The sequence below is a fragment of the Triturus cristatus genome, chromosome 6, assembly GCF_964204655.1.
Source record: "Triturus cristatus chromosome 6, aTriCri1.1, whole genome shotgun sequence".
Lineage (NCBI taxonomy): Eukaryota > Metazoa > Chordata > Amphibia > Caudata > Salamandridae > Triturus > Triturus cristatus.
In genome coordinates, this window is record NC_140589.1 from 1,248,045,547 (window position 1) to 1,249,124,733 (window position 1,079,187).

The 1,079,187-nt window shown below is 45.2% G+C and overlaps 1 protein-coding gene and 1 long non-coding RNA gene across 3 annotated transcripts; one reads left to right on the forward strand and one right to left on the reverse strand.

The window, feature by feature from the left end:
• The first annotated feature begins 175,890 nt into the window (after positions 1 to 175,890).
• LOC146821259 (uncharacterized) lies at positions 175,891 to 176,255 on the forward strand. Its single transcript, XR_014962686.1, has 3 exons — positions 175,891 to 175,932; positions 176,020 to 176,107; positions 176,194 to 176,255. It is a non-coding gene; the product is annotated as an uncharacterized LOC146821259 (long non-coding RNA).
• Positions 176,256 to 263,268: 87,013 nt separating this feature from the next.
• Positions 263,269 to 971,815, reverse strand: NPHP1 (nephrocystin 1). Of its 2 annotated transcripts, none has more exons than XM_085612188.1 (20): positions 971,747 to 971,815; positions 942,039 to 942,112; positions 903,403 to 903,463; positions 855,397 to 855,521; positions 818,330 to 818,588; positions 780,401 to 780,502; positions 723,184 to 723,287; positions 687,903 to 687,957; positions 667,784 to 667,868; positions 622,672 to 622,766; positions 604,938 to 605,066; positions 575,956 to 576,030; positions 551,296 to 551,406; positions 466,210 to 466,292; positions 440,031 to 440,107; positions 399,360 to 399,459; positions 363,380 to 363,492; positions 328,914 to 328,987; positions 292,879 to 292,923; positions 263,269 to 264,716 (listed from the first exon to the last, which is right to left on the reverse strand). In XM_085612188.1, exons 1-20 carry the CDS (start codon positions 971,795 to 971,797, stop codon positions 264,444 to 264,446), a joined length of 2,091 nt encoding a protein of 696 aa, XP_085468314.1. In that variant the 5' UTR covers positions 971,798 to 971,815; the 3' UTR covers positions 263,269 to 264,443. The 2 variants fall into 2 exon arrangements, with proteins under 2 accessions (XP_085468314.1, XP_085468313.1); XM_085612187.1 differs by lacking the exon at positions 971,747 to 971,815 and adding an exon at positions 969,656 to 970,889.
• Between the last annotated feature and the right edge of the window lie 107,372 nt (positions 971,816 to 1,079,187).

Below are 1,079,187 nucleotides of genomic sequence, written 5' to 3' on the forward strand. Positions count from 1 at the left end.
ACAAATTTCAGGTTGAATCTGAGTAACAATTACTTTATATGGAAAAAATTCTAAATGTTATAAGGGCCAAAAATGAAGATCTCAAAGCCAGATCCTGCACGAACAATCTTAGGATCACTGGGATTCTGGAAACCACCGCAATAGGCAAGATGGTAACGTTTGTGGAGGAGTTCCAAAGGAAGATAATTGGCTCAGATCTTTCGGAAAAGTTTATCTTGGAGCGGGTCCACCGATCTCTGGGCCCCTGGCCACCAGTTGGGGCAATGCCTAGAACAATTCTGGCAAGACTACTAAATTACAGCAATAGGGACACAATTCTATGAGTTGCTAGATAAAGGGGCCACATCTCTCACAAAGGTAACAATATCTCGTTTTACCCAGACTTCACACCTAGTGTGCAAGCTGCTCAGTGTGATTTCATTCATGTGAGGGCATTCTGCAGCAAGCCAGGGTCTCCTATGCCTTTTTATATCCTGCTAAATTGAAAGTAACTCACAAAAGCAATGTTCACTACTTCACTGTTTTAAAATCGGCTTCAAAATTTGCCAAACACAATGGAGGCCAAAAAAACCTGCTGTATCCTCTGGGCGGTACCCCAGTGACACTGGACTATGGGCCAGATGTACAACGCTTGCATTTTGCGATTTGATCATTTATGTCGCTTTGCAACCCGCAATTTGCGACTCGCAATGTGCGACTCTCAAAATGCAATGTGCAACAGTGTCTCAGACAATGTTTGTGTTTCCCAATGGGGTCGCAAATTGCATTCCTCATCAATATTCATGAGGTAAGCGCAACCCTATTGGGAATGGCCAGCACTAACAGGGATGGTGGCCTGATGGGGTCAGCAGACGACCATGTCTGTGACTGCTTTTTCAATACAGCAGTTTTTATTCATGCAGCCCGTTTTCCTTTAAAGGAAAACGGGTTGCATTTAAAAAAGAAAATTGAAACTTTTCAGTTTCATTTTTTAAGGGCAATGCCAGTGGCGTAGCTAGAGCTTCTGGCGCCCTGGGCTATCCAACAGATTGCCGCCCATGGCCAATAGCGGGAGGGGGAGGGGGGCTGTGGAAAAAGGGACATATTTGCTTCGGAGCCCCCAATAAAGTCAACCGTGTAGCTTGGCTCGATCGCGCCAAAAACCTCCAGCTTGTTATTGATATATCGAAGTTCATTTCACACAAGGCCTAGTGACTTAGAGAAATCGCACACTGCTTTTGTGGTCTGACATTCTTGGCATGCTTTACATCATAACGTTAGACATACTCCATTATCCCATCCCGTTACCATGTATTTTTAACCTTATTCCTCATCACCACATTCAATACCTTCCAGCCTGGGTTGTGACCCCAAGCTATGTGTGTGCCCATCCATTTCTGGTGCTTGTCACTAGCGCAGGACATTATGAAGTTGTCTGCTCCCTAAGTGCACAGCCAGTTTTTAAATGCATGCTAGCCTAGCACCCAGGACATTATGAAACTGTCTGCACCCTAAGTGCACCACTTGTTTTGCAATGCACACTAGTGCGCAGGACGTTATAGAAAAGGTCTGCAGATGTGGACCATTTTTTTTCCTTTTAAGGGGAGAAAAACTTGCAGAATTGGATCTGTTATTACTGGGATTGCATGTTATTCTCCATTCCAAGGGGAAAACTCAGGGGAGATACCGGTCTGTATTGTAAATTCCATCCCTGTTATCTCCCTGCAGAGGTAATGGGGAACTCAGAATAAGGTCCTTAGAGGTTTCATGATTTGGAGATGTTGGGTACTTTAGCAGAGGCCCAACTTGATTATAGGCACAGTCGGCAGGTCTATATGCCGTGCGTATGCAAGAGGCTATGCACTTTTGATATGTCTGAGGGATACATCCTGCTTATATGTAGAGGGTGTCCAATGTGCATACAATAGAGGCCTGCCTACATACTGTGCACATTTGACAGTGCACCATGTACATATTGTGCATGCTGAGAGAATTGCTACTCATAATCGATCCAGTGTAACTACAGCTATCGCCTATATATACAGAGACTGCATGTGCACGTGGTGGCACTGCTGGTCACTGACCAAATGTTTAGCCAATAGGTTGCCTACCAACAGTTGTGAACCCTAAATGTAAACTTTTTGAGTGAGAAAAAGAATTATTTTCATTGACAGTGATATTTTAAGAGGAAAATGGTAACAAACAATATTGATTTGAATATTTGATATAGCACAGACACAGCTCCAAGTAGCAACCAAGGGCTTTGCAAAGAGAATTTTTATTTTGGCAGAAACATATATAGCAGGAGATTCTATGCTTAGAACAGTATTATGTTTGGGGTTTTGATGACACCAGATTAAAGAAATCCAGAATTTGTGATGGGGGAGTAGGGGGGGCCCTTATAATTAGGAGTACAACCTGTTCAATTATTCTTTTCCCATTTTTATATTGACAAATTGCAGCTATTTACAATTTAAGTTACATGAAGAAGAGTAGTCCCTCAGAAAAGCACAACCATTCGTCCAATTGCGAATCGAGAATCCCCGAAGATGCTGACTGCACCCTTGTAGATTTGTTTATACATTAAAGTTAGATTTGACCAATATGTGCTAAAATGCAGCATTTGCCATATTAAAAAGAATCTTTAAGGGTGAATCATTTCATAATAAAAAATATGATAGGAAATGCATTGTGTGTATTGAAACCTAAGGACACATCATTTTTCACATTTATTTATGTCCCCAAGGTAGTCCTTGATTTGGGTTAATTGTTGCCCATGAAGCCTGGGGGAAAGGAAATTGATGAGCCATGAGTACTACAGCAAAGGGTGGTGACACAATAGAGAGTTTGGGAGTTGTGTAAACAGCAGATAGGTTACTGTGAGTGTTACACATACTCACAAATCTCTAGATAAACCGCAATGCAGACCACATGCAATATCTTGCCTTCCGTGGTAGGACACTGGCAACTTTTTAGTATATTACAAAAATACACTATTTCCTTTTCTATGTGTCTCTGGATCAAACAAGACACAAATAAGTGTAAACTCGCCTCACTGCCTAGGCAGAAATAAGCTTTAATGTGCAAGTACCACACAAAGAAAGTTAATTATATAATGTTATCTATTAAGCAGTTTGCAGATGTTATATGGCAGTTTTCTGCATGTGTTTTTAAGCTAGTAATTTGTCCCACGAACATCGGATGATGTTGTTTCCACATAGATAGTTTACATTCATATGTAAATAATTCATACTGATAGTGCTGCATAGGATGGACACTCCCAGGTTTCTTTTTTTAAGTTGTGAAATGAAAAATACACTCTGTTTTCACAATATTTGTACTTCTACAAGTAAGTTTGTTCCTTGCATAATTGTGTTTCATATCAAGTCAAATCTTTATTATTTAGCTACTAGAAACCATTGCGAATAGCGTATCTCGATAAAAAGGGAAGGACAGGCAGGGATTCAAAGTGCATTTTACAGCACCACTGTAATACAAAGCTATAAAATTGATAGTATAAACATTAAAACCAATAAAAGCTCTCAGGATGGTCGGCAAGGAACTTGTTATACTGGTCCTAGCAATGGCCTAGTCTGTCTTTGCTCCCAAAGGGGTGCTGTTGTCTTTAATTGAGAGAGCTGCTGATTTAAAATTTTCACACATTTGGCTTATCTCCCCAATGCCACCGAGGACCGGCTACTAAAGCAAATAACGGATGCTTGTACGCATGTGCGTGCACCCTCGGCCAAAAAGACTGGTTTGAGCAAAAGACTCCTTTGGTTTTTCATATCTTTTCAGCTAATTCTTTTCATATCTCTTTTAGAAACGTGTGCATTTTATCACTAACTAGTTCACGTTTGACTCGGGCTGTATGAGTTCATTATTAAATGTTCTAAGTGGTTTTAATTAGAAGAAAATAATTTATGATTTTATGCACTTTTTGTCTGCCGCACAGCATCAATTAGGTATATACCATTCCAAATTAAAGTGATGCACAGGTGATGTCTAACATCAAAAACAGGCTTTGACAAATGCAACCACTTTTCACTAGTAACCAGATGTTCATAACCTGATCTTTCTCAACCATCTCACCTACCTCACTTACAGGACACGTTTGATGTATACATTTGGAAAAGGGAAAAACTATTTAATTTCCAAGACCCACCTTTCAACGTTTCACAAAACTGTACACATTAAAACCATGAAGCTGCCTGGTCATTGGTTATAAAAGAGCCATGACGGCATGTGCTGGGAGCATCCCAAGAGAAGACACCAAAGAGTCATGACAATACCAGTGTCCTTATAAAAGATGCTGACCATGTATCTCGCACATCTGTACACATGAAGGAAGTGCAGAACCTTCTGAGCTGACTTACTTTGGCAGGATACTGAGCCATGGTTGCCCAGTGCCTTTATCATAGACAGTACAATTTGGGGTAACTAACTCTTACTTCTCTAATTGATGGTCAGTTCACAGCTTTGCCTTCTCTGGAGCTGCCAGTAAACAACAGTAAGTCTCAGAGATATTACTTTCTATTGCCACTTCGTGCTTCACAGACAGATGACCCCGTTTGCCCAGAGTGTGCCCAGCTGAAGCCAGTTTTTGATCAACAAAGAGGCTCAGCAAAAAAATATCAAAAATAAAGCACCCGAACACAGAGAACATTGAGTCCTTGAAACATAAGGGCTCATATCTTCCCTCTGCATAAAAGTGGGGCCGCTGTAAAAATCCTAGCGACTACGCGCAAAAGCAAGTCATGTTTGTGCTTCTTGAAACACAACTATCTCATCAAAACGAAAATGCAATAAACATGCATTTTCTGCCACAAACAGGTATAAGTTTACATATATAATAGCCAAAAACCAAACATGTTTAAAACAAAGTAATTGCCAAACAAAACGATGCAAGTTGTTTTTAAATGCTGGACATTAAACTCCTCAATTGGTATCAGACCTTGATGCACATACAAGTGCAGAATGATCAATCCATGGCAGCGACAATGGTGTGACGCAGAAGCCATTACCACTACCTGCACTCTCCAGACTCAAGAGCGCGTGGTGGTGGTGCACACGCACGTCACTGCAGCTCTTTCAGCACCGGGGGGGAGGGCCTGGCCAAAATTGATTCCCAGAGCCATCATTGGTAGTGCTTTCGCGCGCTACAAGATTGATGGCTCTGGGACCCACGCACATCCGCGGCGGCCGTGCGGCACTGATGGCCCATGGGGGCGGCCTTTATAATTTATTTGCGGACACTCAGTGTCCGCAAATAAAGTATAAAGACCACCGCCATGGGCCATCAGTGCCGCGCGGCCGCCGCCCCGAAAATAGTGCCGCCTGGGGCGGACCGCCCCCACTGTCCCCCCCCCAGCTATGCCAGTCTTAAGAACATATTGTCGCACCCATTCACATCCCCTGGGGACCCCTTCCCGTTTGCGAATGGTTTACTACCTACTTGAAGTAGGTGGTAAACTGCAAGCGTTTTGAGACTGCAAATGCAGCCGCAAAGCAATGGTACATACCATGTAGACTCGCTATTAGGAAGGGATGCGCTTGGCACGTGGCTTCCTAATAGCGAGTAGCAAACACTATTTTGCGAGTCTGTGACTTGCAAAATAGCGTTGGCACATACCCCCACCATTTTTTGCGGTTGCAAAAGGGTTCAATACCCTTTTGCCACCGCAAACATTGGTCGTACATCTGCCCCTAAGTGACAATGACTAAACCTTGCCTCAAAAAACAGTCTGGAGCCAGCGGAACCCATGTGGGTAACAGAAAATTTAACCTACCGACTGCTATTCGGCGCTAACTGTTCCACGTGGGATGCTGTAAACACTGTATTCTGGACAAGGTTGGGAATCATCTCTTGTCTCTTCCCTCAATACTCAGCCACCCTGCCTCAAGGCTGGGTAGTACGCTGGCGACTTCATGCCCCCAGGAAGATCTCCCATATTTCACTTTAGTCACTTTTTCTGGGGTACTTTATGGTTCGTGAGTGGGGGGGTAATGTATGCACAACCTGATGGAGGGGGTTGCTGTGGGGGGGGTGGAATATTAGGGTTAAAGTTGTTGTTCAAGGGTGAATGATATCACAGCATCATCGCACAAGTTAAGCAGCGTACATAGATACAGGTACACTGCAGTTCTTTGCCCATCAATGACATAAATAGGAACAATAGTGAAGGCCTTAAGTGAGCGCATGGTTCTCGGGTGAACACGAGTATGAACAGCTCACACATCATTTACATATGACAACATATAACTACCTAACTTGGAATATCAGAGGCCTGAATGACTATAGGAAAACACAACTTATCCAATCTTACTTGATAAGACATAAAAAGATGTTTGTTTTCTTCAGGAAACACACCTGCAGAACACATCTGCCACCAAACTACATCATAACCACTGGGGCGACATTTACTCATCAGTGTACTCAAACTATGCTAGAGGCAGTGCCATATTTATACGCCAGGGTCTGGAATGGAACATGACACACTCTCAGCTTGACCCAGTTTAACATTTCATATTTTGGAGGGTTCATTAATACGAAGGTTGTCATGGCGGCAATCTATGGTCCTAACACAGACGAGCCTGAATTCTTCAGCAAAATATTGGCAAAAATCACACTATTAGGCTGCGACACCATTATATTGGGGGGATTTCAATTCCATATTAGGTGATTCTATGACAGAAGGGGCGCATCCCCAAAGTTTTATATGAATGCCAGTGCTACTTTGAACACAGTCATGCGTGATGATGGGCTAGTGGATATCTGGAGGCAGTGAAACCCAGGGGTAACTGAGGGCAACTGCATCACGACTCAACACAACGCTTGGTCCCGACTCAATTTCTGGTTGGTGTCCAGAGACATAGCAACATTGACGGTAGATATCAAACATCTACCCAGAACACTATCTGACCATGTCCCCTGCCTTCTACGGTTACTGATCCCCTCGATACCATGTTGTGGATTTAACTGGAGGCTCCCACCAAGGGCTTTGCTAGACACTGCTTTTAGGGAAGAAATTAGAGGAGACATAATTGAATACTTCACGCTAAATGAAGGCTCAGTGTCCTCTCGGCCTCACTATGGGACGTCTTCAAGGCAGGTATACACAGCCACTGCATAGCCAGACAAGCAGGCGTTCTGAAGGCCATCGGACAGTCACTTAAGAAGCTGGAATCTCACATACGGGACACAGAGTATGAAATATTACAACACAAGCGACCCTGAACACTTGACATCACTTAGGGGGAAAATCTCCAAATACGAAGAGGAGGCACAGAGGGAGGTCAAATTTCTTGGGAAACACACTCTAGCTAGACGACATGGGGAGGGGGATCGACCAGGTAAAGTCATTGCTTCCATTCTTAGACCACCGCACAACAAGGCTTATATCACTGATCTAGTTGATGAGAACCAGAAAACTGTGAGAGGACCTCAGGAGATATTAGAACACCTTACACACTTTTACTCTATGCTTTACACATCTACCCTGCCCAACATGTCTGAGGAAATCCAGACATATTTAGACTCTATAGAACTGATGTGCTTAGGCAGGGCCCATAGAGCATACCTGGATGAGCCCTTCACTACAGACGATATCCTTCAGTTCATTAATAGTTTGCCCAATGACAAAGCCACTGGAATCATTAAAGATGGTAAGTCTACCCCCTACAATGCGCGAGGCAGTAATATTAACATTGCTGAAATCTGGGAAAACTCCAAACCACAGGGACTCCTACCGCCCACTTTCGATAATAAACATCGATAGCAAAATGTATGCCAAATTTGCTGCTAAGAGACTTCAGCCACTCCTACCACTTATAGCCAAGCCCAACCAATCAGGTTTTATAGCCGACAGATCAACCGCACATAACCTTTGCACATTTTTTGCTGTACTTCACTATCTAAACCCCCAATCACCTATTCTGACCGGCCCTCTTAGATGCCACCAACTCCTTTGACTCTCTGGAGTGGCCATATCAATTTGCTGTCCTGACAAGGCTGGGGATCTGCCCACTATTCCTACAACAGATTAGATTGCTTTATTCAGAGCTAGCAGCTCAACTTTGAGTAAACGGCTTGCTCTCAAACACATTCCCCATCACCTCTGGAACTTGATAAGGCTGCCCTTTATTCCCACTCTTATTTGCTGTGGTGATGGAGCCGCTTGTGGCATATCTCCGCCAACACTATGTGGCTAGAGGACTGGGGTTCACATCCAGAGGACTGATCGTCTCCTTATATGCAGAGAATATCACGTTGTATATTAATGATCCTAAAGAAAACATACTCCCTATCCTTCGGGAAATTACAAAATTCTGTTGTTTTTCTGGCTTTCATATAAATTGGGCTAAATTAACACTCTTTCCCCAACTGATTGTACAAATTCTTTCGAACTGGACTACCCCCTCAAGTGGGCGGATGGCCCGGTCAAATATTTAGTGATCTGGCTGAGTAGGGATATACAAGAGCTTTGGAGCATGAATTATTGGCGCATTATCATCTGATTGGAGGGGAAGTTGAAAACCTGGTCCAAATTGCCGCTGACTCTTGCGGGAAGAATAACGATAGCCAAAATGGTTGTCCTTCCCTAATTTTTATATATTTTTGTGAACCTTCCTCTTCCATTCACTCAAGCCTCTTTTAAGACACTGTGCTCATTGATGATCTCACTGGTATGGGCAGGCAGGCTATGATCGCATGGGAGGGACTCATGCTCCTGCTGAACCAGGGCAGATTGGGAGCACCGGACATTCCCCTCTATGTCTTCTGCGCACAAGCCCAATTTCTCCCTCATTGGCTGTATCCAACCCCGTTTCAGCCCCACATAGCGATTGAGGCTGACATAACAAACCCTACCCACTTGACTGTGGCAATATATCAACCATAAAAAATCAAAATGAGGGGAGAATGGACCACTTGTCCTGTGTAACCAGGGTCTTATTTGTGTCGATTCCGTCATAATAAACCCTCATATACGTAAACAGGTAGGGATGGTGGTATATCTTGATTCTCCGCCTAGGTGTACTGTCACAGCATCATCATTGGGTTTGTGTTAGTATATATGGTATATATATAAAAAGAGGGTGTGACTGTGCTCAAGTGTAGGGAGGTTAAAATTCTCTACATCACTTTTTCTCAAAAAATATTTTTATTGAAGCAGTGGTGATGTGGGAAATTAAAAAATAAAGAGTGCGGGTATAGACCAAGTTACTAGTCTACCATACTGTCATGGGTCAACATGTTTCAGACTTCTGTTGTAGTCTAGAGGCTTTCGTCAGGACCGGATTTAATTGTAGGAACGCATTGTGGCTCCTAGTCTCGTGGTTATTTTTCCACTTTTATTAAAGGAAGTCAGATCTGTAGTATCTGTACGTTGTAGTTACGCGATTTTCGCTTCCTCTGGATACCGAACAGCACGTTTGGAAGCTCAATTCGATTCCATCAAGTCGCTGACTTGTTCTGGCTCTGTTTGCGGTACCCCGGGGTACCGCAAACAGAGCCAGAACAAGTCAGCGAACTAGATATACCGCCATCCCTACCTGTGTACGTATAATCACGCGATTGTACACTTATGTGCAGCAACACTTTCCTGTGACCGAGTCGTAAGCACGGGCAGGGTGGGATACTGAGCTACATCCACCTATTACAGGCAAGCAGTGGTGCTTTTGCTGCGAACAATTGGAGATATTGTCCCCTAATTAGAAACTTAGGCTTATTCACTTTAAATTTCTCAATCGTTATTACAGGACACCCATACAACTACACAGTATGGGCATCTGTTCAGACACTAACTGATGGAGATGCCACGCAGCACACACATCCTCCTTGCACCTGGCATGAAGCTGTCCCACTGTAGCAACATACTGGGCAGATGCTTTCGCATTATCCAAAAAATACTGGAGATACAGATGGAACCCACACCCCTACTAGAGTTGTTGGTATATGGGAAGGACGTCCCTTTTGAAACCCGCTGGTTGCTTGCAATGCTGCTGTTGTTAGTAAAGCGGAGGGTGGCCATGAACTGGGGTAGGCCCGGCTCCTACCTCAGTTAAAGCCTGGATACTCAATATCACCTTCTATCAGGAACAGCTGTCAATCTTTTGGAAAATAATGCCTGTAGCCTCCAGACCCAGGGATATATGGAGCCCCTTCCTGACTTGGCTATGCACTCACAACCTAGATATTCCATGCTCACCCACACTGCCTGGACAACGGACGGGTGAATAGTCAGGCTCGCAGTAAAACACACCATCCAGTAAACACCTATTTCATCATGTTTATAGCTATGGGATTAATCCATTGAAGCTGTGAAATGTATTATGTGCCTGTGGTCTAATCTGTTTGCCATGGATCCAGGTTCATAAGTAAGATGCTCTATCTCCTGATAATGTAAATAGATACAGTTCTTCTCCCTGCACGTTATCTTTTGTTATGTTTTTTGGTTTTACTTTTGGCAACAAGATGTACTATGCTCTAATACCTTTCAATGGGATTGTGTATATGATATCTCTAAATGCCAATAAAGAAATGTAATTTTCTTTTTTTTTTAAACAATATTTTTCTTTTTTTCTCATTCATTTTAAACAATAATAAAAGCAAGGAAAGGGAATCAGTATTGGCTTTTTAGTCTTTGTTAAAGTTCATGTCTTAAAATTCAAAACAATTCTGTCATAGATCAAAAAGAATTCAGGTGGCATTTCAGCTTCGAAGGGAAAATAAATTCTGATTCTTGTAATCTGTTTCCATCAGGCCTGGATAATTCAAGTCTCTATTTTACTTTTCAGAGTGGCGGTTCTTCAGTGCCAGTCTCTGTGTCTGAACCACTTTCAAAACAATATTGGCTTTTGTTCATTCAGAAATAACCCTTCTTAATCTCATCTGCTTCTTCTTCTTCCGATACTGTGGCTAACTACACTCACTCCGGCAAAGCATGTTTTTGATTTGGAACTCTCCTTCTGGTTGATCTTTTAGCAACTGCCAATTTACTCTCACGAGTTTCTGAATTCAACTGACTCTCAAAGGCTCCAAAGTCTCTTTCTGGTTCATAGTGCTTCCTTTTACAAGTTCTCCTTCCTGGAATATCTGCAGATTTCTCTTTTTCAACAGAAAACCTTTGATTTTAGTCCTATTCTTGGCTTTAACTTGAGTCAAATCCTGAGCTCTGACTTAGACTTGTGCTTGCACTTTTATCAAATGTGTCTCTGTCTGCTTTCACCACAGTGAATCTCTTTCTTCTGAAAGGGGTCTTTTTCACTTTAACTTTCAATTCTAACTTGTCACTACTGTGATCAGAGTCTACTTCTTCTTGCTACCATTTATACTTCATGTTTTTTGCATAGTAGTAGCTCTTCACTTTGATCGCTTAGTAACAGGACTTTCATGTTCTTCATCTGAACTTTAACTCACCTAAACTTTTTGCTCACACCTTTGTACTTTTAATCTTTAGCAGTTCCAGAAAAATCTTTACTCATCCCTCTGGAGTCAAGCTGCAAACCTGAACTTGGCTCAGAGCTTGGTGAGTAGACTGTGTACATTGATCATTCGCCTCATCCATGGCTTGAGCTACTCTTACTCTCTTCGTGGGAGCTGCGTGGATCAACTGAGGAAGACCTGCACATATGAGAGCACAATTTGTTGTTCATATGACTTGGAAAAGCCCTCGCCTTCTTTCATCTAGACAATCTTTACAAACATGTCTATGCATTACCACCCAATTTCCCGCATTCATTCCATGGCAGGGTGTATCCTTGTAGTCTCCAGTTGGCACACTCACCTGATGAGAGACAGATTTTATCATATCAACCACAGATTAGCAATAATCCAGAACAACATCAACCAGATGTTTGCAATAATCCGGAACAATGTCATCAGTCATTGGAACTAATGCAAGTGGAGGTACAAATGCAAGTCTCATTGCCCTGCCCATCTCTATTTCATGAAAGGATAAGCCTGTCTTCCTGTCAGGAGACTTTTCATATTCATCAAAACAAGGGAAAGAGCATCAGGCCACTTCAGACCAGTTTAAGCACAGACTTTCGCCAGTTTATTCTTGAGAGTACCATTTGCACGTTCCACTAAACCTGAAGATTGTGGTTGACAATTACAATACAATCTCCGCTTGATCTCAAAATCTGTGCAGATTAACTGCAACACTTCATTCTTGAAGTGTGTGCCACGTTCAGTCTCAATAGAAGTTTGGAGGCCAAATCTTGGAATCCTTCAACAACAATTTGGCAACTGTTACACTATCTGTTTCTTCTTGTGGGAAATGCTTCCACCCATTTAGAGAACTCGCAGAATATTACCAAGACATACTCCAATCCATTACACTGTGGCATCTCAATAAATTATACTGGCAATCTCGTAAATGGACCTTCTGATTTGTCAATGTGATGCATAACCGTAACAGTTTTCTTGCCCTGATTATTGAAATGGCATGTTAAACAACTACTACACATATCTTCAGCAAAATGGGGAAATCCCACGTTTTCCCATTATTTCCTAAAAATCCTAAATGAGTTTGATTATTAAAATATTTACACATGGGCTGCAACACTGATTCTGGAAGGACATATTCTTATTGTGAATGTACATATAAATCCTGATAATTCTTTTTGTGGCCCAATTTCTCCCATTTTTATTTCTCATTTTCAGCAGCATCCTCCTTCAATTCTTTGAATACACTGAAATATGTTTGCATAGAATCCATAAAGTAACAAGTTACATTATTGGAACTCTGTACAATATCAGTTGTGCAATCATCATTTTCATTTTTTTTAAATTGACTCTTTTTGTAAAGCACAGAATCTTCCCATCTGGTCTTCACATGTATTTCCTAATGTAGCAATGTCCTTGTCAACCTTATGGGCTGTGCACTTACCCACGTTTACTTCCATAGGTTTCTGAATTGCCCCAACAAATCTAAAATATACATACTATTTTTGATCAGAGATCCTGAAGATGTCATAATTCTCTTTTGTGACCATAGCAGTCCATAATCATCAACAACACCAAAACCATATTGGCATTTTGTATAGATTGGCAAATTAAAATTTTCCGATAAGCAGCAAGCTCTTGTTAAGGCAATTAATTCTGATACTTGTGCTGATATCACATTTGGTAAGGAGGATGCTACAAGTGTCTCTGTGATAGAGCATACTGTATAAACAGCTTTCAGTCTCCCAAACGGGTTTCTTAGACAAGAGCCATCAACAAATAATGTCAGATCTGAAAGTTAAAATGGTATTTCTTTTATATCTGATCTTGATTTTGTGCATAATTTGCTCACTTCTATGCAATTGTGCTCCAACTCACTGTTGCTGGATTCAGGACATTACATCTTTGGATAGAAATGTTCTCTGCTGCGAGAATAGTTTGCTCATAATGAGTCATTCTACTGTTCGCTATATGCTGCGTTCTTGTCCTTGTTAAAAGAGGAACATAGACCATTAAAGTATGATCTTTCGCTTGTTTCTTGGAATGTAATTGTCTCCTACTGTCGATTTATATTGCCAGATCACTTACTTTGATGTTAACGACGCTATTGGGGATCATTGCCTTCGATTTTATCGTTTACGAAATGCCGCACATAGCCACTATAAGCCATATGTGTAATGTTCTCCATACAAAGTAAAAGACTGTCACTGTAAACTGACGGATACATTTCAAATTTGCTAAAGTCAGCAATAAAGTTTGTTCCAAAAAAAAAAAAAAAAAGTATGATCCCTCACAGTTCCTTCATTTTAATCAATTGCCAAACAAACTGCTGCAACCAATTTCAAACGACCTGGAAGACCAATAGCTACTGGATCCAATACACCTGAAGTACACGCCAATGAAGGCAATTGTCCTCCGTGTTTCTGAATGCGAATAAATAGTGCACATCCATCTTGTGACAAAAAATCAGAAAACATCATATTGTATGTAGGCATTTCATGTGCGGTAGCATGACACAAACTCTCTTTCAGTTTCTTAAATGCGGCAAGATACTCATCATCAATTGGTACCGGGATCATGTATATCATTGCATGTAAACCTTATTAAAGGTTTCACAATCAAGTCAAGGAAAGGTTTGGAATCTACTGACAAAGGTACCCAACAAATCCAAGGAAAATCCTATCCTCCCTTTGGGTGGTCAGTGAACTCAATTTCAGAATTGCAGAAACACGTTCTTTAGAGACTTTTCTCACACCCTTTTCAATTTGGTGTCCAAGATAAATGACTTCTTTTCACAATACTGCCATTTTGTTTGGAAGACTTTCTGACCATTTTCATGTAGCTGGTTCAACAAGGCAATTGTATCCAGTTTACAGCCCTTTTTAATCTTAGTTGCTATTAACAACTCATCATTATATTGAACTGGGACTGAGTCATATAGCAATTAAAAAAATTCTAAAATGTCTTCAGTATTTGGGAAAAAACTGAGGGCTCTCACTACAGCCTTGTGGGATCCTACACCACACTATTTCCAAGGGGGAGACAAAAGGGCTTTATTATTTAATATGGTCCAGCATACATGCCCAATGACTAGTGTAACCAACAAGGTATGTAGTTCCTAATGAGTGTTGCAGGTGGAGGTTTGTGATCTCGAAAGTGAACCCTGTTGTGTGGGTATTCACACTGGCAGGAGAGGTGGTTCCTCCTTTTTGGAAAAAGACCCTCACACACCCAACAAGCAGGTGTCTTTCTTCATCATTGGGTATGCTCTACTCAGGTCGGTGCTGCAATACCCGATCAGGCGCCCATGATGGGGCCTACTTGGCGGAGATCTTTATTCCTTAAGCCATTGGGTGCAGTGCGTGTGAGGGCCCTGTTGTGAGATAGGGGTGTAGGTGGTGATGTTGTGAGTGCGTGAACTAAAACAGGGAATAGTGGTCCACTCAGAACAATTTTAATGAGTTGTGGTCACTACCCTGGTTAAAACTAGAAAAACGCATACTCCCACTCTAAGGTTTGTGGGGATATGTGCTGATGTAATAGGTCAACATGTTTCTTGCCTGTTATCTATTGATGGCAATTCCTCAGGACCAAAAATGGATCTACCTACACTTTTTGGTGGTGGTCAGGGCTTCATTGAAGTACATGTGTGACCACCCGTACAGCATCCTAAAAAGTGGTACTGGAAGATCTAAACCCCAACCCTAATCGAGTCATGGCTATGCGACACCCTGTGCTGGTAGTGGCATACACTATAGTCTAGTGTCAGTTTTTGCTGTAACAGATCTTCCGTATCCCTACCCCTGCACTGCTACCAGACCGGGTCGCTATGCAATGAGGAACTGTGAGTCTTCATGTAATGGGATTGAGAAGAACACTTGGCATAAGTCAATGACCCTATACCATTTTGCTTCTGATGGAATTTCAAACAATATAACTGCTGGATTTGGTACCACTGGACAACAAGGAACAACAATGTTATCTATTTTTCAGAGATCCTGCATGATCCTCCATTGCCATTCCTCTTTTTAATTCCCATCACTTCTGAATTTCAAGGACTTCCAAGTACCTCTCAGAGAATTCCTTGCTCAATCATTTTTTAAATCACTGGTTTCATTCCTTCCTCTGTCTCTTCTTTAAGTATCTAGTACCTGGTTCTAGGAAAAATTACATCTGGTTAAATCTTTATTTTCGCTGGTTCTGCTTTTTCAACAAGTCCAATGTATTTGCCAGTGTAACCCCACACCTCTTCTTTGATAGGATGTCTTAAATCCAGAGGCACAGTATCTTTTGTCAAAAATGAGTACAACTCAACTGTTGTGTCTTCTTAACTATGTTTAAAAACTGAATCCTCATCCTGCATTTAAATTGCAACCACAACTGGTATGCAATATATCACTTAATTCTGTCATGATCGCCCCTGTTTCTGTCAACAACAGAGGTTCCCAATGGGGATATTGCTGATTTCTGGCCTTGTTGAATTGATACTTTGAGTGGTGAAATGGTACTTTAATTCTGCACTTTTATTGAACTGACACAATGGTGATTCTGAACTGATGCTTTGGTTCTGCACTTGATTAAAAGGACATTTGCAGGCTTGCAGAGGTGTGACAATTACACTGGTCTTATCACCATCTGTATAGACCATTACTTGCACTGCACCCTTGGAAAGAATGCAGCGCAAGAGTCATTTTTTCTTTATTTCTGTTTAATACTTTTGTAACCTTTTGCGCTGCTTTGGAGTGTGCTGCCAGGCACCTGTGATGTCCCCTTTCACGTGGCCAAAACAGTGGGTGCTCCCATCATCATGGCAGCATTACCAAGACAACGCCAGCTCGTATATGAGACCCAGCAGGCCCTTGCTGAATGCTTGCAGTGGAGTTTTCCTGGTCTTTGGTCACCGATGCGGAGAGCCCTAGGAGGAGCGGTTTAGACTCGAACATTTCCAGAGCAGTTGTCTCACGGTAGGAAGTGTCTTTTTCAGCATGTACCATGTTTATTTTAATAGGCTGCTGAGAAAACCACATACTCTTATTTTTGTACGAATGGCGCTTTGTATGCTGATTTGAACACTCAAACTTTTATTCTTAAAAGAGACAGTACAAGAGTTCTAAAAATAGAAAAGTACGTATAGTGACAGCTTAAAGAAAATATAACATTTATACAACGTTTGTATGACAAGACATTTCTTTTGATTTAATTCTATTGTACCATGTGATATTTACATCAAAGGAGTTTCAAGTTCTCAGCAGAAAGAGATATTTTAAGAGACTTATGAATAAAACTAAGAACAGTACCCGATATCCATACCATTTTGCCTCAGAGAACACCTTGGAATAAAAGTCAAAGTCACAATGCATGGTTGATTCTAAACCTTTCTTTCAGGTAAGAGTTTGGTTGTGTCTATATTTATAGTCATACATCTTAGCTGAAGCTAAGTTATAGATAACACAGGATTATTGTGCGAACTGTAGGATCTATCTGTTTCAGGTCTCCCTCCCTGCAGTACCCACCCTAATTCCCTTTCCATCATCTAGCCACTCCCATCCTCTGAAATTACATAAACAGAGTGCTGCTGGAAGGTGGACTTTGAGGGTACTGCTCCTGAGGAACCGTGTTTTACGTGTCAATTCATCTAACAAACAAGTTACCTGATGTTTATTCTTCATCTGTCCTATTTTAATTGGAACGTCTGCTGTAACCTTATTCATAATTTGTTTATTACTGGTCTCTTCAACTTGGACTTCTCTTCTAGAAAGGAGTAGGTTTGGGCTTCCACAGAACAAACTGTAGAACGGGAAGCACCTGTGTCAATCATAAATGAAACATGTGACCATTGAATTCTCCATTAATATATGGGCCACTCTGGTCTACTTCCAGGACTGCACTAAGCAAGCAAACCACCTCCCCACCTCTGGCACCTACTCCCTTCCATCTTATCATTCAAAATCATATTATTTTGTTGGTACCCTGCTTTACATGTCATTTTATTTCTCATATTTTGTTGCATTACTGGGGCTGTTGGCATAGCCATTCGAAATTATTTCTGATTCTTCATATTCTGCTCTGTATTTTGCATGTTTCACCTCATTTTTTCTCTTTGGGATTGCTGAAAATGTCAGACTGCACCGGTATCTGTTACGATTCTATCTGCCAGTTGTAATGTAATGTAAAGTTTATTGTTTAGTTAATTAAAACCATAACAATTTTACTGCATGTGTTTAACTTTGATTCTGTCTACAATCTCTTTTCCAGAATCCAATCCTCCACAACATTGAAACGCAGTATTCTTTTTCAACATTTGCATTCATCCTATCTCCTCTACCTTGCATTATTCAAATTGTTCTATTCATTCTATTCTGTGCAAAATTCATATTTGTACCCCTTTTGATTCCACAACCCTCTCTCAGACAGTTTTGTCTTACAGATCAAGAACTTCTTCTACTTCTTTTTGCTTGTTTCAAAATATGCAATATTATTTTACACCAACATCAAGATCTCATGAAAACCCTTCATCTGCCAACACTATTCACTTTATTGAATATGATTACTAATCTCTGATCTTAGTCCAATTAGTAAAAAGTAGAAACAAAACCAATAGCTCCATCTTGTTCTGTGTTTTTGACGTCGCTGTGTTTCTTGTAAGCATGCATCAATGTCTAATAATAGGAATGCAATGATTCATATGTCATTCTCAAAATCTTCTCCCAATTTATAACTTTTTCAGGAACTCACTTTTACAAGTGCTCAATAACAGCTTTGTGTTTATCTACTATCTCCATTGCCAGTGCATTATGAGGACTAAGCCTAGCTGGTTCTTGTGTCTGCCATCCAGTAACAACCTTACACTCTAACCACAGATCCCCAGGAACAACTATCTCAATCAACGTATTTAAATCAGTCCAAAACATTGGGGAAATCCAATTTGCTAGACCTCACACAGTTTTGGAAAGTTATTCCCTCCATGTACTCCCCTTAAAGGAAATTCTGCCACTGTAGTTGTCCCTACTTCTGAATTGCTTGAAATATTCCTTGCCCTTACTTCAATCACTTTCATTATCCTTATATGTGCTGTCCCTTTCTTCCATTTTTCTCCGTATTTCTTCAAATCATTCCAGTTTCTTTTTTTCTCAATTAAATCCTCAATATGAGCCCTTAAAGTAATCATGCCCATTTCTTTGATCTCATAATGAGTCAAATCCATTTCATAATTTTGTTTGACAGCACACCTGTCTGGTTTGCTAAGTCATCTTAGGGACATTGTGAAAGATTCCCTGGGAATGCATTTCGACCATTCCGTACCATGGGCTTTGTGTTTTGTAGCTCACTTAGCATGCTTTCTATTGATTGGCTTTGTTTGTTTTAGGCTGTCCAGCTTGAGTGCATCCTTTCCGTGGCCCATACCCTATTTACGGCATTCTTTGAGCAGTGCTCGATTTCTGTAAACAGGCCTTTAAATCTTGTTCTCATCTTGTCATATTTGCTATACATTCAAAGGCAAAGAGCATATGTCAGGCTGTGTCTTCCAAGGGAGCTTGTTGTTTACTTTTCTTCCTGACTTCAAAGTAAGAGGATTTATGTGACAATCATGCTGGCTACTGGGGGTGTGCTGGACGTAAGGCTGTAGCACACCACAACATTAAAATGTCTGCAAGTGAACTGTGAAGATATTTCAGAATATATCAGTTAGGGATGCACAAATGAAGCACATTTTTTGGTATTTCTGAAGTGTGGTTGAAACAAATATTTTAATATGATAAAAAAAAAAATCTATAAGTGATGACAATTTCACACATTGTGCGCTGTATAGTTTTAGCAGTAAAACTGCATATCTGTGCAAATATAATGGTCATTTTAATTGAAGATTTGTAATGGCAGTGTGCTACCACACCATGAATACTCCACTTTATCCAACTCCACTCTACTCTGCACAACTTCACACCACTGCACTCTACAATGCACCACTCCACACTATGCCACTCCACTCCATGCCACTCCACACTATGCCACTCACTCCATGCCACTCAACACTGCATCACTGCACTCTACTCTGCACCACTCCACTCTACACCACATGACACTATGCCTCTCTACTCTGCACCGATCTACTCTATGCCAAGGCACTCTACCCCACTCTACTCTACTGTGCACCACTGCACTGTACACCACTTCACCCTATGCCACTCTACTCTGCAACAAAGTACTCAATGACACTGTACTCTATGCAAATGCACTCTATTCTGTACCACTTCACTGTACTGTACACAACTGTAGTCTACACCACTACACTACACTACACTCTACTCTGAAACAATCTACTCAAAGCTCCAGCACTCTGCACTGCTCCAATCTGTTCCACTGCAATCTACACTTTATTACTCCTTGCCACTCTACTCTGTGTCACTTGATGCAACTCTGCACCAGTCTACTCTATGCCACTGCACTTTACTCTGACCACTACACTCCAAGCCACTGAGCAGCATGCCAATGTACTCTGCACCACTTTAATCAAAACCAATGTACTCTGCAAAACTGCAGTCTTCGCCAATCTTCTCTGCACCACTGCACTCTATGCCACTATTACTCTACAACACTCTACCCTTCATCACTGCACTCCACACACTGAACTCTATGCCACTCTGCTCTGTGCCACTGCACTCTACGCCACTGCAATCTACTCTGCACAACCCTATGCCACTAAACTCTATGCCTCTCTGCTCGACTCTGCACCACTCTATTTTATGCCAATTCAGTTTTCCACTCTCTACTCTACTATGCACCATTGCTCTCTACAACCCTCCAGTCTAGGCCATTCCAATCTACTGTAGACTGCTCCACGTCACTCCACTATATGCCACTCTATTCTTGAAAACTCCACTCTATGCCAATGCACTCTACTCTGTACCATTTCATGCCAGTGCCCTCTACACCACTACTTTATGCTGCAGCACTCTACTCTTCACCACTCCACTCTACCTGGCACCACGCTAATTCACTCTATTCTGAAACAATTTACTATACACCACTGCACTCTTTGCCACTCTACCCACTGAGCGCCACTCTGCTCTATGCCACTGCACTATAACAGCTCCACTCTGCTCTGTACCATTCTACTCTACACCACTGCACTCTATGCCACAATACTCTATACCACTTCACTCTCTGCAAATGCACTCTACACCACTCTACTCAAAGCCAATGCACTCTACGCTACTGGGCTCTATGCCAACTACTCTGCTCCTTTGCACTCTACGGCACTGCATGCTATGACACTCTACATCATTGCATTCTATGCCATTCTATTCTACTCTGCACCACTATACTCGATACATTGCTCTCTACTATACTCTATTCCGCACCTCTCTACTCTCCACCACTGCACTCTACGCCAATGCACTCTACAGCACACCACTGCACTCTATGACACTCTACTCTGCAAGACTGCACTTTCAGCCACTAAAATCTATGCCACTTTACTCTGCACCACTGCACTCTACGCCACTGCACACTACTCTGCACCACTCAACTCTAGGTAACTCTACTGCATTCTGTGACAATGCACTCTACACCACACCACTCTACACGACTCTACTCTGCATCACTCCACTTTATGCCACTGCACTCTATGCCACTGCACTCTATCACACTCGTCTCTATGTCACTCTACTCTACACTGCTGTACTCTACCCTGCAGCACAACATTCTAACCTGCACCACTCTACACCACTTCACTCTACTTCAAAACAATCTACTCTAAGCCACTGTACTCTACTACACCCTGTACCACCACACTCTGCGCCACTCCACTCTGCAACACTCCACTCTGCGCTACTCAACTCTGCACCACTCCACTCTACGCCAGTCTACTCTGTTCTTTACACCACTTAACTCTAGGCCACTGTACGAGACTCCACTCTACAACACTCCACACCATGATACTTCATATATCACATTGTACTCCACTCTATGCAACTCCACAACACTCTACTGCACTCTGCCACTTAACAACACTACGAAGCTCTGGGAAACTCTCTCTATACCACTCCATGCCACTTTACTCCACTCTATTTTATGACACACCAATCCACTATTCCATGCCACTCTACTCTACTCTATGCCACTCCACTCTACGGCACTCTACATCACTCTGTTATGTTATGTTATGTTACTCCACACTTTTTGAGCGCACGGCTACCCCAAAAGGGTGTCCCGGCGCTTTGGCAAAGTGACCCAAAGAAACACGAAACCAAAGTGAAAGACCTACTACCGTCACACTAGTTTACTTAGTAAAAAGCAGAGTTTTCAACTCCTTCCTGAAAGCCAGAAGATTATTCGCTTTCCGAAGGGAAAGTGGGAGCTCGTTCCACAAGCAGGCTGTCACGTACTGGAAGGAGCGACCTCCCATCCGGACACGTTTGACCACAGGCACCTCCGTTTTAGCCAGGTCCGCCGACCTCAGCAGCCTCCGCGGCACATAGAAGACAATACGCTTCCTCAGGTAGTAAGGGCCAATCGCATGAAGGGCTTTGAATGCCAGAGTGAGGAGCTTAAATCTAATTCTCCCCAGAATTGGGAGCCAGTGCAGCCTAGCCAAAAGCGCAGAGGCACTAGCTCTCCTAGGCAACCCATAGATAGCTCTGGCCGCCGAATTCTGGACAATCTGCAGTTTGGATAACAAATACTTAGGTAGGCCTGCATAAAGAGCATTTGCATAATCCAGGCGGGAGCCCACAAGCGCCTGGACTACCTTCCTACGATACTGCAGTGAAAGTAGGGGAAGAAATTTCCTAAGCATCTTAAGGATGCTGAAACATTTCCCTGCTAATCCCAGGATGTGTGGACGAAAGGATAGATCATCGTCAAACACCACTCCGAGATTTTTTACCTGGGATGATGGCTTCTCTGGGGGGGACATGTCCTGGGGCCACCATGACTTCCAGCCCGGATCAGGGGCACAGCCGAAAAAAAGCAGCTCAGATTTGTCTGAGTTGCATTTCAGGCTGTGCCGCTGAAACCACGCAAAGACTGCACTCAGGCAGTCCTTGATTCTGCCGCCGCTAAAGGCCTCTCCCTTCCTGCAAGTGAACAAGAGCTGGGTGTCATCAGCATATGAGATGACCCGGGCCCCGAACGCCTCCGCTACCTCCGCAAGAGGGGCCATGTATATGTTAAAGATGGTGGGGCTCAGGATAGAACCCTGAGGCACCCCCACCTCTAGCGGAAGCATTTCGGCCGAGAACGGCGGGGCCCAGATCACCTGTCGGCGGTCGGCAAGAAAGGATTGAAACCAATCCAACACCGTCCCTCGCAGACCAATCTCCCTAAGTCTTGAGAGAAGGCCTGCGTGTGGGACGGTGTCGAATGCCGCCGATAGGTCCAACATAACCAACATAGCCTTTCCCCCATGATCGAGCGTCTCCCTGATGGCGTCGGTGACCTCAACCAGAGCCGTCTCCGTGCTGTAATTCGCACGAAAGCCGGACTGGGAGTCATGCAGCAGTTTGTTGTTCTCAATAAAGGTGGTCAGAGTATGCTGAACATGTTTCTCCAACACCTTCGCCAGAGCAGGGAGGAGGGAGATTGGTCTGTAGTTAGCACATTGCAGGGGGTCGAGCAGAGGCTTCTTAATCAGCGGCAGAATGAGTGCGTGTTTCCATTGGCATGGAACCACCCCTGAGCTCAGTGAGAGATTAAGCAGGGGGTTCAGCAGACTGTTCACCGCCGAAGCCACCTTGCCCAAACATTTCGCCGGACAGACATCCAACGGCGAACCAGATTGCAGCCTGGATAGCAGCTCAAGCGATGTCTCACAGGACAACTGGGGAAAAGCGGACAATAAGGGCCCAGTTTCAGCCTGCAAGGGCGCTAAATAGGTCAACTTGTCCCCTGACACCACGTCCACCGATTGGAAATCCGCCGTTGGAAATGTGGCCTGAATCTTTGTGATCTTAGTCACAAAAAAGTCGGCGAGCTGTTTGATCCATTCCTCCGAATGAGAATGGACCGGGGTCCCTACTACCGGGTTGACAAACTCCTTCACAATCCTAAAGAGTTCCCGGCTCATATTATCCGCTTTATCAATTCTCTGCTCCAGATAGTTCTTTTTGGCTGCGGCAATCTGTTTATAGTAGGATTTTATCGCACCTCGGTAATTCATTCGCTCCACAAGATCGTACTTGCGCCGCCACTGCCTTTCCAACTTTTTGCAGTCTTGTCGCATTGTACGTAGAGCGGACGAGAACCATGGAGCAGAATTAAGATGAGGTGCTGTTCTGGCAAGCTTCAGAGGGGCCAGCTCCTCAAATCTTGCCTGCATCCAGTTCTGGACCAGGATGAGATCAGTTTCCAGAACCCCTGTCACTGGACACGGATATTTGCAGAGAGCCTCGGATAGCATATCTGCTGACACAAGATGGTAGGCTCTGAAATGCCAGGGACCTTCCTCTCGAGCCCTTTGACTAAGCCTAGATTCAAGCACCAAGTCAAAATTTATCAGATAATGATCTGACCAAAGGACCGGGAGTGGAGGGAACACCTCAATAGGTTTGGAGGCAAAGATCACATCTAATGTGTGGCCTTTCTCGTGAGTGGGGCTATGGATAAAAGGGGCAAGCCCTAACATCTCTGTAATCTCGCGGAGTTTAATAGCCTCCGGATCCGTAAGGCAGTCCATATGCAAGTTTAAGTCGCCTAGTAACAAGCAGTGCGCCGAACGCATACAAGGTACAGACAAGGCCGACTGTAGGTCCTCAAAAAAGGATCCAATGGGTCCAGGGGGTCTATAAAGGAGAATACCAGTACAGGTCTGGGACGCCGATAGATGGAGTGTAAAGCCTAATGCTTCACATCCGGCAATGCTGTCCACCACAAAGGAGGAACAGTCAAAGACCTTGTCCACTACCAGAGCCACCCCGCCGCCACTCTACTCCACTCTACTCTATGCCATTCCACTCTACTACTCTATGGCACTCCACTATATGACAATCTACTCTCCTCTATGCCACTCTACTTTACAGCACTGTACTCCCCTCTGTGCAACACCCTCTACACCACTCCACTCTGCTCTATAGCACTCCAATCTACAACACTCTATGCCACTCTATGAAATTCTACTACACTCTGACACTCTACGCCACGAAACTCCACGGCACTCTACTCCACTTTACATCTTTCTGCTCTATTACACTCTACTCCCTCCACGACACTCCACAACACTACGCCACTCCATGGCACTCAACTCTACTCTACCCCACTCCATGTCACTACACAATACTCCACTCTACATCAATCTCCTTTACACCACTAACGTTTAGCCATGCTGAACAGCAGCCACACCTGTGTAAAACATTGCTAAAACATATTGGCAAAGCAAATAACTGTTGCTTAGGTGATACCTACTTGCTTTGTGAATGCTTGTTCATATTGCTAATGTCAACTTCTAGCTCATCAGCGAATTCTTCCAATTTATCATGCGCTTCATTAGCTCATCTAGCTGTTTCTTTTAATAAATGCTTTATTTCATCAGCTTTGCTATTCAATAATTTGTATAAATCCACATTCCCTTTCACAGAATAATATGCGTCTGATCCTCTAGAACCCCACTTCCACCTGTACCTGGCATTACTATTGTTTTTGTAACTTCTGTTGGGGCACTCAATACAACCCTAGTCGGGGCTTGTACTATATCTATACCTCCTACAGCATCTTTATCAACACCTACAACAGTCTGGGTTGCCTCAATTGATCCATCCTTACATGAAGGAAGTCTAAAACTTAACAGATGCATCATCAGCTGACTCTTAATTCTTTTTTTTATTTTCTATTTATCCTGCCCTTTTCTTGTAACTATAGCAGGAAACGATTTTACACATTCCATCATATCGTCTCTCTAACATTTCCCTTGACGGTCTAATTTACTTTCTACCTAACCACTTAATGACTTTATGTTTTTCTCTTTCTTTCCCCTCTCCTTTTCATTTGTCATGTGATCCCATTTATTAGCTGCCTCAAGCTGTGTAGTTCTAGGCACTGGCTTCGGAGCTTTGTCTTAGAATATCCCGTTTTTTAATATTAAAGGTGCCATCCATTGGAAAATGTAAAATCTCATCATGCACTCTGTATTTATTCCACACAAAGATCCAGATGCAAGTATAATACCCAACCTCCGCCATCATTTCACATGATGACGTTCCTTTACTCTGCAATTTCTGTCCCTCTCTAGGTATTTATTTTTGGGTTTGAGTTTTGAAAATGCACCACCCATATTTTACACACATACATGAACTTAAAACAAGCTCAAAACCACAATAAAACTTAAGAAACAAAATTAGTGAACAACAGTCAATAACATCACAGCTCTGTCAAAGGTAAACCTATCACAACACACCTATGCCAGCAACCTACCAACCGAAGCACAGTCTTGTAGTGATATCTCACAACTCCAGCATGGCTCATTAGTTTAGCAACCAATCACAGCGCATTTTCTTCATGAACAGGAAAGCAATTACGAAGCCATTTTAAATCATTTACAATCAATAAACCCTTTATCTGTTTACCCTACAGAGGAATAAAATAAGCAAAATAGCTCTATCGCAAATCATAGAAGTTAAAATGTAGACAATATGAAAAATCTAAACCAAAACTAAAATGAACAACAGAACAAGTCACAACAACCTAAAAAAGTTCTCGCAGAAATCTACCTCAGAGTCAATGTACCTCACAGTGTGCACAATAACTTAAGTTAAACTTTCAAGCTTGGAAAGCAAAATGTGTTAATTCAGAAACCCTATAGATGTGTATGTGGCACCTTTCTCTATACACCACGGTACACACCGGCGTAGCTGGGGGGCGGTGTCCCCCAGGTGGCACCATTTTCGGGGCGGCCGCCGCGCGGCACCGATGGCCCATGGCGGCGGTTTTTTATACTTTATTTGCGGACACTAATTTTAAGACTTTCGGTATTCACAGAAGGCATTTAGGAGTCCTAAAGTTAAGACTCCTAACTTCTGTGAATACCGAAGTGAGTAAGTGTCTTCTGTGAATACCAAAATGAGTAAGTGCCTTCTGTGAATACGAAAATGGTAGTAAGTTTAGGATTTTGTCTTAAGTTAGTTCTGTGAATCGGGCCCACAGTGTTTACAGCATCCCACGTGGAACAGTTAGCGCCGAGTAGCAGTCGGTAGGTTCAATTTTCTGTTACCCGCATGGGTTCCGCTGGCTCCTGACCGTTTTTTGAGGCAAGGTTTAGTCATTGTCACTTAGGGGCAGATGTACGACCATTGTTTGTGGTTGCAAAAGGGTATTGAACCCTTTTGCAACCGCAAAAAATGGTGGGGGTATGTACTAATGCTATTTTGCGAGTCACAGACTCGCAAAATAGTGTTTACTACTCGCTATTAGGAAGCCACGTGCCAAGCGCATCACTTCCTAATAGCGAGTCTACATGGTATGTACCATTGCTTTGCGCCTGCATTTGCAGTCTCAAAATGCTCGCAGTTTACCACCTACTTCAAGTAGGTAGTAAACCATTCGCAAACGGAAATGGGACCCCAGGGGATGTAAATGGGTGCGAATATATGATCTTAAGAGCAGGCAGTGGTCCCAGGGACCACTGCCTGCCCCACTGGCATTGCTGGGGGGGGGACGGTGGGGGCGGTCCACCCCAGGCAGCACTATTTTCGGGGCAGTGGCCGCGCGGCACTGATGGCCCATGGTGGCGGCCTTTATACTTTATTTGCGGACACTGAGTGTCCACAAATAAATTATAAGGGCCGCCCCCATGGGCCATCAGTGCTGCACGGCTGCCACATATATGCGTGGGTCCCAGAGCCATCAATCTTGTAGCGCGTGAAAGCACTACCAATGATGACTCTGGGAAACATTTTTGGCCAGGCCCCCCCCCCCCCACCCCGGGTCTGAAAGAGCTGCAGTGACGTGCGCGTGCACCACCACCACGCGCTCTTAATTCTGGAGAGTGCAGGTAGTGGTAATGGCTTCTGCGTCACACCATTTTCTCCGCCATGGATTGATCGTTCTGCACTTGTATGTGCGTCAAGGTCTGATGCCAATTGAGGAGTTTAATGTCCAGCATTTAAAAACAACATGCATCGTTTTATTTGGCAATTGCTTTCTTTTAAACATGTTTGGCTTTTGGCTATTATATACGTAAACTTAAACCTGTTTGTGGCGGAAAGTGCATGTTTATTGTATTTTCGTTTTGATGAGATAGTTGTGTTTCAAGAAGCACAAAAATGACTTGCTTTTGCGCGTAGTCGCTAGGATTTTCACAGCGGCCCCACTTTTATGCAGTTGGAAAATATGAGCCCTTATGTTTCAGGGACTCAATGTTCTCTGTGTTCGGGTGCTTAATTTTTGATATTTTGTTTCTGAGCCTCTTTGTTGATCAAAAACTGGCTTCAGCTGGGCACACTCTGGGCAAACGGGGTCATCTGTCTGTGAAGCACGAAGTGGCAATAGAAAGTAATATCTCTGAGACTTACTGTTGTTGACTGGCAGCTCCAGAGAAGGCAAAGCTGTGAACTGACCATCAATTAGAGAAGTAAGAGTTAGTTACCACAAATTGTATTGTCAATGATAAAGGCACTGGGCAACCATGGCTCAGTATCCTCCCAAAGTAAGTCAGCTCAGAAAGTTCTGCACTTCCTTCATGTGTACAGATGTGCGAGATACATGGTCAGCATCTTTTATAAAGACACTGGTATTGTCATGACTCTTTGGTGTCTTCTCTTGGGATGCTCCCAGCACATGCCGTCATGGCTCTTTTATAACCAATGACCAGGCAGCTTCATGGTTTTAATGTGTACAGTTTTTTGAAACGTGAAAGGTGGGTCTTGGAAATTAAATAGTTTTTCCCTTTTCCAAATGTATACATCAATCGTGTCCTGTAAGTGAGGTAGGTGAGATGGTTGAGAAAGATCAGGTTATGGAACATCTGGTTACTTGTGAAAAGTGGTTGCATTTGTCAAAGCCTGTTTTTGATGTTAGACATCACCTGTGCATCACTTTAATTTGGAATGGTATATACCTAATTGATGCTGTGCGGCAGACAAATTGGAAGTGAAAAAAATCATAAATTATTTTGTTCTAATTAAAACCACTCAGAACGTTTAATAATGACCATATACAGCCTGAGTCAAACATGAACTAGTTAGTGATATAATGCAAACATTTTTAAAAGAAATTAGCTGAAAAGATATGAAAAAGCAAAAGAGACTTTTGCTCAAACCAGTCTTTTTGGCCGCGGGTGCACGCACATGCGCACAGGCATCCATTATTTGCTTTAGTAGCCGGTCCTCAGTGGCATTGGGGAGATAAGCCAAATGTGTGAAAATTTTAAATCAGCTGCTCTCTCAATTGGAGACAACAGCACCCCTTTGGGAGCAAAGACAGACTAGGCCATCGCTAGATCCAGTGTAACAAGTTCCTTGCCAAACACCCTGAGAGCTTTTATTGATTTTAATGTTTATACTATCAATTTTATAGCTTTGTATTACAGTGGTGCTGTATAATGCACTTTGAATTCCTGCCTGTCCTTCCCTTTTTATCGAGATACGCTATTCGCAATGGCTTTTAGTAGTTAAATAATAAAGATTTGACTTGATATGAAACACAATTATGCAGGGAACAAACTTACTTGTAGAAATACAAATATTGTGAAAACAGAGTGCATTTTTCATTTCACAACTTAAAAAAAGAAACCTGGGAGTGTCCATCCTATGCAGCACTATCAGTACAAATTATTTACATATGAATGTAAACTATCTATGTGGACACAACATCATCCGATGTTCATGCGACAAATTACTAGCTTGTAAGTAGATTCCTGTAGGTGGCAAGCAATTTTCGAAATAAGTGATTTACTTTAAATCGTGCAAGGAATAAAATGATACTTCAGTCACTTCCCAGGAAGTGTGTAATCTGCTTGGACATTAAATGCTTGACGTACTGTTATATTTTCTTTTTACTTTTAGAGGTTGCAGCTCTGCTTATGCCACTTTGGACAGCTGATGTTTTTTTAACCTTTAGAGAACGTGTTTTCCTATTGTCAATGTGTTTTTAATTATTGTAGCCTCAAATTGTTTTTAATTTACCTTCATTGCTGCTATTTCGCCTCTTTGCACACTTTGACTGTTGTTGTGCCTCAGGGCCGCCCCGTTCCGCCGCGGCTGACGTGCCGATTGAGCGGAGGGCGGACCCTTAGCTTTCAGTTACTGGCAGCACTTACTTCCGGGAAGGATGGGGTCTAGTCGTCCGCCGGATATTTTCTACTTAAACTTTCCACGGTGTGGGCACGCAGCAGACTTAAATAAGCCCTGCTAGCGCCCGGCACTGTTGCAGCTCTGCTTACGCCACTTTGGACAGCTGATGTTTTTTAACCTTTAGAGAACATTTTTTCCTATTGTCTACGTGTTTTTAATTAATGTAGCCTCATATTGTTTTTTATTTACCTTCATTGCTGCTATTTCGCCTCTTTGCACACTTTGCCTGTTGTTGTGCCTCAGGGCTGCCCCGTTCCGCCGCGACTGACGTTCCGATTGAGTGGAGGGCGGACCCTTAGCTTTCAGCTACTGGCAGCACTTACTTCCGGGGAGGACGCGGTCTAGTCGTCCGCTGGATATTTTCTACTTAAACTTCCCATGGTGCAGGCGCGCAGCGGACTTAAATAAGCCCTGCTAGCGCCCGGCACTGTTGCAGCTCTGCTTACGCCACTTTGGACAGCTGATGTTTTTTAACCTTTAGAGAACGTGTTTTCTTATTGTCTATGTGTTTTTAATTAATGTAGCCTCATATTGTTTTTAATTTACCTTCATTGCTGCTGTTTCGCCTCCTTGCACACTTTGCACTTTGGGATGATGTGGTCTAGTCGTCCGCCGGATATTTTCTACTTAAACTTCCCATGGTGCAGGCGCGCAGCAGGCGTGCCGAAGGCGCGCCTAAGGCAAGCCCGTCTGCACCTGTCCGTGCCTGGACCGCGCCTAGTGCCCAAAACCCTGTTCCTTTGTCCCCACAAACTATTAGATACTTTTTCAGAGATTTATACTCCTTTGATAAAACAAAGGAAAACTGTTGTGTGTTAGGTCCTGGGGTCAGTACTGTTAGCTGCGCATGCGGGTTTGTACTCCCACAATCGCAAAAGATTTCTGCTTTGCAATCTTCCCAGATTTCAGTGAACTATGTCCCCCATGATAGATCCATACTTTATGGTGGTCTTGTTAATGCTAGATCACTGGTGAAGCATAGATATGAAGTCGCTCACACTATAGAAATCCTGGGATTGGATATTTTATTTATAACAGAAACTTGGGCTGATGCTGCGTCAAATCCCGATTTCATCACTGCTACTCCTGCGGGTTTTAGAGCGATTAGAGTGGACAGGTCGTTAAAATGAGGTGGTGGAGTGGCCATTATTTTTAGAGAACACCCCTTTTTATGAGGCTCTTCAATTTACTTTTGCACTTAGCCCCAAATTGACATTCAAGGGCATTCTACAGTATCGACCCCCAGACACAAGAAGTGCTTTTTTAACCAATCTTGATACTCTACTTGAACCCATCTTCTCAAATAAGAACTTTACTATTCTTGGAGACTTTAACTTCAATCTGGAAGATTTAGAGTACAAAGGGACGGTGGTGCTGTCAGATGCTCTAGGAGCGCTAGGACTAATCCAACTGGTGCAGTCACCCACCCATGTGGCCGGTCACACGTTGGATGGTGTTTTTTCCTCAGCCCCCGGCCTTACAGTGAAAGAAATCCTCCCTCTGCCATGGTCTGACCATTCACTTATTAAGTTTAGTCTTCCATGCATTATGGTCGGACAGGCTAGCATTATTAAGCCACCTGTCTCCACCTGTAAAGCATGGAATAAAGCAGACAAATTAATTCTTCGCACCCACCTGGAAGCTTCTTGTCCTTAATTTCAGGGCCATGTGGACTTTGCTGTCACCAATTATACCAATTGGATTTCTGAGGCGGTTAACGCTTCGGTACCCACAAAAATACTGTCCGGTAACAGGACTACTCCATCTGCCCCCTGGTTTTCTGAACCACTTCGGAAGGAAAAACAGAATTGTTGCCGAATGGAACGGCGCTGGCGAATAAACTATGGCGAGTCAGAAAAACAAGCTTACAAGACAGCCTTACTGAACTATAAAAACTTCTCATACTAGAAAAGAAAAATTATTTTACTCAACAGATTGAGTTAGCTAATAATTCCAGTTCGGTTTTCGTAAGAAACACAGTACGGAAACAGCACTTATTAAAGGGACCGAAGAGATCAGAGCAGTGATGGATGGAGGAGGCACAGCTGCTCTTGTGCTCCTCGATCTGTCTGCCGCTTTTGATACGGTTGATCACACCCTTTTGCAAAATCGGTTGGAGAAGCTGGGAGTGGGTGAAGTGGCTCTGGCGCTGCTGTCCTCCTTCTTAAAGGATCGGAAATCTACGGTGTCTATTGACGGTTTCAACTCGGCTTCTTATGTGTTGCCTTGTGGCGTCCCTCAGGGCAGTTCGTTGAGCCCCTCTTTGTTTAACATCTATGTCTCCGAACTGGCCCTATTGATCCGGGAATTCGGATTTAGCTTGACGACATACGTCGATGACACCCAGATTGTGGTAGCTGCACACAAACATCAAATCTCCCCCTTTCAGCAGTTTCAAAGCTGCATGAGCACTATTAATATTTGGATGACTGCACATTGCCTCAAACTTAATTCCGATAAAACGGAAGTCTTGATTCTTGGCAATTTACAGCCCACCTGGAGCAACATGTGGTGGCCAGGGGGAAGATGGGCATTCAACCCAAACCAGTAGCGAAAGTAAAAAATCTGGGTGTAATGATTGACAATAGATTAACACTCTGTCAACAGACTAACGCCGTTGTCTCTGCATCACATTTTCTTATACAGAAAATAAGGAAGATATTTCTGTATATTCCGGTAAATACGAGGAAAACAGTAGTCATTTCTCTTATTCAATCTAAACTAGACTACTGCAATGGCCTATACCTCAATGCCCAGAAGCAGTGCCTAAAGAAGCTCCAGATTATTCAAAATTCTGCTGCACGCTTATTGCTCAATATTCCCAGGCATATACCGGTTTCTAACTAAATCCGTAAATTGCACTGGCTCCCGGTGCTTCAGCGCATCAAATTCAAGGCACTGTGTATTGTCTACAAAGCCATGAATTATACAGGCCCCTCTTTTCTTCAGAATCTCTTTGCATAGTACCAACCGACCAGACATCTTCGGTCGAAGGGGGCAAGATTGCTGTTGGTGCCTAGAATTCACACTGCTCATTGGGGTGGCCATAGTTTTCATTACGGTACATCTAAACTTTGGAACTCTCTTCCACTGGAACTTAGGAATGCCAGCTCCTTAACTGGCTTTAGAAAAAAATTAAAAACCTGGCTGTTCCAGTGTTAGGGGCAGAGCTTGCTGTTTGAAGTTCCCAGCACCAAGACACCCTTGGGTATTTGTGCTCTTTTATAAATCTCATTAACATTAACATTACTTGAAATCTGGGCAGAATTACAATTTATGGCTGTTAGGGGCTACATTTTAAAAATCAAGTTGCATTTTAAAAAAAACATGCAGAAAACTGTTACTCATTTTGTAATTGAGACTTGCCATATAACATTTGCAAACTGCTGAATAGATAACATTATATAATTAACTTTCTTTGTGTGGTACTTTCACATTAAAGCTTATTTCTGCCTAGGCAGTGAGGCGAGTTTCCACCTATTTGAGTCTTGTTTGATCCCGAGACACAGAGAAAAGGAAATAGTGTATTCTTGTAATATACTAAAAAGTTGCCAGTGTCCCACCACGGAAGGCAAGATATTGCATGTGGTATGCATTGCGGTTTATCTAGAGATTTGTGAGTATGCGTAACACTCTCAGTAACCTATCTGCTGTTTACACAACTCCCCAACTCTCTCTTGTGTCACCACCCTTTGCTGTAGTACCCATGGCTCATCGATTTCCTCTCCCCCAAGCTTCATGGGGCAACAATTAACTCAAATCAAGGACTACCTTGGGGACATAAAAAATGTGAAAAATGATGTGTCCTTAGGTTTCAATACACAATGCATTTCCTATCATATTTTTTTATTATAAAACGATTCACCCTTAAAGATTCTTTTTAATATGGCAAATGCTGCATTTTAGAACATTTTGGTCAAATCTAACTCTAATGTATAAACAAATCTACAAGGGTGAAGTCAGCATCTTCAGGGATTCTCGATTCGCAGTTGGACGAATGGTTCTGCTTTGCTGAGGGACTACACTCTTCTTCGTGTAACTTAAATTGTAAATAGCTGCAATTTGTCAATATAAAAATGGGAATAGAATAAGTGAACAGGTTGTACTCCTAATTATAAGGGCCCACCTACTTTCCCATCACAAAATCTGGATTTCTTTAATCTGGTGTCATCAAAACCCCAAACATAATACTGTTCTATGCATGGAATCTCCTGCTATATATGTTTCTACCATAATAAAAATGATCTTTGCAAAGCCCTCGGCTGCTATTGGGAGCTGTGTCTGCGCTATATCAAATATTCAAAATCAATATTTTTTGTTACCATCTTCCTCTTAAAATATCACTGTCAATGAAAATATTTCTCTTTCTCACTCAAAAAGTTTATATTTAGGGTTCCAAACTGTTGGTAGGCAACCTATCGGCTAAACGTTTGGTCCGTGACCAGCAGTGCCACCACGTGCACATGAGGTCTCTGTATATATAGGCGATAGCTGTAGTTACACTGGATCCATTATGAGTAGCATTTCTCTCTGCATGCACAATGTACATGGTACACTGTCAAATGTGCACAATATGTAGGCAGGCCTCTATTGTATGCACATTGGACACCCTCTACATATAAGCAGAATGTATCCCTAAGACATATAAAAAGTGCATAGCCTCTTGCATACGCACAGCATATAGACCTGCCGACTGTGCCTATAATCAAGTTGGGCCCCTGCTAAAGTACCCAACATCTCCAAATCATGAAACCACTAAGGCCCTTATTCTAAGTTCCCCATTACCTCTGCAGGGAGATAACAGGGATGGAATTTACAATACAGACCAGTATCTCCACTGAGTTTTCCCCTTGGAGTGGAGAATAACATTCAAACCCAGTAATAACAGATCCAATTCCGCAAGTTTTTCTCCGCCTTAAAAGGAAGAAAAAAACTGTCCACATCTGCAGACCTTTTCTATAATGTCCTGCGCACAAGTGTGCATTGCAAAACAAGTGCAACACTTAGGGTGCAGAAAGTTTCATAATGTCCTGGGCGCTAGTATGCATTTCAAAACTGTTTCTGCACTTATGGAGCAGACAACTTCATAATGTCCTGCGCTAGTGACAAGCACCAGAAATGGATGGGCACACACATAGCTAGGGGTCACAACCCAGGCTGTAAGGTACTGAATGTGGTGATGAGGAATAAGGTTAAAAATACATGGTAACGGATGGGATAATGGAGTATGTCTAACATTATGACGTAAAGCATGCCAAGAATGTCAGAACACAAAAGCAGTGTGCGATTTCTCTAAGTCACTGAGCCTTGTGTGAAATGAACTTCGATATATCAATAACAAGCTGGAGGTGTTTGGCGCGATAGAGCCAAGCTACACGGTTTACTTTATTGAGGGCTCCTGAGCAAATACGTCCTTTTTTCCGCAGCCCCCCCTCACCCTCCCACTATCGGCCATGGGCGGCAATCTGAGGGATAGCCCCGGGCGCCAGAAGCTCTAGCTATGCCACTGATTACGTGGCAGGTGTGTAAATATAGAAAGAGGAAGGAGGGCGGAGGGACGTTTTGCTAGCAGGTTGGTAAACAGATCAGTACAGAATTAGGCACGGAGCAGAGAAGTTGCTTTTCACACAGAGGAACTTTTATAGAGTGAACTTCAGCGCATGAGTGAGGGAGTAATAGAAGTGAAGGCCTGTTAAAGCACTGTGCAGCAATACCTGTGCTGTACACTTTCGACTGTCTCGCGCGTTGTTTCCACAGATCAACCGATACAGTCTCACTGGCACGTGGGCAGAGCTCTTTCTGCTGTGCACTGTACCGTACGTAGCAAAATAACTGTCGTACCTGAGGAAATCCGACTCGGCAGGACTTGAAATTGATTGGGTGAAATAAATAGTGCTTATTAAATGTCCCTCCCCCCCCCCCATAATGGGGATAACATGCACATTTTTGTGCTTATCACAACAAAGGCCGCATCTTCCACTAATTGCCAAGCATGTTTTGCTTGTTAAATTCCAAAAGGTTTGACCAGTTGAAATATAAGAGGCTATTCCCCCCCTAATCACACCCAGTTATTCCCAGTTGCTATAACAGTAACGCAACTTATAATTCTGAGCCCCGAGCAAACAGTGGTTTGGGGTCAGGAAAGCATTGGGCCACTCGAAATTAGTGCCTTTTTGTACTTCCCTCGGTTTTCTGCTCATACCAAGGGACCTTATGGATAATAACATTGTCAAGGCCGGACTGGCCGTAGCGGGCATCGGGCAATCCCCCAGTGCGCCGCACGGGTGAGGGCCGTTTTTGCAGCATAGCTGCAAAATAAATCGTCCCTGTAACAAAATCGGCCGAAAACCGGCCCTGGCAAAGAGCTCGGCCACACCCCCAACCCCCGGAGGGATGGCCGGCGAGCACTTTGTCAAGTCCCGTTTTGGTTCCCAGTTCGGCCCTGACCATTGTCTACTTCATACAAATACCCATTGCACTGGAGCATGGCCCGCGCTACGGGACATGTTGTGCCGGACAGGCCTGTGGACCAAGACTGCCCGAAGCCTTTCACGATATGCTAAGCCTTGTCTGGTTTAATTTTAATGTGAAAAACGTCTGGTACTATTTTCTTAATCTTCTTTTTGTTAGAGTGTGCTGTAATTAGAGCTATCGAAATCCCTTATGTCTCACTAGAACTCACCCTTTCTCTTCATCCTGCCCTCTTTCTCCTTCCCACCCCTTAAAATCCTTGTGAAGCCCGTCAGAGGGTGCGCAAAGAAGTCAGTTAGACGAAGCTCAGCGCTGAGGCAGGGTGGACCGCTGACATACTGTCGAGTACAGAACTTGTTATGTATTGCACTCATAGAGAGCCATTAGCTTGAATAGCTGGATTCTAAATCTAGTGATTCACTGTTGTGATGTGGCAACAGTGGGTAACAAAACCTGTTTCCCACCGTTGCTACGTCATGAAGGAATGCAAGGCAGCTCTAGCTGGGTGATTCTCCAAGAGCTTATCAGAGCTTCTGGAGAAGAGCCCAGGAGAGGCACAGAGAGTGGTGGGAGGGGGTGGCAGTGGACCAGGTATACTTATGTTATATTTGGATCGGGAGTCGAGGCATTTCGGGTATGACTCCGGAATTTCTCAGATAATCTGGATGTGCCATACATTACATGAAATTATAGATGGGTGACTAACTGGAATGTTTTTCACTTTGGGATTCTGAGTGAGAACATATCATTCAGAACCATTTGCTGTAAAGTGTCCCGTTTATCCACTGTTACCCATCTATAATTCTGCATGTTAGGTATGGCTTCCATTGGAAGCCTTTAGCAAGAATAACTAGGTTCTAAACTTAGTCATACAGTGGTATAGTGTAACAGCAGTGAGTAACAAAAGAGGGATCCCAATGTTGCAACATCATAACAAATTCCAGACTTCTTTGACAGGGCTCTCAGAGTCAGTGCCGGAGAGCAGAGAGCGTAGCTGCAGGTGGGGAGGGTAGGCACTTAAGGTGGTAGTGGTGAGTAGGAGGAGACCAGGGCTTTTTTATATTTGGGAGGGTAGGCCATTATTCTTATACCTCTGCAAAGGAGCTTTGAGAAACTGGATTATTAGTTGGGGTGGATTGCCACCCACCACAAGTAATAATAGCGCTGTTCTTTTTACGAGCAGTAAAGATTTCAGTAATTTAAACCTGAGGTCAACCCCTGGTAGCTATGGCACAGAGCAGACAGGCTAAACATAAGAAGATGTGTAAAGCATTTAGTAGTACCAACGCAGTTAAAAAGTCAAAACACACAACACAATAAAAATCCAACTGCATTTTATATAACAAGCATTAGCAAACCCAATAGGTCTCCCCGAAACAAGAGCTATTGGCAAAGCTGATATGTTTTAGACATGTTGTACACCAGCGAGGCGGCTGTTCAGATGGTTGAAGGTTAGTGGGGTAAAGAAGAGTGCTGCGGAGTAGAGTGTTGTAAAATGGAATACAGTGGAGTGTTAAGGAGTGGCGTAGAATGCTGTAGAGTAGAATTGAGTGGCTCGGAGTGGAGTGAAGTGGAGTGTCATGGAGTAGCGTGGAGTGTTGTGGAGTGTTATGGAGGGAGTAAAGTGTTATAGAGTGGAAGGGAGTAGAGTGAAGTAGAGTTAAGTGGCATAGAGTGGAGTAGAGTGTTGTTGAGTGGAGTGGCATAGAGTGTCCCGGAGTGCCGTAGAGTAGAGTGGAGAGGTGTAGAGGATGCTTAGAATGGAGCAGTGTGTTGTGAACTAGAGTGGCTTTGAGCGGAGTAGAATGTCATAGACTAGTGTGGCATAGAGTAGAGTAGTGTATGAAAGTGGAATGTCATATAGTGGAGTAGAGTGTTGTAGACTCGAGTGGCGTAGGATAGAGTGGCATAGAGTGGAGTGGCGTAGAGTATAGTGGAATGATGTGTTGTAGAATCGAGTGGAGTAAAGTGGCCTGGAGTGGATAGAAGGAGTTGCATTTAGTGGAGTAGTGTTGTAGAGTGGCATACAGTGGAGTAGAGTGTTGTGGAGTGTAGTGGAATAGAGCGGAGTAGAGGGTCGTAGAGTGGAGAATAATTTAATGAAGTCCAACATCATAGAGTGCAGGATCGTAGAGTGGAGTGTTGTATAGTGGAGCAGAGTAGACTTGAGTGACATGGAATAAAGGACAGTAGTGCAGAGTAGATTGGCACAGAATGCAGTGGCATGGTATGCATTGGTTTTGCATTAGCGTAGAGTGCAGTGACCTACAGTAGAGTGGCGTAGAGTGCAGTGGCATACAGTAGAGTGGTGCAGAGTAGAGTGCAGTGGCAAGGAGTACAATGGCATAGAGTAGATTGCTTCAGAGTGCAGAGGTGTAGAGTAGAGTGGAGTAGAGTGCAGTGGCATAGAGTGGTGTAAAGTGCAGTGTCATGGAGTCAGGTGGTGCACAATAATGGAGTGGCGGGGAGTGATGCAGAGTGGAGTGCCATAGAGTGCATTGGCATAGAGTGCAATAGAGTGGCGTAGAGTTGAGTGGTGCAGAGTAGAGTGAAGTAGAGTGCAGTAATGTAGAGAGCAATTGTGTAGAGTGGAGTAGTATGCAGTGGGGTAGAGTGCAGCCATGCAGAGTAGATGGCGTAGAGTGCAGTTATGCAGAGTAGCTGGCGTAGAGTGGAGTGATGCTAAATAGTTGGCGTAGAGTGCAGTGGCATAGAGTAGATTGGTTTTGAGTAAAGTGGTGTTTACTGCAATGGCGTAGAGTACAGTAGTTCAGCGTAGAGTGGTGCAGATGGCAGTGACATACAGTAGAGTGGTGCAGAGTGGAGTAGAATTGTGCAGCGCAGAGTGCAGTGATGTGTTCAGTGAAAGAGAGTGCGGTGTTGCAGAGTAGAGAGTAGAGTGCAGTGGTGTAGAGTTTAGTGAAATAGAGTGGTGTAGAGTAGAGTGGCGTAGAGAGCAGTGAATTAGAGTACAGTGGTGCAGACTGCAGTGGCATAAAGGGTTGCAGAGTAGGGCATAGAGGCGTACCGTGCAACAGTGCAGAGTAGACTTGCATAGCGGGCATCGGTTTTGAGAAAAGTGGTGCAGAGTAGAGAGGTGTAGAGAGCAATGAATTAGAGTACAGTGGTGCAGAGTGCAGTTCCATAAAGTGTTGCAGAGTAGGGCATAGAAGCGTACAGTGCAGCAGTGCAGAGTAGACTGGCATAGCGGGCATCGGTTTTGAGAAAAGTGGTGCAGAGTAGAGAGGTGTAGAGAGCAGTGAATTAGAGTACATTGGTGCAGAGTAGAATATAGTAGTATAGAGTGCAGTGACATAGAGTACAATGGTGTAGAGTGCAGTGGCATAAAGTTGAGTTTGCAGAGTTTTGCCTACTCTACGTTATGCTTGCAATGCAGAGTTCTTGTAAAACTCTGCCAACTGCCGTGTGGAGTTTTTTCTCACACACGGCTCGCCGATTTCAAGTTGGCGCACATGACCGAGAATTTGTGTCCCCTGGTGCAATTTTTCGGTGCTAGAATCTTGCACCTGGCGAGATTTTCTCAACGTTGTCAGTCTCGACCATTCGCAGTGAGAAAGCTGCAAGTAGAAAACCTACTATAGCGGTAGCAAAAAATCAGTACCCTCTGGCGTGCCGCCTGGTGTAGTTTGCGCTGATTTACAACACAGAACATGCTCCCAGTGCTAAAAATTAGCAAGAGCAGCGCAACTTACTGATTTCCATCTGCTCCGGGAACTGCCCGGAATGTCACAAAGATTTTATGTAACTCAGCGGGATTCCAATATTAAAATAGGAGCAGTCCTCTCTCTGAAGTCAAAAGGGTTCAGCAGGTGCAGCACTTCTTCTGTCCTCCACAGGTCCAGAGGTGCTCTGAAGTGGGGACTGAGGGTGCCACTTGTATGCTCTTTGTCAGCCTGTCGGTGAGGAAAACTCCTTGCCACCCCCTAACATATGGGGTAAATGTTTCCAGGGGTGTCACACTCTGCCCCAAATGCATAGACTGCGACTTGTAGAAGATGCATGGTGATTGCGATGTTCAGCGTCCACAGCCATGTTCCTACACCTAACTTGCCACTGCCCTGCTATAGTGACAATTTGGTCAGATGTTTATACAGCTATAATTTAAAGTATAAGTTATTGCCCGCAACAGAAGCCCCTAATTGCCCTACTGGTGTATGTCAAGGAGATACACACTGAGGTTAGATGACTGACAGCAATGCTGCTACTCCTTCCTAAGCGATGAGTTGCTACACACTGGGGCAGGTGCTCTACCGCTCAGATCAAAGACTGGCTGCATGATGCAGCATACTGCCAACATCAACTGACAGCCTATTGGGAACTCATGAAGGCACAATCATGGCCTAAAGACATTTGGGGACCACTAACTATCCATTTGACACAAAAACTTGCATTTGAAGCTTGAAGACCAGTGCATGACCTGGAGGGCCTGAAAGAGTCCTCTCAACCATCTGTATCCTCATCCATGGTATCCAGACCACTCTTGGACAGCCTCAACCATGAGGAGATTGCTCCGGACGGAGAGGTCCCTTGGACTTCAGCCCTAGGTATAGCTGCTGTGGGCCAACGTACTATCTGCATGCTTTCCGCTAATAGCTAATGCTCTGTACATTTAGATCTGCGATGTACAAATCATACTGATTTATGTGCCGTGCACGTGCTCTCTGCCCCTTGACTTCTCTACTCCCCCTGCCTGCTCCGTGTTATTGCAGTATGTGGGAAGATTCATTTAAAAATTAAATAGTTTCTTGGGGTGATCCTACCTAATTTTGCAGCAGTTCATTAGTATTTTATTATAAACTATCCCACAATGCCCCTAAAACCAATTTGGAAGAACCTTTCTTCCCCTGAGCAGAGCTCCCTGGGCTCACCCTAATTAGGCAGCAAGTTCATGACATTCTCAGTTCTCTAGAACTGTAGAGAATTGAATAAACCAGTTTATGGAAAGCCAGAAAGAAACAATAGTTTAAAAAACAGCCTTATTATATTTATTTACAAAAACGTTATGTTTTACCTGATAAGTACAATGTCACCTAAAGAAACCCAAATGTAGTTCCTAGCCAGAGCTGTGAAAGGACCTTTTTTAAAACATTGTAACTGCTTTCCGCATGTAAACTGCCGCTAAATTAATGGTAACAGAACCTTAATGTCCTTGCCACTGTTGATTTCAGGATTATTTGAATGACATGCAAAAAGGATTCTTCATAATTATTCAGTCTGTTTGAGAGAGGAAACTCATGTATGTTGAACACAATATGCGCACAAGGTGCACAGTTAAATATGAGCAGTCCCTGCCATATAGACATATATATTATTGGACTTCACTTACCTACCAGATCCAGATTTAGATCATACTAGATGTTGTCCTTTTCTCTAGGAGGTACATTATGATGTAAACCATAGAAGGCTATTTGAATAAGTACTGCCATCCAAGATAATTAAAAAAACTAAAATTAAGTAAATACCCACCATTCTAAAAGTTGGATTGGGATTTAAAAAACGCATGAGCATTACTTGGCTTGATTAATACACTCCAGTTTGGGAAAGTAAATTGGGGTGCTAGCTGAGGAAGCAAGTACCAACTTCAAATAATGGCCAAAATTCACAAAAGTCCCTAAATAAACCTGGTGCTCTCCCCGTCAAACCAGTGGATTAGAGCTGTCAGGCTTAACATCATAAAAGTATTTATGCTTTACTCAGCAAAGTAAAACATAGAACAACAGAAATCTTAAAACAATAATAAATAAAATGACACCAAAGGAACGAAAATCGAATACATACAACCAGAGATGATAATTTCAGAAATTTGAATTAATATTAGTGTCAAAAAGCTCAAAGCGCCAACTGTGGGTATTTGTTGGAGCTAGACCTGGTCAAAGTCAAAAGCTGAGGCAAACAGCGAAGGTTCGCCGTCAGATACAGGGATCAGGTTCGTCCCACTGGCAATTTTACAATTATGATAGAAACTTTTATAGAGAAAAATACGTTGTTGACCAGTCATCCACGAGTTTGTGACAGGGCAAGCTATATCCATAGCAGGGATTGATACAGGCTTCTGAAAAGCAATAGTGCCGGTGAAGTTGAATTAGGTGAAGTCCAAAGTCTAGAAAGACCACAATGTCGATTGAATTTGGCTCGGCATCTGTCTGAGTAAAGCGCTTTACGTTTGGACTTATAAACATTTCTGGAAGTTGGATCTACTTCAGTGGGGCAAACTGACAAGTTGAGGCCAACCAATTATTCAACGTCTATTGCTACGACTTTGTCAATGACCCCGGGCTTCGCTGGTTCTCAAGGCATAAATAGTTTCTAAGTCACTCTTCTTGCAGAATGGGGACAATCTAATATCAGCCCGGGGTCCAGGACCTGGGCGGCATTACTTGGGGGTTAGGACTCCATCAGAGGCAAGCAGCAGGGTACCGGTCAGGTCTAGTTTGAACTAGTCTGCTGGGCAGTTGCAAGGAGAGAGGCCTCTGGAAGCTTTTTGCGTCCCAGTTATTCAAACAGATTGTCAACTAACTTACCCTTGGAGTCATTTCTGTGGTCCTGGTTTCAAGGCAAGCAGTCCCAGTCTTCCTTCAGGGCCTTCAGCCAGCAGGGCAGTCCTTATACGGATTCTTCACATGTACAGGAGTGTTCTGAGAAGAGGTCTGTGGGATCTACATTTATGCCCAGTACCAGCTTGTGGGTGAAGGCAATCCGTTGTCCACCTGCTAAACCTGTTCTGGTCAGTTCCTCTGCTCCCACTGGCTGTGGAGCCAGCCTGACTACAGAGACAAAAGGGAGCCAGGCCTAGGTGTGAGCTTCTTAGGCCAGTGATAGGGTAGGCATCCTGTGAAGCACAGGAAGGGGCTTAGGCACAGCCCCCAGGCCATCCTGTCAAGGGAGGCGACCCCCTCCACATGCCCAAAGCCTTCTGTAAGCTATCGGGGCGCAATACATATCTCATCACAGGGAAGACATAAGAGGTCAGGTGGCAGCTGGACACTGTCAAGAAAACCTTTTGGTTTTACACAGGCCAACTTTGTAAATTATTTCAAAATAGTAATGAAAAATTCCACTTGATCATTAAGTTGGATTTTAAATTACTATCAAAATGAGTCCTTGGAAATATTTTTCTAGCTATTACCAAAGTGAAATAGGCACTTTAAGTGTAATAGTGTAACCCAGTGTTAATCTATCGGAGAGCCAGCCTCTACAAAGTGAAAAAACACTTGGAAGTTTTTTCTTTGCCAAGACAAGTAAAGCATTAAATTTGCATGCCCTATTTTTAAATACCAGGAAACCTGCCCTTTGCCATGTTAAGACCTACCTTAGGTGTGACTTATACGTATCAAAAAGAAAAGGTTTATTTTCCAAGTTCGCAATGGCAGTTTAAAAACTGCACAGCCAGGCTGCAATGATAGGCTTGGAGATATGTTTTTAGATGGCTAGTACAGTGGGTGACACAATATGTGCTGCAGCCCACTAGTAGCATTTAACTTACTAGCTCTGGGTATAGGTAGCACCATATACCAGTGTCAATTTGCTCCCTGAATATTGAATTAACAAAATCAGTGGGTCAGATTATTGAGGACAGAATATTGAAAATTAATCGACAGGTAAGTAAGTCTAGATTTTCTATACGTAATGCCACATATATGTATCTAAGCAGTGCAAATATCTTCAAGGCATGTAGATGTGAAGTTAGGACTACTAAATCTATACTTCCCTATATGCGCTTAGCTTTCTATCTTTTGTCCCTTGATATTCTGGCCTTGATATTAGTATTCCATGATATTGTTAGTCTCAATATTCAGAAGTACAATCAATAGGGACTTATAAGTAAATTAAATGTGCCACTTAGGTGTATGCTAGTTGAAAGGTGGAGCACAGGCACTTTACCACTGGCTAGCAGGGGTGAAGTGCATAGAGTTCTCCAGCCAGCAAACACAGTCAAGGAAAAATCAGGGCTGGTACCACGCAAAGGATAGTCATCTCAAACAATTTGTATTTGCAGCGATAACAAGTTATGTAACAAAGTACAGCCTTTTCAAATACAGACAAGTCAGACATTGGGAACCTGTTGTTCATTGTTTACCATCTCTTTACCACTTTCCTGCACTATGAAAGCCCGAGGCATTGAGTAAAAAAAAAATGAATTCTATTGATTTGAAACACACTATGTTTCTAGGACTTATAATTCATAATTAGTGGGTTAAGAGATTTTAAGTGGATGATAAGATCATATAAAAATAGGAAGAAGAATTTGGATTCTAATTTGAGGTGCTAATTGAAAATCCTAAAATTTGTGTAGAAGATGCTAAATCCAGAGGCAAATCCACCTGTCAGAATTTCCTTCACTTTAGGGACAGTATGGAGGAGGAGTTTCCTTCAGTCTATTCTCTGGGTGCATTTAGAGTTCCTCCAGAGCTCTAAATCAGGCTTTAGGGGTTTGGAAGACCCTTTATAGTTGTTTCGTGAATCCAATATTGTATCAGATTACCAGTAGACTCAGGCCCCTACTCCACGTTTTTGTAATTTCCGAGATTCAGTCGAAGGGCAACTTAAAGTTGAAAGGTGAAATCTCTGAGTGGGAAAAGGCATAAACATGGGGTATACTGAAGGAATCGGGTGCAGCTAACTCCAATTCTTGCAGAAAGCCCCCACTTTTCAGGGAAAGCCTTGGGTGCAAGTTGGAATATCATGGTATTCCAACATACCAAAATTACTGATTTCCCGGATACTGGTGTCTTTTGGTGCAGGAATGCTCTATTGATAATCCCACACCCTTGTGAATGAAGGCATGAGTATTTTTCCTTGTACCATCATCATATATTCCAGACAAGATATTTAGTTTTACCAGAATTGGTTCTATTTTTTTTTGCTGAAATATAAAGAGACATCACCACATGTCCCCCTAGGGTGATTAGTTCGCGCTTTTCAAAATACCAGATAAATAATCATGGATTGTCATATTTGGAATCATTTTCATGCATTATGTTGTGTTAACCATCAGAAGTAATTGAAGAGATGATATGTTAAACACCAAGAGCCAGACGTAAGAAGACCCCGTTTTGCGCTTTCACAATTGGAAATCCTTGCGATTCGCAATTAAGAAATCGCAAATTGGCATGCATGAAAGTGTGTTGAACACTTTCTGCGATCCGAAGGGGATAGCAAATGACCTACCTCATGAATATTAATGAGGTATGTCGCAATTTCCAACCCCCCTAGAAATCGCAAAAATCACAGGGATGGTGGCCTGCTGGGGTTAGACCACCACGTCCGTGACTGCTTTTAAATACAGCAATCTTATTTTTGTAAAGCAGCCTGTTTTCATTAAAGGAAAACGGGATGCTTTACAAAAAAAAAATGAAAAGCTTTTCTTTCATTTTTTAGAGCAGGCAGTGGTCCGTGGGACCACTGCCTCCTCCTAAAAAATGCTTTTTTACAAACATTCACAAAGGGGAACGGATCCCTAAGGGACCCCTCCCCATTTGCGAATCGTTTGCCGCCTACTTCAAGTAGGTGGTAAAATGCGAATGTTTTGCGACTGCATTCGGTCACAAAACATTCATACCTACCGATGCGATTCGCTATAAGGAAGGGACACCCTAAACACGCCTATTTCTAATACCCAATTGCAAACCCAAATTGCGATTCGATAACATGTTACCGAATCTCAATTTGGGTTTGATACATGTGAAAACCGTTTTTTAGCATTTGCAAACGGGACGAGTCTGGTTGATAGATGTGTCCATAAGTGAATTGATTTAATACTGCTTCAAAAATCACGGTCACTAATTATCATTGTGTATTATAGTCATATACTGTACATTTATAAGTACTGCTCTTTCTTGATAGAATGTTAAATTGCATACATTTGGAATAAACCAAATGCTCAATATTTTAGAAATATTGGTATGGGTTTTGGTTTAAAAGAAGCAGAGAAACTCAAATGTATACCTCAGGGAATCAGGTTTGAAGAGATATGAGACCTCTGCGGAATTGTTTTATGAGACTTACATGATTAAATTAAGAACAGAGCTATATAGTTTGCCTTTGATAAATTTGTATTTCCTTCTTCTACTGCCAATTTAATAAAAAGTCATTAGACCAGCAAATACACTCTTTAAAGGCTTGATTCAATTTTTTGCAAAGAAAGAGTGAAATGTGCATAAGGGTAAATATTTCAGTTATTTACCGGTACTATTCATTTCCACGATTCATAGTCCTCCTTGTCCCAGTCCTGACATAATGAGGCATCCTGCCTCCAGACAGAGCCTTTACATGCTATGGGATGTAATCCCAGCTTTTTGTGTCCTTTTTCCCAGCCCCACCCCCTGTACATTACACGATTCACAGATTGGAGGTGCAAAACACTGGGGGGGGGGGGGGGGGGGAGGGTAGTGGAAAGGGCCGGACTAGGAACCCAAACCAGCCCTGGCAATTTTCTTGGACCAGCCCCTGGGGAAGCACTGCCTGGCCCCGGGACACTGGAAATGCTTGCTTGCTGCTTTTGCTACTGGGGTTGATATTGCAGCACTACTGAAAAACCCGCTCCCGGTAACAAAACTGGCCCCCACCACCTCAAAACCATCTCCACCCTTCCAATCTCCTGGGGAAACGCCCAATGCCCGCAACGGCCAGTCCATCCCTAGTTGTGGACTGGGACGAAGAGGACTACGAATCATGGTAATGAAGATTACCTGTAAGTAATTGAAACATTACACCCTCATCTCGTCATCCTTGCCCCAGTTCTGACCTAAAGAGGATTTACCAAGCTTCAATAATACCTGCAACAACAATCAATGCTGCAGAAGTACATGTTTCATTAAAATCACAATTACTTAATTACCATTCTCAAAACAGTAGAAGCAAATTTGCATTCATCCGAACAGGCAAGACCCCACTTATAGTGCCTTATAAATGTCTTATGTGAATACCATGTTGTGGCCCCACAAATCTCTTGTAAGGGCACACCCCCTGCTTCATCCCAAGTTGCAGAAACAACCCTAGTGGAACGTCCCTGAACAGTAAATGGGGGAGATTCATTCATCACTCTATAGGCAGGCAAAATTTCCTGGCTACTCCACCTTCCAATTGTTTGAGAAGTTACCCTTATTTCCTTATTTATTTATTTATTGTGCTACAGGATACAAATAGGAAAATCGACACTCTAAAATCATTTTTATGATCCAAATATATCTATGGAGAAGGACCATGTGCATCTCTGTCTGACTGTAAGACAGTAAGAATAAGTTCTTGAGACATATAGAAGGATGAGTTAACCTTGGAAACAAATCTAGGATCCAATTTTAAATTCATCCTGTCTGGGAAAAAATGCAAAATGGGGAAACAAAATTACTAGCGCATTCAATTCCCCAACCTTCTTGCTGAGGTATTGGCTACCAAATAAGCTGTCTTTTCATATAACCAGTCTCGTTCAGTTTCCTCAAAAAGTTCAAAAGGAGACAATTATAATGCTTTCAGGACTAATGATGGATCCCAAATTGGAGAAGGGGTCATCACTGTTGGCTTCTTCAAAAGGAAATGTTTTAAAAGTTGCCCCGACAATAGTGTTATATTCTTGCAGGCTTGTCCCTGCAAAGAGATCTAATCACTCCCACAGAGTAAACAAAGTAGAGGGTGCTAAGCCTTGAAAAAATCCATCCTCAAGAAATTCCACCTTCTGAACTACTTTAAATGAAAGAGGAGTGTATCTCTTGAGACTGCACCATTTCTGGATGAACCTCCAATGCTATTTGTAAGACCCCAAGGTTGATGAATTACTTGAGGATTTAATATCTCCAACAACCTCTTCTGAACAACCCATGGAGTTGCAAGCCTACCCTCTCAAGTTCCAGGCCATCCAACTGAGGTGCTTTAACTGTACTAGTGGCAGAGACAGGAACTGGAAAGAGGCAAGTTGCAGGCATAGATGAAGATATTCCTCTTTGGAGAGTTCCATCAGACGGAAAAAACCACAGGTGTCAGGGTCAAAAGTGTGCTACCAAAATCACAGATGTCCTCCTCTCCCAAATCTTCCAAAGAACCTTCGGGATTCGGGGATTCGGTGGAAAAGCACATAGAATCCCCTAAGTCAAAGGATTAACAGAGCATTGACTGAATTTTCCTGAGGACACCACACTTCCATGCAAAACACAGGTAACATCACAATGGGAGGAATAAGAACATGTCTATCCATGGGGTAATGAATTGACTTCAAATGTTATTGAATTTTAGGACAGACAGGTGATAAAACGAAGAGGACGGGAGGTTGTGGCTGAGGCTGCCTATTCTGAAATTCACCAAACCCTGTATATAAACTGCTAAAAGAGTCAAGAAGTCTACAAAATCTAAACCACAGAAGAATTCAACCTGTCGCTCTTGGTTCTGCCCTGGCCGTTCAGAGAGCACCGGGTTACCTGGTTGTCGGGTCAGAGAACCACAATGGAATCCTCCCACTGAGAAGAATAAGCCTGCAGTGCAATCCGCACTGATGCTATTTCTCTCTAGTTAGAGGAATGCAAGCTCTCCTACTGGAGTCATTTGCCCTTTCGCTTCTGGTTCTTCCAGGGTTTCTCCCCCAACCCCACAGGCTGGCATCTCTGGGTACTCTAATGTAGAGAAAGGCAAAAACAGAGTCCCTTCTAAAGATTGTTCTCCTCTAAACACCAGTCTAATGTCTCCCTGATCTGACTGGTGAGTGGAATTCGAAATTCTGAAAACTTGGAGACCAGTGGTGAAGCAGATGGTTCACTAGAGGTTTCAATGGCAAGGTGCCCAGAGAACCACTGTAGCTGTTGCTGTCATCAGTCCTTGAATCTTCAGCCACCCTCTGGCTGAAATGGCTGGTTGGCTCAAAAGATGAGATATGGTGGACTTGATAGTTTTAATCCCGGACTGAGGTAAGTAGGCAATCCCTGCTGTGGTGTTGAACTGGGCTCTGATAAATGTCTTGATCAGTGCTGGCTGAAGGAACAATGTTTTGGAAGTTAATCAAGAATTCCAGTCTCTGTAATGCTTTGTTTACCATGTGCACATCCACCCTACACCTTAGGGGGAGTAGAAGCAGACAATAATCAATCCTCAAGATCTGATACAATGTACATTCTTTCAATTGAAGGTATGCAACGAGTGGCACCAGCACCTTCAGGAAGACTATGGGAGATGTTGCCAACCCGACTGGCAGTGCCTGGAATTGGAACTTCTGCATTCCCACCTCAATGCATAGAAACTTCTGCCTCTCCTGATGAATGGGGATATGGAAGTAGGCATTTTGTAAATCTAGCATTACCTCTGCTATCAGCGGAATGATTGCCTGAAGGGATTCTATCTGAAGCGTTTCGGTCAAGATATACTTGTTTAATGGTTTCAAATTCAGAGCAGGTCTATATGTCCCATCTGTCTGTACTACCACGGACACATAGTCAGACACGGAGATTTTTAAATCCTGAGTCGTAGGGTGTCAGGTTTTTAAATGAGAAAACGGCAATAAACGTGCCAAAGAAAAAGGGAGGCATTCGTATTTGAACTCTCCTTCAGTGGAAATACCCTTTTTGAGTGTGTCCCTAATTAAAAGATGGGAATGAATAAAAAGGAGAAGTTTATTGCCTGTTTGGTTTAAAGGTCACTGGCTACAACGCTGTGATTACCTGCATAAGCAAATATCTGGAAATAAGTCCTATTTCGAGTGAAGCTGGTTTGAAGATTAAAGTCGGGAGATTTTTTCCCCGTACATAGACCACACGCCCAGACTACGATTCAAAGTGCTGGAAATTTTTAATTGTGTCATTGTAAAGCCTGAAGAAGGTGGTTGGACCTGCCGATACCACCGAAACATGTCGCTCCTTGGTAGCCTTTAAAGAAATATTTTTACTTTGTTATGGAATCTAAATCTACTTCATAATAGGACAATAACCCTAATTCTGATTTAGGATGGACTGTTAATGTTGATTTCCATAATTGATGTGCACTTAGTTTTTAATATGTACTTTTTTGTGTATTTTACTGTGCAATAACCCTGAATGCATTGGTGTGGTATTGTTTTTAATATGAGGGCGGACTGCTCAATGTGATTTTTTTCTCTTATTAACTTGTTATTTATTATATTGAGTTAATGAATAAACATTTACATATTTGATTGGTTGGCTAATGTGATAAGCTCCTGGTGTCTGAGTGAAAAGTGAGAATTTGGTGTGCGATTTATGCTTCCCAAAGGGATTCATATGTAAGACATACCATCTGTCTTTGGTACAGGAAAGGAGAAGACTAGAACCCTCTCTGATGCTCTAGAATTGGTTACATAGCTTGTTTCTTCAGTAAAGCGTATATACCCAAGAGCAATATCTGTTTCTGAGTGTGTCTTCTGGTAAGAGGGTAGCTACAAACTGCTTATCTGGGAGGTTGTTTAGGAACAGGATAATATATCAGTTTTTGATGATATTGAGCACCTACATGTCCATAATCCCTTTCTGCCACTGATGGTAGGATACTCACAATCTCACCCACACTTTGGAATAGTCATTTCTGTGTAGGTCCTGGATCCTGAGGGGTAATGAGTCGGGTATGGTTGCAAACGAACCTCGCCATGAAAGTGACGTTTCTCCTGGGCCTTGAATAGTTGTTGTGTAAAAAAAACTTTTTTTACCACTAAGGAGTTTTAAGGGATGCAGAATCTTTTTCTCCTTTGTTAACTCCACTGCATTAAGGGCCATCCCATCCAGTCCAGGTCTAAATAACGTAAATCCTTTGGATGGAAGTTTCTGGATAAAGGACCTCTGAGCTGAGTTCAGTTTCCAAGATTTCATCCGAAGGAGGCAATGCCCAACAATGGCTGCCCCCTGCAGAGGCAGCCCACTAGTTATCAAATGAAACATCTGACAAAAATTGGGGCGGTGTCCTCATTACACTGGAGGCAATCAAACACTTCTTGAAAGTATTTAAGAAGAACCAGTGTAGCACAAACTGCTTAGGATTTTGCTCTGATTGGAAAGTTGGACGCTGCATAGATCCTCTTAAAGGCAGACTCTACTTTCATATCAACAACATACGGAAGTGTTGCATCCTCAGAGGCAAGATTTGACGTGAATGCCATTGACGCTTATATACTGTTCAGCTTCGGGTATGAGGAAAGTCATCCTCAAAACCTTGAAGCACTTCTTTTACTCAAAAAGCGAGGGATGAAGACCTTGTTGGTGTCCTTCCATTCTTTAAATATCATTTGTTTGAGGACATCATGAAAGAGTAAATAATCCACTTGTACCCCACTATCTTGTGAGTAGAAACCTTCCTCTTCCTGAAATTTCCCCTCAAATCCCAGGGAGTCCCAAACATGCTTGAGGAGGTCCCGCATCTGAGAAACCTGAACATATTTGCCCCTGTGATCAGTGTGCTGGTCCTCCTCATTCTCTTCCATCTGCCTTTTAGCACGGGCTTCGCAAAAGCAGAATCCACTGCTTCCTTAATTAAAGACTGAACAACAGATCTTGAAGAACCTCCTCCTCCAGTGCAGGTTCCTCATTTGGCTGTTTTTCTACACCCTTCCTTGTCAACATGGCAAACAAATACCATGCCACATCCTCAAGGAACAAGTAAATAGATGCGCTAAAGAAGCTTCTTTGATACAGTGCAAAGTGATCTGAATTTTTACTCCTGGGAGAATTCAAGAAATAGAGCACAGTTGCCACCCCATCCCCACTGCATTAAAATAACACTATTGCGGGGTCAGGATACTGAAACAGTTCCGAAAACCGCTGACGCACTTCAGGCTCCCTGCTACAGCCTAGCACATGAGTGGGGAACGCGTTGGCAGCTGGTTTAAACAGACAGACCTATGCCACCACCCGGCATAATCAGTGCTGCCTCATGCTGCAGTCACCAAACATTGCAGCGGTATGGGCAAAAAATGAACAACAAACAAACACATGTAACAAAATATATTAAAAAAGAAAAATGACAGCGTTATTACCTCTGTCGGAAGACAGAAAAGATACCCAGAGGTGGGGAGGGATGTTCTTCTATATGTAGAAAGGGAAGAAGGACAAGAAAAGTTGGGATTACATCCTGCAGCATGTAAAGGCTCTGTCTGGAGGCGAGGCACCTCCTTAGGTCAGGAGGACGAGATGAGGGGGCAATTGTATTGTTCCTCAATCTGTGTAAAACTGCTCTGACCCCTAAAATACTGAGTGTGGGGTCCTGCAACCAGGGGGTACAGGCCGCTACGGTACTGGTGCATTCAACACATAAAGTGATGAGACTGACTATTATACTGGTGGTCACCGAGTGAACCATGAGCGTTCATTCAGCACTTATTTACACCTTTGGGCCACGCCCGGTCCTTCACTTGTGCATATGAAAAAAAGTATGGTACTGGCCGGGTGGCACTCTACATCTCTCCCAACTTTTACTACAGTGAAACAATAACAGGTCAATCACTTGATAGGAACATAACACACATGATCTCTCTGTCTCGGGCTTTGTGCGGAATTGGTCCAGAATCCATACTTCTGTCTCTCTCTCTCTGACACATGCCTGGTCCATTGGCTGGCGGGTGTGTACCTGTTCAGGCTCTGCAAGGCAATTACCATTGGCTAAGGTCTGGCTGTTGCCATGTCCATGTGGGGGTTGAGTGAGTCAGTCTCTGATTTGTAGGTGTCACCAGCTGCATTTTGGTTGTTCGTTCACCAAGGGCCTGACTCATTTAAATTAGAATATGTTCTTTGATACCGTGGTCTGGCCACGTTGAGCAGTTACCATTGTCCCCTGGATGTTGGTGATTCCCCACCCTTCCTTTTCGAATGGAGTGTGGAATTTCTATTCTGTATGTCGATCTTTGAGGATCATCTTGTCACCAAAAGCAAGGTCCAAGACAACAGCCTTTTGGTCTTTGCTGGCCCTTTCGTTGGTGCCATGCCATTTCTCTTGTGTGGCTTGGATGTCCAATACTGCAGGGTTCCAGCTAGACCCTGCTGGGATGATATCTCGAGCACACCTTCTCATTAACAGGTCACTTGAGGTGCGCCCTGTAGTGCTGATTGGCAGTTGCCGGTAGGCTCTTAGGAATAAGTAGAGGCAGCTCCTTGCATCTTTCCCCGTGCTCTATCTCACCCATAGCCTAATACTGGGTTACAATTTTACATTCAATAAATGCTAACTTCAGATTGGGAGCATATAGAGATATCCTGTTTACACTCAAATTAATTGTAATTTAAATTCCTCATTAATGGTAGAGTCACATTTTAGATTATGAATTTGAAAATGCCACTTTTAAGAAGTTTCCATTTTCCTACCTAATGTTTCTGAGCCATTTCTAGAAGTTTCCAGCTGCATGGGCCTGTCAATGGTCACCCCATCAAAAATATATATTTATTCCAGCCAGTGAACAGTGGGACTTGGGTGTAGGTAGGAGACTTTGACACTGCCCCTGATTTGATGCGTCACTCCATTAATATCACGATCTTCACAAGACGACGCTCTGGGAAGATCTCCTGCCCATTAAGGTATGCCTCTTTTACCAAGTGACACAATTACCTCACCCTTGCCTTTGCAGGTTTCTTGCTAATCTGCATTCCTTTCAAAATCCAGGTGCTGATGACCACGGCGTCCTCACTGCTTTTTCATCTGGAATTCCTCTTTCCAGGTATGATCAATTCTCTTTCACAATTATGCCTGAGCCTGAACAAAGTTAGAGTAATATGACACAGCTCCTTTATTTATTTCCCTCCTTATTTTTTAAGGTTCTACGTCCTTGTGAATAGAATGACATTTTTAAACCAACGCCTTACGAATAAAATGACGTTTTGAATCTCTGGCTATCTGAATCCACAAATTCATGGATTGGGTGAGTGAATCGGCGTAATCGCCTGACTCTAATTTTTTTAGCATTACTGGGAACACAATTTGAATTAAAATATTCTTCCTCCTCCAGGCTGTCTCTTCTCACTCTCTGTCCTGAAGAAGACCCACCATGACATTTCTCATTGATGCGGTTGTTAGGATTGAAACGTCAACGGCTTCATTGTCCAATTTCTCTAGGGTTTCTTAGTCCTCAAATGATAAGGCAACATTGTGCTCAGATAAGAGAAATTTGTAAAATAGATAGTTTAGACCTACAAAATGTATTCCTTCTTCCATGTTAAAAAAAAAATCTTCACTCAAAATGTATATACACCCAGTCACAACCCTTCACTTGGGCACTTTATTCACCATATATTGATGTCACTTGTGTTGTTTTGTTGTTTAGAATAATTAGATAGCCCTCACATGTAATCTTGACTTTATTCATTCTTCTTGATGAAAGAAAAAAGAAAAAAAGTAAAAAAAATGGTCTGATACTTTCAGAAATTGGTCTGTATTTTGTGTTCCCCTTGTTGCCAATACCACAAAAATGTGTTAACATCACATACGTTCTGATTTATAAAGAAATGTTCTTACCTGACAGAACCAATTGTTTTCTATGCTATATATGCCCAGTTTCTGAGGGATACTGGGTGACCCCGTTGCACTTATACATAGGCCCTTTCGTTAATGGCGTGCCATTTCTCTTGTGTGGCTTGGATGTCCATTACTGCAGGGTTCCAGCTAGACCCTGCTGGGATGATATCTTGAGCACACCTCCTCATTAACAGGTCACTTGGGGTGCACCCTGTGGTGCTGTGTGGCAGTTGCCGGTAGGCTCTCAGGAATAAGTGGAGGCAGCTCCTTGCGACTTCCCCCGTTCTCTATCTTACGCATGGACTAATACTGGGTTACCAAATTACATTCAATAAATGCTAACTTCAGATTGGGAGCATCTAGAGATATGCTGTTTACTCTCAAATTAATTGTAATTTAAATTCCTCTTTAATGGTCAGATTTTAGATTATGATTTTGAAAATGCCACTTTTAAGAAGTTGGCATTTTCCTACCTAATGTTTCTGAGGCCTTTGTAGGAGTTTATAGCTGTGTGGGCCTGTCAATGGTCACCCCATCGAAAATGCATATTTATTCCAGCCAGTGAACAGTGGGACTTGAGTGTAGGTAGGCGAAGGTCATCCTGGCAGGATGGCTAGGGAGGAGCTTTTCCATGTCCTAGACAGTTTGAGCGCGGACCAGGGGAAATCCTGACCAGAACCAGTTTTGGGTGTAGGTCAAGCAATGACCCCACACAAAGGCTGGATCCACTCCTGGACCTGTGGAAGATTTAGGGACTGCCCTGCTGCCAGAAGGACTGTCCTCCTTCTTAAAGGACCAGATTGCTGTCTGCAGAAGGAAGTTTGGATCTGTTTGGCTTGATCCTAGGCTACCCAAAGTGAAGCCAAGGGCAGTTGGCTGTCCTCCGGTTAGAGCCACAGGGGCACAATAAGTTTCCAAAGACCTCCCTACAATTGCACCAACTGGACCTGCCTGGAATTTCCTGAGCCCTGCCGCTGGCCTCTGCTGGAGTGAATCCAGAGCCCCAAGAGGTTCCACCAAGTGCAGGACCCTTGGCATTAGTGAGAGCTCCTCCACAATTAAAGGAGACATCCTATAGTTTGGGCTTTTCACAGTGAAGCACCTGTGAGACCTGATCCTCACTTCGGTAATGACCATCCTTGGTGACCTGCACTTCACTCTGCAGCAACGAAAGCCGGCGGCAAATGCGAAGCACCAATGATAACCAGTACATCACACTACAGCTAGTACCATCGGTGATGCTCGACCTGCTCTTCGCACCGAAAGCCTCCTTCTCGAGGCCTCCTCCAACATGAATGGAACTTTTCACGCCCGACTTGATAAGGTAACATCAGTGTTAACCTGATCCCTGTATCCGACTTGTACTCCTTCGTGGTCGGACTGAACTTGTGAATTTCCCCTGGTCAGCGTGACTAGATAACCGTGAGTGGCTCATTCTGCTTCTTAATGTAATTTTCACTGAAAATATTAAAATTTAATAGCTCTGATTCTTCTGTATTTCTTGTTCTGGTATCATTTTGTTTATTAAACTGTGCTATTTTTTCCTAAATTGGTTTGGGGTGTCTAGTGTTGTGTTTTCACTTTATTACTGTGTGTGTGGTGCGTTATTACTTTACACATAGCCTCTAAATTAAGCCTGACTGCTTTGTGCCAAGCGAGCAGAGGGTTAAGCATGGGTTAATTTAGTGCATTTTGTGGTTCACCCTGACAATGATTGTCATTGTTGCCTGAGTGGGGTTTCCACTCCTCTTAACAAATAACCCAATTTCTTACAGTTTTGTTTGCATTCTTCTTGTACTGTTTTGTTGCTTGAGCCCCTATTTTGATTGGTGTGAACTTGCCTATTCTAAATATTTCATATGGTGTTTCACATTCATCATATATCGCCATACTTGCATAGTGATAAGTCTTCTAAAACAAAACTCCAGTAGACTGAGTGTATCTTACCAACACACTACACTACCTCATAAAGACATGGGAAGTGGGCATTACAAGGAGCCACACAATTGGGAAGGATAGAGTAAAGCAACAAAACTCAGAGAGAATGTAGCTTGGTTTTGCAGTACTCACAATTCCTGCCCCCTATGTTATGTGGAAAAAAAGGTACTCGGATGGTAAGGCAAACTAAGGGCATCTGACCATGGTTCCCTGTACACTGCGCGCCTGAGCGGGCGTGCACGCCTAGGTTTCCCTCAGCGCAAACACCTAAAATCATCGCGCACTACAAAGGATTCCACTGCATTCATTCAATGCTTCATTGGAGCCTTTGAAGTGCGGCTGATGGTGATGACGCTGCGCTTCCAAATGCTTTTTTGAAGACGTGTTTTTTGTCTTTAGAAATGCAAATGGAAGTCGTTTAAATACCTGCAGGGCAGGCATAAAACAGCAGGAGAGAATTCCCAAAGCTCTCCCTGTAGCCCAAGTCGAGTCTGCCACATACACAGACCTCCAGCTCACCCACCTTTTGTTTTCTCCTTCTTTGTCTTTGCACCTCGTGGTGTCGGTCACACGTGCTTGTCTGAGGCGGATGTTTTTCCATCCAGCACCTTTCTGAACCGCAATTACAGACACAGAAGCAGGGCTGTTTCTAGGGTTTGTGGGGCCCAGGTTAGACAAGGAACATGCAAGTGCACATTTTCATTTCTTTTATTAGTGCAACAGGTTATTGCAAACAGTATACACTTAAAGAAAAAATATGAACTAATAACGCCAAAGGCTTAGCAGAAAGTACACTTTAAGTGGCGCCTGAAAATACATGCCCAGGCACTTAGTACTTGAAAGGTCACCAGGCATTTAGGGGCATTTGGAGAGTGACTTCCTAATATGAATTACCTGATTACAAAAACAAAACTGCAAGTACTTTGGAACGTGAGCTTGAAAGCGGACTTCCCAAACAATAGGCCTTACTCACAAACCAGTTCCCCAAGTGCTCCCACTCACCTCAGAGACAGTTCCAGAGAGCCCACAATGGAAACCTGAAGGTTATTCCCAGGGTTGGATTAGGGCCACAATTAGGCCGGGGCAGCCAAAAACAAAAGGTGACCCACATTCGCAGATCGCAACCTTTCGCAATACACTGTTTGGTTAGGATCATGGAGCGAAATATTGTTAAACATTTGCAGTAATGAAAGTAATTTAAGCCTTATAGGTCCAATAATAATACAAGTTTATTTTGTAGATTACTTAAAACCAAGACAATATAGAACATTTAGAAGGCATATTAGGCTGAGAAAAAAAAGGAGAACGATGGGTCCAATACTTAAATTGGAAATTAACATTCAGATGGAAAAAATATACCTTGGAAGCTCAGAGTTATGAAAAATACTAGGAACTCATGTTAAATAGATTTTTTAACCTGAAGTTTGCTGTGGATAGTATGATTAATGTTCGCTGGGAAATAGGACATGACACAGACCTAGACTGCATTTTACACTCACCCTGTGCTTTTTATATATTCACTTTATTTTACAGCACTCAAGAGAGGCCCTTCATTCCTCAGAGACTGATGAAAGATGCATCCGTTTTTTGGTTTTACCTGCTGCTAGTATCACGCACACGTTCTGACAAATTCTGACAAATGGAATGATGCTAGTGTGATAATTCAGTGTGTCACTTTCCTCACATACATGCAGTTTTACATAGCATGAAAATGGCATTGTAGCATTGGAGCATTTTACATGAGCATCAGATAACCTTACAGAAGGAGAGATAAAAAAATGTTTGGCCCCTGTAGATTTAGTGATTTGCCCAGGATCACAGGTTGTTAAACTGACGCTGGAATTCAAACCGAGTTTCCCAGTTTCAAAGCGGGTTAATGCCCAACCTCTCCCTCTTGAATGCAGGAAATGATTTCTGGCAGGCAAAGGAGAACAGCAGAAACAAATGTATCTCTTCCTGCTTCATGCAGTGGAGGAAGTCAAAAAATAACAGAAGAGACTCCTTGCTGGCCCACAACAACCCTCCACCACCCCCTCCAGTCATCTCTCCTGCCCCAGGTCCCTGGAAAGCAAGTGCTAATGATTTCCCATCAGCAGCTCCTTGAGGCCACTGTCACACCTGCAGGGAACCACTGGGCAGACACACCTCATTTAGTGACGTCCGGAGCAGCCCATTGTCATTCTGCATGTGACAATGAGACAGCCTGACATATAGTGCATAGTGTCAAGCTGCTTTGATGTATGCAAAGGCTTTAACTACAGCCTTTGATGTGCCCTTGCGGTGGAGACTGAGACATCCACAACAAAAACGACTCACCACCCAACGGGCCTCAACCACAGGCCCATCGGCCGATGGCCAATTGTCCGTCTTGCCAATCCGAGGCTGGCCATTCCAGACAAACCAGCCCCAGCGTGCTATCTGCCAGTTCATTCTAGAGATGTGACAATATCACCCTCTGGGGCATTTCAGCTAAGTCACTGTGGAATCAGATAGTCCTTTCTAAAAAAGGAGATGCACCACAGTGCATTCAGCTAGGCGACTGCACCTCCCCCTTCACCCCTCCCCTTTACGATATTCTCAGCCCATTCGGGATGAATATTAAGAGCTAAAGATAAATACATACTGTATTCATCCTTTCAATTAGAAACTTGCAAATTAAAATATTTCAAATAATCATAATCTTTATAAAGTAACTATTTGAATGAATGGATTAGTGAGTATGCAAGTTAACCAGCGAGTGATGAAAGAATAAGAAATGGAGTGAATGTATGAGTCAATGGGCAAGTGAATGGATTTGTGGGTTTTGAATGAGCATATGACTATCAATGCGTGTAAGGGAATGAACAAGTGAGTACATAAGTGAAACAGTGCTTGAACAGCTTAATGAATGAGGAGTGAGTGTTCAAGTGATTGAGCAAGTGAGTTGGTAAGCAGTTGAATGTGGGAATGAGTATGTGGCTGAAGCTGTGAGGGACTGGAACTCAAGTGTTGAAATTAGTGAGTGAATAAGCAAGCAAAAAAATCAATTAAATGGTGAGCAGCAAGTAAGTGAGTGAATGGGAACGCAAGCAAAAGAGAATGGATGTCAGTAAGCGACTGAACAACTATGCAAGTGATTGAGGTGAGTGAGGAAGTGAGCAAATGAGTAAGTGACTGAACAGATGAGAGTGACTTGGTGAGTGTAAGTTAACAAACAAGTGAATAAGCAAGTGAGTGAGTGAAGCATGAAGTGAGTGAGTGAACAAATGATGACCAAGATTTTGAAGTGGTGATGCATGGGTGCCTGTGTTGCAGGCAGAATTGTTTTTGTGCAGGAAGGGACACTTTCCTGCACAAAATCAATACTCAGAGTCATTTTCCTCCTTCTACATGTGCTGCAGAATATGTACAATGATGAAAACGCGGGGAAATAAAGATATTTCCCCGTGTTACTCCTCTGGGGAGGCGTAGCTTTTTGATGCATTCCCAGGTGTACTGCTAATGGTAGATCTGGAAAAGCGCCAACATCCACGGGTGGTGCATGGGAACACCCACGCTCCACCCATGGAAAGCCTACCATGGCAGAGTAATGAGAAGCAGCAATTTCCGCTGTCTTGCTTTACTCCAAATTTATCAAGCCATGCAGGGCCATGCAAGGAGGACTTGCATGACGTGATAAATCTGACATTAGTACTGCGTCACCCTTGCACCCCCTTGCATGGCGCAAGGGCATTGCAACACTATGATAAATCTGGCTAAATGTACAATGCCATTGCAGGAAGTCCATAACTATGTACTATATCATTGCAAGATGTCCACCAGCTGGTTTGTTTAATTTGCAAGCTTGCGTCTGCCATTTTCAGGCAATAGCATGTTTTAATTTTTCAACTTTTATTCTTTCAATTTATCTTGCATATGTGGCTAACTTGTGTATGTGTTGTATTGTGGATGTTTAAGTTGGTGAATGCAAGAATTAATAAGTAATTTATGGATGCACAAGTGCATGGCTGAGTGACAGGGTGCACGTGTGATGACTTATTCAGTGTTTAAACCAATCAGTGAATAAGAAGTAACTTTAAATTAAAAGCAAGACCTATTGGCAGTGCCAATGCTTGTTATTTACCTTTAAGTGGTAGCTGGTCGACTTGCATTGTTGCACATCTTATCACTCAATTGCGCACACAAGCAAGAAAAGTGTGCACACCAACATTCTATTGCCGCACACGAGAACGAAAATTTAGAGGGAACATTGCATCTGACTACCGGTGCTAACCACTAACACTCTGGAACTTACGCCCTCCATATTTTCTGCCATTAATTAATGTGAATGAAGAAAAGACATGACTACTCCACTATGTATTGAAAAGGTAATGGCATTATGAGTTTTCTTAGAGAACATAAAACATACCCCTTAATAGCATTTGAAGGGCCCTTCTACACCGATTACTCCAGCTATCTTCTTAAACATGCTTAAAGGAATCATGTATAAACTTTGATGAGTTAGATTGCATGTTTAGTACCTAACTGAAATAAAAAAGGGACAATATGTCTTTGGACAGCAGTAGGTGTGGCATGCAATTTGGGTTACAAGCTATACCAATTGAATTTTGAGTGAGAGGCACACTAAATAACAGAAGCATCCCTTTTGCAGTATAGCAATAACCCAATGAGCGCATTGAAAGACATCATTGGGCTGGTGGCAAGATGAGAGGTGCACTGGAAGTCTGGTGAGACTGAGATTCCAGGATGGTCACCTTAGAGTGATCCATGAAGCACAGCACAGCAGCAGGATAATAAGGAGATGCCAACTGCACTGAAATGCGACACCAGCATGCCGGCAGGTTTAAAGGAGCCACCGGACATGCAGAATGGGTTGATGCCTGTCAAAAGTCCTCCAAGATAGAGACTTCCAGGAGGCCATTTTTGGGGAGCTCATCTTTATGTAAAAGACAATTGGCAGTAATCTCAGAGTCAATCTCATACTTTGGAACTGACAACAGAATTTAAAAATTGCACGGTGCAAGGAAAATGAACACAAGTATAATAATGTGTATATAGCATACAATTCCTAAGGTTAATTATTGAATATGTGATTATTAAGAGTACTTTAAAGAAGGTAAATAACCCCTCTTAGATTGTTGTCTAAGCCAGATGAATGCATCCAAATAGCCAACAGTATAAGGAGAAAGAGAAATGGTAAATTGTCAAAGCCTACTCTATGTATATGTTAAGGTATTGGTGACAATAAATCTGCTTAGGAGCTAAAGCGGTCTGTAGCAGATTTAAAAGGGGAATTTATATTAAAGTAGTCCATTGACAAGAAAAGAAATGAACCAGTTCTTATTATTAAAACCTAAAACATCTTAGGCAGATGGTTCTTGTGGTCCCTTGTGAGTTAGAGACGAGGGCACCCTTTTGGTTCCTGATGGATTCCGTAGAATAGTGAAGTTAATGTGTGGGTGATGGAATTTCATGATGTGGAATGTTCAGTTAACGGTTACACACTGAGAAATAAAAAAAGTGCAATAACAAGCTCTGTGTGTGGCATGATCCTTTGAATGTCCCCGGGCTGAGGAGGACACTACAACTGGTGACAAGATAGGGGATTACGTAATCCCTGCGATCCAAAGAACCAGGAGTGCTCTTCCAGAGAGTTTGCCATTGTCCAGCAAACTGCTCGTGCATGCCACGTGTGTCTCAACTGAAGTGAAAATTGCCGGGTGGCGTATGTAGAGTTAACCCCTTCAGTGCCCGCCCCTTTCCCCGCCCTGTGCCGGCCGTTGTATTAGCGGGCGGGGTCTATGACGAGCTGGACTCGTCATGGGCACAGCGCCACCGCGGCCCATGACGAGTCCAGCTCGTCATGGGCACTGAAGGGGTTAAAGCACCACCACAGCCAGTACAAGTCCTGAGAAGAAACTGAAGGCCTTATAGAAAGTTTGTTTGTTCTCGGCTAGAAACTTGCTGATAAAGTCAAGACAAGAGGCGCTGCATCACAACACAACGCAGAGCCGTCATTCATACAGTACGACAATGCTAAAGGCAGCGACAACCAGGTACAGGAATGCGCTAGAGGCTGTGCTAGCTGAGTGCAAGGGAGCGCTAAAAGCATAAACATTTCTGATACCAAGCAACGCTAAAGATAGTGACAACCAGGTCCTGAAAGCGCAATGAGCAGCAATAGCCAGGTGCAAGAGAACACTGTGAGCAGAAGCAGGTAAACACAGAGAAATATTAGAGGTGGTTATAACCAGATATAGAGAATATGATCATGCTTAACAGAACCATGAGGGCAACACCTCAACACACAGGCCTGATATCAATAATTTCGGGTCAGTCCAGCTGATTGAAGTGGCAGTTAAACAGAACTGACCTTACTAATTAACTAGGTAGGTGTGGTTTTGCTATCATCCCAATGGTATGTAGCAAGAACTGAATATATCCAGGCCAGCCAAGGAACTATTCACTTGAATATATCCAGGGCAGCAAGGAACTATTCACTTGGCGGCAGGGCGCTGTCAATAACGTCCGACGTTCGAAATGCAAATGTATATAATGTAAATACACAGACAGGATCAAACTTTTGTATGCTTTCTTTTGTATTAAATAATTACTATGCTAGAATAAATATCTCACTTCGGCTGAAGTGAGTACCAAAAACATCTCTTTTGTCTAGTGGGCTAAAAAACTTTCAAACTGTTTCAATATGTTGATGCTTTATTAAGCTAAAGCTCTATTCTACATTTGATTGTTTTGCTTCAGTCTAGCAGGTGACATTAATTGCAGCTTTAATCAATCAATTGATTTAAAAATGAGTTCCTTGTGAACATTGTCTGTGCTTAATTAGCATTATCCGGTTCACATGGACATATGGGTCGGTCTTGTTTGTTGTTAGAAGAGTCATTGAGAGAACAGAAAGTATTTTTGCAACATGGGGTGCTCCTTTGATTTTGAAATCTGACATTGGCCCGCCTTTCAATAGTCAAGAATGTAAATATTTGCTCACTCATTTAAATGTCAAGCATCAGAAAAACACATTTCTCTGGCCATCGGCAAATGGTGTGTCGAGAGTTTTATTAGTACTCTGAAGAAGACCGTTCAGCGCGCTGCGATGGGAAAAGCTTGAACTAAAATCTGTTCTTCCATCTACGCTTCGTGTATACAGGTCAACTCCCCATTCTATCATGCCACCTTAATGTTTGGGAGAGCCATAGAAACCAAATTGCCATAATGGTCCACTGAGAGTTCTACTGGCATTAATAAACTTCTAACCACTGATTCAGCTCACAAACGCCAAATGAAGACCTATACGGACACACTCCGTAGTGTTCGAAGCACCGTGTTCAACAGGGGAGACCAAGTTATCATCAGGCAGAAACGGAAACGCAAGTCTGATGCTCCTTTTGATGCTGGCACACTGAGGAGGGTGCCTAGTAAAGGACACATGGTGACTGCTCACCATCTTGGAAAGTCTATCACGTGAGATTCTTCACATTTCAAGCACATGCCTCCACCTTTACCAACTCCAGATGTCAGGAGTGAGACTTTTCCACCTGAGATTCCAGAGAGCCCAGTGACTGTACTGATGTCTCTGTCACCAATGCCAGTCATGGACATTTCAGCAGTATCTCCGCAGCCTCATATGACCAAATCTGGGCGATTGATTCGAGCACCAAAATGACTTATTGAAGAGTTGTAATGTATATGTATTATTGGTACTTTTTATACAACAAAGGGGGAGACGAAGTGTCTTGTGAGTTAAAGATGACTGGACCCTTTTTGTTCCTGTGTAAATGCATGGGTGATGGAATTCACAATGTGGAATGTTCAGTTAACAGTTACACGCTGAGGAATAAAGACGTGTAATACCCAGCTCTCTGTGTGGTGTGATCATTTGTATGGACCAAGGCTGGGGAGGACGCTACAGTTCTCATGGGACTAATCTTCTACATGAAATTTATAAGGATGGGTTTCCTTATCAATCATAGGAACTAATTTTTTTAATGCATCCTTTTGCCACATTCTTCAGCACAGGCCAATAAACTCCACTTAAAACTGGACTCACACCCTCTTCAAAATCCGTGTGCTGCCTAGTATACCATTTAAACAGTATGAAAAGATAGCCCTCGCCCTCCGAAATATGAATATATCAGGGAGCTGTAATTATGTCATTTTATTCCTCATTTCAAACAGCTGCTTGGAAATATTATTTCATAAAACTTTACAAATTTAGTAGAATAAAAGGCAATATTACAGCACTACAGATCATTATGCTAGCATATAATTTCTTGAATTTCCAACTCAAGTAATAAAACAGAACGGCATTAAATTAGTATGTGGGTTCAAAAAGTGCAGAACAACAAAGTGCCTTACTGATTAATCCCTGGAATCAAATCAACATAATTTAAATAATTCCATTTACTAGCCAGCAAATAAACACCGTACGTTATAACGGTAGTGCCCCATACCCTGCATGAACCTTGAGATCCATACCGGTAATTAGATATTAGGCAATGTAAACAACCGCTGAATGTCCAATCTCATACTTCATAACTTGTACATTCAAACTCTAAAGTGCCCAGGTCCATACTATAACATTTTCACTCAGTGGTTCTATTATCCCCAGCATAACTTTCTTGAGGTATTTCCAATCATTGTCTGTAACATTAGCTGGTTCCTGCCTGCAACTGTGTTTCACTGGAAGAAAGGGACACAACGATAAAAGTACTTTCTCAAACGCTTCATTACTACAACTGCACATGGTAGGGAGTGCTGTTGCACCTGGCGCTGATTTCTGTGTGGGGGGGGGGGGGAGAGAGAGCGCTGTCTTGAGAAATAGCTGATAGGTTTAAAAGCACCTGCTTTAGAGTTCCTTGTGTGTCCAGCAGTTTTCAGGCAATGATAAAAGTGTGAAAATAACTCTGGTGGTTAATGTGCCTGCTGGAGAGGGATGGAGTTCTGTCTAGTGGCAGTTTTGACTCATCATAAAGTAGCACAGAGAGTTAATATGTGTGCTGCAAAGAATGTGCACCATGCAGATCACATAACTGTGTTTTATGTGTATAGCTCAATGGGTTACTGCTTTTGTCACAGAGATCTTTTTCTTGCATAAATTACAATCCTGATATAGCACAGTGACCTATGAACTGTCATTAAAGAGCAGCATGCAAACTGCATTGTATAGGTTGGAATGTTATTTTTTTCCTCTGTCATTTATTATCCTAATGTTGCTAAAAAGAGATTGTTTGGACAGGAATACATTTTTATTAGTAACACCAACACCAAACCACTGTGGTACATTTAAAATATATTGCCTACTAGTATGGATGACGTGACTCCTATCCTGTAATCCTCATTGTTGAATGTAACATTTCCTATAAACTGATTCACACACTTATGATTCATTGTCTCAGTATAATGTGTGTGTGATTCAAAGTGCTCTGACACCCTACACTGGTATAAGTAGAACTATAAAACAAATAAAATGCATATACAAATGCATGTCAGAGAGGGGCTATGGAGATCTAATGGGCACTGTTGGAGGATGGTAATGAGGGAATCCGTGGAGAAGGAGGTCATTGTGAGGGTGGCACCAAAACGCATTGTCGCAGCGGGCGCCACCAGATTTACATCCAGCCCTGTAATCACATTACAGGCGGAGTATCCATCTTAAATTAAAATATAGAGAGCACTCGTGCTGAGACCGATCTTAAATGTCTTATTTAGCACATAATCTGCGCCAGGTCTTCTACCATAAATAGCACTTAAGGTTTCCCCATGAATGGCTTCACAATATTTATGTATAATAGCAGCTATAACTGATCGATTTATGTTATTTGGGTAAGCCAACATAACGTTGAGGCCCAACTTTAGTAGAAGGCTACGCACAAGTAACCTAAGGCAACTGTAAAGCAAAGTTGCAGAACATATGTTTTTCTGATATGTGACAGTGGTGGGGCAAGGGTGTAACGCCCCCTGCAGGTCCTCCATTCAGCCTATGAAAATCAAGGATAAATGTGAGCCTCGCCTTCCCAAGAGGTGGCCTATCACTCTGTGTTCCACCACTGGGGTGGTGTTAGTCTAAAGTCTGAACCAATACAAAACCGGCCTGAGTGCTGCCTGCTTCATGGCGCAATTAATCCCTAGCTCACATGCCTGTAGTTTAAGGAGGGAAATGGACAGTTTTCGAAATTCTGCCGATGTTGCTCAAGTAGTTACTTTGAGGGTAGGCTTGTCCGGTTATATACATGCCTTCAGTCAGTTCTACTCCATAAAGGGAACCTGTTTATAATTTAGCCTGGAAAACGGCAAAGCTTCCTTCACCCCCCCCCCCCCCCACACACTAGTTACTAGCAGACCTTCCAATCACACAGTGTCATCGTGTGTCACATGATATCACTTCCCATCACGTGATCTCCTGGCGAATGACACTTGCATTACGGCGGACGGAATATTCACGACGTTTTCATGGTGCATCACGTCCACCAGTCTCTAAATGAGGAATGTTAAGTATGGAATGGAATGAACCTTGCAGAGCAATTACAGCTATTAACTGGGCACTTTCCCCTTGCTCCTGGAGAGATATGCCTTTTGGAGTTAAAGAGCTGGTGATGCCACAATGTCCCCGAAGACAAGAAACAAAACTCTACATTCTTGAATATAATTGAAGCGCGGTGGAAGGAATGACGATCATGTTTACATTGCAGTGTTTCAAAATCGCTGTTATCTGAAGAGGACACTTAGAATCTAGAAGAATTCAAAACATTTTTAAGGTCTGAAATCTTTACTCTTAAAGTTTCTCTAAGTTAGTTACTCTGCAAACATCTAAGGTACACACAGTATTGATCTTCAAAGCTGTTTGATGTTGGATAGATAGATAGATAGATAGATAGATAGATAGATAGATAGATAGATAGATAGATAGATAGATAGATAGATAGATAGATAGATAGATAGATAGATAGATAGATAGATAGATAGATAGATAGATAGATAGATAGATAGATAGATAGATAGATAGATAGATAGATAGATAGATAGATAGATAGATAGATAGATAGATAGATAGATAGATAGATAGATAGATTAAACCTGACACCGAGTGCCAGGAAACAGGGTTTAAAACCCAGCTGGGGTGAGCAGAATAAAGGAGCTTCACATTTTAGTATGAGAGTTGTGAACGGGTAGGTTCTTGGACTGCTACCGAGTGGGCAATTGTATGTTTTACACTAATTAGTTTACCGTGAAAGGTAGAGAGGACAGTATTGATAAAATGATGTATTTGAGCTTCCACACAAAGGGAAAACAGGTTTTGCTCAGTAATATTTTGGATAGCATCTGGTGAATAGGTCTATCTTTCTTTGTGAAGGAAAACTGTATTTTCTAAGACAATGTGATCAATTTCTTATGAATACATGTGTATTAACATTTTACACTAGTTAGATTATATAGTTGATATACAGCATGACCTGCATTTTATGCTTCATCCTCAGGATTTTATCAACCTTGTCAACTAATTTTAAGTCAAAAGGTTTAATTGATTATGACCCCATCGGGGATTTATAATATAAATCTACATTTTAAGGACTTTGAACACTTGTATTTGAAACTGTATTTGAATTTGCTGTGCTTTTACCTTAAATCACCGATCCCTTCGCACCCGGCTCAGGTCCCCAGTTACTTACTGGTGCTCACGCCCACCCAGGCACTCACTAACATAGGAGGGGGTGGAGCCAACGCTGCTATCAGCCATTTAATGCCGGTTGCAGTGTGGGAGTGGGCACTTTGAGCTCAGTGCCGCTGCCTTACGGTCTGACTTTTAACTGTTTAACTATTGAAACATTTTAAGGCCTTTTTAAACTTGTATTTGAAACTGTGTTTGAATTTGCTGGGCTTTTACCTTAAATCGCTTGTCCCTCTCACACCCAGCTCAGGATCCCAGTTACTTCTAGGTGCTCACACCCACCCGGGCGCCCAATCACGTAGAAGGGGGCGGAGCCAAGGCTGCTATCAGACATTTAATGCCGGTTGCAGCGCGGGAGCGCAACGGATGCGCACAGCGGGCGCGCCAAAGGCAAACCTGTCTGCGCCCGCCAGTTATAATGCCCAAATAACAGCTTCACTCAGACAAGCTTATACCAAACCCCTACACTTGCACTAGTCTGGTTAAACATGGTATCATGGTAACCAGAACATCTTTTCCAGAATTACTATGCCCTACCCATAGTGCAGGACCCCACCAGTTACAAGAGGGCAATGGAGCTCAGAGGCTATCTGTCCTATATCTAAACACCCGCTCCATGGTAAAGCATCAACTAGACATATATCTCCTACTAAAGTTTGTGCAGTCTGATATCCTCCTGCTGACAGAAACCTGGCTCTCTCAGGATTCCTCCCCTGACATCCTAGCAGCCCTACCCAAGGATTGCTACATCCTTCAACCCAACCGCCCTCAGGGGAAAGTGGGCAGAGGAGTAGCCGCCATAATACACCATGATCGAAAATGTACTGCTTTAACGCCACTAGATCTACCATCTGTAGATAACCTTGTTGTTAAACTAGAATCCGATGCAGCCCCCTGATCTGTGTTTTGCTCTATATTCCCCCTCACAGCATGCCTTTATTTCCACAATCCCTGGGTGAACAGGTAGCCCACTTAATTACCCATCATGCAAAAATCTTGCTGATCAGTGATTTCAATTACTGGGCTAACGACACATCAGGCGGCCCTCAATCTATCGAACTATCCGAGTTACTCACGGGGTTAAATCTTACTTAGCAGGTGTCCTCTGTGACACAAGAGGTCCTCTTCACATAGGTTTGGACATCCAACCTTGTCACGTCCGCCGTGTCGATCACACCCTGCACTTGGTCGGATTACTGTCTAATCAAATTTACCATCAATAGCATCACAACGGTCAAAACCCCCACCTCTGAAGGGGGAATGACAAGGAACTGGAACATAATCGACAAAGCTCTATTCCTCAACATACTGGCTAACTCAGTTCCACCCAATCACATCTATTAACCATAGCATTGGAAATTTAACTGCATGGCTATCAGCAGCTAGCAACAAACATACACCCCTCAGGAAAACACACCTTGCCCTTCGTCATGAAGCTCAGAGATAGTTCTCCACCGACCTAAAAGCCCAAAAATTAGCTTTTCGGCAACTTGAAAGGAAGTGGAGACACAACTACCTATCTGAGGACAAAAAGGCCTACTTAGATGCTATGAACACCTATAAAAAAGCCATTCTGACCACCAAAGCCGCCTATTTCTCCTCCAAAATCTTGACTACAACCAATAGGTCCAAGGAGATTTTCTCAATTGTCAACGAATTGTTCAATCCTGACAGAGTTACAATCAAACCTACTCCCTCTCAAACCCTTTGTAACTCCCTGAACACCTTCTTCATAGACAAGATCACAAAAATTAAGGCCAGCATTCAGGAATGCCCAAACCCAAAGGCTAGTCCCATTACACCTAAAAATCCTAGCACCTTTATTTTTATTTATTTTTTATTTTAGCAACTTGTAGAGCGCCTGGTGACCCGAGGGCATCCCCGCGCTGTGAAGATTAAAACCTGCTGAGGGGGATAAGGGTGAAGGGTTTATTTAGGAAACAGGAGGGTTTTAAGTTTTTTCCTGAACGTCAGGTAGTTGGGCTCCAGTCTGAGGGAGCGTGGGAGGGAGTTCCAACCAGTGGACGCTTTTACAGAGAAACGTCGGCCTCCGGTACGTGTTCTCTTGAATTTGGGGATGTTGGCCAGGTGCTCGTTCTCAGACCGTAGAGCTCTCGGTGCTATGTAGGGGGTGACCAAGCCGCTGAGAATCGCAGGTCCCGATCCATTGATTAGTTTATGGGCCGTGCACATGGCTTTAAATTCCACCCTTTGGCGGACTGGGAGCCAGTGCAGAGCCTTAATAGCGGGTTTGGCGGATACTCTGGGAGGTACGCTCATGATTAGGCGAGCTGCTGCGTTCTGGGCTCTTTGCAGTCTCGCTAAGGTAGCTTCCGGCGCACCTAGGTAGACCATATTGCTGTAGTCTAACCGCGACATTATGAGGCCCTGAACTAGTAGTTTCCTGGACACGGGCGGTAGGAGGGGGAAGATTTTGCGGATAGTCCGCAGAAGCCCAAGACAGGTCCCGGCCGTTTTGGCCGCTTGGGTCTTCATTGAGAGGTCGGGTTCTAGCCAGACTCCGAGGGTCTTGATTTCGTGTTTCGGGGAGGGGATTTCCCCGAACACGTCTGGCCAGATCGCCGGGGGGATGGTCGCCCATTGTTTGCCCATGAGCATCACTTCGGTTTTGGAACCGTTGAGTTTCAATGACGATTCGCACCTCCACCCGTGAATTTCGGTGAGACAGTTTGGTAATTTGTCTGGGTGGTCGTCTAGTTGGGATAGGGAGACGACCAATTGTGTGTCGTCAGCGTAGCTCACGATTTTTATCCCGAATGGTGATACCACATCTTCCAAAGGGGCCATATACACATTAAAAAGTGTGGGGCTCAGGGAGGAGCCCTGAGGAACCCCGCTGGTAAGTGGAAGTGTGGACGAGTGGAATTCCCCGTCCCAGACCTGGAACGTGCGTCCAGTAAGAAAGGACTCTATCCAGCTGAGTGCCATCCCGGTGAGCCCTGCTGTCGCCAATCGATGAAGAAGGACACGGTGGTTGACCGTGTCGAAGGCGGCACTCAGATCCAGAAGGATCACTGCCACTGATCCTCCTGAGTCTAGAATGCGCCTTGCTTCCTCGATGACGGCAAGCAGGGCGGTGTCTGTACCGTGTCCCGGACGGAACCCGGTTTGGGATTGCCGTAGGATGTTATTTGTCTCGAGAAATCGGGAGAGTTGACTATTCACCAGTTTCTCGGTGATCTTGCTAATCCCCGGGAGGAGGGATATGGGTCGGTAGTTTGCCATATCAGTTGGATCGAGCTGGGGTTTTTTAAGGAGTGCCTTCACCACTGCACTTTTCCAGCTGTCGGGAACTGATCCTTGTGCAAGTGAGCAGTTGATAAGCTCCGTGAGTGTAGGGGTGATAGCGGGGGCCACGTTTTTGAGAAATCTCAAGGGTGCAGGGTCTAAAGGAGATCCGCTTTTTATTTTATTCAGGGTAGCGTCCACCTCGTTATGCGTTACTGGCCTGAATGTCTCGAGTTGGGGACGTATTCCCGTCTGATCGGGGGGCTGAGTAATGTTTCTGCGGGTGGGGAGGCTAGGGGGAGGGAGGGATGTGAGGATACGGGCGATTTTATTGTTGAAATATGCGGCTAGGTCATTGCTTCTGTCTACCTGGGGGGTGGTGGGCAAGGGAGAGATGGGAACTTTTAATAGCTCCTTCACGATGAGGTAGGATTCCCTAGAGGAATTTGAGGCTTCCTTCATCCGGGTGTCATAGTGGGAGGCTTTGGAGAGCTTAATTGCAGTTTTATAGATTTTGACTGAGGAATGGTAGGCCTCTTTGCTGGCATTATGCCAGTCTTTTCTCCAAAGCCGTTCGGCTCTTTTACAGTTTTTGCGGAGCTGACGAAGTTCTGGGGTGTACCACGGTGCAGAGCCCGTGTTGTTGGTTTTGTCTTCGCGCATTCTGAGTGGGAGCACAGAGTCAAGGGAGGTCGTGATCCAATTTCTGAAGTTGCTATCGGCGTTGTCTGGGATATCTTCATGAGTCGGGGTAGTAGATATCAGGGTATTGGCCCATTCTTCAATGGGGAGTTTGGACCAAGTCCTGCCTCTAGTGAAGGTGGGCAGTTTCTGAGGTTTCCTAAGGGATCCTGGAAGTTGGAATAGGACCAAGAAGTGGTCCGTCCAAGGAAGGGGGATGGAGTCTATTGCTTGCATCGCGGGGGTGCTGGTGAACACTGGGTCTAGCAGGTGGCCTTTGATGTGAGTGGCTCCTGAGTTAAGGAGACGGAGGTCCGAGGTCGCTAGTTCAGTGATCAGGTCGACTACTCCAGAATCTGAAGTGTCTTCGAAGTGGATGTTCAAGTCTCCCACTAAGATAAAATTCGTGACGGAGTGAGCCTGTGTTGCTACAGTGTCTAGGAGGGCATTGGGAAAGGAGCCGGGGTGGCTGGGGGGACGGTAGACTAGAATCCCTGAGAGGGAATTCGTAGGGTCTAGTTTGATTGAGAATTGGAGGCTTTCAGAGTCTGAGATTTGTGCGTCGCTGGAGTTACAGGTGAAAGAGTCTCGGTAGATGATAGCAATGCCTCCACCTCTGCCTAGTGGTCGAGGGAGAGACTGGATGAGGAATCCCGGTGGAGTGGCTAACACTATGTCCGAGTCAGAGTGTGGAGTAAGCCACGTTTCCGTTAGGAAGAGAATGTCAATCTCGTAGTCTTCTATTAAGTGGTGGATTGGTGTCGCATGTTTAGGGAGGGAGCGACAGTTCAGCGAGGCAAGTTTGAGGGTTGCGGGCTTCAGCACTCGTGTGGGGAGTTTAAGCTGGGCTGGCTGGCAGTTCGTGCAGCTGACAAAGGGTCCATTCATATCATGGATATATCTGCATGAGGAGGCGATAGAAGGTCTGAGGCTTAGGAGGTCACGACGGGAGTATGTGGTTTTGGTGGAGGCTCTGGGTGCCAGGGGGTCTGGCCCTAGGCCCGGTCGTGCGCGGACGGGCGCAGACGGGCTTGCCTTAGGCGCGCCTTCGGCGCGCAAACGGCGCTCCCGCTGCGCTCGTCCGCTGCGCTGGAATGGCCGACACATTTGTAGTAGGTATTATGGGCGTGGCCTCGCAGTGGGCGTGGCTTCGCCTTTGACCGCGCTGGCGGTGTGGGCGTTTTCCCCCTCTGACAGCGGGGACTCGCTGTGTTTGGAGGGTCTGGGCGGGCAGGCTGAGCGCGTGAGGACGGCGCTTTTGCTCAGGTGAGCTTCGTGGTCAATTGCAGTTGTTTTTTAAAATCAGCAGTAAGTGAAGACAATCGTGACAAAGTTAAAAATACAATTTCAGGTGCAGCGTGCTAACCTCCGGCTTTCCGCCTCAGAGGGAAATCAAACAATTTCCAACGATCACCAACCAGACATTCTTGGATCTCCTCTCCAAATTAAAATCAGGCTCACCCAATGACTGCTGCCCTCTCGGCATCCTTAAGGAAGTATTCACCGCTCTCTCCAGCCCAGCTCTAGCTCTTCTGAATGAGTCACTGTCCCAGGGCCTTGTCCCTGAAACTTTCAAGGGGACAATTGTTGTCCCCTCCTGAAGAAATTAGCAGCTGACCTTCAAACTCTGACTAATTACCGTCCGATCACTCTACTTCCATACCTGGCCAAGGTCTTGGAGGCTTACGCGACTAGATTCCTCTCCGTATTTTTGGAAGAGTCGGACTACCTTGACCCCCACCAAGCAGGATTCTGCCCAGCATATTCTACAGAGGCCATAATACTGACGGTACTGGACACCCTCCGTAGGGAGTCCAAAGGAGGCTCCCGGCAGGCCCTGGTACTGCTTGATGTCTCCGCGGCTTTTGACACGATCGACCATGGTATACTGGTCGATCGTGTCAAAGATGCAGGGATCCAGGGACGAGCCCTGGGTTGGATCAGCTCCTTCTTAGAAAACCGCTCCCAGTCGGTTCGCACTGCTCAGTGTACAACTCCCAAAATGAGGACTACATGTGGAGTCCCACAGGGCTCCAAACGTTCCCCCCGCCTATTCAACCTCTACCTCCTCCCACTGATTCGGGCCCTGAAATAGAGGAAAGTCTGCATTTTCAACTATGCTGATGACTTTCAACTAATATCTTCCATCAGCAACTTCCCCGACTCGGTCTGTGATTTTCAGTCCACCATTCTATTCATTAGCGGGTGGATGAATAGCAATCACCTGAAACTCAATCCGGACAAAGCTGAGCTAGTCCTAAGAGGTGCACCCACAACTCTTGGGGCCCACACTTTTGGCCAAAAGAACTGGGTCAATCCCCCTCCCCATCTGCCTCAGCCAAAAGCCTTGGAATAACAATAAACCATTATCTCATCATGATGTTCCAAATTGGGTCAGTGATATCTACTTGCTTTTTCCAGTTGAGGAAAATAAGAAAGATCAGAAACTTTCTCCCCTAGGAAGCTTTGATCCAGATGGTCCTTGCCATGATTATGTCCCATGTTGAATACGCAAATTCCTTATACTTTGGCATCCCACTATACCTAAACAAGCGTCTGCAACTGGTACAGAACCAAGTAGCGAGAATGATTTTTCAGCAACCTAGGCAACATCATGTCGCCCCCCTCATGAGGAAGCTGCACTGGCTCCCTATCACACAGCGATGCGCCTTCAAGATATGCTGTCTCATCTTTAAGGATTTGAATGGAAGGAGACCTAATTTTGTGGATAGCCTCATTCAGAGGCACATACCTATTCGCAACCTGCGTTCCACCCACAAGCACCTTCTGTCAACTCCTTCCTTCAAACTAAAGCGCCAGGGTGGTTCAAGGTTTGCCATCCTAGCTCCAAGACTTTGGAATTCCCTTCCCTCCGAAATCCGATCCTGCACCGACCTCCTCAGCTTCAGGAGGCTCCTCAAGACCTGGCTGTTTAGACAAGCTTACGAGTAACTCCCTAGGGCCCCGGTACCTCTCAGAGTAGCGCCATGAAACCAATTTGGTGTATGTGCGCCTTACAATTTTTTTAACATAACATAACAATGACATTGCCGGAATCGTACTCTAAATCCAATACTACACATGCATAGACTACTTAAAACAATTTCAGAAAGATTATAAAAATGTATAGACATTATAACACACCAATTCATTTGGGGGAGACCTTATAAAATTTAGCATTTCATCTGCACTTGTTACACTGAACTTAAATAATAATAAGAGTTATTTTTCGGCTGTGCGCTGTTGAGACTGTGGGGTAAATAGTGAGCTGCCGACTTTGGAGTTGGTGAACAAGGTTCGAGTCTCCGCGTTGGTTGAACATCCTGTGATTCTGGGCAAATCACTTAATCTCCCTGTGCCTACCAGAATATGAATGTGTCTTTGTCTAATGTAACTGGTGCTCGTGTAAAGGGCTCCCATACCTTCGGGTCAAGTTTGCGCTATATAAAAGCTGCATTAAAAAAAAGTCCTGCATCCTTCCCTGGCACAGGTCAAATAATCCTGAGGATTTGTGCCAGCGGCACATATAGAGATTTACTGCTAGCACACCTAACCTAAGCCACAATATAAACCGCCTACCGTTTGTCAACTAATTTGGTTCTGCAGTGCCACATATTGGCATTATCCCTATCCTTGCTTTATTTTCAATGAGGAAGCAATGGAAGGTGGTTGTGGGGCACGTTTCACCCATAGCCGAATGAATGCGTGGTGTGTGCATTGCTATGAGTTCAGGGGATATGTTTAGAACTAAAAGCCACAGATGCGCAAGTGAGGGCAAAGAAAGGTAATCATTTGTCGTGCTCAAAGAGTAATGGATTAAGCTGTTGCTTTTCAGACTGCGTGATTGAATGTCCGGGGTAATTAGAGCAACAATTCGATTTAGAATTTGAAACGAAGGACCTTCGTTTAAAATATGTAAATAAAAAGTGACTGCTCCGTGTATACAGCAGAAGGGGTCGTGACAAGGCAGTGAGTCACCCTCTTTACTGCTTGTCATATTACTGGTGCTCTTCCCACTAAAAATATAATGGCAAAAGGGGGTTTAAGTTGATGAATACGATCAGAGTGACTTCACCGTAGAAAAATGTGTGGTAAAGATTATGAGTGGTAACGGAATGCGTTGTTCCGTCTTACATCCAGTTTCTGAACTGACATGGTTGGGCATTGTAAAATGGTGCCTGTGTGGATCCATTATGGATGCTGTATTGTTATATGATTGTGCTGGTGCATGTGTACATTATAGGGTGAACAGATGTGCGCTTGTACAAAGGATTGGGTTCTGATGTGTGATGCTACTTGTGTTGGCATTTAATTTTGGCTGTGTTGGTATATAATAATGGTTGTGTCACTTCTGCACAGCACTGGACCGGTGTGCTCACAAAATTAGCATTATTAAAATAGTGTGTTTGATTAACATGGATAGGTTACAGACAGAGTAAATGCATTGTATTTTACATAATTAAGTTTTAAAGTTGACTTAAGAAGGTCTTAAATCCTTTTGAGTGTGTTGTACTGTACACATATTACATTTACTTTCTCGTTTCTCTCTATGCAGCTGAGTTTGAAAAATATCCTTCAGCGTTATGTAAAATCAATTATTTACAATTCTGTTCTGGGTTAATATTTATTTTAGCTATATCTATATATGAACTCGCTGCTTGCGGCCAGAGGAACACACATATAATGTTCTATTATTCAAGGTTGATATCCCTGCAGGCAGAACTGTGCTTATTTATAGTTTCAAGCAGCTATTGTTTAATAAGGCAAAGTCATTTTCACTTGTATATAGGTTAAAAGTTCGACTTGTTTATTAATTTCGGTAGGGTTTCTAAAGTTGGTTTGTTTCATGTAATGTAACTTCTAAATGCTGATTGTTTTATAAAAATGCATCTTTATTAGTACAATTCATGGTGCGACTTCACACCACTTTGGGGCCTGATTCTCTACTGCTGAAAAACTTTAAATGCTGTTGTTTTGGGGACGTAAGGCATGTCTTTTCCTTGCTCACCATGAAGGCACACTCCACATCAGTCGTCTTATTGAATCAATACTTAGGGGGATATTCTTAAGGACCTATCACCGAGTTAGCAGCACTTTATCGCCGCCAAAGTGGCGATAAATTAATCGCACTATTCACACGCTGGTGCTAACAACAGATATCACCAGTTTTCCGGTGATAGCAGCCGCAAAAAACATTGCCACAGATGACACCGGCAACTAACGCTAATGAGATGCAGAGTAGGCATTCCCGTGCAAAAAGCCGCAACAACACCATTTCACAACATTCTCAACGACCAGCCAGATCGGCGATAAGTTCACAAAACATGAGATATGGCGCATTAGCAGCAGGGATTTAACACCTGCTCCTACCTGGTGTTAAGTCGGACGAAACCCTGCACCATAAAGGGAGCCCAGCCCAGAGCTACACCTGAAGAACAACAGATGCCATGGAACTACTCATCATGCAGCTCGGAGCCCCAAGAGGGCCAAAAACACCCACCGCCACCATCTCCAGGCCCGACGACCCCCCGGATCCCCCTCCCGGACCACCACAGAGGCAGAGCAGACAAAGACAGCGGACCTTCAGAAAGCACACCAGCCTCACAGACTTAACACCAGAGGGTGTCATTGCCCACTACAGGCTCAAAAGGACAACCATATTATGCATCCTGACCATCATTGCCCACAGGCTGACCGTACCAACACAGCGCACAACCAACATCCCTCCGCAGACAAAGCTGCTGGCTGTGCTGCACATGTTGGCCTCTGGGACCTTCCAACCAACAACTGCCTGGGTCGTAGGAGTCTCACAGACAGCCCTTTCCAAGCTCCTCACACCTGTCTTGGATGCCATCATCAGCTTGGTACCCCAGTACCTTCACTTCCCGCACACTGCGCAGGAACAGCTGGAAACCAATCAAGGCTTCTATGCCATAGCTGCCTTCCAGCACATGTTGGGGGCAATCGACTGCACACATGCACTCCTCGTGCCCCCTGCCGCCACCGCACACAATTACCGCAACAGGAAGCACACGCATTCTATCAATGTGCAGGCAATAGTGGACCACCGTGGACTCTTCATCAATGTCGTCGCCAACTACCCGGGCAGTGTGCATGATTCCTTCATCTTCCGACAGTCCATCATCAACCAGCGCTTTGAGGCTGGCACCTATGGGAATGCAGTGCTCGTTGGTAAGTACCAAATGAATACACCACACACCACAACTCCACGATCATGCAACTCACAACCCTGGGAATGCACACATTACAAACTCACACGCAACATGCCAAACAACATGCCCACCTACCATACACAACAGCACAACTTACCGTAGTGATCTGGGCAAGCCATGTACACGAGCCATTAATGGCATGGCACCTCAGCCACACAATAGCAGAATGTGGGGAGAGGTGGGAACCATGCATGTGCGAAGGAGGCAAGTGACCCATGAATGAGAATGTACACAATGCCAAGTGTAACACACCCCACTGCATCTGCAGCAGGAATATCCCGAAGGGACACAACCCTAGACAATCAAATAACATGAGCACGCTCGGTTCTGGTGCCCCAACAGGGGCTCTGGGCGTGGTTCAGTTATGGCTTTGCCAAGGCAGTAACTAATGCGTGTGTCTCTGTTTTGGTGTCGGCGCCACCCGCCACACAATGGACAATGTTGCAATGTATCATGCCCCCGGAGTGCGGGCTCGGCCAAAGAGGTAAATGAGGGAGCGCAATCCCGCTCGGGGTCCAGGATCATACATGCCAACTGTTGTGTGTGTCGCCATTACCGCAGCATGAGCCAAAGGTCTACCCTCAACCGCATCGCGAGTTCAGCCAGCCATGAACTCTACATCTGTTTCCGCCCTGTCCTTACCATAGGCCTACACACACGAGGGCACCCACCTTCAATGCTTTCAATCAATCAATCAATCAAGGAGGCTTTATTTCGACAGAGAGCATGTCTTAAAAAGCAATACATAAAAGGAGCCAATTCATAACAAAAAATGCATACAATTCATAGTACGAAGGCGCCAATAAATTACATAAAAAAGATACATTGTAAAACCAGGATTAAACAAGATACAAAAGCCTATTTGATCTGATCAGCCATGCCCAGCTTAAAAACTTCGCCAAGCCACAGGCCAAAAGGGGCCGTGAATCCGTTTTCAAAATTCGCAAGGCCTCCCTGTGGTGTCTGGTGCCTAACTCTCTACAAAGAGGTTTCAACCACCTGCGACGTGGAGCTTCATAGGCAGGGCATTCGAATAGGAGGTGGGGAACTGACTCTATCCTTGTCATACAATGCGGACAAGAGGGAATCGTCTGGGCCGGGACCTTCCACCTAGCAGTTAGTTCACCCACGGGAAGTGTTCCTACTCTAAATTTAAAATACAATGCCCTGTCTCTGGGTTTTGATATAATATCAAGGTAGGGCTCGCAAAATGGGATCTCCTTCACTAAAAGAAATTCAGCAGTGGACCTACATTGTTTGGGATTAGTGTTTTGCCCATCTAACACCCATCTCCAGTACAGTTTTTTCAAGACAGACTTGGGGGGAGCAGTCCTTAACTGCCAAGCTTCTTCTAGACCCAATTCTACCAGTAGTCGCTTGACTTCCCTCAACCAGCTAATCTTAGGCCAACCAGGCATCGATAGGACCTCTTTCAAACCGTCTGCGTAGCTGGCCAGTTCGGGCACTCTCCAAATGCGAGCCCAAAGAAGGAGAGGACGCAACCTTGCCTGATCACTAATGGGACAACTACCCATGTCAAGCAGTAGTGGTAAGGTTGGAGTGCTGTATGGGAGCCCCATTAAGTCCTTGAGAAAATTATTTTCTGAGCAAGAGAGCTGGTCCACATTCTGCACACCCCAAAGTTCCACCCCATAAAGCGCCGCACTCACGCCTCTTGCCCTATAAATATCAAGTACTGGAGCAAATGGTTTAAGGGAGGAGGCCCGTTGTTCTTTAAGTAGTGCCCCCGCCACCCTCTTATGGCTCAACAGCATCTTGTGGAGGTGGCAATTCCATCTCATGGTGTCACAGAGGCGAATTCCTAGATAGTCAAATTCTTTCACCCTTTCTAGGGGGACTGATTTTAGTGTGGGTGGCCTACCAATCTTCTTTGGGGGATTCAGGACCAAATACTTGGTCTTTCCAGTATTAATTTCCAATCCCCTCAAATCACAGAACGACTGGAAGCTAGTTAAAATGCTCTGTAGCCCTACCGGGGTCTTGGAAATCAGGAGGGTGTCGTCTGCAAACAGAAGGGTGGGTACCCTCCTGCCTGCCAACGATGGAGCATCTGAAGGGCACAACATCACAGTGCCGTAGTCAGGCTTGTGGACATGCGCAGACAGGCATGACAATGGTGTGCCGTAGGAGTGCAAGTGATGCAACCGCGCTGCGCACTGTAGTAAATGTGCTCGGGGGGAGGGAGGAGCAGCAGTGAGGCTACATAATAGATATTGATGCCACTCATTTGCTACAAGCAGTACATGTCAAACAGGAATCACTAAGCCACACATATCACACACCAATGAACCAGTGAGCCTCCCAACACATCATGCTGAACCAACTATTGTCTCATGTCTCTCTGCACTGTCACAGGTGACCAAGGATATGCACTCTGCCCTTGGATGATGACACCCCTCCGAGCCCCGAACACACAGGCCCAGAGGCAGTACAATGCGGTCCACAAAAGCACTAGGGGCATTGTGGAACGCACATTTGGCGTGTTGAAGTCACGTTTCAGGTGCCTGGACATCACAGGTGGAAGGCTCCTGTACAGCCCAGACATCGTGTGCAAGATGATCGTTGCATGTTGTGTGTTGCACAACATATGTGTATGCACCAATGCCCCATGGCTAAAAGTGCCAGATGCACCGGACGATGATGAGGAAGATGAGACATGTGGACCACACCCCACTTTAGCTGCAGCATGAATAGCCCGTATGAACACCATCATTGGCAAGTTCTTCACATGAGCACGTCACATTGTCACAGTCCTTAGCAGACATGGGACAGTACAGAATGAGCACAGGCACAGCATGTGCAATTAAAATCTTTCATACACACATTCCTTGAGTGCATGTCATTGTTGTTTACAGGCACATCACTCTGACAAGTGTAAGTGCAACATGTAATGCTAACAATATCGAAAATATGGAATATGTTTTGGGGGTGGCACCTCTGTACAGAGAGGCTGTTTGGGGTGTCACGTATTCGAAATGCCATTTCTGTGTGTCAGGGATAGTACGGAATCCCACACATCAGCGTCTCACATGTGACCCACTTAATTACATATAGACTGTCATTTGTGACCTACAGGGCTTCTTTTGGGGTCAGATATGTACCACCATGATGCAGGGATGCACCCTGTGACTCAAGTCCCACAACATGTGCAACATGGACGTAAGGGGGAATCACTGCCCCTACATTCATACATGTTTTCATACTTGATTAATCATGTACATGACACATCTGTGTGTATTGAAAGGTATTATTCACATACAGTGCAGTGTTGAAGCTGTCTTAGTACTGGGCCATGCAGACAACACTTCACAATGTTGCCCCGTGGAGGGCCAGCCATAGTCCTATGGGGATTGACAAGTTACTGGGAAGGAAAAGAGTCCAGTCAGCAGGCTGATTGCTGTGTCATAGTTTTGCAAATGAAATGTGGCAGTCCCTGTCGAGGTGTAAAGTTAGTGTGGCTGGTTGTATTGGGGGTCAGTGGAAAGTGTCATTCCAGGGCACGATGCAGAGTGCAGAACCAAGCAGTGAGAAGCCATATGGCGGAGATTAATGCTACTGCTTCCTACTTACTACTGAGGCCGATTCATCCTCATCTTCGGCCTCTGACGTTTCATGTGCCTCACATGTGTGTGGTGGTGTTTGGTCTGCAGCACTGTGTGACACTGACATCAGGGGCCGGAGATGTGGATGTAGAAGTAGCAGCAGCATTCATCTGCGTAATGTCTTGTGGCATCACTCCCATGATGAGAATCTGCAGGGCATGGAATATCCCATCTACAGCTTTCTCGTGTGCAGCCGTGGTAGCCATTCTTTTTGCCTGTATCCGCTCCATGTTCTCCATGACCCTCCTCATGTTTCCCAAATCACGGATGACATCGCTGTAGCCACTCTGACTGGACAGTTGTTGTCGTCTACGAGTCATGACTCCAGCGACGCCAGACATGGATTGTTGGAGGGCATGGGGTGGACTGTGGGTGACTGTTAGGGAGTGTAAGTGGTCCCTGATGGGACTTAGATACCTACGTATGGCATCCAGTTTGGCTGACATGAGTTGGAACCCCAGCCGCACCTGTTCAGCCAGCCCCCTCTGGCAGTCTAATTCACGGCGTTGGAACGCCATATGTTCTTCGGTGAGGTGCTGGGAGCCAGACGTGGTGGTGGGTGCTTCCTGCTGTGTGGTCTGTGCAGGGTGTGGGCTCACCTCAATGGGGCTGGGCTGACCTGCTACTGGAGGTGGGGTGTGGAGGGTTTCCATGAACCATTGGAGTTCGTCAAGGTCGATGTCCTGGTGGTCGTCTCCATCATCACTGCAGGAGGTGTTGATTGTCCCTCTGCAATTGGATGTGTGGTTGTACTCGTACCTTGTCATCTGACAGTTTCCTGCTATGCCCGGAGTGATTGGCCCTTTTGTACACTCATGCAGCACCAGTTGTGTCTTGTGTACTGTTGTGAAAGTGTTGCAGTTAGTACCACATTATTGTCAATGTTGAGGTGCTCTTATTCTTATGTGTGTGTGTGTGCAGCATTGTGGTTGAGTCGCCCCCGCAGCTCTGATTTTGTGTCCCCTTATCCCTTTCAGGTGGCGTGCCTTTGCCTTCTATGCCTCTACAGTGCTGAGATGTACCAGACTGGGTTGTTTAGGGTTGTTGGTCGAGTTGTGACTCCAGGGCATGGTTTGTCTGCAGATGTGTTGTTGACTTCAGGGGTTGTTTGTGCACGTGGATGTGTCAGGGTGTGACCTGCTCCTTTCCAGATGTGGTCACACTCAGCCACCTCTGTGTCGTGGCGTGCACAATATCATGATGATTGGCCTGCAGCCATGCTGATCGTCATGTAGTGTCACTTGCATTGTCAGTGTGGCTCACAAATGGTCATCTTTGCTGGGTTTCGCACATGTGCATGTGTTGGTGGTGAGATTGGTGATGTGTGGTGTTGGACCCCTTTGGGGACATGGGGTACAGGGGCCTACTTGGTGTTTGTGTGTGTGCTGCAGTGTGACACGGGGATCAGGGACATGATCCAGAGTCATTGTGGGTGTGCAGTGTGCTCTACTTACATGTGCATGTGTGCCATTGTGCCTATCTCCCCCCGTCCCCCCAGTCTCTGCTCAGTACTCACCCTGTTAATGTTCTGTCAGGTCATGTTGAGCAGTTTCCGGATCCCCAACTCCTGGCACCGTGTCCCGACTGATGACTGTGGACACCATTTTTTCCATGTCATCCAGCTCCTGGTGTGCCGCTGGACCCCCACCTCCAATGAGCATTGCTGCTTTCATGTTGGCATCGAGTTTCTTCTTGGTTTTGGACTTCACATCATTCCAGCGCCTCTTGACCTCTTCCATTGTCCTCCTCCACGCTGCATTAACATGGTCCAAGATATTCTGCAATATTTGTGTCTTTGTTGTCAATGACACGTTTGCGGTGCCATATAGCTGTTGGTAGTGTTCTATCACCTCTGTAACTATGATCCTGTTTTCCTGCGGACTGAACCGCGTCTTCCTCTTCTCCTTGGCCTTCCCCGACCCGAGGTTCCTTGCTGGTCGTCTGTGGGGCTTGTGGGGTTCGCGTTGTCCTCTGCATTCAGTCCGGGTGCATCCATGGTGCTACGCAGTTTATGTTTTTTGGCCTTTTCTTTTGTTTTTCTTTTATAGTGCATTTTCCCGCATGACGCGTGGGAATTGCAGGCCTGTCGCTGGTTATTGCTGATTTTTGCAACGCGATTGGCCACATCACAACTTTTTTCACGTTCGTGTTCCGCGTTTTTCTTCCTGCGTCGCGTTCGTTTTAACGCGGTCATTTGGCGCGTTATCGTGAGACTATCACATGGTGCCGCCGGGTTGAGAATACAACGTTAAGACGGTATTATTTCCCCGCGATAGACTGCAATATGCAAAGTTGCGTTAAGCTAATTTTGCGATAAGTAACACACGTACTTGAGAATATCCCCCTTAGTTTCTTCATGAATCTCTCATGCCTTTAAACTGAGCAGTCCTTCTGCATATTTACTCTATAATTTATTATTTGCCTTGTGCTAGATCATATTTGGTTCTGGGCTTGAACTGCAATGGGCCTCAGCATATATTGCCTATGCTAATTCACATTTTGCATTTTAAGTATTTTGAATTGAATTGACATACAATTTGCTTTTTGCCTTCTGTAATGTTTTCCAAATGTAAAATAAACCTTCATGGTTTGTATTTTAATCTCGTCCTATGTAGATTTTCCTGTGTGGATTTTCTATGTGGGTTCTCTTGTCATTTAAGCTCGTGCTCTCATCCTCAGGGGCTCAGACATAGCCCTGATCCATCTTATCAGCCTTTTTAACGGTAGAAAGAGCCAACAGGGTTTGGTAGCAGAGGATTGTTATAGGCAAAGGATGGTTACAGACAAATCAAATGGTAAATGTTTCAGTGCATTTCTGTAATTCGAATTAGCCTCTCCCTAATTTGATAGATTTAGAGATCACTCAACTGAAGTTCCTGGAATTGTTTGAATTATTTCGATGAAGCAGTTCAGAGTTGCATTAAGTGCGCATATGGGAGCACAGATATGGCTTTGTGAAGTGAGCTGCCTAGTGGTGAGCTGCCTACGGTGCGGTGTGATTTCTTATGCGGCTTGAGACAATAACTATATCGTTGACATGTGATTTGGATTAAACATCAGTATTACAGAGTGATGAAGATGTAATTGATGTGCTGCTATGTTATGCGCACTGTTATGTTAATTGTGTTTTGTGTTTCATGTCGCACTTTTGATTTTCATGTCTCACTAACGCCGAAGGTAAAATCTGTAATGCATGGCAATTATTAAAATATTTTTAATTTATGTTTGATGAAACATTATGATTTAAGGTGTTTTTTGGTTTATTCGTTGTTTATCAGAGTCAAAGATATCCAAGATCTCAAAATAAATATTTAGGTTGTCTCCTGAAGGCATGTGGCATGTCAGCATTGTAGGTGTAAGTTCTATTAGTCTCTAATGGTATGTTTGAACTAATTAGGATTGTGTTGTTCATGTCTTTGAGCTTGGGAAAAAGACACACTGGTTAAAAGGTAAATTACCACTGTTTGGAAATCTATTTTAGTGTGGTATAAGGTGTTTTAGTGTGTCCCTATTTTATGGTGACTGATTTCCATTTTCATATCCTGATAGGCAAACAATTACCTTGTTTGTATTTCAGTATCAGTATCTAAAGATCTGTGATGGCATATGAGATACCTGCATAAAGGTACCACACAGCAAGACCTTAAGCTCAACAATGTACAATTTATAATCCATATGAACAGTTAAAATATAGACCAATAAAATCATAGGAATATACTTACTTACTTACTTAAACTGCATGTTTTAAAAAAGCACTGACTCTAAAGTAAACCTCTTCATTTTGAAGTAGCTGAAGATGTCGACAGGTTATTCTAAAATGTAGAAAATTTAGTAAGGTAAGGAATTAAAAACCTTTTTGTTTATAGTGTATAAAACTGACACAAAATATAAAATGTAAGAGGGATTGTGAAGTGGTAACAAAGCTTCCCATCATACAGACAGAGCATGCTAAAAGTCTAACAAACAAGATACTTATCTTTGGTAACGCCTTATCTGGTAGAGACTCTATCTAGCTGCAGATTCATTACCTTAGAAAATTCCCGGTGCATCAGACTGGATCCGGATGTTTTTGAGCAGTGCCCCTGTGCACCGGTAGGTTGATTTGTTTGGCTTCCCGTCAGCATCATTGACATCCTCCATGTCGGAAATGGCCTGCATGATACCTAAACAGGCACCACTTCGGCATGCTGATGTCAGTTACTATTAAGACTTCCCACACCTGGAGTGCGGAGCCACAATGAGAACTGACCACAAATCTAAGGCCCTGATAAGGGTGTCCCTTACACTCCAATCGGCTCGCAGAGCAGGCAGGATAGGAGGGCCGGGAAGGAATCAGCAGCTAGATAAAATCTCTACAAGATAAGGCGTTAACAAAGGTAAGTCACTTGTTCATGTGATAGAGGATTCTAGCCACACATTCCTTACCTTAGAATAGATACCCAAGAAATGCCTCCCCAGAGGCCAATTTAAACCAGAGAGTCCTGAAGAACCAAACAGGCAACATGCCTGTCACAACAGATCTGGCTGTCCAGACAGTAGTGTTTGGTAAGCAACTGCAAAGATGCCCACGTGGCTGCCTGACAGATGACAAGGACAAGGACTCCATGGGCCAACCCAGTGGTCACAGCCTTAGCTCTGGTAGAATGAGGATACAAATCCCTGGGGTTGCTTCTTGGCCAATGCGTAGCAGATCCTGATGCACAGCACTATCCATCTTGAGATTTTCAGTTTCTTTCACAGCCTTCCCTTTCTTAGCCCCTGTATAACCCACAAAGAGTTCATCGTCCACTCGGAACTCTTTTTTGTGATCAAGGTAAAACGACAATGGTCTTTTTAGGCCCAGAAGGTGAAGTCTCTCCTCCTCTTTGGAGGGGTAAGGTGGGGCAAAGAAGGTAGTCATGGTGATGTTCTGGCCTATATGGAAGGGAGTCACATTCTTCGGAAGAAAGGAGTCATGTGGCTGGAGGCTTAGCTTGTCCTGGTAGAGGGTGGTGTACAGAGGATGCACTGAAAGCGCCTGCATTTTCGCTGACCCTCCTGGCCAATGCTCTAGCAACTAGAAAGGCAGTTTTGATGATCACTAGCCTTAGAAAGCAAGTATCAAAGGTTGCACGCATAAAGAAGATGCAAACAAGATTCATAACCCACTGGGGCATGATGCATGTCCTGGGGGGAACGTGCTGAAAGCCTATAAGAAACGTAGCCACAACAGGTGACTTGAATGAAGAAGGTTGGTCAACCAACCGCAAAAATGCTGAACTGGTTGACAGATAACCTTTAACTGTTTCAGGCCAATAATAGAGCAAATAGAAGAATCTTTGATAGAGGTGCAGAACGAGGGTCGATGTTGTGGGAATCATCAAATGTCACAAACGTACCCCAAAAGCAGACATATACTGATATGGTGGATGGAAGCATGGTTGCCAGAATAGCATCACAGTCTTTGGGAATATGGTCCAAAGCTGGAAACTGTCACAGCTCAATCTCCACACATGAGGGTGAAGGGTGCGCAGGTTCAGATGCAGAACTCTCTCCTGTTGCAATGACAGAAGATTCTCTCAAAGAGGCAGCCTGATTGGAGGAACTGGTCATGATACAGAGCTCGGCATACCAGACTCTCCGAGTCTAATCTGTAGCCACAAGAGAAGACGAATCTGGTAAGGCTTAATCGTAGGAAAAAACTGCCAGAATATCGTGCCGGATTTGTAGGTATCGGAAGGCCTCTCTGGGGGCTAATTTGTATGTTCTTTGTAAGTCAGCAAATGGAATTACCCCTCTGGTTGTGCATATATCTCTCACCGTGGAGATCCTTTGTGGAGAGGTGTGGCTCACTGGTTAGAGGCGGCAGACCCGTAAGCAGAGAATCGGCCAGGGACCAGGGTTCAATTCCCGACGCGGCAGGGTCGTGGACCAGGGTAAAAACGGACTCGATAATTCTCGCCTCGGTACCTACTCTAACCAGGAACACACTCGGCAACTCTGGCATTAAGCTTGCCTCATCTCTACAACGGCCCCCCACAGACGCCAGGGATGCCTGGTTTCACCTTGGAGATACCCAGAAAGGGACCATCTCACAGGGATAGCCAGGACGGGTTCCCCAGCGGTCTATAGCGCTGGGACACTTCCAAGTAGCTGTGCGCTGAATAAATTAAAATAACAAATAACATAACATCCTTATCAGATCCCACTTGTCAAATATGGCTATTTGCCATCGTGCCCAAGAGTTCTGCATCCCATGAAGGTGTAGCGCTTGTGATTCTCTTCTCCCCCCTAGTTTGCATAGGGTTGAGTGCCAGAGGGTGACTGCTAGGGCAGTTGGTCCCTCTAGGGATAAATGACGTGGATTGGTATATAACACATGGCGGTAGCCCCCTTCCTGAAGGACCAGATGATTCATGTGATAGGAGGGTTCCTCTCTGGGGTGGTGGGCCCAATAGTTAACAGTTGTAAGCTGGGCTGCTGTATAATACGTTTGAAAATTTGGTAGGGCTATGCCTCCTTCATACCATCCCCGGTCAGTTTTGTCAAAGCTATACAAGGGTTTCCGCCGTCCCAGAGCAGCTTCCTAAGTTTGCTATTAACTGCTTTGAAATAAGTGTCTGGCACTGGAAAGGGGGAGTTATATAGGACATAAAGGAAATGGGGCAGCGCCATCATCTTAAAGAGCACTGCCCTGCCCAATAAGGAGAGTGGGAAGGATCTCCAGTGTCGAACATTACTTTTGAGGCATGTCAAGAGGCCCATCAGGTTTTTGCCTTAAATATCTTGGGGTCAATGGTCGCATGGATTCCTAGGTATCGAAAACTCTCCTCTGCCACTCGGATCTCGCATACAGGTGGAAGGCGGGGCGCTGGACTGTGGAGGATGAACATCACCGATTTGGACCAATTAATTAAGTACCTGGAGCATTCCCCAAAAATCGAAAGAATGGTCATTAGCCTGGAGACAGTGGACCTGGGAGAGGCTATGTACAGGAGAATGTCATCAGCATACAACGATATTCTATCCTCCCAGTCCTCTGTCCATCGCAAGCCCTGGATCAGGGGGTCCTCTCTGACCCATGCCGCTAGGGGCTCGAGGATCAGGGCAAAGATCAGGGGAGAAAGAGGGCAGCCATGTCGCGTTCATCTATGGAGGGGAAAAACCTTTGAGACCCTACCATTAACTACGACTCATGCCAAGGGCTGCGAGTATAGTAGTTGCAACCAGGACAGTAAATTTGGGCCAAAGCCCATATGACGAAGCACAGCAAAAAGATATGGCCATTTAACAGTATCCAAGGCCATGCGGGCATCAAATGACAGAATCATCACTTCCTCTTTAATTCTATGAGCTCGCCCCAAGATGCTATGGAATCGTCGTAGGTTTAGCGTCATGTTTTGGCCAGGAATAAACCCTGGTTGATCAGGATGAACCAGTTTCATCACCAGTGAAGTCAAACGGGGTGCAAGGGTTTTGGCTAGTATTTTTAGCTCTGCATTGAGCAAGAATATGGGCCTATAGGAGGTGCATTGATCAGGGGGCCTACCTTATTTATGAATTACTACCACTGAGGCCAGTCACTGCTCCTTAGGAAGTGTGCCTACCTGTCTACTTTCCTCGAACATTTTCAGGAGATAAGGTCCTATAGTCAGTGCCTTACATTTGTACAGTTCTACAGGCATTCCATTAGGTCCAAATACCTTACCTGGCTTTAGTGATCAGATGGCTTGTTTGATTTCCTCCTCCATGAGCTCTCTTTCCAGAAGAGTCACCTAATTCGGTGATAGCGTTGGAAGGGGTCTATCCGCAAGGAAAGTCCAAGAGCCTTGTTCCGAAGTCGATGAATCAGACAAGTGTATTTGTAAGTAGTATGCTGCAAAAGTGTCTGTGATAGCTTGTGGGTCTTTCAGACACTCTGTCAGGCAACTCCACTTCCGCCACCCATCTGTTAGCATGTTCTTGCCTATTTAGCCAGGCGAGGAGTTTCCCTAACCAGTCTCCCAGTTCATAGATCTTGTGTTATGTGTCTTTATATACGATCCTAGCCGCATCTGTCACTAAGTCCCTATATTCCTGCTGTTTCAGTCTCAGGCAGTGTTTTGTTCTCATTTGTACATCCTGTACCAACTGTTTCTTGAGCTGTAGGATCTCTTGTTCAAGCTTCTCCAAAGTCGCATTTTGATCTCTTTTGTGTCCCACCATCAGTGATAGTGCTTGCCCTCTAATCACCACATTGTAGACTTTCCAGAGTATCAGGGAGGAAGTCCGGAATGTTCATTTTTCTGAAAATAATGGATTGGGTGTTTTAGGACTCCCTTCCGGGATGTGTCACTCTTGACAACAGAGCGTCGCTCCCCCGCCTCTCTGACTCACCCATGACTCTCAGTTGGAATCTGGATCGATTGCATCACTGAGTAGAACCACCTCCATCGTACTGCCGAATGTTACCGCACTAACTGCAGACTTACTTATTTGAACCCCACCCTGTTCAACTCGCTGATATCAATGTCATCAATGCGTACATGATTCCCCCCAGTGAGAGACTTGATCCTTGCATTTATGTTGAGAAGTTTCACAATCATTGCAACACGTTGATAACGATTTGGGTCAGACAGAGCTCAAGGCATGGTTGGCTCAGGCTTCCGCTAGTTTTTTATTTTTTCCTCAAGCTGGTGCCTTCCCCCCTTACCTGATTCTATTCACTTCCCCCTAGTCAGGACATGCATATGAGGTTCTGCTAGGAGAGTTCCGCAGAATGGATCTATTAGTTCAATGTTTGGCTGACCCCCAATTGGTGCGTAGCCTTGGAGGAGAGTTGGAATTATGTTTCAATTGTTTCTACAGGGCACCCGTTATGCTAATCATAGGCACAGGGTGGTAGGCAGGCCCCATTTCTTGACTGCTTCATGCATTCACGTCGAATGTACGGGGAATGTGGACAGCGTGTAAGCGGCATCTAATGGAGCAATATTTGCGCAGGCGCACGACCCACATTACATTTCTACAAGAGACACATGTGGTGGGAGGGGAGGATGTCCGTCTCCAAAAGAAATGGCAGGGACAATGCTTTAGTATCACATACTCTAGGTTCGCTTGCGGGGTGTTCATATGGATATGCCCAGTGGTCCCCTCAAACCAATAGCAATATGTATTTGTGGAGGGCCCATTAAATGGGCAACTGCTGCTGTTGGGCAGCATCTATGCGCCGAATGTACTGCAACAGGCCTTTCTAGTCCACCTTACAGTCCTCCTGGTGAAGTGGGAATATATTCCATGGCTTGTCAGAGGAGATTTTACCAGTGTCTTAGTCCCCGGCATGGATCTGTACCACCCTCATTTGTCGATCTCCCCGGTGGTGGTAACTGTGACGGGACTGACACAGTGGATGACACACTGGTCTCTCTTAGATTCCTGGCATACTTTATACCCAGCCGTGAGGGAGTACTCCTATTATTCCCCGCCTAATAACTTACATGTCAGGCTGTACCAGAATATTTGTCATCCAACTATACATGCACAGGTTACTGCTGGAGAATACTTAGGCCAGACCTACTCCGATCACAAACCCCTGTTATTGCATTTAGCTTGGGGCAATCCCCACCCGCCTGTCCCCACCTGGTGGCGGAAACCAGTTACTTTGGAAGACAGTGTATTCCGGGAAAGGACACAGGATATGCTGACTCGTAACATTGTGGAGAACTGGGGCACAACAGGATCCAGGGTGACAGAGTGGGAGAAAATGAAAGGGGCACTGTATCAATACTGTGGCCGGGGTACAGACAGACATATACAGGGATTTAACCGAGTTGGAGGTATCCCAGGGTGGCCTGGAAATGGAAGCCCCAATGACCCCAGTGAGATGCCAGGCTCTTGCGGATGCTAGGGAGTGGCATGCCCAGTTTGTAGCTTAACTGCAACAATTGGATTTCAGGGTCTACCAGGCCAGGATGCATGCCAAGGGAGATAAGGCCGGCTGACTGTTGGCCTGGCTCCTACGTAGTGCGAATCTGTCAGCACCAATAACTGCGATCCGATGGTCCTTGACCATTATGGTCACTAACCAGATGGACATACATGATACATTTGCATCATATTATAAAACATTATAGAATCGCCCTGGTTGCATGAAGACCGCACATACAAGCCTTCTTCGTGATCCTCGAGCTGTTCTCCAATGACCGGATGGCCCAAGAGGACTGCAGCAGCCAATAACAGAGCAGGAACTATGGGCAGCAGTGCGAGGGTTAAGCACCAGTAAAACTCCTGCCCTGGAAGGTGTTGCAGCTGAGTTTTATAAGGCTTATGAGGGCACCCTGGTCCCTAAATTGGCCTTAGAAGAAGGGATACTACCACTGAGGCTTTCTGAGTCCCTCATAATATCAGTATTGAAACCAGACAAGGACCCGCTCGAAATGTCATCATATCACACACTGTCAATGTTAGTTACTGACTATAAGATACTCTGCAAAGTCATATTGGGCTGCCTAGAGGAATATATGCCGCTACTGGTGCATGCGGATTAGAATGGTTTTATTTATAATGTCTCCACTACCCTGAACATACAAGAGTGCAGGAGCTTGCCCCACCTCACTGGCCCTTTGCCGCCAGTTTAGTGATAGACCTAGAGCAGGCTTTTGATACAGTCGATTGGAACTACATGTTTGTGGCGCGCTCGCAGTTTGGGCTTTTACGATTACTTCGCCTCAATCGATTATTCTATACGGCCCCCACGGCCAGCGGCCGGATGGGTCGGCTTATCACAGCCCCCTTTGAGATCAGTCAGTGTGCACGCCAGGGAAGTTCGCGGTCACCGCTCTTATTTGCATTGGCACTGGAGCTCTTAGCCCAATGGCTGCGGTGCACTGGGAAGGAGTGGGGCATACTGTTAGAAACTGAGCTTCATGCGCTTTCCCCTATACACAGATGATATTCTTATTTACATACAAGACTTTCAACAAGGGCTTGGAAGCTTTGAATTGGTACTCGAGAAGTTCAAGAGCGCCTCGGGTCTGGGACTGAATTGGGCCAAGACCTGTCTGTTTCCGGTGAGCCAAATATGCCCTTCGCAGGTCCACACGGTGGGACCCCACCAGGTAAGATGGGAACAGTCTACGTTCCGTTATCTCGGTATTCAAATATACCACTACATCCAAGACTTAATAGGCGGTAATCTTACCAGGGCGATCACCTCACTGAGACCGCAGATGGCCTGTTTATAGACTTACGGGCATATTTACTAACATTTCACGCAACGTAGTGCAGTAAGTGAAGCTGATGTGCTGCGTGAATGAGAGAGAGCAGAAGATCGCCAGATTTTCAAAGTTATGGCCCAGTTCTGCTCTCTTCTTGCACCGGCGCACTTCATGCTGCCTAGCGCCAACATATACAGCATTGTGTCTTGAGGCTAGGGTGCTAGTGTTGTGCTCAAGATAGTTTTGTGCAGGAAAGGATGCCTTTCTACAACATAAACCATACTTTGATGCTATTTACTCTTTGCATATGTGATGCAGAATTCAGCACATATGCAAAGAGTAATTTACATGGAGAACTAATGATACTTCTCCTCTTTAAACCAGTTTCAGGTATTAAAAAACATAGGCAGATACATGGGAACACCTATGTAGCACCCATTTAATGCCTACATGACACAAGGTAACACAAGTCAGTGCTATGCTCTGTGTTGCGTTACTTTGTTTTTAAACAAAAAGCCATGCAAAGCCACACATATCTGGATTTGCTTGGGTTTGTAATTCCCTAAACAGATTTAGCATCGCACTGCACTAAAAAAGTAACACAGCCGGGGCGTGGCCAAGAAACATGGCCGACAGGACATGAGCTTCTGAGCTCCCCGCCAGCCTGCCCAGGAAATCCTGTGTCATCCTGCTGCAGCTATACTAAAAACCAGCACAAACTTACTGGGGAGACACCGTGTGTCACCCTGCTGCCTGTGGGGTGCTCTGGCATGGCCCCCTGATCCACAAACCGATCAGTAGTCCACTGAAGGGCTGGACCGCTCTTGGGCCTGCCGCATGACTGTTGTTGTAAGGGCGATTGGGTGTTATGGAGCCCTCTGTCCCACTGCGGAGACTGTACGAGCCCCTCGCCTTCCTCAGTGGTGGGTGAAGCAGGTGCCGTGTGCTGCTAATGGGCGTGGTCACCTGTGTCCGTGGCCGGGAGGAATCGAATCAGCTGCACCTCCTGGATTCTCGATCGGGAGTGCGGCCCAAAGGTACTGAGGTGTCCTAGCCAAGGAGGGCTGTTGATGGGCCGCCGCACCGATGCACCCCCTGCTGTGGACACTGGGTCTGGCCCTCACCTCTGTTGTTGGTGAGGGGCCGCGATCTGTGATTGAGGATCTTCACCCGAGGAAGTGAGGGACTGTCTTGACTTCCCGCTCCGGCACTTGGGCTGGGGCGCTGGCCTGTGAGTGGAGCTGACGCACCGTGAGAAGACCAAGGCTGCCCGGGATCAGAGGTGAGTGGGGCCCTTGGCTCCTAGGGCCCTGCTTGTGCCTCCATCTGGTCAGGCCTTGAAGAGTCTCAGCCTGGACACCTGCTGTGATGTTGGCTAGGGGAACAGTGGCGAGAGCCTGCCTGGGCCGGATGCGGCCTACTTGATTTTGGTGCAGGACACGCCCTTTCGGATTGAGCTGAGGAATCTCCCCTGCTAATGGCGGACGGGGGGCACGCAGTGCCGCATCTTGCCATGCGGGGCTGCCTTCCCTGCTGGAGCTTGGCTTGTATTCTTTGCTGGTGTTCCGGCTGTGCTTTCCTGTTGGGGCTGGGGCTCCCGGCACGCCAAAGAAAACGTAGTATATGTGGAGGAGGGCTCAATCGCCCAGAGACTGAGAAAACGTGGCAGAGGGGTCGGCCTCCTATGCTGGTCTCCCATGGCCTGGATAACACTGCCCCCACTGCAAATTGGGTTGAAGGCCAGTAGAGGTGTCCTAGGACTAGCGGGTTGCCAATAGTGCTCCGCAGAGCCTGGGTGCAGCTCTGGGGACCCGCTGGTGGGGCCATCCACCTGTCTCGCATGCTGTGAACTGAGTGTGGGGTGCCCTCTTTGGTGTGTCCCACCTTCCTGGGGAAAAAGCAGCTGGGAATCCCTGTCCTCTTGGATACTGAGGGGGAGGGCCAGTGATCACTATCATTGTGGATTACTCCTGAGGCTGATCCGTGAGGTGCTTCCGCGGAGGTCTACGGCAGACGGCATTGGTAACCGACGCAATGGGAAAGGACTGAGTTGTGAAAACATTGGGGCCTAATAAATAAATAACCCAATACACAACGCCACGCCACCCTCCTCAGCGCGTAATGAGGCAGACTTGGGCACTGAGGAGGATGCGGGTTTGGGGCAGGGGGAGGCCTTCCAGGCAGAGCTTCTGGCCGCCATACAGGATTCCAGGAAGGTGTTGGAGAACCAGATCGAGACTGTCTCTATTGATGTAAATCTATCGAGGGCGGACCTCTGAAAAATTGTAGAGAAGGTGGCCACTGCCGAGGGTGACATTGTTGAATTGAAAAGGAAGGTGGCGACTGGCGACCCTAAAACAACAGGTGGCCCAGATGTCCGAGTCTACGAGGGCCAGGAGCGCAGCGCTGAGGATGCGGCGGGCCGTGCCACATGCAGTAAGTCCACGTGCTGGGCTTTCCAGAGTGCGTGGAACAGGGATCGGCGGAACAATTCCTAGAGCAGTGCATTCACACCCAGCTTTCTCTCATGCTCATCCTGAGCGGAAGGGTCTTTCAGGCTGTAAGAAAACTGATCTCGTACCACCTACGCTCCTACAGCAGCGGCAACGGCAGCGGCTCCTGCTCCTTGGCATCTGCGATCGGCTGGTCGCGTCTGAATATGGCGCCACCGGGGAACGCAACGAAAGGTGCGCGGGCTGCTCGGCTCGCAGGGGCCCAAACATCTGCATTACCTAACAAAGACGCCGAAATCAGGGGTAAAGCCATACTCTCTAAGACCAGTAAGACAACAGTTCGATGCATGGGAGCAGGTAAGACAGCGCTGCTGTTGGAAGAAGGGGGGCTACGCGCTGCTACGACGGATACTATCGCCCTTGCTGAGCTACTTGGTAGCTCCAATGCTAGTACTGCCAGTGAAAATGAAAGAGACACAGGAAACAGCGCACCTTTGATAGATTGCGGGAGAGGAGAGAAAATGTCTCTGCTTTAACGTGAAGGATGCTCTGACTTACAAACTGGCATAGTAAACTATAATGAGGAGAAGCAATCTATTTATGATTTTTTCGCTAGTAGTGGGGCTAATAATACTCAAAGTAATTGCGAAGGTGACTGGGCCAGCCCGCAGGATATCACCCAATCTAGCGAAGTATTCAGCCCGGAGCTCACCCAAGCAGATTTGCTTATTAAAGGCAATAATGCTATAAGCGCTAAATTATCTAATTGCTCTGAGCAAACTGAACCTAGAAACCGGAGCAGTAATGGATTAGCTTCAGCCCCAGCTTTAACCTTAGTCTCGGTATTACCTCAGCAAGTAACTAACATCCGACAGCAGTTATAAGCTTCCCCAGAAGAGGAACACATGCCATTAGACGACCAACAAATAGCGTCAGACAAAATTCATAATATATTTAGCCAAAAGAAAAAGGTCAAAATCACTAAAACTATTAATAAATATAGGAAATCTAGCGATCTACAGGATAGGACTGGGCGTATAAGTGCCGGCTCCTCCCGTGGTTTAGAAAGTAGCCCGTTAAGGAAATGGGTACTAGCCAAGGGGGACGTTTGTGCTATGATTTCACGTTTGTCTGCTACTTGCTCAACTAGACCTCAAACTATTGCAAATTTTAGTCCTGAAAGTGGTAGCATAGACAGTAATGATCAAGCCCCCTCGGCTCAGTAGGCCCGCGTCAGCAACCCTCAGCCATTGATAATGACAAATACAGAAGCAATAGCAGCTGATGACAGCAATCTGACCACAGGGGTAGAGCCCTCTTTAGCTATAATTTTACAATCTTTACAAGAGCAGCGTGGGGAGGCACAGGCACACTACGCACAAGTTAGGGCGGATTATTTAAATATTAAGCTATCACTTGATGAGGTTACAAACACAGTAGCTAATGTTGCCAAAGATGTGAAGGAATTACAAGGCAGAGTTGCTGAGGTGGAGGAGACAGTTACAACTGTGGCACAGGTCGCTCAGACACATGAACAACAAATCCATATTTGCTTGGCTAAGATTGAAGATTTGGAAAATAGTAAAAGGCGCAATAATCTAAGGCTGTTTGGGATACCTGAGGGAAAGGAGGAATCAGATCCTCGAGGCTTCGTTGTTCAACTCCTTCAAAAGGCCTTCCCTGACCTATCAGATTGGGATTGGGATTGTCAAGTGCAGAGAGCTCACCGATTTCCTTTTTCTATGCAAAGAACCAATGCTCGATACCCTCGCCCCATTCTGATCTTTTTTGGAAATTTTTTGCTGAGACAAGCGCTATCTTTTAAGGCACGCCCTAATGTCCCGATCGACGTGGATTCTCTGTCAATTTTCTTTAGGTTTGACTTAAGTGAAGCAACTATGGAAAGGAGATGGAAACTGCGCCAATTAATTGACCCACTTTAGGCTGTTGATGCCCAGGTGTTTCTGCAAGAACCGGCTAAGCTGAAAGTTGTTAAAGACGGAAAGTCTTTTTTTTTTCTGTCAGATATAGAAGCTAAGAATGCATTGGCAAAGTAGCAAACTACATACTGTGGTAAATAAGGGCTTTGAGATCCGGGGGACTAATCCTATTCCCTATTCCCTACTCCCTATTCTTGAAATTCTAGTTTCAGATTAATGATTTAGGATTTGAGACTTCTACCTCTGTGTTCCCAGTAAGTTCTTGCTTTTCAAGATGCTTTTTAAGATGGCATCTATGTTGAATCATTTTCTGATTTGTTTTGAGTTCTCTTTTTCTTTCTGAAACGGGCTAACAGCGTTAACAACGGGGGGGAAAGTGAAAAAAGGGAAAAAAAGGAAAATGGAAAGGAAACGGGAAGAGGGGGGGAAGGGGCGGGAAAGGGGGAAGGAAAAGGGAAAAAAGAAAAAAGGGAGAGAAGGGGAAGGAAAAAAAAAAGGGGAGGGGGTAAAATTCCGTGTCTCCCTTTTTTTGGGGGCTAAGGGGGGTCGTTAAGGGCTGGGCCTGGGCTAGTGGAGATGATAGCTGCCATACCAATGGCAGCTGTTCAGGGGGGGATGATTCCTTCTGTGGGAAATAGAAAGTATGGTCTTGAAGAAGACAGCGTAGTGTGTTTGAGTGGTGGGTGGGTATTAAAGAAAAGGGGAGAAAAGTCAAAAAGAAGAGTGTTATTATTGATTATTTTGATATGGATATGGGAGAGTGCTAGTGAATTTTTTCTTTTTTTTCTCTTCTTGTTTTTGGCTCAGCGTTTTCTATTAAGTAGAAATGGCATTAATTAGATGCCTAGCTTGGAATGTTGCTGGCTTGAATGCAAGGTCTAAAAGGCAATTAGTTCGGGAAGAGTTTAAAACATACAGGCCCCATGTAGCACTCTTGACGGAAACACACTTAGCCTATAAAGATCATCGACTTTAGGAACATTTTGGGCTAGAGATAGTCGTATGTACTTCTCAAAGTATATCGATTAGAGGAACGGCTATTCTAGTGTCAAAATCACTGCCTTGTCAGGTTCATAAAGTTTTAGAAGATCAAAGAGGGAGGTGGGCCATTGCTGAAATAGAAATTAATGGTGCTTGCTATGTTTTTTGTGTTTTATATGGCCCGAATACTGATGATCCTACTATATTTGATAATCTGTGTCTAGAGTTAGCTGCCTGGCAAGGGGAATTGATATTGATGGGTGACTTTAATTGTGTTATCTCTTATGGGATAGACTCTACCAGCCAACCTCTAGTTTCAAGAATGGCGAAGGTGAGAGCTTCCATCTTGGAACTGGCTAGAGAGTATTCTTTAAAGGATGCATGGCGTACTCTATACTCAAATAAACCAGGCTATACGTATTATCGTCAATATTCAAGAATAGATATGGCCTGGGTTTCAGAAACCTTATTGCCACTCGCAGATATGGAGATATGTCCCAAAATGACCTCTGATCATAATCCCATAATGTTTTACTTTTTTGCAAAACATCCTACTAAAACTGCTCGAACCTTTACGTTTCCTAAGCATCTGGCAACAAATGAAGCGTTTGGGATTTGTATTGGGAAACAAATCTCTGACTTTTTCATAGATAACATTGATTCTTCATTTTTGATTGTATGGGATGCGATGAAAGCTTATATTAGGGGAGCTATTCAGCAGTTTATATATCAGCAGAATAGACAATTGAGCGGTCAAATTAAGGATGCTTTTCAAAAGCTTATTAGGGCCGAAGTAGAACATGCTGATGCAGTTTACTATCAAATGGCAGAGCAAGACCACCTGTATCGACTTCTCTTGGAGCAGAAGGCTATTGTCAATAGTTTTCTAATGGAAAAAGCAGCGGCCTGCTATATGAGACATAAGACATTACAATATGAGTATGAGGACAGGATTGGGAAAGTTATGGCCTATCAAATTAGGGATAACCAACAAAAGACTAAGATCAAGGCTATAAAAGGGGAAGGTGGTGTTCTTTTTAAGGATCTCTATTTTCTATCAACAATTATACTCTCTAGAAATAGGCCAGGATCTGACTGATCCGTCTGATATGATGAATTACTTATATCAGAGCAACCTTCCGTTTCTGACGGAGGAAGATGCAACCTCCTTATTACAAGAGGTTACAGAAGAAGAGGTTCTGAATGCAATAGAAGGGCTTACATTAGGCAAAGCTGCAGGAGATGATGCTCTTCCAGCGGAGTTCTACAAACGTTTTAAAAATGTCTTAGCTCCTGCACTGCGCAACGTCATATCTCAAATTGCTAGCTCGGGTCAAGTACCTGCCTCTTGGAATATTGCTAATATCGTCTTTTTCTTTAAAAAAGGTAAAGATCCTGAAGAACGAGCCTCATATCGCCCAATCTCTTTGATTAATACAGACGCAAACGTGTTTGCCAAGATATTGGACACCCGGTTAGCTCCAATGATGACAAATTTGGTTTCTCCTCAGCAACATGGGTTTATTTCTGGGAGAGATACAACTGCCCATGTTAATACAACAATAGCTGCCTTTGATGCTGCTGAGAAGCTAAAAATCGAACTTGGCATGATTTTATTGGATGCGGAAAAAGCATTTGACCGGGTGGCCTGGGACTATCTTTGGGCGACACTTTTGGCATGTGGGGTTAAAGAAAATGTTCTAAAATTAATAACTGCTATGTATAATGATCCGAAAGCTAAATTGCTTTATTTTAATATCAACACTAATCCTTTCCCTATAAGGCGTGGTACGAGGCAGGGTTGCCCTCTCTCACCTCTTCTATTTGCTCTCTATATTGAGCCATTTATTCGAACACTATTGGCTAATAAAGCAATCTTCCCGCTGAACATTGAACACCGTCTCCTTAAACTGACGGCATATGCCGACGACATAGCTATGTTTACTACAAAACCCAAGGAGACTATAGAACAAATAACTATGGAGGCAAAACAGTTTGGTCAATTCTCTGGCTATAAGTTGAACCACAGCAAAACTCAAGTTTTGCTTAATTTTCAATCGCATGATCTGATTGAAGGCGTCTGTGAGAAGGCTACTTATTTATATGTAGGGGTCCAAATGTCCTCTAATATTCAGTTAATACACTCGCTGAATTATGTTTTTTTACTAAGTAAAGTTGAAAAACAATTAAAAGCATGGCATAAGCTACCTCTGAGCATCTTGGGTAGATGTAATGTTATTAAAATGAATATTCTCCCTAAATTTCTTTATTTGTTTAGGTCAATTCCATTACGTATTCCGAATGCCTTCTTTAAAAAATTAGATGGAATTTTTAGTAGTTTTATTTGGGGCTATAGCATTAATGAAATTTCCTTATAATCAGGGAGGGCTAGATCTACCTGATTTAAATCTTATTATCTCTCAGCTTTTGTAGACTGTCTACGGAGTCTTTTACATCCCGAACTGGTGGAGTATTGGCATTGGTTGATTTTAGGGGCCGAAAGCAAATTATTTCTCTATCGTATTAACGATCCTAATTATTTCAAGCGCGTTAAGTTTAAGACGATACAGGACTTGGTCTATATATGGAAAAATATTGAATGCAGACTCTCTCTTCCTGTAATCCATAGTAGATTTCCTATATGGGGTAATCCAATGTTTCCTGGCATTTATCAAGATAGTATTGCCCTTCAATGGGCTAAACATGGGGTACAATCGCTGGGACAACTGTTTGATTGCAATGGTCTAAAGACATTTGAGAATCTTTCTGTAACATTTAATTTCCCACAAACCTTTTACTTCAAGTATCTACAAATTAAAGATCATTTGGTTAGGAGATTAGGAATACGGTTGGTTAAGGAGGCTAGTATGTGGGAACTTATTTATGGCCAGAATCTACATGCAACTATTAGCAGGGCATATCAAATGCTCTGTGAGAATAGGGCAGATGGATGTGAAAACTGGCACTTAGATGGAGTGAGAATTTGGGGAAGGCTATTACAAGTGATGGGATAAAGCTGGCTTTTGACTATATCTCCCGATCTGTACACTCCACTAATCTTCAGCTTCAGCAATTTCGGACATTGTGTTGTCTCTATTATACATTTGAAAAAATTGCTCAATGGTCTGCAATAGGGAATTTAAGCTGTGCTCCCCAGCAAGGCGCGCGTCAGAATTGCCCTAAATGTGGACGACACGCGGCAGATATCGTGCACATGTTTGTGCTTTGCCCCTTGTTGAAGGGGTTTTGGGATAAGATCTCGGCGACAATATCAAACAGATTTGCAATGGATATAAGATTGTCAACTACAGAACGGATGCTAGGTTATAAGGTAGAAAGTGTTTGACAGAATGGCCCCTTATTGTCTATAATGATTGTTACTGCACGATTAGTAATAGCTAGAGTATGGATCTCTACCAAACCTTCTACAGAGATGGAATGGTGGTCAGCTCTCAGAGAAATTGGGGAAAGAGAGAAAGCTCTGGCTAAGAATAGGGGAGCTCGGGCTCTCCTAAAATACAGATCTGTTTGGGGGGTCTTAGATTAGGAAAACTCCAAGTCATTTATCATGCTTAAAACAAAGAAATTATGTAAATGAAATGACTGTTTAATAAGGTAATTCAGCCAACCAAGAATTTTGATTATGGATCATGGTTTTGATTTGGATCTTGATTTTATATTCGAGCCTACTATTTAGCTTATTTATATGATTCCTGCTCTATGATTTAATTTAATGACAGACTACTGTATTCTGCTTTTTGCCTTTTTCTCCCAAATAATGTTATATGTATTATTTTGAAATGTATGATTATAATATCTCTTCTTTTTGACAATAAAAAAAAAAAAAAAGAAAAGGAAGGTGGCGACTGGCGACCCTAAACCAACAGGTGGTCCAGATGTCCGAGTCTACGAGGGCCAGGAGCGCAGCGCTGAGGATGCGGCGGGCCGTGCCACATGCAGTAAGTCCACGTGCTTTCCAGAACAGGGATCGGCGGAACAATTCCTAGAGCAGTGCATTCACACCCAGCTGCACCTGCGTGGCCTCTCAGATGTATTCGCCATGGAGAGGGCGCACAGGGCTCCGGTGTCAACCCCGCCCACCTGCAGTGCAGCCGAGGGCCATCATAGCAAAAGTGTTGAATTACTGGGACAGAGACTGTATACTACGACCGGCTAGGGAGCAGAAAGATTTATGCGATGAGAATAACAAAATCACCATCTACCCGGACTACACCAGGCAGGTCCAGGTCTAGGGAAAGTCTTTCCTGGGGGTCAAGAGGAAGCTCCAGGAACTACAATCACAGAACATGTTCCAATACGCCGCTAAATTGAAGGTACTCTCGCAGGGCAGGGCACACTTCTGCTAGAGTGTCCAAAAAATGGCGGGCCTGTTATTTCGTTCCTCCTATTCAACTTGCGCTAGAGGGACTTTGGTGTGGGTGACCCCGGGAATGCCATTCACACCGCAATGCGTGGAGGCTGATGTGGATGGCCGGTATGTATTGCTACGAGGTGTCCTCGAAGGGCGCGAGATTGCAATGCTGAACACTTATGCACCAAACACTGATGAACCTGCCTTTTATCAGAATTTACTAGACCTGGTAGACACGGATCTAGATGTGCCACTTCTGTGGCTTGGGGACTTCAACTGCATCCTAGATCCCGACTTGGACAGGCACCCGCACAGGAGTGGCACTAAACCTCAAATGACTAAGAAACTGCGCACTGTGATGGGGAAATTGGAATTGCGCTATGCCTGGTGGGATAGGCACCCAGCCTAGAAGGTGTTCACGTGTTACTTGCCCACTCACAATACGCATAGTGGACTAGATAGGGTACTAGTATCTGGTGCACCGCACCGGCTTACCCGGAGTTGGAGGCGACCCACTTAGCCAGATTCCTGTCGGATCACACCCCAGTTAGCTGTGTAGCTCAGTGGAATGGGAATCCCCCTTTCAGGGCCCCCAGAGATGGAGGATGCTACTGACATATTGGAAGATCAGGAGAGGAGGGAGGCGCTTTCCCAGGCAATAACAGACTACAAGACACACAACTGAAGTGTGAGCCCTACCAGAGCCACAGAATGGGAGGCACTGAAAGCAGTGATGCTGGGGGAGGCTATGAGGTTGACTTGTGGGATCAAGCGCCTGTTACTTCAGGAATTAAGAGAAGGGAAAGATGACCTTGTAGAGGCTCAGGCGGGTGACCCAGTGCTTGCTAACGCTGATCGCCACTAGCATGAGATTAAAGAAAGGATTAGTGACACATGGGATAGGCTGGACAAATGTACGCTCAGCCGCTATCGCCAACGGCTTCACACTGAAGGGGAAAAATCAGTTTGCTTACTGGCCTGGGGTGGGAAGGGAGCAGGCTCCACCATTACTGACCTGTCTACGCGGCCCAACTGAGGACATGGCTTACACCAGGGTGGGTATAACAGAAGTCTTTAAACAGCACCTACAGAGGGTTTACACAGCGGATCCCACAGTTTGTGTCGACCTCTATATCCCCTTCCTCGAGGGTTTGGGGCGGACCCGCCTCCTACCGGAGGGGATGAAGGAATTGGATTCCCGGTTGATGCTAGATAAAATCCTAGAGGTATTTTGAGAGCTCCCTCGGGCGAAGGCCGGGGGGGATGGGTTCCCTCCAGAATTCTATCAGACCTACGAGGAGAAGCTAGCCCCACCTCTGTTACAGATATATGAGGAGGTGTTTGAGTGAGGAATCTTACCCCCCTCCATGCAGGAGTGGGAGATCTGTATGTTTTTTAATAAAGGGGGGCGGCGAACGGGAATCCATGATCAATGCTAGCATAAAAATCCTGTGTAAAGTATTGGCCAGGCGTCTGTCCTGATGCATGCCGCTCTTGATACATAAGGATCAATGTGGGTTCATTATAGGCCGCAACAGGGGAATGACAATATGACGTTTAAAGCATGTTATGCAAGAAGTCCGGGGCTCAAATGAGGGCCTAGCTCTAGTGGCCGTTGATCTTGAGAAAGCGTTTGATACCATTGACTGGGGGTACCTGCTGGAAGTATTTAGATCACCGGACTTGGCCAGGGTTCTGCAAATGGGTAAAAACTCCTCTACACCGACCCGTGTGCCCGGGTGCAGGTGTGCCCGTGCCATTCAGAGATGTGGACACTGGAGAGGGGAACACACCAAGGCTGCCCGCTGTCCCCACTGCTTTGTGCACAGGCCATTGAGCCGCTCGCACTCTGGGCGTGCAAGGATCTCAGGTGTGGGGGCATAGGGTTGGGAGGGGTGGGAGGGAGCTTACAGGTGGTCTTGTTAGATGCAGATGATGCTCTCTTTTATATCTCCTCCCCCTGCGAGGTGATGTCTAGGCTACTTCAGGTCCTAGAAGACTTTGGTTCGTGTTCGGGCTTACGGTTAAACAAGTGCAAATATTTGCTCTTCCCGTGGATGGCTTGGCTGCTCGTCCACTGGAACAGCTTCCGGACCTTGGGCTGAGATGGGAAACCGGTCACTTAAGATATTTGGGGGTGCAGGTGACGCACAACGATCCACAGTCCCTGTGCCTCAATGTGCACAGGGTGGTGGAGGCACTCAAGGGATGGTGGCATTTTGGAACTCACTGTCGCTCTCTCTTATGGGCAGGCTGGCGGTTGCTAAGATTAAGGTGATTAAGATTGCCGCCGAGTAGGCGCCCCCGACAAGAGTTGGGATCACCAGACGGTGCATATCCCGGTCATACCCCGCCATCCACCCACCCTTCACCCTTCTTTCGGACAAGGCCCACCGATCGTCCCGAGAGCTGCTTAGTGAACTCTCTGTGGGCTACTGTGCTGAGCGTACTCACTGCAGCCGCCTGTTGTTCGCTCATGAGAGAACAGGCTCGTCAGCCTCACACAGGCCTTGAAGACTTTCCAGACTCAGTACGAGTCCACTTTTGGAGCGGGATGGCCGTCTCCTACCACTGCCTGACCAGATCACAGGCTCATCAGGAGCCGCAAGGGAAACAGGGTGAGTGCCTCCTGCGGCTGCTCCTCTTACTTGACAGGGAGTCAGCCACTTGGGTTTTGCTCACTGATGGCAGTGCCTTCCAGAGTTTGCCTCCGATTCCTGCCCCCTGCCCCCTCAACCGATAGGACTTTAACTGTAGATTCTCTCCTTGGACAGGGAGTTTTTTTTTCTCTCCCATCGTTGCCTGACTGAGATAACTGCAGACTCTGCCCTCTTGCCTCTCTGGCTACTGGGAAAGGGCTGAATCTCTTGCAAATCTGGTGTTGGGAGGCACAGCACCTTCCCTGGCCTCACTGTGGTTCTTTCTGGAGGGATCCTTTAATCCGCCATTTCAGGGAATCATCTGATCCTCTCTCTCTCCCATGCCACCTCGAGAGAAATAGAGATATAATAAATAATCAAATATTAAATCATTCCTAAGATGGAGTCCCCCAAAATGGGAAGTGGAAATCGACATAGGAGTCTACCCTGGTTAAACCTTATTAAAAAAAAACTTATAGAGAGGACCAGGAAGAATCTCCTACCCACTGGGAACCCTGTTGACAAAAGGGGTGGCCATTTTGGAATGATGGTTTAACTCTACTATTCCTTATTTTACCATCCCACTGACCCACATCTCTCTTTCTCTCCATCCAACAACACATGTGTTGTTCCCCAAAATCAACCACCCACCATTGGAGGGTCACCCTGGCTCATGAACGGGTCTACAGCCCCCTAGCTTAGACCAAGGATTATTCTTGCAGTTATCCTGAAAAAACACTCACCCCCTGTTACAAGTGAATCCTGGCATGCAACATAGTCTAATAAATTGGAACTCAGATCAACACTCCTGACTACCTTCCAAAGATCTACTCCCTGCTACTCCCTGCTACAATCCTAGGATCCAAAACTTCTCTAGCGCCCTATTGCTACCTTTTGATTGCTCCTTTGACCCAAAGATAACAGTATTTACTCTCTCTCTCCCTGCCTAGCTGGCGCTCTTTGAGCTATGTACGCAACTCTAAACCCAGCAGGTTTTAATGCCTACACAATTAACTACCACCCTAATCTCTAAAGAAATGCAGCAAAAAGTCCCAAAAAGCGGTTACTAAAATATCACCCAGAAACCCTTATATCTGACCCCCTACTTCTGTCTGAATAAGGGCATGCTAACAAATGACCTCATCTTCTACACTAAAAGATGTTCACTGCGGAGAACTGCCATATATTCCCAACTCCGAGTATCCAACTCCAGGAAAGAACTCCATGGGCTTAGACTGTCGATATCATATTAATCTTTTTTGGGGCAGTTGCTACCAGAACCCTCTACAACAACAGTGTCATCCTAATTCAATCCTCTAATGACAACCTGACAATTCTGGACATAAGAGCTGTGAACAAGAAGAACCCAACCTCGATTCAAAGACACCCCAACGTGACTGACATCAACCCTGCATCCCTTTACACCCCCTCTCCTTCACTGACCTCATACTGCCCTTTCATGGGTGATAACCCTTGTCACCACTCACCATCTTTGCCCACCACTACATCCGTCTCCTCACTCTCTATCCGAACTGAGTCCCTCTCCTCAAGTTAACGTTCTGGCACGCACTCACCAGACCCCTCCACAGCCACAATCATGAAGTACCCCCCGCCAGATAATATCCTCTCCTCCGCAATCGCACCCCTGCTTCCCGAACTACTTCTATCTAGCCCTCCTAACAGCACCTCATGGCCTACCAGTTCTCTGACAATGAATAGTTCAGATCTCTTACCCCCGATATGATGATCCATACGCCTTCTAGATCCCTCAATCAGCATACTTCCTCCCCCATCCGACACCATCAAGCTATCATTCCTTCCACTTTGACAATCCCTCCGCAGGTTCCATCTGACCTTCAAACTCGTACTTTACCCATTACTAACTCTTCCTCCCAACCTGACCCCTCATCCACCCACTATCATCTGCCCCCTCGCCTCATCAGAATCTCGACTCGAGGAGATCTCCCTTAACCTGCTACATACATCTTAAGTAGGATATTCTTAGACTTACCTTCTGAACTACTGGAGTGTTATCCAACCAAAGGCATAACTGTCTGCATGTGAAGCAAGCCGGCTCCCAGATCATCCCGCTGCCCAACAGCAAACCTCACACACCTCATTTCAATAGGAACTCCCTTCCCTATAGATCACCCTCGCGACCCAGGAGATCGACCTATTGCCTCTCAGATAGCGACATCCACGGACTGCTCCTTTCCTACCCCCCAATAATCACAACTCCAAGACTTATCCTGAGCAAATACAAACTGTTCAAAGTAAGCCATGCAGAGTATCGACTCACAACCCTAGAGGGATTAACAAGGCTAATCTCAAGCCCATAAACCTCAATCGGCCTTCACAGCTCACTCCAATATCCCTTGAAATGCATGCTCATTAATTGCAGATCGGCTGTTAGCCATGCTTCTGACATCTATGACCTCACCTGCACTCGGGAGCTCGACCTCATTATGCTGATGGAAACTTGGCTAAATGACTCCTCAGCCCCTATTTTAGACCTACTATTCCCACCTAGTTACAACATTATCAGATTAGACAGAACTCACAGAACTGGTGGGTGAGTCACATGCATTTACCATGATACCATAGAGGTCATTCAGGCTGCTTCGGATGCCCTTCCTACAGAACAATACCTTTGCATCAATATCATTAGCAATGACAGACCTACTTGCAAACTTCATCTTATTTACAATACGCCTGAAAACAACCCATCTTTCATCAAACAACTCATGGAAGTAATCTCTAACAACGCTGGCCAAGAAACTAGTCAGATCTTCCTTGGAGACTTCAACCTTCACTGGCATGACCTAAATGACCAATTAGTCAACACCTTCAAAGTCTTCCTATCAGACCTCGAGCTGACCCAAATCTGTGTTCGCCACACTCACAATAAAGGCGAGAGCCTAGACCTAATCATTACAGAACGGGGTTCCACGACACTGGAGTTCATCCTGCCTTGCGTTTGGAGAGACCACTTTTGGATTACCTTACTCATCAAGGCCAATAAGACCCCAAAAAAAGCTCAAGTAAAAAAACTAAAACATTGGAAACTAAACCTACAGAACAAAAACCTCATGACTTGTCGGCCCTTAGTCTCAATTACCTGACCCCCCAAGTGGACATGGTGGACATCCACGACCTAACAGAGCATCACAATACCTCCATCTTGAACATCCTGAACTCAATCGCTCCACTACAATAAAAACATTTATCCACAAAAATTTCTAAACCCTGGTTCAATGAAAACATCAACAATGAAAGACTCAATTTGAGACTAGCAGAAAGAGCCTGGCGATTCTCACCTTCCATGGAAAACCTGGAAAGGCTAAGAGCAGTGAGAAACACTTACAACAAAAGAATCAGGAACTCGAAAGCCAATTTCTTTAGAACCCAACTAGACCAAGCCAGAAATCAACCCCAAAAACGTTTTGAAATTGTCAAGCAACAATCCAACAACCAATCCCACCCCGATAACGGTTCCAAAAAGCCTTCAAATTGCGAAGAATTTACCTCCTTCTTCAATGAAAAAACTGTCATTATTGAAAAGGAGTTACAGACTATGAGGGATTTGTTACCATCTAACTTCCCCACTAATCCTCCATTTCAGTCAGCTATCCTGACCAATCACCCTGAGCTCTCCCCCAAAAACAATGCCTCTTGGCACACATTCACCCCTCTCAAGGAAAGTGACTTTCACTACTTGCTCACACTGCTGAAGCCATCTGACAAGTTCATCCACCCTTTACCTCCATCTATCTTTAAGGAGCTCAAACTGTCTATCCTCCCTCTATGGGCTGAGATCATAAATACCTCTCTCCTCCAGGGCACCATCCCTGATTGTCTAAAAGTAGAACAGGTATCCCCCATTCTAAAAAAAAACAACAGCAGACTGTGCAGACTTAAACAATTACCGTCCAATTTCCAACATTCCCACCTTGGCTAAGCTTATCGAAAAATGTGTTCAGATCCAACTCTGTAATCATATAGATCAGAACCAACTCCTTGACCAATACCAGTCAGGTTTTCACCAAGACCACAACACAGAAGCAGCTCTCACTCTCATAATGAAGCGTGTCTGCTCAACCTACTTGATCTATCCTCTGTATTTGATACTGTAAAACAAAATAACCTTCTATACCTACTTGAAGGAAGGATGGGTCTTTCAGGGACCGTCCTTCAATGGTTTACTTCATTCCTCCAGAACAGAACCCAAAGAATCAAGGTCAACCACTCTCTGTAAAAGCCCTCCATGGTCACTCTGGGAGTCTCACAGGGTTCAGCCCTCTCCCCCATTCTCTTCAACTTATTCATGGAACCTTTAGCGGACTCCTTAGTATCCCCCAACATTCCTCACCATATGTATGCTACGACACACAACTGTACCTGAAAATCTCCTCTCCTGATGACCTCATTACCCTCTACATGATCCTACAGAATACTCAGAACTGGCTTACGCTCAACAATCTCGAACTTAGTACCACCAAAACGGAATTCCTCGCCATTACCCCACACAAACACAATCTGAAGATCGATCATTGGCTGAAACATCTAACTGCTCTCAACTGTACTCCACACTTTGTAGACTCTGCGAGATCTCTAGGAATTATACTAGACAAACATCTGCACATGCAGAAACATATAAGCAATGCCACCAAAAGAGCAAAATACCAGATGAGCATTCTAAGAAAACTAAAACCCTTAGTCGTCCCTTAGGCTTGACTACGGAAGTGCCACGCTCAGCAGCCTTCCCAGATACAAGCAGAACCCCCTATGGGCCTCCCTTAAGTCGACGGCCAGCCTCATCACCTGAACAAAAGGAAATAATCACATCTCCCTTGACCTGAAATCCTTAAACTGGCTTACTTATGAAGCACAAATTCATCTAAAAATAGCTTGCATGACCCACAAAGCTTTACATTTTAACACCCCAAGTTACCTCGCACAAAACTGGAACCATCGGCCGGCTGTAGGACATCGCATAGCAATAGCTCCATGCTGCTGAAGCCACAGATTTTCCGCCAGAAAAAAACATACTACATAGTCTTCTCAGGCATCGCACTGAAAATCTAGAATTCTCTGCCTAAGGATATCCATCTGATTCACTCTACCGCCTCCTTCAAATCAGAAGTGAGATCATTCCTGATGTCTAAATGGTTAGACTAAAAGCCGTCTCCACACGAGTTATTGACTGAACTTACTTGTTAAATTCTTATTTTGCGGCTCACTACCTCACCCATCTGGTTGCCGAAAGAGATCGAGCTCCTAGATTTGATACTCTTCTATGTTTATATTTTATGCTCATAAATACACTTTATTACTGTCTTTTACCGATGTATCCTCTCCCCCCCTGTAAAGCGCTCTGATACCCTCACAGGTCTTGTTCGCGCTATATAAAACTTTATAAATAAAGAAATAGGATGGTGGTGTTACCTTGGTGCCTTTAAGTGTTCCGGAAATCGAAGTGTAACATTCCCATGCGTGTTTTTGGACAGCTGAACTCAGTGTTGGTCTCCCTGCTGTGGGCCGGCCATAGCAGCAGAATGGCATTGCATATCTTGACACGGAGATATGAGGAGGGGGACTTGAAGCCCCCTAGCTGGACCTCTACTACTATGCCGTACAACTGCAGCATGCTGCCCGTAGCTAGATGAGAGAGATTACTGGGAAAAAAGGCTACTGAGGGGACGTGTCCAGTCAGATAGACTCCAAATGGCTCTGATGGAGGCCACTGGAATTGTAGGTGACATGCCGTACATGGTCAAACAGACTGCAAAAGTGTGGTAATCGTTTGTAAAATGCGTACTGAAGCGTGTGCCGTTTCACAGGGAATTCTCCATATGGATACTCACGCCAGTGCGGAAAATGATGGAGAGGATGTCGTTTCAGGCATGGAGGGAGGGGGGGTTGTCCGGTGCTGGTGGATTTGTACCCAAACGAAACATATCTCATATGAGCAGACTCAAGACTGTTTTGGGCTGGCCAGGGGTCAGTTTCTTCAATATGCCGGCCTGTCGAATCTCACTATGGCGTCAAGGCTCACATACCCCAACATCCCACCGACGACGCAAACGTTGGACATAATGCTTACTTGCAGTACGGGCCTTCAGCTTATCTCCCTCATCAATAGTCCAATGAGATTGGATGCGGTGGGCCCTCCCACTAGGGCCCGCTCAGCTTGGGCCGGGGATCTATCATACCCTTTGTCTGAGTAAAAGTCTACTTGGCCATGTTACAAAACCTAGGAAATGCAAATTGGAGTATAAATTGCTACAACTCTTCTTGGTTCTGGCTAAGCGCAGGGTGGCAATAACTTGGATGGGGACGCGCTCCCCCTCCCTGGATGCCTGGATGAGGGATGTGCGTGAGTAGTCCTTTGCTGAGGAGATGCACATGAAAGCTGTTAGAAGGGACAAAAGGCTTGAGGAAGACCTCAGGTCCTAGGGGGAGTTGTGCAATGGGTTTCTGAGCCCTGTGGGATGCTTGAGTGATCAGCAAGGTTAGGACTCTAGTGGCTGTATATCCGAGGAGGATGCCTGTTGAGGCATCAATATTCTTATGGTCAGGTTAATACTGTCTAATGTCTGGTAAACTTGATTACAATCATGTACTGTGTTTGACCTTGTTGCTATCGTCGATCTCTCTCTGCTGTTATTGACAATCTCCGCCTCTATAGGTTGTGCTGTTATGTAAAAATTTAAATAAAGGTTTGAAAAAAAAAAGTAACACAGCCCAAAGGAAAATCTTAGTAAATCTGCGCCTTAAAGTAGAATTTGGGGAAATTATTAATGTAGAGAGAATATCATCACATAATGAGGAAGAATTGAGATACCTCAGTATGGAAGAAACAAGACATGTGTGTGATGCATAGCGATTATGCCAAAAGTACAGCATGGACATGGGTGAGGACGAAGTGTAAAGTATGGGTGTTGTGAGCATGACAACACATATAAAAGATTTAATAAGGAGGATTACATGCTTGAAAGTTTTTAAAGTTAACACGGAAATAAGCATGAGTGATTATAAGTTTCATGTTATTGCTGGATATCATCCCCTGATGGGTGCATGGTGGAGCGTATGTACTTGTACAATGGGCAATATCTGATCTTAGGATATCATCAAAAATCAATACAAAGCATACAGAAGAGCTGCAACAGGGGTATGCAGAGAATGTATGGATTGTCATGATTTTGCAGGTGCTTTGGATATATTTGAATGCATTTTTTGAGATTATAATTCCTAAAGATTTGTGGGTTGAGTGCAAAGGAATTGTAGTTTGGCCAGATGCAGAGCCTCTAAGAGTGACTCCTCAGAACAGTCCATCTTCTGTTGTGATGGAGAAATATTAATTATTAATTGAACACCTGAAGACTAAGATTCCACAGAGAGAAATACATTGGTCAAAAATGATGAGGAGAACACAGGAACCTAAAGAATCAGTTCATGCATTTTATGAGAAATTGATGCAGATGCAGTGTAGCAGAGTTAAAAACCCCACAAAAGAAGGTGGTTAGTGGATTCATTTAAGCATTTCTGTTAGGTTTGCAATTAGAAATTACTTCTGATATTAAGCAAAGAGTGATGTGTTGGCAGAAAAAATCCAGTGATGAAATACGGACATTTTCAAAGTATTGTAGTGATTGTTCTGATGTGACACAGAGGTAAAGCAAGAAGAAATTGATGATAGCATAAAGTATTTTTAGAAATGTGGTAAAAAGGTTCACACAAATGTCAGATCCTGGTTTTCATTCTGGTTTTGCTGCAGGTGCAAATTTGGATCTGCAAGGACGGATGTACAGTGTAATGAATTTTAATTTATGCACACTAGAAATTATTTTCCACAAGCTACAGGTAGAGATTGTGTTAATAAATCAAACATGGGCAATGCTAATATTAGCTTACGAGAAAGTATACCATGCCATATATGTGGGAAGCTCAGCAATTGGAAACAAGAGTATAGGTTTAATCCAGAAAGATCACAAAATGAGTTGCAAATTCTCGAAGAATGACAGAATATGAATCAAATGACATAGCCCTTGTCACCACAGTCCGTTGACCCACCCAAAATGGCCTCTGTGTAGAACATGCAGAATCAAAGACAGTTCAATGGGAAATTGCCTTTGGCCACAATGATCAATCATAATATGAAGACTAAAATGAATACTTTCTAACAGAATCTTGGTTTTCAACAAAATCCATCAGTAATTAGCAACAAATTTCACCATAATATCTGCTACACTCAGAGACACTAGTAGACCGAGTTAAGCATAATGAAGGTGCCTGAGGGGGGAGAATGATTGCATGCCTGGTGCAGTCCTAGACGTAGACCAGAGTAACCTAAATATAAATGGTGAGGTGAATGGTCACCCTGCATCATTTTTGATTGATAGAGGTGCTACCAGCTCCATGGACAGCCTATCCTTCTCAGGAAACAAAAAGTCCAAATTATAGGTATATCTAACACACAGATTACCAGTAAGGTATAAGATGTCCCTGTAAAAATTGATTCAATAGAAGATTATCATTAGTCCATAATTTGTGACACAAGACCATTTAATTTGTTGGCTCATGATCTTTTGTGCAAAATGAATGATGTAATTTATTGCACACCGGATGATGTATCAATTCAAACACAGGGCAAGGACTTAGATTTTAAATAAAAACAAGAGAGTCAAAGTGGGTTGTTCCCGGTTCTCACAAAAGAGGACTTACCTCTTGAGTTAAGGTACACAGTGAAAAAACGGGTATTGGATTTTTCAGGAATAGAAATCAGATTATAAATAGTGCAGAGCCAGTTCATATTCAAGTAAAGTCAATTGTAGCATATCCTCATGATCCTCAGTACAAACTTCTTGAAGGTAAGGATGTTATGGAAACTGGCATTGGGAAAATGATTGAGCACAGTATTTTAAAAGAGTTACAAGGAAGTATGTGTAAGTTACAGATTATAGGCTTAAAACAAACAATTCGGAAATAGTGCATAGTACAGGACCTGTGCTAAATTAATAATTTTGTAGTACAGTGTTGTCCTGTGGTACCATAACCTGCTGTCATTTTGTTCCAAATTCCTGCGGATACAGACTGGTGCACTATAATCTATTTGTCTCAAGAATTTTTCTCCATTTTTCTCAACAAGGATACCCAGTATCTCTTTGCATTAAAACTTTTGAATAGAGTAATGGTGTGTGTCAAATCCCACAGGGGTATACAGAGGGTCCATTAATTTTCTCCACAATTCTGATGAAAGATTTAGAGAGTTTACATCTGCCTTGCAATTCAGTTCGAGTGTGGTATATTGATCACCTCATGGTTGCAACCTAGACATAAGAAGCTTGTGAGCTTGTTCCCATCCAAACTGCAATATTGCCAAAAAGTTGTCATTTATTTGGGCGCCAACACTGAGAAAGGAGCAAGAAAGGTGTCCACAGACTGCATCTCTGCGATTCTGATAAAGAACCCACCAACAACTCAAAAAGAAGTGAGAATCTTTTTGGGAATGGTTGGATACTGTAGTCAGTGGATTCCCAACTTTTCCCTGACTGCACAGCCTTTACAAAGGCTTACTCACAGTGTTTTGAGTTATCCTGTACCTTAGAACAACTACTACATGAATGCCTTCCTGGAGGTCAGACATAGTCTCTGTACTGCACCCACTCGTGGAATGCCTGAATATGAAATAGTTTTGGGATTTTTATGATGAGAGATTAAGGTGCTCACTTTCAAACTCACTCAGAAACACGGAGGTGTAAAGTGGCAAGTAGCTTATTTTTCTACTACATGACATCTAATAGCAGTAACACTTCTGGGCTTGTTGAGGAGCATTGCTTCAACCTTTCTTGCCATTCAGCAGAGTGAAGGGATTGTGATGCGTTATACACTTATTGTGTTGGTCCCACATTCAGTTGAGAATCTACTGACTTGAACTCGAACTCAGCATCTGACAAACAGTCACCTAACAAGGTATGAACAAATTATTCTTGCATCTGAGATCATTTGAATTAAAAGTTACAATACCCTGAATGCCGCCACACTTCTGCCAATGCTAATGTATATAGGATACTGATGATGTAGGCAATGATTGTGACCATGACTGCATTGAAGTGAAAGTATTGTACACCGAACCAAGACTAGGCATGCAAAATGTACCACTCTAATTGAGTTGAAGCATCATACTTGTGTAATCTAATTTCAGCATAAGTAGCAGAATGAATTGCCATTACAAGAGCATGTTGCTTGGCCAGTGGATTGAGTGTCACAATCTATACTGATAGCCAATATATAGCTTTGGAGTGGCCCATGATTTTGGTCAACCATGGTCACAAAGGGGTTTCATGATATCCTTGGCACTCCCATTAAGAATTGGAAAAGATTTTGGGATTCATTGTATGCACTGCAATTAGCAACAGAAGTTGAGGTTGTATAATGTGCTGACTATAAGAGTGGAGATGACCTGGTTACACTTGGCAATCAATTTGTAGATGAAGTTGCAAAATACTGTGTCCAGTCATTAGAATCAAATGACGATTATAACTCTGAAAAAGAAGCATAAATTATTTTTACCCATATAAGTTTAAATGTGGGAATAAAGGAGAAATCTGCAAAAAATGTGTCTGAGGATGAAATGAACAAGTGGGTAGAACAGGTTGTACCAAAGATAAAAGTGAGTTGTGGAAATCGGTTGATGAGAAAGATGTTTTACCGAACTCTATTTTGAGTCAAGCAGTGAGATACATGCATGGTCAAATACATATAGGGCATGATTGAATCCTCCAAGTTCAAACAGTTTTGGTTTAATCCTCGTTTCAGAGCTGTCACTGAAAGTTTTTGTCAGTCGTTGTGCTACCTATCAATAGTTAAATGTTGGCAAAAAGACTCCTTTGACTTTAAGTTACATTCAGCAGTCTGAGGGTCCCTTCACTAGGTTGAAGACTGATTTTGTGGGGATGCCCCCTTGCAAAAACATATGTTATATTTTAGTTAGTTTGTCACATTTCCGGGTGGTGATTGGAGTGTGAGCCTTGGTCAAGCAACAGCCACAGTCCCTTGAAGTGTAACCGCAAAAAGTCATTAAATTAAGATGTGCTAAATGTTGGGTAGCTTGGTACACACAACAGTCAGGCTTAACTTAGAGGCAATGTTCAAAGTATTTATGCAGCACACTTAGGGCCTCATGTAGGTAGCCAAATACCGGTCGGTAACGGCCGATTTTCGGTAAATATGCCGTTACCGACCGGTATTTAGACAAGTGAGATGTAGGAGGCCAAAAACAACTTTGATAAATATGAAGCGGTAAATACCGATTCATAATTACCGAATCCTAAAATACCGATTCATATTTACCGAATACATATTTACCGATTCGGTAAATATGAAGTGGTAAATATGAAGTGGTAAAACTGAAAATGACATGTAGGAACAATCGGTAATTAAGAAATCCATGAAATTCGGTAATTAAGAGTCGGTAATTAACACTGAGTGAAAGCAGGTGGTAACCATCAACAGACCATATAAGCAATCCCAAAATGCAACAGCGTGGACAACATGGCCGCTCTGTATGTCATTGCAAGGCGCCTACGCGGTGGGTGGTGTATCCCAGAGTTGCCTGTCCCGTTTCTTCAGGAAGTTCCTGGATGCCATGATGCAGAGAATGCACCACTACATCAGCTTCCCAAACACACAGGCTGAACTGCAGAAAACTAAAACTGACTTTTATCACATGGCACAGTTCCCCCATGTCATTGGCTGTATTGATGGCACACATCCCAATCTGCCCACCAGCTGACACAGAGCACATCTACAGGAACAGAAAGTCCACCCACTCCATCAATGTGCAGGTGATCTGTGATGCAGGGAACATCATCACTGATATTGTAGCGAAGTTTCCTGGGAGCACCCACGACTCTTACATCTTCCAGAACAGTGGGATCTACACACGACTGATTGCCGGAGAATTTGGAGAGGGATACCTGCTAGGTAAGTAACAGTGACACCCCATGAAACCTGCAAATCATAGTGTATAGAGGCATGAGACTGATGGTTCCCTTTTACTCACCTAGGCGACAGTGCATATGCCTGCCGGTCATTCATCCTCACTCCCTACCTACACCCATCAACCCAGAGTGAGAGACGATACAACGTGGCACATAAATCAACACGCAATGTGGTGGAGCGCACGTTTGGACTACTGAAAAGCAGGTTCCGCTGCCTCCACAAGAGCGGAGGCGCACGCCAGTACACACCCATCAACTGCTGCAAGATCATTGCCACTTGTGCAATGCTGCACAACCTTGCCACGAAGAAAGGTACAGATGTGGAACTAACAGATTTTGAGGACAACGAGGATGAGTCAGGCCAGCCAGAGGGCAACGCAGCTAGAGTGCCAACTGCAATAGATGGGAGAGAGAGACGGGCAGAGATCACATGCAACTATTTCTGAGTAAGTAAGGGGACACAGCCAGTTGTGGTATGTCATGACGTAGTTTTAATGCGGCACTACGCCATGAACAGAAGATCAAGCCAATCTAGCAACATTGCATATATACAAGGAGTAAGTCCAGGGTTACGTCACCCATTGGGAAGTGGCTACGCAGGGCTGCATCAATGTTTGCGCATACGCGCTGGAGTGTGGGATGGCCCGGCCTGAGCATCCTCACTACAGCCAACCCCAAGCCGCTTGCTGCTCCTGCGTGTATCTGGGACGGGGGGTGTGATGCTGCTCCTGCTGCTGGTGTCGATGCTCTCCGCAGCATCCCCTGCAGCAGTTGTCGCCGCCTGACTAGTTAATAGCACCTCTAGTGCACTTGTCACCTGCACCATCCCCCGAGACACGTCGCTGCAGCAGTGTGTCAGGCCCTCCTGCATCGACACAGAGCGCCGGCAGAGTAGAGAAGTGGCAGTTGCCAGACGGTTGAGTGCCCTGGTGGTAGTGTCCCTCCTCTGCCGTTCCCGGCGCCGTGCATCTATGTCAGCATCTAATTTGCTGCACAACTGCTGGATTGACTGGGACATGTCCCGAATGCCCGCTGCCATAGCGCTGATGTTATTGTCCATGTTGACAAATGTAGATTTCATGAACCGCATATGCCTCTGGACTGACATGACTGCCTTTGTTTGCAGGCGCTGTTGTTTTAACATTTGGCCCTCGAGCCCCGAGAAGACACCATGGCTGTCAATGCTTGCTGGTGGACTCTGGACACGCGACCTGCGGCGCCCTCTTGCTCCCGTCTGTGCTGCCTGTGAGGTGTAGGGCACAGTGGCATGGCTCCCATCCTGGGGCATAGTGATTTGGTCAGGGCCCCTGCTGTCGTCAGACGAGGTGTCTAAGGCTCGCAGCCTGGCGGCAGGATGCCTCCTCATTCTCACACCTGCAGGCGGTGATGTGGCCGGTGACTCAAACATGAGTGGCGATGCTGGCTCTGGGTGAGGTGATGCTGGCTCTGGGTGAGGTGATGCTGGCTCTGGGTGCGGTGATGCTGGCTCTGGGTGAGGCAAGGCTGCCTGTGTTGGTGGTGCGGCTGCCTGTGGCCCTGCTCCCTGGGCTGAACTTGTGCTGGGCAGAGGTGATCTTTGTGGCCGGTGTGCCCTCTCTCCTGCAGCATGCCCTGTCCTGCGTGATGTCACATCTGTGGACAGAAATGCAACATCGGCTCAGTGTCCCCGAAGGGCTGCATTGCAAGCATCACAATAAATCATTTCACACTCCAAAATGTCCTCTGCCTCCTTGTGCCTCATGTGTGTGACATGCCTTGTTGCCCTGTGCTATTTACTTCATGGTTGGGGTTTCCCTGACTACATCTCCCAGAATGCATTGCCTGTCTGCACTAACACATGGACTGGAGTGGGATTCTCATTTCACAATGGGGGATGTGGGATAGGGGTAGGGGGGGCTACATTGCTGTGCATTCGTCTTACCTTGTTGGGTGGCGGCTCTGGCAGAGCTGTCAGCATCCCCAAGACTCACGACGCTCTCTTGCTCGATTGTGGCCCCCACCAGCTCCTCCAGTTCGGTGAGGGCAGGTGCCCTGTTGGTTCCACCTCCAGTCTGGCTGGCCTCCTTCTGGATTTCCCCCATCTTCCTCTTGGTTACAATCCTCAGGTCATACCAGCGCTTTTTGAGGACCTCTATGTCCCTGTGGGTCACTCCCATAGCGTGGACCTGCGCCTGGATGGCCAGCCAAATATTGCGCTTTTCAGCCTCAGGCACTTGCAGGGACTGCCTCCCAAACAGCTTCTGGTGCTGCTTCACCACCTCCTCCACCAGCACCTGGAGTTCCTTGGGGCTGAATTTCAGCTTCCTCCTCCTTTCCCCTCCATCTCTCTGTGTCCTCTGGCTGGACATGATGTTATTTTTGCTGCACGAACAGGCACTGGCTCCCTGCCTCTCCTATGCACTCCAAGCCTCTCCAGGGTATGTTAATTGTGTGCACCTGCCTGGGTGTGGCCACTTCCTGGTTGGGTGGGGTGTGGTTGCACAGGATTGGCTATTTCATCAAGTCATGTGATTTTTTTTACCGATTCGGTAAATACCGATTCGGTATTTTCCGAATCGGTAAATACCACCGCGGTATTTACCGATTCGGTGAATTCCGATTCTTGATTACCGAATGTTACCGATTCGGTAATTGTTACCGAATTTTTACCTACATATAACTTACCGATTCTTAAATACCGATTCGGTACGGCTCGGTATTTAAGAAGCGGTAATATTTATTTACCTACATGAGGCCCAAAGTGTAATAAAGTGAAAACACAACACAAGACAAATCCCAAACAAATTTAGAAAAATAGAGAACATTTTAATAAATTATTTCATACCAAAACAACAAAAATCCACTCAGTAGAACCAAAGTTATGAACTTTCAAAGTCTTAATTGAAATCTAGCAGCTAAAAGATCAAAACGCCAACCGTGGACATCTGGTCGCACAAGACTGGGTCAAAGTCGAAAGTTAAGGCTGGCCGTGATGGAGCGTGGTTCGGATATAAAAAGTGAATACAGCCCGGTCAGCGCTTACATTCGGATTGAGAAAAGGTTTGAGAGGTGTCTGGGACCAAAGGTGCCATGAGACCTACCAAGTGATCATTATGATAAATTCTACTACGAAATATGCCAGCTTGCCACGCATCTCACACAATGAAGAAGTTGTGACACCAGCCTATGATTCACGATATCAAACTTGAGTTCACTGTATGGATCCAGCGGGGGGGGGGAGTGGAGAACAGAAAGAGCAAGCTTAAGAAAATCAAAAAACAAAGGATGGAATTTCAAACCCCCCCAAACAAATAAAGCTGTTCCAGAGACAAAAACTGAACAGATCAAGTTGCAAGTGAAAGTGAAGATGCAAAGATGCAGTAGTTGTAATAAATGGGTCTGAAGATGAATGCTGGTTCCAAGATGGAGGACCTGAGAGTGTGAGAGGGAGGAAAAGAGCTTCTACACAGTGTCATTCACTTTTAGAGATAGAACAATAGCCAACACACAAAGAAGCAGATGTAAGTGTAGAGAGTCAGAACAATCGTAGCCAGAAGATCTACAAGAATAAGAGTAACAAACAAGAAACATGAAGCACCTGAATCGTCATGTTTAGTGACAATCAAACCAGAGCAGGGAGACATCGGCTTGACAGACTATTAGTTCATTTTTGCTGAACCTCCATGAACTTGTGAAATGAAACTGGAGAACATCTAATCAACGTTGAGTAATGTTTTGAAGGAATGTTAAAAATAGAATTTAGGATTTTTGCAAATTTAAAAGTACATAATTTATTTTTAGTTAGAGTCATAGGGCCAGATGTACGACCTGGCAAATAGCGCCTTGCAAATGCATCGCATTTGCGACTCGCAATTTGTAAGGCACTATTTGGCATGTACAACAGTGTGTTTATCATTGTTTGCAATTCCCAATGGGGTCGTAAATTGCGAGGCTCATGAATATTAATGAGCCTCTCGCAATTTGCGAGTCCATTGAGAATGACTGGCCCTACCACTGATGGTGGCTTCCTGGGGTCAGCAGATCACCATGTCTTGGACCCTTTCCCATTTGAGAATGCATTACCACCTACTTGAAGTAGGTGGTAATTTGCAAGTGTTTTGCCCCCGCAATTGCGGTTGCAAAACCTTGGTACCGTGGTCGCTATTAGGAAAGGAACGCCCCTTCGTAATAGCGAGTCGCAAAACAGTATTTTGCGAGTTGCAATTTATTTACGAGTCGCAAAATACTGGTTGTACATGGGCCTATGATTTTTAGCGTGCGCAAACGGGTCTAACACCCGTTTGCGCACGCTAAAAACTGTTGTACATCTGGCCCTAAATTCTTACATCCTGATAAAATTCATTTTGTACCGTAGGTATCCAGTCGAAGACAGTAGGTTTTGCACAAACATTTCTCCTGAACTCAACTTATTACAGGTCAAATAATAACTTTTGAAGATTTTGAAGTCTTTGATTTTTGTACCAGATTAATTAGTTTACATTTTTGTTTTTGACAATGTTGTTTTACAGAAAAAGTATTGCTAAAACTAAAAAGGGCTGTTGTGTAGCATTAAGAATAATTTTTACAATTTTCATAATAATAATTTGATACCTTTTCTGGTGACACTTCATACCTCATGTTTCTCCTAAATCCAAAATTGAATTGAATAAAATTGATAATACTGGTTCTGGGGATAAAATATTAGAACATAGAGATATTTCTATGGATTTTTTTAATGAAATCTTCGCATTATGAATATTTCAAATTGTTATGTTTGTACATACCTTCACATTCTTATCTTGGAGGGGATGACCTATAATCCCCTCCCTCGTTCCTATGAATTAACGTGCATTTTCTTCATGTTAATTCTTCATGGACAAGATTTCTTGGAAATAAATTATGTAAATTTTGGTTTTCCATTAGAGAACCCTCTTGAATTTAGGGACTTAGGTTACATTTTGTGCCATATTAGATGAATCAGGCATACTAACATAATTAACACTAACAATTAGAAGAGTGTGTGTAGATTGAGGGTTGTGGACCAATGTTTATTAAAGAACTTAATGAGAAGAGTAAGAATTAGTAGAAACTTGGATAAGGCAAAAGAGACTGAGTTGCAGAGGCTGAAGAGAGATTCAAAAATTCAAAGATGGATGCTAGATTTAGATTTAAACAGGGGAGAAAATAAGTTGTGTGTATCAACTGTGAAAAGTCTGAAATTTAAAAACGTTTGAAATGAGTGAAGGATGTGAATGTAGTCATAATTTTATGGTTGATAGTGAGTATCTGAAAGGTGAAAAGATAATATAGAGTGGAATTTACTATGTTTGTGGAAAGACAGCCTTTTTTAATCTGCCAATAGGGTGGGTTATTTGTTACTTAGCTTTAGTTTTCTAAGAGTGCATCATGTGAATGAAGTAAGTGAGACTGGTTTTAGAAGAGTGAAATGCGGATTTGGACAATTGCCTCTGGATATCTTTGGTGTGTTGATTCCTATTAATGGTGTTGCTTTGAAGGATGTGGATATTAGAAAGTTGTCTACTTCGGTTGATCATTTGACAACTAATACTGTTGGTGCAAAACAAAATGAATGAAGAAGGCTTTCTTTGGATAGTCTTCTCACGAAAAAGGTGATGCGTGATGTGTCTTAAGATTTCAGCAGTTTTGCATTTTTGTGCTCGATAATAGTAAACTGATTAATCAACATATTAATAATATTACCAATGTTTCATGTGAGGCAAATTTCTTGAAGAGATTGGTATATGAGAGGCTGTTGGTTCATGGTTTAGTACGACTGGAAATGGGATGACACAGGTTGGTAAATCATTTGGTGATGTGTTAACCCACTAATTATAATTTTACTGTTCATAGTTGGTCTAATCCTTATCTTTAAATTATTTGAAGCAATAGGCTTTAGGAATGGGATTATGTGTGCAAGAAAGAAGACTACAACAGAGAAAATAAAGAGAAATTAGATTGAGCTGGAAGGTATAAAATCAAAAATGTATGCTGTGTTGAAAATCTTGGAAAAAATGAAATAGAAAAAACAAAGGATTATCCAGGAGGTTTTTGTGTAGTGTATTGTGATGATTATGAATCATGAGAGGTGGGGATTGTGAGCATGAAATTAGAAATAATAAAATGATGTGTTTATTTAACATTAAACAGCATTATATTTTTCATAATGAAGTTTTAAAAATGGCATAACAAGGCCTCAAATCCATTTTCTTGTGTTGTACTGTGCAAATGTTAAATGTGCTTTTGTGTTTCTGTCTGAGCAGCTCATGTTAAAAATGCTCTTCAGTGTTTTGTAAAATCAATCATAATTTACGGTTCCGTTCTGTGGTGATGTTCATTTTAACAGTAGTGATTTACGAGATTGCTACCTGCTGCCAGAGGAACATGCATATAATATTTCAATGTTCATGGTTCATGTCTTTGCTTGAAGAACTGTGCTTTTTCCATATTTTCAAGCAGATATTGTTCAGTAATGCAATCTCATGCCCAGTTGTATGGAGAGTTGGAATTGGGTCTCTCCACAGGGTCACCTCCAAGCGTTTTACCTTCACCCCTCCTATTTCTCTGAATTTATTTTTGTGGGCCTTAGGACTCTGTGCACCTTACCACTGCAAGCCTGTGCTAAAGCTCACTCCTTAAAACATGATAAAATTAACTTACACTTGGTTGGCATATTACATTTACTTTAAGTACCTTATAAAGTGGTATACCATATACCCAAGGGCTGTAAATGAATTGCTACTTGTGGACCCGCAGTACTCATTGTACCACCCACTCAAATAGCTCTTTAAAACATGTCTCAGGTTTGCCATTGAAGCCTGCCAGCAGATTGAAACTGCCAATTAGACTTTGCAAAATAATCCTTTAGGCAAGCGTAAAACTCCCTTTTTATTACATTTATGTCACCTCTAAGGTAGGCCCTAAACAAAGTAAACACCCCATAGGGCAAGGTGGATTGTAAATAAAAAGTTGGTTATGTACTGTTTCGTTTTACATGTCCTGGTAGTGAAAAACTCACAAATGTGTTTTTATCTAATGTGAGGCCTAACGCTTCCGTAGGATAACATTAGGTTACCTCACTATATTTAATAAGTGATCATTAGGTCGAGCCTAGCGACAGCGCGTATGCACTGCTCGCTCTACGAGACTGCTGTAGTAGAGTATGGGAGAGAAGCCGCGACCACTCTCCACTCATATGTTTCATTGGCTTGTGTCATTGCCTTTCGTAAATGCTGCCTTCAGATTCATTAATAGGCTTGTTAGTCCCTCCTTAGTACGACCTTGTCTCCATTTGTACCCTCCCTTCCTGAGTGGCCCCTTTACTTCGGTTGTTACACGGGACCTGTTATTTAGTCTGTTAGTACTATTTACTTTATTAAGTTTCTCTTATTGCAGGCCGGACATGCGCTGCTTCAGCTGAAACCGCCTGTATTTTTTTAAGCAGCACGGCCGCCCCATAACACGCCGCCCGCTTTCAATCACTTTAACCCTGCATTATCTCTTGTGTGTTTCAACCCCCTCAAGGAAAATGGATTTAGAAATAATTAGCAAGTTAAGTCGTGTGACTTCCAAGTAGCACATAATCATGTGCTAATGGGCTGAAGCTGACAACGGCACATCTGTGTTACATGTCATCTGCACTAAAGCCACCTGACGGGTTGTTTTCAAAAGCCTGATTTATTAACAACATCAACATCACCACCAATACCACCACCACCAATACCACCACCATCAACACCACCAACAATATCACCAATACTACCACCACCACCACTACCACCACCACCACCACCACCACCGCCACCACCACCAATACCATCACCACCACCATTATCACAACCACAAATACCACCCACCAATACAACCACCACCAACACCAATATCACCACCACCACCAATGCTACCAATACCACTACCACCACCACCAATACCACCAATCCAATACCACCACCACCATCAATACCACCACCAACTACTACCAATACCACAACCACCAACAATACCACACCACCAATACCACCACCACCAATCCAATCCTACCACCACCACCAATAACAACATCAATACCACCACCACCAATACCACCAATATCACCACTAGCAATACCACTACCACCATCGATACCGCCAATTCCACCACCACCAAAACCAACACCAATACCACCATCACCAATACCACCATCAATACCACCACCATCAATACCACCACCTATACCAATATCACCACCTATACCAATATCACCACCACAACAATGCTACTAATACCAATACTAACACCACCAATACAACCACCACCAATACCACCACCACCAATAACAAAACCAATACTACCACCACCAATACCACAAATATCACCAGTACCACTACCACCACCAATACCACCACCACCAACACAAATACCACCAATACCAATACCACCACCACCACCATCAATACCACCACCATCAATATCACCACCTATACGAATACCACCACCACAACAATGCTACTAAGACCAATACTAACACCACCAATACCACCAATCCAACCACCACCAATACAACCACAACCAATATCACTACCACCACCAACACCACCACCAATACCACCACCAATACCACAACCACCAATACCACCACCGCCAATACCAATACCACCACCACCAATACCACCACACCAATACCACCATCACCAATAACACCACCAACAATACCATCACCAATAACATCACCAATACCGCCAACAATACCACTATTACCACCACCACCAATACCATCACCACCACCAACACCACTAATATCACCACCAACATCACCAATAGCACTGCCACCAATAGCACCACCGATACCACCACCAATACCCTCACCACCACCGATGCCACCACCACCACCGATGCAACCACCACCACCAATACCACCACTATCACCAATGCCACCAATGCCACCATCACCACCAATACCACCACCACCACCAGTACCCCCTACCACCAATACCACAACCACCACCACCACCAATGCCACCATCACCAATACCACCAATGACGCCACCACCAATCCCACCACCAATACCATCACCACTGATACCAGTACCACCACCACCAATACCACCACCACCAATACTGCCACCAATACCGCCACCACCAATAGCATCACCAATACCATCACTACCAATACCACCAATACCACCACCAATACCAATACCACAACAAATACAACTGCCACCAATACCACCACCACCAATACCACCACCAATACCAACACCACCACCAATACCACCAATACTAATATCACCACCGATACCAGTACCACCACCACCAATACCACCATCACCAATACCACCGCCACCAATACCCCCACCACTGACACCATACCACCACCACCAATACCCCCACCACCACCACCAATACCTCCACCACCACCACCAATACCACCACCAATACCACCACTACCACCAATACCACCACCACTAATACCATCCCCTCCTATCCCACCACCAATACCACCACCCCACCAATACCACCACCACCAATATCGCCACCAATACAATCACCAATACCACTAATGCCACCACCACCAATACCAACACTACAAATACCACCACCACCAATACTACCACCACCAATACCACCACCACCAATACCACCACCACCAATACCAACACCAATACCACCACCACCAATACCACCCCCACCACCAATACCACCACCACCAATACCCCGACCACCAAGACCAATTTCACCACTGATACCAGTACCACCACCACCAATACCGCCACCAATACCAGCACCAATACCACCAATGCCACCACCACCAATACCATGACCACCAATACCAATATCACCACCAATGTCACCACCACCAATGTCACCACCACCAATACCACCACCACCAATACCACCAATGTCACCACCACTAATACCACCACCAATACCTCTACCACCAATACCGCCACCAATACCACCCCTCCTATCCCACCACCAATACCACCACCACCAATACGAGCACCACCAATACCACCAGCAAGAACCAGCAATACCAACACCAATACCACTACCACCAATACCAATACCACCACCTATACCACCGCCAGCACCACCAACACCACTACCACCAATACCACCACCAATACAACTACCATCAATACCACCCCCTCCTATCTCACCACCAGTACCACCACCCCCACCAATACCACCACCACAACCAAGACCACCGCCACCAGTACCGTCACTACCAATACAAATGCCACCATCAATACCACCACCAACACCACCACCACCAATAACACCAATACCACCACCAATACCACCACTACAATACCAACACCACCAATACCCCCACCACCTCAACCAATACCACCACTACCACCAATACCTCCACCACCACCACGAATACCACCACTACCACCAATACCATCACCACCAATACCACCACTACCACCAATACCACCACCACCAATACCACCACCAATGCCATCCCCTCCTATCCTACCACCAATACCACCACCCTACCAATACCACCACCACCAATACCACCATCACCAGCACTATCAATACCAAAACAACAACCACCAATACCAATACCAACACCACCAATACCAATACCACCTCCAATGCCACCACCACTAATACCACCACCAATACCACCCCACCACCACCAATACCACCACCAATATCACCACCACCAGTACCAGCACTACCAATACCAATACCACCACCACCAATAACACTGCCAGCACCACCAACACCACTACCATCAATACCACCACCAATATCCCCACCAATACCACCACAAATACCACCACCACCATTACCAATGCCACCACCAATTCCACCACCACCAATACCACCACCAATACCCCCACCACCAATACCACCACCACCAATACCTCCACCACCACCACCAATACCACCACTACCACCCCCACCAATACCACCACCACCAATACCTCCACCACCACCACCAATACCACCACCACCAATACCACGAACAATGCCATCCCCTCCTATCCTACCATCAATACCACCACCCTTCCAATACCACCACCACCACCAGCACTACCAATACAACAACCATCAATACCACCACCAAGACCAACACCGCCAATACCACCTCCAATGCCACCACCACTAATACCACCACCAATACCACTACCAATACCACCCCACCACCACCAATACCACCACCAATATCACCACCACCAGTACCAGCACTACCAATACCAATACCACCACCACCAATACCACCACCGCCAATACCAATACCACCACCACCAATACCACCACACCAATACCACCATCACCAATAACACCACCAACAATACCATCACCAATAACATCACCAATACCGCCAACAATACCACTATTACCACCACCACCAATACCATCACCACCACCAATACCACTAATATCACCACCAACATCACCAATACCACTGCCACCAATAGCACCACCGATACCACCACCAATACCCTCACCACCACCGATGCCACCACCACCACCGATGCCACCACCACCACCAATACCACCACTATCACCAATACCACCAATTCCACCATCACCACCAATACCACCACCACCACCAGTACCCCCTACCACCAATACCACAACCACCACCAATACCACCAATGGCACCATCACCAATACCACCAATGACGCCACCCCCAATACCACCACCAATACCATCACCACTGATACCAGTACCACCACCACCAATACCACCACCACCAATACTGCCACCAATACCGCCACCACCAATAGCATCACCAATACCATCACTACCAATACCACCAATACCACCACCAATACCAATACCACAACAAATACAACTGCCACCAATACCACCACCACCAATACCACCAATACCAACACCACCACCAATACCACCAATACTAATATCACCACCGATACCAGTACCACCACTACCAATACCACCATCACCAATGCCACCGCCACCAATACCCCCACCACTGACACCATACCACCACCACCAATACCCCCACCACCACCACCAATACCTCCACCACCACCACCAATACCACCACCAATACCACCACTACCACCAATACCACCACCACTAATACCATCCCCTCCTATCCCACCACCAATACCACCACCCCACCTATACCACCACCACCAATATCGCCACCAATACAATCACCAATACCACTAATGCCACCAATACCACCACTACAAATACCACCACCACCAATACTACCACCACCAATACCACCACCACCACCAATACCACCACCACCAATACCAACACCAATACCACCACCACCAATACCCCGACCACCAAGACCAATTTCACCACTGATACCAGTACCACCACCACCAATACCGCCACCAATACCAGCACCAATACCACCAATGCCACCACCACCAATACCATGACCACCAATACCAATATCACCACCAATGTCACCACCACCAATGTCACCACCACCAATACCACCACCACCAATACCACCAATGTCACCACCACTAATACCACCACCACCAATACCACCACCAACACCACCACCACCAATACCACCACCAATAACACCAATACCACCACCAATACCACCACCACCAATACCACCACCACCAATACCACCACCACCAATACCTACGCCACCTCCACCAATACCGATACCACCACAAATAACAAGACCAATACCCCCACCACCAATACCACCACCACCAATACCTCTACCACCAATACCACCACCAATACCACCCCTCCTATCCCACCACCAATTCCACCACCCCTACCAATACCACCACCAATACGACCACCACCAATACCACCAGCAAGAACCAGCAATACCAACACCAATACCACTACCACCAATACCAATACCACCACCTATACCACCGCCAGCACCACCAACACCACTACCACCAATACCACCACCAATACAACTACCATCAATACCACCCCCTCCTATCTAACCACCAGTACCACCACCCCCACCAATACCACCACCACGACCAAGACCACCGCCACCAGTACCGTCACTACCAATACAAATACCACCATCAATACCACCACCAACGCCACCACCACCAATAACACCAATACCACCACCAATACCACCACCACAATACCAACACCACCAATACCCCCACCACCACCACCAATACCCCCACTACCACCTATACCTCCACCACCACCACCAATACCACCACTACCACCAATACCACCACCACCAATACCACCACCAATGCCATCCCCTCCTATCCTACCACCAATACCACCACCCTACCAATACCACCACCACCAATACCACCATCACCAGCACTACCAATACCAAAACAACAACCACCAATACCAATACCAACACCACCAATACCAATACCACCTCCAATGCCACCACCACTAATACCACCACCAATACCACTACCAATACCACCCCACCACCACCAATACCACCACCAATATCACCACCACCAGTACCAGCACTACCAATACCAATACCACCACCACCAATACCACTGCCAGCACCACCAACACCACTACCATCAATACCACCACCAATATCACTACCATCAATACCACCCCCTCCTATCTCACCACCACTACCACCACCCCCACCAATACCACCACCACGACCAAGACCACTGCCACCAGTACCGTCACTACCAATACAAATACCACCACCAACACCACCACCACCAATACCACCACCAATACCCCCACCACCACCACCACCAATACCACCACCACCAATACCTCCACCACCACCACCAATACCACCACTACCACCACCACCAATGCCACCAAAAATTCCATCCCCTCCTATCCTACCACCAATACCACCACCCTACCAATACCACCACCACCACCAGCAATACCAATACAACAACCACCAATACCACCACAAAGACCAACACCACCAATACCAATACCACCTCCAATGCCACCACCACTAATACCACCACCAATACCACTACCAATACCACCCCACCACCACCAATACCACCACCAATATCACCACCACCAGTACCAGCACTACCAATACCACCACCACCAATACCACTGCCAGCACCACCAATACCACTACCACCAATACCATCACCAATATCCCCACCAATACCACCACAAATACCACCACCACCATTACCAATGCCACCACCAATTCCACCACCACCAATACCACCACTACCAATACCACTACCAATACCACCCCCACCACCACCAATAAAACCACCACCACCAATAAAACCACCAACACCTCCAATACCACCACCAATACCACCGCCACCAATACTACCAGCAATCCCACCACCACTACCACCAATACCACCACCAATATCACCACCACCACCACCACCACCAGTACTAACACCACCAATACCACCACCACCAATACCATCAAAGCTACAACCACTAATACCACCACCAATACCACCAATACCACCACCACCAATACCACCACCACCAATACCACCACCACCAATAGCACCGCCAACAATACTTCCACCAATACCACCACCACCAATACCACCACCACCTACAATTCTACCACTAATACAACCACCGCCAATACTACCGCCAATACTACCACCAATATGATCACCACCACCAATACCACCATCAACATTACCACGACCACCACCAATACCACCAACACCACCAATACCACTATTACCACCACCACCAATACCATCACCACCACCAATACCACTAATACCACCACCAACATCACCAATACCACTGCCACCAATAGCACCACCAATACCACCACCAATACCCTCACCACCACTGATGCCACCACCACCACCGATGCCACCACCACCACCAATACCACCACCATCACCAATACCACCAATTCCACCATCACCACCAATACCACCACCATCACCAGTACCCCCTACCACCAATACCACCACCACCAATACCACCAATGCCACCACCACCAATACCACCAATGACGCCACCACCAATACCACCACCAATACCATCACCAATACTACCAATACCACCAATACCACCACCAATACGACTGCCACCAATACCACCACCACCAATACCACCACCAATACCAACACCACCACCAATACCACCAATACTAATATCACCACCGATACCAGTACCACCACCACCAATACCACCAATGCCACCACCAACACCACCAATACCACCAATACCATGACCACCAATACCAATATCGCCACCAATACCACCACCACCAATAGCAATACTACCAATGCCACAACCACCAATATCACCTCCACCAATACCACCAATGCCACCAGCACCAATACCACATCCACCAATACCACCACCTACACCACCACAACCAATAACACCAATACCACCACCAATATCATCACCACCAATACCAGAAACCACCAATACCTCCACCACCAATACCACTGCCACCCACACCACCGCAACCAACACCAATACCAACACCACCAATACCAATACCACCACCAACACCATCACCAAAGACTCCCACCACCAATACCTCCACCAATACCACCAATGCCACCAGCACCAATACCACCACCACCAATACCACCACCTACAACACCACCACCAATAACACCATACCAATACCACCAATATCACCCCCTCCTATCCCACCACCAATACCACCACCACCACAAATACCACCACCACTAGTACCAGCACTTACAATACCAATACCACCACCAACACCACCACCACCAATATCACCACCAAAAACACCAATACCGCCACCACCAATACCAATACCACCACTACCAATACTACCGCCAATACCCCCACCACCGCCACCAATACCACCACCACCAATACCACCACTAATACCATCACCAATACCCCACCACCAATACCAACACCACCAATACCTCCACCACCACCACCAATACCAATACCACCACCACCAATACCACCCCTCCTATCCCACCACCAATACAACCACCCCACCAATATCACCCCCACCAATACCACAGGCAATGCCACCACCACCACCAATACCACCAACACCACCAATACCACCACCACCAATACCACAACCAATATCGCCACCAACACCACCAACAATACCACCACCAATGCCACCTCCACCAATGCCACCAGCACCAATACCACCACCACCAATACCACCACCTACACCACCACCACCAATAACACCAATACCACCACCAACATCACCACCACCAATACCTCCACCATCACCACCAATACCACCACCAATACATCCATCACTATCAATACCACCCCCTCTTATCCCACCACCAATACCACCACCACCATCAATACCACCACCACTAGTACCAGCACCACCAATACCACCACCACCACCCCCACCACCAATACCACCACCAATAACACTAATACCAGCACCAATACTGCCACCACCAATACCACCACCACCAATACCACCGCCAATACCCCCACCACCAATACCACCACCACCAATACCTCCACCACCACACATACCACCACCACCACCAATACCACCACCACCAATACCGCCACCAATACCACCCCCTCCTATCCCACCACCAATACCACCACACCGCTAATACCATCACCACCAATATCACCACCACTAATACCACTACCACCAGTACCAGCACTGCCAATACCAATACCACCACCACCAATACCACCACCACCAATACCACCACCAATGCCACCACCAATGCCACCACCACCAATACCACCACCAATTCTACTGCCAGCACCACCAATACCACTATCACCAATACCAACACCCCCACCAAAACCCCCACCACCAATACCAATGCCACCACCAATTACACCACCACCAATACCCCTACCAATACCTCCTCCAACACCACCAATACCACCACCACCAATACCACCACCAATACCACCCCCACCAATACTACCAGCAATCCCACCACCACTACCACCAATACAACCACCACCAATATTACCACCACCGCCAATACCACCACCAGTACTGCCACCCCCAATGCCACCACTACCAATACCACTGACACCAATACCACCACCAATACCACCCCCACCAATACTACCAGCAACCCCACCACCACTACCACCAATACAACCACCACCAATATTACCACCACCACCAATAATACCACCACCAATTCCACTGCCACCAATATCACCACCAATACCATCACCACCACCAATACTACCACCAATACCACCACCACCAATACTCCCACCACCAATCCCACCACCACCTCCAGTACTTCTACTAATACCACCACCACCAATACTACCACCAATACCACCACTACCAATATCACCACCACCAATACCACCACCAACAGTACCATTACCACCACCAATACCACCAACACCACCAATACCACCACCAATACCACCAATACCATCACTACCACCATTACCACTAATACCACCACCACCACCGCCACCAATACCACCACCATCACCAATACCACTGCCACCAATAGCACCACCAATACAACCAACAATACCACCACCAATACCCTATCCACCAATGATGCCACCACCAATACCACCACCACCACTGATACCACCACCAACAGTACCACCACCAATACCACCACCTTCACCATTACAACCACCATCAGTACCACCAATACCACCATCACCACCAATACCACCACCAATACCACCACCAGTATCCCCTACCACCAATACCACCACCACCAATACCACCATCACCACCAATACCACCACCACCAATACCACCACCAGTATCCCCTACTACCAATACCACCACCACCAATACCACCAATGCCACCACCACCACCAATACCACCAATGACACCACCACTAATACCACCACCACCAATACCATCACCACCACCAATACCACCACCACCAATACCATCACCATCACTAATACCACCACCAATACCACCACCACCACCAATACCACCACCGCCACCAATGCCACCACCAATACCAACACCAACACCACCAGTACCACCAATACCACCACCACCACCAATACCATCACCGCTACCAATATCACCACCACCAGTACCACCACCAATACCACCGCCACCAATTCCAACACCAATTCCAACACCAATACCACCACCACCAATGCTGCCACCAGCAATACAACAAGCACCAATACCACCACCACCAATACCAATACCAATGCTACCACTACAGCACCACCCTTTGCTCACAAGTAATTGCAGGGGCACTGTACGAGGCCATACCTACAGCCAAGACCATCCCTCCCTCCATGCCTGCCATTAAGTACAGCCTGCCCTGCACCAGCAGGTGATGCCCGGGCCGTACTACAGCTGGAGTGTTTTTATTAGGTTAAAGATAGCAATGCCACACTGCACACTTCAGGTCTCTTCCTCTGATATTTATAATCTAACAAGCGGTCGAGAAGGCCCTTTATTAGAATGCAATAGGTCTCACATTTGTGAGTGTTTAAACTATTAGTATTGTAAATGACAATGCCTTTTATTTATGTTTTAAAGCCCAAAACATAAATAAAAGGCATCGTCATTTACAATGCAAATAGCTCAAACCCGCGTGAACGTGAGACCTATTGCATTGAAAATGCTTGTTTTTAAATTGAGAGCAGTTGGGAAAGCCATAATAGGTGTCAGAGGAAATATAATCTAAAATACTCTTTAATGGTAAAGTTGGATTTTAAGACACAATTCTGAAAATACCACTTTAGAAAGTTGGAATTTTTGTACCCTAACCATTTGGTGTCTGCTGCCTGTTCCTGAGCCACATGAACACCACACAATAGAGGGATTAGGTGTTCCTGGATGGGACATCATAGGCATGCTGGGGAGTGGAGCTGTGCACTGCCCCACTTGCACTTCAATAGGCTGTTCCCTGCTTTACCAAAGGGGATGATGGACGGAGTGTTGAACATTGCAAGCACTCACCCCCAGTCAACTAATCTGGGTTTAATCCATCATCATTCTTTAGCTCACTCCGCCCCCCCAGTTCAGACATGGCCATATGCAAATCAGTCAGACCCTGTGCCTCATGGGAACAGCCCAGCCCGAACTGCCAAGTCATGTCTTCCCTGGATCGGAAACAAGCATCCTGGGACCGGTTTCTGGCTAATCAGCGGTCATCAGTCAGGCTAGCTGGAATCCAGTTGCAAAGTGAGCAAGGGACCCAGTTCTGGGCATACCCTGCCAACTTAGGGCGAACAAAGCAAAACCAAAGGGGATGATAGACGGAGTGTTGAACATTGCAAGCACTCACCCCCTGCTTTCACACAAAGAACTTCACACTAGCCTTTCGTGCCTGTAGCCAGGCTGGAGTAATGGCAGGGGGGCAGGAAATTTCAAACACTTCCATAGGGGAGACGTTTCCAGAAGTTTCTCCCACTTCAAAGTGGTCACCAAGTAAAAAAGGGGACCCTCAGACCCACTTTTCAGTTCTCTGTCTTCAGAAGGACTCTCAGAGGACTGTTTGCTGCTGTGGCCTGCTGTGTAGCTCAAAAGACTGCTTTGCTGCACCAAGAACTACTGCTCTGCTGCCTAAAGGCTGCTTTGAGCCCCCAGAGGCTTGCCAGGACTTCCAAAGTGACTCCAAGAACTAGATGGCTGGCCTCCTGACCAGAGCCTCAAGGACAGAAAAGGCTCCAATCATCGTGAACCAGCACGTGTGCCCTGCCTGAGTGAGTCCTGACCCTCCAAATGGTGCCTCTCCAGTCCTGGACCCTTGGAAGTGATGCTAAAGCTATCCAGACATCCTAAATCCCAAACTTGGAACTTGGAAAATTTGGGGCCAAAAAGTGCTCTGAGAACCAAGAGGTGACCGGGTCTTACATGCTTGTCGATCGACTTAAGATGCATCACCAGTCAGCCTGACTTCATTTCCGCTCCTGTACGTTCTTCTCCGCAGCTGCAAATCCTTTTCAGCGGCTCCTCTCAGGAGGGTTATCCGGCCTCAAGGAGCCCTCATCGACATCAGCCTGCAGCTTCATCACACTGGAGATTTTCGACTTTCAAAAAAGAGACTTAGGGCCCGATTACAAGTTTGGTGGTCTTGGAGCGGGTTACCACTCCACCTCCCACTCCAGGACTGCTAAACAAGCCAGCAGTGCACCCGCCAAATTACAAATTTATTGTGGAAGTCCTAAGGTGGTGCTTTTCAACGGCACCTATGTATTCCTTAGAAAGGTGCCACTGCAGGACCACCACAGCACGTTCAAGCACGCCATGGATGGGAAGTCTATGCTGTGCTGGAACTAGGGGCATATGCACACAGAGGGCAGAACATGTGCCCCCTGCATGCACCCCATGAATTGGGCCCAAGGCTTCATGACCATCAGCAGTCTCATGGAAGAAGATCCTCGATGACACTGTTGGCGGTACTGACATTTGCAATATGCATGGCGGTGCCGCAGCGGAACCGCCAGCATATTGTGACTCCCCTGATCACTGCGAGACGGTGTTTGTAGCTGTGCAATGGCGGTCGGACCACCCTATTTGTAATAGGGTGGTCAGACCGCTGGTGCAGGTGTATTGCCACCGCCGCACCCCCACGAGTCTGATGGTCCTTGGACTGCCAGACTCGTAATCAGGCCCTAAGTCCGTAGATAGGAATCTACACCATGACGTCATCTAGCAGCTGTCCTACAACCCCTCCGCCTCGGACAAGGCCAGCTGCCTTGCCCAACTGAACTTTACCTTCTCTGACAGTTTTTCCTGAAATTTCTTACAAGTCTGAAGGTAAGCGCATGACTAGCTATCTGTGGTTGCACTTTGATCTATTAGGCACTACTTTTCACTTGAAACTTTAGAAATGTAAACTCCGGTTTTCCTGATTGGATTTTTGTTGTTGTGATGTCAAATAATTTACTAAAAGTTACTCTATTTTTCTAAATTGATTTGGAATTTTTCTTGTGTTGTGTTTTCACTTTCTCACTGTTTAATTGCTACATAAATACTTCACACATTGCCTCTGAGTTAAGTCTGACTGCTTTTGTGTCATGCAGCCAGAGAGTTAAGCATAGGGTAATTTAGTGAACTTTTGTGATTCTCCTAACAAGAATTGTAGATGATGCTTGAGTAGAGCTTCACCCCCCTTAATCAACAACACAATTTCTCACATATAGGTTACAAATCTTACTTGTTTATTCATTTTATTAGGGTTTCTACAGTGAGCTAGTTTTTTACGTAATGCAACTTCTAAATGATGATTGGTTTGTGTTAATGTATCTTTTTAGTACAACCCACTTGATGGTGGTAGTGATGGTATTGGTGGTATTGGTAGTGGTTCTTAGTTGCTGAAATGATACAAAAACTGTTGTTTTTTAGGATGTAAGCCAGATCTTTCCTTTGCTAAATCCCTTTTACTATATGCTCTATAATTTATGATTTGCCTTGTGCTAGACCATATTTGATAGTGGCTATTAACTTGAACAGGGCACCACTTTTCTTATCTATGCTAATTCACATTTATTTGCATTTTGAGTATTTTGCATTGAATAGACTAACCATTTGCCTTTTTGCCTTCTGTAATGTGCTCCGAATTTTAAATAAACTTTCATGGTTTTGTATTTGAATCTTGTCCCATGTGGAATTTCCTGTGTGGATTTCATATTTTGGTTTTCTAGGTTTGTTATAATTAATGCCAAAGGCTCTCGTCTAATCTATCTTATTTGCCCTTTTAACGGTAAAAAAGCACTAACACTGGTAATTGATGGTTGTGTAGGTGTATGAAGGGTGTTGTTTGCATATGATGTGTGTTCCTTTATCTTGGTTGGTTTTGAGTCTTAACTATTGTGTGTGTCGATGTATTAAGGTAGATGTGTTGGTAGTTAATGGTGTATGTGGGTATAGATTGGAGGCTATGTGACCATTTGAGGTTGGTTTCATAGAAATATGCTGTTGGGTATGGAAAATTCAATGTAGTTGTGTGGTTATGTGATAGGAACGTTGTGGTCATATACTGATGTTTGTGTCCATGTATAAGACTGCTCCGCAGTCATATATGACATTGGGTTGGTGTCAAAATGACTGTGTTCCCATATGATGTTGGATAGATGTAGGTATGAAGAAGGAATTGTTCATTACTTGAAGGAATGTATCATGGCAGGGCTGATTCCATATGATGTACTTAATAATTATTTATATTATGTAATGTGTGTTTTGTATTTGAACATGTATATTATGTACTAAATAGTGTATGCAGGGGGGTGGGGGTTAATGTTCACAGTACTGTGAACTTTGTTTTATGGTGAAGCCACCCAAAACATGTTCATCAACCATAACTTGCTTTCAGATTTTTTTTTTTTAGGGAATTCCTTTTATTTATTTTTGATTACGTTTTATAAAGATTCCTTCACCTTGTGTCTTAACTCTGCCTTACTAAATCACCCTTAACCAGGGCCTGCCTTTCCTCAGAGAGCGCACCCGGGCGGATATATATTTGGCACCCCTCCTGATCCTTTTCTTCCACTCTCTCCCCATCCACCTCCTCCCATTGCTAATCCTTCTGGGGGCCCTTTTATACTCATTAGTCTCATGTTATGGCTACGACCAAATACCTCAGATCAGTATAGAGCCTGTTAGCACCAGTTTTACACTTGACCCCTCACTTTTATTCACCTATTCAGTTGCTAAACTGGAGCTGAGAGTCCATGGGAGAGGGTGAGAGAGAAGAAAGGAGCTGTGGGAGATAGGTAATCAGAGTGAGGACAATGTAAGTATACAGTCTGCATACCAGAGGTAATGAATGAACAGTGGCCTGGAATAAAGCATTTTTCTAGGCAGTTGAGGGGGTAAGCTATGTGTGCACCCCTCTAACTGTAGGTGTCCCAGACCTAGGACCAGCTCACCCATTTCAAAAGCTTGCCTTGCCCTTAACTCTCACCCATTTCATTACTTCAGAAACTTAAACTGAGATGGGTTTCTGAGAATCATTTGATTATATTTATAGGTGTGCAGAGCATGTGTGTTGGCGAGGCTAGGTTCATGGAGAGACATAGTAGAGCATTGGTAACTACTGGTTGTGTGGTGCATGATGATTAGTGTGTTAGCATATGATGCTGAGTATGTTGGTGTATGAGTCTGATTATGAGCATGTACCCAACTAGGTGAGATTGCATATGAACTACATGTGGACTTATGGATTTATGATGTTGGTTAAGTGCAATATGATGGTGACTGTCTTGGTGTATAATGCATTGTGTTGAAGAATGAGTTTGGTTGTGTTGCAATTTGATAGTATGTGGCAAGACACATTATTTTGCTTTTGTGGATGTATGAAAGAGGGTGCGCTGGCACATGATAATGGGTGTGTTTGTGTCTGAAGATGGGTGTTTTGTTATATAATGTTATTTATGGGGAGTTATGAGAGTGGTTGTCTTTGCCTATTATGGTGGAGGGAGTGGCCTATGCGGTGGATGCGTTGGATGTGCAGACATGCTGGGGTGGATGCGTTAGTGTATGACTGGTTGTGTGCATATACGATGTTGGGTCTGTTGAAGTATGATGATGACAGTGCTGGAGTAAGTTGCATGTGTTGGTATAAGATGGCAGCTATGTTGGATTATGATGTTTGGCTGTATGAATGCAGTTGTTATTGCATAGGATGTTGTTTGTATGGATGTGAGGTGGGTTGTGTAGGTGTTTGATGTTGGTTGTATATATGGAGGACATTGTGTAAGTTTGTATATATCAGTATGTGTGTTGATATATGATATTCCCTTTGCTGGCATTGACAGTAAATGAATTGGAGTATGAAGATGGTTATTTTTGCATACAATGTAGGTCATGTGTACATGTAATGGACGGTTGTTGGCATAAAATGTTAGTGTTGTTGATGTATGCTAGTTGATGGATTGTCCAATGATGTCGGTCAGTGGAAGTTTGATGTTGGTTGTATGGATGTGTGATTTAGCTTGTGTTTTCAAATAATGCTGGTTTTGTTGACATAAGTTGGTGTGTGTATTGGTTTATGATGTTGGTTGGGTGGAGGTACGAAGGTGGGAGTCATTTGACCTTCCTGTAGTCTCTCTGGGCCAGATTCACAGAGGTAAAGTTACACAAAAGTGTACATTTACAATTTGTGTGCTATTCACAAAGGGATTTATAAGTAGGAGTGCGGAGTCCCTGCATATAAAAAGAATGGTCTTTTTATGCGCGGAGACTCCACACTTATAAAGATCCTACTTGTAAATCCTTGTATGAATAGCAAACAATCGTACACTTACACAAAAGTATAAGTTTACCTTTGTCAATGAGGCCCTCTGTGTGGCACAATTCCCCTCTTCAACCACTGTATGTGGCCCAACACCTCCTGCAATGCCTGTGTGTGCCCTCTGCCCCCCTTCATTTTCTGTCTCCCACCACCCTGGTGCAGCTCTGCATGCCAGTAAACGCTCTGTACGCCCCTGCCTTGCCCCTGTAGCCACTCTCAACACCTTCAGACTCCCCTACATCCCTTTTGCTAGCCCTGTGTAGCATCTTGCATTCTCAACAGTGATTCTCTGTGTGCCTCAACCTGCATTCCCTCTCTTGGGCTACTTAAAAAATGCTCAATTGTTATCTTCTTAATAACTTGGTTTCTTCACATTCCTTGTTAGTAATGTTTACATGTTAGAGGCATGACCTGACCCAGTAAAGTAGTACATTTTGAATTGACATTTTACATATACTTAATCTATGGCTTAAATATGTTGCATCCTTTTTATCCCCCCCACTCTGCTGCTTTCCCATGTGTACCCCATCCTGCCTGAAGACCCTATGCTCATTATACCTCACCCCGTTAACCCTTTGTCCACCCCACATTTGTCATACAGCCCTTCTATGAAAGCTGATCCTCTTACCCCCACTTTTCCTCTATGTGCCCCACTCTGCTGCAGCCTTCTTTGTATTCCCCACCTCACTACATAACATTTGTATTGTGCAATAGCCCTGCAGTCGCTTTGGGTGCCCCTCCAACCCCAATGCAGGACCTCTATGTGTACCCGCCTCTCCTTTTCATGCTCTCACCCCAGGCAGTCCCTATCTGGTTCCAGTCATTTTGAGTTTTAGAAGGGGTTAGTCCATCTTAGTTTGTCGAGTACTATGAAATGAGACCCAGATGTCCAAAATGGGAAACCCTTAACCCATTGGAACATACATGATTTTGATAAAGGACAGAGCTGAGTGACTGGATAGTCTTGCTTGTTACGTTATCAAAATGAAAAAATTAACTCAAGGTAACCAAAAGATTTTTGTTGAATATTTTTCCAACAGTTCAAAATAGCCCTAGAGCAAGACAAGGAAAACTGTCAACATGTGTTTCGCCCCTCTCAGCGCACAGGCCTGGGGCCTTCTCAAGGCTGTTAATGTAAAATACAATTGTGAAATTGAATAGAAGACGAGGAACCCACAAATTATCATGTAATTGGCAGAGAGATCAAGAAAAAAGTAGAGGAAAGAACCAGAAGTCCAAGGTGCAATCATGAATGACCAACCCTAATGAAAAACAGTTATAGTTCAACAAAGAAATTAATTATCTATTTGTTAGTAAATAGGGGCACATTCAATGTAAAGTCTCAAATTCCATTAATCATGCAGAAGATTTCACAGTCCCCAGATCAAATCAGAGAGTAATCAATAATTTTAGTTGTCCAACACCATAGTATCATGTTCAGAAGAAAAGCCACTGTGACAGTGTGGGCACTGCCACACCGGCGGTCCTACCGCCCTATTACGAGTTGGGCAGTCGGACGGCCATACGACCGCTGCTACCACCAGGGCTCCACGAATCCTGGCTGTCTTGCAGCAGTCTAAGGCCCGCAATATGCTGGCGGTGCTGCTACAGCACAGCCAAGCATATTGCGAGTTTCCTACCCACCACAGTTTTCATGGTGGTGAGCCTGCCATGAAAAGTGTGGTGGTGAGGAAACTGCCCCCTGATGCCTATGGGCCAGGGGGTGCATGCAGGGAGGCACATGTTGTGCCTCCTGTCCATATGCACTCCCTGTTTCTACACGGCATGGACTGCACAGTCCATGCAGTGCAGGAACGTGCTTTGGCATTCCCATTGTGGTGCATTTCTAAGGCTCACTGCCTGGGACTGCCAAAGCACTGCCGCCAGACCAGGAGAAAAACCTTAATCTGCCTGCCGGTCGGCGGATGGCGCAGGCATGGTGGCCCGCTGCCACACTACCAAAGTCGTAATCAGGCCCTTAGTCGGTTCACAAATAACGCGGTTGATATCAGCACCATGCGATCACGCTCCACGTTCGCAGTCTTTAGATTGCTGACCCAGAATCATAGACTATACTCTCGCCATATAGGATCCCTTAATTAATTGAATGTGTAGTGTAGCTACGGACTGATGATGTTTGTGCCCAGGGACAACTGTAGAAGTTTATTCACATATTCGCAATAAGCTATCTAACGTAGTTGATCCCCATATTCATTCACACATAGCATGGTGATATAATCCTGGATATACGAACCAACTTAAGAAAATATATTTTTGTCTATTTTGTATCTTCATTATTGTTTTGCTGTGGATGGTGTGGTGTCCCTTATGAATTCCTTTTGGACCCCTGGTGCTTTTCAGGACATGTATGTACAATTTATATTCTTTTTGAACCTATGGGTGCTTTTCTATCCCATCACCGTGATAATTATTAACTTCTTCATTTTATTGAACAACATGGACCATTTGTTTTGATTCTGTGAATCATATTCAATTTCACCACATGCTCTCCCTTTGGACATGATACAATGATATTATGATATTGTATATACAATAACACTTCCATCTGCTTCTCTTTTGAATATGATACTATGCTGTTGTCCAACCAAGATTATTGATTGTTCTCCGTTTTAATTTGGAGACTGTGATATTTTCTGAACGATTAATGGAATTTGGAGCTTTACATTGAATGTTCGTGTATTACTAATGAATCGGTAATGAAAATCTTTGTTGAACTGTAACTGTTTTTCATTTGGGTTAGGCTCTCACGATTCCACCTTGGATTTCTGTTTCTTTCCTCTAGTTCTTTTTCCTGTTTCCTTGCCCTCTATGCAATGCCACATTCATTTGTGTGTTCCTCTTCTTCTACCCAATTTCATGATTGTATTTTGCAGTTCCAGCCTTGAGAAAGCCCAAGGCCTGCAAGCCGAGAGGGGACAAAACATGTGTTGGCTGTTTCCCTTTTTTGCTCTAGATGAACTACTTTGCACTATTGGAAAAATTAAACAAAAATCTTCTGGTTACCTTGAGTTCATTTATCCATTTTGGAAACAACGCAGATTACCCAGCCACCTAGCTCTGTCCTTCATCAAACTCCTGCACCCTGTCATCCCTGTGGACTCCTCGTGCCCTGCTGCCCCTCATGTACTAGCATTCGGTGTGCTTCTCTGTCTTGCAGCATCCCCTCTGTGTGCCATCTGCCAGCACAGCAGCACCTCTGTTACACTCCTGGTTTCTCTGTGGGCCCTGCAACACTTCTATCTGATCCTGCCCTAATGCAAGCCATGTGTGTCAGCCTGCCATGCACCTGCAGCCCTCTATGTGCCCCTTCATGTCTCCTGCATCTGTTCCCTATGTAGCCATTCTGTGTAATCCTATTTTCCTGTAGCCCCTCTGCTGTGTGATTTTTCACCATGACTCCCTTCAGCTTCTCTGTGTGCCCCATGTGTCATATCCCAGACTGCCGGTCCTGTTTATTCCTCATTGTTGCCACCGTTTTCTAGTTGGGTTGGTGGCATGTACTCTGCTATGCACTTTTTACTGTTTTCTGGTTGGGCATGTGCTGTGTACTCTGCTGTGCACTTAAATTAGGCATGCTATGTACTTTAGTTTGGGTGCGCTGTTTCAAGATATGTTTAAGTTAGTGCAACTGCTTAGAATTTCTGTTTGAATACATGTGGTGCTGATTAGTTAAAAGCTTCTATTTCCTGCTGACCTCAAGGTTGCCTGATATACTTGCTTGCTATTTATTTGTTCAGCTGCTCCATCATCTAATTAAAGGCCTCCATTTCCTGTCCCAGATTAGTTAAAAACATCTGTAACCTGCTGATCTCAAGTTTACCTGATATACTTGCTTGTTCTTGATTCAAACAACTGCTCTGCCATCTAAATAAAGACCTCCATTTCCTGCCCCAGTCTCCTGATAAATACAGCCTTCTAAACTGAAAAAAAGTTCCTAGTAAACTTCAGGTAGGCGCCAGTGCCTGATGTGTTTGTTTACTGATACTTCTATTTCCTTCCCCAGTTTCCTGCCTGAGACAACCTTCTAAGTTGACAGGAAACGCTTAGTAATCTTCAAGAAGGTTCCAAATTAACATTAGCATGACAGGCTATAAATACTGCTTTCAAACGCAGTCCCCTGCTTGGCTTTGTTGTGACTTGAGAGAGAGCTGTGTCTCCCATTAGTATCATCCCTGGGTTTCAAGCCCCACCTCCTGTGGCTAGGATAACCGGGACATCTTCACCTTAAAGCTGTGGGCCACCAACCCCTCTTAAAACTCCAACCTTCAAGACTGCTTCCAACAATCTTGATCCCTGGAACCTGGTTGATCAGCCGGTGCTGCTGTGCCCCATCACCTTAACTACCACCAACATTTGTCCTTTTAACACTCCAGATATTTCAACCTAATGACTTGATCTCAGGTTTGTGCAATAACTGGGCCTTTGTAGTTTTCCCCTTTTTCTTCAAGGACACCCTAGCATTTCGAGTTCGGATAAGGAAGCCTTATCTAAAGGAACAGGACTAACTGTGTGAAGTAACACCACATTAAATGCAGATGAAGATTTTGTAGTCATCTGAACAAAGGCTAAAGGATATGATTGTGTTCCTGTTGCAGAGTACCTGTCCTGACTGAAGGTGTGTGCCTTGCCACTAGAACTTGATGGGTCCTGCCCAAAAGGAATAACAAACACCTGCCATCCTTTTCACAGGAGCTCCACATATACCAGAACCATATCTCTCTCTCTCTCTCTTTCTCTTTCTCTCTCTCTATCTCTCTCTATTTCTCTCTCTTACTCTCTCTTTCCAAACTCCCTTCCCCTCCAAGGTTTTTTTCTCAAGGACACCCTTACAATTTGAGTTTAAAAAAGGAAGTCTTGGTAAATGAACAGGACTAGTTGTGTGATGTAGCACAACGTTAAGAAAAAGATAAAGATTTCAGAATCATATGAGCAGAGGTTAATGAGGATACATGCTCAGGATTGAGTGCAGGGATCAGTGCTCAATGGCCCTTCACATGGAATTGAATTTCTTGTAGCAAATCGTGTTTGATATGTTTCATTAAGGACTTGAACCTCAGGCTTATTGAAAAGCATTCATGTATGGTTAGCTGAAATTATTGTGTTCTTGTTGCTGAGTACTTCTCCTGACTTAAAGAGTGTGCCTTGCCACTACAGCTTGATGGGGTCCTGTTCAGAAGGATTAAAACCCACCCACCATTATTTTTACTGGAGCTCCAGGTACACCAGACACCAGAATCATCTCTCTCTCTCTCTCTACTTCTCTCAGTCTCTCTACTTCTCTCTCTCGCTCTCTCGCTCTCTCTCTCTCTCCAACCTCCATTCCTCTCAGGGTTAGTCACTGGTATCGGTCATCTCTTCTGATACTAAGGATTTACCTCAAGGGGAGATGGTGGAAGATCTTTGCTTCCTCAGACGTCACAGGGATTTAGGTGAGTAAACTTTGTGTGACACCCTGCCTCTTTCTCTGCAGCACCCTTGTCCCCCCTCAGCCCTTTTGTATGTTCCAGCCCTGCCTGAATCCCCTCAGTGTGACCCAGCATTCTCTCTATGTTCCCTAGGCCCATGCAGTCTTTCCATGTACTCCCTACCCCTGCAGCCCCCTCTGTGTGCACGCTTCCCTGTCCATGCAGACAAATTGTGTTACCTTATGCCTCCTTTTCCCTTGTATATTCATCACTCCCCTATTTCTGCCTGTTCTCCTTCATGTGATAAACCATCTTATTGACATCTTATAACTTTCAAGGATTGTCGGAAAAAGTAAGTTTTACTAGTATGCCTATTTCTTCACAGTGGAAAGAATATTCCTCTTAGTTTTAACTTCTTTCCTTCACTCTGGCTGAAGCCTACCCTGGTGCTGCACTGCTTCCCTGGACCCTGCACTCCTCCACCTGAGCCCTGTGCTAGTCAGCCACACAGCCCTTCCCCCACCACACTAGGCCCAATGCTGTTACCCCCTTAGGCCCCATACTTCTCTAAAAACCCTAGCTCTATGCTGCTCCTTACACCATTCACACCATGTGTTCCTCAAACCCTTTAAACCCATGGCAGCATCCCCTTGAATCCTGCAAAAGCACTGGTGTCTCAGCCTCTGTACTGCAATACCACATAACCTAGCTGACCCCCCCACTGGGCCATGTGCTGATGTTTCTGTACCATGAGCTGCTTCCCTAGCTACTGCAGTATTTCTTGTAGACCTTGCCACTGCTCTTCTTAAACCATGCACTTCTCTCTACCCCTTATGCCCACTACTGCTACTAATCCTGAGAAATACCCTGCTCACTGCACCCTTGACCCTTAGTGTTTCAGAGCTTTTGGGACCTGTGCTGGCTTTTACCCATTTGGACCCTGCGATGAACACATTGACTCTACACTGCAACTTACCAAATGAACCCTGAACTGGTGCCTACCCCTTATTTTATGTTTCTCCCTGCACCCTTGATTTTGCAAAGCTGCTTCATCACTATGGACTAATCTGTATGAATACAATTAGAGGATGGGTTGCTTAATAGCAGGGCTTTTCTGGTTGAGACAGATTTCAGCGGAATGTCACTGGTGGCCTCTTACATACCATTTACAATTCTTTATTCACACACAGTCAAGCTCCTTGAATTGACCCCAGGGACCATATTATGATGTGCTTTGAAATATCGTGTTAAATGATTACATTTTACATACTTCAGATGTATCAAATCAGCATTTGACAGCATCTCTTATCAGCCTCGGCCCCTCTGTACAGGTGGAGGGGCCACGCCCCCTACTTTTTCCCCAACATTAACCATTTGTCAGGCTAAGCAATGGACAGCCTGATAGACACCCTTCTTGTTCTGGTCAGGCAGCCAGGGGATAGACATGTGTTGAATATGCCGGTGCCTGGCTGCCTTGAGCTGAACTTTGTGAGCTTGAGTAGTTCACAGCCCTGTGGGTGTGACCTCCTCAGCCTGGCAAAAGTGGCTTGAGACCCTCCCACTTGTGAAAAGGGGGAGCATCATTGATTGCCTCGGACCTGGGTGCTTCAGTGTGATGGTGTCAACAGTCTTGCAGGCCTCATCCCACTCTGTGATGAGTGAGGCACTGATGCCTCTTCTCATTGGCTTACCCAAGATCAGTCAATGAGAAGAGGCAGAAGCCCCAACCCTCGTAGGACCTCTGAGGTTTCCCTCTCCAAGAGCTGCAGTGCAGGTAAGTTTCAAGTTTCTGAATGTCTGGTGCATGTATGAATGTGGGAATTTTTTTATGAGTGAATGTTGTAAATAGATGTGTGTGTGCACATTTGTGAATGCATGGGTGTTAGTGAGTGTCCATGTGTATGTTTGTGGCCTGCCCGCCCACTCCCTGCTAAAATTACAGTCCACCACTGTCTCTTTTATGCTATGATCCTTTGGTGATGTAGTGCAATCTTGTGTACTCTGTTCTGTGCAGAATGTGGTTGCATCATTTAACAGTTCGGAACTTTTAGCTTAATGGATTACTTCCATAGAATTTATTGGCCTAAAGGCATGTAACAATATATTAAATGATATACCAAGTCACTCCATTTTAGCATCGAAATTACAAACACAAAGTCTGTTACTTTCAAAATAAGATATCTACATGTATTTCCTGTGATGAGTGAAGAGATTGAGTCTGACACCGAGGCTGTTTATGCCTCATTGTCACATGGCCAACACTCTCGCTCCCTTGAAAAAGCAGAGGCCTGCTAATACTTGCAGCGGCCTTCCTTCCACCCCATGGTTTAATGAGGATCTCTGAACCCTACTTTAGCACTGTAAGAAACTAGAAAGATCTAGGAGTAAGAATTATCTTCCCAGAGATAAAGAACTCTATAACTTGGCTCTAAAGAACTATCATGTAACTATTGAAATGACTCAAGCAGCGTTTTTTGCCATCCAAAGTCTGACAACAAACCCAGAGTTCACAGTCTTTGATTGCCTCTCCCAATCTATGTGAGCAACTGAGTAACTTTTTTTTTTACAGTAAAATCACAGGGATTGTGGAAACTCTTAATTCCTTGGGTCCAGAGAGCCTCTTGGAGTCGGGTAGGGTATATAATTTGCCCTCCTGCCCAGCGAAGACCTCTACCTGCACCTTTTCTGAGTTTGCCTCCATTTTCTTGGAGAGGTTGAGTCATGCCTTGAAACCATGTTGACCAGTGCCCTTCTCGAACTTTGTCTGCCTGCCTGAATACCACCAATCCTGTTTTAAATCATTTCCTGGACAGTTCTATTCAATCTACAACTCTTCCTAGCTACTGAAAACAAGCTTGGTTGCTACCATTATTGAAAAAAACCTTCAGCTAATAGATCTAATTTGGGCAACTTTAGACCGATCTCCTTACTGCCTGCTTTTTCTAAAATACTAGAGAAGAGTATTAATGGACACTTGTCTAATTTCCTTGAAGAGGGCCAGTTTTTGCACCAGTCCCAACTGAGTTTCCGTCCGCATTTTAGTATGGAAACTACTTTGTTTGAGGTTACTGTTTATATCAAGATGGCAGAGGATCAAGGGAAACAGGTCGCGTTGATATAGCCATTAGAGGTTTGGCTCTAGCCAGGTTCCACTCGTTCCCAATGGATAGAAGTCAATCTGTCTGGATGCCTAAAAGGCCATTAAATTGTGGGCACCCCAGGGCTCTGCTCTGAGTCAGAGGCTTTTTAATGTCTATATGACCCCCTTGACATCACTGGTGGAATATTCTGGCATTCAGATCGTGTCTTATGCTGATAATATGCAGCAATTGCTAACATCGGATAAGAACGTGCCTAATTTCTACAGTAAGTTTAAGTCCTGCCTCACGGCGACTTTTCATTGGCTATGACATAGCAATCTACAGTGTAACTCCAGCAAAACCAAAATCCTACTATTTGTCTCTCCTCCACCCGTTTGGGACAAACTGCTGGCCTGATTTTATTTATTGTCAGCAGTGGCTTTCACATTCCTTGAAGAAATGTTTATACCTACTTCCTGTTCTGGTCCAGAAGGTGGTCATTTATGCTCTCATCACGTTCCAGCTTGGTTATACGAATTCTCTTTATGTGGGTTTTCCAGCCTACCAGCTATGGACCCTTCAGTTGGTAAAAAACGCGGCCACCTGGCTTCTCCCAAAGGGGCCTATATCCATCATCACCTTAAGGAGCTGCATTGGCTGTCCATTAAGGAGCAGATCAAGTTTAAATTCCTCACTCTGGCCTATACGTCCTTTTATCGGGTTGGCCCAGTAAATTTGTGCAAGAGTCTTACTCCTTATCTCCCGGCCAGATCCCTTCACTCTTAAGGTGCTGTGCTGGCAGTGGTGCCACGATTTAAGAAGAAAAAATGGGGTGGTTCCTCCTTTGCACTGATTGCGACCGGAGCTTGGAATGTTCTTAGACCTCCTCGCCATGAAGGATGAAGTTGCCTTCAGACGTAATCTTAAAGCTTGGCTATTTCAATCTGCCTATCAGTAGGTTATCTTCTGCCTGGGTTGAATTTCTAATCTGCTTAGCATCGGGACACTATTTGAGTGTCTGTGTGCTTTACAAGTCCTAAATAATAACATGTATGAATGACATTTTGTATGAGACAGTTTTCATCATTCTAAATTAAAGCAAGATTGCAGCACATGAAACAATCAGTTTCTTTTATTAGCATACTGTACTGAAATGAAATAGCAATGTGAATGTTAAACACAAATGTTTTATTTTAATTGTATTTATGTAGCGCTTACAACCCCTCACGAGGTGTTGACGACCCAATGTTAGTGGTAAACCAGGTGTTATTGGTTTCTGTAGCTTATTGGGATTAGTCTTGTGCACTCAAGGAAATGCTTTAATGTTCCTGTTCCATTTTAGAGATTCAATTGTCTAAAACTGAATGGGAACAAAACAGAGATTCTCCTGTCAGGCAACCTCTCTGAGTGTTGTCACCATCATGTCGGACGGCTGGACTGGGGCTACTTGCTCTCTGAACACTTCTGCTAAGGATCTTGGGACTTGACTTAATCTCTTTATGACTATTCAGTAGCTTCATTGCTGCACATCAACGATATGAAATGTTTTTAACTGGCTACTCCCGACCATTCTCAAATCTGTTCTCTAAGTATTTATAATCTCACAACTTGATTTCCACAGTGCTGTTTATTGTGGTACCGTTGATTACCTGCTGCATAAATTGAAATTGATTCAAAACTTTGCAGCTAGACTCAGTCTGAACCTACCCACCAGATCTCATATTTTATAACACCTTAAAGATCTACACCCCCGTAGACTGTCACACAAAGCCATTTATGTTACCAGTCATGTTCATCTGGGAAAAGAATTAAACCGTACCAGTCAAGGAGGACCATTTACTCAGTGAAACTCCAATTGGCTGTGGTTCCATGGATTCATGGATCTAACGTCTTAGTAGAAGTCTTCAGATGGCATATGCTGCAATTGCCAAAAGTGTAATGACTCACTACCTCAGGTAGACCCCAGATGTTCAATACAGTATTCCGTAGTAATAACGCTGGTAAGGAATGAATAAAAGAGGTTTATTTGTTGGCTACATGATTGTGGAGCGCAAGAACAGCTCCACTGAATGCCACCACAGCTTAGATTGTATTTTTTTGAAAAGCAACAGTCTTAACTCAAACAGAACTTAGCAACTATGGAACTCACAGAGAATGCTTTGGAACCACAACAAAGCAGCATAATCCAATAGTACTATATACCTCCCCTCCTTCCCAGAACAAAACAAAATTAAAACATAGGAAGACTATTGTAGTAATAAATACTCCCAATTCAAAGTTGGTCAGGAGATGTGGTTTATTCGTACGGATCCTTCAGCCTCTCGAAGTGAGATGCCAACATTCTGCCAACATTCTAAGAGGAGCGTCAGCTCCAACATTCTACAACAGGGCAAACCAAACGGCGAGGGAGAGGAGGGGGGGGGAAAGAGGGAAAGGGAAATAAGTCCAGATTACAACACATCTCCCTGCGGGGCAAAGGAAATACACAAGAATAACATTTCATATGAACATACCCCAAGGATAGGGGGCAGAAGGATGGAACATTACAATGCAAAAATATAGCATCCTGGAGCGCCTGTAATAACATTTACTCCCAACCAAGGTTAGATGAAGAAATACAAAATTGCACTCCCACCACAACCCCCCCATAGTAGCAGGCAACTAACCCAAGAGATGGAGGAAGGCTTAAGGTCCCATTTTGTAGTCAAATTGCCAACTCGGAGGTTTCCGTACCCTTGCCACTTTGAGTTCCCTCCCATCAGGCGTCTCAGGACTATGAACTTCCTCATAGGTAGGTTTGGAACCAGTGCTAGGACACCTCGCTATGTTGTCCATACTCCACGTGCCTCCGTCTTCCAGCACCACTGAATTGTTGTTAACCCGAGTTATCCTCAGTGGTTTAGAAAATGAGGAGATCTTGGACTTTGACAGGGATGGCTTCTTAACAACCACCCACTGGCCTTCACTCCATTATTTTTGTGAAACTCCCCAACGTTTGTCGTACCTGTGCTTGTACTCTTGTTGATGTTTGTGAGTTTCCTCCAACACAGCGTCTCTGTCCACCCACACGGGAGTTCCTCCATTTAGCCAGTTGGGAGTGAGTTTGGAACCCGGGTTTCTCCCTTTGAGAGATACGAACGGTGACACTCCAGAGACAGCATTAGGTGATGTATGATATGACCACAGCATTTTCCTGATGGCTTCCTCCACCGGAATCTGGGAGCTCAAAGCAAGCTGGATGGTGTCCTTTAGCATCCTGTTTGCCCTTTCCACCAATCCATTGGCTTTGGGACAGTAGAGCGGGGCCTTGATGTGTGAAATGGCCAGAGTGGACAAGAACTGCTTCATTTCCTCTGAAGTGAATTGAACTCCGTTGTCCGTTATTATGACACCTGGAAAAGGCGTCTTTTAAGAAGTTCAACAACGAAGCAGTAGTGATAGAAGATACCATTCTCGTTACAATCCAATGAGAGTGGTAATCTATAAGAACAAACATGAATCTATGGGATTGGTTAAGTAGATTTAGAGGCCCAATTATGTCCAATCCCAACTTTTCCCATGGCACGGTAGGGACCTCCACGGGGATCAACGGTGCTTTGCGGACAATTTTGGTTTTGTCACAACAACTACAGGCTGTGCAATTCTTCACTTGGTCCTCCACTAGCGAATCCATCCCAGGGAACCAGTAGTGTTGCCTGATTTTGCTTTTCGTCATGCTCTTCCCTGGGTGACCTTCATGGGCAATCTGTATTAACCTTTCATACATGTTTTTCGGAGGAATGATCTTACTTCCTCTGCATATTTGGTTATTAACAATGGACAGTTCGTCTTGCACCGGCCAAAAATGGCGCATGGACTCTGGCACCTCATGCTTGTTAACAGGCCACCCCTTGCTTATCAAATTCCTCAGTGTAGCGAAATCACTGTCCTCACTCATGGATTTCTCCCACTCCTCTGGATTGATGGCTGGAATTTCAACCAAAAGGATGGTCTCCTCTGGTGGGTTATCCATCAGGTTCCCATTGGTCACTGGTAGTCTGGAGAGACAGTCCGCTACCCTATTCTCACTTCCTGGAACGTATACCATGGTGTAGTTGAACCCTTGTAGACTCAGCACCCATTTGGATATACGAGGAGTGGTATTTTCCAAACGTTTAGTGGAGAATAACGGTAGCAAGGGTTTGTGGTCCGTCCTCAATACGAACGGGATGCCCCATAGGAAATACTTGAAATGGTTTATGGCCCAGTAGCATGCCAATGCTTCTTTTTCTATTGTCGAGTAGTTCAGCTCGGCATCTCTCAGAGTTCTAGAGGCAAAGGCGATCACTGTTTCCTGGCCGTTAGTCCTCTGCGTCAGGGAAGCTCCCAAACCCTTCACGCTGGCGTCTGTGGTGAGAGTAGTTCTGGCATTGGGATTGAAAGCACTCAGAATCGGTGCATCAACGATGGCTTCCTTAATGAGTTGGAAAGCTGATTGGTGATCTTGATTCCAATCAAATTCAGACCCTTTCTTCAGCAAATCTCGGAGGGGATGCACCTGATCCGCAAAGTTTTTGACGAACTTCGACATGTATTCCGCCAACCCCAGGAATGATCTGAGTTCATCCTTGTTTGTGGGTGCAGGGGCTAGTTTGATGGAGTCCACCAGGCTGGATTTAGGTTTGATTCCCTCGCTTGAGATGGTGTGGCCAAGATAGACTACTGATTCCACCCCGATTTTACATTTGTCCTTCTGAGTGGTGAAACCTGCCTTACTAAGTCTGGTCAACACTGCTTCCAGCGTTCTATTGTGTTCCTCAGCTGACGAACCGTGAATCAGGATGTCGTCCTGGAAGCAAAGAACATTTTCCAGACCTTGCAGTATGTGTTGCATGACGCGTTGAAACACAGCTGCCGCAGATGCCAGGCCAAAGGGTAATCTGGAAAACTGATAAGCTCCATGTGGGGTCATGAAGGAAGTGAGGGGCTTAGAGTCTGGGTGAAGAGCGACCTGGTGGTACGCCGAGGATAGGTCTAGGACTGTGAAGACTTTGGCCCCGTGGATGGCCGACAGCATTTCATTGATGTTGGGGAGGGGATGTCGGTCGACCCAAATGTTAGAGTTCAAGTCCCTGAGGTCAACACACAGACGAATCCCTTTGTTACTCCCTTTGGCTGCTACCACAATGGGCGCCAACCATTCAGAACTCTCGATCCTCTCAATGATCTTGCACTCTTCCAATCTGTCCAGCTCCTTCTTAAGCGGTTCCCTCGTCAGCAGTGGGATAGACCTAGGTTTGTGGATGATAGGTCTGGCATTGGCTTTAAGTTTGATTTTGTGGAGAAAGCCTTTTAGGAGTCCGAGTTTGTCAGTAAACACCTCTGGGAAGCGATTGCAGATTTCCATTCCAACGTTGACCCTGTCAATCAGGTACACAGGTTCCGGTGCGTTGGGGTCTAGTTTGATTCCTAAATCCTTTTGGTGCTTCCACCCCTCAGCTGACGAACCGTGAATCAATAATCTGGACTTATTTCCCTTTCCCTCTTCCCCCCCCCTCCTCTCCCTCGCCGTTTGGTTTGCCCTGTTGTAGAATGTTGGAGCTGACGCTCCTCTTAGAATGTTGGCAGAATGTTGGCATCTCACTTCGAGAGGCTGAAGGATCCGTACGAATAAACCACATCTCCTGACCAACTTTGAATTGGGAGTATTTATTACTACATTAATTTTGGCGACGAGGATGGGATATGAACCCACGCGTGCAAAGCACAATGGATTAGCAATCCCCTATATACAAAAAAACAAAAGGAAAAACTATAAACAGAAATTGCAGTATAGTGGAGACATCACTCATGAAACCTCCTTGGAGCAACAATATCTCTCGAGCTCCTCCTGATATCATCATGAGCTTCACCCGAACCAGGCATTTTCTTTACCATCACAACATTTCCGGTGCTGATTCTTACTTAAACAACTTTAGAAAGATTTCACCAGTGTCCAACCACAACCTGAATAGCCTTGCTCCCAATTCTTACAACTCTGGTTGGTTCACCAAACTTGCTATCCCCTTTCTTTACATGAATAGGGGATTTAATCCGGACCATATCCCCACTTTAAGAGGAACAATTTTTGCACATTTCCTGTTATCATACCAGACCTTTTGTTTGGTCTGTGTCTCTGACATATTCTGCCTCACAATTTCCATGAGTTTCATCACATCAGAATCTGATTTGAGCCACTTCCTCATCCAACTAGGTCTAAAACTGGTGTTCGCTTTCCTTCCCCTCAAAAGCTCAAAAGGAGAGACTTTTGTGGAGGAATGGGGTGTCGTCCTGTAGAACCACACCATGTTACTCAAAGACTTTGCAACATCATAATTCCCTGATTTGGCCCATTGGATGCACTCTCCCACCACCTGGTTCATCCTCTCAACAAGACCATTTGTTTATGGATGATACAGGGTACTTTTGGAATGCTTTATCCCGCATGAAGCAAGAAAATCCTGGACTTCACCACTCACAAACTGAGTACCAATGTCAGAGACAAGAGTCTCAGAGAACCCCTCTCTCATGCAGACTTCCCTCAAGAAACCCACAACACAGGAAGCATTGGCCTCTCTTACAAGTTTGACCTCAGGACATTTAGTTGCAAAATCCATAAGCACTAGGACATAATCAGAACCACCTGTCAGACTCAAATAGACCCATCACATCTATACCCAATTTGACCCAAGGATCAGAGGGACATTCAATTGGCAAAGGAGGAGGAGAAGTAATTTTTAGACTCTTGTCAGCAGCACCACACACACAACAATTTGCTACTGTCTCATTACTCTCTTCATCCATTCTTGCCACCTAAAACTTTCACGAATACTGCGCTTGTTAAGGGTCGCACCCAAATGGCCTTCATAAGCCGTATTAATAATACTATATGTCTCCAGATGAGGCGGGACTAGCTTGTCACAACGCATCAACACCCCGTCCTCAATAAAAATGTAATCCTCAACTTTACAATAAGACTGCAAAAGGGGTGACAGGGCCTTTTCTCTAGGCCACCCTTTTTTCACAAACTCATAAACTTGTTGCAGCAGATAATCATCTCTCAAAGCATCTTTCCAGTCACTTTCAGAACCCATATCAAACTCAGGTATATATATTGCAGCTACCAAACAATCTTCGCGGTCTTCATCACACAAATCACTGAAATCTACATTTTCACTATCATCCTTCTTTTGTGGGAATCACAGAAGAAAATCAGCCCTCCCATTTCTTCCGCCGGCAATATGGGAAAAATAAAACTGGTACTGTACCAACATAGTGACCATTCTCAAAATTCTTGGGGTACAACATTTACTAACTCCAGAACCTAAAATTGTGACTAAAGGCTTGTGGTCCGTGTGTAATTTGAACTGCCTGCCCCAAATGTAAGGACGACATTTTTCAATGGCCCACAGACATGCCAGTAATTCTTTTTCAATTACAGAGTAATGGATCTCAGCGTCTCTCAATACCCTGGACGCAAAAGCTACTGTGTCCTCTTTATCTGTAAATCCCTGGGTCAATATAGCACCAAGTCCCACTTGACTTGCGTCAACAGTAATGCAACAGGGTAATTCTGGATCAAATGGTTAAAGAGATTTGCTCTTTCCCAAAGTGGACTTGATCTGATTGAATGCGGAAACACACTTGTCAGACTACAGAAATGTAACTCCTTTTTTAAGCAGGTTGCTGATGGGACACACTATGGTGGCGAAGTCAGGAATGAATCGTGAGTAGTAAAGACAACTCCAACCTTGTCATTGGGACAAGAAGCATTAACAATGGCTTTAACAAGTCCTTGCCTAGGCCTGATACATTCATGAGACAATAAATGCCACAAATATTCTACTTCACTGCAAGAAATCTACACTTTTCGGTTTTTAGAACAACTCCGTGTTCTTGAAAGATTTTGAGTACTCTGCGTAGAGTGCAATCATGTAGTAGGTTACTTTGGCAAAAATCAACACATTGTCTTGGAAAACCAAAACACCATCCACACCCTCTTAATAGATTTTACATAACTCTCTGAAAAACAGCCAGGCTGGTATTTAATAGGAAGGAGGTACATTTCCACATACAATAGCGCATACAACAACGTGACTAAACACATACATATATTCATACCTCACACTAAGCAGGTACTACCCCAAGCGAATTGTTGTAATTTCAAACATTATATGGAAAAAAGATGCACAAATTGTATGAAACAAATACGATATGTATGTGACAATATGTGATTTAGTTAAAATACAAAATGCTAATAAAAATTTTACAAAAAAAATACTTTCTAAAAAACAGAGGCTGTAGATGCCAGACCAAATGACATGCATCGGTGTTGGAATGTACCCAGGGGAGAAATATAAGCAGTCAAATGACAGGATTCTGGATGAAGCTCAGTTTACTGGTAAGTGCTGGCTAGATCTAATTTGGAAAAAACTTTGCTCCCTTGACACTTGCAAACAGATCGTTGATTTTAGGCAAGGGACAATGTCCTTGTTAAGTGACCTCAAATCTACACAAAAGTGCAGTTGTCCGTACCTCTTGCGAGCTACTACAAGAGAAGATAACCACAGGAAAGATTCAGTAGGCTCAGTGATTCCTTTATCACAAAAATTCTTCAACTCTTTCTCAAAATCATCCCTTACACTGATGGGGATCCCCATTAGTTTATGCTTAACCGGGATGGCACCTTCCTTAACAATAATCTTGTGTTTGAAACCACAAATCTTGCCTAAATCGTTACCAAACATGGAAGGAAACTCCTCCCTCCATCATTGCACTCTACAACCAAAATGTGTTCCTTGGCACCTGGCTTCAAAATCATCCTAAATAGTACCTGGTGGAACCAGCCTAGTATGTTGAGGCCTTTAACAGCAAATTAAACCTTTCCCTTGATCTTTCTTCCATTGAACATTAATTCATCTTCAATAAAACCAAGCAACTCTATACAGCGCCCTTCATTAGAAACAGGGGAACGGTCAGGAGGAAATAGATCTCTGTTACCCCACGTATACAGTCATTGGGTAATCATAGTAATCCTAGCACCTGAATCAAATAGAAGTCTAAGGACCTTCCCCCCAACACTCACCTCGGCTATGGGATCCACACAATTGGAGGGATCTCCTTCAACAGGCATACTTGTGTCTGCTTGGATACACAGAGAGTCATCTGCGACTACAGACACCACCTCAACCTCTGACTCATCATCTGACTTCATCACACATGCCACAGTCTTCTTTAAAGTTCTCTTTTTTAAACAAACTTTAGCAAAGTGCCCAACTCTTTTGCAATAATTGCATGTGACATTTGCTGCAGGACATCTCCCACCTTAGGTATGAGGGGCATTACCACACCGGAAGCAAATATTGTTGTTGTTAGGATTACAAATATATGGCCTGCATTTGGTATTTACAACATTGCTATTGCTCCAAGATTTCTGTAGGGATTTGTTTACCCCTATTGCACCAATACTCTCAGATGGCTTGTCTTCTAACTCTTTCAGAGAAACTACAGAGAATTCTATACTTTTAGCTACTTTGATAGTTTGCTTCAGTGAGGGATTTCCCATGGCTAACAATTTATGTCTTATCTGCTCATCTTAACGTTGACAGACAAACTGGTTCCTAATGAGTTGATCAGTGAAATTTTCGAATATACAAACTGAGGCCAATCTTCGCAAGTCAGATATGTAGGCATCCACATCTTCTCCATTGCACTCCTTTCTTTTGAAACATGTATGTCTTAATACCATAAGACTGGGCTGCTTGTCAAATCTGCTCTTCAGTTTAAGTACCATTAATTGATATTCATCACTTTTAGCAGCCTCTGTTTGAGGGAAATGAGGCAGGTGTTTAAATATAGACCTACCTTCGAATCCCAAGGAATGAAGCAAAATCATTTTTTTTCATTTCAGCACAAAATCATGATGCTGCTATGGCACCCAGATATGTTTCAAAAGCATCAAACCATACTTCCCACTTTACTGGTGGCTCACAAAGATTGTCTAAAAATGCAGGTGGAGGAGAAACAGATGGCATGGTACACATTAATATTTGCAAAACAGAAAGATGAAACAACAACAAAAGGTTTTTTTTACGGAGAACACTTATGTTGAAGAATAAATATTCAGAAGATAAACTCTGCTGATGAAACAAAATAGTGAGATAAGATGCTTGATCTGCAGGAAATGTATTGCCAATAGTTGCTTATCTATAGCTGATGCTGACAGTAGCATACGTTGGTGGAATAAAATGTGCACAAAGTTGAAAAACAAAAGTCACAGTGGTGTGCGAATCACTGCGAACCGCCGTAAAAATTTTTACAATTGAAGAGAAATTTATACAAGTCATAAGGTGTGCGAATCACCGTGATCTGCTGTGGGGGAGAATAATGAGAAAGTAAAACAACTATAAATACCTTCCAGGGTGTGCAAATCACCGCAATTCGCAATCTAACATATTCCCACTCATAAAAGACAGGTGAACAGAGTCTCTGTATAGATGCTGCGGGGTTTTGTGTTGTCTTCCGTAGCTGTAACGTTGCTAGGCAACGGTAACTCACCCAGCAACCATACTCTCCTGCTCGGCTCATAGCGCAAGAAAACGCAACCAAGCAGAAATGCACAAGAGGGAGCCGCGTGTAGTTACAAAAACTCACCCAGAAAATAATGGGCAGATGCCCAAATGCAGTCAGAAAGAGAAGAGGAGTGTTGCCACACCACGATGCAGATTTCCTCTGGAGCCAGACGGAACCATCTGCTCGGCTCACGCGGCACTTGCCAGTAAGTCTGGGCAGAGACAATCACTCTCTCCTGCAAGAGTAAATCAGTAGGCCGGGGAGGAGAAAGTAGTGACAGCGACAGCAGGGCACACAGTTTCCACCAGAGCGGGATCCTCAGAAATGGCTGAGCAAATATGAGGTGATATTCCGAGAGGTGAGTAGAAAACAGGTTTGACCGTGTAGCCAGAAATCGACGCCAGCAATTTGTAGTAATAACGCTGGTCAGGGATGAATAAAGGAGGTTTACTCATTGGCTACATGGTTGTGGAGCGCAAGAACAGCTTCACTGACTGGCACCACAACTTAGATTGTACTTTTTTCAAAAGCAACATTCTTAACTCAAACAGAACTTAGCAACTATGGAACTCACAGAGAATGCTTCAGAACCATGACGAAACAGCATAATCCATTGGTACTACATATTCCTTTGTCCATTTGTCTTTTGGGGTGTTTGGAAACTAGGTAGTCCTTCAGGCTTCTTGCTGCCTTAAAATAGAGCAGGGTTTTTTTTCCAGTTAAGTTTCCCTGTTTGCAATATGAGCCAGTTCCTGTTTATTACTTTTGTCACTTGATTTGCAATTGTACTGTAGGTATTGACGCATGTTAATGGAGTGGCGACAACTCTCCTGGTCTGTTCCTATAACAGGGATACTCTGTTTTGATTCCATGCTCCTTTACGAGTACACTTTATGATTTTCTCTGGGTACTCTTGGTCCCGTAACTTCTCTGTGAGTTATTTTACGGCAGTTCCTCCTAAGTCTTATAAACCAGGATGTGAGAGACCACTAATTTCTCACAGCATATTCAACACTGATTTTAATCCTCCTCTAGGAGTCCATTATTAAAATGTATCCCTCAAGGGTGGATATCCTGGAGGTAGTTTAAACAATTTCACTCACAAATTCACCTCATCACAAGACAAAATCCAGCTCTGCTGTAATCAAGCATTGCAGCACACCTAAGATGCATTTGGCATCTTATGTGGGAACCCGATGATGAAGCATGCCACCAACTAGGTTAATGCGTGAGGGTTCTTTTAAAAAACCTAATGGTTTTCCCTGAGACATCAGTTGATTGAGATGAATGACAGACAATTTGCATGGTAGCATGCTTGTTCTTATTGTTGGAAATATGAAATAAGGGAAGAGGAATAGGCTTTCCTTTCTCACTCTCTTGTTGTTTTGAAGAAATGTAGCTTAAGATCCTACATGATTGGTATTGGACCCCAGGAAAACATTTTGAGCACATTTGACACCCCATGACCATGGGGGCTGGACTCGACATCGCAGTTATTTATGTTAATTGATGAGAGGATATTTAACCTTTCCTTTTTTTAGGGAATTTATTACTTGGTTTATCTCATCTAATTCTACTGGAGCATTGAGAAAATCTTTATCTTCTTGTTGAAGCAGTGGGAGGTTTAGACCCCTCAAATATTCCTCTATTCCTCCCATGTCCAGGTTTTCCTCCCCCAAATATAGACTTTCAAAAAAATGGACAAAGGAATCCTCAATTTCCAATTCTTATGTGACTATGAGCCCGTTTTTGTGGGAACGTATATCTTTTATCATATTTCTCGTCTGGTCTGTTTTTGTTTTCCAAGCGAGAAGCTTGCCACACCCTTCCCCATATTCGTGATGAGCCAATTTACTGGCCTCCCATTTCTTTTTTAATATAGCTTCTAAATGGTTATTCAATTTACACTTAACTAGTTTTATGCTATTTAGGATATTCTCATTGTATTCGTCCATTTCAAGGATTTCATACAGTTTCTGTAACTCAATTTCTAACTTTCCTGTTACCTCTCTTTGCTTCTTGGATTGATTACAATTTATACTTAATAGGATCCCCCTCAAAAAAGCTTTATATGTGTCCCAAACTGATTGAATTGCTGCAGAGTCTAAGTTGTTTTCAAAAAATTCTTTAGTATCTATTTTTAGTTTTTGAATAATGGATTGTTCCAACAATAATGTTCTATTTATGGTACACCTTCGGGATGATTGAGTTTTACCTATAGCTGCTTTTATAATGACTGCGGAGTGGTCTGACATGTGTTGGGGGGCGTTAGATACTAGGACCGTATTACGGAAAAATGTTGTACTTACTAAAAAAAATCAATCCTTGATCTATGGCCGCATTTTTTGTTATGAAAAGTAAACTTACTGCCATTCGTTTTGGATTTAGCCAGCATCTCGCTCCATATATCTATTAGATTTATGTCCACCATTAACTGTCTTAAGGCTCTTCTCATTTTTGCTGTGGTGGATACAGCTCTGGAAGAGGTCGAGTCTCTACCTGGGTTTAAGACCAAGTTAAAATCTCCTCCTAAAATTATATCATTGTCGACTTCTAATAAATGGGGTATCAATGTATAAAGGGGATTCGGATCGTCCCAATTGGGGCCATAATATCTTGCAAGCGACATTCCATAACCATTTATTTTTATTTTTGCCACCGCCCATCTACCTGCATGGTCCACAATACTTTCTTTCAGCACTGCCGATGCTGATTTTTTAATTAGTATTGCGGAGCCTTTAGAAGTGTAAGGTTGGGTTGTGCATATGCAGTGATCGATCCACCTATGCTGCTTTATAATTAACTCCCATTCTTCCCTCAGTAGATGGGATTCTTGTATAAGAAAAATCTTACACTCAGACAATCTTAAAAATTCCAATATCTTGTTTCTCCTTCTGGGTACCCTCAAACCATTTACGTTCCACGTCATTATTTCTAAATCAAATATCCTCATCCTTGACAACGTTCTATATTACATTTTTCAGTGATTTGAGTAGGATAGAGATAAACTGAATATTTTTTGGAGATTGCTACTTCAGCTGAGGACATTTTTTTGTTTTTTTCCCATATGCTCCCCACCCTGTGCAAATTAAAACTAAACAATGTTTCCAATTTATGAGTGGGCTCCATCCCCCCACCCCATAGGGGAACCTCCCTTTCAACTACTAGAGGAATTCCTCTGTTTTCAGGCTCAGTCTCGGCTCAAGAGATACAAATATTTTTTTTTATTTCGCTAAGGAGCTCTTAATTCGATTTATAAGGGCATTTGCTTCTTCGGGATCTTTAAAAATGTACATCTTATTATCCCACATAACCTTCAGAGAAGCTGGGAACCGTAGAGACGCTGTGACACCCATGGTTTTCAATTTCTTCAATGATTTCCCCAGCTCCCATTGTTTTTCCTGAGTGAAGTGGGATATATCCGATCTAATTCGAAGGGACCAATCAGATCTCTTGTACTCTCCTGCTTTCAAACCCCCTGTTAAGATCTTCTCCTTTAAAGTGTATGATTTGAAATTAACCAGGATCTTTCTGGGGTTTTTCTTCCCGGTTTTTTTAAAGAAAGGGTCTCTATGAACTCTTTGTATATCTCCCTCCAAAATATTTTTATCTAAATCGGGATGAATGTCGCATAGGGTGTTGATAAGAAATGCTTTTATGTCGCTACCTTCTACGTCTTCCGGGACATTTAAGAGGCGAATATTGTTCCTTCTTGCGGCATTTTCTAAAACTTCTAGTTTTTCTTTTAGAGCTCTGTCTTCTCCTCTTAATGCTTGGATCTCGTAAGTGTTTTTCTCAACTTGTTTTGATAAATTGTCCACTGCTCCCTCCACAGCTCCCACCCTATCAGAGATTGCGTTCAGTTTAATTTCAAAATTCTCACAGACTGCTTGAATTTTTAGTTGATTGTTTTCTGAAACCGCACATTTTTCTCTGATTTCCGTGAGTAAAGTTGTTAATAATCCTTCTGTAAGGGAGGGCACCGCTCCTACATTTGGTGCATCTGTACCGTTTATAGAGTTTAACTCGACCGGGGGGACTCTCTCCTCTCCCCCAGGGTTAAGGTGATCCTGATTGGGCGGCATGGAGGGTGGCATGGAAGGAGGCGCATCTGTAGTAGCGCTGTTCTCCAGCTCTAAAAGCTCATATCTGTTTTCAAGAACCAATGGCTCCATTCTTTCCTTATTGTTTTCATTAATTTTTTGGGGGTTCTGTGAAGTGGAGCCTTCAGCTGTAGGAAATTTAGCTTCTCCTTTTCTTAAAGCTATATCGGTCTCTGGTTGATCTGTCTTGCCCCCGACAACGAGTTGCGCAGTCTGGGCTTTAAAAAACAATCTTAACGAGGGGGTTACTCTATTTGCTTTTGCTTTGCCTGGATTTTTCCTTTCTTTCCTTTCTTTCTTGTCAGCCGTGCTAGAAGATGGGGTTATTACTTTCTTGGTAGTTCTATCTGTTTTGGCGCTTTGCCTTTTATCTAATGTAACCGTGTTCATGGGAGCTGCGGGGTCTAGATCAGGGGAAGCTCTCCTCCTCCCCCAAATCTCTCTACTTCTGAGGGTATACCTGTTAGGTTTAGTTTTATTGCTATCTAGCTGTGGACTCTGATTTGCTTGCACCCCTGTTTCCCTATCAAAGTGGAGTTTGGACCCCCAGTCTCTCCCCCTTCTCCTTACTGGAGTCATTGAAGTTCGCCATATGTTGAATTCAGCCTCCTTCTGCCTTTTTTTTTCCCTCGGCGTAATTGTGACTGAGAAATCCTGTAGAAGCTCGAGGGTGACATTGTTCCCCCGATACGAGGGGCTAGAGGGCTCCACAAACAGCCTCGGCGATCTAGTCCCAACTCTTGCCGCGACCCCTCTCCTCACCGCGAGACCAGCGGCGGCTTCATACCATCGCCCTCCACGAACCTCCAGCACCCCCTCCACTGCCTCTGCCTTGTATCAGGCACTAAGCGCCGCACATTGGTACCGAGGGACAGAAAGACGCCAGCCGATTACGTCAAGGGTTTTTTTTTTTTTAGCCGCCTCCAAAACTCCCTTGCACCTAAACGCCGAAGTACTGCAACTCCCGGATCAAGACGATTTCACTTGCTCGTCGAGCCCCTAAAGGTTGCAAAGGTTGCAAAAATGGAAAAAGATGCCCATTTAAATGATCCTTGCTGCCTTCCCGATTTATAGCCGTTCCGAGCTCCTTCAGCGATTCCGCATGTTGCCGAGAGACGCGAGCCTGCGACTGCCTCTAACCGGCTGCCGCCAATTTCATTAGATGAGCTAAACCAAGTAATAAATTCCCTAAAAAAAGGAAAGGCTGCTGGCCCCGACTCTATCCCCAATGAGATCTATAATACACTTAGAGATGAATTAGCCCCGGTCCTCCTTCAGTTATTTAATGCATCTTTTTTAAATGGAGATAACACTCTCTCTTCATGGGATGAAGCAACAATCATAGTCCTTTTAAAACCGAATAAAAACCCACGTGAGTGCGAATCATACCGCCCAATATCACTTTTAAACTGTGATCACAACATCTATTCACAGATTATCACAAAAAGATTAAATAAAGTGATAGATCCACTCATCCATCAGGACCAAAAGGGTTTCATGAAAGGGAGGCAGTTGAGCGATTTAACTCACGACCTTATTGGGGCAATCGACCTGGCGCAGACATATAAGATTCCCTTGGCGGTTATGACATTCGATGACGCCAAGGCTTTCGACCGGGTCGCTTGGTCATTTCTATTTAAAACTCTACAATGCTTTGATCTCGGGGATAGATGCATATCAGCAATAAAGGCATTATATAAGAACCCTTCAGCTAAAATATTGATTAATGGGAATTTAACTAGAGCAATACATATTGGGAGAGGAACGAGACAGGGTTGTCCCCTGTCACCGATACTCTTTAATATGTATATTGAACCGTTAGCACACAATCTAAGATCATCCCAGAACATAATCCCCTTTAATTGCAATGGGTGGGAAAAAAGAATAGGCCTTTATGCGGACAACTTAGTTATATTCACTGGAAATCTGGAAAAATCATATGTGGGGATATGGCAGGAAATAGAGAACTTTGGAAAGGTCTCGGGCTATCTTCTCAATCAACAAAAAACAGAACTTATGAAGTGGCATATGGACTTTGAGAGCCCCTATGAAAAGAAGGAGATAAGATATTTAGGAATCCAGATTGTGCAAGATATCAACAAAATAGCGCAAGTTAATTTTGACAAAACAACTAAAGAAATAGCCTCCCAGTTACAATCATGGGGAGTGCTTTCTCTCTCTTTTTTGGGTAAATCTAACATTGTGAAAATGTCCATTATTCCAAAATTCACTTTTCTGTTCAATGCTATCCCTCTAGAGTTCCCAAAAATGTGGTTTGGGAAAGTACAGGGGCTCCTCTCAAGGTTTATATGGGCTAATAAATGTCCGAGGATTGCACGAAATAAGCTTAGGAAAAAAAAGGAATACGGAGGAATTGCAAGCCCTGATCTTTATTTGTACATGTGTGCATTTCAATTAAAAAACTTTCGTCAATTAATGTTAGAGGACTGTATGTTCTCTCCTCTCTTCAATGCCCTCACAAAAGATTTCTCTAAACAAGCTGGGAAGTTTCTTTTTAAATTTGGGAACCCCAAATTTTTCAAAAACGTAAAACTCAAGATACTGAGTGCGGCAATAAAAATTTGGACACAAGTAAGACGATTGCTAAAAATCCCATACTACAACGAATCCGCGCCAATTTGGGACTCCCCTGGCACTCCGGAATGCTTAATGGACAGCTTGGCAGCCCCGTTAAGAAGATCTGGGATCAACACCTGGGGGCAAATTCTACATGAAGCTGAATTAATTTCCTGGCCTCATCTATTATCTTTAACTGGAGGTTCGATTTCTAAGTTTAAATTTTATCAGCTGACAAGTTGGATTAGATCTGCCGAGAAGGACGTGAAAGGGAACTCAAATTTGGCGCATAAGATATGTACTCGTAGTGGCAAAGAAAAAGAAGTGGCTGCCTGGTACTGGCTACTTGCCCAAGGTGGAGAGGAGGACCAGGCTGCATTTATGCAAATTTGGAAAAAAGACCTTCCGGATGAAGACCTTGAAAACATCGGGCAAGTATCTATGTTCTATCTTTGGTCCTATGTAAATGCTGCTTCTTTAAAAAAGAATCACATCTTTACAGCGCACAAGGCATATTGGACTCCCCAGAAAATTTCAAAGATGGGAAGTCGAGACATTAAGAAGTGCTCCAAATGTGGAGATGAAATGGCCAACGAGGTACATATGTTTTGGAGTTGCCCGGTGTTAACTCCCTTCTGGTATAAAATTGGTAAGACTCTTTCTTATATTATGGGTTTAGAAATAAAGCTAACAATAGTTTCGGTTCTTTTTGGGTTACTTCCTAGTGAAATTGAAGATCGAATTCTAACTAGAAACCATAAAGCGCTATTTTTTGTTTTGATCCTTTTAGCCCGGAGGGAAATATGTATCAAGTGGATATTGCCATCCTCCCGTACGGAAGCAGAATGGGTACATTCCATCCAAAGGATAGCTATGCTAGATCAAGTAGGGATCCATAAGAAAAAAGCTAGATATTGGGAAATATGGGAAATTTGGGCTCAGTCAGGGAGTAGTTATACATAAAGGGAAAAGGAAGGGGGAGAGGCCATATGACAGGTAAAAGAAATCAAAATGTTTAGAAATTAAAATATCTTGTTGTTTTCCCCTTTATTTTTTTTTATTTTTTTGCTCTCTTTCGGGTCCTATGATTATTTAGCATGTCCAAGGTAAAGCCCAGGCGTATGAGCTGAGAAGGCCTTTCCCTATGGGCAACGTGTTATCGGGGGCCAATGTAGACTCAAGACAAAGGCGAAAACCCATATAAGGAGCTGAAGGTTCGGTTTTTGGAAGTTACATTGTATCCTCCTCGCCTTGAGGGGTGTCCTCAAATTGATAATTACAGGAGTATTCCTTCAGACTTCAATTTGGGTTAGAGACTCTTTTCTCTTGTTTCTTTTTCTTGGAGCATGTTATCTTCGTATGAGTACTAAAAAAAATTTTTTTAAAAAAAAGAGGATATTTAACCATGCGGCTTCTTGTCTAATTGCTATTCTATTGCATTAATTGATATTTTTGAATGTATACTTCTATATTGATACTGTCTCTCTCAAGAATAAAAAAAATACATTTTGCACAAACAAAAAACAAGTGAAAGCAACAAGTGGACAGGGTGGGTGTTTTTAAGCAGAATTTTAGAATTTAGAAGAGGCTTGTTGAGATAGCATGCAATCTGAGGATGGAAAACTGTTGAAAGAATACTTTTTGCATGGGCGATAATGCTACATTAGGCACTAGAAGCTGCTGAACTGTCTGTCAACTGCTAGGCTACCTCTATACCACCGCTTCCGCAGGGGCAGCTGATCAGCTTTTAGGGGTCTCCAATCTTTTCTGTACTGAGGGCTACGTATGTTCATTGAAACACATTGACAGCTAATAAAATTATTAGTGCTGTATAATTTCAATTTTTATATATGTATAATAATTCAACTAAGCAAAAACTTTCTAATTTAAGAAGCTGGGCTGCACACAGGTGAGCTACTCATAGGTAGCAGAGAGCTACAGTAGCTCACGAGCTACTGGTTGGAGACCCACTAGCGCCGCTGGATGCATTGAGAGTTTTTGCGCTAGTGTGCTCTCATGGGAGACAGTGAATTACTGTGCCTGCCCTAGTAATGTCACATAATGCATAACATGTTTCTTGAATCTCTAGTGCGACCAGACCATTTTCTCTGTGTCAGAGAGAGGGCTGTCTACTGACCACTCTGCTGTCAACTGACCACTCTCGTGTAAAGTTCTACTGTTATGTGAAATCCAGCAATAATGCTGCTAGAAAAATAATGCTTAACTGATGTCAAGTAATTAAACCTCAACAGGGCAGAGTAATGTTTATCTTCAATAAGCACTAAAAAGCGACTGCATTAGTGTACAAACATTCACACAGCCACAAGTTTGCCACAAAGGCACAATAAAAATATGGACAAATAGGCTATACCCTTTTTAAATTTATAAATATTTATAAGCCAGGGCTGAATTACTATGTTCTAAATTGGTCTTCGCATCTCTTATCTAACATGCCAATAAAAGGATGCTGCAGATGGCAATAATAAATGTACAATAGAGTGCTTAATGGGTTTTTTGTGTGCCTTAAGAACAAGGAAAATGCCTCCTATCAACCTCGTCTCAGGAGTCACCGAGTCTCTACACTGCAGTAGATATGTGTGGAAAATGACAGACTGGTGCAAAGAGAGGGCATCCAAAAATGCAGGCACTTACTACAGAACAACCGCACAGTAAACAGCCTTTACAACGGAAGCATTACAATGCATGCCATTACAACGCATGTCGTTACAACGCAAAAGGCTTGTTGCAGGGGTAGAAGGTGTTGGAGTTAACTCCAACACCTTTCCTACTGTTGCACACACTGGAGTTGGAATAGTAAATTATACTATTCCAACTTCCAGCGCACCCCCGACAGCAAGTCGCGGTAAAGGTATGCTTTGTAACGGCATGCATTGTAATGACATGCGTTGTAACGTCATACAACCCAACCGCACGCACATACACAGTTGCTTATTAGGGAGGCGTGGAAGCAGTCTGTAGCATCTTGACTCCAAGCCTCACTTGCCTTCGGGACTTTTATATCAGTGATTCAATTTGAAGTATTCATTTCTGAGTTTACCACTGCTAATGCAATCGATTTTACCCAAACCCTCTGTTCACATGTAGGATGCAAAAGATACAGTAATGGTACATAGATGAGTATGATGCGGGTGAGTAATATACAGAGACAGGGCAAGGTAGGAGGGACAGTATGTAATAACAGGACAGTATAAACCATCATTAACCCCACATCCCCTTAGATTCGTCCCTTTCACTACTAGTGGGGTGAAGTCCACTTCACAAGAAAGGAAAAAGCATTTGCAATGCAATAGGTCTCACATTTACGCAAGTTTTAGCTATTGCCATTGTAAATGGCTTTGTCTTTATTTATGTGTTGATTTTAAAAACATAAATAAAAGGCATTGTTATTTACAATGCCAATAGCTTAAACTCTCGCAAATGCGAGACCTAGTGCATTACAAAAGCTTGTTTTTCTTTTTGACTGGCTCCTCCAGTAACTAACTCCGCTGAACCCATTAGCAGTCATATTTCTGAATGTGGTAATGTAGCACAAGCGCGCATGATGGCCTCCTCCTCGCGGCCTGTCACTGATTGTGTCGAATGACAATGAATACCTGCGCCGGCAGTGCCGTTCCCGCCAGAATCAGAGAAGCAAAGGCTGCAGTCTGGCTGGATATTATCAAAAAAGGAGGGGTTTGGCCCAAAGGATTAGAGGGTAGGTAGGGCCAGTTATACTACATAAGAAAAAAATTACCTATACCTCTAGTGACTTCAACACTTATTCATATGAAGTAAGATAAACGAAAATTAATATGTTTACCTAAGCAGTAATTTCTGCCTTTTATTTATTTTTTTATTTTTTAATTAATATCTTTGATCACAAAAAGAACACATAATGAACTACACGAAATACCACATTAGTACTCACACAATGAAAGTGAACAACGTGAAAAATGTGTTTTGACATACAATTACAAATAAACTCATAATAATCAAACATTGAAGCAACCAAATGAAATGTCACAAAGAACAATCATTATATACACATTCCGAAATACAAAGTTGTCATACAAATTGATGAATTAGACAACTAACACCCTTATATTTGGAATAAATCAAATCCTCTGAAATATCAGGGACACAAGGGGGTATATTTGCAATATTTAACCAAGGGGTTGAGTTCCTTTGTCTGCCGACGCGTTTCGAGTGCCGGTTAAATCAATTGCCGCACTCTCATCAGGGCTGGATTAGTCTTTCTCACGAACAGACTGATTGTGACAAAAAGGGGGGGGGGGGGTTGGGGAAAAAACAGAGTTTAAGTTTTTATTAAAAAACGTGCTTCCCAAAGCCCTAATTCTTTCTCTATCTGCACAAGTTGGTGGTCACATACCTGCATTATGCCGATTAAATGTAACCATCAGCAATATGTAACAAGCAGTGGTTGCCAATCTGCAATAAAATACATTATGAATAATTTAGCTCATGGGGTGTAATTCTTTTGTCTGATAGCTATGTCTGGGGACAAGGAGGGAAAAAAAGGTTACCTGGTTTTCAATATTGCGTGGCCAAGACGATTTATAAACAGTAGACAGCAATTGCAGATCTTTACTTCTGCAAGAGAAATAATACATGCAGTTTCGCGGTGTCTGTTTAAATGAGTTTAAAAAGTGACAACTGAGCACAAATTATTTACTCACTCAGGGAGAGGGGCCCAAAGGCGTGGCCCCACAGAGGAAGTGTTGTAACAAATTACGGTCCTTCACTCTCTTTAAAAATAGTTTGTGGCTGCAGGGGCAAAAAAACGTAAGGGTTTGTAAAAATCGTTTTTGGCTGAAAGCACTTGGATTCAAGTGCAAGCTATGTTTTGCTCACCTAATAAAGCTTGTGCTCGAGGTTTCAAGTGGGGATTTGTCTCCATTATTGCTAGCAGCTCGCCGAGCTGATTGACACATCATGTGATGGTGCATCAGTGTCACATGATGCGTTTCTGACCAATCACAGGAGGGGATGATCTAATTGCATTTGCAATGACTTCTGGGAGATGTAGTTTATTGAAGTCATGTGTCTCAATTCATTTGCCCAAAGTCAAACTTTTCAATATCACAGGTCGGTTGTGTTTTCCAACATCTCGATATTGATCCCATTTTTACTTTATTAGAGAGATACAGGTCCTGAAGCTGACAGCAGCGCCATATACTTGATTACAGCTCATGAGCCATCTAAGCTCTGTTTAGCTCGCTCATGCAGTTGAGGCCCTGGTTGATGCTATCGAATTTCATAATTAAATATGCCTCTTTCCGCAGTAGAGTGGTCTCAATACATGTAGATTTTGAGTCAATCCATGCAAGAACTGTCCAACGCAGTTCATTTTCGCTGTGTTCAACAGCTAGAAAGTGTTCTACCATAGGCGCTGTCAGGACATTTCTCCTGATTCGAGATTTGTGCTGTATAATTCTCACATTAACCTGTTGGCTTGTCTTTCCGATATATATTTTATTGCAAGAGCATACCACTGCATAAATGACGTTCTTAGTCTTACAATTTGTAAAACTTTCATGTCTCCATTTTACTCCATTGTGTTCAAATAGACTTCCTTCTATAGTAGCTGGGCAGGCCACACAATTCCCACACTTGTGGTGCCCACAAATGGGTTTTAAATTCCACTTGGCGATCAAATCACTCTTTGGTATAGGGATGTAACTGTCTACTCTTACACTCTGCTGGCCAATGCCGTGGAGTTCGGTTCTTATATGTTTTTTATGTAGACGAGTCAGTTTATCAGACCTCATCCTCTGACTCTTCACCCAATTCAAGGCCTGGTAATTTTACTAAACAAGGGCCTTCCAACAAGCCTTTTTTAGCCAGGGGCGGAGGGTCAAGGGTCCGATTCAAACAGCCCTGGGAGATGCGAACACGCAGCACGTACTACAAAAATTAGACAACTCAACTATTGTAAACCTGTCAAACAAACAACTCACAAAAGACGAAGAAATGATTCTGTCTCTAGGGTTAAAGTTTGTCCCCAAGAGACATACCGACTTTACAAAGTTAAAACTAGAGGCTTTGGATTTTTGCCGTAAGATTCGGTTAAAATCCTATTTTGCCGGGACTGAACCGACATCAAGTCAAGAGACGACTGGCCTAAGAGTGAAATCTAACTTCACTCCCACTCAGAATATACCAAAACAAATCTATGCCTTTGAGCAAGTAGTGTTATCCTCTATCTCTAAATTGGAAAAAACTAAGGGCTTTGTACAGAACAATATTAGCAGAGGCCAATTAACAGCTATTCGTGACCTAAAAGCAGACCCCTTGATTGTGATCAAGCAGGCGGATAAGGGCGGGGCAGTGGTGATCCGGCCCCGCACTATGTATCTAAATGAGGGTAAACTTCATGTTAAGAATCACGAGTGGTACAGACGGATGAGAGAAGACCCCACTCGTGAAATACAGGGCAAAATTGCACAAATAACTAAAAATGGTTTAGATGAAGGATTCCTGGGTCCAAAAGAATTCCAATTTTTGAATAAAAAACAACCAAGAATCCCGGTACTGTATTTTCTTCCGAAAATACATAAAAATAGCCAAACGCCCCCAGGCAGACCGATAGTTTCAGGCTGTGACTCTGTTCTGGAGCCAGTCTCTAAATATATCGACTTTTTTCTTAAACCATTCTTGCCCAGTGTCAAATCTTATCTCAGAGACACAACAGACTTTATCACAAAAGTGGAGGGAACAACATTTGATGATGGCATACAGATGATGGTGACATTAGATGTCACATCCCTGTATACCCACATCCCCCAAGATGAGGCACTCCAAGTGATGGAACTTTACTTGGACTTGAGGGAGAGACCACACAGGGTACCCACATCATTTATCATGACATTGGAAATATCCCTTCGAAACAATTATTTTAAGTTTGAGGATGATTTTTTTATACAGATTAAGGGCATAGCTATGGGTTGTCCCTATGCGCCGGAAATGGCGGTTCTGTATATGGCCCAGTACGAAGAGAGATTTATACACAACAACAATCCATTTAAAAACAACATGCACCAATGGCTGAGGTATATTGACGACGTCTGGCTCCTGTGGCAGGGGAGCCAGACCGAGTTGAATCATTTTTATGACTGGTTGAATTCAAGGCACAATGATATCAAATTTTCCATCGAGTCTAGCAAAACAAGGATGACTTTCCTTGATGTTGCAGTATGTCCCCATAATCAAAAATTGACAACTAGCCTTTATGAAAAAGAGACAGACGGGAATACTATACTTCACTACACAAGTTCGCATCAACAGTGCCTAAAGGAGAACCTCCCTTATGGGTAGCTGTTGCGGATTAGGAGAAATTGTACAGATCTGGCAGAGTTTGAGGACCACGCAATGTCATTCTGTAAGGAAATGGAAAAGAGGGGTTACCCTAAGAAACTCCTTAAGCATTCCAAAAAAAGAGCAAGGTTCACTCCTAGGGAAAATTTGTTACAGAAAAAGGAAAAGACAGAAATGGACAAACTCGTATGTGTTACAACATATGGGGCCCATACCAATAAATTCAGACAAATCATCTTAAGGAATTGGCATTTGCTTGAAAGTTTGGAACATCCCTTAGCTAAACCCATTTTCTCCATGCGCAAGAATCCCAGCATTGGCCAGCAGATAGTAAGAGCAGACAGTTACATCCCTAAACCAAAGAGTGATTTGATCGCCAAGTGGAATTTAAAACCCATTTGTGGGCACCACAAGTGTGGGAATTGTGTGGCCTGCCCAGCTACTATAGAAGGAAGTCTATTTGAACACAATGGAGTAAAATGGAGACATGAAAGTTTTACAAATTGTAAGACTAAGAACGTCATTTATGCAGTGGTATGCTCTTGCAATAAAATATATATCGGAAAGACAAGCCAACAGGTTAATGTGAGAATTATACAGCACAAATCTCGAATTAGGAGAAAAGTCCTGACAGCGCCTATGGTAGAACACTTTCTAGCTGTTGAACACAGCGAAAATGAACTGCGTTGGACAGTTCTTGCATGGATTGACTCAAAATCTACATGTATTGAGACCGCTCTACTGCGGAAAGAGGCATATTTAATTATGAAATTCGATAGCATCAACCAAGGGCCTCAACTGCATGAGCGAGCTAAACAGAGCTTAGATGGCTCATGAGCTGTAATCAAGTATATGGCGCTGCTGTCAGCTTCAGGACCTGTATCTCTCTAATAAAGTAAAAATGGGATCAATATCGAGATGTTGGAAAATACAACCGACCAGTGATATTGAAAAGTTTGACTTTGGGCAAATGAATTGAGACACATGACTTCAATAAACTACATCTCCCAGAAGTCATTGCAAATGCAATTAGCTCATCCCCTCCTGTGATTGGTCAGAAACGCATCATGTGACACTGATGCACCATCACATGATGTGTCAATCAGCTCGGCGAGCAGCTAGCAATAATGGAGACAAATCCCCACTTGAAACCTCGAGCCTGAAGCTTTATTAGGTGAGCAAAACATAGCTTGCACTTGAATCCAAGTGCTTTCAGCCAAAAACGATTTTTACAAACCCTTACATTTTTTTGCCCCTGCAGCCACAAACTATTTTTAAAGAGAGTGAAGCACCGTCATTTGTTCCAACACTTCCTCTGTGGGGCCACGCCTTTGGGCCCCTCTCCCTGAGTGAGTAAATAATTTGTGCTCAGTTGTCACGTTTTAAACTCATTTAAACAGACACTGCGAAACTGCATGTATTATTTCTCTTGCAGAAGTAAAGATCTGCAATTGCTGTCTACTGTTAATAAATCGTCTTGGCCACGCAATATTGAAAACCAGGTAACCTTTTTTTCCCTCCTTGTCCCCAGACATAGCTATCAGACAAAACAATTGCACCCCATGAGCTAAATTATTCATAATGTATTTTATTGCAGATTGGCAACCACTGCTTGTTACATATTGCTGATGGTTACATTTAATCGGCATAATGCAGGTATGTGACCACCAACTTGTGCAGATAGAGAAAGAATTAGGGCTTTGGGAAGCGCCTTTTTTAATAAAAACTTAAACTCTGTTTTTTCGCCAACCCCCCCCCCCCCCCCCCCTTTTTGTCACAATCAGTCTGTTCGTGAGAAAGACTAATCCAGCCCTGATGAGAGTGCGGCAATTGATTTAACCGGCACTCGAAACGCGTCGGCAGACAAAGGAACTCAACTCCTTGGTTAAATATTGCAAATATACCCCCTTGTGTCCCTGATATTTCAGAGGATTTGATTTATTCCAAATATAAGGGTGTTAGTTGTCTAATTCATCAATTTGTATGACAACTTTGTATTTCGGATTGTGTATATAATGATTGTTCTTTGTGACATTTCATTTGGTTGCTTCAATGTTTGATTATTATGAGTTTATTTGTAATTGTATGTCAAAACACATTTTTCACGTTGTTCACTTTCATTGTGTAAGTACTAATGTGGTATTTCGTGTAGTTCATTATGTGTTCTTTTTGTGATCAAAGATATTAATTAAAAAATAAAAAAATAAATAAAAGGCAGAAATTACTGCTTAGGTAAACGTATTAATTTTCGTTTATCTTACTTCATATGAATAAGTGTTGAAGTCACTAGAGGTATAGGTAATTTTTTTCTTATGCAGTCTGGCTGGAAGCATTTTGTTTGAAAAATAATGAACCGTTTTACATCAGGTTCAGGGACCTCTGTCTTTACCCGGTTATCCCCGCCGAATTTGCATATGAATAGCCTAACAGGCTGGCCCTGTACGCACATAGCCTCTTCCCGCCCCACAAAAGGTTACCTCACAAGAGAGCCTGGTTGCGACCGGAAGTAGAGTACGAGGCAGGGCGAGCACAGAGCACTCTTTACACTTCCCTTTCTTGTTCTGGAAAAACCGGAAAAACCGGTGCTGGGATGGGCGCACAACGTGAGGTATTTATTGCTAAAGCATCACGAGGAGATAGCACTAGCTGACACCATGTTTTCATCTTTATGATAGTAAAATCACACAAGCACACACTTGTTCCATTGCTGCCATCAAAAACAAAGCTGGAGCGAATTACTCACTCTCCTCCACCCGATTTCCTGACAAATACTAAAGGCATGTACGAAATCTACATCGTGTAAAATACATTTAGTCTAATGTGCTTTAATTATACAGAAAAGTTTCTAGAGAAAGACAAGCTTAAATTGACCCAAAAGAATGAGGTTTGGTGGCATCAGAAAGAGTGAAGTAAAATAACTAAAGCACAGCTTCTGTACCGAGACAGAGTGATCCTGAGCAAATTGTGTTCTTTCCTCTTATCACAGCTCTTTTACAGGATGGAAGTTAGTTACTGATGCTGTAATTAAAAGAGACGGCCGTGGGACTCGGCAAGCCAATGCAACAAAAAACAAGTGGAAGCGTGCCGTGCTCGCACACCATATGCGTGCACATCTCCTGCACACCGCGAGCGGTACACGTGCACATCTCCTGTCCCCCTTCGGAAGCTAAATCAACAAAATAGATCTCGCCAAAGCATGCAGCGCATGCGCAGCATCGCTAGGCGAGGCCTAAAAAGGATAGAAATGCTGCACACTGCTTCCCCTCACTCTCAGGCTGGAGCCTATATAGATAGCAACTAGCCAGCGTTCCTCCTGTTTTACTTTCCGTCAACGCTGTTGTGGCTACACTGGTTATCTTGTTTTCAGTGCTTGCTGGGCTTGTGTAGAAGGAGTAGTATTTTTGTGCCCCAGCACCCGTTATTTCTTGAATTGAACGTGGTCACAGTTTATGTGCTCTGGACCACACAAAGTGTGTGTGGGCATGTATAACCCATGCTGTGGGGACCGGCTCGGTCCTCATAGTGTGGGTTGACCTTGTCAGAACCAGACAAACTCTATCTTTGTGAGGACAAGGACGTTGTGAGTACACGTCCCCGTGGTCTGTTTAGGAACTTTCGAGTGAGTGTATCAAAAAAGTAAAAGCCCAGTTAGATTTGCCTCAGTCCGCTTTATAACTTAACCTACTATCAAAGAGCGTGGAGTTAGAATAGTAATTGCACACTTTATTGCTGTCAATGACACATCCTCATAATAATAGGTATGTTATGTTACGGGTGTGTGTATACATGTGTGTGATTTAATGTGTGTTATGAGAATGAAGTGTGTGTACTGTAGCTTCATTTATTAGGTTCATACCCCATTGAGGCATCAAAGTGCATTAGCAAACTTGTAGCACGCTACACACCAGGGGTGTGCCGTGTGGACAGTGTTTTGGTGTACTGCATAACTGATCACTTTTGTGCTCTTATCCTAGTTGGCTGCACCAAGGCACGTATTGCCCTTACACAGCCTATCAATGAATCTATCAAAGAGGGACCATGGAGTAGCACAGAGCAGGCATGGGATAAACATACATGGCAGAAGCTTTATTTACTGAAGACTCACCTCATTAAAGAACACTGCTTCACATTCAATGACAGTCCAGAAGTCAGCTTTCTTTCCAATTACTCACCGACTTTAACATCGCCTTTAACCTTGTACACCACTCCTCTGCCTTTTGGATAGGTTTGCACTAAAGAAATACCATATACAGTCATATACCTATACACATATCTTCAGATAGATGGCCATGAATGGAATTTGGTTTATGAATATATTAATACTGCTAAATGATCTGTCTCGATCCAGAATTGGCGCGCCTTAACACATAGGAATGCACAGGAAAGGGCGCAGAGTACTGCTCTTAAGAACCTACCCCAGAATGACAAGAGAGGGACGTGAAGGGGTGCCCTTGATACGGGCACTCAGAGTAAAGGTTCACTGAGAGACAGGCAAATGACACTGGGGCATGCACTGAATCCAGTCAGCCATTTTAAATTATATTTTGAACAATCGCTCTGAGAGCACAGAAGAGTGACCTACCTACACGGATGCAGCGATAGTGAATGTTCTTTATAAGCTACCTAGGAGGGTAATCTACCATTACTTCACGGCCACTACTATGACTTCTCAGGAAAGGTGTGACGCGCGCTGTGCAGATCACCTAAGAGTTGCACAGCCTTTTGTACATTTGTGATCAACATTATACACGTACTCAGAAGTATTCAAAAGTTCAACCAGTTTATTCATTTTTCAATAGTAATCTATCACGTCAAAGGTACGAGGTTCCATAATTTCAGGCATTCTTGCTTGCTCTGGAATTGCCCATCCGGGCCTAATCACAGGCACGTTTAAGAAGCTCGAATCCTCCATTTACATTTCAGTTCACCCAATGCATTTCGATCATAATTGATCTTCATCAGGGGTATCTGCAATAGTTAATACATAAATGTCAGCCCAACAAAACTAGTTCTTATATGGCAACAATAAATTAACACACCCTCCTATTAGAACTTCTTGCCTTCAAACAAAACATTTCAATGTCGCCAAAAATTCCCTTCTGTTTATGTGTTTTGTAGCAATCACCTTCTACCCTTCATTTATCAACCACCACCCATTCACCAATGCCCCATAGCCAAAAACATAAATATAAATGTAAAGTGCAACATTACCATCATTTCACTAATACAACGGAATATAAATCATGAATCACAAATTCTACTTCTAAACATCCTCCCCAATTTACAACTGACCGAATTTACGAAGGTTTTTGTCCCCAGTTCCCACCTGCAGCAATCCTGCCAAAATGTAACTTCCTTCTTTCTACACGAACATCGTCAAATCCGAGTTCGACTCGCCCCACGCAACTGCTTCTAACATCACACGTAACATTCCCCAGCTGTAAACAATCCTTATAACTCCATCCTACGCTCCACCCTCAAACCCTCCCAACTACCCAACTACAACACCCACAATCCCTCTACCGTGAGATACGCATTATGGTCCAACCTGTGTCTGAATCAAACATCTATGATAAAAAACTTAGAATACATTGCCCATTCCCCCTTTTTTTGTGTCAATACATCAATCAACTTAAAAATAAAACGTGTTCTTAAAACACCAACTTGTGAATACTGCCCAAAGTGATATGCTGACATGCGAATACTTCTTATTCAAAATGTTGTTCCGGCCGGAAACTGATCTCAACGGCCTTTGACGTGAAAAAAGTTGCTTTTTATGATTCCTTTGATTTTCCAATCAGGGTGCTAAACAGGGTCTTACCATTACTATGCATTTTTTACTTAGCAGAATCTTTTACTTTACATGCTTTAAGTTTGCATGCTTCTACTTCGCATATACCGTTACTTAGCAAAGTCAATTTTCAATTGTCAATTGTCATTGTTTGGAAAAGGAGGCGCTTCACTTTCCAAACAACGACGTGTAGCTCTGACGACGCCTGAAGCAGGAGAAGACAGGAAGCACGGTGAAGCGGGGGACCACGTGGAGAGAAAGGTAAGTGGGGCAGTGTAGTTTTTGGGGTCGTGCAGGGGGGTGTCTTTTAGGTTTTAGGGTTGTGTTTATGTAGTGCAGAGTAGTTATTTGGGTTTAGGGTAGTGGTCGTGCAGGGGGTTGTCTTAGGTTTTAGGGTTGTGTTTATGTATTGTACAGTAGTGTATTTGGGTTTAGGGTAGTGGTCGTGCAGGGGGTTGTCTTTTAGGTTTTAGGGTTGTTTTTATGTAGTGTAGAGTAGTGTATTTGGGTTTAGGGTAGTGGTCGTGCAGGGGGTTGTCTTTTAGGTTGTAGGGTGGTGTTCATGTAGTGTAGAGTGGTGTATTTGGGTTTAGGGTAGTGTTGTGTTGCAGGGCCTTGTCTTTTGGGTTTAACCCCTTCGATGCTCATGACGGAACGGTTCCGTCATGAGCATCGGTTGAGCTGTGCTCATGACGGAACCGTTCCGTCATGGCCCCGCCCGCGCTAGAACCCTTCAGCACCGCGGGGGAATCCGCGCAGCGCTGAAGGGGTTAAGGGTTGTGTTTATGAAGTGTAGAGTAGTGTATTTGGGTTTATGGTAGTGGTCATGCAGGGGGTTGTCTTTTACGTTGTAGGGTTGTGTTTATGTAGTGTAGAGTGGTGTATTTGGGTTTAGGGTAGTGTTGTGGCGTTTGTGTAGTATAGGGTAGTGTTTTAGGGTAGTGTAGTGGTGTTTGGGTAGTGTAGGGTAATGTAGTGTATGAGGGTAAAGGTAAAAGAGTCAAAAAAGAGTAGAAGTTGTATAGTTGGTAATATACTGCGAAGTAAATGCATATTTAGTACTTTTAAATGTATTTGCGACTAAAACCATGCGCAGTTAAATCTTGTGTAGTAATGGTATTTGCGATGTAAAAACATTGTAGTAAAAACTTGCGAAGTAATGGTCAGCTAAATAACATCATATATCCCTAATAACTCAATGTACACCTTTTTTTAGATACCATGACCTTCCACAAACACACAAATAACACACAATTTAACTAGTACATCCTACAAACATCCACTATATCACTCCTGGGTGGATATATGATGTTACTTAGCAGACCATTACTTGTTTGTGGACAGTCATGGTATCTATCTAAAAAAGGTGTACATTGAGTTATTAGTGGTTTATGTGTGTGTTTTGGCCCTGGATAAATTTGTTTGCGTCTGGTTAGTGTGGGTGGAGGCAAGGAAAAGGATGTAGGACTCGGTGTCTTTGTGCGTGCGTGATTGCGTGTGCGTCCCTTCATCTGCCGGTACAGGCTACCGGTGTACGTAGAGCGTATCAGAATATTTTAAAGATATACATTATGAGACTGTATTTGCCTTTGTAGGGAATTTAGGAAAGCACAAACAGGTGCAGCGTCTGAGTAGTTGGTGCCCTTGTGTGCGCAATTACTATGCACCACCTTCGAGGTGGTGCACAAATAGCATATCCCGCTAAACCCTTTTCGCCCTGCGCTTGTAATTTGGCGCAGTTACACTGACAATGGCGTCCCCTTATTAAAGGGAGATTATGCCCCCATAAGATAAAGGAACACCTGCTCTACATTTAGCAGGCATAAAACGAGCGCCAGAAAATACATTATTGCACAAGAGGGCTGCACAGACATCTGCTACTCCTCTTGTGGCACGTCAATAAGTTGTTTCTTGACGTCAGAGTACTGTCTGCTAGTGTTTTGTTCTCCTGGAGGCAAGACGGTTGTTTTAAGCGGAGTGCTACGTAATTTATACACGTTACTGGCTCCTGTTGTCATTCAGGAATGTTGGGTGCAGGCGCACTTTGTATGGAGTCTGGCGGATTTGGGTAATTCTGGAAATGGGACATTCCTCCATCGAGGTTAAATCGGAGCTAAATGAAACAGAAGTTCAAATCAGCGCTTATTGAGTATATAAGTCAATGGGATCAAACGAAGTGTGACTAATACTAGCAAATGTCTCAAACGCCAATCAGTTCTCCGAGAATGGTTGCCTAGTTTCAGAGAAACACCCAGAAACTTACTCGATGTTCAGAGTCCAGGTGAGTCAATCTTAGAGAATAGGGCTCAGAACTCACTTAAGATGCTGCAGCCATCGCTGGTCTTTTCATTCACCCTTTCTCAATTCTCTCACCCACACCCACAACACGGCACGTGCAAACCAAACGCGCGCACACAGTCAAACAAACACACCTCTCTGCTCTCCTGGGAGAAAAGTAACTCGTCTAAAGGTGTTGCTGCATTTATCATCCTGGATAGAACTATTAAAAGTTCATGTTTAGTGCCATGGTAGAAAATATCTTCATTAAATGTTAAATATGCCATTATCGCCTATGAGGTCAAATTAGATTTGTTGCAAATCTTTATGCCACCCTGGACTTGTTTAGTACATTTCACGTTGCTTTACCAAATGAGCGAAAGCTGGGAGCCACGCAATGTATTTATTAGCACGAGTTATGTGAAAATAACATAGAATACCCTAAAAAAAGAGAGGTACAACTCGTTCAGTTTCTATTTAGGTGTATATTCGATGGGAAATGTTGCCGCACCTTCCTACGCCAACTTCTTCATGCATCGCTTTGAACTAGATTACACCTTTTCCAAACAAACCTGGCTGGAGTACCTGATCATTTTTCGAAGATATATTGACAATATATTTCTAATTTGGAAGGGTGATCAAATAGGTTTAAAAACAGCAATTGACCCCTTAAACACCTTTAATGAAAGAAATGAGTTCACCTTCAACATGAGTAAAGAGAAGTTTACATTTCTGGATGTGGAAATTACAATACAGGATATGCGATTAGTCACTAACGTTTTCTCTAAACCTACTGATCATAATAATCTATTACATTACAATAGCTTTCACCAAATGGCTTTGAAGAAACATTTATCCTACTTTCAATTACTGAAACATATCTCATCTAGTAAACAGTTGTACAAAAAGATTCAGGAAAAGATGGCTACAAGGTTTAAACAAAGAGGATACCCGAATCATATTATACAAGCAGCCATTGACAGAGTTGAAAACAAAGATAGGTTGCAGTTACTGAAAGGAAGTGAAAAAGCTAAAAAGCTGGATGCAAAATCTGTATTCCGCAAGAAGTCAAAAAGTTAAAAACAGTATTTTAAAATAGAGGCCAATGCATCAAACGGAGGTTGAATTTAAAGGCTTATTTAAACATCAACCCCTTTTTGCTTACCAGAGAACAAGACATTTAAATGAATTACTCACCAAAACCAGGGATCGCACCAGCCAGGTACACAACAGTACTACACCTTGACTCAACTGTGGGAGTTGCAACAACATAATAATAGGCATTACAATCATGGTCCTAGAACAGGTACCTATTAAGGAAGGTTGAGACAACAGCAAGTACCTTCTTTAAAGAAAAACATACTGGATATCACGTTTGGACCCGATCAGTCCTAAGTGACTCAATGAACAAATGGACTTTAGTTGTTACCTTTTTAAAAAAAATGTATTATTTGCAAAATTCCAAAAACAAATGTAATACATGTCATGACATTTTCTTCTTGAGTAATGCAAAATACATCAGGAATATGGAGAGATAAAAGATAAAATACAAAATACAAAGTTCATTCAATAAATACAGGAAATATGCGAATTACAGCTTTCGGTGAGCAATATAATGCCTTAATCGCCTGAATAAATTGTTTGCATATTGCTTTCCATTGCAAGAAATACCACAGATACCATCAAGATACCCTGTCAAACGCTTTATCTGCGTCCAACAGGACTACCCCCAGCAGTGATTCAGTGGCCTGAGCCCAGTCCAACAAGGCAATAATACGACGGACATGGTCTGTCGTGTCCCTGCCGGGAATGAACTCGTGTTGGCGAAGTGATACCAAAGGGATGATGAGCTTACCTAACCTGGCTGCAAGTATTTTCGAATAGCTCTTACTATCACAATTTATAAGTGATATAGGTCGATATGATGCTGGAGCCAGGTCAGGTTTCCCTTTTTTCTCAAACATAACTATAGTTGTCTTCTGCCATGAACTAGGGACCTGACCCCTTTTGGCCAACTGAAAGATTAGTAAAATTTCTTTCCACAGAGATTTAGAAAATACCCTATAAAATTCTAGGAGAATGCAATTGGGGCCAGTAGCCTTGCCAAGAGCTAGGGAAGCGAAGGCAGTCTTGAGCTCTTCCCAAGTATTCGGGGAAGCAAGAATTTCATTTTGTGCATCTGTGACCTCCACCATTTCAAGGACCTTAAAAAAATCTTCAAAACATTTCCCCCATGATGGAGACACTCCCTCGGTATATAGTTGTTCGTAGTACTTTTTAAATACATTTAATACTTCTGTTGGGGAGTCTTGATTTGATCTAGATGATCTCTGATTTTCCCAATTTGATTGGCCACCTATTGTTGTCGGAGATGATTTGCCAAGACCCGCCCAGTATTCTCCCCTAATTCATATAGCTCAGACCTATACTGTGCATATTTGTCTGACACCTCAGTTCCAAAATGATGATGTATTTTAGATTTAATGATCGCAATTGCCTGCCGACTATCCTCAATGTTATGCCCCATAATTACTTTCTCCGTCAGTTCTAACTCAGCGTTTTTTAACTGCTCAAACCAATTCCCAATCTCCTTCTGCAGAAATTTCTGTCAGGCGATGGAGAAATTCAGGGTCTCCCCCATCTAAGCCCTGCTTTGAAAGTATCCAAGACTGTAGTTTCCGAAGCTGAGCCCCTATTAATATAAAAAAAATAAAAAATCTACTTAGCCATGTGTTCACGATATAGCTCATATCCCAGAAGTTTTCTTTCAAAGGTCCAAGGCCTCAGTTCTCTAGTAATGCCGGTTAGTGGGAATTCGGCTATGAGAGAATTATGGTCTGAGATGAACCTTGGAAAGCTCCCTGTTTTGATTATTAGGGCCAGTTGATCAGTGACAAAAAATAGTCCAGCCCAACTAATTTGTTATGAGGGGCCGAATACAAAGTAAATCCTGGATCAGCTGGTCTGTGCTTATACCAACTGTCTACCAGACCCTGTTCCCTCACCAAGCCTTGCAGGTCCTTAAACACCCTTACCTTCCTGCCTGGTATGCTAAATCGACATTAAGATTAAAATCGCTATTTAAGTGGATGTTAAAATCCCCATGTAAATTAGGGGATGCGGTTAAAGGGCGAGTTCAACACTTAAGTAGTTCAATATCGGGATCATGTAGATTAGACCCATAGATAGAACAGATCATAATGGGGGCATTATTAGTTATTAACCTAAATTCTACTATATCCCATCGCCCGACTTATCTTCCTTGACTCGCTTCCAAAGCCCCAGACCATGTCTTGCCAGGATTGCAACCCCTCTAATTGTTGTTACCTGCCGGGTACATGCTAACACATCAATGTCTAGATCCCTCAGCCACCATTGCGTACTCCATGTTATATGGGTCTCCTGCAGACAGGCTAAATCAATCTGCATATAACGAAGGTTCTAGGCCAGCATACCCCTTTTTACTCATTGAGGCCACAAATATTTAGTGAGCAAATCCAAATTTTACCCTCATCATTATATTTAGAATTCTTAGTATCAGATCTCTCCATCAAATAAGTTAGATTATGCTTCAACATAAAAGACAAATCATTCCTTTTTAAATATACACAAACATCATGACATATAATAAGCAAAAAGCATATCAACGACTGCTTACTTCTCTCTCCCCCTCCCCTTGACTAGTCACTAGCTTGCGGATGGCCCCCTGCATCTTCCTACAAGCTGTCTGTACTCTCCTGCTCTTAACGTGAATTTCTTCTCTGTGGGCCATGATGCTTTGGTACATAGCCTCCAGAGAGACCAATTCAGTTTGTCAGCATTGTTTCCACCTATCCCGGTGTTGCCTTCTAGGACTGGGAGATAGAATAGTCCCAGAGGAGACCCCGGTCCTTCTTATCCTATTTACTGCCTCTGTCGTGATGTTTCCTGCCCTTCTTAACTGTGGCAGTGTCAGCCGGAGTTTCGCCTTGGCCCCCATTTGAGTCTGACTTGCTAGAGTCAGAAATATGACCCTGACTGTCTGAATCTGATCAGTCAGAAATATCTGATAGGGAGAAGGATTTGTCTCTGCCTTCTGTATCAAGCCCCCGATTAATACCGATTCCTCCTCCTGGCTCCTCCATCTTAGCAAAAGATCCGGGCATATGGGACATTACCTATCCCCCTGCCTTGAGGAGTTCACCTTCATTCTGGGTGGAAAGTGGCCCTTCCTCACCCCCGGTCCTTCTGGAGTCCTTGCTACCGCCTGACCCTCTGTTTTACGAGGAATTGAAAATTGGTTCACCTCAAGATGCGTGGGTGTCAGGTGTAGATGTGACTCCGTGGGTAAGCTTTTCACCCATAGTGAGCTGCTAGGTACACTGTTCTGAGCTTGTTGGTCCAGGCACACCAGGGAAGGCTGGTCTGGCACCAGTGAAGCTTTCTTGTTAGAAGTCTTCCCTAGCTCCTTCATATTGGTGCAGGGTTTATTTTTGAAAAAGTTAGGCCAAGTGCCTTCTGTTTCCAGAGCTGCAGGACCTTTAGCTGAACACCCGGGGTCTGCCTTTGTTGAAGTTTTTGGGGAATTGCCCCCGTCCGCATGCGGGTTTTCAGTACTTTGGCTGCCTTCGCTGAAGGCATTTCGAAAATGTAAGCCGGTAGGAGACCGCCACTGGTAGCAGCAGCATCACCGAAGAAAGAGACCATCTGCCAAGCAGAACAGCACAAAACACGACAAGCCTGTACCACCCAGAGTGATACTGCCTCAAAAATCCTCCCGTAGCGGTCCATCTGTCTGGTAGCAGCGCTCGCCTTCCTCAGCTGCATACTGTGACAAGGAGGGCTGGAACAATAGAGTGGCTGAATAGGAGGGCTCCCAGCAGCCACGTTCAAACAGCGGCCATCTTGCTGTCGGACTTTAGTTGTTACCTATGAGGTTGCACAAAACATTTTTTAACCATATATAGTTGTCTGATATTCCACATTATACCTGTATTTCCCTTTTGATATTTGTTTGAAATTTTTTTTGTTCATCATTTTGATTTTATTTTAATGCCTTTATTTTTTTAGTATCATATAATTCTAGTTTGAGAACCTAACTGTCTTCAAGTCACTTACTTGTGTCATTTTTTCCACTATGACAGATTGTTTTCCAGTTGTTATTTAATTGCTTGATGCCTGTTTCTATTTCTCCAACCTGCAGCCTTTTTTTTCCTTTATTGGTTTTTTTACTCACCTGGGTTCGCGTACATTTCCGGTTGCACTTTCTCTGTTTCTCCTACCTGGGTTCCTGCACCTTTCCGCTCACGCCGAGTTGACATCAGAGCATTCTCTCTCCCGAACGGATTCTGTTTGATTTTATTACATATGCGAGGTACCCATGAATTTACTCATGATTTTGATGTTGTGATTTCTCCCCTTAAGTACCGGCACTTTTTCTAGAACGAAGAGAGTACCGGTACTCATGGGGACCTGACTTTAACCGATACAACAAACAAATGATGGACGGAATGCTGACAATGCATACATTCTCCCCCAGTCAAGAGAACTGGGTTAAATCCATCGTTCTGTTGTCCACTACACCACCCCAGTTTAGACATGGCCATATGCAAATCAGTCTTGACCCTGTGCCTCATGGGAACAGTCCAGCCCGAACTGCCAAGCCATGTCTTCCCTGGACCGGAATCAAGCATCCTAGGACCGGTTTCTGGCTATCAGCCGTCATCAGCCAGGATAGCTTGACTCCAGTGGCGTAGTGAGCACGGGTCCCACGTCTGGGAATACCCATCCCACTTAGGGCGAAAAGCATTACAACAAACAAATGATGGACGGTATGCTGACAATGCATACATTCTCCCCCAGTCAAGAGATCTGGTTTAAATCCATCGTTCTTTTGCCCACTACACCACCCCAGTTTAGACATGGCCATATGCAAATCAGTCTTGACCCTGTGCCTCATGGGAACAGTCCAGCCCGAACTGCCAAGCCATGTCTTCCCTGGACCGGAATCAAGCATCCTAGGACCGGTTTCTGGCTATCAGCCGTCATCAGCCAGGATAGCTTGACTCCAGTGGTGTAGTGAGCACGGGTCCCACGTCTGGGAAGACCCATCCCACTTAGGGCGAAAAGCGTTACAACAAACAAATGATGGACGGAATGCTGACAATGCATACATTCTCCCCCAGTCAAGAGATATGGGTTAAATCCATCGTTCTTTTGCCCACTACACCACCCCAGTTTAGACATGGCCATATGCAAATCAGTCTTGACCCTGTGCCTCATGGGAACAGTCCAGCCCGAACTGCCAAGCCATGTCTTCCCTGGACCGGAATCAAGCATCCTAGGACCGGTTTCTGGCTATCAGCCGTCATCAGCCAGGATAGCTTGACTCCAGTGGCGTAGTGAGCACGGGTCCCACGTCTGGGAATACCCATCCCACTTAGGGCGAAAAGCGTTACAACAAACAAATGATGGACGGAATGCTGACAATGCATACATTCTCCCCCAGTCAAGAGATCTGGGTTAAATCCATCGTTCTTTTGCCCACTACACCACCCCAGTTTAGACATGGCCATATGCAAATCAGTCTTGACCCTGTGCCTCATGGGAACAGTCCAGCCCGAACTGCCAAGCCATGTCTTCCCTGGACCGGAATCAAGCATCCTAGGACCGGTTTCTGGCTATCAGCCGTCATCAGCCAGGATAGCTTGACTCCAGTGGCGTAGTGAGCACGGGTCCCACGTCTGGGAATACCCATCACACTTAGGGCGAAAAGCGTTACAACAAACAAATGATGGACGGAATGCTCACAATGCATACATTCTCCCCCAGTCAAGAGATCTGGGTTAAATCCATCGTTCTTTTGCCCACTACACCACCCCAGTTTAGACATGGCCATATGCAAATCAGTCTTGACCCTGTGCCTCATGGGAACAGTCCAGCCCGAACTGCCAAGCCATGTCTTCCCTGGACCGGAATCAAGCATCCTAGGACCGGTTTCTGGCTATCAGCCGTCATCAGCCAGGATAGCTTGACTCCAGTGGCGTAGTGAGCACGGGTCCCACGTCTGGGAATACCCATCCCACTTAGGGCGCTTTTCGCCACTGGAGTCAAGCTATCCTGGCTGATGACGGCTGATAGCCAGAAACCGGTCCTAGGATGCTTGATTCCGGCTTGGCAGTTCGGGCTGGACTGTTCCCATGAGGCAGAGGGTCAAGACTGATTTGCGTATGGCCATGTCTAAACTGGGGTGGTGTAGTGGGCAAAAGAACGATGGATTTAACCCAGATCTCTTGACTGGGGGAGAATGTCTGCATTGTCAGCATTCCGTCCATCATTTGTTTGTTGTAACGCTGACTTTAACCGAGGCAGTGCTCCCTTCATCCCTCAACAGATACCAAGGCAGCACCTTTATCAAGCACTGCACGGAATCAATCCCAGGAGCTGGTCACCAGGACACAGCGGGAGCTGCTTTGTAAGTCATCAGAGCAGGGGTGTGTCTGCAGAGTCATTCGCTTATCCATTGATCTTTCACAGTGGGGCTGAGAGGCTGTAAAATCTAATGGGTGGCGGTGGGAGGCACTGTCCAGTATATAACAAGAGAACGTTTGCTAATGCTTTTACCTTCGCCACGCATCTAAATTGCCTTCTTGCATGTTTAAATAAGAAGGGATCTTGCTACCAAACTCGCTGATTCCTATTTTATCGACCTTGGACAGATTGTAATTCCAATGAAAAAAGTGGAGATTGGCACCTTGTTCCCCATTACAGACGTGGTCAGCTCTGGCCCTAACTCAGGTTTGCAAATGTTCCAGGAGAGACTTGTGTCCTGGACAGATGGCTCAGTGGGCTGTAGGCCACTGGTTCGATTCAAGGCAGGCTGACGCAGCATGTCATCCTTAGGCGGTTGATAAAATAAATGCGTTTTAGTTAGATAATCGAAAAATCTGTTATGCAATTACCTCATTAGTATTCAGACATTGAGGTTTGATACATAAACTGTCCTAATTTCTTTGGAAAGCTTCACATTACAAACTTTATTTCAAATCGTTTGCAAGTGCGAGTGGTTCAGTTTAAAAAAGTACTACTTTTATGTACAGATTACAAAATCGAAGCAAATGGGAAATATTTGCTGAGCTGAACTTTGTGGATGCTGTGTTCAGAAAGGAAGTTTTACTGAAAGTCATAGTAAGTGACAGTGGAGGCACTTTAAAGCTGAAACCTTCTAACAGTACATGAGCAGGGGTGGGTAAATCTGCCTACCACCCTGTAGGAAATTGGAGTGTGCAACGGTTTAACAGCGAAGATAAAGGGGTTATTGAGTTGTCAGAAAAACAAATAAACTGAATTGGAAGAAAGAAGTAAGAGAGGCATTGGAAAAGCCAATAGGTCTTGTAATGGGACAGTTAAAAAGAAGCTTTATGAAGCGGCCAGAAGAAACATTAAAGGAATGGCAGTGGGAGGGGGTAGAAGAAACAGGATGGGGAGAGGTGGAGGGGAGAAGAAACAAGATGGAGGAGGGCGGGGGAAGGTTAAAAAAGCGCTGTGACGTGGCCAGTGTTCACAGCTTCATATCGTAACAAAAAAGAAAAGAAATAGCACCTGAATCATAGTGCGAACAGCGGATGAACACTATTTAAAGTTCTTTTTAATATGTATTTCATCGGCAAATGCAAGAATGCATTTGACGTTTTTTTTATCAAGTATTTAGGCATATAATATTAATTATTAGCTGAATTAACACAAGTGGGATCATGGTGTGTATTTTTATTACACATAGTGCAGCCCGATCAGTCCAGTAGATACTTTATTCTTTCTGATATCACATCTGCATCGTGTTTACTCTTTCCACCACTCCTTTCAACCAGGGCCAGACTGGGAACCAAAACCGGCCCCGTGGGGGAGTGGGGGGGGTTGGGGGTGCCGCCGAGCTCTTTGCCAGGGCCGGTTTTCGGCCGATTTTGTTACAGGGCCAATTTTGCAGCTATGCTGCAAAAACGGCCCTGTCACAAAAACGGCCCCCAGGGGCCCAAAACGGCCCCCCCACCCGTGCGGCGCACCGGGGGATTGCTCCGTGCCCGCTACGGCAGTTCGGCCCTGCTTTCAACCACATAAAACGGAATGTTGAAAGGCTGAGCCACCAACAGCAATATTGCTTTTGTCTGTGTGTCCGCATTTCTCATCCAGTGGCAGAGAGAGAGAATATGCTATTCACTAAAGTTATACAAACTATGTTTCTTCTAAAGCAACTCTGGTTTCCAGGTTTGACAGAAACACTCACTAGTGGCGTGAATGAAAAGACTGCCTGATGAATTCCTCGCTTTTTGTAGTTGCGCCTTCACCAATCATGAGAACCTGAAAGCATAAGTAAGTGAGCTTGGGGCATCAAAAGTAACAATAAAGTGGATAACTCTGGAGGTTAATGCATTTGCTTAAAAGATCTGTGTACATTCTAATCAAAGGATCAACTCACCATAATATTGTATAGAGGACCAATGTGTATGCTGGAAAGCACAGCATGCAACATGTAAATCACAGATTAGCTGTTTTATGTAGATAGCTTAGTTGATTACTGTTTTTGTTGCATAGCGCCTTGTGTTACCTGCAGGTCAAAAGTTAACATCCCTGTATTATAGCTTAGTGATTTATGAACCTGCAGCAAGGACCTGACTACAAAACAAGACTGCATATATTTAGAACTTGCTGTTTTTTCCTCAATACTTTCTTATTTTAAAGTTGCTAAACAAAAGAAAAGTTTCTTTGGATAGTAATAAACACTTATTAGTAAGTGCCATATATATAGTTATTTGTGAGATAACTAATGGACAGATACATCCCACATTCAAACAATGCTTGCAGATTTCGTGCATAGAACCTTGGCACAATCAAAAAGCTGACCCCGCCCCTTGTTCCCCCTTAGCACCGCCCTTGTGCACGCCCTAAACTCCGCCCACTGCTCCTTTTGGTGAGTACCTGCACTTATTTTTTTCCATTTAAAGCACTGGCAGAACTTAAATCTAATCATTTGGATAACAGTGCTTGTGAATGGCCACTGAGTTGGAATACAAATATTTTACCTACATTAAAGTGCCTTGGTCAATTTCAAACATTCCCTAGGAATAGGGGCATATTTTTAGAGAGTTCACATACTGCAGCAAGTGAAATTGCAAGGCTGCGCTTCCTGAACCGGAGAGAGCAGAACTGACTATTACTTTCAAAGAAATAGTGCAGTTATGCTGCCCCATGTGCTGGGGCAATTATGGCTGCCCAGCACCACCGCAGGCCCCCCTGAGCTATAGTGCAGCGGTGTCTGCATTAATGTCAAGTGTAGGAAGGAGTACGTTCCTGCAAAAAAACTATCCTTTGAGGCTATTTCCTTAAATGCAAAATGCGACACACAATTTGTGCAAAGGGGAAATAAAGAGGAGAAATAAAGCTATTTACATCAGCCTCAGGCAAGTGCGCTATTTTGGCACAAACATATGTCTAAAGTCTTTGTAGAAATAGGTTTCAGTCAAAATCCATGGGTTGATGTAGAAGAATGCCCATACACCCCCCATGGAACCCCTCCTTGATGCAAAGTAAACCAAGGCTTCGCAATGCACTGTATACCATTTCTTTTTTTTTTACTATGCAATGCAAATTGAAATTTGCGCTGCTTCGTAAATACCAAAATGGATTTTACATCAGGTCTGTGGCAAAAAGTAACTCAAACCTGATGCAAAATCTTTGTAAATTTGAGCTTTAGTCTCAATTTGAATATGCCCGAAGTATTGTTATGTTGCCATGCCCTATGACTCATCCCAGCCTGTGATGTTGCTTTGGCTCAATACTTGCTCTCATATGGCCTCATTAAGATGCTTGTGGCCAATGATGACTTCTCTCATAGACTTAGGGGCATATGTACAAGCTTCTATCGCCACTGGAACGTCACTTTTTGTGACGTTCCCGTGGCGATAGGGGCCTTGCCTTATGTACTAGCCAGCGTTAAACCACTTAACGTGGCTTAACGCTGCCTTGTACATAAGGCACCCTTTCACGCTATGGTTAGCATGAAAGGGGCGTGCAGTGGGAGTTGTGGTGGGCGTTCTACCGCAACACCCATTGTATTTGATGCTGCCCCCTATGTACAAGGGTGACGCACATAGGAGGCAGGACCAAAATTAAGACCAGGAAAACCCTGGTCTTAAGTTGGCAAAACAAGGAGAAATGCATTATTTCTCCTTATTTTTGCTTTTTCCATGTGTGCTGCCTTCAGCGTGTCGCTAAGCCAAGGAGTCAAATGACCCGCTCCGCCACTTCATTGTACATATCCCCCTTAGTTTTTAGGTCTCGCCTGGCGTTAGCAGCACACATGCACTGCTCTCGCCATGCGAGGGCTTCTTGGAATCAATACGGTTCCAGAAGTTCGCTTTCTGCTCCCCCCCTAATTTCTATTGGTGCATGTCATTGTGCGTCACCAATTATGGTAAATGGAGTCTTATGATTGTCTCGGAGGCTTTTTTGTCCCTCCTGGTTACCACCCTGTCCACTTTTTTCCACGCCCACCCAGACTGGATCGTTTACTAGCGGCTTCACACACTCCTCTTTAAAAGGCCACAAGCACTCTTTTATTTTCATTTTGAGCGCGGTCCGCTTTGGTTGCGCTTGTTTCTTTAAGCACGGTCAGGTTTGGATGGGCTTGTTTCTTTAAGTGCAGTGCAGGACACGCTGATTTCAATGGCGCAGCACTCCGCTCACCCAACATCATTTATCCAGCGCACCCGGCGCACCAGGGCACACAGGCAGTCTCCCATTTAATTTTTTGAACAGCGTGGTATGCCGCGCTTTATCTTCAACAATAGCCCTCATCTTCCAAGAGTGTCTCTAAGAACCAGGAATGAAGGCTCTAAATATGTCTCGCTTTAGGCCAGCACAGTAGCCCCCGCCCTTCATTTTCCCAAGACCCCAAACGAGCCATTGTTATATGGCTTTTAGAGATGTCACTGGATTGTTGACTTCGCCACCTGGCTAGCCCTTTAACACGCTTCCGGATCACAGCTAAATAGCATCATGCCTCAGCTTGCATTGTAACTTTCCTGTTGCGAGCCCTGCTGCTATCTGTCCCTGTTTATTTTACTCCCTCCCGGTATCCGTGTTCACTTTGCTCCGGCCCCCCCCACTGTAGTTTGTGTTGCCTTTCCAGACCCCCACCTCCCATTGTCCGTGTTCAATTTCTTCCTGCCCCCTCCCGTTGTTTGTGTTGTCTTACTCCTGTACCCCTCTACCCCTCGTGTTTTCTGTGTTGTCTTTACTCCCTCCTCCTCCCGTTGTCTTTTTTGTCTTAACTCCCACCCCTCCCGTTGTCTGTGTTGCCTTTACTCCCTCTCACTCCCGTTGTCTTTTTTGTGTTTACTCCCGCCCCCTTCCATTGTTCGTATTGTCTTTATTCCTGCCCCCGCTCCTGTCGTCTGTGTTGTCTTTACTCCCGCCCCATCCCGTTCTCTGTGTTATATTTACTCCCGTTTTCCTGGTGTAAAAATACGTGTCCTCTCAACATACATTGTTTGTAAAGCTCTTTAACACCCTGGGCATATACTGGAATTGCAAGCCGGCCTCGGCTGCAGGATATCCTGAAGGTCGGTATCCTGGGAATGGGTGAGCTCGGGTAGAATCTGGAGCTGTCCTTTGTCTGACTAGGGATCCCGACATAACCGATTGATTCTCTTTTTCACTGTGGAGGGTCGAACTCCTCCGTCCGAAGGGAAGGAAGTCCACCTGACTCCCCATATGAAGCCTGGGTCAGGGATGCTCCCCTGGGCGGCCTATAGCTGGCTGGCATACTGGCTACAGAACTGGGTGCAGCAGATTTTTCAATTTCAAAATGTCTTGAAATCAAGATTAATTTCAAGACAAGCTGTGCCTCGCGCCACTCTGCCACCCGGAAGCAAAACCAGTCCAGTCCTTGGAGCCTCCCACACTGTCAACTCACTGCCCCCGCACAATACCCAAACAAATACATTCATATATATGCTATGCCAAAACAGCTCCCACGCCAACACTGGCGGCAGTCAGGTAATATGTTGACAATGTTTCTGTCCAGACCTAGGCTCGTCGCATGTTGGTATTGTTGCTCTTAACCGTATGTATGACCACAACATTCCTCCTTATATTTTGATAATGTGTTTTTGGCTTTACCCCTCACCACACTGCGAACAGTTACACGCGGGTAAGGTTTTCTCTGCAGTTTGTTTCCAAACACGCAGGACTGATTTTATGAGGGTGGCCTCTCGTTGCGGGGCTCATGGTTGCAGCTGAACTGATTACATGAGTTTGGAGCTTTGTCTACTTCCTCATGGACATACTTTCATGGCCATGCCTCTATCCATGCCTAGACCGTTTCCATGTTCGTAACTTGGTGTGCATAGTGCCTATGCATTTCCTTCCTGGCTGCTGGTTACCGATAGAACCGTACCCTTACTTGTTTGCATATTTTGATCAAACTACGCTTGCCGTCAGCTTGCAGTCACCTAGATCTTTTGCTGTTGTTTTTCAATGGCCGTACTTATGTCATTATGTATATTGTGTACAAAACAACACAAAAAGGTGTCCTATGCCAGTCTACCACCTGCGCTTCTGACTTTGAGGCTTTAGTGTTTCCTAAAAAATAAAATACCTCCGGGACACTGCAGTTTCCTTTTATATTGCATGTAGGAACACAGCAGCGCCCAATAGGTAGAACGACAACACACTACCCTTAGAGTAATTGTGACGACAGGGACACATGTTCCCCGTGCTTTCCTAAGAGACAGCACCCTGAGACAAGCATTAAAAATGCAATAGGTCTCGCCTTTCATTAAGTTAAAGCCATTTGCTTTGCTATACAATACCATTAGCAAAGCAAATGGCTTTAACTTAATCAAAGGCGAGACTGATTGCATTTTCAATGCTTGTTTACGAGCTGCAATCAGGCTCCGGTCCAGTTGTGACTTTGGGCCATACTATCAAGGAACTGCGATAACATTATCGCTGCTTTAGTGGCAGAAAACTGCAGCTAAAGCGGTGATAATGGGCTTGATAATATGGCGTTGTGAGAACATGGGCTTCTATTGGAATTCTCAAGGACATATTATCAAGCCCATTATCGCCGCTTTAGCGGCAGTTTCCTGCCGCAAAAGCGGCGATAATGTTTTCGCCGTTCCTTGATAATATGGCCCTAAATTTGTTGGGGTGGCCTCCCTTTTTAGCTTTGTATTCATGTGATTATATTGATTATACTGCTTTATTCCCTGTATTTTGCTGGAATTTTACTGTTGTTTGTTCTGATCGAGTGACTTTTATGGTTTTACTGCAAAAAACGAACAAAGTTCATTGAAATAAAGACTTCTCTCATATGGGGAGAGGCCTTTACTGAGTCCTTCATGTACGGTGCTGAAATGCTGTTGAGCATAGTTTATTAGATGGATTCTTTCAACCATTTTCGCTGTTCACAAGGTGCTTCTGTTTCATATAAACACCTTCTGAATTTGTGTTTGAGTTAATTTCTTTGCATTCGTCCTTGTATTATATTACGTTAGGCTATGATAGGGTTAGGTTAGCCTGGGGTTTGCAAGCCTTAACTAGGTTCAGTAAGGCTAGTTTATGGCAACCTAACCATGATCAATCCGCCAGGCAGTGTCAGAGCATGTGAAACCAACGTCATACAGGGACGGGAATACAACTCATTAAAAGTCTTAAACACCTTGATAAAATATACTACAAGTGCCATTGCCCCACAAACTATGGGGCATATTATCAAGAAACAGCGTTAACATTATCGCCCCTTTAGCGGCAGAAAACTTCCGCTAAAGCGGCGATATTGGGCTTGATAATATGCCCTTGAGAATTCCCATCGAAGCCCATGTTCTGGTGTCAACAGGGGCTTCTATGGGAATTCTCAAGGGCATATTATCAAGCCCATTAGCGACGCTTTAGCGGCAGTTTTCTGCTACTAAAGCGGCGATAATGTGAACGCCGTGCTTGATAATATGCCCCTAGATGAGTAGAGTTGCAAATTCAGGTTGGCTATATATCGAGATATGACAGCTCTAATTGCCACTAAGATCATATTTGTGAAGTGTTTAGACCACTCATACCTCAACGATCTGGGAGATACATTCCAGTCGCGTTGAGTTGTAAAATCATGGGGGCATATTATCAAGCCTGGCGATAAAATTATCGCCGCTTTAGCGGCAGAAAACTGCAGCTAAAGCGGCGATAATGGGCTTGATAATATGTTCTATGGAATTCCAATTGAAGCCCATGTTAGATGTGAAGGACATCTAACCTGAGCTTCAATGGGAATTCCATAGAGCATATTATCAAGCCCATTATCGCCGTTTTAGCGGCAGTTTTCTGCCGCTAAAGCGGCGATAATTTTATCGCCTGTCTTGATAATATGCCCCATGGTGTCGCCAAAAATGATCTACTTGTAATGTTCCTCTTGGCAACAAAATACAGTCATGGGAGGGAGGGAAGTACCCAGACGGTCAGATGGCCAGGAACGTTTTTTTGTGTTTTTTACGATACATAGCAGACGGAGTGCTTAGGTTTCAAACAAGCTGAAATCTTCGCTTCTAATAAAATGCTGGATTCTCCAGTTCAGCAGCATCTTTCCCCAGCTAGTTCTTCGCCGGGGTTGGGTGTGATAGTAGAAATTTGGGAGTTGTCTCTATATCCGTCACGTGATTCAGTTTCTCATTCCAGGAACTGCCCTGCCTGTTTTGGCAAGAGTACGTTCCCATCCCTTTGACACATCATAGTTTCAGGGTAATTTCAGCATGGGTGTTTCAGCTGGATATAAGTGATTCTGCTTCGGCAACATATGTTAAAAATACTGCTCATTAAGCTGCAATATTTTAATAGTTTTCACAGTGATAGGGTAGACTTTCTGATGAACTTTAAAATATTAACATTTTTGTTATTGTGTACTTTTTTGTCAGATCATATAAATAAAGCGAGATTAGACTATGCGTGGTACCAACAAACTAACAAAAAGTGATGCTGACTGAAAATATATTTCTTCAAATTAAATACATTCCTTCATCATAAAGGAAAACTAAATAGTTATAGTTTTTAACATTTACGCTTGTAAGACTGAGTTTATTGTAGCTGGAAATAGCCGACACAATTCAAAAATGTACACTGTTTTGTGTCCTACCCTGGATGGGTGTGGGAAAAACATTTCACGGTTTGGGTCACCGACTGGAAAGGGCAAGTATTGACAAAGCCAATAGTTCTCGCCTTATGAGCCTACTGACTTTACAAAGGCTGTGCAGCATCAGCCAAAATTTAACAAACAAGCATTAGCAAAGCAAACAGGTTTTGCCTATGTTCGCTTAGGAGTTAAGGTATTGTTAGGGCAACTGGTCTTATGCGGCAGGGTTGAGTAAAACATGCGGTGAGAAAAGGCAAATTATGCGGCAAAATGCAGCACATTTTGTAATAGTATTACTTAATTATTTCATCATTTATAAACTTGGAAACATTGTCAGCACTTCATTAGTATCAGTTTAATACCTAAATATGGCAAAAACAACAGAAAGGTGACCAGTCCAGCTTTGCAAAGGGCCTTCCACTGCGCTGCAGCACGTCACTGCATTTTAGCGACTTTTGGACCGTTTGGGCTAGAAACAAAAACCTTTTTTTTGCCAAAATATGTAGATCTCCGATGCTAAATTGTTGTGCCTTTGTCTATGTTTTTTTACCTGGTGGACAGTACGTTATTAGCCGAATTAGTTATTCAAGTATTTGTGATTTAGTGCCTGACTTAAAGATACTTTCATTTTGGAGCAAAGTCAAGCTGAATCTGTTATCAGTTTCATATCTGTAGCGCCTTGCGAGTGAATGTCCATGTATAACAAATGATCAAATAATACTAAAGAATGAAGAAAAGAAAATGAGACCACAGAAGCCAATTTGTATAGAAAACGAATAATGACATTAAACTAGAAAAAGTAGTTATCAAAGGCTAGCTCAAAGGACTGGTATCTGGCCTGGGGTTATGACCAGCTTAACAAGGTTGGCCTGGCTTCAGGTGGGGGAAATTCTTACAAAGAATTGCCAGTTACTTGCAAGAGGCATCTTAAAGTGTGTATTATGATGGTGTAACAAATGAATTACAGCACAGTGAAAGTTTAAGATTGACAGGTTTTATCAGCAGTTGCGGCACCTCTGCTAAGGCGGAAGAGCGTAGATCCACTGCTTTATGCAGTGTAAAGAAATTAAAACTAAAACGATAATAATCAGCGTTTTAATCATTTTAGTTTTCTGTTTCCTACTGCGGTGCGGTGTGGGGTGGGGCTGGACTGTCAGAGCAGGGTCCAGGGTGAGGACTGGGAGCTCCTTTCTATAGTGCACATAACTGTTTCGCCGTCCCTCTCAGGCCGACCATAACAGCCATGCGCACTTTGTATGTTTTGCACCCAGTCTGCATTACAGCTAGGGTGCAGAACATGCCCAGGCTTCCATTCCCTGTTTGAGCGCCGAATAATAGCGCTCAGACCAAACCAGGCTCCTGACTCCCCTGGCTAGAGGAGTTAGGAGCCTGGGTTCTTCCTGGTTCCTGCTTCCGAGGAGCGAGTGCCGGCAGCAAGCAGACAGAGTGGCGGTGGCCGGCCTGAAGTTAAGTATTTTTTTAAATCTATTATCCCCCCTCCTCCCTCCACCCGTGGTAAATAGCAGTCGCCACTGTTCATCAGTCTTTATTGAGATAGATGATAAATTGAAGAAAAAATGAAAATAAACTAAACCTGCAATACATATACTACCGTTCCTAAAATAAGGACTTATTAGACATGTTTGGTCCTTATCTGTTGTTACAGTCCTGCAGGCTGCTTTACAAAGACCAACCCACCCTTTCAATGGATGTATTCTAAATGGGCTCAATAAGCTTAAATCAACATCACAGGCAGGGTCCACCTGCCCGTGGCATCAATGGCAGTGGCCACTCAGCACATACGGGGGCCAAGTTCTATGTCACATCAACATCTCTTGTAAGGACATACCCGGGGCAACACTGCCTAAAGGCCACTCGCTGGAAATGAGCCACGATTTGTTTCGCAACAGCATCACTTGCAAGTACCACCTGTCCGTGGCACCACGGTCCATCTCACTCAGCAGGCACAGAGGTACCTGTGGCATCACTTCCCCAAGCCATCACTGCCCCAAGCCCACTCAACTGAATTGGGGAATAGCACGCCCTCCTGACAATCAGCTCCATCACTCTCATGTTGTGAGCATGGGACACACTAAGTGTCACACAAATACACAGCCACCATCCTCAATGCGGATCTCTGCTCTCCCTTCTCAATGTGACCCTACTGCCCCACCAAGAGTGCAGAAACCGAATTCTAAGACCTACAGCCATCAATGTGCAAGTATGTGAATGCCTTATAATGTCTTGATACTCTGTGTGTGGCCTTCCAAGTGCTCCAGCTGACGCCTCAAAATCTGGATACACTCGCCACCGATGACATCAGGGCCCTGCTGGACAATGGAGAAACCGCGGCCCTCATCCTCCTGGACCTGTCAGCCGCCTTCGACACTGTCTGCCACCGCACCCTACGCACATGCCTCCACGACGCTGGGATCCGAGACAAGGCTCTGGACTGGATCACCTCCTTCCACACCGGCAGAACCCAGAGCGTCCGCCTCCCCCCTTTCCACTCCGAAGCCACCAAGATCATCTGTGGTGTACCCCAGGGCTCATCCCTCAGCCTGACTGTTAGATCTGGGGGTCTCTAGTTGGCAGAGGTAGGTACCACTGTCCAAATAGGAACCCTTACTTCTAGTCAGGGTAAGGGGGATACACTCTTTAGATAACCCCTGCTCGCCCCCTTGGTAGCTTGGCACGAGCAGTCAGGCTTATCAAAGGCAATGTGTAAAGTATTTGTACCAACACTCACAGTAACACAGTGAAAACACCACAAATGGACTCCACACCAGTGTAGATAAATAAAGTACTTTTATATAAACTACACAAGACCAAAATGACAAAAATCCAACATACACAGTTCAAGAATATGGTTTCAAAAGAGTTCTTAGCTTAGCGACAAAATAATCCATATTAGCGTCGATTTTAGCCAACAGTACCTGGTGATGCGATAAAAGTTCCCAGCGGCGCTCAGGCGTCGAAAAACAAGCAACAGCGTCAGTCCTGAGACCCTGGATGCGACAACCCCGCTGCACGCAGCAGGCGTGAGGCGATATTTGTATGGATTCCAAGGCGTAGCTTCTCTGGTAGATATTTACTCGCAAAGGCACGATGTGACTATCTTCGATGGCTCTGCGACGATGTTCGCAGTGGCGAAATGCAGCCCGCTAACGAGCGGTGCGACAATCTCACTTAGCGGCGGCAGGCTCTGCGACGATTCTCGCAGCGACGGGAATCTTCCCACTCTTGGGGCAATGCGCTCCGAAGATGAACGCGGCGTTGACGTTGCAGCTGCGACAGGCGCTGCGACAATCTTCGCGGCGACGGAAAATTTCTCGCTTAGCCAGCAGTGAGTGAAAAAGTTGCAGATCTTTTACTTATTTTCTCTTGGTCAGCTTCCAAACAGCAGGCACAACTTCCAGAGGCCCCACAATTGGATCAAGCACTCTAGGAAGGGCAGAACTCACACAGCAGAGTTCAGGGGGGAAGCTGGAGGTGAAGTCCTTTTGTTCCTGGGACTTCTTAACAGGAGGCCAGCTCTACTCAGGCCCTTGGAGATTCCTTCAAGAAAGGGGACACTGCATACAGCAAAGTCCTTCCCCTCTCCTTGGCAGCAAAGCGACTGCAGGTCTGCCTTACAGCAGGTCAGTCCTTCTACAGTCTTCCAGCTTTCTTCTTGGCAGAGGTTCCTTCTTGATTCCAGGATGATCTAATTTCTTGGGATCAGGGTCCCAATATTTATACCCCAAAATCCTTTGTCCTCTGAGGGCAGAGGGGCCTTTGCCCAGTCCAAACCAGTTCTGGAGCACTCTGTTTACATGACTCCTTCTTTCCTTTCACAGTGCAGGACAGAAACATCAGACGCCCCACGGGAGGTGGAGCCAGCATTGTGGAGGGAAAGCACAGCCATGGAGCACTTTGTTAACATGATTCCTTCTCTCCTTTCACAGTGCAGGGCAGAGACATCAGACGCACCACAGGGGGTGGAGCCAGCACTGTGGGGGGCAGGCACTGTTCTATTCAGGTCCCAGGTGCAACTCCTCCCTCCCATCTAGATGTAGATCTCTCTATTCAGCCCTGTGCTGGCTCACCATGTCTCCGGGAATTCCCCAGCCCCCTGAAATTCCCCAGCCCCCGTCACTCAAACTGCAGACAAGGAATACACAGCCTAGCAAATGCAGGTTTGGATGGTTAGACAAGAAAATACCTACTTTCTAAAAGTGGTATTTTCAAACACAGAATGTTGAAACCAACTTCACTAAAAGATATATTTTATCATTCTGAGTTCAGGCATACTAAACTTTTAATTTTGTATCTTGCTCCTATGGGAAGATATGCAGGTAACCATTATACTCAGCATTCCCTATTATAGCCTATTGGCAAGATAGCCTTTCAATAGTGAAAAACGAAAATGGCTGTAATTCACTACCAGAGCATGTCACCTACACCAGTAAATGCTCTACCTTTCACATACACTGCACCCTGCCCAGGGGGTACCTAGGGCCTTCCATAGGGGTATCCAATATGTACAGAAAGGGAAGGGTTAGGCCTGGCCAGTGTGGTCACTGGTCAGGTCAGCATGGAAGTTAGCAACTGCACCCAGGCACTGCGGTGGCAGGCCTGTGACACCATTTTAGGGCTACTCCTGTGGGTGGCACAATCAGTGCTGCAGGCCCACTAGTAGCATTTGAATCACCAGCCCTGGCACACTCAGTGCATTTTTCTAGGGGCTAACAGGTGAAACAAATATACCAATCATGGATAACCAATCAATATAACAATTTACCTAGGGAGCACTTGCACATTGACACCGATCAGCAGTGGCAAAGTGCCCAAAGCATCTAAACCAGCAAAAAAGAAATCCAGCACAGCGTCAAAAATACAGGAGGTAGAGGCAAAAAGTCAGGGGAAACCACGCCAAAGATGCCAGGTCTAACACTGACATTGTTCAACATCTACATGGCAACGCTCGCCCACGTTGCCCGACTGCAAGACCTCAACATCATCTCCTACGCCAACGACACCCAGCTGATCTTCTCCCTCACTAAGGACCCCCTCACCGCCAAAACCAACCTCCACAAAGGAATAAAAGCCGTCGCCGAGTGGATGCAAAACAGCCGACTGAAGCTAAACTCAGACAAGACGGCAGTCCTCATCCTCGGCTCCACCCCCTAGGCCTTTACAAATGTTTTGATTGATTGATTGATTGATTGTTCAGGCCATCTTCAGAACAACTTCTGCTATGGGCACTCTCATTTAGTATGTGCGATGATCCTATTTTTTTCTTTTATATTTTATTCATAAATAGGCCCTGTGTTAAGTATGGAAGTTGTTTGCAACATCTGACTGGTTAAAAAGCAGCTCCCAATGTTTCTATTCTCTGGATTTGAAATAAGGCTCAACTGTCAGCAGCCCCCCCCCCCTCCCATAAATGATTGAGAGGTGTTAGACCTGTCCCCTTGGCGTGGGTCTCCATTCCATTTTTTTGCTGTTGCCTAATGTGTTTTTGCTGGTTATAGATGCTTTGGGCACTGTGCCACTGCTGTCCAGTGCCACAGTGCAAGTGCTCCCTATGGTATATTGATGTATGGATTAGTGAGTCCATGATTGGCTGATTTGGTTTACTTGTCAGACCCTAGTACAGTGCACTGAGTGTGCCCAGGGCTTGTAAACCAAATGCTGCTGGTGGGCTTGCAGCTCTGGTTGTGCCACCCACAGGAGCAGCCTGTAAAAGTGTGTCTCAGGTCTGCCATTGCAGAGCCTGTGTGCAGTCTGATACTGCCATGTTGACTGGGCAAGTGCACCCACTTGCCAGTCCATAAACATTCCCTTTTCTGCATATTAGTCACCCCTATGGTAGGCCCAATGTCAGGGTGCATTGTAGGTAAAAGGTAGGACAAGCCCTGATGTGTGGCATGTCCTAATAGTGAATTACAGCCATTTTCATTTTTTACTATTGCAAGGCTACCTGTTCCCCATAGGCCAGAAAGGGCAATTTGATTATTACATCTTATAATCCTAACTAACGCCGGGAACTAGGTAGAAATTCGAGTTTAGTATGCCTGAACTCAGAATGATAAAATGCATCTTTTAGTAAAGTTGGTTTTAACATTCTGTGTTTGAAAATACCACTTTTAGAAAGTGGGTATTTTCTTGTCTAACTATCCAAGCCTGCCTCTGCTAGGTTGAGTATTTCTTGTCTGGAGTTTGAGCTACAGGGGCGGGGGAATTCCAGGAGACAGGGTGAGTCAGCACAGGGCTGAATAGAGAGATCTGCATGTAGATGGGTGGGAGGAGTTGCACCTGGGACCTGAATAGGGCTGTGCCTTCCCTCCACAATGCTGGCACCACCTTCTGTGGTGCGTCTGATGTCTCTGCCCTGCACTGTGAAAGGAAAGAAGAAGTCATGTAAACAGAGTGCTCCAGGACTGACCAGAACTGGTTTGGACTAGGCAAAGCCCTCTCTGCCTTCAGAGAACAAAGAGAAACTGTGTATAAAAAGGGGGACCCAGACCCCAGAACTTTAGATCACTTTTGGGAAAGAAGAAGAAACCTTTGCTGAGGTGAGAAACCAGAGAGACTGAGGAGAGACTATCCCTAAGCGTGAGGTATTGGCCTTCAGTGGTTGCCTGACTGCCAAAGAGAGGAGAAAGGACTTTATGCTACATTCATTCAACTTGTGAAGTATCTCCAAGTGCTCGAGATAGAGCTTGCTTCCTGCTGAAGTCTCAGGGACAACAGACTTCACCCACCAGCTCCCCAAGAGTTCTTTGGAAGGGCCTGCAGTTGTGTTGCGCTTTCTGAGGGACTGCATGTCGCAAGGAGCTGGAAGGGCGACGCTTGAAGAAGAAGCGTGTCCCCGAACTGCCGCTGTTGCTTCACAACGCGAAAGCGCCTCGCCGGAGAAGAGGATCGATGTCGCACCAGATGCCGCCGCATCATCGGAGAAGCGTGTCGCTGCCGCTGCCGCTGTCATCGCATCGCTGGGAAAGCGTGTCGCTGCTGCAGTTGTCGCAGGGCCTGGCGCGGCTCAGAAGAATCGTTGAGTCGCTGCATGGCCTTTGGGCGTGCACGCATCATGTTGCATCAAGGAGAAGATGCCATTTTTGTTTCATTGCACCGGATCTTCATCGCATCACGGTGTTGCGGGTCGCATCGCCACGGAAGCGCAGTAAGAAACCGACGCATCACCTCCCCATGCCGAGAAGAACCGATGCATCCCCTATGCATCAGTAGGGAAACGACGCATCCCCTACGCATCAGTAGGGACCCGACACATCACCGTTCTTGCGTATAAGGAACCGACGCATCACCTTCCCTGCAACACTTTCGTTGTATAGCGTTACGCATCCAATGGTACATTGAACTTAAAGTGTCGCATTTACCATCTTAAGAGAACTAAGCTATTTCTACCATTTTTAAAGTGCAGTATTGTGGATTTTTGACGTTTGTGGTCTTGTGTTAAGTTTATATAAAAATACTTATTTTTATACTACAACTTGTGTGGTGTCCATCTGTAGTGTTGTTACTGGGTTACTGTATGTGTTCACACATGCTTTACACACTGCCTCTGAGATAAGCCTGCCTGCTCGTGCCAAGCTACCAAGGGGGTGAGCAGGGGTTATTTTAGGAGTGTATCCCCTTACCCTGACTAGAAGCAAGGGTCCCTATTTGGTCAAAGGTACCTACCTCTGCCGACTAGAGACCCCCAGTTCTAACATTGGTGGTCAGCGGTGAGGATTTGGACTTGCATTTGTGACTCATACACAGTGATTGGTGAACACTACTAATGAGTGCAGACCAAACGCAACCACATACTTTTGGTAGATTGTTTTTCCTGGGATTTTCTATTTTTGCAAAGAACTGCCAAGTTTAGCCACCATGAGAAATGCAGCATCCATAGCATCTGTTGATTTTGATTGGGAAGAGGAGAAACTAGAATACTACAATGTGAGACAGCTAAAGCACTTCTGCAGGAAATGTAAAGTTGCTATAACCGGTCTCACCAAGAAGGATGAGTTCCAAAAGGCGCTGAGGGCCTGGACCAAAGCAATGAATACCCTTGAGAATGAGGAAGGGGATGAAAATGCAGAGGAGCAGCTGGTAGGACCATTGGGTCCAGGGGGGAGGAGAGTAATTTCCCCAGTGGCTAGCAGTGTTTCTGCCAAAAGTCTGTCCCCAGAAGAGTTGGAGGACAGGAAGGAGTGTAGGATGCATGAAATGAAGCTGGCCAAGCTCCAGTTGGGTGGGCAACTGGAGTTAGAGAATAGGAAATTGGCCCTAGAGGAAAAGAGAATGCAACTGCATCATGAGAAAAGTTTGAGGGAGTTGGAATTGAAATCAAGAAGCTTAGAAATTACTCCCTCTGGTGGCAGCACACCGTCAATGCCCGTGGAAGCTAGAGTGTATATTCCTAAAGATGTGGTGAAGAAGTTTTATAAGAATGATGACATTGGGCAGTGGTTTAAGGCCTATAAGGTAGCCATGTCTTCCCACCGGGTCCCTGAGAAGGATTGGGGAGAGGGGTTGTGGGGGCGGTTCCTTAGTGAGGGGCGGGATACACTGTTAGACTTGCCCTCTGAAAGCCATAATTCTTATAGCCACATGAAAGAAGCATTGATGTCCAGGTATGGGTTGACTCCTGAATTGTATAGACAGAGGTTTAGAAATTGCAAGAAAGTGGAGTCAAGCACATGGGTAGAATATGTAAGTTTCTTTTGCAGAGCATTGGATGGTTGGGTGAAGGGTAGCAAAGTGAATAATTTTTAGGGGCTCTTTGATTTAATTGCATGGGAGCACTTGTCAAGTAATTGTTTTCCAGAGCTACGCCAGCACCTGATTGATAGCAGGCTGACTAACCCTAGGAAGCTTGCTAAGGAGGCGGACCGCTGGGTGAGCACCCGGGTCCACAAGGGTCATGTGGGAGACTCAGCCCAGAGTGTACAGGGCGCCCAGCAGAAGAGTTGGGGGGGACAAGGGTAAACAGAGGGAGTTCCAGAAAGGGCCCCAAAGTAATTCCCAAGGGAACCAAGGGAAAGGTTCCCAGCCTCACCCCGAGAAGAAGTCAGGGGCCCAACAGGTAGACCTGTTCCAAGGGGACCCCTGAGGTGTTACACCTGTGGTGAAGTGGGCCATAAGTCTGTTGATCCCCGGTGCCCACAGTTTGGAAAGACAGCACCCACTGGTGCTCCACCCTGGCAGATGGCGAGTGTAGCCCTGGGGGAGGAGATGGGTGTCCAAGGTGGGTGGGGTCCCGCAGAGATGTCCCTTGTCTTTTTAGGATACTGTGAGGTGGTACCAGGACCCAACTGCCTGAAAACACTAAGAAGTACAGGGAGTGGGTGACCATCAATGACCATAGAGTAGAGGCTCTTTGAGACACAGGAACCAGTGTAAAAGCTGTCAAGTGTCACCTGGTGTCTGAAGAGCAGGTTGTCCCCAATGCATTTTACCTAGTTGTTGCCGCTGACAACACAGAGAGCCACTGCAAGGTGGCTCAGGTTCCCTTTGAGTGGGGAGGGTCTCTGGTACTCTTCAAGTAGCTGTGAGGCCAGCCATGCCTGTTGACTGTTTGTTAGGGAACGATTTGGAGAGCTCATCTTGGGCTAAGGTGGTGCAAAGTGCTCCTTTGGAGATGTTGGGTCTGCCTGACTGGGCGTGTGTGACCACACGGTCCATGGCAGCCAGTAAGGGTGGTCAAGAGGACCTGGAGCCTGAGAGGGGGGCCCAGGTGCCTGCCTTAAAGAAAAGAGGCAGGGGGCACTGGAAACCAGCCCCCAAAGTTCCCACAGTCCAGGAGGAGGCAGACCTTGAGGGGGATGCCCTGTAGTCTACAAAGGAACAAGTAGCTGAACTGGGGGACCTGCCTGAGCTGACCCATTGGCTGCAGGAAGGAGGACCCTCCAGGGAAGAATTCTGCAAGGAGCAGAAGGAATGCCCTTCTCTTGTGGGTCTGCGGCAGCAGGCTGCAGACCAGGCAGCATGTGATCAGTCTGGATCACATTGGATCTACTGGGAGAATGATCTCTTGTATACTAAGGTTGCTGAGCCTGGGTCAGCCCGTGTGCTGGTGGTACCCCAGCACTTCAGAGCCTTCCTACTGGGGATGGCTCATGAGGCCCCGTTAGCAGGACATTTGGGGCAGGACAAGACCTTTGAGAGGCTTGTCACCCACTTTTATTGGCCCCAAATGTGCAAGAGTTCAGACACTCATTGCAGGACCTGTCAGACTTGCCAGGCAAGTGGAAAGAGTGGGAGGAAGCAGAAGACTCCTCTCCAGCCATTCCCTGTGGTCAGCACCCCCTTTGAATGGGTGGGTATTGACATTGTGGGACCACTGGACCCCAAGACAGCCATGGGCAACAGGTTCATCCTGGTCTTGGTGAAACATGTCACCCGGTACCCGGAAGCCATACCTCTGAGGACAGTGACGGCCCCCGTGGTGGGACGGGCACTGATGGGAATTTTCTCCCGAGTGGGGTTCCCTAGAGAGGTAGTGTCTGACCGAGCTACAAACTTCATTTGCAAGTATATGAAGTCCCTGTGGCAGGAGTGTGGGGTAACTTACAAGTTCACCACTCCTTACCACCCCCAAGAAAAAGGGTTGGTTGAGAGTTTCAACCAAACCCTAAAAGGCATGATTATGGGTCTTGAGGAACCTATGAGGCGTAAGTGGGATGTCCTCTTACCATTCCTGCTCTTTGCATACCGTGAGGTGCCACAGAAATCTCTAGGGTTCAGCCCCTTTGAGCTTCTCTATGGTCACCCTGTGAGAGGACCTCTGAGTCTGGTAAAGGAAGGCTGGGAGCAATCTCCCAGGAAACCTCCCCAGGATGTATATAGCTACATGCTGGCCTTCAGAAACCAGACTAGGCATATGAGGCAACTCGCTGAGGCGAATCTGGAAGCCAGCCAGGAGGAGATGAGGCGGTGGTACGACCAGGATGCCACTCTGATAGAGCTTCAGCCTGGTCAGAAAGTGTGGGTCATAGCCCCAGTGGAGCCTTGTGCGCTCCAGGATAAGTGGACCGGACCATTTGAGGTGGTGGAGAGCAAAAGTCCTGTTACCTACTTGGTTCACTTGCGGTCTCCCAGGAACCCCTTGTGTGGTCCTGCATGTCAACCGCCTGAAGCCCAACTTGGAGAGGTCTGAAGTGGGCATGCTCCTAGCGACAGACGATGGAATGGAGACTGAGCCTCTTCCTGACCTACTGTCGGCGACAGAGCGAGATGGGTCAGTGGATGGTGTAAACCTCTCATCCACCCTGACCCCTGAGCAACATGATGACTGTCACCAGCTGCTGGGATAGTTTCCTGATCTGTTCTTCCTGATTCCCAGTGTCACTGATTGGTGCGTCCATGATGTGGACACTGGAGACAGTCCAACTGTGAAGCACAAAACTTACAGGGTGACTGACAGGGTGAGAGCTTGCATCAAGGAGGAGGTCTCCAAGAAGCTTGCATTAGGGGTGATTGAGTCCTCTAACAGTCCTTGGGCCAGCCCAGTGGTCTTGGTCCCAAAGGCTGCCACACCGGGTGCCACGCCAGAACTCTGGTTCTGTGTGGACTACCGAAGGCTCAATTCAGTCACGAGGACTGACGCACACCCCATCCCCAGAGCTGATGAGCTCATCGATCGGTTAGGGGCTGCACGGTACCTCGTTTGACTTAACGTCTGGGTACTGGCAGTTCGCCTTTACTGATGGGGCAAGAGAGAGGTCAGTATTCTCCACACCAGATGGGCACTACCAGTTCCGGTAATGCAAAAATGGGATGAAGAATGCCCCTGCCACCTTTCAGGGGTTGGTCAACCAGGTGTTGGCTGGACTGGAGGAGTTCAGTGCTGACTACCTGGATGACATTGCAGTGTTCAGCACCAGTTGGGAAGAACATCTGCGCCACCTCTGGGAAGTGTTGATGGCGCTGCGGAGGGCAGGCCTCACGATCAAGGCAAGTAAGTGCCAGATCGGGCAGGGTTCCATGGTGTACTTGGGACACCAGGTTGGGAGTAGCCAGGTGGCGCCCCTATAGCCCAAGATTGAGACTATCCTGGCCTGGGAACCCCCCAGACAGAGGTGAGAGCCTTTTTAGGAATCACTGCGTATTACAGGAGGTTTGTCAAGGGGTATGGCAGCATTGTTGCACCCTTGACAGAGCTGACTTCCAGGAAGCAGCATAAGAAAGTGATTTGGACTGACACCTGTCAGAAAGCTTTTGAGGCCCTGAAAACTGCCATGTGCATGGCGCCCGTGCTCCTGGCACCCAACTTCTCCAGGGAGTTTATCATTCAGACAGACGCTTCAGAGCATGGTGTGGGGGCTGTTTTGTCACAGATAAATGAGAAGAGCCTAGATCAACCCATAGCCTTCATCAGTAGGAGGTTACTTCCACGGGAACAGAGGTGGAGTGCCATTGAGCGTGAGGCATTTGCTGTAGTCTGGGCACTGAGACCATACCTGTTTGGGACTCACTTCCGGGTTCAGACAGACCACAGGCCCCTTAGATGGTTATTGCAGATGAGGGGTGAGAATCCAAAGCTGTTGAGGTGGTCCATTTCCCTACAGGGGATGGACTTCATGGTGGAACACCGCCCTGGTACAGAACACGCCAATGCTGATGGTCTGTCCAGATTTTTCTGCCTTAGTGATGAGAACTCCCAGGAGGTTGGGTAGTTCTCCTCACATTTCAGCTGGAGGGGACCCGTGTTATACCTGGCACCTTGGCATGGGTCTCCCTTCCATTTTTTGCTGTTGCCTCATGTGTTTTTGCTGGTTATAGATGCTTTGGGCACTGTGCCACTGCTGTCCAGTGCCTATGGTAAATTGATGTATGGATTAGTGAGTCCATGATTGGCTGATTTGGTTTACTTGTCAGACCCTAGTACAGTGCACTGAGTGTGCCCAGGGCTTGTAAACCAAATGCTGCTGGTTGGCTTTGCAGCACTGGCTGTGCCACCCACAGGAGCAGCCTGTAAAAGTGTGTCTGCCGTTGAGGAGCCTGTGTGCAGTCTGGTACTGCCATGTTGACTGGGCAAGTGCATCCACTTGCCAGTCCCTAAACCTTCCCTTTTCTGCATATTAGTCACCCCTATGGTAGGCCCAAGGGCATGGTTCATTGTAGGTAAAAGGTAGGACAAGCCCTAATGTGTGTGGCATGTTCTAATAGTGAATTACAGCCATTTTCGTTTTTCACTATTGCAAGGCTACCTGTTCCCCATAGGCCAGAATGGGCAGTTTAATTATTACATCTTATAATCCTAACTGACTCGGGGAACTAGGTAGAAAGTCGAGTTTAGTATGCCTGGACGCAGAATGATAAAATGCATCTTTTAGTAAAGTTGGTTTTAACATTCTGTGTTTGAAAATACCACTTTTAGAAAGTGGGTATTTTCTTTTCTAACTATCCAAGCCTGCCTCTGTTAGGTTGTGTATTCCTTGTCTGAAGTTTGACTGACAGGGGCTGGGGGATTCCAGGAGACAGGGTGAGTCAGCACAGGGCTGAATAGAGAGATCTGCATGTAGATGGGTGGGAGGAGTTGCACCTGGGACCTAAATAGGGCTGTGCCTTCACTCCACAATGCTGGCTCCACCTCCTGTGGTGCGTCTGATGTCCCTGCCCTGCACTGTGAAAGGAAAGAAGGAGTCATGTAAACAGAGTGATCCAGGACTTACCAGGACTGGTTTGGACTAGGCAAAGGCCTCTCTGCTTTCAGAGAATAAAGAAAATCTGTGTATAAAAAGGGGGACCCAGACTCCAGACTTTTAGATCACTTTTGGGAATCAAGAAGAAACCTTTGCTGAGGAGAGGAACTAGATAGACTGAGGAGAGACTATCCCTAAGCGTGAGGTATTGGCCTGCAGTGGTTGCCAAAGAGAGGAGACAGGACTTTGTGCTACTTTCATTCAACTTGTGAAGTATCTCCAAGGCCTTGAGATAAAGCTTGCCTCCTGCTGAAGTCTCAGGGACAACAGACTTCACCCACCAGCAACTCAAGAGTTCTTTGGAAGTGCCTGCAGTTGTGTTGCGCTTTTGTAAGGGACTGTGTGTCACAAGGAGCTGGAAGCGAGACGCATGAAGAAGCATGTCACTAAACTGCCGCTGTTGCTTCACAATGCGAAAGCGTCTCGCATTGCCGGAGAAGAGGATCGACGTCGCACCAGACGCCGCCGCATCATCGGAGAAGCGTGTCGCTGTCGCTGCCACAGCTGCTGTCGTCGCATCGCTGGGAAAGCGTGTCACCGCTGCAATTGTCACATCTTTTCCGAAGCGCCTTGCATTGCCGGAGAAGAGGATCGACGACGCATCAGACGCCGCCGCAACACAGGGAAGCGTGTAGCAGGGCCTGTCGTGGTGCAGAAGAATCGTTGAGTTGCCGCACGGCTGTCAGGCGTGCACGCATCATGTCTCATCAAGGAGAAGATGCCATTTTGGTTTCGTTGCACCGGATCTTCATCGCATCACGGCGTTGCGGGTCGCACGCCACGGAAGCGCAGTAAGAAACCGACTCATCACCTCCCCATGCCGAGAAGAACCGAAACATCCCCTACGCATCAGTAGGGACCCAACGCATTACCTTTCTTCCGTGTAAGGAACCGACGCATCCCCTTCCCTGCAACACTTTCGTTGTATAGCGTTGCGCATCAAAAGGTACATTGAACTTAAAGTGTCGCATTAACCATCTTAAGAGAACTAATCTATTTCTACCATTTTTAAAGTACAGTATTGTGGATTTTTGTCATTTGTGGTCTTGTGTTAAGTTTACATAAAAATACTTATTTTTATACTACAACTTGTGTGGTGTCCATCTGTAGTGTTGTCACTGGGTTACTGTATGTGTTCACAAATGCTTTACACACTGCCTCTGAGATAAGCCTGTCTGCTCGTGCCAAGCTACCAAGGGGGTGCGCAGGGGTTAGTTTAGGAGTGTACCCCCTTACCCTGACTAGAAGCAAGAGTCCCTGTTTGGTCAAAGGTACCTACCTCTGCCAACTAGAGATCCCCAGTTCTAACAAGTGGACATTTGGCTTCTCCCATATCACAATTATTAAAGACCACTGGCCACTCCTTTACGGCAAATCACCCAGTTAGCTTGTAACTTCCTTGACTACACTTCAGGCCACACAGAACAAACCTAGAGCACAACTCGTCCCCGACAACAAAACATGAGTTCTGTCCACATTTTCTATTGCCACAGCATACTCAGGTCTTCGATTGAATTATAGAAATCTGTGCGCGAAGTTACTGAACCTGACTAGTGCTCCAAGGTCATCCCAATGGTAGAATATGTGACACAAAACACATGCGTCATAAGTAACAATGATTTATGCAAATTTATCTGGGTACTTCACACATTACTACAAATTGATGTGTGGGAAACGCAGACTTTTACAACAAGGGTGTCCTCATAAGTAAAGCACTGTGTTGCCATATGATGGTAGAAGGTGCTATACAAATGCTGTTAGCATCACACGCAGTAAGGTTGGTTGCATGTAGGCTCTTCTTATGCTGGCTTAAAAATGAAGTAGTGGGAAGTGATTGATTTTCTGCCCGATTATCAGTGTTTTTTTGTGTTTCTTAGTGCACACACACTGCGTTGCCACTATTTCTCATTACCTTGAAACACACCATTGCTCAACAACATGCACATCTGAAGAACACGACTGAACTCAATGAGCAGCTTTAACTAGGCTTACAAACTCCAGGTGCTGGTTCGACCATCTTGTGGGGCCACCCGTTGAGTAGCCTTGTGCTAAGTTGTAGGTCAAATGGCACGTTTACCGTCTAGTTCGTAGCACAGAATTTCTGTTTGAATAAGAGAGTAAACAGAAGAAAAAAACAGAACCAAGAGTGGGAGGAGTGCGGCAGTGCAGATGGCGTGCTCACATAAATTAAAAAGTGCACTAGGGTGGGTCCATGCTTCGGCCCTGGGGGGGGGGAGGGACTGGTGAGTGTGTGTTGTGATCGGAGCATTGGCTTCCCACAAAGCATGCTGAACTGGGATCATGAGGTCCCATTGAGATCAGCACAGCATGATGAGCCCACAGTACTGAAGCAGAGCTGTAGCTTCAAAGCAAGGATGTAGATCTTGTAGAGACAGCAGGGGTGCTGGCACACTTAAAAAACGTTCCCCTCAAATGGATGAAAGGAGTACTTGGGCCTTGGGACACTGATAAGAGAAAAACACCAGGAACAACAGCAAATAGTGTGCTACAACCAATAGAAATGGAGGAAAAGTAAGAGGAAAGCACACAATCAAATGAAAAGTAAGGGCGGGATGTATGCCCCTTTTAAGATTTATATTAAATACAATAGGTTTCATGCTGTGCAAGTGAAACAATCACAAGTACAACGCAAGAACTTTGTAAGCAATACCTAAAAACAGGGAAAAAAGGCTTAATGACAGGTAACTGCTGGCACCCATGCCATTTCATAGGTGCGTGCACTCATGATGGTTTATAGGCATGTATGTGTCACTTGGGCACCATAGTTTTATTGGCTGGTGCAAAAGCGCTTTTTGAAAGACTTAATGCCCAGCATCAATTTGCTGCGGAGATATCCAACTATATATTTTTTTAAAGGGACCTCAGAGTGTAGGGATCAATGGAGGAGCAGGTAAGGGGAAGGAACTGGGAGTGAGAGGGGTTAATAGATCAATGAAGGGGCTTGAGGCTGGGGCAGGGAGGCCCCAAAATTTATCATTAAAAAAATCAGGGAGGGTGTGGAAAGCTGCGCAATTTTGTTCTGTGCTAGGAGGCTTTTTATAATTGCAGCTAAATTAACACAATGATTGGTTTTCTTTTTCACCACATGAGTACATGCTTGAAACCTTCACAACTAACCCCACAGTGTTACAGAGTTAGCGAATGCACTGTAGCCAGTGCAGTTTCAGCAGAAAGAAGACACCCAACTCATTCTACACCTGTGTGAAGGCACCAAATAGGTAAGTTCATGAATGATCATTGAAGTGTACAGATGCTACGGTATTTTTAGCTATAAAAATATCTGCATGACCATAGGAATAAGGGCGTCATTATATAAGTATGGAATAAAAGTGTCGAATAAAAAATGTTGTCTAACTGGTCTGTTACTGTGCCTTTCATAGTGTTAAGTAACAGGCGCGGTGCGTCCATTGGGGCATGGGGGCATTGCCCCCTGCCCCCGCCCGTAGCTCCCTCCGTGTCTCTGAACTTAGTTTACTTAAGTTCAGAGACGCCGAGGGTGGGGAGAACTGGCAATGCATGTCAGTCAGCATGACGTCGGACCGTGGGCGGTCTGGCGTCATGTTGACTGACATGCATTGTCAGACCAGGCAGCACTGCAGCACAAGTGCGCATGAGTGGGCATGGTGAGCTAGTTTTAAGCCCGTGCCCAGTCATGCACACTAGTGTTTTCACGGATTTGCGCAGGCCCATTAGGAGCCCCTCGGTCTCCTAATGGGCAGGCGGCGGGCGAGGAGTAGGCTGTGCCCTCAGCCAATCCTGGCGCTGCAGCAGCACCAGGATTGACTGAGGGGTTGCCACTGCAGTGCTGACGTGATGTGCTGTTCCATCCAGTTTGAAGAGGGCAGAGGCGCCAACACGGACCAGGAGCAGAGGCGGTCAGGTAAGTTTTTTCCTTTTAATTTTCATTGTAATCTTCCGTGCGACCCCCCCGCGCGTGACCCCCCTCGCGACTGCTCACACGTTCGTTTGCTTATTCTTCCGTGCGACCCCCCCACCCCCTCCCTGCGCGTGCCCCCCCGCAACCCCCCCCGCGACTGCTCACACGTTCGTTTGCTTCCTTTGCAATCATTTTACGCCCCGCCACTTTCAAATATCACCAGCCGCCCCTGTTAAGTATGTTCCTCCAAAGCATTCCAGCACGTTGCACAATTACTCTCATCCACCTTGGGAGGCCATGTGTTCATACACATGACATTCTCTGCTCTGTTCATTGATACGCTTTGCATCACCCCAGCCCTTGGCAAGCCGCAGAGGTCCCACAGAGGGCCCAAGAGAGAAGGTGCTTTCAGTCATTCAGAAACTGCACCTTCTTACTGGGGCTCCATTAGGTTTCTATGGGGCATATTATCAAGAACGGCGTTAACATTATCGCCGCATTAGCGGCAGAAAACTGCCACTAAAGCGGCGATAATGGGCTCGATAATATTCCGCAGAGAATTCCAATAGAAGCCCATGTTGACACCAGAACATGGGCTTCTATGGGAATTCTCAAGGGCATATTATCAAGCCCATTATCCGCGCTTTAGTGGCAGTTTTCTGCCGCTGAAGCGGCGATAATTTTAACGCCGTTTCCTGATAAATATGCCCCTATGTTCCTTTACTTGTGACATCTGTTAAAGCATATTGGCCACCATCAACGTCGTCTCTCGGTGCTAAGTGCTGGAAATAAGCGAGCTGTACATTTTATACAATGAGGGGACCTTTGATTATTGAACCTATATTCTGCCCTGTGTGTATATGTGTGAGAGAGAAAAGATAAAGAGAGGGAACACTGAATATGCTACACTCTTCAGTGGTAGTGATGCCTGTTAGGACCCTTTCACTATAGAAATGCCACAACTATTGGCTTGGTTTATGTATCCTTCACCTTCGTTGAATTCTTGTTTTTTCAGTATATACACGCAAATGCCTGTGCACACACTGGACTATAGTTGTTGGTCAATGCACGTATACGTTTTCTTATTTATTTGTGGTACATCTCCGTGCAGTCAAAGACGTATTTAATTATATATGAATCGAAGAGAAGTCATTGTAAAATGTGCCAGCAATTCCTTGAAGCTATTAAAATGAGCATGGAACTAAACAGGTATCTCTCATCGTGTTCCATTTCAGGAATCGTTTTCTTTTTTTTTAAGTGCTTTTCCTGCCATGTGACCTTTTTGGAATGCATACCTATGAATGTTGCAATCACTCTGGCTCTGTTTTGTGTTTTTGGCATCACCACACAATTTACCCTAAATAGCATACCACAGGAATGTGTTCTGTCGAACATTGTTTAACAAGGACATTATTCACGGCCTAGGCTCAGGGTTATTTTGCTAAATGGGGGAGAACATCAAGCAAGTGGATAACAGCTTTGATGGAATTTGGTTACAAGTACACAAAAGAACTGAATAACACAGTGTAAAATAACTAGTGATTCACTCGAACCACTTAGTAATTATAGGAACCAATACACAATGGGTTTCGGTTTTGATAGAGGTGTGGTAGCAAGGTAGCGTCTGTGGGCAATTCAGCTGTGGACCAGGCTAGAACGCTGCCCCAGCCCGCCCTCCAATCAGCCAAAATAAAACACACTCAAAACCTTTTTCTGGAAAACTCTTATTTGGAGAAACGTTTGGGCCCGCAATTAAGATGGACACAATCACAATGAGAAAAAAAATTAAAAAACATTGTATAGTTTATTTGACAAATTTGAAAAATAAAACATAAACTTCGAGGTTTGCATTGACCAATCGCTTTAACCACATTGAACAGTACCAACGCATCTGGTGCAAGCCCCTTTTCAGAGTGACAGCATTTTTCTGCCCCTACAGTCCTCTGATTCTGGGGGCCAGTTGCAGGCAACTATTTCCTAGATGACCTCGTTGGACCATGGAATACCAGGGGCTATATCATAATGGGCTGTTCTGGCTCAGGGAAGAGCCGGGCGCTTGTGCTTTTGGTGTGAGGTTTCTTTAGTTCACGCAGATAACTCAGGAATCCTCAAAACTAACGCATGAACTTTAAATTGAACACATTTGAAACTGTGAGTAGCAATTGCCTACCTCTGTTTCCAACTTCCTTAGTCAGGGAACGCCAGGGGTTTAATGGGACCTCCCTTTCCTCCCTTCCATTAGTTGCCCTCGGGAGGCTCCCTAACTGTGCCCCACCTCATTTTGACACACAGTCAGTGTGCCTCCCGAAACCTTTCTTGTCCCTGTGCTTGCATCCAGGTGCAGAAGCAAAGAGTTCCCCTCATTTGCATGTGGCCACTCCAACAAGCAAATAACGAAATGCCATTTTAGGATGGTCCCAGCACTATCTATATTAAAGAAGGTGCCCCACAAGCGTCTGCAGCCAGTCTGTAATACTAAAGTGACCCAGGGGTGCAGAAAAAGAGCACACATGCCAGTTACGCCTCCAGGGCACTATAGCAATATGGCGTGACATAGTTGACACAGGGTAAAGGACATGTGCAACATGTCCCCTGATACAAACCTGGCCATTCTACAACTTGGCTCACAACCAGTGAAATATTGTATGCAAGTTAATAATCATGACAAATTGTGAGAAGCAAAGTTCACAAAAACAATAAGCAATATTATCCCTCCACAAGAACAACCATGTTTCACCGCCATCTACAGCAGAACAGATTGTGCAAATTACACCAACTTGTCTATAGAGATGTCCATGTCTAGTGGGCGAGATGAACTCTATCACAACGGATTGACGACTTTCCTCTCGACATCCAGTGAGGGATGTACCACTGATGCCAATATCAGCTTTGCAAATTATGTACTAAGCATCCTCGCTAACAAGTTCAAAGACCTAGAAAAGAGCAACTGATCTCCAATAGTGTATTAGACAAAACAATTACAGTATCGGGAACAATCAAGCAAGCCAACCACATTATCTCATAGTGGAGTCCAACAATGCCCTCTAATAGCAAGAATCAGCATGTTTTTGACACCCATATGGAGGTTAAACAGCTCTAGGGCTTTCTGCCCCTCCCAACGGAGCGCCTCCCTAATTGCCAATCAAAAAGGTGGAAGAGAAAGACCACCAACACCAGTCTTTCAACCTGGAATTCTATACCAATCCTTAGACCTTCCGCAGCCTTCTAGTTTCCATTGGCGAGCCACAACACAAAAGAATGGCCAACTATGAAAACAAGAATATAGAGGGGAACTAAACCAAACTGCTAAAACAAGAGGAAAGTGAAAATGACAATAAATCAAGTATATATATCTGAACATGTTTGAGGTCTACAGCAATTAAAGGCTATAGGAATTTGGGTTATTGGTTGAGTGGGTGGAGGCCCCACTCAGGAAACAATCACAATCCTTGTCAGGATGGACCACTAAAGGCACCAAATTACACTGTGCAAAAGCAGTTAGGCTTAACTTGGGGGAAATGTATAAAGTATTTATGCAGCACACAAACAGAAATAAAGTGAAAATACAACACAAAAAAAATCCCAAACCTATTTAGAACAATAGAGAACATTTTAAGGTCCAGTGCAACTGGTCAGCTGGGCAGTTGCAAGAAGGCCTCTAGAGCTTGATATGTCCTTGTAGTTCAGAAAGGAAGTCAGACAACTGACCCTTGGAGTCACTTAGTTTAGCCTGGGATGAAGGGAGCAGGCCCAGTCTTACTTCTCAGAGAGCAAGGCAGTCCTCAAACAGCAGGACACTCTGGGAGCAGCAGGACAGGGTAGTCTTCTGTAATGTCCACAGGTCCAGGAGGGTACTGAAAAGTGTCTCCAGAGCATCACTGGTATCTGGGGGTGGGAGGAGGAGCTAAGCCCTTCCAATTAAATCTGATATGGATGGCAATTGCTAAAAGCAAACCATTCTATTTAAATTATGTGAAAAGCATCCACTGCCTTGGCTTGCCTGCTCCGTTCTCCAAAACGGACTTCAGGCAGTCAGACAGTTTGAGGTGCATGAGCCAGTTGGCAGCATTGATGACATTGAAAGTTAAGCAGTATGGGCTGACCTGCTGCCAGCCCGATTCTACAATAATTGGGGTCCTCTGGGAGTGCCCACAAAGTACGCTTAAAGCGTCACATTCTGATGCAGCATTGGGCGGGTACAGCATCAGCCCTGTACGCCTGGGGCTGCTTGTCTAATATCTGCTGCCTTTTACGACTCCTCTCTTTCCAAATTGTCACTAAAGGGAGGAGTTGCAGCATTCGCAAGATGGTCATGTGCTCTAAACAGAATATACTGTGCATGCTTCTGCGCCTTGTGTATTCTGTTTACAGCATTAATGAAGAGAGACGATTTCAGGAGCTGCACCTGGGCCTTGTTGAAAGGCAGCGCTGTGGACTGTTGGTATGTAGTGCCTCCATCTACTGCGACACTGGACAACAAGACTCCTAGGGTGAGTGGCCTCATCTCTCCTGTGGGTTCACTTTCCCTCCCTTCAACCCCTTCTTCTATTCCTTCTTCACTTTCCCCACTGTCCTTGGCCTGTTGCTCTCTCCTTTTCCCGTTATTTCCTCTCCTTCTCTCTAGCAGCAGCAGCAGCAGCAGTGACAACCCAGGGTGGTTGATTCCAATAGTTTAAATAAAAGCTTACACTGAAATGTCATTTGGGATTGAGTTAACAAAAAAAGTATCGTGTTGACTGTAAATCTTTGTTTTGTATGGGCAGGCACAGATAACAGCTGCAATAAATATGAAAAAGAGTTGAGAAACAAAACAAAGCTCTATTTAAAGCAACTCTCCTGTTGCCGGGCACCAGACCAAAGCTCTGTTTAAAACAATCTCGAACTCATGCTGACTCACCTTAAAACCAGTTACGTCAAAGTCACTGTGTACATCAGGCGATGTATTGCGGAGAGCGATTAGTTAATTGTGGGCCTGATGCTGATTTTCTTCTGGACAGGTCTCCCTGCTATTGTCCATCGGAGTTTCCTTTTGAAACCTCCCTTTAGTTGTCAATGTCATCGATAACATTCCTTTACGGTTATGAATGTCGCATTTAAAATATCCACAGGTACACCGTTGAACAGTATCAAATGCAAAGTATTTTCAATTCAATTTTTATTTGTTATGGAACTCCAACGGAGGTCCACAAAAATACACCAATACAATAAGAAAGACATACTTTAAATACAATACAAAAGATGTTTTGTTTCTTTTATTTTCTTTTTTCTTTTTTTTAAATACACCAGTAGATAAAAAAGAGGACAGAGGAAAAGACATACTTTGAAAATAGTGCAAAATTATACAAATGCAAAGTAAGCAATACTGGTTTAAACTGATCAATCACAAAGGTGGTGATGGCAAAAATGTATTCTTTTTGAGAGGTAGTGCAAAGAGTTAACAGCTGACCTGTAAAGTGCATGCTTTTAATTGTAATTGCATTTATATAGTGCTTACTAACCTAAAGAGGTGTTGAAGGGACAGCTATGTAAAAGAAAAGCATTACATACAATCTCAATATGACTAAAATCTAAATTTTGGAACCCTTTTTTTATCTTAAAACCTTTTGCTCATTTTTTAGCAGTCTATCCAATACTGTGATTAATTCAAGTGTAAAATAATGACTTACTTATTCACAGTCCTTTCTGTAACAGGCTGTGACCTCGTAGCTCTAAAAATATGCAAGTCACTATTCTCCACTGCACCAACCAAGATTTAATTTTGTGGCTCTCTGGTTACACACAGACCTCTACAGTGTATTAACTAATAGACTTTCATAATGTACTATAATGCACTGAGTACCATTTTTTTAAAATGTATTTTTCATTTAAGTTGCAAGTTAGTTTATATGTAGCTACCTGACGGTGAAAGTTATAGAATATTTTCTTTTTTTAGCCACACCTTTCGTATAACTGATATTCTGAACTCACATATTTAAAAGTGCTTTCATACGTGATGATGAAGAAAACTAAGTTTTGGTGAAATAAAATATTTGCCTAAGATCACAGAATTCAAGTTGGCTACCCATGATTTATCAATATTTTCTGGTTTCCCTTTGTACAAATCAGGCACAAAAAGGGTATCTATTTGTCTTTCATTATGTTAAGGCTTTGTTTTTAACCTTTGTGCTAGTTTTTATACAGCGCAAACCTGACCTAAAGTAATTTAGCGCTTTCATGAGCACCAATTACACTACACAAGGTCACATTCATTTTTATAGGCACATGTGAGATTGAGTGATTTGCCCAGAATCACAGGATAGTCACGTTGAGAATTAAACCTAGTTCCCCAGTTCCTAAGTCGGCAGCTCTGACCGTAACACCACATCCTTGGTAGAGGGAGGGTGAGAGTCTTATGCCAGTAAACAAACTCTATTTTTTGTCCATTTATCACAGTAATATTGCTGAAAATTGTACCAACATACACCGATTTTCAAAGCTTTTCTCAGGGGAGAATCCCTCCGAACCCTACCATCATAAACATTGGCCTCGCTCACACTATGATTCATTCACTGGTTTTACTCCCCATCACTTTCATATTCCATCAGTCTCCACTGCTCCAGAGGTCCAATGTTTATACATGGTGCCAGCCTTTGTATGTGGGAGAGCAACCTGTCCTACCCCACATCTGGCTCTGGAAAGTTCTTCCCTTCCCCTGTCAAGGCTCCAAGAAGTCGGGGTAACAATAGGCTGGTGTCAGGGTCAATTGTGTGTGCTGGAGGCTAGCCCTTTGATGTTTAAGTGGGGCGGCGCACAGCTCCACCCCAGCCATCCTGGCAGAGTGGCCAAACTGCCACAGGTAGTCCCCTTTGTGTCACTGTCTGGGAGATAAACACAAACCCCAACAGCAAAGCCGTTCACTGTCATGTGACCCAGGACACTGGTAGAAGGCACAGATGGTTAGGACAAGAAAATGGCATTTTCAGAATTGTGACTTAAAATACACATGTAGCATTAAAGAGGATTTCAAATTACAATTAATTTGAAACCAAATGGCATATTTCCATCAGCTCTTAATACAACATTGGCACTTATTAAATGTAATAAGGTAACCCTATGTTAGCCAATGTGAGAGATAGTTCTTATAGTAGTGAAATATGTTTAGGGAATACCATGCCAACGACGTCAGGTCTAACAGATGCCTACACTCTACTCTCAGTATGAGACTCTGATAAATCCACTCTCACAGCTGATGTTGCTGCCCCCATTCATAATGAGAAAGGAGCGATATGCACTGTGTTGCACCTGCATTATTTAGACCTAGCAAGCAATTATCGGTAAACTCGAAGTAGGGCTTGCATCCACATGTATTAAGATGATGGAATGGGAATCCTCAGGTGACACAGTTATAAAAGTGGTCTACACACAACTGCCAGGGAATTCACCTACACCTGCCCTGCTGATCAATTTTTGTTTTAAGATTCGAGATGGTTAGGCTGTTGGGCTTGCAGTGTATATTGCCTAATAGAGCCGGCTTTAGGGCAGTGTGAATGATGCGGCCGCACTGGGCGCTGACCTGTGGAGGGGGCACTGTGACCTCAGGGGGGCTGTGTTTAGCAATATCTTATGATTGGAGAGATGAGGGGCACTTTTGCAGGTGGTAGTGAGAGAATACGAGGAGGCTGTCATGGGATGTGGGAGCGCCAAAAAGGATTGTCGCACCAGGTGCCACCAGCGTTACAGCCAGCTGGCCTAATTTAAAGACAACAGCTCTATCATCTTTCACAAACCCACTAACTTGCCCAATCGGAATCCTCCATAGAAAGCTAGAGTAAAAAATGTCCATCTAGGAACATAGATGACTGTTCTTTGGGGCCTTCAATGTACAGGTGTATAGATGTTCCATTCGGCACCAGGATTTGTGTGCTACGGCTATCCTAACTCACCATGAATCTCTGAAAAAAAGACATAATTTCTTGCTACTGTAATCTGCTGTCACTGGTGACCCAAACCGTGGCTGACAGGTCTCTCACGGTCATAGTGAAATGGGTTCCTCATCCCAGACCATAGCAAAAAAAATTGCATAAGCCATTGGTGTTCTCCTCTCTTCTTTCTATAAAGGAACATCTACCAATTCTTAAACACTCTGAAGAATCCCAGGAATCGACATAGAGTTGAAAACTGTATGCAGTTCTATCCTCATGTGATGGTAGTCGAAGTGGGGATGGCAGATCAGAGGGGGTTGGTTTTGTAAAGCTCCATTAGAGGTTTTCCCCATTTTCATCAATATGTTTACAGTATCACAGCGGATGACTGACGTATTCAACAATTCAAGATAGTGACTCAAAGGAGGCAGTAGTCATCACAGATTTGCGTAAAGACCATTGTCCTCGACCGTAAACTCTTGAAGATGTCTGGTGAAAATATGGAGGGAAGAAGACTAGCCTTTCGTGTAGTGTACACTGTGCACAGTACAGTGGGTTATTTGAAACCCTTTATGATGCAATCCTTATTCGTACCAATACAATAATCAAATTCAACCAATTTGGTATGTTCAACGACTTGTATATTTGGTGTCAATTTTCACAAAAATATGTTCATTTTGTTAAGACAACCAAACAAATTAGATATACATGCCACATTACAATTCTTATGGCGTGTTAGGCAAATTAATGCGTCAAGTTCATTACAAATAAACAATACATAATCAAGGTAGAGTAAGCCCGATGCATTTCGGGACTGACACGTCCCTTCGTCAGGGGAAACCTGTGAATGAAATTAGATGCATTACATGTATGTTTAAACAGAAGTATCTAAAATATCCCCATTAAGAGACCAACCAATAACAGCAATCGTGGGTTAATTATGGAATAACAGGTACGTTTTCTTGTTAATGTTGACATTTAGGAAACAACCAGGATGATTACTAGTGCTATGAAGATGATAATGAGTGAAAAAGAAAAACACCACCAGATAACGTATATAGTGGATGCCAGGTAACGTGTGGATAAAAAAACAACGTGGGGGTCAAATGGGACCAATATAGGGAAAACAAAGGAAACAAAGATCAGGCTATTATGAGGATAGAAGTGTGGGAAAGAGGTGTGCTCACCTCCTATGAACGAAGTTCAATACGGTACTGAGCAGAGATAAACAAGACGCAAAGTCGAACAGCAACTAAAAGAAATGTAGAAATGAAATTAGGTAATGGCCAAACCAGTGAAAAAAGAGAGTCTGACTAGGTCACTAAAAAGGTTAAAGACTCACCCCGTGGGCCGTGTCTTTCACCCGTCTCGTAAATTACAGTGAAGACTGTCTGTAAAAAAACAGAAAAATGGAAACTAAGTGTACTGAAGGAATGATAGTGCTAACTTGAAAAGTATTCCTATACTCGCGTGAGACTCATACCGTATGGACTGGACGATGGAGAGAGAAAAACACGAACCGCGGATCAATGGTGATAATGTTACCGTGAAAACGGTCGAGAGATCTGTTAAGTGCTCGCGAGAGTAATCAAAATAGAGATAGGACTGAAAAAGGACTAGGAAATTACGGTGGGGGCCATCTTGGAGCTGGAGAAATAAATGAAAAAAAACTGCCCGAGGAAACTAAATAAATGGTAACTGTGACTACCGGGGTCCCCCTGTGGAGAAAGAGACACCGCTTAATGATGGGGTAGTCAAAGAACTATAAAATGTGTGATAATTAGTAAAGAAAACTGTCGAAGAAGTGGTAGAAGAAAATGTAAACATGAAAATACACCAGCAGTGTGATTAGTTAAATGACAATGTCTGAACCAAATATCATAGAAAGCAGGACATATCAAAACAGTCATTGAGCCCTGTGGGGGACATCGTTTGTAAGTTTTGTATCCAGAATATTTCTCTACGAAGTAAGGTTTTGGTTACATCAATACCTGGACGTACAACAATTTTCTCAATGATTTGAAACCGCAATTGAGATATAGTGTGTTTTGCTTCACCCCAATCGGTGGCTATACTAGAGGTTGGAGAAGCCGAGCATGGACTCTCTGACCAGGAAGACCCCACCAAGGATATGACGCGTAGACTGGAGTGCACGGAGCACCTCTTGAAAATCTGTTGCCATAAAGAATGAAGATTTGGAGGCCTGGTCCTGGAGAAATAACGTACTCATAGCGGGACTAGCGGAGACCATCAACATGGGCCGGCCGGAAACTTTCCTAGAGGGGCTGCTGAAAGACCTTTGCGGTGCCAAACACTTCTCCACCATGTTCGTCGTGGAGAGGGCTCATTGGTCCTTGGCTGACGCCTGCAGCCAGGACCCCCCCACGACCCATTCTGGTGCGTCCCCTGAATTACAGGGACAGAGATACCATCCTCTGCTTGGCGAGAGAGGCCACCCCACTGACCTATCAGGGATTGATCATCTCCTTTTATCCCTACCATACTCTGGTGGTACAGGTTCATCGAAGCAAAACAACGACTCCTCGCCCTGGACTTGAAGTACGCAATGCTTTACCCTGCACGACTCAGGGTGTTGGTGGACGGTAAGCCTCGTTTCTTCGAGAATGCCCCGGAAGTGCTGGCCTTCTACAAGAAACGTGTGGCGGAGTCCCGCCGCAGTCCTGCCCGGTCCTCCCGGCACTCCTCTCCGTACAATAACCTTGCCCCCAGTGCTGAACTCTTCACGTCAGACTGAACCTCTGCTGTTGGTGCTAATGATTCTGACTCCCGGCTCGGCTGGCGACCTTTGGTAACTTTGCTCCAGTTTTAGACTATTTTTTGTCCATTTGGTAGAGCTCATATTCTTGCTGCCTTGAATTTAGTACTTTTTCGTCTGGCCCTGCCTGGACTGCTTTGAACTGGAGTGGTGTGCTGTCATTGTTGTTCTCCGCATGCTTGCTCGTTCTTGGTGGACTCACATTGCAGTTGATTGATCAAGGTTCCAATATGGGGACCGTTGCTGCGGTCCCTCCCATAAATTGTTGTTCCACTTAACTTTTATGATTTCAGTGATGTGGGCACCGGCTGTCCGAGGCGTTTCCTCCCCCCATAGATGATTCCATATACCTTTATTTGGGGATTTGTTGTTGTTGGGGTGATGTGGGGTTTTGGGGGGAGGGATCCGTTTTTCAGAGACTTAGGGCTCAGGTGTGGGTGGGGGGTGGGCACCAGGGGGTGGTGGGTTTTGTGGGTTTATATGTGTGTTTAAATATTAGTTTATTGTGTTTTTTAATTGATGATGTTGGTTATGGACTCCGCACTGCTCTCGCCTTAGTATGGTTGCTGTTTTTCATGCTCCGCTTGCTCCTCTTTGCGCCATGACTGTGGTCCCATCTGTAAATGTACGCTTGCTTACATGGAATGTTAGGGGGCTCAATAATCCGAGGAAATGCAAACCAGTGCTCGCATACATGAATCGCCATGAAGTAAAGATAGCCTACTTGCAGGAGACCCGTCTCCCACCCCAAAGCTCCCCTCCCTTTGCGTCCTCTTGGGGTTCCAATAGATTTTCTTCCAGCTTTAGTACTTATTCACGGGGGTCTGCACGCTCATACACAGTTCCCTCCCTTTCACTTTACTGCATAAGGAGGAAGACACTCACGAACGCTACCTGTTAGTTAAAGGTACACTGTTGGGAAAAACGGTACTTCTTTTAAATGTCTATGCCCCTAACACCGATGATCCAGACTTCTTTACTAATTTACATGCCCTTCTCAACCAACACGATTGTGATGTCCTCATTTGGCTAAATCATGTTCTTGACTCCTCCAACCCTCACGCCATACCGAAGGGTCAATCTCTTGCGACACTTACTGACCTGATTAGTGCGCTGGACCTCAGGGACACTTGGCTACAACATTACCCATCGGCCCCTGGTTACATCTTTTATTCGGCACCGCATTCAACCCGCACACGCATTGACTACGTGTTTGCCACGGCAGCGGGTTGTCACTGGATTGTAGGGATGGACATACTGCCTCGCACTCTATCCGATCACTCCCCCCTTATCTTACACCTAGTGATCCCACATTCGGCGGGATGGGAGCGTCGTTGGTCCTTCCCGGCCTCGGCTCTTCTCGATGAGGTGTTTCGTGCTGAGATCCAAGAGTCCATTACGGAGTACTTCGTCCTAAACACAGGATCGGTGACGCACTACTCCACCCTCTGGGATGCCTTCAAGGTGTTCATACGGGGAGTCATTATTTCCAAGCAGGCCGGGGTGTTGCGGTCGGTCCGTGGCAACCTTTCGGGGGTGGAGGCTGAACTGGCCCTTCTGGACGAGTCTTCCCCCGACCCGACGGTGCAGGCCAAATGCAATGCGCTACTACTAGATTTTAATGACCATGCGGACAGGGAGGCAAATCTACTTGGCAAATATGGCTTGGCGAGGCGCTACGGCGATGGCAGGTGCCTTGGCCGAACTTTGGCCCGTTTGGTGAGCCCCCGTAAAGGGGCTGGACATATTACGTCTATTGTCCGTGAGGACGGGACTGTTGCCACGTCTGACTCGGACATTGTGGCCGAACTAGTTGCCTATTACCGCTCGCTCTACTCGACCACATTGCCCGCAGGTTTTTCCAAGCACCTTTCATATCTAGAGGAGGTAGCTATGGTCTGGCTGACCAAGGGCCAAGCGGACTTTCTGGCACATCCCTTCACGGTTGATAACATTTCACTGGCTATCGGCGAACTCTCAGGCTCCAAGGCCCTGGGCCTCGATGGCCTCACTGGAGTATTTTATAAAGCGTATAAGGAGTGTTTAGCACCCCAACTCCTGGAGGTGTTTGCTGAGGCGTTCGTGTCGGGCTTACTCCATCTCACCATGCGTGAGGCGGCCATCTCCATGATACTTTAACCGGGCAAGGATCCCACGCATTGCTCGTCCTATTGCCCGATATCCCTCATAAACTTTGACAACAAGATTCTGGCTAAGATGCTCTCCTCGAGATTGTCGTTATTGATGAACCAAATTCTCTCCCCGGTGCAATCGGGATTTATACCACATCGATCTACCGCCCTCAATCTTTGCACGTTTTTTTCTGTTGTTAATCGTATCGAACCCCACCACACCAGCAGCGATCGTGCTGCTGGATGTGAAAAAGGCCTTCGAAACCCTCGTGTGGCCTTTCCTTCTGGCAACGCTCGAAAACTTGGCCTTCCTTCCAACTTCATAGCTCTGATTGCTTTGCTGTATTCGTCCCCTACAGCCCGCCTGCAGGTTAATGGGTCTCTCTCCCCTTCCATTCCCATCACCCGTGGCACCCGACAGGGGTGTCCATTGTCCCCGCTACTGTTCATCATTGCAATGGACCCTCTGGTCTGACATCTCCAAGAAAAACACTTGTTGCGCGGTTTACAATTCCCCGCCGGTCTACTATTGATGTCCCTGTACGCACACGACGTCTTGCTTTTCGTGCGGCACCCGCAAAGTAATCTCCAACAATTGATCGACGAAATGTTTCGGTTCCGTTTCGGGTCTTAAAATTAATTGGGGAAAGTCTGTATTGTTTCCTATAACCAATGTGGCAGCGAACGACGATACAGAATACCCTTTGCGAGTAGACCGGGAGAATACCAAATACCTGGGGGTACACCTACACCGGGATAAGGGACAGGTTATACAGCTGAACTATGGACCGGCTATTGACCAGCTTTTCTCACAAATAGATAGGTGGGTGCAATTGCCTCTTTCTATGGCAGGCCGTATCGCCCTTATTAAAATGAAAGTACTACCACGTTTTCTTTATTATTTCCGCACTATTCCCGTCCCGCTCATCAATGCGTTTTTCGCCCACCTACGTGGTCTCCTTATTCGTCACAAAAATGAATAAGGGGCTAGCTGCCCCAACACCCTTGGCGTCCCTACTCCCAAAGGGAATCCCCCTTGAGGCGCATGACATTCAGCCTCTGGCTACTACGTGTTGGGCTTGGCGCAAACTGAATCGGTTATATGGATCTGGCCCTCTTTATTCGCCCGCACTACCACTTGCCAATAACCCCTACTTGCTGTTAACAAATGACAGAGGAGTTCTGGTCACTTTTGCAAAACTGGGGCTGGACACCTTTGGATCCTTATTCCCGGACGGTCTGGCACGTAAGCTGTCCAATTTAACACAACTTCCTGGCTAACCAGTGTGGATACTCTTAATATTGCTCGGCTCCACAGGACTCTTCGCGCCACATTTTCAACTTACCCTGCCCCCCCATGACGACTTCCGCCCGCTCACCCTCCTTATAGCTGATATCACTGGATCACATTTGATCACAAAACTATACAAAGCATGTATTCAGGACGGGACAGGACGTGACAGCAGGGCACGTCAACAGTAGGAATCTGATATTGGACGTTCTCTGACCGACAAAGAATGGGCCTACTGTTTGGAGCAAACACATAAGGTATCCCCTAACCATAGACACAAGTTACTCCATTTTAAATTCATTCACAGAATTTACGTGCCATTGGTTCAACTGGCCAAATCTGACCCTTCTAAACCAACAAACTGCCCCAAGTGCAACGCCTTGGACCCTGACTTCGCTCACATGTCCTGGTCCTGCCCCCAGGTCCTCCCTTACTGGCAGGAGATATTTGCAGTATTATTTCAAATAATAGAGACACCCTTGGTTCCCTCTTCTGAATTAGGTCTGTTGGGGATGGTTCATCGACTCAAACTCTGCTATTGGCGCTTTACAGCGATTGCCCTATTGCTTGCAAAGCGCGAGAGAGCCTCTCTGTGGGGAGCTAGGGCTCGTCCAACTAAGGCGGCCTGGGTCAGGAGCATGGCATATTGTAATGTCCAATCCGAGATCTACGCCTCGCTCCAGCCTCCATCCTCGTGACATTTGGTGCATATACCGCACATTTCTACAACGGACACTTCACACTTCACAGGCGGTTGCTGCCTCACCAATTCCTCCCATAGGCTGAGCGGGCGAGCGCTGGGCTCCCGGTTGCATCCCGCGGATTGCTGCCTCCCTTGAGCGTATTACCTGCGGCTGCAGGATAGTCATCACATGTACTTCAAAGGCACCATCACTGGTATTTGATCATAGCTTTGTGTTACATACTGTGCGGAGTCCACCTTACTTGATCTGATATGACATATATCTTTTTTCTTTTGAGTAATGTGTATGCATTTGTAATTTGTTTTGGGGGTTTTCTTTTTTGATGTGATTACCCTACGGCTATGTTCCATTCGCTTTCTGAACCTGATTTATTTCATAACACATTCCATAACAAACAATGTTGTTACACAGTTATGTCTTTGATTATGTTGTTTGTATTGTTTTTTATTGTATTGTCCTCTCTTTTATTTTTGCAATAACATTTTTGAAAAATAAAACATTGTTGCGCACACATGGGAAATAAGTCAGAGCCTGGGATTCCACTGACAAAACGTAAAAGCATTGACCCACCCCCATCCGACTTAAAAGACCTCCAATTCAAACATTAGCTCAGTGTAACCACGAACACCTGAACCAACGAGATCCGCACACTTCAAGCGTGAATCATCCCCGGGGGCTCGTTGAGCCAGCTGGTTTCCACGTCCAACAGTAACATAGGTGGCCGAGGTTATCTTAGTAGAAACAGGCACATAGTAGACAGTATCAGGAAGCCGCCCCCATCAATGGGTAAGGGGGGGCTGGAGGGGAGGGAGCAGGAGAGGGGATGTCCAGGAGCCAACCATCCAGCAGTCTGTGCAGAAGAACATGACAGTGAGAGTGTAATCTGCAAACCTGACACAATCGGGGACAAAAGGTTTGAAACATGCGCACATCTACTTGGGGCTAGTCAACAAGTAACAAGAATAGACCGCAGGGATCTAAGTACATATTTATATTTCTGAGGCATTCAATATTGCTCTACGAATACATTAAACACACAAAACATCTTTGTAGCTGAGATGGCTCTCGGGGCCCTGTGGCAGTGTGCACTCATGTAGCAATGCACGCCGCCTGCTTGCGTCCGAATTTGAAAGCCAATTTGGAGTCAGTAAAGAGATGCACTTTCCCATTAACAGTGACTTTTAGATTTGCGGGCTAGACAAGAACACAAGACAAGCCAGCTTTTGTCAATAGCCATTTTGCAGGGAGGACTTCTCTTTAAGCCGCCTGTACTGCCAGGGTAAAATCAGGGTACACAGTCACCTTATTTCATTGGTATTGTAGCTCTCGTCTCTCCCTCGCAAGCTTCAGGATTGTGTATCTGTCTCTATAGTGTAGCAGTCAAGCGATGATCAGGCACGCCGGGGCCCCAAGAGAGGGCTGTGGACCCAGAGATCAATGGGCTTGCTCCACTGAGAACATATTGATCAACTGCTCTCAAAAGAGTTATTGCATCATGGCTTCCTCATAGGACTGCATATTATCCATGGCCTGGGTTCCGTTATCTCAAGGAGGGTATTGTTGTTTGTTCTGAAGCACTTCTAAATCTTCATTTTTGGCCTTGATGATCTCCAACACTTTCTCCATAAGTGTCAATTGTTCATTGATTGCTGTCGTTCCATCCTCCATAGCTGGTACCCTGCATTCCAATTGATGCAATCAACTATCATGGTTATCAATTTTAGCGCTCATGCGGTCCAGTCTATTTGCTAGGGTGTCAATTTTAGTATCTATAGTGCGCAAGCTACCCTGCAAATCAGTGAGCAGTTGCTTAATATGTACTTCCCCCCATGTCTGACCAGGGCTCCAGTCAGGTGATCAATCGGAACTCGCATCCACGCTGGAGGCCCTTGCAAGTTTTTCGGGTGAGAATGACAGGTTAGCTTGGTGGCAGAGGCCCTTTTACCAAGGCACACTGTAGTGCAAAATTACCAGCATGCACACCTACAACTAATGCCCCCAGTGTGCATTGTCAATGGGTCCTGCTTCATCCCGATCAGCATCAGCGAGGATCTCGAACAGATCCATGGCCACCTCAATACCACTTCAGGAGCAGTCAGTGTAAGCAGGTAACCCAATGGTCAAGACTATAATGCGGATTGTAGTGCAGTAAACCACCAAGATTATCCTCGGCGGCAGAGCGACACAGCACCGCACTTTCCAGGTATGTTCGTTCAAGGTCAGGTCCTGCAAGGGGAGAGACAGAGACCTCCTGTCAAGGAAGTTGTACCAGAAATCCCACGGAGGCAGAATGCTGCTAGCTCCCAATGCCCACCTCCCGGAATGCACTGTGAATATACAGCGGCACCAGGCAGGGGGAAAGGGGAATGGGATAAAGAAGAGACACTCGTGCGTTCCTGGACTCCTTCTTCTATTCTTGATTGGGCTGTTTTTGGGAGTACCTAATGCACAGAGGGAGAGACCACTTCAATCTTATTTACTCTAATTATCGGGCAGTCTCTGCTCTGAACATCTTAATTACCTCCCCTACCCAGATTCGCTGGTGTTTTGGCTCCTCTTCTGATTCAGCTGACTAACCACTGGTAGGTATGAATATCAACCTAATGCACAAAGGAGACATACATTTGGTTATATGATCACCTATTCTACTCTTTCTGTATTCTAACTGATCTACCTCTCTTTTCTTCTTACCTTTATGTTAGTCTTCCTGAATTTACTATTCGGTTACAACTGCCAGAGAGAACTGCGATGCAATTAGTAAGTTGATCTCATAGTCTTTAGTGAACCTTAGTTCTTGTCGAGGCAGTACGAGCAACTGGAAATACTCAGCTTCAAAAAGGAAATCGCGCAAAAAGGTAAGGATAGGAAAACAGAGGTAGGAAAGAACAGGTAAGTACGCCAGGGGAGGACAGGGAAGAAGCCTGAGTGCGTTGTTTTTTTTTCTTCTGTCAGCAATGTTTCATACATAAATCCAAGACTTATTTGGAATCGTTCTTACTTGTTTACGTTCGTTCTGTCTCAAGTTCTTGCCCTCCCTGAACTCGACGATAATCCTATCGGAGCAGTGAGAGCCTCCAAATACCTTCTGGAATCTCCTTTCGGCTTCCTGCTCACCAGGAAGTCAGTTGCGCTCTTCTTGCCGCACTCTGGAATTACTCTGGAAAATAGTTTCGCTAAGGGGGGAAATAGAAATTATTTCCCAAAATACTGATACTCTGGACCTTTCTTTGCAAGGACAACTAATCCTTCACAAGCGGTCGGTAGGCCAGCTAAAGGGAACACACGCGCTCTGGAATTTACGCGTTTCCTGCAGGGCGCGCGAAAATGCAGCTTCCCTCAACTGGAGTCAAATTGAAGTGCGCATTAGAACGCTCGTTGTCGACGCACGAAATCTCGTCTCTCTCACGAGATTTCATGCATCAATCAGTCATGTGGATAGTCTTTGGGGAAACAAGCGGCCATCTTGGAACGGTGTGGCTAGACCTAATAGGTATTCATCCAGACATTGCAGCAGGAGGGCTTAACCGTTACTCGAGATCTTTTCTCATTCCGATTAAAAATAGTATCGGCATTCACATTTTCCCTGACACCTCCAGATACTAGTGGGAAACGATTCCTATGCTAGTGCTCAGGCACACCAACCAGCTGACTCTCATTGACAGCACAGTTCCTGGAGTTGGGGTGGGGGTGGGGTGGCAACGCTACTCCCTGCCTCTTTAACAGTCCCGACAATTACTTTCCCCACAACAACAGGCTAGAGTCTCCAACCAGACAGCTTGGTCTCCATACTCCTACACACGCACCCTCTCACCTGCAGCGGCCCGAGAACCTGGCAGCTGAGAGGTCAGGCCACCCCAGTTTAGCTCACCTCCACAAGTCCAGGGCGATCTTCAGAAGCACCCATGTTGTCCACAAGTGGGAACAAGGCCTGCCGGCATAGAGTTGGAAGCAGCCCCAGCATTCACTCTCTGGGCTGCCTGTGATGTCAGCGAGCAGCACGCCACCATGAGACCCCCATCCAGTTGTTTGCAGGCGAATTGGTCCTGTTCATGAGTGGCTATAAGACATATCCACCCCTCAGCCAACAGAGCCTCACGTAGCAGTGGCCTTCCTGCAGCCCTGCTTGTTGGCGCACACCGGTGTGTCTGTGATGGTTTGTATGTGTGCCTGTGTATGGTACACAACATGGAGGCCTGTGGGTTCTATTTTGGAAGCCCATGGACTGCAAAGGCTAGTGGAGGTGAGGACTGCAACCTCCATACAGGAGATGTGGATTGATGACATTCTTGAGTCCTGGGGTGGACACACACACACACACTGGAGGAGCGGGAGCAGAGTGCCCTCTCTGCACATTAAAGGTCTCCGATTCAGTGACTTATCAGTGGGACCATGGGTTATTGTCAGTGAGATAGTGGTTATGATAAGGATGCATTCCCTTAGTGCAGAGAAACAGTCTGTTGGAGACATCTCTAAAACGTTAAATATCTAAAAGATCCCCTTTGATGGACACATGCTTCAGTCCAGGCTACGACAAATGCAGCAGGATTTGGCGAAGCAGAAAAGACATTGAATGAAGACCTTGATCAGAACACAGAATCTTTCTTCATACTGCCCTGGATTGAGATAATATTTCTTAGTAATTCTGAAAGAATTTGTTGCGTTCAGGAGCCCTGTTTATACGTTCATTGATGTTGGGTTATGATGTAGTCGTTGCAGCGAGATAGAAGATCCGGAGTTGATGCTAGTTGGATATGCGGTCCATCGGAGAGATAAACAAGGTATTTGAACCAATACTTCATTGGGCACAACGAGGCTATGACAATCAGATGGCATGAATCTCTCTTCATCTTGCCCAGCATTGTCTGGGTAAGGGGCAATGTATGCAAAGATCCCTAAACATGTGATCAAAATGCATTACCCCCACACTACCGATCATGCATTTCCACCTGTGTGTAACTAGAATTTTTGTTGATGACGTTTGCAAACAGGTCTAGGCTTTGCTCTCCCCTTTACCGACTGAGAGTGTCTGTCCAATCATTGTGGATACATGGTAGGTGTTCTGCTATAAATCAGATTCAATATTGAATGGCACAGTTCCATAACTTCTGTCAATAGGACACTGAGCTTTCTCCCTCTCTGGTTGTTTATGTAAAACACGCAGGTTATACTGTTTGACCCAGCAAGAAACTTTTTGATCCCTGCCTGATGGCTTTCAATGCTAGTACATTTATGTAAGGATTGACACTTCTTTTGACCACCTACTATTTGTGGACAGTTCCTGTAAATAGGCATACCAGCCGTCAATAGACCGCGTAGATCATCATAGCAAAGCATGATGTCTCTTGCTGGATATTTAGAATTGTTGCTGTGTTTTCTCTATAGGTCCACCAGGGTAAGGCAACATTAATTTGTGGCATGAATCTCACCTTGTTGTCGAAATAGTTTGCACTTTGGATCCATTGTTTGTCGAGCTCTTGTTAAAGAAATCTCAATCAAAGGTAGCACAACAGATTGGGGGATGCAGAGGATACCATCCCTGGGAAAGATCTGAGGAGATGCAGTGAGACTGTCAGTTTCTTTTGATGTAATCGGGGTAAGTCAAGTAGTATCAGTATTTGCTCCTCCGCATGATAAGCTTTATCTCTGCCGAAATCCAGTACTGCTCCTAGGAATTGGTTATACCTGTCAAAGATAAAAGAGTCTTTGATGAGAGAAAAGCCCAATTGTGAAAAGGTTTTAGACTACTTTTCATGGATAAAAGCGGAACTTTAGAATTAAGTCACTTTTAATCGCCTAGGTAGTAGAACTCCTGGTGACCACGTTGATACAGATGGTAATGTACTTGTTTGCTGGTGGCTGGAAGCTCAAATTGCTTCGATGTCCTCTCGATTGAGGAATTACAGTCAACAGTCATCCAATGGTGAGTCAGTAGGTGGAGGAGTTCATGAGCAAGTGGTTGGCACAACATTGTCATCCGTTTCCCATCTCCACCTTGATCTCTCCCTCTTCTTGCTTGTTGTAGGTGGTATCTCCTTTGCACAAAAGATGGGCGGATTCCCTGGGCATCAGAAATTGACGTGGAAGAGGTTGTGCCTGCTCTCTGTGATGCTGGGGCTGTTGTGGCTCTTGAACTTCTTTATGCGGTGGTATCTGTGGCTGCAGCAAAGGCAGTTGATAAGTGGTGGCAGTGTAGACAACTGTGGCTGCTTTGCAGATGGTAATTGTGGCCAATCAAGATTAAGAGTCCACAATAAAATATTTTAGTCACTGTTTAAAGACTTTATGGGCTTATTTTTTGATTTATTACATTTGTGCTTCTCGAACTGGTATGAGTATTTTAATTTTAATGAGATGTAAATTATGTATTTATATAGATATAGAAATATTAGCTATTGGCGGTCACCAATAGGTAGTTATAGTTAGGACCTAGTTTCCATCTTAAGAGCATTTTTTGGTTTGCCAATCTTTGGCACCGTTTGACGTATTTTTAGAAAATTTTCAAAACTAATAGGACACTCTGTTCAGCTACAGTGTTACAAGTTTTGTGGTGATATGTCAAGAGGGGTCGGAGAAAAAGGGGGGGTCCCAAAACACATTTTACCACTTCTAATTCCCATAAGGATTTTGAACACGAATACAGCCCGAAACGCTGGACGTAATTACACCAAATTTGGCAGAAAGCTAGCTCCAGGTCCGAAAAGTGTGCTTCTGTTGTGACGTGGTGTACATCCATTCAGTTGTTTTACAGCTATTAAATGAAAACCAAATCTGTATATCTAGGGGTGCAGATCCACCCGCGGTAAATCCGTGGCTCCACGCACCAAACTAAAGTCCTGATTGGCAGGCCACACATTCACAGAAAAGTTGCAGCTGCCATTTTATTTATCGGAAACAGTCGCTGGGGCAGAAAGTTGCATGTATTAGGAGGGAAGGAGGCAGGTGAGAGGTGTCCTGACCACTTGTGTGTGTTGAAAATGAGTGGTAAGCATATGTACTGAGCAGTAAAATGCCTCAAATCTTTTTTTGGGCCACAAGCAAAATCAGTGGGGCCCAGCTCCGCCCCGTGTAGATCCGCAAACCTCGTTTTAAAGTTAAATGGGGGGAGGCGGTCATGCTGAGCATCGCAGAGGATTCGTGGGGAAAAAAAAATTGGTCTTTTTCACAGGAAACATGGAAAGGGTTAAAAAAAAAAAAGTACTGACCATGTAAAGTGGTATAAGAAAAAAAGATGAAAGGAAACCTGTGATTTGTTAACTAGAGCAGCAGAAGTAAGAGCACATGGTAAGGCGTAGCCATTCTACCTACTTTTCTATGGGGGGAGGTGCTTTGCAGGAATTATGACTGGAGATTTAGAATGAAAACAGATGTTATCAAAAATAGAAATAAAAGTAAGGGAACAGCAATGAGCCTTTACAGGTATGTAAATTAGGTTGTTGTATATGAAAGTATATTTAGATAAAGCTGAAAGAAAATGTGTAACTTCTAAACACTATACTAGAAGAGAAAATAGAAGGGAGCTTAGATGAGAACAGTAACTAAAAATACGGAGAGCAGGAAAAGAGAAAGATAAATTGGTATACTGGAAGTGCAGTAATTGTATTAAGTCAGTATGAATGGGGGTGTTTGAAATTAGATTTGGGTGTTTTCTTATAGTATGTATTTTAATAGTATGTAATTTGCACACACTCACAGTCAGGCAAGCACTTACATTTACACACCCACAAAAGCACTTATGTACCCACCACTCGTGTAGCCAGACAGTGACTGCAACACACTCATAAAACCATTGACACACCCATTTGCTCACCTATGACTCAAAGTTTGAGTACTAGTTTGCCCTTAGAGCTTGGGAGGACAAGCGCAGATTGCAATATGCACCACTAGAAGAGTTTGAAAAGGACTACTGTAGCACTCATGAAAAGGAAGAACCCTGATTGGAGTTGACCTCAGAATCAGGGCACCCAAGGGTAGTGGGTTTCAAAAGGAGAGAGAGGAGTGGAGAAATGAGTGGGTAAAGCCTCCAGAGGAGACAGGGAACCCCCAGAGAGTGACTTCTATATTCGATACAGTGTAGGAAGTACTGTCTCCTCCCAAACCCAGTCTCATGAGGACCTCAAGGACAGACAGGCTGAGTGGGACCTAAGGCCACAGTTAGCCCAGCTGGGTGCAGAGGAGAGAAAAGGTGAGGCTAAAAAGGGTCTTGCTGGCTGGAGTGTATAGGAGGTGCACTAGAAGGATAAATAGTTGTTAGAGTCTTGCAAAAAAGGTGTGAGCACCACTACTGTGTTCAGTGCAGAGGAGTTCATATATTCAGAGACTTGGTGCCTGACTTTAGGGAGGTGTTTGAATAGACAGGTTAATTCTGGCATAAGAAGTAGCTGTAAAGGTACAGAAGATCTCTTAAGAGGATTGCAGCGGTGTCTTTAGAGTTATATTCATGGTGATGGGAGGGGCAACAAACTGGTTTTAGGGAAGAGGTTAAGGTATCCCACTATAAATTAGGTCCTTGTCAGTAAGTATGAATTAACCCCAGAGGAGTGCAGGTTGAAATTCAGTGCTAGTCAGAAACTGTTTCACTACCACTGGGAGAATTCTGTGGGGTAATTTCAAAATGTTTGATAAAAGTTCTGTTGTTTTTTAAAGAAGGTATTTCTAATAGTTTTATACTTTTTCTTTTGTTTCAAATAGAACTGAAAAGAATCAACGTGAGGAACCTTTTTTCCAGACACTCTTTGGAGTTCTTTTAGCTTGTCTTATCTGATACAGTTCAATGGCATCCCCCATAACCTCTTTTGAATGTAATGAATGGATACTGTAATGATGGTATATTTCTTCAGATCTGCTTCTATCCACTTTTTCAAACTGCTCACCTGAAGGCAACATTTCTTCCTCTATGCAACTTCCATGTTAGAGAGCAGCTCTATCTGTATAGTAAATACTATTGTGTCTAAGATATAATGTAGCTTTCTTCACTTTATTTATAACCACTAGTTCCTGTCAGATTTTGTTGTTTTTCGTGGGCACACCATTCACTAGACTTCCAAATCCCTCTGCACACCCACAGGTTCAATATTGTGTTTGACATCTAAAGGATAATACACAACTGTACCTTGTTAGCCCTTTGGAAAACTCAGTAGATGATACCTTTAATGTTAGAGTTTGCTTTGCTCAGAAAGTAATGTAAGTGACCCCATAGATATTCTGCACCATTCAGAGTTAGAAACCAAGTTAGTGTTCCTAAATTTCACAACATATAGCTCAACATGACAACGATACCAGAATTCATTCGTCCCAATATTTTCAGAAGTGAAGTAAATAGACAGCAGCACTGCAAATACATGGGTGGGGTCCTACTCCATCAATTTATTCCTGGCAAATAATTCAAAAACTACTGCACTCCAATTTATACACAGGAGATGGCTATACTTCCCTTTTACTTCTTCACCTATGTCTTCCTCTGCATTTCTAGAAAACATCTCTTCTTTTCCAATGTTACAACTTTTTGTTGTAAAAGTTCAAGTTTCAGTATGTTTGTTGGTTAATTACTTGATTTAAAGTGTATTCTAATATGTTAACAAATATACTTGTAAAGTTATAAATGTATTTATTATTAAATAAGGGTCACAAACACACCCATATTAGTACTAACACAAGGAAACATCCAGTCAAACAGTAAGGCATCATATAACACACAGACACACACTGATGTATACACTAACACACCCATGCTCACACTGATGCATATGCAAACACACCCAGGCACATACTGATGCACACATTAACACACTCAGGCATACACTGATGCATACCATGACAGAGCCAGAGATTTACAATGTAGATACTGACACACCCAGGCATATAGGAATGCATTCACTGACAGACCCAGCCAAATACTAATGCATCAAATACCACTCCCAGGCACACACTGATACACACACTGACACACCCAGAGAAATACTAGTTCAGACACTGGCACACCTAGGCATACAGCAATGCAGACAGTAAGACACCCAGCCAAACACTAATGCATCCAATAAGACACCCAGGAACACACTGACACACCCAGAGACTTACCAATACAGACACTGACACAGCCATCAAAACATCAATATGTCCAATAAGACACCCAGGCACACACAGACACACACATTGAAAAAACCCAGAGACTTACCAATACAGACACTCACACACACAGCCATACAACAATGAAGATGGTGACAAGCCCAGTCAAACACTATTGCATCCAATAACACACCCAGGCACACACTGACACATCCATGAACTTACCTATGCAGCCACCGAGACACCCAAACATACAACAGTGCAGACAATGACACACCCAGCCAAACAGTAATGCATCCAATAACACACACAGGCACACATTGACACACCCAAGGACTTACCAATGCAGACATTCACACACCCAGGCATATGGTACTATAGACACTGACACAGCCAGCCAAACACTAATGCATAAAATAACACACTGATGCACACACGGACACACCCAGTGACTTACCAATGCAGACACTGACACACTCAGGCATACAGCAATGCAGACACTGATGCACCCAGCTAAACAGTAGTGCATCAATTAACACATTCAGGCACACACTGATGCATACACCAACATAGCCAGGCTCACACTGATGCATATGCTAACACACCCAGGCACTCACTAATGCATACACTAACACACCCAGGCACTCATTAATGCATATACTAACACACCCAGACATACACTCATGCACACACTGATACAGTCATTGACACAATAAAAGAACAGAGCTAGCTCTTTGTTTGAGTAGATGGTGGTTCTAACAAGAACCGTTTTTTTCTAGAAGATTTTTTTACCAGGTTTGTTTAATTTTGTTTTTTTTACAAGTGAATAGGGTAGTAAAACGGATAAGGGTGGGGAAATGCAAAGAAGCAACTGGCTTCACTCATCAACAAACATTATGTAGTCACTGGAAGCAAAAAAAAACACTAACAGCTATGCTTCTTTACTGTATCCCAGAATGCACCTACAGAAAACATTTTTACAGCAACAAGCATGTGGCATTTCGAGCAGTGAATAACTATGTCACTCAATTTCTCACAGGCAGATGGTATTGTAATGACTGCAGCTGAAGATGGTTCTTCCAGGGTTGCTGTAGAGGTCAACTGTTCCTGTTGCACCTGCTTTCTCTTGTATCATCTGGTTGTAGACCTTCTCATGAATTCTCTTTAGGGGCTACCACATAGAACTTGTCCCATGAGAATACTTCTTTGCATTGTCTCTGGATAACGGCTTGCCACAAACTGTGCACTTGACATATTTTGCTGTTACCTTCTTTTATCCATAAGGTATAACAAAGTGCCTCAAGAAACACTTTTCCTGCGAGGTGGTGTGCCTTCTTCCTGATTCTCAACAGGTTGTAGATGCTCATCTTTGACGGACGATGTAGCTTCAGCCATTGAGAAAAAGCACAGCCCTGCTGAAACTCAATCCTCCTTCTAGAGATTTCACTGGAAAAAAAACTGCTATTGGTTGTGGTTTTCCATGTGGAAGGGTGGGGTCTTAATGTATCCAATCAGAAGGCAAGGTTTGGGTGTGTGTTCAAGTGAATTTGCTAATCCGGCCCATAAATTCACGGATCTGTGAAACTTGTAAAATGGGTAAATAATAAAAATAAAAAAACAGATATAAGGTGGTTTATATAGACTTGTAAATATGTTCACACTGATGTTATTAATGACAATAGAAGGGTGTACATTTGCGCAGTAATTTTGAAACTTTTCGTCGAATTCACAGATTTGGGCTCACTGGTTTGTTTCAATCTCATGAACGGGAGTAAAAACCATAAAGTAGTAGTCCATTTATATTTCCAGGTATTGTGGTACCCTAAAATATTTTGACAAAAATAAAATGCATTTAATTACATTAAAAAAACGTTATTTACTTTACATTAACTACATAAGTGATGTTTATATTTTAAAACGTATCAAATATTTATTTGCAAAAAAGAATCTACAGTATAAAAAAGTAATTAATAAAAAAAATTGCAATAAACTTAGTATTAAAAAGAAACCCTACAAATTAACCAAAAAAGAAAACATTAGAGGGACATAATATTTTAGAAATGGAATTTGAAAAACCTTTGAAATTCACTAAAAAAACCAAAGGTTACAGGGATGTTATAGTTGGGCTCAGATTTCACTCGCAGAAAACCATGGAAATTCAGCAGTTCTAGTTACCTGACCTAGCTGCACTGCTTATGATCTCACATATTACATTACTCATGACATGGTCACTGACAAGACTTATGACATCTCAAATCACTGATGACATCATCCACAGAACCATTCACACCCCATACAGTTTCATAGACCCACACAGCCACTCACATGCCCATTAACAGACCCTTACAACTACTCACACACCCACTCACTCATCCATAGAGCCAGTGACTCATACAGCCACTCACACAACAACTCACCCATACAGTTACGCACAAAACCACTCACTCACCCATACAGTCACTTACACAGCCACTCACTCATCCATTCAGCCTCCCAACACAGCCACTCACTCACCGATATAACCACTTACATACCCATTCACACATCCATACCACCACTGGCACACACCACTCACTCACCAACACAGCCACTCACACACTCACTCTCCAATACAGCCACTCACACACAAACTAAATTAACCAAACACCCACTCAAACAGCCACTCACACAACCATTCGCCAACCCATACAACCACTCACACACCCACCCACACGCCCCTACAACCACTCACACACTCATACAACCACTCACACAGCCACTCATACCCAGAAAATCACTCACAACCCTATTCACAGACACATATAGTCACATACCCACTAAAAGACCTATACAGCTGCCCACACACGCACAGACAGATCCATACAGCCACACACAACCATAGAGTCACTGAGACGACCACTCAAATGCTCATACAGACAGTCACACAGCCACTCAGATGACTTATGTTAGAAATAGTATCACTCAGTAGTACAGAAAGAATAGTAATGTAACTTATCCAATAGTTTAGTACATATTTTTAAGTCTCAGAAACGTTTACGGAACACTTGCACTCACTGGATGATGTCATTCGAGATGTCATCAGTGATGTCACGGACCATGTCGAGTGATGTAATATGTGAGGTCATAAGCAGTGCATTGCGGGGTCTTAGGTTATAGAAAGATCAGATAACTATAACTGACGAAATTCTAATGTTTTGTACTAGCGAAATCGGAGCCTAACTAGAACGTCCCTGTAACTGAAAAAACCAAAGTCGATTCCCAAGATGGCTGCCAACACTTCCTGGTTGAAGTGTTGCCAGCCAATCAAATTTCAGTATGATCTGCAAGCCCACTGCAAGAACTCATGTCCCCAGATATCTATATTTTTTTTACTTAAATATTTCTGAAACTACTGAACGGATTTACACCAAATCACAAAAAGCATGCGTTCTGAACCAACATCTACCTTTCTGCCAAATGTGGTGTAATTCTGTTCAGCGGTTCGGGCTGTAGTCATATTAAAACAACAAATAAATCTCCATAGACTTGACATGGGGAAATCGTGTTTTAAGAACCCCCCACCCTTTGTTCCTGGCCCCACTTGACGGATCACCCCGAAACTTTCAACACAGCAGCTGAACCAAAAAGGGGAAGCTTTTTGGAAATGTCATGTAGATTCGTCGAGTGGCCCCAAAGTTATTGGCAAAACAAAAAAAGCTTTTCCTATGGAAACTTTGTTCCAAACTATAAGTCCCCACTGGCTATCATTGGGCTAGGAAGACTGGGAGAACAACTCAGCAGAGAAGGCTTATGGAATAGACTGTGTAAAGTCACTCAGAATGGAGTGGAGACCAATGACCATAAGACCGAAGACCAGGACATAGCAGGCAAGATAGTAGTAGATGACATCACATCCATGGAGTACTCTAATGGCTTTGCTATTTATTGGACAATGTCGCAGGATAGAGAGGGCCACTCAGTACCCATTGGGGCAGATCTGATGCAGACCACAGCATTGAGTATTTTTGCATTGCTTTTCTAATTTTAAATCTCCATCACAACTTACAAGGTGGCAAGGTGCAAGTTTAAGGCTCTTGATCGGGCTATATTCTTCTTTGGCATGGTGTCGTTATAGAGGTAAAATGTTTAAAAATGTAAGACTTTAGATATGAGATGGCTTGAGTATACTAGGGACCTCTTGGCATAAACACACTGAAGAACAAAAGTTACTTGCCTGCCGTAATGCTCTTTCTAGTGGATACTCAACTAACCGCATATTCCTCACTTTAGAATACTCCCTAGGAGCCAAACTGGATCCAGAAACTTTCTAAAAAATGCTCCTACATGCCGCTAGGTGGCGCTGTGCAGGTCTGCTCTAGCTCCATAGTGTCATGGAGGTGACAGTAGAAGTGCATATCATTTTGGAGCATGGGTGACATCAGTGTTGGGCTGAAGTAAGTTAACATTTAAAAGACTGATGCTTGCCTTGTGCTTTAGATTTATTTTAAGGGACCAGTGTAGGTTCCCTCCAGGCTGACAAACACCTCTGGCAAACAGATACAACTATGGATGAACAATAATTATTTGTATCTCAAACTGATTATCCAGACATTTCGCTTACTTTAAATTACAGTAAAAACACTTCACTTTAGCTTACGTGTGTCTGCCCCTTTCTGTAAGGGATAGTAGGACATCCTTTCTACCAATGTGAAGGTATACTTTTAAACCCTATGAAACCTCTTGGTCCCTTTCAATCATCTTCCACAATCCTAGGAGGCGTTCTTACTTACAAATTGTCTACTCTAGTTATCTCCCAGGAGCACATGAGATTACATAAATACAGCAGACAATGTCTTAACTAGCAATCACAAATGTCACTTCGCTAATCTACTACCTATCATGGAGTTCATTGTACTTCCCATCTGTGATCTTGAATGCATCCATGGTAAATCAGCCAGTTCTTAAATCAGGCCCCTCGTGGATTTAACAAAGACTTTGTAGAGTAGCACACAACTTTTGAATCCTGTGCATGAATAACAGACTTGGTCCTCCCCACTACAGAAAGATGGCCACCATGCCAATCTACACATGGTTTATAAGAAATTAGTTACTTACTTGTAATTCCAGTTCTCCAATACGGTTATCTTTTATATATTCCTAAGGTAGTCATTCCCAGTTGTTAGGTTGGGAATCCCCAGTACATTAATATAGCTCTATACAGGGTCAAAATATACAGCATACAGTGTAAAAAGGCCAAAGGCCTGAAACAACATATCTTTAGTAGCACATTCACCTCATTTGAAGGAACCCAAACTTCAGCCAATGAGGTGGAAGCTTAAGCTCTCCTACTCCCCCTAAAGGCCAACATGGCTCAGATTTCAAAGCACAAGGTTGAGAATAAAAATCGATGAGCCTCTGACCGGGGAGGAGGAAGGGACACTTGTGAATATATAAAAGATAACCATGCTGGAGAACTGGAGTAACAGGTAGGTAACCAATTACTACTCCAACATTGGATCTTTTATATATTCACATGCTTAAATCAGAATAGCAAGCACTACACATTATAAAATACAACAAAGCGGGAAACAGGCTCACCTTTATTGAATCAGGTCAGAACTGCCTGTCCCACTGCTGCGTCAGCTTTTGTGTCCACGTCTAGGCAGCAGTGTTTTGTGAACAAACGTATGCGTGCTTCTCCAGGTGGCTGCACTGCAGATGTCCTTCACAGCACCCAAGCAAAGAGAGTCCCGTCGTTGAAGCCATGCCTTTGGTGAAGTGCACCCTGACTTTTCCATTGAGAGGACACTTGGCTTTGGCATGACAGAAAGCGATGCAGGCCGAGAGACAACAAGCTATCCCCTCTTTGGACAGGGTTTGACCTTTTTGTGGTTCACTAAACAACACAAACAGATGGTCTGATGTGCGTATGCCCTTTGTCTTGTCTGTGTAGAATTCAAGCCATCTACGTAAGTCCAAAGAATGTAACAATCTTTCTGCTGTTGAAGATGGCTTTGGAAAGAAATAATGAAGTGACGGTTTCATTCAGGTGAAAGTCAGTAAGAACCTTTGGAATGAATTTAGGGTTGGTTCTGAGAGTCACCCTGTCTTTCATGAACCGGAAAAAAGGTTCCCAGATGGTGAATGCTTGAATTTTTCAACTTTTCTAGCTGATGCTAGAGCTAAGAAGAGTGCTGTTTTCCAAGAGACAAATGTTAAGTCTGCTTTATGCATAGGCTCAAAAGGAGGTAACACCAGCTGACTGAGGACTTAAGTTCCCATGGAACCGGAGGATGTCGAAGAGGTGGAAATACTCTGAAGAGCCCTTTCATATACAGTTTAATGATTCTTTGGGGAAACAGAGTAGACACTGATGTATCAGTTCTCCTAAAATTCTAAATTGCAGCAAGATGGACCCTGGTTGAAGAATATTTGAGTCCACTCTTGGTTAAATTTAATACATATGGAAGGACCTGAATAGGTTTTATTTCAAGTGGATGATAAACATTATTCCTGCACCAAATACAGAAACGCTTCAATTTAGCGTTGTAAGTCTTATTAGTAACTGGAGCTTAAGCCTTTACAAGAATATGTTTACATTCTTGTAGTAGATCTAAGTGGTCACGTACCATGTTGTCAAATTCAGCAACTTGGGATCCAGGAGGAGAATTTTTCCATGATGTCTGTAAAGCATCCAGGGATGCACCTTCAGAGGAATGGCTGTATGTGCTGATAACTGCAGTAGCTCACTGTACGAATATTGGCGAGGCCACACAATAGCAACAAAACACACAAAATGGCCATATGCAAATCGGTCCAGGGAAGACATGGCTTGGAAGTTCGGGCTGGACTGTTCCCATTAGCCACAGGGTCAGACTGATTTGCATATGGCCATGTCTGAACTGGGGTGGCGTGGTGAGCAAAATAACGATGGATTAAACCCAGATCTGTGACTGGGGGGGAATGTTTTGCCAATGTGCAACATTCCGTCCATCATCTTGTGTGTTTTGCTGTTTGCCCTATGTGAGCTAAAGAATGATGATGGATTAAACCCAAATCAGTTGACTGGGGGTGAGTGTTTGATTTGCTCAAACGCTCCGTCCATCATTCCCTTTGGTATCGCTTTGTTCGCCCTAAGTTGGCAGGGTATGCCTAGACGTGGGTCCCTTGCTCACTTTGCCACTGGATTCAAGATAGCCTGGCTGATGAGCGTTATGAACCCGAAACCGTTCCTAGGATGCTTGTTTCCGGTCCAGGGAAGACATGGCTTGCCAGTTTGGGCTGGACTGTTCCCATGAGGCACAGGGTCAGACTGATTTGCATATGGCCATGTCTGAACTGGGGTGGTGGAGTGAGCCAAAGAATGATGATGGATTAAACCCAACATCTGTAGAATTTAATTTAATTTAATTGTGGGTTTATATAGCGCTAGAATCGACTCCCGGAGGAGTATCTCCGCGCTTCGACTGCTGGGGAACCCGTCCTGGCTCACCCTGAGAGATGGTCCCTAATGGGTATCTCTAAGGTGCGACCAAGCATCCCCGGCGGTCTGGGGGGGGCGTTGTGAAGATGAGGCAAGCTAATGCCCAGAGTTGCCGAGTGTGGTCCCTGACTGGAGTAGGCACCGAGGCGAGAATTATCGAGCCCGCTGACCCTGGTCCACGACCCTGCCGCGTCGGGAATCGAACCCTGGTCCCGGGCCGTCCTCTGCTTACGGGTCTGCCGCCTCTAACCAGTGAGCCACACCTCTCCACATCTTGAATCATGTGGATATGGTCCATCATCAATTCCACTTGGGACAATGAATTTCCGTCCACTATCATTTTGTCCTCATCGACTTGTAGAAGTTCACCCTCCTCCTCATCCATTTCAGAATATATAGACCCATTAGAGCTGACATTATCCAGGTCTTCTCTGGGAACAGATCTGTAACATGGTTCCCTTGGCAGTGGAGGAGGTAATAGCGGCAGTTGCCAAGGAGGTGAAACCGGTAAAGGAGCAGCTAGAGGAGGAGTAAGAATGGGTGAAGCAAATAACACTATCAGCTGGTTGCTGTGGTAATAACCTATTGAAAGTATCCTTCATTTATTTCAGCGTTAATAAAAAAAAGGCCATTGGGACTTGGTGGTTTCTCTCTCATACCAATTTTAATAGTTTGAGACTTATAATCTTGCTGATAAACATATTTGTTGTAAGACTCTTCATTGTGCATTTCCTCTCCAAATTCTGGGACATCAAACTGTGTTGGGATGCAAGTTGTCATCAAGGCATAATTACAAACCTCCTCTACTTGGTCTGATTGCTTTATCTGAGCTCGAGGTAAATTTGACACTTAATTGTGAAAAAACATCTCATCTTAAGTTTATCGTTGACAGAATGGCTGTCGACGGTGATTTCGTTGACAGAAGAGTCATCATCGAGGACTGTGTTGATGTCATCATCAACGATGTTTCCTTTGAAGAGAAGTCTTTGAGGATTTCTTCTTCTTTACTACTGTTTGAGCCCCTCTATACTGCCTAGAGGTATGCTTATCCTGCGAATTACCAGAAGAGGTGGCTGAAACAGCTGTACCAAATCATGCTCAGTAAACTGTACTTCTTGCGCGCTGCCTTCTTGGAAGGGCTTGGAAGGGCACTTTTACCCGAATCCTCCCCTGAAAAGGGGCATCTTCTTTACAAGAAGTAACATTTTCTCTATACATAAGAATACTGCCAACCTCCTTTCTCTGTCCTTTAGTGTTTTTGTTGCAAAAGTCTTACAAATATTTTACTCTGATGCCTTATGAATTGGAATAAAGGTGATAAATACACTGAGAATGTGGGTCATCTGTGTAAATCATGTTACCACTGTGGTAAATAAAATACCGGACTGAATTTCATACGGAATCTTAAAATAAAGTAAAATAGCTCAAAATAACAAGAGGCAGAATCCGTGGTATAAGAGGTTTTCTAAATGGGCTTTATTCCATTCAAAATGGCCGACTCGAGTCACGGCCTTCAGGTTCCGTCACCACGAGGGTTCAGGAAGTGAAGTACAATACTTTATTGACAGACATGTATTTTTATAATAAGCACATTACAATGAAACGAATGTAGAAGGCGTAACATTTGATAAGAAAAGTGATATGACAGGTACGTGATCGAAACTAGGCGTAATAAGGAATAAAAGAAACATGATTGGTTAGGATTATCAGACATAGGTGGATCTATAAGATAATACTTGGCATAGATGCGCGCGCAGCAGTATGACGTGTAATTGACGTGCAACTAGGGGGTGAAGGGGACTTGACATTAACTCTACATATGGAGACGAAAAGTCTGAGGGGTCAAGTCAACCTAATCCCAAATCATATCTAACATCCTATGTTTAGAGAACTATGTTATCCACAAGGAAGGGCTTTCGGACAGAATCTATTCTATACTAACTGTGTGTGCGTGTACAAGCGTCTAAGTGTCTATATGAGATGCGAGGGGCAGAAAACTTTCCATGGCAGCAGGGCTATGAATCACTTGCAGGAGGACGGAAAGGCTGAGTCCCTTGCTTGTGAGCAGAGGAAATGTTTACTTAAATCACTAGACAGGAATGCATCGGCTGAAGAGCAAAATAGATAATTCGAAGGTGAAATACAGCTTCTTGGCAGGCAGGCGAAAACTAGCCGAGGCAGGCACCGTTAGCTGCACAGGGAGTAGGACAAAGTTCATGGATACAGATGCAAGCTCAAGCTGAAGCTGTCAGAGGCAGAGAGCAGGGAAAGGCTTGAGGACAGAATCGGGCCTACTTGCCTGAACTGTAAAAATGGAGTAACTTAGCCATATAAAGCCGGTGGCCTTTCATGCTTAGGAATCGAATATCCAGCCCATAGATGGCGGATCTGACAGAGAACATGTTGACGGTAGACACACATATGTTCGCGTCTTAGAAACTGGAACTGGAGGGAACATACATGTACTTGTAACATGCATATAGAACCGTTGGGGTCCAAGATAGGGGACATAACTGATCAAGAAAATCCACATTTCCACATTCCCTCCTTGTCCCCTACTTGCCCTTCAAGAGATATCAATCTTCATCATTCCATCGATTTGCTCATGGAGCATCATTTCTTCTTCCTTCTTCTTCCGGTATTTTGAACGAGAACTGTGATATGGAATGCATGATGTGGCACACAGACCACAAATCGCTGGTCCACATTGCAGACATAAACAACAACTGAAGAGCATAAGAAGGCCAATACCTAGGAAGGATAAAACTCTCCATCCCCAGGCTGATATCACACTCCAAAACCACCCGGACCACGTCCAAGTGCCTGGATCCTCGTGTATCTGGCTTACAATCTTATGAAGGCGTGTTATAGCTTTATATACAGATGGCGAATTTTCTGGTATGAATATGCAGCAGCTGGATCCGATGATCCTGCAAGCTCCGCCCCTATCGGCCAGGATGACGTCAAGGACAAGACGATTCTGGAGAACAACAATTCTCATCACTGATTGTTCCTCTGTCAGATTGCCTAGGGCGGCTATAGTCTCGTTTACTACAGCTTCAAGAGTCTTGGTTAGTCTACGTATCAGCTTACTATTTGATATTGTACCTATATAGGGAAAGATACCTTTATTGAAATCTACATACTTGTCCCATGCCGTTTCAGTATAATCGACAACCGGGAGATCTCTACGCTCTCTTTTGTGTACTAAATGAACATTTCGATAATAATCAGGGGGAGCTAGGAAAACAGGTGGCAAAAGGAATGCTATGTAACAGGTACCATCCCAATCTAGAGGCAGACGCATATATGCCGTCTGACCACATATAAAGTAAGAATGGCGAGAAGCTCTAAATGAAGATTTGCCTTGATCACTATATTCTACTGTAGTAACGCATTGGCTATGGCCCATATGTATGGAACCAACTTTTCTTACACATAATTCACCCTTAACTGGAAATACTGACATAGTGGGCAGAATTAGTTCAACTTCGGATTTGACATTCAAAATCATAAGATTAGGCGTAAAATTACCTAATTTATACACTTCATTTTCTAAATCAGTTCCTGTTCTACTGGGGTGACCCTCCTTATTGGGGTGACAGACTTTGAATAAAACTAGATTCAGATTTCCCCATATCCAATGTTGTTGATAAACTGCTGTGTCTGGGTCTATGGAATTTAATAAACTAAACCATGCTCCACAGGAGCCATTGTGTGTGAACGGATGTGGAAAGAAAGGCAGAACTCCTTTGGTATTCTGATAGGGAGGGAGTCGGCCACACACCCAACAATTGGTGGCATTACTAGTCTGATGGGAATGATGTAACATACTAATGAAGGTGTTATTGCGCAGCGCAAGTCTATAGGACAACTCATGTGGGGGTAGGTCACTAAAAGAATGTTCACCAGTTATATTGAAAACACGTTTAGAAACAGGATAGTACATATGCAACAATATACTTGTAGTAACTATTAAAAAACTCAAGGAAAACAAAATTAATAAAGTCACAATACAGTGGTTACGCAGTAATTTACAATAAGCATGTCGTTTCATTATGATTCTGGACTCTACGTGATTCAGACCTAAGGGGTACATGTCGGGACAGATTCAACCGCTTCACCTTGGAGAGGACTTAAACAATCAAATCGTCCGACAGTTTAGATCTGGACCTGAGTTTCTGCTTATAGAGTTCGGTGCTACTGGCCTCAGCCAAGGTTAGCTTTGAGTCAATGGGGGAAGACACAAGGGCAGTACTGTTTGTGTCAGGAGGAAGTCCATGAAATTTCTTTATATGGCTGGAATGCACCCAGCCCTTCCTCCCTTCGATCTTCACAGCTGTTCTGGTCGTTAGCAGGACCAACTTAGGAAGCCTCCACCTTGGCTCCAGTTGGGTTTTCCGATCAAAATTCCTGACGAGAACATAATCACCGGGGATTACGTCATGAGGTTTCACCTCGGTGTTGTCGGGAAAAGCTGCGACTACCTGTGAACGACAAGATTGTAGTGCAGACATCAAAGAAGCCAGGTAATCTGTCAGCATATTACAGTCAACATCAGTTATTTTACGGGGTATAGGCGTCCCCCACATATTCGGTGGTCTACCAAAGATCACTTCATAAGGGGATAGCCCTGTTCGAGAGTGTGCTACCATCCTCATGTAAAATAGTGCAACTGGTAAGGCTACTATCCAGTCCACACCTTTTTCCTGACATATTTTAGACAATCTGATTTTTAAAAGCTGATTGTGTCGTTCCACGAGACCTGCTGCCTCGGGGTGTCGGACACAGTGGAATTTCCACTGATATCCCAACAAAAGTGAGACATGTTTCATTAATTCGGATGAGAAAGGCTGGCCGTTATCTGAATATACAACACGTGGTAACCCGTACCGTGGGAAGAATTCTCGAACTAGCTGCTTGGCAGTAGTCGGGGCAGTGTAATCTGATACGGGATACGCCTCTGTCCAACGGGAGAGAGCGCAGACAACTACGAGAACATATTTGAATCCTCGACAACGTTCCATCTGAATATAATCCATCTGGAGGACTTCAAAAGGATGGTCAGGAGGCTGAAATCCACCCTGCTCTACGGGAACACTCTTTCCTGGATTAAACTGACAACATATCATACAGGTACAAACTTTTTGTTTAGCTGCTGCTCGTAAATGTTTGTTGAACCAAATGTGCTGAATGCTGTCTAGCATAGCCTTCTCTCCTAAATGTGCTGGACTGTGAACTGTAGCTATAATGGCTTGAACCATGGAATCAGGGAGAAACCATACAGATTTCTCCTTCGTCATCCATCCTTGATCTGTCTGGATCCCTCCTAGTTCAGTCCACTTCTTCATTTCTTCTGCTGTGGCATGTGTCTGTATGTCAATTACGTCAAGTGCGGGATCCTTAATTGTCATACACTGTGTTGGTGTCTGAACTATTGGCTTTGTCATGTCTAATGTGCGATTCTGAGCAGTCTGTTTAGCTGTTCTGTCAGCTAAATCATTGCCTTGAGAAATGGTATCAGTAACCTTCGTGTGTGCTTTACATTTCATAATCGATATAGCAGTGGGTAGATGTATTGCGTCTAACAAAGCATGAATGAGGGGTCCGTGCTGAATGTGGGCACCATGGGAGGTTAAATAACCTCTCTCTCGCCACAGCACGCCGAAGTCGTGTACAACTCCGAATGCATAACGTGAGTCAGTGTATACATTAACTTTCTTATTTGTGGCTTGAATACAGGCTTGTGTTAGAGCAATAAGTTCTGCTGCTTGGGCTGACAAAGTATCTATACAATTTGTCTCAATAACTTCAGTGTCTGTTGTGACTGCATACGCGGCCACTAAATCTCCTGTACTTGTTCTCATGCACGATCCGTCTACATACAACGTCAGGTCTGGATCTAACAATGGAACGTCTGTCAAGTCTTGTCTAGGTCTCGTCTTTATTTCAATGATTTCAACACAATCATGAGCTAGTGGGTCTGTTCCTTTTACAGGTAATAGTGTAGCAGGATTCAATGTATTACACCGTCGGATCTCTATGTGTGGTTGAAACAATGTCAGTTCATAACCGGTAAGTCTTGCTATGGTCAAGTGTTGTGTTTGTGTTCGGTTCACAAGAACCTCTACTGCATGTGGTACTTGTACTGTCAATGGGTGTCCTAATACTATGGCATCGCTTTGTCTGATTGCTAAAGCTGTCGCTGCCACTGATTTCAGACATGCAGGCAAAGCCTGAGCTACGGGATCTAATGTACTGGAAAAATAAGCACATGGCTTGCGTGATCCTGCTTGATCCTGAGTGAGTACTGACAAGGCAGTACCTTCGCGTTCTGTAACAAAGAGTGTAAAATGTTTGCTATAACATGGTGTTGCTAAAACAGGTGCTTGACATAAGGCTTCCTTTAGGCTTTCAAAAGCTTGTGTATGTTCCTGAGTCCAAGGGAGAACAGTCGATGTGGCTGCCTCCTGTGTGGTTAACTGAATGAGTGGTTTTGCTAGAAATGCGTACTGAGGGATCCACTGCCTACAATATGAAGTGAGGCCTATGAAAGCTCGCACCTCCTTTTGTGTCTGGGGTATTGACATGTTAGCAATTAACTGGATGCGATCTGGTGTAAGCTGCCTTCCCTCCTTGGACAGCGAGTGACCAAGATAAATAACTCGCTGAACACAGAATTGCAGCTTAGAAGGGGACACCTTGTGCCCCTTGTCGGCTAGGAAATGTAAAACTGTCAGAGAAGCTTTTTCACATGCTGGCTCGCTTCTCGCGGTGATCAGCAGATCATCGACATATTGAAGCAGTGCAGTATTGACTGGCATGTGGATACTGTCAAGTTCTCGTTTCAGTGCTTGGCTGTAGATGCTGGGGCTTTCTGTGAATCCTTGGGGAGCGCGTGAGAATTTAAAGCTGCGCCCATTTAAACTGAATCCGAACAAGTATTGGCTTTCCGGATCTATTGGGACGCTGAAAAAGGCATTCTTGAGATCGATTACAGTAAAGAATGTTGCTTCGGAATCAATTGCTGTCAACAATGATGATATATCAGGGACCACAGGGAATTGTGGTACAATACACTTGTTTAGTTCACGCAAATCAATAACCAATCGGTACACTGGTGGGGCAGTAGGATCAGTTCGTTTAAGAATCGGAATTATCGGTGAATTACATATATTTGAGTCTGTTTCTACAACCACTCCCTGGGCAATTAGCTCATCAATGATTTTCAGCAAAGCCACTACAGCATCATGCGGTAACTTGTATTGTCGCATTCGTGGTAGTACCACTCCTGCTTTCAGTGTGACTCGATAGGGTGTAATGTTCATGCAGCCAACATCCGTAGGGCCTTGTGCCCATAGATGTACTGGTAAAGTCTGTAGTCGGGGATCCATGTCTCTGGACACATAGTGACCTTTAAAATCACGTAAAAACAACCTTACTCCTTCCGGAGAACAACATATTATGGCTCCTAGTGCTTTCAGAGTTTTAATTCCTAACAGATTTTCTGGGCATGATTTAGTAAGCAATAAATCTGTAGTTCGTGTCAAAGGTCCTATCGTAAGTGGTAGAGGCTGTGATACTTCATTAATAATAGGTTTTCCTGAAAAACCAAGGGAAACATTTTGAGAGCCTGAGAGGGGTGCCCCTGGAACTTCACTACGTTTTATGGTTGTTCGACTTGCCCCTGTATCGAGTAAGAATTTTCTATCTTGACCTAATAATTCACTATGCACATAAGGTCCTTCTTGATCTACAGGAATCTCGATAAGCGGTAAGTCAACTTCCCTCTCTAGGCTGGTTCATGCGTAACGCTGATACTCAGGGTATTCATACTGTGCGGTCTGATACATTTGTCGTGTTGTGGTTTGTGTGGCAGTAGCAGGCAACGGTGGTGCAGCTGGCACAAACTGTATGGGTTGCTGTGAGGCTGGCATGGACTGTTGCTGAACTGGCATGGACTGTCCATGTTGCATAGCTCCTTGTTCATTCTGATCTTGTCTAACTAATCGTGGTCTCTCTTTTGAAATACCTGTAGCTATATTACGTTTCAGGACAGGACAATCGTGTACATAATGGCCTAGTTGTTTACAGTAATTGCAGGTTCCTTTTACAGGAACTGCGGAATCACCAGAATGTGTCACACCCTTTTTGTGACCATCTCCTGGTACTGTCTGAGAAACTAGCATTTTCATTTTTGTATCCTTCATGCGTCTATGCTCGTGTTCTTGTTCATCCCTAATTCTATTGTGATGATACTGTAACATTTGTAGCATTTGCGACGGAGCGTTACTTTGCCAGGTACTCTCGAATTTCAATATTCTATTCTTTACTGGAGGCAATGCATTTTCCACTAATTTTGTCACAAATAAATGTGGATATGAGTCACTACTTGCTTTTATACCACTATTTATACCAAAACATTTTTCAAATCGAGCATAATAATCGCTTGTGTCTTCATCTTGCTTTTGTTTGCAGGCTGTGATTGCACCCCAATCTTCCTTTTTTGTAGTTAATAAACGTGGCAGTACCTGTACTAGTAAACCTGGTAACAGTTTAACTTTATCCCCGAGCCCTGAACCTGCAGTTCGGCCCCTTTCTTCCTCTGCTAATGCTGTCCAGTCTATCTTTTGGTCTCCCACTTCCCACTCTTTTTCTTTCAGTTTTTCATAAATGCCAGCAGGCAAAAACACCTTTAATATCGTCATAATATCAGGAAAGGTGTACTCTCCCATCAGTAACATATCTTTAATTTCTCGGTGGAAACCCGCTGGGTCTTTGTCATGACTAGGTACTACTTTCTTCATTTCTAATAATTCCATTTTTGATATGGGTGTGTAAACAAATACACGGTGAAACTCATTGTCTTCGCCTTTTATTGGGTGCACTTCTCGTAAAGGATTTTGTCTATCCATATAGTACGGCGCTCTTTCTCTGCGGGGCAGCGAGAGAGAATCCGGACTTACAAAAAGGACATACTGCTTACGTGACACTAATATCTCTTTAATTAGCTTGTTACTAGAACCTCTCCATCTGTTTGTGAGTAGTTCCGTTAATATATCAGGTAAAGGACCAGGGTCAGCATGTTGGCTTTTATATAATATAAGGAGTTGCTGAATCATATAGATTCCAGCTAAACGTTGTTCATCTGTACTGAGATTAAAAAAATGTGTGTGCTACGGTCTCATCACCGTATTTTTCAGGACTGTCAATCCAGTGAACGGCTGATCTGGCTAATTCTTGCTCATCCATGGAATCGAGGAGGTGGTAACCCCTTCGTTCTCGTAGTATTTTATCTGCGGCTTGAAACGAATGTTCAGGAGACTTCAGATTTATTACAGGCGTCGGATACGTTCTGCTATTATTTGGACATACAGAGTGTATTGGATCAGAAAAACATCTAGTATTTTCACAGGATCTTCCTCTGCCTACATAGGCTATGGTCTCTGACTGTCTTGCGGAATTCCCTGATTCGGACACTTCATCTTGCTCAAACTCGTCTGTTCCCAATCTTTCTTCATGAATGCGCTCTATTTCTTTACGGATTTTTCGGCACATGGCTATTATACAATTTTGTTTATCGTGTCTCCCTTCTGATATATTCTGACTCCATCTTGTAAGAATAAGCATTGCATTCGGGTCTACCCCCGGACGATCTTGATTTCTGATTACACAGTTTATGAGGAAACGTAACAGTTCCCCCTGTATTTCTACTTTCTGGAATTCCATAGCTCTGTTAATACATCCTGGATCTCGTCCTGTTTGAACAAAATGATATATGTTATCTAGATGCGTAGTCATTCCTGGTAACCTTGCTAAATACTCTGCGGCTCGCCTGATACGTAATGATGCCAGGACCATTTCGTCCTCTTTACCAACCACCGGGTCATATCTACAATTAACAAGGAGTTCCTTAAGCGTACGTTCACTTACGAATTTTGGTGTACGTGAATGTGCTGACTCTTGAAAGACAAGTTTATTTATTCTAGGTGGTGTAAAGGTACTGCTAGCACCTCCCGTGGCCCCATCTGGGGCGTCGGGTGTGAATGGGTTCGTTGAACGTGACACAGCAACTATTGGTGTCGATACCTCTGTAGAGTCGACTGCGGAGACGGATGCGGAAACAGATGTGCTTGCCGAAGCTTGTGTCGGGACTTGCTGTTGCACGGGAACAGATACCTGATCCTGACGTTGAACCCTTCCGCCAGACGGTCTATGTGGTGCGGCGTTAGCATACTCGGGAGCTGCGTCGTCTAGATATGAGGAAAGAAAGACATCTTCTGCGGTTCTGGGATGCCCTTTTGGATGTTCCTTAATTGGAAATAATGGGGGTGGCAAGTCTTTTGGCATCTCTGGAGCAGCCTTAGGTAGTCCTTCGGCTAGAAGGGGATACATACCATTCATAAGAGCATTTCTTTGTCTATTTACTTGTTCTGATTTCACTCGGATACCTTCCTCAATTAATAGATTTTCTTGAACTTTATTTGAACTTTCTTTACTCCTCTCTTCTTGTCTACGTGCTTTTTCTGTTCGTCTATGAGATTCTTTACGCCATAACTCAACAGCGTCTTTCTGTGACTGTCTGACCTTTCTTTTCCATAACTCTTCCTCCACTTTCATGATGCACTCTGCATCCCAGGTTCCCGCTGCGGGCCACCTTTGACTTTCTGGTAATCCTTTGGTATAATCTACCCATAGATCAAGAAACAATATGGCATCTAAGCCATGCTTATGGTACATAAAATGTCCTGGAGTGTCCCTAGGAGGAATAGGAACTGCTTCTTCAAGCACCCCTTTTCTGGTAGTAATCTGTCTTAACTTCGAGAAGAGCGGCATATTGCCAACTGATCTGATACTTACTCTTGAACTTACTTAATACGAAAAAACACAATAATGAACAGTGAACAATGAACAATCATTCATACCACAATGTGCAAGACATTTCTGAATACTTTAAACATTAAACATTAAACATTTTAACAACGACCGACAATGATGACAGTCTGCCTAACTAATCACCACGCTGAATTCTTGACAATAACTGAATACTTCGGAATACTTGATATACTGCTAAACAGTACATATACACTGCTAAACAGTGCAGACCGGATTTGTGTACCCAAATCCGTCTTGACCGGCACAACCTATGTGCGCGTCAACACGCCTCCCCGGCGATGGTACTCACCGAGTAGCTCCTTGAAACGGAAGGCCTCAGAGAATGGACAGGACTTGATGACTGCTGACAGCGGACCCTCTGGACGTCGGGATTTCGAAAAACCTGGTGGGCCTCGGTATACCTCGGATCTTGCTCTCTCAGCTAGGCTCTGGTCGGGATACTTCGCACTTCTCACCGCCTCGTCTGGGTTGATCGCAGCCTCAGTCGCCCCCGCTTGACCGGAAGGAGCTTACAGGAAATCCTGCTGGTACGCGTTTATGGTCCGTCCAGCTGTGGCAGGAGACCGGGCCTGCAACGCACCGCCGGCGCGTGAGATGAGAAAGTGTCCCTGTTCGGGCGCCATTCTGTGGTAAATAAAATACCGGACTGAATTTCATACGGAATCTTAAAATAAAGTAAAATAGCTCAAAATAACAAGAGGCAGAATCCGTGGTATAAGAGGTTTTCTAAATGGGCTTTATTTCCATTCAAAATGGCCGACTCGAGTCACGGCCTTCAGGTTCCGTCACCACGAGGGTTCAGGAAGTGAAGTACAATACTTTATTGACAGACATGTATTTTTATAATAAGCACATTACAATGAAACGAATGTAGAAGGCGTAACATTTGATAAGAAAAGTGATATGACAGGTACGTGATCGAAACTAGGCGTAATAAGGAATAAAAGAAACATGATTGGTTAGGATTATCAGACATAGGTGGATCTATAAGATAATACTTGGCATAGATGCGCGCGCAGCAGTATGACGTGTAATTGACGTGCAACTAGGGGGTGAAGGGGACTTGACATTAACTCTACATATGGAGACGAAAAGTCTGAGGGGTCAAGTCAACCTAATCCCAAATCATATCTAACATCCTATGTTTAGAGAACTATGTTATCCACAAGGAAGGGCTTTCGGACAGAATCTATTCTATACTAACTGTGTGTGCGTGTACAAGCGTCTAAGTGTCTATATGAGATGCGAGGGGCAGAAAACTTTCCATGGCAGCAGGGCTATGAATCACTTGCAGGAGGACGGAAAGGCTGAGTCCCTTGCTTGTGAGCAGAGGAAATGTTTACTTAAATCACTAGACAGGAATGCATCGGCTGAAGAGCAAAATAGATAATTCGAAGGTGAAATACAGCTTCTTGGCAGGCAGGCGAAAACTAGCCGAGGCAGGCACCGTTAGCTGCACAGGGAGTAGGACAAAGTTCATGGATACAGATGCAAGCTCAAGCTGAAGCTGTCAGAGGCAGAGAGCAGGGAAAGGCTTGAGGACAGAATCGGGCCTACTTGCCTGAACTGTAAAAATGGAGTAACTTAGCCATATAAAGCCGGTGGCCTTTCATGCTTAGGAATCGAATATCCAGCCCATAGATGGCGGATCTGACAGAGAACATGTTGACGGTAGACACACATATGTTCGCGTCTTAGAAACTGGAACTGGAGGGAACATACATGTACTTGTAACATGCATATAGAACCGTTGGGGTCCAAGATAGGGGACATAACTGATCAAGAAAATCCACATTTCCACACCACAAGATGAACAAGGCTTAAATAGAGACTTATTCTCTCTGTCAGCTATAGTGACAGTTGGTTGTTAAATCAAATGATCTTCCTGGACTACAAAATATGGTAATCTTCTCTAAAAAGAACTCACAGTACCTCAGGGCTGGTTCAAAATGAGGATCGACCAAAATAGTAACAATTTCAGGCTCACTGGAGGGCCAAAACAGAGTTTTGCCAAATGGACTCCCTTGTGCATGACGTGGGGTAGAAATTTGAGCCATGGTGGCCTCTAGGGGGAGTAAGAGAGCTTAAGCTTACACCTCATTGGCTGAAGTTTGGGTTCTTTCAAATGAAGTGGATGTGCTACTAAAGATATTATGTTGTTTCAGGCCTATGGCCTTTGTACACTGTATACTGTATGCTGTTTTGTTTTACACTATACACTGCTATGTTTATGTACCAGGGATACCCAGCCTGACGATGGGGAATGATACAAGCAAGTGAATATATAAAAGATCCAATGTTAGAGAATTAGTTGTTTTTCTCTCACCAACCTTTATACTCTTTCAATCAAGCACAGAATGTCATCTGCCACCATAAGGGCAGAGGGCATCCACCACTTATCACCAGGATCTAGTCTCTACCCAATCTCTGTTCAATAGCTACTAGAATACTACTATACATGGTCCTTCTCCCCGCCTAGATTGACACACAATTGAGATGCTTACCTAGATCAACCAGCCTCCTCCATTTTGGCCCAAACCCTTGCCTTATTTCAGGAGTATAGGCTCATAAGCGGATACCCGCCAAGATATTTTCTCTCAGGTTTGCATTGCCCTCAACATGTTAGGGCTTCAGCCACCAATATCAATTTGAGTGTCACACCCATGGTCCCTAGCAAAGTCAAGTTAGTTTTGATATGATCCACCATATACATCACTGGTCTAGGTGTAAAGGATACACAAATAGCTTAGCAAATCTCACCAGGACCTTCTCAAGTCTTAGCGGCTACTCAAAGATATGTACTGTATGACTTTAATCTTAATTTCAGAATTTTATTGAAGTGGCTGACACAGAAGGCATCAGAAAGCCATACCTTCAAGGGCATCACATTTGCACCACTCATATGAATCTGTTGAAATCTATCCGGGTACAGTAAAAATGGCATTAAGGGAGTAGATTTGTGTTTTATTTACTTATTAGTCGTGCAGTCTTTTAGAGCAGACTTCTACAGATTTGCTTGGGCATTTAAGAAGTGCTGTAGAGTATCTAAAGGCTTGAGATAAAACTTCTTGTTAACATGAAAGATTAAAGATTATGCATCTGTTTGTAACAAGGGTGTGAGTGGGGCTCCTAGTGCGTACAAGCTATCTTTTTGTGCTGAGGCAACCTCTTTGGTAACACTCTTAATGGTTAAAAGGGGAGGTGAGAGTAACTTGAAATAACAAAGGAAACCATAACATATTTAACTGCGTGCAGTAGTTCAAATGACCTCTTGAGAAAATATTCATGCTGCAAGAAAAACCAAAATTATTGTTTGAAATATTTCGCATTTACCAGCCGTTAGACTTTGGAGTCGATTAGATGTGTATATCATTTAAACAGTCTACCCAAGAAAAGTGCAAATTGCCTAAGATGGCCATTCCTTACTATAAATAAGAATAAATTCTAAAAAAACGGACTGAAGGTAGTGTAAAATTCAAATAATTTATTTCTGTTCACACAGTGCCGAAATAAGATTTGGAAAATAAGAATTTTACACAACTTGTATTTTATTAGTGTTACACATCTGTTATTGATTTAGAAAGTGGAAAAATAGACATTCTTAAAAAAAAGATTATCTAATGGCATTAATATTTGTATCATAGTGATATATTAAATAAATTAAATTACAATTTATGTTCATACAAAACTAATATGAAGGAAATACACTGTATTTTCTGCAAAAACAAACACTTTATAATGATTGTTTCATTTAGTATGATTTTTAAATACCTAAAACATTCTGCGCAGTTGCAAATCAGTGGAACTTTAATATGCTAACCATTATGTTAAACATGGCAGCAGAATACCTCTCTAATCGGTATATGGGAGATGTTTGCTGGAATATTCGTTTTATGCCATACTGGTAAATCGGATAAGGGAGAAAGAGAATGAAAGGCCGCACACGGCAGAAGAGTCAACAACATGAAATGCAATGAAATCAGTTATAAAAATGTATAAGATCCTTTGTGTACTTGCTTTAGAGCAGGCTCAGAAGCAAAGGCATATCTGGGGTTGCTGTATCAATTCTTGAATCGGTGGTGTTGCAGGGGGGCATGAGTTTTGGGGGCAGCAGCCTCCCCCCGCTCTAACCTGCAGCCGCCGAGGGGTGGCCGCTGCAGGAATCGCCAGCACCCTGCTATTACATAAGGGTTGATGCTTGTTCATATCATGATCATCACATAGTCAGTCATCTGGCAATTGTCAACTTTGCGGACGGAGCACTAACTCTGCATTGGCAACATTTTAAGGCAAGTTCGGAAAGTATCTGTCTCTAAACTTTTTTGCACGGATAAACTCAACCATGCTGGTCTGCCTATAGTCTTATACTGTAGCAACAAAGCATAAAGTGGAGGAACAGTAGAGGTAGGTGGGCAACAAACTGCAATTTGTTGATAATTTCCATTTAACATAAATTAACAAAAATGGCTAGTACCACGGCAAAGTGATTCCCTACTTAATTTATCTTCTAACAGGGAATACAGTCTAAAAGCTTTACACATAAAGCAATTTTGAACTTTTACAGTGGCTTCCTAAAGGGAACAAATGAAAATAAAAGAATGTACAATAAATACCGATTGTTTTTCCTAAGTCCCAAATATAGGCATTAAGCTGTCGCCATTCGTGCTTCACCCAGAAAATCATATGTTATTTCTGCAATGTCAAAAGCTTCATGCACTCCTTCTGGGGACAATAGAGAGAAAAGAGAGCCCTGTTTTTCATGATTTTTGCGAAGAAAGTCTGCGATCGCCTTCCAGCGAGAAGCTTCAGAATCTTCTTCTGCCCATTTCAGGCCAGGAAGGAAGGTGGCGACAAGGAGAGGGTATGCAGAGTCATGATATGCCTGGATGAACAAAGACTTCAGGAATTCTTTGTCTCTCTGTAAAGAACAAGAACAAAGTTAACAAAAATGCGAATCCCAGAAACAGAGATCAGTGAGTACACATTCACGCACACAATTCTTTTAAAAGATAAAGTTACTCACCTGTAAAAAGATCTCTCCCATTACTATTGTAAATTGGGTACAACCCTTTTGAATTTAACTCAGTCTCCAAGGGATGAAGAAAAGGCATAATAGAGAGATTTTTTTTAAAAAAGGGGGCTTATGAACTTGCCAGAATGATGTCCCCACACAACTGTCTTGGTAGACCCTCAACGATTCACTGCCACTACCAGCTACTATCCTCTAGTTCCATCCTAAATATAAAGAACATCATATAAAAAAGTTTAGAAGGCAGGGTTCCATACATAAAAAACAGTGACCTCTGATTGATTTCTCTGCTTCTTCTGGCCATTTTACGTTAATATATACAGTTAAAAGGTTACCACAAGTTTCTGGTCACATCCACATTCGAGTCAGTGCCAAAATTCGAGCTGTGTTGGCTGTAGTAATGCGAACAAAGAAGACAATCCAAGGCACTCCTCACTGTGATTATTCCAGCTTATTGCGATGTTGCTGACATCACGATAAAGTCGATTAATCACTGTAAGGAGTGCCTTGGATTGTCTCCTTTTGTATATACACAGACACACAGTCCCCCCCACTGGAAAAAACATGCCATAACCTGCACCACCATCGATGTTGTTCTTTTGATATCATTTTCCTTTGTTTCTATACAATTGGAAAATTGTTGATTTGAGAAGCGCAAGTAATGGAGTGAGCATTTTTTTAGTTATACTTTTTTTAATGTTACTTATTTTACTCCGTTATGGGCAGGCTTTGGTTATGTATAGCAGGCGTTGGCTAAAGGGCTTTTTATAAAAGGGCAAGGAGACCATGCCCCGCATCCTGAAATGGCTGCCGCAAGCTAAATATTTCTCTTGCGGTAGCCAGTCAGATCACTCAGATCTGTAGCTCTTACTCCAGAACTGGAGATATGAAAGGAACAATGGGAGAAACTGCAAAATACCTCCAATCGGATTCCTATGTTTTTATTCATTTCTGTCACTTTAAAGCCCACTCTGCAACATTTAAAATGCTTATTTCTAAAAAACAAAAAACTAGTAAAAGGATTACACCAAACCTACAAAAGCATGTGAAATTCTACTTTCATGCAAACTCACAGTTAAGGCTGAAAATATTTCCTATGCGAGGTAAATGGGAAACCACATCTTTTTTTCACCCCATTACCTTTTCCCCTGAACGGATCAGCATGAAAAGTGGCATGTTGGATCTTAGCTCACCATGCTAATCAATTACCAAATTTGGTGCAAAACAGTCAGTGTGCTCAAAAGTTACAGTCAAATCCAAATATTATAGCTGAAACATACCTACACAGTGGCTATTGCTGCTTTATGAATATAAATATGAAGAACAACAAAATGGGAAGCCAAATGAAATGCATAACATAAAAAAAACACGAAATAGTATAATTCTGAATAAAAAAGTTAAAATATTTGTCAAATGCCACGCCTAAAGCAAATATCAATTCAGTCTAGGTTAATTAATGCTTTCATTAGTGTCCTCCTGCATCTTCCTGGTCTCCAAATATATGAGACAAAGTACTCCCTACTGCAATAAGGATATTGTACGTCACCTAAGTGCTCTAAGATTTTACGTGGGCATGACGCCGCAGGATGAGTGCCCTTATAAGGCAATGCAATAGCAAGGTGCCTTGCAATATTCGCAACAATCACATCACAAGGAGATTTTAAGTATTATAATATGTGTCTAAGCACTGTAAAAATTAGGAGTAACTATTACATAATTTGACTGTATTCAATATCCCGACCTAAGAAGGAACAATGGAAGGGTGTTTTCGAAGAAAATTGGACTGAGGGCTAAAGAACAACTACTGTGCCTGCTACAGTTGCTGTCAACGCACAGAGTGGGCTTCTGCCCTCCTGCTTCCTTATGCTTTTTGATTAAAGACAGCCACTGGGAAGGACGGGTGCATGGCGATATCACTAGTAGTCGGTAATAAGTTAATTCAAGTGACTTGGTGCATCGAGTCACTTTCTGGGAATCTGAAAGTCTTTAATAAAAAAAAAGCGCAATAGTTTATAGGGAGATTACTTTTTCTCGCACACATTATATTGAACTATTGCACATTGAGTAACATTACCAAGCTATATGTCTAACTCAAGCATGAAAAATCACAGATTTTGGCCACTCTGATTTAATCTGCTCATGTAGAGGCAAACATAAAATGTGTGACTGCTTCAATCAGTGTAAGTGGGAGAGTGTGTGTGAAAAATGCAGTGGGCCACTGGGTGACTGTGTGATGCGACCAAGGCTGGGGATGGGGATGCACTGTTTCAATCAGGAGCAGTATCTGTACTGATTTGCATTAGGGAACCTATGCAGCTGATTTGGATATTGGCAGACAGATACTCTGTTGCAACTGCAATGGAGTACCCTGTCTGCCAAACTCAAGGTCTGCCTGCTTGATTTTAAATTGGGCAGACCACAAATTTTTCGCTGAAGGAGTCAAATTTACTCTGTCATTGTAAAACTTCCTTCAACAGCCCAACAGAGTAGGTGGTATCGGAAGTAAAGTATCATAGAGGTCCCATGGTCGTAAATTTGGTTGAGTGTGGAGACTGTATGTAAGTAGATTGTTGTTCCAAGGTCTCGCAGGGGGAATCTTTTGTTAATTTGTGGTTGGTTAAACACTGTCCCCTTGCATTCTGAGGGGTTTCTCTCTTTGTTTTGAAGAGGTATCGGAAGTAAGCCATCCCACCAAACGCCCTATTTAGAACGGACAGTCTGGTGGCTTTTTTTTATTTTACTAGAAATCTCTGCCAGGTATATACTGGTGGTGATTGTGAGTAAAAAAAAAAAAAAGGAAAATGACCCCCACATAATGAGAGAAAACTAGTGGGGAGGATCATTTGATTTTCAAAAATTATTTTATTAAAAACAAACTCCGCTTTGGGAATTTGACAGCCAGCCATCATGTTTTAAATGAGCTATCAGGTAAACCTTTTCTACATTGAGAGGAACTGCAATGTTGGTGATTCTTGCCAATATTTAGAGAAGTCCATCGGGCTGGAAGACATCTCTTAACTTGGCAGATGGAGTAAAGGAAGAAAGTCCTCTACCACCCTGTCTGTCTTTATTCTGTTTGCTGAATCCTAAATCAGGCCCTCTGTCTGGAGTGAGACAGTGGGTAAAAAACACCCACCCAGGGACTGCCAGTGGTTAGATTATTTTTAAACATTGATCCCATCATCTTTTGGGTGTTTAATTGCCAGTAGTATGCCTGGAAACGTAAGACTGGTAAGACTTGCGTAGCTTTCCAAGCATACTACTGTTGTTTGTGAATTTTAAAAAAAGTAGTACATTTGCATCCATTTCACAAGTACTTATATGGGTGCAGATTAGCTACTTTTTTGGTAAACTGGTCGCTAAGGGGCATACTTACAAAGAAATGGTGCAACACCGTGCAGCAAGCAAAGCTGCTGCTCTGCAGTACATCACCTGAAGGGAGCAGAACTCCATGATCTCTTCAAAGAAATGGTGCAGTTCAGCTCTCTCCATCCGCTGGAGCACTTTGGGCTTACTGGCGGTGCCAATGCACCATTTGGGGAGAGGATGTGGTCCGTCGGCTTAAACTGCCGACTTTGGTGCTGGAAACCAGAGTTCGAGCCTCAAGGTCGCGTCCAAATCCTGTGATTCTGGGCAAATCACTTAATCTCCCCGTGCCTGAATGTGTAATGTAAATACGGTGCTCATGTAAAGCGCTCCAATAACTTCGGGTTGAGTTCGCGCTATATAAATATGCAAAAAAAAAAAAAATGCAGCCACCCTTGCGCCATAGTGCAAGGGTGTCTGTGTTATGGCCAAGATAGTTTTTGTGCAGGAAGGAGTGCCTACCTGCAGAAAAACTATTCTTTGAGGCGTATTCCTCTTTGTATGTGTACTGCATGCAGCACACATGCAAAGAGGAAGTAACACAATATTTCTCCTCATTACACAGCCTCAGGTAGGTGCACCATTTTGTGGCAAACCCATGTCTACAACTGCAAATCAATGGGTGGATACATGGGAATGCACATTAACCACCCACCTGGCACAAAGTAACTCTAGCAGCTCAATGAGCTGTGTTACTTTTTCTTACAATCCATGCGACTCAACATTTGCCTGGCTTGGTAAATATCAAAAAGTATTTTGCTTCAGGGCTGCGTCAAAAAAGTGATGCAACATAAACACATAGTGTTTGTAAATCTGGGCCGATTTTAATATGGGTGTGCATCAAACTTCATGGGTCCACTCATAGGATACCTGCCTACCTGAAGCAAAGTAACACATCTCATATCAATGCTCTGCATTAGTTTTTTTTACAAAGCCATGTAACTCTACATTTGTGTGGCTTTGTAAATACCATATAGCATTTTGCATCGGGGAGCATCAAAAAAGTGACACAACCCTGATGCAAAATCTTTGTAAATCGCTATCCAAATATATTTAAGTTCCAGGTCTAACAAACATTTACAATGCAAATTGGTCTCGCATTTATGAGAGTTAGGGGTATTGGGATAATTAATGACAATGTTTTTTACCTAGGTGTTTTGGATTGGAGTGGATGTAAGTGGTGTGTAGTGGAATTATGTGGATTGGAATTATTAGTTGTGGAACTGTATGTGGTGGTATTGTGTTGTATGACGTGGATTTGTGTAGTGGAATTATGTGGCATGGTGTGCAGTGGAATTATGTGAATAGTAATTATGTGGTATTGAGTGTAGTGAAATTATGTGGAGTGTGATTGTGTGTTATGGAGTGTAATTATGTGGAATTGTATTTTGTGATGTGGAGTGATATATAGTGGAGTTTAATTATGTGGTGTGCTGTTGAATTTTGTGGCATGATATGGACTTTTGTGGTGTGGATTGGATGTATGTGGTGTGTTATGTAGTTGTGTTGCCGAGTTGAATTATGTGGCTTGGTCTTGAGTTATGTGGTGTGGATTGTCAATGTGTGGAGTTGAACAGTGTGGTATGGAACTGTGTAGATAATGAACAATACGTTGTCAAAAGCAACACACTATAGAAGCAATCACGTTAAAACATTACGCCAGATGACCTATGCCAAACAGCAAGTATTGAAGAACACATGCACACGAAAGCATGCATACATCGGATAGAACTCCGCTCCTATAACCCTGGCACACTGATCCTCAATGTATTGGTGTGTTCATACCAGAACTATGCAGCAGCCGTTATTCCAGACAGCACCGAGTACTGCTGCAAAACACATTGCAGACAGATTAGAGCCATGTTGCGCACACAGTTTAAAAACCAAAAGAAGAAAAGGAGCAGTAACATAACATAATCCAATGTATTTCATTCTGAGGATGAAACATGTTACTGTTTCCAGAGCTTGAATTCGAAATATAGAAGTGTAGTTATGAACTATCCAGAGTGCCTGTTTGCTCCTGAGAAGTGCAAGTAAGCTCCTAATAAATCTATTGCAGCAGTACTAAGAAGTGGTACTATACATGGCAATATTGGACAAGGGGTGGTGCAAGTTTTTTGTGTGTGAGGTGGGCACCTGGGAGAGGAGGGACATCTGTTAATAAGGGAGAGGGAGCTGTTCAGTGCCTTTACCTACTTGCGCTAAGAAAGTTGTGAGTTTTATGTAGCGCCACGTGTGCTGCGCTCACACGCATGACTGTGGGACTGTGAAAGCATGTCAGGTACATTTAACTGTAAATTGCTCACTTAGTGCAAGGCAAACAAGAGCGGCACTACTCAAGATTGGAAATATGAGCACTGATGAGGGCTGGGCTTGTCTATTTTTCCAGTGAAATCCAGAGCTGTCCTAATAATCCTGCCTGCTGGCTGTGACGGAAGATGGTGCGTGGCAACAGGGGTCCATGTGGCATAGTCCTGCACTTTTATCTAAGAAATACTGCCAGTTTCATGTGCACATACAATTTTCAGAATGTGGCAGACCTCGGCCCACCCATATATTAACACAAATGATGGCATGTTTTTGGACACCTGTGGTTTCTTTTTATTGAACAATCAAAGAAGTGGTCATTGCATACAAATAGCAGTACGAATATCTGTGTTACATTATCATCGTCAGGCAGAAGTGTAATACATTATGGTCTTGAACAACCCTGGGGTTAGCACATTCTACTCACATACATATATCATGGTGTTGGTGGTTCGTCAAGGGAGGGGACAAGTGGGGGTTCACACACATTCCCTCGATACTCATTCCATTTGGTCCAGAGCGCTATCCATTTACGGGGACAGCCTCAAGCTACATATACTGTTTTCTCATGTATCATACACCAATCCATTTCATCTCTCCATGCGCTGAGTGTTGGTGGCATTGCCGCTCCCCAGAGGCGAGCAATATTTCGCTTGGCAACCATCTGTCCCAGCGTTACCCAGGTTTTGCCCTTCGCGTTTAAGGCCGTGGGCTCTCAAATATTCAGGAGACATCTTTTTATCTCAAGGCGAAGTTCCACCCCCCATACCGTGCTCATACATTCATGGAGATTTCCAGTATTGTTGGATTAGTGGACACTCCCAGAGTATGTGCAAGAAAGTCCCCTCAAGACCACACTGCCTCCTACACATCCCATCTGTGCTCCTGCCCATCAACACCAGTCTGCGCCCAGAAAGGTACACCCGATGTAGGATCTTTAACTGGATCAGCCGTAGCTTCGCGGAGATGGCTACTTCCTTAGGGGAAGAGAGTGCTTCCTGCCATTCCTCATCGTCTATTTCTAGACCGTCCCTCCCCCATTTTTTCCACAGCATCATAAGGGGATCAGGAGTGTGATGTATCAGCTTTTTATATGTAAGGGAAATGGATTTTTCTGGCAGAAATCCGTCTAGCAGTCTATCTTCAAGGGAAGAGGACTCCGGGAGTACTGCGCCTGCTGGGATGTTTGCCTGAAGGGAGTGTCGAACTTGTACATATCGGAAATATTCTGAATCAGCCATTTCATGTGTCTGCTGTAGTGCAGCAAATGTTACTATTCCGTGAGGTCCCCAGAGTTCTCCTATGCATGAGAGCCCTATCAGATCCCACTTATCGAACCCCTTGGTACGGCCCAGTGTGCCCAGGCACTCAGAATCCCAGAGCGGGGTTGCAAGCGTAAGTTTGTTGGCCCGGCCCAAGTTGCGATTTACCGCGTGCCAAATTTGAACCAAGTGTTTTGTATGTCCCATAAGGGGATATTTGCTGGGCTTGGAGTACAATGCCCTCGTGAAATCACCTCCAGGTAGAATCCACTTGTCCATGCAATATGCGGGGTCATCACCACTGCGGTATGTACATTGGTCGATGGCTGAGAGGTGTGCCGCCCAATAATATTTTTTAATATTGGGGCGAGCAATTCCCCCATCATACCAACCAAGTGTCAGTTTGTAGAGCGAGATACGTGGCTTCCTGTCCCACAGTAGGTCTCTTTGTGTAGTTTCAATATCTTTAAAAAACTTTGGTAGGACCAGGTCTGTGTAATTTTGGAGGGCATATGGGGAACGTGGCAGTGCTGCCCGTCCCAGGAGAGACAACAGGAGCATTTTCCAGGTAGCGGTGTCTCGTTTGAATCTCTGCAAGGGTGGGAGGAGGTTGCGTTCGTAGCAGGTCCTGGCACCAGTGGAAATGGAGATGCCGAGGTATTTAAATCCTTCTGTGACTGTCTAAATTGGACAGTCCTTTGGCATGGAGGGAGGATTACCATGTAGGACGTATAACAGTGATTTGCTCCAATTGATTTTGTAACCGGAGTTTCTCCCGAAGCTAGTGAATATGTCTACAACTACCCGTAATGACTTTTGGAGGGAGGTGAGATATAGGAGGATGTCGTTTGCATATAGGGAGATACAGTCCTCCCATCCTTCAGTCCATTTAAAACCTGTATAGGAGAGTCTCTCCATACCCAGTGGCGAGAGCGGACAGCCCTGCGTCGTACCTCTACTGAGCGCGAACACTTCCGAGGTTTTGTTGTTTACGATCACTGGAGCCAATGGTTCCGTGTACAGGAGTCGTACCCAACCGACGAAATTAGGGCCAAAGCCCAACTTTTTAAGGACCGCCATCAGGTATGCCCATTCCAGAGTGTCGAACGCCATTGTTGTATCTAAAGAAGCTATTATTGCATCTTCCTGGATAGCGGAGCAGCGCCCCAGCACTCCGTGAAGTCGACATAAATTAAGAGAAGTGTTAAGAGGGGCATAAATCCTGATTGGTCCGGGTGGCCAAGTTTATCTAATACTGGCCTGAGTCTAGTTGCTAAAAGCTTCGCGAGTATCTTGGGCTCTGCGTTCAATAAAGAAATCGGTCTGTACGAGGCACATTTGTCTTTAGGTTTCCCTGGCTAAGGAATGGCAACCAGCGTAGCAATACGTTGGTCTTGTGGTAGCACTCCAACCTCTCTACTGTCTTCAAATATACTTTTCAAAAAAGGTGCCATTCTGTCGGGCTTGAGCTTGTACAGCTCAAAAGGTAGACGATTTGGGCCCAAGGCTTTACCTCTCCGGAGATCCCTGATGCCCGTTGCCAGCTCGTCGTTGGTGAGTGCACTCTCCAATGCCTCTCGATCAGGGTCCGAAAGAGTCGGATGTCTGCCAGTAAGTTGGAAGAATCCTCCTCCGGTAGGTCCGAGCCCCGTCGATAAACTCGCTCGAAGAGTTGCAAACTATGTCATGAGGTTCCGTTAGAACCACACCTGAACTTCATTTTAGTTCCGACACTAGTCGCAGTGTCTGTTCTCGTTTGCCTAGCCAGGTTATCAGTTTACCCGCTTTGTCCCCCTGATCGTATATGCGTCCGTCCCTGTCTCTTGCAAGGGTTTAGGCAGCATCGGTCACTATTGCTTTGTATTCGGCCGCCTTTATTTGCATTTGGTGAAGAGCAGCTTGATCTTCGCCGTCTTTTGCTACCTCCTCAAGACGAAGGAGGTCACCTTTGATAACGACTAGTTGTTTTTCCTTTTCCTTACACAGCCCTGCTATTGTCGAAAGGGTGTGCCCCCTGATTACTGATTTAAATGCTTCCCATAGGGTGGTAGGGGAAGCCGCAGTACCTGGAAATAGTGCTCAATTTCTCGGGTAATGGCGGTTTTGGCCTCCGGGTTGTCTAGGTGCCAAGGATTGATAGGTGCAATACAGTCTACTCTCCTCTCCCCGATCGTGAGGGGAACCCATAGGGGGGAGCGATCAGAGATGCCTTGTGCCAAGTATTTGATGTCCTGAGTAATCGTGTTTAAGTGAAGAGGCATGAGAATATAGTCTAATCTGGAGAGGGTGTAATGCGGTCCCGAGAAAAATGTGCACTGCTGGAGGTTTGGGTAGCGCCGTCTCCATAGGTCTGTGAGGCCAAAATCTTCGATGAAGTTAGAGAGCCAGCTTTGCCCAGCACTGATGTCTCTTGGCGGGTGCCGGTCTAGCAGGCCCCATATAACTGAGTTGAAGTCCCCCCCAATTACGAGTTGACCCTCTGGAAGGGAGAGTAGAAGCCTACCAAGATCTTTGCATTATTGTGTTTGGAGACCTGGTGGTATATAAACTGTTAACAATGTGAGTGTAAGCCCTTTGTCCCGAGACCGCCGTGAAGCACCCCAGAGGGTCTGTCCAAGTGTGGTTAATACTTAGTGGGAGGGTACGCCTGATGAGGATGCCCACCCCCCTGGACCCAGAGGTGAAGCTGGCGTGTGCAACCATTTTGTACCCCCATCTATTTAGTGCCTTACAGTTATTTCCGATTAAGTGTGTCTCCTGGAGTAAAGCGACATCTGGGAGGTGACGCTTTATGTGTTGGGAGGACAATACTTCTTTTTATCTTATCTCCCAGCCCGTTGATGTTCCAACTCAAAAGTTTTAAGCTTTTATCCCAATTTGTACTGATTGTGACAATATACAGTGCTATACAACCTGCGAGATTTGCAACACCACCAGATCATAGTACTTAGTTTCTTGCATGACCAGAGCGCCTCCCCATCTTTTCCGCCCCCCTCAACTCCAACAATGAAAATAAAGAAGACATTCAACCCTAGAACCCCCCCAACACCCACCCCCCTCCCTGCTACCCTGCCACGTAGGTTTGAAACTACCCACATCCCCAACTAGCAGAGTGCCTATTGCCCTAGAAACCAGTCAACAGTGACAAGAGGCAATGAGCTAGCACCAACTCCGGCCGCCAAAAGCCCACCCTGTACTCTTCGTGGCTTGAAAGGTTGGGGACTTCGATATATGTGGGACCTATGTCACATAGCATGTCCCCTGCCCCCGTTCCTGCGAGAAGCATAATTTACATTTGTGACATAAGGCCTGTTTGATAGTCTGGCATAAAAAATCTATGACGTTCAGTGTCTCTGGCTGTAGGTCTATCCCCAGCTGTGCCGATAGATACTAAGTTTGAAAGCACTACAGTCTTACCGGCCAACGCCTCATGGGACAGCCCCCCACTCATGTGATTAGCAAGCAAAATTGTACATTACAGGCAATCTTGTCCATTCCCGATTAGGAGGACAGAAGTTGTCAGTCTCTCTGGGTTGCCAACCGAACCGGGCTGTTGGATCTCGATCTCCAGGAACGCTGGCTTCGTCTATCTGTGTCCGATTTTCCATCTGTTGATCCCGGCGATTGTGGGTGGGTCTCCCTCCAGCTGTCCCTCGCCGCTGCTGCCCCCCCCACACGGCTTTCCCATCCAGCCAGTCCTGTACCTCCGGGGCGGGGGGGGGGAAGTGAAGAAGAACGCTTTGCCGTCCGCTATGACTTTTAGCTTCGCTGGGAAGAACATCATATATTTGATCCCCCTTTGTCGAAGGGCCGCCTTGACTCCAACAAACGCGCGTCTGTCTTGTTGGACTTTAAGTGTAAAATCCGGGAAGAACCGTATCGTAGAATTTTCGTAAGGCAGGTCTCCCTGAACTCGAGCTGCCTACAATATTGCGTCTCGGTCCCTATAGTTGAGGATTTTTGCAACTATAGTCCTAGGGGCCGCTCCCGGTTTGGGGATAGGCGCCCGGTGCGCTCTCTCGATGGTGAATAGTGGGGAGAGCCGCCTCGGTTTTAGGTGGTTGAGGTCTTCAAGGAAAAGGTCAACACTCGGCCCTTCCACGCCTTCCGGGACTCCAACCACTCTAATGTTGTTGCGACAGGCCCTCCCTTCTTGATCTTCGAGCTTCAGAGTCATTTGACGGTGTTGGTGAACCAGTGTGTTGACCCGGTCCTCGAGCTTCTTCGTGGAGGTTTGGAGTTCCAGGACATTAGCTTAATTAGTTTTGCCTTTCTCCGCAGTTTTATTCATATCAGCTCGCAGCAAGTTCATTTCAGTTGCAGGTGTGTGTGCTTGTATTGTTAGCTAGGGTGGAAAGATGATTACGTATTCTAATGAGACGCTACGGTCCATTGGTTTGACCATCACTAAATGTAACCAGGTTATCCACCCTTTAAGCGGCCCGTATTGCTGCGCCTGTAAAGGTTTGGCTCTGACCTCTCCTGCTCCTATTCGCCAGAAACCTGCTGCTGTTACTTCTCCGAGTTCGAGTGTTAGTTCGCCGAATGCCCTACGGATATTCAGCTTAAATGTTAGGTCATTGGTATCGCATCATCAATATATCTTTGACCTTATGCATGACGAGTCCCCGGATATTCTCGCCATTACCGAAACTTGGTTGCAGGAGGATGATGCAGCGATAATCAATCTTGCTTTTCCATCGGAATATTCTATTTTCACCCTTAATCGCCCTATTAGAGGGGGGGGTATTGCACTCGCGGTGAAATCCAATTTCTCCTGCATTTGGAATGCTTTGCATATTGCTGGGTGTGAGAGTGCATCTTTTAAGATCGGGATTAGCCCCCAGTATTCGATCTCGGGGATGGTGGTCTATCGCCCCCCAGGTAATGATGTCGCGTTTAGGGAGGCTTTCCCCGACGCTGTCAGCGCTCTGGCAATTGGTTGTGCCAATTTCTCTATATTGGGAGATCTGAATCTCCATTTTGATAACCAGAGTGCCCCGGCTGTATGTAACTTTCTTGCGGATCTTGAGGCCCTTCAATTGTTCCAAAGAGTCTCTCAACCAACTCACACAGGAGGGCATATATTGGACCCTTTTTTCACAAATCTAATGGAAGCCTCAATTCTTTCCGTGTCACCCCTCGGATGGACGGATCATTTTCTAGTGGATATTCGGGTTTTATTACCTGAAATTATTCCAACTCCTTTAGCCCGATCTATCCCTAGAAGACACTGGAGTAAGCTTAGGTTAGAGGATTTTCATCTTGCTCTAACTGCTGATCCGCTTGAACTTTCGGGTGATGTTGAATTGGGCTATGACCAGTTCTGTAATTGGATTACCAGGGCGCTTGACTCTTTGATTCCCATACTGACTAGTAAAATCAGTCCTAGAAAGTCTAACCCCTGGTATGACAGTGCGCTACGTGCACTGAAAGGGAACTGCAGGCGTGCCGAGAGAGAATGGCGGAGATCTTACGATACGGTGAAGAAAGCGCTGTATCTGGCCTCTATTAAGATCTATCACCGTGCCATTTGTAGAGCTCGCGCGGCGTTCTACTCTCTGGAATTCCGTAATAGCCCCAATCCATCCAAGACTATTTTTAAAGCTCTTAAGGATCTGCTGTCTAAGCGCTCTACCTCTCCAGTTATGGCCTCTACCTCGCACTGTGAAGCCCTAGCATCTTTCTTTTTGGAAAAAGTGCAGGGCATCTATCGTGCTTTTCCTGGTATTGGGCCCTCTCAGAAGGCCGCGGTGGTTGTCCTTGCCTGTCCCATGCTGGCATCTCTTCCGCAGCTTTTACCTGAGGCTTTTGATATTCTGGCTCAGAAGGTCAAATCTGGTTCGCCTTTGGATCCGGTCTGTCCTGCCCTGTTTAGGAACCAGTCTTTTGTGGGTCGTTCTACAGTTTGTTCCCTGATTAATATTTCATTGGCTACGGGCACGGTCCCAACCAAATGGAAGCGTGCAGTGGTTTATCCCATTTTGAAGAAGCCAAGCTTGGACGCTTTAAGACCGGAGAACTATCGGCCCATCTCCTTGCTCCCTTGGCCGGCCAAACTGATGGAAGCCCATGTTAATCAGGCACTTACTGACCATCTCACCCGAGCTAACATTCTGGACGTCACCCAGAATGGGTTCCGAGCTGGGCACAGCACGGAGACTGCCCTTCTCGCCATGGTTGAACATCTCCGGTCGGTGCTGGATCAGGGACAGACGGCGGCGCTAGTGTTGTTAGATCTGAGCGCCGCCTTTGATACGGTCTCGCACCGTATCCTTCTGCACCGCCTGGAAGAGATTGGCGTTACGGGGTCGGCACTTCAGTGGTTCCGTTCCTTTCTTGACGACCGGTCTTTCTGCGTTGCTACACCTCCCTATCAGTCCAAATTCCATCCTCTGGACTTGGGAGTACCGCAGGGTTCCTCACTGAGTCCCACCTTATTTAATCTTTACGTGAGACCGCTGGCTGATGTCGTCAAGCAATGGGGCATGTATATGGTCTCATATGCTGACGACACTCAGCTGGCGGTTACCATCAGTGGGGATGCCGATGTGGACGCCCCCAAGTTCCAGAACGGGCTGAGGGAGGTGGCTAGCTGGATGACTGCCAACTGTCTCCAGCTTAACGCTAAGAAGACCGAGGTTATGATCGTCGGAAAGGGTAGGGATCTCTGGGGTGACAGATGGTGGCCGCCGGAACTTGGTGTGGCTCCAACTCCGGTTATGGAGTTGAGAAATCTGGGAGTGTGGCTGGATTCTACTCTCAGCTTTGTGGGGCACACCAAGAAAACCGCGGTGTGTTGTTTTGGAGTCCTCCGGGGCTTAAGGCCTGTCCTTAAGTTTTTTGACCCCTCTACCAGGCAGATGGTGGTCCAGGCAACAGTTTTATCTCGCCTGGACTATGCCAGTTCGCTTTTGTTAGGGAGTAATCAGGCAGAAATTGTTCGTCTTCAACGCGTTCAAAATGCCGCTGCCAGAGCAATTGTCGGCTTGCCTAGGTCTTGCTCGGCCTCCAGCACCCTTCGAGCATTGCATTGGCTGCCGATCAAGTCGAGAATTCATTTTAAAGTTTTATGTTTGGCTTTTAAGATTTTGAAAGGATCCGCCCCCCAGATTCTTTCGAATCTTATGTCTGGTTATGTACCGACCCGTTCGTTAAGATCTTCGGGTCAAGCGCTTGCAGTAGTCCCGAGGTTCAGGCTCTGCCGAGTTGGTGGGCGCTCTTTCCGGATAAAGGCTGCAGCGCTCTGGAATTCGCTCCCGCTTCAGCTCCGTGCAATTGATGATCTTCTGTCGTTCCGGAAATCCTTAAAAACTTTTTTGTTTTAACTGTTCCCTCTGTTTCTTGGTTCTGTGTTGGTTGTGTTGTATCTTGTCGCGCGCCAGGACGCCCCTTAGCTGGGGCAGCTGTGCGCGTAATAAATGCTATTAACATAACATAACATAACATTTCAATGGAGACTTTATCGATTTTTGTTTCGAGAGTGGTCCCCAGCCCCTGGATGGCCGCAATTATGGAGGTGAGAGATGGTTCAGAGGGATCTGCCTGGTCGTGTCCTGTGAGGCAGACTTCAAGACAGCGTATTTGTCAAGTTTATTGGTTTGCACAGACGTGGTACCCTTTGGCTTCATTATGGGTAGTTGAGTATACAGTCTACACCACAAGGGGATTAGAATTCTTCCCGTGAGTTTGCTTCTTCCCCCGAGAGACTGCAGTTCGTTTGCGCAATAACCCCTCACGACCGCTGTCCACGGTAGGTGTCAAGAAGCGTGCATGAGGTATGATCTGGGGCCTTCCCCCCGGTTCCCAGGGGCCTCCTCACCACCCCGCCCGGTGCCGGTCCTTGTCTCTGCTTCTGGTGTCTGTTGACTTTCCTTCTTTTGGGCAGACAGTAAGGCCAAGTGCACTGTGGAAGAGTTCAGTCAAACAGCGTGTGCCACACTCGCGGGCCTTGACAAGGATAGACTATAGCTGGTGCCTGACGCTCAGGCCCAGCGTTCCCGAGTAAAGGAAAGAGGGCGACCTCCTTCCTCCAGTATGTCTCCCCCTCCACACACTGCAGTACAAGATGCGGGCCACACACTCGCCCAGGGGATTCCCGGTAATGTCCCAGTCTCTGGCTCGGGGCAGTCCCCAGTCACCACGCGAGGAGCTGAGAGTCCTTCACCGCAATGCCCCAATGCCGACGCCGCAGCGCGTCTCTGGTGTTGCCGCCCGCCTCGCTCCACTCTGCTTCGAGACGCGGCGGTGTGCCAGGCCGGGCGGCGGCCAGAAAAACCCTCGCTCACCTGTTGGCGGCGAGAAGTTGTGGAGGCCGCAACTCTGCGAGGTCAATGGCGTTCACCCCAGCCCAGCGGTCACAGTTGCAGGGACAGCCTCCCAGAAGTTCGGGGTCTGCGATCTCCACGCCCAGCCAATTCCGCTAAGATTTGGTCCGGCCTCCCGGGTTGATGGCGGATGGCCACCGAGTGTCACAGTGGGAGCCAGGGAGAGTGGGGGCCCTTCACAGGGGCAGCACAGTTCTTCCAGCAGTTGCCCGGGTCGCCGCTCAGAGCGCGCACACCAGCGGCTGAAGGCATCTCTCCCAGGCCGCTTTCGCTTTTGCTGGTTTCTCGCAGCAGCAGCTCCGAGATGCAGGATGGCCGCAAGGCGACGGTTAGGGACCACATTTCGCAGCGATCCGGTCCCAAACTGCTTTATGGACCCTGTGAACGTTCAAGGTCCCCTCCTGCAGGATATTGGACAGATTTACTAGGGGATTTAGGGCTCGGCTCTGGCGGAGCTCGTTCTGCAGGCAGCCATCGTTGCTGGCACCAAGCCACGCCCCCTCTAAAGATAGGTTTTTACATTGTCTTACGGAACAGACTAACCCACAATATAGATTATACTTGTATGATGCTCCCGCAAACATGTTTCCTCACATTACAACATTAATGTTATGTTGTCTAAGAATCATGAACATCCTTTTGCTAGAAAAGCAGATTGGACGCATCTTAGCTGAAAAAAATGACTTGGAGCTTAAGAAAATTGCCCTACAATGTCCTCTTTTCAGTTATATTAAGCTCTTTGGAACACTGAAAGGAAACCTGAATGGTACTTTAAGAACTATGATGTACCGACATGGGACTCAAAAAGTGGTTGTCTCAGGGTTCACCAGAACAGTGCTTTAAACAGGAAGAGACAGAATTTCATTTTGATTTGCTAGTTAAATCTTCTTTTGCGTCCCAATAAAAGGCCGCCAGGCACTCATGTGAAAGCTGGAATGAACTACAGGCAGGCAGAAGGCCATCAAGCAGACTGTCCGCTGAGACCAAGTAGACGGCATATTGTGAAACGGATGTTTGTTTCAGTGATGTGGTAGGTCATCAGCCGGGACAAAAAAGAGCTATTCTAGTCTTTGGTATACGGTTGATCCTGTGACCTAATGCTTTTTAGTTAAACACTGAACAGACATGAATTAGATGACAGATATAATATCCTGGCGAAAGGGTGTCCAGAAACAGCAGTGGTTTGTGAAATGGAAAACCGCATTCAAGGTAGCAACGTTTTTGGACCTCGTAGGGCTGATGTGCACTGGCAAACCAGCCAGTGCTTTGGAAATGGCACCTGGAATGGCATGAAGGAAGGGGCCTGCATAGCTTTGTTATAGTGGAAAGATCTTGTACAAGGGCGTGCTAAAACTCACAAAGGTTGAGATGTATATAATATGGGGAACATTTACACACTGTGGGTTTAATACAGCATTGTACTTTCAGTGGGACACGCCTTTCAAAGAATAGCTTTGGAAAGAAAACTGTTCTGCAATAAATGTTTTCCGATAATTACAAAACCGTGCAACCCTTATGGAAGCAAAGTGTGTAAACTCCACTGGCAAAATGTATTTTGTTGACCTTTGGTCTTGTATTGGAAATGTGCAATCACTACCAGAAATTTCAAATATGTGTTTCCCATTTATACAGTGCTCAGTATTACATTTTTCTGGAGTGATTCTAAAACAAAAAACAGGGTAAAAGTCTTAATGTGACTTTGGCCCAGTTTTGACAAAATGAGCACAAGACTGGATGAATCCTACCTTTATTTTATTAGCTACAATTTAACTTTTTAATTAGAATAGTTTTGAAAGTGTAACATGAATTATACCAAAGGATGTACTACCGGGTTTTACAGCACATGTTATATAATGACAGTACTGGCTATCTGCCTTTCTTTATGGCTTAAAAACAACCAGTGCTATAACAAAACTTGTGTAAATCAGTGCTTTTTAGCTTCAATTCAGATTGGCCTCAAAAACGCCCAACTATTTACCTCACGAGGAAAGATTATAGACTGCAAAGCAGTACAAGGTCATACAAATGGCATAATGTGTGCTATTCAAATGGCGTTGACTATGCAACTGAATGTTATTTAAATACACTGTATGAATACTTCTCTCTTGTGTCTATTTATGTTGCCCATACTGTAGCACTGTGTATGCATAGTTGAGATAAACAGTATTTTGTTGGAAAACTGTAGTGCCTACTGCAAACTAAAGTGTTCCAAGGCAATGCAGCAAATGCCAGAACTCTGTCGGAAAAGCTAAGTTTGCCACCTGGCCAGTTTACTACTGGCAACACAGGTAGTGTGGCCGTCACCAAAATGAGCAGAATTACCTAAATCCTTCCCCCCCCCTTATCTGTACAAACTCTAAGCAGCAAATATAAATAGAAAGCCCTTTTAAATGTGTTTTAGAGATGCTCTAATGGCCCCTGATTAATAATTAAAAGACACCAAGGCAGAAAACGAATGTTATAAATAAATATATACGATTTTGATTAAAGTCCTATGTAGTATGTCCAGGCCTCTTCAGACAACAACCGGCCAACATTTTTTCTTTTCGAAAGGAAGGAACCATGGGAACAACAAGGAAGTAGTCGCTCTAGAACAGATGGGCATTAAGACCTGGCAATTGCTCATTAGTGAATGATTTTGAAGGAGGAATAGTAGCAAGAAATTCTACAGCTGTGGTTCGGGGACAGAAAAACATATTTTGTCTCTGGCACATGCAAAATTAAATGATCAGCAGAAACACCTGACTAGGTGTTTGTGCCAAATATTTCTAAAACAGGCTGCGACTAATTCCCAAAGGCATTTTAATGTCAGAGAGATAGTTTAGATTCAACTGACGAACAATGTGGGAGACAACTGATCGATCTAAGGATGGCATGAACAAGTGTGCTTTCTTACACCAGAAATCAGACTGCCAGTAAGTAGTATGCTTTTCAATATACAAACCTCCAAATTCCTCTCTTGAGAGCAAAGCTTCGTAGAATTTCAAATAGAGTAAACTCCGATAAAAAAATGCCATTTTGGAATCCCTTAACACGTTCCACGCACCCCCACTACCGAAATATGAAGGTGAAAGCAGTGAGTATGGAGCTCAAAGCACTGCGCCCGAGGGTGGGAGGGCGCAGCGGCTGTGGACGGCAGGCGCCATTGTTGTGTGGGCCTGTGTTGTCAATGTAAATACAATTCTTTTTAAATGTTTGCGTGCCGAGAAAGAAAGAGCCAAAGAAAGGCGCAAGTGCACCATATTACACATTGTGTAACAAAAATAAACAAGCATTTGCAATGCAATAGGACTCGCATTTACGCAAGACCTATTGCATTGCATCATGGACAATGGGAAGGAGGGGGAAAGGCACGGACAACGGCAGTGCGGGAAGGGAGAAGGCACTGACAACGGGCGTGCGGGAGGTGGGAAGGCACTGACAACTGGAGTGCGGGCGGGGGGAGAAGGCACGGAAAACGGGAGTGCGGGCAGGGGTACGGGGAGAAGGCACTGACAACAGGAGGGCGGGGGAGGGGGTGAGAAGGCACGGACAACGAAAGGGTGGGGGGAGTACAGAAGGCAGCAGGATGAACCTCATTAAAGAAAATAGTGCTCACAGTCTAAATAAAAGGTACTGTGTAACTCTTGAAGTAAAGGGGCCAGTACGCAGGGGAGGATACAAATGACAACATGGATGTAATAAGGAGGGACTTACAAGCCTCATAATCAATCAGAAGACAGCATTTACGAAGGACAAAGACACAAGCCAATGAAAAATATAGGTGGGGTAGTGGGTGGAGCTTCCTTCACGTACTGAACTACCTCAGATCTTCCCTAGAGCAGTGCTTGCGCGCTGACTCTAGGCTCGACCTAAAAATGAACAAATCAAAACCTCTTAGTGAAATCAGGATGACAGGAAAAACCGACTCAGACATGGCAGACCCGAATCAGGGCTCCCAGACCCAACTGCCATGAGTATAATTAATTGGGGGTGTCACACCCCAAATACCCCCAGCCCACCCCACCCCTCAGACTATGTCCCTGGTTATAGTGATATAAGTTTTAAAGGTTATAATGTGTTTCTCTTTTACGGCATCTCTGTCCTTCCAAAACATTTAACCAACATGCTGTCAACTTAAAATGTAGCGAGATCTGCAACCTTGGGAGGCCTCAAAGTGAATGGAGCTTAAATATGTGACCATATCACAATGTGTTGATCGATGAAAGGCATGTTAGATATTTCCTCCGGAAAATAGCGACTCCACACTCTAGGACGTCAAGAGGGTCCTTTCTACAATGCCCACCAAATGATGAGCTATCGAGAAAACAACTTTCTGAGGAAATAGAAATGCTCTAAAGCTTATGTGCATTTAAATGAGTGTGACGTGTTCAAGCTATAGAGATAACATTTACACCGGCAAAAACTTTAACATCAAGAAGAAAACAAAAATTGTATGTGACTGCTTATAAAATATGAAAATCCATTACACTCCGCACTTTGCTTAGTAAGTAGCCAATCAACAAATCAACATCAATCATTGGTCAAATTGTGGTGTTTCAAATGTTGCTCTCGAACAATATGTATGTACCTTTTTGCTCTGCTCAATAAAAATAAAATTTAAAAGAAGAAAACAAAAATGATTACAAAAACAGACCAGTACTCGTTTCTTTCCATAATAACAACAGGTGTGTGCGTTAAAAAAAATTAAATACGTGAGGAGGTGATGAGAGACCTCTAGGTCAGAAAAATCACAGCATTTGACTTATATGATTGATTATCCAACCAACAGTTGCTAGCCCAGCTGGTTAAGTTGTTGCCCACTACTAACTTCGGTTTTATCCGAGTTATGCACTGGATAGGAAACAGTCTCAAAAGAAGCCAGAAGGCCTAAAAGAATCAGGAATGCAGCATAATCTTTGTCAGTGGTCAGATGGAGGGGATCTAACAGGGACGTCAAAACTTAATCAGAGGAGTGCATTGGTCTAAAACCTGATTGTTGCGGGCTGAGCAATTATTTTCCAAATAACTTGCTAACTGATTTTTAGCCAGGCTTTCCATCAGCTTGGTGGCAAACGATAAAAAGGATAAAGGTTGGTAATTGACGTAAACTTTAATTCTAGTTCAACAACAGCAGTATTTTCCCACTCATTGAGTACGCGACCTGATATATTAATTCTGTAAGTTTAATTCCAATAATTTCACAGACTGTGTGAATGATCTTCATCTTGCAGATTTCCCGAAGAGATCCAGATAATATCTTTTTGAGCTGCTCATTTAGCTCTTCCTATTTCACTGGCTTAAAAAGCATTAAAGTGTTTCCTTGAGAAGTAGGGTCCAGTTAATATGTTATTGAGGGGTCTGCAGACGGTGAGCTAATTTCTAAAATGCTTTCTGCAAAAATGTAAGAGTTGGTTGAATAAAGTGTAGGATGCCAGAGACTCACATTTTTCACAGCGAGTGGGCCAAGCTCTCTAATAATCTCCAAAATCTGTCTAGATAGAAAGGGTGAACTAATGACTCTGAGCACAAAGTGAGTCGAATGTTCTGCTTTAATGGCAATTTTATAGGTTTTAAGATCTGTTTTGTATATGGCATTCTAATTAGAGTTTAAGTTAAAGCCTTTCCTCCAGTGTCTTTATGCTTTCTTACATGCTTTCTAAGCAACATCAATTTGCTATTGATACACAGTTCATACAGCTTTCAAGTGGACAAAAGAATCACGACCAGCCGTCACCACAGTGTCTTCATCAGCCTTAAACAGATGCATTAGGTGGATGGTGGAACAAGGGAGGGTAGAAATGTGCAGGTTTGAGCCACAATCAACAGGAGTTTCCAAGGTACTAAAAGCCCTAGTAGTGGGAGCCAGATTGGACAACATTTTCAAGGATGTCAAGTGGTGTGGGTATTCTACGTTTACGTGGTTTTATAATTAAAGCTATGCAGTACAGTTGGTGGGGAGCAAGCTTTAAACTATGCGTAATCCTTCCCTACAGTCTTGACAAAAACTGTGATTTTCATAGAAATTGCAGAGAAAAGCTAATTACTATTCTTTTCTTAAGATAATGTGTTATATTACATCCTTGAATGTCTGGAAGCACTCCCCATATCTGAATACAGTGTGTTGTAGACCCATAGTTCCTTAATGGATTTCCACCTTTTACTGAATGGTTGGAAAGTATGACTTGGGGGTTCAGAGAAAGCAACAGGTTGCTGTGACAGTCATGGCTACATGGATGGTTCTAGAGCAAATGGAAATGACATGACATGCTGCTGTTTGAAGGCTACTGGTAGACTTATAGCTGCAGATTTATTACCTTAGAATAGATGCCAAAGCAATCGCTCTCCAGAGGTTGGTTTGCAGACTGTTTTGAATTGCAAAGTCCTCCTGGAGGACCGAACGGGCAAAATGCCCATCTCCCCAGACCTGACTGTCGAGGCAGTAGTGTTTAGCAAACGTGTGCAATAATGCCGAGGTAGCTGCCAGACAGATGTCCAGGATTACGACTCCTATTGCCAACACAGTGGTCATAGCTGTAGCACTGGTAGAGTGAGCTAGTAAGCCCTCAAGAGGCTGTTTCTAGGCCATTGCATGACAGATCTTAATATAGAGGATGATCCATCGAGAGAGTTCTCTTCTGAATTGCCTTCCCTTTCTTTGCCCCTGCAATTCCACAAAAGTGTTGATTGTCTACCTGGAATTCTTTGGTATGATCAATATAGAATGATAACTATATTTTTGGATCCAGACGGTGGAGTCTCTCCTATTCTTCAGAAGAATAAGGATGGTAAAAAGGTAAGTAGGCTGATGTTTTGCCTGACATAAAAAGGTGTGACCACCTTTGGCGAAAAGGATGCTCTAGTTCGAATAACCAGCTTGTATGGGAAGAATGAAGTGTAGAGAGGGTTAACTGAAAACGCCGGCAATTCCTTAAAACTCTTGGCAGATGTTATCACCACAAGGAAGACAGTTTTCAGAGTTAGTAGTCATACAGGGTAGCTATGCATTGACTCAAAAGGAGAACACATTAAGAAGGTGAGAACTAAATTCAAGTCCAATTAGGACATAATGAAGGGCATGGGAAGACACTTATGCTGGCTTTTAAGGAATTTAGGGCCTGATTACGAGTTTGGCAGTGCTGCAGCGAGCTGCCACGCCAGTGGCAGCCACGTCAGTGCACTGCTGAAGCACCATCAAACCCATAAGGAGACAGCCTGCCAGATTCCGAGTTGAATGCGGTGCAGGCGGTCCAGCAGTGGCAGTCCCATGGTGGTGCCTTTCAAAGGCTCGTATGCGAGCCTTAGAAAGGAAGCACCGTGGGAGTGTGAAAGGACGTTCCTGCAAGCATGGACTGTGCAGTCCATGCCGTGCAGGAACAGGGGGTGCATACCAACAGGGGGGCACACCATGTGTCCCCCTGCATGCACCCCAGGCAGAGAGGCAACAGGGGACCCTGTAGGGCCCCCTTAGTTTCCTCACTGCACCCCTTTTCATGGCGGGCTCACCAGCATAAAAAGGGTTGCAGTGAGGAAACTTGTAACATGCTTGGCAGCGATGCAGAGACACCACCAGCATATTACAGCCTCATTCTGCTGCGCCTCCGACGCTGGATCAGGGATCATGGGGTGGTCCCACCGATGTAGCTGTAATACGGTGGGCAGACCGCCAATCAGGCGATCCAGGGACCACCACCACAGGTTAGGCACTCCAATGGACTGCCAATCTCGTAATTTGGCCCTTAGTCACAACAGATGAGTTAAATAGAGATGGTTGGTATGGCAACCATAGAAAGGCAAAAATGGTAGAAGGATATCCTTTAACTGTTCCCAAAGCAAAGCCTTGCCAGAAGGATTTCAGACAAGGGTGCGGACAGAGGATCATTCGAGTTAGATGTACACCAAGCCATAAACTTGTGCCACTGCCAGGTGTAGATGGTTTTGGTAGAAGAACGCCTGACTGCCAGAATGACACAACATACTTCGGGAGGGAGATTAACTGTTGCCGCCCAATCTCCATGCAGGAAGGTGGAGAGTTGACTTTGGATGCCTAACCCTGCCCCGTTGCTGCAATAGAAGATCCTTTAAAGGGGCAGCTTGACTGAAGGACAGATGCTTATGCTCAGAGGTTCGGGATGCCATACTCTCCGTGCCCAGTCAGGGGCTACTAAGATGACTTGGGCCCCGTTGTTCCTGATCTTCTTGGGAACTCCGGACAGCAGTGGTATTGGCAGAAAAGCGTATAGGAGTCCTGAGTTCCAATCAAGACAAAGCACGCAGCACGTTCTTGGGGGTAGCGTAAAGATCTAACTAAGGTTCTCCCCAATTTTGGGAGAGGCCTTGTACCACCTCGGGATGAAAATCTACTTGTGATCCACTAAGCATTGATGGCTGAGTTCTTCTGCTCTGGATTTCAGAGAGCTTGGCAGATGATGAACCAACAGGAATGTGTCCTGGAGTTCAAGCCATGGCCACAGATGTAGAGCCTTTTGACATAGGGACCACGACCCACTCTGCCCTACTTGTTGAAATACAACATAGCAGCGATGTTGTCAGTGAACATCTGAACCAGCCTCCCCTTCATGGAAGGAAGATAGGCTTTCAACGCCAGACGAATCACTAAGTTCCAACATACTGATGTGGAGCTGAGTTTCTACCAGAGGCCACTGATCTCCACCTCTCTCAGGCGGCCACCCCAACCCATAAGTGACACATCTGACACTACTGAGAGAGTTCTGCCGTTGAGCTAATTGTGGTCCTTGAGCCAACACTACAGGTGTTTTGCAGTTTCCTCCAATGTGTGAACCAGGTCAGAGAGATTCCCCTGATGCTGAGGCCACTGGGACTTCAAGTCCCACTGCAGAGCCCACATATGCCAACAAGCATGTTTTACCATCAGGATGCAGGAGGCAATGAGACCCAGCAGCCTCATAGTCAGTCTCACCAAAATATAGGAAAGAGGCTGATATCAGAATCATAGCCCGAATAACCTAGATTCACTGTTCCGGTGGATGAGCATGAAACTGCACTGAAACCAGAACAGCTCCGATGCAAAGGGGCATTTGAGGGGGAGACAGGTGTGTCTTTGGTGCATTGATAGTGAACCCCAGCGAGTGTAGGAGGTCCGCCGCAGTCTGGAGGTGGGAGATGCCTGCCTGTGGCAAGTCAACCTTCAACAGCCAACCATCGAGAAAGGGGCAGACTGGAACCCCTGACCTCCGCAGATGTGCTGCAACAACCACCATCACCTTGGTGAACACCTGAAGGGCACTGGTAAGATCAAAGTGGAGCACAGCGAACTGATAATACTCCTGGCCCACCATGATCTGTAGGTAGCCTCTGTGGAGAGAAAGGAAGGGAATGTGGAAATAGGCATTCTGCAAGTCCAACGCTACCATTCAGTCTCCAGGGTTGAGGGCAGATAAGACCTGATCCAGGGTAAGCATCTTGAATTTTATCCTTTTCCAAGAAGTAGTCAAGAGGGCGCTGAGCTAAGATAGGATAGAGGCCTCAATCTTTCTTTGGCACTAGAAAGTAATGGGAATAACAACCATGACATACTTCTGATGCTGGCACCCTCTCGATGGCTCCTTTGGCCAGAAGGGCCTGTACTTCCTGACGCAAGCGTGCAAGGTGGTCCTCTATCAGCTGATGTGGGGACAGAGGGGGTGGCGGTTGCGTTTGATGGAATAGGGGGCATACTCCGTTGGACAATCTGGAGCACCCACTTGTCTGTTGCAATCCCACTTCATTGGTGCAGATGACATCAGATTTTGCTGCCAACCAGAAGCCCATGCTGGAATGATGGCAAACTAAACCGGCTTTGATTGTGCGGCTGCAGGGGGAGGGGGTTGGAGAGCATATTGGACTGACCTCTGGGTTTGGGCCCCACTAGGCTTGTGGGAGCCGTGTCTGTAGCCATGAAAGCACCAAGACTACTTGGCTATGATGGTTAGGGGGAAACAAAGCTAACAGAGCCTACCATAGCCATGGATGTGGTGTATGGTGGAATGTGGATGTTGTGGGGTCACAGAGAGCCCCAAAGACCTGGGAGGGGCCCTACTATCTTTGAGCTCTCCACAAACGAATCCACCTTGTCTCCATAGAAGGGCATGTCCATGAGCGAGGCTTAGACAGCCCCCGAATAGCCAGTATTCCTCAACCAGATGTGATGTTTAAGCGCCACAGAAGAAGCAATGGTTCTGTGAAGTGATTCATCATATCTAACCACATCTGATTGTGAACTTTGCTGTGTCTCAGCCATCAGCATTAACTTGGGAAAGTATGGCCCTGGCCTCATCCGGGACAATAGGGGGCATTTGCACAACTGAATCCCACACAGTATGGGAATAATGGCCCAATAAGCATGCAGTGTTCACAGATCGCAGTGCCAGGCTGGTGAAAGAAAAAAATCCTCTTTCCCGAGGTATTTATTTCTTAGATTCCCTATTGGTGGTGTGGTATGGAATGCACTGGTATCGATTCGGGATATTGAGGCCTGGACCATCAGGCTCTCATGGGTGGGATGCTGGATGAGGTAGGCTCGATCACTGGGCATGGGCGATGGCTTTGGGAGATAGTCCTGTGCACAAGAGTGCCTGTGCAGGGCATGGCCCACGCCCCAGAGCAGGACATCAGTGAGGGCTTCGTTAAAGGGTAGTAACGGTTCTGATAGGTATACATCCAGTTGAAGCGCCTCCATCCAAACATTTGTTTTGACTTGAACTGTGGGCAGCTGTAGGCCCAGGACCTCGGATGCACTCCTGACCACCATCGCAAAAGAAGCCCCTTCCTTCTTGCCACTGTGGAAGGAGAGAGGAGGCCAATGTACAACAAGGTATCCAGACCACTGGCATCAGCCAGGTTCTCACACCAGTTTTCATCGACCATGAGCTCTGCTAGGGGGTCAGTGAAGGAATAGAGATCCTCAGATCCCCTCCATTCGTGTTCCTCAGTGAGCCCTAAATGAAATAGGGCTCTTTCTCCGATTCAGGCCACGTGGGCCTGGTTGGCACTGAAACTGACATGGTGGGATGCTGGTTCAACTCTGTATCAGAGTCAGGAATCGCAATATGAAATACAGGGCCACTGGAAGGTGCCCCAGAGGAGGTCGGTAAGTTGCAGTCAGGTCTGATCCACCAATGGATCCTATGGGATCGACGGGCGCTGTGGGCGAACCCACCAGCAGAGGTCTAGTCATAGACCCTTCCAAACCCGTGGTACCTGAAGGTTCGTCAGAGTGTTTCAGCCGACAAATGGCCGACCAATGGTCTCATAAAACTCTCAGAGCTGGGCGGGGGTTGCTTTGAGAAATTCAAGGAAGTATGGAGCAGACCCAGTTTCGATACCGGCTGCACAGGGACCCACTGCAAGCGAGGTCCAGATATTTGGTGATGTTCTCTCTCGTTATTAGAAGAATGGGAGTGACGTGGAGAATTTGAAGAGCGCTTTGGCTTCTTGGACTTCTTCATATGGGACTTTCCAGAAAAAGTCCTAAAACAATACAAGGATTGAAGCGAGAAATTCTGGGAAAGGTCTTGAGACCTCCCATGAGAATGGAACCTGGAGTTGCGCGCAGTCACGTGACGAGTAGCCAAAACATTTGTGGCTCGCTCGCGGGTGGCCATAGGGTTCATCATACTGCATTCTACCCACAACACAAATTTGTGGTCCTTCTTAAGGCACCAGAGACATACCAAGTGGGGGGTCTGCCACCGACATCTGTCGATGACAGATGCCACAAGGTTTGACCCAAGTGGGTTTTTTCTGGGACATCTCGTAAAAAAAGAGAAAAAAAGGCACACCAGTTAACAAAAAGGTCAAAGTCGGTCAAAAAATGACTATTGGGAGCTCGATCTGGATCCACGCTTGTGGTTCAGAAAAGAAGGAATGGAGGTCAGCATGCTGGGGTGGCACCAGTATAGGCACTGTGCACGTTGCTTTTGGATGACGCCAACAATGGCACACATAGTCAAACGACACCACCTCCAAGCGCGCAAGGAGGATCCTCAAAAAGTTCTGGATCCATTCTGATGCCTGGGAATATTCTCAGGTAAGGAAAACTGTAAGTCTTCATCAGATATATCAGTCAGTCAAAATACTTTATTTCGATAAATTAATATCATAAAAAGATATAGGAACAATACAATTTCACACAATCAATTCATAATTAATACAAAATCAAATCATGATAAATTTACATACTATATCTATTTACACAAAAAAAGTACAAAAAAAAGTAAGTTCTTTATAAAAACTCAATTATTAAAATGTATTAAAAAGAGGTCAGTTATTAAAATATATCATCTTTTGGGCAAATTCACTGAGTACAGGTAATAAAATGTAACAGTTTAATATTTAAAGGAATAGTGCTTATTACGGCTGGGTTCATGCTAGCCATGGGAAATACAGCTTGCATATGGGGTGTACCTTTCCTCCTCAGATCAGAACATATGGTAAGAAGACCTGGGCTTAGGCATGTTGGGAGAGAAGCACATATATGAAGACAGAGGTGGCCCAAACAAGTGGCCCAAAGTTTGGCAGCACTGGCAATCCTACAGAGGATTACGCCTGACTAGATGAGAGTATGCAAAGTATTGAAAAAACAATAGCGGAGACTGAATGAACAACATTTAGAGGTACCAAATTGATACAAAATGAGGCTCACAGTTATGCTATCTGAATATGTTTCAAATAGTATCATGAAGCAATCCATCTGTAAAGTAAAGGTGGCCTGACTTTGAAAGTGAGAACATTTAATTAACTTCTGTTTAAAACATATTTAAAGGAATACTTAAAATACATTATTATTACCCTCTCAGATCTTTTCAATGAGCTCTCCTTATCTGCCCAGGAACTCTAACAAAAGAAAAAGAAAAACAATAGAGAAAATGTAAAATCAGAATCACACTTAGGCTAAACAATGGGATCTCTAAGTAGAAAATGTAATTTTTATTTGGGTGGCGGGGGGGGCTCTGACAAAAAGTATGCTAGGTTCAGCACACTTAAACCTACTGCCCAGCTCACCTTTCCTGACTTTCTGTTTTTTTAGCATGACCGCAGTGGAATGATGAAAGGAAGAGATAGTTAATATGGCAAGATATAAAATGTATTTAACAAAACAAAAAAAGATTTGTATACTAACTGCACAACTAGGATTGGTTGGTTTGATTAATATACTGGGAAAGTTCATTGTAATCATGCACATACTTACCACCTTTACGCACCATAAACAAATGCACAGAATTGGCTTTAAAGAACAAGTTACTTACCTTCGGTAACGATGTATCTGTATGAAACATTAGTTAGATTCCTCACCTTAGAATATCCCCAGGCGTCAGGCTGGATCCGGAAAGATTTTTGTAGAAATACCCCTTGCGCGTCGCTAGGCGTCGTCTGCGGCTCCGCGTCCGTCGTCGGCGTCGTGCGCCAGAATGACGTCGTCGGAGTACTTAAACGCTGCCCTCGCGCGCTGACGTCAGTTCTTATACATAGCTTTCCGCGCCATGCAAGAGACCGACACTGGTGCCAAAAAATCTAGGGCCCTGAACGGGAGAACCTTAACCCTAGATGTCGGTTCGCAGAACGGGGAGGCTGGGTGGGTCGGTGAGGAATCTAACTAACTAATGTTTCTTAGAGATACATCGTTACCGAAGGTAAGTAACTTGTTCATCTGAAAGAAACACGTTAGTTAGATTCCTCACCTTAGAATAGATACCCCAGCAATACCAACCCTGGAGGTGGGCCTGCGAACCAAGATCACACTAGAAAGTCCTGGAGAACAGAACGGCCAAAGTGGCCATCTCTCCGGACTTGGCTGTCCAGGCAATAGTGCTTGGCGAACGTGTGCAGTGAAGCCCACGTTGCCGCCTGACAGATGTCCTGCAAGGGGACTCCCCGTCCCAGGGCAGTGGTCGCCGCTGTGGCCCGGGTGGAATGAGCTCGCAGCCCAACAGGAGGGACCTTTTTCGCCAAAGAATAGCAAATTTTAATACACAACACGACCCATCGCGAGATGGTCCGCTTGTGCACAGCTTTACCCTTCTTCGCACCTACATATCCAACAAAAAGTTGGTCGTCCACCCGGAACTGGTTTGTGCGGGCCAAATAAAAGGACACCGCGCGTTTTGGGTCTAGACGGTGGAGCCTCTCTTCATCTTTTGAAGGATGCGGAGGCGGAAAGAAGGTGGGCAGCGTGACAGATTGCCCGATGTGAAAGGGAGTCACAACTTTAGGAAGGAAAGAAGGACGGGTCCGGAGGACAGCCTTATCCGGATGAACCGAAAGGAAGGGAGGCTTAGCTGACAGAGCCTGGAGCTCACTCACCCGCCTAGCGGAGGTGATAGCCACCAGGAAGGCAGTTTTCAGAGTCAGTAGACGAAGTGGACAGTTGTGAAGGGGCTCAAAAGGAGCGCACATCAGATAAGTAAGAACAAGGTTCAAGTCCCTCTGAGGCATTACGAATGGAACAGGAGGGAACATATGAGTAATGCCCTTGAGAAAACGGGAGACAACAGGGGACTTGAAAAGAGAAGGCTGATCAGGAAGCCTCAAGAAAGCAGAGATTGCAGCAAGATAACCCTTCAAGGTGCCCAGAGCAGAGCCCTGCTGGGCCAAGGAAAGAAGAAAGAGGAGAACCTCAGAAAGAGGGGCAGAAAGGGGATCCACAGCCTTTGCTGTGCACCATGCCACAAATTTGTTCCACCGGCAGGCGTATACTGTCTTTGTGGAGGGACGCCTGGCTGCCAGAATGACATCCTAGACTTCAGGAGGCAAGTCAAATGGCATCAACTGCCGCCGCTCAATCTCCACGCATGGAGGTGGAGGCTGGACAGGTTCGGGTGGAGGACCGTCCCCTGCTGCTGCGACAGAAGGTCCTCCTGAAGAGGCAGTCGTATCGGGGGATCGATGGACATACTGAGTAGCTCGGGATACCAGTACCTTCGTGCCCAATCCGGAGCCACCAAGATGACTTGGGCCCGGTCGCGCCTGATCTTCTTTAGCACTCTGGGCAGAAGTGGTATAGGCGGAAAGGTGTACAACAGACCGCAACTCCACTCGCGACGAAAAGCGTCTCCGAGCGAGTGCCGCCTTGGAAATTCCAACGCGTAGAACTGCTGACACTGCGCGTTCTCTTCGGTGGCGAATAGATCTAACCAAGGCTCTCCCCACTGCAGAAAGAGACCTTGCGCCACGTCCGAGTTCAGACGCCATTCGTGATCCATCATGCACCGGCGGCTGAGTTTGTCTGCTCTGGCGTTCAGAGAGCCCGTCAGATGTTGAACCACCAGGGTGATGCCCTGATGTGCCAGCCATGTCCAGAGGCGCAGAGCCTCCTGACAAAGGGTCCATGACCCCACCCCGCCCTGTTTGTTGCAATACCACATGGCGGTGGTGTTGTCCGTGAACACCTGCACAACACTTCCCCGGACAGAGGGAAGGAAGGATTTCAGTGCAAGTCGGATCGCCCTCAGCTCCAATAGGTTGATATGGAGCCGAGTCTCCGCCGGAGACCAGATTCCTCTGATCTCCGCCTCTCCCATATGGCCCCCCCATCCCAGGAGGAACGCATCCATCACTACCACATGCTCCGGTTGGGGTAGGGAGAGGGATCTGCCTCTGACCCAATCGCGATTCGTGAGCCACCTCTGCAGCTGGTTTGCAGTGCCCTCCGAGATCAGGACATGGTCGACAGGTTGCCTCGATGCTGGGCCCACTGAAACTTCAGGTCCCACTGCAGAGCCCGCATCCGCCACCTGGCGTGAGGTACCAACAGGATGCAGGAGGCCATCAGCCCCAGAAGCCGCAGCACCAACCTGACCGAAACCCAGGACAAAGGCCAGAAGATGCTAATCAGGGCCTGAATGTCCCGGACCCGCTGTTCCAGCGGATAGACCCAGAACTGCGCCGAATCGAGAACCGCTCCAATGAAAAGGAGCTTCTGGGAGGGACTCAGGTGCGACTTCGGCACATTGATGGAGAACCCCGGCGAGTGCAGGAGTTCGGCCGTAGTCTGGAGGTGGGAGACGACTTGCTAGGGTGAGCCCGCCTTCAACAGCCAATCGTCGAGATAGGGGAAGACTGGAACCCCTGATCTGCGCAGATGAGCTGCGACCACCGCCATCACTTTCGTGAACACCCGAGGGGCACTGGTAGGCCGAAGGGGAGCACGGTGAACTGAAAGTGCTCCTGACCCACCATCAACCGCAGGTAACGCCGGTGGGCTGGCAGGACGGGGATGTGGAAATAAGCGTCCTGCCAAGTCCAACGCTACCATCCAGTCTCCAGGGTCTAGGGCAGCCAGAACCTGAGCTAAAGTGAGCATCTTGAACCGGTCCTTCCGGAGGAAGGCGTTGACACTCCTGAGGTTCAAGATCGGGCGTAGGCCCCCTTTGCCCTTCTTGGGAACCAGAAAGTAGTGGGAATAACAACCACGACCTACTTCTGGACCAGGAACGCGCTCGACGGCCTCTTTGGCCGAGAGGGCCGAAACTTCCTCTCGTAGAAGATGCAAATGATCCCCCGACATACACTGGTTCAGTGGTGGCATGGCTGGAGGGGTCGTCTCGAAGGGGAGGGAGTAGCCCCTTCGGACGATTTGCAGCACCCACCTGTCTGACGTGATGGAGCGCCAGTGGAGCAGGTGATGGCGAACTCTGCTGCCCACTGGCGTTGAATGGGTCTGAAAGCTCGGACTAGGAGGGCTTTGAGGCGGATGCTGCTGGGGTGGACGTGGACTGACCGGCACGTTGACCTCCAGTACCGCCTCGGCGGAATCCACGTCCGCGACCGCATGCAGGTTGGTTCTGCGGCCGGTGGCTGGGTGGACGTGAGGAGGCGCCCCTTCCTTGGCCACGAAAGGGATGAAAGGCGGAAGTTTGCGGCCGCGGGGACGAAAGACCCAAGGACTTGGCCGTGGCCCGGGAGTCCTTGAACCGAGCCAGGGCACTGTCCGCCTTCTCACCAAAAAGGCGAGTGCCATCAAAGGGCATGTCCATGAGGGAACTCTGGACATCCCCCGAAAATGACGTGGACCTCAGCCAGGCGTGACGTCGAAGCGCCACCGTGGTGGAAATTGCCCGACCCAGCGAGTCCGTGGTGTCAAGTCCACACCGTATGGCATGCCGTTCTGCATCTCGACCGTCAGCAAGTGCTTGAGCGAGTCGTGCCCGGGCCTCCACCGGGCACAAGGGCAGCACGTCCTCCACCGTATCCCACAGAGAGTAGGAATAACGGTCCAAAAGGCAAGCGGTATTTAAAGACCGCAGTCCCAAACTCAGGGACGAGAACAGTTTCTTGCCAAACTGTTGCAACCTCTTGGATTCCCGATCCGGAGGATTGGGAGATTGAGGCCTGGATAACCAGACTCTCGGGGGTGGGGTGTTGGGAGAAGAAACTGGGGTCGCCCGGAGCAGGGCGGTGGCGCCGGGCAACGTTCCGGTCCACAGGAGGGACTGTGGAGGGCTTGGACCAAGTGCCCTGCAGAACCTCAATGAGGGCCTCATTAAACTGCAGCAGAGGCTCAGTGGAGCTTGCTGTCGGTTGAAGGACCTTAGTGAGGACGTTAGTCCTCACGGCCACAGCAGGCAACTCGAGCCCTAGGGCTTCGGCCGCCTTGCGCAGCACCACTGAGAAGGCTGCACCCTCCTCCGAGGCCACAGTCGGAGGAGAGATGAAACCAGCGTCCGGGGAGGTATCCAGACCGCTGGCATCCCCCAATTCCTCTGCCCAGTCCTGAGAAAGTTGGGCCTGAGCGGCCATAGGGTCATCAGACCCCTCCCAGTCGCCCTCGTCATCCAATTCCCGATAAACAGGAGGAACGATCGGAGCCAGGCAGTAGATGAACAAGTTACTTACCTTACATTAGTTAGTTAGATTCCTCAACTTAGAATATCCCCAGGCGTCAAGCTGGATCCGGAAAGATTTTTGTAGCAATACCCCTTGCGCTTACTGGCGCGGAAAAAAAAAGAACTGACGTCAGTGCGCGAGGGCGGCGTCTAAGTACTCCGACGACGTCATTCCGGCGCACGACGCCGACGACGGACGCGGAGAAGCAGACGACGCCTAGCGACGCGCAAGGGGTATTGCTACAAAAATCTTTCCGGATCCAGCCTGACGCCTAGGGATATTCTAAGGTGAGGAATCTAACTAACGTGTTTCTTTCAGCTAGTTCTGTGCATTAACATGTTCAAGCAGAAAAAGTAATTTAACTTTGGCAGTGTTTTTTTCTTATGGATATTGTGCTTTGTCTGCAGATTTGTTTCTTATATTCATTTTTTTTACGATCAAATTGATCAAGTTACTTACCTACAGTAAAACTCTTTCTGGTGATACTCTATAAAACAGTAGATTCCTCACCTTTCGAATATTCCCCAGCTGTCAATTTGGATCTATAAAATCTTTACCAGCTTGTAAGCTAGTAAGTAGCTGGTGAGTAGCATCATGCAGCTCTACACCAACGTCGTTCTGCTCTGGAATTTATGGGCAGAGTCGCATATAAGTGCCACCCATGCGTGCCAATGTTAGTTGCTTTCTACGCTGTGTCTGCCCCGGGATGCAGAGCCTACTAGCAGAATGGTTGTTACCTGGGTGCATACCTCTAGACTTGGGACCTTTTTAGATGGATAAAAGAGTCAAGGTTGCAGAATGGGGAGGATGAGAGGGTCGGGTAGAATCTAACAACAGAGTATCCACCAGCAAGCATGTTACCGAAGGTAACTAACTTGCTCTTCTGATGCATTCTTCTAACTGCGGATTTTTTATGGTTTGAATAGATACCAAAGCAGTACCCACCAGGTGGTTGGTCTGCAAACTGGTTAAGACCAAAAAGTCCTGCAAGACCAAGCGGGCAGAGTGCCCCTCTCCACAGACTCGACTTTCCAGGCATTAGTACTCTGTGAAGATATGAAGCGACCCCACGTCACAACCTAAAAAATATCCAGAAAAGGCACTCTGTGTGCCAACGCAGTGGTAGCAGGCTTGACTCTGGTCGATTGAGCTTGTAAGCTTTTTGGCCAGAACATAGCAGATTTTGATAAAGCGCACAATCCAATGAAAGATGGTTCTCTTCTGCCCTGCTTTTCCCTTTTGTTGCTCCAGTGAACCCAATAAAGAGCTGATTGTCTACCCAGTGGGTTTTTGTAGAGTCGATGTAAAATTTGAGATAGCGGGAGGGTGACTCTTTGCTCGACATTATAACAAGTCACCACTTTAGGAAGAAAGGAGGCTTGGATTCTTAAGACCAACTTATCCACAAAAAAAACCTTTATATGTTGGGTTTACAGAGAGGGCTTGCAGCTCACCCACATTTTGTGCCTATGCTATGGTGATGAGGAAAATTGTCTTTAGGGTGAGTTGCAATAACCGACAGTTGTGTAGTGGTTTGAAGGGCATACACATGAGGAATACAAGGGCTAGAGTCATATGTATCCCACTGAGGCGTAATCAAAGGAGTAGGCGGAAACGTATAATGCAAACCTTTAAAAAAATACATCAAACAGTGGATGTAAATAAAAAGGGCTCATCTGACAACCACAAAATGGCCAAAAGAGCAGACAAATAACCTTTAATTGTGCTAGGCCAGGGCCAACACAAAAAGCAACACTTTAAAGAGTTTTGTCTGAAGTGCGTGAATCTACTAAGTAACGCACCAAGCCACAATTTTGTCCCAAGAGCAGGTTTATACCGATTTAGTGAAGGGATGCTTGGTTGCCACGATGACATCAACAACCTCAGGAGGTCAGCTAAATGCAATCAACTGCTGCCACTTAATTTCCAAGCACGGAGGTTCAGATTGCTCAAGCCAGTGTGCAAGAACCTGCTCTTCTGTTGCAACAGAAGATCCTCTCGAAGCTGCAGTCTGATCAGGGGACAGATGTGCCTGCCCAGGGGTTACAGGTACAACACTTTCCTGGCCCAATTTGGTACCACTATTATGACTTGGACCCAGTTGTTCCGGATCTTTTTGAGAACTCGGGGCAGGAGAGGTACTGCCGGAAACGTGTACAGGAGTCCAGAGCGCCACACTAGGGGGAATGTATCTCTGAGACAGACGCCTGCGGACTTCCAGCACGCAAAAGTGTTGATATTACCAGCTCTCAGCGGTGACAAAAAAAATCGAGCCAAGGTTCTCTCCCTTCATGAAGATCCCTTTTGCCATCTCCGGGTAATCGGTAATCCAAATAACTTGGGATCCGCTAGGCACTAGCGCCTACGTTTGTCCCCCTAACATTTAGAGATCCCACCAGGTGGTGTCCCATCAGGAAAATGCCTTTATGTTGCAGTCACTTCCAGAGGCATAATGCCTCCTGACATAGGGTCCATGATCCCACCCCGCTCTGCTTGTTACAGTACCATATAGCAGGGGTATTATCCGCGAGTACCTGCACCAGCCTCCGTTTGATAAATGGCAAGAAGGCTTTCAATGCCAAAGGGTTTGTTAGGGAGAAAATCCCAATTGGTCATCATTATGCCTTCTACTTCTCAACCTCAGAAACCTAGATGTGGTGTCATTTCAAGTTCAATACCATTACCTTTAATTTTTAATGTACCTAGACAATCTCCGCGCTTGGCCTGATCAGCATCTAGTTTTATCAGGGGCATCTGACCCACCGACGTGCCCTTTTTGCCTGCGCTGTCATGCTTGTGTGCTAACACAGGGCTGGGCTGCTAGAAATACGGCTGGAAACCTGTGGAGGACTACTCGATGCAGCGTCAATGTGTGGGGCCTGCGGCTCTCACTGGTCGCGTGGGCATCAGAGGGGTGCTAAGCTGTCCCAGGGAGCGTGTGGAGCATGACTGCGACGAGGCAGTGCAGCAGGCAGGAGCTGTTCCTGGCTCAAGGGCTTTGGTATCTGCAGTGTGCCCCGCTGTGTTGCTGCCAGGAGCAAAGCCCTTTCATCTATACTGTCGTGCTTCAGTGCTGGCATGGGACTGTGTCGTCGGAGGTATGGCTGTGGACCCCTGGGCAGCTGCCTGGAGGTGGCGCCAGAGAGCAGAGACTCCAGCGATCCTAGGCTGCGACGTTGCCGCAGTACCACTGTTCCTGTCCTCGGCAAGTGAAGTGTGGACCGCGGCTGAGACAGGGTTGTGTGGCATGACGGAGCTGGCCAGGAGCCAAGAAGCATCGCGTAGAGCAGTAGGCTCTCCCGCATCGCTGCAAGCTGCAGCTGAGAGCATGGGTATTTATTAGGGGAGCGCAGTGCCCACTCCATGCGTGCCCTTTCGTGACCGTGGCTCCAGGCTGCCCTACAGATGTACAACTGCCCGGCAGTGCCCCCCCCTCATGGGAGGAGCCCTTTACCAATGCAGTGGCCACGCTCTGGCAGTGGCACTGATTTAGTTCCTGTAAATGGACTCCATATTGGCAGCAACTCGCTTGTGTGACCCTGGAGCGTGGCTGCCTGACAGTGGACTTGCTTGGCCTCACAGTTGTCCAGGACTGCTCATTGCGCAACCTTCTTGCCCTCTGTTGCTCTGGAGGGGCTCCTCAGTTGGATGACCCTGCATGAGCTGTGTGTGTTACCTATGAGGTGCACCAGTGCATGCCCTGTCCAGTGGAATAGAGAGTGGGTGTCATTGGTGCGACTGTCGGACGTTGACAGTGCTCACTGCTCCTCAATCATCCCCACCGAGTTCACCCGGACTCGTTTATAATGATGGGAAAGCCCAAGACCACTGAATCATTGAACACTGGCACTGGGAAGGTGATGACATACTATGTGCCCACTGACAGGACACTTGACATGCTCAAACAACTTGAAGTGGCTCTTCAAACCCACTCTACTCAGTTTGACAAGGTTCTCCGGGCCATCATTGACACTATAACCTCCCTGGAAGTTTGCATTGACACTGTCTCACTAGACGTGAATTCGTTAGGAATTGACCACCTGAAACTAGTGGAGAGAGTGGAGGAAACTGAGTCCACCTTTGGTACGGTACGACCGACAGTGTAGGACCTGCAGGAATGGCTGAAACACATGGAAGAGGAGATTGCCAACCTACATCGCATAGCGGAAGCTGTGGAGGGGCATTCTAGAAGCAACAACTTACACTTTCTGGGCTTCCACGAATGCTCAGATGATCCTAGCATGGAATTATTTCTTGAAGACTGACTGACGAAGACAGTTCTGAAAGATAGGATGCCAAAGATCTACTCCACTGAGTGAGCGCACCGGAGGCCGGGCCGGTTCACCTCCCGGGCACGCCGTTGCGTCCCATCATAGATCGTCTCCTCAACTATCGAGACCGTGACTTGCTGCTGCAAATGAAAATGTAACGAACACAGTGTATCCTGACTTCAAAATGGAGGCACAGCGCTGCCTACTCCAAAATTAAGCAGTGTCTCCGTGAGTTGGAACTTAAATATGCGCTTTTGTTTCCAGCGAAGCTCAAAGTGGCTGATGGTGAAATGGTTCACATATTCCACTCACCGAAAGATTTATGTACTTGCCTCCATGCTAAGAATCTTGCAGGAATTCCAACTGAGGACTCAAGGGTTGGCGACAGGCTGATGCCCAAATCTCGACAATGCAAATGCAGATCCCTTAAGGCGAAACCAACCAAGGACCAAGTGGCAGCTGAGCAGAATCAAGCGGTATTGGAGACCTTCCTCCACAGCATTAACTCCTTCGCCCTACTGCGCTCCAAGCACCCATCGGAGTCGGGATCGGACTCGGATGGTTTGCTCACTCCCGCTGCTAAGGCCCATCCGCAACGAAGGTCATCCTGCGATCGGTGGTTGATTTGTAAAGTAGATCCTCCTGCTGGCGGGTGGATTATCAGGCAGGGTTAAATTCCTTTTGGGTCTGATACCCCCTGAAGGTAAGCCACATTATCAAGGGGGATGGGGGTATCTGAATGCCACATTATCCGACATGGGCCCACATTTTCATGCTCTGCACAATTGCACTTGGCTCATCCCTGACAGACTGCTTCGCATGGACACAACTATGTTGCAGGCCTCAGATGCATACCAGTTTAATTGTATGGGGGCTTGTGGTAAGGGGCTGGAAAGCACTCAGGCCAGGGATAGGGGAGTTGTTCCTCAGAATTGTTTGAATGTTTTTCTGGCTGGTTGAATGGGTGGTCAGTGGGATGGGAGACTTGTGAAGGGTTGATAGCAAGGGCCTTGGGAGCCCTGAGATATACAGTTTGCATTCATGCCACTACCTTTAATGATTTAACGTGGAATATTTGTGGTATAGCAAACCCCGCCAGGAGACACAGGATATATGCTTACCTTTGGCGCAGGCATATACACGTCTCTTGTCTCCAGGAGACTCACCTGACCATGGGGGAGCTTGAAAAAGTAAATAGGCGATGGAGTGCGCTGGTATACGGTACTGGATATTCAGCCTATGCTCAAGGGGTCCTTACTTGGATCGCTCCAGAGATACCATTTGTAAACTCCAGAGTCTTAGCTGATAAGGATGGCAGTAAGGTGGTTTTGGAAGGTGTCTTGGATAGGCACTCTTTCTCTATAGTGTCCCTTCATGTGCTCAATACCGCTCAAAGCGCGTTTTTAGATACTCTTTCCCCAACCATGTTGCTGGACAGTCTGGCCTGAGGTTGTGGGACGGTAATTTTAATTGCATACACAACACTGATTAGGACTTGGCGGTACCCCCAATTCCAGGAACACGGGGTATACAAGCAAAGAAACATTGCCAGCAGTGGTCTAGGTTGTCCAATTTACATCTCTGGCGCTTGGGGCACCCTGGGGAGACAGAATATTCTTACAATGCACCGGGACATCAGGTCCACACTTGGTTAGATTACCTCTTTGGTTGTACAGACTGTTGGTCCCTCATATGTGGTTCTTAATACCTGGGTAGGACCCTCTCAGATCACAATCCGCTCAGGGTCACGTTCAAGTGAGGGGTGGGGGGGGGGATGACAGGGGATCACAAAGGCTCCTATCCTGATGTGGTGGCTTCAGACGGAAGCCTTGCAGGGCACAGTTTACAGAGACACATTAGCCACACATATTTCCAGGTAATTCGAGAAAACAGGGTCAGTGGGATCCTGTGGGTTGGAGTGGAACACCATGCCTATACTGAAGTGGCAGCTTCAGAAGGAAGCCTTGCAGGACACTGTTTACAGAGACACAGGAGCCACACAAATTTCCAGGTATTTCGAGAAAACAGTGGGTTGGGGTGGGACGCCATGAAGGCCATCATGAGATGCCACTGCATCGCCATGATCAACAAGTTACTTACCTTCGGTGACAATGTATCTGTTAGAGACATAAATTAGTTATAGATTCCTTAGCTTAGAATTACCCCCAGGCGTCAGATTAGATCCGGAGAAATTCTTTCATATGCACAGATGTATGTGCTCCACAGGTTATATTTGAGACAAGAATTTTCTTCTGAGCGCATGTAAGGCTCCAAAGATCCAGTAATTTGGATATATGGTGTGCCATTGCCGTGTTCAAGGTTATACTTGAGACAAGAATCTTCTTCTGAGCACCTGTAAGACTCCAAAGTTCAGTTATTTGGATATAAGGTGTACTATCGTCGTGTTCAAGTTGTATTAGTCAGTGTCGACCTCCGCATCTATTCGATGGGGTTCAAGGCATGTGATCGCCCTCCTCCAACTTTTCTCCGTCCAAAAAGGACGAAAAAATAAGATTAATTTCTCAAGTATAACCTTGAACACGACAATAGCACACCTTATATCCAAATAACTGGACCTTTGGAGCCTTGCATGCGCTCAGAAGAAAATTCTTGTCTCAAATATAACCTGTGGAGCACATACATCTGTGCACATGAAAGAATTTTGCATGAGCCCTGAAGAAGTCCTATAAAAGGACGAAACGCGTTGGCTACCCTGTGGCGAACATAAGAATAAAGAATAAAGGAATATTTATTAAAAAATATCTTTCTTTGTAGCTGTCGGCTATTATACTTGTCCTATGTCTCTGACTGAACAAGCTAGTGTGTGCTGATCAAAGCTTGGCATATAGGTTTGGAAGATAAAGCCTGAAGCTCACTCACCCTGCGAGCAGAGGTGATGGCAAGCAAGAAATCAGTCTTCAAAGTAAGGAGACGAAGAGTACAATTATGTAGTGGCTCAAAGGAGGCACATATAAGATAAGTGAGGACAAGATTCAAGTCCCACTGGAGCATTACGAAAGGAGAAGGTGGAAAAAGATGAGTAATGCCTTTCAGAAATCTGTTAACACTAGGGGACTTGAAAAGAGATGGCTGATCAGGAAGGCGAAGAAAAGCCAAAATGGCCGAAAGATAGCCTTTAAGAGTGCCAAGAGAAGAGCCCTGATGGACCAAGGAAAGAATGAAGAGGAGAACCTCTGAAAGAGGGGTAGAAAGGGGATCCACGCCCTTTGCTGTACACCATGCCAAGAATTTGTTCCATCTACAGGCGTTTACCGTTTTAGTGGAGGGACGTCTGACTGGCAAGATGACATTACAGACTTTGGAAGGTAGGTCGAAAGCTGTCAACTGTCGCCGCTCAGGAGGTGGAGGCTGGACAGGTTCTGGTTGAGGACCGTCCCCTGCTGCTGCGACAGAAGATCCTCCCAAAGAGGCAGTCTGATCGGAGGATCGATGGCCATGCCCAAGAGCTCGGGGTACCAGACTTTCCGTCCCCAGTCCGGAGCCACAAAAATTACTTGGGCCTGGTCGTGCTTGATCTTCTTCAGCACTCTGGGTAAATGTGGTACGGGAAGATTGGTGTACAGGAGGCTGTAATTCCACTCGCAATGAAAGGCGTCGCCGAGCAAGTGCCGCCTTGGAAACTCCAAAGTGAAGAAATGCTGACATTGTGCGTTCTCTTTGGTGGGAATAAATCTAACCAAGGCTCGCCCCACTCCTGAATGAGACCTTGCACCACCTCCAAGTGAAGACGCCATTCGTGATACATCATGCCCCGGCAGCTGAGTTTGTCCACCCTGGAGTTCAGAGAACCCACCATGTGGTAGCCCCATCCCAGGAGTGATGCATCTGTCACCACTGTGAACGGAAGGTAGCACATTGACAGACGCACTTGTAATTCCACTGCTGCACTCTTGTTCCGCTATTTTGCACAGCTTTGTCACAGGATTGTATTTTTAAATGTCTTAAACGCTCGCTGCTCTGAGCTTTTAAATATTTTCTGATTTCTGTTGCATTGTCATTTTTACCTGCAATACCTATATCGCCGCTCTCCGGTCCACCACGGCTCCTAATTAGCCGATTTTGTGGAGAGAGCGGGCAAGTCAGGCAGGCCAGGCACCAGTTGGACCGAGCGGATAACGGCCGCCATTTTAGGACGGTTATCGCTCTAGTTGTTCCACGGCCATTAAGGAAGGGTATTTAAAGCTCCGCCGAGGCGGACGCACGCTGCAGACACGCGCAGCGGATGGCAAGCACGTCTGCGCCCGTCTGCACCCGTCCGCGCGCATCAGACGGGCGCAGCGGGCGGCAAGCACGTCTGCGTCCGTCCGCGCTCAGCACCAGCCACTCTGCCGGTCTTGGCAGACAGAATGGCGGCTCTACTGTCATACACTAGAGGTGAGCTCCAGGAACTATCCTTCAGGTCTTTTAAATGTCCTGGGCCAATTTTAGGAGGCACTAAGGACATTGGGAAACAGGCTTGTACATGTTGCAATCTGAAGGTCACAGATATAAAAAGTAAGCTTTACCTAGACAAGGCCTCAACGGACAGCATTGAGGCATTTTCAGTAGAAACAAGGAAGGATCATGCTGAACCCAAGATCAAAAAACCTACCTGAGGGGGAGGAGCCTAGCGCTTGACCAAGATGGCCGCGTGAGCTCTGAGCTCCCGAGACCCTCGCTCCCTCCGTCGACTATCCTGTCTCTAATCCTGTCGGTATGGCATCGTGTGGATGACCTGTCAGGGAGGCGATTGATGCTACCCGCGGTCGGATCGCCCACCGGGAACCGGAATTATGCCTGGCGGAAGATTGCGGCCTATCTCCGAGGGATGCCAGGGGCTAGAGTTGGCAGGATGCCCGACTTCTAGTTGAACAACAACGGCCAGGCGAGGTGTGAACTGTCGGACGGAGGTCCCCGTCCTTTCACTTTCGCTTTCTCTCCCTTTGTCAGCCCTGCCCCCGGAGAGCTCTTGGTGGCGTTATTACCCTATGGACGCTCTGCAGGCTACTCTGGTGGCCCACTGCAGAACTGATCACTCCTGATTCCTTTCATTGAGAGGGACCCGTCTTATCTGAACCGACCTGCTTGGTATCAACCATGTCGGGCAAAGCAGAGGTGGATCGGCTGAAGGCTAAGTCTACCAGGCGGGGAGCCTATACCCAAGTCAATAGTATGGACCGCTATGCTCTGCAGAAGGGATCACCGAGTGGGTCGAGTTAGTCGCCGGACACCCAGAAGGCGGCCTCGCCTTTGGCCCCGGAGCTCTCACTACAGGATGTCATGGGCGCGCTCGAAGGGATGCAGACTTCGATTGGGAGACAGTTTGATGCCCTGGCGCATAAGGTGGATGCCATCTTGGTGGATGTTAACCTGATCCGTGCGGACTTGGGCAAAACGAATGAACGGGTTAGGACCCTGGACCTCAAGACCACGGGCCTCACCGATGATGTCACGGAACTGCAGATCGAGGTTCGTAAGCTGAGGACCGAGAGTGATCTCGCCGCCCGCCGGCTGGAGGACTTTGAGAGCCGGGCCAGGCGCAACAACGTGCGCGTCATCGGGGTCCCGGAGTCCTCGGATGAGGCTTCGGTTGACCTGCTTGTCGAGGACTTGGTGCTTAATCATCTGCAGCTTAAGGGTCTTGGAAAGTTCTTTGCGGTTGAAAGGGCCCATAGAGTGCCGGGTGGGAGGCCCAAGGTGGGTGCCTCACCGAGGCCGATCGTCGCTCGGCTCTTTCATTTTCGAGATCGGGACGCTATCCTGCAAGCATCGAGGGTGACGGGCCCGGTCCCCTTCCAGAATGCGTCGGTGAATTTCTATCCGGACTTCACCCAGCAGGTGCAGAGGCAGAGACAGGGCTTTCTGGGGGTGAAGAGGCGGCTCCGGGAGAGGGATCTGAAGTATGCCATGCTCTTCCCTGCCAGATTACGTGTGGTGCACGAAGATCGGACATTCTTCTTTGACTCTCCTGTTATGGCCGATGAATGGCTGGACGCTTTGCCCCGGCGACGGACGGGGGAGGACATTGCCGAGGATGGGGACAGTGGCCGGGATGGGCAGGGCTGATTTTTCGGAGCCGGTCTGACTCGATTTGGCTATATTTGAAGACTTGAATAGAGTGCAGTCAATGCGGAGGGCTGCGGGAGGACGAGGGGCGCTCTTTTCCTCCCTTAGGGTACTTTTTGTAGATTTTGGGTTTTGTAGGGCGACAGGCACACTGCAAGTTGGGGGGGCTTTGTAAGCTGCAGCAGGGGTGCAGGGTGGGGGGGGTTTCTGGGATTTTGGGTTTGTTGTTGGGGGGTTTATTTCTGCAAGGCATGGTGATTCTTTCCAGGACTGTTCCATGGTGGCTCTTCGGGTGTGGGGTGGGCCTCTTTACGTTTGAGGATGGGGGTAGGGGTTTAAGTGTTATAAGCTTGAATGTTAATGGTTTGGGGGATCGCATTAAGCGTGGGATTGTTTTGCAATTCTTGAAACGGTCAATGCCGGATGTTGCCCTGCTGCAGGAGACGCATCTTATAGGTAATACGTGCTACGCTCTGAATAGGAAGGGTTATAAATTCATAGCACATTCGGGATTCTCCTCTGGGTCCAGGGGTGTGGGCATTCTAGTCAGAGCCTCGCTACCATTTGAGGTGGACTCCACCATTGTTGATGATAGGGGGAGGTTTGTGGCGGTGGCGGGGCGGTGGGAAGGAAGAACTTTGGTTTTAGTTTCGGTTTATGTCCCGCCGGCCCTGCAGGCCTCCACGTTCACAGATCTGGGTAGGGCCCTGCTAGATCTCCCGGGGGGTATGCTTGTGGTGGGAGGTGATTTCAACGCTGTTGGCTCCGGCCTGCTGGATAGATACCCGCCCAGAGACACAGGGGGGGCTCAGACGTGGCTTCCAGACTTCCTAGACACGCTTGGCCTGATAGACTGCTGGAGGCTCCGGCACCCCACACAGAGCCAATACACGTTCCACTCCGGGGCACATGGTAGTCTTTCCAGGATTGATTACCTACTCACTCTGGCTGCGCATGCCTCATTGGTCTCCGAGGCGAGGCACATGGCGCGTGGTATATCTGACCATTCGCCAGTGTGGATCCGGCTGGATCTAGGTCGGGAGGGAGGAGGAAGGGTGGCCCCTATCAACCCGTGGTATTTCCGAGACCCCAAGATGCGCAGCGCGCTGGTAAAGAAAGTAGATAATTTTTTCAAGGCCAATCAGGGATCCGTGGACTCGGCAGTGTCGCTGTGGGAAGCATTTAAGACCGTGCTCCGAGGGGAAGCCCTCTCCCTAGTAGTAGCTGCCAAGCGGCGGAGAGATGGCGAGGTTCTGCAGGTTGAGGAGGAGATCGCGGCTCTGGAGGGAGCGCTGGAGGAGGAGGTTACAGAGTCCTCACTGCATGAGCTTTGCTTGAAGCAAGCTGAGTATAAGGACCTGGTGACGAACGCCGCTAAGACCCTCAGTAGGGAACAGCAGGGCCGTTTGTATGAAGTTGGTGACAAGGCAGGGAAACTCCTGGCTTGGCTGGACAAAAAAGAACGGGTCAATAGAGTTGTGCCAGAGTTGACAGGAGAGAGGGGAGAGGCGATTGTGGAACCTGAGAGGATTGTAAAGTGTTTATCGGACTATTTCTGTAGGGTTTATGCCTCAGTGTCGGATAGGCCGCCCGAGGACTCGTGTGATCTCCTCCGTGATATCGAGTTGCCCTGTCTCTCCGATATAGATAGGGACGATCTAGATGGTGACATAACGGTTGACGAGGTGGCGGGGGCTATCCGCGCGTTAAACTCGGGCAAGGCCTCGGGACCGAACGGCTTGCCGGTCGACCTGTACAAGCTATTTCCGGATAGGGTCGCCCCTCACCTGCGCGCCATGTTTGTGGAGGCGCGGGGGAGTGGGACCCTCCCGTTGGACCAGCGACTGGCGACGATCGTGGTTATACACAAAGAGGGCAAACCCCGAGATAAGTGCGCCTCATATAGGCCTATCTCACTTCTTAACGCAGAGCCGAAAATTCTGGCTAACATCCTGGCGACCCGATTGATTAGGGTACTCAGTGACTTGGTCCACCCGGATCAATCCGGCTTCATCCCGCACCGAAACACAGCGTTAAATCTTCGGCGCCTTCATGGTGTAATCGCCAGGGCGGGCACGCTGCGTGAACCAGCTATTGTGGCGTCTCTTGACGCCACGATGGCCTTTGACACGGTGGAATGGGCATATTTGTGGGCCGTGCTGACCAAGTTTGGCTTTGGCCACGGTTTTGTGAGCTGGGTGAGGTTGCTGTATGAGGGGCCACTTGCGAGTGTGGTGGTGAATGGTCGGGCGTCGACTCCGTTTCAGCTTGGGAGGGGTACTCGGCAGGGTTGTCCCCTGTCGCCTTTGTTGTTCGCCCTCGCCCTTGAGCCGCTGGCTGCGTGGATACGTTGGCACCCGGATATACGGGGCCTTAGATGGTCGCCTGAACACGAGGACCGTATTTCGCTCTATGCCTATGATATCCTGCTGTATCTTGCCTCACCCAAGAAATCACTTATAGTGGTCTGTGACGTACTCACATCTTTTGGTAGGAACTCGGGTCTTGTTATCAATTGGAGTAAATCGTATTTGTATGTTCTTAGTGGCGAGGTTCCACCGATCCCTAGAACATGTTCGATACAGGTCGCTCAGCAGGGCTTCGTGTATTTGGGGATTTTTATCTCCATGGACTCTGCTGTGCGATATGAGAAGAACCTGCTCCCCCCCCTGGCACGCCTGAGGCGGGATGTTGAAGGCTGGCGGAGGCTGCCGCTCTCCCTCGTTGGGCGTGCGGCCCTGTTCAAAATGATGTCTCTTCCCCGCTTCCTCTACGCACTGCAGAATACTTTGGACTGGGTTCCGGCCAAATACTTTCGGGAGGTCGAAGGCCTCCAACGAGCGTTGCTTTGGGATGGGCGGCCGCGAATAGCTATTGCAAAGTTGACGCTTCCATGGTACGACGGGGGCATTGCGCTCCCAGACATCCGACGGTACTATTGGGCCACCCAGCTGAGCGCGATTAATCATGGGTTTTATGGCCCTGTCCTCAGCCCTGGGTATGCCATGGACAGGTGGTTGCTGCGTGGAGGTAACTACTACAGGGCGTTGTACTCGCGGTCCCTAGACTCGTCCCTCACGGGGCCCACTGGTGTGGCAGTGCGTGTGTGGAAGATGGCAACTGACTCGCTGGGCTGGAAGGATAGGCTCACCCTCGCTACCCCGCTGTTTGAATCGGAGAGACTGGGAAGGCTTTGGCACACAAAAGGGTTTGATAAATGGGACCTGATCGGCATCTCCAGGGTGGGAGATGTGCTGAATAAGGGGAAGGTGAAGTCCTTTGAAGAGTTGCAGACGGAGTATGAGCTGGGGCCCTCCGAGTATTTCCGATATATTCAGGTGCGTCACGCCCTCCGATCAGTCCTCGTAGAGGGTGAGAAGGTGCCTGAGTCCTCTCCTTTGGAGGACCGGGTCCTTGATGGCCATATGCCCGAGAGCACGATCTCGCTCATCTATAAGAAACTGATCAACGTCCGGGCGGACATGCTTTTGGGGCTGAGGGACCAGTGGACTAGGGATGGCCTCGAGTTGGATGATGAGGATTGGCAGTCGGCTGTTTCCTCTCCTAAGGAGGTCGCGATCCCGTCGCGTCTGAGGCTGGTGCAGCTTAAAATACTGCATCGAGTGTATGTGACGGGGCCAAGGCTGGTTCACATGGGATTCTCGGAGGACGGCCTATGCAGGAGGGGATGTGGTATGGTGGGTACTTTCCTGCATATCATTTGGGAATGTGGTGTCATTACGGAATTCTGGAGGAGAGTCCATGCAGTGATGGGGGAGGTGACGGGCATTGCTATGCAGCCGGAAGCGCGGTGTTGCCTCCTGAATGTCTGGGGGCCCACTGACCACGATGAGGCACAGACCCAATGGGTGACTCTGGGTAACATGGTCGCTAAGAGAGATATCGCGCGATTGTGGGGCTCCGCGGGGCCCCCCACATTGACCGCGTGGAAAGAAAATATGGACTGGAGTATGTTAAGGGAGAAGACGGTCTATTGCGCTAGAGGCCGCCCCCGGAAGTGGCACGCCATCTGGGGGCGGTGGAATCAATACAGGGGGGGGAATATGTCTTGCCCCGGATCTGGATCCTCCCGAGGAACAACTTTCCTCCTAACCTTCTTTCCAGCTCAGTATGGTTTATGGATTTTTTTGGCCTCTGCTGTCCCCCTTCTTCCTCTTTACACTGTACTGTAACTGGTAGATGAGTGTGGTCCGGCCTCCCCTGGGGGGCTTCACCATGGGCTTTCAGTGTTCTTGCCTTGCTGGGGTTTGTTGTGTGTTTTTGTGTTTAATTAAAATTGAACCTTTGCACTTCTCCTTTCACGGTACTGGGGACGCATCTCTGTTGCTATATATCGATGCTGCCGAACCTCCGGGTTGTCGGCTGAATAGCTGTGTCCTGACTTTTGAAAATAAAGGTTTAAAAAAAAAAAAAAAAAAAAAACCTACCTGAGGACTGTCATGTGCACTTATTGAATGCACGGTCACTAATTAAACACAGGTTTGAATTCAGTCATTTTATAGACTCCCATGCCCTGGATCTGATATTTGTTTCGGAAACCTGGGCAGGGGAAACTTCAGGGCCCAATCTGGTGACAGCAGTCCCACAGGGGTTTGCAATAGCCAGAAGGGTTCGAATTGGCAAAAAGCGAGGAGGTTTGGCAATAATCTATAGAAACCACTTGAATTTTCACCTAGATAACCTCCTCGATAAAGACTCTCAGGCCCTGCTTGACCTAGAGACAGGCGTAGGCCTCGAGCAAATTGTGGTTTGTTCCACCCACACAGCAGGACATCTCTTAGACTCTGTTTTAACAGATTGCCCCTTGTTGAAATATAACAACACCCTACAACTTCACTGGTCTGACTACCATGCAGTGTTGCTTACTCTTATTCTTCCCTCCTCGCCGGTTTCCAGGCATGTCCCAGTTAGCAGCGAAAAAAGTTATCAATGGCAAAGATTAGATAGAAATGATTTCTCCACCCATATGAGTCAGCACAAGTCTTGCTTTGCCAAAGACCCAGAGGCGGTTTCTTTACAATATCATCACTGTATCACAGCAGCAGCAAACACCACTGTTCCCCAGAGAACAGGGAAAACTAGCAGGACAGCACCTACTGAACCTTGAATCTCTGAAGGACTAAGGATTTCAAGAAGACTCTGTTACAGCCAAGAAAGATGCTGGCGCAAACACTATGATCCCAGGGAGAAATAATTATATAAGACAAGACTGGCACATCACAAAGGACTGATCAAAAAACACAAACATCAGTTATTTCTCAGAAAGAATTGAAGGAGCAAAGAATAATTCCAAGGAGCTTTTCGCAACTGTGCTGAAACTCAGTCAAGTGCATATTTTGGATTTCACTCAGTACGGTTTCAGAGCCCAGCACAGCACTGAACTGGCCCTAATCACTGCAACAGAGGAAGTCAGACGGGCGGTTGATAAAGGAGGATCGGCAGCTCTGATATTATTAGACTTATCAGCCGCCTTTTATACGGTGGATCATGGCATTCTAATACACCGGCTCTAGGAAGTAGGAGTTGAAGGCCTAGCTCTATCGCTATTCAGATCATTCTGGCTCAATCGTGAACAATTTGTTGAAGTAGGAGGTTATAAATCTAAATGCTTCAGGCTTCCTAACTGGGTGCCACAGGGCTCATTATTGAACCCTACCCCTCTGGCATCTATGATCAAAACTCATGGGTTTGAATTAGTATCATACGCAGATGATACCCAGATTATTGTATCAATCTCGAGCAATAATCCTGATATAGCCCAGAATTTTAAGGAGTGCATGAGATGTGTCAGTGATTGGATGGCCGAGAACTGTCTCAAATTAAACTCAAATAAGACAGAGGTTCTACTCTTTGGGAGAGACCCATCGTTCTGGTCTTCAGAATGGTGGCCAAACGAGTTGGGGACTCTCCCAGCACCAGTCACTAGGGCAAAAAATCTTGGAGTCATCATAGATACCTCCCTATCCTTTTGCCACCTCATAAATACACTCATTGCATCCACCTATTACATTTAAAAAATCTTGAGGAAAATTCTTCCATTCATACCAGTAGGACAGTAGAAAACAGTGGTGGCAGCCTTGGTGCTGTCCAAACTTGACTACTGCAATGGATCACTGGTTGGAACGAATAAATCAGTAATAGCAAAATTGCAGATACTTCAGAATTACACCGCCAGATTGCTCTTTGGTCTGTCCAAATATTCATCAGCCAAACAGGCCTTGAACATCTTGCATTGGCTGCCTATTGAGAAGCGCATTAGATTTAAGCCATTGTGTATTGCATTTAAGGCCTTGCGGAACTCAGGTCCCACCTACCTGGTAAAACGCTTCCAATGGCATACACCGGCCTGCACACTTCGCTCAGCTTTACTGAAGTTGGTGATAGTGCCATCCTCCCGTCTTCAGAGATGGGATGGAAAAAGCTTTTTCAATATCACCACTAGATGGTGGAACAAGCTACCTTTTCAATTGAAGAACTATACTGAACTCTTGTCCTATAGGAAAGGACTGAAGACCTGGCTTTATACTCTAATTTTGTAAGCACTGGTTCTTTATATCACGCAGCTGCTTTGTGGGATACCTCTACAAGCGCCTAGACGCCCTCGGGTAGTAGTGCGCTAAATAAATACATAAAATAAATAAATAAAATAACTCTGGTTGGGGAAGGGAGAGGGATCTGCCATTAACCCAATCCTGGTTCGTTAGCCACCACTGCAATTGACTCACAGCCCCCTCCGAGATCTGGACGACACCTGAAAGATTGCCCTGATGCTGCGCCCACTGGAACTTCAGGTCCCACTGCAGAGCCCGCATATGCCATCTGGCATTATCTACAAGCAGGATGCAGGAGGCCATGAGGACCAGCAGCCTCAGGGTCATTCTCAACAAAATCCAGAATAGAGGCTGAAACATCAGTATCATATCCCGAATATCCCAGACCCGCTGCTCGGCAGGATAGGCCTGAAACTGATCTGTATCCAGAACTGCTCCGATTAAAAGGAGCTACTGTGAGGGAATCAGGTGCGACTTCGGCACGTTGATAGTGAACCCCAGCGAATGCAGGAGGTCCGCTGTAGTCTGGAGGTGAGAGACGACAGCCTATGGCAAGTCCGCCTTCAACAGCCAGTCGTCGAGACAGGGGAAGACTGGAACCCCTGATCTGCCCAGATGAGCTGCGACCACCGCCATCACTTTCGTGAACACCCAAGGGGCGCTGGTAAGGCCAAAGGGGAGCACGGTAAACTGAAAATGCTCGTGGCCTACCGTGAAACGTAGTTAACGCCAGTGGGCAGGCAAGACTGGGATGTACAAATAAGTGTCCTGCAAGTCCAATGCTACCATCCAGTCTCCAGGGTCGAGGGCAAACAGGACCTGAGCCAAAGTTAACATTTTGACCTTCTCCTTCCGGAGGAAGAGGTTGACGTCCCTGAGGTCTAAGATAGGACGCAGGCCTTTGTCCTTCTTGGGTACCAGGAAGTAGTGGGAGTGACAGCCACAACCTACTTCTGGCACAGGGACTCGTTTGATAGCTCCCTTAGCCAAGAGAGCTGTAAATTCCTGGTGGAAAAGGGCCAAGTGATCCTCCGGCATTCGATGGAGCGTTGGATGGAAGGAGGAGTAGTTTCGAAGGGGAGGGAGTAGCCCCTTCAGACTATCTGCAAACCCCACCTGTACAATTTGATGTTGTACCAGTGGTAGAGGTGATGGCAGATCCTGCTGCCCACTGGCAACTGGCGGCCCTGAAAAGTCAGACTAGGAAGGTTTGGAGGCTGCTGCAGGGGGGGCATTACTGGCCCGACCGCTGGCCCCAGACCCGCGATGCTGGGTACTATGTCCCGGCCACACATGGGCTGGGTAGCTTGCGCTGCCCTGTGGCTCTGGGCGGAACGTGGTGGGGTACCCCTTCCGTAGCCACAAAAAGGGCGAAAGGTAGACTGCACAGGGCAAGAAGTTGCTGCGAGGCCCAAGGATCCAGCCGTGGCCGTAGAGGCCTTGAAGCGCTTGAATGTGTTGTCCGCCTTGTCACCAAACAGGCAACGGCCATTAAAAGGCACGTCTAAAACTGTGGATTGAGGGATCAATCTCTCATTTATTTTTGCTCAAGAGACTGAAAATTATCTTGGCAATATACTATTTCTTTTAACAAATTCAACAATTATTCATCAGGTGCAAATATCCATCGGCGAGAAACAAAATTATCAATACATTCACAATTACCTAAGTACAAAACTAGACAGACTAATCACAATTAAATTACAAAACAACACATATATACATAAACATATATACAACATATACATTGCCCTAACTACTTATTCAATATGTACACTTCTACATCTCAGTGATACATTCAGAGGTAGTCCTATTGGCGCCAGAAGTATCAATCTTCTATCACAATCTATTATGTGCGCCAAATTACTAATGCTTAATCAAAGCAATGGGTGGGCTCCTCCTTAATCTGTATGTACGAAGTGAAAGCAGGAAGCATCGGAGGACTGCACGGCAAAACTCGAAATATAGATAATTGATTTGCTGGTACGGCGAGTTATGAAACAAATAGGGGCCCGATAGATGAATCATACATATAGAGGACACCGAGACAGATGAATGAGGCCATAGCCGATTCCATTACACAAATAAGGAGTGTTTTGATGGTCGAGTAGGTTGGACCGACTAACAGATAGAGTGTACCCCTGTCCTGAGGAAGCCAATAAGAAATTGGAGGCTGAAACGCGACTGCATCGACATACAGATTAAGGAGGAGCCCACCCATTGCTATGCATTAGTAACAGACCCCTCACAGTCCTCCTCACACTCCTCTGCCATTCAGGGCAATAGGGAACGCCAGGGATGAACAGAGGTACAAAAGTGCCCTCCGGTACCGGCGTCGGCCGATGTCGGTCCGGTACCGGGTCCAAGTCGGGGGTGAGGCTGGGGTAGATGCCGGTTGGGGACATAACCGGCATTGGGCCGTCGGCACTGGAATCAGCACCGGGGAAGGTACCGTGAGGTCGACCTGTGCTGATCCGGATCCAGGCCTGAAGGCCCAGGGCCCCCAGCTGATTCAACAGGGCTGCCCAAAAATGCTGTGAAGCGCTTCGTAGAAAGCTCGAAGCTGGGCAGGGGATGCTCCGGCTCTGGGAAAGGGAGGTAAGCACGGCATCGTCCCAGAAGCAGGCTCCGAAGGCAGAGCCGGAAAGTGACGACGCTCCGGGTCCCACGTCGCGTTGGCTGATGGACGGGGCGAAGGCGAAGAGCGACGGTGCTTCTTCACCTTCTTCTTGTGCTGCGACTTACCGGAGGAGTGCAACGACTTCAAAGAGGAATAGGGATGACTCTGCGACCGGTCCCGCGACCTTCCTCTTAATTGGGACCTCAAACGACACAGAGCAGATTGTCGGGCCTCCAAAAGCATTTGGGACCACTCCCGCAAAGACTTCGGGCTCATGGCACGGCACTTGGAGCATGACTTCGGATCGTGGTCGACCCCAAGGCACCAAAGGGACACGAGGTGCAGATCGGTGACTGACATCAACTTGTGACAGGAGTCACAGGGCTTGACGCTGGTCCCATAATGGGACATTCCTCATGCATCAGGAGTCGAAGGCTCAAAAAAGACGTCGACAAAAGTCAGAAAAGGGTTAGTCAAAAAGTGACTAAGGGACAAGCTCTATCCGAATCTGCGCTGGCTGGAGCAGAAAAAGAAAGAACTGATGTCAGCACGCAGGGGCGGCATCTAAGTAGACAACGCCATCCCGGCAACCACGACACCGACGACTGAAGTGGGGTTGACCAAAGCTACCTACCAATGTGCAGGGGTACTGCTAAGAAAACATTCCTCCGGATTCAGTCTGATTCCTGGGGGTAATTCTAAGGTAAGAAATATATACCTAATGGTCTCTTTCAGATATGGGGAGTTAAGTATTCTCTCACTCGTAGTGTGCTGACTTTAGAGACACGTCTGGTGACCACGGAGCTCGAGGCAGTAATGATACCCGCCGTACGGCCTCGTCTCACAACCTTGCGTTGCCAATCCCAGGAGGAGGTGAAGCGACTCTGTGATCTTGACTATAAGTTCTTCCTAGCCTGCCAGCATTCAGATAGCAATAAACTAGAGTGCCTGTTGGCATGGTTTCTGCGATCGGAGACCTCCCAGGACTCTGGTGGGCACCATACCTGATCATGCAGGTCACATGAGAAATACTCAAGCAGACATCAACGAAGTGTTCTCTCTGTATTAAGAGCAGCTGTATTCTGCCCCCTGGAAGCCTCCTATGCACAGGTGTGGGATTACCTGCGAGCGGCATCACTTCCTCGATTGACCCGGCTGCTGTTGTTGGACCTGGAGCAGCCTCTGCAGATAGAGATCAACCTAGCAAACCGCCAGATGGCACGTGGCAAGACCTCAGGCACAGAAGGGTTCCCACTGGAGTATTATGCAACTTTTGGAGCCACTCTTGCTCCTCGCTTGCTAGAGGTCTACTGAGAGGTGCACCACCAGGGCATTTTACAGAGCTCGCTACGTAGGGGCCTCATAGTGGTGCTCCCAAACCAGGATAGAGACACCCTTGAGGTGAGCTCTTATCTCCCGTTGTCAATGTTGAACATTGACTACAAAATATTAAGTAAGGTCCTTGTGAATAGGTTGCTTCAGATGTTTAGCTCATTGTTCATTCAGAACAATGTGGGTTTGTGCCTCACAGTACGACGCACTTCAACAATCGGCGCCTGTGCCACATTATGGATGCGCCGTATGGGGGGGAGGGCGACCCACGGCTGGCAGTCTCCCTGGATTACAAGAAGCGTTTGATAGACTGAGTTGGTCCTACTTGCTGCAAGTGCTGGAGGTGTTTGGAATGGGTCCTAATTTCCTAGGTTCAGTCAAGCTTTTATATATCGCCCCACAGGCGTGGGTCCGCACCAGCCATCAGATCTCGCACTTCTTTTCCATAAGTAGAGGGACACGCCAAGGATGCTCTTCATCACCAATAATTTTTGCATTAGCTATTGAGTCACTTGCAGCCATGCTGTGTGCCAAGGGCCCTGTCTAGGGCATCAGGGCGGGACTTGACTTGAGAGACTGTGTCCTAACACGCAGACAATTTGTTAGTATATCTACGGGACCATACATGTATGCTACCAGCCCTCTATGACCTGCTCGACCTCTTTGGGGAGATCTCTATGTGCAAATGTTTGCCATACAGACAGAGACTTACTCAGTGGTAATCATGGTAAGGCCTTGACCTCGTCTCGCTGATCCATGCACTTCTGGACTCGACTACCCCTTTTGCAGGGCAACGGGGCAAAGATGCTGGTTCTTCCGAGGCTGCAATATTTCTTTGTAGCTTTGCCAGTGATACCAACTAAATGCTTTTTCAGGACTCTGAGGAGTATGGAATCTGAGCTCGTTTGGGGACCTGCTGGAAAGCGAGTTTCGATCCCATACTTCAGTGCCCTATGCACGAGGGGGAACTTGGGGTCTCAGACCTGGAGTTGTATTTCACAGTGGCTCAATTGCAGTGGGCCCTGCGCTGGCTAGCTGGTGATGGAACGGCAAAGGGTGGCCTGGTTCGGGTGGACCTGGGGGCATGGACAACCTGGAATGGCTGCTCTCACCAGGTGGACTGACCAGGGGACTGGGCAGGCTCACACGAGTGGCCAAGCTCATCTGGACTCAATATATCCAACCCAAACATGCACCAACCCGCCAATGCACCGCAGCTACCACTCTGGAGCACGTCAGCCATGAAAAATCTGGCGAGCATTTACGATTCTTCTCCAGGACGAGAAGCCGGGCACACCTGAATGAGGGATCTATTCTATGATGGTGCTCTGCTCTCCTTCCAGGGTCTGAAGGAACTATACGAGCTTGGAGCAGGTCTTTTTCTTGCACACACTGCAATTAGGGTGGAGATTGGGGACATATGGGCATCAGGGCCGGCCAAGCAGCCGTTACACTTGGGTTTGCAGTGCTTCTTAAAGCACGGGTTAGTCTGTCGGGCAGTTTTGTATTACATGTGGCACTATGGGGTCAAGCAGTGAATTTCTGACCAAGGACAAGCCCAAATGGGATGATTGCTTGGGCACGGAATCGACCACCAAGCAATGGACCATGTCTTTCGAATGGGTGAAGTGAGTCTAGCACAATGCACGTTTAAAATTCACACAATTCAAATACTTGTATCAACCCTACCTTACACCGCATTACCTGCACACAATGTTACTGGCAGAGTCCCCGGCATGCCCGAGATGTGGTCACATAGATGCTACATTTATTCATATAGTTTGGGAATGCCCGCCGTTGATGCACACATGTACCCAGGTGATGGAACATGTGTCAATAGTGATCGATCTCCAGCTGCCACTAGACACACTCCTTTTTCTCGTTGGAATCACGAAACTAACTAAACGTACCTAACAGTACCTGAAGCTAGTTGATCTGGCGTTGGTTCTCTTTAAGCGATTAAATGCCATGGCTTGGAAGGGCCCTCATCTGCCCATGATCAAGTGTTGGCTTCGGTGACTCACAAATGGGCTCTGGCAGAAGCGGACGCCATAATACATGATCATAGGTTGCAAGGGGGAGGTGGAGCAGCTACAATGTGGGACACCCATGTCCTTAAATTGTTCCACAAACTGGACCCCCCTCCCCCCCCCCCCCCCAAAGTTAAGGAACCTCCCACGGTGAGTCGGACTGCTGGCCAGATTTTATCATTGAGCGACCCATTCACTTATGCACACTTGATCACTGGACATTAACGAGAAATCAAGCTCTCTCCAGGGTGGTTTGCGCAGGGGCTCACCCTGCTCCCTTTCTCACCTTGGATCCACTACTGCCTGGCCCTCCATGTTTGTAGTATCCTCCTGCTGCTCACGTTACCGCACTTCTAAATAGCTACAATTGGCAGCACCAGCCATAGTGTTTCAAACGTTACTGTTTTGCTTCATTTTATTCTGTGATATATACATTTGCTAATTTTCTGCATGATAGGGCACATTATGTTACTCTGAATCCACATCCTCCTGAGGCTTGAGCCGGGAGTAGGACTTAGCGCACATTTTCCTATGAGATTAGCCGAAAGTTGTTGTAGCCGAGCTGACTGTTTTTACTATTTTATGTATTTTAATTACGAGCTCCCTGTATCACGCGCACTGTTTGCTTATTTGCACATGTGATTTTTAGCCCAGCTACTCTTTAGCGCATTGTCAAGCATTCTTACCGGTGTCGCTTCCTTTGGCTGCAGCATTGACCCGAGCAGACTCTCTGTGGATCGGGCGTGCATTGGCGGTGGCCATATTGGGAGGAGTCCGACATTTGGGGTTTGACGCTCTAGCTGCTGGGGACGCCTACATTAGGGGCACTGGCGCGAGCGCGCAGCGGACGTGCGCAGCGGGCGCGCCGCCGGCGCGCCGAAGGCGCGCCAAAGGCAAGCCCGTCTGCGCCCATCCGCGCCCAAGCCGCGCTCAGCGCACAAACCCCTGCCCGGATGCACATCGAGGTACCGTTACGACTTATGTACTCTAGAACTACATTGCTACAACTAAACCCTGGGAAGATAATGGGTGATTGTAACCAGCAACCGGATGAACTAGGTCTCTTCCAACCTCTAGGCACTTGTCCTAACTGTTCATTTTCATTTCTCCCTACTAATGCTGGAACTAATAAGGCTTGCACAGAGTCAGTAAACACTATGTGCAAAGCGGGAAAACCTGTTGCCTGCATCCTGATAAACGCAAGATCCCTTGTAAAGCACAGCACTGAATGCGCTAACTTGCTGATGGATCTGGATATAAAAATTGCGTTTATCACTGAAACCTGGACGGACGAAGCATCCGGCCCGGATCTAGTCAAAGCCACTCCACCAGGTTTTTTCTGCGAAATTCTCAACCGCCCTAACAAGAGGGACGGAGGCCTGGCTATTATTTATCATAGCACCTACTCCGGAACTTTCAACGCACTCTCTGTCCCATCCTGCGAAGCACTCGCATTTAACATATGACTAACTAGTCATTTTTCATTTAAAGGAACGCTTATTTATAGACCCCCTGGGCCCAAACATATATTTTTTTCCTCGCTAGGAACCCTTGTAGAAAATGCACTTTTGGGAAACTCGCAAACCATTTTAGGGGACTTCAACTTTTATCTCGAGCTGGCAGACGAGCCTGATACGGCCCGCCTCCTTAATATCATGGAAACAGCGGAGTTAGTACAGCAAGTAACTGGCCTCTCGGACACAGCTGGTCATACCCTAGATGGGGTTTTTTCTAATACCCCGGAGCTATCCTTCAAAGCATTGCTACCCCTGGCCTGGTCAGACCATGCGGGAGTTCGCTTTAATCTTAATCTTATACCGCACACAGCTAATGGTCAGCACCAGACTGACAAGAAAGAAATCAGAGCCTGGAATAGGGTGCTTGCAGAGGACATTTCTAATGCTCTGACTAACATTTCTACACCCATGCCAAGGAACACGAATGAGGCGGCACTGGCCTATACCAATTTGCTCACGCAGGCCTGTGCTGACCTCGCTCCTCCTAAACAAGTTCTTCTCAAAAGGACTGTACCTTCAGCCCCCTGGTACTCGAGTGACCTCAAAGTACAAAAATGTATTTGTAAGAGATTGGAGCTTAATTGGAGGAAGAATTATACCATTACGGAAAAAAGGCAATATCTGGCAAGCTTAGCAACCTACAAATGTATGTTGCGAGAAGCAAAACAGAAGTATTATGCGACCCAGATTTTGGCAGCTAAAAACTGCTCTAAGGAGCTGTTTGCCACCATTACAAAGTTATCCTCTCCTGCACCAACTCCCATCTCGTCTAGCACAGAGCTCTGCGAAAAAATTGCCTTGTTTTTTTCCACCAAAGTTAATAATATTTTTACTAGTCTTAGCAATTCAATCAGGTGGGAGGAGAAGTCAGAGGAAGGGTCCACTGAAGTGGTCACGTCTTCTATTACCCTGGAGGAATTTGTTCCGCTCACAGTACAAAATACCTTGGATTTGCTCACCAAAGCTAACTCAGCTTCCCCTCTTGACCCCTGCCCACTAAGGATTACTAAACTAGCATCTGGGCCGATAGCCAACCTTCTCACACCTATCTTTAATGGGATGTTCCAAGAAGGAATCTTTCCTAATATTTGGAAGATGGCTTCTATTCTCCCTCTGCTGAAGAAACCGAGTTTAGATGCGGCGGACCCTAACAATTTCCGCCCTATTTCCCGGCTTCCTCTTCCGGCTAAACTAGTGGAAAAGGCAATGAACATACAGCTCACAGCATTCATAAAGCTATCATCTTTGCTGGATGTATCCCAGCATGGGTTTAGGGAGGGACACAGCACTGAATCCGCTTTGATCGCGGCAACAGATCAATCAGGTTAGCAGTTGACCAAGGCGGCAGAGCAGCCTTGATCCTTCTGGATCTATCTGCCGCGTTTGACACGGTCCATCACGGATTGTTGATGGACCGGCTGAGGAAAGGAGGTATTCGGCAAAAAGCATGGAAACTGCTGAACTCCTTTCTCTCAGAGCGGAGTCAAACAGTGGCCATGGGGAACTTTACATCTCGTCCTTTCTCTCTGCCTTGTGGGGTACCGCAAGGGTCCTCACTAAGTCCAACACTTTTTAATGTCTACGTTGCCTCCCTTGCTCCCATCATTAGAAGTCATGGGTTTAGTGTCACGTCATACGCTGATGACACGCAGATCGTCGTGTCTCTATACCCTGGTAGTGATGTGGGGATGGATGTCAATTTCCAGGCCTGCATGTTGGAGGTGGCACGTTGGATGGCTAGCAACTGCCTTAGGTTAAATTCTACTAAAACTGAGGTAATGCTGTTTGGAAATAATCCCAGCTTTTGGACTCCTACCTGGTGGCCGCAGGAATTAGGAGCTTGTCCCAGCCCAGTAAATACTGTAAAAAACCTCGGGATGTTGCTGGATGACAAACTCACCATGACACTGCAGGTTAAGGCAGTAGCATCCAAAACAGGCTTTATTTTAAGAATGTTAAGAAAGATCCTGTTTTTGCTTCCTCCTGACAGTCGACAAACGGTGGTCACCGCTCTTGTGTCCTCCAGACTCGACTATTGCAACAGCCTGTATCTGAATATTCAGGAAAATCTGATGCATAGACTGCAGTTATTGCAGAATGCGGCTGCCAGATTACTTACGGGTATTCCAAAGTTCTCCCCGATTTCCAAGGCCATCCATGACTTGCATTGGTTGCCTATCCATAAGAGAGTTCAGTTTAAATCCTTGTGCTTGGTGTTTAAGGCCTTGAAGGGTGAAGGCGCAGATTACCTGACTAAGCATCTTACTAGGTATGTCCCTGCCCGGCATCTTCGTTCAGCAGATGCCGGGCTTGTCACGATTCCAACCATAAAAAAAGTCCGCTGGGGAGGACGTAGTTTTTCTTATGGGGCTGCCAAGCTCTGGAACAAACTACCTCTCCACTTGAGACATATGGAGAATCTACTCCATTTTAGGAAAGCTCTAAAAACTTGGTTGTTTCATTAACTACGTCAGCTTAAGAATCTAGGAATTGTGGACAGCGCCAGGACACCTACTTGGTAATCGCGCGCTTTATAAAACACTATAACATAACATAACATAACATAACATCCTACTCGTTTTCTCTCATTATATCCGGTTATCCCTTTCATATCATTGAATGACCTGCTACCAGAATATTGTTAATGTTGAAATGATGGGAGATATCGGTCCATCCACCTCATGAACATTTTGATTACTGTATGCTATACAATTTGTGGTGACTCTTACTTAAATGCCCAAAAAGAAATTTTAAAAACAATAACAGGTTCAGGAAGCTGGAGATGGTCAAGATCAATCCTTCCTAGCTAACTCCCTGACCCTCATGGTGGTAATTTCCAAAAATGATCTTTAGCCCACAACAATAGAGTTTTGCCTTTCCATTGGAGATACAGCTAGCGTGTAGAAGATTAGTAGGCACCAGATTGTGTTTCTGTAGCTCCTGCTGCCAAGTCTGAATGCACCATGTGCATTTATCTATCTTTGGAGAAGACCAATATATTCAAAGTTACTAATCTTTGCTTACTCGAAATGAAAATCATGATGAAGTTACTACCCTTTGACCTAATTTGACATATCGTAGTGATCATAACCTTCTCTAATATCTAACTTGCTTCTAGTTATTCCATAATGTCTAGAATATATGTTGGTAGGTTGATTTGTTGACAAAACACAGATGCTAATATATTACACTGGCTGTTTGTTCCCTGCACTGGCTACCATGATACATAGAATTACCTACAAGGCTATGACCATCCAGAACTGAAAATGCCTGCCTTCCACTTCGAAATGTGGGTCCTTTCTGTGCAGTGGCTGTAAAGGGATATAAACATGTGTGTCTTGCATGGTCAAGGGCACCACCCAGTCTCTCTCTCACATTTCTGCTAGAATGTATAACAAACTGGTAAACATAAATGTCCTCACATGGGGACCAATTAACTAGAAGTGGATTCACTAGTTGGTCCATGAACCACCTGCTTGTAATTTGCGTACTCAATATAAGAAATTAATCATATATAACACACCATTATTGAACAGTTCAAATATGTAAGATCATCTGAAGCCAGTTAGTTTATCGCTTTAGTGATCTGTAACAAAAACATTTACAGGAAATAATATTCTATTATACAAAATGCTATTGTAAACATCTATACAATTTGTGATACACACGTACATTCTTGAAATGTGCCTGAAATGCTGATGGTAGAAATTCTTTGTAGAGAAGCCAATTTATTATCTTCGTACACGAGTGACCTAAAATCCACCTTGTCATTTCTTTTAGCCAGACACATTCCACTCCTCAAAAGATAGTGAACGCGTTTCCATCCCTATATCACTCATGGGCCTTTTCAGAACTCTACGTTTTGCAACCAGACTTTTTTTTTAAGAACTGACCTATGTACTAATAGGTCAGTTAACAAAATAAGGAATCAGGGTAGGCTGCAGTCCAACCTACCTAATTGATAATAATTCGGTTGGTCACAAATTACAGCTCACTCCAATTGATCACAATCTCTGGGATGGTGGCCTGTAGGGGTCCATAGACTAACCTACCTGTTAATGCTTTTAAATAAAGATGTTTTTTCTAAGGGAACCAGATTTCCTTAAATGGAGCGGACTTAAAAATATATATACTTTTTATATAGGTTATATATATGGGACAGACAGACACACACACACACTTTTTGTTTTTTGAGTTTTCGTTCCTCAGAACACTCACTGCTCCTCTTGAAGCTTTAATGCAAATTCACAAACTGCACTAACATTTTTAGTGGTTGCAAACCCACAAATTTAACAAATTGCAGGGTGTGCGATGGCTAAAACATTTAGTATATCTGGCGCTTAGTTCCCATTGGTGTACATTAATCTTATCTCTTCGTTCAGCCATAGTGGTATCACACATATCTGTCATTAAACTCGGTCAGAACAGCCAGCAAAAACGCCAATGAATAGGGTAAAGTTATTTGCTATCCTCCAATGTGTGAACAGATAGTCACACTGTAGACCATGCAAGCCCGGTGCTTTGCATGACAATAGGAGCTAATACTTTGATTCCAATGAAGAAACCTTTTTTTTTCATATGGGGACGTGGCCAGTGTTTTCAACCTCGCATCTTAAGAAAAACAGGCAATGTCAATCACAAATGGAATCAGTTTGCTTAAGTAGCCATATGCTTTTCAATCAAATCCACAGAGAACATACCTTTCAAAATCATGGCTCTGAAGAATCCAAGCCAATATCCACTATTTGCTTCAACACCTGAATATGTTCCTTTAGCATAAGGTTAAGCGCCTTTCCCATAATACATTTTAGTAGTTATCTAAATTATTAAGGCCTCAAGACAAAGAACCAGAGACAAAAACCGACTCCACCACAGTATCTATCTTTTACAATTCTCGGTTGGGAGGTAAAGTGTACACAGAAATGGCTTCTGGCCTTGGTAGCCCTAGGAAAGATCCCGTTCTAAGGTTGCCCTGAAAAACTTTGGTCTTGTGGGACTTTGGAGCTGCAAAGATGTGAGTGGTAAAATAGGCATCACACCCAGTGATCATCCCTTGGCGGGTAAGAGACCCATGCAGGATCCTGAAAATTGTATGAACAACATTCCTCACCAGTTACAGTGAAAGTACACAAGATGGCGACAGTCACACAGTGGGCTTGTGAGAATCCAAGTCGGGGGCAGCGGAGAGAGCTGTCTTTGTTGGATCAGGCTTCTGTGTAGAGAATACACTGAATTGTGGCAGTGAAGTGTCCTTGTCATGTGTCAAAAGACCTGAAGGTTGGAGTAAAGCATGGAGACAACCTGCAGGTACCCTAAGACCAAGGCTTTTCTCACTTATCAGTGGTTTCTTTTCTAAGCAAAGGTACAAAAAATACAAGATATCAAGAGGTTTTCTAAAGAACTTAAAACTTAAAAAGAGTGGTCTGAAATATAAACAGGATTTCTTCATACTGAAAGCTTCAAAATTGAAGGGGGTACAAGGGGAAGTCCAGTAAGGACCTGTACCTGACGAGAGAGTCTTATTTAAGATTGAGGCAATGATGACGACACTTTAGAATGATTTACACAAACCGTCAAGACAAATCAGGACCAGATTGGTGTGATGGATAACATCAAAGGTTGCTTTGAAAAGACAGAGCAGAAAATGCTGGGTTACTATGCTAGAGTCACAAAAGGGGTATACTAAAAAAAGAGGCAGGATACTGTGAATGTTTTCAGCAATTTTCCATTAACTTTTTTCATTAGCTGAATACAAAAGTGGAATAGCTAGAGAATAAAAGGGAAGCTTACTTCTCACTTCACAGTTGTCAGGGTCACAAGGCTCCCTACAAAGAGCCCTTTAGGTAGAGTCCCCCGAGTGGGTACACTCCTTGTGAAGCTGTCTGATAACGAGTCACTGAAAAGTGCTAACCAGAGCTGCACCAAAGAAACCAAACCTCCAAATGTCTGGAATAGAGGTACTTGAGCGAATGGATCTGTGTCATAAGTTCTACCTTTTTAAATTCATTAGCAGACCTCAAGTTAATTTGCTCACACCCCCAACAGGATTTGGGGGGGGGGGCTGGGAACAGCCTGCAGTAGTCCCTCTCTGTCCTTTCTGAGACATCTGCTCATTGGATAGGTCTGCCTGATGTTTGTCTTCCCTCTTAGGTTCAAAGAAGGAATCTTTAAAACATCCATTTACTTGAAAGGAGGTGATCCTATATACTGTGGGGATGTAATTCAATGTATAGTGATCTTGTGGTTATGCTCCTCGCCCTTCCCCATCCCCACATGGCACTTGGGCATTCTTCTAGAGACATTACATAAAATACTTGTGCAAAAGTATTTTTACTGAGAATCTATACTGTCTTTTGGAACATATGTTTGAATGTATTGTATATCATTTACCAGCTGTTTGCATCAGCTTTCTTTAACAACTTTTAAAACTTACAAATAATAATACTCTAATACAGAAGCAAGTTCACTTACTAAAATCAGAGTGCAAAACCCTAATAGGTTTCTCTGGTGCATCAGTAAGGCTAGCAGATCATCTATTCTGGTATCCAAACAATATTTAAATTTGAATATTCACAAACTGACAAGGTACTAACCCTTAGAGCATCCATAATGTCCGGCTGTTCCATTAACTTTGGAAAAGTTGCCAAAACAGGATTACAAATCAAATCTGTAGTATAAAAGAATAATAGTTAGGTAAATTAAAATTTGTCTACTATTAATTAATTTCTAACCAATCAATTTAATAAAACAAGTCAGAGTCTACATTTTTTTATCATGTGGACACGTAAATGATGTAGCTTTACTGTGGAGTACAAATGACTCCACCACAGTGGCAAAAGGAAATGTTATGACTAAAAACCCTAGGAATAAGTTCAAAACTTTGCGAGAGATCTCGATTAAACAATACCAGTAATGGCAATTCATGAAAAGACCAGAAAACCACCTGTTCAATTTCACTTTTCCTATTGAATTTTGGAATAAAATGCATCTCTTGTGCCACAAAACAAAATAAATTAAACAAACATATCAATGAAAAAAGAACACAGTCTATTTGGACTATTCCTACTAAAGCAAATGATTATAAGATAAATATCTAAATGATTAACTGGAAACACCATGTGCCACCCCCCTCATGTGCCCCCCTGCACGCACCCAAGGGCCCACAGGGAACTGTAGGGCCCCTTTGGTTTCCTCACTGCCAGAATTTCATGGTGTGAACACCACCATGAAATCCTGGCGGTGAGGAAAACCTGGAATCTGCTTGGCAGTGCTGCAGCGGCAACGCTAGCATATTCCGTGCCTCTGACCGCCACACCATTGCCTGGGAACATGGTTCCCTGGCGGTTGCAGCAGTCCCCTGTAGGTCCACCTGTCGTAATTGTAATATAGTGGTCGGACCAGTGGTGCAGCAGTACCCGACAACCAATGCACCTGCTCTACAGGTTGGGTAGTCCGATGGTACGACATAACCCTTAATCAGGCCCTTAGCAATGAGTAAAATATTTAACTTCGTCAATTCCAAATAACAAAGCAAACAGGTTTCTTGTGCACAATTCGTTCTTACAAATGAAATCTTAAAGTTCGCGCTATATAAAACTCAGCAAAAAAATAAAAATAAACACCTGTAATCAAGAAAACTAGTTTATATTACAGTTTACTGTATTCTAATGCCACCAGACTCATAGCAAAGAAACAGAAAATTATCAATTCTTCATCCCATATCCCACAACTGTTCTTAGAATCTAAAAAAGCACCCCTTAGGAATATCCTGAGACACAAACTTCAATTATGTTCCTTGTTGCACTTGGCCCTTTCTGCAGGGTTATCTCTGAACATTTTGTCTCTTTTTTCTGACCTGTTGTTGGCTGTTTTATGACTCTGGGCACTTTACCACTGCTGATCAGTGCTAAAGAGCATATGCTCTCTATGGTAAATTGATGTATGGATTAGTAATTCCATGATTGGCTGATTTGGTTTACCTCTCAGACCCTAGTACAGTGCACCAGGAGTGCCCAGGGCTGGTAATCCAAATGCTGCTAGTGGGCTTGCAGCACTGGTTGAGCCACCCACAGAAGCAGCCTGTAAAAGTGTGTCTAAGGCTTGCCATTGCAGAGCCTGTGTGCAGTCTAGTCCTGCCATGCTGACTGGGCAAGTGCACCCACTTGCCAGTCCCTAAACCTTCCCTTTTCTTCATATCAGACACCCCTTTGGTAGGCACAAGGGCAGGGTGCATTGTAAGTATAAGGTAGGACATGCCCTGGTGTGTGTGGCATGTCATAATAGTGAATTACAGCCATTTTCGTTTTTCACTATTGCAAGGCTACCTGTTCCCCATAGGCCAGAATGGGCAGTTTGATAATAACATCTTATAATCCTAACTGACTCAGGGAACATGGTAGGAATTCGAATTTAGTATGCCTGAACTCAGAATGATAAAATACATCTTTTAGTGAAGTTGGTTTTAAAAATCTGTGTTTGAAAATACCACTTTTAGAATGTAGGTATTTTCTTGTCTAACCATTCAAACCTGCCTCTGCTAGGCTGTGTATTCCTTGTCTGGAGTTTGAGTGAAAGGGGATGGGGAAATTCCAGGAGACAGGGTGAGTCAGCACAGGGCTGAATAGAGAGATCTGCATCTATATGGGTGGGAGGAGTTGCACCTGGGACCTGAATAGGGCTGTGCCTTCCCTCCCCAATGCTGGCTCCACCTCCTGTGGTGCGTCTGATGTCTCTGCCCTGCACTCTGAAAGGAAAGAAGGAGTCATGTAAACAAAGTGCTCCAGTACTGACCAGAACTGGTTTGGACGTGGAAAAGGCCTCTCTGCCTTCAGAGAACAAAGAGAAACTTGGTATAAATATTGGGACCCAAACCCAAGAACTTTAGATCACTTTGGGAAACAAGAAGAAACCTTTGCTGAGGAGTGGAACCAGAAGAAACTGAGGAGAGACTATCCCTAAGCTGAAGTGCTACTTGGGAGATTGGCGTGCAGTGGTTGCCTGACTGCCAAAGTAAGGAGAAAGGACTTTGTGTGCACTTTATTCAACTTGTGAAGGATCTCCAAGGGCTTGGAAAAGAGCTCAGGGCCAACAGACTTCACCCACCAGCTCCCCAAGAGTTCTTTTGAAGTGCCTGCAGTTGTGCTGGACTTTTTGAGGACTTGAGTGTCACAAGGAGCTGGAAGCGCGACTCAAGAACAAGAAGCGTGTCGCCGAAACTGCCGCTGCACAACACGAAGCGCCTCGCATCGCCGGAGAAGAGGATCAACATCGCATCAGATGCCGCCGCATAACCGGGAAGCGTGTCGCAGAAGAATCGTTGAGTCATCGCAGGTCCACAGAAGCGCCTCGCATTGCCAGGAGAAGAGTATCAATGTCGCAGCAGACGCCGCCGCATCACTGGGTAGCGTGTCCCAGGGCCTGTCGCGGCTCATCGCAGGAGATGAGGATCGACGTTGCATCAGACGCCGCCGCATCACCGGGAAGAGTGTCGCAGGGCCTGTGGTGGCTTGCATCGTGTAAAGCATCTCGCATCGCCGGAGAAGAGGATCAACGTCGCATCATGCGCCGCCGCATCACCGGGAAGCGTGTCGCATCAAGAAGAAAGTGCCCTCTTTGTTTCTTTGCACCAGATCTTCAACACATCACCGTCCTTGCAACACTTCCGTTGCCCTGCGTGTCGCATCTTAAGGTACATTGAACTCTGAGTGTCGCATTTACCATCTTAAGAGAACTAAGCTAAATTCTACCATTTTAAAGTAACAGTATTGTGGATTTTTGACGTTTGTGGTCTTGTGATAAATCTATGTAAAGAATACTTATTTTTGATAGAAAACTTGTGTGGTGTCCATCTGTAGTGTTGTCACCTGATTACTGTATGTGTTCACAAATGCTTTACACACTGCCTCTGAGATAAGCCTGTCTGCTCGTGCCAAGCTACCAAGGGGGTGAGCAGAGGTTATTTTAGGAGTGTACCTCTTTACCCTGACTAGACGCAAGGGTCCCTATTTGTCACAGGTACCTACCTATGCCAACTAGAGACCCCCAAATCTAACATTCCTTACGTGTGATTTCTTTGAAATGCTCCATATAAGCTATTACATAGAATGCATGGGTCTGCCTTTTGAAGAGGGCAACATTTGATGTGCCAGCACAAATACAAGCAGAACACTGTATTTGGGAAAAAGTGCCCAGCTCTGGAATATACCTGTATTTTGCCTCTATTCACTTCCACTTCCACTTCCTGTTCTTTACCCAGTGTGTTCCACAACCTTTAATGCTGGTCTTGAGACCATCAAAGGGCAGAGAGGGAGCACTAGCCAAGATAGAGCAGTTTCTTCCAAGCCGTCTTTCCCTGTGCTAAAATGTAGCTGGCCACACTTTCTTAGCGGGCAACTGTCTACTTTCCAGTTGGCACGAATTGGCCATGCTCTCTGTGGAAGAAGAGGAAATTAGTGTGCATTTTACAATGAAATAGAGCTTCAACGTAACAGATAATCCATAATGGAGTATGCTCCAAGAAATTCAGGGATATCTTCATTTGCATGAAAGTGTAAACAATGACATGCCATGGGTTGTCATTGAAGCCTGTATATTGCTCAAACTTGGATGTATAAATTGAGCAGACCAACAATATGTCTCAAAATCCCCGATCTGTCCCGTTACCCGAAGAAAAACAGGCAGTAAACCATATCTGAGAAGAGATAACTCCAGCATGTTCCAATTCTATTAATCCCTGCCATCGCTTGTGCATTCAGACCCAAAATGTTGTATTCCCAGAGATTACCAGCTATGAAAGCAATTCGTTGGTAAAATGAAATTCTGCTAGGGATGACAGTGAACTGGTATCAGATTATTCTTTGGAAAGTAAAAATGCATGGCAGCGGCATAACCATTGAGCAGAACGCAACGGAAGCAAGCAGTGGTGGCAACCTTCGATGAAACCACAGGGTTTAAGGACTTGCTGGACAAGTTCAAAGTGCTCCTTAAAGCGTGGTTGGTCATTGGAATGATAGTGAGAAAATAGGCAGGCCTAAGAAAGGGATTTCCTAGTATTTTGCCAAAAAGGAAAACACCAAGACATCCTTGCCACATAGGAAAACTGCGGGACGTTTCTTTGGTCACACCTAAGTTGAAGGTTATGCACCAAACATGACCCGATAAGAAGAAACAGGTCTGGGGTAGGACTAGAGACAGAAGAGATTAGACATGGGTTGATGTAAAAGGAATGTACTGACAGTCATGTGTAGTTCTTTTTACAGGAACAATTTAAGATGTCCGAAGGAAACTGAGGGTCAGCTGCCAAAAGTGTAGAACTACCAGAGCTGAAAGCCCAGTCTGCATTCAAAGGAAGCTGTGTCTCTTTTTTATCTGCACCTGTCCTCCCATAAATCTTGAATGAATCACTGTGCCATGGCATTGACCATCTGCAATTGAGGTGTCTATTCCATGTGTGTGCCCGAAACTGCATTACTTACACCCTTGAAAAAAAAGGAAAGCAAAACATGCATATCTTTCTGATCCACTTATGTCAACCAATCCTGAGCCTTCAAGGGGCGCCTGAACACATAGATAATTTGCATATTGAAATGGAGATACAGCACTGGTAAAATCTCTTACATGTATCAGCAACCTCAAGACCTCCTGTCTTTCTTTTTAACCAAATAGTATTGCTCACAACCCTGAGGCTATACCTTTTCTTTTGTGGGCTCAGAGAACAATTCTTAAGCCTCTTCCTATGCCCCAAATCTGTGTTCCCTTCAATGGAATACTCCATTTGGAAGTCAGTATCAAATAGGCAATTTCTGAAACAAATTGTTATCCTTGCAATGACTGTATGACCCATGATATTATCTCTAAATACCTCTCTGCATACTCAGTCAGCCAGCCCACGGCCTCTAGGCAGAACTTGAACAGTACTGGTGAAGATGGAAGGGACAAAAACCTTGACTACAAGGTGGACCGGCCACAGCTACTACACATTTATGTGCAGCCACTGATTCAATATAGAACATGGGCCCTTCACTTGGTGTCCCCCTGATGAGCACCACAGCCCAATATGGAGGTGTCCTATATTATAGTAGCCTGCAACTGTAAAAGGTTGAAGGAACTATCCACTGACAGGTCACTGCTGATCTGGGATGGCTAAATGGTTAATATGAGCCAAGGTAGGGGTATATCTCCTGATGCTGGTGCCATTGCCTCCTTGAGCACCACTGAAGGGCACTCATTCATCATCAGGTGTGTGTCAAAAAAGGATGCAAGAGGCTGTCAAGAATTACAAAGGCAGGACATGCAGACCCGGGATGGTGTCAGAGTCAAAAACATGGGAATCATATTTTGAATATATGCAATCCTCTCAGGATGGGGAATGACCTTTACAAGGGTCGTATCTAGCAACAGCACTCTGAAAAACAGCTTCTGTGTGGGGGCAAGATGGGAGTTAATAAAGAAGCCCAATGGTGTGCTGACGATATTTTCTGATCAGCACAAGGGACCCTGTCATCAGCAGCACCTCAACCAAGTACAGGAATACATAGACAATAGACTTTCACAGAGAAGCCGCCACAATGACATCAGATTGGTGAAAACCATAAAAGCAGTCATCCCAGTATGGCAGAACCGTGAAAAGTGCCAAGGCCAGAAGGTAAACTTCATGTAGCGCATGTAAGCAGAAATGATTGGCAGATGAAAGCAGGCATCCTGGAGTTCCAGGCACATCAGCCAATCTCCAGTATTGAAGACCGGTAGGACAGCAGCTGAATGAAAACGTTAATGAGTCGAAGGTTCAGAATGAGACTCAGATCTCTAGCTTTCTTGGAGACCAAGAAGTAAATGGAGTATACTCCTGTGCCTCTTTCTTCCATGGGTAACACATCAAAGGCACCTTTGTTTAGCAGGGCAGGAATGAATCCAAAATCGAGATGTGTTCTGGAAAGCACATCATGGTGGAAGGAGGGAATTGCAGAGAAATTGGCAGAAAAGTTAAGATGTAGCCCTAGTGGATTAGCTACATGACCCAGCGATCCATTATGACTCTATTCCATTTTGGGGAGAAATGTGAGACCCCTCCCCACCTGAAGTTGGTAGTATGCAGGGTTCTGAGGCAGCGGAGCCAGCAGAAGATGGCAGTGAGTAAAGCTGCTGCTTTTGGTCATGATGGCATCCCTTAGCTTCACCCCTGTTCTGAAAGCAGTGATACATTTGTAGGAGTACTTTGATCCGCTGCAAAGATTAGCTACAAAATGCATAACAACTAGAGCTTTGAACAGTTAAGGCTGATCCGGAAAATGCAAAAAAGCAGAAAGAGACAAAAGGTACCCCTTAACTGTGCTCAGAGCGAAATCTTGCTGGCTAGGAAAAACAATCAGATAACTTCGCCGGGAGGGGTGGTCAATCTCCTGAGTGCTGCACCAAGTGACAAATTTGTCTCAACAACAAGTGTATGGAATTTTTGATGTCTGGCTGCCAAGATAACATCAACCACCTCTGGAGAAAGGTTGAATGTGGTCAGCTGTCACTGCTCAATAGCTAAGCATGAAGGTGGAGATTGCGATGGTCTGGATGCAGAACCCTGACCTCCTGCTGCAACAGCAGATCCTCCTGGAGGGGCATCCTAATCGGAGGATAGTTGCTCAGGCCCAGGAGTTCTTGATATCAATTTTCTGTTCTCAATCCAGAGCATCTTGGATGACTTGGGCCCTGTCGGTTCTGATCTTCTTGAGAATTTGGGGCAGGAGTGGTATCGGCCGAAGTGGTGACACGTTCTCATCGGTGGTGAAGAGATCGATCCAAGGTTCTCGTCATTTGTGGAAGAGACTTTGCGCCACCTACAGGTGTAACTATCACTTGTGATCAGCTAGGCGTCAATTACTGAATGTGTACGCTCTGGCATTAAAAGAGCCTGCCAGGTGGATCACCACCAAGAAACTTCTTTGCTGGTCCAGCCATTTCCACAGGCGCAGGACCTCTTTGCATAGGGTCTCTGACTCCAACTGGCCCTGTTTGTTGCATGGCCAGGAGGTCAACTTGCCCAGAAAGAAAGTTGTGTATGGTGGGTTGACCAAGAGGGCTTGCAGCTCACTCACACATCGTGCTGATGCTATGGCAATGAGGAAAACTGAACATTTGTGTAGGGGTTCAAAGAGCATACACATGAGGAATGCAAGTTCTAGTTTCACGTTTCTTTGAGGCATAATCGAAGGATGTATTGTGCAAACCTTAAAATAATGCATCATAATAGGTGGTTTAAATAAAAAGGGCTAATCCAGTAACCACAAAACTGTAAAAAGAGCAGATAAAAAAACCTTTAACTCTGCCCAATGCATGTCCCTCCTGAGCTAGGAAAACACAAAAAGCAAATATTCAGAGAGGTTGGCTTGAAGTAGCAGAATCAGCTGAGCATTGCACCAAGCTGCAAATTGTCCCAATAGCAGGCGTATACCGGTTTAGCGAAAGGGTGATTTAGTTGCCAATATGACATCAACAAACTCAGGAGGTAGGCTGAATGCAGTCAGCAGCCGCCACTCCACACATGAAGGTACAGATTGCACAGGCCGATGTGCAAGACCCTGCCCTGCTGCTATAACAGAAGATTCCACCAAAGCTGCAGTATGATAGAAAGACAGATGCTCATGCCCAGGAGTTAAGGGTAGAAAACCCTCCTGGCCCAATCTAGTGCCTTTCAAGGCCAAGCAGATGGCCCTCAGCTCCAGAAGACGCCCACCCCAACCCAGAAGCAATGCATCAGTCACCAATGTCAGCTCTGGGTGGGAAAGGGAGATGGGTCTGCCGCTGACACAATTGTGGTCTAATAACCACCACTGCAAGTCTTCTTAAGTTTCCTTCGAAATCTGAATATGGTCAGAGAGGTCTGTTGATGTTGGGACCACTGAGACTTCAGATCCCACTGCAGAGCACGCACATGTCGTCACCTGGTGTGCGCGGCCATCGGTCACAGCAGCCTCTGAGCCAACCTCACTAAAAAGCCAAGTGAGAGGCTAAAAGATCAGGATCATAACCTGAATGTCCCAGCCTCTCTTTCCTGAGAAAGAAAGCATGAAACCGAACCATGCCCAGTATGGCTGTGATGAAGAGGAGAATCTGAGAAGGAGGTAGGTGTGAGATTGGCATTAATAGTGTACCACAAAGATGACAGGAGGTTTTTTGTAGTCTGGAGGGGTTTTACGACTGCCTGCAGCAAGCCCGCTTTCAACAGTCAGTCGTTGAGGAAGGAGAAGACGGGGAACCCGGACTGATGAAGGTGTAATGCTACCACCACAGTTCCTTTCCTGAACTTCTGAGTGGCACTGGGGAGACCAAAGTGGGGCACAGCACACAGAAAATGCTCCTGTCCCACCACGAGAGGCAGTAGCCTCATTGACATGCTGTCCTTGACCTCAGCGTTGATGGCCTTGGCCGTGAAACTGCTGGGCACCTTGCTAAGGCTGGATTGGCTGGTGGTATTGTGCACCCCTACCAAAACCATGAAATAAACAGTAGGGTTGATGCAGCTGGTGTGGCAGGGAGAGTGCTGTGGCCCTGCTCTCTGGGAACTGTCCCGAGGCGGAATCTGACTTGTCCTCAAAGAGGCAGGCTCCGTGAAACAGCATGCCCAATAAGCAATGACTAGACACCACTCTAGAAGCATGTTGGCCAGGTATCGCGACAAATGTTGAAACTAGTGCCGATGGCACGCCCAATGAAGTCTGTGGTATTTAAGCACCAGGCTATCATAAAATTAGCACCATCATTGCCATCCTGCATAGCTTGCATCAGGACAGGCCAAAGGTCTTCTAGGACACCTGGGAGGACTTGGGCAACTAAATCCCAGAGAGCCTGGGAATAAAGGCTGTTGTACTTGGCCCTTTCTGAAGGGTTGTCCCCAAACATTTTGCCTTCACACACCTGTTTTCTGAACCCATTTATGGAGGCTTTTAGGACTCTGCACACTTTACCACTGCTAGCCAGTGCCAAAGTGCTTGTCCGGTTGCCTTTAACCATGGTAAAGAACAAGTTACTTACCTTCGGTAACGATGTATCTGTAAGAAACATTAGTTAGTTAGATTCCTCACCTTAGAAAATCCCCAGGCGTCAGACTGGATCCGGATGATTTTTGTAGCAATACCCCTTGCGCATCGCTAGGCGTCGTCTGCGGCTCCGCGTCCGTCGTTGGCGTCGTGCGCCGGAATGACGTCGTCGGAGTACTTAGACGCCGCCCTTGCGCGCTGACGTCAGTTCTTGTACATTGCTTTCCGCGCCAGGAACGCAGAGCCATGCAAGAGACCGACACTGGTGTCAAAAAATCTAGGGCCCTGAAAAGGATAGCCTTAACCCTAGATGTCAGTTCGCAGAACGGGGAGGATGGGTGGGTCGTGAGGAATCTAACTAACTAATGTTTCTTACAGTTACATCGTTACCGAAGGTAAGTAACTTGTTCATCTGAAAGAAACACGTTAGTTAGATTCCTCACCTTAGAATAGATACCCAAGCAATACCAACCCCGGTGGTGGGTCTGCGAACCAAGATCACACCAGAAAGTCCTGGAGGACAGAACGGCCAAAGAAGCCATCCCTCCGGACTTGGCTGTCTAGGCAATAGTGCCTGGCAAACGTGTGCAGCGAAGCCCACGTCGCCGCCTGACAGATGTCCTGCAAAGGGACTCCCCGTCCCAAAGCAGTAGTAGCCGCTGTGGCCCGAGTAGAATGGGCTCGCAGCCCAACAGGAGGGTCCTTTTTTGCCAAGGAATAACAGGTTTTTATACACAAAACGACCCACCGGGAGATGGTCCGTTTGTGCACAGCTTTCCCCTTCTTAGCACCCACGTAGCCAACGAAAAGCTGGTCGTCCACCCGGAACTGTTTCGTGCGGTCCAAATAAAAGGAGAGCGCACGTTTTGGGTCCAGACGGTGGAAGGATGCGGAAAGAAGGTGGGCAAGGTGACAGATTGCCCAAGATGAAAGGGGGGTCACCACTTTCGGTAGAAAGGAAGGACGAGGCCGAAGGACAACCTTGTCCGGATGAACAGATAGAAAAGGAGGCTTGGACGATAGAGCCTGGAGCTCACTCACCCGTCTAGCCGAGGTGATGGCTACCAGGAAAGCAGTCTTAAGAGTCAGAAGACGAAGAGGACAATTGTGAAGAGGCTCAAAGGGAGCGCACATCAGAAATGTTAGAACAATATTCAAGTCCCACTGAGGCATTACGAAAGGGACAGGAGGGAACGTGTGAGTAATGCCTTTAAGAAAGCGTGACACCACAGGGGACTTGAAAAGAGAGGGCTGATCAGGAAGCCGTAAGAAGGCAGAGATGGCAGCAAGATAACCTTTCAAGGTGCCCAAGGCAGAGCCCTGCTGGGCCAAAGAAAGAAGAAAGAGGAGAACCTCAGAAAGAGGGGCGGAAAGGGGATCCACAGCCTTTGCTGTGCACCATGCCACAAATTTGTTCCACCGGCAGGCGTATACTGTCTTTGTGGAGGGACGCCTGGCTGCCAGAATGATATCACAGACTTCAGGAGGCAAGTCAAATGGCATCAACTGCCGCCGCTCAATCTCCACGCATGGAGGTGGAGGCTGGACAGGTTCGGGTGGAGGACCGTCCCCTGCTGCTGCGACAGAAGATCCTCCCGAAGGGGCAGACGTATCGGAGGATCGGTCAACATACTGAGTAGCTCGGGATACCAGTACCTTCGTGCCCAATCCGAAGCCACCAAGATGACTTGGGCCCGGTCGCGCCTGATCTTCTTCAGCACTCTGGGCAGAAGTGGTATAGGCGGAAAGACGTACAACAGACCGCAACTCCACTCAACGACGAAAAGCGTCGCCGACCGAGAGCCGCCTTGGAAATTCCAACGCGCAGAACTGCTGACATTGCGCGTTCTCGTCGGTGGCGAATAGATCTAACCAAGGCTCTCCCCACTGTTGAAAGAGACCTTGCGCCACCTCGGAGTTCAGACGCCATTCGTGATCCATCATGCAACGGCAGCTGAGTTCGTCTGCTCTGGCGTTCAGAGAGCCCGCCAGATGTTGAACCACCAGGGTGATGCCCTGGTGTTCCAGCCATGTCCAGAGGCGCAGAGCCTCCTGACAAAGGGTCCACGACCCCACCCCACCCTGTTTGTTGCAATACCACATGGCGGTGGTGTTGTCCGTGAACACCTGCACGATACTTCCCCGGACAGAGGGAAGGATGGCTTTCAGTGCAAGTCGGATCGCTCTCAGCTCCAACAAGTTGATGTGGAGGCGAGACTCCGCCGGAGACCAGAGGCCTCTGATCTCTGCCTCTCCCATATGGCCACCCCATCGCAGGAGGGACGCATCCGTCACTACGACATGCTACAGTAGGGGTATGGAGAGGCTCTTGCCCGTGACCCAATCGCGGTCCGTGAGCCACCACTGCAACTGCTGTGCAGTGCCCTCCGAGATCAAGACATGGTCGGACAGGTTGCCGTGATGCTGGGCCCACTGAAACTTCAGGTCGCACTGCAGAGCCCGCATGCGCCGCCTGGCTTGATGCACTAGTAGGATGCAGGAGGCCATCAGCCCCAGAAACCGCAACACTAGCCTGACCGAAACCCAGGATAGAGGCCGAAAGATGGGAATCAGGGCCTGTATATCCCGGACCCGCTGTTCCGGCGGATGAACCCGGAACTGCGCCGAATCGAGAACCGCTCCGATGAAGAGGAGCTTCTGAGAGGAGCTCAGGTGTGACTTCGGCACATTGATGGAAAACCCCAGCAAATGCAGGAGATCCGCCGTAGTCTGGAGGTGGGAGACGACTGCCTGGGGCGAGCCCGCCTTCAACAACTAGTCGTCGAGATAGGGGAAGACTGGAACCCTTGATCTGCGCAGATGAGCTGCGACCACCGCCATCACTTTCATGAACACCCGAGGGGCACTGGTAAGGCCGAAGGGGAGCACGGTGAACTGAAAGTGCTCCTGACCCACCGTGAACCGCAGGTAACGCCGGTGGGCCGGCAGTACGGGGATGTGGAAATATGCGTCCTGCAAGTCCAACGCTACCATCCAGTCTCCAGGGTCTAGGGCAGCTAGAACCTGAGCCAAAGTCAACATTTTGAACCGTTCCTTCCGGAGGAAGGCATTGACGTTCCGGAGGTCCAAGATAGGGCGTAGGCCCCCTTTGCCCTTCTTGGGAACCAGAAAGTAGTGGGAATAACAACTACAACCTACTTCTGGGCTCGGAACGCGCTCGACGGCCTCTTAGGCCAAGAGGGCCGAAACTTCCTCTCGCAGAAGATTCAAATGATCCTCCGAGATACGGTGGTGCTGCGGTGGCATGGCAGGAGGGGTCGTCTCGAAGGGGAGGGAGTAGCCCCTTCGGACGATTTGCAGCACCCACTTGTCCGAAGTAATGGTACGCCAGTGGAGCAGGCGATGGCGAACCCGGCCCCCCACTGGCGAGGAATGGGCCTGAAAGCTCGGACTAGGAAGGCTTTGAGGCGGATGCTGCCGGGGTGGATGTGGACTGACTGCGTTGTCCTCCAGTACCGCCTCGGCGGAAACCACGGCCGCGACCGCGTGCAGGCTGGTTCTGCAGCCGGTGGCTAGGCGGACGTGAGGAGGTGCCCCTTCCTTGGCCACGAAAGGAGCGAAAAGCGCAAGTTTGTGGCCGCGGGGCCGAGAGGCCCAAGGACTTGGCCGTAGCCCGGGAGTCCTTGAAGCGAGCCAGCGCACTGTCCGCTTTCTCACCAAAAAGGCGAGCGCCATCAAAAGGCATGTCCATGAGAGTGCTCTGGACATCCCCTGAAAAGGACGTGGACCGCAGCCAGGCGTGACGTCGAAGCGCCACCGTGGTAGAAATCACCCTACCCAGCGAGTCCGTAGTGTCAAGTCCACATCGGATGGCATGGCGCGCTGCATCTCTCCCATCGGCCAGAGCCGAGGAAAGCCGTGCCCGGGCCTCCTCCGGGCACAGGGGCAGCACGTCCTCCAACGTATCCCACAGAGAGTGGGAATAACGGTCCAAGAGACAGGCGGTGTTCAAAGACCGCAGGCCCAAACTGAGCAAGGAGAACAGCTTTTTACCGAACTGTTCCAGTCTCTTGGAATCCCGGTCCGGAGGAGCGGACGGGAAGGAGGATTGGGAGGTAGAGGCCTGGATAACCAGACTCTCGGGGTGGGGTGTTGGGACAGAAAACTGGAGTCGCCCGGAGCAGGGCGGTGGTGCCTGGCAACGTTCCTATCCACAGGAGGGACTGTGGAGGGCTTGGACCAGGTGCCCTGCAGAACATCAATGAGGGCCTCATTGAATTGCAGCAGAGGCTCAGTGGAGCATGCGGCAGACTGAAGCACCTCAGTGAGGATGTTCGTCCTCACAGCCACGGCAGGCAGCTCAAGCCCAAGGGCCGCGGCCGCCTTGCGCAGCACCACAGAAAAAGCTGCACCCTCCTCCGAAGCCACAGTCGGAGGAGAGATGAATCCAGTGTCCGGTGAGGTATCCAAACCACTGGCCTCCCCCAGTTCATCTGCCCAGTCCTGGGCAAGTTGGCCCTGAAGGGCCAAAGGGTCCACGGACCCCTCCCAGTCGCCCCCGTCATCCGATTCCTGGTAAACAGGAGGAATGATCGGAGACGGTCGATAGACATAATGTGTCTCTAGCGGCGTCGGATGCGGCATCGGGCGGCGCCGCATCGGCGTCGGGACCGGACAGGGGCTGAACCGGGGATCGACGTCGACCGGAGTCTGCGTCGGAGGTGGCACCGGTGTCGACGCCGGCGGAGGAGGCGTGACTAGGTCGACCGGCGTCGACGGGGGCCCAGACTCGGGCCCCTCGTGGACCTGCGGCGTCGGGGGCGGAGCCTCCAACGACACCGGGGCCGGAGCCGCCGGCGCGCAAGGTCGCCCAGTCGAGTCTGCGGGGCCCGAAGGCGCGCCAGCGGGCGTCGACAGCCGGGCCAGGCTCCTCATGCCCGAGAGGAAGGCACTGACCTCCGCCGGCGTCGCGTCAGTCCCAGGGACCGGCGGGTATGCGGACGTGCGCGGCGCCTGCGGCTCCGGCGGAGCCGCGGGGGTGGAACCACCCTGACCCTCGGCCGAGTCGCGCGAACGGCGAGGGGAGTCCGAAGAGCGGTGTCGCCTCTTGGACTTCTTGGAGCGCTTCGACTTACCCGAAGACTTCGAGCCAGAAGAGCGACGATGACGAGTGCGGCTCCGCAACCGATCCTTGGACCTCCTCCTGGACCGGGATCAAGAGGGGCGCAGAGCCGAGTGACGAAGCTCGAGAAGCTTGCGGGACCGCTCCTGCCTAGCTTTCGAGGTCAGGGCCATACAATCGGAGCACGACTCCGCGTCGTGGTCGAGGCCCAAGCAGGACAGGCACTGGCGGTGATGATCGGTCACCGACATCAGTCGGTGACCGTCGTCGCAGGCCTTGAAACCAGGCATCCTACCGGCACCAGAGTCGAGAAAGTGACCAAAAAGAGTCAAAAAAGTTAGTCAAAAAATGACTAAAGGGGTAGCTCTCCCGGATCGGCGCTTACTGGCGCGGAAAAAAGAAGAACTGACGTCAGTGCGCGAGGGCGGTGTCTAAGTACTCCGACGACGTCATTCCGGCGCACGACGCCAACGACGGATGCGGAGCCGCAGACGACGCCAAACGACGCGCAAGGGGTATTGCTACAAAAATCTTCCGGATCCAGTGTGACGCCTGGGGATATTCTAAGGTGAGGAATCTAACTAACGTGTTTCTTTCAGATATTGGCTTACACTCCATTTACACATTTAATTTACTTTTAAATCCCTAGTAAAGTGGTACTGCATGTACCCAAGGCCTGTAAACTAAATGCTAGTAGTGGGTCTGCACCAGTCGTTGTGCCACCCGCTCAAGAAGCCCTTTGAAAATGTCTCTGGCCTGCCACTGCAGTCTTTGTTTTCAATTTTAAACTGTTGCCAGGCCTAAACCTTCCTTTTTAGGTCTCGCGAGCCAAAGGCTCGAAGAGACATTTTATATCTGGGTTTTTTGAAAGTGCTGCCGTAGCCTAAAGCTACAGTGCATGTGCGCGGGCGCGCGCGCCGCGCTTACTTTCACTTTCGCGGGCGCTTTGATCGCGATCGCGATCACTTTCAATTTCGCGGCCACACGGCCGCTTTGCTGCGCAGACCCAGCCTCCTCTGCCGGCACACCCACAACTGGCAACATTACTAGCGCTTGTTAATCCTGCAGGCATGCGCAGTATTCTCACTAATTATCTTCGCCTCTTTTACTTTACCGGATTCTGGCATTTGCCTTCCTGACAAGACGCTCACTGGCAAGTGCTGCCCTCGCTCTACATTGAAAGTCTGTGTGAGGGTTCCTGATACAATTAATCACCGTGCCCCATTTTCTGGTTGGTGTGTCTCCCCCGTTCCCCCCAGACCAAGCAGAGCTGTTAATCCCGTGACGGGTGTACATTTGGTGACCGGATGCTTAGTTGGCAGGTCTGCCAGGAAGGGCCTTGCTACAATCTTTGATTTAGATTACCACATGAACAGCAAAAGACTCTGTAGCTACAGTCTTGTAGTAAGAGCAGACTTTGCGGGCTGAGAAAAGCCCGGCAGTGCATTGCTGCAAAGGAAGCGAGGGGCCTTTTGGCGATATGCGGTTTTCAGATCTATCGGGGTTGTTCTATTAAACAAAGGGATGTGTCAAAACCTAAGAAATCCACACTAAACATTTCAATCTTAAAAAAAAAAAAGGCTGTTTTTCTAAGATTATAGGTATAACATGAAAACATACATTAGGCAGCTATATAAGTACCAAAGTATCATTTTTTCTGTTGGTGATTTTCTGTGAGAATCCAATCGATCTATGTGGCAGTGTGCCCTGAAAAATATCAGCCTCGATTATATTAACTACCCCGTTAAAAATTGCAAATACTGACATTTTGTTTCGTATTTCTTTTCTTTATTAAAGAAAAGGCTGCAAGGGGCCCTAGGCGTATAGCGCAAACTCGACCAGAAGACATTGGAGCGCTTATACATAAGTCGCAGTTACGTTACACAAGGAGGCATTGTCAACTCTCAGAGCCATTTTGTGTAAGTAGGTGATAATATTTATGAAGCACTCGATGTCCATGCCCGCTCCTAGACACTTGCCAAAAAATAGAAGGTGCTGCTCTCACCTATTTTAGAATGGCTGGTCAGGGGGACTCTGTCTAAAGGTCAGCATGGAGGTTTCAAGAGTGGCAGCATGGAGGTTTCAAGAGTGGGTCTGGAAAGCAAGCAGGGTTGGGTAGAGTCAGTCATGTGTTACGGGGGTTGATGGAGCAGAGCAGTATCTCAGCTGTGTTCATTAATGGGTTAATTTGAAGATGACTTCCTGTGAAATGTGAAGGCCAAGACACAGAGAGCTAGGATGGAAGGTTTGCTTCAGTGATGGAGTAAAAGCAAGAGTGCTGTAATGAAGTAAACACTTTGCGCGTTGTACTCTTTCTATGTTTAGTAGCTTGAACTGCCACCCGTGCTGTGCCTGATCTTCAGAGGAGGAACCTTTCCTGTTGCTGTGTGCACTTCAATTAAGTGTGTGATGAACGCAGGCACTGCCCTGCCTGTTTAGTACCTTTTTGGTATGTGTGAGGAGTGCTTGCACTGGCCTCTGTTCATAATCTACCTTTTCTGTGCAGGTGTGAGTTAATCTTGAACTGCTGCAGCTTGTGCAGTTGTTGCTCATACTTTCAACCACTAGATTACGCGATTCAGTGGCTCTGTGTTTTCCACATAATTATGTATTTGCCACATAATCCATCTTCTGCAAAATGTGAAGATTTTTATCAAAAAACGTTTCTATTTCAAACGGAACACATGTTACTATTAATGCAGCGAGACGTGTTGCTGTGCAGGGGAAGGCCCCTCATAAAGGTTGACTGGTCTCCTTTCAGTTGCCTATTGCTGTACTTTGGTGCTAATCTGGTACAAATGAGGTAACACTTTGCCAAGAGAGTGTTAACGTGTAAAAATAACCAAGTAATGAAATAATACTACCACAAAAGTGGCTGCATTACGCTGCATAATTTGGCTTTTCTTGCTGCATTTTTAAGTCAACCCTGCCACACAATTTGGTACTTCACTACAACACACTTCCAGTGGCCTTGCTTGTATGGTAAAAGTGTGTGAGTTAATCTTGATCTGCTGCCGCTTGTGCAGCTTCTGTTTCGAGTGTGGAGAAAGCTGGCACCAATTCTTTGAATGTTGTGAGGTACACTTGCATTGCTGTACTTGTGCACAAGAAATGATTGCATTATGTCTGCCTGTGGTGTATATTATGTGTGTCTTTCACATCGATTTTGCCTGTGCTGTACATTATGCTGTACATCCTGTGCGTTTTGCTTCTGCCAGCGCTCTATATTCGGTGTGTGTATGTCTGTCCCATTGCTGCTGTTTGTGCTGTACCTGTTACCCTGCAGTGCTGCAACTTATGCTGTTCGTCACCTGCGTGTGTGAGAGAAGCTTGCATTGCTGCTTACGCCATTATTTACTGAATTTGTGCGGTAGTCGGGATGTTTGTAATGCTGTTGCTGGAGTTCTACCTGTTGTTTTTTCCTGAGAGATGCGTGTAGTTGTGACAGCTAGAACTATTTTGTGTGGGGAGACTTGCACCATTGCGGCCTGAGCTGGAACTGGTCTGTGTGAAGGGCGCTTGCACAACAGCGCTTGTGTTTGCAATTTACTGAAAGGTTTCCTGGAGGCTGTGTCTGGCTGCTATGTTGAGGACCGCTCTCCACCCACAGCATCAGAGGAAGCAAGCTGCAGACTGGGGCCTGGCCAAAGGAATGTCAAACTGGGGACAAGTGATCGGCTTTAGAGCGCACGTGTACAACATAGTGGGCAAAAACCATTTTTTTGTTCAGGTAGTTCCAAAACGTTCCAAAATGTCCAGGTCTGGTACAGCACCAAGCAGCATCATTTCTCCGCAGCAGCAAATCATGTGGGCGTCTGTTTTCAATGTGGAGTCGGAATTGCCATTTTCACTCCCAGTGCTACTGCACCATTGCAGGTGTACTACACAACAATAAACCACAACAGAGTTCTTTATTTTATTAAGGTGGGGAGAGCATATCTATTGCATAGGTAAAAAAACATTGGCATTTATAATGCCAATAGCCCCAACTCCAACAATTGCGAGACCTATTGCATTTCCAATGCTTGTTAATACATGTACATCATCCTAGGGGTGGCCCTACATAGCCTAAAGGGCAGGGTGCAGTGAATTTAAAAGACTGGACATGTTCTGGTAGTGAAAATCTCTTAAATTAGTTTTTCACTACTTCAAGGCCTATCTCTACCATAGGATAATATTGGCTTATCTTATTACATTTAATAAGTGAAAACTTTCACTTGGGAGCAAGTAGGAAAGTTTGGTGTCTAAAGAATTGTATTTTAAAACTATCTTTAATGGTAAATATAGGAAAGTGCCCCTTTTTGACATGGTCACTTCCACGTTTTGCCTGCCATTTGATGTGATTTCAACTGGAAGTGCATTGGGTTCCTGCTAACCAGGTCCCCAGTGCCATATCTCTTTCCCAGAAATGTGCAATTGTTTACCCAAGCAGCAATACCTTTAGTACGCTCTGTAAGTCCCCAGATACACACGGCTGAGGTACTAAAGAGGGTCCCTAAGAGCTGCAGCACAAATTGTGCCACCCTAAGGGACAACTCACCAAACTCATGCAAGACTGTCATTGCAGGCTACGTGTTTTGGAACAGACAAAAGAGAAAACACAACATGAGGCACATCCCTGCATGCCATGTCGCCTAACAATGCCTATAATATTTATAAGTCACCGTAAAACAGGCCTTACAGCCTTAAGGCAGGGTGACTTATACTACATGTGAGGACATATCGGCAGGAACATATATGCCTCTGTGCTGGTCAGTTTCAATACTGCCAGCGCAAGTGAACAAGGAAGTCATATTAAAGCATCTGCTGGACACTGATGAAAATGAGTTCCCCAGCTGCATATCCGCTTTACTGAAAATAGGGATGTTTGGAATCATACATCTCATATCAATAAACTCACACTGATTTCAGTAATGGATTTAATAATACATGCACTCAGAGGGCAGCTTAGAGGTACTCCCTGAAAACCTACCAGCTACTGGTGTGCTGACAAACTTGTTTTTGCTTGCCTGCCACCAAAGACGAGCTTCTAAATCCCAAACGTGAGGGCCTTGTTCTCAAGAGGTCAGAAACAAAGCCTGCTTGGGCAGAAGCTGTTTTCACCCCCGACCACAGGATGACCTGCAGGTTAGCATTCCAAGGCAGGGGAGCTTCAAAGAGCCCACCTCCTTTGGTAGTGGTCTCACCATACAGGAGATCGGCCCCTTTGTCCAGAGCCCTTTGGCACCTGGACAGGCAGGAAAAGTGAATAGTCACGTAGGTGTATTCACCTTCAGAGTAGTGCCACCACTAATGTGGGCTACCTGAAGTGGATACGAGTTTTAAGAGTTTGCCATCTTGGTGATGCCAAACTTAGGGACTCTGGGACAGGGCCATGCTCACTTCCCACAGGAAGTGGTCATCTAAGGGGCCTAGTGACCTCAGGGTTCAGTAGCCCATTGGCTACAGCTCTAAAGTCCCTTACACCCCTAAATGCAGTATTTAGGGGAGCCACTGGCACCAGAAAATCAGATACTGCAGACCTATGAAGAAGGACACTGAAAAGCAACAAAAGCCAAGACTGAAGAAGACTAACGCACAAGTTACTTACCTTGGGTAACGATATATCTGTAAGGGACATTGATTAGTGATAGATTCCTTACCTTAGAATTACCCCCTTGATGGTGCCTGTTTGCACAGGGTAGCCACTCCTTGGCCACAAGGGAGATTCTTCAGTCTTCTTCTTTCGTCGAATGTCGAAGGTCCAGAGTTTCTGTTCAAGTTGCAGGTTCAGGATAATCTAATCTCCTGGGGCCCAGCTACCACTCTTATCCAAATCTGGGGGGCTGGGTTACCTGCTAGGTCACGCCTTATGGGTGGGACCTGGGAGGGGGGTGGTTACACCCCCTTCCCTTTGTCCAGTTTCGCGCCAGGACTGGGGCTGGAGTGCCCCAGCACCGGTTTGAACTGGACTATGCATGGGACACCTTGTGTGCCCCAGGCATGTCTCATTCCTTTCAGCCCTCCCTGCCCCAATACACTAAAGTCTGTCTGGGGAGGTGCTAGCACCTCCCCAAGCAGGAAACCTATTGTCCAAGCCTCCCTGGCCGGGATCACTCCCAGCAGCAGGAGGTCAGACTTGTGTCTGTGGCAGCAGCATCCATTTTGTGATGCTGAGGCTTTGGTTAGAGTTAAACAGCAAAGTAGGATTTTAACATGTCTCTCCCTCTAGAAGGGAGGAATAATATCTTCATCACCAGAAATGGTATGGGGGTATTATTCCAAAGTGTTAGACACCTTACACGACATGTTTTGATAAAGCCAAACCATAGTTACCATAACCGTTTAAGATTATAAGGCACTTTAAGAATATATGGTAGGCTATATCATAGAACAGCTATAAGGACATGGTTCCGAAAGCTGCAGACAGGCTCAGCTCATGCTAGAGCACCATCTCACATGTTACCAAGCACTCTGCCTCCAGGATTGTTAAGGCCTGCCATAGGAGTGGCTGATAGGTACACATGTGTCTATTTTAAAGGTAGATATAGGTATACTATATCTAAGCAAGGGGTGATTACACGACCTTGCCCCAGCTGAGTGATCAGCCAGTTGTGTCTGATTGGAAGGCCAGACCAGGGGTGGCATAATACATGCTGCAGCCCCTGGGAGGCCTAGGGTACACCTATGCCCTGGGTACCTAGGGTACACTGTACAGGGTCCAATAAGGTGATCCTTACCAATTGGTTATGTACCTAGGGTACATGGAGTCCATTTTAAAGAGAGAGCAGACAGCCTGAGACCCTGAATGGCAGGATCTCAGGCCAACTAAGTCGAAAAACCAGCTAGACACTAGGCAAAAAGTTGGGGGTAACCATAGTCAGATATCCACCTTCCTACACGTAGTATACAGTACATATCATATTAATGAAATAACCACGTGCAGTCGAACTGCCAAATCAATGGCATACTTATGAGTTATATAGAAAATCTCATTATATATATATATATATATATATATATATATATATATATATATATATATATATATATATATATATATATATATATATCAAAATAACCACCTCCACCAGCTTCGATAATCCTGCTGACGCTTGCGAAGTTAGTATACGAACCAGTTTAAGGTGCAATTTTTCATTTATTTGCCCAGAGCGACGGCCATAACGTTTCGGCTCTCCTAGAGCCTTGTTCACATGACAGCGTTGTGCTCACAGAGCCACATATTTAAAGTGCTAGTGCTGGCTACGTTCAACATCACATGGGGAGGTCACATGGGGGAGGTTCCTCATAGACATAGAAGAGAAAATAATAACTACATACACAAAATTTGTCACTGAGTTACCACATAAGAAGGGCAATAACAAGAATAATTGTAAATAGTACAAATATGTCTTTAAAATAATATAAAGTACATCATATTTCAAAATAGCAGCATAAATGCCCAAATATCCTCAACCTAAATTGTAAACAATTGTTACCAAAGTACTGCGGTAATACGAATAAAAACAAACTATTGTTCAAATTTCTTTGTAGTACCATAGGTGAGAACAATACAATTGGTATAATTACAAATACTAAAAAACGATATGTATGTACCCCATAGTAGATGTGCCTGAAGAAACAGTGTAGCTCTAAAAGTAAAGTGTATTAGTGCTAGTGTAGATAAAAAACTAATGGATGATGTATGTTCTGTATATCCATGATTCGAAATCGGTCACTCCCTCCGGTGTACCACAAGTAGGACAATATCATATCAAATGATTGCGGACACTTGAAGCTATGTGGAGGTAGGAGTACAATGAGATTAACGGTTCAGTTGGTGATAGGATGGAGGGATATGGGTTAGGAAGGTTCAACAGCATGAGGTGCTTGTGCAGTGTCTCCAAAATAGTATTATGAAGGAATGATTGACGATTACAGATGTGCAAATACGCAAAGATTAGCAACACAGTACAAATTGTCAAAACTAAATAAATAGTAAAATACTAAATAAATAATTGTATAGTTAAAACAATTAAATAGATTAAGACAAATGACTAAAAGAGTTAAAAATTGCCTAATAAATATCTGATTCAAATTCCATATAAATACACATATAAGACACCGGGTAAAATCCAACAAGGTTAACAGAGATGTATCATCATGACCAAGTGGAAACCTTTGCTCGTATGAATTGCAACTGGAAAATCGATAAATTGTATATACTCAGTTATACAGGTCAATTTAGCCCAAGCATGTGTGCAGATCCTCAGTCATATTTAAACCCGATGGGGTCTTAGTATTGAGTTGCAGGATATAGCGTGTTTCCAATCTGCGCAGATTAGTCTCTCGATCCCCACCCCTTCTGCTAGGTTCAATGCAATCAATAACAAAGTAACTGAGTCCCTTGATGTCACTTTTGTGGGTTTCTTTGAAATGCCTAGCTACGGGGTAGGTATTGTCTTGGTTGGAGATCGCACGTAAATGTTGCAGCACACGTTTGTGAACCGCTAGTTTCGTGCTCCCCACATAGCTGATATTGCATGGGCAGGTAAGGACATAGATCGCATACTCAGTTTTACAAGTTAGCAACTTATTGATCTTGTATTGTCTATTGCTGAATGGATCCGTAAATGCTTTTGTGTTGATGCCATGGGCACATGCTTTACAGGTCTTACACTTGTAAAACCCACTATTGAGTTGCAGCCAGGAAGTTTTATTGATAGTTTCAGGATTCGTATTGACCAATGCTTCTCTCATAGTAGGGGCCCTACTGTAGGTAATCAAAGCTCGTTGTGGGAGCAAAGGGCCAATAATTGGATCACTCCGTGCGGTGGGCCAATTTCTGTTTATGATTTTCTGTATTTCAATTTGCTGCTTGCTATAACCCATAATAAATCTAAAGGCATCAGGTGAACTACTGTCCTTCCTTCCCTGATTAGTCTGAGCTGTGGCAATACCAGTAACACTAATAGCGGATGTTAGTAGATCATCGCGGTTAAGGGCATTAGATCTAGCAATGGCACTATCAATAACGCTAGTCGAGTAGCCTCTCTCCCTAAACCTTTGCCTACTTAGTAACTGAGCTGCTTCAAGATCCTTTTTATTGCTGCATATTCGTTTAAGACGCAGCATTTCACCATAAGGTATACTTCTAATAAGGTGGGGCGGGTGAGCACTGGATGCGTGAAGGGTGGAGTTGCCTGCAGTCAGTTTGCGGAACACTCTAGTTTCAAGTTTGCCTGCCTGTATGTACACTTCAGTATCAAGAAATGTAACACTGGATTGACTACACGTTGCCGTGAAATGGAGGTTAAGATTATTAACATTCAGTTTCTCAATAAAACCATGTGCCTCTCCCAAAGAGCCATTCCATACAACAAAGAGGTCGTCTATAAAGCGCAACCAAACTACCACTTTGTCTTTAAGGCATTCGGCATGATCCCTCTGTAGTATCGTTTCCTCCCAGTATCCCATGTGTAGGCAGGCATAGCTAGGGGAAAAACTAGCCCCCATCGCTACGCCCCTCAGTTGACGATACAGTAGGCTATTAAACATAAAGTTATTGTTTAGCAGGCAAAATTCAAGCATCACAATCAGCATCTCGTTGTGAGTTCTAAATAGAGCTGGTTTCCGTGATAAAAAGTGTTTGATGGCATGAATGCCATCATTATGACCAATACTCGTATAAAGTGAGGTCACATCAAGTGCTAGCATCCAGTATTCATCTTTCCATTCAATCTTATCGATGTTGCGCAGAAAGTCCCCTGTATCTTGCACATAAGAATCCAAAGATTTTACAAAATCCTGTAAGAAAAAGTCTATATATTGTGATTTTTTTTCATACATACCCTCCCGGGCTGAAATGATGGGTCTGCCCGGGGGTCTGCTTGAATCTTTGTGCACTTTTGGAATAAAGTACAGGGTGGGGATGACTGGATTATCATTCCTCAAGAAATTGTACTCCGTTTCAGATATGAGCTTGTGTCTCCTCCAGCTCGCCAACTTGCCCCTAAATTCATTATTGGATGCCTGAATGGCTGCCGCGGTTGTGCGGGTGTAGCAGTCTCTGTCATTGAGTTGGTCGAAGGCATCCTGATCATAGTACTCCTTTGTTAACAAGACAATATTGCCCCCTTTATCACTTTGACGGACAACAATCGTTTTATTGCCTTTGAGTTTGGAGATAAGTTGATGATATTGCTGTGTTTGCCGATTGTATCGGTGTCGTTTATTTTGAGTTTGCATATGCAGCACCTTGATTCCTGCAATTATGTTTTCATTGAATATATCCAGGGCATCTCTTGGCATAATAGGGTTATATGTCGATTTGGGTCTGAACGGGGTAACTAGCCCCAGTAGATTAATACCAGTCTGGTGATTAACCTCACTGCTTCCGCCTGATCCCTCAGTGTCCCAAAGGTCCTGCATGGCATCCTGTAGAGATGTTTCATGTGTGTTGTCAATGATATTACGTCGTTTATTTTGAAGTGCAAATGATTTTTTGAGCTTCATCTTCCGTACTGCTTTATATAGATCAAGGCGCGTGGCGGCATAATCAAAATCGTTCTGAGGTGCATACGATAGGCCTAAGGAGAGAATCCTTTTGTCACCTTCCGATAACTCCAAGGGCGTCAGGTTGATAATGGTATTGGTGTCCTCAGGTATTACTGGTTCTTTGCCCAAAATCCTCTTCCTCTCCTCCTGTTTAGATTTGGGGCTCCTCTTCCTCGCCCTCTGCCTCTGCCTGGATTTGTAATATGCTCGTTTGCGTCGTGATCCGTAGTTGCTGGCCTCGGGCGTAGTGTCTACCCCCTCTCCACGCATAAAAAATTCATTTCTTCAGCTGGAGTCGGTTTGGGAATCGAACCTGCTGCCAGATTGCCACGCAGTTCTGATTCAGAGTCACTGCCGCCCAAGGATCTAAGGTCTGATTGAGTAGTGTCGTTTGTGTAGGTAACTTTGTTTGTGCCCCTGTTGGGAAGATTTGCCTTCGGTTTAGGAATACGCAGAGAGTCATATTTCCTTGCAAATGTAAAGATCTGTCCCAACTGGTAGTCGTTACGATCACGTTGGAATTTAAATGTCTTTCTTTCCATAATTTTTGCCTCTTCCTTCTTGAGCCTGGCAGTCATATCATTCCTCAATCTCGTTTTTTCTTCAATATTGTCAATTTTATCGAGATCCTCATTTATTTCATCAATCTCTTTGAGCAACTGGGCCCTGTCGATATCAGCGTACTTGATTAGAATCAACACCAGCTTGCGTGAGGACTCCAAGTTCGTTTCTGCCCATTCACGCATTAATTCAGGGTTTGGGTTTTCATAGCTAGGGGCCGTCAAAATACGTAGCCCTCGAGGGATCCGATTCACATCAATGTACCGTTGAAGGGACTTTGACTCCCACCACTTACTTTGTTCGCTTCGTAGTTTCTTTTCTAGTATCCTAAATTTATCTTTTAGAGAAGTGTCCTGAGTGACCACATCCGTGGTGTGTCCGTTTCGAATCGCTGCAGGTAAAGGGAGGTTATCAGAAAACATTGATAGTGCTGCAGCCTCCCGTTCACGCACGCTGTCCGCCGTCATGCTCAATTAAGGGCTCCCTTATTTGGCGTGTGGGGGTTCAAATTAGATTGCTTAAATACACAACCGCAACCGCCCACCGCCGCACCAAAACTCTCAACTCCCCCGATACCTCAATAATAGATTGGATGGAGTCTCCGGTCCTTTTCCTGCCGTATCGTCCGACCACAGCTAGATAGGGCCTCCTCCGTCACGTTTCTTTGCAGTCCGTATCCACAGTCCTGCCGATGACGGTATTGCGGGGGGTCAGACGCCAATTCTTCCTTCCGGGAGCATGCACATCCGGGTAAACCTGGAAACAGTTTCACTTTCCTGACGCCGACCAGAAGTCAGAGAGGGTTCCGTGTGTGGATCGCGTGAAACCAACAACGATCGCATATATCAAAATAACCACCTCCACCAGCTTCGATAATCCTGCTGACGCTTGCAAAGTTAGTAAACGAACCAGTTTAAGGTGCAATTTTTCATTTATTTGCCCAGAGCGACGGCCATAACGTTTCGGCTCTCCTAGAGCCTTGTTCACATGACAGCGTTGTGCTCACAGAGCCACATATTTAAAGTGCTAGTGCTGGCTACGTTCAGCAATCCTCTGCAATCCTCTGCTGATGACGCCAGATATTACATCACTGTATTTAGACACTTATTTACCCATTAATCTTTAGCTATACATATATTACAAATATTTATTTTTCATAAAGACACATATGTCATCAGTGATGTAATATCTGACGTCATCAGTAGAGGATTGCGGTCGCGTGAGTTATAGTTGCCTGCACAAACTGTAACGGGGGAATTTCATTGGTTTTTTAAGAGTGAAATGTCCAGCTAACTATAACATGTGTGAAACCTATGGTTTTTTAAGTGAATTTGCAAGGTTTTTTAAATGCTAATTCGTAACTATAACGTGTGTGAAACCTATGGTTTTTTCAGTGAATTTGTACGGTTTTTTAAATGCTAAGTTATGTATTTATTTTTTATGGTTTTTTCAGGTTCTTAACCGTGCGCGCACGGTGCGATTCGCACACCGTGCGCGAGTGCAATTTTGATTGGTTGTTAGATGTCGGTAAACATTCGAATCGGTCGAAACCAGGAAGTCTGACCACCTTAGGCAGGAAAGCAACTCTGGTCCTCAGCACCATCTTATCCGTATGGAAGGATGTGAAGGGAGGCTTAGAACTAAGGGCCTGCAACTCAATCACCCTTCTAGCAGATGTAATAGCAACTCAAAATATAGTTTTAAAGGTAAGAAGCATTAATGGGCAAATATGTGAAGGTTCAAAAGGAGAACCCATAAGAAACGTAAGCACAAGATTAAGATCCCACTGGGGCATTATAAACGGAGTGGGAAGAAACTTATTAATGAGCCCCTTCATAAATCTCATAACTATAGGGGTCTTTAAAAGTGAAGGCTGATCTGGCAATCAAAGAAATGCCAATAAGGCAGATAGATAACCTTTAACAGTTGCAACAAAGCAACCTTGCTGAGCCAGGGATAGCGAAAAACTTAAAACATCTGATAAATGGGTTTTCAGAGGATCAATTGATTTCTGTCCACACCATTTAACGAATTTCGCACACCTGCCAGCATAGACCGCCACACCAGGTGGGAGAGAGAAAGAACTCAGGTTGCCCAGTTCATTCTCCAGGCATGAAGGTGCAGGCTCTGGAAGTGAGAGTGTAGAACCTGCCCCTGCGATTGCTAGAGGAGGTCTGCCCTGAGAGGGAAACGGAGCGGAGGGCAGAATGAGAGATAAAGAAGGTCCGTGTACTACACCCTTTGCGGCCAATCCGGGGCTATTAATATGACTTGGCAATTCTTCCTCAAAACCCGATAAATCATAGGTATGGGGGAAAACATGTAAAGAAGACGGAAGCTCTAATCTAACTGAAATCTGTCCCCAACGCTCCCTGCTTTGGATACTGGAGTCTGCAGAACGACGGGTAGTGTGCGTTCTCGTGAGATGCAAACAGGTCAAACCGAGGAATCCCCCACATCCTGAAAATGTGCTGTATCACTTTAGGATGGTGACGCCAGTCGTGATGGGCCGAATACTGCTGTCTGAGACTGTTCAGAACGGCCAAGTGATTTGCAAAGATTCAAATCTGATGGGCCTGAGTCTAGAATCAAAGTGGCAGAGCTGCTCTGCAGAGTAGATACAACCCTACTCCTCTCTGTTTGTTGATATACCACATTGCGGTAGTATTGTCCGTTAAGAACTGAACTGATTGACCATGAAAGGGAAGGTAGGAAGGCCTTGAGAGCCAGACGTATCGCCCACAATTCCAAAAGATTGATGTGCAACAGTCTTTCCTCAGGAGACAAAGACCTTTGACCTCCAAATCCCCCAGATGAGCTCCCCAACCTAGAGTGGAGGTATACGTTATCACTATGGCCACTGGAGGAGGAGAGTGAAGTGGCTTCCTTTGAGGCGGGTTGCCGGACACATCCCAATATTGCGGATTCGCCCTAGTGTCACCGGAGATCTTGACCAATTTCTCGAGATCTCCGTTGTGTTGAAACCACTGCCTGCAGAGGCACCACGGAAGAGCCCTCATATGCCAGCGTGGATGGTTGACCAACACAATGAAGAAAGCTAATTGACCGAGCAGGCAAAAGACCTTCAGGCCTGGAACAAAAGCTCCATTCTGAAACAGCAAAATCATAGCCTAAATGTCCTGAATCCTCGGAAGAGGTGGGAAAGCACATCTCACTGTAGAGTCCAGTACTGCCCCTATGAACAGGTTGTGCTGAGAAGGCTTCAGGTGAGATTTGGGTACATTTACTGAAAATTCCAAGCTGAACAACAGTGGCGTTGTCAGCTGCACATGGTGCAACACCATCTTTGGCGACTTCGCTTTGAGCAGACAATCTCCTAGATACAGGACTACAGGTATCCTCGATCTTTTGAGATGTTCCTCCACCACTTTTGTGAAGACCCACGGTGCCGAACAGAAGGACTGTAAACTGATAATGCTGAGACCCCACCATAAAGCGAAGGTACTCTGATGCAATTTCAGAATGGGAATGTGAAAATACGCATTCTGTAAATTGATCGGCACCATCTAGTCTTCCAAGACCAGTGCAAGAAGAACCTGTGCTAGGGTCAGCATTTTGTACTTTTCTTGTTTGAGGAGGCGATGGCTTTGGCACTTCCGCCATAGGCTGATCAGAAGATGGTCGGAGCAGAGAAGTCGGATCCGGACAACGCAGCGTCAGTTCAGATCCAAATGACGCAGCACCAGTTCAGATCCAAATGACGCAGCGTCAGTTTGGATCCAGATGGCGCCAATCAGGGTTCATGTGGCGTTAAAAGACTCTCACCCTTCCTGTAGTGGCAACATGTCGGCTGTCTTGGCACCTGTAGAGGCCAAGGCCCATGGAGTCATGGGCACAAAAGGCATAAAAGGTGCCTGCGAAAGCAATGGACAAGAAATCCTCTGAGAGAATATGAAAGTGGAACCATGGGGCCCACAGGCACACCGGATTGAGTCACAGCCCTTGTAAAAATGCTAAACATAGCATTCAGAAAGGATCGCATCCAAGAGTCGTTAACGTTATATACTCCTGCTCTTGGTTCGATGGCACTGGCGTCAGAGGTGGTGGATGGTCCTCTGGATCCAAATCCGGCTCCAGTAAACGCCCTTCCGTCGGAGTCATCGACCTTGGAGCCAAGGATGAAGCCAGAGACATCCTCGGAGATGGAGTTGGTTCTCTTTCTGCCTGAGGTTTTGGATCTGAAGAACAAAGTCGAGACCATGACACTGCTTCTTCTTAAGTTTTCTTAACCTCTGATCACCTCTTGTCTGCCTCTTTGACTTCGCCATGAACAGCTACGCCTTCCTTTCTGTCAAGGCCTTCAGATTCATCTGGCGACATGATGAGCGGGCTCCCACATCATGGTCAGAAGACAAACACCACAGACAGTCTTTATGCAGGTCAGGGATGGACATCAGACCGCCGCATTCCCCGCAGTGATTAAAACTAGAGTTTCTCGGCAGAGACATCTTCACCCGCCACAAAGTTGCACCCACGGAGCAGAATAAATCTCCCCTAAAAAGGAGAGCCTGGAAAAACCATTACGCGTAGACGGCGTGGAAAATGGGGATCTGACGTCAGCCCACCTATGAGGCCTTCTTATGGCACGTATGAAGCCATGGTATTGTGACGTCCTCGTCGGCGTGGGAGAGCTATGAAGAAAAGTGTATGGGGAATGCTGCTCATGGGGTATATTCAAAAGGTGAGGAATCCACAGGCAGATGTATCCATCAGAAGTTCCGGGTACCCGACTCTCCTCATCCAGTGTAGTGCCACTTGTATGATTTGGGCCAGTTTTTCTTCTTTTTCAGTGCTCTTAGCAGGAGAGGTCCCCAGTTCAGGCAAAAGGCATCTCCAAGACAGAACAATCTTAAGAACCCTAACATGCAAACGTTTGGACACTGTGCATTCTCTGCAGTGGGGAACAGCTCGAGCCAGGGTTTTCCCCACTGTTGGAAGATGCCTTATATCCCTTCCAAGTGCAGCTGCCATTTGTGATCCACTATGTACTGTTGTACTGTCCCGCCGTGTGTTGTGCAACCAGGAAGATGCTCTGAGTGTTTAGCCATTTGCAGAGAGGAAGAGCCTTCTAACATAAGAACCACGACCCACGCTGCCCTGTTTGTTGCAGTACCATATGGCAGTTGTGTTGTCTGTGAGGACCTGTAACCATCTCCTTGATGGTCTGATGGAACGCCTTCAGCGCCAAGTAAATTGCTCACAATTCTAGCAAGTTGATATGGGGGTGATTCTCCGCAGGAGACCAGACTCTTTTGGTCTCTACCTTTACCAGAAGACCTCCCCAACCCAGCAATGATGCATTTGAGACAAATGTTAGCTCTGGGAGGGGTCGGAATAGGGAGAGAGTCTCCTTCGACACCTGGAGAGATTCTGACAAGTCTCCTTTGTGCTGAGCCCACTGAGATTTCAGATCCCACTGCAGAGCTGCATGTGCCAGTTGGCGTGGTCCACAAGAAGGAGGCCAAGGGTCCAGGAGCCTCAGAACCGCTCTCACTATCCTTAGCTCGAGGCAGAGGGAGGGCCCGGAAGAGCACAGTAACCAGGATGGCCCCGATGAAGGGGAAGAGTTGTGAAGGAGTTCAGGTTTGACTTCAGGTTTGACGGCGAAACCCAACAATATCAACAGGTCGACCATTTTCTAGAAGAAGCTTATGACTGCTTGAGGCAAACCTACCTTCAGTACCCAGTCGATGAGGTTTGAGAAGACTGATATTACCAACCTCCATAGATGTGCTGCCACCAGCACTATCACCTCAGAGAACATCTGAGGTGCACTCGTAAGGCCAGAGGGGAGTACGGAGACTTCAAATCACTCTTCCTGAAACCACTAGTAATGTCTGTAGGATTGCAGGATGGACATGTGAAAATAGGCGTCCTGTAATTCAAATGCGACCATCCAGTCTCCTGGGTCCAGGGTAGGTAGGACTTGGGCCAGAATGAGCATTTTTAACTTGTCCTTCTAGAGGACGAAGTTCAGAGGAAGAGGGCAAAGATTGAGGATGGGGTGAAGGCCTTCATCCTTTTTTGGTACCAGGGAATAACAGTCAGTCACAATCTGTGATGCAGCACCCTCCCTATTGCTCCTTTGGCCAAGAGACATGAACTTCTCTGTGGAGTATAGACATGTGGTCACCTCCGAGGTGTTGTGGTGTTGGAGGTATGCCCTGGGGAAATGACAGGATTGGTAGGATGCAACCATGATCTACACTTTGAAGCACCTATTGGTGGGCTTGGATACTCCTTCACACGGGGAGGTGATCGTGAGCTGCCAAGTGCTAATTAAAGTGGTTTTACAGCAGCAAAGGGTGGAGGGGGCTAGGGCTAGGGCTGGAATGTCGCCTGAAGGCTGTTGGCTTGATCCCTGACCTCTACCCAAAAGGACTGAGAGGTCAGTTGTTGCTGAGGCTCGTTCTAGCACTGCCACTGTTGGGATCCCCTTCAGAAGGTTTGAAAGGAGCAAAGTTGTTGGGACATTTGCCGAACTGGCAGGGTTAGAGCTAGGGAGCGAGCAGTGGCTTTGTTCTCTTTGAATTTTTCTGAGGCCGAATCTGCCTTTGCTTCAAACAGCCTAGAGTCGTCAAAGATCATGTCCATCAAGGACTGATGAACATCTTTAGCGAAAACCGTGGAGCGAATTCAGGCGTGTCGCCAAAGCACCACACTTGTTCCAAATGTCCTACCCAGATAGTCTTTTGTGTTCAAGCCTGAATTAATGGAATGCTTTGCCGCAACCCGACCATCCATGATGAGACTGTAGAGTTGGAAGGATGTCATCTGGGACAGCAAGATATATGCTACTCTGTCCCACAATGCATGCGAGTATCTGCCTCGTTGGCAAGATACATTGACAGACCTAGGTGCAGCACTGGCAGAACAAAACATCAGTTTGGTGAATGTCTCCATTCACTTCAATTCCCTATCAGATGGCATTGTTGGGAAGGCATTTCAGTTAAGGCGACTCGCATACACCTGCACCACCAAGCACTCAGAAGTAGGATGATGGAGAAGAAAGCCTGGATCTCCTTGCTACTTGCCTATTAATTGGCAGACAAGATTCTGGCTTTGTCAATGTGCTCACCTGGACATCCATGAGGGCTTCATTAAAAGTCAGAAGAGGTTCCTGATTTGTTTGCTCAAGGTTAAGCACATCTATCAAGACACTTGTTTTCACCTCTGTGGTAGACAGGTTGAGGTCCAACACTTCTGCCACTCACCATATGGCCTTTACAAAGGCGGCAGACTCCTCCGACGCCATACCTGGCTTTGGGGACGATAAACCAATGTATGGTGAGGTGTTCAGCCTACTGACATCCAGCAAATCCAGTTAAATGTTCTCATCATCATCGGGGTGCCACTGTTATCATCATCATCAATCAGTGATGCAATGTTTCATGGTCTGTGAAGGAGAATAGGTGATAAGGCTGTGACCTTGTGGGGCAAGGATTATGACCCTCAGAGTCTGACAAAACTATTAACTCCTGCATCAGTGACATCAGAGCCGAAGTTGAGACCTGGGGTTGCGGTGTCTGCCGCGGCGCAGAATGCAGTATCAGGCATGGTGCTGGATCTGAATTTAGTGGAACTGGGCTCGGAGAAGGGGCCAGCCTTGAAGCAAGGCAAGTGGCGCAATTGGGGGTCGGGACAGATCCACTGGTGGTAACCTGACGGGAGATCACCACATATCCTTAGAACCCAAAGGCTCTCCAGAGGGATCTGGTGGAGCACCAAAGTTGTTGTCTACGGTCTGCTTGAGCTCATGGAGCTGTTGAGGCTTTTCCAATGGCCCAGGGAAGTCTTGGCACATCGGGACAAGCATCACAATCAGGTTTGAAACAGAGGACCGGTTCTGTGGCCTAGTGGTGCCCAGGGCGTCACGCGACTCAGCAGTGGGAGTGTCAGGATGAAGGGGTGTTTAAACCTCTTGCGTTTTTTCATTTCTTAGACTTACCTCAAGTGCGCATCTTCAACAATGATTGGTTGCAAGATCAACCTCAGGAACAAGAGTGCGCATTCGACTTCAACCAAGACCAAGTCTTCTTTGACTTTCTCCTAAGTTCAGCAATAGCATGTTTGGCTTTGCGGTCGGAGATTACCTTTTTGTTCATTGTGGTGCAGCAGTTGCACAGTTCAGAGTTGTGCCTGGAGCCGCGGCAAAAGAGAAAGACATTGCGGGTGTTTGTCACCATAATCTAGCTGTTGCAATCACTATATGGCTTAAAGCCAATCTTTTTAGGAGAGGATGTAATGAACAATGGAAAAACTCTTTGAGGAAAAGAAATCTTTGGCAGTGTAGAGAGGATTCAATGAGCTCCGAACCTGTGTTGTAAGGCGTGGGAAGAAAATAACTGATGTCTGCATGCGGAGGTGGTGCAGAAATAAAGTCCCTGACGTCACGTCGGAATGGGAGAAATCAGTAACAGGGTCCCATAATGCCACCAACCGATGCACAAGGGAATTGCTATCAAAAATTTCCAGATCCCGCCTGGCGTTTGGGGAACATTCTCAAGGTGAGGAGTCTGTAGTTAGAAGTCTCTATCAAGGGCTTCCCAATTCTTATCAAACTTGAAAGTTCTTTTAATCCTCATTGCCAATTGAAACGCCTGCTGCAATGGCTTCTTATAGATGACAGGACTCTGTTTGGTAAACCTAACATTCTTTTATTCCAGATACCTGCTCATCCTTTCAATGTTAAATACCAATTTCAACCCGCAAAGCATTGCAACACAAAACATCAAAACCCTCTCTAGAATGATGACTACACCAATATTTGGTTTCCAAACAGGTTCAGAGAAAATTTGGGGATTATATATTACAATACCTGTTGCTACTTTACCTGTATTTTGCATACATGTTCTGTCCTTCAGCAGCACATCACCAAGAATTTGTCGGTAATATACCAATGGAGTGATGCAACAGACACTGCCAATCATTGTTTCTGGAAGGAGGCTATATGAGAATACAAAGAACAAACTATACAGTTACGGTACTCACCATTAAAAAATGGGCAATCTTGTTCAGAATTTACAAATGGCATATGACTTGCTTTCCATAGACAGGCTAACTGTGACTTAATTAGGAATCATAGAATGTTTTGTAGTTTGTGCAATAATAGGCTTATGAGCATTATACATGTTGCAGTGGAAGCATTTGAGCTTCAATAATTTAGGTGGACGCAATAATCAAAGCAAACCCCATTTTGCATCATTAATCACTTTGTCCCCTATTCAGTGATATATACTAAAGTTTGTTAAAACACAATACAAAAATGTAAACAATGTTACACAGGATTTGCAAAAAACAACAGTTTTTCAGTTTTAAAGAGGAACTAACCTTAGCCATGAAAAACAAAAAAGGATGAATGAAAGTGCACCATACTTAAGAGCTACATAGTGCGTGTATTTGATATTTGACACATTTTGTTGGTTTGATATATTTCCATTCATCCGTTTTAGAAACACATGTAAAAAAAAAAGCTGTCTATTGAGCATGGCTCATTTGTCAGCATGTCTGTATGTTACTATTTTGAAATGAGAACCAACAATTCTCATTCAATGCTTGATTATATCAGCAGCATTGTCACTGGCTGCTGTCTTAAACCTCACAAAGGACTAATTTCTTACTATTTCAGGAATGTTTCAACCCCCCACTCTCAATCTAACAGCAACTTCCCCCACTGCTTAAGTGTGGGAGAGGTCACTTACACTTTTATCATTTTTACACTGGGGTGGTTTAGTGCTTCCAAGGTGTCCACAGCCCCTTTCATCCGTGTCCAACGACTGCAAGGGTGCTTTTAGACTCCATTCTTGACCTTCACAAGGGCAGGGGAGTTGATGGATTTATCTTGCTTTATTCTTTCACACTTCTAAGTGGTAATGTGTTTATGATTGAATTTTATATTTCCAGTCTTGCCTAAAGGCCAGAAAATTACATTCTGCCCCAAAATGCCCCCAATCAAATTGCCCTGCCTTGCTGAAGTTTGGGGAGTAAATTGTTTCTTTGCTCTTTTTCTCCTCTTTTGGCCTTGCTGGGTGTCCAGGAAGTTTCTTTGCAATGATTTCAGATGCCCAGGCTCTCTATGGAAAATGATGTGGGGAACCAGACAGTTGACCCTCGTTCTTTATCGCAATTCCAAACAGAGCACTGAGACAAGCAACAATTTTTGGTGGTGAACAATGGGCAATTGTGGAAGAAAACCCCTAAAAGCTGCTCCACCCTTCCTTGCCCGGTAAAATTCTACAGGGCAAAAGGGAATGAGCCAACTGATACTCACCTTGGTACTGTTGGCCCTTTTGCATCTGAACAACCTTCTGTGCGGTAACCTTCCCAATGGAGATAAAACATTCAACCAGCAACTCGTTTAGAATGGAGTACAACCCATAATTCATACACCATGTATCCATCCGCCTCTAGTAGACGCGGGATACAGCACCTGAAGTGTTGTTGCTATATAATTTCAAGAGTAACGCATGAAAACCTGAGTGAACGGATGCAGCAGCAGTAAAATCTAATTCAGCTGTCACAGGATTACAGAGTACTTTGTAAGGTAAAAAAAAACAGGATGAAACTTTAATGGTCTTTCAAACCTAAGTGTTTCATGGAAAGTCACACTTGATCTCCTTCTGGCAATGGCCAGACTAGCGATGGCTGTCAACTTGCCACTTGGATTGGTTTTTGGCTTGTTCTAGATTTTGTTGAACAGCTTCCTAATTGCCTTTCAGTTGTTCATGGTGGGTAAGTACCGGGGTGCTGGGTTTCCAGGACAGTTCAAGTTGTATAATTTTAGGATTTTGCCCAGTGAAGCAATAAAAGTGGAATAACTCGGTAGATTTCTGCGGCATGCTATTATCAAAATATTCAGCAAGATCAAGAGCGGCAATAATCTTTAAGGACAGTTGCCATGAGAAAATGTAAATACGGTTCCATTCACAGGTTTAAATTTTCTGTGTGCCCATCAACTTGGGGACCAAAGGCAGACAAGAAACAGTTGTCCATATCAACAGACATGCACAACCATATTTAAAACCATAATACAAACTCTAAGCCTCTAGCACTGATAATGATTGGTGGTAAATCATGAAGGCATGCAATGTGTTGGACTAAGGTCATAACAATGCAATTTCTTGCAAAAAACGAGTGGGTTAGTTCACTCATTTTCCCCTTTGGAAAATACCTTCTTGATCAATGCAAGAAGTGGCCCATGACCATCAATTCTATCCAGATTCTCGTTTTCTTCCATTCTTGAAGATGAAAGTCACCACCTATCACCAAGTCAATAAAAGACCCCTCTGTAATGATAAATAACAATTTTTGCGGTTTGTCATAGCTCTGGCCAAATTGCCTAGGATGAAACAGTACATCTGCTTTGAAATTCTTTCCTTCAGGTTAGAACATCCTATCAAATTCATGTTAGTTAAAGAACATTGTCATGCATAGCTTCCTTATGGACAATGATTTTGCTGAACGCAAGACACGTAGTTTCGTATGGTCAGAGTAAATTGTTACTTCATGCTTAGAGCCATAGCTGGGTGCTGCTGTACCTCAACAACCTCGTGAGGCAGGTTAAATGCAGCCAACAGCCACTACTCAATCTCCAAGCATGGAGATGAAGATTGAACCCAGTCTTGCTGATTCAACATTGTCCTGAAGAGGAAGCCTGATCAGAGACAGATGCTCATGCCCCAAAGTTCCGGATACCACACTCTCCTTGCCCAATCTGGAGTTACTAGGATGATTTGGGCTAGGTCGTTGTTGATCTTCTTCAGAACTCGGGAAGGAGAAGCATGTGCTGTGCTCTAGCCTGAATGAGTCTCCCAAAGAGAGTCTTTTTGGGAGGTTCAGAGTGAAAAAGCTATGACAATCCTAGTTCTTGGCAGTGGTGAAAAGATCTAGCCAGGGTTCTCTCCATTATTGGACAATGCCCGGCATTTTCTCGGGACAAAGTCACCATATGTGATCTGTCAGGTGCCATCAGCTGGCACGTCCCCCACAAGCATTCAAAGATCACACCAAATGATATGCCCTGACAGTTCAGCCAGTTGCAGAGCTGAAGACACTCTAGGTACAGGACACAGGGGCCCAACCCATCATACTTATTGCAGTACCACATGGCGGAAGATTTGTTCGTGAGAACCTGCTCCAGTCTCCCCTTGGTGGATGGCAGGACGGCCTCCAACACCATGCAGATGGTCCACAACTTCAACATACTGATGTGGAGTCAGGGTTTCATGTGAGGCCAACATCTTCTAATCTCCATTTCTCCCAGATGACCTCTCCAAGCCAGCAATGCATCACCGTCAACTTTAGGTAGGAAAGGGAGATATGGCCCAAAAGCAACCACTGCAGATCTTTTGCAATCTTCTCCGAAACCTGGATAGAATCTGAAAGGTTCCCCTGCTGATGAGCCAATGAAACTTCAGAACCTACTGCACAAACCGTAGCTGCCACCTAGCACAGTTGGCAAGCAGTATGAAGGAGGCAAATTGGCTAGGAGGCTTCAGAGTCACTCCCACTGAGATCCCAGACCAAAGCTGAAACATCAGGATCATAGCCCGAATGTCTTGGACACATTGAAATGGCTTGAAGGCCCTGAACAGCACTACATCCAGAATGGCTCCTATAGAAGGAAGTCTCTGCGAAGGAGTGAGGTGTGACTTTGGCACGCTGATTGTGAACCCTTCAAGATGAAAGAAGTTTGCTGTCATCTGGCAGTGGTCTACAACTGACTGATGTGAGTCTCCCTTCAGCAGCAAGTCATTGAGGTAGGTGAAAACCGCTATCCTAGACCCAGGAAGATGTACCGCAATCACCACCATCACTTTTGTGAACACCTAAGGGGTACTGGTAAGGTTGAATTGGAGCAAGGCAAATTGGAAATGTTCCCAGCCTATCATAAACCACCGGTACCTTTGTTGGACATAAGGATGAGAAAATAAAAAATGCCTCCTGCAGGTCCAGGGCGACCATTTATTCACCCCAATTCATTGCAGACAGAATCTGGACCAATGTGAGCATCTTAAATTTGTCCTTCCCCAGGAAGGCATTAAGAGGATGTAGGTTTTAAAACAGGACGAAGGTCTCCATCCTTTTTCGGTACCAAGAAATAACAGGAATACCAACCAGTCTTTATATTTCTACGCCCGGTACCCTCTGTAAGGCCCCTTTGGACAAGAGAGCCTGCACTTCCTTTAGTAAGACCACCAGGTTGTCCTCTGAAAATTGCTCTGATGTAGGAATATAAGACTTCTGAAGCAAAGCAACCATAGCGTTGTCAAACTAAACCACTAGGTGCTGCACTCTACAAACATAGCTTCTGCAAACCCACCCTGACAACCTTTGAAAAGCTGATAAACAATTTCTTGCGAACCAGAGGCTTGATTTCCAACTCATAACATACATTACAAAATAGCAGACAGGCAAGAAAATACATACTGTTGTGAATTGGAACTGGGACGGATCTGGGAAGAGACTGGCAAACAATAAATGGGAGTGGCTGTGGCTGGATAGTCTGAAAAAGGGAAGTAGTGCATAAACACATGTAATAGTGGTACCTGACCCTAGTACGCATAAACCTCATACTCCATGCCACTGTCAACAAAACCTGACTGCGAGGAGGAGGAAAGAGGGACTTTCTTGCACAATTGGTGGTCAGGTACGGTAATACAAATATACTGGAAGGAGGTCCTGTGTCACATTAAGGGTATTCTTGGATACCTAGTTCCAGAAACCCCAGAACTCCTGCTGTTTGCGACAATGCCAGATGAGCTAGAGTATACAACCTCACATAAATTAGGCCATACACACATGGCGGCTAGACAGCTGATTTCACTTTTTGGGGAAAAGAGAAGACCTACCCCCATAGCACTTTGGTTCAGCAGAATGTGGCAGGCATTACCATGGAACAGCTCACACACACTCATCACAAATTCACTACATTGACAATCACTAGAGGATTATGCCTCAAAATTTGAATACATCTGTCCCCCCTCAATAAAGAGCATTTAAACTTTTACATTACCACCTCCATTATGAGAACAACAAGTAATGGCACCCCAATAGAACAACAGGAAACATCACACCCTCTGTCATGCTGCAGATCTTATCTGTCACTGAGTTTCTAGTTATGGACAAAATGACCCCCCACTCTATGCACTGATTGTGATCATTAAATAAACCCAACAACCACAACTCTTTTCCCTTTTTTACCCTTAAATTGGTTCTATTTTGGGAGAAGGGGTATTAATTACAAGTTGATATTATTCTTGGCTTTTGTATTTATATCAAAGCCTTCCAACTGTGGGAACTTTAATTAGATTGAGTGGGCTTGAGACAGTTTTGCTGTGGTGCTCTTTATTGTAGCCAGTTGAAAAATGTATACAAATAATTAAAATTGTAAAAGTTAATAGACAGTTGTAATTCAAATCAGGAAAAACAATGCCAGTATCTGTGAAATGGAAAAATAGAAAAAAATAATGTATGTCAATGCTCAACTATTAAGTACATCTACAAAAAAATTAGATGTCATTCCCAAATCCATTGAGCCATCTCACACTGGAACTGTCCTAGCTAGACTAAAAAAAAGACAGACTTGAATGGGAAAAAAGAAAAGTAGACAAAAAATTGGACAAGAAAATCGGTCATAATATCTGGCGTAAGTAAACAAAATAAACCGTGAGTTCAAAACTGTTTTAATTCAGCAGAAAATAAGTTGATCTGACCTTGACTCTGCTTAAGAGGTCTCATTCAAAAATGTTATGAACACCTAAATTGAAGTCATGTGCAGAGAAAGTAAAATTGGCGAATCATGGTTTTGGATTTTTTTGCTGAAAAATCAATTTCTCACTGAGGACAATATACTTAAGTCTGTTTTTCCAGGCAGAAAGTTCAAACTAATGGAGATGAGTGGCCACTTGCGAGGTGGTGGGTAGTCACAAACCTTATTTGGTCTGTATGTTTCTTAGGGAGCAAAATGGACGTGAAAAATGAGATTTGGGAAAAAAGTTTCTCTATGAAAAATATATTTTTCCTCCAGAGGAAAAAAAAGAAAAATTACAATACGTTTGCACCTCAAAAACAGGTGCACCTAATGCTCAAGGAAAACACATCTGTTTGACATCCGCATGGGATATCTGCATCTTTGACAGATTTCCATGGAGACATCTGTGATTGCACAAAAAAGTTATTTGATGTTATTCCCAAAAGTAATCCTCCAAATGGTGAAAATACTGCCTAAATTATTTGTGAACTCCAAGTATATGTAAATGTGCAGGAAACAGTAGCAGTTTCATATTTCTATTTACTGTTGCAGACCAAGTTTAATAATACATGCTGTATAAACTGGATATTTATTTGGGGTGGTGACTACCCACCCCAAGAAATAATCACAACCCTTATCAAGGAGAAGTTTCAAAGTCACTAAATTAACCTGAGCTCAGCCCTCGGTAGCTATGGCACACAGCATACAGGCTTTACTGAGGGAAATGTGTAAAGTTTTTACACAGCATTAAAACAGATATAAGGTCAAAACAATAAAAATCCCAAACTATATTAGAAAAATAGAGTAAAATTAAATACACAAAATGAGGTCTAAATGACAAGTATCCAAATTGGTGAATTGGAGTTTTAAGAAGAAAAAGTGGCACAAAGTGCCAATGATAGTCGATGGTCGTGGTATACCAGTATCCAAGCCCAATTTGAGGCTAACCGCAATGGATCGCTTGTCAGACACACCATCCAGTTTCACCCTGGTTAAAGATTTAACCTTCTGATTTATTATATATCGGAGGATGGAGTCATTACCATCGCCATCAGTGGTGTAATACGGACCCCTGCAGCCCCAGTGGGCCGGGGGCCCTCTAAGTTCCAGCAGGCCCCCTCAGCACAGTACTCTGTCCGGAGAGCTCCCGATTGAGTCAGAAGGGGGCCCCTCCACGTACCTTGCAAGGTTCCCCCATCATGTTTCATTTTCCCAGTGATCGCCATTGGTAGAGTTCTTTACTTCCACCAAGGCAAATGTGCTCTGCCTACCGTATTTAGGGATATTCCCTGTCCTAGCGGAGATCTCTTGCATTTTCATGAACGCCCGTCATGATGGGTCCTAGTAATTGTAGGAGAGTAGGATCTGCACTTATGTTGCCCCCACGTTTTTTTTCTGATGTTAACACTGATTTCTGGCTATAGTCTGGCTGGGTCCCTGCTAATCAGGGCACCAGTCTCTCTGTTCTATCTAAACAACTTGGAGTGCATATTAGATGCAATAGTGATTGGATACTGTGGTACCTTATGAGCCCCTAGTATATGGTACCTTAGGTACCAAGGGCATAGGTACTTCACAGGCCTACCAGGGGCTGAAGCATTTATTATGCCACCCCTGGGAAGCAGACTAAATCTGACACCACAGGCCTGCTACAGCAGCCTGGGTGAGGTAGTGTTAGCACTCCTCACTGAGGTATAGGTTCCTATATCTCACCATACACACACAAATTAACCTATCAGTCACCCCTAAGGCAGGCCCTATCAATCCTGAGGGCAGGGTGCTTGGTTTACAATGTGAGGGGGTGCCTCTGCATGAGCAGGACCCCTCTGCAGCTGGCAGAGTCTATTCTCTATGGCTGTTTGTGGATGCGGTTAAACCATATACTCTTAAGTGCATTATAACCTCCCGGTAAATGCTAACTTTGGAATGACTGCATCAAAACATGTTGTGTTTGATGTCAAACAACTTGGAATCATACCCCCACACAAGTATGATCCCACCCTTCTAGAGGGGACGACATGTACTCACTGTGGAAACACGGTAGAAATCTGAAAGAGCCCTGGCATCACAAAATGGATGCCACCAGCACAGACACTGGGCTGCCCTCCTGCTGCTGACTGAAACTCACAGTGGAGGAGGCCCAACAACAGGCATCCTGTCACAGGGAGGTGTCACCACCTTCCAGACAGGATTTAGTGTATTGGGGCTGGGTGGGTGCACTCCTAGAGTACTTTGAAGTCCTGCACTGGGGGAGCAGTAGGCTCCTCTGTGCATATGCCAGCTCAAACCGGTTCAGGGGCTACCTGTCCCTGCTCTGGCGCGAAACTGGACAAAGGGAAGTGGGTGTAACCCCCCCAACCTGACCCTCCCAGAGGAGTGGTCATAGAGCTAGTCCCTCTCTTTCTTTTAGTATAAGATATGGAACCCTTGCCATTGCAAGTTAGATATCCCTGGACGACGCTTTACAAGAAGAATCCTGGTCCTTCGACGTTCCACTACCTTTGGAAGACGGAAGAATCTCCCTTGGAGTCAAGGAGTGACTACCCTGCTTGGCAGGCACCAAAAACTTGAATCAACGGTTGCAAACTTTCCCGCTCCCGCTGGAGTCCGAAGTCCCTGCAGCCCCGGAAGTGGATTTCCTGACTTCCCGACGGCCATTGTGAGTCCCCAGCAGAGCGGAGGCGAGTGGACCCCACGAGTGACGAGGAATAGCAATACCCGGGTACCGTGCACTATTGTCGAGTGCAACCCCTTCACGACGTTCTACGAACTTGTGCATTGGACCACGTGTGGTCCAAGCCTCCAGCAGGATTTCCCTCGAAAATCAGAGGCCTACCTCATCCCGAGTGACCGTGGGCTCCTGTGAAGTGAATCCTCACGAGGCGTCTTCGCGATCCCTTGCCCGTTGGCTTGTGGGTCCCCTGAAGGCTTTCTCATCGAACCAAAGGGCTCCCCTGGTTGCTCCAGGCCTGCCCTCACTTACCCTTGCTGGCTGAGTCCCTCAGACCTTGCTGGTCTGCACCGCTGACTTTCTTCAATTTCCAAGAGACTTGCTGTTGCCAAGGCTTGTTGGCTCCAATGCAGTTGCCGACACCTCAGTAAGCCAACATATGGAGAAATACGAGAGGATATGACAACACCAAAACATATATCATACAATAAAGGTTACTGATTTAATCAATTCAAAAGACATTTGTCAACAGATCAAGGATTCAATGCAAACTTATTTAGACAATTCAAAAATTTAAGAAAATATAGGTGCAAATAAGGTGGGGTGACAAGTGGTGAGGAATAGGATAAGGGCAAGTGATTGTGCACTGGAAAGGTGGTGTATGTATAAACATCAACATACAATGATAAGAACCTATCCAGACAGATTTCTGGCACAAACAGTCAATGTAAAATCATAAACAGAAAGATGCAGTTAATGATTCACTGTCATCAAGTTTGAGATGATCAGAGGGAACAAGTCGACGTTTCGACCCCTAAGTGGAAAAGAAACGCTAACGTCTAGAAAACCAATGGTTTATGAATTCATGCGCCTCGTTATTTCTTTATTTTGTTTTAATTAAGGCTCTATTTCCCTTCTCCTCCATGTTTCTCAGCACAGGTCATTCATGGACCTAGTGCCAACGCATTGACGTCACAGTGCCTTTTAGAGATCTTTGGACCAAAGGTTTTTTACCTCTTGCGAGTACTTGAATCTTAACAGATTGTAATTTTCTCATCGACCATTGGTTTTCTAGACGTTAGCGTTTCTTTTCCGTTTCTGTCTCCCATATCCCATAGGAGCCGCACAGGCCCACGTACTATTAATTTCCAGCATACATTGACTGTTTGTGCCAGAAATCTGGCTGGATAGGTTCTGATCATTGTATGTTGATGTTTATACATACACCACCTTTCCACTGCACAATCACTTGCACTTATCCTATTCCTCACCACTTGGCACCCCACCTTATTTGCACCTATATTTTCTTAAATTTTTGAATTGTCTAAATACAATGTTTGCATTGAATCCTTGATCTGTTGACAAATGTCTTTCGAATTGATTAAATCAGTAACCTTTATTGTATGATATATGTTTTGGTCATATTCTCTCGTATTTCTCCATATGTTGGTTGTCAATACAATGTAAATAATTTCCACTGTGACTACCTTTTTGGTAACATTATATACCCAAGTCCAGTGGCCTATCGGGTTACCCCATTGATACATAAGTCTTGACACCTCAGTAAGCTTCAGACTTCGTGGGACACTCCGAATCCAGCTCCTGATCGTCCTCGACGCCTCCTGGACCTCGTGGCTGAAGAGTCAAAACACCCTTGTTCACCTGAAATCACCCGACTTCCGTGGGCATCCATCTTCCTGGCCTCGCGTCACTGGCAAGTGACTGTGAACACTGTCCCTTCTGCTTTCAGGTCTTCTTCATCTTGAATCCAGCCTTGGAGTCCACCGGACACTTCTTCAGTCTTTACAAGCAGCAAAACTTCTTCGGCTTCCATAGAAAACGATGACGCGACCCGACACCAAAAGATACCTATGCACCCAGCTTCCCTGGGTGAGGTAACTCGTGCACTCTGGTGCTCCTGTGGGTGTTGGCCCTCGAACTGCTTACCTTGTAAGTGACTTTCTTGTAGACTTCCTAGAAGTAGCCTTAAACTTTAAAAATCCAACCGTGACTTGCTCCATTGAAATCAATAGGGAACCCGCGGCTGTGTTCTCACACTGCACGCGTCTCCCGTGGGTCTTTTACTTACCTGCCTTGGGTGGATTAGTGAAGCCCCAGCGATTCTATAGGCCCTATGCCTTGTCCCCTTGCAAGTCGAGTTTCCTAAACCTCTTTTTTAATATATGGTCTAGTACGCCCCTAGGGCCCCAGCCATATTAGTGCTTAACTTATTGTGAAACGTTGATATTTGCATATGTTCCTGACTTCTAATCTCATAAAGAGATTAGTAGAGTGTGTCTAGAAATAAATACATATATATTTGATATATATACCTGTGTGGTGTCCTTTCATTTGGTAATTCAAGAGATCATAAGTTAAAACAAGCTGCTTTACATTCCTCTGAGACTTAGCCTGAAGGCTGCTCTCCACAGCTACCACTAGGATAGCTCTCTTTAAAAGGTTGTCTTAAACCTATCTACCATAAGAGTCGAATTGGACTGGTGCAAGGTGGCCACTATAACTAGTGACCAGCATATGCCAGGCCAACTTCTCACAGTAATGCATTGCAAGTGTAAAGGATGGCTCTGTCAACATGAAAAGAATAAAAAGAAAATGCCCCCCTTGCCATGAGAGTTTACTCTCATGGGGTGGGGGGCATTGAGCACTTTTCAATGCCCCTTACTGCATGTCCCCTCATCTAATTTAGGTGAGCGGACATATATATTCAAACCTTTGACGGCCCTGATGGGTTCGACCACTAAGGAGATGGAGTAGTCTCCGCCATTGTCAAACCTATGGTCCGCACGACTCTAAATCAGGAGGACGGAATATAATGTTGGCAGGGAGGGAACACCAATGCTGTTGTGACAGAGCTCTCTCTGACAAAATATAAACCAGGCCCATAGTCCTTTAAATCCCAATCCACTACAGGACTACACTTCTAAAGCCCCTCCGAGACTCAAAGGGTGTCAGGCAGAGGTCAACAGCAGGGTCCAGTCCAGGTCCAGTTTCCACTAGTCTGCTGGAAGAGGCCTCTTGAAGCTTGTAGTTGGGAATGACTCCTGGGAATGTGCTAACCAATGGGGTAAAACTTTCTGGGGCAATTCCAACCCACTTTGGGAATTTTCAACATGGTGTAAGTCTTTGGCCACACTAAACGTGTGTACTGGGTGAATGTGTCGGGAGTGTACTATAGTAACCCTATTGCCCTCCCACATCTTTAACACTAAAATCCAGTTTTAAGCAGGTACTGTACCCACAGCAAAACCAAGAGACCTAAGTCTAGTAGAGTCCTTCAGCAACCAGACAGTGAATCCACAAAAACTGTCTTGGCATTCTGTTCTCTCTCCTTTCAAGTGTGCCACAAGTATTCTATGAGACAACAGACCCATCAAGCAGGATTGGACCATGGGGTGTCAACAAGAGGGGTGCAGCCCCAACCCTTCTGCTGAGCTAAAAGGAGACCTCCCTGCCCATTTAAGATGACCAGTCAACCTGACCCATTGAGTAGTTCCTGAGAAGAATTTCACATCTATTTCACACTTTACTCAGGCCTAATACAGGCTAGGAGAAGCTGGAGAATTAATGCAAATTAGTCTCTATGAACTCCATGCAGGGAAAAAGTAACTTTCTAAAATTTACTTTTCCGTATTACTTATTCAAAATCAGAATTCGCCATGGAATTGGAGTTTTAGTAACTATTTAAACCAGTTGTTTCGTTTTTTCCCCAGCTGACATTTTCCTGAGATACATTATTAGTATTGCAATCTGGACTCTGGGTTTTTACATAGGACAACTAGGCCAACCACAGTGAAAATAGCTTTTGGGAGCTAGTCAATGTAAGGATATGTTAACATCACATTTCTACTTTAAAATATCATGCACCCTGCCTCTTGGGTTACAATGTCTACTTATCAATATTGAAAAGGAACTTTTGCCTGTCAAAAATGGCTTATTTGGCATGTCAAATTGGTGTTTTACACTGCTACAGTCAGATACATTGGTAGGCATAAGACTGTGTTTGCACTGCCACTGCAGTGGATGGCACAATAGGTGCTGCAGCCCACTAATGGCATTTAACGTCCAGGACTTGGGCACATTTTGTAGTATGTACTAAGGACTTTCAGGCAAGGTAAATATACCAATAGAACTATACCAATTCTACCATGTTCAGAGACAAAGCACAGGTGCTTTACTACTGGTCAGCAGGAGTAAAGTGCACAGAATATTAAAGACAGCAAAAATATAGGGTCCAGCAAAAGGCAAAAAATACGCAGTGGTTTCCTACAACTTGAACTCCCAAAAGATCATAAATCCATTACGCCATCATAATGTTACCCCTTGTGTAATATCTCACTGGAATAAATCGCAGAAAGAAGCAGGGCATGGGAATTTCAAGGCAAAGTTAGTTTAGAATGCTTATGAATGTCCAAAATTGAGTGAGTTTGTGGTAATTTACAAAAGTCCTCTCTGAATCTTACCCATCCGGAAGTGGTCAGGGATTTACTTCTTTCAGGAGCAAGAGTAAATAATTTTCTGGGGGTGAATGGGGTAATGGAACACTGAAAAGTTTTTGAGCATGTAGGAGGGAAGGGATTTCTCCATGAACAAAGATGTCTTGTCTGTGGAAAAAAAGGACTAGCTGGCACATGCATCAACAAAGACTTTTGCGATTCCTTAATTGCGATTTTTAAGGAATCGCAATTACGGAATTGCAAAAGCCTATGCATGTAGGAATCGCTATAAAAATAGCGATTCCTACAAATTCCTTAATTGCGACTCGCAAATTGCGAGTCGCAATTAAGGAATGCCGTCCCAATCATTCCTATGGGCCTCCAGGCCCATAGGAATGATTTAGAGATTGCATGAGCAAATTGCCAGTACCAGTAGGTACTCGCAAATTGCTCATGCAATTTCAAGGGTGCAAGGGTGTCAAAATGACACCCTATTGCACCCCTGAAATTGATCTGTGCACATATGTTGCACACACACATGCTCTAAGGGCATGTGTGTGCAACATGAATCTTTGAAAAATGCACAAAAGTGCATTTTTCAAAGTTTTTGCAAATTACCATGAAGTTCAACTTCATGGTAATTTGCTCCCCCTATTGGCGAAATCGCTAATATTTTAACTTTAATGCATTGCATTTAAGGAATCTCAATTTGGGATTCCTTAAATGCAATCGCAATTTAAGGAATCGCTATTTAGAGATTCCTTAAATTGCGATTTTTGCATTTGGGATGATGCATCCCAAATGCAAAAATACCGGTTGCAAAGGGGCAGATTCTGCTAATCTGCCCGTTTGCGACCAGTTTTCTCGTTGATGCATGTGGCCCAAAAATGCCAATGACCAAAGGTGCTAGCTTACCACACTGCAGAATTGCATCATTTGCACAATTCTACATTAGTGGAATGCCAAAGCAAAACAAAAAAAGGCAGTCACATGTTCCCCAGGATTACGCCCAGAAGAACAAGTTACTTACCTTTGGTAACACATTATCTGGTAGAGATACAGTCTAGACCCAGATTCTTTAAATTTGAATTCTACCCGGGGGTCAGACTGGATCCGGAAAATTTTGAGACGTACCTCTGCGCTCTGAGGGATGGCGTCGCACAGCTCCGGGACAACGTCAATTCCAGTTATGACATCAGTAGAGCCATATAAGCTCCCTCTGCCCTACAGACATCAGTTTTTTCTATGAAAATGTCCGCGCCAAACCACGGAGCCAGCATAGAAACTGGCTGTGGATACTGTGTGCCAAAAAAAACCAAAACGTTTTGAAACAACAACCAGAAAGCAACATAAAATGGTATGTTAATACCAGCCAAGGACTTTAAGAAAAAATCCCCATTAATCTACGTAGCACAGGCTACGTGAAACCGTGAAACCCTACAACCCATTGCATAACCATTTTTGCAAAGGAAAAACACTCCTCACACTATAGATCACTCCCCAACAGAATGAATGGTATGGTAATACCAAGATAAGACCTATAAAGCAACACCAAGTTTTCTATTGAGTCACACCATTACATGAGTCGGTGATCACCGGTGTTCACAACCAGTACTGAAAAGAGGGTATAACCCTTACCTCATAGATCGTTCGCAGAGAGGGGAGAATGGGCAGGGTGTAAAGGAATCTGAGGCTTGACTGTGTCTCTACCAGATAATATGTTACCAAAGGTAAGTAACTTGTTCATCTGATAGAGACATCTGGCTGCAGATTCCTTAACTTTGAATTAAATACTATAGCGATACCCACCCTGAGAAGGGTCTGAGAACTAATCCTATAAAAGGTATCAAAGAGAACCAGACGGTCGGAGCTAACAACCAACCAATTATAATTAGGAATAGAAGAAGAAGTCTTGCTCTTAATAAAATACCCTGGTAACGACCACAGACAATCTAATTAAGACCCTGCCCTATGAGATAGTAAGTTAGACAAGGACATCTATATATAAATATATACATATATCATATATACTACTTAAAAAAACTACAGCCATGAACTCTCAAGGACTGTAATGTACAGAGAATAATAGAGCTAAGCAAACAAATGGACGGAATGCTGAAATAAATCATACATTTACCCCCAGTCAAGAGATCTCAGTTAAACCCATAGTTCGGTATGCCCAGACGTGGGTCCCGTGCTCTCCATGCCACTGGAGTCAAGCTATCCTGGCTGATGAGGGCTGAGAGCCCAAAACCGGTCCTAGGATGCTTGTATCCAGTCCAGGGAGGACTTGTCCTGGCAGTTCGGGCTGGACTGTTCCCAGTGGGCGCAGGGTCAAGACTGATTTGCATATAGCTGGGTCCAAACTGCAATGGCATGGCGAGCAAAACAACGATGGATTTAGGCCCAGATCTTTGTAGTGGGGTGAATGTATGGCATTGTTCTGCATTCTGTCCATCAATTTTTCTTTTCGCATTTGTCACCCCGAGTGGGACGGGTATGCCCAGACATGGGTCCCGTGCTCTCCATGCCACTGGAGTCAAGCTATCCTGGCTGATGAGGGCTGAAAGCCCGAAACCGGTCCTAGGATTCTTGTTTCCAGTCGAGGGAGGACTTGGCCTGAGCTGGACTGTTCCCACTGGGCGCAGGGTCAAGGCTGATTTGCGTATGGCTGGGTCCAAACTGGAATGGCATGGTGAGCAAAAAAACGATGGATTTAGGTCCAGATCTCTGCACTGGGGTGAATGTATGACATTGTTCTGCATTCTGTCCATCAATTGTTCTTTTTGCAGAGAATAATAGATGCATGCCTCAAGGAGGCATGTAATAACTAACCTTCAGACAGAATAACGTATGGTAAAAACATTATAGGAAAATAAATAAAAAGAGCTTTCAATAAAGACTAAAAACCATGCAATGCATGACTGAAAACATTCAGATACCTGATCTCAGACAGCTTACGATACTGAGTTCACATGACCGTCATTTCCCAAAACTGAACATAGGAATTACTTAAAGCATCCGAAAAGGAGGAAATTACAAATGCATGTATTCTAAAGAATATAAACTCTGAGTTTGCCAGTGCAACGCTTCAACAAAATGAAGCACCCACAATGAACATGCACTCCATCTAAACCAACACCAATAAAAAATGGCATTGAAACAATAACATCTGCTGCTCACAAGAACACTATGTGGTACAACCAAAAGTGGACATGACAATGCCCTAACGGCTTACCCCTTGATAAAGAAAGAACTTACCCATACAATCCAAGCATAGGGACAAACTAAAAAGCACATAAACAGAAAATGAGGAATTACGACTCTATCACGGAAGCATCTAAACGACTTATTGGTTGACTCCCAAAAAGATTGGCATAATCAAATGGCATGTCAAGCAAAGCCAACTGGACAGTCTCCGAGAAACCTGAATTCCCGAACCAAGCATGATGCCGGTGTGCCACTGCAGATGCCATGGCAGGACCTACAGAATCTGTAGTGTCCATGCCACACCTTATTGCAAGCCTAGCTGCCTGTTGACCGTCTCTAATCAAGTTACCAACCTCAGAATGGAGGTTATCCAGAAGAGATGGCAACATAAGCTGCAAAGAAATCCATAAAGCATGGGAAAAATGCTCTAGCACACAAGACATTTTGGTGGATCTGGCACTAGCAAAGATGTGTTTACCACATGTATCGTGATTCCTAGAGTTCTTACCCACAGGAGTCTTACGTGTAGAATTTACATCCTGTGAAGACGTTGCAACCTGAGTCACCAGGCTTCGAGTGAAAAGATGTCTATGGAGGCAAACTGGGTCCCCAGGTGCAGGCAGGTATCTGCAAGCGATATCACGATCCACTGAGACCCCTCATTCAGGCTTGGCCCAACTTCCCTAATAAAATAACAAACAGGAGCTCACTATATGGAAGAACAGGCTCTTTCCCCGACTGTACCTGGAAAAGGACCCCAATCAAAGGGTCTGTAGACCTCTGCACCGTAGGCAATGACAAGTCTAAAACTGTAGCCACTCTCCTCAGCATATCTGTAAAGGAGGAACTCGCCTCCATAGCGAGACTAGGGGTAGAAAATAACCCCGAAACTGGCATAAATTCCAGCCCACTAGCTTCTCCAAGAGCAGACAATAAACTCTCCTCCACTTAATACACATTAATGTCAGAAATGGGCTGAAAAAGCCCTATCTCAGTCGACACAAGGTGGCTTTCAGAAGTCTTCTGAGAATGAACCAAGAACAGCACATTCTACTCGGTCTGCACGGTTGACTCTGCAACAGACGTCGTACAACCCTGACAAGACGATGCCTCACCGTTGATCTGAGGAGATACGGCTTCAACCAGTGGCCCAAAGTCAGTGTCAGAGCAGACTGATCAAAGATAGGCACCGTAGATGGAAATCCTGAATGACTAACAACCTGCGCCGACCCTTCAGCTCCAATGCCCCACTGTCACCGAGGGTGGACCCTCCAACAGAGCCCCACCCAACTCCTTGGGGCCTCGAAGTGCTCCAGAGGAAGATTGAGTCAGAAAGATGGGGTGCAAGGAATTATAATACTCCCTCATCTGGGCCAGCGACACCACGGCTCCCGGAAAAATGGAGAGACACGGTGCGGAGTCGAGAATGGACTTCTCAACCATCGAATATGAGGAACCGTGGCAGACGAAGTCTCCACGCAGTGGAGCTAGGGAATGCTTCGATTTCAACCGCCTCTTACCTTTAGATTTTCCTGGACAACAAAGTCCTCTGGACCGGCTCTGACTTCTAGACGGACCCTGCAAATGCTCTTCCTGAGACAATGAAGACCTAGGCAGGGAAGAATCCGAAAATCGAGACAAACGTACCGCCATCAATTTCAAACAGCGCTCCTTAAGTGCCTTCTGTTTCAACTTCTGTCAGGAGCCGCATTCCTCTGCGTTTTGGTGTTCATCCAAACAACACCAACAAACCATATGTGGGTCCATAACCGACAACAAGACCCACAGGGTTTAAAACTTGAAGACATGGGAAAAAAGGGCATACTGTTCCACCGACATATAAACTGTTGAAGTAGGACAAAATCAGCCCAAGGAACTGCTTCTTCGGATCTGCATTGCAGAGAGGAAAAGAAGAAACTGGTATCCACACACTGGGGGGCACTTATATGGCTCCACTGAAGTCATAACCGGAGTCAATGTCATCACAGAGCCATACAACGCATCCCCCGGTGCGCAGAAGTACTGCTTAAAAATTTCCAGATCCAGTCTGACGCCTGGAGAGAATTCAAAGTTAAGGCACCTGCAGCAAGAGGCCTCTATCAGATAACTCAGCATTCCAGACATAACCTGAGTATGATTTGTGAATCCCTGAAATGCAAAAAAAAACTAAAACCATGTGGGGCAAAACATTAAATAATGCATTTCATTATGAATTAGGACCACACACTTTTTCTGTAGTCGTTGATTTGCTCATACTTATTTATTACGCTTACGTTTTTAAAAAAGTACATTAAAAATAATACATGCTGAAAATGCTGCGTGATAACACTGGTCCAGACAGGGCTGCAACAACCTGTTTGGCCCCATCGTGGCTGCATTTGCCATGCAATGACATCAGACCAATCTGACTGCATCTGCTGTGAGTTGACATTAGGTTGATCAGGACTGCATCTGCTGGGCGATGAATATGAGGATGCTAGAAACTCTGTGAAGGGGACATTACGAACTGCTGAATACCCACTAGACCACCTGAAATAAGAAAGCTGAACGGAGGTGAGCAGTGTGCGCACTTGACCTGTGGGGGACACTAGAGACTGCAAGTGTGCCTTACTCATGCTTCTGCATGCACTACTGGGGGAATCAACAACTGGGAAATCATGCAAGGTGGGTTCAGTACAGTGGCGGCTTGGCAGGTGTAGCGCTACAAGGGTAAACATTACTAGGGTCAGTGACTTGTGCTTTCATTTGAAAAGTATAGTATTTAGAACTGCTCGGTGATTAAAAGTACTTTCTAATGTGAAAAATAATCATAGAGCTGGACATTGAAGTAAATGTGTCTGTTGGTTTATTGTTGAGTTATGAGCGTGTGTACCACACACTATCACCGTGAGAAATGTGCGATTGTTTACCCTCCCTACACTGGGAGTCAAGTGCAAAAGGGGATGTTAATAGGTCCCGTTCAAACATCCATAGTTGGATGGACCCTAACAAGGACCCCAGGACAACAGTGGCAAAGTACCTCAACCACCACGATTGTGGTCTAGTAGACCCTGTCATCCCGTTAGCCTCTGTTAGGGTCCCCCGAACGGGGTCTGACAGCTTTGGTATGTATGCTAATGTGTGTTTGTATGTGTGTTTGCGAATGTATGCTCATGTGAATGGATGCAAGTGCTTTTTTATGCATGTTTGTGGTGTAAGGATTTTGTGAAGGGATCATGGAGCCAGTGGTATGTTCTGAGGTATGATCAAGGGTTCACGGTAGCCTTATTGTACCAGTTCTTTACATCATTTACATGATATTCTACCTAACTCTAGCATAGTGGTGTCCGGTCAATTCTTGACATGCTTTGGACATTGTTGGCAACATTCTAGCTATCTTGTCACAATAAAGACTTGTCCTGAATTTACTATGGGCATTTCTTAAAATATTCTGATTATGTCAGGCATAATAGAGGTGCACACCTAAGAAAGTGTTGCAGTTTTTGACAAAGTTGTGGTTACCTCAGGCACAACAATGTCCCCTCCTTAACATAAAGTAGCACTCAACATATTAGTCGCTATCTGCTGCCTAATGGTCGCCCTGGAACAATGGCCAGCTCCTTGCTTATTCCTGACATTATTCTGGCTATTCCTGGAACAATGGTGAAGAAATACTTACCACAACATGGACATCCCAAGTATTTGATGATGATGATGTTAGATGGTATAAAAGCTAGTTTCTGTCAATGATTAAGATTTGAGAGGAAATAGTAAATCATACCACTTTAGTGTCCAACACCTTCCCTCAAAATGGATTAGACGTTAGTGGGATTAAGGAATTTGACAGCGTTTGTGTCCAATATTTTCCTCAAAATTGTTTATTTGGAGTGGGAATAGTAAATCTGACCCCTGTAATGGCCAGCACCTTCTTCAAAATGGTTTAGATTCGAATGTGAACAATAAATATGACCCCTTTAGTGTTCAACACCTTCCCCAAAATGGTTTGTAGTTTGTACTTATGTATTGTGTTATTCAGAATAATAACCTATATATATACATTTTCAAATATGTTTTTATTTCTGAGCATTTAGTTGTTTTATTTAATACATATTGTACATTTTTAGTTTAGATGTATAAATTCTTTCCAAATAAATTAAAGTAATTTTTCATGTTATAGTGGTGCAACATTTTTATATACGTTTTTTGTATGGAATCATATGTATTGTATTTTTAACGTACTTTTAAGACATATATGCATGTATTTAAACATTTGTACACAATGGGCCTTGTTACAATGCCGGTCGGACGAGCATCCAACAAGCATCGTAGCGGAAACGGGACTGCCTGACAAGGAGTCAGTAGTCCCGCTACCAATATTAGGATGTGACCGTCTTCAAGGTAGTCAAAAAGTGTTTTTTTCCTATTGTGGCATTAGGAAAAAAACACTTTTGAAACCTGAAAGCGTCGTGAAGCAGTTTCCACACTGTGCGATGTTTAAAGGGCACCACAGGTGCACCCCAGGGCCCATAGCAGAGGGCCACGGTGGACAGGGGCCCTGCTAGGTGCCCAAAAGGCCCTTTCCGCCAGCCTTTTTATGGTGGCAGAACCAATATGAAAAGGCTGTTTGAAAGGTGCATCATAATCCCCACAGCAGTGCCTTGCCAGGTACTGCCTCCATTGTGGGGATTACAATCCATCCGCCACTCCGACGAGCTCACTGAGCCTGTCGGACGCGAAGCGGATTCCACAGGCAGGCATTGGTCAGACTGCCTGTATCATAATACGGCGGTTGGACGAATGCCTCAGATGTTGGGCGGACCACCACGACGAGCTGTCAGAAGGCCTTCCGCCCGGTATCGTAATTAGCCCCAAAGAGTACATAATAATTATTTAATTCATGTAATTTTTCCATGTAGTATAATGCATTTTTACAGCTTCAAATGCATTTTAGTATATATCAATCAGTAATATTTTAATCATTATAGAACTATTTAATTTATAATTTACATATACATTTTTATTAGTTCGATATATTGTTTAACATTTTGTAAAAACTTGAACACATCTTTGCATGTGTTTTAAAAGTTAATTTAAAAAAATACATATTTCTATTAATTTGTACAGAAAATGTGTCTTTTTCGTTTTAATTTAGAGGCCATTTTATAAGAATACCTCTATTTTGTACTCTATTAGTGTCAATGTGAGGTGGTTTTTGTTGGTGTCGGTCAGGGTTCCTGTTGCTGTTCGACAGACACGGTAAGAGAATTTTAACGTTATATTTTAGGGTTTTTGGGGTAGGGGTGTGGTTTGCTGTAGTTCGTAGCGGCTATGGTGTTTTATTTGGTAAGTTTGCTTAGTGGTAGTTTGTGTTTCTTTGTTATGTGGTGTAGTGCAGTAAACCTCACTATACTTTGTTAGTAGTAGCATGGCATTGTAGATATAGTCATGTTTTGTGCCATGTTTATAGAGTTGTAATATTATGCTTGTATTATTTTTGGGATGTATATATTACGAGGGTGGGTGTGTAATGTCTTTTCTTTTTTAAATGTTAGGAAGTCAGAATGCAATATCTGGAGACATTTTTCATGTATTTTTTAAAAAAAGGAAATTAATTTGCTTTGATTTAAATCAACATTGTTTTTTAATTTCCTTCGATTTTTTTGATTTCCTGTAGTGGTTTTTACTTTGAATGTTTGGGGTTTTTATGATTTCTAATGGCTGAGGATCACTTCGGTGGATTTCATTTTTTTGGGGTACTCAATTTTTTTTGTTTTACTTTTTTGTGGATTGGAATTTTGGATGTGAAGGTGGATCAAGAACACTGGGTACATACCAGCATGTCCAATATTTATATTTATTTTTGGGTGGGAAATGTTTAAAAAATATATATATTTATATGTATTTTGGTTTTGCATCAATTGACAAACTTCATTTGATATGTAAATTGTTTCATTCCTGAGCTGCTTAGTATATTTTTTATATCGCAAATTTTTGGTCTTCCTTAGTGTATTTATAATTAAATAATAAAATTATTTTTATTGATCAGTCTTGATCAGTCTTAGTCTGAACTTAATATAATTTGTTTAGACTACGGACCCAATTTCGAGCTATCGGACAGCCATTGGACCGCCTCAACCATCAGTGATCTGTGATCCCTCTGCGGTAGCACAGTAGTCTGAGGCCACTACATGCTGTCTGTGCTGCTGCTTTACCGCCAAGCATATTATGAGTTTACTCACTGCCATAGTTTTCATGGCGGTGAGCCCACCATGAAAAGTGTGGTGGTGAGGAAATGAAGGGGGGCCTAGAGTGCCCCCACAGTCGGACCGCCATTGGACCGCCTCAACCATCAGTGATCCATCTGCTATGGCACAGTAGTCTGAGGCCGCAACATGCTGGCTGTTCTGCTGCTGCACCACCAAGCATATTATGAGTTTCCTCACTGCCATAGTTTTCATGGCGGTGAGCCAGCCATGAAAAGTGTGGTGGTGAGGAAATGATGGGGGGTCTACAGTGCCCCTTGGTACCTCAGGGCCATGGGATGCATGCAGGGGGCAGGTATACATGCATACACAGTTAATGCACGGCATGGACCTAACATTCCATGCCGTGCAGGAATGCGCTTTGGCGGTCCCACAACAATGCCTTGCTAATTCATATATGAGCCTTAGCACAGCATAGCACTGCAGTCCGACCACCAAAGCACCGCCCCAGTCCAGGAGAAAATTCCTAATCTGGCAGGCGGTCTACAAACAGCTTCGGCAATCTCGCAGTGGGGCACTGGTATGGCGGCCCACTGTGAGGCCGCCAAAGTTGTAATCAGGCCCTAATTCTTTAGCATTTAATTAAAATTGTTTATATTATAGTGGTGTCGGTTTTTATTGTATTTTAGTTGTGAGCATATTTTTAGGTATTTGGTTTAGAAGAGGGATTAAGCTATGGTTTTTATGTTGTCTGTCTCCTCCTTTGTTATTTACAAACAGTCTGATTTTGAATTGTAGCGTTTTTTTTACATTTCCCTGGGTTATTTAGTTATTTTAGGTTTCATTTGGTTTACTGACCGCTCTATCCTTAGTTGTTGGCAGCTTTATTCTTTTTAGAGTGCTTCTATGAATTTGTAAAGTGCTCTGGGTTGTTGCTAGTTTGGCTTGGAAGGCATTTTGCCATCCTTACAGTGTGTTGTTCGTGTAGTGCTATCACAGACATTGCACCATGGAAATTGGTATGTGGTTGGTGTTGGTGTCCAGATCAATGCAATCTGACAATCCAAGTGTCTTCGAAGTACCCCATTAGTGGACTTAGTTTTTGTTAATTTGTTTAGTAAAATCTTAATTCTATTAGCATGTTATAGTTGTTAGCTATGTATGATACAGGTATACATGCCAGGGAAATTAACATTTTTAATTTCAAAAGCAAACGAATATATGTCGTTACTACGCATTCCGTTGCAACGCATGCCTTTACCACGCATGCGTTACAACGGAATGATTTTTCTACGCATAACCTTTACCACGATTATTCCTTTACCACGCATAGTTTTACAACGATTTTTGTTGTAAATTTATGCATGGTAATGGCATACTCTCGGTAAAGGTAATAGCCCTCCCCTGTACCCTTACCTGACCCCCCAGCCCCCAATACTTATTATTATTACCATTATTACCCCTGCCCGTTACCCTTAATCCTTATATTTATTTTTTAAATTTATATTCCCCTTACCTCTTCATGTCGTCTCCTCGTTCTTCCTTGTTGACGTTTTACGTCTTAATGTTGAAGCGTCATTCCCTTACACCTAAAACGACATCGATTTCCTCCCCGACCTGACGTTACTTCTTGTTTTTTTTTATTTGGGCGGGGAGACCCCCCCCCCCCCCCCAGCCCCTTTTTTCTCACTTTTTTTTTTAAGGGGTGGGGGGGAGGAGACCCCCCTAAGCCCTCTTTTTTCTTTTTTTTGCCTTTTTCTCACTTCTTCGCCTACACTAAAAAAAGGACTGAATCGGATGAGGAAGAAGACGTTCCGTGAGGACGTTGCTTGCGTGGTAAAGACGGTCGTGGAAGCAATACGCGTTGTAAAGACGTTTACGTGGTAAGTGTACCGTTGTAAACGTAACGCGTAGAAATGCCTTCGTAGTAAAGGCTGTTTCCCAAGCAAACTGGCTGTTTGTTGTATATTCTACACTTAGTGCAGAGTTTTGCAGGTGTTTCCAAATGCTTTGGTTGAAATGGTAATAGCAGCCTTGTGTGAGTGTACCGCAATATAAAGTATTGTTTGTATCATTGCCAGTTCAAAGCCTATTATAACACTGTGTGAAGATTAGTTGTTAGTTATTTTGTTGATGTGGTTTGAAAGTTCATAGTAAGTTGCACTTTGGCAGCGGTGCATAAATAAGGGGTATGTTAGTGTTACGATATTCAACATGTATGGTGTATATCTTTATAAATGGTGGGGGGCACATTTTAAAGGTTAGTTTCACATTGACTTAGCCTTAGGAGGTTGTTCTCAGTTGCAGCATGATTATTTTTCTCTTCTTATTGTGATTGTCATATCGGAGGAAGGGTTCAATGTTATGTGCAGTGGTTAGTCGGATGAGAAACACTGTTACCACTTGCAGTAGAAAAGATGCTCGTGTACTCAACACCAGCTTATCAGGAAAGAGCGTGGTATAATGTGGTTGGACATAAAGAGCCTGAAGTTCGCTCAAAAGTTGAGCTAACTTAATGATGATGTATATCGTTTTGAAGGTCAGAAGATGTAATTAGCTACTGTGCATCAGCTCAAATGGCTGCAATGGGATGTGAATTCTCCTCTGGTGTTGGCATCTGCATTGATACAAAGGAAACCGGTACAGTGGGTGGTGCCGGAGCCAAAGTCAGCATCGGAGCCGGTGCTAAACCCAAAACGGGATGGAGAGGCACAGGAGGTGCCAATGATGGAGCGGCATCGCAAGTCTGACTACAAGCCTCTGCTTTGCATTCAGGCCTGAGGGCGCACCAGAGGTAAATGGTAAAATGTTCAAAATGCACAGCATGGACTCCCTAAAGGCCTCCACTTGCTGCGCCATCGCTAAAAGACCTGAAAATTTGGATGCAGCAGGACTAGGCTCAGGATCAGCTCTGATGGAGATTGGAAACGAGACCGTGTGGCATGTTGATGGCCTCTGGAGTTCAAGAATGGTGGGAAGAGGTTGATTCCCACTTCAATTTCTTATGTTTCTTCTTGGACTTATGCGTATACTTTGACTGCAACATCGATCTGCTACAGGAAAGACTTTGGGAGCGGGAACTGGACCTTCCTTTTGATATCAACCGGTCTATGCATGGAATCATCTGATGCTTGAGACAGACAGCTTTGCCTCGCAGTCTCATAAGGTCTTCTTTGGATTCCTCTGGGTGCAGTTGTCACATGCCCTGGAATCATGCTCTGAATACATTCACCATAGACATACTTTGTGAAGTTCTGTCACAGACGTCTGTTTGTGGCATTCCGTATAAGGCTTCAGCCTTGTTACAGAATGGAAACAAAGACCTGAGTTCAACATGTATGGTTGGTGCTTATATGGGCTCTATTCGTCACTTCCGGAGCAGACCAATGGCACTTACCAGCACGCAGAAGTACTGCTCTATACTTTCCAGATTCAGACTTATGCCTAGGAAATATTCTCAAGGCGAAGCATCTGCAGTTAGTAGTATCCGACAGAAAAATGGATATTTAAGCAGTTGTGTCCATGTGTTGTCTTGGTCTGGGCATTGGTGGTATCGGATGCTAGGAGGGACACATGATTTTATCTTACCTTGTAGGTTTCAGCCGCACATGGGTTCTGGCCCAAACGTCTTCCTGGCTTTAGCAAGTTCAAAGTTGCAATACCCTTATCTGTGTCTGCCTGCTGATGGGGTTAACAGGATTATGGGACACCCTGAGAAGTTGACTAAAGTAAGGAAAAGGGAGACAGTGATATGACTTCCTTCGCAGATGTATGATGGAGAGTGCAGTGGTCACTTGCATGCAGATAGGTGATGGGAAATAAAGTCACCTTGCCTGCCCTCTTCTTTAAAGTATGGGTTTGGTAGGAAACGAGTGTTGTCACTTCATGTGCAGATGGGCCATGTGAAAATAAGAATGCTTGGTAAAAAGGACTGAAAGTTTTTTTATTAAAAATTGAAATATGGAGTTCCAGGACACAAATATCAGTTTTATTTTCATGATAATTATAAGCTTCTGTTTGGGGGCATTGAGCTGTTTTATGGAATGTAAATAAAAAAAGTATTTCATGCTAAAAAGTCTATTTCTCCATTTTCTTATCACCATGCTTTTCTCTGTTATTTGATCTGTGTTTATGCTTGTACTTGCCACAGGTGCTATATTAGTTGTGAGTCCCATGTTGCCCCTTAGCACTCGCCAGCTTTACTTGTATGCAATCTAGTCTTTGTAACTAGGTTGATGGACTGGGCTGCAAGGACTAAGCAATCTCAGAAGCACAACGCAGCAGACAAGCACAACAGGCGTACTACACACCACCAGATGTATTGGCCAAGCCTGGTTTAATCCCAGATGAGCACGCATTCAAGTCTTATACCCCTGAAATATACTGTATCTCTTCCCTTCTACTGAGGCACTCCAAGAACATACCATCAGGCTTTGAGGGTAAAACATTTGTATCCCACAAACGATTCGCAAAATGTTTCTTCTTTCACCAATATGAAGCTAAAAGGAGATACCCACATCCAAGTGAAACCCTGTAAAATCAGGTCCACGGCACAGCACAGATTTTCATATTCATTCGCTTCGATATGGTCCTGAATTGCTTGCCCTCGAGAGAAACATGGCTATCTGACGACTGGGCTCCTCTTTTGAATGATCCGGGGCCTTCCAACCATAGCATCTACAGATAGAATAGAGTTAACAGGTATAGGGTTGGAGCTCACTGTTATTACTCATCAATCCTTTATGATTAAAATAGAGGCGGTACAGCAATATCTTGTGACAAAATGAGGGGAGGTTCAAGTGCTCCAGGAAGTCAAAATGCTGTCTGTGACACTTAAAACTGAGACCACAGACAACAATTGCGTTCTGATTTGTCATTGTCCTAGTGATGCACTCCATTGTAAAAGACAACTCAATCCTACTAGGTGATTTCAATTGCGCCAGCTGTTCTGTCTGTCACTCCTGAATATGGAACCTACTGGCTCTCCTGTACACTTGACAGATGCTATTTTATTATTATTAGATGCTATTTTCTGTACCAGTGACTCAGCTAAGGTGGGAATACAGTTTCATTTAATGGACTGATCACGACTGGCTTCGCTTTTAAAAAAAAGTCTCAGGGAAGTTACAGCAGCTGAAGATCTTACTCATCCTCCATCTCACAAATGGAAACACTTCAATCTTGAACTGGTGGTCTCTACATTCAAAACGACGGTCCTCCACAAGGCCTCAAGTATCAGCACTGACATGAAACCAGATGTGCTGCTTCCTTTATTCATTAGTTCTCTATTGATGGGTTTATATGTCACTCCAGCTCCCAAAGCAGAAAGCTCTCACAGGGTGTAAAACTAAAAGGGATACTTGGTTCTCTGCCAAGCTAAAAGGTTTCAATTTATAGCACACAGAGTAAAAAGGACATGGATAAGAACCTATGCTACCAATCTCAGATCTAATTTTACAACCTTCGCCTTGTCATGTAAGCATAGAATTAATTTTAAAAACTGCATACTTCACCAAATGCATTGTTGCAATGGAACTCTTCAATATAGTTTCTGAATTGAAATCATTCCAAGCAATCCAGATTAGGCTCAGAGTTTCCGACAACTCTGAAAAGATATTTTAGCTCCCTTTGAAGATACAATCGCCAGACTACAAGCTGCTTTTGCACTTAAAAACAACGCTATGCCAGAAGATCTTATTAGTAATCCTCCGTCCAGTACTATTGATCTTTACCTTTCAATTTTCCAGCCCATATCTGATGAGCTACATTAGTCTTCTAGCTGACGGCTACCCCAAGTATCCATTCCCAGGGTGATTCATAAATATGCTCCTCCTGATCTTCCAAAGAAGGATTCCTTAAATCCTGAAGGTTAAACAATTTCCGTTTCATCCCAGATTGCCCTTAAGCTATTGGATAAGCTGGCTTTTGTCAAAAAAAATTCTGAAGAAAACACCCTTTTTGAAACTTTAGGTAGATTCTCAAACAGGGTGTAGCACAAAGCTATTAGTTGTTGATGATCTCAGAAGGCTTGTAGATGACAGAGGTTTCGGGGTTCTAAATCGACCATGACATCCTACTAGAAACCATCGAAAACCTTTGCTTTTTTCTTGGCTTTTCCAGAATATCTTTAATGGGTAAAATCCTTTTTGTCTAGTAAAAATTATGTTGTGGCATTATCCCTCTTCACAACCAAAGACAGAATTTTGAGCTGTGGTGTTCTGCAGAGATCTATTCTTTTTCCTTTATTATTCTTTATATGCTCCTTTTAGCTCTACTCTAAACTGAGGTCCGCTTCTAAATGCATGTGGACGACACCCAGATCATCTATGAGCTCTCCCATAGTCCCATCACCAGATCGCTTCACCGGAGCCCATGCATGATGAAAAAATGCCTACAATTAACTGGTAGATGTCTACTAACTTCCTCAAATTAAATCTTGCCACGACAGAGATCCTTTTCACCTTGTCACCTCCTTGGGAACATGCTTTCTGGTTGCATACAGTTGGTTCCACCTGCTCCTGTAAAAGGTGATCACAATGTTGGTGCCCTTATTCCCTACAAATTGATCCTGGTTTCGCAGGTTGTAAGAGTAGCCAATAACTGCTTTGCCGAACTGCAGATCCTCAAAAACATTCACTCATAACGGGAGCCTACACATTCCTGCTGTGAATGCCCTCATTTAATCAAGATTAGTGTAAACCTGATTTATCTGGCTGCTGTGGAAAAACATTTTTGCCTTCCACAACCTATCCAAAATGCAGCAGCCCAGGTGGTAACCGCCTTCCAATCGCCTTATTCGTTCATAGCAAATTTCTAACCATCTTTTGCTGGCAATTCCTAAAACAAGAAGACTATAATGAGGTAGATCATTCCCGATAGTCACCACAAAGGTGTGGAACTCCATACCTTATAATATGATAGTTGATAGAAACTACTAAAAGCCAGGTTCTTTAATATCGAGTCCGTCTCTCATCTGCTACGTTTTTATCACTGGTCTCTATTTGTTATGCGATTTTGCATCGTCAAGAATCTCTGTGTATTTGTGCGGAAAACATACAAATAATGAAACATGTTTGCACAAACAGGAAATCTGATACCTCTGACAAATTGACTGCATTATATTTTGGGAATCCCGGCGGGATCTGAAAAATTAAGTTATTCATTGGATGGCACAAAAGGTACCCAAAGCGAACTTGATGTTTCAGGAAATTTTGAAGCTGGGAAGAGTTGGTTGGATAGGCAGTTCAAAACAAAACACCAGAAGGGGACTGCACAATTGTGAATTTAATAGATCCGTACCTGGTCGTGTTTCAAAACTTGTATTTTCAGGGTGCTCGCATTAGGAGTGACATAAAAGATGTTCCTTTGGGATATTTTTACAGACCTGACTCTTTACTTCATGTATATAAAAACATAAATCAATCAGTGGATCCAAGAGAATGCCAGCCCAGAGTCACCCTCTTTCAACCAGCAATCGCTTTGAACCCTTAGAAGGCATGGACAAAGTTGACTGGCTCGCATTATAATATAAAGCAGACTGTACTTTTTGAGGGAGGATTACCAGTTTACAGAGCACAACCGGTAAATAGTGTTCAGGAAGTTTTGGGTCATGATATACCCATCAACAATGGACTTGCGTTATCAGAAATATTTATCATCTCATGTAATATAGCTGGAGTGGCTAACAAACAAAATCTTGATGGCTGGGTAAAGTATGTGATTGAGGCTCAAATAATATGTATTCAAGAACCCTGGCTCACTAACTTTTGATGGGTTTAATCCTACTGCACTGCAGCCACCGTATTCAAAAGGGCAGGGCCAAAGGAAGCCATCCTATTTTGGTCTCCACCAGAATATCATTAAGAGAAACCAAAACATTTCTACTGTTGCCCTACTATCAATTTGTGTTATGAACTTCGGTTGGCAACTCTGATATTCTTCAAGGGCTTATGTGGCTTAAGTGTCGGAGAAAGAATTAGATCATTTCATCTGTCATTTCTCAAAGGATGTCCATATAATTTATGCCGGTGATTTTAACCTCACTAAATGTTCTTTTTCTTCCAAGCAAGCGTGTGGTTTTACTGACTTTAAGGGTAATGATACTGGAAATTTCAAACATTGCCCATATGGAACAGCCTTAAACAATTTGGGGGCTGATTACGATCTCGGTCGGAAAGCCTCCGATCTTAAGTCAGAGGTTTTCTGACAAAGATCGTTGGTTTCACTTCCAACCGCCTAACTACAATTTAGATGGTCGGAAGTGAAACTAGATGGTCATTCCAGCTGGATTCCGATGGGCTTCAGTCAGAGACCGACCCATAATCCACATAATCAGTGTTTTATGACGTCCAGATTACGATGCTCGGTTTCCGGAAGGCTCGCCGGGCTTTTCGACATGGATAACCTGTTGGAAGGCGAGTATGTGGTCCCCTAGAAGGGCCACCCTCTGTTTGTGGCCTCTGGTTGGGGGCTGTGGAGCCCCTATGTTGCCCCCACTTGTTGATCCCTGCACAGTGTGGTAGGCACCCTGAGGTGGCTGCCACGTGGTGCAGGGATGAACACAACTTCCCATTTCCCTATGGGAGCTTGTGCTACGTCTGGTTTACAGCCGTGGCACATTCTTCCATAGAGAAATTGGAGTGTTCGAATGCACCATGTGCGGTCGTATCGTAATTAGGCGGTCGGTATTGGTCGACCAGTGGTCTGTCGGACTCGCATCTGCGACGGTGTGCGTCTGCCCGACATTGTAATAAGCCACTTGATGTTTAAATATAATTTAAATATGGCAGACAGTTAGTATGCCAACAATGAAACTCAACCCCAACCCATATTTGTTGAGGATGTAATAACAAAATAGATGGCATTCTCATCTCAGTTGTGAAAGTATAAAACTATATAATTACCAGGTGGGAAAACTGTATTAGTGATCACAACCAAGTGATTTCAATAATTTGAATCCGGTTACAGCCAGTAACTGACAGGCAGAATACTAAACATTATACCCGTTTGGCAGAATGGTACTAAAATGAAAGGGACAAGTGTGAACCCTTCTAAATCTATAACAGACGTAGTAACTAAGAATATGGATCCTTTTCTAAAAGGCCTGGCTCTGGAGGATAATCACGAGAAGTCAATGGAAGTTAATATAGCTTTAATTCTACAAGCCAGTTTTTGACTAGAAAGACTAAGAGTAAAGGGACGGAGAAAAAAGGTTGGTTTAATCGGACTTGCACCCAGGCCCGCAATAATCTTATTACATTTTTATACTTGAATTCTAGGGACATATCTGCTATCCAGGTTGCCAAGTTTAGATATAAAAAGGCACTAAACAATCGGAAAAAGAGCTTCAAGATGAGAAATGGGCAAAATTAACACAGACAGCAGAGACCAAGGATAGTATACTTTTCTGGAAGACAATAAATGCTCCATTGTTCAACAATACAACAGGGCTCAACCTTGCATCTTCAACTAACAGCGGCAGGCTGGGTGGACCATTTTGCTTCAATTTTCTCTACACCTAAAGTACTAGGAATAGAGACTAGGACTCCCTTGGCATTCCTTCCAACAGCTGTGTTCTTTATGTTGGAAGAGGTTATGAGGGCACTGGACAAAACTCCAATGCGAAAGGCTCGGGGTGTAGACGAAGTTCCGATGGACACCTACAAGTCCCTCCCTTCCTTAACAGGCTCCCCTCCTAACTAAGGTCTTAAATTCTGCGGGGGCTGGATTTATCCCTCCATCCTGGTCAAATTACTAATAGTGCCTATTTTTAAGAAAGTTTCCAGGAATTAGCTGAAATGGTATTAAACCATATATTTGCTTGACTCCTCAGCCAAGTTATTGGGAAGGGTCATTTTTAGAAACACTTGGAAGTATGGGATGAAGAAAATAATATTTTAACAAATGCCCAATAAGGCTTTAGGAAAGGTTTGAGAATGGTTGAGCAGTGTTTAAATTTGAAACTTCTGAAAGGGAAATATACTAAGGCCAAATAAGTTAGTCCATATATGTGCTTTGTGGACCTCAGTTATGCATTTGATTTGGTTGTCCAATACAAATTATGAAAGTGTATGGATTCGCTTAGGGCCCCAATAGATTTAATTTTGCTAATTTCATTTTTGTATAGTAATCTAACATCAAAAGTATGATTTTGGCCACAGGGGGAATTAACACAACCATTCAAGATTGGGAGGGGGGGTTCGTCAGGAATGTGTCCTGGCGCCTTTTCGCTTTTCTTTATATATAAATGGTGTTGATGATAAATTACAATCTCTTGGTGCAGACTTCCCCAGAGTTGGCAAGCACACTATACCAATACTTCAGTGCACTGATGATGCAGTGTTACTGGCCTTAACTCCAAAAAGTCTGCAGAATCTGATGTACACCTTTAGACTACATGGAAGAAAAACACCTATGAATTAATGAAAGAAAAACATTTACCATGAGTTGTGGTAAAAGCAGGGGGATGTCTTGTCCATTATTCATAACGGGAAACACAATTTAAGGTAAAAAATTCTTTAGCTATTTAGGGGCACAGTTTTCTACTGATGGGGGTTGGAACCATTATAGAGAAATGAGTACTTATAATATGTCAAGAAACAATGAGGGTATCTTCAGATTTTCCTCCAATTTATGCACTAAGTTGATCAAAGAGATGTTGGCTCTATTGAATGCTAAAACAGTTTTTGGGGTTTGGAGGAACACTGCAAAAGCAAGAGACTACGTTTCTAAAAAGACACCTGGCAGTACCTCTCTCAATGCTGGAAACCATTATACATAGAGAATTTGGGAATCTGTTTTTTTATCGTAATATATTGGAATCAAAGCCACTTCCCTAATGGCATTCAGTCTGGGCAAAAACCGAGACACAATTCACCAAACAATCCTAAAAGATTGCTTAGAGCTGGACCAGGCCCATAAAAATCCTTGGATAATGCATATTAAAAATGCCATAAAGGGGTTTGATCAAACACACAGGGATCTCTGGTTACACCCTAAGAATATACTAGGATACTCCAAAAGGCATCTGAAGGATCACATAATTAGAGTATGTGCACAGAAAAGGAATCTGCTTGATCAAACCAAATCCATTGTAATGAGATCTATGCCACTTAACAAACACTTTGGGCTACAATTGTACATTATTTTAGTTCCTAATGCCTACCATAGATATCTTTTAACTTATTCCATTATCTCATAATGCATCATCTTGTCGCATTCGTGAAGAATGGATGTTGGGGCCCTGTAGATGTTCCTGTGATAACATGTCTGATCAATCAACTCAGAACTTTGTACTTTTTTTGTAGATGTTATACTGTGCATAGGAAGCAATATTTAAAACCATTGTTTGTAAAAGAAGTCCTGTATAACTACAATGAGGTATTTCAGCATTCACTAGATTTAAGGGATACTACAGTATGTCATCATGTAGTAACGTTTTTTTATCAATGTGCTACATATGAGGAAACCCACGTGAAAAATTAAGCTGATTAGCTCAATCTTATACACTTTCACATCATAGAGGAGATTGGGCATTATTGGGTTAAAGAGATCATCGGAAATTTAGTTTTAATTATGTTAACAAATATTTTATATACGTTCTTACTTTGCATATTTTGCTTCATACTTATTAGCAGATACGTATGGTTATTATATACTAAATTATATGAAATTTTATTTTTAGGTGGTGTAATGTGAGCCATAAATATATTAAAGTTTCATAGTATGATGTGATGCTTTTGTGGTCTATAATGGTATAAACCGAATAAAGTTTTATTTGATTTGACTGCATTATATAAATATATTTAAAGTTGGTATTTGAGGTGAGTAATTGATAATTCTTGTTTGGTTGAATCTGGTTTCTTGATACCAGAGGACACTTTATAGTACGGCTTGCATGGACGTTATCATCCATATTAAAAAAGCATTTAATGATATCAGTTTGACTCCTGTTTGATCATTTAATGCTGGTGTAACCGGTCTGCTGTATGATCCTGTGGGTTCTCTGTAACGGAGTAGTAGCACTATTGTACGAACCTACAAGATTAGCCAAGCTTTGCTGTCAAGGTCCCGTGAGTTCTTTAACTTAATTTTTTTCACTTTACCCCTTTCCAATTGTATTCTCTTACTTTACTGTATTCTTCCCAGGTCTTCCTTAATTTGTTCTCTCTTTGTTTGTTTATTTTTATTAACCAGTCAGTCAAAAAAACTTTATTTCGGCCACAAGGGCCATAAAAGCAGAATACAATACAACAATTTATATGTCGAAAGCAAGAGCAGATCACATTTTAACCACCAAAACAGAATAAAATAATCAAATTAAAATTTTCACATTATTAAAAATTGGTGGAAAGTTTCCTACGCTGAAACCATACAGCATTAAGAAAGAGTGAAACTGCGAACACAATTGGGGGATGGGTGTCGTATTTTAAAACTCGCAGGGCATTAACACAATCTCTAAAACCAAGGTTCCTACAAATCGATTTTACCCAACGTTTCCTATGGGTAAGGTACGCAGGACAAACAAAGAACACATGAATTTCATCCTCCAGTTTGTAGCCACATGCAGGGCATGAAATACTATTCTTAATGTCCCATCTAGAAGTGAAAGACCTGAGTGGTAAGGTACCCATTCTAAATTGAACATATAATTTCCTGGCTAGAGGAGGGAAAATCAAATCCAGGAATAACTCCCTCCCATAGTTCGGTTTAATCTGGAGAAACTGTTCGGTCAGCCTATTTTTATTAACACAATAACTGAATCCTTGTATGAATCTGGCTTTGTGAGTGTGTCAGACTGCGCACAATGTCGTATCTCTCTCACTGTCTCTCTCTGCCCCTTAAGCCCTTCCCTCTGAGGTTCTCCACTCTTTCGGGGACCTGTGTAGGATACTGAAAGAAGGATATATACCATAAAGTAGAGGAGTTGAACAACTAAAGGAATAAGCAGATGGTAGTATATTACTAGTGCAATTGCTAGAAGGTTGAAAAAACTGGCAGAATTTTTCAGATCCATTACGGGAAGAATTTCAACCTACAGAGATAAGAGGCATTTATTTGTTTGACCAAGAATTAACTAATTGAGAAAAGCGACATGAGCTAGACACAAATTACCCAGGACTCTAACTACAATGAAATGAAACAAGGCCAACGTCTTCACACTTCTGTCAGAGTGGTAAGCTTTTGTCATCAGGCTGTAAACTTGTCACAAAATGTGCTGCTAATTCCACAGCTTTAGGGGGAAACTTTAGTGTGCCACAGTAATTACTTTATCTTTCAGTCTGAGTGGTAAGCTGATACCTAGAAGTAGTTACTCCAGTCTTAAAGCAGTAATGGTGCAATTTATTGTTAATGCATAATTTACTGCATAAGCAGTGTAATAAAATATTGTTCTGATTTGGAGAGCACCCGACTGATTCATATAGTGCATTGTATGGTTGAAGAATTGAAAGCAAAACCAAAATCACTTAAATATATCCATGAGCTAGTCTGATCACAAGTGCATTCCCAGTTTACAGTACTTTCATAGGCGCAGATGAACTTACTTCATCATCTCTCTTCTTCTAGAACGCAAAGTTCTTAGTTTTACCAGGAGTCGTGGCTGCTTTCTTAGAGCTATCATCTGCTGGAAAACACCGCTATTTGCTGAAATGGAAAATATATGTTTTTCACACATCAATAGGGATTAGGTGATTAGATAATTGAAAGAAAATGTATTAGAAGCATGCAGTTGCATACAATCACACAGTGCTCAGCTCCCTAAGTACATGTTTGTATTCATTAAACCCTGTTCAACTTGCTTCTGGTTTTCTTGACTTCTAGATTTATAACAAGAAGACCATGTTATGTTTAAGGGCGGCTGTATAATTTTTATTCTGGGGTTCTATATAAAAGCCAGTGCTTGATTTGAATCCGAGGTTACCGGTGAGGGGCACCAGCACTTATTTTTGGGGATCAGTACTCATTTCTTCTCATCAGACATTTCCAGAGGGCAAGAGAGGGAAACCACACAAAACAGAAAGATAGAGGAAGAGAAAGAGAGAAAATTAATCATTAAGGGACAAAGCAGAAACCTGTAAGAGTGAGATAACAAGGTAGGGAGTGCCTGGCAGCGATTAAAGAGGCCAGAGGTGGTTTCAGGACTACACACCATTGGTTTTCGGCACACTGACATTTTATAGTGTCGCCCGCTGGTGTCTGAGCAGGACTTTAAGCACTGGCACTTATTATTTTACAAATAAAGCACTGATAAAAGCCTAATATTTTTGAGTTTAGAATAATTACAATTCATAATAACAATAAAAAGTGTAGTAAGAGCTGTAATAGCATGAGTCACAGGCCTGACGATCTACGCCTAGAGTACAATAAAAACAAATTATTTGACTGGAGTGTTTTGTTTAAAGATATTTATAAGACTAAGAAATTAGTTAAAATATGCACCTACCATTTTACGTAGGCTACAATTCTGTGAATTCCTTACCAATGGAGGAGAGGGCAATGCTATATGCATTTAGTGCATAACTGTGATAGTATCCTGGCTCTGAGGAGGTGTGTGCACTTAGCCTTGCCTAGGCTGGGAAACTATTTTGGGTCTTCAGCTTGTTGCAGAACTCAAGACGAGAGTAGGAGGCTCTGATGTGAAGCTGTAGGTCGTCCCATGCTTTAGGAGCAATGTAAAGGAAGACCTGTCCTCTAGATCTGGTTCTACGTATGCATGGATTTTGTGTGAATAGGAAGTGCTTGAGTGGTTTGTGGAAAGAGAGGTAATTGTTCAAGTAGATGGGGCCTAATTTGTGGCGTGCCTTGTACATGTGATGGAGGAATCTGAACTGAGAGCATTTGTGTATTGGGAGCCAGTAGAGCTCCTTGAGCTGCAGTGTGATGCGAGTTCAACGTGAGAGGTTAGGCAGGAGTCTTGCTGACGTGTTCTGGATAGTTTATAGTCCTTTGCTGAGTTCCTTGGTGATACCGACAGAGGTTGTTCTCGTGATCCAACTTGCTGGTGACTGGGGACTGAGCGTCATTCTTCCCTGTGATGCTTGGGATCTATTTGAAGATTTTTCTCAGCATCTTTAGGGTGTGGAAGTAGGAGGCAGTAACAGCATTGACTTGTGAGGACATGTTCAGGTTGCTGGCAATGATGATTCCAAGGTACCTGGCAAGAGTGCTGGGATTAGATAGGAGACTTAGACAGCCACCTTTTGGAGTCCCACAGTGAGGTGTTCTTGCCAATGGTAGGCAAGACAATCTATGCAAAAGAGTATGTCCCTTCTGAACTACAATCAGTAAATTCCAGTCGCACCTCCAATGGTCCATTTGCCCTCAATATTTGTCACATGGGGGCTAAAAATGAAAAAGGGTAAACTGAGAATGCAGGGATTATGGTAGTCCTAATAAACCACAAAGGTTAGGTGCCTACAAATAGAGACACATTGCCTCTTTTCTTTCATCATATTGTGTATGGTACAGCAGGTTCAGAGTCTTTCAATCAATTTCCAAAAGAATGCCTAAGTTATATTCAGGGAAAGGATTTTTCTATGTAAATTAGAATACAGCTAAATGCAATTTGAAGCTCTTACTTTAACTATTATTATGTGAACCTAGCTAGCGCTTTGATAGACTGTAGCACGAATTGGCATTAATACCAAATTAGTTGCTACTGGAGTTAAAATATTAAATTGGAAAGGTCAAAGGGATGACAGAGTCCAGTGAAGGCCAAGTTCCAGTGTCAAAGTAAGGGTAGAAGAAGAGGTGCAAGTGTAGAAAAGTAATTCCAGTGGGAAAAATGAACATTAAATGAGAACCGATAACATCTTTTCAACAAAAAATGTTGAGGGTGCATTTTTATTATCTTTCTGGTGCTGCTATTCGGAAGAATTAACAAGCATTTGTGAAGCAAAAAGGTCTTGCATTTGCGAGACTTAGAGCTATTGGCTTTGTACATGACAATGTCTTTTACCCATGCGTTTGGTTTGGAGTGGAGTGGATGTATGTGGTGTGGAGTGGAATTATGCGGGTTGGATTGGAATTATTAATTGTGGAATTGAGTGGTATGGAATTGGATGGACAGGAACACAGAGAGGGGAAGGTAGTTTGAGTATATGTCAAGGTTCCAGGACATTAGGGGCTCACTCTTCTTATGGACAACATGCACAGCAAACTTAATGGAATGAGTACATTTCTGAAGCCTGAAAGTCTCACTGATATGTGGTCAATGCTCGCTGCAATTGAAATGTGCATGACTTAAACTTTTTCCAGCTGGCAAAACCCTTACTTGAGTAAATCCCAGCCAATCATTTCTCACCTGGTTGTGTTGTCGATGTGCAGGACAATTACAATGTATGTGGTATGAGCAGACCTTTCCCTGGAAACTATCACCTACCCCATTTAAAGTGCAATTCTACTTTAAGCCATTATCCAGTCACGATTATTTTACACTAAAGTATTTAATTTACCTTATCTACCTCACGCACACACCGAACACAACTAATGATCAAGAAAAACCAAAAGTAATGTACTAACCTATTAACTACTAATCTTGGGTTCTGGAGTAGCGTCCTACTCGCCGAAAAAGCGCTTCAATGCCTCGATTGAGATTGCAAGTGGTAAATAAATACATTTACAATTACAATAGCTCCTCTATTCGTCCTGTGACTTTTTTTCTCAAAACCATATAGCATAACTGCTCACTCCTCTAGCCGTACTTTCTTTTGTCAAAAGGAGGCCTTCATTCTCAACCAGTTCTTCTCATTTCACTTCAAATCTCGAAGAGACACCGTGTTTGGATTATTAAGGGGAAATGTTTAGGTTTCAAAATGAACCTTTATAAACTATTTATTTATGAACAATTTGGAAAACTGTTACAGTAAATGTATGAAACTGTATATAACCCTGTAGATAGCCCTTTGCTTCTCACAGGATGTGTGACCATTTAAAATACATTTTCTTAGAAAACTTCAGGTTTAGAGTCGGAATTGCAGCATCCTATTCAAGATGGCTCCTGCAGTTACAAGAATTGGTTGTGCGTCCGCTACTTTCGAAGATCACTTTGAATCTCTTGTTAGATTCTCTTAAATGCCCGGTGTTAGACCTGTCAGCCCTTTGGGTGGTCCCTCCTCATCATTATTTATTTTGTCCCACTTTTGCCTCAAACCCTGTTTGAATTTTTCCTTTTTGGGAACCACCAGACTTTTTAGTGTTGCTGCAGATTCAGGGAGCCATTTTACCTACCCCTGAAACTTCTGTCTGAGGGCCTGGAGCACAAAATGGTGGCCACCTGTGACATCACCAGCATCCACTGGAACCTGCTAGCACCTTCCAGAACATTCCAGAACCCTGTGACAGTTGGAGGCGGTTTAGAATGTTGGGAAGCTAAGACAGAGAGTTGGCAGTTGGAGCTGGCAGTTGGCACCTGACTGGTGAAGAGTGAGCAGCAGAAACTTGAAGGAGGAAGGAGTGAAGCAGCAGGGGTGGAAACTTGTGCCTGGAGTGGGGTCCATAAACCCACCCTTGATACTAGTCCCTACTGACGGAGCCCAGCCTAGAGCCCTGTGTGGGAAGAAGTCAGAAAAACCATCCTGAGGACCTGGACAGCAGGAACAGGCCTTAGAAACAAGAGAACAGCAAGATCCTGACCTGGAAGCTGGTTTCCCTGAAGTCCGACGTCGAGTAGCCTAAGACCTGGAGCCCGAGGTGGAGAAGCGGCGCTGACTGAAAAAGCAGACGTCGTACCCGGAGCCGCCAGAGGTCGAGAGAGGGCGCCGTCAGAGGTCGTGAGGAATACCAGAGGTCGAGGAGGAAGTCACCCGAGGTCGAGTGAGCGGCGTCATCGGAGGAGTGAAGTCCGCCCTCCGGAGTCGTCGGAGACCGAGGTGAAAGGTAACGGAGGTCGGGAGTGAGGATCGCACTCCGGAGTCGCCGGAACCTGTGAGAATCGTGCCGGAGGTCGGGAGTGGAGGTCGCACTCCGGAGTCGCCGGAAACCTGTGAGGAGTACCGGAGGTCGGGAGTGAGGATCGCACTCCGGAGCCGCCGGAAGTCGACATCGAGGCAAGGCCGGCCGACGTCATCGAATCCGAGGTCGCCATCGGACCGGAGCCGCCCGAAGTCGACATCGAGTAAAGACTGCCCGACGCCATCGAATCGGAGGTCGAGATCGAACCGAGGCCGCTGACATCGAGACCGGAACCGCCTGCCGGCGTCGTCAAAGAACTGACATTGTGCCGAGGCCGCCGACATCGAACTGGAACCGCCTCACGGCATCGACACGACTCCAGCGGCGTCGGAGCATCAGAAAAAGGGCAGTAAGTGGAGTAGAGGGCGCCTAAGGCCCTGTGGAGACCTGAGAGACTGCTCTAAGGGGCTAGGGAGGTGCTGGAACCAACCTGACAGGGGTGAACTGGGACTAATCTAGAGAAGTTGTGTGGAGAGAGAGAGCCAGGTCTCTGGTATTTTCCCCCTTTATCTACCTCAGTTTAGGCCTCAGCCTTGTCCAAGTCAGGGAGTAGACACCCTCAAGCCTTCCACATCCCCACAAGCTGTGCCTGGGCCAAATCAGCCCTTAGGAATTCAAAAGTGATCTGAATCCATGAGTGTCACTGTCAGCTTTTAAGTATTTATTAGGGGCACTGTATTTATTGTATTTAACCTATTTATTGTTCCACTGTATTTATTGGTCCACAGTATTTATTGATGCACAATATTTATTGGTTACAGTATTTATTGCCTCAGAATATTTAATTGCCTGTCTGTATTGCACTTTTATTTATGCCTTCAGTATTTATGATCACCCCTATTTATTGAATCATTAAGCCAGTATTTATTTGTCCTGCACTTTCTAAAAAGTTTGTATATTGTGATTGTTATTTATTTTCTCCAATCAGCAACTAAGAGAAAAAGCAGATAAAGAAAGTTATTTTCATAATTTTTACGGTGTAGAGTCGTTTTTGGAACGGATGCACGCATGGTTATTGTTTGGGTATGTTGTATGCTTAGCACGGTGCCTGATTCCTGACCACTCGAGCCAAGCTACCACAGTGTGTTCGGAAGACCACCACCACCCCTTCTAGTGTGGGAGTGGGTTTCCAACATAAATTGGTGTTCAGCGGTGGGATAGAGCTGTGCCTACGCATACTCAGCAATAACTGTGGGTAGTCCATAGGCCTACACCGGGAGTTTTCTCAAGAGCGGCCTTCCTAATTGTGGGTTTTTGTTTTTTCCAAATTTACTCTGGTGGTGGGAGGAGGTATTATTAAAGGTACCCCCCTGCATAGTTACTGCACAAAAACCTGTCCTCTAACCTGAGTGGGCAAGATGGAGTTTGTACTAGAAAATCTAGAAACGTACACTGTGGCCCAACTCAGGGAGTTTTGCCAGCGGGAGGGGGTGTACTGTCCCCCAGGAGCAAAGAAGGGTGCACTCCAAACCAGCTTAAGGGCTTGGGGGGAGGCACGCCGAGAAAGCAAGGCTGAGGAGGAAGACAGGGATGGAGAGCCTGACCCCGAGGGGGCTGAGATGTACCAACCTGAGGTGGGGAACCTGTCAGCAGGGCCCAGAACCATTTCTAGGAAGGGCAGCAGTGCCTCTAGCGGTGGCTTGTCTGAGGTGGAGTTAACAGACCGGAGGGAGAAAAGACAGCTCACATGGGACTTAGCAAGGCTGGAGAAGGAGAAGGAGGAGCAGAGGATGGCCCATGAATTACGACTGAAAGAAATAGATCTTCAGATCTTGAGAATCGGGGCACAACCTGTTCCTAATGGTGGCAGCCAAACACAAGAGATCACCAGGGAACCTAAACCATACCTGCCAAAGGACATAGTAGCTAGCTATGGAGTGGGCGACGATATCGCCAAGTGGCTAGCGGCCTATGAGGTCTCGTTGAGGGCCCATGGGGTTCCAGAGAAGTTCTGGGGAGGGGGATTGTACAAGTACATGCCTCCAGCTGGTAGGGATGCTTTATTGGCCCTCGAGGAGGATGAGCAGACCCACTACCCCACCATGAAACTGGCGCTCATCAGAAAGTTTGGACTAACACCTGAAAAGTACAGACAGAAGTTCAGGGGTAGTCACAAACTGGGCACGCAGAATTGGGTGGACTTCCTGGACTATGCAAAGAAGGCACTGGAAGGTTGGATTCAGGGCAGTGAAGTGAGGAACTACGAGGGGTTGTTTGACCTGGTACTGAAGGAACACCTGCTCGAGAAATGTTTCCCTGAACTGCGGCAACACCTGGTGGATAGCAAGCTGACCAGTCCCCGGAAGCTTGCTGAGGAGGCGGACATTTGGGCTAGTACCCGGGTGTCCACAAGGGGGACTGGAGGGGATACTCAAAAGGCCGGACAGGGCGCCCCCCAGAAGAAAGAGGGAGGGGAAAAGAAAAAGGAGTTCTCCAAAGGCCCCCAAAATAACTTCCAAGGGAAGGGAACAGGATTCACCCCTAAGGCTAACCCGCCCAGAAACCCTAATCCTGGCCAGAGTCAGCAGCCAAGGGTTGTCCATTGCTATGAGTGCGGTGGCGTTGGACACTATAAAGGAGATCCGAAGTGCTTGAAACGACCACCCCCTCCCACTGGAGGAAAGACCCCCGGAGTAGCTAGTGCAGTGCTCGGGGAGGAGATGCCCTTAACTAAGGGAAGGGAGTGGGCGGGTGTCACTTTAGTGTCCCTGGGAGAACGGGAGATGGTTCCTAAGATCCAGGTGCCCGCAAATACCGTAAAGTATGGGCAGTGGGTCACCATCAACGGCCAAAGAGGGGAGGCTCTGAGAGACACAGGGGCCAGTATGACTATGGTACGTAGTCAACTGGTGTCTCCAGAGCAGGTAATTCCCGATGTACTCCACCCAGCCGCGATGGCTGACGGCAGAACAGGCCACTATCCAGTGGCCGAGGTTCCCTTTGAATGGGGGGGGGTTGCAGGTTCACTTCGAGTTGCCGTAAGCCCTGCCGTGCCAGTCGATTGTCTACTGGGGAATGACATGGAGCACAACGCTTGGAAGGAGGTGGAATACCGGACTCACACTGAGATGCTGGGTACACCTGACTGGGCCTGTGTGAGCACAGGGTCCGCGACTACCCGGAGAGGGAGTTCGTTTCGGCTGGAGCCTGGAACAAAGGCCCAGCCAGCTGCCAGTCAAGGGAAGAACCGAGGACAGGAGGAGCCTGCCTCGGCGTCCACACCCCGTAGGACGGATAGGCCACCGGAGGTGGTGGACCAGGAGTCTGCGGTGGGGGATGTTACCAAACTGGAGGACCTACCCATCCCGGCCGAGTGGCACGTGGAGGGAGGCCCGTCCAGGGAGGAATTCTGCCAGGGCCAGAGGGAGTGCCCTACCCTTGAGGGGCTGAGGCGACAGGCTGAAGCCCAGGCAGCAGGGAACGTTGAAGGGAACTACAGCGTTTACTGGGAGGATGGCCTCCTCTACAGTGAACCCAAGGCACCCCTACACGGATCGTCACGAGCCTTGGTAGTCCCTCAACGTTATCGAGCCTTCCTTCTGGAGTTGGCTCACGAGATACCATTGGCAGGACACCTGGGGCAAGACAAGACCTTCGCCCGTCTTGTCCCACACTTTTATTGGCCTCAGATGAAAGTGTCGTCCGATACCTACTGCCGGACATGTGTGTCTTGCCAAGCCAGTGGGAAAACAGGGGTGAAGCTGAAAGCTCCCCTGGAACCACTTCCTGTCGTTAGCACCCCCTTTGAAAGGGTGGGCATCGACATTGTGGGTCCGTTAGATCCACCGACTACAGCTGGTCACAGGTTTATCCTGGTTCTGGTGGATCATGCCACACGGTACCCAGAGGCAATACCTCTGAGGACCATAACAGCACCTGTTGTGGCTAGGGCCCTGATGGGAATCTTTACCCGAGTGGGTTTTCCCAAGGAAGTTGTGTCCGACAGGGGGACCAACTTCATGTCAGCGTATATGCGGGCGATGTGGAAGGAGTGTGGAGTGACATACCGGTTCACCACTCCTTACCACCCCCAGACCAATGGTCTGGTGGAGAGGTTTAACAAAACCTTGAAGGGCATGATCAGAAGTCTGCCTGAAAGCCTGCGGAGGAAATGGGACGTCCTCCTACCCTGTTTACTTTTTTCCTACAGGGAAGTGCCACAGAAGGGAGTGGGCTTCAGCCCCTTCGAGCTTCTGTATGGGCACCCTGTACGTGGACCTCTCAACCTGGTGAGAGACGGATGGGAAAGAACTCCCAGAAAGCTTCCCCAGGATGTGGTGAGCTACATGCTGGCCTTCCGGAGCCAAATGGCTAAGTTGTGGAAGCAAGCTTCTGACAACTTGGAAGCCAGCCAAGCAGTGATGAAGGCGTGGTATGACCACAATGCTCACCCGGTGGAGTTGGAGCCTGGCCAGAAGGTGTGGGTGAGCGAACCCGGAGAGCTTAGTGCCCTCCAGGATCGCTGGTCAGGACCCTTTGAGGTGTTGGAGAAGAAGGGTAAGGCTACCTACTTGGTGGACCTGAAGACCCCTCGTCAGCCCCTGCGGGTGCTGCATGCCAACCGCCTCAAACCCCACCACGAGAGGCCCGAAGTCATCTTGATGATGGTGACTGACGGAGGAGAGGACGTGGAAAGCGAGCCTCTCCCTGATCTGTTTGCGTCTCAAGAGAAGGATGGGTCGGTGGAGGGAGTGATTCTCTCCCCATCTCTAACTCCTGAACAGCAGGAGGACTGTCGCCAGGTCCTGGGGCAGTACTCTTCGTTGTTCTCCCTTGTCCCGGGTAGGACTCACCTGTGCGTCCATGACGTGGACACAGGAGACAGCCCACCTGTGAAGTCCAAGATCTACCGGATGTCAGACAAGGTGAAGGCCAGCATTCATAGTGAAGTCACTAAGATGCTGGAGCTAGGAGTGATCGAACCTTCTAGCAGCCCCTGGTCCAGTCCGGTGGTGTTAGTACCAAAAGCTGCACCACCGGGTGCCCAACCAGAACTGAGGTTCTGTGTGGACTATCGGGGACTGAATTCAGTGACCAAAACTGATGCTCATCCGATCCCTAGGGCGGATGAATTGATTGACCGGCTGGGAGCTGCCCAATATCTAAGTACCTTTGACCTTACTTCAGGGTACTGGCAGATCTCTTTGACTGATGGAGCAAGGGAAAGGTCAGCCTTCTCCACGCCCAATGGCCACTACCAGTTCTGTGTGATGCCCTTTGGGCTCAAGAACGCACCTGCCACGTTTCAGCGCCTGGTAAACCAGATCCTCACCGGAATGGAGAGTTTCTCTGCTGCTTATCTGGATGACATAGCCGTCTTCAGTAACAGCTGGGAGGATCACTTGCGTCACCTGCAAGCTGTTCTCCAGGCCCTGAGACAAGCTGGATTGACGATCAAGGCCAGCAAGTGCCAGATCGGGCAGGGGTCGGTAGTGTACCTTGGACACTTGGTGGGTAGGGGAGCGGTGCAACCCCTCCAGGCGAAGATCGAGGCCATCATGGCCTGGGAACCCCCCAAGACACAGACTGAGGTCCGAGCATTTTTGGGCCTCACGGGATACTACCGCCGCTTCGTGAAGGGGTACGGTACCATCGTAGCCCCCCTCACGGAGCTCACGTCCAAGAAACAACCTCGACGGGTAGTCTGGACGGAGGCTTGTCAGCAAGCCTTTGAGAGATTGAAGAAAGCCATGTGCGAGGCCCCGGTCTTAAGGGCCCCAGACTTTTCCAAGGAGTTCATTGTCCAGACAGATGCATCAGAACATGGCATTGGGGCAGTGTTATCGCAACTCAACGAAGAGGGTCTGGATCAACCCGTGGTCTTCCTATCCCGGAGACTACTTCCCAGGGAACAGAAGTGGAGTGCAATAGAGCGTGAAGCCTTTGCAGTGGTATGGGCTCTGAAGAAGTTGCGGCCATACCTGTTTGGCTCGCACTTCCTAGTTCAGACCGACCACAGACCCCTTCGTTGGCTGATGCAAATGAAGGGGGAGAATCCCAAGTTGTTGAGGTGGTCTATTTCCCTACAGGGGATGGACTTTCAGGTGGAACATCGGCCTGGAGTGGACCACGCCAATGCAGACGGTCTCTCAAGGTATTTCCGCCTTAGTGATGAGAACTCCCAAGGGGTTGGGTAGCTCTCCCCACTTTCAGCTGGGGGGGACGCGTGTTAGACCTGTCAGCCCTTTGGGTGGTCCCTCCTCATCATTATTTATTTTGTCCCACTTTTGCCTCAAACCCTGTTTGAATTTTTCCTTTTTGGGAACCACCAGACTTTTTAGTGTTGCTGCAGATTCAGGGAGCCATTTTACCTACCCCTGAAACTTCTGTCTGAGGGCCTGGAGCACAAAATGGTGGCCACCTGTGACATCACCAGCATCCACTGGAACCTGCTAGCACCTTCCAGAACATTCCAGAACCCTGTGACAGTTGGAGGCGGTTTAGAATGTTGGGAAGCTAAGACAGAGAGTTGGCAGTTGGAGCTGGCAGTTGGCACCTGACTGGTGAAGAGTGAGCAGCAGAAACTTGAAGGAGGAAGGAGTGAAGCAGCAGGGGTGGAAACTTGTGCCTGGAGTGGGGTCCATAAACCCACCCTTGATACTAGTCCCTACTGACGGAGCCCAGCCTAGAGCCCTGTGTGGGAAGAAGTCAGAAAAACCATCCTGAGGACCTGGACAGCAGGAACAGGCCTTAGAAACAAGAGAACAGCAAGATCCTGACCTGGAAGCTGGTTTCCCTGAAGTCCGACGTCGAGTAGCCTAAGACCTGGAGCCCGAGGTGGAGAAGCGGCGCTGACTGAAAAAGCAGACGTCGTACCCGGAGCCGCCAGAGGTCGAGAGAGGGCGCCGTCAGAGGTCGTGAGGAATACCAGAGGTCGAGGAGGAAGTCACCCGAGGTCGAGTGAGCGGCGTCATCGGAGGAGTGAAGTCCGCCCTCCGGAGTCGTCGGAGACCGAGGTGAAGGGTAACGGAGGTCGGGAGTGAGGATCGCACTCCGGAGTCGCCGGAACCTGTGAGAATCGTGCCGGAGGTCGGGAGTGGAGGTCGCACTCCGGAGTCGCCGGAAACCTGTGAGGAGTACCGGAGGTCGGGAGTGAGGATCGCACTCCGGAGCCGCCGGAAGTCGACATCGAGGCAAGGCCGGCCGACGTCATCGAATCCGAGGTCGCCATCGGACCGGAGCCGCCCGAAGTCGACATCGAGTAAAGACTGCCCGACGCCATCGAATCGGAGGTCGAGATCGAACCGAGGCCGCTGACATCGAGACCGGAACCGCCTGCCGGCGTCGTCAAAGAACTGACATTGTGCCGAGGCCGCCGACATCGAACTGGAACCGCCTCACGGCATCGACACGACTCCAGCGGCGTCGGAGCATCAGAAAAAGGGCAGTAAGTGGAGTAGAGGGCGCCTAAGGCCCTGTGGAGACCTGAGAGACTGCTCTAAGGGGCTAGGGAGGTGCTGGAACCAACCTGACTGTGCCAGGGGTGAACTGGGACTAATCTAGAGAAGTTGTGTGGAGAGAGAGAGCCAGGTCTCTGGTATTTTCCCCCTTTATCTACCTCAGTTTAGGCCTCAGCCTTGTCCAAGTCAGGGAGTAGACACCCTCAAGCCTTCCACATCCCCACAAGCTGTGCCTGGGCCAAATCAGCCCTTAGGAATTCAAAAGTGATCTGAATCCATGAGTGTCACTGTCAGCTTTTAAGTATTTATTAGGGGCACTGTATTTATTGTATTTAACCTATTTATTGTTCCACTGTATTTATTGGTCCACAGTATTTATTGATGCACAATATTTATTGGTTACAGTATTTATTGCCTCAGAATATTTAATTGCCTGTCTGTATTGCACTTTTATTTATGCCTTCAGTATTTATGATCACCCCTATTTATTGAATCATTAAGCCAGTATTTATTTGTCCTGCACTTTCTAAAAAGTTTGTATATTGTGATTGTTATTTATTTTCTCCAATCAGCAACTAAGAGAAAAAGCAGATAAAGAAAGTTATTTTCATAATTTTTACGGTGTAGAGTCGTTTTTGGAACGGATGCACGCATGGTTATTGTTTGGGTATGTTGTATGCTTAGCACGGAGCCTGATTCCTGACCACTCGAGCCAAGCTACCACAGTGTGTTCGGAAGACCACCACCACCCCTTCTAGTGTGGGAGTGGGTTTCCAACACCCGGCTTTTAGCCACGCTTTAACTCACCCATTTACTCCACCCCACTCAGTTTGGTGAGAACCTGCACTTTTTTTTTTTTAAAGCAGCAATTAAACAGCCAGTGGCAACCATTGCTACCACTTCTTCACCCTTAGGGCGTCTAACACTTGTTGCTACCCCTGGGCTCAGTGGTCATGATATCAATGCAGGAGAAGAAGGAAACGCTGCTTTAATGGTCAAGCTGGGAGAATGAGTCTTTGACTTAAGGAAAGAAAGGCTGGAAGAAATGGACGGATGGGGATTAGAAGATTTGAGATAACAGTTTGAGAGAGAAATGAACCAGTGAAAGATAAAGAGGCAAAAATAAATCAGGGAAAGAGACAAAGGATTGGCATGAACCCTGAGAGGATGGCCATTGGAAGATAACTCAGTGTATTAAGCACTCGTTGCTGAGAGCCATACGCAACTAGAAGGTCACATATGCAAAGGGTGACATAATAGCTTTGCGGGATATTAGCTTGCAGCAGTGATAAGATTGTTAAATGCAGACAAGATGTCCAACCTAATCCAAGGGTGGGAAGTACCTGGGTTAATTTATAGCTCCACGGAATCGAAAATCTGCTAACATGCGCTATATAGCACCATAGAAAAATTGGTTATTTGGGTTGTAACCTAGTCTTACAGGGCATGGCTCCATCATTTCACAGCTTGTTGGCATGCTGAGTCTAGTCCTGGCACTGCGCACCTGCCACTCATCCTGCCAGCCACAGGTATGCTCAGACGTGAGTCCCGTGCTCTCCATGCCACTGGAATCAAGTTATCCTGGCTGAAGAGGGGTGAAACCCCGAAACCGGTCCTAGGATGCTTGTTTCCAGTCCAGGGAGGACCTGGCTTGGCAGTTCGGGCTGGACTGTTCCCATGAGGCACAGGGTCAAGACTGATTTGCATATGGCTGGGTTCAAACTGGAATGGCATGGTGAGCAAAAAAACGATGGATTTAGGCCCAGATCTCTGTACTGGGGTGAATGTATGACATTGTTCTGCATTCTGTCCATCAATTGTTGTTTTTGCATTTGTCACCCCGAGTGGGACGGGTATGCTCAGACGTGAGTCCCGTGCTCTCCATGCCACTGGAATCAAGCTATCCTGGCTGAAGAGGGGTGAAACCCCGAAACCGGTCCTAGGATGCTTGTTTCCAGTCCAGGGAGGACCTGGCTTGGCAGTTCGGGCTGGACTGTTCCCATGAGGCACAGGGTCAATCCTGATTTGCATATGGCTGGGTTCAAACTGGAATGGCATGGTGAGCAAAAAAACGATGGATTTAGGCCCAGATCTCGGTACTGGGGTGAATGTATGACATTGTTCTGCATTCTGTCCATCAATTGTTGTTTTTGCATTTGTCACCCCGAGTGGGACGGGTATGCTCAGACGTGAGTCCCGTGCTCTCCATGCCACAGGAATCAAGCTATCCTGGCTGAAGAGGGGTGAAACCCCGAAACCGGTCCTAGGATGCTTGTTTCCAGTCCAGGGAGGACCTGGCTTGGCAGTTCGGGCTGGACTGTTCCCATGAGGCACAGGGTCAAGACTGATTTGCATATGGCTGGGTTCAAACTGGAATGGCATGGTGAGCAAAAAAACGATGGATTTAGGCCCAGATCTCTGTAATGGGGTGAATGTATGACATTGTTCTGCATTCTGTCCATCAATTGTTGTTTTTGCGTTAGCCACAGGTCACTAGCCCGGATGGGATTCGATGCCCCTTGAAAGGACTGTCCTGCTGCTCTTTTGCATACCCTGCGACTGGCCACATGAACTTGAACTTCCTCATCTTAGAGGAAAATGTGCATCTATTCATTCACTGATTGCTCCCTGCTCCTTGGGATCGGATCGGAAGGATAGCGCTTAGAGGCGGGAATGTAGCACTCAGCATTCAGCAAGAAAGTGAAGTAACATGAATCAAGCTGTAGGGCAATAAAGCGTATCACAGCATAGCAATTCACACTATAAGATATAATCAGAAAGACCTAAAACATACCATGTATGTAACATTACATGAAGCATCCCCTGATGTAAAACTTGTAGAACGAAATAATATAACGCTTACAAAAAAGGAAGATCGAAAAAGCAAAAGAGATAATAGAGAGAAAAAGAGAAATAGTAGGAAAAAAAGCGAATCAGAGGTAAAAAGTGGAAACGTGAGCGCAAGCAGTAGAAAACAAGATGGTCGGCGATGCTTTGGAATGCATAATGGAACTGACTTATAAGTGTGCATTCAAAAGGAGTTCCAGCCACCTTACATGATCTCGAGGGGAGAGGATGTGGCTTAAGGGCTAAAGCGGCCGACCTTGAAGCTGGGGAACAGGTTTCGCATTTGGGAGGAAGCTCAACATCCTGTTTCTTGGTAAATCACTTAATGGAACGGAAATGGAGCACGAGTAATGGATTTAAAAATAAGTCCTCTCACAAACCAAACTTTAGTTTTTGGAAATAAATAGTGCAGGGTAAGTGTTTCCCAGTAAATCACTCCATTTCTCCATGTCCCTCTGTAACAGAATGTAAATGGAGCGTGGGTATCACATTTAAAAATAAATCCTCTCACAAACCAACATGTTTGTTTTTGGGAAATAAATAGCACAGCATAAATGAAATAGGCATAGCGCTTAGACAGACAAACAAAACACGATCATGTATAAAATGTGCTTGTTCGGAAAAAAAACAGATAAGTTCCCAAGACACACAATACAAAGACAGAAGTGGAAGAGGACAAGTCCTGCGGCGATACTCCATGGGAGTTAACAACTGCAAAAAAGGTGGGACAAACTTGAAACATTAACCACAAAGAAACAACGTTGTTAAAGGACACTAGCCTAAGCCAATCAAAAGCTGTGGGTGGAGTCTATTCCCACAGAGTGGATACAGCATGTCTCGAGGACAGAAAGCAAAGGGACAGGGATGTAAATAACATAATAGGAATTTAAAACCAAAGTACACTTCATTATTCAAAGAGCAATCTTTACTCTGATGTTTCACCAAAGCATTAGTTATGAAGAGTTCCATTTTTTTAACTTTCTGTGTTCAGTCAAAACAATTCAATCTAAGTGAGTTTTATTCTAGTGTGTGCGACTTATTCACCCATAACTACACTTATTCATATAAAAGCAAAAGTATTTCTCTTAAACAACCAGTGTTTCCAAATATAATTGCTCTTTGCTGTTATTCCTGCTAATTGTGAACTTACAAAGTAACAAACCATTGTTTTAGGTTCTCATTATGAGTGACCCAATATTTAGAATTGGTTCGGTAACAAAAGTTACTGGCTTCAGCGGAATAAGGTTTGCAGGAATAGTGCAGGTGCATGATGTTTCTCCTGCTGCAAGCAGATGAAGCTGCCAATGACGTATATGAGGAAAACATGAACAAATTAGTGTAGGAATCCCAATTTCCGCATTTCCCAAAACTTGAAATCTCTGTTGTTTCCCCCGCTGCATAATGGAAATTCAGGGGGAGGGAAATAAGGCCACGCGATTAAGGGCTCTACATTCCGAATCGCTTTATAGGTACAACCCGATCAATATCTGGTCAGTATCAGACTGCAGGAGGTAGCCCATATACCCCAAGGAGACTAGGGCAATAATCTATAACAAACAACAGTGTCTCAAGCAAGTGTATTATTTTAAGGTCAAGTACATGGTAGCACTGCGTTACATTAAATGATATGTAACCTACAAAATACTGTGCACAAGTGCTCGTGAAGTTTGGTGACGGCACAAGTCAGCCTGACTCCCGCCGGCTTCATGGATTGAGCCCCAGCGACTTAGCCAGAATCTGGCTGGCTTTGTGGATTCGTTCCCACCATTCCAGCTTTCACCTAGTCTCAACAGGTGCATTCCAGAATCTTGCTGGATCTAACCCGCTCTTGAATTCAACACTGCAACCTTAACTAAACCGTAACCTAGTCCTGATGATGGCTTAACATTTCTGCAGGCCGTCGACTTCCACAGTGGAACTCCTGGCGCCCCTCTTTACGGATACCCCACTTATTTTTGTATTAATGTATCATTAACTGTCTGGGTATCCCAAATATGTAAAGAATTTTAAATCCCGCATGTCTCTTGTCGCGCCCATCACCATCGCTATATATACCACGGCAGGTGTCACTTGCGTCATCACCGAACTTCATGAGCACTTGTGCACAGTATTTTGTAGGTTACATGTCATTTAAAGTAACGCAGTGCTACCAACCCATGTGCTTGTACATATGAAGTTTAATATGTCCAACATGCTAATCAATTGAAATACAATTTACCTGTGCATGAAAATGTCTGCCTGGTTTTCTCCCCTTTTGGATTTAATCCAACATGACTAATTGCGCCACATGTACTTGACCTTAAAATAATACTGTTGCTTGAGAGACTGTTGTTTGTTATACAATATCTGGTCAAAGCAAGATAATTTTGTGGAGTGGATTTCTCAGTCTTAGAAACGTAGCCAGTTTATGAAATATGTGCTCAATAGCTGTATGGAACAGATGTATGTTATAGAACCACCAAGCGTTTGTGGCTCCTCAGGTGAAACAGTTAGCAGAGATGCCTTCTTCTGTAATCTCTAAATATAAACACTGCACAGAAGTGATCTCACATTCAGATATTATTCCTTCAAAGCCAGGTTAGTATTATTTGTAGGCTCCTAGGTGTCTTAGAGATTAACACTGTATTAAAGCACGATTACAACCCAATTTGTAGAGTTGGATGTTTTCCTATGGACATAAATGTCTTTATAAGTTTGCACCTCCGCAAGTGTATGAATATATTTTTTCATCAATTTGTCCTTTTGAGATATGACATTCCTTAAGGATTTGCTATTACAAGCCGAAAGCCACAGGATTGTTCATATTTGACTACCATGCGCCTATCTGCATATGTTTTAACAGATCAATAAATAGAGAACGTGTTACATCAAGATGACTGAAGTGGACAGAGTTTCGGAAAGTGGACAATTTACATGAGGCATAGTGTTATGTCTCTGCCCGTCAGGCATTCAAATCAACAGAGTTTGGCCACAGGCAGACTGGCAACTATTTCACTGGGCATTACCAAAGGGGGTTGAAGCCACTGAAGGATAATTTTGAAGGGTTATGGAGGCTCTGCTACTCTCTCCAGCTCCATAAGAAATATGGAGCAGAAACAGAGGGGTATAAGCAGATGGATGGAGATGCAAAGATAGAAAGAGAGTTGAAAGATAGGGAGAGGGGGATAAGAGAAGTAGAGGAGAGTGACGCACAAAGAATGGATGGAAAGAGAAAGAGGGGGGGGGGGGGGGGTGGGAGCCAGCAGGTTTGGTTTCAACATTTTTACCAGTGTTGCTTTTGGTTCCTGGTCCAGCCCAGGTTGTTTACTAAATCACTTAGAAAGGAGAGTGGATAGAAGTTCTACATAGCGTTATACTATTAGATCAATTCTGTAGAATTGTATGGGGAACATTTGTATACTTGAGCATTGCTGAAATGCCTAATCAGATTCAGATCGAAAGAACCTTCTCTGTGTTGTAAGGGAGTGTGACCAGCCTGTCCCATTTATTTTACTAGGTTTCAATCCCATTAAGTGGAAGGTGGTTGTCTTTAAAGATAGCAACTTGTGTTGGTGCAACATTAATTTAAATAAAAAAAGAAGATTGCTGCATGGATGGAAGTACGGCTGAGATGTGGTTAAATTCAGCAAGCAAATGCAGTAATATCTGCATCATGGAACCATTGCATGATTGAGGTAAAAACACCTGTTGCAAATTGCACATTGTTGAAGAAACCAATACTGCTTACCTGAATGTATCAGATGTACGTCATTAGCAATGTATGCTTAATACTTGTGAGGTAGAGTGCTATGGAGGTATCTACATTATGGCACCAGTTGTCATATCACGAGTAGGAAACAGAATGTGTTCTGTTTCAAATTGTCATGACAAAGCTAAGGATGGTTTAGCTGAGATCAGGTTCAGTCAGAGGTGCTATTGCATTTTACTTTGGACCAAGGCTATCCTAAAACGGCCGATGGGTGAGCTTTATTGTAACTTGTTAACGTCTACAGCCAGTTACCTGAGGTAGCACTGCTCTTTTCTTACCAATGAAAGTCTCTGGTAAAGTTTAACAAAAATGATTCCCCTACTGTGAACTTAGGTAAAGCCCCTGCTGTGAGTTAGATGAGCAGTCTAGCTGTCAACAGCTAATAAGCATGAGGCAAGATGGCTTCCATCCACCATCTTGTGTGTGCCATATAATTGAGGCTATTTCACATCTTTCATTTCTCTGACACAATAATAGTGAGCATGTGATTTGTCAGACAACGTAGTGTTTTATCCTCACAGAACCAAAGGTGACTGTAAAAGCACTCCATACAACAAATAAAATGTAAGTGAATGTCAAGATATTAATTTAGCAGTTCAGGAATTGCTTTAAGAGCAACTAGTGGATACTCCCTGCGTGTTATATCTGGCATCATGTTTGGATCTGCAGAGTGTGGAATGGCCATGTGAATGGAGACATTAAAGGAACACAGATGGCCAGGGAGAAAGACAACCAAAACTTGGATGATATTCTAACCAATGACTAAAGGCTTCTTCGTGGCCAATGAAGGACGCTGATGGCTGCAAGGACATTGTTTGGGGAAGTAGTACCTTGCATGCAAATTTTGTGAAACATTCTGGAACCCAGAATTCTCCTCACCCAGTGCTGCAAGAGTTGCAGCTTAGAGCTGGCAATAACCGATAATCTAGTTACCCAACAAGATAGTGATGAACATCTATTGCACAATGAGGAAACTATTGAATTGGCCCTTCCTGCTCAAGTGATAAAGGAAGAGACTTTTGGCAAACACTAGACAGAGAAGAATAACACTAAATTGAAGCAGTCTATAGGATCCGAAAACCTTTTCACCACCAAGCAGATGTGGAGGATGAGGTTGCTGTGACAGCCGAAAGAAGAGCGGAGGCTGATGAATTGACACCTGAGGACGTGAACGAACTCTGTTCCACAATGCACACCAAAATCCCGGACAGGAAAATTGCTGTAATGTTCAACACCTGCTGGGAGACAACTCTCAGCTCACCAGGGGCTTTCATTTTATATTTTACGAGGACAGACCACCTGCTTTGGGACTGAGTCTTGGAAACAAATGTACAATGATCAAATGCTGCACCATACCACTGTGGCATGAGAGACTGGTAAACAAAGTTTGTTATCAATGAAGAGACTACTTTGCTGGAGTTACTTTGGTGGGAATAAAACACAGACCTTGTGGGAAACCATATTCATGGTTAGTTTGCTGCAGCTGGCCTGGTAAAGGTAATCTTTCCATCACTAGAGTGGATGTGGCAACCATCTCACCATACTCTACAAGAATCCCTAATATATCATTCACAAGCATGTGAGAAAGTGTGAAAAGGGAGTGTGAAACGGGTGAAACTTGAAAAGTGTGTGTGAAAAAGGGACTCCTATATGTGTTTCCTCCAAACTGCTTTCTGCATTCATGTCTGGACTGACACGGAAGAGGAGGGGATGGTAGGAACCAGACAGAATAACAGTACAAAATACTAATAAATCTAGTTGAGGTAACGCCACTTGCAGGGTTGATGGCACAGGACCAGAAGACTTTTGATTTTTAGGGCTAAATTGTTCCTAAACAGCTCCATCATTGTATCATGTTATGTAGGTAGTAAAAGTAGGAAGCAAAAACCCTGAATGGCAACTTAGGAGCTATGGTTGAGCTTATGGCAACATCTCAGTAATTACACACTAGCTTCATGAAAACCTTGTGGTGAAGGTGTGGAATGGCAGGGTAGAGCTGGAAATATGAATATCCCATACTGAAGATAACCTTGGGCCCATGATCATGGTGCAGGCTCATCCGTAACTCAATAAAGGGAGCCTTTTGGCAGTCTTTCTGCTTTCACTGAGCTTGAATCAGTAATTCTGCATGAGACCCAGAGGGAAAGTATCTGCACGCCACTTTTTATTACATCTTTATTTAACACAGATAATGTTACTATATAACATGTTATCACCCTGGAATAATTCACTTTCGTATCAGCCAACCCTGCATTTTGATAAATATTCCCCCCACTCGCCAAAAGCCTCCATAAAGAAGTAGTGTTAAGTATTGACAATACTGGGTATCCAACCTTCGACCACTGCAGCAGATACCAATTAAGACAAGTATAGATCACTCCCCATTCACTATTATGGTTTCATCCCCGTCAATAGTAGCCTTTGAGATCAGGTATGCTAGAATTCACAGGATCACAATACGTTTCCATGGCTTGAGGGTATATTCCAGAGCCAAATACTCAATGCCTAGCTGTGACAAAGAAGAGTATTCTTTGGAATCTCCAACCTTCACCTGCTTCATCCTCCCTTGGTATGTTAAAAGGAAAAGGTATTTGGGGGTGAGGTGGGCGGGGTTAAAGTACAAGGAACTGAAAGCTCAGGAGGTTGAGCAGGTAATGAAGCAATAAAGTAATCTGTAGGATTCTTAGAAAGTGAGACACCACTTGTAAGTTAACTTTTCTATGAGTGTATTCAAAGAAGAACCAGTTGACAAATTAATAAATTGATAATTTGCTGCATCTTAGGGTACAAAAGAAGCACTTCTTACAATTATTTTTCCTTTGGAAACCACATGTATTCAGCAGCCTTTTTGCTGAATGCTTTGCTTGCTCGATGAACTGATGCTTGCCTGACCAGGAAGCCATGTTCCCTCAACAGGTATTTCCACATCCTAAATCAGGGGTTGTGACAGAGTAGCAAGATGATATAACTACTGGCCTTGGGCATGTCTCACTTGCTAATGTCAGTATTGCATTTATGAGATGAAGTCACCTGTCAACTCATGAGACAGCAGCTTGTCTTTTGGTTTGCAGTGAATTATCTTACTTAAATGAGCCTTCATATTATCCCCACACATAAGCAAATTCTTAAGGTAAGTGGCAAATACTATGTTGACAAGTGGCTGAAGATTGGCTTGTGCAACCGATGCAAGATTTGAATCTGCTCTGGTCACAAAAGACATGCACAGATTGACAGTAAAGGGCAGCGATTTTAAACAGTCATTGGCAACACCAGAAGGTCTGTCTTGCCCTTTCAAGATATGGCATCAGATGTGCAAAAAGGGAGCAGTGACCCAGCTGCAGGATGAGGAGAACCCGCTGGTAATGATGAAAGCTAACAGCGACCGGATGGCAGTATGAAAAGGAGTCGCTGGATGCTGAAAGGCAACAGAAGGTGTGCTGAAAGGGAGCAGCAGCCCATCGACTGGATGACAAGGAGGAGCTGGCCATACTGAACTCTAATAATGATGCGATGTTGAGCCGCAGAAAAGCTGAAAAAAATGGTAGGGGCCCAGTGTCTGAATGAAAAAGAGCAACTCGGTGCATTGAATATCAGCAGCAGTGCCTAGAAGATAGAGAGCCGCAAGGTGAACTGAATAAGTAAGCAACTTGTGGTGGCAGCAGTGGAAGCGCTACTCAGCATTCTATACACCATTAGTGTCACTTGACGGTGTATGTTGAAGTCACAAAAAATGAATAGGTGAGAGACAGGATGGCCTGACCCCAAGATGGCTGGCCCAAGTTTTTTGAGATCTGGTAGCACATTTATCAGGCTCTTCTAATCTGTAAGGAGATTCTATAAGAGGGCAGCCAGCTAATGGTCAGGCTTGCAAACTAGTTGTGACAAAAAAATTAAAAATAGGCTGCTATTAAGAAAACAAAATACCAAAAACAAATAGCTATATACATAGAATGCATGCATGAAAAAGATTTGAATGTGTGATGAGAGTATTTTTTGGATATGAAGTAGGCTCACATGCACTGTAACGCAAGCATTTCATAGGAAGCAGAAGGGTACACAAACGGGCAAGATCATGTTGTGAGACAGAAATCCTCCTCTGTGGCAAAGCCCTCTATGTATATTTTAAAGAGCTAATAACAAAGAACAAGTAGCTTACACATTTGGAAACACTGTTTCTGGTAGTTACTCTAACTACAGATTCCTCACCATTAGAATACTCTTAAGGCGCCAGAATGAATCAAAGCAATTGCTCCTGCACAACGGCAGGTGATACTGTCAGACTCCGTGATAGCCTCAAGCCACACCCGAAATGACAGTGCAGCGCCACATAAAGACACCACCCCTCTAAGCTGATGTCTAATTAGTCTTTTCACTCTTCTGTGCACTAAAATGCTGATCAAAGATGACAAATTGGAGGAGAAGGTGTGCCAAAACTAATTTGGGACCCTCATACAGGGTCCACTCCACAGAATGGGGATGAGGATGGGCAGTGAGAAATCTGCGGTTCGATAGATTATCCACCAAAAAGAGCAATACTGCAGGTAAGTAACTTGTTCTTTCGATGGATACTGCTAACCACGGATTCCTCACGTTTAGACTAGATTCCCAAGCACTACCTCAAACAGGAGGAGGGCCTGAGATTTGGGTGCATTCTAAAACATCTTGCAGAACCGAGCAGGCAAAGTTTCTCTCTCTGCAGGCTTGACTGTTGAGGCAATAGTGCTTGGTGAATGCATGCATGCATGGTTGCCTGTGTAGCAGCCTGGCAGATGTCCAGGATAGGAACACCCTTCATCGTACTCTTGAGGCAGGCTTGGCTCAGGATGAATGAGCAGGTAGGTCCAGATGAGGTTCCTTCTTGACCAGAGTATGGCCATGCATAGGACAATCCACCTGAAAAGGGTCTGTTTTTGCGGTGCCTTCCCTGTTGTAGCACCTAAAAACCCCATGAAGAGCTGTACGCCTACACAGTAATGTTCATGCACACAATGTATACTCTCTTTGAACTGAACTGATTGAGGGATGTGGCGGACAGAAAAAGCCAGGAATGGTGGTGGACTGACCAATGTGGAAGGGCAAGAAAACCTTTAGCAGAAAGCAAGTACTGGTTCTCAGCACCCATTTGTGAGGACAGAAAGTGGTGTACAAGCGGTTGCACAAACAGTGCCTGCAGCTCCCTAACACAACACACATAAGTAGCTACAATCAGAAAAAGCACACTGCTGGTGAGGAGCCACAGAAAGCAGCTGTACATGAGCTCAAATGGCTTGCCCAGCATAAATTAGAACAAATCTGGTCACATTAAGGCAAGATGAAGCACTAAGGCGGCATTGTGTGCTAACCCTATTAAGACCCTTATCACTTCAGATGACTTGAAGGAGGAAGGTTGGTTGGTCAGACGTTAAAAAACCTAGAAACCCAAAAGCCTTGCTGGTCAAAAGATTAGACAAAAATAAAGTACCTGATCAACTAGCCTGTTCGCGGTCAGGGTGACGGTTCTCATAGGTCACACCAGTCCCAGTACCCACATAGATGGATTAGTCGAGCGGTGCCTGGCTGGAAGAATCACATTCACTTCCTCATTCAGCAAACCAAATCTTCCCAGTTGTATCCGTTCAAACGCCATGCATGGAGATGTAGATTGTGAAGATTAGGGTGCAAGACTCTGTTCTGTGCTGAGATTTTAAGCCCTCTAAAGAATCAGACAGTCCAAGGCTATCACAATGACTAAGACCACTCTCTACTGTCCTTTTTCAGAGCTCGATTTAGGAGAGATAATGGTGGGAAAGAATACAGAATGGCTGTCCTCCACTGCAGGTGGAATGTGTTCTGAAGGAACCATCTTTGTGGAAAAATCCATTGAACAGTAATCTCAACACTGCATTCTAGCCGGTGGTAATAAGATCCAACCATGGCACAAGCTCTTGTTGAAGATGTTTATCCCTAGTTGTAAAAGCCATTCATGGTCTTCCACCAATGCCTGCCGAGCTCATCTACTTCGGCATTTAAAGACCTATTCAGGTGATTGGCTCCCAAAGAAATCCCCTGCTGATCCAGCTACTACCAAAGGTGCATTGCCTCCAGGTACAAGTTTCAAGACCCTGCTTGTTCCAGTACCACATGGTGGATGTGTTTTCCATCAGGATCTGCATCCTTTTTCCCTTGATGGACATGCCAAAAGCTTTCAGAGCCAAGTAGATGATGAGAAATTTCAAGAGATGGCTGTAGGGCTCCACTGGAGGACACAGAACTTTGATTATCTCCCCCAGGTGACCTTAGTAACTCTGAGACAATGCACTCTTCATTACTGTGAGCTCTTGGAGTTGTATAGAGAGTGGTTTGCTGCAGGACAAGTTGATGTTCACCTGCAACCAACAAAGATCTAGGAATGTCTCCTTCGAGATGCAGTTGTCATCCAACAGACAGCCATAGTGCTGTGCCCATTGGAGACGGGAGTCCCACTGCGTGTGCCATAGGACACAAAGAACTAGGAGGATGCATGACAACAGAAACCCAAGAAGCCTCAGAATGTTCCTTATGAAGACCACAGAATGAGCTCAAAACATCAGGATCATATCTTTAATGTCTCAAACTCACTGCAGGAGTGTAAAGGCCTTGAACTGCACTGTGTCCAGGATTGATCCTATGAAGGGAATCCTCTGCACAGGTGTCAGTTGAGACTTCGGAATGCTGGTAGAAAACCACAGGAATGGAATGACAGAAGGGTGACCATTGTCCAAAGGTGATCCATGACAGACTGTGACAAGCCCACCTTGAGGAGCCAGTTGTCAAGGTACAGGAATACATGTACCCTGACTGGCAAAAATGGACCGCGACAATAAGTAGGCATTCAGAGGGCAAACATCCAAAATTGGCCTAAGCCCACCATCCTTCTTAGGCACCAGGATGTAGAGGGTGTAACACCTCTTTTTAATCACAAAGTCTGTTACCCTCTCAATGGCATCTATGGCCAGGAGCAACTTGAGCTCATGCAGACGCGTTGCAGCAAGAACTGCCGAAACCAGAGTAATAATGGGTTGGATATACGAGCGGATGTAATGTATGGCAGAGCATAACCGTTTTTAACAATTTGCAGCATCCACTGATCTGAAGCGATGGATTTCCAACCAGATAGGGAAAATCAAATCCTGCTTCCTAACACATGTGTATGGTCCTGCAAGGGGGAAATAGCTGCTTGGAAGCTGGTGAGGAGTTATGGAAAAATGCTGCCCTTCGAATCACCTGTAGCCTCAGACACCAGCAAGTCCTTTAGAGCCTCAAAAGCCTGAGCTGTCTGCTGAACTGATTACAAGGGCTACTTTTATTGATAGGCCACATCCCACAATTAGCCTTGTAACTTTCGGTAATGCTTGTGAAACTGACAGACAGGCAGGGCCGGACTGTGAACCAAAACCGGCCCTGGCAAAGTGCTCTGCTGCCCCCCCCGGGGGGTTGGGGGTACGACCAAGCTCTTTGTCAGGGCCGGTTTCGGCCGATTTTGTTACAGGGGACGATATTGCAGCTATGCTGTAAATATGGCCCTGTAACAAAAACGTCCCCCCAGGGGCCCAAAACCGGCCCCCACCCTAGCGGCCCACCGGGGAAATGCCCAGTGCCCACTATGGCCAGTCCGGCCCTGCGGACACGTGAGCAAACCTAGGGACCGGACTGTAATGCAGCTGTCATTTAAGTGTTCCAGAACAGAATCAGCCTTCTCCCCACAGAGCTTGGATCCATCAAAGGGCAGGTACATTAGACATGCCTTGACATAGCCTGAAAATCCAGCAGCCAAACTGGCATAATCCCGAGCACAACACTTGTGCCCGTGGCTTGGCCCACATAGACTTTGTGTTAAGGCTAGCACTTAGTACATATTTGGCAGCATCTTGTGCGTCCTGAATTGTTTAGGCAAATGTTTCCCTGGATTCTCCCAGAAGAGCCGGATTGATCTCATTGGCCATCTCTTAAAGGGCATACACGTAATGGCAGAATAGGTTGACGTGTTCCCCTGCACACTGTCTTTGGTCTTTCTGGCACCGGGTGAACCCACAAGGTTCTCCTGATCCACATCAAATGGTGCAGAAAGAAACTAAAATCAATGCAGAGGTTTGTGCCAATATGTGTTGCCTCACCATGATATGTGGACTTTGGAGTACATTTAATATGCCGAATTACATTTAGCCACCTGCCCTGCAGCGCTTACTTAACCTCTTCTGTGCCCATGACGAGATAGTCTCGTCATGGAGCACAGTCGCGCTGTGCCCATGACGAGACTATCTCGTCATGAAACCCACCCGCTAGGGAAGCGCCAGGCACAGGAGGGGGAAAAGGCCTGGCACCCAAGGGGTTAAACAGCACTGCAGTTGTAAGTGGCAAAATGCCTGTGGGCACAGTGGGGAGGGCAGCAAAGAAACGAGGTGGGGTACCCCGGAAAAATAAATGAAAACGGCGATCACCACAGGCAAACACCAGCATCCAGTATGTGCTGGTGCTTGTCCAACAGTGAGATGTCCACAAATCCCTCAGCCTCACTTCCAAGGCGATGCAAAGCTGACAGGGAGTTCAATTGCAAAACCCAATGGCGTGTGGGAGAGTTTTTTTGAAAATCCAGATCCAGTTTGGAGTATGAGATTATTCTTAAGGTGAGGAATCTCCAGTTAGAAGTACACGTCAGAAAGGTCTGCCAGACAGCTAAAAATATCTGTAGCCACATGTAACAAAATAACTAAAAACAATCCTAACCACTAGGCAAAAAAGCGCTCGCTTAAAAGTGACATTGCAATAGGAAAAGGCCATGCGATACAAGACAATGCCCATGTACAATTGAATATGAATGAATGAATCGCTTATTGTTCAGGTAATTAAAAGCTTAACAAGAACGCAGCCAGTCTAAGCTGTACAAAATATTATAGTTTAAACATAATATTTGAAGAAAGATGGCCAACAATTTACAAACATAATAAAAAAGTTCAGAACATCAAGCCCTGCTAAATAAGTATGTTGATTAAAATACTAGGGGGAAAGTGCAAAGTGCAGTGGAATACCTTATTTTGGCAGGAACAAATGTAGTTACCTCAGACCAAGTTAGATGCCGCAATTATCACCATAATGTATTCTTGCACTTTAAGATCATCCACCTCTAATCAGTAAATGAAGTGCTTAACCCCTTCCGTGCGTCAGACGGTAGGGAGCCAACCGACGTCATGGTGGGCGTGTGCATCCGACGGTTCCTGGCCCTATTTGCACCCACCCACGGGGGAAGTGCTGGCACCCCCCCCACCGTGGGCCACCCTTCATGTTGCACCGGAAGCCCTTCTGCTGCCGCCCCCCCCCGCCTCGCCGTCCACTTCATTAGGTGATACAGGACACGCTGAAAGCCATTTGCTTCTAGTGCGTCCAAGGAGGAGGAGGTGAGTTTCTCCCTGGGGAGGGTGGGGGAGATTTAAAAAAGAGGCATCGGAGGAAAGGGTCCAATTCATTAAATATTTTTATTGTGTGCCCACTAGGCCACCAGGGATTTGTTTTTGTTTTGTATATGTTTGTGGGGAGCAGCCCCTTAGGCAACGGTCGCTGCCCTTTGGGGAGCAATTTGTTTGCCCATTTCTGTCCCCCTGGGGGGGCAGATCGACCCAATTCATTAAATATTTTTATTGTGTGCCCACTAGGTCACCAGGGATTTTTTTTATATATGTTTTTGACGAGCGGCCCCTTAGGCAAGGGTCGCTCTCCTTAGGGGAGGTCAGGGATTTCTGTTTTCTTTTTATGTTGGGGAATGGCCCCTTGGGCAAGGGTCGCTCCCATTTATGGGGGTGAATATTTTGCCCGTGTCTGCCCCCCTTGGGTGCAGATCGGCCTTATGTTTTTAGGCCCATCTGCCACCAAGGGGGGCAGAAGCCATTAGACAAAGGGATTTTTTTTGTGCTGTTGGAGAGCGGCCCATTGGGCAAGGGTCGCTCTCCGTTATGGGGTGATTATTGTGGCTGTTTCTGTCCCCTTTGGGGCAGATTGGCCATTTGTTTTTAGGCCCATGGGGGGGGGGGCAGAAACTACTAAACACCAGGCTTTTTTTAAATGTTGTTGTGGAGCGGCCTCTTGGGCAACGATCACTCCCATTTATGGGGTGAGTATTGTGGCCGTTCTGCACATATGTTTTCAGTCACATCTGTCCCCAAGGGGGGGCAGAGGCCACTAGACGCCAGTTTTTTAAAAACTGTTTGTGCTGGGGAGTGGCCCCTTGGGCTAGGGTCAATTCCCTTTTAAGGGGTGTCTAGTTTAGCTGCTAAAGCTTGGAAAAACATGACATTTTAACGTTTAGCACAGTCTCCACTGAGTTCAGAACTGCAATACATCCTGGCGGCAAGTTCAAACCCCCCCCCTCCCCACCCCCCCGAAGGCTAAAGTCTCTCCAAAGGTCTATCCTCATCTGAAACAAGGGCAGATACCAAATTTAATTTCATTTTATTTCATTTTGTGTATTTATAAAGCATGCGGATACTCACAGTGAGTGTCCCGGCGCTAATCTAAAAAAACTGAAGCAGAAAAAGGCCCGCCCCAACACCATAGTGCTATTGTTGGAACAGCCACATTTTAAGTTGTTTCCTAAAAGACAGCAACTCATGTGTCAGGCTAAGGTAAGGGGACAATTCATTCCACAGACGATCAGCTTGTGCCTGAAATGACCGTCCTCCTATTCGAGATCTCGTGGTCTTGGGAATCCCCATGAGGTATTGTTTAGAGGATCTAAGGGCCCGTTCCACAAGTTACTACTTGTGTAACGATATATCTGTAAGAGACATTAGTTAGTGATAGATTCCTTACCTTAGAATATCCCCAGGCGCCAGACTGGATCTGGAAAGTTTCGCTTAGCATTACCCCTGTTCGTCAGTAAGTGGCGTTGTGCGGCTCCACATAGATCACTGGCGTCGTAAGCGCCGAGATGACGCCATGGAGAGTACTTAGGCGCCACCCATGCGCGCGGACGTCAGTTCTGTACAGGACTTTCCACGCCAGGAACGCAGAGCCATGCAAGATACTGACCATTGGTGCAGAAAACTAGGGCCCTAAGAGGGATGACCTTAACCCTAGTAACCAGTTCGCAGAACGGGGAGGATGGGTGGGGCGGTAAGGAATCTTCACTAACTAATGACTCTTACAGATATATTGTTACACAAGTAGTAACTTGCGCATCTGAAAGAGACACGTTAGTGATAGATTCCTTACCTTAGAATAGATACCCCAGCAATACCAACCCCGGTGGTGGGTCTGCGAACAAATTACAACAGAAAGTCACAGAGAACAGATCGGCCAAAGAAGCCGTCTCTCCGGACTTGACTGTCAAGGCAGTACTGCTTGGTAAACGTGTGCAGGGAGGGCCACGCAACTGCCTGACAAATGTCCTGCAAGGGAGCACAGAGTCCCAAGGCAGTAGTGGCTGCAGTTGCCCTGGTAGAATGGGCACGCAGCCCCACAGGAGGATCCTTCTTAGCCAAGGAGTAACATGCTTTGATGCACAGAACGACCCACCACGAGATGGTTCGTTTGTGCACGGCCAGACCTTTTTTGGTGCCCACGTAGCCAACAAAGAGCGGTTCATCCACCCGGAACTGCTGTGTACGCTGCATATAGAACGCAAGCGCACGTTTTGGGTCCAGATGATGGAGCCTCTCCTTCTCCCTTGAAGGATGCGGAGGCGGAAAGAAGGTGGGCAAAGTGATGGTCTGCCCGATGTGGTAGGGCGTGACAACCTTTGGCAAGAAAGAAGGACGGGTCCTTAAAACCACCTTGTCCGGATGAACAGAAAGGAAAGGAGGTTTGGAAGAAAGAGCCTGGAGCTCACTCACTCTTCTGGCAGAGGTGATAGCTACCAGGAAAGTAGTCTTGAGAGTGAGAAGACGCAAAGGACAGGTATAAAGGGGCTCGAAAGGAGCGCACATCAGATAGGTCAAAACGAGATTCAACTCCCATTGTGCCATGATGAACTGCACGGGAGGAAACGTGTGCGTAACGCCTTTAAGGAAACGGTTAACAACCGGAGACTTAAAAAGAGAAGGCCTATCAGGAAGCCGGAGAAAGGCGGAGTTGGCAGAAAGATAACCTTTGAGAGTGCCCAGAGCAGAGCCCTGCTGGGCCAAGGAAAGCAGGAACAAAAGAACTTCCGAAAGAGGGTCAGAAAGGGGATCCACAGCCATGCCACAAATTTGTTCCACCGACAGGCGTATACCGTTTTAGTGGAGGGACACCTGGCTGCCAAGATGACATCATAGACTTCGGGAAGAAGATCAAAAGCTGTCAACTGTCGCCGCTCAATCTCCACGCATGGAGGTGGAGGATGGACAGGTTCGGGTGGAGGACCGTCCCCTGCTGGTGTGACAGAAGATCCTCCCGAAGAGGCAGATAGATCGGGGGATCGATCGCCATGCTGAGTAGCTCGGGATACCAGTATCTTCGTGCCCAATCCGGAGCCACAAGAATGACTTGGGCCCGGTCGCGCCAGATCTTCTTCAGCACTCTGGGCAGAAGTGGTATAGGCGGAAATACGTACAACAGACCGCAACTCCACTCGCGCTGAAAAGCGTCGCCGAGTGTCGCCGAGCGCCGCCTTGGAAATTCCAACGCGCAAAACTGATGACATTGCGCGTTTTCTTCGGTGGCGAATAGATCTAACCAAGGCTCTCCTCACTGCTGAAAGAGACCTTGCGCCACGTCTGAGTGCAGACGCCATTCGTGATCCATCAAGCACCAGCGGCTGAGTTCGTCCGCCCTGGCGTTCAAAGAGCCTGCCATGTGTTGAACCACCAAGGTAATGCCTTGATGGTCCAGCCATGTCCGGAGGCACAGAGACTCCTGACTTAGGGTCCAGGACCCCACCCCACCCTGTTTGTTACAATACCACATGGCAGTGGTGTTGTCCATGAACACCTGCACCACACTTCCCCGGACAGAGGGAAGGAATGCCTTCAGTGCCAGTCTGATCGCCCGAAGCACCAACAGATTGATATGGAGCCGGGACACCGCCGGAGACCAGAGTCCTCTGATCTCCGCCTCTCCCAAGTTGTCTCCCCATCCCAGGAGGGACGCATCCGTCACCACTGTGTGCTCCGGTTGGGAAAGGGAGAGGGATCTGCCATTGACCCAATCGCGATTCATGAGCCACCACTGCAATTGTCGTGCAGTGCCCTCCGAGATCTGGACATGATCGGACAGGTTGCCCTGATGCTGCGCCCACTGGAACATCAGGTCCCACTGCAGAGCCCGCATATGCCATCTGGCATGTGGCACTAGCAGGAGGCCATCAGGCCCAGGAGCCGGAGGGTCACCCTGACTGAAACCCGGGACAGAGGCTGAAAGGTTGGAATCCTAGCCTGAATATTCCGGACTCGCTGCTCGGGAGGATAAACCCGAAACAGCGTCGAATCCAGAACCGCCCCGATGAAGGGGAGCTTCTGAGAGGGACTCAGGTGCGACTTTGGCACGTTGATGGAGAACCCATGCAAATGCAGGAGGTCGGCCGTAGTCTGAAGGTGGTTGACGACTGCCTGGGGCGAGCCCGCCTTCAACAACCAGTCTTCGAGGTAGGGGAAGACTGACACCCCCGACCTGCGCAGATAAGCTGCAACCACCGCCATCACTTTCGTGAACACCCGAGGGGCGCTGGTAAGGCCGAAGGGGTGCACGGTAAACTGAAAATGCTCCTGGCCTACCGTGAACCGCAGGTAACGCCGGTGGGTCGGCAGGACGGGAATGTGAAATTATGCGTCCTGCAAGTCCAATGCTACCATCCAGTCTCCAGGGTCGAGGGCAGCTAAGACCTGATCCAGAGTCAGCATCTTGAACTTCTCCTTCTGGAGGAAGCGACGGACATCCCGGAGGTCCAAGATAGGATGCAGACCTGCTTTGTCCTTCTTGGGGACCAGAAAGTAGTAGGAATAACAACCACTCCCTACCTCCGGTCCAGGAACGCACTCAATGGCCCCCTTGGCCAAGAGGGCCGTGACTTCCTGTCGTAGAAGAGCCAAGTGATCCCCCGACATGCGGTGGCACTGAGGTGGCATGGCAGGAGGGAAGGACTGAAAGGGAAGGGAGTAACCATGGCAGATTATCTGCAGCACCCATTTGTCTGATGTAATCTCGCGCCAGTGAGGGAGGTGGTGGCGGATCCTGCCACCCAACAGCGTGGGGTGCTCCCCGAAGCTGAGATTAGGAAGGTGTGGAGGCAGAAACAGCGGGGGTGGACGGACCGCACGCTGGTTCCCCGCTCCGCCCCTGCGGAAACCACGACGCCGGCCGTGCTGGGGCTGGTTCTGCACAGGCTTAGGGAATGGGCGCGCCTGACTGCCTCTACCTTGGCCACGAAAGAAACGAAAACCAGGAGAGGCCGACCTCTTAGTTGAAAGGCCAAAGGACTTGGCCATAGCTCGCAAATCCTTAAAGAGCTCCAGGGCACTGTCAGCCTTGTCGCCAAACAGGCGGGTGCCATCAAAGGGCATGTCCATGAGCGAGCTTTGGACATCGGGCGAAAACCCAGTCGAACGCAACCAGGCGTGACGTCGCAATGCCACAGTTGTAGAAATCGCCCTGCCCAATGAGTCAGCGGTGTCCAACCCACACCGAATGGCGAACTTAGCCGCATCCTTACCCTCAGCAATTGCCTGAGAAAGGACAGCCTGCACCTCCTCAGGATACTGAGGCAACACCTGAGCAACGGCATCCCACACCGCGTGGGAGTAGCGGCCCAACCAGCAGGTGGTGTTCACCGACCGCAGCCCTAAGCTGGCCAAAGAGAACAACCACTTCCCGAACTGGTCCATCCGTTTAGAGTCCTTATCTGGCGGGGCCATAAGAAAAGCACTCTGTGACGTCGAGGCCTGAATGACCAGGCTCTCTGGCATAGGGTGAGCAGTCAAAAAGGTGGGGTCACCGGGCGCCTGTCGGTGGCGCCCAGTCACGTTTTTATCCACCAGGGCCCCCGTGGCTGGCCTCGACCAAGTGCACAAAAGAACATCGGTAAGGGCGTCATTGAAGGGAAGCAACGGCTCCGGCAAAGTAGACGCCGTCTGGAGCACCTCGGTGAGGAGGTTGGTCTTGAGGGCCACTGTGGGGAGGTCAAGATTAAGGACCTCAGCCGCCCGACGGAGGACCATTGTGTAAGAGGCACCTTCCTCCATCGTAGGAGGGGGGAAGCGAACCCCGGGTCAGAGGAGACATCGAGGTCGCCTGCCTCCTCCAAGTTGTCCACCCAATCCTGCTCGGAGTCACATTGCCGGGCAAGAGGGTCCTTGGACCCTTCCCAGTCTTCGTCCGCCTCTGGCGTAAAGGGGTCCGGAGCCAGAGAAGGGACAAACGGCGTCGGGAATGGCGCCGGCTGGGGTCGGACCGGGGCCGGCTCCCAATGTGTATCCCAGGCCGGAACAAAATGGTCCTGGAACCGGGGCAAGGGAGGAATAAACGGCACCCAGTGTGGCGCCGAGGGTCGAGCCGAGGGCGGCGCCGGAACCGGCAACGCTGCACCTCGTGGTGCAGGGGTCGGAGCCGCTGGCGCAGGATCCTATGGCGCCAGTGGCGGAGCCGCCGGGCCAACAGGATCTGGACACGGGACCGCGGGGCCTGAAGGCGCGCCGGCAGGAGCCCGAGGCCTAAAAAGGCAGTCCATGGTAGCAAGGAATTCTTGCATCTGTTCGGGAGTCGCCGACGGACCCGGGTAAGGTGCCTAGGCCGCGGGACTCCCAGGCTCCAGGGGAGTCGCCGGGGCAAAGCCCCGTCCCCCTCGTCTGCCTCCGGGGAGCGACGGGGGGACGTCGGAGAGCGAACATGCTTCTTTGACTTCTTTTTATGGTGTCGCTTCCCGGAATCCAAAGGCGAAGACTTGGAGCCTGAGGAGCGATGGTTCCGGTCCCGCGAGCGGTCCCAGGAACAGCCCATGGACCCGGAGCGGCAGTGTGACGAATGCCGCACCTCCAGCAACTTCCTACGCCGCTCCCGCAAGGCCTTGGGGGCCATGGTTCGACAATCCCGGCAGTCCGGGGAGTCGTAAGCAGTCTCAAGGCAGTAGAGGCAAACATCGTGGGGGTCCGCCACCGACATATTTCGGCGACAGGCCCCACAGATAGGCATCCCTACGTGCTCCAGGAGAAAAGAGAGGAGACAAGAAGTCTCAAAATAGTAGTCAAAAAGTGACTAAGGTACGTGCTCAATCCGGATATGCGCTTGCTGGTGCGGAAAAAGAAACTGATGTCAGCGCGCATGGGTGGCTCCTAAGTACTCTCCGTGGCGTCATCTCGGCGCTTACGACGCCAGTGACGTATGCGGAGCTCCAGGGCACTGTCAGCCTTGTCGCCAAACAGGCGGGTGCCATCAAAGGGCATGTCCATGAGCGAGCTTTGGACATCGGGCGAAAACCCAGTCGAACGCAACCAGGCGTGACGTCGCAACGCCACAGTTGTAGAAATCGCCCTGCCCAATGAGTCAGCGGTGTCCAACCCACACCGAATGGCGAACTTAGCCGCATCCTTACCCTCAGCAATTGCCTGAGAAAGGACAGCCTGCACCTCCTCAGGATACTGAGGCAACACCTGAGCAACGGCATCCCACACCGCGTGGGAGTAGCGGCCCAACCAGCAGGTGGTGTTCACCGACCGCAGCCCTAAGCTGGCCAAAGAGAACAACCACTTCCCGAACTGGTCCATCCGTTTAGAGTCCTTATCTGGCGGGGCCATAAGAAAAGCACTCTGTGACGTCGAGGCCTGAATGACCAGGCTCTCTGGCATAGGGTGAGCAGTCAAAAAGGTGGGGTCACCGGGCGCCGGCCGGTGGCGCCCAGTCACGTTTTTATCCACCAGGGCCCCCGTGGCTGGCCTCGACCAAGTGCACAAAAGAACATCAGTAAGGGCGTCATTGAAGGGAAGCAACGGCTCCGGCAAAGTAGACGCCGTCTGGAGCACCTCGGTGAGGAGGTTGGTCTTGAGGGCCACTGTGGGGAGGTCAAGATTAAGGGCCTCAGCCGCCCGACGGAGGACCATTGTGTAAGAGGCACCTTCCTCCATCGTAGGAGGGGGGAAGCGAACCCCGGGTCAGAGGAGACATCGAGGTCGCCTGCCTCCTCCAAGTTGTCCACCCAATCCTGCTCGAAGTCACATTGCCGGGCAAGAGGGTCCTTGGACCCTTCCCAGTCTTCGTCCGCCTCTGGCGTAAAGGGGGCCGGAGCCAGAGAAGGGACAAACGGCGTCGGGAATGGCGCCGGCTGGGGTCGGACCGGGGCCGGCTCCCAATGTGTATCCCAGGCCGGAACAAAATGGTCCTGGAACCGGGGCAAGGGAGGAATAAACGGCACCCAGTGTGGCGCCGAGGGTCGAGCCGAGGGCGGCGCCGGAACCGGCAACGCCGCACCTCGTGGTGCAGGGGTCGGAGCCGCTGGCGCAGGATCCTATGGCGCCGGTGGCGGAGCCGCCGGGCCAACAGGATCTGGACACGGGACCGCGGGGCCTGAAGGCGCGCCGGCAGGAGCCCGAGGCCTAAAAAGGCAGTCCATGGTAGCAAGGAATTCTTGCACCTGTTCGGGAGTCGCCGACGGACCCGGGTAAGGTTGGTAGGCCGCGGGACTCCCAGGCTCCAGGGGAGTCGCCGGGGCAAAGCTCCTGTCCCCCTCGTCTGCCTCCGGGGAGCGACGGGGGGACGTCGGAGAGCGAACATGCTTCTTTGACTTCTTTTTATGGTGTCGCTTCCCGGAATCCAAAGGCGAAGACTTGGAGCCTGAGGAGCGATGGTTCCGGTTCCGCGAGCGGTCCCAGGAACAGCCCATGGACCCGGAGCGGCAGTGTGACGAATGCCGCACCTCCAGCAACTTCCTACGCCGCTCCCACAAGGCCTTGGGGGCCATGGTTCGACAATCCCGGCAGTCCCGGGAGTCGTAAGCAGTCTCCAGGCAGTAGAGGCAAACATCGTGGGGGTCCGCCACCGACATATTCCGGCGACAGGCCCCACAGATAGGCATCCCTACGTGCTCCAGGAGAAAAGAGAGGAGACAAGAAGTCTCAAAATAGTAGTCAAAAAGTGACTAAGGTACGTGCTCAATCCGGATATGCGCTTGCTGGTGCGGAAAAAGAAACTGATGTCAGCGCGCATGGGTGGCTCCTAAGTACTCTCCGTGGCGTCATCTCGGCGCTTACGACGCCAGTGACGTACGCGGAGCCGCACGACACCACCTACTGACGGGCAGGGGTACTGCTAAGCAAAACTTTCCGGATCCAGTCTGACGCCTGGAGATATTCTAAGGTAAGGAATCTATCACTAACGTGTCTCTTTCAGATGAGGCTAATAACGTTGGATCCTATTTCTCAGGTAAACCGCACCTGTATCATGGAAGGCACGATAAGCGAGCACTAGGGCCTTAAACTGGACCCTCTTTCTCACCGGGAGCCAGTGAAGCGCCTTCAGGTGGGGCGACATGCGCGTTCTGGGGTTTACCATAAGAATAGCTCTGGCTGCAGAGTTCTGTACAACCTGCAGCCGATTGAGCAAATACTCTGGCAACCCTAGATACAAAATATTTACGTAGTCCAACCTAGATGTAATTAAGGCTTCCACTACGATCTTACGAGATTCCACCGGGAGGGGGGGAAGAAAGTTTTTCACCATTCTTATCAAGCTGAAGCAAGTACCAGCGACAGCTTGAATTTGGGCCTTCATCGCTAGACTAGTGTCTAACTTGACTCCCAAGTATTTTACCGTGCTGACTGGGGCCGAAGGAGGGGATATGTCGCCCGGCCACCATGAATTCCAGTCAGTGCAAGGGGGGCAGCCAAAAAAGATGATTTAGGATTACACTTGAGTTGGTTAAGTCGCATCCAAGAAAAGACCTCCGTTAAACATGTATTTATCTCCCTTCCATGAAAACTCGCACCTTTGTCACAAGTGAACAGGAGTTGAGTATCGTCGGCGTAGGAGATAGTCTTTGCTCCGTGCAGTTCTGCCAGACGAGCGAGAGGGGCCATATAAATAATTAAAAGTGTGGGGCTCAAAATAGAGCCCAGTGGGACCCCCACTTGCATTGGAGGGATGGCAGCTGTAAACGGCGGAGACCAAATTTCCTGCTGCCGCTCCGTAAGGAAGGAAGCAAACCAATTGTACACCGTGCCCCCAACACCACACTCTGCTAACCTCTGCAAGAGCCGGTCATGGAGCACGGTGTCAAAGGCTGCGGATAATCCAGCAGTATTAACACAGCACTGCCCCCTTTGTTCATCTGAGCTTTAATGGTTTCTGAAAACTCCAATAGGGCTCTTTCTGTCCTTAGAGTGGTTCTAAAGCCCGACTGGCTGTCATGAAGCACATGGTTTCCTTCTATGTAGTCTGTGAACAGAGTTAACATACTTCTCCAGGACCTTTGAGAAGAAGGGCAGCAGGGAAATGGGTCTATAGTTGGATGCGACCGCAGGGTCCGCTGTAGGTTTTTTCAGGAGGGGGATGATTTTTGCCCTTTTCCAGCAACTAGGTACCGTTCCATGTCCAAGTGACGAGTTGAGAACTGAATTGACTGCAGAATTTAAAGGTTCTGTAATCTTCTTCAGGATTTTTGTTGGACAGGGGTCAGAAGGAGAGCTCGACTTCAGAGTTACCATGATGTCCAAGGATTTTTCTAGGGAAATAGGGGGAAAATAAGTAAGTTCATAACTAACCCCCAAGGGCAGGGCACTCAGTGTCTCATCAATTTCGGCAGTGCCTGTAGGGGCAAATGACTGTTGAATCAGATAGATTTTGTCATGGAAGAAACCGGCCATCTGATGCACCCAACTGGAGGTGGGCGTGAATGCCTTGCTTACAGCACAGGGAGATGAGAAATCCTTAACAGTCCTTAACAATTTCAAATATTTCTTTGCTTTTATTAGCAGCCCGTTTTATTTTTAAGGTAAAGAAATGTTTCTTTTTAGCGCGCACATTGTTAAAATAAGCTTTCAAGGCTTGCTTATAGATGGCTTTATCTTTAGAGTCGAACTTGGTTCGCCAGACTCTCTCTAATAGTTTGCAGGCACTCCTGCATTTCCTGAGAGTCTCTGTAAACCATGGCTCAGAGGTGCGACCAATTGTGGCTTTACGCATTGAGGAGGGCGCCAACACCGCGACCTGTTCTTCAAGCCATTTCTCTAGACTTGGGGCATCAGTTTCTGGGTTTCCACCGAAGGGAATCCGGTGCTTACCCAGAACTATCTCCAGGCTATAAGGCGTAACCTGATTAAAGGGTCTGAAGGTGCCAGAGCGGAGCTTATCCCTTGGTTCAGCATGGGATAAGGACCTAGGGATTTTAAAACTCAGGAGAAAGTGATCCGACCATACCAATGGTTGAGGAGCATCGGTTTCCATACTAACGCTGGAAAATAATTGTGTGGCCCTTTTCATGGGTGGGAAGATGAATATAAGGGGACAGTCCGAAGATCGCTAAAGATTCCAACTGCCGAATCACGTCGGAGTCAGAGGGATCATCCATATGGATATTAAAATCTCCTAACAAAAGGCAGTGCTTATATTTAACGGAAATGGGGGAAATGGCTTGAGTGAGTGACTCAATAAACTTGCCACGCTGACCTGGTGGTCTATAAACCAAAATGCCCGCAATAGATTGATGACCCGGGACAGTGAGCACGAAACTGAGGCTTTTGAAAGATGTTTTCCTTGCTCTGATTATGGAGTTCAGACATCTCTTATTTTTTTGTGGTATTTTGCCATACCGGTGTGTGACCCAATAGATTCGACCAGGGCCGGACTGGCCGTAGTGGGTACTGGGCATTTCCCCACGGGCCGTTTTTGTGCCTGTGTGGGACGGTTTTGCAGCAGTGCTGCAATATGCAATATCGCCCCCCTGTAACAAAAGCGGGAGCGGTGCTTCTTACTTTAACCCCCAGTCCCCCCCCATCCGCTCCCAGGGCCGGCCAAGCAGCAATCTGCCAGGGCTGATTGCTGTTTCCAGTCCGGGCCCTGGATTCAACTCCCCTAGTCTGAACCTTTAATATTAAAAACTGCTCCATTAAAAACACAGGTTCTGGGCGGTCAGCTATGCAGCAGCTGGCAAGGAAGGAGAACATGATAAATGCTTAACGGACAGTATTCATGAAAACAATTATTTTCGTTCTCAATGGTCTGTTTTACACATTGTGCTACTATTCATTTAATTAAGGTCACCCATGGCAGTGACGTCATCAAAAATAAACTACCAGTGAAATCCTTCTAAAATATGGCTTTGCCCAAGAATGACGAAGCACGTGTGCATTTTTAGAAAAGTTAATGGATATTAAACTCTGAGTATTCAGCATTCTTATTGCTGTAGAGCCATCTAAAGAAAAATTTGGGCATAATAATGAAAAAACTGACTTGGTGTCAAATTTACCACCGTGGCATTAGGCCCATTACAAAATCTGGAAACTGCAAGTGTTGTAAACCGGTAATTAATGCAGCACATGGTTTACTGCATTAAGCTTGTCTCTAGTGACATAATGTTCACCAGTTTGTCTGGTCTTGAACAGGCGTTGTGACTCAACACCCTCTCAGCCTAACCCTGTATTAAATTGGATGGAAAAAATAAATCAGGCAACATTATGGGTCAAACAAGTTCATAACTGAAAATGCCAGAAAGCTATTTGTTATAGCAGATGCCTCACTAGTCTTGAACCAATGGTATAAGGTTGTTTGGTTTACTATGAGAGAAGTTCTTTGGATCGAAACCACATTTTGATTCAAAACCAAAACATGTAAACAGGTTATTCTCTGGGATTCTTAGAGGCTGTCAAAATTCTGCTTGGCATGTAATAAAGGATTTTATCATACTTTCTGATCTGTAATGGCAATTAGCCAATAATAGCACGCCCAAAGTGTGCAGTGATACTATATAAAGCACAACTAGAATGTCTTATAGATTACGTAACACACATCTTGATATGCGCTGTTAATCTCTCCCAAATTTCTAGCGCTGTATGGCAATTTTTACTCTCAAACTCACCACAGCACATACAGCCTTAGTGCGCTTCCAGCTTTACTCCAGTTTAGTTTTAGGCAGCACTGGCCTAAGTAACAACTGAGGCACTATGTGTGAAAATGCATTTCAGTGCGGTGATGCGGAGCACCACACTGAAATGCGATAGTCTAACGCCTGATACTTGGTACCTGGCAGGACTACTCACGCAGAATAAAGACAGACATTTAACAGCCTGGCTTACCAAGTATCCTAAATTTCTTGAACTGCTTTAGAGTTCACATTTAAATCACACTAAGAAAAAAATAATTACCTCGTCTTGAGATTGTTGGATCCACTTCAACACCACTCTCATATGGTGTACCGCCATTCAAAGGAAGTTCGTAGGTCCTAAAAAATAGAAGGACAGGCCTTTTTGTCAACTTTCACAATAGTAAAAAAAAGTGCGCTACGCAGTATCTTATGATATCTTTATTAGACACAAAAAAAGTATTTGCTGCAACAAATTTGCTAATTTTGAATGCAGCTCTGGCCAAGTAGATCATTTAAGTGAAGAGGACGGCATTAATATTTTTTTTAACAAATTATTCAGAAATGTCCTACAAGCTTACTTCTTCATCGTAAAAGTATTATTTAAATAAAGTTTATTAATCACAAATAATTTGCTCCCCTCAGTGATTTTGCAAACAGCTTTGAATGAATCAAAAGAACAAATCGGAAGGCTTCTGTGTGAAAAGGTCACATCACTTGGGCTGAGGCAACACTAAAGTGTAGGTTAGTGACACAGAATAGGCTGAAGTCGATACAGGTGAGCATGCGTGATGGTTAAAATAAAAACAGCAATCCACAGTCAGTATGACTGCATCTAGTGACTGTTCTGTTTTTTGAGTAAAAAAACTCCAGGTCTATGGTGATCTTCATTTGGATGAGAAATTTCTCCCTGAGATGTTTGCCTTCTGTTGCTAAACCCGTTTCTGTTGGAATTAGGGCAATGTGTACTTTTTTGCTGCTAACCAGTGGTAAAGTGCTTGTGCTCTGTCCTTCAAACATGATAAAGCTGGCCCACACCTAATTTGCACATTTAATTTACTTTTAAGTCCCTAGTAAGTGGTACTACATGTACCCAGGGTCTGATAATTAAATGTTACTAGTGGGCCTGCAGCACTCATCGAGCCACTCATTAAAGTAGCCTTTTAAAATCTATCTCAGACCTGCAACTGCAGTTTTGAACAGCCATCTTGACTTGGCAAAACAAACCTTTTGCCAAGCCTAAACCTTCCTCATTAATACATATAATTCACGCCTGAAGTTCGCCCTAAAGGCTCATGGTGCAATGTGCATTGTATTTAAAAGGTAGGACATGGGGGTTTAAGTATTACATGTTTTACATGTCTTGGTAGAGATACACTTCCAAAATCGTTTTCACTACTGTAAGGCCTATCACTCCCATTGACTAACTCTGGGTTACCACATTACATTTAATAATTACTAACCTTGGATTGGGGGCAGCTAAAGATGTCATGTTTATGCTTAAAAAAACTGTACTTTAAAATCCACTTTAATGGTAATGTTTGATTTTAAGTCACAATGCAGAAAATGCCACTTTTCATGTTCACATTTTCTTGGCCTTACCATTTATGCATTCTGCACATCTCCTGGGTCACATAACTGTTAATGTCTCTGCTGTTGAGATCTTTGTATTCCTCCTCTAGGTGTGGGTAAGATAAGCCATCCTGCCAGGATGGTTGGGGCGGAGCTGTGTCCTGCCCTACTTAAACTTCAAAATGCTTGCCTCCAGCACACACAAATGGATCTGATACTTGCCTTCCATCACCCTAGATTTCTTGAAGCCTTGGCAGGGGAAGGGAAGAATTTCCAGAATCTGATGTGGAGGTAGGACAGGGTGTTCCCAACACACAAAGGATGGCATCACATATAAATATTGGCCCTACAGAGCCATTCATCTGTACACTCCTGGACCTGTGGACAGAAGGACTGCCTTGCTCCCCAGAGGACTGCCCTGCTGCAACCAGAGCACTGCTCTGAGATTGACGACTGCCTTGACTCCCAGTGTGTTGCCCCTCTGGTTGAGGACTGCCCGGTTCTCTGCGAAGGAAGACTGGAATTGCTCCCTTCATATCAAGCTAACCTGAGTGACTTCAAAGGTCAGTTGGCTGACCTCCAGCCTGAGCTACAGAACACAACAAGCTCCAAATGGCCCCCTGCAACTGCCTTGACCTGCTGCACTGGATCTACCTGGAACTGCTTGCCTCTGCTGGAGTGAGTTCCTGAAACCCAAGAGGTGCCTACCCAGGTCTTGGATCAATGGCTGAAACCAGTCTAAGGTCCTCCAAAGACGAAAAGGTGAAATCCTGAAGTTTGGGCTCTTAGTGATGGCGAACAGGTCCCTTCACACCGAGCCTCTGTCACCCACAACAACCGCCATGAAGCTCTGGTGAACACTGGCCCCTCGTGCCACAGAGTCAAACTACAACGCAAGATCAGTACTTCTCACTGCAAAACGACAGCCTGCAGTGACGGCCAACATGAAGCTACAGCAACGACCATCCATGACGCCTCACGATTCATCACGCTAAAACAGCGACCATCCGCTACTCTCTCCCTGCTCCTTGCAGCCTTCTCCACCACGAATGTAACTCTTCATGCCTGACTTTGAGAAATTAACTTTTTTAATGGGAATAACCTGGTACTTTTATCCGGCCCACACTCCAGCGCTGTCGGCCTGATCTTGCGATTTTCCTAAGTCAGGTCACGGAGAGTGCTTTTAGGTGTTATAGCTACCTAAAACTGTTTCTACTGATTGTATTTTTGTGGTTCTAGTATAATGTTATTTAATAAAAATGTCTCTATTGTTCTAAACGATTTCAGATTTTTCTTGTGTTGTGTTTTCATTTTATAACGGTTTGTGTGCTGCATAAATACTTTACACATTGCCTTTGAGCTAAGCCTGACTCCTTTATGCCAAGTCACCAGAGGGTTAAGGACAAGTTACTTTGGTGACTTTTGTGGTGCATCCTGTCGAGGATGGTGGTTGTTGTATGAGTGAGGCTTCCACCCTCCTCAACCAATAACCCAGTTTATTTTTCTTCGGAGTTTTATACAGCGCAAACTTGACTTGAAGGTATCAGGCACTTTATAAGAGCACCAGTTGTGTTACACAAGGACACATTCATTTTTTTGTTTTGTTTGTTAGGTACGAGGAGATTAAGTGATTTGCCCAGAATCACAGGATGTTGAGCGTCGTTGCCAAGACTTGAACCTGGTTCCCCAGATTTGAGGTCGACTGCCCTAGCCGTTAGGCCACATCCTCTCTCCATTCTTCTTAGGTATTCTTACAATACCTATTTACTATGTTTCTGCCTGGAGTGTCGGGACTCGCGGTCCCAGGAGACCTTGGACATTTGAAGGAGGGGCTTTTGTTACCGCATTGCGCACTATTAAAGTGCAGTACTTCTCCCGCAGCGCGGGATGTGCCCGGGCCAAGCCCGGACAAAGCCCATGCCAAGGACAGGCCTGTCTGCGCATGTCAGAGACCGGATGAGGCTGGCCCCTCCCTCTTGGTTCTCTGGCTCATTTGAATCAGGAGTCAGGAGAAGAAGTCCTTTTGGATTCCACAACATTAGGATTAACAAACACCTGCAGGACTCAGGAGGATTCCGGACTCTGGCCAGGCATTTCCTCGCATTACCGGGGCTCTTTGTTGAGAAATATGCCCCAGAGCAAGCAGAATTGCTATATCATTCTTATTGCAGCAGATTTTAATGTCCATTTGTGTGGAGACCCTAAATTGCGGGGGTTAATGACACAGGGTGTGCAAGCCCCAATGGCCTGAACATGGAACATACCCAACGAACAAGTTACTTATCTTCGGTAACGCTTTTTCTGGTGGATACAGTGTCTGCCTGTCCCATTTTGAATTACCCTTTGTGCAGCATTCCATTGAAATGTTTTTTCATAGCTCTCCCACGTTGACGAGGACGTCACAATGGAACAGCTCAGCTCGCGACTCTGTGTGACGTCATCGGAGCCATAAGAAGATCTCGTTGGTGTGATGATGTCAGTTCCACCCAGTTTTTCCGTGCCTTCGAGGCAAACGTGTGAACTGCCAACATTTCACAAGTATATCCAGTATACAACATTTGCACAAGTATACACAGTATACGATTCAAAGAAGAAAATAAAACTGGAAATTCTAAAATATAGACATTTCCTAGTGACAAGCCTCCTAATATTTTGAATAACAATTAAATACAAGTATATCATGCCCAAAAATCTTTTCGGTATAAGTTGGTAGGCAACGGGGAGGCGGGTGGTATCAGTGAGGTATCTACAGGCAGATACTGTATCCACCAGAAAAAGCATTACCGAAAGTAAGTAACGTGTTCTTCTGATGGATACATCTGCCTGTAGATTCCTCACCTTTTGAATCAAATCCCCAAGTAGTCCCGCTCCCGGAGGATGGTGCCCGCCTATCTATAACAAAATATCCTGCAGCACAGAACGTACAAAGTGGTGTCTCTCCTCACCTCTGAGTCTAAGCAGTAATGCTTCACAAACGTGTGGAGGGAGGCCCAAGTTGCCGCCTTACAGATGTCTACAACTGCGACACCTCTAGCCAAAGCCGAATAAGAAGACTTAGCTCTGGTGGAATGAGCTTGAATACCTTCAGGAGGCTCCTTCTTGGCCAAGGCGTAGCATATGTTTATTTAAGTAAGTAAAGTAATCTTTTTTGCTTGATTAATAAAAATCTTAGCAAACTGCATATAAAAACACATATAACGTAAAACAGTGCTAAGTCTGTTAAAATTGTCGTGATTTCATAAAATACAAAAATATAAAATTTGCATACAGCACTAAAAATGTAGGTTAATATGTGTGTCATGTTTAAGCACACAATGGCTGCTATGGGACAGTCTTCTGTTTAGATAACCTAGGTTCAAGTATCTTTGTGATTAAGTATAAAGTCCTTGCCAGGTAAAGGGTAGTCTAAAAATGGTCCTTCCCAGTGAACAGATGCCAGATAAGATAGCAGCAACCTAGGATACAAGCCAGTTAGTTGGGGGTTGTCAGGTTTAGTTTTGTTTTTTACAATTTTCATAAAGCGTACAAAACTACAGGCTAGCCAAACGTCGCCCCCCTTGAAGCAGGCCTTCACCGCCTGTCTGCATGACCGTATTCGGTTTTCGTTCAGGCGCGGCTTTAGAAGCTGTCTTCGTTCAAGATCTAAGCTCTTACAGAGGCACAATAGATGTATAACGTCCTCTTCGGGGTTATCGCATAGTCTGCAGTTGGAGGGCTGGATGAGTGCATTTTCATGGCGGTCAATGTGGTTTTGCCGGTAGGATCCCCAGCCTCATTGCCAGAAGGCTTCCCTTCATACTTCGAGAAGCTTGTGCTTAAATATGGCTGCGCAACGCTTCTTGAGTAGCTCTGAATCACAAACCAGATTCCTCCTTTCTGTTGTGTTTCCTGTGGTGTTGCATTTTTACCTGCCATGCGCCTGGACGCCCCTTAGCTGGGGCAGCAGTGCGCATTACAAATGTATGTAACATAACATAACATAACATAACAGATGTGTGCCCTCTTATTTATGTCTGTTTTACCTTTTTCTAGGGAAATGATCTTCACCGATTTGTTCACCAAGGCTTTAAAACTGTTGTAAGGAAGACCGGATTTCCACAAGTCCTGTAAAGTGAGAAGCCTTAATCCTGACTGAAGATAAGCCATAGCGGGGCAGTCAGTTTTTCTGGTCATCTCTTTCCACAAGTATGAGTTTAAGGAACCAGGCTTTGCGCTCTTTATTTTATACCAGCATTTGGAGTAAGCGCACTTCCTTGCTATTTGCTGCTTTTGTAGGCCGGAGCTCCAGTCTTATTTGTGCTGGAGAAGTGTATTGTGGGAGACTGAATATTATTCTAACAGCTTTGGAGATCACCTTCTCCAGAGTTGTTTCATCTTTCCCTCTCATTGATTCGCTGCCATACGTAATTGTTGGTAGAAGCCTTGCCCGGAGTACTTCCAGTAGAGGGATAAGATTGGGGCCAGTTATTTTGTGCTTGATGTTTTTTAGCATGACAGCCAGAATGGTTCCTCTTCCTTGAATAGCCACTTTTTGTTGGTGGTACGTTCCCATGCTATCAAAGATAATTCCCAAATATACGTAACTTTTCACCATCTCTAGTTGCCTGCTCCCCAACCACCATCTGAGTTGGTTCTTGGTGCTTCGTTGGTTAAAGATCATTACTTTGGATTCCTCATGATTTATGCTTAATCCATTCTTTACGGCAAAGATGCCTGTAACATTTACCAAATGCTGTAGACCAACTGGGGTTTGGCTGATCAGTATCAAGTCGTTGGCGTATAGTAAGTTTGAAAGTGACAGGCCACCCAAGCTTGGGTCATGGTGATGACAGGTATCCAGTTCCCTCGAGAGGTCTGACACGAAAAGGCTAAACAGGTCGGCCCCTTAGTGGTCGGAACCCTACTTGACAGACCGTCGCCAGACCCCAGCTTGATTTGAACCCATGTCTTGGAGTGGAGCAGGATTAGCTGGTTCAAAAGGGTTGGAGTTATTTTCCACCCAGATAGCTTAGTCTACAATTTCCTTCGGTTGACGCAATCAAAAGCAGCTTTGTAATCAATAAAACATATGAATAAAGGTTTGGTAATTGCTTTCGTTGGGTCAATTAAAAGTGAGAGAGCAAGAATGTTTGTAGTTGTTCACGAGTTTTTCTGAAAGCCTGTTTGATTGATTGGGATTAGATCGTTTTCCCCTGCCCACTCAGTTAATTCTGCAAGTAGTAGGCCGGCATAATATTTGGCCTCAATGTCAATTAGCGCAATGAGTCTATAGTTCTTTGGTTCATTCTTGCTACCTTTTTTGTGGATAGGTGAGATGATCGATCCTCTCCAGGAATCTGGTATTTTTCTGGTTTCCAAAATGATGTTGAAAACTGCTAGTATTGCTCCGGCCCAGTAGGCTGTGTCCTGCTTATATACTATTGGGGGGAGCCCGTTAGGGCCAGGCGCTCCATCGTTTCGGCTTTTTGTGATTCTGTCCATAATCATTTTAAGTGAGGAGGAGGGTGTAGGCTGTGGGCCGGGTTGCTTTAGGGGTTGCCACTCGCTCTGACACTTTATCTTGTGTATTTTCGCCGTCTTCCGAGTTAAAGTGCCCCAGTAGGTATTTTACCCAGGCGTTCTCCGCTATATGTGAATTAATTACTGGTGCCCTTGGGTTCTCTATGCTCTTGACTGTCTGCAAAAATCTGGCGCTGTTCTTTGATTTTGCATCATGTAGCAGTTTTACCCATGTTGTTTCTGTGGTTTCTTTTTTCGCTAGCCAAATTATTTTATTTTTCCGGGCCCTGAGTTTCCTTAATTCCAGCCGTGTAATATACGCGGAGTGACTTTGACAGAGGTTGCGCATTGCTTTATTTCGCCCCTTATTTGTCTAAGCTCGGCGTGTTGGGTTCCCAATAAATAAATTCTTTGTTTGTTTGCTGGCCTGCGCAATGGTGCTGGTTTGGTTTTTTGCTCTCGTTTTGTCAGGATTGCTTTATGGTTCAATGGGCCAAAACTTTCAGTGAAGTGTTCCTAGGCTGTTAGGATGTTGTCATATTGTATTTTGTTATCCTCCCACCGTTTTTTTGACTCTGCCAAGAGTTTTACCGGATCACGTGTCCTACATTTTATTCTCCTATGGCTATATGTAGCGTTTGTACATGAATCAGCAGTTGGGTAAGTAAGCGCTGTTCCTTGTGTGGCCAGTGTAAACTCTTGAGGTTGATGATCGCTATGGGCTTGTATTCCGATCCTAAAGTCTTTTATCAGATGATAAAGTGCTAAAGACGAAAAAGTATAGTCTATGGTGGTGTCGGCAAGCGCATTGTGGAAAGTTGCAGCTTGGGGACGGTCCCCCATAAATCGACCGTTTAGTGCTACCAAGGACAAGCTTTCTAGATCCTTCAACAATTCTTTGGAGATTTTTGTTGGCTTGCCCCACTTACACTTGTCCTGTGGAGGGATCCACCATACTATTTGTTGATCTTCTCCCGGCCTGTCTAGGTCGCCACTCCCTGTGAGGAACATATTAAAATCGCCGGAGATGATAAAGTTCGAAGTTGCCGTCTCGGTTTTCCGTGCCTTCGAGGCAAACGGGAGAACTGCCAACATTTCACAAGTATATCCAGTATACAACATTTGCACAAGTATACACAGTATACGATTCAAAGAAGAAAATAAAACTGGAAATTCTAAAATATAGACAATTTCTAGTGACAAGCATCCTAATATTTTGAATAACAATGAAATACAAGTATGTCATGCCCAAAAATCTTTTCGGTATAAGTTGGTAGGCAACGGGGAGGCGGGTGGTATCAGTGTGGTATCTACAGGCAGATACTGTATCCACCAGAAAAAGCATTACCGAAGGTAAGTAACTTGTTCTTCTGATGGATACATCTGCCTGTGGATTCCTCACCTATTGAATCAAATCCCCAAGTAATCCCGCTCCCGGAGGATGGTGCCCGCCTATCTATACCAAAATATCCTGCAGCACAGAACGTGCAAAGTGGCCGTTCCTCCTCACCTCTGAGTCTAAGCATTAATTATTCCCAAAAGTGTGGAGGAAGGCCCGAGTTGCCGCCTTACAGATGTCTACAACTGGGACAGCTCTAGCCAAAGCTGAATCGGAAGACTTAGCTCTGGTGGAATGAGCTCGAATACCTTCAGGAGGCTCCTTCTTGGCCAAGGCGTAGCATATGTTGATGCAGAGGATTATCCACCTAGACAGCTTTCGCTTGTGGACAGCCTTGCCCTTCATTTTCCCCATGTAACCATTGAAGAGTTGGTCGTCCAGCCTGAAGTCTTTAGACCTGTCCCGGTAGTAACTGGCCGCACGCTTAGGGTCCAGGGGATGAAGTCTCTCCTCCTCTTTAGAAGGGTGGGGTGGGATAGAAAGTGGGTAAAGTAATAGATTGTCCTAGGTGGAAGGGAGCGACCACCTTAGGCGGGAAAGCAGCTCTGGTCCTGAGAACCATCTTATATGCATGAATAGAGGTAAAGGGAGGCTTAGAACAAGAGCCTGTAGCTCACTAACTCTCCTGGTAGAAGTAATAGCAATCAGAAAAATTGTCTTTAATGATAGATGTCTCAACAGACAACTATGCATTGGCTCAAAGGGTGACCCCATCAGGAAAGTAAGAACCAAATTTAAATCCCACTGAGGCATGATCAATGAAGTGGGAGGAAACCTGTTAGTGAGACCCTTAATGAACCTCATGACTGTCTGAGCCTTACACAAAGAGGGTTGGTCAGGTAAGCAAAGAAATGCTGACAAGGCAAACAAGTAGCCTTTAACAGTTACTACTGCACAACCCTGTTGAGCCAAGGAAAGAGCGAAACACAGAATATCAGACAAATTGGCCTGCAAATGGTCAATTGATCTCTCTCCACACCATTAAATGAACCGGGACCACCTACCAGAATAAACAGATTTGGTGGAGTGTCTCCTAGCCGATAATATAACATCCACCGCATCCGGAGGGAGAGAGAACAAATTCAGGTTGCCCAGTTCAATCTCCAGGCATAAAGCTGCAGGCTCTGGAGGTGGGGGTGTAGAACCTGCCACTGTGACTGAGAGAGGAGGTCTGCCCTGAAAGGGAAATGGAGCAGAGGGTGCAATGAGAGGGGAAGAAGGTCTGTGTACCACACCCGTCTTGGCCAATCCAGGGCAATCAATATGACTTGGGCCCGGTCTTGGCGAATCTGCCTCAGAACCAGAGGAATCAAGGGTATGGGAGGGAACGCGTAAAGAAGCTTATCTAACTGAAACACACCCCCAAACGCTCCCCGCATCAGATACTGAAGACTGTAGAACGACAGTGGGCGCCCAACTCCTGATGAAGACGCCACTCGTGATCAATCGAGTATTGCCGACTGAGACTGTCTGCATGCACATTCAGCACTCCTAACCAGATGATTTGCAACTACACAAATCTGATGGTCCTAAGCCCAGGACCAGAGTCGCAGAACCTCTCTCCTCCGTGTTTGTTTATGTACCACATCACAGTCGTGTTGTCTGTCAGAACAAGAATTGACTGACCGCGAAGGGAGGGAAGAAAGGCCTTGAGAGCCAAATGAATCGCCCGCAATTCTAGAAGATTGATTTGAAACAATCTGTCTACTGGAGACCAAAGGCCCTTGATCTCCAGATCCCCCAGATGAGCTCCCCACCCCAAAGTGGAGGCATCCGTTATCACTGTGGCCACCGGAGAAGGAGGACGAAAAGGCTTCACTTGAGACAGGTTGCCCGGAACATTCCCCCATGACAGCTCCGCTGCAGCGTCTCTGGAGATCTGAACACCTCCCTGAGATCTCCGTTGTGTTGAAACCACTGCCTGCGGAGGCATCATTGAAATGCCCTCATGTGCCAGTGTGCATGGTTGACCAACAGTATGCAGGAAGCAAATAGACTGAGCAGGCGCAAAACCTTCAGGACTCGAACAGCTGCTCCATCTTGAAACATTGGAATCATAGCCTGGATATCTAGAATCCTCTGAGGAGGCGGGAAAGTACGACTCACAGTAGTATCCAGTACTGCTCCTATGAACAGATTGCACTGAGAGGGCACCAGGTGAGATTTGGGTACATTTATCGAAAAACCCAGGTCGAACAACAGCCGCGTTATCACTTGCAGATGATGCAGCACCATCTCTGGCGACTTTACTTTGAGAAACCCAGTCGTCCAGATAGTGGAAAACAGGAATCCTCCTGAGATGTGCTGCTACCACTGCCATCACCTTTGGAAAAACCCATGGTGCGGATGCAAGACAGAACAGAAGGACCGCAAACTAGTAATGTTGGTATCCCACCGTAAAACAGAGATACTTCTCATGCAACTTTAGGATGGGAATGTGAAAATATGCACCATGTAAATCGATCGAAACCATCCAGTCCACCTGTTGCAGCCCCAGAAGAACCTAGGAAGCTAGGGTCAACATCTTGAATTACTCCTGTTTGAAGTAAAAATTCAAGATCCTGAGGATCGGTCTTAATTGCCCGTCCTTCTTGTGGATAAGGACATACCGGGAGTAGCATCCCTGACCCCTTTCCTGCTCCGGAACCACCTGGCTGAGGACTTGGACGACTTGTTCTGTAGTCCCGCAAACCGCTTCCTTGCCCAAGGAGCATTTCTTTACCTTCATATACATACACGAGGTTTCCTTCGAATCAGTGGAAGACCTCTACTGTAAACCGTGAGTGTATCGGTTCCTTGCACCTGAGGTTAGGGTAAGCCTTAGCGTGCTTATACCGCCCAGGTGCCTTTTCATAATTAGGTCCTGATGAAAGCTTAGTGAAATACATTGACAAGCTGAAACATGTCGACCACTTGATTATCTATAGGATAAACCTGACCAATTAAACGTCAGGAGTCATTATCATTTTTCACTTTTTAATTCGTCCATGTCTCGCCACTATTAAAATGTTCTGGTAGACGACACATGACTTTTAAACCCCCCTTTTTTTTGATTTTCACTCACCAAATCACTTCACTCCTTTAGTCGGAAGTTTGTTGCTCCGCCTTAAGACAAGCGTCAAAGCACACCAGAGGTGCATAAGGCACCCCTGGCTAAACCCCATGATGAAGCATGTCACCAACTATGTTGGTGAGTGAGGGTTTTACTTTAAAGTCAGGTTGATTTGGTCTCTCTGGCACTGATTCTGTCAATTAGGAGAATCACCGTTTGGTTGATTTTCTCTCCATTTTCACACTCTTTCGTTGTTTTTCATTGATTCTGGGGGACTAAGAGTGTAGCTCAACCCTCTCTCTCTTGTTGTTTCTATTGTAAAGATAAAACCTCCTACTGCAGGAGCAACAGATGGTCATCCAAATACCAACTCTCATGAGGGGGGAAACTCCTGGAAAGGAAGAGTGTATCCATTTTCTACGAGATCCACAACCCAGAGATCTGATGTAACAGATTTCAAATTTTGTAGAAAATGGAACACCCGCCCTCCCACGGGTACAACATGCTTAAAGTTGGGATATCTAGAGCTGCTTCCCTGCAAAACCTGTTGGGGGAACAGGAGAGGAGGAGGAGGAGACATGTTGGTGTGCTAAGCCACGCAGGCGACCTCTACCTTTGCCTCTGTATGTTCTATACAGCGGGTTCACCTGCTGTTGTTGCTGCTGCTGCTTCTGCTGCCGTGCCCAACATGGGGTAGCCTTTCCAAAGCCCGAGATCTATGGCAACCAAAGCCCTTAGACAGCAGGCCTAGAGATCTAGTGGTGGCTCTGTCTGTAAAGCACTGTAGCGCAGAGTCCGCCTTGGATCCAAAAAGTCTAGAGCCATCAAAAGGTAAATCCAAAAGGGTGGCCTGAACATCCAGAGAGAAACCAGACTCCCTCAGCCAGGCGTGCCTCCTAGTAGCCACTGAGGAACCCACACTCCAGCCACAGAGTCAGCCGTGTCAAGCCCAGATTAAATAACCTGATGGGCCCCAGCTTGAGTGTCCAACAGTACCTCTGCAAAACTCTGGGAATTTAGGGATCACCTCTTTAGCCGAATCCATCAACACATGGATGTAGCGACCCAGTAGGCACGTTCCATTTGTCGACTTTAAAACCATGCTGGCTGATGAAAATACCTTTTTCGCTGACTGTTCCATCTTTTTATAATCCTTCTCTCAAGGAGTGGATGGAAAAGAGCCAGAAGATTGTTCCGAGGAGCATGACGCCTGACCCACCAAGCTCTCAGGAGAAGTGTGCATAGATAAAAAAGCTGCCTTCCCACGGACCTGGACACAGCTCGGACAGACATAGGCTTTTGCCAACTTCTAGAATAGGCTCCATCAAAGCTTCATTGAAAGGTAGAGGAGGCTCTATCACCGATGAAGGAGAGTGAAGAACCTCTGTCAAGATGTTTAATTTAATCTCAGCAGTGGGCAACTGGAAGTCCAGAAGATCGGGTAGGAAGTGGTAGGAAGAGACCTCCTCTGAAGGAAGACGCTTAGGAGAAGAAAGATCCCACTTTTCCAGCCTAGTAGCTTCCTGAAGCTCTTCAAACTTATGCATGGGATCCACTATTTCCCCTTCCCCAGCCTCTTCCTGCTGCTCCTGGAACTCTTCCTCCTCCAGAAGCCTCTGTGCCTCCCTTCTTGACCTTATCTTGGGTATCGGCATCAGCGGCGCCAGACACAGCGCTATTGACTTCGAAACTGGTGTTGATGAAGGCCCTCCAGGGACGGCCGGAGGTGCCGCATGAAGTCAAGATGGCACCGGACCTGAACCCAGCGGCACCGGAGAATAATCCATCCTTCCCTCATGGGATGGTATCGGCATCGGAGAAGGCCAGTTTGGGGTCATCAGCATAAATGGCATAAAAAGTGCCTGGGCATAATGAGGTGGTAAACCTATGTTGAATGACAGCGGTCCCACAGGGCCAACAGGCGCACCGGAAGAGTTAACTGCCCTGGCAAACATGCCATACATTGCATTTAAGAAATGCGAAGGATCCGTACCTGGTGCCAAAAAGGTGGGTACCGATCTGGTACAGGCTGCTAATGAACAGCCTGAGGTCATAAGGCTGGGTCTGGCTGCGGCACTGGAAACATCGGAGCCGGGTGAGAAGTGGTCGGAGGTGAAGGAGTTGCTTCCCTGGGCGTTAGAGAACCCCTCATAGTTGGAGAATGAACAGGAGTCACCTGAGGTGAAGGGGAAGGCGAGACTTCATCCTTCCTGTGATGCCGTATGGCTGGGGACCCCTGACTTTGGCGACTTTATCCTTAGAAGAGTGACTTCTGGAGCCATGCCGTCGCTTTGACTTCGATCTTGTTCTCCTACGGCCCCCTCTTCTGCTTCTTTGCCCTAGCCATGAACAGTTTCACTTCCCTCCCCTTGAGGGCCTTCAGATTCATCCAGCGACATGAAGAACATCTTTTGACATCGTGGTCCAACAACAGGCACCAAAGATAATCATCATGGGGGTTCGTGATGGACATATGACCCCGCATTCTGTAAAAGGTTTAAACCCAGACTTCTTCTGAGCAGCCATTCACACTGCTACAATTACAGACAACTGCAACAATGTTAAACTACCACGAAATGGAGAGTCCAGAAAAACAGTTCGCGTCAACGGTGAGGAAAAAAAGGAACTGACGTCAGCACGCCGACGAGGTGTTCTTATGGCTCTGATGATGTACGCGGAGTCGCATGTAGAGCTGTTTCATTGTGACGTCCTAGTCGACGTGAGAGAGCTATGAAAAAAGTTTCGGTGGAATGCTGCGCAAGGGGTAATTCAAAAGGTGAGGAATCCACAGGCAGAAGTATCCATCAGAAAAGGCTCTATACTTAACGCCATCTTGAATGAGTTTGATTCATTGTCTGCTATGAATAAGCTGTACCGGGATATGAAAGAGTTTGCCCCCCACCTTTACAGGGTGAGGATGTGAGTCTTTTATCGATTTTGTATTTGCTTCCACATCTTTTTTCTTACATCGCGGATTTCACCATTAAAGATATTGTATAGTGACCATATTCTGGTGTGTCTCCTGACTGGATGGCCCGGGTAGTAAAATTAATTGAGAAAGGAGCAAGTGGGTCATTGATAGCTGTGGAAGGGGAAGGAGACTCAAGTGAGCACAGATCATCCCGGACCAGTTTGAGTCTTTGCTTACCCTGTGTTACACGGAGTTTGCCACCTGCCTAGACAGGACGGCAAAACCTACAGCTATCTTGGAAGCTTTTGGAAGCATGTCAGGAATTATAGCTAATCTCTTTTAGTCCCCAGGTGGGCGATCCTCTCATACTGGCCCAAGATGGTCCCGCTCAGAGTGTTCCCATGCTCCCAGGAGTCTGAAGGAAGTTTTGAGCATTACACCACGAGACCCTCTGGCTGTCAGACGATATTGTAGACAATACAAGGCCATCTCAGCCAAGCGTAAGTCCGTTCTGAAAGAGGAGGCCTGGTCAGATTTGTTAAAGGCTTGTATCCTGAGTAACAGCTCCAAGTTTTGGAGCATTATCAACAGCCCCCTGCTGGCAGTAGAGAGCATCAACTTACTGGATGCCCATATTACTGAGGGTGACTGAGTAAGTTACTTTGAGGATATGTTTCAGCCTGATCCCACCTCAGGTGAAGCTCAGGAAATCGTTGAGGGTAAACCAGAGGTCACATTTACAGCTCAGGAAGTAAGAGCAGGTATAAGGGGATTGTCAGAAATCAAGGCCCCAGGTCCTGATGGGATCCCCCCAGACCTATATAACTCAAACTTGGACTTTTGGGTACCTGCACTCACCTCAATTATCAATGCCGCTGTCATGATTGGCCGCCCAGACTCATGGGCATTATCTACTATTGTCCCCGTTTTTTAAAAGGGAGATTGGGATCACACTCATTGCTATAGGCCCATCTCCCTTTTGGACTCTGTAGTAAAGGTGGTGGGTCGTATGGTACTAGATCGGCTTGCAAGCTGGGTAGATGATGATAACATTTTGGCTGAGGTCCAATATGGTTTTCCCCCTGGTTGCCTAACGGTGGATCAGAGTTTAAATCTATATATGGTTTTGAATAAGTATACAGTCACCCATACTGGCACCATCTACTTAGCTTTTATTAATCTGTCTTCTGCATTTGAACGGGTTAACAGATCCAAGCTCTGGCAGATGATCCTCAATATCAGCAGTGATAAAGACATTGTCCTGTTTTTAAGGGATCTTCATAGAGACACTAAAGCTGTAGTCTGCTACTCTAAAGATCTTAAAGTGACACGTGAGTTTTAAATCCAGAGAGGGGTTCGTCAAGGGTGTATTCTGGCCCCTTTTCTTTTTAACGTGTATTTTAATATTTTGGAGCAGGTCCACTTGAAACTAAAATCTGACTGCCCCAAGGTGGGCAAGCGAAGTCTGCCGGTCCTCCTGTATGCAGATGATGCTGTCCTCATGGCGAGGACAGAAGGGGTTTACAATCCTTGTTGAACTCCTTTGTACAGTTTTTGGAGGACTTGGACTTGTCAATAATAGCAAATAGTTTGTAATGCAGGTGGGCCTTTGTCCAGCAAGTTCTAGTCATTCATGGTAGGGGTTACGCCGGTCCCGAGTACTGATGTTTTTTCCTATCTAAGGGTTGTGTTTGATGCGGCCTTGAATTGACGCCCTTTGACAAGCCAAAATAAAGGGGACCTTGTTCGGGCCCTTGCCGCTGTTTTTAACTTTGCTTCTAGACTGGGAAGTAGATGGATTACAGCACGTTTACAAATTTGCAAAGTTAAATGTATCGCTAAGGCTACTTATGGGAGTAAGATTTGGGGTTATATTAAGCATGACGCATTGCAAACAGTTGAAAACACTTTCCTGAGATGGATACTCTGCTTACTGCAGTGCATTCCATCCTTTGTGACCCATGAAGAATTAGGGATGGCCTTCCTTTCAAATGTGCTGGCTTATAGCCCTTTATCGTTGTGGATGAAATTCTGAACTAAGAAGGGAACTACCCTAAACAAGGACATCTTAAGGGACTGTCTTTCCCTTGACCATTCCAATCGTATTTGCTGGCTTAAGCACATCAGTGAAAGTTTTACCAGCATGGGAAGGCCAGATCTTTTTGAGAACCCGGAGGAAATCTGCAGAAGAGACATGTATTGGATGAAGGAGTATTTTTTTTAAAAGGCGTACCTGGGCCAGAGAAGAAGTGGAGTTGAGGAGCCCTATCTTTTATTGTCCAAAACTAACCACAATCATTTTTTACTGACCAGATTTCGATTGGACCTCTTTCACTATCTTTTGGCCCACCCCCGTGGTGCACACAGAGGGCAGTGCCTCCTACCCTGTGGCTGCAATGGAAAGTCTCGACAGGACATAATGCACTTTTTATTGTTCCGTAGCTTTTATGCGGTACCAAGAAAGTCTTTTGTTTGCCCTATTCTTAAAAAGCAGGTTTTAGGCAGGTTAGACCTACTTTTATTTTTTTACAACTGCTTTCAAGTAACTCAGTCTTACAAGTACTTCGGTTCTTAAGGGCTGCAATAAGGCTCAGATCCAGCTGCGATTAATTTTTTATCGACGCAATCCGGACACTGTGGTAATATGGAATTGTTTTTAACATGGTCTATGTTAACAGCATTGCCCTTTTGGGGTCATATTACACGGGGTTATTGCTTTTAATATAGTTTTTTATATTTTACTTTGTACTCTATGGGGCATAATGACGTCTTTTTATATTTTTTGACCGTTTTTTTTTCCGATATAGTGTTAGCCATTCAAATTTGTAGTTATGGGCTCATGATGGACACACAGTATTGTTTTTTCTGATGGAGTTTATTATCCGTGCCTGTTTGACTTTTATGGTTTTATTTCTAAAAAACAAATAAAGTTGTTTATGATGATGGCTGAACTTGTCTCCTATAGTGGTACATTTTTATATGTCATTCTTTTATGTTACTTTTCATGGTAAAACTCCCACATACTTCGTAGTAAATGAGCAATGTAGGAAAGTGCCCTTTCTGCATAGTTGCCCCCTTACTTTTTGCCAGATACCGGATGCACTTTGAGTGTGCCCTGGGTCCCTGCCAATCAGGTTCCCAGGGCCTGTGTTCTTTCCATAACCTATACCATTGTTTCCGCAATCGGCACAACTGTGGCCTACCTGTAAGACTCTTGTAAGCAGTACCTATGGAAGGGTGTGGCGCAGCGGCCAGGGTGCCTGACTCCTGACTACGGGGTTCACGGTTCGATCCCCGGCGCCAGGTTAGCCCAGCACTATGTGTCTCTGGGCAAAAGCTCGCTTAATCTTCCCGAGGGCCCCCAGTGCCGGGACAGCAATTCGGAGGTAGCTGTGCGCTTTACAAATACTGGTATTTCATTTCTATGTTACCAAGGGCATAGTAGCCAGGGAAAGGCGTCTAATTACTGCAGCATGTATAATGCCACCCTCAGGGACCTCTCACAACAAACATTCACCACTGTCATTGCAGCCTGTGTGTTGTGGTGCAGCTAAAAGTGAAGAATCGACATGGCACACATCCCTGTGAGCTATGCCCGCCCAGCACTGCATGAGGCTTAGGTAAGTCACCCTTAAGGCACGGTGCCCTATACCTAATGTGAGGACCTATCTGCATGAGCAGACAGTTCCCTATAATATTTAAGGTCATTCTTAGATATTATAAGTGGCCAGGAAAGCCATGCCATGCACTCAGGGGTCCCTTCTAGAGGAGACCTCTGAACCAAACCAACCACTGGTGGGTTCCTGACTGGTAAACACCAACCTACCACCACGAGACAGGTTTCTGGACCCCTGGGGTGGGAGCCTTTGCTCGCAGCACCCAGAAACAAAGTCTTTACTGGGCCGAGATGTTCACACCTCCCCCAGGTCAGGAAGAGCCATCTATGGCAGGGGAGCTTCAAAGGCCTCGCCGCCTTTGCAACACAACCCCCAGCCTCTCCTGCTATCAGGAGCAGGCCCTCTTCCTGTCTCACCCCCTGTTCAATGGGAAGACGGAAAGGAAACTTTAGCAAGCTCAGGAGGTGTGCCCACCTCTGCCAACTCCACCCCTCAGGCAAGTCGAAGGTTAGGGAATGTGCTCACTCCCCTACTGATGCTTTCTTTTGTCATGTCATCTGTGATACATACGCGGTCATACACACTGTATCTGGGAAAGAGTGATATAAGCTTGTGTGGAGTTTCATAACTGGAGAATTTCAGTAGGGTTTTATGTTTTGGGCAATGACCACAATGTCATTTAAATGAAGTATGCAAATATGATTGGAGAAAAATACACGTTTTTAACAATATATTTGGATAAAAAACTATTATAGGAGAATGCAGAGGCGGCAAGCTTTCTAGCTGACATGGCCACTCTAGGCTTAAATAAGATCAATTCTGGGACCACACACTCTGCCAAACATACGTTGGATATTACACTTTCCACATCATCACATATTGTTGTTGATTCTGCCTAGCAATTGATGTGGTCAGATCATTTTATGATTCCTTTTAGGATCAACAGCAGTATTAAACCCCTAATAGCTGGTCGCCCTTTGAATGTTCTTCAAAGGCATTGGCACAGAGTCTCAACCGAATCTTTCAGTAAAATATATGTTACCCCTCTTTTTAATGAGCATATGAACGTCACCATGAAAATGAGGGCTTTTAATGACACCATTAGTGATGTGATCGACAGGCTGGCTCCCATGACACATCAACCCAGCAACTCTAGGAAAAAAAAGTGAAGAATGGTACACTGATGACCTACGAAGTGAAAAATCTAGATGCAAACACCTAGAAAATCCTGGCGTAAATCCCAGTTAGAAACACATAAATTTAAATTCAAACTGGCCCTCACTACCTAATATAAGAATTTTAAAAAGGCACCCAAAGACCATATCTAAACTTATTCAGGCAAGTAATTTGTCAAAGGATCTCTATAAAATCCTTAACTCCTTTACCAATCCCACAGCATGCACACAGCTGGTCACCCCCTCTCAGGGTCTGTGCGATAAAATAGCCGCTCACGTTGACGATAAAATCAACCTGATTTATAAACAATTTGCACAAAACGCTTGACAGGTGCCACCTACTAAATCTGAATCAGTACCGTTAGTAGACTCTAGCAAAGGTCTGAAACAGTTTAAGGATATTGAGGTCTCGCAAATAGAAGCCATGCTAAAAAAGACGAAATCCTGATCTCCTTTGGATTTTATGCCTGTTAGACCTGCCAGCCCTTTGGCTGTCCCCTCCTCATTTTTCTTCCTTTACCCTCTAATTTTTCTGTCCACTAGTTTTTTTTTGGTGTTGACTTAGAGGCTTAGGGCGCCCCATTATCACTAATTGATAGTGTGGCGCAAGGTGCTTCCCTAAAATGGAGGGAGAGAAAGAGCTCCTCCACAAGATGGTGGCCTAAACTGTCACCTCAGATCCTGGGCCATAGGCTGGCATGAGTGGTTCCAGAACCTTCTGGGCCACTCTAGACAGTCAAAGCCCAGGCTATATATAGAGGTGAGGTGCGACGGCCATTTTGTGTGAAGTGAGGTAGTCAGGAGTAAGGCACCTGAGTGGGGAGGTAGGTGCGCTAGAGGGGGGAACTGACTGTTCTTAGGGCCTGCTTTCTCCCCCCCCCTTGGTTGACACTGCCCCCTACCTCGTGACCTAGCCCTGCCTTCAGCCTCTGACCCTGGGGTCACGTCAACCTTTTGTACTCCCTGCCTAAGCCAGGACCCCTGAAGAGAACCGGGGAAAAGAGTAATCATCTCCGACCTTATCCTCTACTTCTCTGACTTTGCCTGGGTCCTCCCTATCTGGTTCTGCCACTGGCGTGTGGCCTGCTACCTTCCAACCTACCTGCCCTGAGCCAGGGCATCGCTGTGAGGAAAAAGGGGGCACTAGGCGCCGAGCACATCGCCACCCCCGAGCTGCAGGCCACCCCTCAATTTAGCCACCCCTTGTGGGGTTGCCCCAAAGAATAACTCACCGTTGTGGCCCTGGGCCGTGTCGCCTGTTCCCTGTCATCCTTGGGGCCCGCGGGGAAGACCGGGGCCCCGCCGCTGGCGTCGCAGCCTCAGCAACGCGGCCCTCCGTGAGGAGAGGGCCGCCGGAGTTCAAGGAAGGCCGCGTAGGCCTGAAGCCAGTAACCTGAGTCACCTGACGGGGGCGGACTGCCAAACGCCGCCCCCGCCGCTGCGCTATTGGTGGAGAAGGTGCGGGTCTGAGAAGCGTGAAGGAAGTCCCTCCGGAGTCGTCGCTGATCCCCGCGGAGCTCCCCGGCCACGTCTGGTCCGGCCGGGAGCCCCGCGCGTTAATCCCCAACCGCCTCGCTGGACCATCACTGTGGGGGAGGCCCTCGACCCGGACATCGCCGGGAGGCTCGTGAGGAAGAGGGATCCCCTCCCGCTGAAGAACTTGGGCCGAGCTTCGCAAGGGCCTCGCTGAGGCCGAAGAACCAGGTAACCCCCCCAGGGGAGGAGGGCGGGAGGCCCCCGTGGAGCCCGGAGCACACCCCTCCCCTAGGGGGGTGGGGGGAAATCCCCTGACAAGCATTTGGCCCCCTGGCCCGACGAACAGGGCCTGACACTGGCAGACGGCGGCCAGAATGATCGAGGCCTATTGGGGGAGATAGGGGGGACTGTTTACCCCTGCCTGAGACTACCTAACACCACGGCTGAAATCTAGGGCCCTAATTCGAGGCTCTGAAATATCGCCTCCCTCCAGGTAGGGACGCAGCGCTTTGGCCCCAAGCGCAACAGAAACCCTAATGTTTAGCGCTCCAGTGGTATAGGCTGCGTAGCGCTTCATAGAAGTACCAGGTTACACAGGGTCATGAATGGCCATGTTTCAGGCTTCGGAGTACTGTCATATTTAAAGCGCTTTTAAGTGGCTAAGTGCAGCGCTATGCTAATTGACCTGTTTTAAAGTGCTATTGAATTTGCTGTGCCGTGTTTGACCACCAGGTGGCGCACTTGATTCCATACCATGTCTAAGGTATTCATGTACTGCCAATCTAGTCACAAAGAAATGTTTTGACCCTAATGTGATATAGATAAAAACTGATTGATTTCATTTGAAAGAAAAGAAATGTCTTGACCCTAATGTGATATAGATAAAAACTGATTGATTTCATTTGAAAGGAAAGAAATGCCTTGACCCTAATGTGATTTAGATCAAAACTGATTGATTTCATTGGAAAGAAAAGAAAAACATGATAAAAGGAAAGATAAAGCTTTTCTAACTTTTCTAATTTCTTGGTGTAGTGTCATTTTTAGTGGTGGTCCGCTGGAGTGCTGAGGTGAGTGTGACGCAAGCACGACATGTTACTCTGGAACGAGGCCTTTCCACCTGAGCCAAGCTACTGTAGGTCTCTAGGTCCAAAAATGCCAGTCTACAAATTTGCTCTCCTTGCCCCTCTACTGGCCGCATCCATTGCTGAAATCTGGAACACATCGTTAAGTGAAGGCAGTGTGCCTGTAGATTTGAAGGTCGCCTAAGTGCTACCTATCAAGACCAGGTGCCTGCCGAAGTGCTCTCCAACTACCATCCCATTTCGCTCCTTCTGCTTATGGGAAAACTGGCAGAGAGCCATGTTAACACGCAATTAGTGGACTATCTTGAGACCAATGGAATCCTTGATCCTTCACAGTCTGGGTTTAGATCCAATTATTCCACTGAGACAACGCTCATTGGGGTAACGGATTACATTAAAATGGCCTTGGAAGATAACAAAGGAGAGATGTTGATCTTGTTGGATCTAACAGCAGCTTTTGACACGGTCTTGCATCAGAAACTGATATTTCGACTGAGAGAGGCCGGTCTGCAGGGGTTGGCTCTTGACTGGCTTGTTAGCTTTTTAGATCAGCGTACGCAAACCGTCAATCTGGGCCCCTTTCGATCTCACACTGTGAAGGTTAGCAAGGGGGTGCCACAGGGCTCCTGTCTGAGCCCGACCTTGTTTAACATCTATGTGGCCCCCCTTGCTAAAGTCATCCGGGAGTATGGCTTTACGCCGTTCTCCTACGCTGACGACACACAATTACTCTTATCCTTTGATAAGGATATGGAGCTAGTCGACCAGTGTTTTGCAAAAGGCATGTCCGCCATAGCGAATTGGATGACAGAACACTTTTTGCAGCTAAATGCAGCCAAAACAGAAATCTTGCTGTTTGGTGCTGCACTAACTTCCTGGTCCTCGGACTGGTGGCCGACACTGTTAGGACCTGCTCCCTCTCCAACCGCGGTGGCAAAAATCTCGGGGTCCGACTGGATGTACGGTTATCGATGAAGGATGAAATCATGACCACTACCGGGACCTGCCATCATACCTTGAGCCTTTTGCGCAGAGTGTTTACGTGGCTGCCCCTCTCGGTACGTAGAACCCTAATTCAGGTGTTGATTATTGGTCGCCTGGACTATTGTAATGCTTTATTGGCATCCGCAAATGAGTCTTCTCTTAGCAGAATACAGATCGTCCACAATGTGGCCGCTCACCTAGCTCTCAATAAACCACCCCGCACCTCCCCTGGGCCATTACTGAAATCTCTTCATTGGCTGCCTATCCACCAGAGAATAAAGTTTAAGCTCTGTTGCTTCGCTCACAGAGCTGTTCATGGCTCTTGCCCGAGCTATATGGCGGATAAGTTCAAAGTGTACTGCTCGAACCGGTGTCTAAGATCAGAAGGCAAAGGGTTGCTGGTGGTCCCTCGCTTTAAGAAAACATGATCAGGGGGCAAAACCATTGCCTATCTTGCTCCAAAATATTGGAATTCTCTGCCAGAGGATTTACGGAAATGCCAGAGTCTTGTTCGTTTAAAAAAACTTTTGAAGACGGAATTATTCAAGCCTTGAGCTATGGTATTCTGTGCCTGTCTGACCCGTTTCTTCTATGTAAGCGCGGAGATACCCCTTCAGGGCTGTTCCTGCGCTTTATAAATTTCCTACATACATACATACATACTCTATTAGTACAGTGTATGTATACACACAACATATATGGGTATGTCTGCACATCAATAATAACAAGTATAAAGCTTAGATGTGTGCATGTTACATGAATTAGTATGACCCTAGTTAGATCTAGATGTATGGATATGTTTGCATACATGTAATATGTATTTTATGTTAGTTATAACAAAAAATGAAAAAGAAACCTTACAAATACCAAATGCCTCTTAAGATTAATGTATACATATATCTATAAATGTATCTATTTCACTATATATATATATATATATATATAGATATATGTATATTTATATATGTATGCCATAGTACATAATAAATTCATGTTCTTTACATAACATAAGAATGTGTGTGTATGGCTTTATGGTTCTTTTTATGAAAACACGTCACAGTTATGTACATTTGATTATAATGAAGGTACCCCTAAAAATATTACAATATACTTTAAATAAAAATAAAAAATAAATACATAAACAAAAAATATTATCTTTTTGTATGTATATGTGTGCGTGTATTTACCCAGTGGATAGTTATAGTTAGGACCACGTTTCCATGGGAAATTGATTTTTTTGGTTTGCTTATAACTTTGGTACAGTTTGATGAACCTTAACAAAACAAAATAATATTCTCATCCACCTTGGCTCCTTCTTAGAAAGTTTCCGGGTGACTAGTCAAGCAAGGGCCGAGAAAAAGGGTGGAATCTCAAAAAGCATTTTCCCCATTAAATTTTCCATGGGAAAATTGAATAGCGATATGGAAAAAAATGGCTGATCGGAATTACACCAAATTTTGCAGCAAGCTGAAGCTTAGTCTAGAAAGTGTGCTTTTTGTCATTTGGTGTAAACCCCTTAGGTACTTTTGGAGAAATTAACATTCAAAATGTATGTGTATATCAAGCCACAGAGGATCTGCAGAGCTGACAGATCTAAAAATAACATCTGATTGGCTGCCACTACAACGACAAAGATGTATAGGGAGCCATTTTAGGACTTGTGGGCTCAGTTCCAGTGTCCTGAATAAAAGTGTACAAAAAACATGCGGGCGAGCAGGGTCGGGGTACTCTTCTCCTTCACGCCTGGTGGGAAATATTGGGGCCCAAAATGTTTTGTTGAGTATTTTTTTTTTAACAGTATCGTCAGTGGATCCACAGTGCTAGTTAAAAACAAAAAATGCGGCCTCTTTCCCTTTTTATAAATAAGCCCCTTGGAGTAGGCCAGGTCCAGGGGGTCGGCAACTTTTCAGAAGTCCCCAAGATCCCTTCCCCCAGGGTGATCTATTTATGTGGAGGGGGCCTGTAGCCCCTTTTCCTGAGCCTCTTAAAGGCCCTAGGAACCCGATACGCCCGGGAAGATCAAATAGTTAGGGGGAGGGGGCATTTAGTCTTATAGAGTTTATTTCCAGGGGTCATTTTTTTATTGTGGGGAGGGGGAGGTGTAGCCCAGCATGTACCCCATCCCTCAACCCGATCAAAGCAGTGTTCAAGGGACCACATCCACTGGAACACTGCTGTGTTCTCTACCCTGGAGTGTGGGGGCAAGGAATGTAAACTTTATTCTCTGCCTGCACTCTCCTGGGCAGGCATCACAACTTTGCTCTCTCCCTGTGGGAACACAGAAATAAGCTGAATAATTGATCTGGTTCCTGCCAGCACCCACATTGGGAAGCCATAGACATGCCTAGTGGCCCCCAATGATTTATCTTCTTGTGGGTGCCCGAGGTGAAAAAAGGGGCACCCACTTTCAAATAATAGCTGGCTCCAATAGGCAACCACTATGGGTGTTGGCTAGGGGGGCAGCAGGGGCAGTGGGGCTCCCTTTGCGGCCACCAATGATTTCCCTTATTGTAGGAGCCCCGGTTGGGCACCAGGGAACCAACTTTAAATAATAGCCGGCTCCTGCCGGCACCCACTATGGGTGCTGGTTGAGTAGCCAGCAGAGGTCCTGGGGATCCTCCTGTTGCACTGTTTTCCCATGTTGTGGGTGCCCCGGGTCGGCACACACTTTCAAATAATCGCTAGCTTCTGCCAACACCAACTATGGATAATGGCAGGGGAGTCGGCGGGGGACATGTGTCTCTCCCACGGCCTCAAACTTAATATAAACTTTGGGTGTCCTTGGTGGAACTGGGACACCCCAAAAAATATATATATTAAAAGGAATAATAAATGACCAACAGGAGCCGCTCAACTATTATTCACTCATCACAGACAGACTAGACTACGGCTATGCACTCTACATTGGAATCTCTAGCCATCTCCTCCACACAATGTAGCCACTTCGTACCACACCTCAAAAAGCTGAACTGGCTCCCCATACACAAATGCCGCCAGTTCAAACTACTCACGCACACATATAAGCCACTGCACAACATTGGACCAAGATACCTGAACAACCTCCTTCACTTCCACAAACCCACCAGATACCTAAACACATTCCCTCAGTCTCTCTCTCTCCCACTTGCATTCTCCTACATCGCACCCAGACCTAGAAAGACCTCTCGAAACACATCAGAGCCACCTCTTCACTTCTTAAATTCAGTGAAAAGCTGAAGACCTGGCTCTTCGACTAACTCACATAGGCAGACTCCCAACATCTTCAAACTCAAGAGTGCTCCAGTACCAGGATACTCTCACGGGTGATTAGCCACGCAAGACAAATTCACATAACATACCTGCTCTGTGCAAGGAGTAACCCGTAATGTCGTGTCAGGGTTTTTAGAATGTATTTTTCTTCCTGGTGGTGCCCCAAGAAGGGGATAGTTGACAGTGGTCAATTATCTGGGACACATACATTAGTGAGTTAGGAGTTTTTCATCAGTCACATATGCCCTGAGACTATATTGTTTGTGCATGTTAAATCTGCATTTAATTAATTCAAAAGTGGTTTCAAATTACTTACAAATTATACAATTCATCTGAAGAAAATAAGTTTATTTTATATATAGAACAGTTTATAAAAATAAATACTAACGCATTAGGCCAAAACCCCAAATTGTATGATGCTTGTAAATGTAACATGAGTATCTTACTTGGGAGTGGCAGGAATTCCTCCGGAGTCAAAAAGTTTTAGAAATGTCCAGCCACAGCTTAACTCTCCCCTTTCTCCAGTTGTCTAGGCAAAAAGTGACAAGAAAGTTTCAAGAATGATCCTTATTCGAGATTAAAAGGTGTAATGATTTGATTATCAGAAGGTACACAACACAGATTGATAAAAATTAAATGTCTTTAATGGGCTTCACTTTTTTCAGAAAATAATATACATATGTTTCTACTTAGCATATACATACATTTCAACAATTTTGCTTAGCTACCATGAAAACCAGACTAAGTGTATCTATACCACATTTATTATCAGCAATGATCTGTACTTAGGAATAAACTGATACCTTAACTCAGGAAACAAAAGCATGCATTTCTAAGGTTTCACAATCAATGCACACAAACCATTACTGAAAATCAGCTGTGCCAATGGACAGATGCCTAACAATGGTGGAAGGACGGCCACAGCGAGCATTTCCACCAAAACTCGCCAGCATTTGAGTGCAATTGCTACAGTACGCTGATGACACAATAGTTTTCGATTTGACACCGATTGGCCTTCAGAGACTCATCAATGCACTCGCCACCTATTGTAGAGATAACAATCTGAAGATAAATGTGGCAAAAATTAAGGTTATAATAATCTCACACAAACTGAAAAAGGGGGCATGGCTCATTGAGGGGAGTACAATCAAAGTTGTTGATACAAATACTTGTGGATATGGTTGGACCATTGGGACTGTATGGCACTGCACATCCAAGCTCAACAGGTGGCAGCAAACTCCCTGGAGTGGGCCTTCTGCAGGTTGAGGAAATCACTGGTGAACCCCGACCTACAGTTTTATTCTTCATTCCTTTCTCACCTTTGATCACCTACATGCCAATTACACCATCACACATACACCTTTTCATCATAAGGCAAGATCAAAAAAAAGATCTCTGCCAAAGTGACCTTTTGTGGGGCCTGTAGGGTATTGCAGCTCCGGCCCGCTGAGGGGCAATGCTCAATGATGAAGCATGACATCCCTAGGGTTGAGAAAGGGCAACCAGAAATAATCTGTAGGATTCCCTTCCATGCTCATTAAGCCATCATTCCTGGATATCGTCCTTCTATTTCCCTCTTTCCTCAACTTCTCCTTTCTTTAGGAACAGTGCCTTCATGGTTAACATAATAAGTAATAAACAACCCCCGAACAAGCTGGTACAAGTACCTAAACCTCGCCCTGGATGCATTGGAGGCACGAGAGATCTGGTCAAGTGGTCTTCCAGTGCTCCCAGTGTACCTAGCCTCCAAACTGCTGACTAGCAGGCACAACTAATATTGAGGGAACAAGATGCACAAGCCCTGAAGAAATTGGCACATGGCAGCTGTGCCTCAATACTGTATGACTCAGGGATTCTGCCCACTTACCTTTCATTGCTTTTTAGCACGGTCATGAAACAACAGCTGATGAGCCTCGATTTGGACAAATCTCTCTGATAACCTATTGGTATGGCCCGAGGAAGCTTGACAACTCCGATAGACAACTCCCTTTTTGTGCAAAAGAAGAGGAAATACTGACACATATTTTCTGCGTCTGCAAAGCGTTACTCCTGCGCAGAAAATACTGGCTGCAACCAATATGGCATACCTTAAATGTCAGGAACTTGCAGAGGCACAGTGGAAGTCTGCTTGAGAAGCGACTCGTCGTAGCTAGCAGCCCTGTTTCAGAAATTCATGAAAATTGTGAAAGTACTACCTCTCATTGCAGTAGACTATGAATCTTTAATACGCTACTAAAAACATGAATGCACCGTACTGTATATATACCTCCAGAGCGTCTCTGCCTAAGGGGAGCAGGAAACCTCATTTTATTTGGCAGGCCCCAAGCCCAATAAGCCAGCCAAAACATTGCATTCCTTAAAAACCTAGAATTGTTGTGGGTTAATCCGTGGAATGCACATTTGTAATAAAATTAGCACTTTATGCCTTTGAGACCACCTTATTATAATGCACTTTATCTTGGCTTAGCACTGAAATGTAGATTGGGGGTAATGGGATCATCCCTTAAATACTTTGACTTGTCATCGACCCAGCCCTGGAACGCATACTGTTGATAAAATTAGCACTTTAGGCCTTTGAAAGCGCTGTAATTTAATGCCCTTTTACTTGGTTCAGCACCGAAATGTAGATTGGGGGTAAAGGCAGCATTCTAGACAGCAGTTGGAAAAGGTTCCCACCTTTTTAAATTGTTGTTTTTAATTACTATTTTTTATGTGTGCCCTTTCAGCATTTTATGCGCTTGCAGTCAATTCCATACTTTGCTTGCCAGGCATCTGGGAGCTCCATTGTATTGATTTCAATTAATCGCACGATAAAGAATGTATCCTATCTTATCAGAAATATGTAAATTTCTTCATAGAGCTGCAGTAGCAGCTTTCCCCTTTCTAGAGTGTGCCCTAGGTCTAGCAGGTAAAGATGCTTTAGCTAGCTGATAGGAAAGGAGAACCAAGGAAAACAATCTATCTAGAAATAGTTTATTTAGAGGATGCTAAACCTTTTCTCACCAGATCATAGTTAACAAAAAGCTGATCCGATTTCCTGATACCTGTGGTTTTGTCCAATAAGAACTTTAGCACTCTCTCAATATTCAGAGAATGTAGCAACCTTTCAGCTGGATTGGAGGGGTTAGGAAAGAAAGTAGGGAGAGAAATTTTTTGGGTAATGTGTAAATCTGTGACTACTTTTGGGAGAAAACTGGGAGGAGTTCCCATCACCCTTCTATTGGAGTGAAACACTGTGTGCGATACCTCAGAACATAGTGCTTGAATTCCACTTACCCTAATGGCTGAAGTGATGGCAACAAGAAAAGCCGCTTTCCATGTGAGATGCTGCAAAGAAGCTTTCAGTATTGATTCAAATGGAGGGCCTATCAATTTTGGAAAGGACAATATTAAGTTCCAATGGAGGAAAGGGAGCCCTAACTGCAGGGAACACATTTCTAAGCCCTTCTAAAAAAATATTTCACCACTGGAATTCTGAAGAAAGATTTTTGTGAAGGAGATTTCCTATAAGCTGTAATGGCTGCAAAGTGTACCTTAATTGAGGAAAACTGCAGCCCGGATTTAGCCAAATGTAGAAGATACAGGATGACTATAGCTCCCTGGCAAGAAATTGGATTGTGATTATTCTGTGTACACCATAAATAAAACCTTTCCATTTGAAAGCATATGATCTTCAAGTGGAAGGTCTCTCAGCCTCCCTAAGGATGGCCATACATTATTTAGAAATACCTAAATGTCCATATTGGAGGAATTCAAAAGCCATGCTGTCAAGTTCAGGGATGGGAGGTTGGGATGCAGTATCTGTTCTCCAAACTTCAACAGGAGATCTTGTCTGCATGGCAACCTCATCTGAGGCCTCTCTGGCAGATGTAGAAGGTCCGTGAACCACCACTGGCGAGGACACTCTGGTGCTATTAGTATAATTCTGGTCTGGGATTGATACAGTTTGAGAATCACTGGTGGAATCAGAGGAGTTAGTGGAATCTGTTCGTGGCATTTTCAGTTGTTTGCGTCTGCAAACAGGTCAATTTGAGGATATTCCCATTCATGAAAAATGTCCTGTAACACCTCGTTGTTGAGAATCCCAGTCGTCATTGTCTTGAAAATGTTTACTAGGCAATCTGCTTGCATGTTTTGAACGGCTGGCAGATAAATTGCTGCTATCATCAAGTTTCTGGCTAGTAGCCATTTTCAAATGGTTTGAGCCTTGAAAGACAGAGGGCGAGAGTGGGTTCCTCCCTGTTAGCTCACATAATGCACAGTTGTCATGTTGTCAGTCTGGACAAGGACGCAATTGTTTGAGCACACTTGAAAGAAAGAGTCTGAATGGAACCGTTGTGAGTTCCCCATCCCTCGAAGGAGGCATCTTTGATTAAAGTCTGACTTAGTGGGTCCCCACCATCAGAATATTCAGTTGAGACCACCATGGGATAGACATGTTTACAGCATGTGACAAAGCCAGCTTGTCTTCCCAGCAGTTGGAGTGTTGTTTTCACTGATCTTCCAGGCATTGCTGCAGAAGTCTCATGTGCAAGCTTGCATGCAGTACTATGAATATGCAAGTTATCGACCCCAGTAGAGTCGCCATCTGCCTCGTAGATGGATGGTGAACCTGTAGATGATTGCAATATTTCAGAGTGATTGATGGTAGTCTCTCCTCCGAAGGGTACACTTTAGTGGACTGTTTGTCCAGTGTAGCCACAAGGTAGTGCAATTTCAATTTTTGTACTGGGCATGCTGTCGACTTTTGGAAATTGATATGGAGACCCAGATTTGTGAGTGTCTCGACACAGATATGAAAATGCTCCTTTGTCTGTGATGGTGAGGGGCTCTTGATCAGTGGATGTGGATGTGGAAATATGCTTAATGTGGGCATATGCACACATCCAATCAACTTTTATGCAGTTGTGGGTAAATTAGGTAAAGGGCAAGCATTCAGAACCTTTTGCGTTGTATGTATTTGTTGAGCACTCTCGGGTCTAAGATAGGTCTGACCTCTTATTTTGGTCCTTTCTTTTCCATGAAAATAACAGGAATACTTTCCTGATTCCCTTTAATGATATGGAACCTTGTCTAGGACCTCTTTTTGCATTAGTGTGTTGACTTCTGACTGCAAGAGGTCTAGCGGAATCGGAATATGTGTGTGGAAGGAACAGTAAGAGGTGGAGACCTGATGCGGAGAGAATAGCCATTCCGTACACCCATCTGTCTTGTGTGATTTACTGCAAATCTTCCAAGTGATTGATGATACTTCCCCTTACCGGAATGATGCAGCGAAGGGGGAAGTGACAATTAGTTGTTTTGCAGGAGGCTTACCTGCGGCTGCTGTTGACGTGAAACTCTTCCTCTAGATGGTCTGTGAGGATAAGAGTGGGAGCTTTCCTGCTGCTAATGTAGCTGCCATTGAGGGGTTTGAACTCTCTGCTGGTAATACCGTTTGTCATAAAGCCTCTACCTTCTGCGAAATTTCTTTTTTTTTCTTGGCTAACAACCTTGACTGTCCAATTCTGTCTTCATTCCTGACATCACCTCGTCTGTATGGGTACTAAAAAGCGTGTTATCCGAGAAAGGTAGGTTCATAATTCTATGTTGTGCCTCAGGCTTCAACCCAATAAGATGCAGCCAAGGTGATCTTCTTGCACATATGCTGTATGCATAACGATGCATCCTCAGCTGCGCTAATAACTGGATTCAAAACCAGGCCAACCTCATGGAGTATCTTCTGAGAATCTGGCCTAAGTCCCCCTAAGCACTTTCTCTGTAAACCTGGCATATCTTCCAAGGAAAGCCGAACAACTTGCCACCTTCATATAGGATGCTGATGTTCCGCACATATTTTTACCGAGGGCATTGATCTGTTTACTCTATTTGTCAAGTGGACCAAAGAAGAGGAATAAGCTGCAGAGTGTCATTTCTGTGCAGCTGCCACTATCACAGAAGCTGGAGGAGGATCCGATCTCAAGAAAAGGACGTCCTCATCATGCGCCTTGTATTTCTTAAATATTCAAGATGGGGCAGATGTCAGCCATACTGGAGTTAAAAATAGCTGCAATGCCGGCCCTAGGAGTCCGGGCACCAGTGGCAAGATTTGTCTTGAGGCTGTTCTGTGATGCAATGTTTCGAACATCACAGATGACATCGTCCTAGTGGTTGGAATGTCCAAAGTCAATTTTGTCGCACATCTTATCAGGACATCACTGAAAATCAAGAGATCGTCCACTGGTGAATCTCTTGCTGGAGATTAAACTGAGAGCGTCAGAGACTAATCTTGTGCCAAAAAAAAAGAAGTTATAGACAAAAAAGGTGATCTCCTGCCATGCCTGGATGATGCACTATGAGAGCTTCTGGACCTTTATCTGGTTCTAGATGTTGTTCTAGATCTAGAATGATGACAGATAGGAGTTCTTGACCTATGAGGTGATGGCTGCAGACTCCTATGTGGTGTGATTCTTGGAGGAACTGTAGGAGGTACCGATGGTGTGATAGAAGAGAACCTTGAAGAAGGCGTTCTTTTCGGAGATAGCGTATGTGGTGTGACTCTGGAAGGAGAGTGTCTGTGGATACTCTGAGTCAGAAATCAGAGGCACAGGTCTTTTTCGCAGGCTTTCCAACCACCTAGGGGAGACACTAACGGTAGGCTGTAACTTGGATCTAACAGGAGATAGAGGCCTAGATGCCATCAAGTTCACTGAGACACTATGCACCTCTGTTGATGTCGATTGAGGCCTTCCACAGCATGGAAAAATGTTTGTTTGTCTCTCGACATCAATGAATGCTTCTCCTTAGAAGTTGTGTGGGATTTTCCCACAGGCGCCGACTTCGACGAAGATAGATGCCTCAGACGTCAGCGTCGATGATGAGGTCGAGTCATGAGACTTCGACAGTAATGACCGTCACCTGCCCATCGATGCCGATCTTGATGGCGATGTCAGTCTCGACGTGCAATGAGCACAAAACGCGTCAGGCGTGAATCGACAGGCATGCTGGAAACTGGATCCGATCGCCGATCCGACTTTTACCTCATGTAGGTTGCTGCAGTGGATGTCAGAGTGCGTCTCCACAGGTGGGAACCTTGGAGCTTTGATGTACACGCGGCCTCCCAGCCGCGGGAGATGCACCACCCGAAAATTTGGGGCCACGGAGCTCTGTATCACGGAGTCTCAATGTGGAGGCATCCATGGAAGATTGACAAGCCGGATGTCCACGTGGAGGCCCATTGGTGGGCTTGAAATGTCTCAGACAGCAGCACATAACTGAGGCACACACCACTAAACCCACAAACCAACACAGACTCATTCGAGTCGCCCATTGGAGGGATCATATTTCAAAGTGGGAGGTGTGGCCTCTATGCCAAAATGACTGTCGAGCCTCTGAAGAGTGCAATGAGCACGAAACGCGTCAGGCGTGAAACAAGGTTGCTGCAGTGGATGTCAGAGTGCGTCTCCATAGGTGGGAACCTTGGAGCCTTGAAATATATATATATTACCTACTGGCGGTCGCCAGTAGGTAGTTATAGTTAGGACCTATTTTCCATAGGAAATCCGCAACATTCTATTCCCAATAACTTTGGTGCCGATTGACGAATCTTCGTGAAATTTTCAAAAATGTTGGCCAGCTCCGGTCCGCTCCTATCCTGAAAGTCTTGGGATGATTTGTGTAGCAGGGGTCGAGAAAAAAAGGGGGTCCCTAAACGTGTTTTCCCCATGCAATTTCCCATAGGACCTTCAGCCGCAGCTACAGCCCGAACTGCTGAACGGAATTACACCAAATTTGGCAAAGAGGTAGTCCTCAGTTCAGACTCGTGCCTTTTGCTTAAATGGTGTCAATCTGTTCAGTAGTTCCTGAGAAAATCAAAATCAAAATCACATACATATCTGGGCGGAGCCTAACCACATATCTCATCGTGAGATCTGATTGGCTGTCAGCACTTCATCCAAGAAGTGTTGGCAGCCATCTTGGGACCAATATACATGATAGCACCTCATTAAAAAGCATTGCAGTTAATAGAAGGTTTTAAGACTTTAGTTACATTATAAATCATTTGTTGATGGTATCATACTCATTTTAGGAATTCTGGTGTGTTCTAAGGTGATTTTACCATGTGAAAAAGCCTTCTGCTGGGATATCATGAATCATGTTTGAGTGAAAAATATTTTCTCATGCTTTTCCCACAGAGGTTTGGAAGGTGATCTATAAGCTAACCTGAGAGCATATTTTCTGTAAATTCACATTATCTTTCTCAGTCATGTGAGAATGAAGTCTGACATTCTCTGTAAAACATGTACATCTAACAAGGGCAGAGACTGTCAGTTGATTCCTTTGTGTTCTACGGCAGCTTCCCAGAGTGTTCCAAAGAACAACTAGAGCGCTAACAGTCCTATTTATGACAAACGTATGGCACACCTGAAGCCATCTTGATTGGAATAAAGTGGTAACTTTTAAAACATTTAATTTAAAAAGGAACAAAATGAGGGGGTTCATTTTGCCATAGAAAGTATGATTAGTGCTGTAGAAAGAAAAATTAGGGCACATTTTGAGTGACTTCTCAAATCCTCTTCTATTTAATTAAAACATTCTGACATGCAGACTGAAACATGCACTTTCAATACCAGCAGCAGACTTCCCTGGTGAGCAGTAGCTTTACTACAGTGATCTAATAAGCAACTAGAGTGCTAACATTCTGAATTTATGGCAAATGTGTGACAAATCTGAATGCCTTCTTGACAGAATCAAAGTAAAAAACTGAAAGTATTTCCTACTGATAAGACTGTAGTAAATGAGGAAATTAGGAAACTTCATAACAAATAAGTCTCCCAAGATGGCCACCAGAGACAAAAGAGTCCAAATGTAGCACAAATACCACACAGATGTAACCCAAGTATAGCCCAATGACAGAATGTCCCAGAGTGTTCTAAAGCACAACTAGAGCGCTAACAGTCTTACTTATGACAAAGGTATGGCACACCTGAAGCCATCTTGATTGGAATAAAGTGGTAACACTTAAAACATTTAATTTGCAAAGGAACAAAATGAGGGGGCTCATTTTGCCATAGAAATTATGATTAGTGCTGAAGAAAGAAAAACTAGGGCACATTTTGACTTCTCAAATCATCTTCTATTTCATTAAAAAATTCTGACATGCAGACTGAAACATGCGCTTTCAATACCAGCAGCAGACTTCCCTGGTGAGCAGTAGCTTTACTACAGTGATCTGATAAGCAACTAGAGTGCTACCATTCACAATTTATGGCAAATGTGTGACACATCGGAATGCCTTCTTGATGGAACCAAAGTAAACAAGCATTGAAAATGCAATAGGTTTCGCCCTCTTTTAAGTTAAATCAATTCTGTTTGTAATTAGGTGGCTTTTTAGCTTTGCTTTTATTAGTGTTTTTCAAACTTTCATGTACATAACATGCATATGCATGCATATATATATATGTATATGCATGCATGCATTTATATTTGTATTTATATAGATATGCAGATTATATATATGTTTTTATATGTATGTATATATATATGCATACATATATATAAATGTATATGCATATATATGTGCATATGTGTGTGTGTAGAGAGAGGTAGAGAGAGGTAGAGAGGTAGAAGTAGAGAGTAGTAGGGAGAGACGTAGAGAGGTAGAGAGTAGAGGATGAGTAATAGAGAGTAGAGAGTAGTAGAGAGTAGTAGAGAGAGTAGCGTAGAGAGTAGCAGAGAGTGAGTAGTAGAGAGTAGTAGAGTGGGTAATAGAGAGTGAGTAGTAGAGAGTGAGTAGTAGAGTGGGTAATAGAGAGTGAGTAGTAGAGAGTGAGTAGTAGAGATTAGTAGAGAGTGAGTAGTAGAGAGTGAGTAGTAGAGTAGTAGAGAGTGAGTAGTAGAGAGTGAGTAGTAGAGAGTGAGTAGCAGAGAGTGAGTAGCAGAGAGAGAGTAGTAGAGTGAGTAGTAGATTGAGTAGTAGAGAGTAGTAGAGAGTAGTAGAGAGTAGTAGAGAGAGTAGTAGAGAGTGAGTAGTAGAGAGTGAGTAGGAAAGTGAGTAGTAGAGAGTAGTAGAGTGAGTAATAGAGAGTGAGTAGTAGAGAGAGTAGTAGTGAGTAGTAGTGAGTAGTAGAGTGTGAGTAGTAGAGAGTAGTAGAGTGAGTAGTAGAAAGAGTAGTAGAGAGAGAGTAGTAGAGAGTGAGTAGTAGAGAGTGAATAGTAGAGAGTAGTAGAGAGTGAGTAGTGGAGAGTGAGTAGTAGAGAGAGAGTAGTAGGGAGTAGTAGAGAGTGAGTACTAGTGAGTAGTAGAGAGTGAGTAGTAAAGTGAGTAGTAGAGAGTAGTAGACATCAAGTAGTAGAGAGTGTGTAGTAGAGAGTGAGTAGTAGAGAGAGTAGTAGAGAGTATGTAGTGGAACATGAGTAGTAGAGAGTTGTAGAGAGTGAGTAGTAGAGAATAGTAGAGTGAGTAGTAGAGAGTGAGCAGTAGAGAGAGTAGTGGAGAGCAGTAGAGAGTGAGTAGTAGAGTAGTAGAGTGAGTGGTAGAGAGTAGTAGAGTGAGTAGTAGAGAGTAGTCGAGAGTGAGTAGTAGAGTGAGTAGTAGAGAGAGTAGTAGAGAGTAGTAGAGAGTGAGTAGTGGAGAGTAGTAGAGAGTGAGTAGTAGAGAGTGAGTAGTAGAGAGAGAGTAGAAGAGAGTGAGTAGTAGAGTAGTAGAGAGTGAGTGGTAGAGAGTAGTAGAGTGAGTAGGAATGAGTAGTAGATAGTGAGTAGTAGAGAGTAGTACAGAGTGAGTAGTACTGAGTGAGTAGTAGAGAGTAGTAGCGAGTTTGTAGTAGAGAGTGAGTAGTTTAATTTAAAAAGAACACCATGAGGGGGTTCATTTTGCCATAGAAATTATGATTAGTGCTGAAAAAAGAAACATTAGGGCACATTTTAATTGACTTCTCAAATCCTCTACTATTTCATTAACAAATTCTGACATGCAGACTGAAACATGCACTTTCAATACCAGAAGCAGACTTCCCTGGTGAGCAGTAGCTTTACTACAGTGATCTAATGAGCAACTAGAGTGCTAACATTCTGAATTTATGGCAAATGTGTGACACATCTGAATGCCTTCTTGATGGAATCAAAGTAAAAAACCTGAAAGTATTTCCTACTGAGAAGACTGTAGTAAATGAGGAAATTAGGAAACTTCATAACAAATAAATCTCCCAAGATGGCCACCAGAGACAAAAGAGCCCACATGTAGCACAAATATCACCCAGATGTAGCCCAAGTATAGCCCAATGACAGAATGTCCCAGAGTGTTCTAAAGAACAACTAGAGAGCTAACAGTCTTACTTATGACAAAAGTACGGCACACCTGAAGCCATCTTGATTGGAATAAGGTGGTAACACTTACAACATTTAATTTGCAAAGGAACACAATGAGGGGTTCATTTTGCCATAGAAATTATGATCAGTGCTGCAGAAAGAAAAATTAGGGCACATTTTGACTTCTCAAATCCTCTTCTATTTCATAAAAAAATTCTGACATGCAGACTGAAACATGCACTTTGAATACCAGCAGCAGACTTCCCTGGTGAACAGTAGCTTTACTACAGTGATCTAATGAGCAACTAGAGTGCTACCATTCAGAATTTATGGAAAATGTGTGACACATCTGAATGCCTTCTTGATGGAATCAAAGTAAAAAACCTGAAAGTATTTCCTACTGAGAAGACTGTAGTAAATGAGGAAATTAGGAAACTTCATAACAAATAAATCTCCCAAGATGGCCACCAGAGACAAAAGAGCCCACATGTAGCACAAATATCACCCAGATGTAGCCCAAGTATAGCCCAATGACAGAATGTCCCAGAGTGTTCTAAAGAACAACTAGAGAGCTAACAGTCTTACTTATGACAAAAGTACGGCACACCTGAAGCCATCTTGATTGGAATAAGGTGGTAACACTTACAACATTTAATTTGCAAAGGAACACAATGAGGGGTTCATTTTGCCATAGAAATTATGATCAGTGCTGCAGAAAGAAAAATTAGGGCACATTTTGACTTCTCAAATCCTCTTCTATTTCATAAAAAAATTCTGACATGCAGACTGAAACATGCACTTTGAATACCAGCAGCAGACTTCCCTGGTGAACAGTAGCTTTACTACAGTGATCTAATGAGCAACTAGAGTGCTACCATTCAGAATTTATGGAAAATGTGTGACACATCTGAATGCCTTCTTGATGGAACCAAAGTAAACAAGCATTGAAAATGCAATAGGCCTCGCCTTCGTTTAAGTTAAAGCAATTCTGTTTGTAATTAGGTGGCTTTTTAGCTTTGCTTGTATTAGTGTTTTTCAAACTTTCATGTACATAATATGCATATGTTTGCATTTATATAGATTTGCAGATTGTATATATGTTTATATATGTATGTATATATATATATATACACACATATATATGCATATGCATATATATGCATATATATATGTGCATATGTGTACTTGTAGAGAGAGGTAGAGAGAGGTGTAGAGGTAGAGAGGTAGAGAGGTAGAGGTAGATAGGTAGAGGTAGAGAGGTAGAGTAGTAGAGAACGAGGTAGAGAGGTAGAGAGTGGAGAGTGAGTAGCAGAGAGTGAGTAGTGAAGAGTAGTAGGGTGAGTAATAGAGAGAGTAGTAGAGAGTGAGTAGTAGAGAGAGTAGTAGAGAGTGAGTGGTAGAGAGAAGTAGAGTGAGTAGGAGTGAGTAGTAGGAGTGAGTAGTAGAGAGTGAGTAGTAGGAGTGAGTAGTAGAGAGTGAGTAGTAGAGTGAGTAGTAGAGAGTAGTAGTAGAGAGTAGTAGTAGAGAGTAGTAGTAGAGAGTAGTACAGAGTGAGTAGTACAGAGTGAGTAGTAGAGAGTAGTAGCGAGTTTGTAGTAGAGAGTGAGTAGTTTAATTTAAAAAGAACACCATGAGGGGGTTCATTTTGCCATAGAAATTATGATTAGTGCTGAAAAAAGAAAAATTAGGGCACATTTTAAGTGACTTCTCAAATCCTCTTCTATTTCATTAAAAAACTTCTGACATGCAGACTGAAACATGCACTTTCAATACCAGCAGCAGACTTCCCTGGTGAGCAGTAGCTTTGCTACAGTGATCTAATGAACAACTAGAGTGCTAACATTCCGAATTTATGGCAAATGTGTGACACATCTGAATGCCTTCTTGATGGAATCAAAGTAAAAAACCTGAAAGTATTTCCTACTGAGAAGACTGTAGTAAATGAGGAAATTAGGAAACTTCATAACAAATAAGTCTCCCAAGATGGCCACCAGGGACAAAAGAGCCCACATGTAGCACAAATATCACCCAGATGTAGCCCAAGTGTAGCACAATGACAGAATGTCCCAGAGTGTTCTAAAGAACAACTAGAGAGCTAACAGTCTTACTTATGACAAAAGTACGGCACACCTGAAGCCATCTTGATTGGAATAAAGTGGTAACACTTACAACATTTAATTTGCAAAGGAACACAATGAGGGGCTTCATTTTGCCATAGAAATTATGATCAGTGCTGCAGGGCACATTTAGATCTCAAATCGTCTTTTCTTTCATTAAAAAATTCTGACATGCAGACTGAAACATGCACTTTGAATACCAGCAGCAGACTTCCCTGGTGAGCAGTAGCTTTACTACATTGATCTAATGAGCAACTAGAGTGCTACCATTCAGAATTTATGGCAAAGGTGTGACACATCTGAATGCCTTCTTGATGGAACCAAAGTAAACAAGCATTGAAAATGTCATGTACATATCATGCATATGTTTGCATATATGTATATGCATGCATGCATTTATATTTGTATTTATATAGATATGCAGATTAGGGGGTGTGGCCTGCAGCCAACAGCGATGGCCGCGCACTAGCGAGGCTCCGAGGGCGAAGTAGTTTCCCCTAAAATCCGGCACTCTATCCGCAAACAAATCCTGCCCTCAAGACAGCCATCTCTGTCGGAAGACGGGCGGCATCGATCGCGCTGGCCGTGGTTCGCGTTAAGGATCCAGGGAACAGCGGAGGACGCCCGGTAAGCGGCGGCCCTGCTCGGCGCCTGCAGCCTGGGGGTAAATTTGCCGATCTCGGCCAGCGGCCCGGCACAGTGACGAGAGGGCCGGCGAGGAGGTGTACGCGGCCCCGGTGGAAGGCGGAGAGCGGCGCCATTGGTGACGAGCGCCTGAAGGGGGCACAACGACAGGGACAGTCCCAGCGACCTCTGCAGACGGAGGGTAACAACGGCGCGATGTGACCTCGCAGTGTGCTCCGTCCAGTGGAGACAGCAAGGCGGAGGAAAGGCGCGAGCAGCTGACCCCCGGAGCAGCCAGTCCACACGGGGTCCCGGTCAGCCCAGTGGCCCGACAAAGACAAGGTAAAGGGGACATCTGAGCGTTGGTGAAGGGCGCGAAAGCCCCTGCGGCCTGTCACGAACCAGAAGCCGGGACCTAGATTTTCAGAGGACCTTGGGCGTAAAAGGGGGAGAGGGCCCTGCCCCCGCTGGAACTTGCCACCGGCTAGGGGCCGGCCTAGAACAGTGTGTAGACGCAGCGGCTGGCAACATCCGAAGGAGGGAGCGGAGGGGGCCTCCTCTGCGCCCCGCGTCCATTCAGGTCCGGAGCGGAGCCGTTCTCAGGTCCGAAACGCACGGAGCCAGTGGCGGCGCTGAGACACCCAGGTGACGATCGCGGCCCAAACGAGTGGACCATTAGCTGAGCCGTGCTGGTGACTGGAGGAACCCCGAACCCCGAAGCCTACTCATAACCCCTGGGACAGGGAAAACCGACAGGCCGCGCTGGTGAGCGAGACTAGCGGCAGGCGGCGGGGACTACCTGTCGGAAAGGGACAGACCAGGTGAAGATGGGGGGAAAGGGCCAGCGAGTGACCGCACAGGCCAAATTCGACAAATATGCCTTCGCCAAGGACTCCAAAAGCCCGCCGGCGCGTGCGGGGCCTTCAGATGGGGCCCCTGGCTCCGGGGGAGACGCAAAGGTGATGCTGGAAGATATTATGGCGGCTCTTGCAGGCGTGCAGACAACGGTGGGTGCGATCTCTGCGGATGTCTCCTTCCTCAGAGCGGATTTTCAAAAAATGAACGCCAGAGTGACGGAAGTGGAACAGGTGACACAACCCCTTACTAAAGACGCCGCTTCGCTGCTCCACAGAGTTGGTCAGTTGGAGAAAGACAATAAATTCATGGCTGCCAAGCTGGATGATCAGGAGGGGCGCTCTCGACGCAACAACGTGAGAATTACGGGGGTCCCGGAAGGCGAAGGGACGCATGCCATGGACCTCTATGTGGAAGATCTGACTCAGTCGGGGCTTCAACCTCGAGGGCTCTCAGCCCTCTTCGCAGTGGAGAGGGCGCACAGAGTGCCTGGCGGTAGGCCTAAACCCGGAGCGCCCCCGCGACCTATCCTGGCACGCATCTTTAACTTTCGGGATCGAGACGCTATCCTGCAGGCGGCGAGGGTGGCGCCACCGGCGCGAATCCAGAACTCCCAGGTCTCCTTCTTTCCCGACTACACGGCGGCGGTTGCTCAACGCCGAAGAAGTTTTATGGAGGTAAAGAAAGACCTTCGCAGCAGAGAGCTTCCATACGCAATGCTCTTTCCGGCAAAACTAAGGGTGGTGGCGGAAGGAAAGACATACTTCTTTGAAACGCCGGAGGAGGCCCACGACTGGCTTGAGGGATGGCAGCGAGCCGACGGTGGTAAGCGCTCAAGGCGGCGTCGACGACAAGATAAAACAGACAGGGAGGCCACTACGGACTCCGCACAGGAGCGACAGGCATCGCCTTCCGCGAATGCAGACACTGGAGAATGACACGAACACCAGTGGCAGCTGAACTGACGGCGTGGTGGAGAATCGAACCTCTCGCCCATGGTGGCTTGACTAAGTGCAAACACTGTGAACAGGACGACCCGCACTTCCCAGGGCTGTTGGCGACGGGTTGGGACTACAGGCCCACTAGGGATGGAAGAACGTCGGAGGCCGGCTGAGCGGCTGTCTTGATGGCTGGGGAACTACAGGGTTGACTCTCAGACTTCAAGACCCCGCCACGCAAGTACTGTTTTTGGGATCAAAGCACTCTGCTAAGTTGGGGTGGCGGGTAGTTGGGGACCCGTCTGGCAGGGAGGCAGGGAGGGGGGGGGGGGGTGATTAGGGGTTGGTTATTGTTCATGGTTATGGGGGCTTCGTGTTTGCTCCTTAATTGGTTGTTCTTTCTTCTACACCTGGAGCTCGAATTGTGGGTCCACCCAAGCGGGAACTGTCTGAGTGACAAAAATGTATTAGGGACCCAGAGCTCGTCACAGAGGCTTGCCACGCCACACGCCACCGCACACACAAAGCGCCACCTGTATCGACATAATGGCCAATGCAACAAAGAGTGATTGTCCAGGCCCGGGCGCCCCGCTGACAGTGATGCCCTGGAACGTGAACGGCCTGGGCAACAAAATTAAGAGGGGGCTGGAGGGGGCAACATATTAAGAAACACACTCCGTCGGTGGCTCTCCTACAAGAGACCCATCTGACTGGCACGGCCACGAAGGCACTAGATAGATGGGGGTTCACAATGGTAGTGCACTCCGAGTTCACTTCCGGATCCAGGGGAGTGGGGATCCTTCTTCGGAAATGCTGCCCCTTGGTGGTGACCGGTAAATGGACAGATGACATGGGGCGGTTTGATGCGATATCGGTACAATGGGAGGGGTGCAGCTTTAATATTGTCTCGGTATACATCCCCCCTGCACTGCACTCACTAGCTTTTCCGGCCCTGGGAAAGTTCCTCCTGGGCCTACCCCAGGGAGAGCTAATCATAGGGGGCGACTTTAACGCCATAGTGGACCCGGACTGGGATAGGCACCCCCCGAGAGGGCCGAACACGACCCCCACACCCCTACGAGGCTTCCTGAATGCCATGGGACTCCTTGATGGTTGGCGCATGCGACACCCCACAGAACGTCAATATACTCATCACACTAGCGCGCATAATAGTCTTTCGCGCATTGACTACCTCCTCACCTCCCCTACATGTATTGGTCGCATACAAGAGGTCACGCATCTCCCCAGGGGCATTTCAGATCACTCGCCGCTACTGCTCACATATTCCTCAGGCCTCTCTGGTAGGAGGCGCACTTTCCCGATCCATCCCGGTTACCTGAAGGTCCCAGGAGTGAGGAAGACGTTGCATAAAACTACAAAACAATATTTTCCCGAGAATGTACACTCTGTCTCCTCGCCTAGTGTCCTCTGGGAAGCCTACAAAACAGTGCTGCGCGGGCAGGCCATCGCAGTCATTACAGCACATAAGCGAGAAACGTCACAACAGGTGGCGACACTGGAGGAAGCAGTGACCACGGCAGAGAGGGAGCATGCCAGAGACCCCACTGACGCGACCACCCATACACTTAACCTTGCGAAGCAGACATATAGGGACCATCTCTGGGAGGCGGCCCGCATGCGCCTAGCGAAAACGCAACATACGATATACGAGCTTGGGGATAAGGCAGGCCGCCTTCTAGCATGGCTCGACAAAAAAGAGAAGGCCAACCGGTGGGTGGCGCGCTTGCGACTGACCTCCGGGGAGGAGGTGACAAACCCGGACGACATGGCGGAGACCTTTGCTACTCACTTTGAACAGGTATACACATCTGCGGTGACGACCACCACAGAGGATAATTTAAAATTCCTCACAGACATACGACTGCCGCATTTGGCTCCAGATGACGCACTTGTGCTGGACAAGAGCTTTTCAGCAGACTAGGTCACCCGAGCTATTTATGGCCTACAGTCAGGTAAAGCGCTGGGACCGAATGGGATTCCGGTGGAGTTGTTCAAGAGAGAGGCGAACACGATAGTGCCGCATCTGCTGCAAATGTATGAGACCAGTCTGGAGGAAGGTATACTCCCGCGAGACATCAGAGTCGCGACTCTGGTCGCAATCTTGAAACCCGGGAAGCCCCCCACTGAGTGCACCTCCTATAGGCCCATCTCCCTCCTGAATGCGGAAGCCAAGATATTGGCGAAATTGTTAGCGGCCCGTATACAACCTCATTTGCAGACACTTATCCATCCGGATCAGTCAGGCTTTATGCCAGCGCGAAACACTGCAATGAATATTAGACGGCTGCACGGCATACTGGCCAGTGGGCCCCACATCCAGGAGGATGCTGTCATACTCTCGCTGGACGCGATTATGGCTTTCGACCGAGTGGAGTGGCCCTTTCTATTTGCGGTGCTCCGGTGTTTTGGTTTTGGGCCAAAGTTCTGTGCCTAGGTAAGGCTGCTCTATACAGCGCCTCTGGCGCAAGTGGCGGTGAATGGCCGACTATCGAGAGACTTTGCACTGGGACGAGGCACTAGACAAGGATGTCCTCTCTCCCCTCTGCTGTTCGCCCTGGTTTTGGAACCATTGGCGGCATGGATAAGGCAGGCTCCAGCCATATCAGGACTCAAATGGACAGAGAGCTGGGATGATCGTATCTCCCTCTATGCGGACGATATTTTGGTCAATTTGACACAACCGAAACGTTCCATAGCGGCATTACTGGATATTTGTGACTCCTATGGTAGATTCTCTGGCTATTCGATCAATTGGACGAAGTCTGTGCTATACGTCCTTCAGGGACCTCCGCCACAACTCCCCAAAGGAGTGATAATCCCGATGGCGGTGGATGGTTTCAAATATCTGGGTATACACATCACGCCTGATCCAGAACTATTCCTAGAACACAATTTGCTGCCGCCCCTTAAACGGCTAAAAAGTGATGTCAAACATTGGCACTCCCTGCCGTTGACGCTGCTGGGGAGAGCGGCGCTATTCAAAATGATGGCCCTCCCTCGTTTCCTTTATGCGCTGCAGAATGCGCCCGCCCCAGTCCCGGACTCTTATTTTAAATTGATCAACGCAGAGGTGGGCTCGCTGCTGTGGGAGGGTAAACCGCATAGAATAGCTCTCTGCAAACTTATGCGGAGTTGGTATGATGGGGGAATTGCGTTGCCCAACATACGTCTCTATTATTGGGCGTCCCAACTTATAACAGTCAACCAATGGCTACAAGCGGAGCAAGATGAACCAGCTTTCCGCATGGACAGGGCGCTGCTGGGACTACACGGAGTACTCCACGCCTTATATGTCACATCAGGGGCGAAGAAGCTACAAGGCCCCACAGCGCACACGGTACAGGTGTGGCGTACAGCACAGCGCAGGTTGGGATGGGAAGGGGTGATTACGCAGCAAACGCCGCTTTGGCTCTCCCCGAAGATAGGTATGGGACACCTACGTAAAGAATTTGAGGGGTGGGACCTGATAGGCATCTCCAAGTTCGGTGAGCTCTGGATAAAAGGGGGGGTGGTGCCGTTTGCGAAGCTCCAATTGGAGTATCAGCTGAACCAGACTGAGCACTTTACATTTTTACAAATACGGCATGCCCTACAGCTAGCTACACCCAAGGGGACCGTCCTACCCGAGTCCTCCCCGCTAGAGGATAGGCTGCTCGCAGACCACCTCACCAAGAAAGCCATTACATTGACCTACCGTAAACTAGTGAATCATCAAAAAGACCCCACGGAGATCCTTAAAAAGAAATGGGAGGCGGCAGTGGGGCCCATGGACGAACTCGAATGGTTTGAAGCGCTGGCGTCTCCCCGGGAGGTGGCTATCCCCTCCAAAGTAAAGCTGGTGCAGCTTAAAATACTGCACCGGATATACTACACTAGAGACATGCTCCATAAAATGGGGAGGGCACCTACCCCGATCTGTCTGCGGGGATGTGGACAACTAGGCACATTCTTTCACACGTTATGGGAATGCCCTGACATTACCTTGTACTGGGGGGAGGTCATGGCCACGATCTCACGGGTTACCGGTCGAGATGTCTCGCCGGAACCCCGGATGTGTTTACTGAATGTCTGGGACGACACTGACCTTAACACAGCTGACCAAACCTGGGTGGCTCTCGGACTAGCGTTAGCAAAGAGGACACTTGCGCAATACTGGGGGGCGCAGTCTGCCCCCTCCCATGTGAGATGGTGCCGTGACCTAGATAGTGCCATGATGGCGGAGAGGGTGGTGTGTGTCAACAGAGGTTGCCCCTGTAGGTGGCAGAGAATATGGGGAAAATGGAACACATACAGAGGCAACTTATGCGAACCCCCTGTACCGAACTCGGAGTCCAAGCTAAGCGACTAAACTCAGGGCAGTATTGTCGAGTGGGACTTGACTGGTGGGAGGGTCAGGGAGGAGGAGGGAGGTGGCGGGTGGCGGAAAACTGGGCTTGGATGTACCTGTATGACAATAGCAATCAATGTCAGAAATTGAATGATATGACAGCACATTGTACCGCACAGATCTACCATGTAATGACGAAAGGTGTACTTTTGTTCGTGGTTTCAATAAAAATTGTTTTTTAAAAAAAAAAAGATTGGATTGTCAATAAAATTGCTTTTCTCCCAAAAAAAAAAAAAAAAAAAAAAAAAGATATGCAGATTATATATATGTTTATATATGTATGTATATATATACACACATACATATATAAGCATATATATATGTGCATATGTGTGCTTGTAGAGAGAGGTGTAGAGGTAGAGAGTAGTAGAGAGCGAGGTAGAGAGTGGAGAGTGAGTAATAGAGAGTAGAGAGTGACTAGTAGAGAGTACTAGCGAGTAGTAGATAGAGTTGCAGAGAGTGAGTAGTGGAGAGTAGTAGGGTGAGTAGTAGAGAGTGAGTAGTCGAGAGTGAGTAGTCGAGAGTGAGTAGTAGAGAGTAGTGGAGAGTGAGTAGTAGAGTGAGTAGTAGAGAGTGAGTAGTAGAGAGTAGTAGAGAGTGAGTAGTAAAGAGTGAGTAGTAGAGAGTAGTAGAGCATGAGTAGCAGAGAGAGTAGTAGAGAGTGAGTAGTAGAGTGAGTAGCAGAGCGAGAGTAGTAGACATTAGTAGAGAGTGAGTAGTAGTGAGTAGGACACAGTAGTAGAGTGTAGTAGAGAGAGTAGTAGAGAGTGAGTAGTAGAGAGTAGTAGAGAGTGAGTAGTAGAGAGTGAGTAGTAGAGAGAGAGTAGTAGAGAGAGAGTAGTAGAGAGTAGTAGAGAGTGAGTAGTAGAGAGAGTAGTAGGGAGTAGTAGAGTAGTAGAGAGTGAGTAGTAGAGATTGAGAAGTAGAGAGTAGTAGAGAGTGAGTAGTAGAGTGAGTAGTAGATAGTAGTAGAGAGTGAGTAGTAGAGTGAGTACTAGAGAGTAGTAGAGAGCAAGTAGTAGAGAGTATGTAGTAGAGAGTGAGTAGTAGAGAGTGAGTAGTAGAGAGTGAGTAGCAGAGAGCGAAGGAGATTGAGAAGTAGAGAGAGTAAGAGAGAGTAGTAGAGAGTGAGTAGTAGAGTAGTTGAGAGCAAGTAGTAGAGAGTAGTAGAGAGTGAGAAGTGGAGAGTGAGCAGTAGAGTAGTAGAGAGTGAGTAGTAGAGAGTGAGTAGTAGAGAGAGTAGTAGAGAGTGAGTAGTAGAGAGTGAGTAGTAGAGAGTGAGTAGTAGAGAGAGTAGTAGAGAGTAGTAGAGAGTGAGAAGTAGAGAGAGTAGTAGAGTAGTAGAGAGTGAGTAGTAGAGAGTGACTAGTAGAGAGTAGTAGAGAGCGAGTAGTGAAGAGTGAGTAGTAGAGAGTAGTAGAGAGTGAGTAGTAGAGAGTGAATAGTAGAGAGTGAGTAGTAGAGAGTAGTAGAGTGAGTAGTAGAGAGTGAGTAGTAGAGAGAGAGTAGTAGAGAGTGAATAGTAGAGAGTGAGTAGTAGAGAGTGAGTAGTAAAGAGTAGTAGAGAATGAGTAGCAGAGAGAGTAGTAGAGAGTGAGTAGTAGAGTGAGTAGCAAAGCGAGAGTAGTAGACATTAGTAGAGAGTGAGTAGTAGTGAATAGTAGACAGTAGTAGAGTGTAGTAGAGAGAGTAGTAGAGAGAGTAGTAGAGTGAGTAGTAGAGTGAGTAGTAGAGAGAGTAGTAGAGAGAGTAGTAGAGAGTGAGTAGTAGAGAGAGTAGTAGAGAGTAGTACAGAGTGAGTAGTAGAGATTGAGAAGTAGAGAGTAGTAGAGAGTGAGTAGTAGAGTGAGTAGTAGATAGTAGTAGAGAGTGAATAGTAGAGTGAGTACTAGAGAGTAGTAGAGAGCAAGTAGTAGAGAGTATGTAGTAGAGAGTGAGTAGCAGAGAGCGAAGAAGAGATTGAGAAGTAGAGAGAGTAAGAGAGAGTAGTAGAGAGTGAGTAGTAGAGTAGTTGAGAGCAAGTAGTAGAGAGAGAGTAGTAGAGAGTGAGTAGTGGAGAGTGAGCAGTACAGAGTAGTAGAGAGTAGTAGAGAGTGAGTAGTAGAGAGAGTAGTAGAGAGAGTAGTAGAGAGAGAGTAGTAGAGAGTGAGTAGTAGAGAGAGTAGTAGAGTGAGTAGTAGAGAGAGAGTAGTAGAGAGTGAGTAGTAGAGTAGTAGAGAGTGAGTGGTAGAGAGTAGTAGAGTGAGTAGTAGAGCACAGTAGAGAGTGAGTAGTAGAGTAGTAGAGAGTGAGTAGTAGAGCGAGTAGTAGAGAGTGAATAGTAGAGAGTGAGTAGTAGAGAGTAGTAGAGTGAGTAGTAGAGAGTGAGTAGTAGCGAGAGAGTAGTAGAGTGAGTAGTAAGAGAGTGAGTAGTAGAGAGTGAATAGTAGAGAGTAGTAGTAGAGAGTAGTAGAAGAGAGTAGTAGAGAGTGAGTAGTAGAGAGTGAGTTGTGGAGTAGTAGAGAGTGAGTGGTATAGAGTAGTAGAGAGTAGTAGAGTGAGTAGTAGAGAGTGAATAGTAGAGTAGTAGTAGAGAGTGAGTAGTAGAGAGTGAGTAGTAGAGAGTAGTAGAGAGTGAGTAGTAGAGAGAGAGTAGTAAAGAGGGAGTAGTAGAGAGTAGTGAGTCAGTCAGTGTCAGTCAGTCAGTGTCAGTCAGTGTCAATCAGTCAGTGTCAGTCAGTCAGTGTCAGCTAGAGCAGCTCTGCTGACCTGGTTCTCTCCCTCTAAAGCAGCTCTGCTGACCTGGTTTCTCTGGGTCTACAGCAGGTCTGCTGACCTGGTTCTCTCCCTCTAAAGCAGCTCTGCTGACCTGGTTTCTCTGGCTCTACAGCAGCTCTACTGACCTGGTTTCTCTGGCTCTACAGCAGCTCTGCTGACCTGGTTCTCTGACTCTAGAGCAGCTCTGCTGACCTGGTTATCTGGCTCTAATGCAGCTCTGCTGGCCTGGTTCTCTGGCTCTAAAGCAGCTCTGCTGACCTGGTTTTCTCCCTCTAAAGCAGCTCTGTTGACCTGGTTTCTCTGGCTCTACAGCAGCTCTGCTGACCTGCTTCTCTGGCTCTAGAGCAGCTCTGCTGACCTAGTTCTTAGGCTGTAGAGCAGCTCTGCTGACCTGGTTCTCTGGCTCAACAACAGCTCTGCTGACCTGGTTCTCTGGCTCTAAAGCAGCTCTGCTGACCCGGTTCTATGGCTCTAAAGCAGTTCTGCTTACCTGGTTCTATGGCTCTAGAGCAGCTCTGCTGACCTGGTTCGCTCCCTCTAAATCAGCTCTACTGACCTGGTTCATCTCGCTCTAAAGTAGCTCTGCTGACTTGGTCCCTTGGCTCTAAAGCAGCTCTGCTGACCTGGTTCTCTCCCTCTAAAGCAGCTCTGCTGACCTGGTTCTCTCGCTCTAAAGCAGCTCTACTGACCTGGTTTCTCTGGCTCTACAGCAGCTCTGCTGACCTGGTTCTCTGGCTCTAGAGCAACTCTGCTGACCCGGTTCTTAGGCTCTAGAGCAGCTCTGCTGACCTGGTTTGCTCCCTCTAAATCAGCTCTACTGACCTGGTTCATCTCGCTCTAAAGTAGCTCTGCTGACTTGGTCCCTTGGCTCTAAAGCAGCTCTGCTGACCTGGTTCTCTCCCTCTAAAGCAGCTCTGCTGACCTGGTTCTCTCGCTCTAAAGCAGCTCTACTGACCTGGTTTCTCTGGCTCTACAGCAGCTCTGCTGACCTGGTTCTCTGGCTCTAGAGCAACTCTGCTGACCCGGTTCTTAGGCTCTAGAGCAGCTCTGGTGACCTGGTTCCCTGGCCCTAAAGCAGCTCTGCTGACCTGGTTTCTCTGGCTCTACAGCAGCTCTGCTGACCTGGTTCTCTGGCTCTAGAGCAACTCTGCTGACCCGGTTCTTAGGCTCTAGAGCAGCTCTGGTGACCTGGTTCCCTCGCCCTAAAGCAGCTCTGCTGACCTGGTTCTATGGCTCTAGAGCAGCTCTGCTGACCTGGTTCTATGGCTCTAGAGCAGCTCTGCTGACCTGGTTTGCTCCCTTTAAATCAGCTCTACTGACCTGGTTCTCTGCCTCTAGAGCAGCTCTGCTGACCAGGTTCTATGGCTCTAAAGCAGCTCTGCTGACCTGGTTCTCTGGCTGTAGAGCAGCTCTGCTGACTTGGTTCTCTGGCTCTAAAGCAGCTCTGCTGACCTGGTTCTCTGCCTCTAGAGCAGCTCTGCTGACCAGGTTCTATGGCTCTAAAGCAGCTCTGCTGACCTGGTTCTCTGGCTCTAGAGCAGCTCTGCTGACCTGGTTCTCTGGCTCTAAAGCAGTTCTGCTGACCTGTTTCTCTCCCTCTAAACCAGCTCTGCTGACCAGGTTCTATGGCTCTAAAGCAGCTCTGCTGAGCTAGTTCTCTGGCTCTAGAGCAGCTCTGCTGACCTTGTTCTATGGCTCTAAAGCAGCTCTGCTGACCTGGTTCTCTCCCTCTAAAGCAGCTCTGCTGACCTGGTTTCTCTGGTTCTAGAGCAGCTCTGCTGACCTGGTTCTCTGGCTATAAAGGAGCTCTGCTGACCTGGTTCACTCGCTCTAAAGCAGCTCTACTGACCTGGTTTCTCTGGCTCTACAGCAGCTCTGCTGACCTGGTTCTCTGGCTCTAGAGCAACTCTGCTGACCCGGTTCTTAGGCTCTAGAGCAGCTCTGGTGACCTGGTTCTCTGGCTGTAAAGCAGCTCTGCTGACCTGGTTCTATGGCTCTAAAGCAGCTCTGCTGACCTGGTTCTATGGCTCTAGAGCAGCTCTGCTGACCTGGTTCTCTGGCTCTAAAGCAGCTCTGCTGACCTGGTTCGCTCCCTCTAAATAAGCTCTACTGACTGGTTCTCTGCCTCTAGAGCAGCTCTGCTGACCAGGTTCTATGGCTCTAAAGCAGCTCTGCTGACCTGGTTCTCTGGCTGTAGAGCAGCTCTGCTGACCTGGTTCTCTGGCTCTAAAGCAGCTCTGCTGACCTGGTTCTCTGGCTCTAAAGCAGCTCTGCTGACCTGGTTCTCTCCCTCTAAATCAGCTCTACTGACCTGGTTCTCTGCCTCTAGAGCAGCTCTGCTGACCAGGTTCTATGGCTCTAAAGCAGCTCTGCTGGCCTGGTTCTCTGGCTCTAGAGCAGCTCTGCTGACCTGTTTCTCTCCCTCTAAAGCAGCTCTGCTGACCTGGTTCTCTGCCTCTAGAGCAGCTCTGCTGACCAGGTTCTATGGCTCTAAAGCAGCTCTGCTGACCTGGTTCTCTGGCTCTAAAGCAGCTCTGCTGACCTGTTTCTCTCCCTCTAAAGCAGCTCTGCTGACCTGGTTCTCTGGCTCTAGAGCAGCTCTGCTGACCTGGTTCTCTGGCTCTAAAGCAGCTCTGCTGACCTGGTTCTCTCCCTCTAAATCAGCTCTACTGACCTGGTTCTCTGCCTCTAGAGCAGCTCTGCTGACCAGGTTCTATGGCTCTAAAGCAGCTCTGCTGAGCTAGTTCTCTGGCTCTAGAGCAGCTCTGCTGACCTGGTTCTCTCCCTCTAAAGCAGCTCTGCTGACCTGGTTCTCTCCCTCTAAATCAGCTCTACTGACCTGGTTCTCTGCCTCTAGAGCAGCTCTACTGACCTGGTTCTCTGCCTCTAGAGCAGCTCTACTGACCAGGTTCTATGGCTCTAAAGCAGCACTGCTGACCTGGTTCTCTGGCTCTAAAGCAGCTCTGCTGACCTGTTTCTCTCCCTCTAAAGCAGCTCTGCTGACCTGGTTCTCTGGCTCTAGAGCAGCTCTGCTGACCAGGTTCTATGGCTCTAAAGCAGCTCTGCTGACCTGGTTCTCTGGCTCTAAAGCAGCTCTGCTGACCAGTTTCTCTCCCTCTAAAGCAGCTCTGCTGACCTGGTTCTCTGGCTCTAGAGCAGCTCTGCTGACCTGGTTCTCTGGCTCTAAAGCAGTTCTGCTGACCTGTTTCTCTCCCTCTAAACCAGCTCTGCTGACCAGGTTCTATGGCTCTAAAGCAGCTCTGCTGAGCTAGTTCTCTGGCTCTAGAGCAGCTCTGCTGACCTTGTTCTATGGCTCTAAAGCAGCTCTGCTGACCTGGTTCTCTCCCTCTAAAGCAGCTCTGCTGACCTGGTTTCTCTGGTTCTAGAGCAGCTCTGCTGACCTGGTTCTCTGGCTATAAAGGAGCTCTGCTGACCTGGTTCACTCGCTCTAAAGCAGCTCTACTGACCTGGTTTCTCTGGCTCTACAGCAGCTCTGCTGACCTGGTTCTCTGGCTCTAGAGCAACTCTGCTGACCCGGTTCTTAGGCTCTAGAGCAGCTCTGGTGACCTGGTTCTCTGGCTGTAAAGCAGCTCTGCTGACCTGGTTCTATGGCTCTAAAGCAGCTCTGCTGACCTGGTTCTATGGCTCTAGAGCAGCTCTGCTGACCTGGTTCTCTGGCTCTAAAGCAGCTCTGCTGACCTGGTTCGCTCCCTCTAAATAAGCTCTACTGACTGGTTCTCTGCCTCTAGAGCAGCTCTGCTGACCAGGTTCTATGGCTCTAAAGCAGCTCTGCTGACCTGGTTCTCTGGCTGTAGAGCAGCTCTGCTGACCTGGTTCTCTGGCTCTAAAGCAGCTCTGCTGACCTGGTTCTCTGGCTCTAAAGCAGCTCTGCTGACCTGGTTCTCTCCCTCTAAATCAGCTCTACTGACCTGGTTCTCTGCCTCTAGAGCAGCTCTGCTGACCAGGTTCTATGGCTCTAAAGCAGCTCTGCTGGCCTGGTTCTCTGGCTCTAGAGCAGCTCTGCTGACCTGTTTCTCTCCCTCTAAAGCAGCTCTGCTGACCTGGTTCTCTGCCTCTAGAGCAGCTCTGCTGACCAGGTTCTATGGCTCTAAAGCAGCTCTGCTGACCTGGTTCTCTGGCTCTAAAGCAGCTCTGCTGACCTGTTTCTCTCCCTCTAAAGCAGCTCTGCTGACCTGGTTCTCTGGCTCTAGAGCAGCTCTGCTGACCTGGTTCTCTGGCTCTAAAGCAGCTCTGCTGACCTGGTTCTCTCCCTCTAAATCAGCTCTACTGACCTGGTTCTCTGCCTCTAGAGCAGCTCTGCTGACCAGGTTCTATGGCTCTAAAGCAGCTCTGCTGAGCTAGTTCTCTGGCTCTAGAGCAGCTCTGCTGACCTGGTTCTCTCCCTCTAAAGCAGCTCTGCTGACCTGGTTCTCTCCCTCTAAATCAGCTCTACTGACCTGGTTCTCTGCCTCTAGAGCAGCTCTACTGACCTGGTTCTCTGCCTCTAGAGCAGCTCTACTGACCAGGTTCTATGGCTCTAAAGCAGCACTGCTGACCTGGTTCTCTGGCTCTAAAGCAGCTCTGCTGACCTGTTTCTCTCCCTCTAAAGCAGCTCTGCTGACCTGGTTCTCTGGCTCTAGAGCAGCTCTGCTGACCAGGTTCTATGGCTCTAAAGCAGCTCTGCTGACCTGGTTCTCTGGCTCTAAAGCAGCTCTGCTGACCAGTTTCTCTCCCTCTAAAGCAGCTCTGCTGACCTGGTTCTCTGGCTCTAGAGCAGCTCTGCTGACCTGGTTCTCTGGCTCTAAAGCAGCTCTGCTGACCTGGTTCTCTCCCTCTAAAGCAGCTCTGCTGACCTGGTTCTCTCCCTCTAGAGCAGCTCTGCTGACCAGGTTATATGGCTCTAAAGCAGCTCTGCTGAGCTAGTTCTCTGGCTCTAGAGCAGCTCTGCTGACCTGGTTCTCTGCCTCTAGAGCAGCTCTGCTGACCAGGTTCTATGGCTCCAAAGCAGCTCTGCTGAGCTAGTTCTCTGGCTCTAGAGCAGCTCTGCTGACCTGGTTCTCTGGCTCTAAAGCAGCTCTGCTGACCTGGTTCTCTCCCTCTAAAGCAGCTCTGCTGACCTGGTTTCTCTGGCTCTAAAGCAGCTCTGCTGACCTGGTTCTCTCCCTCTAAATCAGCTCTACTGACCTGGTTCTCTGCCTCTGGAGCAGCTCTGCTGACCAGGTTCTATGGCTCTAAAGCAGCTCTGCTGACCTGGTTCTCTGGCTCCAGAGCAGCTCTGCTGACCTGGTTCTCTGGCTCTAAAGCAGCTCTGCTGACCTGTTTCTCTCCCTCTAAAGCAGCTCTGCTGACCTTGTTCTCTGGCTCTAAAGCAGCTCTGCTGACCTGGTTCTCTCCCTCTAAATCAGCTCTACTGACCTGGTTCTCTGCCTCTAGAGCAGCTCTGCTGACCAGGTTCTATGGCTCTAAAGCAGCTCTGCTGAGCTAGTTCTCTGGCTCTAGAGCAGCTCTGCTGACCTGGTTCTCTGGGTCTAAAGCAGCTCTGCTGACCTGGTTCTCTCCCTCTAAAGCAGCTCTGCTGACCTGGTTCTCTCCCTTTAAATCAGCTCTACTGACCTGGTTCTCTGCCTCTAGAGCAGCTCTGCTGACCAGGTTCTATGGCTCTAAACCAGCTCTGCTGAGCTAGTTTTCTGGCTCTAGAGCAGCTCTGCTGACCTGGTTCTCTGCCTCTAGAGCAGCTCTGCTGACCAGGTTCTATGGCTCTAAAGCAGCTCTGCTGAGCTAGTTCTCTGGCTCTAGAGCAGCTCTGCTGACCTGGTTCTCTGGCTCTAAAGCAGCTCTGCTGACCTGGTTCTCTCCCTCTAAAGCAGCTCTGCTGACCTGGTTTCTCTGGTTCTAGAGCAGCTCTGCTGACCTGGTTCTCTGGCTCTAAAGCAGCTCTGCTGACCTGGTTCTCTGGCTCTACAAAGTCTCTGCTGTCCTGGTTTCTCTGGCTCTACAGCAGCTCTGCTGACCTGGTTCTCTGCACTCACGATGCACGCACCCGACCTCGCGAAAATATATTTAAAAATAATATAAGTTTATTATAGGTACAAATATATTATTTTTATGAATATCTTAGATAATCTCTTGCCCTAATATGTATATTAAAGACACATACATATCATTTTGGAACATACATTTTTTTTGCGGGCGTCGCGCACCCAGTGTCCCCCAGCACGTATATGACGTCACGCGGGACCCGCAACCGTGCAAGCATCTCATACCGTAATGCACATGTGCCGTGAATGCGTGTGAGCAGGAGTCGCGAACAGGTCGCATACCAATCGTGCACATCACGTAATATTAAATGTTTATGATGTAACTGAAAAACACGCAGCCGTCGCACACCGACTTTTTTAAAATGGCGGCTAGCATGCGCGCACCCACCGTGATGTGTACGCTTTGAGTGTGCGACTCCGAAAAAAATTGGAATTTTTTTGTTTAGAGAAAATAATATAAATGTATTAAAATAAAAAATGAAAACAAGAAAATTAATATTTCAGTTTGATTTTTTTTTCTCCAATTTTCAGAAAAATATATTATGTTATTTAATGAATAAAATATTTATAAATAAACAGTTAAAAAACTGTAGAAAATCAGTACAAAAAAATAGGTAAAACTACTATCACACTTAAAAATTTGCATTAAAAAAACCTTTGAAATTCACTGAAAAAAAACATAGGTTTCAGAGACGTTATAGTTAGAAATTAGCATTTCAAAAACCTTAGAAATTCACAGAAAAAAAACATAGGTTTCAGGGGTGTTATAGTTAGCTGACCATTTCACTCGTACAAAACCATAGAAATTCCTCCGTTATAGTTAGTTCTGCTAACTATAACTCGCGCTCCCGCAATGCACTGCTGATGAAGTCACATATTGCATAATTTATGAAATGGTCAGTGACATCACTGATTACATCACTGATGACATCTCAAATGACATCACTGATGACATCATCCATGTGTCAATCTGATACACCTCATCATACACAAGTATAATCTTTCATCACTCACTGTAAAATACAGAGTACCATATTTGAAACCATTGACACACCAATACCTGTTACTACATACCCACTCACTGATTCCTAAGTCTACACACACAACTACACATTCAACAACAGAATCATTTATACATGCAGCCAATTAATAGAACACTATCAAATGCACTTATACACATATATAGACATTGACACATCAGCAGTCATCTTAGTCGGTTATGCAGTCATCCTACTCACTCATGAAAAAAATTAATCACACTTACATTTACTCACTTACACAATTATACAACACCTCATTTATTCAAACACATAGTAACTCATAGTTAATATGTTAAAAAATCACCATTACAATTATACACTCATTCATATAGTTACTCTCACAATCACTGACCCTTATATATACTTATTTATATCCACCAACTCTCACATACAATGCCTTTTATTTTTTTACTTTGTTGAAGATGTACATCTAAAACATATATTCGCTCACCAACACACAAATAAATACACTCAGTCACCCAAACAACTCTTTCCACATGCACTCTTAAACCTATACACCTAGTCAATCAACCATTCACACATCTATGCATAGAGTTACACACATCCCATCCAACCACAGACAAACTCAGTGTCCCATACAAATACTCACCCAACTAATCAGTAACTAATAAACACACTCATGTAGTTAGTGACCAACTGATGCAGCATGTTATACAACAACAGAGTCAGTGCTGCACACATTCACATAGTTTAGTTACTAATCCATGTATTAAGTGAGACACTTTTAATAACTCACTTAAACAGACAGTCAGACAGCTACTAAATCCTCCATCCAGACAGTTATATATCCATTCAATCTTCAATACAGATTGGTATATATAGAATACATATTTAAATTTCAAACTAAACCATGTTCACTGTATGGTGTCATCAGTGATGTAATCAGTGATGTCATTTGAGATGTCATCAGCAATGTGTCGGGGATGACGGCCGCGGAGCACCACGCCGCGCAGCCGTAGGTGATCAAAGCCCCGCTCCCCCCCCCCCCCCGGCAATGGCAGATTGAATCGGACTGAGATCGGGTGCAGGACGTCGGCGCTCCTGCTCCTTTTGCTGTTTGGAGAGTGCGGGTCGAAATTGGATTGAAGCAGGCAGTTCGGGGGCAGAGATTTGTCATGTTCTTTCTCCGTTTGTTTTATGCTTATAACGGAGCTGTTAACAACAACTGAGCTTTTCTAGACCCTTTTTTCATCTGAACTCTGCCCGAATGGAGGCTTCCAGGTGTGCATGAGAGCCAGCTGGAGGTAAGGAAAGGCAGGCAATACGTTTGTGGCAGTGGTGGACGCCCGTATTCATGCATGCAAATAGTATTTTTGCAGCCACAGCAAAACAATATTGAACTTGGACATTTTTTTTTCCCACTAAATAACAACGTTTTGGCATGCTGTATTTTATGCTTTAGTTAATACAGAGTTGGCTCCACAGGTTTTTTTTTACTGCCTCTCCGTGAATCTCCGCGCCTTTCTATGCCCTGTTTCTAGCTGGTAACACTCTAACTTTTTTTTTTTTTTTTTGCTCCATCTGCCTCATCTTTCGACCTGACCTTACGCTATATAAAGGGAAAAGTTGCTGTGGATACCCCTTTTTGAACTTTGAACTTTATTCCTTATAGCGCCATATTACTATCTTAAGGGCTACAAGGAGTGGCAAGGCAGTGCCCATGGCTGGAATTGCAGCTAGAATGGGGAAATTGCTTAATGCCCGCCTTAAGGTGAAAACTCGCCATGCTCAGGCCAAGGAGATAAAGGAAACTGCTCCAAATTTGCTTGAACCCGACTTGACCTTTGAGAGTTCTGAGGAAGAGGTTCCATCCTCTGCTCTACCTCTGGATCAGAATGGTCTAACGGATGTGGCTGATGAAAATACAGCTACAGTTATGCCTGGATTCACTCCACAAGACATTTCAGGGTCTGAAGCTCCTAAAAAAGTGAGAGTAACAAAAGAAGCCAAACAATTTTCTTTATTTAAAAAAAAAGCAACTCTGCAGTCTCCGTCTCCGAGCTTTAGCTCTGGCTCTGGCCCCAAGCTCTCTAAGGAATCCTCGGCTGCTATTTCTCCTTCAGCGTTAGCAACACCAGCAGCAGCAGCATTGATAGCTGGCTCCATTGGCCCCATTGCAATCACAGAAACTTTTCCAGAGCAAATATCAAATCCAAATGAGTCAACATCCATAACTCTCCCGATTGCTCAGACAGGCCGACAAGTGGGGCATCTAGGAATCATGGGAATTTCGGAGAATACTGATGTATCAGATTCAGAATCGATTACTACTATATCTAATACCTTCAGTAAAATACTTACTTCCCAAGTTGAGTCATCAATCCAGGTCCAGGCCCAGGCCCCTTTACAAGAGCCTGCAGTCTTAGCAGGTACGATCTCTTCTGAGAGGATTTTTGAAGGGAGCATTGCTTCTGCTGTGGACCCTCCCCAGATTATCTTTAGCTCCAATTTGGAGCCAGCTGGGGATTTTCAGATGAGTGTTAAGAATATGCTGAACTTAATTCTGGAGGAGGTCCGTGAGCTGAAAAGAACTCAGAAAACTGAACTTGCCTCTCTTCATCAACGCCTAGAGAATATCAAAGGCACAATGTCAATCCTTCCAGTTAAATTGCAGGAGGCAGAGGCCAGGATCTCCGCCTTAGAGGACCAGTTGACCATCGTAAGGGAAGAAGCCAAAGCGGCGGCTAAATTTAACCATACCCTTGAGCATAAACTAAAGGAGATAGAAAATTACTCCCGGAGGGCTAATCTCCGAATAGTGGGAATTTCGGAAGGAATTGAGGGCTCTCAAACCCTGCAGTGGGTAGACTCATTTATTAAACAAAAGGTCATCCCAGAGTTTGAAGGTGACCTTACCATCACTAGGGCTCATCATGTTCCTGCCCGCCCATTCCCGAATTCTACGGTACCACGGACAATTTTATTAAATTTTGCAGACTATCGCATTAAAGAGAGGATATTGTCTAAAGCAGTCCAGCAGAGACAATTCCCAGTGAATGAAACTGCAAAATGTCGAATTTTTTCAGATATGTCTGCTGTGGCAGCGTGTAGAAGGAAAGAATTTGTAAATATCCTCAATTTATTTAAAGCAAAGGGGGAGCAAGCATCCGTCGCTCAGCAGTCTAAATTGAAGGTTCTGGTTAAGGGCAAATTTTTTATGTTTTCTGATTTGGATGAAGCCCAGAAATTACTAAAAGATATTTCGCAGGTCTCTGGGATCTAGGGAAAGATTCTGCTTAGTATTACAATCATTTTGGGTCAGGGCACTGTGGGGTTTCCGGGGGCTAAGCCACAGTTCTCTATGGCTTCATTTATTGTTGGTCTCTTTTAAGGCCATTTTGGGTGCTTTGATCGGGATGAGCCCCAGAAACCACTAATAGAGATTATTTAGGGTTCTGGGACATGAAGTAAAATATTAGTTATTCTTATCTTGATAGATTGTTATAATTTGTGGGGCCACCTAAAGTTGTGTTCTTCCTCTTTTTCTGCCACTGTTCTTTCGGAAGTCAAGGGGTTAAGGTGTCCTCTTAACTATAATTGATCTTAATCGGGTTTTTTTTTCACTTGATTCATATAGTGCGGTCATGCCTCAATATGTTTCAATGTATTTGATAAAATTGAGAATTGCTGGGGGGGGGGATAGTGGGTTGATCACTCGGGTGTAATTACATGACACCCATATTGGTGGGGGGGTGAAATGGGGTCAGCGTGGTTGGTGGGGGGGTTTCCACATTTTTGGGGAGGGGGATATTCGGGCTGGGATGTAAGCATGGAAAAAAATGAAGTCCGTTTATTGCAAATGCATTTATGTCCTATAATATATTTGAGTTTGACTTTGGGCAGGATATGAATTGGGCGTTGGTTCTGGTTAGGTTTTATCTATGGCTAGTAAACAATTGCTAAGGGTGGTTTCTTTTAATGTGAATAGTCTAAACAATCAAAAAAAAATGCGGGCAATTGAATCATGGATTAAAACAGAAAACCCAGCGGTGATATTTCTACAAGAGACCCATATACCAACTGCAAAATTGCCAGATTTTTTTATGTTTAGGTCTTGGGCAGCTTATAGGGGATTCTCTTCATCTTCTGCTTCCCATAGGGGGACAGCAAAATTCTTAAATAAAAATCTTCAGGCGGAGGTTCTTAATTTTGAGAAAGATCAACAGGGCCGCTGGTGCTGGGTTACCTGTATGCTTAGACAAAGCCAGAGACCAATTACTTTTGTTAGTATATATGCCCCAGTTGAGGACAACCCTAAGATTTATGAGGATTTGTTTCAGTCCTTAATGCAGGTTTCTGGTGATCTGATCGTGGGGGGCGATTTTAATCTCTTAATGAATCCCAAAATAGACTCATCTGTGCAGGCCAAACGGCAGTTGAAACCTAAATCTTTTAAAACCCTACAACATTATGATAGAACCCTAGATTTACAGGATCCCTGGCACGCCGCCTTTCCTGTCAAAATAGCATATACATGCTGGTCAGGTAGATTCCGTACCTCTTCACGGATCAATTTTTTTCTGGTCTCCCGGAGGCTGTGCTTCAACCAGCAGAGATTCCTACATAATGGTTTCTCTGATCATGCAATGTTGGTGCTTGAGGTGCTTGAGACTGTGTTAGTTCACCTAAACGCTAGTCGTTGAATAGACAATATTTTAATGAAGAGGCGTGGGTGGGTTTTATTGGGACGGAGATTAAGGAATTTTTACTACGAAATAGTGAAACCGCACCTGTGAGCGTGGTATGGGATGCACTTAAGGCCTTTATTCGGGGGCTAATTATTGGTAAAGATGCCGAAATTGTAAAAAAAATGAGGGAAGATAAGAGAATTTTGGAACAGAAAATCCAAACCTCCTACGCCGCATTTCTTAAGAGCCCCTCTGCGCTTAATCAGCGCCAGTTCGATCATGCCAAGCGGGAACTTAGTGCTAACTACCACGCTCAGAGTGAAGGTTCCTTTCAACAACTGCGTCCAAAAATCTATGTGGAAAGCAATTTTACCGGTAGATTTTTAGCTTGGCAAGCCAGGGAGCAAGCTGCTATAAATCAAATTAATGCACTGAAATGCCCTGCAACTACCCTGCGTACAGATGACCCAGCCAAAATTGGGGAAATAATGCTACGGCATTATGTGTCTATTTACGGCCAACAACAGACGGTGGATATGACATTATTAGAAAGCTTCTTACAGAAAAACGAATTACCCTCGCTTTCAGGTTTAGAAAAATTATCGATGGCAAGCCCCTGAGGAAATATGAATTTTGTGATCAGTTATGTCCCCTATCGTAGACCCCAACGGCTCCATGTACATGCTATAAGTACATGTATGTTCCCTCCTGCTCCAGTTCTGAAGACGCAAATATATGTGCGTCCACCGCCAACATGTCCTCTTTCAGATCCACCATGAATGGGTCAGATATTCCTTTTCTAAGTATGAAAGGCCACCGACTTTATGTGGTTCACTTTCCACATTTTACAGATTCAGGCGAGTAGGCCCGAATTCTGTCATCAAGCCTTTTCTGCCTTCTGTCTCTGAAAGCTCCAGTCTGAGCCTGCATCTGTGACCATGAACTTTGTCTTACTCCCTGCGCGGCTAACGGTGCCTGATCCAGCCCGTCGCCTGCCAAAAACTGTATTTCACCTTCAAGATTATCTCCTTCGCTCCTCATCCGATGCATTCCTGTCTAGTAGTTTAGGTAAACATTCCTCCAGCTAACGTGCACAGGGCCAGGCCTCGCTGCCCTCATGCAAGTAATTCATAGCCCCGTTACCATGGAATATTCCTACCCCCTCGCATCTAGTGTAGACACTTAGACGCTTGTACACGCACTAACAGTCAGTATAGTCAGTATAGAATAAGATTCTATCCTAAGAGACCTCTCTTTTTGGATAACACTGTTCTTTAAACATAGGATATTAGATATGATTTGGGATTAGGTTGACATAACCCCAGACTTCTGTCTCCACATGAAGAGCTAAATGTCAAGTCCCCTTCACCCTCTAGTTGCACGTCAATCACACGTCATGCGGCTGCGCGCGCATCTCTGCCAACTATTTCTGCTGACATTGCAGGATTCTTTTATGGATCCACCCACTTGTGACATCATGTATGATGACGTTTATTAAATTACGCCCTCTATTAGCTACGTATGCACCTTTTATCAGCTGTTACGCCTCCTGCATCTGTTTCATTGTAATGTATTTTTCTATAAAACTGCTTATCTGTCAATAATATATGCCCTTCCTTCCTGAACTTTCGTGGTGATGGAATAGAATGCCTACAATTCGAATTGTATTCCTTTGTATAGGAATAAAGCCTTTTAAAACCTCTAATACCACGGATTCTGCCTCTTATATTTACTGAGTTATTCTTGATAGACTTTAGCGCATAAAAAATAGTACCGGTAATGAAATATTTACCACATAAATTGGCGCCCGAACAGGGACACTTTCTCATCTCACGCGCCGGCGGTGCGTTGCAGGCCCGGTCTCCTGCCACAGCTGAACGGACAAAAACGCGTACCCGCAGGATTTCCTGTATCTCCCTCCGGCCAAGCGGGGACGACTGAGGCTGCGATCAACACCCAGACGAGGCGGTGAGAAGTGCGAAGTATCCCGACCAGAGCCTAGCTGAGAGAGCAAGATCCGAGGTATACAGAGACCCGCCAGGTTCCGAAGTTCCGAGTCCAGTCGAGTCGAGTCCAGTCCGGTCCAGTTTCAGTTCCGTTCCGAGGCCTTCCGTTCCGAGCTACCCGGTGAGTACCATTACCGGGGAGGCATTTTACGTGCACATAGTCTGTGCCGGTCAAGACGGGTTTGGGTACACAAATCCGGTCTGCACTGTTTTAGCAGTGTATCTGTACTGTTTAGCAGTATATATAGTATGTTTTGCATATAAATAAATATAAATAAGTATTATCTAGTGTCAGTATTATGTCAGTAACTAGTTTTCTATTAGTTATCATTGTTCGTAAAACTGTTAAGTGTTAAATGTTTTAAACTACGTTCTATATACTGTGGTGTGAATGACTGTTCATTATTGTGTTTTTTTTGTATAAAGTGTGTTCTAGTAATAAGGTCTAAAAATGCCGCTCTTTTCAAAACTAAGACAGATCAAAACTAGAAAAGGTGTACTCGAAGAAGCTGTTCCCATCCCACCGAGGGACACTCCAGGGTACTTTATGTATCATAAGCATGGCCTAGATGCCGTATTATTTCTTGATTTATGGGTGGACTACACCAAAGAATTACCAGAGAGTCAGAGATGGCCCGCAGCGGGGACCTGGGATGCAGATTGCATCATGCGAGTAGAAGAAGAATTATGGAAAAAGAAAGCCAGACAGTCACAGAAAGATGCCATTGAATTATGGCGTAAAGAATCGTATAGACGTACGGAAAAAGCACTTAGACAGGAAGATAAGGGTAAGGAGAATTCAAATAAAGTCCGAGAAAATCTGTTAATTGAGGAAGGTACCCGAGTAAAATCAGAACAAATAGATAGACAAAGAAACGCCCTTATGAATGGTATGTATCCACTTCTGGCCGAAGGGTTACCTAAGGCTACTCCGGAAATACCAAAAGACTTGCCACCCCCATTGTTTCCAATAACATTTAGAAAATATATATCACTTTGTCCAGTCAGGACGAGGTCCTGAAAGTATTAGCAGAGCCATGGAATACCAGAAAGCGGAGGTACAGGGACAACTGTTACGTTTCCTCATAAACTGTGTAATCAGAAATCAAGACCGGCCTGGGGTAAATACGGAAGAAATGCAAAAACTTGTCATTTGGGGCCAGAATATATCAGAAGGGAGACATGATAAACAGTTATGTATAGTAGCTATGTACCGAAAGATCCGCAAAGAAGTAGAACGAATACACGAAGAAAGATTAGAGGTAGACGCCGCTGACCTAAACAGAGAGGAGGAGGAGCAAGAATCAGAGCAAGTAGACACGATAGCTTATGTAGGTAAAGGAAGATCCCATAATAATACCAGAGGTTTTAACGACCCAATACGTCCAATACGTCCGGAATATAATAGACATTTTCCAAACCCTATGCTAAATACAAAATCCCCTGAACACTTATTCCAAGCCGCTGATAAATTACTCCGAGATCGAAGGGGGTACCACGTGCTCGATTCCATGGACGAACAAGAATTAGCCAGGTCAGCAGTACAATGGGCTGACAGTCCCGGCGAATACAATGACGATGTACTTGCACACACGTTTCTGAATCTAGACCCATATGAACAGCGGTTAGCTAGTATATACATGATTCAACACCTCCTTATATTATATAAAAGCCAACACTCCGATCCAGGACCCTTACCTGACATATTGACAGAACTACTCACGAATATATGGAGAGGGTCAGGTACTGATTTGATTAAGGAAATTCTAGAATCCCGAAACCAATATTTAAATTTCGTATGCCCAGAACACGTTCCAGTTCCCATCATGGGAAGAAAAATGTATCACATAGATAGACAGAACCCGTTACGCGAAGTACACCCAATTAGAGGTGCCGGTGATAACTTTACACGCGTGTTTGTGTACACGCCTATAACTAAACTGGAATTATTAGAAATGAAGAAGGTAGTACCCAGCCATGACAAGGACCCAGCAGGTTTCCACCGTGAGATAAAAGACATGTTACTCATGGGAGAGTATACCTACCCCGATATTATGAAAATACTAAAAGTCCTGTTACCCGCCGGTGTTTATGAGAAACTCAAAGAAAAAGAATGGGAGGTGGGAGACCAAAAGATAGATTGGACAGCATTAGAAAACGAAGAAAAGGCCCGAGCTGCAGGAGCAGGGCTTGGGGAAAAGACTACAGCACTAGCAGGATTACTAATACAGGTACTGCCACGTTTATTAACTACGAAAAAGGAAGACTGGGGTGCAATCTCAGCCTGTAAACAAAAACCAGATGAAGACACTAGTGATTTCTATTCCCGATTTGAAAAATGTTTTAGTATAAATAGTGGCATAAAAGCCAGTAGTGAGTCATATCCACATCTGTTTGTGACAAAATTAGTTGAAAATTCTCTGCTACAAGTCAAGAATAGAGTATTGAAATTCGAAAGTACCTGGCAAGGTAATACCCCATCACAGATGCTACAGATGTTACAATATCATCACAATAGAATTAGAGAAGAACAAGAACACGAACAAAGACGTATGAAAGATACAAAAATGAAAATGCTTGTTGCACAGTCAGTTCCAGCCGATAGTCATCAAAAGGGTGATTCCACAGGTCCTGCAAAAGGGACATGCAACTATTGTAAACAACCAGGTCATTATATACACGATTGTCCAGTCCTGAAACATAATATAGCCACAGGTAGAACACATGAGAGACCACGTCCACCCAGACAGGATCAGAATCAACAACAAACGCCTCAGCAGGCACAACCTAGGTTAGCTAAGCAACAATTAGCTCCGCAACAGGCAGCTCCACAACAGATCGTAGTACCACCACAAGCGCAGCCTACTGCTGCAACTCAAGCAACAACACAACAAATGTATCAGTATGCACAAACAGATTATCCCGATTATCAGCGATACTCATGAGATAGCCTAGAGAGGGAAGTTGGCTTACCCCTTATAGAGGTTCCTGTAGACCAAGAGGGACCTTATGTACATAGTGAACTATTAGGGGAAGACAGAAAGTTTTTACTTGATACAGGGGCAAGCAGAACAACTATAAGAAGCAGTGAAGTTCCAGGGGCACCACCCCTCTCAGGCTCACAAAATATTTCCCTTGGATTCTCAGGAAAACCGATAATAAATGACGTAACACAACCTCTTCCACTTACAGTCGGTCCATTGACACGTACTACAGATTTATTGCTTACTAAATCATGTCCAGAAAACTTGTTAGGCATAAAAACATTGAAAGCTCTAGGAGCCATAATATGTTGTTCTCCGGAAGGAGTACGACTATTTTTACGTGACTTTAAAGGTCACTACGTATCTAGAGACATGGATCACCGACTGCAGAATTTACCTACACATTTATGGGCACAAGGCCCCACTGATGTTGGTTGCATGAACATTACACCATATCGAGTCACACTAAAGACAGGAGTGGTACTACCACGAATGCGACAATACAAGTTACCACCAGATGCTGTAGTGGCTTTACTGCAAATCATTGACGAGCTTATTGCCCAAGGAGTGGTTGTGGAAACTGACTCCAATGTATGTAATTCCCCGATAATTCTGATCCTTAAAAGAACGGATCCAAAAGCACCACCAGTATATCGATTAGTTATTGATCTGCGCGAATTAAATAAATGTATTGTACCACAATACCCTGTGGTCCCAGATATCTCTTCATTACTCACAGCTATTGACTCAGAAGCAACGTTCTTCACTGTAATTGATCTCAAGAATGCTTTCTTTAGTGTCCCAATAGATCCGGAAAGTCAATATTTGTTCGGTTTTAGTTTAAATGGACGAAGTTTTAAATTCACACGCGCACCTCAAGGATTTACAGAAAGCCCCAGCATCTATAGCCAAGCACTGAAACGAGAACTTGACAGTATCCATATGCCAGTTAACACTGCCTTGCTTCAATATGTCGATGATCTGCTGATCACCGCCCGAAGCGAACCTGAATGTGAAACAGCGTCACTGACGGTTTTGAAATTTCTGGCTGACAAGGGGCACAAGGTGTCCCCTTCCAAGCTGCAATTCTGTGTCCAGCGAGTTGTTTATCTTGGGCACTCGCTGTCCAAGGAGGGAAGGCAGCTTACACCCGATCGCATCCAGTTAATTGCTAACATGCCACCACCCAAGACACAAAAGGAGGTGCGGGCTTTTATAGGCCTCACTTCATACTGTAGGCAGTGGATCCCTCAATATGCATTTCTAGCAAAACCACTCATCCAGTTGACAACACAGGAGGCAGCCACATCGACTGTCCTCCCTTGGACTCCAGAACATACACATGCCTTTGAAAGCTTAAAGAAAGCTTTATGTCAAGCACCTGTCCTAGCAACACCATGTTACAGTAAACAGTTTACACTCTTCGTTACAGAACGCGAAGGTACTGCTTTGTCAGTACTCACTCAGGAACAAGCAGGATCACACAAACCATGTGCTTATTTCTCTAGTACATTAGATCCAGTAGCTCAGGCACTTCCAGCGTGCCTGAAATCAGTGGCAGCAACAGCTTTAGCAATCAGACAAAGCGATGCCATAGTGTTAGGACATCAATTGACAGTACAAGTACCACACGCAGTAGAGGTTCTCTTGAACCGCACACAAACACAACACTTGACTATAGCAAGACTCACCGGTTACGAATTAACATTGTTTCAGCCACATATAGAAATCAGACGTTGTAATACGTTAAATCCTGCCACACTGTTACCAGTAGGCGGAACAGATCCATTGGCACATGATTGTGTCGAAGTCATTACTATCACGACGAAACCCAGACAAGACTTGACAGATATCCCTTTGTCAGATCCAGACTTGACATTGTATGTAGATGGGTCATGTATGAGAACAAGTACAGGAGAGTTAGTGGCCGCTTACGCAGTCACAACAGACACTGAAGTCATTGAAACAAATTGTATTAACACTTTGTCAGCTCAAGCAGCAGAGCTCACCGCTCTGACACAAGCCTGTATTCAAGCCACAAATAAAAAAGTCAACATATACACAGATTCACGTTATGCATTCGGAGTCGTCCATGACTTCGGCGTACTGTGGCGAGAGAGAGGTTATTTAACTTCTCATGGTGCACACATCCAACACGGACCCCTCATTCAAGCCCTATTAGACGCGATTCATCTACCTACTGCCATATCGATTATGAAATGCAAAGCCCACACAAAAGTTACCGATATCATCTCTCAGGGTAATGACCTAGCTGACAGAACAGCTAAACAGACTGCTCAGAATCAGACTCACACAACTGACATGACAAAGACAATAGTCCTGACACCAACACATTGCATGACAGTTAAGGATCCCGCCCTTGATGTAATTGACATACAGACACATGCTACACCAGAAGAAATAAAGAAATGGACTGAATTAGGAGGGATCCAAACAGATCAAGGATGGATGACGAAGGAAAAATCTATATGGTTTCTTCTCGACTCAATGGTCCAAGTCATCATTAACACTATACATAGTCCAGCGCACCTAGGAGAAAAAGCTATGCTAGACAGCATTCAACACATTTGGTTCAACAAACATTTACGAGCCGCAGCTAAACAAAAAGTTCGTACCTGTATGATATGTTGTCAGTTTAATCCAGGTAAAAGCATCCCCGTAGAACAGGGTGGATTCCAAACTCCCGATCATGCTTTTGAAGTCCTCCAGATGGATTATATCCAGATGGAACGATGTCGAGGATTCAAATATGTTCTCGTAGTTGTCTGTGCTCTTTCCCGTTGGACAGAAGCATACCCGGTTTCAGATTACACTGCCCCGACTACTGCCAAACAGTTAGTTCGAGAATTCTTCCCACGGTACGGTTTACCACGTGTTGTCTACTCAGATAACGGCCAGCCGTTCTCATCCGAACTAATGAAACACGTTTCCCTTCTATTAGGCTACCAATGGAAATTCCATTGTGTCCGACATCCTGAGGCGGCAGGTCTCGTGGAACGTCATAATCAAACTCTGAAAATTAGATTGTCTAAAATATGTAGAGAAAAAGGAGTTGATTGGATAGTAGCCTTACCAGTTGCGCTCTTTTACATGAGAATGGTAGCACATTCTCGAACAGGGCTATCCCCGTATGAGGTGATCTTCGGTAGACCACCAAATATGTGGGGGACGCCTATGCCTCGTAAAATCACTGATGTTGACTGTAATATGCTGACAGATTACCTGGCTTCCTTGATGTCTGCACTACAATCTTGTCGTTCACAGGTATCCGCAGCTTTTCCCGACAACACTGAGGTGAAACCCCATGACGTGGTTCCTGGGGACTTGGTGTTGGTCAGGAATTTTGACCGGAAGACCCAACTGGATCCTAGGTGGAAGTCACCGAAGTTGGTTCTACTCACCACAAGGACAGCTGTGAAAATCGAGGGAAGGAAAGGGTGGTTGCACTCGAGTCATATCAAGAAATTTTATGGACTACCATCCAGCATAGATACTCAACCCTGTATTCCCTCACAGACAGACTCAAAGCTCCCCTTGGTTGAGCAATCGAACTCAGAAATTTATAAACTAAAATTGAGGTCTAGTAAGTCAGACAATTTGATTGTTTAAGTCCTCTCCAAGGTGAATCGGTTGAATTTGTCTCTGACATGTATCCTCTAGACCGGAATAGAGAAAGAAATCATCAGATGCTGCTCAAGAAGCATGCGTATTGTAAATCATTTCGTAGTCACTGCACAGTAACATTATTAATTTTGTTTTTTCTAAGTCTTCTGATCATCATTGTCAGCATCCTATTGCACATGTATTACCCTATTCCTAAGCGTGCTTATAATATAACTGCAGAACATTCTTTTAGTGAATTACCTCCACATGAATTGTCCTATAGATTTGCGCTGCGCAACAACACATTCATTAGTATGTTACATCATTCCCATCAAACCAGCAATGCCACAAATTGTTGGATATGTGGCCGACTCCCTCCCTATCAGAACTATAAGGGAGTTTTGCCCCTCTTTCCCTATCCGTTCACACACAATGGCTCCTGTGGAGCATGGTTTAGTTTGATTAATTCCCTAGATTCGAATTCCGCAGTTTATCAAGACAACTGGGTATGGGGAAACCTGAACTTAGTTTTGCTTAAAGTCTGCTACCCTAACAAGGAGGGACTTCCCAAAAGAACAGGAACTGATCTAGAAAATGAAGTATATGGATTAGGTAATTTTACACTTAACCTCATGATCCTGAACGTTGAATCTGAAGCTACACCAATCTTGCCCGCCATGTCAGTATTCCCAGTAAAGGGGGAATTATGTATAAGAAAGAATGGCTCCATACACATGGGCCATAGTAAATGCACCACTGTAATAAAATTCAGTGATCAAGGCAAGTCTACATTTAGAGCTTCCCGTCATTCCTACTTTATATGTGGCCAGACCGCATATATACGTCTACCTCTAGATTGGGATGGTACCTGTTACATAGCATTCCTTCTGCCACCTGTTTTCCTAGCTCCTCCTGATTATCATAGAAATACCCATTTAGTACACAATAGACAGCAGAGAGATCTCCCAATTGTCGATTACACTGAAACAGCATGGGAAAAATACACAGATTTCAATAAAGGTTTCTTTCCCTATATAGGTACAGTCACTAATAGTAAGCTGATACGTAGATTAACCAGAACCCTTGAAGCAGTAGTGAACGAAACTATTTCCGCCTTAGGCAATTTAACAGAAGAGCAGTCTGCTATGCGGATTGTTGTGCTTCAAAATCGTCTTGTCCTTGACGTCATCCTGGCCGATAGGGGCGGAGCTTGTAGGGTCATCGGATCAAGTTGCTGCATTTTCATACCAGAAAATTCGCCGTCAGTATATAAAGCCATAACCCGCCTTCATAAGATTGTAAGCCAGATACACCAGAGTCCAGGCACCTGGACTTGGTCCAGTTGGTTCTGGGGCGTGTTGTCAGCCTGGGGATGGAGAATGCTCTCCTTCCTAGGTATTGGCTTTCTCATACTATTCAGTTGCTGCTTATGTCTACAATGTGGGCCAGCGATTTGTGGCCTGTGTGCCACCTCGTGTATCCCACATCCAAGTTTTCGTTCGAGATCCCGGAAGAAGAAAGAAGAACAAATGATGCTATATGAACAGATTGATGGATTGATGAAGATCGATATCTCCTGAGGGTCCGAAGGGGACAAGGAGGGAATGAGGAAATATGAATTTTGTGATCAGTTATGTCCCCTATCGTAGACCCCAACGGCTCCATGTACATGCTATAAGTACATGTATGTTCCCTCCTGCTCCAGTTCTGAAGACGCAAATATATGTGCGTCCACCGCCAACATGTCCTCTTTCAGATCCACCATGAATGGGTCAGATATTCCTTTTCTAAGTATGAAAGGCCACCGACTTTATGTGGTTCACTTTCCACATTTTACAGATTCAGGCGAGTAGGCCCGAATTCTGTCATCAAGCCTTTTCTGCCTTCTGTCTCTGAAAGCTCCAGTCTGAGCCTGCATCTGTGACCATGAACTTTGTCTTACTCCCTGCGCGGCTAACGGTGCCTGATCCAGCCCGTCGCCTGCCAAAAACTGTATTTCACCTTCAAGATTATCTCCTTCGCTCCTCATCCGATGCATTCCTGTCTAGTAGTTTAGGTAAACATTCCTCCAGCTAACGTGCACAGGGCCAGGCCTCGCTGCCCTCATGCAAGTAATTCATAGCCCCGTTACCATGGAATATTCCTACCCCCTCGCATCTAGTGTAGACACTTAGACGCTTGTACACGCACTAACAGTCAGTATAGTCAGTATAGAATAAGATTCTATCCTAAGAGACCTCTCTTTTTGGATAACACTGTTCTTTAAACATAGGATATTAGATATGATTTGGGATTAGGTTGACATAACCCCAGACTTCTGTCTCCACATGAAGAGCTAAATGTCAAGTCCCCTTCACCCTCTAGTTGCACGTCAATCACACGTCATGCGGCTGCGCGCGCATCTCTGCCAACTATTTCTGCTGACATTGCAGGATTCTTTTATGGATCCACCCACTTGTGACATCATGTATGATGACGTTTATTAAATTACGCCCTCTATTAGCTACGTATGCACCTTTTATCAGCTGTTACGCCTCCTGCATCTGTTTCATTGTAATGTATTTTCTATAAAACTGCTTATCTGTCAATAATATATGCCCTTCCTTCCTGAACTTTCGTGGTGATGGAATAGAATGCCTACAATTCGAATTGTATTCCTTTGTATAGGAATAAAGCCTTTTAAAACCTCTAATACCACGGATTCTGCCTCTTATATTTACTGAGTTATTCTTGATAGACTTTACCGCATAAAAAATAGTACCGGTAATGAAATATTTACCACACCCCTTTACTATGGAAGAGTTGGAGGGAGTCATTAAGAATCTGCCAAGCGGCAAGGCCTGTGGCCCGGATGGGTATCCACCTGAATTTTTAAAAACTTTTTTTTAGCTCATTTGCAGAATTTTTTCTTCAATTAATAAATTCTTTATTTGTGGGGGGTGGGGGGGGGGGGGGAATACCAGAGTCTTTTAGACAGGGTAATATAGTTAGTTTTTAAAAAAAAGACAAGAACAGCGAGGATCCAAACTCTTATCACCCGATAACGCTATTAAATTCAGATTATAACATAGTCACCAAATTGTTATCACTTTGGTTTAATCAATATGCGGCGCAACTGATCCATTCGGATCAGAATGGTTTTATTGCTGGTCGACAGTTGGCTACTAATACACACTATTTAACTGAGGCTCTCGACTATTTTGATATACAGAGGATTTCCCGCATTAGTCCTTTTATTAGACGCAGAGAAGGCTTTTGACCTCGTTGTGTGGGAGACACTGTTTAGGATTTTAGATTACTTTGGTATTCCTCCCAAGATCACGACCTTGATTCATAATCTATATAATAATGCTGAAGCTAATGTCATTATTAATACGTCGGTGATTGGGCGGGTCACAGTAAAACGGGGCACAAGACAGGGGTGCCCTTTATCGCCTGTTTTATTTGCTTTTTTTTATCGAACCGTTGGCGATAGCAATAAGGAACTGTGCTGATATCTTCCCCCCATTTCCATCTATGGCGAAGCTGAAATTATATGCTGACGACATAATGATTATTATTAAGCCAGAGACAGAGGTTCAGGCTATAGCTTTTCAGCTTTTTGAAGAGTACAAGGCTTTAGGTGGGTACCGTATTAACCCCTTCCATGCGGGGCAAATTCCGCCGCGGTGCGAGGGGGGGCAGGGCTGGGCGTGGCGCTCAGGACGGCTCCCGGCCGTCATAAATCACGGTGGGCATGAGCTCATGACGGCCGGGAGCCGTACGAACTCCGCCCACTGATTAATTCGCCCGCACAGGCGGGGAATTTGCCGCGCGTGGGCGGAGCGGCAACGGTCGGACGGCTCCCGGCCGTCATGAGCACACGACTACCGTGACTCATGACGGCCAGGAGCCGTCCTGAGCATGGAAGGGGTTAATAAAAGAAAAACTGAAATTTTACAATGTGGCGGAGCGAGTTGGGATCTGCACCCTGATATTCTTCCCTGTGTTAACACCAAACCTAAAAGATATCTGGGGGTATATTTCTCTGAAAAAATTTGTGATTTATACCATCTAAATTTCACACCGCTTCTCGAAAAATTCAGGCCTTGTTTTTACGTTGGCACTCTCTCCCTTTATCCATTCTGGGTCGCGTGGCCTTGATTAAAATGTCTGTTCTCCCTCTGTTTAATTTTCTATTCTCAACTATCCCATGCATTTTATCAGGTTCATTTTTCGCCCAAGTAGAATCAATGTTTACAGCTTTCCTTTGGGCTAAAAAGTCATCTCGTATTGCAGGGATTATTATTATGCGTATTTTGTACAATATTCATCAAGATTTAAACCTGAATTCCAGTCAAACTTTTTTATCAATAGTTTTGTGGATCTTATGTGTAAGGAAAGTCAGATCCACTCCCCTCTCTCAATTTTCAAATCTCCCAAATTGGTTAGCTATAAGTGTCTCCATTGGTTTTTTAAGAAACGACAAGCACTTTATAAAGATACTTCATTCGTGTAATGAATTCAGCCTCCTTATTATCCAGCATTCTACCATTAGCAGGAATTACGCAATCGTCAGAACTTTCTGCAAAATGGGCTTCGGTAGGTTTCTGTAAGGTCTCAGACTTTCTGAGGAATGGAGGATGGCTGACTTTGACTGAAATGTCGCAAGTAATTACTAATGATTTTATTCTTATAATGTCCTCCTTAAATTTCGTGTTGAGCTAGATGCCTCTCAAATTGGCAAACAACATCAATTGGTTACTGAACTCCTAGAGGATACTTCTGGTAGGAATCCCGGGATATGGAAAAAACGTCTAGCCTCAACTAGGGGATTGTATCTTGAACAAAAGGCAATTAAAAAATGGAAGGACCATGAAGATTTTGAGATCTCTGTTAATTTATGGTCGGCCGTTAATAAATTGAATTTCGGCACACTAAGAGGGGCGAATTGGCGAAGGATGTTGTTTTTTAGTAAATGGCAACTCTACCGAACCCCTCTTTCCCTTTCAAAAATGTATCCCAATCATTCAGCAAATTGAATCTGCTGTAATATCCATCCCTCAGCCAATTAGTCGCATATTATCCTGCAATGTTCTAAGATTCAGAAGTTTTGGGAGGACATTTTTTGTTATTTGGAAACTGAATGTTGTATCCAATTAGCAATGAATGATTTGTTAATCATTTTTGGTTTTAACCCAGACCTTTCTATCTGCGATCAATTGGTAAAATTTTTATACATTTCAATGGCGGTAGCTAGATCATTGCTATTGCAAAGGTGGCGTACTGATTTGATTCCCTCTGCCCTGGAGTGGGTCCATAAAATGCAAGCGGTTAGAAGAAGTGAACGTATTTATGCACTTCGGGTAGGGGGCCTTAGGAAGTTTGAAAAAATCTGGGGCACATATTTTGATTAAGTTTCGGAGAGGTTATTGGCTTGTTTTGAATGTATTTTTCCCTGATATTTAAGTGCTTTAGGTAAGCTTTATGAAATTTATACATTTTTGGAAATTTAATGATATGCCCGATTGTAACTCTCTTTTATTTAATGGACATTTCTGATCTTAATGTATTTAATGTAGTGCAATTATTACAGACTTCAATAAAAAAATAAAAATAAAATAAAGTGATGTCATCAGTGATGTCACTGACCAGGTCATGAATGATGCAATATGTGACATCATCAGCAGTGCATTGCGGGTGCGCGAGTTATAGTTAGCAGAACAAACTATAATGGAGGAATTTCTATGGTTTTGTACGAGTGAAATGGCCAGCTAACTATAACACCCCTGAAACCTATGTTTTTTTCGTGAATATATATATACATACACATACACACACACACAGATGAGATGTGACACAATTGCATCATGAGCTGTTGCATCGTGGGAGATGCAGTCTCCATAAGCCCAATGGCTCATATCTACATTAAAGAATCAGGTACTGTCTCTAACTAATGGATTTCCGTCTTTGTCCTCTCAAATCACGAGAGGATCCAGCAGACCACTGCCTGCTCTCCCACTGTCTTACGAAAAGAAACACTTTTTGGTTAAAAGCAGCACTGGTCTATTTAATGGGAAGGGGGCTGCTTTAAAAAAAAAAAATTACCATTTGGAAATGGAATACAGAGACGAAGGTCTTGTTAACATTGATGTTGAACAAAACGATATGTGTATGTTCAAAAACAAGATCGAATCACAGTTGTTGAAATCTCCCGAGATGACCTCTCCATTAACCCTGAGTAAGAAATAAGTGGTCAAGCAAGCCCTGCTACCTAGGCCTGAGGCTACTGATTGACAGATCACAGATGGGGTAGCACGTAACCAGCTGGACAATCGCACAAAGAGGAAAAACTCAAATTAGTCCCAGGCAGAAACACCTCAATGGTCCCAGGAAATTGGCCCCAAGAAAGCACATATGGCTGGAGGGGTGCGTGCATTTCCAAAACACCATAAAGTTAGATGCCACACAAAGTTAGGAACACTCAGCCAATCAGAACACCGCACACACAGTACACGCAGCGATCACGTGCTCCTTGTGCCGGACATCTGGACACTTCATCCACTAACCCTCATCAGGTCCACGCAAAGTCGAGACCCACCTGCATTCTATCAGGTGGCCTGATTTACAGCTCCATGGCTAAGCCCACATTCCTTTTTCTAAAATAAGATCTAACTTGTTTTATGGTGCTCCAAAGACTGTATACTGTGACATGCCACTCAGAACAATTGTATGTTGAGACAGTCCTTAGACCCGCTTCTTTAACTGTTTCCCGGCTGCTGCATTTAATGAAACCAACTGTTCCGGTTTTGCCAAATGCCACTTGTCTTTTGTTTTTTCAAGGTAAATTCACATTCCAGCAACATTTTGGTGAACCAGATTGGAGAGATTGGTTCTTCAAACCCAACTGTAGCCGAATGAAAAGGACCCAACCTGAATGGATTCACATCTGCGCGGGACGGAGGTCCATCCTGAAGCCGCCGTCAGTAAGTAAGAGGCTATATCTGATCCTTAGTCCCGGCATTTGGCATAAGACAAACTAGGAAGAAGCGCATCAATTTAACCTGAGTGCCCTGCCACTAACAGAAATCTGACATATTGGCTATTTTACGTGTCCGAACTAAGTAGTCGCAAGGCAGCCTTTCAGGTGATCCTGAAGAGGTCACCTTTTTTTTGACAGTCAGCACGCTAGGAAAGGTGAAGGTTGTATAGTCTATTGGACCGCTTGTCATGACATAAATGGTACGCTTGTCACCTGGGTGTGGTACAGGGTTGAGGCCTCACTGCTTGGACCACTGGGCATGACACAGATGGTACGCATAGGTGTGTGATTTAGGGCCAACACCTGGATCTTTTTTTTTAGTCTAAAAGGGTTTTCTCAGTGCTGTCGGTTTCTTAACACTGGTAGTATCTGATAGAAGTGAGAGGTGTTATTTGCATCGACCACTGGTGTGACATAGGGTGTAATTCAGACCTCAGGGAACATTTGGATCTTGTAGATTCGGTGTAGCTTGTGCCTGGCAAAGGATGACCTGTGGTTGTCAAGTGGTTTCTTCTTCTCCGCATTTATTGTTGATATCTTTGTCCCAGAACCGATATTGACAGACTATCAGGCTCACTTAGTCCCGTGTACCATGCATCAGGCAGCATGTGCTAGGAGAAGGCTAAGGTATTTTTGACAAAGTCATTATTTTTCTGTCAGTGTTTTTTGCTCTTTCTTTCTTCTCTCTGTCTCTTTCTGTCTCTGTGTCCGTTTCTCGTAATTTTGGCGTTCAGATGTTACATTCTTGATGTTGTGATGCTGGCAAATTATTGCAACTGCATTTTATGTTGAATGTTTTGTCTGTATTAAGAAGTGGTCAATCCCACAAACCGTTGTTCCATATCTGCTATTCAGCTGCTACAAATTCACAATGTTTTCAATTTAACCATTGCACTTTTTTTTCAGGTTGTGAGCCTCCATATGCATTGTTGATTTATGTATTGTGAAAAGTCTATTTTCAATGCATCTATGTCCAAGGCTGAGCTCCTATTGAAGTAGTTATTGCAAGCATAACCCTGTGTACATATTTCCCCACGATCAGAGTAGAATTCAGGATTATTTTACCAGAGAAGTTAGAAAATACTGGTTCCTTGAAAAGTTTCCAACTAAATCTTGGAGTCGTCTTTAAACCACATGCAAACTAGATTCCCCACGCAGTCTAAAAACTAGGTAAGTTTTGCCTTGAATGGCAAGCACGCACGAAGGCACACACGTTCCCCGGGCCAGATGGGGGAACCTTCGACACCATCATTATAGAATACACAAGAACATACATTGGGACCAAATGTGTAGGGCAAAAGAAGTACAGAAGAGAGGCACTGCAGGCAATCTTCGAGGTGGCCTAGACTGACAATCCCGTTCCAGAACACGCAAGCCGGGTGTATGCACCTCCATCACTGTATACAGGAATGGAGGTGCTCTCCCTGATGCCTCCCATCCCAGCCGCTCCTGCTACAGGATACACCATTCTGCCTGTTGTGGGAGCCAGAGGACCCCCCACCAGACAGCGAGCCACTAGAGCTAGGACTGGGAGGTTACCAGACTGGCAAGCCAGACGATTTCAGCCTCACCCCAGCTCTGTGCTAGAGTTCCCTGAAGTTTACTCCCCATCAATCGTTATCAAGCCCCAGCGGCGCGTTGAGCCTGCAATCCAACCTGTCCAGCAGAACACTCTCAGATGACTGGGAGGTTCATAGCAGTTCTGGACAGTGACACCACTAGTGGGGGGAGAGGAAACAGGTCCCAGTCTGCTGGGTCCGACCTTGAAGGGGGAGCAACAGGGTATACTCCCCCAGTGTATGCCCAAGCAGTGGAAGAGACGACACAAAGTGAATCTGAGGGCAAATTCCTACCAAGGAGTTCCACACACAGCACCGAATGAAGGAGGCAGCCCAGGCGTGAGTTAGAGGAGAGGCACATGTTAAGGATGTAAAGAGAGAGAGCTCTTGCCGTGGAAGCGTCAAGAGAGAACAGAGCCCTGGGAAAAAGCAGGGCAAGCGCAGGGCTCCACACAGAGAGGAGTTCAAAGAAGAACCAGAGAGGAGGCTCCGAACCCGAACCTCACCAGATCATCAGTGTAAGAGAGGGGCCGACCTGGAAATAAGAGATCAAGGTAGCGTAGTTCAAACCCAATTAGGATGTAAGACAAGTAACATGGTCGCTTTACGCATGAACGAGGAGAGCAGCGATGAAGACGTCTGCTGCTCCTCCCAATGTGCCGGTAGACAAACTGACTCCCAGAGAGATAGTGACTAGAGAAGAAGGCGAGCTCTTTGCGAGCCCATTCTGTCACCGGCTAGCTAGCCCATTGGACTGAAAGGAAGGGTCAGTATGTGAGGAGGGATCCTTCGAAGCAGAAGACATGGCCGTCGCAAAAGAGTGCATCCGGCATGGAGGGAGAGATTCTAAGTGAAACTTCCCTTACTTACAGGATTGCCTGAGAAGGTGGGGGCACTACAGGGCAGGAAAATGGATCTCATGTTTTGAGAAAAACATTGTGGGAATAAACCAGCCGCGGCCGCTGCAGGTAAGAGCAGTGGGGCCCGCTGGGGGGGGATTTCGAGAGATGACCAGGAGGGCAAATTAATTATTTATTTATGTTTCCCTTGTGGTCGTCTCTTGAAATCCCCCCCAGCCGGCCCCACTGCTCTTACCTGCAGCAGCCGCGGCTGGAATAAACCTAGCAATAGGCGATGTCAAGAGTCTGCTCAGCAGCCTCATCGGAGAGCAGACCAACACAGAGTTCACATGAGCCGGAATCCCAGCAGTCATGTTGACCAACATCGAGCATGACGGGTCACATTCAATTCATTTAGGCACCAGATATGGATGGTCCTGACTGAAATAGTCCCTGACAGCCCAGATGTAGGAGGATTGATGGCAGGAAGCATGAAACCAGAGGAGACTGTAACCAACTTTCTAGACAGAATGAGGGAACGATGGGGACAAGAGATGGGACAGCCATGGACTGACACAGGCCCCCAGGAGGCATTCTTCTATAACATCCTCAAAAAAAGGCTGCCCACCGAAATACAGTGGACTGGCAGCGTAGTAGGATTAGACACCAAAATCAGGTGAGAAATACAGGCCCTACACATTACATACTACAGAAAGAAACAGGAAAAGGACAGGATAAAACAGGAGCAAGCCAAACGTGACATCGTTAAGCGGGTCCAACAAATTGAAAAAGACCACCATCAAAACTGCGGCGTTGACCGCAAGCGTGCACATGACACAAGTCTTAAAGGGAGCTCCGCCTCAGAACCCCAGAGGGTTTCCACCCAGTCCTAACGGCAGAGGTCATGGAGGCTGGCGGCAGCCAGACCGCGGAGAATGTTTCTATTGCCACAGAATGGGCCACATGGCCGACTGATGCTGGTTAAACGTGTATCATGAGCAAAGATCGATAAATCTAGGGCAGTCCCCACAAAATCCCCATCCACAAAATCAAGCCCAGACCAACCTGAATGCACCTTACATTGAGACGCCGGAAAATCAGTCAGCAAGCACACCCCCGCAACAAGTACCGGGTGGTTGGCCGAACACATGGCAACAACAGCAGACAGGGAAACCAGCCCAACAAGGACTGGGGCCACAATCACGACAGGGAGGGTTGACTGTCTGGGGAGGCAATACCCTCATGCTAAGCAAAACCCAAATTGGCACCAAGCGCAAACCCCAACATGAAACCCCAATTTCATGCGCACTTCAGAACTCATTTCAACAATAAAGATTAGTGACACAACAATAGGAGAAAACTCAAACCTTTATTTGCATTCAAGAAACATTCAGGGCTGCTGTACGCATTATCATTCGGGAATCCTTGCTAGAGTCTGATATTCAGGTGCCTGTGGGGGTCTAGGCTCCGCTCTGCTGCCGATGTCCCGGGGTGAAGCTCGCTGGCCACACCCTGGTGGGGGGACAGTTTGATGAGGGGGCAGAGTGGCTCCCTTGACCAGCGCATAAAAACAGGCACCCACATCCCCTCAACCAAGTCCAATTGGGACAGGTTCCTATCATAAGATCAAAGGGACCCCATTTTCGAGCTTCGGGCCCGAGACCAAAATTCCCTCATGGCATGTTGTCCCAACCGCTGTCGACTGCCTCTAGCCCAATGGAGGCTCCCTTTGGGTTCCCAAACAAACTAATGTTACAGTATCAGGAGCCACATGTCCTGCACACTTGGGATGATGGTGTGGAGGTTCACCATAACCAACAGCCCTCTCAGTCCTTTACCCACATCGGGCGACTTTTGATGAAATTCTGGCCTTGCGCCGGACCCTTACCTCAGCGAAAGGTTACCTCCTCCTCTCCTCAACATTTTCCAAGCATCCAAAGCCTGCTTGCTGTGTCATGTCCTTCCAAACAACGAGGGTAATGTATTGCTGGCTAGACATCACTGGCCACAGCTGGGAGCAGCAGGCCAAATTTCCTGGATCCGTGGGAGACGGGGTGCCGGGAGGGAGGGAGTTCACAAATGTCCATCAAAGCTTAGTGCAAGAGATCCGAAAATAATGGTCCATCGCCTAGTGATTAGCCACCTCACAAAGCCTAACACACACAGTCCTGGAATGACCCATAGGCTTGATCTCCGACATTAGCACAAAAAAATCAGGGGCCACGGACAGTTCTCCGGCCCCTCCGCCGGTACACAACAGTAGAGACAGCAAATCATATTTAGACCTAAGGACGCACCCAAAGACCTGCAAAAATAAGCCCAAAAGAAGTCTCTACAAAAAAGGAGTGGCCAGAACACCTGGTGCCACTAGGGAGAATCACACTACAACCAGCATGCCTGAGCTAGAGGGGCAAACATGTGACCTCAGAGTACGGTGAGATTGTTAAACACCCAATTGTGACACACACTCTCTGCTACATTGCCCCACGCATGCATAGATCAAAAGACACAAGCAGCATGGATAAATTACCTCCACACACCTTGGCGAAAGTAGGTGACTAGAAGACTGACAATGCCCATAAACAGCAGCTAAGCATATGGGGTTACCCGCATACTAAAGCGTCCTTTCCCGCTCTGGTGAGGGATGAGAGACAATGACCCATGAGGAAATAACCCAGGTGACCCATGAATAACCACTCACAGTTTTATTTAAAAATAGCTACCCCAGTTGACGCCACATCTGGTGCCCCATTAAAATTGTGCACACGAAAAAGACCACATCACTAAAAGGAATGACATAGGAGCCCCCAAGGTTGATTTATGATGATACATAAGTATGCATGTTTTTCTAAACTAACCTACAAATGATAGCTCTTATCCAGTGGGTCTGCAGTCAAGTTCCCAGTGCACCTCCCTTACAGCGGCCCATCACCTCTTCAGAGACTACTTTCAGAACCCCAATATGGCCCAAGTGTGCAGGTCAAACACCACAGACTCTGGTTTTTTTAATGACATTTGCAAACAACCTCTTTCACCCTTTCACCAAAGAAAAAGAAAAACCCTGATAGCCAGAGGACTGCAGATATCTCCTCTGGAAATCATCCCAAGGCCTCCACGTTTCAAAGATTATGTATTATTGTACCATTATATACCCTCTGTTTAGTATGGGTGTGATCATCCATCCATAGCCAGAAATCTGCCAAGTCAAATGGAGCCTATCCTGACATTTCTACAGCTCTTGAGTAAGGACCTCTTCCACACCATTTGCAATTATACTGAACCCAAAACTAGTATTCCAAATGCACTACACAGCGCGCTCTTACAAAACACATGGTATCAGCACATGATTGCCATGGGTGCCCAGACATCAGCCATGTCATGTTATGTATGTTCACTGATGCCACACGCAATAGGTGCCCCAGAAAAAGCAAAATGTATCCTCCACCCGTACCTATGTAGGATTAGGGCCAACTGAGTTGAACCCCATAGAGTAGTAGTAAACGTAACTTGCTACGAGACCAATCCCACAGCATGTGTACCTTTTCATTGAGTCTAACAAGATTTAAACAGAGCTAGATAAGATGCGCAGATGGGGAAACATAGGGGAAGATACTGTTTGGCCCCAAGACTTTTCTGAAAAGAGATTCTTGGAGGCAGCAAAGCCACCGCATCGGTGCACAAACATATCCGCTTCCATCTGTTGTCCCAGTGTGGCCCTTACTGTGTCTGGTGAGGTCTCAAATGGACGGCAGACATGGAGTTCCATTGTAAGGCAATCCACATTAACGACACAAAGGGAAATGAGTCACGCAGAGGAGGGATAAATACCAGCATAGATAACCCCTGCCAGGAAATATGGGACACTGAGATAGATTGGTACAAGCGGTTAGAGGGGTAGGGACAACGCCTAATTGTACAGAAAGGCACACTGTACTTCTTGTATTTTTCAGAGGTAAAGGAACGATTCCACTCGGCAAGAATGAAAACTGCGGCGCAATACTGCACATATTGGACATGGAATGGGGCATTTGCAAACGGTCAGCTTGTCCACAGATGGCATGGACTTTGCTCCCTCGTCACCATACACACCTGGTCATCCCTGGAGAAGATCGGTCAGGGTTGTTCCAAAATCCGATGCGGAAGAGGACAACTCTATTGCATCAGGCTTGAGAGAAAAGAACTGCTGATTATTTTGGTTGGGCTCAGCTCAAGGACATTCTGGAAGCATTCAGACTGTTTACTGACACACAAGTAAATGCATGAGGGTCTGTATCCCTTTTCATCGTGCAGATGAAAGCAAACGCCCGCAGGTTACAAATAACCAGATAGCAGATGCTGAAAATGATGAACATTTCTGAACTCAGTCTTAAAGAGATCAAGGAAAAACTAAGAGCCATTCGCCTCATGGTGATGCAACATTGAGATGTATTGGACTTGATGACTGCAATGGAGGGAGGATTGTGCGCCAAGATCGGTGTGTCCTGTTGCATGTTCATCCCAGGCAACAACATGGATAACGGGATGCTCACTCTTGCCATCCAAACACTGCATCGACTACAAACGGACATGCGTAAGGAGGGAGGTGCCCTGGAGCGGGAATGGTATGAAGGCTGATTTGCCTGGCTTACCCAGTGGTTTGTGTTCGTCATTACTGCCGGTTCTCATTCTTGCACTGTTTGTGCGTGGTTTCCTACAATTGTGGGTTTCCTGCTGTAAAAATGCAGTTTGCAAATTGAGTTGGATGCAAGTAATGAGAGAAGTAGCAATAGTTAAAACTGAAACAGTCCCTAACAATGTGACTGTCATGAAGTGCGTGGTACAGGATGTAGTTTAAAATTCAACTAGAGGGGGAGAATCTCCAGAGACGACCTCTCCATGAACACAACAGGCATTGTGCTAGAGCCAGTGAGCTAAGATCTTGGTGTGTGCCTGTTGGAATTGGTCAAGGGCCTGTAGCCGGTTAATCACAAGTTTGTAGCAGTGGCACTCCTACAGGCAAAGAGGAGAGTCACACTACACTGGGGTAAATGAGAAAAACCAACAAGAAAAACAATGGTTGTCGGATCTGGCCTACTGTAGAACCCAACTGGAACTCTATGTGGAGGAGCTACTGAGACCCTAAAGGCCAAAAGACATTTGGGACCCCTGACTGAATACCTGCTGTCAACCCCAGATCAGTCATGCAGGATATATACTGTTGGGAGGGCAATACTCGGCTGTAAGGCATTGATAACTGCACATATGGAAACAAGATTGCATTGTTGATTTGATCTGTTTATGTAAACGGAGCATGGTAGGCAAAATGTTGCTTAATCTGTTCTTGATGGTTCTTGAGAATGGTAAATAATGAAATTATTGAAAAAAAAAAAATTCTAGCCCTGAAACTCATCATTATTTCAAAGATTCCGCTTAGCACTTTCTCGCCTGGTAATAAAAAATCTGGAACTGGAACCAAGTGTCATGGTTTAGATCTTACGGTCAATGCCCAACAACCATTTTGGACAACCATTTTGGAGGGTTCTTTTTCAGAATTTACTCGTCCTTCTGCAGAGCAGACACAGTTTTTGTCAAAGTTAATGGCTCTCACAGCAAATGGTGACAGTGTTGGTCCCAACCGGAGTACCCAAAACATAAGCACAAAAAAGCTTGAAGACTCTCCACCTGGCTCTTATCAGTATCCTGGAGTAGTACTCATGAGTAGGTCTGGGCGGTAAATTCCGTTCAGCTCGCGGAGTTGGATAATTTGGCGTTCTGCGGAAAACGCGGAATGGCCAAAAATTGGCATGTGTGCACAGCCAAAGCATGCCAAAATGCTTCTTTCAGCATATTAACCTTGAATTTGTAAAGCGACCAGCTACCTCCGAAGTGGTTTCCCGGAGCTGGGGGCCCTCGGGAAGATTAAGCGAGCTATTGCTCAGAGTCACATGGTGCTGGGCTGAACTGCCGCCGGTGCCGGGGATCAAACCGTGAACAACAGTGGTCCGGAGTCAGGCACCCTGGCCGCTGCGCCACACCTCTTCCAGCATAGTAGTTCCTGCACTGGTGATGTGGGCTGGTTATAAACAGAGAAGCTCAACGCCAAGACTATTTAGGCATTTTCTTACATAGTTTGCCCAGGGATTAAGATGAATTCTTCATATGGCAGACAATTCGAGCATTGCTCCCACATATGATTCTCCGTGGCGATTATGATTTAAGCGCAGCCAATACAGAACTGGGGCTAAGGCTATGAGCTCAGAAATAGGGATCATGTCCAATTTCAGTTATAAAGGCAGAAACTGTGGGCCAGGGTTCAGGTGCAATAGTGATTTTACTAAAGAATTTTTCATTTTTAAGAGTTGTTTGCTGTTAGTATAGCCCCTTAATTCTGCACCGCAAATTGCTGCTGCCAATACTTTTTGCAGCACTCAATGAATGGCAGCTATTCTTGTGTTTGAGCCTCAAAATGGTGATGACAGACCGCTGTAAAGTGCTAGCTGCCTTGCCAAACGTGAACTCCCCAAGACAGCTTGTTATTAAAGGAGATCCCCAGGTAGTCATATTTCTTGATAATTTCGGGTACCTGGCTAGCGATTCTTGGAGATTTTATCAGAAGTGTAGCTGATCTCATTCGCTTTATTTTAGTCTTTTGCATGCTGATAAGGAGGTCTTTAACACAGCAGTAACTTTCAAAACTACCTAGCCTCCTGAGCGGTTAATTTTGTGTGCAGGATAGTGTTACTGCATCAACTGCAAACAGGAGGATAACTATTACCTAGCTTTGAACAAAATTAAACGTGGTCAGAGTAGACTCCTATGGGAAAATGTCCGCCCCTCATACAGAAATGTAATATCTTAAATTGTTAGTGAGAAAAACATACATTCAAATCATATGTCTGAGGAGGTGCTTACGCAGTTCTTACCCATATTACCAAAGGCGGCCCTTATACATTAGAAACCTTATGTACACCAAATGAACATTTTATAGAACTGCAACACTAGCACACTCAGTACTTATTGTAACCACCTCTGTAATGGATATTCATTGATGAGAATACAGTATTTCATACAATTAACTGTCCTATTAGAGAATCAAGCTGATACTTTTCCCACGGACGCCACTAATAAGATCCAATGAATTTTCACTGTTTTATTCTGTTCTTAAACACTTCCAGCATGAGATCTGCCAACACGTATCTTGTCTTTCAAAGACTTTTTCAAGGCTGGAAATACAGATATAGTACATAATGTTGATGTCCGTATAAAAATTGCAACTGTTGTACAGAATTATTATTTTTTTAATACAAGACAAGCTCTTTTAACAGTGTAATGCAAAGGGAGAAAATCTAAGAAGTAGTTGATGAAAATATACATAAAGAAGATGAAATAAAGAGGGAAAGATGTTTTTTAAGTATAAAAATGTGCTTGGATGAAACGTGATTCCAAAGTCATGCCCTTCACCAAAAGTATTGATCCAAAATAACCCCACATAAAAGTGATGGATGTGATACTGTGTTTACACACCCACCCAAGTGTAGAGATATAAGTAGCACTATCACATAAAATGTCAAGTTTATCTCGGACTTGAGTAGGGGATATCTCATATTTACCCACTCATTTTTTGTTATTTCAGAGGTTTTGGAAGAGTGTAATAGCACCATTTTTACATTGGACGTTTGTGATCTTTCCCTCTTTTATCTCATCTTCTTTATATATATTTTCATCTGCTACTCATTAGATTTTCTCCCTTTGCATTACACTGTTAAGAGTTTTTCTTGTATATTGTAGTAAAAAAAAGAAATTCTGTACAACAGTTGAAATTTGTATAAGGACATCAACATTATGCACTATATCTGTATTTTCAATATTGCAAAAGTCTTTAAAGACGAAACATGTGTTGGCAGCTCTCATGCTGGAAGTGTTTTAGAACGAAATAAACCAATAGTGAAAATTCATTGATTCTCTAATAGGACCGTTAATTGTATGAAAAACTGGGTTCTCATCAATGAATATCCATTACAGATGTTGTTACAATAACTACTGAGTGTGCTAGTGTTGCAGTTGTATACAATGTTCCTTACCTAGCTTTGGTACACCTGTGTGACTTTTTTTTTTTTTTTTTTTTTTTGAAAATTTTATTGAACAATAAATCAATTACAAGCATGGGCCTACAACCACCAGGGCCGGCGCTAGATTCAGAAAGGATCATACAGATGTTAAGGCAGTTGTCGACTCCCGGGGCCCAGCCCCGTACATGGCTCCGGATAGTCCTAGGGAAGCAGGATACATAGGTTTAACATAAATAACAAATAAAAAACAAAAGGCGAGGCGTAAGGGCAAAAAATGTGGGTCAGGCTACATCCGGGGGACTCTACTTCAGACCTTCAAATAGCTATCAAGCGGAAGGAGTACTGATAGGTCGGGGGGGGGGTCTCGGGAGAGGAACGTCTATATTCGGTTATTACAAAAGTCGCAAGGAACCATCAAGGGTCAGGGGGACAAAGCAATATCAGTGTCCACTAGGGGGGGAATACAGATACCCCCACGATACGCGTTCCATTGCCCCCAGATTCTACCCCATGCCCCCGGTTTACCACGAGCCACATACACAGTCTTCTCCCTGAACATGCACCAGTCCATGTTCTCCTTCCATACGGACACGGTGGGAGGCCGCTGGGAACCCCAAAGCTGCGCTATATCTCTCTTGGCAATCATGTTCCCCAGGGCCGCCCACCGAGTCTGAGCCGCGTTATAATCATTGGGCTCCCACACATTCAGGACACAGCGACGCACCTCCGGCAGCAGCACAACCCCGGTGACTTGTCCCATGACCACATGAACCCGGCGCCAGTATTCCGCCACCTCGCGACACTCCCAAAGGATATGGAGAAAGGTGGCTCTGAGTCCACATCCCCGCTTACAGAGCCCGTCTTCAGAAAATCCCATCGAGACCAAACGGGGACCCGTCACATACACCCGGTGGAGAATCTTAAGTTGGACCAGGCGGAGACGGGCTGGAATGGCCACTTCCTTGGGGGACGACAGAGCGGACTGCCAGTCCTCGTCGTCCAGTTCCACCCCATCCCCCGTCCACGCCTCCCGGAGGCGCACCAAGAGGTCAGCCCGATTATTGATAAGTTTTTTATAAATTAATGAGATAGTACTGTCGGGGACATGACCATCGAGTATGCGGTCCTCGAGGGGCGAAGAAGCCGGGATCTTGGTCCCCTCCCCAAAAACAGAGAGCAGGGCATGCCGAATCTGGGCGTAGCGGAAGAACTCCCTTTCCGTAAGTTCGTATTCGCTCTGGAGCGCCGCGAATGTTTTAACCGCACCCTTAATCCATAAGTCTCCCACTCTACTAATACCAATCGTGTCCCAACGTTCAAACCCCTTCGTTGTCCAGAGGCTTCCCAGGCGGTCGGAGGCAAACAGAGGAGTAGCACATGTTAATCGCTCACTCCAGCCCAGGGCTACATTGGCCGCCTTCCAGATCCGTACCGCAATCTTAGTAGGGCCCGTAAGGGTCCGTCCAGCCGAGCTGGAGTAAAGTGCCCTGTTATAGTTTCCGCCGGGAAGCAGGAATTTATCCATCTCATACGCCGAATTCAAGCCAGGCGCATACGTGGCATGGTTAATGGCCGATAGCTGTGAGGCCCAATAATACCTGCGAATGTCGGGAAGCGCGATGCCCCCGTCGTACCAGGGGAGAGTAAGCTTTGCCAGAGCGATACGCGCCCGTCCGTCCCACACCAGTCTCCTCTGCAGGCTCTCCACCTCCCGAAAGTAGGACACAGGAATAACATCGAAGGAGTTCTGAAGTGCATAGAGAAATCTGGGAAGGGACATCATTTTAAACAGTGCTGCCCGACCCAGCGGGGACAAGGGCAGCTTACACCACCGAGCCGTGTCCTCCCTCAAACGCCGAAGTGGAAGCAGGAGATTCTGCTCATAGCGAGCCACCGGGTCCATCGAGACGTATATTCCCAAGTATTTAAAGCCGGACAGAGATAATTGGATCGGAAGCCGAGGCGGCAAGAGAGGAGGGTCACCGGAGATAGGATAGACACAGGATTTAGACCAGTTGATCGTTAGACCCGAATTTCTCCCAAAGGAAGTCAGAACATCAAAGAGAACATTAAGCGACTGCCGCGGCGAGGTGAGATACAGGAGAATATCGTCCGCATACAACGAGACCCGATCCTCGAAGCCCGGGGCCCACCGGATCCCTCTGATCGAGGGCTCCCAGCGGAGCCAAGCAGCGAGCGGCTCCAAGGCAAGAGCAAAGAGCAGAGGGGACAACGGGCACCCCTGCCTCGTACCCCTACCGAGAGCGAAGGGCCGAGAGACCCGCCCATTAACTACCACCTGAGCCATGGGTCTCGTGTAAAGAAGCTTCACCCAGCCAAGAAATCCCTCCCCAAAGCCGAATTTGGTCAAGACAGCCCAGAGGAATGGCCACTCGATGGTGTCAAAGGCCATCGTGGCGTCTAAAGAAACCAGCACGGCTGGTTCGGAGAGGTATTCCGCCCTAGCGAGGGCGCCGTGAAGACGCCGCAAGTTAAGAGCGGTGTTACGGTGAGGGATGAAGCCGCATTGATCAGGATGAATCAAATCGCAGATGACGCTCAACAAACGATTGGCAAGGACTTTAGCCAGGATTTTAGGCTCTGCATTTAGCAGTGAAATAGGCCTGTAGGAGGCACAGCGATCTCGTGGCTTACCGTCCTTGGGGATCACGACTATCGTAGCCAGACGCTGGTCGTCAGAAAGGGAGCCTGCCTCAAGGGACTCCTGAAACATACGACGGAGGAAGGGCGCGAGTTTATCCGGGCGCAACTTATATAATTCAATAGGCAGCCCGTTGGGACCCATCGCCTTGCCCGAACGAAGGGACCGAATCGCAGTTGCAATTTCATCTACAGACAAGGGGGCGTCCAGCTGCTCTCGGTCTTCGACGGACAGGCCGGGCAAAGCAATATCCCTCAGCAGAAGGCAAGAGTCTTCTTCATCCCTATCAGTCACCGGGGAGTACACGGCCCGGAGGTGGTCAGCGAAACATTCCACAATCTCACCAGGTTCAGTAACACACACTCCATCCGAGACACACAGCTCCGGGACCACACGATTCACTCTCTCCTTCTTATCCAGCCACGCAATCAACTTTCCCGCCTTGTCCCCGGCATCATACAATCGACCCTGCTGCTCCCTATACATCGTTTTGGCAGCGTCAGTGACAAGAGACCTGTATTCAAACTGTTTCAGGCTGAGGGCATGGAGCCCGTCCGGAGTGACACCCGTCTCCAAGGCCGACTCCAGCCCCGAGATGTCAGCCTCCAGCTTCACCACTGCCTCACTCTTGAGCTTCTTAGCCACCACTATCTGGGAGAGGGCGTGTCCGCGGATTACGGTTTTAAAGGCTTCCCACAGGGACATTGCGGACGACACCGACCCCTCGTTTTCAAGGAAGTATTGGTCCATAGCCTTAACCAGGCTGTCGCGAGTCATAGGGTCTCGCAGGTACCACGGGTTAATGGGAGCAATCCGCCCTGCAGACCGCGACTCGGTGTCAAAGAGCAGCCACAGCGGGGAATGATCGGAAATACCCCGCGCCAGGTGCCTAACCTCTCGAATCCGACCAGTCTGTGCCGCGGGCATAAGGAAATAGTCTAACCTAGAAAGACTCCCATGCGCCCCAGAGTGAAAGGTGTACTGACATTGGGTCGGATGCATTAATCTCCAACTATTCACCAGGCCGAAGGTCTCCAGCAGGCCACCAAGCCATGCCTGGGCAGCGGGGAGGGCCCTGGGTGGGTGACGATCCAGGTCACCCGAAACCACCGAATTAAAGTCCCCGCCCATAAGCAAAAGACCATCCGGAAGTTCAAGCAGCATTCGACCCAAGTCCGCGAAGGTGGAGTTCTGGAGGCCCGGGGGGACGTAAACTGAGACCAGGGAAAGGGGCTGCCCCTCCCACCTCCCAGTCAGACACACATAGCGCCCTCTGTCATCCGAGATTACCCTAGTGATATCCAACGGAAGTGAGGATCGCAGGAGAATGCCCGCCCCCCTGGAACCAGTTGTGAAACCAGAATGGGCCACGAGGCGGTATCCCCCCCTGTTCATTGCATGACAAACATTGCCAACCAGATGCGTCTCCTGGATAAACACCACATCAGGAGTCAGACGACGCAAATACTGCAGTACTACACCCCGTTTGATACGATCCCCCAACCCATTGAAGTTCCATGACATCAGTCTCAACCCGTCCCCCCCCATCCCCTCCAATAGATCAAAGGCCCCCCAGTCAGTAGCACAGTTCCCGAATCTGGACAAAAATCAATACCTCGCCCTGCGAACAAAAAACACACAGCAAAACAACCCCTCCCTCCCCCCAACCCCCCCCCAAATCCAACTCCCCCCACCCTGCACCCCTGCGGGCCAGAAAACCCCCCCAACTTGCAGTGTGCCTGTCGCCCTACTAACCCCATTCTACGAAAAGACCCCGGAGGAGGAAAGGGACCCGTCCCCGCCCGCCCCCCACACAGGTCCTAGTGAGACAAAATGAACAAAAGAAGTAAAAGCTGAACAATGCAAAATGGCAAAATCAAGGACCGAAAGTCACTCCAAAGGGGACCCGTCACCTTCGGCGCCTGCAGAGGGCCCGGGACGGTCACCTCTGTCCGGCAGCGAGTCCAGCCAGTCACTCACGGCCACAGGAGAGTCAAAAAAGGCAGTCCGATCCTCATGTTCCACTCTGAGTTTTGCAGGGTAGAGCATAGAGTACTTTAGGCCCAGTTCACGGAGACGACGCTTCACCCCCTGGAATCCCATCCGCTGTTTCTGGACAAGTTGGGTAAAGTCCGGATAAAAGATAATGGATGAGTTCTCATGACGAACCGGGCCGTGGACCCGTGAGGCCTGCAGAATCGCATCTCGGTCTCTATAGTGGAACAGTTTGGCCACGATAGGCCTCGGGGGGGCCCCCGGCCGTGGCCGACCGCCCGGAACTCGATGGGCCCGCTCCACGGCAAAGAACTTACTTAGGCCTGCAGGGGCCAACTGTTGGAGGATGAGTTCCTCGACCAGGAGGTCAACCGGGCGGCTGTCAGTGGACTCCGGTACGCCTATGACACGGATGTTGTTGCGTCGGGCCCGTCCCTCGAAGTCCTCCAGCCGCCGGGCCATCTGATCGTTGACCGCCTTAATGTCACCAAGCGCGGCCTGCAGGTCCGACACATCCGTACCAAGGGTGGAGGTCCGCACATCGAGAGCCTGAACCCTCTCGTTAGTTTTGGAGAGATCTGCCCGAATTAAGTTGACATCGATTGCCACCGTGTCGATTTTACGGGCCAGGGCCTCGTATTGCGTGGCGATGGTTTCCCTGATGCCATCAATGGCGCCCATGATGTCCTGCAGGGAAAGCTCCGGAGAGACGGTCGTGCCACCACCGACGGCATCCGGGGGGGGGGGGGCCGGTCGCTCCAGGGGACCCTCTGCCCTGAGTGTAGCGGTCCATGTTGTTGGCCTGGACCGGTCCCCCGCGGAGGGAGGCCTTAGTCTTACGCCCCTCGGGGCCCCCCTTGCCCCCCATGTGGTCACGGACACCGAAGGGGACCGCCGATCAAGAGTCGTAGGGGCACCGGCACCGCAGACCAGCGCCTCACCAGAGACCACAATATAGCGGTGCGGGGGGACCCAAGGCGATGGGCACACTAGTGGCAGGCGGAGACAAGGCCTCGCGCAGAGGCCAAGGAAACACCCCGCCACAACAAGTGCATTCGCAGGCCAGCCCCCTGAAGTCCGAAAGTGAAACCGAAAGTGGTAGAGCGGCCACTGGCACCGCACTGCAGCCGCTGTTGTTCAATTACGACACGGCTCCACGGTTCACCTTCGCCCCGGGCACCTCCGTCTGGTGGGTCCCAAAAGTTCGAACAACGACAACTCAGGATTCCCAGGTCCGATTCGAGTTCTGAAAAGAGATACGTGCTCAGCCGGTCTTCATCTGTCAGATTCCATAAACCACATCAGGATATTCTCAGGATAAATTCCGAGGAGCAGCAAGGGTCCGGGGAGCCCTGTGCTCACGCGACCATCTTGGATGCGCGCTAGGCTCCTCCCACCTGTGTGACTTTTAAATAAGAATTTTTCAGAATTGCTCAGAAAGACGGAGAATAGGAATTGGGGAAGGATACACTTCTGACACCCTAAATAGATGTTGAAATAAGGGGTGCATTCTCCTCTACTTCCATAATGAATACAGGCATGCGAGTCATTGTGTAGAATTTTGATGGCTTGTAAAAGATATTCAACACACTGTTCGTTAAGCGTTTTCCACAATTTTGATCTATTTACGAAGGCAAAGTCTGATGTAAGATCAATTAAGGATAAAGGGGACACTTGAGCATTTACGTGTATTTGACACACACCATGTATAGTTGTACGGCTTGATGGATAGTATTGATAGCCTTACGAAACCCTGCCTGTGCGTCTATAAAGACAGTGTTTTTGTCGGTCCAGACATGCAACCTGTTTAGGACACGCCCAAAGTATTTCACGGAACTGTCCAGAAGCGATATTGGCCTATAGTTACTTGTTAGCAGCTTATTTCCATTTTTGGAATAGGACTTTGATGGGGAATCACCAGAAACAAGGGACGTTGTTTAGTCCCAGGACCACGTTAAATATCTTAGCCAGGGCTATGGAGCAGGCCTTGTAGTTGATGCGAAACATATCGACTGGTACAGAGTTGGACCATGTTCTTTGTTAGTCTTCTGTTCCAGGACTGCAATTTCTACTTCTTGGCACAAGATGATTAAGCACCCCCTTTGCGACGGGACATTGCGTTCTGCCAGGGCTGGTATGCAGTCACCAGTGGAGTACACACTTTTGTAGTAATTTACCCAGGTCTGTGCTGGAATATGATTGCCCGGAGATAATGGGCCTTCTCTAAATATTTCAGCAATTTTCCCCCTGAAAGATTTATTATTTATACTTCTGCGGCATTGATGAGGTCAGGACAGGTGATTTAGCAACCTCTTTTACCTTTTGTTTCACACCTTGAGGGAATTATTTTTACTTGCTTTTTCTTCCTATGGGACGCTTTCAGTTTCGTTGTGTTCTCCGCCTCTATATCTGCCATTGTGGGGGGGGCTTGTAGGTATGTGTGGTTGACTTTCTAAATATTGGGTACAGCGGATTCTCCTTGTGTCCTTCTGCTGGCTCTGTGAAAAGGTCACTAGAGTTGTAATACTCCTCCTCATCCATTGTTATGTGTTTTGTTTGTGATTTCCCCCTCCTTTCCTTAAACTTTCCTTTCAATCAGGCTACTATTTTTGCCCTCCTTTTTGCCTGCCACTTTTGGGTAATGTGCTGGCTTGCTGATTAAGACTTTGTGTGTGATGGACTCTAGCATCTGGCTTACAGGATTATTACTCTTCTCCTCTTCGGTTGGTGGTTCAATTACTGCCTGGGTGCCTGATTTGGGTTTAGTGTCCGTGAAGTAGATATCTGTGTTTTCCAGTGGCTTGTAATTCGATAGTTTGATAATTCAATGATTGCCGCAGTTTAAGATAACTGCGCAGCAAAAGCCGGGGATAGAGTACACCTCATTGGATTGTCCTTCATCAGTGGGCTCAGACCCTGCCTCCTAGACCTCCCACTGGGATGTTTGTGCCCTTGGTTCTGGAATTTCTCCAGATATTAGCAGAGGGAGTTGTGGGGTTGAGGACTCCTACAGGTCTAGTTGGGGAGACAGTCAAAGTACTTGTGTTAGTACTTATTTGTATTGAAGTTTCAGTTCAGTTCAGTTCAGTTCACAAAACTTTATTCGGATAAACATAGTATCCATAAAAGTACGACAATGGTTAAAAATGACAGGGAAAAAAGTAACAATACATAATAGTTAGAATTACAGTTGTATAAACAGAATATCATAAAATTCGGATGACAGAATAAAACAAGAGTCCTCAATAATAAATAAATCACTAATATATAAAACTAATCCAATCGATGGCTAAGAACTATCCGTACGTGAATAAAACTCAGTGATTAGACACTGTCTTACGCGCCCTGGTGGCAATTCTCAAAAATGTGCTTAGACGAAAAACCAGGTCTTCATCAGCCAAGGCAAGCATACATGAATAAGCAGAAACCAAACTAATAGGCCTGCTCTTATTAAAAAATGGGAAAAGAAGCCACTTGATATATTTCATGTAATATTTGCAGAAAAACAGAAAGTGTTGAATTGATTGGCCACTCACCCCGTCACATGGGAGGGTAGTGAATCGAGTTTCGGATGATAACCCAATGGGAAACACAAAGCAAATTTAACTGTCCCAGCCCTCAGGCGGAATAAGAGGCTCCTTTCCCACCGACTCATAGGTAAGGTGAGATAATTTGGTAGAGGGTAGCAGTGCCGTTCGCAGGCCATATAACTGGAAACAGTAGGTTTATTTGAGTCCGACACAGTTCTTACGGTGTTATATAATGAATAAAGAGCGCTTCTAAGTTCTCTTTTATTTACAGTTTCTGCTTTACTAGGATTTAAGAAAATGCAGCCCTTATTGACGCTGCATAAGCTTTGATACACTCGAGATAGCCAAGGAATATCCATCCCCTTCTCACACTTCAAACAGTCTGTTATGATGTTTTTAGTTAAGGTAGCTGCCTGATTCTTCCAGACTGATAGCCAGAAGAGAGCTGGGCGAGCGCGTATAAAATCAGATATATAATTTAAATTCAATTCCTTCTGGCAAATGTATTGTGGGGTCGAGATTGGGATACTCAACAGCTTTCTACAAAACCGGTTTTCTTCCTGCTGAATGTAGGAACTATCTGTGGTGCCCCAAATCTCAGCTCCGTACGTGGCCACAGGGACACATTGTAATTTAAAAAAAATTAAAATAGCTAAAATAGCATCTGTGTTCTTTGGGCGGGGAAAACCAAAAATAGAATTAATAGTCTTTGAGAACTTGCTCCTGGAGTGAGTAAGATGCTCAGTCCAGGAGCCGTTCGCAGCAAAGACTACTCCAAGATAAGGAAATGTACAGGTACTTGTCAATTTTTGATTGCCGGCAACAATAGAACTAAGCTGGCGTTTTCTAGGGCCACAGGACATTAAAAATGATTTTTTTAAATTAACGCACAAGTCCAAACTATCCATGAATTTAACAAAGGACTGTACTAGGATACGTAAAGAATTAGGAGTGCTGCCTATAAGAACCGCATCATCTGCGTAAAGTAGTACAGGAAGAGGTCTCCCGAGAATCATGGGGACATGTTGGGTCATAGGTACCAAAGACTTATTTAGATTATTAATATAAATAATAAAAAGGAGGGGGGCTAGGACACATCCCTGCCTGACCCCCCTTCTGACCTTAATGACTCCTGAGACCTCTCCCCCACTACCTATCCTCACCTGTGCCTCGAGGTCTTTATGGATATATGCCAGAAAATGAACCAGTGGCTCATCCAGCCCATAGGCCAGTAGAATAGCCCACAGCCTTGACCTATTCACAAGGTCAAATGCTGAGGACAAATCCATAAAGGCCAAATAGACCGGGGAGTTTCGAGCGATAGTATACTTCCCAATTACAAGTTGAGATTAAGGCATTGTTCATTAGTACCAACCTTGCTACGGAAACCTAACTGGCAAGGCTCTAGAATACTACACTCCTCTGACCATTCAAGGATCTTTTTGTATAAAACTCTGCCCAAAATGTTAAGGGTATTATCAATCAATGAGATCGGCCTATAATTGCCAGGCTGAGACCAATCTCCCTTTTTAAATATTGGGACAATAATGCTCTTTGCCCAAGTGCTAGGTAGCGGGGCGTGCATTAAATTGTTAAAAACATTCAAAAGGAGCGGGGCCCAGAAATCCGGGTTCCATTTAATTAAATCTATCGGTAACCCATCTGGGCCGAGGGCCTTATTGAAGTTTCATGCTTCACTGGTTTCACAGCTTCCAGCATGAGCGCAAGAAGATAGTTGCTGTGATCGTTTTTGCAAATTACGCTCTCAAGTAAGGTGGGTACTGAGCTCTGCACCCATTCTAGTGAAAACAGTGATCTAGAAATTATATGACCGTGGCCGATGTTGCTAGGAGGCATCTATGTAATCAAATTCTCCACGTAGGAGGTGCATAGGCCTAAAGACAGGGGAGCAATGAAGCTAGCACCCGACATCTCGTACAGGGATATGCCTTCATCAGGGCTTAACATCTACAAAAACGTTATAGTCCAATTTAGGAGGAGTATTTACAATAGATATAGAACTCATAACCTGGGTCAGGTGACCCCAGACATGCCATGTGTAATCGGAAAATATATGGTGTGATTTCATTGGTTAGCGCGTGGGGAGGTGTTTAGATTGGGCCACCACGTGTCATGTTGGGATTACCTAAACAGCATATGTTCTATTGTGATGAATCCCTTAGTGCCATTTGTCCTAGTTATCGAAGTGATGTTATACTTGTAAAGCATAATATCGGTTATGTTACTCATTCAGTATCGAATGCCTATCCCGGAGTTGTATCTATTGTATAGAATGCTTCGCCAATACAACTCAGGAACAGGCATTTGATACTGAGTGAGCTCATCTTGCGACAGCAAGAACAACCATCCACATTGTGGTCAGATGACAAGCACCACACACAGTCGTCATGTGGATCCGTGATCATGTGTTTGCCGCACTCACTACAAGGCTTGAAGCCCGACTTCCTTGTCGACATCTTTCTTGAAAGAGAAACTGAGAAAACCCAGAGAAACAGAAAGTAACAATGAAGCTACCAACAGCGATTCCCGAAATCCGTTGGCGTCGACGGTGCGGAAAAAAGGGAACTGACGTCATCACGCCAACGAGGTCTTCTTATGGAACCGGTGACGTCAGCGGAGTCGCGAGCGGAGCCGTGTCTCGGTGACGTCGACTTCGACCTCATCGGCGTGGACTGCTACAAAAGTTTCCGAATGTTGCTGGCGCAGGGGATATTCGCAAGGTGAGGAATCCACTGGCAGATGTATCCATCAGAAACTGATGTACCCTTTTGAGAATCCAGGGGTGAGACCCTAAAAAATATCCCTGGAGACGAACTAACAATAATGGGCAGAGATGTTAATCTTCCTCTTGATTTAACTCTAGACAGACAATCGAAATCCTCTCTCCATTCATCAAAATCTCACAAGGCCTTGCTAAACATCTGCACTAGATTCAATCTGATGGATTTTTGGAGATTACAACACCCTGTGACAATAGCTTACACCTTGTTCTAATTTCCACACTCCTCAAACGCAAGAATTTAATATTTGCTATATCAGGTGCTTTTACTCACCTCATTGTCCAAATGAATCTGCTACCTCGACTATTATCTGACCGTTCATTCATATCCTTGACAATAGCAAGGACTAATACTAAACCAAAACATTAACACATGGCGTTTTAATGACAAATCGATACCCACCTTTGGGCTGCATTAAAAGCAACAATCAAGGGCAAAATTAAACAAAGAACATAATAAGATAGGTGCTTGAGAAACGGATATTAAACATCTCAAAACTCTCCACATCTAGAATCTAGAATCCATCACCCTCACACTTTTATTAAACAAAAAATATGAATACAATAAACTACTAAGGTAGAAGGCAGGGGTCTGGATCAACAAATTCAAAGGCCTGAAACTCTGTGACGCAAACAGAGCAAGGAAAATGCTTGGGACCTATCTGACACACAAGCAAAACCCAAAAAATATTAATTCCATCAAAGACAAAGAACAATATACAAACAAATCCCCAAAAGATCCTAAAAGTGTTCAAAGAGTTCTATGAGTCATACCAGGATGACTGCCAGCCCTCGCCCAAGTCCTGCAAAGCCTACATAAACTAAACCTTCCACAGCTATCCCGAGAGACAAAAACGTAGCGCAGAAGAAATACAGTTACCAATTAAACCTCAAGTCACACAAAGCCCCAGGGCTGGTTGTCTTCACCGTAAATGTTTACAAAACATTTGCACCCTCATTAATCCCTACAATAGTAGACTTATTTCATCACTTTGCATAATCTTGGTCATTTACCAGACCGACAACTAAAGCCACCATAATAGTTATTCCCCAAGATGGTAAAGACCCGATAAGAACCACTTCTGCCCAAACTAATTAGTGGATCTCAAGTATGGTTCATAAAAGTTCACCAACGGTAATACTCGATTACTAAAGAGCAGAAACTGCATCCTCAGAAACTGTGACTATCCCACTAGACGACAATAAGGCATTTGATAAAGTGTCATCAATTTTTCTGAAGGAAACCCAGTCAAAGTTCAGTCTTGGCAAAGACTTAATCAACATGATTATGCCCCTCTACAGCAACCACAGTGCTAAAATAAGAGTAGGTGGCCTTGCCTCCCCATCTTTTAAATTAGAGAAGGGTACTAGACAGGGGCGTCCTCTCTTCCCCTCCCAGTTCATCCTTGCCCTAGAGACGCTTCTCTACAATGTCCAAATTAACAATGTAATCACCGGCATTGATTATAACGATGTCCTAATAACAGTAGAGGCGTTTGCTGATGATATCCTGATTGTGACAGATAACGTCTGCCCCTACAATAAAGCACTTATTAGTACTAGTGATAGATATGCTCTGGTTGCAGGTTACAGTCTCAATAGAGACAAATTCAAAGTCAAAGGTCTAAATAACCTCTGCTCCAGAGACCTCCTGGAAGACTCAGGACGGGCATGGTAAACTGGTTACCTAAAATACCTAGGGACAGAATTCAGATCAGACCTAGTGGATACATTTAAACGTAACAAACAAATACCCTCTAGAAAGTACAAAATCTTCTAGACAGCTGGAACCCCAACTTTATTACCTGGTGGGACACATCAAGACAATGAAAATGGTGATCACACCTGTAGCAAACTACCTCATACGCATGCTCCCACTTACCCTCTCAGATGACTTGCACCACAAACTTGACAAAACTTTTATATAATTTTATCCTGCAAAATAAATGATCCAGGATATCAGTTAAGAAACTTTGTCTCCCTGTAATCCTAGGTGGGGTAAACGTTTACAAACTTCAAAAACTACCAAACCCGTTTCCTGGGAAAACAAGGCTTTATGTGGTTCTCCCCACCAATAGACTACATTCCAGCCTGGCTCCTACTCAAATGAGCAATCCTGGAAGACTTTCACCCCCTCATGCTACCATCCATCAAAATTAAATCATCCCTCCGAGCCAAACAAATCTTTCAAAATACTAAACAGGCCTTGAGAAAATTAGGCAAACACCTAGATATCCCGGTAATGTACCCTATCATGATATCTCTATGGAATAACACGTCACTTAAGATCAATGGTGCCCCACTCCATTGGAAATCCTGATCCTCTAAAAGGGATCCACTTTTTGTTACAATTAGGCCCAGAAAATTATCCACTTACTTTCAAAGAGCTCCAGACCACTTTAAATTAAGAACATCGGGATTTTTACGATTTCCTAAAATTAACTCCTATCTATCTAAAGCCAAACCATCTTTCAGAGACCCCTCCTTTCCAAAGCTGATCGCCGTAGCCAATAGATCAGGACACAAGGGCTCAAGATACAACAAACTCCTACAACCAATCTCCACACGACTAAACCTAGGTATACAGGAAAAATGGGACCAACATAGCTCTATATCCCAAGAGAACTGGAACTTTATTTGGAAATCGGTCGTTTGTCACAAAATTAAACCCGCTCTTTCCTAGACCAAATTCAGGCTCCCACATAGACTTTTTTTGGACTCCATCACGTCTCAACAAAGTTGGCTTCTTAGATGACCCAATTTGCTGTAACCGTAGAAAAGAAACAGGTGATCTACCACATCTGAACTTCTAGTGCTACGCTGTCAATACTTTTTGGGACAGAGTATTACATCTTCCTCTCGACACTATTCATATTTCAGATTAAACATGAGTTTCAATCCATCATTATTGGGTTTTTAGACCTTCAACTGAGTTCATCCAATGATGCACTACTTCTAGCCATTCTCCTAGAGCCACCTATTTCACTAACTGTAAACCCCATAAGGCCTCACCACTAATATGAACAAGTTACTTACCTTCTGTAACACTTTAGCTGGTGTATACAGTATCTACCTGTGGATTCCTTACCTTTTGAATATCTCCCATGCACAGCATTTAACAGAAACCTTTCTCTTTAGCTCCCCCATGTCGATGAGGACATCACAATGCCACGGCTCCGCACGCAGCTCCACGTGACGTTATTAGAGCCATAAGAAGGCCTCGTCGGTGTACTGATATCATTTTCCACCCATTTTATCAGTGCCGACTAGGTGATCGGGTGACCTAACAACACCGATGCTATAAGGCAAAGACCAACGCAATCTCGTACGTTTATAAATACAACTAAAATGCATTTAAAATGTATGTACAATAGCTTATCCATGAACTTCATAGCATTCCTATTGGAAATGCCATACATCAAATACAATCAAACTCATTTTCAGTAGAAGCCGACAGACAATAGGGAGGCGGGTGGGTCAGTGAGGAGATACTGTAAAACCAGAAAAAGCGTTACTTTTGGTAAGTAACTTCTTCTTCTGATGGATATATCTACCTGTGGATTCCTAACCTTTTGAACAGAATCCCCAAGCAGTCCCGCACTCAAAGGTGGGTGCCTGCCTGCCTACACCAAAGAAATCCCGTAAAGCAGAATGAACAAAATGGCTGTGCCTACTCACGTTCGAATCCAAGAAATAATGCCTTGGCAAAGTGTGGAGGGAGGCCCATATTACTGCTTTGCAAATGTCAACCACAGGGACCCCTTTTAGCCAAAGCAGAAGTTGAAGACCTAGCCTTAGTAGAGTGAGCTCTAATACCTGCAGATGGCTCCTTCTTAGCCATGACATAGCATATCTTGGTACACAGGATTATCCATCTGAACAAAGTCCTCTTGTGTACTGCTTTCCCTCTCATTTTGCCCACATATCCAACAAATAGCTGGTCATCCAATCTGAACTCAAAAGTTCTGTCTATATAGAAACTCACCGCCCTCTTAGGGTCCAAATGATGTAGTCTCTCCTCCTTCGATAAATGCAGGGGAGGGTAAAAGGTAGGCAAATCAATAGACTGTGGCAAGTGGAACGGAATGCCTACCTTTGGCAGGAAAGTAGCTCTGGTTCTAAGCACCAACTAAGCCACATGAAAGGTCATGAAAGAGGCGCTTAGTAATAAGAGCCTGTAGGTTACTCGCCCTTCTAGTAGAGGTTATCGCTACTAAACATATAGTTTTAAAAGAAAGAAGCCACAACGGGCAACAGTGTAAGGATTCAAAAGAAGAACACATTAGATATGTAAGCACTAGATTAAGATTCCATTGATGCATAATAAATGAAGTGGGAGGAAACATATTAGTAAGCCCCTTAATGAACCCTAAAACTATAGGGGACTTAAAAAAGGAAGGTCGATTGTCAAACAAAGGAATGCCAATAGGGCAGAGAAATACCCCTTAATCTTTACAACCATGCAACCTTGCTGTGCCAGGGATAGCGCAAAACTAAAAACGTCTGAAAATTGGGCCTTCAAAGGTCCAACTGACTTCTTTCCACACCATTTCACAAATTTCGCCCATCTGCCAGCATAGACTGTTTTGGTGGAGTGTCTTCTGGCTGATAAAATAACATCCACCACATCTGATGGGAGAGGGAAACAACTCACGTTGCCCCATTCAATCTACAGACATGAAGGTGCAGGCTATGGAGGTGGAGAGTAGAACCTGCCCCGACAAGTCTGCCCTGAGATGAAGACGAAACAGAGGGCACAATGAGAGTTAAAGACGGCCTGTGTACCACACCCTTTGCGGCCAATCCGGGGCTTTTTATATGACTTGGGCCTGGTCTTGGCGAATCTTTCTCAGAACCCAAGGAATCAAGGGTATGGGGAAAGGTCAGTCCAATTGAAACGCGCCCCCCAATGCTCTCTGCATCCGATACTGGAGGCCACAAAACAAAGGGCAGTGCACGTTCTCGTGAGTGGCAAAAAGGTCAAACTGAGGAATCCCCTCACTTCCCAAAAATTTGCTAAACCACTTCCGGATGGATACGTCACTCATGATCAGCTGAATAATGCTGACTGGGACTGTACATTCAGAACTCAGGCCAAGTGATTTGCTAAGAGTTAAGTCTGATGGTCTGAGCCCAGGACCATAGTCGCAGAGCTTCTCTGCAAAAAAGATACGACCCTCCTCCTCCCTGTTTGTTTATATACCACATTGCAGTAGTATTGTCCATAAAACTTGAACTGATTGACTGTGAAGGGAAGGGAAGGGAAGGGAGCTAGGCCTTGAGAGCCAGAAGTATTGCCAAAAATTCCAGAAGACTAATATGCAACAATCTTCCATCTGGAGACCAAAGACCTTTGGTCTCCAGATCCCCCATATGAGCTCACCACCCTAGGAAAGAAGCATCTGTTATTACTGTTGCCACCCGAAGGTGGAGGGAGAAACAGCTTCTTTTGAGACAAATTGCTGGACATACCCCACCAATGAAGATCCGCTGCTGTGTCTATGGAGATCTTGATCAACTCCTTGAGAGCTCTGTTATGCGGAAACTACTGTCTGCAGAGGCACCACTGAAGCACGGTTGACCAACAAAATGCAGTAAGCCAACAGACCAAGCAGGAGCAAGACCTTCAGGACTGGAACCAAAGCTCTTTTATGATACAGCGGAATCATAGCCTGAATGTCCTGAACCCCCCGAGGCAGCAGGAAAGCACAACTCACTGTGATGTCCAGTACTGCCCCTATGAACAGGTTGCACTGAAAGGGCTCCTAATGAGACTTGGGTATATTTATTGGAAAACCAAGGCTGAACAACAGTTGTGCTGTCAAAAGCAAATGGTGCAACACCATCTCTGGCGACTTGGCTTTGATCAGCCAATCGTCCAGATACGGGAATACTGGAATCCCTGACCTTCTGGGATGTACCACTATCACTGCCATCATCTTTGTGAAGATCAAAGGCGCGGAAGAAAGACCAAACGAAAGGACCACAAACTGATAATGCTGAGACCCAACTGTAAAATAGAGATACGTCTGATGCGATTTCAGAATGGGGATGTGTAAATACGCATTCTCCAGTGCAAGAAGCACATGTGCCAGGGTCAGCATTTTGAACTTTTCCTGCTTGAGTACCAGGTTCAAATTCCTGAGGTCGAGGTTCGGCCGTAAATTACCATACTTTTTGGGAGTCAGAAAGTATTGGGAATAGCATCTCTGACCCTGTTCCTGCTCTGGAACCAATTATATTGCGCCCTTCTGAAGCAGAGTTTGCACATTCTGTTGGAGGAGCAGAAGATGCACTTACAAACAAGGATAGGGCATACCCATTCTCTACAATGCCAGAGGTCTGTAGTGACAGACCTCCAGTGAGGCAGAAAATAGGCCACCCGTCCTCCCATTGGGCAAGCATGATCTAAGATGGTGAAGCTGGAGCTGCTTTCCTGCAACATTGGCCAGGGAGAAAGAAGAGGAGAAAGAGGCTGGCTGATGGGCAGATCCACGCTGACGACCTCTGCCCCTTCCTCTGTAGCTTCTATAAAGGGGATTATAGGCCTGCTGTTGCTGCCAACTTCTTCCTCAAAAATGACACGTTCCAACCAAAACCTCAAACCCTACGGAACTGTCTGTAATCCTTAGGTTGCGACTGATGACCCAAAAACCTCTAATTCGCCGGTTTTTAAACCTTTGCAGAGCAGAATCTGCCTTGGCACCAAACAGCCATGATCCACTGAAGGGCAAATCCATCAATATTGCCTGCACATCTGTTGAGAAGCCCCACCCCCTCTTTTTTGTTTTTAGTCAAAATAGGCTTTATTCGACAATACATGTCATAAAAGCATTGTTACAAAAGATACAATTAGAAAGGATAAGACAATGTATTTTTTTAAAGGTCATAAACAAAGATCATGAGTTAAAAAACAGCAACAGGGGGAATACAAGCGATTAAAACAAAAGAGCCCAAAACTTTAAAAAGAAATGGCCATAGCTCAGGAATAAGGTGCCAGCATTACAAACCCAGTTAAACATAAAGCCAGGTTCATAAGTTCGCAGACAATATATGTGATCTGATGTTCCACATCCAGGTTAGGAACTTGACTACCGGAATTGCATAACAGGGTGATGGATCAGTGCACAAGATTCTCAAGGCCAAGCTACTATGTCCGGTACCAAAATTCCTGCAAGTCTGCGCGAGCCATGCTTTTCGGGGTAGCATAGGCAGGGCAGACAAACAGTATGTGGGAGTAGGTTTCTTCTTCATCAGAGCAATTGGGACATTTGCTTTGACCTGATGTAGTCCATTTTACAGTGAAAGACATCAATAGCAAGGAACCCACTCTGAACTGAAAGTATAGTTTACGATCAAAGGGTTTTGATATTACATCCCAATAGTGCTCATGACTTGGCCAGGGTTTAATGTTAGAAAGCCCCCGTCAACGGTGTGCTATCACTTTTCCTGAGATTATTTTGAGCAACCAGAGCCCAGTATCTTTCCTTTATTACATCTTTTGATGGAAATGGAGTACTAGATGGGGTTTCCTACAAATTTGGCAAACCCAAGTTGGTCAGGGAATCTCTAACGCCTCGTAGCCAAATAATTTTGTGAAAATGATCCACCTTGATAATATCTCTAAGACCATCTGCATAAGCTGCCAGTTCCTGGGTGGACCAGATTCTATGCCAATATAAGATGGGGCCTAACCAAGTTACGTCTGCCAGAGCTTTTCTGCCTAAGTTGTTCAACAAAGGTAGCACCTGAGTGCTTCATGGTAGGCTGGTAATCATTCTGAGGAATCTGTTTTCTGCAATGGCTAAATGGGTACGTTTCTAAAAAAAAAAACAAAGTTCTGCCCTATACAAGACCCAGCTCACTACTTTCGTATTGTAAATCTGTAGCACCGAATTGACTGGCTTTGTCAGTGAAGTTTTTAATTCATTATATAGAGCCCCAGCAAGTTGATGGTGTTTAAATGTCATAGTGTCAATGTGATGACTCCATTTCATTTTCTTCTGTATGATGATTCCTAGGCAGGTAAATGTGTCTACCTATTCTAATCGTGTCCCATCCAGAGTTATACCACCCCTAAATGTTCTATGCTGTTTAAAAGTCATGAACTTAGTCTTTACTATGTTAATTTTTGAACCTCGTAAGGTACAAAAGTCTTCAAAAAGTATCAATGCATGCTGTAAGCCATTAGGGGTTTTTGAGATAATGAGCTTGTTGTCTGCAAACATTACAATTGGAATCTTTCTGCCTGCTAAAACCATAGCATCAGTGGGGACAGTTGATAAAAAATTGGTAATTCCATTGATAAAAAGAGAAAATAATGTGGGCGCCATAACACATCCTTGGCGCACTCCCTTCTCTACGGGAAAAGGATTAGTAACATTCACCTGTGTGCACCAACGTATTTGAGCAAAGATTTTCTCATGAAGGTGAGCGATAAGGGAGAGCAGGTCCATGGGCATCCCCATCTCCTGTAACACCACCCAGAGTTTATTACGAGAGACCAGGTCAAAAGCTGACTTAAGATCAACAAAGGCAACATACATACTGCCCTTGCCAAGGATTACGGTCCACCAGTATATTAGGATAAAACGAAAGACCTGGTCTATGGTGCTAATATGTGCCCGAAAACCCACCTGTAGTAATATGTGCACGAAAACCCACACCCTCTACCAGGCATGTCTTCTTGTGGACACAGAGGAACCCATAGCCCTTGCCACTGAGTCAGCTGTGTCCAGACCTGACTGTATCACTTGGTGAGCCACTGCTTGAGTATCATTCGGGAGCCCAGAAAAATGACCCTGGAGATCCCCAGGCAACTTCGGAGCGACCTGTCAAGTCCTTTAAAGCATAAACCTAGCACCCTAATAAACATCTAGCATGTGTTGATTTTAGACTCGCTGTCAGCCGGAGCTGCCAGTAAGTTGCCAAGTGACAATTTGGCAGAACAATAAGCCTGTACCACCAAGCTTTCAGGCGTGGGATGTGACGACAAACTGGATCCCCGGGAGCCAGCTTGTACCTCCTGGCAATGGACCTGGACACCGCTGCCGAAGACCTAGGCTTTTGCCATATTTCAAGGTAGGTTCAGTAAGAGCCTCATTAAACGGCAACATTGGTTCAGATGATAAAATGGATGCATGAAGCACCTGAGTCAACAAGTTTGACAAACTTCGCAGAAGGTAGAGGCAACTCTACAGCCTAAGCTACTCTGAAGCCTCTGCATCCTTTCTGATCACAATGTGATAAAATGTGCAATACCCTTTTGGCATAGAAACTCCCAGTCCGGAGAGGTATCCAGACCACTTGCGACTTCCAGTCCATCAAAATCTGGATCCAAAACCACAATTTCGCCCTTTTCAACAAACTGATTTTCATAAAAATACTGCTCTTCCTCCAAAAGCCTCTGAGCCTCTCTTTGAGACCTTATCTCCGGTTTCGACAGCACCAGAGGCGGTGTCAGTGACTTCAGCAAGACGCCGGTGGTAGATCGGATGGAGGTGAAATTGGTTCTGGGTGACACAGCGCTGGTTCAGATCCAGACAGTGCAGATAAAGGATCAATCAGCGTCAAAGACTCTCATACTTCTTGCAATGGTGCTGCTTGTCTTGCACTGGAGGAGGCCAGGATGCCAGAGTCATCTGCATGAAAGACATAAAGGGCGCCTTTCGGAAATGTGCTGGAAAGTCTCCTAAATGTATGAAAGTGGACCAATGGGGCCAGCTAGTGCATCAGATGGAGTTGTGGCCCTCGCAAAAATGCTAAACATAGCATTTAAGAAGGTCAACCGATCCAATCTAAGAGTCAGGAACGCCAGATACTCCTGCTCCCGGATGGGCGGCAGTGGTGCTGAATGCAGCAGAGGGGCCACTGGATCTGAATCTGGCTCTGTCAGAGGCTGTTCAGTTGGAGTCGCCAGCCTCGGAGCCAAAGCCGACACCGGAGGCACCCCTGGAAATGGAGTCGGATAGATCTCCTCTCTTCTCTTACGAGTCTTCATACCCGGGGGACACTGACCGCGGCAAATCATCCCTGGAATTGCGACGTTGAGAACTCTGACGCTGCTTCTTCTTGTGCTTCCGTTTGAACGACCTCGAAGTATGGGGAGAAAGCGACTCCAATCAAGGCTGGGTCCATCAGCGACCTCTCCACCACTTTTTAGCACTAGCCATAAAAAGCTTTGCCTCCCTTTCTTTTTAGATGTGGGCCCCGTGCTTGCTGGGCCACTGGATTCAACCTAGCCTGGCTGATGAAGGGGTGTTACCATGAAACCGGTCACAGGATGCTTGTTTCCGGTCCATGGAGGACTCAGCTTGGCAGTTCGGGCTGGACTGTTCCCATGAGGAAAAGGGTCAAGACTGATTTGCATTTGGCTGGGTCCAAACTGTGGTGGACTAGTGAGCAAAAGAATGATTGATTTAACCCAGATCTTGACTGGGGGTGAACTTTTGATTCATTCAGCATTCTGTCCATCATTTGTTGCTGCAGCACTTTTCGCCCTAAATGGGATGGATATGCAAAGGTGTATGTCCCTTGCTTGCTGTGCCACTGGATTCAAGCTAGCCTGGCTGATATGGGGTGTTACCCCGAAACCAATCCCAGGATGCTTGTTTCCGGTCCAGGGAAGACTCGGCTTGGCAGTTAGGGCAAGACAGTTCTCATGAGGAACAGGATCAAGACTGATTTGAATATGGCTGGGTCCAAACTGGGGTGGAGTAGTGAGCAAAAGAACAATAGATTTAACCCAGATCTCTTGACTGGGGGGGAATGTTTGATTCATTCAGCATTCCGCTCATCATTTGTTGCTGCAGCTCCCTTTCTTTTAAAGCCTTTGGATTCATCTGAAGCCACGACTAACAGGCTTCAACATCACGATCAGACAATAGGCACCAAAGGCAAACATCATGCCGGTCAGTGTTGGACATTTGACTGCCGCAGTCCCTGCAGGGCTTGAATTCTGACTTTTGCATAGGAGACATATTAACTTGCAACAACGTTGCACCTACAGAAAAGGAAAAAATCTCACTCAATATGGAGAGCCTAGGAAAAACCGTTATGTGTAGTCGGCGTGGAAAAAAGGAAACTGCACACTGATGAGGTCTTCTTATGGCTAAACATGACGTCATGTGCGGAGCCATGATATTGTGACGACCTCATCGACGTGGGAGAGCTATAGAAAAAAAGTTTCAATGGAATGCTGCACAAGGGTGATATTTAAAAGGTGAGGAATCCACAACTAGATGTATTCATGAGAAACACTCTACTGCCTCCACCGCTCATCAGTCACATATGTGGAAATCAGCCACTTACGGTTCCTTTCTCACAGTGAGCACATACCCATTTTTGCTTCTAAAATCCCTCAATACTCCAATACCATTGAGCCATTGTCTTCCTTTATTACTGCTAAATATTTTCTCATGTAAATGTACATCGATCTCATGCTAAGCTATAAATATTGCTTCCGTTTTTCACAGATGGTGCTTTAATTCTGCGCCATGTCATCACGTTGTTATTCCCAATGTATATGCTTCATCACAATCCTTCCTCACCGATTCTATCCGGCGACTTGTGTATCCCCACATGTATGATTTGCTTTTAACTTTCGTACTAGTTTTTACCTGTCTGCTCGTGCAAACTTATACAAATTATACTTTCTTTATATTATCTTATGTTTGGATTATGTAAAATTTCAATAAAATTCCTATCAAATAAAAAAAAGAAGAAAATGTGCTAATTGCGGCCAGGGCAGTGTCAGTACTTCTTCCAAGTGTGTGCACTTAGCATTGCAAAGCCTGTCCACCAGTTAAAAACGGTTCCCAATCATATAATAGGCTGTAGCCACCACCTTTTCTACACTTTCGCATGTTACTGTGAAACTGTTTGAGGTCATTTTGTGAGAACTGTTTGGGTTTGTGAACTCTGGGTTTGCTCCTTTGCATAATACAACAATAAAACCTCTAATTGAAAATTGGCTTTAATGTGATTCTGAGTGTACTATGGCACTTGGCAGCAACCTTTACACCACTTCTCTTGTATGTGGCCTTAATGGCTCATCCCTGTCGTGTAGCTTATAGCGCCATATCTAACAACTTCAGATTTAGTATGCTGAATCTTGGGGGAGGCCAAGAGCAGCATAAGAGGTGTACGTTCTCATACATGGAAGAAAGGCAGAACAGGTTTCCTAAAACCACTCATGAAGGGCAAACAGAACAACCATCACTGAACCACAGATGCATTAGAGGTAGACAGTTTCCTGTAGCGATAGGTGCGGGTCAGAGGAAGCTTCTTTGAACCATAATAAATACAAGATATGTAGAACAATCTTCTCTAAACTGCAGATGCTAGACAAGAAAATAGAGCTTCTCTATACGGTAGGTGCAGAACAGGCAACCCAAGCTTCTATAAATAATGGGACGGGCAAATTGAAATGAGCTGTATAGACTATCAGATGACAAGCCACCTCATTATATTACCTTAAGTGCAGCCAATCAAGTAAATGTATTTACTGCTCTATCCCTCCTCAGAGGCACCAACAATCAGACTTTAATTCCTCATCTCTTACACATTGGTAGCCTCATGCATAAGGAGGAGGTGGGTGCATGTCAATGTATGAAAATACTAGTGTTGAAGAACTGTAGTACCAGGTAAGTAACATCTTTCTTCTTTAGCACTGGATCTTTCAAATATTCAAATGCTTGAATTAAGATTACCAAAGCACTGCACAGAATAAGAATAGTTCCTTGGTGAAAATGGTCGCATAGTACTGCTGTCTCACTGCTTCTTTTTATTTAGACTGAATATCAACGCAGTAGAGATTCATAAAGGTGTCATCCAAAGCACATGTTGCAGTTCTGTAAGATTGGCACTCCTGCGAAGAGTGCCACTGTCGTTGTCACACTTCTTGTCTAGTGAGCTCCCCCCTTTACACTGGATTGGTCTACCAGCCTAGGAATATCAGAAAGTAATATATGAAAAAATCCCGGTAGTCTACGGTTGTTTTCAATGTGTTTTCAGTGCTGTTGAGTGTAGTGGGACTACTTTGTTGACTTTGACTACAGAGGGTTCCTACCCTGATGCCAGGGAACAATTCAAGCACTGTTGGCACAGGTTGGCAAAGGAATTTGAGACGTCTATGCCACCTTAACTATACCTCAATTTACCTTACTTTTATTAGGGTCCATGGTACCCGTGCTACACCACTGGTTATTTTCTGAGCCACAACGGTGCCCTTTCTGATGGCCTTGTAAGTAAAACAGCTGATCATGGAGGGTAGGAGAGAGTGGCAATGTAGGTTCTTCAGTGTTGGAGTGATGTGGTTTACCTTTTTCAGGTCTCTGATGTCATATGCTGTAATGTGAAGGATGACTTTCAGATGGGAAAATGTAGTGTCTAGCAGACCATTGGGTAGACTTGCCTCCACCCAGGAGAGAGAGGTCTAAAGTTTGGACTGTTCTTAGAAGATAATTTCTGCTCCTATGATTTCATTGACCTTTTCAGCAATGGTTCACAATGCTACAACTGACAGGCCTGCAGTGATAGTGAACAGCTCTTAATAATATTTATCTTATCACAGTTTTATTTACATCAACAAGGCAGAAGAATCTACCCAGACCACCAATTTAGCATAATACATACATGACCCTGAAGGGAGACAGCAGAAAAACATATTTAGGGAGAAAAGTCATCATAGTGGCAATAACAAATTAGCTTTTCATAGCTTGAAAAATAGAGTCACTTGCAAACACTTACACTGCGCAAATAAGTAATTCCAAGTTCAAATAATAATCCAATGTCTGTGGATGGGGAACTGCATCTGACAAAACAGTCACCATCAAGCAAGCTGGGCAGGATGCCAGAGACCTAAAAAGATATATATAGATATGAAAGCTGTTACTGTCATGTAAACACTTTTTTTCTAGATTAGCAGAAAATCACTAAAATAAATAATCAACAAACACAGAGTTTAGTAATAAAAACGTTTATATTCACTGTATGTTGGCTTTTTTGGCAGAGCCAGTTCAATCTGGGAGAATTCCAAAAAAGCAGCACTGCCACCCCTTGTTGACGTTAAAAGGGAGTCATCAGCAGCGCAGTAGGATCACCTGCTGTGTGAAGGGCAGGTGTCACATTTCAGAAGATGTGTGCAAAGTAAAATTGATACAGGTTGGAATCCTGTTAGAAAAAAAAACACAACTACATGTTTAAAATCTAATGGTTGAGTAGAACAGGACAGAGGAGAGCATAAAAGTGATGCACAGAGGCAAACAGACTAGCAACGGTAAAATGTAGGTAGGAAACTGGAAACTAGTCCGGACATAGGGTGCAAGAGTGGCACTGTGGTGCAATTCAGAGTCAAAAGAAATACCCTAAGCTGATGCGATTATGAGAGCTGCGCAGCAGGGTGTGGTGTGTGATGAAGTGGGGCATATTAAACCAAGAACTCGCAAATTCAATCGGTCTTGGGTCTAACACAAAATCGGGCAACTGGCTTTGCCAATGATTTATTAACCGCATAAAACATATCCTTCATGATTTATGTGCATGCATGCAGACATATGGATGGCAATTTTGCAATGTGTACTCAGTACTGCGTTAATCACTTAGGGCCTAATTCAGATCTTGGAGGATGGGATACTACGTCACACACATAACGGATATCCCGTCCGCCGTATTACAAGTGCAGTATATCCCATGGCACTTGTATAGAATATCTAGCACATCCGCCAAGATCTAAACCAGGCCCTTGGTCTCCAATTACGATTTTACTGGATCCAATCAATGAAAAGATGGCATTATGGTCCTCCAAGAGGTCTGCGAAATACATGCATTACCCTTTTTAGATTGACCTAATGACTTTCTAAGCAAACAGACACACTGCTATAATGAACTATTTGATTATTTGCCCAGTTGCTAAACACTTTTTAAAGTGGTCATTTTGCTTCCCAAGAACAAACAAGAGAAATACTCTATGTTTCATTTGAAATTCATTAGCCAGTAAATTGCACTCTACAGCTGGAAGCATTTGTTTTGCGGCAGAGATCACACTGTGTATCAGGTGAACTGCGTTACCGTTGTTTGAATACTTTTTTGACCATATATAAAAAAAAAATTCCAACATCTATGTAAAGAGTGCAGCTCTATGAGGGTTCAGAACACAATGGGAATAATATATGATGTATGAAAGCCACAAATATAGTCTACTCTTGTGAGAACAATGCCAAGACAGATGTGTGGTCTGTGGATATTACTTATAGAGTACAGTGTCACGATGACATTTTCACACTTGAACATTTCTTAGTGAGGGATTGACCCGGGACTTTTTCGCTGCCTGAAAAACGATATTTATCTGCCTTAATGCTTTGAAAAATTTTATGCTGCATCATACAAGACTTGCATTGACTCTAAGTACAACTATGAAAGCCTTGAGAAAGCCCAGGTCGTACTGACCAGAGTGCGAAACACGTGTCGGCTGTTTGGCTGTCTCACCTCCAGAGCACCAAAAGAAAAATTACATATGAAGACCATACCATGTAATCAATAAAGATTTTATTTAAGGCAAACACCGGATAGCTGTCTTCTTCAGATAACGTTGAATCAAAGAAACAATTGTTTCATTGCTGCTTAAAACATCTACACTACGCAAAGAGGAGCAAACGCTCAATCCCTCAACAAACAATATTTACATCATAACTGTTGTATCGAAAAACAACATGTTTCATTTAATATAATAGGATACCATTTTATATCAAAGTAGAATTATTTATCTATGCATCTTTGTCTGCTGAGTGCATGATGGGTGTCTATGTATGAGAATATGTGAGTAGAGTTTGATATGGTGGATGACTTGTTTTTATGTATTAATTGATGGTATTATTTATAATTCTATATTTAAAAACAATACAGTGTAAATAAAATAACTTTGAATAATAAACATTTCTACTCTTTGTATCAGGGTTTATGCTTGTTCTTCCATGTTTGAACGTGCTTTCAGTTCTGTTTTTGTGATTGAACAGTTGCCTAGGATACCTTTTGAAATTGACAGTGTGATTGCTGCAATGTAGAGCTCTCAGCCATAGCCGATAAGTTTCCCACTGTCTCTTGAGTGACATAAGTTTTCAGTGTCCTTAAGAGTGACATTCCAATGCCATATGTGAGACACTATAAGTGAGACTTTATTGCAAGAAGAACAAAGGTGTTATCTAACCCGCATTGAGCTAAATTACAGAAATGACTCCTTTTTGTGCAATGTAATAGTCTAGAAATACCAATAACAGAGATCAACATCTTTCAATTGCTCATTTAAGGGCACTAGCTTACTTCCTTCTTCCAATAAGATGAGCCTGGATTTTTAAAAAAAGGGGTTCTGAAGCATAAACAGAATGGTTTTGTGTCCCCTGCCCTTTGAAAATTTCAAAATAATGTACGCAATATGGTGACAAAATGAGAGGGATGTAATGTACAGAAGGCAAAAGACAGACAGTGCTGTTCTCTTTCAGGCCAGCACAATCACTAAGTATGTGCTGATCTTGCCCACTAGCAGTGCAAGGTGATGCTTCAAACCTAGGTACTGGGTAAAGGAGCAGTGCTTTACTGAGAGCAACTTGAAATAATGGAAATAAATTCCACACTGAGATTGGCACACTTGCTTACCAGAATCAGCTGGGTGCACTGCAGCTGATCTAGTTCCCCCTACTCTTTCTGTCCACTTTTCCTTATGGTCTTTGTCCACTCTATTTCTTCTTTTTATGAATTCACCTTCTTACTTTCACTTCTATCTTTTGATCCACAGTTTCTCTCTCTCTCCGCAATCCTACTATCCTTCCTCTGATTCCTTTTCTTTCTTGTATGCTTTCTTTCATTGTTCTGTCCTCTCCCATGATTTCTCCTACATATTTACTTCCTCACCCTAATCTACTTCTGCAGCAGTGATGGCTTTGGTCACTATAATTTATGGTGGGTCAGTACGTTGGTTCATGCACCCCAGCAATAAACTGAAGAGGCACTCAAACAAAAAACACCATTGCAAGAACTACTAACCTTTTAATCAAAAGATCTGCATTTCAGATAAATAAACCTAACCTATACTAAGCAGACTGCTTGGTCTCTCCATAGGACACAAGCCACAATGAAATGCCTTTCTGTACTTGAAGTTGAAGGCATTCAGTAAACTAGTACTGAGCTACTCCCATAATATACAAGAAATGCATTGCATTCATTAGTGAGGCTGTTGATTATATTGCGGTTTTATTCCTGTAGGAGCTAACTTAGCCTCTCAAGGATGAAGGGTCTCTAGAGAAGATACAATATAAACAAAGGATAAGCATAACACATGGCAACAATTATGTTCTTACAATCTCACATACAATCTCACAATTACTGTATCAATCAAGGAGTATAAGGTTAACATATCATGCAGGTGTCTTATTGCAACATAAGGTCGTCTCTGGTTTATTAGAGTCTCTTTCTGACAAACAATGTTATCCAATCCTTGTTGAAGCCACAAAGTTCTGATCACTGAGGATAAGTGTTGTTGTTGTTGTTTTTGCCTTTTACAATTTTTAATGTGAGTTCTGTTATTTACTTGATCAAGTCTGCTTTCTCCTGTAATTGAAATGCTTAAGCCTGATTGTTTCTGATGTAGACCAATATGAATGACTGGCAAAGGAAAAGTCTCAAGGAACGTTCCTTGCTAGAAAAACAATGAAGGACTGACCTGATCAGGATTGGGTCTGGGTCGTTCTTCCTGCACCAGGTTGTCCCTTACTTCCAGGATCTCACAAAGAGGGAGGCTCCCAGTGCTGAGTCACTGAATCTAGAACTGCAGAGGTGAAATCTGCACCACTCAAGTCGGAATCTTCTCAAGACTAAGCCCATGCTGTTGGGTGTGGATCCTATTTATGACAGACCGTATCCAAGATGGCTGCTGCCCAGGAATTCTGCGATTTGTAGAATTAGAACAGCACTGGAGATGGTTCCTCCGGAGGTGGCTTTCCTCTGGGGAAGCTTTCTATAATCAAGTAAAGGCTTACCTTAAGGCGCTGATAGGCCTTCCATGTAAAACAACTGGAAATGGGAAATAGCATCATCGTGGGCATTATTACTGTGAGGTGGTGAAACAGGCCACCAGCAGCACCAACACCTACAGTAGATCCACAGGACACCTAAGTCAGCCAATGGTCCCATTACACTCACTTCTGAGCAGAACACCACCTCTATACATCCAGAGCATATGTACTTAGTACAGCCTCTCCATAACCTCTGCCCAAGATTTTCTGATGTTGTGGAAGAGGATGAGGCATATTATGAACCCACTTACAGTTTAGTCTAGCTTAAAATGAAAGTTTAGGACTAGGGTGAAGAGCAGGATGCGGGTCATGAAACAGAGCAAGAAAATCATGATAGTGAGATATGGGGGAAGGCGGCGGAGGGGAACATGGCGGCTTGCTAACGCGCCGGCCATGAGCTTTGTACCTCTGTCCACCACGTCTTCCTAAGTCTTGTTCCATGGTGTTCTGTGCAGTCCTTCAGTGCAGTTTTTCACAGTTTTTCATAAGACACCGTCCGCATCTCCCTTCGCTGCAAGGTACTCTCATCAGAACCTCTTCCGGCAGCTCTGGGCAGGAGGAATGAGCAGCTGCAACACGGGCTCTCAGTGCCTTCACGCCGCCTCTGAGCTCTGACGGAACCACCGTGGGGCAACTTGGATTAGCTTCCAGGGCATGGGGGGGAAGAGTCCGCACCTGTTTTCAGCACCTGTTTTCCAGCGGTAAATGCATTCTCTGAAAACTCTAAGGTAGTAGTGGCGAAAGGAAGGTAGCTTCTTACATCTATGACCCCCAGAAAGATTTTAAACCTTGTTCCTCCAGGGAAACAAAGTCACCCTCCTCTAATAAGCTATTTGATCTGGCAGCTTGCACATTTAAGAAAGAGGAGACAATAGCTGCTCTAGAAGGGTGTCCTGCTGACTTCTGCACCGCTTCCTCCACCCAGCGAACAGGCAAAAATCGATACACCTTAAGGAATGCTAAGTTTGGGGGGGGAGGGAGCAACAGAATAGCAGAGCTAATCAGAACCCCTGCAGTACAACCATTTCTCCAGGGGTTAGTCTGGAAGTGGCCCAGATCCAACAACCTTCACAAGTAGTTATACACAAGACTTCACAAAGCGTGTCAAACCCATGGAACCTGCTAGCAGCAGTTCTGGAGAAGGAGTTAAAATCACCCCTTCACTGAGGTCATATTTTAAGATTAAAAACACTAATGGGCCTCTGTCTAATCAGACCGGTACCTACACAATGGTGCCCCCCAAACTCCCTACTGCAGTGGAACCACAGGTCTTACACACTAACAACAGCTTTTCGCCCCTTGTGAATGACGAGCTTCTCTATAACCCCTCCGTGGACTGCCCGGCAGTAACCCCTAAGATAGGAGTAGGATGCGCTCCAACTAACCTTGCTAATACAGGGTAGAACAGAGGGAGGGACCAGAGTTCAGAGGGCACAAGTTCGATAGGAAGGGGAAAAGATACTTTAAATATGGACATTACTCAGATTCTCCTCTCCCTTTCCAATGATATCAAAGGGAAATTCGCTATTTCAGAGCAGAATCAAGCTAAAATTCAAGAAGCATGTGAGGGCTTAGAGGAGAAGCTACTCGATATCACAAAGAGACTTCTTACTACGGAAGGCTCCCTGGGATCTTTGCAAGAGGAAGTTAAGTCCAATCAGAAGAAGATAGTAGCATTGAAGGCAGGAGAAAAGGAGTTGAGAGACAAACGTGAAGTGTTGGAAAACAATTTGAGAAGAAATAATTTAAGGATCCTGAGTATTCCTGAAGGGGAAATGGCCACTACAACGCGGCTGTTTCCACGCATAACAGTAACCATGCATGCATTACAACGCATGCGTGGTTACGACGGTTGCATTTACCACGCATACCTTTACTACGAGATACGTAGTAAAGGCATGTGTGGTAAAGGTAATATTTTAAAAGGGGGTGTTTGGGGGTCTCCCCCCACAAAAAAACATACCTGATTGGAGGCAATCGGCGTCGTACCATCGTAAGAGGAAACGGAAAGACACTTCCGCTTCCTCTTTACGACGTACGACGCAGATCGGAAGAGCTTTCAGAGGAGAGGACCCAGCGAGGTAAGGGGGAATTTAGTTAAAGGAATTAATTAGGGGGACTTGTAGCGAAGGGGTAAATTTAAGAGTTTGTGGGTGAGGGGGAATCGCAAAGGGAAACATTTTTAGTGTTGAGGGGAGGGGAATTTATTAGAAGATAAAGGGACGGGGGGTCGCACAGGTGTATTATTAAAAAAAAAAAAATGAAAATTTACCACGAAAATGCCTTTACCGATATGCGTGGTAAATGCATTTTCGTGGTAAATGTTATTCGTGGTAACGCATTCGCGTTGTAACGCATGCGTAGTAAAGGCATGCGTTGCAACGGAATGCGTTGTAATGACATACAACCTTCCGGAAGGCATCGAAGGTGGAAATTTAAAGGACTTTGTAGTGGATTTACTTAAAGATTTTTTTCCGGAACGGCAGAATTAGATCTGGAAAACGACATTCAGAGGGTGCACCGTGACCCTTTTAAAAGATCTCCGGAAAAGGGAAAGCCAAGAAAATGTTGATACATTTCCGTACTTACACAATCAAAAAAATTAATTCTCACAGCACATTAAAAAATAGGATTGGTACTTCACGATAAGATCAGACATCTCTAAAGCTACTCAAACCCGCTAATGGGAATTAGGAAGGCACATTCAGGACTTCAAGGCTCTAGGGGCAACAGCACAGTTAAAATTTCTGGCAATCCTCAGAATAATGTGGAATAACAAAATGTTTAACTTAAGAGAGGTATCCGAGGTAGAAAATCTAATTGCTCGGATTAAGTCCCACAAAGACTCAAAATAATCTTAAAGCTTACTCTATAGGGTGGAAGTACGAAGCTCTAAAAGGGTATGCTGGAATACCCAGTCTAGACCTAGGGTGGGAGGGAGGGATGGGACACAGAAATTTTCATGTGATTTAGTTTTATTGAGCACAGGGTGTGGAGCATTCAGGGGAAAAAAGAAAATCGGTTCTCATTGGTATAAAGGTTAAAGATTACTAGCATGGAGAGGGAGGTCTGAAGACTATCACAGTCACAGTAAAAAGAATGGTCGGCAACATAAAAATACTCTATTGGAATGTCAATGGCCTAAGGGTAAATTCTAAATGAAGGAAGATTTGGGAATTTCTCAGACTCTCCAATAGTGAGGTTATTTTATTATAAGAGTCACATTTACGACGGAAAGAATGGGAGGGAGTGTTAGAGAGGAACAGATGGATTTCCCACCTTGTGTGTACAAATCAGTCCTGTAACGTGAAGAGGTGGCAGTTTTGTACAAGAAGTCTGCCCAAGCCAGGGTGGAGGGCTTTGCATCCGACTCAAGGGACAGATGGTGAATGAAATACGCAAAAATTCATAACATAGGTTATGCTTTTGTGGCCATTTACGGCCCAAATAGTGATCACCCTTCACCACTTAAGAAGCTATACCAACAGCTTCTTGAGACAAAATACCACATCATTATGGGCGAGACTGCAATACATTGCTGGACTCAGTCTTAGATAAAGCCACACTTAGACTCGCCTAAAATGAGGGATTACGTTCACTACCTGATAAAAAACTTAGCCCCGGTGGATATCTGGAGAATGAAAGCAGGATAGGAGAGAGGGTATACTTTTCAGAATAAAAAATTGTCTCCCTCTTCCAGAATCGATTATTTTCTGATTGATCGGAAATTGAACAACAGCATTCTCAGTGTGGTACATACATCAACCGTTACATTTATCTGATCATGCGGCAGTTAAGTTAGAGATGTTGGTAGTTAAGACAAGGTGGACCCTGGACATAACCCTGTTAGGGGATCCAGAAATAATAAAAGCATTGAAAGACAATACAGTTTATTCCTTTAAACAAAATGAACACTCCGCTCCACCACAAATTGTTTGGGATGCTTACTAAGTGTATCTTCATGGGGAATTAGTTAGTATGGCAGCAGACAAGTACAGGGCAGGAAAGAACAAAGTAAGGGAAAATGAACGTTCCACTGAAGAAATACAAGACAATTAGCACATAGTGAGTCTAGGCAAGATTTTATAAAAGAGGAGCTTCAAAATAATCTGAGAGAAGCAAAGGGGATCTTATCAGATTATTTGTAAGGGTTAGTGAAACAGAGATGGGAGGTCAGCAGGTTGGCAAACCACGAATATGGGAAAGGATGTGGGAAGATGCTAGCGTGGAAGGTGAAACAAGACTTTGTTAGAAATTAGGTAAAGGAAGTAATAAACAACAAAACAAAATTTAAGTGTACTGAAGATCAAGCAATTGGGGAAGCTTTTATGGGGTTCTTTCAGGAATTATACACTGATGAAGTGCAAGTGACACAATTAGAAATAAGAGAATGGTTAAATCAGGACAAAGTCCCCTGTTTAGATATTATTCAGCAGACAGCTCCTAATAAGGAGATCTCTATGGCAGAAAATGATAGTATTATCAATAACTTAAAAAATAGGAAAGCACCTGGCCCTGATAGCCTACCTAATGACGTATCTAACAGTTTGAAAGAGGAAATCACCCCCTTCTTAGCTAGCTTACTTAATTGCATATATTCACAGCAAGCACCCCTTCCGCCCACATGGAATGAAGCAGTGGTCACCTTAATACTGAAACCTGATAACGATTCGAAAAAATGTGAATCTTACAGGCCAATCTCTCTGCTTAATGCAGACTATAAAATGTACTCACATATTTTGGACAAAAGATTGGACAAGATGCTAGGAGAGATAATAGATATAAATCAGATTGGTTTTATGAAGGGAAGGCAGCTTTCTGGTTTGACTCAGGAGCTGGTGTGCGCAATTGACGTGGCTACTGTGGTGGATGCCCCCTTATCTGGTATAATCGTAGACGCCGCCAAAGCATTTGAGAGTTAGTTGGCCCTATCTGTATGAAGTGATAGAACAAAATGGTCTGGGTGGTAATTTTCTTCATGTTATTCAAAATATATACTCTGCTCCTACAGCAAAGATACTGATTAATGGTTCTCTAACTACTAGCTTCCGGATAAATAGAGGAACCCGTCTAGGTTGTCCGCTCTCGCCGCTATTGTTTAATCTATATAGAGCCCCTTGCAAGGAAAATAAAAGCAGAGCAAAGAATCCCTCCATTTCAATACTGGGATTGGTATAAAAAGGAGGCTCTATATGCAGATGACTTAATAGTCTACACAAGTAATCTGGAGACATCGCTACCGGTAATAATGGAATTAGAGGTCAATTGTGGAACGATTTTGGGATATCTGGTCAATGAGACTAAGACTGACACTATGTCATGGAACAACCCCATCCCTTCTGACCTTAAGCACCTGAATAAAACAGAGATTAGATATCTAGGAGTAAAAGTGACAAAGGATCTGGAAAAAAATGGCGCATATTAACTTCGGCAGACTTATGCAGGAGACTAAAAAACTTCTGCATAACTGGGACTCCCTTCCAATCTCCATTTTAGAAAGGGCTAACTTAGTCAAAATAATAATACTCCCTAAATGTATGTTTATTTTCCACTCTCTGCCTTTATTCTTCAAACAAGCCTGGTTTAAAAAACTTTGTGGTCAACTTAGCAGTTTTATATGGAGACACAAGAGTGTGAGAAGTTCCTGGAAAAAACTTAGAAAGAAAAATCTGGAGGGTGGAATTGCGCTCCCTGATTTTCAATTGTACTATTGGGCCTTTTTTTAAAAAAAATGCCAGACTGTTGATGGATTCCCAGGACGTACCAATGAGATATAGAGCTCTAATAAGCAACTTAGGAGAAGAAAGCAAAGGTTCCTTATTTAAATTTGGCCACTCTAAATTCTTTTTAAAAAATCCAATTTAAGACTAACTGCAGCATGTAAAGTATGGACTCAGGTCAGAAGAATTTTAGAGATACCATACCATAGCTGTAGGGCACCAATCAGGAAATCCCCCAGGAACTCTCATTTGCCTGAAGGACAGCTTGGCATTGCCGCTGCTAAACGCGGTCTGCTAAGAAGGGGTCATCTACTAAGCAAGGCGTCCTAATACCATGGTCTGCTTTATCCAAAGTACTAATTATAATCAATCTAGATTTAAATATTATCAGTTGGTTAGCTGGTTGCGAACTCAATTAAACCTAGGGACGGCGACAGAAATCGAGAAGGAATTATTAAATACTCAGAATTACAGAAAGGAGGTCTCAAGGTAGTACTGGGCAGTGGCTCGAAGAGACAACGGCCTTTTGACTCCTCCAGAAGAAATCTGGAAGCTGGACATGTCAGGCTGCGATGTCCAATACCCATGGCAAGTATCTGCTGCTACACTGTGGTCTTCAGTGATTTCGGCACCACTTAGGAGGAACCATTTGTTTACTACATACAGTGCTTATTGGTCTGCCCAAGAAATTTGCTGAGATAGGAGGAAGTAAAAGAAGATACTGTCCGAAATGTCAATTGGAAAATTCGGGTGATGAACACCTATTTAGGCAGCGTCCAGCTATTCAGTCCTTCTGGCGACAAGTAGGTGAAGTATTGAAAAAAATCCTGGGTTTCGACCTTGAGGTCAGCCTACCTTAGGTTATATTTGGAGTACTGGAAGGAAGATAAGATAGTTCTGGGGAAAGATATGGCATCTCTACTTTTCATATTAACTATTTCACGCAAGGAAATCTGTTTAAAATGGGTCTCTGGGCTTCCTCCTACTTGTGCGGGTTGGTTAAGTTTCTCAAGGCACATAGCTAGACTGGATTGCCAGATGGGCTCAACCAAGAAAGAAAAATGTGGGTTCCCTTTCTTTCCTTTGGTTCCTGAGGGTACGGCGGTTAGTACCCCCTTGAGAGGTTCTGGAACTATAGAGCTTCTGGTTTCCAATATCATCATAGTCCAAGATTTAAGACAAATCTCAACGAGTTGGCGAGACTAGTGGTGGCTACCATTAGATTTCTCCTCAACTGTTAGTTGAAGAAGGCTGGTTTTGGATGCAGAGATCTTGGAAGCTTCGTGGCGCCCAGTTCCTTCAGACCTCCAACTAGATCGTGGCCTCTGCCTTTGTCATATATGAGGACTAAAAATAAATTCAAAAGAAAATCATGACAGTCACAATACCTAACTGGTGGAAGATGGCACTCATCAAGCTTGTGACCATCATTATGACAATTGAGGACATTATGGAAACACAGACTGTGATTGGGATTATGGTCTGTGCTGTAATGCTAAACATTAACTGAATACACCAATGTTTCAGGTCCCAGAAGATGTGATTAGGGATAACCCTACTGATGATGTCAGACTTTAACATTACATTTCCTAGCCAACCACAAGCGCATTAACAACCATGTCATTACCCCTGCTCTGCCTTAGCATCAACTACGTGTGCCTCTGTTTCAGCAGTCTGTGTCTTTTCCACCAGGTCCTCCTTCCTGCCAAGTAGAAATAGACACCAGAGAGGATAACGAGTAAGAAGAGAAAGAAGGTAAAGTGCAAGATGATACAGCGACTGACGATAGGGAATGATATAACTATTACGATTCAGTTACAAAGGTGCCAACTCCACCCTTGGCTAACTAACTGCTTCACCAGCCCAGGTCCGACTCGAACTGGGCCTACTGTATCATAACGGCGTTGAGGCTGGCACGTTTATAAAGTTCTGCAATTGACTGCGCCATTTAAGGGAGGGCTCCCTGGAGGCCAGACTTTGGCGAGAAATAGCGAAATACCAGACCAGCCAGAAGTACCGGCAACACCTGGACCACAGCCTACAATTACTAGGAGTCAAAGAACTCTGAGCAACAAACCCCTCCCAGCCGGTGCTAAAGGCTGCCATTAAGAAGAGCATCCGATTGTGGTCTTTTCATTCAGACAGGGCAACTCTGTCAAAAAGGAAACATGCCTGGGCAGTATTTTCCGATTTTAAACCAGGTGTTGATTTGCCACACTTATCAAGCACATTTGCACTTTACTGGAAACAAAAGTTTTTAGCTCTAAGTATGGGTAACTGGCCATTTTTAAAGAACCTGCCTGAATGGCGTCGTTCAGGTAACAACATCGAATGCAGGATGTATGGCTATCACTCCGAAGCAATGGAACACATAGTTTGTGCATGCCCCGCTATGCTCACAGACAGACGGCTACTATTGTGGGGTGAATGGATCAGGCTAGGAGTTCGATCATGCTGCCAGGCCATAATAGCAGCCCTAAACCCTGGAAACATTAAGCTGAACATTTGGCTCACCAAATCTGTCAACAAAGCGTCAAAACTGCTGGAAGATATTAGCGCCGTTAAATCCCCTTTTTCATCAGTAGGGCGGCAGCCAGCCTGCTGGATCAACAACAGAACCATAGTCTGCTAATATTAGCTCAACTGGTCCTGATCTCCCAGGTGAACATTATCTGCCCACAATGCACCTGAAGATTTTAACTAATTTATAAGTTCTGCATTTTATTTTTAAACTAGCGGTTTCTTTTTTTTAAATGAATCTATCATGTTTTCAAGTTGACCATCATCTGTCTACAATGCTCTTGTGAATAGAAACATTCAGTGGTCCTTTTGATGATGAACCAAACAAGTTTTAATTTGTAATGGCTTTAACCAAACAATAAAGTCTATTGCTTGCACTGCGATAATCCTAAAAGGTTGTACAGCCTGTTCCCAGCGTTCAGGCTAAACAGATTCTCCCCAGAACTAGACTTTGAATCACCAAACACCCCACTGTCAACAACTCTCGACAAATGCAACACCCTCTACAACAGAGCTTTCCAAACTCTGTGTCGCGACATGGTACTGTGTCGCCTGCTAATGGTGGGTGTGTCGCGGGATGTCGCCGGTACTGCAATGTTCGTACGCCGGACGTATGTGGAGAAAGGAGGAGACCCTTAGGTGAGCATGTGCGTGCGGCACATACGCAGTTTCGGGACGAGGAGGAAACGGCGGGCCCAGAGAACAATCCGGTGGCCGCGGCGTAAGAAGGCCTTGACATTCTTGACCTTCTCACAAGTACGGGTGTTCAAGTTTCTGAGGTAGGGCATACTGCACGCCTTTCTGATCTGTGTTTCAGATACCACAGCTGGCCCCAGCCTCAGCTGAACCGACCAAGGCGGATAATTGCCGCTGGGGTCACTGGCAGCCAGCTGCTTGACTTAGCAGAGCTGCCAGTGCCGACTCGTGAAAAGTCACCAACGGGCCAGACCATGATGCTGCAGCTGGCTATCACTGACGATGATCTACCCAACGCCTGCCACTTCACTTCAAGTACTTGTCATAACTTCTACTATTTCCATTATATATAACACAAAATAAATGCTAATGTCGATCAAATTACATTTTTTAATGTTGTGTCAGAGCGTGTGATCTCGCTAAGGCCGTTTGGGGAACTTTAACCCGTCAGCCCACACAGACCCCATGAAGGGAATGCCCGACATGAAGTGGGCTACAGAGTTGGGGTGGGCGACACACACAGCGAGTTGTCAGTCACTCGGGGCATCACTGTGCACTTCAAAGATCATAATGTTTTCACATCATTTTGCCAACCACGTTTAGCTGCCTTCGGTGCGATCCAGCAGGGCTGGCTGTCCGTTTCATCCTTCTCAGCAGCTAATATTACTGTTAGCGCCATTGAGTTGGACAAGAAAGCACTGCAATAACGTGCCTATAATTTACTTTTCAGCTCACCGAGAAACAATTATTCCTAATTTCCACAATGTCAGTAAGTAAACTGTAGTTGATAAAGACATATGGCTATGTTTACTTGTTTTATTTGCTGGAGTTCATAAAGAAGTGACGCAACGTATCACACATTAAACTGCTTAAAAAAAGTTTCTCATTGTGCAAATGGTTGTAATTTGGGATATTTATATGTTTCCCTTCTCTTCATTCCTTCATTTTGCTTGTTACTCATACTCGATCAAATGCCACTCATAATCGCACTGAAATTATGAAAATGTCACACGTGGCAATCTGAAACCTTGGCAGCTATGGTTTCCCAGCTGTGCTGTGTTTTCCTCAGCTGTCATTTGAGGTGTTCCTCAGAAAGTTTGGTGACAGGAGAAGTTACGACGCCTCTAAATTCCAAAAATGAGCATCTATTGATTTGGAGCAGTACTGGTCATTAACTCGAAGGAATTTTGCTTTCAGTGTATCTGCTTTAGAAAGTGCAATGGATTAATAAAAACAAGCACACAACAAACACACACCTGCATGATACAGTACGACATGGTTTTAAAATAGAGTGCAGGAGGAGGAGCCTAGCGCGCAACCAAGATGGCCGCGTAGGTGCGAGGCTCCCGAGGACCTCCGCAACCTCCTACGACTATCCTGAATTTATCCTGTCTCGGATGAGGGGAATGTGTTGGTGAGCCTGAGCTGAGGTGGCACCCGTTTCCCGTTGTCAAATCGGACCTCGGACACCGGAGTGAGCACCGATTGAAGTCTGCGGCCTTCTCCTCGCCAGACCCCGGATTTGCGCTGAGGGGTGACCCAGTGACAAAGTGAACAACAGCGGCGTGCCGGGCCTGGCGAGTCGCGTACCCCGCACTTTCGCTTTCGCACCCCCTTGCCGTCTCTGCAGGGTTGGGTCGCGGGGCTCTTTGTGTTGGTGTGATCTCGCTGGGAAACTCGGCCTGCCCGCCGGCTGTGACCCACCCCGCCGATCTGGGGTGGTCCCCCCCGGAGCTTGTGGCCCTGATTGCCTGCCCTTCACGACGTGGCTGGTGCGACCGGGGGACTGGTGGCCATGGCCACGAAACAAGATGGAGACCGGGCAAAGACCAAGCCGACCCGGCGTGGCACCACCCATCAGGCCAACAGTATGGACCGCTATACCCTCCAGAAGGGATCTCCCGGCGGACCGCACAAATCCCCTGAGGGCCCTCCTGATGCCCCGGACCTGCCCACGGATCTGACTCTGCGGGATGTCATGGGCGCCATTGCCGAGATGAAGGCCTCGGTGGGCCAGCGGTTCGACACACTGGCACAGAAGATCGACTCGGTCCTCGTGGATGTTGGCCTGGTGAGGGCCGATCTTTCCAAGACCAACGACCGAGTTGATTCTTTGGCCCACACCGCATCGGGCCTTACTACTGAGGTGGCGGCACTACAAGCAGAGGTGCGCCGGCTTGGTCAGGCGAGCGCGCTTATGGATCGGCGCCTGGAGGAATCCGAGAGTCGGGCCCGGAGGAACAACATTCGCATCATCGGGGTGCCCGAGGGACGGGAGGAAGCGGCGGCGGACCTATTTGTGGAGGACCTGATCGCTACCCATCTCCAGCCACGGGGGCTGAGTAAATTCTTCGCGGTGGAGCGGGCCCACAGGGTTCCCGGGGGAAGGCCGAAGGTCGGAGCCCCTCCGCAACCTCTCATTGCCCGGATTTTCAACTTTCGGGACAGAGACGCTATCCTGCAAGCCTCCAGACTGCATGGGCCGGTCAAGCTTGACAATATGGAGGTGAACTTTTACCCTGATTTCACCCCAGCGGTCCAGAAGCAGAGACTGAGCTTCCTAGGCGTCAAGCGCCGTCTTCGGGACCTGAACCTTAAATACGCTATGCTCTTCCCAGCCAAGCTGCGAGTGGAGGTAGAGGGTCGCACGCACTTTTTTGATCGTCCCGAAGCGGCCGGAGACTGGCTGGACACTCTGTCTGGGGATCGTGATCGAGGGGGCGGGGGGGGCGGCGGGGGAAGACGGCACACTGGATCGGGACTGAGGGGGTAATATTGGGCTTCACTCTGGACAAAAATGATGCCACTCTCGATTAAGCGTCTGTCTGTATAATTTCCCCTCCTATGGAGGTTGTGTGGGGTCTACTGGGGGTTCTCCTTCCTCCTCTAGGGGGTTTAGCTAGTTTTTACCATATATATGGGGCGACAGGCACACTGCACGTTGGGGGGGCTGTTCGGGCTCATGCAGGGGTGCAGGGTGGGGGGAGTTTTGTTGGGGCGGGTGGGCAGGGATGGGGGGGTGTTGTTCGTTTTTACCACAAGGCAAAAGTATCATTGTGTTAGCTCTATAGTGCTCTCGGGGGGACAAATGGTGGCTTCTGTCTATGATGGGGGGTAGGGAACTAACTCTGTTGTCCTGGAACGTGAATGGACTGGGGGACAGGATTAAACGTGGTGTGGTCCTGCAGTTCTTGAAGCGCATCTCGCCCGATGTAGTTTTTCTGCAGGAGACACACCTCATTGGCAACTCCTTCTGCGCCATGAATCGGCGTGGCTATCGCCTGGTGGCCCATTCGGGCTTCACGTCTGGCTCAAGGGGTGTGGGCATCATGGTTAAGAACTCGCTCCCGTTGGAGATTGATGAGGTGCTCCATGACGACAGGGGACGTTACACGGTCTTGGTGGGAAGGATGGAGGGCAAAGTGGTCGTTTTTGTGTCAGTATACGTCCCGCCGGGGCTGCAGTCGACTACCTTTGCGGACCTGGGGCGCCTCCTCCTTGGCCTTCCGGGGGGGATTCTGGTGGTGGGGGGGGATTTCAATGCGGTGGTTTCCGGGACTGTGGATCGTCACCCCCCTAGGGACCTCCCCCGGGCCCAAGCGTGGCTGTCTGGCCTATTGGACACTTTGGGATTGGTGGATTGCTGGCGTTTAAAACATCCCACGCAGCTACAGTATACCTTCCATTCGGGGGCCCATGGCAGTCTCTCACGACTGGATTATGTCCTGGTCCCGGCGGCCTATGTTGGGAGGGTGGGAGAGGTGCGCCATTTGGCACGGGGTATCTCGGACCATTCCCCGCTCCTGTTACACCTGGATCTTTTTCCGAGGGGTGAGGGTAGGGTGGTCCCGATCAATCCCTGGTACCTGCGCGACCCCACCATTCGCGCTGAATTGATTAAATCCCTCCAGCGCTATTTTGACGAGAATGTGGGGTCCGTGCCTTCGGCTGTCTCACTGTGGGAGGCATTCATGACAGTACTACGAGGAGAGGCCCTGTCCCTTATTTCCCACACCCGGAGGCGTGAGCGGGAGGAGGTGACCCGGGTGGAAGCTGAGATAGCCGAGTTGGAGGGTAATCTAGAATGTGGGGTGACGGATGCCGTATTACATGTTCTCCAACTCAAGCAAGCGGCCTATAGGGCCCTCGTCATGGAGGCGGCCAGGGGCCTCAGTAGAGAGCAACAGGGGAGACTGTATGATGTGGGTGATAAGGCTGGTAAATTGATTGCGTGGCTGGACAAAAAGGAGAGAGCGAGTCGTGTAGTCCCGCTGATTGAGAAAACGGACGGTGTGTGTGTTACTGAGCCGGAAGAAATTGTCTCCTGCTTCGCGGATTATTTCCGTGGGGTGTATTCCCCGGTGTCTTCCCGCTCTGAAGAGGATTCCCGTGCCCTGCTCAGGGATATCGCGCTGCCTTCCCTTTCGGAGGAGGACAGAGTGTCGTTGGACGCCGCTCCAACCTCCGACGAAATCGCCCTCGCCATACGTTCGGTCGCTTCCGGCAAGGCCATGGGTCCTAATGGTCTCCCCATCGAGTTGTACAAGTTGCGACCGGATACGCTGGCACCACATCTCCGATCGATGTTCCTGGAGGCCCACTCGGTGGGCTCCCTCCCGCTGGACCAGCGTCTGGCTACAATCGTGGTTATCCACAAGGAGGGGAGACCTCGGGACCGGGTTACATCCTATCGGCCCATTTCGCTACTGAACGCGGAGCCCAAAATTCTCGCCAAGGTCCTGGCCAATCGGCTGGTCGGCGTGGTGGGCGACCTGGTTCACCAGGATCAGTCCGGCTTTATTCCCCATCGTAACACGGCCCTTAACTTGCGGCGTTTGCATGGGGTACTCGCACGTGTTCAGTACATACGGGAGCCGGCCATTTTGGCGTCCTTGGACGCCACCATGGCGTTTGACACGCTTGAATGGCCATACATCTGGGCGATGCTTGCGAAGTTTGGCTTTGGCGCAGGGTTCATCAGTTGGGTCAAATTGCTGTATTCGGGCCCCTTGGCGCAGGTGGTGGTGAACGGTAGAGTATCGGCTCCGTTCGAGCTGGGCCGGGGCACGCTGCAGGGCTGCCCCTTATCGCCGCTCCTTTTTGCGCTTGCCTTGGAGCCCCTGGCGGAGTGGCTGCGGTGGGAGCCTTCCATCCGTGGTCTCCGTTGGACCCCCGAGTATGAGGACCGCGTCTCCCTATACGCTGATGACATCCTCTTGTACCTAGCTTCCCCACGTAAATCACTGATAGTACTGGTTGATGTTTTGCATTCATTTGGTCGTAACTCCGGCCTTGTCATCAACTGGGCCAAATCGTGCGTGTATGTTCTCTCTGGGGAGGCTCCTATTCTCCCGCGGGGCTGTCCGATCCAGATCGCCCCGCAGGGATTTCGGTACCTGGGTGTCTTCATTACTCTGGACCCGGAGGCCCGGTATGATCGGAACTTGCTTCCCCCCCTCCAGCGCCTGAAGGAAGATGTCACGCGCTGGCGGCGCTTGCCGCTTTCGCCGCTCGGCCGGGCGGCATTGTTTAAGATGATGTCTCTGCCGCGTTTCCTGTACGCTTTGCAGAATACTATGGACCTCGTCCCAGCGCGCTACTTCCGTGAGGTGGAGAGTTTGCAGCGCCGCCTGTTCTGGGACGGGAGGCCGCGTATCGCCCTGGCGAAGCTGACGCTCCCATGGTATGACGGAGGGATTGCCCTCCCGGATATCAAACGGTACTATTGGGCCTCCCAGCTGGCTGCGATTAATCACGGCCTGTACGGGCCCGCCTTAAACCCGGCATTCGAAATGGATAAGATGCTACTCCCGGGTGGGGACTATAATCGAGCGCTCTACTCCAGCACGCCCGACGCTCGGCTGACCGGCCCCACGCGTGTCATGGTGCGAGTGTGGCACGCGGCTAATGTGGCGATGGGGTGGAAGGACCGTCTGACCCGGGCATCACCACTATACGTGTCCGAGCAGTTGGGCTCCCTGTGGACCTCGAAGGGCTTCGAGAAGTGGGACATGATAGGCATCAGCAAAGTGGGGGATCTCTGGACGAGGGGAGGATTTAAAACGTTCGAGATGCTGCAGACGGAATTCCAGTTGCATGACAGGGAGTACTTTCGGTATTTGCAGATCCGTCATGCACTGGGCTCCGTCTTCCCGGACGTTGCATCCATCCCGGAGTATTCCCCCCTGGAGGATAGAGTGCTGGATGGACACGTTCCAGACAGCACGATCTCACTGATCTACAAAAAACTGATCAATGACCGCTCGGGATTGCTGACTGCCCTTCGTGAGGCTTGGGTTGCCGATGGACTGGAGCTGGACGACGAGGACTGGACCTCTGCGGTGGCCTCCCCGAAAGAGGTGGCCATACCGGCCCGCCTTTGCTTCGTCCAGCTCAAGATACTCCACAGAGTCTACATGACGGGGCCAAGGCTCCTGCGTATGGGCTATGCTGTGGACGGGTTGTGTAAGCGCGGGTGTGGCGCTTTGGGGACCTTTCTGCACATATTGTGGGAATGCCCGGAGGTGGAGCGATTCTGGCGTGGTGTGCATGAGGTCCTGCGTGTGGTTACGCATGTGGTGCTGCTACCCGAAGCGAGGAGATGCCTGTTGAATGTGTGGGAACCTACCGACTACTCGGCGCCACAGACGTGGTGGGTGACTCTGGGATATATGGTGGCCAAGCGTGATATTGCTCAACTGTGGGGATCCCAGAGGTCCCCGACTGTCTCGGCCTGGAAGGAACATATGGATTGGTGCATGTTTCGGGAAAAGGTGGTGTATGTGGCGAGAGGTAAGCCTGGGACATGGGTGAAAGCCTGCCCCATCCCCTTAGCCGACCCATCTTCCTTGTTCCGGGCATTGAGTTTACCCAGCCCTAGTCCTGATCTCTTCCCCTTCTTGATACTCCTATGGACTGGTAGGGTCCCCCTCTCAGGGGAGCACATGCTGCTATTTCTGATTGTGGATTGCCTTGTGGGTTTGTTTTTCTGGTTGTTCTTTCAGTTCAAAATGAAACCGTACAGTGGGGTCCGGATGGTGTGGCTATCAACGCTGCTAACTCCTGTGCATCTTCCTCAGCCGCAACACACGCTCTACAATGTGTATCATATGCTCCTTTCGTCTGCTAGCGGCCGGCCGGAAGGTTGTAGGCCCATCTTTGTATATTTTTTGAGTTTTGTAATAAACGGTTTCAAAAAAAAAAAAATAGAGTGCAAAATCTTCTAAGTAAAAACAATTAGCTGTCAACGTCCGATCAGCGAAGAGCTAAAAACTATTGTGTCAATTTTTAGAACGGTGCAAAGTTCTATATAAAAGGAGCAGTGAAAAAAGAAAAAGGGTTTCCGTCACAAAAGCAATTCTCCTTCTTGTCATCTTTTTTCACATTAAAAGATGCAATCCCCAAAGCTTTGAAAGGCCCTGGCTGGCAGCAGGACTCTTTCATGCGTTGGGCCAGTTTGTTGTCATCCTCAGCAATGCTCTGTTTTCTGGCTTGGCAAGCTGCCCATGTATTGTTGTTCATGACTGAGCGTCGATGTCACAACACATGGGCGCAGAAAAACAACACTAAATTTAGAGGGCAGGACGTGAGAGTTTGGTCTCCAATTAATCTGGCAACAACAAAACATTAGTTTAACCTCGTGTGAAAGCACCTCAAAGGATTTTGCTAGAGCACTTGTGAAACAGCACTTGTCACATATTTCTATAGATTTGTCTTCAAAATTGAACATTGTTACATTGAAAAAAAATGTACATTGAAGTTACCTTTACAGTGGTGCATCTAGGGGGGTGGGGGAGGCGGTCCGTCCCAGGCAGCACTCTTTTTGGGGGTAGCCACCTAAATGAAGTTCACAAAACTGTGGTTTATGCCTTGCGCCTACGCTTGCCTTTTAGGTTGTGCCATAGAAGTCGATGTTCATGCTTTATTTTTTCATATATTTTATTTTTACTTCTGAAGTTTACCATTGTCATATATAAAAGAAGGCAGAAGTTGATGCACAATTTGAGTTTCTGAAACAGATATGTGGTACCTCTGGCTATTTTATTGTTTGGTAATCAATTTTCATGGCCAGGCAGGTTGCGCTTTGCCACTTCAATTCTGCATGATGTCTGCTACATTCGCCATATTTTTTTGGGGTGGAGTTTTATATAGCGCAAACTAGACCTGAAGGTATCAGACCGCTTTGTTCCACTGCACGAAACTGGTGCTCATGTAGTCAGCTATGCTTAATACAAGTTTCCAGACGTTTCTTTGAATTGAGGCTGCAGGAGACCTCTTTGCTTCCTTATATTTGGGAACAAGAGGGATGTAATGCCTGGATTACATTACATGCCCAAAGAGAAAATTACATCACAGAATAAGACTTTTTATTGGAAAGAAGCGCTTTGACTTATGAAGAATGTGGTATTCAACTGTACATAATGCTGTTTAGTCGTGTTACTCTGTCACTCACTGGACATTGTTACAGGATTCCCACGATACAATGGTCCATGGTTGATCAGGAAAATTCATAGCACTTTATCCTGCTTCACTGAGAAATCTCACTACTAGGAACTTGGGGTGAAGTCAAGTTTTCAGGACATTCTTGGTGCAGTGTGTTTCTGTGACTGAAAACATCAGTCAGAATTACAGCAAGTTTGACTCACCCTTCCATACTTCCAAAACATTGGTAAGTATATTGCCTGTATTTTACAGCACTTAGAAACAGCCACATGCAAAATGTAGCGCTATGTTTAAGGCGTAAATTCTCTTTTTCTTTCCAATCTGCCCTATTTTTCATTTTTGAATTCTTCTATTTTTGCACAACATTGCCTTCAAGGTCATGAACATTTTCCACACCACCTACATTTGCTGTTGGTGGGTTCTTCAGTAGCTTGCAATGCATAACAAAGGCAGAAAGATAAAATTAAAATGTTTGCATTTGTTATTGTTGGCAAAGAGGAGAGTCGCATTTACCTGGATGGGCCAGGGTGGGCCTAGTCTCGACGTTTGGGAAAGGAATGTGTGTGAGTAGGTAGGTAGACAGTGGCGGAGGAAGTACGCCTACGCTTGCCTTTTAGGTTGTGCCATAGAAGTCAATGTTCATGCTTTATTTTTTCATATATTTTATTTTTACTTGTGAAGTTTACCATTGTCGTATATAAAAGGAGGCAGAAGTTGATGCACAATTTGAGTTTCTGATACAAATATGTGGTACCTCTGGCTATTTTATTATTTGGTAATCAATTTTCACAGCCAGGCAGGTTGCGTTTTGCCACTTCAATTCTGCATGATGTCTGCTACATTCGCCGTCTCTCTTGATCTTAACGTGGAATAAAACCCAATCCAAGATTTGTTATTTTTAAGAGGAGGTCTTTCTTCAAATTCATAGTGGTCTTGCCCCAACTATATCCCTTCTTCCAATGCAGACATTCAGAAAATGTCACTATTCTAACTTGTTTTCCGTTTCAGACATTTACTGTTAGGATTTAGGAAGTTGATACACAAACCTTTGTGATCTTTTTGACCCAGACTCATCGATTGCTCCATATTTGTTTGGGGTGGAGTTTTATATAGCGCAAACTAGACCTGAAGGTATCAGACCGCTTTGTTCCACTGCACGCAACTGGTGCTCATGTAGTCAGCTATGCTTAATACAAGTTTCCACACGTTTCTTTGAATTGAGGCTGCAGGAGACCTCTTTGCTTCCTTATATTTGAGAAAAAGAGGGATGTAATGTGCCTGGATTACATTACATGCCCAAAGAGAAAATTACATCACAGAATAAGACTTTTCATTGGAAAGAAGCGCTATGACTTGTGAAGAATGTGGTATTCAACTGTACAGAAGGCTGTTTAGTCGTGTTACTCTGTCACTCACTGGACATTGTTACAGGTTTCCCACGAGACAATGGTCCATGGTTAATCAGGAAAATTCATAGCACTTTATCATGCTTCACTGAGAAATCTCACTATTAGGAACTTGGGGTGAAGTCAAGTTTTCAGGACATTCTTGGTGCAGTGTGTTTCTGTGACTGAAAACATCAGTCAGAATTACAGCAAGTTTGACTCACCCTTCCATACTTCCAAAACATTGGTAAGTATATTGCCTGCATTTTACAGCACTTAGAAACGGCGTAAATTCTCTTTTTCTTTCCAATCTGCCATATTTTTCATTTTTGAATTCTTCTATTTTTGCACAACATTGCCTTCAAGGTCATGAACATTTTCCACACCACCTACATTTGCTGTTGGTGGGTTCTTCAGTAGCTTGCAATGCATAACAAAGGCAGAAAGATAAAATTAAAATGTTTGCATTTGCTATTGTTGGCAAAGAGGAGAGTTGCATTTACCTGGATGGGCCAGGGTGGGCCTAGTCTCGACGTTTGGGAGTGGAATGTGTGTGAGTAGGTAGGTAGACAGTGGCGGAGGAAGTACGCCTCCGTAAAATGTAGACATGATGATAAAGTGGAAGATGATCTGCAGGTTTGGGGGGTGCTGTCTTTGTTAGAACAGATTCACAATTGCTTTATTAACCTTCCTCCTTTCTCAAATTTGCTTGAAAATGCACCATTTGCCCACTATTTTTTCAACATTGTTTCGGAGGGAGAACATTCCTGAACCCCCTTAGGTGGTTCGAGCTCGCTCGCTCGCTTTACCGTGTCACTAAAGCAGGAATGTATAAAAAGAGTATCACCAACATGAAAAGTTTGGAAAGCTATGCTCTACAAGGTCATAAACACACTGGTGAATAAGACCGACAGACAGCCTAAAACATATTCCTGGCATAGAATTTGTTTTAAAGATCACAAGCTTTCCTTTTTGGAAAGTGATACTCCAGCATTCTAACACTAGCTAATCTCCTCTAACTCACCTATTGACCCTGCCAAACATCTGGATGGACTCACGTATCCCCCTTTCCCTACTAATGATCACATCTAATTTATATTATTTTATTCTACTACAAGAAACGGGAATTAATGCATAGAATTCAAGAGTAATCCCAATGACCAACAATAACCAATAACACAGAACTAACCACTAACTTTTGGGTTGTGGGGCAGCGCGGTGCCCGGCATAAAGCGCTTTAACACCTCGTCAGGGGTAGTAAGCGCTAAATAAACACAATTACAATTAAATCCAGGCCTATTAGCTTTACCAATGTTTGTTCTAATGTGTGTTCACAATTACACAGAGAACAGTAACGCTTGGAAAAGCAAGTCAGAATAATCTTGCCCACTTTTGCTTGAACCCTCTACTTGCAAAAGACAGATATGAATGCATGCCTCACGGTCATAGTTGGGTTAGCAAAGTTGAAAGAAATTAGAGGTTTGGTTATGGAAGACCAACACTAAGCAGTAAGCACACAATTTCAGGAAAAACAAGCCAAACAGTCCTATAAAAACATCAATTTGCTATGTTTGTGCATACCCGTGGCGAAAAGGTCCATGTTTTTGCATTTTTGGGTTGCCATGTCGCTCGGACAGTATGGATGTTACTCAGCACCTACAATGAAATACAAAACCAGTTAACATAATATTATATTTCCAGTTCTCAGTAACATGTGATCTATTTGGTTCCACATTGCAAACCATTCTATCATTAATAAATACATTAGTCCTGTCCTTTGGGCATAAGGCTCACTCACAATTCATTGACTTCACACTTGACCAATAAATATGGACAGCGTCTCAGTGATATCCAGATTTGAATGACAAAATGCACCTTGCGCTCTAACCCTTGCAGTTTTCAAGTAGAACTATTAAAATGTACCTAGAGCACCTTGGCTACTTCACTGCCGGTGTGTTTGTCAACCTATCTGTGAGAGACAGCACGATTCAAAATGTTGATGTTTAGTGTTGTGCATCTGACAAACCATGATCTTAGACACAATCCAGGGTTATGTATTGCTTAGTTTTGTTGAAATCAACAGGAGAGGGAGGGAGAAAAATTAGGAACACTCTCAGTCCCCCAAGGTAAATCTAATCATATCAACAGAAGAGTATGCCTTGCAAACAGTAAATGTAGAGCATGACAGAAGAATCCGAGTTGGATCTTAATAAAGCCCTCACTCACCAACCTGGTTGGTGACATGCTTCATCATTGGGCCACACCAGGAGAGGCCGAATGCCACTCTGGTGTGCTACGACGCCAGAATTACTGCGGAGCTGGTTATTCGTGTGTGGTGAATAGTGAAGGAGTGAATATTAAAAGTATCACGATTGTGTAAAAAATACAAATTTATTAGGAGCCAATCGGACACATTAAAAACAAGGTGGAGGACGAAACGCTGAATAGATTGTTCAGCAGAGTCCACTTTAAGAGGTGGTCAACATGTTTCTGCCTATGTGTTTGTAATTTAAACGGGCATTCTTGAGGACCAAAATGTGTAGACCCCGGTGGTATAGGCGCGCTAAGGCCCACCCTGACCTGAGGTACTTAGTGTGAAAAAGAGATAAAAAAGTGTCTATATACACGTGTCATCTAGTATCCCTCGTGTGTGGGAGGAACAGAGTTTATTCTGGTTTGGACGTAACAAACACAGACACACATAAAGAAGAAGACAAACATAGTCGTTAGCCGTAATCCAATCCGCAAATTTACAGCTGAAATAACAAATATTGATGCTCTACGCAGTGCACATAAGCAGTAACACTTAGCAATACGTGCTGCTTATCAGGAATAATGTGCACTACTGGTGGTCAACCAAAATCAATTCAGTGGAAGAAAACTCGCAGAAAGAGTCGAGAAATATGCCCATCGTCAGTAGTATCGATAAGCAAAAGCTTCGTAGGTATAGCGCATTTGGGCACTAAGTATTAATAAAAATAAGGAAGAAGAAAATATCGCACATAAGATGCAGTCACTAACTACATCATGGGTCTTGGGAGGGGGGTGGTAGCAACAATGGCACACCCTAATGGTTTGAAAAGAAAGAGAGAGAGAGAAGAAAGGAGCGCGGTTATTAAAGGAAACAAAATGCCATGTTACTTATCTGGTCAGGCGGAGGAGGACTCACGCCTTCAGTGCTTGACACCCGCTTAGTGCCTGCAAGTACCCTCTTGAACCGGACCCCGATGACGGGGTAACGGGGAAAGCGGCTGCTGTTTTAAGCTGAGTTACCGGAGGCTGCCAGGTGGGCGGAGTAAAGTCACAAGTGACGTGGTCACGTGGGTGCCAATGGGTATATAAGCCAATCCCGAATCGGGTTGCTCGTACCGTCATCTCTGGACCAATCGGAGGGCTTGTAGCAAAAGGGTGGTTGCCAGAGAAACAACGCGTCCGATGTAAGCGCCGTCCTGACACAATACATGTGAAAGAAGAGTAGATTGACATTGGAACAGAGTACAACTTTATTCAGTCATTACGGAGGGACAAAGGAGCAAGTGTACACTGTTGAATATCTTGCAGATCATGCTAAAAGGCATACTAAAAAATAGAATAAAAAACGGACTACAAAGCGAGCAGAGTCCCCAGGGGGGCCAGCAGTTAAGGCAATTTTAGAGTGGGTAGACCAGAGTAAGTGGGATCACAGTAAGGTGAACTGGTTTGTCAAACAAGGATGCGTTTGACATCAAAACCGGATACACCTTTATTCAATCATTACAGGGGGGACAAACGAGCAGGTGTAAAATGTTTAGTAACTTTTTGGATGATACTACAAAACAAATGAGGGCCCCAATGGAGCTAGCATTTATGGCAAACTTGAAGTGGGTAGACCCCAAACAAATAAGATAAAATAAAAGGGGGGAACAAAGTGTATATCAAGAAAACTAATTGTTTTAATTAAGCGCTGATATATACGTGCTTAAAAAAGAGGGGGGGAGAGAAAGCAACCTCGCTGTGCATCTGCGTGTTGGTAGACAAGGTTAAATGTTAGTACAAGAACCTTCAACACTGGAATGCACCATAACATCAAAAGGAATAAAAGGTGGGTCCCATGCCTCAGTGATTGTTATATCTCTTGTAGGGTTTTTATTGGGAAGTATATGAAACAGGATGTTAGTAGTCTGTATCCTTTTTAGAAGGAAATATATCCCCACTCCGATTGTAACTGGTTTGGATTCCCCACTTTAATAAGGCTCAGAGTCTGTGGTGTGACTAATGTTTTAGAACTGACGCCCAGGGAATGTTATCATTTAACCCTTTGTTGTGAGTGCCCAGCCGGTACACCCACCTATGTTCTTTTTTGAAAAGTATTTTCTGGGAGTTACGTTCTGTTTGCACGTGTTCGATAACTGTCCATCTGAGGTCATTGGCATTGTGATTACACTGTATGAAATGTTCACTTAATTTGGTGGTGATTCTACCACAACGGATGTTGCTGCGATGTTGCGTAATTTCACTTTTCTTGTCGTCATGCCCACATAACGTAACTCACATGGGCATGTTATCAGATAAACCACGTTGGTGAAGTTACAGTTAGTGTGGGCCCGTTGCGTCCATATTTTGCCATGTTCTAAATTTAGCACCTTGGTGTGCTTAGTCAAATGACAGATACTGCAGTTGGTGCATGGGAAGTGGCTCATGATTTTGGGTAGGCCCCATGCCTCAGTGATTGTTAGATCTCTTATAGGGTTTTCCCTGGGGCGTGTATGAACTAGGGTGTCTTTTAGGCTACGTCCTTTCTTAAAGGAGAAAAGCAATTTATCCCAATTTCGATTATTACTGGTGAGGACACCCCAATGTTTATGGACAGCTTTTTTGACACAGTTAGATGCACTACTGTAGGTAGTTACGCATGTCAAAGGCACTTCTTTGTTTTCCTTTGGGCTATCTTCTAGAAGCGTCTCTCTTGGTTGGTTCCGCTCTCCTTTAAGGCCTTTGTTAAGACTTTTGTCTGGGTAACCCCTATGTTTCAACTCGGTGGTGAGGTCAGTGGACCGTTTTCTGAAGTCTTCCAAGTTGCTGCAATTCCTCCTGATCCTGAGATATTGGCCATAGGGTAGGTTCTCTCGTAAGGGTCTAGGATGGAAACTGGAGAAATCAAGGAGTTTGTTCTTGGCTGTAGGTTTGTAATGGGTTTTAGTTGTTACGCACCCATTCGATTTAGAGATCACAACGTCCAGGAACACGACTGATTGTGAGCTGCAGGTGTAAGTGAATCTTAAATTAGGATCCAAGGTATTTAACCATTGTAGGAAAGTCAAAAGGTCACTCTCTGAACCTTTCCAGACAAGGAGGATATCATCTATGTATCTCTTCCAAAATATCATGGAAGAGGAGTACGGATTGGTAGCACTTTGAATATATCCATGTTCAAAATCATGAACGTAGAGACCCGCTACACTAGGGGCAAAAGTACTGCCCATTGAAGTCCCGGTTGACTGCAAATAGATGTCTCCCTTGTATTCAAAAAAGTTTGGTTTTAGGGCTAATGTGGCACATTCCAAAATAAATTCCTTAGGTGTTTGGTAGTCCCAATTAGTACCATCAAGTGCCTCACCCAGGACTCTGATGTTTTCGTCCTGGGGAATGCTTGTGTACAGGCTTTCGATGTCTAGGGTCACTAGTGTGGTGGTTTCTGTGTCAATTGGTAGGTCTTCAAGTAAGTTAAGGAGGCTCTTGGTGTCCTTAAGGTAAGTCGGAGTTTTTTGAATGAGAGGTTTGAGAAAATAGTCGCAGAAGCGGGACAGCGGCTCAAGAAGAGAGCCGATGCCCGAGACAATGGGGCGACCTGGGGGAGGCAATTTGTTTTTATGTATTTTTGGCAGGGTATAGAAATAAGGCACTACACTATCCCCTGCAGTCAGAAAATCTGCCTCGTGTTTAGTAATGTGACCATTATCCTCTGCCTCTCTCACAAGGTTAATGATAAGAGCCTTGAGTTCTGCAGAAGGGTTGGTCGTGAGTTATGTTATGTTATGTTAAGACCATTTATAAAGAGCGCAGCTGCCCCAACGAAGGGGCGTCCCGGCGCTAATAGCAGTTTCCAGAGGAGATACGGTTAGGCCATAGGAAATAGAAAAGTTTTGATAGCTTTACGGAAAGAAGGCAGACATTTTAGACTACGGATCTTGAAAGGGAGAGAGTTCCACAGCTTGGCCGCAAGGAGACGGAAAGATTTGCCCCCAGCTCTGGATCTCTTAACTCTGGGGACAGAGGCCAAGATCAATTCAGAAGAGCTCAACATGCGGCTGGGGATATAAGGGGTGATCAGGCCCGACAAGATCTCAGGTGTGGAGAGCTTTAGAATCTTAAAGGAGAGACATAGGGACTTGAAATCAACCCTTTTAGAAATAGGAAGCCAATGGAGGCGGCGAACGGCCCCAGCTCCAGAACAGGATTTTGAGAGACCAAGTTGGTAGTTGGTCCTGTCACTCAACAGACGTATGCACTTGTTGTCATAATCAGCTGTGTCTTGTATCACGATACCACCGCCTTTATCGGCCGGTTTTATTGTGATTGCTGAATTAGCTTTTAAACTGTCAAGTGCCTTGTATTCTAGTGCACTCAGATTGGTAGAATCACCAACAAATAAAGTGAACATTTGATACAGTGTAATCACAGTGCCAATGACCTCAGATGGACAGTTATCAAACACGCGCAAACAGAATGTAACTCCCAGAAAATACTTTTAGAAAAAGAACAAAGGTGGATGTACTGGCTGGGCACTCACAACAAAGGGTTAAATGATAACATTCCCTGGGCGTCAGTTCTAAAACATTAGTCACACCACAGACTCTGAGCCTTATTAAAGCGGGGTATCCAAACCAGTTACAATCGGAGTGGGGATAAATCTCCTTCTAAAAAGGATACCGCCTACTAACATCCTATTTCATATACTTCCCAATAAAAACCCTACAAGAGATATAACAATCACTGAGGCATGGGACCCACCTTTTATTCCTTTTGATGTTATGGTGCATTCCAGTGTTGAAGGTTCTTATACTAACATTTAACCTTGTCTACCAACACACACATGCACAGCGAGGTTGCTTTCTCTCTCCCCCCTTTTTTAGGCGCGGATATATCAGCGCTTAATTAAAACAAATATTTTTCTTGACATACACTTTGTTCCCCCCTTTTATTTTATCTTATTTGTTTGGGGTCTACCCACTTCAAGTTTGCCATAAATGCTGGCTCCATTGGGGCCCCCATTTGTTTTGTAGTATCATTCAAAAAGTTACTAAACATTTTACACCTGCTCGTTTGTCCCCCCTGTAATGATTGAATAAAGGTGTATCCGGTTTTGATGTCAAACGCATCCTTTTCTGACAAACCGGTTCACCTTACTGTGATCCCACTTACTGTGGTCTACCCACTCGGGACTCTGCTCGTTTTTTAGTCCGTTTTTTAGTCTGTTTTTTAGTATGCCTTTTAGCATGATCTGCAAGATACTCAACAGTATACACTTGCTCCTTTGTCTCTCCGTAATGACTGAATAAAGTTGTACTCTGTTCCAATGTATTGTGTCAGGACGGCGCTTACATCGAGCGCGTTGTTTCCAGGGAAACCACCCTTTTGCTACAAGCCCTCCGATTGGTCAGAGATGACGGTACGAGCAACCCGATTCGGGATTGCCTAATATACCCATTGGCACCCACGTGACCACGTCACTTTTGACTTGACTCCACCCACCTGGCAGCCTCCGGTAACTCAGCTTAAAACAGCAGCCGCTTTCCCCGTTACCCCGGCATCGGGGTCCGGTTCAAGAGGGTACTTGCAGGCACTAAGCGGGTGTCAAGCACTGAAGGCGTGAGTCCTCCTCCTCCGCCTGACTAGATAAGTAACGCAACATTTTGGTTCCTTTAATAACCGCGCTCCTTTCTTCTCTCTCTCTTTCTTTTCAAACCTTTAGGGTGTGCCATTGTTGCTACCACCCCCCTCCGGAGACCCATGATGTAGTTAGTGACTGCATCTTATGTAAGATATTTTCTTCTTCCTTATTTTTATTAATACTTAGTGCCCAAATGCGCTATACCTACGAAGCTTTACGCTTAGTGTTTCTCACATAAGTTTTTGCTTATCAAAACTACTCACGATGGGCATATTTCTTGACTCTTTCTGCGAGTTTTCTTCCACTGAATTGATTTTGGTTAACCACCAGTAATGCACATTATTCCTGATAAGCAGCACGTATTGCTAAGTGTAACTGCTTATGTGCACTGCGTAGAGCATCAATATTTGTTATTTCAGCTGTAAATTTGTGGATTGGATTACGGCTAACGACTATGTTTGTCTTCTTCTTTATGTGTGTCTGTGTTTGTTATGTCCAAACCAGAATAAACTCTGTTCCTCCCACACACGAGGGATACCAGATAACACGTGTATATAGACCCTTTTTAATCTCTTTTTCACACTAAGTACCTCAGGTCAGGGTGGGCCTTAGCGCGCCCATACCGCTGGGGTCTACACTTTTTGGTCCTGAAGAATGCCTGTTTAAATTACAAACACATAGGCAGAAACATGTTGACCACCTCTTAACGTGGACTCTGCTGAACAATTTATTCAGCGTTTCGTCCTCCACCTTGTTTTTAATGTGTCCGATTGGCTACTAATAACATTATTTATTGCTTAAACATCCAACGGCAAGGTGAAGACATTTTTTTATACAAAATTGGATTGGAAGTTTAGCCAGGTAAGTCCTTTTCTTTCATGTGATCATAAAAATTTGTCACTTCTCTTCTAGCCCCCGCAAAGGAAAAAATAACAGTGGGAAACGTGTACATATCTGTTTATAAACATGGGCGTCATGAGTGTAGAGATACCAGGTGTTATGTATTCACAGTGGGTGTGATTCCTATCGCCACACAACTGTACTACATGTGGCAATTTAAGTAGCAACTGCAGCCGAAATGTAGGCTTTGAGAACCTGTTTGTTTGAAGAAATCAACTTATCCATCAAATTATAACAATACATTTTCAATATCTGCACACCATAAGGAGTCTATAGGTGGGTGACCCTGATTGTTGGGCCCGAAGGATGCACATAAAATGAAAGATTTCATTAAAAAAAAAAAAAAGATTTGTATAGATAATGATATTTCTTTCTAGCTAGACCACATCCCTTACACAAGCTATCCCTAATGAGTTAAACTAGGTATTTGGAATGGAGACACCAGTTATGCACATGTTGCATGTAACTTTAGGAGTGGACAAATTAAGTTTGGGAACTGCAAACAGGCTAAATCTGCTCGCTTTTTGATTCACAGACGGATCTTAACTGGACTATGAGAAACAGGAGGATTTCAGGTGTTTCTTTCTGTTTAAGAAGTTTGTGTGCTTCTCAATAGCAAAATGGGGAACACGGTGAACAATTTGAACTCCCACAAACGGCAGAGTACATGGGAGGATGAAAATCTGCAGATTGACAGTTTTTTCGCTTCCGTGGCAGGCGGAAGCAAACAAGTGAAATCCGATAGATTTGCAGAATGAAAAAATAATGTTATCCACCGATGTTTGGCATGCCCAAGCACAGACAGGTTAATTCAAATACAATGTAAGTAGGCATGTTTGGGGCATTTTTACTTTGGTCACAGATATGAACCATAATACAACAGGGAAACTACATATTTTCAACATCTAAACATCATAAGGCATAAATCAGGGACCTGTAGACCTCCCTTCCCCTGATTTGGCTTGTGGGAGACCTCACAGAAAAGTGCATTTTTCAGATTTTCTGCAAGTTTTAACAAAATATTAAATACATCTCTGCATTCTCAATAAAAATGTGTACATTTTTTTTTAAATGATAATCCACTGAAGTTAAAACAGCTATAAATACATTGTAGCAGCAAACAAGGATCTGAGAAAGCTGTACACATTTCCCCACAGAAAGATTGCAACCTTTTTCACAAAGCTACATAAAATTCAAACTTGTTAAGTGGCTGCAGTAAAGAGCAAGTTACTTACATTCGGTAATGCATTCGCTGGTAGAGACAATATCTTGCTGCAGATTCCTTATCTTTGAATTTCTCAGGCGTCAAACTGGATCCGGAAACTTTTGCGTGAGTAGTACCCGTGTGCGTCATCGGGTGGCTGAGTTCGGTTCCGCGTGGCATAGTCGGTGCCAGATGTGACTTTGCGATTACCTATTTAGGCGCCACCCAGACGTGCAGAAGTCAGTTACTTTTCACGACTTTCCACGCCAGAAGCGCAGAGCCATGAAGCGAACCGACTAGTGTGTGTCCAAACTAGGGTCCTGAAAAGGGAGAAACCCTAGCCCTATAAATATGTGTGCAGAGCGGGGAGGCATGGGTGGGATTATAAGGAATCAGGAGCAGGATATTGTTGCTACTAGATAATGCGTTACCGAAGGTAGGTAACATGTTCATCTGATAGAGGCCTCTAGCTGCAGATTACTTACGTTTGAATAGATACCCACGCTATACCATTCTGGTGGTGGACTGAGGACAAATTACTAGACTAAAATGTCCTGCAGGACTGAACGGGCGTCAAACCCATCCCTACGGACCTGCCTGCCCAGGCAGTGTGTTTAGCAAACGTTTGCAGGGATGCCCAAGTTGCTGCCTGACAGATGTCCAGGACTGACACCCCATGAGCTAACGCCATGGTCGCAGCCTTCCTTCTTATGGAATGTGCTCCTAAGCCCTCAGTAGGCTGCTTTTTGGACAAGGCATAGCAGACCTTTATACTGAAAATGACCCAGCGTGAAATGGATTACTTCTGTATTGCCAAAACATTTTTAGCTCCCACACAGCCACAAACAGTTGGCCATCCACCAGGAACTCTTTTGTGCAGTCAAGGTAGAACGACAATGCTCTTTTTGGTTCAGACGATGGAGTCGCTCCTCTTCCTTAGAGGGATGTGGAGGAGCATAAAAGGTGGGCAGTGTGACTGATTGGCCCAAATGGAATGGGGGACACCACTTTAGGTAGGAACTAGGCCTGGGTGCGAAGAACCACCTTGTCCAGACTAGGCCTGGGTGTGAAGAACCACCTTGTCCAGGAATACCATAGATAGGGAGGCTTGGATTATTAAGCCTGCAGCTCACTCACTCTCTGGGCAGATAATATTGCCACTAAAAATACTGTCTTGATGGTAAGCAGCTGGAGGGGAAAATTATGTAGCGACTCAAAGGGAGTATACATGAGGTAAATGAAAACTAGGTTCAGACCCCACTGAGGCATAGGGGAATCATACGCACAAGCCCTTTTAGGAACCTATTAACAATAGGAGACTTGAATAAAGAGGGATGGTGAGGCAGCTGCAGGAAAGTGGACAGAGCAGAAAGATAGCTCTTAAGAGTGCCCAGCCCTACCGGGCAAGGGTATGATTAAAGAGAAGAATATCAGAAAGAGGGGCGAAAGACTTCTCTGTACAATATTTTACAAATGTTTTCCAATGGCAGGCATATACCATTTTGGTAGAGGGCCACCTCTACTATACAAACTTCAGGAGGAAGGTCAACAGCTATCAACTGCCGCCGCTCAATCTCCACCAAGGAGACGGACAGTTGACAGGTTTGGGTGGAGAACTCTCCCCTGCTGTCGAAAAAGAAGATCCTCCAAAAGGGGCAGCCTGATCGGAGGATATTTTCAGAAGCTCGGAATACCAAACTCTCCATGCCTAGTCCTGAGCCACAAGAATGACTTGGGACTGGTCGTTCCTGATCTTCTTGAGAACTCTGGGCAGGAGTCGTATGGGCAGGAAGACGTGCAGAAGGCCTGAGCTCCACTTGCGATGAAAATCATTGCCGAGCAATAGCCACCTTGGTAACTCCAGCACACACTACTGTTGACATTGCAAGTTATCTCGCCAAGGCTCTCCTCACTGCTGAAAGAGACCTTGCACCTTCTCTGGCTGGAGACACCATTCATGATCTGCTAGGCATCGACGGCTGAGTTCATCTGCCCCTGCATTCAGAGAACCTGCAGGAGATCAGAGTCCTCTGATCTCCACCTCTCCCAAATGGCAGCCCCATCCCAGGAGTGGTGCATCTGTCACCTCTGTGAGATCTGGTTGTGGAAGAGAGAGAGAGAGGGTCTGCCTCTGAAACAATTGCAGTGTGTAAGACACCATTGCAGGCCCTTTGCATTCCCTTCTGAGAGCTGGAACACACTGGAGAGATCCCCTGATGCTGCACCCACTGGAACTTCAGGTCCCATTGCAGAGCCCGCATACACCACCTGGCATGATTTACCAATAGGATGCCGAAGGCCATGAGGCCCAGCAGCCTCTGAGTCGTTCTCACCAAAATCCATGATAGAGGCTGAAATATCGGTATCATAACCTGAATATCCTGGAATTGCTGCTCGGGAGGATTACCACGAAACTGCACTGTGTCCAGAACAGCTCCGATGAAAGGGAGCATCTGAGGAGTCAGGTGTGATTTTGGCTCGTTTATAGTGAACCCCAGTAAATGCAGGAGGTCCGCCATAGTCTGGAGGAGGGAAACGACAGTCTGGGGCAAGGACGCCTTCAACAGCCAGTTGACAAAAAAGGGGAAGACTGAAACCCCTAATCTGCGCAGATGAGCGGCATTCACTGCCATCACCACGGTGAACACCCAAGGGGCACTGGTAAGGCCAAAGGGTAGCACAGTAAACTGAAAGTTCTTGTGGCCTACCTTGAACTGCTGGTACCATCTGTGAGCAGGGAGGACGGGGATAGGAAAATACGCATCCTTCAAGACCAACGCCGCCAGCCAGTCTCCTTGGTCTAAGGCAGACAAGCCCTGAGCCAATGTGAGCATCTTCAATTTCTCCTTTTTGAGCAAGAAATTGACAATTAGAAGGTCTAGAATAGGACGAAGACCCTTGTTCTTTTTGGGTATCAGAAAGTAGCTGGAATAACAACCACTGCCTAGTTCTGATATCAGGACCCTTTCTATAGCCCTCTTGGCCAGGTGAGCTGTAACTTCCTCGGAGTTAGATAAGATGATCCTTCACCAGCCGTTCTTGTGATGGTGGTAAAGGGAGGAGGGGGTGGAAAGGAAGGGAGTAACCCCTCCGAATGATCTGGAAGACCCATTTGTCCGATGTTATGGACTGCCAGTGGAGGAGATGATGTTAAATTCCCCCTTCAACTGGACACCTATGGTCTTGCAGAACCAAACTAGGAGGACTTGGGGCCGGCAGCTGCTGGGGGGTGGGTGGCGGACCACTTCTGGCTTTCATTTCCACCAGGTTGGAATGCACCGTGACCACGTCCTCGCACAACTTGGGAAACCTGTACAGGTCGGTGGCTGGGGTATGGCTGACGTGGTTGAAAACACTTTCCATTGCCAAGAAAGAGGTGAAAGGCAGACTGGGGGTGAGGTGTCACCGAGATGCCCAAGGATCTGGCCATAGTCCGCGAGTCCTTGAAGCGCTCCGGTGCCGAGTCTGCCTTCTCTCCGAAGAGACGAGTCTCATCAAAGGTCATGTCCATGAGGTTGGCCTAGACATCTCTAGAAAAGCCCGATGTTCTCAGTCAGACATGGCGTCGCAAAGCCACAGTCAACGAAATCGCTCTAGCCAGCGAGTCAGTTGTATCCAGACCACACTGAATGGTGAACTTTGCTGCACCCCTCCCACCTCTCACTGCTTGGGAGAGCACAGCCTGGGCCTCCTCTGGCACCTGTGGCACCACTTGCACAACCGTTTCCCGTAAGTAATGGAAGAAACGTCCCAAAAGGAATGCAGTGTTCATCATCCGCAATGCCAGGCTGGCAGAAGAAAACATCTTCTTCGCAAGTGCGTCCAGCCTCTTGGTTTCCCTGTCCAGGGGAGTGGAAGCGAATGTGCCATTGGATCTTGAGGCTTAAACTACAAAGCTCTCAGTGGTAGGTTGATAGCTGAGGAAACTTGGATTACCCAGGGCAGTGCAATGACGGCGTGTTATTGTCCTGTCCACAAGAGCGCCTGTTCTAGGCTTTGACCAAGTGCCTCGAAGTACATCCGTCAGTGCTTCATTGAAGGGCAAAAGGGATTTGGATGAGGACGCCTCAGGGTCAAGCACCTCGGTCAAGATGTTAATCTTGACCTGCATCGAGGGCAGTTCCAGATGAAAGACCTCTGCTGCCCTCTTCACCACTATAGCATAAGATGCTCCCTCCTCTGTAGCCACAGTAGGTGGACAGAGCATACCAGTATCTGGAGAGGTGTCCAGTCCACTGGCTACCACAAGCTCCTCATACCAGTCCAATTCCTCACCAGGAGTATCTAACTAGCGCTCTATAGGGTCCAATGACCCCTCCCACTCTTCTCCCATGCCTGTAACTTCCTCAAAATGTTAAGGCAATGACCGAGAGCTCCTGGGCTCCATCGGTGCCAGAATTGGCATCAACCATGCCCGTTCCGAGTAAGAGTCGTATGGCACCAGAAGGAGGCTGGCGTCGTTGATTGGCGCCAGCGGCACTGGGAGCATCGACTTCGGGACCTACACCGAGGAAGGTTGCGTTGACATGACCGGTGCTGATCCAGATCAGGGAATGGATCCACGAGACCCCACCGGAGTCAAGGTCTGAGCCATCGGCACGGAACCTGATGGGGCTTCTTCCAACCCTGCGTGGCCCGGAGGCACACCACAGGAGTCGACCCCCCCTAAATACTTGGATCATGGCCTTGTAAAACTCTTATCTGAGCACAGGTCGCTCCGGCTAACGGAAATGGGAGAGGGGAGGAGTTAAACCTGGCAATGGCTCTGCAGAACCGTGCCTCAAACATCGATGTTCCTCACTCGTCTCATCAATCCTCAGAGGATGAGGTGAAGTCAAAGTCAGTCTAGACTTCTTCTTGTGCTTCTTCCTCAAGTGTCACAAGGACCTCTAGTACAATGAAGAAGACTTGGGGCTCCTGGTGGTGTCCCGCGACCTTCTTTTCCTCGATCGGGACCGAGACCTCCTAGGAGTCACTCTAGAAGACGTTGACTGCAAGCAGCTTTAAGGACCGCTTCCTCAAAGCCTTGGCCCGGCAGTCCGAGCACAACCTCGAGTCGTGGTTGCGCTCAAGACATCATAAGCACACATAGTGTGGGTTGGTAACGGATATGGCGAGGTGACAGGCGCCAAACAGCTTAAACCCTACCTTTCTGTAAAAAAAAAACCAGAGAGGTAGCTCTTCCCCGAATTAGAGCTAACTGGCGTGGAAAGAAAAAAACTGACATCCGCACGCCTGGGTGGCATCTACATAGGTGACCGCAACATCACATCCGGCACCAACAATGATGCCACGTGGAACCGAATGGAGCCACCCGACAGCCTGCAGGGGTACTGTTCACGCAAAGGTTTTGTGATCCATTCTGACGCCTGGGAAATTCAAAGGTAAGGAGTCTTCAGCAAGACATCTCTATCAGATAATGTATTGCAGGCACCAAAAGCCTCAGACTTCCAAAGCATTCCCAAGGAATGTCACCACAACACATGCACTACATGCCCTTTATGCATCTCTCAAAAATAGATAATGCTTCATTGGCTCGTCTAATGATCTACTTACAAAAAATGTATATGCCTCTCCTGGGAGAGTCTATGTATGGATTGGTTGAGTTACTCCATTGTGCACTTGATGTGAGAGGCAAGATCCCAAATCTAAAGTTGTGAAATAGTCGCTTTGCAGATAGAAGGGTCATTGCGTCCAGATATTCTCTTTCTTCTCTTTCTCCTCAGCATCCTAACCCACTGGTGAAGGCTTGCTTGTGTAACATGAATCATTGTATACACTAGTATGTGGATTTCCGTATGCTCTTGTGTCTGCTGACTATATATTTTTCAGAGATCCACATCTGGCCGAGTCTCGTATATGATACTCACCTGACTTGAACCATGGGAGAGCACTAGTTGTATCAACCGAAAAACTGGAGTCTAAATGCCCTTTATAAATTTCAGCAAGGGGCTTGGCCAACAGTCTGAGCTAAATCACGTGGGTCGAGGCCATCTGTCAACACACAACAACATCATAGCAAGCAGCATTTCGCCAACTGGAACAGTACTTTGCAAAAACTTATTTTTAACAGTGATTTCTCACAAAGTCCCTTAATTCAGCTACATAGAAAGCAACAGAGGCAGACTTATGCTGGTAACACACAAGTTACTTGAAATTGAATGACTCTCAAAATGGCTATAAAATTGGGTGACATCACCTGCTATTCAAATGGGGTTTGGCTTGCTTTTTCTCTGCTGCGGCTGCCAAAATTCTGATGCAAAGCTCATGCCCAAAAAGGCAAAGGGAGAGACAAGCTCCAATTTGTTTTGAACTTGTAAGAGGGTGCCCACAGAAGACAAACTGGAATGAAGAAGTGGGCAATATGAGATGCAACAAAAGGTGAAATGTTGACTTAGTGTGCTTGCACTTTGGGAACAGATATCACCCCTGGTCCATTGGGGAACACGCCAAAGCAATATATTGTCAAAATCCACATACCCACAGAAATTCATGAGTGGGTAACAGGCAGAATAGCTACAGGTTGCCATTGTATAAGAACAGCTCCTATTTTCGTTTGCTTGGATTTTATGCAAAGCAAAAATTTCTATTTGGCCTCCAATAGAGAGGAAAACGTCATTTTGGTTACGCTGAGATGTAAGTTTATGCCCATGGATCTCCTGGGATTAGGCAAACCCAACATGCCTGTCTGGCTTGAGCTTCAAATTGCCTCTAATCCATCTTGCGCCTTCCTTCTCTCACATCACCTTTCGTGCCTAACTCCACTCTTTTCATCTATGTCTTTTAGCGCTCTGATCCTAGGATTGATCAACTCATCTCCTGAAAAAAGGCTTATTCGCTGCAGACTTTAGAAAAAATGTTTAAAGTTTATATAGATTTTATATAGCGCTAAGCTACACCTGAAGGAATCAGATCGCTTTACATCAAAATGAGCATGAAAAATAAGAAAATAGGTTTACATAAAATATGAGACATATAGGTTTGGTAGAAGCATAAATAAAGACAAAGATAATTGTTAGACAATGAGGAAGGTTATAGTATGTAGACAATTAGAGCAGCAAGCCGGACACCTCCTCTCCTGAAAAGAAAATCTATCCTGAGAAGACCTACAAAATGTAGGACGCGTCTCGAAACATCCCTTGAAAATACCATATTAAATGCACATCTTAGGAAAGGTATAGAGCTTTGCCTCCGGCAGTTTAAGAAGGTGCACCCTCCTTGCTATGAACTGACATCCAAACTCAAGATATCTGTGTTAGATCTGCAGTTCATTCATTCAGCCAAAGTTAAGCAAGGACACCACAAAAAATCTTAAATACTGACTTCATACAGGTCAAGAAAAATTACTGCATTCTGTTGACCTCTTTACCAACAAGGTATCTGAGACTAGCTTGTCTTAAAAACCAGATAAAGTTAGTTAGTGAATGAAACATGCCCTACATTTCTTGGAGAACATAAACACAGATTTGACAGCAGAATGGTGCAAATGTGTCAAACTGTGTATCCACCTAAAAACTATATGGATGGCTTCTAGAGAGCCTCCACCAACAGTTTCTTTGGGTCTCCTTTTTTTGCTTCAGTATCCAAGAAACTTGATGTCTTTCAGTGAATTGGATAAGGCAGACTCAGTGCGTCGTCACACTTTAGAATTCCAACATGTTTTCCACAACACTGTACTGCATGGTTTCCTCCAGAGAGTCCAATAAGAGTTTATCAAGTACTTCTGGAGCTACAAAGGTGACATAGTGGTGGCTGCCGCAAAGGTGCACAGCGTAGCAAGTTCAGAGGAGTCCTGTTCCTCCAGAATACTATACGTCAGAATCAACAAGAGGGAGGCCAAATTATTTTCCCCATCAACAAAGTTCACCGATACCCACTAGTCTTATAATATATTCAGGGGTACAGTCTTGAATCCCTGATTTCAAGATGAGCCATCTTTCTTTTAGGTCTGTTCTTTTCAAATGAGATGAGCTCATGAAGCTGGACCTGTGAGATGCTTATCTGCTGCATTAGGAAATGGGCATTTTGGTAGTTCTTTTGCCTCTCCTTTGGCATTTCCTTCATGGCACATACCACAGTAAAGATACTCACAAGTAGTTATCCAGTGGACGATGAGATGCATCAGGCTTGTGATGTAGATGTATGGCATGCCCAAATGAAGTCACCTGGTCTCAGATGTGGTTGCTTTCAACGTACTAATGTAAGCATTTGAATTAAATAGAAAACATTCCAACTCAACAGGCAAACTCCACACATGTGGGTTTGCATGAATCTGAAAATGTCAAACGAATTGGCTTAGCAAAACCTTCCCAAATAGTGTCTAAAGCATACAAAGAAAAAAGTGCAGAGATGACCTGCCTCTTAAATGTTCTATATAATAAATGTGATCCGGATCCTTGGCCTTCTCTGGAGTTTCCATTAGGAGAGTTTTCCAGGTCCCTTACCTTTCAGCTTCTCTATAACCTCAAGAGGAAGGCAAAAAATTATGATATGGGGACACACTATATCACAAAAGTGTTTAAAATGATTCAACCATGTGACGTGACAGAACACGCTTAGCATGATGTTGGATTCTTTACACTGCAGTTAACATTGGTCATCATTAAACATATATGACCAATTGTCACTGGCATATGATGTTAAGTTTCTGTGGAGTAGTCATACCCATGTCCACATGTAGCTGCATGGTTGCATGAGCATGGATGGAAAAATGAATGAACGCAAGGACAGATATTAACACTGTAGGCGGATGGTGGATTAATGGAGGCATCAGAGTGTGACTCGATGGACAGATATACAGTTGAAACGATTGATTTGAAGGTGCAAAGCTGGATATATGCATGAATGAATACCTGCATTGACGGACAGATAAATGCCCAGAAGTCGGGGAAGTGGGGGTTGGATAGATCAACACCTGGAAAGGATGTAGTAGTTGAGCGAATGTTTACAAGTTAAAGCATGGAGAAATACTTTGAAGTTGATTTCTGGACAGGTTAAAGGATGAATGCTTAGAAATGAGGGATGGAAGGATAATTGTCCAAAACAAGAATGTGGGTGGCATGTCAAAAACTGAATGGTCATATGAATGGGAAAAAGTCTTGAAAATGATGAATGGTAGGATAAGTGCCAATAACTAAATGTATGGATATAAAAGATTGTGGGCAAGGAGGGATGAGACTATGGGTGTGATTGGATGGATGAACATGTGGGAATGAATAGAAGAAAAAAGGAGTGCATGGCTATAATTGGACAGATTAATATATGGGTTAGGTGGATAAATGAATGAATCCATGTGTGAGCATGGAGAGCTGAAGAGATACGATTATGAAATGGTGGGTAGATAGATGTTTCTGTAGACTGGTGTGAGAGTGCAGTGCTGGCTGGATTGATATATGCATAAATGAAGAAATGCATGCACGAATAGTTGGTGAACACTTTCGAAGGAGGTGGATACTAAGGACATGGACAGGTGAAGGGATATAAGTTAAAGGAGAAATGCAGAGACGTTGGTGGGTGCATAGATTAAAAGATGAATTCCTAGAAATGAGGGGTGTGTGGACAAATGTTCAGAAAGGAGTTAGCGGATGGATGTCATTAAGTGGATAGGCATATAGCTAGAGAAAGTCTAGAAGTGAGATTGATGGAGGGATCATTGCCTAGAGATGGATGAATGAAACAATGCATGTGATCAGATGGATGAATGTTGGGGGATTAAGGGATGAAAAGTGAATGCACCGATATGATTGGGTGGATCATTTAATGGATATAAGGTAGATGGATAAGTGAATAAATGAACAAATGTTGGTGGTGGGATAGTTGATGAATGGGCTTTGGTTGTGGGACAGTAACTGCACAACTCCACTTAACTGTATGACTGCAGGACACCCTTTCTTTTAAGCTCTCAGTGCTCTCTTAGTTGCACAGACTCACATCATCTCCTCAACATATTTGTCTTGCTATGATATCGCAAAATGAATCCTCTGTGAATAAGGCCTCGCTAGTAGTTGCTACATTGGTAGGAAATACAGCATTTTGCAGTTTGCTTTGGTAATTATAGTGGGATGTATTGCAGGAGTGATTGACTTTGAAGCGTGTATTTGCATGCAATATTTATAGTGAAACTGCAACACAGTCACAGACTACAAACATACTGGCACACATGCACGCCAAAGGATAGTTGCACAAGAAGGAAGGTGAATGTATGGATTAATCAGGGAAAGATTGTGCCTACAAAATAAGGATTTGTTTAAATTTTAAATACATATTTTAGCTTTTTATAATACTATTGAAGTATAAAATATAGTTTGCCATAACCTTTTTTTAACTGTGTTTTAATATGCATTTGTCATAATTTTTATTATGGTGAAATTTAATTGTAATTATAGTTAAATAATAAAGTAATCTATATTTTTTTATTTGGATTTCTGAGTTTATTGGGGATTTAAGTGGGCAGGTTATTTTTGTCATATATACATTTTTATTGATTAATTTTTAATTTTTGCTTTTTGGTTACAAGTTGACACATTTTTAAATTGTTCATTTAATTTGGGATTGTTGGGTTTACTCAGTGTTTGGAGAGGTAGTGTTTTTTCCTCTGATGAGAAGTAGTAGTTGATGTATTTGTTTACATGCTAAATACCTTTTTAAATTATTCAATTAACTGTAATTTTGGGTTGTGGGATTGGATGGGAAGTCAAATATATATTTATTATCATACCTGATAATTCATTAATGTATTAATTATGCTTATTTGTTAATTTTTAAATTGGTTTATCAATATGTGTAATTATTTGTAATTTATAGAAATGTTTGAATATATGTTTTTGTGAAATATGTTTTATGCTTTTTAGTGACTGTGTTGTGTATGGGGTCGGAGTGGGTATTGCTGTTTTTAAGTTGTATATCAACTTATTTCTACTTGGTTAATATTTTAAATTGTAATGTTTGATATGTTTTATGTAGGAAGGTGGAATCGGACTACATGGTTGCCCCCACTTTTTTCCTGGTGTTTCGCTGGTTTTCGACTTAGTTTGGCTGGGATCCTGCTATTCAGGACCCCAGCCTATCTGCTTTTTCCCTTTAAATTGATGATCAGTACTTTAGGTACACTCCAGATTGGATTCTGGGGTACCCTTATAAGTCCCTAGTATATGGTATACTATGTACCCAGGGAATAGGTACCCCAGAGTCCTAACAGGGGCTGCAGCATGTTTTATGCCACCCCTGGAAAGCCTTCCAAAATGACACCACAGGACTGCTACTGCACCTGAGTGAGGTGGTGCATGCACCCCTTACTGAGATATAGGTTCACTATATCTCACCCAATCACTGCACATATAAACCTATCAGTCACCCCTATGGAAGGCCTTATCAATCCTGAAGGCAGGGTGCTTGGTTTTATGTAAGAGGGTGCCCATGCATGAGCAGAGCCCCTCTGCAGCCTTTGGAATCTATTCTCCGGGGTTTTCAGTGATGCAGCCTGACCATATACTCTTAAGTGCATTATAATCTCGCGGTAAATGCTAACTTTGGGATGGCTGCACGGAAACATGTCGTGTTTGGTGTCAAACCCCTTGGAATCATACCCCCACACCAGTAACTGGTATGGGAGTATGATCCCACCCTTCTAGAGGGAGAGACATGACAGCACCGGTATACTCGGTACCAGCTAACAGAGCCCTGGCATCACAAAATGAATGCTGCCAGCCACAGACACAAGTCCGGCCTCCTGCTGCGGACCGAAACTCCAGCAGGGGAGGCCTAGACAATAGGTTTCCTGTCACAGGGAGGCGTTATCACCACCCAGACAGCCTTTAGTGGAGTGCGGCTGAGTGGGTGCACTCCAAGAGCGCTTTGGAGTCTGCACTGGGGGCACATTTGGTGTCCCTGTGCATAGTCCAGCTCAAACCGGTTGCAGGGGCTACCAGCCCCTGCTCTGGCGTGACACTGGACAAAGGAAATGGGTGTAGCCACCCCTCTTTCCAAACCCTTCCATAGGTGGGTCCCCTGAGTTAGTCCAACCCCTTCCTTGGGTATAAAGAAGGAACCCCTGACTACAGAACTTTAGATATCCCTGGACGAAACTCTGAAACTGTATCCTGGAACTTCGACGAGCTACACGACGCTAGATGACTGAAGAATCTCCCTTGGAGTAAAGGAGTTACTCCCCTGCTTGGCAGGCACCAAAGACGCAACAGTCCAGTTTGCATCTCCAAAGCTCCTGAGGACTCAAATAATTTTGCAACACAGGAGGTGGGTTCCTGTGGTCTCTGAGGTTGATCTGTGCGCTCAGCATCTCTGAGGCCTGTATCCCTCGTGGAGACCGTGCAACCCGAACCCCTGGACACCGCGACGATTTGCAGAAGCATCAGCTTTGAGGCGACCTCTGCAGCTGACCTTTGGGTTACTTGTAGCCCTGACCCCGAGCAGCATTTGCACCGAAGATTGTCTGCCTACACTCCACGAGTGTTCCATGAGCTGGCCCTTTGTGTTTTCTCTCGAGGTCCCTTCGCGATCCCTGGTCCGTTGACTGGTTGGTCCCTGTGAAGGCAACTTTAATTTTAATTGGGCTTCCCTTGTTGCTCCAGACGTGCCCTGACTCTCCATCGCTTGGGGAGTCCCCAGGACCTTGCTGGTCCACACCGAAGCATCTTTCCTCTTCCTGCGTGGGTTGCTGTTGCCAAGGTTTGTTGTGTCCAATCCGGGCACCGACGCTGCAGCACTCGACATCCTTCGTGGGACAGCTCGAATACAGCTCCTGGTCATAGTCGACGCCTCCTGGTCCTCGTGGCTGAAGAGTCAAGCTTCCCCTCTTTGCACCTGAAGCACCCGACATCGGTGGGCATTCGTCTATTGTGCCTCTGGTCACTGGCTAGTGACCCAGACTCTGTCCCCTCTGCTTTCAGGTTCTTCACATCTTCGATCCAGGCTTGGATCTCTTCGGACACTTTGCCTCTTCCCGGCAGCAGCACTTTTCAGCATCTTGCCATTGAAATCGACAAAGACGCCTGACACCATTTGAAACCTATGCACCCGGCTTCCCTGGGTGAGGTAACACGAGTACTCCGGTGCTCCCGTGGGTGTTGGCCCTAGAACCATCTAAGTCCAAAAGGGCTAGTCCACCTCTAAGTGTCCTTAAACTTTAAAATTCCAACCGCGACTTTCCCTGTAGAGGCTAACGGAGCTCGCGGCTGTGTTCTCAAACTACACACATCCCCCATGGGTCCCCTATGTCACTAACTTGGGTGGTTCCTTGGGGTCCCAGCGATTCTACACGCTCTAGGCCTTGTGTCTAGTCAAGTCGTGGTTCTTATACCACTTTCTTAATATATGGTTTGGTTCGCCCTTAGGGCCTATCGTATATTGTGCTAATTTACTGTGATATTTTAATTGTAACATATGTGCTTTGACCTCTAGCCTCATAAAGAGACTAGCAGGGTGAGTTTAGTAATAAATACATATATTTTATATATATACCTGGTGTGGTTCTCCTTTCCTTTGGTCATTCAAGAGATTATAGACTGGTAAAACAAGCTGCTTTACATTCCTCCAAGACTTAGCCTGAAGGCTGCTCTCCATAGCTACCACTAGGATAGCTTTTAATAAAGGAAGTCTTTAACCTATCAATAAGAGGTTGTTTGGACTGGTGCAAGGTGTCCACTATAACAGGTGGACAGCATATACCAGGCCAACTTCTCACATTTTACATCAGTGTTTCCCAACTGTGGGCCGCAAACTGATTTTTAGTGAGTCTTGAAAGTCCAAACCGTAAATAAAGAGGCCTTTTAAATTTCATACTTATCGTGTCACATTTGCAGCGCTTCAAAGGCAGAGGAGTCAAATGTCATGGTATGTATTGTGGCAAAGCGCTGCTAATTTTTTTAACATGGGGATTGGTGTTTACAAACTCCTCTCACTTTGCAGTCCGAGAAAGAAAAGTAAAGTTAATTATGTGACAATCTTGCTGGGGTACCGACACTATGAAGGGAAAGGCCGTCCTTTTTTTGTGACACACAAAAGAAATCTCAAAACACTTGCAAATGAACTGTACACATTCAGCAATTAGAAAAGCAAAAATGAAGCAAATATTTTTGCAATTCTGGAGTGTGATGGAAATAAAGATGTTAACAGGATCATGAAAAGCAAGACATTTTACTTGGTGATGCATAAATGATAGTCACTGAAATCCGACTTTCACACATTATCATTTGTGTGCAATATAGCTTTATCAGTAAAACTGTATGTCTGTGGAAATTTAGCGCCCATTTCAAGGGAAATATGTTGTCTTTAAATGACTGTGCGCTACCAAACTGATGCTTTAGTTAAATTAAAAAATGACCCACCGCTGTCCATTAAAGCTAGGTGGTCGCAAATATTTGTCATTCTAATAGGTGGGTCGTGGTTCTGAAAAGTGCGGGAAGCATGTTTTTTTTTTTATAATTATTTTTGGTACATTACTGGCACCCCTCCTAAACTGTAACGTGAACAGGCCAGTGTAATTTCAAGAATGAATCCTCTGTAACTGCATAAGTAATAAAAGAAGGCACAGGCAGTAATCAAGCCATGATCCTTTAATGTTCTCATTACAGAATATTTCAGAACGTGTATGCTTGACTTCCAGTGTCTATATATTCTATCACCTGATCCATATCAATATCAAATTACGCTGAACAGGTGGCAGTTAAGTGTATCTGGCTTTTATTTGCTAAATCCAGCAATAAGTATATGAAATCCCAGAATGACAGATTTCCCTTGAAAAGTTTCAAAACACACACCCCTCCAACTGTCTTTGCTGGGTCCTTAAGTAAGGTCCAAAAAATAATAAATAACGCCCTTTGGTCGTTGCGTTGATTAATTGGGGGCTTATTTCTCTATAAAGTGCCTGGGTAACTGCACACAATTGAAGACCAAATGCTCTCTTCAATAATTCAATGTTATCATAATTAAACGAGAATCTGAGAATAGTAGTTTGATGAGCATACAATACTGTTGGTATTATTTTAGCTTTATAGCCCCTCCATAAAGGCATCAATGCAACCATCCCACATTTCATGTTAAATTATTATGAGATCTCTGACAGACATTTGAGCATTTCTCACAATCAAATACATTTTGCATCTTCCACAACAAAGCAGGTGGATACCTAACTCCCAAACTCTTGTGTATTTGGACTGAATGTATCCTTTTCCCATTCAAAAAGCAATTAAAAGGCTATAGGTTCCTCCAAACATAAGAGTTTGTTTGTTTGGACATTAATTACTAGCTTATTCCTTATGCAATACTGCAATAATAAATCAAGCTGGCCCTGTAACCCAATTCTAGTTCTGTTTAGTAGCACTAAATAGTCAGCATACAACAGAAATGAACAGAAATGTCTTTCCAATTATGTATATATCTTGAGCTCTGGGTCAGCCTTCTTCAGCCATTGGCTTTTGTAGCTCAGGCTCCTTCAGCCACTGGCTTGAGGCATTGTCATTCATATCTTGGAGCAGCCTTGGACCCTTTTTCTACTGGTGGTTGATATTTTCTTTCCACCTCCACTGGGATGCATGAAGGACTACAGCATCTATTTCTCAGATGCTTTCATGAGTGATCAATAGTGCCGCTTCCCGAAGCGAGTGCGAACTGATTCAAAATCTGACAGCTATCTTTCAACAGTATTATTCATATTTTACTATTATTTTTTCATTTAGTTGTTGCTGTTAATTTTAGAATCATTACAGCAGCCATGTTGAAACCTTATGTACAGTGCAATTTCCAAGATAGGCACCATGTTTAAATTGAATGTGGTGGCTAACCTAAAATGAAACTGCAGCTACTCTTTCATGGTTTTACTGCTCCAACATAGTTGCAACAATTAAAATCAATGGAGTGGCCACCTCACACCAGAAAGACAAAGATACACTATGAACAATGCTGTGCTAGGATGGCCACCAGCTTAAGAATCAAACACCCTTATGCATCAAGCCAAAATCCAGTCGGTAAAATACTGATTCGGTAATAGCTCCCGGTATTGTGTGAAAAATACCCAATCCCAATGCATCAACCCAAAACCCGAGCAAATAACGAATCGCTAAATAAATAACCTCGAACATACCGAATCGCTAATACCCAAAATGCTAATTTACCGAATCGCTAAATACCGAATTCGCAATTACCGAAATCACTATTAGCTCCCGGAAATTGCCAATAGCAAATAACGAATCGCACCCCAATGCAACAAAACTCGCTAATAACGAAAATCCCAAAAATCGCTATTTTGCCAGAGCTAAATAAGGGGAATCAAAACCTGGAGGTAAAGTCACAAAAAAAAAAAAAAAAAAAAAAAAATCTTCCTACATGTGCAAATGATTGAGGCAATCACTAAACCCTTAAATGTGGCCCAGGAGACCCTGTTGGCTCCCACAAAATGGCTGCCCTCTACGTGCTTGCAAGGAGGATGCGGATCAATGCAGCAGGACAGCGCAGGAGAAGGGTCCAGGAGCGAGTGTTCAGACTGCGCATAACCCTGCTCGGCCAGAATGAGGACGAGGTGTACCAGAAGTATCGCCTCAATCGCGCTATGATCATGCGCCTGATTGCAGACCTGGAACTATTACTGCAGCACCAGACACACCGGACCAATGCAATCCCTGCGCACGTTCAGGTCCTATGCAGCCTGCACCTACTGGCCTCAGGGAGTTTCCAGGGGGTAATTGCGGTTGCCGGAGGTGTTTCGCAAAGCGCACTGTCACGCTTCTTCAAAAAATTCCTAGATGCCATGCTGACAATGCTCCACACACACATCAGCTTCCCCACAACCCCACAGCAGTTGGACCGCACCAAACAGGCATTCTACCAGGTGGCACAATTTCCACATGTGATTGGATGCATCGACTGCACGCATATCCCCATATGTCCTCCGTCAGCAAATGAGTACCTTTTCAGGAACCGCAAGTCATACCACTCGATCAACGTGCAGGTTGTGTGCGATGCCAACAACATCATAACGGACCTAGTGGCACAATTCCCAGGGAGCACACACGACTCATACATCTTCCGCAACAGTGGAATGCACAGGCGACTACTCAATGGAGAATTTGGAGAGGGACTCCTGTTAGGTAAGTAGAACTACGCTTCCCCACACCAACACCACACATGTATGTACATCACCAATGCTAAGTCTATGCTTCTATCTTCTAGGTGACAGTGCTTACGCCCTGCGGGAATACATACTAACCCCATACCTAAATCCAGCAACCCCGCAGGAACATCGCTACAACGCTGCACACATCAGCACGAGGAATGTGATAGAGCGGACTTTTGGGATTCTCAAGAGCCGCTTCCGTATCCTCCACAAGACTGGCGGCGCCATGCTATACCAACCAGACACATGCTGTCGAATAATTGCTGTATGTGCAATGCTGCACAACATTGCCACCAGAAGGGGGATACCCATGGAGGTGGACAGGGATGACGACCCACAGGCTGACCAACCACCCGCCCAACGACGACCGGCACACATCCCAAACACAGCAGAGGGCCATAGGAGGCAGACAGACATAATGCAAAATCATTTTTGACCCTGGGTAAAATGAGACATTACAAGTTGGTGTTGGGTGCAACTGTTTAATGCACAGTAGCACTGAGGATTGTGCAACAGAACTAGCATTGTGAATCATGCTCCGATTGCATAAATGTAAATAAAAGGTTCCTTAAAGTCAGGCCTGTGCAAACACAATAATTGGATGGCCATGGTTGCTCCACCATGGACCTGCAGCATGTCCAAATTTCTAGTGGCGCTTGCCACGTACACCAAGCCTCCGCTCAGGTGCATCCAAAGCCTCACCACGGCCTGTCCCCGTGGAGGCACGCGAACTTCGGCGCCTGGTGCTGGCCTCTGCCAGTGACACGCTGCTGACACTGGAGGCAGCCTCACTGGTGTCATCCCCTCCCAATGCTGCAGCACTGCATGTGCTGCTCTGAAGTTGTTCCACAGCAGTGGTGATGTGTCCCAGTGACTTGGCCACATCACCGCAGAAGTGCCCAAGGTCGACCTGCAGGTAGACTGTGCGGCGTGCCAACACAGCGGTGCAGTTGCTGTGCCGTTGTATGGCCTTGGTAGCGGCGGCAGAACGCAACATTAGCTGCCGGTTACTCCTCCTCTGGGACTCATGGCCCTCCCTGATGGCACGGGTGAGCTCACGTACCTCCTCCCTGAGCTGAGCATTGCCATCAGCAACCGCAGTGGTCTGGTCCCTGACCGCCGTGCCCATGTCCCTGACCGCGGAGCCCATGTCGGTGACTGCTGCAGTCATGGCGCGCATCTCCCTCGCTAGGCGCACGATGTTGCAGCTGATGCTAGCCACATGTCTTCCCTGCAGGTTCTGTGTACGCAGCATCCTTTCCTCAATTGCAGAGGTTGTTGGGACATCCTGGTCTGCTGAGGAGACGGAACTGCGACGGGCCCTGTGACACCGTGCGTGTCTTGAGCCTCCAGGTGGTGCAGCAGGTGGTGTGGATGTGCGCTGCGTGGGTGCCAATTGCGGGGGGGGGGTTGCCATCTCCTGCAAGGGCGCAACTTGGTGCCTGTGCCTCTGCGGTATTGTGGCTGTACTAGCTGCAGGCTGTCTTGCTGGTGCCGTTGCTTGTGGCGCAGGTGCTGGTGCCTTGGCTTGTGGCGCAGGTGCCTTGGCTTGTGGCACTGGTGCTGGTGCCGTTGATTGTGGCGCTGGTGGAGGTGGTGCTGGTGGGGTGGCAGGTGTTGGCGGTGCGTGCGCATCCTGCGCAGTCTCCTGGTCTGACTCCACGGGTGTCTCAGAAATGATCAGCTGGTCGCTGTCGTCAGAGTCCCCAGGTGATGCATCTGTGTGTGAAACAGTGCATGATTAGTGGGATGATTACACCTACATAGTGTTGTACCCATCAATGTCCCTCTGTGGTCCAACAAATGAACAGTCTACAGCCATGTACAAAATATGTGGTGTGTGCTCAGAGGATTTACGCCTGTACCTGCACTCTGGGCTGACTAGACTACAACTCCCAAGATGCAGTAGTGTCATGTGTGGAGCTGTCTGTGCCAGAGCTGCAGACACAGTGAGATTGGGCTGGGGGCATGGGTATGGATTTACGCTATGCTGGGTGTGGCACAGGCATGCATCTTACCTTGGGCACTTGTGGCTGCGCCGGACGTGTCCATCTGGATCACCCCCACGACGGCTTCCCGCTCTATCGTCCCTTCCACAAGGTCCTCCAGGGCTGTGTTGGATGGTGCAGTGGTTGTTCCGCCTCCAGTCCTTCTTGCCTCCCGGAGCCTCTCAGCAATCCTCTCTTTTGCGCGCTTCCGCAGGTCATACCACCGTTTTTTAAGGTCGTCGATGCTGCGGCTAGTGACGCCAACCGCATTGACCCTCTCACGGATGCGCTGCCAGATGCGCCGCTTCTCGGTCTCAGGCACCTTGAGGAACAGCTTGCCAAAGAGGCGGTCGTGTTTGCTGGACACTCCCTCGATGAGGTACTCCAGCTCCCTGTCCGAAAACTTCTTCTTGCGCTTGCGTGCAGATTCTGCGCTGGATGGCACTTCCTGCGACATGATGGATGTGTGATGTGAATGGCAGAATCTGTGTGGCCTCACTCTGCACAGCCTGTCCTTCTTTCCAGCTCCTGTCTGCTCCTCTGTCGAGGCTATGTGGGTGGGGCAGCAGTATTTCCTGGTTGGTGATGTCATCAGCCTGTTCCCGGAGCGACGCGGCAATTTGCGATTTCGCTATTACCGATTCGGTAATAGCTAATTCGGTATTACCGAACTCGCTATTAGCCAAATCGGTATTACCGAACTCGCTATTTGCTAGTGAGGCCGTTTGCGTGCCCCGCTATTAAGGAATCGGTAAATTTAGCGATTTTTAAGGAATCGCTAAATTTCACCGAATCTGTTGATGCATGCCAATTACCGATTCCTTAATGGCGATTCCTTATTTTTCGCTATTAAGGAATCGGTATTAGTTTGGTTGATGCATATGCCCCAAAGTTAGCAGCCATCCTTACAAGCCAAGTTTAAAATCAATGTGGCAGTCAGTTTGTCTTCTACTATATACAGCAATAATTTGTAAAGCAAGAGGATTTGGCTTTAATATCTTATCACATACAAACACATGGATGTACAAGTTTACACTGGTGCATACTTGTGGTTCATGCATTGCTAGTACATTATTTGTGTTGCCAATGCCTGTTTTATTGAATTCTCATATGTTTTCCCTTTTTGCTGTTATTTAAGAGGGAAACTTTTGATCACTTCTTTATCCGCAGTTGATAAACAGAAATACACGTCACGTTTGTCCAAGCAAATAATATATTTGTTTTGTAGAGATGGCTTTTCTAACACTTCAAGGACAGAGATTCCTTTGACATAATGCAACAAAGAGACAAGTAGTTTGCTATTGGTGCAATAACTAAACTGCAAGTGAAGAATCTTTGCAGATCTTGCCTATTACAAAACCTGTAAGTTCATTAGCAGACTTTCCTTTTCAAATGTTCCTTAGAAAAACTGGCATGAGCGCAACATTAAAAGTGAAAATAAAAATCAATGTAGAAAGTATTTTAAAATGTACTCACCCTGCTACCATCAAATAGACAAAGGCGAACATGTCTGCTGAGCACTTGTATGCTCGTTCCTGGTAACGGCATCATTTTACAACTCCATAAAGTTAAAACAAGAGACACACGACTCTGTCTGGATTGAATCTGGAAAAACATGTTTTAAATTAGGTTGAATCTTTGTACTGTTATCAAAATTGACATTTCTTTGAAAAGGGATATGGTTAAGGCATTGTTATCAGGGCAGAATGAAAACTGCTGATCATCCACGTATCAGTCCAAGTGGTGTACATATCTCCTACCTTTTTCTGTGACTATCAAAGTTCCTTCATCAAGCAGGAGCTTGAGATGCCATATACCACCACGTTTTTTATTGAATGCGATTATATATAATCAAAGCAGAATGTAGTTAATCTTAAAGGATAGAGGGGCCTTGTTACAAAAAGATGTTTTAGAGTAATGCTACTTTATGTACTGCAAAATGCAATTCACAAACTTCCAGCTAGAGATCTCCTCATTCCACCGCTTCTATCTTTTCTGTACCAAGATTTCCTTGTCTGTGGCTATCTCTGCACACAGGTATATGATTTAGTTGGAAATTTGTGAGAGGAACAATAAGGAATGGGTGGAAAGGGAGGATAATTATAAAAAAATGTGTGGGGTTGAAAGAAATTGGAGGAGGGGTTTAGAGAGGGACTGCAATTCACAAAATATAAATTTACTTCTGTAATACTATTCAAATAAAAAGGCTCGAGTGTACTCCAGCCCAGCCTTGGACTAATTCAAGCATCAAACATGGCCAGGCACTAATACTGAAACACACTCCCACAGTAATCAGTGGAGGCAGGAAACAATAACACATAAGGAAATAAATCAAATAAAATAATTGAAATGAGGTTTTAAATAAAATTTTACTTAAAATAGGTTTACATTTATAATTAAATATGCATTTAAACTAACACAATTTATATGGTTTGTTTTACTATACATAACATTATAATAAAATATATTGTACATGATAAATTATTGTTTTGAAATATAAATATAGTGCTAGAGGCACTCTTGTGGTCTGACACCCTGTGATGACCTTGGACTACCATTATTTTAATTGACTTTGGTGTGTTATTTTACCCTAACCTGAATGTACGACGGTCCTGCATATGCCTTGCTTCTCTTGATGGTTTATTTCTTGTAATCTTGCAGTCTTTTCAGTGGGAGCTGTCACGGAGTAGGACAGCCTTGCTAAGAACAGAACGTTTGGGATGTGCATTTTGAAAGCATGAGGGAGAGAGAGGTGTGGAATGTACTTTTTGGTCTCAAAGTGCAGTGTTGTGAGCAGTGGGGCACAAATGTGCCCTGTGTTGTACGTTGAGAGATGAAGTATGTGAATCTATAAGCAGTGGTGCACAAATGTGCATTGTGTTGTACATTTATAAGTATTATGAAGTTCTTACTATTGGCTTTGACATGGCCTCATGTCATCCTGAATTCTGCCTCTGCCTCGCATGAGCTTTATCTGCGCGCACAGCCATGCATGTAAGTTGTTTGGGTTAATCACGTTCAAGGATTGTTTTGTGAGAGATTGTTAAATGTACCCTGGAAGGCTTTCGTGAGCTTGGTCAAGATAAAGGCTGGAACATGCGAGATTGAAGAGGGTATGTGGGAACTCCTTTCTGCCATGGAATGCTTGCTTGGAAGCTGGCCAGTCCTGGTAAGATTCCTCTGGCGTGGGGGGCGGGAAGGTTTCTCAGACCTTCTAGTGAGAGTTTTGAGACTATAAAGCTGGTGTTTGTTGACAATTGGGTTGGGTGCTGACTTACAGAGTAGACATACTGCTGTAAGACAAACGGAACTTGAGTCCCGGTCGAGAGTTTAAGCCAGCTGTGAACAGGCCCCCCAGCAAGAATTGGCAAGTATGTTGAGCAAACGATCAGGTGAGGTGATTTGTTTCTGACTAGTGCCATTGTGATGTGTGGCCAGTGGCTTTGATCATTTGAGGGGTTTGAGTTTTGATTATTGCCATTGTGATGTCTGGCCAGTGGCTTTGATTATTTGAGGTGTTTGAGGTTTGATTATTGCCATTGTGATGTGTGGCCAGTGGCTTTGATCATTTGAGGTGTTTTCTTTGTGATGTGTGACTGAGTGAGGTGCACATCCAAAGTAATAACTTGTATATTTATCTTTCTCATCTCTTGCAATACGTCCAGCATATTATATTTGCTTGAGTCTTATCTCATATTATTTGCTGCTTATTTAATCATGGTATTATTCATGCATTTAACTGTTGCATTTAGCAAGTGTGTTATTAATGCATGCATATAAATATATCTCTCTATGTGTATTTGAATGTTGTGCATTTGGCATCTGGGAAAGCCTTTCTGTTAGAGAGCATTGTGTAAAATAAAATCCCAAGCCTTATTCTAAAAAGAGAGTCTTTGCATTTTGTAAAATAAAACCCTTTTCTTAAGGTGTTTGTTTTGTGTTATGTCTCCTGCATTTTTGGCGTCACAAACAGGATACAAAAAGAAAATTAAAAGGGGAAAGAAAAATGTTTTCCAGAAAAACGAAGGCAGAGTCCCAGATGTCAAATTATTTGAGAGGGAGATTGCCTCTTTTAAAGAGGGAAACCAACTTGGTATTGCAGACAAAACTAGTAGTGTCATTTTGAATGCATTGCTTAGCATGTATCAAAAATGTGGACAATTGGAAAAAGAATGTAGTGAACTGAAAAGAGAGTTATCTGACACTCAGTTTGAAAACAACTCTTTGAAAAAAGAATTAAATATGTACCATGCATATCTGTAAAGTGCACGTTCACCCGAGAGTATCTTGGCGCTGAATAACAGAGGTTTATTATTACCCAACTAAATGGTACTTATTTTATCGACCTCAGAAGGATGAAAGGTGGAGTGGACCAACCGGAATTCGAACCGTTCACCATGAAGTCGAACACAGGCCCCTACAGTGGACGCATTAGTCCGCTAAGCCACCAAGCCACCAAACGCAGCTATGACGCACCCCCCTACCCCCCAAGGACTGCAGAGAATACCACGGACTAGGTCGCAGCCTTGCTGGCCTCCAGTCAGGAGCTGAAGAAAGGATTCCCCTGACTCCTCTTGCTGCTGAAGTCAAGCTTACTGCATCTTCACAAGCTGAAAGCTGCTCTGATAACTGGAGAAGACGGAAATGCCGCTCAAGAAGGACAGCCTGCATTACTGGGTGCTACCACGTTGGCCGTGTGCAGCCCGACTACTCTGAGCAGGATCAGAACTTGCGAGTGCCTGCACTGGGGACACCTGCTGCAATGCTGAATGTTCCCGTGCTGCAGAAGTGAGTAAGATGTGAACTGGGTCTGTTGGGTCCTGGGTAACTTGCTGCTAATGAGCTACGGCTCCACAGACACTAATTCCTGAAGAGTCAAAGGGGAACTCTTGAGTACGGCCTATAAGTGAGCATTTCCTGATGGCATCCTTCAGTGAATGGGGAATAACCCAGGCACCTTACAAGGAAGATGGTGGAATAGGGATTTGCCTGAGTACTAGAGCCCCGAGCTCAAGAAAACTGTGTTATTGCTTGCACATATCGTTATTCCTTCGAATGTGTAGTTAGAAAAAATACTTATTTTTCTTATATAAGCAAGTATCTGACTGGACACTGATTTATTGATTGCACTAAGAGTTGTGGTCACTTATCTGCATCTACAATTCCCCCTTCTCCAGAGGGCGCCTTTGACTGATGGTCCACAGCTACCACTAAGAGCCAATTGCAGAAGGGGTACTTATCCAAGTTGCTCAGGATCTTTAGTTGGTCGGGCCCCGGGACACCAGGACTAAAAGCCCTCAACCACCACGGTGGGGCCCAGTAACCCCTGCATGCTCTGTTGCCATTTGACTAGGGCTCTGACAGTTACAATTTAACAATATGTTTAAGTGTTAGTGCAGGTGTGTTGCAATCTGTGAGTGTGGAAGTCATATTTGAATAGGTATTAGGGATTTTAGTTTAAAATTAATATCTTTAAAGTTCCCTATTATGTTCTATAGGGTGATCTCCACAAATAAATGGCAAGTTACTAATAGTAACTATTTGGTCATAAATGCAGTAGTAGGAGTTTACACTCCCTCGTTTGAGGGGGTGGAGACTCATAAGCGTACATTTAGGTGAACATCACACATGAAAATGGTGAATTTCATCTATAAGGAGATTTACACTTAAGCCTAGGTGTAGATCTACACGTGAGATCTACACATCTAAAATTACCTTTGTGAACAGAGCCCAATATGTTCAAATAAATGTGAACTTCTGATCAAATATTCCAAAGAAATTAGGAAAATCCTTTCTCAGGGAACCAAACAAAAGAAATAGTGTACACATGAACAATTTATATGTGAACTATAATAAAGCCCTTGGATATTTTTGCATTTGACTTATTTCGGAGCCTCCTCCGTGGTATTCGTTGTATCTTTTCCTACCTTGGCAGCCAATACTTTCAGGTCAAAGGTATCCATTGTCATCAGTGCTCCATTACCAAGAAGGCTGCTATATCCAATCTATACTATGAGGTGCGCACTGATACAACCAATGAGTTTACTGAGGCGTTAGATGAAAGAGACTTTCCTGTTGACAAGCTGTTGATGAAGCAATAAAGGGTTGTGGACAGAGGCTTGATGCTAAAGCTGAATATCTGACCTTCAATGATAATTAGGAAGGTGTAGGAAGGACTCTGAGATAGGCACCAAGAGGTTATCATTCTTTCAAACAATTAATGTATGAGCTACACAATGATGCTTTATGTGTTTTCTCTCCTGTGAACTCAATTTTCCCAAGTAGAATTGTTTAGATTTTAATTACTGAGGGGGCTCCTCTGAAGAACTATATTGAGTGCCCATTATCATGAGGAGGTCGCTCTGCACACTAAAACAGTTATAAATAATGAAAAACTAAGATTTGGACTACTAATGTATTGAGGAAAGGAGAATAAAGGATTCTTCACAGATTATATCGACGCCTTACTCGGATATTGTATCCCTGACGGGATGTTATTCTTGCGAAAAATATGGCTGCCTAAATGAGTCCGGCACAACAAGAACTGTTTTTTTAGACTGAACACCGTCTCTCTAAAAAAAATACTCCACTGGCTGATTCCACAAGTGGAGTGTTTTTTTGTAGGCCATTCATTTTTGTCCCCTGGGTGTTGTGAGATCTGTGTGGGTGTCTGGAAAGGTCCTGATGAAGGTGGTTTGACTACTCTTCATACACCGCCAAAACGCGCGTCGACCCTATGTTCAGACCCTTTTTTGAACATATTTACTCAATCTGGTCTTGGAGATTTTTGCTATCTATAATCTCCCCCTTGTTCAGATGCAGTTTGTATGCTGGTTGTATGAGTTTGAATGTGTTTGAATGAGTTTTGCGAAATTAATGTATTTATATGCTCTTTTTTCCAGGGGTTTCTTTGGTAAGTAATATATGTGTCTTTTTTTTGTATTTAATGTAAGAACAGGATTGGCTTTTTTTATTGTGATGTATACACCTTAAGAGAAAGTTTTAAAAATGAAAAAAGAAGAAAAAAAATGACATTTTATAAATGACATAAAGAAATGGAAAAAAAAAAATGAGAACCAAATTGTATTGTCAAGTGTCACTGAACTGATTTAACTGATCTTTGAGCCCAGGAGTGATTCAGTCCTCAGGATAATAGAAAGATAGGCCTCGAGGGAGCATTCTCAGTGTATTTTGGTTTCTTTCCCTCTTCTCCCTGGCCTGAAATGAAACCTTCTAGAGGGGTTCCCCATTTATGCAGAAGTATACAGAAATATTCTTGGTGCTTAAAGGTATTTCCTTGCATAAAGAACATGCCTAAAATTGTTGAAACATTAGCGAGGGAATCTTCTGTAAAATATATTGATTTTTTATTTTACCTTTATAAACCCAAATTAGACTTATTTACTATGCCCAATAGTCATTTAATTCACCAACACTCTGTCCAGCCGATTGTCAGGATGGGGCTAAATGCTACAATCACGCCGCGCAGTTCGTTAGGACTGCATCGAGTTTGGGTTAAGCCCTCCCTCTGCAATTTATGGACAAGTATTTAGAGCTTGGGACCTCGTTCAAAGATGGCCGCCGAGTTTACCTGACTAGCCCATTACATTTGAAGTCTCGCGGGATCACGAGATTTCGTCTCCTCACGAAGCGTGTCTTGCTGCGCACTTCAATTTGACCATAGTCGTGTGAGGGAGCTTTAACTCACGCTCCTCACAAAAGAACTTTTGATACTTGGAAAGACAGTTGTCTCCACAGGACATTAGTCAGTGTTTGGAGACACATCTTCGAGAGGATTGTAGACTCAAAGCCTGAGTGAGAGAAACAATCTTAGTCAGTAGGAGAACTGAACCAGAGTTGCGGAAGAGAGAAGAAGAGATACCAGAGTTCCAGAGTTCCAGAGTAGCTTCCGTATTTCCAGGGTACTTCATCCTCCGGTAGGCTTACCGTTGAGCAAGGGGTCACCTGGAGACAGGCAGCAGTCACGGTGAGAGTGTTCATTCAGTATCTCGAGTAGCAGAATCGGAGAGACAGTTGTCCAGTTCATTTGCCACTTAGCAGAACTTTGCTTCACCTGCTTCCCCTCAAGCTCTGTCTCCCTTTCCCGTCCTCAGCGCTTTTCCTTGAACTTTCCCTTTTCCTGTCAATCCTTCCCTGTCCCTTTTTGCGCGTTTCCTAAAGAGCAAGGGAGCCTCAAGACTTCACTGCAACCATCCTTCAAGCAGCTAAGACTGGTAGCGGAAGAAAGAATCACAGGTTATCCAAACAGCATTGCAAACTGTCCAATCGGCTAAGACCATAGTCTGGTAAGAAAGAGTAGAAGAGTAATGATAAGGTGGAACTCTGAAGGAAGTAAGTGAAGAGTAACCTAGTGTATTTCTGTGCTATATACAGGTCAATAGAAAGCCGTGAACAGCACAACATCGAACAATATAAAGAGAGGCAATACTCAAGCAAAAGATCTGGTATGAGAAAGGCTTAGAAAGAGAGAGAGCGATGAACTTGAAATGTTAAGTAGGTAGAGAAGGTATTGAAAGGCATTCTGTCTCCCTCTGTGCATTAGGTCTCCCTGAAATCCCGCTGAAGACTGAGGAGGGAGCCAGGCCAGCTCGAGTGTCTCTTTCTCTGTCCAACTCCCCTTTCCCCCTGCCTGGAGCAGCTGAATTAACGCAGTGAGCTCCGGGAGGAGGGCATTGGGAACTATCTTCATTCTGCCTCTGTGGAGAGTTTCCGTTTGGCCTTCCTGACAGATTGAAGTGCCCACGAGTTTCCTTCACCTGGGCAGAATGGCGGAGGGGTTCAGTTTAAAGGCCTTAGGGGATATGTTGGAGGGGATTCAGAGGGAATTAGGCACCCTAAGTGATGAAAATAAGAGTTTAAGGCAGGAGGTTATGGCTTCTAGACAGGAGACACTGTTATTGTCCCAGAGAGTTAGTGAGATATCCTCAGGGGGAACCTCCGCTCAAACCTTTCCTAGTGATGCACAAACAAAACAAGATCCACGCACTGTAGCACAGGTTGTACACTCCGTGTCCCCAATCATTCCTTTGGCCCCCCCCGAAAGATATTGTGGAGACCCTCAGAAGGCGCAGCTGTTCCTCACCCAATGTTCCTTACATTTTATGTGTCGGGCCAATTTATTCCCAAATGCTCAATCACGAGTGGCTTTTATTTTGTCCTATTTGGGAGGGGATGCTGCAAATTGGGCCATGCCATTAGTATCTCGGGACGATCCTTTTTTATATAATTTAGAACAGTTCAAGACAGAATTCCTCAGAATCTTTGACAGACGTCGAGTATCCCAAGCTACAGATAATGAACTTTTAGAACTGCGCCAAGGTAATAAGGATCTTATCTCTTACTTAACTCAGTTCAATAAACTATTGGTGGAGACCAATTGGCCTGAGGAGAAGAGATCAGCTTTGTTTTATCGAGGCCTACGTGATGACATCAAAGATACCTTAGCACAGATTCCAAAGCGACCTGTCGAATTCTCAGAGCTGGTGGATTTAGTTCTTGAAATCGATTTTCGCAGCGCAGAGAGAAGGGGCGAAAGGAAGACGAAGGACTTTCGCTGGAATTATCCCCGCTTTGACCGAATGAAGACAGAACCCAATAAGTCAACTGGTGGAACGGTAGAAAGTGAACCAATGCAGATTGGGTCTGTTCGTGGCCCTTTGAGTAAGGAAGAGAAGGATCAAAGAAGACTGAAGAAACTATGCATGTATTGTGGAGGATCTGGGCATTTTGTGAGAGAGTGTCCGAAGAGGCCGAAGACCCCAAATCCGGGAAACTTCCAAAACCATCTGTAGGCGGAGTCGCTCAGATGGCGAAGGAGGAAAATCAGACTCCAAGTGATCACCAAATTTCGAACACTTTTCAGACTCGGGCGCCACATTTAACCTTACAGATGAAATTAAGATTTGGGAGGCAAGAGCGGCAAGGAGTGACAATTATGATCGATTCAGGTGCCACTGGCAATTTTTGCGATATCAAATTTGCCAAGAAGATGGGAATCCAGGCTATGCGTAAGGAGCGTAAGGAATCAGTTCGGGCTGTTGATGGTACTAACCTCTCATCTGGTCCGATCACCCATCACACCGAAATGGTGGAATTGATTCCGTCCAATGGACATAGCGAGACCTTACAGTTCAACCTGATTGATGCCCCGCAATTTCAGATAATTTTGGGACTTCCTTGGCTGACCCTGCATAATCCTACCATCGATTGGGAAGATCGAACCATCGAGATGGATTCCGTCTATTGTGCTGACCATTGCTTTTCCTCTGAGAGCGAGCCTCCCGAACCATCTTTGGCCACCTTGCTGTCTTTTAGTGGAGAGTCTATTGGAGTAATCAACACCATGAAAATTCCAGCGGAGTATCAAGAATTCCAAGAAGTCTTCAGTGAACAGGAGGCCGAGAAACTCCCTCCACATCGTTCCTACGACTGCACCATCGATCTGGAACCTGGGGCAGCATTACCTTGCAGTAGGGTTTATGCGTTAACTGAAGCGGAGAACTGCTATCTGAAAGAATACCTAGATCGTTACCTGGCCAACGGATTCATTCGACCATCGCAGTCCCCAGTGTCTTCGCCGCTATTTTTTATTCCGAAGAAAGAGGGGTCTCTGAGAACCTGCATCGATTATCGTGCAATCAATCGGGTAACGGTCAAGAACCGCTACCCTTTGCCTCTAATTTCAGTCCTCCTAGATCAGATAAAGGACGCTAAGATATTCACGAAATTGGATCTTCGTGGGGCCTATCATCTCATCCGAATGAAAGAAGGCCATGAATGGAAGACTGCTTTTAGGACGAAGTACGGACTATTTGAGTATCAAGTCATGCCTTTTGGCTTGTGCAACGCACCAGCAGCCTTCCAGCATTTCATCAACGATATTATGGGAGATTTGGTGGATCGGATCGCAGTGATTTATTTGGATGACATCTTGATATACTCCACTGACCCAAGAGAACATTCAAATCATGTAAAGGCAGTCTTGGAGAGATTGCGCAAGCATCAACTTTTTGTAAAACTGGAGAAATGCGCCTTCAATGTGCAAACTGTGGAATTCCTAGGTTTTGTATTATCTCCAGGAGGAATCACCATGGAAGCAAAGAAGGTGCAAGCGGTGGTTGACTGGCCGTCACCAAAGGATGTGAAAGAGATTCAGAGATTCTTAGGATTCGCTAATTTCTATCGGCGATTCATCCAGGGATTCTCGCAGAAGATCATTCCAATTACCAGATTGCTGAAGAAAGGGGTGAAGTTCCACTGGACAGAGGAGGCTGAACAAGCTTTTGAGTTTCTCAATACGAGTTTCACCACTGCTCCCATCCTGCTTCATGCAGACCCTACAGAACCTTTCTTTGTGGAAGCTGATGCTTCTGATCAAGCAATTGGTGGAATTTTGTCTCAACGACATAAGTCAACTGGGCAACTACATCCAGTGGCCTATCATTCTCGGAAACTGAATTCAGCTGAAGTAAACTACACCATCGCTGAAAAGGAGCTGCTGGCTGTGAAAGACGCCTTTGTCGAATGGAGACATCATTTGTTAGGTGCCAGACACACCGTTACAGTGTTTACAGACCACAAAAACCTTCAATTTCTAAGATCTGCAAGAACGTTAACTCCCCGTCAACTACGATGGTCCCTATACTTCGCAGATTTTGATTTTGTGATAACTTATCGACCAGGGAACAAGAATGGGAAGGCGGATGCCTTGTCCCGGATTCAAACCGAAGACACCGAACATTCTGTGACTCCGCAACCCATCATTCCTGAATCCAAGATTGTGTGTTCCATTTCTGAAGCCCATTATCAAGAAGCAATCCGGGAGCTAATGTCTGAAGCTGAGATGGCCGAGTGGGCCAGTCAAGAAGAGGGTCGGCAAGTCATTAATTCCTTGCCTTATCAAGACGGGGCTTTATACCTTCCTACCAAGGAGATCCAAGAACAAGTTTTGAAAGACTGCCATGATCAGCCGTTGGCTGGCCACAAGGGAGCTATGAAGACCATTGATTTGGTCCAGAGATACTTTTGGTGGCCGAATATGAATTCACAAATAAAGAAATATGTAGAGTCTTGTGAGATCTGTGCCCGGGGAAAGGCTAGTAGGCAGGCACCACAGGGGTTATTACAGCCTTTGCCCACACCACCGCATCCTTGGCACACCGTCACATTAGACTTAATAGTAGATCTCCCACTGAGTAAGGGTTACAACACCATCTTAGTAATAGTAGACACTTTCACCAAGATGAGTCACTTCATTCCAGTCAAAGGGATCCCTTCAGCTTCTGAATTAGCTCGTCTTTTCAGGGAAAACATCGTAAGGGTCCATGGAGTTCCCAAGTTAGTGATTTCAGATCGGGGACCCCAATTTGTGTCACACTTTTGGAAGGCGTTCATGAAGGGAATGGGAGTGGAGGTCAGACTATCTACTAGCTATCACCCTGAGACCGATGGTCAGACTGAGCGAGTGAACCAAGAGCTTGAACAGTATTTGCGTCTGTTTCTCTTAGATCAGGGAGGTGACTGGCCAGATTTACTATGGATGGCTGAGTTTGCGCATAACAATGCCAAACATGCTTCCACAGGTTATTCTCCCTTCTATCTAAACTCTGGGTTACATCCTAATCCCTTTAGTAACCAGGGAGATTTTGGAGTTCCAGCAGTCAGTGATTTATTCACAAATCTGAGTAGGGCTCGTAAATCTGCAGAATCCAACTTACACCAGGCTAAGGCAGGCTACAAGAAACAGGCAGACAAACACAGAAGGAAGACACCACAGTATCAAGTTGGAGAGTCAGTATGGTTGTCTTCAAGGCATCTTAGGTTAAAGGGAAATAGGAAGTTCCAACCTCGCTTCATAGGTCCCTTTATCATCGAACAAATTCAGGGTCCGGTCACTGTCAAATTGAAATTACCTGCTCAGTTAGGAATTCATCCAGTGTTTCACGTATCCCTTCTAAAGAAGACAGCTCCTAACCTCAGACTAAACAGGCCTCCCCCCCCAGTGAGGGTTGACAAACATTTAGAATATGAGGTAAAGGGAGTGCTAGATGCCAAGAGGAGCAAAGGAACCCTACATTATTTAGTAGATTGGAAGGGGTTTGGTCCTGAGGAAAGGTCATGGGAACCTGCAAAGAATGTACATGCTCCTAAACTAATTAGACGATTTCATGCACAACATCCCCTGAAACCAAGACCGATGGATCGGTCTTTGAGAGGGGGTACTGTCAGGATGGGGCTAAATGCTACAATCACGCCGCGCAGTTCGTTAGGACTGCATCGAGTTTGGGTTAAGCCCTCCCTCTGCAATTTATGGACAAGTATTTAGAGCTTGGGACCTCGTTCAAAGATGGCCGCCGAGTTTACCTGACTAGCCCATTACATTTGAAGTCTCGCGGGATCACGAGATTTCGTCTCCTCACGAAGCGCGTCTTGCTGCGCACTTCAATTTGACCATAGTCGTGTGAGGGAGCTTTAACTCACGCTCCTCACAAAAGAACTTTTGATACTTGGAAAGACAGTTGTCTCCACAGGACATTAGTCAGTGTTTGGAGACACATCTTCGAGAGGATTGTAGACTCAAAGCCTGAGTGAGAGAAACAATCTTAGTCAGTAGGAGAACTGAACCAGAGTTGCGGAAGAGAGAAGAAGAGATACCAGAGTTCCAGAGTTCCAGAGTAGCTTCCGTATTTCCAGGGTACTTCATCCTCCGGTAGGCTTACCGTTGAGCAAGGGGTCACCTGGAGACAGGCAGCAGTCACGGTGAGAGTGTTCATTCAGTATCTCGAGTAGCAGAATCGGAGAGACAGTTGTCCAGTTCATTTGCCACTTAGCAGAACTTTGCTTCACCTGCTTCCCCTCAAGCTCTGTCTCCCTTTCCCGTCCTCAGCGCTTTTCCTTGAACTTTCCCTTTTCCTGTCAATCCTTCCCTGTCCCTTTTTGCGCGTTTCCTAAAGAGCAAGGGAGCCTCAAGACTTCACTGCAACCATCCTTCAAGCAGCTAAGACTGGTAGCGGAAGAAAGAATCACAGGTTATCCAAACAGCATTGCAAACTGTCCAATCGGCTAAGACCATAGTCTGGTAAGAAAGAGTAGAAGAGTAATGATAAGGTGGAACTCTGAAGGAAGTAAGTGAAGAGTAACCTAGTGTATTTCTGTGCTATATACAGGTCAATAGAAAGCCGTGAACAGCACAACATCGAACAATATAAAGAGAGGCAATACTCAAGCAAAAGATCTGGTATGAGAAAGGCTTAGAAAGAGAGAGAGCGATGAACTTGAAATGTTAAGTAGGTAGAGAAGGTATTGAAAGGCATTCTGTCTCCCTCTGTGCATTAGGTCTCCCTGAAATCCCGCTGAAGACTGAGGAGGGAGCCAGGCCAGCTCGAGTGTCTCTTTCTCTGTCCAACTCCCCTTTCCCCCTGCCTGGAGCAGCTGAATTAACGCAGTGAGCTCCGGGAGGAGGGCATTGGGAACTATCTTCATTCTGCCTCCGTGGAGAGTTTCCGTTTGGCCTTCCTGACACCGATACTCCAACTCCACTCCATCCATAATTTTAGTTTATTTCTGAGTACATAATTAGCAGACATATTTAGCTTCTTGGGGATGTAGGAATGACTATGTGTGTACCTACCAGATGAGAAGTGAAGTATTACTGGCATGAGGTGTGTCATTGAGCTGAGGTTGCTCATCTAATCTTCTTAAAAAACTACCTTGTATGATAGTTATGCCACTAGATATTAACTCAAACATTCAGGAATCAAATCAGTTGGTGCACATAGGCAGCCTATGGAGAGGGCGACTGGATGATTTAGTCCCAATATGTCCCCGCCCCAGCAGGGTAGAAAGACTCTTTCAGCCCCCCTGGAAAGGGCAAAAAAGTTGACCATAATAAGTCAATGCAGCATCAATGTGTTTTTCGCAAGGTCACTGGGTTTGGTCCATTCTTGTTTCAGGTAATAGTCCCAGCCACACAAGTGGGATACCTTTATGTCTCACAGGAAGTATGGGAACGATGGGTGGTAGGAATTTTGTGATACTCCACACATTCCAAAGCTTTCCCTCACAGAAATGAGGAAAATGTTTGATGTTTGTATGGCATTCTAGGTAGAAAAACAGAAAGATTGACACAAGTCACACCACCCTGGAATACCGTGAGTGTTTAGTTTTCAGAAATGTCTGGGTTTGGTAGATTTCTTTGGGTGACTGCTGAGCCTAGGCCCACATACTGCAGCTACTCACATCGCCAGAAATCTTGATGTTGCCATGTTGTGTTTTGGGGCCTTTCCTGTCGCAGGCTATAGGCCCAGCAACGCAAATGTGGTACTATATTTATCTAAATAAGTGTGGGAACACAGAATAGCAGAAACATTTTATTATCAACTGAGTTTATCTTCATTTTTTACTTCCAAACGTAATTCAGCATACAAAAAAGAACACACGTGGCAAAGTGCCCTCTGAATCATAATAGTCCGGATAACCCAAATTTCAGAGTTGTACAAATAACCACTATTTCTAACATCAGTATTTTTTATTCATTGCAAAAAGAACTGATGCATGGTCAGTACACAATGAAAAATCATGATAAACTGCTGTTCACTTGGTGGCTGGGAGTATTGCATGTTTTTGGACAGCCTACAAACATTATATTTTTCACAGTGAAAAGAAGAATCTGACAGACTATTGGTATATTACTTTTATAAATCGGCCATTGTGGCAAAAAATGTAGTGATGAAAACATCACCTATTTCAATTTTGTCCTACTTTCATTATCTTTTGATTGGAACAATTATTTTCTTTGGGAAAACCATAAACGACCTTCAGAAATGTTCACCAGCTGAATTCCAAATTTTTTCAACTTTTAGTCTTTTTGGTTGACCCACTGTTTTCACACTTGTTCCATCAGTAAACAGTAAGGAAGTAGAAACTTTAAAAAAAGGAAAAATAAACTACCATTTAGAAAAATTAAAAAAACCTTGGTAAATAAAAACATATTTTTTTACGACTGGTCACGAAAGCCGTGAAGAGGGTGCTCTTCGCACAGCAAACCTTTTGTTGATGACATTTTCTGCTGCTGTAGGGGACTACAGAGTTGGTTGCTAAAGCTGTCATGGAGGTATCGTTGAGCAGGCGGAGCCTGTGGAATCAGCTAGACCCTTGCCTAGTTTATCAACATGGCTAACAGATTACTGAGGAGGTTGATGGGCACTTGCATCTTTGGCGACTCAAGATAACGAGGTCACAAAAGTGATGCTCCTAGCATGGTTCATCATTGTGGGAGGTGTCAATTTTCTGAGCTCTTCAGGTGGATGAGATGGGTTTCATTTCCATATGCAATATAAATAGTAGATCTCTCATGGGAAGTTTGAATGCTGTGTTGTTGCAAGTTCCTTGAGAGTTCCTGATAAATCATAGGAATCTGATGATCCTAAAGCAGAGACCTTTGAAATAGTGTGATTGTACCAGAACCCATGCACTCAGTAGGACATATCCTCGAACCCATCTTCACAGCGGGAAACTCCATCACCTTCAGCCAGACATCCGAACTCCCATGGACAGACCATTGTTGCATCGACTTCACCTCCAAAACAACCATCACCTGCAAACCTCCACACCAGCTTCCACGCAGAACAAGATCTCCGACGACCAGCTCACTGCCTCCTTCAACAGCTCCACTCCAACCACAACGGACGACGACCCAAACCCCACAGCTCGAACCCTGCACAAATGGATCATCACCTGCGCCAACACCATCGCCCCCTCAAGAAAACCACAAACACACACGCCAAGAGAGCTAGCTGGTTCTTCACCAAACTTCGAGAATCCAGACGAACCTGCAGACGCCTCGAAAAGATCTGGAGAAACTCCAAAACAACAGTAGCCCATGACTACTTCAAAGCAGCTACCACGGCCCACCACCTGCTCATCAGAAACACAAGGAAGATAGCACTCCAGGACAGAATCTCCACCCACAAACACAACAGGAAGGAACTTTTCAGCATCATCAAAGAGTTTGCCCTACCCAACAGTGAGACTACAGACATCCTCCCCTCCCAGGACCTCTGCAACAAAATCAAGACCATCTACGAAAACTTTGACAATGAAAACCAACACGCGAACCTATACCTCCCACTCCCGATACCACATAGCCAACACATAACAGCTGAACAGCTCTCACCACTGAAGACAACCTGAAGACTATGAAGTCCATCCACTCAGGGGTCCCCAAGGACCCCTGCCAGTACCACATCTACCACAGAGCCGCCGACACCATCGCCCCTGAGCTTCAACGAACCATCCACCGCTCCCTCGAGCCGGCCTCCTTTTCTGATGACTGGGAACACACCGAGATCAACCCTCTCCTGAAGAAACTCTTGATGGACCCCAAGATCAGAAACTTCTGACCCATCTATTTACTCCGTTTCCGGCGAAAGTCATCAAAAAAGCCGTCAACAGCCAGCTTGCCTCCTTCATTGAAGAAAAGAACATCCTCAACACAACTCAATCCGGCTTCAGAAAAAAACACAGCACTGAAACTACCCTCCTTGCCGCAACAGACGACATCCACTCTCTCCTCGGCAGAGGGGAGACTGTGGCCCTCATATTCCTGGACCTCTCCGCAGCCTTCAACACATCCTCCCATCGCACCCTAACATGCAGACTCCATGACGCAGGGATCCGGGACAAAGCCCTTTACATAATCCGCTCATTCGTCTCCTGGAGAACGCAGCAGGTCAGACTCCCACCCTTTCTCTTGGTTCCCACACCGATCAACTGTGAAGTTCCCCAAGGATCCTCCATCAGCTCCATCCTGTTTAACATCTATATGACCCTGCTCGCCCCCATCGTCAGAGCCCACTGACTCAACATTGTATCCTACGCAGACGACACCCAACTCACCCTCTCCCTAGCTAACGAACCCAACATATCCAAATATAACTTTCAAGAAGGAATGGAAGCAGTCGCCAAATAGATGAAGAGCAGCTGCCTACAACTCAACACCGGCAAAACAGAGGTACTCAGCATGGGCCCACACCCCGACGCCTGGAACGACATCTGATGGGGCCCCACCCTCTGGAATGTGCCTACCATCACAGACCACGCACGCAACCTCACAATCATCCTGTACTTCGAACTCAAAATGGACCGCCAAATCAACGCTTACTTATCCTCTGGTTTCCACGCCCTCAGACTCCTATGAAAGACCTTCAAATGGACCCGCCTTGAACACAGAAAGACCGTCACCCACGCCCTCATCAGCAGCAGACTCAACTACAGGAACTGTCTCTATGCTAGAATCAACAAGAACCTCACCCGTAAACTCCAGAATGCATCCGCCAGACTAGTCCTCAATGTACCACGTCACTGCCATATCACCCAACACCTGCGTACACTGCACTGACTCCCCATCGAGTAGAGAATCACCTTCAAGCTGCTCACGCATGCCCACGAAGACCTCCACAACACCGGACCTGCATACTTGAACTACCGCCTCACATTCTACGCACCCCAAAGATCCCTCCTCTCAGCCCAGCTCTACCTTGCTACGGTGCCTCGCATCAAGAAGACCAGAACAGGATGTCGTTCCTAGTCCCACCTCGTGGCCAAGGAATGGAACACCCTCAAGCTCCACCTCAGACAAATGGCGACATTCTCAAAGCTCACGAAGGACCGTAAGACCTGGCTCTTCAACGGATCTCCTTGAACATCCTGGACCGGGGCTCCTATTTTGATTGGCAATATGGTATTGTAGTTGTGTAGCTTCATAGTTTCGATTTTCAGATAGTTACAGGCTCATAGAAGGCTGTGCTTCATTGATGTAGCTACAACCCATCCCTGTTCACATTGCCACTGACCTTTCAACAGTCACTTCGTATATAGCAAACTAAGTGGGTTCAAGATAAGGATTAAACTGTGAATTATGTTTCTACTTTTTAAGATTCACCTCAAGGAACATACAATGGGTTTGCCTTTCCCCATACATGGATAACATCCCCCAGATTGCAGCTGATTCAAAAGTCGATACCCAACTTGCAGAACTCAAAAACGCCATCTCAATTATCTCCTTTCAAAAAGTACTGTGTGTGTTCCGTGTTCAGTGCCCCCCCATGAATAGATTTGGAATTTAAAATACATAAAAAAAATAAAGCATGTCAAAGCATCTGAGAAACTATATCCATTGCACTGTACTTACCGCATTTGTTTCGGCATCCCATACAAGATCTTTAAAGGTAAGCTGAGAAGGAGTGAGCGCAGGTTGGATACAGTGACTTGCTCGCAGGTGTTTTTCTGCAAATATATGAATTTTAATTGTTTTTTCAGCATGTATTTTAATTCTACAAATGTGTTTATTTGTTACCTTACACAAATTTAGAGATTATTGAAAAACTTGAAATTAGACTACATTACAGTAAATTAGAATTGAAAATATTTAACAAGTGAATGGCTCATCAAAAGGGATCATCTTTGTTCCATTCATCTTACGTTATATTATATAAATTACCATACACTTTTAACATTGTAGTGAAATATCTTCAAAGATTATTGAAGACCTTGATATTAGAGTATTTTGCAGTAGATTAGAATTCAAATTGTTATCAATTTAATGACTTATCAAAAGGAACTTCCTTTGTTCCATTCATTATACTGTATGATTCTGGCATTAATGTAAAATAAAGGCTAAAATCTGAGTGAACAAAACATTTAATTGAACTGAAATTCAAATAAAAAATAAGCAGTTATGTCAGCAATTGCTCTAGATCAGTGATACTCAAAGTACAGCCTGCGGCTCTCCTGACCTCTACCTGCCCCCTGGTCAACAGCAACACTGGGCTACTGTTTACTTGACTCAGCAATATGATTAAAAAGAAGTTATATTAAACAGGCAAGTGTTTATTTAATCGTTAATTGAAGTTAAAAAAGGAAGCAACTAGGTTGTCCTGCACTGCTTAACTTTAGGAACACCTTCATTTTTAAAGACATCTTGCAGCAAATGTGTAAAAATATGATAAGGTCTCTTCAAGATTCAAAAAGTGTATTTCATTAACATTGAGAACTGTTTCACTTTAGTACATCAGATTCTATCAGTGCATTGAGAAGTATTTTCTTTTTAAGTGATCATTTTCAAACATAAATTCAGAAACATTCAATTTTCCCCCACCCTGAAAATAATGCCATTAGTGAACTAAGAGGCAATTCGGTTGTAATATGCGCTCTATGGGTGGCCTTGGTACCTATTATACATGAACAATATTATAGTTAGGCTGTCCGGTTTTAGGTGTAAACCTATAATAACTGATAAAACCCCACCGAAAGGGAATTAGCCCTCACCAGTGTAAACATATCAACACTGAAAAAACATCCGCAGAACCACAAACTAAATGCCTTTCAAAGAATGGAAAAGGAGAGTGAAAGAGTCAATTTTTTTCTTACTGAAGGGACCAATACAATGTAACTTTGTTATACAAGATAGCAGCAAGAAAGACTGGGCTAACATTATTCTGCTTGAGTTTTGTTGTTCAGGGATGTCACTAAAATACTATTTCTTCTTCCTTTTGCTTTTTTAAGTTTTATAGTCTTTGGTCTAAAGATGCAGGGGTTAGAAGCATGTTTTATGTCTTATTTAATGATTTTATAAACTGTAGAGTATCAGGAAACATCAAAACCATATGTGACATTTTGGCTGCGTTTGATTCTTTAAGTGATAGGTGAAATGGCTGGTTTCATAAGAACCTTTCCCAATATATACCATCACATGTACCTACAGAGAATGGATAAAAACCCTTGATACATCAGACCCCAGTTTCTAGTGAGTCAGTATTGATAGTAGGAGTACTGCCAACACCTCAGGTTTTAAATATTTAATGCAGGGTATAGTGACAAATATATGTGAAAAGAGTGCTATCACCAAGCATCTGGGATAGTGGTGAAAACATGACACCAAACTTTTGGAAAACATGGAACGCAATGTCATTTGGAATGCTGCTGCAAACAGGTATTTACAAATTCAACAAAGATTGATATTGTTTGTATTTGCAGTGATTGAGCAAAGTATATGAAAAAGTTGTGTGATGACCTGTCAAAATCGATACCTGAGCTGAAGTGCTTCCCTGTAAGAGATCCTTGCCACTTGTTAGATGATACGCTGAAAGCATCTTTACAATCTTAAGAGTTAATGAAGAATGCTTTTGACTTTTTAGTCCATTCTATTGCACTGTTTTGTTATGCTTGGGAACTAAAATGCAAATATTTCTCGCTTTGTGTGACATCAAAGACAGAGTCATGCCAGCTGTGTCACTTATCTGATGGTTCTCAGTCCAAGGGGTTTAGAATGCTATAATATCCATGTGGCAACCGTTTACAGAATTGATGATGCCAAAGGCAAGAAATGTGAGGATCTATGGTCGCATATTGATAGTGATGTGAAAAAAAGTACACTCCACTGCATTCTTCGATTTTTACAGGAAAACATAACTGCTTTAGTGGATCTAATAATACAACTAGAGTCTGAAAACACACTTGTCTGTCAAGTGTTCAGCATAATTGGTGTAGATGTGAAACATCTCCTTGAGAGTTGGCTGGGGGACATCATTAGTGACTTTGGCACTGCAACATGTTCTATGTTAGAGTGCTTGCCACTTGGTAAGCAAAGCAATGCTGACAAGCAATTCAGGAACTTTCATTTTACAATGTATGTGAAATGGCTTGCAATGATCCATAGAAGTGTACCTTCACCAACCATGGCATTTGAAGTCAATGAAACCTCACCGTGGGGAGTTTTCTCTGTAGTTTCAAAAGAGTTGCTTCATTTTTGACCGCTTCAATAACTCAGAGGGCATAAGCACCCAGTTCAACACAAATGTTACTGAACCTGCTCAGAGAATCACAATCTTCAAGTGCACCACTATTGGCAAGAAAAGCTATGTCAGTGGCCAGAGTTTGCAAATTGTGTACTGGCTGTTTTGGTGTTGCCCATCTCAAGTACCAAGTTGAGAGGGTCTTTTCACAGAAAAAAAGTTTACATGGGAAGGATAATGTGAGAGCACATGACCAAAGACTCACTGAAGAAGTATTTTATTGTGTACTACAATAAGTTTGATTTGTAAAAATGTATTTTGGACCTCATATACACTGTACTTACACTGTCTATATACCAATGACTATCAGTGCAGAAAGCCAGCAATAATAAAAGCAAAAGTTCGATAAACACCGGAAAAACACTGTTTCTGTTGTTTTTAATGGCATGAAAATGTGTAACCACTGATAACCACTGTTTTTAAGGTATTGAAATCACTTGAAAACACTGAAAAAACCCCACCAGAATTTACCAAAAATAGAAACTGAAAACAGGAAACCCTAATTATAGTTTATTAAATCAAACAGAGGAGAAGGTTTTGTACAGTGCAGATCTTGAAGTCATACATTTTGAGGTTCTCTTATATGTGATAGTGAAGAAAAAGGAAGGAAAGAGAAATTAAACAATTGCCTAGGATCACACAATTTGATAAAGTGGGGAAGCGTGGATTTAATCCCAGGGTTTCTGGTTTCACATTGTGCAATTCAGCAACTAGATGCATATGTGTCACTTCCCCTACACCCACCATACTGCCACAACGCCCCCCTCCAAACACCACCATCATCGCCGCCACCGTGCTAGCATCAATGCGACCCTTGGTCAATCAATCAATCAATGACTTGTGAAGTCTGACTACTCACCCCTGAGAGTCTCAAGGCACTGTGGGAGGATGAGGAAGGGGGATGAGAGCTGCTGTTCTGTTGAAGGTGCTTTGGTTCAGTCGAAGAGCCAGTTCTTGAGGTCCTGCCTGAATTGAGGCAGTGACGGTGATTGCCTCAGGTGGGATGGTAGGGTGTTCTAGGTCTTTGCTGGGAGGTAGGGGAAAGATCTTCATACGGCTGTGGTCTTGCGATACCTGAGATGGTAGAAGGGCCATTTGGGCAGAGCCGAGGTCTCTATTGGGTAAGTGGAAGGTGAGGCGGTGGTTGAGGTACGCAGATCCCGCATTGTGAAGGGCTTTGTAGGCATGTGTGTGGTGATTCTTTTGTTGACTTGGAGCCAGTGGAGATCTCTGAGGTGGCTGGTGATGTGGCTGCAGCGGGCGATGTTGTGGATGAGTCTGGGTGAGGCTTTCTGGGTGTTCTGCAGTTTCATGAGGAGTTTCTGGGTGATGCCGGCATAGAGTGCATTACCTTAGTCAATTCTGCTCCTGACTAGTGCATGGGTGACTGTCTTTCTGGACTCAGTGGGGTCCATTTGAAGATCTTTCAGAGCAGGCGTAGTGTGTGGAAGAAGGATGATGAGACGGCATTGATCTTGCAGTTCATGGAGAGCGAGTCGTCCAGGATGATGCAGAGGTTCTGAACTTGGTCTGTGGAAATGGGGAAGGTTCCAAGTGCTCCGGACCACCAGGAGTCATCCTAGGTGGATGAGTTGGAGCCCATGATGAGGACTTCGGTATTTTCTGAGTTGAGCTTGAGGCAGCTGTTCATCATCCAGCGGCGACTGCCTTCATCTAGTCGTGAAAGTTGTTCGTGGAGACTGAGGGTTCATTGGTGAGGGAGAGAATCAGCTGGGTGTCGTTGGTATAGAAGACTATGTTGAGTCCATGGTTTCTGACAATGGCTGCAAGCAGGGCCTTGTAGATGTTGAAAAGCATGGGGGGAATCAGGGAGGAGCCTTGAGGTACTCCGCAGCTGATCTCTGTGGGTTTCAGAGAGGAACGGAGGTAGTCTGACTCTTTGTGGATGCTGGTGTTGGGAAGTCTTGTGCATAGGGTGTGGTGAGAGACAGTATCAAAGGTGGTTGAGAGGTCCAGGAGGATGTGGGCTGCAGTTTTGCCTCAGTGGAGGAGGGCACAGATGTCGTCTGTGGCAGCGAGGAGGGCGGTCTTGTTTGGTCAAATCACAAACCAATGTTTGCGAGTACCCATGCATTAGAGGATAGGGAATACAGTGATCTTAACTGTGTGCATTGTATCTCATGTGGTAAGAAACAACTGAGAATCGTTTGTTTCGGAATAAGCCCAATATTCCCTTTACAGCAGTATACAGTTGATCACATTGCCTTTAAGATTACTGCTACTGCATATGGTCATTAAAATATTTGGGTTACTGTTTGGTGTTCAGCTGGACGGGTAATTTTTACCTCTAAACATTTCAGATGTATACTGTCACTATTTCTGTAATATCTTATCATGGCCACCTAGCAAATAGATAGTTTATCCTTCTCACGATGACAGACTCTTTCCCAACAAGGGGTGTTTTAGTTCTCTTGATTTGTGAAAGTTGTTATATATAGGACATGGTAGTATGACGCAACCCAGGAATTCCTTGGTTTAAACAGGGCCAAGACATGAGTAACCCATAAAAAATACTAATTAAAGCTACTTATTTTATAATATTGTATTAGAATTTTCAAAACAAAGGCCTATATGACATATTTATAAAACCACCTCACATTTTACAAATAGAAGGCCTATTCACAAAATGCACTTTGTAGTACATAAAGCAGTACTACAGTAGTATTACTCTATACTATGAAGATGCTATTCCCAGACCTTCAGACAAAGACCTTTGATTCTCCCATCTCTTTTCTGTGCAAAGATCTCAGTCATAATCAGTGTCAATTTCGCCACATATAGGTAAGCATTTAGTAGGATATATGTGGGGGACAAGAGAGAGTGGCTGGAAAATAGGGACTACTTACTGCTACATGGGAGGGGTTTAAGAAAATTTGCGGAGGGGTTTAAGACTGAACATGCTAACACAAACACAGTCACAAAAGAGTAAGACCAATGCTATTCACAAACTAAACTTCTGAAGCAATTACAGTTTTGAAGGTGACAAAACAGGTGCAAATATACTCTAGCTGCACCTTAGAGTAAGTCAAGCATCACACAAGGCTACTCACAGGTAAACGTTCTCATACACTCCCATAGAAAACAAAGAAGGCAGGGAAATATAATAAATAAATAAAAAAACACCTCATTGGAACTAATGTTAACATTTTTCACATTTTTTATAAAAGTTAAACGTACAGTTTAATTGTTTTTAAAATTTTATGCATTAACTCTCCTAGTAATAAGCAAATTATGTATTGATTGTATATAATTTAACATTAAAATACATACCTGTAAGTGTATACATGTATGTATGTGTGTGTGTGTATACATACACACACATATCTAAATATATAATTCAAATGTCAAAATAATGGTTTATTTTAACATTTAATATAATGTATAATATAAACCTAAATTAATTTCAAATATTCACTGCAGCATGGGGAAAAGGGAGGCAGATGTATCTTGACCCTATTGTGACTCTTTATCATTAGCTAATTATTAGGCTGCAGAGGGGGATAATCTACAGTAGTCTATCATTGTTATCAGACATGTCAATCAGGATCATATCTCAAGCTAGGGGTTACATTTAGTTTACCCATTCCAGTGCATACATTTTTCAGCATAAGACACTAGGGGCATCATTAGGATGGCGGGCAGACTTTGTCCGCCAGCCATCCTGACGAAAAAAGGGACCGCCTGCTATAAGTGCGGTGGTCCCGTGGGGGTGATTAGGATGCGTCCGCAACACTGGCGGGCGCATCCTGCATTTTTAACATTGCGGCGGACGGTGCTTTCAGCATCACCCACCGTAATGCCAAAAATGCATGTTGTGCATTTGCATGCACAAAGTGGCAGGCACCGTGCGTGGCCTGCCATGTTGTGCATGCAAATGCAGGAGAGTACCATAGGTACCCCCCATGTGCCCCCCACCCCCACCAACATCCTGGGGACCCGCAACGGGCCCCCAACTTCAAAATCCGCAACCCAATCCGTGGCGGCGTTGAAAGGCTGCCTTCTGCCTGCATCTTGATATGGATGGCGGTGTCTAGCAGACACCGCCACCATATTAAACCCATTTCTGCCCGGTCGACTCATCGAACGGGCGGAAAAGCAGCAGACAGTCTTCCCATCCGCCGCGGTAATGGGAGGCGGGCGGGGGATTATGTCAGGCGGGTCACCACCGCCATGCGGACGGTGGCGATGCGCCCGACATACTAATAGACCCCTAGGTGTCTAGAAAACGTAAACAAAGACATCTCGAATTGTATGGAATTTGTGACTAAGTAATATCCACAAACTCCAGGGAGGACATTTACTAATTCAGACACAAAACTGTGTATTCATACACTCAGAATGAATTTGTTGAAAAATTGATTAACAAGTCTCTAACCCCTAACACCAGAAGACAGCAAAGGAGAAACTGGTCCTCTAACTTAAGAATCAGCTCAATGGACCAGGATTCTAACTTTATCCACCACCAATATACTCTTGACCTACCTTGTATGGGCCACTACCTCTACCTGGCCCTCTCCATCCAAACTGTCCTGTTTTCAGGAAGAGGTGGTTGGCGTGGAAAGTCAGGGGAACCGAAGGTGCAGCAGGAAGACAGCAGCAGTATGATCACAAGTAGGAAGACAATGGAAAATCAACAAGGGATGACCAGCACACTGATGTAGCGGTCAACATAACCACATGCGAATTGGCTTCTGACCAATAGAAAGCCTTAAACAAGGGTCTAGGAAATGTTCTCACAACAGTGGCAAACAGATTCAAATTAAGGTGTGAACTTGCTGAATTCTTTAGGAAGATTTTTGTTGAAGCTTACTTTATGAACACATCATATATTTCCCTGGAACCTAGTAACACAGAGATGGGAAAAAACTTTCTTCAACCCTCATGTAACAACAATACCTCTGCAGGTGATATAAGATATTGAAAACAGACATTGAGACTAATGTGGTAAATGTCATGATCTGAATAGCAGGTCAGCAATCCAACAAAGATCTGGTCATAAAGCCACTAGATAAAAGGGGAACAATTGTATTACAGACAAAAAAAGCATATCATTCACAACGAGTCAGAATATTATCTGACAGCCGTAACTATAAAATGTTAAGTACTAATTCTACAAAAAAAAAAAAATTTAAACAAATGATTTATATAACACACCTAGGAGGTAACTATCCACAATAGGATAAATAGCCCGAAGCAGATTTTCTTATCACAGATAATCCCAAAACATCTCCACAGGCAAAACGCCCGTCTCTGGGTTGTCCTATTGTGTACAGTGTAGGATCAGCTTGGGATCTTTTATCCATCTTTGTTGACTGGTTCCTATCCCCCTTAGTTAAACATATGCCATCTTACATACAAGACAGAAAACACATGTTGAACCTATTAAAAGACCTACCCTGCAGCCCAGAATCAGAACTAATGCTAGGCCTCAATGTGTAATCCCTTTACACCTGTATCCCACATGAAGAGAGCATAAGAGTCACTGAAAATCCATTTGGACACATAAAACTATACATTTTATCATGAGCTTAGTTGAACTGGAACTCCCCAGGAACTACTTTGAATTTGAAGGTAAAATACTCTTTCAATAGCATAGAACATCTATGGGCCACATGTTCGCACCCAGTCTAGGATGCTTATATGTTCGGCAATTTGGAGTAGAATTAATACTAAAAGCTTTAGAAATGTATCACTCCAGTTCTACTGAAATTTGTTTTGGTGCCATTTTACTAACCAAAATGTACTCTATTTTTCCAAATGTACTCTATTTTTCTAAATTGGTTTGAGATTTTTCTTGTATTGTATTTTGACTTTATTGCTGGTTGCATGCTGTAAAAATACTTTACACATTACCTCCAAGTTAACCCTGAATGCTTTGTACCAAGCTTCTGGAAGGTTAAGCACAGGTTCATTTAGTGACTGTGGTTCACTCTGACAAGGATTGTGGTGCTTCCCTGAGTGGGACTTCCACGCTCCTCAATCAATAAACTAATTTCTTATAGCAGCACTGCCCCCAGAGAGCGAAAGAGAGAGCGAGATCAATGATGGGTATAACGCTTCAAAATGAACACTACTGGACTGAATGATGATATTCTTTGGAATAAACCTATTGGTATAAATTCTTAAACCGCTACCTACTACAATGAGTAGGTGTGCCGCTCCACTCACCAGACAAATTCCATATCACTGATATTTATGAATATAACACCATACACCATAACGCAACTAATGCTTTGTCCCACCACCTGACAACTCATCCTAAAAGGATCTCTCACAGAAGCATTTCCATACCTATGTTTAACTCTCTATCTATCTATCTATCTATCTATCTATCTATCTATCTATCTATCCGTCTGTCGGTCTATCTATTGAGCTATATATATTCAATGACAAGAACCCAAAAGTTAAAGCGTAATTATAGTTAGGAATACATTACTTAATATTACAATACACAACTTAACGTAAACTACATAAACGTTTCAAATTTCAAAGTTATAGTGATAACTTCCTTTTATATCTTCAGCCCAGTCACAGAAATACTATAAATCTCACAGCTCCAAACACACTGTTATGAGATCAGTAGCCACACAATATTAACTATAAATCGCCATTGTACCATGTACAGTGTTCTGAAAAATGATTTTATTATAGCTGTTACAAGTGTTGTTAGGAATGCTAGAAGCGAACATCGTACAAGTTATGTTATATTAAAGGGTGTGAATAGTTCATACAGAATGTGAGAGCTATAGTTAATGCTGTGTGGCTACCGATTTCATTATAGTATGTTTGGAGCTGTGTGATTTATAGTATTTCTGTGACTGGGCTGAAGATATAAATGGAAGTTATCACTATAACTTTGAAATTTGAAAGGTTTATGAAGTTTAAGTTAGTTTGTGTATTGTAATATTAAGTAACGCATTGCTTACTATAACTATACTTTAACCTTTGTTTTTTTCATTGAAATTACTATGGTTTATTTAAAATGTTTAAATATGGATTTGTAACCTAACAGAAATAAAACCCACAATTGCATTAAAAAATATTAAAACTATACAACATAGAAATTAAACAGTTAAACGTATGAATATATATACATGTATGTAATGAGTTAATAAAATATATTTGCAAATCATTTTTGTAAAGGAGAAACAAAGCAAATACTCTTTTTCTACTGCCGGCATAATTCATATGGTTGTATTAGTATTGGGCTATGTTTATAGCCCACATAAAAAAGGGTTTCATTATTGATAGTTTGGGTTGGACAATACAAATACATGTAAACCAAAATAGGCTGTTATCCTGTAACTGGAAGTTGGTGCTGTCTGACTTGAAAAATAGTGTTATTAGCAGTGACATTTCCAGTTTGTCATCATGGGAAAATGGATGAGCAGCAAGTTCCGGCCGTGCATCATGAGGAGGATTAGGATGAGTAGCTCATGCTGCAGGAAAACAGAAGGTGCAGCAACGCAAAAAGCTTAAGGAGTCAGAGGTGTGGCAATTTTTATCCTTGCCACCAGGGGAGAAGAAAGTTAATGCAAAGCTGGACGCCTGCAAACTGCATCAGAAGAAAATATCATGGATACTCCTTCAGAACAACACAGATGTGCAAGCACCTAAAAGCCATTTAATCCAGAAGGTTGGTGCAGGCAGAAAGGAGGTAGGAAAAGGATTTACAAGAGGCCACGGCATCAACATCTTTAGTGCCCAGAGCTGTGGACACTGCAACTCCTTCCACATCAAGAGTATCAGCTGGATCGCCACCACCACCCACTCTTTCTGTTCTTCCCTCAGTACCTGCAACTGGTATGCCAGTGACGGTCTACCTATTAAAGCAGGACTAAGTTATTGTCGAGCAGTGCGCAAATATGGCCTTGTACTGCTAACTATGTTACACAGCTTGCAATTGCTCACCAGTGTCCTCCACAACAATCCTAGTTTTTGCTTTTGCCCTCCCCTTGCTTGTCCTCCTCTGTACTTTCCCTGTTGTTTTTGTTTTGTTGGTCACATTGACCTGTCAAAAAAATTACAAAACATGCAGTAAAAAGAAAAAAAGAACTACCTAAATATTTCAAACAATGAACTGGAAGCAAGTTATTTTCAGGGATTATAAAAATAATTTGGAATTTCACACACTGATAAAAGATAGTTGTAAGGTAACTCATACATGGCTCTTATCTTGTCTATATAGCACATAGCAAGTTTATAATCCTGTACTACAGTGATACATACTTTTAAATGATTCTCAACTGTATCATTACAAGGAAGATGTATAATTTCTTATTTTTTCAGATGAAGCATTTCATTATTTAATTGCCAACATTCTTCAAGAGTTGTCAATAAATCAAAAATTGTGATTGTGAAAGAAGATAATGCATAACTTCAGCAGGTAAATGAAGGTTAGGAAATAACGTACTTGTGTTTGGTTCCTTTACAATAATCCTTGCTTCTTTTGTTACAATACCAAGGTGAATGTCTTTCAATATCTTGGCATATTCTTTATTGTTTGCTTGTCTCATATTTTGTGTTAGTTCTCTGTATGTGAAATGCAACCAAAAGTTGACATTCCCTATACTTCCTAAACAATTCCAAGTTTGCTCTTGTAAATATTTTTTGAAAATTGGTCAGCTTTTTACAGGTGTTAGCTGTAATAAGTCTACAAAAACAATGCCATGTTCCCCTCCAAAGAGTACTTCAAAAGGTGTTCTGAGTACTACTTGCATCCACAAATGAACAAATGTCATTATCAAGTTTGCAACCATGCTCACTTTGTCTATGATCAAACCTTTTAATTTTTTAAGGACTCTCCTAAGTTCGTCGCATGTATTTAATCTTAGGTTTTCCAATTTCTTTGATGTTAAATGCTGCTAAGCCAGTAGGAGCAGTAACTACACAAGATAAATTTGACATAGTGACTTTATGCAAATATGTAGTAATTACTTTAATAAGAAAGCTTTTCCCAGTTCTTGCTTGGCAACTCACACATTGTAATGTAGATTCAAAACTACTACAATCACATAGTCCATTTTTTGTGTTTGTATATTTCGAGTTGTTCCCAATTTAATCGAGATGCAACATAATCCAAATTGTCTAAATCCTTTTTCACTTGGTCGATTTCATTTTCAACCTTGCCCATGGCAACCACATCTTCATTATCAATACTTGGTTGTCCAAGTGGTTCACCAGTCCTGGAAGTGGAAGTATTATTATTAGTTGATCCAGTATTTCGTTTAATTTCTACATTAATATTATTCTCTGTGAAACTGAGGCAATGCAAAGTAATTTTTACAAACATTAAATGCATCTTCATAGGTTTATAGTCCTTTATTCTCTCTCCTCTTTGAGCCATGGTTTGAATAGTTGAAGTGCTAAATGTTAGAATCCTTTTTTTCCCTTGTCTCACAACACAGTTTCCAATGATTAATAAGAGTAAGTTAATAATGATGTATAAAACAGTCATTGTTCCCTTGAACTCAAAATTTTCCTGCGTTAATATCTTCTGCCGTATTATTCAATATATGTAGAACTGAGCAACTTCATAGTGATAGTTCTTCTAACAGTGGGCTTCTCTTTGAGTAAAATGTGTCCAACATACTAGTTTTCAAAATGTCTTTATGGGATCAAAGTGTGCAAAGGTATTCAATTTCAGGTAGGATTTTCAGAACTCCCCGTCGTGGCGATGACAAACCTAAAGAAAGCCACATTATTGCCCTTGATATACCATATAAGCTTGAGGAACTCAAGCGGACACTTGCTTCATAGCTACTAACCTTACAGTGAGGTAGCATCAGAAGGCTAAATCTGAATAATTATTTGCTTACGGATTTCTCAGCAGGACATTTCTTCCTATACTTCCTTCATATCCATTTTTCTGTCGAGAGAATGTAGAGAGTAAAATAGTGGGCAACCCGTGTAGAGTTAGCGGCAGCAAATTGTATATCCATGTTATCATCTCACATATGTAGAATTAAAGGGTTGTAGTTGTTGATCAGTTGTGATGCTTGTGGTCTCCTAATTGTGATTTGCCAGTAACTGCATGTCTTACAGATGACATTGAATTGTTTGCTCTTCCTTTACGTAGAACTGATCTTGGAAATCCAAAGCTACATTTTGAGTAATATTTTGATTTGTTCTGATATTTTCTTAAGCAGTATTTACCCCATTTATATGATTGAATGTGTAAAAATAATTCAAATAACGTTTTTTCTCTTTTTTGGGCGGATTTCACAAGTCACATAACATTCAATAAGATGCACAACAGATTCATCCAAGTCATATCCAAACTTAGGTGCATCATTGAGCTGCACCTCATGCTTGATACTCTTTTCACCAAAATAAATCAATAACTTCTCAAACAGGATTTTTCTTTTTGTTTGTTAAATTGTGAATCATAGTTTAGAATTTGCAGTTGAAATATCTGCAAACATTGGCAAGATCCAAAGAACATAATTCAGTGGGTGTTTTGAAGTTGTCTTTAATATGATCATTTGTTTCAAGAAGAAATTGATACATATCATCCCATCCGTACGCAGCACAGCTTATAATAATGAACCAAGTAGGTGGTCCTGAATTTCTCAGCATACATTTCAATTTTCCATGTCTCTGAAACCAATATTAATTTGTCCCTCAATGACATGCCATAATGTTGACCAAGTTATAGTCTAAATTCCTATCTTTGTTGAGCACCTTTTCAACAAATTCTGTGCTGTAATATTAGTAAAGCAAGTTCTATTTCACTTAATGTGCTATATGCATTAGAAGAGACTGAAAGTTCACTTTCATAAAGTAGTGTGAAAATATAAGGAATATGTTGACGGAAGTGTGGATCCTCTTAATATAATCTTGTTGCTCGGTACACAGATGAAAATATTTGGACTGGACAATCATCCTAGTATCCTCCTTTTCCAATGGGGAATAAATGTGGATAACATCTTGCTTCTAATGTTTTTCCCCAAATACTAATAGGCTCTCATCTAGCTTCCTTCATCTGATAATGTTTTAAAGCATGATCCATCAAGTCTCTGGAGTGTAGTGGGTGTATACTGTAATGTCCATATATTTGTTCAGCTTGCTCCTCATTAATCTTTTCAAATTGTCAGGTTGGATTTTCTTTTTCAAATGAAGAGTATGTATGTAGACAAGATAAAGTTAGCAATGTACAAAGTTCTATAGTAGATGCTATTTCTAGGAAGGTAATGTATTGCTCTCTAAACTTTGCCTATGCGTATTAATTGTTGCCAAACCTTTTTGTCTTTTGTAGGAACTCAATTGACTAAAACCAGCAAAGGTTCCTCAATTTTAAGTTCTATTCCAAGTTCTACTCTATTCTATGTTTTTGGTGAAATCTAATGGTAGGAAAACAACTTTACCTTTTAATGCATGTGGCTGAAATTTTCCATTCTAACAATGGTTTGAAAATGATGGACTGTTAGGATTAAAATCCATACATATAAATTCAGTTTCGGTAGTCCTGACGGTATTGGATACATTTCCAAATTGTTATGAATTCCACGTGAAAGCATCAAGTTATCAAAGACAATAATTGCAGTTTACACAATATTCACAGATATCATATATTTCTTCAGCAAATAGAGTATGATTTCTCCATGCCAATTTTTCTTAATTTTCTGTTTTGACAAGGAGATTAATCATTGTAACTTGCTTCTTATAATGTGTTCTTCGGCAACAAATGCAAATTTGATTAGGTATTTACGAAATTGCGTCTTAGAACTCAAGAATATCTATTTTGTAAGTGCCCAACTCCGTTAATGGATTTTCTGATTCATTCTAGTAAAGACAACCTCTGGACAATTATTGTTCTCAGAGAGTGCATGAAAGTATTTGGATTGGATGCAGTCTGTAATACTGTTGACTTGTGCTGGACTAGAGTGAAGTAGAGCTTAATTGAGTTGTTCTAACTACAATAATGGTGTTCTGACTAAATATAATGTCCGCACAAGTTTTCATGTTATTGAATAATATGTGGGGAGCATTTTGGTATGCTGGAATGCGGTGTCACATGTGATTTGTGAGACAAGCTGAAGAATGTCTGTAGGTTAGTAATGGTTCAAAATGGTCAGACGTTGATGGTTTGTAGTAGTTTTTTTTTTTAAGTAGTGAGGACCCTTTTATATGTTAATAGAAATGTCCTTAGCTTTAGAATGGATGCATCTCTAACATTACAAATATAAGTGCAATTCCATTCATATACAGGATTTGGTTGTTTATCCTCCTGTAAATCGCCAGTAGATTATATTTTTCTCTTTTCTTTTTTTCCTTTCCCTACTATAGTGCCATGTAAGACTTCATAAAACTGGTCTTCATGTGTGACTGAAAGTTCACAGCACGTCTGTTGATGGTCACTCTCTTCATGAAAGTACAGTTCAGTGCTTGAAGTATGTCTACATTCCCTTGGAAAATGTTGCAGAAGTTTAGTTTTGTTAGTTATGTTGTTTTTGTTGTATTTTATAGGTTGAAATTATATGGTCCAGGCTTTCGTGCGATTCAATATGAAAATAAAGAGTTTTGACAACAAATAGTTTTTCCACAATATATTGAGCATATCATTTCTGTGTCAGTTTGCCCGTCTTTTTCCCAATAAAGGGAAGTGTTTGAAGCTGATATTTGAGGACGTTAAATTTCTAACCTTCTCTCTACTTCTTGTGAAAGAGTACATTTTTGTTGAAGGGGCAGACATTCTTAGTTTGTAATGGCTACGTATTAGTAGTGGTTTGTTGGGCTATTGCTTCTTAGTGACCTTTTTACTGCTCAGGTTAAGGTGTGCAGAAAGAGTAGATCATTTGGCACATCTCCTACCAGTAGTATAGTTTTTCAGTATGAGTCCTCTTTCTCACACTTCGATTATTTTATTTCTCCTCTCTGTGTTATACAATGTCCACTTTACCTTCTGCACGTTTTGTTTTGTAGGCATTGAGTTCAATGTGTGGAAATCTGTTTTACCAAAGACATAAAGAAGTATAGGTTTCAGCACTGATTGTCCTAATACAACTGGTAAGTTAGTTATTATAGTTCTTTGTCTTATTTTACCAAACAGTATTCCATAAAGCAATATACCTGTTTTATGTAGATATATGTAGACCAAAATGGTTCCTGCGCAGAACCAATCCTCAATGTCACTTATGTTATCAAAAGTGCCATACAGTAACTAACGTATACAGTGCCCCTGCCGACTGTATTTTTGGCCTCAATTGTTGTCGGCCTCTTGATAAACTTACCACCCCAACGAGGTAGGGCACGAATACCAGCCTCCTCCTTTGTCTCATATACGCGTCACTGCGCTTACATGTGACTGCATGAATTTCTCCCCATAATCATGCACAGGAGCTACTTTTTAAGTATCTGGCGTTTGCATCATGTTACTATACATTTTTGTTCTGTAAGAAACAAAATGTATTTAATAAGGGCCATTGCAAATTCCTGTCCTTTAAAATAATGTGCAAAATGTGCAAGAATTACAGTGACCTAATGATGGTTTCTTACATGGGAAAGGAGGGTGGTACAAAATTGTAAATAATCACATTTACAGAAGTGAACACTGACTAAAAGTGTTAAGGCCGTTGTCGGGCCTAGTGGCAATACCGTATGCTAGGAGGGGCTGACATGGTGTGGTCTGTTTGCAGTATGGGCCAACGCCTTGTGTGAGGTACACAGGAAGGGCTGCTGGTACTAATTACATTTCAGAGTCCAGGCCACTACCCGTGAACTGACGTGCAACCTGTGGGTCCAGATCAAGCATCGAGAATATTGCCCCCAAACTACCCAGAGGACAGAGGAGGACGCTGTGAGTACATCGTCCTCACTGGGACCAGATCAGGAGTGCCACAGTCACTCCTCCCCTCTCTCGGTGGCGAGCACTGAACTTAACCTTGGAGGAGGAATAGCCGGAACACCTCCAATCACTGCTAGAGCCAGCTGCGCAAGCTCATGGAGAGCCCGCGCCTGCTGGATGCTGTTGTACCTCCTGTGTGCAGCCCAACTTGACGGAGCAGGACTGGAGCAAATTGAGTGCCAGGGGTTAGGACACTGAATGTCCAGGTAAGACTGGAATCGTGCCTACAGGGCCCCGGGGGGGGGGGGGGTCAATGCTATTGGCGCTGCAGAGTACTTCCTATGAGTCAGAATGGACTCTTGAGTAAGGCCTACCAGTGAGCATTCCCTGGATGCGGCCACACAAGTGAATGGGGAATAACCATGAACACGTTACAAAGGGCAGTTGGGACAGGGACATGCCAGAGAAACACTAGAAACCCAAACTCAAGTTGATTGTGTTATTGCTTATGAATGTTGTTAATACTACTTTGAATGCGTAGAATTAGAAATAAAATACTTATTTTTACTATTAGAATAAGTATTTGACTGGACATTGATTTAGTGTGATTACTGTGTGCTTTTTGAGTTATGAGCCATGTTCACTAACCTGTATCCACACTTCGCTTCGAGGGAGTCTAGGGCTACTCAACCACAGCTACCACTGAGAGTCAAGTGCAGAAGGGGTACTTGGCCCAGCGGCTCAAGATCCATATTAGGTCGGTGCACCTGAACATCAACAGTAAAAGGCCTCAACCACTATAGGTGGGCCCAGTAAACCCTGAGTGCCCTGTGGTCCTATGAAAGGGGTTCTGGCATGCACATTATATATACTGCACCTCATTACTTTGGTCTTGAGCAAACAACCCAGACAATGACTGCAGTAAGGCTGCCATGTAGTATCGCTAAAATACAGGTGCCCCTAGACTACCCTCAGTTATTGGTAACATTACTTTCCTCAGCTTCTATCACTATTCCACACAAAATTTACTAACAGTGTATACAATTTGATACAACAAATTCTTTGGAAGGCCCACTGGTATATTCCTAAAGTAGAAGAGAAGGCAAGATAGTCTAATCATGTTAATCAAAGCCACGCGCTTAAGAATCAAATGAGGTAGGTGATGCCAAAAGGGAAAAAACCCCAGAGTGCTGATATTGGCCTCAGCAGGTGACACATAAATATATATTTTATATAGCGGTATATTATAACTCACTGGTATTTGAAAGTATTTAGTGCCCATTTCAATTGACCTATAGATAATAGGCTGCTCAGCACATTTCCAGACGGGAGATAGCCTTTACAACGAAACTATTACAGCGCATGCTATTACATTGCATGTCGTTGCAACGCAAAAGGTGTGCAGCAGTGGAGTTGGAATAGAAAATGTATCTAATCCAACTTTCAGCGCCCCCCGACAGAAAGTCAGAGTAATCGTTTGCGTTGCAATGGCATGCGATGTAAAAGCATGCGTTATAAAGTCACCTATTCTTCCAGACAGTGAATATACAAGCACAATTTACCCATTTCATCTTACGTTCTAAGAATTCACTGGCGCCGTTAAACAGTTGTAATGTTGGTGAGAGGTTGTGCAATGCATCCCTTTGATATGAAAGTGCATCTACACCATAGAATGAGAAAACATGGGTCACGCCAAACATCAGCATCCCTCTAAGTCTGTTCACTTTACGTTGCCAGGCAGTAGTTGCATAATTAATGCAGAACGCAAAAGGTGAAAGAGGACATCTCTCTGGACAGTCCACCCATTAGAACAAGAGACCCAGTTACTATGGGATCACTATTAAGCAGTTTTATTCAGTTCATTACGTGATAAACAATTCATGGCACAGAGAATCACATATAGGAAAACCCCATCCCAGCATGCCAAGGGCTTCTACTATATCTATTGAAGGCAACACAGCCGACCATTGCCAAGTTGGCAATTACACCATCATGTGGAAGAGCCATCATAAATTGGGATGGGATTAAGTCACTCTGAAATTATGTAATAATTACATCAACACTTTCAGTATTCTGACTGCTAGTAGTTTACTCTGTAATTCATAATATAGGAACCATTTATTTCTATTGCTTCTACAGCAAAAAATAAGTAAAAACAACATCTACAACCAGAAAAACCCCAAACCTTGCCTTTATTCTTCTTGCTCTTCCAACAAATAATTTATTTTTGGGTTTCTTTTATTTTGAATGGGTTGTTTTTTGAAAATGTTTTTTGTGATCTCACGACAGATCTCATGTCTATCGCAGACAGCAATGTAATCAATTCTTTAACATATGCTTAGAGTGACCATTCGATCTTCCCCTTGCTTATGATGGGTTGGCTTTTTTGTCCATTCCAATTCCTATTAATTTGATCTCAGTTCTCCTTTCCCTCGTGTTTGTTCCATCCCAGGACTAATTCTGGCCTACCTGGGTTTTTGATTAGATGAACTGCATCCTTCCACTGCTGACGCCAATAAACTCTTTTTCCTTTTGGATGTTTCCATGGCATTTAAGTTTTGGCACTCAATAGGAGTGCATAGGACATCCAGTTTGCTGCTTCTTCTGCCTTCGCTCACTCTGTCCCCCATACCTTTCTCCCCTGCTGTTTCTCCCTCCTCCTTTTCTTTGCCCAGCCACACACTCGTGCGCCTTCTTGTTGGAGACCGACTACAACAAAGATGGCCATTCAAGGCCAGTATCAGCTATGCCAATCTTAATACAATTACAGCACAAGCATTGGCAAAGCCAATAGCATCGATCAGCCATTTTGAAATTCTATTTGGTTGGAATTCTTGATTATATTTATACCATTCAAAGACTGCCATCCTGTTGCAGCTATACCAGTAAAAAATGCACAAATGTGTAGGGATATGCATAAAGATCTTATCCCATCAGGCAACAGCGCTGGCTTTATGGTCAACTTTCACAGTCATCAAACTGAAGAAAACATTAGGTTTTTCCCTATGTTTTAATGTCGTTTCACAAATATCAAATTGCTGTGGGCCAAATTTCTTCTTTATGGATCTACTTGGTAGGTTTAGTGAAAGGACAAGTCTTCTGCAGAGCGCTGTCCCACCTGTTATGGCCCCTGATTGTATATTTGGGTTTCCACTGCTCTCCATATATGCTTCCCCCAGGTGAGTGAGCACTGAAATTGGTGCCCTTTGACTTCAAGAGATTTCTCCAGTCCAACTGTTGGTCTGTCTGACAAGAACGTTTCTACCTTATGTGGAGACTATGAAAAAATCAACGTATTTATCTTGTGCTTATTCATGACTAAATCCTGAAATTCCCAAATACTGCAAGCTCTGATATTGTCCATCAAGTGGCCAAACCAGCACTTCAGGGCACTAAAGAAAGTGGTATGGTAATTGCTGCAACTGTCAAAAGGGGTGCCATAAAGGCAAGCACTAAAGGCAGGGTTTACATGGTTTAGCTAGAGGGTTATCAGTTTGTTTCAAAGGCCCTCTATGGAGACTGCTTTCAACAGCATAGAAAGAAGTCAAGGAATGTGAACTAAGGAGCAGAGAGTGAATGGGGATCAATACCAACTGAAATTACTGAGAAAGTATGCACTCCAATGCTTCTGGTATTTGCGGTGGACAGATGTCAATAATTAGTTAGAGGAAAGGGACCCTCTGTCCCAAGGTATGTGGCAGTGTCAGAAAAGGAAAAGAAGTATAGGTTGGGTTGCATATGCACTAAGGTGCAACCAATATCTTTGGCTATTGCTGTGGAAAATGTTCCAGCCTCATCCTTTGCTTTCAAGAATGTGCCATAGAGAGTATTGCATTTAAAAAATGCGTGCAAATCTGGATGCACTGTCATGTCTAAACTTAATACAGGCAGTTACTGATACATCCTGGAGCAGAAATATCCTAAAGTGCCCATGCTTAAGAACTACAGAATGGTTAGGTTCCTCAGAGGATGAGACAGAATTATTAAAGCTTGAGAATCTGAGGCAGAACCCTTGCTAAAGAATCTAGAACAGGGGTCTCCAACCTTTTGTGTAAAAAGAGCTACTTATGTTCAATGAAAATGATTGTGAGCCACTAATATTATCAGTGCTGTCATAGTGACCACATCAGAGGTTTACGTTAGTGCCATCATATGCAAGATTACGTAAAGTGATCCCCTCAGTGCATCAGACAGGGTTACAGCAGTAATGTAGAAAAGGCTTTTGCAATTTGAAATGCCTCTACATGGGTAATCTATAATATAATTGTAATATCATAATAAAGCTGCTAAGGTCCTGGCATGAAAGTAATGGTAGTAATAGATCTCCGCATATTATTTGTGTTTCAAAAATCAGCTTTAACTATATTTTTGAAATACAGCCTTCTTTCTCCACACATCAGCCTATGAGTTCTGTAGATATACACATTTTTGTCTTGAATACACAATTTCAGCATACATAATATTCAAGCAAGCAAAAGGTTCCAATTTAGTAGGATGTTTGCACATCTTGAGAGCTACATACAGGTAGCTGGAGAGCTACCAGTGGCTCACAAGCTACTCGTTGAAGAAGCCTGATGTAGAATATTTACAAGTTGAAACAATAGAGGTTCTTTCAAAGGTAATGATTAACACCTCCTTAAAATGGCCTTGTTTTTCAAAGCTAAGTTAAACATGAAAATAGCTATCACACATCAAGGAATGCACAGGTTGAGTATGGCATTCCGACATTATTGATTCTCCAAGTTTAGAGAAGGACAATAACAGTCCACTGAAGCCATGGCCGCAGATATTTAAGGAGTTTGAAAGATACATTAAGATGTTCCCAACGCTATGGGAGGCTAAAAAAAGGGTGAGAAATGACTATTAAAGAATAACAAAATACACTTGAAAGTTATTAAGTCTGTTTTCAATAGAAGAAACCAAAATTATGTTAGTGGGATTTCAACTGTGGCTAATTGGAGCAAGGTTTATCCCACCAGGTAGTGGAATGGATTTCACTTTGAGAAAAGGTTGTTACTAAAAATTTGATTTCAGTTCTCCTTTCCCTCGTGTTTGTTCCATCCCAGGACTAATTCTGGCTTACCTGGGTTTTTGATTAGATGAACTGAAGCCAATAAATATGGAATCAAAGCCAATAAAGACGCTGAGCAGATCCTTCACCAATGTCCCACAAGGAGCTCTCCATAATGACAGGGCAATCCAGGCAAACTCTAGACAATGAGACCTTTCTCCTGGACCGCAACACCACTCTCCAGATTAGAGCAGACATCCGCATCACTGATATCTTAGTCCATGACAACCAAACCCTCCACATCTTGATTCATCCATAATTTAATTGATAACAAACAAGCTATTAGATAACAGGATTAGAAACAAATGCACACACAGTTAGTAGGGTGTCCGACCAGACGGAAAAACACTTCACATCATTCACAGACACTTTATCGAAGAGGCCAAGCCTACCTACTAAAAGAATCTCATCAGCACTGCCTTGCTTTTGGAAAAGGCCCTTTTCAAGGCCATCAAGCGATGTGGAAATGCCGTCATCAATAATGCTGTGCTGTAAGAAACTGGGTTATTGGTTGAAGGGGTTAAACCCAACTCAAGCAACAATCACAATCCTTATGAGGGTGAATAACAAAAGTCACTAAGTTAACCTATGCTTAACCCTCTTTTAGCTTAGCACAAAAGCAGTCAGGCTTTACTTAGAGGCATTATGTAAAGTATTCATGCAGCGCACACACTTAATAAAGTGAAGACCTAAAAAAGAAAAATCTCAAACCAATTTAGAAAAATAGAGAACATTTTAATAAATCAGTTAAGAACAAAACAACAAAAATCCATCACTAGAATCAAAGATATGAAATTTGAAAGTTTTCGGTGGATATAGCGCCTAAAACCACAAAGTGCCACTTGCGATCATCTGGTCGTGCTAGACTGGGGAGAAGTCACAAGTTCAGGCCAAGCGCAATGGAGCACAGGCCAGATACAGGGGCCAGAAAAGTCCACTGAAAAAGTTACCGTCTCAAAGTCCGGCATGAAGAATACAGTTAGCGGTGGAGGAGGACGCGAGGAGCAGAGGGAGTGTCGCCGATGGTCATCGCTGTAGCACGGAGAGCAGGCCTGGGGTAATGAACGGAACGGCTGTAGCACGATGATCCGGTTGGGTGTCATGGATGATCATTGTTGGAGCGTGAAGGGTAGCTCTCAATTTGCTTGCATTGTAGTGCCAAGAGTCGGGTTCATCAGAGCTTCACATTGATGGTCGTCACTGGAGGCAGAGTCTCGGCACGAATTAGCCCGTGTTCGGGCGTGAACATCCCAAAACTTTAGTATTTCTCCCTTGCTTTAGGAGTTGTGCCCTCTGATGCCAGCCAAGTGTCCAGGACCCGGGGAGGCACCTCTGGGGGATTAGGAGCTTACTCTAGCAGAGGTTAGCAGGCCTCAGGCAAGTCCAGTTGCAGCAGGTCAGCCGGGCAGTTGCAGGGAGGCCTCTGGAGCTTGCTGTGTCCCTGTAAGTCAGAACAAGAAATCACCAAACTGTCCCATGGCGTCACTCAGGTCTACCCGGGAACACGTTCAGCAAGGCAGGCCTCAAGCAGCCGGACAGTCCTCTGGGGGGTGCAGGCAGGCCTCTAATAGCCGAGCAATCCGCTGGTAGTAGCGGGGCAGTCCTCTGGGGGTCCAGACAAGCCTGTAGCAGCAGGGAAGTCCTCTGGAAAAAAAGGTAAAAAGGGCCTCAATCAGCAGAACAGTCCTCTGGGGAGTAAGGCATACCTCAAGCTGCAGGATAGTCCTCTGGGGAAGAATGTAGTCCTTCCTCTGTGATGTCTACAGGCCAAAGAGTGTACTGAAGAGGTGGATCAAGGGGTTTCATATTTATACCTGGTGCCAGCCTTTAAAGTGAGGGTGACGTCCTGGCTACCCCCCACTTCTGGTTTTGTAAAGTTCTTCCCTTCCCCTGCCAAGGTCCCGTGTAGTCTGTGGTGACCAAAGACTGGTGTCAGGTCCCTTTATGAGTATGCTGGAGGCCACCCCTTGAAATCTAAATGAGGCAGGGAATAGCTCCTCCCCACCCCACGATCCTGGCAGAATGGCCCATCCTGCCAACAGCTCGGCCCCCTATATCTCACTGCCAAAGAAGAATACACAAAGGCCAACTGTCAGGCTATTTACAGGCATGTGATCCAGGGCACAAGCTGCAGGCATCAAATGATTGGGACATGAAAATGCCAACTTTCTAAATGTGCCATTTTCAGTATTGTGACTTTAAATCTGACTTTACCATTAAAGAGGGTTTAAATTAACACCTCATTTAAGTTCAAACTTGATGTTTCTATCTGTTCCAAATCAAAGCATGTATTAAAGGTAATAAGGTAACCCAATGTTATTCAATGGGAGAGATAGGCCTTACAGTTGTGAAAAAAATGTAGGAGTTTTTTTACTAACAAGACAAGTAAATCATAATAGCACATGTTCTAAATACACTGTACCCTGCCATGTGGGTTGTTTAGGGCCTACCTTAGGGATGGCATATATGTATTAAAAATGAAGGTTTAAGCCTGGCAAAAGGTTTACTTTGCCGGGTTGAAATGGCAATGTAAAACTGCCTTACAGGCTACAATGGCAGGCATGAGATATGTTTTAAAGTGCTACTTTAGTGGGTGACTTACAAGTAAATTAAATGTGCCAATCAGGTGTTGGCCAATTTCACCATGTATAATAAGGGAGAGAGCACAATTGATGCAGCGGAGTTTACCAGCTCTACACATCCATACACACAACACTCATTTGGGCCCATATACATTCACACACTCAATGAGCTATTAAATATCCACTGGTCATCAATTTTATTTTACCCTAGGAAACCTTTACACCAGTATTCTTACCACTCCAGTCTCCGGAGTAAATGAACAAAACGATAAAATCTAGTAGTAGATTAGAATAGGGAGGAAATACGATCATGCATTTAACTTTATTTAAAGAACCACAGACTGAGAGGGAGTTTTAAAAGTTTATCTGAATTAATAATTTTGTGAGTCAAATCAAGATACACATGAATATACCAGAAGTCTCCATCAGGAAAAATAATACAGTTAGCTTATAATCAGTTTGCATTAATAAATTCTTGCAATGACAGCACCTGAGGAGAGAAAGGACAGAGAGCAAGTACGGAGCATTTACCCCTACAGATATATTTACCTAGAATGGTGTGAGGACCCCGATATCAGAGAGTCAAAGATTCAGGACAGGTTCGGGACAGGGAAAGGTGTCCTCTTCTAGTGTAACGCCAGCGTTACACCCCTCTCTGGTGCTACTCTCTCGGGCTCGTCCTGACCCCTTCCTAGATGTGCCTCCTAGGTTGTTCCGCAAAATTTCCCTAGTGTTGGATTCTTCAGTCAGATTGAAGCAAAATCGGGCAGCATCTCAGCATAGCATCAGTATCAAGTGTGTCTAACTATCAAGAACTTACCTCTGTTATATCAATTGAAATGTATGATACACCCCAAATGTTTCAATTCCATGTTCACCAGCAATTTGATTGGCCCAAACAGTGGGGTGAGGACATCACACCATACTAAGTGCAATATTTTTCTTTAGTCTATCGTCTAGTTCTCCCGCCCCTTAATTTTAATACCTACAAGCTTTATTCCCACAAGCATTTCATATGTGGATCGATAAGTCTATTTTACAGTGTTGCTTCTCCTTCCTCTCGTAGGGTCAAAAGTTGGTTTCCCATGTCCTTGCTGGACTTAGGGTTAGGCAGCCAGTCAATTTACTTCACTTGTTCAGAATAAGCAGACGTTTGCGCATGCTTAGAAGCCACAAGGAAACAGAGACGCAGTCACACTCCAAGGCCCGAATGTGAACTATTAATAAAGTCAAAGAAAAATACGTTAGAATGCAAACTTAAATGAATTCACTGTATACCACTTACTTCTACTCTAACCCCATTTACTTAATAAATCTTTTGCATTAATAGCTTATTAGAACTTGCATAGGTCAGTTTCAGCTAATCATGTGCGTTATTGCGTTATTTTAGGGCAGCCATTATAGAACCTATTGCGCAGCTGCAAAATTTTCCCCCCAAGCGACAGAAAATGTCATACTACGTAGATTTAGTAGACGCATGCGCAGAAGATTTCCTGCGTTTCCGGAGACCATTTTAGAACCCACGGGTTATTCATTAGTAAGACACATAGGAAAGCGTCCCCTAAATACAATATGTTGAATGTGGTTCACTGTTAGTACTCACGGACAGATTGATTATAGTATTACAGGTTATTCGAGAGGATTGCATACGAGCAAGTTTCTTTTTATGCGAAACCTTGCTCTATCATAACCACTCACTTTAGTTGTGATTAGCAGTGGCAAAGTGCACAATGTTCTAATGCTAACACAAATGAATTTCAGAAAACAGGAGTGACGGCAAAACGTTTCCGGGAAGACCACACCAAGGATTACAGGTCTAACATCAACCATCAAAACATTCTTCAAGGACAAGATAGTCAAGAGCTGCCAACACACTGATAGCACACCAAGTCCAGTGATGCCCCAACAGTTCTATTCAGAAGCACCAAATGGTCTACCATCGACAAACCCTACGGTAAAAATCTTGGTGAGTCTACTAGAGACATTTAGGGCCACGTCTCAGAAGGTGAATATCATCCAGACATCAGTTATAAAGCAGCTATCCAGAGAAGCAAGGATGCTGGAACAAGAATCATCAATGAATCCCAACACAGTATCTTCCTGGGTCTTTTTAAATCCTGGAAAGATTAAGATGCAATGAGATTAAAGGAAACACGGAGTTAGAGACCAACTAAGTAGATAAGGGCACTCTTCAGATTATAGACAATGGTCACAAAAGCCTTCTTATCTTACTTGACCTCCCAGCAGCATGCTTTACAATCTAGCACATTAAATAGGCTTAAATTGCATTGTCCTACAGTTGGTTAGGTCATACCTGGAAAAAAGATCCCAGTTGATTAAAATGGATCCCTCCAAGTCTGGACCATCCCTGTAACTTTGTCATGCTCTTCGGAGCTGGGGATGACCGCAGGGCGCGTGGCGAGCGCACGGGTAAAATTGCCCGCAAAACTACATATCCCAGACTTTGCTTCCGGGTAGGCGCGCGCGCAGGCCGATGACGCGCCTACCCAGAATCCATTTAGGTTGGGCGGAGGCAGCGATCGGTGCTGCGAATTCGGACCATCGAGGAAACGCGCTGGGGGGGGGAGACCCGCGCCTTGGGATCCGGACGCTTCTTTGAAGGGCGGTAAGGGTGACGTTGTCACGACTTTGGGGGGCATAACTTTCAGACACCTCGCACAGAGGTGTAACAGACGCTTGGTGCAAGCGCAAAACATTGGTTCCAAGTGTGGAGGTATAACAGACGTTTGGTGCCAGCGCACAACATTGGTGCTAAGTGTGGAAGTTTATCAGATGCTGGGTGCAAGCGCACAACATTGGTCCTAATGATAGAGGTGGGACGCGATACCTCCAACGTGGGCAGTGTATCGTTGTGTTGAGCATTTAATCAATACACGCCTTACTGGTAAGAAAAGATGAAACACTTACGCTGTGATGAAACAGCAGAGGGGTGCTTGGCATTGTGATATGTGTTAATCAAACTGCGCTAAAGGAACAGAGGAAACGCTTGGCATGAGGATAATGCCATTTTCCGCATATTTCATTTATGTTGATGAGTACCCCTAATACTACCGTATATGCTCTTGTGCTCTCTCTCTCTCTTCTAGCAGGGGCTTGGTGTGAGATAGGTTCAACCCCCTCTGTGATGCAAGTAACAACAGTCCTTGTGGTGGGTACAGTGTGTGTATGAGCAGGTGTGTGTGTGTGTGTGTGTGTGTGTGTGTGTGTGTTAATGTTTTATTATTTCGATACTTACCTTGAGCATTTTTCTCCTTTATGTTGCATGTAAAGGAGCCTGCATATATGCAATATCCTCAGTAAGAGCTTGGTTACAAGAACGCACGTTGTATTTTCCTTTACAGGTAGTTATTGCTCAGTATAATGCTTTGGGTTACTGGTTAAGGATTACTGTATGTAGAATAGGTTGCTAATTGTGTTTTATCTTATCTTGTAGGTCTCCCTCCCCGCTGTCCCCATCCTTTCCTTCCCTCGCTTAATCATTCTTACCCTCTGCGATGTTATAGCATCAGAGGGTGGAGCAATTGAGAGGTGGACCCATTTGAGCAACACACCGATCCTGTGAGTTTGGAATAAAACCTTGAAAGAATTTGCAGCCCAAGAATGTATTCTCTCCTAATCGGTGATTGGTTGATGATGGCCACTTTAGAGGATGTTATGGCGGCCTTAGTAATGGTTCAGCAGGAGTTAGCTGCTTCTAGGGCGGAAACCGCTGCGTTACATGAACGAGTTGATAAATTACAAAGGAACCCGTTAGATGTAAGCGCGAGTAAAGGTGGTGGTGCCACGTGGGCTTCAGGTTCCTTTGCAGGAGTAGCACCACCGCTTTCGGTGGAATTTCCCACACCTATACCTTTAGCGGCTCCAGAAAGGTTTACAGGGGATGAGAATAAGGTACAGGTTTTTATGACACAGGTGTTGTTGCACTTTGCCTGTAAACCTAGGGCATTCCCTACTAATCAGGCAAAGGTGGCTTTCCTTATTTCACATCTGGCTGGAGATGCCATCGGGCTGTCCCGTTGGTTCGTACTGATGATCCTTTGTTGTACGATTGGGACGGCTTTCGAAAAGAGTTTGAGAAGATCTTTGATAGACATGCCCATAGTTTTTTAGCTGACAGGGAGTAGATGGAACTGAGGCAAGGCAATAAAGATCTAGTTGTGTATTTGAACACCTTTCAGAGATTGATTTCAGAGACCGGTCGGCCGGAGAAGAGAGCAGCCTTATTTCACCAAGGGTTACGCGAGGAGCTCAAGGACGTGATAGCTCAGGTAGATCCTCAACCAGACACGTGCACTGATATGATTAATTTGGCCTTGAGGTTAGATAGCAGGATGAATGATCATAAGCTTGATAGGAAAAGACCTGATAGGGGTTTTACTCGATACGAAAGACCCAGGTTCTCCAAACCCAGCACGGTCGGAGGGCCTGAACCTATGGGAATAGGGACGGTAAGGGCTCTTGTCGCAGGAGGAATGAGACCAAAGACGCAAGAATGGACTATGTCTGTATTGTGGCAAAAAGGGCCACTTCGTAAGGGATTGTCTAGTTAAACCAAAGAACAAACCCGGGTTTAGTAGCATGAGTGTACCAGTGTCCTCCAAGTTGGAAAACTAGAACGCTCAAAGGTATTAGAGGGGGGCTTTTTCAGCAGTTTAGTGATCCCTTCCACTCAGGATCTGCAGGCAAGTACGTCAAAACATTTTAGGATCCCGATCAGTATCCAGGTGACTAATGGGTCGAGAGACCTGGAAGCCATGATTGACTCAGGGGCCACTGGGTTGTTTATGGATGAGACCTTGGCAGAAACCTTACAGCTGTCTTTAGTTAAGAATGAGGTACCTGAAACTGTTCTGGCCATAGATGGGAGGGAATTGAGCACGGGACCCATTCGTTTCTCCACAAGCGCCTTATCCGTGCGCTGTGCGCCTTCACATGTAGAGTCCCTGACCTTCAACATCATACGAGCACCGCAGTATGGCATCATTTTAGGATTGCCTTGGTTGGTCACGCACAATCCTTCCATAGATTGGGTTGCCAGGACTACACTTTTTAATAGTTCGGAATGCAAGGAGCATGACAGTCAAGAACCTCGTGATTTTCCTGTAACAGCTTTAGCCACCCTTCTGCACGTTGCTACCACAGCAGAGCAGGATATTACTTTACCAGTGCAATATGAACAGTACAGGGACGTGTTCAATGAACAAACCAACGTGTTACCCCCTCATAGGACATATGACTGTCAAATCGACTTAGTGCCAGGTGCGGTGGTGCCGTGTAGCAGGATATACGCTCTCACGGACACGGAAAACAAGCATCTTAAAACATATTTGAACAAGTACTTAGCGAATGGTTTTATAAGACCTTCTAAATCTCCTGCAGCCTCTCCATTGTTTTTCATACTGAAAGCAAATGGGGGAAAACGCGCGTGCATCGATTTTAGAGCCCTAAACCACGTTACCATCAAGAACCGGCATCCCCTACCCCTCATCCCTGTTCTATTGGATCAGGTGAAAACATCTCAAATATACACACGACTGGATTTAAGAGGCGCTTATCACCTAGTCAGGGTAAGGAAAGGGGATGAGTGGAAAACCGCGTTTCGCACTCGTTTTGGGTTGTTTGAATATACGGTGATGCCCTTTTGGCTGTGTAATGCCCCCGCTGCATTTCAGTTCTTCTTGAATGAGGTGTTGAGGGAGTATCCGGACTTTTTCACAGTAGTCTATATTGACGATATTTTGATTTATTCTGATTCAGTGGATCAGCATTACCAGCACGTGTGTTTGGTCCTGCAAGCTCTGCTTAACAAAACATTATTCTGCAAGCTGAGTAAATGCGAATTTCATGTTCAGAAGGTGGAGTTTTTAGGAGTAATCATTTCACCTCATGGATTGGAAATGTCTGATCGTACAATACGAGCAGTAAAAGACTGGCCACAACCAAGCAATTTAAAGGAAGTCCAATGCTTTTTGGGCTTCGCTAACATTTATCGTAGGTTTATACCACAGTTCTCGAAGGTGGTTACACCGATAACGAAACAGTTAAGAAAAACTTTCCGTTTGAATGGACTGCAGAAACCGAATCCTCCTTTTCTCAGCTGAAAGAAGCCTTTACTTCAGCTACGGTTTTGGCTCACCCAGATCCTGAGAAACCGTTTGTGGTAGAAGCAGACGCTTCAGACATGGCAGTGGGTGCAATACTGTCACAAAGGGATGCACAGACAGGACAGCTACATCCGGTAGCCTACATGTCTCGCAAACTCAATGAGGCGAAAACTAGATAAACCATCACGGAAAAGGAGCTACTGGCAATTAAGGATGCCTTCTCTACATGGAGACATCATCTGATGGGGGCCAAGCATGTAGTCACCGTATACACGGACCATCAAAATCTACAGTTTATGAGGTCAGCCTGTTTATTGACCCCTCGGTAAATGCGCTGGATGCTGTTTTTTTCTGAATTCGATTATATCGTCACCTACAGACCAGGTGCAGAAAATGGGAAAGCGGATGCTCTCAGACAGGAAATAGGGAATGGTCAGGAGAATAAACAAACCTTTTCCATATTGGCCCCTGAGCAAGTCATAGGCGTGGTGCATTCTGAACAGTTTTTTACGTTCTGTGGCTCGTGCCAGCACAACTCCCTCATGGAGGAAATGGGTCAAAGAACATCCTCAATGGAAAATGCGACAAGGGGTGCCGATCAGAAACCGACAAATGTTAATCCCCTTAAAAGTTTTACAAGAAAGAGTGCTCCAGTGGTGTCATGTGGTTCCCAGTGCGGGTCACAATGGCATCAACAAAACGCTGGATAGGATTCTGAGGTATTTTTGGTGGCCGTCGGTTAAGATCGACGTGGCACTTTTTGTACAGAAATGTGAAACCTGTGCTAAAGCGAAAACCTATCACAGGAAAACACAAGGGTTGTTGCAGCCGTTACCTACTCCCTCGATTCCATGGAATACCATCTCCATAGATTTAATAGTAGGACTGCCTAAAGAACAAGGGCACACGGTAATTTTGGTGGTGGTAAACAGTCTCACAAAAATGGGGCATTTCATAGCCTGCAAGACGCTACCAACTTCTGGGCAGTTGGTTAAAATCCTTTTAAGTCAAATTGTGCGATTACATGGAGTGCCCTCTACTATTGTAACCGATATAGGGTCTCAATTCATGGCGCACTTCTGGAAAGAGTGGTGTAAAGCCTTGGACATCGAATCCACAAGTTTCCATCTGCAAACGGATGGGCAGACCGAGCGTCTAAACCAAACCCTAAAACAGTACCTGCGGTGCTATGTAAGGGAAAACACGGATGAGTGGGTGGATCTGTTGTGGGTGGCAGAAACAGCTTACAACAGCGCGACCCATCAACCCACCGATCCCACCCCTTACTATAGCAACTGCGGGTTTCATCCTAGGTTCCTGTCCTTGGTTCACCCTGGGATGGAACATCACTTACCTGAAGTACAGAACAGAGTGAAACATATACAACACACTATAAAAAGGACACAGTTGAATCTTCAGAAAGCAAAAACAAGATATAAAAGACATGCAGATGTACGCCTTAGGGAAAGTCCACTTTACAAGCCAGGCGACGTGGTCTGGTTGTCCATGAGGAACATTAGATTCCGCAGATATAGCGTCTTTAACCCACGCTACTTAGGGCCCTACAAGGTGGTAAAATGCGTCAATCCTGTCTCAGTCCGTTTAGCTCTGCCAAAATCCATGAGAATTCATCCGGTGTTCCATGTATCCTTGCTGAAACCCTCATACACACCGGTGAAGAAATCACCCCCCTCCTGTGCTTGTGGACGGGGAACCTGAATATGAGGTTTCCAGGATCTTGGGACTCCAAAATGAGGGGTTCCTCCTTATGGTATTTGATTTCTTGGAAAGGATACAGCATGGAGGAAAATTCCTGGGAACCAGCGAGAAGTGTTCATGCTCCCCGATTGGTGCACGCCTTTCATATGCGGTTTCCTAATAAACCGCGTCTTCGTCGGCCCCTGTAGGGAGGGGGATGTACTGTCATGTTCGGAGTTGGGGATGACCGCAGGGCGCGCGGCGAGCGCACGGGCAATATTGCCCGCAAAACTACATATCCCAGACTTTGCTTCCGGGTAGGCGCGCGCGCAGGCCGATGACGCGCCTACCCAGAATCCATTTAGGTTGGGCGGAGGCAGCGATCGGTGCTGCGAATTCGGACCATCGAGGAAACGTGCTGCGGGGAAGACCCGCGCCTTGGGATCCTGATGCCTCCGGACGCTTCTTTGAAGGGCGGTAAGGATGACGTTGTCACCACTTTGGGGGGCATAACTTTCCGACACCTCGCACGGAGGTGTAACAGACGCTTGGTGCAAGCGCACAACATTGGTGCTAAGTGTGGAAGTGTATCAAATGCTGGGTGCAAGCGCACAACATTGGTTCTAAGTGTGGAGGTGGGACACGATACCTCCAACGTGGGCAGTGTATCGTTGTGTTGAGCATTTAATCAATACACGCCTTACTGGTATGAAAAGATGAAACACTTATGCTGTGATGAAACAGCAGAGGAGTGCTTGGCATCGTGATATGTGTTAATCAAACTGCTCTAATGGAACAGAGGAAACGCTTGGCATGAGAATAATGCCATTTTCCGCATATTTCATTTATGTTGATGAGTACCCCTAATACTACCGTATATGCTCTTGTGCTCTCTCTCTCTCTTCTAGCAGGGGATTGGTGTGAGATAGGTTCAACCCCCTCTGTGATGCAAGTAACAACAGTCCTTGTGGTGGGTACAGTGTGTGTATGAGCAGGTGTGTGTGTGTGTGTTACCGTTGTATTATCTTGATACTTACCTTGAGCATTTTTCTCCTTTATGTTGCATGTAAAGGAGCCTGCATATATGCGATATCCTCAGCAAGAGCTTGGTTACAAGAACGCACGTTGTATTTTCCTTTACAGGTAGTTATTGCTCAGTATAATGCTTTGGGTTATTGGTTAAGGATTACTGGATGTAGAATAGGTTGGTAATTGCGTTTTATCTTATCTTGTAGGTCTCCCTCCCCGCTGTCCCCATCCTTTCCTTCCCTCGCTTAATCATTCTTACCCTCTGCGCTGTTATAGCATCAGAGGGTGGAGCGATTGAGAGGTGGACCCATTTGAGTAACGCACCGATCCTGGGAGTTTGGAATAAAAGCTTGACAAACTTGCAGATCTCTGCCACATCTCTGTTCTCTCACCTATAATTTTCAATTTCTATGTAGTTCCACTCAGAGTCTTATTGGCAGACAAAAGCATTGGCATTCACCCGTATGCACATGATGCTTAACTTTACCCAAGGGTTTCATTTGCCCACAACACTAGCTGACTAAAGATCTACCTTTCAACCATTATATATTCAAAGTCCATCAGGAAATGAACCTGGTCAAGATGGAGTTTGTCTTCATTAAAGTTACCAGTAAGCAACATCAGTTTGACTGCGAACTCCACTGACTGCCTCCTCTCACCGACAAAATCTTAAAGATCTTCACCATCATCTATATGGCAATTCACCACACCCCTGTGACCCCGATGAATATATCTGGATGACTTTACAACATAGCAATACCTTTATGACCGTTCTGGAATTCAGGAAGTGCAAGAAAGAAAAGCCAAGATTCAAGGCCTTCTCCAACTGGGATCAGTGACTAGAGAAAACCATAACAATAGAAACCCACCAGACTAAAGAAAAGAGCTCAAGACCCAAGTCTTCAAGTAATATTGCAATCCAGAGTAACCTCCTTAGGATCTTCTGGTAATCAGAAAGTTACACTCCAAAGAGAGCCCCTTGGATATTGTGCTATAACTTTGCTCCACCTCAAAGTACATCACCCTAGTGGGCATAATTTGAACTCAAAAGATAATAACATGATGACAAATTTAAATTGCTATAGTATAGTATGACCCATAAAGTCAAATATTGCCATTTAACGTTACGCGGGTCATACTATAGATAAGTGTCCACTTGGGTATTTTACATTTGTTATTATACTATATATTGCCAAGATTTCCTAAAATTATTGACACTGGTTGATAAAAGTTACCTGCAAACATACTTGAATGTGTCCCTAACTAAATATGATTGCAGCAAAGGAGGATATTAACTCGGTTGTTTTTGAAGTATGTGTTCAGTTTTTATGATTTGTCCATTTTCACTTTCAATGACACCTTGTTTTTATAGTCTTTCTACGACTATCATGAGATTTACAGTGAACAAGACTCGGTTGTGAAGTCGAAAAGGGTTGGTTTGGTTTCTCTGACCTACCAAGCAAGAAAAGATACTGCATCTAAGGATCGCTGTTTGGGGTGCATACTTACCCAGAGTCACGGCTTTAGTGCTAATATTTATGGGTTCCCAACCCACCAAGCTCACTCCACCTCACTTGGGCTAGAGGCAGATGGTACAGGATATAAATTTATTATACACAGTCCAGCCCGAACTGCCAGGCCAGGTCCTCCCCGGATCAGAAACAAGCATCCTTGAACCAGTTTCAGGTTATCACCCCTCTTCAGCCGGGCTAGCTTGACTCCAGTGGCATGGTGAGCAAGGAACTCACGTCTGGGCATACCCTTTCCACTTAGGGCGACAAATGCAAAAAGAACAATTGATGGACAGAATGCTGAAACAATGTCAAATATTCACTCCCTGTGCAAAGATCTGGGTCTAAATCCATCTTTTATTTGTACACCGTGCGATTCCAGTTTAGACCTAGCCATATGCAACTCAGTCTTGACCCTGCTCTCCATGGGAACAGTCCTGTCCGAACTGCCAGGCCAGGTCCTCCCTGGACCAGAACAAGCATGCTGGGCACCAGTTTCAGGGTATCAACCCTCATCAGCCAGGCTACCTGGACTTCTGTGGCATGGTGAGCACAGGACCTAAGTGTGGGCATACCTTTCCCCCTTATGGCTATAAATGCAAAAAGAATAATTGATGGACGGAATGCTGAAACAATGTCAAACATTCACCCCCAGGACCTGGCTTGGCAGTTCGGGTTGGACTGTTCCCATGAGGAGCATAGTCAAGACAAATTTGCATATGGCTGGGTCCTAACTGGGGTTGCATGGCGAGCAAAAGAACAATGGATTTAACCCAGATCTCTTGACTGGGGTTGAACATTTGATTTGTTCCACATTCCGTCCATCATTGCATGTCTTTTGCTTTCTCGCCCTAAGTGTGTCGGCTATTATGCCCAGATAGGGGTCCCGGGCTCACTGTTAGACTGATTTCAAGCTAGCCTGGCTGATGAAGGGGGAGACCTTGAAACCAGTCCCAGGATGCTTTCTCCTGGTACAGGGAGGACCTGGCTTGGCAGTTCGGGCTGGCTGCTACCATGAGGGGCATAGTCGAGTGAGTTGCATATGGCGGAGTCTAAACTGGGGTGGCATGGTGAGCAAAAGAAAAAGGGATTTAAAACTCAGATCCCTTGACTGGGGGGGGGGTGAATATTTGATTTGTTCCAGATTCCGTCCATCATTGTGTGTCTTTTGCTTTCTCACCCTAAGTGCACCGGGTATGCCCAGATGTGGCTCGCAGGCTCACTGATCCACTGAATTCAAGCTAGCCTGGCTGATGAAAGGTGATACCCCGCAACCAGTCCCAGGATGCTTGTTTCTGGTCCAGGGAGGACCTGGCTTGGCAGTTCGGGCTGGACTGTTCCCACAAGGAGCATAGTAGAGACTGATTTGCATATGGCTGGGTCTAAACTGGAGTGGCATGGTGAGCACAAGAACGATGGATTGAATATAGATCTCTGGACTAGGGGTGAAAGTTTGATTTGTTCCATATTTCATCTATCATTGTTTATCTTTTACACACTGAAGGGTGCAAAAATGACCACAATATTGCATGCAAAGGTATTTTCTGTAAAATCAAAAAGGAGCTTTGTTAAATGTATTTTGGCTATGGCCAGACTTTTGGTTTTTAAAACTTGTCAGACCCTGTCTTGGGGTTCACAGCCCCTTGCAAATAAACTACTATTTTTGGCACATCCCATGATAAAATGGTTCAATGCTCATAACCTCACATTATTAAAAGCAATATGTAACAACACCTAGGAATGCAGTGTGATTAAATAACAATATATATACAGGCCAATTAATTATTTAATTAATTAATTATTAGATTCATAGTCATTTCTCTCCAGGATTTTAAAGGTTATATGAAATATAATCTCATCTTTAAAGTTATTTATGATATTTGCAGTTGCATTTGTTGCATCAATGGAAAGGTCATATATAAGCTTTGCGCTTGGTGTGCAAGTTATGGCTTGCATGGATGCTGTGTAAGTTAAGGATTGCAGTCCAAATCAAAACTTGCAAAATGTCTGTGGTTTTTAGGTTTCATCCATAACAATAAATACACCTAACTGTGGCCTTTTAAATACTTGTTTACATTTTGTTTTTTTTACTTCTTTTTATTGTTGTTTTCATAATCAACCTCTTGTTTGATTGCACAACACTTACAGATTTTCAACAAGTCACATTTCTACATGTTCAATGTTACATAAGTTTTATTGTTCCAGTTGCACTTCTAGCACAGTTACATTTTCAGGTATTTCATGTCCAGTTATCCCATCCTCCCCTTGTTGGCATTTGGTATTCTCAAGGTAGGTGTCTTATGTGAGAGTTGCCATGCAGTGTTCTCATGCTATTATAAGACATAGCGCTTAACTCTGGTTTGCATTATGCGGGGCACGCAATAAGTAAGCCTTAAGGGGATCTCATATTCTTTGGGTCTGGATGACACAGGCAGGACTTCCGCATATATGGGCATTTGTTCCTGACAGTTAAGTAGATCCTGTAGCTATTGCTTGAATTTAGGAGATCTTCCTCGTCTCCATCTACTTCCAACCTTGCATTTGGCTAACAGCAATCCAAGGGCTACCAAGCGCCTCACCGGTGCTTCTACATGTTCAGTGTACCCAAGTAGTGAAACAAGTGGAGTAAGGCTTATATGTGCATGCACTATCTGGGACAGGGCTTCCTCCACCTGTCCCCAGTATCTAAAAATTATTTTGCACAACCAGGCCAGGTGTAGGAAATCTGCCTCCTCCTCCCCACATCTGTTGCATTTGTCAGTGTTTCTCAAATTGTAATGTGTAGTCTTGCCGGGGTATAGTACATTCTATGCAAAAACTTAAAGTAAATAATTTGTAGTCTACTGCTGGCTGTTTTTTTCTTAGTCTCCTGGCAAACGTATGCCACTGTGTGTCCTCCACTAGGGCACCTTTTTTTATATCCCTCTTAAGCTGCATGGGGTCTCTCCTCACGACAGGAGTGTCTCGATACAGTCTCGCCACTGAATGCAATGATTTGCTTGCTTAGAGCATATTGTCTAGTGGTGGTAGTTAAGCCGGTTCCATGGGGAACTCTGGGGTGGCAGCTTTGAAATCATGTCTTAGTCTAATGTACAGGAATAATTCTACAGGTGAGGAGGGGTGTTGGCTAGAGAGCTCTTCCTTGATGCGGAAGCTTCCCTTCGTATAAAAATTCCCCCAGGTGTGGATATTATAGCGATGGAGCATATTGCGACAGATTCTTTCATGAGTCACTGGAACATCTGGATGATAGGCCAGGGGTAGCCATCATCATGTGGCTGCTTTGCAATGTTTTTCCAGGCCGCATTTGCACACAATACCGTAGAGTCTCCCGCTCCTACTGTCTCTCTGTCAATGCCGAGGAAACCCATCAGTGGTATGGGTCTCATGTATCACTGCCCCACTGTGATGTGTGGCATGAATGGTGGAGGGGGGTGATACCAATACACCATGTAGTGTGCCTGAGCGCTTAAATATTAAAGTTCCAGATCTGGTGCTTCGAACACCCCCCCCCCCCCCTTGCGAAAGGTAGTGTAAGAGTGTCGCAGTGGATTCTGGGTTGTTTCCTTCCTCAAGCAAGTCAAATAAGCTGAGTTCTCATGCTTTGGAAGAATGTACGTCCCGGTATGTAAGGAATGTTTAGGAATAGGTATAGCAGCCAAGGTAGCCATTACCATTTCCATAAGCGTTATGCGCCCTGCAAGCGATAGGGGCATAGCAATCCATCGGGTGATGTATTTTGAGATGGAGGTCAATGCTTTACCATAATTTTCTCTCAGCAGTTCCTCCCTATCTCTGGTGATTACTATACCCAGACATTTGAGTTCTGACCCACACCATCTCAGTGGGTATTCAGAGACGAAGGGGAGGTGTTAGGAGTGAACAGGGACATCTGGGATTTTTCCAAATTGATGTTTATGCCTGAGAGTTCTCTAAACTTGATAAACTCCCGCAATATTGTATTCAGACTGATGTGGAGGTACCTGATATATAACGTAATGTCATCTGCATATAGCGACACCATCACATGTCTGGTGGGGTATCTAAGCGCATATTCCAGATGGTGTTCTATTGCCAGAGGGAAGAGAAGGGGTGAAAGGGGGCAGCCCTACCTGGTTCCTCGATTAATGCAAAAAGCAGGGGAGTGCGCTCCATTAATAATGGTTACTTTCAATGCCTCCCGTACCGTCGCCAGTGTAGGGACGGAGTCTATATTGCGTTTGGAAAACTCCTCCAAATCCTGCTCCAGTTCCGTCCTAAAGGCTTGGTACAGCAGTGACTGCATAAGAAGTCACCAGGACATATAGCGGGAGGCTCCCTGGTGGAGACATCTGCATGAGCACCGGGTAATGGTTGTAGTAAGTACGTGCTAGGTGTTGTGTTTGTGTTATCCAGGTTCTGAGTCCTCTAGTCACCAGCCAGTGATCCAAATGAGACAAGCTGGAATGCACAGTGGAGTGATATGTCCCCTCCTTATCTGTTAGGTGTGCAGCTCGCCATGCATCAATCAGCTGATGTTCTTCCATAATCTGTTACAGTTGGCGTTGGGCCTTCGTAGTATGATGTGGCGGAGGGTGGAAACGGTCAAGGGCTTGTCGGACTGTAAGATTAAAGTCTCCGCCCAAAATGACGTGTGTGGACACAACATTTATGATTAACCCCATAATGGGGTGTAAAACCCTTCATCATTGGTGTTGGGGCCATAGCAGCTTACCAGCATAAATGAGTGGAATGCTAGTCTCCTCCATGCCACACTATACCTTCTGTGCGGACCATTTAGGAAGCTTCTGAAACATAAGGGGTGTTTTCCTTATAAGGATAGAGGTTCCTCTTGAATAGGAAGAGTATGAAAAGAAATATCAATGTGATATCCTCCGCGCTGCAAAGGTAGGGGTTAAGGTTGTCACTGTGTGTGTTTCCTGTAGCATGGCTATTTGTATATCGTGCCTGTCTAGATGGACAAGGATACGCCGCCTTTTACGGGGATCTCCCAGTCCCCGGATATTCCACTGTAGGAGATTTAAACCCAGTTGCTTATTACGTGCCATGTGCTCCTAGCCTGTTTGGTCTGATGGGAAAACATTCTTTCTGAGTTGTCGAGTTGTGCACAGTAATCCGTTCGCTTGTTTCCTCCGCATGTGTTCTGCCATCTGATCCCCCCTCCCTATCACATCGTCTTCCCCAACCTGCTGTGTACAATCCCCTCCTCCCTCCCCTATCCCCTAGAAATCTCAACTGTCCACAGTACTAACAAACATTCAAGTTTAACATCAGAAAGATTACATCACTGTCCTGGAACATTGAATATATGCAGTTTTGGGGGGCTTAGGTTTAGAACAGAAAAGAAGAGTGCCCTGCAGTGGAGCAGGGCATCAGTATTTGAGGAGAAAGAAAGAAAGAAAGAAAGAAAGAAAGAAAGAAAGAAAGAAAGAAAGAAAGAAAGAAAGAAAGAAAGAAAGAAAGAAAGAAAGAAAGATTATAAATAATCAAAACACTTACTGGTCCCATAATTAAGAGGAGGGAATTCCTGCTGGGGATATCGTCTGGTGGGCGAGGCAGTTACTCCCCCAGGTAGTGCAGGAGTAAATGTGGGAGTTGTCCTGGACTTTAGCAATTGTATACTTGTTAGCCTCTCAGTTTTTTGCACTCCCAAGTATCTTCTCAATTTATTTCCACAAGAGGGGTATTCTGGCTTGGATCTGTAGTTAGTTATTTGTGAGCGGTGCAGATTAGTATCAATACAGAGTTGTCTTTGATGTCCAACGCATTTTCATGCCCTGTCTGGGCTTTGAGTGTCTATCCTCTGCACTTTTATACCCTTCACTCAAGCTCAAATGTTAGTGAGACCAACCTACTCCTGGATGGCGAGTTTTCAGTCCGGCGAGGACTATTAGGCAGTTTTTTTATGAACTCCATCACATGCTGTGGTGTCGTGCAGGAGTGCTCTGCAATCGCGCCAGGTATAGCATCGCATATGTGATGTTGGCCTGTAGTAGTTTTTTCTTTGCCAGCTGAAATTTCTTCCTGGCTTCCTGGACCGCGATCATGAAGTCTGGATATAGGGCAATGCTATGTCTCTCAAACATCAGTGATTGTTGCTCCCCTGCTTTGCGTAGCGCCGTGTCGTGGTGTCGGTAATTGAGTAGCCTAGCCACTATGGGTCTGCGGGGGCCCTAGGAGGGGTCCTAGCGGCCTGTGTGCAGTGTGCCCGCTCCACCACAAACAGCAGGGAGAAGGCGTCCTTCCCGAAGCTAGTGACCAGCATGTGCTCTACAAACTCCTCCATCTTCCCTGTATTGGCGGATTCGGATATTAAAAGGATTCTTATGTTGTTCCTCCTAGAACAGGCCTCCACGTCTTCATTCTTGGCTGCTATTATTTTCAGAAGGCGATCCATTTCTTTTGTTTGTTCAATGCTTCAAGTTCCACGATTCTTTGCTCTGCTTCCCCTATCCTTCCATCTTGCTTCTAAATTTTTGTGTGATAAAGTCCATGCGTGTGCACATGGAGTCCATTTTGTTAGGCAGCATTTCACTGTCACCAAAAGCGATTTCATATTTTTCTCTCCCGATAGTTGATTAGTTTCTGCCCTCTCTGTCCCCCTTGGGTCTTGTTCATGGCTCTAGCCTCAGACAAATTTACGGAAATTCAAATGTCAGTTTCGGTTGCCTGCCTTCAGTTTTGCCCATGTTGGTGTCTGTTATTTCTTTACAGTCGCAGTGTGTCACCTCAGTGTTTTGTGCAGGCTTTCAGGCATCTGGTCTGAGCCTAGCTCCGAGCGGTAGGGTCCACAGTGTACATCTTTTATTTATCTGCTCAATTTGTGTTTCACTGTTGTCTGCTTGTGTTTAGCTCCACCGTCTATCTCGGAGGACAGGGCCCCCCTTCAACCTGTCTTATTGCTAAATCAATTTATGCTGTGGTCTCTTGGTCACGTTGACATGCACTGTTTGTCTACGTGGACCAGAGGCTATCTTGCTCCCTGCCCCGCATGCCGTGGCCTCCTGTTGTGGTGTGCTCATACCCAAGAGAGCTTCAAAGTCTCCTAACCAAAGACGGCAGGCTTTCACTCACTCCAGGGGCCAATCGTATTTCCGTTCTGCTCGGACCTATCTCTCACCGCCACCGTTTACTCTTATGGCATCCGGTAGAGAGGGTTTCAGTCCCATGTATCAGAAGCGAAGGCTCCAGCCTCCGCCAATGCCTCAGCAGCCTTTCCCGCCACGCTCGCTGCCCCCGCCTCCTTACTTTCACATTGCTGTTGAGTCAGTCTTCTTCCAATATGTTCTCCGCTCCAGTATTTGTCGTGCCGTCCGGCCTTGCCTTCAGTGTGTTCTTTCTTCACGTTTGGAAGGCAGCCGTTTTATTCAACTTGCTTTCTGCACGGGTTAATCCTCTCACTCGCAGCGGATCTCTGTCGTTCTCCTTGCCTCACCCGTAGGCCCTGTCCTCTGGCCAGTGCGCACATTGCAATGACGCCTGCTTCAGCAGGATCTTAACGAGAAGCAGGAGTCACGGCAATGTCCCCTCCTAGTTTTGTGGCTTTTGGGCGTCTGACAAAGGCTCTTAGTGCAGGATATTGTTGTTTTGAACCTCTCTGACTGCAGGAGCCTCATGAGTGTGCAGCTATCATGCAAGCCCGCCCTCTAGCGCCCCCTCTCTCCATGTTTAAGTTTGTTTTTAGGTCTCGTGAGCCAAAGGCTCGAAGAGACATTTTATAACTGGGCATTTTCAAAGTGCTGCCGTGGCCTAAAGCTACAGTGCACGTGAACGTGCACGCGCGCAGCCGCCAATCACTGCTGCGCGCGCACCACTCGCGTGCTTGCCACACAGCGCTCCCGTCCAAGCGATCGCGATCACTTGCTTTGATCGCGATCGCTATTACTTTCGTTTTCGGCCGCGCGGCCGAATGCTTGTTTCCCTCTGTTGTGGTGGGATCCATCTCAGCACTAATGACTGGGACTTGGCGATTGGCCTTACAGAGATCCAAGAATAATGACTCTAAGGGAGGTGATGAGGAGGAGCAAGGGCATCAGTTGTTAGGTTATTGCATAGCTGATGCTGAGAGTGTTTGTGGTGGATGGCTGGGTGGAGGGAGAGAAATGCCCAGCATATTGCACTCAGGAAAGATCTCCTTTAAGCATCGAGCTCTGTATTTGTTACGATGATTTTTCTCTGTCGCTTCACATTTTAGTTACAATCTTCCTACGTCTGTTCTGTACTGTTGAAGCTTTTTTTGATAGATCAAGCAACGAACGCCAAGCAAAATCAGCCAAAAACGTTCAAAGCAGCTTCACGCTGGAGGAGGCCACGCCTAAAACCGGGCAAAGGGGGATTGCTTACATGTCCGGCAGCTCACCCAGCTCTGAGTGCAGCTCTGTACCCTGTCGCCCAGTGGGGAAATATCCACTACAACACCCCTGTCAACAATGACCGCAGCAACGGTACTTGACTCAAAGTAGACCAATTCGAGGGCTATTTTATTTTAAATATTCCTGGTTTAACTCCTTTCCCTGAAAATATTGCTGCTCGCTTCAGTGACAACACCCAAGTTTCAAAAATCTGCGCAGGCGCGGCTCTTCACATGTACCGTAAGGGCCAGCTCAAATGCCAATCCCTCTCAGGAACCTACTTATAAGTTAGTGTAGCAGGCAGGGCTTTAAGTGTGATGGAAAACTGTAGGGGCGTGGTCGATGTAATAAGGGCGTGGCTTAAAACACGTAAACTGAAAATCTGTGCTTAGCATCGTGTGCCGTCTGATTGGTATTTGGCTGCTTCTGTCATTGCATCCATGTATATATTTTACGTAAGTAACTTAACACTTAGCCAGGACCATTGGCTTTGTCAATGGTTGTTAGTTGCGTAAGATAAATAAGCAACAAATATGGCTTCTGTATAGCATATTGAGAATGCTTCGGTTCTGACATGGTGAGACTGTGAAAGAACTTAACGAGCCTCTTTGAAGTGACATCAAAGGCAATGAAGGGTGGCACTGCTGCAGAGTTAAGATTTATTTTTTTCACCGAGAGTGAGGGCAAAAATGGAGAGCCCGATATGGACCCGTCTCAGCACCATATTTTTAGAACTGCAGGTGCTCCGCACCGGCAGGACCCGGCCCACTTAAATCCCAGGTGCAGCTGAACGGAGGTCTCGGTGAGTGGGGGCCCTGTGCGCCTCAATTATGGACGTCTTTCTACAAAATATAGTCGAAGGGCAGTTGAGCTTATTTCCCTTACCTACTTTATGATACATTGCCCCCTTGTTACGGTGCTGAATTTTATATCATCGTGAGCTCCACGGAATCTGCCCTAATGTGCTCTTAATACCTCCCAGTCTCCTCCCGCCAACTCAGAACCTTCCAGTCTTACATAAGAGCGAAGACGCTAAACAGAATCTCAAGCATCCACTCTGCTTCCACTTTCTATTTAATCAGGTAAACCGTAAACGTGTCCTGGTCTGGGCAATTAAGACTTGCCTGGCACAACAGTTACTCCATCTCGTCCAGTCAAAGTCAACTAGAAATGCGCGCCGTCTAAATATGCCACCAAACCCTATTTAGCGTGCTCATTAACAGCTCTCTGTCCACGCTCCAGCACCAGATGCACATTAAAAGGAAGGCTCGTGTTGCCGCAGACTGAACGTTTCCTTAACTTTAGACTGCGAATTGTACATTTAAAAACAAATACATTTTATTGCATGCATTTAACAGTGGCCCTCTTTGTCTCACGTGACGAGGTAAATCAACAGTTGTGCAAAACCAAGGAAGGCACCAGTGCCAAGCAAGGTTATAGTGGGAGCACTCAGCTAATAGGTTGCATTCTGTACCTATTTGAGGAAAACGTATCCATTATTCTTGTCTTCGAATTTCCCTTGTGCTGCATGAGCTAAAAATATCCTGCTGCCACTAGAGACGCGCTGTAGGCAGGATCATTAAGAATCTACTGTGTGAAGAATGGCTGCACCTTGCATTGTGCAGTCGTCCCTGTATCTATTATGTGACACCAAGAGACAGAGAGAGAGAGAGAGAGAGAGAGATAGATAGAGATTTACAACATCTGACGTCTGCTTTTGGATAAGAGCTGCAATCATTAAAGAAAAGTAAGCGAGGCCTTTTTATCTTTACACGTGTTGCAAAGTCATGTTGAGACAACTGAAAACAAGCATTGGCATAGCCAATAGGTCTCGCTTTTGGGACCTTATAAGTGTTTAGCCATGCAACAGTTGATGTTGTTGCACCAAGGATTTTGTGCTGCATAACTAAATACTTATAAGGTTCCGAAAGCGAGACCTATTGGCTATGCCAATGCTTGTTAAATATTATTTAAGGTGTTATACCTAACACTAACCATAACTACACTTTAAACATATTTTTCAATAAATGTATATTTATGTATAGATATATGTATGGTATTTGATTTAATGTGTTATGATATATGTACAGCATGTTAAAATCACTAAAATAAGAGTGCTGAGACCATAAATACAATTAGTCCACATTATTTATACGTCAATCACAAACAAGCTTGGTATTTGATCCTAGGGACTCAGGTAACCTGCTAATGGTTAATATGTATAACAGCAAAGATGTCTGTTGAGATGTGACAAATTATATAATTTGAAGACTTACCTTTATCAAGAATTTGGGCGAGAGTTGATATTCGAAATCCTGAAGGTATGACTCCCATGGTTGCCAAAGCATCGATTGAACTCATCTGAAAGTCCAAAGAATTTCTATTTTAGATCATATCTTGATAAAAATGCCAACACAACTCACTGAAACTCCTAGTCAACTACCTTGACATTAGTAATATTAATGAACATACATAAACTGAGGATTTTGGTGGCTCGGTTTTTGTTCAAAAGAGAGAGATGCAATGTTGAAAAGACTGAGGTGAGCAAACTGGGATATGGGAGCGTATCTCTGAGTATGTCCTGCCCTTGTGCTGCTTGTTTGGGTGACGTGATGAGATCTGATATGAGAAATTGACCTAATTATTTAAAACCTTGTATTAATCTGCGACAATCCTGCACTTTTATGATTGTGAGAAAATGTTTACTGTGGAGAACAACTTGGGTTTTGACTGTACATATTTCAGATACTATTTCACACTAAGGCTTTAATCGTGGACAGTGTCTGTATTAAATACATCTATAGAATAAATGGCTGCCTTGTGTATAACAAATGGGAATCAGATGATTATATTAATTGGTTATGTACCCATGTGTGTAATTTGGGCGACGTGAGACATTTGGCTTAGAGAGACAGACTCATAAATTAATGATTTCTAAACTTGTGTGCCTTATAACAATTTTACTATGTGCAACTTAGAAAGAATGTATATGACTGAGCGGAAGCTGGTTAAGTGCTTGAGTATGAACTTTACACTCTGTGACAGTGTAGTTTTATTTCTGTAAAGTGCTTGTGTCTGACTCAATTTTAAGTGTGATGGATGCTCTGTAAATAAACAGCTGGTGGTGAATTCAGGGAAACAGGCTCAAGCTAAGTCAAGACAAGGTTAATCATAATAAAAGGTGGTGAAAGGGAGCTAAACAGAAACATTCTGATCAGTGAACTTTTTTTTTCATCGAGATTAATGTGAGTAAGTGAACCCTAAGGTATTGCTGATCGGAGCAGAGCGAGACAGAATATATTAACACAGAAAGTTTTTTGACCATCCGTTTATCTTTTTCTACTCTTTCTCTTTGTTTCTTCTGTCTTCTTGTGTATTAGGTGCTTCCAGTGTTGTGTCTAAGAGATGCGTTGGTGCTACTTCGAGTGACTTGACAAATTATTATTTATGGTTTTGTAATTGGGGATTGGGACCTGTTGGAACTTGAGAGTCCAGGTGTGTACATAATTTGGGCTGATTGGTTATATTTTATTAGAATTCAAGTTCTTATTTTTGATCGCTCCCATAGTTTAAAATAAAGCAATAGAGACAGTATGAAGTGGCGAAGAACTCTGGTCCCATTGGCCGCGGTGTGGAGGAGGAGAGAGCTTCGAGCATGGGCGGTGCAGCAGCTTGCAGACTCAGCAAGAGGGCCAAGACAAGTGTTGGGGCAGCTGGCTGGACCCGACCTCGGCTTGGAACGTGGTCAGCGGGAGGGGCTGGATACTGGAGTGACTTGGTGTGTCCCAGACACATCGGGTGATCCTACCCCGCATACTAGCGGACCATAGACCTGCAACACCAGAGGTGGTGACAACTGCTGGACCTTGTTGACCTGGCTGGCGTTATCTTTCAGAAGGGGACATCTGGCTGGAATAAGGGCCGTGGACCTTCCAGGGCTGTTTCAAAGGAGCTCTAGATGCTGATCCAAGTAAGGAACAGCGTGTTCCGAGGTACTGCTGCCTGATATTGTGCATCTGCTGCAGAGGCCGGGTGAGCAACAATGGTGCACGATAAGGGCCAGAAAGCAACCACATCGCATATGGAGAAATACATGTTCCGCACCCAGGAGATGGGGGATGAGCAGGTGCACAAGGCCCCCGTGGTTGGCAGCAGAGGATATCTCCCCAGAGCTCTTCTTGTGGGGCCTCCTGAAAACAGTGCGTAATACCAAAATAATGCTGGAACAGAAGATAGACATGGTTGCTATAGATCTCACTCTTGTAAGGGCAGACTTGCAGAAGATGTCGGTGAAGGTGGGATAGAGGAGGCTACAGTGAAGCAGCACAGAGGAGTTATTATGCCACTGCTGGCGGTAGTCCAGGACTTCTGAGAGACCACTTGCTGCCTGCACACAAGGGCTGAGGATGCAGAGGAGAGATCGAAGAGGAATAATGGGCAGCTGGTGAGTCTGCCTGAGAAGATGAAGGGCAGGAACATAGAATAATTTCTGAAAAACGTGCTCCAGTCCTTTTTCCAGCCACAGCACCTTTCAGACCACTTTGCAATTGAGGTGGCCCACTGAGTTCTGGGGGTGCCGCCTAGGCCAGGAGCACAGCCTCAGCCAATAAAAGCAAATCTGTTGAATTACGGGGGACCGGGAGGATGTGTTGAAAACTCCCAGAATGCATGGGCAGCTCTGGATTGAGAACAATGTAGTCATCATCTTTCCAGATTTTATGGAGGAGGTACAAGCACAGCGCAAAACATTTGACAAGGCCAAAGCATAACTCGAGAAAAGGAGTCTACCATACATGATGCTCTTTCCTGCAAAGCTAAAAGTCCTGGTGGAAGGGAAATCCGGATTCTTTCAAACCCCGAGTGAGGTGTGTGATTGGCTGGAGGGTCATGGTCCAGGGCTGGTGGGGAACAGAAATGCCCAGACGAGTAATGGCAGCCACACCCAGCCCCGGCTCTGGCCACTGAGGACTGGCTGATGCAGTCAGATTCTGGAGAGACCCAGACCAATGCCCTTAAGGTGGGCGCTAAAGACTACTCCTCAAATGAAGAGAAAGATAGGAGGGTGCGCCTTTTTGGGTCATTATGGGTATAGGACTGTGGCACTCTCTGGGTTTACATCTGATGCCAGGGGAGTGGTTATCCTGGTCTGTAGATCTCTCATTCTAGCGGACACACAGCTGTGGGCTAAAATGGGAGGGCTGTTATGCGACACTACTGGGAAAGTGGAATGGGCAACCGTCTTGGTGGTAATCCTTGATGCCACAGGCTCTGTAGCAGATGGAAAAGTGTATCATTCAAACTCCAAATGCATTACTGATTATAGGGGGAGACCTTAATCTGAGTATGCACATAGACCTTGATAGACAGACTGCCACAGGTGCCATGGGGTGGGGGGGGGCGACGATCATAGATTAAGGGGCTTTACCTGAGCACAGGGGTTACAAGATCTGTGGAGGGCTAGGTATCATGACAGGAGGCAATTTTCCTACACATCTTCCACCTCCCAGGCAGGCTCAAGATTAGATTATTTTCTGGTCGCCAGATTCAAGCACATAGATATTGTGACACCACCTTTTTTCCGAGGGGGGTTTCCGAACACGGACTGCTCTATACCAGACTGACAAAGCAGAGTAGGGTCTGCTGACCCCCGTGGTGCCTGGATCCCTGTCATATCAAGCAATGGTTCACTAGGGAGAGCCTGAGAAGGGCTACAGAGAACTACTTCACCGACAACAGAAGTACCGAGGAGTGTGAGGCAAGGGTGTGGGAGGCATATAAACCAGTGATAAGGGTTTTTTTTATATCTAGGATAAATAAGAAGGTGCCATAACAACTGGGGGACATGGAGCAGCACTTATTGATGTAGAAAAAGTATTACCTGGCCACTCCAACTCCTGCACTGGGGCATCGCCTGGCGCTCCTGCAAGAGGAATACAGGCAGATAAAGGAGGAAGAGGAGGCATGGAAAAACCTTAGGGACACGCATCATAAAGTATACGAGAACGGTAACAAGGCTGGGAAGCTCGTGGCTTGATTGGCACACCACAAGGAGAGTCAAAGATGGTTGTGGGAGGTGGTACGGACAACTGGGTGCACCGTAGACAGGACCCCAGAAATTGTGAAGAGGTTTGCGGACTACTTGGAGGCCCTCTACTCTCCCAGGCGGCACGGCACGACTGAGGAACTACTGAGCTTTATAGGAGATATCCCCACCCCATTCCTGACTCTAGAGAATAAGGCTACTTTAGACAGGAATCGCAAGTTGACAGAGATTGCAGATGTCATATGCCATTCTAAAGGGGGAAAAAATCCAGGCCCCAATGGCTTGCTGGCGGAATTTTTCAAATGTCTGGGGAAACATCTGCTGATTCCTCTCCTTCGAATGTACCATGATGCTTTGACCGCAAGGAGCTTACTGCCAGCCATTCGAATGGCCCACATTTCCCTAATACATAAGGCGGGAAGAAGCCGGACGCCTGTGCCTCATAAAGGCCCATCTCCCTATTAAATATAGAGGCAAAATTATTGGCAAGTGGGCTTGCAACCCACCTATATGAGGTGAGCCATAAACTGATTCACAGGGACCAATCTGGGTACATGCCACTTCGTGCTGCAGGACACAATCTGAGACACCTCTATGGTGTTCTCAAAAGAGCGAGTATTATTGGGGAACCTGAGGTGATTTTTTCCCTGGGTGCCGAAACGCCGTTAGATTTGCTCGAATGGCCGCACCTACTGATGGTATTGGAGAATATGGGGTGGGGAGCAACATTTCCGGCTTGTGTCTGCCTGCTTTACACAGCGCCTGTGGCTAGGTTGCATGTTAATGGGACCCTATCGAGGGAGTTGCAGCTGGGGAGGGGTTAACCAGGCAGAGTTGCTCGCTATCACCCCTGCTGTTTGCCTTGGCCATCGAGCCACTAGCAGAATGGGTCAGGAGGGAAGTCCTGCTGAGGGGTTTGCATTGGGACCCCGATTGGGAGGATGTGATCTCCCTTTACGCTGATGGCCTGTTTTTGTATTGGCCAGACCCACTACAGTCCATTCCCCGGGTGCAACAAATCCTCAATGTCTTTAAGAGATACTCTGGGATCAAGATAAATTGGCATACGTCAGTGGCATACTCGCCAACGGGTTGGCCTCTGCTGTAGGATTTGGACTGCCTCCTGCAGTAGCCCAGGTCTGGATTCCAGAATTTTGGGCATCTTTATTACAAAGGCTACATAGATTTCAATACTCTGAATCTAGAACAGCTGCTGGACGTGGCCAGATGGAGGAAGCTGCCGTTATCTCTGATGGGTAGTGCAGCGCTCCACAAAATGATCTATCTTTCTAAATTCCTCTATGTCTTACAAAATAAAATGTACAAAATACCTGAGGATTTTTTCAGACAGCACAGACGACTACTACAAACACTGCTGTGGAACGGGGCTTGTGCCAGGATAGCACTGGACACCCTTATGCGAGACCCATATGAGGGGGGGGCATTGTTTTGTCCTATTTGAAACTTTACTACTGGATGGCTCAACTGCAGGTGGTCCATGACTGGGCATTCGCGAACCGGCAGATCCGGCCTTTAAGGCAGACAGGAGAGCTCTGCTTCGGTGGCGCTATCAGAGGGCACGCTACAGTCGGGCCACAGTACAGGGGATAGGGCCTCCACAGCTCCAGACATGGCAGAGGTACCAAGGCACAAGGTGGAAGTGGGAAATCACCTTTGAAACGGTGATGTGGGACACGGACGCACTTGGGCTAAAACGACTGGAGGGTTACCAACAATGAGATTTCTTTGTGATCTCCAAGATTAGGGAACTATAGAAGGGAAATGGGATGGTATCTTTTGAGCACCTCCAAGAGCAGTATGAGTTGGTGAAATCCGAGAGATTTCACCACCTGCAGGTTAGACATGCCTTAATAGTCACATTGGTCATTTAGAGCGAATTGAGGAAGAAACTCCTTTGGAAATTAGACTCTTGGCAGCCTCACTTCAAAGCCATGAGGGACCTATGTCACCTTAGTCCCGAACTGCGTAAGGGCTTTTGACAAGCTGAAACATAGTTGGGAGTGTGATTTGGGCATACTGGAGGATGCGGACAGGGCAGAGGCATGCAGATATCAATGGAAGGTGGCAATCAGGGATGGCTTTCACCCCATACAACTCAGGATACTGCACAGAGCATATCACACGAGGACAAGGCTCCATGCCAAACAGGTGTTTGAGGGGCTTCAATCAGAGGGGGACCCTGGTGCATACCCTGTGGGAGTGCCCGAGACGAGAGGCCTACTGGCAGACCATATGTAGAAACCAACAAGAGGCAGTGGGAGATCCGGTCGAGCGGTCAGCACGGACGGTGTATATGGGCATCTAGGGGGAGCAGCCGCTGCCACAGTAGTCCCTCCTTCTTTAATACTGCATTGATGGAGGCCAGGAGGGACATTATACAGGTTGGGGAACAGAGTAGCCTCCCAGAACAACAAGCTAGGGTGCAGAACATGGACTGGTGTATGCTAGCAGAATGGACAGGTTATCTGTTTTGGGTGGCCTGAGGAAGTTTGACAAAATATGGGGCCCATGGATGGATGCGAGGTAGGAAGGGGACTAACTGAGACACTGCACGGTTGCACACTTGGATGGGAGGGACGGGCTAGACAGATGTATTGGGTGAGTCGGCCCTACACAATGCTTAGTGACTGTCAAGATTGTGACACTTTCCTGAACACGATACCTGACGGGGATGCCGAAGTTATATTGGTGGTGATTTTAATTCTTATTCATTGTATACTTTTATATTGCAAACAAAATGAGAGTTCAGCATACTGTCCAGCAAAATCTTTTGGTCACATATGCAACAAATACACAACACATACAACAGAGAAAGAGCTGGTTGGTTGTGAATACCTACACTCAATAAATAGAACTACTCCTGGTCAGTGGTTTGTCTTTCTCTAGTCTCGAATCAAGACCCAATATCCTAGAGAAGACTACAAAGCAGTGAACAAAATAGAAGGTGATACAACAACAAAGCAACTACTCACCTGAACACAATTTTTAAGAAATGCTTTTCCATCTACGATTGGCATGAGCTTTACAATAAGAGTAGTAATACTTATGTGACATGTGGATTAACTTTGGCATGGCAACCCTACATAGCTTCATTAGCAAGGGAGGGGATTTCGCAACATGGCTGCCTTTCATACCTTGGCTCCTGTACAGTCAGCTCAGTGGTGAGCCAGAAACAATCAATTTACCAAGAGGTAACAAACTTTCATGCAAGACACAATCTATCTACAGATATTCCTAGTTGAAAACAGTTTGACCATCATTAAAGGAACCCTCAAGTCGCTTTACAGCATTTGTGACACCTAAAGTCATACCTGGTTGTTTAATTGTCAGCACTTTGTACTCTGGGATTAACAGTTCACTATGTACTATAAAAAGCATGTACTTCCAATTCCTAGCATTCAAAGTGTAGTTGATAAAAATCAAGGATTCACTAAAGGTGTTACAGAAGATGGGATCCCTTGGAAGCAATGCGAAAAATGCTATGTACTCCTCAATGGCAGGTTGGCTCCACCTGCAACTTTATTTTGTAACCATTTTTCCCTGATGTGTAGTGGGCTTTCTGCCCCCCCCCCCCGCCTGGGAGAGAGTCCAACAATCCCTAAAGTTTGAATACATTTTCTTCAGTTCTTTCTTGAAAGGGATTATATGGGATGGAATAAATTCCCTACTCTGCACCCCAGGGGGTGCAGAGAGACAGAAGGACTGATAGGATTGCTATGTAAGTGAGGGGGGGGGGGGCGGCGACACCATCATTTAAAATAAATAAATAACAGCCCTGAATAACAAGAACAGCCCTTATGACAAATGCCCATGGGGCACTTTGGTGTTACAGAAGGGGCAGCAGACGCTTGTGCAGCCCCTTCTGTAATACAGATAGAACGTGTGCAAATGATGTAAATACTTTGCCTCTGTGTTATTGCTGTATTATGGATTCAGGAAAAGAGGTAAGGTGATTGTCAGTAGGCGCACTGACAGTGCATCAGAAGGAGGTGGTGCACAGTTAGAGCGCCCCTGTGGGTGCCCCTCGGGAGGGAGGAAGGGGATGCCAGCTAACCTCCCCGACAACCCCCTCATTGACTGTACTCATCTGTAGGTGCAGGCCGGGTTCTGCCTTTCCTGTGAAAGGTGGACTGGCTGCTTCAATCAGCCGGTCTATTCTTCACTAATGCACTGCCCCAGGCCCCTAGAGTGTAGTGAGTTTCTGCCCTGACACCCCAAGGAGTGTCAGATTGGGGTAAATTCTCTAACTTTGCCCATGGGGGGAGGTGGCAAAGGACTGTTGGTGCCATTTTGGGCAGGTCGCCTGCTCTCCTCTATATTTTTAATTTATATCTCCTGACTTCTAGTGGGCTTAAGGCAGATTAGGGTAAACCCTCGATAGCCCCCTCAAGGCAACAGAAAGACTGTTCCTTTTTTCTCTATAACTGCAGCGACACACTTGTCCATGACTGAGTAGCCACTCCAGCATTCCTTTGTATGTTTTGGGTGAATTCCTACTTGGGGTTCATGATACTGCGGTGATCTACCAACAGGGATCCAGTATGGAGAGGTAGTCACAAGTACAAGGCATTGGGAGGTCACTAAGGGGAGGGAGTAGCAATTTTGGATCAGCTGCAAAACCCAAAAGTCCGAACTTATTGACCTCCAGTGGTGCAGGTGATGGTGTATCCTGCTTCCCCCCCAACTGGATACCTATGATGGTCAGAGGGCATACTAAAAAGGTTTGGAGGCTGTGGCTGCTGTGTGGGGGGAGGGGGTGGGGGGATAGCTTGATTTCTGGCTACCTGTCCCATGTGACAGGCACCACAGGGTTTGAAGCCAGTTTTCCTAGTTGACATCCTGACACACTAACAAATCTCAACAAAAAGTTTTCAAAAAAGGTCAGTCAAAAATGACTGGGGGAAGCTCTTCTACGGATCGGCACAGACTGGCACAGAAAGAGAAGAAGAACTGACATCAGCACGTTAGCGTGGCGCCTATTTAGGCACTACACATGTCATGTCCGGTGCGGACAGCGCAACACAGACCGGAACAAAGCCACCAACTGGCACGTAGGGGTACTACTCACGAAAAATTTCCAGATCTAGTCTGCCACCTGGGGATTATCCTAAGGTAAGGAAACGATAACTAAAAGTCTCTATCAGATGTTTATTGCCATAGGGTATTGATAAGGAAGAATGGAAGAGCTGGCCTAGTTTATTATCTCCGGGGATGTGGGTAGAGGGGCACATTCCTGTGGGAAAGCCCTGAAATTCAGACATACTGGTTGGGGGATCATGGGGGTACTAGCGAAAGCTGCGGGACATGCACTGCTCTCAAGTCAGAAACTTTTTATCTTGGGTAAATGGGGGAACATAACAGGCACCAGATACTAATGTTTATTTTGCAATTTAGGTAGGACTGTAGCACAACCCAATATTGTGCATCTTTGGGGGTTGCCTGGAATGCCATAGTTGGATTAATGAAGTAAAGATATGGAGTTGTGCATGGGGCTGAGTGGTTTCTTTATGAAGGGAGAGGCTGCCGGAGGATATTTGAGAAGGTTTGGGGCCCATGGAGGAATAATAGGGGTAGGTATGTATATGTCTTTGGTGCTCGACAAAGACCATGAAGAAATTATTGCAGCAGTCGTTGCATGTATGGAATGTTTACTATTCGAAAAAGTAATGTTTATGATGGCCGTATTTGCTCTGCAGATATACCCACCTGTGTACTATGTCACATACCACACCATGTACTTTGTAAACCTGTCTTTATTTCAAATTAAAAAAGTAAAAAAAAAAAAAATTATCATACAGCAATGAAGTTGCCTCTATCACCATTGTTTGAACACAAATAATCAAGAATAAAGATAACGCATCAGTTTGCCATAAAATTAAGTTTCAAGTTTAAGTTTATTTGTGTGATTAATTAAAATCTTACAAAAAATGATTAAAATATCATCAAATATAAAAGAATTAAAACGTTATAATCACAATTGCTATCATGCCTTTAATACAATACACAATATATAAAAAAATATAATACATTTTTATTCCCCTAATTTTTTGTCCACAGTGCTCAAGAATTTTACTAATGCAGAAATCTTGAATATATCTTTAGAGTTTAAACTTGCCATCACTGCTTGTCTGCATGACCTTAGTCCGTGTTCATTAAATAGTCTCTTTAAAATGGCTTTCCTTTCCTTTTCTAATCCAGGGCAAAGACATAATAGATGTATAATATTCTCGTTACCACATTTACATAATCTACAATCCGTATTAACTGCTGTTTTTTTCCATATGGGTACATGACATAAACCCGGCAGTAACCCAAAGCGTGCTCTGATAAAGATTTTCTTGTTTTTCAATGACCATGGTATTTCTAAATATTCTTGGACATGTTTTTTGATATATCCATTTACGATTGGCCCTGCTTGTTTTCTTTTCGCAAATATATCCTTATCTTTTAGCAGAGAAAAATGATTGGTAAGTTTGTTCATTGTTTTTTTAAAATTTTCTTGGGTAATCGTATTCTCCCAGATCGATATTACACCAAATTCTTCTTTTGCTTTATTTAGGTAGGACCAGGCCTGCAGCTTCTTATTATGTTTGACTACTAGCCATAATAGCTGGGACATTTGATTTTCTTGGTCATTTTTTACTCGATTTCAAACTTGAAGAGCTTGTCCTTTTCTTGCTAGAAGCTGGTTATTTATCCCGAATTCGGGCCTCACCTGAGCTTGCGAAGCAGTTTTTGTCGGGGAAAATAAGATTTTGTACGTTTTTGAAATTGCATTATTAATAATCTCTGCGTTTTCCCCATTTAATACCTCAGAACTGTATGTTAGTGTAGGTAATAGCTTTGCTGAGATGATCTTTAGTAAAGGACAAGTCAGATATTGAATTCTGAATTATCCTAAAAGCTGCAGTCATAGTATTAGCTTTTCTTGTAATTTCTCTTTTTTGCGGGAGAAAATTTCCACTATCGTTGAATATATATTAGCGGTAGGAATCAACTTGTTCTAATTTCGTTCCCTCCAGGTTCCAATTATATTTATTTTTAAGCTTTATATTTTACGTAACTACCATTACTTTGGTCTTTGTTTCATTTATCACCATATCATTTTGTTTTGCATACACTGATAGACAATCCATAAGCCTTTGCAACCCAACTTTGGTGTGACTTATAAGTACAACATCGTCCGCGTAAAGGAGATTAGATATTTGTTTATCTGCTAATCTAGGCAGATGTGCATTTACCTTATTCAATGTAGTTGAAAGATCCGCTAAAAAAAGATTGAATAGCAGAAGTGCAAGGACACACCCTTGTTTTAGACCTCCTGTAGTAAGTATCTTGTTGGTTAATGTTTGCCCGTCACCAATTCTTACTCTAAACCAGGTGTCAGTGTACAGTAATTGTATCATTCTCAATAATAATTTTGGAATTCCTTGCTCTTCAAGTTTTTTCCACAGATGGTGCCTGTTCACACAATCAAAGGCCGATTTGAAGTCGACAAAACAAAAATACAAAGGTTGTTTAGCTAAGAGTGCCTTATCCATTAATACAGATAAAATCCATATATTTGTTGAGGTTCCTAAACCTTTGATAAATCCAGTTTGGTTCGGTGGCAGTATCCTTTTATCCTTTACCCAGTCAGTCAAACTGGATAATAAAAGCCCTGCGAACAATTTTACATCAGTGTCTTGAAGGGTAATCAGGCGATAATTCTCCGGTTGCTGCCAATTTCCTTTTTTAAAAATTGGAGATATCAATGAACCTCTCCATGATTTTGGGACCATCCCTGTTCGTATGACATCATTAAATACCTTTGTCAAATATATAGCCCAGTAATCTGGTTCTTCTTTGTAAAGAGAAAACGGAATGCCATTGGGTCCCGGTGCTACATTTTTTTGGTTCTTTATTAGTTTTGCGACTTGGGTTTCTGTAATAGGGATTTCTGCGTCACATTCTACATCGATCTTATCTGTCATTAAGTGTTTGTTTCCTTTAGTAATTGATTTGAGTTCCTCAATATTCACTTCCATATTAGGATTTAGGATTTTTATAAGATATATGGACCATTCCTCTTCAGTTAAGGAGGATGTGACTACAGATTTATTTGGCCTGGTTAATCCGTTAATCACTTTCCAGAACTCCCTTGAGTTCGCTTGATTACCGGCATAGAAGATTTTTGCCCACAATCCCGGATTAATTTTATTTTTTTCGTTCCAAATTAATTTTCTCAATTCGTTGTTGGCATTTTTTAATTTTACTTGTATATCTTCATCATTTGGGTACTTATTTAGCTGTTTCCTAAGTCTATTAAGGGTCCGTCTGACCTTTTTTACTGTATATGGGAAATTGATAAAGGTGTCATCATTTTTTTTCCTTTGGACGTTGTATTTTTTTATAACATGAGGAGAAGTATCGTATGGTGCAACTATTTTTTGTGTGAAATTTTCCCATTGATCAATTACAGACGATACGGTGCTATCTTTAAAACATTTTTTAATTAGTTCTCGTGCCTTTTTTATCGTGGTGTCCATGTTATTTGTTTCCCATGTAAGTTTTCTATAATTAATAGTACAAATCTGACCGTGCATGGTTAAGTAATTTTGATGTTTTGATCCTAGCAATTTCACTTGTACTATTTGTTGACTATGGTCACTTTCAAATACCTTTTTTTAAGTGATATGAAGTAATTTTGTCAAAGATATTTACAGAAACCGTAGTATAGTCCATTCTAGATTTATACTGGTGAGACTGAAAAGACCACGCTGAGGGTGTTTCTGACTCAAATCTATCATTCAACATTCTAAGACCCAAAGCTTCCATGTCCATTATGAAATTCTTCCGAATAGTCTTTTGTTTAACATTTTTTGAGTGATCAAGTACTTGCTCTGGGATTAACCATTGATGATTTTGGGACTGGATAAAATCATCCCGTATAAATTGTACTAGTAGATTTATATTAAAATCTCCTGTAACTAAGAAATCTATAGACGGATCTTCCATTATTTGGTCCAACAAAAAGGTAGTAAGAGCAGCACACGTCTCCTTCTTCGGTATCTGTTTAGGTGGAATATATATATTAATTAATATTAGATTTTTTGGTTTATTTTCCTTTCTTATTAGGTAATTCAACTTCACAGCTTGGAAATTATAATTATTTGTATCTAGCTGCCTATGTTCTACTTTTAGGTCAATCAGTAAAAATATTGCCAGGCCCCCACACGGCCGTCCAAATTTATAATGTCTTATTGCGGGAACAAAATATCCTTTATATCCTTGTAACATAAAAGGGTACAATTCCCAAGTTTCCTGCAACAATATAATTTGATAACAGTTTGTTAATGATTCTATTTGGGCGTTTTTTATCTTTTTACATAAACCATTTATATTCCATGAACAAACCACTATTGTGTTTGTTTCATCTGTTACATCTTGTGTTTTGTTCTGTCATTGGTTGTTACTGCCATGTAAAGCCGTCAGGATCCATTTCTCATTTACTCCTTTATTTTCTTTTGTCTTTTCTTTGTCTTTTCCTTGGTATATGGACTTTCCACTACCGCAGTTTGTTTTTCCCAGGGGATTTTTTAATATAGAATAGACTAGATTGTCTTCCATCTTGCTCGGTCTTTTTATTAGACTTTCTTCTTTGATAAAAGGAGTTGGGTATACCTTTGGGGCTGGTTGGCTAATTAATATCCCCCAGCTGTGAAAAACTTCGTATTCTTGCATGATTTGATCTGCTATAGAGGCAGTGTTTACAGTTAACACTGTTATTGGTTGTTTGCCTTTGGAATTTTGTAAAAAGCTTACACAGTCAATATCTTCTGTTGTCAATTTTTCCAATGATGGTATAGATTTAAAAAGGCGAAGAACATTTCCTCTATTCAGGGTGTCATGCTTACCATGTGAGTCAAATAATGGTGTAAAAGTAATTTGGGAAGGTCTGTTTGAGTTCAACGTTCCTTTCTTATTTTCGTCGTAAGGTTCATTTTCTTTACATATAATTTGTTTACCTTGACAATTTGTTATAATTATTATGTCGTCCCTTATAGATTTATGGGTGTTCTCTTCAGTCAGTTCTTTTGATTTCGTAAAGTTATTCTGTTTCCTCCATCCGTTGTTTTTTTTCTAACTTTTTTTTGTATCAAATTCCAACATGTATTTAATGTATTAGGTGAATTATTTTGTATATGGATAGGCTGCCATTGTTCTTCGTTATCTCTGATTAAGGTAGATAAAGACCCTGTTTTTTCAATCGGATCATTTTCGATTTCCCACTTAAGGTCGTGTGTTAGTACACATCCGTTTTCTTTTAATCCAATTGGTAAAAAAAAAATTCCCTGAACTTTCCTCCCCTCTTTTTGAACCGTATTTTCCGTAGGTAAGCTTGTATATGTATTTGAAGGAATTGATTTTAAGTCTGCAATATGTTTCCTAGACTTTGTAAATATATCATAATATTTTTCGTTTCTTGCCAATCTTTTTGTAAACTGACTGTTTAAAGCATCGCCATCTTTCTTTCCAGTTTCTTTTTTTCCTTCTTGTGTTATCAAGTCATCTGGTATTTCTGGTATGAGATATGTTTTTAGAGCTTTTTGCTTTTTTTCCTTTTTTCTTGTTTTACGTAATTTTTTCCTTTGTCTCTTTATTAATTCAGAGGCCATAAGATCTTCATTATCCTGTCCTATGTCATTCCACTGTACCGTGTTATTGAAACTATTTATTTCATCTTGTTTCTTCTGCATTGCTTCCATAGTTGGTTTGTTCACAATATTAGAATTTTTTATATCGCCAATTTGTTTGATTTTTTCTTTTTCATCAATTGCAGATGGTAAAAAAATGTTTTTTCCAATGCAACCTATCTCAGCTTTTTGATTTTCTAGTTTTTTTCCCACAGTGCTTTTAACGTCTTCTAATATGCTGTTTATTACATCTGGAATAGTAACCAGTTTATTTATTATAGGTGCACATGTGCAGTCGAAGTAATTTGAAGCTGCTTCTTTTTGAGCTTTATTTATTAAGTTATTTAACTCAGCTAATTTATGATCAATTCCGGTGACTGCATTAGCCATAACTCCTAGTATTTCAATTTGGGTATCCATTTTATTTGATTGATATGTCAATGCTTCCAGAGTTAGTATTGATGTATGATAAAATATATCCCATACCGATCCTAGATCTTGATTGCCTGTGTTTTTTAGACCTGCTTTATTAAGTACCTCGTTTTTTTTCATATGAGCGTTTATATCATCCTGGGAATTTTCATGATTTTCTGTTTGACTTTTTTCTTTGGCCCAATGTTTATCAATGCATTCAACTTTTTCCATTTGCACGTTCCCTCCTCTGGATTTATTAGTCACTTTTTTCGATTGATTGAAAATATCGTACTCTTGTTTTTCATAAGTCAATTCCCCGTTTAGGCCTTCACTCTTTCCTAATGGCATACTCGACACAAATGCCATATTTATACTCTCCGTAATTGGGGATTGCTTTACTTGGGTGACTTGGTTGACTTCGTCGTCTTTAAGTGTGATATCATATTGTGTATTGGCATTGTCTGGTTCGTTTTTTTCCCCTATTTCGACTTTAATTTCTAGTGGCAAAGGGGCCCCAGAACTCATAAGGTTAACAGGTTTATCAAGCTGTGGTAGATCTTTTATCCACGTTTTCATCCCTTCTATATCCGAGTCCCTCTCTACTGTTTGGAAAAGCAAAACTTGGTTGTCCAAGGCCGTTTTTTGTTCGTTTGTTTGATCCTCTAATTCCTTTTTTTTTTAACTGCTGACATAATCATGCTCACATTCTATATCACATTCTATTTCGATTGGTGATTTATTTCTTACCAAGATGTTAATTGGTTTAATTGGTGTCTGTAATTGTTTTATTTCTAAATTTAGTTCCATTGACATAAGTGCTCCTGTTGGATCTTTCATAAAATCAAATTTCTGTGGTATTTTTATAGATTTTTCAAACATCCGTGCTATCGGTGATATTAGAGTTTGACTTGTTCCTTTTAACTGTGCTTTAGTTTTTGTTAACACATTCGGTGGTTGCATTTTACGGGCTCATCTATTGGGAGGGCCCAGTAATCTTTCCTTTCCTGAGCGCATTCCAAGAATTTTACCTTGTTTATTTTTTATATTTGTGGTTAATTATACCTTAATAAAAGTTTGTATATTGTAATTATATCATGAAATTAATAACAGCCGCTCTAGCTGTGATTTTATAGGCCAACCCGACCCTTGTAGTGCCTGCAGCAAAACTCTGCTATGGTAAAAATATTCTTGAAGCACTCGAGGAAACTCGCAGGGGAATGGACCCGCTCCTGCAGGCGCTGAGGAAATTATAACGGGCTCTCCTGCTGCTAAAGTTGACTCCCGGCTTCTACTGCATTAAATAAGAGTCTTGGCTGCTCCTGCCGCTGCCGGGACTGATTTGCGACTCCAACCGTTGCTGAATTTTTTTTATTTTTCTTATACTTTTTGGTTCCTGTCGCGGCGAAATAGCACTCACAGTTTTCCAGGATCTTCTTACGATTTGACTATGATTTAAAAAAAAAAAAAAAGAGTTCCGCTATTGCAAAAAGTTTTTTTTTCTTTTTTTTCCTTTTCTTTGCGGTTACCTGCCGCTACAGAAAAGCTCTTGTGGCTTCTGTCACTTTAGGATGGTTTGGTGGCCCCTGCCCCTGCCGGTGCTGTAACTGAATCACAGCTCCTATCTACATGGGCAAAGACTTTTACAGGGCCTGCCTCTACAGAAAGGCGCTCACTCACGGTTCCGGCAACCTCTTTCAGGGAAAGGCTCCTGCCACTGCTGGATAGGCTTCTGCTTCCGCTGCTCTTCCTGGTGCTCTTCCTGCTGCTCTTTGTCTTTCCCGCTGCAGGGGGGGGGGCACTCACGGCCTCTCATGAGCCCCCCAGCAAACCTCGATGCACTAGGTCAGGTGCCGGACACCCGCTCCCCTCCACTCAAAGTGCAAACATGCACCGCTCCGCCTCTCAACTCACCGCAAATCGCCACAAGTCGCCACAGCCGCACACAGCCGTACCTGCCAACCGGCCCCTGTCGGGCTCCCCAACCGCTAATGGGAGGGGGCCGAAACCGAGGCCGAGGCTAAAACAACCCCCGGAGTAGTGCCAGCGGCGGCGGCGGGAACAAAGGCGAACAAAGGCGGGAGCAGCGTGAACGGCTTCTTCTCCGATCTCACACCGCTTCGCCGTCAACGCGGTCGTGTGAAAAACACAGACTGGAATTGCTCTCAACACGGACTGGAATTGCTCTGAGGCCCTCTCTATTCTATTGTTTCAAGTTAGTTATGCAAAAAAAACAAGATGTGTACAGTTTTAATGTTTGCTTCAGGCCATTTGTTTACCTAAACACATTTTGCCAATGAAGGACTTGATGGATACAATCCTATTTCATTAGTACATCCACAGATCATCTAATAATACATGGTCCAACAATCCCTAAAGTTTGAATACATTTTTTCAGTTCTTTCTTGAATGGGATTATATGGGATGGAGTAAATTCCCTACTCTGCACCCCATGGGGTGCAGAGAGACAGAAAGACTGATAGGTTTGCCATGGAAGTGGGGGGGCCGCCGACACCATTATTAAAAAAAAAAAGAAAATAATAACATCCCTGAATAACAATAACAGCCCTTATGATAAGTACCCATGGTACTTTGGTATTACAGAAGGGGCAGCAGACGCTTGTGCAGCCCCTTCTGTAATACAGATATAACTGGTACAAATTATGTAAATAATTTGCCTCTGTGTTATTGATGTATTATGGATTCAGGAAAAGAGGCAAGGGGCGCACTGACAGTGCATCAGAAGGAGATGGCGCACAGTTAGAGTGTGCCTGAGGGTGCCCCTCTGGAGGGAGGAAGGGGATCCCATATAACCTCCCTGATAACCCCCTCATAGTCTGTACTCAACTGTAGGTAAGGCCGGGTGCTGTCTTTCCTGTGAAAGGTGGACTGGCTGCTTCAATCAGCTGGTCTGTTTTTCACTAATGAACTGCCCCAGGCCCCTAGAGTGTAGTGAGTTTCTGCCCTGACACCCCACGGAGTGGCTGATTGGGGTAAATTCTCTAACTTTGCCCATGGGTGGGAGGTGGCAAAGGGACTGTTGGTTCCATTTTGGGCGGGCCAGCCCGCTCCCGTCTATATTTATTTTTCAAAACAGATTTTATTTGGTAATTCCGATAGCATTTGGGCGTGAGCCCTACATATATTTGTAAGAAAGCATTAACTTGAAGACACCATCTTTTCACGTTTCATATAATACCTGCGAAAATGCAGGACAATCAACAGCAACAATATGCAGACAGATCCAGAGTCAGCTATACAAAAAAAAAACAGGAGATACATCAGGGAGATAGCGAAGACCAGCGTGGAATCAAGGGGAACCATGTACATGTACCTACTGAGGTATGCCATTCAAGGGTCCACTGGTGGTAAGGGGGGAACCTCAATCCCACGGTACGTTGCCCAGCAAAGTCCAAAATTTACAGTGCTTCTGGGGACAGCAAAACACCAAAAACACAGCTATTTTCACACCCATGCATCTATCCACCCTGTCTATATTTTTTATTCATATCTCCTGACTTCTAGTGGGCTTAAGGCAGATTAGAGTAAACCCTCGATAGCCCCCTTCAAAAAAACAGAAAGACTGTTCCTTTTTTCTATATAACTGCAGGAACACTTGTCCATGCCAGAGTGGCCTCTCCGCCATTCCTTCGTATCTTGTGGGTGAATTCCTACTTGGGGCTCATGATCCTGCGGTAATCCACCAACAGGGATCCAGTAGGGAGAGGTAGTCACAAGTACAAGGCATGGGCGGTGGGGTGGTCACTAAGGGGAGGGAGTAGCCACTTTGCATTAGCTTCAAAAACCAAAAGTCTGAACTTATTGACCTCCAGTGGTGCAGGTGATGGTGTATCCTGCCCCTCCCCCCCACTGGATGTCTATGATGGTCAGAGGGCATACTAAAAAGGTTTGGAGGCTGTAGCTGCTGTGGGCGGGGGGGAATGGCTCGATTTCTGGCTACCTGTCCCATGTGACAGGCACCACAGGGATTGAAGCCAGTTTTCCTAGTTGACATCCTGACGCACTAACAAATCTCAACAAAAAGTTTAAAAAAGGTCAGTCAAAAATGACTGGGGGTAGCTATTTTACGGATCGGAGCTGACTGGCACAGAAAGAAAAGAAGAACTGACGTCAGCACGTTAGCGCTGCGCCTATTTAGGCACTACACGTCACGTCCAGTGCGGACAGCGCAACATGGACCCGAACAAAGCCACCAACTGGCGTACAGGGGACCTGCTCAAGAAAAATTTCCAGATCTAGTCTGACACCTGGGGATCATCCTAAGGTAAGGAATCGATAACTAGAAGTCTCTATCAGATATTTATTGCCATAGGGTGTTAATGAGGAAGACTGGAAGAGCAGGCCTAGTTTATTATTTCCGGGGATATGGGTAGAGGGGCACATTCCTGTGGGAAAGCCCTGAAATTCAGCCGTACTGGTTGGGGGATCATGGGGGTACTAGCGAAAGCTGCAGGACATGCACTGCTCTCGAGTCAGAAACTCTTTATCTTGGGTATATGGGGGAACAAAACAGGCACCAGATACTAATGTTTATTTTACAATTTAGGTAGGACTGTAGCACAACCCAATATTGTGCATCTGTGGGGGTTGCCTCCAATGCCACAGTTGGAGTAATGAAGTAAAGATATGGACTTGTGCATGCCGCCGATTGGTTTGTTTATGAAGGGAGAGGCTGCCGGAGTACATTTGAGAAGGTTTGGGGCCCATGGAGGAATTATAGGGGTAGGTATGTATATGTCTTTGGTGCTCGACAAAGACCATGAAGAAATTATTGCAGCAAAATAATGTTTATGATGCCCGGATTTGCTCTGCAGAGATACCCACCTGAGTACTATGTCACATACCACACCATGTACTTTGTAAACCTGTCTTTATTTAAAATTAATAAAAGAGCTACAAAAATAATAATTTATCATACAACAATGGAGATGCCTCTATCACCATTGTTTGAACACAAATAATCAAGAATAAAGACAACGCATCAGTTTGCCACAAAATCAAGTTACAGTTATGCAAAAAAAAAAACAAGGTGTACAGTTTTAATGTTTGTTGCAGGCCATTTGTTTACATAAACAAATTTTGCCAATGAAGAATTTGATGGATACAATCATGTTTCATTAGTACATCCACAGATCATCTAAGAATACAGGTTAATCAAATACATTTCCATACACTAACCAGGGTACCACAGTAGAGTTGATAAATGATACTTGTAAAACTTGCCTCTGCCACTGGTTTTGTTGCCGGATTAAACTCAGACTCAGAACTTCTTTTGGCACTAAAGTGAAAAAAGACGCTGAAGTCAGCACAATGCAGTTTTAAGATTAAATTTGTTTTTCATCTTAACTTTTCCAAAAATGAAACACTATTGATTGTCACTAGGGACAACAGTTGTATGTCTGTACTTATATATTGGCTTAGTTGTAATTGGATTAATTCTGTAATGTGGTGGTACATTAGTTCTGTGTAATTTCCAATTTTGATACCATGACACCAGGTTGAATAACCAATTCTCTCTTTTGGGGAAAATCTTACTATGAGATGCACTCAAACAACGCGATAAATGCAAAAAACAACAAAGATGATGGCTGGAATGCTTGAATTAATCTCAGACACTGGCACTCGCTCAGGACCGCATCCCAATCCATCATTAATCGCCCACAATGCCACCTCAGTTTGGACCCAGTCTTATGCGAATCACCCTTCACCCTGCTCCTGATGGGAACAGTCCAATCTGACCCGCCAGGCCATGTCCTCTCTAAACTGAACACAAACAACCTACAACCCATTTCATCCTAGTTAGGGCTGTTCAGCCAGGTAAAGCTGGGTTCCAGTGGCACAGTGAGCTCGGGACCCACGTCTGGGCATACCCAGCACACTTAGGACGTCGAATGCAAAAACAACAAGGTGATGGATGGAATGCTTGACATAAACTCAGCCACTGGCAATCACTCGGGCTGCATCCCAATACATCGTGACAGCATGAATGTTTGGATTAGTCGTCTTTTAGCCGATAGCAATCCTGCAAATGCGATCAGAATTTCCAGCTGGTTTTTCGAATGCGAGCAGTAGTTCTTTAAAGCTGCAGCAGCCGGTCAGCATTTTGGGTAGATTTTTTTACTCGAGCAACCGCATGCGTGTTAGGGCAAATGCTTTACCCTATTTGATTATTTTCTTTTGCGCAAAAAAAACACTTTAAAATGTTTTTGTTTACAGGACAGACGTGCCATAGAGACTGGGAGGCTACAGTACATACAGTAGCAACTTCCTCTTCCTGTCCCGAAGACTCCTCCTTCTGTTTTGCACAGCCCATGGTCACTTTGGATTAAGCTTTTGGAGGGAAATCGCTCTCTTTGTCTGCAATCTCTGCTGCATCAAGACCCAAGGAATCTTAACTTTTTAAGAAAAATAAAATAAGATAAGTTTAATGCAGCACTTTCGAAAAAATGTATTGTTATTTTCTTTATTCTTTTTAGTTTTTTTAGTATTTTGTATCTTTGTGAGAGGGTGGCCTGAAGTCTGGTTTGGAGTAGGGGATCATGTGGGATTAACTTTTTTTTTAAGGGAAAATGTTGCCACTCTTTTTTTGATGATTGGAAGCCAGGGGTGAAATATACTTTTTTTCAATTTTCCTGTATGGCTTTTGTCAATTTTGCACCGATTTGTTTATTATTTTACTGTGATGATGTTTTGTTGTTTGGGTCCTAGTCTGCCCTGCAGTAGGCCTTGGGTGTATTTATGCTCTATTTTTTCAATTCTCACTGCGGCTGTGCCATATTCTTTTTAAAAACCTTTAGGAGATTGTCGCGGATGGCCTTGGGTTAAACGCAAAATGTATAATATTTTTGTCTGCATGTGCCTTCAGGTGGATAGGGTTTGGCTGGCTCCTGGGAGTCCAGGTCCATTTAGGCATAAATCTTCCTTTATTCTCATCTACCGTCTTCTTCCCTATGTGTATGTGGGACATGCTTGACACATTGTGATCATGGAATTTTATTTTTAAACTTAATTACATTTTCATCCTTTGCACAGCTGATTTAGGGCCAGATTATGAGTTTGGGGGTCCAGGAACCGCCGTGGCCGCAGTCTGACTGTTGCGAGCTAGAAAGTCCAACTGCTGTATTACCAGATTATCGAGGTTCCTTTTCTAAGACTGCGGTTGAACCGCCGACACCTCCAGCTATCCGCAGACCACTGCGGTTGTGGAAATTCAGCAGCCATAGGACGTTGCCACCCTGACCGAGAACTGGTGGAACGAATCCTCGACCCCCAACATCGCCATAGCCATCCCGGACGGATACAAGATCACACGCAGGGACCGCACCAATGGAATCGGAGGAGGAATAGCCATCGTTCACCCTCAAGATCTCCACCCACTCAGACGACACCCTCAGCACCGCCGAACACCTGCACTTCCGGATCCTCACCGACCCCAACACCACCCTCCGAGGGACCCTCGTCTACAGATCCCCCGGACCCCGGGCACAGTTCAGCGACTCCATCGCTGACCTCGCCAGCACGCACGCCATCGCCTCCACGGACTACATCCTCCACGGGGACCTGAACTTCCACCTCGAGAACAACAACGCCACCAACTCCGCCACCCTGTTTGACAACCTCGGCCTCAAACAACTCGTCACCGCTCCCACCAACGCCGCCAGACACACGCTCGACCCCATCTTCTCCACCTGCGCCCACGTCTCCTTCGCGAACACCACTCCACTGGACCAACCACCGCTGCATCCACTTCACCTACAAGAAACCCACCACGCACCACCGCACCCAACAGCTGCCCTGCCGCTGCTGGACCAAAGTCACCGAGGACCAGCTGACCACCACCCTCGCCCAGAACCCACCCACGGACGCCACCGACCCAGACGCCGATGCCCGCAACCTCAGACAATGGCTCAACGACTGCGCCAACACCCTCGCCCCGCTCAAGAAACCCTCCAACAGCCGCACCAGCAAGAAAGCCACCTGGTTCACCGAAGAGCTCCAGACCTCCAAACGAGCCTGCCGGAAACTGGAGAAGAAATGGCTCCACAAACAGACACCGGACAGCCACGCAGCCCACAAGGACGCCACCCGCAGACATCACCACCTCATCAGATTAGCCAAGAGATCATCCTTCAAAGCCCGCCTGGACAACAACGCACACAACAGCAAAGAGCTCTTCAGCATCGAGAAGGAACTCTCCAACCCCAGCGCCAACGACATCCCGCCCTCACAAGAACTGTGCGACTCGCTGGCCGCCTTCTTTCACCGCAAGATCGCTGACATCCACGAAAGCTTCAACACCACGACCGCCCCGACAACGCCAAAGCCCACCAGCCCTTCGAACACCACCCGCATCAACGGCCTGACCTCCTGGACCAACCTCAATGACGACGAGACACACAAGATCATGAACTCCATCCACTCAGGATCACCGTCAGACCCCTGCCCACACCACATATTCAACAAAGCAGACGCAACCATCGCACCCCAACTACGGAAGGTTATCAACACCTCCTTCGAGACAGCTACATTCCCGGAAAGCTGGAAGCACGCCGAAATCAACGCCCTTCTCAAGAAGCACAAGGCGGACCCCGAGGACCTCCAGGACTTCCGGCCCATCTCCGTACTCCCGTTCCCGGCAAAGGTCATCGAGAAAATCGTCAACACGCAACTGTCCAGCTACCTCGAGGACAACAACATCCTAGACCCATCCCAGTCCGGATTCAGAAGAAACCACAGCACCGAGACGGCCCTCATCGCTGCCACAGACGACATCAGGCTCCAACTAGACAACGGCAAAACATCAGCCCCCATCCTCCTGGACCTGTCAGCCGCCTTCGACGCGGTCTGCCACCGCACGCTAAAGACACGCCTCCAAGAAGCCGGAATCCAAGAGAAGGCCCTGGACTGGACCACGTCCTTCCTCTCCGGAAGAACCCAGAGCGTCCGCCTCCCACCCTTCCGATCCCAAGCCACCGACATCATCTGCGGCGTACCCCAAGGATCATCCCTCAGCCCGACGCTGTTCAACGTCTACATGGCCCCCCTCGCACACGTCACCCGCCAGCACAACCTCAACATCATCTCCTACGCCGACGACACCCAGCTCATCCTCTCTCTCACCAAGGACCCGCACACCGCCAAAACCAACCTCCACGAGGGAATGAAGACCGTCGCCGAATGGATGAGGAGCAGCCGACTAAAACTGAACTCGGACAAGACGAAGGTCGTTCCTCGGACCCACCCCCCTCAGCCTGGGACGACTCCTGGTGGCCGACCATGCTGGGAACAGCACCAACACCCACCAACCACGCACACAACCTAGGAATCATCCTCGACTCCTCCCTCTCCATGTGGAACACCCTCCCTACCCACCTTCGACAGACCCAAGACCTGCTCACCTTAGAAGACTCCTCAAGACCTGGCTCTTCGAGCAATAGCAGCACCCCCTCCCTCAGCGCCTTGAGACCCTCACAGGTAGGTAGTGCGCTCTACAAGTACAATGATTGATTGATTACAGGAGTCTCACCGGTGTCCGTATTACGAGTTTGCTTTCCGACAATTCGAACGTGGCGGTGGGACTGCCATCTTAAAATTGGCGGAAACTAAGGATTTGGGGTTTATACTCACCCCTTTCCTGTTCTTCCTATCAGAATTTGACGTGGATCCCAGTCTCCAGGTCCCCCCATCACAGCAACATCTTTAACGCGACGATTAGGACCCTGTCTGTGGCGATACAAAGGTACGTGCTATTTGTACCATATACAGATTGCACAGTACACAGGTACGTGCATTTTGTACCATATACATATTGTCTGGACTGTCCACATATGGGTCGGACTCCGGTAATAGGTTGGGGTATTTTTCCACATGTATCATGCGTATGTGTGTATTCAACGCATATGCAGTCAAAATGCTAATTTAGGCATCGATATTTATGGAAAACCATTCACCACTGCCGGAAGAACTCCGCAGCCACAGCGCGGATACCGCAGTCAACTAGTAATACGGTGGTAGGAACACTGCCGGCACTGCAGTCTTCTAGAGGACGCAACCACGGTGTTTGGGCAGTCGGACCACCAAACTCGTAATCAGGCCCTTAATGGTGGTGGGTAAAGGGTGGTGAATGCGTGGGCTTGACACATTGGGTAAATAATATTTTCACAATCATTTCCCTGAGATGCTACAAGATGTTTTTGTGGGGGAAGGTGCTCCAGGCAGGGCAGGGCAGGACAATTGTCTTCTTTGTTCTACATGCCTTCTACTTTGCTGGCCATGTGTTGGTGGCCATTTCGTTTGGCCAGTTTGACCTATGTTTGTCATAAGCCACCATTTTGTTTTTGTCCTCTATGCCTCCTCCTTTGCTGGCAATATGGAGGTGGCCATGTTGTGTAGCCAATGTGTACTGTGTTTTCGTAGGCCACCATTTTATCTGCTTGCTGTACATGCAGCGAGTATCATCCTGTGAAGTTAGGGTGGGGTGTTTTGGTGTCCATTTAGTATTTGTGATCAATGCCTACATGAACTACCTACCGCCAGTGTGTGCAGTCAGTGTGTGTGTCAATCCATTTCTTTCACTTTTACAAGCCATTTTCTAGGAGCATTGATAGAAGAGGCCTATGACATTTGTATTCATTTTTCTTTTTTCCTGATACATTTATTTGTGCTTGTGACTAATTAGAATTGTGTCCAATGGCTATGGAGGGGCACCAGTAATTATTTAATTTAATTCTTTCAATATCTGTCTGCCTTCCATACAGTCCTCATGGGCCCTGAAGGGGAACTAGCAATTATTTAATGATCTTTTTCAATGTTTCCTTCCTCTACTGGCCCCCCATAGAGTCCCCTGGGACCCAGAAGGGCACCAGCATTGTTTTCGATTTTTGACTGCCTACCAAAGGGTATCATCCCCCTGGACGGACACCGGCAATTAATTAAATTGTTTATTTATTGTTTCTGTACACCTCCTGCCTCTCATAGGAGTCAGCAATTAATTAAATAATTTATTCAATTTTTCCCTGCACCATATAACTTCCATAGGGGTACTACAGCTCTGGAGGGACACAAACTAAAATTTCCATGTGAAATGATGTTGTGAGTAAAATAGTTTATGCATGGTTTGGGTACACTATTGCAAAGCATTTGAGATGATGATGATGACTTCACTTGTGTTACATTGACTAGATTCTGATTGCCCACGTTTCACAGACTTATGTGTTGCTCATAGGTGCACAAGACATCACACACTGTACTGATACAGATAATGACACCTGAGTCCTCCTCTACTAAGTGCTTCTGCTCGCAGTGCTAAGTGTCAAATGCAGCAGGTGGGGAGGAGAATAACCCTGTTGACAACACTGGTATCAAGCCCTCGTTCTTTTTTAGGGAAAGTGATGTACCTGTTGAATCCTCCTCTGGGAAGAAAGAGGCTTGGGGGATCACTCCTACATAAATGGCACCACCACCACCAAAACCTATATCCATGTCTCTCAGGTGCTGCAGTGACTGCAGTAGTACAGAGCAGTGAAACTGAAATGGAATGTTCTCAGCCACAGATCAAATCATTGCAGGAAAGTCGACAACAGGTGCTGCAGTCAACAAAAGATCTTACGTGGGGGGTGCTAGAGAACTGGGTCACAAGATGGCCACCACTTAGAGAATCTCTGCTGGCCTCAGAGCTTATCCTTCATTTATCCTGTGATAAAAGGGACATCTGGACCTGTATGGAGGCGCCCGCACACCCCCTGCACTATCGCATTTGATACACCTGTTTTTGAGGACTGAAAGACAGTGGGGAGTGGACACTCTGGCGCTAGTCTGGCCAAGCCTTATGATGGACTTGGTGAACCTGCAAGGACATGTTGCGTGGCTCCCGAGTCTGGGAGAGCATCAGCAGCCCCCAGGACAGAATTCATAAATTCTCAGAACAGGGCTTGGCCACTTGGGAAGAGGGGCTAGCGAGGACGGTCAAGGCCCTGCCGAGTGGCTGCCGGAGTGGGGATGGTCGTCCGACCCATGCTTGGCTCACAGAAAGTAGGCCGGGGGAGCATGGGCCATCGGCAGCGGTGTGTAGATTTGCGGCAGCCCAAGTATGCGGAGGAGATTATGTAAGACATGGCCATTATCCCCTAATGCTGCGATTGCAGCGTGGCTACTGCCTAAAATGATGAAAGCTGCCCTGAGCTGCAGGGACTGAGTCCTGGGGAGTGAGGCATACGGAGGCTGGCTGACATTTGGCTGGTGGCCCGCGTGATTGCATTGCTCTTTGTTCTGCCAACTGGGGGCCCGGGGATGAACTGCAGATCCCTACAAGAGCGCCGCGGTGGGTGGAGGCACTATCTGGATTCTCCTCCAAGGCGCTATCTGAAATAAACTGCAAGCCCGTACGCCTTCTGAGCCGCGCTTGAGGTTGAGGTTTTGTTGATGCTGGCAGCGTCTTGTTTACAAATTATTAAGTTGCATCTTTCCCTTTCTTGACACTCAGTGTGCTGATGTAAGTTCTCATGCATGACGGCTCCCGCGCATGCGACCGGCAATAGCATACTCACACATACGTTTGAATGCAAACACTTGTATATGTAACCTGGAATGTACGGGGTCTCAACGATAGGCATAAGGTGAGGAATTGCGGAAATCGACAGAAATCGCTATTAGCATGAGCTGAAGCCATTTTGTTTTGGCATCCATTTTAGTTAGCCATGTGCTTGTCATGTGCTCCTTCCATCTTCACTGTCGCCTGCTTTGCTATTCTGGCTGAGTCATCAACTATAGTTAACTCCTTCAGTACTGAGCTAGAGCACTGTGCATGCTCAGAAAGGCCTGTAGCTGCTAGAATGCACCTGTTTAGAGTGTAACTGTCAGGCTCGCATCTTTTTGAGTCTCCATGCTTACACTGCAACAAAAGGTGTATAAAAGCACCCTGGTTTCTGTATTCCATGTACTGCCTCATACATTGCCTGAGGGTTCTGTATCGATGTAGTCCCACTCATGAGTGATAATAAACTATTGTTTTGATATTACAGCTTTCATGCCAATCTCTATTTTGTTGGTCTGAGGACATAAGGACAAAGAAGGGCAAACCCTTGCACTGGTGGGCCCCTGAAAAGGCTCACTTCTACAAATTGGCACCCGCCATGTGGGGCTCATCGGAGACGCGGCCGCCCGACAGAGTGGTCTTGACGGAGGTTTGGAATTTTGCTGAGGACGTACGCTGCACGAGGAGACCCTTGTCATTGCAGACCAAAGTGCTTTTCCGACTTTCCCGATTTGACCCTCCAGGTGAAGACCGGTCCCGACTGAGATCCCTTTGGCGTTCGTCTTACAGTGACCATTAGGTCGAATTCAGAACTTGGCAGTTGGAGGTTGGAGACTTTTGTTTGGTAAGGTCGCTATAGCGGCACTCTTGATTTCTGGTTTGTTTGGCCAAAATTCTGGTTTGGTTTGGTTAATATGTACCTTGCAACATACATAGGCAGGCAAAGAGGAGATTTTTCTCTAACTTTTTAATATTTGGAACGGTACTGTATTTGTGATTAGTACCCTTTTGCTATAATATTATATTTACTATAATAGTTTTGGCATGCCTGTTTCTAGCACACTTCGTAAGATGTGTTGCTTTCTTGGAGGTACCTAAATGGATTTAGAATGAAGTAAGCTGGCTCCCCCTGAAGGGACACCGAATAGGTACATGTACGTTAAACACGGTATTTCTTCCATAATGTATAGTGCATTGTGGAAAAAATACACAAAAAAGGATCCTGATTTACGATGGCCACTAAATGGGCCATTTGATCTTAGAAAGATCCAGTATGTGGAACAATGTGTGTTCAAGCATAAAAGCAGACAAGGTTTGTTTGATTGTGTACGAATGTGGGAGAAAGAAGCGCATGAGAGAGTGAGAAAAGAGCAAGCTATAGCAGATAAAGAACAGCGCAAAAATATCTATATGAAAGCGCTGGAACTGAAATATAAAGAGATGAAAGAAATGAAAGAGGATTGGGAGCGCTATCTAGAGGTAAATGGTCAGTACCCTGTCCGGCGCCCCCTTTATCCTGTACTTCATAAACCTCAGGATGATTCAATTTTGTTAGATCGATCTCCGCCCCCATATACTTTTTCCTCTGCCCCTGAGGACGATTTAGATATCGGTACATCTTTCTCAGGTCAGAAAGGGACAGATGCAGAAGGTGGACGGCCGACTCGCGCTCTGCGGCCTGCTGAGCATGCGGCCGCTCTTAGATCTGCTGCTCATAAAGCAGCTCGCGGTCCCACCTCTCCTCCAGACCTTATAGCGATGGTTCTGCAATGGCCAGAATCAGAGCAGATATATTTTGCAGAGTCGTTTACTTAATTTTAGGAAACATTCCGATGAATTAGAACCTGCTGATCATAAACAATTGAATGATGGTCTTTTTCTCCCTTCTCAGGTGGCCGACTTAATTAGACGAATGGTTAAACTACGAACTGATGAATTCCGTTTGCGAGAGGAGAAAAAGACAGCTGGTACAGTTCCAATTGAACAAACAGATCAGACCCCCGTGTCACATGATGAAGATCCAGGGGCAGATAAGGAAACCAGTATTTCTGTAGTTCATAGGAAACCAATGCGTGAAGCTGCGCCTTTATATGTTCCTCCTAGGGGTGCGGGTACAAGTGACAATAAAGATTCAAATGATGTGAAGGGATATTTTGTTTATAATTGGGTTTATACTTCTTGGAGTAGAGCGGATGTCATGGCTCTTAAAGCTGCTTTGCCTGACCCACGGAAAAATCCGGCTGCTTTTTATGAGGAAGTTGAAGGAACTACTAGTTCTTGCACTATGACTTTGCCTGATACTGACATGTTTTTCAGGCTTATCTTACCCCCTGATATGTGGAGATCGATTCGGAAAATAGACGATCGTACACCTTTCGGAGATAATTGGATAGAAATAGAGAGATTAGACACAGCACGAGAACCTGCTCAGAAACCGCAACAAGAGATATTAGTCCTCCCAAAGGCCATAATAACTAAGTTGAAAACTCTTATACCTCCTAAAAAGATAGATTGGACTATGTTGGCATCTTGTAAACAGAAAGTGGACAAATCGGTTTCTGATTTCTTTACACGTTTTGAGGAGACATTCCATGACTTTAGTGGGCAGTCATTGACAGATGACACGGGCAAGCATCTGTTCGTTGACAAATTTGTCTCGAACATGTTGCCAGGAATAGCTAGTCGCCTAAAGACCAGCGAGAGTTTATGGACTACGTCTTCCCCAGTCTCTCTTTTGACTATGGCTCAGTATTATGAACGGTAGGAATTGGAAGCAATGGGCAATGAGGATAAAAAGGCTAAGGACTTAAAGACGAAGGTTATGTTAGCTCAGGTTTATGGTCCATCTTATAGAGGTGGTGGTAGAGGCAGACGTGTGATGTATCATCCTGGTGCACCCCCTTTCCCTTGAACAACTTTGTCTTCTGATCAGTGTGCTTATTGTAAGGAGATTGGACATTGGCGTTTTGAGTTCCTCCTTTTGCAAGGACAGCAGTATCAGCGTGGTAGAGGACATAAGAGAAGCCGCCCAGGGAACTTATGAAATAGGGGAGGTATGGATGATCGTACTAGGTTTTAGGCAGTTGAGCATTTTCAAAATTCCTCTAACACTTTTGACAGGCGAAATCAATATAAAATGTCCGATTATACGACTGAGGATTTGAAGGACTCTAATTATGCATAGGAATGCCTAGGCTGGGGTAAGGAACCAGTTGAAGTCCCAGTAGATCAGAAGGGTCCCTATGTCGATGCAAACGTCTTGGGTTCTACTGATTGATTTCTGGTTGATTCAGGAGCTACTCATAGCGCCCTGTCTAAACAATTGGTTCCTAGGGCTCCCCTGTCTGGCTTGACAATAACATCAATAGGATTCGATGGGACACCTTCCCTTAGCCCACTGTCACAGCCATTTGCATTTCATGTTGATAAATTCACTGCCGCATGTCCTTTTCTGCTTCCCCTAACAAGCCGGACAACATTGTGGGTCTCGATATGCTCAAACATTTTCATGCTACGACACGTTGTTCCCTAGAAGGTGTGCAAGTTATTTTGAATGATAACTATCCTATGGTTGAGAAGTGTTGTCTCATTAGAAAAGATATTGCTTTGGCATCACTACCTAGTACCTTATGGGCTACATCAGATACCGACGTGGGACAAATGGTTATCCCACCAGTCCATATTCAAGTAAAGGAGGGAGCTTCATTGCCTCAACTGCCTCAATAAAAAATATCTCAAGAAGGTGAAGTGGCACTAATACGTATTGTTCAAGATCTGATTAGAGTAGGGGTTGTGGAAGAAGTCTCTTACAATATTTGTAATAGTCCTATCCTTCCCATTCTGAAAAAAAGACGCTGATACTAAAATATACAGGTTTATCATTGACTTACGAGAGGTTAATAAGATTTTAGTGCCCCAATAACTTGTAGTCTCTGACATCACGACACTTCTTACTATGGTTCCTCCGACTGCAACTACATTCAGTGTAATCGACTTGAAGAATGCTTTCTTCTCGATACCTATTCATCCTGGCAGCCGTTATCTGTTCGGCTTCACTTTGAATAATACTCATTCAGATTTTGTAGATCTCCACAGGGGTATACAGAGAGTCCTAGCATCTATAGCCAGGCATTGAAAAGACAGCTTGATTATTTTCCTGTACCGAAAGGGGTGGCTCTTATTCAATATGTTGATGACATCTTGGCTGCTGATACCCCTGAACGGTGTGAAGAAGGGACTTGGTCATTGCTATCATTCCTTGCATCTCATTATCATAAAGTCTCTCAGAAGAAATTGCAATATTGTAGACAGCAGGTTACCTATTTAGGTCACCTCCTGTCTAAGGAGGGACGTGCAATCACATCAGACCGCATTCAAGCCATTTTAGACACACCTGTGCCCCATACTCAGATGGATGTTCATGTACTGATTGGTCTTACTTCCTTTTGTAGGCAGTGGAGTCCTAGTTTTTCTTACATTGTTAAACCCTTGTTGGCCCTTTTGAATAAAGACACTCCGATGCCCCTCCCATGGACTACTGAATGTCAGGATGCTTTCCAGAAGTTACGTCAAGCTCTTTGTTCTGTACCAGTATTAGAAACTCCAGACTACACTAAGTCCTTCACATTTTATGTACACAAGAGGGACGGTTGTGCTCTCTCAGTTTTAGTACAGGCACAAGGTGATAAGCAGCGTCCTTGTGTATATTTCTCAGCTGTCCTTGATCGAGTGGCCCGTGCTTTGCCTGGGTGTTTTCGAGTGGTGGCGGCAACAGCTGTGCCCATACGTCAAAGTGAGGGAATAGTCTTATCACACAGATTGCTTGTGTTAGTGCCTCATTCAGTCGATGCCCTTTTAAACCAGACGAAAATGCAGCATTTAACTAGTTCTCGCTTGACAGGATATGAATTGACACTCTTGGCCCCTCATATCACACTGAAAAAATGTTCGACTTTAAATCCCGCTACACTATTACCATTTCCAGCTATTCAGTCTCAGTCACAAGAGTCTCATGATTGTATATTTCTTACTGAAGAACAAACAAAGGGTCGGGTTGACCTACAAGATATGCCTCTTTTTGAAGTTGATGGGGAATTGTGGGTTGACGAGTCTTGCTTGAAGTTGCCCGATGGCACGACATCAGCTGCTTATGCAATTACGACACTTCAGACAGTTGTTGAGACAGCTCGCATCCCACAGAAGTCAGCTCAGGCAGCTGAGTTGATAGCACTGACAAGAGCATGTGAGCTTAGCACAGACCTGTCTGTTAACTTCTACACCAATAGCAGATATGCCTTTGGAGTGGCTCACGATTTTGGGCTACTCTGGAAGGAAAGAGGCTTCCTTACATCACACGGGACACAAATAGTGCATGGGGAATTAGTAAATAATCTCCTTACTGCTTTGACATATCCTAAGAAAGTAGGGATTGTTAAGTGTAGCGCGCACAAGAAAGTGACTGATAAAATAGGACAGGGCAAGGCCTTCGTGGATCACACAGCCCATGAGACTGCAATGCAGTGAAGTACTACATCCATGTATGTGGTTAAGTCACAGGCTGAACGTTGGCATGATGCCAGGGAAGAAGTGCTGGATATGCAGCGATCTGGAGAAATAAAGACATGACCAGGTGGAGACTACCCACAGCCTATTTACACCCTATGATTCATATGGCACATGGGCCGGCACATGTTGGAGCATCCTCCATAGTGAAGTTACTTACGCAAGTTTGGGATCATCCAGAGATTGCCAGCATGGCTAAAAAGATAGTCCAGTCTTGTCTGATTTATCTCCAGTATAATCCTGGAAAGGGAACATGAACTTCAACAGGAGGGTTTGCAATACCAACTGCACCTTTTGAGGTTCTGCAAATGGATTATATCCAGCTGGAACGCTGTAATAACTTAAAGTACGTTCTAGTAGTGGTCTGTGCCTTTAGTAAATGGATAGAGGCATACGCCACGAAAGATAATACAGCTCTTACTACAGCAAAGGTGCTTCTAAAGGAGTTTTTCCCCAGATTCGCCGTTTGTCGAGTTTCGTGGCGTGACAATGGACCCCATTTCTTAGGGCAAGTTGTTGAGTACCTTATGAAAGGATTGGGAATTAAGTTGCATGCTTCTTTTCACCCACAATCAGTAGGGCTAGTGGAACAATACAATTCTACCCTCAAGCTTAAGTTGGCTAAAATACAGGCTTCCACATCTTTGAAATGGCCTGATGCACTGCCCTTGGCTTTGCTATCCATTAGATCGTTGCCACATACACGATCTGGCCTCACACCGTATGAGGTGGTTTTCGGAAGGCCAATGAATATTTGGGGGATTCCTAAACCACGCCCTATACGTGATGTACCTTGTGTATTGATGAGTGACTACCTGTCTCAGTTAACTGACAGCTTGTCTTCTATTTATCAACAGGTTCGAGAAGCTCTTCCTGACAGGTCGAAGGGTGAGGGTCATGGTCTGCGGTCAGGTGATTTTGTTGTGACGAAGTTCTTCCAGAGAGCCAATTCCCTAGCCCCGAGGTGAGCAGGTGCTCTTGGCGACCAGAACTGCAGTCAGAGTCACCAATCGGAAGAACTGGGCCCATTCCACCCACTGCAAGAAAGTACCGTCCACCTTGGCAGAACCTGCTGCGCTGAAGGACTATCGGGACATCCTGGACACAGAGAGAGGCCAAGCTACGTCACCTGAAGAACCTGAGGAAGTCTTCCCAAACCACACGATCCCTGGTGCATCTCGATATCAGTTACAACCCCGGAAAAGAGAAAGTTTGTTGCCGAAAGAGACTGATTGAGCCACCGTCCTGGGTTAGTGAAGCCTGAGCTACAAAGGGGGGGACTTCGGTTGGGACACTCGTCTCAAACTCAATGAAGAAACCAATGGCTGCCCAGGACTTTAGGGTTCCATCTGCTTTGTTGTTCAACATCGAGATAAATATGCCTATGGAGAAGACATCGACTGCTGCAAAAGTTTGTGATCGAAAAATTGTGTTTATAATTGGGCTTACTGCCATTGTTATCATCACTGCTACAATAACATGGATTGTAGAGGGAGTAGCTCCTGCTCTAAATCTGCTGACTGCTACTACTCCTGTCCCCATGAGCACTACTACTTCACCCTCCCTTATCATGAGCAGAAGCATAGACAGTCTTATCTCAACAACACGTTCATTCAAATGTTGTACCATACACATTATGCTACGAACATTACCAACTGTTGGGTGTGTGGAATGATGCCAGCTCATCAGAAGAAGGGAGTAACGCCTTTTATTCCTCTGCCATTTTCACACAACGGCTCCTGCAGAGCATGGTTTGCGCTGCTAAGGGCTACTCATGTTGCTAACATCACTGACTATGGTGTAGGAAGACTGAACTTTCAGCTAAACAGAGTCTGTTATCCTGATGAGGAAGGAGATCCACATGCCAAAGGAACTGTATGGGAAATTGAGGAGTATCGCCGAGGAAATTCCTCCACACATTATGATTTCCCAAACACTCGAACTGCCAAGGTTAATGGACCTTTTGTTATAGCTGTTACTAGAGCTCAAGCAGACCTGTGTGTGAACAATGTTGTAGTATTCCCGTGGGGAAAAGCGACTGTACTCTAGTGTTTAATATTACTGGAGTAAATAACAGCAGTTTTACGTCATCGCACAATACCTACTTCATATGTGGGAATAAAGGATACTACCATTTGCCCATTGGTTGGTCATGAACTTGCTATGTGTCCTTTTTGCTACCATCTGTGTTTTTGGCTCCTGTATCCTATCATAAAAACTATAAACTGTTTAATGACTTTTCCAAAAACAGATTTAAGAGTACAATAAATCATGATGAGGTAGATCAGACTGACACTGCACTGCAGCAATATGTTGACTTTAATTTGGGATTGTTCCTCTTTGTTGGTGCTGCCTTAAACAGCCGGAAAATTAGACGCTTGACCCGTGTTGTAGAGGCTGTAACCAACCAAACAGCTATGGCACTTGGAAACATCACAGAAGAGCTGCAAATTGCGAGGATTGTGGTGCGCCAAAATATAATGGTCCTCGAGGTCGTGTTGGCTGATCGTTGTGGTGCATGTCGCATCATCGGGAGGAGTTGTTGTGTCTATATCCCTGATCATGCCCCTTCAGTTTTTGTTGCAATCTCTAAATTACATAAGATAGCTGCTGAAATTCATCCTTATTCAGAAACATGGACTTTAACTGGCTGGTTATGGACATTGTCACCTGGGGCTGGAAACTGTTGACAATTCTATGTGTATTATTTTCGATCCTACTGTGATGCTGCTTATGCATACAATGTGGCCCGATGCTTTGCTCCCTTTGTATTTCTGCTTGTAGACCCACCAAACACGTCAAGAATGTGAACACCCAATATGTGTTAGACCAAGAAGTTAGCGATATGATGAAAATTGATGTGCAAGATGTTTTCTTTGTTACTTGAAAATCAAGAGATGTCTTCAGCTAATGCTAAAAGTGTTGTGTGTGGAAATCGGCAGAAATCGCTGTTAGCATGAGCTAAAGCCATTTTGTTTTGGCATCCATTTTAGTTAGCCATGTGCTTGTCATGTGCTGCTCCCGTCTTCACTGTCGCCTGCTTTGCTATTCTGCCTGAGTCATCAACTATAGTTAACTCCTTCAGTACTGAGCCAGAGCACTGCGCATGCTCAGAAAGGCAGGTAGCTGCTAGAAATGCACCTGTTTAGAGTGTAACTGTCAGGCTATTCCAACTGATGTAAGCAGCTTAGTTTCCCCTCCCACTCTGTTGACTAAGTGATTTCTGTATGTCCATGTATGTGAATAGCTATTCTTGTGTATACTTGTACCGCCTCTTTTTGAGTCTCCATGCTTACACTGCAACAAAAGGTGTATTAGAGCACCCTGGTTTCTGTATTCCATGTACTGCCTCATACATTGCCTGATGGTTCTGTATCGATGTAGTCCCACTCATGAGTGATAATAAACTATTGTTTTGATATTACAGCTTCCGTGCCAATCACTATTTTGTTGGTCTGAAGACTAAAGGACAAAGAAGGGCGAACCCTTGCACTGGTGGGCCCCTGAAAAGGCTCACTTCTACAGAACGTCTTCGCATATCTGCAGACAGCATAGACATGTGCATGCTGCAGGAACTTCATCAAATGGAGTAAACGCAAGCGAGCTTGTAAGCAGGATGGATTGGCGTGCAGCAGGTTGCATACTATTCTAACTGTGCCCTTGGAGTAGACATTTTAATCTGCAAAGTGCTCTGTGACCACTAGGGGAGATATGTTTTATTGTATGGTACATTGCAGGGCCACCCGTTTAAGCTCCTCTCCATATATGGTCCAAATGTAGATGACCCCCAATTTTTCTACAGAGATCTGAATGGTGGGCAAACTTGGACCTGGGGCACTTCTGTGGGGGGGTGACTTCAATGTGGTCTTGGACCCTAGAGCGGATAGATCTAGTGATTCCACATAATGTCACCCGAATGCCGCTAATAACACTGTCGAACAAAAACGCTCTGCCCAGTGAATCAGTGATGTCTAATTTACATCTGATCATGAACTTCGTTGTGGCTCTCCCGTCAGCAACCGTCTGGATGAGTACAGCCGGGGCCACTTCCAGCATTGTTGGCTGCACCTGCACAACCATATCCCACAGTGCATGGAAATAGCGGCCCAAAAGGCATGCAGTGTTCACGGACCACAGTGCAGGCTGGTGGAAGAAAACAATTTCTTGTTTAAGTTGTCCAGCCTCTTAGATTCCCGATCCGGTGCGGTTTGGAATGCACAAGGATTTACGTGGTAAGTGGAGGCTTGCACTACCAAGCTATCTGGGGTAGGGTGTTGCGTGAGGAAGTTGGGGTCCCCTAGGGTGGGAAAATGACAGCAGGCAATGCTCTTATTCACACGAGCCTCCGTGGCCGCCAGCCTAATTGTGTAGGCACCATGCATACATGGACACTTTCGTTTTTTAGTTACTGATTCAAATAAGGTAATCAAAAATCAAATGTGCAAAAGCGTTTTTAAATCAATCAGGGGTGTAGGAACAGGGAGAGCAAGGGGTGAAGCAACAGGGGGAATCATAAGCAACATGGGGAGGGCAATGGAACACAGAAGCAACACAGGGAAAGGCAGCGAGATACAGACGCAACAGGAGGATGGCAGAGACATAAAACGATATCCACAAAATAGCTCCAGATTTTGCATGTTAATGTTTAAAGCAAACCAGCACACACTACATGTGCTTGTTAATCCTGTTTTACTCTTGATCTGCAAACGATGGCAGTACTTTTAATTTTAATAAGCTAAGTCAAAGGAAGCTACTGCCCTTGTGTTTACTCATCCTTGACATTCTGAGTGGGAAGGGTGCATTCTCTGCTGGGTTTACTGCTTTAAATACCCTCTTAGCAGTCTGCGTTGAGATGTCAAGTCACAAAAAAGCTGACTGTCCCTTAAAGTTAACTAACTTAACAGGAAAGGAAAGTGAGACTCACCACAAACACATGCGCTCGCACATACAATCTCTCTCACACACGGAAACCAATAAGCAAGAGACTCAAAAGGCACACAAAAAACACAAGCATGCAGAAATGCATACTTACAAAGTGCCGGCCGATTCGTGCCATGGCACAGCAGGGAGACCCCGGGGTGGAGGGAGGAGGATGCACAGTGCCGAAGTCCACATATCCACAAAAACTGATGAGAAGCGGGGCGATTATTGGTATTAAATGCTGTATAAAAAGCTGGACGCCAACACAGTGAAAGAATACCCGTGCCTGTTTAGGAAGCGCCTGCAGCTCCCACATTGCTTGTACCTGCTGTTTAAAGCCCACCCTGTCTGTCTCCCTGGGACCCAGCGTCCTAACGGCTCCAGTATGCTTGCCTCTTTCAGAAGGACAGCACTTTGCCCCGCATCCCTGTCTTAAACGAAGCAGGGTTGCAACTAAAAACAGCAACAAAGCTGCCTGCTTCCTCAAAGCAAAATATTAAATGGTAACTTCGGAATTTCAGTTTTGATTCTTCAGTGTTTAGGTTTAAGCATGCCCTCGCTTGCTGATAGGCTGGGGACCAGCCCAAGAGGGTGGGGTTTGTGACACAGCCACTGTCACAAAGTTGATTCGAAACCGTGGTGTTGGGTGTCTTCTTACCAAATGATACTGAAGTGTCATGCACACACGCCTCGCGTTCGATGCAATTATTATGAAGTGAATATAAATGTGAGACAGCTAAGAGACTCGCAGAGTATGACACAACATAACAAAACACTATAGTAAACCTAACCGAGCATAACCAAGCATGGCATAAAGTAACAATCAACAGAACAAGCATACCAGGAGAGCATAACACAGCAGAACAAAACATAATGCGATATAAGAACAGCATGGTGTAACATAAGATGGGCCCCCAGATTGCAAGCGAAAGCAAAAGCACGGCGCATAGTTTACATAGTAACCTGATCCATGAGCACTGAAGCTGCCGACCTGCGCCCAGCTGCTCACTCCCAAGGCTAAACGCAGTGGGAGTGAACATTTCAAAAGAGGTGGGACATGCACCTACCTTTAGACATTTGTGTGCTTTCATTCTTGAAAGACACATGCAGACGCCAATCCAATGTGTGGGAGGAGTCAGACCCACAAAGAGTAATAACAAGAAGCCTCGCTGAGCAGCGCATGCGTGCTGCTAGGCTCGACCTAAAAACGGCAACGGGATGGGAGATCCCGCGAAAGACACGTACAGTGATACAGGGTCTGCTCCCTACACCTAAAAATAAGAAGCTCAGCGGGAAATTTGTGCCTCTGGGTATAACTTTAGCGAAAGACGCATTGTGATTGAATGGCAACGTCCCACACTCCCAAAGTTAGACAGGTGGGTAAAAGATATGGGTGCATGGGCCACTGCTGAACAAGTCATAATAAAACTAGCTAGAAAGAATGAGAGACTGGCGGACGACCTCCTAGCATGGTCCTCGATGATACACGACCTACAGACTGGGCCTAACATGAACTCACAGACCGTGTCAGTTGACTCACAGAAGTCATATACTACACAAACATAGGAATTTATATACATGACAATAGGATGTTCAATAAATTCTACAAGTGACGTCCATATTGGTGGGGGTGGTGTTGAGGGAGTTATGTTGCGATAAAAGGCATTGGTTTTGTATTTAGGCACGAAATGTGGTATTGCTATATGCAACACTGTATGCAGCTCTGTCCGCAATACTGATGTAAAGCATGATTGAAGCAGTTACATAATGGTTGAAATGAAGCTAATGCTTTTATTTACGCTACTGCTGATGTACTGCAAATATTTTGTTTGCGAAATGCCAATACAAACATTTAAAAAATAAAAGTAAAAAAACATCAGCATAAAGAAGACCGTTTGGAAAACCCTGAAGTGAGGTATGGGCCATGTGGGAGAGGTAGCAGACCTAGCTTTATGTATGCAGGTAAGAAAGAAGTCCTCAGGAAGGAGGGTTTGTTGTTTTGGTGTATATTGACACTAGCAGTCATTAGTTACAGTGTGTGAGGTTTTGGCAGACTGGTCAAAGCAAAACGAATCAGAAGCGTGTGTGGTCATAGTCATTTTTGTGTTATGGCTAGGAATGTATGTGACAATTGCTTTACGATGGAACAGGTACGGACGACAGTCTCTTCAATATGTTGGTAGTGCTTCCTTTTTAATTAACAGTGATGTTACACTAACGAGTAATACAAGGACATATTCAAGTAACTAATTTATTAAGAAAAAATACAATTAACTCCCTCCCTCTCTTTTCACATCTGGATCACCCCCTCACCCAGCAAACCAGAAAAACACAAAATCATATTACCCTGTCATCATTTCTCAACTGTCATTACCGCCCTCTCCCCCCCACAACAGGCCCACCCCACACCCTTGACAATAACACCTTAAATCCTAAAGGTCCAATTAAACTACCCTGTCCACAACTGTTTCCACCCACTCCGCTCAGAAAAGTACTATCTCCTCTCTATTTCTATACGAAATGGGTCTCCAAAGCCTATATCCTCTTAGAAAGATCCTTCTGATCCTTCTTCAGTTCCTCCAGGTCCTGAGCGATTTTATGGAGGAGGGCAGAAGTAGATGGTGTTGGTTTTGGTACACAAGGGTGTTTCGGAACCTCAGCTGCCTGATGCAAAGACACTGTCAGGGTCTCTCTGGCTGGTGGCCCGACGAGGCAATGGTGGCTGCTGCCTTTTCCTCCTCCTTGAGGATCACCAGCCGGCGGTACTCTGCCACAGTTGCCTTCATTTCCTGGTGGTGCCCGCCTGTCTCTGCTGAAAGAGGGCCTCTGGGGCAGGTCCACCAGGAGTGTGCTTCAGGGCAGGTCCTTCAGCAGGAGTAGCTAGATAATACAAAGAAAGAAGAAAACACTTGTTTCTACATATAGTTGTACAGTAGCAGAAAATTGCTGGGCACCGAGGGCCATTGGGAATTTTTTAATGTGATTCTTGGTTACAGGCTCAGATTCTTCCCTTACATACTTCAGGTATTGCAGTAGCAATCTGTGATATGGATGAATCTATGGCCATCACCATAATCAAACATAAATTAGTGGTTTATATCAAAATGATTGAAAGTTGAAGTGATTTCAAGAGGTGACACTTGCAACACAATTAATGTAGGTTACTGTCAATAAATAAATCAGCTGGCAAATATAAATATATATTACGTTGTTATGGCACATTAAATGTATGCTGCACAATTTACTTGACTACATGTGCAACATAAACAGAGCCATCCATGCGGGGCAGAATGTTTTTTTTTGGACAGCTTTCAACATAAATTCCAATGGCCCAGCTCTTATCCTATTCTTTCCTGAGTTCCACACTAAGTCCTATGCTGCACCCTCCACCCCAAATAATCTTCTGCAAAAATATTTTTCCTTCTCATGTGGCAAGGAAGTGTAAGGTATTTTATAAAGATTACGGGGCTTGGGCTAGGTAAAGGTTGAGCTATAGGTTGGTTGGGTGCCAGACTCATCATGTACTAGTAAGCTTAGTTGCATTATTAATGGAAGGAAGATGAAACAGTAATGGAAGCCATGAAAAGTAGTCACTTGGGAAGAGAACTATGGGAAATGATGGCACATACTGAGTTGGCATTGTAGTTTTCGGGCTGCTGGCTGGGACAGAGAGAATAGAGGAAGTGATAGGTGAGTGGGCACTAGGTACCAATTCAAGAGAGGATTAGACATGATCTTAGCGGGCTGGATAATTTATAAAAGGATTGCTAACTGGGCTTGGATGGAACAAATGCAGTAGTTGTCATTGCGAAAGGAAAGTGGTTTACCACTTGTCCCAAATGTCACTCTCTCCTCGCAACAGGATGGTGGTATCCTCCTCCTCAGGAGCATGAATACTCCTGGATCAGACAAAAACATAAGACACATATTTAGTTACTAGTAACCATTTGCACAAGTTACAAAACCAATCTCTCATTAATGTTCAGTTATCCTTATCTAGCTTCGACCTAAAACAATGAAGGGGTGGAAGGGAATGAAAGGACTAGAACAGCTTCAGAGTATGGGGCTTCTCCTGCAGCACCATCGCCCTGGGCCCCAGCCAAGCTGCTACTACTGCTGCTAGTAGTGCTGGTGGCATTCCCCTTCTTTGCTCCTTGGTTCTCTACCTTTCCTCAGAAATGAAGATAAAATAAATGTAACCCTTATTAATTTAGTACTACTCTTTACAAAGTGGCTTCTTTTACAGGTATTACATTGTAAATAATGTCTGACTGACCAATCCTCTTCCTCTCTTCAGCCTCCACTCTAAAATTAGTTCTCTTTCCTACCAATTGTTTGCTCCTAGAAATGATAGTACTACTGACATCAATTCATATGTTTTTCTGTTGGGCAAAGCCAGTCTCCCTTCACATATTGCACTTCATGGAGATGGAGACTGTATTAACGACGAAAAGTCACGGAAGACCGCAAACATTCCCGATATCAGACTAGCCTAGTGACATTCTTTAAATCAGCCCACGCATGCACCTGGCTCATCCTTAAACAGAATCCAGGCAGTATAATTCACTTGTCATCCACTCTCAATCCTCCAGTCCTACATCCTCCTTGTTCGACTGCCAACATACCCAAATACTCGTGCATCAAATGCACTCCCCAGGTGTATACAGAAACCATAACGTATAATACGTCTGTTCATTCGAAACAAAGACAGTGAACGCAGGCACTGTCTAATGCAAAAAGTTTTTTCATTTATGTGTGTGGCACACATTAACATTAAAAAACCTTTGGCCTCTTAACTGCAAATATGGTACCAGGTACATAAATATCTTTTTTACACCTGAAGGCACTTGCGTCCACAATCTTTGCTGCAAAGGAGTGGCCAAACATACATACATACATACATATATATGTATATAATTTGTGCAATCTATGTTTTGTTGCATAATAAATACATATAAATGCACACACTGATTTATTGAGAAACAATTAATTAAAATATATAGATATACAATGAAACATTTTTTATCTATATATCAATGTGTGCATAAACAATATATGCGTTTATGTGTGATAGCTTTTATGCATATATATATATATATATATATATATATATATATATATATATATATATATATATATATATATATATATATATATATATATATATATATATATATATATATATATATATATATATATATAAGAACAAACAGACTCAGTGCTTCTGCACTGAAATCGCCATGACCTTGCCACTTACGGCAGCGGTCCGTGGTGAGGGGGCGAGCCTCCAAACAACACAAAACTCACTGTAGTATTCCAAGGAGAACAACAGCAACCACGGACTCCAACCTGGCTTCTTAAGCAGTGATTTATTGGCAAGAATTTGGCATCTCGACGCGTTTCGGGACCCTGTCCCTTGATCACAAGTGCCGTTAGTGAAATCGAGTTTCTTTAATAAATAAACATGTGACTTAACAAAAACAAAAAATAGTGAAGACAGATTTCAAACACAAGTATACATTTCTGCAAATTCAACAGAATAAAACAATTATTCCCGCCGCTTCTGTCAGAGAAAAATCATTCACATCGGGGAAACATCATGAGTTAATGTCAAATAAAAAATCAATGTTGCACAAACCACATTAACTGCACCGCGATATACGCTCGCTTTCGCAGACCGGGGACTATCCTTCCCAAGACCTGCGTGTTAGATCGTTCTCATTGAACAATAAAGTTAGGGAGTATTTCAAAGTAAAGGAGTACGCGCTTACATAAATAAAGTTACTAGATGGAAAAAAAAAAAGCAAACCTGCTTCTTAATACAAAAATCATTGCCATAGTGGGCAATAGTGTTGCATACTCCGCAACGTTAAATATTAACGCTATCCCTTACGCAGTGCTCATTGTAATGGGAAAATAGAAAACCCCAAACGGTCAAAAGAGATGTCGTGCCCAAGTGGGTATATATATATATATATATATATATATATATATATATATATATATATATATATATATATATATATATATATATATATATCCAACAGGTAATGCTCACTAGGTGTGGCTGAATCGTTGAAGCCTCACACCAAGAGATCACAGACACGGACCACACTTATTAATATAAAGATAAAAACACACACACACTTATTAATATATCCATATAATAATCATTCATTTTATTTATAAAACAGATTGCATATATAATATATATTGTAAATGTGCATGTTTATTATATATAAAATGTACTTAAATGCATTGTAAAAGTAACAATTATATTTATATTCACTGAAAAAACCAAAGGTTTCAGGGGCGTTATAGTTAGGAATCAGCATTTAAAAAACCTTAGAAATTCACTGAAAAAACCATAGGTTTCAGGAGCGTTTTAGTTAGCTGGACATTTTCCTCGTACAAAACCCTAGAAATTCCCCTGTTATAGTTAGTTCAGCTAATTATAACTCGCACCCCCGCAATGCACTGCTGATGACGTCACATATTACATCACTCATGACATGGTCAGTGACATCACTGATGACATCACTGATGACATCTGAAATGACATCACTGATGACATCATCCAGTGAATGTGTGTTTTTCTTAAAAGTTTAAATATGTTTTATATATTTATAGTGAAAGGCCTATGGAAGAATGAGTGGGTGTATAAGTGTGTGAATGGGTGATTTTCTAGGTGCGTAACTGACTCTATAAGTGAGTCATTAAATGTATCTTACTGCAGACTAGTGATTAAATTGTATGAATGTCTGTATGTGTCTGTGTGTTGGTGTATAAGTGGCTACATGGTTTTGTGAATAGCTATATGAGTGTCTATATGGGTTATTGATTGGTTGTCTGAGTATCTGTACGGGTGCCTGAGTGTTTGTGTGAGTAGGGTGTGTGTGACTCTGTGCATAGATATGTGAGTGGGTGATTCTATGGTGCATGGTTTTAAGAGTGCAACTGTGATGGACTGTATGGTTGGGTGAGTGTATGTATGAGTGTGTTAGTGATTGAATGTATATCTCAGTTGTACATGTGTCAGTAACTACATATGTGAAAGGCAGTATATATGTGTGTAAGAGTATATAAGTGGGTATATGTGAGTGTGTGATTGTGAGACTGCCTGTATGGAGGAGTGTGTGCTTGTATTAGTAATTGTATAGGAGTGTCAGAATTTGTTAGTATTTTTATGAGTAAGTGAATTTGAGTGTGTTTAGCTGTATAGGTGAGTAAATTGGACTGTGTTTAATTGTTTGCACAACTGACTAGGTGTGTCAGTACCTCAATGGATGATTGGCGGTGTGTGAGTGTCTATATAGGTGTATAAATGCATATGATAGTCCTGTACAGAGTGACTGTAAGTATGAGTGACTGTACAGGTGAGTGAGTGGAGGTGTATGTAGACCTAAGAGTCAATGAGTAGGTATGTAGTTATTGGTATTGGAGTATCTATGGTTTTGAGAATGGCCGTCTGAAATTTTGAGTCGGTGTATCAAAGCTTATATTAGGGTGCGAGAAGATGCACTAATTTATCACATGGATTACGTCATCAGTGATGTCATTTCAGATGTCATCAGAGATGTCATAAGTGATGTCACTGACCATGTCATGAGTGATGTAATATGTGACGTCATCAGTAGTGCATTGCGGGGGCACGAGTTATAGTTAGCTGAACTAACTATAACAGGGGAATTTCTAGGGTTTTGTACGAGGGAAATGTCCAGCTAACTAAAACGCTCCTGAAACCTATGGTTTTTTCAGTGAATTTCTAAGGTTTTTTAAATGCGGATTCCTAACTATAACGCCCCTGAAACCTTTGGTTTTTTCAGTGAATTTCAAAGGTTTTTTAAATGCCAATTCTTAACTATAACGTGCATGAAACCCATGGTTTTTACAGTGAATTTCAAAGGTTTTTTAAATGCTAATTCCTATCTATAACTTATCTCTAAAGATATCATGAAAAGCATTCTTTTTTAAAAGTAGGGTGCACATTAGTTTTGTGGAAAAGCATCTTTGTGATTGGTTAAGAAAAAGCAGTTTCAACGTGGAGTACATATCATAGGATAAAATTTGCTCAGCTCAACTACACTGCTACTTTCATTTGGAAGGCACTGTTCGAACTTAAAACAATTGTCAACTTTTAACCTGTACGTGTCGTTAAATGTTCAAGAAAATGTTACAAAAAAATATCGTAAAGTTTAAAAAAATTGATGAACTTTTAACCTGTACGTATTGTAGAATGTTCTAGAAAGTGTGTTGATAGAATACGTTGCACTTCTGACTTCTATGTGTTGTTGAATATTTAAAAAAATGGTTCATATGGAAAATTAAAAAGAAATCAATAGAGAAGTTTTGAAACCTAAAAGAATCAAGGAACTATTCTAATTTATTCTTTACATGTATATATGTGCGCAGCAACAAAATTATAGACACAACAGCACTAGGAAGAGGAAGCAGCAGGGAGTGGGGGGTCGGGGGGACATGGGCAGAATGTCACACATGCAAAATTAAGTACAGCACAAGTATAGACAAACAATGGCCAAAATGAAACACACTAACAAGGTGCACAAGTCACACAACCCGCCAACATCACACCACTGAACGAGCATAGAAGTGAAAACCACGCTGTATTCATACAGGATGTGTACAAAGGCCAGTTGTTGGTGTTGTGGGATGTCTGCGACCGTGGTCATCATGGATCAGACGCCCAGCATGTGGCACATGGTGGAGTTCACTGTGTGTTATAAACGGCTGCTTCTCCCTCCCACGAGCTCCCACACTTTTGTACAGTGCGCTGTTGTATCTCGTGCACTCGTATGGCACACCATTGTAATGCCTATTTGCGCATGTCCTGCTACATTCCAACTACAACATCACAGTGCCGTTTGGAGGTGGCGCATACCACTTTACAACATCGACTGCTGCGGCTCTTGAAACAGGCCACCACAGAACACAGAGACACACTTACCGCACTTCCTGTACACTGACATGTCCGGGACACACCGTTCCCCTTGCCGGATAGGCACACCCCTCCACTGACCTGTGAACCCCAGACCAGGACACGCCAGTTGTGCATGCAGGAGGATGCGTGCGTAGCTACACATCCAGGCTCACTGCCAACGCTGAGGTGACAGCACACTGTGATGTTGCAAGGCTCTTGCCTATCATGCTAAGAAAACGACCACAGGGACACACTTACTAAGATGTGGGTTTGGGGGGCATTGGCGGTCCTGGAGTTGTTGAGATAAGTCTTCTGGCCCTCATGGGTATCCCTGTATCATGCTCATTGACTCTATGGCACCTGTGGGTGTTCTGGTGTGGCTCTTGGCTGTGTTCCCTTTCATGGTGCAGGTAGTTGTCCTGCTTAACACCAGCAGAAAGCAGGTGTAAAATCCCTGGTGCTAACGTGTCTTATCGCCGGAATTTGTTTCGCATTGCAATTGGTGTGAGAGTTATGATGTGATTTTTTTCGTGTGCAGAACAAAATACGAACTGAGCAGTGTATCTCGTCAAGATCCAGCACCTGACGCACTATTCCCAATCAATATAAATACAATGAGATTTCTTAATAGATTTTGTGTGTACACTGGAAGGGCAGCCAATACCTCAGTGCAATTCAATACAGGATTTTAGTATTTAGAATAAATCGGAAAGGTGCACCTCGTGTCTTTTTGCACGGGAACGGCTAGTCTCCATTTCATTATCAGCACTTTAACGGAAGTAAAGTTGAGATAAATCTAAAACACTATTCAGAAGTTGGTGCAAACTGAAGATATCACCAGTATTCCAGCGATAAGTGCCCCAAAATTTAACACCATGGTGGACTCCATCAAATAACAGTAATAAGAACAACAAAGAGTCACACAGCAGTTAAGAGAACCAAAAACATTATTATTTTTTTTTTCAAACTTTATTTTTTATAATAATAAATATATAAACGATAAACTATTTTCAAACTTTATATTTTTATTAACCTAAATATAAACAATAAACTAATAAATAAAATGTAACAACAATAATACAAAACAACAAGGCGGAACACTCCTGTGGGAACCACGGATGTCGACGACAGACCTGAAAAATCAGAAAGATTGTTAAAAAAAAACCAACATGGTATTCTCAACAAAATACCACAAGAAACAAATCACAGATAAATAAAATGTATACAGCTAACAACATTTTATAAGTTTAACTTCCAAAAACTGTAAATGTTGCCGCTTTAAAATATTTACCGAATCTGAGGAAAATTCTTTGCAGAAGGCACCACGCCCACAACGTTTTTCATCAGTGGTGAAGAAATTTTTCACTTTTTCCAAGGGGCAAACAAAGATCAATGCCACCTTCTTTATTCGCAAGATTTGCCAAAGAGTTCTGTTACGAGGGGATCCTAACAAAAAATACTCGTGCGGCACAGCAAGTATGAAGAAACACCTAAGGACCCTTCATCCAAACAATCTTGCACGAGAAGAGTGCAAACAGATGAGAAACACTCCTGTTCTGTATTTGTAAAAAAGAATCACAAATAAATGTATATTAATAACTTTCAAATTTACACTATTCCATTACTTTACAAACACATTTTATATAAAAACAGACTAAGAAAATATAGCCCTGAACCACAAGTGTGACGATCATTAAAACACTACTTGCATAGTGCATACTACTTTGAAGCAGTTCATGCCCTAAAACCTACCTCACTAAAACTCCACATGCTAACTAACTAAATGATTACAGTACTATAAGGAGACACACTGGGTGAGTGACAGGGTGTTTGCTAGAAGAGTATGAATACTAACTAGGGAATTGAAGGTGTGAAACACAACTGTGTAGGTGATTAGAGGACTGCATCCATACTGCATAGGCATTTAAAGCAGTCCATGTGCTAAGGCCTGGCTCACTGCATGACTACTTGAGTACTGACTGAATGATTAGAGTACAGCAAGGAGAGTGCCTAGGTGATTTATAAGTGCTAAGCTTTTCGCACAGGGAATGGATTAGTACTTGGTACTGAATGGGTCACTAGTGGAGTGCAAAGGCAGTCACAAGTGCTGGACTGTATGGATACTGACTAGGAAATTGAAAGTGTGAAAGACAAGTGTCTAGGAGGTTAGAAGACTGCATGCATAGTGCGTAGGGGTTTGAAACAGTCCATGTGCTAAGGCCTGGCTCAGTGTATGAATACTTAGACACTGACTGAATGATTAGAGTACTGCAAAGATAGTATCTTGGTGAATTTATAAGTGTTTGGGTTTTAGCACAGTGAATGGATTAGTACATGGTGCTGAATGGGTCACTAGAGGACTGCAAACGGAGTGACAGGGTATTTCGTGGAAGTGTATGGATACTGACTAGGGAATTGAAGGTGAGAAAGACAATTGTGTAGGTGGTTAGAGGACTGCATGCATAGTGGATAAGGGTTTGAAGCAGTCCATATACTAAGGCCTGGGTCACTGGATGAGTACTTGGGTACTGACTGAATGATTAGAGTACTGCAAGGAGAGTGCCTGGTGAATATATTAGGGTTTGGCGCAGTGAATGGATTAGTACATGATGCTGAATGGGTCACTAGAGGAGTGCAAGGGGAGTTACAGGGTGTTTGCTGGAAGTGAACGGATACTGACTGGGGAATTGAAGGAGTGAGAGACAATTGTGTAGATGGTTAGAGGACTGCATGCATAGTGGATAGGGGTTTGAAGAAGTCCATGTGCTAAGACCTGGCTCAGTGCATGAATACTTAGGCAGTGACTGAATCATTAGAGTACTGGAAAGAGAGTGTCTTGGTGAATTTATAAGTGTTTGGCTTTTAGCACAGTGAATGAATTAGTACATGCTGTTGAATGGGTCTCTAGAGAACTGCAAAGGAAGTGACAGGATGTTTCCTGGAAGTGTATGGATACTGACTAGGGAATTGAAGGTGTAAAAGACAAGTGTATAGTATGTTAGAACACTACATGCATACTGCATAGACATTTGAAGCAATCTATTTGGTACTTAGAAACTGACTAAATAATCAGACTACTTCTAGGACAGTGCTTAGGTAAAACTTTTACATTTTCAGTTCTGCCACAGTGAACAGAATAGTACATGGTACAGCACCTTAGTGTCAAACCCTGACTCATTTTATCAATGCATAAGCAAAGACTAGCTTCTAATGCTACTAAAACTTGAGAACATGACATGTTTTAAAACAGTTATCTGTCAACAAATACACGATGTTACCGAACGCTTCTCTCACAGTGGTTCCCAAATGTACACAGACTCACAGTGTGATTCTAGACAAGCACCATTATCCCTAGGAGTTTACCAAAACTCATTCACTACACTGGAAGTGGTAAGGGAACTGCACACAATCTACATATTTCACGACTACACTTTACTGTCAATACCTAACTCATTTAATGGAAGCATAACCCATAACTGTCTTCTAATGCTACTAAAACTTGAGAACATGACATGTTTTAAAACAGTTATCTGTCAGCAAATACACGATGTTACCAAACGCTTCTCTCACAGTGGTTCCCAAATGTACACAGACTCACAGTGTGATTCTAGACAAGCACCACTATCCCTAAGAGTTTACCAAAACTCATTCACTACAGTGGAAGAGATAAGGGAACTGCACACAATCTACATATTTAACGACTGCACTTTAGTGTCAATGCCTGACTCATTTAATCAACGTACAAGCAAAGACTGGCTTCTAATGCTACTAAAACTTGAGAACATGACATGTTTTAAAACAGTTATCTGTCAGCAAATACACGATGTTACCGAACGCTTCTCTCACAGTGGTTCCCAAATGTACACAGACTCACATTGTGATTCTAGACAAGCACCATTATCCCTAGGAGTTTACCAAAACTCATTCACTACACTGGAAGTGGTAAGAGAACTGCACACAATGTGCATATTTCAAAAGTGCACTTTAGTGTCAATGCCTGACTCATTTAATCAACGCATAAGCAAAGACTGGCTTCTAATGCTACTAAAACTTGACAACCTGACAGGTTTTAAAAGAATTATCTGTCAGCAAATACACGATGTTACCAAATGCTTCTCTCACAGTGGTTCCCAAATGCACACAGACTCACAGTGTGATTCTAGACAAACAACACTATCCCTTGCACTATACCAAAACACATTTCTTCATCTACAAGGAGTACTACATTTTACTGCAGAAACATAACTCATTTCACAAATTCATAAACAATGACTGGTTTCTAATTCTACCAAAATATAAAAACTGCATAGTTATCTGTCTACAAACACAAGACAAAAACAAATCCTTATCACAAAATGGTTTCTACATGCACACACACTGTCAATAACATTGTAGAGAAAAAAAAGATCTCCCAACACTTTAGCAGAAGAAATACATTAGTCTGATTAAAATAAAAATAGTCTACATACATCCTCTCACAATTAAATAACTCACCTTTCAAGTTGTTTTGTAGATTAAGAAGTATATCAGTCACACACACCAGATTTTCTTATACAGAATCTCTGCACTGTGCACCTGTCAGCAGAACCAAAGAATGGCAAAGTTTCCCTCTCATTTTCCACACATATACATGTAAACAACAAATCACATTCCTTCCCACATAAATTCAAAAGCAAACACAAATTTCTATTGGTTAAACATTTCAACCCTTTCCAAATGACAAACTTCAACCCTTCCCCCAATCTGCCTTCTGCCCGTTACCATAGAAACAGGTCATGGAACACTGTACTGAGCACACAGGTCACAAGTTGAGCACACAATGTTGCTAATCAAAACAGCAAGTGTGCTTGACTTCTCAACATATCAGCTTATCATATATAATGTTCCTTACAATCGGTTTTTGTTAACCAATAAGAATCATGCGTTTAAAAACAGAAATATGCACCCTACCTTTCAGTGTAGAAGGTTGTCAAACAACCAATGATTTCTTGTCTTTTTTCAAAATTGCATCTTAGCCACCATTTTAGAAACATCTTAATTTCCAAACTGCCATTTCATTTTGAGAGACCATCTGAGTGCATCCAGACCTCCTTACAAGATGCTTACAGTGTGGATTGTGGGACACAGCTACATTTCCTGGAGACAAAGGTATGTAGAAAACAATGGCATTCACAAAGACCTAGGTTTGCCAAATGTAGACATTAAATGGATTGGACAGAGAGGGTTAAAGTGGCACCAATTGATGCCATTGGTGAAATCCTTCATGCAAATCCAACACCCTGACCTCATAATAGTGCACTGTGGTGGCAATGACCTAGGCACTTTGACTGGGGTAGGTCTGGAAATGCTTATGAAGGACACCTTTGCACAACTGATTTCACTTTTCCCTAAAACTGCCTTTGTGTGCTCTAACATATGCCAAAGGCAGAAATGGAACTGGTCCGATCATTTTTGTCCACAGATTGAGAAAGCTAGGAAACATGTGAATAAATTTGTTTCTGCTTTTCTCCGAGACTACAGAAAGGGGTCCATTTACAATAACAATCTGCGCTTTCATATGCAAGAGATGTATAGGAGAGATGGAGTACACTTTACTGATGAAGGAAACAGAGTCTTCCTCAACAACTTTAAACTCTATAAGTACCAAAAACTCTCAATGAACACAACGGCTCTTTTTAGAGCCACTCAAGAACAAAACACTTAAGCTTAATCTTTATCTCCCAACAATTTCACTTTTTTTCCCTTAGATCCGCGAACCTACCGCAAGAGGATCCGAGCATCCAACGCAATAGGATGCGCGCACCGTGCGCACATTTTGCCAGTTTTAAAATAAGGGGGACCCCCTAAGCACCTCTAGAGGGTCAGAGTATTTCCACTCTGCCCCCTTTATATGTTTTACACACTTATTCCCCTTACTTAATCAGCCTCGCTTCTACCGAGGCAGAAAATGGCCGCCAACAGTTCCTGGTTTCGAAAGTAGAGAGACACTCGACAGCCAATTAGCATTCAGCGCGCGATCGGGAGGGTGCGCGCTCGGTTCGGGGAAGGTGCGTTTACGGTGCGGGTATGGTCCGCGGATCCTCCGCGGCCATAGATATCACTAACATTTTTATCCTCATTTTCTCAGGAACTACTGAACAGATTCACACCATATATGCAAAAGGCACGAGTCCGAACTGAGGACTACCTCTTTGCCAAATTTGGTGTCATTCCATTCAGCGGTTCGGGCTGTAGCTGCGACAACAGATCCTATGGGAAATTGCATGGGGAAAACGCGTTTTGGGACCCCCCTTTTTTCTCGGCCCCCGCTTGACGAATCACCGCGGAACTTTCAGGGTAGGAGCGGAGCGGAGCTGGCCAAAAGTTTGCAAATTTTTTCGAAGTTTTGTCAATCGGCGCCAAAGATATTCCCAATAGAATGTTTCGGATTTCCTATGGAAAATAGGTCCTAACTATAACTATCTACTGGCGACCGCAAGTAGATAATAATGTATAAAATATTTATATCCATCTCTCTCTATATAATATGTGTATATAGATATATGTGTGTGTGGAATACACATCACCTAATGTTACAGATGAAGCAATGCTGCTTGAAAAGTAATACACAAAGTATTAAAACGAATAATGTCGGCCTAGTACTGCGTCTCTTGCTCCTGAGTGTGAGAGCCTCTGGTGTGGCAGCGCATGGGGGCAGCATTCTTCCATACTGAAATCATCGCTCCACCACGCTGTAGCCCTTCCTAGGCTTCTCTCCTGCTGCTAGCAGAAGGTGGGGTGGTTTTGCACTTAAACAATTAGCGGCAACCTCTGCCTCAAACAAACGTAGCAGGTCTTTACCGCCTAGTGCCACTGTCATTCACAGGGAGTGCAGGACACCGCAGTGGTGCTGCCTACCTCTGCCATAACTCGGTTGGGTGCAATTGGTACAAAAAAGTAGTTAAAAAAAAGTTGTAAAAATAGACAAGACCATGGACAAAAATATGAAATAAACAAGGACGAGAAGGAATCTAATAAAGTGAAAATATAGTTTGAAAAAGGTAATGAGTGGAGCAGAATGGAGTGGATTGGGTTTCGTGGGACGTAGGGAGCACGAAACACAATGAGATGGCTAGGCAGGAGCAGGCTGAAGTAAACAAAATGGCCGCGTGCTTGTGCACCGGGACGTGCCATTTGCAATGCTTTCGAGCAGTAAAAGCATCACCGGCGTTATTTTTCGGACGTGCCACACATGACACGACAGATCTGTCTTAACACCATGTATTCTCCAGTAAATTCTGTGTAATTACACAACACAGAATTCCGCAAATTACGACCAACCCTACTTTTAAATCTTGCATAAATATCTAATGGTGACCCGGATTTAGCCCCAACAAGGCCTTTTGTGACCTCCTCCATTGTAGCTTGTTCAAAACTATTTAGGGAGCTAGCTACTATCTTATTCTGCTCCTCAAGTTTGAACAAAGATGCCAATTCAAGGGTGGTAAGTGAAGGGAAATTTGCGTAAATGTTTAATATTTTCTCACGAAAATAGGTTGCCAAAGAATTACACAACTCCTGCGATTCCAATGGCATCTGTCTGCAGACTTTAGGGGAAACAAAGTCCCGTACTATGCCAAACAGTGTTTTCGGGGAATTGCTTGCATTTTCAATACGATTAATGATAAACCGCCGTCTGGCATTACACTGCCCGCCATATTTGGGAAGGATGGTGTAATTACCTTTTTTTCTGTCAAACAGGGCCAAGTAAAAACTGGTGATGAGGGAGAGAGAAAAAAACACTAATACATACCTCCGTGTCATGGGAGGAAACTCCTAAGGTGTGGGAGTCATTTGTTTTCCGTTTTTCAGAAACAAACTCATACTTTGGAAGTTTGTTTCTGAAAAACCAAAAAAGTTAAAAAGTTTGGTGAACAACCATCAAAACTATCAGCAGTCATCCTCCAAACTTTTTGTACCTTAAAAAGAACCACTGTGATGGCAGTTCTTTCCAAGGCGGTTCCCTTCAAGGTACAAAGCTGACCACTGGAACAGAGGTAATCTCTAAATCTGGCGGACAGTAATCGGTCTGGGTAGCAGAGGTAATGCCCTGAGACACTCTGACAGACTGTGTACCATTTGCCAAAGCCTAAATCACACCATACGTTTCACCCACAACTGTTTTTTACATCTATTGCCTGTGGCGGCCGACCATCGCAATTGTTCACCATGGCCTATTTTTTAACCAATGATGCCAAATAATGCATTCATTTCAAAGTACTTTAAAAACGTATTATACTCTTTTTTAACCAAATATTGCTTGCCTTGCTCTTTGAAGCATAGGTCGATATAATGTTTATAATGCATGGTTTTACTTAGCAGAATCTATTTGGAATGTACAGCGCAACTGTACCGGTCTCAAATAATTCTTTTAGAAATGTTGTTCTATATAGACTGGTCAGTAGTATCTTTTGTGTGTGTGTTTGTTTATATTTTATCCGGCCCAACCTCCCATTTGCCCTACTCCCAGTCTTACAAGGATTTGTGCATCTCTTTTAGCCTTTCCACTGTACCTCTGATTTTGATTTGCCCCATCAGTGGGTTCATCAGCTTCACCCTCATCTTCTTCACCTTCCCCTTCACTTGACTCTCTGTTGAATCCTTGTTCTCTGAAAACCTATAGATAGTGAAATAAATAGTTATGTAATGATGTACACGAGAAACAGTTTAAAAGCCAAAATGGCCACTCGCCAAATTTCAGTCTAAGATGAATTAAGTTCTCACTAGGACCTCTCAACTCATTCTCAGCTTAGCCCTAATGGGAAATGATCCATTGTTTCTCTCCCCCAACATGCACAATGGGAAAGTACTTTGCAAATTTAAATAAAGATCTCACAATTATCAGTACACAAAATATATCGTAATTCAACAAATAACTAATATGAGCACGTTGTTAAAGAAAGGTGTCATCTTCAGACGCTTGGGGGAGTTGTGAAGGTACATTTTTTGAAGAACATACCACAAGAGCAAGTGACCATCAAATAATGCTTCAAACTTAATATCCAATGGAACAGAGTTCCAAGAGACATCAGAATGGCAAGCCAAAGAATATTCTACTAGTTCGACATCTCCCCCACTTGCTAGATAATACAAACTTTCTTTGAAGCTTACACATTCAGTTATTCACCCAACTGAGTGTAAACTTAGTCTTTGAATCTCACAGAGACAAAAACAAACCAATAGTTTTGGCACTGGGCCAATGATATTTTCTTAAACTTCAATAAGACACACAGAGAAGGTACCACGTGGGCAGCAGCAATGCATGCTTCAATAATGGAAAGAACAGGCACTTAATTTTTTGTTTTTTTGGTTTAAATTTGTTTATTGATTTTCAGAATTGCAATTCACATCAGGTCACACATTTGTATCACAATATCGTTTTGATTCAATAAGTTTATTTGAGCAGGTTTGCAAAGCAGCATGTCTCAAATTAAGGCATCAGAATCTTACTCAACATTGCTAGAATGGCTACGTTGACCTAGTGAATATATGAAAAGGCAATTTGCAACATAACATTGATATAACAAGGGAAATAACACGTTGACTCCTGCTCTAAAAAATGCAGACATCATACATCATTTATCACCCTTCCATGAGACGTATCGGTTTGCTTACACGCAGCACTTAGTTGCATGTTGACCAAATGGTATGCCACCCTCTAGGCTCCTATTCCACAATTAGTGCTTGCTGTGTTGGTTGGCTTCGGTAAGTGTCAGTAAGGAACATTACACTCGTCGCCCTCTGTGTGTTGCTGAGCGCGCCATGACTGATCTGGCTTGACCCTTGTGCTCCAGTTGACCTGCCAGAGTGTGGTCCGTGCCTCACCCAGGTATGTTGTTTAGTGTCTCTGCCTGGTTCTGCCAGATTGTGCATAAATCTGTCAGGATCGAGTCCAGTTCGCCGCAAGTGGCTGTTTACGAATTCCTATTGCATCCTCTCGACGCAGCGCTATACTCTCCGCCTGCACCCAGAAGAGCTGCCACTGGAACCAGGCCCTCTCTACAGGAGGCTCAGGAGATTTCCAGCATCACGTGATCAGAGGTTTGGCCACTATGAGCCCTGGATCTTTGTACCGGGATGTTACTTATATTTGTAGGACCTCTGGTATAACTCCAGTATGCATACCTCCCATGACCAATTTAGTGCGCGCTCTGTGCACTGTGCTAAGGTCGTGGTAACCACTCCCCAGTATGATTGTATGGTCGAGCAGGACCAAAGTATATGAAGCAGGTCGCATCCCACTTCTCCGCAACTTGGGCAGCTGATGTCGGCGCGATTTAAATATTCATTTATTTTGGCTGGTCTCAGGTAGGCATTGTGCGCTATGTAATACTGGATGAGCCGGAATCCTACGTTACGGGGGACACGAGTGGGGCATTTAAGGATGGCTACCCATTCACGTTCAGTGCTGGGACGCTGAAGGTACGCAACCCAATGAGCCCGTAGGGAACTCAGTTGCAGTGCTGTGTTTACCCTAAAATGACTCCGCAAACCATTTGACGAGGTGGCGGCCTGTCCCTAATTTGTGCAGGTATGGTTAAATGTGTGGCCGGCTCCAGCGCAATGTTGCCCCATGCCATCTGCAATGTGCGGATTACCAATGCATGCAGCAGGAACTGGACTTGTGGTAGGTCCGAATTTTTCGAAAGGTAGGAGATGCCCATCACTGTACAGGTCCCCTAGTGTTAGGATGCCTGCCTCTTCCCACTGCAGTAGCCCTGCACTAGCGATAGCTCGGTGCCTTCTGGGCGTGCCCACTATGGGGAGGGACGGCACATATGGGATCACACAGCGTGTGATTCACAGGATGTGGCAGCAGCAGTAGTGCGCTACCTCTAACAACAGTTGGACCGGCAGTCTACCTTTCCTTCTGGGGTGGAATAATTCCACCACCTGTGGATGCGTGAGTCCCGGTGTCTGAGACGCAAAGTCTCCTAGGTGGTGTGCACTTATCCATCATGCCACCCACTGGAGCTGGGCTGCTAGGTAATATTGCTCCATATTCTGCAGCGAAAATCCCTCCATTAGTTGTCGAGGGGTACATCTTGGCCAAGGTCACTCTGCTGCGCGACCCGTTCCAAATGAATTTCCACATGTCCAGTTATAGGCCTTTAAACAGCGCCGGCTTAAGATAGGACAGTAAATTCACGAAATGGTATAAGAGGCACAGGAGTACCACCATCTTTAATAGTGCAATTCATCCCATGACCGTAAATGGTAATGTGCCCCAGAAGGACATTTGAGCTCGCACCCCAGTGATGGCACGCACCAGGTTTCCCTGGAGCAGGTCCGCTGGGTCTCTATATATAGGTATTACGAAATATCAGAACATGGACAATTGCCAGTGCACTGACTTGCCATTAATAGACAGGTGCGGGTCTGGAGTAGACTTCGAGAATGGGTATAGACATTATTTATTCAAATAAGAACAGGCACTTAATACTCAAGACCCAACAGGTATGCGGAATTCCTATAGCCCGACGCCTAGGACATATTGTCAGGGGTCAAGGGCATCAAGTTCTCATGTGCATTTTGTCCTTGGAACAAGCAGGCCCAACCCCCAAAAACCTTTGGCTGCCAGTTTACAATATCACATTGTCTGCAGTTAAGGTAATGTTTGTGCCCAAGTATTAATGCAGTTCAAACCTGTATTTATGGTTCATTAATGCAAAGCCTTTATTATTAGGGCGAGTGCTCTAAGTAAAAGTTGTAACCTCGGACTGCACTACTGACAGTGGTTCAAGGATAACATTGTGTACACACGTTTTCAAAGTTTAGCAATATGAGGCTTTGTATAATGCTCCCAGACTGCTTTCTGATTAGATGCAAATATTTGCAGAGGCTTGAAAGCAAGATTAATGATTCTTTCCTTTCAAAATAAAATGTTGACAAAAAAATTCCAAGTAGGGAAAACAATTCACTAAACTACTGTAAGCTTTTAGGTACAATTTATTTGCAGGCTAATTTACTAAAATGTGTTGATGTTATGCTAGTATTTCCCAAGAATATTCATAAAGGAAAATCAGTGTAACCAGTTTCAATAAGATTATGGGAAACAAAAATAAACAAGCCTCAGCAAAGCCAGTAGGTCTGGAATTGGTTTTTGTAAAACTTTATTGGCGTGGGAGCTGCCAAGCCCTAACCATTATAACAAACATTGGCAAAAGCAAAAATTGCTTTTGGTCTCAAAAAGCTCACATTACCAAAGTATTTTCTGGCACTGAACAAAACTACTTTGCGTACAGATATGCTCCTTTGGAAAGAGCAGAATGCGGTCACTCACAGTGAAGCCGGCCGATACACAGAGAAAGAGACAGAATTTTAATAAACACAAAAAATCTGGGTCAATGCCAAACCTAATTAGGGGCCCAATTACTAAAGTCTCAAAATTTCACCCATTGTATATGTCTGTGCATTAAGTGCAGATACCCGGCTTTTGTGAATTTACAAGAACCTACATACGTAGGCCAAGAAATAGTACTCCTAGAAAATATTTGTGGACTGCATTTTAACATTAACAAATATGCATTGTAGATCTGCTCATGCGAAAGTGTTTGCAAGTTAATTTTCCCTCCAACCACTTTTTTCCCAACCCTGGAAGAAGTTTTAAGTCTGCCATTGTCAGGAGTAAATTTTCAACCTTTCTCTGCATGGGAAAAGATTAGAGAAGGGTCGGTGAAAACACTTAAGACATACACTTTAGTAGGTTTGCATAGACTCAAAAGGGCATTCCAACTCTGGAAATATTGCTTGCTACTACCTTCAGCCCCAGTATGTAGATCTGCGGAAATGTGGCAGCATAAGGGAATTGCTAGTATTCAAACCCTACTCTGGTACGAGACCCTGGCATCAGAGAGGTTATATTGGAGCTCTTATATAATGAGATTGCTGCCATAATTTGTTGCTGCGTTACATGGCACAAAAAGGACAAGTGGATTTTGTTAGAGGACAAATAGATTTATGGAGCAACCTTCCCCATGGACAAGTAGATATTTATTAAATTTCACACCCCTGTCCAAACATGGAAAGTAGAACAAAAGACCTGCGTAAACAGAGTGGCACCTTAGAGTGGAAAGCCGAATTTTAAGGCGTCCCTGGAATAACAGTGATTTTGTACCAAAGTAATGTGACATGGCAGAGTGCTCTAGAGTTCAGCTGTGCCATATGAGAAATATCTGCCACCCCATCAAGTTTAGTCTAATTCTGGGCACAACCACAGATTTACTCCTGGCAAGTGCAGATCCCTCCATGATACATACAATTGAAATTTAGCTCTAAAGAGATTAGGGTCAAGGTTGTGTAATGCCTTGTGCTCCAAATACAGGACCTAAAACACAATTCTCGTCCTTACAGGAGGCCAATGCAATTTATTAAGCTCTTGAGAGATCGGCTAATATCTGGCGATACTGAGGGTCAGCCACCTGACTGCATTATGCGCCCCAGAAGCTTTTATAGAGAGAAATTTGATGAATATTGAGGTAGAGTGAATTACAGTAATCTAACAGATAGGACACCAGGTCAAGTAATACCGCTTTGACTGAGGCAATAATAATATATAAGACTTTCTTTAAGAATCGGATAGTAATGAAACAAGCTGAAACATCGCAAGCAACTTGAGTGTCAAAAGTGAGCTGGTTATCTAAAATTACAATCTGATTTTTCGCTGACCAAACTGGTGTGGAGGTGTGCAAAGAACCTCAGGCCACCAGTGAGTTGACAGATAGAGTGCTGACTGTCGAAAGCAAGACCTCCTTCTTGCCAGCATTTAAATTAGGGCAGCAGTTCTTCATCCAGCCACAAAATTCCCGCAAACAGTTTTTAAAGTTAAGGGCCACCGCATGGATGTCATCTGTAATAGTAACAATAATTTTTGTGTCACCAGCATAGGACATCACACGGAGACCAAAGGACTGATTCAATCTGGCAAGAGGAGTGATGTAAAGGTTGTACAGTGAGGGATTTAGGGACAACCCTTGGGGAAATCCACAGGACAGGAAGAATGGTTTGGAAAAGATTTATCCGCACACTTCGGGAAAACCATTTAATAAGTCAATCTTAGCACAACAGGCAGTTTGGAAAGGATAATATTTCTCATTTCAGAATAGCGACACTGCTGAGATCAGAGTATCAGACTGTGCAAAGACTAGCAGCTGATAGTCTCACTGCTTCCGGCCTCAGGACCTGAGTGATGGGCACCACAGCAGCAATTTGTTCAAACCCCCTGGCATTGTTATTCTGGTGTGATCCATTAAGCACATTTCTGAATACCTTAATCTGTTCCATGTAGAAAAAGAATTTTAAAAAAGGACAAGGAGTGGTTGCGACTACCAATGACCATCTCCCATGACAGCCCTTCTATGTATCCTGAGGTTGCTTGAACTTACCCATTATTCAGTGAACCAAGATCAAGAATGGCTACTTTTGGGGGGTGTGGCCAACTGCCGCACAAGATGGCCACTTGCTGAAGTCGCTCTCACCCACATACTATCTAATCCCCCACCATCCGTAATATAATCCGTTCCCCGCAGCTCCAGAGGCGCAGATCTGAGCCCTGGGGCCTGAGGGGAAGCCTCGGAGCCGTTGAGGAGCCTCCGGCAGGGTCTGCATAGGAAAGAAGTGCAGAGTGGCCTAATGCTGCATGGAGTGCTGCGGACTTCCATAGCAGCGCCGCGCCAGGAGTGGAGACGGGTGTGGAGGTGATAAGCCCTCCAGAGGACCTTCAGATAATAGGGGTCCCCCAGACCAGCAACTACAGCGGAGAGAGGCGAGACCACTGCGGACCTGATATTCCTGGGTCCAGCGGTGAACTGGGAGTGGGCCGAGCCATGCGAAGTGCAGCAGCCTTGGTAGGCAGAGCTGCTATGAGAGAGAGGCATAGGCACAAAAAAGGAGACTGCCTTTTGTCGGCTGGACGGCACTCGGACCGGGTAAATACATCCTGTGGCCATCCCCAAACACTAAGTGGACAGGAAAAACGCGGCGCAGCAGTGCAGCACACAGTGGACATCTGACCGACCTGGGGACCTGCCGCTGCCAATGGCCCCAGACCGAGAGACCAAATGACTGCAGCGCTTGGACAGGGCCGGAAAGAGGCAAGTGGTGCTGCGTGGCTTAACTCTGGTACCAATAGTCAGAAATAGTTCCCCACCCCTGACTGAGAAGAGGCCCCCGGATCCCCCCCTCAGCCTAGGGAGAAGACGATGAGCTGGGAGCACCACAATGCAAACCAAGCACATAAGCGGGGGCTCTGCCTGACTGCCAACGGAGGCCAGCAGCCGAGACCTGCGGCGCTCCAGATATAGTATCACCTCTGCAGATCTGCTGGGGAGGCATTGCGGAGACTGAGATATATCAAGTCCCTGAAGACTAAGCCGCTGTGACACTGGCTGCAGGGGAGTCTGGCAGCAGTGCAGGACAAGTATATAATGGCCTAGATCCAGAGATTGAGGCCATCCCGCTCCCATTTGCTGGGAGGCTGCTGAGCCTGGGCCCCGTAAAAGGAGAATGCCGCACCAGACTTTGGGGGGGGGGGGGGGGGGGGGGGGGGACCTGAAACAGCTGTACAGTTTACAGTAGGAAAACTGACAGGCCGCAGTGGGGGACTCTTGGCAGGCAGCGACAACCATGGTAACCCCCACTAGTGGCAGCATAGCGAGTGACCATCGGAGATGACCTGGGCATGGGTGACCGAGCCTCGCACCACACAAAGCTGAACAAATTTGCTCTTCCCTGGGACACGACCAAGAAAACAACAATGGATGAGGTACAGACATCAGTGGGGCAACCTCCGCAAGATAGAGAGAGGCAGTCAAGGTAAAATCCATTATGGGGGCAATTCAGGGGGCCTGGGGAGTCCTGGAGACAAAAATCAACAATGTCCCCACAGAGGTCATACTGATCAGAGTGGACCTCTGCAACATGAGTGCAAAGGTAAAAAAGGCGGAAGGCTCAATTGCTGCCCTCAAGGCCACGACCTGAGAAAACAGGTCAATGATCTACGTACAACCGTTGATGTTTTAGGGTAAAATTGCACAACTTTGAGGGCATCGAGGACAAATAATATGTGAATGGTCGGGGTCCCTGAGAGAGTGGGGGGACCAGAGGTTGACTTCTTCCTGGAGGAACTCATACTCAAGGCCCACCAGCCACAAGGATTGTCTAAATTATTTTCCATCGAGCAAGACCACAGGGTGCCGGACCCCCCACCCAACCCAGGAGCACTGCCATGTTGCACAATTGCCTACATTTCAACTACAGAGATCACAACATAATCCTTCAGTCCGTTTGCCATGTCCGGCCAAGCAAGTATGAGAACGCAATTATCAGCCTTTCCCCCAGATTTCACACTCCGAGTCCACCGGCTACACAGTATCTCTCATGAAGTGAAAAGAGTAATGAGAGAGCGAGAACTGACATACACTATGCTGTTTCTTGTTAAGAGTGGTGGCAAATGGTCAAACCTGGCACCTCGCAATTCCAAAGGAGACATAGAACTGGATGGAGGCCAGCAAAAAGAGCACAAACCAGGAATCGATTCCACCAACAGCAATGCGAGCAAGCTGATCCAGATCGTAGAAGCAGTGACAGAAGCTGCGCAATAAGACCAGCAACCAAAGCAAAAACAGGCCTCACAGGACGCCACGTGCCAGGGGGCCAAAGTAACTGGTTTGATGGCATAGGATGAGGTTGAATAGAAAAAACAGCACCACAAGTGATGCGCCGCAATGAGGTAGTCAGACAAAGTATGAGACGACAAATGCAAAGACAGGTGGCTTGTGGTAAAACATGTGGAATAGGGTGGGGGGCAGGAGGGGGAGTTCCTGATGAAACCACTGTTCTTACTGTTTGAGTTCTGATTTGGACAAGAGGCACTCTGCAATCTTGGAGTGTGGGCAGTTTACAGTTGCATAGAAGCAAGGGGGTACACAAGGGATAAAATACTCTTATTTGGTTGCTAAAGGATTTTTTGTTTATCAGGAGGCGCTGTCACTACAACTTGAGAAGTACACCCATCTCTACTGATATGCCCACATCCCAGGGTTGAAGGACAGTACAGATAGGCAGAGGGAGCTCTTCTCCCTAATGCAACAGCAGGAGAAATAGACAACATGGCTCCCATGAAATTGTTGTCCTAGAATGTCAATGGACTGTGTGACAATATCTATAGGGGTGTAATATTGCCATATATCAAACGCCAGATGTGGTCCTCCTACAGGAGACCCACATGATGGGCGATAACTACTGAGCTCTAGATCGGTGGAGATACAAAATGGTGGCTCAGCCTGGATACTCAACAGGCTCAAGAGAGGTTGGGATTCTGGGGATGAAATCACTCCCACTTACTATCCACCATGTATGGCCTGGCACTCAAGGGAAGTACGTGGGCCTGTCGGGGAGCTGGGAAGGGATGACCCTTAATTTCTGCTCAGTTTATGTCCTGCTGTGTCTCCATGACATAACATTCCCTGACCTGAGCGCCCGGTTGCTCCAGTTGCAGGACGGAAACTTACTTACAGGAGGGAACTTGAATCTGGTGCACAGTGAAGAGTGAGACCGTTGGCCCTCCCAGACCGACAGGGTCAACGCTCCCCCACTCTCAGACTTCCTAACACCCCTTGCACTGATAGACATAACGTGAGCGCATAATCCCAGAGAACAGAAATGCACTTTCCACTGAAGGGCACACAGTAGCCTCTCACATATAGATTACCTCCTCACACTTATCCAACAGATCCATCATTACTCAGAGGTCCACAACCTGGCGCAAGGCATAATGGACCACTCCCCAACGTGGGCTTTGTTCGGTCTGGGTAAGGGTCTCAGGAGAAGAGCGACATCAATTAATCCCCAGTATCTCAAACTACCCCACATCAGAGGGGGCCTGAGGGAAGCAATGGAACATTACTTCAACAACAACGCGTCCTTGGTGGAGTTCTCTCAGACTCTGTGGGAAGCATACAAAACTGTAATTCAAGGTCAAGTCCTCTTACTTATTAAAGGGCACAAGAAAGATAAAAGGGTCAAGCTGGAGGAACTCGAACAAGAGATTCAGACACAACAACAGAGACTCATCACAGTGGAGAGAACAGAAGCCAATGTATTTCCTAGCTCTAAAGCAGAAAGAATATAGGGATGTGGCGATAGACACGACTTGCAATTTAAAGGGCCACTCAACATCGCTTATGCTAAGTGAGCAACAAAACGGGCAAGCTTCTAGCCTGGTTAGATAACAGGGAACAGTTCAGATGCTGAATGTTAGAAGTGCTGACGCAGGAGGGGACAATGGTGAGGGATAGACAGCGTGGCAAATGTCTTTGCCAAATACTACACCCAAGTCTTCTCCCCAGTTGTGCTCACCACAGCTGAAGATGCCCGAGAATTTTTCTCCGCCATCCGCATGCTGAGTCTCGCAGGTTCAGATCGAGATCTCCTAGATGCAGATATTTTTGAAGAAGTATTAGTTAGGGCAAAACGAGAGATACACTCCGGCAAGGCCGGTGGCCCCAATGGAGTGCCAATTGAACTTTACAAAATTAATGGCTTCCAAGCTGACCCCTAATCCTCTGACAATGTTTTAAGAAAGTAAAAAGTGAGGGTCGCTGCCACAGGATCAGAGACTAGCCACCATCATGGCAGGACTCGATAAATCTACTCGCCCACTCTCAATGAGGAGTCAGATTTGATCAGGTCGAACTGTTTTTAGCACCCACTGGTCCATAAGTGAACATAATCTGAAAAGGAACAGTTGTTCTGTTGATTAGGACAGTGAATGAGCAAAAAAGATGCCTTTAAATCTTGTTTTTATCTTGACAAACATGCTGTCTGTTCAAGGAAAGAGGTAAAATGTTAGTTTGTGTTTTTTACTGATAGCTGCTTGGGAAATAACGTTTATTTTTCTTTCTCTTACTACAGTTAGAGGTTTTTGCCAAGTCAGCTGTTTGACAAGCATTGTGAAACAAAAGGCTGTAAGATGTTAGTTTTTTTTATAACGCATAACATTTAAATAGTTTGTAAACTACCTGTACAAATATTTCAAAATATATCAGGAATTACGAAAGCACATGGTTTTGTAATTGCGGAAGTGTGATGCAAACAAAGATTTAAATTGGAGCAAAACAATTCAGAACACTTTACTATGGGATGTGCAAACAGCAAATATTTACACAAACTCGATTTCCAAAAATTATTGTTTGAACACAATATAGTTTTGTCAGTAAAACTGCATTTCAGTGGGACATTTTGTGGGCATTTTCACTCAAATCTGCTGATTTCAAATGACAATGTGCTACCACTTCATGCTTTAGTTATGTATTTATTAAAAGTGATAGATTTTAAACATGATTCTAGAAACATGTCTGCCCCAACCCTGATGACAATGTTGTTAATGACCTAAGAGGCAATTCGGGGGGGTCATGTGAATCTTATATGTGGCTAGGTTTGTATTATATATGGAGCAAACGTTTACTCTATTAAATGAAACAAAAGGAGTTTTTTGTACAGCAGACATGCTGAACTAGCATATTTGAAGATGCTCTTGTATGTGATAATTAAGAAAATAGCAGCTCAGTGAATTAAAATATTTGCCCAGGATCACATCATTTGAAACCGGTTTATGGCTCATAAGCAATATAATTAGGTCGCATAGATTATTCAAGTCACTAGGCTTGCAGGTCTCGTAAACTTTTTCTGAGTTTGAGGCCTGCATGGTTATCTATAAAGATGGGAAACCTCGCGAGAAGTGTGCCTCATACAGACCTATCTCGAGTCTGAATGCAGAGGTGAAGTTATTGAACACGGTGTTGGCCACACACCTGGTTAAAGTGATCCTGACACAGACCAGTCGGGTTTCATGCCCTACTGGAGCACCACCCTAAACATAAGGTGCCTGCATGGGGTATTAGGCCAAACGATCAACCTATGAGAATGGGTAATGGTGCTGTCAGTAGGCGCCAGGATGGTGTTCGACACAGTGGAATGGGATTATATGTTCGAAGTGATGGCTGACATGGGTTTTGGCCCCCACTTTAATAAGTGGGTGCGGCTCCTTTACTCAGGTTCCCTGGCACAGGTTAAAGTCAATAGGGGAATGTCCCAAGAATTCTGTCTTCAAGGAGGTACCAGGCAGGGCTGCCCTTTATCAATGCTAATTTTCACACTTGGCATTGGACACCTAGCGGCCTGACTCAGACAAGACCCTGTTTTCCGATGGAAAAACAAAGTTTCTCTATGAGCGGACAATTTGCTGCTATATGTAACGGATCCGGAACACACGCTACACAGACTAATGTAGATTATCACCAACTTCTGCCATTATTCAGGCTTTACCATCAATTGGCGCAAATCCTTGATATACTCACTACAGGGACAGGTACCACGGCTGCCGCATGACTGGCTGCAGCGGTTACTACTAAGGGTTCCGTATATTAGGGATGTATATCACAGCAGACCCAGACCTGTTCTTCCGCAGTAACTTAGCACCGTTGCTAGAGAGGCTGAATAGAGATGTGCATCACTGGAGGAGTGAGCTCCCTACTACGCTTCCTATACACCCTACAAAACACACCTTAAGCCATATACAAATCATACTTTAAGTCTATTAAGGGGAAGTCAGAACACAGCTCTGGAAAGGGGGCCCAGCACGCCTAGCGCTACACAAGCTCAAAAAGGGATGGTACACTGGAGAGCTGGACCTATCCGATGTATAAAAATTACTGGGCAGCGCAAGTGAGCACCATTAACAGATGAGTCTTCCTCCCTTAAGAGGAGCCTGCATTACGGATGGACAGACTGGTTCTGCACCCTGGGAAGAACCTTAGGGCACTCTATGGAGAATCTAATAGCACCAACTTACCTGACCCTACGAGGATGGTGGTGGACCTCTGGCACACAGCAACACAGGCCCTGGGCTGGAATGACAGGATCACATAAGCGCTCCACTGAAATGCTAGGTACACTAGGAAATAACAAGGATTTAATAAGTGGGACCTTACAGACCGTTCCTGGGTAGGGGATGTGTGGACCCATGGTGACGTTATCCCCTTACCTGATCTGCAGCGTGACTACCAGCTAGCACCAACTGCAACCTACTGCTACATACAGTTACTCCGTGCTCTTAGAGCAGTAGTGCCAAGATGATCAGAACTCAATGAGCCTTCACCCCTGGAAGACAGACTCCTAGACAAGTATATGCCATGGAAGGGCACATCACTTGCATAAGTTGCTGAACAATACACCTGATGCCCTGCACCACCTGCGGGAGCAGTGGGCCCAGAAACTATAGGGACTGGAGGATGATGAATAGATGGGGTCCCTATTGTCCCCCAGGGAGGTGGCTACATGGACAGGCTTCCGCCTTGTCCAACTAAAGATCCTCCTTCACTCGTTCTATGCACGAACGGCGATGGTAAAGATAGGTAGGGCGGCAGATGAACATTGTCTGTGGAGGTGTGGACAGACTGGAACATTTTTCCACATTCTATTGGAATGCCCAGAGATTCAGGGGTTTTGGACCGCGATAGTCGAATGTATGGGCACGGTGGGCGTAGGTAATATGAAGGGCTCCAAAAAGTGCTGTCTACTAAACATCTGGGGTGAAACAGATATAGGCCGCATTCAACAAGCTTGGATGACTCTGGGCCTGGCGGTGGCCAAAAGGGATATAGCGAAACTATGGGGAGTCGATCCATATCTGCAGATTGAGGACTGGAAGCAAGATATGGACTGGTGCGTGCTGTCAGAGAAGGCGGTCTTTGAGGGCAGGGGGTGCCCCCAAAAAAGGGGTAAAATTTGGAACACTTAGAACGCCTATAGGGGCAGTATATGTAGCAAACGTACCCACCCCAGTGATGAGGAGACCTTACCAGGAAATGCCGCGTCAGCAGCCAATGTCAGCAGGAAGGAGCAGGGAGGAAGGGGGAAGATGGTGGTTGCCAATTGCTGAGAAATTGAACTGCGCGACAGTGCACAGTTACAAGTTGTACTTGTTATGTAAAATGCCAATAAAAAGATATATATAAAATAAGAGTTGGTACTTCTAGATTTTGTTTGCTCCTCTCATCCAATAACTCTATTAAGAAAGGACAGGACATGTCCAAAGCACTTTAAAAGGAGAATTGTTGTCCATCTTTTGGTGAAAAAATAATTGGATGGACCTGATGGTGCAGTCAAATTTCAAGCCTCTTACCAACTTGCCTTTATACCATCAAATAGTTGGAATCCTGCATTTTACATTGGGAATTGAATGTTCCTTTTGCACAGCACGTCTGCTGTGCAGCATGGCTGAAATTTAGAAAAAACAAAATAAGCAATGTGCCAGTGCTGATTGCGAGGGGCAGTGATCTGTTTTCTTAGTACGGGATTATTGTCTGCCTTCACACAAAAAAAGTTTAATTATTGTATGCCCAAGCAGACGTTGGCCGTATTGGCAGCACTGAAAAGGCCACGCAGAGCACGGAGTGCAGCGTCGACTGCATCTTTGTAGTATCTTGAAACTCGTTGATGTAACTTTGGTCTTCTTTTTTCTGTAGTGACAGAAGAGGGCAAGCAATGGATGGGGAGGATGTGGGGGCGCACGGGAAAAGTAACAACGTAGGATGGGACAGGGCAGACTAGACAAGCAACAACGCAGGTAGAGGGTGGAGGGCAAGCAACAATGCAGGAGGGGGGAAGAAGAACGAGTATGCAAGTAAAAGACGAAAAGTATCTCTAAAAGCGGTAAGTAGTGGAAAGACACTGGGCAAGGGAAGTAGTCCTTGGGCAAATTTTCAGGAGGGAGGTCAGGGTGGCATGAGAGTTCAGGGGTGGATAGAGGTAAAGGGAAGTGTGGGTGACAAGTGTTCAGGAGTTGCAGATGTAAAGGGAGGTGTGAGTGACTGGTGAGGTTAACTTAAGGGTTCAGGGGTGGTAGAGGTAAAGGCAGGTGAGGGTGACTTGAAGGTATGGAGTGAATAGAGATAAAGGGAGGTATGGGTGATTATAGGGCTCAGGGGTGGGTAGAAACAGAGGGAGGTGAGGGTGACGTGAGGGCTCTCAGGTGGGTAGAGGTAAAGGAAGGTTAGGGGAGGCTGGCTTGAGGGCTATGGGGTGGGTAGAGGTAAAGAAAGATGAAGGTGAGTTCAGGGCTATGGGGTGGGTAGAGGTAAAGGGAGGTGAGGGTGACATGAGGATTCAGGGGTAGGTGGGGTAAAAGGAAGTGAGGGCTACTTGAGGGCTCTGTGGTTAGGAGGTGAGGGTGACTACAGCACTCAGGGTGGACTGAGGTATAGGGAGGTGAGGGTGACTTAAGGGCTCAATGGAGGGTTGAGATAAAGGGAGGTGAAGGTGATTTGAGGGCTTGGGTGGGTAAAGGCAAAGCGAAATGAGGGTGACTTGAGAGCTCTGGGCTGGGTAGAGCTAAAGGAAGGTGACACGAGGGCTCAGGGAGGGTTGAGGTAAAGGGGGGTTAGAGAGTGACTTGAGGACTCAGTGGTGGGTAGAGGTAATGGTAGGTGAGGGGGACTTAAGGGTTCAGTGGTGGTTAGAAGCAAAGGGAGGTGAAGGTGACTTGAGGGCTTAGGGTCATAAGAGCTAAATGGCGGTGAGGGTGATTTCAGGGCTCAGGGATGGGTAAAGGAAAGTAAGGGTGACTCAGTGGTTCAGGGATGGGTAGAGGTAAACGGAGGTGAAGGTGACATAAGGATTCAGAGGTGGGTAGAGGTAAAGGCAGGTTAGGGTGACTTTAGGGTTAAGGGGTCAGTAAAGGGCAGCAAGGGTGTCTTCAGGGACCAGGGGTGGTAGAGGTAAGAGAAGGTAAGGGTGGCTTCAAAGCTCAGGGGTGGATAGAGGTAAAGGGAGGAGAGAGTGACTTCAGGACTCAGGGGAGAGTAAAGTAAATGGAGGTGAGGGTGTCTTGAGGGCTCGGGATGGGTAGAGGTAAAGGGAGATCAGGGTGACTTGAGGCATCAGGGTAGGTAGAGGTAAAGAGAGGTGAGGGTGAATTTAGGGCTATGGGGTGGGTAGAGGTAGAGGGAGGTGATGATGACGAAGGTTCGGGCAGTAGAGATAAAGGGAAAGTGAGGGAGACTTGAGGGTTAAGGGTTGGATAGAGGTAAAGGGAAGTGAGGGTGACAAGTGTACCGGAGAGGGCAGATGTAAAGGGAGGAGAGGGTGACTGGTGAAGGTTACTTGAGGATTCAGGGGTGGGTAGAAGTAAAAGGAAGATAGGGTGAACTTATTGCTCAGGGGTGGGTAGCGGTAAAGGGAGGTGACAGTGACTTGAAAGTTCAAAGGAGGGTAGAGGTAAATGGAGGTGAGGTTGACTTGAAGGTTCCGGTGGGTAGAGATAAAGGGAGATAAGAGTGACTTGAGGGTTCAGGGGTGGATAGAGGTAAAAAGAGGTGAGGGTGACAAGTGTTCAGGAGTGGGCAGATGTAAAGGGAGGTGTAGGTGACTGGTGAGGGTGGCTTGAGGATTAAGGGGTGAGTAGTGGTAAAGGGAGGTGAGTTTAAATTGAGAGCTCAGGGGTGGATCGAGATAAAGGGAGGTAAGGGTGATTTTAGGTTTTGGGGAGGGTAGAGGTAAAGGGAGATAATAGTGATTTTAGAGGTTAGGGGTGGGTAGAGGTTAATGTGAAACATAAACCTTGGAAAATCACTACCTGTTTAATCATGAATACAACACTATGTAAATTGCGAAAGAGATAAACAACAAATAAGCAAATGCAACACAGCTGCATACATTAATTCTGAAAAACACATACTGTCTGGCAACAGTTTTAAGCGAATGGAGTACGTTTACAGTTTCATCATCAATAAAGGAGTCAGGCGACTGAAATGCCTTTCGGAAATTGGTCACATGCAAGAAAGTTTTGTTATCACTGGTTGTTTGCATTCAGCTCTTGTAAATACTGGGAAGCACGAGCTTCAATGATGAAGGCTTCAAGGTGTCTTGCAAGCAAAAACTAAAATAAGTACCACTCGGTGGCAAGTAGCGCGGAAGAACATTAATCAAGAAATCAATCAGTATTTTGTCCATGTTCCAGGGAAGAAAACAAACATACAGACATGAAGTGAGGCGGACATGGGCTCACCAATGAAGAGGAAGAAAATAAGAGTAATAATGAAGCCAACTGTTGTGTAGTTCCTATATTACCTATACAGGATCTGCACGTTTGGATAACATAAACTGTGGGATTGGTGGCAGACTGATTCTGTGCACCCCCACCGGATACGTTAGCCTGTCTGTATCAGCTAGCTCACAGTGCCAATATAATCTCCTCTTACCAAGAAGAGAAAAGATTCTGGCAACCTCAGAACATGACAACCCTGATCCCTCAGAATCATGGAAACTATATACTACCTTTCGCTCAGTCACTCGTGCTCACTTAGTTTGCCTCAGAGATACACAACATAAACATACTGGGCATTTTTTCAATAAAGATTTATTGAACAGTGGTTATTCTAGTGTAGAATAGATGAGCTGCAACAACCATTAGACAGTAGTAGAGATATATGATTAGAAGCACTAAGAAAGTAAATGGATGGTATAGTTCTACCATTTTGCAATAATCATAAATACATACAAGTATATTGAACACATGATAAAAAAGTAGGTACTCTTACGATGCCTCCCTAACTAGATGTGCCTAAATGTACCTAGCATCTGTGTAGGTGTTATGCCAAGAATCCCTGTAGGATCTAGTCAACCCCATTACCTGAGAATGAGAGAATATGGGACCCCGTCCTGGTCTCAAGTTCGACACCCCGCGAGGTACGTTAGACCACTGCGAGCTGGAGCGTCTGCAGGCAGGAACCTCTGCGTCTCTGGTCAGTGTGTCAGACAGGAAGTCTCAGTCTCCTCTGTTTTTCTAAGCAGGACATGATGTATATATAACCATAGGTCTCCCCAAGGGTCCTACCTTGCTGTGTTACTGTGTCGGCCTAAAGGATGACGTCAGGCCTGAACTTTATACAGAGATATTATACAGGAGATGTTCGTCCTGCTGTTAGTCCTGATGTGCTTCCAAGACGCCTCATGCATAATGTGTGAGATTCGAACTAGGGAAAAACTTGCGTTCTGAATGCAGTGTTGTATCTAGGTAAAAGGTCAGTCCCTATGAACCGTTATGTATGTAATGTAGGGAAGAATATAGGTGAAAGGTTGCAATGTTACCTGCGCCTTTATAGAGTACCTATATGGAATATAACACCCACTGCTCTACCGACTGGATGACATATGTAACCTATTACTGTACTACCATACAACTAGTTATTGGTACGGACAAAGTTTAAAAACATTTATTTTGCTAAAATGTTTAAAACGTCCGTAGCTATAGTCCGAACCACTATATACGTTTGAAAGCCATGTATGCCAAATAATGAAAGGAATGTAAATTTTGTTTTTGAGTTCCAAATCAAGTTTGTTTTAAAAAAGGGTAGATTTCTCCCAGCACACGACAAGTCAAAATGAGTCAAATGTTTAGGTGTCCTGGCTGGTAGACGCAACATTTTCGTTGCTTGCTTCCGTAGTAGACGGCCCCTGTAGCACCTCTCAGAGTACATCAATTGAGCACAGATGATGTTGCACACTGTCCGCAGCTGGAGCTGGGGCAGTCTGTGCGCCGTCCAAAGCCTGGGTGTCAGTGGAGGAGCCGATGTCCATACCAACAAGTGCAGTAATTACCTGCGGTGGCTCAAGGAATGCCACCATCAACATTGGAATACACTGAGAACACTGCAGAACATGGGCCATTATCGGGTCCAGTAGAGCATTCACGTCCGGTTGGCAACATGATGGGAGTGTCAGAGAAAGGTCTAACATGCTTTCTTCTCCACAAAACAGGCATCGGAGGACAGGTAAGATGCAGTCCATCCAGACTGGTCGAAATGACAAGAACCAAGATGCGCTTAGTTCTCTTAGATGAGGCGTGCCTAGATCTTGTACCATGCAGTCATAGTATTTACGCTCCAGGAGTGCTTTTTCCATCTCCTTAGTGACTGGGATGTCCATTGCGTAGCAGGTGGAAAACAATCAGGATACCTGCTATTAGAAACAGGATCAGAGGAAGTCCTCCAAAGATGCTTCCGAATACGCAATGAATGAAGTTTGGTATAACTCCAAGTACCGTCTGAAACGTACCTAGAGGTCCAGAACCTACGGTCTTAAATAGGTGGACTATGCCTGTCGTATCAGACATGTTAAAGAGACGATTTACCATGTCTACGGAATGGAAAGGGCAGTTTGTATGGATAAGCACCTGTATCTCTGCCGAAGTCCTTGCCATCTGGCGATCAAAAGTCTCTCGAGTGGAGGTTAAGGGCACAGACTTCTGTAAAAGAATGGCTTTCATTCCGCTTAGAGTATCAAACCGTATTAAAGAAACATTCAGTGAAGGCCATAACGGCACCTCCCTGACTGTATGTGTCGGTGGAAGCAATACTTTCATACAACAAGTAACTCTGGAGCTCACGGTTACCAGATATACGACGCCCGAGAGCAATCCACAGCAGCCTTGACAGTTCAGCATCAAGTAACTCCAATTAGAAAGTAGCCCAAATGCTAGAGTAATCACTGCAGCTGGGGCACCCCACAAATGACAGGACAAGTTCGCTACAGAACCATTACATGTCCCATGTAGCATTATATCCTGACATATGAGTGAACCACTTAAAGCACTCTCACAGTTTGTACCGCTTAGAAACACTTCTCGATCCCCACTACGGCATCGAAATCTGTATGGTAATTCCCAAGATTGCTTAATGTATTCCTTGCCCATTTTTTCATATCTGCCTGCCTGCTTTTGTTCAAGGCAATACTGAAACTGAAAGGCAGTGACCGGTAGTGTTATGTGGCCATGGATTAGCCATCCTGTGTACGGTGATTCTGCCACTGTAAATGGTAATCTATCCAGTTTTTCGATACGTAGTATTGTATATTTTGCTCCCCTTTGTGCCATTTCTATCTGTTTATCTGTCAGATTGTATTCTGAAAACAGAGACGTGCTGTTGATAGAACACCAAGGCACATAACCTGCACGCAAAGGTTGCAGCGTCCAGCTTAACAATATAATAGAACGTAGTTGAGATTGCCCGTGTTATAATATGGCTAAATCTTGTTCCAGTATGTCTATCGCAGAAGATACAATGTTGCCTAAGGAATATATCCTGGAGGTCAATGTAGTTAACCCATTGTCTACCACTGCTTGAGATTTTTCTAGACTTATACGGTCTATCTCAAGTAATCTCTCTGTGGCCTCTTGCTGTGATATCTTCCATATTTCATTGTAGGCAGCATAAGTGCCAGCATAGATGAAGCGTTTCTGACATCTCTTCCTGCGACCTAGTAAAAAATCCCTAATATCCACTTCCTGTGACAGTAAGGATAAGTGTTGTCTCACCTGTGTGAGTGTTGAGGTTTTTAGCCAATCAAGGCACAACTTCCCAACACTATAGGATGTCACTAGCCCTGGATATTCTCTCTGCACATATCGTGGATCTGGCCTATGGATACTGAACCCTTCGGTTTTACCCATGAATCTCGCCTGACATCTTTTGGACAAATCAACCATTTCATACAATCGGGATCTGATCTATTATATTGTATAATGTCATCTATTGTAATCCGTTTCTGTGATGTTTCATTACCCTCAGTGTGTGATGGATTTGGCAGCCGAGGTGGGTTCAAGTCTTTGTTCTTGGCTAGTCCATGTGGGTTTCATTTGAGGAACAAATATAGTAAGCAAAATTGAATTGCTAAGGATTAAATCGGCGTAGGGAGAAACACGCCGGCACCTTGGACGCTCTGATCCTTCGTCTGGTGATTCACTCCTGCATCCTACTTAATCATTACCCATTTACTGGCTTCCTGTCTGTCTGATTGCAGTAATTTTCTTCCCCACTACCCAGCTACGTTTACCCCCCCCCCGGCCCGTAATTGCAGCTCTCGCCGGACAAACACCGGCACCTTGTACGTTCTGATCCTTCGTGTCGTGATTTACTCTTGCACCCTAACTAATCATTACCCATTCACTGGCTTCCGGACCCCGCTTGACCACACATTCAGTTGTCCTCACGGCCCCCGGATTAATTCCGCTGCCGTTCTTACCTTGCAATCCCGGATCCCCGGGTCTGACTCCGCTGCCGATTTTTACCGCACACTGCCTTTAATTTGTATGTAACCAGTCCTGATGATGGCCTAGACTTCAGCAGGCCGAAACGACATCGACTTCAACAGCGTAACTTCTGGCGCCCCCATGTTACGGACATCCTATCCATTGTCTTTAGTAATTTGTTTATCATTGACTGCCTGGATGTCTTAAATATGTAATACTTGTTGTACCACTTTGTTCCTCGTTGCGCCCTACACCACCGCTGTATATACCACTTCACATGCCACTTGCGCCGTCACAATTTTCACGAGCACTTGTGCACAGTATCCTATCGGTTACATTTCTATTAATGTAACGCAGTGCTTTTTCTTCCCATTTTTTTTTCTTCCCATGTGATTGTACATATGCTGTTCAATATGTCTAACATGTTTTAAGTGACTCTAAATACATATTACCCTAGATGTATACGTCTCCCTGTCATTCTCCCAACGCCGATTTAATCCTTAGCAATTCAATTTTGCTTACTATATTTGTTCCTCAAATGAAACCCACATTGAGACATTGTCGTTTGATATAATGTACTGCCCCAGTCTCGCTGGGGTTTACCGGCTACCTCCTGTGGTCTGATATTCTTGGCTAGTCCAAGGCAAGACGTTTGTTGTACTGTCTCATTCAAAAACATGGTCTGTTGAGGAATAAGGCATGCTCTAAATAAAGCTTCCGTTCCCTGAACTTGCCATTCTCTAGTACCCCAGACTGATTTTAAGTCTATGGTGTCTTTCCATAATTCGAAACCTTGTTCGGACAACTGGGCAATAAAGGATGCAAAGTAAATCTGTTTGTGTTTGTTAACATATTTTTCTGTGCTGTTGTTAGTGCAACCTTATAATAATATGAGGCTGGGTCAGACATATTAAACCCTGAAAAAAATGGAAACTTTTGTGTAAATACTTTTGAACTGCTTTTCGGCAGTGTTGGGCAATGTTCCCATTGGTGGTATGTGAACACATTTCTAGGATTAGCAGATTTATGCAGAAAATGATGACGAAAATGTTGATAACAATACATCGGTTCGAAATCTGATGTTTCACTATTAGAAAACGCAGCAGATTTCTCCAAATCAGACAACATGTTATTTACAGTTTCAAAGTCCCAATCATCGGAAAATGTACTTGAGGTAATGATATCACTCAACGATATTTTAAATAAATGTGGAATTTTAAAAAGTCCGGTCGGGCCAAATATATCGAAATCAACCTTGTCCCAAACTATACCATCAGATATAGGAACTGCTGTAATGTTCACTGATGACAAGTCTCTTTGTTCTCGATGAGATGATTGGTTTGCTTTAAAAAGTAAATTCACCTTTTGGGCTGAAGAGCTTTATCAAAGGTATTTTCCATTAACACGCTTGCTAAAAACCATTACTAAGCCTAACCAGAAAAGAAAGAAAAGTATTCCGGTGATTACCCATAGTTCTATCCAAGGTAGAACTATGGGTAGATCAGGTCAGATCACTATCTAACAAAATTAAGTATCAAACCTCCGCCTAGTGCTCACACTAAAATAAATGCCTCTGCCACGTTGATGAAAAATTGGAAGTTACTGGACATGGCTGAACTAAACAAAACACTTCATTTAAATCCTCCTAGGAAGGTCCACGATATAAACCGCCTGGCGGAAGCCACCGATAAATGGCTTCGCGATGCTGCCGATCATTGTTTACTCACCATCTCTAAAAAAGGAAACAGACACCGCCATCCTGCCCCATGGTTTAATGACCTGTTAAAAACTGAAAAATCAAGATGTAAGGTTCTGGAGCGCAAATGGCGTAAAGACTACGCCCCTGATGCTAAAAGCGTTTATCACAAGGCTAGAAATTTATACCATTCTGCCTGTGTTAAAACGTGCGCTTCTTTTGTTTCTCTTTCTATTATGGAAGCTACTAACAAATCGAAAACACTGTTTAATCTAGTTAAGGACCTTGCTGGAGCTCATACTTCAGCTTTACCTTCCCCACTGGATTCGCAACAGTGTCAAGATCTTGGCTGTTTCTTCTCGGAGAAAATTGGGAAAATTATCAGGGATATAACCATTTACAATACTGTGTCACCCCTTTCCACCGACTGTGATCACGTCTCCTTTGGTGATAACACCTTGGTAGCATGGCCCTCCATCACGGTAGACACAATGAAATCCATACTTAAAAATACTAAGTCTGGCTCGCCTAGGGATCCTATCCCGATTAAAATCTTTAAACTACTTGATGACCAATCCTTGGGGGTCATCGTTGACACGCTAAATGCGTCATTAGAGTGTTCATCTGTCCCGACTCTTTGGAAACACGCCATGGTTACGCCATTGCTAAAAAAGCCCTCAGCTGAGCCTGAATGTTTGGCAAATTACAGACCTATTTACTTGCTCCCTGCCTTTTCTAAATGTTTGGAGAGACATGTTCATTCGACCTTAACCACCTTTGTCGAAAATAACTCACTCTTGCACCCCTCACAATCTGGTTTCCGTGTTGGTTTCTCTACTGAAACCACTCTCCTCGGAGTCACAGAACACATTAGAAACCTACTTGATAAAAGTCAGACGGTCGCGCTCGTACTTCTTGATCTGAGCGTGGCCTTTGATACTATATCACATGAAATTCTTATCAAGGCACTGTTTAGGAACGGAGTCCAAGGTAAAGCACTTGATTGGATCCGTTCCTTTCTGAGTGACAGGACGTTTCAAATAACTTCTTCCACAGCCTGCTCTGACTTTTTTTAAATTTCTCACGGCGTGCCTCAGGGTTCCATTCTGAGTCCGCTGTTTTTCAATATCTATCTCAGACCTTTAGCTGACATAGCTGAAAAATCCGGACTCTCCCTGATGACTTACGCCGATGACTCCCAATATTATTTTCTTCCTTTCTGAGCCTAGTCCTTCTTCCTCTTCTCCCCTTAAGTTGGGATTGCAAAACATCCTGAATTGGATGACTAGCAACTAGCTAAAGCTAAATGGTGACAAGATGGAGGTTCTTCTTTTAGGAAAACAGCAGGATCTGTGGAATTCCTCCCACTGGCCTGACCAGTTGGCCACTCTCCCTACCCCAGTGACACATGTTCGTAACCTGGGCTTTATTTTAGACAGTACTCTTTCTATGAGTAAACAAGCCAACAAAGTAGTGGGTCTTTGTCTCACCATTATTAAATGGTTGAGGAAAATCATATGGATGCTGCCCCTTTCTACCCAGAAGACTGTAGTCAATGCTTTGATTACTTCTCGGCTAGACTACGGTAACATTCTGTATCTCGGGTCAAATAAAGCGGTAATTAGTCGACTGCAACTTGTTCAGAGCGCTGCAGTCCGTCTACTTTGTAAAATCCCGAAAAATTCTGGGGTCTCAAACCATCGCAGGGAACTCCACTGGCTCAAGGTTGAAAACAGAATCCGCTTTAAAGCTCTGACCTATATGTTTAGAATCAAGGCTGGCACTGCACCAAACTATCTTATCTTTAGCCCAGCCCTACATTCCCAAGCGCAGTCTTCGCTCACAATCACTTTCCAATTTCTGTATCCCTAGATTTAAACTGGCAAGAATGGGTGGCAGATCATTTGCCTCCCTTGGTCCATCCCTCTGGAACGCGCTCCCTCCTTTCATCCGAAAGGAGGACAATTATGACAGGTTCCGAAGAAACCAATAACTCGAGTAGCTTGCTTTCGCTCCTGACAGTGTTTTCCTGCTGTATCCCGGCGCCGGGAAACCCTTTTTGGGTAGCTGTTGCGCCTTACAAGTTTTAATAAATAAATAAAATAAATAAGGTGACACCAGTTAAGTTTAAGAAAGTTCAGAAAGTCATTCACTTGCTGCTTGCGTGATTTTTGGGCTGGCTTCATTTCAGGTTCACCTGGATCCAAAGAAAACTTATCAAAGTTTATGAAGTAGCCAGAAGCAGTTCAATCAATTGTTGGAATTGCAACAGGATTTGTTGAAATCAGACTTTGCTCTTGTCGAGCCATGTTGACGCAGACATCTGTATTTGGTCTAACAGCAATTTGTCTTTCATTTTGAAGTTGAACTTCAGGTTCAAGGAGAATGAGTTCCATTGCATTGTTGCATAGTCCATCATTCCATACAGTGGACTCTTCGAACGTGATGAGTCTTTACGTTGGAACTTCTTGAATAGCAGTGAGAGGAGGGCGACTGCTACTGTGGAGTCCACATGGCCTACAACTCAGTGGACTCGGCCACATAGTGTGGTTTGATTAGGTCGATTGAGACAAATCTTTTCTCCTTTTTCCCAGGCAAGAGGCGATAGAAGTACAGTTCTTGTTCCTTCGGCTGCTAGGACCTGTACAGGCATTCTTTAGGATGGCCCAAATTCTTTATTGTCCGCTATTTTCTCTCTGACCAGATCCCCGACTTTTGGGGTCCAGAAAGGTCTTGCCATGACTGATTTGACTTCCCCAGTGGCCGTTTGCTTCAGGTGGACATTACTTTGTTGTGTCCTGGATTGATTTAGTTCCTGTAAAACAGCCAAACGATTATGGATGGCAAAAGGCTTTTCATCCGCCACTGCGCCTTCACAATCAAGATCAGATACCCACATTCTTGTCCCAAATAGGACCTCATATGGAGTGACCCCACCTAGAGAATTTCTTGGCATGTTGTTCAAAGCTCTCTGCACTCCGTACAGATGATTTACCCAACTTTGACCCGTGCATAATACTCTAGCTGTTAAAGACTGCTCTAAGTCGTTTTTTCCACTCCACAACTGAATTTCCCTCGGGATGGTACAGAGAGGAGTACCCCAATTTTACACCCAATCCTCACATGTCCTCTTTGTAAGCCCGAGAGCTAAATGCAGGGCCCTGGTCAGAATGCAATGTGCCAATTGCGTATGTCCCTAGAAAGAGTTGCAAATCTTTTATAACAGTTCGAGCGTCAGCTGAGCATTCGGGCCACACGCATAGGAATCTTGAGCAGGAATCCACTGCAACCATGATATACCTGTAAGCCCCATCTCTAGTAGGGGCTGCATGGGTCCAAATAAACACACACTAGTGGTTTGTCAGATATTACCAATGGTGTCTGTGCTGGACGTGTTGTGTGGGACCTTTCATCTGCTGGCAGATGTCGCATTACAAGACATAGTCTTTATTCTGTTTTGTTAATCCAGGCCACCAATAGCGTTGTTTCAATAAAGAAACAGTTGCTGTAACTCCAGCATGTGCAGAACCTATCCCTTCGTGTGCTGCTAGAATTAAACCTAACCTACGATCCGTGTTTGGAATTACTCTATTCCCCACTCCAGGAATCTGAGAAAATGGAATGTTAATGGCATCTAACTTGTAGGAGTACTTGAGTGGAAACTTTTTTGGTAGTACTTTGCTATTTTTGCGTGAAGCAATGACAGCCACCATAATCTCACCATCTATTCTTATTTTAGAATGATTGATTGCAGCTACGGAAGCCGTGCGTACAGCCCCCTTTGCAGCTTCATCAGCCAATGAATTCCCTTCAACGTGAACGCCATCACGCTGATGAGTCAGTTTATGTATCACGTGAGCCCTCGGTAGTCCAGATTTCAACTCCACTACCTGATCCCATAGCATTTTATACTTAATTGTGCCACATTTTGCAGCTTTAAAGCCGTTTTGAACCCACTGCTGCAAATATTAATTATATGACTGTACACAGTAAAATGAATCGCACACAGTTAGTGTGGGGAATTGTCGATCCGTATTTACCACTGCCAGTATCAAGGCTTTTAACTCTGCCAGTTGTGCCATGCAGTCTCCTAGGGATTGCGTTTTCGTGCATCTTGGATGGAACTTTCCATCCCGCATCTGACCTTTAACGATTGCACATGCCACGCTACATTGCTGCTTACTTCCTATGGCCGGTTGAGCAGATCCATAATTTATAAATAATATATTCATACTGATCTAGAGGCATTATTTCATTTGGTAGAGGATATTCTTGTTCATATTGCAGAAATGCTTGTGTCTTTAGGCTTGGATGGTACTTGTATTCTACTTCTGTTGCAGTGAGAGAGTTAGCAAAACACACACAATTGATGGACGGAATGCAGAACAAATCAAAACATTCACCCCCAGTCAAGAGATCTGGGTTAAATCCATCATTCTTTTGCTCACCATGCCACCCCAGTTTAGACCTGGCTATATGCAAATCAGTCTTGACCCTGTGCCTCATGGGAACAGTCCAGCCCGAACTGCCAAGCCAGGTCCTCCCTGGACCGGAAACAAGCATCCTAGGACCGGTTTCGGGGTTTCACCCCTCTTCAGCCAGGATAGCTTGATTCCAGTGGCACAGTGAGCCCAGGACTCACGTCTGAGCATACCCGGCGCACTTAGGGCGAGAAAGCAAAAGACACACAATTGATGGACGGAATGCAGAACAAATCAAAACATTCACCCCCAGTCAAGAGATCTGGGTTAAATCCATCATTCTTTTGCTCACCATGCCACCCCAGTGAGAGAGTTAGCCCATTGTATCCATCCCGGATGTAAGGCTTTAGCGTTAGGAACGCTTGCCTTCGTCGCAGCCTCTACGGCTGGAACTGGAGTCCCCACTATTATTCGTTTCCCCTGTGCCAGTGCTCTTTCTCTTACTACAACAGTTTGTAACGCCATCAGAATCTTTTCAGTAGATGCGAAGCGCATCTAAGCATTTGTGTACAAATGTGATTTGTATGCAATTGGTACTGTTTTACCTTCATTATATGTTACATAGGTGTACCCAGATTCACCCGCAACTATAAAGATCACCAGGTTGCGTACGTTTATTTGTGTCTGTAAGTATTTGGAAGCTATCATGTCAGCTTGTAAGGAACGTAGTTTATCTGTGTGTCCCTGTGTCCATTGTCTAACTGAAAAGTCAGGTTTTATTACATCTTAGAAAGGTTTTAGTCTTTCTGCTCAGTTTAAAATATATGTTCTACCAAAATTTAGGAATCCGAGAATTGATTGTAAATTGTTTAATGATTTTGGAGATTGGAGCAGCGCGCATTTCTCAAATAAATAGGCTGCCAGGCTTTTTCCTTCACTTGAAAGCTCATATCTTAAAAACAGGACATTGAGGTGGCGATTTTTGATTTTTGTAAAGTTGAATTTGTAGCCCCGAGATGCAAATCCCAAAATTATGCTATTTACTCTGTTCAAGTGCTACTCTAGATCATCGTCAGTTAGATAAATATCATCCACATAGAACAATGCCTCTTCATCCAAATTTTGAAGCAACTCAGTTACCCTGACCGAAAGCAAACCTGGGCTGTTCTTATACCCCTGGGTGAGTCGACAAAATTGAAGCTGAGACCCTAGCGCTGAGAATGCTGTTAGATACCTGCTTTAAGGCTCTATATTCTGGCAGAAAAATTCATTTGAGATATCTAGTGTCATTTTATATTTTTTACGCACAATGTTAGTCATTAATGCTGCACTGTGTGCATTTTGGACTCCAAATGTCTTAGTGCAAGTGTTTAAATGTCTGTAATCTAAAACTAAACAATATTAATTGTCAGGTTTTATGACCGGAAACAAAGGACTATTCATCGGTGAGGTGCAATTTTCGATCACCCCTTGCTATTCAAGTTGATCTAAGATCTCCCTGACCTGTTTTTTAGCTTCTTGCTTTATTGGATACTGCCTTTTTGCAGTTAGAGTATTTTTTAAAGGAATTATGTAGTAGGTTGAATCCTCATCCAATCCAACATGGTTCTTGTATAATGCCGGAGCCTGGGCTACCGTCCACTCCTGGCCATATGTGTGTTGTAAGTGCCTGGGAATATGGTCTGAGAATGCCGGTAAAATTACTGATTCTCCTTTAGGGCAATCCATGATGAATGCTGGCGGGCAATCTTGGTCAGCTAAGAAAATGTCATAGCCAAACATCAGGTTCTCCCAAAAGAGACCCCTCACTGTTCTACATTTGTCCCCCTCCATTTGGAGCATTATTTCATATACTTTATGTGGGACGCTTACCCTAGTATCGGGTGTTTCTCCCGTGATATAATCAATCAAGTCCGGTCCGCGGTCACCAGAAATTCCATCAGGTTCTGGTGAGCTATTGTTACTTTAGCCGCACTGTCTACCATCGTCAGAGCCCCTGCCCCGTTCAGTACTCGAGTCCTCAGAATTCTGGGCATGTCTGATCTTAAGACCTGCAACCTTCTTCTTTTTGAACTGTGGCTTTTGTTTTGGTTTCTCTTCTTTTTTAGAAGTGTAATCCTGAGCGTGCTGTTTGTCTCTGGACTTTGTACGCTCTTCTTGTCTGTCTGACCATCCTTCCCTCTCTGAGTTTTTTAATGAACCATGAAAGAAATGAGAGGAACATGTATCAGTATCCTGATACCGGTCAGGTTTCCTAATATTATCCCTATTCCTAAGGTTATACCTCTTTTCGGAGGGCTCCTATGGAGGAGATCTACCTCAGGATTGAGATCTACTTTCTTTAAAGTTTTGTTGTTTTTTATTGTCCCACTTCTTCTTAGTTGAAGCAGGTATCTGCTTGGAAGTGTCCTTTTCAGGACTGCATATCAGTTGTGGTTTTAAATCTTTCCCACCCAAACTGTCTCTGCCTAATTCTGCATATGCAGTTTCAATTATTTTTGGTAGTTCATGTTCCTGTTCTAAAGGACTGAACTCCCTTAGGCATTGGCGAATTGCCACTGAAGCGGCTTCCCCTTTAATATTAGCTAGTATTATGGCTGATACCTGGGCATAGTTACCAAGTAACTTCATCCCAAAGTTCAGGGCCGGCTCTGCTCTGTACTCGTTTTGTCTTAATACATCTGGTACTACTGCTAATGACGGGATACCATGAGTCCTGGTATAAATGGCAGCAAAGACTGTACCCCAAGCGGTACAATCCTCTACTTGTGGTGTTATCCCCATGGGCAAGCAGATTGTTAGCATTCGGTGTTTTTATTTTCTGACCAACCCAGAATGGCATTTGTTCACGTTTAGAGGGCATTTTACCTATCACCGCATGTAATGTTTGTGGTGTGATTTTAGTTGCTGTACCCTGAGGTTGAGAGTTCCATTTGTTGCAACTATTGCTGGTTGGACTGTAAGTGTCCTCATGGCGAATTGTGTCACGTTTCTATAGATTTAAATTAAATCTTTATGTTGTATGTGTAAGCCTCCTGCTGGCGTGGTTTCAATGTCAGGATGTGGTGTGTAGGCCGCTAATATTGGCCATATTGCCCCTTCTCTTCCGAGTGGGCCAAGTCTCACTCTTCTTCTAATGTGGGGTAGGGCACCTTTAAACCAGTTTAAGTGTTCCTGGTACATGAGCGGAACCTCTATGTCTTCAAACGGAATGGATAAAATACCTCTGTTGAGTCTGATTCGTGCGCCTCAATCGAGAAGACTACTAAACCACCCCTTGATTAACCAACAGCCAATAAATAGGATTTTTCGCCTACTCAGCTGTGGCAGAGTTTGTGCCCACACACTCCAGACGTCTCTGGTGTTTTGTGAGTAGGGGTACCTGAGAATACCACGACTGAACTACTCAGGTTCTACTGTTAAATAGGTACCCAACCAACATCGGCGGCGCCATGTCGTGTAGTTGCTATATTACCTATACAGGATCTGCGAGTTTGGATAACATAAACCGTGGGATTGGTGGCAGACTGATTCTGTGCACCCCCACCGGATACGTTAGCCTGTCTGTATCAGTTAGCTCACAGTGCCACTATAATCTCCTCTTACCAAGGAGAGAAAAGATTCTGGCAACCTCAGAACATGACAACCCTGATCCCTCAAGATCGTGGAAACAATATACTACCTTTCGCGCAGTCACTCGTCCTCACTTAATTTGCCTCAGAGATGCACAGAATAAACACACTGTGTGTTTTGTCAATAAAGATGTATTGATCAGTTGTTATTCTAGTGTAGAATAGATGAGCTGCAACAAACATTAGACAGTAGCAGAGATATAGGATTAGAAGCACTAAGAAAGTAAATGGATGGTATAGTTCTACCATTTTGCAATATTCATGAATACATACAAGTATATAGAACACATGATAAAAAGTGTGTACTCCTACGATGCCTCCCTAACTAGATATACCTAGCATCTGTGTAGGTGTTATGCCAAGAATCCCTCTAGGATCTAGTCAACTCCATTACCTGAGAAAGAGAGAATATGGGACACCGTCCTGGTCTCGAGTTGGACACCACGCGAGGGATGTTAGACCACTTCGAGATGGAGCGTCTGCATACAGGAACCTCAGCGCCTCTGGTCAGTGTGTCAGCCGGGAAGTCTCGGTGTCCTCTGTTTTTCCAAGCAAGACATGATGTATATATACCCATAGGACTCCCCAGGGGTCCCACCTTGCTGTGTTACTGTCGGCCTAAAGGATGACGTTGGGCCTGAACTTTATACAGCGATATTATACAGGAGATGTTTGTCCTGCAGTTAGTCCTGCTGTACTTCCAAGAAGCCTCATGCATAATGTATGAGATTCGAACTAGGGAAAAACCAGCGTTCTGAATGCAGTGTCGTATCTAGGTAAAAGGTCAGTACCTATGAACCGTTATGTATGTAATGTAGGGAAGGATATAGGTGAAAGGTTGCAATGTTACCTGCGCCTATGTAGGGTACCATGCGCCAGGGAAGAAAAAAAACATACGGACACAAAGTGAAGCGGACATGGGCTCACCAATGAAGAGAAAAAAATAAGAGTAACAATGAAGCCAACCAACGGTAAGTAATGAGCGGGTTAAAGTCCTCCTTTCAGAGTATTTTTTAAAACAATAGATTATTGCAAGTGACAGTGCATGTGATGTCTAAGGTGAGACAGAAAAATGGAAATGCTTTCTAAGTGCCGAGATATTCTCTCTTGAAATCCTGTTACTGTGTAATTAATAAAAATCATACAAAGTACAGTAAACATCCCCAAAAGAGTAAACAACATCCAGAAACCCATATCATTCATTAAAACAGATAATATCATATGTTGTCAAAAAAGCCCAAATGTCCCTTGTAGCATAAACTAACAAACAATATTTACCACAACAGGCCTTAAACAAAATGTATACAGTATCTCCACTAACACTTCATTTCAAATACTAATTAATTATGTAGTGTTTATCAAGCGCTTTGTTACAAAGTCCATAAATTTAATTTCCACCCCCACCAGCAGCACATTATCGCCATACATTCATTTTGCCTGGGCACCTCTATGAGTTCTTGTCCCCAGGCGAAGGAAATGATATGTGTCAAACGCCTTACTCATTATTTGTGAAGGGGTTTTTGGAGCACAAAAAATGCGTTTTTGTTTTTTGACAGTTCCCACATATTCTATCTACACTTGTGTCTTCCTTAGGTATTTTTCCTGCAAGGGAATTAATCAAAAGTTGTATGTGAATATATTTATATTTCACATAGTTGGAATATAAAAATGCAAGTTACTGCAAGGCATAATATGAAAAATGTCCTCCTTTTGAAGGTCTTTGAAAAAACTCCTTTTTTAAGATTGCCTTGTAAGATCCATGCAAGAGTGTTTCTTGGTGGTTAGTGTTGGCGGGATAAAAGCCTTACATCCGCGTTTCTTAAATTGCGGGCCACGGAGCCCCAGGGATCCGCAACACATTCTCTGGGGTTTCCTCAGTCCAGAATGTCATTAGCCCAAACTGTCTGAGAGAACTGGGGCCAAAGGTCAGCAGTAATATTTAATCAAAATGAGCTAATCCATGTCCGCATGGAAGCATATGGAGTAGTTTCTTACCTGTAACTCCAGTTCTGTAGTAGGGGTATCTCTGTTATAGTCATAATCTATAATCTATGAATAATCCCCGCCCACGTGCGGGGACCCCGGAGCAATCAAAAATATCTCTTAAGCTGTCCCGCATTTGCAAACCTGCAAAGACACTTAAGAGACAGACAAAATAATACAGCCTAATCACAACAAGGCTGCACTGGCCAGCACTTCCTCTGAAGTGAACACAAAAGCCACAATAAAGTTGAAATGTCATTTTTATTCACATTTGACATGTTCCTTTATTATCACACACTCCCTTCACCAAAATCCCTTTAAACAATAGAGAGGAAGGGGTGGACAGACAAGCCCTATAGGCTGTCATTATGTGTCTGCTAAAGAGATACCGTGCCTTTAAGAAACTCTCCAGAGACCCCCGGTATCCCAGGATGCACAGCCAACACAAGTTACTTTCAGTTCTTTTTGAAGGTGTATAACAACAGGCCTGATACTGTCAGGTTACTCCACCGGGGAGGAGGGAGGGTCGCTTATGACTATAACAGAGATACCCCTACTACAGAACTGGAGTTACAGGTAAGAAACTACTCCCCTTCTGTAGTAGGGGATCTCTGTGTATAGTCATAATCTATGAATAGAATGGCAAGCCCATCCCAACCAACAAGAAGCGGTTGAGTAAGACCAACCACCAACAAATCACTGTGCAAACAAATTCCTCAGCGAAGCCTGTCCAACCTGCGCATCTGCCCTAGCATCAGAATCCAGGCAGTAATGGTTTGTAAACGTATGGACTGACTTCCAGGTGGCAGCCTTACAAATGTCAGCAATGGGAACATTCCTAAGCAAAGCGGTAGTAGCCGCCTTGCCTCTAGTCGAATGTGCCGTAGGCTTACCCCCTAATGTTTTATTAGCTTTTTGGTAACAAAGCTGAATACAGGAAACAATCCATCTGGAAATGGACTGCTTTGAGGTAGCTAAACCGGTTCTTACCGAACCATAATTAACAAACATTTGATCCGACCTGCGGATATCTTTTGTCTTATCCAGGTAGAATTTCAACACCCTACGCACATCAAGTGAATGCAGAGACCTCTCCGCCGGAGAGGAAGGATGCTGAAAAAACGTAGGCAAAGTTATCATCTGATTCACATGGAAATCCGATATTACCTTAGGCAAAAATTTAGGATGGGTACGCATCACTACTTTAGAAGCATGGAAAACAGTATACGGCTCTTGGCAACACAGAGCCTGAATCTCACTCACCCTCCTGGCCGATGTAATGGCCACAAGGAAGGCAGCCTTCCAAGACAAATGCTGCAACAAAGCCTTATGGATAGGTTCAAAAGGCTCCCTCATCAATCTAGATAACACCACATTCAATTCCCAAGGTGGAGAAGGTCTTCTAACAGGGGGAAACACCTTACGCAAACCCTCCAAAAAATCCTTAATCACAGGGATTTGAAAAAATGAGGTTTGAGAAGGGCCCTTCCTATACGCAGTCAGAGCTGCGAGATGAACCTTAATAGATTGAAAATTAAGCCCAGACTGAGCTAACTGCAGCAGATAAGGCAAAATAACATCTTCTTTACAGGATGTAGGGTCAAAGTCCTTTGCCTTGCACCATAAGCAGAATCTCTTCCACTTATAGGCGTAGGAAGTCCTCGTAGACGGTCTCTTAGCCTCTTTCAAGATCTCCATACAGTCCTGAGGCAGGTTCAAGTGTCCATACTGCACTAGCTCAGGAGCCATGCTGCCAAACTCAAGGACGAGAGATTGGGGTGAACCATCTGCCCTCCGAACTTCGTGAGAAGGTCCGGCCGACACGGCAGGCGTCGGTGCGGCAGAACAGACCGGTGAAGAAGGTCGGTGAACCACCATTGCCTCGGCCACTCCGGAGCAATCAGGATCATTCTGGCTCTGGATTGCGACAGCTTGATCAGCACCGCCGGAATCAGGGGAATGGGTGGAAAGGCGTAGAGAAAGCTGTTGGACCAGCTGATCCATAGGGCATTCCCCAGCGTCCCTGGTTGGTAGTACCTGGACGCGAAGTCGCGGCATTTGCTGTTTTCTGCCGTAGCGAACAGATCTATATCCGGAGTGCCCCATTCTGCGAAGACGTCTCTTAGCACGTCGTCATTTAGCACCCACTCGTGGTTCTCTTGAACGAGCCTGCTGAGCGCGTCTGCTTGGGCATTCTGCACCCCCGGCAGGTGGGTCGCTGTGATCGTCAGATTCCTGGCCACCAGCCAGTTCCAGATCGCCTGTGCCTCCCGAGACAGGGTGCGTGAATGGGAGCCCCCCTGCTTGTTGAGGTAATACATGGTCGTAGTATTGTCCGTCTGAACCAGCAGGGAGGACGTCCTGAAGGAGGGATGGAACGCCTTCAAGGCCAAGTGTACCGCTCTGAGTTCCAAAAAGTTGATATGGTAAGTCGTCTCCATCTGCGACCATATCCCCTGAATCTGAAGAGGGCCCGAATGCGCTCCCCAGCCCTGGAGAGACGCATCGGTCACTATGGTCTGGACCGAAATATCCTTGTGAAAAGGAGTCCCCTTGCAAACATTCTCTGGGGTACACCACCATTTCAGAGACTGCCGAGCGTGTTGAGACAACTGGATCATGTCCTCCCAACGCCCCCGCCTCTGGTCCCATTGATCCTCCAGACATTCCTGTAGGGGCCTCATATGCAGACGTGCATTGGGGGTGAGAAAAATGCAAGAGGCCATCGACCCCAGTAAGGAAGACACCGTCCTCACCGTAGGAGAGCGGGCTGAGATGAGATGCAGAGCCTTCCCACGGATCGATAAGCGTCTCTCCTCCGAAGGACACACGCTTGCGGTCAAAGTATTGACTGAAGCCCCCAAGTACTGGAGACACTGCACAGGGACCGGCACTGACTTCGTCATGTTGATGTGCAGCCCCAGACGATGAAGCAAAGCCGCCGTCCTGTTGAAATGGCACTGGGCTTCCTGGTAAGTGGACGCTTTGATCAACCAATCGTCCAGGTATGGGTACACAAACACCTTGGTCTTCCGCAGGTGTGCCGCGACCACTGCCATGCACTTGGAGAACGTCCGTGGTGCAGACTTCAGGCCAAACGGGAGTACTGAATACTGGTAATGGTTGTTGCCTACCAGAAACCTCAGGAACTTGCGATGCTTCGGTGCGATCGGCACATGAAAGTAAGCGTCCTGCAGATCTATGGCGCACAGCCAGTCTCCTCGATGCAACTGAGGGTAAATCTGATGCAGGGACAGCATACAGAACTTTTCTCGGCGGATCCACTTGTTTGCTTGACGCAGATCCAGAATAGGCCTGAACTCGTTCTTGTCTTTCTTTCTTACGAGAAAGAACCGTGAGTAGAGACCTTTTCCTTTTTGCTTCAAAGGAACCGCTTCTATCGCCCTCTTTTTTAACAGAACGTCCGCCTCCCGCTGGAGCTCCCGCACCATGTAGAGGGAGCGCACTGGTGGAATCTGTGGAGGCGAACTGGTGAAACGAAGACAGTAACCACTGCAAACAATATTCAGCACCCACTTGTCCTGCGTTATTGTCCTCCACTCTGCCAGGTAGTGTTGAATACTTCCCCCCACCGGAGCGGGTAACGGATGAGGGGGAAGTAACTTTTCAGGGCTTCGACCCGGCCGGGCCTTTGTTCCCCGCCGAGGACTGATGCTGGCCTCTGCCCCTCTGGCGCTTCTGAAAGGACTGCCTCTGGTACTGCTGCTGTTGCTGGGGCTGTTGCTGGGGGCCCGACTGACGCCCTTGGCCCCTCTGCTTGGTGTAGCGCCTGCCCGAGGAACGGAAGGACCTCCTCTGCTCCTTGGGCCGCTCCAGCCCCACCGCCTTCAGAGTTTCCGCCTCAGCCTTCATGCGGGCCATCTCGTCGTCCGCATGTGACCCGAATAGCGTTGTGCCAGAGAATGGTAAATTGGCGATCTTCTGCTGTGCTTCCGGCTTGAGCGGAGTCAGCCGCAGCCAGGAATGCCTCCTCATATGTATGCCGTGGCAGTACCCATGGGCCGCCAGCAGCGACACGTCCCCCGCCGCACTGATGATCTGATTAGAGACCATCATGCCCTCGTTCAGCACCTCTTGAAAGTCCTCCCTCTCGTCTCTAGGTAGGGAGGCAGCGAACTGTTGCAGGGAGTCCCAAAGAGACCTGTCATAGCGCCCCAACAGAGCGGAGGCGCTAGCGGCCTTCATCGTAGTGGCCGACGTGGAGCACATCCTCCTCCCCAAGGAGTCCATTTTGCGACTCTCCTTATCCGGAGGCGCCGTGGATGAAGGCGTCGTAGAGTGTTGCTTACGAGCCGCCGCCACGATAACAGAATCCGGTGGGGGATCCACTCTGAGGAACGCCGGATCCGAGTCAGGAGCCCTGTACTTCTTTAACAGTCTCGAGGGAGCCGGTTTCACCACGGCCGGCGTCAAGAACACCTCCATAGCAGGTTCCTCCAACCCCGGAACCAGCGGGAGGAGGGGGCGCGACAGATGTGCCTTATGCAAAGTCTCAAAGATCACAGAAGTAGTGGGAATAGGGGTAGTCACTGATATCCCCAACTTCGCAGCCCCTCTCATCAACACCTCCTGGAACGTGGCAATGTCATCCACTGGAGAGACGCGGGTAGGAGGCGTCTCCGACAGCGAGGGCGAGAACCGGCCAGCCCCAGAAGAGTACGTGCCCCTCGACCCTCTGGAACGAGACCGATACCTCCGTCGTCCATGTCCAGAGCGAGTGGACGATCTGCGCCGACTCCGTGAGCGCCTGCGAGGGCGAGAGCGAGATCTCTGCCGGTGAGGAGCTCTCGGGGGAGGAGGCGGTGGCTGCGGTGGCGATGCAGGCAGCTGAGGCACGGGGAGAGGCAGCGGAGGAGGAGGCGGAGGGAGAGAGGGAGGAGGAAGGGCAGGCACCGGTGGAGGCGCCGGTGGAAGGCCGGGCACAGGAGGCAAAGGCGGCCGCTGGGTACGCAGCGGGGACAGATGTTCCGAAGCCCCACCACTCCTAGCTGGAGAGCCCCCACCAGCATTGTCCGGGCTCGCGGCCACTCTCCTCTTCTTGGCGGGCCTGTCCCGCGTGGAAGCCACCGACGGGGAACGTCCGCGTCTCCCCGATCCCCGACTGGAGATCGTAATCACAGAGGACGTATTCCCCGATGTCTGGGACGTCGAACTGTACGTCGACCTCGTCCGGCGTCTCTTCGTCCTCGACGACGAGCGCCGTCTCGCAGTCGATCGTCCTCTCGACGTCGAACCATGCCTCCTCGACGTCGACCCATGCTTCCGCGGCGTCGAACCACGCCTCGATCTCCGTCGCCTCGGTGTCGACTTCTGCCTCGCCTTCGACTTCCGCCTCGACGTCGAACGCTGGTGCCTCGACGTCGAACGCTGGTGCCTCGATGTCGAACGCTGGTGCCTCGACGGCGACCTGTGCCTCGACGGCGACCTGTGCCTCGACGGCGACCAGTGCCTCGACGGCGACCTGTGCCTCGACGGCGACCTGTGCCTCGACGGCGACCTGTGCCTCGACGGCGACCTGTGCCTCGACGGCGACCGTCTCCGCCTGGACGGCGGGCGCCGGGATCTCGGCGTCGACTCCGTCAGCGTCGAGCCGTGGGTAGACGGCGACGAGTGAAGTCCATGGGGCTCGGTACGACGTCGATGTGTTGTGGACGTCGACCGTGACACCTGCGACGGCGACCCGGTCCCGGGTCTCGCCAGCCCCTCCCTCGACGTCGAACGCCGAGGCTGCCGCGACCCAGAGCCCTGGATCGACGGCGAACATACCGGTGCCTTCTCTCTCGCCGTCGACGTCGTCGCCTTCGACGTCGAACGCGACCTAACAGCCGGTAGGTGGCGCTTCTGCTCCCTGCTCTGCCCGGAGGTCCCTCCAGGGGCTGAAGCATGGGCGGAGGAGGGGGAATGGGACCCTCCATGCCCCGAAGTCCCACCGGTCCTCTGCTGCTCCTGTCCCTGAAGGCGAGTCTTCTCCCTGCCCCTCAGGGTCCTCTTAGAAAAGGTGCTGCAGATGGCACATGCAGCTGGGACATGTGAGGGCGACAAGCAGAGGATACACACATCATGTGGGTCCGTCTTAGCCTTCTTCCTCCCACACTCAGGACAGTTATCGAACAGAGCCATGCTGAGAGTGGGCCAAAACTGCTCCAGATTGCAGGCAGTAGTAGACAAAGGCTTTAGACGTCGAATGAAAACACTATTAATCCAAAAAAAACAATTTTATCAATTAAACTACCCAAAAGGGTAGAGCTCAAGCTCCAGGGTCCTGCTAGCAGGAGCCGGAAAAAAGAACTGAAAGTAACTTGTGTTGGCTGTGCATCCTGGGATACCGGGGGTCTCTGGAGAGTTTCTTAAAGGCACGGTATCCCTTTAGCAGACACATAATGACAGCCTATAGGGCTTGTCTGTCCACCCCTTCCTCTCTATTGTTTAAAGGGATTTTGGTGAAGGGAGTGTGTGATAATAAAGGAACATGTCAAATGTGAATAAAAATGACATTTCAACTTTATTGTGGCTTTTGTGTTCACTTCAGAGGAAGTGCTGGCCAGTGCAGCCTTGTTGTGATTAGGCTGTATTATTTTGTCTGTCTCTTAAGTGTCTTTGCAGGTTTGCAAATGCGGTACAGCTTAAGAGATATTTTTGATTGCTCCGGGGTCCCCGCACGTGGGCGGGGATTATTCATAGATTATAGATTATGACTATACACAGAGATCCCCTACTACAGAAGTTTACACTTCTCACGTTTTACTTAATTTACTTCCCTAAGAATATTTGTTTTTTCCAGCACATTGTTTTCCTGTCGTTTTCATACTGCATATTAAGCTTGTATTCTGTGTTCTGTGGCCTGGGTCACTTGTAGGTGTATCTGTGAGCTCAGGTTGTGGGTGGATGGATTTAACTGACCATAATCGAGAGGTTTGGAGTTGAGACTAAAGGCAATGCCAGGTTCTCACAGTGCCCATCAGTATGTCTTTAAGGTGTTCAGACTACTTGAACCTCCAATCCTTGCGCTCTCTGCTAAGTGCACTGAGCAACGGTGGTAAGTGTCAATTTTAATTGCGATTACATGTGAAGCAGGTTAAGGAGGTTCAAAGCTGCTGCAATATTGACAGGTTCAAAGCCTTTACTGTTGAATTGGGGGGGGGGGTGTGTGTGTGTGTGTGTGTGTGTGTGTGGGCGTGTGTGTGTGTGTGTGTGAGATGCAAGGAAGTAGGTTCAGAAGGAGAGAGTGAAAAGAGGGTGTAGTCAATGCTTTAAATGGAAAAAAATAAGTGCAGATACCCACCAAAAGGAGTAGTGGGTGGAGTTTAGGACGAGCACAAGGACGGTGCTAAGGCGGAACAAGGGGCGGGGTTAGCTTTTTGACCGTGCCAAGGTTGTATGCACGAAATCTGCATGCATTGTTTGAATGTGGGATGTATCGGTCCATTATTTATCTCACAAATAACTATATATCTGGCACTTACTAATAAGTGTTTATTACTATCCAAAGAAACTTTTCTATTTTTTAACAACTTTAAAATAAGAAATATTGAGGAAAAAACAGCAAGTTCTAAATATATGCCTTCTTGTTTGCAGTCATGTCCTTGCTGCAGGTTCATAACTCACTAAGCTATAATACAGGGGTGTTAACTTTTGACCTACAGGTAACACAAGGCTCTATGCAACAAAAACAGTAATCGACTAAGCTATCTACATAAAACAACTGATCTGTGATTTACATGTTGCATGCTGTGCTTTCCAGCAGACACATGTATCCTCTATGCATATTATGGTGGGTTGAACCTTTGATTAGAATGTAAACAGATCTTTTAAGCAAAAGCATTAACCTCCAGAGTTATCCACTTTATGGTTACTTATGATGCCCCAAGCTCACTTAATTATGCTTTCTGGTTCTCATGATTGGTGAAGACGCAACTGCAAAAAGCGAGGAATTCATCAGGCAGTCTTTTCATTCACGCCACTAGTGGGTGTTTCTGTCTAACCTGGAAACCAGAGTTGCTTTCGAAGAGACATAGTTTGTATAACTTTAGTGAGCATAATATTCTCTCTCTCTCTCTCTGCCACTGGATGAGAAATGTGGACACACAGACAATAGCGATATTGGTACTCTCTTCGTTCTCAAAAAAGTGCTGTTACTCAAGGGGAGGAAATGAAAAATTGCCGGTACTCAGTACCGATGAGTACTGGCCCATTTAAAGCACTGCTTTAGCTAGATTAAAAGTTATTCCTCATGGTTTCAACCCCTCAACCATTCTTGCCTTGGACATCCATCCCAAATTGTCTTTACTAAGAGGCATCCTACTTCTCATCAAGGTTAATGGGGTCCGTTCTGTACTTTCATACGGTGTGATCCAATAGGCCCTAATCCTTTGTACGCCTCGTCTGCACGAGCACGCGCTCGCACTCTCGCTTGCGAGACCCTTGTGCTTAATAATGGGCTCGGAAACCACCCGTTGCTTTCCATTAGTTTGTCAGCCTTGTCACTCTTCTTTGTTGCCTTCTAAATGGGGAACGTTTGCCATGCGTCACTTCACTTTGCTTTCAGTAACAGATGAAGCAAACGCAGATGAACTTTAAATAGTGTTCATCCGCTGCTCGTGCTATGATTCAAGTGCTATTTTTTTTTTTTTTTTACGATATGATGCCGTGAACGTTGGACACTTCATGGCGCTTTTTTAACCTTCCCCCGCCCTCCTCCATCATGTTTCTTCTCCCCTCCACCTCTCCCCATCCTGTTTCTTCTACCCCCTCCCTCTGCCATTCCTTCCATGTTTCTTCTGGCCGCTTCATAAAGCTTCTTTTTAACTGTCCCATTACAAGACCTATTGGCTTTGCCAATGCTTGTCTTTTTTCTCCCAATTCAGTTTATTTGTGTTTTTTGCCAACTCAATAACCCTTTTATCTTTGCTGTTAAACTGTTGCACACTCCAATTTCCTTCAGGGTGGTAGACAGATTTACCCACTCCTCCTCATGTACTGTTAGAAGGTTTCAGCTTTAAATTGCCTCCACTGTCACTTACTATGACTTTCAGTAAACCTTCCTTTCGGAATACAGCATCCACAAAGTTCACTTCAGCAAATATTTCCCATTTGCTTCGATTTTGTATCTGTACATAAAAGTAGTACTTTTTAAACTGAACCACTCACGCTTGCAAACGGTTTGAAATAAAGTTTGTAATGTGAAGCTTTCCAAAGAAATGAGGACAGTTTATGTATCAAACCTCAAGGTCTGAATACTAATGAGGCCATTGCATAACGGATTTATCGATAATATAACTAAAACGCATTCATTTTATCAACCGCCTAAGGATGACATGCTGCTTCAGCCTGCCTTAAATCGAACCGGTGGCCTACAGCACACTGAGCCATCTGTCTAGTACACGAGTCTCTCCTGGAACATTTGCAGACCTGAGTTAGGGCCAGAGCTGACAACGTCTGTACTGAGGAACCAGGTGCCAATCTCCACATTTTTCATTGGACTTACAGTCTGTCCAAGGTCGATAAAATAGGAATCACCGAGTTTGGTAACAAGATCCCTAATTATTTACACCTGCAAGAAGGCAATTAAGATGCGTGGCAACAGTAAAAGAATTGGAAAACATTATTTTGTTATGTCCTGAACAGTGCCTCCCACTGCCACCCATTAGGTTTTACAGCCCCCTCTCAGTCCCACTGTGAAAGATCAATGGATAAGCTAATGACTGCAGACACACCCCTGCTCTGATGACTTACAAAGCAGCTCACGTTGTGTCCTGGTGACGAGCTCCTGTGATTGATTCCAGGCAGTGCTTGATAAAGGTGCTGCTGTGGTATTAGTTGAGGGGTGAAGGGAGCGCTGCCTCTGTTAAAGTCAGGTCCCCATGAGTACCGGTACTCTCTTCGTTCTAGAAAAAGTGCCGGTACTCAAGGGGAGAAAATGAAAAAGTGCCAGTACTCAGTACCGGTGAGTACCGGCCCATTTAAAGCACTGGGTGTAGTAGAAGAAAGTGATGCTTGAAAATGGAGCATTTCAGAAGGATATGGGGAAGAAAAAGTCATGGTGGTTCCTAGCTTCCATAAGTGATTTAGTAGGGGTCCTTAGAAATCAAAAATAAGTCTCTTTAACACATGGTGGATTCAGAGCGCAGACGGCTTCTAAAGCCCAGACATGTCTTTTTTGCAGTCCAAGTTTAGCCTTTTACTTTATTGTCAAACGTTCTGAGAGAACAAATTGTCAACATACAAGCGTGCTCCATGTGAACCAATTATAGTACATGACAACCTAAAATAAAATTTGTCATAAAATCTAAAGTAGTTGTAGTGCAGGAGAAGGTGAACAATTTGCCTTCAAAACGTTTTGTTGGTTTCCATTTAGTAGGTAGAATTTTACGGTTCCTCCATTTAGTAAGTAATACTTTACATTCCCTCCTTGTAGGGTCATGTATGAAGGCACCAAATGTGACCCCTAACCCCCCCCCCCCCCCACACACACACACACACTTACCCAATATGAGAATATCTTCATTTACAATTGGGAGAAACACTAAAAACCAAAGAATAAAATCTAAGCTGATCATACTGATAGGGTACAATATTTCCGTTTTTAAATGCAATTTACGGTAATCAGAGGTGCACCAGGAATAAATTTTTGGGATGTAAGAATACACAGTAAAGGGTTAAAGTTTGGGAAGAAGATTTATTTAAAGCACTAGTAAATAATTAATCAGGCAGTAGGGAAATCAGCCTTGACCCTGCTCCGATGTGAACAGTTTGGCGCGACCTGCCAGGGCAAATTCTCTCTAAACTGCAACACACGCAATCCAGGACCGGTTTCACCCCAGTCACACCTAAATAGCCAGGTATAGCTTAGTTCCAGTGGCACAGTGTGCACAGGACCCACATCTGGGCATACCTGTACCACTTAGGGGACAAACTAAACTATACAAAAAAAGTGATAGAGTGCTTGAATTAATCTCAGCCACTGGTATTTAATTGGGGCCACATCCCAGTCCATCGTTATTTTGCCCACCGTGCCATCTCAATTTGGACCTAGCAATATGCAAATCAGTCTTTGTTCTCCTCCAATGGTAACAGTCCAGCCTGAACTGCCAGGCTAGATCCTTCATGAAACAGAACACAAGCAATCCAGGACCAGTTTCACCCTTGTAAGGACTGATCAGCCAGACTGATTACAATCCTGCCATAATACCGGTATCAACATTATCCCCGTGTAGAATACCGCATTGCTATGTCAGCCACTCTGCTACTTTTCACAATTACTCCAAAGTAGGTAAAGAACTGTTTACACATCAGTGATATTACCCCAAAATCTAAGGCCATTACTGCCATTCCACTGTCCGCACCACCCATCAGTATGTAAAGCATCACGTCCATGCCTGCTTCTTAAGTCCCCAATTATATCAAGAACTATTTCCATATCTGTATCAACATCGCCCTAACATATTATGCTACATTTCCATACAGATCTGCGCTGAGAATAGTATGAAAAGGACTACTGCCCTCCTGTTCAAAGGACAACAGCATGCCCCTATCCACCTTGTGCTTCACTTACAGTGGCACTGCAGAAAGAGGTATGGGGCGCGTGCTTTTCATACTACGGATTGGGCTAGTTTTCTTTAAGAAACAGACTCCCCAGATTTACCAATGCCCGTCCAAACACAACACAGACACACAACAGTCAAACCAAACTACGCGTGCTGACCACATGCTGCTGGGTCGAGATCTGCAGACGAAGAACCCTCCGACACCCGGAACCTGTCCTCAGCACTGAAGTTACACCTCGGTCTGAACCGGAGCCCCGAGACTACTCAGAACACGTCACAAACTACGCAAACACGTCACAAGCACTGCTACGTGACCGATTTATGAACTAATACGCACTGACTGAGCGTGCTACAACGCAGGGGCGTAACTAAGGCCCCAGCGGTGGGGAAGAGGGGGCACCAGGCTTACCTATACTGGAGGAAGCCCCCCCCCCCACCTCAGCGCCTACTAATGTGAGTGTGGGGGCCCTTTCATCATCGCTTGCAGGCACCCTCACGTTTTGTTACTTCTCTAATACACGGTTATTTTGTTAGCAAAGTCAGAGAATCAGCAGAGTGGGTGGATATGTTAAATCTGAGAACTGGTCACATTAATGCGAAAATGTGGAGCGTAATAGGAATTAAAACCCAAGACACATTTAATCGTATTTCGTTACAATTTCCTTTAAAAATGTCCTTTCAGTTGGGAGAATTGGCTGAGCAGCAGGGGAGCTGCTCCTGGTGGGGCTCTGTGATTCTGACCTGATCTTCATCAATAAACCTACTTAATTACTATACCTCGGCTACATCATTCACGTATTTCAATAGGCAAGAAGGATGAATTACGAGAGAGACATTCTCACCCCTAATCGAAGTTGCGCCATGAATACACAGTGCAGAAAACAAAAGGCCGCTCGGTGTAAGATGCATAGCGCAGATGTGCTATATAAGTAGGCAGTGGGGTACGGCGTGCACTGGGGAAACAGAGAATGCCGCTGCCCGCGTCCGAAGCAGTGGGACATCAGCAGGGCAGCCCTCTAGTGGCCGCCCGTCGGAGCCTTCCCCCTTTTAATCATGCAATCCTCGCAGCAGCCGCAGCAACTCAGGAACCATGACGCTATCCACACATCACCTTTGTAGATAGAGTGGAAATTAAAACCTTTGTGCTAGGATATGAAGGGAAGCGAGGGATTGTAGAATTCAGCTAGGGTTCATTTCTGGCTCCACATGCAGGTGCTAGCTCTTCCCATAATTACGTTAGGATGATCTGCTGTGGCATCGCTTAGAGGGTTAGGAACACCAGTCACGTCTAAGCTTACGGCAGTGGGGCCAACAGACATCCTTTGTTCGTCTGCCCTGGGCTTCTGAGTAATGTGGCAAATTAATGCCGTCTTTTACGGGTTACAGAACAGGACCCCTAATTTAGCCCGTTATAAGCTGGCTCGCAGGGGCAGGGCACGTTTAACAGCAAAGGGAGGAAGGGGGGGCTCTGGCAGCGACGGTAGCCTCCCCAGAGCTGTGGCGGAGTTACAGGGCGATCTGGAGGCAGACGGGTACAGTAAGGGTACCTCTGCGACAGGCGGTACAGTAAGGGTATCCCTGTCCGGCACAGTAAGGGTGCCCGAGCCAAGGTCCACGAGCCGAAGGGGCTTCTGGGAAGACCGCGACGGCGCCCCGTTAGTCCTTCGGGCGGTTGGGGCGCCTGACCAACCGGGGGTGTGCCACAACACGCTCCGCCCCTGTCGGAAGGGGCGGGAGTAGGAGACCGATCACGTGACCCAGTGGATGATCTGAAAATAATTATGTGCCACACTGCCGGGCATCGACCCACAGTGTGTGCTGGCTCACCAGGCGGGCGAAGCAGCTAGGGGCTGCTTGCCCTGGATCGCCCGTAAGATAACCCAATTTTATTATCATACTATGTTGTATGAAATAAACCTGCAGCAGTTCTTCACCCACAAAGAAAGTGTCGGTGTAATCATTGGGTGACGTCTGTGTATGCGTGTTGACTGAAGCGGATGACGGTGTGGTCACTAGGGAAAGGGGCTGCCAGAAGGCCCAAGCGAGACAGTGCTTTGGGGGATGTGTCACTGGGGATTAGGTAGAGAGTAACGGAGTGAGGGGAGAACGAGAAAAAAGGAGCTGGGGAGAGGAGTGCTCCTTAGGGTTGGAATATACCTGCCGCTTTTCTTTGTGTATAAACCTCAACAAGGTAGGGCGACTGATGGGCAAAGGAGGCGTAGCAGCAGTGGCAGATATTAGCATAGTCTAGCAACCCTGCTGGCAATGACTAAGGTACACATTAATAAGAGCTCAGTTTAGTTTAGGGCTAGGCAGGGCAGTGGACAGCGTGGTTAACTAGTCAGCATGTCAGTCAGTCACCGAGTGACTCCCAGTAATGGAATGCAACCAGCAGTTTGCGCACCTAAAAGTATAAATAAGAAGCGGAGAGCCACCTGGTGAAATGTGTGTATGTGAGGGGACAGGAACCTGATCAAAACGACACACAAAGCCATAAAGGAATGTGTAGGATATGATATGATATGATAGCAATTTATAACGCGCAAAACAATGACCCGAAGGTATCAAGGCGCCTAAGAATACGATCAGTAATTGAAACAAACATCCTTACATATAGGCCTGCCGAAAGAGGTAAGTTTTAAGCGCGCTACGGAATTTCTGCAGGGAGGGCAAAGATCTGAGGTCAAGAGGAAGATCATTCCACCATTTGGGGGCCAGAGTGGAAAAGGCCCTGCCACCCCATTTAGCTCTTCGAATACGGGGAGCTATCAGAAGCAATTTCCCGGCGGAACGCAAGTTCCTTCCAGGAATGTAATGGGAGATGATAGATCCGACTCCTGAATCGTTATTGTGAGAAGTTGGCCTGATGTATGATGTCACTAGTTCTAGTGTACACCCTATATCAGTCCAAATACCCTTATGGTGATTGGTTGTAAAGTCAACCTTATAGACCAGCTATCCTAGTGGTAGCATGGACAAGAGCAGTCTTAGGCTAAACTCTGAATGGCATGTGAAGCCAGCTGTGATACCATATATAATCCCTTGAATACCAAATGAAAGGACACCACAACAGATATATATATAAAATAAAGTGTATTTATTCTAAGAAAACCCTCAGCACTCTTTATGAGATTAGAGGTAAGTACAACACAGTCTTATTAATGCATACAGTAAGTCACACAGGTAAGTAATACAGTTAGGCCCTAGGGGCCACGCAAACCATATACTAAGTAAGTGGTATAAGAACCACTGTCACGGAAATAGAGTAGGCCTAGGCCTAGGGAATCGCTGGGGCTACACTAGACTACCACAGGATAGGAAGTGGGAGGCCCACGGGATTCGTGTGCAGAGTGGAAACACTCACGCGTAATGCGTAAAAGTCACTAGCAATAGTACAGTTTAGAAATAGACAGATTTAGGACACTTCCGGAGTAGCTAGGAAGTTGAGACTTGAAACTTAGACACTAGGATAGTCACTATCCTGATGAGCACCGGAGTACCCAAGTTACCTAGCCCACAGGCTGCGGGTGCATAGGGGTGAAGTTGCGTCGGGTTTCGTCGTCGACTCCTATGGATGCCTGAAGAAAAGATGCTGACAGGCAGTCAGTGAAGAGTGTCCGGTGGATCCCAAGCCTGGGATCAAGAAGAGAAGAAACCTGCAAGCAGAGGGGACAGAGTCAAGGTCACTAGCCAGTGACCACGTGGAACCAGGAAGGAACCAGGCGATGTCGTGAAGAGTTGCAGGTGAAGGTGAAGCTTGTCGCTGCAGCCAGGAGGACCAGGAAGCGTCGAGGGCGACCAGGACCAGGAGGCGAGCTGTCCCACGAAGGCTCTTGCTGTCGGCGGCGTCGAAGTTGGACTAGGACTCACCAAGCCTTGGCAAGCGGAACCCACGAAGAACAAAGGACTTGCTTCTGGTGCAGACCAGGAGGGTCTGGGGTGCTTCTTCTTTGCAGAGAAGCGGGAGCCAGTCTGGAGGAGCCAAACCAGCGCAGAAGATTTCAGGGAGCGTCGTCACAAAGGCCACTAGCCAGCGGGCAAGCAACCGGACAACGCGGCAAGCAGGAAAATGCTGAAGGGCCCCACGCAGGACTCGTGGAGTGTGGGGGGCTGATCTTCGGTGCAGATGGTGCTTGGGGGTGGGGCTTCTCAATCCCCGGTGCACAACTTCGAGGGTGCCTCAGAAGCTGCGCTGTAAGTTACTAGCCACTTTTCCCAGGTAGCCGGTCCCACGTCGCTCGTCGCCTCCACGGATCTCAGCTCTGCTGCAGATGTGGATGAGGGTCGGAGAAGTCTGGAAATCAAGGCTCTGGTCGGGCTCTGCAGTCGGTTCCTCGTCGAACGTCTCGCAAAGCAAAGGGTAGTCACTTGATGGTGCCTGTTTGCACAGGGTAGCCACTCCTTGGCCACAAGGGAGATTCTTCAGTCTTCTTCTTTCGTCGAATGTCGAAGGTCCAGAGTTTCTGTTCAGTTTTGCAGGTTCAGGATAATCTAAAGTCTTGAGGCCCAACTCCCACTCTTATACTAATCTGGGGGGCTGGGGCTACCTGCTAGGTCACGCCTTATGGGTGGGACCTGGGAGGGGGTGGTTACACCCACTTCCCTTTGTCCAGTTTCGCGCCAGAGCTGGGGCTGGAGTGCCCCAGCACCGGTTTGAACTGGACTATGCAAGGAACACCTTGTGTGCCCCAGGCATGTCTCATTCCTTTCAGCCCACCCTGCCCCAATACACTAAAGGCTGTCTGGGGAGGTGCTAGCACCTCCCCAAGCAGGAAACCTATTGTCCAGGCCTCCCTGGCTGGGATCACTCCCAGCTGCAGGAGGTCAGACTTGTGTCGTGGCAGCAGCATCCATTTTGTGATGCTGAGGCTTTGGTCAGAGGTTGCACAGCAAAATAGGATTTTAACATGTCTCTCCCTCTAGAAGGGAGGAATAATATCCTCATCGCCAGAAATGGCATGGGGGTATTATTCCCGAGTGTTAGACACCTTACACGACATGTTTTGATAAAGCCAAACCATAGTTACCATAACCGTCTAAGATTATAAGGCACTTTAAGAGTATATGGTAGGCTATATCATAGAACAGCTATAAGGACATGGTTCCGAAAGCTGCAGACAGGCTCAGCTCATGCTAGAGCACCATCTCACATGTTACCAAGCACTCTGCCTCCAGGATTGTCAAGGCCTGCCATAGGAGTGACTGATAGGTACACATGTGTCTATATATAGGGTAGGTATAGGAATACTACACCTAAGCAAGGGGTGATTACACGACCTTGCCCCAGCTGAGTGATCAGCCAGTTGTGTCTGATTGGAAGGCCAGACCAGGGGTGGCATAATACATGCTGCAGCCCCTGGGAGGCCTAGGGTACACCTATGCCCTGGGTACCTAGGGTACACTGTACAGGGTCCAATAAGGTGATCCTTACCAATTGGGAATGTACCTAGGGTACATGGAATCCATTTTACAGAGAGAGCAGACAGCCTGGGACCCTGAATGGCAGGATCTCAGGCCAACTAAGTCGAAAAACCAGCTAGACACTAGGCAAAAAGTTGGGGGTAACCATAGTCAGATATCCACCTTCCTACACAACCCCCCCCAAACGAAAGGAGATAAGGCTGGCCTTTACAAGGTAAGCCTCTATTGCCTGAGTGGCCATATAAGGAAGAACCAGCACTGGCATGGTTACCCCCTGTCTCATGGTCCACTAAGCAATCCCTCATCCTAAAGATATCATAGGGTCTCCACCATAGGGAATCTCTACCTTTGGTGTGTCTTTGCAAAGAAAAAGGCTGGTGTTGAGATGGAGTACTGAAGTGAGTGTCCTCAAAGTGAGGCCTCAGCTTCCTCCAATCATCCTCCACCATGGATGCCTTTCTTTCTCTAACTGAGTTGCACTGTGCTCTCAGGGTCAGCCTCTGGCTACCTAAAGCTGGAGGCTGGGTCCCTTTTGTGGGCTGACTGGAGGGACAGGTCAGGTTTGGGGCCCTAAGGTCCCAGGTTTGCCTGTGCCCAACAGAATCCCTCTGGGGGAGGTCCCTAACTACCTGTGAAGGGGATCCCTCAGGAATGTTTTTACCCATCACCTGGCTAGGGCAACTAACCAGGCAATCCTCATTCTTTTGAAGGGGGGGTTCTTGTGGACAGGGGCCCTCTTGGGGTCCACTGGCCTCCCTGACCTCTGCAGCCCTGGGCTGACTGAGGCAGGGTAGAGAGAGGCAGGCTACCTGCACCAGACTGGGTCCCACCTTGGAAGGGGCCACTGACATCAGAGGCTCTGCCAGGCCAGGCCTGGCTACCTCTGGGGCAGTTCCTTCACAAGGGGTGAGGTCAGATCCCTGAGGAGGCTGACCTTTTCCTAATGTCTGGGGGGAGGGAGACTTTTCTTCCTCCCCACTACTCTCTGTCTGTGTGGAGTGATCCATTGTTTCAGGCTTCACTACACCTATATCAGTCTGAGTGTGGGCTGAGACCATTACAGCCTTGCCAACCTTTTCAGGAAGGCACTCAGTTTGTGTTTGAGCTGTGACTGTCACAGCTCTGTCAGTCCCTACAGGGAAGTCTGTCTGTGCCTGGGCTGTGGCTACCACTGCCCTTCCAACCTTTTCAGGGAGGAAAGCTACTTGGACAGGGGTTGTGACTGGCACAACCCCACTACCCTTTTTGGAAAGGCCTACCATTTTGGAATGGGTGTCTTGTTCAACTCCAGCCCAAGCTGAGAGTTCCAAGTCATTCCCCAGCAAGCAGTCCACAGGCAAGGTTGGAGACACTGCCACCCTTTTAGGGCCAGTGACCCCTCCCCAGCTGAGACATACTTCTGCCATGGGATGCCTATTTTGTTTGCCATCAATGTTAGTTACCTGGTATGAGAAACCAGGCAAAAGCTGCTCAGAGGGAACTAGCCTATGGGCCACCATAGTGATGCTAGCTCCAGTGTCTCTGTAGGCCTCAGCTTTTCTACCATTGATGTAGGGTTCCTGTCTGTACCTACCCAAAGTGTTGGGACAGGCAGTGAAGTTGGCAAACCCCATGCCACCATCACAGACAAGAGTAGCTGCTGCAGGGGAATTGGCTAAGCCAGGATCCCCCTGTGTTCCCCAAGAAAACCCAACCAAATTTTTGGGGGCACTCCCACCACCTGGGGGATTACTGCTGACAGTAATAGGTGGTGTGACAGGAGTAGTTGGAGGAACAGTTTTGTTTTTAGCCTGTGGACAACTGCTGTCAGTTTTCCAATGCCCAGGTGTTTTACACACATGGCAGTAAGGCTTTTTAACTGTGGAAGAGGAGGGAGCTTGGGACCCACCACCCTGTGTGGAGTTTTGGGGCCCTGAGGAAGATTTCTCTTTTGCTTTATCCCCACCCTTCTCTTGAGGCTTGGTGGTATCTTTCTTTTGGTCACCACCCTGATTTTTAGGCCTAATCCTGGTCCTGACCCATTTATCTGCCCTCTTTCCCAATTCTTGGGGAGAGGTCAAATCTGAGTCTACCAGGTGTTGATGGAGAAGCTGGTTTTGACAATTACTAAGGATCTGCTCCCTCATAATCAAGTTGTACAATCCTGTATAGTCCTGCACCTTGCTGCCAGTTAACCAACCTTCCAAAGCCTTAGTGGCACAATCCACAAAATCAGACCAGTCCTGTGTCTGTGTCTTCTGGGTGTCTCTGAACAACAACCTATATTGCTCAGTGGTTAAGCCAAACCCATCTATCAGAGCACTCTTCAGGACTTTGTAATTGTTTGCATCCTCATCACTGACTGTGAGGAGCTTGTCTCTACCTTTATCAGAAAAGGAGAGCCACAAGATAGCTGCCCACTGACTTTGGGGTACCTGCTGTACTTTGCAGGCCCTCTCCAAAGCAGTCATCCATTTGTGGATGTCATCCCCATTCTGATATGGGGGGACTATCTTGCTTAGGTTTCTATGGTCATAAGACCTATCCCTATCTCTAGGAATGTTGCTGCCACCAGTGGGTTCTGACCCACACAATTTTTGCTCTCTAGCCAGAGCAAGCTTCTCCTTGGCAAGGGCAATTTCTTCCCTCTGAATCCTCAGATTAGCTTCCCTCATTCTGGCTTTATGCTCCTTTCTCTCAGGTGAACTCATTCCCCTGTGAGAGGAAGCACTAGAGATGCTAGAAACATGGGAGTGGATGGATTCCACTGAAGGGGATCTGTCCCTCCTGTTTCTCTGTGAAAGCCTACTTGGGGGTCTGTATGGGGGGACCCCATGCAAACTCCCATGTAAGCTTAGGTTAGCCTGGCTAAGTCTCCTTACTTGGCCCTGGCTGTCTACCTCCCCATCTGAAGGCCCATCTGACTCCTCTGTGGTGGGTAGACCCCTATCTACAGCTATGGCACCATCCCTGGCAGCTCTTTCAGCATCATAGGCCTCCAGAAGCTCCACTAGCTGTCTAAGGGTAGGGTTTGCACCCTGTTTTATTCCTCTGGAGGTACACAAGTGTCTCATCTCCTGGAATGTGAATGTATCATACCTAGAGGGAACCTGTCTAGGATTCTCCTCTCCTGAGGGAGCATCAGTGTGATCTCCATTCAGGGGCATGACTCTAGTGAGGGTGTGGTGTGTGCACCTACCTACACTAGTTGTTTCTACTAAACCTCTCTAGTAGTTGTAGTCAGGGTGTGTTACTTCCTTCAACCTACAACCACTAAGTCCAGTAGGACTTAAGTATACTAGACTATGTTATATGTACCTAGACAATATCTGTGTGATCTTCCAATTTAGTATCTCAAGATTATAATGGTATTACAACAGCAAGCTCAGATCCCAACCGCTGCTCACCAATGTGAGAAGTTGGCCTGATGTATGATGTCACTAGTTCTAGTGTACACCCTATATCAGTCCAAATACCCTTATGGTGATTGGTTGTAAAGTCAACCTTATAGACCAGCTATCCTAGTGGTAGCATGGACAAGAGCAGTCTTAGGCTAAACTCTGAATGGCATGTGAAGCCAGCTGTGATACCATATATAATCCCTTGAATACCAAATGAAAGGACACCACAACAGATATATATATAAAATAAAGTGTATTTATTCTAAGAAAACCCTCAGCACTCTTTATGAGATTAGAGGTAAGTACAACACAGTCTTATTAATGCATACAGTAAGTCACACAGGTAAGTAATACAGTTAGGCCCTAGGGGCCACGCAAACCATATACTAAGTAAGTGGTATAAGAACCACTGTCACGGAAATAGAGTAGGCCTAGGCCTAGGGAATCGCTGGGGCTACACTAGACTACCACAGGATAGGAAGTGGGAGGCCCACGGGATTCGTGTGCAGAGTGGAAACACTCACGCGTAATGCGTAAAAGTCACTAGCAATAGTACAGTTTAGAAATAGACAGATTTAGGACACTTCCGGAGTAGCTAGGAAGTTGAGACTTGAAACTTAGACACTAGGATAGTCACTATCCTGATGAGCACCGGAGTACCCAAGTTACCTAGCCCACAGGCTGCGGGTGCATAGGGGTGAAGTTGCGTCGGGTTTCGTCGTCGACTCCTATGGATGCCTGAAGAAAAGATGCTGACAGGCAGTCAGTGAAGAGTGTCCGGTGGATCCCAAGCCTGGGATCAAGAAGAGAAGAAACCTGCAAGCAGAGGGGACAGAGTCAAGGTCACTAGCCAGTGACCACGTGGAACCAGGAAGGAACCAGGCGATGTCGTGAAGAGTTGCAGGTGAAGGTGAAGCTTGTCGCTGCAGCCAGGAGGACCAGGAAGCGTCGAGGGCGACCAGGACCAGGAGGCGAGCTGTCCCACGAAGGCTCTTGCTGTCGGCGGCGTCGAAGTTGGACTAGGACTCACCAAGCCTTGGCAAGCGGAACCCACGAAGAACAAAGGACTTGCTTCTGGTGCAGACCAGGAGGGTCTGGGGTGCTTCTTCTTTGCAGAGAAGCGGGAGCCAGTCTGGAGGAGCCAAACCAGCGCAGAAGATTTCAGGGAGCGTCGTCACAAAGGCCACTAGCCAGCGGGCAAGCAACCGGACAACGCGGCAAGCAGGAAAATGCTGAAGGGCCCCACGCAGGACTCGTGGAGTGTGGGGGGCTGATCTTCGGTGCAGATGGTGCTTGGGGGTGGGGCTTCTCAATCCCCGGTGCACAACTTCGAGGGTGCCTCAGAAGCTGCGCTGTAAGTTACTAGCCACTTTTCCCAGGTAGCCGGTCCCACGTCGCTCGTCGCCTCCACGGATCTCAGCTCTGCTGCAGATGTGGATGAGGGTCGGAGAAGTCTGGAAATCAAGGCTCTGGTCGGGCTCTGCAGTCGGTTCCTCGTCGAACGTCTCGCAAAGCAAAGGGTAGTCACTTGATGGTGCCTGTTTGCACAGGGTAGCCACTCCTTGGCCACAAGGGAGATTCTTCAGTCTTCTTCTTTCGTCGAATGTCGAAGGTCCAGAGTTTCTGTTCAGTTTTGCAGGTTCAGGATAATCTAAAGTCTTGAGGCCCAACTCCCACTCTTATACTAATCTGGGGGGCTGGGGCTACCTGCTAGGTCACGCCTTATGGGTGGGACCTGGGAGGGGGTGGTTACACCCACTTCCCTTTGTCCAGTTTCGCGCCAGAGCTGGGGCTGGAGTGCCCCAGCACCGGTTTGAACTGGACTATGCAAGGAACACCTTGTGTGCCCCAGGCATGTCTCATTCCTTTCAGCCCACCCTGCCCCAATACACTAAAGGCTGTCTGGGGAGGTGCTAGCACCTCCCCAAGCAGGAAACCTATTGTCCAGGCCTCCCTGGCTGGGATCACTCCCAGCTGCAGGAGGTCAGACTTGTGTCGTGGCAGCAGCATCCATTTTGTGATGCTGAGGCTTTGGTCAGAGGTTGCACAGCAAAATAGGATTTTAACATGTCTCTCCCTCTAGAAGGGAGGAATAATATCCTCATCGCCAGAAATGGCATGGGGGTATTATTCCCGAGTGTTAGACACCTTACACGACATGTTTTGATAAAGCCAAACCATAGTTACCATAACCGTCTAAGATTATAAGGCACTTTAAGAGTATATGGTAGGCTATATCATAGAACAGCTATAAGGACATGGTTCCGAAAGCTGCAGACAGGCTCAGCTCATGCTAGAGCACCATCTCACATGTTACCAAGCACTCTGCCTCCAGGATTGTCAAGGCCTGCCATAGGAGTGACTGATAGGTACACATGTGTCTATATATAGGGTAGGTATAGGAATACTACACCTAAGCAAGGGGTGATTACACGACCTTGCCCCAGCTGAGTGATCAGCCAGTTGTGTCTGATTGGAAGGCCAGACCAGGGGTGGCATAATACATGCTGCAGCCCCTGGGAGGCCTAGGGTACACCTATGCCCTGGGTACCTAGGGTACACTGTACAGGGTCCAATAAGGTGATCCTTACCAATTGGGAATGTACCTAGGGTACATGGAATCCATTTTACAGAGAGAGCAGACAGCCTGGGACCCTGAATGGCAGGATCTCAGGCCAACTAAGTCGAAAAACCAGCTAGACACTAGGCAAAAAGTTGGGGGTAACCATAGTCAGATATCCACCTTCCTACAGTTATTCTTGGCAAATGCTCTGTATGTCATACATAGGATCTTAAACCGTATACGAAGTTCCACCGGTAGCCAGTGCAGCGTTTTCCTAGCCTCCATGGCCGAAGAGCGTCTGGGGATATCCAGAACAAATCTGGCTGTAGCATTTTGAACTACCTGTAAGCGTTGTAGGAGGCTCCTATTTAGCCCCGCATACAACGCATTACAGTAGTCCAAACGTGAACCAATAAGTGCGACAGCAATTTGCTTTCTGGCCTGCAAGGAAAGGTATTTCCTGATCCTGCGAAGAGTGTGGATCAGACCCCAACAGGTGGAGATGGTCCTACTCACCTGTTTGTTCAAATCAAGAGCAGGGTCTATCAGCACCCCGAGATTCTTAGCAGATGTAGTGGGGGAAGGACAGATTCCCAGCGAGTCAGGCCACCAATTGGCTGACCAGATGTTTTCTTTCCCTCCAAACACCATCACCTCAGTCTTCTCCCCATTCAGTTTAAGGGAGTTCTGGATCATCCAATGACCGACCGCCTCCATACAAGATCTAAACTTGGAGGCGGTTTGCACATCTGAAAGGGGGAGAGAGACGAGTATTTGGGTGTCATCTGCATAAGAGACTACCTCCATCCCGAACGTTCTTATGAGTCTGGCTAGACTCATAAGTTCCGTTGGATGTTCTTTTTTCAACATTTTCCGCATCGGTCTAAAAATATTGAAATTATTTTTCACCTCGGTTTCCCCATAGACATTTTAAAATATATTCAGAAATGTTGCCTCTCCGTGAATCTCTACTGTCTCCGTACATCATTTTGCGTCACAAATGTTGAGTCAAAGGGTAGTACAATACCACCACCCTGTGGACACTTCAGCGCACTATACTAAAGACACGTATGTAGTGGGACAGAAACTAACTGCATATCAATCAACGCCTCCTTACATTCTAACTGGATTTAAAGAAAACAATGCATTTGGCGAAAATTAATTTGTCAAATACATTTCTCTTGAAAAAGTGCATCAGGAATAGGTACAGAAACAGACAGCTCACGACCGAGAATCAGATGTTTGCGCGTCTTTAAAGGAAAATGTTAATATGTTTTGCTATTTCATGATTATATGGGAAAGACGACTAAATGTGCACACTGCAAACAAATGATTGAGGGCATGAGATGTGAAAATTAGGTAATCCAAAAGAAGACAGAGGGAAAGGTTATCGTACTATTATTGTCCGAAAGGGAGTGGGGTTAAGGAGCGCAGGCCGGGGAAGGAAGTACACGAAAGGCACGTGCTCCGAGTTGCCCAGGCATTATATTTGTTTGATCCTACGCAGGCGGGCAACTAGAGCCAAATTTCGGGGGGGGGGGGGGGGGGGGGGGGGGGATCTGAAAAAGATTTGGGGGGGGGGGGGTGCTAAGTCTTCCAGCCATAGGCAGAGTGACTGTAAGAAGGGGTGTAAACACAACAATAGCCTCATAACGAGTAAATGGTCTTTTAAAGACCTGTGAAGTACTCGGGTCCTGCTGCAATTAGACGGACGCCAGCCCGCGAGGCTGTCTCAGCCGGGCTGACACACATGACGGGGTGGGGGGGGGGGGGGGGCTGAAGTCCGGTGAGCATGACCATACGTGATGTGCATTTCCAGTAACGCTGCATGATACCACGAGGGCTAGTTGAAGTTATGTGTGGCTTATACAGTATGCATACACCCACAGCGCTTGTTGGTGCCGGCGAGTGAACAAAAACAAATTTAGGATTAAATGAAAATATGAGCTAGTCACGAAAAGCTGAACGACCACCGTGTACTCACCTGAAGGTACGTTTTGGGAACAAGGCCTTTCTTTCCTTTGTTATTTTCAGCAACCCACCAGCCATCCGGTCTCTTATCGAGTATGTGCAACAATTCACCTTTCTTCAATGTAAAAGAAAAACAAAAGTCAAACATGAGATAGCTTTATGGTCTTAATAAATTAATCAACTGCATTTTCATTTTGCACTGAAGCCGAAACATGATACACATTCAGCGGTCGAAGTGGGGGAAAAAAAGTAGGGGAACTGTGGGCGGAGAATGAGAGGGCGGGAATAACCCAAGGATTGGCTCAGTGGGCGGAGCCAGAGGTGTGGCCAGAATGCACAAACATCCCAATTTGTAGTATTTGTTTGGCATTTCACTGCCCAGTTTAATCAACCAATGGATACACATGATTATATAAGATTATAATGAGTTATTGACATTAAAACACATTCACAAAGTGGGATATGCTTCTAATCACAGAATGTCCCAAATACGATAAAATGTGGAAGCGCAAGCCATTTGTTGCTGAGCCATGGAGTTTGTCATCAGCACTTCTCCCTTTTTCCAAAACAGCAGTTCAAACATGAATGGCAAAATATCCTAGTTTGCAAATCTTTTCTATATCATTATGGCTCTGCCATATTTGCCTCCTAATGCCAGATCCGCTGCATAATCTGACCATTTAAACTAATAAATTGTTTATAGCTCAAACGTATCAAAAGTTAATAAAAAATGTGAATTGTTTTCCTGTGAGTGGATGGCTTATTGCAAAGGTTGACTGATCACCTTTCTCACTGTTGCATTTGTATGTTACACTGGTACTAATAAGGCAAAATCTTTCCAGAGACTGTTAGCATGTGTACACATGTCAAAATGAAAAAATATCAGCACATATACTGCATTACGCTGCAGCCTTTTTTTAATGCATAATTTAGTCAACACTGCGGCATAATTTTATCCTCCTTTGCTGCATATTTAATTCCAGTGGCCCCACAGCAAGCAGCACATGGTAAGAGTGCTTGTGAATGAAGCAGAGAGACTGAAGTTTGCGGACTTAGTTTGGTGTGCGTGCAAAGTCTGCATTGCAAATCCCTGGTGAGCTGCAGCTACTACTTCTGAAACAAGGCCAATGGAGCTAACTATGGGTGAGGCAGACTGGTCTCAAGGGCTGGGCCGGCCTTTGCACTGGTGGTGATCTGTGTATTAATGTTTGTTATTACTCCCTAATGAACACCTCTGCCATGGATTCCCTCACTACCAGCCTTTAACAGTGCCCTTCAAGTCTCCATAACCACACTCTCTCTCAGATGCATTTAATTTGATTTACAGCGCCACTCATACCAGTGTAGGGTGTCAGAGCACTTTACATCACACACATTACTCAGAGACAATCAATATGTGTGTAAATCACTGTATAGAAAATGTTACATAAGACTAAGAACTCCAAGGTGTAGGAGCCACATGACAACCATACTAGTAGGTCGTATAGTTAAATAGTGATTGGTCTGGAGAAATATAAACTCAGAATTTAAAACGTAATACCATGGTTGGGGGTTCTCTTTAATAATCAGAATTGATTTCTGTCCAAAAGAACACTTTTTGCAACATTAGGATAATCAAAGACTGGGGGGGGGGGGGGAAACACAACGCTCTAATTTATACCTTGCAGTTTGTATGCAGCTCTTAGATGAAAGTTAATAGCTCACTGTTGTATGTTAGGATTTTTACTTATAAACTGCAAGTAACAAAAGGATCTCTCTGACAAAAGCAGTAGCCCACTGACCTATTTACATTATGTGCACTTTGTGATCTGTGTAGGAAGGTGGAATCTGACTGCATGGTTGCCCCCTCTTTTTTCCTGGTGTTTTGCTGGTTTTTGACTTAGTCTGGCTGGGATCCTGCTATTCTGGACCCCAACCTATCTGCTTTCTCCCTTAAATTGATTACAAGTACCATAGGTACCCTCCAGATTGGATTCTGGGGTATAAGTCCCTAGTATATGGTATACTATGTACCAAGGGCATAGGTACCCCAGAGGCCTACCAGGGGCTGCAGCATGTATTGTGCCACCCCTGGGAAGCCTTCCAAAATTACACCACAGGCCTGCTACTGCAGCCTGGGTCAGGTGGTGCATGCACCCCTTACTGTGATATAGGTTCACTATATTTCTCCATATCACTGCACATATAAACCTATCAGTCACCCCCATGGCAGGCCTTACCAATCCTGAAAGCAGAATGCTGTGTTTTATGTGAGAGGGTGCCCATGCCTGAGCAGAGCCCCTCTGCAGCCTTCTGAACCTTTATTCTGGGGTTGTTTGTGATGCAGCCAAACCATACACTCTTAAGTGCATTATATCCAAACGGTAAATGCTAACTTTGGGATGGCTGCACGGAAACATGTCGTGTTTGGTGTCAAACACTTTGGAATCATACCCCCACACTAGTAACTGGTGTGGGAGTATGATCCCACCCTTCTAGAGGGAGAGACATGACAGCACCTGTATACCCGGTACCAGCTAACGGAGCCCTGGCATCACAAAATGGATGCTGCCAGCCACAGACACGAGTCTGCCCTCCTGCTGCTGGACGAAACTCCGGCAGGGGAGGCCTGGACAATAGGTTTCCTGTCACAGGGAGGGGTCACCACCTCCCACACAGGCTTTAATGTATTGGGGCTGGGTGGGTGCACTCCAAGAGTGCTTTGAAGTTCAGCACTGGGGGCACAGTTAGTGTCCCTGTGCATAGTCCAGCTCAAACCGGTTGCAGGGGTTACCAGCCCCTGCTCTGGCGCGGAACTGGACAAAGGAAATGGGTGCAGCCACCCCTCTTTCCTGACCCTCCAATAGGTGGATGCCTAGAGTTTGTCCCACCCCTTCCTTGGGTATAAGAAAGGAACCCCTGGCTACAGGACTTTAGATTACACCTGGACGAAACTCTGATACTGAATCCAGGAACTTCGACGATCTACATTGAACTAAATGAGTGAAGAATCTCCTTTGGAGTAAAGGAGTTACTCCCCTGCAAGGCAGGCACCAAAGACACCTGACCGGTTTGCATCTCCAAAGCTCCCACCGGACTCCGAAGAATTTTGCAACACAGGAGGTGGGTTTCCGTGGTCATAGAGGTTGATCAGTGCCCACAGCAAGTCTGAGACCCATATCCCTCGTGGGGACCGTGCAACCCGAACCCCTGGCCACCGCGCCACTTTGCAGAAGCATCAGCTTTCCAACGACTCCTGCAGCTGAGCTTTGAGTTACTTGTAGCCCTGACCCCGAGCAGCATTTGCACTGAAGATTGCTCGCCTACACTCCACGAGTGTTCTTTGAGCTGGCACTTTGTGTTTTCTCTCGAGGTCCCTTCGCGATCCCTAGTCCGTCGACTGGTGGGTCCCTGTGAAGGCAACTTTAATTCTAATTGGGCTTACCTGGTTGCTCCAGACGTGCCCTGACTCTCCATTGCTTGGGGAGTCCCCAGAACCTTGCTGGTCAGCACCGAAGCATCTTTTCTCTTCCTGCGTGGGTTGCTGTTGCCAAGGCTTGTTGTGTTCAATCCGAGCACCGACACCGCAGCATCTTTCGTGGGACAGCTCGAATCCAGCTCCTGGTTGTCGTCGACACCTCCTGGTCCTCGGGGCTGCAGAGTCAAGCTTCGCCTTTTTGCACCTGAATCACCCGACATCGTTGGGCATTCGTCTATCGTGCCCCTGGTCACTGGCAAGTGACCCAGACTCTGTCCCCTCTGCTTTCAGGTTCTTCTGATCTTCGATCCAGGCTTGGATCACACCGGACACTTTTCTCCTTCCCAGCAGCAGCACTTTGCAGCAGATCGCTATTGAAATCAACAACGATTCCCGACACCATTTGACAACTATGCACCCAGCTTCCCTGGGTGAGGTAACTCCAGTACTCCGGTGCGCCCGTGGGTGCTGGCCTAAATCTAAAGGGGTTTGCTCAAAGTCCTCTCCTAAGTGTCCTTAACTTCTAAAATTCCAACAGCGACTTTCCCATAGAATAGTACGGGGCTCACGCCTGTGTTCTCACACTGCACACGTCCTCTTTGGGTCTCCTGTGTCACTACCTTTCGTGGTTCCTTGGGATCCCAGCAATTCTACGTGCTCTAGGCACTGTGTCTAGTCAAGGCGTGGTTCTTATACCACTTTCTTAATATATGGTTTGGTCCGCCCCGGGACCCAAGTATATTGTGCTATTTACTGTCGTTTTAGAACTGTATTATTGTGTATCTTGGACTCTAATCTCATAAAGAGATTAGTAGTGAGTGTTTAGAAATAAATACATATATTTTATATATACCTTGTGTGGATCTCCTTTCATTTAGTAATTCAAGAGGTTATAATCTGGTAAACCAAGCTGCTTTACACTCCTTCAAGACTTAGCCTGAAGGCTGCTCTCCATAGCTACCACTCGGATAGCTTTCAATAAAGGTTGTCTTTAAACCTATCATCAAAAAGGGTGGTTTGGACTGGTACAAGGTGCCCACTATAACTAGTGGACAGCATATACCAGGCCAACTTCTTACAATCTGCATGGTACATGTTCTTTGCAGAGGGCACATTAACCCTCTGAGCTACCTTTCCATGAATCAAAACTTCCACTAGACAAAATGATCTTTCTCTAGGAAGAACATTAACACCAGAGTCATCATGACATTTTTATTGTTGCCGAAAATTGCTGGAGGCCAGGAAGGAGGCAGCAAGCGCTTTTAAAACCTTAATATACTTGCAAACATAATGCCTCAACCCAAAGTCAGCACCTGGTGCGGTCACAGCGGTTGCACTGCCCTAGAGCTGGCCCTTCTCAAGTGTCCTGTGACCTCAGTGACAGAGTCACTGTCGCTCTAGGGTATGCTTCTTCATAGTCCCGTCTGAAAGACTGGAGGCGAACTTCAGTATCGATTGTGGTGGACAAACCTTGAAACTTAACCAACACTTGCCACTGCAAGGGTCCACCTGCTGGTGCTAAGGCACCAGGGCTTCTAAGCTCTTGCGCAGCCTTCTAAGGTCTAGCATAGGAATGTGCTCCCTCAGGAGAGTGGTCAGGTGGACTGGTTATTAAGGCTGAACCTGGTTCCCCAGTTCCAAATTCTGTAGCTCTGGCCATAGTGCCACATCCTCTCCCCCACTGAACACCATACTGCCTCAATGAGAAAAACTCTAAAACTACAACCCTATTGCTGCCGGCTGTAAACACCTGGATGCGGCTCAATTTAAATGACGCACTAGACAAGAGCAATATGCGGCCTAAAAAAAAAAAGTAACATCCTGGAAAAAGCAAACCCTCATAGGGAATGCAAAATTTAGCAAACCATGTGAAATGTAAGCAGAAACAACATGGTTACCTTAACGCGTTTACACTCACTGTTCAGAAATCAGTGAGTGCTTTTGCCTGAAAAGTTAAGGACATGACTACAGGGCCCTAAATGGACCCATTTCAATGTCCATTGCTTATATCCTTACAAAACAAGCAGAATGGTAAAAAGACTACATCCCTGGATGCAGAGCCGCAGTACACATTTTGTTTTCCAATCCACACTTTGCAGTACCTCCAGGATTGCTGCACTAGTTGCAAGCCCAGGGAAAACAAAGACAAGAAAACAAAAATAGCGAATGTCAGAAGGAGCGGAACAACAATAATAACTATCCCAGCAATTAAATATTGCAATCAAAGGATGTAGTCCAAACGATCTTCTTCCAATACGATTCCTTAATTAAAGTACTTGAATATTTTTCAAATGGATTACTCCAACATCATTGTCGTGGTTATTATATATCCAGCGAGTATATTGCAAAATTCAGAATCTTTCTTCTTACAACAAATTTCTGAAGAGATTTTTTCTTGTATACATTCATAATTCGTGCATATCCAATATGTTGATTATAAAATCTAGGCAACCGTGACCATATTTTACGTAACCCCAGCCAACGCGTTTCGTCCCTATAGGGACATCATCAGGGCTCTTATTTGTTCAAATCGTCCCTTTTAAATCCACTGTGAATTGCTTTTTCTTATTCATAGGAGTCTTCACATACAGACACCCATACTTAGAACACTTCCTCAGTCCCAGGGACTGCGGAAGTGAATACGAAAAAGCAATTCACAGTGGATTTAAAAGTGACGATTTGATTAATTGAGATTGCTTGTATTTTATATACCCATTGGGTGCACACAGAGCAGGAAACCTTCATCGTTGTGACTAGTTGTTTTTAAACAAAAATAGCGCTTCATTGGCAAACTCTGTAAAAGGGGCGCTAATGTGTTTGGGTGTAAATAAAATCAATCTGGCCAGTTTGCTACCACTCCGTCTTAATTTATTTAGTTATTTTTCGTATTTTTAACCTTTTATTCCAGATGCTGCACTTTGGAATTAAAATGCGACATTTCCAGCAAAAAAATTTTTCTTGTTTGGATCCATTTCACAGGGGAGCAAATAAAAGAAAGGAGAGGAAAGTGTGAAAACCCGGTCTTGAAGTATCGGTTTTCAGTAAGATAAGAACTGCTAGACAGAAAGAGAGGGAAGAAGGAAAGAGTGGGGCGGGGGGCAGCTGAAGCGGCAGAGCAGAAGTGGACACTATTTTCTTCTCTGGGCGAGAAGGAAAAGGCAGTCTTGTTACTTCTCTGCGCCCGCCCTCGAACGCCAGGAACACTCCAGGAACGCCGAGCTTTATTTGTAAGTGATGGTAATTTCTTGCGTCCTGGGACGCATTTTCAAAATAAAAAAGTAGGGGAACGCAATCCCTGGAATTGAAGAAGTAAGGGCACGCCGTGCCCTGCCGATCCCGCCCACTTCGACCACTGTAATAACACATTCCATAAACGTTACTACCTGTAGTAACTTCCACACTCCTACGCATCTGTATAGGACATTCTGCTATAGGACAGTCCTATAAACCTATGATGCTAACAGACAGAGTGGGTGAAAACATCCACCCTAGATCCAAGCCCGTCTCACCCATGGAGCTTCTCTAATACAAGTCTTATTTCTCTGCCAGAATTTCGCTCAGAGTTACAACCTGTAAGGAAGGTGATTGACATGAATGAAAGATGTGTAGAACTATGTATACAAGAGTAGCTACGGCGAGTAACTTTTAATTATGTCCCAACTCCTTCAGTGCAACAAATAGGGCATTTTCTAAGCATGAGTTACGAAAGAAGGTCGACCACTGTAAACTACTAGGCAAATATGTTTATCATCATGGCTTCACCAAACTGGGAACCAGCCTTGAAACTAGTATCCAACACAATGCTCACAGAAGGCATGGAAAGTAGCCTTAAAGTAGATTTCTAGTTATCATTCATTTCTCTCCATCTCTGAATGAAATGTTATTCTAAGCAATGGCTTTTCCTCGTCTTTGTCAGGAGAGTGAAGCACTCGAGGAGGACCTACAAGCAGCTTTTAGCACTGGTGTGTGTGTTGAACCAAAAACACTGGGTCATCAGGCATGGATGCAGAAGCCCCCACTGCTGGACTATTTGGATTTGGAAGATATATAGGTGTTGATTGTAGGATAACAGGACAGGAAGAGGGTGTCTGGAAACTGCAACACCAAGAAGCTGGGATGCTGAAGTCGTTTTCTCTATAATTGGTTGACAGAAACATCGTTTGGGATTCAGGGCCCCTCTAAGAAGTAAGTCTTAACCTTTTCTCATTTCCTAAAAACTGGTTCCTAGAGACGCTGCCTGGAATAGTAGAACAATATCAGGCTGCAAACACCTTGACAACAGGGTAATATAATGCAAAAAACAAGAATGCTAGAAATTTGAACTATCTACAATATATGTATTTTTTAAATGTTTTTATTAAATTTTCTCCCTTTTTATACGTGGCACATACCAAAGAAACAAGGTTACGGTACATTCAAGACGATAATAAACAGGAACAAACAAAAAAAGATACACTGCCCGGTATGTACTGGCTGTCCACAGCACAATACTGAATAATTCATTAGTAAATTACAATGTCTCTCAAACACAGCCAATAGTCTTATAACATAAATATCTAAGCCCCTCAATTAAATAGACATCAGTAATAATAAGTGAATACGGACAACTAGTACTACTTAACAGATTATTGTACAGCCTACCCTAAATTTGCTGTATCCAGTCCGTGACAGGAGCCCAGATTTTGCAGCCCTAGGCCCTTTTTCTTCTCCCTTTGGTCTTACAAATTGAGGATTCTAAATTATAAATAGCTAGTAACCTTGACCGCCAATAAATAAAGATAGGTGGGTCAGGACTAATCCATTTGTTGGTTATACATGAGCGAACCAACGCCATAGCAATGAACAAAATAGCCATCATAGATTTTGACCTTAAATTACCCTCCCTATCAAATCCCACGCCCAAAATTACAGATTCCCCAGTGATTCTTATTGATGTTCCAAGTATGGTACCCCAAAAATTCTCAATCTCTTGCATAAAAGACCCTAGTCTAGGACAAGAGGAGAACATATGGACCGAGTCTGCAGCTTGTAGTCCGCACCTGTTGCATTTACCCCCCCTTCAAAGCCCCCCATTTAGCAATCTTCCCTGGGGTATAGTACAAATCAAAAAGAAACATAAAATGCTGGCTCCTTAGTCTACCAGTCATTAAAATCTGGTTCGTCAAATCCAAAGATTCTTCTATATTTATACAGACGATCCCCAGCTTATTCTCCCATTTTACATTCCATATATCAATATCATCCGGGAATATTTCCAATATCTGTTGATGCACCTGTCCAAATGAAGTTTTTTTCCTTACTTTTTCGATCAGGGGAATTTCAGCCAGCTGTAGCTCTGCCCCTGACCCCAGCCGACCCAGAAAGCTATGAACTTGGAGATATTTAAAAAAGTCTTGTTTAGCTAGGCCGAACTTCTCTTGCAAATTTGAAAAGGACAGAAATTGACCCCCATCAAACAGATCACTCAAACAGCTAAGTTCCTTCAAGCCCCATCTAAATATGACTTGATCCCGAAAGATTGTAGGGAGCAAGCCTGAAGCGGTAAAAGGGGTATAGACATTAAGGTTTGGGACATTCAGTTTTCGCCTAATCTGTTTCCAAACTAGATACGCAGCCTTGAGTGTCTTGAACTTGGTCTTTTTGTAGTAACTGGGCTCCAGTATCCTAACCAAACAGCAATTGGCTTCGTCCCCCAGCCCCAAATCATAAATCGATGGTCTGTTAAAAAAACAGGATCTCCGCCTTAACCCCGACTAAGAGGGGGCCCATATGCTGTAGCATAGATGTCCAATAATACACCAAAAAATGTGGGATACCCCATCCTTCCCGGTCTCTTGGTAAGATCATCCTTTTAAATGCCCTTCTCGGTCTCCTATAAACTCCAAAGAAATCTGGAGCAAATCCGCTCTAACATAGTAAAACAAGAAACAGAAAACTCAAGGGGGATTGTTCTAAATATATAAAGAAATTTGGGAAGAACCAGCATTTGTACAACATTACAACGCCCATGGAGAGAGAGATGTAAGTGATCTAATCTTTCTAAGGTTTTATTAACTTTATACATCACCGGTGTAATATTCAAATCCGGGATCTGATCCACTTCTGGTGTAATTATAATTCCCAAATATGTTGCTATAGTAACAATTGGTAGATTTGCCGGAAACTTGGTACGTGAATGAAGCATCTGAGTTTTATCTATATTTAATTTATAACCGGAAAATCTACCAAACTGTTCAGCCAAAATCCTTATTACAGGAAGTGCTGAAGAAGTGTCACTGGTAAGAACCACAATATCATCGCCATACGCCAATGCTCTATACTCGGTATTGTGAACTCTAACCGGTTTGATATCAGTGCTCAAATTAAGTTTATTAAGAAATAAATCAATATAAAGTGCGAATAGCAGGGGGGAGCATGGGCACCCCTGCCTGGTACCTCTGCTAATACTGAATGGTCTTGACTCCTGTCCAGAGATACGTATGACTGCCTCTGGACATATGTATAAAGCCTTCACTGCTTGGATAAATTCCGAGCAGAACCCCTTTCAATGCATAACATCCCACAGGAACCGCTAGGAGACCCTGTTGAACGCCTTCTCGGCGTCCAACAGGATCACCCCCAACGGAGACTCCGTTGCCTGAGCCCAGTCTAAAAGAGCTATTACGCGTCTCACATGATCGGCTGTATCCCTTCCCATAATAAACCCATGCTGATAATCTGAAACTAAAGGAGTAATAACCTTTCCTAACCGACAGGCCATAATATTTGAAAAGATTTTGCTATCCGAATTGATAAGTGAAATAGGCCAGTATGAAGAAGGGTACAGCTAAGGTTTGTCTTTTTAAAAAAAAACAATAGTGGTTTTTCGCATGGAGTCCGGAACAGAACCCCGTTGGGCAGATTGGAATAATAGCATAAGTTCTGGTCGAAGCACCTGCCGAAAGGTCTTAAAAAATTCAAGGGGGATACCGTCTGGACCTACCGTTTTTCCGGTAGCTAAAGACATTATGGCTCCCTCCACTTCTTCCCAAGTAATATGTGAAGCCAATTTCTCGTTCTGATCATGTGTGACCTTGTTTGTCTCTACTTCTAAACTAAATTCCTGCATTATATCATTTCCACCAATGATCTCTCCCTCTGTATATAAATGATGATAATACCTACTAAACACGCCTAAAACTTCTTCCGGGGAATCCTGAATCCGATTGAGATGATCCTTAATTCTCTAGATCCCATTAGCTACTTCCCTTTGCTGCAATCTCTTTGCTAATATTCTACCAGTATTTTCCCCAATTTCAAATACTTAATCCCTATAAAGGGCAAATTTGGCAGCTAACTTCTCGGCAAAGTGCTGATGAATTTTCATTTTTAAAATAGCAATAGCCTTGTGAGTTTCCTCACTATTTAGATGCCTTGTTATTTTCCCATTGAGTTCTATTTCTAATGGTCTTAGCTGTTCAATCCAACCTAATGTCCGAGAATTTTCCGCTGATTAGATAAAGAATAGCTAAGTGTCTCCCCCGTACCCCGGCCTTAAAGGCATCCAATACAATAGGATCAGAAGCTGTGTCCCTATTAATTTGAAAAAACTCTTCAATACAATTTCCAATGTGCGCACAATATACCTAATCGAGCAGCAGTTTTCTTACAAAAGTCCAGGACTTTTGTTGAACCTTAGAGCTAACTTCTAATTCTAAAATTACCGGGTTATGATCTGAGATAACCCTGGGTGTGATCTCGATCTTAGCATTCTCAGCTTTTTCCACAGAGACAAAAAAATAATCCAGACACAAATTTTTTATGTGGGGCTGACTAAAAAGTAACTCCAGGATCATCTCTTTTGTGCCTATACCACACATCCACCAGCCCAAGCTCCTTAACTAACCCTTGAGTAGCTTTAAAGACTTTTGCTTTTTTACCCCTGTATGGGAGATTACTGGTTATGTCAAAACAACTATCTAAATGTAAGTTAAAGTCTCCACAAAGGATTAAGGGATGAGACCATAATGCTAGTTCAACCCTCAGGTAATGCATCACTTCCGGGTCATCTAGGTTGGATCCGTAAATAGAGCAAACTGCCAATAATGAAACATTGACCAGAATTTCAACTATGGCCCACCGCCCCAGATTATCCTCTTTTATCTGCTTACAAACTCCTAGACTATGCTTAGCCAGAATAGCTACCCCTTTAGTCGTTGTACTTTGTCTAGTACAGGCAAGCACCTCCAAACTCAGATCCCTCAACCACCCACGATTACTCCAAGGGATATGTTTTTCTTGTAAACAGAGCAAATCAATATGCGTAACCTGCAAGATTTGAGCAGTCACCCCTCTTTTCCTCCTATCATTCAGACTGCATATATTCCATGAACAGATACATAATCTACCAGTCATCATTGGATCTAAAAAATATCAGCTCAAGTCAGACCAGCCCATACCCAGTGCTAAGTTTCTTGACAACAAAAAAAGATTATTATCTCTCACATAAGGACAAGTACCGTAACCATAATAAGCAAAACACATCAAACACCAACAGTGCCACCTGCCACACACCCACCCCACCCCATGCCCACCCATACCTAGCCCTCCCCCCCCTCCCGAATGAGGAATAAGGACCTTGGTCCTCTGAGATGGGAAGCGGATAGTTGACCACCCCCCGGACCCCTCCCTCCAGTATTAACAATGAAAGGGTGCAGAGAGAAGAAAAGAAAATGTAAGAAAGGAAGCCCGCAGGGAAGGGCAGCACAGACGTCAAACAGTCATACGAATACAACACCTTATGCACCTCAAATTGTACTAAAAAAATCCTTCGCTAGAATTTCAGATAAAATCAGGGCGGAAAAAACCATTCACATCCCTTGCCCGCTCTCTTCCTAACTGGTCGTGCCAAATCATAAATTGCTTCTCGTAGCAGAAAATTATTAAGACATATTGCTCTTGGCCTTTCAATTGATCCCCCCACTTTTTTCGGTTGATTGAATGGGAACCGATGAGCTCTCTGTAGTTCAACTTTACAGTCCCATTGCTTAAGCTCTGGAAAGGCTTCTGAAAAGAGTTCAACTACGAACTGCCGAACATCTTTGCCCTCCAATCCTTCGGGTACTCCCAAAATCCGTAAATTGTTCATTCTGGAACGATTTTCCAATTCAGTCATTTTCCAGACTCTATCACCTTTCTGAGACTTCAAGGATTCAGTAATGACCTTCTGCTGTGCCAGTTCATCTTCCAATACTGAGATTCTGGTTTCGGCTTCCCCAATTCTAGTTGCAAACTCCAAACAAGTCTTTGCTACTCTGCGCACAGCAGTCTGCAATTTGCGCACCTCCCCCTGTGCCCGAAGCCCTTCCACCCTGGTCTCCTCTCAATGTGCCATTATACTTTGATAGATGGTAGAGAGGGTAATTTCCCCTTGCGATACTATGGCTAATCCGGCGACATCTTTAGAGGTTTCTCCTTGCCCCACTTCATCAGCAATTTGTGGAGAAAACGAATAGTCCCAGACTAAAGAGCCTGCTGGACCTAGAGCTCCGTTTACCAAAGAGTCACGCAGCTCCCTTTGTTTTCGAACAGTACCATCATTTACAGAGACCTCCTCGCTCATCTCTTCTTCATCCAGCCGTAGACTGCTCATATCGCTTCTATCTTCTGCCCAATCTTTCCCAGGGCTCTCATCCCCGGAAGAGTTAGAGGGATCTGACATAGAATAGAACTTGTCGCCCAAATCTACTTCTATGGCACTGACTATAGCCAATTGGTCCAGATTCTGCAAGCCCTGAATTCCTTCTTCCCCCCTTTCCAGACGGCTACTGTCGAAATTATTTGTTATTATGGTTTCTGAACTCCAATGCCTTACCAGTCACCAAAGAATTAGCAAATGGCGTTGCTACAGACACAGATATCTTGGGATCATTTGCAAATACTACATCTCTTGAGGTCTCAATTCCTGCCGAACCCAGCTCACCCTCCGGTGAAAAAATAACCACTTGATTGGTTCCTTCCGTAATAATCCCAATGCTCTGCACATCACCTCTCAAATCCTCCGAACAGCCCTGGGCTGCCCCCTGCCACCATTCATCTCATCCGAAGCTACCCCTGAAGTGGAATCAATACCTTGTGCTGTCAGAAGTGTCAGTGCCGCGGCAACATTGTTTCCAGGGCATTTCGTAATATTGTTACTACTTCCACCGGGCTCTTGCCTTTAACAAGTTGTTTTTCAAACAGACCTGGAACCGTGTGACGGCTCCGGATAGAGATGCTGTCTTTCACCGCAGAAGCTGGAGAGGAGCCGTTTATATGTCGGCGTGTTTCGCCGTCTCCGGCTCTTCCGTGACTGACCTTTGTCAGATTCCCTGCAGGAGGGGCTGTGCCTGCTGGAGGCACCTGGGTCTTAGTGCCCTTAGCTATGCTTTTCGGAGGCATCATAGCTGGTTAGCGGAGAGACAGGGCCGTACGCCGCCAACACAAAAAACCTGTAAAAGCGCATTTAGAAGGTTGCAAAAGAGTCAGCCGCCAAGACCAATACTGCCACAGCATATCAGAATTCACATTATCCAGTATATCCTTCACTACTGAGGTTGAAGAGTGCGGCGGGGGGTTATTCCAGGAGAGTGCAAATATCCAGCTTACTCAGCCGAGCAAGCGGCCGCCATCTTGCCTTAAAATCTATTTTCGAGATATAATGCAAAAAACAAACAAGAATGCTAGAAATTTGAACTATTTTCGAGGCAGGAAGGTTCTGAGAAAGGAATTTTTTTTACTTACCCTTTAAGCACCTGTTCGTAGCGCATAGTGCTGTAGCTTCACATACGCTGCATACTCCTGCCATTTAGTGTTGAGCTCAGATATTTGCATTTTATATTTCTTCAAAGAATTCTGTCGAGTCACGAGGCAAATGGTGACTCCCCCTATTGTGCATAGGCATAGATTCAATTTGAGATTGTTTTTAGTCCAGCGGGTGATAGTTGTATGGAGTGGTTAAAGAAAGTGGTGCACATCCGCATTGCTAAATTAGTAAGTATAGAAGAGAAAGTAAGAGACGAGCTGCAGCCAAAGCTGCATTCATCCAGGGATGAGTGTGTCACATGTGAAACTACATTCTATGAACAGAGGCCTACGGGATAAGCACAGAGATGTAGAAACGCATACTCTGCATGGTCTGTAAAGTAGTCCCTCCAGTAATGCGTTGGCTAGCGTGTTGAATTGAGCAGATGTCTGAAAGCGGGTCCTTAGGACCGTCTGGCCGACTATCGGTTGCTGTCTAGCAAGAACATCAACACAGAGGTGTTAGGCAAATTTATTTGGTGCTGACCAAGTAGCTGCTTTGCAAATCTCAGCTAATGGGCTATTTTCAAGGAAAGCCATGAAAGCAGCCTATTTTCGTGCAGAGTGTGCCCTGGTGGATACAGGGAGAAATCGCTTGGCTTTAAGGTAGCAGATTTGGATACACCTGACTATCCATCTAGCAATTCCTGCTTTTGATATAAGCTGACCTTTTGGGGGTAGCAAAAAGCTACAAACAGCTTGTCTGCCTTACAAAGGACTTGGTCCTATCAATGTAGCACATGAGAACCCTCTTGACATCTAAAGTGTGGGGGACTCCCTCTGCCACTGACTGGTTGTGGAAGGAATACCTGGAGTTCTATGGCCCGACCGATGTGTGAGGGAGAAACAGCCTTGGGCAGAAACTTCAGATTGGTCCATAATACTACTCTATCGTCGAGGATCAGGATGCATTGTTCCTGTAATCTGACAGCTTGCAGCTCACTAATGCATCTGAGTGAAGTTATAGCCAGTAAGGATGCAACCTTCCATCAGAGGAACTGCAGGGTGCAAAAATGCATTGGAGCAAAAGGAGAACCCATTTGTCTGGTGAGGACTATGTTCAGAATGCAATGAGGGGCTGGTGGCTCCATGTGGGGAATTGCTCTTTTGAGGCCCTTCATGAACGCCTTGATGACTAGTATATGGAACAAGGAAGAGTGTTGCCTGTTCTACATGTACCCAGTTATGGCAGCTAAATGAAGTTTAATGGAAGTGTATGTTAACCCTGAGTATTGTAGATGAAGGAGGTAGCATATGATGTCCAGAACCACGGGGTTCAGTGGATCTATATGCTTTGGAGTAGAGTACCGGCCTCACCTTTTCCATTTTACTGCCCAGCAAGCTCAAGTAGTTGGTCTGCGTGCTTCTTTGAGGATGTACATGCACTCGTGTGGGAGGCGTAGGTTGCTAAACTGTAGGATCTTAGGTGTCAGATCACTAGGTTCAGTTGTTTTGAGTCTATATGTCTTCTGCTCTGTTCCTGGTTAGAATGTCTGGCCTGTTGGGAAGTTTCTCGTGTGGACAGATGGACATTTCGTATAAGGACTTTCTGGTAGAGATGGGAGCTACAATGATGAGTCTCTGGAACATTTGCTGCATCTTCCACACCACTAGAGGAAGGAGAGGTGGAGAAGCGTAAGCAAATATTCCTTACCAGTTTGTCCACAGTACATTGCCGTTGGACTGTGGGTGTGTGATTCTGGAGGCGAAGTTTGGGTATTTTGCTTTCTCTGGGGTGCGAACAGGTCTATCTGTGGAGTGCCACAGCATTTGTAGTAGCTGTTTAATACTTGGGGAATGAGTTCCCATTCATGGACTTCTTGGTGTGACCTGCTGAATAAATCTGCTAGGTCATTGTCCACTCCTGAAATGTACTCCGCTATCAAATTGATGCAGTGACAAAGGGCCCAAATCTACATCATTTGAGCTAGAAGGGAAAGACGGACAGAGTCGGTGCCTCCTTAAGCCTGTAGGTGGTACATCGCTATCATGTTGCCTGTTCAGACTACTAGTACCTCATTTTGGGCCTCATGTAGGTAGCCAAATACCGGTCGGTAACGGCCGATTTTCGGTAAATATGCCGTTACCGACCGGTATTCAGACAAGTGAGATGTAGGAGTCCAAAAACCACTTTTCGGTAAATATGAGGCGGTAAATACCGATTCATATTTACCGAATTCCAAAATACCGAATCAGATTTACCGAATACATAATTAACGATTCGGTAAACATGAAGTGGTAAATATGAAGTGGTAAAAATTAAAATGACATGTAGGAGCACTCGGTAATTAAGAAATCCAGGAAAATCGGTAAATAAGAGTCGGTAATTAACACGGATTGAAAGCAGGTGGTAACCATCAACAATGCATATAAGCAATCCCAAAATGCAACAGCGTGGACAACATGGCCGCTATGTACGTCATTGCAAGGCGCCTACGTCTACAGGCAGCAGGACTGAGGGTGTGGCGACGGGAGGAACAAATCTACAGACAGCGCATCACACTATTCCAGCTGACTGATGCAGAGATACATGAGAGGTACAGGCTACACCCCGAAACCATCATGGACTTAATCAGGGACCTACACCCACTCCTGGACCATCCAATAAGAAGGGCGCACGCCATACCCCCACATGTGCAGGTGCTCTGCAGCCTACATCTGTTGGCATCCGGCAGTTATCAGGTGGTGATAGCTGCGGTGGGTGGGGTATCCCAGAGTTGCCTGTCACGTTTCTTCAGGAAGTTCCTGGATGCCATGATGCAGAGAATGCACCACTACATAAGCTTCCCAAACACACAGGCTGCACTGCAGAAAACAAAAACTGACTTTTATCACATGGCACAGTTCCCCCATGTCATCGGCTGTATTGATGGTACACACATCCCAATCTGTCCACCAGCTGATACAGAGCACATCTACAGGAACAGGAAGTCCACCCACTCCATCAATGTGCAGGTGATCTGTGATGCAGGGAACATCATCACAGATATTGTTGCAAAGTTTCCTGGGAGCACCCACGACTCTTACATCTTCCAGAATAGTGGGATCTACACAGGACTGAGTGCCGGAGAATTCGGAGAGGGATACCTGCTAGGTAAGTAACAGTGACGCCCCTTGAAACCTGCAAATCATAGTGTATAGAGGCATGTTACTGATGGTTCCCTTTTACTCATCCAGGCGACAGTGCATATGCATGCCGGTCATTCATCCTCACTCCCTACCTACACCCAGCAACCCAGAGTGAGAGACGATACAACGTGGCACATAAAACAACACGCAATGTGGTGGAGCGCACGTTTGGACTACTGAAGAGCAGGTTCCGCTGCCTGCACAAGAGCGGAGGCGCACGCCAGTACAAACCCATCACCTGCTGCAAGATTATTGCCACTTGTGCAATGCTGCACAACCTTGCCACGAAAAAAGGTACAGATGTGGAACTAACATATTTTGAGGACAACGAGGATGAGTCAGGCCAGCCAGAGGGCAACGCAGCTAGAGTGCCAACTGCAATCGATGGGAGAGAGAGACGGGCAGTGATCACATGCAACTATTTCTGAGTAAGTGAGGGGACACAGCGAGTTGTGAGAAGTCCTGACGTAGTTTTAATGTGGCACCACGCCATGAACACATGAACAGGCCAATCTGGCAATATACCATCTATACAAGGAGTATGTCCAGGGTTACGTCACCCAATGGGAAGTGGCTAAGCAGGGCTACATCAATGTTTGCGCATACGCGCTGCAGTGGTGGATTGCACGGCCTGTGCATCCTCACTAGAGCCAACCCCAAGCCGCCTGCTGCTCCTGCGTGCTTCTGGGACGGGGGGTGTGATGCTGCTGCTGGTGTCGATGCTCTCCGCAGCATCCCCTGCAGCAGTTGTCGACGCCTGACTAGTCAATAGCACCCCTAGTGCACTTGTCACCTGCACCATCCCCCGAGACAGGTCGCTGCAGCACTGTGTTAGGCCCTCCTGCATCGTCACAGAGCGCCGGCACAGTAGAGAAGTCGCAGTTGCCAGACGGTTGAGTGCCCTGCTGGTAGTGTCCCTTCTCTGGCGTTCCCGGCGCCGTGCTTCGATGTCAGCATCTAATTTGCTGCACAACTGCTGGATTGACTGGGACATGTCCCGAATGCCCGCAGCCATGCCGCTAATGTTATTGTCCATGTTGACTAATGTTGTCTTCATCACCCGCATGTGCCTCTGGACTGACATGACTGCCTTTGATTGCAGGCGCTGTTGTTTCAACATTTGGCCCTCGAGCCCCAAGAAGACACCATGGCCGTCAGTGGGTGCTGGTGGACTCTGGACACGCGACCTGCGGCGCCCTCTTGCTCCCGTCTGTGCTGCCTGTGAGGTGTGGGGCACAGTGGCATGGCTCCCTTCCTGGGGCCCGGTGCGGTCTTCTGGGCCCATGCTGTCGTCTGACGAGGTGTCTAAGGCTCGTAGCCTGGCTGCTGGACGCCTCCTCATTCTCACACCTGCAAGCGGAGATGTGGCCGGTGATTCGAACATGAGTGGCGATGCTGGCTCTGGTTGTGGTGATGCTGGCTCTCGGTGAGGTGATGCTGGCTCTGGGTGCGGCGAGGCTGGCTGTGTTGGTGGTGCGGCTGCCAGTGGGCCTGCTCCCTGGTCTGAACTTGTGCTGGCTAGAGGTGATATTTGTGGCCGGTGTGCCGTCTCTCCTGCAGCATGCCCTGTCCTGCATGATGTCACATCTGTGGACAGAAATACAACATTGGCTCAGTGTCCCCGAAGGGCTGCATTGCAAGCGTCACAATAAATCATTTCACATTCCAATATGTCCTCTGTCTCCTTGTGCCTCGAGTGCGTGACATGCCTTGTTGCCCTGTAACATTTACGTCATGGTTAGTGTTGCCCTGACTACATCTCCCGGAATGCATTGCCTGTCTGCACTGACACGTGTGGACTGCAGTGTGATTCTCGTTTCACAATGGGGGATGTGGGATAGGGGTAGGGGGGGCTACATTGCTGTGCTTTCGTCTTACCTTGGTGTGTTGCGGCTCTGGCAGAGCTGTCGGCGTCCCCAAGACCCACGACGCTCTCTTGCTCGATTGTGGCCGCCACCAGCTCCTCCAGTTCAGTGAGGGCAGGTGCCCTGTTGGTTCCACCTCCGGTCTGGCTGGCCTCCTTCTGGATGTCGCCCATCTTCCTCTTGGTTACAATCCTCAGGTCATACCAGCGCTTTTTGAGGACCTCAATGTCCCTGTGGGTCACTCCCACAGCATTGACCTGCGCCTGGATGGCCAGCCATATGTTGCGCTTTTCAGCCTCAGGCACTTGCAGGGATTGCCTTCCAAACAGCTTCTGGTGCTGCTTCACCACCTCCTCCACCAGCACCTGGAGTTCCTTGGGGCTAAATTTCAGCTTCCTCCTCCTTTCCCCTCCGTCTTTCTGTGTTCTCTGGCTGGACATGCTGTTCGTTTACCCGCTCGCACATGCAACTGCTCCCTGCCTCTCCTCTGCACTCCAAGCCTCTCCAGGGTCGCCTAATTATGTACACCTGCCTGGGTGTGGCCACTTCGGCTAATTATGTACACCTGCCTGGGTGTGGGCACTTCCTGGTTGGGTGGGCTGTCGTTGCACAGGATTAGCTGTTTCGTCAAGTCATGTGATTTGATTTACCGAATCCGTACATACCGATTCGGTATTTTCCGATTCGGTAAATACCACCTCGGTATTTTCCGATTCGGTAAATACCACCTCGGTATTTTCCGATTCGGTAAATACCACCTCGGTATTTACCGATTCGGTGAATTCCGATTCGTGATTACCGAATGTTACCGAATCGGTAACTGTTACCGAATTTTTACCTACATATAACTTACCGATTCTAATTTACCGATTCGGTACGGCTCGGTATTTAAGAACCGGTAAAATTTATTTACCTACATGAGGCCCTTTGTATCTGAGGGAGGGAGGGAGGGAGGGTTTGAGGGCTAGCTGGATTCATAGGAGTTTGAGGTAGCTGCTGTGGTAGCACTACTGTTGTGGTGTCCACTACATTTGTACTGCTATGAAATTGAGATATGCCGCCCATCCTGCTTGTGATGCGTTTGTGGTGATGATGATCAACAGTAAAGGGTCTTGAAAAGGCTAGCTCTGCAACAGATTGTTGCTGCGCCTCCACCGCAAAAAGCAATTAACACTGGCCTTTACAAACAATAGATCGACCATCTGACCCTCTGCTTGGCACCATTGTGCTGAAAGGCACTTTTGAAGGGGACACCTGGGGAATTCTAGCATAGGGTACTATGGTGATACAGGAGGCCAGCATGCCAAAAAGTTGTATAACTGTTCAGATTGTTAGGTGATTATTTGGTTGAAAAAGAGAGGCAAGTTGTTGGAAAGCCATGACACTTTGTTGGCTGGGGTAGACATTGCCTTTTACCGAATTTAGAGTGGACCCCAGAAGGGGTTGCATCTGGACAGTGGCCAGATGTGACTTAGTGTTTTTGATGGTAAAGCCTAAGGCTTGAGGCAGTGATATAATAGTAGGTGTATGGGTGAGACCCTGTCTTTCGATTGAGCTCTTGACCAGCCAATCGTCCAAATAGGGAAAAAAGTGAATGCCCTTTCGTCTTAAATGCGCTGCGACTGCCATTAGGCATTTGGTAAAGACACTTGGCGTGGTGGTTATGCTAAACTGTAAGAGCATGAACTGGTAATGTTGGCTACTTACCACGAAGCACAAGTAGCGTCTGTGGGCTGGGTTAATGGCAATGTGGAAATACGCACCCTTTGGGTCCCATGCTGTCATGGAGTCGGCTTGCTGCAGCAGTGATATGACGGCCCGAAGGATTACCAAGTGGAAGTGTTCTGACAATATGTATGGGTTGAGAGGTCTGAGATCAATGATTGGTCTCGGGGATCCATCCTTCTTGGGGATAAAAAACAGAGAGTAAACCCCCTTTTGTGGTGTTGTGAGGGGACTGGTTCAATGGCCCCTTTTTGTAGGAGGACTTGTACTTCTTCCTCTAGAAGGTATAGGTTGTCTTTGCTGAGATGTGAGGCACAAGGTGGTATGTTGGGGGGCATGAGTGAAACTCTAGGTAGTAACCTTGTTCTATAGCTAGAACCCATTTGTCTGAGGTGATTCTTGCTATCTTGGCAAGAAATCTTTGATTCCTTTCCAAACAGTTGTTATAGGGTTGGGTGGAAGCTGTAGGGAGTCAGTGTTTGTAGTGGTGGAGGCTCCCTGGCAGGAACCTCCTTTAGCTCTTCCTGTGTTATTGTTAACACTATACCCTCCTCTCGTGTAACTTCTAGAGGCGTACAGATTATAGTGTTTCTACTGCTGTTGCCTCTTGTAAGAGCTCCCATCTGGAGAGGTGGTCTTAGAACCTGCACGGTATTGCTACCTCCGAAAGGACACCCTTTGGGTAGTGGTCTGGAGAGCCCCCTGGCCTTAGCCGTACAAGTATGCTATTTTACATTTTTCTAACATTTGGTTGACGTGTGGCCCGAATACATGTTCTCCATCAAAGGGGAGATTAAGTAGGTGTCGTTGCACCTCGCCTTTAAAACCCGAGATACAGAGCCATAGATGGCAGCGAATGATGATCCTTGTAATAACCTCTCATGCCGCATCAAGGGCGTAAAGTATCATTGCAATAGGGATGGTTTTGCCCTCTCTGACTAGTTCCTCTTTCCTTTGTTTGTATTTGGACGGCAGATGTTGAAGCAATTCCTGCATTTGGTTCCAATGGGCCCTATCATATTGTGCTAGTAGGCTAACACAACTGGCAATGCACCAGTGGTTAGCTGTCGCAGTGGCCACTGTGTTGCCAGCTGCATCTTACTTCTTATTCTCCTTGTCGGGTGGTTGGGCGTCCACTGTCGCATCCACAGTCTCGACAGTTTGCACACTTGCGTGCAGAGTGGACGACTAAGGAGTCCAGTTCTGCATGTCCCCTGATGTATGGCAGGTCAGAAGGTGAGGCCTTGTACTTACATTCCACTTTAGGGGTTAATATCCTGGGTCTGACTTGGTCATTAAGGGCTCTGGAGCTTGTATTAGCATGCCCTTCAACATGAGTAGGACCTGGATAGTATGTTCTGCCTTAGAGAGGGTCTCGACTAAAAACACATCCTCCTCTGGAGGTCTACTTCAAGGTACTGAGCTGCCCGTTGGATTATCTCGTGGTATGAGGTTGTATTATCTGGGAGGGGGTGTATAGTTTGTAGGGATACAGAGCTGGGTCAGGGTACCCAGGACGGCATGCAGAATAATTATCCCAGGGGTCTCCCTTTTCACATAGTTCTCCATCCTTGAGGTATGGGCAATGTGATCCATCTGAGTATTGTGGTGATCCCAGAGGTGTATATATGCCTTCAGTAGAGGGTCTGGAGGTAGCAGAGAAGGGATAGAAAGCAGCGGTGATGAAGGAGGAGTGGAAGGAGCAAATCAAATGGGTCTTGTGCCCTTGTCCTTGCACATCTTTTGTGCTTGGGAGCCGGTTCAGGCACCAAAGCTAAGTCCTCCTCAAAATTTAGCTTCTGCTTAGGTGGAAGGCCGGATATCAACCACTATGGGGGCTGTTTTAGTAGTAAACCATACCGTCTCTGGATGAATACAGTCTATTTTCCGTGGCATAAAGCTTCACTTGGAGACGTTGAAGGATTCGTTGCTTTGACCTGTCAGGGCTTTCTTAGCAGATGGTTTGCGACGTCAAAGGTGTGGCCCTAGGAAGCGACACCTTTGGAGTTGGCAGCATCGGCGTCCAAGTAGGTCTCTGGTCCCGCTGCTTCGTGCCAAAGGTAGTGTTTTGGTATTTTCAACGCTGGCATGGGCTTTGGTGACTAAGAGGCTGACATCTTCCTGTGAATGAGGGAGGTGCCAGCTCCATTGGATTATCGTGAATTCAACCTGTTCCAGAGCCATGCAGTGCCCTGGAGGGCTGTACCAACTTCAAGGGGCTAATGGCCCGACCCCTTTGATGGTGGTGCTCTGCCTCGCTCCTCTGCGTGGTCAAGTTCCCTCAACACTGAGGTGGGATTGTTCTTCCTCAGAACAAGAGGAGAAACCCACCTCTGACGTCGGTTGGTAGGTAGGAATGTCCGAGGGGCCAGCTTCCTTGATGTCCTCAGTGCCATAGGTTTCTTACCCCAATATTTCCGAGGTGTCTTCAGTGGAGTGTCTGTACATTTTATGATGTGCCCTACGTCTATTCCTTCAGTGACGAGGAGTCTTTTTCGACCTGAACGCCAAGCAAGCCTCACACTTGGTGTTGTTGTGTTGAAGCAATAAACACAAATTACACACCTGGTGGTGGTCAGTCTAGGGAGATTTTGCATTACAGCAGGGACAGTGCTGAAACAGGGTCCATTCAATCACTTCCAACAGAAATGAAGTAGGAGCATCAGGGTCTTTAGGACCTTAGCCGGGCCTGCGGCTCCATGGTGGAGAATCTGTCAATAATCGGTGTCATGAAGGTCTTAGTAGTGAGTCTGCAGTAATATGTCATTTTCTGCTCTAATCAGTGTAGAAAGAAGACCAGGAATGGTGGAGAAACTGTTGAAGGGCACCTTAAGCCTGGAACTCCAGTCGTCACGTCCAAACCAGACGACGGAAAAAAAAATCGAAAATGGAGTCGGTGCCCAGGCTTAATGCAGGCATAAGGAGGAGTTACCACATACCTTGTGACTCTAGAGAATTATTAGAAGAAAAACAAACTGCAAACATGCAAGTCCAACACTAGACAGCAGGAGTATGCAGAGCATATTGATCTACAGCAACACATACTACAAACTTAAAATTACTTACAGGTTTCCTTTCTGTGGGAGATGCTGAAATGTCTTGGCAGGGTGTTGTTTAAAAATCCTTTCCCATCTATGGACATGTGTTTGTTGCCTCAAATGCGGACACATTTGATGATTGGGTACGTTATTGGCAGGTTAAATACCGGTTCAGGCAACTACAAGTTGTCTGGTGTCTCCAGGCCTGGAAGTATTTAGTCCATAAATTACAGGCCCAAACTTGCTAGCAGAGCTACAGGAAGCTGCTGCATCAGCCCCCCATATAGCCATGTGCAAATTGCAGTATGGGGACAGTTATTTTCTCCCACCAATATTGCCCCAAAACCACCACAGAGACAAAAAGGTATCCCAATATTTTAACACCTGCTCCAAACAGGTGGTAAAAGTGTGTGGACATAGGCCTGTTATTTCCACTGAAGGGGCAAAACAAATAAAATTCGACCAAGTATTACCAGGTCCTATTGTTATTTCCCATTCCAGGGGAGAAAGATCTTAATCCCCAGGTAGAGGTGTGAGAATACCATCCAGAATCAGCGATTCCACCCATCGGGTATCCCCACATCTATATCGGGGGAACTCATAATGAGACGATTCCGGATATTTGAAAAGTGTGGTACTTCTACTAACGGGTGGGATGACGCGAACCTTAAAAGAGGTATTTGGCAAGAGTAATGACTTCAATAGGAAGGCAGAGTTGAACTGGGACCTTGATGGGCTCAAGTGCTCCTCAATACTGTGGGTGAAGAAGTTAAGTCCAGGCTTCATTAACAAACATACCAGGATGTAGCCTACTGTGGAGTGCAGGGGTCTTGATTTATGTACAGCATCATTTACATTTTAGGGGTTCTGAGATGACATATGGGGTCCTGTTTTCCATGCACAAAAACAAAATCTGACTGCAGACTTTGTAGAGGCCATGAATAAATAAATGAATACATTTATATAGTGCGCTTTGCAACTGACATTGTTTCTAGGAAATACACGTCAGTGTAAATTAGCTCCGACAATTATATCCACCAGGCAAAACAGGACTGAATATATAGACTTGAATTCTAAAGTTAGGTGTCTGCAGTGAGTTTACAGATCTGGGACTTTCCACTTTGACAGTGAAGCTAGGGGTTCTCAGTGCATGTCTTCGAAGTCAAAAAAAGAATATGAAGAGGTGGTAGTATAGGTAGATCAAGATGGTAGACCTTTTTAAAACTGCATGCTTCATAGGTCTAGGGAACAGATGTGTTGGAGACTGTGGGATTGTCTTTCATTTTAAGGTAATTACATTCAGTGCCAAAGTGGTCTATGCTTAATACCAGCGGCAGGACCCTTCATTATTGGTTGGGTTGGGTTTGGATAACAACACTCTCCGTCACAAACCAGCATTGGAGAAAAACGTTTTCAAATGGGAAGCAAGGCAAGGACGGTGATCATAAAAGTATCTGTGGGTCAAATGATGGTGATTATGCAGCGGGAGAGATGAGGCTCTTCAATTAAAACCAAGAAGTCTCAGATATTGCTGATTAGCAACACAGTGAATTCATAACTATTGAGGAAGCACAAATTAAGGTACGATGTTGCAGTCTGGGAAGATGTAACAGCATCCGAGTATCGCCATCACCACTTTTTGGTCTTGAAAGGCAGCACATTTAATGTCCTACTAACAGCAACAGAAGACGCTTATTTGAAAAACGTAAGCTTATAGTGGAGTAAAGACATAAATACTGGTGTACAACTTATAGTTTCAGCTGAATGCATAGAATGTACTCTTAGTCACTATCTGAAGTCATATACATAAATCCCTCAATATTTTCAGTACCAGCTGGGACACATCATATGTAGCATGTGGGAATAAGTCACTCAGTGGCCATAACCCATTTGAAGACACCTGTTATTATATCTGTCCTCATAGGATGCCTGCAAACACAATGAAATGAACTTGGCGGAAGGTGGCAGAATAGAAATGTCACAGTTTGCAAACATGTTGCAAAAATAAATAACCTCATCTTCAACTTGGCCAACAGGACACCAACGAGAAAAGGAGAGGTCTACAACCCAACTGACTAGATAAGAGGGCTGATTAATATATATTTACATTTTCTGGGCCTTGGTTATAGTTGGGAGATAGATTTGCAGTGATGAACCTACATCACACAATCACAACTACCCAAAGGTTGAATCCAGGAAGACTGCATTGGATAAGCCGGGTGTATACCCGACAAGTCCTCCTGGTGGTGCTATGTTAGCCTCCGAAGTCTCATAAAAGCCACCACCAGTAAAGCTGTCCACCACATTTCTGAGATCTCGCTGTTGCTTTGTCTATCATCCTTATTAAGCCCCCAACAATTATCTGGTACAATTATACAATCATCTCCTCTCATTATTTCATACAGCCTAAAAAGTGCACTGAATTGGAGACCCAAAAACAACCCCTGGCACTACAGAAAAGACAGATAGTTTATTCAGGCAAATAACTTGAGCCTCAGAACTGACATGGAGAAAACTGATGCAGAGTGATAAGGCGGAGACAAAGCTGCTGAAACTATCTTGCACGTATATGGAGACTCAGAAAATCTCTACTCCTCAAATGAGCCATTAAAAATGCATAAGCAACCCGAACCGGGAAAGCCGTTGGAAGAGTGTGGGTCTTATCGCCCCCTCTCTCTTCTCAACGTTGACACCAAATTATTTGCTAAAATCCTCACTAACCGATTAATTCCCCTGCCCCGATATTAGCTGCCCCTAAGCAGGCTGGTTTTATCCCTGATAGGAACCTCACCTACAATCTACGCATGGTTTTTGGGGCCACACAACATATCAAACAGAGCTCTAATGCGGTCGCGGTCTTCCTCGACATGGAGAAGGCCTTTGACCCCGTCGAATGGCCCTTCCTGCGCCATGTGTTGACTAGAATGGGAGTGGGCCCAGTCTTCCTCCAATTGATAGGTGTGCTATACAACGCGCCCTCCGCTAGAATTAAAATAGGCAATTTGGCGATGTACCCTATTACCAGTACCAGAGGGACGAGACAGGGTTGCCCGCTGTCTCCTGTATTATATGCTTTGGTTGCTTTGGTTGCTGAACCCCTGGCGTGTGCGCTGAGAGGGTATCACTCCCACAAAGGTCTTCGATTCCCGAAATATGAACTCATAGTGTCCACCTATGCGGACAACAGGTTATTATATGTCCGTGACCCGGAAAATAATCTCTCCTCAGTCCTACGGGAGGTGGTGCACATCGGGGCACTGTCGGGGCTGCAGGTCAACTGGCCTAAGTCCATTGTTTTCCCACTCACACCGAACATGACACCCTTTGAGCCGGAATATCCGTTACAATGGTCAACGGATGCAATACGTTATTTGGGTACTCAGATACATACTGACTTGGAGACGGTATTTAGGGAAAAGTATGGCACTGCTGTCAGCAGACTTGAAGATGACATTGAAACCTGGATAAGGTTGCCCATATCTTTGCTAGGCAGGATTTCTATCATGAAAATGGTGGTGCTACCCCGCTCTTTGTTTCTTTTCACAAATATCCCCATAGTTTTGCCTCGTTCCTAGAATCACCACATTGTTGATAAAATTGGCCTGGGCGGGTAAGCAGGCGAGGGTTAAATGGCAGATACTCACTTTACCATATCACTTGGGAGGGTTGGGCGCACCAGATTTAAATTTATATTATAGGGTGGCGCCAAGTGCTCAGACTTATTATTGGATGCATGGCTCACCAGAAGTCCCGCATCTCCGCATAGAAATGATTATTGCTGACCCGCTCCCACTGCCGGCCATGATATTTGAACCTGCTGATCGTAGAAAAGGGATACTTGATTCCATTAATGCGACCTGCCACGCCTGGCATCATTTATTGCAATTAAAGGCAGGGGCTCTTCTGTACTCCCCGGCCATGCCGATCGAATGGACTCGTTGGCTGCCCCCATGCAGAGACCGAGGAGTGCGCTGAGCTAATTGAAAATCCAGACAGCTCGGGATTTATTTCATAATGGTGTGGTTAAAGTATGGGAGGAATTAGACTTGCTTGCCACTAATACCCTGCTACAGCGGTTTCAGTTCCATAGAACGCGGCATGCATTGCGTGACATATTGGGAGAAGACCTAAAAGAACCCCCTGAGATGTTGGAATTGTCCTACACTATCAAGGCTAAGTCTGCCCGCAAGATAATCTCGAACATATATAAGTTGTCAATGTCATATAGGGCTAATCACTTTACTGAAGCCAGCCTGGCCTGGCAGCAGGATTTACCGCGAAACATAGACGACCCCATGTGGGGTTACTGTTGTGCTAGCACTCAACGTATTTCCCTAAACGGCAGACATAGGCTGATTTATTTTAAGTATTTAAATAGAGTCTACTACACGCCAGAGGTTACATAGGTATGGGTCGAGGGACAGCCTGGCTTGTGAAAGGTGCAGGGCACAGCCCGCTCACTTCTTGCATCGAGCTTGGTCTTGCCCGGGGGTACAACAATTTTGGGAATTGGTTTTCAGTGAATTGGGGAAAATAACGGACTCAACACTGCCTCTGGACCCTGCACTGGGCCTTTTGGGATATTCTAAACACATGCCCAAGGCAATACGGAGACTGGTCGACATGGGTTTACTCATGGCAAAGCGTAGGGTAGCGATTAGTTGGTCTAGAGGCCCTACACCTACCATTGCACAGTGGTCGCACGATATGCAGTACTGCAGTACGCAAACCGAAAACTTTAGCGAACTGCTTCCCCCCCGGAATCGCTCAAAGAACTTTTGGGGGCTCTACACAACGTATCTTTCTACTAAAGAAACTGACGTGAATGGTTCTAGTGTCTCTCAGCTAGATAACACCGACCCTACTCTTGTTAACTGACTTAACCTTTGTTATCCTTTTTCGGCTGGTGTGTTTTAGGTAACAATTTAACTCTCTAGTGCTGCCTGGAGGGAATGAGTATACAGATTCAGTTTGTTACGCGAGTATACCATCATCAAGACTTATTTATATGTTGCGGATATGTATGTGTTTTGTTTATTGTTTCCACCTAATTGTCGTTAATACGAGATACATGCTTGGTTATGATGTCACACTGTGCACTGAGATTGCTCTGTACCAAAACTTAATAAAAAAATATATTTAAAAAAAATGCATAAGCAAGTGAGCATATTTAAAAAGAGGAATAATCGCAGGTGCTTTAATTGTATAGGCGTACAGATAAGTGTGCCATACTGGATTACAAATCCAGATAGCATATCAATCTGTTAGTGCTGCAAACAAGAATAGATTATCATCAACACCAGGAATGTCTCTTCATATGAGAAAAACCTTTGGCCACAATGACACATGGGCTAGATTGAATAATGAACCCATCAGCTCTGTGTGGAAAACATTCAGTTCCTAGGATATCCCAGGAAAGAGTTGGCTATATCGACGATTGGCTAAGTACCAATGGCTTCTAGAAGTACATTAATAAAATTCTTGTTTCATCTCTCTGTTAATGAATACCCAAGTCCACATTGTATTTTTAGCTGGTTTTATCTGCCAGGTGTACTTTGAATCAAATAATTTGAACGATCCATGTTAGCAGAAGATAGCAAGTAAGGCTAAGGGCCTGATTTAAATCTTGGTGGACGGGTTACTCCGTCACAATGGTGACAGATATCCCAACTGCCAAAATATAAATCCCACAGGATATAATGTGATTTATATTTCGGCGGACGGGATATACGTCACTGTTGTGAATAACCCATCTGCCAAGATCTATATCAGGCCCGATGTTTGAAATGGATAGCAATGGATACAATTGTAAATGGTTTGTCAGCACCACACAGTGAAGCATTCCAGTTTCTTCTCATAGTGACTCTTGTCTAGGAAACTCCGGCTAGTCTTAGGATCGCCATGCTATCTAATAGTGTCCAAGTAAAAGAACCTCACAAGTTAATTCTATTAAAAGCAGGGTTCTGATCGATACAATCCCCGCAACCCTATTGCGAAGGTCAGATTTCAAAATCATTGTACCATTGAAGTATTGTTTCAGTTTCACATCTTTCTTCTGCATTAGTTCTTTCACTGCCATGCTGTCTGCGCACCACTGTGTTATAGTTTTTTCCCCAAAAATACATTGTTTAAACACATGTACCTATTTGGTCTCTTTGAACACCCACACAAACATCCGGGAAAAATAACAATGGAAATGCTGCCCTAAATGTCTGGAGTCCAGAACACCAAATATGTGTGGACTTTACGAGGGAATTTAGTCTGCATAATCAATTATGTAATATACTTTGCTGATCACAAAATTGTGGCAAATCACTGTTAATATGCACTGTTTATTTGATGACAAATATAAAAGTCAGCACTTCACAAAGTTACGTTTTGTAGCAAAATGCCATTTGCTGGTAGCTCATGGCACTTTATTTGCCTAAGTGCATACTCGACAGAAAAAGAATACTCAATCATAATCGCATAATGTGTAATTTACAGAAATTGTGTGTGACTTTGTGCCCACACAAATATCTCACCTGAATTATTCTACACAAGGGGACCGTACAGGTATCATCTGAGGTAGAGATGAAAAAAGACTTGTTTCTATACATTTCTATACTTTTTAGTCACCTGCTAGTTGCTGGGGTTCTTGTGATTTCTGGTTGTTACCTTGATGCAAGTGGTGTTCTTTTATGATGGCAACTTTCTCAACAATGAAAGGGAGAATGTCAATGATGGGGTAATCACTGTAACTGGACCAACGAACCCCAACCAAGTATGGATAATCAACAACCTCGACTCAGAGACCAAATTAATCGGGAAAAATGGATAAAGAGGGCATAATTTCATTCACCCTAGCCAACAAAGTCATGTGTGTTGAAGGTCAGATTAAAGTTTGGAGGCAGAACGTCTGGGCAGAGGAATTATTGTGGAACTCCTTTATTTTCCTCTCTGCTAAGGTCTTTAAATGTGCTCTCTACTCATATCTGACTAGCGGGCTTAGAAATCTTCCCATGGATCTGATCTCTCTGCTTAGAGATGAATAAAGCACATTATTGCATGAAATAAAGAACATGTTTAGCTCTAATGTTTTTTTACAAGATAAAGAATGATTTCTGACTAGATTGCCATGTCGGTTGGTAAGCTTCCGATCACTTGTCGGAGACTTACCGACTGACATGGTAGGTTTATATTCCGACCGTTGAATTACAATGTCGGCGGTGAGACTGTAAACTCGCCAGTCAACCTGACATGCTTACAACTGGCTCAAGGAGCCAGTTGGTCGGTCAGAAAGGCCTCATAATCCCTTACAGACCTCGTTTCTGACGTCGGGATTATGATGTTGGTTTCCAACAGGCTTTCCATGTCGGCCTTTCTGAAATGAAAAGGCTGGCAGAAAACGACTTTGGAGGCCCCTAGCAGGGCCTGCATACCTCCGAGGCCTACGGTTGTGAACCATAGGTGCCCCCCTCAACCCCCCTGCACCTCACAGTGCCTGTCACACAGTGCAGGGATGTTTAGAAACTTCCACTTTTCAATGGGAGCTTGTGCTGTGGACGGTTTCCGCCCGCCGCACAAGCGCCCATTGAATAATGGATGTTTCCGACTGCATGGTGTGTGCGGAAGCATCCAAATTAGGCGGTCAAAACAGCTGACCTCCGGTCCATCGGTTCCCAATCCACCACAGTATCGGTCGGAGGCAACTCCGATCAACATCGTAATCAGGCCCTAAATGCCTTATGTATGAGGGTATTTCAAGGTTATATTCCTTTGATTAATTTGTGTACAATATCTCTAAAACAGCATTATACGTGACTGTCTATTAAATGAACAAGTTACTTACCTTTGGTAACGATGTATCTGTAAGAAACATTAGTTAGTTAGATTCCTCACCTTAGAATATCCCCAAGCGTCAGACTGGATCCGTAAAGATTTTTGTAGCAATACCTATTGCGCGTCGCTAGGCGTCATCTGCGGCTCCGCGTCCGTCGTTGGCGTCGTGCGCCGGAATGACGTCGTCGGAGTACTTAGACGCCGCCCTCGCGCGCTGATGTCAGTTCTTGTACATAGCATTCCGCGCCAGGGACGCTGAGCCATGCAAGAGACCGACACTGGTGCCAAAAAATCTAGGGCCCTGAAAGGGAGAACCTTAACCCTAGATGTCGGTTCGCAGAACGGGGAGGCTGGGTGGGTCGGTGAGGAATCTAACTAACTATGTTTCTTACAGATACATCGTTACCGAAGGTAAGTAACTTGTTCATCTGAAAGAAACACGTTAGTTAGATTCCTCACCTTAGAATAGATACCCCAGCAATACCAACCCCGGTGGTGGGTCTGCGAACCAAGATCACACCAGAAAGTCCTGGAGAACAGAACAGCCAAAGTGGCCATCTCTCCGGACTTGGCTGTCCAGGCAATAGTGCCTGGCGAACGTGTGCAGTGAAGCCCACGTCGCCGCCTGACAGATGTCCTGCAAGGGGACTCCCCGTCCCAGGGCAGTCGTCGCCGCTGTGGCCCGGGTGGAATGGGCTCGCAGCCCAACAGGAGGGACCTTTTTCGCCAAAGAATAGAAGAGTTTAATACACAACACGACCCACCGCGAGATGGTCCGCTTGTGCACAGCTTTACCCTTCTTCGCACCTACATATCCAACAAAAAGTTGGTCGTCCACCCGGAACTGGCTTGTGCGGGCCAAATAAAATGACAGCGCACGTTTTGGGCCCAGACGGTGGAGCCTCTCTTCATCTTTTGAAGGATGCGGAGGCGGAAAGAAGGTGGACAGCGTGACAGATTGCCCGATGTGAAAGGGAGTCACGACTTTAGGAAGGAAAGAAGGACGGGTCCGTAGGACAACCTTATCCGGATGAACCGAAAGGAAGGGAGGCTTAGCTGACAGAGCCAGGAGCTCACTCACCCGCCTAGCGGAGGTGATAGCCACCAGGAAGGCAGTTTTCAGAGTCAGGAGACGAAGTGGACAGTTGTGAAGGGGCACAAAGGGAGCGCATATCAAAAAAGTAAGAACAAGGTTCAAGTCCCACTGAGGCATTACGAAGGGAACAGGAGGGAACATATGAGTAATGCCCTTGAGAAAACGGGAGACAACAGGGGACTTGAAAAGAGAAGGCTGATCAGGAAGCCTCAAGAAAGCAGAGATTGCAGCAAGATAACCCTTCAAGGTGCCCACAGCAGAGCCCTGCTGGGCCAAAAAAAGAAGAAAGAGGAGAACCTCAAAAAGAGTGGCAGAAAGGGGATCCACAGCCTTTGCTGTGCACCATGTCACAAATTTGTTCCACCGGCAGGCGTATACCGTCTTTGTGGAGGGACGCCTGGCTGCCAGAATGACATCACAGACTTCAGGAGGCAAGTCAAATGGCATCAACTGTCGCCGCTCAATCTCCACGCATGGAGGTGGAGTCTGGACAGGTTCGGGTGGAGGACCGTCCACTGTTGCTGCGACAGAAGGTCCTCCTGAAGAGGCAGTCGTATCGGAGGATCGATGGACATACTGAGTAGCTCGGGATACCAGTACCTTCGTGCCCAATCCGGAGCCACCAAGATGACTTGGGCCCGGTCACGCCTGATCTTCTTCAGCACTCTAGGCAGAAGTGGTATAGGCGGAAAGGCGTACAACAGACCGCAACTCCACTCACGACGAAAAGCGTCTCCGAGCGAGTGCCGCCTTGGAAATTCCAACGCGCAGAACATCTGACATTGCGCGTTCTCTTCGGTGGCGAATAGATCTAACCAAGGCTCTCCCCACTGCAGAAAGAGACCTTGCGCCACGTCCGAGTTCAGACGCCATTCGTGATCCATCATGCACCGGCGGCTGAGTTCGTCTGCTCTGGCGTTCAGAGAGCCCGCCAGATGTTGAACCACCAGGGTGATGCCCTGATGTTCCAGCCACGTCCAGAGGCGCAGAGCCTCCTGACAAAGGGTCCACGACCCCACCCCGCCTTGTTTGTTGCAATACCACATGGCGGTGGTGTTGTCCGTGAACACCTGCACGACACTTCCCCGGACAGAGGGAAGGAAGGCTTTCAGTGCAAGTCGGATCGCCCTCAGCTCCAATAGGTTGATATGGAGCCGAGTTTCCGCCGGAGACCAGAGTCCTCTGATCTCCGCCTCTCCCATATGGCCCCCCCATCCCAGGAGGGACGCATCCGTCACTACGACATGCTCCAGTTGGGGTAGGGAGAGGGATCTGCCGCTGACCCAATCACGATTCGTGAGCCACCACTGCAGCTGGTTCGCAGTGCCCTCCGAGATCAGGACATGGGCGGACAGGTTGCCGCGATGCTGGGCCCACTGAAACTTCAGGTCCCACTGCAGAGCCCGCATCCACCACCTGGCGTGAGGTACCAACAGGATGCAGGAGGCCATCAGCCCCAGAAGCCGAAGCACCAACCTGACTGAAACTCAGGACAAAGGCCGGAAGATGGAAATCAGGGCCTGAATGTCCCGGACCCGCTGTTCTGGCGGATAGACCCGGAACTGCGCCGAAACGAGAACCGCTCCGATGAAAAGAAGCTTCTGGGAGGGACTCAGGTGCGACTTCGGCACATTGATGGAGAACCCCAGCGAGTGCAGCAGGTCGGCCGTAGTCTGGAGGTGGGAGACGACTTGCTGGGCCCGCCTTCCAACAGCCAGTTGTCGAGATAGGGGAAGACTGGAACCCCTGATCGGCGCAGATGAGCTGCGACCACCGCCATCACTTTCGTGAACACCCGAGGGGCACTGGTGAGGCCGAAGGGGAGCACGGTGAACTGAAAGTGCTCCTGACCCACCGTGAACCACAGGTAACGCCGGTGGGCCGGCAGGACGGGGATGTGGAAATAAGCGTCCTGCAAGTCCAACGCTACCTCCAGTCTCTAGGGTCTAGGGCAGCCAGAACCTGAGCTAAAGTGAGCATCTTGAACCGGTCCTTCCGGAGGAAGGTGTTGACGCTCCTGAGGTTCAAGATCGGGCGTAGGCCCCCTTTGCCCTTCTTGGGAACCAGAAAGTAGTGGGAATAACAACCACGACCTACTTCTGGACCAGGAACGCGCTCGACAGTCTCTTTGGCCAAGAGGGCCGAAACTTCCTCTCGTAGAAGATGCAAATGATCCCCCGACATACGGTGGTTCAGCGGTGGCATGGCTGGAGGGGTCGTCTCGAAGGGGAGGGAGTAGCCCCTTCGGACGATTTGCAGCACCCACCTGTCCGAAGTGATGGAGCGCCAGTGGAGCAGGTGATGGCGGCGTGGAATGGGCCTGAAAGCTCGGACTAGGAGGGCTAGGGGCGGATGCTGCCGGGGTGGATGTGGACTGACCGGCACGTTGACCTCCAGTACCGCCTCGGCGGAATCCACGTCCACGACCGCGTGCAGGTTGGTTCTGCGGCCGGTGGCTGGGCGGACGTGAGGAGGCGCCCCTTCCTTGGCCACGAAAGGCGGAAGTTTGCAGCCGCGGGGCCGAAAGATCCAAGGACTTGGCCGTGGCCCGGGAGTCCTTGAATCGAGGCAGCGCACTGTCCGCCTTCTCACCAAAAAGGCGAGTGCCATCAAAAGGCATGTCCATGAGGGAACTCTGGACATCCCCCGAAAATGACGTGGACCTCAGCCAGGCGTGACGCCGAAGCGCCACCGTGGTGGAAATCGCCCGACCCAGCGAGTCCGTGGTGTCAAGTCCACACCGTATGGCATGCCGCGCTGCATCTCGACCGTCAGCAAGAGCTTGAGCGAGTCGTGTCCGGGCCTCCACCGGACACAAGGGCAGCACGTCCTCCACCGCATCCCACAGAGAGTGGGAATAACGGTCCAACAGGCAAGCGGTATTTAAAGACCGCAGTCCCAAACTCAGGGACGAGAACAGTTTCTTGCCAAACTGCTCCAACCTCTCGGATTCCCGATCCGGAGGAGCGGACGGGAAGGAGGATTGGGAGGTTGAGGCCTGGATAACCAGACTCTCGGGGGTGGGGTGTTGGGAGAGGAAACTGGGGTCGCCCGGAGCAGGGCGGTGGCGGTGGCGCCGGGCAACGTTCCGGTCCACAGGAGGGACTGTGGAGGGCTTAGACCAAGTGCCCTGCAGAACGTCAATGAGGGCATCATTAAACTGCAGCAGAGGCTCAGTGGAGCTTGCTGTCGGTTGAAGGACCTCAGTGAGGACGTTAGTCCTCACGGCCACAGCAGGCAACTCCAGCCCTAGGGCTTCGGCCGCCTTGCGCAGCACCACTGAGAAGGCTGCACCCTCCTCCGAGGCCACAGTCGGAGGAGAGATGAAACCAGCATCCGGGGAGGTATCCAGACCGCTGACATCCCCCAATTCCTCTGCCCAGTCCTGAGAAAGTTGGGACTGAGCGGCCATAGGGTCATCATACCCCTCCCAGTCGCCCTCGTCATCAGATTACCGGTAAACAGGAGGAACGATCGGAGCCGGGCAGTAGATGAAGGGCTCACCAGTCGGTGCCGGCATCGGGCCCGGACCGGGGCTAAACCGGGGAGGTGGAACCGGTGTCGGCGCTGGCGGAGGAGGCGTCGTGAGGTCGACCGGCGCCGACCGAGATCCAGGCCTGGATCCCTCGGGGACCTGCGGCGTCGGGCCGGAGCCGTCGACGGCGCCGGGGCCGGAGCCGCCGGCACTCGAGGTCGCCCAGTTGAGTCCGCGGGGCCCGAAGGCGCGCCGGCAGGCGTCGACGGCGGAGCCAGGCCCCTCATGGCCGAGAGGAAGGCACTGACCTCCACCGGAGTCGCGTCAGTCCCAGGGACCGGCGGGTATGGGGACGGACGCAGCTCCAACGGAGCCGCGGGAGTGGGACTACCCTGACCCTCGGCCGAGTCGCGCGACTGGCGAGGGGAGTCCAAAGAGCAATGTCATCTCTTGGACTTCTTGGAGAGCTTCGACGAGCGATGGCTGTGGCTCCGCGATCGGTCCTTGGACCTCCTCCTGGACTGGGACAGAGAGCGCCGAAGCTCGAGAAGCTTACGGGACCGCTCCCGCCTAGCTTTCGATGTCAAGGCCTGACAGTCGGGGCACGACTCCACGTCATGGTCGGCCCCCAGGCAGTAAAGGCACCGGAGGTGGTGATCCATCACCGACATCAGGCGATGACAGGCGCCACAGGCCTTAAAACCAGGCATCCTACCGGCACCAGAGTCGAGTCGATAGACCAAAAAGAGTCAAAAAGTTAGTCCAAAAATGACTAGGGGTAAGCTCTTACCGGATCGGCGCTTACTGGCGCGGAAAAAAGAAGAACTGACGTCAGCGCGCGAGGGCGGCGTCTAAGTACTCCGACGACGTCATTCCGGCGCACGATGCCAACGGCAGACGTGGAGCCGCAGACGACGCCTAGAGACGTGCAAGGGGTATTGCTAAAAAAAATCTTTCTGGATCCAGTCTGACGCCTGGGGATATTCTAAGGTGAGGAATCTAACTAACGTGTTTCTTTCAGATGTTAACTTCACTAAAATCAGAATCCTGCAGACTGAACAAGAGTATTGGATTCAAGTTTTTAATTGGACTGAAAGCATCAGGGCTGAAAAACTTGCAGTTTTGTCAGTTATATTGAAGCCCTTTCTTGAATGTTTCCATGATAGCAAAGTTAGAACATTTTCTGAGAAAAGGGTTCTCTTCTTCTGAAGAATGCTGTTTTCAAAATCAAAAGGGCTGAATTCGCTGACACACAATTCTCATGGCAATCATATACAGAAAGAATCTGATATGACATCCAAGGGCAGGACATAAAGTTGTCACCTAGTACATGAAGTAAACAACAAAGCTTCAAAGACTAGAGGGCTACAGAGCCGTACGGCTACATACAAAATGCAGATGATTCAAAGCTTCTCAAATATGAATACAAAAAATTGCTTGTAAGTCTGTTAAAGGCATTAAATGGAAGAAAATGTTCCTTTTACAGAGTAAGAACAATTTAAGTTGTACACTTACCTTAACTGTGAGATCCTCTTCTTGTTGGGCATGAAAATCACCTACAGCAGTGTACTCTTTCACATTGGCTTGCTCTTCATCCTCTGCCTCATCATCATCTTCATCATCATCATCTTCATCATCCACTTCATCTTCTTCCTCCTCCTCATTTTCAGTCTCATCTTCCTCCTCTTCATCCTCTTCCTCTTCTGTCACTCCCTCCTCCTCATCATCCTCCTCCCTTTCTCCTTCTTCCTTTGCTGCATTAGATTTTTTATCTCTATCCAGAAACGCAAGCCGATCACAAAGTTGCATGTTTTGAAACAATTCAACAAATATATAATATTGTAAAAAGAATACTATCAAAGATATTCAATTACACATCAAAGAAGCCATAAGTCTTATATACTTTACTCCACATAAATAAAAATAACAAATGTAAAGCAAGAATTTAATTCACAGAAGGTGCGGCCACTATTTATGAATGTGAAACGCATGAAGTACTATGATTTTAGTTGTCTGTGTTAATATGGAAGGAAGAACAAATTGCCTACCTTTGTAACGCCTCATCTGGTAGACAATCTATCTGCAGATTCCTTACCTTAGAATACTCCCCAGGCATGAGACTGGATCCAGAAACTTGTCAAGCAGTACCTCTGCTAGTGCAAGTAGGGTAGATGGCATAGTTTTGCTCTGCATCAGCGGCACTGTCCGCGTCAGAAGTGACGCACACAGCGCCTATATAGGTGCACCCAGAGCACAATTATTTTTCACAACCTTTTTATACCAGAAGCGTAGAGCGTAGAGAAATTCATTCGCAGAGTGTGGAGGTTTGGAGGGCCTAAAGGATTCTGCAGCTAGATAAAGTCTCTACCAGATAAGGTGTTACCAAAGGTAAGTAACTTGTTTATCTGATAGAAATGTCTTGCTGCACGTTCCTTACCTTAGAACAGATACCAAAGCAATATCTCCCTAGAGGTGGGTCTGCAAACAGACTAGACCAAGAAGTTCTGCAGGACCAAGCGGGCAAAGTGTCCATCACGATGGACCTACCTGTCCAGGCAAATGTGCCAAGTAAACATGTGCAGAGATACCCATGTTGCAGCCTGACAGAAGTCTAGGACGAGAACTCCACGAGCCAGCACTGTGGAGGCAGCCATGGCTCTGGTAGAATGAGTACACAAGCCATAAGGGGGTTGCTTCTTGACCAACGTGCAGCACCTTTTAATACAGAGCACAATCCATTGTGAGATGGTCCATTTCTGAATGGCCTTTCATTTTTGCACCCCGGAGTACCCTATGAAAAGTTGATAGTTCACCAGGAAGTCTCTGGAACGACCAATGTAGAACGATAATGCTCTCTTTGAGTCCGGGCCGTGGAGTATCTCCTCTTCTTTGGAAGGGCGAGGCAGAAAAACATAATAACACTTTGTAAATTAAAGACAAAATAGAGGAGTCCCTTAGCTAAATGGTAATTAAGTCACTGGTTATTTGAAATGACGCCTTTGTTGTTCAATCTTCTTTGCTTTTCTGATCTGTTTCATTTAAATAGTAAGTAAATAAATGTACATAAATTTGAGAATATTGAAATATTTTTGAAATTTTGCTTTTTTTTTGATTTTATCAGTTAAAGTGTGCTTCTAATTATTTTGCAAATATTAATTCTTAGCCCTGAAGAAGCGGCAGCTCACTTTCGAGCCACAAAATGCATAAAGGATATACTACATCAAAGAACCCAGTCATTACACTTGAAATGAATGAAAAACGACTGTATTGAAATTTGAAGATTTTTGGCTGTACTACATCAATCACATTTAAATAAGCAACACTGAATTTTGGAAGTAATGTTGCGCATGTAAAGATATGAACTTGCAAAATAAAAATCAAGAACTAATGAAATTAATATTGTATTATGTTCAAGAAAAAAATCAAAGTGTTATTGCATTTTTTGGGGGGGACTCTCCACCAATTTGTAATATTTATTGTTACAGTATTTCATGAAACACCTGTGGACAGGCAGGATGGGGATGTGGAGTAGGCATCCTGAAATTCAGGGCTACCATCCAGTCTCGGGGGCGACTGTAGGCAGAACCTGAGCCAACATGAGCATCTTGAACTTCTCCTTCTTCAGGAGGAATTTTAGAGGGTGCAGGTCTAAAATATGGTAGTCCTTTTTGGGGAGCAAAAAAGAAGTAGCAGGAATAGCATCTACAACCTTCTTCAGATGCAGGCACCCTCTCAATGGTTCTTTTGGCCAAAAGAGCCTGTACATCCTGACACAGCAGGGAGAGGTGGTCTTTCATCAGCTGGTAGGAAGATTGTGCCCTGGGTGGCGGAGGCTCCAGAAAGGGGATGGAGAACCCCGCTGAACGATCTAATGTACCCACTTTTCCAATGTTAAGGACTGCCAGTGGGGCAGGTGATGGCAAATCCTGATACCAACCGGATTGCCGTGATGTTATAACGACAAATTAAAAGGGCTTTGAAGCTGTGGCTGCCAGGGGGGTAACGGATTGGGTCGACCTTTGGCTGGTTGTCCCACAGGGTTTGTGGGAACCACGCCCAAAAAAGGACTGGGGAGCCTGTTGGACTTGGTGGCTGGACGGGAATGTACACAGCTGGTAGCCCCTACCGTAGTCATGAAAGGGGTAGAAGGTAGAGTGGGGTTGGCAGGGGGCCTTGGAGAGGCACAAGGACCTGGCAGTAGCCTGGCTGTCCTTAAAGCGCTCTAGCGTTGAATCTGCCTTATTGCCAAACAGGCGGGTGCCATTGAAGGGCATGTCCATGAGGGAAGCCTAGACATTCCCTGAAAAGCCAGTGGATCTCAGCCGGGCAGGGTGTCTAAGTGCTCATGAGGACGCAATCGCTCTGTCTAGTAAGTCGGTAGTGTCCAGTCCTCAGTGAATAGTGAACTTTGCTGCATCTCTGTGACAGCATGGCTGAGGCCACCTCAAAGACCAAATGCAGCACTTGTGCAGGCGAATCCCAAACCATGTGTATCCGCCCAAGAGGCACAAGGTGTTCACTGACCGCAGTGCTAGGCTGGCGGAAAAGACCATCCTCTTTCCAAAGGTGTCCATCCTCTTGGATTCCCTAGCTAGTGGTGTGCTAGTGAAAGCGCCAGGGATAACCTTGAAGGTGGATGCCTTGATAACCATGCTATCCAGGGTAAGGTGCTGAGTGTGGCAAGCTGGGTACCCTGGAGCGGGATAATGGTGGTGGGCAATGGTCTTGGGCATAGGCGCCCATGTGCAGGGTTTAGCCCCAGTCCAGAGCAGGATAACAGTAAGGGCTTCATTAAAGGGGTGAAGGGGTTCTGAGAGAGTGACTCCCAGTTGAAGCACCTCTGTCAAAACATTCATTCTGACTGCCACCGAGGGCAGCTGAAGGACCACAACCTCAGCCGCCCTTCGCACCACTATAGTGCAGGAGGTCCCTTCCTCCCAAGCCCCACTAGAAGAAGAGACCAAGTCAGTGTCTTTTGAGGTTTCCAGACTACTGACATCCTCCCGTTCCTCAGACCAGCTGTTGTCGGAGTCCACCAGGGGGTTTTAGCCACAGGGACCCTCAGATCCACATCAATCATACTTCTCCCCAGGCCTCTCAAAAAAATGAGGCATGGGCTCCGATTCAGAAGGTACGGTAAGGGCCGGCGCCGGAAACCCCATTGCTCGACGCCGGTCCGACTCCGTTTCAAAGTTGTTTATGATAATGGGGTCGGTGGTGCCAGGAACCAGCTGGAACCAGCTCCAGGGAAGGTCAAGGTATCGAGGGCAGAGCCATTCTCGATACAACCCTGGAGCCAGCGAAAATTCAGTGGGTGCACACGCCGAACACAGGGGCCCGAAGGCCCGCCACAAAATGAGGTGAATGGCCTCATAACATGTACACAGTTGGATGGGGGTCGCTAAGGCTCCACAAAACTCAGGGAGGTGCGGAGTGGAGCAGGCTCCGTGTGCGAGCGGTGCCTAGACATTCAAGCATCTCATGCGATGACTTGCATCGGCATAGCGAAGAACGCTTCAACATTGTAGATTTTTTTTTGTAGGACTTACCCTAAGATTATGAGAGCCTGGACAGACTCCGTGAACAGGCCCGTGACCGGGACCTGGAGGTTCATGGAGGTGACTGGCATCAGGCAAGAAGGAGAATCAGTGAGCGCTTCCTCAACGCCTTCGGATTCATGGCGCTGGAATCATCACAGGTCTTGGAGTTGTGGTTTGGCTCCAAGCACCAGACATGTCTGTGGCTTAAACCTTCTTGAAGGAGATCCCTAGCACACTGGGAGACATAGTAAGTTGAAAAATGACTGGAGGTAGCTCTCTCTGGATCTGCGCTGACTGCCACGGAAAGAAAAGAACTGATATCAGCAAGCTGGTGAGGCACCTATATAGACACCGCGCACATAACTTTTGGCGCAGAGTTGAACGGTGCCACCTACTGGTGCATAGAAGTGCTGCTCAAAACGTTTCCAGATCCAGTTTGACACCTAGGAAATATTCTAAGGTAAGGAACCTGCAGCTAGAAATATATATCAGATATATTCATAGTTACAAATCATTGTTGTTCAATTTGACTTTTCACACTCTTGGTTTCGACAGATTAATAAAGTTCTTAGTTTACTTTACATTAGGGAAAGTACCCACCACTACTACCGTACCCATCGCTAATTCTTTACTTTTTGAGAAATTCTTTAATAAAGGTGAGATTTATGAATACCCAATTTCACCCATGTATTTTTAGGGCGCTAACTGGATTTGTGATTCTAGCTCTTGTCTCCCATGCCCTCGTTAGTCCATCTTTTGTGCTTTTATGCCCATATTACAACATTATTGAGCTAGAATTCATAAATACTTTAACATATTTAGATAGAGAAGGGTCTGAAATATGAATGACAGAGTTCATTTGAGGTGCATGTTTTTGAAGACATATTGCCAGTGTTTAATACTTTGTGCCTCAAAGTTTCAAAGAGAACAGAGCAAGGTGGGCAAACGCAGGTCATCCATTAAAGAGATTCCTGCGAACCCGGGGATTACGGGAATAAAGTTTGGGGGCTTTGTACACACGATTAGCTTATACGCAGATGATGTGCTAATCTCGCTGGCGGAACCGGCGTCTTCACTGTTGGGCGGATTTGAGGGCTTTCACGCGAGCGGCCGGATTCAAGGTGAATGCTGAGAAATCCCTGGCCCTGGACCTCTCGTTGTCGTGTCCCACCCGGGAGTCTTTGCAGACCCTGATCCCCATTCGTTGGGCGTCAGATACCATACCGTATCTGGGGATTCAGCTGGCCCCCTCACTTCCTCAGGTGATTCACGCTAATTATTCATCACTCCGCGACAAAGTCCGGCGAGAGCTCGATCGGTGGCGGCACTATCCCCTCTCCTGGTTGGGCAGGGTTGCGGCGGTCAAGATGACCATTCTCCCGCAAATCCTCTACCTTTTCCGCACTCTGCCCCTCCGACCACCTGTCGGGTGGATTCCGAAAATGCAAGCCGACCTGGCCCGGTTTATCTGGAATGGTCGGAAGCCACGAATGCGTCGCGCATTGGTTTCATTGGCGCCGGAGTCTGGAGGCCTCGGGTTTCCCGATCTTGGACTTTATTTTCAGGCTGCTCAGTTGAGATACCTGGTGGAATGGAGCAAATGGGAATCCGAGAAACACTGGCTGTTTCAAGACCAGGCGGTGGCGGCGAGGCACCTGCAAGAGATCCCCTTCCTGCGTAGGGCCCACAGGCCCCCGAATCTGTATGCCTCCTATATCACAGGTGTCCCCCTGGAAGTGTGGGATGCCACTAATCTTACCCATGAGCTCACGACTTTCCCGTCACCTCTCACGCCGCTGACTGGAAACCCTGAATTTACTCCGGGGATGGATGACACTGCCTTCGCGAGCTGGAGGGCGGCGGGCTGTCGATTTTTGTATCATATCTATGGGGCGGAGGGGGTACACTTGTTTCCCCAGATGCGGAGCGAATTTGGGCTGCCGGAGGCGGAGAGGCTACGATATCTGCAGGTAAGGCACTGGGCGCTGCAGCCGCAGGTTCGCTCTGGGGCCAATAGACGCTTCTCCGCGTATGAACGGTGGCTCATTACGCGCACCTCGGACAAGAATCTCATCTCTGATCTCTATAAGCTACTGCAGCTCAAACATAAGCACTCACACAATCCTGGCAGAGAACGGTGGGAGAGGGAATTGGGCAGAACCCTGAGTCATGAGGAATGGGAGGGCCAGACATTCTGCATATCATATGGGGTTAACGGAGACACTTACAAAGATTGTAACATACTGGTACTATACCCCTGAGCGCCTGCACGCGATGGACCACTCTTGTGAGGTGACGTGTTGGAGGGGCTGTGGCCAAGTGGGAACCTTGGTCCATTTACTATGGGACTGTACACATATCCAAGCCTACTGGACCCAGGTGCTGGACGAAGTGGATAAACACTTCGAGACCGAGATTCCGCGTTTTCCAGCCTATGTACTGCTGGGTCTCCCGAACCCTCTGACCTACCCACTGCGTTCTCGCAGGGGCAGATTGATGGCCATTGCCCTAGGGTCGGCGATACAAAACATTCTCATACATTGGCGCACCACCCAGACCCCCGACTTCACCGGCTGGCTAAATCGGTTGTGGTACGTGTTGGGTATGGAGAAATTGGCACTGATACTAGCTGGGGAAGGGGACCGATATGGAGAATTGTAGCAGCCCTTTTTATCACTTTTGGCTACTGAGTTTGTAGAGGTCACCTGACCCCGACATCTCCGGCTGCTACGCATCACAAAGGTCCCGGGGGAGGGCGGCTGATGGGAGCAGTAGGGGCTTGGGATGGCGGAGGGAAGGACGAGGGGGAGGGGGTTTCCTTTTGGTTTTAGGGTTTGGGGTTTTCAGTGGGGTGGAAGTTTCTAATCACCTTGCACCTGCGGTTCGGACAACACTGTTACTGGACTTTCGCTACGGTATTTCATTACGGTGTTGGATGACTGTTATTCATATAACCTTGCTTGTAGCCTGTGAAATATTAATAAACATACTTAAACCATAAAGAGATTCCTGCTATTCCCATGAATTATTAATTGTAACTGTTTTATATAGCACTTCTATGCCACATAAGTAAAACAGCACTTTAAAAAAAAGAAAACCTTCAAAACCATATAATCGGTAAATACACATGAGATGCACTGAAAACGTAAAATATCAAGAAATGGTTAGATCAGAAAAGGCATGCTTATTTAATCGAGGTTTCTTAAAAGGGGAGGTTTAATGGTTTCCTGAGGAAAGAAGGATAGTTTTGTCACTGGAAGGAAGTCCAAATGAATGTTGTAGGATATGTGAAAGTAAGGTTTTGTGCTTTCGGGAGAGATGTCAAGTTGTGTTGAGCAAAGCAAAAGGCTCAAGATAATAGGGCAGCCCTTTATTTAACTTTGATGACCCAGGCATTTTGAATGTTTTGAACAAGATCAGGCTCTAATTACAATTTTATGAACTTTCATTCAATATAAGGGATTGCTATATGCAGGTAGTCTCAAACTTACCAAGTGCATTTGGGAGAGCAACTAGACTTTTGATGGATCCGGTAACCCTACTCTTAGTGAAGACTGAATTGCAAAGGATATGGAGAGGAAAGCCTAGTGGAGGCAGATTTACATGAAGAAGCATCTAATTAAGTTTTTAATTTAAAACAAAAATGAAATAAAGCATCACTGCAATGAGATAATTTGGTAAGAGCAATGGAAGTGAAAGAGTTACTTTTCCATCAAGAAAACAGGAAGTGTATGCAAATGTTTATTGCTAGACATTTGTTTACAATAGCTGGTTCTATATTCATGAAAACGAAGAGGTCCTTTAGAATGAAGTATAAATTCTCAAATGTACCAGAAGACTTTCTCCAGTTTTAGATGCAACCATGCCTCCTGTTGCTCTTGCTATGTCGCAGGCTGTGTACTATGAAGCTTATAGCTGCAAAGAAGACCGCCAGTGTGAAAGGGCATGCCTGGTGAATGCCCGCTACAGGAGTCAATGCTGTGATAACCATCGAACCCGACTGTAGACTCTTGATGTTGATACACTGAATTTGAAGAAGACAGGCTCCCTAACCATTCTTTCTATAACTGTAAATAACAACTCTGTGCCTACAGCGTCTCTTGTTAAAGAAACAAGGAGGAGACTATCACATTATCAATGAATTGGATGTTTTGATCTGGTGTATGTGTAAAGAAAAAAGCCTTTTACAGATGTTTTTTATCACATTTCATGATACAGTTTTATCAAGATCTTGGATTTCTACTTTTGAAATTTGACATTGAGAATGAAAACCAATATGTTGCTTACCTAATACTTTCCTTTTTGGCACAAACACAATTTGTTCAAAATGTCCGTACCATTAAAGGTTGTCTAATACGTGTATAGGATATGAATATTCACTATGCTAGATAACCTCTCATGCTGAGAAGGAGATAGCTTTGTATTCATGGGGGCCAACACCTGAGCAGTATCTCAAAGAAAGCCTGAGTGAATCCTGTTTGATATTTATTCACAATATTTCAGCCACATAAATATCATGAGAAAATCTGCTATTTGATTAAATAACGGCTAAGAAGGTGACGGTACTTTCTTTGGCCTGCTAAGATTCCTTAGAAAAATGCTCCCAAAAAGTGGTGAAAAGTCTAGGCTACCCCTAGATGAAGATTTATCTATGAAACCTCAGATAGGCGCAGTGACCACATCCTTTTTCCAGCACCTCTGGAAAATAAGAAGGTACTTCACCTTCGAACATTTATTCAAATTATAATCGCTTTAAAAATGCCCTGCACCGATTATGCCACTGCTCTTTATATGGGACTCTCTTCTGGCCTTGCTCACAGATTGCAGATAATACAAAGTCAGGCAGCCAGGCTGGCCTTTCAGCAGCTCAGATATTGCCACATCAAACCCCGAGGAAAAAACTGCATTGGCTTCTGGTAGCTGAGAAGCCCATTTTTAAAATAGGCTGGCTAATCTTTAAATCTCTCCATGGCAAAAGCCCTGCATCCCTATCTTCCACAATTCAGCACCATGGGGCACATGCATCAAGATAAGGAATTGCGATTCCTTAATAGCGATTTTTAAGGAATCGCTATTTAGGAGTAGCAATTCCTTATGCACATAGGAATCGCAAAATGAATAGCGATTCCTACACATTCCCTAATAGTGAATCGCAAATTGCGATTCGCTATTAGGGAATGCATTTCCTTCATTACTATGGGCCTAGAGGCACATAGGAATGATGGGAAAGCATTCGCAATTTGCGATTACCAAATAGGTAATCGCAAATTGCGAATGCAATTGCAAGGGTGCTAGGGGGCCTAAGGCTCTCCTGATGAACCCCCCAAAAAGGTAAGTGTGCATATGTGGCGCACACACATGCCCTAAGGGCATGTGTATGTGCCACATGGCACTTTGAAAAATGCAATTTTGTGCATTTTACTAAGGATTTGCAAATGACCATCAACTTGAAGTTGATGGTGATTCACGATTCCATAATGCAAAGTTGCATTTTGAAAATGCTTCATGCATTGCATTTAGGGAATCGCATGTTGCAATTCCCTAAATACATTCGCAAAATAGGTAATCGCAAAAATTGCGATTACCTATTTTGCGAATGCATTTAGGTTTGATGCATCGGAAATGGCTTTCTACCGATCGCAAATGGGCCAAAAACTGAAAACTTGGCTGTTTAAACATGCATATGAATAATTCTGGCAGCAGCAGCCTCTCTCTACCTCAGCACCAAGAGACCTTATTGGTGTACGTTCGCTTAATAAGTGACCAATAACATAACAAATATCATTTTTTCAGAAAACAAACTAACCTAAACTACAAACCAATATATACAAACTAAATTAATAAAATTGAAAAAAATCATTTTATTAATATTAACTAAAATATTTATAAAATTCTTTTTCAACCTTTTCAAAACTAAAAAAACAAAGTAACAAGTATACTATGATTTCAAAATCATCCTGAAATCAAAAATAATTTCATATTTTTAAAAACAAAATGACAACTTCAAAACAATATTTAAAAAATTGTACAATGTTGAAAAAAGTAAACAAATTATAAAAGTATAAGTTTGTAATTAAAAAATGTTTCTAAATATTATTTTTATGAAACATTGTGTATTATTTTTAAACTTTCTCAAATATTTTCTTATAACATAAAATATATCTTAATGAAAATAAGTTTGCTAAATATTAAAATAAGAACAATTTAAAAAACTTTAATTTATACATTTCCATATTTTCCCAATTATTAATTATATTATTATTTTACAATATACATATTTAAAAAATCTCTCCACCCTTATCCCTAAAAAACGAATATCACGCTGGTAAATTTTTAAAAATAATTATTTATATTTATTAATACAACTAAATATACAAATGTAAAATATTGCTTACTAAAAACATTAATCTAAAAAAATATAAAGATACAAAAAAAATACAATAAATTAAATACTAATTGACACTTACCAGTTTAAATGGAAAGGGTGGAGTGACCATAACCCTCTTACGCAAGTTCTAAAATATCAGAGTCAGCGCCCTCCCAATCGACCTCTAGCCTGCAGCATTTGAATCCCACGGGTCAGGGTAGATGCCTGAGGTGGACTAAAATTATTCCAGGGCAACTATGTCACCCTTTTCAGGCAGTTAAGTCGAGAGGTAGAACGCTGTCTTAATCCTGACCTTATCCTAAGGACATTCTTACCACCTTTTTTGCACTTAGTGCCGGGGTAAGGCTCGCCCTTACTGTACCTGGTTTAGGCCTCTCTGCTTCTACTAGACCTCTGTGATTTAATGAGGTATACTCTAAAGCTCATGGTGGCCTAAAAATAGCCATGAAATGCTGTCCAATAAACAGGGATCTCTCTTCAACGTTTGATCGTGTGAACCACTCACAGCTGTGGTCAATGTTGCTGTCCTTAGGGGTGGAGTAAGTCTTGGTCTCTTTCCTGACAGACATCCACATGGACATGTCTGTCTCTGTTAGATTCGGGAGAATACCACCTGCACTAAAAGATTCCCCATCACAAGAGGTGTGAGGCAGGGGTGCATTTTATCCCCCTTTCTATTCACCATCTATATCAATGGTCTAGAGGCTGCATTGTTCTAAGCACAAGGACCCCTCATGTGGGTACTCGGGTGTTACTATTCCTCTTATATGCAGACAATGCTGTCCTTATGACAAGGACAGATTTAGGCCTTCAACGGCTCTTAGATTCTTATGTTGAGTTTATGGAGGGGTTGGACCTCTCCATGAAAACATCGAAATCTTTTGTGATGGCTGCAGGAGTTAAGTCTACTAAAACCTAGAGTCATTTCTGCCTTAAGGCTAAGATCACTCAAGTCGACAACTTTAATTATCTGGGTATTCTGTTCGACAACAAGTCTTCTTGGGTAACTCTTTACGATTGAAAGGCTTACCTTAGCCAGACTGTGTGGAGCGGTTCTGGATGTTAGTTTAAGGGTGGGCAGGAAACGCGTAAAAGCATTGATTTATCTCTATAAAGCTAAGTGTGTTTCCGCTACCTATTACGGCAGTGATATCTGTGGCCCCCTTCAGTTAGAGGAAAATATATTTTTAAGGAGGTTGTTGGGGGTCTGTAATCAGCCAGAGGCAGATCCCGGTACCTCCAATATGGCGCCACATCTTTCCACACAGGATGTTCATATCCTGTTCTAGTAGATCCTAGGAACTCCGGAATACTACAGCTGGAAATTAAGGGGTGGAGTCCAGGATGACGGCACAACGTCAATGATGGAGATTCCAGCTGGAAACAAGGAGGCCATAGGAGAGAGTCGAAATGGACAGGGAGAGGAAACTGACGATCCGACCAAAGAAGGAAGGACTATGAGAGGGGGAGAAAGACCGGAGGAGAAGACTGGATCCCCTGCGCCATCCCAAACTCCGACAAAGCCTACAGGATGGGAGGACAGCTCTAGGAGCAATGTGAGTGAGTCCAGTGGTCCAACCAGGAAACTGGACGCTGGAACTCTCCATACCACACCACAGGAAGGTCATGGCTTCAGGCAAGTGCTGAACGGGCAGTTCTTTTCTTTTAAAAGTTGGTGGGCAGGAATGCGCACTGCACTCAAATAAGCATAAACACTGCTCACACCCTTCACTAATGAATGTCACGCATGCACAGCACAGGTGTGGTGAAGGGAGCAAAAGCCTTGCCCTTTAGATAAAACAAGCCTGACCAGATGTACTTTTCTACCTTTTTTTCAAGGGGTATCTCAGCGATAACGTGAAAACCCAGGAACACAGGAGAAAGCCTGAAAAGGTTGCTTTGTTTTAAGAAACCTAGACACTCTTCCAAGGCAGCCAGATTTTTCTGTTAATATCATTTGTTATTCACATACATACATATTATTCTAAACAAGAAAGAAAATTGGGAATAAAAGAAGAATTTCCTACCTTCGCCTGAGGACTGATTTGCTTGTCTAGAAAGAGAGGTGGGGCGGCTAAGGAAGGATACTGACCACAGGGTCCCTCAAAGTTCATCAAGATTTGCAGGGCATGAAAAACTTGACCTCAGATACATCTCAGGTACTGTTAAACTCAGGCCTTTACTATGTTGGCTCTCGATATGGCATAAGAGTGAGCTAATCCTTAATAGGTTCATAATTAGGGATTATCTTTCTTTGGCCAACTCTAAAGCAATTCCCTGGCTGAGTTATATTAAGTCTGCATTGACAGCTTTGCGCCGTCCCATCCTTTTTACGAATCCTAAAGAAATTGTTAAGACTGATTATTTGTGGGTCAAACAGATTTTTTATCTCATATTTCTGTTCCCAGGGGGGGCCATGAAATGTGTAAATCAGCTGTTTGGGTTTACAGTCTGACAAAAATAGTTAATTATACTGAACCATACCTGACCTGGGTCAATAACGTTTACCATCACCAGCTAAGATCAAAGTTTAGGTTGAATTCTTTCCTCCCACTAATCAGTTTTCGCAAAGATTGGATTGCAGACGGTTCTTTAGGCCCATGTGAGGGTGATAAAACGTCAGCTCAGTCTATCACACATGTAGTGATGTTCTGTAGTTTATACACTCTTCCCAGGAAAGGATTTTTGGTTCCCATTCTGAGAGAGACTCAGTTTCAACAATTAAGGCCATCGATGTTGTTCCTCTCCATGTTATGGGAAATTCGTACCTGTGTAATATTGGCCATTTTTTAAACAGTGTCATCAAGATCCGAGGGGCCTGGCCTTAATCCTCTGTATTTTATTGGTTGCCCCTACATTATATGTACATTGGATCCATTTCTTAACTGTACAAGTAGCAATTGTACTTGCTTTACTATTTATGCTTCAAGTACTGTGCATAATGTATTTTAACTATATGTGAATGGATTTGTATGATTTATGTGTTGTTATGTGTCTTTTATCTTTTAAGGTTATTTATTTAACCGCATAAAGAGATTACCTATCTATCTACTCCCTCTCATGACTAACCCATCTATAAGGGAAATTTCATCCTTCACATTTTAATAACTCTTCATCTCTTCATCACAGCAGTCTTTGGTTTTCCAATACCCTATTAACCTTCCAATTACCTTCTGCAAGGTTTAGTCATTCTCAAGTTCAAATCTCCATGCCTCCTTCTCACTGATCCCACAAGTGACCATGCATACATACACCTGTTTTTCACAGGCATCCCCATCTAAAAATTCCCTGATCCAGTGTTCAGCTTTTGATTGAACATTACACAACCTAGAAAAGCAATTTGCCACAGATTTACTTGCCCCTGGGATATTTGACAAAACAAAATCAAATTCTTGAAGTGCCACCCATTTACCAATACTACTTGATATGAAATCAATACTTTCTTGATGAATACCTCTTTTAGAGGTTTGTGATCACTCTTAATTTCAAAATTATTACCCTATAAAAATGTTCTACATTTTCTCACAGCCCAATAGATCGCCAAGGCTTCAGTCTCTATGACGGCGTCATTAACTTCTGCCCTCTCATATCACAAGAAATAAATGGAATGGTTTTCTCTTGTCCTCCTGCTTTGTGCAGAAGAACCACACCTAGGGGCCTATTAGGATGGCGGGCGGACGAAACGCCACCCTAGCGGTGCTTGGACCGGCCACCAGTGGTGCGGTGGTCCCGCATCGGCAATTAGGATGCCACAGCTACGGTGGCGGTGGCATCCCGCATACATTGCATTGTGGCGGGCCATGCTGGAAGCAGCACCCGCTACAATGCAATATATGCATGTCGTGCATTTGCATGCACAACGTGGCAGGCACCCTGCGGTGCCTGCCACCTTGTGCATGCAAATGCAGGGGGGTACCATAGGTACCCCCATGTGCATCCCCCACCCCCCCAACACCCTGTCGGCCCGCAACGGGCCCCCAACTAAGAAGACCGCATGCCTTTCCATTGCAGCCACGGAAAGGCTGCTGCCCGCTGCCATTGTAATATGGATGGCGGTGTCTAGCAGACACCGCCACCATAGGCAACCCTTTTCCGCCCGGTCGACTCATCGACCGGGCGGAAAAGAGGCGGACGGTTTTCCCATCCGCCGCGGTACCCCCACCATCATAATATGGCGGGGGGGAAATGGGAGGCTGGCGGGGGATAATGTCAGGCGGGTCGCCACCGCCATGGAGGCGGTGGCGGTCCGCCCGACATACTAATAGACCCCCTAGTTCCTTTGCACTAGCATCAGTCATAAGGTTGGTATCACTGCCTGGTTCAAAACTGCTTAAACTAGAGGCGCTAGCTAATTACTCCTTAATGTTTTTAAATTCTCCACTGCACTTCTGACACGAGATAAATTAGTTGCCATTCTTTAACAAATCCCTCATGCTCTTGCCTCTTTAAGAACATCCCAGAGCGAATTTGCTATGATGTCATGCCTAAAAACTTCACCAACTCATCATTATTTTTAGTGCTCGGTATGCTCTTAATAGTCTTCACAAGTTACTCTCTAGGTTGTATACCTTTCTCTGTAATCACTTGTCTCAGATACTCTATTTCAGGAACATAAATCTACGCTTTTTTAATTTAAGAATAAGGCGACTCGTCCTCAACCTTTCCAGTACTTCATTCAATCTTGTATCATGTTCCCTCCAGGCTCTTCCCATAAATTAAAACATCACCCTGGCAAATCTTAACCCTATTAATATCTTTACAAACATTCTCATGAAAGATCAATGAAGCTGAAATCAAACCAAACAAAATCCTTTTTAACAACTTTATACATTTAACGCCAAGACATGGCCACAGGAGATGATCAAAGAGTGTATTCAATGTATTCATAAGCAGTCCCACTGGATCAAGTGTTACATCAAGGCATAATTCCAAATTAACATCAATTCGTACAGACATCTGTTTCCTGAACGGCCCGCCACCGATCGCCTCATCCCCAGCCGGCCGAATCAAAAGAGGTGGCTAAATCAAGTCTCTGGACCATTTAACATATGTTAGGAATGGTATCCATATCTTTTCAAACTTATATACAGTCTCTCAAAATAGCTTTCCACGCCAGGAACGCAGAGCCATGCAAGAAACCGACCACTGGTGCCATGAAACTAGGTCCCTGAAAGGGATGACCTTAACCTTAGAATCAATTCGCAGAACGGGGAGGATGGGTGGGGCGGTAAGGAATCTATCACTAACTAATATCTCTTACAGATATATCGTTACACAAGTAGTAACTTGTACATCTGAAAGAGACACGTTAGTGATAGATTTCTTACCTTAGAATAGATACCCCAGCAATACGAACCCCGGTGGTGGGTCTGCGAAGAGACTACACCAGAAAGTCACGGAGAACAGCACGGCCAAAGAAGCCGTCTCTCCGGACTTGACTGTCAAGGCAGTAATGCTTGGTAAAAGTGTGCAGCGAGGCCCACCTAGCTGCCTGACAAATATCCTGCAAGGGAACGCCGCGTCCCAAGGCAGTAGTGGCTGCCGTCGCCCTGGTAGAATGGGCACGCAGCCCCACAGGAGGCTCCTTCTTAGCCAACGAGTAACATGCTTTGATGCACAGAACGACCCACCGAGAGATAGTCCGTTTGTGCACAGCCCGACCTTTATTAACGCCCACGTAGCCAACAAAGAGCTGGTCATCCACTCTGAACTGCTGTGTGCGCTTCAGATAGAACGGGAGCGCACGTTTTGGGTCCAGACGGTGGAGCCTCTCTTCCTCTTTCGAGGGATGCGGAGGCGGAAAGAAGGTGGGCAAGGTGATGATCTGCCCGATGTGGAAGGGCGTGACAACCTTTGGCAAAAAAGAAGGATGGGTCCTTTAAACTACCTTGTCAGGATGAACAAAAAGGAAAGGAGGTTTGGAAGAAAGAGCCTGGAGCTCACTCACGCTTCTTGGAGAGGTAATAGCTACCAGGAAAGCAGTCTTGAGAGTGAGAGTGAGTGTCGCCGCTCAATCTCCACGCATGGAGGTGGAGGCTGGACAGGTTCGGGTGGAGGACCGTCCCCTGCTGCTGCGACAGAAGATCCTCCCGAAGAGGCAGACAGATCGGGGGATCGATCGCCATGCTGAGTAGCTCAGGATACCAGTATCTTCGTGCCCAATCCGGAGCAACAAGGACGACTTGGGCCCGGTCGCGCCGAATCTTCTTCAGCACTCTGGGCAGAAGTGGTATAGGCGGAAAGGCATACAACAGACCGCAACTCCACTCGTGACGAAAAGCGTCACCGAGCGAGTGCCGCCTTGGAAATTCCAAAGCGCAGAACTGATGACATTGCGCGTTCTCTTCGGTGGCGAATAGATCTAACCAAGGCTCTCCCCACTGTAGAAAGAGACCTTGCGCCACGTCCAAGTGCAGACGCCATTCGTGATCCATCAAGCACCGGCGGCTGAGTTCGTCCGCCCTGGCGTTCAGAGAACCTGCCAGGTGTTGAACCACCAAGGTAATGCCCTGATGTTCCAGCCATGTCCAGAGGCGCAGAGCCTCCTGACATAGGGTCCACGACCCCACCCTGCCCTGTTTGTTGCAATACCACATGGCGTTGGTGTTGTCCGTGAACACCTGCACCACACTTCCCTGGACAGAGGGAAGGAATGCCTTCAGTGCAAGTGGGATCGTCCGCAGCTCCAAAAGGTTGATATGGAGCCGGGACTCCGCCGGAGACCAGAGTCCTCTGATCTCCGCCTCTCCCAAGTGGTTTCCCCATCCCAGGAGGGACACATCCGTCACCACTGTGTGCTCCGGTTGGGGAAGGGAGAGAGATCTGCCATTGACCCAATCGCGATTTGTGAGCCACCACTGCAATTGTTGTGCAGTGTCCTCCGAGATCTGGACATGATCGGACAGGTTGCCCTGATGCTGCATCCACTGGAACTTCAGGTCTCACTGCAGAGCCCGCATATGCCAACTGGCACGTTACGTTGCACCAGCAGGATGCAGGAGGCCAGCAGGCCCAGGAGCCGGAGGTTCATCCTGACTGAAACCCGGACAGAGGCTGAAAGATCGGAATCATAGCCTAAATATCCAGGACTCGCTGCTCGGGAGGATAAACCCGAAACTGCGTCGAATCCAGAACCACTCCTATGAAGGGAAGCTGATGAGAGGAACTCAGGTGTGACTTTGGCACGTTGATGGAGAACCCCACCAAATGCAGGAGATCGGCCGTAGTCTGAAGGTGGGAGATGACTGTCTGGGGAGAGCCCACCTTCAACAACCAGTCGTCGAGGTAGGGAAAGACTGACACCCCTGACCTGCGCAGATGAGCTGCGTCCACCGCCATCACTTTCGTGAACACCCGAAGGGTGCTGGTAAGGCCGAAGGGGAGCACGGCAAATTGAAAATGGTCGTGGCCTACCGTGAACCGCAGGTAACGCCGGTGGGCCGGCAGGACAGGGATGTGAAAATATGCGTCCTGCAAGTCCAACGCTACCATCCAGTCTCCAGGGTCGAGGGCAGCCAAGACCTGAGCCAGAGTCAGCATTTTGAACTTTTCCTTCCGGAGGAAGCGGTTGACGTTCCGGAGGTCCAAGATTGGACGTAGACCCCATTTGTCCTTCTTGGGGACCAGAAAGTAGTGGGAATAACAACCACTCCCTACTTCCGGCTGCGGAAGGCACTCAATGGCCCCCTTGGCCCGAAGGGTCGTAACTTCCTGCTGGAGAGTCGCCAAGTGATCCCCCGACATGCAGTGAAACTGAGGTGGCATGGCTGGAGGGGTGGACTGAAAGGGAAAGGAGTAACCCTTGGGGATGATCTGCAGCACCCACGTGTCCAATGTGATAGCGTGGTAGTGGGGGAGGTGATAGCGGATCCTGCCACTCACTGCGTGGGGTGCTCCACAAAGCTTCGATTAGGAAGGTTTGGAGGCAGAAGCAGCGGGGGCAGACGTGGACTGACCCTTACGCTGATTCCCAGACCCGCCCCTGCAGAGCCTGCGGCCGCGCTGCGGCTGGGTATGCACAGGCTTTCTGAAGGAACGCGCCTGGGCGCCCCTGCCGTTGCCATGAAAGGAACGAAAACCAGGAGTGGCTGGGCTTTTCGTGGAAAGACCTAAGGACTTAGCCGTAGCCCATGAGTCCTTAAAACACTCCAGCTCACGGTCGGCCTTATCGCCAAACAGGCAGGCGCCATCAACCAGCATGTCCATGAGTGAGCTTGCGAGAACCCGGTAGATCTCAACCAGGCATGGCGACTAAGCGCCACAGTCGTAGAAATGGCTCTACATAGTGAGTCTGCGGTGTCCAAACCACACCGAATGGCGAACCTAGCCGCATCCTTACCCTCGGCAACAGCTTGAGACAGCACAGCTTGGGCCTCTTCAGGACACTGCGGCAACACCTGTGCAACGGCATCCCACACCACGTGGGAATAGCGGCCCAAGAGGCATGCGGTGTTCACTGACTGCAGCCCTAAGCTGGCCGAAGAGAACAACCGCTTGCTGAACTGCTCCAGCTTCTTAGAGTCCTTATCCGGCGGAGCCGGCGGAAAGGCACTCTGGGACGTCGAAGCTTGGATGACCAAGCTCTCGGGCGTCAGAAAGGCAGGGTCACCCGGTGCCAGGCGATGAAGCCTGAAGACATTCTTATCCACCAGGGCCCCTGTGGCTGGCCGCAACCAAGTGCCCAGCAAGACGTCAGTGAGGGCATCGTTAAATGGCAACAGGGGCTCCGACGAAGTGGACGCCTTCTGGAGCACCTCAGTGACTTAAAACCAGGCATCCCTATGACACCAACTCGAACTTACAGGAGACAAAAAGTCTCAAAAAGATAGTCAAAAAGCGACTAAGGTACGTGCTCTAACCGGATCTGCGCTTAATTATGCGAGAAAAGGAAGAACTGACGTCAGCACACATGGGTGGCACCTAAGTAGTCTCTGTGACGTCATCTCGACGCATACGACGCCAGCGACGGACGCGAAGCCGCACGACGCCATCTACTGACGCGCAGGGGTGCTGCTAACGAAAATACTTTCCGGATCCAGTCTGACGCCTGGGGATATTCTAAGGTAAGGAATCTATCACTAACGTGTCTCTTTCAGATCACCTGTTCCTAAAAAGACTATCTGTGGGCACTCCCACCACATGTGCATATATGTCCACTTTGCATTACATCCCCTCCAACATTCATAAAATGTTCCATACATCTCTTTTAGACGGACTGGGGTTAGATACCACTTTAACATGTGAGTAAAGACGTTGACCTTATATTGCAGATAGAGGGAGGACTTTGCTGTCCTCTCCCAGATCAATATCCAATCCAACTCTGTCAACGTGAGGGAACAGTCTTGGGATCAATGTCCCACATAAGACATATCTGTTAGATCAACAGGCTTATTCGAGGATCGGTACAGCCGGGAGAGGGCCCAAACATGTGTCCCTGTCTGTCATAATAACCTCAATACTTGTTGTCTCCCTCATCCCCCCTTCTCTCACACCCTAGGACTACAGGCTTAGTGTAGCAGCTGTGTGAGGCCATAGAGGTCTGTGGACCAAAGCTCAAAATCATTGGTGCATTGGTCTTTCATCTTAGGGGCCCCATGTGTGCATAATTGGCCAAGACATAGTGTGTCACTCCCTTCCCAGATCGGAAAACCAGCATCAATCATCACCATCGGGGAAAGTCGGGATTCCCCAGTACCGGTGTCTGAGGGGAGGGATACGTAGTAACCCTGCGTGATCTAACTGCCTTATTCCAATGGTGCTGTGTCACTTCCATTGCCCAGGCTCTGGGTACCAAGGTGCGGCGAGTCAGAGGCGGTAGCCATAACAAGTGATGCAGGGGAAGATGGGAACGGTCCTGCACCAGGCACCAGGGTTTGTCTGCCTTCTGGACCCACCAAGCAAAAGGCGGTGTAAGTTGCGCCACCAGGACGCAGCGCTTCAAGTCAGGGACTGCCAATCCCCCCTCAAGTGGACCTTGTATCACAAGAGTTCTGGCTATATTACCAGATAAAAGCCCAAATATTTGACCATACTGTGCGCATTATGGACAGGACATCTCCAAAGGAAGGTAAAGACAGTAATACAATAAACATGGCACGTAATTCATCTTGACACCGTTGATCCATCCCCTCTAGGAGAGTTCTAAACTACCCCATCTATAAAAATCCTTGAACAAAGTATAGGGAGGGTTGCACATTGCACCACCTATAAAGATAACCAACCCTAGATATTGGATTAAAGTCTGAGAGACCTTCAGATGGTATTTCTGTGCAACTGCTTCACTTTAATCTTAGTTTTGCGCCACACTCATTGCTGTAGATTTGTGGTGGATAACTTTAAAGCCAGAGATTTGGTGGAAACATTCTAATTCCTCGACCAGTGAAAAGAACACAAGCTGTCATCCGCGAACAAGGCCATCTTAATTTGCCCGTTTTTGTGGGCAGGCCCGTAATGTTAGAATTGTCCCGGATACGTTGGAACAAAGGTTCCAGCATCTGCCTGAAAACCATGGGTGAAAGGCCGCAACCCTGACGTGTCCCTCTGGTCAATTAATTGTACTCGGGAGCCTGGAATGTATCCGAATCTTAGTGGTTAGTCTCACGTAGTTAGCTAAGACATAAGTTTTCATCCGGGAGCCCAAGTTTGTTTTATATAAAGGTTTAAATAAAAAAGGACCAATCGATCCGACCAAAGGCCTTCTCTGCATCAAGAATGGAGGTAAGCTGGGAGAGATGTGAAAGTAAGTGCTTTAAAACATTTTTGGCTCTCTCTAAAGGTGTAATGACCCAGGCAATAAGATTGGAAGGAAATTTGCAGGCTTGGAACTTTTTAGCTTATAAAGCAACCATGCGATTTTGGGATAAACTCTGGGTCTCAAAGGTATAGAAGATATCACTAAAGTGGGCAAAGGAGCTCAGGAAAAGGCTAGAAGCCATCACAGGAACCTTAAAAATGAAATTAAAAACAGCAGCAGTCTGTGCAGGTAACTGCGGTGGGGCCGCGTGGGAGGGATTTCGAGGTACGATGCAGAGGGAAAATTAAACAAATAATTTTCCCTCTACATCGTCCCTCGAAATCCCCCCCTCCCACGCTGCCCCACCGCTGTTACCTGCACAGACCGCGGCTGATTAAAAATAATTCAGACCTCACACCTTTCTAAAGCAGAATGAAAAATGGTCTGTAAAAAAAAAAGTCTAGGTTGGCTGACATGGAGTATGTAAGGAACATACCCTCTGCAAAGTATATGGTAAATTATTGGGAAAATAGGAATGCTTTTCAGTATTAATCAGCACTTCCTGACACCCTGTTACGTTTAGCACTATTCAAATTTCATGTAGCTTTAGATGTGTGATATATAAGAGCTTAAAAATTGAAGTTTGCTTAGATTCAGAGAATAATTACACATGTGGATTGCGTTTCCAAAATTTTACCGTACATGTATTAATTGATTGCCGTCATTTTAACAGACCTCGTCGTTTGATTTTTTTTAAAAACGCTTATTAACAGATATGCCATTAATTGTCGCAATGATGCACTTGCACTTTTGTTAAATATGAAATTATTTGATGTGGCATGCTCACTGGCAATTTTTTTCAAAAATATGTCTGGATTAGTGATGCAACATCAGCAAGAGTGTATCATTCCACATCTGGTGGCCGTAAATGAAGCCCATTTCAAAAGGCAAGATCAATTCCCATTAAACGCACTTCATACTCTGGGACAGAAATTTAGTGCAGATTTTGACGTAACTATTAAGGAGAGTGATGGGGGCGGTAACAGCCACAATCCTGTGGATCTTTATTGGGTTTTGCGATTAAATCAATGGAAGGAAGTCAATGTTGAATCCATCATAGAAGGGGTGGCTGAAAATCTTCGTAAGATATGGGGCCAGGAGTGTTGAAAAGGGCATGTAAAATGTGTTTGGCAAACCATCCCTTGGTGCCTTATTGCTGGGAAGCAGGTTTATTGCTTGCAGAACCTCCACCTCTGTTATAGGTCTATCAAGGTCTTCACATAGATAGGGAGGTTTCTATATCTGGGAAGAGCACCTCTGTAGGGTATGCATCCTGCAGACAAGTATCTCGAGCCTTTGCTCTGTATAACACAGCGTAATAGTCTGTAAAGACCTGTAAAATGGCCTGCTTTTTTGTGTAACTCCGCCCCTCTCCATCCATGATCCAGGCTATATGGTTCTGTGAACTTTGGATGCGCAGCTTGTGTGCAAGTAGCCTATCAGCTTTATACCCCTGTTCATAGAACAAATGCTTTGCCACCAAGAGATTGCAGGCCATATCCCTGGCTAAACCTGCCTCCAGCTCCAAACTTTGCCGCATCTACACCCCAGCCATGCGCAAAGCTCTATAGGTCTTCCTACTTTCAGAACACTTAAATTCAAGTTCTAGTATGTTAGCTTCAGCTCTAGGCACTGAGCAAAACTAAATGGAATCCTAAGAAATCTGTAAGTTCCAAATGGTGTTATAAACAAATGTTAAAACCTGAGGCTGAGGATGCAGCTTAATCTGGTGGTACACAGATGTCAAATGAAAAAAGTTTACCTCCACCAAATGAACACAGCATTTCCGTAATGTTAGTCAGGGGATAATGAGCTACCACTACACACGCAGCAAGCTCTCTGCACAATCTCACCGCAACCACCGGCCATGTGTGCATTACTATTGTGTGGTAAATATTTAATTACCTGTACTATTTTTGATGCGGTAAAATCTAGTAAGAATAACTCAGTAAAATAAGAGGCAGAATCCGTGGTATTAGAGGTTCTGAAAGGCTTTATTCCTCTACAAAGGAATTATGATTCGAATCATAGGCATCATATTCCATCACCACGAGGGTTCAGGAAGGGAAGGCAATACATTATTGACAGGTAATCATATATATACGGAATAAATTGCAGTAAGACAGATGCAGGAGGCGTAACAGTTGATAAGGCAGATAAGAATACACATACGTAATAGAAAAAGGCGTACATATAGGCGTAAACTAGAAACGTCATTATACATGATGTCACAAGTGGGTGGATCCATAAGAGAATCCTGCAATGTCAGCAGAAATACTTGGCAGAGATGCGCGCGCAGCCGCATGACGTGTGATTGACGTGCAACTAGAGGGTGAAGGGGACTTGACATTTAGCTCTACATGTGGAGACAGAAGTCTGGGGGGTCAAGTCAACCTAAATCCCAAATCATATCTAATATCTTATGTTTAAAGAACTGTGTTATCCAAAAGGAAAGGTCTCTCGGACGGAATCTATTCTATACTGACTGTTAGTGCGTGTACAAGCGTCTAAGTGTCTACATGAGATGCGAGGGGGCAGGAATCTTCCATGGTAACAGGAGCTATGAATTACTTGCATGAGGACAGTGAAGCCGGGCCCTTCGCTCGGTAGCTGGAAGAATGTTTACCTAAACTACTAGACAGGAATGCATTGGATGAGGAGCGGAGCAGATAATCTTGAAGGTGAAATACAGTTTTTGGCAGGCAACAGGCCGAGTCAGGCACCGTTAGCCGCGCAGGGAGTAGGACAAAGTTCATGGATACAGATGCAAGCTCAGACTGGAGCTGTCAAAGGTAGAAGGCAGGAAAAGGCTTGATGGCAGAATTCAGGGCCTACTCGCCTGAACTGCAAAATGATGAAAGTGAACCACATAAAGTCGGTGGCCTTTCATACTTAGGAACGGAATATCTGACCCATTCATGGCGGATCTGAAAGAGGACATGTTAACGGTGGACGCACATGTGTTTGCGTCTTCATAACTGGAACTGGAGGGAACATACATGTACTTGTAGCATATACATGGAGCCGTTGGGGTCTAAGATAGGGGACATAACTGATCATAAAATTCATATTTCCTCATTCCCTCCTTGTCCCCTACGGACCCTCAGGAGATATCGATCTTCATCAATCCATCAATCTGTTCATATAGCATCATTTGTTCTTCTTTCTTCTTCCGGGATTTTGAGCGAAAACTTGGATGTGGAAAACACGATGCGGCACACAGACCACAAATCGCTGGCCCACATTGTAGACATAAGCAGCAACTGAATAGTATGAGAAAGCCAATACCTAGGAAGGATAGGATCCTCCATCCCCAGGCTGACAACACGCTCCAGAACCAACCGGACCAAGTCCAGGTGCCTGGACTCTGGTGTATCTGGCTTACAATCTTATGAAGGCGAGTTATGGCTTTATATACGGACGGCGAGTTTTCTGGTATGAAAACACAGCAACTTGATCCGATGACCCTACAAGCTCCGCCCCTATCGGCCAGGATGACGTCAAGGACAAGACGATTTTGAAGAACAACAATCCGCATCGCAGACTGCTCCTCTGTTAAGTTGCCTAAGGCGGAAGTAGTTTCATTTACTACTGCTTCAAGGGTTCTAGTTAATCTACGTATCAGCTTACTATTAGTGACTGTACCTATATAGGGAAAGAAACCTTTATTGAAATCTGTATATTGTTCCCATGCCGTTTCAGTGTAATCGACAATCGGGAGATCTCTCTGTTGTCTATTGTGTACTAAATGGGTATTTCTGTGATAATCAGGAGGGGCTAGAAAAACAGGTGGCAGAAGGAATGCGATGTAACAGGTACCATCCCAATCTAGAGGTAAACGTATATATGCAGTCTGGCCACATATGAAGTAGGAATGACGAGAAGCTCTAAATGTAGACTTGCCTTGATCACTGAATTCTATTACAGTGGTACATTTACTATGGCCCATATGTATTGAACCATTCTTTCTTACACATAATTCACCTTTAACTGGAAATACTGACATAGCGGGCAAGATTGGTGTAGCTTTGGATTCAACATTCAGAATCATGAGGTTAAGTGTAAAATTACCTAATCCATATACTTCATTTTCTAGATCAGTTCCTGTTCTTTTGGGAAATCCCTCCTTGTTAGGGTAGCAGACTTTAAGTAAAACTAGGTTCAGGTTTCCCCATACCCAGTTGTCTTGATAAACTACTGAATTTGAATCTAGGGAATTAATCAAACTAAACCATGCTCCACAGGAGCCATTGTGTGTGAACGGATACGGAAAGAGAGGCAGAACTCCCTTATAGTTCTGATAGGGAGGGAGTCGGCCACATATCCAACAATTGGTAGCATTGCTGGTCTGATGGGAATGATGTAACATACTAATGAAAGTGTTGTTGCGCAGCGCAAATCTATAAGACAACTCATGCGGGGGTAATTCACTAAAAGAATGTTCAGCAGTAGCATTGTAGACACGCTTAGAAATAGGGTAATACATATGTAGCAATACACTGGTGACGATGATCATAAGACTTAGAAAAAACAAAACTAATAATGTTACTGTGCAGTGACTACGAAGTGATTTACAATACGCATGCTTTTTAAGCTGTATCTGTCGATTTCTCTCTCTATTTCGGTCTAGAGGATACATGTCAGAGACAAATTCAACCGATTCACCTTGGAGAGGACTTAAACAATCAAATTGTCTGACTTGCTAGACCTTAGTTTCAGTTTATAGAGTTCGTTTTCCGTCGGTTCAACCAAGGGGAGCTTTGAATCAATCTGTGAGGGAATGCAAGGCTGAGTGTTCACATCGGACGGTAGTCCATAAAATTTCTTGATATGACTCGAGTGCAACCACCCTTTACGTCCCTCGATCTTCACGGCTGTCCTTGTTGTTAGCAAGACGAGTTTGGGCGACTGCCACCTAGGCTCCAGCTGGGTCTTCCGGTCGAAATTCCTCACAAGAACCAGGTCACCTGGAACCACGTCATGGGGTTTCACCTCAGTGTTATCGGGAAAAGCTGCAGCTACCTGTGAACGACAAGATTGTAGTGCAGACATCAAGGAAGCCAGGTAATCTGTCAGCATATTACAGTCAACATCAGTTATTTTGCGAGGTATAGGCGTCCCCCACATATTTGGTGGTCTACCGAAGATCACCTCATACGGGGATAGCCCTGTTCGAGAATGTGCTACCATTCTCATGTAAAAGAGTGCAACTGGTAAGGCTACTACCCAATCGACACCTTTTTCTCTACATACTTTGGACAATCTAATTTTCAGAGTTTGATTATGACGTTCCACGAGACCTGCTGCCTCGGGATGTCGGACACAGTGGAATTTCCATTGGTAACCTAATAAAAGTGAAACGTGTTTCATCAGTTCGGATGAGAATGGCTGGCCGTTATCTGAGTATACAACACTTGGTAAACCGTACCGTGGGAAGAATTCTCGAACTAACTGTTTGGCAGTAGTCGGGGCAGTGTAATCTGAAACCGGGTAGGCTTCTGTCCAACGGGAAAGAGCACAGACAACTACGAGAACATATTTGAATCCTCGACATCGTTCCATCTGGATATAATCCATCTGGAGGACTTCAAAAGGGTGATCAGGAGGTTGAAATCCACCCTGTTCTACGGGAATGCTTTTACCTGGGTTAAACTGACAACATATCATACAGGTACGAACTTTTTGTTTAGCTGCTGCTCGTAAATGTTTGTTGAACCAAATGTGTTGAATGCTGTCTAGCATAGCTTTCTCTCCTAGGTGTGCTGGACTATGTATTGTGTTAATGATGACTTGAACCATAGAGTCGGGAAGAAACCATATAGATTTTTCCTTCGTCATCCATCCTTGATCCGTTTGGATCCCTCCTAATTCAGTCCATTTCTTTATTTCTTCTGGTGTAGCATGTGTCTGTATGTCAATTACATCAAGAGCGGGATCCTTAACTGTCATGCAATGTGTTGGTGTCGGAACTATTGTCTTTGTCATGTCAGTTGTGTGAGTTTGAGCAGTCTGTTTAGCTGTTCTGTCAGCTAGGTCGTTACCCTGAGAAATGATATCGGTAACTTTCTTATGAGCTTTGCATTTCATAATCGATATTGCAGTGGGTAGATGAATTGCATCTAATAAAGCTTGAATGAGGGGTCCGTGTTGGATGTGGGCACCGTGAGAAGTTAAATAACCTCTCTCTCGCCACAGCACGCCGAAGTCATGGACGACTCCGAATGCATAACGTGAATCTGTGTATATGTTGACTTTCTTATTTGTGGCTTGGATACAGGCTTGTGTCAGAGCGATGAGCTCTGCTGCTTGAGCTGACAAAGTGTTAATACAATTTGTTTCGATGACTTCAGTGTCTGTTGTGACTGCATACGCGGCCACCAACTCTCCTATACTTGTTCTCATGCATGAACCATCTACATACAACGTCAGGTCTGGATCTGACAATGGGATATCTGTCAAGTCTTGTCTGGGTTTTGTCGTGATAGTAATGACTTCAATACAATCATGTGCTAATGGGTCTGTTCCGTTTACTGGCAAAAGTGTGGCAGGATTTAATGTACTACAACGTCTGATTTCTATGTGTGGCTGAAACAATGTCAATTCGTAACCAGTAAGTCTTGCTATAGTCAAGTGTTGTGTTTGCGTTCGGTTCAGAAGAACCTCTACTGCATGTGGTACTTGTACTGTCAATTGATGTCCTAATACTATGGCATCGCTTTGTCTGATTGCTAAAGCTGTTGCTGCCACTGATTTCAGGCACGCAGGAAGAGCTTGAGCTACGGGATCTAATGTACTAGAGAAATAAGCACATGGTTTGTGTGATCCTGCTTGTTCCTGAGTGAGTACTGACAAGGCAGTACCTTCGCGTTCTGTAACAAAGAGTGTAAAATGTTTATTGTAACATGGTGTTGCTAAAACAGGTGCTTGACATAAAGCTTTCTTTAAGCTTTCAAAGGCATATGTATGTTCTTGAGTCCAAGGGAGGACAGTTGATATGGCTGCCTCCTGTGTTGTCAACTGAATGAGTGGTTTTGCTAGAAATGCGTATTGAGGGATCCACTGCCTACAGTACAAAGTGAGGCCTATGAAAGCCCGCACCTCCTTTTGTGTCTTGGGTGGTGGCATGTTAGCAATTAACTGGATGCGGTCGGGTGTAAGCTGTCTTCCCTCCTTGGACAGCAAGTGCCCAAGATAAACAACTTGCTGGACACAGAATTGCAGCTTAGAAGGGGACACCTTGTGCCCCTTTTCGGCTAGAAATTGTAAAACCGTCAGTGATGCTTTTTCACATTCAGGTTCGCTTCGAGCGGTGATCAGCAGATCATCGACATATTGAAGCAAGGCAGTGTTAACTGGCATGTGGATACTGTCAAGTTCTCGTTTTAGTGCTTGGCTATAGATGCTGGGGCTTTCTGTGAATCCTTGAGGTGCGCGTGTGAATTTAAAACTTCGTCCATTTAAACTGAACCCGAACAAGTATTGACTTTCCGGATCTATTGGGACACTAAAGAAGGCATTCTTGAGGTCGATTACAGTAAAGAACGTTGCTCCTGAATCAATAGCTGTTAGTAATGAAGAGATATCTGGGACCACGGGGTATTGTGGTACAATGCATTTATTTAATTCGCGCAGATCAATAACTAATCGATATACTGGCGGAGCTTTTGGATCCGTTCTTTTGAGAATCGGAATTATCGGGGAATTACATACATTTGAGTCGGTTTCCACAACCACTCCTTGTGCAATGAGCTCGTCAATGATTTGCAGTAAAGCCACTACAGCATCTGGTGGTAACTTGTATTGTCGCATTCGTGGTAGTACCACTCCTGTTTTTAGTGTGACTCGATATGGTGTAATGTTCATACAACCAACATCAGTGGGGCCTTGTGCCCATAAATGTGTAGGTAAATTCTGCAGCCGGTGATCCATGTCTCTGGACACGTAGTGACCTTTGAAGTCACGTAAAAATAATCTTACTCCTTCCGGAGAACAACATATTATAGGTCCTAGAGCCTTCAAAGTTTTTATACCCAACAGGTTTTCTGGACATGATTTAGTAAGCAATAGATCTGTAGTTCGTGTCAATGGACCAACCGTGAGTGGAAGGGGTTGCGATACTTCATTAATGATAGGCTTTCCTGAGAATCCAAGGGAAATATTCTGTGAGCCTGAGAGGGGTGCCCCTGGAACTTCACTTCGTCGTATAGTTGTTCTGCTTGCCCCTGTATCAAGTAAAAACTTTCTGTCTTGGCCTAATAGTTCACTATGTACATAAGGTCCCTCTTGATCTACAGGAACCTCGATAAGGGGTAAGCCAACTTCCCTCTCTAGGCTATTTCATGTGTATCGCTGATAATCGGGATAATCTGCTTGTGCATACTGATACATCTGTTGCGTTGTTGCTTGTGTGGCAGCAATAGGCTGCTGCTGTGATGTGACTACGATCTGTTGTGGGGCTGCCTGTTGCGGAGCTGGTCTAGATTGTGCATGCTGAGGGATTTGTTGTTGGTTCTGATCCTGTCTAGGTGGACGTGGTCTCTCCTGGGTTTTACCTGTGGCGATATTATGTTTCAGAACTGCACAATCGTGTATATAATGACCTGACTGTTTACAATAGTTGCATGTCCCTCTTACAGGACCTGCGGAATCACCCTTTTTATGACCGTCAGCTGGAACTGACTGAGCCACAAGCATTTTCATTTTCGTGTCTTTCATACGTCTGTGTTCATGTTCTTGTTCCTCTCTAATTCTATTGTGGTGATATTGTAACATTTGTAACATCTGTGACGGGGTGTTACCTTGCCAGGTACTCTCGAATTTCAATACTCTATTCTTAACTTGGGGCAGGGAATTTTCAACTAATTTTGTCACAAACAGATGTGGATATGACTCACTACTTGCCTTTATGCCACTATTTATACCAAAAAAAATTTCAAATCGGGAGTAGAAATCACTAGTGTCTTCATCTTGCTTTTGTTTACAGGCTGAGATTGCACCCCAGTCTTCCTTTTTCGTACTTAATAAACGTGGCAGTACCTGTACTAGTAATCCTGGTAACGCTGTAGTCTTTTCCCCAAGCCCTGAACCTGGAGCTCGGGCCTTTTCTTCGGTTTCTAATGCTGTCCAATCTATCTTTTGGTCTCCCACCTCCCAATCCTTTTCTTTGAGTTTTTCGTAAACACCAGCAGGCATTAGTACTTTTAATATTTTCATAATGTCAGGGTAGGTATACTCTCCCATGAGTAACATGTCTTTTATCTCACGGTGGAAACCCGCTGGATCTTTATCATGGCTAGGTACTACTTTCTTCATTTCTAATAATTCAATTTTAGTTATAGGTGTGTACACAAACACTCGTTGGAAATTATCGTCATCAACTCTGATAGGGTGTACTTCGCGTAAGGGATTCTGTCTGTCCATATAATACGTTGTTCTTTCCTTGATGGGAACTGAGACATGTTCTGGGCATACGAAAACAATATACTGGTTTCGAAATTCTAGAATTTCTTTAATTAAATCAGTACCTGAACCTCTCCATCTATTCGTGAGTAATTCTGTCAATATGTCAGGTAGGGGACCAGGATCGGAGTGTTGGCTTTTATATAATATAAGGAGTTGTTGAATCATGTATATACCAGCTAAACGCTGTTCGTCTGGGGTAAGGTTCAAAAACGTGTGTGCTAGTACATTATCACTGTATTTTCCGGGACTATCAGCCCATAGGACTGCTGACCTGGCTAATTCTTGTTCATCCATGGAATCGAGCATATGATACCCCCTTCGTTCTCGGAGTAATTTATCAGCAGCCTGGAATAAGTGTTCAGGAGACCTTATATTCAATATAGGGGTTTGGAAATTTTTGTTACATTCTGGGCGTATCGGACGTATTGGATCATTAAAGCCTCTAGTATTATTACGGGGTCGTCCTCTACCTACATAAGCCATCGTTTCTAATTGTCCTGCGGCCATCTCTGATTCTTGCTCCACCTCTCCCTCTGATTCAGTTCTGTCTGCCTCTAATCTTTCTTTATGTATTTGTTCTACTTCTTTGCGGATCTTTCGATACATGGCGACTATACACGCCTGTCTATCATGTTTCCCTTCTGATATATTCTGACCCCATTTAGCTAGTTTCTGCATGGTATCATGATCTACCTCAGGCCTGTCTTGGTTCCTGATCACGCAGTTTATGAAAAAGCGTAACAGTTGTCTCTGTACATCCACTTTCTGGTATTCCATGGCTTCGTTAATACTTTCAGGGCCTCGCCCTGATTGGACAAAGTGATATATATTGTCTAGATGCTCAACCATTCCTGGTATCGTCGTTAAATACATTGTAGCTCGTCGTATACGTAATGATGACAGTAGCAGTCTGTCCTGTTTACCAGGCACTGGATCATATCTACAATCCACAAGATGGTCTTTAAACATGTCGGAAGTTGCTAGTTGGGGTGTACGTTGGAGTGCTAAATCTCTAAGGGTCAATTTATTTCCTCGCGGCGGCGTGGCAAAAATGTCTGTCGTACCTCCTGTAGCACCGTCTGAGGTGCTGGGCAAGAAAGGATTTGTTGGATGTAAGATCGAAATTGTAGATGCGGGAAAAACGGTAGAAACGGACGGACCTGTGGGAATGTGCGTAGGAGTTTGTTGTTGCGGGGATACAGACGGATGATCTTGGCGTTGAACACCATCGGTAAGCGGTGTGTGTGGTGTGGTATTAGCATATTCGGGAGCTACGTCGTCTAAATAGGAGGAAAGGAAAACATCTTTTGCGGTTTTGGGATGTGTTTTGGGATGTGCTTTTATCGGGAGCAATGGAGGTGGCAAGTCTTTCGGTATTTCCGGGGTAGCCTTAGGTAACCCTTCGGCCAGAAGAGGATACATACCATTCATAAGGGTATTTCTTTGTCTGTCTACTTGTTCTGCTTTTACTCTGGTACCTTCCTCAATTAATATATTTTCTCGGGCTTTATTTGAATTCTCCTTACTTTTCTCTTCCTGTCTGAGCGCTTTTTCTGTACGTCTATATGATTCTTTACGCCATAATTCAATGGCATCTTTCTGTGACTGTCTGGCTTTCTTTTTCCATAATTCTTCTTCTACTCTCATGATGCAATCTGCATCCCAGGTCCCAGCTGCGGGCCACCTCTGACTTTCTGGTAACTCCTTGGTGTAGTCCACCAATAAATCAAGAAATAATACGGCGTCTAGGCCATGCTTATGATACATAAAGTACCCTGGAGTGTCCCTAGGTGGAATGGGAACAGCTTCTTCGAGTACCCCTTTTCTAGTTTTGATCTGTCTTAATTTCGAAAAGAGCGGCATTTTTAAATCTGGTTACTTAATCTTGAACACACTTAATACAATAAACCACAATAATGAACAGTCATTCACACCACAATATGTAGAACGTATTAAACATTTAACATTTAACATTTAACGAACAATGATAACTAATAGGAAACTAGTTACTGGCATAATACTAACACTGGATGATACTTAATTTTATATACAAGACATACTAGATATACTGCTAAACAGTACAGATACACTGCTGAAACAGTGCAGACCGGATTTGTGTACCCAAACCCGTCTTGACCGGCACAAACTATGTGCACGTCTAAATGCCTCCCCGGCAACGGTACTCACCGGGTAGCACGGAACGGAAGGCCTCGGAACTGAACTGGACTGGACCGGACTGGACTCGACTCGACGCGGAACTTCGGAACCTGGTGGGCCTCTGTATACCTCGGATCTTGCTCTCTCAGCTAGGCTCTGGTCGGGATACTTCGCACTTCTCACCGCCTCGTCTGGGTGTTGATCGCAGCCTCAGTCACCCCCGCTTGGCCGGAGGGAGATACAGGAAATCCTGCGGGTACGCGTTGTTGTCCGTCCAGCTGTGGCAGGAGACCGGGCCTGCAACGCACCTCCGGCGCGTGAGATGAGAAAGTGTCCCTGTTCGGGCGCCAATTTATGTGGTAAATATTTAATTACCTGTACTATTTTTGATGCGGTAAAATCTAGTAAGAATAACTCAGTAAAATAAGAGGCAGAATCCGTGGTATTAGAGGTTCTGAAAGGCTTTATTCCTCTACAAAGGAATTATGATTCGAATCATAGGCATCATATTCCATCACCACGAGGGTTCAGGAAGGGAAGGCAATACATTATTGACAGGTAATCATATATATACGGAATAAATTGCAGTAAGACAGATGCAGGAGGCGTAAAAGTTGATAAGGCAGATAAGAATACACATACGTAATAGAAAAAGGCGTACATATAGGCGTAAACTAGAAACGTCATTATACATGATGTCACAAGTGGGTGGATCCATAAGAGAATCCTGCAATGTCAGCAGAAATACTTGGCAGAGATGCGCGCGCAGCCGCATGACGTGTGATTGACGTGCAACTAGAGGGTGAAGGGGACTTGACATTTAGCTCTACATGTGGAGACAGAAGTCTGGGGGGTCAAGTCAACCTAAATCCCAAATCATATCTAATATCTTATGTTTAAAGAACTGTGTTATCCAAAAGGAAAGGTCTCTCGGACGGAATCTATTCTATACTGACTGTTAGTGCGTGTACAAGCGTCTAAGTGTCTATATGAGATGCGAGGGGGCAGGAATCTTCCATGGTAACAGGAGCTATGAATTACTTGCATGAGGACAGTGAAGCCGGGCGAAGACCTTCGCTCGGTAGCTGGAAGAATGTTTACCTAAACTACTAGACAGGAATGCATTGGATGAGGAGCGGAGCAGATAATCTTGAAGGTGAAATACAGTTTTTGGCAGGCAACAGGCCGAGTCAGGCACCGTTAGCCGCGCAGGGAGTAGGACAAAGTTCATGGATACAGATGCAAGCTCAGACTGGAGCTGTCAAAGGTAGAAGGCAGGAAAAGGCTTGATGGCAGAATTCAGGGCCTACTCGCCTGAACTGCAAAATGATGAAAGTGAACCACATAAAGTCGGTGGCCTTTCATACTTAGGAACGGAATATCTGACCCATTCATGGCGGATCTGAAAGAGGACATGTTAACGGTGGACGCACATGTGTTTGCGTCTTCATAACTGGAACTGGAGGGAACATACATGTACTTGTAGCATATACAGGGAGCCGTTGGGGTCTAAGATAGGGGACATAACTGATCATAAAATTCATATTTCCTCAATTGGATGAAATTGTTCACTTGCTTCCACTTCCAGTATAATTCCACATTCTTTCAGCGAATGTACCTCCCACCTCATGGCCTCTTTCACCATAGTTGGAACATTTCTTATATTTCCCACTTTGGGTTTGTGAGCCTGGTTTAAGTTGCATCAAATGACGAAAGTTCTTAAAGCAACCTAGTTGTTTCTTAAAAACCTCTAGGAATTATTCTTTATAATACAAGTTTTAACTTGAACTTGAGCATCATCAACTCTTTCTTTCAGTGTGATACAGAGTACTTCATTGAGGTTCAAGAAATACAGATAAGTCTCTCTGGTGACATCAACTTATTATTCAATTGCCTTTAATAGAAATATACATTTTTACAGGGACTATTCTACATGCAAATTCCATTGTTCCCCAAAAGTAACCTAACATTTTGATTGATTCACCACAATAACCCTTCAAATTAATGTCTGGTTTGTACAACTTCACAATCTTTCAAAAACTATCTTCAAATAAAGTTTGGGAATTAAAGGTATCTTTTCACCCCAGTCAAGTAACATTGTACCATCAAGGCCATTGACTCGTACAAACTCAAATGGCCCTTCATTACCACTCTCTTTTCCTTGTAAAATTACCTATTCACGCTTATTATCATCAGATGGATTATCTACCGCTCTCAACTTTTACTTATCACAAACAGACCTACAACATTTAGTGATGTGACCTTTGCTTTCACGAATATTAGAGTGCTCTGCATCCTAGACAGATTTTTTTGATTGTTGGTTCACAATAGTTTTGCTTTTAACAGCCTGTACCTTTTTGCTATCCCCTCTGTCATAATGAGTACTGTCTTTGCAAATAACATCCATACGTGCTTTGGAATGTTCGTACGTTTTTGATAAGGTAAGAACTTCCTTCAACAAAGGGTCATCTTTTTGCTACGTAGATTCTCTCACGTTTTCTAAGGCACTCACCAACAAATGGATCTCATAAGCTATTTTCAGTAGATGTCCCAAAATTACATGTGGAGGCTAAATGTTCCTAAATATGTAATATATTGTTCAACAGACTCCCCAGATCTTGGCAATCTTCTACCAAAGTGATATCATTCAAATACAGTGCTTAGTTTGGAAAGTGCAAATCTAACTTCTTCAAACAAATCTTGTACTCATTGAGATTAGATGCTACATGCGGAGAAATATCAGGAAGATGTTCAAATACATCTTGACATTCAGGGCCTACGCAATGCGTTAATAAAGACACTTTCAGTTCAACACTAAGAGAAGAACCGCAGACTCTTGTAAAGAGATTAAAAACTTGTTTTCCATTTCTGCCTTTGTATTGCAGGAGAAACAGACATAGACAAAAAAAACAGAGGTGCTGTAAAATCTGGATAAGACAAACATAAGACAATCAAGTTACCAATACTTTTAAAAAAACAAGAGAACAAACACAAGTATTCAATAATAATAACTGAGGCTTCCTCTCCTAGAAAGAAATCCGGTATCCAGAGAGATACCCTATAACCTTTAGTACCTGGAATAAATTATTACCAAAATGTATTCTAAAACTGTCACTTCCTTAATCGTTTTAATTAACGAAGTATGTAGGAGGTGAACATTCTTAAATGTTGAATATCAAAATTGAGAATGCAGGAATTCATAAATGTAACTCAAGAATTGCACCAAAATTCAGTTGCATCAAGGTTTCTGTGAACCACAGAATAACAATGAGCAAATCTGTAACTTGATTTCTTTGCCTGATCCAAAATGGCTACCGGGGCACGATCACATGATGTACGACACAAAGCTCAAAGTGCCAAGTCAACGCTTAATGTAAGAATTGCAAGGTCCACAAGCAGAGATCGCAAGCGGGTTCTCGAGCCACGCTTGCTCGAGTGCAGGCCATCACAAAGCTAAACGCAACACCAAAGCTTTGCGAACTGCAATGGCTCGAGTAGTGCCCCCCGCAGCCGGCAGATAACGCATGCAATAAGAGCACACAGAGGTGCACATGAATGCCCAACTTATCCACCACGACGTTTTAAATATTACATTTTGAGAAATGAAATGAAGACGCTGACCTGATACTTGAATATTAGATGGTTGAAGCATGAAAATGCTTGGTTGAAGCGAGAAACAATGTCTTTATTACGAAAATCGGACGTAGTGACATTTGGCTGATGGATGAGATGAAATGAGAGAAAAAAATGTTGAGTTACTCGGTCCTGGTGAAGAGTTACTTCTTTTTCCGCTCCTTGCCAGAGTAAGTTCTCAGGAAGGTATGAATGTATGATGATCCAAAGCTTTTATTAAAGGTTACGTCCAACAGGCCCCATCAAAAGAAATTATCTACTGTGCAAACCTCAAGTCATAGACTGAATCACAACATTCTATGTTCCTACTAACTGTTCCACATGAGTTCTAACATTCTTAGGTTGCCACATTACCCAACTCAATGGCTCTCTTTTTATTGACTATGGAAGCATAAACGTCTGAGTGGACCCACTGGGGCTCGAAACTGTGACGAGGAGGTCAAACACAACTCCTGCAGTAAATGTATTAGTCTATTAAGGCACCAGACTCGGCTAGCTCATACACACTTGCATGACGAATGTCTTATAATGACGCACCTAAAAGGAGGAGACTTGCACTAGCCCACTGCATTATAGCACACACAACCTAGTCATCCTTCTCCCTACTTACGTGCCCATATTCATCTCTCCTAGTGCCACTGCAAGGTTCTGGAGCTCAGTGGACAGTTTTGATAATCGTTTCTCTTCATCTTGTTTTCTTTGATCATAATTTCCTACTGGTGCAGGTTCATCGCTCTGAAAGAAAATAATAATAATTTGCATCATATTTTCCATTTTGAAGTTTCTGAAACATTTGACTTGCATTTTCATTAAATGGTCCACCTGATACCATACAATGTAAGCTTATTGTCCTGAACCTGACATCCCTTCGTTGGGGTGGGGAAGCAATATTGAGAGGCTCTCTTTTATCAGCCTTCACTAGTGCTCTGTGACGCTCAAACAAATAGAAATCTTTCAAGTACTTTTGGTGGCTACATGGCTTCTACCATATCAGCAGTTGAAAAACTCAATTGTCTAATAAACCATACGTTGTCGGAAGCCACTCTTTCTGAGCATGCCTTTCCCATATTTCTGATAATACTTAGAACACAAAGCATTCTGTCACATGAAGTGAGCGCTCCAAGTGCTACGTTTTTGCATGATGTCTGCCCCAGTTCTGGACTGCCAGGTTTCTTAAAATACTTGAAGAGCAAGAGCAATGCTATTTTGCCACCTTAGACCGTCGTAAATGGTTGCTTTTTACAGGAATTGTAAGGAAAACTGCTGCTTTTGGCTGGAAATGTAGCAGCATTTGCTGACACCACTAACAACAGAATATAACGCAATATCAGACAGCAAGTAACAAAAAACCCAATTAACCTCTTCTGTGCCCATGACGAGATAGTCTCGTCATGGAGCACGGTCGCGCTGTGCCCATATCTCGTCATGAAACCCACCCGCGTGGGAAACGCCCGGCACAGGAGGGGGAAAGGGCGTGGCACCGAAGGGGTTAAAAAACATAACAGAGCACAACATAACAAAACAGTAAAAATAGAATGCAACACAACAACTACAGTATAACACATCACATTACAATGATACAGCACACAAAAGCAACAGCATAAAAATAATACATCACCACAATAAAATGCCATAAAACAAATGTACACAAGCATTCTTGTCAAACACTATCACCTCCAGAAATATCATAATTTAGGGCCCAATAAGGATGGCATGTAGACTTCCGTCCGCCCGCTACCTTATCGTAGACGGACCGCCCGACAGGCTGTCGGCAGTCCCGCACTAGGCAATAACGATGCCACCACCACCACGGCGTTCACAATGCCTATTTTTTGCATTGCGGCAGGTGCTGCTGGCTACAGCACCCGCCGCAATGCAAAAACGTGACACTTTTCATATACCTGCACTACATGGCAGGCACCATGCGGTGGCCACAGCTTAGGGACAGGGGGAGGGGAGCCGGCTACGGGTCCGCAAAGCCCCTTTCCACCTGCCTGTTCATGGCGGGTTAACCGTCATGAACAGGCGGGTGGAAAGGGACATCGGAATCCCTACAGCAGTGCCTGGTAGGCTCTGCCACCATTGCAGGGACTACGAGCCCCTACCCCGCACCGGCGGGCTCAAGGTGCCCGGCAGATGCGTGGTGGTCGGTCATTCCAACCACCTACACACCGCCCTACATCATAATGTGGCAGGCAGTGATTCAGTCACTGATGGCAGTGGGACCACCACCGACGGGCTGTCAGTGGCGGTCTCACTTCCAACGTAATCGGGCCCATAGTGTAAAATGTGATTTACCTATCACCTGGACATGAAATAGCACAGTTACAAATGTTTTTGATCTGACCCTGGGTCCGTATGTATTTTCCACTCAGTGACATTCATTTTAGGAGGTGTGTGTTGTAAATCTGATTCGGTATTTATTTATCGACTGAATTGATTTTGAAGCAACCTTCTTTTTTTTTTTTGGGCAAATCTGTTATTGAATTTTGACATTGGTACAACTTAGATCTTAGATCATACGAAATAGCGAGCCGTGCTGGGCACCACAGTCAACATGCAGGGCACAGTGGTATTGTATTGCATTGTTACAGCTCACATTCAGAGTTATGCACGAAGCGGTCAGTCATGTGATTGACAGATGTATTTGCAGCCCGTGCTAGGAGACCGGTGAGGGGTGAGAAACCCGAAAAGAAGGAGAAAAGGAAGGCAGTATGATCACATCATTGTCCACGTATTGGGTGCCTTCTAGGGCACAAATGTTTGCGAATGTCCGTTGCCGCACATACGTGCAGGTACTGTCCCATGAAACCAGTAGAAGCACTGGTGCTCAGCTGCAAATGAGTGCCAGTAACAGATTGATTGTTAACGATAGAAACTAGGAACTTTGCATGCGAAAAGGAAAAGGGGTAAAAGAAATAAAAAGGAAGAGTGCACAGTGTAAACATTTAACCTTTAACATTTAGCCCGTAGCACCCCCCCTCTTCGTGTATCCGTACACTACATGGTTCATTGCTCACATGCTCAACAGCGATTGACTATTACCCCAGGCCTAGAGTGAGTGTTTGAAGCAACCTTCTTGCGGTGAATTTATCTCCTCAGGTCTTCTTTGTGCCAGTCCTTTCATCATGAGTGTGTCCACACCTTGGAGACAGGTATGCCGTTGCCATCGAAATACACAAATGTTTACCATCCCCCCAACTGGTGTATCTTTAAAGGACCACCTCTACCCATAATCCTCTGGTTTTGTCAGACTCATTTGGGAGAAAATTGGCAAGTGCTTCTTGTCTTTCGTAGTAATTCCATCTTCCCTTTTGTGGACGTTTAGGTATTTCCTTCTTGCTCCTGCAAATTTGTTTCTTGGAGGACAAATCTGGCCTTTTTTGTCTGTATTTTATCAGGACTCGTCGACATCCTTTGTGTGTGCTTTCCTCCCTCTGGGACTCTGGGCTTGAGATTGGTACCCTATGTTAATAGGTGCCTCTTCAAGCTTCTCCTGTATTTTGTGTACTTTCCTGAGTCCCCTGGAGTTAGGGGTTGTGGTATTGTTGGACCTAAAGTCCTAGGGTAGCTTGGCTCAAGTGGAAAGGCCTCATTCCAGAGTAACATGCCATGCTTGTATCACACTCACCTCAGCACTCCAGCGTACCACCACTAAAAACGACACTACACCAGAGAATTTAGAAAAATTAGAAGAGCTTTATCTTTCCTTCTATCATGTTTTTCTTTTCCTTCAAATGAAACCAATCAGTTTTTATCTATATCACGTTAGGGTCAAAACATTTCATCGTGACTAGATTGGCATTGCATAAATATCTTAGACCTGGTATGAAATCAAGCGCACCATCTGGTGGTCAAACAAAGCACAGCAAATTCCATAGCGCTTTAAATAGAGTTATTAAACATAGCGCTACTCATAGCGATTTCATAGCATCTTAAATAAAGTTATTAAACTTAGCGCTGCACAGAGCGATTTCATAGCACCTTAAATAGAGTTATTAAACATAGCGCTGCACATAGCGATTTCATAGCACATTAAATAGAGTTATTAAACTTAGCGCTGCACATAGCGATTTCATAGCACCTTAAATAGAGTTATTAGACTTAGCGCTGCACATAGCGATTTCATAGCACCTTAAATAGAGTTATTAGACTTAGTGCTGCACATAGCGATTTCATAGCACCTCAAATAGAGTTATTAGACTTAGTGCCGCACATAGCGCTGCATATGGCAGAACATTCGCACTTCAATTATGGAATCAATAACACATCAGATGTGGAATCAATAGCGCTTTAACACATGGCAAGTGCTGGACCCTTCTCCCTGTGGGGCACCTCGTGAAGGGGGACCGTGGTCCAGTTCAGTCACGCTCTGGGGTCGAAGGGGGCCTCACGTTGGATCTCCCCGGGGGAGGGGCGTGCTCCGGGCCTTGTGGGCCTCCCGCCCTCCTCCCCGGAGATTACCTGTGTCTTCTGCCTTTTTCAGGCCCTTGCGCCGGTCTCTGAGGCTTCGGGCCCGGGCCCACAGATGTCGGCTGGGAGTCCCGCGTTGCGGGGACTCCGGCAGATCTCCCCGTCAGCTCCGCATCGGGGAGGGATCCGGCAGAGGCGCGCCCACAGCCGCCAATGGCAGTGCGGCCTGCGGGGGCGCGGCTCACAGATTGAATCCTGCAGCGGCGGGGGCGGCGTCGCGCAGTCCGCCCCCGTCACGTGACGGTGGATCACGGCTTCAGGCCTACGCGGCCTTCTTTGAACTCCGGCGGCCCTCTCCTCACAGAGAGCCGCGCCGATGAGGCTGCGACGGCAGCGGCGGGGCCCCGGACCTCCCCGCGGGCCCAAGGAACAGGCGACACAGCCCAGGGCCATGGCGGTAAGTTACCCTCTGGGGCAGCCCCAACGGGGGTGGAACAAATTAAGGGGTGGCGATGTTCTCAGCGCCTAGCGCTCCCTTCTTCCTCACACAAATTAAGGGGTGGCGATGTTCTCAGCTCCTAGCGCTCCCTTCTTCCTCACAGCGATGCCCTGGCTCAGGGCAGGTGGGTTGGGAGGTGGCAGTCCACACGCCAGAGGCAGATCAAGATAGGGGGGGCCCAGGCCCAGTCAGGGAAGTAGAAGAAAAGGTCGTAGGTGTTAACTCCTTTCCCCGGTTCTCTTCAGGGGTCCTGGCTAGGCGGGGAGCACAGGTTAACGTGATCCCAGGGTCAGAGGCTGACGGCAGGGCTAGGTCACGAGGTAGGGGGCAGTGTAAACCGAGGGGGGAAGAAAGCAGGCCCTAAGAACAGTCAGTTTCCCCCTCCAGCGCACCTACCTCCCCACTCAGGTGCCTTACTCCTGACTACCTCACTTCACACAAAATGGCCAACGCACCTCACCTCTATATATAGCCTGGGCCCTGACTGTCCAGAGTGGCCCAGAAGGTTCTGGAACTCCTCATGTCAGCCTATGGCCCAGTCTCTGAGGTGATAGTTTAGGCCACCATTTTGCAGAGGAGCTCTCACTCTCCCTCCATTTTAGGGAAGCACCTTGCGCCACACCATCAATTAGTGATAATGGGGCACCCAGAGCCTCTAAGTCAACACCAAAAAAAACTAGTGGACAGAAAGATTAGAGGGTAAAGGAAGAAAAATGAGGAGGGGACAGTCAAAAGGCTGGCAGGTCTAACACACGTCCCCCCAGCTGAAAGTGGGGAGAGCTACCCAATCCCTTGGGAGTTCTCATCACTAAGGCGTAAATACCTGGAGAGACCGTCAGCATTGGCGTGGTCCACTCCTGGGCGATGTTCCACCCTAAAGTCCATTCCCTGTAGGGAGATGGACCACCTCAACAACTTAGGATTCTCGCCCCTCATTTGCATCAGCCACCTGAGGGGCCTGTTGTCGGTCTCAACCAAGAAGTGCAAGCCAAACAGGTATGGCCGCAACTCCTTCAGAGCCCACACCACCGCAAAACCCTCCCGTTCGATCGCACTCCACCTCTGTTCCCGGGGGAGTGGTCTCCTGGATAGGAAAACCACAGGTTGGTCCAGACCTCTTCCTTGAGCTGCGACAGCAATGCCCCGATGCCATGCTCCGACGCATCCGTTTGGACGATGAACTACTTGGGAGAAGTCAGGGGCCCTGTGGACAGGCGCCGCACACATTGCTTGTTTCAAGGTGTCAAAGGCTCGTTGACACACCTCGGTCCAGATTACCCGTCGAGGGTGCTTCTTTGATGTAAGCTCAGTCAAGGGAGCCACGATAGTACCATACCCCTTGACGAAGCGTCGGTAGTAACCGGTGAGGCCCAGAAAGGCTCGGACCTCCGTCTGAGTCTTGGGGGGTTCCCAGGCCATGATGGTTTCAATCTTGGCCTGGAGGGGTTGCACCCTGCCCCGACCCACCAAGTGACCGAGGTACACTACCGACCCCTGCCCGATCTGGCACTTGCTGGCCTTGATCGTCAGGCCTGCCTGCTGCAGGGCCTGAAGGACAGCCTGAAGGTGACCCAAATGGTCCTCCCAGCTGCTGCTGAAGACGGCGATGTCATCCAGGTAAGCAACCGAGAAAGCCTCCATCCCGGAGAGGACCTGGTTCACCAGCCGCTGAAAAGTGGCGGGGGCGTTCTTGAGCCCAAAGGGCATCACGCAGAACTGGTAGTGACCCTCAGGTGTGGAGAAGGCTGACCTTTCCTTTGCTCCATCTGTCAGGGAGATCTGCCAGTACCCGGATGTAAGGTCAAAGATATTGGGCAGCTCCCAACCGGTCAATGAGCTCATCCGCCCTCGGGATAGGATGAGCATCGGTCTTTGTCACAGAGTTCAGTCCCCTGTAATCCACACAGAACCTGAGTTCTGGGGTAGTGCCCGGCGGGGCAGCTTTGGGTACCAGTACCACCGGACTGGACCAGGGACTGCTTGAAGGTTCAATTACTCCCAGCTCCAGCATCTTAGTGACTTCACCATGGATGCTAGCCTTCACCTTATCCGACAAGTGGTAGGACTTGGACTTCACAAGTGGGCTGTCCCCTGTGTCCACATCATGGGTACACAGATGAGTCCTTCCCGGGATAAGTGAGAACAGTGAAGCGTACTGCTCCAGAACCTGGCGGCAGTCTCTCCGCTGTTCAGGAGTTAGAGATGGTGAGAGGATCACTCCCTCTACCGACCCATACTTCTCTTGGGACGCGAAAAGATCAGGGAGAGGTTCACTTTCCTCTTCCTCTGACCCATCAGTCACCATCATCAAAATGACCTCTGATCTCTCTTGGTGGGGCTTGAGGCGGTTGACATGAAGCACCCGATGGGGCTGCCTGGGGGTCTTAAGACCTTGCCCTTCTTCTCAATCACCTCAAAGGGGCCTAACCAGCGATCCTGGAGGGAGCTAAGCTTTCCAGGCTCCATGACCCACACCTTCTGGCCAGGCTCCAGCTTCACCGGGTAAGCATTTTGGTCATACCACTCCTTCATGACCGTCTGGCTGGCTTCTAGGTTTTCGGAAGCTTGCTTCCACAACCTAGCCATTTGGCTACGAAAGGCCAGCATGTAGCTCACCACATCCGGGGGAAGTTTTCTGGGAGTCTTCTGGGAGTCTTCTCCCATCCATCCTTCACCAGGCTGAGGGGTCCTCGTACAGGGTGCCCGTACAACAGCTCGAAGGGGCTGAAGCCCACTCCCTTCTGCGGTACCTCCCTGTAGGAGAACAGTAAACAAGGCAGGAGGACGTCCCATTTTCTCCTCAGGCTCTCGGGCAGACTCCTGATCATGCCCTTCAAGGTTTTATTAAACCTCTCCACCAGACCATTGGTCTGAGGGTGATAAGGGGTGGAGAACCGGTAGGTAACTCCACACTCCTTCCACATAGCCCGTATGTATGCTGACAAGAAGTTGGTACTTCTGTCAGACACAACTTCCTTGGGGAAGCCCATCCGGGTGAAAATCCCCATCAGGGCCCGTGCCACCGCAGGTGCGGTAATGGTCCTCAGAGGAATAGCCTCTGGGTACCGGGTGGCATGATCCACCAGAACCAGGATAAACCTGTGACCGGCAGACGCTGGTGGATCCAATGGCCCAACAATGTCGATGCCCACCCTCTCAAAGGGGGTGCCAACGACAGGCAGTGGTTCCAGGGGAGCTTTCAGCTTCATCCCTGTTTTCCCACTAGCTTGGCAGGTGACACATGTCCTACAAAAAGTGTTGGACGTAATCCTCATCTGAGGCCAGTAGAAGTGAAGGACAAGCTGAGCAAAGGTCTTGTCCTGTCCCAAGTGTCCTGCCAAGGGTATCTCGTGAGCCAATTCCAAAAGGAAGGCTCGGTAACGCTGGGGAACCACCAAGGCCTGGGATGATCCATGCACCGGAGCCTTGGGTTCGCTATAGAGGAGACCATCTTCCCAATATATGTGGAAGTTCCCCGGATCGTTACCCGCTGCCTGGGCTTCGGCCTGTCGCCGTAAGCCCTCAAGGGTGGTGCACTCCTTCTGGACCCGACAAAACTCCTCCCTGGTAGGTCCTCCCTCCACCTGCCATTCTGCAGGGGTAGGTAAGCCCTCCAGGGAAGTCACATCCCCCTCTGTGGACTCCGGGACCACCTCAGTTGCCCCATCCATCTTACGAGGTGCAGATGCCGGGGCAGGCTTCCCCTGTCCCCGTCCCCGTCTACCCTTTTTGGCAGCTGGTTGGGCCTTTGTCCCAGGCTCCAACCTCTGTGAACTCCCCCTCCGGGCAGTCACGGACCGCGTGTTGGCACAAGTCCACTCAGGCGACCCCAACATCTCCATATGAGCCTTGAACTCGACCTCCTTCCAGGCCGTATGTTCAAGGTCATTTCCCAACAGACAGTCGACCGGCATGGCAGGGCTTACCCCAACTCGAAGAGGACCCGCAACCCCTCCCCACTCAAAGGGAATCTGGGCCACTGGATAGTGACCCTCTCGGTTGTCAGCCATCACAACCGGGTGGACTACGTTGGGAACCACCTGCTCTGGGGACACCAGCTGACTCCTTACCATAGTCATGCTGGCTCCTGTGTCCCTCAGAGCCTCCACCCTCTGGGCATTGATGGTGACCCATTGCCTGTACTTGCTACTATTCGAGGGCACATGGGTCTTAGGAACCATCTCGCAGTCTACCAGGGACACTAATGTTAGCCCTGCCCACTCACCTCCCTTATCTAGGGGCAACTCCTCCCCGAGCACTACACTCGCCACCCATGGGGTCTTTCCTCCAGTGGGAGGGTGTGGTCTCTTGGGACACTTGGCATCCCCCTTGTAGTGCCCAATCTCGCCACACTCATAGCAACGGACATCCCTAGGCTGCTGCCCATGGTCAGGATAAGGGGGTTTGTGGGGGCCAACCTTAGGAGGGAAACCTGATCCCTTTCCCTGCGAACTCTTTTGGGGGCCTTTAGGGAACTCCTTCTTTTTGTCTCCCCCCTCTTTCTTCTGGGGAGCGCCTTGTCCGGTCCTTTGGGAATCCCCCCCTGTTCCTTTTGAAGACACCCGGGTACTAGCCCAGATGTCCGCCTCCTCTGCAAGCTTCCTAGGATTAGTCAGCTTGCTGTCCACCAGGTGTTAACGCAGCTCCGGAAAACTTTTCTCGAGGAGGTGCTCCCTCAAAAACAGGTTATACAACCCCTCGTAGTCTTTCACCTCACTGCCCTGCACCCAGCCCTCCAAAGCCTTTTTGGCGTAGTCCAGGAAGTCCACCCAATTCTGGGCGGCCAGCTTTTGGCTACCCCGGAATCTCTGCCTGTACTTCTCAGGGGTCAGCCCAAATTTCCTAATCAAGGCGACCCTCATGATGGGGTAATTGGTCTACTCCCGTTGTTCTAGGGCTAAAAGGGCATCCCTCCCCACCGGAGGCATGTACCTGTACAGACCACCCCCCACTGAGCTTCCGGGATCCCATGGGCTCGTAAGGAGACCTCATAGGCAGCCAACCACTTGGCGATGTCGTCCTCAACACCATAGCTGGCAACTACGTCCTTTGGTAAGTGGGGTCTAGGCTCCCTGGGAACTTCTTTCTGTACGCTGCCACCAACAGGACTACTGGGGGTCCCTAACTGAAGGGCCTTGAGATCCAATTCTTTTAAATGGAGCTCATGAAGGAACCTCCGCTCTTCCCTCTCCTTCTCCAAACGGGCTAATTCCATCCTGAACTGCCTCTCCTCCCTCCTGTCAGCTAAGTCAGCCGAAGAAAGGCTTCTCCCTGAAGCGCTACTACTGGCGCTTGAAGGCGCCCTGGGTCCTGCAACCCTATAGCTGCTCTCAGTGGGAAGAAGTGACTCTGCCCCTTCCGTGGTGTCCAGTCCCGGACCCTCCTCCTCCCGTTCCCCGTTAGGGTGGGCCATCACCCAGGCTCTCAAGCTAGTCTGGAGCTCCTCTCTTTTTGCTCCCCGCTTGAAAAATACCCCCCTGTCCAGGCAGAATTCCTTTAGCTGAGTTATAGTGTACTCTTCTAGACTACCCAGCTCAAACTCCATCCTGCCAGGTGGGGCCCTAACAATGCGGAAAAGAACTCTCAAGGTAAGAGGAACCTTCTCTCAAAAGAAAGCCACACCACAGGACAGGGATAATTTCGGAAAATCCAAAAGAATCCAATCAGGGAGACAACCTGGAGAAAACTCCAATAAAAACAAAAATCAGGTGTAGGGTGCGTGGCGCACACTGAATTGCTGATGAGTAGACGCAAGCACAAGCTCAGAATCCCACCGCTGAACACCAACTTGTTGGACCTAAAGTCCTAGGGTAGCTTGGCTCAAGTGGAAAGGCCTCATTCCAGAGTAACATGTCGTGCTTGCATCCCACTCACCTCAGCACTCCAGCGTACCACCACTAAAAACGACACTACACCAGAGAATTTAGAAAAATTAGAAGAGCTTTATCTCTCCTTCTATCATGTTTTTCTTTTCCTTCAAATGAAACCAATCAGTTTTTATCTACATCACGTTAGGGTCAAAACATTTCATTGTGACTAGATTGGCACTGCATAAATATCTTAGACCTGGTATGAAATCAAGCGCACCATCTGGTGGTCAAACACAGCACAGCAAATTTCATAGCGCTTTAAATAGAGTTATTAAACATAGCGCTGCACATAGTGATTTCATAGCACCTTAAATAGAGTTATTAGACTTAGCGCTGCACATAGCGATTTCATAGCACCTTAAATAGAGTTATTAGACTTAGTGCTGCACATAGCGATTTCATAGCACCTCAAATAGAGTTATTAAACTTAGTGCCGCACATAGCGCTGCATCTGGCAGAACATTCGCACTTCAATTATGGAATCAATAACACGTCAGCTGTGGCCCTCCAGCATAACGTAGTGATCCAGAAATCAATAGCGCTTTAACACATGGCAAGTCTTTGAGGCACCTGCTGGACCCTTCTCCCCGTGGGGCACCTCGTGAAGGGGGACCGTGGTCCAGTTCAGTCACGCTCTGGAGTCAAAAGGGGGCCTCACGTTGGATCTCCCCGGGGGAGGGGCGTGCTCCGGGCCTTGTGGGCCTCCCACCCTCCTCCCCGGAGATTACCTGTGTCTTCGGCCTTTTTCAGGCCCTTGCGCCGGTCTCTGAGGCTTCAGGCCCGGGCCCACAGATGTCGGCTGGGAGTCCCGCGTTGCGGGGACTCCGGCAGATCTCCCCGTCAGCTCCGCATCGGGGAGGGATCCGGCAGAGGTGCGCCTGCAGCCGCCAATGGCAGTGCGGCCTGCGGGGGCGCGGCTCACAGATTGAATCCTGCAGCGGCGGGGGCGGCGTCGCGCAGTCCGCCCGCGTCACGTGATGGTGGATCACGGCTTCAGGCCTACGCGGCCTTCTTTGAACTCCGGCGGCCCTCTCCTCACAGAGAGCCGCGTCGATGAGGCTGCGACGGCAGCGGCGGGGCCCCGGACCTCCCCGCGGGCCCAAGTGTGGCAGGAACGGGCGACACAGCCCAGGGCCACGGCGGTAAGTTACCCTCTGGGGCAGCCCCGACGGGGGTGGCACAAATTAAGGGGTGGCGATGTTCTCAGCGCCTAGCGCTCCCTTGTTCCTCACACAAAATAAGGAGTGGCGATGTTCTCAGCGCCTAGCGCTCCCTTCTTCCTCAAACAAATTAAGGGGTGGCGATGTTCTCAGCGCCTAGTGCTCCCTTCTTCCTCACAGCGATGCCGTGGCTCAGGGCAGGTGGGTTGGGAGGTGGCAGTCCACACGCCAGAGGCAGATCAAGATAGGGGGGGCCCAGGCCCAGTCAGGGAAGTAGAAGATAAGGTCGTAGGTGTTAACTCCTTTCCCCGGTTCTCTTCAGGGGTCCTGGCTAGGCGGGGAGCACAGAAAGGTTAACGTGATCCCAGGGTCAGAGGCTGACGGCAGTTTCCCCTCCAGCGCACCTACCTCCCCACTCAGGTGCCTTACTCCTGACTACCTCACTTCACACAAAATGGCCGACGCACCTCAGCTCTATATATAGCCTGGGCCCTGACTGTCCAGAGTGGCCCAGAAGGTTCTGGAACTCCTCATGTCAGCCTATGGCCCAGTCTCTGAGGTGATAGTTTAGGCCACCATTTTGTAGAGGAGCTCTCACTCTCCCTCCATTTTAGGGAAGCACCTTGCGCCACACCATCAATTAGTGATAATGGGGCACCCAGAGCCTCTAAGTCAACACCAAAAAAAAACTAGTGGACAGAAAAATTAGAGGGTAAAGGAAGAAAAAGGAGGAGGGGACAGCCAAAGGGCTGGCAGGTCTAACAGGTATTTTCCGAGTTTGTCATTTTGCTCTTTTGGTAAGGTAGCAGGTGTTTAAATGGTTCTTCCTAACCATCTTATTTGTTTAAGCCTGATGGCCTATAGTGGGCTGCCCATGTGCTGCATACAAATTGCTAATGGGACTTCTTTGGAGGTGTTAGCACTTTTTTGTGAGTGTCTCTGCAACCCTAGTGAACATGCTGGCTCTGTGTACCCCTTAGTTGCTTTTTGCTCTATGATGTTTCCAGCAACTGGTCCTATAGAGGGTTTTGAGGTCTTTTTGTGTGGCCTAATATCGCTTGCTGGGAACTATCTGGGACTGTGCTGTGTGCTTTGTGCTTGGTAGCCCTTTTTGCTTCTCCCCCTAACTCTGCCCTCTACTTCTTTGATTACTGTTTGCCTCTGGGTGTTTGGTCATGCTGTGGGTTGGCCTGGATGACTTTCTTCATGCCCCTCCAGCCTCCTCAGACATTTGGTGTGTTTGGGCTCATTGACTCCGGCATAATGACCTATATGGGTCTTCCATTGCCAGGGCTCGACAAATTCACTCGACCGCTCGAATTTGCGAGTTAAATTGAATCAGGACGAGCTATTTTTAGGTCCTAATCGCCCTTGCTGGCGAGTAGGAATACAAACTGACACTTGACCTCTGCCTCTGAAAAAACGGGAAATGTGACAAGATAGCAAGATTTAAAGGCATATTTATTGCTCACAAAGTAAATGAGCAATAAAAATGCTTTTAAATCTTGTTAACATGTCACATTTGCTCAGCTTTCAGATTAGAGGTCAAGTGCATTTCAGTTGGGTCGAGGAGATTTTGTAGGTTACTAGACCTGCAGGTCTAGTGCATTTTTAATGATTTTTCGAGCCCTGATTGCTCCTGCAGTGTGATGAGTTGTGGTGTTAGTGCCTTCTGTGGCAGTCCTGGCCTTCCTACTCTGCTGCCCCAGCTGCCTGCCCTCGTTTATGCTCGCTTCAGTAGCTACTTCATGGTACTTTCCAATTGAACCTTCTTGGGTTTTTTCCCCCCTGAAATGCCTGACAACCTGAGCCAGGACTTCTCTACAAGTGGTCTTGGCACCATTCTGCTGCCTTGAGGGGTAAGTGTGATCCCTGCTTACAGTGTTTTCCTTTTTGGTTTACCGTTGGTACCTAGGTTGGGGTAATGTGCTTTTGTTACTCTGTTTTGGGTCTGGTGGTGAAGCTTTCTTTGGCACTCTTTCTGCATCCTCCAGGGTGCTTGGATTTTAGTTTCTTTTGGGGTCTTGCTCTCATGTTCGAGCTGCTCTTGGGTTTCCCATCTGGGGTTTCTGTTCCTGACCTTCTTGTGTTAGTGTCTCACCTGCGTACTTTTTTTGCTTAGGCCTTGGGGTGACTGCTCTGCAAGGGAGGAAGGGGCCACTGGTAGCTTCGGTTCCTAGTCTTCCTTATACTGCTTTCTGGTATATTTTACATGCATCAAGGGTGTTGCAGGATGTGCTTCTCCTCTGTAGAGAGCATTTAGTTTCCTTGTGTCCCCGGGTGCCTTATGGTGGTTGTTTCTTGCAGACAAGGCAGGTAGCAGTACAAAACAGCACCTTCAGGAGCAGTGGCCTGCTTCTCTGGGTGCATTATTGTACTGCTACCTATTGTTTTTTGTTGCTTGTTGACCCAATCTTGTGTTGGCACCTGGGGCAGGGCTTGCTTTCTTGGTTATGTGTATCCTTCTTGGTGTCCGAACTTTAACCTTTATAGTTAGATACCATTGTGGGCAGTTGATGCTGGTCATATCTGCTTAGGTAGATCCAAATGATGTAAGGGCTGCAAAAAAAAAGTGATAAGGAGATAATGCTTTGGTTACTTACCACTAATGTCATTACCCTGACTAGTAATACTCGTTAAAGACCTCACAACACAGGGACCCTCTTTACCAGATTTCAATCTTTGCTATTGGTCAATGGGGCTGCTTTGAAAGTTGACTCAGAAGGATTCTCAGTTAAGGTGATCCTTTTTAGGCACGACGGGGGAGGAGGGGGTGGGGTGCGTAGAAGTTTAAACTTTTTTCTTTTAAGTGGGCAGCAGAATGGTTGTCTCCAGAGTGTGGACGCACATCAGGACACAAGGAATAGAAAGATAATTAAAATCAAATTACTGGTAAGTAGTTGAAACATTAACACGCATTTGCAATGCAATCAGTCTCGCCTTTGGGACCTTATATGCATTTAGCTATGCAGCACATTAGCCTGTGTGCTGAAACGTCTACTGTTCTTTAACATGGAGGGAAAATAAGCACCAAACTGCGTGATTTGCATGGAGTTCCAAATCTTTCTCCACCACCTGCTCGTACACGGACTCGGTTGAGCCTTACACAGAGCATCACACAAACAAGCATCACAGTAGCCCAACTACTAGCCCAAGTACACACACAGCCAGTAGCACTTCCCTTGCCACTCCTCCTCAACTAAACGCCTACACCAACGTAAAGAAAACATAATACGCCACCTGATAAGTCCCTCAAGCCTTTTCCTACCAATCAAATGGCACACTTAGGAGGACCCACAAGTTCCCACTTGCTGCTCTCTTCTTGTTCCTCAAGCTCACCGAAGGCCAGCATCCCTGTCCCTGTAGTGCCCTTTCTTTTCACATAAGGAAACTTTCAACTAGCAGAGGTCCTCCACTCACACTAATCAATCTCAGGTTTCCTATGCTTGTCACAATGAAGTTTCAAGTTTATTTGTTAATTGATTTTGACATACCCCGCGGTCTACAATCAGCATATTAAAAAGATTGGTAATCAAAATACATAAAATGTTTCTCATCATTCATAAGTCCAAATATTATTACATCCATTCAATAAACAGGTGAAAAACATTTTTTTAAATATGCACACTACAAAACACACAAATTTATTTGGTGGGTTTTGCAGCAAGTCCATCAAATCCTGAGGAGAGTCAAACGTAAATATTTATATTAAAGGAAGCAGATATGTATTTCTAGCCTCTTTCAGTGCTGGGCAGTGGACAGTATTAATAGACATTAACAGAAGTTATGCACGATAAACATTCACAAATAAGTCTATGGTGTGTGTTCAAACTCTGCAATAGCCTAACACCACACAGCTCCCCCATTCATCCTCCAGTTAAAGAAAGTTGGAGATGCATTCTTGTAGATTGCTCTACTTTGCCATAAAGACATCTGTTTTTTCCCCTACATACTAAAGCCATCTGCTAAATCACCCATTACTGTACTGTCGGCTGAGCACTCCTCATTCTCTGAAGTTTGTTACACTGCAAGTACTGGGAAACTGAACTATTTTCCAAGGCAAAATATGGCACTTTATTATTTTTTTAGTATCACGATGATCGAATACATTATGGTGCCGAGAAGGTCTATATCCACCAGCAATAAAAGAAAACAAATGAAGTACCCACAAGCTAACCAAACGGTCAGCACAGTGCGTTTTCAAGTTATTGTTATTTGCATTCGACGTTTTCGTCTGCATGCTTTTATATCTCTCCATAAACTATTATTTGAAGTCTGTCCCTCTGTGCCCTAGTTCAACCTCCAAACAGAAGAGAGGTTTGGGGCAGCAAAATGGTATGGGTGGCCGCCAGAGAGGAATAGGTGGACAGCATAGAGAGATGGGTAGACTTGAAGAGAGGTTTAGAGCAGTAGAGTGGAATGGGTGGATGCCAGAGAGGAATTGGTGGATGTTTTAAAGATATGGGTGGAAAGTAGAGAGGTTTGAAGACAGCAGAGAGAAAAGGATGGACAGTAGAGAGATGAATGGACTACAGGGTAGGATAGGTGGACAGTAGGAAAGGATGAGCTGACTGTACGGGGGTAGGTGGACAACAGAGAAGAGTAGGTGGACAGCATAGAGAGATGGGTAGATGGAAGTGAAATCTGGGCAAAGCAAAGAGGGATGTGTGGAAAGTAGGGAGAGGTAGATGGACTTTAGCAATGGGTGGGCTAGCTGTACAGGGGGACAGGTCGAAAATAGGAATAGAGAGGTGGATATGCCGAGCAGAGGAGGGGAAACATAGAGTGTGATGGGTTGACAGTGCAGGTAGGTGAACAGTAGAGGGGGTTGGGGGTGAGGGGGGTAGAGTTGATGTGGCTTTCGAGATTAAAGGTGAGATAAACCACTAGTCATGGATCGAGGGAATGACATCCGGGACCATGGGGAGATAAGCAAAGAGAGTGGGCCAGAGGCAGGCTAGGGGCAAGAGACAGCAGCAATTAGTATGCAAAGAGGAGTGAGGAAGGTCACTGAAAGGAGGGGTTAAGAACAAACCCCCTACCCTCTCCTCCCCACAACCCCGGTCCCCAATAAACGTAGAAGAAAGGCAGATAACTGTAGCTCTGGTGAAATTGTGGATTGTGAGCAGCACGCAAGGACAGAAAATACTGTTGAAGAGACAAATAAGCGGTAGAGGGTGAGATAACTGCAGGGTATAAGGAGGAATGACGAAAAAAAGATAAAGGGCATCCCGGCGAACATAACAGCAGCATGAAAAAGAGAAACTAAGGAGGGGGATGAGAAACAACAACAGGTAATTGAAGACAAAAACAGTCCGAGAACTGGGTGAGGAAAGAGACGGAAACAATAATAGGAGCGATAAATAATAGGGAGAGTCATTAGGGCAGAGAGATATAAACAGAAGGGAAAGAGAAAAGTGTGGGGGGAGCAGATGGAGGAAGAAGAGTGACATATATGTTGAACGATAAAGGGTACCAGCAAAGGAGACAGAGAGCAGATGACGGGCGCCAACGGAAGAGCAACAGCAGTAGAGGGGGCGAATTAACAGAGAGGATGGGTCATGAAGCAGCTAAGGGAGGATGCAAGAAACAGCAGAGCTAGACGGCGCGGAGGGATGGGAGGGAAACTACAGTAGCAGGGAAGATATAGGAACAGCAGGGAAGGCGAGGTCACAGAATTTTCAGAGGATAGGGAAACAACAGACAGAGAGTTGGGAGGAAAAAATAGAGAGAAGGTGAGCGAAGATGTGGTGTAATGGCAGAGAGGCTGCTTTTGGAACTGGTGCTTATGTAAAGCGCTCCAATACCTTCGGGTTGACTTTGCACTATATAAAACCGGCAAAAAAAATACGGGTGCGGACTAGAGGGAAAGACAGAAACAGCAGTAGGGGGAGCAAAAGAAGAGGCAAATGGGAGGGGCAGAAACAGCTGGGGAGAGCAATGGAAAGGACAGAGAGAAAAACAAGAGTGACTGATGCAGTGAGGTAATAGCGGAGGAGAGCAACAGTATAGTACGAGATAAACCAGCAGTGAAGGAGATGCAATGTGAGAGGGTGAAGCTGCAGGTGAAGAGAAACGCGGGGAGTGGTAAGAAAGAGCATGCAAGAGCTGACGCAGAAGCCGGAGCTAAAGGCAGAACAGTGGGGGAAGAAACGTAAGAGAAGAGTTATAAAAGGCAAGGATAGGGTGAAAGGGGTTACTACATAATGAAAACGTCGGGGAATGAAAGGAAGGATGGGTAAATGCTACAGAAAGGAGAGAGAAACAAGAGGACATAGTAACAACACACGTCGGTGAGCACCAAAGAGATAGAGAGCGGAAGCACCGAGAGTGTATAAGGTACTGTCCTACACATGAAAAATAAATATAAATCAAGGCCAATGATAGTGGTAACAAAGCTCAAAGTGATGGGAAACTGAAGGATTACCCATAAAAGGTCTACGAAAGACAGGTCTACTGCGTGCCAACAAAAGTTAAGTGGGCTTGGGGGGGGGCGGGCAGGTTGGGCCAGGCACACTAAAGTGCAGGTGCTCATTTGTCTCTTCCATTGCACAACAGCCTTTTTGTTTTCTCCCCCTTTGGTTAGCGGCTACCCGGCCCTCGCTACCCCAACACTCAGAGGGTTTCAGCGTTCGGGTAGGCGCCGGTAAAGGGAGATGCGCTGGCTGAGGTAGGTGTTGATGTGGTGCTGCCTAATTCTCGCTTCTTCCTTGGTGCGCTCCTCACTCTGCAAGTTCAACTTTATTGCCCGGCCTAGCTCCCCCAAAGCAGCCTCATTAAGCGGTGCTTCTCGTACACCGGTCGGTTTCCGTAAGCCGCCCACGTCCTCCCACCTCACCGGGTGCATCAGAGATTGAGTCCCTGCCACCGCCCCTTGTATAAGCACCAGTAGCACCCACCCGAGCCCCAGCACTGCAATGAGGAGCAACCAGCGCCTGTGTCCCCGCAGCCTGTGGCGTCGCCGGCCCAGGATGGCGATTAACAAGCCCGTTGAGTGTCCCGGCAGCATTGAAAGCGAAAGCGTGCACAGCGTGCTCAATATAAACAGTTATTGACATTTTATATGCATACGCATGCACGCCAAAAGTCTGGACAAACAGGAAGTGTTGTCCTACTTCGGGCAGGACAACGTGCTGTGTTTATATTGAGCACGCTGTGCGCGCTTTCGCTGTCAATGCTGCGGGCAGCTGCTGTAAAACAAAGGTGTGGGCTCCAGGGAGGCTCGAGCGAGGCGGAAGTGACACGCACTGCTGCCCACAAGCAGGCAACTGCTGCTGACATTTGGAGGACTACTTTAAAAACAAGCATTTGCAATACAATAGAACTCGCATTTACGCAAGTCCTATTGCATTTAAAACGGGAGTCCAGGCAGGCAAAAAGGCATGAACGGGAGTGCAGGGGTGGGTGGGGGTGTCCCCAGCAGTCATGGACTGCGAAAGTGAAGTGGGTGAGCCACCGCAACAAAATTGTTTTTAAAGTAAAGGGGCTGATAGACATGGAAGCATACAAATCAGAACATGGCAGACAGGAGGAGGGACTAACAAGCTAAAAACCAATCAGAAGGCAGCATTTACGATCTAAGCCAATCCAAAAGAGGGGCAAAGAGTGGGTGGAGCTTAAACGGAGCTTCCCCCACTTTAGTGTATACTTTAGTGTATACTGCATGCCAGGTCTAAACTGCGGTGGCATGGTGAGCAAAAGAATGATGGATTTAACCCAGATCTCTTGACTGGGGGTGAATACTTTGATTTGTTCTGCATTCCGTCCATCAATTGTGTAGCTTTTGCTTTCTCGCCCTAAGTGCGGCAGGTATGCCCAGACATGGGTCCTGGGCTCACTGTGCCACTGGAATCAAGCTATCCTGGCTGAAGAGGGGTGAAACCCCGAAACTGGTCCTAGGATGCTTGTTTCCGGTCCAGGGAGGACCTGGCTTGGCAGTTCGGGCTGGACTGTTCCCATGAGGCACAGGGTCAAGACTGATTTGCATATGGCCAGGTCTAAACTGGGGTGGCATGGTGAGCAAAAGAATGATGGATTTAACCCAGATCTCTTGACTGGGGGTGAATGTTTTGATTTGTTATGCATTCCGTCCATCAATTGTGTATCTTTTGCTTTCTTGCCCCAAGTGCGCCAGGTATGCCCAGACGTGGGTCCTGGGCTCACTGTGCCACTGGAATCAAGCTATCCTGGCTGAAGAGGGGTGAAACCCCGAAACTGGTCCTAGGATGCTTGTTTCCGGTCCAGGGAGGACCAGGCTTGGCAGTTTGGGCTGGACTGTTCCCATGAGGCACAGGGTCAAGACTGATTTGCATATGGCTAGATCTAAACTGGGGTGGCATGGTGAGCAAAAGAATGATGGATTTAATCCAGATCTCTTGACTGGGGGTGAATGTTTTGATTTGTTCTGCATTCCGTCCATCAATTGTGTAGCTTTTGCTTTCTCGCCCTAAGTGCGGCAGGTATGCCCAGACATGGGTCCTGGGCTCACTGTGCCACTGGAATCAAGCTATCCTGGCTGAAGAGGGGTGAAACCCCGAAACTGGTCCTAGGATGCTTGTTTCCGGTCCAGGGAGGACCTGGCTTGGCAGTTCGGGCTGGACTGTTCCCATGAGGCACAGGGTCAAGACTGATTTGCATATGGCCAGGTCTAAACTGGGGTGGCATGGTGAGCAAAAGAATGATGGATTTAACCCAGATCTCTTGACTGGGGGTGAATGTTTTGATTTGTTCTGCATTCCGTCCATCAATTGTGTATCTTTTGCTTTCTTGCCCCAAGTGCGCCAGGTATGCCCAGACGTGGGTCCTGGGCTCACTGTGCCACTGGAATCAAGCTATCCTGGCTGAAGAGGGGTGAAACCCCGAAACCGGTCCTAGGATGCTTGTTTCCGGTCCATGGAGGACCAGGCTTGGCAGTTTGGGCTGGACTGTTCCCATGAGGCACAGGGTCAAGACTGATTTGCATATGGGTAGATCTAAACTGGGTTGGCATGGTGAGCAAAAGAATGATGGATTTAATCCAGATCTCTTGACTGGGGGTGAATGTTTTGATTTGTTCTGTATTCCGTCCATCAATTGTGTATCTTTTGCTTTCTCACACTAAGTGCGCCAGGTATGCCCAGACGTGGGTACTGGGCTCACTGTGCCACTGGAATCAAGCTATCCTGGCTGAAGAGGGGTGAAACCCCGAAACCGGTCCTAGGAGGCTTTTTTCCGGTCCAGAGAGGACCTGGCTTGGCAGTTCGGGCTGGACTGTTCCCATGAGGCACAGGGTCAAGACTGATTTGCATATGGCCAGGTCTAAACTGGGTGGCATGGTGAGCAAAAGAATGATGGATTTAACCCAGATCTCTTGAGTGGGGGTGAATGTTTTGATTTGTTCTGCATTCCGTCCATCAATTGTGTATCTTTCGCAAAGCGATGGCAGCGCTTTCGCTCTGCAGCGCTAGGCGAGACCTAAAAACTAGAGGCAGCGAAGGCTGCAATTTCCAGCCGCCCAAGCAGCTGCACAACATGAAATGCCGTTTCGGAGTCACCCGAGGCACAACAAAAGTGAGGCTCCGCATGTTCAGAACCAGATCAGCAAATTAGCCAAACATGCTGCTCTTGGACAATGACACTGAAAAGATTTTCCTTTCTTGTCACCTAAACGGTCAATAAATGTGGGCTGTCAGACCACTGCTGACAAAGTATGCATATGGTGCAAGCCAAATTAATTCCTGTTAGCTTCAAAGGCTCATGAGGAATAGGCGATGGATAAATTTATTTGTGTTTTCAGAGGGTCTATAGCATTATTAGGTGCCTTGTTGATCTGGCCCTGACAGAGGTTTTCTTTCGTTGAAATATATCTCTCGCTTCTTAAATCTCTTGGCACAAAATCACTTGAAGCAGATGGGGATTTTAAAGCCAGTCACTTTTGCTGCTTGTGAAAAAACAAATTAGAAGGTTCATCACAGTTTAAATCAATAAGGATGTTAATCTACCCTATTCCTAAATCCTCACCTTATCTACTGGACACTGCAGGACATTTGGGATTTACCCATTATACTGCAACCTCCTGCTAGAAAGCATGGACATATTCTAGATGCTATTTGCCTGAAAAAGCTTGTAAGCCCGACAAGAATACACCTGTTTCACACTATGTTTCTGGTAAGCATAGGTAGGCGAACTTGGAGAGGTAGGCCAACATTTAGTCAACTTCTATTACACATTTGAGCCCCCCAGTGCTCCAGAAGCAAATATGTTTTGTACTTTTAGCTATGTAGGGAGGAAATAGGTCAGGTATTTTTCTGGGTGTTTACGGTAAGAGAAAGCCAGGCCCAATTTTCCCCTGGTTCCTGACAGGTGGAGGGAGGCTTTAGTTTTTTCCAGGTAGTCATTGGTAAATTTTATATCCAATTTTAGCTTTGAGGTTTTTTCTTCGTTGTTTGAGACATACTTTTTCAAAATCGATTTGGTGTGAGCTTTTTTATTTCTAGTTTAATCTGTGTGATTTTATTTCCATGCTTCAGAGATTTTTTGTTTATATTTCTGTGTTGGCAGAAGGATAAGTAAATATTGCTCAATAGTTGGTTTATTAATTTCAAACAAACATTCTTAAAAATTGCTTTTCTGGAGAGAACAAACTTTGTGTCATCATTTATAGCCCAGGTGATCCTGGCGGGCTCATTTTCACAACTTTTTTCCGTTGAGATACATTCTTTAAATGCGATTTTGGTGTTTTAACATGATTGAAATCCAAATGGGCTTTACAGAGACTTAGTATGTTCCATCAGTTTAGGGTGTCAAATTGGCCTCTTCACTTTTAGTTTAGATACTAGATTTGTTGTTTTGAATGTTCCGAGAGTTCAAGGCTGTATTTTGAGTTTGGCAAAATTGTCACATTTTGATTGAGTGAGATTAAATGAGGAGACTGAGCTTCAAACAATATTACCTCTGTGTGTGAGAGAGGTTTCCAGGTTCTAAGTAATTGACCTTTTGTTTGAAGGGGGGGGTATTTGAAAAGGGGTCCTTTAATCTTATGTCCTCGTGGTCCTCCATTTCCAAAGTATGAGGAGGTTTGGGAACATCCGCAATGTCCGAGCTTAGGCACAATTATGGGCTCGGTTGGATTTGTTTAGTGTCATAAAATTATTACCTTCCTTTTAGGTTAATAATGTGTGATGTATTTTGGTGCAATGCTTCTTTGGTCATTGGTTTCTGCCCAGGAGGGTATTTTGAACTTGGTTTGACCCCAAAGAGCAGCACTGTTTTTGAATGATCGACTGTCTGCAGAAGCTTGCTATTATTTCTAAACCTGGAGAAGAAGTTCAAAATGACAGACCTGCCAATTGACAACAATTTTACTCAAGCACTATGCATAGGAAAGTGAAGATCATCCCAGGCCAACAGCACAAGGACAACGTCACCACTCAATACGAGCTCTGGAAGATCCCTGAAACTATCTTCACAACATCAAACAATGACAAACAGTCTCAAAGCTTGCTAGAAACTCTACAATCAGTGGATCTCAGAAGTGTAAATGGTAGATTCCCACAAGACCTGCCTGCCAACCCATGCCACTAGTCTTTAAAAAGAGCCTCTATCTTGGATTACACCCTCATCAATATCCAATTTTTCTCCTCGGTCAGCAACTTTCAAATAACAAGAAAATTACCATAAGCCTCAAACTTATACCATCTCTTTGCATAGGAATGCCATAGAAAAGGCCCCATAACACTGGGAATTACAACTTCAGACAACCATGAAAAGCTTAAGCAGAAGGGAAAAACAGACAACCTATTCGATAAATCAGTATTCATGTTCAACCAGCATGTTTCAAGTATAGCAACGTCAGATTTAAGCAGTAAAACCACATATCCCACACTACAGGAGGAATTTCTCAGAAGAGTTCAAGTCTGCTTATGGTGTGCCCTTCACAAATACAAACAGTTCCCTACGGAGAGGTGTTAATAGCATCTCTTGGTTTAACAAGTCTCCAAAGGAGGAAAACAAGTTGCTCGCAGGATGTTTTGAAAACAACAAAAACATCCACAAGATCCCCCTCCTTTTATCTTCTACAAACAACCAACACACAGTCCCAATTCCTAAAGACTTTATACATATATAGCTATCTGTCGTGGTACGGCTTTCTTTTATGTCTTTGCAACGCTTTCCACTTATCTGTCTTTGCAAGGCGCTCTGTTTGTAATAAACATTTACAAAAATATTACAAAAAAAGCATTAGCAAAGTAAAAGGCTAGCAGCCAATGCCAGAACAGAAGGCTTTTTTAGGTCTAGTATTTGCAAATACCTTTTGAGTTTACTAAACATATGTGCACTACATAGGTGTTAGGGATTTTCAGCAATACAGCATCCATTAATTTATTGTTGTGTTATTTATATTTGCATTCCATCCACTTCAGCATGCATAATGAGACAATGATCAGCCCACTTCTGCCATTTCCTGACTTCACTGTGACTTACTGCAGGCTGCCCTTTCCACGCACAAAGTAGTTCCATTCAGTGGCAGGGACGATTATGGTAATGCATGCTCTTTTGAGACCAAAAATAGTTTTTTTTAAAGGTTGATGAAGACCTGGCAGCTTCCCCAACAAAAACGTTTTGCAAAATCCATTACAGAACAAAACAAGAATTGCCAAAGTCAAAAGGCTGATAGCCAACGCCAGACCTATCGACTTTGTCAAGGCTTGTTTGCACTAGCAGTTGAGCCTTCAGTCCATGTAAGAAGGGATAGTGTGAAAAGTGGTGGGAAGGAACATAATATGAGTCTTATTGTGGAAGACATCTAGCTCACACTGACCGATCCTTAAGGGTCCATGTTTCAGCACCTACTGTTATTCTCTGGTCCTTAGCAAAACACGAAAGAGATGCAGATGAAGACCCTGGGATTTGTTTGTAAAGACCCAAGTAGTGTGCTCCACATTTATGGTTCCAAAGAAACGGAGTTGCATACCACCATACTGATAAATAATAATAGGCGGTGAGACTGTCGAGAAAAGTTAATGTACCTACATTTTCACTATTTGTGCATGGTAAGTAGAACTGGAGTAGCAGTATAGGTGTAATGGAATCTGAGAAGTTGTCAGGTTTTTTTTTATCACTTGGCACCTTGGGCTTGATTGACATATAAATGGTTAAAAGTCAATTTCTGCCTACATATGATATTCAAATGAAACTTAGGCATAGCAATTATATCCGACAACTTATTGGAGAGAAATAAATGGAAGTCTAACTCTCATAATAATGTAATGGGCTTAAAGAAATGCCACTACATGTTATATTAATAATAATTCCACATCTGTCAAGCACAAACTTATTACCCCTAAGGGTATCCAGGTGCTGCGGGGCCGTCGGGGAGATTAAGTGAGCTATTGCCCAGAGTCACATGATGCTGAGCGTAGCTGCCGCCGGTGATCAAACCGTTAAGCCCCGTGCTCCGGAGTCAGCCGCTCTGGCCGCTGCACCACACCTTCCCCTCCTGTAATTTAGCAAAACATTTTTCATGAGATATTTTGGACTCTGGTTAAAAAAATCGTTTGGTCTTGAAGAAGATCGTCTGTCAGGTATGCAGCAATAATTATAAAACACTGATGAATAGATCTGGGAATGTGATGCCATAAAAAGATCTGGAAATAACTTCAAGACTACCGTTCAAGAGTGAATAAGGGTAAGTTGATGGTGGTTTAAAAAGTATGGCAACCGCGCAGAGAGCGTTTAGACAAGCATGCAGTGAGTAGACACAATTGTTTGAAGCTCCTGACAGGAAATATGATTTTAGTTGCGTGCCAATCATACCTGCGTCTTTGAACATCAATGTGAATTCCTATTTGTTGTTATTTTATTTAAGTTGCCACACTGCAGCGGGCTGTGTTGTGCCTGTGTATATTGTATAGGGCTTTCACTTTCTGTATTTAGAGCTTTGTGGGGAAAACCCAACACTTCAATTAAGGCACAAGGCGGCTAACCATGGAGATCGTATGTTGTGTTCCAAGAGGGAGAATAGTTATTTTAAACAGAAGGTGGAAGGTATTTTATGGCATTGTGATGCATAAGTAACATATGTATTCAACATTCTGATTAACTGAATTTTTGTGTGCCATCACATGAGAAACGGAAGAAACTGGAGTTCACCACTTTTATTGCCTGTGACGCTCCCATTCATAAACACCATAGTCTCTCAAGATTTAACAACTTCCATCATCATCATCATCAATAAACATCATTCGGCTTTAAAAATAAAACCATGTAAGTCATACAAACATCAATGTACCATCATTCAGGTTACAAATTGACAATTATGGTAAATTCCGGGTAAGCTAAACACAGGATAAAAATACATGATTTACAATATAGAAATTAATCTCAGCTTGCCCTGAGTCTGACGGCGACCCGTAAGAAGTTAAGAGTGTACAAAATAGTTTTACAAGAGAGAAGTTGTAAAAAACATAAAAGCTGGTCTCACCCTCCTAAAGCCCTTTTTTTAGGATTGTAACGTTTTTTATTGTTTTTTAAGTTCCCATACAACATCCTTCGCCTACATCCACTGGCCGGCGAAGTAGCAAGATCAGAAAAATGGGGGTGGGGGGAAATAGGAGACAAAACAGATAAATGAAAGAACCATTACATGCACATGTCCATCTATAGGAGTCGTCACTCTTTTTCTGCTCCGAGGTCTGCAGTAGTGGTGGTGGGTGTTATCTGTAGTATACACAAATATATGGGGCACGTGAGCTCTTGGTATACTCCGGAGAGGTGTTTTATGCAGGATCGCCATTGTTTTTCAAACTTTGGCAAGGAGTGATTGACCACTGCCATTAACTTTTCCATCCCCAACAAATCACAAAGCTTATGGAGCCAGTCAGTGTGTGTAGGGACAATGTCAGTATCCCATTTTGAAAATAAAACTTGTTTTGCCGCACATAACGCCAAAGTGATGGCCTTTCCCTTATTGGAGTGCAGTGGAATGGTTAGCGCGTTGGGTAGTCCCAAAAGGACGTAGCTAGGGTAGCGCCGTATTTCGGTATCAAGCATCTGGTCAGCACTGCCTCCCAGTACCTATGCAACTTGAGACAGTGCCACAGCAGCTGAACTAGTGTGCCTGACTGTGCACAGTGTCTCCAACATGTGTCCCCCCGACCCACTTGCCACTGAGCCAAACGGGCTGGGGTGTAGTACCAGTAGTGTGCCAACTTTAACAACGTCTCCAAGTCTGAGGCACTAGTGGTGGAAGTACACGCATGGTGTAAGATGTCAGTCCATTCTTCGTCTGTGAAACAACGCTCACATTCTAGCGCCGACCTTCTTCTAGCCGGAGTTTGCAAAGGGGTAGTCTGTGTAAATAAGAAGGAGTCTATATCGGATAGTATGCGGGAGTCGTCTTTTCTAGATAGAAGCCAACGTTTGAATAGTGTCAGTTGCCTGCTAGCATGAGACCTCATTTTGGGGCTTGTCACGCAGTGCCTAATCGCTAAATAGTGCCAATATTTGGAGTCCGGGAGCCCGAAGTCCCGCTGCACCGCTTTAAAATCTAACTGGCCTGTCACATCAAATAGGTCCCCAATTCGTTTACAGTTTGCCTCCTGCCAGCGTATGAATGTCTTCTCTTGTGTGGCTTGTGGGAAGTCCGGGTTCCCTATAATTGGTGTGAGCGGGGAGATCTGAGTGGAAAGCTGCTTGGAGGAGAACAACCTATCCCAAACCCCCTTTGTGGCTCTAACTACTGGTGAAATGTAGACCCCTGGTGGACGGTGTTTGCGTGGGAGCCAAGGGATCTTCCAGATGTGGACATCCGCCACTGCCTGATCCAGAAAACACCAATGCTTCTCGGTCATTGGGCCCTGCCATTCAACCATGTAGGGCAATTGCGCAGCCTGGTAGTATTTTGTCAGGTTTGGAATATCCAAGCCACCTTTGGCCATTGGTAGATAGGCCCGCTCTCTCGCCATTCTGGCCCATCCACCAGCCCATATTAAGTATTCAAGTGTCATCTGCAGTTTTTTTTAGAACAGTGGTGGGTGGCGCCAGTGGCATCACTTGTGTGAGAAGTTGGCCTGATATGTAGTGCTCACTATTCTAGTGATCACTGTGTATCATTCCAAACGACCCTTATTGATGATTGGTTGTAGGTCAACCTTATAGACCAGCTATCCTAGTAGCGTGGATACGAGCAGTCTTAGGCTAAACTCTAGAGGGCGTGTTAAGCCAGCTGTTTACCATCACATATACCCCTTGAACACCGAGTGAAAGGACACCACACAGGTTGTTATGAAAATAAAGGATATTTATTTATAACAGGACTACCCTGGCTCTTTATGAGTCAGGGAGCTAAGCACAATACAAAACTCTTAGGAAAATACTTCTGGTTGCACAATTTACACAAATGCCCGAGGGCACGAAACCATTACACTGCCAGTGGAAGGGGAGAGGTTAGAAAGTCTGAAGTTACTGATTCCGGAGTGACCCGATCAGTGGGACTAAACGAAAAAGGAACTGGACACTTGTAAAGCGAACCTGCGGTGGAGCACCGAAATGCTCGAGTTACCTAGCCCAGAGGCTGCGGCTGCGGGAGGTTCGGCAAGATGTCGGAAGTCCTCGTTGTAGTCTCAGGAGCCTGAAAGAAGAGTTGCTGGCAGGCGACCAGTGACGATGTTCAGCGAGATCCAAGCCTGGATCGGGGATGAAGGAAACCTGAAAGCAGAGGGGACTCAGTTCTCAACCGCTAGCCAGCGATCGTGTGGGCACCAGGAGGGTACCGGCTGAAGTCACCTCGACCAGGTGAGTGGATGACGTCGGACTCGGCTGTTCCTCGGACCAGGAGGCGCGGCGGCGACCAGGATGGAGGGCGAGCTGTCCCACGAAGGTGTCTGCTGTCGATGATGCTGGGCCCAGGAATGGGGCAGCGGATCTTGGCAGTGGCAAGCCCACGCGGTGGAGTCAAGATGGCGTCTGGAGTGGACCAGGAGGGTCCGTGGTACTCCTCTGTTGAAGGGGAGCAAGAGCCAGTCTGGAGCAACCAGACTAGTGATGAAACAATCGTGGTGCGTCGTGAAGAGGGCCACAAGCCGGTCGGCAAGTGGTCGGACAACGCGGTGAACAGCAAGGAGCGGAAGGGCCCCCAAGCAGATCTCGTGGATGCTGGGGAGGCAGACTTCGGTGCTGGAGCTGCTCAGGGTTAGGGCTTCTCAAACCCTAGGTGCACTCACTCGAGGGTCCCTCGGTGGGCGTGCTAGATAAGCGTCGTGCAGGTTCTGAAGATGGCCGGTCCCGCAGGTCTCGTCACACCTACGACTCTCAGCTGGGCTGATGATGTAGGTAAAAGGTCAGAGATGGCAGGGAACTCTGGTCTCGTCGAGCTGGGCAGTCTTGATCCGTAGGAGAGACTTACAGCAAACCGCAAGCGCTTAGGTGGTGCCTGCTGGTGCAGGGTGGCTACTCCTTAGCCACAAGGGAGAGTCTTCAGAAATAGTCAAGAGTTCCTTTCGTGGAAAGTAGTTCAAGATTCAGAATTATCCCATTTGAGAAGGGGACTCGCTCCTACCTTTATTCTAAGAAAAGGGGCTGGCCCGTGACCAGGTCCTACCTATGGGTGGAGCCAGGAGGGGGGTGGTGACACCCCTATCCTTTGTCCGGCTTCGCCCCAGCTCAGGGGCTGGTGTGCCCCCGAAACTGGTTTGAGCCGGGCTATGCACAGTGAGCACCGGGGTGCCACTTGCAATCACCTTCCTTTCAGCCCTGCCTACCTGGGATACACAACCCTGTCTGGGATGGTGCTAACACCGCCCTCGACAGGAAACCCTTTGTCCAAGCTCCCCTCGCTGGAAGGTCTCCCAGCAGCAGGAGGTCAGACTTTTGTCTGGTGGCAGCATCCATTTTGTGATGCTGAGGCTTGAGTCAACTTTAACCGGGGTTCAAGGTTACTTCCATGTCGTGCCCCTCTAAAAGGGGGGAATGCTAACCCCGTCGCCGGGACTGGCAAGGGGTTCGTATTCCAGTTTGTATGACACCTTACTCGACATGTGTAGGTGATGCGATGCCAAAGTTAGCAAATAACCGCAAGGATTATAATGCGTTTTAAAGTAGTTGGCCCGCGTCACCATGGAACGGCTATTAGGACTTGGTTCCGCAAGCCGTCGACGGGCTCAGCTCGCGCCAGAGCACCGTCCCACATGATTCCCTGCACTCTGCCTTCAGGATTGATAAGGCCTGCCATAGGAGTGACTGATAGGAATCCATGTGTTCATTTTAGGGTTAGGTGCAGGAATACTACACCTATAGCAACGGGTGATTACACCACTTTGCCCCAGCTGTCGTGCAGCCAGTTGTGTCAGATTTGGGCGGCCATCCAGGGGTGGCATAACACATGCTGCAGCCCCTGGTAGGCCCTGGGTACACCGATGCCCTGGATACCTGTGGTATGCTGAGACAGGGACTGACAAGGCGGCCCAGTTCCAATTAGTGGATGCACCTAATGTACATGTGTGTTAATTTCGAGAGAGAACAGCTAGGCTGTGGGTCTGATTGGCAGGCCCACAGCCAGGGAAAGTCGTAAACCAATGAAGCAAAAGCAAAAAATCTGGGTGATCATAGGATTGCAGACCCTACTCTCCTACATGACCCCCCCCAAACTTTGGGACAATAAGCTAACCTTGACCAGGTGAGTCTTCTTGCTCTAAGTGGAAATACCTAGAGAGCCCATCTGCATTGCCATGATCAGTGCCAGGTCTATGCTCCACTGTGAAGTCCATCCCCTGTAGGGAAATGGACCACCTAAGTAGTTTGGGGTTTTCACCCTTCATTTGATTTAGCCACAAGAGGGGCTTATGGTCGGTCTGAATCTTGAAGTGAGTGCCAAACAAGTATGGCCTCAACTTCTTCAGGGCCCAAACCACAGCAAAGGCCTCCCTCTCAATAGCTGACCAATTCTTCTCTCTGGGGGTCAGCCTCCTGCTAATAAAAGCTATGGGCTGGTCATGACCATCAAAATTCAGTTGAGATAGAACAGCTCCCACACCCAGCTCCGAAGCGTCTGTTTGGACAATGAATGGTTTGGAGTAGTCTGGACTCTTTAGGATAGGTGCTGTGCACATGGCCTGCTTTAGGTCATCGAATGCCTTCTGACAGCTTGCTGTCCACTGAACTTTTTTTGGCATCTTCTTACTTGTCAGGTCGTTTAGCGGGGTCACAATGGATCCATAATTTCTGACAAATTTCCGGTAATAACCAGTCAGGCCCAAGAAAGCTCGAACCTGAGTCTGGGTGGTTGGAGGAGCCCAGTCCTGGATGGCCTGTATTTTGCTCTCCAATGGCTGAACCTGGCCTCCACCTACAAGGTGGCCCAGGTATACAAACTGTGTCTGCCCTATCTGGCACTTAGTGGCCTTGATAGTGAGGCCTGCCTTTTGCAGGGCCTCTAACACTTTCCTCAGGTGGACCAGGTGATCCTCCCAGGTGGAGCTAAAGACAGCGATATCGTCCAGATACGCCGCACAGAAGTCGTCCAACCCAGTGAGAACTCGATTCACCAGCCTTTGGAAGGTGGCAGGTGCATTTTTCAAACCAAAGGGCATTACCACGAACTGATAATGCCCACCCGGGGTAGAAAATGCTGTTTTGGGCTTGGCCTCCTCAGCTAACCTGATTTGCCAATACCCAGCTGTCAGGTCAAACGTACTTAAGTAGCTGGCCGAAGCCAACCGGTCGATAAGTTCGTCTGCTCTTGGTATCGGGTGGGCGTCAGTCTTAGTGACTGCATTGAGACCTCTGTAGTCCACGCAAAACCTCATCTCTTTCTTACCGCCCTGGGTGTGAGGTTTCGGCACGAGAACTACGGGACTAGCCCAGGGGCTGTCCGAGGGTTCAATGACTCCCAGCTCCAACATTTTCTGCACCTCCGTCTTGATGCAGTCTCTGACATGATCAGGTTGCCGATAGATTTGACTCTTTACGGGCAGACTGTCCCCAGTGTCGACCTCATGGGTACACCAATTGGTCTGACTGGGCGTCAGAGAGAACATATGTCGAAAGGATTGAAGAACCTGTTTACAATCCTTTTGTTGATGTCCAGAGAGGCTGCCACAAAAGACAACACCATCTACTGACCCATCGTAAGGGTTCTGAGAGAGCAGGTCCGGGAGAGGGTCACTCTCCTCCTCCTGTCCCTCATCTGTGGCCATGAGCAAGCCCATGCCCTCCCTGTCGACATATGCCTTGAGCCTGTTTACATGGAGCACCCTGTGGGGGCTCCGGGGAGTTCCCAGGTCTACCAGGTAGGTGACCTCTCCCTTTTGCTCAATGATCGTGTGGGGCCCAGACCATTTGTCTTTGAGTGCTGCTGGGGCCACTGGCTCCAGCACCCACACCTTCTGTCCAGGCTGGTACACAGTCAGGACAGCCTTTTGGTCGTGCCAAGCTTTTTGTAGTTCTTGGCTCGCCTCAAGGTTTTTGGATGCCTTTTCCATGTACTCAGCCATCCGCGAGCGGAGGCCGAGCACATAGTCCACAATGTTTGATGCCGGCTTTCTGAGAGGTCTCTCCCATCCTTCCTTTACCAAACAAAGGAGTCCCCTTACAGGATGTCCGAACAGAAGCTCAAAAGGGCTGTAGCCAACCCCCTTCTGCGGGACCTCTCTGTAGGCGAACAAGAGGCAGGGTATCAGGACATCCCATCTCCGCCGAAGCTTTTCAGGTAGTCCGTGAATCATCCCTTTTAAGGTCCTGTTGAATCTTTCAACAAGCCCATTGCATTGTGGGTGATAGGGTGTGGTGAACTTGTAGTTGACACCACACTCCTTCCACATAGCAGTCAGATATCCCGACATGAAGTTTGCACCTCTGTCTGAGACCACCTCCTTAGGGAAGCCCACTCTGGAGAACACTCCAAGTAGGGCCCGTGCCACCACAGGTGCTGTAGTGGTCCTAAGTGGAATAGCTTCAGGATACCTAGTGGCGTGGTCCACCACCACCAGTATAAACTTGTGCCCTGATGCTGTCTGGGGTTCCATTGGTCCGACAATGTCGATCCCCACTCGTTCAAAGGGTACCCCCACCACCGGTAGTGGTATGAGGGGGGCCTTTGTCGTGCCACCTGACTTACCACTGGCTTGGCAAGTGACACAGGAGCGGCAAAACTCCTTCGTATCTTCGGACATGTGGGGCCAGTGAAAGTGTGAAACAATTCTGTCCCAAGTCTTATTCTGGCCTAAGTGACCTGCAAGGGGAATCTCGTGGGCCAAGGTCAGAAGGAAACCTCTCAGAGACAAGGGGATGACCAGCCTCCTGGTCGCACCAGGTTTGGGGTCTCTTGCCTCGGAGTACAGGAGTCCATCGTCCCAGTACACTTTGTGGGTACCTGTGGCGTTCCCTGCAGCCTCAGCAGCAGCCTGCTGTCTGAGGGGTTCAAGTGAGGGGCAGTCTAACTGTGCCTTCCCCAGGTCTTCCCTGGAGGGTCCCCCTGAGCCCAGAAACTCAACCTGACCAGGTTCAAGCTCTTTCGGCTCAGTTTCCCTCAGTTCTTTAAGGTCAGCCTCCTCCGAGACCTGATCCACGACCTGGGGCAAGGGGGAAGGCGAAGCCTTACCCTTACTGCTCCTCTTCTTGGAAGGTGTCTGGTCCGTTCTTCCAGGATCCGGCACCTGTTCAGTGGGGCATCTCTTGGCCTGTGACCTGGTCACAGCAAGGACATGTGCTGGCAAGCCTAACATTTCCATGTGAGTCCTCTGCTCCACTTCTGACCATTGTGACGTTTCCAAATCATTGCCCAACAGACATTCTACGGGGAGGTCTGAACTAACCACAACCTTTTTCGGGCCACTTACCCCTCCCCAGGAGAAATCAACAACTGCCATACTGTGATTGGTAGTGACGTTGCTGGCATTGGTCACTAGGTAATTGGTACCTAGCATGATCTGTCCAGGGTCCACAAAGTTAGGCGTCACCATGGTGACACTGGCACAAGTGTCCCTGTAGGCCTGAGCCACTTTTCCATTGATCAAAGGTGTCTGTCTGTATTTGCCCAAAGTATGGGGACTGGCATCAGGGGATATATCCATATCCCCTGTACAGACAAGGACGGCCTGAGTGAGCGTGCTGACTAAGTCGTCACTCCCCTCGGTTCCCAAGGTTAACCCAACTAATGCCTTGGGAGGCTCACTACCACTGCTGACTGTACTAGGGGGTGCAGGTGCCTTAGGGGCTGCAGTGGCAGGAGTTTGCCCTCCTTTCTTGGTGCACTCACTAAACCAGTGAGTCTTACTTTTACAGTATTGGCACCACCTTTTTGACTGGCCTTCTTGAGTCTTCTTCTTCTGTGAAGCCTGACCCCCACCCTCTTTGGTTTGTTGGGGACCTGTCGAAGACTTCTGGTCATTTTGTTTGTTCTTGTTACTACCCTTTTGGTCTGCTTTCTTCTGACCACCCTGGTTCTGGTTCTGGTTCTGCTTGACCCTTGTTCTGACCCATCTGTCTGCCTTCTTTCCCAATTCTTGGGGAGAGGTCAGATCCGAGTCGACAAGGTGCTGATGCAACAATTGGTTCTGACAGTTGTTTAAAATCTGTTCTCGCATGATAAGATTGTACAATCCTGTGTAATCAGTAACCTTGCTACCCAGCAACCAGCCTTCCAAAGCCTTAGTGGCACAATCGACAAAGTCAGTCCAATCCTGAGACTGAATTTTCTGGGTGTCCCGGAACAGCACCCGGTACTGCTCCGTGGTTAAGCCGAACCCATCAATCAGTGTGTTCTTCAGGACTTGGTAGTTGTTAGCATCCTCAGCTCTCGTAGTGAGGAGCTTGTCCCTTCCTTTACCTTCAAAGGAAAGCCACAGTATAGCTGCCCACTGACTTGGGGGGACGCACTGGACAGTGCAGGCCCTCTCCAAAGCAGTTATCCACTTGTGGATGTCGTCCCCTTGTTTAAAGGGGGGCACTATTTTACTCAGGTGTCTAGTGTCTATACCCCTGTCTTTCTCTCTATTGAGAATGCTGCCAGCAGTGGGATCTAACCCACTTAACTTCTGCTCTCGGGCCAGGGCAAGTCTTTCTTTGGCGAGGGCAAGTTCTTCCCGCTCGATCCTCAGATTGACTTCCCTCATCTTCGCTTCATGCTCCCTTCTCTGAGGGGACGTCATTCCTCTCTGAGAAGATGCCTGAGAGACATGTGTATGAACCGATCTGCCAGAGCCTCTGGAGAGAGACCTAGCTCGTCCGTTCTCCAGGTTAGGCCTGCTTGAGCGTGGGCCCGGGGCTCCCCCAGTTCCATTCTCATGCCTGCTTAAGTTGGTCCTTGTAAGCCTGTTGACTACCACTGGACCTTTGTCTGCCTCGTCTTCTGATAACTCCTCCTCGTCCTCCTCCTCTGTGTGGAGGTCGAGGTCTGGGTCACCGAGGGTTCCCTCTAAGGGAGGCATGTTCCCATCAGCACTGGGGGGACCTGTGTTAGAGGACCTCCTAGCATCGTACGCCTCTAAGAGACCTATCAGAATTGCGATGGTAGGGTTAGAACCCTGGTTTAGCTTCCTGGAGGCACACAGTTGTCTCATCTCCTTGAAGCTAAGAGCTGCATATCGTGACACGACCTGTGGAGGGTCACTGACCACTAAGGGAGTCTCCGCAGACTCTCCGTGGACCGACATGCTTTTCTAGTGAGGTGTAAGTGATGCACCTACCTACACTATGTGTTTACCTACTGATCCCTTGCTAAGAGTTGTAGTCAGCGTGTGCTAAGCCCTGTTACACTACAACAGCCGGTTCAGTAGAACTCGGAGTATTCTAAGTTAAGTTATATGTACCTGGGTACTTATGTGATCTTTCACTTCGATATTCTTAGGATACGTGTGTGGTAAAACAACAGCAAGCTCAAATCCCAACCGCTGCTCACCAATGTGAGAAGTTGGCCTGATATGTAGTGCTCACTATTCTAGTGATCACTGTGTATCATTCCAAACGACCCTTATTGATGATTGGTTGTAGGTCAACCTTATAGACCAGCTATCCTAGTAGCGTGGATACGAGCAGTCTTAGGCTAAACTCTAGAGGGCGTGTTAAGCCAGCTGTTTACCATCACATATACCCCTTGAACACCGAGTGAAAGGACACCACACAAGTTGTTATGAAAATAAAGGATATTTATTTATAACAGGACTACCCTGGCTCTTTATGAGTCAGGGAGCTAAGCACAATACAAAACTCTTAGGAAAATACTTCTGGTTGCACAATTTACACAAATGCCCGAGGGCACGAAACCATTACACTGCCAGTGGAAGGGGAGAGGTTAGAAAGTATGAAGTTACTGATTCCGGAGTGACCCGATCAGTGGGACTAAACGAAAAAGGAACTGGACACTTGTAAAGCGAACCTGCGGTGGAGCACCGAAATGCTCGAGTTACCTAGCCCAGAGGCTGCGGCTGCGGGAGGTTCGGCAAGATGTCGGAAGTCCTCGTTGTAGTCTCAGGAGCCTGAAAGAAGAGTTGCTGGCAGGCGACCAGTGACGATGTTCAGCGAGATCCAAGCCTGGATCGGGGATGAAGGAAACCTGAAAGCAGAGGGGACTCAGTTCTCAACCGCTAGCCAGCGATCGTGTGGGCACCAGGAGGGTACCGGCTGAAGTCACCTCGACCAGGTGAGTGGATGACGTCGGACTCGGCTGTTCCTCGGACCAGGAGGCGCGGCGGCGACCAGGATGGAGGGCGAGCTGTCCCACGAAGGTGTCTGCTGTCGATGATGCTGGGCCCAGGAATGGGGCAGCGGATCTTGGCAGTGGCAAGCCCACGCGGTGGAGTCAAGATGGCGTCTGGAGTGGACCAGGAGGGTCCGTGGTACTCCTCTGTTGAAGGGGAGCAAGAGCCAGTCTGGAGCAACCAGACTAGTGATGAAACAATCGTGGTGCGTCGTGAAGAGGGCCACAAGCCGGTCGGCAAGTGGTCGGACAACGCGGTGAACAGCAAGGAGCGGATGGGCCCCCACGCAGATCTCGTGGATGCTGGGGAGGCAGACTTCGGTGCTGGAGCTGCTCAGGGTTAGGGCTTCTCAAACCCTAGGTGCACTCACTCGAGGGTCCCTCGGTGGGCGTGCTAGATAAGCGTCGTGCAGGTTCTGAAGATGGCCGGTCCCGCAGGTCTCGTCACACCTACGACTCTCAGCTGGGCTGATGATGTAGGTAAAAGGTCAGAGATGGCAGGGAACTCGGGTCTCGTCGAGCTGGGCAGTCTTGATCCGTAGGAGAGACTTACAGCAAACCGCAAGCGCTTAGGTGGTGCCTGCTGGTGCAGGGTGGCTACTCCTTAGCCACAAGGGAGAGTCTTCAGAAATAGTCAAGAGTTCCTTTCGTGGAAAGTAGTTCAAGATTCAGAATTATCCCATTTGAGAAGGGGACTCGCTCCTACCTTTATTCTAAGAAAAGGGGCTGGCCCGTGACCAGGTCCTACCTATGGGTGGAGCCAGGAGGGGGGTGGTGACACCCCTATCCTTTGTCCGGCTTCGCCCCAGCTCAGGGGCTGGTGTGCCCCCGAAACTGGTTTGAGCCGGGCTATGCACAGTGAGCACCGGGGTGCCACTTGCAATCACCTTCCTTTCAGCCCTGCCTACCTGGGATACACAACCCTGTCTGGGATGGTGCTAACACCGCCATCGACAGGAAACCCTTTGTCCAAGCTCCCCTCGCTGGAAGGTCTCCCAGCAGCAGGAGGTCAGACTTGTGTCTGGTGGCAGCATCCATTTTGTGATGCTGAGGCTTGAGTCAACTTTAACCGGGGTTCAAGGTTACTTCCATGTCGTGCCCCTCTAAAAGGGGGGAATGCTAACCCCGTCGCCGGGACTGGCGAGGGGTTCGTATTCCAGTTTGTATGACACCTTACTCGACATGTGTAGGTGATGCGATGCCAAAGTTAGCAAATAACCGCAAGGATTATAATGCGTTTTAAAGTAGTTGGCCCGCGTCACCATGGAACGGCTATTAGGACTTGGTTCCGCAAGCCGTCGACGGGCTCAGCTCGCGCCAGAGCACCGTCCCACATGATTCCCTGCACTCTGCCTTCAGGATTGATAAGGCCTGCCATAGGAGTGACTGATAGGAATCCATGTGTCCATTTTAGGGTTAGGTGCAGGAATACTACACCTACAGCAACGGGTGATTACACCACTTTGCCCCAGCTGTCGTGCAGCCAGTTGTGTCAGATTTGGGCGGCCATCCAGGGGTGGCATAATACATGCTGCAGCCCCTGGTAGGCCCTGGGTACACCGATGCCCTGGATACCTGTGGTATGCTGAGACAGGGACTGACAAGGCGGCCCAGTTCCAATTAGTGGATGCACCTAATGTACATGTGTGTTAATTTCGAGAGAGAACAGCTAGGCTGTGGGTCTGATTGGCAGGCCCACAGCCAGGGAAAGTTGTAAACCAATGAAGCAAAAGCAAAAAATCTGGGTGATCATAGGATTGCAGACCCTACTCTCCTACAACTTGCATAAGGTAAAGGATTTTGGGCAGCAATGTAATTTTGACCGCAGCTATGCGGCCCACCCAGGAAATTGAACCCCCATGCCAAGATTGGATAAGTGACTGCACCGACTTGAGGATTTCTGAGTAATTGTGGGTCACTGTATCCTCTATGGTTGGGAAAATCTGAATACTCAGATAAGGGATTCCTTGCTGTGCCAAATGAAAAGGGAACTCAGATATCAAGCATTGTTGCTCTTCCTGTGGGATAAAGATGTTAAGCGCCTGGTCTTAGAGGTGTTCATCTTGAAGCCCGAGACCTCCTTGAATGGCGCAAGTTCTTCCAGGAGAGGGAGCAGTGAGTGGTGTGGGTTTGTAACGGTCAGCAGCACGTCGTCGACATTTAAGGCTATTTTGTGTGATTGGCCTCCCAATTATCTCCCTCTATCTGTGGGTGGTAACAGATGTGTTCCGCCAGAGGCTCCATATAGAGCGCAAACAGCAGCGTTGACAAGGGGCATCCCTGATAAGTCCCCCTGGAGATAGCAAAGGTCAGGGACTGTGTGTTGTTCACCCTGACTTGTGCGGTAGGTCCTGCATATCCCACCCAGATCCATCGCTGGAATCGAAGTACGATACCCACTGCCTCCAGTACCGCTCTCAGGAATGGCCAATGAATGCAGTCAAAGGCCTTCTCTGCGTGTATTGTGAGAAATAGGGTTGGTTTTTGAGAGCGCCGCGTCTTGTTAAGAAGATGGAAAAGCCTTTTGGAGTTGTCCCCACAGGTGCGACTTGGTATGAAGCCAAACTGGTCTGGCTCAATCAGCCCCGGCATGTATCCAGCCTAACTGCCAGTATCCCTGTGAAAATCTTCGCATGCACATTAAGTAAGGAAATAGGACGGTATGAGGCGCAGCGCCGGGGATCTTTACCTGGTTTGGGCAGCACCGTTATCGTCGCCATGTGCATGGTTTCGGGTAGTTCCCCAGTCTCACTGAAAGAGTTATATAATCGGGTTAGTATTGGGGACAATAAGGAGGCAAATTGTTTGTAAAAGGCTGGTGTGAACCCGTCCTGTCCTGGCGCCTTATCAGGTTGGAGTCTTCCGATCGCCTCCCGCATCTCCCGCTCCGATATGTCCTTCTCCAGAAGGGGGGCACTAACGGTCAGCAACCTTGTTATTGGGGCCTGCGTGACATAGGGGGTGCAGTCCTTTAATGATTTCTCCTCAGCCCTATACAGGTCTGCATAAAGCACCCAAACTCCACCGCTATGTCCTCGTCCCCTGTGACGTGCTCATCGTTGCCTTCTTTGAGGCTTTGCACGTGCCTGGTGTTTACCAGGGTGCGCAATCTGTGTGCCAGTAGATTCCCTGCCTTGTTGCCCCCTGCGTAGTACTTCTGTTGTGTTCTCAATAATGCATATTCTGCAGCACCCATGTCCAACGCCTTAAGGTGTTTGCGCACTATGGTCATTTGTCGCCGTGCTTTGTGGGAGCCTGTACACCGATGGGCGTCTTTTAGCTCTTTAACCATGCCTTCTAATTGGGTACGCGCGCGTTCCTTTTTAAGTCGAGAGGCGATGGCTACATACTTGCCCCTAATGATGACCTTTAGGGCCTCCCAGTGTTGCAATTGATGTATGTGGCTTATCGTTAATATTGAGATAATTCCCAATGGCTTCCCCCACTTCTTTATTTGTGGCGTCATAGGATAGCATTTTGGGGTTTAGGCGCCATGACTCACCGTTCCGACGTGAAGTCAATAGGCGCAAGTCTATCTGGATGGGAGCCTGGTCTGACAAGGATGCCATATCAATGGTGGCCTGAGGTACTCTAGGGGCCAGTGAAGCTGAGATGAGGAAAAGTCAAGCCTGGCATAAGATTGGCGTGCTGCGGAGAAGAAGGAGTAGGAGTGTGATGTCGGGTGCAGTTTCCGCCAAATGTCGATCAAGCCAGCCTCCGATAACCATTGTGTTCCCTGCGGAGTAAACATTCCTGTGTTCCCCGGACTTGGGTGGTGTCTATCTTACACAGCATCCATTACTAAATTAAAGTCGTCCCCAATTACTAGATGCTTGTCTGGATAGGCTAGCACTTTACCCAGCGCCTGAAGTTTGAATGGCTCTTGTTGATCATTGGGTGCATATGTGGAAGCTATCGTAAATGACTGCTGGGCGTAGGAGACTCTTAAGGACAGTAGACGTCCGGGGATGTCAGATTTTCCCTTGAAAGTGTGTGGCTACCAGGATTGCTACACCCGCCTTCTTCCCTGGACCGGAGGACCAGTACTGCCGGTCAAACCATTGAGAGCGCATTCTAGGCCAGTCCTTTTTCAGGAGATGGGTCTCCTATTACAGACATGTCACACGCCTTCAAATGACGTAGTAGTGCTATTCTCTTAGACGGTGAGTTGAACCTCTAACGTTAAGGCTAACTATGCATATCATGTCTGTGTGAATGTGGTACCGCTGATTGATCCCGCCCACCCGCAGTACACCCGCAACTGCCCGCCTATACCCAAACATGAAGAGTGACATTTCGATAGTAAGCTGTGCATAGGAACATGTATAAAACATATCAACTTTAACAAATAAGAAAACAACTGCACCAACGGGTGCATGACTTGCAGTTCTGTATGGAGGGTCCATGTCCGTCGCCATCTGCAGCAGCATTCTCAGAGTAGTGAGGGAGTCAACTGCTCCCGCCGCTACTGGTAGCCATGATAGAAATCTGTGTGAGGTTCGTGGGGAGGAACTAGCCCCTTGCTGGCAGTTTCGAAGACAGGTCAGAGTGCGGTCAATCAGTTTCTCTGTCTGGGGATCGCTGCCGCTTGTCTATTTGCTGCAGTAGGGCTGAGCATTCCTTGATGCTCTTGGTTTTTGTTGGCCTGCTTGGTTGTTGTTGTGTGCGTTTTTTTATACGTCGTCCCTGCTTCGGAGTTTGGAGGGGCACCTGTGCCATGGAAGGAGAGGACGAGGCCTCCCTGTCGATCTCCATATTCAGAATGTCCGCCGCTTCCATGGGTGTGCGCACTGCTCTCGTCTCGCCTTGCCACGCAGAAATTAGGCGAATGGATGGCCCCACTTATATCGCACTCCTTTTTCCCTCAGGAATTCAGTCACTGGCTTCACTTCTCGTCGTCTTTGAAGTGTGATATCCGATAAATCTTGATAAAGTCTGACTTTATTGCCTTCAAAGAGGATGTGGGACTGATCCTGCACCGCTGCCATAATCATCTCCTTATGTTTGTAGTTGTGAAGGCACGTTAAAATATCCTGGGGGGTTCCTGGAGTCGTTGAGGGACGTCCTGCCCAGCGAGTATGATCCAGTAAAAGTTCCTTCCCTTCCAGATCCGGCACTATCTGGCGAAAGAAACGCAACATGAAGTCCTCCAGGTGCCCCGCATCTGCCTGTAATGGCTCTCCCTTAATGCGAATATTTGATCTGCGGGATAATTTTTTCTAGGTCTTCGAGATGGAAGTTGAGATCTGCCTTGTGATCCCGGAGTTCCAGGAGCTCACGGCGGTGTGCTTCCAGTTCCTCTTTACTGGCATCCTCAGCTTGTTCCACAGTGTCCACTCTCTGCTCCAGTACCCCCATATTGTGGCATAGTTCCTTGACCTCCACAGTGACCTCCGTGCAGAGGGCCATAATATTGTCTCTCAGAGTGCCAAAGAGAGCCTCCATGAAGCCGCGTGTAATGGGGGCTTCCTCACCCACGTCGAGTGCGGCTGGGTTGCCTGTTACCGCCGTGCTGGGGGAGATTGGGGTCGCTCTTGTTTTCTTGGACGAGCCCCTGGCTAGAAGATCCTTGATGGTGGTTGTTTCCTTTTTGGACCTGGCGCTGGTCACTGTTGTGTCCTGTCAGTTCCCGACCAGGCTTCATGCTCCCCAGGTTTATCACTGAAAGCAGAGCCTTACACGCCGAACGTGGTGAGCCCGAGGTCTTTTATGACTGAATAGTGGGGGCCCCTTCTGCCTGCAGTAAAACAGAATCATGGCCTATTGTGGGCCTTGCACGCCTAGCGGCCCTCCAGCCCAATACCATGTTGCTAGGCTCCTGCCAACACAATGGCTTCTGCGCCATGGGCCAGCAATCTCTGCAGTGAACCAGACTCCGCCGAGGTGTCTTCTGGAAGGTGTCACCACTTTGGATGTGCAGCCCGAGTTGTGGCTGCGGCTTGACATTGTCCTGTGGCTGCTGGAGGCCTCCCTAATCGCGCCCCATCCCCAGCCGCTGGCCCATGTTTGAGGCGCCAGGGGTGGAAGACAGTGCACAGTCTCGGATCTCCCGCAAAACACAGGTCAGTTTGTTTGGGAGGAGGAGGCACTGCTCAATGAGAGAGGGGGACGCCACACTATCACCTCGCAGGCACTGTCCAATCCTCCCCTCGCTGCTGCACAGAGTCACTGCTCCAGCTTTGTCATTTTTCCGTCGTGCTGTAAGCCCATCTCACCTCTTCAACAGCTACTGGGTGCCGTATGCTCAGCTCAATAGACGGCCCGCGTGGTCGCTGTTTCCTTTCTCCTGCCAGACAGGGGGTGGGGGGGCTCCGGGACCGCTTTGCGTCCTTAATTTCCTCGGGATCCGGCGGGCTTGGCCCGGCCTCCGTGGGCACAACCAGCCCCCCAATGAGCCTCCCGTGGAACAGCATTCATCCTGCACTCCCTCTGAGCGGCTGACCTGGTGCGGTGTCCCCCAGTGGTGTGCGGCTCAGCTGCACTCACCGTGACGCCATTTTGTGGAACTGCCGACTTCACGTCCTCTGGTTCTAGGTGCCCGAATCCGCCACTGTGGACACTGCAATCAATTTCAGGCACCACCAGCGGGGTCAGCAAATCTTCCCCTACCAGTGCGTGAGTTTGGGTCGCCAACCCCATGGGAACCGCTGTTTTAAAAATCCAGCGCAGCGGAGCTCCGCAGTGGATTTACTGCTCGGTGCGATCTTGAACACGCCCTAAACCCAATTTTTTAAGATTCGGGTTAATAAATAACCTTCTAAGAACAGCATAAAAAGTACAACACATTAAAAAGTGCATCATGTCCTGAGAAGACTCACCGTCACAGCCACAGGACACGAGGCACTGACCTCTGTGAGAGCCGTGGGGGTCTGCCAATAAGTAGTGAAAGAGGTTGAGCCGGAACCTCATCAATAAAAAAACTTCAACACTTCAATTAAGGCACACAGCACATAGAGGCGGCGAACACCCATTACACCGATGAGAGAACATCGCGCATGCTCTTAAATCGCGGGTTTCCACATCGCGGGGATTTTACATTGCGCATGGTGTTACATTGCGGTTTGTTGATGGGTAGTGTTATTGTGATGCGCATTTATTTTATTAATGGATACAACAGTGTTATTGTGATACGCATTAATTTTATTAACGGATATACGCACAACACTGAACAGCACTTTTTGAGGAAGCACACAACGTCTTCCTAATCAAAACAATACCATGTGGGCGAAGCCAAAGCCCTTCTGTAGTAATGCACACATAATTGTCTTGGGACAGTTGCTCTGTGGAGACAGACCATAAAAAGACTGTGCCAATTCTCCGGTGCTGTGCAAGGAATGTGGACTGGCAGTCACTAGGTCTCAGACCAACCACCTTCTACGTTTACTGCCTGCAAGAGACGCAAAATGGAATTCCGACACAGCAGTCCAGTCTAAGGGACAACCAACTCCCAATAAACAGATGGTTCAAAAAAAATTGTGGGATGCAAAGGCACAGTCTTTGACAGTCTTTGACGGGTATCACCACACCGTGGGGTAGCTTGGTTGGCAAAGAGAACTGTATTTGTCGCAATCCTTTGTTGGGCGTGTTTCGGTGTTGTGTGTAAGTGATGCGAGGGAAGGATGCTTTTATGTTGTCTTGGGGTCTCTGCCTAGAAGTGGGACGGTGGAGGACGCGTTGTATATAAAAGCACAAGCTACAACTGTAATTAGCTGCTGGTTCTAATCTCCTTTGCAGCTCCTGTGCTATGTTTCATGGTTTTTATTTTGCTAGAAGCAGAAGGAAGAGGCCAGTATCAACCGTGGTGGTGTGCTATAGGTGGCCCTGTTGGGGTCGGGGGCTGCTGGGCGGGCTAAATCATAAAGGCGGCTTCTCATCACCAACACAGAGGGGCAGCGCGGTGCGGAGCCGGCAGACACCTCAAAAACGTGGGGAATCGAGAAGGCTCAGCAATTCATATCAGAAGAACTTGCATAAGGCAGAGACGCTTCTGAATGCATAAAATGATGCCAAAGTGGGCGAGTGGAAGTTGGTGACGTGAACTGTAGCCATGAGCCTTTTTAAAGGCAACCAGGCCAAGCTCTGCATAAGCGCCAAGAGGACAAGAAACTGGTGAACACTGCACCAGAAATACCACATAACAATCAGTGCTCGATCCAGTCACCTAACAAAGATGAAAGGGTCAGCGAACCCCACCGCCTGGATTATCACGGATTATTCGTGGCAAATTCGATATTTGAACCAGTTGAAACCCTGTACAAGTAAACAAATGACGTAAGCAATTGCAGCACACTAGCAGACATCTGATTCAATAAACACGATAGCTTGGTAACTTGCTCAGAGAATACATAGGTCTACCCGCAGAATGATTTTGTTAAAAAAAGCATATGTTGTATTTCACGTTCGGTACTTGGTTTAAAGTGATGCACTTTATTCCAAGTTTAGCATCCCAACGTGCTGGTAATAAGCAACTGAGGTGAAGGGACAGTGGCGCTCCTGAATTTCATATTTGTGGGACATAAAAGAGGAAGCACAGTTATAATATAACACCGCACACATTGGTGTTATCACTCCCCAGCCTAATAAAACAAGCGCGCGCGTGCTCCAGTGCTAAACTGTCAGAGTGCTTCATTCGGACACCAACCCAGGAGGTCATTATTTGCTTTAAAGAAACAAGCATTTACAATGCAATGGTCTCGGCATTGGTAAAGTTAGAGCTATTGGCATTGCTCATAGCATTATTATTATTATTTTTTTAAACATTTAAAGAAACAGTATTGTTATTTACACTGTCAATAGCTTAATCACTCTCAAATACATAGTTGAATCAGCAGACTGAAGTGGATGACCCTCCAATGCCCCCTTCTGCAAAACAGAACCAAAGAAGAAAGCAGCTAAAAGACAACACGGGCAGACGCAAAACTAACTTCCACAATAGTGCTGGCTGCACACCGCCACAGGTTTACGCACTGAGGGCAGGAGTGCTGGAATCCATGGAAAATCTCCAATGCAGAAGTCTGATGAAGCAATGGATGAGGGCGCACGACTTACTCCTCACTGGTTCTCTGATTTACTCTTTACATTCACCTACTGAAATCAGACAGGGAGGTTTGTTGCGCCGTTCGTTACAAGGAAGGCACATCTTAAATAGACACACCTTTAAAAACGAAACAAAAACTTGACAGCAATACTATTTTTGCCAGATCTGAGCAAGAGTCTTGAAAGCCAAGACTATTTTCAAGGGGCAGGCATGCTTTCGAGGACTTATGTCACATGTGCAAAGGCAAAAAATAAAGTGGTTTGGTAGCCTTAAGCAAGATGTAGGGGCAACAGTTCTAACACGCATCTAATTGCTCCTATTTTTAATGTTCACATAATTATATCATATTATAGAGGGCCCTGGCAGTAGAGGGCAGCAGATTGCAGAAGAACACCCAGGGACTAGAGTTTGAGAAATAACTCATCACTTGCATGGATGAGATCATCCGCTAATAAACTTCCTGTCTCAAAAGTGACCCATCCCCAAACATTTTTCTCAATAGCCACATTCAGGCGTCACCATTTTATAGAATCAGAGCGTTATGAGGACAGAGTCAAGGCTCCATGCACAGCATTCAGTTCCTGCAAGAACGTGTCTTTTTCACTGGTTAAATTGCAAATTTTGCAAACAGATGACCTGGAGTTGAATCCCAAATTCCCCACTTAACCAAGCTGTGCAGACTTGGACAAATCGCTCTATGCCTTGGTGCTTCGGTTTCCTTGTTTGCTCAATATGTCGGCACATGAAGCACTCGAGTTTGTGTCCACACAACATTACACAACTTAATGCAGCATAAGTCCATGCCATTTAAGGTGTCAACTTAATTCATAACGTTCTGCATATATAATGGACTATTTCAAACCATAGAGTGGCATCTTGGTATAGGAATAGCAGGGCGTTTTGGGATTTATGGCTGCCCAAATTCATTTAAATATTTTTTATCACGGTTCAGGTTGCACGGAAACCTCTGAAATGGATGCATCATTTACATCGACGCTGTTCCTGGCTTTTCACAAGCCATGCACGAAGGCATGTTTCCATTCAGTTTGTCGACACATGTTGAGCATGCTATTGGTGCAATGCTGCTTCGGCTATAAAAGGGGCGCTTAGAATACTTGTTTTCTAATTATTCGTTTTTAACAGTTACCAGAAAGCATCAGCACTATTCTTTCTGTGGCTGAAAAGAAAGATTTGCATTCCTAACTAGTAGTGCAACCAGTTGGCTTCAAGTCACGAAGGACGCTGTCCCGCAGATACTGGCTTTCTTTTAACAACCAAATGCATTCTGGGAGTTGCAGTCCTGGTCCTAATCCTGGTTACCACGAGTCGTTTCCATTGAACTACCACAGCTGAAAAGAATCATAATATAAGAAAAGAATAACCCGATAACCTTCCTCCCTGTCACACGAACAGAAAATCTGTCCTAACTTTCTGTACCGAGTTGCTGAGGAATCGTTGCAACTCACAAGTCACTGACCTGCAGCAAATTAACTGTCCGCTTCATTACCTTAACAAAGAGCAGCTCCATCTCCTGAGATATGAGGTCGTCAAATGCAACCTTTTCAGATGCAGCAGCCGAAAGGATAACCTATTCTAATAGTATAAGCAAACTCCCATTGAAGTGCATTTCAGTGTGTGAGGCAGCACGTACACTTTACACGCTTTCTTTCCTTCTGCGCAGCGCACGCTTTTCAGAGCCGACCTGTGTCGATATCACAACAAAGAACCAGCCAATCGCGCCACGCGCTAGATTCTGTCTATACGAGGTGTGACGTTTGGAGTGAGGGCGTGTTCCTGCACCCTGACGGTGAGTGAGGGCAAGAGTGGGTGACCCGTGGTGCAAAGGTAGCTCGGAGAAACAGCGCGTCATTTTCGGATTGGGGGGCGTGTTTTCCTTTTCTCTCCTCTTGCCATTGGCTGGAGGAGATAATTAGAAAAGTTGGAAAAAACACGCCCCCGAATCCGAAAAGGACGGGGCCTGTTCGGAGTGACGGACCTCTTCTCCAATGGCTGGCCAGCATTCAAGAGGCCAGCCAATGGAGAACAGGGGAGAAGAGGGGCGGGTCCAAGCCCCTCTTCTCCAAGTCATTAAATCTCGGACCGAGACTGCGCAAGCACAGCCTTCGAGCCGAGACCTAAAAAATGCTATAGTCCATACTGACATAATGCACTAAGCAACTACTGGTCTTCTCTACATCACTTGCATTGGAAGAATTAGCGTTGTGGGAAGTGGGGGGGGGCAGTGGGGGCCGGTGGTTAGAGGCAGTGGGGGCCGGTGGTTAGAGGCGGGATCACGCATTTGCCCAAAAAAAAAAAAGAAACAGAAACTGTGGTATTAGCACTGCGGTATTTTCACAACAGTGTGCTGCCTTCTGCTCTGCACATGTAAACAAAAGTATAAGGAAAATTCATGTACACCTTCACCGGTTTAAAATTTATGAATTCTTCTGGCATACAGATATTTACATTGCTAAACCTTGCCTGTAGGACCAGTTACGTAACGCATCTTTCTATGAGTTTATGCAAGACAATACGGTAGACTATGCGTTGTATTGACTTGCGATTCTCCAGTGTGCGATGTCATGTACTTGCCCATAGGAATCACTGTATCTGCGTTGCAACACCGTGCGTTGTGAACATTGCCAGTGTAACTGTGTTTGCGATGCATTGAACGCATGTTAAAAGCACGCGTTGCAATTTTGTGCGATGTAGGAACATACATCCATGGAGGCTAATTATGGATATCGTATGTCGTGTTCCAAGAGGGAGAATAGTTATTTTAAACAGAAAGTGGAAGATATATTATGGCATTGTGATGTATAAGTAACATACGTATTCAACATTCTGATTAACTGAATTTTTGTGTGTCGTGACATGAGAAAAGGAAGAAACTGGAGTTCACAACTTTTATTGTCTTTGACGCTCACATTCTAAAACACAATAGTCTCTCAAGATTTAACAACTTACTTTCTTCAGTTTTTGGAGAACTTCCTTATTTTCAACCACCGACATCTTTAACTGGACACATCTAAAAGTAAAACGGAATGCATATGAGATTAATTAATGGGGTTAAGGATGTTCACACAAACCCGTGCACTGTGACACACAAGCAACGAAACAAGAGACATCCATATAACTTAAATGAGCTACAAGAGAAAGAGGCGTGCCTAGGTTTATCCAGCTTCGGTACATGGCTAGTGGAGCTGCAAACATTCATGCAGGTGTCGATGGCAGTATGACAATAACAAGGAACGAATCACTTGTTTCGTAGCGAGTAAATGTCTTAAAATGTGTAGGATACAAACTAACGTGTAAAAAAGAGAGAACACAACTCGTGAGTGCTAAGTCAAAATGAGAAAAAAAGGGCTGCATGAAAAACAAGTATTTTCATACATTCACTACAGATGTATATGGTTCACACAAAACAGAACAATCGGAACTAAGCAGAGTGAAACAGTTGGAAGAAAACACATTGAGAAAATCTCTCATAATTGTACATCATGGAGCTTCTCGTGGACACTCCCATTTACCAGAACAAATATTGTTACATTATGTGTGATTCTGCTAAGACAGCTAGGTGGCATTGGCCATTTCCAATTTGCACCAGTAGTACAATACGTACAGTTTTTTTCTTCTAAACACAAAGGGGGCATGTATGGACAATGGAAAACAGAGGGTGGGGAATTCATCTCAAAACCAAGTCCAGAGATCAGATAAAGGATTTATATTCGGACAGAGAGTGGACAGTTCTCAGGAGAAAGGACAGAGAGGTCCTTGCTACGTTTATTACAAACCAGTTTTAGATGCTGGGTGGAAGGGAAGAGGCTGTAGTTGACTCTAGAGAGGAAACCATGGTAGAAACCCAGGAAAAGAGTGCTGTTGATTCAGGCACACGGATCCTTTTAGCACAGATATATTCCAAACACATGCCTTGTAATAATGCAAAATTTTATTTTTCTTGTGAGAGTCGTTGCCTTGCCTGTGAAAAATAGATTAAAGCATTATTCTACTGAGCCATGAAAATACAAGTTTTTCCACATGATAAAGGTTCCTTGGCAGTAAACTTCACATACAAGAAGTATGAGGCCTAACATTTCTATTTTAGCTAGAGTCTGCGTTTCATTAGTCAATGCATTACATTTCAGTAAAGAACTCCATCAACTGTAACCATTCGTTGACCTCCAGCTTATCAATCAATACTCAAAATCCCCAGGTTTAACATTCGTACCCATAGAAAAACAAGCATTTGCAATGCAATAGGTCTCGCATTTTCAAGAGTTAGAGCTATTGGCGTTGTAAATAACAAAGTGTTTTACCTATCCATAAAATGTCAGGTTTGGTTTTATTACGTGTTTTTAAAAATAACATGTGCAAACTTTAGCATTTTTTTGCGTAAAATAAAAAGTAAATACTAAACGTAGAAGGTGTCGAAAGGTATTTAACTATTAAGCAAATGTAAGATGAGGAAAACAGACCAAAGTGAATATATTATAATATGTTATCAGAGGATCCTGTGCCAATTACCTTGCCGCCATTGCCAACCGCTGTTCTTCCTGTAAGATAGCGTTTGTGACCGGGTGGTATGTGTGAAAAGTTGTTTGTGGTGAGCCACACAGAAGAAAACAAAAGCGTGGCTGCCATTTTAAATATGAAGCGCGGTGTGTAGAAAAGGAAGGTGTGACCGCTACTACGAAAGTGAAGGTGCGGCATGGCGCGCTGTTAAAAAGTAATAAATAAATGTTAGCAAAGTTGATTTTGGTGACCCGCGCATAAGAAAAGAAAAGTTTAGCCGGCATCTTACATATTAAGCACGCGGTGTGCAGAAAATGAAGGCCTAGGTGCTACTACAAAAGTGAAAGTGCAGCAGGGCACGCTTTCAAAAATCTAAATAAAAAATAGTGTTAGTAAATTTGATGTGGGCGAGCTGCGCATAAGCCAACAAAAGCACGGCCACCATGTTAAAGATGAAGCGCTGTGTGCAACACTTTTAAAAACAAAATGTAAAATGTTCCATTATTGGCACTGTTACTAAGCAGCGCACTAAGAGGGCAGGTTACCGAAGCAGGAGAGCATAGGTCATCAGACTACTTTGGAGGAAAAGTATGAAGGATAGACACCAATTCCCACTACAGTATGAGCAGATTTTTTTGGGGCATATTTATATAGCGCGAACTCGACCCGATGGTATTGGAGCGCTTTACATGAGCACCGGTTACGTTACACATTCAGGCACAGGGAGATTAAGTGATTTGCCCAGAATCACAGGATGTGGACCCGACCCCGAGGCTCGAACCCTGGGTTCCAGCACCAAAGTCGGCAGTCTAGCCGACAGACCCCATCCTCTCCCCAATAGATACCCACTCGATTTATCCTACGGCAAATAAACTGGGTTCTCGGGATACGGCCCTGCACCCATATTCAGAAACTTGAAAAACAGCTCACACATCCCTCTTTAAAAAGTAAAAGATATTTTACAGAGTCTAAATTATTAGACTCCAGTGGCCTTTCGGAAACAACGATGCTCAATTTGCCCACTACACACTTGCTCCATGCCGGCAGAAAAAGGATCGATATTGCTGCACTGCGACATACCTTTGCACAAGTGTATATTGTTCACATCAATGAAATTGTTAGTGAATGCACAACGAGAATACATCACTGAAGCCACGCCTGAAATTCACATTTCCAAAGCAAATGTAATAACATGTCAGAGCCTTCCCAATCTTACCGAAATATATTCACCAGGAAGACATAAGCACTGCATATGCTGTTTACGGTAAACAGGTATTACCTTCTGTTAGACCTGTCAGCCCTTTGGGTGGTCCCTCCTCATCATTATTTATTTTGTCCCACTTTTGCCTCAAACCCTGTTTGAATTTTTCCTTTTTGGGAACCACCAGACTTTTTAGTGTTGCTACAGATTCAGGGAGCCATTTTAGCTACCCCTGAAACTTCTGTCTGAGGGCCTGAAGCACAAAATGGTGGCCACCTGTGACATCACCAGCATCCACTGGAACCTACCAGCACCTTCCAGAACATTCCAGAACTCTGTGACAGTTGGAGGCGGTTTAGAATGTTGGGAGGTTAAGACAGAGTGTTGGCAGTTGGAGCTGGCAGTTGGCACCTGACTGGTGAAGAGAGAGCAGCACAACAGTGAGGAAGGAAGGAGTGAAGCAGCAGGGGTGGAAACTTGTGCCTGGAGTGGGGTCCATAAACCCACCCTTGATACTAGTCCCTACTGATGGATCCCAGCCTGTAGCCCTGTGTGGGAAGAAGCCAGAAAAACTCATCCTAAGGACCTGGACAGCAGGAACAGGCCTTAGAAACAGAAGATAGCAAGATCCTGACCTGGAAACTGGTTTCCCTGGAGTCCGGCGTCGAGTAGCCTGAGACCTGGAGCCCGAGGTGGAGAAGCGGCGCTGACTGAGGAAGCAGACGTCGTACCCGGAGCCGCCTGAGGTCGTGAGAGGGCGCCGACGGAGGTCGTGAGGAATACCAAAGGTCGAGGAGGAAGTGAACCGAGGTCGAGCGAGCGGCGTCATCGGAGGAGTGAAGTCCGCCCTCCGGAGTCGTCGGAGACCGAGGTGAAGTGTACCGGAGGTGGGGAGTGAGGATCGCACTCCGGAGTCGCCGGAACCTGAGGAGAGGAGCACCGGAGGTCGGGGGTGAGGATCGCACCCCGGAGTCGCCGGAAGTCGACATCGAGGCCAGGCCGGCTGACGTCATCGAAGCCGAGAGCGCCATCGGACCGGAGCCGCCCGAAGTCGACATCGAGTAGAGACTGCCCGACGCCGTCGAATCGGAGGTCGAGATCGAACCGAGGCCGCCGACATCGGACCGGAACCGCCTACCGGCGTCGTCAAAGAACTGACATTGTGCCGAGGCCGCCGAGACCGAACCGGAACCGCCTCACGGCATCGACACGACTCCAGCGGCGTCGGAACATCAGAAAAAGGGCAGTAAGTGGAGTAGAGGGCGCCTAAGGCCCTGTGGAGACCTGAGAGACTGCTCTAAGGGGCTAGGGAGGTGCTGAAACCAACCTGACTGTGCCTGGGGTGAACTGGGACTAACCTAGAGAGGTTGTGTGGAGAGAGAAAGCCAGGGCACTGGTATTCCCCCCTTGATCTACCTCAGTTTAGGCCTCAGCCTTGTCCCAGCCAGGGAGTAGCCCCCCTCAAGCCTTCCACAACCCTACAAGCTGTGCCTGGGCCAAATCAGCCCTTAGGAATTGAAAAGTCATCTGATTACATGAGTGTTGCTGTATACTTTTAATTATTTATTGGGGGCACTGTATTTAGTGAGTTTTACCTATTTATTGCTTCACTATATTTATTGGTCCACAGGACTTGCTGGTGTACAATATTTATTGGTACAGTATTTATTGCCTCAGAATATTTAATTGCCTGTATTACCTGCACTTCTATTTATGTCCCTTATATTTATGATCACCCCTATTTATTGAATCTTCAGACAATATTTATTTGACCTGCACTATTTAAAATTTGTATATTGTGATTGACTTATTTATTTTCCCAATCAGCAACTAAGAGAAAAAAAGATAAAGAAAGATATTTTCATAATTTTTACGGTGTAGAGTCGTTTTTGGAACGGATGCACGCATGGTTATTGTATGGGTATATTGTATGCTTAGCACTGTGCCTGTTTCCTGACCACTCGAGCCAAGCTACCACAGTGTGTTCGGGAAGTCCACCACCACCCTGCGGAGTGGGAGTGGGTATCTCCAACATTAGTTGGTGTTCAGTGGTGGGATAGAGCTGTGCCTACATATACTCAACAATAACTGTGGGTAGTCCATAGGCCTACACCGGGAGTTTTCTCAAAGCGGCCTTCCTAATTGTGGGTTTTTGTTTTTTCCAAATTTACTCTGGTGGTGGGAGGAGGTATTATTAAAGGTACCCCCCTGCATTGTTACTGCACAAAACCTGTCCTCTAACCTGAGTGGGCGAGATGGAGTTTGTACTAGAAAATCTAGAAACGTACACTGTGGCCCAACTCAGGGAGTTTTGCCAGCGGGAGGGGGTGTACTGTCCCCCAGGAGCAAAGAAGGGTGCACTCCAAACCAGCTTAAGGGCTTGGGGGGAGGCACGCAGGGAAAGCAAGGCTGAGGAGGAAGACAGGGATGGAGAGCCTGACCCCGAGGGGGCTGAGATGTACCAACCTGAGGTGGGGAACCTGTCAGCAGGGCCCAGGACACTTTCTAGGAAGGGCAGCACTGTCTCTAGTGGGGGCTTATCCGAAGTGGAGTTAGCAGATCGGAGGGAGAAAAGACAGCTCACATGGGACTTAGCAAAGCTGGAGAAGGAGAAGGAGGAACAGAGGATGGCTCATGAGACGGAGAAACAGAGGATGGCTCATGAGATAAGACTGAAAGAGATAGAGCTTCAGATCCTAAGAATTGGGGCACCAACTGTTCCTAATGGTGGCAGCAAAGACCAAGAAATCACCAGGGAATCCAAACCCTACCTGCCAAAGGACATAGTAGCTAGCTATGGGTTGGGTGATGATATCGCCAAGTGGCTAGCGGCCTATGAGGTCTCGTTAAGGGCCCATGGGGTTCCAGAGAAGTACTGGGGAGGGGGATTGTATAAGTACATGCCTCCAGCTGGTAGGGATGCTTTATTGGCCCTCGAAGAGGATGAGCAGACCCACTACCCCACCATGAAACTGGCGCTCATCAGAAAGTTTGGACTAACACCTGAAAAGTACAGACAGAAGTTCAGGGGTAGTCACAAACTGGGCACACAGAATTGGGTGGACTTCCTGGACTATGCAAAGAAGGCACTGGAAGGTTGGATTCAGGGCAGTGAAGTGAGGAACTACGAGGAGTTGTTTGACCTAGTACTGAAGGAACACCTGCTCGAGAAATGTTTCCCTGAACTGCGGCAACACCTGGTGGATAGCAAGCTGACCAGTCCCCGGAAGCTTGCTGAGGAGGCGGACATTTGGGCTAGTACCCGGGTGTCCACAAGGGGGACTGGAGGGGATACTCAAAAGGCCGGACAGGGCGCCGCCCAGAAGAAAGAGGGAGGGGAAAAGAAAAAGGAGTTCTCCAAAGGCCCCCAAAATAACTTCCAAGGAAAGGGAACAGGATTCACCCCTAGGGCTAACCCACCCAGAAACCCTAATCCTGGCCAGAGTCAGCAGCCAAGGGTTGTCCATTGCTACGAGTGCGGTGGCGTTGGACACTATAAAGGAGATCCGAAGTGTCAGAAACGACCACCCCCTCCCACTGGAGGAAAGACCCCCGGAGTAGCTAGTGTAGTGCTCGGGGAGGAGATGCCCTTAACTAAGGGAAGGGAGTGGGCGGGTGTCACTTTAGTGTCCCTGGGAGAACGGGAGATGGTTCCCAAGATCCAGGTGCCCGCAAATACCGCAAAGTATGGGCAGTGGGTCACCATCAACGGCCAAAGAGGGGAGGCTCTGAGAGACACAGGAGCCAGTATGACTATGGTGCGTAGCCAACTGGTGTCTCCAGAGCAGGTAATTCCCGATGTACTCCACCCAGCCGCGATGGCTGACGGCAGAACAGGCCACTATCCCGTGGCCGAGGTTCCCTTTGAATGGGGGGGGTTGCAGGTTCACTTCGAGTTGCCGTAAGCCCTGCCGTGCCAGTCGATTGTCTGCTGGGGAATGACATGGAGCACAACGCTTGGAAGGAGGTGGAATACCGGACTCACACCGAGATGCTGGGTACACCTGACTGGGCCTGTGTTAGCACAAGGTCCGCGACTACCCGAAGAGGGAGTTCATTTCGGCTGGAGCCTGGAACAAAGGCCCAGCCAGCTGCCAGTCAAGGGAAGAACCGAGGACAGGAGGAGCCTGCCTCGGCGTCTCCACCCCGTAGGACGGATAGGCCACCGGAGGTGGTGGACCAGGAGTCTGCGGAGGGGGACGTTACCAACCTGGAGGACCTACCCATCCCGGCCGAGTGGCACGTGGAGGGAGGCCCGTCCAGGGAGGAATTCTGCCAGGGCCAGAGGGAGTGCCCTACCCTTGAGGGGCTGAGGCGACAGGCCGAAGCCCAGGCAGCAGGGAACGTTGAAGGGAACTACAGTGTTTACTGGGAGGATGGCCTCCTCTACAGTGAACCCAAGGCACCCCTACACGGATCGTCACGAGCCTTGGTAGTCCCTCAACGTTATCGAGCCTTCCTTCTAGAGTTGGCTCACGAGATACCATTGGCAGGACACCTGGGGCAAGACAAGACCTTCGCCCGTCTTGTCCCACACTTTTATTGGCCTCAGATGAAAGTGTCGTCCGATACCTACTGCCGGACATGTGTGTCTTGCCAAGCCAGTGGGAAAACAGGGGTGAAGCTGAAAGCTCCCCTGGAACCACTTCCTGTCGTTAGCACCCCCTTTGAAAGGGTGGGCATCGACATTGTGGGTCCATTAGATCCACCGACGACAGCTGGTCACAGGTTTATCCTGGTTCTGGTGGATCATGCCACACGGTACCCAGAGGCAATACCTCTGAGGACCATAACAGCACCTGTTGTGGCTAGGGCCCTGATGGGAATCTTTACCCGAGTGGGTTTTCCCAAGGAAGTTGTGTCCGACAGGGGGACCAACTTCATGTCAGCGTATATGCGGGCAATGTGGAAGGAGTGTGGAGTGACCTACCGGTTCACAACTCCTTACCACCCCCAGACCAATGGTCTGGTGGAAAGGTTTAACAAAACCTTAAAAGGCATGATCAGAAGTCTGCCTGAAAGCCTGCGGAGGAAATGGGACGTCCTCCTACCCTGTTTACTCTTTTCTTACAGGGAAGTGCCACAGAAGGGAGTGGGCTTCAGCCCCTTCGAGCTTCTGTATGGGCACCCTGTACGTGGACCTCTTAACCTGGTGAGAGACGGATGGGAAAGAACTCCCAGAAAGCTCCCCCAGGATGTGGTGAGCTACATGCTGGCCTTCCGGAGCCAAATAGCTAAGTTGTGGAAGCAAGCTTCTGACAACTTGGAAGCCAGCCAAGCAGTGATGAAGGCGTGGTATGACCACAACGCTCACCCGGTGGAGTTGGAGCCTGGCCAGAAGGTGTGGGTGATCGAACCAGGAGAGCTTAGTGCCCTCCAGGATCGCTGGTCAGGACCCTTTGAGGTGTTGGAGAAGAAGGGTAAGGCTACCTACTTGGTGGACCTGAAGACCCCTCGTCAGCCCCTGCGGGTGCTGCATGCCAACCGCCTCAAACCCCACCACGAGAGGCCCGAAGTCATCTTGATGATGGTGACTGACGGAGGAGAGGACGTGGAAAGCGAGCCTCTCCCTGATCTGTTTGCGTCTCAAGAAAAGGATGGGTCGGTGGAGGGAGTGATTCTCTCCCCATCTCTAACTCCTGAACAGCAGGAGGACTGTCGCCAGGTCCTGGGGCAGTACTCTTCATTGTTCTCCCTTGTCCCGGGTAGGACTCACCTGTGCGTCCATGACGTGGACACAGGAGACAGCCCACCTGTGAAGTCCAAGATCTACCGGATGTCAGACAAGGTGAAGGCTAGCATTCATAGTGAAGTCACTAAGATGCTGGAGCTAGGAGTGATTGAACCTTCTAGCAGCCCCTGGTCTAGTCCGGTGGTGTTAGTACCGAAAGCTGCACCACCGGGTGCCCAACCAGAACTGAGGTTCTGTGTGGACTACCGGGGACTGAATTCAGTGACAAAAACTGATGCTCATCCGATCCCTAGGGCGGATGAATTAATTGACCGGCTGGGAGCTGCCCAATATCTAAGTACCTTTGACCTTACTTCTGGGTACTGGCAGATCTCTTTGACTGATGGAGCAAGGGAAAGGTCAGCCTTCTCCACGCCCAATGGCCACTACCAGTTCTGTGTGATGCCCTTTGGGCTCAAGAACGCACCTGCCACGTTTCAGCGCCTGGTAAACCAGATCCTCACCGGAATGGAGAGTTTCTCTGCTGCTTATCTGGATGACATAGCCGTCTTCAGTAACAGCTGGGAGGATCACTTGCGTCACCTGCAAGCTGTTCTCCGGGCCCTGAGACAAGCTGGATTGACGATCAAGGCCAGCAAGTGCCAGATCGGGCAGGGGTCGGTAGTGTACCTTGGACACTTGGTGGGTAGGGGAGCGGTGCAACCCCTCCAGGCGAAGATCGAGGCCATCATGGCCTGGGAACCCCCCAAGACACAGACTGAGGTCCGAGCATTTTTGGGCCTCACGGGATACTACCGCCGCTTCGTGAAGGGGTACGGTACCATCGTAGCCCCCCTCACGGAGCTCACGTCCAAGAAACAACCTCGACGGGTAGTCTGGACGGAGGCCTGTCAGCAGGCCTTTGTGAGATTGAAGAAAGCCATGTGCGAGGCCCCGGTCTTAAGGGCCCCAGACTTTTCCAAGAAGTTCATTGTCCAGACAGATGCATCAGAACATGGCATTGGGGCAGTGTTATCGCAACTCAACGAAGAGGGTCTGGATCAACCCGTGGTCTTCCTATCCCGGAGACTACTTCCCAGGGAACAGAAGTGGAGTGCAATAGAGCGTGAAGCCTTTGCAGTGGTATGGGCTCTGAAGAAGTTGCGGCCATACCTGTTTGGATCGCACTTCCTAGTTCAGACCGACCACAGACCCCTTCGCTGGCTGATGCAGATGAAGGGGGAGAATCCCAAGTTGTTGAGGTGGTCTATTTCCCTACAGGGAATGGACTTTCAGGTGGAACATCGGCCTGGAGTGGACCACGCCAATGCAGACGGTCTCTCAAGGTATTTCCGCCTTAGTGATGAGAACTCCCAAGGGGTTGGGTAGCTCTCCCCACTTTCAGCTGGGGGGGACGCGTGTTAGACCTGTCAGCCCTTTGGGTGGTCCCTCCTCATCATTATTTATTTTGTCCCACTTTTGCCTCAAACCCTGTTTGAATTGTTCCTTTTTGGGAACCACCAGACTTTTTAGTGTTGCTACAGATTCAGGGAGCCATTTTAGCTACCCCTGAAACTTCTGTCTGAGGGCCTGAAGCACAAAATGGTGGCCACCTGTGACATCACCAGCATCCACTGGAACCTACCAGCACCTTCCAGAACATTCCAGAACTCTGTGACAGTTGGAGGCGGTTTAGAATGTTGGGAGGTTAAGACAGAGTGTTGGCAGTTGGAGCTGGCAGTTGGCACCTGACTGGTGAAGAGAGAGCAGCACAACAGTGAGGAAGGAAGGAGTGAAGCAGCAGGGGTGGAAACTTGTGCCTGGAGTGGGGTCCATAAACCCACCCTTGATACTAGTCCCTACTGATGGATCCCAGCCTGTAGCCCTGTGTGGGAAGAAGCCAGAAAAACTCATCCTAAGGACCTGGACAGCAGGAACAGGCCTTAGAAACAGAAGATAGCAAGATCCTGACCTGGAAACTGGTTTCCCTGGAGTCCGGCGTCGAGTAGCCTGAGACCTGGAGCCCGAGGTGGAGAAGCGGCGCTGACTGAGGAAGCAGACGTCGTACCCGGAGCCGCCTGAGGTCGTGAGAGGGCGCCGACGGAGGTCGTGAGGAATACCAAAGGTCGAGGAGGAAGTGAACCGAGGTCGAGCGAGCGGCGTCATCGGAGGAGTGAAGTCCGCCCTCCGGAGTCGTCGGAGACCGAGGTGAAGTGTACCGGAGGTCGGGAGTGAGGATCGCACTCCGGAGTCGCCGGAACCTGAGGAGAGGAGCACCGGAGGTCGGGGGTGAGGATCGCACCCCGGAGTCGCCGGAAGTCGACATCGAGGCCAGGCCGGCTGACGTCATCGAAGCCGAGAGCGCCATCGGACCGGAGCCGCCCGAAGTCGACATCGAGTAGAGACTGCCCGACGCCGTCGAATCGGAGGTCGAGATCGAACCGAGGCCGCCGACATCGGACCGGAACCGCCTACCGGCGTCGTCAAAGAACTGACATTGTGCCGAGGCCGCCGAGACCGAACCGGAACCGCCTCACGGCATCGACACGACTCCAGCGGCGTCGGAACATCAGAAAAAGGGCAGTAAGTGGAGTAGAGGGCGCCTAAGGCCCTGTGGAGACCTGAGAGACTGCTCTAAGGGGCTAGGGAGGTGCTGAAACCAACCTGACTGTGCCTGGGGTGAACTGGGACTAACCTAGAGAGGTTGTGTGGAGAGAGAAAGCCAGGGCACTGGTATTCCCCCCTTGATCTACCTCAGTTTAGGCCTCAGCCTTGTCCCAGCCAGGGAGTAGCCCCCCTCAAGCCTTCCACAACCCTACAAGCTGTGCCTGGGCCAAATCAGCCCTTAGGAATTGAAAAGTCATCTGATTACATGAGTGTTGCTGTATACTTTTAATTATTTATTGGGGGCACTGTATTTAGTGAGTTTTACCTATTTATTGCTTCACTATATTTATTGGTCCACAGGACTTGCTGGTGTACAATATTTATTGGTACAGTATTTATTGCCTCAGAATATTTAATTGCCTGTATTACCTGCACTTCTATTTATGTCCCTTATATTTATGATCACCCCTATTTATTGAATCTTCAGACAATATTTATTTGACCTGCACTATTTAAAATTTGTATATTGTGATTGACTTATTTATTTTCCCAATCAGCAACTAAGAGAAAAAAAGATAAAGAAAGATATTTTCATAATTTTTACGGTGTAGAGTCGTTTTTGGAACGGATGCACGCATGGTTATTGTATGGGTATATTGTATGCTTAGCACTGTGCCTGTTTCCTGACCACTCGAGCCAAGCTACCACAGTGTGTTCGGGAAGTCCACCACCACCCTGCGGAGTGGGAGTGGGTATCTCCAACACCTTCACTTTCCTCCTTCTGTTTATTTGCTCCCCTGTGAAATGGATCCAAAAAAGAAAAAGCTGTCGGCATTGTGCGCAGGCACGCACTGAATAACGAGGCTTGGCCCAAGGGAGGTGGCAACAGGGGCACGCCGAGGACGCATTTTAAATAAGCTGTCGGCGTTGTGCGCGCGTGCATATCTCCTGTCCTGCGTGCGCGCAGACAGGAAGGAAGAGAGGGAGCGAGCCAGCGAGCCTAGCCCTACGCACGTGAACATCTCCGGGCACATGCATCTCAGCAGCCTTGGCTTTGAAGCATGGAAGAAACAACTACAGCTCTTTAGGTTAATTTACCGGAAGCCGCAATACATGTGCAGCCTGCAGTCACAGGTTTAAATCCGAGAAGGTAGGACACAACCTTACATTTTACATTCCTTCTGTTTATTTGCTCCCCTGTGAAATGGACCCAAAAAAGAATAAGCTGTCAGCATTGTGCGAGCACGCACACTGAATAACAAGGCTTGGCCCGAGGGAGGTGGCAAGAGGAGCACGCCGAGGCACATTTTAAATAAGCTGTCGGTTTTGTGCCAGCGCAGCAAGCAGGAGGCGTGTTAACGCGGCATCAATAATACACGTGCACATGTCCTGTCCTGCAACTTCAGCTAACGCCGCCGTACGCGTTCACAGCTGATGTCTTTTACGCGCGTGCACCTATCCTGTCCCGCATTGCTAAGCAAGTCGGCAACAATAGATCTCGCCTACCCGAGCAGCGCATGGCGCTGCATCGCTAGGCAAGGCCTAATGACATGCTCCCCAGTCACCTTTAGGAAAAGTCAGCTTTATTAAACTAATGGCTTCTATTGTCCATCTTGTCCCTTTGAACACGAAATGCCAACACAAGAACCATAAAGAGATGTTTGACTTTTATTACACTCCTGATGAAGTTGATAAACGGAAGTGGTAAGAGGAATTTCTAAAATGTGCCGCACAGGCTGCTGATAAAGTGCATGTTTTTTCATGTGGAACCAGTCAAGATTATTAGACAAGAATTTTCAAGTGTTTCAGTTTCATCTCCGGAGGAATTTTAATGAGAAAAGGATGTGAATATGTGTTTGTCAGCAGTCAGCTCATACAATATTTCAAATGCAATCCATGGCCCCAAAACATTGAATCCAATGAGTTACTCTCCAACATGATGGCAAGGTCATAAATAGAAAGTCTCCTTGCCACATTATTCTAAGGGCTTCATCACGAGCCAGTTGGTGATCACAATTTGGCTGGTAACAAGTAACCAGTAGACTCGATATTATAAGTCTCACTGAACGATACGGGTCAGAAGTCTTAATAAATATACTGTTGACAATGAGTTTAACAATGAAATAACATGCTAAAATCGACAAGGGAAACAGATTCCAGATGTGGATTCTTGTAATAGCCTGGTACAGGTGTGGTAATATGGTGCAGTACCTGTAATACCACAACAAGTACAACCATGCCTTCTCTATTGGACCACTTGTGGTTTGGTCCTAGATCTGCTATGTTCTTCTAGGGTGCAAGTGTTCAAATCGGTCAATCTGAGCATGCCAATGGGATCAAGAAGAGCTTTGGATCTCTTAGTTTTATGTGTATTTTACTTTCCATAGCAAAGCTATCCTGCTAAATCTACTGTATCTGGTTCAGCAGTGCATCTACACGCACAGGACTGTGCTCCAACAATGTTCTAGGCAATTTTGCAGCCTGTCATTCATGGGGAAGTAAACATGTCTTTCCTCCAATAGACAGATAAGATCTGATGCAATCAGGGCCCTCCATCTATTCACAGATGGTTCTAAAGCTTCAGGAGTAGCCACACCCCATCCAGCACATGTAACTGGCACATCCCACCCCCACTTGTCATGGATGCTGCTTCAACCAATTGATCCTCTGGTTTTACTTTGCTTGGAAACTGCTAGGCAACATTGTGATGCATACCCACAAAAAACATAACTTTGAGGGCCCTATCCCCACTGTAACATGGGAGATTAGTTTGAGTTTTTGAAATGTTACTTCTCTCTCAGTTAATATTGGATGGCTTAAGATGGCATTGCCTTTAGTTTTGCACTCAGACAGCTTTAGATGTTGGTCATTGAAAGATATATACTTAGAATGGCCTTTGGGTCAACCTACTTCAAACCATAGGCTTTTTTGTTCTTCCTCTTCTAGCCTTTGGCTTGATACATTCTTTATCACATCTTAGATCAATCCTCAGGAGATTGGTTGGCAAATCATTCTATAAGTCTGCTTTTCATGCGCCCTTTCTCGTATGGAATCCTTGCAAATCAGTGCATGGAGGTCTACTTTCTCTCATACCTCATCTTTCCGTATCTCTGTTGGAACCCCGCATTTTCTTCCCCCTAATCCTCTCACCACTTTCCAAAGACTTTTTCACTACCATTCTCCATGGGTTGATACCACCCCATCCACTAACATTGACAATGCTTGAATATTTGCAATGATAAAGCAAATTTAATGGGATTTTTTCTCATTAACATCCAACTATGGAAGCTGGGTCATCATCACTTCCTGTGGCCATCCTTGAATGATTTTTGCCATAAAGAATTCAAAGATGGCTGCAGGTGTGTGCATGTTTGATAGTGCACCTGTACTAATTTTACAGTTCAACCTTACTACTGTCTAAATTGGAGACGTGGACTTATTTGCCTTCTGCCTGGACGCCACAGTCAGCCCTGTTAAAAATGTTCAACCCAACCCCACTCTGCAGGAGAACAAGAATGGGGTCGTAGGTGCTTATTTTGGTCATGGTAGCCAATCCTCTTCTGAAAACAGCCCCCTAAACTGCAGCCTAAAGTGGGAATGCCAGAATCTGGTCTTGCTTCTGGTGATTGTTTCTAAGCTCAGACATGGACTATAAACACTTCATTTACTCTTGAGAACTTATACCTTTGCACGGAAAACCTGCAACTCTGGTCTGAGCACTATTTTACCTACATGGAGCCTCTCCAGCCCAAACTTTTGTTCTCGAGTTAGCCACACATTCCCGCAGCTCTAGTTCAAGTCTTTGATAATCCTGAACTTCCTTATGAGCAGGTTAATTTAATGAAATCCTGTCAGGGTCCCTGGCACCACTGGGGTAAATGTGAGTCTCACATAGTTTCTCATGACAGTAGTTTCCTTGAGGAAAAGGTTTTTCTTCCAACAAAGCATTGACATTTCACCATTCAATTTTGGCAATCAGTCCTTTTCCCAAAATGGGTACAAAACTAATCCAGGATTGCTGCCTTTCAGATTCCCACACCTTGTCCGATGTTTTCTACAATAAGCGTATTAGCACCTATACAGAGTGCTGCAGGTATGTTTTTATTTGTGTCTCAACACTCCCACTTTGCTACTGTGAGAAGTTGAGTTCTTCACTTCATCTAGCGGAGGTCTTAGAATGTCACAGCCACAGGTCCTCTAGCTTCCTTCCTGTAGACTGTGATCCTACACTTCCGGTCCAGCAAATAAAAGCCTGAAGACTCCCTCTCTATCATATGACCTCAGTCCAACAATTACAAGTCTGAACATTCCACTTTAACAATCAGTCTGTCATAATGACTGCACCAAGAATGTTTTATTTATGCATGTGTGACTTTTTCTTCATAGTGATATTTGCCACAACTTTCCAGGTACTATGATTCTGGAAGAAATATTTCCGTCTGGGAGGGACTGGGGCTACTTGAAAGGGTTGGGCTTCCTCCAATAAGTTTTGTCATGTATTTTGCATTGTTTCTATTGGTGACCAACATATTGTGCACCTGCCCGTCCTTCTTTTAGAGCCTTATGGCATCATAGGCTTCTAACATGCTTATTTATATTATGATTATGTTTGTATGACAATATTTTTTATATTCGTCATGAGTTTTGATACTGTGATTTTAATTTTCATATTCATTTACTTGTATTTTAAGTGGAGTTGTATGAGCATGGAGAGACCGTATGTGTAAAATTGGCAATACTGCTCATGGGTTTACTCTCACATTACATGTGATAATTATATCTTTTTCTTAATGGTTTTGAAATCCAATATAAAAGCAGCATTGCCAGTACTCTGTGGTAGAGAGGAACATATAGACTCCTGGAGAATTTGAAGTATTTTTTATCAAGGCTGCAGATTGAGAACATCATGGCTTCTCAAAAGTACAGACTGTCTTTGCAGGCAGAATCGGGTATGGGACTAGTGCTGGGCACCCTTCATAATAGTGATTCTTTCAGTGCGAATTATCATTAGCAAGGACTTACTAAATAGGGAATTCATTTTATGTATTATTTTGTCTGTGTTCATATTTACTCATTGATGATTTATAATTGCTACAAGTATGAATATTTTTACATATTCTATGCGTTAGATAGGCTCCAAATAAAGCTTGGTAAAATAATGCTTCATATTTCTTGAGAGTGTTATAGTGACAAAAAGAGAAAAGGAAACACACCTAAAACCCTGTGTATGACAGGTACTAGTGTAATATTATTATATCAAAATGCAAGTTTATTCTGGGTAGGTTCAGTACAACCATCTAGCTCTACTTCTTGCTAAAGCTGACAAGCTGGTTACATGTGCTTGCCTCAGGCCAAGTTAGTCTACATGGAGTGGTCATAATTTACCCTTGACAGGCATAAGCTTAAGGATCAATTGCTATGTCAAGACTTTGACAGCAAGACTGAATGGTAGGACAGGCTGACTCACATGACACCAACATTAATGGCTGTCTCACTGCCCCTAGGGTGGTCCAAGTCTTTCAGTGTGGAGTCAAGTGTGACTGAATTCTTTTCTGATCAGTTCACCCCAAGGCCCGATAGTAGGGTGTCCTCAACGAACCCATAATGTGCTAATGGACCTGCGTGTGTTGGATCTGGTGAGGGCACGCTTCAACTGTTTTCCTTTCAATGAACGGGAGGCATCGAATATTCCAACTGAAAACCTACAGCCTAAACAAAGGACATAGATACCTCAGAAGTAATCATCTCTAATGCTAAAATCATTGTTAGTGACAACAAATCCTCTTAACTATCTAATAGTACTGGAAGTGTGAGAGAGATACTGCATGATGGGTTCTTTGTTTCTCACTGAACAAAGTGTAAATGTCCTCATCTGGATTACCTCAGACAAGAAGGCTGGAGACAAAGTAGGTAACACGAACCTGTGAGTGGTAGGGTCTATGCTAAACTGTCCACTAACAACCAGTTCCAGCCTTTCGCTGGGCAGGTACCCCCTCCCCAGTTTATTCACTTGCAAACCACTTATTGTAACCCCTAAAAATGAAGGGAACCAAAACCATCATTGCAGTGCAGGATGATCACACATGGACATGAGGAGTTCAAAGAGTTTTATGTGCACGATCAGTAGATTGGAGCCCGCAAGATGTACAGGGTCAACTGTTTTTGACGGTAAAAAGATTATGGTGCTCCGGCATTATACTCAATTTGAGCAAAAGTTGTGCAAGTCATTTGAATTGCCTGAACAGAAGTTACACGAACAACACTTGAAGTACTCACTACTATTTCTAGAAAAGGTGTGGATGGAACTGGAGAATGTGTGCGACAGGCTGGAGTGAGGGGACAGATTCTCACGTTGCTCTGGCCAGCCACTGACTTGGAGCAGAGCACTTCCACATGAAGGCGCACCCCCCCTAAGAAATGCTCATATGGGGAACAGAGGCCCAGAACAATAAAAGGTTCACAAAGTGGTGTGCAGAAAGAGTACCTTACCTGGATCCACACAGACAGTGTAAATGAAGATCAGGCTGGTCAGCAGGACGATAAACATTGTAAATGATCACTGGGAACTGGATCTCATCAGAAATCAGTCCTGGAGAACACAAAGCCTATTTTATCTATTTTTTGTATCTTACTTTTTGAGGTTGGAGTAAAGATACCCTACCCCCAGTTTACTCTGCAGAGACGTAGGCCACCACTGATCAACTATTGTTACCTACGAGAGATGGGTGATGCAGTCTTGCAGAATGAGCCAGTATAGTGGTTGTTCCTCTTTGCACCCAGGACTGAGCAACTTGACAACAGGGACATAACACCCGCAGATTGGGGATCAGGGAAATTCATGTCTATAGGGTTGATTTAAAGATTTCTAAGTTATAAAGGCCAGTCGGTCTCATTAGGCGGTGAAGGAGGTTCTGAGTATGCAAGGGACTGTGATTTGGGTGGCCAAACTGATAATTGAGGATGGGCAGCATTTACTATCAACTTTGAAAAGAGGGGGTTCATTAACTTCTCTGTGCATATTTGCTGCAAAAATGTCTGGTAAAAGGGATGAAGAAGTTTAAAGTTTTCTCAGGTTGACAAACTACAAGGGTGATTTGTGTGAGGAAGGGTTAGGGAAGATCCGCAACAAGGACTGGAGTGAACAGATTAACCTGGATTATGCATATTAGTAATGCTATTTAACATGTCTAGCAATGTGCATTTGCTTACATAAAATGTTCAAGTGCCTTAATAGGCATTCTAAAAGGAGAAAATATTTGTTGTGCAAAAACAGATTAAGGAGGTGTTCACGTGGGAAAACCTTATCTTGCCACAGGAATGCCTGGCGTGGCTATGAAATGGAGATGAAGGCTCTTAATGGCTACATACTTGGTATATTCAGTAGGGTGACCCACACAGCTGGTACCAGCAGCGCCCCTTAAAGTTAATGTGTGACAGAGGGAAGAAGAAGGCAGGTATATACTAGTGAGAGGGCTGTTAGGTGGCAAAGAAATATGCTTCCTGAATATTTATGCACCCAACATAGAGGATATGGCTTTTATGAGAAGTTAATGAGGGTGGCAACTCCCTACAAGGATGTGCAGAGAGGATGCACGTGAGCAACATGAACTGTATATTAAATGAAAAATGGGACAGAGATTTGCTGTAGACATGCAACAATCTTAAAAAAGAGACAGAACAGAGGGGAGCGATGAAAAGGGTTGAGCTGGGGATATATGGAAAAATGCAAATATATATGAGGCATTAATACATAAAGTGCCCTGGGGAGCAACAGGCGTTAGTTCCCGCATTGCACACCCCGGGGCACTTTGGTATTACAGAATGGGCCACAAACGCTTGTGGGGCCCCTCCTTTAATATCAATAGTGCTGGCGCACATAAAGCGCCAGCGCTATCTTCAAAGGGATTCCCTCATTTGCCTGGGGAGCGCCCCATGAAAAATAAGGGAATCCCTTTGCCTGTGCGCCCGCGCCATATTACCGACATGGGCACAGAGGCAAAAAAGCCCTCAGGGGGCGCACTGTCAGTGTGCCCTCTGATAGCGGCCCTCTGACGGGGGAAAGGAGGTCCCATGGACCCCCCAGACATTCACTTGCAGGCGTGCGCAGTCACTGACTGCATCAGCCTGCAAAGGGATCTCTAATCCACTTCAAAAGTGCAGTTGGGTTGCAGCCTGCACTGTGAAAACACGGAGCGGTTGTAAAGCAGCTGCTCCATTTTTCACTTGAATGCCCTGCTCCCAGGGCAGCACAAGTTTGCGGCTGCCCTGGGGGCAGCACATTCATTGTAATAGGGCGCATTTTCACTGGTTTTAAAGGTGCGCCAGGAGCAAACAATGATTGTGCGCTTTATGTGTCACGTGGCCCCTGGAATAAAAGATTTTACTCATTTTGTTCAGCTCAACATTGGAAGGATGGAAGGATTGACAACATCCAGGCAAGTTCTGGCCACATAAATAGACATTTAGAAAATCGTTAGCTTGGCAAAGATGCAGTATAACAATATCAACTTGAAGGTTACATAAAGAAACAGTACAAAGATTTAATTTTACAGCAAACATTCAGACTGAAGAAGTGTGGGTTAATGTTAACTAGCATCCACCCCATCTACAGCTACTAAGTTGGTTTTGAGAGGGATGTGCTTCAGTACGATCAATGAGGTTAGATGACAATTGGGAAAGAAAATTGGGTAATGTGGAGACTAAATCTGTAAAACAAACAGAGACGTGCAAACAAAACAAGAATTTGGCAGAAAGGACAGCAATCAGGCATACCCTATCTGAAAATGATAAATCTGAAAAATTTATCAACACAATAAAAACAAATAAATACACAGGGAAGGGGATAACTCAAGGTGCCTGACGGCAAGTAAACTCAAGATGGAGAAGCCGAAAACAAACATGCTTGATAAAGCTAATGTTAAGTACACTACGGAGAGGTTCAACAAGTTTAAAATTGCATTAACCAGCTATATACTTAGTCAACCCATTTAAGCACTGCATCATTGGCTGAATTATTAACGGCTGTTCCCATCGGGCACAGGGTCAAGACTGATTTGCATATGGCTGGGTCCAAACTGGAATGGCATGGTGAGCAAAAAACCGATGGATTTAGGCCCAGATCTCTGTACTGGGGTGAATGTATGACATTGTTCTGCATTCTGTCCATCAATAGTTCTTTTTGGAATTATTAACAGCAGCAGACTTGGGTAAAAGGGAGTCAGAACAAAGGAAAGAGACTGAAGCTCTGTTGATGACTGAAGAGCTGCTGAGTGTTACACAGGGTATGAACAAGGACAAAATGCTGTGTAGCGTTGATCTATCAATGAACTTGCCAGGCTTTCTCAGGACTGGCAGTCAGCAGTCCTCCTGAGATCTACATTGAGGCCAAGAATAAGACGGTGCTGCCTCCAAAGACAGCCGCAATTGATGGTATAGGGAAACGGGCAGAGAACTATTGCACTGCTTATCATACAGACCTCTATTCATGGAATACTCATGTCTAAATATTGAGAAAAGCAGCTAGGAGCTGAATCCTAGGAGAAGTTGCAGTTCTGCTGTATTCAGTATCCCTAATAGAATATCTTAATGAACCAAAGAAGGCTAACACACATAAGCTGCATCAACTAAAAATAGAGTGTGGGGTATGATATTGCTTCATTGGATATCAAAAAAGCATTTGATATAGTCAAATGACAATATATTATGGCAGTGCTACAACGTATGGACACTGGACAAACCTCATTGGATGGATACTATTTTCAAGCTGAGGCTACTGAGCTCATGAAGACAGGTATGCTGGGAAGAGAGACTCTAAAGGATCTCTTGCTGATTTAGGATGCTGCGGTGACCAATGCCCCTAATTGTTCAAGCTAGTTGGGCAAGTATGTTAGCGGGCAAGTAAAATATTTATTTAAAAAAAGGAGTTGTAAGCTCGAGCCATGTCTCTTTGAGAGAAGCGCACTGTTTAGAAAACGAAAGAATATAAAGCAGTAGCTGAATGAGCGGAATGCCACTGTCGTACAAATAAACAAAGATTTCTACGAGTGCATGTTCCACTTTTTTGAGGAGGCAAAGACACTGATTGGGGTGGCATTAGGGCAACTCCTTCAGTATGCATGGGTTGCTGCAGTAGTTAGGGAAACGCAGACATAATTCCTGCGGGATACAGAAGACTGGCAAGGCTGGTAGACCTATATGCAGCATTTAGTGAGTATAAGCTCCCACATACTGGTAATTAGAGGTTAATAGGATGAGGGTAACACACAGTCACTGGACTTCAAACTAGCCTGTTAAACAGATATCTGGTAAAGAACTATTTAATATGGTACAGCTTAATTACCTATATAGGAATTATCTAACTTCTAAAGTACTTAGTATCATATATCAAGAGCACAATTTGAAGTGCACATCAGCAATTGCGAGGTCATGATTATGTACCCAGGCTCTAAAGAGAGGGAACCCTTTGGTTTGTAAGCAGTTAAGAGTACTAAAAATATTAAGACATGTGGCATGGCATCTTTATGTCTAATATAATGTAACATACAACAGACTTTGCTGCATATGACTATGATCACTAGTCGTGCACTGGAGTGAATGAAGAGAGCAATAAGGCATACAAAAAAGGTCTGCTTATTCTCAACGACAGCCTTTCAATTCGTGCAACTAATGAAATGTGTCCTTGATTGTCACGTTTTCTGAGGCTCACGTTCACCGGCGAGAGGAGGAGAAAATTCCATTCTGTGAAGCTCTTTAATAAACACTGCAACTGAAATTTGGCTAAGGGGAAAGATGACCTTGCAAGATCCGCCCTGTAGGAAGAAGAAGAGGTATAGTAGCAGTGAGCTTTTATGAACACTGCTGTCTGAACAAGAGCATTGTTCACTGCTGTGTGTAACAAAGCAGGAGCCAAGTGTGTGCTGAACCCTCCTCGCTATATAGCCCACCACGCATAAGAAAGGTATGTACAACACCAGTGTTTGGGATGGTGGTAGGTACGCTAACCAGTTGCTGGAAGAAGGCTGAATTATGAAATTACGACTTCAGGCCTGATGGCACAATAAGGTACATGGGGCAAACTCCACATGACCCCAGACATATTGATACATTAATATGACCATGTGGTCAGACAGCTGGCAACAACATAGGTAGGGATTAGACTAACTGATTAGGAATGTGTCATGAAATATGCTGGGACATATCTAATTACTTTCCATAATTTGTACAGTACTTGCTGAGCCGTTAAAAATATTTGCAATCATTCTCATTCACATTAAGTGTAGATGACTAGTGAATAATAAATAACTGTAAAGTGCAACATACCAATATTTGTGTGTGCAGTGACTTTGGGGAATTGGGCTGGGGTCTGCTATACTGCCTGCAGATGAGAAAGACATGTTTTTTCTGACTTTTAACACTCCTACCCATTCTGAGCAGTTATCTTTCTTTTCTGGAGAAGTTGAAATTTTGTTTTAAAGCTTAGGAAATCTACTGGGTGTGAGGCCAAAGATATTGAAGACAAGACAAGATCATAATATGTTGTTTCAAGATTGCGTGGATAATGAGTTTGTCATAAAAGGACTTAACCAGGTATTTCTGTTTAATATGAAAAAAATACTAGTACACCAGCCCTAGAAGGAATTATATTCTTCATTTCAAGGAGAAGCAAAACTAATTTTAGGGCGGTGGTCTACCTTTCTTTCTCAAAGTACCTATAATTGCATGAGGGTAGCTGGCTTGATTCAGCCGAGAGACTTGTGGTCTTAGGCGAAGAGGCATTAGTTGATCTCGCTGAAGAAAGTTTATGACTGGGTTTCTCCCCCTACTCTGGTCAAGTGAGTTAAGGAGACGAGGGGGAAGGCTGCTCCTGTGCCCCCAGAATTCCATATGCACAGGCTTTTCTCCTGTGAAGTATGTACTGGATACAGAGCATACCCTTTGAACATGACCTGCGCTCAGTCCGTATGTTCCAGCAACTCCTACACACAACGTTTGGCAAAAGTTTCTCACCCCCCAGAACTATTTTCAAAAGAGGTCGCAAATACTTCAGGGGCTTCTAAGCATGTGTTTTGGAAATGGGGGTCTTTAGTTGGCAAGTTGTTACCCTATCCAAGTAAGGATCCTTCTTCCCAGTCAGGATAAGAGAGCTACACTTCTGAAATAACCCCTGCTCACCCTCTTGGTAGCTTGGCACAAGTAGCCAGGCTTATCTTAAAGGCAGTGTGCAAAGCATGTGTACATGACCAACAGTAATACAGTGAAAACACTACAAAAGAACACTACACCAGCCTTAGAAAGATAGCCAGTACTTATCTGTGTAAACCAAGACTAAAACGATAGAATTCCAACATACAGTTATTCCAAATGCTAATAAAGCAAAAATAGACTATAACAAAAGTTTCCTGAAGTTGACAGCTCCGTCCGGGGCCATCACGGCGTCGTAAACAAACAAGTCTAATAGATTTGGTTTGCGAAGTCGCGGGCCAACTATGATGTGGGGAAGACCCGCAAACAGTACCTTTAAACATGTAGGACATCAGGAAACTCGCGATGAGCTCCGAAGAGCCGGCATCGGTTCCGGAGGTCGGTGCAGTGGTCATCAGGCCCATGAAGTCACACGCGTTGCAGCTCGACCTCTGTGCGGCTGAAGGTGGGAGCACCGGCTGGTGTCGGGGCTCCGGTGTGTAATGCAGCGGTATGGCGTGCTATGCCCTCAGGTCATGGTGCAGGCAGCGGCTTGATGATGGCATCCAGCAGCATCGGTGAGACCAGGGCTACGGTGCGAAGTGGGACGGTACTGGTCACTGTACTGGAAGGTCAGGGTGCAGACAGCGCCATAGTCGTCATTGAAGCACTTTTGTTGGCTGACGAACTGGAGTAGATGGCGCTGATGTTGGTGGGCCAAGGCTGCATTGTGGGGCTGGACGGGGCGTCCTGTAACTTACGAGCGGTGCCCCCAACCACATTGCAGGCAGTGGCGTGGAGGTCAGCTTGGAGCGGCATCATCAGTGAGACCAGGGCAGCGGTGCCAAGCAGGGCGGTGCTCCGTGTTCTCCACGAGCGGTGTCCACAGGTCACGGTGCAGGCAGGAACATCGGCTACAGTTTTGCGGTGTCGTCGGGGATACAAGGGAAGCGGTGTAAAGCGTGGCAGTGCGGAGCGCGGTGCCTACAGATCACGGTGCAAGCAGCGGCTCGGTGGCGGTGTTGAACAGCATCGTCAGTGAGACTAGTGTTGTGGTGCATAGTGCAGCAGTGCCTTCTGCAGTGCATTCAGGTTATGGAGCCACAAGTGACGTCAGGGACGGCATTGTGTTGATTTTGTCTCTGTGGCAACTGAAACAATCAGTTCCAGAAGATGGTACCCAGAGAATCTTGAAGTCTTTGTTGTTCCCGAGACTGCTTTAACAAAGGGGCAAGCTCTACTTCAAGCCCTTGGAGACACTCAGGAAGAAGTTGCAGAAAGTAAAGTCCAGTCCTTTCTCTACCCAATACAGACGCAGCTACTGCAGGCCAACATAGCAAAGCACACAGCAAAGTGGTAGTCTCTACTACCAGCTTCTCCAGCTCTTCTTGGCAGGTTCCTTGATCCATACCAGTTCTAAAGTTCTGGGGTCAGGGCCCCAATATTTATACCACATTTCCCTTTGAAGTTGGCACAAACAAAGTCCCACTGACATATATAACCAGTTCTAACTGGCTCAAGCCAGCTTCACTCTAGGAAGTTGAGCAGCTTTGTGCAAGGCAGCCACAGTCCATTCAGATGCCAGTGACAACTCCTCCCACTACTCTAAATGCAGCCAAGTCTATCCAGCCTGGCTATGAGTCACCCAGAAAAGGCAGGGCACACCTCAACCCACCTTGTGTCTGTCTAGTATGAATGCAGGTCCCTTCTCCTGTCACTCTGCCCCTGAACGGTAAATACACAAAATGGCAGAGGCACACAGGATGCTTAAGCAAGAAAATGCCCACTTTCTAAAAGTGGCATTTTCAAAAACACCACATAAAAATCATGTTCACTAAAAAATGTATTTTTAAATTCTGAGTTCATAAAGCCTAAACTCCATTTCCCTATCTTGGAAAATTACGTTTTTTAAGATATCACAAAGCAACTCCCATGTTAGCCTATGGGACAGATAGCCTTTCAATAGTGAAAACGAAAATGGCGGTATTTCAGAACATGTCACATACACCAGTACATCTACTACCTTTCACATACACTGCACCCTGCCTTGGGCGTACCGTGGGCCAAACTGAGGCGTGTCTTACATGCAAGACAAGAGAAGGCGTAGGCCTGAGGTCAACATGACAGCGAAAACTGTACGCAGATACTGCAGTGGTAGGTCTGGGACACCGCTACTTGTGTGGGTGGCACAACCAGTGCTGCAAACACACTTGAAGCATTTAAGTTACATGCCCTGGGTACACACAGTTCACTGTACTAGGGACGTACTAGTAAATGAAATATCCCAATATAACACACTTTAAAGAAGGAGCAAATGCACTTTAACACTGAACAGCCATGGCAAAGTGCGCAGAGACACTATACCAGCAAAAACAAAGTCCAGCACATCCTCAAAACCAGGAGGTCAGAAAACAAAAATACAGGGGAAGCACGCCAAAAGATGCCAGGTCCAACAATGTGAAAACAAATATCCAAAACGGAATGGATTACACCAAGACAGACAAATGAGCTTTTCTTAGTGAAGTTCTATCTTTATCCCAAGATTTGATTAATTTCATTCAGCAGCCATTTATGTAGCATAAAAATCTCAGAACGTAGTGACAAATTGAAGAAAAATTAAAATGATGTTTCAAAATGTCACTTATTTGAAGCATCATGAAATATGTGTAGCTTGATACCTAAAAGATGAACATGGCTATTTATTTATTGTCTATACACTATGTTTCTATGGGATTAACAGGCCATTAGATTGACCTGTGGTGTTTCAATAGTTTATGAAAAATACATAGGACATATTGGGGAAAATTTTGATCAAGTAAGAAAGCTCAAGTGAGAAATGGTGATGTCAGTTTTGGCATACTGCTACATATCTGCATGTGTTTCTACTTAGTGTTCAAAGGCTATGTATTTAGTGAGATTGAGAGTCCATTAGATAGAATTGATGATATGATGGTTCATTTATAAAAATCACCCAGAAGTTAATGGTGGTATGGCTAATCATGCAGGTGCATCTAAAGCAAGAACTGATGATGTTATCTTTGACATATGTTCTTGTATTTGCATGTGCACATTTGAGGTATGTGTTATGGGTGATACTTTTCTGTTGATTTGTAAGTCATGCATTAGTGAACATGGATATTTACACAACGTTGGGGTTTGCTTAAAAAACAAATCCATGCAATGAGGCATTACATTTTCATGATAGAAATGTTGACTTTGTCTTAAATACACTATTGTCTGTGTACACCCAGGTATTTTAGATGCGTGCTTTGGAGGAGTCAAAGCAGAATAGTAGTACTAGTTTTCAAAACCATTGTCTTGTCAAAAATCTTTTGAACAAAGAGAGTATTATATGGTAAGATTAAATGACTGGATTATGCTACCACACAATAGTCTGATCTCCTTTCTCTCTAAATGTTACACATGCAGCTAAACGTACATGTAGAGACCATAATCGATTAATTAAGATACTTAGCATTCCAATCAGAGCCCCCAACATTGGTAAGACTGAAAAGTTTTTTTGTATGGGACATTTATGCTTCATAAAGAGGCACAAACTAACTGTTTGAACACTTATCCTATTAAAAAAAGGATAATTGTCAATTGGAAACATAATTCATAATAAAACACCTCAAGTTGGCAAAGATACTTGTTGAACTATATATGTTGAAATTGTTTAAAAGAACCTCTACAAAATATGCAGCTTTACAAAACTGGGAAATATATGTATGATGATATATAGGATGTTGCCTTAAGTAACTTAGGCTGGGCTTTGTATATATGACCAACTAAAGAGTGTGAATCTGGTAAAAGGGGGAGAAAGAGGTCAGGTTCGCTGTGGACTCAGCCTCCTTTCTGGCGTAAGTAACCAAAAAGAGTCCATCTGTACTTTAAGTAACAGTCCTACCAATGGTCTTAGTTATGGTTTAAGGAAAACAATGAGTTTTCTTGAAATAACCCTCACCCACCAAAATGTCCCTTGGTGGCATGCTTCATCATCAGGTTCTTCCCGGTCCACTGCGGGACAGGGCATGCTATGACCGATGGAGACGTGGGAGCACTTTGTAGGGTGTTGACTATTAGGTGATTGGTGATACGAGAATGGGAGTGTCAAACAAGTGTGTTTTAAAAAATACTTGGCTTTTTGGAGCCTAAGTTTTATTAAATCCTGGAGCTGGTATTATTAAAAATACCCTGTTGGTCTTCTTAATTATTATTAAGGTGAAGAAAAGATATATATGATGAAAATATGTTATTTTATTCAAATACAATAGCTAATAGGTATATTCCTTGAAATAAGATCTGGAAAGATAGGACATCATCATCACATTGTTAACATAATAATGCATTTTATATAAAAACACATAAACTTGTGGAAAAAAAGTGATACTTTTTTTCACTTGTGCACAACTAATCTTTTCAACTAATAATGGTTGTGCTGTGCTGCCCTTTGAAAAACGAACAAGACAATACAAAACAAGTAACATGAATCAGTCACTATTTTGTGGTAATTTACTAAATCTTGAGCGGGAGGCTGTAGTAGCTTCTCCTTAGTTTATGGAATTGGTAGGTTTAATTTCTAGCTGAAAGTGAGGAAAAAACATTTTAAATAAAAGGTGAATTCGTTGGAGGAGAAAGCCTTAAATATTGATTCGACGTACATGCTCTTTGACTAATTAAGGCCCCATAAGCTCTGCAGGAGATGGAAGGGGCACTTGTAGTCACACACTAGAAGAAAAAGTTTCAAAATGTTCGAGAAACAGTTTAGTTTCAGAGAAACGTGCATTGCGATCCTAATGGAAAATGCTTGTTGTCAAAGGTCAGTCGGTCTCGTGCTCGCGTCCTCGTGGTAGCGATCACTAGACCGTTTACCCATAATGGCTGCCTGATAATGGCACTACTTCCTATGGTCCCCTGTTACTCCCTACGACGGTTCTTGCCTGCTGTCCGGACGGGAGCTCAATCATCTAATCTGAATATTCCACAAATTGGAACATCATTAGAAAAGGAAAAACGGTCAAAAATAAAATATTTATTTTATTTTCAATGCTGAAAAAAGACTTCGTGTTCCTTGCGCTGGTTCGTGTCTGTGTGTCAGCAGGGAGCACATTTATTTTATTTTGGGGTGTGGAAAGAACTCTTTAAAAGGCAGAAAGGCAATGAACTTGTGGTCTATGATGTAGGTTTGAAAACAAATCTGCGTGAGGTGGACCGGGCAGGTAGTGCCCGCCCTTCACCAAAAATGGTATTTAGGTATATTATATCAGCTAAAATGTACCGTTTAAAAGAAAAATTGTGAAGAGATTATTGAAAAAATACTGGAAAACCTTTGAACAAATCGAACACAAGGAAACCGATAGTGCATGTCAAAAAAGCCTGATGGCTCCAAACGGGGGCCGATTATCGGGGTGGTATTACAAAACTGTGTTGTTTTATAAAACTGTAAGTACAAAAGAATAAAGATTAATAGAAATTAAGAAAAAATTAAATTAGTTCATTCAGATTGTGAAAAATATTCTGTGGTTTTGTAGAGTTTTGCTAATGGGTGGCTCCCACTCAAACGCATACACACTAGGAGGGTCTCTTCCTATTTAGTGTCTGTTTTTACTTCGTAGTTGTTTTTAAAAGGTCAGGTAGTTTAGGTGGGCAATGTTCGTCCCATGTCTCATATGGATTTTATCTTAATATCCTTTCTATTCAGTTAAATTGATTCAAGCATATTGACTCCACGGTATGCCATTGTTCAGTCCCATTTGTATGTGTCCCTAGACGGAATACCCAGCGCTGTTCTTTCTCGAACAGTTGGTATTCATAGGGGACCTGTTCTAGGATGATCCATTGCAGTACTTGTGTCGTGTGTCTCTTCTCGAAACAGCAAACTGACATTTTAGTAGTTGCCTGTTGACGTTTCAAATTGCTACGATGTTCACACATACGCGTTCTGACCATGCGTTTGGTCATGCCAATATAGTGGAGCCAACAGGGGAAGTAATCATATAGATTACACTTTTCGAGTTGCAATTAGTGAAACGCTGTTGTTCCCAACTGGTGTTATTGCTAAATGTGATTCTTTTGCTCTTGGTAGTCAGATGACAAACACTACAGTTTCGGCATGGGAGGTGACCGGTGAGAGGGGAGATAAAACCTTGTGCTATTTACCTGTCTCTGTTTTGACGTGGTCTCATGTGGACTATCATGTTTCTTAAACTTCTGCCTCTTTTGTGAGAGAACATAGGTTCAGGGAATTGCAAGCTTCTGCCGTTCACAAACCACTGGTGTCTATTCATTATCTTACTCACTTGGTTTAAAGCATTGTTGTAGGTGGTTATGCAGATCGGTCTCTCCTCTCCTTCCTTCGGTGGTCTTTCTTCTAGGAGGGCCTCCCTATTGTCATTTTTGGCTTGTTTCATTGCCTTGTCGATGACTCAGGTAGGTTAACTTCTTTTAACCAATTTGTGATGCAAGACCTCATTTTGTTCTTTGAAATCATTGAGTTCTGAGCAGTTTCTCCTAAGCCTCAAGAATTGTCCAAATGGGAGATTGTCCCGTAGATGTCTGGGGTGGAAGCTATTGTAAACTAGCAGGCAATTATTTGCAGTTGTCTTTATGTGTGTTATAATTTTTAGTTCTTCCCCTTGGGAGAAGTTGTTAAGGTCCAGGAACACTACTTCCTTGTTGGATATGGTGTTGGTGAACTTCAGAAATTCGTTTTGGTAGTTTAGCCATATTAGGAACTGGTGTGCGGTCTCTTCATTGTCGTTCCATATGATCAGGACATTATCAATATAGCATTTCCACACCTTTATGTGGGACAAGAAAAGGTTTTCAGGACTTAGGATCTCGTGTTTCGCCAAATGGTGTACATACAATCCCGCTATGCTTGGGGCAAAAGTACTTCCCATGCTGGTACCATGCTTTTGGAGCTAGAGGGTGTCTTCAAACTGAAACAAAATTCCGGGTTAGTGCCCACTTATAGCACTCCATCATGAAGTTTTGTGGAGTTTGATATTCCCATTCAACTTCGAACAGAACATCCTCAATGATGTTTAGTGTTTCATCATGTGGGAGACTGGTGTACAGGTTTTCCACATCCAAGCCCATCAGAAACTCAGTCTCAGGATCAAATGCTCTACCTTGGAGAAGTCTAAGTACATCCTTTGTGTCCTTCAGGTAGGTGTCTGTTTTTTGGATTAGCGGTCTTAGAAAGGCATCCGCAAACTTTTACAGAGGTTCCAGTATGGACCCTATACCTGATAAAATTGGTTGTCCAGGTGGATGTGTAGGGTTCATAAGAATTTTTGGGATTGTGTAGAAGTATGGAGTAATGTGGGACTTATTTGTGAGGAAATCACCTTCCTTTTGTGAGATCAGTTATGGGCAAGTACTTCTTCTACCATGCTTGTGATGTGCATTTGCAGGGTCTCCGCCGGGTCATCTGTCAGTGCCTCATAGTTTGTCATCAGGTAAGAGTCTCATGTACTCTTGATGATATGGTTCTGCTGTCTGGATCACAATGGCTCCACCTTTATCAGCTGGTTTTATGACCAAGTCTCTGTTGTTATCCAGTTCCCTTATTGCTTGTTTTATTTCGTTGTGGAATTGTGGTACACTCTATAGAGTTTTCTGGTTTGATTTCTTTTAGTTCTTTCAACATTGCCTTCTCGAAAGGCCAATATTTCTACTGGTAATGTCACATTCAGGGGGTGAAGGCAGACTTCAACCTAAGCCCTGTATCATCTTGTGTTTCTGGGCTGGGTTCCTTATTGGCGAAGTATGCACTTAGTTTACATTTTCTGATAAATGTATTCACCTCTGTGCATTGTTTAAATTTGTCGATCTTCTCCGTGGGGACAAAGCCTAAACCCTTTGCCAGGATTTGTACCTGTGCATGGACAGTAAGGTTTACCACTAGACTATGCTGGTCATGGCCTGGTTGTTCTGTACACCGGTCATACTCCTGGTTGCAACTCCAGGTTGTACTTCGTCTGTTGCCCAGTGTACTTGATTTCTCTTCGGAGTTCTCCCTCTCCTGATACCCTGACGTGATCCTAAAAAAGGATTCTGTGGGTAGTGCTGATAATCCTGGGGTGTCATTTACCAATGATTGAATGGTACCAGGGAGCCTTCTGTTGTTGGGGGGCCATAAGAACGGTAAAGGGTATAGCAGAGGACAATGGTTCAGACCCCATCCCCTTCATCCTCGGTAATGCATTCGTCTTCCCTGGCTTTTTCTACCTTGGTAGTTTGCTCTACTGTCTCTGCTAGAGACAGAGCTGTTTGAGCCAGTGTCTGATGGGTCACCGTTGGTTTTGTAGTCTTGTTGTCTGCCTGGTGGGACATAATCTTCTCGAATATAAGGATACACTTGCTCATGGCTGAACCTGCTGGTATCTTTCTTTAATTTGGTGAATTTGCTCTGTTTCAGCGTTGCCTCAAAGTCATTCATCGTTTGGTTAATTTCTTCTAGTCTTTTCTTTAGTGAGCTGCCTGGTAGCTTTTCAGGCGTAATTCTATTGTTTGTATTTCAGTTTTCAGTTCCTGAGAGATGAGAGTGGCTTTTTTGATTATTAGAATCAGCCAGTCCTGTGTGCAGTGCCAGGATAATAGTGACCAGTCTTTTTTTAAAACGTTGTCATTTTGGAAGATGAATGCTTCATTTTTTACTATGAGACCTTGTAGTGCCGCATTGGTTCTCAAGTGTTCCGTCATCATTAGTCCATGTCGAGCTGTTTTTATCTGGGTTCTCCTCAGTGTAGTTAGTTCATCCCAATCAGTACTGTCTGTGTTGGGTTCTGAGTTAATAAAAATCCTCAAAGGGGTGTTAGAATGGGGAACCCCTGGTTGGCACAGGTAGGTACTTGTGACAAGCAGTGGTCCCTTCTTCTAGTCAGGGCAAGAGAATTACTCCCTCAGAACAACCCCTGCTCACCCTATAGGTAGTGTGGCGCGAGCAGTCAGGGCTAAACCTCAGGGCGTTACGTCAGTTAAGCATTTATGAGCACACACAATAAATCACCAGATCCCCCACAAATGGACTCCAGGCGTTTGTATCAAAAATACGTATACTTTATGTCAAAGGTTCTTTGTTATGCAGACTTAATACAAGACCATAAATAATGTTCGTGAAATGGGGGCCACAAGATGATAATTCGGCACGGGTCTCTTTTGTTGGTAAGTTCTTTGTTACGGGCGCTCTGTAGCGCTCTCTTGGATCGGTCCAGCCACGGTGAAACGCCGTGCGCCCAAGGTACAGTGATATGGGGAAATCAGAACGTTGCGGACCCCGAGTCCGATAGAGTGTTCACTGTACCTTGGTTTGTGCGGCGGGTTGGATGCGTCTTCAGTGGGGGTGCAGCTTCGGCACCTCGAGGGACTCCGGATCTGGAATCAGCGGGCGGCTTTCGGACGACAGGCGCGGCCCAGGGCCTCCAACACGGACGGTGCGGGAGGTCACCTCTGGGGGCGGCGCGGTCTGAATATTGCGGGGAGGCGAAGCGGGGCGGCCGGATACGTTACGACGTACGGGCGGCCGTCCGGGGCTTTGGACTCGCGGTCCGAGCAGAAATCCGGCGAGAGGGCACCAAGCCCACTCCAGCAGCAGGCGGGTGACAGGGAAGCGGGGCGGCCAGACCCGAGGGGTCAAGAGCGACTCAGGTAGAGCGGGGATCTCGGCGAGTGGAGGCGGCCAGGCTTCTGGGTGTCACGGCCCTTGGAGGGGGTGCAGGTGCGCAGAGCACTCCAGCGGGAGAAAGCACACGGCTCGATTCACAGACGAGCGGAGGCACGGTGAACCCACTGGTCCTGGGGTTCAGTTCAGGGGGCAAGCTCAATCAAGCCCTTGGAGATTGCTGTGAGCACAAGTTTTTGGGTCAATAAATAAAGCAAGTCTTAGGCAGGTTTCTTCTCTCCTTTGGCAGCGAGGCAACCACTGTAGGCAAGTCCTCCAGACTTTTAGGAACAGCGTTTCCTCCTTCAGCTTCAGGTTCCTCCTCCTCAGGCAGAGCGTTCTTCTTGGTCACGAGCAGGATCTGATTTCTTAGGAGCAGGGCTCCTTCTTTTAAAGCGCAAATCCTTTGTTCTTTGTCGCCAGGGGGCCTGGGCCTGGCTCAGTACAGTTTTGGAGCACTTTGTTGTGGTGACTCTGCTCTTTCTTTTCAGCAGTAGGGCAGAGACATCAGCCGCTCCACAGGGGGCGGAGCCGGCTTTGTGGTGGCAGAGTCAAGGTGTACTCCTCCCACCCATCCTGGTGTAATCTTTCTACCCACCACCTGGCAGCCAACCTGGCTCCTGGAATTCCCCAGCCCTGCTCCTCGTGTTACTAGGCAGAACACACACACAGCGCAGAGGCGGACTGGATGGCCAGATCAGTAAATACTAACTTTCTAAAAGTAGTATTTACAAACACAGGATATTAAAATAAACTTTACTAAATGAAGTATTTTATTATTCTGGGCTCCTTCTTTTAAAGCGCAAATCCTTTGTTCTTTGTCGCCAGGGGGCCTGGGCCTGGCTCAGTACAGTTTTGGAGCACTTTGTTGTGGTGACTCTGCTCTTTCTTTTCAGCAGTAGGGCAGAGACATCAGCCGCTCCACAGGGGGCGGAGCCGGCTTTGTGGTGGCAGAGCACTGGTCTATTCAAGAGTCAAGGTGTACTCCTCCCACCCATCCTGGTGTAATCTTTCTACCCACCACCTGGCAGCCAACCTGGCTCCTGGAATTCCCCAGCCCTGCTCCTCTTGTTACTAGGCAGAACACACACACAGCGCAGAGGCGGACTGGATGGCCAGATCAGTAAGTACTAACTTTCTAAAAGTAGTATTTACAAACACAGGATATTAAAATAAACTTTACTAAAAGAAGTATTTTATTATTCTGAGTTCAGGCATACTAAACATGACTTTCTACCATGCTCTAAGAGTCCACTGGGATCACAGCGTGTAGCAACCCCAGCAGCCCATTCTGGCCTATGGAGAGCAGGTAGCCTTCACTAGTGAAAAACGACAAGGGCTGTAATTCACTAGTAAGACATGCCACACACACCAGGGCATGTCCTACCTTATGCCTACAATGCACCCTGCCCTTGGGCCTACCAGAGGGGTGACTAACATGCAGTTAAGGGAAGGTTTAGGGACTGGCAAGTGGGTGCACTTGCCCAGCCAGCGCGACAGTACCTGACTGCGCGCAGGTTCTGCAGAGGCAGATCCTAGACACATTTTACTAGGCCGCTCCTGTGGGTGGCACAACCAGTGCTGCAGCCCACTAGCGGCATTTGTATTTACAAGCCCTGGCACTCCTGGTTCGCTTTACTAGGGGCTGACAGTAAACCAAATAAACCAATCGTGGAAGTCAATTCACATAATACATTTTACCATAGGGAGCACTTACCCTGTGGCACTGGATGGCAGTGTCACAGGGCCCTGAGCAGCTAACACCAGCACAAAAATACATTGAGGCACAAACAAAAATGGAAGGGTGACCCACGCCAACGGTGCCAGGTCTAACAAGGGGGATAACGTGGCCAAAATTATTTTCACTTCTTCATTCGAAAAGGTGAGGCCCATGATCTCAGTCATAGTGGTAGAGTGTGTGATCTCGTTTTGAATTGTGAAAGGGAAGAAAAGAAATTTCAGGGGAGGGCTACCCCTTACTAAGAAATAGATTACTCCCAAAGCTGTGCACTGTCTAAATTGCGAATCAAACAAGAGGGGAGAAAGAGGTCAGGTTCTCTGTGGACTCAGCCTCCTATCTTACGTAAGTAACCAAAAAGAGTCCACACATACTTTAAGTAATAGTTCTACCAATGGCCTTAGTAATGGTTTAACAAAAACAATGAGTTTTCCTAAAATAACCCTCACCCACCAAAATGTCCCATGGTGGCATACTTCATCATCGGGTTCTTCCCGCCCGCTGCGGGACGGGGTGTGCTATGACCTACGGAGACATGGGAGCACTTGGTAGGGTGTTGACTATTAGGTGATTGGTGATCCGAGAGTGGGAGGGTCAAACAAGTGCGTTTTAAAAAATACCCGGCTACGTGGAGACTACGTTTTATTAAATCCTGTAGTTGATATTATTAAAAAGGGGAAAGAGCGGAGACATACACTGTGATGGGTGTCTGTCTCCTGGTCTACATGTTTCAAGCCTATACTCTAAGGCTTTTCATCAGGACCAGAGTAAATTATCCCTTGTTCCACTCCTAAAAATACCCTTAAAGCGAGTTTTAAAGTACAATTCTTTAGACACTAAACTTGAGATTCTCACCTGCTCCCAATTTAAAGCTATAATGTATTACATGTAATAAGTTGATCCAATTTTATCCTATGGAAGTGGCAGGCCATGCAGTAGTGAAAAACAAATGTAAGAGTTTTTCACTACCAGGAGATGTAAAAGTTAAAAGTACATTTCCGACATTTTAAATACAATGCACCCTGCTTTATGGGCTGTTTAGGGCATACCTTAAACGTAACTTACTTGTATCGAAAAGGAAGTTTTAGGCCTGGCAAAAGATTTAATTTGCCACGTCGAAATGGCAGTTTAAAACTGCACATTTAGGCTACAATGGCAGGCCTGAGACATGCTTAAAGGCTACTTAAGTGGGTGGCACAATCAGTGCTGCAGGCCCACTAGTAGCATTTGATTTAGAGGCCATGTAGTACCAATTTACTGGGGATTTAAAAGTAAATTAAATGTGCTGATTAGGTGCAATCCAATTTCATCATGTTTGAAGGAGAGAGGACACGCACTTTAGTACTGGTTAGCAGTGGTAAAGGGCACAGAGTCCTAAAGCTAAAAAAAAACCAAGTTCAGCAACAAATAGAGGAAGTGGGCAAACATGTTGTGAAGACCACCCCAAGGCTGACAGGTCTATCATATATATATATTATATTGCAGCATTTATAAAGTGCTTACTACCACTATATGGGGCACGGAAGTGATTGCCTACAAAAGTAGCACACTACATTGTGTAGGTTGTGTGGCTGGAAGGATGCTGTCTTTGTTTTGATCCTACGTGGGTAGTGTTTCCAAATCGTGAGTGATGACCACCCACCAAGGTGCGGTTATTGTGTTATGGGATGCATCACGTAACAATGTGTTTGATGATGAAGTGTGTGAAACTGAAGCACAGTTTTATTGTTTTCAGTATGCTGGTAGCTTTGAACAGCTCTGCAGGTCCCTTTATGGTATTTTATATGATATAGTCTGCTTAGCTGGTTACTGTACTGGGTTGTTCAATCTGCTGAGATTTTATGTATAGCTGTGGTGTTGAGATAGCATGTTTGGAGCAAGAGATACGTTGAGAGATCTGTTGGGATGGATTTCTTCTTATAATCATCCCATATCTCAGTGTCTTTGTGGGATGTAAAGTCGTGCATATCGTTAATTGCAGTCCTGAAGAAGTGCCCAATAAAGAGGAACAAAACGGGTTGACTGGCAACGTTTTCTGAATTTTCAAATAAAGATGTAAAAATCACTAATAAATTAAGACTACAAACTGTTTTCTTGGAATATATGGAGCTTGACAAGGACTCTGGTCCAAAAAAAGTGTACTATGCTTTCTGAGAGTTTCACAGATAGATGTCATGAATATTTCTATGGGAAATACAGCTTGAACAGCCATGGGTAGCAGGGGGTATGTCAGCTATTGCTTGATCGGAGATGCACCTGATTAGTAGATACTTATTAAACCAACCATTTGAGTGTTCAGTAGGTTTGCATTAACTGCCTTTTGTGAATCATTTATTATTTATTTTATCTGGGATCAAAATATGAACCCAATTATAAAAACAATAACTGAATTGGGGGGGGATGTGATTCAAATGGCCATGGTTACAGTGGCTCACCCATAGCCATTGTTCCCGAATAAGCTTATGATGCTCTTGTCTTGGGAACATTCTATTTCTAATTACCACATAGTGGGGTACGCTAGATAGAATGGAACCGTGACATGATTCTGGGCATAAATTAGGTTGCACAAGCTATACTGGAAATGTGAAGATCTTGTTAAACAGCTGGCTTCCATTTGTTCGGGGAAGCCAGAAAAGGAGCTCCCAAGGTCTGCATAGAGCCTGCGATCCCCTGTCTGAAACCACACAACTAGGCAACACAAAACTTGATTGACATTATCACATCATTAGGAGCATCCACTATCAGGTAGAAGTAATGCCTTTGGCGATGTAAACTGTTTGCTGTGAAAACTAAACTGGGAGATTGCCATATGGGCTCGTTGTTAAATCGTGGTAGAAGTCACGGTAAGCATTTGAGGAGTCATGAGACAACACAAGTGGTTTTTCTTCTTTTGTTTTTGGAGGGCAGAGGGATTTTCGTGCATTCAGTAGGAGATTTTAATGTTGATGTGATATAAGCATGAGTTTCATTTGAAAGTTGAAGTTTGATTTAATGGGGTTTCCATGGAGCGTTACAATGGATTATTTGGGCAATGTGGTTTTTGTTGGGGTTATGAACATGGTGTTCGGAATATTGTCATTTGCAGTATGAAGTAAGGATTAGACATATTGCACGAGTTTAAGAACGAGGATATATTTTTATTATGATGCATGTCCTGTGCACAAAAACTGATGGGTTCTTTTTGAACAAATTTTGTGTTGTAGTTACACCTGAGGAAGGGAATAATCCTGAAATGCATTGGGTGGAGACTTTACGCGCTATAACAAATGGAGGAACTTTTGAATCTCCTATGCTGCTTTGAAAGCCTGGATAGACCATGTTAAACAAAAATGAAAAAATAAATCACATGAAAACTGTGGAGAAAATTTGATTAAAAAAGTTGAAAAAAGGAAAAATGAAAAATGATAAACAGGTTTATGACTGGATTCTTTCATTGATATGTCTGTGCATCTTGTTTGGGGGCCTGACGAGGCTCTCTGTTTTGTATACTTTTCAAACATGCATGGACGGAGCGCGCATCAAGGTGGCACGCAGAAAAGCTATTGAGCATCATATACAGTGAATAGAACTTTGAGTGCAGCCTACAATCTTTGGTTTGTAATTTGGCCCTAGTGACAGAATTTCTTGCTACCATTTTTGGACTTTCGACAGACGTTCTCCCACCTCATCAGTACCACGAGAAAGGTTATCTATGGGCACACTTGATAAAACTGTCTTTCTGTAATGGATTAATAAATTCAGGCTTCTGTGATCTTATTCTGAAACAATGTCCTGAGAACCTTTCTCATGTCTGCCTAAATGCCATGGAATTTTGATGCAATGTAGACAATTTTAATAAAGTAATGGACTACTGTGAAATGTCATTAATTGTTTTTTTTTAAACAATATTGATGTAAGGACTAAGCAATTGAGTGATCAAGTTATCATATTTCCCAAGTTCCATTAAGCTTATTGTTAAAGATTTAATTATAAAAACCATACTTTCTCTATTTGGTTTATTGTGATGGTAGAAAATTGTGTAAATTACCTTTGATAAAGTACGCTTCTCTTTGCAGGGTCCAGAGAAGTGGTTTCTTGGCTTTCCTGGAGCAAAACGTCAACCTGCAAACATATAATAAATCTTAGGAGGAGATGTAAAATACGAAACCAATTGCAATGCCTCTCAAAAAATCCTCTTTTAATAACTTTGCATTTTAAAATATCAGTTAAATCACTTCTCGCAGGTATATTCACAAACAGTCATGACTTAGTGAAATTTCAAATTGCAGCTCCCTCCATCGAAGTTAGCTTCATTGGCCCATGAGAGACAATGTGGCATAAAGGACCCTAGTTCTCTGGGTGGGCTTTTCATTACAGCTCTTTTAAGTGACAGGTCGAAACATCAATGGTCTTCTATTTATCGTATGGAATGGGTTAGATCATTCTACAAGAGGGCTTGGTGTGCAGCCTGTGAACTGCTCAGAATTCTCAACTGACTAACCCACAGGTGAAGGTGGTTGGAGGCCTGAAAAAAGTGCACTTCTTTATGGCCTTTGTATCTGCTTTTTGTGTCTAAAATAGCAGAATTTCTTGTTCTGTTGTCAAAGAAATAGAGTAAAAATCAATGTGGAGATCCTTTACGTTGCCCAGATTTAAGCCCATGGAACAATACAGAAACCATGGTAAGGCATTATTGGAAGCTGGCATGTACAATAACTTGGTTTTGAAATGGGTTCCAACCTGCACACCTGATTTAAAAATTATATTCAAAGGTTTTTAATGTGATAACATCTTCTTTAACAATGTGTGCTGTAGCCCTGTGGATACAGGCAATCTGTGTACATCCACGTTGGATTCTTTTGAGTCTTATCTCACATAATAGTGAGTTTTTCACCTGCCATGATGTATTTTGTAGATACCGTAGTCAATAAAGCTTGGCCGCCTTGAAAACCTCTCAGCACAAAACAGCTATAAATATAGAATCACACGGAGTCACGGCTTACGTAATACGAAGTCACGTGACGAGTTACGACACACGTACGTCAGACGCGGGTGAGTTTGAATACCGGAATAGTTTGATAGCGTATACTCGGGCATCTCCGTCTCAAACTAGAAATTTAACTATAAACCTTTACATTTTGGAGTGGATTTAACGAGTTTCTCACAATCAAGTTTGCCAGGTAAGGGCAATTTGATATGGCAGAAATTTAGTAAGCATATCTCACCTGTTAGCAGTACGAGGGTGATTAACATGGATATCTTGCATTATCATTGTAGATCCATCGGTTTGCCCATTTATATCGGTAAGATTCTTTGGGTTTCGGCATGTTGAGGGTAGTTCAATGAGTAACATGGTGTTCGTACTTACGTTCTGATGTTGATTTTTAGATGCGTTTGTTTCGGAGGCAGGAAGCTCATTTTGGATATCCGTTTTAAGACACCTCACATTTGAAGCTAATGGAGTATTTTTGTTACGTAGTCTACCACAAGGAGATGTGTGACTCATGCACTCACAACTCTTTTAGTAATGAGGAAGTGAGAAGTAGAAAAATGCGCCTCTATGAGTCACATTTGGGCTTAAGGGACCACTTGTCACAGTTAAATTTGCATGTGGGTATCTCCACTTGATTTCAGGGATACGACAAATGTGCATTTTCTCAGAATCACCGTACACTTTGGAAGCTTGACCGTCACGAATACACTGTCACAATGGCAGCACACACAGATATCTGAAGTCAGTTTGACGTCTTTGTATATATACATGAAGAGTGAAACATTGTTTTAGTTTTTTCTGTACTGTTCAGGCAGGAGGCCGCAGTCCATACTGGAAAGTATTGAATTATTTTCCCCTGGTGAAGGGTCTTATAACCCGAAATGCATTGGTTCCGCTTCGATTGAATGACATATACAATGTTTCGAGTATATAGTTTCAAACATTTGAAGGCTATCATGTTTGTATTGCTGACATTCTTGTGATGTAAATATTTGGTTTGTACATAACTTATCTGACAAATGTCATCAAATGAAAGAATCTTTCTGAATCACAAATGTATACTTTGTTTAATTGTTGCTATAATAAACTGAAAATATCTTTACTTTAAAAAGAAACCATAGGGACTTCACGCAGTGCACTGTGAGTTAAAACGGATGTACAATAACTTGTCAACACAATGTGAACAGCATTCCCATTGTCAAGGTGCAAAGTAATGACTGTCCATACCAGCATAGTCCTGAAGGGAGAGATGACAGGACGGGTGTAACACTTCACAATACCTTGAGGTAAACATTTCAGGTCTTAACTTCCTGTTTGAACTTCAGATAGCGAATTACAGTCAATGATCCATGATCACCCACATTTTTGTGGCCTTCTGAGTCAAGTCTTGCAGAGACACTTGACTGGGCAGGAAATGATTCTACTACCAACCCTTGGAATTGGAACCATTTCAAAAGTAACCATTAGATTGTATCCAGGCATGTGTAATGCACAGAGTCATCCATTGTTGCAAAGATTCTGCTGCTAAAGCAAAAGTGTATGCTAGGACGACAGGACGTTAGAATATAGAGACTGAGTCTCTCCATGTCACTATCTGTCTGCCCAAATCCTAGATAGCTTACAGTGCCTCACCTAAACTCCTAACTTCCCCAGAGTAACAGGTGTTTCAGCAACCTCGAACATGAGCCTGTTATCCCCAAGGGAACCGTGGAATGAGATCCTCTTCTTTTGTTACTGAATCACTCACTCACTCATGCTGGTTGTAAACATAAACAAGTCACTTAGAAATATCTGGTGAGTAGACAAAATATCGGAAATGTAATATCGATATACAGAAATATCGAAGTCAAAATATCGATGGAACAATATATCTCTGTCAATAATATAGATGTAAAAAATGTCGAGATTGTGATGTGTAGTAAAATATCGAGGTATAGTATATCGAAAGACATAATATCGTGTAGTAAAAATATCGAAAAAGTATAGTATTAAGTCACTTTGTGATTTGTTAAAAATTATTGTTTAGAAGTGTCAGCAAATGTTTATTTAAGTGTATTAAAAATAAAAATTTTGTTTCTATTAATATAATTTTTTAAATTTTGATATATAATTTTAGGAGCGGGATGTTGGGTTTATAGGGGATAAGGGTGGGGAGTGTTTTAAAAATATATATTTGAAATAAAATATTTTAATACATTTTTAGAGAATTAAAATTTAAATTTTGAACAAAATTCTAATATTTAAAATTTAATTATGAAAAAAAAAAATTTTAGTGGGATGTTGTGTATATAGGGGTTAAGGGTGGGGAGTATTTTGGAAATAAATATTAAATTTAATATTTTAGGATATAATTATTGAAATATTATTAATATAATTTTTTAAATTTTGATATATAATTTTAGGAGCGGGATGTTGGGTTTATAGGGGATAAGGGTGGGGAGTGTTTTAAAAATATATATTTGAAATTAAATATTGTAATACATTTTTGTAGAATTTGAATTTAAATTTTGAACAAAATTGTAATATTTAAATTTTAATTATGAAAAAAAATATTGTTAGTGGGATGTTGTGTATATAGGGGTTAAGGGTGGGGAGTGTTTTGGAAATAAATATTAAATTTAATATTTTAGGATATAAAATTTGAAAGATTATATTTAAAAAAATAAATAAAAAAATTCAAATTTTTTTTCAAATTTTAAATGTGAAAATTGTAATAATAAAATAAATGTAATAAGTGGGATTTTGGGGTTATAGGGGATAAGGGTGGGGAGTGTTTTAGATATATATTTAATATTGAATTAAAATAAAAAAATTCAATTTTGGTATGAAAATTTACAATTAAAAATTTTACTAATAAAATTAAATAATTTATGATATAATTTTTGAAATATTATATTTACAAATAAAAAAAAATCAAATTATTTTTAAAAATTTAAATGTGAAAATTGAAATAAGAAGATAAATGTAATACGTGGGATTTTGGGGTTATAGGGGATAAGGGTGGGAAGTTTTTTAGATATATATTTATTATTTAATATTGAATTACCAAAAATTTAAATTTAAATTTTTGTATTAAAATTTACAATTAAACATTTTACTAATAAAATACATTTAATAAGTGGGATTTTGGGGTTATAGGGGATAAGGGTGGGGAGTGTTTTCGAAAAATATTTAATATTTTATAAAAAAAAAATAGAAATTTCATTTTTGGGTTTAAAAAATAAAATGTAAACAATTACTAATACAATAAATGTAATAAGTGGGAATTGGGGGTTATAGGGGATAAGGGTGGGGAGTGCTTTCGAAATATATGTAATATTTTATATTAGAAAAATATAATGGAAATTTCTAATTTCTTCATAAAAGTAAATTTTTAAATTTTTAATAATAAAATAAATGTCAAGTGGTATTTTGGGGTTATAGGGGATAAGGGTGGGGAGTGTTTTAGAAATATATAAAAATTTTATTATTAATAAAAAATTATTTACATTTAGAAATGTTCTTTGAATTAACATTTAACAATTTTAAGAAGATAATTCATTTAATAAGAGTGATGTAGGATTTATAGGGGATAAGGGTGGGTAGTGTTTACAAATTAGTAATTGTTTGAAAAAATCTAAAATATATAGTCACCCTAATTCAATATAGATTGGAGTGGGAATAGTAAATTATTTATGGTTAGTGTCCAGCACCTACTCTAATTTATTATAGACTGGAGTGGGAATAGTAAATTATTTATGGTCACTGTCCAGCACCTACTCTAATTTTTTATAGACTGGAGTGGGAATAGTAAAATATTTATGGTCACTGTCCAGCACTTACTCTAATTTTGCATAGACTGGAGTGGGAATAGTAAATTATTTACAGTCAGTGTCCAGCACCTACTGTAATTTATTGTAGACTGGAGTGGGAATAGTAAATTATTTATGGTTAGTGTCCAGCACCTACTCTAATTTATTATAGACTGGAGTGGGAATAGTAAATTATTTATGGTTAGTGTCCAGCACCTACTTTAATTTATTATAGACTGGAGTGGGAATAGTAAATTATTTATGGTCACTGTCCAGCACCTACTCTAATTTTTTATAGACTGGAGTGGGAATAGTAAATTATTTATGGTCACTGTCCAGCACTTACTCTAATTTTTCATAGACTGGAGTGGGAATAGTAAATTATTTATGGTCAGTGTCCAGCACCTACTCTAATGTATTGTAGACTGGAGTGGGAATAGTAAATTATTTATGGTTAGTGTCCAGCACCTACTCTAATTTATTATAGACTGGAGTGGGAATAGTAAATTATTTATGGTCACTGTCCAGCACCTACTCTAATTTTTTATAGACTGGAGTGGGAATAGTAAATTATTTATGGTCACTGTCCAGCACCTACTCTAATTTATTATAGACTGGAGTGGTAATAGTAAATTATTTATGGTCACTGTCCAGCAATTACTCTAATTTTTCATAGACTGGAGTGGGAATAGTAAATTCTTTATGGTTAGTGTCCAGCACCTACTTTAATTTATTATAGACTGGAGTGGGAATAGTAAATTATTTATGGTCACTGTCCAGCACCTACTCTAATTTTTTATAGACTGGAGTGGGAATAGTAAATTATTTATGGTCACTGTCCAGCACTTACTCTAATTTTTTATGGACTGGAGTGGGAATAGTAAATTATTTATGGTCACTGTCCAGCACTTACTCTAATTTTTCATAGACTGGAGTGGGAATAGTAAATTATTTATGGTCAGTGTCCAGCACCTACTCTAATTTATTGTAGACTGGAGTGGGAATAGTAAATTATTTATGGTTAGTGTCCAGCACCTACTTTAATTTATTATAGACTGGAGTGGGAATAGTAAATTATTTATGGTCACTGTCCAGCACCTACTCTAATTTTTTATAGACTGGAGTGGGAATAGTAAATTATTTATGGTCACTGTACAGCACCTACTCTAATTTATTATAGACTGGAGTGGTAATAGTAAATTATTTATGGTCACTGTCCAGTACTTACTCTAATTTTTTATAGACTGGAGTGGGAATAGTAAATTATTTATGGTCAGTGTCCAGCACCTACTCTAATTTATTGTAGACTGGAGTGGGAATAGTACATTTTTTATGGTTAGTGTCCAGCACCTACTCTAATTTATTATAGACTGGAGTGGGAATAGTAAATTATTTATGGTCAGTGTCCAGCACGTACTCTAATTTATTATAGACTGGAGTGGGAATAGTAAATTAGTTATGGTCAGTGTCCAGCACCTACTCTAATTTATTATAGACTGGAGTGGGAATAGTAAATTATTTATGGTCACTGTCCAGCACCTACTCTAATTTTTATAGACTGGAGTGGGAATAGTAAATTATTTATGGTCACTGTCAAGCACTTACTTTAATTTATTATAGACTGGAGTGGGAATAGTAAATTATTTATGGTCAGTGTCCAGCACCTACTCTAATCTGTCTGGTATTTAAGTAAATTAAATTACATTGATATAGCAATAATAAAAATATATTTAAGTGAATATTATTTGTATTGTATTATTATATATTGGATTTGTAATAATTAATTCAATATTTATAGTTTAGGATAATATATACATGTAAAGTTTTAATGTGATATGTTTGGAATATTTAATATTAATATTAGGAAAAATATATGAATATTTTGTATTGGAATAATGGGTAATGGCATTCTGTAATTTTATAATATTTATTGATTTTTAATTTTTTATAAAATAAATATTCTATATGTTAAATATTCATAATAGAAGATTAATATTAATAATCAGAGAAACACAATTAATAAGACAAAAACATTGTTTTTATTGTAGTTTTTTAATTTTTTTTATTGTTTATTCATTTGAGTAAGATCATTCAGAAATAGCATTATTTACATTGTAATTACATTCAAACATATTGAATATAGGTCAGAACAAATTTTATGTACATTAAGTATATTTTCTAACATTTTTTAGTAAATTATAAATATTATTAATAATGTTGTACAATGTAGTGTTTTTAATTAAATTTAACATAGTAATAGGTTTTGTAAATCTTTAGACAAAACTTTTCACAAATATTTTCATATATAAACATTTTAATATTTGTAGTACAAACATGTTATACATTTTTTATTAATATTAATATGTAAAATATTAATATTAATTATTTTTACAATGTTTTAAAAAAAAACATATTTTTAACATAAATAAAATTTTAGCATTAATGCAAAAATATTTTAACAATTTTTCATACATTGTTCTGTAGTATTATCTTTTTAGAAATTATAATAATAAATATTTTAAATTTTAAAATATTTATTTATATAATTTTACACATTAGGAACATTTGTTGACAATTTGTAGGTAAATGGAAAAAATAGGTCTATTTTTGCTAAATAATATAAAATATTTGTGTGTGAATTTACTGTTTTACCTGATTTATTTAGGGGTTTTTAGTGTAGTTAAATGTTTTATTATGTTTTGGACACTCTATTTTGTAACCCGGTAATGTTGTTTTGGGTCATTTGGTTTGAAGGGAAGCTCGCGGTTGGGAGTTACTTCGCGTCGTGAAAGGTTAGGTTTGTTTTATATGTTTTAGATGGTTTTAAACTTTATTTTGAGCCTAGTTAGATAATGTTTAGTGTAGCTATACATATATTAGTTATATTTGCTAATGTTATGTGTTAGAGTTGCGTGTTGTGTTTTTACGTGTTTTTAACGATGTGTAGGCATGTTTCGAAAGTTAGGTTTAAGGTGTTTAATGTATATTTAGAACTGTTTTAAATCTAGTATTATTGTTAGTAAGTGTTTATGTGTTGTTTTATGTGGGTGGGAATGTATGTTGCTTTGTTTTTAAAATTTCTTTTCTAGGTTATTCGTTTCGGATGGACTCGTTTTTTTTTTTAAAGAAGTGTGTGTTCGTTTTATTGAACAATATGTTTTTTACACTTCTTTAAATGTTTCGGTTTTCATGGATCGTTTTTTAATATTTTTAGCTATTTTCGGGTTTTTCATGGTTTTTCGAAGGATATTTGGTGAATGGCTTATGGATTTAATCGCCAGTTGTATTTTTGCATTTTTTTTTGGGAACCTTTTTTTTTATGTTTGGATTGTGTAAGCAGGAAATTGATTTTTCAGACTTTGGAATAAACTTGGTAAGTTAATTTATTATTATTTCTTGTGGGTGGGTATTGTTTAATATTATTGTTTATTTTTATTTTATTACAAATATTATTAATGTGTGTTAATATATTTTTGACAATATGTATAAATATGTTACACACAGTAATTATTTTTGTAATAAGATAAATATATTTTATGTGTTTGATATTATTGAAAATGGGTAATTAGTCATTTATTTGTATTTGTACTTTAAAGAAGTGTTTTAGCTATGATGTTTAGGTATTCTAGGCCTTTGGTAGTAGGGTACAATTTTACTTGTTGCTCTAGATATTTATACATTTGTTTAGTTTGTTTTGAGGTTTTTGGAGTTAGCTGAGTTATGGATTGTTCCATTCGGAACTCTTGATAACTCTGTTCTTTTTGTAGGCATGATATAAATCTTTCTAGTGTTGGTTTTGTTCTGCCTGTTGATTGTAGGAAGGCGTTATGCCATCCTTCAACTGCGTTATTAGTTTTGGATTCTCCATTTAAGGTGCTTCTGTATACGTTCCACCAGGGAATTAAGAATTTAGGGTTTCTTCTGTGGCCAGATCTATGTAGTCTGCCGACCCATGTATCTTCGAAATAGTCCAATAGTGAACTTAGTTTTTCTTCATTTTGTTTGTAGAAGGCGCTGTCTATTAAAATGTTGTAATGTTCTGTTACGTCTGTGTCAGGTACATAAGCTAGTGCTATGAGTTTTTTTATTTGATATGCAAAAGATGAATTAGTTGCATATTCAATGCTTAGGGCTGATTTTTGCATGTGTCTCCATAGGCATTGATTAAAATGATAGTAACAGCCTTGTATGGAGGTATGGGGGTGTGTTAATATAGAATTAATCATTGCATGTTCAAAATCTAGGATTATTTTTTGTGGGGAAAAGTCATTTGTTTTTTGTTTTATTATATTTAATAGTTCAGTGTATGTGGAGTTATGTTTGTTTGGTAATAATGTGTAAATTAATGGTATATTGCAATTGTGATATAGGACATGTATTGTATATAGTTGGAAAAAGGGTTTGGGACATATGGTAAAAGTCCCATCCATCATCCAGTTATGTGATTCTTGTAGTTTACAGAGATTATTAGCTGTTCCAAATATTATTATTCTTTTGTCATTGTTTTTATTATCAAAAATGACAAATGGTTCTTTGTTTAAAGTTATACTTTGTTCTGGACTTAGAATAACTTCACTATATGTGTGAGGAATTGGGGTTGAAGTAGTAGTGGTTTTTTTAGTACGTGCTATAGTTCTTTTGAGTGAAGTTACAGATGGCATTTGTGTAGTAGCAGTTTTAGGAATTTTGGGAAGCTGCTCTTTTAAAATTACACTAGTAGGTTTTTGAGAACTTGTGCTAGCTTCCTTTATAGTTTCTAAAGCAGATCTGACTTCGATTTCAGTAATGTTTGGTGGGTGGTTATGTTCTCTAGTGTATAATACTGTTGTTTGTCGTGTTGTAGCACGCCCATAGCACTTATTAGAGTAGTATTTAGTGCATTTCCAGTTAACTTTTAAACCATACACTTTTTCCTGTGTGTAAGTGTATCCCATATAGCATAGTAACATTTTTCCCTTCTGGCTTGTTATGAATTCAGCTCCTTCAGTCATTTTGATGTAGCTTTATCTATGAAAAATATATATTATAGTTATTATATATGATGTTATATTAATTTTCAGTAGAAAAAAACAAGATTTAGTTACTATATACTTACAAAGTTGGTTTTGATGTGTTTGAGTAGAATGCTCTTGATTCTTTATTTGTGGGATTTTCCTCTAGTATTTTCTTTGTCTGGAAAAGAAAAGGAAATGTGTTGTAATAATTGTTTCTATATTTTTATAGGGAATGGTTAGGGGATTTGCAATTGGGATTTAATTAGGGTGGTATTTTAATCTATTAGTTGATTTTTTGTTGAGAAATACTTACTTTTTAGTTGTATCTTTTTTGGTGCTGTTCTGTATTTTGTTAGTTTCTTTTGGAGTTTCCTGTAGTGAAAACATGAAATAGAAAGAAGACATTAATTTATTTATAGTGTATGTATATTGTAATTACAATTTATTCGATTTGAGTCTTCATGAGAATAATATAGTTAACTTACTTTTGATAGTTTTAAACATTTCCTCTATGTTGATTTTCTTATATCTGTAGTTGCAATCCAGTAGGTTTTCCTCTTCATTCAATGTCCTTTTTTTGGTTTTGGACTGTGAATGAAGTAGAACTTCTTTTTATAGTGCTTTGGATGTTGTAATATGTGTTTTATTGGTTAGTTTGAATTCGGAGTGTTTTTATTGGTTAGTTCGAATTTTTTTTTTTTTTTTCTGGTAGTTAGTTTCCTAATAAGGAAAACGCTAATTAGTGGTTTTGTGGTGTATTATTCTATATGTATTTTTCTTAAAATTATATTATGTATTGGATGCATGAATTGATAAAGTATAATTTAATAATATAGTTGTTTAATGTAGGAAGGTTGTTAATAATGTTTTAGTAAAGAGTTAATTATTTAAATCCATTTTTAAATGTAGTAAATATATAATTGTTTTATAATAATTTTGTGTAGAGATAAAAGACATTATTTGGTGTTTATGTTGTTTGATTTTAGGTTTTAATTAAGTGTTATATAGTCGATATTAGTAAAATGGAGATATTTTAGTGGTCGATATTTTAGTTTACGATATTTTGTTATGAAGTATATGTATATTACTGAGCACCGATATTTTAGGATTTCGATATTTGTGTTGGCGATATTTTGTGTACCTATATTTCTGTAGTTCGAAATTGTGTGTTCGATATTTTTGTAATGTTTTAAATAAGTATATGATGTCGATAATAATGTGATCGATTTTTTTGTATCGATATATTTGTAGGTCGATTTTTAGTCTTTCGATATTGTGTCAGTGATTCGAAATATCTACTAGGGGGAGATTAGGAGAATTCGGCGCTCGAGACACAGTACACAAAATCACTGTTACGTGTAATATTGGTGCAGTGCTAAAAGAGAAAGGATGTCATTCCTGCATCCGAAACACAGAAATAAAAACATAAACACAAGTCTCCTAAAACACGCAATGTTATATAAACACAATTACGAGTCATTCCCTTATTCTTATGTTCTTCAATCTTTTCTTTTATTTGATTTGAATTTTTCCACTAGCCAAATTGCAAATTTTACAATTCCCTATTTTGCGAATAACAATTAGCACTTCGGCATTAGAGAATTCGTAATTTTGAATTTGCAATCAAATGTATGATCGATTCGCAATTTGCAAATGAGCCTGAATTTACAATTTTGCATTAGCAAATAATCACCAGTTCCAATCAGGTGGTAACGAGGTTCAAATTATCTAAGCAGCCCCAGAAGGCCTCAGAATGTTTCACAATGTTCACGCCTAACCAGGGCTTAATTTGTGCCGGGGCTTTCCGGTGCTTAGCACCGGCACTTAATTATTAGGGCCGGGTCTACGCATCTGCTGTGCACCTCACACATTGATGTTTTTTAAAACGTACCGTACTGAACTCGGTGCAGGCTGTGCAGCCACAGCGTGTTCACTGTGAGTCACGGTGGTTAACAGTGACTGGCTGCGGCTGTGTGAGACTTCTTAAACACTTAGCATGCCCTGAGGCTGAGACGAAATCCAAGAGAAGATTCATAAATGTGATCATGGCAGGCAGTCGCGGGCCGTGGCCCTTAGTTCACTTCACAGTGCAGTGCTGTTGACTGTTACAGAGAGTTTTAGTGTTGACACTTTAGTTTCCGGCCGCGGAACACACACAATCATTTATTTGGGCGGGCTCAGCTTCAGAGGGCTGGATTTTGGTTCCGATGGGGGGTAGGAGCTGTGCGAGTTACTGTGCGCGCTGCAGCATGCGCAGATTTTTTTCACATGGGCCACGCCACGCCCAAGCATAACCACCGCAGCTAACCACGATGAGTCATCATCTTCGTTCAAGTCAGCCGCTGCCCGACCCGACCGACGACGACATTGAGGGCAAGCAGCCTGTGCAGGCATCGATTGGATCAGCCAGTACTAGTAGTACAGTTAGAACAGAGCCGAAATTCATCGCCTCTGCGCCAGAGTAGGCGTTTGACAATCTGTACAGCGGCGCCAGCAAAGAAAAAAGTGTACAGTAAGTTTGTTTTTTTTGTTGCATCTTTTATATAGCGCGAACTCGATCCGAAGGTATTGGAGCGCTGTACATGAGCACCGTATTTACATTACATATTCAGTATTTACATTACATATTCAGGCACGGGGAGATTAAGTGATTTGCCCAGAATCACAGGATGTGGACGCGACCTCGAGGCTCGAACCCTGGTTTCCTGCACCAAAGTCGGCAGCACAGCCGACGGACCACATCTCTACATCCCACATCTAGAAATTTCACGAGCTGACTGTTATTAACAAACCGAACATGCTCTTTGTACAACCAAAATATGTTTAGTTTCTACCTCCAAGCTTCTTTTACCCGTGTGTCTTTCTGAGACTGACACTGACTCAGCCCACCAAACAACAGGGCGGGTAGTGGGTACGTATGTATGAGGTAAGGATGGGCGTCTTACATTGGGTGCTGAAGCTGTATCCTTGTTCATGCCCTCATAGCAGACCCGTGTGCAGTGCTCCACAGTCCACTCCATACACCTCCCTGTCCCCTATATAGCGCTCCTACGCAATATAGCCCTGCCTTGTGTATACAGATGCGCTCCACTCCATACACCGCCCTGTCCCCTTTTACAGCACTCATGCGCAATACAGCCCTGTCTTGTGCATGTATACAGGTGCGCCTCCACTCCATACACGCCCTGTCCCCTATAAAGTACTCCAGCCCTGCCTTGTCCATAGAGGTGCCCCACTTCATACACCACCCTTTCCCCCTATAGTGCATCTGCAATTCCGCATGCAATAGAGCCATGTCTTGTCCATACACAAGCCCCACTGCACACACTGCAGACACCCGTACACAGAGCCCCTGTACCACCCTCTCCACGAAAGTGCCAGTGGCCACCACAGCATCTCGCCCCACAGCAGCAGTACGGCACTCACCCCTCTGGAGAGCCAGCGCCTTATAAAGCCAAGCACGCCTCACTGCACTAGCGCTTGCATCCATGCACCCGCCAGAGCTCTCTCTCCGCAGGCAGCACCCCACCCTCCCTTGGCACATCCAGGTGTTCTGCCCACCAGGCCAGGAATAGCGAGACCTGTGTCTGATCCCCAACTGACCTCTGACCTGATCATCACTGAATACATGCTGACAGACTCGGAGGGGTATAGAGGGAGGGAGGCAGAAGGCCCACGGAGCACTGAAGGCCGAGTCTCAATGGGCTCAGAGAAGCCTCCCCTCTATAGTAGGAAGTGTTGCCCCCCCCCCACCTCTCCACCCAGCTGGAAAGAGAGAGAGGCGGCATTTAAAAGAGGCCTGCGTAAGACTCGTGTGCCCACTTCTACATGGGCATGCCATCAATATTTATATATAGGTGGTACGGTACTGTACTGCTCGATTTTCCCGGCTTTCTTGTGTTAAAGGGGAACTAATGTGACTTCAGTCTCTTTCCATCCAAGTCTAAGGGTTAGAGTAGTGTATAGAGCCTATTTATTAGGCACTTCGACATGATCCTGTGTTCTTCCCCATAGATCAGGGTTTGCACATATATCCTAGGGGATAGATTCGTTAGTATTAGGGGTAATCTGTTCTATAGTGAGGGTATTTCATGGAGCCGTGCTGAATCCAGGCCTGGTAGGCCTTAAACAGGAGAGACTCCATCTTTCTTTCCGCTCCGGCAGCTTGGGAAGCTTCTAGGTCGAGGGTGATGTTTTAGTTATGAGGTGTTATTCGCTTGGAGAGAACCGGTTCAGGCCGGCCCTTATCGAAGGATTGTATTTTTCTTCATGCCGAAGACACTACATCAGGCCGGCCGGCTGGGAACGTGTCCTTGGTACGGGGAGGTACAAGAATTTGGTGGGCGGCAGGTTACGGGCTGGAATTTTCCATGAGAAAATGCACCTCTATATTAGTGAAAGTCTGAGGCAGATACTGGCACTTGCTTTTAGTCCGTAGGCGGCACCTGGCCGCTAGCAGTACAGCTACTACTTATTCCAGGGAAGACAGATGACAAACTTGAAGGTGGAGAAAAAACCGAGAGATTCTTCTAACAGAATAGCCAAAGAGAAGAGAGTAGCCAATGAGGAAGAGGTCCCAGTGACTCGGAGAAAAGAGAAGGGAGTAGATCTGTGACTGCGGAGGTGTGACTCCCAGGCGAAGCCGAGGCGCAGACGAGAAGGGAACCTAGATGACCATTGAGTGCAGGCTACATACGACTAAGGTGATGTCGACCCCTTTTTATTAGAGTGTACAACCTAATCTTTCACTTTTCTTTGCAGGTTATATGTGGTATGTATTATGTTCTGTGAGCGTGTATGTAATGATTAAATAAAGTATCCAGGTTGTAGTGAATCAACATGTGCTGCGTGTTCTTGTATAAGAGGGTAGCCTATTCTTCTAGTCAGCTGTGACTTGACATGAACAGATGTTTATCCTGATCAGGTAAGTGGTAACTGAATAAGGGAGAAAGGAGCCCCTCGAACTGGGGAACAGGTTGTGCTCAACTGGCAGTCCTTGTGTGATCTGATACATAGTAACACTGATTCCTTTGTTGTATGTCGTGGTAATTATAGGATGAACTCGTGCTGAGGCTGCCGTCTGGGTAGGAAGTCCTGGGTCCGTTTAGGACCGCGAGGCTGAGGCTGCCATCTGGGTAGGAAGTCCTGGGTCCGTTTGGGACCGCGAGGCTAAGGCTGCCGTCTGGGCAGGAAGTCCTGGGTCCGTTTGGGACCGCGAGGCTGAGGCTGCCGTCTGGGTAGGAAGTCCTGGGTCCGTTTGGGACCGCGAGGCTAAGGTTGCCGTCTGGGCAGGAAGTCCTGGGTCCGTTTGGGGCCGCGAGGCTAAGGCTGCCGTCTGGGTAGGAAGTCCTGGGTCCGTTTGGGACCGCGAGGCTAAGGCTGCCGTCTGGGCAGGAAGTCCTGGGTCCGATTTGGGACCGCGAGGCTGAGGCTGCCATCTGGGCAGGAAGTCCTGGGTCCGTTTGGGACCGCGAGGCTGAGGCTGCCGTCTGGGCAGGAAGTCCTGGGTCCGTTTGGGACCGCGAGGCTAAGGCTGCCGTCTGGGCAGGAAGTCCTGGGTCCGTTTGGGGCCGCGAGGCTGAGGCTGCCATCTGGGCAGGAAGTCCTGGGTCCATTTAGGACCGCGAGGCCGCCAATTGTATTATAAGAGGTCTTGATATATATATATAGTAGGAATTCCCTGTCCTTAGGTGGTATATATATATGTGGTTTCTTAGGTGTGAATAGGCCCTAGGGAGGGGGTAACGTTCTGGCTGGGTTAGAGAGGCTCTGTTGAGCGGGTTCTATCTGATCCGAAAACCCAAGCAGAACATTTGGCGTCACGAACCGTTTACGAAACCTGTGTGCGTTGTGGTTGTCTTGTGTTTGCTTTCGGCGCGTGCGTGGTTTTGTTTGCATTTTATTTTTGTATAATTGTGTGTATAGTTTTTATTTTCTCCCTTCTTTTCTTTTTCTTCTTTTTCTTCTTTTTCTTCTTTTTCTTTTTCACGATGTTTTCTAGAAGATCTAAATCTACTTTTAAGTTGCCCGTTGATATTCCCGGATGGGATTCAACGCCTTATGAAGCCTTGGCCCGTGAGTGGGCTGATTCTACTGGTTTGAGTGAGAATTGGAATTCTTCTTTGGAGCTGGCGGAGCCGGCTAATGTGATTACTTGTTTGCAGAAGGCACCCGTATCGAAGGGTGAGGAGATTCCCATTTTGGGGCGCAGAGGTTGGATTGTTCTGTCTGCGTATCGGATTCTACATGAGAGATTGTTGAAATTACAGATCTCTCTTAAAGATGTGGAAGCGCACTTTGTTGAGATTCAGAATTCTCATACTTTGTTGCGGTGTCAAAATAAGTTGCTTGCTGATAAACTGGAGACTTACCAAACTATTGCCGAAAGGGCGGCTGTGCGAATTGCTCGTTATAAATACAAGAACAGGCGCGGTCGGGTTTCGACGCGAAAGGTGCGTCTGGTCGTGGCGAAAGCCGGACTGGATTGGAATCCTGATGAATGGGATGGTAATATCTGGAACTCGAGTGATTCTTGTTCCTCGGGTGAGGAGTCTGCCAAGCGCGAGTCTTCTCGTTCCCGTCATGATTGTAAGTCTGCTTCTCGCACCTCTGATGGTGCACCCCGTGATTACGCTCGTTCTTCGAGTGGGAACGATACTTCTTACACTGATTGTCCCTCTACGAGTACTGATCGGGCTCCTTGTAATGCTCGTCCCGCGGTCTCTGCGCATCCAGTTTTTCGTCGGAAGTTGCAGCAGTCTCCCAATGCTCCGCAGGGTGTTTCTTTAGACTGTTTAGAAGACTTTACTCAACAAGAAATTAGTGATATTTTGCAGCGATTTCGGCAGCGAGCTGGTGAGGCCTTGCTCACTTGGATGGTGCGCCTTTATGAACTGGGCGCTGCTGGTATTATGTTGGATACTGGCGATTGTTTGAAGTTCTGTTCCTTGAGTTTGGATTCTACTGTGCAGGATCATTTTCGTAACTATAATGGTGGTGGTCAAATTTCTTTACTCCAATTGGCGACTGAGGGTTGTAATCTAAAATATCCTACTGAATCTGACTGGCCTGTCAATGACAAGCCGTGGTATACTCTGCGCGACGCTGCACAACGTCTCAAAGAGGAGTTGATGAAAATGGCAATTTTTCTGGGTACTGCTGACAGGTTGCTTGATGGTTTGTTGACATCTTCTGTTCGGAATCGTATTATTCGTTCTTCCCCTGTTGCCTATAAGCAGGTCATGATGACTTTATTGATTAATCAGACTGGTAATGTGTTATCTACGGTACTGGAGTCGGTACGCCAGCTCGGTGAGTTGGGTGAGTGGTTTAAACCTGAACGTCAGTCCCGGCCTGACACTCGTACTCCTGGTGAAAATAAACTTACTAGACGTGATATCTTTTCTGGTCTTCTGGCTGATGGTGTGCGTAGGGAGGACATTGACGGTGAGACTACCGCTCGTTTGTGGGAGTTGTTTCGCAAACGTGGTTTGGATCGGAAGGAGGGTGCCCGGCGTGTTCGGACCACTGAGTGTGATCGTGGTGGTTCTGACGGTAGCGGTGATGACGACCGCCGTGGGCGCTCTGTTCGTCGTGATGATCGACGTTATGTACGTGATATGTCCCCCCGTCGAGAGAGAGACAGGGAGAGAGAGGGGGAAAGAGAAAGGGGGAGAAATGATTATGTTTACAGCAGACGTAGAGATGATAGGGATCAATCCCCTGAGTTGAGGAGGAGAGAGGATCGTCACAGTTTGGTCGATCGTAACCCGCAGTACAATGCTGAAGACTCGAATCCGTTCCGTACTGGGAATGGATATGAACAGGAGGTACCGATACCTAAGAAACGTGAGAGTCTTTATCCTGATTTGTCCTGGTACACAGAATGCAGTAAGAATGACTAGGAAATAGGCCAAGCTCCGGTACACAGATGGGCTCACAGAGATAATAGACCCTATGTAGATATTGATATTTATTGGAGACATCGTAATATCCAAAGGGCCCGAGCATTGGTAGATACAGGAGCGGAGGCCACTCTTATTCATGGAAAATCAAAGAAGTTTACAGGTCAGCCTTTTACTATTACCGGATTAGGTGGAAAAGAAACTCCTGCAGTTCAAACTTTGCTTGAAATGAGAATAGGTAGAATCCCTAGAAAAGAATATTCTGTACTAGTGGTGCCACTCTTAGAATTCATAATTGGAATTGATATTTTGAAAGGAATGACGTTGCATCTAGATGATGGGTGTTACCAATTTGGAACCACGCATTATATATCGTCCAGGCCTATACGGGTTGGTCGTTTAAGAATGCCCCCCATACAAGTTCCCCAGGCGACAAAAGTGGTTTGTCAGAAGCAGTATCGTATTCCAGGTGGCCATGAGGAGATTAGTACCACTATTCAGGAGTTGGTGGATGCAGGAGTTATAACCCCAGTTACTTCTGCTTGGAATAATCCTGTTTGGCCGGTGCGTAAGAGTGATAATTCTTGGCGCATGACTGTTGATTATCGAGAATTGAACAAACACACGCCCTCTTTGACTGTTGCAGTACCGGATGTTATTACCCTAATTGAAAGAATCCAAAAGCATCCAGGTACATGGTATGCGTCCATTGATATTGCTAATGCTTTCTTTTCTATTCCAATTGCCCCTGAGTGTCAGGAACAGTTCAGTTTTACGTGGAACGGGCGTCAGATGACGTTTAGGAGTCTTCCCCAGGGCTATGTGCATAGTCCTACGATATGTCACCGGCTGGTGGCAGAGCATTTGGCTGAGGTACCGGTTCATCCCCAAATTCAGATATGTCATTATATTGATGATGTTTTGATCCAAGGCGAAACACAGGAGGAAGTTCAGACCCAATTGGACAGGATCATTGAGTGCCTGCGTGGGAAAGGTTGGGAAATCAACCCGGATAAATTGCAAGGTCCGTCCCAGGCTGTAAAATTTTTGGGTATTAATTGGCATGAAGGGCACCGTGAAGTGATCCCTCAGGTTAAACAGAAGATTCTTGATTTTGCAGTTCCGAGGAATAGGAAAGAAGCCCAGAGCTTCATTGGTCTGTTTGGTTTTTGGTGCCAGCATATTCCTCATTTGAGTCAAATATTGGCCCCCTTGTAACGGGTCACGCGTAAAAAGAATGCATTTGAATGGGATAAACCACAGCAAGATGCGTTTAGTCTGGCAAAAGAAGCAATTCAACATGCTCTGGATTTATGGCCTGTACGTGATGGTGACGTGGATTTGAATGTGTCTGTACAGGGCCCTTATGCAAATTGGAGTTTGTGGCAGAAACAAGGCAGGAGTAAAGTACCGTTAGGTTTTTGGACCAAAAAGTTACCTGATGCTGGTGAGCGTTATACACCCTTTGAGAAACAGTTACTTGCTTGTTATTGGGCTCTGGTGGATACCGAGCAATTGACTTTGGGACATGATATAGTTTTGCGTCCTGAAATTCCTATCATGCAGTGGGTTCTGAGTTCGCCGAAAACTCACCGAATTGGACATGCTCAAGAGGCGAGTGTGATTAAATGGAAATGGTATATACAAGACAGGGCACGTGTGTGCCCGAAAGGAGTTGCTTCTTTACATGAGCAGGTGGCGCGAGCGCCGTCGACTGAGACTGAGAGTGAATGTTCCGTACCTTTAGCACAGGAGTCTCCTGTCAAGTGGGGTAAGCCTTTTGATGATTTGTCCGCAGCGGACAGAAACCATGTTTGGTTCACGGATCGTTCAGCGAGGTTCATAGGGACGACACGGCACTGGAAGGCGGTGTCCTATAATCCGATCACACAGAAATTGCTGAGCACAACTGGTGAAGGTAAAAGCAGCCAATTTGCCGAGCTTTATGCTGTTTATCAAGTTTTGAAACAAGAGTTACCTGGTACATGTCATATTTTCACCGATTCTTGGTCTACTGCCAATGGACTGGCTGTTTGGTTGCCGACTTGGCATTCCCATAATTGGAAGTTGCATTCCAAAGAGTTGTGGGGAAAAGAGTTATGGCAAGAGATTTGGGAGATGCTCCCACAGAGTACTGTTACAATCTTCCATGTGGATGCTCACACCCCGATAGATTCTCTTGACAAATTTTTTCATAACATTGCAGATGAGAAATCTAAAATTGCTGAGGCAGTGGTGGACAGGCAAGATTCTGATATTGCGGGATTGGCGAAATGGGCACACCAGAAGGCAGGACATTTTGGAGAGAAGGCCACTAGCAGGTGGGCTGCTGATCGAGGAATTTATATTCCCCTAGATTTAATTAAAAATGTTATTTTACATTGTCCCGTTTGTCAGCATATCAGACAGCGTAAGGTGCCCCATATTGTTAAAGGTCATTTACATCGCGGAAAACTGCCCGCTCAAATTTGGCAGATTGATTACATTGGTCCACTTCCTATGAGTAGGAATTGTCAATATGTTTGCACTATTGTTGATACATACAGTGGCCTGCTGGTAGCCCTTCCCTGTAAGCAAGCTACCCAATTGAATACCATTAAAACATTAGAATTGATTATGATGTATTATGGTGTGCCATTCCAAATTCAATCTGATAATGCATCCCATTTTCGTGGAAGATTGGTACAGGAATTCTGTGCGGAAAACAATATTGAATGGATATTCCATATACCCTACTATCCACAGGCCTCGGGCCTTGTGGAGAGATTGAATGGCCTGCTAAAGGACCAGCTGCGTAAGTTAACAGATGACAAGTATAAAAATTGGCGAGACTTTTTGCCCCAAGCACTATTGATTTTGAATAATCGTCCTTTTTTAAATGCTGAATCTCCACTTATGCGTTTGTTTCCTCCGAATGTTGAGGCTATGCCTAATGAAATCAGAGAGACTGTGATGTATTGGGAAATTACTCCCGGAGCTTTGGCTCCATGTAGAGCGACCCCAGGGTCGGCAGGTTTAGACTTGCATGCCATGGATGACACCGTTTTAAAAAGTAAGGATCGGGTCATCATTGCTACCGGTGTTGGTATTTATATACCACCTGGGAATTTCGGATTAATCGCCCCTAGATCGGGCTGGCTGTAAAAGGCATTCAGGTGCTTGGAGGAATAATTGACAGTGATTATCAGGGAGAGATTAAGGTGCTCCTGCTGAATAGCAGTGAGGTTGACTTACTGATACATCGCACTGACCGAGTGGCTCAATTACTCATTATGCCTGTTTTCAGTGGTTCATTAATGAAAGGCACTGCCCCAACTTTGCTAACTATACGAGGCCAGAAAGGTTTTGGCTCTACGGATAACCCTGGGGCTAGGGTTTGGGTGCAGTCGCCTAAGAATCCCCCTGAACAAGCAGAGGTCATTGCCACCGGTCAAGACAATACCATTTTGGTTATGAGACCAGGGAAAGATAGCTGGGAAGCGGTCCCGGCTGATAAATGTTATTTACGAGAATGATTAATGCCTGTATTTGATTCTCTTTCAGATCATTCTTTGGACTGTTGCTGCAGGATGTGTCGGCGCTGGACTCCTTTTGGGATGGTACGACGAGAGAGGAGGGATCCCGTCAACCCGGGATGAACTGAGAACCCGAGTGTTGCGTTCCTTCGCTGCGTGGGATTCATCGTCGAACTTTTGGACATCGTTAGCCAAGAGGGTGACTGATGCCCCTCACTTCTGTTTGACACCGATGAGATCTGTACATGATATCCTGGCGACCTGTCTGGTTGCTGTCCCTGCCTCACTGGAAACTCTGATTCACATTTTCAATGTTTCAAAGGCTCGTCCCAAGGTTCTCCTGGGTGATTTTGCTACCCATGTGTATTGCCCCTTATGTACTGAAATGCCGAACGAGCAACCCCCCATCCAGTCCCAAATAGTTACTTATAATATCACACAAGGTGACTTATGTTTCTTTCTTACGTGTACTCCTAGTGCGATCTCTGAATGCCAAATCCATTGGGAAAATGGCCTGCTGGATGGTGAAATCCATTAATCATACTTCTACAGTCCTGTCCGACATGCTACTAGATGCCCAGGGTGAACGTAGGGCCATTTTGCAAAATAGAGCGGTTCTCCTGGGTGATTTTGCTACCCATGTGTATTGCCCCTTATGTACTGAAATGCCGAACGAGCAACCCCCCATCCAGTCCCAAATAGTTACTTATAATATCACACAAGGTGACTTATGTTTCTTTCTTACGTGTACTCCTAGTGCGATCTCTGAATGTCTACGCCTAAAACTAAAAGGTGCCACTTCATTTACAGCTCATGAACGGACTTTGTGCTTTCAAAGGACACCGACCACATGTGTTTCAGTTCAGAACAATATGACTTGCAATAGTTTGGTAGTTACCCCCAGTCATTATCGCACGATGTTACTACCTGCCGGATGGCTTTTCTCATGTGTTAATACTTCCTGGCCATATGTCCCTGCAAACATTTCCGGAGGCCCTTGTGCCATTACGAGACTCAGTTTACTGATGTTCTCGTCGCATCCGAATGCCAACTCTCGTGTGATTCGAGATACTGTGATGTTACAGGAGGATTGTGACTCATCTTTGCATTTATATTCCAAGTCTGAATACCTTAGCCTAGCTATTTCAATTATTGGTGTTCCTGCTTTGGCAGTTTATAATGCCAAATCCATTGGGAAAATGGCCTGCTGGATGGTGAAATCCATTAATCATACTTCTACAGTCCTGTCCGACATGCTACTAGATGCCCAGGGTGAACGTAGGGCCATTTTGCAAAATAGAGCGGCCATTGATTATCTTTTGCTTAAACATGGACATGACTGCTCTGATTTTGAAGGTCTCTGTTGTTTTAACTTGTCTGATCATACACAATCTATTCGTGCACATATTGACAAGTTGCGTGACTTAACGGAAGAAGTTAGAAAACACGTTGACCAGGGCTGGTTTGACTGGCTCTTTAATTGGTTGCCTGATGTACATATGCTACGTCAAACATTAGGTGGTATTCTGATTGCTGTTGCTGTTTTGATTTCTATCTGTTGCTTTATTCAGTGCATTCCTTCACTACTTCAATTCTGTACACTCGGTACTAGACATAGATCAGTTAGCTTTGTTTCATATTATTCTTCTACAGATGTTAGTTCCGTTTAATGAATGTATAATAGACTGAAGTCAAGGGTGAAATGTACTGCTCGATTTTCCCGGCTTTCTTGTGTTAAAGGGGAACTAATGTGACTTCAGTCGCTTTCCATCCAAGTCTAAGGGTTAGAGTAGTGTATAGAGCCTATTTATTAGGCACTTCGACATGATCCTGTGTTCTTCCCCATAGATCAGGGTTTGCACATATATCCTAGGGGATAGATTCGTTAGTATTAGGGGTAATCTGTTCTATAGTGAGGGTATTTCATGGAGCCGTGCTGAATCCAGGCCTGGTAGGCCTTAAACAGGAGAGACTCCATCTTTCTTTCCGCTCCGGCAGCTTGGGAAGCTTCTAGGTCGAGGGTGATGTTTTAGTTATGAGGTGTTATTCGCTTGGAGAGAACCGGTTCAGGCCGGCCCTTATCGAAGGATTGTATTTTTCTTCATGCCGAAGACACTACATCAGGCCGGCCGGCTGGGAACGTGTCCTTGGTACGGGGAGGTACAAGAATTTGGTGGGCGGTAGGTTACGGGCTGGAATTTTCCATGAGAAAATGCACCTCTATATTAGTGAAAGTCTGAGGCAGATACTGGCACTTGCTTTTAGTCCGTAGGCGGCACCTGGCCGCTAGCAGTACAGCTACTACTTATTCCAGGGAAGACAGATGACAAACTTGAAGGTGGAGAAAAAACCGAGAGATTCTTCTAACAGAATAGCCAAAGAGAAGAGAGTAGCCAATGAGGAAGAGGTCCCAGTGACTCGGAGAAAAGAGAAGGGAGTAGATCTGTGACTGCGGAGGTGTGACTCCCAGGCGAAGCCGAGGCGCAGACGAGAAGGGAACCTAGATGACCATTGAGTGCAGGCTACATACGACTAAGGTGATGTCAACCCCTTTTTATTAGAGTGTACAACCTAATCTTTCACTTTTCTTTGCAGGTTATATGTGATATGTATTATGTTCTGTGAGCGTGTATGTAATGATTAAATAAAGTATCCAGGTTGTAGTGAATCAACATGTGCTGCGTGTTCTTGTATAAGAGGGTAGCCTATTCTTCTAGTCAGCTGTGACTTGACATGAACAGATGTTTATCCTAATCAGGTAAGTGGTAACTGAATAAGGGAGAAAGGAGCCCCTCGAACTGGGGAACAGGTTGTGCTCAACTGGCAGTCCTTGTGTGATCTGATACATAGTAACACTGATTCCCTTGTTGTATGTCGTGGTAATTATAGGATGAACTCTGGCTAAGGCTGCCGTCTGGGTAGGAAGTCCTGGGTCCGTTTGGGACCGCGAGGCTAAGGCTGCCGTCTGGGCAGGAAGTCCTGGGTCCGATTTGGGACCGCGAGGCTGAGGCTGCCGTCTGGGCAGGAAGTCCTGGGTCCGTTTGGGACCGCGAGGCTGAGGCTGCCGTCTGGGCAGGAAGTCCTGGGTCCGTTTGGGACCGCGAGGCTAAGGCTGCCGTCTGGGCAGGAAGTCCTGGGTCCATTTAGGACCGCGAGGCCGCCAATTGTATTATAAGAGGTCTTGATATATATATATATAGTAGGAATTCCCTGTCCTTAGGTGGTATATATATATGTGGTTTCTTAGGTGTGAATAGGCCCTAAGGAGGGGGTAACGTTCTGGCTGGGTTAGAGAGGCTCTGTTGAGCGGGTTCTATCTGATCCGAAAACCCAAGCAGAACAGGTACCCTTACCCCCTCAAGCACCGGAGAACCCTGTACACGGAGGTTGGCCAAAACCTTTCAGGCCTGTTTGATAATAGTATGTGGATTCTCGTCTTTCTGACCTTTTTGCTAGCGTTTTTAATTGAGTCTGTGCAGGAGTGTGTGCGTAGGTCTAGTGAAGTTACAAACTTTGAAGGTACCCAGCGGAAACACTGCCTTTAGAAAATGCAGGCTTGTTTGATTTTCTGCAAAAAATTATGACTTCATCTGCTGGTGTTTGCTATTGTAACAGTTCTGTAATACAGCAAGTCTAGGAAATTTAAGTCCAAGAAAATGTATTTGTTTCTTTCAGGCAACGTCTGGCATTTGTTTTTCAGGATGTTTTGATTACAGGTTATCTACAAATGTTTTTAAGTGTCGAACCTACTTTAAAGGGTGAATGTTATTTCTCAAATTTGTATTGTAATCTTGTATATTTGAGTTAATGTAGTAAAGAATGTATTAATTCAAGCAAAAACATGGTGGATTTGGACTTTGCAAATCCATGCATTACAGTGAAGAAAAACGTTCTTTAGTGCTGTGATGCTCTTATTAAATGTTAGTCGCTCAAGGGATCATTATGCTACATTGGTAGGCGCGTAGTTAGTTCACGACTTCATATTACTACATTGAGGATGGATGAACAGGAAGGAACTGTTAAATAAAGACCTGCATTCACAGTTCAGCGCACACAGTGCTTCGTATTTACCTGGGAAGACTAGAATATAAGCGACTTTAATAAGAATGTGCTCCATTCCATTTGCCAGTTCATTGGTTGAAACCAACATGAAGTCGTCTCCTCCAAATTCGGTTTTGGGGTAGTAGAGGCGGCATCGCCCTCTAGTCTGGTTAGGCTCATCGAGGTTAACCTGTGCGCTCACATGCAGACTGGCCCTGAATTTTCTACCCCAAGAATCTTCTTTTCAACTCCAATACGGCCTGTTGTGGCTTCCATCACTAATATTGAGGTTAAAATGAATTGTGCAAATACTTCATTTGGATTTTTTAACTGTAGTTTCTCATGATGTACAGTTAATTATATTGTTTTTAGCCCAATGCACTCAGTGCCTTTTACATCACATGGGTGCCGCTTCATGACTCAGGAGTACTTCTGTGGTATCTCTTTTAGTGACTTTCTTGTGGCTGTAAGATCCCATTCGGAGCGCTGTATCATCAGAACGTTGTGCTTGTCTAACCTGCCTTCAGTTAGGCAATAATGTTTTAAGCCAGACTGCATGTGTGATTTGAGGCAGATGAAATATTGAGCGCCAGGTTGCCGGTATTAGCCTGGATGTGCATAGAATACCTTTGGAATGCTGGGCTGGTTTAACCCCTTCAATGCCCATGACGAGCTGGACTCGTCATGGGCTGCGGTGGCGCTGTGCCCATGACGAGTCCAGCTCGTCATGAACTCCGCCCGCTAATGAAAGGCGCGGCACTGGGCGGGGAAAGGGGCGGGCATGCAAGGGGTTAAGGTTAGACATTCACAATGGTTAGACAACCAGGCAACCCCGATTGGGTGTTTTCCTGCCTCACCACAACATAAAATCACCCAACATCACTGATCCTTCTAGCACCACAGGTTCTTCCCTTAGATGCTTACATATGAGAAAGGCTCCCTTTCTGAAATTCAGATCAGGTATTACATCTGAATTTTAGCAGTGCCAATTGAAGATGTGGGTGGAGCTAATAGAGTAAGTGGGTGGGGCCAGTGGGTGGAGCCAGAGAAAAGTAGGTGTGGCCTCCAACAGACATTTCAGCACCTGCACTTCATATTTTACAAATTAAGCACTGGACAAAACACTCCCCAAACCCTTGCCACTGGCATCAGTGGTGACAAAAGTGTTTGCGAGAGGATTAAATCCTTGTAATGTAAGAGCACAATCAATGTTTTTGATTTTATTTTTATTTTTTTTTATTTTTATTTAAGCGATTTCTAAAGCGCCTGGTGACCCAAGGGCATCCCCGCGCTATGTAGCTTGAATCCTGTTGAGAGGGGAGGAAGCCGAAGGGTATTATTTGATGTTATCAAAAGACATTTGACAAGCGTCGTTCCATAAGAAGGTAGCTTTGTTTTTCATAAGTAGACCCATTTCGTAAGTTTTCTAGGAAAAGTTGTTGACAAATTTCGAAGAAAATTCAGCCAAACCAAGGAAAGATCCAAGTTCATCCTTTGATTTAGGTGAAGGGGCATGGACGATGGCTTCCACAAGATTGCTTTTGGGTTTAATGCCTGTTTAACATATTTCATGTCCTAAGTACGTAACAGATTTTTCTGCAAATTTGCATTTATTGCCCTCAGCAACCAAGCCATTGTCTCTAAGAATAACTCAAACTTCCCTAAGGATGGCATCATGATGTAATCTGTCCTTTCCCATTATCAAAATGTCATATTGAAAAAACACCACATCAGGAATGTGAAAGAACAACTTCGACATCAGCCTCTGAAAAACTGCAGCGGCTGATGCCAACCCAAAAGGCATGCGTTTAAACCTGTAACAAACGAACGGTGTACAGAAATGGGTGTACAGAAAGTGGTCATGATTCTTCCGGCAATATGCAGAGTGGAGATACAGGGGCTCTAGGAAGGGGTGAAAACACAACAATGCCTCGTAAGCAAGTAAATGGTCTTATAAAGACCTGTGAAGTACTCGGGTGCGGCTGTGTGAGTACCCGGGAAGCTGTCTCACAGGGGGGGGGGGGGGTCGGGTTAGGGGCTGGGGCTGGCGGGGGGGGGACACTTTGAGCCCAATGGGCGTTGCGCGCCTGCTGCATGACATCTGTTACTAGTGGGCCGTCATAACAAGCTGATACACACTTGCTGCAGAAGCAGAGAGAATCAAGATTTGTGCATGACCTCTGTGCATGGAAGGAATAACATGCGTGCATGTCTTCTCTTGGTGTAGGACTTGGGATTTAAACAAAACATCTACAGACGCCCCCGGGGTTGAACACTTGCCTATTCCTTCCGTAGCGAAATGGGTGGTAGGAGCGCGCAATTCAAAGGGTTTTTGGATAGGGTGCATGCAGCAGGGAAGTCAGAACAAGTAGCAGAGAGTGTGTGCAAGCATGTCCAAGTCAGTGGTTGCTTCTGGTTACTACGTACCTGCTTCTTCAGCTCGTCGTTTCCACGCTGAACGTTCTGTAAAGGGCCGCGTGATTTTTTCAAAGCCATGATGTGAACCGTGTTTAAATTAAAGTAATGTCATTACGATCAAAGCTTTAAGATGGGAAGCAAACAGTCTAGTGACAGACCGCTGAGCGGCACTCTTTCCACCTCGGTCGCTAGGATATGGAGAGACGCTTTGTTAGCAAAACGATGATGTCATCAACGCGCGTTCGATTCGAACTTGGACTCTGCTCGAACGAAGAGCTAGAGCGCTAACCTCGCTTTATCAGCAGAGCTACACGTCAACCCTCCCGTTTCAGGAGGGAGACTACCAATTTTAAGGCTAGTCTCCCGCCTCACGATCCTGCATGCCAAATCCAGTTTCCTCAGTGGGCTTCTGCTGGCAGGGACTGTTCTTCTGTGTCTCGGAGTATGCACTGCCAGGAACTTGCTCCTGCAGGGCAGTGCATAACACTTGTGTCATGCTCTCAGCCTGCCACTACGCATACTCCGTGTTCCTGACAGATTTGGAAAAAAATCATTATTTGCATTTCTGATATCTGATCCTATTTCAGCGAATATACCTGTTTCAGGCCTCAATGGAAGTCAGTGGGAGAAATATATTCTCCTTCAGGGCACAAGTCATAACATTTAAAGTTGGGGACCAACCTAGTTAGACATCACGGGGCGCGACATCATGGCGAATGACATCACAGGAATTTACATCATACAAAGTGGCTTCACAAGCCACGAGTTTACAGGGAGTGGCATCGCAAGAAGTGACATCAGATCTAAGCCCTCGCATGTATGTTTAGCAGGTCTATCATGTGTATGATTGAGCGCATTGCGAGGATAATAGCACACTTAGCTATGGAAAATGTATTAAATGGTCACAACATCATGGTTAAAACGCGAGACGGGTAGGGATTCAACAGATATACCCTAGTACATTAGGTCAACATGTTTCTGCCTACAAAAAAAGGTGATAAAAGTGAAATTATACAAGCAACCACTGGAACTGTGTGGCCCGATGTTCAACATCACTCTTCTTTTCAGAGGGAAACGTGAAATTGGTGAGAAAAGGTCATGTTATTGGAATCAGACCTCTTCACACATTATGACAGACCATAAAACACATGTGCTCCATACATTCATTTGTATTGGTGCTTACCTATTGTGCAAAAAAGTCACGTGCACTCTCCATGCTCTTGGACCATCTCGTGGTGCCCAGCTGTAAGTGCACACAACATAAACTTTGTAAAAATTAGGTATAGATCTACCTTTGTATACAACAGACATGGCAAATAATGCAGTCCTTATCCAGGGATCAATCAAGAAGACTCAGCACGGCCATGAGATTAAGTATGGCTATGCAGATACAATAGCGTATTTTCTAGAAGCCCTCGTTACAAAGCCCCAATCTGTTAGTCCTCCGTGTGGCATACTAGATCTAACGTGTCCCAGGAACGTGCCACATGTCAATCAACCCTTAGGGGGCTCACCGTTTAGAATCTCACGTCCCAGCCAGAGAGAGGTGTGTGTAGGTGTGCCTCAGCACCCTCTGGTCCAAGGTCCAATGTTTGTATCCCAAGTACTGATGCCGCATGTCAAAAACGCCCCCCGGGAGGAGAGTGCATGCGGCAACTATGTTGCACTCTGTGTCCACACAGAACCTGTGGTGCCTCGCTACCACCAGGTGAAAAGTACCATCCTGTTTGGCCCACCCACATTAGGGGACCTAGGAGAACAAAAGCATAAACCCTATGCAGGATGGGAACCAAATGCAAAGTTAATGTATCCCTCAATGCGCATCGAGCATTGTGGACCCTAGACTGCGGTCCCACTCTGATTATAGCCAGCTTCCCTGTGTGGCCCTTACTGGAAAGGGGTGAGACACGCTGTCAGTGCTCATTCTCTGCTTACGGTTGAAGGAGGGAGAAAGGAGGGGCGCTCTCGACATGGAGCGTACTCATGCCCCCGCAAGTCTGTGCAGGCGGGAGACGGAGCACACTCATATTAAGGTGTCAAGTTAGAAACTATATCCACGGTGGGGGAATCTGCACTTACTTCGTGATCCTGGAGACGTACCTGAATGAGATGGCAGGCGAGAGTGGCGAGCCACTTTTCCCAGCCTCTCATATACGTTCAGGTGACGGGACGCATGGGCGCTGGAGGCGTCTGGTCATGTGACCCCGCATCTGCTGGGAAATGTAGTCTGGTCCGTAGAGGCGGACCGGTACAAGGAAACCATGGCATGCACCTTCTGCATAAGAGCAACGTGTGCCATACCTACCATTAAGCATTGAGTCCATTTTTTCCTTGAATACATTTGCGTAGTCCCATTCAAGGAAGGTCTCTGGGTGAAGCCCCTCTCCTCTGGAAACCTCAGGAGACATATAGGGCCTGATTTAGATCTTGGCGGACAGGTTTCTCTGTCACAACAGTGATGGATGGATAGCCCATCCCCTGAAATATAAATCCCATTATATCTTATGGGATTTATATTTTGGCAGACGAGATATCCGTCACCTTTGTGACGGAGTAACCCATCCACCAAGGTCTAAATCAGGCCCATAATGTTTCATATGGCTGTGCCTTCAGCATTCTCCACTCAGTATTACAATCTTCTTGATGTCACCTTAAGACTAGAAATGGTGGTGTGTAGCTCCTATCTATGATACCCTGCTGAAGTAAGCGTATGTCAAGATTTACTTTGGCTATCTTTCCTTCCAGAGCCATTTGTAAAGACTGCATTGCTTGCAGGATAGCTCTGTGGTGATGAATGTGATTTAATGGACATCAAAAGCTGTTAAATGAAATCACTTTGGAGGAAACCAAATTATGGAAATCCAGTTTTAAGGAAATACAAAAAAATAATAAATGAACGGAGACATTTTATAGGAAAGATAATTTTAAGGAAAATCCCAAATTACATTAAATTTGGGAGACCGCGTTTGTTGAATCCTGCACTTTGGTGTCCAGCCCTCAGCCCTCACGCACGGCAGGATAGCTCTGTGGTGATGAATGTGATTTAATGGACAACAAAAGCTGTTAAATGAAATCACATTGGAGGAAACCAAATTATGGAAATCCAGTTTTAAGGAAATACAAAAAAATAATACATGAACGGAGAGATTTTATAGGAAAGATAATTTTAAGGAAAATCCAAAATTACATTAAATTTGGGAGACCACGTTTGTTGAATCCTGCACTTTGGTGTCCAGCCCTCAGCCCTCACGCACGGCAGCACTTTATCCAGAGCCCCTGGAGGGGCCTGAAAGGCAGCTCGGCGGTCCCGCGACGCAGGAGACCGCGTTTGTTGAATCCTGCACTTTGGTGTCCAGCCCTCAGCCCTCACGCACGGCAGCACTTTATCCAGAGCCCCTGGAGGGGCCTGAAAGGCAGCTCGGCGGTCCCGCGACGCGGGAGACCGCGTTTGTTGAATCCTGCACTTTGGTGACCAGCCCACAGCCCTCACGCACGGCAGCACTTTATCCAGAGCCCCTGGAGGGGCCTGAAAGGCAGCTCGGCAGTCACGCGACGCGGGATGCGCGCGGCTCTGCACGGGTGAAGACCGGGCCCGTCTACGCCCGTCAGAGACCGATAGAGGCCGGGCCACAGCGCTGTCATCATCATTTTTGTAGTAAGGTACTGTGACGTGGTGATATATCTGTTAGTAATACGGTACTCGGAAAAGACTATTGTAGTCATCTTTTATTGACTGTGAAGTAAGCAAGATCCATGCTCCGTTGTCAATTATTTTTTAGGGGAGCTTTTAAAGGGCACTAAGTGACTTTAAAAAGAACTGGTTACAGCTTTTTCTATCTTCCATCTTCGCTTTTTGTAACTGTTTAATGGTATTATATTCTATTACTGGTATTAGTGACTTGTTTGTGATACATCTAGCATGGGGAAGAGAAAAATAATGATCACTCAGAATAAGAAGTCAGCTAAATCAGGGGAGCACTCCCGCCAGTCTCTACTTAATTATCTCATTGGAGCAGTAGGTGCCATAGAACGCCAGATTACCACAGTTGAGGAGGCTTTAAAACCTGGAGCGGAGGATAGCACCACAGTGATAGATAGTTCTAATTCAAACGAGGCTCAGAGAAGCACTCTGGGTACAAATGGCTGTGTGCTGAACATTGTTGATCATCTGTCAGGTAGTGAGCAGGAGCACGATGTATCGCAGCAACCACCGAATAAGCGCGCTAGGAATCCGGATAATTGTTCTAGCATCATCGAGCTCTCGGGCCCTTCAATTGAAAGGCCCTCACCCAAGACCTGCAAAAGAGCCCCTAAAAGGGTAAAATCCACCCCAGCTACTAAAGCAGAAAATTGGGAAAAATCTGTAATTAGCTCAAATATGCGTACTCAGAGTGAGGTAGGGAAGTTAAATGTAAAGCTGGATGCTCTGGATACATTGATTAGAGAACGTTTATGTAATCTGACAACTGGAATAGACACTATGGAGGCAAAATTAGTCAAATGTTTGGATATTCTTCATCCATTAGTACCTTATATAAGGCGTTTACCTGGCCATGTTGTTAATGACGAGAACCTTAATAACAGTACAAAGTTAAATTATACTGGTTCTGCTATAGCTACACATAATGCCTCTGGTTATGTGCCCCCTGCAACCATTCAACAAACCCCTTTTGCTAATACCGAGGTACACCTATCCGCTATTACACCAGCTGTGATCAAGTCTACATTTATTCCACCTTCAGCAAACTCTAATTGTGCGATCATGCCTCAGGGGACACAACATATTACATACCTAGATTTACCGCCAGCTGCTACAGCGTATGTAGTGGTGTTAGTTAACATACCCACATTATCAGACGAGACGGTAGAATCTTGGGAGAATTTAAGGAATTAATCCCTACAGTGGCTTGGCACTAGGACAGGTCTAACTGAGAAGGTATTTGATGAGTTCAAGATGGTAAGGAGAGTGGGATGGTTAGGAAGAGGGCCCAAAAAACTTCAAGGGGACTGTGTTGTGTTGTCATTTAAAACCCCAATGCTAGTGAGATTGATATTGAGTAGAATTGGAGCTAACTTTACGGGAAGCTCACACATTAGTGTTGTTCCTTTAGGATATTTTTATCAATTGCCACTCAGGAATAATCCTAGGTCGAATTGGGGAAATCTTACCCCGCTCTATAGGAGACAGTTTAATATCCCTACCCAAAACCGTTTTGATAGACTCAACTACCTTGAGGAAGTTGATTGACTGAGTCTAGAGGACTCTATTCAAGGCACAATAACCAGAGGCTTGGAGGATTGTTGCATTAAGGGCTCTTTAATAACGAGTCCCAGTGTCACAAAAGTTGTACAACTACTCCAGGTGACATTGGTATATATAGAAGCAGCTGATGCTATTAATATAGAGGAGGTGGATGCCTTGAAATATACCTCCATGCCCCATAACAAAATTACATCATCGTTTGTTGAGGGAACTGGGGGAAAGATTGGTAGCAAAGGGAGGAACGTTAACTGTCAGATTATGTTTTGGAATGTGGCTGGTTTGAAATCAAAAGTGTCCAATAAATTATGGGTGGATTATATAAACAATTACGAGATATTAAGTTTACAGGAAACCTGGGTGGAAGAGCCAATCCATATGTGTGGCTTTAAAACGTTTCATACTCCAGCAATTGGGTCTAGTCATGGTAGAGCAAAAGGGGGACTTTGCACTTATATTACTAACCATCTAAATATAAGGAAAGCTGAATTAGTTGTTAGTAATAGACACTATCAAATTGTTAGCATGGATGTAGATCAGGCATCCTGCGTGATAATACTGAATTTTTATAACAACGCCTTCTCGGAGACGTGGAAGGAAGTATTTAGAACTTTGAGTAGAGATGTGATTAACCTACAAACACAGACAACTAAAGATGCTTTTGTTATTTGGGGAGGGGACTTTAATAGTCTCCTATGTCAAAATGGTGATAAGGGCACCTGTGGGATAACATATGGAAAAGACACTAGTCTTTCGCACTTCTCCCATACAGTACATGGAGACCTCTTGAATGACATTGCATTCTCCTGTGATATGGGGTTTGCTAATAACTTATGCCTACCTGAGGTCCCATTTAGTCCAACTTTTAATGGACGAGGTGTCTTTTCAATAATAGATTATATTATGATATCTAGCAGACATTCCCCCTGTGTTAAGAATTTTACTACCCATGACATTGCTTTAAGTGACCATTTTCCACTAAGTATTGACATTATGGTGTTCAATAAAGATTTTAATACAAAAGGCAGATCAACGCAGCTTTTGACGAATATCACTTTGTGCAGGCAAAATGGATATGCACTGAAGTGGATGAAAGTGAACCCGGAGGAATTTATCACCAAGTTATTGAAGAGGTGCAAAAATATGTTCCATGCCTGTCTTGATGAAAATTCCTCTTGCGCAGACATTATAGAGAATTTTTTGATTATATCAACCCAAATTAAAGAAATTCTCTGGGTAAATGCTAAAAAGAAGGATAACCATCGCGAAGGGTGGTTTGACACCATTTGCACTAAGGCCTATACTAAACTTAAATATGCATTAAAGGCAAGAGTGAAGGATCAGGACCTTATTAGGGAAGCTAGAACGAATTACAAGAGGGCATTAAGCTAAGAAGAATCAGCTAAGAGAGGAAGCTTGGAATGCCTTGCATGAGGCTTCGATTGGCCGCGATTCTGCTGCATTTTGGAAGGCGGTTAATGCGCCTCTTTTGGCCGATAAATGTAAAGCCACTATAGAGATTGCCATCCCTGAGTCAGAGTGGGTTTCTCATTACTCTAAGCTCTATACTAACCAAATAATGGATGCTCAGGTAACTTTGGTATATGAGGTTGCCCCGGAGTGTACACCCATTTTCCAGGATTGTTGATTGGTTCTTACTTTGAGTGAGGTTAATGTGGCTATAACAGCCAGTTTGGGTGGTAAGGCGCCGGGCCCGGATGGTGTTCCGGTTGACCTGTTTAAAAACAATATGGAACTATGGGGACCAATTTTAACACAACTTTTTAATGCTTGTTGTTAGAGGGGTTTTTTATCGTCTTGGTATGAATCCATTATAGTTCCTATTTTTAAAAAGGGCGATAGGGCGAATCCAGGTTGTTACCGCCCAATTTCATTATTAGATTCTACAGTCAAGATTATAGGGTGTGTGGTTTTGGATAGACTGCAATTGTGGGCGGAGGATCACTCCATTCTAAGTGAGTTGCAATATGGCTTTCGTAAGGGTCTTGGGACAATTGACCAGGGTCTAAACTTACATATTCTTTTAGATAAATATACTAAAGCTAAAAGGAAAAGGCTGTTTTTAACTTTTGTTGATTTAACATCAGCATTTGGTTGTGTAGTCCATGAAAAGCTTTGGGCAATTTTGGAGGGGTTGGGGGTGGACAACTTTATAATTTCCTTCTTAAGGCAGCTATATTCGGGGGCAAAGGCGAGGGTCTGCACTAAGCACTTTGGAGTTTCGAGAGGAGTACGGCAAGGCTGTGTCCTTGCCCCATTCCTATTTTCATTATATGTAATTGATCTTGAAGGTACTTTAATTAAGGAATGCACGGATTTGACACTGGTAGCTACACGCCCCATCCCTGCACTCCTCTATGCAGATGATGCGGTCCTGATGGCCCGTACGCCTATTGGTCTCCAAAGGGTAGTAACTTCTTTTACAAAATTTATGACAAATTTGGGCCTTACAATTAACTGCTCAAAAACGTTCTCCATGAAATGTCGGACTGGGGCAAACAAATAGAAAAATACTATTTATATTAATACTAAGGCTTTAGAGAATATTAATACTTTTTCATCTCTAGGGATCCTATTTGATCAGTTAGGCTCTTGGAGCAGGGCTATCAAAGTGAGAAGGCTGTTATTTAGTAAATCACTGATGGCTCTAACCAATTTTAGTAGGAAATTGGGTAGACGCTCTCCAGGGGAACTGTTACGTATATATAGAGCAACATGCGTAGCGATTGCCACCTATGGAGCAGGTATCTGGGGATACGCTAATGTTAACTCACTCCAATTGGCAGAAAACATCTTCCTCAGGTTTCTTTTGGCAGTACCTGAGAGTACGTCAACATTCATCTGTCATACTGAACTGGGCCTGCCATACATTGGGGATGTGATTAAGATAAAGCCTGTTCTTCTGTGGCATAGGGCGTGGACTACTGAAGAATCTGCTTTTAATCGCCATGTTCTAAAGGACGCACTGGGAATTGACGCGGCAAAACACATAAGATGGTTGAAATACGTTAAATCATTTTTGATTCAAATAGGCCATGTTGAATATTATAATGACCCCTCTACTATGTGCAGGGTATCAAGAAAGGACCTTAAAAATATATGCATGTCATACATGAGCGAATCTAGAATATCAAGTGAAATAGCCAAGACCTCAGTGGTAGCACACCATCTTACTTTGACCTCGGTAAATATACAACCATATATTTTGCTGACCACTAGGGATTATGATAGGTTTTTGCTAACGCGCCTCAGACTGGATATCCTGCATAGATCTCTGAGTTTTCCTGAGGTAAACGACTGGTCAAGAACACTCTGTAACTGCCCATGTGATGATGTGTCAGTCCAGTCATCTATACATATATTGTTCTTTTGCACATTTTATTCCAAACCTAGGAAAAGATGGATTATTCCTGTGCTAAAAAGATTGGAACTGAGACAATGCCGCCCTGCATTCCTGGCGCTGCAGAATTTGGACAATGTGTTCACTATTGCCTCTGTTACTGTGTTTTAAAAAAATGTTTTTACATTTCGTAAATCAATTGTGACATGATTATTACGTTTTTATCTTTATTTATTGATTCTTTCTTTCTTTTTTAAATTGTGGAACTTTAGTGTGATATATAAACTGTGCTTTTATGGTTATTTCCTTATAACCGAATAAAGTTCTTTGAATTGGGTGGACTACTGAGGGTTTTTGGGGTTTAGGAATGGGTTTTTATTTAGGGTGATGAGGGATTTTAGGGGTCAGAAATAATTGGCGTTTGGGCATAGAAAGGGTTTTTTAGGGTTCAGAGATGGGTAGCGTGTAGGGGTGGTGAGGGTTTTAAGGGATCACGGATGAGTGGTGTTTAGGTTTGTAAGGTGTTTTTAGGTTTCAGGGATGGGTGGAGTGTAAGGGTGTTTAGGGTTCATGGATGGGTAGATTATAGGGCTGGTGAGGGTTTTTAAGGTTCAATTATGGGTAGCGGCTGGGGTGGCGAAGAGGTTTTAGGGTTTAGGATGGGGTGGGGTTTAGGGTGGTGAGGGGTTTTAAGGATTCTGGGATGGTTGGAGTTCAGATGCAGAAAGGGGTTTTTATGGTTCAGTGATGAGTACTTTATGGTGATGAGGAGTTCTTATGGGTTCAGGGATGAGTAGTTTAGGGTGATGAGGAGTTCTTATGGGTCATGGATGGCTGGTGTTTAAGGGTGTTGAGAGTTTCTTTTAGGGTTTAGGGATGGGCACAGTTTGGGTGTGCTGAGGTGTTTTAAGGGGTATGGGAAGAATGGGGTGTAGGCATAAAAAGGTGTTTTTAAGGTTCAGGAATCGTTGGAGTTAGGGGTAGTGATTGATGTTTTGGTTCAGGATTGTGGATTTTTATAAAGGCTTTTAGGCTTCAGACATAAATGCATTTTAGATGTGGTGAGAGTTTTAGGGGGCAGGGATTGATGGTGGTTAGGGGTGGTGATGGGTCAGCGAATTAAAAGCATCCAAAGTAATTTTTTGACAATGTAAAATATATAAATATGAAATAATGTCCCTTGAAGTAAAGCACTTAAATAAGTATCTCCAACAAAACTGTTTCTGAAAGTAGGACCTGCAACCTTTGTACTTACACTGAAAAAATAAGCATTCAAAAGCCAATTTCGATCGAAAAGACATTCTAGGAGCTGGTGTGGCCAGCATGATGGCCTAGAATCAGCACATCCAGTGGGCTCCGACAGTCCAATCTGAATCCTAGTGATATCTTGCCATCTCAGAAGCCATCACCTCACCAAAAGTGAGCGTAAGAGACGCACATGCACTAGCAGCAACCAAGGGCAAGTAGTGGGCCCCTGATGAGCTGGGAGACGTGTGAGGATTCGCTTTGTTGGTGCGGTGGCCGTGGCCTTCCCCAAAATGGCAGCCGCTGGCAGCTGAGCGCCACCTAACCTGAAGCAGAGCAGAGTCGAAGGTGCGGAGATCGCTGAGAAGACTTCCAAAGGGACCGGTGCATTCCCTCTCCCCCCCATCTCCACCAGTTGGGGGAGCCACCCCACCTCCCGGGAAGAGTGCAGCAGAAGGCTGGGTTCCCCGTTTGTGTGACCGTTAGCTGGAGGGGTGGAGAGAGGCATTGGGAGTTGAGCCGCCCGATGGGAAACACCATCATGGGTCACTTCTCCCAGGGCTGCGGTGGTTAAGGCAGGTGAGGCTGTACAGCAGCGGGGAGAGGGGCACTGGGATACGCCCGCATGACATAGCCGCCGCGACCTCCCCCTGGAGATAGCGGCTGCGAGTAGCTGAACTCCCCAGAGGACAGGGGAATAGACGACTGAGTCCCAGGCCAGCCTTCAAGTCTGGGCAGTGAACATCTAGTTGGGCCCCATCCTCTCTGACCGGTGCGGCTACATAGAGGAAACCAGTCAGAAGGGGGCGGAAGGTCAGGATCCCCACCGAGAGCCCTGATGGACCTGAGGAGCAGCGAGGCATTGTGGGGGGAGCGGTCCTGCTCTGAGACACCATTGCGGGGCCTTACCCCCCCCACCCCCCCGGGATGGCCAGCGTCAGAGCAGGCACGTTAGCCCGCAAAGTGGTTCGGGGGCAGACCGAGAGACACTCGCTAGTCACAGAGGCTGCTACCTGCCTCCACGATGGCAGCAGCATGTGGCCACACCCCTCCAGAACCCCGGACACTAGAAGACTGGTGCCAAGAACAAGCAGACAGAGACAGATAGTGTGACCCACCCTTCCTCCCCCCAACATCCATCCATATAGACTCTAGGCACTGGGGGTGAGTCGGGGGCATCTATGCTGCGAAAGGCCAGAGGAGAGGACAGGCAGGGCCAATTGGAACACAGCGGCATCGGAGTTGGACCCCCTCCGACTGGACTGAGGTGGGCCACAAAGGGGACAGCTTAGTTAGGGTGGCCTGGTGACTTTGGCCTGCAACGTGAAGGTAGGGGAGGAGTGACCAACCCCGACAAGGTGTACCCAAAAGACACAGAGTAGTCAAGAGATTGTCCAGTGCCTCCCCGTCTTTTCCCCTGTTCGGGTTGGGCCCGGGTCCCATACCCGTGCTGTGGTATCTGGTCTTGTACAATAGGTAAGAATAAAGACCCAAAACCACCCCGGCAGGGGAAAATGGACTGCTACAGTAAAATGGTCACTCCACTGGCAGAGAGGGAGACGCAGACTATGCCTAAAAACGCAGCACTGCTTTTGGTCATCCAGTCCTCCCGGGAAGCCCTGAAAGTGAGAATAGAAGTGCGCTCAAAGGTCTCCCTTTTGCGATATGACCTACGCAATTCGGCGGACAGGGTGATAGCAACGGAGACAAGAATCTCGGATCTGGAGGATACGGTTCAGGTGCTCTGAAGGGAAGTGACCGAGGCCCAGGTCACTACCAAAGATGTGGTCTGGAGACTGGAAGATGCAGAAAATTGTTCACTATGCAACAACCTGTGACTCGTGGGGTTCCCCAAATGGATTGCGGGAATGAAGATGGTGACCTTTCTGTACTCTAGGCTGAAAACACCCTCCCCCCAAGACAAATGTTCTTGCTTTTCTATAATAGAGCATGCACACAGTAATGGGTGGACCGGAAAAGACGCATCCTTGGACTGGTTTCGGGGTATCACCCCTCATTAGCCAGGCTAGCTTAAATCCAGTGGCATAGCGAACACTGGACCACATCTGGGCATACCATTTCCCCTCAGGACGACTTTAGCAACACAAAAAGATGATGGACTAGGAGGGGTGACACCCCGAAACCGGTCCCAGGATGCTTGTTTTCTGATCCAGGGAAGACCTGGCCTGGCAGTTTGGGCTGGACTGCTCCCATGGGCAGCAGTGTCAAGATTGATTTGCCTGAAGGCCTACTTCCATGATGAACCAGGGGAACAGAGTGAGGACTCGGGTCTCCACAAACCATCCACCTTCACACCCCACAGTGGGATGGTTCCCAATGAAGTTTTGACCTTCGAGCAGGCTGTGCTGAAGGATTGGGAACAGATACGCCCTGTCACAGCTTTTCAAAATATCTCCAATGAGGAAGAGGTAGCAATACAGTCACTGAATAATGACCTCACTAACTATTAAGCAAGCAGATAAGGGGGGCGCCACTGTGATTATGTCCATCACTGATTATCGTATTGAATGCGAGCGACAACTCAGTGATAGGAGATATTATACTCCGATTAAGGAAGACCCGACTACTCGATTAAGTACACTGATTACAACCATGGTTTTTCATGCTGAGACCCAGGGATGGATTACGATGAAAGAGGCAGCATTTCTAGTTACCTGTGAACCTAGAATTCCTTATTTCTATTGCCTCCCCAAAATACATAAGGGTACTTCCCCGGTTCCAGGGAGACCTATTGTCTCTGGGATCGGGTCTCTTTTGGAACCCCTCTCAAGATTTGTGGATCATTTCCTCAAACCAATAGTACAGGGGACTCCCTCTTTTCTAAGGGATACTACCGATGTCCTAAGGCTTATAGAGGGTACTCAGCACCAGGGGGAAGTTGACTTTCTCATCACCCTGGACGTTGAGTCCCTCTATACCAATATCCCACAAAGGGCAACTCTAGATGTTATTGAGGACGTTTTAAGTGGGTTGGATTGGGAATCGATCACCCCACGTCCTTTCATCCTTGAGTGCGCATCTCTAGCTTTGACAGAGAACTTTTTTGAATTCGAGGGGCAGCTATACCATCAAATACAGGGCACTTCGATGGGGAGTACCTTCGCCCCAAGTGTGGCCTGTATGTACATGGCGGCCTTTGAGGAAAGAGCCATCCAGAGTGACACTAATCCATACAGAGCAAACATCTTACTCTGGAGGCGTTTTATCGATGATATTCTGGTACTCTGGAAAGGTGACCGAACTCTCTGCGAGGAGTATTGCTTTTGTATCAATACTCTGAACCCCTGCTTGAGGTTCACCAGCACAATCTCTGATCAACAAATTCCGTTTTTGGACCTCCTGATCCAATTAAATGATCACATGATGAGCACCACGCTCTACCGTAAACCTACCGATAGGAACAGCCTCTTACATTTTCAGAGTTACCATCCTCGGGCCCTTAAACAAAACTTACCGTTTGGCCAGTTCCTCCGTATCAGGAGAAACTGTAGCTCTGTGACTGATTTAAAAAAGGAATCTATGATACTTACAAAGAATATTCTCCAGAGGGGTTATCATAGTCTGGATGTGAGTAAATCATACAAACGTGCCCGCAACAATAACCAAGAGGGGCTACTTGAATCAAGTGAACGCCATACTGATAACTCCATCACATGTGTAACAACCTTTACCCCTAATTCCCATCAGTTAAAGAGAATCATTAAAAAACATTGGGGGATCTTACAGACGGGGGATCTCACAATAACTACACCACGTTTTGCCTTCAAACGCACCACAAATTTAAAGGATAGGCTCATACATACAAGACCCAAACGATCTAAGGTCACTCGACAATCTATACTGTGGCACCTTTCCCCGGTAATGGGCCACTATCCCTGTGGAACATGTGTAGTGTGCCCTCTGACTAAGATTACCAAGAGTATAAGTTTTCCCAATGGGGTTACCTGGGAGTGTAGGACACACACCAACTACAATACCTCGAACTGTATTTATATGATCTCCTGTCCATGTATCCTCAATTACGTAGGGATGATAACAAGACCAGTCAAGACCAGGATTATCGAGCACAGGAGCAACTTCCGGTGCAATAAAATAAACACTAAAATGACGACACACTTCAATGAAAGACAACACTCCCCTGACTCGTTACAATGGATAGTCCTTCAGTCTGTTCAGAATATCAACAAGAACAAATTGTTCAAGTTGGAACAAAGATGGGTCATGAGGCTATCAACACACAGGGAAGGGTTGAATGAGGAAATCCCATGGAGTAGTCTTTTAAGTCTTTAACCTCCAGACTATGATCATGCCCCTTATCTACATGATAGATCTGCATACCGCCCGAGTGGAACGTATCTATAGGAGTTTAACCTTGATAAACCCTCGAGGGGCCTGTTGGTGGCTTAACACTTCATCCTGATATTCCCACGCTCAGCCGCTCTTTGCAAGAGCTTTTTCACTGACACCATGCTGTAGTCGGCTTGGTATTATTGGTCCGCCCCCTTTAGTATGACTTGACACGTTACGCTTCCATCACGGAGACGTATCCAGTAGTGAAGATCACACTCTAGTTTCTCTTTCAAATAGAGGATCAGCCACTCACTCTGATTGGTTGCTTGCCTGTATTTATAATCCCTGCCTGCTCCTAGCCGTGTCTCCCGAGTCGGCTGGGAAGAAGGGTAGGATTTATCGTGTCCTGTATCGAGGAAACATGTGAGTGCTTTATTAAACTCGGGGTGCCCACACGCTATCAAGTCGAACCGATACGGTTACTCTACCCTCTTTTTATTAAGTCAGTGATTGGGCCCACAGTAAATGTATATGAATGTTTTGATATCTTTTGGCATATGGGACCTTATTACCTTCATTGACCGGGGAGCTTGTTAAAAAAAAACCCCTCTCCTCCCCCCCCCCCTTTTTTCCTTTATTTGTACCCGACCCTTACTATAGACGCGTTTCCCGGTATTACCTACTTGTTATCTAGCGTCATCTAACAATATTGGTTTAGAAGCCTTTGGGGTTCGACATCCTTAACAATATACGTCCTGAACAATCGCCAACAGTGGGAGCATCGATTTACAGCCCTTTTAACCGTGTTTGGAATATCTTGATATAACGATACCATGGGTCAGCCTTCTACCTGGGGATAGACGTTACATAGCTCATGACCCTCGATACTTCTTCGTTTATCATGCCATCTGCAACTTTTACTCTTGCTGTAATACCAACGCTGTTTCCATGCTTCCTATACCACAACAGAACACTGCACTACTCAGTGTTATAATCCAGCCCTGACTCGTTGGAGTCCCTGATGCACCACTACGGGGTGAGTCGGTTAATAATTTGTGTTAATCTGACCATTGAATGTTTCCAATCTTTGTGACACAACAAGGTGTTATTTTTATGATGTCCTATGTTTTTAACAATAGAACAACTTCCGAAGTGTAGTTTCTGCAGTATGCTGTGTTCGTCGCTTGTTACTCACCATTAAGCGCATGCGCAAATCCTCACAACATTGTGTTTTTTCTTTATCACCATTGAACTTTATTGTATCACGAGTGCTGCATGACACCACAATATGTGTTTACAGTACATGAGGCCGACTACTATTAACCTGGTGGATTTATGGTTTTTATTCTGGCGCCTGTTCTTTATCTTCTCTTTACAGGTGCATTGGATTTTTTCAACTATAAGTAACCACTTATTAGGGTGCTGTAATAGTGGTAAGTGCTGTAACAGCTGCTATCACTACCAGTAAGTGTGTAAACTTCAATTTTGGTCCTGATGAATTGCGGTTTATTTAACCGGTGCAAGAAACATGTTGACCATTGCAGCGCAAACCTGACAACTTTACTAAAGGGAGGCGCACTTGTTTTGTTTTAGTCAAGAGTGGAACCTTCTTTATTAAACTTGTGTTATTTTGGGCCCCTACTACTTGTTTTAAAATCTCACTAGTGCACACTACACTTAGGGCCCTCACCCGCACTACACCAACTGGCATTCAAGGAATAAAGATCTCCATCAAAAGGCCCCGCCAAGGGCGCCGATCGGGGATTGCAGCGCCGCCCCGATTTGGAGCAGACCTGATGATGAAGAATGACATCTAGCCGGCTGGATGTGTGAGGGTCTTTTTCCTGAAGGAGGTAATTCCTCCTGACTTTACTGACTAATATATTAGTGTAGGCCTCTTTCTATTCACACCCTCTAGGAACAGCATACATCTCTATACCTGTATCTATGATTGGGCTCCGTGTGCTGGAGCTGTTCAAAATAGCCCTTTGTTCCTCCTTTTATATGAAAGATTGATTTGCAACCAGCTAGGTCCAAACTGGGGTGGCATAGCAAGCAAAAAAAACAATGGATTTGACCCAGATCTTTGACAGGGGTTGAATGTTTCACAACGTTCAGCATTCCGTCCATCATCTTTCTGTGTGTTTTTTTTATGTTACATGGATTTGCACCCTGCAAGTGGCATATAAGAAGTGGTTCTCGGCCGCTGCCTCTCTTTAGACAGCTACTGTTCTGCTGTCATGGTGGTCTGCTTCAACTAGGCACGAATATGCCTCATTTTCTCGCATGCTTTTTTTACTCATGCCATTAGAACACGGTCATTACAACGACCGCGTTGTAACAACGCATGCCATTACTTCGCAAGTCGAAACAACGACTTGCTCTAGGGGGGGCGCTGAATGTTGGAATAGTATAATTTACTATTCCAACTCCAGTCTGTACAACAGTAGGGAAGGTGTTCGATTTTAAATCCAACATCTTCTGACCCCTAGAGCAAGTCGTTGTTCCGTCTTGCTGAGTAATGGCATGCGTTGTAACGATGTGGTCGTTGTAACAACCACATTGTAATGGCATGCGGTGTTCTGGTTTCGGGGTAAACGATGTTTACCAATAGGCACAGGTCTTCCTTGTTTGGTCATAGTTACATTGATTTCTACTGTAGGGCCTCAATGTAGAAGTTCTTTTCAAGCTTTGGATTTTACTTCTGGCCCATTCTCCTAGGGCTATCAGATCTCAACTCCAGCAACCAGAGATGGTGGCGGAGTATGGAGGATGAGAGCAGGTTTCCCAATTTTCTTTGCCATAATTGTCGGTGGCACCTTCAGTTGTCATTCATTGGGGACAGAACTCCCAAGCTCTCTATACCGCAATTCCAGGCCCACTACCCCACATGCTGCCCGATTGCTACATAGGGGAGTAGGAGCAGCCCAGGCCCTGACAGCAGGAGCAACAGACACCCATCCAGTGAACTTGCAGTCCCAGCTGCTATGACCCTTGGTTCTACTTATCCTTTATGTCTTGTTTCAGTCAATGCAGAGTAATGCAGAGCAGGCACATGTGGCTGGGCCTCTCACAGCACTCACCAGCCATCACCATGCCATGGTCCAACATCACAGAGTCCAGTCGTTGCAGCAGGAGGTGTCTGATAGCCTCAGAGCGCCCATCTCTCCTTGCCATTCAACAAGGAGAGCTGCCCCGCAGACCCTGGAACATAGCACCTGCAGCTTATGAGCATGGGTTTCTGATGCCGGCGCTATGGGACGCCATTATCTCACAATTACTTGCTGTCCTTAGGAGTTCTCCTGATGTCTCCCCTAGCACCGTTGTCCCAATTACTCACTGCTGGGAGAGTCACGCCGGTGTCAGTCCATGGTTCACGGCAACTCCACTGAGAACTCCTGTCTACTTATTGGGCCTATTCTCATTTTATTACTGTTTCAGATGAAACATAGTGCTAAAGCCAGCCACCTGTCTCCATAATCAGGACACCTTTGAAGAAACAAGCTAGTCGGGACAAGGTTTAAAAAATCTTGGAGCCCCAGAGAGGGTGAGAAAGGACTAGTTTTCATGATGTACAGTTGTAATTTTATCTTTAATATTTAGTTGTGTGGGAATTAAAGTACTTTAAAAAAAAAATAATAGTAATAGTTTATTGTTAGTGCATGTGTTGTTGCGTTCTGAGTTTCTAGGCTAAGCTCCTCCCCAAGTAAGTACCCCGATGCTCAAGTCTTAAAGGGGTCTAATTTGCATTCATTTTGTGTCGAGTAGTAGGTTGGTCTGAGAACTTTGGTTCCACCCTTTTGTTGATCTTTTTTATGGGCATGTGATTTGGTGAAGTTGTTCTAGCGTACTTATAGATTGATTCCGATGCTCATAACTGATAGAGACATTGTTAGTGTAGTCCTAGTGCCAAATAGACGAATAGAGGGTTTTGCCCAGTGTAACCCTGTAACAAATGCAAGAGGTAGGGGTTTTACATAGTTAAGTCTGTCACAACCATCACAGTAAGGGTCTTCACACTATAACATTGAGAGACTTCACAAAGATCTCCAATTCAGGAAGGGCTAGAGAGACCTGGTATTCACTGTGTACATTTGCAATTTTCTTTTTTCTTATTACATGTTTATTGGCTTTTGGCAAAACAACCAAAAACTCCCCCTACAACACAGAAGTAAACCTAAAAATTCAATTCACCAATTTGGGTTCAACAATCATATATGATGGGGGCGTGGCTACGCAAGCGATCAAGATGGACGCTTGCTGTTGAAGCTCCGTGATCCGGCCTGGCACATCCTCCATTATCCCCGGCAACAACTACACTTAAAACCCCATAATTTATGGCGCTGACTTGCTACGGTCGCCCTGACTCCTGCGAGCTGCTGCTGAGGGCTGTCGGGCCCGGGATGGCTGAGATATCGAGGGCACAGCACTGGTGTCCGAGGATCGGGGGTGCGTCATTCAGAGGCCTGGTGAGACCAGCACACATCGGAGGAGCTGAGCGGTGAGGAGCCGGGCGGGTAAGTGGGTGCCCGCTAGGTCTGGAGTGAGTCCGGCCGCGCTGCGGCGCCGGAAGCATCCCCCCGTATATGCCACGAAGCGGAGTGGGGCGTGGCTGGAGCCTGACACGCTCACCCGCTGGAGCCCACACCCGCCATTTTACCACACCTGCGGAGGGTACAGGGCCCGCTGCGGATCGAGCAGGCCTACTTCCACTGGCAGGGCGGCGAGCGAGGCGGGGGGTGCACGCCGACGCTGGCCCTCAGATCGTTGCACCGGCCACCCTGTTGCAGGGTCCCTGCGGCACACCCACACATCAATTTCGCCGCACCCAGCGATTGCTTGCAGCTATTCGACACTGGCTGCAGTGGCAGATGCTGAGGGGGGCACGTCGGTGCTGACTCCGCCACCTGGGCTCGTACTTCGCATTATACACTTGCTCTCCTGACACGTTTGTGGACTGCCGGCTCGGCGACCTGGTTGTACTATCTTGTCCCTCATATTGGCACAGGGGATGCCGACTTTCAAACCCAATGTAGCACAGCATGGCTTACAGAGGTCCTACTCCGGGCTCGCAGTGGGGCCTGTTGGACATCGGACCCTAAGACCAGTCTTGCTACAGACACCTGCTCTCTATACATCGTGCAGTCCCTATCTAACTGCCTGCGGGCTACACTGTTCTTGTCTTTGGCTATCCGGCTACACGACACGTGGATCTCAGACTCCCTGGTGGTTTCAATTGCCATCCTAGTGGTCCCCTGGGGCTCCTGACTTCCTGCGACTACGCCACCACTGCGGCCCTGAGGAATGGGCCGCAAAGACCCCAAGCAGAAGACCCTGCAATTTGGAAAACTCGCAGATAAACCTGTGGAGGAGGGCTCCAGCATGGCAGATGGCACACAAAGTGCAGAATACCAAGATGATCTCTCGGCTCTTGCGACGTCTATGCTCCAGAAGATCAGGGCTGGCTTCAGGGCCCTCAATGGATGGTTTGATACGTTAGACAAAGGCTTGGCAGACATGGGGGCCAAAATCCAAGTGCATGATCGGCGTCTAGATGTGGCGGAGGCCTGCATCTCAGACATTGAAGACAGCACAGCCCAGACGCAGAAACTCCTGGAGCGGGTCGAACGCATCCTTAAAGATGTAGCCATAAAGAACGAAGACCTCGAGGCGCCCAAAAGGGGCAACAATATCCGCATTTTAGGTGTTCCTGAATCCACTGCGACAGTCTGTATGGACATTTATGTAGAAACTCTGCTGTCTGACCTGTTTGGGAGGGACTCTTTCACCCCGGGATTTGTGGTAGAGCATGCTCACCGATCTCTGGGTCCACGGCCGAGCCATGGCTGCCCCCCCAGACCCATCATTGCCCGAATCATGAACTTCAGGGACAAGACACATCTTTACATCTAGCAAGGGAACGTGGCGACAACATCTGGCAAGGCTCTAAAACTGTCCCTATATCCTGACTTCACTGTAATGGTGCAGGACGCTCGCAGGAAATATAATGGGGTCAAGGCCACTTTGAAGAACTTGGGCTTAAAATATGGCATGCTTTATCCGGCCAGGTTGAAGGTTGACGTTGGGGGCATTCCTCGCATATTTGACACACCCACGGAGGCACAAGAATTCTGCCACCTGTACAAACAAAATAACAATTGGTCTGGGCCCATTGGCGGGGGCCCCTCTCCACCACATAGTGGGTCGGACGCCAGTCCTGAGCTGTTTTCTAATTCAGCAACAGAATTACGCTTTTTGATGTTATTTCTTGCATTTGTATACCGCTAATTGGGGATAATGTATGTCACTACATTGCACAATTTCAGTTTGCTGGCCGAATTACGTGGCGTTGCCACCCCTCATAGTGGGTTTGTTTCCGCATTTACGGAGGTACACTTCTTGGGGCTCATCATTACACTGTAAAGCTATTTGATACTTCAACATCTTTTGGTTATGGTTCTGCCTCACTTTTGGAATAGTGGGGGTGGGTGGGGGTTATTGTTTTTTTTCAATGTTATTGTTCCTATGCATAAATGGTCTCTGTTAAGATGCTTTACTGAACTCTGTTGCATCACTGCGCTATGTCGGGAAACCATGACTGATGGCCCAATTAGGTAACATTGCGGGCCCTTACGGCCTTTCCTTATTGTCTTGGAATGTAAGGGGATTGAATGACAACCGCAAGCGGAGACAAGTTATTCACTACTTAATGAGACACAATGTGGATATTGCTTATTTACAAGAAACTCATTTGCCTAAATCAGACACGGCTTGTTTCGCTACCAGCTGGGGAGCAAATAGGTACTTCGCCAACTATAGCAATTACGCCAAAGGTGTGGTGATTCTTATTCACAGGAGGGTTCCTTTTAGCCTTCGATCAGTGATAAAGGAGACTGAGGGTAGATATGTTATAGTTACAGGATCACTGATGGGACACCACACGACATTGGTCTGTGTCTATGGCCCGAACACCAACTCGCCCGACTTCTTCCACACATTGCAAGCACAACTAACTAGATTGAAGCCAGGCCTGGTTATGATAGGGGGGGATTTCAATTTGCTTTTACACCTTAGGCTGGACAGCACTGCCAAGACCCCTGACATTAAGCCGCGAGCGTGCCGCGCACTACTAGAGCTCTCTGAAAAATGCACCCTGTTAGATATTTGGCGCCAACGCAACACCACCCACACGGAATACACGCACTACTCCGGTCAACACAACACATGGACAAGGATAGATTTGTGGCTAGTCTCCCCGGGTATAGCTGGCTGGTTCCAGTCCATGGAGACGCTGCCCAGAACGTATTCCGATCATTCCCCGATACAACTTCATCTACAGGCCCCGCGCCAGGAGGGCTTAGAAAGGCAGGGGCGCTTCCCAAGCCGGGCCTTGCATGACGACCTTTTTAATGCCTCGCGCGTTCGCGAGGCCATTGAAGAATACTTCTCCCTTAACACTGGTTCAACAGACACTTAGACAGTCCTCTGGGAGGGCTTCAAGGCATACATCCAGGGTGTCTGCATCTCAAAGCACTCCGGAGTACTTAAGGATCTTCGAAACACACTGGCGCGCATAGAATGCGAACTCACCGACCTAGATATCTCACCAGCCCTTACAACAGACAAGGAAATGGAGAGTAGACGTCTGGTACTGCTTGTCGAATTCCGGGAGACAGCGGACCGGGAGGTCTCGCTTATGGGTACATACCAGATGGCTGGACAATACGGTGAGGGAGAACGCCCCGGTCGGGTTTTGGCACAAATGCATCGTCCCCCGTATAGTAAAGCTTATATTACTGTAATTCACACCTCCATGGATCAGATTCTTACCTCCACAACCCCGATCCGAGATGAGTTTTTGAACTACTACAAGTCCTTATACACCACCAAAGCAGAGAATGACCTAGCTGCTCAGGAGGATTAGCTGTCAGAGATTGCACTTGTGTACTTAGAAAAGGGCATGCAGGACTTTTTAGCAGAACCCATATCAGTAGCGTATGTCCTGGGGGACATAGATTACCTGCACGGCTCGTCTGCTCCTGGACTAGATGGGTTCACCAGGGACTTTTATAAGGCGTACAAAGACTTGCTGGCGCCGCAGCTGATAGAGGTTTATGCTGAGGCACTGGAAAGACAGATTTTGCCCCCTACGTTACGAGAGGCGGTCATTATTCTTCTTCCTAAACCGGGTCAAGACCCAACCCACTGCAGTTCATACAGACCCCTCTCCCTATTGAACTTAGACTATAAAATATTGGCAAAAATTATCGCTAACCATCTGTCACAGCTATTGGAGTTTATTATCTCCCCAGCACAATCGGGTTTCGTCCCTCACCGCTCCTCCTCACTAAATTGAGGGACTCTCTTCTCGGTATTAATATAGAATAGATCCAGGGGTCCCCGCCACTGTTATACTGCTAGGTGCCAAAAAGGCATTCGATTAGCTGGAATGGCCTTTTCTGAACAGTTCGCACTGTCACGCGGTACCAGGCAGGGGTGCCCGCTCTCCCCTCTATTGTTCATACTGGCCATGGACCCTTTAATTCGCCATTTCCAGGAGAGACATCTGCATAGAGGTCTGCAGTTCAACACTGGCCCCCTGCTGGTGTCACTTTATGCAGACGATACCATCTTATATGTTAGGAAACCTCAGGACCATTTAGACCCATTAATCAGAGAGATAATTAGATTTGGCCGCTTTTCAGGGCTAGGTATCAACTGGCACAAATCTGTGATCTTTCCCTTGACCACCAGTAGCATTCCATGGAACTGCGAATTTCCCCTCGAATGGTGCGGAGACTCGGTTAAGTATCTGGGCATACACATACATCAGGACACTGACCAGATTATCCGCCTAAACTACGGAAGTGCAGTGGGAGCCTTGGAGGTGCAGGTGGAACGCTGGCTGCGATTACCTCTCTCCATGGCGGGCAGGGTAGCGCTCCTGAAAATGGTTGTGCTGTCCAAGTTTCTGTACCTTTTCAACAATATTCCTATCCCCCTCACTAACAGTTCTTTTAACTAAGTATGCACCTCATCAAATTGGTGTGGGGAGGAGCGGGCGCAGGTTCGCTGGCAGGTCATGCACCTCCCATGTGGGAGAGGTGGGTTTGGGATCCCAGACATACACTTATATTATTTAGTGGCCCAATGCTGCTACGCATATGCCTGGTTTCATCCGGACGCGCGGATCCCATATCTGGGACCAGAGGCAGATTTTGTACTACCCGAGAGACTGTCCACGGTGTTGCCAAAGGGGATCCCTAGGGACCCAAAAGACATACAGTCAGTATCGACCACTAGCTGGGCGTGGAATAAGCTAATGCGATTCACTGGTGTCTCCTCCTTTTTGCTCATCCGCCCTTCCTCTCCCTAATCCCCCCTGGTTGCAGATTACAGGAGAAAAATTAGTACAACTCACCCTAAGCAAGTTTGACATTACGAAGGTGGGGGACCTGTACCCAAACGGACATATATTCTCAGTGACAGAGGACGCCTGATTCCAGAACATCCCCTTCATGGACAATTTTGTATTAGGGCGAATTTGTTCAGCCCTGCGGGCCGCTCTGCCCACCTACCCTGTGGAACCAGACTCCTTTGCCACACTAACATTAGTCATTGAAAGAGAGACTGTGGCGCACCTCATCTCAAAACTATACAAAGAATGCACAAACACCCATCCGGTGAATGATGACAGGGTGCGCAAGGAGCGGGAAGAGGACCTGGGTAGAGACATAACTGATGACCAATGGGCCAAATGCTGTGCGGTAACACGGGAGGTATCACCAAACAGCAGACACAAGCTGCTGCACTTCAAGTTCCTACGCCTCATCTATTGTACGCCGGCCAAAATACACCGACTTGACCCCTCCAGACCTCATCACTGTCTAAAATGCAATGCCCCTTATGCCGATTTCGCGCACCTGACATGGTGTTGTCCTAGGTTACAGACTTAGCCACACCAGAAATAGCGTTGTTAGGCTACACTGTGAATTTCCCCAAGAAAGTCAGAAGATTTGCGTCCCTATGTCTCTTATTGGCTAAAAGAGAAATAGCATTAGCATGGGGCAGCAAAAGGGTTCCTACACTACAGGGGTGGCTTCTTAGCTTGGCATACTGTAACATAAATAGCGAAGTGTACACCAGCGTTATACCAAGCTCGTCACGCCGCAAGGACATTTGGGGCCCATACCGGGCATATGTGGAATCTCAAAAATTAGACGCAAATTCACAAGTGGCAAGTGGCTTGGTCCCAGAGGGCGTGGGTGATACACTCAAACATTGAGCTTGAAACTGCATGAGCTTGAAACTGCATGATATTGAAACTGCTTATCTCGAATGCATCAATCATTGCAAACAGACGGTATACCACATGTACACAAAAGACAGGCGAGGGACGGAGGGTCTGAATAAATATGGGGCAGATATTTGGGACATGTCTAAAAGGTGTAACCAAGATAATCAACAGCGGCTTTTTATAGTTAAATGGAGATCACAGGTGTATTAGTAAACCATTACTTTGTTATGTGACATGACAACATGTGAATTTGTATAACAGTGAACCACCATTGTTGTATTATTTGATTATGAGGAAATTGAAAAATAAAGTTTAAAAAAAATCATATATGATGACAGTTTTTTGATTTTTCTGTTATACATTCAGATGCAGAGAAAGCAAACCAACAAAAAAAGAGAAATAAAGATTATTCTACAGCAGTGATACTCAGAGTACGGCCCGGGGGCCGCTTGTGGCCCTCTTGACCTTTACTTGTGCCCCCCCCCCGGTGAACACCAGCATGAGCTGCTGTTCAATTGCTGAGCACTAATATTTAGGAACAAATGTTAAATATACGGGCAAGCATTTATTAACCTGCAAATAAATACTAGCCCGTTTATTTAACATGTTTTTAGACCTCCTTTCACAATCCCTAACCCACCCAGGCCCCCTACTGCCACCCAGTTGGCATCAGGGCGGCCCTCGGTCACACTTCAGACTGTACTTTGTGGCCCCTGGGCCAATGTTTGTGAGTACCAATGTTCTACAGCAACTAAAGACGATCGAGGTGAAGAACCAGAACCTTTTGGACCTGGCGGTGCAGGGTACGCCTTAATCTCCTGGGTTCTCCTGCTTAGCTACACAGAGACACGGGGACACTCTGTCGGCGTAAAAGATCAGATTTATTAGCTGCAGCTAGTACAGTTGTCCCAGAAGTACACGAGGTAGGTTCTCAGGAGACTGCCACTTCACTCCGTGGCGTACAACCTTTTATAGCATATATGTAAAATATACATTAACCAAATACACACCCAGAGTACATAAGAAAGAGCCAATAAGTAAAGTTGGAAAACAGGACAGAACCAATAGGAAAAGTTTAAAAACAAAGTATCAGATGACTCGAAGAAGCCTTTCCTTCAACTGTGTTTGTCACCCCTCCTTCAAACTAATTTATTAATGGATCCACAACTAACTTGCAGGTGGCGAGATACGTTTGTGTGTATTGGAGGACAGTTTTGAAACGAGAGAATGCTAGCAGAGGACAGCGAAGGCCAGACGATAAGATAAAGTCAAAGGAGAATAGTGTGAACCAACAGATAGTTGAGACGGGGATTAGAAAAACCAGACAGGGATTAGTGTACTCGGCCAAACCTAACACCAGCTTTGCAAATAGAGGCAGAAGGTTAATATTGACACGAAGCTTGCAGAAAAAGCAGAAAAAGACTTCGACCGTCGTGCTGCCTGAGTGAGGGCAACACAAGATGGCGGCGGAGCACAAAATGGCGGGTCGATACGATCACAATCGAAAATCAAAGTTCCTCAGACCCTCCTTTTGCCAGAACTCAGGCAAAATACTCAGGCTCATATTAATCTGAGTCAATGTCGATGGCCATAAGGTCATCGAGCTGTTGCTGTAGCATCATTCTGATATTCTCTGTTCTTTGTGGCTTGGTTTTAGGGATGCACATAGTAGCACAGAGGTCGCAGATGGCGGGGCCGCAGTGCATATAAAGGCAACAAGAGAATATGATGGCTAAAACTACTCCAAGGAATGTCAATATTTTCCAACCCCATTTGGACAGTAGTCCCCAAAACCACTCCAATAATGACCAATCTCCTTCGTCTTGATGGATCGACTCAGAGATCATGTGTAACTTAGAGATAGCTTGGTATACTGTCGGAGCGTCATTTGGTATGAAAATACAGCAACTTGACCCGATCAATTTGCATCCTCCACCACGGTCTGCAAGAACAAAGTCTAAGGCAACTCGGTTTTGTAAAGTCATGTGACGATCTGCCTGTAGTTCTGCCGTGATATTACTTAAGGCTCCTACAGTGATGTCTATGGTGGTTTCTACGACACGAACCAATTGCCTTATATTTCTGCTGTTGGCCATTGGACCCCAAAAAGGAAGGAATCCTTTGAGGAAATCTCTTCCCTCTTGTCCTGCTGTGTCTTTGGAATTAATAATCCCTCTGCCGTATCTATTTCGATGATGATTTGCAGAAGCGGTATATGTTGGGGGAAGAAGGAAAGCTATATAGCAAGTACCGGAGAAACCCGTTGGCAACCACGTGTAAGCCCTATTATAACAAATGAAATATGTGCCTTGAGACGGCACTAGAGGAGGCGAGTTTTGAGAGGAGTAGACATATGTGTGGGAACAGCTATTTCTTTGTATAGTGTCAGCAGACTGACCATTTATCTGTAAACAGAAATTGCCTTGATGTGGTATAGTCCAAATCGGTGAGGACTTTCCTTTTTTAACTTTATCACTTAGGCTAGTGACATATTGGGTGACGTTCCAGTTAGTATATGCTTTTCTTTCGTCAATGGAGATCTTACTATTTTCCATGATTTTAGCCATAGCTACCATTCCCTTTATTAATGAACTATGACTAAAATCCGGATCACTAATACATGAACTAACGGATCGTCTGAATTTGCTTTGATAGGCATTGGAGAAGATAACAAAATAAGCCCAAGCAGAACCTTCATAGGAGAACGGAAGGACTAAATACGGCATTCCTTTTTCTACGGTAGGTGGCATGAGTCCACACACCCAACAGTTAGTTGTATTGATCACTAATTGATGTTGATGTAACAACTGCACGAAGGAATTGTTGTAATATTCAGTTCTTCTAATGAGTTCATGTTGAGGAAGGGTATGAAATAGATGTGGAGAGACAGTAGAAGAAGACGAAGAGGTAGAAGGAGAGACAACTTTTTGCTGCAGGGTAATAACAATCCAATTTATACACGCCAAAAGAATACACAATAATATAATAATACATAAAGCAATACCACAACGACTATACATTGATTTACACTGATTCATTTTATCTTTACTTTCTCTTTTGCCTAATGTAGTTTCCATCTTTCTAAGTGGATGCTCACGGCAATCTTCCTCAATCACTTAATCACGATTGTCTGCCGTCCTATGACACTGCAAGTCCTGCAGGCCTATTGCCACTACTCAGGTCGCAACTAAGACTCCTACCGTGACCTTGCAACCGGGACAGAATACTACATAGGAGAGAGAAATCTTAAGAGTTCTTTGGTCTGGGTCTCAAATTATAATGTTCTTTATCAGGTGTAGTTTGTTCTTGGAACAATGTTCGTGGATTGGTCCTATTCAAGCGACGATGTGATGGTATTGCTTCCTGAAGAATGTCGTCGTCCTCTTTCTCAGACAATGTTCCATTCAGGTGTGCATCGCTGAATGGTACGAATCGTGGGAATTTTTCACTCTCTGAGTCACCAACACCCCTACGAACCCACTGATCGAAGGGTAGAGGCAAAGGCACTTTCTTACAATGCACACCGTGAATCCAATTTTTCCTTCCTTCGACTTTGACTGCTGTTCTCGTGGTTAAAAGTACCAACCGAGGCTCCTTCCACCTGGGCTCCAAATTTTTTGTCCTTTGGAAATTCTTGGTGCAGACCCAATCACCCAATCACCTGGTCGGATGGAATGACCTGGGTCTGTGGAAACCTCCGGCAAAGCACTCTGAACCTGTTGATGGAGAACACGCAATGCAGTCGTAAGGTCATGCAAGTAGTCAATTAACATTGGATATGGTAAGTCTGAGTATTTCTTAGGGCGAGGGACTCCCCATACATTAGCCGGGCATCCAAAAACCACTTCGTAAGGGCTAAGTCCCAAACGAGAGTGTACTGCAGTTCTGGTGGACAGAAGAGCTAATGGCAAAGCATCGGGCCAATTGAGTCCTGTACTAGCCTGAACTTTTGCTAGTTTTAACTTTAAGGTTCCGTTGTAGCATTCTACTAAACCCGCTGACTGTGGATGATTTGCTGCATGAAACTTTTGCTTGATACCAAGACCTGCACAAACTTTTTGCATGACTGGGCCCACAAATTCGCTCCCATTGTCACTCCAGACAATGCGCGGCAAACCAAACCTGGGGAAAAATTCTTTTAGTAGAACTTTAGCTGTGGATAAGGCTGTGTTGTCTTTTAGAGGGTATGCTTCTATCCATCTTGAAAAGGCGCATACTACCACCAGAACATATTTGAGGTTGTTACATCGCTCCATATGAATATAATCGATCTGCAACACCTCAAATGGATATGTCGAAGGAGCAAAGTGACCTGCTGGAGTTGGGGTTTCCTTTCCCGGATTGTACATCAAACAAACAATACAATGCTTCACTACATTGTCTGCACACTTCGGGATTTCTTTATTTTGCCACACTGGAGCTAGAAGCTTGCATATACCTTTTGCACTTAGGTGAGCTGGACCATGCGCCATAGTGACTACTGGAAGTACATAGACATTTGGTAACAGCCAACGTTGGTGTTCAGACAATTCCACCCAACAACCCATCTCATCCAACATTCCTATACTTTCTTTCCACTTGCTCAACTCTTTCTCTGAAGCCTCCTTCTGAATCGCTCTTACACTTTCCACTGTATCCTCATACATTCCTCTCTCTCTAACCCAATTTGCAGGACCCGCCACATACATTCGACTTGTTGCATCTCTCGCTGTCTTTTTTGCTACTTCATCTGCAAATGCATTTCCTCGACCAACATCATCTGTAATCTTTTTGTGCGCACTACACTTCACAATTGCTATTTGGGCAGGCAAAGAAAGTGACTCAAGAAGATCAGTCACTAATTGAGCATGTTGTATTTTAGTGCCATGAGAAGTAAAGAAACCCCGTTCTTTCCAAAGACGCCCAAAATTAAACGCTACACCAAAGGCATACTGACTGTCGGTATACAAGTTTACTCTCTTTCCTTTTGACAACACACATGCTCTCGTTAAAGCGATCAATTCTTCTGCTTGAGCCAAATTGTGTCTGATACGTGCGGTTTCCACAACTGTATGTAAAGTAGTAACAGCATAGGCTGAAACTGTATCTCCATTCGGAAGCTTGAAACAAGAACCATCCACCCATAGAATTCCATCCGGATTCTCTAGCGCGTATCTTTCAGATCAATTCTTCCTTTTGTCTCTTCCTCGGTGCGGAGGAAACAATCATGTTGTTCTTGGTCATCTTTGTCCACTGGAAGAGGCAACAAAGTAGCTGGATTTAAGGTATTACATCGTTTGATGTGTACGTGACTAGCCAAAAGGGTCAACTCATATCCAGACAAACGAGCACTCGTAAGATGCTGCGTTTTTGTTCGGTTCAGTAAGGTATCAACTGCATGCGGCACCATAACAATAAGTGTGTTATCTAACACTATTCCAGCAGACTGTCAAATAGAAATCGCTGCTGCTGCTGTTGCTTTGAGACAACTAGGCAATGCTTTAGCTACTGGGTCTAACGTAGCCGAAAAATATGCACATGGTCGCTGTTTGTCTCCAAATCGCTGCGTTAAAACTGACAACGCACAACCTTCTTTTTCATAAACGTAGAGCGTGAAGGGTTTACTGTAATCGGGAGTACCCAATACAGGAGTGGAACATAGAGCAGTACGTAAGTCAGTAAAACTCCTCTGACATTCGTCAGTCCATGTAAGGGACTGAGGCGTATCTTTCAAAGTGAGTGCCAATAAAGGCTTGGCCAACAGAGAGAAGTTAGGGATCCACTGCCTACAACTCCACTACAGCCATTTCTTCAGGGATCTTGGTCTACAACCCCCCGAACACCCCTCAGCCTGCCATCTCAGAACTACTGGCAGTCACTGCAGATCTCTCTATTAAACACCCCCACTTCACGGTACTAGGAGACTTCAACCATCACGTTGATGTAAGTAGCTGCAACCGCGCCACTTATCTCCTGGAATCCATGCAAAATATAAATCTGACACAAAGGGTAAAGGGCCCCACTCATACCGCAGGACACACCCTGGACCTTATCTTTTCAGACTGCGAGAAGCTAAAAACCCTCCCATCCTTACCTCTGACATGGTCTGACCATTTTTTAATCCCTTTCGAGGTATTCTCAACCCAAATTGTCAAGAAGGAGTCTGCCATTAGAACACAAGGCAGAAAATGGCACAAGATCTCTTGTACTGCCCTAGAGCAACAATACCATAACAGTCTAAACCCTCTTCCTGACGATCTCAACAAGGCGGTTCTTATACTTAATAATGATCTCACGACTGCTATTGAGAAAGTAACCCCCTTACAAACCCTCACCTCCCGCAAACAAAAACCTTCAGCCCCCTGGTTCACTCAGGAACTAAGGGAACACAGAAGCAGGTGTAAAAAGATGGAGCGACAATGGAGGCAGAACTATGACCCAGAAGCCAAGGCTCTTTACCGACAAGTCCTTAAAGAGTTTCGCAAACTCAAACGCAACTCCATGAGCACCTATTTCGCAGGAACTATTGCCAATGCAAAAAACTCGACCAAAGCCCTCTTTAACATTGTTAAAGATTTTACTAATCCCAGTGCTCTGTCTGCCCCAGTACCCACTTCCCAAGCACTGAGTGAAAATGTCTTTGAAAAAAAAATAGCCAACATTGCGGCAACTATCCTTCAGAACGGTACCGACATTACCGAAGACCCTGCCATCATCTGCAAGCATGCATTTACTGCTTTCCAACCACTTACCAAGGAACATGCCCTGAATTTATTCTTGAAATGTAAATCAGGCTCTCCATTGGACCCAGCCCGGCCTTAATCATGAACGAAATTGCCCCTTTAGTTATTAACCCCCTACTCGAAATATGGAACTCCTCTTTACTCTCAGGTGTTGTCCCCTCCGCTTGGAAACACGCAATGTTAATTCCAATCCAAAAAAAAGCTGGCATTGATCCTACCTTCCTAAGCAATTACCGACCAATCTCACTCCTACCCAAGCCCGCTAAGGTGCTCGAGAAAGCGGTACAAGAGCAATTGTCCAACTACCTAGAATCAAACTCTTTGTTCCATGATTCCCAATCAGGATTCAGACCGGACTACAGTACCGAGTCGGCTCTGCTTGAGGTATCCGAGTCCATTCGAGAATGCATGGATAGGGGAGAGGAGGCCATGCTGGTCCTCCTCGACCTATCCGCAGCATTTGATACCATCTCCCATGACAAACTACTTGCTCGCCTGCAAGAGGTAGGTGTCAGCGGAATTCCCCTCACCTGGGTTAAATCTTTCCTTACAAACAGATTCCAACAGGTGATGCTGGGCTCCTTTCTTTCCTCCAAGAAACCATTGATTTGGGGCGTTCCGCAGGGTTCCGCCCTCAGTCTGCTCTTATTCAATGTGTACCTAAAACCACTGGCAAAAGTGGTGGAATCCTGGGGTGTCAAAGTAACCTTTTACGCTGACGACACCCAACTAGTGTTCTCCTTCAAAGACCACTCCGAAAAATCATTCCACAATTTTCGCCACTGCATGATGAATATCGCCTCCTGGATGTCTGCTAATAACTTGAAACTTAATACAGATAAGACTGAGGTCCTGTTTTTTAATCAGAAATCCCCCACACCTTCCATTCTCTGGTGGCCGACTGAACTCAACCCTCCCCCGGAACCAGTCCAAGCTGCCCGTAACCTAGGCTTCCAATTTGACACTACCCTCTCCTGTAAAACTCAAATTAATAAAGTCACCTCGTCTTGCTTTGGAAAGCTCCGCATGATAAAAAAAATCATCCCCTACCTTCCACTAGACTCTCGTAAGACAATAGTCCATGCCCTTATTACCGCTCATCTGGACTACGCAAATAGTCTGTATGCAGGTGCCCCGGCATACCTCATAAACCAACTACAGAGAGTCCAGAACGCAGCGGCCAGGCTGATTTGCAACATCCCCTACCGCCACTCCATTTCACCCCATCTGATCAAACTTCATTGGCTCCCAGTGAGACTGCGCATTCAATTTAAAGCCTTAACCCTGGCTTTTAGAGCTCTTAATGATCGAGGCCCTACCTACCTGCGTCGCAGAATGAAGTTCTCACAAGCACCACGAAACCTCAGATCCAACCATCTCTGCCTTATGATCTGCCCCCGTTTTCGCCTGGCACGCACGGGAGGAAGGGCCTTTGCAGTGGCAACATCCAAACTGTGGAACCAGCTTCCTATAGAGCTAAGATTTCTGACGTCGAGCCTCTATTCCGGAAAAAACAAACTCAAGACCTGGCTTTTTTCCCTTATCTAATCCACCCACTCCCTTCCACATCCCTCTGACCCTTTCGAGATATTGGCTTCAGCGCCGGGACACCTCCGTTGGAGGTAGCTGAGCGCTCTATAAACTACTAAATAAATAAATAAATAAATAAGAAGTAATACCCAGAAAGGCACGTACCTCCCTTTGTGTGGACGGCATAGACATTTGCGCAATCGCCTGAATTCGTTCTGGGGTTAATCGTCGTCCCTCCTTTGATAGGAGATGACCCAAATAGGTAACCTCTCTACAAACGTATTGTAATTTTGAAGGTGAAACCTTATGATTCAGATCAAACAGATGGCGTAACAATGCAACAGTCACATCTTTACAAATATCTTCTGAATCGGCAGCAATCAACAAGTCATCCATATATTGGATAAGAGCAGCACCAGACGGCAAATGAAAAGCATCAAGATGACATTTTAAAGCTTGACTGTAAATAGAGGGACTTTCACAATAACCCTGGGGTGCGCGCTTAAACCGGAAGCTTCGGCCTCCAAGAGAGAAGCCAAAAATATCCCTACTCTCTTCAGCAATGGGAATACTAAAGAAGGCATTCTTTAGATCGATAACAGAAAACCAAGTCACTGTAGAAGGTATCATTGTCAACAAAGCAGTGATATCTGGTACTACAGGAAATTGCAGCACAACAATTTTGTTTACCTCCCGGAGATCAATTACGAAACGATATACAGGAGGCTGAGAAGGATCAGTGCGTTTAAGAACAGGAAGAATAGGACTGTTGCATATGTTGCCTCTCGTTTCCTCAACCACGCCCTTCTGAATCAAATCATGAATGATTTCCAAAAGCGCTTTTTCACCTTCAGTAGAAATTCTGTACTGCGGAATGCGTGGCAATTCAACATTAGGCTTAAGAGTGACAACATAAGGTGGAATCTCAAGACAACCCACATCGTTCGGACCCGTGGCCCAAAGCGTTGCCTGAAGAGAAAGCAATTCAGGTGGAAACTGATCTTTGGACAAATACATTGGAGAGATCAGTTTTTGTCCTAGAGTAAGATGTACACCAGAAGGAGAACAATATATCGTAGCATGCATTCTTTTCAATAAGTCCAGACCCAACAGATTCTCACCGCAACCATTCGTCAAGAGAAGTGGAGCTTCCAAATCATAAGGGCCAATTGAAATAGGCAAAGGGCAAGAAACTGGGTTACGAACTGGGGCGCCAGAAAATCCTACAGATACATTTGTTAAGCCAGACAAAGGTGCCCCAGGGAATTTGGAATGAATGATAGAACTTCTCATCGCACCAGTATCTAAGAGTCATGGCTCTGAAACACCCATTGTAGTGACATTAACATAGGGTCCATTCTGATCTACTGGAATCGACACAACTCCCTTACTTTGTCCATGGCTGTCCTAGTTAGTGTGAAGATTTTCATTCTCGCTTTCAACATAACAATCTTCATTATAATATTGCGTAGACCTAACATTTTGCTGATCAAAATAGTTCACAGAATTGGGAGGAAGAAGGGAACGTTGTTCTTGAGTTGACATGCCTCGACCTCTACCTCTGTTTGCTGACTGGAGGCCAGCACGACCTTGTGGAGCAGATGATGCTCCATTGCGCTGCAATAAAACCGGACAACTACTCTTAAAATGACCTTCTTCTCTACAATAGGCACATTGATTAGGTCCTAACAAAGGTCGCGGAATATATGGTTCAGGTTTTTGATACAACCTCTGAAACTGCGGAGGCTGTTGAAACTGAGGCTGAACATAGCGAGGAGGATAAGCTTGTAGCAAAAGAACCTTTGTTTTTAGTTCTTTCGTCTTTTTCTCTTGCTTTTCTTTTTCTTCTTTATCTCTGTTTTCATAATATTGTGCAGTAGCCAATATCTGGGCAGAAGAAGAAACAGCCCATGAACTTTCATAATCTTTCAATTTGTGCGACAACTCGGGAAGCAAATTAAATACAAATTTATCCACAAATAATCGCTGACCACCCTCTGTAGCCATATCTTGACCACTGTGATCAATAAATGTCTCCTCGAAACGAGTGAAGAAATCAGAGACACTCTCGTCTTTCTTCTGTTTGCATGCTGCTAATTTATCCCAGTTAACTCTCAATGCAGGCATCATCGTTTTCATTAATGTAATAATCCTACCAGGGAGTTCCGAAATCAAAGCGTCAGGCTTTGCACCACCCACTTGGTCTCTATCTGTGGCAGTTATAATATCCCAGTTAGCACCTAATTCCTGGGCGTGATTCTCTTTACGAATCCTAGCCCATATTGTCTGTGGAACTACATTTCCCATCAACATGTCAATATCAGCTAGATTCATGATGCAAGCATCAACTGTCTGTGATAATTCTTTGTAATAACCTGCAGGGTTCTTACGAGGATCCGGTAGAGTCTGCTTAAGAGCCAAAACTTCAGATCGTTTCCATGGAACATGTACCCATATACGTTGAAAGTGAGCAGGAATAGCTGGATTAGCACCTACTGCTGCGACCTCTTCCTTCCATACTGGAGGAACCTCTCTCATGGGATAATTTTTCAATGTCAGTCTAACCGACGGATCGGAATCACGGAAAGCCTGAGAGGACAATAAGGATCTATAAGAAATAAGTGTCCTTACAGCTTTCTCAACCTTAGATCCCACAACAAGTCCTTTATCAAAATCAGCCTGAACATCTAACAGATCTTGTGGGATCGGACTCGAATTCACATCTTCCCATTCTTTAATGAGAGTATCGCACATTGCATTAAAAACATATCTTTGCGTAGGCGCATTCCATTGTGAGAAAGTAGGCATAATGTCAGGTACACTATACTGAGGACCTTTCTTGATCCATTTACGTGCGAGAGAGTCCAACCTTTCTCGTTCTTCAAAATCTGGGAACTGACTGCGAGATTGTCTTCGAGCAAAAGCCGGAGACACATTTAAAGCTTCAAAGTAAGGAGATAGAATACCAGTGACGGTGTCTGTGAGACGCTTACGTACAGACGGAGAATTGGACATCAGAATAGGGGACAAGGTATTAGGCGAACTAGTGGAAGGAGATCCGATAATTACAGGAGGAGCAGAAGGCAAAGGAGATCGAAGATCGGAAGATGAGGGCAAAGAAGTTGAAGTTAAAGGCAAAACTGGCAGAGGCGGTAATATTGGAGGAGGCAAATGAGGAAGAGCCGGAACAGGCGGAGGTACTACTGGCAGTTGAACAGGCTCTAACAACTGGGGTGCATTAGTACCTTGTACATAGGGCGGAGGCAACCTCAATAAATGGGACATTAGGGGATCTTCTTCTAAATCTTTCTTATTATCGGAAGGGGAAACGGGCAACACCGGATAGCCTTTATCTATCGCCATATGATGCTGTCTTTCTGAAACATCCATCGCATTATTAATTTCATCATCTTTGAATTGTTGGGCAGCCTTTATAATTGTCATACCCTGTGCTTTCCTATCTCGTTTTGCTTGCTTAATTTCTCTCTGTTTGGCTTCCTTACGCCAAAGGTGGAAAGAGTCAAACATTGCCGGCCGGACTTTTCTTTTGAATAGAACTGCTTCCAAATTATCTAGCACATCAGAGTCTAAACTACCATTTTCTGGCCATTTTAAAACACCATCTTTCTTCGTGTATCGGGTCCATGCCTCGGTAAAGGCAATGGGGCCAACACCATGTTTTGAATAGAGCTCATATGTGGGAGTTCCAACCGAAGGAATCGGAAAAGAGTCCTCAAGTCGGGAATCCCTATTACAACCAAAGCAACAAAGTTTTCCAAACTTAGTCAGACCAGGCATCTCGTGATTTCACCTGACTGTTCACAAACTTCAAGGGGGTAAAACTCAGTTTACGCAGCACAAATGCACTTACCCTCGGCTTCGGCTATTGCAATAGTCGAATCTAAGGACCAGAGGTATCAAGAAACAAAGGACAAAAATTGTGGGCGCGACCCACGAAAATACTTAACTAAGGACGTCTTCTTACACCAACAGAGGCCCGTCTATCGTCTCGCCTTACCATACATCATCAAAGGAAGGGCCAAGGCAGGGCGGCAGTCAGGGCAGCAGTCGTTAGTAGCCGTCAGGAAGGAGTAACCGCACTGCAAAAGACCTTCGGACCACTTTTGACATACAGGGGTCGCTTGATGTGGCTCGCGATTCCTCCAGAATTTTCTTGCAGGGTTCCTCACGACCTTCGGGCAGAACCGGTACCACTGAAGCCGCCCCACGTTGGGCGCCAGTTGAAGAACCAGAACCTTTTGGACATGGCGGCGCAGGGTACGCCTTAATCTCCTGGGTTCTCCTGCTTAGCTACACAGAGACACGGGGACACTCTGTCGGCGTAAAAGATCAGATTTATTAGCTGCAGCTAGTACAGTTGTCCCAGAAGTACACGAGGTAGGTTCTCAGGAGACTGCCACTTCACTCCGTGGCGTACAACCTTTTATTGCATATATGTAAAATATACATTAACCAAATACACACCCATAGTACATAAGAAAGAGCCAATAAGGAAAGTTGGAAAACAGGACAGAACCAATAGGAAAAGTTTAAAAACAAAGTATCAGATGACTCGAAGAAGCCTTTCCTTCAACTGTGTTTGTCACCCCTCCTTCAAACTAATTTATTAACGGATCCACAACTAACTTGCAGGTGGCGAGATACGTTTGTGTGTATTGGAGGACAGTTGTGAAACGAGAGAATGCTAGCAGAGGACAGCGAAGCCAAACGATAAGATAAAGTCAAAGGAGAATAGTGTGAACCAACAGATAGTTGAGACGGGGATTAGAAAAACCAGACAGGGATTAGTGTACTCGGCCAAACCCAACACCAGCTTTGCAAATAGAGGCAGAAGGTTAATTTTGACACGAAGCTTGCAGAAAAAGCAGAAAAAGACTTCGACCGTCGTGCTGCCTGAGTGAGGGCAACACAAGATGGCGGCGGAGCACAAAATGGCGGGTCGATACGATCACAATCGAAAATCAAAGTTCCTCAGAGGGATAACACAATCATCAGTCCCGACTATCACGAAATATCAAACCCATTTTAAGGTCACGCTCATTGCATTAATGCCCCTGTATCCATGTTGTCAGAGGGGCCCAGATCTTCAAGCCTCTTACTCTAGCCTTTGGGCCTTCCTCTGATACAAGGCTGTTTCCAGATTATGTATAGTCAATAGCCGTGTCAACCATTGACCAAATACTGGAGGTTTAGACTCTAACCAGGCAGACGCAATACATAAACGAAACACGGAGGCTGCGATAAACAGGAAAGCCCAAGCACTTTTAGAGACCGTTTCTTCCTGAACCCCCAACATAATCAACTGAGGTTATAAAACATATTCCAAATTGAGTTTCCTGCTTAAAAAATGCGACATCTCATCAATAATTGTAACCAGAGTGGGGCAGTATGCAAACATATGGATTGAATCTGCTCCAGAAAGTTGACATCTTGGACTGAGATATCCTTTGTCAGCTCCCCAATGTGCGATTTTCTCTGGGGTATAATATAAAGTAAGATAAGTTTTATAACGTTGAGCTCGTAAATTTGCAGCTGGAAGAACCGAATGAGCAAGACGAATAGATTCCGAGAGGTTTGGAGTCGTCGACCCAAGTTTTGTCTGCCACTTAAAGAGCGTCATTTTCTCTCTGGATTTCGCTTCTCTTTTTGGAACTCAGGAGCAGCAACATTGTCGTGGTGTCACCAGGGCTTTAAGTGAAAGCATTTTCAATATTATATTCAAGCCAAAGTTGCTGCTTATTTATCTTATGCAACTAACAACCATTGCTAAAACCAATAGTCCTGGTTTGTTGTAGGTGTAATGTATTATATATCTGGATGCAATAACAGAAGTATCAGAATGCCAGTCAGGCAGCACACTATGCTAACCACAGATTTTTAGCTTACATGTTTTTAAGCCACGCCCTTAATTATATTGGCCACGCCCCTTTTGAGATACCCCCCAGTTTTTTCATCCCACTTAAAGCCCTGAGTAAGATGACACCAGGGCATGACAGGGGAAAGACTCCACCTGCCACACTATGTTCCCAGTAATACCGGGTTGCCCTGGGACACCAAATCAATTCCCACATTCCAATTGGAACTGCAATGGAGGAGAATTATGCCCAAACAGCACATCATACTGCATACCGTGCTTCGTAGCAGCAGCACTGGTGCAACACAGCATGATGAACTGTAGACTCCCTACTCATAAGGCAGCTGCACCATTCAAATGTAATGATGCAGCAGCATATGGGCCTACCAATGGATGGTGCATGGTATTATAAACGAATATCAGAGATCCTGCGGTGCACTCCCTGCCTCTCACCCAACAGTGACTGCGTTATGTATTATTATGTCCGCAGCTAGATGTCCCCTGTAGTTGACTTCCCTCCAACCAGGTGAGCTATGACACTGAGGCTGCGAGTATGCTACCTTTACTGGCTTATGTACTGCATGACTATGGCACTTTTTGATACATAACCGAAAACTTGCTCTTCTGGCAGCACAGACGTTTTTTAAGTGATCTTGCATGGTGCTAACCAGCTAGCTGCTCCTGCCAAGCCTATTAAGCTACAGATGCGCCCTGTGTGTGTTAGATAGTTTGTCACACATGCACATTATATGTGCGAGAACGAAAGAGAGCATTGGAGGATCAAGGTTACTGCACTGGGGTTGGTGGGAAGGCTGTGGAAGTGTTCATGTGATGACAGAGGCAGCGTCCTGGAGCCGAGATTCAAGGGCTGCAAGCATCAAGGGAGGAGTGGCGAGGGGGCTGGGACACTTCACTGGAGAAACTAGTACCCGGGAAAGTCATTATATTCACCCAGTTGGTCACATTATTTCAGGTGGTTTTGGGGGAGCGGGGTCAGTGGCCTGTGCTGGGAAGCAGGATTAGTCGGTGTAGGTTTCATGTCCTCTGTCCCTGAGCAAAGGTTCTTGAAAGTTAATACACTGACAGTCTGCCCAATAATGCCAGCACTAATATAGCCTTACTGCCCGCCGTACCGTTCTCTACCAGCCATTAAAGGCTCGATCCAGCGTTTGAGCCGAAGGCGAGGGTCTTTAACAAGGGAGGGGGCCTTTAATGGTCGATTGAGGCTGAGGGCTTTAAGGCTACTAGAACATTTTGCCCATAGAGGGCAGAATGTTTCAATTTGTAAAACAAAGGCCTCACAGAGTGTAGTATCCTGATGTTATGGATTGACTCTCCCATGTTTCCCTGTCCATGGCTGCTCAGCCTGTGTGAGTGTTCGGAATGGAATTTTAGGTGTGTGGGCTATGAGTGGAATGCTTGGGTGACTGAATGTGAGATGACAGTTGATGGATGGGGCTGAGTAGCTAGCAGGCTGCTCCCGGTGGGGTTTACCATGACTTATACCTGCACTTGTTTACCTGCTTACCTGATACCTGAATAAACCTACGTTGACTTCATCACTCCAGTGTGGTCTCCTGATTACTACACTTATTTTTGGCGACGAGTTGAGGACGTTCCCACGCTCTACAGTGGTTCAAGACAAAAAGAAATACTTCAAGATGCTTCCTACATCAAGTTGGGAAGGAGCCACTACATGGAGAAGCCGACTAACGCAAGCAACAGGTACAAGATGGAAAAAAAAGAGTTACAAATGGACACATAACAGTGTCACTCTAAAGACATTAAGCTACAAAGACAAAATGTGAAACAGGTACACCAACAGCACGCAGTACAGCCCCACTGGTGTCCATCACATCAGACAGCCCCCACACAAGCGTGCTGTACAACAAGATACTTCATGGACACTGCGCAGAGTGAGCTTTTAAGAACAGTAAGTCTATATCTTCACTACATTGATACTGCGCAGAATGTGTGCAGGGAGAATAATGTCAGGTTACAAGATGTGTTTGGTGTCAAACAGCTGTGGTGTCAACAAAACACAACTAACAGTACGACTTGACAAGCGCTATTGGTGGAGTGATTACAGGTGACAGAAGGTGTTTGCACAACATGACACTCCAGAGTAGACTGAGGACAAGTCTGAAAGTGAACTTTGCCCATTGAGCGATGCTGTTTTGCGTGTGTAGGACATTTTTTGTCTCACATTGTTGAGCTAGGCTGAGAACTCAAGTCTGCAGCCCCCAACTGCGGTTTAAATTAAATTTAAAAAGAATTTACTTTGCATGCGCTCACCTGCCTCAGTCCTGGAGTAAGAGTCTTACCTGTGATGCACTCTTCTCCTCTGCCAGGGGATGCCTTCGTGAGTTTATAGCATGCTCATGCCGTGAGCCACCTGGCATGGCGTGATCCAACGTGCCGCCATTTTGATGTTGGCAAGGTTTGCTGTTTTGCCAACCAGGCTCATTTCGAATCAACGTCCGTACACAGACAATCATTAGGTACTTCAGTTAAAGAGGAGAAGACGTTGTGGGTATTGTTCAATTTATTTTTTTGCTGCGAAAACTGTTTTAGTTGTCTGTGTTTAGTTTCTACAAGGCAGTCTGTGTGTGTTCATCTGTTCAAAAGGGAAAAGAGTTAACCTCCGTTTTATGCAGCGTTAGTGTGTCATACCATTGATCCCTGTAATCGGATGGATCATCTTTCAGAGGCCATGATACTGTTTCGGGACACTGGTGGTGCGTGGCATTCTTTACACTCGTGGACACAAACAATACGTAACGTGAAGATGTTTCACTAATGGAATTCAATAAGGCTACTCGTTTTCAGACTACCATTTGCCAGCCAAGTGCTGATACTGTCAAATTAAAAGCGCCCTGATACTAAGTGCGCACACAATTACAATAAAGGTGCAGAAGATCTCCTTTGAAGTGCTGGACCTGTTATATTAACCCCTTCACTGCTAGGCCTTTCCCCCCCTGTGCTAAACCCTTTTTTGGCTATTTGGGGTAGTGCGCGCTTAGGCCCCTTTAACTTTTTGACCACATAAGTTATCCATGCCAAATTTGGGTCCTTTTCTTCCAACATCATGGGGATACTAAAGATACCCAGGGTTTGTGGATTCCCCTGGAGGGGTCCCCAAAATTAGCCAAAATACAGCAAACTTTTTTTGGGGGGAGGGGAAATGGGAAAAACGGTCTGCCAATGAAAGCGTCTGGGTATTTCCCTGCAAATGTTATCAAAAAAGGGTTTGTGGGGCTGAAATCACAATTTTCCCAGCTTTAAGGGAATGACAGACTTTTGTCAGAAAACCAACCAACATTTTTTACAAAGTTTTGGCATTTTTCTGGGACATAGCCTATTTTTGCTATTTTTTGTGCTTTCAACCTCCTTCCAGTTAATGGTAGAAATGGGTGTGAAAGTAATAATGGATCCTGGAAAGCTATACATTTAAGAAAAGTAGACAAAATTCTGAATTCAGCAAGGGGTCATTTGTGTAGATCCATCAAGGTTTCTTTATAGAAACTAACAGTTAAATATAGGAAAAATTGACAATTAGTTGTAAAAAACAGCCTTTTGTGTCAACGTTTTCACCTGTAACTTCTTCTAATTATGACAACTCTTTGAAAGTAATACACCGTTACATCCGCTGGATCTTCCTGGTTGTGGGGATATATAGGACTTGTAGGTTCACCAAGAACCCGACGAACCCAGAGTCAAAAACTGAGCAGAAATTTGCAATGGTTTTTTATTATGTACCGAGTATATAGCAATTATTGTGGGAAAATGTATTCCTTGAAAAATCGGTATGAAAGACACCTATGTATTTCTGAAATGAGAGCAAATTATAGAGTTTAGAAACAGTACATATTTGCACATTTTCGAAATTGGGAATACTCATACTAGCGTGAGAATTATCGGTCATTTTTCAAAATGACTACTTTTTTACACAATGTCTTTCATTTTGAAGGCAGAAATGCATCAGAAATCAATAGGTATTAACAGTTGCTTTACAAACCTGAATTACCCTAAGTCTCCCGTTAAAAATGGTACGTCACTTGTGTGGGTAGGCATAGTGCCCATGACAGGAAATGGCTCAAAACCCAATATGAACACACCACATTTTCACAATGAAAATTTACCCTTTACCAGTGTCTAGCTGTAGTTTTTTAACACTAGCTGTGCCGGCACCTAGGGAAACCCTGCAAACCTATACATTTTTGAAAACTAGACACCCAGGGGAATCCAGGATGGGGTGACTTAGCTGCCTCCCACCAGGTTATGTTACCCAGAATCCCTTGCAAACCTAAAACATTGTCAAAAAAAACAAATTTTCCCCACATTTCTGTGGTGGAAAGTTCTAGAACCTGTGTGGATCCACAAATTTCCACCCACCCCGCGTTCCCCAAAGTCTTACGAGAAAAATGGTGCCTCACATGTGTGGATTGGCCTAGCGCCCGCGACAGGAAACGGCGCAAAACACAACGTGGTCACACCTCAATTTCTCAGTGAAAAATGACCCTTTTTTGGCAAAGTGCCTAGCTGTAGTTTTTGAACCCAAGCTCTGCCGGCACCTAGGGAAACCTAGCAAACCTATACATTTTTTTAAACTAGACACCCAGGGGAAACCAGCATGGGGAGACTTGACTGCTTCCCACCTGGTTCTGTTACCCAGAATCCCTTGCAAACCTAAAAAATGGCAAAAAAAACAAATTTTCCCCACATTTGTTTGATGGAAAGTTCAGGAATCTGCGTGGATCCACAAATTTCCACCCACCCCGCGTTCCACAAAGTCTTACAAGTAAAATGGTACCTCACTTGTGGGGGTCGGCCTAGTGCCCGCGACAGGAAATGGCGCAAAATGCAACGTGGTCACACCTCAATTTCGCAGTGAAAAATGACCTTTTTTGGCAAACTGCCTAGCTGTAATTTTTTAACCCTAGCTCTGCCGGCACCTAGGGAAACCTAGCAATCCTATACATTTTTGAAAACTAGACACCCAGGGGAATCCAGGATGGGGTGTCTTGACTGCCTCCCACCTGGTTCTGTTACCCAGAATCCCTTGCAAACCTAAAAAACTTGTCCAGAAAACCCCATTTTCCCCACATTTCTGTGGTGGAAAGTTCTGGAATCTGCGTGGATCCACAATTTTCCACCCACCCCACGTTCCCCAAAGTCTTCCGAGAAAAATAGTACCTCACTTGTGTGGGTCGGCCTAGTGCCCAGGACGGGAAACGACGCAAAACGCAACGTGGTCACACCTCAATTTCGCAGTGAAAAATGACCCTTTTTTGGCAAAGTGCCTAGTTGTAGTTTTTTAACCCTAGCTCTGCCGGCACCTAGAGAAACCTAGCAATCCTATACATGTTTGAAAACTAGACACCCTGGGGAATCCAGGATGGGGTGACTTGACTGCCTCCAGCCAGGTTCTGTTACCCAGAATCCCTCGCAAACCTAAAAAATTGTCAAAAAAACACATTTTCTCTACATTTCTGTGGTGGAAAGTTCTGGAATCTGCGTGGATCCACAAATTTCCACCCACCCAGCGTTCCCCAAAGTCTTACGAGAAAGATGGTACCTCACGTGTGTGGGTGGCCTAGTGCCCGTGACAGGAAATGGCGCAAAACGCAACGTGGACACACCTCAATTTCGCAGTGAAAAATGACCCTTTTTTGGCTAACTGCCTAGCTGTAGTTTTTGAACCCTAGCTCTGCCTGCACCTAGGGAAACCAGCAATCCTATACATTTTTTAAAACTAGACACCCAGGGGAATCCAGGATGGGGTGACTAGACTGCCTCCCCTCAGGTTGTTTTACCCAGAATCCCTTGCACACCTAAAAAATGGTTAAAAAAAAACAATGTTTCCCCACATTTCTTTGGTGGAAAGTTCAGGAATCTGCGTGGATCAACAAATTTCCAACCACCCCGCGTTCCCCAAAGTCTTACGAGTAAAATGGTACCTCACTTGTGGGGGTCGGCCTAGTGCCCGCGAAAGGAAACGGCGCAAAACGCAACGTGGTCACACCTCAATTTCGCAGTGAAAAATTATCCTTTTTTGGCAAAGTGCCTAGCTGTAGTTTTTGAACCCTAGCTCTGCCGGCACCTAGGGAAACCAGCAAACCTATACAGTTTTGAAAACTGACACCCAGGGGAATCCAGGATGGGGAGACTTGACTGCCTCCCACCAGGTTCTGTTACCCAGAATCCCTTGTAAACCTAAAAAATTGTCCAAAACAAAAACATTTTCCCCACATTTCTGTGGTGGAAAGTTCTGGAATGTGCAATTTTGATGTCGCCTCACTACGTTTTGGGCCCTTGCCTGTCGTGGGTACTTGGGCCTTCCACACAAGTGAGGAACCATTTTTATCGGGAGACCTGGGGGAACGCTGGGTGGTGTGAAATTTGTGAGAGCCCGGTGATGCCACAACTTTCCCACACAAAAATGTGTGAAAAAAGTGATTTTTTTCAGCTAAAATTGAGGTTTGCAGGGGATTCTGGGTACGGAAATGTTGGGGGATCCACGCAAGCCATACCTCCCTGGAAGCCCCCGGTTGTCTAGTTTTCAGAAACGTGTGGGTTTGGTAGGTTTCCCTAGATGGCCGCCGAGCACGGGGCCAAAAACCCAGGTGATCCCCCATGCAAAACCAGATGGTTTTGAGATAGGCAATTTTGATATCGCCTCACTATGTTTTGGGCCGTTGCCTGTTGCGGGTACTTGGGCCTCCCACACAAGTGAGGCACCATTTTTATCGGGAGACCTGGGGGAACGCTGGGTGTTAGGAAATTTGTGTGAGCCCGGTGATGCCACACTTTCCCACACAAAAATGTGTGAAAAAAGTGATTTTTTTCAGCTAAAATTGAGGTTTGCAGGGGATTCTGGGTAAGGAAATGTTGGGGGATCCACGCAAGCCATACCTCCCTGGAAGCCCCCGGGTGTCTGTTTTTCAGAAATGTGGGAGTTTGGTAGGTTTCCCTAGATGGCCGCCGAGCACGGGACCAAAAACCCAGGTGACCCCCCTTGCAAAACCAAATCGTTTTGACATAATTAGTTGGTTATTTCTGCAGCGTGAGAATTTTGGCACAATATTGCAAGGAAAAAGTGACAGACATTTTGAGGTTTGCAGGACATTGTGGATAAAATAACTTGTTGGAATTCACAAGCGAGACATCACCATGTACTCCCATGGGTTTACGACAATATCTACAGTTGGTAGGTTATTCTTAGATGGAATGCACACCTTGGCAGAGAGACTAAAAAGACAAAGATTCCTGCACAGCCATCTATTCCTCAAACACACACACATACTGGGTGGATATGGCACGAGGGCGAGTGATGGTTCAGTATATAAAATGTTATTAACAAGAGATTTCACAAAAATGAAATGCACTGTCAATAATTAAATGGACAAAAAACCGAACCAGTGACTCGCAGCTCGTGAGCTGTAAAGCCACGGCAAGGCAACAACCGCTTTACAGGCCATTCACACACCTTTCATACGTGATACACACAAGACCATTCACACCACCAGGCACGAAACCAACACATCACAACATTCACAAAAAGGGACAAGGTACACCCTGCTTCAGAAAGACAAAAAAGACAAATATTACTGCGCAGCCATCTACTCCTCAAGCACACACTCATACTGGTTGGATTTGGCACGAGTGTAAGTGATGGTTCAGTATATACAATTGTATTAACAAGTGATTTCACCAAAAATGAAATGCACTGTTAATAATTGAAAGGACCAGAAACTGAACCATTGACTCACAGCTCAAGAGCTGTAAAGCCACGACAAGGCACCAATCTCTTTACAGGCCATTCATACACCTTTCATACGTGTGACACATACAAAACATTCACACCGCCAGCCGCGGGCCCATCACATTACAACACTCACATCAGCAGACAGCGCCATTCAAGGGCCCATCACTTTCACACACCCACATTCCTGACACAGCAACTACACAAACTGATGGATTGCGTGGAGTGGCGCTCAGCTAGCAGTGTGTGTTTAGGACCAGCAGCAAGTCACTACTCACACACCACCAGCCGAGCGCCAGTCCACGCACACCACCAGCCAAGCACCAGTCCACGCACACCGCCAGCCAAGCGCCAGTCCACGCACACCGCCAGCCAAGCGCCAGTCCATACACACCACCAGCCAAGCGCCAGTCCACGCCCACCGCCAGCCAAGCGCCAATCCACGCACACTGCCAGCCAAGTGCCAGTCCACGCACACCACCAGCAAAGCACCAGTCCATGGACACCGTCATAAATGTATTTTAAACAAGAAAGAAAACACAAACCAATTGCAACTAAATACAAAACTATATCTACAAAAACAACAGCAGTAACTAAAGACATCATTCTATTGCCAAACGTTAAACTGAACAACTATATAAAACCATACAGACCAGGCAGTACACTATTAGACTCACGGTTGCTCCCAAAAACTCTTTTGAAACATGTGGGCACACACAGCCCAGGATTAGAAGGACAATCGGCACAGTGCAGACGAATCTCCTTGCGCACACCTCTTCGCAAGCAGACTCTACATCTCTTACAGGGATTGTATTTTTTGGGCGCGGGAGGAATTAAATCAGGAAAGTGGCGCTCTTTCAATCTAGCCACATCCTCCACCACTCCTACTCTAGGAACACTTGCCTGTTCCACAACAACAAGGCTGCCTATCACAGACTCCTGAAACTGAACAAAAGTCATCTTTGACGCAGGCCAACACTCCTTGTACACAACTAAAGCATTGAAAGTTGCTAAATTGAAGAGATGGATGGCCAACTTCTTATACCAAATGTAAGCCTTACAAATAGCAGTGTAAGGTTCCAACCTCTGATCTACTCTATCGACACCACCCATGTGCTTATTGTAGTCTAAAATGCACACAGGTTTGCGCACTTCACCAAGCTGACCCCAAACAGTCACAGGTGAAGAACTCTCATCATGAATGATAGCCAGCATTTACACATCCCTCCTGTCCACAAATTTCACAGCTAGCAGTTCCTCACTACGCAAGGCACCGCACTGTCCCTTCTGATGATTTTTGCAAACAAGCTCTTTTGGGTAACCTTTACGGTTAGAGCGGATTGTGCCACAAGCAAAAGTGTCCACTTTGAACAATTCCTTAAACAATTGCACAGCAGTGTAGAAGTTGTCAAGGTACAAATGGTGGCCTATGTTAAACAGTCCTCTAGCAAGATCCCACACACTTTTCTCTGAAACTCCAAAAGTGGACGGACAACCAGGCGGTTCAATAGTGGAATCCCTACCAGTATACACTCAGAAATTAAAGACATATCCTGTCCTACTCTCAGACAACATATACATTTTAATTCCAAAACGTGCCCTCTTGCTAGGAATGTACTGCCTAAAAACCAAACGGCCCTTGAACAGGACCAAAGACTCATCAACAGATATTTCTTTGCCTGGAGTATAGATCTCTAAAAAACGATCTACAAAGTGATCCAGAACAGGCCGAATCTTAAAAAGACAGTCACAGTCAGGGTGATCTCGTGGCAACGGCAAAGCATTATCAACAAAATGCAGCATCCGCAGCAAAAGTAAATACCGATCACGACTCATAATTGCAGGAAATATTGCCGTTGCCATCAAGGGACTGGTAGACCAATATGAAGCCAGGGACGGCTTCCTTATCAAGCCCATCAAAGAAGTCATACCCAAAAACTTCTTCATCTCATCCAGATTTGTGGGAGTCCACCGGGTAGCTCTAGAGCGGACCCTAAGTCTGGCACTGTTGTCCCTCAAAAACTGTTCAGCATACAAATTAGTCTGCTCAACAATCTCACCCAAAAAAACATCATCCATGAACAACTGAAAAAACTGAATAGGCAAAAAATGTTCACAATCCACTCTACACCCTGCATCACCACTAAAGGCAGGCAGCACCGGCTGCACCATGTTTGGATCAACCCAGAGTCCAGCACTTCCAGAAGCCTATTGCACCATCGGCACAGCAGTGTCGTTCTCTAAAACAGGCACTTTATCTGCACTGAGAGTAGCTTCATCCGCACTGAGAGTATCTTCATCATCCGATGATTCCATGTGGAGAGAAAATTCACTGCCGGAATCGTCCCCTCCCTCCTCTCCCTCAGACGCACTGTCAGTCTCATAATCCTGCTCAGAGGAAGATTCAAGAAGCATACCAACCACCTGCTGAGCAGGCATTCTACGGCTAGCCATAATGCTTACTAATAAAGGTAACTTGTCAAACAAGTCAAAAACAACAAACCCTTTGTAGAAAAAGAAATGAACAAAATGTAGCTTTATCACAAAGACCTATATACTCCAACACTATACCACTCACTTGCCAGAAGCAGCTAGACTCACCAGCACCTACTCTGCACAGACACTGTAAGTATGAAGAATATCCTACTAAAAAGAAAAGGAAAAGAAAATTAGACAATGCAAAGCACATCGCAAAGAATTTCATGTGCAAACCACAAACTAAATATGCTGCCATTATGACACCACTAACTAAATAATTCATTCATGCATGACAATAATACTCATTTGGAGTAAATACAACAAAAATGTTTTTCTTACCAAAAAATGCAAATACGCAAAACTGCAGAACACCCACTGCTGAAACCGCAAACAGGAATCAAAAGCTTTACACCAGAATAAAAAGGAGAAAAAAAAACATTACAATCACATATGCAAATAATGCACCAGTCCATACACAATCCACCAGCCAGGCTAAGGGGTAGGTGGGCCTAAGAGTATAAATAAAATATTCACCCCAGTAAAAGGGGAGAAACCCCTGCTCAAGAGACCACTCCCCAAAACCAAAATTAAAAAAACCCTGGTGTCTAGTGGCTTCTGCCCCCCTTGGGAGCAGATGGGCCTAAAAACATACTGCTGATTTGCCACCCAAAGAGGGCAGAAATGGCCACAATCATCCTCCCATAAAGGGGAGCGACCCTTGTTCAAGGGACCGCTCCCCAACATCAAAAACAAAATCCCTGGTGGCCTAGGGGGGGATAAACGGCCAAATTAATGCTCCCCAAAGGATTAGATGATGTGGAGGGAGGGGCGGGGGGAGGCAGAGGAAGGGCTTCCCCTGCCTTCCCAGATGAGGGCACCTTAATTACTTTCCTACAAATTACCAGAGTCCAGCTTCAAAGCAAACCCAGGGTATAGAAAAGGTGGTGTCTTGAGGGCTGCAAATTGCCATTTGGCACCTCATACTTTTGTTACCGCTACACCCTTTTGCAAAAGATGATTCTTCTCCAATATTAATGCTTCTGATCTGTGAGATAATATACTGGAAGGAATCGTACATAAAGTGTGAATGCCTTTGAAGTGAATCAGCCTGAAGGGGTCTATGTAGTTACTAGAAAGAAAGCTCTGCATTGCTTTTAAAACCGTTAAAACCTGCAAGCTGTTGTGAGAAGTGAGGTAACCACTAGTCTTCGTCATGGCATCCTGGTGAACACACGTCAAATCCATTGCTCTACTTGTTCTTCCAAACCAAATTGAAACTTGATGCAGTACGCTTTCCATCTGGCTTCAACCTCTTCTCTGGATCACATCAGTTTTCTAAATTGGCTCAGAGGGTCACTAGGGGCACAGGACCTGCCCGCTCTGATTGCTTCACTTCCGAGCCCACGCATCGAAAAACCAGCCAACTCGCCAAAGGGTTATACAGTACACATGCTTCTCCATAGCTGCCAAGGTTTCATATTGCTATGTGTGACATTTTCATAATTTCAATGTAATCATGAGTGACATTTCAACATCTATGAGTGACACTTTCTCGTAAGCAAAATCACGCAATGAGGAAGAGGGAAACATATAAATATTAGAAATTACACCCATTTGAGCAACTAGCAACTCTAAGATCTTGAAAGTCGTGCAAATGATCCTTGCAAAATGCATTGTAACCCTCTGCGCAACTTTTTGGTGAGTCAAAACTGCTACTAGACAAGTAAGTCTCCAGCAGGAGCTGTTACATCCATAAGTTAGCACAGCAGGTGCGGCTGAACCACAAGTAACTAGAGGATCTCTGTGGCAAAAGCATTAACCCGCTGAGCTATCTACATAAAGTACAGTTTGGTCATGTAAAAGTACACCTTCTTTGTTGGAGGCATGTTAACCCCCTGCACAGGCAGGAGCATTTTGCTCTGCACCTGCAGTGTGTTAGAGAAATATCTGAGCTGGCCAGATGTAATCTGTAACCAGTTCTGCTCAGTGAAGGTACACTGTGTCTTTCCATAAAGATAATGCAATTATTACACCCATTATGCACGAAGCCAAAGCTCTGCCCCGGCAACACAGCCATCAGCCACAATTCGAATACTTTCCACGCTGAATCATAAATCAGAGAGCAATTTTGCCTGCCAATCAACAGAATGCATGCTTCCGATCTAACACACTTTCCAAGAAGGCCCTTTGATGTGCTTCCCAGCTCTGCTGCATTAATTAGTGGTCAGCTGTAAGGCCTTTGGAACCACAACGCGGTAAGGTTCAGGGGAAATTGTAAAATGGGCACTCAAGGCTGCTCTCTGAGCCACACAAACAATTAGCCATGAATTAAAACATATCCTCAATTACAAATGAATGCTGCTCGTTTGCAGCAAGAACTCTACACTGAGAATCAGCGCCTTCTACCACTGCGCAGCTGGTACAGGCCGGAAATCCATAGTGAAGCGGATGGATATTTAAAAAAACCAAAAAAAACAAGCATTCTTGCTGCACGATCGCGCCCCATGCGCGATCGTGCAGCAAGAATGCTTCAAAAAGACATCGGAGGAAAGGAGGACACTTTCCTTTCCGCCGATGCCTTTTTAAAATCCCTCCCCACCCTCCCCGAGGACAAACTCACCACTTGTTCGCTGGACGCACTGGAAGCAAATGGCTTACAGCGCGTCGAGTTTCATGTAATGATGCCAGCGCGCGAGGCACGCTGACGTCATTACATGATGTGGTGGGGGGCCGGAGGGGGAAAGCGGAAGGGCTTCTCCATTGATTGCAGGTGGGGACAGCTTTAGGGGCGGCCCACGGGGGGAGCGCCAGTGCTTCCCCCGTGGGTGGGTGCTAGGACGGCCGGGAGCTGTCTGATGCACACACCCACATTGTCGTCGGACGGCTCACGGCCGTCTGACGCATGGAGAGGGTTAATATAACAGAACTGCACAGGTCCTTCTGTAGCTCGATTGATAGTACACAAGTGCTACTTAGAGGTATTCACTGCCCTGTGTTACGCTGCCATCTAGTGACAAGCTGGAAAATTGAATGGAATTTATTCCAACTGCTTGTATTGCTTGTCTGTTTTTTGTACATGGAGTTCAATGTTGGCAAATCTGTATCTGTAAGCTCCATGTTCAATGCCTCACTGTTTACTATCAATATGAGAATTTCGAACGTCTTATTTATATTACAGTTTACAGTGTTTCGGCTTCCACATTTCACCGTTAGTTTCCCTTACGTTGGGGACATTTTAGTCTTGTTTACAGTGGTTAGCTGCACATCTATCTCCCTTACATGAGCGATGGTCATGGGTTTAGATACATGTCCTTTTCCCATAAAGTGTTACACGTGGCCCCTACACAGGGGTGGGACCCTGTCACGGGGAAACGTTTCCCTTACATGCGGGTTGGCCCTACGTGGGGGTACGTTTTTGGGTTCTGTGACCTCACTTTGAGGTTGATGATTGGGTTTCGTTTTTTCCCTTTCACACATGTTTGGTTTTACGCTATATTTACATTGTACCCTTACGTGAGGGTGGTATCTTTGACTTGTTGCAGGGGTGGGTCCCTGCGAGCTTAAGACGCATTGCACCACTCAGGTTGTTGTTGCAGGGGTGGATCCCTGTGTGCATAAGACGCCTTGCGCTGCCCGAGTTTTGTTGCAGGGTTGGTCCGCTTGCTCTGCACGGGTTTTTGTTGCAGGGTTTTCATCCTGCCTGACTCCTCACATTGGAGAGCTTTCTTGTTCTTTTCGCTGGTTGTCCCTTGTAATTTGTTGGCGCAGGACATTGGGTTATAGTCCCTCTAGTCCTCATTTACGCACACGTTGTCCCTTACTTAGGGTGGGGGCAGGACATTGGGTACTAGTCCCTTCTGTCCACATTTACTGTACTCCTTACATGGAGAGGTTACATTTGAACGTTTTCTCATTTTTTCTTCATAAGAAGAGGGAGATGGGTATCATTGTTTTTCTATTGTTCATCCGTCTTTCTCAATAGTCTTTTGTTCCTTTCCCTCTGGTGATGCATGTTTCTCGCTATCCCTGGGTCTGGGCTCTAGATTCATCTTGTTTAGCTATATTCCTCTTGCAATGTAGTTTTTTCTATTTTTGTACTGATGCTGTAATTTTTATGTTTATAGTTATATGCTGTTTTTTTATCTTTTATGCTTTGTTTACGTTACATCTATCTTCTGTTCATTAGGGAAGAGGTATGTAGTATCCTGATTGCCTCTCCCATTTTTCCCTGTCCCTGGCTGCTCAGCCTGTGTGAGTGTTCTGAATGGAATGTTTGGTGTGTGGGCTATGAGTGGAATGCTTGGGTGACTGAATGTGAGATGACAGTTGATGGATGGGGCTGAGCAGCAGGCTGCTCCCGGTGGGGTTTACCATGACATTTACCTGCACTTGTTTACCTGTTTACCTGCTTACCTGATACCTAAATAAACCTACGTTGACATCATCACTCTAGTGTGGTCTCCTGATTACTACACAGAGCCCGAGGGTTTGAAATCCCCTCTGCTCCGTGAGGCCTTTGTTCACAGCAACAGATGTGCTCCGGGCTTCTACCAGCCATTAGAAGCCCTGAGCACCCCATTGTTTTCAATGGCGCTTCCAACATTTCAATATTCTAATATTTAAGTGGACTCTTTAGGGAAAGCAGACTGTCAAAGCTTACAAGCAGGGGAAGATTTATCCACTGAGAAAAGATTGCTACAGCATTGTTTCAAGATTAAGCCTTATCCGCCACTAAATAAATAGGGAGTCTCGCACTACTGATAGCATTCTCACAGTCATCAAAGTACCAACACACAGTACCAGAAACACTCACACTGCTCAGACCCGTAGTCACATACTACCTTCAACACACACCCATCAGAATAGCAGTCTGTTCTAACAACAGCACTCACACCACTTACAAACTAGCCATCTCAAAATACATTACTTCACACCTCTCAGGCTAGCAGATACACATGATGGAGCAAGGATTCACATCAAAAGAAACTTGCTCGTATGCAATCCTCTCTAAAAACATGTAATACTGTAACCAACCTGTCCGTGAGTACTAAAATTGCACCAAATTTTTACATAATTATATCTAGGGGAAGCTTTTCTTTGTGCTGTCTTAATAAGTAACTTGAGTGCCCTAAAAATGGCCGCAAAAACGCGGAAACTCCTCTGCGCATGCATCTACCACATCACGTGGTGTGACGTTCTTCTGTCGCTTGGGGGGAAATCTTTGCAGCTGCGCAGTAGCTTCTAATATGCCTGCTTTAAAATAACATACTAATGCACATGCCGAGCTGAAACTAACCCATGCACGTACTACTAAACTATTAATGCGAAAGATTTACTAAGTAAATGGGGTTAAAGTAGAAGTAAGTGGTATACAGTGAATCCATTTAATTTTGTATTCTAACATGTTTCTCTCTGACTTTATTAATAGTTCGCATTTGGGCCTTGGAGGGTGACTGATGCCCTCATCCTTTGTGGCAACCACGCATACGTCTTAAATCTCTGCTGTCAAGTCCATGGAGTCATTGGACGACTGCCAAACCCTAAGCCTAGAAAGGACATGGGAACTCAACTTTCTGAACTCTACGAGAGGAAATTAAAGAAACGTTGTACCATAAATTTATCGATCATAATATGAAATGCTTGTGGGAATAAAGCTTGTGGGTATTAAAATTAAGGGGCGGGGAGTTAGACAATAGCCTCAAGAAAAATATTGCACTTGGTATGGGGTGATGTCCTCACCCCACTGCTTTGCCCCATCAAATAGCGAGTCCACATGGAATTGAAACATTTGGGGGTGGATCATACACTTGAATTTGGTATAACAGAGGTAAGTTATAGAGAGTTAGACACACTTGATGCTGAGATGCTGATGCTACGCTGAGATGCTGCCCGATTTTGCTGCAATCTGACTGAAGAATCCTGCGTTAGGTAAAATTCACAGAACATCTGAGGAGGCACATCTAGGGAAGGGTCCGGACGCGCCAGAGAGAGTGGCACCAGAGAGGGGTGTAGCCCTGGCATTGCACTAGAAGAGGTCACCTTTCCCTGTCCCGAACCTGTCCTGAATCCTTGACTCTCTGATGTCGGGGTCCTCACACTATTCTAGGTAAATATATCTGTAGGGTAAATGCTCCGTACTTGTTCTTTGTCATTTCTCTCCTCAGGTGCTGTCATTGCAAGAACTTATTAATGCAAACTGATTATAAGCTAATTGTACTATTTTCCTGATGGAGATTTCTGGTCTATTCATGTGTATTTGATTTGACTCACAAAATTATTACTTCAGATAAACTTTTTAAACTCCTTCTGAGTCTGTGGTTCTTTAAATTAAAAGTTAAATGCATTGTTGTATTTTCCTCCCTATTCTAATCTACTACTAGATCTTTCAACAGTGCATTTTACTCAGGAAACAGGATTGGTAAGAATACTGGTGTAAAGGTTTCCTAGGGTAAACAAATTGATGTCCAGTGGATATTTGCCAGCTCATTTGCATGTATGAATGTATATGGGCCCAAATGAGTGTTGTATGTATAAATGTGTTGAGCCGGTAAACTCTGTTGCATCAGTTTTACTTGGTAGCAGAGGCATGGTTAGTATAGTTAGTTAGGTGAGGAGTATAATTGAAATTGTGAATTATTGATTTATGTTTTAACCAAAACCCGTTATGTATTGTTTCATGTTGTTTGGAAATTCCCGGGAATATTGAATAGCGGGTGGTAAATGGATGCCACAGTGCAGTGAGGTTATTGGTCTGGATCGAGAAAGTGCTGAAAGTTACGCAGGACTAGAAGTACTAAGTTAGGGAACATTTCTTGTGTGTTAATGAGAATAATTGGTAGCGAGGAGTCCGCTGGTAAAATTCTGGTATTATATCACCTAGAAAGGGTAATACTGAAGGAGTAGCAGGTTCTCTGATGCTTGTGTGAAGAGTAAGCGGAAAGGTTTTACTCGCAGTGTGTGAAGAGTAAACGGAAGGGTTTTACTCGCAGTGAAAGAAATCTTACTCTTCTTTGAATTAGTGGGTCAGACACAATAGCGAATGTTTATACATTGTTAATTAATGAAACTGTGTGAAAAGTTTTGTGAAAAAAAATAAGTTGTTGCATTACCTTGTGGAGGAGGGGTCAGTTGCGGGTGCTGCACTGACGTCACCAAGAGCTGCGCTGGGATTGGTTGAAACAGCGGGCATGTAGTTGATGCGAACTTGTAAAGGAGGGGTCAGTAGTAAGGAGTGGAACTGACGTCACAGAAAAAGCTGCGCAAGCATTGGCTGAGCGAGCGAGTAAAAGTTGATTGATCCGCAGAATAGAAAACGCGCTGGTATTGCAGAATTATTAAAATTAAAGCAGGCATTTGATTGGTCATCAAAATAGAGATCCAGAGAATAATAATAGATAGTGGAGATTGCATGTACGATCCAACTTTAACAGGGACTAGACCAGATAAAGATTTGTAGGGTTTGCTTATGAGCAGTACCTTAATCAGCACAAGCATGCAATGTACAGAGAAAAGAGAAAAATGACTTTCATGCAAAAGGCTAAGAATTATTTCAAAAAGGACAAACCCATTAAGAGTAGAGAGGGGATTCTCATTCCTCCTCCAAATATGCCTGCGTCATACATGATGGTGGCGAGAGGTTATCATACTTCTGTGTGGTTAGAAAATTGGGTGGAATACACAAAGGATGATGGTATATTAGCATTTCCTGGGTACGGAAGTTTTAATGGACGAATCCTGTACAATTTAAGAACACGAATGAATGAGTTAGAACCCAGACCTAGATTGACTCAATATGAGGCTTTAGAAGAATGGGAAATGGAAGCATTTGAACATGACAGGCAAATATTACCCGAAATTTCCCCGAGAGACTAGAGATGGTAAAATGAAACAATGGAGACAGGCCATGATGGCAGAAGGTTTATATCCTGTGTTAACATCAGAAGAGCAGATGGGAAGTAAATGTACAGAGAAGACCAAGCACTTAACCTTGATAGATAGCGGAGAAACAGAAGAAGGGTATTTAGAGGATGTATTGATGAAAAGTCCTCCACCTTACAATGAAGGATTTAATAGAATGACCCCTAGTGCCCCGATGATAGGAACACCTCTGGTTCCACGGATAGTACATGACACCGCAGACAGGGTGCTTCAAGAAAAGGAAAGGGAAGCAATGAATACGAATAAAGATGAACTGATACAGAAGATAACTCAGATGAATATACATCCTGATGCCTTGACCATACCCGTAACTATAGGTCTGGTACTTCCATTATATGGAGAAAAATCAAATTGTCCTAAAGTTCCTGTAATGTCTACTCCAAGCATAGAACCTAGAAAAGAAAAGGTAATAATAGATGATCAAGCCAGTGAATGTGAATCAGTAATATCATTGATGGATTTGCCTATAAGAGAGCCAATAATGGAAACCCCGAAAAGGAATTTGCATCTGGATGGTTTGTTTGACATAGTAGTACCTGCAGATTTGTGGACAGAATGTAAAATTACTGTGGATTGGCCTAGTGAGGAATATCCAAAAGATGCTAAAACAGGTGCCCCGTCAGAGGATGTAATGAAAAAGTATCATCAGGTAATCACCTTTCTGAAGGGTAAAATTCCCCCGAAAGAAACCGATTGGGTAAAGATAGACAGAACAACTCATGAAAAGGATGAGTCTGTACATGCCTACTATGAATGTCTTTTACAGGTGTTCAAACAGTATAGTGGGTTTGAAAGTTTAGAAAATAAAGACATGACTCATTTTGTGTACCGATTTGTGTCTGGGCTGAGATTGGATATATCTCAAATGATTAACCAGCACATGCTGTGCTGGCAGTCAAAGCCCATTGATGAGATTTTAAAATATGCGAAATTGATAGCAAGATAAAAGCTTTAGAAGAAAAAGTAATGTGGGCTCAAGTAAAATTAGCTGAACAGCAAGAACTCCAATTAAGTAAACCGTCAGAAAATCAGGGAAGAGCACAAGGTCAGAGTGATAATAATGGGAGAAAGCCACGGGGATGATTAAATCAGGAAGAGGCAAAGTAAAAATTCCCTTGTCACAGGTGCGGGAAGTTGGGACATTGGAAGAATGGGTGTAAAGCCATACAAGTTAATAATGCCCTGAATCAAAATTTTAATCCACAGACGCAGAATGAGGGGTTAATGAGTCATCAGCAACAGGGTGTAGATCTTCAGAGTCAATTGCCACCTGCCCCTAAATCAAATTTTGTGACTCAAGCCAAGTACAGGATGGACGCCGGATTTCCAGAAGGAACTGGTAAGAACATTTTTGTAACATCTCAGTTTCTTTTGCAGAACCCACTGATTGATTATGATCAAGAATGACGGTGCCCGAGGGGGGAGGAAGTCAGGGCCTTACATAGAGGGTAAAGTAAAGGGAAATGATATTACCTTCTTGTTAGATACTGGCGCTACCAGGTCTACTGTGAGAACAGCAGACATTCCTAACCTGCCCCTCTCGGGAGAAGAAATTCAAGTAGTAGGCGTTTCAAATAAATGGATTAGCACTCCAATCACAGAACCCATGGAGGTGCGAATCGGAAAATTTAAAGAAATGCATAAGTTCGTGGTCTGCGATTCAAGTCCTGTAAACTTGCTTGGAAGAGACCTGTTGTGCAAAATGAATTGCACTATATTTTGCACACCGGATGGTGTTGCAATACAAACCCCAGATGAAGATGGAGTTTATAAGTTCATGTTAGCTAAACAGGGAACAGAAGTAAATGAATTATACTCAATGATGACACAAAATGAATTACCTGCAGAAGTCAAACTGACTGTAAATGTAGAAATATTGGGATTTTACTGGAAAAGAGGTAGGATTAATAGCAAATGTAGATCCCATAAAAGTGACTGTGAAAGAAGGTGCTGTTTACCCCAACACCCGACAATACAAAATGAGTCCAGAAGTAAAGGCAGGTAATGCAGCAGAAATAGAGCGATTGGTCGAACAAGGCATTCTGAAGGAAATAATGAGTAGCCCTTGTAACTCACCCATAATTGGTATTAAGAAATTTAACAGAAAATACAGGGTGGTTCAAGACCTAAGGAAAATTAACAAAATTGTCGTACCATGCTGCCCAGTAGTGCCTAATCCAGCTGTGATTCTTTATCAGATACCATGGAAAGCAGGATGGTTTACAGTGATCAATTTATGTCATGCATTCTTTTCCATTGCATCCAGATAGCAAGTTCTTATTTTTTTGTTCAAATTTGAGGAGCATGTTTACGTTTTGGAATCGTGTGCCTCAAGGGTACACAGAAAGCCCTTCAATTTTTAATCAGATTCTCAAAAGAAGCCTTGAATCTCTTGTATTGCCCAGAGACTCAGTCCTGGTGCAGTATACTGATGACCTATTGGTGGCGTCAAACAAGAGAGAGGACTGTGTTACTGGTTCATTTGCATTGTTAAATCATTTGGCAAAGGGTGGACATAAAATGTCCTCTGAAAAACTCCAGTTTTGTAAAGATTCAGTAAAGTACCTGGGACATCAAATAGAAAGAGGAGTTAGAAGGGTGACCTCCGAACGAATCAGAATAATAAGACAAATGCAATTGCCACGAACCCAAAAAGAAATAAGAATGTTCCTCGGAGTTGTAGGATATTGTAGACAATGGATTGTAGGGTTTGCGTTACTAGCTAAGCCTTTGATACAGCTGACCAGAAAAAGAATGAAAGCATGGGAGCTTTTAGAAAATTACGGGAATGTTTGTGTGAAGCTCCTGCTTTAGGAATGCCCGGATATTCAAAAGAATTTGCATTATTCTGCTATGAGCGAGGTAATTGTGCACTTTCAGTCCTAACAGAGAGACACGGATTAGTGGCCTATTTTTCTGCTACCTTGGATCCTGTGGCCTGTGCATTACCAGGTTGCCTGAGCTAAGGCTGCAACTTGCGTGAGCATAGAACAGAGTGAGTCAATTGTGATGGGACAACCTGTCAAGGTGTATGTTCCTCATGCAGTGGTGATCTTACTGACCAGGACCCGAACACAGTACCTATCGCCCAGTAGGCTGACAAAATATGAAAAGATAATATTGGGAGCTGAAAATGTTACAATAGTGAGGTGTACTATTCTAAATCCAGACACCTTACTTCCTGATCCTTACCATGAAGAAGTGAGGGATGAGGTTGAGCATGAATGTCTCGATGCGACTGAACTTTGTACCAAACCATGTCCTGACATACAAGAAGAACCTTTGAAAAATGCAGAACATGAGCTGTTTGTAGACGGCTCCTGCATGAGACACGAGGAGGGAGGATTGAGTGCTGCTTACGCTGTATGTACATTAACTGGAATAGTCGAAGCATCCTATTTACCAGAAGTCAAATCTGCACAAGTTGCTGAATTGATCACCTTAATTAAGGCATGCAAAATTGGGAAAAATTGGAGAGTAACCATATTAACTGACAGACAATATAGTTATGGGGTTGTGCATGATTTTGGCCAACTGTGGATGCAGAGGGATTTCCTGACTTCTTCAGGGACTCCTATTAAAAATTGAATTTTTGTGAAAGAATTACTAGAGGCAATTCAATTACCCAAAGAGGTAGCTGTGGTTAAGTGTGCTGCTCACCAATCAGGAAATGACTACGTGACAGCCGGTAACAGATATGCTGACCAGGTCGCCCAACATTGTGCAAGGCATAAAATTGCCTTAAACAAGCAAATCAAAACTTGTGGAATCAGCTGCCAACTTATGCTACTTGCAGAAGTGGAAACCTGGGAGGAGATGAAAGATCTACAGAATGCAGTAGACATGAGAGAAAAGGAAGAGTTGGTGAAAATAGGGTGTCAAAGAAGGGATGCAATGATTCGACTCTTCAGACAAGATTGGTTTAACGAAAAGTTCAGAAATGTAGCAGAGAGCCTTTGCCAGAAATGTTTAATATGTCAACAAATGAACCCTGGCAGAAAAACTGTGGTCTGCATGGGAAAGATTGGAAAGGCAGAAGGTCCTTTTGTGAGACTCCAATTAGATTTCATTCAACTACGTGCTTGTCGAGGGCTGAAATATGTGCTTGTATTAGTTTGTTTATTTTCAAAGTGGGTGGAGACATACCCGACCCGAAGAAACGACAGCTTGACAGTGGCCAAACTTTTATTAAGAGAACTAATTCCCAGATTTGGTTTTCCAGTAATGATTGAATCAGATAGAGGGTCTCATTTTAATAATGTAATAATTTGACTAATCTGTGAAGCATTCAAAGTCGAACAAATATTGCACTGCGCTTACCGTCCAGAGGCTTCTGGGGTGGTAGAAAAGTTGAATGGCACAATCAAGTCAAGACTCGGAAAGGTGTGTGCATCCACTCCACTGGAATGGCCTGATGCTTTGCCCCTTGTTCTGATGGGACTCAGAAGTATTCTAGACAGAAATACTGGATTGAGTCCCCATGGGAAGAGCAATGAGACAAGCATGTGTACCAGGACACAAGCTGTTGAATATAATTGATGACTTGGTTTTGGAATATTGCAAAGAGGTGGCTGACAGTGCGTTCTATCTGTCACCAGGTTGGGGAAGACGCTTTCAACAGACAGCTGAGCCACTCACATGATTTGAATCCCGGTGATTGGGTAGTTGTGAAGAATCATACTCGAGAATCGTGCCTAGCACCAGGGTGGGATAAACCTCAAGTTATTCTGACTACCTCGACAGCTGTAAAGTGTGCAGGGTTGCCTAATTAGGTTCATGCAAGCCACACCAAAAGGGTACCAGCTCCTGAAGAAGAAGAGTTACAATTGAAACCAGAAAATTGATGATGTTGAAGGTTGTGCAGCTGAAGAACTTCCTATAGAAGATCCTGAAGTTGCTGCCCAAGATCAACCGAGCACTTATCAGGACGACTGGATCCCAGTGGTGGACATAGCTGAAGTACTTATAAGAACTAGAAGTCAAACACAGTTAGCTAGACAGGAGAAGAGTGAGGACCAAACAGGTATAGAAGAAGTAGCTCAGGAAATTAGGGACACAACTGTTAGGGAGCCTGAGCAGGAACAGATAAGGAGAGAACAATATACTCAGACAGAAGAAACTCATAGCACTGTTCCAGAGTCTGAGGAGGGACAGTCAGGAATTATAGAAACAGTTCAGGCAGAAGAAGGTAAAAAGGTAAAAAGACCTGAACAGGACTAGATAGGCAGAGAAACACAAGTTAAGGATATAGAAGAAACACCACACATCACTAATCCTGGACAGGGTCAGATTGAGGTAGATGAACCCATCCAGGCAGAACAGGCTGAAATAAGCCCTGGACAAGGTCAGATAGTGAGGAAATCTGAAGATGAAGCTGATCAAGTTGTACAAAGATCTAAAGAAAATAAAAGGAGTCTCTGAAGAACCTGGTAGTGCAGTGAAATTTAAGAAAAGTTGAAAAGGTGATAATTGGCCAAGAATTATCAAGAGACTGAGATATCGACTTAAAACAATCAATGAAGAACCTGATCAAGTAAATGAAGTAACTAGTCAATCTGGACCTTCCAAAGTAATACCAAAACGAAGGAATCAAAGATTGAAGACATTGAATAACAAGTTCAAGGGTCCTGAGTGGACATATGTCATACTTGAAGACTTTGAAAATCTCAATTTAAATGAAGAAAGTGATGAAGAGCTGAATTTTGAGCAAATTGAGGAAGAAGTGAGACCGACTTGAAAGGGAGAAAACGCTCAAGGTGTTATCTCTTACCAGTTCTGAAGTTAAGAAAATATAATCTTCTTGCCCAAGATGTCTGATAATAATGTTGCCAGAAAACCAAAACAAAGCTACATAAAGAAGTGTTGAAGGATCTGTATATGTAGTTTAATATTAGTCCTCATAATATGGGTGGTACTAGTAATAGCTGTTCCCTATTTAATGGTTACTGACAAACAAAATAGTACTAACACACATACAGAAGTTGCAAACATTAAAGGAGATAGAGTAGACTTAGAAACACCAGATGAGCTAGATTTACATCACACGGTAGAAAAGAATGAAACTGATTTAAATGTATTTACAAATCTCTTAGTACATTATGTAGAAACTATGGAAGTTAGTGATTGTTATGTTTGTATGAAATTGCCAAGTTTAGTAGCTGAAGGAGTAACTTATCATCATTTACCATTGACCTACGGTATTTCATGTAGTGTACTAGCTAGTTTATTTTAAAGGACTAGAAAGATGCAGAATTAATAATCAAATGTAGATGTAATATTTTCAGAAGTTCCCATGCGAAAGAGCATGAACCCTGTCCTTAGTACTAGAGACTCACAATTCATGGGTGAATATTTCCTAACAATGAAGACAATAGATATAGCTGATGCACATAAACGCAACTTAACCTGTAAATTACATGAAGAAGAAAAGATATTTTTGAATTTAGTAGAAAATAGGAGACAGAATTTCCAAAGAAGAGCCTCTGAACCGAAACCACAGATACCTAAATGGTCTGAAAGGGAAGACCTTTTAGTAACTGGCAAGACTCCTGCTGCTACGTCTCTGGACTTTGAAAAAAAAGGGAAAATCTGTCTCCATAGGCTTAAAACAGAGTATAACAATGTATCTATTGGATCCAGTGAATGTGAGCATAACTTTTTAGTAATTGGGGGTTGGGGACTAAAAGGAGGAACTGATCCAGTATTTCCTGGAATTTATTATATTTGTGGAAACAAAGCCTATTTTAGGCTGCCTGATCACTGGTATGGGAGTTGCTATTTCGGAATAGTATTCCCTAAAGTCTATCATGTCAAAAGAATCACTGGAAGCAATAACGACAGTAGTGGACTAACGATATAAAAGAGCTAGTTTTTCTGAAATAGTAGGTGATATATTTGGTGCATTGATACCTTCAGTGGGAGTTCTATTAAATTCTCAGAAAATGTGTCAATTGTCAACAGTAGTTGATCAGTTATCTACTGACACTGCTGGAGGATTTCTACTGATCAATACAGAATTAGTTGCTGTCAGATCTATGATTTTTCAGAATCGACTTGCCCTTGATATCTTATTAGCAAAAGAGGGAGTCTGTAAAATGCTGAAAGCGCAACATTGTTGCACGTATATACCTGATAAGAGTGTGAAAATTGGAGGATATATTAAAAATATTACACATTTGGAAGAAGAACTGAAACCACTAGAGGTTGACAGCGTATGGAAGAAATTAACAAATAGTTTTTCCACCATTAGTAGTTGGATTTCTAACATAGGTAAAGGTATTTTAGGTCAAATATTATTGCCGATCATGGGCATCACTTTGCTAGTTCTAATGATAATGTGTTGTCGTAAATGCAGTGGGAAAAGGAAAAGGTACAAAGGGAATGAGAAAGGTAAGAAAAGAAAATTAGAAGAAATACGACTTGAAGAATTGAAGGGAAATATCTACAAAAGAATGAAAGGATCACAATTTAAGAAAGATAAGGGAAGGAATAAAAGATTTGAAGTCATCGAAATGGTAGAATGCTAAAGTTGGCATCTGGTTTAATAGAATTTAGTGATGGCATAAAATGCCATCAGAGAGGGGATTGATGGAGCAAGGTTTCACATCAAAAGAAACTTGCTTGTATGCAATCCTCTCGAATAACATGTAATACTGAAACCAACCTGTCCGTGAGTACTAAAATTGCACCACATTTTACATAATCATATCTAGGGGAAGCTTTTCTATGTGCTGTCTTAATAAGTAACTCGAGTGTCCTAAAAATAGCCGCTAAAACGCGGGAACTCTTTTGCGCAAGCATCTACCACATCACGTGGTGTGACGTTCTTCTGTTGCTTGGGGGGAAATCTTTGCAGCTGCGCAGTAGCTTCTAATATGGCTGCTTTAAAATAACATACTAATGCACATGCCGAGCTGAAACTAACCTATGCACGTACTACTAAGCTATTAATGCGAAAGATTTACAAAGTAAATGGGGTTAGAGTAGAAGAAAGTGGTATACAGTGAATTCATTTAATTTTGTATTCTAGCATGTTTCTCTCTGACTTTATTAATAGTTTGCATTTGGACCTTGGAGGATGACTGATGTTCTCATCCTTTGTGGCAACCACGCATGCGTCTTATCTCTCTGCTCTCAAGTCCATGGAGTCATGGGACGACTGCCAAACCCTAAGCCTAGTAAGGACATGGGAACTCAACTTTCTGAACTCTACGAGAGGAAATTAAAGAAACATTGTACCATAAATTTATCAATCAGAATATGAAATGCTTGTAGGAATAAAGCTTGTGGGTATGAAAATTAAGGGGCAGGAGTTAGACAATAGACTAAAGAAAAATATTGCACTTGGTATGGTGTGATGTCCTCACCCCACTGATTGGCCCAATCAAATTGCGGGTGCTCATGGAATTGAAACATTTGGGGGTGGATCATACACTTGAATTTAGTATAACAGAGGTAAGTTATAGATAGTTAGACACACTTGATGCTGAGATGCTGATGCTATGCTGAGATGCTGCCCGATTTTGCTGCAATCTGACAGAAGAATCCTACACAAGGGAAAATTCGCGGAAAAACCGAGGAGGCACATCTAGGGAAGGGTCCAGACACGCCCGAGCCGGAGAGAGTAGCACCTGAGAGGGGTGTAACGCTGGTGTTGCACTAGAAGAGGTCACCTTTCCCTGTCCCGAACCTGCCCTGAATCCTTGACTTTCTGATGTCGGGGTCCTCACACCATTCTAGGTAAATATATCTGTAGGGTAAATGATCCGTACTTGTTCTCTGTCCATTCTCTCCTCAGGTGCTGTCATTGCAAGAACTTATTAATGCAAACTGATTATAAGCTAATTGTACTATTTTCCTGATGGAGATTTCTGGTCTATTCACGTGTATTTGATTTGACTCACAAAAATTATTAATTGAGATAAACTTTTAAAACTCCTTCTGAGTCTGTGGTTCTTAAAATTAAAAGTTAAATGCATTGTTGTATTTTCCTCCCTATTCTAATCTACTACTAGATCTTTCACCAGTGCATTTTACTCAGGAGACAGGATTGGTAAGAATACTAGTGTAAAGGTTTCCTAGGGTAAACAAATTGATGTCCAGTGGATATTTGCCAGCTCATTTGCGTGTATGAATGTATATGGGCCCAAATGATTGTTGTGTGTATGAATGTGTTGAGCTGGTAAACTCTGCTGCATCACACACACTACCGACATCACTCACACTCCTCAGAGTAGCAGTCACACAGCACTGAAAGCACTCACATCCCTCAAATACTAGCAGTCTCACATTCCCTACAGCACCCCAAACTCAACTGAGTATCAGCCAAACTATAGATGCGCTTGCAACCTTCCTAGATAGACAGTAGTCACATATTAGTGACAGCATTCACGCTCCTAAGAATAGTAGTCTGATCCCACTAAGAGCACTCTCACACCCCTCACAAATTAGCCATTTCACACTACCAACTGCACTTTGACTGCCCTCCCAAACTGCCTACCAGAAACAGTCTCATACACATCACAAAAATGCAGCAAAAAAAAGTCGACCTGGCTCGTAACTCAAAGTTCCTTTTCATTGAATGATGAATTTATGCATATCATATTATGGATGGGAGGAGGGCAATTGCAACAATGAGTCAAATTGCAAATAAAAAGTGACAGAATGCATGGATGCTGAGGAATGAGGGCATGGTAGGGTGGTGACTGCTTGGATAGGAGTATCCGAGCACTTTCAGTTATAAGCCAGGCATATTACCTTTGATAAAGCTTTTTTTTGTATACCTGCTTTGTTACCTGAGATCAGTTTTACTGAGCTGGGGTCTTATCTGGGTAATTATGTTAGATTGTAGTTTATCTTGTGAATTTTAGTATTTGGAAGCAATGTTCTCTGGCATTGTATTTCATGGTAAAAAATGAGAGTTGTACCCTGTTTTGTACCACGTGCTGTGATTGTCAGTAGATCAATGTTTTATGGTATAAATATGTGATGTGTGTAGTGTGCCGTGACTACTGACTGCTTGTACTGTCAGTTAGGAGTAACAACTGAGCAGAGAGGTCATCCCGCTCCTAGCGAGGGTATGCTTTCCATCTACAAGAAAAGGGTTGCCCAGTTCCACCAAAAATACCCGTAATCACGAGTGAATGCAAAGCGGCTTGAAGGTAGAAATTGGGCCTGAAATGAAACTGCATGAAATGAAACTTTCTGCTGCAGTTTGCATTTCCTATCTTGTTTTAGAATGATGAAAGTGTTAAAAAACAATGGGAAGATGGCTCCTCAAGGACAGTGCTTGTTTTCAGTCTTTTAATTTTTCACAATTTTCATGAAGTTGTGACTAAATAATACATGGCCAAAATATGACAATTTCTAAAGAGTTTTATTCACTAGGATCTAGTCCCCAACATCACATCCAAGCATGTCTTATGGCTCCTGCTGAAGGTGGCCCTCCTACCACAGCAGAAATATATCTACTACTGAAAGCAGCGTAAAGCAATACATTCTCCTCCCTACAGATCCATTAAGTCCAGGAGTTCTGAACATTCAGTGACGTGTTGGACTACAGAATACAAGGTTTGAAGGCATCCTCTCAAATACGAGGCTATGTAAGTCCAACATGTGCCTTAACAAGTCAAGGTTGAAACTGCATGTGCTTTTTTAACAGCAGATTCCACCCATTTGGGCACCTGGAAGTGGTGGCATCCTGGCGTAGTCATTTGTGCCTAGGACACCTCTGTTCTACACCATCCCCAAAATACACAAGAATAGAATGCCCCCTCCAGGCTGGCCATTGTCTCTGGCATTGGGTCTGTTTTGGAACCTCTCTCAAAATACACAGACTAGTTTTTGCGTCCCCTTGTGACCAGAATCAGGTCATATGTTAGGGACACGAAACACCTTCTTAATATCCTAACAGAGCTTGATTACGACCCACACACTGAGACCATGGTGTGTCTGGACGTGGAGGCCCTTTACACTAGCATTCCACAGAAAGAAAGTCTATATGTGATTGAGAAGATACTCCACACACAGGAGTGGCCCTGGGAGGCCCCTGTCAATTGGATCATGGAACTCAGGCGCATTGCCCTCACTGAAAACTACTTTAGGTTTGAGGCCAGACTCTACCTACAAGTACATGGGACATCCATGGGAAGTACTTTTGCACCAAGTATTGCCTGTCTATATATGAGCCAGCAGGAAGATGACCATGTCTGGGCGAACAACCCATTTGGGGGAAGTATCCGCAGCTGGCTCAGGTATATAGATGACATTATCATCATATGGTATGGTGACAAAGAAAAAGAAAGCACATTAGCATTTGGAACATGGATTAATAACCTTAATCCCTTCCTAAAATTCACAATAACAACAAATAATAAGATGCTGTCATTTTTGGATATCAACATCATAGCCAGGAATGGGAAATGGGAAAGAACATTGTGCCTACTGATCGTAACAGTTTGCTTCATTTTGGTAGTGCGCATGCCAGATCACTGATAGAAAACCTCCCCATCAGGCAGTACCTGAGATTTCATAGAAACTGCTCAGACCTTGTAAGTTTCAACAAAGAAGCAGACAAATTCTCTGTCAAACTGAGAGAAAAAGTGTACCCCAAAAAAGTTATTGAGCAGGCGCAAAAAAGATCACGCAAAACACCACGAGCGGCCCTGCTTGAAACTAACACAAAAGAGATACTGAGGCAATGATTTGTATTACTACATATAACTCGTCATCTAATGCTATAAAGAAAATATCCACAACAAGTGGCACATACTAACCTCGAATAAATTAATTTTTGAGAAACCCATGTTCTCATTCAAGCGGAATAAAAGTGTTAGGAACACCTTGGTACACACAGACAGTTGAACACAGAAACAAAGCACCCAACTTACACTATGGAGCCAACCACAGGTAAAGGGCCATTACCCTTGCGGCTCATGTGTGGTATGTTGTTACACAACTCACACCATCAGTATTGATTTGGGCCTGACTCGTCAGTGGGAGCAAAGGGACCATACCAACTGTAATACCACTAACGCAATATACATGATCACATGCCCCTGTACGTCCAGAAACATCGGGATGACCACTAGGAAGGTGATAGTATGGATCAGTGAGCATAGGAGAACAATTAGACGGTTGATCACGGCCCCCAAACTCACTGCCCACTAAGTAGAAATGGGGCACACTGATAAAGTCCTGAAATGGACAATCATTGAAAAAAGGAAAGGTGGACCCAACATAGGTAAAAGACTGTTGGAGAAAGAACAGAGGTGGGTCTATAGATTGCAGACACATACTCAGGGACTTAACAATTCCATCCCCTGGAACCAACTAAATCAACGAAGATAGAGGGGTTGGCGAAATATTTTATACATTTATTACCTCATGATTAACCTGGATGGACCTATGATCTTCCCTCTCCCCTACTGCCTCGTGTGGCAGGGGAGATTTGAGGTATTCTGTACTACTACTCTGTGGGATCATAACAAATAGCCAAAATATATCTTTAGGGGCTCACAGAATGCCCACTCCAATACCTAATTATGCAGCCGCAATAGTAATATTGACATTGTGGTCATTGTTCACGATTACATTACTAGTGACATCCTCACACTTACAGGTGAAGCTCAAACACCCCTACATGTGTGTATAATTCGGCCATCCGACATGGAATAATTCTACACTCTTAAATATATATGAGAATTCATGATATGAAACAAATAAACCCGCATTGCCCGTTTAGGATACGAGATACTGAATCTAGAACTTGTGCGGTATCAGGAATGAGTATTTGTCGCATTGACGCCACACGTATATACAAGAACATTCCTAGATGTATTTGAGAAAGCTTGCATACATGCGCTAATATTATAAAATCATACATGGAAATGAATAAATGAGGCACTCGAATAAATATGGCAAAGTGCGGTGTATATACTCCCATATGTTCATATTATGAAAAAGCATACAGAACTACACCTCCCATGAGCCATGGGGGCCGGTGTAGTCCAATCAGACATTCACGGAAATGACGGAATATCCACGTGCTGCAAGAGGGGCTCTGCACCCTTCCAGCACGTAGTCAATCAATGGTACTGACTTTAAAAGCCGCGCTACAGATGTAAGCAACCGCAAAAGCTGGGAGACGCAGATCCAAGTAGGTGGAATCGAGGGGCAGAACCTTTGAGGAAGTAAGTGGGGACCATGGGATTTTCTTCCAGATAGAATGGGCCCGCTATAGCAATATTGATAGAGCTGGACAAACATGAGAGAGAACTTCTCTCTTTCTCCCACGCAACTATACACTGTCAACGACGCAGAGTGTGACTAAAAGGCTACCCCTTCTACCGCTCCCCTTGAGATACATGCAATCCACCATAATAGGGTAAGAGATATGTGTGAGATGAGAAACTACACTTATGAAAGGTGGAATTATAGCATGAAGGTGATATGCAAGTATGTGGATCGATGTGGTGTGATCATATGAGGGAACATGTTTTAAACATGGAGTTTCGAATGGACTGATGTTCATGGGCTATTAATAATAGTGGGTGCACCTGATGCATGCCCGAAAATGCGAGCAAGTGGGACGACAAGGTCCACAATAAGCTCACCTTGGTTGACCACAGATCATCACGAGTGTTTGGTGTGAGAGCACATGACAACACCCAGTATTTTGATCTTACATGGGTGAAACATACGAAATGTGATGTATAAAATGTCTTGGTGTCCTCTCATTTCTTCTTACAGGCGGATATAAGACATAAGAAAAACCAGAAGGAAGATAAGTATACCTTCCATACCACTATTGAGAATGCAGCTTTCTGCATACTCCAAATGAAACATTTGGTAATTCCTGTTTGTATAACCAGGAAGGGAACCTCTATCTGCCCTGAAGAAAGCCTGGGACCCAAGAGGTCAGTTGTAGGGGCTGAAACATGTTGGCAAGATACTAGACACTAGGGCCATAGGACCATCACCTCCTGAAGACCCCTTGTATATATAATTTTAATATCCCCTACGCCTCCACCAATAAAGGATACCTGGAGACGGAGGAGGATTTTTATCTTTAGACCCCCTGGCCTATCTCTCCAAAGTGCTCCCTGGAATATGGTTGAGCCCACCCTGACCTTTAGGAGTTAGGGTGAACCCGATGATGAAGCATGGCACCACTAGGGTGCGTGAGGGTTACTAAACAAAAAGGAATTGCTTACTTTCCCGCACTGAGCGGGTAAAACCACAAGAGTTTAGGGCTGAGTCCTAAATACTTTGGGTAGGATACCTTTAGTAGTTAAGTAGTCATTTGTACCACCAAATGAGACAGGATTTAACTCACCTGTATCAAAACAGGAAGGTCATTAAGGACCTCTATATTCTATATATAATCTCTCAAACAACTACCTCTAGGGGGCAGAGCCAATCGGTCAAACATTGCGGACGTGCTCTGAGCTATCCCCGCTGGCCCGAGCCAACATCCTCATAAATCCTCCTGAATGCAGCCACCCTCTATGACACATGGAACCCCGGCTGCCTAGCACCAGTCAGTGCTGCGTTGGGAGTCATTGCCGGGTCAGAGCAACAACAAGGGGACATCCTGTGGAAAGCGACTCGGTGACGGAGCGGGCCGTGTGTGCCTCCCGGGGGGGTGCTGGGCAAGCGCGGCGGGACACTTGCGGGACCCGGGGACCTGTGACATGCCAGGCATAAGTCGGCAGTGTTGCAGAGAGCCCCAAGCGGGCAGCAACAGAATGACCAGGCCGCTGTAGGAGGGCCGGGGACTCCTCCCTGGTGGATGCCGCGGATTGGTGAGCACCCAACAATCAGTGCGAAGTGGTGGCGGTGCAGCATCAAACCAAGGCGCCATACATTGCTGTGAGCCCTGCAGCAGACGACTAAGACGAAAGTGAGGCACCCATTGGGGGAGGGGGGCGTGCTCTTGATCACTCAGGCAGGTGGGCTAGGCCAGGTGCGGCTTGCAGTCAGAAGTCCTCCCTCAGCCGCCTCTGTAGTGGAGCACAGCGCTGGTATATCTGTTCATTGCCCATACTCTTCAAAGGAGTGAGGCTGCAACAGTTTGCCCTGTGGACTGCATACAAGGTGAGACAGCAAGGGCCAGTAGATACAGGTAAAAGGCAGCGCAACCCACAAAGTGCAGCTCTGGACAGCTATATGTAGTTAGTTGGAATACACAGGATATGCTTGATAAGATCAAGCATGGTGCAGTGCTTCGACAGGCCAAGCATATTGGGGTTGACATTCTCCTATTACAAGAGACACATATGCTGGGCACTACGACCCCTTGTCTAGACTGCTATGGGTACATACACCCTTTACATGCGGGCTTTACACAAGGCTCCCGGGAGTAGCCATTCTGATACACCGCAGAACCTTATTCACTCTGGTGAAAAAGTATGCAGACTTACATTGCAAATACATATTTGTTCACAGGTTCATAGTTGGGGGAAATATAGTGTGAAGCATCATCTATGCCCCCCACCCCTGGGCCAGAGTTTTTTAGAGCATTTAGTGGAAATATGGGGCTTGCAGTGGTTAATGAGAACTGAAATGATGTAATATGCCCGTATATAGACAGATGGCGACCCTCTGACACTGCAGCTAGGCCCAACGAGTCCAAATTAAAGACCCTGACGGATATGGTTGGGTGGGTGGATACCTGGAGGATACATCATCGTACAGACGATGGCTGCACTTTTTAATCCCATACCCACTCATCTTTCTCCAGAATAAATTACATTTTTATCCCCGGGTCCTTTGTGCACAGAGTACTATCCGCAACTTGCTCAAGGTGAAGCCATCCTCTGCTTGTGCACTGTGGGAAGCAATGAAACCCAGGATTCAGGGAGTAGACATCAGTCACTGCACGGCTGAATGTAAACGACGAAGACTGTCACTAATCCACTGAGAAGCGCGGATTATGGCACTGGAGAGCCAGACTCAAAATAGAGATGGGGCCACATCGCATCGACAGTTATGCTTGAGGCAGCAACAGTACCATGGTGGGCAGATGGACGACGCGCATAGTGCATCGCTCGCTACACAAAGTAGATTTACCAATGGGGCGATAAATCGGGGAGACTCCTCTACTGGTTATGCCAACAGGTGCAAGCGCATACCTCACTTCCGGGAATTCGAGACCCTGATAACTTACTGGTGACAGGTCCTGAGGTGCTGGCTAGTAGCTTTGCTGCCTACTACCAGTCCCTTTATTAGCCACACAGGGTCCTAGATACTTCCACCATTGAGCGATTTTTTTAATGACATTCCGCCAAATGCCCTCTATGAGGAAGCCTGTGAATCACTAGACACCCCTCTTTCACTGGAGGAACTGACCACTGCACTGGCCGATTTACGCAACGGAAAAGTGCCTGGCCCCAAGGGCTTCCATAGTGAATTCTATAAAGCATATATGTCTCACCTAGGCCCACTTTATTTGGCCGGGGTACAAGAAGCAGCGCAAACTACATATGTGCCTCCAGACTGGAGGCAAAAAGAACAATTGATGGACAGAATGCAGAACAGACTGGAGGCACGCAGAAATTGTGGTGTTTCAGAAACCAGGACGCCGCCCCCCCCCCCCCCGGAACTCCATGCCTCCTACCAGCCAATCTCCCTTGTAAATGTGAAGGCAAAGCTTCTAGCCAAAAGTGCTTGCCACTAGACATCTGCCTCATCTCCCCCACCAGATCCACCCGGAACAGACGGGTTTTATGCCTCAGCGTGCCACACGGCACAACATACGTTGTGTCCATAATGCAATAGCAGCTGTGGATCGCCTACAGCGTCCAACGGCTCTACTCCTGGCCAACATTGACAGAGTATTGACTCGGTCAGCTGTACCTATTTGTTTATTCTCCTGAAAGGATTAAACTTCTCCCCCCAGTTTCTATCATACATTCGAATGCTGTACCATTGATTTGCAGCATCTGCACGTATAGAGGGGAGTGTGTATCCCCACCCTTCCCTATTGGCCGGGGCGCCAGGCAACGCTGCCCGCTATCTCCATTATTATTTGCTCTGGCAATTGAGCCGCTTGCAACTTGGGTTTGTCTGGATGCCCAGATTCGGGGCTTTGAATGGTCGGCTGAAATTTCAGATCAAATAGCCCTATATGCAGATGACGCTCTCTTCTTTATGACCGATCCCCATCGGTCAGGCCCTCAAATCCTTTAAATCATGCAAGTATTCCACAAAACGTCTGGTCTCTTCATGAACGTAAATAAGTCTACACTATGGCCTCTGAGGGGGTCTCTCTGAGACTACAAATGGGCTAGTGACCTTTGCTTGACCAAAGATGGTATGAAATATCTTGGAGTTTTCATAGCAGATGGACAGGAGGTTTCCCGAGAGCGTAATAGCGACATGGCCCTCACCAAGGTTAAATCCAAGCTCAAATCATGGTTGGGCCTGCCACTTTCCCTTTATGGCTGCACGGCAATCTATAAAATGATATCCCTTCCACGTCTCTTATATCAACTACAAAATCACCCTTATCCCATCCCACTGACGTTGTTCAGACAGATCATCTCCATGTTGGGAGGGTTCCTATGGGGGCGGATGGAGTGGTCAGACTGGCTCTTCGCAACTGTTTTCTTTCCACATACTGCCGGGGCATTGCCGCCGCCGATGTCCAGTCTTATTATGCGGCCTCACACCTCCAGTATTAAATTACTAGTGGTACAGCCCCAGGGACAAACCTGCATAAGCCGTTGAGAGATGGCTGCTGGGGGACCCCTCATTATGCAAATACCTATACGATCACCCTTCCCCCAGCCACTAAAGTAGTATTGATATCATGGCATAAATCACTTTGCCGCATAGGCTGGCAGAACCGCCTCATGCGGGAGGCCTTGCTGTGGTGCAACAAACTTCTCCCCCCAACTGAAGCACCTACTGAGTTTACAGGGATGGGACTGGATTGGGATATCCTCCCTGGATTATGTCCTCTGGGAGTGTACCCTCAAATCCTTCCTAGAATTTCAAGAAGAATTCTCCATGCCCTGCACTCAATCCTATAAATACTATAAATACTTACAATTCCGTCATGCAGTTACACCATATCTTAAAAATCTTACGGCCCAACCCGAATTCAGCCCATTCGAAGGAAAGCTCCTCATGGGAGACTTAGGGGAGCATACAATTTCCAAAATACATCAGACATTAGTTACTTTTAGTGCCCCTACATTGGAGACACTCAGATAGACCTGTCAGTCAGATGTAGGTCCCATTGACAATGATGACTGGAGGGAGGCCTTTGAGTCCCCCCAGGGGGGCAGCAATCTCCTCACGCTTGCGACTGATATAGCTCAAATATTTGCACAGAACATATTACACACACTTAAGGCTCTGGAAGGCAGGAATCATAGCCTCCCCAGAATGCTTACGCTGCGGTGCGAAGAAGCCACCTTCCTACACACACTGTGGACTTGCCCTGCCCTGTATAGGTTTTGGAAGGGAGTATTCACGTGCCTGGCTGAGGTGCTGCGCTGGAACCTTGATAGTACACCGCGTCTTGCATTACTACACATCTCGGAGGATATAGATAGGAACAGGTGTAAGCGGCACTTGCTATTCCTTGGCCTTACCCTTGCCAAAAAGGACATAGCCCTTGGAAAGCAGAATCCCCACCCCTGCTGGGTGTTTGGAAGAGAGAGATGGATTGCTGTATGGGGTTGGAGGAGCCAGTGTTTCGGGCTTGGGGTTGCCCCAAAAATCACACACACATATGGAAGAGCTGGGCTGATTACCAAGGCATTGTCCTAGCCCCACCACCATCAATGTGATAGAGCGCTTACAGCACTCTAAATTATATGGGTGTACTATACTCATGGTTTAAACGCACTCACATGTATTTTCATAGTTTGCAGTGTTTTACGATTATTAAGATGCATTTAACCAACGTTATCTTCACATTGAAATGTAGTGTGCACATTCAAGTAGGATTTTACATGTATTAGAAACATTTATAATTCCTGTATATGTAATGTGCAGGATGAAATTATATTTGTGCAATGTAACCGTGTTTAGTTTAAGTTGTCTGAATTGTAGGCCCAATTTGTAAGATTATTGTTAGTTTTGTTTCTCCTTGGCTGCTCAACAATATTAATTAAATGAATTTCTTTTATACTCGAAAGTAGCGTGTTCTGATCCTACTGCAGGTGCAGGAATTCAGCCTCTTATTCTTAGATTTAAGGAGATACCCAGATTGTCTTTGAAGAAGGCTGGAAGGCAAGAAGGGAGGATGCCTTTCGTGTCTGGCCTGCCTGGGAACCAAGGCCATTGGAAGACTAAGAAGAAATTAATTAAAGCTATTGTGGAAGAAATGTTGCAATGGAAAGATTTAATATAGGACGTATTGAGCGCGGAACACCGCTTTTGGTGTGATGCGCAGGGACAGAGTCTAGAGACTTCTGCTGATTCTCGGAAGGAGAAGGAGCATCTTAGAGTGAGCTCCATAGTCTTAAGCTAGGAAACCATTTGACGTGAGTACTTCTTAGGAAGTCAACACGTGCTGACACCTTTGGGAAATGATATAAGAGACATAGGCATGACCCTCATTCAAGGCAGTGTAGGGAATGATAATTTTCTTTGTTTTATTTTCCCTTCCAGATGAAAAAATTAACTCAACTCAGCTTCCATTCTTTGCTGTGTTTTGATTTTGGAGTTCATCATATTATGCCTTTTGTGCCGAATGAACTATATTCGTAAACTTGGCTCTGTATTGGATTTCATGTATCTATATACGCTGATACTGAGGTGTGTTTATATTCAACTATTTTTGGCCTTATAATAAATACACAAAATTGGAATTTGGAATCTGTGGTCCTTTAGAAATGACAAAAATTGAAAGTATAACCTTGACTTGTTTTACTCCCCTCTACCACTTTAAGCAAGCAAATCAAAGACCATCAGTTGTAACTTAGTAGAATATTTAGGGAATACAATTTGGCATAATCACATGGTAGCAGAGGATGGTTTGCTTCTAAAAGAGAGGGGAGAAAAGAGAAATTAGGAGTAGGATCGGAAGAACATAGAGTTTGGACCGAGCAGAAGACGGCGAAGGTGATGGAGGTTGGCGGACGTTGACAGTGCGGCGGAAACAGTGGTAGCGTGAGTATGAATCTGTGTGGTGTGTTAGATTGCGGTGATAAATTAATTGTGTGATGTCTTGCGAAGATGGAATGCTAGTTGAGTAATTGTGGGTTTATTGGTTTACTGGTCTGGGCACGTGCGGATCAGGAAGTTTGGTTGGCGGACTCAAGAGAAGTCCAAGACCCCGGGATAGTTTTTTGTTTGTAATTGATCAAAAGTGTAGGTGTCGTGAAGTGCTATCGACGATCCATTTGTGACAGGGAACTTTGTGTGCATGCAGGAGTAAGTCGCGGTAGAAAGCCTCAGGTGCCAGGGGTGGACTATGGCGATTGAGTGACCAATGCAGTTCGGGGGTCACAACTGACGAATGTTCTTGTAAGAGTGTTCTATTGATCTTTTAGTAGCCAGACAATTATTTGTTTATGTAACTGTAAGTTATTGTGGCTATGTAGGAACAGTTACTTGGGTTAATAACTTTTGGATATACAGTTATTGGTAGTGTGAATGTGTGAGCGAGTGTACGAGCTGAAATTGTAAAGGTGGGTGAGCCGCTGCAAAGAGTGAACAGTGACGTCAGTGCGCGCTGTGCTAGGATAGGTCAGTTGGTGTAACGCCATGCTGGGATTGGTCGAAGTTCATCCGAAGTCGAATATTGACATTTTTGTTGCAAATAATTGATTTTCATGATGAGATGTTTTAAGGTGTTGCGAGATTTGTGTAGAGGCGACACAGGGGTTGTGACTCGAGTAGGAGAAGCGCCACCAGAGGACACTCTGGCACATTATATGGCAACGAATGTAGGATTACATGCTATAGTGTGGTTGCAAAATTGGCACAAAATTACAGAGAAAGAGGGTGAATTGGCTTTCCCTCGCTATTGGTTATTCCGAATGGAGGTGCTTTATCAGCTGAGGGGAGGGATGTCTTCTCTGAAACCTCCGCCTAGACCAACACAATTTGAAGCATTAGACGCATGGATGAGAGCATCAATAGAAAAGAAAAGAGAAGCTTCGCAGGGAAGAATGAAGAAGACAATGAAGGCATATCATGATGCCAGATGGGATGCACAGTTAAAGAGATGGAGAGTAGACACCATAGAGGGAGAACGATTGTATCCATTCAGGCTGTTAGAAGGAGGGTCTGGAGGAAAAAGTAAGACAGAAGAAGACAGTGATACAGATGACAGTTTTCTTGATAGACTGCTAGCAGAACGTCCTCCTCTGGAACAGACACAACGAATAGTGGAAGTGTTAGTAGTGAGACGAACGGGTTCAGAGGATCAGACCACCGGAGTAAGAGGGAGGATTTTAGTGGGAACACATATTCCAGGAGGGTCCGGTGGAATAGGCTATTAAGCTACTGAGCCAGAAGACACTGCATATAACATACCGTTGCTGGAAGCACTTTCAGTACCAGTTACTATTAGACCGGTAGTTTCGATATATAACCCTAGAAAGAGAATAAGTGGGCATCAACAGCAGACAGGAGAAAGTGAAGAGACTATATCTGAAGGGAGTCTTACAATGAGTGGAACGGGCATGGCTCAGATACCGGTGGAAGCTAGTACCCCACTGCCAGCTACAGCGGATCCATCAAGGATGGATAGTGGGTCAGAACAAAGGCGAACAGGAGCTTTGGCAAATTCTAGATCAGACATCAGAATGTGGGTTCCACTGGTGAGGGAGTCAATGATACAGAGTGAAGAAAGAGAGATGAGACGAGAAGCATCTAGAGTAGCACTGTTGGGGCCACATGTTGAGTGTGTAGGGAACCACTGGAGAAGCCGAAGCTGGGAGAGAGAAAGTCACCCAGTTGTGAGGATGGAAGAAAAGTGGGGTTCCAAGGAGAACACAAAGTTGCGACAGAGAGGAATTGAGAAGTGAAAGAGACCAGCAGATGATACATGTTGCATTGAAGGCACCGTAGTTAGATGTGGTGAGATTAAAAGCAGAAATCGATGAGGTGATTGAAGGGAATCTGCCATTCGAAAGAACTGATACTTATGACCCAAGCAAATTGCTATTCGTAGCTAAGGACATTACCAGAAAGGCGAAGAGAGCTCATGATGCCTTGTCACAATTGGCACAAATGTATGAGATGGATTTGACAAAGACCAAAATGATGCAGGGAACTTGCCGATTTAATTATACAGATAAGAAATTGGAAGAGAAGCGAATGATAGGATTGAAGGCACACATCAGGGAACTGGTGATAGGGATGCGAGCTTGGAAAGAATTAGACAGATGGGAAGAAAGGTGGGCCAAAAAGAAAAGCACCAGGAATGGTATAGGGAATACTCCACCTCCAGGTGGAGGGATGGGAACGACAGGGAATTTCCCCTTGAGAGAAGTACAAAATGGAGGGTATGTACACGTGCCATGGAGTAGAGGTGATTTGGCAGCTTTCACTAATTATTTTCCTTGGCTGAGGGAAAAACCTGCTGATTGGTACAAAGAATTGGATCAGTTTGTTAAGATTACCAAAGTGTTATGGATTGACTTAAATACATTGTTTGATATAGTGGTTCCAGGTCATTTATGGATGGCATGTAAAGTTGCCATTAAATGGCCTAATGCAAAACCAGCTAGAGATCGGGTGAATCATGGTCCTTCACCCGAGGTAATGAAGAATTATGAGCAAGTGATTACCTGGTTACAATCCAAGGTAGCTCCCCAAACTGTTGATTGGCTTAAAATCGATCGTACTACTCAAGATTCTAAAGAGTTGGTGCATGACTATTATGAGCAACTGTTAGTGGCTTTTAAACAGCATAGCGGATTGGACGCAATTGAGCAGAAAGACATGGGACAGTTTGTCTCGAAGTTTGTGCTGGGATTGAAATCTGATATTAGCTTGATGATGCAGACACACTTGATCTGTTTGAAAACAAAACGATAGATGAAATTCTGCGTTATGCAAAATACTGCAGTGATCAGGTGGAATCAACACAAAAGAAAGTGAAAGACAAGTTGATGTTGGTACAACTAAGGAATGTCGAAAGGCCTGATCAGATGTATGGGGTTGGAGGAGGAATGGGTTGAGGTAGATGAAGTGGTAGAGGAATTGGTCAACAGATGGTACCCCAACCTGGACAGGGAAGAGGAAGAGGAATGGATGCAGATTGGGTAACAAATCAAAAGAAGGTCACTGCCTGTCATTTTTGTCAAAAAATCGGGCATTGGAAGCGCAAGTGTTGATTGAATCCAGCAAATCAAATACAGAATGAGGGAGAGGAACAGATGTCCGAGACTTTGAACATCGTGACTAGACCTAGGTCAATGTATGAGAGAGGATTTGAGCCACAATTGCAAGTACCTCAGCCTCCAAGAATACCTACCAATAATCAGGTGTATCTCCAGATGCCATATTTTGAAATCCTAGATAGATTTGACTGAACTCAAGATCCTCATGAGTATCAGAGGGGGGGTGCAGGAAGATTGCACTTTGGGTGCGGCCTTAGAAGTAGATCAGAGAGGACCGTTTGTAGATGCAGAAGTGAATGGAAATCCTGTTACGTTTTTATTTGACACTGGAGCTGCGCGTTCCACAGTAAGAACAGAAGTGGTTCCAAATGTATCTCTTTCAGGAGAATCGATCCAAGTTTTAGGAGTTTCTAACCAGAGAATGACTAACCCATTGACAAACGAGTTACCCGTGAGAATAGGACCATTCCAAGATAGACATCAATTCGTAGTGTGCAATTCAAGCCCAGAGATCTTTTGTGTAAGCTAAATTCAATCAATCAATCAATCAGTTAATTTGTAAAGCGCACTACTTACCTGTAAGGGTTTCAAGGTGCTGGGGGGGGGGGGGGTGCTGCTGCTGCTACTGGTCGAAAAGCCAGGTCTTGAGTTGTCTCCTGAAGGTCAGCAGGTCTTTGGTTTGTCGTAGGTAGAGGGGGAGGGTGTTCCAGGTCTTGGCGGCACGGTGGGAGAAGGACCTGCCTCCGGAGGTGGTTCTACAGATGCGTGGGACCGCGGCCAGGGCTTGGTCAGCGGAGCGGAGTATCCTGTTGGGTACGTAGAAGGAGAGTCGACTGTTGAGATAGGCTGGGCCGGTCTTGTGGAGTGCCTTTTGTGCGTGGATCAGGAGCTTAAGGGAGATCCTTGTGTCGACGGGGAGCCAGTGGAGGTTCCTCAGGTGGGGGGTGATGTGGTAGCGGCGCGGGACGTCAAGGATCAGGCGTGCAGAGGCGTTCTGGATTCTTTGTAGTCTGTTGATGAGCTTGGATGAGGCTCCGGCGTAGAGGGCATCTCCGTAGTCGAGTCTGCTGCTGACTAGGGCCTGGGTGACTGTTTTCCTCGTGTTTGTCAGGATCCATCTGTAGATCTTGCGGAGCATGAAGAGGGTGTTGAAGCAGGTGGAGGAGACTGCGTTGACTTGTTTGGTCAAGGTGAGTTTTGAGTCGAGGATGACTCCCAGGTTGCGTGCGTGGTCGGTAGGGGCCGGGGGGGCCCCCAGTGATGCGGGCCACCAGCAGTCGTCCCAAGCTGAGGGGTTGGACCCGAGGATGAGGATCTCCGTCTTGTCTGAGTTCAGCTTAAGTCGGCTTTCCTTCATCCAGTCGACGGCGGCCTTCATTCCCTGGTGGAGGTTAGATTTGGCGTTGGGAGGGTCCTTGGTGAGGGAGAGGATCAGCTGCGTGTCGTCTGCGTAGGAGATTATGTTGAGGTTGTGCTGTCGGGCGATGCGTGCTAGTGGTGCCATGTAGACGTTGAAGAGCGTCGGGCTGAGGGAGGATCCCTGTGGGACGCCGCAGATGATCTTGGAGGTCTCGGACCGGAACGGGGGGAGGCGGACTCTCTGAGTTCTGCCGGAGAGGAAGGAGGTGGTCCAGTCCAAGGCCTTCTCCCGGATGAATGCGGCGGAGAAATCTAGGAGGATGAGGGCCGCCGTCTCGCCGTTGTCTAGAAGGATCCTGATGTCGTCTGTGGCAGCGACGAGGGCGGTCTCGGTGCTGTGGTTGCTGCGGAATCCTGATTGGGAGGGGTCCAGGATGTTGTAGTCTTCGAGGTGACGGGTGAGCTGGTTGTTAACTATCTTCTCGATGACCTTTGCTGGGAACCGAAGCAGGGAGATGGGCCGGAAGTTTTTGAGGTCGCTCGGATCCGCCTTGGGTTTCTCCAGTAGGGTGTTGATCTCTGCGTGCTTCCAGTTCTCGGGGAAGGTAGCGGTCTCAAAGGAGAGGTTGATGATTGTTGCGCAGGTGGGGTGAGATGGAATTGCCGGCTTTGTTGAAGATGTGGTGTGGGAGAGGGTCGGATGGGGATCCGGAGTGGATTGTGCCCATGGTCTTGATTGTGTCCTTGATGCTCACATTGGCCCAGGTTGTCAGGGAGTCGTGGCCGGTTGGGTGCGGTGGGTCCGGTGCGACGAGGCACTACGGGGTTTGAAACTGTCATGGATGTCGGTGATTTTTCGGTGAAAGACGGTGGCGAGGGAGTTGCACAGGGCTTGCGATGGCGGGATGTCGTTGGCCCTGGAGCTGGGGTTGGAGAGTTCCTGCACGATGTTGAAGAGCTCCTTGCTGTTGTGTGCGTTGTTGTCAAGGTGGTCTGTGAAGGAGGTCCTTTTGGCGGTCCTGATGAGGTTGTGGTGGTTGCGGATGGCGTCTTGTCGCTGTGCCATATGTTCTCCAATTTCCGGCAGGTGCGCCTTGAGGCGAGGAGTTCCGGGGTGAACCAGCTGGCTCTTTTGCTGGTGTCTCTGTTGGTGGGTTTTTTTCAGCGGGGCTACGATGTTGGTGCAGTCATTCATCCAGCGTTCGAGGGTGAGTGCCCCATCATCGGGGTTGGTGGGATTGGTCGGAGGGTTGAGTGCGAGGCTTGTCTGTAGTTGTTCTTCAGTGACTTTGCCCCAGCAGTGGCGGGGGATCTGTAGGGTGCGGTGGTGTGTGAGGGGTTTTCGGAAGGAAAAGTGGATGCAGTGGTGGTCTGTCCAGGTGAGTTCGGAGGCGTGGCTGAAGGTGACGTGGGGGCTTGAGGAGAAGATGGCATCAAGTGTGTGACCAACGATGTGGGTCGGCGTCATGAGGAGCTGTTTTAGTCCGTGGTTGGCGAGGTTGTCGATCAGGGTGGAGGAGTTGTTGTCGTTGTTGTTCTCCAGATGATAGTTCAGGTCTCCGAGGAGGATGTAGTCGGTGGAGGTCAGCGCGTGCGAGCGGATGAGGTCGGCGATGGAGTCGCAGAATTGAGGCCGGGGTCCTGGCGGTTTGTAGACGAGGGTGCCTCTTAGGGTGGCCTTGGGGTCCGTGTGGATCTGGAAGTGCATGTGTTCGGCGGAGCTGAGGGTGTCGTTGGTGTTTGTTGAGACCTTGATGGTGTTTTTGTGGACGATGGCGATTCCTCCTCCGGCCCCATTGGTGCGGTCTCTGCGGGTGATCTTGTACCCGTCGGGGATGGCTATGGTGATGTCTGGCGAGGAGGCTTCGTTCATTCAGGTCTCGGTCAGGAAGGCGACGGCCGCGGATGCGATGTCGAGTAGGTCCCAGAGCTCGACGGCGTGTTTGCGTGCAGAGCGGTTGTTGATCAGGATGCATCTAAGCTGGTTGGGTTCCGTCGTGGCGGGTATCTCGGAGCCTTCGAGGCAGGAGAAACTGCAGTTCAGGCAGGTGAAGGGAGCGTGGGTGTGCTTCGGGGCGGCCTTGCAGCAGGTCTGGCTCCTTCCTGGGTTGAGAGCGACGAGGGTGTTGGCGTCGTAGTAGAGGCAGTCTTCGTGGCTGGTGCGGGGGGCAGGGGTTCTGGCGCCGGGCGCGGTCCAGGCGTGGACGGACGCAGACGATCTTGCTTTAGGCGCGCCTTCGGATTTCCGACCTCAGTGGAGACAGATAGAGGGACCACCAAAACATATCTCAACCTATTGCACCTCGGCATCTCAATAAAGTCCAATTGTATTCTATTGAAAGGACCTTCTGATCTTTCAATGTGACTCATCGCAACCACAGTTCTCTTTCCAACATTCATTTGTTGAAACGTCACAGACCTGTGACACACTGCTTCAGCACTCACGCGAAATCGTATCTTTTCACATTGGGTTGAGGCATAACCAACTAGACGATGTGACAGTCTCACAGTGGCGAAATTGCTCTTAAGAGAACTGATACCGCGGTTCAGATTTCCGACCTCGGTGGATACAGATAGAGGGACACACTTCCATAATGAAATCATGAAGTTGTTGTGTACAGCTTTGAATATTGATCAGAGATTGCACTGTAGTAACAGACCTGAGGATTCTGGTCTTGTAGAGCAGATAAACGGCACAAACAAGATGAGGGTGTCAAAAGTTTGTTCGTCAACTTCACTGAAATGGCCAGATGCATTGCCCTTGGTAATGATGTGTCTGCGTAGTACTCCTGGATAGGAGGATAGGGCTCTCTCCTCATGAGATACTGATGGGAAGAGCTATGCAATTGCCTACGGGGCCAGCTACAGCATTGATAAACATCACAGATGATTTGGTATTGGATTATTGTAGGGGACTGGCTGATGTGGTTAATTCTGTGTCCCACCAGGTCGAGGCTGCGTCTGCATCCACCTCGAGAGACCTGCTGCATGATCGCAACCCTGTTGACTGGGTGCTTGTCCGAAAGCATGTGAGGAAGAGCTGCCTTGATGCTTGCTGGCGAGGACCCTACCAGGTGATTCTGGTCAGAAGTACAGCTGTGAAGTGTGGAGGACTACCAAATTGGATTCACACTTCGCATAGTCATCGAGTTCCAGAGCCTGTGGAGGAAACGACTCCCCTTGTTCCGAGACGAGCTATTGAAAATGCAACAGACAGTGCAGGAACAGGTCAGGTCGTAAGCATCAGTGATGAGGCTGAACAATCAACTGAGCAAGAAAGAAGAGATCAAGCCGTTCCAGAGTTGAGTTCAGAACCTGACATAGTCGAGATTGCAGAGTGAACGTTGAACCAGAGCAGGGTGAACAGCCTGGTACAGTAGGATCAGATCAAGGGGAAGAGAGGAGAACAGGTGCAGAAGCAGAAAAGTGGCTGACAAGAAAAGAAAAGCTAAACATAAGGCTTGCATCTGAGAAAAATCTCGCTCCGAGTCTGGAAACGTCTGAATCAGATCAAAGTGAAGCCGAAGAGAGACCGGATGGTCTAAGACGATCCTGAAGAAAGAGGGTACCGTCTCAAAAGTACGCATCTCCTGACTGGACTTACCTGGCTGCAGATGCAGAGACCGAGGAACTCCGGGAGATTGGGGGCTGGCACAGTGAGTTACGGAGGGGACACCGTATCGATTGATATTCAGTTGCTGGTACCTGGAGTTGAGGCTTTTGGAATTCTAACACTGACCGTCCCTGATCCACCAAGGCTGAGTGGTTTACGATTTTTGATCCTTAACCAGATTAATTTCCCTACCTTCGGTCGTCACCCAACTGCACAGGAATTGGGAGAAATGCGTGCATAGATTCTGCAATCTTGTTCTTACCGTACTTGGATCTAATATCATTAATGATGAAGCTTGAACTCTGAAATGAGAACTCATTAGGCTTTAGAAATAAGATAACCTAGGCCCAAGTGGAAGATTTAAATTTAGGGACGTTCAGTAGAAGAAGAACTAAGGGATAGGGCTGACTACATCTCTACAATAGGTTTAGTGTTATTGGACTATATATTGCAACAATCGAATGGACAAAGAACAATAAATAGGCATTGTAAATAACAGGATAAAGCAAAGAAAAGAGACTTTGTTGATTTCGTTTGCACCACAAGATATCAGCAGTGGTTCAAAATGGAGTCTGACAATTCAGGACGCAAGAAGAAGTGCATAATTGGTACCCTTATTGTCGTGGTGCTTATTGTCATAACTGTGGTGATTTTTACATCTTTGGTTGAATCTCAAAATGCTGAAGGGAAGGGGGAACAGACGACACTTGCCCCACCTGTCACGGATTTAGAAGGGGGTGCATCCGCAAAAGATAGAGAAATGATCAGGGAGACTAGTCGGATGTTACATGTAGATTTATCAAAAGTTGATTTCAAGCTGAATGCTTATGCTCGCTTGTTGTAGGAGTATGTTGATACGATGGAAGCGAAAGACTGTTGTGTGTATGCAACTGCCAGCATCAGTAGAAGAAGGAATTCAATACCATCACTTACCTTTGGCGTCTGGCATCACATGTAGTGTGTTTTTGAGCATGTTTTATAGTAAGGCACATTTTGAGTACTATTTCTCGAATTATGATGTGGTACTCTCAGAAGTTCCAGTTCTTAAGTACATGAATAAATATGATTCCTATAAGGAAGTAGAGCAGATGTCTAAGTATTTTGTGCCTACTATTACCTTAGATACATCTTATGCCCATAAACACAATTTGACCTGCATGTTAACAGACATCGAAAAGAAGTTTGTGGATGAAATAGAAGACCGGCATAGGCAGACCTTATTTAGACCAGACCCAAAGCATAAAGTCATCCCATGGACACAGGAAGAATTAGATCATAAGGCAAAGGGAAGTTCTGGTCCAATAGCTTTAGACTTTCAGCAACAAGGGAAATTGTGTATTAGAAATCCGTCATCATATTATGACAAGATATTTGTGGGTGAGCGTGATTGTGAACACATTTTCTTGATTGAGGAGTCAATTAGAAAGGCGCTCTTGGATAAAATAACCATAGTGCCAAATGTGTATTTTGTGTGCGGGACAAAAGCTTATGTAAAGCTGCCTAAGAATTGGTATGGCACGTTACCTGGCTGTGGTGTACCCCAAAATCTTTCATCTGGAGGATTTGTGGCCTTTGGAAGGAAAAAGATCTCACAGAGGAAAATGTGGTGTAAGTGCAGGAGAAATTGTTGGGGATATATTTGGAGCCATGATACCTAGTATGGGTGTGATTTTGAATGATGTGAAAATCAGAAGGTTGGCAAAGCTGGTGGACAAGATATCTATAAATACGGCCCAAATTCTATTGCTTGTAGATGGGGAGATGGTTTCGATAAGAGCTATGGTTCTTCAAAATCGTCTATTGTCAGTAATATATGAAAGCACATTAGTAACATTTCAGAAATACATCTAGATTTGAAGGATTTGGCTGCTGATGGACTCTGGGAACAAACTGGAAAAGGATTTGGAAAGGTTGGAGGCTGGTTTGGAAGCCTGGGACAAGCTATAATGGGATACATCTTGAAACCTATCATAATAGCTGTCATTTGTATAATTGTACTACTGGGAGCCATCAAAGCTTACAGGTGGCAGAAAGCACGACATAATGAAAATTCCATGAAAAGGCAAGAGCAGCAGTTAGAATGACTGCAGGACAGTCATTATCTGCATCTTAAAGGGTTAGAAAGATTTAGACAGGGACGGCAAGCTACAGCTTCTGTTTAGGTCGGTCTCTTCTACAAAGGAGAAATTGTGAGAGGATAGAATGATGGTGTTATAACACTAGTCATAAGAGGGGAGGACTGATAGAGCGCTTACAGCACTCTAAATTATATGGGTGCACTATACTCATGGTTTAAATGCACTCATATGTATTTTCCTCGTTTGCAGTTTTTTACAATTATTAAGATGCATTTAACCGTTATCTTCACATTGAAATGTAGTGTGCACATTCAAGTAGGATTTTACATGTATTAGAAACATTTATAATTCCTGTATATGTAATGTGCAGGATGAAATTATATTCGTGCAATGTAACCATGTTTAGTTTAAGTTGCCTGAATTGTAGGCCCAATCTGTAAGATTGTTGTTAGTTTCGTTTCTCCCTGGCTGCTCAACAATATTAATTAAATTAATCTCTTTTGTACTCAAAAGTAGCGCGTTCTCATCTTACTGCAGGTGCAGGAATTCAGCCTCGTTATTCTTAGATTTAAGGAGATACCCGGAATGTCTTTGAAGAAGACTGGAAGGCAAGAAGGGAGGACGCCTTTCGCGTCTGGCCTGCCTGGGAACCAAGGCCATTGGAAGACTAAGAAGAAATTAATTAAAGCTACTGTGTGTGAGAAGTTGCCTGGCATATGCTGGTCACTAGTTATAGTGGCCACCTTGCACCAGTCCAATTCGACTCTTATGGTAGATAGGTTTAAGACAACCTTTTAAAGAAAGCTATCCTAGTGGTAGCTGTGGAGAGCAGCCTTCAGGCTAAGTCTCTGAGGAATGTAAAGCAGCTTGTTTTACCTTATAATCTCTTGAATTACCAAATGAAAGGGACACCACACCGGTATATGTATCAAATATATATGTATTTATTTCTAGATACACTCTACTAATCTCTTTATGAGATTAGAACCCAGATACACATTCAAATGTCAACAGTTCTCAATAAATTAAGCACAAATATGGCTGTAGCCCTAGGGGCATACCAGACCATATACTAAGAAAATGGTTTAACAAAGTCGACTTGCAAAATGACAAAGCCTAGGGCCTTGGGAATCGCTGGGGCTTCACTACTGCAGTGCTAGCAGGTAAGTAACAAGCCCACGGGAGACGCGTGCAGTGTCTAAACACAGCCGCGGGTTTCCTATAGGTTACAATGGAGCAAGTCATGGTTTGTATTTTAAAGTGTTAGGGCACTTCGAAGAAGTCAACAAGCAAGCCACTTACAGGGTAAGTATTTCGAGGGCCAACACACACTTGGGCATCGGAGTGCACGAGTTACCTCACCCAGGGAAGCCGGTGTTGGGTGTTGGTGTCGGGTCGCGATGCTGTTTTCAATGGAGACCAATGAAGACTTGCTGCTTGAGACGACTGAAGAGGTGTCCGCTGGAATCCGAAGGTGGATTGAAGATGAAGAGGACCTGAAAATTGAGGGGACAGTGTTCAAAATCACTTGCCAGTGACCGGTGGCCAGCAGGATGGATGACCACAGATGTCGCGGCGTTCCAGGTCGTCGATGGTGATTTGCCTCTTTGCTCACGAGGTCCAGGAGGGATCAACAAGGACCAGCAGCTGGATTCGGAGTGTCCCACAACGTCTGCAGCTGATGACGGTGTCGGCAACCGGATTGGAGCCAACAAGCCTTGGCAACTGCAAGTCTCGTGTGAACTGAAGATAGTCGGTGATGCAGACCAGCAAGGTCTGATGTACTTACCCAGCAAGGGTAAGTGAGGGCAGGCCCGGAGCAATCAGGAGAGCCCATGAAGTTGGTTAGAAAGTCTTAGGGTGAGTCACTAGCCAACGGGCAAGTAACCGCGAAGACGCCTTTGCAGGAAAAGTTTCACAGGAGCCCACGGTCACTCGGGACGGGGTAGGCCGCTGATTTTCGGAACAAGACCTGCTAGGGACTTGGACTACAGATGGTCCGAAGCACAAGTTCGTTTGCACTCGAAATCAGTGCACGGTTCCCTGGTATTGCTGTTCCTCGTCACTCGTGGGGTCCAGATGCCACAGCTTCGCAGGGGACTCAAAATGGCCGTCAAGAAGTCAGGAAATCCGCTTCAGGGGACGCAGGGACTTCGGACTCCGGCGGTGAAGTTTGCAACCATTGATTGAAGTTACAGGTGCCAAGCAGGGGAGTTACTCCTTGACTCCAAGGGAGATTCTTCAGTCTTCCAGAGATAGTGGAACGTCGAAGGGCCAGGATCCTTCTTTGTAGAGCGTGGTCCAGGGTAATCTGAATTGCATTGGCAATGCTTGCTATCTTATAGTGAAGATAGGGGAGGGACTAGCTCTATGACCACTCCTCTAGGAGGGTCAGGGTAGTGGGTGGTTACACCCACTTCCCTTTGTCCAGTTTCGCGCCAGAGCAGGGGCAGGTAGCCCCTGAACCGGTTTGAGCTGGCATATGCACAGAGTAGCCTACTGCTCCCCCAGTGCAGGACTTCAAAGCACTCTAAGAGTGCACCCACCCAGCTCCAATACACTAAATCCTGTTTTGGAGGTGGTGACACCTCCCTGTGACAGGATACCTTTTGTTGGGCTTCCTCCACTGCGAGTTTCGGTCAGCAGCAGGAGGGCAGCCCAGTGTCTGTGCTGGTGGCATCCATTTTGTGATGCCAGGGCTCTAGAAGATTTCTACCGTTTAGTACAGTGGGTACATGTCATCCCCTCTAGAAGGGTGGGATCATACTCCCACACCAGTTACTGGTGTGGGGGTATAATTCCAAGTTGTTTGACACCAAACACGACATGTTTTGATGCAGTCATTCCAAAGTTAGCATTTACCGCGAGGTTATAATGCACTTAAGAGTATATGGTTTAACCGCATCCAAAAACAGCAGCAGAGAATAGACTCTGCCAGCTGCAGAGGGGTCCTGCTCATGCAGAAGCACCCCCTCACATAGTAAACCAAGCACCCTGCCCTCAGGATTGATAGGGCCTGCATTAGGGGTGGCTGATAGGTTTATATGTGTGAGTATGGTGAGATATAGGAACCTATACCTCAGTGAGGAGTGCTAACACTACCTCACACAGGCTGCAGTAGCAGGCCTGTGGTGTCAGATTGTGAATGCTTCCCAGGGGTGGCATAATACATGCTGCAGCACCTGGTAGGCCTGTGAAGTCCCAATGACCTAGGTACCTAAGGTACCATCTACTAGGGGCTCATAAGGTACCACAGTATCCAATCACTAGTGCATCTAATATGCACACCAAGTTGTTAAGAGAGATCAGTGAGACTGGGGCCCTGATTAGCAGGGACCCAGCCAGACTATAGCCAGAAACCTGTGTATACATCAGAAAAAAGTGGGGGCAACATAAGTGCAGATCCTACTCTCCTACACAGTGGAAGAAGTGTTGCAATGGAAAGTTTTAATATATGACGTATTGAAGGCTGAACACTGCTTTTGGTATGATGCGCAGGGACAGAGTCTAGAGACTTCTGCTGATTCTTGGAGAAGAAGGAGCATCTTAGAGCGAGCTCCATAGTCTTAAGCTAGGAAACCCATTTGAAGTGAGTACTTCTTAGGAAGTCAACATGTGCTGACACCTTTGGGAAATGATACAGGAAAAATAGGTAGGGCCCTCATTTAGAGCAGTGTAGGGAAAGATTATTTTCTTTGTTTTGTTTTCCCTTCCAGATGAAAAGAGAACTCGACTCAGCTTCCATTCTTTGCTGTGTTTTGATTTTGGAGTTCATCATAATAGGCCTTTTGTGCCGAATGAACTATATTCGTAAACTTGGCACTGTATTGGTTTTCATGTATCTATATACACTGATACTGAGGCGTGTTATTTTTGGCCTTATAATAAATACACAAAATTGGAATTCGGAGTCTGTGGTCCTTTAGAGAATGACTAAAATTAAAAGTATAACCATGACTTGTTTTACTCCCCATTACCACTTTTAGCAAGCAAATAAAAGACCATCAATCGTAACTTAGTCGAATAATTAGGGAAGACAATTTGGCATAATCAAATGTCTGCATTATTAGATTCAGAGGTAATGCTTTATGACTAAAACGTAGAACATACCCACCGCCAATAGGTTGATGACAGCGTTTATCAGCTGGGGACGTGACAAAGGGACACATGTAACTTTCTTTGGTATTGCCCTTTTTATCTTTACTTCGCAGCTTGTTTATTGTTCAGTTTACAAAATATTATACTGTTTAATTATGCCAATTCTGCATCTCTACTTATACTTGTATACTATGGCTCACGGATCACGATGTTAGCAAAAACCAATAAAGTATTTTCTTTAAAAAAAAAAACTACCTCTAGGGTAAAGAACCGAGTTGAGAACTTCCAGGGTGTAGGGCTGCTCATGCTGGAAAAAATTGCTTTGCCTCCTTCGGGGCATCTGTTACAGGATATTCCAGATAGCCTCTAAAATGCAAAAAAAATTCTTGAAGAAGACCTTTGAAAATATATATATTCCTCTGGTCAGCATAGGATTCGGTTTCGTCATATGAACTGAACCTAGAGGCATGGTTTGGCTGTTCAAGGAACCTTTGGGAGTGGTGCCTGGCTCAGGGCAGTAACAAAGAAAGGGTGGTGAATTGGCCTTTCATCTTTAAGTCGAGAAACTGAGTACCACTGAGTGGGGCAATAAACACCAAGCAATAGCACAGTCTGAATTCTACCCTAGGCAAAAAATGATTATTACTGAAATACCCCTATGGAAGGGCTGCAAGGTTTTATCATCGGGTCCTGAGCAAAGGTGCACAAAATAGGATGTCACTTGTTCACATGCACACCTTGTGGGGAAAAAGTCTTCCAAGATAGCTGCAGCAGATTCTGACACAAATATCTCAAAGCAAGAAATTTTTTGTGCAAACCATTCTCCTGCAAGCAACAAGTATGCAAAATGGCAGAATGCTCAATTTCATAACTTCGCCAGCATAATTTAAATTTTACCCAAATCTAGCAGAGAAAGAAAGTGCCTGCTGTGCAGTTAACTACTGGTGTCTCAGGTCTTTGGGTAATGTTGAACTACTCGTTGCTTGTAAGTACCGCTAATAGGTAGTGTCCCTCCAAAATCTGGTTTAGCAGTCTCAACCTTCGTATCAGGTAATTCAGTTTTGGAACTCAGATATTCTATAATTAAAAGTAATACGCCACAATAAAGGTCAATAGGAGCAATACCTATTTGAAAGACCATAGTTTTTTCTGTAGAACAGTAAAATGTAGAACAGTAAAAAGAAGGAGCAAAAAGAAAAAAAGAAACAGAAGGACCTAACACAAAATATAAATATGTAAATATTAAAAACAATTATTATTTTACTAAAAATACCAAAATATATTCTCACTGTAACAACAACAAATACATTCAATCATATTTAAGTTTAGACTGCACAACACTTTTATCACATAGAATAATAATTTACATATTTAAACAATTTTTTTCTACTATTTTAAAATGTTATTACTTAAATTACGTTCCAACCGATACCTCTACAAATTACAGAAGATAAAAAAATATAAAAATTAATATTTACACATTTTACATAATTAAACAACTATTACAATATAATTAATATTTATCTAATAAAAAAGTATATTTAATTACCTTTCTACCCTGTATCCATACAAAACAAACAACACACACCCAATATATAAAATGTTAAAAATATCAATTGCACATTTTCCAATTATTTTTATCAATTAAAATAATAATATAAATACCTAATAAGAAATTACCCCTCCCAACAAATGCAACAACTCACACCTGATATACATCTTTAACAATATATTAATTATACATTTAACAAATATTTATCATATAAATAATTATTACAAATTTAATTATTTTTTATTAATGTAATTAATTTCCAACTCATCCTTTAGCGATACAAAAACAACACACTACTCAAAGAAACAAAAAATACATTAATCTATCACACAATTTACATATTACATTACCAATCAACTTATAAATATTAATAAAACATTAATTTTAAATTCATTATAGTTCATACATTTTCATTCCTCTACCTCAACAAAACGCACATGTAAAATTTAACGGCTAAAAAAATATTTACAAAATTAGCATAAATGTCAATTACATAGTTAATATTAATATAAAAATAAATATTAAGTTTCATTTACTTCCCACCGAATACCCCTACAAAACCCACAACCAACACTTGAAACTTTACTTTAAAAAAGAAACGTATTTATTTATTTATAACGTTTTTTATAGCGCGACCGGGAGCCAAGCGGGTATCAGAGTGCTTAACAGCTGTACAGAGGTGAAAACAGAGTTGCAGGTAATACAACAATGATAAGCAGGGTACTGTAAACGATAGAGGAACAGTAAAATATGCAGCAGGAAATAATGTAGCATATACGAGCAACAAACCAACAGCAGATGATCACAAGCAAACGGAGTGGTCATAGTCAAAGGAAGTAGGTGCCGTCAAACAAGGGCATTCATACATAGGGCTTTCACTTCATTTAAACGAATTACATAATTATTTATAAATGAAATGATTAATATTTTTCTGTGATTTTTATAGTATTCTACGGAAAAAAATGTATCTTTCCGTTGGTAAGGACTTGCAATTTTGAACAAGTGAGGCCCGCCCTGGTTTATCTACAAATGCGGTCTTCCCCCATGGTTTGCTTTGGAGTTGCAAGTTTTCTTTCAGGAGCCCTAAGACACAGGAAGAGTTTATGGATTAGAGAGCTCCAATTTGATTCCGAGTCTAGGTGCATTTTTCCTGCAATTTTAACTGTTGTATGTATCACGGTGACATTGTTCTTGTGTTTGCACTGTTACATATGCACTTTACATGTCCAATTATTATATTTTTGATTCTGTGTTCTTGTTCTAATGTCTTGCTTTAACTAACCCCTCTTACAAAAGGTTTAAGCTGGTTTTTATTCTTATCAAATTGGAAATGTTCATGCACTATTGGTCTGGTTTTAAATATCCATTTATTTCACCAGATTTTAGGTACATATGTTTTATTTAATGTGCTTTTATGGTCTCGAATGGCCATATAAAGATCTATTGACTTGACTCCGATTGTGCCCTGGGCTCTGCTAACCAGGCCCAGGTCCAGTTCTCTGTTTAAAAGGTATATGACAATTAGGTGTAATTACAATTGGTACTTACAACCTACCTGTAAGTTACTAGTATACGGTAGGGCATGTAGTTTTAGCGGCCCAGGAGATTTAATGCACTTGAGTGTGCACTGCTGCGGTGCGTGCTGTAATTTTAAAAGCCAGCCCAGCCTTACATGCTGCGTTTAAAATAAAACTATGCCCAAATTCGAATTAGAGGTACTTCCAAAATCTTAAACTACCTGATTTTCTACATACAAGTCGTCCCTGAGGTCTGCCCTAGGTGCCCCAAGGGTAGGGTGCCATAATAATATAAGCAGGGGCATTATAAAATAGGTTTTATATGCCCTGGTTAGAGAAAACTGCCAGTTACATTTTTCCCCATTGTAGTACATTAACTCCATAAGCTAACATGGGAAGGTTTCTTCTTGGTGGGGTGTCTGTTTGAGAAACTCATCTTTTTGCCCTGAGCACCTCAATTCTAGGACTAATACCGGTGGTTATGGACTCTGATTGTGCCTTGGGCCTGCTAACCAAGCCCAGGGCTCTGTTTAAAAGGTATATGGTAATTCGGTGTAATTACAATTGGTGCCGACAACCTACCTGTAAGACAGTAGTATATGGTAGGGCACGTAGGTTTCGAGGCCCAGTAGATTTAATGCATTAAGGGCCTCATGTAGGTACCTCAATACCGGTCGGTAACGGCTGAAAATCGGTAAATATCCCGTTACCGACCGGTATTGAGGCACTTGAGATGTAGGTGGCTGATTTCTGGATTCGGTATTTACCGAATCGGAATTTTAAGAAATCGGTAAAATACCGATTCGGTAAATACCGAATCCAGAAATGCAATGTAGGGGGCACTCAAGTGAGTGCATTATTGGTGTCTGGATTCGTTATTTACCACCAACTACAAGTTGATGGTAAATGACGAATACCTTACAAAAAGCATTTTTGTGCTATTTGTAAAGTGCCATGTGGCAGACATACATGCCCTTAGGGCATGTATGTGCGCCACATGTGCACACATGCACGAATCAGGGGTGCAACAGGGTGTCAATGTGACACCCTGCCACCCATGATAATACCTCCCCTATTACCGATTCGGTATTTACCGACTCGGTAATAGTAACTGGCTTCCCATTCATTCCTATGGGCCTCCAGGCCCATAGGTATGAATGGGAAGGGATGCATTATTACCGATTCGGTAAATACCGATTCATAAATACCGATATTTACCGAATCGGTAATAATTACCGATTATTTACCTACATACTATTTACCGATTCATAAATACCGAATCGGTAAAATTCGGTATTTATGAATCTGTAAATAGTATGTTACCTACATGAGGCCCAAAGTGTGCACTGCTGTGGTGCCTGCTGTCATTTTAAAATCCAGCCCTGCCTTACCAATTGTTTTTAAAATAAAACTGTGTCTAAATTCAACTTTGGATTTAAAGGTACTTCCAGAGTCTTATACTACCTTATTTTTATATATAAGTCACCCCTAAAGTGCCATGTTAAAATAAGCAAGGACATTATTAATATGTTTTATATGCCTGTTGAGGGAAAAACTGACAATTTAGTTTTTCTCCATTGTAGTATATTAGTCCCATAGGTTTTCATGGCAAGGCTTCATTTAAGGGTAGTAAAGTCTATCTTTTGACAGGTGTGAGCGAAAATAATACTTCAAAGTATGAAAATAATAGCCACAATAAATCCAGCAACTTTCCAAGGTTGTATTTAATATAACTATTATAGGAAAGAAGTTATAGAACTGCTTTCCTAAAGTTACCTAATTCAGCTCTGTGTCAGCCTCTTCTTACTGGCCAGCCTTTGACAGGCTGAGGCTAGCTGCCTTAATGTGGTGTGAAGTGGCCTGAACTGACTCATCGGGTGGGGGGGGGGGGGGGAAGATCTGCTGCCGGCAGATGCCAGAAGAGGAAGGGGGCTGGGTAGTTACACTGGTCTACAAAGTGAGAATGACAGTGAGGATGGGAACCTGACCCACTCCCACTTCCTGTGCCCACAGGCAGATGGGAACCCCTGTAATTGACTGGAAGGGGAGTGTAGGGGAACATTAGCCACACCTGTGGATGAGTTTAGCCAGACCTGAAGCTCCAGGAGAGATTTTCTCCATTTTTATTTTTCTGGAACAGTGCTTGTCGGGGCAAGAAAATGCCAAACTGCAAGGGATGTGGTCATCACAAAGGGCGTACCCTGCACTGCATTGGTTAGGGGTACCCCCACCCCTCCTTATCCACCCAGAAACGTGGATGAATATGGGAGAGCTGCCCAGCAACTCAGATCCCTGCCTGGAGAAGGACTGCCCTGCTGAACCCCTGGTCTGTACCAAGAGGACTGCACTCTTAAGGACTGTACCTGCTGCATAAAAGAGGTACAAAATAGCTTCAAGAAGTCGCCTGCATCAACTCCACTAAGAAAAGCCCAGCAGACTTTTAAGGATTTGACAAGGTGCATTGTGGGAATTGTAGCAACTCTCCAAGGAGCAGCTCAGTGCTTCTGGAACCTTCGCTGGTGTTGTGGACACTTCAAGACCCTAAAAGGACCTTCTGGAAGAAGATGCAGAAGTTTGGCTCCATTTGAAGAATTTTGGGTAAAAAGCTCCATAAATTGACCAACTCATCGTTGAGAATCAAGCTGGCAACTTCGAACTGCGACTTGGCAAGAACACCAGGTTTGCCCCGCTGAAAGTTCCGGAGCTCTTCAGCGTCGATGACGAGAACCAAGACCTCCAGGTTTCACTGAGCCACTGCGTACAAGCAGGACACAGTTGGCGAACCGCAACTCAGCCTGACGAAGAACCTCGCTCAACGTTGAGAGAAAAAGCTAAAAAAATAGACTACGTCAGAAGATAAAAACTTGACTGGGCCCGATCGCTCATTGTATCCAACCTGTGCTCCATCCTGGTCTGCCTGAAACTTAGGGGTTCATTATGATGGCAGGCAGACCTGACTCCGCCCGCCATCGTTGCGGTGTGTGGGACCGCCCTCCAGACATGCGGCGGTCCAACCACTGCAATTAGGATGCGCCTGCCATACTGGCGGGTGCATCCAGGGCATTTAACATTGCGGACAATGCTGCTGGCTGCAGCACCGTACGCAATGTAAAAATGTCATGCTGTGCATTTCCCTGAACTGCGTGGCAGGAACTACGCAGTGCCTGCCATGCAGTACAGGAAAATATATGGGGTACCATGGATACCCCCACAGTGCACAGCAACCTCCCCCAAAACAAGGGGGGCCCGCTACGGGCCCCCAAATCCGTTTCCGCCTGTCTTTTCGCAGTGGGATGACAGGCCGCGAAAAGACAGGCGGAAAGGGATATCGCAATCAGGCACCGCCACAATATTGGCCCATAGTTTAGTTCCACAAGGTAGGTGGAAAAGGACTGCATTGTAGAAGCGTGGCGGATGCAAAGCCTGTGGATTCCCCCCGCCAGATTAACATTGCTGCCAGATGGCAGAGGGCCCGCCACCGCACGGCTGGCGGTGGCAGTCCCTTCGCCATCATAATGAGCCCCTTAGACTTTGTTCCGGTCAAGCGTGACCAGATGTCTTAAGTTGGCACTTTTGGCTTTAAGGCACTAGAAAGTGCATTCTTACATTTAATCTTTAAAAAATCATATCGCCGATTCCCTACGTTGGATTTTTGTTGTTTTGGTGTCATTTCAATCATAAAAATATTTTCTATTTTTATTAATTGGTGTTGGATTTTTATTGTGTGTTGTGTCTTACTTATTTACTGTTATTAGTGTTTCAAATGCTTTTCACACTGGTCTCCAAAGTTAAGCCTGACTGCTCGTGAGCCAGGCTACGAAGGGTTGAACAAGGACAAATATATTGAGACTTATTTGTGATTGTGGTGTTGTTACTAGTTGTAGCTACCTATCTGAACCTTCTAACAAACCACCTACCAACATTCAGCTACTCCAGAATGCAGTGGCTAGGATGACAGGTAAGGCTCCTTTAAGGACACACACCCTCCGGTTATTAAGGCACCTTCATTGGCTCCCAGTTGCCCAAGGGGATCCAGTTTAAAGTGTGCTGTCCAGTATTCAAGTCTTTCCATGGTTTAGAACCAGATTTCCTTGCTAAATGTTTAATTGGATACACCCCTAAGAGGACTTTGCGTTCTTCAAAGGCCTACCCTCTGGTTGTCCGTCGGTTTTCTAAATCTAGGAGAGGTGGACACATCTGGCTTTTTAGGAAGGCTTTTGGCTGCGACGCATAATTCTTTCTGGGTTCTTTGCCTTCTCTCCTTAGAGTTTTAGTACCACAATACCTTCAGGTAACCGTGCGCTCTGTAAGTTCCGAAACCATAAACCACACATATTTGTTTCAGTGGCAGTCAACAAAGTTCAGCTCAAATTCTTAGGAGGTTCCTTCATTCAGCAGTGCAGTGTTGGTTCATCCTGCAAAGATTTACATTTCTTTGAGTGCGAATGTTGTGCCAACACCTACATTTGCCCCAGGAACAAATAAAGGAAATTTAGATGAGTTTTTGCAAGACGTTTTTACCTTATTGTTGCCAATTTGCTTTACACTGTCTTCTTGCACAAGAAAAGAGGACTGCTTGCTAACAGTCAAAAGTAGTGTATTGGTAATGTCTGTGATTGGTGTGCTTTATTTTATTTTGAATTGGTCAATGGCTATTAGGCCTTAAGGTAAACTCTGTTTTGTGTATTCTCTTGACCGCTGCTATTGTTAATAAATCGAAAAAAGATAGCATACTCACCTACTTCTTTCATAAAATGTAGTCCTTCCTTCATTAAAAAAGGTATGATGATCTAAATTTCAGGAGACCTATGCTTTGTCCTGCAGTTATTAACAGCATGTTGCTAGTCAAGCAGAGCTCAAATCTGAACCGTAGTACTACCACTTGTCTAAGTAAAAGTGACTCCCAACCAACTCTATGGGAGGACCACTGCACAAATTGATTTTGCACAAGCAGATTTAACTATAGCAATGCACTCTATGCTGGCGTCACCCAGAAAAAGCTCAGGAGACTACAAAACGTCCAAAATGACACAGCCAGACTGGTCCTCAAAATCCCCCACTGCAGCCACATAACACAACACCTCCAACAACTCCACTGGCTCCCAATCAACAAGAGAATCACCTTCAAGCTCCTCACACGTGCCTACAAAGCTGTCCCAGAATATGTGAACCACCGCCTCGCATTCCACATACCCGCCAGACAACTCCACTCTGCACAACTCGCCCTGGCCTCTGTCCCACAGATCCACAGGACCAGAACCAGAGGAAGATCCTTCTCCTACCTCGCAGACAAGACCTGGAGCACCCTGCTCCTCCACTTCGGGCAATCCACATTGATGAGCCAATCTTCGACTGAACTTCCACTCCCAGATGGATCAGCAGCCTTCCCTACCTCCTCCCCAGCTCCTTGAGACCCTCACGGGTGAGTACCCACGCTATTTACAAACTTCTGTTTGATTGATTACCACTACAAATAGGACTCATCTACACTCCAGTGTAGTATTGACGAGTGCACGCTCACTCTTATGTGCAACCATCATATTGGATTGAGAAGGAATAGGTTGGTTTACTAGTGGGAATAATGCAGAGGTGCATTATTTTCTTCATCTTGGGAGAAATCATTAACAATGAACACACAGCAATTAGTGTATCCTAAAAAGACATATGCAATTCTGTGCGGGAATATGATGATCCTTTTCAGTAACCACCAATAATAATCAGACTGCAGCTGCACAATAATTTTAAACAGTGATTAAATCTGAACATCATCCATAGATCATTCTTGCAAAAGTGCCTTTGCATTTAAACAATAAATTCTATGTCAGTACCAGAGATGAGAATATGCTCATTGTTCTTCACTTTTATCAAACAACCTTCATCAACCAGAAAAACACTTGCTTTCCCATGATACAATGGGAAATGAAAACAGGAAAAACATCAGCCAATATCAGCTTTAGCTGGTACTCATAGCCCATTGTCTTTATCCAAGCCTCCTATTTCTTCGCTGCTTCAGCAGCCCTGAAGATAAGTGACTCCCTTCTCTTCCGAGTGATTGTACTGAGTCTTGCATTATACTGTGATAAATGTTTGGTGCCTAACATGCTCTATATCCGTAGGTTGTTTTCCAGCGGGACTGCAATTCAGCTCTTATTAGAGGATTTCTTGTTTAGCCTGGGCCACACGGCCACAGTATTGCTGGCTAGCCACAAGAGGGTACTCGTATACCAACAAAACACTCATCTACAGTGCGTTTCTGCCTCCATTGAGAAGGAACAAGGAGTGCAGCGCATTTACAATGGAGCCTTGCCCTCAAACAACCAAGACACAGCCTGTATCGTATTGCCCCTAGTGGTTTATATAATTGCAGAGGCCTGGCTTCCCTCTCTGATACTGAGGAGCCCAATCTGGTCTGTATTATCCCTTCCACCATAACAGCACCACAAAGACCAGCTCAGACTGTCAAACCCCAGTGAACACTTAGGGTAATTTAGATCCCAGGGTAACTGCGCAAGTCTTTAGACTTACCATACTCAGCTGGGCCACAGCACCATAAAACCCCCTTAGGTACTCTACAAGTGGGAGCGATATTTACCACTACAATGCGGAGCTCCAAAAACACTTATTTGGAAGAGGAATCAGCTTTCTTCTTTACAATGGATGATGAATTTTGTGAGGCGGTGGACGCTTCTATCCACCAAGCTGTGGACCTAGAAAGAAAACTGAATGAACTGACAGGCAAGTCATGACACCATATTTTTGGGCAGGGATCGCTCGGGCAGTGAGGCTACTGCCCTGCACTGGTCAATCATTATCAGCCCTGTCAAAGAAGAAATCTAAGAGGAAGCACAACCAAGGGGTTGACCTGCATGCCTTTGAAGGCGTTTGAAGGCAGAATGCCCTCACCCTTCCTTGGAGGGTACAGTATGAAAACCGAGATCAAAACCAAAGTGGTTACTTTCTTGGGCAAGTATGTCCAAGACCTAAAACAAGGCATTTACAGTTATTGGACGTCATACCAAGATACATTTCCAGATGTTATAGGCCAACATACACATTTTTTAGCCAATGTGGAAGAAGCTAAACAGTCCAATTCCCTCATCTCACCAAAGATCATCTCAGGGTGGGCCCAGCGAGGAGTTATTTTTCTGGGCAATGCTAATTGTGCTCAGTCCGTGGAGAGATTCCGCTCCTTCCTCATTAAGATAGATCCAACACTAGAGGATCTGGCATCCTCTGAGGCAGAAGCAGTAGCCCGAGGCGGCCTATTCATTAAAACCTTTATTAAGGAGCAGGGAAAATTTGGTGCCACATTTAATTCCTTTGACAAGGCGCAAGCTTCCATAAAAATAATGTTGCCCCCAAGGTTTACCCTGAAGTAGGCTGTGGTAGAGGGCGCTTGACTGGCCATTTTGCTTCCAATGTCCCCATATAATGTGAAGGTTCTTGGCGGACAGTGACAGGACCAGTCCAGTTTCAGAGGTTTCTTCCCCTCCAAGGGTTTTAGGAGTCACTGTGGCTTTGCAGGAGCTGTGAGGGGACACAAGCAAGGAACTAACCAACATAACATTTCTCCTTTCTTCCCAACTAAAAGTGGGAGGGAGACTGGCCCAATTCTTTCACAAGTGGAGGATGCTGAATTCTGGCACTTGCATTCTCCAGACAGTGCAAGTGTTCCACATAGAGTTCTATGGCACCTCGTTTCAACCCTGTAGGCCCAAGCTTTCATCCATCTCCACTCTGGGGGTTACAAGAGACCCTTTTAAAGGCAGTAATTAGCCTTTACACTGGAACCTGGGTTCGGGTGAAAACCTCAAGAAATTCGGCCACCAAAAAGATCTCAACAGACCGTGGCCTAAAACAAGGTTGCGTCTTGGCACCTTTGCTTTTTAACCTATACACAGCAGATTTGGGCAAAACATTTCTCAACGCAAATTTTCTATCTCCGAAAATTGGCTTTAACAAATTTTCTTTGCTACAATATGCAGACGATATGGTATTACTAGATCATACAAAAGTAGGCCTGCAGAGATTATTGGACGCATTAAATCACTACAACAACAAGAATGATTTAAGAGCAAATGCAGGCAAAACGAAGGTAATTATTATTTGGAAAGTATGCTAATAAACTCGGTCACCATTGGAGGTTGGGTAACTTGAGGATATCAACAGTATCCAAGTATAATTACTTAGGGGTATGGCTGATGAGCAATGGGAAACCAACCGTTCACCTTGCCTCAGCCAAAACAAAGGCCAAGGCAGTGACGTTTGCCTTGTGTAAGCTTAATGCTAAACTATACAGCCCGACAAAAAAATCCATCAGAAAAGTTATACGGGCAAAACTGCTGCCCTCAATTACATATGGCCAGTTAGCATTCCCAACTGCTTTCGCCAATAGCCTTGAACACATCAACTGCCGAGCGTACAAGCGAATCTTCCAGATCCCAGCACATACACGCAACGTCCTGGTGCGACTGGAATTCGGGCTGAATAAGCAAAACTACGAGCACTGGGCAACGTTTGTGCGGTATTATCGAGGAGTTTGTGCAGCTACCCCCAATACTCTGAAGTCAATTCTGAAAGTGATCTTCATGCAACCTAACAACTTATGGAGCAATGGTCTGAAAACTGCCTGCACTGTACTACATCTTGACATGACTAAACTGCAGAACTTAAACCACCTGCCAGGCACATTAAAATCTATTCTAAAGAAGCAGGTCAGGGCACTCTCGAAGGAAGAAGACATGAAAGAGCCGACTAGATCTAAAAGCAACATTGGGTTTCTCATCACCTCCTATGAAGATCGGCAATGGCAAGCATACCTCGATGCTGCACTAAATAAGTCAACTTTAAGGCAAATTCTAACAGCAAGGCTCATGGTATTGCCGATAAAAGATATCAACAGGCAATGGAAAACACCAGAGACGATTACCAACTGCAGACTATGTAACCAATATGTAGAATCCATAGTACATCTGGTCTGTACATGCAACTGCCTAACACATGCACGTCGTACGTTTTTAAGACCATTGTTTTTTAAATATGGGATACGTAACTGCAAGGATGCTATGACTCTCTTGTTTAGTCTGGAGTTACCTATGGAACTGGCTAGGTTTGCTAAATTTGTGCACAAAGTAAAAGACTGCTTAAATAACGCATCTTGCAATCTAGAACTTTAAGACTGCATCTTGGGCATGTCTAGACTTGACTTGCATGTTGTGATAAGACGCATTTAATACTTATTGAATCTATACCTCACTTCTTAAATAGGTCCTCGAATGTTTTATTCACATGAATTTCTCTGTATCGTGATGCTCCTGCTCAGGGGGACAGATGTCCTGAGCTTTTTAACTTGATACACGAGTTACACTATCTTTTTATAAATTGACTATTTTCTTTTTTCTTTTCTAACTTATTGATTAGATTTGCAGTATTTAATTGTGTCTATTGTAGCAAATAAGCTCTTGTATATTATATTGGAGATACTTTTGTAACAATTCTTGTTAATTGATACAATAAAATTTACTTACTCTGGAGGTTTCCCTTATCAAGCTAGAAGTAACAGAGCCATTTGAAAAAGGGGCCATCATCACTACCAAAATGAATCTGAACGGCTTTGTGAGAAATGTTATTCTGGTGGAAAAACGGGACGGTGGTCAACATAGGGTGATCAATCTTTCAATAGTGGCTAGGGTGACACCACTTCAAGGTGGATGGATTCCCTCTGTTGCGAGACCTCCTGATACTGGGCGACTGGATGGAAAGGCTAGACAGAAAGGATACATACCTGACAGGTCCAATTTTTCCCCTGCATCACAGATTTATATGAAATCGCCAGACCTTTGAATTTCAGAGCATACCATTCAGTCTCACCTCGGCACTGTGGTCATGGATTACATCTCTTCCCAAGGAGCCGCCAACTAGTTTACCTGGACGAATTCTTCTGATGGATCAATGCCCGAGAAGATTACCTGAATATCTTTGGATGATGGTAAAGTTGCTGGAGGGTCTGGGTTTTGTGATCAACAAGTCGCTTCGTACTCCCGCCTGGAAAAAACACCTTTTTGGGGTTTGTCACAGACCCCGTTGAAATCTAGAGCCTCCATTCCAGGAAGATGGCAAAATCACAGCAAGAATTCGGGAAATCTAGGTAGCGACAGACCGCTTCACTTAGGTAAATCCCCCGGTTGGCTCCCCAATACAAGCAATATTTCCTGCCGGCTGCACTACAAGGAGCTCCAACAACTGAAAGCTCATCATCTATGAATTGAATTGACGTATTGGGAAGTGGTTCCTCTGACAAAGGAAGTCAAGGTGATGGTTAATCCATAAGGAGGCTTGGAATGGGAAAGCAATTTTTAGATCCAGACATCATCATAGAATCAGATGCCAGCAAAATCTGGTAGGGTGCCAGATGTGGGGACTTTTCCAGATTAGGGAAAAGGTCTGCTCAAGAATAACAACTGAATATCTGCCTGGAACTGCTAACTGAAACCTTCACGGTACAATGTTGGAATGAAAAAGAGCGATTTTGCGTATTGCTGAAGATGTACAAGTTTTCAGAGCTGCGAAATGTCAAACACATGGGTCTTTTCAATCCAAAACCCTAGCAGAGCTTGTGAAGGACTTCTGCATGGAGCACAATGTCACGGTAACTGTAGAATACCTTCCACGACATGATAAGAGGTCACCTCCTGCGTTGGGAGACCTTTTGGAGATGAGAGCTCCCATTCAGAAGAGATATCCAGGCCACTAGCTTCCTGCCAACCTTCACAATCCTGATCAGGATCCACTATCTCCCTTTCCTCAGCCTCTCCATGTTCTTCCTGGTATTCTTTCTCTTCTAATAATCTCTGTGCCTCTCTCCAAGACCTCATCCTCAGAACAGGAGTTGATGGCGCCAGACACGGTGCTGGTGACTTCAGTATCCCGTTGAAGGGAGGTCTACCAGAACAGTAGTCGACGCTGGTTGAGTCAGCGCCAGTTCAGAACCAGACGGCGCCAGTTCAGATCCATCCAGTGGCACTCACCCCTCTAGATGTTGTACTGGTGTCGGAAGAGGCCAACTCCCTGGAGCCATTGGCATAAAAGGTGCCTGAGGGAAATAAGGTGACAAACCTCTCAGGAAAAATGCCAGCAGACCCATGGGGCCAACAGGCGCACCAGTAGGGTTTGCCGCTATGGCGAACAAGCCAAACTTTGCATTTAAAAAATGCAATGGATTCGTACCTTGAGTCGGGATGGCAGGATACAATGGATCCTGCACTGCAGGCTCGAAAGCCGCTTGAGGAGACAGCACAATTGGTTCTGGCTTCAGCGCCAGAGACCCTGGAGCCACAGGTGGAGTGGTCAGCTTCGCCAACTGTGGAGGTGTAGCTTCTCTTGGAGCCAGTGGAGTCTCCGCTCTTAGAGCCGGAGACAGGGCTGGAGTCACATCAGGGGAAGGTAGAGAGATTTCATCTTTCTGATGATGCCTGGGAACTATGGACACCGATTTCAGCATTGCATCCTTCGACAAACAGCAGAGACGCATGGCGTCGATTTTTCTTGTGTTTGTTTGACGACCTTGAAGTATGCGGAGTCGGCGACTTGGAACAGAACCTCAACCTTCTTCGACCCCTTTTTTGCTTCTTGGCCATGAATGATTTGACCTCCCTCTCCTTCAGCGCTTTGGGATTCATGCGCTTGCACGAAACAGTCTTCATGGGTGTCGGTGATGGACATATGGCCCCCACATTCTCTGCATGGCTTGAAATCTGATTTTCTAGGAGTAGTCATCCTCAATGGCTACAAAGTCACGACAATCAGCAACAAAGAAACTCCCTGAAATTGAGAGTAGCCATAGTCGATGCAACAAAGTCACTACTACTTGCAACAAAGAAACTCCCAGAAATGGAAGCTCTGGGAAAAACCATTACGCGTCGGTGGCGTGGAAAAATGGGAACTAACGTCAGCACGCCGATGAGGTCTTCTTAAATCTCCGATGACATCACGCAGAGTCGCGTGCGGAGTCGTTCCATTGTGACATCCTCATTGACTTGGGAGAGCTGTGGAGAAATGTTTCTGTAGAGTGCTGCGCATGGGGGTAATTCAAAGGTGAGGAATCCACAGGCAGATCTATCCATCAGAGCAACTCTTGTTGACAACATGGGCGGATGGCACGGTCAAGCAATATAGATCCACCTGGAATAGAGGGACAGGTTGATGTCTGCAAAGAGTTACAGTACCTGTGGGGTCTACATTTTCAATTTTTTATCTTCCTTGGCCTCAGCATGATTGGCGTCCAAGTGGGTGCAAAGGCCCCCAAATTAAAATACACATCGTATGCGGACGGCTCCACACCTGTTAGAGGAGTTCACCAAATCCCAGAAGTCAGAGAGGAGTATATCTCCCATAAAGGTATGACAGCTTTGCAGGCTATCACATTGTCTTTGAATGATGTACACTAATGGTGTCAGTGCTTCTTCACCAAATCGCCATAATTGAACTTGGAGCGTCTGTATCTCTTTAACTACTCTGTTTGGGCAGACCGCATTTTGAAACTGTGGTGACTTTGGTTGAGACTTACTTAGCACTGGTAAAACATTGCATGGTTGTAATTTGGGGATTCTGGTTATGTCGACTTATTCATTGCCACTGACTGGTGTACTCTATGACAGAAATTGCTCTTCTATTGGATTCTTATTGGGAGGTTAAGACCAGCTGACCAGTTCTCGACAGACCATTTCGGCGTTATTAACTTTAGAAAGAGTCTTGAAGAAGTCACTTGTGTGTCGAAACACGTGTTGGTTGTGCTTTATGACATCACTTACCTTATGTTGTTGAAGATTTCAACTTACACATAATAAAGAGAATTGGATTCAACATATTACCATGAAATCTTTGCGATGTATCTTCCGTCACCTGGGATTTCCACACAAGGTCCAAGCCACTATCTCTATTGTACTGTCTAAACTTGATAACGCCAATGGCCTCTACCACAGATCACCTTTCTCAACTATGGAAAGACTACAATGGATTCAGAACTCTGTTGCCAGACTACTCCTACAAGTAAAGCCACAAGCCCACACCTCCTCAGCTTTGAGGGTCCTACAATGGTTACCGGTTACCAGAAGATCCACCCTTAAGCTGCTTTGCATCACCTACAAAGCAATAAATGAAACAGGACCACTTTTCATTAGGAATAAAATCACCAAATAGATTCAACAAAGGAACCTCCGAATCCAGATTGGCACCTTGACTCAAAATCCCGCCGTTCAAGAAAAAAAACATAGGTGACATATCTTTTTCTGTTCAAGCAGCCAAACTATGGAATTCATTACCCCCAAACATCAGATCTACAGATAACTATCTTATCTTCAAAATACTACTCAAGAATTGGCTCTTTCCTACATAACCACCATGCTCAAAACACAACTGTACAGCACATCTCTGTGTATATAAACACTTAATTTGATTATATGTATGTTTTTAGAGGTGTATTTATTAATATAAATATGTATAATATGTACTTGAGTATCTATATATTTATCACTTTACTCCTAATATATATATTTGACTCGCTCCAATGCACTACTGTATATTTCACGCTTTACCTCTCAATATACATCTACCTCCATCCCAACCCTCATTCTACTACTATGAACTCAAAAACTGCCCTTTCTAGTCTCTTCCCTCTTCTATCCCCATTATCCTTTTCAATTCAGCTAACAGACTCACATGTCCACCACTCAAAATTGACACAATTTTCACTCTACTAATCCTTTTTTGGGTTCCGGAGTAGCGTGCTGCTTGCCAAAAAGCGCTATGATGCCTCTTCAGGGGTAGTATAGTATGCACTATATAAATACAATTACAATATAATATTGGGTTTCTTACTTATTGGACTACCAAACCATACTTTGGCTTTTACTTATTAGACTGGGGATTTGACTACTTACTGAGTGCTGTGACATCTCTTTGTATGCTTTGTATGTGCAGTGGCCTCGGATCCACTGCCTATAGACACCTTTGGCAGTAGGTGTCCCGATATCTAGGTATAGCACTATTGATTCTACTCTTGGAAATATATCTACTAACCCATTAAGACTGTGTATCAGTAGGAGAATGGTTCATTTACTGGTTTTTAAGTTGGTCAATACCTTTAGGCCAGCAAATTTTGCAGGACATATTACGAAGGAGGGTTCTCTTGTTGGAGAGCATCCTTTGGTCAGGAAGCTGATGAGGGGCATGCAGCTATCGTTTGCCCCAGAACATAGGTATTCTGTCCAGTGGGATGTAAATAAGGTTCTCATTCTCTTTCTGTCCTGGCAACATAATAAACAGTAGTTATCTCATAAGTTGGCTATGTTACTCTGCCTCATCTTTAGCCGGAGGATGTTGGACGTTAGAGCCTTAAGAGATTACATGTAGAGTATTCAACCTGGAAGGGGTAAATTTTCATATCTCAAGACGAACTAAATGTAATTCTACATTGGTTTCCTTTCCAGCCTTAAACGAAGTGCCCAAGCTATGTGTGGTGAGGCGCATTAAGGCCATAGAGGCCTTAACTGAAGACGTTTGCCCAGCAGTGTCAACTTCTCATTTCTGTACAAAACTGTTTAAGGCAGTCTCTTGCACCCCTCCAAAAGAGAGATAATGCAGGATGCAGCCACTGATACGTCGATCTTTGGGGTGCATTTGGTGAGAGGAATAATGGCTTCTAGGGCTTTCTCACTAAGGGCAAGATCGGAAGATATTTTGGATGCTGCCGACAGGACCCCGGAAACCCACATTTGAGAGTTTTACATTAAACCAGTTGTAAACATAGCAAACCTAGAGGTGAGTAAGCTTTCAACGAGCATAATTCTCATCTCCGATCCTGACACAGAATGTAAAAGTTCCCAGCTTGGTAACAAAGTTTCTTTAAGGACACACAGGAAAGGATTTCCACCATCTCAACACCCCCCCACCCCCGACGAGTGATGTCATCCTCTTCCCACCAGAACTGGAGGGTGGAGAAAGGGACAGCTGAGAACGGTTGCCGTAGGGTATGAGAATGTTCTTTTTTTTGGGACTGAAGTACTGTTTTTCCAATCACTGTTCATTGTAATGTACAGGAGGTAATCTAGTAACTGAATATAATGCCTAACAGTTTTTCTATTTGAATAGATTGATAATCTTGTCCTTCTTGTTATAGGTAATGAGAACTCGAAGCAAGACTGAAGCGCAAATGCCAAAGGATAACTGTTAAA

Coding starts and splice junctions, on each gene's coding strand:
- NPHP1 (XM_085612187.1), bottom strand. CDS start 969,724: ATGGCTTTGAAAAAATCACGCGGCCCTTTACAGAACGTTCAGCGTGGA. Junction 818,589..855,396: donor GGAGAGATGAATATGGGCAC/GTAAGTAGGGAG, acceptor GTTTCTGGATAG/AGATAAAAAATCTAATGCAG. Junction 264,717..292,878: donor CATTGAAAAGATCTGAGAGG/GTAATAATAATG, acceptor TGTTCTTTACAG/AGAGACAAAGAATTCCTGAA.